Source organism: Canis lupus, chromosome 21 (assembly GCF_048164855.1).
Source record: "Canis lupus baileyi chromosome 21, mCanLup2.hap1, whole genome shotgun sequence".
Lineage (NCBI taxonomy): Eukaryota > Metazoa > Chordata > Mammalia > Carnivora > Canidae > Canis > Canis lupus.
Genome location: NC_132858.1, coordinates 41,906,513 through 42,939,277, shown reverse-complemented (window position 1 = coordinate 42,939,277; position 1,032,765 = coordinate 41,906,513). Strand labels below are relative to the sequence as shown.

Here is a 1,032,765-nt window from a genome sequence, read left to right as displayed (position 1 = left end):
TCTTCTTCTTCTTCTTCTTCTTCTTCTTCTTTTCTTCTTCTTTTCTTCTTCTTCTTCTTCTTCTTCTTCTTCTTCTTTTCTTCTTCTTCTTCTTCTTCTTCTTCTTCTTCTTCTTCTTCTTCTTCTTCTTTTCTCTTTCTTCCCACTGCATTTATTACTGATATAAAAAATGTTTAAAAGAAAAAAATTCATTCTCAGTTCTCCAACAGCTCTCATCCTTCCCTCTTGCCCACACAACTCCTGACCCATTTCCTCAGGGCCAGTGCAAAACCGAACCTGTTCACTGCGTTTTCACAGAAAACAACCAGTGCCAGGGATGTAGGGAAGAAGGTTAAATGAGGGCAACAGTACCGTCCAGGTTCTACCCAAGGGTAGGCCAGGTGGAGATTCATAGAATTCAGATGAAAGGACTGGTGGCCTCACAATGACGTGCTCTAACTAAAGTGGGCTGGAGAGGAGATAGGATAGCCCATAAGAGGCTTTAGAGGACATCTCATGGGCTTGTGTCAAACCCCGAGAAACCGACACCAAGAGAATGGGGAGACCAGGGAGGCAGTCTTGCGGAAAGTTTCACAATTCTCCCATGTTGGGAGGTGTGGATAGTCTAGAGGGCATCAAGAGCCTCACTCATTTTGGTAGAAAACCTTACTCTAGTGTTGGGAAGTCACAATGATGCCATGGACACTGTGAAAGGCTACGTACAAGGGGGATGCACAGTTTCACAAAGCACAGTGATCACAGACCAGAGCGGGGGGGGATCATGCTACTGACACAGGATCTACAAAATCCAAAAGCAGGGAGAGTGGCCTTTCAGGGAGTAACTCTGCACCAGTCATCTGTACTTGACCCCAGGTCAACCTGGTGAGTTTCACAGAGCAGCTGGCAACTTTGGGGGTAGGGTTTGTCATATAAAAAGGACTCCTTCCACCATGGTGGTCCTCCCAGAGGAGGCTTTCACAAAGAGCAGAGAAATTCCTGAAGGCTCAAAAGTTGGTCTCCTATCAAAAATACCCGCCCGCCCAAGGATGGCCCCCAAGTTACAGAAGACAAATCAACCTCCCTGTCTGGCGACACTTTGCCACAAAGGGCCACTGTCGACATGAGGACCTCTGTGCCTCCTACCACCCAGGCGTCAATGGACCTCCTCTGTGAGACTGCGCCTTCTCATCCAGGCCGGAAGGGGCCCTCTGATCTAGTGGCCATGTATTTCCCTGTGGCCCTGCGATGGCTACTATGAGGCTGTTCCACCCACCACCCTCAGTCAGTGACACCCACCCCCATCTGCCACCCCCCCATTTGGGGTCCAGAATTGTGTTTCATCACTGGTGGGCTTTCTTCTGTTCCAGGCTCCAGAGACTTGCCTCCAGGCCCCCACCTCTGCTCTCTTCAACTGCCTCCTGGACCCTCTTCCCCTTCACTGACTGCTGAACAGGAAACCTCTTTGGTGCTGTTTCTTGTGCATCTGTCCACCCAGCCCTCAGTACTGCCCTCGATTCCTAAGAGCCCTGGAGCAGTTTCCTACCATTCCCTTCTTCTAGCTGCTTGTTTTAAGTCCTTTCTATGTGGAACCTTCTAACGTCTCCTAGAAAACCCTTCTCAGAAAATTAATAGGCACAGGAATCTTTACTATATTTTAAATGACTATATTTTCTAAGACACATATTCCAAATAAAGGATCTTTCCTCATCACTGAGTTTATTATATAAAAATTCTTACAAAGATATAAAAATTGCAGGGGCATCTGTCTGGCTCAGTTGGTAGAGCATGTAACTCTTGATCTCTGGATCATGAGTTCAAGCCCCTTGTTGGATGTACATTTGAAAAAAAAATACATAACCATTTAGCTATGTTTCTTTTTATAAATAAATTGCTTTTATTGAATATAGTAAAAATTATATGACACTGGAAGGGGCTTGGGACCATGCTGTATTTCTAGTATGCAAAGTGAACAGAAAATCTGATATGATAATTTCTTTGTTTTTTAGTTATTTTATTTTACTTTTTAAACTCCACTATTATGAATGCACAGTATTATGTTAGTTTCAGGTGTACAATATAGTGACTCAATTCTATACATTACTCAGCGCTCATCATCATGTTAAATGGACTCTTAATCTCCTCACCTATTCCACAAATGCCTCCCCACCCCCTCTCTGGTAACCACCAGTTTATTCTCTAATTTATTTATTTAACTGTATTTTTTTAAGATTTTATTTATTCATTCATGATAGACATAGAGAGAGAGAGAGAGGCAGAGACACAGGCAGAGGAAGAAGCAGGCTCCATGCAGGGAGTCCGACACAGGACTCCAACCCCGGTCTCCAGGATCAGGCCCTGGGCTGAAGGCGGCGCTAAACCACTGAGCCACTCAGATGTCCCTATTCTCTAATTTAAAAGTCTGTTGGTTTGTCTCTTTTTCTTGTTCCTTTTTTTTTTTTAATTTATTTTTGCTCCTTTGTTTTGTTTCTTAAATTCCACATATACATGAAATCATGGTATTGGACATGGTAATTTTCATCCTTATGTGAAAACACTTAAAGAACTGTATATTCTGATTATATTATTTTAGAATCTGATAGCAAGAAAAGCCACTGATCCGTGGGAGGACATTTTAGAAACTTTAGCACAAATTAAGCAAGATGCTGTACCTAAGGTATGATCCTACTGGGATCAGCGCTATGCCTACCTCCTGTGGTGTCTGGATGACCCACTGTTGGGCTGTTGAAACCCCCAATATAGAGGAAGCAACCTCTGTTTTTCCCACTGTCAGTAGCCTGAGCTCTTACTGAAGACATGGTCACCAGGATAGCTCCAAGACGGCTGCTCTAGTTATAAAGAATGATAAATGATTCCACTGCGTTACTAATTTTTAAAGTTCTCTGTAGCCCTTGCAATGGAATTCAAATTGTGCCAGTCATCTTTTATTAGTCAGTCCCATGGGATTTTTATTGTTATTTTGAACAAGATCTATTTTTGTTTAATTCTATGGGAACCACACATAGTTTGTGGTTTTTGCCAGAAATTTATTTTCCAATGAGTACTACTCAATTCTAAATAAGTACATTCTGCATTCTTATGCTGGGACATAGTATGGGCGAGTTCAATCAGGAATACCATTTAAAATTGTATAATGCAGCCTGGACTTTCCTTTTTTTGTGTGTATGTGACTTTCCAATTCTAGTAACTACAAGTGAGTTTGGGTCCTGTTTATTGCCTTTCAAAGTGATCCATTTTAAATGAAAACATCTTCTTAAAAAAAAAAAGTCATTAAGAATTGGTTCTACAACAGTGTGGCTTATTTGTTGACTCATAGCATTGATTTGTGTAAGTGCTCAATGTGTTTATTCACACACTGAGATAAACATTATATTAATTCTAATAAACAGAAACTCAATGTCACATGTCAGTTCACAACAGAGAAAAGGAAACAATTTTCTTACCTAATTTTTGGTGCATGATATCTATGGAACTCTTGAGCTTGTTTTCAGGAGTGGGAAGACAGTTTTGCTCTACTGCACTAAGTTTCAGAGTATGGGTATTAAGACTCTCTTCGACCTGAGAAAAGCAGAGTATTTTCACTTGTAATAAAGCTTAACTCCCAGGACTACAAGAAGCAAAAGAGGCAATCTTATTACAACATGGGACCTTCAAGTGCCTTAGACTCTGAGGGATCTGAAATGTTATATTCTATTCAATGCAATAATGCAATCTTTGAGCAAAACTGTCTAAGCAAAATCTATAGGAAATGATGAATCTTGCACTAAGGCTTAAAGAAATAATAAAACAATAAAGCTTCTACAAAAACTGCTTTCAGAACACCAAGGAGAAAACTGGGGATTTTTAATAAGTGTCATTTATTCTCTTGTCAAAAAAGAAAATAAAGTAAATTCATCTGTTTGGTTGATTTGGTTTGGCTTGTTTTTTTTTTTTTTTTTTTGTAGACAACATGAACCATGGAAGACTATATGACTTAAACTAGTCATAAAAGTAATAAAAGTAATTATTTGTCCAAATATCTAAGGCATGAAATAAAACTTTGTTTTGTTTTGCCTTTCAAATGGAGAGATCTTTTTTTTTTTTTTTTTGGAGAGATCTTTTTTTTTTTTTATTATTTTATTTTTATGATAGTCACACAGAGAGAGAGAGAGAGAGAGAGGCAGAGACACAGGCAGAGGGAGAAGCAGGCTCCATGCACCGGAAGCCCGATGTGGGATTCGATCCCGGGTCTCCAGGATCGCGCCTGGGCCAAAGGCAGGCGCTAAACCGCTGCGCCACCCAGGGATCCCTGGAGAGATCTTTAAAATGTACTTCTGTATCTCTAGAAAATGATAATAGTAAAATGTAAATGACCTGTAATTTCCTTGACTAGATAACATGGTTGACATTTAAAAAACAATTTTAAAGTAATACAAGCACATGTGTTTAAAAATTCCGGTATTACTGAGAGGTGTAAATGAGACACAGATGTGTTCCTCCCCTTCCCCACCCCCAACCACCTGCTTATTTCCACCAAGGTATAGTTATTAACAATTGCTTGTGAATCTTTCTAAAAGAGGAAATATATATCTAGACACCAAGAGATATGTGTGTGTATATATATATATAATTATGATTTGGGGGGCACCTGGGTGCCTCAGTCAGTTAAATGTCTGACTCTTGTTTCAGGTCAGGTCATGATATTAGGGTGGTGATATTAAGCCCCACATAGGGCTCTGTGCTCAGTGCAGAGTCTGCTTGGGATTCTCTCTCTCCCTCTGCCCCTTCCCCTCCCTTGTCTCTCTCTCTTTTTTAAAAAAAATAAAAAAATTAAATTAAGATTTTTTCCACAAAAAGTTTTTTTTTTTCACAAAAAGTTTATATCATTCTATATACCTTGATTTTTTTCATTTAATAATATATTTTAGATCTTGTTTCAGCACACATAGAACTATCACATTATTTTTAACAGTTGTATAATAGGTCTTTTTATATTGTACTATAAGTATTTAACCAGTCCCCTATTGATTCAGATTTAAGTTATATTTTATTTTTGTGAATATTTATGTAAAGTCTTGACAGTTGAATAGCTGATGAAGAACTATCTACATTTTTTTATTTTGATACATACTGTTTAATTTGTGGAATCAGTTTTCTCTTCCCCCAACATTCGAGATTTAACTATTTCTCTAGTGCTGGTATTAGGAGAATTTTAAATTTTCACCCATTGAAATTTAGTTTATAGTATTCTACTTTTATTTGTTAAATGAACATTTTATCTAAAGAAAAATCAGAATATACTTGCTTTTGGAGTATATGGTATCTTAGCCCAGTGATATGTGGACTTACAAAGGAGAAAGGAAATATTTTAATTTAATAAAACTGGGTTGGCAAATGTGGCTAACACCAAGTCAACCTTCATAAGCCATTGAAGCAAATCATCCTAACGTGTATGGAAACAGAAAGGCCCAAAATAGCCAAAAGATTGTTGAAAAAGAAAACAAAAACTGGTGGCATCACAATTCTGGACTTCAAACTCTGCTACAGACCTGTAATCATCAAGACAGATCAGTGGAACAGAATAGAGAACTCAGAAAAGGACCCTCAACTCTAAGGTCAACTCATCTTCAACAATGCAGGAAAGACTATCCAATGGAAAAAAGACAGTCTATTCAACAAATGGTGTTGGAAACATTGGGCAGCCACATGGAAAAGAATGAAACTGGACCATTTCCTCACACCATACACAAAAATAGACTAAAAATGGTGGAAAGACCTAAATATGAGACAGGAATCCATCAGAATCCTAGAGGGGAACACAGGCAGCAACCTCTTTGACCTCAGCCACAGCAACTTTTTCCCAGACATGTCTCCAAAGGCAAAGAAAACAAAGGGAAAAATGAACTATTGGGATTTCATCAAGATAAAAAGCTTTTGCACAGCAAAGAAAACAACAAGCCCAAAAGGTGACCAATAGAATGGGAGAGATATTTGCAAATAACTTAGATAAAGGGCTAATATCCAAAATCTATAAAGAACTTTCATCGACAGATGAAAGGATAAAGAAGATGTGGTATATATATACACAATGGACTACTACTCAGCCATCAAAAAAAATGAAATCTTGTCATTTGCAATGACATGTATAGAACTAGAAGATATGCTAACTGAAATAAGTTAATCAGAGAGAGACAATTATCATATTGTCATGCATATGCAGAATTTAAGAAGCAAAACAAAGGATCACCGGGGAAGAGAGGAAAAAATAAAACAAGACAAAATCAGAGAGGGAGACAAACCATAAGAGACTCTTAATCATAGGAAACAAACTGAGAGTCACTGGAGGGGAGGAGGGTGGGTGATGGGCATTAAGGAGGTAATTTGTTGTGATGAGCACTGGGTGTTATGTGCAACTGATGAATCCCTGTACTCTACCTCTGAAACCAATAAGACATTGTATGTTGATTAACTGAAATTAAATAAAATCAAAATAAAATTAAAATTAAAAAAAAAATGCTTCATAGGTCAGTGAATTTTAGGAAATTTTTAGAGTAAATTAAATTGATAATTCCCATGTTCAAAAGATGGTATGTAGCCGGAGAGATGGGAGATGGGAGATTGGCAAGTTTCATAAGAGGTACTATTATGAAACTTGCCCAAGCTTGGGGGTTTCAGTCTTGCAGGGTGAAAAGAATTCAGGAAATTAGTTGTACAATGTGAATGCACTTACCACCATTGAATGCTACATTTCAAGGTGGTTGCAATAGTACCTCTTACGTTATGTGTATTTTACCACAATTAAAATGAAAGATAACGAGCTGAATTATGCTCTATAGAGAAAGAGGCTGGAGGATCCCTGGGTGGCTCAGTGGTTTAGCGCCTGCCTTCGGCCCAGGGCCTGATCCTGGAGTCCTGGGATCGAGTCTCATGTCGGGCTCCCTGCGTGGAGCCTGCTTCTCCCTCTGCTTGTGTCTCTGCCTCTCTCTCTCTCTCTCTGTCTCTCATGAATAAATAAGTAAAATCTTAAAAAAAAAAAAAAAGAAAGAGGCCAATTACCTATCTGTAATTTCAAGAGTGTGAGAGAAGAGCCAGTACCAGAAATATAGTCAAATCCCTTCGGGAGCCAATGAATGTCATTACACACTCAGATAAGGTCCTGAAGGCAAAGATCCCTGGTAGAGACGCAGAGGGAATCTAAGGCACAGATTACTGATACCAGGAGCACAATCACCCCTATTCGGCTCTGCAATAGCTGCCTGCTGTACCTGACGACTTCCAGGACATTTCCCCAACGGGAAGAGCACCTGTTCTCTGGGGCCTAATCAAATGTATCTGCAAGTGAACCTGTGTTCGTTGTCTGCGATTCTAAAGATCAGATTTAAAAAAATAATAATAAAAAAATAAAAAATAAAGATCATATTTACTACCTGGAGTCACAGATGATGCACGGCCACCGAGAAGAGGAAGGCCGCCGTGAGCACCGGTGCCTCGGGTCGTTCTCGGTCATACACCGATGTTTCAAAGCACCCTGTAATATTTTTATTTGTCCTCGCTCACAGACACCTGGTGAGAGAAACTGGAATCAAAGGGAGAGGGAAGAACCAAAAGCCAGAGAAAATCATGACTTCTGTTCACAACGACTTTGAGTCCCAGGTCCTGATGACCAGAGTGGACAAATCACGGTTAGAAAAATAAAACGTATTGATCTTGGAGAGGTGACTCACGATGCATGTTAGGGGATTATCTAACGAGAATGTTCCACGCACTTAATAAGACTGTTTCTCAACTACTCAATGGCAGTTGAACAGTCGCCTGCTGGCATTCCTACCTTCTATCACAGCACAGAGCGGAGGTTCTCGATGTTGGCAGCACCTTAAAATCACCTGCGGGAGCTGGTAACAGTCTGATGCCCTGGGGTCATCCCAGACCAGCTAATCAGATTCTCTGGGGTGGGTTCCAGGTGATTTCGACCTGCAGGTACAGCTGAGAATCACTGGCATAAAGATTGTCAGTGTCTGTAAGGCTTGGGGGCGGGTGGGAGGGAGGACTTCTTTCTCCCCCAACAGAAATTTGCCTTAGCAGGCTTGGGATTTTCCCAAGATCTGTATTTCTTATGTGCATTTCAGTTGATGATGCTAATGCCTGTGGCTCGGGTGCACACAGACAAATACTACTACGGTGACTGAAATTCCTGATCTTTTCATCCTAATCATGGATCTCTTCTGCTGCTGGATAAATCTGGTCCCCTGGGCTTTGTTAATAAGGCTCTTTACCCCAAGCTAGTAATTTTTTTTTGTTTTGCCCTGAAACATGTCCAAGATCTTCACATATTACTCCCAATGAGTGGCTCCAGAAATGGCCACATAATCCAACGAAGCCCCGACCAAGGTTGACCCGAGTGGAAAGATGACATCATGGTTTCTCCATGCTGTATTTTGGTAATAACTCCTGGACACTTGCTTTAAAAAGTAACAATACAATATTGAACATGATCATCAACATCAAAATGCAACAGTAGGGCTGTTCTGTGAGGTCAGTATGAACCTGAGAATACTTTTTATGTAAGCGTATGCAAAAATTAGCTCTCTGAAGGGTGCATTTGTATTTTACCTTTTGAAGTTTTGTCCTTATTAAATTTTACCATGATTTTTTTTCCTTTTTATTTTTTTAGAGAGAGAGAGAGAGAGAGAGAATGCATGTGCACAGTGCTCAGTGGGGAGGGGCAGAGGGAGAGGGAGAGAGAGAAACTCCAGCAGACTCCCTGAAGTGGGAAGAACCGGATGCAGGGCTCAATCTCACAACCCTGAGATCATGACCTGAGCTGAAATCAAGAGTCAGATGCTTTGGACGCCTGGATGGCTCAGCGGTTGAGCATCTGCCTTCAGCCCAGGGCATGATCCTGGAGTCCCAGGATCAAGTCCCACATCGGGCTCCCTGCATGGAGCCTGCTTCTCCCTCTGCCTGTGTCTCTGCCCCCCCCCCCTCTCTCTCATGAATAAATAAATAGAATATAGAATTTTAAAAAAAGAGTCAGATGCTTAACCGACTGAGCCACCCAGGTATCCACCATGATTATTTTTGACTGCTGCTCACTAAGCACCTTAATGGTGATGGGCACTTGTCTGTTCTATTACTCATGTTGCTGGGAGAAATGTAAATTCTTCTGATGGCCAGGAGATGTCCTGTACTTTTGTACGTCCTGTTTCCCCAGGCTCGCCTTGAACTCTCTACACCTGTTTGAATCATTGTAGCCTAGAATGGGGTGCTCACAGTCAACATTGTGGAGTGGCAAGAGAATCTTTGGGATGAAATCTAGTTCAGACTCCTAGCCCTGATTCTTATTAGCTGTGTGATCTTCAGCAATACCTAATTTTATAGAGCCTCTTTTTTTTCATCCTGGAAAAATGATGCTACAAATACTTCCCTCAAAGGGGTATTTTGGAAATGATTAAACTAAACGTACAAACATTTAACACATTGGTTGACACATAGGTGCTGGAGAGAAAGGTGTTGTTTTTTTTTTTCTTTCATGTAATTAGATAAAACATAAACAGCTAAGGGCATAAATATAGATATTTTTCTAACTTAATCCACTCAGAGAAATTAAGGGAAAGGAAAAATAATTAAAATATGTTGGACTAACTAACCCTCAGAAGGTCACTCAACCAAGAGGGACTGGGTGAACTCTAGCATCAGGTGAGGGTGAGCAGGGAGCACTCTGGGTGCTGGGTGGGAGCCAGGCCAGGAGCCCCAAGGCCACGGCCAACAATGAGGCACAGGGTGAAGCCAAGGAGATGAACCTGAGCCAATGAGAGGCAAAGGCTAGTACTCGAAGGAGGCAGGGAGTCAATGCTGAGCAATAGTTGGCCCTCAGAGAACCTGGAAGAAGCCTCAAGGAAGAAATTAGAACCCAAGAGTCCGCAGAACAGTTGGTGGAGCCTGGGTAAGGTGGGATTGCAGAGCCACAAGGCCTCAGGCTGGGGTCACCCCAGAAATAAGTTACAATCTTTTTCTTCTTTTAATATTTTATTTATTTATTCCCTCAGAGAGAAGCAGAGGGAGGAGCAGGCTCTTTAGGGAGCCCGATGTGGGACTCAATCCCAGGACCTTGGGATCATGACCTGAGCCGAAGGCAGATGCTCAACCACTGAACCACCCAGGTGTCCCCGGTTACACTCTTCTAAGGCATACTTATCTTTTCCTATTAGCCTGGCTAAACTTTTCCATCCTTGTCAAAGTCCCTCCTTTTGTTAGGCTTTCTTTGATGGGCATAACTGTATTTTTCTATATTTAGGCCCTGTACTAAGCAGAGCAGTCTAGATAATGTATCTCTAAAATCTCAGCGACTTAACACAATCAAAGTTCATTTTCGGCCCCTATCACGGCCCATGCTGTCTGTGGGGGTGGGGAGGAAGGGGGGCTCTGCTTCTTGCAGTAATTCAGGAACCCAGGTTCCTTTGATCTGGTGGCGTTGCCATTCCCCAACAGGGATTCTGAAAGTTGGTTCATAAGATCCTTTTTTACATTTTTAGCACCAGCTTGTTAAGGAAGTGTGAGCTACCTCCTGCTCCCCTACCAGCTGCCTTCTTAAGTCTTTTGATTCCATCCTTCCCATCAATATGCTCATTAACAAATTCAGAAAAATGTGCTTTTGACCAAGTAAATTGATAAACAGGTGCCAAACCTGTGTGATGTTTCCTTAGGATTGGTTCTGAGCCCAGAACTCTTATTTCCCTTGGTGGTTTGGGTAATAGAGAAGTAGCTCATTATATTGCTAAAATACATTTTCAGCATGAGAAGAGATAGGACTTTAATTAGGAACAGTTTGGACTTAGCTGTAGAAGTTACCAGAGACCATCCGTAGAAATGAGACTCACCCAAAAACGAGAAAGAACATCTTGGAGTCTCAGTTTCCCTTAGGGAAGGAGGTCAGCTAGACAGTCCTCAGGCTTCCTTCTAAGTCTTCGGATAGTAGGAAGATGAAGAAAAGCTTTATGAAAATGGTAGTCAAGGCTGAAAAATATCTAATAATTTTCAGTGGTTTATATGTGAATATGGTATTAAAGTGAAGCAGTTGTGAATAAAAAAATGCACTAATAAAAATGTAGGGGTGCCTGAGTAGCTTAGTTGGTTGAGCATCAGACTTCAGCTCAGGTCTGATCTCGGGGTCTGGGATCGAGCCCTACTTCAGGCTCCATGCTCATTGGAGAGTCTGCTTGTCCCCCTGCCCCTCCTCCTGCTCAAGCTCTCTCCCTCTCAAGTAAATAAATATTTTTAAAAAATGTAATAGGTGTGTGGGTTAGCACTTTTAGTTGCAAGCAAGAGAAATTCTGACTGATTTAAGCAAAAAAGCAATTTGTTGAAAGGGTCTTAGGGTAAATCAGAGGTCCAAGGGGGTCATCCAAAATGAAGAACAGAGGGTGCCTGGAGAAAGTTTATAGGAAGGTCACAAGGACATGGAAAATAGAGATTATTTTTATTTTATTTTATTTTATTTTATTTTATTTTATTTTATTTTATTTTATTTATTTTATTTTATTATTTTTTATTATTATTTCAAAAGAGTCAAAAGAATGAGTGTGATTTGGCTTTAAGAAAAGATTCAGGGGGGATCCCTGGGTGGCTCAGCGGTTTAGCGCCTGCCTTTAGCCCAGGGTGTGATCCTGGAGACCCGGGATCAAGTCCCACGTCAGGCTCCCGGCATGGAGCCTGCTTCTCCCTCCTCCTGTGTCTCTGACTCTCTCTCTCTATGTCTCTCATAAATAAATAAATAAGTTTTTTTTTTTTTTTTAAAAAAAGAAAAAATTCAGGGACAGAGAACAAGTGTATTTACTATTATATAGATTCTGCTGCATTAATCAGAGACCCAAACTAACAATAGATGGTCCTGGGACACCTGGTGGCTCCGTCAGTTATGCCTCTGGCTCCTGGTCTTGGCTCAGGTAATGATCTCAGGGTCCTGGGATGAAGCCTCACGTTGGGCTCCATGCTCAGGGTGGAGTCTACTTGAGATTCTCTCTCTCTCCCTCTGCCCCTCTTGCACATGCTGTCTCTCTCTAAATAAATAAATAAATAAATAAATAAATAAATAAATAAAGTCTTTAAAAAAACAAAAAAAGTAGAGGGTCTCAGGGATGACATGGAGGTTTTGCTCCATGAAGTCATTCAGAGATCCAAGTTCCTCCATCTTAATTGATCCATGATACTTAGGACACTGCCCTTGTCCACATGGTGAATACGGCACACCGTCACATGACATTCACCGTGCAGGCAGCAGGAGGAGGAATGATTCCCTTAGACACATCCCAGAGCTGACCATATCATTTCCCATCGTATGCAGGCGGTCAGCTCTCGGTAACATGGCAATACTGAACCATAGGGAAGTTGAACATCGCAGTCTCTATATTGAAAGTCCATGCAAATGTCTATCAGTGAAGGATTCCCTCATTATAGAGGAAGAGAAAAGATACTGGAGAACAATCAATATTGAAGCAATCTCTGCTTTGATAGATAGCAGGTTAAAACTTTAGCATACAGGATCAGAGGAGATGGTGGTAGAATTTTCAAGGGTCGCTGAACACAGTTACTTTAGAATGTGAAAAATGCCTGCAGATGTCTTAAAATGGGAAGTTGTCATTTGTAATGAAATAGGCTGAGGAAAGGGATGGCTCATATTCAGCCCCAGCCTAATGTCTATATTCAGAAATGACAAAAGGACAAAGGTTAAGAGTGGTTGTTTTGTTTTTGTTTTTTAAGATCTTATTCATTTATTCACGAGAGAGAGACACACACACAGAGGCAGAGACACAGGCAGAGGGAGAAGACAAAGGACAAAGTTTAAAGGTCCTTCTCAGGGCAGATTGCTACAGCTAGAGTTGTATGCTTGGAGAATGCCCCGTGCCTGTCCAAACGCTCCTCTGGCTCATTGTAGAAAACGCCATGGCCCCTAAGGAGGTCAGAGAGGCCTCGGGCCCAGAGGAGATTCAGAAAATACCAAGGGAAGTTTACAGATGACAAATACAAGGGCAAATTGGGTGCAAGTTCAAAGCTGTGGAAATATCATGGAGAGATAGAGGGCACATGTACGTCTGAGTTATCTTGCCACACACCACTCCGGGCAAAGAGTAATGGGGCTCTAAGCCACTGGTGGCAAGGGCACGGGGCAGCGTCCAGAGAATGACAGCTGGCTCCGAACCCTCCAGGGCCCGGGGTGCCCAGCTGGCAGGCTCCCCCCAACTCTTCTGAAGCACGCTTTCTGCAGTAGTCTTCAAGCAACTGCTTTTCTAGGAGAGCAGTCATGCTTGGCCTGTCTCCACTACTGTAAATGCCTCAAAAGCTTTTTATAGGCCTTCTCTTTGAAACGCTCTGAAAAGCTCAAGGAAAGCTTTGTGATCCGGTGGCCGTCTTTCCTGCCCGCCCAGAGGAGGCCCACCTGAGGAGGGAGGCCGGACGGCCAGGCCACAGAAGAACTGAGAGAGACGGGGCTGAGGAGGAGAAGCAGAGGTCAAGGCTTGGGGCTGGGAGCCTTGGGGCTCCAGCCCTGCCCTTCCCAGTTCGAGAAGCCAACAGAGCCTCTGTATTTGCTTAGGATGCTCGGAACTGAGTTGTCCTCATAGCTAAGAGACTCACGTTTAAGAGTTTGCCTTTCTTCCATTCTCTCCCTGCCTTTGACCCCTTTCTTTCAAGACCCCTGAATGAATTGGCACTGCCGGACCCCTACAATGCAGGACCTGCCTCTCTCTTTCCTGGTTCTCGAGTTTTCCACCTTTAGCTAATTTTCTTAGTTTCCTTTGCCGGATTCACCAATGGTGACCTCAAATTCTTATTTCTTAATTTCTTCCTGAGTCTCTCCTCACTTCCATCCCCTACCTTTATTTATTTTTAAAAATCACCTCAGATGACTTCTCTGTTTTCCTTGGAGCAGACGTATCAAGCTCAGTTTCTTTCTCTTTTGCTTTTGCTCTGTGTCTTTGCAGCTGGTACCCTTATGTTTTTCTTCTCTTCTGATCTTAACCTTGGGACGTTTGTATAAAGGCATTCCTTTTTGACACAGAGATCACATACCGACCATCCTGCACACTGCCAGCCTGTTTTTGTTTTGTTTTGCTACCATATTAGACCCTGCTGTTATGTTTCATGCCCAAAACACTTCCAGACTATGCAATTCACTCTGATGGTTTGTTGATGCCTCATCTCTGTCCGTCCCTCACATTAAGTGAAAGTATTACTCCTAAATGAAAACCACTGGCAAATATTTCATTCTACTCATGCCAGCAGGCCAGCAGTTCTGTTTTTCACTCAATCCTTTTTTTTCCCCACATTTTATTTATTGATTGATTTGAGAGAGAGAGAGAGAGAGAGAGAGAATGAGAGAGGAGGGAGAAGGAAAAGCAGTCTCTGCACTGATCAAGGAGCCAGACTCAAGGTTCAAGCCCACAGCCCTGAGATCATGACCCCAGCCGGAATTAAGAGTCAGTCGGTCACTTAACTGACTGAGCCACGCAGGTGTCCCTCTCACTTATTCCTTTAATTCAAGCCTCAGACCAGCCCCCTTCTCCAGGGCTATTAAACCTTTATAGTTATTTAAAGACAAATCCTGCAGTGCTTGCTTAGATCACCAGTCCAACTGATAAACGTGGAAGGAATGAAGGATGTAACAAACACCACAGTAATAACGCCACAGTGCTGCAGGTAAGAACCATTGATGGATGCTGAAAATAATGGGCAAAGTATAAGAAACAGGATATAGGGGCACCTGGGTGGCTCAGCAGTTGAGCACCTGCCTTCAGCCCAGGGTGTGATCCTGGAATCCTGGGATCGAGTCTCGCATCGGGCTCCCTGCGAGGAGTCTGCTTCTCCCTCTGCCTGTGTCTCTGTCTCTCTCTCTCTCTCATGAATAAATAAAATCTTTAAAAAAAATAGGAAACAAAAAAAAAATAGGAAACAGGATATTTGCATAGTGTCAAAGAATCTCCCCCCGCCCCCACCAAAATATATTGATCATGAGGCGGATAATTATAAGTTTACACTTGAGAAACCCGAAAGACATCGCTTTAATCAAGTGATCAAGGTTAGCATCAGCACCAATAAGGCACATCAATGTCACAAAACCATGGTATGATGCATGACATATGCACAATATTCTTTCTAAAATGTTCTCACCAAAATTGTATAACCTCAGTGTAATCATGAGATATCAGAAAAACGCAAATCAAGGAACATTCCATAGAATAACTAACCAGTGTTCCCGGAATCACATTCCCAGATAAATGAATTACTCCCAAGTTCCAAGCATCAAGGTCATGATAAGGAAAGACTGAGGAAATGTTACCGATTGGAGTAGACTAAGGACACCAGACAACTGAGTGCACTTGGCCCTGAATTGGAGCCTGGACAAGAAAAGGACAGTAGAGGGCAACTGGTGAAATTTGAGTAATAGCTGCAGATTAAGTAATGTTATTGTTGATGTTAGTTTTCTTATTCCTAACTGTGGTTTTTTATTTTTATTTTTATTTTTTTATTTTTTATTTTCCTAACTGTGTTTTTTTTAAAAAATTGAGATATAATTGACATATAACCTTATCTTAGTCTCAGGTATATAACATAATTTGATCAAATTTGATTTTTTTTCTTTTTCTTTTTTTTTCATTTTTCTCTTTTTTTTTTCAAATTTGATTTGATCACAAAATGATCACAATAAACCTAGTCAACATCCATCACCACACATACTTCTTTTTAAAAAGATTTTATTTATTTGAGAGAGAAAGGGAGAGAGCGCAAGCGTGAGCAGGGGGAGCAGCAGGAGAGGGAGAAGCAGACTCCCTGCTGAGCAGTGAGCCTGACACAAGGCTCGAACCCAGGACCTTGAGATCAAGGCAGATGCTGAACTATCTGAGCCACCTGGGCACCCCCATCACCACACATACTTACAAAATTTTTTTCTTGTGATGAGAACTTTTAATATCTCTCTCAGCAACTTTCAATAAAGTATTGTTAACTATAGTCACTATGTTAATTTTCTAATTTGGGCAATTATTGATTTACGTAATCTGTGCTACAGCTGAGGCATCAAGGTTTTGAAAAGCTGCTCAAGTGTTTCTAATGTGCAAAATCTGAGAACCACTGATCTAACTATATCGTAAACGAGAGAAGTCTTAAATGTTCGTAACCACCCGGGGACCAGCTGCAGCCTACCCCACTAGCCCTTGTGGATTAAGTCCTTTCAGAGATTGCAACAGCCACGACCTTGATTGGGACTCTGTGAAGGATTGGGCTTCCCACAGGTGGGACACCTGCAGATCAGAGAGGATCCAGGTGTGGACTGTGTCCCCCATCCACATCCCCCACCTCTCACTCCAGCTACTGCAGCACTGACCAGTTTCCTGTGGGCTTTGATGGGTGTCGTGCAGATGCCCTTGAGCCTGTGCAGTGAGCCTCTCACCTTTGGCCTGGGGTTTTGGCAATGCTGAGATAAGCGACATCTGTGAGAACCGACTCCGGGCTTATCCGTGCGCAGCCCAGAAGAGCGGGTAAGTAATGACAGTTGCCCATGTTATCCCCTCGGTAGGTGGTTTGGAGGTGCCTTTTGTCAGCTCTTCAGGAGGTTGGCTCAGTTTCACATCCATATATTGTTTCTCTCACCCTCCCTGTTCCTTTCACCTGTCCTGCCCAATGTCCAGGAATCACATTCTCAAATAAACAACTTACAAATTCCAAAAGGTCTATTTTGCAGAGAACCGAGTCAAAGATATCTTTAATGAAAACAATAAAATGACTTAAAGTTGAGAATGTCATGGAAAATCCAAGATGTGTGATCTGGGGATGAGAGTCTCTTCTGCTCTTTATGCTCTCTGACTCCCTTTACTCCTCTACTTTTTTTATGGAGGCAAAATGGCTAGTCCAGCATCCACTTTCTTTCCTTTTTTGACCTGTCTGTCCTAACTCTACAACTTCCTTCTGCTACCCCTATCCTCCTGTTTCCATTTGTTGCTCATAGCTCACCTTCATGAGCCCGTTGGCTGAAGACAGAAGGAAACGGGGCTGCTTACACCACTGTTCCACTCTGTTTAAACAAATTCCCCTGTAGGAAACAGATAAAATCTTTTTAAAAGAGGGTAGAAAGAGTTGCCTGGGTGGCTCAGTCATATAAGCATTTGCCTTGGGCTCAGGTCTCGATCTAGAGGTCCTGGGATAGAGCCCCACATCGTAGGGCTCCCTGTTCAGCCAGGGGTATGCTTCTCCCTCTCCCTCTGCCTCTCTCCACCCCCGCTCATGCTCACTCTCTCTCTCTCTCTCAAATAAATAAATAAAATCTTAAAAACAAAACCAAAAAAATTTGCCCCTTGTCAGGCTGCCACCACTGTTGCCCTTGCAACCAAGTCTCCTTTCCTCCTCCAGCATGTGCGTACCTCCCTTCACAGGTAGCCCAGGACTGTCCACCGGCCACCCGAGTGCCCCATCTGCCCATCCCACGCCTTTCCTCTGTCACGTCATCACTGATGAAGTCATCAGCGCCTCGCCCATGGTCTGCTCTGGATCTTACCACTTGGGCAGCAACTGCGGTGAGGCAAGTAGGGAAAGAAGCGATGCAGAAGTAGTCCCTAAGGACTGTTTGGCTTCTTCAAGGCTATAATCATTTATTTATTCATTTGGTAGACATTTATTGAGTGCTTAATATGTGCTACGCATAGTTTTAGGTGTTGGGTATAGATGGCTGTGAATAAGATCTGCCTGTGTCCAGCTTACGTTCCAGTGAATGGCAAATTAGCGCTCGAACTGTGACCTAAACACTACATCTCTCTTACCTTCTGAAATAGTTCTTTTCTCACTGTATTCTTCTTTTTTTTTTTTTTTTTAAGATTTTATTTATTTGTTCATGAGAGACACAGAGAGGCAGAGACACAGGCAGAGGGAGAAGCAGGCTCCATGCAGGGAGCTGGATGCAGGACTCGATCCCAGGACCTCAGGATCACACCCTGGGCTGAAGGCAGACACTCAACCACTGAGCCACCCAGATGTCCCTTCTCACTGTATTCTTCTTTTCACTCTGTTTCCTGAATGGCAGGCTTAGCACTCCTTCTTACAGCCCATGGCTCAAATTTCTTATTAGTCTCGGGCTTAAGATTAAAGTTGATATTTGACCCATGACTCTTCTATTGGCTCAGGGCTCCTCTCCTGTTGAAGGGAAAGCTTGGCTACCTGAGTGGTCTTCAGTTGTAAACTACTCCAGGTTGCTGGATCTAGCTTCCCCTGTTGTGGTGGGATCACAATCACGTGGAGGGCAGGAAATGGTACGGAGTAGGTTCTAAGCCACAGCTCTTGTCCATGGATCGTTCTCTTTGCACTCTTGCAAAGACTCCCATGTTCTCAGATCTGTAACTTAATATTTATTACAACAACAACAATTCTTCCTTATGTAACAGTCCATGGCCCTTAGTTGGGGTGTAATTAGTGGAGACCACTGAGATCTATGGTGTATGTGTGGGCTGGTTTAGCTTTATAGAGGGGGCAAGCAGATTCATAAAGAGGCCAAGTGATGTACAGATTTTCTGATTTCCCCTCATCCCTCTTGCAAAGGCCATGGAAAATGAGTGCCTTTTTGGGTGGGTTGCACTCCCTTTGGGAATTTGCCATTGTTATTATTATTTTTTTTTTTTTTTTAGAGATTTTGTATATTTATTTGAGAGAGTACTAGAGGGAGAGCAAGCATGAGTGGGGAATAGAGGAAAAGGGAGAAGCAGGCTCCCGAGCCCCACATGAGGCTTGATCTCAGGACCCTGGGATCATGACCTGAGCCAAAGACAGACACCCAACCGACTGACCCACCCAAGCACCCCGCCATTATTGTTTTTGAAGATAAAGCAAGTTGTACTCTTGTTGGGAGCATGCTATGAAAGTGCACACATGGGTTGTGTCTTTCTTTATGTCTTTCTTTCCATAAAGAAAAACGTAACTGAACTGGCTTCCTTCAGTCCTAAGCAAGGTTAACATAATTGTAAAGCAGGTTCAGGATTCCAAACTCTATGACATTTCATTATCCATTTAACTTGGCTCCATACAAGTCCTACAAAGCAGAGCACAACCCAGTCACAACACAACACAAGATACAATAAAGGGTAAGTGGTTAAGAAAGCAACCAGGAGGTCAGGCTGCGAGGGCACCGTCGAGGGGAGGCTTCAGTAGGGTCCGGGTCAGCTCTCAGCGCTTGCTGCTTGTCGTGGTGACTGTCTGCTGTGTTCAGAGATCTATCTGGCAGAGTCTTTGGTGGCAGTTGACTCTGATGTGGTGAGATGTGGAAAGGTCAGCCTCAGGAGACTCAGTTTGCTGCTGAGACAGTGTAATCAGCTGTGGCCTTTTGCAGACCCCTTCTGGTCCTGCTGGTTGTCAGTTCTGCATATCGTTGGCCTGCACTGATTTTGGCAATATCTGGTCTTAGTTGCAATGCCCCTGGCTGCTATGTCACTGTTTGACATGGTGATTCCATCTTCCTCTCTACAATCATAGGCTCTGGGTACAAAGCTGTCCAACTTTTCTGTTTTCAAGCAAAAGTTTGGGAAAAGGCATCTCCATTTTTTTTTTTTTAAGATTTATTTATTTGAGAGAGAGAGACAGAATGAGTAGAGGAGGGGCAGAGGGATAAGCAGACTCCCCACTGACCTAGGAACCGGATATGGGGCTCAATCCCAGGACCCTGAGATCAGAACCTGAGCCAAAGTCAGACACTTAACAGACTGAGCCACCCAGGTGCTCCAGGGCATCTCCCTTTCTTGGAGAACTGTTTACTCACCAGCTGACCTGGCTTTACAAGATCTCCCTATAAGCCTCTCCTTCCCAATCTGTGGCTCATAATTCGGAGTACCCAGGGTGATTACAGGGGTATAACCTCATCTCCACTTGGGAGATTTGTTCCTTGAAAATGTACCTTTAGAGATCAATTATTCTGGAGTGTTACCTTTCTTAACATCTAAAGTGAAAATAATTTCCAGAAAGAGGCATAGGGGAAGAAAAATAATTCTCCCTCTACCTTTCTAGTTTCCTGCGTTAAAAAACAAATTTAATTATGTACACATGTGGCAGGAGCTGCACAGAGATATGAGATCCAGAGACGTAACCAAAGCAGGAAGCTTTTGTGTCTTTTAGACAAACAATATGTTTGTGAAGAATTAATAAGACAAAGAGGATTGGGCTAGGGGTGGTAAAAGGCAAAGAGGTGACAAGGTTTGTATGGTATTCTTGGCCCTAAAATCCGCTGTCTCTGGTGATAAGGATGCCTTTTACCATCCTGGCATGGGGAGGGTATTTTTCACTTGAGAGATTTATCTTCTGCTTTAAGGGGCACAGGAGAGGTCAGAGCATCCTTGTACTGGCTGTTTCTCAAGTACCTTTAATTCAAAATAGCTTGCCAGAGGGGCATATTTTGGGGTAACATTCTGAACCCTTACAGAGGTAGGAAATACATTATTCTCTTTATACATAGGGAGTTTATCCTATCAATCTTCTCTACTTCAAAGGATGGGCAGAAGGAACTCTATTTATTTGTTGGGGAGGGATGCAGAGAGCCTTGAAAGATACGCAGGATAGGTACTGAAAAGGGGTATGAGAGTCCCCCCCCCCCCTACTCCCAAACCATTGAAGGGCTGGTTGGCCCTGTGTGATTATCAGGATGTCATTAAGCGGGGAGCTGGGAGGAGTGGGAGCCGCCCCTGAGGTTCTTTTCTGTCCTAAAGACTGATGACTTTATCTCCTCTGTGGACTTCTGGTCATTAGTGCTGCTTCTGGAAGCCAGCCCCTGTGGGCCTACTGCCCAAGGTAAGCGGTGTCTCTCAGCCTTTCCCCCACCCTAAGTTAGGCCAGACCACAGAGCTCGTCTGGGCTTGCAGAGAGGCAATAACGACAATTTGGTGTAGCTATGACCGATTTTACTTTGGTTTTCTTCAAAAGCAATGAAAAAGAGCGCCACAAAGGATATAAAGAAGGTTGAGTTTGCTAGAGTGTGGAACAGCCCCCTGTTGTCTGGCTTGATCTTACAGAGACCTTTCTAGGGTTTGAGGATCTTGCCGGCCTGCAAAGATGCTTTTTATGCCCCAAATCAGAAAAGATTTACACTACCAGACAAGGCAATGACATTACTGCACAGGAAGTTACACCTCTCAGGCCTTCTGAGTTCACAGCCTTGAAATTCCTGTTGCATTCGCCCTGAGACAAATCTCCTCCGAGCTGTGCTTATGCTTCTGGGCTGAGCTTTCCATTTATGTCCACTGGGGATGATGGCTACGACACATGCTCTATCTTCTAGGGTGGGACACAGTTCTGTGAATAACAGCACCTCACACCCATGGGAACTTAGCTGGTCACAGAAGAGAAGAGTAGCTATTGTCTTTTTGTGCTGCAAGGAAGCTTGTAATACATAGAGAGAGAAAGAAAGAGAGAGAAGAGAGGGTTCCAGGCAGTGTTTCCTTTAAAATATATAATTTTAGGGACACCTGGGTGGCTCAGTGTTTGAGTATCTGCCTTTGGCTTGGGGCGTGATCCTGGGTCCAGGGATAGAGTTCTGCATCGGGCTCCCTATAGGGAGCCTGCTTCTCCCTCTGTCTGTGTTTCTGTCTCTCTCTCTCTCTCATGAATAAATAAATCTTAAAAAAAATACAATTTTAGTGTTAATGGGAAATGACAAAATTAAAATACAGATTGCTTTATGAAGCTTAAACTAGTTTCCAACTGCTATGATGTGTTCTGAAGGAGATAGTAAGGCTCTCTCTAATGTATTCTCTTTAATTTCATTGTATCCTGGTTTCAAATACTTGAATTTGCAAGGCTGAAGGAATATAGACTGCTTTTAAAATTGTGACTTTTAGAGCTGTTTTCTTTTTCTTGTTGATAAACTTTTAAAAATACCTTTAGCCATCTAAGAAATTATCTTCTGTGCTTGGAGGATAAGGATGTGCTGACGGTTTTTCTTCTAACTCCTATCTTTTTGGAACAGGTTATAATTGTGGGTGGATTATTCTGACACTATTGCTTTGGGTGTGTGTGGTATTTTGCAACTTAAAGGTGAGAGTTTTCTCTGTTATCATTGAATATGCCTCTTTGCTAAGCATACAATGGTGGTTCTCTAGATATAAATGAGTTCTTTAAAACTCCATTGTTTCAGTTCAGTGGCTCTCAAATTTTAGCATGTATTAACATCACCTGGGAAGATTTCTAAAATGCACATATTTGGGTGTTGCTCACAGAGCTTATAATCGAATAGTCTGAGTTAGGGTCCAAGGTACTGCACTTTTTCTCCCATTGGTTCACATCCCTTTTATGTTTAAAAAATTAAAAAATAAATTTTTTAAAATTCCAATATAATTAAGTTACATGTTTCAGGTGTACAACATAGTGATTCAACAATTCTATCCATTATTCAGTGCTCACCCATAGTGCTCTTTAATCTCCATCACCTAATTCACCCCTCACCCGTTTGTTCTCTATATTTAAGAGTCTGTTTTTCAGTTTGCCTTCTTTTTTCTTTGTTTGCTTTGTTTCTTAAATTCCATATATGAGTGAAATCATATGATATTTATCTTTCTCTGACTGACTTATTTCTCAGCATTATACCCTCTGGATCCAGACAAGATTTCATTCATTTTTATGGTCAAGTAATATTATATAGCGTGTGTATGTATGTGTGTATGTATGTGTGTGTGAGTTTTAAATTTTAGCCATTCTGACAGATGTGAGGTGAAATTTCAGTGTGGTCTTGATTTGCATTTCCTTGATGATGTGATATTGAGCACCTTTTCATGTGTCTGTTGGTCATCTGTACGTCTTCTTTGGGAAAATGTCTAGTTATGTCTTCTGCACATTTTAAAAATGAGCCGTATATTTTGGATACTAACCCTTTATTGGATATGTCATCTTCTCCCATTCAGTAGGTTGTCTTTTGGTTTTGTTGATTGTTTCCTTTGCTGTGCAGAAGCTTTTAATTTTGAGGTAGTTGCAATAGTCAATTTTTGCTTTTGTTTCCCTTGCCTCAGGAGACATATCTAGAAAGACGTCATTATAGTCAATGTCAGAGAAATTACTGCCTGTGTACTTTTCTAGGATTGTTATGGGTTTAGGTCTCACATTTAGGTTCTTAATCCATTTTGAGTTTATTTTTATGTATGATGTAAGAGAGGGGTCCAGTTTCATTCTTTTGCATGTTGTCCAATTTTCCCAACATCATTTGTTGAAGAGATTGTCATTTTCCCATTGTGTATTCTTGCCTCCTTTGTCAAAGATTAATTGACCATATAATTGTGGGCTTATTTTTGGGCTCTCTATCTTGTTCTCTTGATCTGTGTCTCTTTTAGTGTCAGTACCATACTGTTTTGATTACTACAGCTTTCTCACATAGCTTGAAATCTAGGATTGTGATACCTCTAGACTTGTTCTTCTTTTTCAAAATTGTTTTGTCTATTTGGGGTCTTTTTAGGTTTCATACAAACTTGAGGATTGTTCGTTCTGGTTCTGTAAAAACTGCTATTGGTATTTTAATAGGGTTTACATTGACTTTATAGATTCCTTTGGGTAGTATGGACATTTTAACAATATTTGTACTTCCAATCCATGAGCTTGGGATATCTTTCCATTTGTTTCTATCATCTTCAATTTCTTTCATCAGTGTTTTATAGTTTTCAGAGCACAGTTTTTCCCCTCAAGGATCTGCTTTTTAAGCTGTGAACTGGGATGCCTGGGTGGCTCAGTGGTTGAGTGCCTTTGGTTCAGGTTGTGATCCTGGAGTCCTAGGATCGAGTCCCATATCAGGCTACCTGCATGAGCCTGCTTCTCCCTTTGCCTATGTCTCTGCTTCTCTGTCTCTCATGAATAAATAAATAAAATCTTAAAAAAAAAAAAAAAAAAAAGAAAGCAAGCTGTGGACTGAGAACCACATTCTGAGGGTAAATCACTGCTTTGGAACAGGTTTCTTAGCCTCAGCCGTTTTGCTATTTTAGCTGGATGAGTATTTATTGTGGGGCTATTCTCTGTATTGTAGGATGTTTAGCGGCATCCCTGGCCTCTACCCATGAGATGACAGTAGCATTCCCATTCTCCTCTCAATTATGACAACCAAAAATGTCTCTGGACATTGCCAAGTGGCCCCTAGAGTGGCGAATTTGTGAACCAGCACCTTAGAAATTTTGTTCTTCCTAATTCAGACATCTTAGCCACCCATTCTTGTGAATGATGGATTTATTTCTTAGGACTCTGTATGATAAAATAAGTCTTTTGTCATGTAGGGCTCAAACCAAGGGCCCATGACCACTTCTAGCCCCTAGGCAATTTTCATTTGACCAGAATAGATTTTTTTAAATTATTAAAATCAAAATTAGTTACTAACACATGCATTTTGGGATATACTCATTTCTGACTGTGCTTGACAATTCAGAAGATTTGATCCCATTATCCCATATTCCTATGAGGTAAGAACCAGCTGGATTCGGGGAGCAGCTGCAACAGAGATCTGGATGTGCTCTCCAGCTGCTCAAGGCCACACTTGGCAGATCTCACTTATCCACAGTCCTTGTCTGGCTCCTAGAGGCATTGGATTTTCAGTTCTTGGTTTAATGCTCCACAACTACTAGATGAAAATGGAGTGTTCCATATGGAATAATTCTGCTAGAGTTGGCAACTTTGATGCCAACTCTTGAATATATTCAAAGATTTAGTAGATTGTAAGGCAATGGACCAAATGTTTTAATCTCCTGTGATTAATATGTCTTCTCATTTTGTAATATATTTACATGGCATTTTAGGTATTTGCACTTTCTAAAGGAGAAAATTTCTAAAATGTGAATCCTAGGCACCCAGACCCTCCACCAGGTTATCACATTCCACAAATATTTGTTGTTGTTGACTAACATAGCTCTGCATTGTCTGTTAAGAATTCTTAGTTTTCTCAAGTGCTGGTTCTTGATGGGCAAAGGAAACATTTCCAGGGAACAGAAAAACAAAGGAGAAATGAGCCTGTGATGAATTCCTAACCAAATTACTCTCACCCCGTCTGAACCTATGTCATTGTGAGAATAACAATTTCATATGGGGTGACTAAAAATTGGATCTATGACCAATCTCAGAAGCAAGGTAGAGGAAAATGTCCTGGGGTGGGGCTGGATTTATGAGCATATGTCTGTACAGTCACCCAAGGCTCTATGTATAGAAGGGCCCTGCCCTTCTTTTAATGCTCCACTACTGCCTTCTTGAAATTCTCCTCCTCCTCTTCCTCCTACCCCTTCTCCTTCTCCTTCTTCTCCTTTTTAACTCACTGTAACTCTATGGTTGTAGTAAAAGACTGGACGCACCAGCAGGAACTGGTTAAATAAGTCACATAATGGAGGCAGTAAGGCTGCAAAAGGAATATAGAAGATCTCCACACTGTCCTGGGGAGAGATCACCAGGGTGGGTTGTTCTGGGAATAATGCAAGGTGAGTGTCTAAAATGGGCAAATGTTTGCCAGCTTATTATAAGAGGTTTTACTGAAGAATATCCAGATGGAAGAGACTCATTGGGCAAGGTATGAGGTATGTGGGGAGGAGCAGAGTACAGAGCTGCCAAGCTCTCCGTGGGTGCCACCCTCCCTGAACCTCCATGTGTTTGCCAACCCAAAAGCTCTCGAATTTCTTAATAATTTTTGACCAAAAGGCCCTGCAATTTCATTTTGCACTAAGCTCCACAAATTATGTAGGTAAATCTTGTCTGCAGGAGCTTTTAAGTTTATTTTATCTTATGTTATTTCATTTGATTATTGTGGGAGGTGGGAATGTTCAAAAACATCAAGTTTAGGAATTTCATTATTGTAAAGAGAAACAGTGTCCTTCTCCCTTCATGAGATTAGAATGCATTTATTCAGGAAACTAACACTCTCTCATAGCCAGCTGTGTGTGGGGGACTGCTAGGAGGCAAAGAAACACAGATGACGAAGAAGGCAGTATGGTAATGTGGAGCCAGGTGGAAATGGGTCCTAATGAATTTAGACAAACCATATAATTTCTCCAAACCTTAGTTTCTTTCTCTATAAAATGAGGATAATAGTTCTGACCTTGAGAAATTGTAAAGATTAAATGAAATTGTGTTGTGTCTCTTTCATTGATTGGCATTTAGTAAGCCCTCAATATATTCTTTGCTTGAGGGGTATCTGGGTGCCTCAGTCAATGAAGTGCTTGCCTTTGGCTCAGGTCATGGATCCTGCGATGGAGTCCTACTTTGGGGTTCCTGCTCAGCAGGGAGTCTGATTCTCCCTCTACCCCTCTATCCACCCCTCCCCATTCACACTCTCTCTGGTTCGAAGAAGTAAATAAAAACTTTAAAATATATATATATATATATAATATACCATATATATTAAATACATGTATATAAATATATATATACACACATATATTACATGACAACATACCATAGGCTGGGTGGCTTGAGCAACACAAATTTGTTTTCTCAGAGTTCTGGAGGGTTCTGTAAGCTAAAGTTCAGTGTAATGACACGACCAAGTTCTGGTGAGAGCTGTCTTCCTGATTTTCGGACAGCTGCCTTTTACCTGTGTCCTCACATGATAGAGTTCTGGTGTGTCTTCCTCTTCTCATAAGGACACCAGTTCTGTTGGAGTAGCACTCTACCCTTAGGCTTCATTTAATCTTAATTACTTCCCTAAAGGCCAAATACAGTCACATGGATGGTTAGGGCCACCCACATGCATGTGGGGGACACAATCCAGGCCATAACACCTGGTATAAGTACAACTAAAGCATAAATGAAAGTGTCTGACTCTACTGGTGGGGAGAGGTCAGAGAAGGCTTCATGGAGGAGGTGATTCCTGAAATGCATCTAAAATATTTAACCAAAAAAGTGTGTGTTCGAAACAACAAATCAAAGACCACAGAGTAGTTTATTGTAAAAAACAGTAATCTCCCCACCTCTCTCCAGCCTCAAGAGTCAATGCTGTGGAATGACTATGTCCCTCCAAATCCCATATGTTGACACCCTAATCCCCAATGTGATGGTTTCAGGAGGTGGGGCCTAAAGGGAGGTGATGAGGATGGGGCTCTCGTGATGGCATTAGTGCCCTTATAAGATGAAGAAACACAACAGAACATTTTCTCTCTCTCTCTCTCGTCACTCCCTTCCATCTCTTCCTCCCTTGCTTTCTCCTTCCCTCCCTCCACCTGCAGATACAACAAGAACATGGCCCTCTATAAACCAAGAAGAATCCGTTCTCTACATATTGGACCTTGCAGTGCCTTGGTCTCACATCTTCCACATTCCAGAACCATGAGAAGTAAGTTTCTGTTGTTTAAGCTCCCCAATGTACGAGAGTCTGTTAGAGCAGCTCAAACTGGCTGAGACAGTCAACATTTGGATGTCCAGCTTGTATATGTTTTTCCATTGGTTTCCTTTGTAACTGAAGGTAATCTACCTGTATCTGTGTTTCTTGTGTCACCAACTCTTAGCATTTTTCTATTGCTTCCCAGCTTTACTGAAATATACTGGTGCTCTCTTCTTTTCTCTGGCTTTCCTCCCTCCTGCCGTGGCCCTCTTTCTGTCAACTATCCTTCTACATTATCATGATTACCAATCTGCATTCTGTTCTGCTACCACAGTCACGCCTTCCCTGCAAGCCAGAAAAGCCGTTTTTGTGTTAGTCGCCCGTGCAAATGCTGGCCCAACTCATGTGCCTGAAATACTTTCAGTTATGTACTGGGCCAAATGACATAAACTCAGGATCAGTAGGAGGATTTCTTTTCCTCAAAGTCAAATAGATTTTCTTTTCTTACAATTTAGAAATTTCTTAAAACCATTATGCATTTGAGTTTGCTATATATTTAGATATCTTTTTCTTGTGGAGTTTTATTTTTAAGTTTCTAAATGCCTTTCTCTCTCTTTTTTCTTTCTCTCTCTCCTTAAAGCACTTATTTTGGCTGATCCTTTCCATTATACCCATCAGACCATCTGTCTTGTCAGTCCAGGCTGCTGTAACAGCACACCATAGACAGAGTGGATTAAACAACAGAAACATTTCCCACAGTTCAGGAGTCTGGAAGTCTAAGACCAAGATGCCCTTATGGTTGGGTCCTGGTGAGGACCCTGTCCCAGGTTGTGACTACAACTTCTTGTGTCTTCGCATGGTGGAGAGCATAGAGGAGGAAGCAAGCTCTTGTGACTCTCATAAGGACACCAACCCTATGACCTTATCTGCTCCTAATTACCTCCTGAAGGCTCCAGTTCCTAATACTGTCACATTGGGGAATGGGGTTTCAACATAAAAATTTTCAGGGGTACACAAACATTCAGTCCATCCACCATTTTTTTCATCAAGATCACCTTTTTAACAGATACCACGCTCCCAAAGATCTCCCTCTGTTCCAGAGAGCCCCATCCATCTACTCTTTTAAGAAGGGCTCATTTTTGGGGCACCTGGGTGGCTCAGCTGGTTGGCCTTGACTCTTGGTTTCAACTCAGATCATGATCTCAGGGTCGTGAGATTGAGCCCCGCATCAGGCTCCATGGTCAGCACAGAATCTGCTTAAGATTATCTTTCTCCCTCTCCCTTTGCTCCTCTACCCCCCCCCATGCTATCTCTCTCTTTCTCTCAAATAATAAATAAATAGATCTTCTTTTAAAAAGTAAAGAAAAAAAAAAGTGGCTTATTTTCTAGGCCAGCACAGCAGCTATCATTCTAGAACACTAGAACTTTCCTTCACTCCTGTTTTCTATGACATCTACTGTTTCCCAAACACCCTATTTTCCTCTTTCCCAGTTCCCCTCCTATGTTTCTAAAAGAGATCAAGTAGTTTCCTAACAATGATGTTAAAGTGAGATGTGAAATGCTTCGAACTATCTTAGTTTTGTCAGTACATTTGATAGTTTGGTTGGGTATAGTAGTCAAGTGTAATGGGAAGAGGGCAATTTTCAACTGGTTTTGCACAGCTTTTCTTGATCAGAGGAAAATGCTTTCTATTCATGCCACCAAAACCCCACAAAGTGTCTTAGTTGTACCCCGTCAGACAGTGATAATCCACTCATACTAATGAGTGTCCCATCAAACTGGACACTCAGTGGGTGATGACCAGCCAGGAGACCAGAAGGGCAGAGCTCCTCACCAGAGGACTTGTGTGGACAGCTCAGCACCAAATCAGTTTCTAGGCAACCAACTGGTATCTGTGATGAGAGGATCTCCCCATCCTACCAGTTCCCCTCTTAAATTTGGAGTTTTCTTCATTCCTTTGTGAGGTCGTCCTGTAATATTTTATCTAGTCTTTGGAGTGGAAAAACTAGCACTGCAGGCATGCGGATATATCTTTCCATCCCATCCTTTGTCTAAAGGCTTTTTCCTTTTAATTTTATACTCTTTGTTGCTGCTTCCAAAGTGGGTGACTCATGACAATCTGAGTAGGCCTGAGTGGAAGAAAAAAGGCCCTAGGGGTTCAAGTAAGTAAAGAGGGAAAGAAACACACAGGAAACATACAAATGAATACTTCAAGATATCATCTTTCCACAACAGGTCAAAAATTATTTTCCCTTTGACATTTAAAAGCATAGGGCAATTGCTTTCTAGCATCCACTGTTGCTAATGAGAAATCAGATGCTAGTATGGCTTGTTCTTTTGTGGCTGACTTGGTTTTACTTTCTGGGAGATTTTAAGATGTTCTCTTTATGTTTGGCGTTCTGAATTTTCATAGTAATGTGTTTAGGAGCAGATATTTAAAAATTCTTGAACTGAGCGTTTAATAGCTCCTTTCAACTTGTGGATTTGTGACCTCTTGGCTCTAAAAGATTTTCATTATTTCTGCACTCATTTTCCCTTCTTCATGGTCTCTGTTTTCTCTTGAAATTTGATTTGTTGCATGCTGGGCTTGCTGAATTAATCTTGTCTCTCTCTTTTTTTTTTAATCATGGTAAAATACATGAAACATAAAATTGCCTCCTAAATGTCAGTTTTTCTGTATCTCTGTGTCTTTTTGTTCTAAGATCTGAGAGATTTTCTTAACTTTTCCATTCTTCTATTGCATTTCTTATATCAGCAACTGTAATTTCCAGTGGTTCTTTCTGTTTTCTCCTTATTTATAATACCTTAGCCTTGGCTTATGAATAGCTAATCACTCTGAGGATTTTAATTGCTTTGTTTCCTGAATCATTTCTGTTTTTCCAATTATTTATCTTGGTGTCTCTTATTGCTGGTTTTCTTCCTACGCCTGGCAATCCTAAATTGTCTTGTCACATGTAAGAGGGAAAGACTGAGTAGCTAGTGTAGCTTTCTTCTGCTGTGTTTATATATATATATATATATATATATATATATATATATATATATATAAATATATAAAACTTGGGTAGTTCCAACAGTTCTGCTTAAAAAAGAAATAAAACTCTGGTACATCCAAATGATAAAAATCTCCCAGTCTCTGCATTTTACCTTACTTTCTGTTCCCGTCTACATAGAAGTTTAGTAATGGTTCAGAAAACACCTATTCATTAATTTCTTTTTAACCTCTGTTGTAAGTATCCTGAAGCAATCCAGTATCATTATGTTTCTAGATGACAAAGTTTGAGATTCTAGGATCTTTATGTTTTGTGACCTAGTTGGTAAATAATCCTTTTGCTTATCTGGGATGCCTCTACTTAATTTCTAGGCCTTCACTTTGGTAAATTCTGAGGCATATCACATCTTCTCTTTCTCTGGTTTACTCCACTACCTCTGTAGAGGTCCCTGGGGTCACGTCCTTGCTCAATAGCCCAGACCGGCACAGCTGTCAATACAGTGAATGGATCATGTTCATCAACCCCAAACCTTTTCAGTAGAATCTTAAGACCCTTTTGTTCTCCTCATTCAGATTGGATCTCCAATTTTCTAAAGAGGACAGCAGCCCAGGCTGGAATTCTTCATGCCTTTAGATTGCTGCAGGACCTCACCAATACCTCACAGAGAGGGCAAGGGCCACTCCAGGGTCCGCTGTCTCCCTAAGGTGAATGCTGAACACTGTATTCACACTTTCCATACAAGAAACCCTAATGGTGCCCTTGCAGTCAAGCCTAGTGGGCTCTGCTCCACAACATAAGACCCAAATGCTTAAATAAAGGGTCAAAGGATGGGGGAAGATAGAGCCTGGATCCCTCAAATAGGTTCCCATCCCTTAATGCCCCCACCCCACACAACTCTTTGGAATCTATGAATTGAGCAGCCCTGTTTGTCTATTTGTTTGCTTGTCTTTTACATCCCATTTGTTGCCCTGACCTAATCCTTCATTTTTGCGTGGTAATTGCATTCCAGGCTAATGTGTTCAGAAGAACTTGAGTCTTTATCCCCTTTTTCCCAGTAAGATACAAAGAGCAAATGGCCCCTAGGGCTTATATAAAGTGCTTCTCCCCCTTTGTTTTTGCTTACTAGAATTTACCTGAGTGTAAATAAATTATGTGCAAAATCACTTACATTCATGTAATAGATGTTCAGTCCAACAAATTAAAACAAAATTTGATAGAACAAATTGAACTTAAAAAATTCTTTACAGTGCCTCCTTAGGGGACCTATGTCCCCATCTGCACTCTCTCTGCTCTATCCTCCCCACCCCCGTGACCCCATCTGCCCCCAGCCTTTTTAGTTTAAGATGCAAGCATTCACCAGGGCGCCTGGGTGGCTCAGTCGGTTAAGCATCTGCCTCTGGATTTCAGCTCAGGTTATGATCTCAGGGTCATGAGATCAAGCTACTGTGTCTTCAAATGCAAGCTGAGTCACTTGCAAATGAGAAGAAATATGACATTGTACTCAGAAATGTTGCCCACCTATCTGGAGCTTCAGAGAGGCTGCCCCCAAGAAAAAGAAAGTAGCTGGTACAGAGTTAAACTATGACATCAACACAACAGGGTACAGAATACAGAACACTGAGGATACATTTAAAAGCCATTTAAAAGACAATTGCCTCCTCCGCCCCAACCCTGCCAGGCTGTAAGAGGATAACCTGACCGATATTAATTAGAGCTAAAAAAAAAAATTATAATGAGAAAATCAGGAGCTTGAAATATAGAAAATTGAGTCATGGGGGGACAGTTGGCAGGGTTCTTCAGAGCATTGTGTGGGGAAAAGAAATCAGCCCCTCCTATTGGCTGGGTCAGTCCTATCCTGTAGGTGGAAGCCTCAGCTCTCGTAGCCTCAATGGCATTAAGCAGTGAATTTATCTGAACAACTCTCTTTGTTCTGACTTCCTGCTCCTTAAGCAAATCTCTGATTATGATCGGACTTCCTCTATAGTTCTGCCTACGGAAATGGATCTGCTGCAAGGGCTTTTAGTATTCCATCCCATACAGTGATTTAAAAACATTTTTTTGACTATAAATGAACAAAATGGCATTTTGACCACTGTATTGTTTGGCTTCCCCTGCAGGTTGGCTGGTTATGTAATATATGTGCTCCTGCTCCTGCGAGGTATTTCTCCTTGCAAATGAGCAAGACGGCCTTCAGTTTTGGGGGGCTCTAGTGGCTGTGAGTCTGTCCCAGAGGAGATTAACATACTCCAGGAGCACTGGGGTTTCTGAGCCCTCGAGGGGGGAGGCCCGCCTGACTCTGGAATGTGAAACGTTCCCCTTGGTAAAGGACACAGCCACTGAGCCTTGTTTCCTATGCGATAAGCACATATGCTTCTAGCTGCTGTTATTTTACCATTTTTAGGCAAAGATGAAACGCTTGATTCATAATGTAAGATACAGCGCTTACCATATCTGGCCCGTGCAACATTAACATTTAGGCTCCTAGAACGAAAATGTGCCGTGGTTTCCAGCATAGCCATCCTTTTAAAAGTTCTCCACTCAGTACAAAATAAACAGTGGTTTAAAATTGCAACCTGATTAAAATCCTGGTGTAGAAGCATTGATTAGGCCCGCTAACTAGGAAGGGGAAGGGAGGGAGGCAAAGGAATCATTGCAGCCCCAAACTCAGCCCCTTCCATTCCCCTCCAAGCAAGAGGCAGGAGGAGATTTGTGCCAAGGGATGAGAAGAATTTCCATCCTGTTTGGATTACGCAGAGATGCTTTTGGAAGACTCTCACCGAGAAAACAGAGTGGTAGAAAAGCACAATTGCCTATTTGCTTCTGTTTTGGAGACACACTTACAAACCCTCAGAACCACATCCCAAGAAGGCAGGATTTCCAATCCAAAGCAAGCAGGGCCTCGGGCTTTGCAAATGGACCTGCGGGGATCCTATCTAGGGATGATGGCTGCAGTTGCCATGGCAATTGCAAGCACAACTCAGATTCACCTGCACACCCTGTCTTCTCTGCTCCTTTGTTCAGAGCAAACTACCATCACGCAGTCAATGGCACTGCTGGCAAGGCACAGGCATTTCCGTGAACCGGGTGCCACCAGTCTGGGTTCTGCGTACAGATCTTTTTGTTCTGGAATGAATCTGCAACTTCCCAAGTGCCTTGATGCTAGCATAACAAGGAGGGAGCCTTAAAAAAATACTGGTCTAAAAATGGTTGTGATCTCACCTGGGCCAAATTTTTCTGAGAAGGAATGTGAGTCTTGAATTCTCAAATCTAGTGATTCCCAAGCTGTAGGAAGCCTCGGATTCCCTAAATCCCAGGTCGGGGGGGGGGGGGGGGGGTGTGCTGGGACTAAGAGAGGGCCCGGGACTCTGAATTTTTAATAGGGACCCAAGCTGATTCAGACCCAGATGATCCCAGGACCACACTGAGAAGCCCTGTTTTGGGGATCTGAGGACACTTTCCCCTTTGCAGAGGATCAAGGTCTTAAAAAGAAGGTTGACTCTCAGGATTTCCTCCACAAGGAATCTAACTTTGCATTCAGGCTATAAGGCCTTAATCAGGTGGCAGAGTGATTTTAGGACAGGCCTGGGCTCTAGGCTTGCTCTGGGGGCTTGGTTCATTGTGACTCTGTTGCAGGGCTCCCTCAGAGTGGTGTCGGGCTCCCACTGTGACATCTGGAGAGAAGACAAGGAAACACTCTTGCAGCACCCGGCGGGTTCAGGGAACAGGCAGGAGGAGGGGTTACTTTCAAGTTCAAGGCAGAGGAATCACCTCCTGCCTTTCTCATAAGGGTCAGTGAGGGCTTCAGCTTCACTGAGGAAGGGAGAAGTAGGGGTGCCTTTGGTTTCTTGTTCCTGCTGGTGCGAAGCCCCCACACCTTGGGGACTTAGCACCCTCTTCCATCCACCAGTTTTTCCAGCCTCTAGGTTTTAGGTGTGCTAAGTTAGTCGCTCCCTGCCCCTCCCTTTTCCTTCCCTTTCTGGGTTGCTCCAGATGCTTCTTTTAACCATATTCTGTTTGTTAAATAGACACAGAATCCCCATGTCCTTGGAGAAGAGTGTGGCACATGCCAGGAAGCTCCCCGCAGAGCCGGGCACTCGAGGTGGAGAGGAGGCCCACACAGCGGCTCAAGTGGAGATTCAGAACCTTCTGAGAAAAGCTTTGCAGGAGGCTGTTCACCTGCCCCAACCCCACAGGCCTCTGGCTCGGAAGGGACTTGTGCGGCGGCATGCTCGCACGCATGCACCGAAGCGCTGCAGGTGGCACTTAGGCTTTTATTTAAATGCGGTTTCTCTTTGAAGGAGAACAAAGTCAATCTGAAATAAAGTCCTATTTTTGGAAAGAAGTAAGTAATGCACTAGATGTTCGGAATGTGAAAACTTCTTCCCAAGGCCTCCTCACCTTCATCCCAGCAGGTGTCTCAGGAGGGGTCCAAACCACACAGAGGAGCTGGGCCCCTTGGCTGCTGACACGTTGTGGCTTTTCCAGTTTTCACCAAATGGGAAGAAAAGGACAAGTTTCCAGTGTGATAGAAAATGAAAAATAAGTTTATGTATAGACAATTGTTGACCATCGATTTGTCCTTTTTAAAATAAATCTCTGCTAACTGTTGTAAGCTAGCACCTCCCTGGTGCCAACTGCGGGGCGGGATTTATCCACAAGACACAGTTCGGGTCTGAGCATGCCAGGATTTTATTTACTTATTCATGAGAGACCAGAGAGAGAGGCAGAGACACAGGCAGAGGGAGAAGCAGGCTCCTGCAGGGAGCCTGACGTGGGATTTGATCCCAGGACCCCGGGATCATACCCAGAGCCCAAGGCAGATGCTCAACCACTGAGCCACCCAGGAGTCCCCTGGGATGTTATCTTTGCCAATTGAACTACAGGGAGTTCTTTTATGAAAAAAGCAGCAGGGAACCCTGGGTGGCGCAGCGGTTTGGCGCCTGCCTTTGGCCCAGGGCGCGGTCCTGGAGACCCGGGATCGAATCCCACGTCGGGCTCCCGGTGCATGGAGCCTGCTTCTCCCTCTGCCTGTGTCTCTGCCTCTCTCTCTCTCTCACTGTGTGCCTATCATAAATAAATAAAAGTTTAAAAAAAAAGAAAAAAGCAGCAGCAGAGGGGACCAGTAAAATGTAAAATGTAAAGGGTCATGGGCAGCCCTGGTGGCTCAGTGGTTTAGCACCTGCCTTCGGCCCAGGGTGTGATCCTGGGGACCTGGTGTCGAGTCCCACATCAGGTTCCCTGCATGGAGCCTGCTCCTCCCTCTGGCTGTGTCTCTGCCTCTCTCTGTGTTTCTCATGAATAAATAAATAAAATCTTAAAAAAAAAAAAAAGGTAAAGGGTCAGTAAATGCAGTGGTTAAGCCCGTAAGCTTCAGAACCAGGCTGCCCGAGGGCTAAGGCGTAGTCCCCGCACATGCAACGGGCTCCTCGCCTGTCAAATGGGACCGATGACACCAGGTCACATGGCGATGGTGAGACTGAGACCAGGAGTTGCCCGTTAAGCCTTTAGCAGACAAGTTCGCGATTCTAAATGTGGAGGAAAGGCTGCTGTATTTGATATCACTCTGTCGACTTGCCTGGATTCGTCTAGAAGATCAGGGAAGCAATGTGCTCACCATCTGGATCAGAAGAGTTGGCTCTCTGGCTGCCATCACGCGTCCACAGGGGGGATGCTGGTCAGCCACTGTGCACCCCTTCAAGCAAGTGAGAGGCAGTATGCTTAGGTTTGGCTCTAGCCATTCCTGTGGGCCAGGACCCCCTTTTTCACACCAAGGTTCCATTATCAGGGCCTCTCTAGCAGATCTTGTACCTTGGCCTCCTTATATGGAGAGCTCCTTGCCGCCTCCCATCCCCTCCCCTTTTTTTTTTTAATCTTTTTTTTTTTTTTTTTTTTTTAATTTATGATAGTCACACACAGAGAGAGAGAGAGAGAGAGAGAGAGAGAGGCAAAGACACAGGCAGAGGGAGAAGCAGGCTCCATGCACCGGGAGCCCGACGTGGGATTCGATCCCAGGTCTCCAGGATCGCGCCCTGGGCCAAAGGCAGGTGCCAAACTGCTGCGCCACCCAGGGATCCCCATCCCCTCCCTTCTTCATCTCTTTCTCCCTTCCTCAGACATTGACTGTGCACCTGTCAGGTGTGCTAAGTACTAGGGATGTCGCAGTGAGGAAAACAGACCTGGTTCCTGTCCTGGTGGAGCTTATATTCTCGAGCGAGAGAGTCCACACAGAGGCAAAGGACGAAACAATAATTTCATGTTATAATACATGCCTCAAAGAGAAGAAAGAAGGTGCGGAAGGAAAGCAGTGGGGCAGAGTCTGGGTGCTCCTTTAGAAGGAGCCCAGGGGCTGGCGCATCTAAGCAGAGGAAAGCTCACCTCTTTTGTAAGAAGACAGCAGGGGGTCATATTCTCAGGTGGTGTTCTCAGCAAAGGGCTGGGCTTGCGTGGAGATGAAGAGGTAAACGACTTTGGAAAACTGGCATTTTTGCTTCTGGTGCTGAGCTCAAAGCAGGTGTCCCAGGGCGCTCAGCAAAACGTGTGCATGTGGTCGGTCCCTGGGTGTCTGGTAGACCAGGGACACGCAGAACAAAACACAAGTCTGTTAATTCTTCTGTCCCCCTGCTTGTGGAGCATCACAACATGTCAGGCACTGGTTCTGGGCCGTCGGGCCACATTAGCAAATCAAAGATTTCCACTTGGTGGAGTTTAATGTTCTAGCTGGGAGAAATGGAAAAGAAATGACAAAAGTCCTACCCCAGTAAGTGATGTCTGGTAGAGAAGGATGAGCTGCAGGTGAGGAGTAGGAAGACAGAGGCAAATGTGTGCGCATGTGTGTGCGTGCGTGATTTAAGGTAAAGTGGTCAGGGGCGCCCGGGTGGCTCGGTGGTTGAGCGTCTGTCTGCCTTTGGCTTAGGTCGTGATCCTGGGGTCCTGGGATCGAGTCCCGCATCACGTTCCTTACAGGGAGCCTACTTTTCTCTCTGCCTCTCTCTCCGTGTCTCTCATGTATAAATAAATAAAATCTTAAAAAAAAAAAAAGTTAAAATAGAGTGGTCAGCATAGGCTTCGTTCAGAGGTAAGACGCAAGGAGGTGAAGGGTTTAGCTATACTGGGGAAGTGGGGCCCAGGAAGGCGGAACAACCGGTATGAAGGCCTAAAAGTGGGAACGTGGCCTCTGGGAGATGATGAGCATCTTAAGGAAGTGTCCTTAAGCCCTCCAGGGTGGCCCCCTGCCCCCGGCCACCCCAAGCCCCACAGGCCTTCCTGAGTCCACACTGCCGACTCCCTCTCCTAGTCCTATCTCGTGCTAAGCCCGACCCCGACTCCTCCGTGTAGAAAACCCAAGTGAGTTGTGAGCGGGAAGGACCTGGCTGCCTGCACAGACAAGCGTTGCTGAGGGGTTCGGGGACCGGCTGAGCCTGACATCGATGGAAGAGAAGCAGGCTGTTCAGGGTCAGGCAGGGTTTGGCTTACATGTTGCCCTTGCCCCTTACTCGTTGAAGGACCTTGTGAAAGTTATTCTAGGAATGTCAGGGAATCCTGGGAAGCTTCCAGACTTTGAAGACCCTCACGCTGGGAGTTTTTTTTTCTTTTTGACATAAAGACTGTACAATTCAGTAGTTTTTAGGACATTCACATGGTTGTCCAACCATAACCACTACCTAGTTCCAGAACATTCTTCTCACCCATGCCCATTCACCCTCACTCAGCATTCACCCCTGGCCTCAGCCCCAGCAACCAGAAATGCACATCGGCCTCTACGGATTTGCCTGTCCCAGATATTTTGTATAAATGGAATCACACAAGGAGCACCTGGGTGGCTCAGTGGTTTCGCATCTGCCTTTGGCTCAGGTCGTGATCCCAGGGTCCCAGGATCCAGTCCCACATCGGGCTCCCTGCATGGAGCCTGCCTGTGTCTCTGCCTCTCTCTCTGTGCCTCTCATGAATAAATAAATAAAATCATTAAAAAGAAAAATGGAATCACACGATAGGAGGCCTTCACTTTCCCTACTGTTTTCCAGGGTCATCCGTGTCCTTGCACGGACCGTTACATCACATGCCCCTGTGGATGTATTTAGCACCAGGGGATTTCTGCGGCACCCACTTCTCTGCAAAGCTTTGCCACTGATGAACAGTCAGCATCCCCAGGTCCCCCAAGCGTGAGGCCTGCACACAAATGCTTTTTGCATTTGTTGCCTCCTGGGTCCTGGGGGTGTCCTCCTTGGGCTTCTGGGAGCTGTAAAACAGATAATACTGATCAGCCCGCAGGGCGCGGTGAGGACCACTGGAACAGCACCCACCCTCCACCCTCTGCTGTGCTCCACGGTGGGTCGGCTTGAGGGAACCCCGCAGAGCCCCGCATTTCCCACCTTGCCGCCCGCCCACGCAGGTGTGGCCTGGGTCTGGGGCTCTCTGGGGTGGCCAGAGCCATGATCCAGTGGCATCCCAAGTTCTGGGGGTGCTTCCCAATGTGGTGCTTGCACCCACCCCCCCCCACCCCCTCCCCACCCCCCACCCCCCCCCACCCGGCAAGGGCAGTGGGGGGTCTGACGGAAGCCTGGCTCAGAGAGTTTATTAGATAAATACACGCCTGAAGGGAAGCCAAGGGCTGCAAGGGGCTCTGCGTCAGCCCCGGCCTCCAGCTAGTAGTGCTGGGCTGCAGCGGGAGACCCAGTACACACAGGCTTCCGGCCGCCCCTCTCGCCTCTCCTCTGCCAGCGAGCAGGGACCCTTGGGAATAGGAGGCCCGTCTTTAGAGTAGCCTTGGGCAACCTGCCGGGGGCTCCCCAGGTTCTAATCTGAGCTGAGGACGGGGTGGGGGTGGAGGGCCTGCGCCTCTTGGGCCCTGAGACTCCGGCCAGGGCAGCAGGTTCCTAGAAAGTTAGAGCCTTGAACAAACCAGCACCCCTCTCTTGTGACATTTAGAGACACCCCAGCAGGGTCCCAGTCCAAAAAAAAAGGGGAATGAATGTTTGAGGAAAGTAAAGAAGAGGGGTGACGTGACACTGGCTCGATTTGGGGGTACCCCCATTCTGTGAGGCACCCTTTTTTGTGTCGCAGGTCTGTGTCTCCCTTGTTTGAGAACCTAGAACAGCAGTTCTCAATCATCCTAAGCAGGAGAACCATGTGGGCAAACGTAAATATCCGCAGATGCCAAAGCCCCTCTCTCAGCCATCTGTGACTCAGTTGCTCTAGGGGGACGTGGGCAATCAGTATTCAACTGTCAACTAACGTCTCCAGGTGGCTCCAAGGTGCACAGAGTTAAGGGCTTAGTTGGAGCCACCTCTCATTTACCTGGGAGGAAACTTCCTGTCGGCTGCCCTCTGACAGCTGCCAAGCCGCAGTCTTCACATTTGGGGGACAGCCAACTCTGAGAGTAGAGAGATCTCTGCCCCCGCCCCCGCTCCGTCCCCGGGGTTCATCCTGAGACTTCCTTCTCACCCCGGGTGTCCTTCCTATTGCCCACTTGGCTCTGCGGCCACAGGCAGGCAGCCACTCCTGGAGCAAGCGGTTCCTGCACCCCACAGCAATCCGCGTCCTGGTACTTGTGTGGGGTGGAGGTCAGAGGGCAGCAGGCCCCGTAGAGAGGCAGTGTGGTGAGCCCAGCAGGCACAGCACGGCGGGCTTCAGCTCCAGGACCACCTCTAATAGCTCGGATGTTGGATGGGCAAGTCATCTGACCTTCGTGAGTTCCAGATTTCCGCTCTGAACAACCTCCCTAAGACAGTTGTTGTCAGGCTCCAATAAAATATCGTGGTTGTTCAAGGGCGTTGTAAATCGTGAACCTCTAGAACATTCGTTCTATTGCTATAGAGGGGCCTGCAGGCCACTTTTCCTCTCCCAGTGCTCAGCCCTCTCCCCAGGGGATAGGAGCTCATCTCCAGCCCTGGGCTGGGGTCAAGACCCTTGGAGCCCCCCGGGTGGGGGGGTGGGGGGGTCGGGGACAGGGAAGAGCCTTCTCAGGGTTAGGGCCAGGTGGCAACGTGTTGGCAGGAGGCCGCAACTCCAGGGCTTGGGGAGGAAATGGCAGCCAGCACCCCCCGTCTCCTCAGCGACCCTATGAAGTGACCCCAGTTGCCTCTGTGCCTTTAGGGAGCTCCGAGGGGGCCCCCAAAAGTTCCCTATGGGCCTCAGGCGCTTCTCTCGACCATCGCCGAGGGTCCACAGGGCTCTCCCTGTCCCTTCCTGGCGAAAGCAAGCGCACTGCCCCGCGCTGGCAGCACACGGGCCACCCCTTAGCCGCCCTGGAAGGCGGGGGCAGCGAGCGCTCACCCCCAGACTGCCCTTTCTGGGGAGGCAGGGAGAGGAGGGACCTGAGCAGGAGGAAGCGGGTGGGGAGAGCAGGAGTCCAAGGTCTTGTATTTGGCTGTTGCTGGGCAGGGCGGAGACCAGAGAGGAAGGAGAGGAAAGTGCACCCCCAGGTGGCCTTCCCGCCACCACCCCGGCCACCGGCAGCCCCCAGCCTCCGCCCCCGCTCCCAGCTCGGCAGGAAGAAGGCTGCGCCTCCGGAGGGGGAGCCCTGCTAGGCCCCAGGGGCAGGAGGCCTGACCCAACCTCAAGCGCGCTTCCTTGGGGGTGGGAGGGGGGAGTGAACCCCGCTTAGGTGTATGATTCGTTTCCATTTCTGAAATAGTTTCTCTTCTAACTCTTTGGATTCTCCCAACAACCCTGGAAGACCAGCCGAGCCTGCTGCATCAGCCCCCTTGTATAAGGGGGAGACCGGGGTCCCTAAGGTGAAGTGGATCATTAGAGTCCGACTTGCCCGCAGTCGAGCTGGCCTGGAACACGTGCGTGCTGACTTTTACTCTCCTATTTGCTCGTGTTTCTCCCGGGTCCCTGGCCTCCCTGGCCGCAGGCTCCCGACCTCGCCCCCCCCCCCCCCCGCCTTCCCCTCCCCCGGCCCCACGTCCCAGGCCCCCTCTGACCCACTCACGCTGGGCAGGTGCAGCGCCGGAGCACTGCTGCGTCTTGGCTCCTCCGCAGAGACTGGACCTTTGGCCCACGTGTGAACTTGACCTCCTGCGTTTGCTCTAGGCACCGTGTGCATTCGATCACATTTCACAGAGTGTGGCCCAAATTCAGGCTGTTAGCCTCCTTCCTCTCGTGGCTGCTTTCACTTGTACCCATACTCCATGCAAGCGGTTTGTCTCACCCCCCCCCCCCCCAAATGCAGGGGCTCCCTCCCCTCTCATCAACCTCCACAGCCTCAGAGGACGCTGGCCTCTGGAAAACCTCTCTTCCCCTCGGAACAGGCGTTGGCTTGTGGGACAGACAGTTGCCTTGGGAAAAGCAGCCAGAGTTCTCTTAGCTTTTTGTCTCTTTTTTCTTCTTGAAGCTGCACATTCGTTGTACTCTTCCTTCCCCGGGCTCAGTTTTCTCCAGGTTTCGCTCCTGGGTTGACTTGAGACTGCCCCTGCCTGAGATTTTCCTGCTGCTTCCGAATGCTTCCCCGTTTCACTTATTCCAAGTAGGAATGATAATAACGTTTTTTTCTGGTTAAAAAAAAAAAAAAAGAAAACCAGGAGCCAATATTCCTAATGTGCGGCTCCCTTCTGGGTGGGGAGGCGGACAGGGCCGATGCCGGGATGTTTGCGTGTCCGGGCACATTCAGGGTTTACAGAATGTTCTCGTGCACTTGATTAGCACAGCGGTGACCTGAGGCTGACAGAGCAGAGGTTGTCATTCCCATTTCACAGAGGGTGAAACAGAGGATCACAGAAGGTGCTTCATCGATTGTCATCTGATTTCAGGTTTTGGCCTGAAGACTACCAATTTTGCATAAGAAAAACCCTTTGTTTCAGAGTATAAACAAATTCAAAGCCCAAGTGTTGTCTCAGTCTGCTTGGGCGACTATAACAAAATACCACAGATTGGGTGCTTTAAATAAGAGAATTTTTTTTCTCACAGTTCTGGAGGCTGGGAAGTCCAAGGTCAAGGCCTGCCAGCTGATCTGCTTCCTGACGGAAAGAAGCTCTCTTCCAGTCTTGCAGACAGCTGCCTTCCCTCGGTGGCCCCTCCCTGTGTCTCACATGAGGGATCTCTCTCTGTCTTTTCCTCTTCTCCTAAGGCCACCGTTCTATCAGATTGGGGCCTGCCATGACCTCATTTAACCTTAATTAGCTCCTAACGAGTCTTTCCAGATATAGTCACACTGGGTTGAGAACTTCAACATGTGAATTTGGGGGTGGGGGGCACACAGTTCAGCCATAGCTGATGTGTACGGGATCAGCCTGGCTTCTAACATCCGTTACATCTTAGTGCATTCACTTGGGTGCAAGGACCTAGGGGTGTCAGGTTCTCAGAACTGAGGGCTCCGCAAGCTCAGCCCTGCCTGTGCTCCAGACATTGGGTGCTGACACACCTGACCCCGGCTCCAAAGTCACACGTTTCTTAAGGTAAACTAATTGCATTACAGCCAAATGTTTGTGAGCCCAAGAGGTAGCAACTTAATCTCCAAACTCTTCCATTGAGTGTTGGTTTATATTTACTCTCAGGGAGCCAACTTATTTCTGTTCCTTATGGGCCACCTCACTGTCCACTTCCACGCACCATCTAAATGGAACAAGAGAGATTCCTTCACTCTCAGGCTTGATCTCTCCTGTCTTGGTTCCGATTGTCCTACTAATTTTGAGAATCTCATTGGTCCCATGGACCCTTCATTTCTTGCATCAGAGAAGGACAGATGCCATAGCTCACCTTCTGCATTATGTTAATGTCAGGTTCCTGCCCATTGTTTCCATTAAAAGTCAGACTCAGCAAATGGCTATTTTTTGTGTTAATTTAATAACAATTTTTGGGGACCTAATCCTGGAGACAGAAGGAGGCTAACCCAGTGAGTGGTACCTTTTTTTTTTTAATTTTTTTTATTTATGATAGTCACACAGAGAGAGAGAGAGAGAGAGAGGCAGAGACATAGGCAGAGGGAGAAGCAGGCTCCATGCACCGGGAGCCCGACGTGGGATTCGATCCCGGGTCTCCAGGATTGCGCCCTGGGCCAAAGGCAGGCGCTAAACCGCTGCGCCACCCAGGGATCCCGGTACCTTTCTTATCTCAAGAAACATGTCCCCAAACTCTGCCTGCAGTTCTCACTTTCCTTCCCTTTTCTCTTGCCTGTAAACTCACTGATTTCAGATTCCACGTTGAAATAAAGTGAAACCGATCAATTGATTTGTTCATTAATTCAGCAAATGCATGGGGCACTCTCTATGTGCCAGGTACAGTGCTGTGCATGTTGGGGCATGCTCAGACAAGCAGAGTCTTTGTCCTCCAGAAATGTAGAAACCAGGCAGGTGAATGAGCTGCCACACTGGTGTGTGCTTACCTCACTGGTGTGTGTAAGCACTATGATAAGCATTATACAAAGTAGCAGAGGATCACTTGGGATATGGGTGGGCGTTCCATCCCTGTGGTAGTAGCTGCATCTCCCAACAACTATACTTCCAAAGGGATGATCCTCTCCCCAGTGGCTTCAGCTCTCCCTGAGCTCTGATATCTCTGTTTCCTCCCCTTGTCTTGATTTCAGCCCCAGTTTGGTAATGACTTCCCACCATGGCTAGTCTATAGGCATTCTATCTTGCTTTCTTGACTCATTTAACCCTTCCTATACCTCTGAAAGTGGTTTTTTCATTTAAGACTCTTTGTTTGAACCAGCTCAGGTGAGTTCTGCTAGCATCATCGCTACTAAAGTAGACATCAGAACATGAGAGAGTTTGGCACCGACAGGGACCTGCATGTAGCTAAGCAGGACTCAAGAATAGCATGTGAGGTGGAAAGATGGGAGAGGAATGGTCAGGGATGGTACCAAGAGAAGCCAACTCATGAATGTTAAGGATTTAGGCATCTTATTCTGAAAGCTCTGATTAGCCAGCAATGGATTTTAAGAATGGGGGACCTGGGGCACCTGGCTGGCTCAGTGGTTGAGCATCTGCCTTTGAGTCAGGTCTTGATACTGGGGTCCTGTGATTGAGTCTCACATCAGGCTCCCCATGGGGATCCTGCTTCTCCCTCTGCCTATATCTCTGCCCCTCTCTCTGTGTCTCTCATGAATAAATAAATAAAATCTTTTTAAAAAATGAGGGACTTGATCAGATTTCTGTTTTAGAAAGAAGGTTTACCAACTGCAGTTGGTAAAGGGAGGGTGTGGGAGGGTGATTAGCTGGGAGGTACACAGAGATACAAGATGATTGGAGCTGCATCAGCTAATGGCACACCTTACGAGGTTTCCTACCTCTGTAAGCCATTGGTTCTTATCCTTCCAAAGTTCTAGTTGGTCAGTTTTTCTTCCATTTTGGGAAACTATCCAGTATCTTTCTAATATATGTGTGTGTGTGTGTGAGTGTGTGTGTGTGTATACATTCATATATATATATGTGAACACATTACCCAGTATCTTTCTGATATATATGTGTGTATATATATGTGATATATACATGTATACACACACACACACACACACACACACACACACACACACACATTGCTCATAACAAATTAGCCAGAGGTAGTTTCTATTATTTGCAATTAAAGAATCCTGGTGCCAGATTCAAGTAGGAAATGAACAGGGTTCATATGATGTGGAATGGATGGATTTGCCAGACACTTGGGAATAATTACAATTGACCAATTTGAGATTGAAAGAAAATATGTGACTAAGGAAGGGAGAGAGTCCAGAATGACTTGACTTTCCGATTTGAGAGACTAGGAACATGAAGTACCATTCACCGAGAGGAGGGATATAAGAGGAGGATCAGTTTTCCACCCCACCTGTGGGGGAGGGAATGATTAGCTCAGTTTTGACAAAGTGAGTTTGCAAGTGCTTATGGAAACACCCCATAGACATTCAGGTTATGTGCCTTTTCCTGAATTTAGGAAAAAATATCTGGCTGGAGATAGATACTTGGGAAGCATCAGCTTGTAAGTAGCACTTAAAACTGTGGGAGTAGATGAGGTCACTCAGGAAGAGTACATAGCCTGAAAATAGAAGAAGGAAGAGCTGTGGGAAGGTAAGTAGCCCACACAGGTGCAGCATTAGAAGCAGTAGAAGTAGGTCAAGGGGTAAGAGAGTAAAGGGACTGAGCATGGGATCTGGGGTGCAGAAAACAGTGATGGAAATACAAAAGGGGTTTGACAGGATGGAGAGAGTGGGTGTGATTCAGAACTAGAAGTGCCTGCATTGTGGTGATTGAAGAATAGGACGAGGTCAGTGGGTGGGTGCTTGAGTCTGAGATTTCAGAGATGGAGCAATTCTAGGGAGCAATGGAACTTCAGGTGTGGTCTTGAAAGGGCAAAATACTGAGACGAAGGTGGTTTATGGATGGCCTTTTGCATGGAGCTGAAAGTCCTCTAGAAGGAAGACTTGCCACAGGTACCCGAGGCAAATGTGTAGTGAGGTCAGAGGTGAGGATGACAAAGGTATTAATGACTCAGAAGTGTAAATGTGAGAGTTTGGCATGAAGCAGAGCTTGCAAACACAAAGCAACTCCTATTTCAGATAAGCGCAGAAAAATGGTAGTCTCTGGGAGAGCAGAATTTCTCTCTGCAATGGAAAGTAGAGGACACAGAAGGCAGGGAACCTCCTTGACTAGGTTGGGAATAATAAAGGTGTTTTGTTTAGTTTTGTTTTACCATCAAGTGGGGCATGACAGGTTACTGGTAAGTCCTAGGAAGGAGGACAACAGTGGGGAATTGGATCTGAGGAGAATAGGTGATCAGAGGTGTCCCAAGTGTTGATAATATCTGGAGAGGGTTGTGGATTGCTAGAAGTGGAAGGAAACCTGGGTTCTCATTGGTGCCTCAGGCCTGGTCGTCACCCACCCATGGTGGCCTTCCCAACTATCTGTCCTTCCGTGGGCAAAAGTCACCTGGGATGTGGGAAACTCTGGGACTGGTGTTTCCTCCCAAAGGAGTCCTTTCCCACTCTAAGCTAAAGAAGCAACTCTCTCTCTAACAGCAATACCCACTAAGAGGTAGTGTTGATCAGAAATTTTGATACCATGAACATTTTGTTTTATGTTATCCTCTCTTATTTTTTTAATTTTTATGTATTTATTTGACAGAGGGAGCACAAGCAGGGGGAGCAGAAGAGGAAGAAGCAGACTCCTTGCTGAGCAGGGAGCCTGATGCGGGGCTTGATCCCAAGACCTTGGGACCATGACCTGAGCCAAAGGCAGTTGCCCAACCAACTGAGCCACCCAGGTGCCCCGATACCACCAACATTTTAAACCTAAAGCACTTCTCGATTCTCTCTGCCTTTGCCATGCTCTGTGATTGACATTACATACAAATGTGCTTCTGTGAGGATGGTTTTGAGATGTCTTCTTTCTTTGTCATCTGGACCTACTCCTATATCACCAGGTGAAGAGATGTCAAAAATCCTCTGGGGAAAACCCCAATTATCTCACAACAGGTAAGAGGTTCCTCTCCAGAGAAACAGAGCTGAGGCTTCTTGAGCTAATAACTGAACCTGAGGCCACTTCCAGTTTGTGAATTCTGACCCCTGGGGGTTGGTTTCTGCAAATGCACCTGCCCGCTGGGGCAGGACACAAAGGACTCCACTTTGGCTCGCACTGCCTTTGAAAAAACTGTCATTGATCTAGAGCAAGAATGTGGAGCCATCCATTTCTTTCTCAAACTGAAGAGAAAGGAAGTATTAAAAGTCACCTGAATGCAAAAAACGAACTTGTTAAAAAATAAACAGGGGCACCTGGGTGGCTCAGCTGTTGAGTGTCTGCCTTGGGCTCAGGGCGTGATCCCAGGGTGCAGGGATCAAGTCCCACATCAGGCTCCCTGTCAGGGACCCTGCTTCTCCCTCTGCCTGTTTCTGCCTCTTTCTGTGTGTCTCTCATGAATAAATCAATAAAATCTTAAAAAAAAAAATAAAACAAAGGACTTGGGAATTTATTGGCAATTCTAGTTACCGAGAAAAGGATTTACAAAATGATTTACAAAATGGTGAAAATGTCATTGTTTGTCAATTTTCTTCATAGAAAGAAAATGACTGGTAAATAACAGTAATTCATTAAAGATTTTTTAAGCACTGACTGTGTGCCTTGTATATTTGTGTATGTGTTGTCACATGGCTCATGTGACCTGGGGAAGAAGGATGGCATTAACTCTGCAGAAGACCCTATTGGTAACAGGTGGAATTCGTGAATGTAGAAATCTTAACTTATAATTTTTTTAACAAGCCAAGATAAGTGGGAATGAAAAACAGATTCAGAGACTATGGGCCTATGCTTCAGAAAATTCAGTGTTTTTCTCATTTCTCTTAAAACCTGATAATGGAATGTATGGCCTCAGAAGCGACATCTTCACACTCCCTCTTAGCCAAAAGGCTGGGGAGTGACAGAAGCTAAATAGCTTTGTGAAAGAATGGGAGTTGAATTGCTGTTAATACCATGTTCCCCAAATAAAATGAAAAACCTCATTATTTGAAGTTAATGAAATTAATTTGAGATCGTTTTCAACAATCAGTGCAAATGCAGATCACGTGAAAGGGGTCTTGGCTCAGGAGTATCTTCTCTGACTCTTCAGAGTATTTGCCCATTATTTTTATATATTCAGCCATTGGTTGATAGAATAAGCCCTGAGATAGCATGGAACTCTTCCTAAGTAGTGGCTTTTGATGACTGGGGTCTCATTTGTGCAAAGAGAGTTGTGGGAAGGAAACTTTCCAGTCTGAATACAACTTGGGAAGTAGGAGCCTCCTGATATCGCTGCCAAGAAATTTTCTCTTTCCTGGTTTGACCCGTGTTAACTAGTGGACAACCCAGTAGATGGTGATAGAGACTGTGAAGCAGAGTTTATCCATGGCTCACTCAGCAACAATCTTTAAACTTTTTTTTTTCAGGGAGTACCTATTATGTGCAGACCTAGATTTTAGGGATACACGGCCCTAAGCTTAATGGACCTAATAGTGTAAAGAGGCAATCAAATACATGACTACAAATTTTGATAAACATTATGAAGAAAATAAGTAAGAGAGAAAAATGGGAAACGTTTAAGCTGAGATCTAAAGAAGAACAGGAGCTTCAGTTTGGAAAGATCTTAGTGGGTCTAAGAATCTGAGAGAGGCCAGTGAGGCCAGAGCTCTCCAAACTAGAAGGAGAGAAAGTAAGCTGGGTCTAGAAAGAGACAGAATTGGTGTCCTTCTACCAATGGTTTTCATTCCTCCCCCTGCCTTCCATGGCCCTGCTTTCCATGGCCCAAAGCAAAGGTCATTGTCATATTTATTTATTCATCTAATGTATAGGTACTAATCCAGGTGTTCAGAATATGGCAGGGCACCAGACAGACAAAGATAAGCCAGTGCCAATAAGGTGCCAGTTAATGGGCCTAAGATTTGCTGGTCCCTGGGGTGTTTTACTCAATACTTGACACAAAGTGCGTTGGGATACCCATTTGCTGTCTAGATGAGATTGGAATGGAGGCTCGGGGCATATATGTGTGAGGATTAGAGGGGAGCTCCTGGAGAAGCAGGCTTTGGGCTGAGCCTAGGGGATGAGGGAGGTTCTTACCCAAAGACAAGGGGAAGGATGACCTTCCAGGCTGAGGGAGCTGCTTGAACGAACGGCCAGGGGCACTGCTTACTGTGTTTAGGGCAGCAAGGTAGGGCAGGCTGGGTTGGGTTTTTATTATAGTGGGAAGAGGGACTCGCCCACTAGCCAGAAAACACAAAACCGTTTAAAAGGTATTACAAAAAGAGGAAATTTTAATGCTGAGAATTGGTTTCATAGGTGACGGAATTGCTAAGACTTTCCAACAGAGGTGGTGAGGCAGCTCAGAGTTGGCACCAGCAGGAAGCTGCTACCTCCCCTGGTGCTGGGGGGACAGAGTGCTGTTACCAGAGCCTGGGACCTGGGACCGTCTTGTGGGATCAGGAATCACGACAGGTCCATGAAAGAAGAACACATCCCATGGTACCTGGGGACACGCAGTGTTAGAGGCAGGGAGCTAAAGCAGAGAGAGGAGAAATAACTGGCTTCTTCCCAACTCCTGCCTTCCATATCCTGCCAAGACGCCTGCTGGCCAACTCCACCAGAGGCTGAAGGGCACGGGAGCTTGGGAAATGTAGTTCCCTGTGATACAGAGCAGGGAGTGGCTCCAAGAGCAGAAGAGGGGATAAGGGGGGCAAAAGAGGAAGCCAAGGCAATTCTGATTACTGGAGGCGAGGCTGAAAAGAAAGGTATGTTAGCAATAAATTATGGCAGGTGCACCTGGATGGCTCAGTTGGTTAAGCGTCTGCCTTTGCCTCAGGTCATGATCCTGGGGTCCTGGGATGGAGCCCGCATGGAGCCCCACATTGGGCTTCCTGCTCAGCAGAGAGTCTGCTTCTCCCTCTGCCTCTGCCCCTTCCCTCTGCCTCCCACTCATGCTCATATGTGCTCACTCTCAAATAAATAAATAAAATCTTTAAAAAAGAGAAAGAAATGGCAGCCTTTGGTCTGCTAAGGAGTTTGAACTTTATTTTTGGTCATAGGGAACCATAGCTGGATTTTTTTTAAAGGAATTAATTTCAGGGCACCTGCGTGGCTCAGGTGGTTAAGCATCTGCCTTTAGCTCAGGTCATGATCTCAGAAATTAATTTCTATGAGTTTTTAAAATTATAAGAGTAATGTACACAGTATAAAAATATTTTAACAGCACAGAAACATGTAATATAAGAATAAAAAGTAAAGATTCCCTACTTCCTTCCTGATGCCCTCCCTTCCCATCCCATTCCCCAGAGGTTGCTAGTTTGGGGTATACCTTGCAAGTGTATACAAATACCACCACCACACACACACATACACACTACTACTTACAGATATATGCATAATGCAATTAATCTGTTATTTATATATGTACGATATACCCCATTTATGTATTTTAATATATATATTTCTGTACACATGAATACATAAATGGGGCATATTGTTTCTATTGGTATTGATATTAAAACACATAAATGGATTCCTATTAAACATTCTTTTCTCTCATTTTCTTCTTTCCACTAAAAATACATCTTGGATGTTTTCCATGACATTCCATGCAATACACACATCTACCCCAGTTTTATTAATGGCTGTATAGTATTCTAGTGCACAAGATTTATTTAACTAAATAAGCATTTAGTTTGTTTCTAGTCTTTTGTTGTTATGAACAATATTGCAATAACATCTTTTTTTTTAAGATTTTATTTATTTATTCATGAGAGACAGAGCAAGAGAGAGAGGCAGAGACACAGGCAGAGGGAGAAGCAGGCTCCATGCAGGGAGCCCGACGTGGGACTCGATCTCAGGCCTCCAGGATCACAACCTGGGCCGAAGGCAGCACTAAGCCGCTGAGCCACCCGGGCTGCCCTGCAATAACATCTTTGTACACACCCTTGCATTTCTGTCCAAGCATCTAGAAATAGAATTGCTGAGTAAAAAGGAATGTACATTTCTACTTGAAAGTATAGTCTCAATTGCTTTTAAAACTACTGTACTGCAGCCTGGGGATCCCTGGGTGGCTCAGTGGTTTGGCGTCTGCCTTCGGCCCAGGGCGCAATCCTGGAGTCGCCGGATCGAGTCCCATGTCGGGCACCCTGCATGGAGCCTGCTTCTCCCTCTGCCTGTGTCTCCACCTCTCTCTCTATGTGTCTATCATGAATAAATAAATACATCTTTAAAAAAAAAAAAAAAGGAAAATTAGTCCTTAGACTTTCACTTGTGTTGTAGGTATTTCTATTTGCTATTTGTATTTTGGCTTCATGACTTAGCTCCCCCAAACATTTGCTTTCAACTTTCCCTCTAAATATTTGCTTTTAATTACAGTTAGCAATTTAATGCCTTCAGAATCTTCTTTTATCCTAGAAAAATATCCCCTAATATTATAAAAATACCCAAACATGTTTTTCTACTGTTCCTTTCATTTTTTAGATATAATTCTTTGACCTACCTCAAATTTATTTTGATATTAGAGGTGAGTTAGAGATTTTATTTTTCCAAATAGCTGCCTTGTTGTGCCAGAAATAGTTACTAATGATTTCATAACAAATATTTTCTTTGCTAATTTGAAATGCCACCTTTTTCATACACTAAATTCTCATATATATTTGAGGCAATTTCAGAAACAATTGTATCTGCCTCTTCACGAATCCTTATCACTTTAAAGTGGTTTTATTTTTTATTTTCGTACCTGGTAAGGCTAGTCATCCCTCATTACGTTTCATTTTTTTAGCTTATTACACATATAGTATTACACACACATTCTCGTGGAAGGTTTCTGAATAGAAGACAACTACTCCAGATGATGACGATGATGATGGTGATGATGCATTTATGGCATGCTGATTAAGCGCCAGATCTTGTTCTCAGTGCTTTAATATTACTGATTAATTTCTGCTATGTTGTAAATGCTTTTATTACTATACCCATTAGATGAGAGAAACTCCAAGAGTGAGGTGCTTATTCCCTTATCTTCTCAATGTTTCTTAGTTTATTTATTTATTTTTTTTTTAAATTTTTATTTATTTATGATAGAGAGAGAGAGGCAGAGACGTAGGCAGAGGGAGAAGCAGGCTCCATGCACCGGGAGCCCGACGTGGGATTCGATCCCGGGTCTCCAGGATCGCGCCCTGGGCCAAAGGCAGGCGCTAAACCGCTGCGCCACCCAGGGATCCCTGTTTCTTAGTTTAAATTTTCAAGAGAAAGACTCCTTAATTTTCTATACCAGGACCCATCATAGGTCATTAGCCAAGCTGTGGATTGGCTCGTATTCAGCTATAATCCCGTGAGGTCACAGTCCCTTAGAACAAAGCAGAGTTCCATAGGCTGGACTGTGATGGGTCAGGCACCACGGCTGATACATTTGGTACATCCTCCAAATGATACACGTGTGCAGTGCTTTCTGTTTCCTTTCATGTTTGCTCCTGGATGAGAAACCTATGTCTACTTTGGGGTTCTGAGTATGAGCAAATGAACATCAACAAAACTTCTTAAGGGCAGAACCAACCTGTTGTAAGAGACACAGGTGAACTCATATGGGATCAGGGATCTCTGCTGTACCAGTGCCCCTAAAAAATATTTAAGAGGCTCACCAGATTTGCTCGGCTGACCAGCAAGCTTTACCTGGTTGGCCTATCAAAGACTAAGCTTTCAGGTTTAATGGTGGGTGTGATAATGGGGTTAAGTAGTTGAAGCGTTGGAGGAAGGTGAGAAAATATAACCAAATGGACATATCCTGAAAATAGGGTGGCATTGACACCCAGAGGATTACGAGTCTGTAGACCCATCTTTCTTCCCCTCCCCAACTTTACCGGCTCCTAAAAGGAAATGTTTTTCTGTCACACTGCCAGGGACAAACCTCATTGTTTGTTTTAAGAGAACACTCCATTAATTCTGCAGTATAGAAAGGGAGTTGGAGTTTTGCATTGGTCTGTGAACATCTCAAATATTTACGCATTACACTGGTGAATTTTAAGGTGTTAGTATTACTCATGCTTTTGTGAAAGCTGTCTGTAGGAAAATTCGACTGTTGAGGGAATCTAAAAACACCTGAATCTTTTAAGATCATCAAGAATTAACCAGTTTTCCATCTGAGTCTCTTTGGCTTACTTTTGAAAGCTTCCTTTGCTTTGCAGGCTTATCGTTGTTCTTTCTTTTATAGGATGCAAATCTTCCACTGAAAAGAGATCTAAATGCGGGAGCATTGGGAGACTTGAGTGTTGTTTTTACCAGGAAACCAAACTGGAGGAAGATGATGGATAACTGTGAGCAGAAGACCTCGTATTTAGATGACTGTTTATGATTTACATTTTATTCAAATTCTTAGGAGTTCTTGGAAATAAACACAGAAAGCTTTGGGAAACCACCAGCTAAATACCAATGCCGATGGAGGACACTTATCCTACTCTGCTTTGTATCTGGATTATTTGTGGCCATTTCCAACTCATTAGGTTCCAAGACCGTTGAGAGTTGTGTCTAAGTTATGTTATGTTCTTAGCCCCCATGGTGCTTCATATAGTATATAATAATCATTGTGCCTAAACAGACTTTCATTTAAAGACAAAAGTTTTTTCCCCTATGTTGGAAAAAATGAAGATCTTATCAGCAGAGGACTCTAGAAGAAGCACATGGTGAACAGAGCATAATCACGGCTAAAGGCTCTTTCAGTGTGACAAGCTCTTACTGCTTTAAAATAATATATATTGGGGCGCCTGGGTAGCTCAGTCAGTTAAGTGGCTGCCTTTGGCTCAGGTCATGATCCTGGGGTCCTGGGATCCAGCCCTGCATGGGGCTCCCTGCTCAGTAGGGAGTCTGCTTCTCCCGCTGCCTCTGTGTGCATGCTCTCTCTCAAAAAAATAAAATCTTTATTTAAAAAATATCTATTAAAATAATATAGAATTATTCTATTATTGAACTTTTGAGATGAAGGATGGCTCAACCAGAACTCTCTAGGAGAGCTTCGGAGGCAATCTATAGAGAGTACAACCTGAAGGCATGCTACTGTCTAAATTTGTTGGGTAGAAGAGAGCAAAACTGGCAGAGCTCCCAATTAAAAGCCTCTTACTTTTTACCTGCCACCCTTCACTTCCTCCTTTCTGTCTTCTCGGAGAGCTCTTTGTAGTTATCTTTTCCTCACACTCTCCAGCCACTGGTTTCAGATTTTCAGATTTTCACAAGGTTCTAGTACATTTAAAAGTCTGCTAATACTATAGTATGTGAGGCATCAGGCAAAGAGAAGGTAAGAACTTTATTTTTTTTAAAAGATTTTATTTATTTATTCACGAGAGACACACACAGAGAGAGGCAGAGACTTAGGCAGAGGGAGAAGCAGGCTCCCTGCAGGGAGCCCTATGTGGGACTCGATCCCAGGACCCTGGGATCATGACCTGAGGCCAAGGCAGAAGCTCAACCATTGAGCCACTAGGTGTCCCTAGAAGGTAAGAACTTTAAATGAAGGCCCCTAAAAGCATGCTGGGAAGGGGGTGGGGAAGGACCTTTGGGTTTGGGAAAACTGTAAAATTGTAATCAACATCTTATCATTTTTTAAAAATGATGCTATTGTCATTGGGTCATACTTTTCCTTTTGTGTATAAGCTCAGTTATCACACAGTAGCTCATGAAGTTGATGGGAGCAGATAACCTCATTTTAGAAATAGCACCAGGGAGAAATGAAAGCAGGGAGAAAGAAACTCATTTGGATAGCACCACTCTTGTCCTAAATTAAGATGTGAGATTTCCACTCAGCCTTTGCAGTAAGGAACCAAGCCTGAGATGAAACCAGTAGAGTAAAGGCATAATATATTAGCACCAGGGTCTTGTTTCTAGAATAGAAAGAGAAACCCCCAGAAAAATAGGAAACACAGTCATTACTATATTAATCTTTTCTCCTCAAGGGAGATTAATTTTAGCCTAAAATCTAACATGAGGTTGGTCTTAGAGAAGACTCTTATTTGTTGATTCCTGGAATTGTTGTCACAACTGAAATAGTTTATTGAGGTGCCTGATGGATGCTCCTTTACTTTAGGGCCTAACAACAATAGATTTCCAGCTAGTGTTACTATATAGAGAAGGTAGATAAATTGACTTAATAAATTCTGGTTGGGGTACCTGGGTGGCTCAGTGGATTAAATGTCTGACTCTTGATTTTAGGTCAGGTCATGATCTCAGGGTTGTGAAATTGAGCCCTGCGATTGGCTCTGTGCTGGGCGTGAAGCTTGCCTCGGATTCTGTCTCTCCCTCTCTCTCTGCCCCTCCCTGTTTGTGCACTCTTTAAAAAATGAAAAACTTGGATCCCTGGGTGGCTCAGCGGTTTAGCACCTGCCTTCAGCCCAGGGCATCATCCTGGAGTCCCGGGATCTAGTCCCACATCGGGCTCCCTGCGTGGAGCCTACTTCTCCCTCTGCCTGTGTCTCTGCCTCTCTCTCTCTGTGTCTCTCATGAATAAATAAATAAAATCTTTAAAAAAAGGAAAACTAAACATAAATAAATAAATAATTCTTGTTGACTCTTCGGATCTTCTGGACCATTGATGTTCCCTGGTGTTGTCACTTGCTTACTATTTTTTTTTTGCTTTTTTTAATATAAAAGTTTTATTGAGTGCTCGCTTCGGCAGCACATATACTAAAATATAAAAGTTTTATTGAGCTATAATTCACATACCATACAATTCACCCATTGAAAGTATACAACTATATATGCTCACAGAGTTGTGTAACTGTTATCACAATCAAATTTAGTACATTTTTCATCACCTCAAAAAAAAAATCCCATGACCATTAACAGTCCACTGCTCTGTTTCCCCCCTACCACTATCCCCTCACTAACCACTTACTAACCACTAATCTACTTTTTTTGTCTCTGTAGATTTACCACATCTGCACATTTAATATAAATGAAATCATATAATATGTGGTCTTTTGTGACTGGCTTCTTTCACACAAACAGTGTGTTGTTTGTGATACATGCTGTAGCACGTATCAGGGCTTCGTTCTTTTTTGTTGCTGAATAATATGCCATTGTACATTTTTAATTCATTCATCAACTGGTGAGTCTTGAGTTGTTTCTAATTTTTGCCTATTATGAATAATGCTGCTCTGAACATTTTGTTCTGGTTTTTATGTGAATATAGGTTTTCATTTCTCTTGGTATATACCTAAGGGTGGAACTGCCAGGTCATATGGTAATTCGATGTTCAGTTTTTTGAGGAAGTGCTGTCTTCCAAAGCAGCAGGGCCATTTTCCATTCCTACCAGCAGTATATGAGGATTCCGATGTCTCCACATCCTCACCAACCTTGTTGTTCTCTTTGTGATTATTGCCATTCTAGTGAGTAGGAAGTGGTATTTCATGTGGGTTTGATTTACATTTCTTGAAGGCTAGTGATATTGAGCATCTTTTCGTGTGCTTATTGACTATTTAATATTTTCTTTGAAGAAATGACTATTTAGATCCTTTGTCCATTTTCAAATTGGGCTCTCAGTTCTAGTCAATTGATCAATATGTCTATCCTTATGCCAGTACCACATGGTCTTCATTACTGTACATTTGCAGTCAGTTTAGAAACTGGGTAATATGGATCCTTCAACCTTGTTCTTCCTCTTTGAAATTGTTTTGGTTATCCTGGGTTCCTTGCATGTCCACATTAGGATCAGCTTGTCAATTTCTATAACAAAGCCAGCTGGGATTTTGATGAAGACTGTGTTGGTTCTGTGATTAATTTGAGGAGTATTGCCATCTTAACAATATTGTCTTCTGATCCATGAATACGGGTTCTATGTTTATTTAGCTCTCCTTTAATTTCTCTCTTTTTAAAAATATTTATTTATTTGAGAGAGAGAAAGAGAGAGAGAGAGATAGCAAAAGAGAGCTTGAGTGCAGCGGGGGAGAGGGAGAAGCAGGCTCTCTGCTGAGCATGGAGCCCAAAGGGGGGGCTCGATCTCAGGACTCTGGGATTATGACCTGAGCTGAAGGCAGACACTTAACTGACTGAGACACCCAGGTGCCCCTTATTTAACTTATTTCAATAATGTTTTTGCAATTTTCATAGTATAAGTTTTGCACCTCATTTTTAAATTTGTTCCTAAGTATTTTATTCTTCTCTGTGTTATGGTAAATGGAATTTTTTTCTTTCAGATTATTCCTTGCAAGTGTATAGAAACACAATTGAATTTTGTACATTTGATTCACTTTTGCTCTAAGATAACACTTATGCTGGTAACAAAAAACACCTACAAGAAATACTGCTTGTTCTAAATAGATTGTTCTAATGAAGTAGCACATTATTAGCCAAGCAGTGGCTCTGTTTCAGCCTGAGGACCGAAATATCTCATTAAAAAGCAGATACATAATGCAGAGGCATTTAAAGGTATCATATCCATCCCATAGATGGCTTTTGATGCTTAAGTACCTCCCGGAGCAGGTAAATAGCATTGTTTATGTCTATTTGTTCTAGATAAAGACAACTTTCTACTAATTGTCTTCATTTTCTCCAGCAACAGCTAATAATTACCTAAGTACTGGCACCCCAATTCTCTTCTTTCGAGTTTTGACTGAGACGTCAATTCCTCAGAAGGTCTTTCCTGACCCATCTATGTCATAATTGCATTTCTTTGGTAACACATCACCTAGTTTATTGCCTTAATCACACCTCCTACAATCTGTAATTATCTCATTTGTTTAGTGTTTGTCTGTACTACACAGTCTAAGTCCATGAAGATGGGGATTTTTCCTGTATTTGCTTGCTACAGAATTTCTAATGACTAACACCACTAATTTTTGGTCCACCAGGGAATAAATGGATTTTCCAACTACAAAAACATAGCATTGATAACTACTAAACATGCAAAGCAATAAACAAATGGCACTGACATTGCACTTGTGAATGCTTTTATATATACCTGGAAAAACTGTAGAGATAAGAATAAGAGGGTCAGAAAGACGCACTCATTAGCTAAGTGCCTCAACTTCTCACATGAGCCTCAAAGCCTGGGTTCAAATTCAGCTTCCTACAAAAAAAATGATCAGTTAGTATGTACCATGATCCTTCGGAGTTGCCCCTCCTCAATAGGTTAACACTCGGATGTTAGATTTGCAAGTGTCCATATTTTATGGCTGTTTTGGGAAAGTTTATGAGAGGATTTTCTTTGAATCTGGGTACATTTTAAATTCTAACAATTCTAGTTGTCAGAGTATTATTCATTTGATTATTTAGTCTAGTTAGACATCCTGAAATCCTTCATTCTATTCTGTAGTTTCTATATCCGTCCAGATTTGTGTAACTTCAAAATATCCCCAAGTTAATTGACATGCTCAGTGAAGACAAAATATTATAAGAATTCAAAATATGCCTTACATATTTCACTAAGATAAATATAACTTCTTATGAGCGTTCCAGGAAATTTTAGGAAAAGGAAATGCAGCTTTAGTTATCAATCAACAGCATATTTCATGTTATTTACAGAACCAGAGGGTTGAATTTAGAAGGCAGGGCCGCTAACGAAATGATGAGCTTTTATCGAGCTTTGCAGGTGAGCTGATGGGAGTTCTTGCTTACACAAATCCTATGGTAATTTGGATTTGTGGTTCCATTTTCCTTTTAAGAAGAGCAAAGTCCAGGAAGGATAAGAATCATTCATCAGCGATAAACATTTAAAGAACTTGAGCTCTTATGTTTCAGAAAATTTAGAAAGCCAGCTGATTCACGAAAGTCTTTTCATACCTAATATTTAATCCAGATTAACTAGGGAACATGATTTTTCCCCAAATGTGAACCAGAAAAAAATACAAGTAGGAGACTTAATTACTCTTTCTCTGAAGGAATTCCAAAGATTTCACATGGTGTCAGGCATACAAATGTTTGATGATCATATTGAAAGAGAAAGGACATTATCTTGAAAATAGATTGGGTACTTTCAGCCTTGACCTCATGGCACGTTAAGGGTTGAGGATGACTTCAAGTGGACTTGGGGAGAGTGTTTTGGAGGCCTTGCTTAGTAAGGGAATCTGGAGTAAGTGCTGTTGTGGCTAACATTTCTTTCTCTTGCTTATACAAGACTAGTCAGTATTATAATTGTACTGCCTGTCCTGATCTAGGAAAAAGAATCAGGCAGTCTCTTCCATGTTTTAGAACGATATCCCCTTTCCCAGTGTGATTTGCTTGATTTTCATCTGCTCTATTGATGTTGGACATGGGGAAGGATCTTGAGACCAGGATATTCAACCGATGCCCTAAAATGTTAAGAGTCCCCAAGGAAGAAGTAAAGTAGACCTCCCAAGTTAAGCATCCTTAAATTAGAGCCAAAAGTTAAAGAAGCAGGCTGATTTCTTTCAGATAACAACCCTGGTTGTTATGGAGATGGGAGGGGGAGGAAACAGGAGGATTGTGAAATGTGCTGTGGAAGAAGGGGTTACTTATATAAGCTGGTAGCTCATAATATACCCCTTAAGCTAGGTAGGAATCATTCTCGAACCTGGCTCCCATGGTACTTTGGGAATTTGGTATCAATAATTTCCTAAAATTCTGCAAAACTGATGGTTCTTTTTTTGGTAACCTTACCCCAAAACTCTAAAAGATCACAGCTAGAGAAAAAGGCCCTGGAATTGACACTAACCTCCACTGTTCTTTCCCAGGTCATTTTTATTCTGATCTGAACATGGCTGCATTGAGAATTCAGCTTCAAATCACTTATAATGATTAGTGAGTTGCCTGAGAAATCCCCATCACCCATCCTGGTATACATACACTATGGGACTTCCTCCACTTCCCTTTGATAAGCCAGTCTTTGCAAATGCTTTAAAAGATGCCAAAAGCCACCTGGGCTTATTTTTCTCCTAGAACCAGGCAGTAAAGATAGACTTGATACTACGTAATTGTAAGCAAAACAAGCTCAACCATTGCTCCTGAGCTACAGCTGCAGAGCCCTGGCCTTGACCCTTTAATGAATGGCCCCGGGCGGGGGCGGGGGAACAATCTTCAGGCAGCTTCTGGGGAGGGTGCGTGTGCGAATTTCTTTAGAAAAAGGTTTCCAGGGAAACCATATAACTTCTATTTTTTTTTTCTTAAATGTATTAAGCACTAAACGTGCCTGCTTGTGCCTGGATTTTTCACTTGAAGTCAGGAGCTGCTGAAGAAGGGTGTTTGCATGAAACACACCTACATAGCCAGAAATCATTTTTATGCTTCCTTCACTAAAATGTCACTTGCACACTCAGCTGGGGAGAATTAAGTGACCTGGGTTCATCTGTGGGGTGAAAGCTAGGGAAGATGAAATCTAGTTGCTTGAATTGCCTTTCTTCCGTGTCAGCATGATGGTTATTGAGAAATGATAGTCATGTCCTATGTCCTTTAGACAATGTAGACAATAGAATGTCTTTCTGTATATTGTTTAATATGTAAAGAAATATTCAAAAAGTAAAAAAAGAAAAATAAAAAAAATAAAAAAAATAAATAAATATTCAAGCAAGGCGCACCCGGGTGGCTCAGCGGTTGAGGAGACGTCTGCCTTTGGCCCAGGCGGGTCCTGGGATCGAGTCCCTCCATGGGGCTCCCTGCAGGGAGCCTGCTTCTCCCTCTATGTCTCTGCCTCTCTCTGTGTGTGTCTCTCATGAATAAATAAATTTTAAACAGTCTTTAAAAAAAAAGGAATATTCAAGAGGAAAAACCACATTAAACTTGGCCAAAGTGTTCCTACACCTACATATCCCGTCTCGCGGCCAAAGACCCTCAGGAAGCGGGCGCGGTACTCTGCCCCTGTCTCCAGGGGAGTAGAAGCCGCCACGTGGCCCCGCCCCCCTGGTCGGAAATGATTGGCCTAGAGGTGGACAAGCCGAGCCAATCATAGCCTTCTTGGAGTTTAATTGGACCGTGGAGATGCTGGGGGTTCAAGGTAGACGTTGCCACCGCGGGAGGGCTGAGGCGGGCGGTGCTTAGGGACCTGCCCGAGCCCGCGGAGGAGAGGGGTGCGGGCCCGGACGGGGGGATGCGCGCGCGGAGGAGGAAGGTAAGGCCGAGGGACGAGGGACGGAGGGAGGCTGGAAAGCCTCGATGCTTTTTTAATTCCTATTTCTTTGGGAAGCTTGGATGTACTTTTTTTTTTTTTGGATGTACTTCTTGATTCAAGGTTTTATGAGACAGATTCATCTCCTTAAAATAAATCCCACTTTGTTCTTAAGTTAGAGTGGATTTTCTGTGACTTCCAGTGAAAAGGCCTCTCGTACGACACCCAGCTTCGACCTCCACGGGCCTGAGAGGTGGGTGCGCGGCCCTAGGGAGGCTCTTGGCGCCGGGTGGGGCCGCCTGCAGGAGATGCGCTTGGCACCCCGTGGTGGGTTCTGGTGGCGGTGTCCACGAGGTTCCCCCAGCCTTTTTTTTTTTTTTTTATGGACCTGACCCTGACCAGGCTGGCCAGAGAAGGGCTAGGATTGAGGAGGTTCAGGATGGTGCCGGAGAGGGAGACTTCTGGGGTTAGGGGGACGTCAGGTCCCACAACACAACAGTGGATGTAGAAGGAACCCGATGCAGAGTCTTGCTCCACCTCTTCTTTGAACAAATGAGCATCGTGCAGCCCAGAGGGGCTGACAGGTGTGGAGCCAGGACTCCTCACCTCCAGCAGGGTGTTCTGTCCCCAACCCCGTTCGCCCTCTAGCACTTTCTTTCTTTTCTAAAGATTTTATTTATTTATTCATGAGAGACACAGAGAGAGGCAGAGACACAGGCAGAGGGAGAAGCAGGCTCCAAGCAGGGAGCCCGATGCGGGACTCGATCCCGGGTCTCCAGGATCACACCCCAAGCCAAAGGCAGCGCCATAACCGCTGGGCCACCGGGGCTGCCCTCCTCTAGCACTTTCTTCATGCACAGAGTATTTAGATTCCTTTGGAGGGAAGGAAAAAAAATTCTCTGCCCTCTGAGTGTCTCCAGCTGGGCCTAGGAATGACCCCATAAGACAAGTTAACCGGTGAAAAGCATACAAGTCTTATTAAGTTTTAAGGTATACATGAGGGCTTTGTAAGAGAATGAGGACCCGCAGAAGTGACCAGAACAGAAAGCTTTGATACCTTCTAGATAAAGAAATGGTACATTTGGGAAGAAATGGCAAGGCAAAGGAGTTTGGGGCAGGGGCAGTAAATTGTGGGGCGGTGACTGAGAGATACGTTGGTGCGGGAAGCCAGTGGAACATGAGCATCATGTTAGTGTATTTGTACGGATCCGTCTCGGTGGTGATTCCCACGCCTCTGGTGATAAGGATGCGCTTTCCTCCTGATACGGTGAGGGCGGGCATCTCTCTCAGGGAAGCTTTTATGAAAGGGGGACCCCAAAGCATTCTTCTATCTGCTGTTTCTCAAGTGTTTCCAGTTAAAAATAATATGCCAAAGTGGCATATCTTGGGGTGGCATATTATAAACTCCTTCACCTGAGTTCTTCCCTTCTGCAAGGTTTTCGGAATACACCTAATCAAGTACTTATACCACATATACAGCTGGGGATTTTTATGGTGCTTATAATGAAATTAGATGTTTATTTTAATTTTTAAAGCAAGTTGGGGAAAAATATGTGTCCATAGGTGAAGGGAATGAGTAATTGCTTCCCCCCCCACCCCCCACCCCAGTAGACCTGTATGTATGGTGTTTGTCTAACTTCCAAGTAACTTCTCTTAGCCTGTGCTTGTTCTGACAGCAAATAAGCCATGATAACATACCAGGGTCACCTGAACTTATTTCACATGTGTAGAAACATGATAAAATCTAAGTTTTGTCTTTGTAGCACAGGACCCCTTAAATCACATTGATTGCACATATGATTTCCAAATTTACTTTTTTTTTAAATATTTTATTTATTTGCGAGAGAGAGAGAGCATGAGCACAAGGGGGGCAGAGGCAGAGGCAGAGGGAAAAGCGGACTCCCTGCTGACCAGGGAGCCCGATGCGGGGCTCAATCCCAGGACCCTGGGATCATGACCTGAGCTGAAGGCAGGTGCTTCACCAACTGAGCCACCCAGGGCCCCCTCAAATTTACTTCTTAAAATGTTTCTTTCTTGATCCTTATGTACTCTGTGGGAGGTTACGAGCCACAGTTTTGTTCTTGTTATGCCTGTGCTGTGTGTCCTGGTTCACACCACTCTCTTGCCTCATCTGTTGCAGAGGCCTCTGGGGGAACCCATGTATTGCATTTGCTTCAAAAAACTGTCTCTAGAATTCCCTTTTTATTTTGCAGTGGACAGGATTTTTTTTTTTTTTTTTGCCAGCTTTGTGCCCATTTCTCTTTCTTTTAAAAACAGCACTTGGATTTTCCTTTGAGGACCCAGCCCTCTTGAGTGAGTGGAGTTTGGGTAGGGCTGCCCCCCCCCCCATCCAAAGATGGGCACTACATTCCCCTGGCCATAGCATTTACTTTGTTAATGGGGGGTGTTCATTATCCAGAAAGATTCATCTACCAGAGCTCTGGTGGAACTATTGGGGAAGAAGCCCTCTCTTCTCACAAGGGACCGAGCCTAAGCCCCTGGGATGGAAGTCTTACTTGCTGATGGCCAACTTTGCCATAGTATGGAGAGATTCCCCATGAGAAAGAAGAAGGGGAAAGTAGTCCTGAGAGATGATATCATTTATTCTTTGGCACCAGCTGAGCCTGAAGCCAGATGCACCTCTTTACTTTCCAGTCGAGTGAACCAATACATTCTCTTTTGCTTAAGCCAATTTGAATTGGGTTTCACTTACTAGCAGCCTAAAGCATGCTGGCTAATGCATGGCCAAAGCTGTTGTCCTTAAGCGGCATTCGTGCTTCTCTATTGCATGCAGAATAAGTCCTCCCATTTTTGGCTTCAAGGCTTTTTATGATATTCCCCATTTAGCCCCTGCTTTCCATTCATTTGCCATACAGCTGACCCTCCTGGGGTGGTGGGTCTTTTTTTTTTTTTTTTTCTTTTTTAAGATTTTAAGATGCAGAGAGAGAGGGGCAGAGACACAGGCAGAGTTGAAGCAGGGAGCCCGACGCGGGACTCGATCCCGGGACCACAGGGACCCGCCCCGGGCCGAAGGCGGCGCTAAGCCGCTGAGCCCCCACCCCCGGGCTGCCCTGGACTCTCTACCTGTGTGACAGCGGGACGCGCCCTGGCCTCGCGTCCCCGCCCCCTCCCGGAGCAGGTGGCCCAGAGGCCGGGCCTTCGGGGGCGCCCGCTGCGGCCGCCAGGTGGCGCTCCCCGGCCCTGTTGCCCGGCCCCGCCGAGGCCTGTGCACCGTGTGGACTTGGGCTCGCTCTTCCCGCTGATTTCCACGTGGACGCGGGTGATCCTGAACCATCTGAGCTGCCTGCGTCGGGGAAGGGCGGTGACGGCTGTTGGAACGGCGGCCGTGGGCCTGGGCTCACCTCCCGTGAGTGGTTCTTGGAGTTTCCACTTGGCTTGATGCTTGCCTTGAACTTGCATCTTTGGTTTTTTTCCTTTTTTTAAAAAATTATTTATTTATCATCTATTCATGATAGACAGAGGGGGGAGGGCAGAGACCCAGGCAGAGGGAGAAGCAGGCTCCACGCAGGGAGCCCGACGCGGGACTCGACCCCGGGTCTCCAGGATCAGGCCCTGGGCTGCAGGCAGGTTCTCAACCACCGAGCCACCCAGGCGTCCCTGAACTGGCATCTTTGAATAAGTTAGAAGATAGAGGGGAATGAGAAGAAAAAGTGGGAAAGCCAGTTGACACTTGGTTCAGAGGGCACCAGCGGACTCGCTCCTTCCTCCTCCTCCTCGTCCTTTTCTAGAGTGAAATGCTGTTCTGGAAGGGCTCTCTGATGACCTCGGGTGTTCCTGTGCTCCCCTTCTCTCCTCTTCCCCCCCCTGCTGGGGGCACTTGAGCACAGCTCTAAGATCCCTGCAAAAAAGGAGCTGATGTTTAAAAAAGTTGGATATCAAAACATAAATAAATAAAAAAAAAATAGAAAGTTGGGTATCTATACAAGTATGCAAAACACGCCTGGCGTGAGTTATGTCTTTGTATTTGTATGGATACGTCAAACTTTTTGGTCTGCACGTTTCCTGACAAGGCTGGAAGTAGCAGACTTTATACACATGGATTATTCTTAGATTAGTGGCTGCAGCTGCCGTTTACAAATCCTGGCGATGTTTATGACTCTGCTGTTTTTAGGTTCCACTAACATTGCCAAGCAGCTACTCTGTGCCAGGCACTGTGCTACGTACATTAATTCCTTTGTCTTTTTGAATCCTTTTTTTTTTTTTTTTAAAGATTTCATTTATTTATTCATGAGAGACACACACACAGAGAGAGAGAGAGAGGCAGAGACACAGGCAGAGGGAGAAGCAGGCTCCATGCAGGGAGCCTGATACAGGATTCGATCCCAGGACCTCAGGATCACACCTTGAGCCAAAGGCAGACACTCAACCACTGAGCCACCCAGGGGTCCCTACATTCTGTAAAGTTGATGGGGGGAAAGTTAAGTAGGAATTAGTAGCCTTGACACTTGATTCCAGGTCCTCTAACTTTCCATAGGTCCAGAACCCATGGATAATGTGCATTGATTAGACTAACTCATCAGGGAAGGATGTTATTTTAAAGCTATCAAAAAAAAAAAAAAAAAAAAAAAGCTATCCTTGGGGGCGCCTGGGTGGCTCACTTGGTTAAGCATCTGCCTTCCGCTCAGATCATGATCTCAGAGTCCTGGGTTTGAGCCCAGGTTGGGCTCCCTGCTCAGTGGGGAGCCTGCTTCTCCCTCTCCCTCTGCCCCTCCTGCTCCTGAGCTCATTCTCTCTCAAATACATAAAATCTTTTTTTTTTAAATTTTAAAAAACGTTTTAAAAAAGATTTTATTTATTTATTCATGAGAGACACAGAGAGAGAGGGGCAGAGACACAGGCAGAGGGAGAAGCAGGCCCCATGCAGGGAGCCTGACGTGGGACTTGATCCCAGGCCTCCAGGATCACGCCCTGGGCTGACGGCGGTGCTAAACCGCTGAGCCACTCAGGCTGCCCAAACACATAAAATTTTTTTTTTCCAAACACATAAAATCTTAAACAAAAAAGGATACCCTTGGTATCTAATATTGACACAGAGCGGAAATTATTTCTCCTTTGAAGTCCTCACGGGAAGACATCGTATTTAGAAAGTTACTCAGATTTCCATCAGTTCTTGGAGAAGTCAGAGTCCAAGGATGGTGCCTTAGAACTTCTTGTTTTGATTTCTGGAGATTCTTCAGCCTTTCTTAAGAAGGAGCATGGAAATGGTGGCTTTCATTTATTGAGCAACCTGACATTCTAGCTTCACTTTCATTATTTCATTTAATCTACAGCAATTTTGTGAATGAGGTACTACTGTTTTCCCAGTTTACAGAGTAGAGAGCTAATGCTTAGATTAGACAAATCTTTTTTTTTAAAGATTTTATTTATTCATATGAGAGAGAGAGAGAGAGGCAGAGACACAGGCAGAGGGAGAAGCAGGCTCCATGCAGGGAGCCTGATGTGGGACTTGATCCCAGATCCTGGGATCTCGCCCCGGGCCAAAGGCAGACGCTCAAACTGTGAGCCACTCAGGTGTCCCTAGACCAGTCTTTCAAGTGGACAATGTGTACCCAATTTGGAATGATCCAAAGCCAGAGCCACTTAACTACTCTTTACTGCCTCACCTGCTCTAAACTGTCCCTGTGGCATCTGGCTTAGATTCTGAAGGGATTATCCCCACATCGCTGGCTTACAGGCCACTCTGCATCCGCAGCCACACACACTTAGTCCACATTTCCATCATGATATCTCAAGTCTCCGCAGATTAAAGGAATCAAACTGCTCTACCATTTGAAAATTTGCAGAATGTGCTTTGTCACAATGAGCAATTACTGCCTAAGTAAGGAGTTGCTTCAAAACTGAGTTCTCTCTTCTGGTTTCCAGAACCATGGACTGTGGAGAGCAGAGCCAGTGAGAGATCAGGGATTTTCCCAGTGGAAGCCCTCGTTATTTTATAGATGGGGTGTTTGGTGGCGATGCAAAAAAGACATGAGGTGGGGGTGCTGGGGACCAGTGTGGCTTTGGCCACCGTACGCTTCTGGTACTGGGAGGTGCTATTGAGCCACAAGCCTGCTCATGGCTAGAAATGGTGGTGGTCATGGCAGGTGCATCTCTGAAGAGAGTAGGGACCCATTTTAACACTTAAGTGTGATCAAAAGAATTTGGAGTTTGATTCGGAGTATGAAACCTCTTAGAGGACTGTCCATCCGGTATGAAGTATGGAGAAGTGCTGGTGAGGGGCTGCTGGTGGATTCTATACTCCTTGCTATGTCCCGGTCCCCATTAAGTCCTCCAAACCAGATGACCAGTGCATTATGAACCCAGACTCAGAGGCCAGCTGCCAGAAGGAAAAAGTCCCACCAAAGCAGCAGGCAGTGAGATTTGATTTGTACTAATGAGTGGATGTAAAGAAAAAAAATCTGACACTCCTGGAAAGTGAAAATGAGGCAGTTTGCACCTCCAAGGGGGACCTCATGTGTGAGCTAGAGAGTTCAGTGTGGGCACAGGGGCTGTGGAAGTTTTGTAGAGCTGAGAAGAGCTGGACCCAGCGAGACATCCCTTCGTGACTAAACAGACAGCATCCCTGGAGGCCCCTTTCTCTAAAAGTATTGTCATTTTGGGGGGACAGATCTGGCCCGCCTTAAGGTATGGAAAGATCATAGTCAGGTAGGGTTGGGTAAGGCAGGAAACCTTGACGTAGTCCTTTATATGCCAGAAAGTTCTGACGACAGTTTGGATGTCACCTCTTGATAATTACTGATTTTGCATGATTTTTTTCTCCTTTGAGAAACAAAATTTTCTGAGCTTTTAGTGAGGCTTGATGTAAGCTAAAGGATATGATTATCATGCAGACTGCATTGTTTGTCCAAAATCAAAAGACTATTTTTTTCCCTTTTTAAAAAAGTCAGATAATATAAAGTCGCATTTCCCAAGACGCAAGAGGAAAAAAAAAAATGCAAGGTAAAAAAAAAAAAAGATCATGATTGACAGTTTGGTGTGAATATACTCTCCCAGCCTTTTAATGTTACTACAAACCTACATTTTTACTTGAAAAGGACTGTACCTAATACTGTCCTGTGACCACCTTGTTTCACTCCTCAATAGGTTATAGATCTGCATGGATGTCAATATACCTTATCTTTTCAGGGGCTTCATTGTAGTCCATTGTATGGATGTGATTCAATTAACCAATCCCCTACTGAGGGACTTTTAGGCTGTTCCTGATTTGGGGCTATATTACAAAGATTACTGGTAACCAGTCCTGCCTATAAGTCTTTGCACACTTGTCCAGTGATTTCTAAAGGATAAATTCTCCGATGTGGACTTGATGGGTCAGAGAAGACATATCTTCTTAATTTTGATGAAATTTGACGAAATGCCATACATAAATGTATCAACTTGCTCTGCTTTCAACAGTGTAATAGAATGTTCTTTCTCTCAATTTATCACCAACTCTGGGCTTCACAGATCTTGGCTAATCTGATGGTGAGAGGAAACTTATCTTAATTTGCGTTTGTTTAATCAGCAGTGATTTGGGGTCTGCTGTCCTATGCTCATCGGCCACATGTATTTTTTTGGTGAATTCAGTGTTTTCTGATAAGGTATTTTTTACTTATTGTGTTACTAGACACAATAGATAGTTTTTTTTTTATCTATCAGGTAATTAGCACTTTGTCACATATTTTGCATGCAATTAAATCTTTTTCTGGTTAGCAGCAGAAAATATCAATCAGGTTTACTTACATAAACTCTGTCCCCTCCCACACCCCAAAAAGAAACCCCTACAAAGCTGATGATTGTTAACACTCTATTAGTTTCCTAGGACTGTCATAACAAAACAGTAGAGATTTATTGTCTCATAGTTCTGGAGGCTAGAAATCTGAAGTCAAGGTGTTGGCAGGGCCTTGTTCCCTTGGAAGCTTTTAGGGAAGGGCCCTTCCTTCCCTTTCTGGTCTCTTCCAGCTTCTGGAAGCCCCAGGTGTCCTGTGGTTTTAGACACTGTAATCTCTACCTCTATTACATTCTCTCTTAAGTATAGCAGTCATTGGGTCAGGGCCCACCATCATGACCTCATCCTTAGTGTATTACATCTATAGAACCTATTTCCAAATAAAATCACATTCACAGATATGGGGGTGGGGCAGGGGTTAGCATGTCAACATATCTTTTTGGGGGACACATTTCAACCCATGAGAGACACCCATAATGAAGGGTCTGCTACTGCCACCAGACTATAAACTCTTTAAGGACTGAAGCTGGGTCATTTTTGGTCCATATTCTCATCCCCAGTACTCAGCACAGAGTCTATGGCAGACACTCCATAGGGATTTCTTTCTTTATCCTTTTTTTTAAAGGTTTTATTTATTTATTTGAGAGAGAGAGCATAAGCGGGAGGGAGGGGCTGAGGGAGAAGGAAAAGCAGGCTCCCTGCTAAACAGGGAGCCCCCCCTCCACCACATGTGGGGCTCAATCCCAGGACCCTGGGATCATGACCTGAGCCAAAGGCAGACACTCAACCAACTGAGCCACCCTGGTGCCCCTCCATAAGGATTTCTTTAAGAATTTGACTTTCAGGAATATCTGAAATGCCTTCAGATAATTAATTTCTGAAAACCTTTCAGAAATTAAGAGATGTGTACAGAGGACACAAGGGGTCAATTCTTTCATTTTGAATTTACATTGAACAATTTCTCATTAAAAGGCAAATGCAGGTGGGGAGACCTGGACCATCCAGAAGAGGGAATATCTCAACTTTCTGAAGGAGTATGTTTGCAAAGGAGTGTGCTTTAAGGGCCTCTAGCATCTGTCCTAAAAAAAAATGAGTCTTTGGAAATATGCAGACGAGTACACAGACTAGAACCAACTTTATTGACCAGAATTATTAGGTTGGGTTAAACAGAAGTAAGACAGCGGAACCCTTAATAATCCCCCAATATTTTTCTTTGTGTTGTAAAACATAATTGATCATTTACTTCATAGCCATGTACATAGAACCTAGTTTACCAAATACCAGAATTTATTCTAGAAACTTACTTTCTAAATTAGTTTTTGGCTCCTTTCAAAAAATAATTTCCATTTACAGAGGACTCACAGCCTCCAAATTATCCTGCAAACTCTAGATCTAACTTTTTTCTAAAAAAAAAATTTAGCTCCTGTAAAATATATACTTAGTAAAAAGTTACTTTAAAAAAAATCAAGAGCTTTCTCTAGGAATTTCTGTATTTTATCTATAATGTCTCCAGTCCCTCCTACTTTCACCAGGGCTTGTTAAGTACTGTCATCTGGGGCTAGGTCTCAAACGTCTGCTTTGCTCTACTTAAACAGCCATGATTCCAGTCCAAAAACAATAGGCCGATGTTTTAAGTCCTAATGTACAGCCATGGAGATGAGGTATTTTAATTAGAACAGATATAACATTTTGATCTGAACTTGTACAGACCTAGTCCAAATGTGAAATTAAGCACCAAAGCCATTATTCAGATACATAGAGTGCAGCTCATGGGCTTGTGACCTGTGTGGTGACTCATAGTCAGAAGGTCCCATGCTTGGTTTCATGCTCAGCCGTTGCCATCTCGAGTTTCTTAATAATTTTTGAATGGCAGGCCCCACATTTTCATTTTGCAGTAGGCTCTGCAAATGACGTAGCCAGTCCTCAACACACACAAAAGCTGCTTTGACCTGAATCATCTGACTTGTAATCTTTGTTTTCATCTGGCAGTGAAGACTGAGTTGTGGGGAGGTTCCCCCAAATCTCCTCCCAGGGGGAGATGACCCTTGTTCTAGAACATTTTCAAAGATCTAAAAGTTGTGGTTCATGTGATTCACTGGGAATAATGAAGGAAGGAAACACACCTAGGTAATTTTTATCTGCAAGTCTAAAGAGTTAAAGTTCTACTTTCAGTGAAATGTGGGAGAACCAGGCCCAATGTACTGTGTATCAGTGTATTGAAAGAACCTGTTCATTTGAAGAGAAAATAGGTATGCCCATGTGCCAATAAACTAAATATAAATACATTCCTCTGTAATTCTTCTATCAAGACGATTTCAGCAATTCAAATAAAAAGCAGAATTTGCAAGGCCAAGCTTGGCTGTTCTTTATAAGAATAATGAATACATCTTCTTCTGAATTAGAAAGTGTCATTCTTCCTATTCATCTTCAAAAGAATGGTAGGGAATAGTTGTTGTAAAAATGCCATAAAACATCTCCCTTCCATTAATACAGAGGATTAAACATTTCATTACAGGGCATGGTCCCCTATACAGTGGGGATAGAGTGTGATTTTAAAAGGACAAGTTGTCAAGGAAGAGTTCTTTCTAGACCCCTGAGGAGCCAGGGGAAAGGCTCAGCGGGTGTGGAAGCAGTGTTACCAATACCTTCAAAGAGCTTTTGCATATACAAAAAGAAAGATTTGGGCTACACTGAAGTCAAACAGGTATCTATTTAGAAAAAGTTTAAATTAAATATTTATATCTGATTGGGTTTAAACATCGACACTGTTAACAGAGTGATTTCTAGGTAAAGTGTTAACTATATGTAATTTTAAGATATTTTATAAATAATTTAACGATCTTTCTCAAAGGTGAAACAACACTTCCAATAAATAGCAAAAATATTTAGGAGATGAAAAATAGTTTTTAAAGAAGACATTCCAATTTCTACTAGGAAATCTGAAGAATATATCAGAGTTTAAAAGTCCTTTAAACTGAGAGATGGGCAGGGCAAGTAGTGTTCTTCCTAACTAGAAGTACTGTTTAGATATCCAATACCTTCTTCCATTCAAAAAGACAAAACTGCCTAGACTAAAATTTAAAATTAAGGCATTTGGAAACGAATCCCTATTTCCTAGAATGTCCTCTTTAATAGTTAAAAATAAAAAGATTCCACCAAACATTTTTACAGATTAGTACCTAAAGTTCCAGTAACCCTAGAGGAGAGATGGCTTTCCGATTTTTGAATTCTAGGGTAGATGTGTTTGACCCTCAAGGATTTCACAACTTGTGTAAAAAGTTGTGAGAGGGTAGCAGTAAAGGAAGAAGGGAGGCTGGGAGGAAGATAAAAAAGGTAAAAAACCGAGTCCCTTTAGTATCTTCCTGATTCCATTGCTAGTGAAGGCTCGAGTAACTGTATTTGACAGTTTACTCTTGGGCAGAGTTGAGACGAATGGTCTCATCTCTGTTACTCTTCTTCATGACCCCGCAGCCAGACCAGCAGAGAAGGGCCAGGGCACAAAGGTTTGGATTTTCCAGTATGTGTGCGGGCATCTCGGTTGGACACTCTAAAAGAACCTAATTACAAAGACACTGAAAAGACAAGCTTGCCTTCCTTTGCTTTTAGCAAATCACTGACATCTACGGATGCTGGGGGGCGGGGGGGATGTTTGCAAGTGTCCTTCAGGGAACTGAGAGGTTACATCTTTTCCTCTCAAGAGCTTGAGGAGCATGAGAACAACCAAAATTCAGAATAAACCCAGATGAAAATAGATGTCACTAATTATTCTCAAGAAGCACTCAATAATAAGATAGTCAAATCAAAGCAGGCAAGATGAGGAAGTAATTAGTTTGTTTAGACTTAGAATGTTCTCCAACATCACCTGAGACAAATGAGAGGAAAAAAAAAAAACAAAATAACAAACCTGCACATGATTCTAAAACCGAACATTCCTTAAGCAAACAATCCAACATGCCAATATTTTTTTCTGGTGAAGAGTCCAGCTAGGAACAGGGCTGTCTTTCTGAAGTGCCAGCCTTCATAACGTCCTGTTACATTTTTAGATCCAAGTTTGATGACAAACATGCGGACTTAAAGCTTTAGGACACCTGACTTCTTTTGCATTCTAGCCTGGAGAACTAGGCAGAATGTTTCTCTCCTTGTTTGATGCCCAGGACGAGATGCAGGAACCAGTTAAACTGCACAGTCCATCCTTTGTCCCTGCAAACCTCGATCTGATCAAGAAAATACTTCTTAGCTTCCTCTTCGTTCTTCCCCACTGTTAGAGCATCCCGAATATATTCGATATCTTCTTTGCTTGTTAACTGGGGCATTCCCGTCATCAGCATCATGGAGAACAGGATGATCAGTAGGTTTGTGTGGTGGCGAAGGGCGAGGTAAGCCTTAACGCAGACGTCCTGGACAAAGGAAAGGAAAAGGCTGTTAAGGTTGTTGCCGTAACTAAGTAGGCTGAAGACCACGGGGTTGTCCCAGAATTTAGATGGTGTTATCCTGTCCTCATGGATGGAAGCCATCACCAATTAGGCAGGTGCCCCACCTCAGATGGAAGCCTTGATGAGAACATAGACTATCTTTAGTGTTGTTGCCTATGTCCAGGGTGTGCTCAAGAAAACTTATTTGGTGCACTATATTTCATCTTTTCTCTTACTCTACCTTTTATGTCAATTTCTTTCCTAGAAAATTGAGGGTGGAAATTTCTGTAGTCTCTGAAACAGGGTGAGTTCGTTTTTGAACACCATACTGGAAGCAATGAACTTTGTTTAAGCATGTGTTTGCCAAGGGCTAATGGAATCCAGGGAAACGATGGGAATGTGGGGTTTGAGATTTTGTTTTCATCTCTATTTTACAATTTGTCCGATTCTAAGAAAAACAGATGTATTAGCATTTCGTTGATGCTCAAAACTGTTTGAATAAACCTGGTGATTTTCATACAAATTCTAAATACTTAGTGAGAGAGAGGGTTTTAAATGCTTTGGCTCGTGCCTCTTCCAAAAGCCTTAGAGAGGTGATACAGGTGAGTTAAGTCTACTTGTTAAGCAGGGCATGTTTGTGCCAATGATCCCAAAGTATAGAAGAAATTGCAAGGTTCTCAATTTCACAGCATTGAGAACAACTCAATCTTAATATTGTAGCTTGGCAAAGATAGTGTGTTAAGAGAAAACTGAAGTTAATGATTACAGATATAAATATTTCAAATAAAATATGGAGTAAAATATTAAAAGAATAATATACTATCGCCAAGGAGAGTTTATTCTAAAACTGCTAGATCATCAAAAGGTACTGTATTAAACAAAATAAATAAATAAATAGATAGATAAAAAAGAAAAATAAACAAAAAAAGAAAAACAAAAAATGAAAACAAAAAAAAGGCACTGTATTAAAATCCACTTCTGATTTTTTTAAGGTTTTATTTTTAAGTAATCTCTATACCCAACATGGAGCTTGAACTCACAACCCTGAGATCAAGAGTTGAATGCTCTACTGACTGAGGCAGCCAGTTGCCTCCACTTCTGATTTTTTTAAAAAAGTTAACATGTAACTTAATATGTAACTAAAATGTAAAAGATAAAATCGTTAGTATTTACAAATAATTTCACTGACTCCTGGGAACACTGAGTGGAAAAAAGGAAAAAAACTATGGTAACCAGTTTTTATTAAACTAGCTTTTTATAAAATTAATACATAGGATGCTATAAATAGGAACCATCAGTTAGAAGCATAATGAAAAGACAGATGCTGTGAGTAATGGCAACAAAACCCCCCATGATTCCTGGGATAAATACATACACAAAGCATGCAGAACCCATTTTTTTTAAAGTCTAAAAATTTACTGAGAAATTAAAGTCCTTGAATATGTGAAGTGATGTAGCATGATCCTTGGAGATAAGATTGCTTATTATAAAGATGCAAATTTGGGTAGCCCCTGTGGCGCAGGGGTTTAGCGCCGCCTGCAGCCCGGGGTGTGATCCTAGAGACCCTGGATCAAGTCCCATGTCAGGCTCTGTGCATGGAGCCTGCTTCTCCCTCTGCCTATGTCTCTGCCTCTCTCTCTCTGTCTCTATGAATAAATAAATAAAATATTAAAAAAAGATACAAATTCTTCTGAAGTTAATCTATAATGAAATTTCAACAAAAATTCCTATTTGATATTTAAACTCAAGATATGTTTGGAATCCTTAGGGCTTAAGAGAACATTTTGAACAAGTACACTAATGAAGAACAGTGCTTGGCAGGCTAGATACTAAAACATATTCTAAAACTACAATATTTAAAACTCTGGGAATAGCACCTGTTCTTTTCCAAAAAAAGATAAGACATTTTGTAGATGAGAATGGAAAGTTCAGCACACGGATCTGAATACGTGGTATGTGTAATGCGTAACAAAGGTGACTTCTCCAATTAGTGAGGAAAAGATCTATTATTGGATAAATGCGACTGGTGTAACTGGCTCATCATTTGGGGGACAAATAAGCTTACTCTGTGTGGTATGCCAAAAATAAAATTCCCGATGCATTAAAGATCAAACGTAAAAAGGGCAAACATTTAAATAATCCTAGAGGGTATTATTCCCTAAAGGGAAAAGCCTTTATGAAGATGGCTTTCTGAGGTGTGATCTATAAGGTAAAGGTGGAGAGATTATGGAAATGTTATTGAAGAAAAAAAGCTATACACAATGATAGAAGAGATGAATGACAATAGAAAACATATTTACAACACAAGTCACTTCTTTATTACCGGCCTCCAATAGCTCTTACAAATCAATAAGAAAGAGTAGATAAATAGTTGGCTAGATGTATAAGCCAGGGATATAAATGAGAATTCACACTATAAGACATAAAAACAGAGAATAAACATGAAAAAATACTCAACCTCACAAGTAATCAAATAAATGTAACGAAATGAGATGGAAACATTCACCTACCAAATTGGAAAATTAAAAATTTTAAAAAAAGAATAATATCCAAAGCTCACCCTTCACAGGCTGGCAGAAGGTGGGAATAGGTATAATTTTCCTAGCAGACAATTTGATAACATGCATCAAAAGCTTTAAATTACTAATAAATGTTATAGAATTTTGTTGAGGTGGCAGTTACATGACCCGTGCCATTCGTCAAAATTTGAAGAAGTATACATACAAAAAGGCCCCGTTCTGCTGTAGGTGAATTATGCCTCAATAAACTGGACTTCAAAAAGTTTATTGTTTCCATGCTTAAAATTTACCTTTAAAAAAATGGGATCATTTTTGCAGCGCTCGATCTACATGAATATTCATTAGAACATCATTTAAAAATGAAGGAACTTGAAGGTAACCTAGACATCCATCCTACAAGTGGGGGTTGATAAAAAGGATTGATGGGAGTACCTCTAAACGTGTGCTGAGTGCTAAGGTGAGATTGTATAGGAATATTGAATGACCATGTAACTGTGTCTGAGTTAAAAAAGCAGACATAACACATGTGGCATAAGCCCATGTTGGTAAATGAACACAAAACATTTATGTAGAAAAAGACTATAAGGTTACAGGCCAGAATATTAAGATAGTGACTTTTCTTTTTGCTTTTGGATGATCTTGTCTGTGTCACTTGCATGTGGCAGGAAAAGCGCAATGGTAATGGTGGTCATGCCTGTATCATCCTGTGTACATCAAAGCAGGACAGTGTATGCATCGCCCTCTCCAGGTAGAAAAACCCATGGACTATTCTGGCATTAAGTGAGACAACATATATAAGATGCCTAGCACATAGTGAGTGTTCAATACGTTAGTTGTCTCCTTTCCTGCCTGGACGGCAGATCCCTCTATATCTCCTCTCTGCCTACTTGCCATGGAGCTGGAGACTCCCAGACCCAAAAGCCTGGGATATTCCTGCCTCAGCCCTAGTGCATTAGTCTCTTGCATCCTTAGTGACTCCACTTTTGGCCAGAAATCATTACCTTTTGCTCATCCAGAGGACCCAGCAAACTTGCTCTCATTTCTTGGTAATTACACAGGCGAAGGGCAGACTCCACCCGGGGCAACTGGCTCATTAATTTGTCAGCTTGCACAGTTTTCACAAGGGTATAGATGGGGATGCCTTTTGATTTTGAATTAGAGTACATGCTGATTTTTAATTATTTTCGATCCTCTGTACACTGGGGGCTCCAGGCACACCCCTTGCTGTCTGAGCTCACTGTGTAGTCAGACTCTTTAATAGAAAATTTTTGAGAAGGAAAATCAATCCGGGGCCAAGGTATTCTAACAGCAATCAATGGGTGCTCAGTGAATAGTTGTTAAACGGCAACCCACGGATTCACTGGTCACTGTAACACACAGAGACGTGTTCAAGGAAAAGAACCATCCTGTGTCTCTCTTGATTGCCCTCTCATCCACATAAGGCATTTCCCCTGGCTTGAATTTATTCAGTTTTGATTTTCACTGTGTGCGAAGGGTCCTGTCTGTGAGAAAGAAATGTCATCCCCAAATTGCATGCCCCACGCTGGTCAGACAGACACAACGTGTAGACACTGAATTCTCTTTGGCTTAACAGTGGTTAGAAGGGCGGAGTCACACTTCGCTGCCTGGATTCAAATCTTGGCTTTATTATGGACAGGTTGCTTGTCATTGGAGAAATCACTTAACCTCTCTGGGGCTCAGTTTCCTCATCTGTAGAAGATGAGGAGTAGCACTACCCGCTTCGTATGGTTGTGGTGAGATTGAGTGTGTATAAGTGGTGTATAAGTGATGGGCAATTAGCAGTGGTCATAGGAGAGGTTGCATTATTGAGCACGCACTTCTCGACGTGGAGGTGGGTAGGGAGTTGGGGGTGTGTAGTGCCGGGCTGCATCTGCAGGTGTTTCTCCTGCTGGAGGGGCACAGCTGGGCGCTGGCGCCGCTCCCCAAGCCCCAGAAGTTTCATTTCTGCCCTTCCCACTCAGCCCCCGGGTGTGTGAGAGCACCCTGGCTCCGCTGCCTTGGGCCGGAGGCCTGTGGTTTAGGGGACTGAGGATGTGGTCTGGGGAGCTCAGGGGGAAGCACAGAACACAGAAGTGTCTTGCTGGAGCAGTGGATTTTTCCTTTCTGCCAGGGCTGCCTGGCACTGCCCTCCCCAAATCCTCAGTCCGTCCTTCTCAGCTGCCCGGGGAAGGCGGTCTAATACTGAGTGGAGCAGAAGGGATAAAGGAAGACTCTGACCTCAGGAAGTTGGTGTGATGTACTTGTCAACGAGAGTGAATGAGGGGAACGCTGACAAACTGTTCAGGTTAGCCCAAACACTCTCCATGGGTAGTTAATAGGTAGATTGAGCCTACACGGCGCATCAGCTCTTAATTCCACAGTTGGTTCAAATGCCTTAATTATAGCATCTAGTATGGAAGGAAAGGATTGTTTTTACAAAGCTACCACTCCCAAAGGTCTTGGGAACAAAAGAATTCATTACCATTTCAGAGTCAAAACTTCTAGTTGGTTTGTTAACTGGGCCCAATGTGGTTCACCTAAACTGAATACTTTTTATATACAGTCTACTAATTTCTTCACCACCAATGAGCTCTGGCTGCTTTAGACCGTCCAAGGTCAGATGGCATAGGCCTACTTTTTCTTAAACTCCTCCATTCTCATCTAGAACCAAAGTGGAAGTGAAATATTACTGCACAAATCGACAAAAATGAGGAAGTAACCCCAGGACTACAAAACAGGAACTTCAGGGCTGAGAGGAGAGAGAGGAGAGAAAAAAAACTCACAAAGATTCATCAATGAAAGGCAAGGTCCTCACCCACTGACTTTTCCTAAATAGTAAGGCTGCCTCTGTCTGCTAGAGGAAGGCGATCGTGGAGAGAAATAGTATTTCTGTCAAAGAGGAGTTTATTTTGTTTTGTATATAAAAAAAAGACCAATGAATTGGCCAGGCAATGCCTTTAGAAGTTGTTTTGGCAAAATGGGGAGACACTGATTAGCCGACCTAATAATGCAGGAGGAAGCACTTTCTCATAAATCTGAAAGAAGAGTGTGTCTGACACTTGGCTGTACATTTGTTGAGTTTGAATTAGGAATCTTATCTCTAAGGACCTCTTAGAAATGATTCTCAGGCTAGCTCTGTCTACCAGGGGCAGGGCTCTACTGTCATGTTCTCGAATACTTACAAGCTCATTAGAAACCTACAGGTTACAATTACACTGCCCTGCATTAGTTAGTCTAAATGGACTGTATGTAGGGGTGTGTGTGTGTGTGTGTGTATGTGTGTTCATTCTAGCCTGTTCCAAAAAGGATTGAAGGTGGATTATCTGGATACACAGAGGTCAAAATAACATTACTTTGAAATGGGTAGAAAAAAAGAAAGGAAGGACAAAGGAAATGATCACGGTGGGTTTCAGACAGAGACCAGTTCAAACGCTATACATCACAAATGCTATATACCTGCTATGGGTGATCTTCAAATATATCTCTAGCCAAAAGGAAAATCAAACCCGTTACTTCATCCAATGCTCAGAAGATTTTAAGCTACTATTTGTTTAGGAGAAATACAGCCTTTCTAGAAACTACAAACTGATAGAGATTTCGCATGAGGATCTCTATAAAGAGGATGCTTTTTGTAACATGGTGAAAAACACCCTCAGCAATACTCTTTGGGTAGACAAAACAATTCTCTAAAAGAAACTAAACATTGAGAGAAGATGCCAGTTGGAAGGTTATTCCTGACAAAGGCTTAAAAGTCACAGGGGTCCAATATCTTAGGCACTGAGTGACCCTGCGTGCTGGCCGATTAACGCAGCAGCCCAACTCAAGGTCATCTTTCAAGGCTGCTTCTGGGTCAGATTCCACACCAGTGGATTCCAACACCTACCAGTGGCTGATTCTGGACCCTTCTCTGAGGCTAGTTTCTAATGGAGTACTGAGCATCTCCAGGCCTGGAGAAAGGAGGCTGAGCTTGACCTTGTTAGTGGTCCGGGGTGCAGATCCCAGGAGGGAATCCTTTCTCAACTCAGTGTATTATGGGCTTTTCGACAGATAAATTTGTCATCTCCCTGTTGAGCTATTATAGGCCTCCATTACAGTAATTTATGGTTCATCAGTTGAGCTCCAATCGACTTCTTTGCTTTGCTTTCTGCACCCCCTCCCTCCATGCAGCTCTTGCACTGCTTGAAATTGGATGCAAATTTCCTTCCTTGATCCAAATTTCACCACACATTCCCATCTATAACTGTGTTCCATCCATACCCGACAACTGTACTTTTTGTTCCTAAATACTGATACTAATACTGACTTCATGCCCTGGCTAAGGTTATTCTTTCTGCCTGGATGTTCCTTCGCTCCCTGTATCTGCCTAGCAAAATGGAACTGATCTTATCCATCAAGGTCGGATAAAACCCCATTCATTCACACCCCTTTCTATCCCCCAGGGCAGGATTAATTGCTCCCTCTGCAAACCACTTTTGAAATCCTTAGAACAAAGCTCTGTGTGTGTGTGTGTGTGTGTGTGTGTGTGTCTTCCGCTGTGTGCTGGGGCTGTGCTTCTGCTCCTAGTCACCTACGCCCAGCACAGAGTCTGGCACACTCTAAGTAGTCTGCAAACACATGATGAATCAATGCTGGACATGCATAAGTCAAATTCAATTTTGGCAAGAGCGATTGCTTTAAAATGAGGATGGATTGGGGCGCCTGGGTAGCTTAATGGGTTAAGCCTCTGCCTTTGGCTCAGGTCATGATCCTACTAGGGTCCTGGGATCAAGCTCTGTGTCAGGCTCCCTACTTACCAGGAAGCCTGCTTTTCCCTCTGCCCTTCCAACCCACTCATGCGCTTTCTCTCTCGCTGCTCTTTCCTCTCTCTGTCTGAAATAAATAAAATCCTTAAAAAATTTGTTAAAAAAAAATAAAAGGATGGATTAGAGAGCAATCTTATGGGAAGGGGGTTAAACTGTAAAGACATCTTGCCTTGCCAAAGCAGTACCTGAGCTTTCTTGGGGCCTGGCACAGTGCCTGAAACGTATCAGATAGTTAATAAGTGTATGTTGAACTCCTGGGCCTGGTGACTACAACAGGATGGAGCAGGAGGCCCAGAAAGCCGAGCCTGGCAGATTATAAGTATAGACAGCTCTCAGTGTAGACAGATGCAGGGTTTCCGCATGAGGAAGCGCAGCCAGAGGACAGGAATGGGGAATGCCCGGGAGGGGGCCAGAGTCCTTAGAAGTGTCAGATGGCAAGGTCCCTGTGGTCCTGGTGGTCCCTGTGGCTGGAGGCTAGGAGAGTACTTGAGTTACCAACAAGGCAAATGGCAGGAAGGGGCAGGACCCCAGTCCTAGAGGTAGGTTTAACAAGCAGGGCTGTGCTGTAGAAACTGAGGCAGAAGTGGTTAGAAGAACCTAGGATACAAGATGAGAGCAAGATGACTGCAGAGGTGGTTCTGAACAACCCAAGGCAGGACTCAGCATGGAGACTCGGCACAGGGCTGAGCCTGTAGGGCAAGGGGCCTGGGTATATGCCCTGCTGTGGGGACACGGCCACCAGTGGTGGGCACCAGGCAGGGCCTGAGGAAGCTGCCACCCAAGATTAACACAAGGACTAGGTTCCAGACTTCTCTCCTATTAAACGCTTCTTAAGAGTGACATCTAGGGGCAAATGCCTTTTAAGTATGCTCCTCGAGCTGCCTGCTTTGCATAGATGTGCCCCCGCGGGTGTCATCTAGCTCCCCTGGTTTCTTCAGCTTTATCTAACATACATATGCTTAGTGCCTACTGGATGCAAAGAACATCTTCAGAATGCTTGTTTATAGTAGGCCACTTTGTTCACACTCCTTGGAAACTACACATTGAGAGTATGCTATAGGTATAGACTGTGTGTCCTGTTGTCTTGGCGTGACCTATGGACCCCATGGGGGGGTGGATAGGTAATATTTACATTAGTAAGGGAATTGCCACAAAAATGTGAATGGGCACCATAGGGCGCTTACACATTTGTAGGAATTAATAAAACATTAGATTTCATAATTAGGATTATCTCCTCTTCTGATGTGTGGATCTGTGACCTGCATCTCGAAGGCTTACGAACATCGGTGTGGTTGTAGTCTGTCAATCTGCTCCTAAGTTGCTATTTCATAAGCTCACAGGATATGATGCATGCTGGAGAAGGAAGAAGCCCCATGGGTTACCTGCTCTTACTCAGCAGCTCCACCCTTTTCTCCTCCGCACAGCAAATACCTGCAGAGCGCTTGCTATGTCTCAGGCCCCACAGGAGGGATTCAGGTCAGATGTGACCCTGCTGCACAGGCTTACACACACCATGATACCTGCCACAGGTTCTGTGAGGGCACCGTGCAGGGGCGGGGCAAAGCACAACTCCTCGTGGAGGAGATGGCTCTGGGGAATGTCCTGAAGCTGAGACCTGAAGGGTGTTCCAGGGAAAGGGCCACCGTGACCTTGGCCGAGTGAGAGAATGTGGGGAGAGTACCACGGGGTCTGGCTGGAGAGGACAGGAGCTCCTCGACCAGAGCCTTGCAGGGCAAGCTTAGAGGTTTAGATTTTATCCAAAGTGAGGTGAGCAGTTTAGAGAGAGGAACACTGTGTCTGTCGCTTAAGTTCAGTTTTTAAGCAAATCCTGATTAATTTACAACCTTCTAAAAGGCCAAATAATAGAATGAAGGAAAAACACTAAAAGGTTGACAGTGTTCTTTTTTGGAAGGTGGGATAATGGGTTTTTAATATCTTCCTGATATTTTTAATATCTTACTGGCTTTAAAAAAATTTATTACTTTTAAAATTAGGAATCCCATCCGCAGGTTCTTCTATGAAAAGAGGAGGAAGCCAGATTTCATTTGCTAATGATATAAATGTATGTGCATGTCATCTGCGTTCTCAAGTCATTCAGTGAAATTTAAAGCACAGTGAGTCTAAAATAGTCAGTGGGTAAAACGCGGTTTTGTCTTTTCACTCTTTGGGAAGGAAGAGATTTTTCAAAGGAGAATTTATCAACCTTGTTAGCATCGAAATGTTTCTGTTTGGCACCTGGTGTAACAGGATGCTGCTCCAAAGGCTAATAGATGTTCTTGGGTTCAAATAGTGAGTATGCCTTGGTTTTGTGCCCTTTTGTCTGATTACAGCTTGCTTCTGAAGTCTATTATCAATATGGTCCTGGGCTCAACTAAATCTTTTGGAAAAAAAGGAAAAGGGGGGATAAAGCAGGGCCTTCCTCTTTCAGTGTTTGGCCTTCTAGCCTCTGGCCCAAGCTAGGTGTGTTTTTTCGTCTTTGTAGAGAAGGCTTCCCTCATGCTTAACAAAAAAGTGGGTCAGCTTTTCTCCACCCTCCCTAACAGGTTATTCAAATGTGCTGCGTGCATGAATTAACCTTACCATTCAAAATTAGCAGTTCGCTGGAAACGAGGACACCTTTGATTCAAAATGTAAATATATTACACCATCTCCTAGCCTGCCTAAAAATGGCAGCTTTATTATACAAGATCCTGCGGTGCTATTTAGAGAGTTTAGGGATGTACTGTCAGAGCTTGAAGGACCTCATCTCAAAAGGGGAACATAAAACTAAGAAACAGAAAAGCTTCTGGAAGGCTTAGTAGTATGTTAAAAAAGAAAAAAAAATTGTTACAAGGTCTGAGTCAAATAATGAAAAACCTGCTGCTCATTTTTGTTAAGCTGGAAACTTTAGAAAGTCTACGTATGTATAATTGTATACGTGTGTGTGGGGGGGGCAGCTTTTTTCCTGTTGTGAGTGGGGAACGTGGGGCAAAGTATGGGGGTGGGGGGCAGACAAGAGGGGGCTTGAGGGGGGACAGGCAGCAGAGCTTGGGCTCTCTCCTTGCTCTTTCACCAGAACAAAGCTACTTTTTTTGTGTTCTGTATATTGCCCTCTTGCTTGAGGTCTCATTTCTAAGAGGGCTTCTCAACTTAAACGTTGTCAAAGTAAGAAGGCCTGTTGCTGTGTGTATAATGCTGGAGGCTTCTGTGTATTGAATTTCGGCTGAGGTCCAGGTACTGAGATGAGCATCCCACCTCTTCCATTCAGATAATCCCTAAAGATGGCACATGAAGTAGGTCTTCCCCAGGTCACTTTATAGAAGAGGGACCCAAAGTTCTGAATGCATGAATCCTTTGTATCACCTGCAGAGATTCTAAGTAGCAGGCCAGGATTCTGCTCCAAAGCCCAGCCTTCACCCACAGTACTGCTCTGGATCTGTGTGTGAGGCTCCAAGGACATGTATTCACCGGTGCTTAAAGAGTATTAGTGCTCTGAAACACAGACAAGCAAGGCCAGTGAATCTACAAAGGTGTGTGTGTGTGTGTGTGTGTGTGTGTGTGTGTGGTGCACACCTGCCTAGAGGTCACTTAAGTGAGGGGGCTTTACGTGGCTTGGAAAAGCAGCTTTGGTCGCCGAGGACAGAGAAATGGTCCCGGCCCGAGAGAACAGTGCAAAGGCTCCCTGCAAAGGTTTGATGCTTTGGATGGAACCTCTCTGTGGCCTCCCACATCCCAAGTTGTTTCTCATTAAAGCATATTTTGAAGTAAATGATAGAGAAGATTAAAGGGGGAGTGCTGCTAGGATTTTAGGGGTGGCTTGGGCACTGTGGGGTCCATGCGAATAGAAGAGATGGGGGCAGGCGTTCTGGGGAAAACCACTGACAAAAAGAAAAAGAACACATGCCCAGAGGCAAGGGGGGCCTGGCAGGGAGGGCAGGTTCCCAGGCGCCTGCCTCCAAATGGCATGCTCGCAGCTGGGCTTGCAGCTACTCAGATGAACCCCCTCCTCTGGGAGAACTGAGTGTCCCCCTCTTCTTTAAATGGCAACATTCTTCCAGGGTTGGGTTTTTTTTTTTTTTTTTAACCGTTTTCCTCTTCCAGGAAGTTGTCAAGATACACAATTTTTAACTTTAAAGAAAAACAGGACTGAAATGTGTCAAATCCCTGGAAATAGTCTGAAACCCAGTTGAGTTTACACAGAAACACTCCCCCCAAAAATCCTAAGACCATCTGGCACCAGAGATCTCAGTTTCTCTGAAAACACTCCTGGAACTGTGGGAGGGTGCGTCCTGTAATCAAATCGAAATCGGCCAGGAGAACAAACAAGAACAGACAGGTTTCAAAACAAGACGTATCCTGGTTCTTGTTCCACTGAGTTTCAAGGTCCAGGCCACCTCCCAAGGATAACGGGGGACTCAAGAGGAGACTCTGGAAGAAGATTTGTTCCTGAAATGCCAACTGCAAACTGATCTGTGTTGAAGAGGCCTTAAGGCTGAGGGGAGGGGACGGAGGGCTCTTTAAAGGGGACCTGAGGCACACGTGCAGATAATCACTCTTCCTCTACTGATCTGTTTGTATGGGGTATCGTGCCAGTATTTTATGTAGCAATTAGTAGTCATTTAGAGTTCTATTCATTCACAGTTATTAAATTTGCAAGTGGGTATTTGAAATATTTGATAGTCAAAAGTGGATGGAGACCAGGAAGGAATGAAAAAAAGAAAGGAGGGTGTGAACATTCCCCGGGAGATGGGTTGACCCATGTCAAAGCTTGTGTACACTGGTCAGCAGAACATGCCAGAGCTGTTTGTACCACCTGTAGACAAGCTGATGGGATTTCAAATGAGAGGAGAGACTGTCCTTGACACGAGTGAGACGCGTACAGGGAGTGATGCAGCTGGAATGCCCTGTCAGTAATTTGATAAATACACACCTGTAGCAAAAATTAAGAGCAGCTCACAATTGTTTGAGAATCCTGAAAAATACAGGTAAAAATTTTGGCTTTTCTGAGGCCCTGGCTTGAATAGGGAAATGCACATTCAGAGGCTGCACCTGCTTGCTGGGCCTTCCTCCTTAGAGACCCTCTTCGGTACAGGGGCCAGCCTGGCCTTCCCTATTTGCCAGTCCCACTGGTTACGGATGGAATGCTTTCACTTGCTGTTTGCTTTTAGGTGGGAGGTTACTGAGAAGTGGCATTTTGCACTTGGGGATGAAGTGGAGGAAATGGAAGAGGAAGGCATGGTCAAGCCAGAGAGAGTGGGCGAGACAGAAAGGCGCTCGCGGAGGGAGGCAGGAGGGCTGCTGTGCCTGGTGGGCACCATCTGGTCGGTGTTCTCAGAGGCGACTAAAAGGAGGCCAATTACCTGAAATTTCTGGAAGTGTAGGCTTGTCTTCTTTCCTGAAGTTCCCATCACAAACAGGAAGTCTGGGGTTAGCACAAATGGCACTCTCTCTTTATTAATGCCCAGGAAACTTTTGTAATTCCCAAGAATGTGTCCAAAGTCAATATGAAATAGATTTCCTTAAGAGAAGAAAATGCCTGACATCATCACACTGGCACAATCGCTTGTAACAACACTCTGGTTTGTTTATTTCCTGAAATATTTTTTAAGTTGCCTGAAAATGAGCTATCTTGGGTGAGAGAGCTATTTTTACCCTGTTTTATCAGCTTGTGATATTTTTCAGCTTAGCAGGTGTGTGTAGTAGTAACCACAAAGCACTCTTTGAACCAAGTGTGTTTTTGATATCCTTCTGGTGTTCTTTAAATGACGCCAAATGCCATTAAAAAAAATTCTCAGCTCGTCTCAGAATTATTCTTAGAAATAGAAGTCCAGACTCTCGGGCTAGTCTGTCAGCATTATGCCTGGGACTCTCTTATGCCCTTGATGTGACTCAGAATAGACGGAGGTTCACTCTGCTTGGGGGAAGGGCATTCACCGTTTACTTTTGAGTAGCACCATTGAAAAAAAACATTTTGGGGGTTGCCTGGATGGCTCAGTGGTTGAGCATCTGCCTTCGGCCCAGGGCGGGAACCCCGGGGTCCTGGGATCGAATCTGCATTGCGCTCCCCGCAGGGAGCCTGCTTCTCCCTCTGCCTGTGTCTCTGCCTCTTTCTCTGTTTGTCTCATGAATAAATAAATAAAACCTTAAAAAAAATTAAAAAAGAAGAAAACCATTTTGAATCTCCTTTGAGTCCATGTTTACCATGGGCACTATTACCACTAGGATGGCCACCATCTCTTCTTGTCTAGATAGCCTGTATCATGTGCATGGTCCATAAGCATGTGACATCTCTTGGTTCTCACACAGAGCAGCAATTTACCCCAATATGGTGCTTTTTTTTTTTTTTTTTTTTTTTTTTTTTCAGACTCCACTCTTAAATTGGTCCAAATTTCTTAGAGAAACATTTCCTGGAACTGCCACTCCCACTGTCAGGGAGGTCAGTGAACTCGTGACAAGGGGTAGGTTAGGAAGGCAGAGCATTTCAGGGCGTCTGGGAGTTCTTTTTGTCACTTCTCTGTAACATCTGACACTAGTGATCACACCTGTCCTCACCAGCTTCTGGGATGTGCCCCTATGCTAGCTTGCAGGCTGTTCTCTGGCTTTTCCTTCTGAAGTCTCATTTCTGGCATCTTCTTCCATTATTCACTCTCAGGTCCTCTCTGGGGTGATCACAGCATCTATGTCGCTGCACGGTAATGACTTCGATGTGTGCTCCCACCTTGAACTCTGTTTAAATACTACTCTGTGCCCAGGGAGGGGGAGAAGGGGAGTCAGTACTAGTTCAGTGGGGACAGTGTCATGGTGGCATGGCAATGTGAATGTGTTTAATGCCATTTGCACACTTGAAACTGGTTAAAATGGCAAATCTTGTTATATGTATTTTACCACAATAAAACAATTATAATAAATAAACTCACCTGTCTCTGTGATCATAATATTGTCATTGTGCCTGTCACCTATTCCCAGGACGAAGGTAGCCACACAGTAGCCAGCACAGGAATAAACAAATCTCTCCACAGCTGCCTGAAACTAATTAAAAAGCATCCAGATATTAGTTGTGTTCTAACCAGAAAAAGCAGCATGAATCTATGACAGCTGACTTCCACAAAGGTACCATTCTGGGAACTCTTTTCAGAGACTGAGTCGGTTGCACCTGATTTCATTTAATGTCATATCTACTAAGCGCTGACTTTCTCATTGCTCTCCTTATATTTTAGGTGAAGATTCAGTGAATCACAAGAGCAGCAGGAGGAAACAAGAGTCAAAGAGCAACAGTTCATCAAAGGGCTCATTTCCTCTCCATGCATCGCTTGCCGACAACTCCACAGAACCCATAACCATTTCTCCTTCATTGGTGAACATATGTTTTGCTTGTGACCACGTCAAGTATGCACGGGTTCACAAATCTACATGTATAACAGACTAATAAACGCTGCTAATTATATTCCCTCCCCAAAAGGCTGCTAACCATGCAAATGAGAAGTGCTAATCCTGTGCAGCAGAACTTGAAATGACAGCCAAACAGCCCAACCACGCAGCTTGTGAAGGATGCAGCATATGTACTTCTGAAGGATGGGAGAACTGACATTTGCAGCATCCATAATTCACCGTTTAGATTAGAGGGCAGTGGGTAAATGAGAAATTACTTTATGGGATGTGTCGCATTTCCCAGGTAGGAAGGGATTCATACTGGTGACTAAAGTTGTCTGCTGAATGACCAAAACAGACTATCATAAAAGGTGCCAACACATTATTTCATGGAACCAAATTTTATGCAAAGCATGCCTGATAATCAAAGGTGAAACAGATGCTCACGGCATTCTGGACAGAGCACCTCCGTTTTAGGCGGATCTGCTGTGTCACACAGGAAGGCCCTGCAACGCCCCACACCCCCCCCCAACGGCCTCACCAGTAAGGGATTTTGCCCAACGTCAGGAGGCATGACACTGGTAGATGCTTTGCAGACACGAACCCATTCTTGCTACATAAATGGCAGGCTTGGCAGGAGCCTTCAGAGCTGGGAAGCGCAGGAGCTCACCTTTTCTTCAATAGCACATTTTTCTTTGAGCCAGTGATTCAGGACTTCATCTTTGAATGCACCTGTGTTGCCCACTGTGCTTTGCTGAATTTTGGCAATTGTTGTGGCATCTTTCACGATCTCAATCATCCCTGTGGGAGGGTGTGCAGAATCTGGTGTAAATTGGGGCCTGATGCCTGACCCAGAGGACAAATGGTTGTGTGTCTTTGTTGACTGGAGGGCAGAGGGCTTTTCAACCAGGGGGGTATTTTTTTTTTCTTTTAAAGATTGTATTTATTTACTCATGAGAGACACAGAAAAAGAGAGGCAGAGACACAGGCAGAGGGAGAAGCAGGTTCCCTGCAGGGAGCCCGATGCGGGACTGATCCCAGGACCCCAGGGTCATGCCCTGAGCTGAAGGCAGATGCTCAACCACCGAGCCACCCAGGCTCAACCCTCAACCAGGGGGCTGTTTTCCAGGTTTGTGCAGTTGGTTTTCTCAGGAGGGACAGAAAGAAAAGGAGAATGAGGTGGAACTTTTGTGGGACATGCTTTCAGTGTCCCTGAGTGAAAAGAGGAAAGGTCGGGTTTGAAAGGTAATAAGGAAAAGCATTTATGCATATGTGCTGGGCAAACTGCCTTTTTCTTTTTTAATCACAGGGTCAAATGGGAGTGGTTTTATATAGTTCTCGGTTCGGAAGCTTGAATAAAAATATGTTTCGCTGAAACAAAACTGTTAAATGTCTATAAAAGTATCTAAGAGTAGAGTAGGTGCTGCACCTGGGTGGCGCAGTTAAGTGTCTGCCTTTGGCTCAGGTCATGATCCCCGGGTCCTGGGATGGAGCCCTGCATCACACTCCTGGCTCAGCGGGGAGTTGGCTTCTCCCTCTCCCTCCGCCCTTCCCCAGCTCGTGCTCTCTCTCATTCTCGGTCACACTCTCTCTGTCAAATAAATAAAATCTTTAAAACTTGTTTAAAAAAAGTAGAGTAGGTAATAGCTTCAATAATGTGAATTCTAAGATATTAAAATAAGTGACAGATCTTACCATCTATTTTTAAATGTTATTTGTGAGAGAGAAGTTTAATGTGCAGTGAAACAAGTTACAGCTTAGACGTGGAGAAGTAAAGGGGAGGGGATGAGTTCTTACTAAAATCATTGCCATGTATAGTCACAGGATTGGAATCACACATTAGTGTATTTTCGACAGATCCACATTAAATCCAGAGTCACATGCACCAGTCTTGGAACATTTCCTTCCTTTTTATTTGGGTATGTTTGTAATTTTTCTGTTATTAAATGCCTACACTGGGGGACTCATGATCCTTTAAAGCGAGCTGAGGGGGATATTCATCTCCTGAGGGAACCACATACCTATTTTGTCTCCAGTTGAAATGCAACCATATGGCAGGAGGTACAGATCCAAAGATTCTGTCTCCCAAATGGATTCCATGATTCGTAGAATCTAGACATCAGACACAAAGGCGTTTCCACGATAAATATATATTTGTTTAACGTATTTTTTCTTCTCCCTTAAAAAACAACCTGACAGTCTTATCTGGTAACACAAAATATGTAAGTTAAAGCAAACTTTCTAAGCAACACCTGTACTTTATCAGTGTGGTGCCCTAAAGTTCCCCTTCTTTGGGAGCCTCTTAATTTTGGTCTCTGAGATGTGCTCTGGGGAAGAGGATCAATGGATTTAGTGTGGGGAGAGGCTGTAGTCATGTTTCAGCTACTTAGATGTTCCATTCCAATTATGCACATTTGACCACCACACAAAAAAAATGTTCTGCTCTAACATTCTCACAGGTTTTTATCCATAAGACATTCTTGGGCTAAACCAAGGCAACACTAACACAGAAGAGAATGCTAGCTAATTTACTGAGTGCTGTCTTATGTCAATCCTTTGTGTTTACCCTATAACCTGAGTATGATTATTCCCATTTTGCATGTGGTTAGACTAAGGCTTCATGAGCTTATGTAACTTGCCCTCACCTGCCAAGCAGCATGTGTCAGCCTCGAAACAAGTAAGTACATAAAAGGCGAGTGCAAACTTCCCCTCAAAATGAGAGGAACGACACAGTGATGCTTTGCGTTTTTGAAGCTCTTGTCTTCGAATAATTCAAAGGATTCTATAGGTTTATTGGAAATGCAACAAACCTTTAAAAGGTTTGAAGGATTTCTTTTTCTTTCTTTTTAATACTTCTGGGACAATATGCATAGTATTCTTGAAGAGAGAGCAAAAGGTATTATTTCCATATCAGAAATAAGTACAAACAGGGCAGCCCGGGTGGCTTAGCGGTTTAGCGCTGCCTTCGACACAGGGCATGATCCTGGAGACCCGGGATCGATTCCCGCATCGGGCTCCCTGCATGGAGCCTGCTTCTCCCTCTGCCTCTCTCTCTCTCTCTGTGTCTCTCATAAATAAATAAATAAAATATTAAAAAAAGAAATAAGTACAAACAGAAACAGAATTGAAAACATGACCAGTTTTTAAATAAGCCACATTTAAATCAACGATATTTGCCTATTTTAAGTAAACCACACTAAAGATTAGAAATTATCTTACAAAAAAAAAAAAAAAGGAATTATCTTACTTCTCTATTGGTGAGCTAGAATATGGAGACTATTACTTTACTGGTTTGCAAAGCCAGAAATGTTAGAAAATATGGAAAGCGATTAACATTGATTACCATCCACCCTCTGTTCTAGGAAGCCATTCACTCTTGCTATTGAACTGCATGATTTCTGCAATCACCTGCCTGTTGTGCATGTGGATATATACCAAAGGGAAGTAGCTAAGGAGAGCACAGATATGTCTATTTATATGAATAAAGTGAATGCTAGGGGGCCAAATATGTCTATATTTTATGTTACCATCCTAGGAATGGGGTGACTAGAGGGGTTAGATGAGGGAGACATCTAGCTATATGGGAAGGTTGGGTGTGCATCTTCTCATGGATGGACAGAACTGGGATGCTCACTAGCTTGCACACCTAATGGTCCACAGCCAAGCTCCCCCAGTGAAAACTCTCTGGATCTTTAATCATTGTATGTGGACAGAATGGGGGGATGGGAATAGAATCAGTAGAAGGCATTTTTTTAATTTTTTTTTTAATTTTTATTTATTTATTTATTTTAGATCTAATACGGAATTCATCTATCAGGTTAACAAAAAAATTCCTTAAGGGTAGCGTACCTGTAAAATCAGCATGTCTTGGCGCAGATCATCCCCGTGTTTAAAGATGATCCCAATCGTTTCATTCGATAGGGCTGTAGGGTCAGCACATTTAAACTCAAGCCATAGGGGCTTTTTCTTGGAGGCCATCACTTTACATTTTTCAATCTGTAAGGAAACAGCCGCATGTTTCCTACACATAATGAATACATACTGTGCAGATACAAATCCTCTTGCAAAGCATTAATACAAACAGCCAGTTGGAAAATGATGTTTAATGTTTTGGGTAAAATTACAGAAAGTGTTCTTACCAAATCTGCAAATGCCCTCTGAGAGCAAGTCATACGCCTCAAAGCAAGAGTTCTCAAACTGTGTTCTGAGGAACCCTGAGAGTCTGTGGAGGTGCCCAAGAGGCAATGGCAGGTCCCATCTTCCACATACCCCACTCGTACAGGGCCCTGGTACTCCCATGTGCCCGTTAATACAGAGCAACTCCACCATTTACTCAAGCTCAACATACCCAGTAAATAAAACAAAAAGCCATACCAAAGCTGATCATAATCAAATTGCTGTAAACCAGGGTGCTAAAAAGAAAATAAAGCAGCCTGGGGGAGAAAAGACCTACATGTACAGAAATCAAAGATAAGACAGGAGACTTATCATCAGAAAATATGCAAGCCAGAAGAAAATGCTGCTGAAAGGGAGGGAAAAAAAAGGTCAACCTAGAATTCTCAATTCAGTGGAAATGTCTTTCAAAAATGAAGGTGGAATAAAGAGGTCCTCAGACAAAAGCTGAAAGAATTTCTAGCCAGAAGACTTGCAATATAAGAAATATTTGAAGGAAAATGATGCTAGATGGACACATGAACCTATACAAAGAAGTAGAGAGTCCCAAATGTCGTAATTGTGTGGCTAAGTATAAAAAAAATGTTTAATCTATTAAATCTAATCAACTTTTTAACTGTTTAAAGCAATTATTATTATTATTGGGCTTAAAACATATGTTGGAGTTAAAGGCATGGCAAAAATAGTACAAAGGATGGGAGGAGGGTAATGGAAGTATATGGGTGTAAGGTTCTTACACATATATGAAGTGGTTTATCTTCTGGATGTTACCCAGAGCATGTGATATTGATGTAAGGACATCTACCCGTTTATTTACTTATTTAAAAAGTTTGCTTGTTTATTTTAGAGTTGTGGAAGGAGGGACAGAGGGAGAGAGAGAATCCCAGGCTCCCTGCTGAGCACAGAGCCTGATGCAGGTCTCCATCTCATGAGCCGGGGATCGTGACCTGAACTGAAATCAGGTCAGGAGCTTAACAGACTGAGCCACCCAGGCACCTCAAGGATAGGTATTTGGATCAATAAAGTAGACTAGAGAATCTAGATATAGACTCATTTATATATATGAGTTGATATCTGACAAAAATGCCAAGATACTTCAACAGGAAAAGGTTAGTCTTTTCAACAGATGGTGCCAGAAAAGTTGGATATTTGATTCTTAAAAAAAAAAAAAAACACCACCACCTGATCTTTACGTCTCATCGTACACAAAAATGAACTCAAAATGGATCAAAGACTTACATGTAAGAGTGAAATCTGTGAAACTTCTAGGAAAAATATTTGTCACATTATGCAGTATTTCTCAACTTTGGCACTGTTGACATTTTGAGCTAGATCATTTATTATTGTTGGGGGGCTATCCTGTGGATTGTAGGATATTTAGCAGCATCCTTGGTCTTTACCCACTAGATGCTAGTAGCATTCTCCCAGTTGTGACAATAAAAAAATAGCTCCAGACATTAACAAATATATGTGTGTGTGTGTGCGCGCGCGCGCATGTGTTGAGGGGTGTCACACCTGGTTGAGATGTACTGGATTAAGCAAATGTTGCTTAGGACACAAAAAAACAAACTATAAAAAAAGTGGTCAGTTGGACGTAACCAAAATCAAACCCTCTGCTCTTAAATACACTACCAAGAAAATGAAAAGGCAGGCCACAGACTAGTATTTGTAAAATGTATACCTGATAAAGGATTTGTATCCAGAATATATAAGTAGCTCAAAACTAAGAAGGCAACCCACATTAAAAATGAATGAAAGATGAGAACAGAAACTTCTCAAAAGAAGATAACGAAAATAAGCACATGAGAAGATACTCAACATCATCGGAGAAATGCAAATAAAAGCCACGGTGAGATACCGCTTCACCACTGGAATGGCTAGAGTTAAAGATTGGTGACAGTAAGTGTTGACCAGGAGGTAGGACCACTGGAATTCACATACATTGCTGGTGGGAATATAAAACGGTAAGGTCACTTTGGAAAAACAGTTAGGCAGCATCTTATAAAATTAAACACGCACGTACCATGTCTCCGCTATCTGGCTGTTAAAATATTTACTTGAAAGGTAAATGGAAAACAAATCGTATATCCCCACGGGGGAATACCGCGCCGTCATAAAAAGGAGCAGACCACTGACACACAGTGACACGGGTGGATCGCAAGAGCAATAGGCTAAGGAAAAGGATCCAGATGCCACAACCACATACTATGTGATTCTACATGAAATTCTAGAAAAAGTAAAATGACATGACAGGAGCAGATCTGCTGTCTAGGCTGGGGGACGGAAGGAGCGAAGGATTAACCGCAAAGGAACGTGAAAGAACCTTTCCTGGAACACGTCTGTGGAAATGTTCTATATCCTGACTTGGTGCTGGTGATATACGTGGGTCAAAATCACATCGCACTGTACACGTAAGATGGACAAACTTTACTGTGCGTGAAGGATTCCTTAAGAAAGCTGATGTAACACGAAGCGGATGGGAGACTGCCTGGCTTTGAGGCTCTGAGTAGCTGGCAGTCAGGGAAGGCCTTGACAGGAGCCCTTGCAGGGACTTTCCAGCTTCTGTGGCTCGACACAAACATTAGCTTTGCACTAATGTGCACCAGCAGTTTCAAAACACAAAGACCGCTTGGAGATGTGAAGGTGATACCTACCACTAGTGCTCCTGCCTTCAGTCCAGGATCATACGGCACTCGAAAGCTTTCTGGGAGATTCAAATTCTGCAGGTTCTCAAGCTTTTGCTTAAGTTGTGAAATAACTGCAATTGTCAAAAGCGCACAAAAGTTACATGAGTTTGAGAAATAGCCGATATTACCTGTAACATTTCCTGAGGCCACATCTCTTTACCACGTTCTACCCATCTGGCCTGGTGTGGAGCAGGAGCACAGGGTGCAGGGTTCTGTCTTTGAGGAACCCACCATAAGAGATGGCAAGATAAGTCAGGCTTACTGTGGGGCATATGGCCGTGGATGCGTTCTACGGCAGAGCATAGAAGCTTTTGAGCCAGTCAGGTAGGGAAAGGATATTTTGAGGGTAATGCGAAGGCATGAATACTGTCATTTTCATCCCAACATGTGAAACTCTGAAATGCCATGTGGTTTGGGGAACGGACATGTAAACAACATACAAAATGCCATCCAGTGAGTGTTCTGTGTAAATGCTTTTCAAAAGAGGAAGTTAGATTACGTGGAGACAACGTGATGGCCTCAAAATTTAACTTAAAATTTAATTCAAGAGTTCTTTAGAATTCTAAATTCTAAGGCTGAAGATATAGGGTGAAAATTACTTCCTGGATAACATATTAGAGGCCAGTACAAGTGTTTCCCTTTCTTACTTACAAGGCAAATAAAAGTAAGATGATTATTACCATTCTTAATTTTTAGCAGAAAGCATTATTGGTGTATTGGAAAAGAGTTAGGAGAAAGTGGAAATTCAGAATATTTTCAAAAGTTTAAAATACTGTCTGAGTATGTTAATATATGTCCATTAGGGGCCACAGTGCTGGAGGTAGGTATACAGAAATGAATAAGAAATATCCCCTGGTTTCAAGGCACATGTAGTTTACCAGACCAGAAAGATGTGTTAATGACCATAATAAAGTATCAAAACTCAAACCTATGGGAATACAGAGAAAGAGTGATTAATTTTCCTAGGGGCAGGAGCAGGATTTCTTAGGGGTAAGAAGATCATCTTAGAAATGACTTCTGAGAGAAGGTGTATATATGTATGTGTATAAGTACACTGACATATATAAATATATATGTAAATATACACAGATTTTTTAAATTAGCTTCTCAATAAAATTACATACATTGAAAGTGAGGAAGAAGGTAAATATTTGCAAATCACTACTCTCTGCGTGCAATTATTCTTAAAGCAATGCATCTTACATTGGCATAATGCTTTTAAAATTTTTCGAAGAATTGAATGTCTCTCATCATAAATTCATCATTGGTGTGTTTACATGTATAATTCAAAAAAATATGAACCTGAGAAAGGAGAGCTTGAAATTTGCCTACTCCACTAAGTTAGAAGATGAAAGAAATCTGCTCCTGGCTCCCTTTAGGGAGGCAAGACTCGCCTTCCTGAAGGAGAGGAGTCATCACAGGGCATCTGGAGAGCAAGGCCTTTGGGAAGCGAACCAAGAAAATACAGCCACTGTACCTTGGGAACTGACATCGTATTTTTCAGCAGAGAGCGATTTGATATCAATGGTGACCTTCTGTAGCATCTCAATCACTTGAACTTGTTGAGTGAAGTCGTGCAGCATGGCAGTGCCGCAGCCCCTTAGATAGGCTTCCAGAAGCACGGCAAACCTCTGCTGATAGTGCCTGGACTGGGCTATCTCGCTTCTCAAGAACCAAAACAAGAAATGACCAATTCTTTTGTTCTGGGGGGGCGGGTTGGGGGGAAGGAGAAGAAGAAGGGTGAAATCATGGTGACTAATGCTCTGTCAGTCAATTCTTGCTAACTGCTAGAATGTCACACTGTCACCAAAGTGTAAGTACTTACTCTTAAGCCACGCTTCAGCAGAAATCTGGCGAGGGCGCTGTCATGGTATGGTTCAAATTTCACAGCCTGAAAGGAAGAACATGTGGGCGCTTTGTAGGGTTGCATTTTGTGTTGGTTAATCAGGAAAAGGGAAATGGGTTTTATTGGGTCTTTTTCTGGCTGGGGTGAGGAGAATCTTACCAGCCACTTAAGTCCACTTAAGTCCACCCTTTGTCTTCGAGGACCCTTTGGGCCAGAGTGAACCGCTTGCTTAAGGACTGGGATTAGAAGCCAGAACTCTTGACGCACCGTTATGTGCTTTTGATAACTTCAAAGGTGAAGCGGTAAGGCTTTAGCTCCCATTAAGGACTTACTTGATTTATTGGAAGGACACAGGGGACACACGGGGGTGGCCATAACAAAATCTACAAAAGCGGAATGTTGAAGAGGTTGTTGGAAAGAAAATGGACAGTGGAGATAAGAGTACACGTAAGGAAAAAAATATTTGTTAGATGTGAAGATCCTAAAGATCCCATGGCTCCCCTTTTGCTCAGGATGCGTGTTGGGCATCTCGCTGGCAGGTCACTGAGCTGCCTCAGGGGCCCTTACGCCCAGGCCTGGACCATCCCCACTGAGCGATTACTACCCCCTGCCCTGCTGCCGTGTATACAGAGCTTTTTGTCTGAAGAGTCTCTGATTTTAGATGCTCCTTTGGGTTTTGTAGTTTTCATATCACTTGGCTATCTCAGGGATACTGACTTGGGTGGCAGACAGCTCCATGACTGAAGAAAAGGCACTGATAAAATGTAAAAAAATAACTAAGAATGGTGGGTGTATGAATATCTGTTGTAACATTGTAACAATGTACATGTATCTGTTGTAACATTGCTCTGTCTTTGCAGTAAGTCTGCTAACAGCCACAAGACTGGCAAGTAAGAGGCATACAAAGTTATAGGGTGGATGTCACGTGTGTGCGTAAAGAGAGGCTTAAAATGAAAGGACTTAGAGCATATTCCTTTTATAAATAGAAATGGCCTATCTTCCCCCTCCTCCCAAAGACCCAAAGAAATTCCCATTCCACTTTATGTTTTCCGGCCCATGAGCTTCTTGGTACAATTTCCAGTTCTAACTCTGGTCTTCCAGTTGGGAAATGATTAGTACTGATATGATACTATGTCATTTATCCTCATGCTGTCAGAGGTGCTTCAGATGCTTGTGTGCCTGCAGCCGCCAGGAAGGTCTGAATTCTGAGAATGTGGTTATTAAGCCACGGTACTAACTTCAGAATCAGTTGTAAGTTTCTAGATCGAACGTGAGTCTTTTTGACCTTATTCGTGTTTCACTTCTATAAACACAGTGCAGATCTCAGCCAGGAGACCATTTTAATCAGGAATGAGTCATTCAGCCATAGCTGAAAACGTCCCAAGTAGTTTTACAAATGACGGCTCTTTTTCAAATTTATGACCACAAACGCAATGTTAGTATTACTTACTGACCTCTTTCGTTTAAAACATTTCCAAGAAGAACCCTATTTGCTTTCCAATTCTGCAGAATTCACTTGTGAGACTGAGAATGAAAAAAAGAATTCATCGGTGAATTAAATTTCATTAATTGTCCTTTGTGTTATGTCAGTATCTATCCTGGTGGGCAGAGAAAATAAATATGAGGTACAGTGAATAGATGAAGACGAAGGTCGAGTGTAATGTTTCAAGTATCTGCCTGATGAGAAGGTGAAGATTCAGAGTTAAGGGTGAGAATATCCAAAATGCTCATCAGAAAACTCTGAGGCCTTCCTCTAACGATAGATCATGATTTGACAGTTTAGTGTCTGACACTTAGCCTAAGTCCTAAAGATGTCAGATCAAATGTCACTTACTCAGAACCGTCCCTGGTTTCTTCCAGCTAAATGAAGTATCCCCAGGACCCCTGCCAATTGTTTTCATAATACTCTGCAGTTTCTCCCAAAGCATGTGCACAATTTGTTATTAAATATCTGTTTGCAAGTGTATGCACTCACTGTCAATCTTCTCCATGGCACCACAAGCTATGGGGGGCGGGGGGGGGGGCAGAGACGGGCTCTGTTGTGAACACTGCTCTATATCTAGCATCTAGAAAGGGGTTGGGGGGGGAAGCGCTCAGTACGTGTTGTTGAATTAATGAAGGGACATGTCTGCGCTCTAAAATAAACATTTCTCTTCCAATTCCTTTACTTCCTCTTCCTTGGTAAGCAGCACAATACGATCTGGGAACTGCTGTGGTGTGCAGAACTGTGCCCCTTTTTTCTTCAACTTCCTAGGTAAACCTTAGGCAAATCACTTGGCCCCTCTGGACCACAGGCAAAGAAAGGCGTGAGAACCAGAGTGGAAATCCTGGACCGGACCTGTCCAAAGAGAGGGGCTTTCGAGGCGCCACCCCAGACACGACGTGTTATCCTACGGATTGTGATAAGCGTGATCAGAGAGGGTGACCTTTGCTCTCCAGGATACACTATCCTGACCCTGGAGTGATGCAGGATATTGGAGGCGGTGAAAAGAGCAGGGCCTGGAGGCAGACCTCCTGGGGTTGGTTTCTGCTCTGATGCTTTCAAAGTATGTGACCTGGAGCACGTTACTTAGACTCTCCGGGGCTCTGTTTCCTTGCACATAACACGCAAACGTTAATTTGACCTCCCTCATAGTTGTTGGGAGAGTTCAGTGTGAGAATACAGGAAAAACACGCAAATGACTTGGAGCCTTGGAGTCTGGGCACAAGGGAGGTACAATAAATCGCATCTGTCTCTCACTCGGTAAATGAGAACAAGGTTCTCCTGTGGGGCCAGTTTGCCTAAAAAGCAAAATTACTTAGGTCTTCAAAATGCTTACTGGCAACCCCTCCAAGTGAGTAAAAAAAAAAAAAAAAAAAGTCAATGGGACAGTTTACTACCTTTTGTGACGTCGCTTCATCAGGTCTGTGACTGATTGTGACACTGCGGACAAAGGGCATTTGGCAACTGAGTGGGGTGCGCCCGTGTACATGCAAATAAACCCTCTGAGGAGAGTGCTCCGGGGAGCACGCCAGCATCCCCTACCTGGACCAGCTGCAGCAGGTAATGCAGGACATCATCGTCCTCCAAGCTCTCCAGTTTCTGAACTGCGATGGCTCTGACGTTCTCATCAGAAAAGTTGCAGTCCAGGAGTTGCATGGTTAAGCCCACGTCCAAAGCGCTTTGGTCCCAGACCTCCCGTCTGGCCAACAGCTGGTATGTTTTGGCCACGATCTCTTGCTGTCCCCATTTTACGGAGCTAAACAGCTTAGGATAGGCCTTTGGATGCTTGAGACTTTCGTATCGAAAATGCCAGAGCAATTCCTTGTCCTCGGCCGTGAGAGGGTTAAGGGGATCCGTGGCTATGATCGCCTCCAGCTGCTTGCGAAGCTGGTTGGGCATTTCTGCTCGAACCCGGTCCCCTTCGGGGTCAGGGGTGGGCCGATGCTTGGGCAAGGCTATGGGGTGACAGTAATTGTCCAGAAGAATGGAGATGGACATGGAGTTCTCCTTGTCGGGGTTGGTGGCCGACGTGAGCTTGTCGGCGTTGAAGCTGCCCTGGTCCTCGCCCTTTCCGGAGATCTGCCACATGTGGAGCACGTACTCCCCGCGGCGCAGCAGGAAGCGGTGGTCTATCAGCAGCAGGTTCACGTAGTAGAGGAGCTGGGCTTTGCCCCTGGCCTCGGACCCGGCGCCGGGCGCGTCGGCCGAGGCCTTGGCGGACAGCGTGGGGGCCTTGCTGCAGTAGACCTGCAGGTTCAGGAGGGCCCCTCGCGGCAGGTCCTTGATCTTGATGCTGAACTCCAGCCACACGTTCCAGAGCACCTCCTCCGTGAAGAGCTTGGGGCTGGTTCTCCTCTGGCAGAGGACCTGCTGCCCGTGCTGGATGTTGGCCTCCACGAAGACGGTGAGGTCGGCGTTGCGGGGCAGCACGGGGATGTCGATGCCTCGGATTTTGACCCTGAACCTGCGGTCGCAGTCCCACAGGGACACGGTGAACACGCTCTCGTGGTCCTTGCCGTGGATGGTGAGCTGCTCGTGGTAGCCGGTGACCCCCGTGCAGTCATCCACGAGCGGCCACTCCTCCTTCCTCACCTCGTCCAGGGCCGGGTCCGGAGGCGCGTCGAGCACCAGGTGGATCTCCTCTCCGTTCTTGAGGCACTGCCTCACCCACTGGAAGTTCTGGAGGGGCGTGTCCCCCACCAGGTACTCGTCGCGGCCGCACACGCGCAGCACGAAGTCCCGCTCGCTCTGGCCCTCGGGGATGCCCATCAGGGCCTTCTTCTTGGCCATCTTGGCGAAGAAGCTCCGGAGGATGGCGCCCGGGGTGTCGTCGGCCGACACCTTGACCGTCTGGCTGGTGGTGCCGCGGTGGATGACGATGAAGACGCAGTTGTTGGGGATCCTCTTCCGCAGGTAGTCGGGCAGGGGCTTGGACGTCACCCACGGGTGCATGGCGTAGAGCTCGGGGTCGCGGCCGGCCACCTCCAGCATGCGCGGCGTGACCAGGCGGCGGCGCGTGAACTCGAGCTCGTTGTCGTGCACGTTGCTGAGGTCGGTGACGTCGTAGCCGATGAGCGCCGTGAGCTGCCGCTGGAAGGCGAGCGTGGCGGCCGAGGGCGCGCGCCGCTGCACCACGTGGATCTGGCCGGGGCTCCGGTGCAGCAGCTGCCAGTAGCGCAGGCAGTCGAGCGTCTGCACCACCTGGTACCGGTCGTAGATCTCGTACCACTGGCCCTTCTTCTGGTAGAGCAGCACGAAGTGGTCGGGCCCGAGGCGCTGGTAGAAGTCGGCCGCCGCGCTCGTCTCCAGCGCGCGCAGCCACACCTGCGCCTTCATCTGCTCCACGTTGCCGTGGCCCGCCACGTGCAGCAGCGCCGTCTCGGGGGCCTTGCTGCTGCGCTGGCTGGTGGGCAGCACGAACTCGATGGGGATGAGCTCCATGGACGGCAGGCCGGCCGCCGGGCCGCGCGCCTTCATCCTCCGGCGCCGGCGGCGGTGGTCCTCCCTCAGCACCACCCGCGGCTCACGGCCCTGCGGCTCCATGGCCCGCGCCACCTGCGGGCGACAGCAAGGGCTGCGTCACGCGGGGCTCGGCGCTGGCGCCTGCCCCGGGGCGGGAGAGAGCCCGGAGGGGGGCACGCGGGTGGGGGTGGGGGTGGGGTGGGGAGCGGGGCCCACGAGGGCTGGTCCCGGGGTGGGAGCGGGGTACGGGGGGGGGTCGGGAGCGGGGTACCCGGGGATGGGGAGCGGGGCCCACTAGGACTGATCCCGGGGGGTCGGGAGCGGGGTACCGGGGGGTCGGGAATGGGGGCCCATGAGGGCTGATCCCGGAGAGATGGGTATGGGGTACTGGAGGGTCGGGAGCGGGGAACCGGGGGGTCAGGAATGGGGGCCCACGAGAGCTGATCCCGCTGCTCAGTGTCTGGGTGCCTTGAGCTGTTGAAGTAATCTCAGCACCTGTCCCCCCCCGCCCCCCCTCCAGGGGTCAGCCGGGGTTAGGAAAACCTCAGAGGGTGGAGGTGAGGCTCAAATAAAGTAATATCCTTGTTCGGTATGGGCGACAGGTATATGGGGGGTCATTCATCATATCCCTTCATTATATCTGAAGGTTTGATTTTTTTAAAAAAAGATTATATTTATTTATTCATGAGAGACAGAGAAAGAGAGAGAGAAAGAGGCAGAGACACAGGCAGAGGGAGAAGCAGGCTCCACGCAAGGAGCCCGATGTGGGACTCGATCCCGGATCCTGGGATCACGCCCTGGGCAGAAGGCAGGCGCTCAACTGCTGAGCCACCCAGGCATCTCTAAAGGCTTAATTAAAGAGAGAGAGAGAGAGAGAGAGAGAGAGATGTGAAGCACTCATCTCTACAGTCCCTAACGGGTTATAATGGCTTAAAGTTGGTCATCGTTCTTCAGCACACTGGAATGAATAAATGAGCAAGATCATGCAGTTAAAGGACAGAGTTCCAATCTACAAGTTGCACCATGAGATGTTGAAACCACCCCACTTTGAAAAACAGGCCTTCGACTTGTTTCATCTTTGTTCAGTCTTACACTTCTCCTTGGGACCCAGACACCTCACCCAACCACGCTTCACATTCTCGATTTTTCAAACTGTCTGGATCAGGTTTCTCCTCCCTAGCCAACTTCCTGTCTTTTCTTTTCTTTTTTTTTTTAAGGATTTTATTATTTATTCATGAGAGACTCAGAGAGAGAGGCAGAGACACAGGCAGAGGGAGAAGCAGGCTCCTTGTGGGGAGCCTGATGCAGGACTCAATCCCAGGACCCCGGGATCACAACCTGGGCCGAAGACAGACACTCAACCACTGAGCCACCCAGGTGCCCCCTCTTTTCATTTTTTCCTTTCTGGTTAGGAAAGGTAGTAATTTCATTTGATAATATTTAAAAAATGCCACAGTCGGTGAAGCTGCAAGCAAGAACATTGGCAGATATTTACGTTTTGGGATTGTGAAATGTGTACACATTCCGGCTGTCGTTGCCACATTAAGGCAGTATCTTAGAGGAGTCCCCCTGGGCTGTACTCTTCTAGTATGAACATTCAGATATTTTTGACTTTGCACCAATTCATTCTATCTGCTCTGCCTTCGGTAGTGGAGAAGCCACAGGATGGAAGGAAGGATTTCTGGACTCCAGAGACCTGCTATTTGGACCCAATCGATTATTTAACTTCTTTTTTTTTGCCCTCATATTTTTCATCTCTATAATGAGAATTCATAACTGTATTCTCATCAGCTCACTCTTTCCTCAAATCTTTAATAAGTACCTACCCTTCATAGAGCAGTTCAGTTAAAATGTGACAGGATGCCATAGGAAACCCTTCAAATAAATACTAAAAATATTAAAATTGAAATACAAACGAGGCGCTTTAATATTTAGTCTCAGTACATGGTAAGATATATTCTAAAGAAGAACCAAACCTTGATATAAAAATAAACGTTTCAGGGATCCCTGGGTGGCGCAGTGGTTTGGCGCCTGCCTTTGGCCCAGGGCGCGATCCTTGAGACCCGGGATCAAATCCCCCATCGGGCTCCCGGTGCATGGAGCCTGCTTCTCCCTCTGCCTATGTCTTTGCCTCTCTCTCTCTCTCTCTCTCTCTCTCTCTCTCTGTGACTATCATAAATAAATAAATAAATAAATAAAAATAAAAAAAATATATTAAAAAAAATAAACGTTTCAGAGGCTATCATTTACTCTCTGAAATGACTAATGTTAGCGAGACTCATGACTACTTATTTCCTTAATAGCAGACCATTTGATATACACCAAAAGGGAGAGTTTGATTAAAAGATAAGAAAGACAAGTTTCATTAGATCCAAACTTCCATTCGAATCTTGACCTAAACTTACTTTTAAAGTCAATATTCCCTCTCTTAAAATGTTATGAAGTTGTATTTAGTAAAGACATGAAATCAACTGTCCCAAAGGACTCTCCCCTGCAGCTGTTAATTCACTGTTTGGTCTGTGGCTACACTGTAGAATAACTGCCAAAGAAGAGAACTGTAAGATGCATTTATATTGACACCAAGTTGGACTAAAATAGGTCCAAGTTTAGGCAAAGTACAAGTACACAGCAACAACTTCTGCCTCAGTGATCCCAAGCCATCTCCCAAGCTACAAGACGCAGAAGAAAACGGACCGGCTAAATACTCACTGCTTTCCTTCATGGCCGTGCCTAAGCAGCTCTCTCCTCTTAAGAGAAGGCGTCAGGAACACTGGTAAGCCCAATAAGCACTAAACATGCATTTGGAAGAAGGTGAAGCCGGGCTGGCATAAGCTCCTGTGCCCTCCCTCTTCCTCCCAAACAAAAACAAAAACAAAAAGGACAGATGCACCTGCAGAGCTTTTGCCGGGGCCTTGTGGATATCCACACGTATGGGCTGCACTAGACAATGAAACGGAGACATTCAGTGGTGGTTATCATCTCAAGAAGCAACAACCATTCCAGATAAAAATATTCTAGCTGAGACGGAAGTGTCACTATTTCGAGTCAGACCCAACAAAGGGGATAAAAAAAAAAAAAAAAATAGAAGGAAGTAATACCTGATAAAGCAGCGGAGGTGATGATGCTGAAGGATCATTTGTTTAATTTTTGAAAACAAAACAAATTCGAATCTACCCAGTGTAGCCTCTAAACTCTTCCGCTTTTCTGGGTCTCCCTTCGTATCCAGATGCAGAGGAAGTGTTGCAGTTACCAGGAAGGAAGTTTTAACCAAGTTGATTATACGTGTGATTGCTCATTTTAAAAGTGTCAGAAATGCATTTCCTGTTATAGCACAGAGTGAAGCACCAGAGTGAAGTGTTTACCATATATATATTCTGCTCTTTGAGTGAACTTTTTTAAAAGGGGAGAGACTGAAACAAATTAAAATACACATTCGTAAGACATAAACACACGAGACGTACTTTTTCTAGGCTAGTTCTTAGAAGAAAAGGCCTAACAACCACAATATTAGAGAAACATCCTGGTAGGAAGATTTCAAGAGGCAAATGAAACCCATTAATTCTGCAAAACTCATTTAATTAATTAATTAATTAATTAATCTTTCTTCGTGGGAATTCAAATGCACCCTTGTTCAAATGCTGTAACTGAGGGATGGAAGGAGAGAAACCTAGTGATCCAGGGGCCTGAGTTACCAAGCTGAACATTTTCAAAGACGAGGTCTGGGAGCTTGCTTCCTTACCTTGTTGAGACATTTCTCTATATTTTCAGAGCGTTCAGGGTCTGAGATATCACTGTTGTGTGTGTGTGTGTGTGTGCGTGCACGAGGGTGCACCCATGAGTGCTGTAGGGTGAGACTTACTGTGAGCAGTGATCGGCTGCAGAAAAAAATAGAAGGTTCCTCAGTGTCATGGGAAAATTGTAGCTCTGAGCACTGTCACACCATGAGATAGTCACTGAGAGATGGCTCCTTAGTCCCATGGGGGTAGAGAATCCATTGAAAAGCCATCCTAAATAACGTTTAGAGCAGTTCGGTATTTTCCAGGTGACCTCAATTCCTTCTAGAACCCCCAAGCCCACTCAGATCCTGAGCCAGTTCCTCTCTTCTTCATCCTCAGGGTTTCCCATATGGGGGTTCATCCCCAGTCTGGGCTCTCATGGACTCCAGCTGAGCCCCAGGAACAACAGGTAGGATGGCGCTAGCCTCACAGCTTTCTTGGACACATATAATTGAGAGATTCTCTGCGTTACTTTGACATCAAGATAAATCGTTGTTGATCTGATCTATCTCATTTCACAAAGATCCTCTGGGTCTTAGCTTTCTGCAAAAAGTTTCTTTTCTTCCTTTTTAAAGGAAGATTTTATTAATTTATTTATGAGAGACACAGAGAGAGAGGCAGAGACACAGGCAGAGGGAGAAGCAGGCTCCCTTTCGGGGGAGCTGGATGTGGGACTCGATCCCAGGACTCCAGGATCATGCCCTGAGCCAAAGGCAGATGCTCAACCACTAAGGCACCCAGGTGCCCCACTGCAAATAGTTTCTATCAGTAGTCAAATAGTACCTATAGTCGTTGACAGCAGTAGGTAAATCATTTGATTCAGACTGCCTTCCAAATACTTGGAAGGGCCTCATCAGCTTCCCAAGGTATATTCCTTCGTAGGAAGAGTCCCTTAGGAGGCTGGCAGATTTAGAAGTGTCAGAGTTGGCGCTCTTGGTTGATTCTGAATGAGGGCCCAAGGAACCGTGCTGGAGGAGCTTGCCAAGCTGTGCTTCACCCAGAGTGTGGAAGGGGAGGCTAGTGGGGGGAGGTGAGCTGGCCACAGAGGGACCACGAGCTTGGTTCACTCTGTTCCCAGACCATTGAACAGATTTCTCCATAGCCCTGGCTCATTCACACTCAGGGGGCCACATCCCAACCTGGTATCTCCCCCCTGCCACGTTATTCCAAAATGCTAGATGCTGGCTTTCGGGTCTCCTTGCCACTGAAAGAACCGCTCAGCTAAGTCCTATTATGCAAATATTGTCTGTTCTATGACTAAACTTGCAAACAGTTCAGGCTTTATTGGTGGTTTGAGATTAAAAATACCCTGCCCTTCCCCAAATCCTAATATAGCCACTAAAATTTGACTATATGTCATATGCGTTCCAAGGCAGAAGTCATGGTCAATGTCTCCTTCCTTTCGGTGGATACTTCCTCCTTGCAGAGGAATCATTTACTAGTTAGGGCCTCTTTCATCCTCAGAAAACCCCTAGGCTTCATCATTAACCTACTTTTTTGGTATGTGTCTCTTTTCATCTTTCTCTCCCCTGTGATTCTCCTGTGAATCTCCATGCATCTAGCACCATGTTTTACAGACAGTCGACATACATGACCTTCTGTATGTCACTTCCAAGCATCGCAGGAATGACAAGCAAGAAGAGCTGAGACAATAACACAGTAAGATCGATCAGTGGTCAATAAAATAGATTGAGACATGCAGTATGATAGTATGTATAGGTCAGATTGTTTAAGTACATTATATCATGTTTGTTATAAAAATACAACATTTTGAGAGAGGGGGTCACCTTGGGTGGGATTTTAAAAAAATTTTAATATGCAGAGGGAGGCCTAGGATTTAAGGGAGGAGGAGGAGTCATAGGGAAAGGTTTCTAAGCCTTAGAGTATCTGGGGGACAGTGAACAGATCCGTTTGCGGAAATGGAGGGATTATGAAAGACAGCAGTGGGAGGTACGGAGGTTCGGGAAAGACACGGGAAGACTGGCATGTGCTTCCCAAACTTATTTCATGTCCCAGCACATGTGAATAGCAACAACATTTGTATGGTGCACTGGGTACGATGGACTGAATATTCCTGTCCAACCCTCCAATTCATACATGGAAATCTTATCCTCTAATGTAGCAGTATTAGGTGGGGACTTTGAGGATCTGTGTCTTTGTAAAAGGAACCCCACACAGCTCTCTGGCCCTCTTTCTGCCATGTGAAGGCACAAGAGAATATGGCAACCTGGAAGAGGGCCCTCACTAGAACCTGACCCTCAGGTACCCTGATCTTGGACACCTAGCGAGAAATACATGTCGGTTGTTTATAAGCCACCCCGTCTACAGTATTTTGTTATAGCAGCTCAAAGTGACTATGTCACTAAGGTCAAGCCAAGAGGCTCCTCAAAGCACAAGACAATGCCTGCCTCCCAAGGCCCTAAACCCTTTTGGGGCACACTCTTTGGCAAGCTCTGTGGTTGGTGGTGGTTGTTCCTGGTCGGGGCAGCTATCTGATGTAGACATGTGGGTATCTCTTTGGCTTGAGAAAGCACTAGAATCCATCTTTTCACATTTTTTAGTGTAGCCTCAGATGGCAGATACAATGTGAACAAAACTGCAAAAAGTCATTTTAACCCAGCAATGGACCTTACTTTTATACCTTGCTTTGATGTCTGGGCACATGTACGAATCTTTGTGAAGCTTTTTGGTCCATATCTGGTAAGATGAAAGAGAAGCATCCTGGTATTGTAGAAACACTAGCAGTCATGAGACCTAGATTTATTTCTGCTTATTCTCTGGGCCTAATATTTGCCAATCCATCTCTCTCACCTTCCTAATCTACCAAAAGGACAACCCCCACCCTCATAGGAAGTTGTAGTCAAGTTTCATGTTTCAATGGAACATAAACTTATTTGACTAAAAACCATCCAAGACATCATGTTGGATGTTCTGGAGGACATATGATTCCAAGTGTCACTCAACCAACACGACATACAGAGGAAGAAGAGGTCTGTGCCCTTCTGCATTTCTTTTTCCGAGAGAGAACTTTCCCAGAAGCTTCCTGGGTTCCCTCTTGTCTCTGGCCAGAATTGTGGCAAGTGCCCACCTACCCCTCAGCCAATCACTGAGAAAGGGGATAGAATTTCCATGAGTGGTTTAAACGAATCAGGATTTTCTCTGCTGAGTGCCTGGATGGCAGAGAAATGTGGACACCACAACAAAATGTCAGAGCTCTGAGAGCAAGGACAGAGGGACACTGGGGAGGGCAGCAGGAGAGTTTGTCACAGCCTTGAATGCTATGAGGGAGGTAGGCTATTATCATGCCACATGGGTAGAGGGGAGCCCCTCCAGGTTTAGAGAGAAGAAGCTACAGGAAATCATCACCGTCAACACAACACAACCGCAAGGATCTACAGCCCGGTCGAGTTGCCTGTGGGGCGTTGGCATGTATTTTCCTTTCTTATTAGCAGAAATTGGCCATTGAGAGCACTTTTGCTGATACAGCTTAGTAAGCACTTCACAAATCTCTAGGGAAGATTTTTCTGTAAATTGAGTTTTAGAAATCCCAATTCCTTAGCATGATGTACCAGACCATTTGTGATCTGTCCCTTTTGTTCTACCCTTAACTTGATGCCTTATTTTCTAAATCACCCCCTCATTAGAGTTCAACTCTTTCTGCTCTCCCACTTGCTGTGCTTCGCATGCTGCTCACGCTGCTCCATCTCCTCCCCTTAGTCTTTTCTCCTCTCTCCTTCCCCCATTTCCTAACCCCCTCAGCCATTCAAGCAACTCCTCTTCTTCAACACTCCATTTGCCTAACCCCCTTGGGCAGGGCTTTCTGGTTTCTGGAGAGCATGGGGTGAGGAAGGCTTTTCTTCACATTGGTAACTACCCCAAGAATAACACCAAAACCAAACCCTCCCATAGCACGTTCTATGGGACTTAGGTTGTTCTGAGCGCTTTATTTTTTTGTATTTATTTATTTTTGAGTGCTTTAATACATTAATTTATTTCATCCTCATAGCATGCCAAGGAGGGGCACAACTCTTACCCCACTCACAGATCATGAAAACGGTGCACAGACAACGTTAAGTGGCTTGCCCCAGGTCCCAAGCTGGCAAGGGGCAGCTGTCACGGTGCTTCTCCAGGCGAGGGTAGCTGTTTTACTGGGCTGCCTCCTCGGTGAGACTGTGAGTTCTTGGGGACAGTGACTGCTCTGCTCATCACTGAATTCCCCCGGGGCCTCACACAGTGCTTGGCACATACAAAGCCAGGGCCTTGATAAATAGTTGCGGGATGGATAGCTTGTATAGAATATCTCTGTTTTGGAAATGAGTGGGCTCTCTTGCATTTGCAGGAAGCAAGGGGAATATTGGGTGATACTCCTGACGGAAACTGAAACCCAGGCATCCTCTCCCTGCCCTCTAACTATGTAACCCAAAGCCCTGCAATTTGCCTCCTTTGGAAACTTCAGAACAAGAAATTCAGGGAGGAAAATAGCGTGCAGAGTGTGGAAGGTGGGAAGAAACCCAGCTGAACATCATAAGGAACTATAATGCTTTAGAAACATTCCCTTGGGGCCCCCCCAGGTGGCCCAGTGGCTTTGGCTCAGGTCGTGGTCCCTGGGTCCTGGGATGGATACTGCACCCGGCTCCCCACAGGGAGCCTGCTTCTCCCTCTGCCTGTGTCTCTGCCCCCCCCACCCCCGTTTCTCATGCATGAATAAATAAAATCTTAAAAAAAAGAAAAAGAAACATCCCCTTTTTAGCCCCTCTGCTGGATCCCATTTATTAATCCTTTTTGTTGTTCCCTGAATAAAAGGAACTGAAATAGAAGACCCCAAACAGCCTGCACCACCCATCCCTGTAAACACACCGTGGATGCCCAGTCGCAGCCCTGGGCCTCTGCCTTCAGGATTCGCTGGAGACTTTCTAGAATCCTTATCAACTCCCTGCACGCCCACCTACCACCTCGTCACATGCCCGTCTCTATCTCACGGTCCGAGGTCCCGACTGAGACAAAGCTGGCAGCAGGAGTGACGCTTGCAAACCCAGGCCGGTTCGTGGGTTCCCTGTCCCCGGGCATAGCGGAGACTCGGTGGACAGGCCCGAGGGAGCCGAGGGAGCCGCTCCCAGGGTGACAGCCTCGGGCCTCGGGGGCCTCCCTCCTTCCAAAGCCCTGCGTTCTCCGCGGGCAGCCTGGGGGGGCGCAGCCGGTCGGAAGGCGGCCCCAGGTTCAGGAGAAGAGTGCAGGAGGGCGGGGGGGGGGGGGGGGGGGGGCGGGAGGGGTGGTTGGGGGGCTAGCGGGGCGGGAGCGCCGACCCGAGCCCGCTTCCCCCGCCCCCCCATCCTCCCCCCTCTCCGGTCCCGGAGCCCGGGGGGGCCCCCCCCCACCCCCAGTCCCTGAGCCCGGTGCCCCTCCCCCTCTTCCCACCCCCGTCCCCGAGCCCGGTGCCCCCCTCACCCCCCCATCCTCCTCCCGCCCCTGCCCCCAGTCCCTGAGCCCGGTGCCCCCCCCTCCGTCCTCCACCCCCGTCCCCGAGCCCGGCGCCCCCCCGCCCCCCATCCCCCCCAGTCCCCGAGCCCGGTGCCCCCGCCCCCTTCCCCGCCCCGCCCTCCGAGCCCCCAGCCCGCCGCCGCTCCCGAGTCCGAGTCCGAGTCCGAGTCCGAGTCCCGCCGTGCGTGGGTTCAGAGCGAGGAGCCGCGTCCCGCCCGGCCGGTGCCGGCCCCACCCCTTCCCCTCGGGCCTTCCTTCTCCGAGGGGCTTCGCCTCGAGCGCTCATCCAGCTGCGCGCTCGCTCGGCGGTCACTTTCCTGCGCGTCTGTCCCCCATCGATACCGATGAGAGAGTGTTTGCCTGCAGCTATTTTTACTTAAGAAATGTCTGAAGCGTAAGCTCCCTCTCCTGCTCTCTCAGTTAAGAGGCCCCCTTCGTTGGCTGACCCTTGCGGGGGCCCCTCTGGGCGTGGCTGTACCGCTAGTTACCGTCAACCCGTGCTGGCGGGTGGGGACCCCCGCGGGGAGCTTGCAACACAGCAGGGCAGACTGTCCGCCTGCGGGCATCACCCGCAGATGAGGCGGGGAACCTAGGTGAGCCCTCCGAGCTGCCCCGCGGAAGGGTTGTAGGGGTGCAGAGCTGCCTTCCCCCGTGAGCCTCCAGAGGGGAGGCCTGGAGAGGGGCGGCGGGGAGAACAGGTGGGGCTGGGCAGGCGGGGGTGAGCCCGAGGAGTGTTCCAGCAGGAGGCCTGTAAGCGGCCTAGAAAGAGGCCAGGAGGCCGGGGCTGTGGCCAAGTCCTGGCATTCCTGACGGCGCCAGGGTGAGAAGCTTTCTGTAGGATTCCTTTAAGTGGGAAGAGCCACACTGAGCAGGGTGGGGTGGGAGCACATCACTAGGGACTTTCTTTTTTAAATTAACAGCTTTATTGAGGTTTACTTTATATTCCCTTTAGTTTTAACCTTGCAAGTGGTTCTCTGGGGCAAAGGCGACAGTCCTAATGTATTCATTAGGATGTGCTAACTAGGCTAATCGCGTAACAAAATCTTAATGGTTTATTGCCTTCTCTGTCCTAGGGCCAAGCTGGTTGGGTAGGGAGGTGCTGTCCTAAGCGCTCATTCAGTAACCAGCTCCAAGTAGCTGCTGTCCCCTTGGGCTTTGAGGCCCAGATTGAGTCTAAGGGCCCACATCACTTGTACTGTGACTTCACTGGTCAGAACTCTGTCACGTGACCCACCCAACCCCATCAAGGGGAGCTGGGGAATACCCTCTGTCTGTGTGTCCACAGGGAGAAAAGCAACAGCATTCTGTTTACAGCAACATAGTAGGGTCGATTCAGCTTTGATGAGCATGATAAAATCTAAGTAGTAGCATCATACGTCTGGGTTCACATGGGATGAATTAGTTCTGTCATGAGACACTTAAAATGTGACCCATTGGCATTAGACAATGATGGGGTGATTGTATCTCTTCTTCATGCGGAATGGTCAGTGATAAGTAAAGGCTTTTACGAAACCAGACACTGGCAGTTCCCCGCAGTTGTCTTCTCCAGACACTCTATAAAAAGCAGTTCTTCCTTGTATTTACCAGCAAATTCTCTTCTAGTCAGGCGTTGCAGTTATCCAGAGAATATGCATCAGAGACTGGAGAGAGATTCGTGAATAGCTAAGGAAATACGTTGATCTTGCCATTGTCAAGGCCAATCAAGACATTTTAAAATCACACTTAAGAGTATGTTGTCAATTATTAATACTAACCCGTCAGTATTAAAGTTTATCTATCATAATCCAGGTTGATTTTCAGAAACTTAAAAAATAAAACTATTTTTATTTTTAAGATTTTGTTTATTTATTCATTGAGACATAGAGGGAGAGGCAGAGACCCAGGCAGAGGGAGAAGCAGGCTCCATGCAGGGAGCCCAATGTGGGACTCGATCCCAGGTCTCCAGGATCAGGCTCTGGGCCAAAGGTGGCGCTAAACCGCTGAGCCACCCAGGCTGCCCAAATAAAACTATTTTTAGTAAAATGTTTATATGTATCATCAGCAGAGTAGGGGATTGATGGAAGGTCCAGGTCATGTAGTCATTTGAAGACCAGGCAGACAGAGGCTCCACCATCTTCAACGTGTGGCTTTCTAGATTGCTGCAGGCATCAACATCCAGCCAGAAGATGACAGTGGCATATGGCACAGGAGATTTTTATGGGCTGGGCCTGAAAATGGGAAATGACACTTCCATCTACGTTTCATCGACCAGAACTGAGTCATGTAACTATACCTATTGCAAGGGTCTGAGAAATATAGTCTCTTTTGCAACTCACCAGTGACTACCCAGTGGTAGTGATGGGGAAGGTCATCCCTCTTTGGTGAACAGCTAGTCATCTCTGGCACAGTGAGGCTACCTAACTTCTCTCTCTTTTTTTTTTTTTTAAAGAACTTACCTATATATCCTGGCTCTACCCAAATGTGAAATACTAGGGATGTTGGTTTTAAGAACAAAAAGGAGATTTTGCTTTAATATGATGGTTCTAAATGGATGAAATATTTTGTTGTTATTGAGTTGATACTATAAGTTTGTTGGATTGAGGATATGAGTCCCAAACAGAGGGATAGATTGTGTGGATGGTTATCTGGTGCCGATGTCCAGAGGAGATAAGAAGCAAGGCAGAAGGGATAGCCAGTAGGGCTGTTGACAAATTTCTCCAGTTCTCCTAGAAGGCAGGAGGTAAGACAATATTCCCTTACCCCCTTTGAAGTTAAGATGATCATTGATTTGCTTTGATCAATGAAATATGAGCAGAATTGTGTCACAAGCTGTTGTGTTTCCTCCCCTCTGCTGTGGAAAACTTTAAGCACATGTGTACATCTTGAGATGTAACCTTGTCCACATGGCCCCAGAAAGGCTGGGATCAGCAGAGCTCCCCAGTTCACTCACGTTGAGCATGTATATGGGCAGGAAATGTACTGTTGGTGGGTCAAGCTACTGAAATCTTGGAGTTGTCTATAGCCAAAAGCAAATCTAAGCATGCTCTGACTGCTACATCAGGTAAAGGTTCTTGAAAAGACAGGCTGTCATAATATTCTGGATCAGATTTTAAAAGGTTAAATTTCACTCTAGGGAATTTGAAATATAGAGATGTTTTGAGTGAAAGATTTTATTGATAATCAACTTTAAGTGGTATAAACCGATCCTATGTCTTCATCAAAGTACAATTTATCCAACTTAAAAATACTTAAAAAAGTGATGCCATAAACTTCTTTATTATAAAAAATACTTCAGAAACAGCATTTTATCTAATGTTTTTAAAGTACACAATTAAAGAAAAATAACATCTAATTTCTTTTTCTAGCAGGTTTTAAGTGAGATGTAATTTTCAGAGTTTTAGATGTAGATTTTATTAAGTAAATTATATATAATTTTTAAAAATCTTTGTTCATAAAACTGTTCCTCTTTCCCCTCAGGGAGTTTGTGTGGCATTTCTTAGAACTTCTTTTTTTAAAATATAAGATTTATTTATATATTTTAGAGAGAGAGAGTGTATGCATGTGTGCGTGTAAGTGTGCATGTGAGCAGTGGGGAGGGGCAGAGGGAGAGAGAAACTGCCATGCAGACTTCCAGCTGAGTGCAGAGTCCAGGCTCTATCCTAGGTCTCTGAGATCATGACCTGGGTCAAAAGCAAGAGCTGGACATTTAACTAACTGAGCCACTGAGGCGCCCCGGAACTAACTTACTTTCTTTCTTTCTTTTCTTTCTTTTCTTCTTTCTTCTTTTTTTAAAAAAGATTTTTATTTATTCATGAGAAACACAGAGAGAGGCAGAGACATAGGCAGAGGGAGAAGCAGGCTCCCTGTGGGGAGCCCAATGCGGGACTCCATCCCAGGACCCCGGGATCATGACCTGAGCTAAAGGCAGATGCTCAACCACTGAGCCACCCAGGGGCCCCAGAACTTACTCTTTCTTAGTGGAATTGAAATAACTGGAATTAATACGAGGATCTTTTTCTTCTTTTATTTCCTCAGTTCTGCTTTAAAAATTCTATGATTGCCATATTTAAATCACAGTGTCAGGATATTTACCACCAGTGCCAACATTCACTTGGAAGCCTTATATCCTCTGTCCCAATATGCCTCATGATGAACAAAGATGACGACAGCGGTACGAACATCTCAGCATGAGACAATAGGTTGTGAGTCTTTCCTATTTTCCAGTGTAGCAGGAAGTTCAAACCTTGGTAGGCAACAGGATGGGCTACCCTAGCATTTCCTGAATGCCAGCCTTTGCTCTGGCTGTTAGAACCGTCTGGGAAACTTGTTAAAAATGTAGGTTTGGGATGCCCGGGTGGCTCAGTGGTTGAGCATCTGCCTTTGGCTCAGGGCGTGATCCTGGAGTTCTGGGATTGAGTCCTGCATCGGGCTCCCTGCAGGGGCCTCCTTCTCCCTCTGCCTGTGTCTCTGCCTCTCTCTCTGTCTCTCATGAATAAATAAATAAAATCTTAAAAACAAAAATGTAGGTTCTTGGTTTCACTCCCATTCTCCCTGAATCAAAACATCCAGAGAAGACCTGGGAATCTGCATTTTTGATAATCTCTCCGTTGATTCTGCTGGACACCTGGGTCTATCTCAGCCAAGGGCATCAGGGACCCTCCAGAAGGCAGAACATGGCAGTGTGCTCTCCATCCTTTCTCGGTCATGAGGATATGTGCACTTGTCTGTTTGCCCCTAAACTATCTTGGGATGTGAGATGGTGAGATCCTTTAAGGAGGAGAAACTTCTGATAAAAAGTTTGAACTTTGAGTTAACTAAATATTTACCCCAAAAGATACTTTTTTTTTTTTTAAGAGAGAGAGAGAGGAGGGGAGAGGCAGAGGGAGAAGGAGAGAGAAACTCAAGCAGACTCTATGCTGAGCGTGGAGCCTTATGCGTGGCTTGACCTCACTGCCCTGAGATCTTTGCACAACAGAATCTTGGTATGTACAGCATACCTCTCTATCCTTCAAGCAACCCAGCCTCAAATTTAACTTGATGTTAAAAAAATCTAATTTGACATTAAAGTGATTTTTCAAGCAAAATTTCTAAGATACTGTTCCCTGGAATGTATTTTGGGACATGTTGACTCACATTATTTGGCTTCTTCTCCATGTGCATGTGTATACATGGGTACCTACACAATCTTATAGCATCATCATGCACAATTTGGTGGCTTCCCCAAATGGCAGCCCCAAAGCACTGACTATCCCATGGCTGCTGTGGGGCTGGGATATTGCAGATTGCAGCTTTAGAAAGTGGGATGTAGTGAACAGATTGGCAATGGAAGGTTTGGTGTCTTAGTCTATGTTCCTCCAGAACGACAGCCTCCAAATTGAGACAAGGATTTGGGTGCCAGAAGTTTACTTGGGAAATGATCCCAGGAGGCATACTGATAGAATTAGATGGGGAGACAGAGAATGGGGGGAAGGTCAATAAAGGTTATTTCAATGACTACTGTGGGCACAAGGGCTCAATCCCGCTGGGACACTCCAAAAACTATGTGTGCAACAAACTCCAGGAACATCCTACTGACACGGGAGGAAGGTGATTATTATATATAACTAATCAAAAGAACACAGTCTTGATGTGTATTTACCTGCACATATAAAGTCATCTAAGTCTTTATCTCAGATAATTTAAAAAGTTGATCTCAAAATCATTTTTTAAAAAGATTTTATTTATTTATTTATTCATGAGAGACAGAGAGAGAGAGAGGCAGAGACACAGGCAGAGGGAGAAGCAGGCTCCATGCAGGGAGCCTGACATGGGACTCGATCTGGGCACCCGGGCTGCCCTCAAAATCATTTTTAAAAAAATTCCTTGGACTCTCTTTTTTTTTTTTTAATTTTTTTATTTATTTATGATAGTCACACACAGAGAGAGAGGCAGAGACACAGGCAGAGGGAGAAGCAGGCCCCATGCACCGGGAGCCCGGCATGGGATTCAATCCCGGGTCTCCAGGATCACGCCCTGGGCCAAAGGCAGGCGCCAAACCGCTGCGCCACCCAGGGATCCCTCTTTGGACTCTCTTAAACTCAGGCAGTCATAGGATCATATGAAAGAGTTACCTGATGAGAAATAATTGAACTGGTGGGAGAATGGGAGCAAGAGGAATTTGGAGAAGCCATTTCATTCCCCTTGTTGAGGTACCCATGGCCTAGACCAGAGAGTGGCTCTGAACATAAAGAAGAATGAGTAATAATTGCAGGCAGCCTGGAGGTAAGTAAGAAAGGAGTGGACAGAAGCAAAGGAATCTCTAAGATGTTAAGCCCATGGGGATCCCTGGGTGGCTCAGTGGTTTAGCACCTGCCTTTGGCCCAGGGCGTGATCCTGGAGTCCCAGGGTCTAGTCCCAGGGTCGAGTCCCTGTCCCAGGGTCGAGTCCCAGAGTCGAGTCCCGCATCAGGCTCCCTGCATGGAGCCTGCTTCTCCCTCTGCCTGTGTCTCTGCCTCTCTCTCTCTCTCTCTGTGTGTGTGTCTGTCATGCATAAATAAATAAAATCTTTAAAAAAAATAAAAAGCCCATGGACCAGGAAGATAATGTTACTTTTGACAGAAATGGGAAAGTGAGGAAAAGATCCCATTTGAAGGGCCAACATCTTGACCATCACTTATATTTGGGGCTGAAGTTTATTTTTAACTGGGATCGACCGACTTCACCCTTCCTTCTATTCCTTTCAACAAATACATGCTTTACTTTGGCACAAGGATTTGCTGGATAAACCTAATATCTGATAGGAATGACTGAAAATTTGGTGATATTATAAACATATAATTTACACTTCTGATTTGGAAAGATTTATGTAAAAAAGTTAAGAGTCCTAAAGGGTACAGACAAAAGATAAACTCTAAATACACAGCAAAATAAACATATGTAGTACTAAGTGAATTAAATTCTTATTAACGTGTGAAATAATGAACTTTTAACCTCTGCGGTGAATTCTATTGCAGAAGTAGCTTTAATTGGTTTCATACAATTGCCTTGTTAATATATGTAAATTAGCACCTAGCGTCTCGCCCCAAAGTTATTTAATTTTAATACAGCTTTCCCTCTGAGTTAGTGTTTTCTTAATTGAACCAGTCTGGTCCCCAGTCTCAATTAAACTGCCAAATTTCATTCTTAGATAAGAGGATATTCTCAGATATTCTGACTCAAAAAGCTTTGTTTATATCACATGTCAGAATATCATCTTTGACTTTAATATAAAAAGATGATCTGAACTGGTTACTGACTTAAACAGGCAGCATTGTTACCAATATATCGTAGGGGGTATTTTATATATAACTCCATATGCTTATGTTCCATACAATGATGACAATCACGGGAAATATAAACTATATGACCAACTAGAAAAAAGAAGAAGGACAGAGAAGTGGAGGAGACAAGGATGAGAGTAGTAGAGGGCTGGAAGAATGAAGACTGGATTTTAGGAAACAAGTATGACTTAGGGGTGAGAGGAAATCCAGCCATTCAAAAAATAAGAAGAAATACACAGAGAAATAGAAGAACCAGGAGAGTGTGACAGCAGAGAAACCAAAGAAGGAGAGCCTTCCAAGAGAGGGTGAAGGTGGCTGGTGACCAATCAGGTAAGAAGGAGCAGATGAAGGTGCTGGACAGATCATTGAATTTCATCAGGAAGTGTTTGGTCATGACATGGAAAGAAGTTTTGGAGGGAGGGGAGGATTGGTGTCATATTGAGGTGACAGTGGATATGAAAGAACAAAAGGAAAGTAAATAGGAACATAGGTGAGATTCAGAGAAGAAATTACCACCTTTAGCCAAGAATTCCCTGCTGGCTCCCTTGAAATGCCTGGTGCACTTCAATTAATGACTGAAGCAAATCTATTCGTGGCTGTGATTCATACTCAAAACAATGTCTCCACGTTGTGTTTTTAATTACCCAAGACACGGATTCATTAGCCAGTGCGTGGACACCTAATGATTAGCCCACGTAGTTGGAGTTGTGGTGTTATTAACGTGATTTGGATCAACGTTCCCTTTACCATGGATTTACCTGGTCACAGAGACTACAGAGGCTGTTAACTGCAGAAGGAGAATTTTGGTCTCTTTAGATCAATGAATCTTACTTCTCTGAGAGTGAAAGAAAAAAGTTGAATCTCTAAATGAGAAAAATGCTCAACAGTAAGAGTAGATGTGGGAACGTTTTGCATCTCCCTGGGGATCCCCTCACCTTCTATCACAAGCCTTCTGCTGCATCGGAGTTTGTTGGTCATTTTCTCTCTTGAAAATGTGCTCTCTTGGCTCACCTGGTGCTAGCTCTTCCCTGGTTCTCTTCTTCTCTGACTCTCCCCTAAGCCTCCTTAGTTCCTTTGTCTCCACCAGCTTCTCTCTCTCTCTTTTCAAAAAATATTTTATTTATTTATTCATGAGAAACACACACACACACACAGCGGGAGAGACATAGGCAGGGGAGAAGCAGACTCCCTGTGGGGAGCCTGATGTGGGATTTGATCCCAGGACCCCGGGATCAACACCCTGAGCTGAAGGCAGATGTTCAACCACTGAATCATTCAGGTGTCCCTCTCTGCCAGTCTCTTAAAGGGTATTTTCTTTTCCCAGGTACAGTCACCAGCTCTCTTCTTCCTTTTTGCCTTTCCTCCCCCTTGATCTCATATCCTGCTATGGTATCACCTATCACCAACACTCAGGTGATCTCAGATCTTCATGCTCAGTTCCCTTTTCCTAAACTTAATATCCGTAGTCCCAGCTGCCTACGGAATAGCTACTCTGAAAGATTTTTATGAGGTACCTTGAACTCAATAGTCTAAAACCAAACTTGCAGTCTCCTCACCCAATGTCTCATTCCCCACCACAGCCATTCTATTTCCCTTAGTTGATGGCATCAGCATCTACCCAGCCAACTGAAGTAGAAATCTTGGAGCAACCCTCATACTTTTGTCTTCCCATCTCCCACATCCAGTTTGTTTCTGAATTGTGGTCACTCTGCTCTTTGGTAGTTTACTAGTCATTTGTTCATTCATTCATTCATTAATTCATTCAACAAATTAATCTATTGTTGCTGGACCCTGGGGTAATGGTAACAAACAAAACAGATAAAGTCCATGTTCTTGGAACTTATATATGATGGGGGAAATAGACAACAGACAAACAAATGCATAATGGTGGCTGGTATTAATTGCTAGGAAGAAAAATAAAGCAAGGTAAGGGAACACAGAGTAATAGAAAGGAGTTGCCATTTTAGATACATTGATTAGAGAAGGCATCTCTGATGAGGTACAAATGAAGAGACAGCTGAGTAAGTGAGGGGATGATCCCCATGAATGTCTAGACATAACCCAGCTTCTGCATTCCCACTGGCTCTGCCTGGGTCCAGTCTTCACCATGGTTCTCTTGAGAGTTTTTGGGCTCCAGACTTCATATTTCTTGGTCTCACATGACTTCTCACTCCTTTCTGGCCCTGGAGTGTCCACCACATAGTCAGTGCACTGAATTCTTTTTTTTTTTTTTAGATTTTATTTATTTATTTATGAGAGAGAGAGAGAGAGAGAGAGAGAGAAGCAGGCTCCATGCAGGAAGCCTGATGTGGGATTCAATCCCAGGACTCCAGGATCACGCCCTGGGCCGAAGGCAGGTGCTAAACCACTGAGCCACCCAGGGATCCCCTGAATTCTTTATAGTTCTTTGAACATACCATCTTTTCCTTTCCTTAGACATGTTGTATGTGTGTTGCTCCTTTTGTCTGGCATGTCCCTTCTCCAGCAACACTGCAGGGTGAACGCCTAGTTATCCTTTCCATATCCTTGTAAACTGCCCTAAATGTTTTCTCAGATAAGGCAAACAGGAATAAGTCATCGAATAAAATTCAGTCTAAATTTTACCTTTTTTTTCAATTTTTGAAACTCCTATAAAAACCTAATTTTCCCCTCTTCAGCACTGCCAAAGGTTTTTTTTTTTTTTTGGTTTGTTCTTAGAACTAGAATCTATTGCAGGGCTTAGCAAGCTATTGCTCTAATGGACCAGAAAGTAAATATTTTAGGCTTTGTGGGCCATATGGTCTCTGTCATAGCTACTCGGCTCTGCCACTGTAGCATGAAAGCAGCCATAGATAATATGTAAATGAATAAGCATGGTTATGTTCTGAGAACATTTATTTACAAAACAGGAGGTAAGTCGCAGTTTGCTGATCCCTGATCTATCAGCATCTTGTATTGTAATCCCTAGTTTATTTTTCTGTTTCCACAATTAAATTATGAGTCCTTTCAGGATAAAGGCCCAGTGACTGTACATTATTCCTCTGTAGTCCTAGCCTGTGGCCAATTGCTTTTTTGAATGGTTGGCCACACCACCATCTTCCATCCCCCATGCTCTTCTGCAGTGTGATCAACCACTGCACTTCTAGAGGTGAGGTCTCATTCTGCTCCCTTGAATCTGGGGTGGCTTGTCGCCATAGAACATTGTGGAAGTGAGGCTGTGTGATTTCTGAGCTGAGATCTGAAAAGGCCATGCTCTCTGTTTCTCTTGTAACACTCACTCTGGGGATGCTCCCTCTGGAAACCCAGCCACCATTCTGTCAGAAGCCCAAAACATCTGCAAGTGGAGAGGCCACTTATAGATGCTAAGATCTACAGTGCCAGCTGCACCCATATTTGAGTCTTCCCAGCCCAGGTACCAGATAGGTAAGTCAAGAAGCCTTCCTATGATTCTCGACCTCACTCCCCATCCTGTTGTTCCAAATCCATCAACTGAGGCCCCAGGTACTGTGGAACAGAGTAGTTACTGCCTCCACCTGGCCATGACCAAATTGAAAATTTTTGTGTGTTCTACTCCATTAAAGGTTTTTTTTTTTTTTTTTCTCCCTGAGATATAATGGACATATATCATGTATGTTTATGGTGCCCAACATGTTGATTTGGTGCACTTATGTGTTGCAAATGATCACCACCAGAGCTGTTAGCTATTGTATCTATCATACTATGTGATTACTGTTTCTCTTTTTGTGATGAGAACGTTTAATATCTACTCCCTTAGTGACTTTCAAGTATGTAATACAATATTATTAATGTAATCACCATGCTGGATATTAGATTCTAGGAAATTCTGAGATGGTTTATTACTTAGTAAAAGATCATTGGAACATAGTCCATGCTAGAGGTTTTGGTTTTGGTTTTGGTTTTATTTTTAACATTAAAGCAAGGACACAAATAACCCGGATGTCATTTTGTCTATGATGTGTGATTTTCACTTTAGTTCAGTATGTGAGGGGTACCTGGGTGGCTCATTCGGTCGGGTGTCTGACTGTTGATTTCTGCAAGGGTCATGGTCTCAGGGTAATGGGATAGAGCCCTGCACTGGACTCATGCTGCGTATAGAGCCTGCTTGGGATTCTCTCTCCCTCCCTCTGCTTACCCTGCTTACTTTCTCTCTCTTTCTCTCAAAAAAGAATTTCAGTATGTGATATATATGAATGTAAGTTAACATTCATCTAAATCCTACGATCTTAAACTAATATTTTGAGATGCTTTAATCAAGAATACACCTTTTATGTAGTTACTTAATTAACATTTTGAGCCCTCTAACTGGGAATCCATATTCCAAGGAGGTTAGCACTAGTGTTTTAAGCAGCGACATGCAAGTCTACACCAGAGGGCTTGTTAATTAGCATAAGGGATGTTGGGAATAATATTTCATTGGTGGAATATGTGGTTTAAAAATATGTGGTAAGTTAGAAAGATTTGAGAGGCCCTTGAATAAATAAAGTGTAACAGCCAGCAGGCCCAGCAACAACACTTTTTTGGAGTTAGGACCTAAGTTCTAGAAATCCACTTGGTCCTGTGTTCTCTGCTTAGTGAAGGAACATGCCACCTAGGTTTGCTGACTCTGCTCTCATAACATTGTTGGACCCGCCTCAGAGGGAACACTTTTCGCAAGGGGTTTATTGGAATATATAGCCTAGGACAGAGAGCAGGGACTTCTCTTAGGGTAACCAGGTTTTGTTCCTGATTACTAACAAATTCATGTATGTGACATTAGATTTGAGATTTCTGTTGTATTATCCACCTAATAGTTTGTAGAGTGACAGCCTTACTTCTATCCTGACAATTTGTTGATTGATCAAATTAGCTTAGGTTGGTTTGCAACACAGAAATACTGATAGCTCTGTCTTGTAAAGGGGATCAAAATATTTTCCAGCTTACACTGGGTTTCAATTGTGGGAAAAAAAGGAGATTCTTTTTGTCAAGCCTTGTGGCACATGGGGGCAATTGCTATTGATGATGTGATAGACAATATATGGCTAGAGTTTATTAATGAGCGTCATGCTGAATTGTTTCTGTGATTTCTTATAGAATGTGACACAAACACAACCCCACTCAGGGTTTAGGATTATGGATTGAGCAAGGTGGGCTGGTTAATGAACCATGACAAGCCGACTCTTTATGAGGTTCATGAATAGCATCACTTAGCATGAAATAATCACTTAGCCCCTTTGAATGCCATTTTGGTTCACTCTGCATGTTACTGCGAGACAAGTTTTGATTTGCAGACCCTAATGGCTATGGAATTGGCATTAACTTTGCAGATGTGCTATTTGTTTGAGAGCAGCGTTAAGTAAAGAGTGCTGCAGAGTGTGTTAATGGCCTGTAGCCACTCTAATGGAGATGTATGCCTCCACTCTGATATACTTAATTACCAATCAGCCGGCCCATCTTTAGGAGGCCTCTCCCTGGCTGCAGAGAACAAAGGATGGCACGGTTTGCCACCCCTGATACAGCTGGCTGCTTCCTCTTCTGATTTGCAGCTGTGTCCTCGAAATCTGCTAAGCTGTCCCACAGGCATCTCAAAACCAATGGTCTAAAGCTGAACACAGCATTCCCACAACTGACACCCCCTCTTTTCCTGTGCTCCCTATTTCATTAAATGACACCACCATCTGCCCAGATGCACAAGCCAGAAACCTGGGGATTCTCTTTGACCCTTCCTGCTTCTCATAAGCTGTATCCAACCAACCTCAGGTTCTGCTAAGTCGAACTCCAAAATAATGCTCACTATACATCCTCTTCATTCTGTCCCACTGCCACAACTGTAGTCCAAGGTGTCACCATGCAGTATCTGGGTGACCTAATGCTACCTGACCTCCTACATCCTTTGCAGTAGGATGTTATGTGAGATGAAGACATATATTTATTTTACTCCTGTATCTTTCTTTTCCCTCTTCCCCAAATTAAGCAGGATCCATAATATCTACAGTGAGTATCTACCACAAAGAATAGGAAGAGTAGGATCTAAAAACATCAGTTAACAGGCTGTGGGGCTGGGTTATTTCATGAGTAGGGAAATGCCTGGGGTGAGTCTGCATGACTAGCTCATCAGGAATTATATGGGTCTGCCTAGACATCCTTGATGGTAGTGGTTCACTACAGCTGACATATCAGTGGGGGCCATCTGAGTCCTGTTCCTGGCCAGGACCTCTGGGACCACAGTGGTTATTGCAGAAATTTCAGGTTTGTGGGTGGAAGTCTGCCTTCCTTCCTGCTCTCTCATCTGGGGTTGCCTACCATCTTCCTATCCAGCCTTGCTCTTACTTCCATGTCATTCCTCCGCTCCTCCTAGGAGATTGCCATAATTAACTTATCCTTGTTTGAGAATGAGGGCTAGATGGAGGACTAGAATTCATGGCAGGCTTGTTATGCATGAATTAGGACATCCTAGAACGTATTATCATGGACCTCTTGTTTTGTGCCTATTGCTTCAGAGAAGGGATACAGAAGACAAGAGAACAAAAACTCTTGGTCTTATTCCCATAACTTTATGAGTAGATGGTGGTGTGGATTGTGGGAAAGACAACTTGTCTAGGTCAGAAATAATAGCTAGAGAGACTTTACTCTAGACTAGAAATACAACCTCCCATTTCTCCCTAGCCCTAGTGCTTGGTGGGAAGAAAGAAGAGAGGAGTGGGTGAAAGAGTACAAGGGCCTAGACTCAGCTTCCTGGAAGTGCCTGGGGAGGCAAGAGGACCCCCGAATGAAACTGCTCAGGATATCCAGGCAGAGGGAGCAAAGGTACCCTCTTGAAAGCTCCAAGGCCCCACTTGGGGAGAAGTGAATAAAATCAATTCCACTAGTTACAAAGGGCAGGAGACCCCAAATGTTTCACCTTTCTTGGGGAGATTTTTATTTTAGCATTAAGTGAATTGATCTCTAGGCTTGGAATTCTAAATCTGAAGGCATGGCAAGGGAGAAAGGGCCTAAAGGGCCTTCCTAGGTCTTCAAGGCCCACCTTACCAGTTTGTGAGCTCAGCTGCCTGTGTCGTCAGCACAGGCAGATAAGGTTTGGTGCAGTCCCACAGCCTGAGAGCTTGGCTTTTTTCTGCAATGGGTTAGAAAAAAGAATTAGAAATTGTTACTTTTTGTTTCTCTATTGTTTATAGAAAATTGAGGATAATCTATTATTAAAGAAAATTTTAATGGCACTGAGGCTTAATATTTTCACCACCATTTTAGAACAGATATAGTTTTTAATATTCTTTAATAGAGCCGAGGTAAAATTGTGATAAGCATGGCAACTCTGCATGGAGCAAGTCTATCAGCACCATTTTTCCAATAGCATTTGTTCACTTCGTGTCTCTGGGTCACATTTTGGTAATTCTCATACTATTTCAGACGTTTTCATTATTATCATATCTGTTATGGTGATCCTTGATCAGTGATATTTGATGTTACTATTGTAGTTTTGGGGCACCACAAACTGCACCCACATAAGATGGAGTGATCAGATTAACTGATAAATGTATGTGTTCTGACTGTTGTGATGACTGTTCCTCATCTCTCTCCCTCACCTTGGGCCTCCTTATTCTCTGAGACACAAAAATATTGAAATTAGGTCAATGAATAACCCAACAATGGCTTCTTAAGTGTTCAAGTGAAAGAAAGAGTCACATATCTCTTACTTTCAGTCAAAAGCTAGAAGTGATTAAGCTCAGTGAGGAAGGCATGTCCAAGACAAGACAGGCCAAAAGCTAGGTCTCTTGCACCAAATAGTTAGCCAAGTTGTGAATGCAAAGGGGAAGTTCTTGAAGAATGTTGAAAGTGCTACTTCAGTGAGTACATGAATGATAAGAAAGAGAAACTGCTTTCTTGCTGACATGGAGAAAGGTTTAGTGATCTGGATAGAAGACCAAACCAGCCACAGCATTCCCTTGACACAAAGCCTAATCCAAGGCAAGACATTAATTCTCTTCAATTTTGTGAAACCTCAGAGGGGTGAGGAAACTGCAGAAGAAAACTTTGAAGCTAGTAGAAGTGGTTCAAGAGGTTTAAGGAAAGAAGCCATCTCTATAATATGAAAGTGCAAGGTGATACAGCAGATGCTAAAGTAGAAACTGCAGCAAATGATTCTAGAAGATCTAGCTGGGATCATTAATGAGGGTGGCTACACTACACAACAGATATTCAGTGTAGATGGAACAGACTTCTATTGGAAGAAGATGTCATCTAGCACTTTCATAATAAGAGAGAAGTCAGTGCTTGGCTTCAAAGCTTCAAAGGACTGGCTGACTTTTCTGTTAGGGGCTAATGCAATTGGTGACTAGAAGTCAAAATTAGTGCTCATTTACCATTCTGAAAATCCTAAAGCCCTTAAGAATGATGTTAAATCTACTCTACTTATGCTCTATAAAGGGAACCACGAAGCCTGGATGACAGCATACCTGGTTACAACATGGTTTACTGAATACTTGAAGCCCACTGTTGAGACTTACTGCTCAGGAAAAAAAAATTCCTTTTAAAATATGACTGCTCATTGGCAATGTACCTGGTCACCCAAGAGCTCCAGTGAAGATGTAAAAGTGAGATTCATGTTGTTCTCATGTCTGCTAACACAACATCCATTCTGTAGCCCATGAATCAAAGAGTAATTTCAACTTTATAGTCTTCTTGTTTAAGAAATAACTTTTCATAAGGCTATAGCTGCCATAGATAGTGATTCTTCTTATGATGCTGAGTAAAGTCAATTGAAAACCTTCTGGAAAGGATGCACCAGTCTATATTCCATTTAGAACATTCATGATTCATGAGAAGAAGTCAAAACACCAGCATTCATAGGAGTTTGGAAGAAGTTGATTCCAACCCTCATGGGTGACTTTGAGGGGTTGGAGACTTCAGTGGAGGAAGTAACTGTGGAAGGAGTGGGAAACAGCCAGAGAACTAGAATGAGAAGTGAAGCCTGAGGACATGGCTGACCTGTCTGACCTGTTAAAATCTCCTGATAGAACTGGAACATGTGAGGAGGCCCTTCTGATGGATAAGCAAAGAAAGTGGTTTCTTGAGATAGAATCTACTCTGAGAGAAGATGCTGTGAAGACTATAGAAATAACAGCAAAGGATTGAGGACATGAAAGAAACCTAGTGGATAAAGCAGTGGCAGGGGTTGAGAGAATGGATTCCAATCTGGACAGAAGTTCTACTGTGGATGAAATGCTATCAAACAGCATCACATACTACAGAGAAATTGCTCATGAAAAAAAGAGTTGATCAATGTGGCAAACTTCATTGTTGTCTTGTTTTAGGAAATTGCCACAGCCACCCCAAGTCTTCCAGAACCACCACCCAGAAAAAAAAAAAAAAAAAAAAAAGAACCACCACCCCGATCAGTCAGCAGCCATCAACATCGAGGCAAGACCCTCCACCAGCAAAAAGATTATGACTTGCTGATAGCTCAGATGACTTTTAGCATTTCTTAGCAATAAAGGATTTCCAAATTATGCTATGCATGTTGTTTTTTTAGGCACAATGCTATTGCACACTTACCAGACGATAGTATAGCATAAACATAACTTTTAATCATTAAGAAACTAAAAAATTCATTTGATTCACTTTATTATGATAAAATGTGGTGATCTGAGGTATGTTTGTATTTTTTTTTAAGATTTATTTATTTTTTTATTCATGAGAGACACACACAGAGAGAGGCAGAGACACAGGCAGAGAGAGAAGCAGGCTCCATGCAGGGAGCTGGATGTGGGCCTCGATCCTGGGACTCCAGGATGACACCCTGGCCAAAGGCAGGTGCCAAACTGCTGAGCCACCCAGGGATCTCATATTCTGTTTTTTTTTAAGATTTTATTTTTAGGTAATCTTTAGTCCCAACGTGGGGCTTGAACTCACAACCCTGAGATCAAGAGTCACAAGCTCTACCGACTGAGCCAGCCAAGCACCCCTCTTTTTTTTTAATGTGAGTGTACAGTAGTGAAGAATACAGCAATTACTATTAGATTTCATGCCATCAGCTGATTTGTGCTAAGGCACCAGCAGTCATATCCATCACTGTACTTGTGTCATCTGGGCAAATGTTAGCACAGTGAAAAGAATAATATTTTAGTATTATTGCGAAAATAAATTTGATGTTATGGGTCTCTGGAAAGGGTTTTGGAACTCTCAGGTGGTCATAGGCATACCTTAAGAGTGCCTTTGGATGGTACCCGTGGAAAAATAAAATAGAAGTAAGTAAATTGTCGTCAAAAGTATTGTTAAACGTTCTTTACAGTCAGAGTCTACTCTTTTGAAACACTTTCTGATTTGGGGACCAAAAGTTTACACATTATTACATTCTGTGTCATAGAAGTTACTATTATAGATAATTGTGATTTGTTAGTCTCTTAAAGCAATATCTAGAGTCATGCAGCAGTATTAAAAATAGTATCAAAAAAAAACAACAAAAAAAATAGTATCATGTTTCATGAATGTCACATCCAAACCCACATGTGTATAATTTAACAGTAACAAGAACTGGTTAATAATACTAGATCTATATTCCTAAGGGCCAATATACAAGTGTTGTCAATATAATGGTAGTTTGTGTGTACCCCAGAACTAATCCCTCTGGAGGTGGAACGTGAAGCTTTGACACCATTGGTTAATATAAGAATCTACTGCATTCACTTTGAGAGAAAAGATTTGAGAAATTAATTTGTATTTTCTTTTAATGCCTCTGGATCTCAGATCTCCCCCAAAGTCCAAGCAGGGTCCCCGAAATTAGCAAAGGTACATCCCACAAACTTTCACATCATTTCAGCTGCAGTCAGCTTCCATTTTGAGATCATAGACCATAGGACAAGACATGTAAAGAAATATTGCCCCGGAATCTGAATGGTGTTAGCTATGGGTATGGATGTTTAGGATTAAGGATTATAATGTGTCAGTTCTGAAAACCAGACTCCCAAGGTACAGAGGTGACCATGGGTTCTCTGATACATATATATGTTTGTAACATGTGGGGCCTTTAGAAAATGGGGCCCAGCTTTTTGGAAGAAAGAACAGTGTTAATTGACTCTATAATGCTTTTTTCAAGTTGAGTAAGTACTGGTGTGAATAGGCTGGGAGATGACCACCTGGAGGATAAGAGACACACTGAAGATTAGAACACAATATCTGGTTTTAGGGTCAGTGGGTGAGGTCTACTGCCCATGAAGCCCCAGCAAATGGGGAGTCAGTCTTTGGACTGGTGTCTCTTATTGTTTGGATTTATATGATGTTAGGGGAATTTGCTTATATTGACATTTACAAACATTATCAAGCCACACATGCATAGAAAAAACCAAATAAACACAATTATAACATAAACTATAAAATTTGCTCTGGCCAAGGAGGTCACAGCAACTTCTGAGAACTGCTTACGGTTTATGCATAATTTCTATGCTACAAGTTGTTAGACTCATCCCCAAAGGTGCTGAATGAGTTTTCCTTCACAGTTTTGATAACACTAAACTCAGTTCACATATATACAATTATCATAGTTTCTTGCACACGTCTCAGAGTTGTCTGCATAAAACAGAGGATGTACTTTCTGTGGCTATATGAAGTTCCAGCATTGATTTAGCTCCAGAGATATTTTTTCTACAGAGATTTTGGTGAGATGGTTGAGAATGGAGCAAATATGTGATGCCCTGGAGGTCCAGGTAGGTCCCTCTCAAGTGTGGAGGAAGTGTCCGTGTAAAGCCATGAGTGGGCCCACGTGCTTTTGTAGAAACACCCTACATCAAAAGTGAGTGCTGGCACCAAAAGTGACTGTGGAGAACATAGGTCCACACTAAGTCCCTGTGAGCAAAAACCATGCAGTGAACAGAATCTTTTGAGAATTAGACTCTAAAATCAATTCTGCAGAGCTGACCCCAGGGATAGCAATCCTTTGAAGGTGTGGTATTATGGTTACAGCCAGAGGACTTAAGGAGAAATACATACACTATAAAATGAGACATTTTGAATTATTTTTAGGATTTATTTATTTATTTGAGAGAGAGAAAGAGTGCACATAAGCAGGAGGGAGGGACAGAAGGGGAGGGGGACAGAGAATCCTCAAGCGGACTCCCCGCTGAGTGTGGGGCCCAACTTGGAGCTCGATCCCATGATTCTGAGATCCTGACCTGAGCCAAAATCAAGAGTCAGCCACTGAGCCACCCAGGCGCCCCAAGACACTATGGATTTTTGTTGAGAATTACTCTTAATTAGTATACTTTCAGTGTCAAGAGAGATACAGGGTAAGCCTTTGCTAAAGTAGCAAGCTGACACAAGCTGTGGAAACTACATATATGAGAACAGGATGCAGAAGAATGGAGGCACTCGAGCTATGTTACTATAGTGAATTCCAGCTACTGCTTATAAAAACTGTCATCCTTTATTCCTTTAAATGTTAGTCATGATCCTAAATGCATTACTGGAAACGATTTGCTGCCTGTGGAGCTGCAAGATCCACAGGGCAGGGAAATGGAAACGTAAATGGCTGTCTTGTTCATTAGAATTGATTTCAGAAAATTCTATTTACCTAGACTCAAAAACGCTACCATTATCTACTTCTAGATCCACCAGGCATGGTTGGGATTTGGCCTCTGACATGGTGTCCTTTTACCACTTGAGAGGAGGAGAATGAATTGCAGGAGGCAGTGCACGCTACGTAAAGGACATTTGAAAAGCAAACCTGGCATTTTAGTTGTTTAGATGAAGCACAATTTGATCAAAATTAGTCTTGTAGAGATGCTATCATTTTTGCTAATGAGACTCTGAAGAATGCAAAATAAACGTATCTTACCCCCATTTGGATGAGACTTGGAGATATTAGCAGGGCGTTATGAGAAGCAGGTAGCACTGAAGGCAAATATACTTAAGATTTTTGTTATAATTCTGTCGTTTTTAAAAGAGCAGTGCTTTTCAAATCATAGCAGTATAATTCTGTGTAGTTAACAGGGACTGACTCAGTCATTTCTTTTTTCCAACGCTTTATAGTTATTGTTTGGGAGATTACTTTTGAGGCTGAGCCCTTTCTAAAGTGCCCCAGGTAATTAATTATACCATAGATGCACGTGGTAAATATCAATCCATTCATGTTTTGAGGAGAATCAAGAGCAACGCCATTATTATTATTATTATTATTATTGTGAAATTTTCAAGGAACGATTTGAGTTCGTGTAAAATGTTAGCACACTCATTCAGTTCACTCAGTGTCCTGGGTCGGGCTCCTTAGAAACAGATATTGAGCTGGGGACTCATGGGCAAGGGAGCTGTGCTCTCAGACTTGCACATTAGTCCATCCTTGGATGGGGTCTGGCCAAGGGAGGTGTAAACACCAGGCACTCAGGTCCTCTCCTTTCTGGTGGCCCCAGAGCAGATCTGTGAAGAGGAATCAATGGGATGGGGCCATTGAAATCAAAAGCCCATAAAGAGATGCAAAGAAACACTATAAGAGGGGCGCCTGGGTGGCTCAGTGGTTGAATGTCTGCCTTTGGCTCAGGGCGTGATCCCGGGGTCCTGGGATTGAGTCTTGCATCAGGCTCGCCGCAAGGACTCGATCCCTCTGCCTGTGTCTCTGCATCTCTCTGTGTGTCTCTTATGATTAAATAGATAAAATATATATATATATATATTTTAAAGAAACACTACAAGGACAAAAAGGATGTGGTCAGGCGGAAGAACCCAGTGTCTGCTGGGCTTGGCAAATGTTTATTGAGCACCTACTATTTGGCAGATACTGTTCAAAGTCTGGGGGATGAGTAGAATATAAGACTGGGGCTTCTGTGCTAGTGAGGGGAGACAAATAATACAAGTAAGGTCTTCTGTGAATGACTTAGTAACATGGTGATACACGTTAGGAAGAATTTAAAGCGGGACAAGGGAATAGACCTTGATTGGGGGCACTAGATAGCTAAGGTCATCAGGGTAAATTAAATAAACAAATTTTATAAGAGATATATTTGAGTTTCCAGGGGGCTATCCTTTGGGAAGTACGGGCATTGTGTATTGTTTCTTCCTAACCCTGGGAACTTCTTTCACAGGGAGCTCCTAGAAGGGAAGTGAGTCTTCTATTTGAATAAAACCATCACAATGGGTATTCTTGACATAGGAACAACAAACATAAAATAAAATACCTTAAATTTTTTTTCCCCTCCGCATTTATTTTTAAATATTCTGAAGGCAAATATTTGGGGAAGCAGAGGTCAAAGAAAACTGGTTATGGATGTTAAGAATTCTGATAATGCACATGGGAAAGCATCTCAATTCTGATTGAGAACTTTAAAAAATAATCTAAGTTATTTGAGGGATAAATGAGTTGAGAAGGAGGAAAACACAGTTACCTGGCTTAGAACATAAAGACACCCTTAAAGTTTAAAACTGAAGATCCTGGAGAACCTAAATGACACAGTAGACGTTTGAAAGAAAGATGTGTGACGAGGTGGTGGTGTTGCAGAGGGGATATTCAAGGCCAAGTCCTGGATCTTCTGCTTCAGAGGTGACTGGACTCCTGTCACTGATTCAAGCTAAAACTCAAGCGATTGCCAGTCTAATAACGTCTGGGATCATGTTGCTAGGGAATCTTCCTGGGGAGTGCTGGTTTAGAAATTCTTTCTCCTGAGTATTTCACCGGAAGAAATTTCTGGCAAAGCCCACTTACCTACTATCTTACCACCCCTACTTGCTCGTTGGTCTTTTGGGCCAGAGATGTCAAGAGGGGATGACTGAAGGAGCCAAACAGGAATTTGCTAGAGGAACAGAATAGTTGCCTTTCTTATTCTCCATGATAAATATCTCAGGGCTTTTCTAGTAGAGAAGAGAGAAGATATGACATAGATTATCATGGTCACCCTGCATAATTTCTGGTAGGTCATGCTTCCCAGCTTTGTTTTATTAGAAAAATAGGTATCGTGTTAGGGCATTAGGTTTTTCCAGTTAAGGATTATGGATTTTGAGACTTCATTAATGAGCGTTACTATCATCATCAAAATGCCAGTATTCCTTATCAGTTAAAAATGAAGCAGTAATCAATTAATTTAAATAATTTAATGTAAGAATATTGAAATGAACTATTTCCAGTGCCCTTCAGACACCTATTTGAAAAACAAAAAAGAGTGCTGGTAATGGACCATGAAATCTGTAACACCAAAGGGGAGCCGGCCGATAGTTTTCTCCTTTGGTCAGCCTAACTGTAAAGAGGAAATTGCCCGTGGACTATGAAGTTAGAACCCTCCAAGAGCCATTTATCACTCAACAAATATGTGTTGCTCGCCTACTGATCTAGGCGCTAGAGGTACAGTGGTGAAGACCACAGGCACGGAGCTTACATTCTAGAGGCAGGATAGACACACATTATGGGAAGGGCGCTGAAGAAAACAGAGCAAAGCAAGGGTTGGCCAGCTTTTGCTGTGAAGGGCCAGATGGCAAACATCTTAGACTTACAGGTTGTATGATCTGTCTCAACCACTAAAGTTTGTGGCTGCAGTAGGAAAGCAACTCCAGGTGACGTGGGACTGAATGGGCATGGCTAAGTTCCAAGAAAACTTGGTTTACAAAAATCAATAGGCAAACAAACAACCCCGAACCAATAACAGGTGGGCCAGGTTTGGCCTGCAAATGTAGTCTGATGCCTCCTGGGGTGAAGTGTCACTTGGAGTGGGGGATGGTGACCTTCGACCTCGCCGTTAGGGAAGACTCCTCTGCGGAGGCAACATTTGGGGTGAAAGTAGAGCAGTGAAGAGAGCCAGCCCTGTGAAGCATGGGGAAGAGCATTCCAAGCAGAGGAAATGGTTAGGTCAAAGGTCCTGTGGCAGGAACCGGCCGGGTCCCCTTGATGTGGGCGGCTGTCTCATTTTCACTGTGTAGCTTCGGGCAAGCCACTGAATTCTTTGAGGTCTTTTCTCACAGACAGAAATGGTGATAACCCTCTGCTTACAGGCTTTTTGTGAAGCCGTGTAGGTGAAAGCATTTTTCGGGGCAAATGTCAGGTCACATTATTGGTAAGTAGGGTTTAGACAAAATATTTGTGAATAGATTTTTTTTTTTTTTTTTTTTTTTTTTTTTTTTTAGTTGTGAATAGATTTTAATAGAATCAGGACTTTTGTGTCAATGCACTGGTGCTTTATAGTCGCTCTTCGAATTTTTACTGGGTGCACTGTTTCATCTGTCGCTTACCATATGGTGCACTAGCGCTTTGTCACCGTTTTACTTCCTGCCGACTGCTTCTCTATTTTATTCAGCAGTCTTATTGATATTTTGAAAAATTATTGTTATTCTCTATGTCTGTTGAACAAAGAGTCGTTAAATTTTTCTTTTGTGTTTTCTTGTTACCAAGAAACAAAAAACATATTGGGAAATCCATAGGCCGCAAAGTTTTATTTCTGCAAAAGCCTTCTGGGCCACTGATGGGCTAGCAATCTGACAAAGTTAGACCCCAGAATTCCTTGCTTATGTTGTCAAAGGACTAGGAACAGCGTGACCTGCTTAAGTCTGTTTGTGACCTTCCTCTGTGTGCCACTAAGGCTTGCGCCTGTCACCCCACTACATGCTTTCTTCAAACTTCGGCTCCCCATCTGAGTTCTGCAGCCCAAGTTTGTGCCTCCTCTGGTCGCCATGCTGGGAATGCTTCTCAGCCCACACCAATCTCTTAAGTGTGGTGGTGGGGGGCCCCGTGTGAGGAGGCAGAGGGGGAGGACCTGGGAAATCCAATTACCCTACACGTAGACCTCAGTATGGAGACGAGCCAAGCAGACCACCGCCTGGCCTGACACAAGATGAGAGCTGAGGAGAACAAGAGCAACCCCCCTCCCCCAAGATGCTTATCTCAGGGCTTTTGGTTTTAACCTAGGAAGCATCCACCAAGAATGTGGGTGTAAGAAAGAAACTGGATTTTCTGCTGTGTAATAATGTGACTTCCTGACTATTTGGGAGGAAAAATTACGATGATTTCAGTAAGTATTTTCTTCTATGGCTTTAGACTGTCCATGAGCACGAATGCTTGTCCCTGAAGGATGTGTGGGTGGAGCTGGTGTAATGGGTCCTCCTTGGAACTAATAGGTGTTAAGTAGACAGGTGAGTGCCCTCAGCTCACTGTTGTGAGGAGCCCCCCCCCCCCCGAACAGCCCCTTGCCTCCCAATTGCTGGGTGTCCAGGAACATGGAAGCATCAATAGACATTGTTGCCAGGTCTTCATGGAGCCCCTGCTGAGAGGCCCAGATGTGGGATGTGCTCTAATAGGAATCATGAGGAGTGGATTCCAGGGTGAGAATGGATCCCTCTGGGTGCAGGGCACAATTTTCCAGAAGGTGTGGAGATTTTCCTTCTGAAAACTAGAGACAAGACTCTCTTTGAGGGAGACACTTCGATATGAGGCACTGGATTTGGGATGTGAACAGGTTGGTTCTGAGCCCAAGTGGGGACCCTGATGCGCAGAGTTAACAGCTTAGGCTCCTGTTGCCTCTGGATTCTGAAGAAAATCAAAACTAGCTTTCGGCTTACCTTTTCCTTACCTACGTTCCCTTTCAAGTTACCTTGACCCTCCAGTAAAGAAGTTGTCCCAAACAGGCTGGTGTGAGGTGAATCGGGGGAGCTGGGTTGCAGAGTCAAGGCAGCAAAAGAGGGTCTAGGCTGTGTCTGCAGACCCTGCCTCGGAGCAGCGGGACCACGAGGGGGGCCCTCAGCAGCAAGAGGGCTACGGAGATGGTCAATCCTAAGACAGAACTCTTTGTCTTAGGAGCTTCTCAGCCCTTCAGCCTCTGTCAAAACATTGAAGTGCAGAAGACTGGATGGGAGAAATTCAAGTGTAAAGTATGACTTACTGATAATAAGATCACTTGACTTGTAATTTATGACTAAAGCCTTACGCCGGAAGACTATAATTCCGGTGACATTTAGACGTTGCCCAAGACATGAGGCAAGAAATGTATTCAGGAGTAAAAAATTTAGTTGTGCTTCTGGAATCCCATCCTTTGGGCCGTTATCCACTTCATCTACCATGAGGCCAGTCCTGGTGGAAGGCAGTGGTGGACTTCACTGCTCGTGAACCCAGCAAGGCAAAGATGGCTGCCCCATGGGCCCATGTGCTGAAGAGCGAGAAAACGTGCATGCGGTGACTAACGTATTCCGGCCTGCCCTTCCCAAGGAGGACCTCTTCCCTGGAATAGTCTCTCTTCAAAGAGCACGTGAATACATTTAACAGAATAAGATGCAATCAGAGTTGATTAAAAGCACCAGTGATGCTGATTACACGATAGATCAACGATCAAGTGTTTTCGCTAAAATACCTGCATGTTTCTATCTACCTTTTTTTTTTTTATGTTTTTACCCTGATAGCCACAATGTCTATTTCAGTCTGCTATTGGATTTGATGTACAGTCCACATGCCCATAAAGCCCTGTTTTGAGGATCATAATCGCTGTGGTCAATCGCAACAACCCCCCTTGCACACCCCTCCCACATCACACTCCCTGCTTGGCCAAACCACAGCCCTGGATCAATGCAAGGCCGCCCTCCTCCTGTGCAGCAGACTGTGACCGGTGAACACCCCCCCCCCCCAGGGGTAATGAGCCTTTAATGCCATACTTTTATGCCCCATTTACTCTTTCGCTCTCCCGGTGATGTTACAACAGGCCTCTTTACGATAGGCCACAGTGGTCTACACACAGGTTGCTCTGACAGCCTGGACCCGGACACAGAGCCAAGCTGGAGCCCACTCCCACCTCACACCTGCAAGGAGGGTGGTGAGCTGCTACTGGGGGTCTCTGGTTACTGCAGCACAACGACCTCTTCTGACCTCTATCCTCTCCCTTCAGAAAGTAGCCAGACTCTGAACATCTCTACTCTCACCCTGGTTGGCGCCATCATCGTCCCATGCCTGGATTATTACAGTCACCTCTTAACTGGTCTTCTTGCTGCCTTCTCAGGAAAGCAGCCAGAGAAACCCTGTTAAAATATGTTTCATGCTTCTGTTCAAAAACCTGCAATAAGGGCCCCTGGGTGGCTCAATGATTGAGCATCTGACTTCAGCTCAGGCTGTGATCCTGGGGTCTTGAGATCGAGTCCCACATCGGGCTCCCTGCATGGAGCCTGCTTCTCCCTCTGTCTGTGTCTCTGCCTCTCTGTGTGTGTGTCTCTAGAATAATGCCTGGCACATAGTAGTTGCTCAATAAAGTTGTTGAGGAAAAGAAATCAAAAGAACAACCAAGTCTAGGAATAAAAGAGTCATCTTCTTTAAGTGTGGCTATTTAACCAGGCTATATGTGTGCTCTGTCAGATAAGACTGGGTGGTGGTAATGAGGAGTGGAACACTTGTTTGATTGAGGCTTAACTGTGGGCTTGTTTCCCAAGAAAACACTCTGAAGTATTTGGGGTCTTGGACAAAAGTTCAAGTTTGGTGTTACTTAAGGTCCTTAAGTGACTAACATGTTCTAACTGTTGGGCAACACTAGTTAGCTTCCAGTTAGTGGTTGAGATTATAGACTCTGGAGCCTGATTAGGTTTAATTTCCTACTCTGCCAATTACTAGCTGTGTGTACTTGGGCAAGTTACTTAAACTCTCTGTGACTCATTTCCTCATTTGTAAAATGGTGGCAATAATAATTCCTACCTCATGGGGCTATTGTGAAGTTAAATAAGCTAATGCATAGAAGCATTTATATCAGTGCCCAACACCTAGAAACATAGGTTTGCTATTGTGTTGTCATTATTATTGTACCGTAGCCACCTTGTCTACCTTTTGTGCTAAGTGGATTCTGAAAGCCAGGAAAAGACTGAATTCCTTAAAATACTGTTGCCCAAATGTCTGTCCCCTATGCAGTGTGCTTGGTCAAAGTTGGCCTAGTCGTTTCATATTTGTTTAACTTTTGATGGGGGGAATGGTAAGTCATAGAACGACTGTTGTTCTTTTAACATAGACTTTAGATTTTCTCCTTTCCTTAAATCCCTTTCTTCTTTTTTTAAAAAATTTATTTTTAACTAATCTCTACATCCAATGTGGGACTTGAACCTACAACATTGAGATCAAGAGTCACATGCTCTACCGATTGAGCCAGCCTGGCTCCTCTCCCCTTCTTTCTCTCTTTTTTAAAAAAATTATTTATTTATGATAGAAACAGAGTGTGAGAGAGGCAGAGACACAGGAGGAGGAGAAGCAGGCTCCATGCTGGGACCCGATCCCGGGAGGGACCCCAGGATCGCGCCCCAGGCCAAAGGCAGGTGCCAAACCGCTGAGCCACCCAGGGATCCCCTTCTCTCCCCTTCTTAATCTGTAATAAAATCCTGGCTTTCTCAGAAAAGGAAGAGGCAGTCCAAAGGTAAAGAAGACTGTTGACAGAGCCCCAGAAAGGTGGATCTTTTCAGGATGTGTGCAAAATGTGCATTAAATAGGAAATGAGGGTTACAGCTAAGTTTTCTTCTTAATACTTTCACAGTTGATTCTTGAACAGTGCAGGGGCTAGGGGTGCCTGCCTCCTTGCATTTGCAAATCTGCATATAACTTTTGATTCCCCCCAAACCTAACTGCTGATAGCATATTGTTGACCGGAAGCCTTACCGATGACAGTCTCTTAACGCATATATATTTTGTATGCTCTAGTGTGTTACATACTACATTCTTACAATAAAATGAGCTTGAGAAAAGAAAATGTGAAGAAAATCGTGAGGAAGACACAATGCATTTACGGCACTGTGCTGTACCTGTCAAAAAAAAATTCACCTGCAAGTGAGGCCACACATTTCCTACGTGTGTTGTTCAGGGGTCAACTGTACTTTCTAAAAGATGCCCAGTGGATATGGATATCTAAAAAATCAGAATAAATACGATCTTTTGTAAAATAGAGAATAGAAAGTCGTGCCCAAATCTTGTTAAATGACTAAAATACCCACTAAACGGGGACCACAGAAGGGCAGATCAAGTGGCGTGCAGGATAGATCTTTGAGCAGGAGGGAGCACGGGAGGAAGTCCGTGAGAGACGGGAGTGAGGGGCAGGCTTCCCTACAAACCTCAATCCATTTGGAAGAGTAAAAAGGAAATCAATCAGGAGACCAGAAAGACTCTTAGCTGACCAGCACTGTTTGAGCACCTACTGTGTGCGAATCACTATGCTATGTGCAAAATGTAGAGAGCGAGCAATAAAGAAGACTGGGTCTCTGTCCTCGGCTCGCATGGAAACACTCGCTTCAAAGGAGGACACAGACTCTGCAGCAAGCGTGTCCCCCCTTCTTGTGGAGGGAAGAAACCCTTTAAAAGCCCCATGCCAGTATTCTTCAAACTATCCTCTGCAGACCAAGACGTCAGGAACATGAGGGCCGACTGTGAAACTTGCTGATTCCCAGGCCTCTGTCTTCCTGATTAACCAGAAGATCTGGAGCCCAGAGCCAAAGGCTCTGGCTTTTAGTCAAGCACATCGGGTGGTTCTTATGCACAATTTAAAATGTTAGAACTCCCACTGCTTTGTAGTAGGCGCGAAGGAATCGTGAGGGGAATTGCTGTGGGGGAGGGTGCGGGTGGAGAGCGCACCGGGAGGATTTGAACCAAGGCTTCGCCTGGTGGTTACTCCCTGCGGCAAAGGGGAGGCCGCGTCCCAAGAGCAAGGAGCGGCTTGGTCCCAGGTAATGAGGCGCCTGGGCGGGGGCGGGGTGAGGGTGGGGTGGGGGTGGGGTGGGGGTGAGGGTGCGGAGGACCTGCCAGCTCTGAGGTGTCCGCACTCCCGCCTCCTGCGGTCCCCAGGCTTCTCTCCCGTGCACGACCAGGATGACATTCCAGAAGAATCTCACCAGGGAAAGCTGGTTTTGCTTTGTGCTCCTTTGTCCCTGAGTGAAGGCAACTCACCCGGGTCTGCCTGCTGTCAAGGCGCTGCTGCCTGAATTCAGGCGGAGGGAGGACTTCACGGGGCTCGGCTCCGGTGCCACTGTCCCCCAGGCCGTGGGGCCACCAGGGCGGCCGGACAGCAGGTGCCACTGAGCCGCAGAAGTAGCCGGACCGACCGTGGAGTCTGCGTGGGGTCCCCCCCCACCCCCAGGGCCCCGTTAGGGCCGCAGTCCACTGCCTGGCCCTGCTGCTGACCCCGCGCCCCGCCCCCTTTCTTGACGTGGAGCCGATGCTCTCGGGGACGGAGGAGAGGACAGGGGCGCCCGTGCCCCCAAGCCTGCGGCCCGGCCCGCCCCGACCTCCCCGCAGCCCCCCTCCTGCGGGCCCCGCCCCGGGCCCCGCCGCAGACCAGCCGGGCTGGGAGCACCGCGGGGAGGTGGGCCGGGGGGGGGGGGGGCGAGGACAGGCGTCCCCCGGGACGCGCGCGGTCCCAGCCCTGGGCGCGCAGTCCGCAGCGGGGCACCCACCAGCCCCGAGGGGCTCCCCGGGCGCCCACATCCGACGATGGGCGAGGCGGGCGTGCACCAGCTGCTCGGCCCTGCCTGGGCCCCTTCCTCCTTCCTTCCACAGGTGCCAGTCCTACAGGTGCTCCCCAGCCCACAGCCCGGCCTTAGTCCCTTGTCAGGCTGCTCCCCAGAGAACCCAACTCGCAGCGCCTGAGTCTGAATTTCAGCTAATCAGGAGTCCTGTGATCTTGAGGAAGCAGTAATTTATTTTCCTTTAGACTTAATTTCCATCTCTGCAAAATGGGAACAGTAAGTCGTGTCCTCACCGATTGTGAGTGCACTTAGTTTAACACTGTTGCAGAATAACCATTTATTCATAAATATACGTATCATAATCCTGGGTGAATTATAGAACTTCTGTGAGTCTTAGATCCTTTCCCTAAAAATGAGAATAAAGCACATACATTCAGGATTTTAGCAAGGATTTTATGACACAATGTATGTGTGTATTAGGTACTCACTAGATGACACCCCCTCATATCCTTTTCCCTTTAAAGTATCAATAGTACCTTCACATAGTGTATTTTTAAGATAAGTCATATTTATTTTCTTTTTTTCCTTTCTTCTATTTCTTTCTTCTTTTTCTTTAGTCTCTTTATAGGGTGGTTGTATTTGGAGGAGGAAAACTAAATGCAAAGCAGAAAGGTGGGGCTTGGGTGCAGCTCTGGTTTTATGCCCCTCTTCTTTCTGTCACAGTTCAAAGGCCGTTCCTCCAGGAAGCTCACTCTGACTGACTCAACACATGTGAGCAAAACTCACATTCAAACTTTGACTCCCCTGTCTTTTCCATGTTTGTAAGCCTTGTAATGATTTATTCCTGTGGATTGCAGGATTTCTATGTTAATAGTGTCCCTGGGAAGTGGGAATCATACTTGATTTTCAAAGTGAGTACACCTGGCCAAACGTTTCATTGGTTTCTTTCTTTCTTTCTTTCTTTCTTTCTTTCTTTCTTTCTTTCTTTCTTTCTTTCTTTCTTTCTTCTTTCTTTCTTTCTTTCTTTCTTTCTTTCTTTCTTTCTTTCTTTCTTCTTTCTTTCTTTTCTTTCTTTCTTAAGATTTTATTTATTTATTCATGTGAGACACACAGAGAGAGGCAGAGCCACAGGCAGAGGGAGAAGCAGGCCCCCTGCAGGAAGCCCAATGTGGGACTCGATCCCAGGACCCCGGGATCACGCCCTGAACCAAAGGTAGATGCTCAACCACTGAGCTCCCCCCTCCCGCCAGACGTGCTGTTCATTGGTTTCTGTACTAGATCACGGGGACTGACTCTTAGGACAACGCCCAGTTGGCTAGAAGCCCTGCAAGATGCTCCAGGAATTCTCACTGAGCTGACAAAGACTGCGAGAGTCAGGTGGTGTCTTCTGGGGTCCTGTGGTCCAACTCTGTCACCTTAGTCGTGAGGAGACTTTGTTTAGGTCAGCCCTCTTTAGATGATGACCCTTAAGGGCTCATGTGAAATTTTGGTTAGCCCCATCTTTATTACATCTTCCCTGTTTTATAACCTGATACTGTTTTTGCCCTAAGCTTGGTCCGTTGTAGGAACACTGTCTTATACTGACACCTACTGGGCAGGTGGGGAAAGCCCCGGGAGCCGCCACCCTGGTGTCAGGACCAGCTCCTAGTTAAGCCGAGTCCTGACTTCCTCCTTGCATTTAGCTTTAGGAAGCATCTTTCTTATGACAATCCTATTTTAGGCTTTCATTTCCCACTCTCCTACTAGGAGTAAAGGTCTGTATTAGATGTGAGGTTTCTCGGGTGTGATGATTTCATTCAGTTAAAATATTAAAAGGCCGAGGTACCTTTAATCAGTCATTCCATAGATCTACTTACCATGTAATCACGCTCATTAAATGTGACCTTAATTCTGCAAGCACTGCAGCCCTGAGTGGATGATGTCAAGTGGGTCCAATGCAGAGTACGGAGCATTCTCCCCCCTAGATTCCCCCACCGGTGGGGGCGGCCAGATGCCCTCTAATCTGGCTCGAGAGCTCTCCACGATGGTGGAAAGAACCATCCATAATGAATGTGGTCAATTCTTTCCTTGAAGGTTTCTCCGGGGACTCACGACCCCAGGAAAAATTCATCTGAATGTTTCATCATCATCCTCATGCGACTGCGTTATAAAACCATCTCTTCCCTGCTTTGATCTAAAAGTCTCTTCTGTCTGTTCTCCTAAGGTTTGGAAATGATTAATCAAAATTCACTCATAAAAACTTTACAAAATATGCCAGTAGGTTACATTCTAATTATCTCCTTACCAATCCCTTTGCTGGCACAGAGTGAGCCTTTACTGGTGTTAAATGTGGTATAACGTGGTAGTAAAGAGCTTTAGAATTAGGCTGAATAATTATATATATTTATTATATATAATATATAAACATTATACATAAAAATATAATTTTATACACACTACATATAAGTTTATATCTATTTTATATATTATATATAAGTTTATATCTATTTTATATATTATATAATGTAGTATTATATATTATTATATATTATTATTATTATACATTATTTATTTATTTAAGTAGGCTCTATGCCCAACATGGGTCTTGAACTCAGGACCCCAAGATCAAGAGTGGCATGCTCTGCTGGCTGAGCCAGCCAGGCACCCCCAAACCCTTTTTACTGTAATTTTTCTTTAGTTAATAATGTAATCAGTTTTGCTGTATCTACTGAAAGAATAAAGACCATTCTCAGCAATCAGACTGCCGACATTGCAGAAAATGTTGCCATCTCTCTGAAGGGAGGCGCCGTTACTGCAAAGAGCCCCAGAGGAACACTGAAGGGACCACAATCACGTAAAGATAGAGCTCAGTCTCTTTGGAAAGAAAAAGAAGAGGCTCTGAGTTGACACATGGTGGGGGACTGGAAAAGGACTGGCTCCTGGTGGTCTGTGGTCATGTCAGAAGGCGACCAAGGGTGTTACACTAAGCTTCTGTTACAAGACGAGCTTTGTGTGTGCTCCCGTCCCCATCAACATTGCTATTCAGGAGAATGCTTCTCTTGTTGAAATCTGAAATTCTTTGGGTGAAAAATCTATCAGCAGGGTTTGGATGAGGCCAGGTGTTCCTTATTCAGTAGCTCAAGCCCAGAAAGAGGAGTTAATTCTTTTTCTTTTCTTTTTTTTTTTTTTTTTAAAGATTTTATTATTCATGAGAGACACACAGAGAAAGGCAGAGACACAGGCAGAGGGAGAAAGAGGCTCCCCATGGGGAGCCTCAAGGACTCAATCCCAGGACCCTGGGGTCATGACCTGAGCCAAAAACAGAGGCTCAACCACTGAGCCACCCAGGTAGCCCAAGACGAGTTAACTCTTGAAGGAAATGGCATTGAGCTTGTATCAACTCTGCCTCTGATTCAGACGTTCCACAATGGTTAAAAACAAAGACAGAATTTTTGGATGGTATCTATGTTTCTGGAAAAGGAACAGTTCAGCAGGCTGATGAATAAGATCTAAGTTGTCTAGCTGCAGAAACAGCAAGATGCTGGATGTTTTCTCAGACTTATTTGTGATATTTTAAAGATGCAATGAAAGCTGTATTGATTTGGGAAAAATAATGTAATCATTGAAAGTACTTTCTAAAGGGTTCTAGCTTTTCTCATGTGGGGGGTGTGTATATGTACATATAATGGAATATTATTCAGCCATACAAAAGCAGGAAATTCTCCCATTTTTGATGACGATGTAGATAAACCTGGAGGGCATTATGCCAAATGAAATGAGCCAGCCAGAAAAAGACAAATACTGCATGGTATCACTTATATGTGGGATCTCAAAAAAAGACAAAGAAGTTACTCATGGAAGCAGAGAATAGAATGGTGGTTTCCAGGAGCTGGGAGATTGGGGAAATGAGATATTGGTCAGAGGTTACAAGCGTTCAGTTTCTGAGGATCTAATGTACGGTGTGGTGACTATAGTTAATAATGCTGTATTGTCTGCTTGAAATTTGCTAAGAGAGTAGATCTTTGCTAAGAAGTGTTCTCAACACACTCACATACACATACACACACACAAAGGATAACTATGTGAGTGATGGTTACGATAATTAGCTTGATTGTGGCAAACATTTCCTGATGTATACATATATCATATAAATCATGTTATACACCTTAGATACATATGATTTTATTTGTCAATTATACTTCAGTAGAGCTGAAAAAAAAGAGAAGAGAGGAAGACCATACCCAGAGTCTAAGCCTGATAGCGTTCGGTAACACGTGTCTGGGAAAAAATAGATCTTGGTGTTATCTGGGGCTTAGAGGAGGAGCCCTTGAGAGATTGGCACCAGATATACTTGGAAGGTGGCTGGATGCCTGGACTGGAGAGACGGGCAGGCTCAGAGAGAGGAGAGGGCATGGATTTTGGACACTGAGAGACAGGTCTGAAGGTGAGCCCCACTTCTCAACTGTGGATCTCAGGCAGTTCTGTAGCTTCTCTTTGCCTCTGTTTCTTCATCTGTACATGGAGACAGCAATACCACTTTGTATAGTTCTCATGATAAATTAATAACAGAGTCCTTGGCACATAGTAAGTACCAAGTTATTTTTACTTCCTGTTTCAAAAGGCACACTGTTTGCTCATGTCCGGCCCTGAATACAGTATGAATATCCCCCGGTTAACAGTTCTTTCATGTGATAGATGCCACTTCTGGAAGTCCTTAGGGCTCAAGCCTTCTTGTCTTCATGTTTCCTGGTTGTCACAAATGATCTGTTTTTCTCTCAAACCTCTCAGTCAAACTTTGGTCCTCATATTGTCTGTTTCAGACTAAAAAAAGTGGTCATAGGGATTTATTTGTTAAACAATTTTGAACTTCTACAAAGTGCCAGCACTAGGGGTAGAGCAGTGAGTAAGACATAAAAATATTCTTGGCCTTATAGAGCTTTTATACCAGGAAAGGAGGATGGGAAAGCAAGGAAAGCGTATAATTTGTCAGATGATCAAAAAGTGCTAACTAAAAAAAAATAGGGCAAGAAGAGTGATAGGGATTGTGTGTGTGTGTGTATGTGTGTGTTTGTGTGTTGGGGGAGATGGTTGCTTATTGCTCATAGAACTATATGGGGGACAACGAGCTCTGGGTTTCTCGTGGTGATACAAAGAGGGTTAAAAGTATGCTGAGGTTGGTCTTGATGGTCTCAAGGATGATAGTGGTGTGGAGTGGGAGGGTTGGGGAGTTGGTAGATTGGACTCTTTTCCAGAAGCATGAACAGTCCTCTGCCAAAGGCAACGTGGAAGAGAATGTGAGGAAGAGTTCTCTGATCTTATCTGGAGCTTAGACCGTTGATGGGCTTCCCTTTTGATTCTGTCAGGCAGTAGGAACTTTGTAAATGTTGACTTCTTGAGACTCAGCCCCTGACAAGCAGAGAGAGAGAGAGAGAGAGGCAGAAGGAAGCTCAGATGTTACCTTCAAGAAGCCTATCCTGTTCCTTTAGAACACAAGAGAGTAGTGGAGAATCTGATATAGTCTATCAGGGGATGCTCTTCCAAGAGCAGCTATCCTAAGGTGTGATACCAAGAAATATTGGTAAGGATTTAGTGAACTTGGCAGAGTGGAACGGGCACTGGCTGGGAGACAGTCTGTATTCTCTAGGCTGTCTGACTCTTGGCATGCTGCACTATTGCCCCAAGGCTGTTTCTTCTTCTCTATAATGAGGAAGCTGGCCGCTACCATCCATTTCTGATACAAAATTCCATGGCTGTAAGAAGAAGTTGGAATTTTATCTCTGTTGTTGGAGTTTTGAATAGAAAATAGAGGGCTTTAGAGGATAGATAAGAGTTTTCATTTATTTTTTTTTTCAGTTGATTTTGGAAGAAAGGGACTCAGGAAAGGAAGAGTTGGCTTTTGTTGTTGGCTTAGAGAAGTAGATTACATTTCTTGGACCTTAGCCAAACACAACAGAGTGGATCTTTCAAAGAGTGAGAAGAATTTGTTTGGCAGAGGAATTGCTGCCTTGATCAAAAAAGCTTTCCATTCAGTTTTCTGGAAGAGGGAGAAGAAAATTCTGGTAAACCAACTTAAGTGCCCCCATTGGGAAGATGCATGGTCCCTCTGGGCTGAATTAGTTCCTCTGTCCTCTATTTCCACAGAAAGCAAGTTGGAGCCAAGGGATAGAGGAAAGGCAATGGACCCCATTTGGGAGCAGCAATGCATGTAAGATGAACATTTACCAAGTGTATGATGAATGAATAAATGAATAAATGAAAGAGTGAAAGGAAGTCAAGACCAACCAATAGGTAATGGAAAATGAGGAAATCAGAAAACTTGACTAAGGGCGGTTTATGAGCATTTAGAGGAGTCATCACCAGGACCCAGCATGGCTTCATCAAGGACTGGTTTGCCAGTGATCTCACTGGTAGAGTCTTCAGACTTGTTGGTTGGAGGAAGGCTATGAACATAATCTATCTTAATTTCAGAAAAGCGATTAAAGTCCCACTTGATTTTTGTTGTTATTTTTGTTGAGATGGTGAAATGCAGACTTGATCATACTATTAGGTTAATTTCAGCTGGTAGAAAAAAACTTTATCCAAATAGTGTTGACTATACCATTTTTCTTCCTGGAATGAGATACCTAATGGAGTACCATAGGGTTAAGGTCTTGGGCCTGACTCTTCAGCTTTTTTTTTTTTTTTAATGATTTATTTTGAAATGAGTATAAATTCACAAGAGGTTATGAAAAATATATAGAAAAATATATAGCATAGAAGTATGCTTCATTCTGTTTCTTTCATTGATAACATTTTTGTATAACTATAATGTGATATCAAAACCAGGAAATTGGTATTGGTACAATCCAAAGTTTATTCAGCTTTTACCCAGTGTTACATGAATGTCTTTGTGTGTATATGTAACTCTGCACAACTTTATTACATGTATAAGTTCATGTGACCTCACCACAATCAAGATATAGAGCTGTCATCATGAATGTCTGTCCTGCTGTCTCCTTATAGCCACATCCACACCTCATCCCCATCCGTTATCTGACAACCACTTATCTGTTCTTCACCTTTGTAATTCCGTTATTTCCAGGATGTGGTATAAATGGAATCCTATAGTATGCAATGTTTGAGATTGGCTTTTTTCACTGAGTATAATTTCCTTGAGATCCAACCAAATTGTGTGTCTCAATAGTCTGTTGCTTTTTATTGCTGAGTAGTACATAGTTTGTTGTATGGACATACCACAGTTTAACCATTCACCTGCTAAAGGATATTTGGGTTCTTTCCAGTTTTGGGCTATTATTAATGAGGCTATTGAAGATTTTTATATAGGTTTTTTTTTAAAGATTTTAAACATAGAGAGAGAGAGAGAGAGAGAGAGAGAGGCAGAGACATAGGCAGAGGGAGAAGCAGGCTCCATGCAGGGAGCCTGACACAGGACTTGATCCCAGGTCTCCAGGATCACACCCTGGGCCGAAGGCGGTGGTAAACCGCTGAGCCACCTGGGCTGCCCTTTATACAAGTTTTTGAGCATAAGTTTTAACTTCTGTGGGATAAATGCCCAAAAGTGCAACTGCTGGGTTATATGATAATTATATGTTTAGTTTTAACAATTCAGTAAATTACTATCAAAATAGCTGTACCATTCTCATCAGCAAGGCTTGAGTGATCCAGTTTCTCTGCATCCTGGCCAACATTTGGTGTTATCACTATTTTTAATGTTAGCCATTCTGATATATGTATAGTAATACTTTGTTGAAGTTTTAATTTGCATTTTTCTAATTGCTAAAATGTTGAATATCTTTTCATATGTATACTCTCTGTATATACTCCAGTGAAATTTTTGTTCATGTCTTTGTGCATTTCCTAATTGGATTATTTGTTTCCTACTGTTGAGTTTTGAAAGTTCTTTATGTATTGTAGATACAAGTCCTTTATTGTATATATGACTTGCAAATATTTTCTCCCAGTGTATCCTCATAACAGTATCTTTTGGAGAAGTTTTACATTTTGATGAGGTCTAATTTATCAAGTTTTCCTTTAATGGATCATGATTTTGGTGTAAAATCTAAAATGTCTTCACCTAATCCTGAAGATGTTCTCCCATCTATTTTCTAAAAGTTTTACCATTTTACATTTTACATTTCAGTCCATAAGTCATTGTAGGTTAATAGACTCAACTTTTAAAGTCAAAGAGGTTGAAGATAAGATAGATATGCAGGTAATACAAGCTCCTGGAATATAGGATAAACTAGTAAGATAAAATTTATAAGCATGCAGGACTGCCTGGGTAGCTCAGTTGGTTAAGCTTAATTTCGGCTCAGGTCATGATCTCAGGGTCTTGAGATTGGGCTCCACACTGGGCATGGAGCCTGCTTAAGATTCTCTCTTTCTTCCTCTGACCCTCCTCCTCCCATCCTTCCTTTCTTAAAAAAAAAAAAATATATATATATATATAAAATATATTATATTATAATATATGTATAATATATATGTATATATATATGCACAATATCAGAGTTTAATGTGATGGTTGAAAATGTGGGTGTGGGTTCTGGAGCCAGCCTGGCTTGGTTTCAAATGCCTGCCCTGCCTGGGAGTCCTAGGGAAGTCTGGTAATCTCTCTATGTCTGAGTTTCTGCATCTACAAAATGGGATTAATAAGAGTACTTGCCTTAGAGGGTTGTTTTGAGGACTTAATGAGATAATACAAACGGAACACTTAGAACTGTATTCAAAGAAATGCTGCCTATTATTATATAAAATTTGAGCAATCACAGGGGAGACCCAACCAAGGAAGGAGTGCCTGTGGAAAGAAATCCTGGTGTATACAAAGAAGTGGAGAAGTTAACCTAACTTATTTGAAACTTTTAACATGTCTTTGCACAATTTTTGTCTGATTATATATGCTTATAAACATGTCTTCATCCAGAAATAACAAGGTTTACATAGGGTTGAAATAACAAGGAATTTAAATCCATTCAGTGAAAACAGGAGTCTGTTTAGGACTGTGTAGATACTCAAATGCATTTTTCATATTCTTGTTGACATTTTACAAAGTGAAGTCATTATTTTAAATTATCAGCTATTAGAAAAAGGTCACAATTTCTGTGTAGGTATCATAACTCAGCAGGAGGGAAGCAGGGCATTGCCAGAGTTCATATTAATAACCTGATGTGGGGGTCATGTAGATTCTCAGCCTCTCATAGTGGGGACTTCCGGCCTCCAGCCCTTGGTACCACCAACAGAATGTTGTTGGGAGAAGGATCTTTCATACGGTCTCTGTGTTTGCTGAAAATGAGGAAAAGGGGGAGGTGGAGATGTAGGAGGGTTGACTAGGTGGAGAACGAGCTTCCTGGAAGTGAGAGGAAGAAGATACTACAAATATCAGACATTAAAAGAGAGGGAGGACAGGGGAAGTGAAGAGTGCCTCCGATTCCTAGAAAGAGATGGGCCTCCCATGGACTGCAGTCTGTTCATTACTTTTCCAGAAAGCAGTTGAGGGGCACTGGGCAATTTACCCACTCTCTCCATGCCTGGGTTTCCTTTTCTGGCTCATAATGATAAGAGTGTCTGGCTGCACACTCCATGGGCTGTTATCAATTACATGAAAGTTCTTTAAGCAAAACAAATATCTGACATGATTTTACTTCATTGTGGATCAAATATATGTGTATCTTTGTTCATTCTTTTTAAAAAATTTATTTATTTTCTGTTTTTTTTTGTGTGTATTTTTTTTTATTGGAGTTCGACTTGCCAAAACCCAGTACTCATCCTGTCAAGTGCCCCCCCTCAGTGCCCATCACCCAGTCACCCCAAACCCCCGCCCACCTCCCCTTCCACTACCCTTTGTTCATTTCCCAGAGTTAGGAGTCTCTCATGTGCTGTCACCCTCACTGATATTTCCTACTCATTTTCTCTCCTTTCCCCTTTATTCCCTTTAACTATGTTTTATATTACCCAAATGTATGAGACCATATAATGTTTGTCCTTCTCCGATTGACTCATTTCACTCAGCATAATACCCTCCAGTTCCATCCACATTGAAGCAAATGGGGGATATTTGTCATTTCTAATGGCTGAGGAATATTCCATTGTATACATAAACCACATCTTCTTTATCCATTCATCTTTCGATGGACACCGAGGCTCCTTCCACAGTTTGGCTATTGTGGACATTGCTGCTATCAACATCGGGGTGCAGGTGTCCCGGCGTTTCATTGCATCTGTATCTTTGGGGTAAATCCCCAACAGTGCAATTGCTGGGTCGTAGGGCAGATCTATTTTTAACTCTTTGAGGAACCTCCACACAGTTTTCCAGAGTGGCTGCACCAGTTCACATTCCCACCAACAGTGCAAGAGGGTTCCCTTTTCTCCGCATCCTCTCCAACATTTGTGGTTTCCTGCCTTGTTAATTTTCCCCATTCTCACTTGTGTGAGGTGGTATCTCATTGTGGTTTTGATTTGTATTTCCCTGATGGCAAGTGATGCAGAGCATTTTCTCATGTGCTTGTTGGCCATGTCCATGTCTTCCTCTGTGAGATTTCTCTTCATGTCTTTTGCCCATTTCATGATTGGATTGTTTGTTTCTTTGCTGTTGAGTTTAAGAAGTTCTTTATAGATCTTGGAAACTAGCCCTTTATCTGATACGTCATTTGCAAATATCTTCTCCCATTCTGTGGGTTGTCTTTTAGTTTTGTTGACTGTATCCTTTGCTGTGCAAAAGCTTCTTATCTTGATGAAGTCCCAATAGTTCATTTTTGCTTTTGTTTCTTTTGGCCTTCGTGGATGTATCTTGCAAGAAGTTACTGTGGCCGAGTTCAAAAAGGGTGTTGCCTGTGTTCTCCTCTCCTCTCCTCTCCTCTCCTCTCCTCTCCTCTCCTCTCCTCTCCTCTTGTCTCACATTTAGATCTTTCATCCCTTTTGAGTTTATCTTTGTGTATGGTGAAAGAGAGTGGTCTAGTTTCATTCTTCTGCATGTGGATGTCCAATTTTCCCAGCACCATTTATTGAAGAGACTGTCTTTCTTCCAATGGATAGTCTTTCCTCCTTTGTCAAATATTAGTTGCCCATAAAGTTCAGGGTCCACTTCTGGGTTCTCTATTCTGTTCCATTGATCTATGTGTCTGTTTTTGTGCCAGTACCACACTGTCTTGATGACCACAGCTCTGTAGTACAACCTGAAATCTGGCATTGTGATGCTCCCAGATATGGTTTTCTTTTTTAAAATTCCCCTGGCTATTCGGGGTCTTTTCTGATTCCACACAAATCTTAAAATAATTTGTTCTAACTCTCAGAAGAAAGTCCATGGCATTTTGATAGGGATTGCATTAAACGTGTAAATTGCCCTGGGTAACATTGACATTTTCACAATATTAATTCTGCCAATCCATGAGCATGGAATATTTTTCCATCTCTTTGTGTCTTCCTCAATTTCTTTCAGAAGTGTTCTATAGTTTTTAGGGTATAGATCCTTTACCTCTTTGGTTAGGTTTATTCCTAGGTATCTTATGCTTTTGGGTGCAATTGTAAATGGGATTGACTCCTTAATTTCTCTTTCTTCAGTCTCATTGTTAGTGTATAGAAATGCCACTGATTTCTGGGCATTGATTTTGTATCCTGCCACGCTACCAAATTGCTGTATGAGTTCTAGCGATCTTGGGGTGGAGGCTTTTGGGTTTTCTATGTAGAGTATCATGTCATTGGCGAAGAGGGAGAGTTTGACTTCTTCTTTGCCAATTTGAATGCCTTTAATGTCTTTTTGTTGTCTGATTGCTGAGGCTAGGACTTCCAGTACTATGTTGAATAGCAGTGGTGAGAGTGGACATCCCTGTCCTGTTCCTGATCTTAGGGGAAAGGCTCCCAGTGTTTCCCCATTGGGAATGATATTTGCTGTGGGCTTTCATAGATGGCTTTTAAGATGTTGAGGAATGTTCCCTCTATCCCTAAACTCTGACGAGTTTTGATCAGGAATGGATGCTGTATTTTGTCAAATGCTTTTTCTGCATCTATTGAGACGATCACATGGTTCTTGTTTTTTTTCTTGTTGATATGATCTATCACGTTGATTGCTTTACAAGTGTTGAGCCAGCCTTGCATCCCTGGGATAAATCCCACTGGTCATGGTGAATAATTTTCTTAATATATTGTTGGATCCTATTGGCTAGGATCTTGTTGAGAATTTTTGCATCTGTGTTCATCAGGGATACTGGTCTGTAATTCTCCTTTTTGGTGGGGTCTTTGTCTGGTTTGGGAATTAAGGTGATGCTGGCCTCATAGAATAAGTTTGGAAGTATTCCATCCCTTTCTATCTTTTGGAACAGCTTTAGTAGAATAGGTATTGTTTCTTCTTTTTTTAAAAAAGATTTTATTTATTTATGAGAGAGAGAGAGAGAGAGAGAGAGGAAGAGACACAGACAGAGGGAGAAACAGGCTCCATGCAGGGAACCGATGTAGGACTCGATCCGGGGACTCCAGGACCATGCCCCAGGCCCAAGGCAGGCACTAAATCACTGAACCACCCAGACTGCCCTCATAATAGGTTTTTAAAATCGTTTGTTTTTCCTTGGTATTGGTTGTGATCCCTTGTTTTTCATTCGTGATTTTATTAATTAGAGTCTTTTCTCTTTTGTTGTTAATAAGGCTGGCTAATGGTTTATCTATCTTATTCTTTCAAAGAACCAACTCCTGGTTTTATTGATCTGTTCTACAGTTCTTCTGGTCTCTATTTCATTGAGTTCTGCTCAAATCTTTAATAACTCTCTTCTGCTTGGTGTAGGTTTTATTTGCTGTTCTTTCCCCAGTTTCTTTAGGTGCAGGGCTAGCTTGTGTATTTGAGTTTTTCCCAATTTTTGAGGGATGCTTGTATTGCAATGTAGGATTCCCTCTTAGGACAGCTTTTGCTGTATCCCAAAGATTTTGAGCAGTTGTATCTTCATTCTCATAGTTTCCACGAATCTTTTTAATTCTTCTCTAATTTCATGATTGACCCATTCATCTTTTAGCAGGATGCTCTTTCACCTCCACGTGTTTGAGTTTCTTCCAAATTTCTTCTTGTGATTGAGTTCTAGTTTCAAAGCATTATGGTCTGAAAATATGCAGGGGACAATCCCAGTCTTTTGCTATTGGTTGAGACCTCATTGTGACCCAGTATATGATCTATTCTGGAGAAAGTTCCATGGGCACTTGAGAAGAATGTGTATTCAGTTGCGTTTGGATGTAAAGTTCTGTAAATATCTGTGAAATCCATCTGGTCCAGGGTATCATTTAAAGCTCTTGTTTCTTTGGAGATGTTGTGCTTAGAAGATCTCTCATTTGCAGAAAGCACCATGTTGAAGTCTCCTACTATTAGTATATTATTATCTAAGTATGTCTTTACTTTAGTTATTAATTGATTGATATACTTGGCAGCTCCCACATTTGGGGCATAAATATTCATGATTGTTAGGTCCTCTTGTTGGATAGATCCTTTAGGTATGATATAGTGTCCCTTTTCATCTCTTACTACAGTCTTTGGGATAAAATTTTATTTATCTGATATGAGGATGGCTACCCCAGCTTTCTTTTGAGGACCATTTGAATGGTAAATGGTTCTCCAACGTTTCATTTTCAGGCTGTAGGTGTCCTTAGATCTAAAACGAGTCTCTTGTAGACAGCAAATAGATGGGTCCTGCTTTTTTATCCAGTCTGAAACCCTGCATCTTTTGATGGGATCATTAAGCCCATTCACATTCAGAGTTACTATTGAAAGATATGAATTTAGTGTCATCGTAATACCTATTCAGTCCCTGTTTTTGTGGATTGTTTCTTTGGGCTCCCTCTTTCTTTTATAGGGTTCCCCTTAATATTTCTTGCAGAGCTTTTTTGATGGTCACATATTCTTTCAGTTTTTGCCTAGCTTGGAAGCTCTTTATCTCTCCTTCTATTCTGAATGAGAGCCTTGCTGGATAAAGTATTCTTGGCTGCATGTTCTTCTCATTTAGGACCCTGAATATACCATGCCAGCCCTTTCTGGCCTGCCAGGTCTCTGTGGAGAGGTCTGCTATGAATCTAATATTTCTCCCTATATAAGTTAGGGATCTCTTGTCTCTTGCTACTTTAAGGATTTTCTCTTTATCTTTGGAATTTGCAAGTTTCACTATTAAATGTTGGGGTGTTGAACAGTTTTTATTGATTTTAGGGGGGAATCTCTCTATCTCCTGGATCTGAATGCCTGTTTCCCTCCCCAAATTAGGAAAGTTCTCAGCTATGATTTGTTCAAATATGCTTTCTGGTCCTCTGTCCCTCTTGGCGCCTTCTGGAACCCCAATTAAACATAGATTTTTCCTTCTGAGGCTGTCATTTATTTCCCTTAACCTTTCCTCATGGTCTTTTGTTTTTGTCTTTTTTCCTCAGCTTCCTTCTTTGCCATCAACTTGTCTTCATGTCACTCACTCTTTCTTCTACCTCATTAACCCTCATTGTTAGGACCTCCAGTTTGGATTGCATCTCATTTAATTGATTTTTAATTTCAGCCTGATTAGATCTAAATTCTGTAGTCATGAAGTCTCTTGAATCCTTTATGCTTTTCTCCAGAGCCACCAGTAGCTTTATAATTGTGCTTCTGAATTGGCTTTCTGACATCAAATTGTAATCCAAATTCTGTAACTCTGTGGCAGAGAGTACTATTTCTGATTCTTTCTTTTGCGGTGAGTTCTTCTTTCTAGTCATTTTTCTCAGTGCAGAGTGGCTAAAAATGGATTGTACTTGTTACAAACTCTTCTCTCTGTAGCATTCCAGCTGTTCTCTCTTTAAATCTCAGGTCGAATTCGTGGGTTTTCAGGATGATTTGAAAGTTATCTAGGTAAGTTGGTGGGGACAGGTGACTTGGGGACCTATTCCTCTGCCATCTTGCCCCTAGAATCTCTTTGTTCATTCTTATTGTAGCATCTACCTTAACACAATCTCCCTCTCCCTCTCCTGCTCCCTTGGCAGGATTTTTGGTTCCCCTCTCCACCTTATTAGCAGTGTCTCAGCAGTGTGGCATGGCTGGCTTTATCATAGGTGCTCTTTTGTCTTGTAACTTCCATACCATGTTTCCAGTTAGATCATTAAGCTTACTTTCCTCTCCTAAATGTGTACTGTAGGAGACTGACCTGGCTTGTTCACCCTATGCCTTATTACTTCTCAGATGTCCTTATGCCTGAAAAAATACAGGCTCTAAGTCTACCCAAAGAACCAAGTTCGAATTTGTCTTAAAGAATAAACAGTTACATATTGTCAATATTATGAAATACAACTGTAGATTCACTTTACTCACAGTTACACTGAAATTGTGCATGTGTGGAATAGTTTGAAAAGAAGAATTTTTTTTAAAAGTACCATAAATTTGTCTGTTTTTTTTGCAGAAAACAGTATTTTTTAGGGTTTGTTCTTATGGGCATTATGATCATCATTGCCTTCAATTTTTAACTATGTAGTTAATCAGTAAAAGTATTCACAGGTTTAGACCAAAAATTGAAAGTTAAAGAATTAGTCCTCTGGGAGGATATTTTGGGGGAAAAAAATACAGTGACCACAAATTAAGTATGAAAACATGAGAGGGGAATTTCTAATAGTGGGCCATATAAAGACCTTGGAATAACCTCAAGTTTTCTTAGTTTGAATGTATATTTGCTGTTCACATTTGAGTTCCCCATTGCAACCTCATTAATATTGAGAAATAGAGTAACATGTATCTCAGGAGAAAAGAAATATGCATATACTATCTGTATATATATAATATATATATATATTTTCATGATTTGGAGAAGCATTAGGAAGATAGTCTTGATGAAAATATCTCTCAAAATTTAGCCACAAAATCCTGAAAATCCATCATTGGGGAACTTTTCTTGGAGTTCCAGCTCTCCAGGAGGAAGACATTATTAAGCTGCTGTCAGTCAAGGACACATGTACAAGCCAGATAGGATTGTCACAAAACACAGGCTCTGGAGTCAGATGGAGCTAGATTGAATTTAGCTTTGACACTCGCTCTGAGATTCTGGGCAAACTTTTTACCTTCTCTGAGTCCCAATTGCTTCATCTGTAAAATAGGGTTAATAATGACTATCAAATGAAAGGCTCAATGTAAATGAGCTGATATATTTAAAGACCCAATACAATACTGAAACTAGGCTCTTGATCAGGAGTGCCTGGGTGGCTCAATAGGTTAAGCATCCGACTCTTGATTGTGGCTCAGGTCATGATCTCAGGGTTGTGAGATGGAGCTCCTGTGTTAGGCTCCACGCTGAGAGTGGAGCCTGCTTAAGATTCTCTCTCTCCCTCTCCCTCTCCCTCTCCCTCTGCCTCTCCCTTCCCCCCATGCATGCTCTTTCTATCCCAGAAAATTAAATAAACAAACAAAGTAGGTACATAGCAATGATAATTATTAGCGATAACAGTAATATTTAATTCAGACTGGGTTTTGTTTAGTTTGGAGGTAGATAAAGACATTAAAGAGGTAGACAGATTCAGATCATTTTAAGGAAGATAATTTCCAGATTCTACATTTCTATTCATCTGCTTGCAAATATGCCTGCATCAGGTTGCTTCTCCTTTTTCATCTTTCCTTTTATAATTTCCCCTCATCTGCCTTTCAAAAGAGAGACAAATATCTCATCCAACTCAAATCATACTATGGTGCATTGCCATGGATATAGAAAGCTCTCGGATACAAAACAAAGGCAACTTAATCTATAGGGATTTGAGAGCCTCCTTTATTCAAAATGACACCATGAACCAAACATAATAAGGCATCATGTCTTTCCTTGTCTTATGCTTATCTCTGTTGGGGCAAAGCATAACTAACTGTTAAGAACTGAATGTTTCTCTCTCCATTCATCCACTGAATGAATTAATTCAATGAATGTCATTCATTGACACTTTAACACCCAAAGTTATTGTATTAGGAGGCAGGGATTTTGGGAGATAATTAGGTCATGAGAGTGGAATCCTCATGAATGGGATGAACACCTTGTAAGAAGAGATACATATGGGAGCCTGCTCCCTTTGTGCTGTCTGCCACATGGGGGATACAATGAGAAGATGGACATCTGGAAATCGAGAAGAGGACTCTCATCAGAAACCAGATCTTCCAGCACCTGATCACCTGATCTTGGACTTCAGGCCTGTGAGAAATTAGTATTTGTTGTTTAAGCCAGCTGTCTGGTAATTTGTTATAGCATCCTGAACTAAGACAAATATGTAAACAGTTGTGCTGACACATATTTAGATGTTTGGTTTTCAAGTATACTGCGGATTAGGCAGGGGATGAGGTGAATAATGATAGCTCTGTGTGTGTGTGTGTGTGTGTGTGTGTGTGTGTGTCTTCACTACTAGCAAAGAAGATATTGTTCTTGAGGAAAGAATCCTTTGAGAACGGAGTTAAAAAGAACATCTCCTGAAAATATTGATGATAGCAGCACGTTATTCGACAAACTCATGGTAGGGTTTCTGTACTTCAGCTGGCTAGCTATCTTGAAATGTTCAGGATTTTTAGAAGCATCCTGGAAAATGCCAGTCAGCCATGAGCTCTACTTTCTCTGCAATTTTACCATCTCAGTAATGAGGATGAGTTCTTTGAGTACTCTCATTTATCTGCATTTTAGTCTCATCTCAGTGGTATAATTTGCATGATTTCAAGATGGAAAGACCCACAAGTTCTTCCAACACATCAATGTTGTATTTTATTTTATTTTATTTTATTTTATTTATTTTATTTTATTTTTTTAATAATAAATTTATTTATTTTTTATTTTTTTTATTTTATTTATTTTTTTTATTGGTGTTCAATTTACTAACATACAGAATAACCCCCAGTGCCGTCAATAAATTTATTTTTTATTGGTGTTCAATTTGCCAACATACAGAATAACACCCAGTGCTCATTCCGTCAAGTGCACCCCTCAGTGCCCGCCACCCAGTCACCCCCCAACCCCGCCCTCCTCCCCTTCCACCACCCCTAGTTCGTTTCCCATAGTTAGGAGTCTTTATGTTCTGTCTCCCTTTCTGATATTTCCTACCCATTTCTTCTCCCTTCCCCTCTATTCCCTTTCACTATTACTTATATTCCCCAAATGAATGAGACCATATAATGTTTGTCCTTCTCCGATTGACTTATTTCACTCAGCATAATACCCTCCAGTTCCATCCACATCGAAGCAAATGGTGGGTATTTGTCATTTCTAATGGCTGAGGAATATTCCATTGTATACATAAGCCACATCTTCTTTATCCACTCATCTTTCAATGGACACCGAGGCTCCTTCCACAGTTTGGCTATTGTGGACATTGCTGCTATAAACATCGGGGTGCAGGTATCCCGGCGTTTCATTGCATCTGTATCTTTGGGGTAAATCCCCAGCAGTGTAATTGCTGGGTCGTAGGACAGATCTATTTTTAACTCTTTGAGGAACTTCCACACAGTTTTCCAGAGTGGCTGCACCAGTTCACATTCCCACCAACAGTGTAAGAGGGTTCCCTTTTCTCCGCATCCTCTCCAACATTTGTGGTTTTCTGCCTTGTTAATTTTCCCCATTCTCACTGGTGTGAGGTGGTATCTCATTGTGGTTTTGATTTGTATTTCCCTGATGGCAAGTGATGCAGAACACTTTCTCATGTGCTTGTTGGCCATGTCCATGTCTTCCTCTGAATGGATGAAAGATCTAAATGTGAGACAAGATTCCATCAAAATCTTAGAGGAGAACACAGGCAACACCCTTTTTGAACTCGGCCACAACAACTTCTTGCAAGATACATCCACGAAGGCCAAAAGAAACAAAAGCAAAAATGAACTATTGGGACTTCATCAAGATAAGAAGCTTTTGCACAGCAAAGGATACAGTCAACAAAACTAAAAGACAACCTACAGAATGGGAGAAGATATTTGCAAATGACGTATCAGATAAAGGGCTAGTTTCCAAGATCTATAAAGAACTTCTTAAACTCAACAGCAAGGAAACAAACAATCCAATCATGAAATGGGCAAAAGACATGAACAGAAATCTCACAATGTTGTATTTTATAATAAGAAACATATATTAGAGGTAAGTTAATATTTTGCATTTTTTCAGTATTTATTCAAATTTACAAGAGAAACATTGCATTAATTTTTGCTAAAAGTTGGCAAAATATGAAATCCATGATCATTTTTGTGAAGGTACCAGTCTCCTGCTCACTGTCACTCACCAATGACTTTTCTGCTCAGATATCGAATCCTACCATGTGCTTATTAGGAGTATTAGACTGCTCTGACTGCTATAACAAAATACCACACACAGGATGGCTTAGCCAACAGAAATTGGTTTTCTCACAGTTCTGGAAGCAAAGGTCAAGATCAGGGTTACAGGCATAGTTCTAATGAGGGCTCTTTCTGGCTTGCGGGCAGCCACCTCCTCTCAGTGTCCTTACATGGTGGAAAGTACTCTGGAGTCTTTCTCTTTTCTTACAAAGGCACCCTTTGGGTTAGAACTCCACCCTTATGATGTCATTTAACTTTTATCACCTCCTCACAGGCCCTGTGTCTAAATATATTGGCGGTTAGGGCTTTGATATAGGAATATTAAGGGCGGGGGACACAATTCAGTCCATAACATTGGGTTTAACTTAACACCAATGTGTTGCAAATTATACTCTAAATAATGTGCTCAACCATCCTTAATGTACTTTTTGTAAGCTTCTACTTATTAATGATTGGGTTTTTACTCTTCCTATCAATTTACATAAGATATTTTAACTAGTCTTTTAAAATCAGAACACCTATTTAGTTTCAAAAACAAGTCACAATTTTTCCCAGGTGCAAAGCAAATATAGAATGACTTAAGATTTAGAAAACCGGTTTAATTAGCATTAATTTCTCCCTTTCAGATGTTAACGTATTGCCAATTCTGTGAAATATATAATTATATAAACATAACTGACCTCAGCCAACTTTGGGAAGAAGTCACTAATATAGGGATAAATATCATCCAGCATCTGTGTCTGTCTTTTTGTTGTGTCTTTACTACATACTTTGAGATGTCCATAAAAAAATGAAATGTGACATTAGGCATTGGTCTTTGTTCATAGTCAAGGAGAAAAGTCCTAACATGCACAATTTATATAATTTTGCTTTTAACCCTAGTTTTATCTATGTTAGCTCCATAAGCAAGATGCCTCTAAAAAAGATGAATAGTATAATCAATAGTCACGTGATAAGTTTTGGTTAAAATTTTTTTGGTCATACTTCCTAAAAACTGAAAAAATGCAGAACTCTAGAGACTGGATAGCAATGGTTTTGCTTGGTTTTGTTTTTTAATTAGGTGGTTTCCAGTTCTCCGTTTTCAAAAAAAAATTAGAGGAGGACCTAACCAAGTTGACCACAGATAGATAATGAAAATACTTTTTTGATAATAGATTACTGTACATTTTTTGACTTATAATTATGAAGGTATTCAAATAAAAGAGTGACATTTCCATGAGAAAATGCCTAACATTCTCATTACTTATTTAATTGAACAAGATTTCTCAGGGCTTATGTATATAAAATTGAAAAATGGGACAGAATTGCTGCCGAATCCTGTCTTATTCTAACAGGATAACAGGTAACAGCCTAGATAAATGAACTTATTAAAAAAGATTCACTTATTCATTTGTATTGATTTTCTGATAAAGCTTTACTTGATATGCTTGAGAATTATTTCTCAAAATATGCTATGTATGTATGCTACTTTGGTCAACTGTGTACTAAAAATCATTGTACAGATAACCCAGAAAACTTTAAAAATACTTAGAATAGGGATCCCTGGGTGGCGCAGCGGTTTAGCGCCTGCCTTTGGCCCAGGGCGCGATCCTGGAGACCCGGGATCGAATCCCACGTCGGGCTCCCGGTGCATGGAGCCTGCTTCTCCCTCTGCCTGTGTCTCTGCCTCTCTCTCTCTCTCTCTCTCTCTCTCTGTGACTATCATAAATAAATAAAAAAAAATTTAAAAATACTTAGAACATTATGGTCATACAAAATTACAATGTTTTAATTTCAACCCAAAGACAATTATTTTTGTAATGGTAGTGAAGTTAATAGAGTGATCAGACAAAATTTATCAAATATAAAAATATATTACATTAATGAGATCCTTTTTTGGGAAATATGAGATCAAGGAGAAAAAAGAATGACATACATTTCCATTTGTCAAAAAAGAAATTGTGAATTTTTTTTTTTTACATTTTATTTATTTATTCATGAGGGATGAGAGAGAGAGAGAGAGAGAGAGAGAGAGAGAGAGGCAGAGAGAGAAGCAGGCTTCATGCAGAGAGCCCGGCGCGTGGGACTCAATCCTGGGTCTCCAGGGTCACACCCTGGGCTGGAGGTGGTGCTAAACCGCGGAGCCTGTCTGTGAATTTTTTAAATGAGTGAGAATAGGTATCAAATTACTTTGGCATTTAGAATCCATTGGGTAGAAACTGTGATACAAGTTTTGTTTAAAAATCAATATTTAGAAGTGCGTGGATGGCTCAGTTGGTTAAGTGGCTGCCTTCAGCTCAGTTCATAATCCCAGGGTCCTGGGATCAAGCCCCATGCCAGGCTCACTGCTCAGTGGGGAGTCAGCTTCTCCCTCTGCCCCTCTTTACCCCTTTTCATGCTCACTTGCACTCTCTCTCTCTTTCAAATAAATAAATAAAATATTTTTTTAAAAATCGATATTTATAATGTTTCTGGGTGGCTCAGTCAGTTGAACATCCAATTCTTGATCTCAGCTCAGGTCTCAGTCTCGGGGTTGTGAGTTTGAGCCCCACATTGGGCTCCACACTGTGCATGGAGCCTGCTTAAAAGTAAAAATGAAAATAAAGAAATAAAATAAAAAAATCAATATTCCCAACATGATAGTACATATTTTAAATATATTCAAGTTTGTGATGAAAAATTTTATGTGTCTACTTGAAAATGTGCAAGAGGATACATAATTTTTCAACATTCTTTTAGGAGGTATGTGAGAAAAAAGTTTGAAGACCACTGATTTGACGTGTCAAATCTTAACAATTGATGATGATGGACTTTATGGGGGAAAAGGGGACAGAGAAACCTAGAGCATAGAGAAAGGCAGACTTGGGTGTGCTGTTGATAGGAGCTCTTGTGATAGAAAAGTAGAGTTGGGGAAATAAGAAAAAAACCCCAAGATTATACACAATTCCCAAAGTTCTGAATTTTTGGCTGGCATCCTTGAGGCATGGCCTCATCCATTATTGATGAGCTTTTGCAAAGCAGATTTATGTTAAAATTGGTTCTCTTTTCTGATGGATTTAATTAGGTTGGAGACCAAGACTCCATTATCATATCCGTGATTCCTCCGTACCTGGCACTGTGCTAGGTGCTGGAGACACAAAGAAGGGCATGATGAGAAGATCTCTTGAGGAGTGTATGGCATAGAAGGAAACTGGAAGTTAATATAATCTTGAGTTGGAAGTCACTGAACATGTGCTCTGAGTACTTTTCATTTATATCCCATGTTTCTCTGCATAAAATCTTTGAAGTACATGCCATTTGAGTTATTTTTAAAGAAGGTGTTGATGAATTTGTCATAATTATAGCAGCTCCATATACATGTGTAGTGTTTTATAGTTTTTAAGGTGATTTCACATAAAATAGCTTATTTGGTCTCAACAACAATCCTTTGTGGCAGACAAGACCTGTGTTATTACTCTCACTTCAGAGATGAGAACATTATGGCCTAGAAGGATTTGGTGGGTTTGATCACATCATAGGGCTACTAAATGGCAGAATGGGATAGAACCCAGGATGACCTTGAAGCTCCTACTTTGCCCTTTGCCCCTAAGACCGTGTTAGAGCTTGAGGCACTGAGTTTCCTCTCCCACACAATGGGAAAGACAGCCCCCTTCGAGCCCCTTCTGTTCCGACACATCACGCTATTATACCAGTCTGCAAAGCCCTGACCACTCTTTCACCTGGACCATTTCTCAAGGTTGTTCATGGAGCTGGTAACCTCGAGAAGATCTGATAACAAGCACTCCGAGCTGTAAATCTACCTTACTGTTTGCTATAAAAGTATGGATCCTTCCAAGACAGTTATGATGGAAAGCCACTGCATGCCTATCATCGATCTGGGCCCATGACGTTGCCCTATGGGTTTTGAGGGTAATTGTAACCAAGGCAAATATACTGATAAATATAAACTCAGATATAGATGGGCAAATAGGAACTCATGCTTCTGACTATGCTGAGAGTAATCAAGACCTTTGTCTTTGGCCTACAAACCTCATGTCTTTTGCCAGCATCTGTGAATGGTAACAGAGTCACTGATTCACTTGTACACAGAGTAAAATCCAGTCTCAGACCTGACATGACAGTGACATGCACTGGTTAGGCGTTTGAGGATAGTGTGTGAGGATGTGTAAGGTACGACGGGGCTCATATAGGGCTTCAGAGGACGTGTACTCCCAGAATCTGAATTCAGGAATCTGAGAGTCAGGAAAAGACCTCACAAAAGGAAGCTGGCAAAAATTGACACTCACTGGTCTAGAAATAGCCACACACTGAACCAACGAGGTCCAAGAAATCTGTTGCTTCTCTGGCAGGTTTGGTATTTTACATGTTACGGTGTCAGGCTGTGTGACCCCAGTGTGCAAAAACGTAATCGTATTATTCTGTAATGAAATGTAACTTTGCTTTCTGGTTCTAATCTCTGCCAATGGTAGATGATGGAAATTGACAAAGGTGACAATTGCTTCAAGTTTGAACTCAGATTCCTTTCCTCCTCGTTCTTCTTCAGCAAGGGGCTCTAGCATGAGGGTGGGGTGGAAAGAGGTAAATTCAGGCTAAGGTACTTTCTGTCTCTGCTGGCCTCTGCCAAGGTATGACTCATCCTACTGGATCTTGGGCATTTTGTCTCTTGCTGAACGGATGGTGACATCACTGGCGCCATCATGGCCTTCAGTTGTTACGTTCATATATTCCATGTTCTTCTCTCTCAGGGACCACTTCTGGTCCGAGAACCCTTTTCCAGCATATAGTTCCTCTTAATTCCATTTTTTTTTTTTTTTGGTGCCCTGCTGGGGTATACAAGGCTCTCTGAGACTCATCTGCTTGGCTATGTGCTTCCACCATTGTTCATCTATCATTCACATGCCATGTTGGTTTCTCTTGGGGGCTTGCATCTCACTAGGATGCCAGGCTCTGGCCTTTCTCCTTTAGAGTCCTCCATGAACTTATCTCAGGTTTCTATCTGCTTGTCTAACTTGCTATTCCTCATGTTCCCTTTAGAGCTTGCATGTTGGGGATGGAGAGGTAGGGACACTCTCAGGGCCTTACCAGTGTCTGAATTCCAGTTATATCTTCTGTGATATAGGCACATATCTCCCCATTTGTTAAATTTCTATCTACTTTTAATCTAATTTACATTCTTCTCCCATCAATGGTCCATGGCATAAGGTTCTCTGAATCCTCGGTGTTTGGATCTTGATATTTAGAGTTAAGCTTTGGGATGCCTGGGTGACTCAGTGGTTGAGCATCTGCCTTCAGCTCAGGTCATGATCCCAGGATCTTAGGATCAAGTTCCACATTGGGCTCCACATGGGGAGCCTGTTTCTCCTTCTGTCTCTGTCTCTCTCTGTGTGTCTCTCATGAATAAATAAATAAAATCTTTAAAGTAGAATAAAGTTCAGCCTTTTTTTTTTTTAAAGAAAAAAAAAAAAAAAAGAAACCTTCTGTTCTCTTGAACACCTGCCACTTACAATAGAAAGCCATGGCCTGCAGAACATAGTCTCTGCTATAGATTTAGCTCCTAACCCATGGTTTGTACTCTGCCTGGATTTTCCTACTCTGAGGGTGGCATGTACAGAAAGTGCCCACTGGCTGCTGAATAGTAGGTGAAAGAAAGGGTAACAGGAATTTAAAAGTACATAGCTTAATAATAATAATAAAAATTGCTACACTACAATTGGGAAACCATGCCTATTTCCAGGATCTTCATCAAGAGACCATGATGTTCCCAGGAAGTTGGCTAACTGCAACTGGTATAAAGAAGCTGCAACCTACTCAAATTACATTGCAACTTGCCAGGAATTAAGTAATGGTTTCCTGGAATTGGAGAGTACCATGTACGCAGCAATGTTTATCTAACACCGTGCTGAAGAGTCTGGCCTCAGCTTCTGGAGGGCCAGCGGGGTTATTGAGATCGCAATGTCTCTAGAAGGGAGGGCAGTTTATCAGTTCATTCAGGGGCCCAGCTTTTGGGGGATAGAGTTGATGACTCAGCATGAAAAGCAGATTCCTTTGCTTTAACCTCTAGCTGTTTGGAAACTCCAGCTAGATAATCTGATTATAGATCTGGATTGGGATTAAAGAATTTTTATATTTATATTATTATAAATTTATATATATATATACATTTTAAAATATTTATTGAGAGAGAGAGAGAGAGAGCATGAGCAGGGGGAGGAGCAAAGGGGGAGGTGCAAGCAGATTCTGTGCTGAGCTTGGAGCCCCATGTGGGGCAAGCTTGATCTCATGACCCTGAGACCATGATCTGAGCCGAAACAGTGTCAGGCACTTAACTGAGCCACCCAGTTGCCCCAGGACTTTATATTTTAACAGGCTTCTTCTGGACCACATTTTGAGAAGATTAGATGGATTGAAGTGCTTAAGATAAAAATTAAATATTAAATATTCAGTGACAATACCACCCTTTGATCCAGGCTAGAGGATCTAATTTGGGCTCAGTGGTGTGGAGGACCTGCTCTGGTCATGTCCCTCCCCATGCAATGGGGAGTCTGTGGGCTCAAGGGGATATACCAACCTATAACCTGGGACTGAGCATTTAGATGACCATCAGGGTACTGGGCCCCTGGAAGGTTCTGCTCAAATGGCCCTGAGCTGGCCAGGTTTGGCACAGGCTTTTATGCTACTGTAGACAGCCTTAGGCCTCAGCGGAGGCTGGGGGCAGCCGTTTGTGGGGATGGTGATGAAGCGCCACTGTTGGGAACTGCGGTGTCTACTAGTGGCTGGAGGAAGCCCCACGTGGAAGCCAGGCCGTGGAGGAGCTGGAGTACACTTGGGATCAGTCTCTCCCACTGTACCCCTGCATTCTTACACCTGGTGTTCCAGGTGCCTTTTTTTTTTTTTTAAGATTTTATTTATTTATTCATGAGAGACAGAGAGACAGAGCGAGGCAGAGACACAGGCAGAGGGAGAAGCAGGCTCCTTGCAGGGAGCCCTACATGGGACTCAATCCCAGGTCTCCAGGATCATGCCCTGGGCCAAACGCAGTGCTAAACCGCCGAGCCACCCAGGGATCCCCTCCAGGTGCCTTTTTAAGGCACATTTATGAGGTAGGAGAACAGAACATGTTTCATTGAGCAGCTCTTTAGCTTTGATTTATAACTTCTAAATATGTAGACGTCTGGTTTCTGGGACTTCATCGTATTCTTGCCTCATGTCCCACAATGTTTGGGGCAGATCTGATCAGTGTGTTCAATTATTAGTGTCTTAGAATTGATTTCTTCTGATTAAGAAATTGTCCTTCAAGCCCAGCCTGGGAGAAGGAAAAACGGATAAGAAGAAAAGAAAAATGTGGCCTTGGGCTCGGCCATGCTGGGTGGCCCAGTGAGGGAGCGAATCAGGCCTGTAGGGCAGGGGGAGGCTCGGGGCAGCCTTTGCAAGCCTGTCTGCTATCCTCTCCTCTGGGGGGTGGGCCTGGGGGGCATAATTCTCTTCTGCTGAACTGACCATTTCAGCTATTTTGGATGGGCCAAAACTCAGATTGTCTAACCTCCTTCTTTCCGGGATTCCAGCCTCTCCCACATCAGTCAAGTTGCCCTGATTTATTCTTGGAGGAAGACAGAGTCAGGAAATGTGAACATTTTTCAGAATGACTTTAAAATATTTTCCACCAAAATTGAATGTTAAAAAAAAAGAAGAAAAAAAAAAAAAAAAAAAAGAAGAAGAAGAAAAAAAGACTTGCTCAGGGTTGTATCAACTACTTTATAAGTGGATTAACAAAGCAAATCTGATTTATTTTTTATGTTTGGAATAGACTAGAAGGTGTAAAAGGACTTGTTACATGACACTCACCCTTCTTGTTGTCATGTACCACATACTTTTTAGGAAATATTCCTTTTTACACCCAATTACTTTTGTTTTAATTCTCTGCTTCCATTGGGTGTGCTATATACAGTTGTCCAGGTTGTTTACTGCATAAGAACACCAACCCTATAAATCAGTGGGGTTTGAAATCCAGGCTAGCTTCTCCTTGTCAAGCTGAGTGGCTCTCATGAACCTGATCCAACATGAGGGAGTCTCTAATCACAAAAAGTCACAGCCTGCCCATCAAGTACGGACCTCCAGGCCTGGATCCATGCAGGAGGGTCCTTAAGGATTGTCATGATAGCCAAACATTTAAATAAGGTACACTATTTTTTTTTTTTTCCCAAGAGGACTTCTCTGCCAGAATGACATGCCTGAGCAGGGAGCAGATCCTGGCTATCTGGTCAGATATGGCTCCTATTATAGGTCAAGAAATAAACATTCTGGTTTAAAAAGTATTTCCCATTGTATGGTTAACTGGAGTCAGCTCCCCAGAGTCTTTCCTCCTGGGTGAACTGACAACGTTGGATTTCTAAATCAGCAAAGTTGAAGGTACTACACTTGTGGTGACCTTTTGCAGCCTTATAATGTCCAGAGCAGAACAGCAGGCCGGTTGCATGCAATCCTTTGAAACCGCTTGAAATCGATTGCAGCGTACTAGGGGTTTACCTTGTAGACATGAAGAGAGGAAAACTGGTACTAACCATGGCATTCCCTGTGTGCATTTTCTTTCCTCTTACTCTGCTTTATTTTTCTTCATATTACTTTTCACTACTGGATCCTCTGTTACCTATCAGTTTGTTTATTGGCTATATATTTAACGAGTTTTTGCCACTACATATTTGTTGAATAATAAATGAATGACCCACAAGGATGCAACTATCAGCCTTTGCTGTATTGTCAGTGTACTGTTAGGAATGAAGACTGCACTTCCATGGCCCACCCTAAATGAGCATGAAATCAATCCCCTCTGGGCTGGAAGGGGAAAGGGCAGGTGTGCGAGGGAGACGCTCAAGGTAACCAAACAGTAGAGGATACCAGGATGACTCCATATGTTGAAAAAATGGTGGGAGCCTCTTAGGAGATGCTCAGCTGGGAATTTGGGTTCTTTCCCCTTGCTATCTCCCATCTCCTTGCAGCAAAGAATGCCTTTCTAGAAGGAATAGAAATTTGTGCAGCAGCCATGATTTCTGTGGGTCCCAGAAAAAAGCCATGCCTCATTACTGCTTTGAACTGTATAGTAATGTGGAACAGAACTAGCTAGAGCCAGAAAATGGAGATTTGATGAGTCCTCTAAGATAAAGTGAGTAACTGCAGCTGGAGACTGAATATTTATTGCTATTCATATATCGGTTTTGAGCAAAGAAGGTAATTAGTCCAATCTGGATCAGCATTGCTCAAGAGCATGGAGGAGGACATTTCTTCCCCTGTCTCAGCCCTGCCAGTCCTTTGCTAGCAAAGCTCAATATCTCTAGCCTCGCCCTTGAATGCTCATCACCATCTTGCTCTAATGAAAACCCAGCTCTTCACTGAGAACGCCGTCTTCCTCTTCTCCTGCAGCCCTGTCACGTGGTGGCTGTTTTCTCCCTCACGGTTTTGTGCTAGTAGACCTGGAGGTGGGATGCAATTCCTTTTTGCTCCTCCTTGTCACTTCTGCATTAGTCTCTTTCCTCCCTAAAGATGTCTTGTATTGAAACTCAGGTAGTCAGGTCATGCCACTTGGTCGTCTCACTTCATTGACATCTGTCATGTCTAGCTGGTTCCTTGGTGCTCTGGCCTCACCGTCGTGGTCCAATTCCAGTCTCTGTTCTTGGCAATTTCAACCTATAGATAGATAGTCCCTCCATTCCCCTGATCTCTCAGTTCCCTGTCTACCTCTCTTCTCATAGTCTGGTCTGCCACTTTCTGTTACTCCCAAAGTCATACCAGACCCTGTCATTAACCCTGTGTATGCCATCTGTGATTGTGACATATGGGTCCTACTCTCTGACTCCTCCCTACCCCCTACCCCAGTGCACTCCCACTAGCACTCTTTCTAGGGCTGTGTAACAAAGTACCATAGACTGGGGGGCTTAAGCAATAGGCATTTATTCTCACACAGTTCTGGAGGTTAGAAGTCCAAGATCAAGGTGTGGGCAGGTTGATTCCTCTTGAGGGCTATGAGGGAGAATCTGTTCCATGCCTCTCCCCTGTCTTCGGGTGGTTTGCTGGCCATCTCTGGTATTCCTTGGCTTGTAGATACATCACTCCAATCTCTGCCTTCGTCTTCACATGGTGTCCTCCCTATGTGTGTTGTCTTGTCCAAATCTCCCATTTCTATAAAGACATTGGTTATATTGGATTTAGGAGCCACCATATTCCAATATGGCTTCATCTTAATGCAACTAATGACTTCTCAACTGACTCTATTACCAAGTAAGGTCATGTTTGGAGGTACTGGGGACTTCAACATATAGATTTTTGAGAGGATACAAATTTAGCCCATAACACTATCTCCAGCAATCCTTCAACTCTACTGGGACCTATACTCTTATCTTGTGTGCTTCCCTGTTGCCTTCCCCTTCCTCCTTATCAATACCTTATATCTCATTAAAACCGTTCCCTTGCCTGTCCCCTTGCAGCTCTCACTTTGTTGAACTTTCTTGGCTAAGCTTTCCACCTACTCAGTGCTTGATCCCATGCAGCTGAATGTGACTGGAGAAAAATAACCGTGCTGACTCTTATCATTTTAAATTTATGAATATAAATCCTAAATGGACTCTTAATGCTGCTTGGCGAACATACTCTCTCCTATATCATCAGTTTCCTCCTATTGAATTGTTGCTCTCACCATACAAACATATTCATATTTCTCTCATATTAATGGTATAAAAAAAACTTCCTTTGACCCCACATCTGCCAGTAGCTCTCTCTCCCAAGCTCTACCAACTGCCACTTTTCACGGCACAGTTCTAGAATTGTCTATACCTATTATATCCAGTTCCTCTCTTTTTATTCTCTTTCCTTTCCAATCAAATTTATGTCCCCCTCCCCAAAATTCTCATGTCAAGATTACCAAAGATCTTCAAATTATGATGTCTAATGGCCCATTTTAGTCTTCATTTTATATGATCTATTATTGACGCTCAACATAGCTGATCACTCTCTTCTGGAAGCAGCTTTCTTCCCTTGGCTTCCAGGATGCTCCTTTGTTTTCCTCTTATCTCACTGGCCCATTTCTCTCAGTCTCCTTTGCTGGTACCTCCCTTACTCCCAGCCTCTGCAGAACCCAGGGCTTTGACTTTGGGCCTCTTGCCCTTTCCATCTTCACTCACTTCGGGTGATCTCAGTCAGTTTCATGGGTTTAGATGTGACCCAAATCAAGTTTATGTCTCCAGCCTGGATCTTTCCTTTGGGCTATAGGCTGATATGCATTTGCTTCTTCAACTTCCCTACTTGGGTATCTAATATGTCTCCCAACTCAACATATCCAGATGTGCACTCCCGATCTCACCCCCACCCCTGCTGCTCCATCCTTCACTTGCTCAGGCCACTACCCCGGAGTCAGCCTCCTTTCCCTCACAGCTCATAGGGACTGGTGCTGACTCTCCCTTCAGAATGTGTCCAGAGTTCGATGCCTTCTCACCATGCCCACTGCGACCACCACTCCCATGATGGCCTCAGTCTCTGACTAGCCTCTCATCTCTGCAGTCTGTTGCAGGGCAGCAGCCAGAATGATCTGTGTGACACTCCAGCCAGATCAATCCCTCCTCTCCTCAAACCTTACAATGGCTCTCCGCGTCATTTTGGAATAAGAGCTGAAGTCCTTACGAGGTCCTCCCAGATCTGGGAACCACCATGACTTTCCTGCCCGTCCCTCTTCCTCTTCTCTGGCTTTCCTTCTCCTCCCAGGCTGCTCTCCCTCCTCTTCCTTGATCGCATCAAGAACACACCCTGCCTCTAGCTTCAGCCCTGTGTATTCCCTCTGCCTGAACTGCCCTCCCCTCAAGTAATGCTGTGTCTTCTTTGCTCACTGCCTTCCATCTTTGCTCAGATGTCACCTTCTCCGTGAAGCATCCCTGACCTCTGTTTAAATTCCAGACCCTGCCCATCGTCCTGGGCCTCCTTCACCCTGATGCATTTTCTCCATAACATGTTTTACATCCTCATATACTATGTGACATACTTATATATTATGTTTGTTGGTTATTCTGTGTGTCACCCAGTAGAATTCAAGTTCCATGATTTTTTAAATAATAAATTTATTTTTATTGGTGTTCAATTTGCCAACATACTGAATAATACCCAGTGCTCATCCCGTCAAGTGCCCCCCTCAGTGCCCGTCACCCAGTCACCCCCACCCCACACCCTCCTCCCCTTCCACCACCCCTAGTTCGTTTCCCAGAGTTAGGAGTCTTCATGTTCTGTCTCCCTTTCTGATATTTCCTACCCATTTCTTCTCCCTTCCCCTCTATTCCCTTTCACTATTATTTATATTCCCCAAATGAATGAGATTTTTAAAAAAAGATTTATTTATTGGGGCACCTGGGTGGCTCAGTGGTTAAGCATCTGCCTTTGGCTCAGATTGTGATCCTGGGGTCCTGGGATCGAGTTCCGCATCGGGCTCCCCGCAGGGATCCTGTTTCTCCCTCTGCCTGTGTCTCTGCCTCTCTCTCTGTGTCTCTCATGAATAAATAAATAATATCTTAAAAATATACTTATTTATTTTAGAGAAAGAGCATGGTGCGGAGGGGTGGAGAAGGAGGGAGAGAGAAACTCAAGCAGACTCTGTGCTGAGCATGGAGCTACAGAAGCAGGGCCTGATCTTAAGACCCTGAGATCATGACCTGAGCCAAAACCAAGAGTTGGATGTTAACTGATTGTACCCCAGTGAGTTCCATGTTTATTGGTGCTTCTTTTTATCCCTAAGCCCAGAACACTGTTGATGCCTAGTATGTACTCAGCAAATATTTGGTGAACGAATGGAGAGTTACCCAGAACTTGGCAATAAAAGAGAATGGACTGGCAAAAGGAGGACGGTGGCCTTGGCTAGGAGTGCTGTGAAAGAAGTGAGCCAGTTAACACCAGAACCACTCTGCAGTTTTATCTGGATGCTACTTGAAAGCTGTGGTATAAAGGTTGATGTGTGATTTAATAGGTGATTAAATTGGCTTATTCCTAAGCACAATTTGGCGAGTACTCTTTTGTTGCCTTTAGAAAGTACTGAGTGATACATGCTACCTCCTTCCCAATAAAGGCCCATTTGGGAGCCTCACATTAAAGTGAAGAAGCTGCGGGGCAGGCCGGCCTGGCTATGTCATTTTACAGACCCAATCAGGGGTCTATAGAATGCAAGTCAGGGTCTGTCTGTGTTCAAAGGCTTTTAAAAAATACCTTTAAAAATCCACGTGCCCTCATCCCACAGTAGTGATGCAATAGACTGCAGGTGCTGTGGTGACGGGTTTCACTGCCGATATTCCAATGTCCCTGCTGGCTTGGCCACTGATTACCGTCCCACAGAATAATAGGCCACAATTTAGGGTTAGAGGGAAGTAAAAACTTGTCCATTTATTTGTTATAGGAACACTTCTTGGGAAGAGTGAGCTGTTAGAAAAAAAGCAGTGTTGATTTTTGTATTTACAGAACATTATTTACATATATGCATATTATTTGAAGTTCTGTAAAAGCCCACATTGGTACCAGGCAACATCTAAAACGGGGGCATAGATAGCAGCACTAAAGAGGAGAGGGGCCCTCCAACAGGACAGTTGCATCCCTGCGTCTGATGTCCGAAATTGTTGAATCCGACAAGTAGAAGGCCTCTTGTGTGTGTGTGTGTATGTGTGTGCATGTGTGTTTTACTTAGCTTTCACTCTAATTAGTGGCATATCTTTTTAGTTTGTTTCCTAGTGTTAGTGAATTTCTTCTCTAATCTTGGTTACCTTCAGCAAATACAGAGATGGGCCAGTGAATGAACTTCAGTTTATTGGATGTGTTAGGTGACCAGGTTTGCCCAAGTTCAGGAGACAACAGTGGAAAAATGGAATCATGACTGGTGGAAATATTGGAAGGACAAATATGGAGTGAACAAATTGTTGAGAAGAAGAAAATTCTTTTACAAATTTGGCTGTTTTGTGGAGATTTGGATTTTAGCATTTTACATTAATGTTTGTCAGCCAATTCCCTCACCCACTTGGACCATATGAATGGATTTACAGGAACCACTCTGTCTTTCCAGGGTCTCTGTGTAAGATTTCCTGAACCACCCCCTACATTTGGAATCCCAGGAATTTTCTTGGATTATTATACAGTCCTGGGGCAACCCCTTAGGGATCCATAGGAGGGGAACGAGGACAAAGCAGTAAAAAGGGAGACATAGGATCAATTTAATGCAACAAAGGGAGAAGAGAGGGAAGAGGAAATAGGGAAAAAGAACCACATGTGGGTAACATGGGTTCTGACTATAATAAAATTAATGAACTGTTCTGTAGCTGTTGGAAATAAATTTTAGTGACATGCTTACTCTTTTTAAATGAACAGACGACTTACTCTTTTTGTAAATGAACAGATGACTGTCAAGGTGGTTGATTGTGTAGTTCTGACACGTTGTATGTGAGAAAAAGTCCATCTCAAATTTTCTGGGTACACTTTGAGCTCAGATCTCTACAATTCTTTAGAAACAGCTGGTAGAGTAGAAAGGGGGAATTCTTGGTGTGGCTGTGATTCACTTCCCTGCCCTGTGATTCACTACTCTGTTGCGAATGGCGGACACATGGCGAGGATAGAATAACTGGTTTTGAGGCTTCATGAGCGGATTCAACACTGTGTCTTTATGTTTTGACACCATTTGAGTCAAAGCTTTGAGGTGTTTTAACATCACAAAGGAGCAGAGAGGTGAAGGATCAAAAGATGAACACAATGAACATGTGTAAGAGCTTGGTATCTAAAAGCATCCATTTCTTGCATGACACCAGCAAGTGAGATTAGGCAGCCACTGATGGGATGGGATGAGTGATGAAAGCAAAACTGCTTTCTTTTTTTAAACAGAAAGATCCAACCACCTGCTCTTACATGGCTTTTTTTATATAAGGTTTTGTTTATTTATTTGACAGAGAGAGAGAGAACGAGAGAGCAAGAGAATAAACAGGGGGAGCAGGAAAGGGAGAAGCAGGCTCCCTGCTAAGGGACCCCATGCAGGGCTCAATCCAGGACACTGGGATCATGACCTGAGCCAAAAGAGATGCTCGGCCGACTGAGCTACCCAGAAGCCCCCGACACTCTTTTAACTGAAATATTTACAGTGAATAAAGAAAGGCAGCTAAGTAAACATTCTTGGGCTCCCACTCACCCAAACTCCCTCCCTTCTCAAAATTTGTCACTAATAATTGTGAAAATTCAGCCAAAGAAACACTGGTAATGTTACAATATACTTAAAAGCTTATATCTAATATACAAATAAACAAGTTATGCAGTCATTGGTTACCTAAATTAAGGTGCTAAAAATTTCTGACTGCTGAATTTGTATTTGTATTTATGGTAGCAATTCAAAATGTGAAAAGAAAAATTAATTCTACTAGGTCATGAAATTATGAAAGTTTTCCTTAGAAAGATGTCCTCATTTGAACACCCAACTGGATAGTGAAACTTGAGTATTCTTGTTGGTGGAGAATTAGATGTAATGAGATGAATGCACTGTCTCTACTTCTGGTTTGTTTTTCTTTTAAGAAACTGAAAGTCCAAGGTTGGTAACATATATTTAACTACAGAGATTTTTTTTATTTTGTTTTTTTGTTTGTTTGTTTTTGTTTTTTGCAAAACAATACTGTTTTATTATCAAGACCCTGCCCAGGGGAGTAGGGGCCCACTCTGTTCCCAGAGGGACAATGGATGATGGGTGTGTGAGATCCGTCAGGGAGTTAGGTCAGTGCTGTGAGAATAGCCCCAGCCACCACGGGAGCCTGGACATCTGAGATAGGATCTGGGGGAAACTTTGGGGAGTAAGATCCCCCAGGAGACTGAGGAGCTGAGGCTGAGCTCCCCCTTGGCTCCTCTGCAGGAGGCCAGTGAGGGCTGTGAGCTCAGGTCCACTGACCCAGGTGGTGAGGCGCCAGAGCATGGGGTGGAGAATGATAGGGGGCTTTGTTTTCATCTAGGTTATTGTATTTCAGCCTAGCACACCATTTTATATCATTACCCAGCAGTTAATCTCATTAGAAACCTACCTATTTGCTTGGTAGTGAGTGTGAAGGGGCTGAGGGAAATGGAGACATTTGAGAAGCCACCAGCTGAGAGCCAATAGCTCGAGATGCATCTATATCTTTCTCAGATTGGAACTGTGGCCGACTATTTATGGGTGCCAAAACATGAAGTCTGGCATTAAATCCCCCACAAGTCTCTAGTGTGACAGCATATTTTAACATCGCTTAATACAGGCAAGGCGGGGAGGAGGGAAGAAGAAGCATATTGCTGAACCAAAATAGTAGTAGTATGGTCGAGAGTTATAAAGTTACAGTCTCTTTAAAAAATTTTATCCCCAATTGAGCGAATCAAAGAAATAATTGCTTGGTTAAGTTTTTTAGATATTTTAAAAATATTGCAGAAATCAGGCTAAACATACCTGTGAGCTTTCCTGCTGACCTGAGCTGGCTCCAACACATTGCAAATCAAGAGGATTATAAGCTAAACCAGACTGTGGGAGAGTGGGGAGCTCTCACCAGGTTTCCCGATAGGCGATGACTTAGAGATGTTGCAAGTCGGGGATCGGTATAGTTGAGGCTGATCAGTATCGTTGATAGTTTAGACAGTACAGAAGTTGATCAGGGTAGTTGAATCAATTTTAGAAAGCGAGAAGTTCAGGTGCAGAGTGTTGACTTGATTCACCCAAGGTCACATGGCTCAGAGCCAGACTAGAATATGATCCCGGATTTCCAGTACGGAGCTTCTTTTGCAAGGGCAGTCCTGGAATTTTGGCGCTGCCCTGCCTTTCCAGGGCGGCCTTTGCAAAATCTCATCTAAACATGGCTCTTATTTACTAGCTTCTAATGATTTTGCCTGGAACCACGTGGATGGAGAGATTCAAGTCACATGATTAAATGTCTGACAAAGTGGTATCGACTGACCGGAAGCCTTAAATAAATATTGACTTCCAGTCTTTTTGGAGTGGTAACTCCCGACCAGTTTTTTCTTTTCTCGAATGTGTTTCTTATCCATATCATGTATGTATGTAAATATGTATACGTTTTAAAGAGAATACGTATTTTTGTTTTGATTTTAGAAAATCTTGGCAACATTTGCTGAGATAACTGGTAGCTGGGAAAACAGTGATGTCGTAGGAAGATTACCAGATGCCTTCAGGAACTGACTTTTCATCCTGCCTGGCCATGTGGGAATTGCTTAGCTGGGGAGTCACTTTCATTTTCTGGTCAGTAAAGCAGGGTTATTGATGACTGCTTTACCTGCAAGAAGCACTCTAAGAATAGATGAAACAAAGTAGAGGAAGTGCTCCAAGGGTTTCATACATTCCTAATAGAATTAAAGTAGGTGGATTATGCTCTAGGCTACAATTTCTTTTACTTGGAATGCCGATGGCCTCAAGTTTTCCTGTAGCTTTAAGAGTCAATGATTCTCAGGAATCTTTTTTCACATCATTGAACCTTTAAGACGCTTGCTTTATTTAATCTTAGATTCAGAAAACTCTGTAAAGTCACCTAGTGATATTTCTTCCCAGTTCAAACAAAAGCTTCAAGTATATTTTTTCATAGGAACATATGCATTCTTGTGTGTGTGTGTGGGGGGGGGATGCATGTCAAGAACAGGACCATAAGAGTACAGTATGTCTTGTTCAAAAGGGAATGATTCATTGAGTGGAAAGTATAGGAAGACTATATGCGTTCTTGACATCGTTTCCCCACACTATCCTTTCAAATTAAACATTCTGTTCGAACAAGGCATACTGTGCTCTTTTAGTGCTGTATTCTAGGCATGCATCTCATCAATACATCTTCATGATTCTGAGACAGTATTTACCTTTTCATATCTAAAAATCTTAAATATAGGGATGGCTGGGTGGCTCAGTGGTTGAGCATCTGCCTTTGGCTCAGGTCGTGATCCCCGGGTCCTGGAATTGAATCCCACATCAAGCTCCCCTCAGGGAGCCTGCCTCTCCCTCTGCCCGTGTCTCTACCTCTCTCTGTGTCTCTCATAAATAAAAAAAAATAAAATATTTTAAAAAAATCTTAAGTATATACATGCTGTGTACATTGACATATACACATTTGAGTCCTAGAGTTTCTTTCTGACCTACCTATACGAGATGTCCTCCTGAGAAGGTTTCTATTCCATGGGACCTTTGCAGCCTTCCACTGTGTCTGGTTTTAAGTAATTTATGTCTGATTTATTTATTTTTCTGAGATTTGCTCTTCTCATTCTTGTACCGGGCTGGTCTCTCCACACTAACCTCAGCCCCCTCAGACAGTGGATTGGAAGGAACATAGTCTTCTTCAAATTTTCCTTTGGTAGATTTTTTATTGTCATGCAATTTTGTTGTCAGACAGACATTACCCTGAGTTAAAATATCATTCTGTGATTAAAAAAAAAAAATCAACAGAAGACTTTATTTTTTCCTCACAGCCTAGAAAACAAGATTTGAGTAGGACATATGCTTTTCCCCTCTCAAATATGAGGGATTGTCAATGTGGAAAAGGAATGAGATTCATTCTACATAGACCCATGGGTGGGAATCACAGAGGCAGATGTAATTAGAATATAATAATAATGATAATAATAATAAATAAAACTTTCTCATTATAACAACTGTCCAAAAACAGAGGGGCATGCTTCATAGAGTTGTCAGTTCCATTTATGGAAAAGTTGAAGGAGAGTGTCTTAGGTCATGTTCTCTAGAAGGAGAGCCCGAACTGGGGATTTTTGTGCCAGTGAATCATTGACAGAGTACTCTCAGAAAAAACTTGTAGAGAAGTAAGGGAACCAGGATAGGGCAGGGGAAGAAGCTGGGAAAAGATGAAAGTTCAGCTAAAGTCTAACCTCAACCTGACCCCATGGAATTCTGGAGCATGAGTGGTATCACAGAGGTGTCCTGCCTTGAGCAAGGGAAGTGGGTCTTCTGTGCCCCTACATCAGTCCATTACTGCTTATAAGATGCCTCTGTGTGTGTGTGTGTGTGTGTGTGTGTGTGTGAAGTGTGAGGTGTAACCTTCAGAGGATTTCCAGACAAGGCAGCTCTTTTGGAGGCAATTCTCAGGTGAGGAGTACATCTGTGAGCTGGTTGCAGCCCATAGAGCAGTTGAAGGATCAAAGTATTGGCCAGGTAAATGGGATCTGGCTAGGGCACCATTGGCACCATCTACAAAAGAATGACTGGTCATATTCCAGAATAAAAATGAAATAAAGAAGACATCTGACATCTAACTTTAGTTTTGCTACTGATTGTTTTCTAATACTCCATTTCTAATAATCTTTAAAATAAAAATATTTATTGAATTCCCTTTCTCCCCCCAAATTAGTCTATGATGGCATGCTGTAGAGGAGTAGTTCTCAGCATATGGGCTGAAGACACTTGGGGTGGGGTTGGTGAGAGGGTAAAGACACTGGTTACTGCAGTGAGTCTGTGAGATCATATACACCCAAAGTACTGTATTCTCTTTAATAATGTGAATTATTTACTATTTTTCAAATACATGCATTAAGTAAAATAGATTTGAATATTAAAAGCATTATGGAATTCATACTGGTTGTTTTGTTCATGTATTTTCTCAATCATCACATTCTAAAGGGATGACTTTTTGTTCTAAAGGGGCAGTATGGAGAGTCCTCTAAAGTTATATTGATGAAAAAGGAATGCACATACCACATTAAATGGGATGATGAAGTAGATAAGCTATAAGGATTCACGTGAATTTGTTCACCTTATCTGGATTTTACCAGCTTAGGTTGTGATTTCCATTCATGAAAATTTCCATTTTCAGGCATGAATGGTTCGTTTAGGTTATGACTATGCATCAATTAATAATGGGAATGTATTAAAATGAATTAAATTTCCTTCTCTGAAGAGTGCACTAGTGTTTGAGGGCTGGAAAACTTGACACAGGGTGTGTAGCTTCTCATTTTACTGGTGGGGAAACTAAGACTCAAAATCATTCTGAGAAGACATCCAATAATGTTCCCTGACTTCCCAGTTCAATTATTATTTCCATCTCACCACCAAGGCAAATGACAATTCAGAATGTAAAAAATTGAAGGCGATTTGTCAGAACCATATGTCCTCAGTCAAAAGTAGAATTAGCTGATGACGTATGGAATCTTGAATTCTAGGAAACATTTTTTTGTATGGATCCCTGATCCCCATTTCCATAGTATGATTACCATACTGCGGTTCTCTGTTTTTAGATTTCTGTTTTTAATTGATTCCTTCTTCTCTTCCATATGGTTTCAGCAAATTCATTTCCCATCATTCTCCAGCAAAGATGTATAACAGGTACTTTCATTTTAAACCCTTTTCAAATAAAGAGAATCCCCCCCCCTCCCTTGGCTGTTAAGACATTCAAGAGCAAAATAACTATTGTAGTATGCTGAGGTTACTTCTGTAACAACCATGTGAATCCAATGCCATGGAAATAATGCTAATATTTTTATTCTCATACTCTTTGTGGCTCAAGTGATTGCATGTGGCTAACAGCTGGGCTTGTAATGTTGCAAGGCTGGGAGATGGAGAATAGCAAAAGGAGAACTATACACTGCTGGCATCATGTTCCTTATTCCCTTCCAAATCAAGCTTTGGTTCTCTTTTGAAATTCTCTTACAAAGAGGGAGAAAGCACTCTTTTTTCTCCTTATCAATGTGAGATAAGATATCAGTGGTGAGTCTGTAGATTGTGGGTTTTTTTTTTTTTTTTTTTTGAAAGCTTGATAAATAGAATTGTGTGGGGGGACAGTTCTTCATCGATCTTGCTACAGACTGAATGCTTGTGCCACTCTGGCCCAATCGTGTGTTTAAATCTTATCCCCAGTGTAATGATATTTGGAGGTGGGCTTGTAGGAGGTGCTTAGTTTATGATGATGGAGTCATTATGAATGTAATTAGTGACCTTGCAAGAGACTCCAGAAATGTCCCTCACCCCTTATGCCATATAAGAACACAGTTAAAAGATGACCATCAGTGAACCAGGAAGTGGGCCTTTGCCAGACATGGAACTTGCGGCACCTTGATCTTACACTTCTCAGCTTCCAGAACTGTGAGAAATAAATATGTTATTTAAGCCAACCAATATATGCTATTTTTGTTATAGTGGCCTCAACTGACTAAGACAAGTCTCTAACAGTTCTGCACATTTTGCATGCAGAGGCACTGTTTTTCTTTGTTCTGGATTATCTTTCTTTTTTTCCCCCCGTGGGATTTGTCTTTTGTCTCTTCTTTCATTTCCCTGTGTGTGTGTGTGTGTGTGTGTGTTTTAATTGAGGTAATAGTTGACATATCACATTGTGTTAGTTTTAGGGGTACATTTTGTAGATTATCTTTTCAAGGATGTTTGTATAGTGAACAGCATTAGAAGAATAAGTAAGATAGTGTCTCTCTATGGAGCTGAGGGCAGTTTTGTTGACTACCCAATGTAATAAAGAAAATTTCTCCTTGCAGGCAAAAATTAGACAGGTTTGCTGGCAGCCCATTATAAAAGACCGGGGTTCTTCTAATTTGGAATTTTCATCTGTAATGCAAATCTGCGTGTGCAGCATCCACCCAGGGTGCTCTGTAGGACTGGGGAGCTGGAGAACAGTTGCCTTTTACGCTCTGAGTGATTAGAGTCTTTTGTGGCCAACCTAGAAGTCCTGTCCCTTCTTCCAGCATCCATGAAATGATAACAGCTAATTTGTTAGCTTGCAAGTAGAGAAAAATCTCAGACTTTTCACAGATCTTGGCAGGTTGACTGTTTACCAGTAAGGAATCACTTCCCCAGGGTAATTGGCTGTGCTCACAGAATGAAACACATTCTTGGTTTCCAGAGAAATAAAATAAGGAACTTTGATCCCTTTGACTAAAATTTCTTATTAAAGTTTTTGTAAACCCATCGTATTTGGGGACATTATTGATGAACCAGAAAACAGGTCAACATGGAGATTGGCCAATCTTGGGCATTTATAGGGGTTTTTCTCACATCTCTGACATCAGAGCTGTGGGAAGTCATCTTCTCCACCTTCTTTGGAGGTAAAAACTGCATCTAAATCCCATTTTCTATTTTGTGCCTCAGGAGGGCTAAGGGCAACCAAGAACTGTATGTCTGTCAATGCTTCAGAGAGATGATAGAGCCCACAGTGCAGAGGCCCTTTAGGATCAATCCCAGTACTCACTCTTCCTGGGTGGGGACTGCCAACTCCAGTTGACCTGACCATTGCCCTCCAAACCGGTTTTCAACTCCACCTCCTACCCTAGGGGCTACTTGCTTTTTGTCACAAAAGAGCACAAGAGAGGAGTGATCTGGGTTCGGTTTGGGGTGTCACATGGGTCATTGATTGCTCAAGGAAAAGAACAAAAGAGTTAAATTGAAGCCACCTTAATAGAACTTAGTTATTAAATTGTTAAAATATGTTCTGGGATTTGGGGGTGGGGAATCACTCTCACAAAACCAGAGATCAGGAAATGCCAATTTGTACACCATTTACTTTGTATTAAGCAATCTGCAGAAACTGTCTGTTTAACCGTGATCCAAACAGTTTGGGAAATTCTCTCTTGAGTTCATATTTAATGTATGCAATGGTCATTATAGGTCCTGAGAGATTTTGTTTGTTAGCTATATTATTGTGTTTGGCCTCATTGACTTGAAATATTTGTGACTTTCTTGCTTTTAGGATACCCCAACTTGGCCCCTAGCTCACTATTCCAATATCAACATACCCAGCATTCCCTCCTGAGATTCAACAGTTTATAGAAGGCTTTTAATATCTAAAGCTAACTTTATATGTGTAGCTCCTGCTTCTTGCTGGAATATGATCTTGGAAACCAAATTAAGCGGATAGTCAAAAAGCAGACTGTACTTTTCCATAGAAACATTACATATAAGAATTATGTTCATGAGCCAGCATTTGGCATCAGATACATTTAGGTTCAATTAATAATTTATCATGAAAACAATGATACAACCATTATAAGTTCTATGATTATTCGGAATATGAAATTTGCATTACAAATTTTAGATCATGTTCATAAAATGATCATACCTAATGAAGGCTCAGGAATGTAATGATCAATATATAATACTATATGTATACAACTTGGAAATAACATAAACAAGCAAAAATAGGCATGCATTAAATATTTAGCTCACAGTTGGATTTGCCTACTTAAGTACAAGAAAGCTTTTGGGGATAACATGGTTGAATCACATATCATTTACAAAAGCATTTTAATTGTTCTTGAAGCTCTAGCCAATATAGGGCAAAAAATGATATAATAAATAACACATAATTATTGGAAAGATAAAATTATTATTTACAGTGTATACGATTGTCTGTAGAAAGCAGAAAAAAGGAATACACAAACTAGTAAAAGCATCAATAGAGGTCAGATAGACTATACATACTAAAAAATTTATTTTTTCTCTATTAGCAACAACTAATTAAGCAGTATAGTGAAAAATAAGCCAGATGAGAAAAAATACATAGAATACTAAGGAACAAATTTAGTAAGGATTGTGCAGGGCTTGTAGGACAACACTATGAATTCTACTGAGGTAAATAAAGAAAGACCTAATCAAAAGGGGTAAAAAACCTGGACAAGAAGTTTCTGTAGTATCAATGGCTTAATTTAGTGGAACTTGTCATAATAACAATGCAATCTCTTAAGAATCCTAATGGGTTTTTGTAACTTGTAGAAAATTATTTAAAAAATCTACCCCGAATAATATGCATATAAGATTCACTAGGAATGTTTGAAGAAGAGTTATGAGGGGAAACTAAACCCTACCACATATTAAAATATATTTTAGAGCTTTAGGAATGAGAAGTGAGGTGCAGAGCTAGAAGGATCCATAAAATTCAAGAGCGCAGAAATGGGTCAAAGTATTTTGGTTACATAACCTCTGTGTATCTTAACTTTTTCATTGTCTGTAAAATAGGGATAACTACCATGCCTACTTCAGAGGCTTGTTATGAGGCATTGAATACATAAAAAGTTATTAGAACAATGCCTGGCACTCAGTAAGTGCTATGGAATAATTTGGTATGTTGTTAACCAGTGAGAACTTTACCAGCCCAAACTGATTTGGTTCAAAATTGGATTCGATTTCCTAGAATATTTATTTATTGTAGTTCTTTTTATCTATACCATGTTTTCCCAAGCAATTCCCTGTTTTCTATGAGACCCTGCGCTTGATAACTGTGATTTGGTCAACTATGGCAATTCACAGGAATATAAATGCTGTATTAGAAATACCATGGCTGGTGAGAGATAATCTTCCATGTAGATTGTTTAGCAAATGGTGCTGGGATAACGGATTGCTATTTCAATAAAAACAAAGTTAAACATCTTCCCTATGTACAATAGCACAGTAAACCCAGATAAATCTAAAGATTGAAATATAAAAAGTAAAACAGTATAAAATCTAAGAGAAAATATAGATTTCTTAAACTCTTTAATGTCTGTAAAAATGGATACCCTGGCACTTTTAATTGACTATATAATCATGGATTTGTTTCTGAGCTCTCTATTCTGTTCTATTGATCTATGTGTCTATTTTTGTGCCAGTGCATACTGTTTTGATTTCTACAGCTTTGCAGTATAACTTGAAATCTGGAATGAGATCCTAGTTTTGCTTTTCATTTTCAAGATTTCTTTGGTTATTCAGGATCTTTTGTGGTTCCACACGAATTTTAGGATTATTTGTTCTAGTTCTGTGAAAAACACTGTTGGTATTTTGATAGGATTGCATTAAATGTGTGGGAAAAATTAGAGAGGGTGATAAACCATGAAAGACTCCTAACTCTGGGAAACAAAGGGTTGTGGAAGGGGAGGTGGGTGGGGAGTGGGGTAGCTGGGTGATGGGCACTGAGGAGGGCACTTGATGGGATGAGCACTGGGTGTTATACTATATGTTGGAAAATTGAATTTAAATTAAATAAATAAATAAATAAATAAATAAGTTTAAAAATGTGTAGATTGTTTTGGATACTATGGACATTTTAACAATATTTGTTCTTCCAATCCATGAGCATGGAATATCTTTCCATTTGTTTGTGTCATCTTCAATTTCTTTCATCAGTGTATTGTAGTTTTAAAGTAGGTTCTGATTAAGTTTATTCCTAGGTATCTTACTGTTTTTGGTGCAACTGTAAATGGAATTGTTTTCTTACTTTGTTTTTCTGCTGCTTCATTATTAGTGTACAGAAATTTCTGTACATTCATTTTGTACCCTGCAACCTTACTGAATTCATTTATCAGTTCTAGCAGTTTTTTGGTAGAGTTTTTTGGGTTTTCTATATATAGTTTCATGTCATCTGCAAATAGTGAAAGTTTTACTTCCTCCTTTCCAACTTGGATCATTTTTATTCCTTTTTATTTGTCATATGTCTTTTCTGCATCTACTCAAATGATCATATGAGTTTTTTTAATACTTTCTCTTATTGACATGATGTATCACAGTTATTGATTTGTGAATATTGAATCATCTTTGCATCCCAGGAATAAACACCACTTGATGGTGGTGAATGATATTTTTGATGTATTGTTTGATTTAGTTTGATAATATTTTGTTGAGGATTTTTGAGATATTGGCCTATAGTTCTCTTTTTTAGTGGTGTATTTATCTGGTTTTAAGATTAGGGTAATGGCAGGCCTCGTGGAATGAATTTGGAAGTTTTCCTTCCTTTTCAATATTTTGGAATGGTTGGAGTAGAATAGGTATTAACTCTTCTTTCAATGTTTTGTAGAATTTTCCCATGAAGCTGTCTGGTCCTGGATTTGTTTGTTGTGAGTTTTTTGATTCTGTTAAACTGGTGGTGAAATTGCTATAAATTTCCCTCTTAGAACATCTTTTGCTGCATACCAAAAATTTTGGATCATTGTCCATTGCTTTCATTTTCATTTGTCTCTATGTATTTTTTGATTTCCTTTTTGATTTCTTGGCTGACCCACTCATTGTTTAGCAGCAGGTTATTTAACCTCCAAATTTTTGTGTGCTTTTCAGATTTTTTTCTTCTGGCTGATTTCTAGTTTCATAGTGTGGCGGTCAGAAAAGATGCATGGTATGATTTTGATTTTTTGACTTGTTGAGACTTGTTTTGTGGGCTAATATGTGATCTATTCTGGAGAATGTTCCATGTGCACTTGAAAAGAATGTATATTCTGCTTTTTTTAGGATAATATGTTCCAAGTTTATCTGTTAAATCCATCTGGTCCAATGTATCATTCAGAGCTACTGTTTCCCTATTGATTTTCTGTTTGGATAATCTTCCCATTGGTGTAAGTGGGGTGTTAAAGTCCTCTATTATTAATATATTACTACTGATTAGTTCCTTTATGTTTGCCATTAACTGTTTTATGTATTTGGGTACTCCCATATAAATAGTTACAATGATTATATCTCCTTGCTGAATTGTCCCTTTTATGATTATATAATGTCCTTCTTTGTCTCTTTTTACAGTCTTTGTTTTCAAGTCTATTTTGTCCGATATAAGTATTACTACCCTGGCTTTCTTTTCATATCCATTTGCATGATAAATACTTCCCTATCCCTTTACTTTCTTTCTTTTTTATCCCTTTACTTTCAATCTGCATGTGTCTTTTTTTTTTAATTTATTTATTTATGATAGTCACAGAGAGAGAGAGAGGCAGAGACACAGGCAGAGGGAGAAGCAGGCTCCATGCACTGGGAGCCCGACGTGGGATTTGATCCCGGGTCTCCAGGATCGCGCCCTGGGCCAAAGGCAGGCGCCAAACCGCTGCGCCACCCAGGGATCCCGTGCATGTGTCTTTAGGACTGAAATGAATCTCTTGTAGGCATATAGAAGGGTCTTGGGTTTTTTTTTTTTTTTAATCTATCTCATCACCCTATGTCTTTTGATTAGAGTGTTTAGTCCATTTATATTAAAAGTAATTTTTGATAGATGTATATTTATTGCCATTTTGTTACTTGTTTTATGGCTATTTTTATAGTTCTTTTCCTTTCTTCCCATGCTCTCTTCTCTCCTATTAAGTTGACTTTATTCAGTGATATACTTGGATTTCTTTCTCTTTATTTTTTGGACATTTATTGCTGGTTTTTATTTGTGGTTACCATTAGGTTTGTATATAACTTCTGCATATGGAAGTCTATATTAAGTTGATGGTTGCCTAAGTTTGGATACATTCTTTACTTCTCTCCCCTCTCTCCCATGTTTTAGGTATATGGTGTTATACTTTACATCCTTTTATTTTGTGACTCCCTTGACTGATTTTTAAGATATACTTATTTTTACTGCTTTTATGCTTTCTACTTTTCTTAGTTTTACTTATGGTCTTTCCTTTCCATGCTTAGTTTTACTTATGGTCTTTCCTTTCCTTTAACATTTCTTGTAGGTCTCATTTAGTAGTCATGAATTCCTTTAACTTCTGTTTGCCTGGGAAACTCTTTATCTCTCCTTCTATTCTGATGATAGTCTTGCTGGATAGAGTATTCTTGGCTGCAGATTTTTTCCCTTCAACACTTTGAATGTACCATGCCACTCCTCACCTTCAAATTTTCTGCTGAAAAGACTGCTGACAGCTTTATTGGGGTTTCCCTCATATATAGCCATTTTCTTTTCTCTTGCTGCTTTTATAATTCTCTCTTTATCACTACTTTTGCCATTTTAATTACTATGTGCCTTGGTGTGGTCCTCTTGGGTTGATTTTTGAGAGGGATCTCTGTGTCTCCTGGATTTCTGTTTTCTTCCACAGATTCAGGAAGTTTTCAGCCATTACTTTCTCAAATAAATTTTGTGACCCCCTTTTGTCTCTCTTCTCCTTCTGGGATACCTATAGTGTGAATGTTATTAAGCTTGGTGGTGCCACTAAGTTTTCTAAATCTATTCCTTTTTGGATAATTTTTTTTCTATCACCTGCTCAGCTTGACTACTTTCCATTACTCTGTCTTCCAGGTCACTGATTCATTCTTCTGCTTCTTCTAATGTGCTATTTATTCCATATAGCATATTTAAATGTCATTTATTGTGTTCTTCATGTATGATTGGTTTTTAAAAATAATTCAAAAAGTAACTAACAAGCAAAAGCCTCCCAAGATTGTAATGCTGATCAATACCCAAATATAGTTCTATAAAAGACCAGTAGACAAACTCATGACAAGTCTGATGAAGAAAAGAGAGAAATAACTAATAAATATTATGAATGATAAAGATAACTATAGATACAGAGGGATTCTTTTTTTAAATTGTGAGAGATTATCTAGTACATTGTGTGGCAACCAATATGAATATGTAAACAAAATGAGATGCTTTTCTAGCAAAAATTGCATAATTAAAATTAACTGAAGAACTAAAAAGTGGAATAGTTCAAGAACTATTAAAAGAATTGAAAGTACCGTTACAGATAGTTTAACCATGAAACTCACTCATACCTATAAGAAAAAAAATTCTTGTACTATGGAAACTCAGATTATACAAAATGTAGAGAAGCTTTCTAACTCATTCCATACTACCATAGTCTGAATAGCAAAACCATGCAATAAATAGCACAAAAAGACTACAATTTATTTTCACTTATGAAATAAAAACCCTAAATAAAATTTTGGAAAACAGAATTCAGCAGGATATTAAAAGACTAATAAATCGTGATGTAGTAGAATTTATTATTTGCACACAGAAGATTCAATATCAGCTTATGAATATAATAATAGATTAAAGGAAAAAGAATATAATTATCTGAATAGATGGCCAAAAAAGCATTTGGAAAAAATCAACATGAATTCATAATGACAACAACAAAAATAATCACTTATAAGCCAGGACTATAAGGAAATTTCTTGACCTGATAAATACCGTCTACTGGAAAAGTGCAGTGAAATCAATATTAATTGTGAAGCCCTCACCCATTTTCACTAGAGTGACAGCAAGCTTACTATCTCTACTTATAATTAACATTATTTTGGGGCTCTTAGTGTCATAAAACATAAATAGAAGAGGAATCAATCTTGGAAAGAAAGAGTCAAATGGTTACTATTTTCAGGTGATATTTTCCTCCCTAGAAAATTCAAGAGAATCAATGGCAGAATTACTTGAACTGGGAGTTCAAAGTAAAAGAGAAAGGCTCAAGATCAAGGTACAAAACTCAGTAATTTCCCTACACATTAGCATTGAACAATTCAAAAAATATGATGAGAAAAAAGATATCACAATGGCATTACACCCCATAAAAGACTTAGAAAATAAACTTAATAAATATGACAGTCTTTTATGAAGAGAACTATAAAACTTTCCTGGAGGATTTGAAAAAACACCTAAATATATGGAGAGACATACCCATGCTCCCAGATGGGAAGATCCAATCTTGTATAGTTGTCCAATATCTCAAACTTAATCTCTAAAATCAGTGTAGTCTCAGTCTCAATCCCAAGAGGGTTCTTTGTGGAATTTGCAAGGTGAATTTTGAAGTTCATAAAATGAGAAGATACTGCTTAAAAACTTTGTGGGGGGTGGTGGCGGAACTGAGCTTTAGTGGAAGACTTGCTCTATGAAATACCAAGATGCATTATAAAAACAATAGGCACTACTTATCTATTACTGTGTCACCGAGTGCCCCCACATTTGGCATTTTAAAACAACAAATTTTGATTGTCTCACACAGTTTCTGAGGATCAGGAATCCAGAGTGGCTTAAGTTACAGTCAAGATGTGGGCCAGCACCACAGTTATCAGAAGGGGCTGGAGAATTGATTTCCAAGCTCACACCATTGGCAGGAGGCTTCTGTTCTTTGCTATAGTGGCCTCCGTATGGGGCCGCTTATAGGACATGGCATCTGTTTTTTTCCCCACAGCAAATGATGATTCTGTCCTATGCTATTGATTACACAGACCAGCCTGGGTACAATAGGGGAGACTATATAAGATTGTGTACACCAGGAGGCAGGAATCATTGGGGGCCATCTTAGCAGCTGCCACCACACGGTTGTTATATAAACAGTGTGCTATTGTCACGAGAATAGACAAAGAGATCAAGAGAAGAGCATAGAGATTCAGAAACCAACCTGGGGATTTAGTTTATATCAAAAGGGTGAATTTAAATCAACAAGGAAAAGAACTGACAATTCAGTACACCATGTTATGAAATTCGCTATCCATTTTTAAAAAGTATCACATTAGATTCATACCTCATATCATACTCCCAAGTAAATTTCAGAAAAGGAGCTCAAAAGCACATGCATATGTATCTGAAGCAAATATAGGAGAATATTTTTTATGAGCTAAAGGTGGGAATGGCTTTCCCAAATAATGTACAAAAATCACAAGTTTTCAAACAACATACTGACATATATGTACTCATTGTAGTAACAACAAACAAAATCTTGCAAAACAAATAATTATCTGTTTACACAAAACACAAATTTAAAGTGGAAAGCTGTGAAAAAATAGCTAACATACATTTTATATAAAACATATATATCCCAGATTATATCAGTAGCTCTCATAATCAATGAGGTATGAGGACAATATTGTTAATAAAACAAGCAAAGAATGTAAATAAAACAATTTGTGGAAGAAGAACTATACATGGCAAATGACTGTAAGTTTTATGGGGCATTTGGATGGCGCAGTTAAGTGTTGGACTCTTGATTTTGGCTCAGGTTGTGTTCTCAGGGTTCTGGGATCCAGTCCTGCATTGGGCTCTGTGCTTGATGCGAGTCTTAAGCAGACTCTCTCTCTCCCTTTGCCCCCCGCCACCCAAATAAATAAATATTACAAAAAAGACATAAGTTTCTTTAGCAATCAGGGCAATACAACCTTTTAAAAAAAGATTTATTTATTTATTCATGAGAGACACAAAGAGAGGCAGAGACATAGGCAGAGGGACATAGGTGGAGACACAGGCTCCCTATGGGGAGCCTGATGTGGGACTTGATCCCAGGACCCCAGGATTACGACCTGAGCCAAAGGCAGACACTCAACCACTGAGCCACCCAGGTACCCCCAAGGCAATACAACCTTAAAAGGAGATAATTTTATCTCTAAGAATGGCAAAAATTTAATACATGGCTTTGATCAAGATATAGGGAAAAGAACATTTCTATTATCGGAGGGATATATATTCGTGGGATCTTTTTGGATGGCAGTTTGGTAATATCCATCAAATTTTTTAATGTGAGTAATTCTGAGTCAACATTACATCTCTAGAAATTTATCCTCTGGAAAAACTTACATGGGTACAAAGATGTATGTGCAAGGATGTACATTGTAACATTGTTTTAATTTAATAACAAAATAACTGAAAATAACCAATTAATGTAGGTGGGGCTTAACACACTATGGCAAATTTATAATATGGAACACAATGCAGTTATTAAAAAATGAGATAAATATATATGCATTGAATGAAAATACCCATAGGAAGTACTGTCAGTGAAAAAAGTTTGTTACAGAACAGTCCTTCCAGTGAGTTTCCTCTTACTACCTATGAATGCATCACATGTATGAACTTTAAAGTTCAGGCTGCCCACTGAACTTTAAAAGTTGTAATCTCCTAAGAAGGGTTTGGGGGTGAGGATGGGTAGGGAAAGGGATAAGTTCATATTCTAGTTCACGTCATTACATATTTTAAAACTTTTACAATAAGTACATTCATATATATGCATTTTTAAGAAAAAATTTAAAAAACTCAATAAGTCACAATATATCAAATTCAAGATGGCAGACTGATGATATTCATTAACTCCCCTTTCCTCTCTATGATTAAAAGTATAGAAAATTAAAATTTTAAAAAAGGAGTGAAATGATAATAACATTGCAAAACAAGAGACCGTGCCATTGGCAGAACAGAAAATTTGGGAAACTCCTAGGAGATAAAATTTGATAGGATCGATATATAAATGAATAGAGAAAACCAGAACAGCAACAACAACACCAGAGCCAAAACATCTGAGATACTTCTACCCAAGAATCACCGAGAAGCCCTAATGTCAGAATCAGTGACTATGAAAAACAGGCATGGCTTGTAAACTACTAAAGAGGTCAATTATCAGGCACTAACAGGGCATCAGGAACACAGGATCAACCAGATTCCAGAGCTTCCTCAACAGTGCATACGGAATGGGTACTGGGGCCAAACACAGATACTGCTGGGTGACGGACTGGTTGGGACAGGGGCAGGCTCCTCGGATAGACGTGGGGCATGATGACTACACAGAACTGAGCTTGAGCAGATTCCAGGTGTCCATATCAGAGACTAAGGAAGAAAACAATCAACTGCAGGAGAAGTTTGGCCAGTGTTCCACCAACTTTGGTGGTTCTCCCTGTGGATCTTAGAGGAGTCAGTCACCCGGATGAAGCACCTGCGGCTCACGTGGAGTCTGCAATCAGCCCTCCTGTAGGGGAAGCAGGACGACCTACCGGATTCCAGGGAAACCCAGACCAGCAGATGGTCTGAATTCACTGTGAGCAGCAACAAAGGGGAGCTCTCAAGCAGGTGTTTAAAGTCTGGGTGTGGGGATGGGCATTGCAGAATCGTTTGTACCAGCAGAAATGAATAAATAGATGAAGGAAGGAAGGGAGAAGACAATCTACACCCATAGGGCAATGCTTGGAGAAAATCCGGTATGCTCTCTTTTCTTTTCCTTTCTTTTCTTTTTTTTTTTTTTAAAGATTTTATTAATTAAAAAAAAAGATTTTATTAATTTATTCATGAGAGACACAGAGAGAGGCAGAGACAGGCAGAGACAGTCCTGATGCAGGACTGGATCCCAGGACCCTGGGATCACGACCTGAGCCAAAGGCCGACACTCAACTACTGAGTCACCCAGGTGCCTGAATCGGGTATGCTCTTATTATGAATCTCTGCAGTAATTAAAAGACTCACACAAATCTATATGTATTGACATGGAAATATACCTCTATTTTACTGAGTGAAAACCAGGTGGTGAAACAGTATACATGATGCAGTCTTTGGTTATGAAAAAAAGTCTACCCTTCTCTCTGGGAAGGTTCTAGAAGACTATCCCACAAACTGTCAGACAGTTAGTGGTTACACTAGGGAGTAGGAGTTTGAAGCTGAAGGGGGGAGGACTTGAGGGTAGGTCTTTTCACCTCTCTGACGTTGTTTGAAATTTGTATCCCTGGGCAAATACTGCCCCGTAAATAAGTATTTACAAATAAGTTAAAAAGTACTTATTTTACAGTAAGTATTGTTTCGTAAAAATAATTGCAGCAGGAAAAGGTGGTTACGAAGCACACACCTGAACACGCATGTGGGTGCAAGAGCCACATAAAAAAAAATACCAGCAGAGCTGATCTCCAAGGCAGGTAAGCGTGAAGATTTGTCCATGTTTTGTACTGTTCTGCGTGATCTAATACTGTCCCAGCGATATCGTAAGAGGACTGATAAAAACTATTTCAGTTAAATACTGAAACTGTTTGAAAGGGAAGTGTCCCTCTTGCTACCTTTTCCTAAAGAGTCATTGTGTGTCCAAGAGGCTTGAGCTTGAGTCTGGGCTCATGCTTTCGGAATTAGCTAGGAGGAGGACTTTTTTCTTTTTTTAAGATTTATTTTTATTTATTTATGATAGAGAGAGAGAGAGAGAGAGAGGCAGAGACACAGGCAGAGGGAGAAGCAGGCTCCATGCATGGAGCCCAATGCGGGACTCGATCCCGGGTCTCCAGGATCACGCCCTGGGCCCAAGGCAGGTGCTCAACCGCTGAGCCACCTGGGGAGCCCCGCATCTGGACTTTTGAAAGCATCAGCCAGAGGTTAGGGTGGAGGACAACCGAGTCCGGGCCAGGTGTTTGACCACGCGCTGTCCCCCGCCCCCGGGACCGTCCCCCCCCCCACCCCACCCCCGTGTAAATGCGCCCCACCCACCCACCCAGGGTGCGGAGCTGCGGGCGCGCCAGGGGCTCTCACCTGCGCTCTGAGCCGCCTTCTGCACGGCCCCCGTGGGGACAGGTGGTGGGCTGCGAGTTTTGACTCAGATCCTCTGGCCTCCCTCCCTCCCCTGTCCCCCGTGCCGGCCACCTGGCGAGCAGGCCCCAAGAGACGGCGCGGGCGGGGCCGCGGCCAGGTGAGCGGCCAGGTGAGCGGCCAGGTGAGCGGCCAGGTGAGCGGCCAGGTGAGCGTGGAAGGCCCCGGAGGCGTCGGCGTGAATGTTCCCCGGGGGCCCTGTTGCACATTCGAGCCTCCGTTTTGGTTTTTTAAAAATGGGCGGGTGATGTCGCCTCCCTGCCCTGGCTCCCGAGCTTCAGCAGCGGGGGCCTGCGGCAGGCACCCTTCAGTGGCGGGGCTCAGGTGGAGGTGTGCATTCGAGGTGCGCACAGGCACGAGTGAAAGCCAACGGGGGGACCACTTGTGTCCAGTAAAGCCCGGAATCCGTGTCTCAGTGGCTCCTCTTTTATGATGATGTCAGCGCCCAGGGCTCTCCACGGTGTTCTGGCCCTGCCTAACCTTTGGGGCTACCTTTTGTTTGGAAAGAAAAGGAAAACAGGCTAAAGTCAGGCTGTCTGTGCCCTTCCAAACAAACAGGAGAGAAATTAGGGGCCGATCCCCTCTCCCTGCATGCCTGTTCATTGGCACCCCCTCCCCCTGTGGAAATCGCCTTTTGTGCTGACTTTGCACCTCTGGGGACATCCTCTCCATGGAGAAGCATGAGCATCACCTCTGTTTTTGTTGTTGGGAAAATTGAGCCCTGACCCCCCTTCCTCCAACCACCTGGATTCCTTCCCGAGTGGAACAGTGCTTTTGCCCCTCCTGCTCACCGTCTGCATTGCTCCTGTGCGCTCCCCACGGAGCCCAAAGGTGGGACATAGAAAGGTCCCTGGTCACAAAGCAGAGGTGGGGAAGGGGTAGCCCGGACTCCAATTATTTCCATATAAGGAAACCACGGGGGGAAAATGTGTCTTTGGTTGACTTCCAGGGAGTTATTGTTTTAGACTAGGATGAACGAAAGCTTTGCATTTTGCAACACCCAGATTACACTTATTTATTTATTTTCTAAAATATTTTTTTAGAGAGAGGTGGGGGAAGAGCAGAGGGGAAGTGACAAGCAAGCTCCATGTCCTGTGAGAAACCCAACATGGGGCCCTGAGATCGTGACCTGAGCTGAGATCCAGTAGGACACTTAACTGATTTGAGCCACCCAAGCACCCCCTAGATTATATTTAAAAATACTTCATTTGGGTCAGTAACAGTTGGTGTTAATTTTTATAGCTTTTTACAGTTAATTTTTAATTAACAACAGCTTTGCTTTTTAAGAGAAGCATATATGCAAAGTTGATAGGTTGCTAAACATGTATATGCGTTTATATAAGTAGCAACATTTTAATCTACATACATATTATATAGCCATATGAATATGTTTATATATAAGTGAATTTTTCCCCTAATTTTTAATTTAGATTTGAATAAATTCATCATCACTGAATGGGGTGGGGGGCGTCAAGATGTTTTTGTGGTTTAAAAATGGAATTCTGGAGAACAGCTGTATTTCCTTGATAGACGCAGTAGACCATTTCTGAAATGTTATGGTAAAAATAACACAGTAAATTCTGAGCCAGTAGTTCTCATCCTACTTTTCTCCTGAGCAGGCAGGGAAAGTATGACACCAGCTCTCCAGAATATTGGGTCACCATAACAAGGGACCCTCAAGGGGTGGTGCATGGGCTGGGCCTAATAGTCCTAAGGAAGCTTAATAGAATAAGATGGGGTGACGAGAAAGGGGAATATTAGAACTTTTATCCCAAAATGAAAAAAATATTTATTAATACTATATATGGATTGATAGGTGTGCATGAAAAGAATTATAAATGTGGATATGTTCATTTAAGACCTATTTATTGAGGGCCTGCTATGTACATCAGTGGACAAAATGGTGGACAAGGTACCATACAGCTTACATCCTAGTTGGGTGGGAATGGGAGGAAAGAGAGAATGAAGTTTGTCAGATGGTGTGAGATTATGGAGCACAATCCCTCAGGATAGAGGGGATTATTCTTCTAGGTAGGGCAGTTGGGAAAGCCTTTCTGATAATGGAATGAATTTGAACAGAGATGTCAAAAACAGGCACCAAAGCATGAAGGCATCCAGGGAAAGAGAAGTGTAGGTGGAGGAAGCAGCAAAAGCAAAGGCCTTGTCCTGGAGTGTGCTTGCCACATTCAAAGTCTAGCAGGGAGGTCAGGGTGGCTGGGGCGGGGGCTGGGGCAGGGGTGGAGGTGGGGTGGTGCAGAGTGCATGGTAGGAGCTGAGGTCGGAGGAGTAGCTAGCCTCAGATCACGTCTTCATGTCTGCCGTTAGGCCACTGCCAGGGCTTTGGCTTTTGCTTGGAGTAGAGGGGAAGTCAGTGGAGGACCTTGAGAGAAGAGTGACCTCAAGTGACTTACAATGAAAAAGAATTAGGTCTGCCTTGTTGAGAATAGTCAGCCAGGGTGGTGAAGTCGAAGGACCAGCTGGTTCACTAGCTACAGGAGCTGTTGTCCTGGTTTAAATGAGGCCAAGGTCCCCAGCAGTAGAGGTGGTAGGAAGTAGCCAAGGCTGCATACATTTTTGAGGTAGTGCCAGTAGGTGGAGCCAGGACTCGGTGAGGCAAGCAGAAGAGTGTGGGTGCAGAATTTAAGAAGGCACCCACTTGGAGACATGTCATGGAGTAGGTGAGAGGGGGCCAGTTGGTTTATCTGAGCACCCAGTGCATTCCTCGTAACTAGAGGGAAAGCAGAATATAGGGCGGAGAGTGGGTGTGTTGGGGGATGTGGGGATGGAGGAAGTGGAGGTTTTCTTTAGACTGCTGTGTTTTTTCAATGAATTAAAAAGGCAAGGTCAACAGCTGACTGAGCTTGGGGAGAAGTGGAGATTTAAGGAGAATGAAGAAGGGGTGAACATAATCCCGGAGGATAGGAAAAGTGAATAAACTGATGATATGCATGCGGTAGGGTTGGCAGGTGTTACTAAAGACCCCTCTGAAATTAGCAGTTGTAAGGCTGGGTTTGGGGTTGCATGCTCACAATTACTGAGGCTGCTTGCTCAGAACTATTTAGCTATTTATTTATCCTCTTGATAAGGAAGTCTGAAGACCGCAGCTCTAGACCATATAAGATCTATCAAACTGGCTTTAAGATCTGCACTTGAAGATGTAAATTTTAGAAATTTCACAATCACTGCCACACTGTCTGATAAATCGGAGCCCAGAATAATCATCTGAAAATCATTAGTCAGCACTAATGACATCTCTATACAGATTTGGGCTTCAGATTAAAAATAAACCACAGGATCCCTGAACATACTGCTCTCAGTTGCTAGGACAGCCTTCTGTAAGCTTCTATAAATTTCCAGCAGCGCTCATTTTCCTTTGGGACCAAGACTTGCTCAAAGTACCTCTGTCAGCATATTTGCCACCGAGCGTCCCAAAGTGTCCAACAAAATGTACAATTAAGAATCATCACATTATTACTGAGTTATACGATTCAGCACTATTTTTAGGTTCCTACGTATCTACTAAGAATGATCGCAATCTGCCAATCTCAGGCATGTAATGCCCCCATTACTAAATTTAGTCTTACCTCAAGCCCCCATTTCTGCTGACAGAGTATAACCCAGTCGTTTCCAGTCAGATTCAATCACTTCAGAGATTTCCCAGTTAATTCAGAGCAACATCTCCCTCAGTCTCCTTGGAGTTCTGGCTATTTCGAGAGAGGCACAGGTGAGGGGAGGAGCTTAAGACACCCATGGGAAGGAGTGTCAGGTGCTGGCTGCTTCTCTGTCCTCTCCAGTTTCTGCTGAGATGTAAGTTGTCTGTATGGCCATTGGTGGGGCAGCCTCTGTTCTGGTGCAAAAACCACAGGTCCGGCTGTGGATGCCAGCCTGTGTCATCTAAGCCACTCCCCCTGATGGCATCTCCTCATGGACCCAGAGCTCTTTCTCATCCATCACTCCTCTTTCTGCCACCTTTGAAATCCTCCTGTATGCATGGAAAACCTTGGGAAGTCTTGTCCCTCTGGGTCTAAGGGAGACTTAGAAGATTAGCTGACACACTGGATGCCATTTCTGTCACTTGGCTGCTGTTCCTTGTTGAAGACAAGGACAACTCTGGGAAGTCTGCTACCTCCTCAAGAGTCACTGGGTAGGACTCAAACCTATTGGGTTTCCCTTGGGTCCCCTCTTGCCCTGTGCTGAGCACAAGGTCCCAGTAATTAAATCCTTCCATTTCTTATGCTAGACTAATTCTTTTGAAGTAGGAGCACTGGATCTTCCTCGATCAAGGAATCTCCCCAGCTATTTTGCTTAAGGCATAAACCCTGTGCACCAAGTCCTTATCTTTTCAGATCTGAATAGACCCCAAAAGAACAGACTCTAGCTATTGAATTCCTTGGCTTTTCAATCTATTCAAGAGCCTCTTTTAGAAAGGAAGAGCCCAAATCTGTCTTTTGTTCTCCATGATCGGCCTTTCTTAGTGTCACTCAGCCCTATAATCTAGTTTCAATGGTGGAAAGGCCATGGGGTCAAGTAAATTAAGCCAAAATTAAATATTTTAGTATACCTGCCCCTGTATAAAGGAAAACTAATTTCGGGGGCTTAAGGGGATGAGAATCAATGGGGCAGATGGGTTCTGAAAGACAATCAGGGAAAAGACAAAGGTTGGAACACAGGTTTCTAGCTCTATACCTGTCATCAGAAATCTCTGAAGTCCTTTTATTTTATTATTATTATTTTTTAAGCATAGCCATATATCTTTATTAATGGAGACACAATATAGATTGAAGTAAAATTTGAAAATAATTACACAAAAAATGTATGTATGAAGAGTAAAATATATAGTTTCCATATGCAATTCAAGTTAGGTTTTTGTCTTCTTATTTTTTTAGGTTTATTTATTTATTTATTTATTTGTATTTTTTTGTATATATTTTTTTTATTGGAGTTCGATTTGCCAACATCTGGTATAACACCTTTTAACAAGACACATTCCTGAGCCCCATACCTGGAACAACAAAGGGACTCAAAATGAGTAGTTTGGCTCTGGGGAACGGTAGCAGGTAGGATATACAGTGCTGAGTGAGGAGCCCATTTTAAGCATACAGTTCAGTAGTGTTAAATATAGTCAGGATGTTGTGCAACTAATATCTATTATCTTATTATCTTGCAAAACTAAAACTCTATAGCCATTGAACAACTCCCCATTCCTCCCGCCTTTCAACCCCTGGCAACTACTTTTCATCTCTAATAATTTGATGTCTCTGGATACCTTATATAAATGAAATATAGTATTTGTCTTTTTGTGACTGGCTTATTTAACTTAGTATAATGTCCTTAAAGTTCATTTGTATTATGGAATGTAATCAGAATGAAATCAGAATTTCTTTTAAAGACTGAATGATATTGCATTGTGTGTATATGCCACATTTGGCTTATGGATTCATCCATTGATGGGCCTTTGAGTTGCTTCCAATTCTGGCTATTGTGAATAATGCTGCTATGAACATGGGTGTGCAAATATTTTTCAAGACTTTTAGTTCTTTTGGAACCCAGGAATACTACTGCTGGATCATATGGGGATCTATTTCTAATTTTTTGAGGAACTATAACACTGTTTTGCACAGCGGATGATTTTACATTCCTACCAGCAGTGCACAAGTTTCCTTTCTCTACAGCCTCACCAACAGTTGTTACTTTCTGCTTTTTTTCTTTTCCTGATAGCAGCTCTCCTAATGGGTATGAGGTGATATCTCATGGTTTTGATCTGCATTTTCCTAAGTGTGTTGAACATCTCTTTATATACTCGTTGATCATTTGTATGTCTTTTGAGAAATGTCTGTTCAGGTCCTCTGCTTATTTTTTAACTGGATTGTTTTTTGTTTTGAATTGTAGAAGTTCTTTATGTATTCTGGATTTTAACCCCTTATCAGATATATGACTTACAAATATTCTATTTTGAAGGTTGCCTTGTCAGGCTATTGACAGTGTCCTTTGAAGTACAGAAGTTTTAAATTGTGATATAGTGCAATTTTTCACTTTTGTTGCCTATTCTTTTGGTGTCCTATCTAAGAAATCATTGCCATATCCAATGTAATAAAGGTTTTCTTCTATGTTTTCTTCTAAGGGTTTTATAGTTGCAGATCTTTGATGTGTTTTGAGTTAAATTTTTAAATTGGCGTAGGGCCCAAATTTATTCTTTTGCATATGGATATCTAGTTCCCAACATTTATTGAAAAGAACTATCCTTTCCCCCAGTGAATGGGGTTGGCATCCTTGTTAAAAATCATTTGATTGTATCTGTGGATCTTAAAAACAGCTTTATTGAGATATAACTCACATACCATATAATTCACCCACTTAGGGTATACAATTCAATGGCTATTTAGTATAGTCATTAAATACTAAATGGAGTCATGCACATCCATCACCAAAATCAGTTTTAAAATATTTTTATCACCTCAAAAAGAAACCCAGACTTCTAACCAGAAGGTAACCTTGTTACCTTCTAACCTGCAAACCACCCCCAACCTCAGCCCTAGGCAACCGTTAATATACCCTTAGTCACTGTAGATTTACCTATTCTGAAAAATTCTTACAAATGGAATTCTGTAACATGTGGCCCTTTGTGGCTGGCTTCTTTCACTTACTTCAGTGTTTACAAGTGTCGTCCACATTGTAGCACATATTAGTACCTCATTCCTTTTTTTATACCTGAATATTATTCCATTGCATGGATATGCCACATTTTATTTATTCATTCATCTGTGATGGACATTTGGGTTGTTTCCACCTTTTGGCTGTCATGAATAATACTGCTATATGTGTTTTTAAACAAGTTTGTAAATAGCCAAATGTTTTCATTCCTCTTGGGAATATACCTAATAGTGAAATTACTGAAACATAGGGCAACAACGCTTCTTATGTGGATTTTGAATATAAAAAATAACTGATTTCCAAAGAATAAAGAACAATCTACTGATAAAGTATGGTGAAGAAAATAATGCAACTGAGAGTCTCATAAGGTGAGTGATGACTAAGCCTGAGTAAGGTGCCAGGAATGATTAGTTACAAACCATTTTAAATTCATATCCAGCAATACTAGCTTATCAGGTTCACATTCCTAGGATATGTTACAATAGAAAGAGAAAAGGCTAGAGATGATGTGATATGAGAATTTCAGAGACAGGAAATAACTGATGTGGGGAATTCCATAATAAAAATAAGGGAAATAAGAGTGCATGTATCATGATAAGCACCAGGTGATGTATGGAATTGTTGAATCACTGTAGGGCACATCTGAAACTAATGTAGCATTGTATGTGGACTATACTGGAATTAAGAATTAAAAACATAGGGGCGTCTGGGTGGCTCAGTTGGTTAAGCATCTGCCTTTGGCTCAGGTCATGATCTCAGGGTCTTGGGATCAGCCTTATATTGGGCTCCCTGCTCAGCGGGAAGTCTGCTTCTCCCTCACCCTCTGTCCTTCCCTCTTGCTCATTCTCTCTCTCTCTCTCTCTCTCAAATAAATAAATAAAAATCTTTTAAAAAGGGATTAAAAAATAAAGTCCCAAATGCAAAACTTTAAAAAAAAAAAAAAGGGAAATAAATTGAAAGGAATTGGTCAACAGCAGCACTTTGGTCCCTTTACAGTGGAGGATGGTAAACTCTTCAATCCTGAAGGGATTCCAGCAGGTGTAAGAAAAAGGGCCTTTGCTTGATTCACAGACTCATATGTTCATAAGGGTCAGGGAAGTATTAATGCAAATTAGTGAAATATTAATGCAGTGGGGAGGGTGTAAGACTATAGGGCTTGGTGGGGAATGTGGTGCCCTCAAGAACACGTGCTTATCTAAAGGCATTCAAATTCAAATTTTCTTAAAATAATATGATAGCTGATCAAAACATGTGAGTTCCAGCCCTGTTCGTAAACCCCAAAATAAAGAAATAGGAAAGAGAGAAGAGAGCATGAGAGAGAGAGAGGGTAAGGGAGCTGTAAGGGCAGAAGAGAAAAAAATCATGCTGGTTGAAATAAATCATAGAGAAAGCTGGTGGAGTGAGCACAGAAAAAGACTGGAATTGAACCCTAGCAAGTTCCAGTGACACCTTGTTGTCTTATATTGCTATGCTCACCACAGGGGCAGGATAAATTGACTGACTCCAGATAGGTTCCGCGAAGCTCTCTTACAGAGAAGGGTGAGTTGAGTGGGGGAGAGGGTAGGGGTGCTGCTGCTTCCACTACTTCTAGATCCGGAGGTAGATGTCTGACTTTGGAACAAAGGCTTCTTGTTAAAATGTGGGTTCTGATTCAGGAGGTCTGACGTCAGGCCTGAGATCCCACATTTCAGTAAACTCCCAAGTAATGCTCATGATCCCCACAGAGCATACTTGGAATAACAAGCTTTTTTTTTTAATATTTTATAATTTATTTGAGAGAGAGAGAGAGAGAGTGACAGAGATCACAAGCAAGGAGGAGAGGGAGAAGCAGTCTCCCTGTGGAGCCTGAGGCAGGCTGGATCCCAGGACCCTGGAATCACAACTCCAGCCAAAGACAGATGTTTAACTGACTGAGCCACCCAGGTGCTCTGGAATAGCAAGGTTATAAATAACTCTTGGACGAAAGAAGAGATGAAAACTACTACCTCAACATATTTAGAAAATAATTGTGCCACATCCTTTCCTGCTTATTAAGGATATTTCCTCTTTCTAGGCCAGGCCACTTTTTTTTTTTTTTTTGAGATTTATAATCATATTAAGATATGTCAACATATCAAGAGGCAGAAACCAGTGTAAAAGAGGTCACTGTTCCCAGCAACCAGGTACAGCCATGTGATACAGTTCTGGCCAGTGGGATGTGAGCATCTTTTGGATTGTGGATTATACCTTTAGAAGGAAGGATGTCCTCCCCGCCACCACCCCCCCCCCCCCCGCAATCTTTCTCTTTTCTCTGGCTGGACACAGAGGTGAGCTGCTTTGGACCAGGTGGACATCAGAGCAAAAAGCTAGAAAGGGCCTAAACTTTGCAGAACAAAACAGCCATACCAGCTCAGACATTTATACTAGAGAGAAACATAATTCAAATTTTTTTCAAAGATTCTATTTATTTATTCATGAGAGACACAGAGAAAGGCAGAGACACAGACAGAGGGAGAAGCAGGCTCCATGCAGGGAGCCCAACATGGGACTCGATCCCAGGACCCTGGGATCACAACCCGAGCTGAAGGCAGATGCTCAACCCCTGAGCCGTCCAGGTGCCCCTAGTTCAAATTTTTTAAAGTCATTGCTACTTTGTGCCTGTCAAGTGCAACGGATCTCACGTCATAAGTAGTATGAAGCCACAGTGCTAATTTCATTTATTGTATTAGTCAAGGTTCTGTTACGGAGAACAGAATTCATTCAGGTCAGTGTAGGAAGGGAATTATTAAAGGGAGTCATGTGGCTTGTAGAAATGTTAAGAGTCTGCTGAAGACCAGATGCTAGGTTGAGCTTTCAAGAAATGACTTTGAAAACCACATTGCAAATGGTGTCCTCAAAGCAGCTGCTGTATCTGTAGCTCCCCCTAAACCACTGCTACAGAAACCTACTGTCCTGTTGAGGCACCCACAAACAGGAAACCATCATTACCGCTACAGGCTCTAGAACCAGACAGTTTCTGCTGTGATCTGCACCAGTCAAATGATGCCCTGTGCCTGCCATGTGACATTCAGAAAGCTAGTGACTAGCACTGGGGCCTCTGCTAATTCAGCTGCAGACAAATTAATCACTCCCAGCAATGCCCAACAGCAGAAGCAGCCTGTGCCTTTCTTCTGTCTTCCCAGACTTGCATGGATACCTCTGATTGGCCAAATCTACATCCCCTTCACACTCTATCTCCTAGGGAATCTGGGAAGTGGAGTTTTTAGCTTTCCAGGTTCTGCAGTGCAGGAAAGCACATCCTAAGAAGCACAGTAGGATGAATATTGAGATCCAGTTTACCTTATGCACTTTTCCTCTCGCTTCCTAAAAATGGTGCCTGTCAAAATTTAGGGAGATACACAAAAACTGTACTCCTAGGGAAAATCCTAGCCTTAAGGATGTGGATGAGTAATGAAATAAATTATTCAACCCAAGAAGCTTTACAAAGAAAACCCTTAACTTAAATAATAGAATGACTTTTTTTTTTTTTTGATAAAAGCTTACTTAACTTTTAAAGCAGAATAATTAGTAAACAAATTTAAAAACTTGCTCTCTGGGGATCCCTGGGTGGCGCAGCGGTTTGGCGCCTGCCTTTGGCCCAGGGCGCGATCCTGGAGACCTGAGATCGAATCCCACATCGGGCTCCCAGTGCATGGAGCCTGCTTCTCCCTCTGCCTGTGTCTCTGCCTCTCTCTCTCTCTGTGTGACTATCATAAATAAATAAATTAAAAAAAAAAACTTGCTCTCTGAAAGCATAACAAAATGAAAATATCTCTAGAAGATCGATCTGGAAGACATGGAGAAAACCTAAATAACAGAATGATGAAAAGGTTGATCCATAAATACAGAGGGAAAAAATTTAGACATGCCAGATATTTTAAATAATGCAGTGAACCGCCATGTACCTATCAGTCATGTCAACAATTATTGACATATTATCATTCTCATTATTTATTACTCTTTCTTTCTCCCCTCTGCACTTCTTTTTCCCTTGGAGTGTTTTAGGAAAATTCATGCAACATAGCATTTTACCTATATCCACATCAGTATGTATATATATATCTTTAACAACTTAGGACTTTGAAAATGTATACCTTAACCATGACATCCTTACATTCAACAAATTCCTAATTTCTTAATACCATCTAATACCCAGTTGGTGTTTAACTTTCCCTGATGGTTTCAAACTTTTTTTTTTTTAACAATTGCTTTATTCCAATCCATGTCTAAACAAGTTTCACACATTACATTTAGTTATTCTATTGCTCAGCTCTACCATAGTTATTCCATCCCTTTCCCCCCCAGACACTATTTGTTAAAGACACAAAGTTCTATGTCCCCTGAATTTCCCACATTCTTAATGTGGCTGCTTGCAAACTCATTAAAAAGACAATATTTAAAATAGTAGATAAAATGCTGTGTTGATAAATTTGAAAATAAAACGTTCTAAATTTTACTAAAAGAGAAGTGTAAAATGTGAGTATGTTCAGAAAAGACATTGGACATACTTAGATAATAATACACTTATACTTGGTGACTTCAATCTAGCGCTTTCTACACTCAATAGGTCTTCTAAGCACAACATCTCCAAAGAAACAAGAGCTTTAAATGATACACTGGACCAGATGGATTTCACAGATATCTACAGAACTTTACATCCAAACTCAACTGAATACACATTCTTCTCAAGTGCACATGGAACTTTCTCCAGAATAGACCACATACTGGGTCACAAATCAGGTCTGAACTGATACCAAAAGATTGGGATCATCCCCTGCGTATTCTCAGACCATAATGCTTTAAAATTAGAACTAAATCACAAGAAGAATTTTGGAAGGATTTCAAACATGTGGAGGTTAAGGACCATCCTGCTAAAAGATGAAAGGGTCAACAAGGAAATTAAGAAGAATTAAAAAGATTCATGGAAACTAATGAGAATGAAGATACAACCATTCAAAATCTTTTAGGTAAAAAAAAATCTTTGAGATACAGCAAAAGTAGTCCTGAGGGGGAAATACATCACAATACAAGCATCCATCCAAAAACTGGAAAGAACTCAAATACAAAAGCTAACCTTACACCTAAAGGAGCTGGAGAAAAAACTCAAATTATATACGAAAAGCAAATAGATCCTACACCCAGCAGAAGAAGAGAGTTAATAAAGATTCGAGCACAACTCAATGATATAGAGACCAGAAGAACTGTGGAACAGATCAACAAAACCAGGAGTTTGTTTTTTGAAAGAATTAATAAGATAGATAAACCATTAGCCAGCCTTATTAAAAAGAAGAGAGAGAAGACTCAAATTAATAAAATCATGAATGAGAAAGGAGAGATCACTACCAACACCAAGGAAATACAAACGATTTTAAAAAACATATTATGAACAACTATACACCAATAAATTAGGCAATCTAGAAGAAATGGACGCATTTCTGGAAAGCCACAAACTACCAAAACTGGAACTGGAAGAAATAGAAAACGTGAACAGGCCAATAACCAGGGAGGAAATTGAAGCGGTCATCAAAAACCTCCCAAGACACAGAAGTCCAGGGCCAGATGGCTTCCCTGGGGAATTCTATCTATCAAACGTTTAAAGAAGAAACCATACCTATTCTACTAAAGCTGTTTGGAAAGATAGAAAGAGATGGAGTACTTCCAAACTCATTCTATGAGGCCAGCATCACCTTAATTCCAAAACCAGACAAAGACCCCACCAAAAAGGAGAATTATAGACCAATATCCCTGATGAACACGGATGCAAAAATTCTCAACAAGATACTAGCCAATAGGATACAACAATACATTTAGAATATTATTCACCATGACCAAGTGGGATTTATCCCCGGGACACAAGACTGGTTCAACACTCGTAAAGCAATCAGTGTGATTCATCATATCAGCAAGAGAAAGAACAAGAACCATATGATCCTCTCAATAGATGCAGAGAAAGCATTTGACAAAATACAGCATCCATTCCTGATCAAAACTCTTCAGAGTGTAGGGATAGAGGGAACATTCCTGAACATCTTATTTTCTTTTTTTTAATTTTTATTTATTTATGATAGTCACAGAGAGAGAGAGAGAGAGGCAGAGACACAGGCAGAGGGAGAAGCAGGCTCCATGCACTCCATGCACCGGGAGCCTGATGTGGGATTCGATCCCGGGTCTCCAGGATCGTGCCCTGGGCCAAAGGCAGGCGCCAAACCGCTGCGCCACCCAGGGATCCCTTTTTTTTTTTTTTTTAATTTTTATTTACCTGAACATCTTAAAAGCCATCTACGAAAAGCCCACAGCAAATATTCTCAATGGGGAAGCACTGGGAGCCTTTCCCCTAAGATCAGGAACAGGACAGGGATGTCCACTGTCACCACTGCTATTCAACATAGTACTGGAAGTCCTAGCCTCAGCAATCAGACAACAAAAAGAAATAAAAGGCATTCAAATTGACATTAGAAAAATTTAAAGATTTATCCCCACGATGCCTCCATGTTCAGAAGGTTTTATAGGTAAATTCCAAATATTCAGGAAGCAAATAAAAAAAAAAAAAAACAGTTAAGCTCTTTGAGAGTATGGACAGAAAATTATCATTGAAATGATTCCAAAATTTGAGAAAACAGTATAAAGACAAAAACTGCTTACTAATTTCTTATGAAATTATATAAATAATATATACAAATTAAAAATTAGAAAAGATAATAGCAAAACATTAAAGGAATTATATATGAAAAGCCTGTAAGTTTTATTCAAACCATTTAGATATGGTTCAGTATTAGCATAATGTCTTCAAGGTGTGTCTATGTGACAGGAGTTCCTACTTTTTAAAGGATGAATAATATTTTATTTTATACCATATTCTATTGTAGACCACATTTTCTTTATCCATTCATCTCTTGATGGACATTTGGGTTGCCTCCACCTCTTGACTATTGTGAATAATGCTGCAGTAAGCATGAGTGGGCAAATATCTTTTTGAGATCCTGCTTTGAGTTCTTTTGGAAAAAAAAAGTGTTTTGTTTTTTTTAAGCCCTCTTCAGGCCAAATAAAATAAAACTTCTAGCCAGAATCAGACTGTAAGTTGCCAGTTTGCAGTCCCTGTTATCTTTTATTTATTTTACCCTTGTGGTGGGGACAATGGCAGGACAGTCTTAGCTGGCAAAGAAGAGAGAACTTAGAACAGAGTCTAGGAGGATGGGAAGGAGTTATGCAATTAAAGATATAAAAGCAATTTATTCCAGGCAAAATGAGCAGTATCAAGAAGAAACAATGGAAGAAGACAGGAGGCTGGAAACGTCTGAATTTGGGCTGGCAGTGAAGGATAACTATGATGTAAGGCAGGATGTTGGTATTAGTTGTTTGTAGGTAAATGCCATTGGAATTGAATGTGTCTGAACTTTGGGGGTAGCATCACTCGTGCTCCCAGTTTAAAAGAGTCTTGAGGTGAGGTGAAGGTGCTAAACCAGGCATCAGGCTCCCGATGAAGAACAAACAGATGACAGAAGCAAGTGATTGTGAATAAAATCATCCATTAAGAGAGTTTTACATGGGCAAGAGGCATTCATCTGGATTTGGCAATGAGGAGAAAGGTAATGTGGTCCCTGGGAGGAAATGCTCTGGAAGACACATTCCTGGGCAAAGCAGAGCCCAGGTTAATTGGAACTTGATGCAATCGTGTCTTGTAGAGAGGTCAATCCCCCTCTTAGGACAGAGACATCATTCCGCCATGAAGGTGTCTGTAGGGAGGAACCAGGGACCACTGGAAAGCAAGGATGGGGGTCAGAAATATATGGTGTAGGAGGGTTGTGGTGTGTGGTGGTAGGGTGGAGTACCTTGTGCTCATCCCTTGGGACAAGACGGACCTCCCACCAAAACTTGGTTCTGATGTCAAGACTGATGATGCCATATGCAGACCAAGAGGGTATGAAAGATTTATTATTCACATGATGTAGCTTTTTTTTTTTTTTTTTTTTTTTTTTTTTTTTTGCGGGGGAGGAGAGCAAGGCAGGCTCCCAAGTAGGTCTGAAGAGAGAGCAGAGAGGCGTGACTGGCTTTTCAGTTTGTAATGGTTAGAATGTGAGGCTGGCATGAGGGGTCCCTCCCTTCACACTAGCCAAGATTTGCGTGGTCTGAACTTCTTCCCAGTGCCAAAGAAGGGAGCACATGGGTTTGCTTATCAACTGCCCAGATGTGGGGCCAAAGGGAAGGAGGAGTAGGACTTGAATGTTGTCAGCCATCAAATATCAAAAATGGCGTCAGGCTCTTTATTACAGAGTACCAGAGAGCCTTGGTGGACTTGGACCTTCAGAGTATTAAAAGCACAGGGCTGGGACACCTGGGTGGCTCAGTGGTTGAGCATCTGCCTTTGGTTCAGGTGATGATCCCAGGGTCCTGGAATCGAGTCCCACATCAGGCTCCCCTCAGAGAGCTTGCTTCTCCCTCTGCCTCTCTCTCTGTGGATCTTTCATGAATAAATAAATAAAATCTTTAAAAACATAAAAGCACAGGGCTGTTCATCAGATATTTCCTTAATCCCTTAGAGGATATCAATAACCAGGGACTCTAGAGCCTAGGACTCAGTTGCTCATGTGAAATGTTGGAACTTTCATAATTTTCCATGGTTTTCATTTATTTTCCCAGTACGTTTCCTGTGACAGTTGTCAGAAACATCCACATAACAGAAAGGGTCAGTAATCTCACCATCATGGGTAGTATGTGTGTGTGTGTGCATGTGTGGCGCGTGTGTGGTGTGTGCCTGCGGGCGTAGGTGTGAATTGTACATGGCTCAATGGCACTCAGCATCCATTTCCATCTCATTTTGGTGTCTTCCAGTACTGCAGAGGCTGAAAAGCAGGAAGCTACATTTGCCTGGACTCTTCTGGATGTATTTTATTTTATACATTTTGGTTTCCATGTAGAAAGCAGAAGTGAAACAGAAGCCATCTCCCTTCTGGTTTTTGGCTATTTTTCTGCTGGTGGACAAGAGCTTGCAGGTTTTTCTGAAATGGTGCTCTAATGTGCAGCCACCAGCTTCATGGGTGCTGAGAGGCAGTTGTAGTGTGGTGACAATAGCTTCCTGATTCTTCCCTTCTGATCCCTGCATCACAATGATGGTTGTGAGCCATTTGGTTCATGGAATCAATAGTTCCAGTATCTGCTTGCTGATTGCTCCCCATCCCGATTGTTGTAGAGCTAGTAGCTTGCTGGCTGGTCAGTTCTGCGTTGTTCTGGGAGTTAGTCCTAGAGGCTCAGCCTAGAGCCTGCTCCTCCAACCATTCTAGTTAACTTGTTGACATTCAATTACCTTTAGTAAGTTCCTTTATGCTTAATATAACTAGACTGGTTTCTTTTGAAACCTTGAGCTCTTATTGTCATTGGTTGTTTGTCTTGACAAGGGAGGGGGATGCTAGGTGCAAGGGAAGTGTGGACATTATGTCAACTCTAAGCCATATTTTGAGATGGGGGAGTGTAGGGACCTCACAGGTGAGAGGGAATGGTGCTCTCTATGAAAAGAAACCTGACTCATCCTAGGGGTCTGAAGATCAGCTGGGACCTGAGAGGATGCTCTGGATTTAGGGGCAAAGTGAAGGGGGAAAGCCTTTAGAGCTCCCAGACATCTTCTTCTAACTCTTTTTACCTTGGAGGGATAAAGGAAGAGGGTCCCAGGTGACCTTCCCTCATCAGTAGATGAAGGTGTTTATATTTTATTTATTGTTCTGAGGAGGTGTTGTTTTGCCTATCATTATCTGGATGCTTATTCTTCTAAGTAGCTTTTGTATCTTTTGTGCAATCAGTGCGCTTGAAAAACCTTTTTTTCCCTGCTCCGTAAGAGAAAGATAACTTGAGCATGGCCTCCATTTGAACTCCTACAACCATTTCTGAATTTAGTAAATGAAAATGAGATTTTCCTAGAGCAAATGTAGTGACAATTTCTAAGATTTTTAAGGCTATATTGACACTTTAATGCTGTCTCATACTCGGGCTAACAGAGGACATAATTTTTGTTTCAAACACATACTTTCGAGGTGAATTAAGCCTTGGGTCTCCCTGGGCCCCCACACCTATCTCTTCACTCCACCTCAGTTACTCACTCTCATGACACACATTGAAACTTGATTTCAAGAAGACTGGACCACCCCTGTCATCTTTTTCTTGGACATCTTATAAACTCCTTAGCAGGTGGCTTTGCCTTATATTTCAACAAGAACCCTGAGGTTTTCAGTTAGGAATTTCAGTTTTTTGACCCCGACCAATGAACTTATTTATACTTACAACTTCTTTCACTTCTTTTATTCAGTTTCAGAAGTTCACTATTGAAATATAAATCACATACCATATGATTCACCCACTTAAACTGTACAATTCAGTGGTTTTTAATATATTCACAGAATTGTGCAACTGTCACTACAATCAATTTTCAGAAATTTTCATCACCACAGAAAGAAACTCCTTAGCCATCACCCCTTTGTTCTCCCCTTGTTCCAATCCTGGGAAACCACTAATTTACTTTCTTTCTCTATAAATTTGCCTATTCTGGCCATTTCATATAAATAGAATCATGCAGTGTGTGGCCCTGTGTGACTGGTTTCTTTCCCTTAGCTCAATGTTTTCAAGGGTCATCTACATTTTAACAAGTATCAGTACTTCATGCCTTTTTAATGGTCTAATAGTATTTTAATATATGAATAGACTTCATTTTTTATTTATTCATCACTCAGTGGCCATTTGGATTACATCCACCTTATTATGAATAATGCTACTATGCACATTCATGCGCGAGCTTTTGTGTAGACGTATGTTCTTACTTGGATATATACCTAAGAGTGGAATTGCTGGGTCACATGAGAACTCTGTTTAACTGAGGAAGTGACTGTACTATTTTACATTTCCATCAGCAGTTGAATGAAGCTTCCAATTTCTTCACTTCCTTGTCAACACTTGTTATTTTCTGACTTTTTGATTATAGACATTATAATAGGTATGAAATTATGATGTCTATAGTTCTTAATGCAATCACAGCATACTTGAAAAACCTTTTCTCACTGTGTTTTTTCTCTGGTGGGGAATTATATTGAGCATTTTTTCATGTGCATATTGGCCATTCGTACCTCTCTTTTCTTGAGAAATGTCTGTTCAGATCCTTTGCCCTTTTGAAAATTGGGTTATCTAACATTGAATTTTAAGAGTTCTTTATATATCCAAATCCAAGTCCTTTGTCATATATATGGGAGTCACAGTTCTCTCTAGTGGAAACTGGGTTTAAAGCACTCATATCCACCTTGCTCACACTTGAACCCAAGCTCTTTTATTCTGTATCTTCAGAGATCAGTGGTGACTAAAAGAGGAGAGCCTCAGCAAGCTTCTGGCTGAAGTCATGAGACTCTGCATCTGACAGCAAATATGGAATGAGAGCAAGAGTGGTACAGCCTCCTAAGGGATGAGATGGATTTTTGTCAGGGAGGTGAGTTGAGTTACCAAACTGAGAACCGTGGAGGGGAGACTGGGTCATGGGGGATGGGAAATTGAAGTGAGGCAGGAAGGTTGGGGTACAGATTCACAAGGAGAGGGAAGAAGCCTTTTTATGAAACCTGGTCTGGAAGCCACCTTCTTCTTTGGGGAAGTGAAAGGGAATAGCTATGTTTGTTATTAGTTTGATCTTGATTTGCCCTACATTGTTGATGAAGGTGGGATTGTCTAGACGCTGAGACAGGGATAGAGTTTGGGAGGCAAAACATTAATTAATGAGCAACATCTGTGAAAGAAAGAAAGGGAGCCAAAGTAAGATGATCCAAAAGTGAACTGCAGTGCAGCCCAGGAAAGCTGCATGGAAGCCCTGGACCAAATATTGCATGTCAGGGCTGTTTCATGTCTGACAGGAAAGGCCAGGATTTTATACTCCTGCTTTAATGAGTCACTGGATGCAGGCTGCTTGGGAATGGTGTGAGGTCAGGTGAGGAAACTCTCTGAAGCTGACTCAGACCCTGAAGACTATGTCATCATCTGGTGGCTGTCTGCGGTTGGAATTCTGGCTGCTGGTCAGCAAGGGGAATTGGAGTATCTCTTTATGTGTTGCAACTATCCTATTTAAGGAATTGAATTTACCAATTTATTAGTCTAGAATGACAGGTAGAATGAAGGCTGTTCGTCAGGCTTCTCCCTGTCCATTTCTTTTGTGAGCTTGTGTGGCAAATGAAGAACCAACTGGAGGAGAGCCATCCTCCACCCTGCAAGGACTATGATGTGGAAGCCATCTTGTTCATGGGCAGTGAGAGTTGCCCCTACTGCTCTGGCGGAGAGACCCTTTCTCTCCCCATCTATGGTTTCTATAGACACTTCCATCCTCCTGAGGATGTGCCATGGAGGAAACACTCATTGTTCTCTCCAACCTTTTCTTGTCTCCTTCTCCTCCTGTTTTCTTGCCAGGCAGGGTCATTGCTCATGTATGGCTTGATCTCCTGATTCTTGCTCTCCTGCTCCTTGCCTCAAGAATGAGGAAAGGGCCGTGGCAAGCAGACCCGGCAGGGTCTAGCTCCTTTCCCTGGCTGGAAGTACAAGTTCAGTTCAGCCTCAAGCCCAAGCTGTTTTCTTCATTCTAGCTTTACCATTAATAAAGTTGATATTTTGACTTACGTAGGTCATGACCTATGGAGAAAGGAGCTAGAAGTGATGAGGGGGGTGAAGGATTGAGCTCCCCAAATCCCCAAACGGGAGGTACATGGGGAGACCCCAGGTGTAAAAGTGAGGTTATTATTTTTTTTTTTTTTAATTTCCACTATGGTGGTAAAGGCTTGGCCACACTAAGTTACACTTAGAACAAATCCACAAGGCGTGCACAAATCCATTCCACCAGATGAGGAACCTCAGGCTCCCAGAGGTTACTTCATATTTAAGATGAGGCTAAACTCCATGAAGTAACAGTCTGTGCCTTCCATTCACTTTTTAACCCATCTCAAACATTACCCTTAACCAATTCCCTGAAACTCCTCCTGCCACCATCACTAAAGATAACATTTTTGTTAACTCCATCACTCAATCTTTAGACCTTATCTTGCTGTTCAAACTTTTTACTTCTTAGCAGCCCCTGACACTGTTTACTACTCGTTTCTTCCAAAAATTCCCTTTTCTACTGACTTCCATTGCACTGTGCTCATTATGGTGCTCACCCTTCTGACCATGCCTTCTCTGTCTCCTTACTGGTTTCTCACACTTCCAGTGTTCATTTTCCCCAATGTTCTGTTTTTGATCTTTTGGGTAGATAATGTACTTTGGCTTTCTCATCATGTATTTCAGACCAGCCTCCTTCAAACATTTGGAAAGCTAACCAAACCACCCCTACCCCTGAACAAAGAAAATCAACAAAGCAAAGAATTTTTCTTATGCCTTAGAGTTCTGTTTGTAATTTAAGTTCATACACTTGTGTGAGATTTGGATTCGGAACTAATTTGAGTGTAGAAAGTCAGGGCACGAGGGCATGTTTTCGCTGGTACAGGTTCGAAGGGTCATAATGTGTGTGGTTTTGGAGCAAGTACTTGTAACAGTAGTTTCTGATGTAGCAGACAATGTCCTGATTTTATAGACCTCTGATCATGTTAAAGGCAGCAGCTTCTTTAGTTGCCCAGTTCTGCAGTGTGGCTTGGGATAAAGTCTTTTCCATTAGTCTTCCTAAGTAGGCCACTTACTATTTTGTAATAAATTCCTTTCCTCTTAAACTGGTCACAGTGAATTCTTTGCTTTATATATACTTTGTAAATAATGACTAATATAGTATTGGGTCTTTGGTTTTGTAAGCTGCAGATTTATAGTCCCAACTGCCTACTGGACATCTCTATCTAGAATGTCAAATAAAACCTCAAATTCAGTGTACCCAAAAATTGAACTTTTCCCCCCCTCATAGCTTTTTTTTTTTTTTTTTTTTTTTTTGCTTCCTATCCAGGTGCATAACCTAGGGCTTTTGAGTCATCCTCTGTTCCTCTCCTGCTCTTATCCTCAACTTTCCATCAGCACCAAGACTTGTCAATTCCAGTTTCTAAATATGCCTTGAATGCAGTGTCATCTCTCTATCCCCACTTCTTTGGCCTTAGTTCTTGTCTGGATTCTTAGAATGGTCTTGTCTTCTCCCTCTTTTTCTTCACTTTCCTCTTTTTCTTCTTCTAAGCTTTAAAATATGTATTGAAGGTAATTGTGTTTTTGGTGTGTTCTTATACTTTCACATATCTGAAATTGGGATTACATCCTACAGTTGTCAACATGTCCTACCTGAGGTCAGCCACGAAGATGTTCCAATGTGGAGATCATCATCTGTTTGCACACACTTGAATGCTATTTGGGGTGGTATCACTGGACAACTGCAGCTCCCTGTGTTTTATTCAACAATCATTCAAGGGCCATTTGAGGAAGGAAAATGAGTCCTGACTGTTGTATAATAAACTTTTATTGACACCTTCTGGTAAAATCAAGTCATGACAGCATCAAAAGCTACAGAATGGGTGTCAGCAGCTTTGAAGAAAACCCAAAGACAGTATTAAAGTATTAAGTAGCTTACTGAGGAAGGCAAAGCTAGCACTCTTTTAATAGATGCTGTATGTTGCTAATATTCTGGGTAGCACAGAGATCAATCGTGTCTGGCAAAATACAGAGATCAACCATTTTGAGTCCAAGAGAACTGAGAAGAGTTAGAAATACTATGTAGGGGGAAGCTTTAGAAATACTATAGCTAATTTGTTTCATTTGCATTTTCTTTTTTATGTATGTATAAAATATGATAAAAAGATATACAGAAAGCCCCAAATAGCTCTTTCAATCAATATAAAAAATTCTAAGCTGTAGGAGAGCATTTTGTCTTAATTTTTTGGCTTCTTTCTTAGTGGTACATAAAATAGTGCTTCTTAGTACATTGAGATCCAGTGAAGTGTCATAATTCTCTAAGTATTTTGGCTTCTTTAAGAATAAAAATCAGGTTTTGTCTGGGCATACACCCCCATTTCTGCTTCTTGGCAGCTACTTTGAAATCTTTTTAGGTGTTTCTGGTAGTATTTGCTTCTTTTTCTCAAAGTAGCACCCTTATACTGCTTTCTTCTGATTTTTTTCCCACACTTAGAAGACCTGTTGAATTCTGATTATAAAAAATAAGTATTTCATGCTCTCTTACCTTCTTTCACCCCTCAGGACATCATACATCCTCCTCACTTTTCTTCCGATATGGTTACATTTTTAGCAAGATCGGTATTCACCATTTACAATATTATGGCTGCATTGCCACTATTCCCACCTGAGCCATGCAGTGTACTATTAACTCACTTCCTTTCTTGTACAATTCTTTGTTTTAAGCTCCCTCACTTTTGGTTTACTTTTATGTTTCACTATTTCATGTTCGAGCTGTCTGGAAGATCTGTTTCTTTTCTCAATACACTCAGACACTCAGATATTCTATTTTACTTTGGGGGGAGGGGAGTATTTCTTTCAGTGTGATTCATTTTGTTCTTGTCTGGCCTGGGTGCTCTCTGGGCCTGCATCAACTGCCATCCTGAAATTTCCATTCACTATCACCCTGTGGCTTCACAGTCACCTCTCTCCTATAGGATCTCTAGTAAGATCTCTTGCCTTCCCCTTTCTTGACTCACACTTCTGTTTCAGTGGAGCACATGTTCCAGTACCAGACTCAGAAAGGATTCTAGAGAAGTAAAGAACCTGGTTTTGAGAACTTGAATGTCTTAAAATGTCTCTAGTCCCTACCACTTGATATTTTGTCTGAGTATAGAATTCTAGGTTGAAGTCAATTTTCCTTCACATTTTGGAAGCATTGTCCTTCACATTTTGGGACCATTTTCCATTTGTTGTCTTTTTGCTACTAGTTTTGCAATAGAAATCTGATGTCATCTTGATTCTAGATCATTTGAAAGTAATTGTCTTTCACTTATACCCCGAGGACTTTAGAACTTCTGAAATTTTTGATATTTTGCTGGGCTCTCCATGGATGTATTTTGGAAATTTTATCTTTAAATTCTGAAATTATTTCACTGATACTTTCCTTCCTTTTTTTTGTCTTTTTTGTTTTCTTTTTCTGGAGCTCATATGATTGAAAATTGGATCATCTATAGTCATCCTCTTTTGATTTTACTTTCTAGGAGACTTCCCCAATTTTGTCATTCACCTCTTCTAGTTTTACATTTCTTTTTTTTTTCATTTTTGAAGATTTTATTTAAGAGTTTTACAATTCTAATATAACTTTTAAATTTATTTTATTCTCTGAATGTCCCTCTCCATAGCCTTCTATCTCCGACTTTGAATGCATAATCTTTTCTGATATTTTCCTAAGAATACCCATTGTGATATTTAAAAATTATCTCTCCTTAATGTGTATTTCTTCTCAAATTGTTCTCGAGAACAATTGTTCTTGAGTTCTTGTTGTTGTGGATTGGTTTTGGATTCCATCTTTCACATTGGAGGCTTTCCTCAAATATCTGGTGATCTTTGACTGTCTTCCCCTATTTGCGAGAAGGTACTAAAACCTGATTGGAGGCTCTGTGTGTAGAGGCTGGGTTTTTTGTTGGAGGTCTTTGCTATAGGGTAATCAGAGAGGGCCCAGACCTTTTTACTGTGGGACTCTCAAATATCTCACTAGTATCTAGTTGTCTCTTCTCTCAGTCTGATCACTTTCCTCAGAGAGAAATCTTCCAACCAAATATAGCTTATGACACCACTTTTTCCTGACCCATTGGACATTTCTGCATAGGTAGCACGCTGTGTATCCTTTACCAGTTTCTTTTTTTTTCCTTTACCAATTTCTGATGCCACATCTATAAAACCTAAGTGTTAATGTATAGAATACATCATGAAACTGTTGTTTTTTTTTTTTTTTTGTATTAGCCCATATACTGACTAATACAAAGTAGGTGCTTCCTTATTCCTTATTCCTATGTCCCCATTTCTAGTGAATGCCTGGCATGCAAAAAAAAAAGCTCAATAAATATTTCTGGAATAAATGTGCATCAGGCACTGTGTTAGATTGTGGAGTGGGCAAGATAGGATGGAAGTGGGATTTTAAAAGTGGGCCAAAAGACCTTTCCTCTCAGAAAGATTAAGTCTATCCATACCCAAATGATTCTTGAAATGAAAATGTTTATCTTGAGTTAGCTTTGGCTTTTGTTTGTGTGTGGTAAAATTTTTGAGGAATGTTTTCAAGTACTCAGGCAGAGTATCTCCAAATTGATGTACATTAATTTTTTCTTTCTTTCTTTCTTTCTTTCTTTCTTTCTTTCTTTCTTTCTTTCTTTCTTTTTAAAGATTTATTCATTCATGACAGACAGAGAGAGAGAGGCAAAGACACAGGCAGAGAGAGAAGCAGGCTTCATTCTGGGAGCCCGATGTGGGACTCGATTTCGGGACTCCAGGATCATGCCCTGGGCCAAAGGCAGGCGCTAAACCACTGAGCCACCCAGGGATCCCCCTGTTGGGGATTTTTCAACAATGATGGTTTTCTTTTTTTTCATCTCTAAAAAATTAGACATGGTAACTCAACTACTGGAGTTGTGATATTTAAAAAATGATAATGAAATGATAATATACTCTCTCGTATAGTAAAGGCAGAGGGTGTTAAATATTTTTAATGGTGCAAAAGTATTTATCACCAGTTGCCTATTCTCATGCTTGGTAATTTCTTCTCTGCTCTTGCTCTGCTCAGATACCCCTAAAATAATATAACAAACTTCATAACCCATTAGGAAGCTGAACACATAACAGTATAGAAAATGGTACTTCCTGAATCCTAGGTGGTTTTTAAAATGTAATTTTAAAAAACATTTGCTTATTTTTTTTCAACTTCTACCCAACTCTGTACCCTTCCCCCACAAATGACTACTAACTAAGTCAGAGTCAATCTTCCTATTGCTTCCTGCTCAGCTGAATCAACACTTCTGGAGGCCGTGACTAATAAAAGCCACAGCCCATGGTTACACTTGACTTTTGAAAATCCTGGTTAGCTTTAAGGACATAATTATAAGTACCCATGCTTACAGAATGAGTAAGTTGGTATGAAAACAAGTCAGACTCCATCAGTGATTGTTAACTTGGCTTTTTTTGGGATGAGGGAGATTGACCTAGTACTTAGATATTCTGAGATCATGATAATGTAAATAAAAATATTTGGCTTATAGGTTCCTTGATGGCCCTTTGCTTTCTTTCATGGCTTAAAATAATGGCAAATATGGAAAAGGAAAGATGTGATCTCTGAAGGGCAATCCAACAGATACTATATCTCTGAACATTATTTGGACAGCTAAGTATCTTGGAGATCAGTTAATCCTTAAGAAAAAGGGGAGGATTTCTCCAAAAACATAAGAATCTCTCCAATCGTTTTGCTGTGCAACTGTCATTGAATCATGAGTGGACTTTTAATTGTCTGCAGAAAAGGGTTCATCAAGACAAAGCAAACATGTAGTACTTTGGGTGCCCCACCTTGATTGATATCCATGCCTGTAGAGTTTGCTTCCCTTGACTAGGGCCCACCCCCAGTCCCATAAGCAAGGCAAGGTTGGTAGTATACTGGCCGCTCATGGAGACCAGCAGAGATGATAGACAGGTTTATTTATTTATTCCTAAAAAGATTTTATTTATTTATTCATGAGAGAGAAGAAGAGAGAGGCAGAGACATAGAGGGAGAAGCAGGCTCCCTGCAGGGAGTCCAATGGGGGACTTGATCCCAGGACCCCAGGATCATGACCTCTGAGCCAAAGGCAGACACTTAACCACTGAGCCACCCAGGTACCCAATAGACAGGTTTAGTACATTTACCTATTCCAATCACAGCTAAGTATCTTGAAAACCTAATCTTAAACTTGGTGTTTTCAGTTCCCCATGTTCCCTTTAGATCTCGGCTCCTTGCACTCTTGCTTCTGCCTCTAAGACTCAACCTTTCTCGATAAAAGCCATTACTGGTGTCTTAGTTGACAAATCCAGGAAACTATTTACTGCCTTTAAGTTTTATCAGTTCTTAAAAGCAATTGGTTGACAACATCATCCCATAGACTTCTTTGCTGGTTTTCCCTCTAATGCTTCAGGTACTCCTTCTTAGCCTCTACTCTCATTTTTTTTTTTTTCAATGTCTCTATCTATCACTATTGACTTCTTCTCTGTAGCCTTTTACCATGCTTAAGTTTCTACTATATTAAGGGAAAATTGTCTTCCCCAAACTTGTAATCTCTTAGAGATCACTCTGTATTTCTGTTTTCACTTCATTATTAAACCTCAGAAAAGAATATAAAACATTCCCTGCACTTCTTCATTGTTCATTCACTTTACGGCTCATCATACTATGGCTTATCCTCCATCAATCCAGTGAAATGGCTCTGGTAAAGTCGTTAATGACTTTCTAACCCTTTAAAATCCTTACATTGTTTAACATCTTTTCTAGCACGAGGCCATGTTGATCATTTCCTTCTTGAAAATCTCTTCCTGGGGGGATCCCTGGGTGGCTCAGCGGTTAAGGGCCTGCCTTCGGCCCACGGTGTGATCCTGGAGTCCTGCGATCGAATCCCATGTCAGGCTCCCTGCATGGAGCCTGCTTCTTCCTCTGCCTGTGTCTCTGCCTCTCTCTCTCCATGTCTCTCATAAAATCTTAAAAAAAAAAAAAAAAAAGAAACTCTCTTCCTTGCTTCCATCACATTGTTCTTTGCCACTTCTTTTCTTGCCTCTCTGGATGTTCTTTTTCAGACTCTTCCTTTTCCACTGCCAATTCTTAAAACACTGATGTTTCCCATTATGTTGGCCTTTTTCTCCTCTCACGCTGTAAGTAGACCTAAAGTAAAGCTCACCCTTTTCCATGGTTTTAACTACCTTACACATGCTGATGACCAGTATGATGACCAGTGAAATCTGTAGATTTACAGAGATCAGCATCTTTGACTTTATTTTCTGCTCTATAGTCTTGCTTTTGACTACTGTCAGCTGCTCTGAGAGAGAGAGAGAGAGAGAGTAGTGCACCTCCTAGCATCACTCTTTATTTTAAAGAATTTACCTCAGAATTTGCCTTTTCCTCCTCTTGAATGCCATGGCACTTCATGTTCATCTCCTCTTTCAACCCTCAAGGCTGTATTCTCCTTTGGAAGTATAGGTCTATCACTCCTATAGATTAAAGCTTTGAAAACAAAACCCTCTTAACTTTTCTCTAAGGCAAGGCAATATGGGGTCTCCAGAATGTTCTGCTGGATTTCTGGGTATTTGGGGCTACAAAAGGAAAAAGATCTTTCCAATTGGAGCTTCTACCACCACTTCCAATCTAACATGTCCCAAATGAATTTTCCTACCTTCTCCCATCGCACCATGCTCTCTGTCTGCTTTTTCTCTTTATTTCCAAAGCTGGTAAATGCCATCTGTCAGTGAAACAGACAGCAAAACCAAAAACCAAAGCCTCTTCTTCCCTTCACCTGTCCTCCCCTGTAGCCTCTATCAACTCATCACCGAAAACCAGAATCAGTTACCATGACATATCTACCAGAATGGCTAAATTAAGGGGATTTACAATAGTGAGAGTTCGTGAGGATGTGAAGTTACTGAAACACAAATGCGTTGCTGGTAAGACAATAAATTGTCTCAATCAGTTTCAACTTTTTTTTTTTTTTTTTTTCCAATTTCAGCTTTGGAAAACTGGTATCTATGAAGGCTAAACATATTCAAAACCATTCAAGAATCAGAATTCTGATTCCTGCTAGAAAGAGTTGGCTTCTAATCCATGGCCCCACAGCATTTTATTATAGCATTCATCTCACTTTATTGTACTTGTATATTTTCATATTACTTTTTCCCAGTAGACTACCAGATATTTCAGCAACAGGGTCTGTCTTTTCATGTGTATCCTGAGAGATAAGTACAAGTCTGGCACATAATAGATATTAAATTAATGCTTGCTGAATAAATTTCATGTATACTTAAAAAGAAATGGAAATTCTCGGCGATAGATCTAATTCAAGTTTATGTTTATGAACTTGTATAATTTCTTCTGATAGGAAGTAAAAGCTGCGTAGCTCCATGTGTAGCTCCTTTTGCATTAGTTTTCAGAAAACTCTACAACTTTGAAAATCAGACTTTCAACTATCAGCACCCACTCACTTATAAAGGGAGAACATGAAGTTAAATGAAATCATCATGTCACACCACTCACCTAGGAAGAATTGTCAGAGGGCAGAATAAAGCATCAAGAGCCATCTAGAGAAAGGTCAGCCTAAATTGGTGACAGTTTATAGAGATGTCAATGGCAGAAAAATTATTTTAGATTCATATGCGATGACTTTATCTGGCTTAAAATAGAAATATAAAATGAGACACTGGCAATCAGACATAGTAAAGATCATTTAAGGAAACAAAGGGAAGAGACTTTGCCAGCTACCTGAAATGAGTCATCTGGTACAATGGAGTGATGGATTTAGCTCCATGTTTTCTGGAAACCAAGGCAAAAAAGGAAGCAATTAAGTTACATAGCTTTCTGTTTCTGTTGAAAGGACACATAAATTCACACTCAACCAAAATCAACCAGCTCATAAATGACTGAGCCAGAGTTTGAACGCATCTACTCCCGGAGCTGGTGCTCCTTCTAGCACTCCAGGACCACGTCCTCCAACATACACAGTGGGGTAGAGGGGGTACATGCATGCCACTCACAGTTTACCCAGTCTGGGGAGCAAGGCTGACTCCCAGAATAGTGGGTCTGTTAGACAAATTTCAGACTTCATCCGCGACAAGAAGTGTTTGTCGAGAAGCTTAAGGGAATCTCAGAAATGAATAGTAGTTTATCAAGTTTACTTAAAGTACCTCTATAGCTTTTGGTGAAAAAGTAGAATCAGGGAATGCTTAATTCCTTGGTGCTCTGAAGTATTTATAAGGGTGAATGAAGGATATGGGTAAGAGACTTTCCCAAGTCCACGGAGGAGATTTTCTGTCTAGGCAATGCACCTGTAATCTAAAAAGGGGAAAAGAAAGAGAAAGAACAATTTGACATGAGATGTGTTTTCTCATCTCATTTTCCATTATGGAAAACTATTTTCTATTCTGGTCACTGATATTTTGCCCCGATCTTTTCATGGCATCCAGGAGGTTGCAATGAATAGGTAGTTCAAACACTGAGACAGGTAAATCCTTTCCACCCTGCTTGCTTGCTCATTCTCCTTGCATAGCACTCTGTGCCCAATGGCAGGGTTTTTTTCAATGCCACTTAAATATAAGTACAATGAGAAAAGGAAGCCAGTAAAGCAACTGAATGTTCTCTTCTGATACAAAAAGTACATACAGATTGACTGTGAAGCAGGCATTACCAAATAAATAAAATCATTGGACAATTTGTTTTCTGCTTTGCTGTCATCTGCATTCTTCAGGTCCCAAGTTATGCTTGGAAACAAAGTATCTGTGTGATGTGTCTGTGGCTCAGTGCCTTGGGGAAGGAGCAGGGAGGGAATGAAAACTATACCCTTCTATGTAATGCTGATTTCCACTTTTGAGAATCAAACAGAACTGTCTAGTTTAACTTAAACTAATTCTCTAATACATTAGATTAAAAAATGCTATATTGATAATCCAAAACCAAACTGCATTTAAAGATACAACTGTTAGGCCAGTTTAATCTCTTTCCCATTCTAAATGTATTGCATAGCATTGGAATTTATGATTGAAAATTGATGTGAAAATGGTCTATAAGCCATGGCATTCTGTGTAATTTTTTAAAGAAGGTAAGAAACCATGGCATCTATTAACCCATGCTTGTGCTACCAAAATAAAAATTTATTTATTTATTTTTAAGATTTTTATTTATTTATTCATGATAGTCAGAGAGAGAGAGAGAGAGAGAGAGAGAGAGAGAGAGAGAGGCAGAGACACAGGTAGAGGGAGAAGCAGGCTCCATGCAGGGAGCCCGACGTGGGATTCGATCCCGGGTCTCCAGGATCCCGCCCTGGGCCACAGGCAGGCGCTAAACCGCTGCGCCACCCAGGGATCCCTCAAAATAAAAATTTAAAGGCATAAACCCACAAAAGACGAGTGAAAGAGAAGACAGCTGCAACAAAATTTGAGGAGTGCAAAAAACAAATAGTGAGACCACATAAAGCTAAAGACTAATTTAACAATGAAGAATGCCCAAGGGCAGGTAAGATTTTGCTGCAGAACCTCAGAAAGATCTAGAAATTGGATCTGAAAGTGAATTAGGTTGAAACTCCAAAGAATTAGTTAGGCCCCTAGGTCTCTCTCCCATACCCCAGTACCAGGAAACCACTCCTCTCCCAGCCTGGAGGAAGATGGAAAGTGACTCTTTTTTTTTTTTTTAATTTTTATTATTTATGATAGTCACACAGAGAGAGGCAGAGACACAGGCAGAGGGAGAAGCAGGCTCCATGCACCGGGAGCCCGACGTGGGATTCAATCCCGGGTCTCCAGGATCGTGCCCTGGGCCAAAGGCAGGTGCTAAACTGCTGCGCCACCCAGGGAAAGTGACTCTTTGAATCAGGACTCTGGCCTCAAGGACTACCAGCACACCTGCGGGTGGAACACAGCCATGAAAACAGGGTGCTTTTATGCATGAAATAGCTGGAATTCTTTCTTCCTTCAGCCTTACAGCCCCAAGAAAATGTAGACAGAAGGGTTCCTGGCTGGCTCAGTTGGTAGAGCATATGACTCTTGATCTCAGGGCCATGAGATCAAGCCCCATACTAGGTGTGCAGCCTACTTAACAAACAAACAAGCAAACAAACAAAATCCAGGCCCTCCAAGTACCCAGCCTATGAAGAAGATCTTGACAAGGTGGCTCACATACCCCAGGCAGGAACTTGGAGTATTTTTTTTTTTTTGGAGTCTCATCAATCAAGAGAAAGAAAGATGCTGTTGGTTGGTTTGGGATTTCCAACAAATGTCTCTGTCTCTGTCCAATCAAAGTTGAAACGCCATGTCTACTCAGTGTCTAATTTTCCGTACTTCAGCCTTAAATATGATTGAAGACCCAAGGATCACCAGAAAATTGAAGAATGTCTCCAATATGAAATAGAGTATCCAGAACTGAAGGAAAAATATTTTTTAAAGGAACTGGAACCGGTCATAATGGTTAAAATTAACACAGGAAACAACATGTCGGTGAGGTTGCAGAGAAAAAGGAACCCTCGTACACTGTTGGTGGGAATGCAAGCTGGTGTAACCACTCTGGAAAACAGTATGGAGGTTCCTCTAGAAGTTAAAAATAGAGCTACCCTGTGACCCAGCAATCACACTACTGGGTATTTACCCAAAGGAAACAAAAATACTAACTTGAAGAGATACATGCACCCCAATGCTTATAGCAGCATTATCTATAATAGCCAAGTTATGGAAACAGCACAAATATCCATGACTGATGAATGGATAAAGAAGATATGGAATGTACACACACCGGAATATTACTCAGCTATAAAAAAGAATGAAATCTTGCCATTTGCAACATCATGGGTGGAGGTAAAGAGTATTATGCTAGGCTAAGTAAGCCAGTCAGAGAAAGACAAATGCCACATGATTTCATTCATATGTGGAATTTAAGAAACAAAACAAATGAACATGGAAGGGGAAAAAGAGAGGGAAACCAAGAAACAGACTTTTTAAAAAAAAGATTTTATTTATTTATTCATGAGACACCCACAGAGGGAGAGAGAGAGAGAAAGAGAGAGAGAGAGAGGGAGAAGCAGAGACACAGGCAGAGGGAGAAGCAGGCTCCAAGCAGGGAGCCTGACATGGGACTCGATCCCGGGTCTCCAGGATCAGACCCTGGGTTAAAAGTGGCGCTAAACCACTGAGCCACCCAGGTTGCCCAAGAAACAGACTCTTAATGATAAAGAACAAAACTGATGGTTACCAGGAAGGAGGAAGGCTGGGATGGTGGTGGGATGGGCTAACTAGGTGATGGGGATTAGGAGTGTATTTGTTATGATGAGCACCTGCTGATGTATGGAATTGTTGAATCAATTGATGTATGGAATTGTTGAATCAACCCGAAACTAATATTATGCTGTGTGTTAACTGGAATTTAAAAACTTGGAAGAAAAAATAAAAAGGAGTGTGGAGGGCACACAGACACAGTAAGGGGCAGAAACCACTAGAAAACTATAACTAAAATTTGGGAGTTAAGAGAAAATAGTAAGTGAAAAGAAACACTCAGAGAACAACAGCAAAAATCTTAGAAATTAGGCATATGATAGCAGAAGTAAAAATTTAATAGACAAGTTGGAGGATAAAGATGAAAGTTTCAATATGCAAAAAACCCAAATTTTAGAGATGAAAAGAGAAATAAGAAATTATGCAAAGGAAAAGAGTTCTAGATATAGGAAAACAGAAGGAGAGAAATTAAGAAATAGTACAAAAAATTCCCAGAATGAAAACATTTGAGTTCCCGTATGAAGTACCCAGTATGATGCATGGGGGAAAAACCCACAACAAAACAAGAGTCACCTATTTTGAGACCTTCAAGAACAAAGTGAAGATGCTAGAACTTCCAGAAGAAATAAGTAGGTCACATATAAAGGTTTGGAATCAGAATTGCATTAGGTTTCTCCACAGTAAAGTTGGAAACTGGAAGAAGGTAGAAGAGTCTCCTTAAAAGGCTGAGGGAAAGTGCTTCCCAACCCAGAATTCTGTTGTCAAACTTTTAATCAATTGTGAGAGTTAGTTACAAAGCCCTCCGAAAACTTAGTGTATATGCACCTTTTCCCCCCAAGAAGCTCCTGGAGGAGGTGTTCCCCTAAATGAAGGAGTAGACCAAGAAAGATGATGACATAGGATCCAACTATCCAAAGAGATCCAACACAGGAAAGAGATGCAGGGATTTCCCAAGCTGTTGGTAAAGAGGAATCCAGGATGGCAGCAGACAAGCAGGTCAAGAAAAACTAATTCAGTATGGCACACGAGGGTTGAAGATACCAAAAGGGAAGTCCCTAAGAAGTAATGAAACTGACATTTTGCCAGATGCATTTAACAGTTTTGAGAGAGTATTTATAGTTTTGTTGAAAGTCTATATATGATTAAGAGATAGTACATATAGAAACTAAAGAAATGAAAAAGAAGTTATGAATATACAGAGTCCTTAATGGTTCTATAGAAATTTTAAGATTGTTCTAGCTCTGTGAAAAATATTGGTGGTATATATTTTTTTATTTGGCTATTCATGAGAGACACACAGCGAGAGGCAGAGACACAGGCAGAGGGAGAAGCAGGCTCCCTGCAGGGAGCCCGATGTGGGACTCGATCCCAGGACCCTGGGATCACAACCTGAGCCAAAGGCAGATGCTTGACCACTGAGCCACCCAGATGCCCCTACTGGTGGTATTTTGACAGGGATTGCATTAAATGTATAAACTGCTTTGGGTACTATAGACATGTTAACAGTATTCTCTCAATTCATCAGCATGGAATGTTTTTCCATTTCTTTGAGTTCTCTTCAATTTCTTTAAGAAGTGTTTTATAGTTTTCAGAGATCTTTTACCTCTTTGGTTAAGTTTATTCCTAGATCTCTAACGGTTTTTGGTGCCCTTGTAAATGGGACCGATTTCTTGATTTCTCTTTATGCTGCTTCATTATTGCTGTATAGAAGTGCAACAGATTTCTGTATGTTGATTTTATAACTGTGACTTTGCTTAATTCATGTCTCAGTGCTAGTCTTGCAGGTTTTCTACAAAGAATAACATGTCTGTGAATAGTGAAAATTTGACTTCTTTCTTGCTGATTTGCATGCCTTTTATTTATTTATTTTTTGTTGTCTGATTGCAGTGGCTAGGACTTCCAGTACTATATTAAATAACAAGGTAAGGGTGGATATCCCTGTTTTGTTCCTGACCATAGAGGAAAAGGTCTCTGTTTTTCCCTTTTGAGGCTGATATTAGCTATGAGTCTTTCATACGTGGCCTTTATGATGTTGAGGTGTGTTTGCCCTATCTACTTTGTTGAGGGCTTTTATCACAAATGTATGCTGTATTTTGTCAAATGCTTTTTTCTGCATCTATTGAGAGGATCATACGGTTCTTATCCTTTCTTTTATTAATGTGGTGTACCATGTTGATTAATTTGTGAATATTGAACCACTCCTGGAGTCTGGGAATGTGTCCCACTTGAACATGGTGAATTATTCCTTTAATGTCCTGTTAGATTCTATTTGCTTGTATCTTGTTGAGAGGTTTTCATCCATGTTCATTAGGGATATAGGCCTGTAATTCTCCTTTTTAGTGAATTTAGTGAGGTCTTTGTCTGGTTTTGGAATCAAGGTAATGCTGTCCTTGTAGAAGGGGTTTGGAAGTTTTCCTTCCATTTCTACTTTTTGGAACACTTTGAGAATAGGTTTTAACTTTAAATGTCTGGTAGAATTACCCTGGGAAGCCATCTGGCTGTGGACTTTTGTTTGTTGGGAGATTTTTGATGACTTATTCAACTTCTTTTTAGTTATGGGTCTGTTGAAATTCTCAATTTTTTCCTGTTTCAGCTTTGGTAGTTTGTATGGTTTTAGGAATTTGTTATCCATTTCTCCTGGTTTGCCCAGTTTGTTGGCAGATAGTTTTTAAAAATATTCTCTTATAATTATATTTCTGTGCTGTTGGTTGCAATCTCCTTTTTACTTTGTGATCTTATTTATTTGGATCCTTTCTCTTTGATAAGTCTGACTAGGGGCTTATCAATTATGTTAATTATTTCATAAAACCCAACTCTTAGTTTTGTATAGCCAAAGCAATTTTGAAAAGGAAAAGCAAAGCTGGAGGCATCCAATTCTGGACTTCAAGCTATATTACAAAGCTGAAGTCATTGAGACAGTATGGTGCTGTCAGTATGGTGCATACAGGCACATAGATCAATGGAACAGAATAGAGAACCCAGGATTGGACCCACAACTATATGGTCAACTAATCAATGAAGCAGGAAAGAATATCCAATTGAAAAAAGACAGTGTCTTCAACAAATGGTGTTGGGAAAACTCGACAGCCACATGCAGAAGAATGAAAGTAGACCACTGTCTTACACCATACCCGAGGAGAAATTCACAATGGATGAAAGACTTAAATGTGAGACAAGAAACCATTGGAATCCTAGAGGAGAAGACAGGCAGCAACCTCTTTGACTTCAACCATAGCAACTTCTTCCTAGACATGCCTCTGGAGGCAAGAGAAAGAAAAGCAAAAATGAACTGTTGAGATTTCATCAAGATAAAAAGCTTCTGCACAGCAAAGGAAACCATAAACAAAACCAAAAGACATCCTACAGAATGGGAGAAGATGTTTGCAATGACATATCTGATAAAAAGGTTAGTATCCAAAGTCTATAAAGAACTTATCAAACTCAACACCTAAAAAATAGATAATCCAATTAAGAAATGGGCAGAAGACATGAACAGACATTTCTCCAAAGAAGACATCCAGATGGCTAACATACATAAAAAGATGCTCAACATTACTCATCATCAGGGAAATATGAATCAAAACCACAATGAGATACCACCCATACCTGTCAGAATGGCTAAAATTAACAACTCAGGAAACAATAGTTGTTGGCAAGAATGTAAAGATAGGGGAACCCCCCTTACACTATTGGTGAGAATGCAAACTGGTATAGCTATTCTGGAAAGCAGTATGGATATTCCTCAAAAAGTTAAAAATAGAGGTGCCTGGGTGGCTTAGTTGGTTGAGCGTCTGCCTTCAGCTCTGGTCATGATCCCAGTGTCCTGGAGTCAGGCCCCACATCAGGCTGCCTGCTTAGCAGGGAGTCTGCCTCTCCCTTTCCGTCTGGCTCTGCTTCTCCCCCAAACTCATGCTCTTTCTCACTCTCAAATAAATAAAACCTTAGAAAAAAATTAAAAACTGAACTACCCTATGACCCAGCAATTGCACTACTAGGTATTTAACTCAAAGGACACAAAAATACTAATTTAAAGGGATATATGCACCCTAGTCTTTATAGAAGCATTATCAACAATAGCCAAATTAGGGAAGGAGCCCAAATGTCCATCAACTGATGAATGGATAAAGAAGATGTGGTATGTATATACAATGGAATATTACTCATCCATAAAAAAGAATGAAATCTTGCCATTTGCAATGATGTGGATGGAGCTAGAGTATATTATGCTAAGTGAAATAAGTCAGATAAAGACAAATGATATGACCATATGATTTCACTCATATGTGGAATTTGAAAAGTGAAACAAATGAACATAGGGAAGAGGAAAAAAAAGAAAAGGAAGCAAACCATAAGAGACTCATAACCATAGAGAACAAACTGAGGATTGCTGGAAGGGAGTTGGGTAGAAGATGGGTGAAATGGGTGATTGGTATTAAGGAGGCACTTGTGTTGAGCGCTGGGTGTTATATGTAACTGATCATTCACTAAATTCTACTCCTAAAACCAACATTACACTCTATGTTAACTACCTAGAATTTAAATAAAAATTTAAAGAAAAAAAACTATGACTTACTCCAGGAACAACAAAAAATAATCAAGGAAAGATATATAATCATATCATTCCATATTTTCAGCAGGAAATAATAATCATACTGTCATAATATAAATATTGGCAATTAGTTTAAACATAATCATGATACTAATGGGATTAGATTTTGAAGAAGGGGGTATGTGTGTGCATATGTGTGATGTGAGGGAGCGCAAGACTCATCTCTCAGTGGAAAGAATCAATAGATAATGTTTAATATGAAAAAAGTCAAGCAGTATGACAGCATATTGTTTGAAATATGGAGCTAACTACTAGCATAACAGTTATAAATAGAAAAGTGATCTCTCGCCTGTAAATCAAACATTTACTACTTTTCTTATGGAATGGAGATTGGGAAGGGAAGAGGTAACATTTGGAGTTTTGATTGTTTTCTTAAAATTTTGTAGATTTGGATTTTAAAACTACAATTGTTACAAAGTAATTTAAAAATCATGTAGAAAATTAGAAAATTTGAGAACTGCAGGATCTCACTGTTGAAAAAGATTTTAGTACATTATCTGTTCAGTAGCTTTCAATCGTTTTGGACTATTACTCACCATTAGAATGTATTTATGAAAAACTTAGGGCTTGCACGCACATGCGCTCACTCTGTCTCTCTCTCATCCTCTCCTCTCATTTAACTAATATATTTCATGGAACAATACTTAGACTTACTATTTGTAATAGGCTAGGGGACAACCAGAAGGAGTGGCTGGAAAAGGATTTTTAGTGGAGTCTGAAATGGGAGAACTGGCAGGACTTACAAGTGAATGGAGGGGCACCTGGCTGGAAGAGCCTGTGACTCTTGATCTCAGGGTTGTGAGCTTGAGCTCCACATTGGGTGTAGAGATAACTCAAATAATAAGTAATAAATAAACTTCAGAAAAAAGACTGGCTGATACTTTCTTTTCCTCTTTATTTTATTCTGTATTCAAAATATGTTGGGATATGGCTTACTAATTATTTCATAAACTATAATTTGAAAAACATGAATCTAGCTCAACCATCTGATATTTTGGACCTTACTCCTCACAGAAAACTTACTGATTTCCACTCACTATTTGTCCTCTGGCCAATTGTTCTCATAGGAGTCTTTAAGTGGTTTGGAGTTGAGCAGGGTCCAATGGGACCATCTCACATTGGAGCAGACATATCTCTTTTCAAGTCCCCTGCAGATAAATCTAGAGGTTGGGGTATGTCTGTGAAATTGTATAGCTTTCTGGGTCCTGCAGTAATATAAACATCTGCGTTAATAGTCTTGCACATGGAATGTGCTCAATAAATATTTGCTGATTTAGCATGACTTCTTTAAGGCCCACTAAACCCTCATCATAAGCATGCATTTCTTCTCCTCCTCTTGCTGTTTAAATAGAGCTGGATGGTTTACATTTGTGTTCCCAATTGACTTGGCGGAGATTGCTCCATTGCATCTTGAAGGATTCAGTGCTTAGAATGGAGCTGAAACTCCATCACCAGTGCTGTTCTTTTTAAGGTATTCATACATCATTGCTTATTCAAGTGCATTCAACTTCATTCACAGGGAATGGACTCTAGCAGACCAGCCATGCGGGGCTTTTACTTAAGCACACCCAAAGGATGCACATTTCAGACATCTTAATGGACCAGACCCTCACAAAAGAATGAAAAGCATTTGAAAACAGGAAGCACAGAAGCATGGAAGAATTTGGTTTAATGAAAATAGAGGCTCCTGGAAACTTTATTCTGCCTTTAATTCTCATACTTCAAATATTACCCATGAAGGCTACACCCCTAATGCTATAAAGATTAGAGTCTGTCTCTGCTTGGAGAGTGCATATAGCTACAAATAAATCAAAGATGGCAAGAAAGCCTGTCTGACCTGCAGTGAACATAGGATATAATCTTAGCTGACTTACTCTGTTGTCACCTGTGAATTTTTTGGGAAGTTTTGTATGGGAAACACTGATCGCAAGTTTTAAAGAATTTTTGAAACTAAGCAGACATTCATACATGTATTATGAAGTTGTCAACTATTCTAGAAGCTTTCTGTTTGTCCTTTTCAAGGTGCTGGAAATGGTGCATATTTTTTTTATGTCTCCAAATAAAGTATACATCAAAGGAAAACATTTCTTTTCCTATGAATAATTTAAAATCCCTTAGAAAAGCTTCATACAATCTTGGATTTCCATGGAACCTATCATAAAAATTGCTGGTCTAGAATAAAGCATATAGAAGATATTAAAAACAGTAAGGGAATAGCTGTGTGTCTGTGCCTGTAGTTACAATGAGAAATCTGAGTTACAGTGGGAGAAAGATTCATAAAAAAACATATGGAAATCTGGAGGTGGGAGTGAAACATGGCCTTTTCAATTGCTGTCATTGAAAAGGTGCATAATAATACATAATATCGTCTCTAGTAAAGTGTGTCTTAGTGTTAGCTGTGAACCACCTTCATCAGAATCACTAGGTTGCTTGTTGAAATCGGAGGTTAACTGGCTTCATCCTGGACTTACTGATTTAGAATATCTGGGAGTGGAGTCTGGGAATATATGTCCAGCAAGTTCCCCATAAAATTCTGCTGAATGCTAAAAGAACCACTGCTCTGATTATGGGAGTGTGCCCACAGACTGGTTACTGCCACAGGTGCAGCTAGCATATTTCATGCCTGGGCACTATTGTACAACAAGTGGACAATGTGGCAGGAAGGTGCTGGTGGTATAGCAAGAAATAGTGTCAGCCATCTGAATGGGAAGTCTGGGTGATCTGGCTTGTGAAAAGCAGCTGTTTATTTCCACAAGTCATTTAAGGTAATTATGCTGGAGTTGCATAGTTACATTACTGGAGGATAGAAGAGGTTCCACTCAATGTTTCCTGCACCTGGTAGGACCTTACCTGGGGCAAGCAGATTGATGTTGCCATCATCTAAAATCTCCCACTCTAACACTCCTGAAACCAAACTGAAATCCTGGTGTTCTTGGCTAAGAGTCTACCTCTTATACTTATTGCAGTGAACTGTAACTCCTGTAAGCTTCATGGGACTGACTGGGCGTTTTGTCAAGCTTAAGACCTAGTCTTCTGTAGGATGACATCAGCCACATAAACATTTTTAGAAGATGACAAGTAAAAGGAAGATGGTAGGAAAACACACATACACACAGAGACTTGAAACTAAGGAAGAGATAAATCATTTAATTGTTTTAGAACCCAAGTTTTAAAATTTGAACATTTGAGTAGTAATGGTAATTACCCCAAAGGTTTTTGTCTTGTATAATTAGTGAATTGATATATTTATCCATTCAACAAATGTTTACTGAACACCTAAGTACTCTGTTAAAAGCTGGGGATTCAAAGGAAGTTGGACTTAATTTGCATCTTCAAGACTTTTAGGAAAAAGGAACTGTAAACCACTATGTAATAACATGATAAGTACCAAAATTCAGATACGTATTCAAAAGTTACATAAGGAGCTGTGCTAATAGTATTAATAAAAACAAAATAAGAACATTCTTTTTTTAAAAACTTCTACCTACTAGTCTTCAGATTGTTCACTAGGTATCCTGACTTCAGGGGTGGGGAAGTGGCATAAATATCATTGATGTGACTCTGCATTGTAGTTTCTGGTTTTCAAAGTGAGGTCTAAGTATCTTTAGTGATTTATAAAGATCCTCAGAGAATTCAGGGAAATGGTGTCTTGTAAAATGGTTCTACTGTAATATGGTCCTACTTCTTCTAACATGAATTAATAATTTACTTAATATCTTCTCCACTGTATCCTATTGAAAGAATATTTTTCACCATGTTGTCTGTCCTACCTTTTTAATGAAATTGATGACCCATAGGAACTTTGGCTTCATAAATATAAGACAAAAATAAATATAAAAAATTTGAGAAACAAGCAAATAAAAACAGAAGACCAGTTTCAAGAAGACAGAGTTTTAAAAAAAATTGTTAAACATTATCATGACAGTGTTATATCTATTGGATAGTGTAAAAGTTCTCAGAGCACCAAGATATAACTTCACTTTCCTGAGGGTACCCAAGACTTGATAAATAGTGAAATGGGGTGAAATAGTACCAGTATTAAGGTCTTTAGCTTTGATTTGATAACCTTGAGGTTTCAGAGTCCAAGGATTGTGAATTTAAATATTTCTGAGGACACACAGGTTATAAAACTTGTTCAGGTCCAGCCCTTCTGACCATGTTGAGTGAGGACCCAGTGATGATAGAAGTAACAATTTTTTCAGAATAGGCAGAGATCTATAATTCTTTTATGAACTTTCACAGTTATTAAATCTGTGCAAATTTTAATGAAGTGTTTCTGTGGATTTGCAACCCCTGACCAAAGGCTACATCTTATGTCAAAACAGGAATTCATCTTTCATAAAATCTTTTTGGGAGAATTCATGTCCCTTCACTGAAGACCAACTCTATAGCTCCAAGTAGAGAAAGTTTCTATTGGTCTTTTTCTTGGTTCTTATGGAATCTTACTTATCAGTGTGGTAAAGTATCCTACTTAGAGACTAGTATTGGTGCTCAATAAAAGCAACTGTCCTGCCTCCCCCATTTTATACTAAGAGAAACATTAATACATGAAATCAGTTTAGTTTCAGGGGAATGGAGGACTCATCATTATTATAAAAATAAAGTGAATGATAATTATAATATAAAATCCCAGTACTAATAATGGTCCCAACGATGGTAATCCTGTAGGTCAAGATGATGTTCTTGAAAGTTAAATAAAGGCCCAGGCTTGACTTTGGTATGCCTCCTAGTTACCTACAATCTCATCTGGTTCTACACAGAATCCCATTTCCTGCTTTGCTTCCAGCTCTGTCTGAACATTAGTAATCTTTGTTGTAACGAAAATTCACGTATTTAAAAAAATAGAACTATATAGCATCACAACAGATAGAAGTAAAACTAACCTAAATTTCAACTAGACTTTGTCTCAATCTTTGTTACTGAACCAACATACCCTTCTTTTTTATTTTTTAAGATTTTATTTATTTATTCATGACAGAGAGAGAGAGAGGCAGAGACACAGGGAGAGGGAGAAGCAGGCTCCATGCAGGGAGCCCGATGAGGGATTCGATCCCGGGTCTCCAGGATCACACCCTGGGCTGAAGGTGGCGCTAAACCACTGGGCCACTGGGGCTGCCCCCAACATACCCTTCTGCTGTGAAGTGGATGTGCTAAATCCACACATTCAGGACCTCTGGATGCCTTTAGAAGTTGGAAGCACTGAAAGGTTGTGGCTCTCCTCCTCTTATCTGCTCCTTTCTATATAGGCATGCTTCATTTTACTGAGCTTTGCTATGTTGTGCTTCACAGATACTGCATTTTTTTTAAACAAAGTGAAGTTTTGTGGCAACCCTGTGTGAAATAAGTTGATCTGTGCCATTTTTTCTAACAGTAATAGCTCACTTCATGTCTCTGTGTCACATTTTGGTACTTCCAGAGATATTTCAAGCTTATTATTATATTTGTTAATGGTGATCTGTGATCTTTGATGTTTCTATAGTAATTGTTTTGGAGCGCCATGAACTGCACCCATATAAGACACCGAACTTAATAAATGTTGGGGTGGGGGTGTGACCGTTCCACTGACTGGCCATTCCCTCTTCTCTCTCCCTCTCTTTGGGTCCCCCTATTCCCTGGGACACAACAGTATTGAAATTAGGCAAGTTAATAACCTTGCAGTGGTCTCTAAGTGTTCAAGTGAAAGGAAGAGTCTGTGTCTCTCACTTTCAGTCAAAATCTAAAAATGATTAAGCTCAGTGGGGGTAGGCATGACAAAGTCAAGACAGGCTGAAAGCTAGGCCTCTTGCACCAGTTAGCCAAGTTGTGAATGCAGGTAGAAGTTCTTAGCGGAAAATAAAAGTGCTATTCCTATGACACATGATTTTTCCCCCCATGATTACCACGTTGATGCTTTTTTGGCAAATATTAAATGTCAGATTCTTTCACAATATACATTCCTGTTTAAAGATTACTTCACATATATTGGTATTATAGAAGGTACTGGAGATTTGAAAATAAATAAGAAAATACCTGCCCTCCAGATACTTAACAGTTTCCAGGAACTCAGTGAGCTCACAAGACATTTCTTCCATTTTTGGAAGAGTTTAACTGTTAGAAAGTTTGCTTTATTCACATAGCCATAGCAATGTAAACATCAGATACCACTTTAGCAAAAATATGTGATATAAATAGGAGAGGAAAGGCACATCCTCATCTTCCATAGGAAGAAATACATAAATAATATTTAAAACTGAAGAATCAAGAAATGGCAGTATATGTGAGTTATTTAGGAACATGGGCAGAACAAATGCCAGAAGAGTTGAAAATGGTTGCTTCTGGGAAATGCCAACCAAGGTGTAAGAAACAGTAGGGCAGGGACTGCTCTTCATCTGTCTTATAGAACCGTGAGTTTTAAAATTATATAGTTGTACCTTTGGATTAAAAAATTATTACAAGTGAAATAAGTTGGGTACACAGAGACAAGCAGAGATAGGGAATGGGGATCAAGGACTTCTAGGTTCCCTACAAAGTTTGGCCCTTGCTTCTGGTCCTCACCTGAGGTCCAGTGGCACCTCCGCCATCGGATTCTCAGAGATAACCAAGCTACCCTTCCAATAACCTCTGCTTGCTTAATAGAAGTCAAGTGACTTTCAATTATTCACAAGCAGAAGCATCTAACACCTACATGCTCTAACAACATCATATTGCTGAAGGGCAACCAAATAGCATAATGATCGGGAAATTTCAAAAATTGTTTTCCCAAAATCTTCTTGAAAGTGAACACTTTAAGTCCTTAGTGCCCCCTCCCCAAATTCTGGTATTTGCAGAGAGAAGAAAATTTTAAAAACATTATAAAGCCGGAGTTGGTAAACTTTTTGTGGAAAGAGCCAGATGGTAAATGTGTTAGGCTTTGCGGACCTCACAAGCCCTCTGCACTACTCGGCTCTGCCACTGACGGTAGTGGGAGAGCAGACACAGGCAGTACATGTGAATGTGTCTGTCTTCAACAAAATTGTATTTATCAAAACAGGCGACAGGCCGGCTTTGGTCCTTGACCATAACTGATGGATCCTTCTTTAGCACTGAGGCCCCTGTATGCAATTAAACTACAAAAACGAATGACCAAGGGGACAAGCAGGGACTGGAATGCAGCCACATTCCCTTTGCCATAGTCTGCCCCAGAGTGTGATCCTAATGTTTGTCCAGAGAAGAAGCTACTTTTCTTGAATTCATCTGTCCAATGGGGTCCTTTTCTCTAATCAGACAATGAATGGCTCCATGGCTAGTTGCTCCCTTAATGAGATCCTCAGAGAACATGCAAATATCAAAATGTTTGCAAGTCAGTAACAACATCCTATATGTGACTGCTAGTCTCCAGGCAAAATATCCCAAGCCAATTTCCCATTCTTTCCATGACCTAGTGTGGAGTCACTTTATCATCCTGATGGTTCTTCTGGGAAATAGGCTCCAGTGCACCTGTGTCCCAGAACCATACACAATACTCCAGGAATGGTCTAAGGAATACAGAGCAAAGCAATTGTTTGTTGGATAATTGTAGGATCATATAAGGAAGGTCTTGGGCAGCAAATGTCTACCATGGATTCATATTAAGCCTGCTGCCAACCGAACCCCTTTGTTCCTTTAAACATGTGCTGCTATTAAGATACAGTTCTTTTATGTTATATTTTTATAGTTATTAGACCCCAGGTTTAAACTTTATACTTAATTTCTATGAAATTACATGTTTTAGAATTGGTTCATTGTTTCAGAGGGTTCAGAAGGGTATTCGCTATCTTTTGACTTTATGGGAACTCTGTTTGAGAAGCCTGCCACCTATCATCCTATTGAAATCACAGAAAGAAATGTTGAAAATGATAAAAGCTGGAGCATCAGAAATTGCTGTTCACAGCCTAATCAGAAACATTAAAACAAGGTTTATGCCTATATAAGTATGGTAGTAGGAAACTAGCCTTTAAAGAAAATATGACCTCTGTAGACCTTAATTCTAAATTTCAGTGAAAATTTTACTAACCTTGGAATACATACATTGATATGTAATAAAAATTTATTTTAATAGCATAATAGATCAATATGTTTTCTTTTAAATGTTTACCACCAAGAAACCACAATAAATAATTGTGAAAGAAACATGAAGAGAAAAATCAATGATAAATAGAAGTTAAGAAATATAAAAAAATATTCATTCTTACTAGGAATAAAGAAATAGAAATGAAATAATAATTATAGGTCAAAATGCTTAAAATATATAAAATATCTTGTACTAGAAGGTTGGATAAAACCATACTCATATGTTGCTGAAGTATTATGAGTTGGTATGATCTTCTTAGAAATAAATATGGTAATATGTATCAAGGGGGGGGGTACAATTTTTTTTTTAAATTCTTGACCCAGGTCATTTATCCTAGGGAAGTAATGAAAAGAAGAAAAAATGTTGAAAAGGCACATTTGAACATTGTTTATAATCCTGAAAAACTAAAAACAATGTCCTTATGTTCTAAATGTCCAAGTATTGTATTTGAACATCCTGATAAGAGAAATATTTTGTGATGAAGAATTGGAAGCATTACATGAAGTAGAAAACCTGTATGAGGACATTAAGTTGGACAGAACTAAGGAAACATGAAAATAGCTAATTGAATTTTGATATTACTGAGTAAACTTTTAAAAAGTCAAAATGTTACTTTAATAGTATCTTTGCAATAAATGCATTTTATATCAAAGTCCATTACCTTATTTCCCACTGCCTGATTAGTTTGAAAAATCACTGGTGGGGGAAATGTGATAGAAGCTGGAAAAACAGCATGGGAGAGGATCCTGGATCTTTTTCACCTGTATGGGAAGGAAGGGTCACTGAGCTACAGCTTAGTTGCTAGACAGAGCAGGGGAAGGTTGCTGAACTAGTGATCTGGTCACAATTCCAGGAAAACCTTGCTACAAATCTCCAAATATCAGAGTTAAGTAATTTAAATGGAATATTTTACACATGACAAAACCCTGTGGTCTTTCTGGTATTTTTTCCTCTTACTTATTTTTTAGATTAATAATGTATTAATTTAGACAGTGACGATTTACTATGAGATTCTAATGTAGGGGAATTTCTCAAAAGGGAAATTTCCACCTATTTTGTTTTGTGTTTTTTTATAAAGTTTTATTTAAACTCCAGTTAATTAACATACAGCATTTTATTAATTTCAGATGTACAATATAGTGATGGAACACCTAGTGATCATGCATCACCTAGTGCTCATCCGGACGAGTGCTCTCCTTAATCCTATTTAACACATCCCCATCCACTTCCCCTCTGGTAACTCTTAGTTCTCTATAGTTAAGAGTCTGTTTTTTTTTTTTTTTTTGGTTTGTATCTTTTTTGCTTTGTTTTGTGTCTTAAATTCCACATATGAGTGAAAGAGCTATAGTATTTGTCTTTTTCTGACTATGTCACTTAGCATAGTCACGTCATTGCAAATGGCAAGATTTCATTCTTTTTTTATGGCTGAGTAATATTCCATTATATATAATAAAAATATATATATAATAAAAATATATATAATAAAAACAGACCTTTTTTAACCCGCTCATCAATCAGTGGACACATGGGCTGCTTCCACAATTTGGCTATCATAAGTAATACTGCTATAAACATTGGGGTTCATGTATTTCTTTGAATTAGTGTTTTTGTTTTCTTTGGGTAAATGCCCAGTAGTGCAGTTGCTAGATTACAGGGTAGCTCTATTTTTAACTTTTTTTTTGAGGAATCTCCATACTGTTTTCCACAGTGGCTGCATCAGCTTGCATGCCTACATATTCTGAAATAAACAGTTTTGTCAGAAGTTCTAATATTGGTAGTCAGTGGGGGCAGGTGTTTTATTTTTATTTATTTATTTATGAGAGAGAGAGAGAGAGAGAGAGAGAGAGGCAGAGACATAGGCAGAGGGAGAAGCAGGCTCCATGCACCGGGAGCCCGACGTGGGATTCGATCCCGGGTCTCCAGGATCGCGCCCTGGGCCAAAGGCAGGCGCCAAACCCCTGCGCCACCCAGGGATCCCGGGGGCAGGTGTGTTAGAGGACAGCTGTGGGGGTGGGGTGAGGGTGGAGCTCATGTCACAATAACCAGGTGGTCTGTATTGGTTAGGATGTGTTTGGCCTCACATAATAGTAGTTGAAGTAATAGGAACATCTACTGATTCCTTAACTAGATGTCTGGGATGGGCATTCTCGGGGTTGATTTGATTATCAACAATGTCATTGAGGATCTAGACTCTAGTCCTCCCACCATCCTTGGCTTGCATTTCAGATCCAGGATTTTGCCTCACTGTTGGAAGGGGGCTATGAAAGTTCAATCACCATGGTTCCCCCTCTAGAGTACAGAGCAGGAATAAGCAAGCAGTGTGTCATATCCCTCAGACGTTGGGCTGAATTGGGTTAAATGATGATTATAATGGTGAAGCAGTGAAAATAAGCCTCTAAACAAAGTCTACTGATTATAGCTAATAAAAAGCTCCTCCAGTGGAGGAGGAGAGTTTCTCTAGCCAGGAACTGGTTCTTGTGTGGTGTAGGGATTAAAGGGGAGAGGCCCTTTCTTGAGGGATAAAGAATTTTGTCTTGTTTTGAATTCACCACTGAGTGGCATGCAAATACTAAGTGGCCAAGGCAGCACAAATTGAGCTTATACCCTAAGGTTCTTTGGTGGATCTTACAAAGGCCCACAAACTAGGACCAATCTAACTTTTTCTTTCCTTTTTCCAAATCATACCAAAATTTTATTCCCTGAGAATTCTCCAGTGCCCGGGCTAGGATGTGGCAACCACTGCCAAACGAACCATTGCTATGGACATGTTAGCTCCAGTTGACAAGCATTCTGTATGCACCCAGGCTGGCATCTCCCACACTGGACATGGTTGTTAGGGGCCCTGGGCCATGAACCCTGGGCGACTGCATTACCCACATGGGCTTATTGCTCCTACTAGTTGAAAACCACTGGTCCATAATATTTTACTTTTTATGTCTTCTCATCTTTGAAAAGTAATTTATTTTTTATCTCTTTTGTTCAAAGATTTGAAAGATAAAGGGTTATCCAGTTTATTCACATCACTCAAGGCTAAAATTAGAATAAAATGAGAACAGGAAGGGCAAAGTTATGAAGAGAGCCAAAGAAGATTCTATAATCTTAGAAATGGAAAGATTTGCTTCAAGGAGCACCTTGGTGGCTCAGTCAGTTAAGGGTCTGCCTTCAGCTCAGGTCATGATCCCAAGGTCCTGGGACGGAGCCCCACATCAGGCTCTGTGCTCAGCAGGGAGCCTGTGTCTCCCTCTCCTTCTGCCCCTCTCCCTGTCTCGTGTGCACACAGTCTCTCTCAAAATAAATAAAATCTAAAAAAAAAAAAATAAAATAAAAAAAAGATTTGCTTCAAAATAATTGTTGATGGTTTTTACCATGAACAGGGAGAAACAGTGCGGAAAAGAATACCAGTCTTTGAATCAGAGAACTTTGGTTCAGGATCCTGCTGTGTTATTTTAACTTTGAACACAACAGTTATATTTACTAGGCTTCTATTTCCTTATCCATAAAATTAGTATAATAACATTTTTTCTTGTTTCCCTCACCTAACTCTTTGAGAATTAAATAGCTAAAGTATTTTTGTACTATAAAGCACTATATGCTGAGAAAAATATTAAGACATTATTGCTATATACATGACAAATAAGTGACAAGTAGAAAGATGAGTAAGACACATCTTTAAATGTTTCTGCCTTTTAATGTGTCTTGCTTTGAAGGAGTTTATAATCTACATGGTTCACAACCTTTCTTCTGTTCCAACGCAATTTTTTCTTTCTTTTTTTTTTAAAGATTTTATTTATTCATGAGAGACACATAAAGAGAGGCAGAGACATAGGCAGTGGGAGAAACGGCTCCCCAAGGGAAACCTGATGCGGGACTCGATCCCAGGACCCCAGGATCATGCCCTGAGCCGAAGGTAGATGCTCAACTACTGAGCCACCCAGCTGCCCCTGTTCCAGCACACTTTAAGGATACACTACATTCCCCTCAGTAATAGTGGTTTTCCTGGAGGTGAGAATATGGTGGGGAATGGATGGGAGAGATAAAAGCAAAACGATACAGCCTCAGAGAAGGAAGAGAACACATAGGAGGTCACATGGCTTTATTGAAGAGCCTCAAAAAATGGATACAAGAAAAAGATGGGGAAAATGAGCAAAGAAACGTAGATGGGAAAGAATAGTTCTAGACTGCTCATCGTAAAATGGGGTATATAGACTAGTACTTACCTCATGGAACTCTTGGGAAGATGAAATGAAGTGACTCTTGGAGTCTGGCTATATGAATATTTGGTGTATGTTAAACCTGGGTTATTAGTAGTCATACCTGTAATTACATATGCAGAATAAGAGTCCCTCAAACATGTTCGCATCCTCAACTCTGGAACATACAAATATGTTCGGTTAAATGGCACAAGGGAGTTAAGGTTGCAGATGGAACTAAAGTTTCTGATCAGGTGACTCTAAAATTGGGAGATTATTCTGGTGGGCTCAACATAATCACAAGGATCCTGAAAAGTTCAAGAAGGAAGCAGAAGAGACAAAAGGCGATGTGAATATTGAAGAAGAGTCAGAGAGATGTAACGTTGCTGCCTTTGAAGATGGTAGAAGAGGCCATAAACTAAGGAGTGAGGCTGACTTCTAGAAGCTGGAGAAGGCAAGGAAATGTATTCAGTCCTAGCACCTCCAGAAAGGAATGCAGCCCTGCTGGCAACTTGATAGTAACCCAATGAGTCCAGCGTCAAACTACTGACCCCTAGCACTTTACACTAATACATTGGTGGTGTTTTAAGCCACCAAGTTTGTGGCAATTTGTTACAGCAGCAATAAGAAACTAATAATGCTAGCCTGTAAGCCTCTTGAGGCAGGTTTTGATACAATTCTGCTCATTGTTCACTTCTAACATTCGTCTTGGTACAGAATAGGCCCCCAAATTATTTGAAAGATTGAATGAATAGGCATTCTATGAATATATGCTGATGAAGTTTGGCAGAAAGTTTTCCTTTGGTCTAGGCATAAATCAGTCTTGGAGATTCGTTAGGGTCATAATTGGAAAGTTTTTAATATCAGGCTATAGAGTTTATTCTTAATTTGGAAGACAATGGAGGTCTACTGAGGATTTCTGAGGACTAAAGGGTAGGATTGGAACTGTGTGTTAGGAATTTAGTCTGGGCAGTATTAAACAAAATTACAAAAACAATTACTTCTCATAATCTATATATGTGTTTAAGAAGCAATATAGTTTTTAAAGTTATAGCACTAATTCATAGACTCTATTTATCTAGTTCATTTTAATACTTAGTTCTCTTTTTCCACATTTATGATTCAATATGTTAATATTTTTCCAATCTGTTACAAATAGTCTCTAAGTCGCTGATTATTTTTACATGTAATTACAGCTGAGTTCCAAAGTTACTAAGGAAAGGAATAGAACAAGTGGAATCTACAATTGAGATCGAACAGTTGGAGAGCTTATAAAAAAATTGTGATGATTTCATTTTTTGGACAGGAATATCAGGTTTCATAGATTAGAGAAAAGCCCACAGACGTATATATTTTGGTTTCAACAAAATGTGACAAAGTTCTTAATAATATCTTCTCGAATAAGAGAGTGTGAGCTAGGTGATGATAATATAAGGCAGGCTTGAGGCTAATGGATCAACCATACTCAAAAAGTGGGCATGTGTCAGCATGCAGAAGGCCCCTTTAGAATGACAGAGGCCTTTCTCATTGAGATGTGCTAATAAATGACCTTGTTAAGGTGGAAGGGTGCTTGTTTAATTTTCTAAAAGGATTAATCAAAATCAGACATAACAGAACGCAGATCCCATAGTGTCGCAATAGGTAGGAATATTGGACTGAAGCTAATAAAATGTAATTTAATAGGGATAAGTCTAAAGTCTTCTAAGTACAATATAGTACACAGCATACATAATTTTGGAGAAGTTCATGTGGGAAAAAATTTAAGATTTTTATTTGACTTTAAATTTAATATGAGTTAACAGTATGAAGAAGTTGCTTACTTTGAAGTTTTGACAGTCTAAAATTTAGTTTTTGAGATTATTCTACAAAGCTCAAGAACCGACAACAGGTAAAAGTAAAATGAAAGTAGTTTTTAATTAAACATAAGAAAGCTCTTTAAACTAGACCCAAGGAACACAGAATTTTGGTTAACTTCAGGCCTGACTAATTTCAAGTCTGACCAGTTTCTTGGTTGATTTTCCATATGGCCAATTTCTGATTTGATCAATCATTCATCAATAAATGTTAATATACAATGTTACATTGTAGATTTATCCTCTCATTTTTATTTCTGCCTATTCTCTATTTTTCATTTCTTTATTTTCATTTCCTGCCTTCCTCTGGGTTACTGAAACATTTTTTTAGAGTTCTATTTTGATTTATTCAAAATTTTAAAAATTTGTTTTTTAATTCAAGTATAATTAACATACAGTGTTATATTAGTTTCAGGTGTATAGTATAACGATTCAACAATTCTGTACGTTACACAGTTGCTCAGCAAGGTAAGTGTACTAGTAATCTCCTTCACCTATTTCACCCATCCCTCCCAACTTCCTTCTGGCAACCACCAATTCTCTTCGAGAGACTATTTTTTTTTAATCTCCTTTTTTTCTTTGCTTGTTTGCTTTGTTTTTTAAAGTTCACATATGAATGAAATCATATGGTATTTGTCTTTCTCTGTTGGACTTATTTCAGTTAGCATTACACTCTGTGGATCCATCCATGTTGTTGCAAATAGCAAGATCTCATTCTTCTTTATGGCCCAGTAATATTCCTGTGTGTGTGTGTGTGTGTGTGTGTGTGTGTGTGTACATATATAGATATATACCACTTCTTTATCCATTCATCTGAGTGGATACTTGGGTTGCTTCCATATCTTGGCTGTTGTAAATAATGCTAAAATAAACATCGGGGTGTATATATCTTTTCAAATAAATGTTTTTGTTTTCTTTGGGTAAATACTTAGTAGTGGAATTACTAGATTGTATGATATTTCTATTTTCAATTTTTTGAGGAAACTACATACTGCCTTTTACAGTGGCTGCACCAGTTTGCAGTCCTACCAACAGCACACGAGGGCTCCTGTTTTCCACACCTTCTCCAACATTTGTTTCTTGTCTTTTTGATACTAACTATTCTAATAGGTATTAGGGGATATCTCATTGTGGTTTTGATTTGCGTTGCCCTGATGATTAGTGACATTGAGCATCTTTTTATGTGTCTATTGGCCATTGTATATCATCTTGGGAAATTATCTATTCATGTCTTCTGCCCATTTTTTAATTAGATTATTTTTGATGTTGAGTTGTATAAGTTCTTTACATATTTTAGATATTAACCCCTTATTGGATATATAATTTGTAAATGTCTTTCCCATTTGGTAGGGTTTTGTTTTGTTTTGTTGATGGTTTCTTTTGCTGTGCCAAAAAAAAAAAAAAAAAAAGCTTTTTATCTTGGTGTAGTCCCAATAGTTTAATTTTGCTTTTATTTCCCTTGGCTGAGGACACACATCTAGAAAACTGTTTCTGTGGCTGATGTCAAAGAGATAACTGCCTGTTTTCTTTTAGGAGAATGTTATGGTTTCAGGACTCACATTTAGATCTTTAATCCATTCGGAGTTTATTGTTGTGTATAATGTAAGAAAGTGCTCCAGTTTTGTTGTTTTGCATATAGCTGTCCAGTTTTCCCAATACCATTTGTTGAAGAGACTATCTTTTTCCCATTGTACATTCTTAATCTTCCCTTTGTTGTTCCAGTTTTAGCATATGTCCTACCATAGTGAGTGCAATTAATATTTCTGAGTATATCTTTTTTGGTAGGTTTTTAGTGGCTACTCTAGGCATGATGCCATATATACATAATGCAGTCTATTGGTGTCATTTTACCAGTTTCAGCGAAGTATAGAAACCTTATCTCCCTTTATGTCTCTTTATCCTCCCTGTTTCTAATACATTTGTCTTAAATATTTCCTTTACATACATTTAGAACCACCCTGAACAGTGCTATAATTTTTACTTCAACCATTGTGTATGAGTCTACTGGGCTGCCATAACAAAATACCACAGACTTCAACAACAGAAATTAATTTTCTTACAGTTCTGGAGTCCAAGAAGTCCAAGACCAAGATCCTATCTGATTCAGTTCCTGGTGAGAGCTCTTTTCCTGATGCTTTCTCTCTCTGTCCTCACATGATTGAGAGAAACTCTGGTGTCTCTTCCTCTTATAAGGATACAGTCCCTATGGGAATAGGACTCCACTCTTTATTAACCTTAATACCTGCTCACAGACCCTGGGTGGGGGTCACTTTAGTGGCTAGGGCTTCAACCTATGAATTTGGAAGAGCACATTCAGTTCATAACAACCATCCAACATAATTGAGTAAATTCAATAGGAAAAGAAACGTCTATCATATTTACACATAGTTTTCTTCCTGTAGTTCTTCCTTCCTAATATTTTAAGATGCCTTCTTTTATTGGTTCTCTTCTGCTAGACAACTTCCTTTAGCCACTATTGCAGAGTTTGCTTCATATGAGGATATCTTGATTTCCTCTTTGTGGTAGAAGGATATTTTCACTGGGCATAGGAATCTGGGTTGACAGTCCTTTTCTTTCAGCCCTTGAAAAATGTTGAGCCACCTTCTTCTGGTCTCTATGGTTTCTGATGAGAAACCTGGTCATTCAGATGGTTTCTCCATTACAGTTAAAGGTGTCATATTTATCTCACTATACTCAAGATGTTTTTCATTGTCTTTGGTTTTCAAAAGTTTGACAATGATGTGAGTTGGTTTGGATTTTTTGGATTTATCTACTCTAGGTTTGTTCAGTTTCTTGAATCTGTAGGTTTGTATCTTTGCCAAATTTGGAACATTTACAGTCATTATTACATATTATTTCAAATACTTTTTTCAGCCCCACCTTCTTTCTGCTCTTCTCATAGACCTCTAATGACACAAAAATCAGATTTTAGAGTTCCACAGGTCCCTGAGGCTCCGTTCTGTTTTTTGTTTTTTGTTTTTTTAGTCCTTTTTCTCTCTGTTGTTCAGATTGGATAATATTTATTGTTATATCTTAGGGTTAGGGCTAGGGTTAACCATTTCTCTCCTCTGTCCTTCCTCTCCATTCTTCTATTGAGACCAGACCATTTTCTAAGCTCTTGATTTCAATTATTGTATTTTTCAGTTCTAAAATTCCATTTGGTTTTTCTTTCACTTCCTATTTCGTTGCTGAGGTGTTTTATTTCTTTATGTTAGCTTTTTCTTTTATCATTTGTTTCAAGAATGCTTATAATTGCTTGTTAGTGTCTTCATGATGGTGATTTAAATAATTGTATATATATTTCTGTATATACAATTGTATATAATTCTAATGTATATAATTGTATATAATTCTAACATCTTTCTCATCTCAGTGTTGGCATCTATTGATTGTCTTTTTTATATTCTGTGTGAAGTGTTTCTGGTTCTTGGTATGATAAGTGATTTTCATAGAAACCTGGACATTTTGGACTTTACATCATGAGACTCTGGATATTATTTAAACTGTCTGTTTTAGCTGGTTTTCTCCAACATTGTCCCAACAGGGAATGGGAGGGATGCTGCCTCTGTACTGCTAAGCAGAGGCCCAGGTTTCCCACCCTGTCTCCCATGTTACCCAAGTCAGGGAAAGAGACTTCTCATTACTGCTGGGTTGGAGCACGCTGGCTCCCCACCAGACCTTTAATGATAGATCTCTGACTAGAAGGGATAGAAATGTCTTGTTACTGCTCCCCATGTTGTCTCCACTGACACTATGGGGAAGCATTGCCTCTTTACTGCCCAGCAGGGATGAGAGTTGTGATCCCCTATTTAACCTTCTCTGACACTAGCCCAGCAGGGTTAGTGGGTGCCTTTTTACAGCTTGGTGAGTATCAAAGCCATAGCTGGTTTTTTGTTTTGTTTTTGTTTTTTGTTGTTTTATTGTTGTTGTTTTGTTTTTTGTTTTTTGGTGGTTTGCTGTAGTAGATTATTTTATAAAAGTTTTTTTGTCTTGCTAGGCTGTTCCTTTCCTGAACCTATAGTTAGAACAAAATTTTGTTGGGGCTTTTTATATCTACATCTGTTGACATTTCTGGGTCATTGGCTTCTCCAGCAGTCAGTCTGAGATATGTGTGGAAAAGAGAAATGAAAAAAAAAAAAAAAAAACCTAGACAACTCATTGCTGTGTTGTTCTTTGGGCTCTGGGGTCCCTTGCCTGTCTGCTTTCTCCTCTTCATTTTTCAGTCTTCTTGTGTTCATGTTATGGCCAGAGTGTAAAGTTTTAAGTAGCAGGGGGAACATGGAAAGCAAATGTATCTCATCCTCCTGGAGGTGGAAATCCTAGCCTCTCAGTTTATATGGCCTTTATGTATTTCACATTGGCAATATTAATTAGAGCATATCAGAGCTTTGAAATAACTTGTAGAAAAATCTAAATTACTTTAGATGTGTTCTAATAAAAAGGCCAAAAATTTTCTTCATGAAAATTTAATTATTTAATTTCACTCAAACTAAAAACTAATGCTATCTCTTTGGACTAAATACAAGAATGTTAGAAATGACTCTGGACTAACAGAAATCTGGGTTCTGGTTCACAGTCTTCCACCATCCAGTCATGTGAACTTGGGTAGATTTCTTGGCATCTCAATATTGTCATCTGGATTAAGAGTGTTGGGTTCATTAGATGATCTCTAAATTTCTTTCTGGCAATAGTATTTGACTTTTCTCTCAACAATTTATTACTTTAAAAAAATCTCTAGGCTCCCACTATAATACAGGGTTTGAAATATGTTGGTTAAATCAAGTAAAATCCTTATGATTTGATAAGAAAAATAAGAATAGCTATTATTTATTGGATGGTTAGTGTGATCCAGGCACTATAATAAATAGTTTATGAATGTTATTTCATCCAGTCTTTGATCAATTAAAAAAAGAGATTATATCCATTTTATAGAGGGGAAAATTAAGGCTCAGAAAGGTTAAAAAATGTGTCTCAGGATATTTTTTTCCTGAGGATTTAAAAAAATAAAGATATATTTGATTCCAAAATTGATGTTCACAACCACTTATATATGCTTTTAAAAAATAGCTTTTAAAGTATTGATATATAGTTTTTATACAATGTTATATTAGTTGACAACATAATGATTTTAGACAACATAGTGATTTTATTCTATGCTCACCACAAGTATAGCTACCATCTGTCACAATATAAGACTATTTCAATACCAGTGATTATATTCCCTGTGCTGTACCTTTCATCCTTGTGGTTTATTCATTCTGTAATTGGAAGCCTGTACCTCCCACTCCCTTCACTCATTTTGCCCACCCTGCACCCCCTTCCTTCTGGCAACTAGCAGTTTGTATTTATGGGTCTATGTTGTTACAAGTGGCAACATCTTATTCTTTTTTATGGTTGAGTAATATTCCATTATATATACATACCCTTTCTTCTTTATCCATTCATCTACAATGGACACTAGGGTTGCTTCTATATCTTGGCTATTGTAAATAATGCTGAAATAAACAGAGGGGTGCATATGTATTTTTTAAGTAGTCTTTTTGTTTTCTTTGGTTAAATATTCAGTAGTAGAATTACTGAATTGTATATTTTTATTTCTAATTTTTTAAGGAAACTACACACTGTTTTCCACAGTGGTTGCACCAGCTTGCAATCCCACCAGCGGTGCATGGTTCTTTTTTCTCCATATCCTCGCCAGACTTATTTCTTGTCTTTCTGATACTAGCCATCCTGACAGGTGTGAGGTGATATCTTACTGTGGTTTTGATTCACATTTCCCTGGTAATTACTGATATTCAGCATGTTTTCATGAGTGTATTGGCCATCGTATGTCTTGTTTGGGAAAATATCTGTTCAGGTCTTCTGCCCATTTTTTTTCATTGGATTGTGTTTTTTGCTGTTTGTTTGTGTAAGTTCTTTATATATTTTGGATATTAACCCTAAGGGTTTATCATTTACAAATATCTTATTTGGTGGGTTGTCTTTTGTATTGTTGATGGTTTCCTTTGCTGTGCAAAAGCTTTTTATTTGGATATAGTCCCAATAGTTTAACTTTGCTGTTATTTCCCTTGCCTGAGGAGAAGACACGTTTGGAAAATGTTGCTAAGGTTGATGTCAAAGAAATTAGTGCCTGTGTGTGTGTGTGTGTTTTTTTTTTTCTAGGAATTTTATGGTTTCATGTCTCACATTTAGGTCTTTAATTTTAAATTCATTCTGAGTTTATTTTTGTGTATGGTGTGAGAAAGTGGTCCAGTTCTCCCAACACAATATATTGAAGAGGCTGTCTTTTCCTTATCTCAATATATTCTTGTCTCCTCTGTCATTCATAGATTAGTTGACTATATTCACTTACATACACTTTTTTTTATGTTCTGGCCACTTTTCAAGAAGCACATTGTTTAATAGATGGGGGACCTTAAAGCAGAGGTCTAGGTAGCTAGAGATGTATTTTATTTTAGTTTTCTCCAATCACTTTATTCTGCTCGGATTTATTTTTAAACTACATCATTTATATATTTAAGAAGTATACAGATACAGCTACCTTTTTTTTCCTGTTCATTCTCATTATCCATCACTTAGTTATCTGATATAGGAAGCATCATTCCCCATGAGAAGTAAAGGAGTAAACTTAGGACTTTAGACAGCCATTCCTTAAGAAGAAAAATTTGAGAACTTTCCATAAACTTTATAGTGTCTCAGGACAGTCCTAGGAACTAGAAGAAACATCTGATCTTTATGAGTAAATTTTAGTTGCTAATAGTGAACGGATAAAGATTTCAGTTAATCAAAAGGTAGAGGTCAAGAAGAAATGTAAGAAGAAAAAGAAGTAGAGAAAAGAGAAGAATAGAGAGAGGAGACAATGTCAGATTTAAAAGTATATGAAAATGTAAGCAATTTGACCTGATACTAATCCCTAAAAATATTTCATAAAAAGTAGTTTTATCTGAGGTAAATTAAATGAACATGTATTATATAAAAGAACTGCTGAACGCTTTGCAAGTTGTTGAGATCTTATGTTTTCTTAGAATCAAAATTGCATTAAAGAAAGATTTAGGCTCCTAATTGAAATCAAATCTGTAAGTCTGTGTAGATGCCCGTTATGTATTTATGTGGCAAAAGACCCCCTGAAGTACCTATAATATGATAAACATGGAAGGAAAGGAATAACAAACAATATGAGAAGCCAGGAGTACATAAATCCTTATTTTACCCTCTTCTTTTATTATGAAGTCCCCTTATCAGTCTGCTGGCTCACTCTGTGAGATTATCTGTCAGTATGCAGGGGCATTCCAGTGGAAGTTATTCAAATTTCACATTAATATGTGTTCTCAGAATTATCAAGAAAATTAGTCATGATGTAAAAAGTAGTAATATCATTTCTTTATAAGGACTTAGGAAGCTGGTAATTGGCTCCTTAATATTGGTCTGACGTTAGGTGTGTTTTTCCAGGAAAGGAAAATGATCTTCTCTTCAGAAAGCTGCCATGATTTTTGGGTAGGCAGAGAACTGGTCTCTTGATAGGAAGTTCTGTATTTGCCATAAACCCATTGTGTGGGGAAGGCGTTCTGGTGGTGTAGGGAAACAACTTTCAGAATAGTTTTGGTTTAGTTTTTATTAAAACCTCGTTCAAACAAAATATCTGTTCATTCCAATACAACACCGATCAAAACTGCTCCATTTTGGGGAGAGTTGAAGTAGAAATAGGGGTACAGCTCTGTCCATTGGTCACGTCTCATGCGTTATGCATTTTCTGCTGAACCTCCGAGTCTAGGCAGCACAGAAGCCTCCAGTGAAATATAAAGACCTCTGGGTTAGGAATCCAATAAACAGGAGTCCCGGTGGTGCTATCAACAAGCCCTATTAGTGAGCCTCCGTGGGTCCAGATTTCCTCATCTGTGAAATAAGGAGACTGAACTTGGTGTCTTTCAGCTCAAATATTGGAGGGGGACTATTAGCAACTATATGCAAATCAGAAAACTTCTGTGCTTTATCAGTCTTTGACTGGAAAGTAAGATGCTCACTGAGGGGTAAAATCTGCATGCTTACGTCAAAGTTCTACGTACTGAGATCCACCTTAACAATGTAAGGGAGTTAGGAGAAAGTTGCATCATAAATGCAAAATATAAAATTGTGCTGTTCTAAGCCATTTCACCATATCCTTCTTTCTCACCCCATTGCAAGTAATCCGCAGGATTTCACTGATGGACTTAGCAAACACGGAGTGCCCACTGGAGTGCCAGTCAGGAGAGAGAGAGAGAGAGAAGGACCAGGGAATGGACCACTCCCCTATAAACATTCTCATTATCCATCACTTGGTTATCTGATGTAGGAAGCATCATTCCCCACGAGAAGTAAAGGAGCAAAACTTAGGACGTTAGACAGCCAGCCATTCCTTAAGGAGAAAAATCCGAGAACTTTCCATAAACTTTATAGTGTCTCAGGACAGTCCTAGGAACTAGAAGAAACTAGCCCTACTTTCCCAGCCCTTCTCCCCTCAAATGCAGAAGGGAATGTGTCCTTAACAACGGACTTATTACCAAGAGAACTTTATCGATTGTGACGCTGCAGCTTTTCTAGATGAGAGAGAGGGTGCTGCAGAGGCACCTGCTACAACTTCAGTGAAAAGGTGGAGCGCAGTCATTTAGACTGAACGACTCATTCATAAAACCAGGGCTGTTTCCATCAAGGAGAACGGCTGTGCCGTGATTGGTCTGTGACCAACTGGAGCAACGAGGGGGTAGTGTTACAGGTATAGCGGCCCTTGCTTCCCCCGGAGGCAGAGCGTCTTCTTAAATAGGAAGATGGTTCCATGGCCTAGGAGGAGACCATCCCGCCAACGCTGCCCTCAGGACCCGAAGGAATCTGGATTATTGTTGGTTGCCTGAGACGGATCAGGGCCAAAGGAAGGAAGAGTTGAAGATGCCAGGGGAGGTGTTGGACGGTCTGGAAGGGAAGTGGGCAAGGCCCATCCCCTGTAGGTTGGACCCCCCCCACCCCCCACCCCCAGTTCCCTGCTGGGAGAGGAGGGACCGCCTGTGTCGTGCAGACTGGTGGGTCACACAGGCACCCGCTCACTCCGAGGGGGGCTGTCCCCAAGGTGGGGCGGAAGGCCGCCGTCCCCGCACGCCCACCCAACTGTGGACTGGCGTTCAAGGGCCTCCACCAGCACCCAGCCCAGCACCATCTTCCAGGGCCTGGCCTCTCGGCCCCGCCCCCTCCGCTAGTCCCCGCCCCCTCCCAGAGAGCACCCAATGGGCGGAGCCGGGGCCGCGGTGGGCGGGGCCCGAGGCGGGCGCATTTAAAGAAAGGCAGAGGGCGAAGGGAGGCTAGAGAGGAGAAGAAAGGAACCGGGGGGCCCGGCGCCGTCCAATGACAAAGCCCAGGGGTGGGCGCCGGCCGCCATCTTGTGCCGGGCGGCAGGATATTCGCCCGCGTCTTCCGCCCTCGGAGGGGGAGGGGCGGCGGCCGAGGCGAGAAAAGTAGCGAGAGCGGCGCCGGCCCGGAGGCGCCAGCAGCGGCGGCCGCCGCGGAGCCGGACGCGGGCGGGAGGGCGGAGGGCGGAGGGCGGAGGGCGGGCGGGGGCGAGCGCGGGCGGCCCCGAGCGGCCTCCGATGCGGCGCAGCGTCAAGAGGCGGCGGCGCCGGCCCCCGGCCGCCCCGGCCCCGGCCGCCCGGGGCGGCGGCCTTCGGGCCGGAGGAGGGGCCGGGCCCGAGGCGCGGGAGGAGAAGGTGGTGTACTCGCGGTCGCAACTGTCGCTGGCCGACAGCACCGAGACGCTGGGCGACGCCTTCAAGCTGCTGGTGCCCCGCAGCACGGAGTTCATGAGCTCGGACGCGGAGCTCTGGAGCTTCCTCTGCAGCCTCAAGCACCAGTTCTCGCCGCACATCCTGCGCAGCAAGGACGTCTACGGCTACGCCTCCTGCCGGGCCCTGGTGCCCGACCCGCCGCCGCCCCCCGCCGCCCGCCGCCACTCGCGCGGCCCGGCCGCCAGGAGGAGGCGCCGCGGAGCCCGGCCGGCCGCCGCCCGCCGGAGGAAGCCGCCGCCGCCGCCGCCGTCCCCGCCGTCCCCGCCGCCGCCCCCGCCGCTGTCCCCGCCGCCGTCCCCGCCGCCGTCCCCGCCGCCGCCCGCCGCCGCCGCCCCCGCCGCCCCCGCCGCCCCCGCCGCCCCCGGGCCCTGCTTCGGCGGCCGCAGCCTGGAGGAGATCTGGAGGGCGGCCACCCCGACGCTGACCACCTTCCCCACCATCCGCGTCGGCGGCGACGTGTGGGGCGAGCGCAGCCTGGCGGCGGCGCGGCGCCGAGCGCGCCAGGTGCTGCGAGTGAACCTGGAACCCGTGGTGAGGCTCCGCCGCTTCCCGGTGCCCCGGGCGTGAGCCGCGGCCCGGCCCGGCCCGAGCGGCCGCCCAGTGACAGTCGAGTGTTTACAGACCCGGCCCGGACCGCGTCCCTTAGTGCACTTTACGGGCGGGGGAGCCCCGGAGGCGCCCTTCCCGGCCCGGCAGGTGCGCGCCCCCCGCCGCCCCCCGCCGCCCCCGGGCCGCCCCCGGGCCGCGGGCGGAGGACCCAGCAGGACCCGCCGCGGAGCCCCGGCCCCCCAGCCCCGCGTGGAGACGCCTCCAGGACGCTCGGGGCACATCCGTTTTTTTCCTCCCCTTTCGGACTCTCTACCTCACTGGTCTGGAAGTCCTCCGAAGTCATTCTTTTTTTTTTTTTTTTTTCCCCAAAGGAATTTGGTTTCGCGCTTGTGTAATAAAGCTAGAATTTACTTGGCTGTCCATCCATCGGCCTTCCCGCCCCCCCCCACCTCTTCCCACCCCAACCTTTTTTTTTTTTTTTTCTTTTTTCCTCTTTTTTTTCTTGTCGGGACTGCCAACCCCTCTTTCTGGAGGAAAGATCGACTATGTTTTCAGAGGTGTTGCACCAGTCTGTGCTCAGGGTATTCTGAATCCCACTCGTTTCCGCGTTTCAACTGGATTCCAAAGCTTTGACCAAGGATATTTTTCTAGGGAATTCAAGCTACGACTGTCAGTAGTGTAAGGATTTGTATGGCTTCGAATTTCGTGGGCTCAGTGACTACAAACAAAGAGATGCAAAGTATGACTGTTAAAACATTTTTTTTTGATGTGTTTCTAAAAGATTTTTTATATTGAGACTTAATGTTTATATTTACTGAGCTCCTAAAGGAAAGTGGTAGAAACTCGTGAAGTTTTGTTTAGGAAAAGTTGACCTGTTAAATCCTTTTTAATCGAATAAAATTTAAAGTGCACTGAAACCACATGGCTTGTGATTGAAAACAAACAAACAAAAAAGAATGAATGAATGATTCTAAAGAACTGGTGTTGGTTAAAGAGATGGATGGAATCCGACTGCAAATGATTTGGCCTCCTTGTACTCGTCTCACATACCGACCTGGGACCATTTCAAGGATAATTTATTTTAAAATGGAATTCGCATAGGAAAAATGAGTAGGTGTAAACGCTGCGATTAAAATGCTACACAGAATACCCATTGGAATTCTCAAGTATTCATGATCCATCCAGAGGGGTGAGGCATTTCTTGGTATCAAATAACTGGTCGAAGTTGACTTTGGGCAAAATAAGATTTAACTTCCTTGCTTTTGTTGTTGGATAACAAGAAATGTCCAGATTACTATCCATCACTCTTAAAAACATCATAATTCGTTGACCGTTGTACGCCATGAATTTTCCTTTATTACTTTTTTTTTTCTTTTCCATTCGTAATTATGTTTGCAGTTATTGGTCTTTTGTTTGACAGCCGAAAACCACAGGAATCGAACAGGCGAGCCACACAGAATACTGACCCTTCTTTTACACTTTTGTAATAGTGTTTATACCATATGGCCCAGTGTGGAATTCTGGATAATCCAAGTGCCTTTGGTCATTGGTGGCAGCAAGACTGATGGTTTTTAGCCAGTGGTGCCACAGCCAGATTTTACTGCAATATCTAAAGGGTCAAGTAGTGACTTTGCACCACTGTTATTGCAAATTTAAGTATTCTGCTATGGAACCATCCATACCAGGCTGGAACATGACCTATGAAATCTTCAATGTCAAGGTTTCTTTCTGCTTGGCAGCTTCTTAGGGGAATAATGAGAGTTGCGATTTTGACTCTTGTGTTTTTAGAATTCAAATGGCATAGCTTTCTGAAATGAATTTTTCAAGTTTAATAGTTAACAGTAGCAGTTTTGTGACTTTAATTTCAGTGTTCTTGTTTTGTAAAAAAAAAAAAAAAGATCTATATATATATATACATATATATATATGACTTTATGCCAGTTTCCCAGTAAGCCTCATATTCTTTTATTCACTACTCAATGATAATGTGTTGTTACAAATACTGTCACATGAGTAAATAAAAGTGAATAATTACTTAGAAGATGGAGAGTGTTAAATTATATTTGTGTGATAGGAAGCTTATATGTATTCTTTTGGTTATTAGCTTCCATTGCCAACTGTACTTAAATGCATAGGGTTTTCCTCCCCTCTTCCCAAATTGTTAACTTTTTTAGCTGATTAGCACCCGAGAAAAAGAATATGTATTTGTACCACTTCACTATTGTATATAATTTTATAATAAGTAAAAAAAATAAACCCAATGGCCATATTAGAATGTAATTTCAACATATAGCCTATCTAGAGAGGTTCCCAGATGATTTTGAAATTAGGTGTAGCTGGGAGGATAACTTTGCTCAGCACAAAATTGAAACGTAACCATTGACACCATGCATTTATTTTAACTGAGAATCTTATTTTTTTTCCTCTTATGCCTTCCTCATTACTTTAGTGCGCTTTAACTTGCATAAATACTTTGGATTATCTGGGCTATCTGGTTTCGGTTTGGATCTGATTGCCCATCCTAAATTCAATATGTTATTTATCTGGCCTGTTAAAAAATCATGCCATTTCTAGTTTGTGAAATAAGATGTAAAAAAATCTTTATTTTTGCCAAGTTGTCTTTAGCAAAACCTTGCTAAAGTTAGTTGTTTTACGACTTATAAAATGTGAAGAAACAACTAATATAGTTGATTAGTATATTAATAGGAGAATGGAAGTATTTTATGGATACGCTTGGGGAGAATGTGAAAAGGAACTTGGCACGGTGGCCTTTATGGTGAGGCATTCAGTTACTGTCTTCTAAAGTGAGTCCGTAGCTTAGCTTGTATATAGTTTTTTTTTTTTTTTTGAAAGAAATCCCATAATCTTTATTCATTCTCTTACCTTTATATCTCATATGGCACAAGTAAAGGGGGAAAGTAGGAGGAAGAAGTTTATCACCTTGCTATGCTTTTATTTAGTCTTGAGTGCCTAAATGTGGTGACCGGCACCTCAGATAACCTTTTCAATTCCTAATGTCCTTATTATCCTCCTCCTTGTCAACCAGCAGCTTCTTTTTCTTTACCGAATCCAGTAACGTTACGATGGTTGAGGGCAAGCTTCATTGTTGTTAGTGCAAAGTGTCACTGTTGTGGTGTGTATTTATTTTGTCCAAGTTTGAGTACCTGATTGGACAGGTGTAAGTTAAACTGGTGGCCGACACATACTGATTTGCTGTGTGCAAACAATAGTACTATTTTTCTGGAAACTGTTCCGTAAAAACACATGGAAAATATTTGAATATGAAAAAAAACCCGAGCAATTTTGAACTCCGAAGTTTTTCGTTATTTAAAGGATTGCCACAGCACTCTTTAAATTGGTGTTTTTTAATGCACATATATACATAATATTTACTTTGTTGGTGTGTTTAAAATAATTTTGGTAGACTGTTATGTCTTAAGTGCATTAGAAGGCAATTGTTTGTAATGGAACTGAATTGTTTTCTTGGACAGTTTGATGTGCGCATATGATTAAGATTTGCAATCTGGTTGTACTTTTTAATTTATTAACTGTAAATAAATTTTAGAGAATATACAGTGTCTGGTCTTTCAGTGGTGTTGAAAGTTTTTGAGATGGGATTTTATGTTTGCACGTGAATTGGGAAGTATTTTTATGATGAGATGAAGTTTTGACTTCTTTTTGTGGACTTCGAAATCCTGGAGGTCCTGAGATACATGTTTTATGCTATCTTGGGAGTCAGTGTTACACATCAGCTTTGTCTTGACGATCTAGTGAATCTCCAGAACAGTGCTGTATGCCCAAGCCATTATCCAGTGTGCCATCAATAGAGACTTTAAAAAACGCATCAAAATTCAATTTTGAATCCTGCCCCCCCCCGCCAACCATGTGGTGGTGATAAAAGTCTATCACTCACGTTTTTTCATGTTATGGAAGAAAGTAAGTGTACTCAACATGAGTAGCAGCAGTAAAGGCTGTTCTACTGAATAGAGTAGAGCCAGGAATTTTCATTGCAGTCTAGTAGGTAGAAGTGGGAGTGCTGACAAGAGCAGGATTCGTGGTACTATGTGGCCTGAATTTGTTCTTATGTAAGAGTTCCTACCAGTAACTGGAGGCAGTGGCGTAATGGCTGTGGATCTCATTGCCTGGGATGGGATTAAAGCTTTTACCACTTGCAAACATTAGAACTTTGGGTAAATTACAAAAATGTACTGTGCTTTAGGTTTCTCATGTATCCAATGTAGGCAGTAAAAGAAACTATTGGGTTATTGAAAGGATTAAAAAGAATAGTAACAGGAGAACTCCTAGGAAATGCTTAATAAATGCTATTAATTGAAGGGATGTGTGCTGAGTATATATATACACTCAAAGGAATACTCAAAAGGAGTGGCCCTTTGGGAGTTGAGTATCCTAAAAGTAGAGTGTGGTCTGGGACAGCCAAAGCCAAATTATCAGAAGGTAATTTGTGGGTGAATTAAATTGAAGATAGAGACAGCAGGAGGTTGGATTAAGTTTATTTACTAGGTAAGTAAACTTCACTGTTGGAGGTTTTCCAGCCTTTCTTAAAAATGTCAGGCCCTTTTATCATAGCTCTGAAAGATACTCAAAATATGCTGTTATGTATATTAAACTGAGAACTTATAAAAGTGGTAGATTAAAGTTACTGATCAAGAACTTGCCAAATTTCAGCATTAAATTTTCACTTGGAGTAAGCTCAGTGAGGCTTGCTTAAAAACCATGTTAATTTACATGTGCAGAACTAAAGTAGAACCAATTTGTGTAAGCTTTGTACTTCCTGTGTTAAAGGAAATGAATGAGTGCAATAGTTAGGTTTGAAACAGCATTAAGTTATTACCAAAAGTAAAGAAAAAATATTCTCACATTTGGAGCATTGACACACTCATCTTTAGATTTTGGGTCTAATGCCTGTAATTTAGCTCTGATTCCTCCCAGCACAAAGAAAAACAATGTATTCTAAGTTGGTGAGGAAGCCAAAGTTGCAGTTTCTGAGATGAACACAAGAAGAATTTCCCTAGATGGATGTTATCCAGTGGTAAGAAGCTCAAAACTGAGCCCGATTGCAGATTGCGCAAGAGCAATGACTTTTCAGTGTCAGCACTCACTTGTCTTGGTAAATGTCACCCTGAACTGTAATTCATAACATGATGAACATATGCAGACCCCCGGCTGGAAGGCAGTGCTCCTAACACCACCAAACAGTATGGCTGCCCAACCAGTTCTCATAAATTTTCTACTGGACTCCAAACTGGACTTCTCTTGCCTTTGAAAGTATTCTAAGAAATGTTAACTTTGAGATTTTTTTCCCAAGTACTGAAATTAGCTATGTAAACTGTATATATATATATATTTCTCTTTCCTGTGAGTTTTTCAAGTATATATTCTTTATTTTTTTAAAATTTATTTATTCATGAGAGACAGAGAGAGGCAGAGACCCAGGCAGAGGGAGAAGCAGGCTCCATGCAGGGAGCCCAATGCGGGACTCGATCCCAGGTCTCCAGGATCATGCCCTGGGCCGAAGGCAGGCGCTAAACCCCTGAGCCACCCAAGGATCCCCCTATTCCTTAACTTTAAATGCTAATAGAGAGAGTGAAGATAAAAGGGTGTGATTTAGGGATGTACACTCCAAGGTTAATAAAATTATTAAAGCATAGTATACATATAAAAGCTACATATATTAAATGTATTATAAGCATGGCTTGAAGAAATTGCATAGATTCAGTATGCTTGTAGAACCAGCACTCATTAAAAAACCAGAGCATTACCAGTACCCCAGGGGACCCCTATACCTCTTTCTGTCAATGTTTCCCCTTGACGATAACAATTATTCTGACTTCTTACAGCATAGATAACTTTTACCTGTTTTTGGACTTTATAGAAATGGAATTATGTGTCCTATGCCTAAGCTTCTTTCACTCAAATTATGTTTGTGGTATTCATGTAATTGTGTGTAGTTATAAACCTTTTATTCTCGGTGGTGTGTAGAATTCCATTGTGTGAATAGAGTCTAGAGTGTTTCTGCAACTCTTGATGAGCACTCCGGTAGATTCGTTTGGGGCAATTATGAATAAAGCTTCGGTGGACATTATAGAACACATGTTTTGGTGAATATTTTTTTTCAAATCTCAATAATCTAGGAGTGAATTTGCTGGGTCACATGTTATACAAATGATCAGCTTTGGTGAGATACTGCCAAACAGTTTTCCACAGTGGTTGTACCGATTTACATGAACTTCCATAGTGGTGCCTGAGAGTTCTGGGTTCTTCATAGCCTTGCCAACACTTGCTATCTCTTATCCTTTTCATTTTAGCTATTCCACAAAGTCAACAGATTTTTTTAAAATATTAAAACATTTCAGTTCAAGAGACGTGTACAAATGATAAAACACACACATACGCAAACCACCTTAAATTGCACATAAGGACTTGCAATAAGAAAAACAAAAGGCTCTGTTTCACCCACAAATACCTCTTTCCTAGAGGTAACACTTTAAAAAAAATTTATTCATGAGAGACACAGAGAGAGAGGCAGAGACATAGGCAGACGGAGAAGTATGCTCCCTACAGGGAGCCTAATGCAGAACTCGATCCCAGGACTCTGGGATCACGCCCTGAGCCAAAGGCAGATGCCCAACCGCTGAGCCACCCAGGTGTCCCAAACTCTGGCTTTTTTTTTTTTTTTAAACAGGCTATTTTTTTTAAGGACAGTTTTAGTTTTAAAGATAAATTGCACAGAAAGTACAGTCTCCCCACCCCCATGGGTTTCTACAGTAACTAATACCTTGCATTAATGTGGGTACATTTATTGTGATGGATGAGCCATTCTTGACACATTATTATTAACTACTGTTAGGATTTACTCTTTGTGTTATATAGGTTCCTAAGTTTTGATGAACACAAAATGTCGAGTATCGATACCATTGCAGCATCATTCCGAATAGTTACCACCCTAAAAATGCCCTGTGCTCCACCAATTCACCACTTCCTCTCTCACCCTAAACCCCGACAACCATTGGTCTCTTTATCTGCCTCCATGGTTGTACTTTTTTTCAGAATGTCATTATAGTGGGAATCATAAAGCATGTAGCTTTTTCAGATGGCTTTCCTTCCCTTAGTAATAGGCATTTAAGTTTCCTCCATGTCTTTTAGATAGCTCCCTTCCTTCCTCATCCCCTCCCAGCTCCCCCTCCTCCCTTCCTTCCTTCCTTTCATGAAGGGAATTCAGTTTTTAATAGAGTTTGAGGTTTACAGAAAAATGGACTGGAAAGTACAGAGGTTTCCTCTGTTCTCCCTCCTGTCCCCCGAACACATATTTTCCCCTATTATAAACATCTTGTGTTTGTGTAGCACGTTTGTTACAATTGATGAACCAATATTAAGAATATTATTAACTAAAATCCATAGTTTGTTTTAGGTTCACCGTTCATGTTGTGCAGTCTTGTGAGTTTTGACAAATGCATAATGTCATGTTTTGAAGCATTTCACTATCATACAGGATAGTTTCACTGCTGTAAAAATTGTCTGTGCTTCGTCTGCTCATCTCTCCCTTCCCCCCGAGTTCCTGGCAACTACAGGTTTCTTTACTGTCTCCAGAATTTGAGGCAACACTTTTAACGGTTTCAGGTTTTTATTCTTTTATTGGTTATCTTTGTAATTCTAAATAGTATACTGTACTGCTGTTTATGATTTATCAGTATTAGGCACCATCTACTGACTTCCTCTATGAAGACGATACATAAGTTCAGTTAAGCCACCTCTCTCCTCTCGCCTCACCTTCCCGTATGCTTATCTTACTGAATTCCTGTCTTTATTACTGTTTCAGTCAGGATCCAGCCAGACAATGAGTCACTATAGGTATTTTAAAGAGTTATACATGTGATGGGATGGTGCAGAAGCCAAACGAAGGATGGTCAAGCAATCAGGAATAAGTATCATCAGAAAGCTGTTTCCACTCCCAGGGCTGCAGAATCATAGAACTGTGCCTGGTAGAGCTGGGAATAGAAGAGGCTGCCTGGAAAGGAGCTAGGATCTCTGAGGAGATAAAATCACTGCTAGAAAGTACGACGGGAGAGAGGACAATATCTGAGCTTATACCGTCCTCCCCTTTTCCAGCCAGGCTTCCATTGGTCAAACCACTCTGGAAGCCAGTTGACAAGGAAACTAAGAAATAGAATTTGTAGGAGAAGTTCAGGAACTGGATCTGAGGGCAAACAGGCATAATGGATGAAGTTACATATGTGTGTGGTTAGGGTTCTCCAGACAGTCGGTAAACATAGGATTTGGCTCACATGATCGTGGAGGTTGGGAGGGGCAGACCCAGGAGAGCCCATGGTGTAGTCTAGTTTGAATCCAAAAGTCTACAAATCAGGAGAGTTTATGTTGTATGTTCTAGTCCAAGTCTGACTCTGAAGACAGGAAAAGACCAATATTCCGGCTTGAAGACAATCAGATAGAAACAGTGGGTTCTTTCTTACTCAGCCTTTTGTTCTATTCAGGACTTCAATTGATTAGATGAGGCCCACCAGTATGTGGGAGGGCAATCTGTTTTGCTTAGTGTCCCGACTCAGTTGTTAATTGTACTCAGGAACATCCACATGGACTCACTAGAAACGATGTTTAACCAAATATCTGGGCACCCTATGGCTCAGTCAAGTTGAAACATGAATTGCAGGATGTAATTTTAAAATAGATACTTAAATTTCTCTTACTTGTTCTTTCAGTTTTCACTCCCTACATTGTAAGATAAATGCCTTCCTTATCCTTCTGGCACTTTTTCTTTCTCTCCTGCCCCAGTTAGATTTGGACCTTTATTTGTAATAGTTGTTAACATTGTTATTTGGCCCTGTAATCAAGTCTCTTTTAGCTTGTCCATGTAAATAGATGGTTTACATTGTTGTGATTATGTAAATAGAATCCAAATCTTAGAATTACTGATCCTTCCTTACAACCCTTGGACCTTTTGACTTAGGACAGCTCTAGCATCGGGGTGAAATGGACTCTTTTACTTTGTGGTCCATCGTGCTTTACACCACGCCATATCTTGGTTGGCTCATTCAGACTTAAGACCATCTCATGGATATTTTTTGGTTTTCCTTAATTTTCTGATTGCATTTCTTTATTTTCTTTCAATGTTCTCAAATCATGCCGCATGTGTAGTCATCGTGTTTTCCTCTTAGAGTTGTCTTATTGGATGCTTCTCTCCTCCTGCCCCAAGTTAGCCTGGAGGCTCAGTAGGCCTGCTTCATAGCTTTCATTCTGATGTTTTCCTTTGTGGCTGTCCTAATTCGGTTCCATAGTTTCATGGTAACATGACGGTCTGGGAAGGTAGTGAGTGTTGAAGAGCCTGGGTGCGTAAGTCAGACTGCCTGGGGTTAGGCCTTAGTCCTACCACTCACCAACTGTGTGACCTTAGGTAAGCTGTTTGGCTTCTTCTTTTTTTTTTTTTTTTAAGATTTTATTGATTTATTCATTAGAGACACAGAGAGAGGCAGAGACACAGGCAGAAGGAGAACTCAACTCCCTACAGGGAACCTCACAGGGACTTGATTCCAAGACCTCAGGATCACAACCTGAGCACCTGAGCCAAAGGCAGACGCTCAACCACTGAGCCACCCAGGCACCCTTGGTTTCTTTTTCTTTTTTTTTTCCCTTGGTTTCTTTATAACACAGTTTTTCTCATCTATAAGATAATAATAGTAATAGTATATACTTAATAGGATTGTTTTATGATTAAATGGAATAATATGTGAAAATCACTTAGAAGACTACCTGGCACAAAAATAAGTAATCAGTTAACACTAGCTATTATCAATTATATTTTTTCTTGTTTCTCCTCCCCTTGTTTTTTTTTTTTCTCCCCTTGTTTTGCTGGAGTACATCCTCAGATAACTTCCTAAAAAAGAATGAATAGAGTTAAGTGTTCTTAGACTTTGCATGTCTGAATATATCTTTATTCTGTCCTCACATTTAATTGACAATTTTTTGGTTTTTTTGTTTTTATTGAAGTTTGATTTGCCAACATGTAGTCATCCCGTACTCATCCCATCAAGTGCCCTCCTCAGTGCTCATCAACCAGATACCCCAACCCCCCACCAACCTCCCCTTCTGCAACCCTTTGTTCATTTCCCAGAGTTAGGAGTCTCTCATGGTTTGTCTCACCCTCTCTAATTTTTCCCACTCATTTCCCCTATAATCCTTTCACTCTTTATTATATTCCCCATATGAGTGAAGCCATATAATGATTGTCCTCTGATTGACTTACTTCACTCAGTATAATACCCTCCAGTTCCATACACGTCGAAGCAGATGGTGGGTATTCATTGTTTCTGATGGCTGAGTAATATTCCATTGTAATTGCACCCAAAAGCATAAGATACCTAGGAATAAACCTAACCAAAGAGGTAAAGGATCTATACCCTAAAAACTACAGAACACTTCTGAAAGAAATTGAGGAAGACACAAAGAGATGGAAAAATATTCCATTATCATGGATTGGAGGAATTAATATTGTGAAAATGTCAATGTTACCCAGGGCAATTTACATGTTTAATGCAATCCCTATCAAAATCCCATGGACTTTCTTCAGAGAATAGGAACAAATAATCTTAAGATTTGTGTGGAATCAGAAAAGACTCCGAATAGCCAGGGGAATATTGAAAAAAGAAAACCAGAGCCGGGGGCATCACAATGCCGGATTTCAATTTGTACTACAAAGCTGTGATCATCAAGACAGTGTGGTACTGGCACAAAAACAGACACATAGATCAATGGAACAGAATAGAGAATCCAGAAATGGGCCCTCAACTCTATGGTCAACTAATATTCGACAAAGCAAGAAGGAATATCATATCCACTGGAAAAAGGACAATCTCTTCAATCAATCGTGCTGGGAAAATTGGACAGCCACGTGCAGAAGGATGAAACTAGACCATTCTCTTACACCAGACACAAAGATAAACTCAAAATGGATGAAAGATCTAAATGTGAAACAAGAATCCTCAAAATCCTAGACGAGAACACAGGCAACACCCTTTTTGAACTTGGCCACAGTAACTTCTTGCAAGATACATCCAGAAGGCAAGGGAAACAAAAGCAAAAATAAACTATTGGGACTTCATCAAGATAAAAAGCTTTTGCACAGCAAAGGATACAGTCAACAAAACTCAAAGACAACCTACAGAATGGGAGAAGATATTTGCAAATGACCTATCAGATAAAGGGCTAGTTTCCAAGATCTATTAAAGAATTTACTAAACTCAACACCATAGAAACAAACAATCCAATCATGAAATGGGCAAAAGACATGAACAGAAATCTCACAGAGGAAGACATAGACATGGTCAACAAGCACATGAGGAAATGCTCCGCATCACTTGCCATCAGGGAAATACAAATCAAAACCACAATGAGATACCACCTCAGGCCAGTGAGAATGGGGGAAATTAACAAGGCAGGAAACAACAAATGTTGGAGAGGATGCGGAGAAAAGGGAACCCTCTTGCACTGTTGGTGGGAATGTGAACTGGTGCAGCCACTCTGGAAAACTGTGTGAAGGTTCCTCAAAGAGTCAAAAATAGAGCTACCCTATGTCCCAGCAATTGCATTACTGGGGATTTACCCCAAAGATACAGATGCAGTGAAATGGCAGGACACCTGCACCCCGAAGTTTCTAGCAGCAATGTCCACAATAGCCAGACTGTGGAAGGAGCCTCGGTGTCCATCGAAAGATGAATGGATAAAGAAGATGTGGTCTATGTATACAATGGAATATTCCTCAGCCATCAGAAAAGACAAATACCCACCATTTGCTTCAACGTGGTTGGAACTGGAGGGTATTATGCTGAGTGAATTAAGTCAATCAGAGAAGGACAAACATTATATGGTCTCATTCATTTGGGGAATATAAAAAGTAGTGAAAAGGAGTAAAGGGAAAAAGAGAGAAAATGAGTGGGAAATATCAGTGAGGAAGACAGAACATGAGACTCAGGGTTTGGGAATAGTTTTCCATGGGTCTAGCTCCTGCTGGGTTCTTGTGTTCATCCTTTGAGTCATTGTTTCTTTCTCATGAAAGGTAGCCTGTGTCTGCAGCTGCATGGTTGTGTGTCTACTTACTGATTGTAGGAGTTTGTGGGTCCAAAGCCCTTACTCATTTTACTCTCTGGGATTCTTTTAAGTAAATCCTTCTCTACCTTGCACTTCTGCTAAGACTGATAAGGAATGATATTCCTAACCTTCCATTTATACAATAACAAAGAGAACCATAGGCCCTACAGTTTACCCTGGGAGGGTATGCTTATGTCACAGAACACTGGGTTTCTCCAAGACTCTGCTTCATTTAGGAAACCTTTCTGGCATCTTTTTTTCAAATGTCATCTGTTCAGTTTTGTCGTAAAGTTCTTAATTTCACCTTTCTATAAGGGTTATATCGTTGCTGTTATCTGTGCTCATAAAATCTGAGACTACATTTCAATGGTACTGACTAAATGCAAGTGGCATCATTAGGGACGTGTTCAGAAAGCTGCCACCCATGGCTTGAATGGAATTTTACTTATAAAACAAGCTCAGGCCATACTACTTTAAGGCAATAATGTCATCTGCACCAAGCTGCAGGGAATGGCTGAGCTGCCAATTTCTTTATGACCTACTACAAAATATTGGAAAGAATGTTAGCAGTCATTAATACTAATAATACCAATATTTACTGGTCATTTATTGCTTACCCTCTTCCAGGTGTATTACATGTATGAGCATTTCAGGCTCACAGCAAATTGAAGAGGTGGAAGGGTTGATGTTTTTTGGAAGTCATTCTTTTTCTTCTTCTCCAAGTGGAAAATTAGCTGTAATATTCCTAGAGTATGTGGCTTCACCAAAATCCCTCCAAGACTTCCTTTGCTTATCAATGCATCAAGGAAACTTTTAAGAATTCTAGAATTTAATACTTGTGGGTTGTAGAGAAACCAGTCCAGACTTTTCAAAAACACATTAAAGATCCATGCTGTTCAGTATACTTTTGGAATGGATCCTTGGAATGTGATCCTGTGGGTGTATTGGCTTTGTGGTTCTGTTGGTGAGAACCTTGCCTACCAGGAGGCACTGTAACCTTTGTATCTATTAATAATTACCAATTAAAGTAAAAAGAGCCTTTTGCTTTGTCTTCTTGTTGACATTTTCTAATGTATGCTAAGTTAACAAGTTTCATTGCATTTAATTCTTACTGTCATATAACCACTGTAATATCATTACAGAGCAATAATGGCCCTGGGTGTAGCATCAGCTCTGGAAACTTCAGCTGTGGCCATGGTAGCAGTTAGGGTGGACTCCGCCCAGTTCTTGGCCGCTTGGGTTTGTCTGCTTCTGTCTATTTATCTCCCTCTCAGCCCCATCAGCAGTGAGAATCTGCTGTGAGCCTCCAATGAGTCTCTAGATACAGACACAAATACCGATAATTTCTCTGGATAATCTTTATGACTGGCTGTGGCCTGAGTAGTGGGGCTAGTTCTGACAGGAGCACCTGATAGGGGCCATCAAGCAGTGTCTGTGCTCTGCCTGAGAAAAGGGCAATATAAATTTCAGGCACTTCAAGGCTTCCTTTCTCCCTGCAGACTGATGTATTTTTGTCATTGTCATCCACTTACCAAACTAACCTAAACTTTATGATCAAGAAAATGGGAAAATGGGGCTCGTGCATCCTTTGAGGATTGGAATGCAGGTACTGGTTTTAGATATCTTACCAAAAAATAGCAAATTACCTAAAAAGGTGGAGGTGGGACTTCGGAATCTGGGCCTTTATTAAGCACTCTGTGATTCTGCTGAGAGGGGAGAGGTAGCAGATCACACTTTAAGAAACCCTGCCTTAAAAAGTTTTAGCTCTTTGGATTTTCAAAGCACTGTTTCTAACCTGGTTAGCAAAGCTCTGGAAGGTCTTTGTGAGTATAAATTTAGAACTTTTTGATAACTGGATCCTGTTCTCCATTTTTTTTTTATTACCATTCAATGCTGTCTTCTCCAGAGCTTTCTTTACTTCCTTTGCATCGTTTCATTAGGCATTTGACCAAACTTGTCAAATAAACTTTTCTTCAAATTGAATATGAACATTTAAGAGCACTGACATATTCAATACCCAAATATTTTATTATCTCTGGTAGGAGTTGGTTCTCTCTGTGAAAGAGAATAAGTAAATCAATGCCGTTTTTCTTTTTTTTTTCTTTTTTTTTTTCTGCACATAAGCAAACAAATGTGCAAGGAAGCATGCTAGGTACTGCCTGAAGGGAACAAGGAGGTCAGTGGTGTAAATCAGATTTTTGTCATCGAAAAAAGACAAACTTTTTATGTGATTAATTAAAATAAGCTGTGCTTTAAAAAAAATAAAAGGAAAGATAGCCATGAACTCAGATAAAAGTTAGGCAATTAAGTATTTTTTTCCCTAGGGCAGCAAGGAGTTATGAGAAATACCATCATCTGTAAATTTGGTACGAAAAAGTTCCATAATAAGATTATAAAACTTATCTTTAAAATTTGGTTTTTGTACTGCCATTTTTCCTTTGTTCTTCAAAGCCAAAGAAATTTCTTACTTCAGCTTTTAACATGAAATGAAAAGACATTTTTCCCCCTATATTTTCTTCTTGCCATTTTAATAAATTTATTTTTTATTGGTGTTCAATTTGTCAACATACAGAATAACACCCGGTGCTCATCCCATCAAGTGCCCCCCTCAGTGCCTGTCACCCAGTCACCCCCACCCCCCGACACCTCTCCTTCCACCACCCCTAGTTTGTTTCCCAGAATTAGGAGTCTTTCATGTTCTGTCTCCCTTTATAATATTTCCCACTTATTTTTTCTCCTTTCCCCTTTATTCCCTTTCACTATTTTTTATATTCCCCAAATGAATGAGACCATATAATGTTTGTCCTTCTCTGATTGACTTATTTCACTCAGCATAATCCACGTCGAAGCTAATGGTGGGTATTTGTCGTTTCTAATGGCTGAGGAATATTCCATTGTATACATAAGCCACATCTTCTTTATCCATCATCTTTCAATGGACACCAAAGCTCCTTCCACAGTTTGGCTATTGTGAACATTGCTGCTAGAAACATCGGGGTGCAGGTGTCCCGGCGTTTCATTGCATCTGAATCTTTGGGGTAAATCCCCAGCAGCGCAATTGCTGGGTCGTAGGGCAGATCTATTTTTGACTCTTTGAGGAACCTCCACACAGTTTTCCAGAGTGGCTGCACCAGTTCACATTCCCACCAACAGTGCAAGAGGGTTCCCTTTTCTCCGCATCCTCTCCAACATTTGTTGTTTCCTGCCTTGTTAATTTTCCCCATTCTCACTGGTGTGAGGTGGGATCTCATTGTGGTTTTGATTTGTATTTCCCTGATGGCAAGTGATGCGGAGCATTTCCTCATGTGCTTGTTGGCCATGTCTATGTCTTCCCCTGTGAGATTTCTGTTCATGTCTTTTGCCCATTTCATGATTGGATTGTTTGTTTCTTTGGTGTTGAGTTTAAGAAGTTCTTTATAGATCTTGGAAACTAGCCCTTTATCTGATAGGTCATTTGCAAATATCTTCTCCCATTCTGTAGGTTGTCTTTGAGTTTTGTTGACTGTATCCTTTGCTGTGGAAAAGCTTCTTATCTTGATGAAGTCCCAATAGTTCATTTTTTGCTTTTGTTTCTTTTGCCTTCGTGGATGTATCTTGCAAGAAGTTATTGTGGCCGAGTTCAAAAAGGGTGTTGCCTGTGTTCTCCTGATGGAATCTTGTCTCACATTTAGATCTTTCATCCATTTTGAGTTTATCTTTGTGTATGGTGAAACAGAGTGGTCTAGTTTCATTCTTCTGCATGTGGATGTCCAATTTTCCCAGCACCATTTATTGAAGAGACTGTCTTTCTTCCACTGGATAGTCTTTCCTCCTTTGTCGAATATTAATTGACCATAAAGTTCAGGGTCCACTATTAGGTTCTCTATTCTGTTCCATTGATCTATGTGTCTGTTTTTTTTTTTTTTTTATTGGTGTTCAATTTACTAACATACAGAATAACACCCAGTGCCCGTCACCCATTCACTCCCACCCCCCGCCCTCCTCCCCTTCTACCACCCCTAGTTCATTTCCCAGAGTTAGCAGTCTTTACGTTCTGTCTCCCTTTCTGATATTTCCCACACATTTCTTCTCCCTTCCCTTATTTTCCCTTTCACTATTATTTATATTCCCCAAATGAATGAGAACATATAATGTTTGTCCTTCTCCGACTGACTTACTTCACTCAGCTATGTGTCTGTTTTTGTGCCAGTACCACACTGTCTTGATGACCACAGCTTTGTAGTACAACCTGAAATCTGGCATTGTGATGCTCCCAGATATGGTTTTCTTTTTTAAAATTCCCCTGGCTATTCGAGTTCTTTTCCGATTCCACACAAATCTTAAAATAATTTGTTCGAAGTCTCTGAAGAGAGTCCATGGTATTTTGATAGGGGTTGCATTAAACGTGTATATTGCCCTGGGTAACATTCACATTGTCACAGTATTAATTCTGCCAATCCATGAGCATGGAATATTTTTCCATCTCTTTGTGTCTTCCTCAATTTCTTTCAGAAGTGTTCTATAGTTTGTAGGGTATAGATCCTTTACCTCTTTGGTTAGGTTTATTCCTAGGTATCTTATGCTTTTGGGTGCAATTGTAAATGGGATTGACTCCTTAATTTCTCTTTCTTCAGTCTCATCATTAGTGTATAGAAATGCCACTGATTTCTGGGCATTGATTTTGTATCCTGCCACACTGCTGAATTGCTGTATGAGTTCTAGCAATCTTGGGGTGGAGACTTTTGGGTTTTCTATGTACAGTATCATGTCATCTGCAAAGAGGGAGAGTTTGACTTCTTCTTTGCCCATTTAAATGCCTTTTATTTCTTTTTATCTCCTGATTTCTGAGGTTTGGACTTCTAGTACTATGTTGAATAGCAGTGGTGAGAGTGGACATCCCTGTCTTGTTCCTGATCTTAGGGGAAAGGCTCCCAGTGCTTCCCCATTGAGAATGATATTTGCTGTGGGCTTTTTGTAGATGGCTTTTAAGATGTTGAGGAATGTTCCCTCTATCCCTACACTCTGAAGAGTTTTGATCAGGAATGGATGCTGTATTTTGTCAAATGCTTTCTCTGCATCTATTGAGAGGACCATATGGTTCTTGTTTTTTCTCTTGCTGATATGATGAATCACATTGATTGTTTTATGAGTGTTGAACCAGCCTTGCATCCCAGGGATAAATCCTACTTGGTCATGGTGAATAATCTTCTTAATGTATTGTTGGCTAGTATCTTGTTGAGAATTTTTGCATCCATGTTCATGAGGGATATTGGTCTATAATTCTCCTTTTTGGTGGAGTCTTTGTCTGGTTTTGGAATTAAGGTGATGCTGGCCTCATAGAACGAGTTTGGAAGTACTCCATCTCTTTCTATCTTTCCAAATTCTTCTTGCCATTTTAAAGCTGAGCTTTTTAAAAAGCCTTTCGTGTATTAATTCTTTTTCTCTCTCTCCTTTGTACAAAACCAGCTCTGAGATTGGGAATAATGTTGACTCTTGCTAACCCAAGCCCAGTGAATTTAACTTCTCATAAAACCAAGTATTTTCTCATAAAACCAAATGAAGAGACTTTGCCTTTATATCTTAGAGTTCTATGTCCAGCCCTTTGGCAAGATTCCTTTGAAATAATCTGTAACATGGTGGAGACACTGTCTCTGGAAGGAACTGTCCGATTTGACCTTATATGTTGATTTTTCTAGAAACCTAGGCATTGAGAGTGCTGGAGATTGGTTGGTAGGACAGGGAGACTGTAGAAGTGCAAAATACCTGGGTTTACCTGAAGCCAGTGGAGCAGAGGAAGTTCCAACATTGAGAGTGCTGGAGATTGGTTGGTAGGACAGGGAGACTGTAGAAGTGCAAAATACCTGGGTTTACCTGAAGCCAGTGGAGCAGAGGAAGTTCCAAAGTCTTGGAAAAGCTTGGCTCAGAGGGGCTCAGCTCTCCATTGTTGTGGAATTAGTGAAGAATACATTCATGAGAGCCCACATGACGGATGCCTCCAGAACTCTCATTGGGACTTGTTCCTTTGTTTTATTAAGTCAACTGTCTTGGGGGATACTTACTTCACCTTTGTGTGTCCACAATACTTCTTCACACTAATTGTGCTGTAACTAACCCCCTTATGTGTCTCTTGCTCCTTTCCTAGACCAGGTGATCTTCCCTGGCAGGACTTGTCTTTCTCATCTGTGTGTCATTACAGCAGTGCCAGCCACGTGCAAAGGAGCCGGTATGCATGGGATGAATGCAATGCACTGATGGAGTTTAGATAAACCCAGAACATAGGCTCCCAAATTTTACAGAACTATCGGTGTCCTTTCCGCTTTATGTGTAACAGAAGCCATCTGCAGTGGAGATTCTCTCCCTCTCTTTCTTTTTATAAACACCTGTATAATTAACTTTCGATTAATTTTAGCATTTTATGATCAAATCAATTGGCTGAAAACCTTGCCACCTCTTACCATCTTATTTGCCACCCAATAACACTTAATAACCACGACTCTAGAGTCCCTTAGCAAGAATTAATATAGTACAGTGATTGAGAGGGTGGCCCCTGGAGCCTGGCTGCCTGGGTTCGAAAATCCATCCTTCCTTTCCTGACTAGCAGCAGGCCTTTGGACAAGCTACTCAGTTGCCTCTGCTGTAAAAATAGGCACAGCACAGCACCTACCTCACAGAGCTCTTACTTGAAATCAGCAAGGTAACGCGGGCAAAACATTAGAATCGTGCCTGGAACTTGGTTAGCTTCGAGTCAATAAGTGTCAGCCTTTAGTAGTGGTGACGCAAAAAACCTTAACAAAGTCTCTGCTTGCCTGCTTAAAATTTTCGTCTTGGCATGTGTTGAAAGCAAAGAAAAGCTGCAGGATGTAAAGTGCCATACAAGGTCAAACTTGTTTGGGAGAATGAGGTCAAGTTCACTGGTCGTGGTAAGTAGCAGAGGGTGCCCTAGGGCACAGGGATGCACAAGACTTGGCCTCGGTACAAACTGCTTTCAAAATGACTGGAAATCCATAGGATAGAGGGAACAAACTGACTTTGATTTAGTTCCTCTCGTACACCAGGTACTATTCTCTGTACTTCATCCTTGTTTTTCTATCAGGCACAACTAACAGTCCTGTGAGATAGCTACTATTACTACCTATACCATTACATGGTTCTACTATTTGATAGATGAATAAACTAAAGCTTAGAAAGGTTAACAAATTTACCAAATACCACATCTATGTAGCAGAGCTAGGATTTGAACCCATATCTCTTGAACTCCCTCTGCTAATCTTTATAAACATCTTCAGAAGAAGTGAAATGAATTAGTCATGCCCTGGGTGATATAGGACTGGATACTACAGGACTATGGAATCCCAAGGGGGAAAGAGCCAGTTTAGGAACGCTGTTTTGTTTATCATTGGATCTCTCATAGTTTACAGCATCGGTGTGTGATATTTGTGAAATGAGTAAGTTTATGAATGAATGAACAGAAGTGTGAATTCCGTGCTCCTGTGATGAGATTGTTTAGTTTGGCTGAGGATCCCAGGGCAATCTGGCTTACATCTTAAGCCATTGTATGTGCTTCCTGCTTTAGCTGTCATAGCAGGTGAGAGAGAAGGTTATTTAGTATAACGTTTGTCTCAAATTACTTGTAGGCCAGTAAAAAAGCAGACCACAGATGCAATCCGTGGGATTCTATGCTGTTTTAAACCCTTCTTCCCCCACCCCCAAGTGCCATCCTAGAACCTCTGTGTACTCAACCTTGCACGCCCCACTGTCCCCCCCACAGACACTTCTGATTTATGATGACATCAGCTCCATAGACTGCTACAGGTGATAACACGGACTAGGTTCCGAGTGTATCCTAACTCCCTTCCACCTCCTAAATACTTTCATAAAGTTCTACTCACTTCACAAATACTCAACGCTCATGCTGTATGCTTCGGGAAATGCAGGTTTTACTTAGATAAACTACTGAGCTGATGAATACAACAGAACCAAATGGAGTAATGGGTATGGCACAAGGGATATGCTGCAATAAGGATGGGATATGTGGGAGTCAGTGGGGAGGTGAGAGAGGGAGAGGGGGCACTTGGGAGGGGCTTTACACGGAAATTCACACTCTAGCAAAGCTGGGGAGGTGCCACTTGCATTCCTTTGCACCAGAACTTTTTGTCCCTGGCACACGGTGTCCACTTACTATCCACTTCACAGCCCGAGGATGGACCAGCTGCCCCCCGCAATCAGAGGAGAAATCAACCACCAGAATCCACTCATTCTCCTGCCCTATAATGTTGACCCTCTGGCTGGTATTGCTAAAAGCCACCTATTTTCTTTATAATACTATAGAATGGAGAGATTTTCCTGTGCCAGACTTTCTCGCTTGCTTCTCAGTTCATGTATTTACCCCTGGCTTTATTCAGCCACTCAACAAAATTTGATTGAAGGCCTCTATGGGCCAAGATCTTTTTTTTTTTTTTTAAAGATTTTATTTATTTATTCATGAGAGACACAGAGAGAGAGGCAGACGGAGAAGCAGGCTCCCTGCGGGGAGCCTGATGTGGGACTCGATCCTGGGACTCGATCCTGGGACTCGATCCTGGGACTCAATCCTGGGACTCCAGGATCATGCCCTGGGTTGAAGACAGATGCTTAACTGCTGAGCCACCCAGGGATCCCCTGGGACACGATCTGTTTTAGAGGCAAACACCTGCCTTGGGGGTGTCAGTGGGTGATTCCTATGTTCTGTTCTTGCAGCTCCTCCATCAGGCGCGTCGCTCCAGAACCTTCTGTTGCTTTTTCATTGTCATTTGGCAGATGTCTGCCTGCTTCTTCCCTCTAATTAAGTGCAGGGCGGAATTCAGGGCTTTGGGTATATGGGTGATTATAGTGAACGGACTCCTGGATGTGTCTATTATCTTGGTGAATTGTGCATATTTTTCCTCCTAAAGTTGGTTTACTCTTGAGCTAGATATTTAGAGCAAAACAATTCAGAAGGGGCTCAAGAGACAAAGTTGTTGGCTGAGTCCCCAAACCTGGGAGCAAATGCAGTTGGGCTTAGGGCCTCTGAATGTGGAGCTAGCCTGTTGTTGGCTGAGAGCCTGTCTGTCCTCCACTACTAAGCAGTACAGCTGGAAGGAGGATTCTCATAGTCGGATTCTCGGTCTAGTGTTTTCTCTGCCGACTCATTTGCCTGGGAGGGCTTAGCCCTTTCTGGACCTTTCTTATGTTTTGCTGCAGGAATCAAGTACAAGGTAGGTTTCTCAGGTAGTTATAGAAGGGGCTGTGACAGCAAAGAGGGTGGGAGGCAGGGAAACCTGGCAGGAGAGAGAACACTGAAGCAGCAGGGGAGTGAGTTTGAGGGATGCTTTGTTTCCTTCCATTTTGTTCTGGGCTGGCCTTAGGATGTCTGGTCCTGAGCGCTAGTGGATTTTGTATACTGGCAATGGCCAGGGGAAGGAGGGGGCATCTTGTATAGGTTCCTCACAGTCTGTGAGAAATAGGTGTGTGTGTGTGTGTGTGTGTGTGTGTGTGTGTGAAAGAGAGAGAGAGAGAGAGAGAGAGAGAAGGAGAGGGGATACAGGAGGGGTGTGTGATACTTATTCTGATTGCCTATTTAAGTGACATTTTCAAATGATTCAGATCATGGGGCATTGTCCTTAAAAATAAAAGTAGGTCCTAAAAATAATAATATTAATAAATAATAAAATCAGACCTAGAACTTGATGTGCATTGTTGAAAAAAAAATCCTTCTAAATGTTTCTCTGATTTGAGAAATTGGTTTTGGTCTCTGAATTCTGAAAGATATGATGGAATATTAAAGATGGTCTGGAATGGCACCTTCATTGGTGTGATTTTTTTTTGAATAATGTTGACACACAATGTTACACTAGTTTCAGGTATACAACCTAGTGATTTGACAACTCTATGCATCATGCTATGCTCATCACAAGCGTAGCTACCATCTGTCAGCACACAACACTATTACAGTACCATTGACTATTTCCTGTTCTGTACCTTTCATCCCCATGGCTTATTCATCCCATAACTGGAAGCCTATACCTCCCACACCCCTTCACCCATTTTGCCCATCCTCCTAGCCCCCTCCTGTCTGGCAATCATCATTTTCTTTTCTTTCTTTTTTTTTTCCCACCATTTTGTTTTCTGTATTTATCAGTGAGATTTTTTCATTCATTTCACAGATTGAGCATCTGGTAGGAGAAACCTGAAATGTATAGTCAGATGAATTATTCCAGTCAATGTAGAGCAAGGCCAAATGGGGTGAGTACAGAGTGAACTGTTTGGAAGCTGAGTTCACAGTCAGCACAACTACCAACCCATGGTGAGGTTTTTAGCAAAACAGGGTTCTTTCTATTCCAGAATTTCATGACACAGGTTAAAAGTTTTACATGCATCGTGTACAATCAAACCTCCCATCTGCGTGAATCATTGGGGAAAGAGGGTTTCTGATGGAATTATTCAGACAGACGTTCATCTTTCAAATCAATGTTGGAAAATGATGATTGGAACTCCAGGATCCCAGGCCAAGATTCAGAAATGTGATTCATTTGCCATGAGGACATTTTGAAACTGAACTTAATATTGTGCAGGTTTAGGTCTTCTGTTTTGGTCACTTTTTAGTTAAAATGTTCAGTAAGCAATGCTTATTTTAGTAATGGTAGAGCTAACGTCTGAATAGGGGCATCACTCGAAAATTAATGCATAAGGTTTTTCTGTTTCTAATATAAAGGAGAGTCATCTATTAGCATAAACTATGCTTTGAAGATAGGGACCAGCACATGGAAAAAATATTGTGAGTCTATTGCGGAATACGGTCTTTGTTATGGTGAAAGATGATTATCAAAATTCCAACATTGTGACTGAGTTGCTGTGATGGGCAAAAGGAGAGTGAAATCTTGGTTGAAATACATAATTGTTCTGGAAAATAGGATTGTAAAATAGGATTCCAATGAATTATTTTGCTAACTGTTCTTTATTACACAAAATAATGTATTATATATGGAAAACTAACCTCTCTTCCTGAGAAAAAAATGTTATTCGAGAAAACCTTGCTAATATAAAGGCTCCTGGAAATTCTACAGAAGATCCTCTTTTCTGTAGATTTGTTCACTTTCTCACTACTCCATAAACCTTCTTTTCTGATGTTTTAATTTGGTGTTCTAGATCTGACAGGGTGCTGCCTCCCTCAGATACTTAGAGAAAGTCTTTTCTTATAGGATTGCTTTATATTTTTTTTTAAAAAGATGTACTTAAGACTTCTCTTAGGGGATCCCTGGGTGGCGCAGTGGTTTGGCGCCTGCCTTTGGCCCAGGGCACGATCCTGGAGACCCGGGATCGAGTCCCACATCGGGCTCCCGGTGCATGGAGCCTGCTTCTCCCTCTGCCTGTGTGCCTCTGCCTCTCTCTCTCTCTCTCTCTCTCTGTGACTATCATAAATAAATGAATAAATTAGTTAAAAAAATAAAAAAAAAGACTTCTCTTATATACCTACTCCTATCATGATGGCCGTGGGATGTAAGTTGTTTCCACTTTTTCTGGAGAGTAAGTTGGCAAGTAGTCATGATGATTTTCAGAACCTTTATCTATTGCTGCTCATACTTTTAGCTCAGTAATTTCATACCTGGTATTTTGTTCTCAGGCAATAATCAGAGATTAAAGACTAAACTGGTGTACAGAGATGTTTATGTAAGAACATACATTAAAAAATTAGAAAAGAACGACATCCAGCAGTGGGACAATAATTATGTTGCAACATACCTACCCAGTGAAATTTTATGTAGTCATTAAAGTCATGTTTTTATAGCCCATTTAGTGCTCTGATGTTAAATGGAAAAGAGAAAGAATATATAAAGCACTGGAGGAGATATATTCCCAGTTTTCTTTTAATCAAATACCTCAAAACACTTTGAGATACGATTTACATACAGTAAGATTTTCCCTGTTCAGGTATATTTTGTGATTAGTTTTGACAAATGTGTAGTCATTTAATAATCACCACAAGATATAGACTCTACCACCACCAAAACTTTCCTTTTGCTCTTTGTGGTCAATACTCTTCCTCTACTCTCAGTTCTTGGCAAAGTATAGTTTCACATTTTCCAGAATGGCAGATAAATGGAATCCTGCAGTATGCTGTTGCTTGCATCTGGCTTCCTTCATCTCTGAGATACATCTGTGCTGTGTGCATCAGTATTTCACTTTTTTTTAAGTGGGGGTGGGGAGTGGGGGTTGGGGAGAAGCAGAGGGAGTGGGAGTCTTAAGAGAGACTCTTAAGCAGGCTCCATGCATGCCCAGCACAGAGCTTGGTCTCACCACCCGGAGATCATGACCTGAGCTGAAATCAAGAGTCAGATGCTTAACCACTGAGCTACCCAGGTGCCCCATTACATTGTAGAGACGTTTGTCCATTCCTTGGTCAATAGACATTTATTTGGATTGTTTCCAGTTTCTGGTGATTGTGAACCACAAGTAGAGGACATAATCTTTTTATTTCTTGTGGGTAGACACCATGGGAAGATTACTGAGTCATTTTGTGAGTGTAAGAAATTGCTAATCTCTTTTTGAGTGCCTGTGCCATTTTGTACTCCTACCAGCTGGGAGAGTTCCAGTTGCTTTGCATCCTCTACACTCATGGAATTGTCGGTTTTAAAATTTTAGCCATTCTAAGAGGTGTATAATGGAATCTAATTTTCCTAGTAATTAATGCCTTATATCTTCCCATGTGCTTATAGGCCATCCATATATTTTCTCTAGTGAAATGTCTATTTAAGTCTTCTAAAATTGTAGTTGTTCTTTAATAGAGTTTTGAGAGTTCTTTATATATGCTATATATAATTCCTTTGTCAGATATGTGGTTTGCAAATATTTTCCCCAGTTTATAGCTTATCTTTTCAATTTCCTAATAGTGTCTTTTTAATGAACAAAAGTTTTAATTTATCAAGTTAGCTATTTTTAATTTTATGGTTCATGCTTTCTTGTAATAAACTTCTTAGCTTGAATAGTTCTAGATTTATAAAAGAAATTGTGAAGATAACACAAAGAGTTCTCATACTCCCCAACACACTTTCCCTCTATTAATGTAAATATGGTTCATTTGTCATAACCAATGAATATGGTTTGTTTTTTGTATGTATCTTATCTAAGAAGTATTTGCTTGTCCCAAAGTCACAATGATTTTCTATAGAATATTTTTCTGTGAAAATTTATAGTTTTAGCTTTTAGGTTTTGGTCTATAATACATATTCAGTTACACTTTGCATATGATCTGAAGTAATGTTGAGATTGATTTTTTTTCTGTGTGGGCATTCAGTTTTTCCAGCACTGTTTGCTGAATAGGCCTTTTATTAATTAATATGTATAATATATAATGTATATATTGTATTTTATTTTATTATATATTATAAAAATATATAAATATAAATTTTTATGTATATATAATTTATATTTAAGAATTTATATATATTTATAAAATATATAAATGTTTTATTATGTATTAATATATATCAGCCTGGCTCTGTTTTTCTGTATGGGCATTCAATTTTTCCAATACTATTTGCTGACTAGACCTTTTATTAGTATATATATATTATATTTATGTTATATACATTATGTATCTTTATTATATATAATAAAATATGTATATATGTATATAAATATATAAAACAGTCTGGCTCTGTTGTGGTTCCTCTTTTTCCATATGGTTTAGCTTAGAAGCTGGGAATCCTATGCTCTCTACTTCCACATCTACCCTTATAATAAACTTCCATTACTTAAGAAAACTTGAGTGGATCTCTGTTTCTTGTAACCTAAAGGAAACTTACTAGCAAACATAACAGTCCAAAAAAATTATTTTTTTTTCAATTTTTAACTCCAGTGCATTTCTTTTATCATCCATTGGGAAGTTCTATTTCTTCTATTTTCTGGCTTTATGGGGGGAGGATGAATGACTAAAGAAAATCATGTGCTGGCCCCAAAGCTTCTCCTCCAGGGTTTGGCTTCTTACTATAACATTATATTTCTGATTGTTGTAAATACATTGTTGAGATCAAGGGATAACATTAATATGTTAACCAATTATTTATTTATTTATTTTAATTTTTTATTTTTTAAAGATTTTATTTATTTATTCATGAAAGATATAGAGTGAGGCAGAGACACAGGCAGGAGAAGCAGGCTCACCGCTGGGAGCCCAATATGGGATTCGATCCCAGGACCCTGAGATCATGACCTGAGCCAAAGGCGTATCCTCGACCACCGAGCCACTCAGGTGCCCCTAATTTTAAATAAATTTAAAATTTTGTTTTGCATATTATTCCAGATCAAAGATCAGAATTCTCAAAATAAGTAAATTCTGAAAGAGAATTACAAGTAGAAATTTTCTGAAAACAGGCCAAGACTGTGCTTGTGGAAGTGGTTATCAATGATGGTAAAAGGGTCACCAAAGCTTGGTTTTGCACATGTGATGGTGAAGGTCATGGACCTAGGCTTAAAGGTCATCTCCAAGACTGTCTTAGCTGTGTGGGCTTGAGCAGATTACAAAGCCTCCTATGGCCTCAACTAAGGGGGTGATTGGGAAGCTCCCTTCAGGTCACACTCAGGGTACAGAGAAAGAGGTCAGGGGCTGTAGGTCAGTTCATCTCTGCTCCTTCTATTCCCAGCTCTCAGGCCAGGGGCCTGAAGGCCTGTGTGTGTGTGTGTGTGTGTGTGTGTGTGTGTGTGTGCGTGCCTGAACCGCCTGCATTTTCAGTCTAATTGTTCACTTTGCCATGAAGGCTTCTCGTTTCACTGAGCCCTTGAGCCACCCCATCTGTTCAGTCATCTCTTTTTCCCTATGTGGGTTCCCTCCTCCTTTTTAAGACCCTTAATTAGTTTTGGGTGATAGAATGATCAGCACCACCTGAGCATCAGTTATTAGCAATAAGTGAGTTTCCTCTGAGTAGCTATGGTACACTAATTATTCCCACATAAGGGTGGTTTTCAGCAGCCCTGATTACCTGCTAAATTATACCAATGCATATTTTAAAACTTTCTGGTTGTTGTTTTGAAATCATTCGCCTCAGGTTCATCTAGTCAATCCAGAAACACTTGCAATAACATTGAGGTGAAATTCTTTTGTTTTACTTTTTTTTCACTTTTCAATTCCAGTGCTGCTTTTTTTTTTTTTTTTTTTTTTTTTTTTTTTTTTAGCATCCCTTGGGAAGTTCTATTTCTTCTTTGTTCTTCTGGCTCATGTTTCCCTAAATAGGCAATTCATTGTTTAATAGTTGCTATCTTTGGGAGATTGTTGCTCTTTTCCAGGCATTAATATTGTCATGCCAGGCCTGGGGTGTTAATTCTTTCACTGATTTTTGCTCCACGTCCGCATGACAAAGGCAATAGGATAGAGAATCTACTGAGTTGAAATAGCTAGAAATTCAATTCAACTAGGATTAGTTTAGCACATACTAGAGGCAGTCAGTATGTGTTTAGGGTAGGAGACACAGAAATGAACTGCAACTGAGCAAGATGGGCTGGGTATAAGAAAAAAAACCCCGACTATTTCCAGCACTACAATTAAGTTTTCTTTGCTTTTGTGGAACTGCAGGATAAGCGTGTAACATACTACAAACCCATATTATTTCTGATGCTTATTTTAATTTCACATTGGGTCTCAGTTCAGAGATGACATAAGGAGTAGTGTCCATGCTTAATCTAAAGGGGTACAGCTATTTATATCTGACTGATTTTTTTCTTTATAACCTTTTGTACAATAGTTAATTTCATAATTAATTAATTAGAAAAAGATTTAAAGATTACAATTGGGAAGAAATCTGGTGAGGAGTCATTGCTTTTGGGCAGGAGAGCTGAAAATGACAAGGATTAGTGGGGCAGGGGGTGGTCAGGAAGTGGAGAGATGAGGACAGCTTTGGGATTATTTTAAAAGTGCTTTTTGTTGTCTATAAAAACCATTTTTTGGTGTATAGTGCTGAGTTTTAATGAATGTATAGTCATGTAAACACCACTCCAGTCATACTATAGAACAGTTCCATCGCCTCCCAGAATTCCCCCATGTTGTAGTCAACCCATTCCCCACCCCTAAGCCCTGACGGCCACCCACCTCCATCTATAATATCATATAAATGGAACCTTATTGAGTTAACCTTCTAAGACTGTTTTTTTTTCATTCAACATAATGCCTTTACAAAACATTGATTTCTTTTTGTTTGTTTGTTAAAGATTTTATTTATTTATACATGAGAGACACAGAGAAAGGCAGAGACATAGGCAGAGGGAGGAGCAGGCTCCTCGTGGGGAGCCCAATGAGGGACTCCATCCTGGGACTCCAGGATCACGACCTGAGCCGAAGGCAGATACTCACCCACTGAGCCACCCAGGGGCCCCAATACATCAATTTCTTAGTATTTCATTATATGGATATACCAGGGTTCATGTAAGTATTCATTTCCTGAAGGACTTTTGTGTTATTCCATCTGGTAGTTGTGAGTAGAAGTGCTGTAAAACATTTGTGTACATGTTTTTGTATAAAAATAAGTTTTCAGCTCCTTAGAGTAAATACCTAGGAGTGGGATTAATGGGTCATATGATGTGTATGTTTAACTTTATAAGAAACTATCACACTATTCTCCAAGGCAGATATAGCACTTTGCATTCCCATCAGTGATGCATGAGAGTTGCATCCTTGTAAGTATTTGGTATTGTTTTTTTTAAAATAATTTCAATAGGTGTATAGCAGTATCTCATTGTGCTTTTAATTTGCATTTCCCTAAAGCCTAATGATGTTGATCTTTTCATGTACTTAAATATATGATATTCTAGATATGAGACCTTTGCTGGATCTATGATTATCAAATATTTCCTCACAGGCTATAGCTTGTCTTTTTGTTCTTTTAACAGTGTCTTTTATACAGCAAAGGTTTCAATATTGATGAGGTCCAATTTATTGATTTTTTCTTTTAAATAAATCCAATTTATAAAGCTTGTAACTTCAGACATAAATCTGTGCTCTTTATTGCCATGCATTTGCTATTAAATACTAGCATCAGAATATTTTCAGGTTGTTGCTCATGATTGCACCAGTTGTGCACTGCACAATTCTAGGAGGCCTGATTTACATGGACTACTGTGTGAATGGTAACCCCAAGAACTGTAAAGTGTACAGCTTGTACAACCATACATTATTTCTTTGGTTGTCTTCTCTACTGCACAGACTGCTATCTTTGCTGTGGTTCTATTTTACTTCTCTTCCCATTTATTTCCATTATGTGGAGTCTATATGGAAGCTGTATTTAAGAAGCTCCTGTCTATGAACCATCTAAAGCTAACTTGTTCCTACTGACTCTCAACTAGCTGATGGCCTGTCCTTGGGGTTTCAGCAAAATCATGCTTTCAGGCTTGTTTCCTTAGCTTTTTCTTTCTGTTAATTTGCATTTATGGAAATTGGAAACTCCCTACAGCCAGCCAGTTTTTATTGTCTAGACAGCCATGATTTTGAAACTCACATCGAAACAAATGACTAAAAACTTAAGACTTGGGGCCCCTGGATGGCTCAGTTGGTTAAGCATCTGCCTTCAGCTCAGGTCATGATCCCAAGATCCTGGATTAAGTCCTGAGCTGGGCACCCTGTTCAGTGAGGAGTCTGCTTCTCCCTCTGCCTCTGCTCCTGTGCTTGCTCTCTCTCTCTCTCACCTCTCTCTCTCCCTCTTAAATAAATAAATAAATAAATAAATAAATAAATAAATAAATAAATAAATAAAATTTAAAAAAATCTTAATATTTATAGCAATCATCCCTTATGCACTTCTGGGTTGGCAAAAAAATAATTAATAAAGCATCAGAATATAAAAAGCAGGATAAAAAGCAACAGAATATAAAGACAGAAATGCCATTTGCAGGGAATATTTTGGCTGTGAGTAATGTATTACTAACTCTGAGTACCTCTGAGTAAACTCTGAGGTGTCACATGAGTTCTCTCTGACAATATGAATATACCATTCAGTGTTATGAGATTTTTATATTCTGAATACTTGCTTCTGGTTAAAGATGGATTACAAACTGTTAATTGATCAACAGTGTTGCAGCAGAACCAGGAAAATGCAACAGAACAGAACTTTTGTTCTAAGTGTGTTGCAACATCATCACCTTCATCATTGATACCGGCTCTAAAACGCTGCACTGGGACACAGGGATTGGAAGGATAAGCAAGTGTCCCACTTTTGAGTTGTTTTTATTCAAAATCAGGTGGATTATGTTTTTATGTAGAGAAGGCACATAATAAGATTGTATCTTCAGAATGGGTATAAGTTAAATGGAGAAATTAGTGAAGAGTGCTGAAGGTTTGGGAAGATTGGGTGTATAATATCACAAGTAAGTAAAAACGATTATTTAAGAAAGGGTGCCTGAGTGGCTCAGTCATTTGAGCTTCTGCCTTGGGCTCAGGTCAAGATCCTGCTCAGTGGGGACACTGCTTCTCCCTTCCCTCTGACCCTCCCCCCCCCCCCCGCTTGTTTTCTGTCTCTCATAAATAAATAAAAATTAATAATAATAAAAAAGGAATCACTGCTTGGAGAATCCAAAGAAATGATTTGAGGGATGAGGGTAAGGATTATTTACTGAGGGACTATTGATCCCCCTTTGAGAAATGGTAGTATACCAAAAAGTGGAACCAACAGGTGTATTTTTCTTTAGGAAGTGAGTCCATGAAGGTATTACAGGGAAGGTAGTCTTTCCTGGTATCTTCCACATAGATGGCCTCTTTGTAATAACCTACAATAAAATTTCAGAAAGCATCCCATCTTTCACCATTAGAAATGATGAAAATTTTATGGAAGCTAGTTGTAGGCTTTTGTACCTTTTTAAAAGAATAGATGTGTCCTTTATCAAGTTGATTAAGTCTCCCTGTCTTCCTCATTTGCTCAGAGGATTTTTTAATTTTTTATCAATGGATTTAGGTTTTGCCAAATGCTTTATTTGTATGTGTTGTAAAGATCATATGATTTTTCTTCTTTAGCTTGTTGTGATGGATTACACTAATTGGTTTTTGAGTATTGAAGCAGTCTTGCATATTTGCATTAAATTCTCTTGGTTATGGGCGTATAATTCTTTTTATACATCGTTAGGTTTGATTTGCTAACATTTTATTGGGGATTTTGCATCTGTGTAAATGCAAGATCCTGGTCTCCAGTTTTCCTTTCTTATAATAGCTATATCTTGTTTTGTGAATGCTGCCTTCCTAGAAAGAGTTAGGAATAATCCCTCTGCTTTTATTTTCAGGAACAGATTGTAGAGGATTAACATCATTTTTTCTTTAAATGTTTGGTAGAATTCATCAGTGAAGCCATCTCAGCTTGATACTTTCTTTTTGGAAGGTTATTCATTCTTGATTATATGTATTTCATATATATATAGGCCTCTCTAGTTCACCTAATTTTCCTTATGTGAGGTTTAGTGATTTGTGTCTTTTAAAGAATTGAACTATTTCATCTAAGTTATGGAATTTTGGGGCATAAGGTAATTCATAATATATTTTAGTATCCTTTTGATGTTGTGGAATTGGTACTTGTTACCTGTCTCTGATATTAGCAATTTGTGCCTTCTTTTTTTGGATAGCCTGGCTAGGAGTTTATTAATATTATTGATCTTTTCAAAGGACCAGCTTTTTTTTTTTTTTAAGAACCAGCTTTTGATTTCTCTATTGATTTTCTTTTTTATTTTTATTTTTTAAGATTTTATGTATTTATTTGAGAGGGTGTGCTCAAGTTTGGGGAAGGTCAGAGGGAGAGGAAGAGGGAGAAGCAGACTCTGCTGAACAGGAAGCCCAACTCAAGGCCTCTGCTGTTTTTCTTTACTAATTTTCTGTCTTTTATATTATATCTGTTCTATTTTTTATCATTTCTTTTCTTCTGCTTGCTTCAGCCTTCATTTGTACCTCCTCCTCTGGTTTCCTAAGGTGGAAGTTAGGCTAGTAATTTAAGATCTTTCTTCTTTTCTAATATATGCATTCAATGCTGTAAGTTTCACTTTAAGCAATGCTTTCACTGCTTCCCACACATTTTGATAGCTTGTATTTTCATTTTCATTTAGTCCAGACTACTTTTTTTTTCCTTCCAAGATTTTATTTAAATTCAAGTAAGTTAGCATATGGTGCAGAATTAGTTTCAGGAGTAGAATTTAGTGATTCATCACTTATATATAACACCCAGTGCTCATCACAAGTGCCCTGCTTAATGCCCATCGCCCATTTAGCCCATCCCCTGCCCACTTCCCTCCAGCAACCCTCAGTCAAGGGTCTCTTATGATTTGTCTTTCCCTCTGTTTTTTACTTATTTTATTTTTCCTTCCCTTCCCCTATGTTCATCTGTATTGTTTCTTATTATTCCACATATGAGTGAAATCATATGGTATTTGTCTTTCTCTGACTGATTTATGTCACCTAGCATAATACCCTCCAGTTCCATTCATGTCATTACAAGTGGCAATATTTCATTCTTTTTGATGGCTGAGTAATATTCCAGTGTGTGTGTATGTGTATGTGTGTGTGTGCATATATATAATCTTTATCCATTCAGCAGACACCTGAGTTCTTTCCATATTTTGGCTATTGTGTACATTGCTGCTATAAAATTGGGGTGCAGGTACCCATTTGAATCAGTATTTTTGTATCATTTGAATAAATACCTAGTAGTGCAATTTCCGGGTAATAGGGTAGCTCTATTTTTAACTTTTTGAGGAAACTCCATGCTATTTTCCATAGTGTCTACACCAGTCTGCATTCCTACCAACAGTTTAAGAGTGTTGCCCTTTCTCTGCATCCTCAGCAACATCTGTTAATTTTAGTCATTCTAATATGAGGTCGTATTACATTGTGATTTTGATTTACATTTCCTTGATAATGAGTGATGTTGAGCATTTTTTCATGTGTTTGCTTGCCATTTGTATGTCCTTTTTTGGAGGAATGTCTGGTCATATCTTCTGCTCATGTCTTAACATTGAATTAGTACTTTTTTTTTTGAGTGTTGAATTTGTAAGTTCTTTATAGATTCTAGATACTGGTCCTTTATCCAATATGTCATTTACAAACGTCTTCTCCCATTCTGCAGGTTGCCTTTTAGCTTCGTTGATTGTTTCCTTCACTGTGCAGAAGCTTTTTATATTGGTGAAGTCCCAATAGTTCATTTTTGCTTTTGTTTCCCTTGCCTCCAGAGGCATTTGTCTAATAAGAAGTTGCTACAGCCAAGGCCAAGTCCAAACTACATTTAAATGCCTTCTTTGACCTATGTGTTACTTAGGACTATGTTGTTTAATTTCAAATGTTTGGGGATTTTTCCAGCTATCTTTCAGTTATTGATTTCTAGTTTAATCCCAGTGTGGCCTGAGAGCATACTTTGTACGGTTTCTATTCTTCTGAATTTGTTAAGGCATGTTTTATGGCTCATAATGTGTTCTGTCTTGGTGAATGTTCTGTGTGAACTAGAGAAACGTGTTTATTCAACTATTGTTGAATGAAATATGCTATACATATCAGTTGGATCTAGTTAATTGATGCTGTTGTTTAGTTCAGCTGTATCCTTAACTATATCCTTCTGGATCTGTCAATCACTGACAGAAGGGTGTTGAAATCTCCAACTATGATAATGGTTTTTTCTCTTTCTCCTTGAAGTTTTATGAGTTTTTCCATCAAGTATTTTGATGTTTTATTGTTGGATATAGACAAGTTAGGGATAGGAGAACTGACCCCTTTGTCATTATATAATAACCCTCTTTATCTCTCTGAATTTCTTTGTTCTGAAGTCTGCTTTGTCTGAAATTTATATAATTACTACAGCTTTGGTTTGTTTACTGTTAGCATGGTATATCTTCATCCTTTTATTTTTAATCTATCTGTATCTTTATAGTTAAAGTGAGTTTCTTATAGACAATATATTGTTGAACCTTGATTTTGTATCTCTTCTGACAATCTCTGATTTTTTTGTAAAGATTTTATTTATTTGTTCATGAGAGACACACAGAGAGATAGGCAGAGACACAGGCAGAGAGGGAAGCAGGCTACATGCACCGAGCCTGTTGTGGGACTTGATCCCGGGACTCCAGGATCACGCCATGGGCCAAAGGCAGATGCTCAACTGCTGAGCCACCCAAGGTATCCCCAATCTCTGATTTTTAATTGGTATATTTAGACCATTCACATTTGATGTAGTTATTGATAGCATTGGATTTATATCTATCATGTTTGTAACTTTTTTAGATTTACTGCATTTATACTTTGTTTCTTTTTAATCTCCCCCCTTTTTTTGCCTTCTTCGATTTTAATTGAGCAGTTTATATTATTCCATCTCCTTCTTTCTCTTAGCATATTGATTATACTTTTATTTTATTTTATTTTTAAAAATATTTTGTTTATTCATTTAAGAGAGAGTGAGAGAGAGAGAGAGAGAGAGAGAGAGAGAGAAAACACAAGCAGGGGGTTCGGGAGAGGGAGAAGCAGGCTTCCACTGAGCAGGGCCCCAGGATCATGACCTGAGCTGAAGGCAGATGCTTAACCACTGAGCCACCTAGGCATCCTGATTATACTTCTATTTTAAAAAGTTGTAATGGTTTCCCTTTTGTTTGCATTACACATTTGCAACTAATCAAAGTCCACTTTCAAATAACACTATACCACTTCACAGGTAGTGCAGGTGTCTTATAACAGAGCATTTCCAGTTCTTTCCTCCCATCCCTTCTAATACTGATGTCATCTGCCTCACTTATCCACATGCTATAATTACCCAATATATTGCTGCTGTTATTACTTTAAACAAATGGTTATCTATTAGATTGATTAGGAATGAGAAAAATAAAAGACTTTATTTTACCTTCTTTTATTCCTTCTCTAATATTCTTTCTTGTAATGTACATTTGTATTTTTGATCTATATCACATTGCTTTTCTTTAAAGATCTTTAACATTCCTTGCAAGGTAGTTCTACTAGTGATAAAGTCCTTCCATTTTTGTTTGAGAAAGTCTATTTTTCCTTCAATTTTGAAAGATAATGTTGCTGGATATAGAATTCTCAATTGTCCTTTCACCACCTTAAATATTTCCTTACACTGTCTTCTTGCCTACATGGTTTCTGAAGAGATATCCTATGTTATTCTTACCTTCTTTCTTTCTTTCTTTCTTTCTTTCTTTCTTTCTTTCTTTCTTTCTTTCTTTCTTTCTTTCTTTCTTTCTTTCTTTCTTTCTTTCTTTCTTTCTTCTTTCTTTCTTTCTTCAATTTCCTTTCTCTGTTTACATTATCCATCTATTCTTGGATATTGTCTGCTTTTTCTTTTTCCTGTAGAGTCCTTGACATATTAATCATAGTTAGGCCCTCATCTTTAAATTCCAAAATCTGTGCCATCTTTAAATCAGGTTCTGATGCTTGTTTTTGTCTTTTCATACTGTTTTTTTTTTTTTTTTCTGGTCTTTAATGTGTCTTGTAATTTTTTGTTGAAAGCCAGACATGGCATACCTGATAATAGGAATTAAGATAATCAGGTTTTTAGATTGAAGTTTTCTGTTAATCTGGCTAGGAACCTGATTATGTTTAATGTTTTCTGTAGTTACAGGTTCTAGAGGCTTCAGTTTCTTTGTTTCCCTACTGCCAGCTACCCTTCCTGCCTTGTTGTTTTTGTTTTGTTTTTTTTCTAAGACTCTATTCATGGACAGAGTTTTATCTTGTGTTTCTCTCAGTTGTAATCTACTTTTATTATGTTACAACCCAGTTGATGTGGTGGTAAGACAGAGATCGGGAAAACTTTATAATCTCATATTAAATCTCAATTTTGTCTAGGGGTCTGAGTCTAGGTTATGACTTTCTAAAGCATTTCTTAGCCTTTTATTCTCCTGTTATAGGACATAGGAAGGCTAGAGGGGACTGGAGTTGTCTAATTGCCTTCTCCCCAGGCCGTCTAAGCCTCTGCTAGTTTCCTCTGAGGGCTGTCATTTGTTACGGAGAAAATCTGAGTATAGTTAAAAATATTTACTTTTTTCCTCTTGTGCCAAAAGGATAGGTAAAAGAATTTTTTTTCTACAGTCTTTACCTTGAGAGCATGGTGGGTTTCTAGAGATAAAACCCATGAAAGTGTGGAGGTTCCCTAAGACTGAGCGCCCAGGGTTTTAAAGTCTGAAATTAGTCCACACTCAGCCTTTAGGAATGCATCAATTATGGCTTAAACCTTCCTAGCATTACTAGCTCCAGTGGGTTCTGCTCCCAGTAAGTTGATCTGATCCTTGGTTCTCTGTATTCTCCTGTCTCTCTAGTGTTAGGGTGGCACTTTGCCATGTGACCTCAATTTTCTGATGGGTCTAAGAAGTCATTGATTTTCAATTTGTTCAGTTTTTATCTTGTTGTGTGGACAGGAGGGATGACTTCCAAATTGTTTGCTTGTTGAGACTGGGAACCTTCTGGGACTGTCATGGTATGTGTATTTTGGGACATGAATAGGTTAAAAAGGAAACTTCCTTCTTGTGGATCCCAGGTAATGTAATGCACTATGGCTTCCAACTCTGTGCTATCACTTAAAAAAAAAGTAAACAATTAGCAAACAGAAATAAAGAATCAATTCAGCAAAAGTAAGACAAAATAGACAAAATGGTAAAAAACAAGTTTCAGTTTTAAAACACATTTCTTTGAAATATTCAAGTAAACAGTAGTATACAGGTGCCCTGTGCAAAGGAACAGACGATAGTGACTACTCTTTCAAGGGCATCTTATATTGAGCTGGATGAACTTTGGAAATGATCCTAAGAACCTACAGAGGAGTCAACAAACTATAACCCGCCAGCCACATCTGGCATACCATCTGTTTTTATATGGTCCACAGACTGAGAATGACTTATATATTTATAAATGATTGGAAAATTAAAAAAAGAAGAATACTTCATGACACATGGAAGTTACATGAAATTCAAATTTCACTGTCCACAAGTAATGTTTTATTGGAACCTAGCCATGCTCATTTGTTTACATATTGTTAATATGCTTTCAAGCTATAGTGACAGAATTGAGTGGTTGCCCTGTGAGACTGTATGTGGCACTCTCATCACTTTGGACTAATCCTTGGCACCCTGCAAAGTGCAGTGATACAGTTCTAACTCCACAGCATTTAAAATATCATCTGATGACATCCTTCCCTTTTTCCCTTCCTCCCTCCCATCTACCCTTCTTTTTCTTTTGTTTCTTCTTTCCTTTCCTCCTTTACTTCCTTCTTTTTCTTCCCCTCACGTATTCATTTACATTTATAGTAAATATCCAGTAAGTCAAAACAAGAAAGGAAAAGTGGACTTTGAATCATTCTTTGAAGACACAATGGAGTGTGGATGATTATGTTATAGAATCAGGTGGCAAAGCATTCTGCATGTTGTACAATGATATAGTTATGCTGAAAGAATGCAACGGATGTCAACCAGACTAATTATCACAATATCTCTAGCTCACAGGAAGGCAATGGCTAGAAAAACCTAAAATAATTTCTTATCACAGTATAATTTCTTCACAAAAATAAAACAATGAGGGCAACCCCGGTGGCCCAGCAGTTTAGTGCCACCTTCAGCCCAGGGCGTGATCCTGGAGACCCTTGATCGAGTCCCATGTCAAGCTCCCTGCATGGAACCTGCTTCTCCCTCTGCCTTTATCTGCCTATATCTGTGCCGCCCCCCACTTGCTCTCTCTGTCTTAAATAAATAAATAAATAAATAAATAAATAAATAAATAAATAAAATCTTTTAAAAAATAAAAAAATAAAATAAAACAATGATGGGTGACTGCATGGCTCAGTCAGTTGAGTGTCTGCCTTTGGCTCAGGTCATGATCCCAGGGTCCTGGACTGGCCCTGCATGGAGGTCCCTACTTGGTGGGGAGCCTGCTTCTCCCTTTCCCTCTGCCTGCCATTGCCCCTGCTTGTGCTCTTTTTCTTTATCTGTCAGATAAATAAATAAAACCTTTAAAAATAAATAAATAAATAAAACAATGAGAATGAGCCTGCCACCAAAAAATGTTTCTGAGTGGCCCACTTATTAGCCAAGCAAGGAAAGCTGTTTTCCAATGGTGAGTTAACTAAATTATGATTGATTAAAGCAGCCAAAGAAATGTGTCCAGAGAAAATAAACTTGTTGAGACTTTTAGTTTTTCAGTGAAATGTAATGAATGTAAAGCATTTAAATCCTGTGGTTACTTATTGTGTTATACATTAGCAGGTACTTTGCAGAAAATATTTGAATCTATCATGTGTAGCTCCATCCAGTAGCTCCATTGGTGAACTCATTTGCTCTCATGGATGTTACTATAGTTGGGTCCATGAATTTTTGCCAGAAAAAGAAACGGAATATCCTGACTTGTGCCACACAACAGTTCAATGGCAGTGGTAAAGTTTTATTGCGATTTTCTGAGCTCAGGGCCATGATTGAAATTTTTTGAAATGAGATGGACTGCCTTCAGCCACTACTATTGAACACTGAGTGGCTCTGAAAATTAGTTTTTGCTGCATTCTTGATGTTTCATAATGAATTAAAACTAAAATCTCAAAGCCAAACAACACTCATATGAAAAACTTGCACTGCTGTAAGTCATTTTGACAATTAATATCGTTTGAGTCTCAAGTTGCCTTACACACTTACAGTGGTGTCAAAAGATAAAACAAGAAGTGAGATCTCCATTTCCATGCAAATTTTCAGTGAATATGTTTTCTGAGATCAAACTTTGGTTCCAGCAGCAGTTTTTGGACCAATTTGCAAATGCAAATTTCCATATTTCAAAATCCATTTAACTGGGCAATTGAGGAGTTTCCATCTTACCTTCAATTGGAAGTGATTAATCTGCAAAGTAATGGGATGCTAAAAGACAAATATCAATAGAAAAGTTTAATAGAACTCTATAAATGCCTTTCAAGCAATGAATATGCTCAATTCAAGTTGTATGCTCATGAATTGATATCAGTATTTGGCAGGACTTTTCTGTGTGAGAAGACATTTTCAAAGATGCAATATTCATTTTTGAATTGAAATACTCAGTGAGGTAAAAATCTCATTAGAGATCAGTATTAACGGACGAACATTAGCAATGATGATGTGCCAATTACATTTGAGCCCCAATTAAATGAAATGTTATCACCTCAGAAAGAATTTTTTTCTTCTCATTATGGAACTATACAAAAATTGCATAATAGGCTTATTACCAAAAAAGTATCAAATTATTATTATGTTTTACATTCTGTCAGTAAAAAAATGTGTGGGAATTTGCTTTTTTCTCTTTAAGTGTCTGTAGCACATTCTTGACTTTGCTTCTTGGTCTACAAAGCCTAAAATATTTACTATCCATCCCTTTATAGAAACTGTTTGCGGACCTCTGACCTAGACATTCTCAACTTCCTGTGTGCTAGAAGATGGTCTGAGTACTCAAATGAATAAGCCCCATGCACAGAGCCAATAATCTACAAATATCCTTGTACATTATAAATGGAACAAAGAAAGTGTTTAAGGGTTGGTCAGTGCCATGAAGATCACTGCCATGTCAGTCAGACTGTCTCCCAGTAAACCTGGCACATGAACAAAATAGGGTGCTTCTTTTTTCAACACATCTGTATTAGTTTCTTAGAGCCGCTAAAACAAAGTACCACAAATTGGAGGCTTGAAACAACAGAACTTTATTCTTGCCTAGTTCTGGAGACCAAAAGTCTGAAATCAAGCTGTTGGGAGGGCCATGATTCCTTTGAATCTTCTGGAAAAGAATCTCATTTTGGCTCCTTCTAGTTTTTGGTGGTTGCCAGTAATCCTCAGCATTCCTTGGCTTGTAGCTTCATCACTCTTTCTACCTTCACTGTCATGTGGAGTCTTCCCTGTGTCTCTGTCTACATCTTCTCTTTTAATAATTATATGAGTCATGTAAGATTTAGGGCTCACTTCTATCCAGTATGATTTCATCTTATCTTAACTAAGTACATCTGCAAAGACCCTATTCCAAAAAAGGGCACATTCTGAGGTTGTAAGTGGACATGAATTTGACAGGAATGGGGGGTGGATACGATTCAACATATTGCATTATAGCAGTACAAGGAGGAAGTGATCCAAATGGTTCTTGGTTAGAAATCATCAGGACATGTAGTAGACAGAGTAATGCTCCTCCTCCCTAAGGTATTCACATCCTAATCTCTGAAATATGTGAATATATTGTTTTATATGTCAAAAAAAGACTTTGCTGATGTAATTAAGCTGAGAATGTTAATAGGTAGAGATTATGCTTGATTATCTGGATGTGCATGATGAAGTCACAGGGGCCTTTGTAAGAGAGAAACAAGAGAGTCAAAGGCAGAAGAAGATGGGATGGCAGAAGGAGAAATGGGAATGATGAGCTTTGAAGAAGGAAGAAGGGACAACGAATGAGCCAAGGAATGCTGGCAACCTCCAGAAACCGGAAGTGAAAAGGAAATAGATTCTCTGTGGAGCTTCCAGAAAGAATGCAGCCCTATCCCTACCTTAATTTTAGCCTCATCAGAGTCATTTTGGACTTTTTACCACCCCCCTCCAAGAATTATAAGGGAATAACTGTGTATGGTTTTAATTTGCTGTTTGTGGTAATTTGTCACAGCAGCCATAGAAAGAAAGGAAAAGAGCTCGTAAAGCTTGTTCCTATAGCTATGAGGATGAGTCCTGGTCATGACTGAAGGGAAGGCAACAGTAGAGAAATGGAGCTAAGATTTGGGGGCAATGAGGGAAACAGTGGAGAAATGGAGGAAAGGATAAATATGAGAAAGACCATGCAAGAATGGGTGATGGTGCACCTGGGGTGAGTGAGAAATCAGACAGCATTCTGCTTCTGCTCTGTTACTGGCATGAATTTTTAAGATGATTGTAGAGGACAGATGAATTTTGGTTTGGGCCTGAAGTTTTAAATAAAAGTTATTTGAGTTTGTAGGAAAAAAGGTGGTGTTTTCTTAAATTAATGACACAACTCAGGATTTACATACAATTTTTCAGATTCAGAACATTCCTGAGTGATCTTCATAATCATCGTTCCTTCCAGATGGCCTCCTACACAGATGCCCTTGTTTATAATACAGAACACAACAGTGCTGAAAGGACCTTTCAAAGTTTTGAATCTAGGGGTGTTAAAGGCTTCACTTTGGCTTGGGAGCTAAGAAATATTTGTAGCCAAACAAACGTTTCAGAGGTGAGATGTTCCCTGAAAAAGATGATTTGCCCACTAGCATAGAAAGTGTGAGGTCAGGAAAAAGAAGTTGAGTGTTACCACTCACTATGGATCTTGGATGAAAATCACTAGGCTAAAAATAAACTCTGCTAGCCAGCTCATTCTGTCATGACCCCACACTTCTTAGGAAACAGTAACGCTGAAACTATTTTTCAAACGGAGAGCAAATTAAGAAAACATCATGCCAAACAGGGGATAAAAGGTCAGATGATCAGAAAAGGACTTCAGAACTGTTTTAAAATGATAAAACTAATCCTGTATTTAAAAAATAAATTCTGATAGCCACTGTTATTTTGAACTCCTGGTTTTATTTATTTATTTTAAAATGGAACGCTATTTTATAGGGCAAGGGAGGGTCTAGCATTGTGTTCCTAGAGATTTAAAAAATGCAATAAAAAAGTATTAAGATGTCTGTCTTTCTGGGATGGGTATAGGAAGTTACTGCCCACTCATAGGTGAATAGATAAGATTAGAATTTTTTTTTTTAAACTTGGCTACCAGTGGATTTGGAATCCTTTCCTCCAGTCAGAGAGCTTTAAACAATACTGATGCTCAGGCCCCAAATCCTGATATTCTGCTATAACTGGCTGAGAAACAGGACCAGATGGGGTCTGGAGTTCCTTGAGAATGTAAAAATTCCTTGATTGACAGAAATTTTATAATTATGGTTCCTTAATTTTAATAAAGTGATGATAGTTATGATCACCTAGTTTTAATAAAAATCTGATCTAATTTCATAATTATGGCCAGAAGTCTTATCATTATGATCACTTTAAGAGGCTGAATTCTTTAGCAGGTTTCATTTAGCAAACAATTTATCACATACTGAATATGCTGTATTCTTAAGAAACCTCAGTTCTGTAGGGTAGTGAAGCATATTAAAAAAGGCACACATTCTCAAGCCATGTGACATGCACATAGAATTATGTTTAAGCGAAAGAGGTAATAGTGAGGGAGAAGAGGTTAAATTTATTCAGGGTGGGATAGAGGTGTGATGGAGAGATGAGAGAAGTTTCTGGTCTTAGCTGTGTTTGGAAAGCTAGAGCTTGTCAGGTTGGCAAGTCAGAAGGGCAGTTAGACTCAGGGAAGGCATGTAAAAAATCATAGACCTGAAACAGCATGTTCAGAAGATGATTATTAATACTGCTGGAGGATGACATTTGGAAGATATATTAGGAATGGGGAATTGGCAGAAGGTAGGAGATGAGGCTAGAGAGTCAGGCTGGTCCCAAGAATGGGGCTAGGTGAGGGGATCCTTTCAACCTTTCAGGCATCAGGGAGCACATCCTGGAGCCAGCTGACAACAGCTGGGAGGTTCTCAGAACTGGGACATGCGCAGACTTGTGTTTTTGCAGGATCCCTCTGGCAGCCCTGGGGGAGATGAGTCTAGGAGAAATTATATCAGAGGCAGAGAGATGAGTAAGGAGACTGTTGCTAAACTCAACCAGAAGACTTGAACTAGATGCATGAGTAGAGAGGAAGGATAGATCTAAAACATATCATGGAGACAGAATGAATGAGACCTGGCCAAGGAGTGATAGATACCAAGGAGACAGGGAGTCAAATTGAGTTCCAGGTTTTTTATTTTCCAGACAGATGGCTTATGATACCCATCAGGCCCTAAACATTAAAGGACAATTTATTTTATAGACTTAGTCATATAGGAGCAGATATTTTCAGGCTTTGCTCAGCAGCATGGAATGTGAACTGTGTCATCCTAGCCTCATGCAGTAATGTGGGGATAAGGTGATAGAGTGTGTGCAGGTGTTCAGGGTAAAAGTGGGAAGGAAATCATGGCTTTTGTTTTGCTTTGTTTTCTTTGTGGCAAAATACAGACAACATAAAATTTACAATGAAAATTAACAATTTTAAGTTGACATACATACAGTTAACATACATGACATACATAACATACATGTCTTAACACACAGTTCAGTGGTATTAAGTACATTTACACTATTGCGCACCTGTCATCACCATCCATCCTTAGAACACTTTTCCTCTTATAAAACAGACTTTGTACCCATTAATTTATGTTTCCTCATTTTGCACCCTCCCCATGTCCCAGCAAGTACCATTCTACTTTCTATCTCTGTGAATTTGACCGTTCTATGTACCTCAAATCCTAGAACCACACAATAATTGTCTTTCTGTGACTAGCATATTTCACTTAGCAAAATGCCTTCAAGGTGCATCCACGTTATAATACACGTCAGAATTTCCTTCCTTCTTTTGGCTTAATAACATTCCATGGTATGCATGTATCACATTTTGTTTATCCATTCATATCTTTCAGTGGACACTTGGGTTGTTTCCACCTTTGACCATTGTGAATAATGTTGTTATAAGCATAGGTGTACAGATCTCTCTTCAAAACCCTGCTTTCAATTCTTTGGGATATAGACCCAAGAGTAGAATTGTTGGATAGTATGGTAATTCTATACTTAATTTTTTGAAAGAGTGCTATGCTGTTTTCCACAGTAGCTGAACCATTTTACATCTCACCAATAGTGCACAAGGGTTCCAATTTCTCTACATCCTCACCAATAGCTGTTACTTTGTTTTTGGGGGGTTGCTTTTTTGTTTGTTTGTGAGGTGAGAGCTCCTTGTGGCCTTTTGCTCCAGTTTTCATTAGCTAAAAGCAGCTACAACTTCAACTCTCAAATCATCTCTTTTAGTTGAGGGTTCCATAGAGTTTTCTAATGTGGCTTGTACCATTGTTCTTGCCCTTGCTTTTTCCTGGTCATTGTTGTGGTGTTTCTTCTAGACCTGGATGTCATTCTGTTGCTGAAATCATGTTCAAAGTGGCCACCCCTTGCCATCTCTCACGATACCTCCACATTGGTGGGTGGCTCCTTTTTGGTCTGCTCCAAAAGCCATCAAGCCCCAATCACATAACTGCCTTCCTCTCACTGCCCATCAGTCCCCAATAGCACTGTATACTCGTAATCTCTTTTCCACTGGTGCTGAATCAATCATTTGATGCATTTCAGCCTACTGCTGCCCCCCTTTCTAAGTACCTGACACAAGGATAAGGGCCAGAAAATAAGGTAGAAGGTACAAGACTGGGCTGCATTCCAGCACTGTCCTCCTTTGCAGGCTAAGCCTGTTCTCCACCCCTCCTTCCTCATTTCCTGGTACAAGTACCTTCCCAAGCCTCAATCTAGTCCTAGAGGTGAAGAAGCAGCCCCAGGTCTCCACACACTTGAAGTATTCACCCTGCAGGATGGCTACCAGTACCATGGGATGCAGTCACTGTCCTCTTGAGGCTTATAGGGCTTTCCTGCAAATAAAACCCTGATGGGCCTACTCAGGCATCCTGAATTCAACCAAGGGTATAGTAGGCATAGACCTTTTCACTGGCCTCTTGCTTCAATGTCATAGAGCTTTCAGATAAGATCCCTATAATTGACATATTCTTCTAATATAGAAATTATTCCTGTTCAAATATTGTATAAATCCTGGTAAAACAGGTTCTTGCAGTAGTCCAAAGTAGCATTTTCTGTATGACATTTCCCATTCATTTCTATACTCAGACCTGAGGTTTAGGGCCTGTATAGGTTTCCTGGGGCTGCTGCCAAAAATTAACACACACTGGGGGGCTGAAAACAATAGACATTTATTCTCTTAAAATTCTCGAGGCCAAGAGTCCAAAATAAAGGGTCAGCTGTGACAGTTCTTTCTGGAGGCTCTGGAAAGTATCCACTCCATACCTCTCCTCTAGGTTCTGGTGGCTGCCAGCAACTTTTGGTGTTCCTTGGCTTCTGGCCTAACTTCAATGTCTTCCTCTGTCTTCACAGTTCTTCTTACCCATGTCTGTATGTTAAATCCCCCTTTTATTTTTCTCATAAGGACACCAGTTATTGGATTTGGGGCCCACCCTAGATCTAGGATGATCTCATCTCAAGATCCTTAATTATGTCTACAAAATCCTATTTCCAAATATGGTCACAGTTATAGGTATAGGAGTTAGGACTTGGATATATCTTTTGGAGGCCACTCTACCCATGACAGGGCCCAATATCATGTCTACATCAGTTGTTCCACCAAGGTGGTGACCTAGAAAAAATCATCTGATAATTGGCTACTTGGAATAAATGGGAGATAGCTTCCTTCTGACTTTAAGGTTAGAAAGATCATATTTGGTGTTCTGAAGAGTGTTTATTATTAATGAGGATTTAGAGTCTCTCTCCCTCCACCATTTTGCCAATTCTGGCTATGGCCACATGCTTCTTCTGCTCCAAAGCCAGCAGGAAACAGTAGCTGGGATGCCGAAACTATTTAAAGTGGTATGATTAGTTCCCATGTCTCCTGACCCACAGGCTTTGCTATTTGATGAACTTAAAACATTGCTTGTGAATATCAAATAACAAGAAGAATGACTAATTAAACTATCCCAAACTGATGACTTGGAACCTTTTAAGCAAAAAAGACTCAGAGATGAGATTTATTACCATTTTCAAGCACTCCCTGAGCAGAATTAAAAACTCCCTCCTGGAAAACACAAAACAAAACAAACAAAAAAAACTCCCTCCTGGAAAAGACTGTGAAATAAGACTCTCCTTAGCCAAGAGAGAAAATCTAGTGTACAGAGACCAAACATAAATACCAAGCAAGGAAACAAAGTCTCCTGGGAGAAATAATGTTGATGATGAGATGTGGTAGTCAGAGGGAGAGAGAGAGAGAGAGAGAGAGAGAGAGAGAGAGAGAGAACATGCACATGCAAGCATAGTGATGCCAGCCTGTTCCCAAGAATACCCTCTTTGCTTACTACAAGGGAGCTGAGGACAGTATGAAGATGGAGCTCTTCTAATGATGGCCTCAGCTGCTGTTTCTTTTCCCCATTGCTTGTACCCACTCTATGTTAGACAGTGGCAAGACTAAGAAAGAATAATACTGACTGAATCTGATTGAAGTTTCTTTAGCCTCAATGGTGACACATACATGAAGTCCACGTAGGATGCCTTCAGAATTGTTGGGCACCTTGGGGGTGGCTTTTGCAAGAATTAAACCTGTGGCATTGAACTAAAGAGAGAAGAGAACTAGCTTCCCAGGACTAATGCTTATGTGTAGGACTTTGCAAAAGGGAGTGATCCCAGAAAGGGAGGTGGGACACCCTAATATATAAAGAGATGCAATACTCCCTACATTCACTGTACTATAGCAGCTGCAGTAAGATATAGCTCACCTTTTTAAATCAAGTGGTGAGATGCTCCTTTTCTTCATAGGACAGAAGCAGCTACATGAGTATTTAACTTCCCAGAAAAGTGGTTAAAAAATTAGTGACAAATTGTTAAACATTTTTTTTCTATTTTACCTCTGTGCATTTGCCCAGAGGAAGAGACACAATATTACACTATTGGCTACTGCCTGCTGTCCTCTGGGAAATGGTTTCTCAACATAGAAAAGATAGGCAATTAGAATACTCAGGAATAATGGAATTCATCCATCCATCCTTTCTTCCCTCATCTCTCCTTCCATCCATTCATCCTCCTATCAACATATGGAGTACCTATAAGGCATTCAGGATGCAAAGAGATGCAAAGATAAATACGATATAAGGCTGAAAATATATCATCTTTTAACCACAGAATCTTGTGATTCTGTAGTTTTCCCCATTAGATGATAAATCCACCAATCTTCCTTTAGCCATGCTCAACAGTTGACTACCAGAGAAAGAGGTGTCTGAAATCAAGAAGTCTATGTTCAAATCCCAGCCCTGTTACAAATTGTGAGATTATGGGTTAATTAATTAAATTATCTAGGCCACAATTTCCTCATTTTCAAGTGAGAAATAATTCCACCTTCAGAGAGTTATATGGAAAAGATGAAATATATAAAATTCCTGCATATAGTAGTTCTCTTTCTCTTAATTCTTATACGAAGATCTTTCTCTCTAACAGGAATGTGGCAGTTCTCTGTAAAATAGTCTGTGGTGTTTAAAAGTTTGGTTTAAGACTCATAAAGAAAGGAATTTAATTGTATTCCCCAAGTCAGGATTACCTGGCAGGTCTCCTGGTTTTTTGCAGACTAGCTCCTTTCCAGGATTCTAGAATATCCTAGTCTGAAGAAGTTTCAAAACTCTCAGTCCATCTACTTCATGCCAGGTCAACTTGGGTTTCTTTCTATTCCAGTGCTGCATCTCCTTGACTATTTATGGTTTTAGTGCATGCCAGTGCATTTAGGATTTCCAAAGGAGCCATTATTGCTCTTACTCATGCTTAAATGTTTGCTCACCCAGCCCATAGACTCACTGGCACATACCAGGGAGCCACATGCATTTTCCAAGTATATGGGTCAAAGGCTATTTTTTATCATTTGGGTCAGATACATACTATTTATAAACTTATCTTAATTTGATTTTTTAAGTACTAAAGTTTCTCCAGGCAAAACTTTGAGATAAAAGAAATGTTTATTTGTGGATTCTAATTTTTATTATTCAAAGTGCATTTGTGCTTCTGGTGAAAAATAAGATGAGATTGCTAAATGTCCTTTCAACCAAAAGGGGAAATATATACAGAAGTGGAAATTCCACACTGCTTTTCTAATTTCACAGACATTACATTGGGCAAAATGTGGGTTTTTAAAAAGACCTTGCTCCATCAATTCCTTCTGCCAACTAGCTCTGAGGTTATGGGTAAATAATCTCTCAGAGTTTACTTTTCTAATTTGTAAATGGGGGCTATAATGCCTAAATTCAGGATAGCTGTGAGATGATAGAGCATGCCTGTAAAAGGTGTAGCAGGAAGCCTGACACGTTACACTCAATAAACACTGTATTATTATTTTGATATCCTGATATTTCCCACTACTTCCATATGTACTATATCTCAAGGGTAAGGCCTATTTGTAGGTCAAAATGTCATTCATGTGAGGCCTAAGCTGTCACAAATACAAAATTTTTCTTCTGAGCTTGAGGGATATGACCCTTCCCTTCTTTATATTATGAATACTTACAAGTAATCAAATGAATCACTAAATCTGTTGGTAGAGATTATCAAAGCCTTGAATCTATATTGCATTATAGCACATGGAGAGGTAGTTGAAATTCCCCCATTTCATGCATTGTGAATATATGTGTTGAACATATGAGGTGTCAGGTGCTTCTAGGCTCAGGTACACAGTGATGGATCAAACATACATGGTTCATATTTTCATGATGCTTCAAACTTTAGCACAAGAATTGCATGTGTAATTATAGATTGTGGCAAGTGCCATGAAATAAAAGACTAAAGGCTATGAAAGGGAATGATACAGGGGACAAAATTTAGATGGGAGTATTGGTCAAAGCAGGCTTTATTTAAGCTTTGACCTATGCCAGGAGCTAGTTGGGAAAAGAATGGATGCAAAATGCAGTCTAAGTGGAGCCTGGGAGAAGTGAATCTGGTTGGAGAAACCAGGAGAAGAGAAGATCCCAATCATCTAATGAAAAAGAGCATGAGGAAAGATGGCAGAGGGTTGACAAGGCAGGACCACCAAGGTTCTGTGGTCACGTTACAGGTTCTATATGTTATTTTGTGTACAGTGAGGATGATAGGAATGTTTTCAGCAGGGGGAATGAACTGCTTAGATTCAGGATTTTTGAATGACATTTCAGATTCAGTGAGAAGAAGGAATTGGGACTTGGGTGGGAAGGATGAGGGTGGCATGAAGGTTAAGAAAGAAAGCAGGGAGAGTAGGTAGAAGGTGGTGAGAGACCACCTGGCTTGGCATAGGGTGGAGGCAGAGCTGAGAGCACCTGCTGCTGGATGGATCATAGAAAAGAGGTTGATGAAGGAAGGGCAGATTTCCTGCTTGAGCCGCTAAAAACAATGCCCCATTAACAGAACATCACAAGAGTGGTCTTAAGTTGATCATGAGTTTCAATTGCTGCAATTTTGGGTATTAATTGATATTCTTAGGGAATTTTGCTTGATTTTCTTTCTTGATTGTTTTGTTTCTACCAAATTGCTTAGTTAGCATCTTGATTGTCTAGTTGATGGTCTCCCATTCTTTGCTGTCAATAAGATCTTACACAAGAGTTTGGAACTGGTGGGTTATGTACTATTACATCATCTTATGCTCTGCCTTAGTCATTGCCACAAATCTTTAATAACCACTATGTTAGAAGAATCTCAAACTTTAACTTCAGGATTGTTCTCATTGGTCTCTGATCATCTGCCCCTTTCTTTTCCCACACCTTTGCCCTTATCTGCAATGGCCTCATCCTTCCTGCCTGCTGATTTGAAGTTTGACTATCCTTTTAGACTCAGTTTGTGCTACTGCCTCTGAGAAGCCTTTACTGGTCAACTCAGCTCAGTGGGCTTCCTTTGACACATCGAACTTGGTCTTGCAATTTTAATTTTCTTTGTATGAATGTGGGTCTTTTCTGTCCCCAAACATTGTAAGTTTCTTGAAGGCAAGGATGAGGTCTCTATATGCCTCTAGAAACTTTCATAAGTCCTCACATATGGTCAAAATTTAAAAATGTTTCTTGGGCAAGTAGTTGAGTTCATGTTAAGTCAGGTGGGAGGGAAGCCTGGTGAACCAGTGTTCTGGGTCAGGTGGGACCTTAAGACAAGTGGTTGGTCAAATGGTTGAGTTTATGTTAAGTCAAGTGGGAGGGAAGCCTGGTGAAGCGGTATTCTGGGACAGGTGGGATCTTAAGACAACTTTTGCCCTACAAATTAAAGACAACTATCTGACTACACATAAATAATATTGTTTTTGCACATATCACAAAATAAATATATCATGGCTTCTGTTTTCTGCTATCTATCAATACATACTAGAGATCGAACTTGAATAAGACATATTTTTAGGGCCTTGTGATATTTCAATGCTATCTCTTGCTGTACTTTCTAGAGCCACGTTATTCATTTTTGGTTTTCATTCTCTGAAATATATTCATCAAGACAGCTTCTGGGCATAGATCCAAAAAAACAGTTTCAAGAAACCAGGGAATTAAATAGCACCAACCAAATTTTCAGTCGTAACAATAACTATTAAGCAGATCTCATTTAATTCTGGGCTGTGATCTGGACCAAGGAAAATTAACTCTTGCCTTTTCACGTCTCAATATTTATGGGGCTGGGACACCAAACTACTGTTTGTCTAGATTTTTGATATACCCTAATCCCCCCACCCTGAAGTGTGCCAAATCATGGCACTCGTATCTTTAAAACATGTCTAAAGTTCTTTTCTTTGAGAATTTGGGGAATGTTCAAAATAATTTGGAAGCCATTTACAGCATTGTAAAGCCAGTACATGTAGTCTTTTTGTTTAGACACTCAAAAAAAGGAAAGACAATGTCAATACGGACACAGCCTAATTTTTACATTGCATTTTATTGTTCTCTTTCCAGAAACCATTCAGAATTCCTTGAACTGGATTCCTCTCTTCCTTTTGTCTGGGGATTTCAACATCTAGCTCAGTGGCTCTTAGCCAAAGGTCAAATTAGAATGATCTGTGGGCCAGGGACCAAGGTGATTCCACTATGCAGCCAGGGTTTAAGACTAAGGCAGCTTACTAAACATTAACATGCTGTAGCAGATATGCTTCTATCTAAGCACAGTAGAATGGGAATGTTCACAGCAGCCTTCATTATAATAGCTCCAGTCTGGAAACAACCCAAATGGCCATCAACAGTAGAATGGAATGCTAAATTATAGAATACTCATACAAGAGAATATAATATAGCAGTAGAAAAAAAAAATATAGCAGTAGAAATAGCTGAATTACAGCTACACAAAACAGCATAGATAAGCCTCGTGATGTGGGATGAATGAAGCCAGACATAAATAAATGCATATTGTTTCATTCTATTTTTATAAAATTCAAACATGGACAAATTTAACCTACGTTGTTAAAAGGCAGGATACTGATTTGGGTTTGAGGAGGGAGATGGGGCAGTAATTGAGAGTGATCATAGGAAAGGAATTCATGGTGTTGGTAATGTCCTCTCTTTAGAGCTTTGTGGAAATTAGAGGCCTAAGGTCATACAATATAAAATTGAGCTTTTGCTTTATCATTTCAGTATGTTCTAAAATCTGTATGCTGAAATAATTAACGAAACTCACGTGTAATATAAAATAATACGATCTTTTGGAAGAAGCTGTTTGATCAAATAATAATAATAATGGAAGTTTACAGTGACATTTATCATTATGGGTCTTACTTTTCTACTGGTTCTTGGTTTTTGAAAAATATAATGTAGTCTTGGAGACAGACCTCCTTAGGACAATGTTTTGGAAGTTGATTATATTAATCACAATAAATAAGGTCCAAGATGAATCTGTTCATTTAATTCTGTTCTAAAGCATATAGCATCTGTTATAAAGCTAATTATATGATTTTCAAATAAATGTAATGTCTTATAGATTCACATTGTAATATGGACCTTTGCAGGGTTAACACTATTTTAAACCACCCTTGATATCTTGAAGTTGCCTAATAAATTTATGGGTTGAAACATCTGGACCAAATAATTTAATTCACTTCTAAATGTTATTTTCTGATTTTGACAATAATATAGGTTTATTCTAGACAAATTAGGAAATAATAAAAAGAAAAATGCTCAGAATTCAACCACCTGGAGGCAAGCACTTCTAACACAGGCATAATCCTCCAGGAAGATGTATATGTACATGCATTTAAACAAAATTGGCTATATAACTTTGAGTCCCATTTTTTTCATCTAGTGATATAAGCATCTTGCTAAGTCATAAATGTTCTGCGGAACTATGAATTTTAAAGGTCACGTAGCATTCCATAACTTATTTAAACTCTATTGTCAGACATTTAGAGTTTTCTATTTTCTTGCTTTTATTAGAAGGTAAGAATAGAATGAGCCTTGCAATGGTGCAGAAAACAGGCTAAGGAATATTAGTTATGTCTCAATTTAAAAAAGAAAAAGAATTATGGCAGATAACGTGAGGGGGAGGAGCTGGTATGACCAAATTCTGCTATGCTTTGTCTATTGCCCACAGTCTTTACATCTTTTTTTCCCTCTTCCTCTTCTTTTTTCTTCCCTCCCTCTTCCCCACCTCTTTCCCACCTCCTCCTCCTCCTCCTCTTCCTCCTTCTCTTCTCTGGCCACAATGACCTCCTTGCTGCTCATCAGTATATGTTTACTCTCCTGCCTTTGGGACTTTGTGACTCCTTCCACCGGGATCATTTTCCTGTCACCATGTGGCTCCTTTACTTCCTTGAAGTTTTTATTGAAATGTCCACCTTTTTAGGAAGACCTTCCCTGGTCACCCAAACTAGCATTTCACCCATATAACCCCAATTCTTATATAATCTCCAAGATTTATTTATTTTTTTCCCTGCTAGCATTCCTTATAATCTACCATAGTTTCTATTTCTATTATCTTTCCTAGTCGGTCTCCTCCACTGGATGGCTAAGCACAAAGAGTACAGGGATCTTTGCTCCTTTTGTTTGCTGCTGAATTCTCAGTGTCTGGACTATGCTGTCTCACTCTAAATGCTCAAAAAAATATTTGTTGAATGAATCAACATCGCTGTTGTCATAATCCTCACCAACCGCCCATCTTCATCAGGAATCCTTTCTGAATATTCATGCTGTGTAGAAATTTATAATCCGATCAGAGCAATTGGATACATAATTTAACACACTCCATTATTCGACATGACCCACTCAGAGTACATCCTCAGAGACAGATCAAACCATGAAATTGAATAAATGGTCTTTGTTTATGTCACTGAACATAATAGCCAGACAATAAGAAGCTGGAAAAACTGTTCTGAGTACATAATTAACCAGATTAAAATGATTCAAAGTGAATTTATGAAGGAAAAGGAAATTCAGGGTTAAGGAACTTCTTAATCTTCCCAGTTCTTGCAAACTGTGAAGAGTAATTTTTTAAGATGATGGAGTTTATCCTCCTTATTTAGAAGAACAAGACAGCCTGACCTAGTCTGTCCATAGCAATTCTGCCAAACAGCAATACTGGATCAACTCAAAAATACATTTTCCTTGTTCTTCCTTCTGTTCCAAAGCCCATAGGCACTGTTGAAGAAAACCAAGTAACCAGCTCCATTGCAAATATGCAATACCCAGCCTCAGGCAGGCCCACAGCTCTGCTTAGCAATCCTGGAATGGAGTTTTCAATTTTTTTGGTCTCAGAACCTCTTTCATACTAAATTACTGAGGCTCCAAAGAGCTTTTGTTTATGTGCATCATACATATTGAGTGTTTATTATATTAGAAATTAAAACCAAGAAATTTCAAAAACATTTAAAAACAGCAATAAAGTCAATATATGTTAACACAAAGGACATATTTTTATGAAAGATAATATTTTCCAAAAACAATCAATGAGATGAGCATTGTTTTATATTTTTGCTAATCTCCTTAATGATTGGTTTAATAGAAGATAGCTGGGTTCTCATATCTGTTTCCCCTTTCAATCTTTTGCGATGTAGCCTTCTGTGTAGCCTCTAGAAGACTCCACTGTCCACTCAAGAGAGAGTCAAAGTGAAAATGTAAATAATGTCTTGTTATTATTATTATGTGATTTACCCTCCACTCTGTTTCAGTTTGTCATGTGCACTCAGTCTTCCCAAAGGTTCATGATGGTTTTTGCTTGTTACCAATAACATCACGATCACTGTCAAATCCAATGGGAAGTTTCATTAGCTGGAGGGACTGGGGAAGGTTTCATGCGCATTGAGGTAGATGTTGAAGACTGACTCTGAATATTCCAAGTCAAGGTAGAAGAAAGGGCAGAGATGGGTGAGGGTGGAGGGTAAACAGTTCCTGTGACAGGAGGTGAGAGAAAGTGAGGCTGGAAAGGCCCAATAAGGAGTATGGACTCCTCCTGAGGGCATAAGAAGCCATGGAAAGCGATAGGCATGTTAGTTTGGGAAGGAGGCATATTAAGCAACACTTTTTTTTTTTTTTTTTTTGGACAAGAGGAAAGGGAACAAAAGATACAGTTATTGCTGTTGGAGGTAGTGATGTGTAGGAGAGTGGAGGGTGCTTATTCATCTAATCAGTACATGTTTATTGAGCTCCTACTAAGTACCAGAAAATGGATAGTTTCTACTTACTCTGCATTATCAGATGAATGCCATTTGGGAAGAGGAGTGTCGTTATTGCTTAGAAGGGAAGGCAAAGTTTGGAGCAACTTCTGCAGTTGGCATTGTTAAGGACCTCACAAATACTGACAAAGAACCACCAGTATTTAGTCAGTGGATAGACTAATCTGTGGTTAGGAAATTGTAGGAGCCAGTGGAGAAGAAGACCAAAAATGTAGGTGAACTATGGAGTGTTCATGAGAGCATGGTTAACATGATTGGCCCTGGATTTCAGGCTTTAAAAAAAAATTTATTGAGGTAAAATTCATATAACATAAAATTAACCATTAACCATTCTAAAGTGTCTGATTCAGTGGCATTTGGTGCATTCATAGTGTTGTGCAACCATCACCTCTGTCTAGTTCCAAGATATTTTATCTCCTAAGAGGTAATCCTGTTCCCATTAAGCAGTCACTGGCCAGTCACCCCTCCTCCCAGACCTAGGCAACCATTAATCTATTCTCTCTCTCTCTCTGGATTTTTGTTCCAGATAGTTCATATCAATAAAGTCATGCAATATGTGACTTGCTTCTTTCATTCAGCAAAATGATTTCAAAGTTCTTCCATGTTGTAACACATATTAGTACTTTATTTCCTTTTGCTGTCAAATAATGTTCCATTTTATGGATATATTACCTTTTGTTTATCCACTTACCAGCAATGCATTTTTGCATTTTTTTTCGACTTTTTGGCTATTATGAATAATGTTGCTGTGAACATTTGTGTACAAGTTTTTGTGTGGATATGTTTTCATTTTTGGAGGTATATACATAGGAGTGGAATTGCTGGGTCATAGAGTAGCTCTATGCTAAAATATTTGAAGGCCCACCAAACTGTTTTCTAGAGTGACTGTACCATTTACATTTCCCCGAGCAGTATGTGAGAGTTCTAAATTCTCCACCTCTTTGCTAACATTTGTTATTATTTGTCTTATTTTATTATACTCTTCCTTGTGGGTATGAAGTTGAGGTTTGCATTTCCCTAATGACCAATGCTACTAAGCAGCTTATCACAGGCTATTTACTACCTATACCTTTTCTTTGGTGAAGGATAAGTTCAGTTCTTGCTCATTTTCCATTTAGATTGTCTGTTATTTTAGCATTTAGAGAATTCTTAATATATTCTGGATGCATGTACCTTTGGTCAGATATGTGATCTATGAATATATTCTCCCAGTTTGTAGCTTGTCTTCTCACTCTCTTAATAGTGCCTTTTGCAGAGCAGAGGCTTTTAATTTTGTTGAAGCCCAAATTACTGTTTTTTTTTTTAAATGAATGGATCATGATTTTTCATGTCTTAAGAACTGTTTGCCTGTCTTTTCTTCCTGATGATTTCCACCTTTTTCTTATAAAAGCTTTATAATTGTACACTTTATATTTATATTTATGATACATTTGAGTTAATTTATTAAAACATTTTATTATTTATTTTAGAGAGAAAGACAGTGCATGAGTGGGGGGAGGGGCACAGGAAGAGGGAGAGAGGCATAGCAGACTCTCTGCTGAGCAGGGAGTCCTATGCGAGGCTCAATCTCACTCATGACCCTGAGATCAAACCTGAGGAAACCAAGAGTCAGAGGCCCAGCCAACCCAGCCACCCAGGAGCCCTAATTTGAGTTAATTTTTGTATAAGTTATGAATTTAGGTTGAGGCTTATTATTATTATATTATTATTATTATTCCTATTTTGCCTACAAATATTTAATGGTTCCAGTAACATTTATTGAAACACTATCTTTTTTCTATTAGATTGGCTATGCATCTTTGTCAGAAATTGGGTGACTGTGCTTGTGTATAGCTCAATTTCTGGATTCTCTGCTATGTTTCCTGGATCTATGTGTCCTTCTTTCTTCAATAAAACACTCCTTTGATTACTGTAGATTTATAGCAAGTCTTAAAATTGGGTTATGTGAGTTCTTCAACTGTTCTTTTTCCAAAGTTGTTTTGGCTATCTAGTTCCTTTGTCTTTTCAGATACATTTTAGAATCAGCTTGTTGATATCTACAAAAAATTCGAGAATTTTGATCGGGATTATGTTAAATCTATAGATCAATTTGAGAAGAATCGGCATCTTAACAATACTGACACTTCCATGGATGGTCATGACATATCTCTCTCTTTATTTATATCTTCCTTGATTTCTCTGGTTAGCCTTCTATAGATTTCAGCATACAGATCCTGTACATGTTTTGTTAGATTTAAATCTAAGTATTTCATTTTTTGGTGTGATTTTTAAATGATGCCTTAAAAAACTTCATATTCTAATTGGTCATTTCTATTATACAAAAATAAAATGGATTTTTATATAGTGACCTTATACTTTTTTGTGTAGCTCATTAGGATTCTCTCATGTTGTTGATATGTCATTCAAGAGTTGAGATAGTTTTACTTTTGTTTCCAATCTGTAAGCCTTTTCTATGTTCACTGTGTCCATACCATGCTCAGGGTAGGTAGTACTCAGGGGAGGTACTGGTATTTGTGTCAGTTCATACATAGACTTGGGGATTACCTTCTTTGGTTCTCTCCTTTCTTGGATTTCTCCCATACTTTCCACATCCAGTCCAAGATGGCAATGTCGGAAGACCTTGAATTTACCTCCTCCAAGGTGAAAGAGGACTTCAATTGCCCCCATTTTGACCTTAAACTTTCTAATTGATTAAGTTCTTTTTTCCAGTTTATATCTTAAAACAGGTAAAATACCCTGAGGGTAAGGCATCCTCTATGGGAACTGAAACTACCTCCTCAAGCAATAAGGATTGCCAAGAGCCAGTAAGACTCTGTTGCTCTGGACTCCAAGACAATGATTGACCTAATCTTTACTGCTCACTTATACTTTGTCCCACATTTTCCTTATATAAACCTGGAAGTGTTTTTGGCAGTCTAGAGACAGTCTTTGAGATGTTAGTTCACTGCCTTCCCGGTGTTAGCCTCACTGAATAAATTCCTTTCTTGTTTTACTATTACGTGTTTTTATGCCTTTGAAATTTTTTAGTGGTGAGTAGCCAAACATGATCTTTTTAGGTTCCCTGGAGCTAGGTGCTCTTGCACCTTAGCTCCCTGGCTACAATTTTTGGTGAGTCAGCCAGGAGCCATACTTTCAATTAATCCAGCCCCCTTAGAATTACACCTATTTATAGAACAATTCCTCTTAAGAAGAACTGAGGGCCAACTGAACAGCTTCTGCACAAGATAGAGAGAATGCCAAAAGACAAAAGCATGGAGACAAGGAGGATAACAAAGGGAACCCCCCAACCCTGTGAATGGCAGTGGAACAGATTCTTCTGCCCTTGGGCACAGAGAAAAAAGCCACAGTTTAAAAGAGCAACTGGCCTATAAAAGACAGTACTAGAACTCCACCAACAGTAGAAGAGCCATGAGAACACTCTCTCAGTCATAGGGACTTGAGAATGACAGGTTTATATTCTCCAACCACCTTAAAAGCATAGAATAGGGTCCAGTTGACATAGCTGGCTTACTGCCCCAGCAAGCCCCAGGTGCACAAACACACACCAGCCTCAGTGGCACTGAGATAGGGAAAAAGAAAAGCTGTTTTTTCTTTAAAAAGCTCCAGTTTAAAAGAGCAACGAAAGGGGTCCCTGGGTGGCTCAGTCGGTTAAGTGTCTGCCTTCAGCACAGATCATGATCCCAGGGTCCTGTGGGGAGCCTGCTTCTGCCTCTCCCTCTGCCTGCCACTCCATCTACTTGTGCGCTCTCTCTCTCTCTCTCTCTCTGTCAAATAAAGTATTAAAACAAAACAAAACAAAAACAAGAGAAAATCAACAGTGGATGCAGACTAGTGAATGCAGAAGAACATATCAGTGATTTGGAAGACAGATTAATGGAAAACACCTAAGATTAATAGCAAAAAGAAAATAACTTTTTAAAAATGAGAATAGGTTAAGTAGAAAACTTATCTGAAAAAATAATAGCGTAATATATTCAAATGCAGATAGGACAAACCTACCACCAAGAATATTTTACCTGGCAAGATTATCATTCAGATTTGAAGAAGAAATAGTTTCACAGACAAAATATAAAAGAGTTTATTAGCCATACAAGAAATGTTAGAGATTTCTTTAAGTGGAAAATAAATAACCATAAGTAGACATAAAAGAATTATAAGTTAAAAGATATAAAATATGACAGCATTTACATGAAACATGGAAGAGAGAGTAAAAATATATTAAAAAAATTTTAGAATGTGTTTGAACTTAAATGACCATCAAATTAATATAGGTTGTTATAAAAATATAGGTTGTTATATACCTGGGATGTTATCTGTGAATCTTATGGCAACAACAAACTCAAAACCTATAATTGATATACAAAAATAAAGAGAAAGAAAGCCAAACATAGCACAACCAAAACTCATCTATCACAAAGAAAGAGAGCAAGAGAAGAAAGAAATAGAGACCTATAAAAACAACCAGAAAACAAAGAACAAAATGGCTATAAGTACATGCCTATCAATAATTACTTTAAATATAGGAATCCCTGGGTGGCTCAGTGGTTTAGCACCGCCTTCAGCCCAGGGCGTGATCCTGGAGACCTGGGATCAAGTCCCAGATCAGGGTCCCTGCGTGGAACCTGCTTCTCCCTCTGCCTATGTCTCTGCCTTTCTCTCTCTGTGTGTGTCTCTCATGAATAAATAAATAAAATTTTAAAAATAATTACTTTAAATATAAATGGCCAAAGTGCTCTGATTAAAAGACAGGATAGTAGGATGAATAAAAAATCAAGGCTCATCTATATACTGCCTACAAGAGACTCACCTCAGACCTAAAGACATATATAGAGTGAAAGTGAAGGGATGGAAAAACATTTGCCTTGCAAATGAAAGCAAAAAACAAAAACAGATCAATACAATCCCTATCAAAATACCAAAGGTATTTTTTTACAGAACTAGAAAAAATACTAGAAATTTGTATGGAACCACAAAAGACCCTGAAGAGCCAAAACAATCTTGAGAGAGAAAAACATATCTGGAGGTATCAAAATCCCAGATTTCAGGATATACTATAGAGCTGTAGTAATCCAAACAGTATAGTACCAGCACAAAAATAGACACAGAGATCAATGAAACAGAATATATAGCTCAGAAATAAACCTATGGTTATATGGTCAATTCATCTTATAGAAGTAGGCAAGAATATGCCATGGGAAAAAACCAGTCTCTTCAATAAATGATTCTGGGAAAACTGGATAGCTACATGTAAAGGAATGAAACTAGACCACTTTATAACACCACAAAAATAAATTCAAAATTGATTAAAGACTTAAATGTGAGACCTGAAGCCATAAAAATTCTAGAAGAGTACACAGGCATCAACCATAGCACCATTTTTCTAGATATGTCTCCTAAGGCAAGGGAAGCAAAAGCAAAAGTAAACTCTTAAGGTTATAGCAAAATAAAAAGCTTTTGCACAGCAAAGGAAATGATTAACAAAACAAAAAGGCAACTTAATAAATGGGAGAAAATATTTGCTAATAATATATCCAATAAGGAGTTAATATCCAAAATGTAAAAGGAACGAATACAACTCGCCATCACCAAAAAAAAAATCCAATTAAAAAATGGGTTAGAGGACCTGAATTAACAATTTTTCCAAAGAAGACATACAGATGGCAACTAGACACATGAAAAGATGCTCAGCATTACTAATCATCAGGGAAATGCAGATCAAAACCACAATGATATATCACCTTATACCTGTCAGAATGGCTAAAACCAAAAATACAACATATAATGAGTGTTGGCAAAGATGTGGAGAAAAAGAACTCTTGTATACTGTTGGTGGAAATGTAAATTGGAGGAGCCACTGTGGAAAACAATGTGAAATTTTCTCAAAAATTTAAAAATAGAGATGCCATATAATCTAATAATTTCACTACTGGGTGTATACCCAAAGAAAACAAAAATATTAATTCAAAAAGATATGAACCTCTATGTGTATTGCAGCAAGATTTTTTAAAGATTTTATTTATTTATTCATGAGAGACACACAGAGAGAGAGAGGCAGAGACACAGAGGGAGAAGCAGGCTCCTTGCAGGGAACCCGATGTGGGACTCGATCCCGCGTTCCAGGATCATGCCCTGGGCCCAAGGCAGGCACCAAACCGCTGAGCCACCCAGGGATCTCTGTATTGCAGCAAAATTTACAATAGTGAAGATATGGAAGCAACCTAAGCATCCATCAATAGATGAATGGATAAGGAAGATGTGGTACAAATGTACAACGGAATATTATACAACCAGAAAAGGATCAGATTGTGCCATTTCTGACAATATGGATGGACCTACAGGGTATTATGCTATGTGAAATAAGTCAGATTGAGAAAGACAAATACCATACAATTTCACTCATATGTGGGATTTTAAAAAAATGGATAAAAAAAAGCAAATAAAAAGCAGGTTCAAACCTGTAAACAGAAAATGACCTGGTGGTTGCCAGAGGGGAGGGAGAATGGAGGAGTGGGCAAAACAGGTGAAGGGAACTGGGAGATAACAGGCTTCTGGTTATGGAATGAAGAAGTCAAGGAAATAAAAGACACAGCATTGGGAACATAGACAGTGATATTGTAGTAGTGTTACATGGTGACAGATGGTAGCAACATTTGTGGTGGGCATAGTGTAATGTAGAAACTTGTTGAATCACTATCTTGTACACTTGAGACAAGCGTAACATTGTGTGTTAGCTACATTCAAATAGAAAAACTTAAAAACAAAAAGCAAAAAACTCTGAAAGGATCCTATTCTTTGTCCTTCACCTAGAAGGCTAGGATTTCTTTTGGTGTTTTACTTATCCTTCTATTGCACGTTTCTTCTAGACTCAGTTTCCCCAGGGGAAGAGTGGCAAGAAAATAGCAAAAAAATAAAAATAAAAATAGTGAGGATCCACTCCCCCACCTCCATGCTGCAGGACTGCTTTTCTTGGTACATTTGGTCAAAATATGAATTTTCTCCTGGGGTTTTGATACCTATTTCATTAGGATATAGCTCTGCAACTGAGTTTCGTAGGGCATATTCTTAGGGTAAGGTAAAGGGAAGAAAAAAGAGAAAAAAAACCCCAGGTTTCTTGCACATTCTCTGACTAATAGGAGTCTCTGGCCAGGAAGTCAGGTTTTCTCTCCATTTTGCTACCTATACCTGCTTCAGAGTTTCACATTAGAGTCACCCTCAGGTCAATCACAGGAGACAAAACAGGGAAAACACAAACTTTTCACATAAGGGTCTGTATTAGTTAGAGTTGTCCAGAGAATTAGGGCCAATAGAGATTATATGTATTTGACTTAATATGAGGAATTGACTCACAATTATGGAGCCTGCTGTCTGTATACTGGAAACCCAGAAAAGCCAGCAGTGTAGTTCAGTCTAAGTCTAAAGGCCCGAGAACAGGTGCAAATGGTGAAAATCCAAGGTAGGAGAAGACTGATGTTCCAGATTTTGCAATGAGGAAGGAGCAAAGAGGAAAATTTCTGTCCTGTGTTCTATTCAGTAGATTGGATCCTGCCAACCCACACTGGAGACAGCAGTCTGCTTTACTGAGTCCACTGAATCAAATCCTAATCTCATCCAGAAACACTCTACAGACACACCCAGAAATAATGTTTAGTTTGGGCACCCCATGGCCCACTCAAGTAAACCCATAGTAATAACCATCACAAAGCCATCCTTCAAGTTTTGTTTCCCTTCCTCTGTTCACCTGCTGTTAATTTATAAGTTTCTAAAGTAGTTGCTCTTTATATTCTGATGAGTGTATTGTTGTAGTCAGTGGGAGAAATAGGGGGCTGAAATGGAAGGAAGTCTAGGAACCATGAGACTTGAGTGTTAGATGCGACATCAGTGATATTAAAATTATCTAGATGATGACAGAAATCTGGGCAGAGAATGCCTGGGAATCAGGTGTTAATGTTTTTAATGAGTACAGGTATGTGCTTGGGTAGAAGGAGATGACAGGGATGAGGATAGGCAGAGGGGCATGAAGACTGTCAGCTGATGCATGAGACTCATGCAGGAGGAATTACAGAAGTGATTTAAAGTGGTGGAACCATAGTCTCGATGTGGCAGCAAAACCTTATGTGAAGACCCACCTCACCTTCTAAGGAATGGGAGATGGGTAAGCTACGTAAGAATGAGCAGCCTTTACTCTGAGAGCCATTTGAGGGAGGTTGTGCTGTATAGGGAGTGGTATTTCAGTTACCATGAAAATGTTCTGGGTAAGAGAGGGGAAGAAGAGCTTAGCTACGGCATCAACGTGCCACACATGACCTTAACATTGGTAGCCCTTAGCCCACTGAACCATCATGCAGATGGGAAGGTGGTGTAACATTACTAGTGGGAACGCATGTGTTGGTGTAGAAGCAGAGTTGGTGCCCATCCCAGCCACACCCCTTGAATTGTGTGTGATCTTGAGCATGTTACTTAACATCTCTGAACCTCAGTTGTCTATAAAATGGACATAACAACAAAGGGTTGTGAGGATTAAAGGATTATATGTACAAAGTGCTTGATATGGCATCCAGCAACCCAGAGCAAGTGCTCTACGAATGACAGCTATCATTATTCTCATTTTAATATCCAAGAGAGGCTAAATAATCTATCTGGGTTCCAACACCTAGCGGGTGAATCTCAGGTCTTTTGACACTGATTCTTCTATTTGGAGGGAACTCAGGGCCAGGATGGCTAGGTGAGTAGAAGGAAGCAGACCAGTAAGCTAGTCCTCTATCCAGCTCCTTTTTTATACAGTCCGTGGTTGCAGATTCATATCTTTCCTTCCAGTGGAAAAAGAAAAAAAACAAATCCTTCTAGAAAAGATAATACAAAGAACCTTCCATGTAATATTAAGTGGTAGGCTCTATAAAACCTGACATGCATCATCTCATTTATCTCACACTGACACCCATTCATGTGGGAGTCCTTATTCTAGTCTCTAGTTGAGGAAATTGAGACCTACAGAAGTAAAGTGACTCCCTCAAGGTCTCTTAGTTCGTTCGTGACCATGTTGGGCCAAAACTCTAGGTGTCTGCTCCATGTCCAGCGTATTTTCCTCTGGGAGTTCACTCTCTCCCAAGGTGAACAATCCTGAATAATGAAACAATCCTGGACAATCCTGAATAATCAGAAACAATTCCTGAATAATCAGGAAACAGATTCCTGAACAATCTAGAATATTCCAGAAATAGTAAAAAGATATGTTTAAGACTTCTAGTTTTCACCTAGGCACTGTACTCTGGGTGACTTTGAGTTTGTTGCTTACTCAATAGTTTTGTTTTGTTTTTTTCTCTCTGGGAAACAGATGACAAATTCCTAAGCTTTGCTTCTGTTTCTGTGTTATGAAGACCAGTAAAATTAGTAAAGCTTACTGGAAGATTAAAGTTTCCAACTTGAAGAAAATAGCTTGAATCGTCCTGCAGCCACAGATTAGGTGTGTTAAAGGTGAGAACTGGGATTTCAAGTCCTTTGATAATCCCTATCCATTCCTTTCTTTATGATTTGCTTATTCTCATTCTTTTTTTCTTCCCTTTTAAAACTCTGCTTTCCATCTGCCAGCACATCCCCTCTAGTTTTTCCCCATGTCTAGCAATTGCCATTCTCCATATGTCCATGTTAAATCTACTAAGAAGAAAAAAATTAAAAAATAAAACCAGAGAAGGAAGACTCAATACTGAAACATAATTTGGAGTTAACACTTCTACTTCCAGCCAAATATAATAAGAGGGACTGGATTTGTACTCCTTCTAGAAACAAATAAAAGAGTAGACAAAATATATGAAAAAACTGTTCTCAAGACATCAGACATCAGGCAATGAAGGACAGTGATCCCTGAAATTGGGAAATAAATGAAGTGATCCTTACAGGACCTTAGCTTACTGACTGGCAGAGTTTTGAGGTTGTGGTATTGGGAGGAGAAAACTGGAAGAGCCCAGCAATTTCCCTTAATTGTGGAGAGGAAGTCCATAGTTCAGGGAGGCTCCTAGATTTCACAGGGCAGAGTATCAGAGAGGAGAAAGTTACTCAGAGAGGGAACTCCAGAGATCAACAGAGTGCCTTGAGTATTCACCTGAGTATTGCTCAGCTCTTGTATGTGAGGAAACTATCAGAGGTGAGGGGAAGAAACACCCAAAAGGATCAGAGGGAAGACTCACTGTCACACGGTCCCAAGTGTGGAAGACCTCATAATTTACATGCCACTTGGAAAATACTTGCATCTGTGTCAGTGCTGGGAAAAAAAATCATCCCTCAACTAACTTCTGCTCTTGTCTTGCCTAAAATAGCTTAAAAGCAAGACCTGAAAGGATTGAACTATTTCTAAGTAACTAAACTATATTCCAAAACAAAGACTGAGCATATTTATAGAGATCTAAAAATATCCAGCACTCAAAAAGGTAAAATTCACACTGTTTGGCAACCAATGAAAAATTATTGGGCATGCAAGGAAGCAGGAAAATAAAACCAATAAGGAAGGGAGAAATCAATCAATTGAAACTGATTCAGAAATTACACAAATAGAATTAGTAGATAAGAATATTAAAATAATTATTATAACCATATTCAATATATTTAAGCAATTAGAGGACAGATTGAGCATGTTAGAGACATGCAAGTAATAAATAAGCTAAATCAAATTTCTAAGACAAAAATTTCACTTACTACTATGAGAAATCTGGCCTATAGATTACTGAATGGGATTAATGCCATATAAACACTGCAGAAGAAAAGACTAGTGAACTTAAAGACATAGCAATGGAAACCACCTAAAATGAAACAGAGAAAATAAGACCTCAAATGGCCTAATACACATGTAATTGGATCTCCAAGGAAGAGGACAGGCAAGAAAACTAATTGAATAAATAACAGACAAAAATTTTCAAAGTTGATGAAAACTATAAAACCATAGATCCGATAAGGTCAGTGAACCTCAAGCACAGGAAACATGAAAAGAACTACATGGAGGCACACTATAGTCAAATTGCTTCAATCCAGAGATACAGAGGAAAAAAAAAATAAAACTGAAAGCAGATTTCTCATCAGAACCAAGGTAATCTAGAACATAGTAGAACAACATTTTTAAAGTATCTAAAGAAGAATTGTTATGATCTTGGATTAGAGAAAGATTTCTTAGCTATAACACCAAGCACATCATTCATTACAAAAAAAAAATATATGATGAGACTTTATCACACTAAGAACTTCTGCTTTTCAAAGAACTGTTAAGAGTTTGAGATGACAAAACAGAGACTGGGAGAAAATATTTGCAAATCATATATGTGAGACACAGGACTTGTATATATACATGATTCTCAAGACTCAATATTGTGAAGATAAATAATTTGATAAAAATGGGCTAAAGATTTGAAAAGACACCTTATGGAAAAAGGTATATATATATATGGCAGATAAACACATGAAAAGGTGTTTAACATCACAAGGGAAAATACAAATAATTACAATGAGATAACACTACAGAACTACTAATATGTCTAGAATTGAAAGACTAGACTGCCAAGCATTAGCTAGGATATGGAATAACTGGAACTCTCTTATGCTGTTGATGGGAATATAAAAGTGATACAACCACTTTGGAAAACAGTTTTATAGTGTCTTAAAAAGTTGAATATGCAGCCTAGCATATGACTTAGTTAAATCTACTTTCAGGTATTTTCCTCAAAGAGATCAAAGTATATGGTCATACAAAAACTTTTACATGATTGTTTATAGAAGTTTTGTTTATAATAGGCCTACTATTATATTTGGGTGTGGAACTATTTGGGTGTGGAAACAACCCAAATGTCCACTGACATGTTAATGGATAAACAAAATAGTAATGGACTACTGATACACATGACAGAATGGATAAATTTCAAAATGCTGAGTGAAAGAAGCCACCCCCTCAAAAAAAGAGTACGTCTTATGTAATTTTATTTGTATAATATTCTAGAAAATACAAAATAATATATTGTGACAGGAAACAGAACAATGACTGCCTAGGAATGGGAATTGGAGAGGTGTGGGGAATGAGGAACTAAGGGACACAAAGAAATTTTTAGAGGTGACAGACATGTTCTTTTCCTTGATGTAATGTGTATATGGGTGTATACATATGTCAAAACTTCCAAATTATGTACTTTAAATATGTGCAGTTTATTGTATATAAGTTATACTTTAATTAAGCTATTGATAAGGAAAACATAATTAGATATTGTGCCTTTTGACCTTCAGAGCTGCTATTTCAAATCTAACCCTCCAGCGTTCACTGATTCTCTGAATCCTCAGTATCTTTCAATAACTCACATCATTTCTTAAAAATAAATGTAATTGGGAGAAAGGGAAGATACCCTGGCAGTTATAATGTGTAGCATTTATAAATGTCTCACAATTCTTAAACTGCAGCCCATAGATGAGATGGGTGACATAGTATATGTTTACTTTAGGTAACTTGGAGCTGGTGGTAGGTCCCAGATGCTAAATCCCAGTACCCCAATTACCTTGCCCATTTCTTAATTACTTGACCAATTAGTGGTCCCCTGCCTCCCTCTATTATATAAGAAGGAACTTGGTCTGTCTTGATCACTTCTGTGTTTAGAGTAGAGCTCTCAATATCACATAATAGGTGCCCATTAAATCTATAATAAATGAATGATTGAGTTTTATTGCTTCTGTATGGGACATATATCCAGATTTTTGACAATTCTTATGGTAAGAGTCCCCAGAGGATCAACATTTCCAGTCTTTTGGCACTGTTGAAGTTTTGTGACAACCACCACAAGCTAGCCCTACAGACTCACTTCCTAGATCATACAATGCCCCTGTCTTCTCATTCACAGTCCTGTGCAGCTGAATGAAGAAGTCTCCATAATATGATCTTTGTTTAAAAAGGCCAAATTCCTCATTTTGTTCTCACTCAGAAAGAACTAAATCTGACTATGTGAAATTCTGCTAGTGATATAGCAACAGAGTGAAGAGGATCAGTTCAAGTTGACTCCATGGGCTGATCTTAATAAGCTGTCTAGGGCATGTGTCCGGTTAAATGGAAGTGCTACCCTCAGAAATATGATTACTAGTTATCCAAGGTACAAAAACCAAGCATCTAAACAAGTAAGTCATTTCCCTGGAGAACAGCTTAGTAAGGGAGACTGAATGGTGGGAAGTGGATGAATTATTTTGGGCCTTTCCTATTGCAGAGACACAGTTCACCCTTTGGAGGTTGAGAGTGTAAAAGAATCATGAAACCGAGAGCTGCCATTGTTGAGTAACAACATTCTCTAAGCTGTGTCTTATGCACTGACACAATAATCAAAGGGAATCAAGCATTTGTTTTTTTTTTTTTTTTTTAGGATTTTATTTATTTATTCATGAGAGACACACACAGAGAGAGAGGCAGAGACACAGGCAGAGGGAGAAGCAGGCACCATGCAGGAAGCCCGATGTGGGACCCGATCCTGGAACTCCAGGATCAAGTCCTGTGTCAAAGCCACATGCTTAACTGCTGAGCCACCCAGGCGTCCCAAGCACTTGTTATAAGCACAGTAGTGAACAATTTCTATAGGCTTCAACACTTAGATATGTTGTGTGTGCACTTTGCACATGAATACCCCCTTGTTGGTCATTTTCCCCTGAAAAATAGGTCCCATGTATTTCAGTGGACTTGCAAATTTAGTCTTTCTGAATTGTTTGATTTTATTGGATAGTTATGGATATACCCCCGTAAAAGGATCCAGAATTTTCTTAGTCCGTTTTAGAATTGAATTGAAAGCCTGTTCTCTATATTCAGTTCAACTTTGCAAATACAGCATTACATATAACTGAAGCATATAACTGAAGGAATACTACTTCTCAAAGATTGACCCTCAAAATCAGTCCACCTTCCTAATGATGCCTTGTTCTTTGGAAGGTCATGAAACTGTTTAGTGGACCAAAATCAGAATGGTTTAACATGAAATGGAACCATAAAGAAAATATAAAAGTACATTATACTTAGTAAGGGTAACTAATGTTTCATGAAATTTTGTTTCATTTATTTATATGTGTGTGTATAAGTGTGTGCATGTGAATGTGATACCTTTGTAGCTAGGGTTCTGGATAAGACTTAAGTCATCCAGTTGGATGTACTTGCATGAAATTTGGAAGATGTGATGGTTAATTTTGTGTGTCAACTTGACTGGACCACAAGGGTCTAGATATTTTATTAAACATTATTCTGGGTGTTCTCTGATGATATTTTAGATGAGATTAATATCTGAATGTGTAGACTGAGGAGGCATATTATTTTCCATAATGTAGATAGGCCTCATGCAATGAATTGAAGGCCTGACTAGAATCAAAAGGTTGACCCTTCCATAGATAATAGGGAATTCCTACTGCTTGGATGCCTTTAACTGAGACATTGGTTTCTTCTGCAGGCTCAAAATGAAACATGGGTTGTTCCTGGAATTTGAGCCGCCAGCCTTTGGATCAGAACTATACCATCAGCTCACCTGGGTCTCCAGCTTGCCAGCTTATCCTGAAGATCTTGGGACTTGTCAGCCTCTACAGTCATGTGAGCCAATTCCTTATAATAAATCTCTTTTTGTGTGTGTATATACACACACACATATATTTAAAAATATATAAATAATATATTAATATATATCTATCTTATTGGTTCTGTTTCTCTGGAGAATCTAGACTAATTCAGAAGGTGAAATTGGGGGATCCCTGGGTGGCGCAGGGGTTTGGCGCCTGCCTTTGGCCCAGGACGCGATCCTGGAGACCCAGGATTGAATCCCATGTCGGGCTCCCGGTGCATGGAGCCTGCTTCTCCCTCTGCCTATGTCTCTGCCTCTCTCTCTCTCTCTCTCTCTCTCTGTGTGACTATCATAAATAAATAAAAATTAAAAAAAAAGAAGGTGACATTGGTTCTACTGTTTTTTTTTTTTTTTTTTTTTTTTTTTTTCCAAACATGATGTGGTAGTCAGAATTCTAAAAAATAGCTCCCAAGATTCCATACCCTAATAATCCTGGGAACCTGTGAGTATGAAGAGACACTATTTCTGTGATTGTGTTGTGTTATATAGAGAGATTACCTGGGTGGGCCAATTTTATCACACAAATTCATGTAAAAGCAGAGAGTTTTCTCTGGCTGGAGGCAGTAATGGAAATCAGAGGGGAGGCAGGTTCCATAAGAAGGATCTTATCCGAGCTGTGATGCTGTGGGAAGGCCTGTAAGAAAGCCCCTGTCAGGAACTGTCAATGGCCACCAGAAGTTAAAAGTGACCCCTGGCCCACAGTCAAAAAAACAAGGAACTGAACTCTGCCAAACCCAAATGAGCTTAGAAGTAGATTGAACTGAACTCTGCCAAACCCAAATGAGCTTAGAAGTAGATTCCTCTCTAGGGATTTCAGATAAGAACCCAAGCTGCTGACACTTTGACTTCTACCTGGAGAAACCCTAAGCAGAGAACCCAGCTGAGTCTGCCTAGACTTTGGACTTACAGAATTGGGATAATAAATGGGTGTTGTTTTAAGAATTTGTAGTAATCTGTTACACAGCAATCGAAAACTAATGCACTTGGTCATGGAGATGTGTTTTCCCAGGGAAGCATTAACAGAGATTTAGGGATCAGTCATTGGTGTCAGGAGACAGGGTGTAGGACACCTGTTTCGTCTGGTGCAGACCTAGCAGGAGTAATGGCTCTGGAGTCAATAGTTCCTGTGGTGGCCTCCTTGTTTCTAGCTTTCCCATTGTGGCAGAGGCTGGGGTTACTCCAGCAAAATAGTTCTTCAGTGTCCTTCTAAGGATTCTGGGAGCGCAGTCTACACCCCATTTATCCAGCCCTTTTAATGATGCTTTGAGCACCCCAATGCTCATGTTAAATTACTGCTTAGATATCAGATAAATTCTGTTATTTCCTACTTAACCTTGACTATTTTATTTTCAAATCTCTCCTACTTCTTAAGTATAATGACATGTCAGCTTATTTAAAATTCTGAAGAACTACCTCTTACTTCTTGAAAATCCCTCTTTTTAAAAATATTTTATTTATGTATTCATGAGAGACACACAGAGAGAGGCAGAGACATAGGCAGAGGGAGAAGCAGGCTCCTTGTGGGGAGACCGATGCAGGACTCGATCTCAGGACCCAGGGATCTCACCCTGAACCAAAGGCAGATGCTCAATCACTGAGCCACCCAGGTATCCCAAATCCCTCTTATTTTTTATGACATTTTGCTCTCTTGGCTTCTCATATATTTCCTATACTAATTTTTATTCTCTTTTGCTGGCTCATTTTCCTTCATCAAACATATATTGAGCATGTACTAGGTTGTAGACACTGTATGCAAAGGGCAGAGGCCTTATCAAGAACTGATCATGGACCTTGTCCTTCAGGGATTTGCCAATATGTAAACAAATTAACCATAGTGAATTGATAACATCTGTAATAGAAGTGGATAAATGTACTCTGGAAGCCCAATGAAGAAAACACATGACTCTCGGGGGTAGCCAGAAAGTGCTTTACAAAATTGATGGCACTTGATGGTCTTCTAGAGTAGACATGTCTCAGACAGACAAAGTAAGGAAGGGCATTCCAGGCAGAAGAAACAGGGCAAAGACATGAAAGTTTGAATATGTTACACATTAAAGGAGTAACAAAAAGTTTTCTGTGGCTGGTTTTCCGTGGGGGATGGAAGATTGGTAGAGTCGGGATTTGTATAGAGGTGACACATGAATTGGATTCTAGAAACAAGAGCTTACAAGAGATAGTTATACTAGAATTCTTGACTTTTGATGACTACCCATTATATTCAAATAAATCTGAAGCTACTTCCTGGCATGGTTGAAAGGTTGTGCATCATCTAAGTCTCCAGGATTACTCTCATCCAATTTTCCTCTTTCCTACCACCTATTCACTTAGTTATTCATTCATTTATTCAGAGAGGTATGGGGGGGGGGTGCGTATCATATAGCATGTGAAGGTCATTATAAGGACTTTGGTTTTTATTCTAGATGAATTGGAACATCAGTTGAGTGATATGATTTAATTTGCATCTTAAAAGAATCACTGGCTACTGTCCTGGGAGTAAAATGGGATGGGAGACAAGTATATAAGCAATGAGATGAATAAGGAAGTTATTGTATTAATCCAGAGATAGCTGTAGTGTGGGTCAGGATAGAAGTATTATGATCTTGTATATATTTTAAAGGTGGATATGATAATATTGCTAGTGCATTGAATGTAGGGTATGAGAAAAACAAGGTATCAAAGATGACACCAAGGTTTGGGCTGGGCCACAGGATGGAGATAGTTTTTTGTTTTTATTTTTGCTTTAAAGATTTATTTATTTATTTTAGAGACAGAGGAGGGGCAGAGGGAAAGAATCTTCAAGCAGACTCCCTGGGTGGCTGACATGGGGCTCAGTCTCATGACCCATGAGATCATGACCTGAGCCAGAACCAAGAGTTGGACGCTTAACTGATTGTGCCACCCAGGCACCCCAGGGGTCACTTTTCTTTAACACGGTGATTTTGAAAGCCTGTCAGACACCCAAGCTGCATTTTGAGCCTGTGGTTAGTTAAAAGCATCTGGTGTTAGAAGAGAAGTTCTGGCAGGACTCATGGGTGGTTTACTTGGTATTTGAAGCTATGACATTGCATGAGATCACCTCGGGATGAGAGTAGATGAGAAAGAGAAGTCATGCAAGGACTGAGCCCTGGGGTCTCTAGCTCTTAAAGTTCTGGAAGATGTAATGGAAACTGGAGGGAGTGGCCACTGAAGGAGGAGGAGAGACATCAGGAGGGTGTCAGGTCCTGGAAGCCTAGTGAGGAATGTGTTTCGAGGAGGGAGGGCTCAAAAGGGTCAAGTGCTGATGGCAGGTCAAAGAGAATGAGGTCAGAAAATGATCATTGGATTTTGCAATGTGGAGATCATTGACACATGTCAAGAGACATTTCAGTAGCACTAGGAAAAGCTGAATCGGAGTGGCTTCAACAGGGATTTGGAGGAGAGGGACTTAGATGGTCGGTCAGGCAATTCTTTCAAGGAGTTTTGTTAACAAAGTCATGGAGAAGAATGAGGCAATAGTGGGAAGGGAAGGAAACAGGGTCAAGAGAGGGCTTTTTTTTCTTTTTAAAATTTGAGAAATGGCAGCATTTTTGTATCTTTCGTTTTGTTGATGGAAGTAATGCAGGAGAGTGGGGGTGGGGGGAATTACTTGCAGCAATGTCCTTGAGAAGGTCAGAGTGCTTTGAGTCTAGTGTCCAGAGAAGAGTTGGCTCACAGAGGGATGAATAGATCATTCACACTTATGTTGGTGAAAGCAGAGCACATGGAAATAGATGCAGATGGAATAGTAGTTGTGGTAGCAGGTGGTTTTACAAGGTCTCTTCTCACTGATTCGATGTTCTCAGTGCAGTAGCAGGCTAAGTTCTTTCTTTCTTTTTTTTTTTTTAGGAGCAGGCTAAGTTCTTTTTTTTTTTTTTTTTTTTTAGTAGCAAGCTAAGTTCTAAGATGGGAGTGAAGAAGGGGTTGGGAACAGGTGGAGGTTTGCAGAAAAAGAAGTGGTGAAGTCATAGTCTAGGGGTGTGAGTGAGCAGCCCATGACCTCACTTGAGGTCAGTGGCCTTAAGTAACTGTTTTGTGTTTTTCTCCAATTACATTGGGTGTTGATATGGATAGGATGTGAGTTAAATTGCATCTACCCTATTTACTCATCTTTCAGCCTTTGTCTCAACCACTCTTACTGAAGCAGAGTTAATTACTCCCTTCTCGGTCCTAGTGTGGTACCACGGTGCATCCATCTATTGTAATTGTTGCCATATTATAGTATTTTGCCTTTCTCTCTCCCTAGTTAATTTGGACACTCCTTGAGGGTGTCAATTTGGTTATTGCGATTCCTAGCATAGTGTTTGGCTTATGGTTGGCATTCATCGATTGCCTGTTGAATTGAATTGAATTCCATGGAGAGGATGAGCAGGAAGTGTTGGCGGGTAGAAGAGGTAAGGTCTAGAGAAAGAAAGAGTGGTGACACTTAGAACCAGACCCAGCCGCTCTATAAGGAGGGGACCCCCTGCTGCTAAGGGTGGATAAGGTAATTGCTGACTCATGTCTAGTGGTGGGCCTGAACCCCAAATGAACTTATGTATATTGGATCAATAATACTCACTTCTACCGTGTTTGCTTTGAGGATCAAAAGACCTACATGCAGAAGGATTTTGTAAATGAAAATGCACCACATAATGTAAGATACTATTTCTTACAGCACTCTGCACCAAGAGAATAGAAATGTGTTGAATTTGTATGTTTTACTAGAGTATAGACTGTAAAACAAAGGAAGAGAAGGATGGGTTAAAAATAAAAAGAATGATTATAGCTATAATCTTCTTGTTGGACTTTCTACTCTTAAAAGTCTCTTTGGAAGATATGATCACAGTCTCTTTCAGTTACAGCATGTTCCACTGCCTCTCATTGTCTCTGAGCCAAGAGCCCTAATGTGACCTACTTTGCTAAGCCAGGTGGTGTCATAGACAAAAGTGCCAGCTCATTCTGCAGGAAGCAGAGAGTAAGGAGCCTGCTGATCTGACTGGCTAGTATCACAATGCACAGGTTGGGAAATGCCTGTGCTCAGAGAAGACCAACCTTCCACAGCATTCTAAAACTCAGGAGAACTTTCTAACACATTGGCAGTGTTAACAATTCCAAAGCAATAAAGTGTTTGATTCTTGATGCTGACTAGAAGCAGTATTTTTTTTTAACACAGGTTCTGACTTTATTGTTAGTTAATTGTTCATGTCTACCTGGCTTCAGTTTCCCTTAGATTGCAAATTTCTTAAGAGCAGGGACCATGTTCTATATGTCATACCCTTGTCCACACATGCCTACCACAGTATTTTATGGGTTCGCAATGACCATCTGTTATTGATTGTTTTTTTTTTTTTAGTAGATATCAGACAGCTTTCATGGTGACCAGGTATTGACAGAGAATAATGAGAAAGACAAAGATAGAGCTTTTTCGACTACATAAACCACATGTTGCTTAACCTGAAATCCTGGGAACATAGGGTGTTCTGCATGTGAGTTGAGGACACTGTTATCCTACCCCTTCTTCCCAACAATTTAAATGCCTTCATGGCAGTTTACCTTCCTTTCATTCCCTAACTTAAAATAATTTACAGTATTGCCTGTGGTTTACCTGCTTATATGCTAAAAGCAGCAGCCCTGGAAACACATAGCTGTTGCGATTTGATGTATACCAAGAAGGCTGCCTTACTTGCTGAGTGTGTACAGTGGGTTGGGCAACACTTTTATTTCTGGGAGGATCTTCTAATATGTAAATATATTTCTTGGGTAGAGCAGCGTGTTAATCCATTGTCACGGAGGGTGAAACCCAGCTTACTTTCAGTAGAATTGGTCATATTAGTCATATGAAGGAATGAAAAACAGGACGGATTAGTTTTGATGCTCACAATAGTCTGAAGCATGGAGTGATGCCCATGGAAAAGCAAAATAAGAATACCAGACTGAGGACTCAAATTAAGAGATGTCTCAGGGATCCCTGGGTGGTGCAGCGGTTTGGCGCCTGCCTTTGGCCCAGGGCGCGATCCTGGAGACCCGGGATCGAATCCCACGTCGGGCTCCCGGTGCATGGAGCCTGCTTCTCCCTTTGCCTATGTCTCTGCCTCTCTCTCTCTCTCTGTGTGACTATCATAAATAAATAAAAGTTTAAAAAAAAAAAGAAAAAAAGAGATGTCTCAGAAAGCAGGATCAAGATGCCAGAATGAAGAGCAAAGATAAAGGCTACCTAATCTCTAGAGATTGGAGAGTTTGCTCCAGTGGGGAGAACACTCCCTTAGAGGTAGGGGAGAGGCTGGTGAGTGTTCAACAGGCCTCTTGTTACCACCTCTGGGCCAGTATGTTTCTGTTCCCCCGAAATTCCTGCTCCATCCACCTCATCCCATCTATTCAATAAAAAAACTCATTGAACTCTCTGGAACCGCCTTTCTACTCTTCTTCTCACCTCACTCATGATTCCGTTGTGGACAATTTCAGAATCCTAGTATAATTGGCCCAACAGGGTAGCTTCAGTATTCTTTAAATTTTCTGGCTCCCACAACCTTAACCACCAGCTTCCTTTAGCAGCTCACTTCTGTGGCTGTGCTCAGGGCTCTACTGTCACCCAGATGACTCATGCTAGAATCGTCAACTTAACATGCTGACCTCTCAAAAGAGCCTCCCCTGACCAGGTGTCCTACCACTTCCCCCCACAACTTCTCTTCTTCAGTCTGATGGACACTTGTGATCCATACTCCCTCACTCTCATTTCCCTGTCTGTTGTCTCTTGTGGCTCCACTTCCCTTCCTAATCTAGTATACACCCCGCAGTGTGTCAGAGCCTCCTTGTCCTCTGGTGCTTCTGTCTTGCTGGCCTTGAAACTTGGATGAGTCCCTTCCTCTTGCAGCCTCTCCTCTCTCACACTCAGTTTACTGAGCTTTGAAAGGGAATCGCAGTCATTGGCATCACTCACTATAACGTTATGGTTGCCCATGTCAGCTGACCCTTAGGGTTCCTTGCCAGTCTCAAAGGGGTCTGGTCACCTTCCATTTCCACTCTCCACCTCCATCATTTTCTGCAACCCATCTTTTCACCTTTGCTTGGGAAATGACTCTTATTTCATAGATAAAACTTAGATTCCAGAACCTGCAAACTCTCCCTCAGCCCCTATAACCACAACCTTTAACACTCTTCAATACCTCAACCCCAGTCTGAGAAATGAGAACAAAATGTCCTTTTCCTACTCTTGATTCATTCATTCGTTCAATGATCACTGAGAGCCAAATGCATCCTAACAAGTACTGTGCTATATGCTGAGGATGTTAGAGATGAAGAAGATATAAACCCTACTCACAAGGAGCTTATAATCATGTATAGGAGACAGATATTATGGGTAATGATTGAAATATACATGGAGCATTTTAAAAGTGTGAGGAGAAAAGCCACCTAACTCAGCCTTCATGAGAAGGAGATGAAGTGTCATGAGGGATTTTTCAGATGGGGTGGTGGCTTGAGCTAATCTTTAAAGAGTGAGTAGGTTTTAATAAGGCAAAGTTGGAGTGAGCAGGAGACAGGAGGGTCAAGGATTAGAAGGCAGAGAAAAGCATCATTGAATATAGGAAGAGGGTATAAGTAAAAATAGGAAATTGAATTATTCTTATTCTTGACTGTGTCCTAGGCTTTGTTATGTGGCCATCCCACAAATAACTTCAAATTAACATATTTTCCACAAATTTCCTTCTCTTTTAAAAAATTCTTTATCCTACCATAATTCCTCTTGTTTCCTCACCTCTGTAATTCAACTAGTAACTAACTTCTGCTGATTCTACAGCATCAACATTTCTAGTATGCCTATCCTGTCTTCACCTTTGCTTAGCATCAGTGCAGTAGTCTCATAACTGACCTCACATCTGTATTCCTCTTAGAGTGATCTTTCTAACATACACACCTTCCTACATCACCGCCTGGCCAAGCTGTGGCTCCCCCACACTGAAACTTGGATGAGTCCCTTCCTCTCGCAGCCTCTCCTCTCTCACACTCAGTTTACTGAGCTTTGAAAGGGAACCACAGTCATTGGCATCACTCACTATAACGTTATGGTTGCCCATGTCAGATGACCCTTAGGGTTCCTTGCCAGTCTTAAAGGGGTACAGCATTATAGGAAAGGCTTTTCTCACCCAGCCCTTGCCCCCACCTTTGCATCCTGGTCCCTGGCCTTTTGTTCATGCTCCTAGGCTCTCACATGGGCAACTATCAGCAATTTCCTTAATTGGCCCTATTGTTTTTGTTTTATATCTAGATGTCTTCCCCTTCCCCATAAGTATAGGAACATTTTGATGCAGCATCTATTTTTTTAAAAAGATTTAATTTATTTATTCATGAGAGAGAGAGAGAGAGAGAGAGAGTGAGAGAGGCACAGACACAGCAGAGGGAGAAGCAGGCTCCATTCCGTGCAGGAAGCCTGACGTGGGACTTGATCCCGGGTCTCCAGGACCACACCCTGGACTGAAGGCAGCGCTAAACCGCTGAGCTACCCGGGCTGCCTTTGATTCAGCATCTTAATATGAACTCATTTTAATGTAGTCTAAAACAACCAGCAAACATTTAACCTATTCTTTTTTCTCTTTCCTGAATTATTACTGTAATAGATACTTTGAAAATTTTAAATTTATTATTGAAGAGTAATGTACAGGCTTATATTGGTTTCAGGTATATAACATAGCAGTTTGACAATTCTATATGTTACTCAGCATCACCATGATAAGCGTAGTCCCCATCTGTCACCATACCATGTTATTACGATATTGACTATCTTCCCTATGCTGTACTTTTCATCTCTGTGAGCTATTTATTTTAAAACTGAAATTTGTACCTCTTAATATGCTTTCCCTGTTTTGCACACCTCCCATCCACCTCCCTTCTGGCAACCACTAGTTTGTTCTCTGTATTTAAGAGCCTGTTTGCTTCTTTATTTATTTGTCTTGTTTTTTAGATTCTACATACAAATGAAATTATATGGTGTTTATCTTTCTCTGACCTATTTTGCTTATCATAAAACCCTCTAGGTCCGTCCGTGTTGTCATAAATGTCAAGATTTTTTTCTTTTTATGGCTAAGTAATATTCCATTGTTTATGTGTACCACACTTCTTTATTCATCTACCAATGGACACTTAGTTGCTTGCATGCCTTGGCTATTGTTAAATAATGCTGCAATAAACACAGGGGTGCATATATCTTTTCAAATTAGTGTTTTCCTTTTCTTTGGGTAGACACATTAGTGGAATTACTGGATTATATGGTGTTTGTCTGTTTTTTTTTTTTTTTTTTTTTCAATTTGGGGGGAACCTCCATACTGTTTTCCAGAGTGGCTGCACCGATTTACATTCCCACCAACAGTGCATGAGTATTTTTTTCTCTACATCCTTTCCAACATGTGTTATTTCTTGTCTTTTTTTAAAAAGTTTTTATTTATTTATTCATGAGAGACACAGAGAGAGAGAGAGAGAGGCAGAGACATAGACAGATGGAGAAGCAGGCTCCATGTAGGGAGCCTGATGTGGGACTCTATCCCAGGACTCCAGGATCATGCCTTGGGCCGAAGGCAGACACTAAACCGCTGAGCCACCCAGGGATCTCCTTCTTGTCTTTTTGATAGTAGCCATTCTGACAGGTGTGAGGTAACATCTCAATATCGTTTTGATTCAGATTTCTCTGATGATTAGTGATGTTGAGCATCTTCAGTGTGTCTGTTGATGTAGTAGACCCTCAATTCATTCCTTCACCTTTCCCTTTTGATTCTTTTCAGGGTGATGATGACACCAATGACCTCTGACAGATTAACTACCTATTTTAACCTTCCATCAACAGTTGTAAGTTACCTTAAGTGTCCTGCTTCAAGTTACATTGCTTCTAATGCTTTGCATGTCCTTCCCTTTCACTTGTCTTCCTAGGACACTCCTACTCACCTTTCATTACCACCACCCCCATCTCTCATACTTTTAGAAATTCCCTTCAGTCACCCATCCTGATGCCCCAGTTAAAATCTACCACTCTCTGTGTCCTGACTCTAATCTCTATATTCACTCCAGTTGACACTTTAATGTCCCCACCAGAAGACTTAATATTTTTGAGGACAGGGCTCATTCATTTCTTAATTTCTAGCACCTCCTACAGTTTTGGAACAAAGTAGAAACTTCATAAATTGATGCTGAATTGATAAATGAAGGAAGGAATGGGACCCAAAGGCAAAAGACCCAATAAGGACCTTGGTACTTTTCAATTCAACCCAGGGTAAAACTAGAGCATTTGAATTTAACTAGACAGTCTTTTTGATCAACTCTGGGAGAATTCACCATGTTCCAAGAGTTGTAGGCTGACAGAGTAAGATCTTTTTACAGAAACATGAAAGGTAGTTTAATTTCCTAAGAGGCCAGACTTTGAAAGGTTAGCTTAGAACTTGAAATATGTAAGATTTTAGGTCATGGTGAAACTCAAGCACAGTGAAAGCAGTGACCACATGGGGGACAGCCACAGTAAAGATGACAGGTAGCCCCAGGGGGATGAAGTGCTGCCCTTTCGGAGAAAGGAGGGTTTAGTGGCCCTGTGTGGGGGTAGAGTATAAAGGGAGGACAGAGTGGGGAGGACAGGAAGTTGGAATCCAAATTATATTATTGGAATATCAAAGGAATGCTGTTGTCCCATTCATACGCTTCCCTATATGAATCCCGAGAAAAACAATATTTTTTCCCTAGTTTTTTTTAAAGGTAATATATATATATGGTAAAAACTCATATAGTAGTATCAAAAGTTATTCATTGAAAGTAAATCTGTGTCCTACTCTAGGCTTCTATTCTTCTTCCCCAGAGGTAACCACTATTAAGATTTTCTAGTTTTTTCCCAGAACCTCTAAGTATATAAATGCATGTTTTATACATAATATATATTAACATATATATCTCACATGCAAATCTATCTACCTACATGCAAATCTAAATATATATTTATATTTGTATTTTCAGCATAGTTGGTAGCATCTTAGCACTAAGAGCTCTCCATTTTAGTTTATAGAGACATGTTTTTTTGTGTGTGGTTATAAGAACACACAACATGAGATCTACCTTTTTAAAAATTTAAGCGTATAGTATAGTGTGAAACTTTTTAAAAAATATACTTCATGATATTCCTACTCTGACTGCAATATGGGTATTTAATTGGTCCCCTCTTGATGAATATTTAATTTTTTCTAGTCTATTGCTATTTCGAGCAAAGCTGCAGTGAAAATACTTGTATATATGTGTGTCTGCCAGAGTCCAGCAGAAAGCAGATGGTATCTCTAAAAGCTTACCTGAAGAGAGTTTAATGGAGGAACTATGAACACAGGTGCTGGCAGGATTAACAAGCCCAACAATAAATGATCGAGTACTTGGGGACTAGCAAGAGAAGCCTTCACCTCTCCTCAGCAGAGGGATAAGGAGAAGGAGCAGTGTTAGAAGCCAGTGAGCCCACAGCTGTGAGAGAGACCGCCCCACAGCAGATGCGGCCATAGACTGAGGACTGGAGCCACTACCAAAACCGCAGCCTTCAGAGAAAATATCCTGACTGCTGTCTCTCCTCTTGCTTTCTGGTTACCTACTGGCAACTCTGCCAACAACAAGTGGAAGCGACAGGACAAGGAAGCCCCAAGTGGTGCAGTCCAAGGTCGTCAGATCACAGGGTACAGGCAGGCAGAGTAGTGTCAATGGTACATCTGGAAGGATAGATGGAAGATAACCAGGCCTTGACTTAAGCTTCCTTGACTTACAGTTATTAGACTTTACAATGATGTGAAAATGATAGCATTGAGAAGAAACCTACTTCAAATTTTGAATTTTGATCTGTCCAAATGCTAGCAATAGGCAGAAGGATACTCTCCCACGATGTTGGGCAGCACGGCCAGCCACAGCTCCCAGTCAGCCACATGATCATGAGTGTGAGCAACCTATACACTTAGAACCATTCTGTACCCATACAACCATCTGTGTTTCACTTTCAGCACAATAGTCAATGATATACATGAGACTGTTAACATTTTTTTTTAGGATTTTATTTATTTATTCATGAGAGACACACACACAGAAAGGCAGAGACATAGAGGGAGAAGCAGGCTCCCATGGGGAGCCTGATGTGGTACTTGATCCCAGGACCTGGGGATCATGACCTGAGCCCAAGGCAGACACTCAACCACTGAGCCAGGTGCCCCATGACTGTTAACACTTTAATGTAACTAGGTTTTATGTTAGGTGAAGTCTCTCAAGTATCAGCTAATGCAAATGTTCTGAACACCCGTAAGATGGGCTAGGCTAAGTTATGATGTTCAATATGTTAGGTGTATTAAATGTACTTTTGACAGAATATTTTCAATTTACAATTAACTCCATAGTTAATTGAGGAAGATCTGTAATACATTTTTGCACAAATGTTGGAAAATTTCTTAGAACTGGAACTGCATTGTCAGCAGGAAGAAAATAACCTCCTCCACAGCCTTTCAGACCTTCTTCCTTTCATTGTTATTACCAGTGCTTTAGCTGTGCCCAGGGCTACTCAGAATTAGGACTACATTTCCCAGCTTCCCTTGCAGCCAAAGCGCTAGAAGAGGAAGTGTCATGTGGCAGCTTCTGAGAAACTTGAGAAACAGCTGATGCGCATGCCTTTGTCTTTTGTTGTTTATTGGTTGGTGTAATTTACATGCTGCTTCCTACCTGCAGCTCTAGGGCCACACCCTTTGGATGGCCAGTGGAGGGGGAGCTGGAAGGAGCTAGATTTCTGAGCACTTCATAGAATATAGTTGCCCTACCAGACTTTTTATTTGTTAAAGATTTTTTCTTCCTTCCTTCCTTTCTTTTTTTTTTTTTTTTTTTTATTCATGAGAGACCCACAGAGAGAGGCAGAGACATAGGCAGAGGGAGAAGCATAGTGTATCTTTTTAAAAAAAGCAACTCAAGTATTATGGAAATTCACCTTTTGTTTGCTAGGGGTGATGCAAATATTTTCCCTGATTTTCGTTTGCTTTTTGACTTTATTTTTTTTCTACACAAAATTTTAAAAATTCAATATAGAAAAACGATCCTTCTCTACCATCATAATATCTGAGATTAAAGTCTCTGTTTTATTATTTTTAAATAGATAAATAGACACATTTAAATAGATCTATTTTTAAATAGATAACAGATAACATTTATTTTTAAATGAAAAGATTTATTTATTTTAGAGAGTGTGTGTGCACGAGAGGGGAGGGGCAGAGGGAGAGAGAAAATCCTTGAGCAGACTCCTGGCCGAGTGTGGAGCCTGACTGGGGACTCAATCCCAGGACCCTGAGATCATGACCAGAGTGGAAAGCAGACACTTAACTGACTGAGCCACCCAGGTGCCCCTTTGTAGACTGATTTTTTAAAAAAATATTTATATATTTATTTTGGGGAGAGAGAGAGAGAAGGAGAGAGAGAATACAAGCACAAGCTGGGGGTGGGGGAAGTGCAAAAGGAGAGAGAGAAGCAGACTCCCCACTGAGCAGGGAGCCCAACAAGAGTCTTGATCCCAGGACCCTTGAGATCATGACCTGAGCCAAAGGCAGATGCTTAACCAACTGAGCCACCTAGATGCCCCTATAGATTGATTTATATAAAAAATATTTTCTCCATTTGGAATATAACTTGGGGTAGGCAGTGAGGTAAGATTTGAAGTTATTCTGTAGACTATTATTCTGTATTGGAGGGTTGACACAAATGAACCCTCTGACACAGAAATCTACATAAGTAAGTTGTAGTTTACTTTGATCCATACATTAGATACATTTTATTTTTATTTATTTATTTTTTAAGATTTTATTTTATTTATTCATAGAGACACAGAGAGAGAGAGAGAGAGTGAGGCAGAGACACAGGCAGAGGGAGAAGCAGGCACCACACAGAGAGCCCGACATGGGACTCGATCCTGGGTCTCCAGGATCACGCCCTGGGCTGCAGGCGGCGCTAAACCGCTGCGCCACCGGGGCTGCGCCACCGGGGCTGCCCCATACATTAGATACATTTCAAACCAAGCATGCCAGGAGCCTTCCCACTTGCAGATACTGGGTAGGCTTGCCTCCTCAGCTTCCTCTTCTTGAGGGGAAGCACATAGGTTGTTTACAATAGCATTTTGTGTTTCCAGGGCAATGTCCTGCCATGTCCAGCATAATTATTTACTAGACTACAAGACTGCCTTTCACACATCACATCACCTGCTTCTCACTTCCTGGTGGTGGGCACAATTTCTTTCTCTGCCCACCAGGACCATCCCACTACCTGTTCACAGGTTAGATAATAATGCCAAGATATTTTTATGCCTGTGCTAACAATGACCCATCTGTGGACATTTTTAAGGCCAAGGAGGGATTGAGCCCAGGACCTGCTATTGGGCTCCATCTTAGTTATTTTCTTTCCTGGGGGGGATGGGAGGGGGTGTTTGTCAGTTGTTATCATAATAGTTGAGAACACAAGCCCTAGAACTATTTGACTATGTACTTCCAGTCTTGAGCTGTGGGGACAAAAGCCAAGTTTCTATCACTTTTTTGTGCTTTGCTTTCTCTTCTGCCAAATGGACGTTATGACATAGTGTGGGGATTAAATAAATAAATACATTTAGAGTGCTTAAAAATTTCTTAGTAACAAATGATCAGCAAATATTAAAAAGGCCTTTCCTCATCCAGAATATAAAAATAACTTCCCTGTTTTTTTCCCCTAGGATTTTACAGATCTGTTTTTATTAAAAAAATGATTAACATTGATAAAAAATATTGTAACCTACAATAACTATAAACCATAATAAAAACTAAAGCATTTGTAAGAAGCGTATTATAACTTTATGAATAATATTATTACTATTAATTGAATCTTGCATTTGCTTTGAAATGTTGCCTTGGTTTTATACTAAATTTGCATATGCATTTGAGTCAAGGTCTGGATTCCCTGTCATGATTCATTCATTTAGCTCAACCACGTTTACTTTATAACATACTTTATTATCTGGTAGAATTTGCTTAATTCTTATGCTTCCTTTTCAGAAATTTTTTTCTGATTAACCTCAAATTTTGATATTTATACAAAAATCTTAGAATCAGCTGCTCTGATTTAAAAAGAATCAGTATTTTATTGGGGTTGCAACAAATTAACATATTAACAGAGATAATTAACATTCTTAGAATGTTAAATTTTCTGATTCCAATACAAAGAATAGCCCTATATTTATTATTCAAGCTGGTATTTTAAAAATATTTTATTTATTTGAGAGAGAGTGTGAAAGTGCACGAGCATAAGGGAAGAGGGGCAGAAGGAGAGGGAGAAGCAGCAGGGGGCAGGGAGCCCCGACGAGGCACCCCAGGATCATGACCTGACCCAAAGGCAGATGCTTAACCAATTGAGCCACATAGGTGCCCCTAAAGCTGTTTTTTTTTTTTTTTTAAGATTTTATTTATTTATTCATTAGAGACACACACACAGAGAGGCAGAGACACAGGGAGAGGGAGAAGCAGGCTCCCTGTGGGGAGCCTGATGTGGGACTCCATCCCAGGGCCCTGGGATTATGACCTGAGCCAAAGGCAGACGCTCGACCACTGAGCCACCCAGGTGTCCCCCTAAAGCTGTTTTTAAAAATTATCTCTCAGAAGAGTTTTAAAGTTTTCTGAATATCTTCTTTGTATATTTCTTGCATGTTCCTTGATAAGTTTATTCCTTCCTTCCTTCCGTCTCCCCTCCCTCCCTCCTTCCTTCCCTTCTCCTCCTACTCCCTTTTCTTCTCATAGGGCAAATGGCACCAATTCTTTTATTATATTTGTAGTTATATTTGTAATTACTTCTTGTCTGTATGGAAGAACTATCAATTGTCACTTTGTAAGCCTGGATCATGTAGCTGGATCAAGACAACTCATGAAAATCTAATTTCCCTTCCCTTGTTGCAGTTATATACAATCCCCATATGTTGGAAGGAGATAAACTGAGTCAAGAGTCTTAGAAGAGAAACTCCTGAAGTGACAGTAGCCTGAGAACAATTGGGAAGAGAACAAATGTGACCCAGAAAGGAGCACAGTGTAAACAAAGTGATTGAAGTAACACCCAAAGAGAAGGCTGATTAGAGATAGCACCAATAAAAAATTGTTTGATATGTTGTGCAAGGCAGATTTAAGGTGTTAAATGCTTTCTATAAATACGTGGACTTTTTCTTGAAAAAAATAATGTAAACAAAAACCAGTAAAATTAAGATTAGTGGGTTTTGTTTTTGTTTTTTGTTTTTGGTAAACAGAAAATTCAAGCAAACAAAATTAGAGACGTAAAACATGGTAACACTACAGAGCCTTTATTATTTAAAAACAAAATCTTATGTACCTATGCCAATAAAACAGAAAATGAATGGTTTGGGAGAAAATATAAGTATCTAAACCTGATTTAAGAAAAAGGAGCAGGGGCACCTAGATGGCTTAATGGTTGAGTCTGCCTTTAGTTCAGGTCCTGAAGGGCCTGATGAGGGAGGGATTATCATTATCCTCATTTTATAGAAGAGCAACCTGAAGAAATTCAGAGATTAAGGAGCTTCTCTGCTCCCAACGTCATACAGGTAACATGTCATGGCAGGGAGGTGGCACAAAATAGTGTCCTCTATCATGTCATCTAGCGTCAACTTACCTGATTTCACATCCTGTCTCATCATGTTCTAGTTGTATGAAGACAATTTTTAAAATTGTTTTGTGCTTCAGTTCTCATATGTGTGAGACTTAGAAGTGAATACAGGAATCATATAAAGAGTTTAGAATGGTCCCTGAAACATAGCAAACACCCTTAATGCTAAACATAATGCTATTACGATTGTACTAAAACAGGACACAGAATACATAAAAATATGTCATTCACATATATGTACAAAATTTAATTTCTTGATACCTAAAATATCAGAAAATCCAGGAATTTAATTAAGTATACTAATGTGTACTTTGGTTTTTTCTTTTTTTGAAATTTAATTAATTAATTAAAAATTTTTTTCACATACTGTTATACTACTTTCAGGTGTATGATATAGTGATTCAACAATTCCATACTCACCTAGTGGTCATCACAAGTGCACTCCTTCATCCCCATCACCTATTTAACCCACCCCACCCTTCCCTTCCCTCTGCACTGGGTATCATCAGTTTGTTCTCTATAGTCAAGTCTGTTTCTGGATTTCTCTCTCGGTCTCTTTTATCCCTTTGCTCATTTGTTCTGTTTCTTAATTCTGCATAAGAGTGAAATCATATAGTATTTGTCTTTCTCTGACTGGCTTATTTCACTTAGTATTATACTCTCTAGCTCCATGTCCTTGCAAATGGCAAGATTTCATTCTTTTTTATGGCCAAGTAATATTCCATTGTAGATTTATACCTCATCTTTTCCACTCATCAATCCATGGACATTTGGGCTGCTTCCAGATCTTGGCTATTGCACATAATTCTGCTATAAACATAAGGGTGCATGTATCCCTCTGAATTAGTGTTTTTGTATTCTTTGGGTAAATACCTATAAATGTGATTGCAGATCGTAAGGTGGTTCAATTTTTAGCTTTTTTTTAATATAAATTTATTTTTTATTGGTGTTCAATTTGCCAACATACAGAATAACACCCAGTGCTCATCCCGTCAAGTGCCCCCCTCAGTGCCCATCACCCATTCACCCCCACCCCCCGCCCTCCTCCCCTTCCACCACCCCTAGTTCGTTTCTCAGAGTTAGGAGTCTTTATGTTCTGTCTCCCTTTCTGATATTTCCTACCCATTTCTTCTCCCTTCCCTTCTATTCCCTTTCACTATTATTTATATTCCCCAAATGAATGAGAACATATAATGTTTGTCCTTCTCCAATTGACTTACTTCACTCAGCATAATACCCTCCAGTTCCATCCACGTCGAAGCAAATGGTGGGTATTTGTCATTTCTAATGGCTGAATAATATTCCATTGTATACATAAACCACATCTTCTTTATCCATTCAATTTTTAGCTTTTTGAGAAACATCCATACCATTTTCCACAGTGAACTACGGAGTTGCATTCCCACCAACAGTGCATGTGTTCCTTTTTCTCCCCATTCTCTCCAACACCTGTTGTTTCTTATGCTGTTGATCCTAGCCATTCTGACTGATGTGAGGTGATATTGTAGTTTTGATTTTCATTTCCCTGATGGAAGTGGTGATCATCTTTTCATGTGTCCCTTGGCCATCTGGATGGCCAGATGACATACCTGTTTATGTCTTCTGCCTATTTTTTTTTTTTTAATTCATGATAGTCACACACAGAGATCGAGAGAGAGAGAGGCAGAAACACAGGCAGAGGGAGAAGCAGGCTCCATGCACCGGGAGCCCGACGTGGGATTCGATCCTAGGTCTCCAGGATCATGCCCTGGGCCAAAGGCAGGCGCCAAACCGCTGCGCCACCCAGGGATCCCTCTTCTGCCTATTTTTAATTGGATTATTTATTTTTGGGGTTTTGAGTATTATAAGTTCTTGATATATTTTGGATGCTAATCTCTTACTGGATATGCATTTGCAAATATCTTCTACTATTCTATAGGTTGCCTTTTAGTTTTGTTGATTGTTTCCTTCTCTGTGCAAGTGCTTTTTGTTTTGATGTAGTTTCAGTAATTTATTTTTGCTTTTGTTTCCCTTGTCTCAGGAGACTAGAAAAAAGTTGCTTCGACCAATGTCAAAGAAGTTACTGCCTATGTTCTCTCCTTGGCTTTTTATGGTTTCAGATCTCACATTTAGGTCTTTAATCTATTTTGAATTTATTTTTGTGTATGGTATAAGAAAGTGGTCCAGTTTCATTCTTTTGCATGTGGTTGTCCAGTTTTCCCAATACCATTTGTTGAAGAGACTGTCCTTTCCCATTGGATATTTTTTCCTGCTTTGCCAAAGATTAGTTGACCATATATTTATGGGTTTATTTATTTTTTTTCCATTTTGTTCCATTGATCTGTGTGCCTATTTTGTGCCAGTACTGTGCAGTTTTGATTACTATAGCTTTGTAGTATAACTTGAAGTCTGGAATTATGATGTTTCCAACTTTTCTTTTCTTTTTCAAGATTGCTTTGGCTATTCAGGATCTTTTGTGGTTCCATACAAATTTTAGGATTGTTTGTTCTAGTTCTATGAAATGCTATTGGTGTTTTGATAGGAATTGCATTAAATGTGTAGATTGCTTTGGGTAATGTAGATGTTTTAACATTTGCTCTTTAAATCCATAAGCATGGGATGTCTTTCCATTTCTTTGTGTCATCATCAATTTCTTTCATCAGTGCTTTATAGTTTTCAGAGTATAGGTCTGCCTTTTTGATTAGGTTTATCTCTAAATCTTTTATTATTTTTGGTGCAATTGTAAATGGGATTGTTTTATTAATTTGTCTTTCTGGTGCTTCATTATTAGTATATAGAAATATAACAGATTTCTGCATATTGATTTTGTATCCTGTGACTTTACTGAATTCATGTATCAGTTCAACAGTTTTTTGGTGGTCTTTCAAGTTTTCTATACAGAGTACCATGTCACCTGCAAATAGTAGAAGTTTTACTTCTTCCTTGCTGATTTGTGTGCCTTTTATTTCTTTTTGCTGTCTGATTTCTGTGGCTAGGACTTTCAATACTATATTAAATAAAAATGGTGAGAGTGGACATTTTTGTCTTGTTCCTGACTTTAGGGGAAAAGCTCTCAGTTTTACCCCATTCAGGATGATTTTAGCTATGGCTTGTTCATAGATGGCCTTTATTATGTTGAGGTATGTTCCCTCTAACCCTATTTTATTGAGGTTTTCTGTCATGAATGGATGTTGTACTTTGTCAAATGCTTTTTCTGCATCTATTGAAATTCATATGGTTCTTTTCTTTTATTAATGGTTCTTGTCCTTTCTCATGTCACATTGATTGATTTGTGAGTATTGAACCACCCTTGCAACACAGGAATAATCCCATTTGATCACGAACAATTTTTTAAATGTGTTGTCAGATTCAGTGTGCTAGTATTTTGTTGAGGATTTTTGCATTTATGTCCATCAGGGATATTGGCTTGTAGTTCTCTTTTTCAGTGGTGTCTTTATCTGGTTTTGGTTTCAGGGTAATGTTGGCCTTCTGGAATAAATTTGGAAGTTTTCCTTCCTTTTCTGTTTTTTGGAATAGTTTGAGAAGGGTAGGTAGTATTAACTCTTCTTTAAATGTTTGGTTTGGTAGAATTCACCTGTGAAGCCATCTGGTCCTGGACCTTTATTTGTTGCGAGTTTTTTGATAACTGATTCTTTTTTATTTTGCTGGTAACCATCAATCTGTTCAAATTTTCTATTTCTTCCTGTTTGGTAGCTTATATGTTTCTAGGAATTTACTAATTTCTTCTAAGTTGTCCAATTTGTTGGCATATAGTTTTTCATAATATTCTCTTAAAATTGTCTTTATTTTTGAGGTGTTGATTGTTATTTCTCCCCTCTCATTTGTTATTTTATTTGAGTCCTTTCTCTTTTTTTCTTGGTCAGCCTGACTAGAGATTTATCAATTTTATTGACTTTTTCAAAGAATCAGCTCCTGGTTTCATTGATCTATTCAACTGATTTTTAGTTTCTATATCATCTATTTCTACTCTAATCTTTATTATTTCTTTCCTTCTGCTGGCTTTAGGTTTCATTTGTTGTTCTTTTTCTAGTTCTGTAGATGTAGATGTATGGTCAGGTTGTTTATTTGAGATTTTTCTTGCTTCTTGAGGTACACCTGTATTGCTATATACTTCCCTCTTAGGACCATTTTTACTACATCCCAAAGGTTTTGGACTATTGTGTTTTCATTTTCATTTGTTTCCATGTATTTTTTTAATTCCTTCTTTTATTTCCTAGTTGATCCATTCAGTGTTTAGTAACATGTTATTTAATCTCCATGTATCTTTGGTCTTTCCAGATTTTTTTCTTGTGTATGACTTCAGTCTTCTTGAATTTGTTGAGGTTTGTTTTGTGGGCTAATATGTGATCTATTCTGGAGAATGTTCTGTGTGCACTTTAAACGAACATGTATTCTGCCATTCAAAGTCATTGTTTCCTTGTTGATTTTCTGTTTAGATTATCTGTCCATTGACGTAAGTGGTGTGTTAATGGCCTGTATGATTTGTATTATTATTGATTAGTTCCTTTATGTTTGTTATTAACTCTTTTGTGTTTTTGGGTCCTCCCACATTGGGTGCATAAATATTTACAGTTGTTATGTCTTCTTGTTGGATTGTTCCCTTTATTATTATATGGTGTCCTTCTTTGTCTCTTGTTAGTCTTGATTTAAAGTCTATTTTATCCAATATAAGTAGAGCCTTTGGTTTTTCTTTTAATGTTCTAAGCAGTATTTGAAGTCAGAAAGGGTTCCTAATGGATAAATCATTCATGAAGAAAAGCTGCTGAAAATTTCAGCAATGTTTGCAATATTTTCAGGTACAATGAATTTGAAAACCTTTTAGATATTGACTTCAAAACTTGTCATCGAATTTTATACAAATCAATATTTAAGAGGTTTTATATTATCTAATATCAAATGACAGTTTTGAGGTAGTTTTTAAAAATCATGGCTCAAGGTATTATAAAAATTTTGCCAATAAAGTTTCAAAATTAAATTGTGGAAAAAACAAGAGATCTAATCTTTTGATTAAACAATTTTTTGAAAGACTTTCATTTTGTAGAAAAATAAATACAAAACAAGATCACATGTATGATACACAAATTGAGTTTCTCTCTTAAAACAAGTTTGCTTGGAAAACAATATGGAAACTCCTTTAAGAATGAAACACAGACTTATCATATGACCCAGCAACTCTGCTCCTTGAACCCTACCCAAAATAATGAATATGCGTGTTCACACAGAGAAAAAACCATCATTCTAAATTAGAAATATAAATGCAGACTGAACTCAGAATAATAATGGAATTATCCACCATGTCCAAGTTGAGTTTAACCTAGGAATACAGGGATGTTTTATTCATCACTTTAACATATCCAATAAGAATATATATATAATGTAATAATCTCAATAGGTCATTGCAACTTTATTTCTAAACTAAAAAACAAATAAATGAACAAAAACATAAACAAACCCTAGACATTTGGGAAGAGTAAATTCTTCCTAAACATGACAAGGATATTCTATATTAAATAAGCAGCCAACATCATACAACATGGTAAATTACCTGACTGAAGGTCTCAATTCTCTGAACTTAAGAATCGCTTGGGGAAGTTTTAGGACTTTCTGATGCCTGAGACCTTCCCCTGACCAATAAAATCAGAATCTCAGAAGGTTGGGACTCTAGCAATTGGTACACAAGAAAGCTAATTAGAACTAAAGTAGGATACATATCATAACCATTTTTATATAACATTATTTTGGGAGTTCTGGTGCATACTTGTTTTAAAACAAGAAACAAATAAGAGATAAAAATATTGGCCAGGTGGAGATTAAAATCATCATTCATAAGCAATATGATTATGTACTTGGAAACCCCCAGGAGAATAAATTGAAATATTTGAGGAATTTTTAAGAGAATTTACTTACCTATAAAGGCAACTTTCCTGTGTATCAACAACAATACAAATTAGAAGATGTAATGATAAATATTTCATTTAGATTATTAGCAAAGAGAAAACAGAACTAACAAAAATTTTGTGGAATGTAGATAGAGGATATAATAAAATTTAGTTTGGAGAATATAGCCTAGACCTATGGTTTTCACATTGTACTTTTTGGAGTCTCAGGGCAAAGTTGACCTGGTGTGCAATGAAGAGGACAAGGGGTCTGAGTAAAAGGACCATAGGACCCCTACTCCTGCTTTAATTGAAGCAGCTCAACTTTTCTTGTTTTCAACGTTGAGTTTCTGCATTAGATTTTATTCGAAAAAAGAGTTTTGCCATTCATAACAACTAAATGTTTGACAGCCTCTGGCCTCGATGAAGTGTTCTTTAAGAACACCCAGGTCTGGGGCACCAAGATGGCTTAGTGAGTTAAGTGTCTGACTTCAGTTCAGGTATGATCTTGGAGTCCTGGGATGGAACATCATGTGGGGCTCCCTGCTCAGTGGGGACTCTGCTTCTCCTTCTCCCTCTCCCCCTCCTCCTGCTCATGTTGTCTCTCTCTTTTGCTCATTTACTCTCTCAAATAATGTGGAAAACAGTGATGGCATTGGAGATCACGACAATGATAGTGTTGATGATGTTCATGACCCATTGGCATTTTGATGAGGTTGTTGATGTGGGAATAAAGAATAGGAAATGAAGGAGATGTTGATACTGGTGAGATATATATGGGATGCATATCATTTTGATAGTAGAGGTGGAGCTGTTCTGTGTGATGACTCATCCTTCTGCCAGTTGAGATGGAATTACAGGGGCCAGAATTTGCCTGGATGCCCTGTGTCAAATACCTTCTGCCAAGAAGAGAAGGCCTGACTGTTGGGTCTAGAGAATAGATAACACATTTGGGGCAGGGCAACCAAGGGAGTGGTTTTAAAGAGCAGGAGATGTTGGGGGAGGAGACTCAGGTTGAAACTCAGTCCCTAGCAAGGACTGCTTGGGCAGAGCAGGAAGCATGCCTAGCAACATTTATACCACCTCTGGCAGTTCTCAAAATTACACTGCTCTTGCATCTATTGCACATGTGCCAATAGATCCTGTCCCTGTGCATAGTGGAAGGAATGGAAGCAAATGGTATAAAAGACCATTCTGATCACTGACTGTATTAGTCAGAAATCCTCAAATTAAGCAAGATATTTGGGGCCTCATGATTTTACAATAAACTATCTGCTTCAATTCTTTTTTTTTTTTTCTACCTGCTTCAATTCTATATTTCTAGAACTGAGCAAATAAACTCTGGTTTGTAGTAGCCCCACCAATACAAAGGACCCCCTAGTAGCCTAAGATCCTGCTTAAAGCAGCAAGTCATCTCTGTCTTTGTTACAATATAACACAGTAGAATTTATGGAACACATTTCCTGATGAAATAACAATATGGAACAGAAAACATGTCATAGATTCTATGAAATAAAATTCTTATTTTTTTCCAGGATAGTCACCATTTTGGACCCACATGAGGTTGAAATAAACACTATGAACAGCTTATAAGTGAGAACTAACAACTCAGAGTGTGAAGAATCAGAGGTGACCAGATGAGTTAGTTGTGTCCCAAGCTAAATGTCCTAATTTCAAAATTATTCATGTCTTCGGAGCAACGGAATAAACGTTCATTTTATTGAAGAGGTAGTGGTTCTAACATCCACCCAAATTCTGGACTGAAAATAGAAGATTATTAGCATTATAATTTATGTAAATTACTGCTCTATTCATATTAAAGTAATTGGTATCTTTCAGTCATATGCTAATTATTACATAAATAGATTATAAATAATCATGGGAAATTTCATTTTTTAAGCTGAAACCCTACCTATTTAAAGGGTCTATTGTCTTATTGTATAGAAAACATGGAAAGACTAACACTTTACGTTAACTATACTGGATTTAAAATTAAAAAATGAACAAAAACCTCTCCTATTTTGGTGTCAGTTTTTCAATAAAGTTTTGATTGGGGCAAAAAAAATGAACAAAAACCATGAAAAGAATGATTCATGTGTTTCAATGATTTAAAAATAAAAATGCTCTTTGTTGTTCTAAAACACCTATTTGCTAAGGTTTGGTAGGTATATGATATACTTAAGATCTAGAGCAAGAATTCCCAATCTTACCAGAACTTCTTGAATATGTTTGTCTTTGAATATGGCAGTCTTGGAGAGGAAGAATGGGTATAAATTTCTCAAACTGAGTGCATCAAAATCACCTGGAAATCTTGTTAAACAAGGAGCTTCTGGGCTCCATCCTCTGAGCTCCTGAGTCAGTGGGTCAGAGCTGGGGCCGATGATTTGCATTTCTAAAAAGTTCCAGGTGATGCTGACACCTTTGGTCCTAGAATCAGTGCCTTCAAGGATGGAGGTGGGCCGGAGGACTGACTGAATGTGATCGCTTTTCTGGCTCTCTTTCCCCTGCTGGTGAGTAGATGCAGCATGTTTGGATCATGTCCTGTGTCAGAGGCCTTGCCTTTGCTTCTGCTGGTTGCTCTAGGGGCCTTGCCAACCAGGAAATTAGTCTATGCTTATTTATTCGTTTGTTGTTTACTTGATCTGACCTGAGCCAGGGGAGGCCAGTGTTTATGACTTCCAAGAGCCTTTCGGTCCTTAATTCAGAACTAGGCCAAGATAGGCAAGTTTCTTTGCAGTCTTCCTTTGCCAGTGGACAGCATTTTTTCTAATCCACTCGTTCCACTGATATGCATCTTCAAGGGCTCTAGCTTTAGGCGGCATACCTGTGTTTTATATGGCTAGTTTCTGCTTTTTATGACATCTTTTATTCCACTTTCTTTGGATTTCATTTGTAGTTCTGTGACTACAATTTCTCAATGTGAGTGCTTAGATTTTTTTTTTTTTTTTGCCTTCTTTTCTAATATAGACATTTAAGTTCCAACTTTCCACCTGGAGTGAGCTCAAGACTCAGTCTTCCTTTCCCAAAATGGCTGTTAAAACCCACACTTGTTGTTTGGGGAGAGCAGCCAATGCCATAGGGCAGCCAAAGCTGTTAGGGCTTGCTGACCACCCTGGCCTTCAGCTACTTTGTTTTTGTTTTCACTCCTGGGTAAATCCTTCTCAGATTTGTGTTTACAAGTCTACTTGTTATATTTCATAAATCATTCCTAGGAGTTTTGCAGAAAGAGGCTTTTTGAGATCTCTTTTCTATCATATTGCTAGAAATAGAAGTCCAGAGTTAGCACCGCAGATTGTGAGAATTTGATAATACCTACAAAGCCCTTAGCACCCTTATTATTAGCATACCTGCATCTCAGTGGATTACAAGTGGCAGAGGTAAGGAATGGAATGCTACAGGAAGCAAATCCTGCCAGGAGAAATAGTGACAGATGCATAAGAGATTGTGGTAAATTCATAATTTGATAAGATTTTGATAAAGGATTGAGGATCTACATTGTATGCTTCCTGAATAGCCCTAGAAAACTGACCCAATCAAGAGAAGTTTCTCATAAAGAGGGAGAAATCCTGGAATCAAATGCAGGGCTACCACATACAGCTGCTGGTGCTCTACAGGTACAACCCCAGAGGCACCAGTTGTAGATGGAGATGTCACAGCAGTTGAGATCAGACTGAAGACCCAAACCTCCAAGGTATGCATCTTGGCAAAGTTAAAAAGGAAGCAAGGATGTAGAAACAAGCTAGACATTTTTTTTTAAAGGCAGTAATTGGGAGTGTCTCTGCTGCCTCACAGCTGCACATCCTGTGTTAAAAAATAAATTAATAGCTGAGAAGGAATGCTTAGTGTAACTTTGTTTCCTCCTGACATTGCATTTTCTCTCTGTCTGTCTGTCTCTCAGCCCTTGGATTCCTCCAATGATCATGTGGGTAAAAGCAAGCTGTATTCCATCCCTCAAAACTATTTGAGGCAGAAGAACTAACCTCTTGTTGCCTGTCTTGGGATGGCTTATTCTCTTGTCTCCAGCAGTGAACATCAGCTGCTTCCCACACTGTACTGTGTCACACAGCAGACATTTTTTTTTTTTCAGAATAGACCCAGAATCTGGTTGGAGGCTGTGGCCCTTGGGAGGGCTGGTGGGAGTGAGGCAGGTGTTCACCTTTAGACTTGAGGTATCAATCAATGATCAAGACAGTGCTAGTGGACCTGGGAACAGGTGGGGCCTCTTTACCTCAACCATGTGGAGGCCAATTATCATGACAGGGGCTCAAAGTCAGAACCAAAGGAATCCCAGGACAGGACAAGCTCAGGATAGCTGGCACTGTGGTTTCCCTGCACTTAGGCTTTGAATCACCTTGGAGAATGTATGTCTTTGTTTCCCACACATTCAACTTCAGAGTGAAGCCTTTCAGAAAGATAAGACATTTTCCTCAAAATCAGAGAGGACCTAGATATCACCAGGCTGTTTCTGAAGTAGGCAAGAAGAGAACCACGTGCTCCAATTCCAATGGGCCTTTGCTAAAGGGTCAGGAAAGACAAATGGTAAAAGGATGGATGAGATGATGTGCTTTAAGATGCTGGACCCAGCCTGGGCTGCCCAGATTACTTTGTGGGTATCTTTTTCTGTGGAGTACTGAGAGAGCCAGTGGGTAAATCAGTTAGGGGACCCAAGTTTGGGGCTCCATGTGACCTTGTAACCATGGGGATCAAATCAGGACACACCCCTCCCCTCAAAGTAGCATGACTACCTTATGACTTACTGTGGGCACCAGTGATGGTTTTACTTCTGTCTTGGGTAAACTTGAGTGAAGAGGCAAGTTAAAGAGCCTGTTAATATATGTCCAAATACTGCTGTTTGATTACTTCTTTGGCTTTTTTCAGGAGTTAATGGGAATCTGAGAAAGGGAGTGGGGCAGGGGCTGGGGTCTCCAGTGATTCTGTTCCAACCATCTGAGGTCATAATGGGTAGAACATTAACTGCAGGAGAGAAGGGAACAACATATAGACATATCCACCCAGGATCCTGATCAATACTGAGTGGGAATAGAGGCTTTTAAATGATGAGGATAGTATTTGGGATCTAAAGATCATGTTCATCAACAAAACGGTCATTGCAGATGAGTTATATTGTTAAGCTATACACAGAACAATTACCATTGGAGCACTTTGCAAAGTAAGCCATATATGATATTGTATTTGCTCACCGTAACTGCCATTTAGAAAGTTTACTGTGAATTCAACTCTTTGTGCAAATTATTCTTACCACCTCTCTATGGAAAAGACATTGCTCTTTTCGCCATTTTTTTTTTAAATAGATGAGGTAACTGAAGTCCCAGAAGGGCAAATAACTTGTCCAGAGTCACACTCAGCTGGTGGTTCAAGCAGGAACTCTAATCCAGTTCTGAGTTTATCACCCAAGTTTTTAACCACAATGTGAAACTATCTCACAGCAGACCTAGGTAAGGGCTAAGAGCGGCATTTCAGGACAGAATATTTTGGTTTATATTAGGTTGAACTATGTGAAATTGTTGATATTTTATCATTTATGACTTATAAAAATGACAATGTCATATGCTCCAAACTAATAGAGACTAAGTGAATTAACCAATTTTACCTAGGTAGTAAGTATTCTCCTAAGACCCTAAACCCAAGTTCTTTGTACCAATCTGCTCAATCCAAAAGTCAGTGTCTAATTTACTCCCAAATACCTAAAGGTTGCCACTCTTGGGGTCTTGTCACTTTGTGGGGTAAGGGGTTGGGACAAAGATACAGGAGTGCTGATTGTAAAGCATACCTCAATAGAAGCCTTGTGATGAGGCTCTGAGATGGGAGGGCAAAGTCCTAGATAGCCCAGGTTCCCTACAGGGGGAGCAGCTCATGCAGAGGGAGGGAAAATGCTGTGCCTTCAGGGAACTTTACATAGTTGTAATTTTTTATTTTTTTAGAGATATATAAATATATCTATAAAAGAGAGGGGGGGGGCAGAGACACAGGCAGAGGGAGAAGCAGGCTCCATTCAGGGAGCCCAACATGGGACTCGATCCCGGGTCTCCAGGATCAGGCCCTGGGCTGAAGGGGGCGCTAAACCGCTGAGCCACCTGGGTATCCCTAGTTGTACTTGGTTATACCATTAGCCTTTGACTGGAGAGTTGGGGGGGCGGGTTGGGGGGGAATATCACAAAGTGCCTGAAAATGTTAGAAGCTTTTGTCCTTCAGAGCAGCGTTTAGTTATTTTAAGCAATGAAGTGACATAGTCACATCTGTACTTAGAGGACCCACCTGGGTGGTTCAGCTGGCTAAGTTGCTGCCTTTGGCTCAGGTCATGATCATCAGGTTCTGGGATGGAGCCCTGAGTCAGGTTCCTTGTTCAGTGAGGAGTCTGCTTTTCCCTCTGCCTCTCCCTCTGGCTTATGCTCTTTTTCTCTCACTCACTCTCTCAAATAAAATCTTGAAGAAGAATAAGATGATGAAGATGACCAAGAAGAAGACCCTCCCTGTATGTGCATGCAGGCTGGATTAGAACGGTGTGCTCACCCAGAGGACTAGTTAAGTGAAATCCAGACAGGACGTGATACATATCTGGCCTAAGTTGCAGGGAAAAAAAATGCAGGAGTGACTTGAGACTATTTAGAAAGTAGTATTGACAAGGCTTGGTGACCAATTTGGAAGCAGGGAGCATTCTTCAAATGACAAATGTGTTCGGAATTTACACATAGATTCTCAGCCCTAACCAGTTATAAACTTCCAGAAGAAGGAAGAACGAAACCTCTACAATAAAGAGCTCCAGGCCACAAAGAATTATTCCTCTTTAAGAAAGACAGTAACAAGGGAGGAATCTTGCAACCTGGAGATCAGCCATGAAGGATGTCTCCCCACTTGTGACAAGACCAACATCCTATGATATATACTGACCTAACGTATTGGCTAAGATCCATTTGGATTGATGACTATGTTTCATGTGTTGTCAGACACTTTGATCACTCCTACTGTTTTACTAATGGACAAGCCAACTGATCTATTTTATTGGTGTGAGAACACTATGCAAGATACTTATGTTCTGTTTCCTTAGTTACTCATTAGAAAATAGGTTTTTGAACATCTCTCAATCCTTGAGATTAAAGGAAGTTGAGATCCCATAATCACAGAAGGATAAGATTTACTCAAGGTATTGAATGCCCACAGAAAAAGAGGAAAGTTGAGAAACACTTTGGGCAGGGTGGTAGTGTTTATTGGTTTATTTAGTGGTTATTGGAAGAGAAGGCAGGTATAGCTCTTCTGGAACCAGCCTGGACCTCAAACTATCCATCTCATTTGCTTTCAGCCTTATGTCACCTTGTGTACTGGTGCAAATTGTTCCCATTGTTGGAATCTTGTGATCATGTGTATGGTATGACAGCCTCTCTGTAGCAAGTGGCAAGAGGGGTTATAGACAGATTTGTCCCACTGACTACCAATATAGTGAAATACAATAAAAAAAAAAAAAGTAATTCTGTATATACCAAAAGGAAAGTACTGGGACTTTTCTTGGGATTGAAGTGGAGTCAAAACTTAACCTTCCAAAAGAAACTTTGTCTTTTTTTCCTCTTTATTTTTTTGTAAACAAGGGCATCCAGCCTTTCTCTGTTGAAAAGTGAGTTAAAAGGAGGCTGTGTTAATATTAGACATGTCCTTCCGACAGTTAGTAAAGCAAATTTCTAAAGACTAGGCCTTAAAAATATTATACCCATCTAAAACTTGTTTATGGAAACCTTTATTTCTCTTCCCTGTGTGGTCTATATAGTTGCATAAGGATTTTCATTTTGTAACCAGTCTAACACAACGGCTGAAAACTTAAGCAAATGTTTCCTCCTCTTGTCTGTTGGACAAAATAAATGGAAAGAGCACAGACACTTGAGAAGCAGGGTGAAAGGGGTTGGCAGATTATCTAGGAAGAATTGCTTGGGAGTTAAGAGATATTGTCCAGGCTAGAAAGGGTAATTTTTTTCTAGAAAAATGTTCAAACTTGAATGTACATACAAATCACTAAATTCTGATGCAGTAGGTCTGGGTTGTGTCTTGAAATGCAGCGTTTCTAAAAATCTCCCAGGCAATGCTGCTGCTGGTCTTAGCACCACAATACACAGCAAGATTCTGGATTATAATCTGTCTCCCCTTCACTCACCATTCCCCTGGAGAAGAGTCTAGCCCAATGGGAAACCAGTGAGTTGATAGTAGAAAGAGCAATTATTTGCAAAATACCTGCTCTTTGTCAGGAACTGTGCCAAGGACTTTCTCTTCCCTATCTTGTTTATATAAACTAGAACATTACCCTTATTTGAGAGAGAAGAAAATTGTAGTACAAGGGTTTTTGGTTGCCTGTCCACTGTGTTACAGTGTGAATAAAGGATGACCACATTCACGATACTGGGCATGGTGCCATGAATGTAATAAAACATAATATATTGATGTGATTCTATGGCTGGTCAGGCTCATGTTTTTCCAAGGTGAAATAAATCTTACCAAACCTGTTCAAGCCTACCTCTGTTTGGATACCTCAGCTTAGGAATTGGTTCAATGAGTACACTATTTCTGCTAGATCAAAATATCAAAGTTCACCCTCCAGACTGCCCAAACTTCTCAGGGACTTTCCTTAGCATCACCCCCCTAAAAGAAAAAGTCTTTGAAGTCTGGAATGATTCATAGGATTGAGTCATATATTTATACAGTGTATAACTTATATAAACAAAGATGTTGGTCCTTGTGATAAGGAATAACGAAAGCCTACAAACCCACAACTGCCAAAGCCAAATTACAGAGAAGGAGTTCAACCCATTTCTGGTGCTCTTCACTCTTTTGTGTTCAACCAATTATCATTTACTTCTTTCAAGGATGGTGCCTTTGGTGGTGTGTTTAAAGGTCTTTGCCATTCCCAAAGATTCATCTATAATGATCTCCTATGTTACCCTCTAGGAACTTTATAGTTTTGTAATTTACGTTTGGGTCTATGATCCATTTTGAGTTAATTCTTGTGAAGGATGTAAGATCTATGTCTAGATTCATTATTTCATATATGGATATCCAGTCCTAGCACCATGTTTTTGAGAAGACTATCTTTGCTCCTTCATATTGCTTCTACTCCATTGTCGAAGATCAGTTGACTCTATATGAGGCCTGTTTCTGGGCTCTGTATTCCATTTTGTTGACCTATTTGTCTATTCTTTCACCAGTACTACTCTCTTAATTACCATAGCTTTATCAGAAGTCTTGAAGTCAGTACCAGACTTACAAATATGTTCTACAATATTGTTATTATAATGCTATTCCAGATCTTTTGCTTTTCCCTATAAGCTTTAGAACCAGTTTGTTGGGGCAGCTTGGGTGGCTCAACGGTGCCCAGGGTGTGATCCTGGAGACCCGGGATTGAGTCCCATGTCGGGCTCCCTGCACGGAGCCTGCTTCTCCCTCTGCCTGTGTCTCTGCCTCTCTCTCTCCTTCTCTGTGTCTCTCACAAATAAATAAAATCTTAAAAAAAAAGGAATCAGTTTGTTGATATTCCCAATATAACTTGCTGGAATTTTGATGAGGATTGCATTGAATCTGTAGATTAAGATAGGAAGAATGGACATTTTGACAATATTGGGTCTTCTTATCCATGAATATGGAATATCTCTCCACTTATTTAATTCTTTGATTTTCATCAGAGTTTTGTAGTTTTTATCATACAAATCTTATAATTTGTTAGATTTATATCTAAGTATATAATTTGCTGTTTTTAATTTCAAATTCCACTTGTTCATTGCTAGTGTATAGGAAAGAAACTGACTTTTTAAAAATATTTTACTGATTTGAGAGAGAGAGCATAAATGGGAGGGAGGGACAGAGAGGAAGAGGGAGAAGCAGATTCCCTGCTAAGCAGAGAGCCCAACGTAGGGCTTGATACCAGGACCCTGAGATCATGACCTGAGCCAAAGTCATGCTCAACCAACTGAACCACCCAGGTGCCCCAGTGATTGACTTTTAAGTATTAACCTTGTATCCTGCAACCTTGCCATAATTACTTATTACTTCTAGTTTTTTTTTAAATCAATTCTTCCAGATTGTCTACATAGGTAATCATATCATCTGCAAACAATGACAGTTTTATTTTTTTCCTTCTCAATATGCATATCTTTTCTTTTTCTTGTTTTAAATTGCATTAGCTAGAACTTCCAGTATGATGTTGAAAAGAAGTGGTAAGGTGGGATTGATGGAAGCTTAGACGTTGCAGAAGAAAGAAATGAACTTGAAGACACAGCAAAAGAAATTACCTAAGATAAAAGAGAAAAAAATACTGAAGAAAAAAATGATCAGTGGGATTTATCCCAGGTATAAAAGTCTGATTTGACACCTGAAAATTAATTTTTAAAAGATTTTATTTATTTATTCATGAGAGACACCTAGAGGCAGAGACATAGGCAGAGGGAGAAGTAGGCTTCCTGCAGAGAGCCTGATGCGGGCTTGATCCTAGGACTAAGTGTATTTTTTAAATCTTACATGTTGTAGTTTTCTTCAGAAATTCAATCTGAATCTTTTTAAAAATACTATGCGTGCCTCCACTTAACAGACTCAATCTTTCCTCTAGCTTTTGGGATATAGAGAACACAGTGATAACTATTTTAATGTTCTGGCCTGCTAATGCTGACAACTTTGGATTGGTTTTGATTGATTGTTCATCATTATGGGTCAGATTTTCTTGATCACCTGAATGCCTGGTAATTTTTTATTTGATAAAAAAAACATTATGAATTTTACCTTGCTTGATGCTGGATACTTTTGTGTTTCTATAAATACTCTTGGTGTTCTGGGATACAGAGTTCTTGGGAAACACTTTTATTCTTTTAGGTCTTGCTCTTAAGCTTTTTCCCTCCAGCTTTACTGAGGTATAGCTGACAAATAAAATTATAAGACATTTAAAGTGACTTTATGATGATTTGATGCTCATACTACACATTGTGAAAAGATTTTGCCATCTAGTTAATTAACACATCCATCACCTGAGGATTTATCTTTTTTTTTCTTTTGGTGGGAAGATTTAAATTCTACTTCCTTAGCAAATTTCAATTATATAATATGGTGTTACCAACCAAATAGTCACATGCTTTGCATTAGATTTTTAGAAATTAGTCATCTTTGATCTGAAAGCTTATACCATTTACCACCTTCTCCCTCTTTCCTCCAATCCCCACCTACTGGCAACCACTTCTTTTGCTCTGTATGTATGTGTGTGTGTATATGTATGCACACTTGTGTATATGTGTACATACCTTCTTAGAAAGAGATGTATTATAAGGTATCCACTTATATGGGTGCTTAGAAGTTCCATGATCTGCCATCTGCAAGCTGGAAACCCGGGAAGCCTGAAAGCTTGACAGCTGATGCTGTGGATTCCAGTCTGAGTCTGAAGGCCTGAGAACTGGGAATGCTGAGGGCAGAAGATTGATGTCCCAGCATGTACGGTCAAACAAGTAACCTTTTTATTCTTTTTAGGCCCTCAACAGATTAGCTGATGTCCACCCACGCAGGGAATGACCATCTATGTAACTCAGTCCACTCATTCAATTGCTAATCCCTCCAGAAACACCCTCACAAATACCCAGAAATAATCTTAAATCAGCCATCTGGGCATCACATGGCCTGGTCAAGCTGACACATAAAATTAACCATCACAGAGCAGAAGCAAGACTCATTACATTCTAGTTCTCAGAGTTTTCGAGTTCATGAAACCCTCCTGCTTCATACTGTCTATAACATAGCCTAGCTAATCGCTCTAGCCTGAGCTGACTCAGAGTCATTGATGGGGGCTTGGTGACCTTGCGTCTCCTCCCTAGGCTTATTTCTCTTCTCTTCATCCTTCTATATCGGTCATTTAGTAAATATTTAGTGAGTACCTACTTACTATGTGCCAGACACTATGGTAGGCACTGGAGATAGGGCAACAAACAGACTTAGGGATTATATTCTAGTGGATATTTCTGGAGCACTTACTGGGGCCTGCTGGCAAAGCACCTGACCTATGTTATCTTACTTAGTTCTTACTTCATAGGATTGACGTGAAGTTTATCTTTACATAGATAAGAAAACTCAGACCATAGAATCACTGAGGAATGAAACAGGGTTGTGAACCCAGGCAGTCTGACTCCAGATTTGCTTTTAATGTCACAGATTCTGACAAAACTCAGACAAAGGTTCAGATTCAGACAAAACTCAGCCTGGAGATGTATTTGCTTTGATTCCCATCTTTGTGTGAAATATTAAATCTGAGTTTCTGAAAATTGAGTTTGCTATAGTCCCCACTGTTTCAATTCTTTCACACCCAGGCTACTTCTTTTATTCATCTGTTTGACCCCTGAGGGCATTTGGATTTGGATTTCTGCCCACTTCTATCTTACTTTCTTTCCAGGGTAATTTTGTACATCATCCTCCTCTCAGATCTCTACTAGCTATTCCTCAAGTGACTTCTTTATTACAACGCACCCCAACTTTTGCTCCTTTTCTCTTGTCCATTTTTCCTTAATTTCCTGACAAGTTACCTCTTTCAAAAATTTATCTATTTCCTCTGGTTTAGAGCCCTATCCCCATTGGCCAATTGTGGCTCATTACCTCTAAGATTACTGGGGATAAAATTATAGCATTAAGAAGGAAGTGAAAATGGACATAATACAGATTCCTTAAATGTCTAAAACCTTTGAAAAATCCAATCTATTTCTTCAGATCTCAAATAAAACTAAATAAGAGAACAGAAGCTATCATTTTAACTTTTCTCCCCCATCAAAATTTCAAACTTTCAAATATACAATACAGTAGCATAACTATACCCACCATGCTGTATGTTACATCCCCATGACTTATTTTATAACTGAAAATTGTACCTTTTGATTGGTTTCACTTGTTTCTCCCACCCCCCACTCCTGACATCCATCTGCCAATCACCAATCTGTTGTCTGTATCTATATACTCAGGATTTTGTTGCCGTTCTGCATATCAGTGATATTATATGGCATTTGTCTTTCTCTGACTGACATATTTCATGTTGCAAATGGCAGGATTTCCTTTTTTTAATGGCAGAATAATCCATTGTATGTGTATGTACTACATTTTTTGGAAACATAATTGACAGCATTCTATTAGTTTCAGCTATGACAATACAGTAATTACACATTTTTATATATTGTGAACTGATCAACCCAATATGTCATCATTAAAAATGAATGCATTATTTATTATAATTTCATACTGTACATTACATTCCCATGACTGAGTTGTGTTTTTATTTTACTTAGTTATTTTATAATTGGTAGTTTGTATCTCTTGACCCCCTTTACCCATTTTGTACCATCCCTCCCCTAACATCCTTTACCTCTGGCTATCACCACCACTCTATTCTCTGTATCTGTGAGTCTAGGTTTTATTTTGTATTATTTATTTGTTTTGTTTTTTATTTTAGATTACACTTCTAAATGAAAAAAAATGCAGTATTTGCCTTTCTCTGTCTTTTTTCCACTTACATAATACCCTCAAGTTCTATCCATGTTATCACAAATGGAAAGTTTCATTTTTTAAGACTGAAATGTATTCCATTGTGTGTGTGTGTGTTTGTGTGTACATCTTCTTTATCCATTCATCTATTGATGAACACTTAGGGTGCTTCCATATCTTGGCTCTTGTAAATCTGCAATGAACATAAGGATGCATGTATCTTTTCTAATTGGTGTTTTCCTTTTTTTCAGATGAATACCCAGTAGTGAAATTGCTAGACCATATGGTAGTTCTAGTTTTAGTTTATTGAGGAAACTTCTACTCTTTTTCATAGGGTTTACACTAGTTTATATTTACTCCAGTGGTGAATGAGGGTTCTCTACATCCTGACCAACACATACATACATATATATATATATATTTTTTTTTTTTTTTTTGCTGCTAGCCATTCTGACGTTTGTGAGGTGATATCTTACCATATTTTTTATTTGCACTTCCCTGATAAATGGAGAGAATCTTTTCATGTTCCTGTTGGCCATCTTTATATCCTCTTTGGAAAAAGTCTATTGAGATCCTTAGCTCATTTTTTTATTGTATTATTTGGGTTTTTTATTGTTATGGGGTTATATGAGTTATTTCTATATTTTGGATATTAACCCCTTTTGGATATATGATTTGCAGATCTCTGTTCAATAGGTCAGCTTTTCATTTTGTTGATGGTTTCCTTTGCTGAGCAAAAGCTACTTAGCTTGAGAGAGTTCTATTTGTTTATTTTTGCTTTGTTAACCTTGCTTTTGGAGTCAGATGCAAAAAAAAAAATTTTTTTTTTGCTAAGATCAACACCAAGAAGCTTACTGCCTATGTTTTCTTCCATAATTTTAATTGTTTCAGGTCTTAGCATTCAAATCTTTAATCCATTTTGAGTTAATCTTTGTATATAGAATAAGTTAGTGGTCTAGTTTTATTCTTTTAGATATAGATAGCTAATTTTCCAACACCATTTATTGAAAAGACTGTCTCTTACCCATTGTATATTCTTGACTTCTTTGTCATAAATTAACCATATGTGTGTGAGATTAATTTTAGGTGCTCTGTTTTGTTCTACCAATATGTATATGTCTGTTTTTGTGCAGGTACCATACTGTTTTGATTACTATAGTTTTATAGTATAGTTTGAAATCAGAGATTGTGAAACCTCCAGCTTTGTTTTTCTTTCTCAGATTGCTTTGGCTACTTGGGAGTCCATAACTATAGGTTGCTTTGGACATTTTAACAATATTCTTCAATCCATGAACATGGAATATCTTTCTATTTATTTTTTTCAGTTTCTTTAATCAGTGTCTAAGAGTTTTCATTGTAGAGGTCTTTCATCTCCTTAGTTAAATTTATTCCTAGGTATTTTATTGTTTTTGATGCAACTGTAAATGGTATTTTCTTAATTTCTTTCTGATAGATTATTATAAGGGTATGGGAATGCAACCAATTTCCGTATATTAATTTTGTATTAATTTTGTATCCTACAAGTTTACTGAATTATTAGTTGTAACAGTTTTGGTCTTTCTGGCTATCTGCAATATCATGTCAACTACAAATGGTGACCATTTTACATTTTCCTTTCCAATTTGGATGCCTTTTATTTCTTGTCTAATTGCTGTGGCTAGGACTTCCAATACCATATTGAATAAAAGTGGGGAAAGTTGGCATCCTTGTCTTGTTCCTGATTTTAAAAGAAATGCTTTTGGGTTCTACAGTTGAGTGTGATGATGAGTGTGGCTTTGTCATATATGGCCTTTATTATGTTGATATACATGTCTTCCGTACCCACTTAGTTGAGAGTTGTTATCACAGATGGATGTTAAATTTTGTCAAATGCTTTTTCTGCATCTGTTGAGGTGATCATGCAGTTCTTAATCTGTTAATGTGTGTCATATTGATTTGTGGGTATTAAACTATTCTTGCATCCCTGCAATAAATTCCACTTGGTCATAGTATATGAACCTTTTAATACATTGTTGAATTTGGTTTGCTAATATTTTGTTGAGGACTTTTGCATCTACTTTCATCAGGCATATTGGCCTGTACTTTTCTTGTTTCTGTAGTGTCTTCATCTAGTTTTGGTATCAGGGTAACGCTGGCCTTGTTAAATGAGTTTATGAGGAAGAACACTTCCTCTTTTTTGGAAGATTTTGAGGATAGTTATTAAATATGCTTTGAATGTTTGGTAGAATTCACCAGTGAAGCTGTCTTGCCCTGGACTTCTGTTTGGGAAATTTTTGATTACTTTCAATCTCCTTTCTACTAATTAGCCTATTCAGATTTCCTATTTCTTCATGATTCAGTATTGAAAGATTATGTTTTTAGGAATGTACCCATTTCTTCTAGGTTGTCCAATTTGGTGTGTAATTGTCATAGTAGTCTTGTATGATCCCTTTTACTTCTGTGATATCAGTTGTAATTACTCTTTCATTTCTAATTTTATTATTTGGATCTTCTCTTTTCTTGAGTGTGGCTAGAGGTTTACCTATTTTTGTTTGTCTTTTCCAAGAACCAGCAGCTTTTAGTTTCATTGATCTCATTTTTTTTCAGTCTCTATTTTATTTATTTCTGCTCTGATCCTGCTCCCTTTATTCTACTAACTTTGGGCTTGTTTCTTTTTTCTAGTTTCTTTAGGTGAAAGATTGTTTCAGATTTTTCTTGTCTGTTGAGGTTGGCCTGTATTGCTGTGAACTTTCCTCTTAGAACAGTGTTTGCTACATTCCATAGATTTTGGAAAATTGAGTTTCCATTTTCACTTATCTTAGGTTTTTTTTTTTTTATCCTTTGACACATTGGTTTTTCAGTAGCATGTTGCTTAGGGTCCATCTGTTGTAATTTTTTTCCATTTGTCTACTTTTAATTGACTTCTAGTTTCATACCATTGTGGTTAGAAAAGATGCTTGATATGATTTCAGTTGTCTTTAATTTGAGGCTTGTTTTGTAGTCTAACATGTGATCTGTCCTGGAGAACGTTTCATGTGGACTCTAGAAGAATGCACATTGAGTAGGTTTGGGATGAAATATTCTGTATTTATCTGTTAAGTCTACCTGGTCTAATGTATTGTTTAAGGAAGGACATTGTTTCCTTAATGATTATCTGTCTGGGTGATCTACTGGTGTAAGGGGGGTATTAAAATCCCCTCCTGTTATTGTTACTGTCCTTTTCTACCTTGTCAGTTAATACTTGTTTTATATATTTAGGTGACCCTGTGTTGAGTGCATATTTACAAATGGTGCATCTTCTTGGATTGATGCCTTTATCTTTATGGAACACCCTTTTTTGTCTCTTGTAATCTTTGTTTTAAAGTCTATTTTGTCTGATATGAGAATTGATACTACACCTTTCTTTTCATTACCACTTGTTGGGAAAACCATCCCTTCACTTTCAGTTTGCATATGTCCTTAGATCTGAAGTAAGTCTCTTGTGGGCAGTGTATAGATGACCCTTGTTTTTTTTGTTTTTTTTGTTTTAATTTTTATTTATTTATGATAGGCACACAGTGAGAGAGAGAGAGGCAGAGACACAGGCAGAGGGAGAAGCAGGCTCCATGCACCGGGAGCCTGACGTGGGATTCGATCCCAGATCTCCAGGATCGCGCCCTGGGCCAAAGGCAGGCGCTAAACCGCTGCGCCACCCAGGGATCCCAGATGACCCTTGTTTTTATGCATTCAGTTACCCACTCTATGTCTTTTGATTAGAGTATTTACATTTAAAGTAATTATTGATAGATATGTACCTATTGCTATTTGTTGATTATTTTCTTGTTATTTTTGTAGTTCTCTCTTCTCTCTTTTCATTTGTGACTTGATGGTTTTCTTTAGTGTAATGTTTGGGTTTCTTTCTGTTAATTTTTTTATGTATCTATTGCGTTTTTTTGGCTTTTCGGTTATCACGAAGTTCATATATATTGATGTATATCTATTATTGATGTATATCTGTTTCAAGCTGATAAAATGTATTAAAAATACATGTTACATTTTATCAGCTTGAGTGACTCAAGCATTACATTTTTACTCCCCTACCCCTACAATGATTTATGGTTTTTTTGTTTTTGTTTTTGTTTTTTTAATTCACGAGACACCCACAGAGAGAGGCAGACATAGACAGAGGGAGAAGCAGCTTCCGTCTGGGAAGCCTGATGCAGGACTTGATCCCAGGACCCTAGGATCATGACCTGAGCCAAAGGCAAATGCTCAACCACTGAGCCACCTGGGTGCCCCATTGTTTTATGTTTTAACATCATATTTTACATCTTTTCATTTTCTATATCCCTTGAGTACTTGCTGTGGTTGATTTTCACTATTTTTGCCTTTTAACCTTTATGCTAGCTTTTTAAAAGTGGCTGATCCACTGCCTTTATTGTATGTTTGGTTTTACCAGTGTGATACTTTCTTTTGTATACTTTATTTTTAGTTAAGGTCTTTTCTACTTAATGAAGACCCTTTAGCATTTCTTGTAAGGCTGCTTTCGTGGTGATGAACTCCTTTAGTTTTGGCTTGTCTGGGAAACTTTTTATCTCTCCTTCAACTCTGATAACTTTGCTTAGAAGACTATTCTTGGTTATGTTTTTTTCCCTTTTCTTTCAGCACTTTAAATATATCCTGCTGCTCTCTTCTGGCCTGAAAAGTTTCTGCTGAGAAATCTGATAGAAGGTGACCTAGCTCTTACCAAGTTACTCTTCTTCTTGCTCCAGGAATGCACATGCTTGTTCATTTTTGTGTTTGCCAATCAGTCATTCCTCATACAGAGCATTGTCAGGCTCCAAATGAGGCTCTGCAAACACGAGGGCAAGTAAGACTCAACCACCTCCTCAAAGGGCTTCTAATCCAAGATAGTGTTCTCCACCCTTGTAATCCTGTGGCACAAATGATGAATGATTGTTCATTCATTTGTCAGCCTGCCACTTATAATCCTGGATGCATCCTCTTCTTCCTTTCCCTCTTAAGAGAGAACAGAAGGCCAATGGATGAGAGGACTATTATTTGAGAGAGAACTTTTATCCTAATTTACAGAAAATTATTTTTAAGGTATGTTGTTACCTAACTTATGTGTAAGTAGTGAATGATGTGGGTTGTACTGATGTGACTTGCAGGCAATAATATGAAATTTAGAGGCTCGTGTGGCACTGCTTGTTTGAAATGCCCTTTTCTGTTTTATTTAAATGAATACTCAGGGCTTCAACTAGTTCTCATGTTCCCAAGAAAAGCAACTCCCAAATGAGGAGACTCTCACCCTTTTGAGGAGAGGATTTGACATCTGACTTCTTACCTTTGTATTGAGTAGATATCATAAAATATAAAGGAACTGGGAATATTGGCCAGAAGAAGAGAGTGTTAGAGAAACTATGACAGGAGAAGAGAGGTTTATTTTCTTGGTTCCAGGAGAATAGCACCAATGAGAGAAAGCTACAAGAGGTATATTTCACACCCACATGATTTGTTCCCCAAAGCAGTGTGGTCAGCACTGAAATAGGAAACTCTCTGCTGCAGGAGAAAGAACCCCAACAGGAGGATGCCTGAGTGGCTCAATGGTTGAGCATCTGCCTTCAGCTCAGGGTATGATCCTGGGGTCCTGGGATGGAGCTCCACATTGGGCTCCCCACAGGGAGCCTGCTTCTCCCTCTGCCTGTGTCTCTGCCTCTCTCTGTGTGTCTTTCATGAATAAATAAATAATCTTTAAAAAAAACTCCAACAGAAACAAGATGATCAAGACAAAGGAGGGGGATGCCTGAATGGCTCAGTGGTTGTAAATTTATATTTACACAAATGTAAATTAAAAATGGATTAAAGATAAATGTGATACTTGAAACCATAAAAATCCTAGAAAAGAGGGATGTCTGGGTGGCTCAGCGTCTACCTTTGGCTCAGGTTGTGTTCCTGGGGTTCTGGGATCAAGTCCTGCATCAGGCTCCCTGCAGGGAGCCTATTTCTCCCTCTGCCTATGTCTCTGCCTCTCTCTCTGTGTCTCTCATGAATAAATAAATTTTTAAAATCTTAAAAAAAAAAATACAAAGGAGGAATGTAATGAGGGTGAAAGGAGCCAGTGATGGAATGCCTTTGGTCACCCCTAGATTCCCATTATATTGTTAAATATCTCCATCCCTGTTTTTTCTGCCAATATGGCTGATCTTCCCAGTGGGAGAGCTCTGAGGGCCATGTGGTGATGTGAGTGTTGGTGCCTCAGGTCACAGACAGTAGCTGAGCCATCTACTTGGGTGAGAGCCTTCTCATTCACAGGGACTTGAGTGCACTCCAGGGGCCTGGGAGAGTTGATTGGCTGCTGGAGTCCTATGCTGGCCTTAAACCAGAGATGGAGAAGAAGAGGGCCTGTGGAGCTCCCTCCCAAACCCCAGAGTCTGAGGGGAGTGACCACCCCTCACCAAAAGAAGTGAGGCTGCTGGACTGAAGAAGGAGGAGTTGGTCATGGACAGGTAGAAAGAGAAGACACTGTATCTCTGACACTGATCAGAAGAATTGAAGCTGTATACTTGTTGTGGGGTTGGTTGGCTTTTTTTTTTTTTTTTTTTTTTTATTCCACATGAGGGTGGTGCAGGGGTCATCAGCTCTTTAATGTTCCCTGTTAATTATCCAATTCTACCCTTTCACCTACCACAACAGCCCTCAACACCATTCTCTCCAACTTAGAGATTCCCCTCCTCCTCAGTTCTTCCACCTGATTGTCTTACACAAAATGGGAAAACCGGTCTGACAGGTAGGATGGAGGAGGGGACAGGGAAACTGTGTGTATGTGTGTGTGTTTGTGTGTGTGTGGTGAGTGTGGGGAAGTTTAGAACACTAGCAACGTCATTGCTTTATCTCATCACGTCAAGAAAATCTGAATTCTTCCAAGTTGGAAAAATACTGAATTCCCAGTCCTGGAGGACAGGCCATTCTCCTAGGATATTAGGGACGTGGAGGTTTACAGACTCAATACCCTGCTGCCATATTGGAACTTTATACAAGTCTACTTCATGTTTCTTGAAGAGAGAATTTCTCTTCTTACCTGCTATCAAGGGTGTTGCTAATAATTTAAACCTAATTCAGTTTGCATAATGGTCTGGCACATCTGGGACTGCAGCTTCAATGGCCAGATTTGATAGGCTATACACTAGCAAATAAATAACTATGAAAGAGGGAGACAAACTAGTAAAGAGCAAAAACCAAACAAAAACTCCTCAAAAATAAGTGCAAAAACATGGCCAGAATAGAGGAATGGGCAAATGGCTGAAGGCAAGGCGGTTAGAGGTATAGGCTTCCAGTTATAAAATGATTAAGTCTTGGGAATAAAAGGTACAGCACAGGGAATATAGTCAATGCTTTTGTAAGCCTGTTATAGGGTGAGGGATGGTAGCTATGCTTGTGGTGAGCACAGTACATTGTATAGAGTTGTTGAATCACTTTGTGGTACACCTGAAGCTAATATAACATTGTGCGTCAATTGTATTCAAATAATAAAAAAAATCCTGGCCAGTTTCATTAAGTGATGAGAAATAAAAATAATATAAAGCAATCACCTAGAAGGGAACTTAAGGCCCTTTTGGTTTTATCCATTTCTGAGATAAACAATAGAATTAATGCAAATAGTTCTAAAACAAAGTAATAATTTTTGGAAGACATCCCCCAATATTTAACTAGGCACTTATCTCCCAGCCAGTTTGTCTTCGAAGGTACACCAGGAAACTCTATTTTATTTCTCTAAGCTAAAACAGCTACAGGAGCTTTGAGATTTTTTTATTGTTTGTTTGTTTAATGGTCCAGGTGGATATGTGAAAACACCTGCTCCAAAATGTTTGAGATGGAAATTATTATGATTATGATAAAGTAAAATTCTAGAGCCATAGTATCTGTCTGGTAATAGAGAAGCCCAAAATTGTTCCATTCCTATGCTACCTTGGGAAGCAGGTGGACTGGCCTTCCGTACAGACCTTATGAGGCCCTCCAGCTGTCAGTAAGAGTGTCCCTGTGTCCCCCCCACCCCCAACTTGGCTGATTGCCAAAACATTTAGTTTTGTATGTTACTATCATTGGCTAGCCCTAGTCCAAGGATACATCATTAATGTTATCTCAAACTTATGGAAGATCAATAATTGTCAAGGGTGTAGTTGTGAGAAGTAGTGGGTTTTTAAAGATTTTATTTATTCAGAGAGAGAGAGAGAGAGAGAGAGAGAGAGGCAGAGACACAGGCAGAGGGAGAAGCAGGCTCCATGCAGGGAGCCCGATGCGGGACTCGATTGATCCCGGGTCTCCAGGGTCACACCCTGGGCTGAAGGTGCTAAACCGCTGAGCCACCTGGGCTGCCCGAGAAGTAGTGTTTTAAGGAGGATTACCTGAAGGAAATACACTCTTCACACTGTGAACTTTATCCTTGGGTTAACAGACCCTCAGGGAACAGCTGACCTGGACCACGAAGCTATGGCTTCCCACCTGGCTAGTTTGACTGAGCCCCCATGTATATACCACTCTAAGGAGTAGCGTAGGAAGCAGCATCAAGATACTTGATGATGCACTAATTCAAGTGGTTTTAGAGAAACTATTCACGGTGTTTTAGGATTCCTCCTGCATTAACTAGAATTCCAGAATGCATATTTATTTGCACACTCCCTCCCACCACTCCCCCACCCCAGTCCCTGAGGCCCCAAGTCCCAGTCCTTGCAGGGAGGTAGAGGAGCTTTTGGCCTTAACCTTCTCTAGGGTGATGTACCAGGTGGAGAAGCCTGGAGGAGTTTCTTCAGGTTAAGTGGGCTGTGCTGATCGTGGTTCTTTTGCACTGGAAGGGGGACCCCACCATTTAACTAGTTTAGGTAGTCAACAACCATGACTCTGCAGGTTTACTGCAGGGGTTTTATTAGCATCATGAGACTGTGTTAATGAGACTTCAGAGCTTTAACTGACCCTTAACACTTTAGGGACAGATGCTGCACCCTGAGGTTACAGTGAGAGGGTCACTTTCACATAATTTGACAGTGCTGTCTAATGGCCAATTCAAAGATCTGTCTTTAGCGCCTAAGTTGCTGCTAGTAATTCAGCTGCTGTTTAACACAGGCAATTATTGCATCATTTCACACATTGAAACCCAACGCTCAGCCCTAGTGGTTATTGCATCAGCTCAGAACAACCTGCTCTTCCAATCAATTAAACTCACTGCGCTTGAACACAAGTTGCCTGCCAGTCACACTTAAAATCACCACCTCAGCAGTTCATTTCACAATGAACTGCCAAAATGAAATGACCTCCCCAAAATTAATCAGTACCTTCCTTGGGGCAAACTGGCCTTGAAAGAGATTTTCCAGGGTCTTGTGGGAACAGATCTATTGCATGTCTCTCCTCACCCCTTCCCCCAGGGAGAAAATCGTCTCAGGTCTCTGTTCCAGGAATAGTTGTGCTACTCTCTAGCTGAAGTTTGTTTTTGTCCTAGGACACTATGGATGATGAAACTGGTTGTGTTTACTGTTTTCTCCCCTTTATTTATTTTTTTGTTATACCAGTAATGCATGCTCATTCTAGGAAAAATCAGAATACAGAGCTATGCAAAATGAAAAATAAATAAAATAATCACCACACCAATGCTATCATAGCCAAAATGTCAGTTACCCTTCTAGTCTTTTGTGCTTTCTCTTTGTTTTTTGTTTTAAGATATTATTTATTTATTAGAGAGCACAAGCAGGGAGATTGGCAAGCAGAGAGAAGGAAAAGCAAGCTCCCTGCTGAGCAGAGAGCCCAATGCAAAGCTCAATCCCAGAACCCTGAGATCACGACCTGAGCCAAAGGCAGATGCTTAACCGACTGAGCCCCCCAGATGCCCCTCATGCTTTCTCTTTGAATTAGCTGTTAGATTCAGATACAAATCCCAATTGAAATGAGGATTTAATATATAACTGTGGAGAAAAGATGTAGGATATAATAAATGGTACTGGCTCTCAATTTGGAAGAAAATAAAAATGGATTCCTACCTCATACTACATGGAAAAGTCCACTTCAAATAGATTATATATTTAAATATAAAATAATATAGCAATAAAGGGATTGTTTAAAAATCTGGTAGGCTATGTGAATACTCTGAGGGTGGGAAAGACCCTTTCAGAAGCTATAAAAGATAGCATCATTATAGTTAATTTTTAAAATTGTAAAATCAATAGATAAAGTACATTTGCAATATAATAGAAGGTTTATATCTCTAATATAAACTCTTAAATTTGAGGAGAAAACTAGATGATGAAAGATACTCAAGATACAAATGAACAGTTCACTGAAAATAAATTCAAATGGCTAACATGCCAATAAACATATGAGAGGATGCTTAGATTCACTAGTTGTCAGAGAGACACAAATTAAAGTTAATGATAAATATCATTTTATACTTAGACTGGCATAAAGAGCCATAATACCATATGTTGGTGGCAGGAGAGGATGGGGGGATGTACTCTGATACTTCGCTGGTGAAATGTGATGTTGCTAAAATATTCTGAGAAAGAAATTTGACAACAAACATTTGTCAATTAAAATAAAAATTATATAAATAAAATAAAAATTATACGTATCCCTTGACCTAGCAGTTGAATACCTAAGAGTGTAGCCCAAGAAATACAAGCAGTTCTAAGGCTCATGTCTAAGGAGGTTTACTCCAGCATTGTGTTAGAGGGAAAAAACAGGGCACGCTCATCAACAGAGTAGTAGCTTAATAATTTATGATATGTCTCACACAAAGGAATAGGTTTGCAATCAATAAAGAAAGGAATTAAAACTACACCAGACAACGTGGTGGAAATTCTCATAAGATAATATTGAGCAAAGTACATAAAACGATTCTATTTTTGAGGGAAAAGAATTGACAGAAGTGTGTACATGTATCTGAATGAGATGACAATTACAGAGAGCAGTAAGGAAGGATACATATTAGGTTGTAAAAATTGGTTACCTTGGTGAAGGGAAAGGAAGGTGATATGATAAAGAAGAATAAAAGTTGAAAAGGGACAAGGGAGGTAGAGCCAAATTTAGGGGAAAAAAATAAAATACTTCACTAAAAATGAGACTCCATGCATGTGATCATATTTATGCTTTTATATAAAGTTCTATGTATGTGGTTTAAGGGTTGAATTGTTTCCCTAAAAGAAGATATGGGGGATCCCTGGATGGCTCAGTGGTTTAGTGCCTGCCTTTGGCCTAGGGCGTGGTCCTGGAGACCTGGGATCGAGTCCCACATTGGGCTCCCTGCATGGAGCCTGCTTCTCTCTCTGCCTGTGTCTCTGCCTCTCTCTCTCTCTTTCTCATAAATAAATAAAATCTTAAAAGAAAAAAAAAAAAAGGTAGAAAGTTCCAACCCCCAGCACCTTGGAATGTGACTTTATTTGGAAAGTCTTTACCAAGGTACTCAAATCCACATGGGGTCATGAGGGTGGGTCCTGATTGAATTTGACTGGTGTCCTTATAAAAAGGAGAAATTTTGACACAAAGTCAGACACACATACAGGGAAGATGATATGAAGACACACAAGGAGAACACCGTGTGAAGGGAGAGGATTGGAGTGATTTACCCGCAAGCCATGGAATGGCAAAGGTTGCTGACTAACCACAGGGAGAGGCAAGCAAGGAGTCCCCTAGATGTTTCAGAAGGAGCAGGACCCTACCAACCCCTTGATTTCACAGTACTAGCCTCCAGAACTGAGTTGACACAATCTTGTTTTAAGCCACCTAGTTTGTGGTACTTTGTTATGGCAGATCTAAGAAATGAATACAATGTGTATACGTATAAAAGAAAATCAAATAGCAGATTTTTAACCTCCTGTAAGGCAGTAAAGAAACCCTGTAAGTTCAGAGCCATATTTATATCTCAATCCCTTAAGTAGCATTACCATACTGATTTTAGTCCTATTCTACAGTCTAGTCCTAGTCCAGTTCTATTCTTCATTTATACAAACATCTTGGTGTCCATGTGAACTTACTTTTGGAACATGGAGCTGTGGATTTATGTCGGACCTATAGCCGTGGGTTTGATGACCTAGTTGAGCCATACACACTAAAGGAAACTAACCAAGGTGAGAGGAGATAAAGATGTGCGATGAGGAGACCACATAGCCCTTTATCATTTGAGAACCACTCCTGACCTTTTTCCTTAAGCTAATTTGGGTGGATGTCTGGATTTTGGGACCAAAGTTAAGAACCACAGGAAGTTCATGGTGGCCAAAGGACAAATGGTTGCATGTGGAATTCTGAATTCAAGTGTTCAGTTGTGTGGTCCAAGGATGGAGTCCCTCCTATCCTTAATCAGTGCACACTACCATTGACAGTTGCATAGTGGGTCCAAATTCTGTATCTGCAATTTTGATCTTTTGATGTAAAGATAATTTAAAGACAGCAAAGTCGTATGTAAGAACTTAAATTCTCAGAGATTGAAATTAGGAAGAACCAACATATAAGAGATGGAACCAACGTATAAGAGATGGAATCAGTGATCCGTAGTATTCCCCTACTCCCCACTAAAGAAATTGTTTAATGAAAAGATGTAGGAATTCAGGTAGCTGAGGGCAAATTGCATGAGCAAGAATATCTCAGTAGAAGGCTGGTGTCCCATGGAATTTGGGAAAGAGGATGGGAAGATAGAATGTATCGGTGTACCTTTAATACCGAGGGGAGGGCGGAGCCCCAACTGTACGGGCCACTCACTTGGTTTTGGGATGTGCCCATAGTGGAAAGGGAGGCAGCATTCTGACTGGTAATACTTGAGGGTACCTAGCATTAATACCATCAAGAAAAACCCTCTTGCTTAGACTCGATGCTCATCCAACAACCTTCTGAGTGTAAGTCTTCTCTGCAAGTAGACTTCTCTGTGGGGAGGATATTTTGAGTTTTTACAAGCTTTCACAGGGATATTGCCCACTGGGAAATTGTATCTTCTCTGAAAAGGAATAAATGATGGGCCACTTTATGTCAGCCTCTGTTGAATAAGTCCCCTGAGTCCACTTGTGCAGGTAAATTGAAAACACGGTTTCTGGCGAGCTCTCTAGATAACAGCTCCAAGGCATTCTTGTTTTATTAACTGTATCAACTAGCAGATGAGTGTTTGATTGTAAGTACCCAAAGGAAGACGTGGTTATCTTGATGCAAAATCCAGGCAGTGTTGACTTGGAGTATGTGTGTTTATGGACATGTGCTCTGATGTTGAGTTGGCTAACTGGGAACCATATTGGGGGAAGGAGACAAAATTCTGCGTGAGTTCTGGTCATCAATCTTAGTACTGCTTTCCCACAAACCTAGTAGATGACATGAGTCACCAAACAAAACTCTGCATTTAAATTTTGCCTTTTGGCTAAAATGGGATAGATCAAGGTCAACAAAATAAAAATTTTTCCCCAGACCAACACCCTCCTTACTGGCTAAGAATCAGGTTACTCGTTGGTTTGTAAGTTCTCCTAAATAGATAAACCCCAGATATCCTGAACCATAACCACTGCTACAAAATCAGAAGCCCGGATTATAGTTTAATTAGCTAATTAAGCTTAAATGGTTTACTTGTGTGCCAAAAGCAGTGATCACTTACTGCAGGCTGAGTATGACCTGCTTGGCACAGACATCCAACTGTTCTCAGCCCCACAACTCTTGATCCCATTCAACATCCAAATTCAACCTGTTCTTGGACAACTTTAGCTCTGAATATCTTTCCCTGGGTCTTCCCAGTCCACTCTTGAGTTATGGTTATGCCAACCGAGATGTGGTTCAGCTTTTCCTTTTTATAGCAGTTTGTTTCTTTTTGGAACTGACTTGGGGAGGTCACTGAGCTGAGAGGTCACTCTCCTCTTTTTAGAAATTTCTCTGTGGTAAAGTTAAACCGTATATTTTCTAATTCTGGACTCTCTGCTTACTTAGGTGGATTTTCTGCTTCTCTTTAGGGACTGTGGGGCAGCAACTGCCATCCTTTGAATCCAAATGTGTTAGATCACAAAGGACCTTCCTCAAAGGACCCAGAGAAAGGCGAGTTTTAAGAGCTCTGGTGGAAATGGTCTGGCAAGTGTTCAAATTAGAGCCAAACTGTAATTTTCATTAAATGGTAAAAAGAGAGGAATAGTTGAAACCAATATCTGGAAAGGCTTCATCTTGGTATTAAGTCTCCTTAGGCTGTTTATGGTTCTCAGGAGATGCTGTGCTCACTGTTTTGACATTTAAGGAAGAGTAATGTGCCTGACTGGCAATAGGTTCCAGGCTGACTAGATGCAAGCATTCTGCAATTCTGATCCAAAGCCAGGGTTTTGATGTAATATGAAAAGATTAAAGAGTGGGCGCCTTAGTGTTCCCTGGATAACTGATTTGCAGGTTAAACTGTTTGTTTATTCTCGGCTTTCTGAGATTTGTCTAGAGAGGTGATGTGACTGTGGATTTCACGTACATCGTCTTTTTGGTTTAATTTCATGGTTAACCCTTTGAAAGGGCATGTTAAAAATAGAGCAAGTACAACCATTGAGAGTAATGCTGGCAGCCACATTATTACAGGAAGAAGAAATGATAGTTCTCTAAAAATGAAGCAGAATACAGGTTTTCCTTTTTTCCAAGTGCTGGTGTCATTCTGCAGAGAAAACAATGGAGCGGACATCCTGATGGGAAACACACTGGGGTTCCCTGAACTGACTCAGACTAGGTATAACCTTGGTATCAAGAAGCCACAATTGGGTGGAGAAATGTCTCAGGACACTGGCTAAATAGGGTAGGGCTGGAAGGGACTAGTTAGGGCCTCACCTGCCCACATACAGCTCGCCCTTGGTAAAAATGCTGCCTTGTGGAGTGGGGGGTGGGCACATCCTGTTCCTAGGAACTCCCTCACAGCCTCAGGTGGAATGATCCAAGCTGGGTTGGCTGCTGGGTATGTGATATGATTGAGGTGTGAAGCCCCCAATTCCTGACCTTCTCCTAGCTCATCTTGTCTTCAATCTCCCACCTCCCTCCACCCCAGATTCTTCTTATCACCACATACAGAAACACTGGCACGTTGTTTCTTGATTTCCAATATTCTCTCTAGTTATTAAGTCCTTGTTTGCTGCTGGCCCAATTCCTTGACTTAGATAATCCATTGCCCCATCTTCCCTGCACACATGTCCTTCTCCAAAGAGAGAGGAACCTGTGAAGAAAGGAAGAGGGAAGGAAGGAACGGGGGAAAGGATGAAAAGAATTATGGTTACCACGTGGCTCTTTCTATTCTCCAGAAACTTGGTTCATTAATTACGGACTTTAACAAACATTTTTATAACCTTTATTATGTGGTAGATGCTATTTTAAGTGCTGTGAGTTAATTTATTTTTTTTATAAATTTATTTTTTATTGGTGTTCAATTTGCCAACATATAGAATAACACCCAGTGCTCATCCCGTCAAGTGCCCCCCTCAGTGCCCGTCACCTAGTCACCCCCACCCCCCACCCACCTCCCTTTCTACCACCCCTAGCTGTGAGTTAACTTTTTAAAGCAAAGTAAAAACAACTATGATGATATACTTTGTGAGGTAGATTCTGTTATTTTCTCATTTTACAGGAAAGGAAGCAGAGTTGAGCCAAATGCTCAAGGTCATGGCTAGGAAGAGCCAGCTTCCAGCCCAGACAGTTTGGTTCTGGCTCCTTCTCTTATCCACTTCATTCTGCTGCCTCTTCTTTCTGGTATTTTAGTTTTTAAGAATTTAACCTAAACACTTTATGACTATGTGAATAATAAATTTTTACTGTCAGAAATTAGGAAAGGAGATAAAGGATAAAGAAGGAAAAGATAACTCCAATAACTCCGACCTCCAAAAACTATGGTTAACATTCTCATATTTGTAGTCTTTTCTCTAGGAGATATTTGTCCGTGTATGGAGATTATATTACATGAATAATTTCATTTCCTATTTTTTCCTTAAAGACATATAATAAGCATTTTCTAGTGGCCACCAAACACTTTTATTTTCACCAAACACTTTTTAAAACAAAGTTTTAAAATAACTACTAGACATTTGAATTGTGCTACGTTTTTACTCATAAATCTATATGTGTTTTGGTTTATTCTTTTTTTTTTAAAGATACTGTGTTAAGACTATTTGATTACAAAAAAAAAATCAAATTTGTAAATAAAGAGAAAACTATTCAGTTTATAAGTCCATCAAGGATTGCTGGGCATCCTTCCTATGCTGCGCTGTAAGAAGCTGAAGGTATGATGGTGAACAAGAGCTGTTTTTTTCCTTCAAGGAGCTTACATTCTGGTGTAGTAGATGAATATCACATAAAGTGTTAAGAAAGAAAAAGAATCCCTTAGCCCCCCGCCAAGAGATAACCACCACTTACAGTTAGGTAACCTTTCTAATATTTATTATATAAACATATAATTTTAAACATGAATGGGATTGCATTGCTGATGGCTTTATATCCTGGTTTCCCCCCAGCAGTACCACTTGCCATCATTCAATATGGTCAAAAATTATACTGTTAATGGTAGCATAGTTTTCCATTTTTTTGTGTGAAACATAATTCAATCATAATTCAAAATATGTTTTGAATTCATAATTCAAACATAATTCAATCTTCCTTCTGTTGTGAAATGTTCAGATTGTTTTCAGTGTTTTGAATTACAAACAATGCTTCAATGAATATACCTAAAGCCCTTTATAAAATTTCTGAAGCTCAGGTTTTCAGCTTATAGATAATAAACATGTTTAAGACCTTTAATATAAAAAAATACACCACAGCAAGGCTGAATATTTTTCATTCTCACCAGGACCATATGAGGATATACCTTTACTGTGTTTTTATTCATACTGTCTATTATAATTAAAAAAATGAATCTTTGACAACACTTTAATTCCCATTTCAGTTGGAATATATTCAAACCCTGATAAAGGCAAATATTTTTTTCACAAGATTATTGACTATCTGTGTATCTTTTTTTGGTGATTTTGCTTGTTTTCCCCACGTTTTTCTATTAGTGCTTTTTTCTCAAACTGATTTGTAAAATTTCTTGTCACTTTCTCTTTAATTGATAATCATATATTGGATACAGAGGCAGTTGTGTAAGTTAAAGACTGCTGTGTTCCTTGGCTCATGCCTGCCCTCCTCCAGTTTCAAAGCCAGCAGCCACTGGCATCTGTCTGAACGTTCTTCCATAGTTAAATTCTCTCTCTCTGATTCTCCTCTTCTGCCCTCCCCCCTCTTCTACTCCTTTTTTTTCCCCCCTTCTACTCCTAATGATCCTTGTCATTGTGCTGGGCCTCCTGATCAACTGATTAGCTCACTTAGTTCCATCTGCAGTTAATACTCACATAGGAATTACATCTTTATCAATTTATCTTTTTTTATGTATTTCAAGTACATTGCAGAGGTCAGTATACTTCACCCTAAACACTTCAGCATAAGTTTCATAAAGTGGACATTTATTATTTATTTACACCTTTTAAAAAGTTTTTTTTTTTAAACCACAAAACTGAATTTCCCAGGAAGAGCAGAGAATTGGAATCTGGGATAAGCAAGTTACAGCAAAACCATATGGAAATCCTCAGTTTAAAAAAAAAATTGTAATTTTTATATACAAGAAAATGCACAAATTTAAAATATGCATTTTCTTTTTTTTTTTAAGATTTATTTATTTATTCATTCAGAGAGAGCGAAGAGAGAGGTAGAGACACAGGCAGAGAGAGAAGCAGGCTCTATGCAGGAAGCCCGATGTGGGACTGGATCCTGGTTCTCCAGGATCACACCCCGGGCTGCAGGCGGCGTTAAACCACTGCGCCACCGGGGCTGCCCCAAAATATGCATTTTCTGAATTGAACAAATGCATACACTTGTGTAACCCAAAATCCAATCAAGAAATGAAATGTTAACATTGCCTGTCATGTCCATTCCCAACCACTGTTCTAAGGTTTTTTGTTGTTGTTGTTTTTTGTTTTTTTTGGTATTATAGATAAGTTTTGCCTATTCTATTTTTTTAATTTAGTTTTATTGAAGTTCAATTTGTCAACATATAGCATAACACCCAGTGCTCATCCCATCAAGTGCCCCCCTCAGTTTTTCCTATTCTAAATCTTTTTTAAATGGAGTTATTCAGCATGCACTTTTATGTAAGACTTCTTTCACTCAGCTTTTAAAAAATTACTATTTTTAGTATCAATAGTTCATTCCTTTTTATTGTTAATATTTCATTGTGCTGAATATACTATTGCCCAATTGATGCATACCAGATTTCAGTTCTTGGTTCTATAAATGAATTCTTGCACAAGTCTTCTGTGGGCACATGTTTTTATTCCTCTTGAGCAAATATCCAGAAGTAGAATTAATGAACTATTGAGAAAGTATATATTTAGTTTTAGAAGAAACTGTTAAAAAAAAACTTGTATTATTTTACACTTTCACCAACAATATGTAAGAGTTCCAGTTGCTCTAAATCCCCAGCAACATTTGATGCTGTCAGTGTCTTTAATTTTAGCCATTTCAGTGGGCGTGCCATTTGTGGTTTTAGTTTGCATTTCGCTGATGACTAGCATTGGGCATTTTTTCATGTACATATTAGTCATTCATATCTTTCTTTGTGAGTGTATGTTTAAATCTTATGCTCAGTTTTACTGTTTTTTTTTATAGTTTTAAATATTAACTTGATTTGTATCTCATTGGTTTTTTAGTAGATGGTTTGAAATAAAAATTGTTTCCAAATATTGAACTTTCCAATATATTGCCCCAATGTATTTTCAAAATTATCCTTTATATTTTCACTGACGTGAAATGCTATCTTTATTACACTATCAGATATACTGGGCTTGTTTCACAACTATTCTTTATATTATAATGCCCATTCTTTCACTGTTACAGCATAATTTTACTTGTTGTGGACTTAGAATACACATTAAAAGTTGGTGGCACAAACTCACCTTCCTTGTTCTTCTCCCTTTTTCTGTGTTTTCTTACATATTCTTTTCCATTTATTTTTCCAAATGAACTTTACAATCACTTAGCTACATAATTTTATATCTCATTGTGATTTCGACAGGAAAACTTTCACACTTACCAATTGATTTTAAAGAAACTGCCCTTATCTATTTTGCTTTACCATCTAGGAACATAACTTTCTCCATTTATTCAAGTTTTCTTTAATTTTATTGAGTAAATTAAATAAAATGTACTTTGTTTTTTTATATTTTGTATTTGTTTTGGTATTGTGAGACTTCTGTTTTAGATCTCTAATTTTTCTTCTTTTTGTAAATTTTTTTGATATTTCTATCCTTAAAAGACATCACCAGCCACAAACCAAACCAACAGACTAACATGTTTTAATAGACATATCTCAGAACTTGGCTCATCAAGGCCTATTGATTAACCAAAGTGTTATGGGAGAAAACTTTCTAGATAAATAAGGCCATAGATACTAGGTGGGGTCTAGTCCATAGTATTCTATCTGTGGGGATGCCCTGTCCCTTAAAAGCTATTGACACTCCAGAAACTAAGCAGATTACTAGCCTGGCCTTATGTTACAGTCTAAGTCTTTGTAGACTCATGATCTTTAAGGTTTCTTCTGTCTCTGAAGGATAGCGGTCCTTTATCAGTGGTTCTCAGCCCTGGCTATGCCAAAGAATCTGTTTCAATCGGTTTGGGAATTGAGAAACATCTGTATTATTTTACAAGTTTTATTGAGATACAATTGACACAAAACATTGTATTAGTCCATGGTGTACAATAAAATGCTTTGATCACATATATATCATGAAATGATCACCTCGATAAATTTAATATCAGCTCACATAGTTACAAAATGTTTCTTATAATGAGAACTTTTAAGATTTATTTTCTTAGCAACTTTCAAATATACAAGGCATTATTGTTAATTAGACACCATACTCTACAGTATATCCCCAGGATTTACTTATTTTACAACTGAAAGTTTATACCTTCTAACCACACTTACCCACTTCCCCCACCCCCCATCCCCCACGTCTGACAACCACCAATCTAAGAGTTCAATTTTTTAGATTCCAGTTTTTAAAAGTGAGACCATACAATATTTGTCTTTCTCTGTCCAATTTATTTTACTTAGCATAACACCCTCAGGGGCCATCCATGTTGTTGAAAATGGCGATTTCCTTCTTTTTATGGCTGAATAATAGTCCTCTCGTGTGTGTGTGTGTGTGTGTGTGTGTGTGTGTGTGTGTATCACATTTTCTTTATCCATTTATTCATTGATGAACACTGGGGATAATTCCAAAATAGGCTATGGTAAATAATGCTGCAATGAACATGAAGAGGTAGATATCTTTTTGAGATATTTTGTTTCCTTTGGTTATATGCCCAGAAGTGGCATAGCTAGATCATAAGATATTCTCTTTTTAGTTATTTGAGGAACTTCCATACCCTTCCATAGTGGCTGCACTAATTTACATTTCCATCAAAAGTGTGCAAGCGTTCCTTTTTCTCTACATTCTCACCAACACTTGTTATTTCCTGTATTTTTGATGATATTCTAATAGATGAGAGCTGATAGCTTATTGTAGTTTTATTTGAATTTCTCTGATGACTAGGGATGTTGAGCACCTTTACAAGTACTGTTGGCCATTTGTATGTCATCTTTAGTAAAATGCCTACTCAAGTCCTCTGCCTATTTTTAATCTTATTATTACTACCAAGTTTTTTCTATGAGTTCTTTGTATAGTTTAACTATTAACGCTTTATCATTTGCAAACATTTTCTCCTATTCAGTAGGTTACTTTTTCACTTTGTTGATGATTTCCGCTGCTGTGTGGAGCTTTTAAGTTTGACGTAGTCCCACTTGTTTATTCCTGTGTTTTTTTGTTTTTGTTTTTGTTTTTGCCTTTGCTTTTGATATCAGTTCTAAAAAACTCGTTGGCAGGACCAGTGTCAAAGATCCTAACCCCAATTTTTTTTTCTAGGAGTTTTATGCCTTCAGGTCCTGTGTTCAAGTCTTTAATCCATGTGTTCATTTTGTAAGACAAAGGTCCAATTTCCAATTTCATTTTTTTTTCAATTTCGTTTTTTTATCTGTTGCTATCCAGGTTCCCAACACCATTTATTGAAAAGACTATCCTTTATCCATTGTATATTCTTGGCCCCTCTGTCAAAAATTAACTTACCATGTAAGCATGGGTTTATTTCTAGGCTATTTCATTAATTTATCTGTTTTTATGCTAATATCACATTGTTTTGATTACTAAGACTTTGTAATATAGTTAAAAATCAAGAAATGTGATATATCTATCTTTGTTCTTCTTTCTTATAATTGCTTTGGCTATTTGGGGTCTTTTGTGGGTCCGTAAAATTTAAATTTTTTTTTCTGTTATTGTGAAAAATGGCATTGGAATTTTGTTAGGGATTGCACTGAATCTATAGATTGCTTTGGGTAGCATGTACATTTTAACAATGTTCTTTCAATTCACGAACACGGAATCTTTCTATTTACTTGTGTTGTCTTCCATTTCTTTCATCAATATCTTGTAGTTTTAATTGTATAGATCTGTCACTTTCTTTTTCTTTTTTTTTTTTTGATCTGTCACTTTCTTGGTTAAATTTACCATACGTATTTTATTATTTTTGATGCAGTTGACAATACGATTGTGTCCTTAATTTCTCTTTCCAAGTGTTTGTTATTAGTGTATAGAAATGCAACAAGTTTTCATATGTTTATTTTTATATCCTGTAACTTTACTGAACTCATTTATCCTAACAAGGTTCCTTTGGTAAAGTCTTTAAGCTTTTATTTATATAATATGTCATCTGCAAATAGTAACATTTTACTTCCTCCTTTCCACCTGGATGCCTTTCATTGTATTCATTCGTTCATTTACTTATTTATTACTTACTTTTGCCTAACTCTTCTGGCTAGAACTTTCCATACTATGTTGAATAAAAGTGAGGGAGAGTACGTATCCTGTTCTTGTTCCTGATCATAGAGGAAAAGCTTTTAGGTTTTCAGTGTTGAGAATGTTGTTAGCTGTAGACCTGTCATATGCTGGTCTTTATTATGTTCTTCTATGATAGTTTGTTGAGAAGTCTTATCATGAATAGATGTTGATTTTGTCAAATGCTTTTTCTGCATCTGATGAAATGACCCTATAATTTACCCTTCATTTTGTTTTGTGGTGTATTACAATGATTGATTTGCAGATGCTGAACCATCTTTGCATCCCAAGATAAATCTCACCTGATCGTAGTATATGACCTTTTTAACGTATTGTTCAATTCAATTTGACAATATTTTGTTGAGTATTCTTTCATTTATGTTCATTACAGATATTGGCCTGTAATTCTCTCTCTTTTTAAGAGTGCCTTTGTTTGGGTTGGTGTCAAGGTAATGCTGGCCTTGTAAAATGAATTTGGAAGTGTTCTCTCCTCTTCTGTTTTTTGGAAGAGTTTGAATAGGATTGTTATTAATTCTTTAAGCATTAGTTAGAAGTCACCAGTGAAGCCATCTGGTTCTGGACTTTTGTTTGTTGGAAGGTTTTTGATTACTAATTCAATTTCCTTACTAGGAATTGGTCTATGCAGATTTTCGATTTCTTCATTATTTAATTTTGAAAGACTATGTTTTCCTAAGAATTTATCCATTTCTTCCAAGTTGCCTAATTTGTGTCATATAATTTTTGCAGTAATCTCCAAAGATCCTTTGTATTTCTATGTTGTCAGTTGTAACTTCTCTTTCATTTCTGATTTTCTGAGTCCTCTTTTTTTGTGTGTGTTAATATAGGTGTAGCTTTGTCATTTTTTTTTCTTTTCAAAGAATTAGCTCTTTAGTTTCATTGATCTTTTCTATTGTCTTTTTGGCCTTTATTTCCATGCTGATTTTATTATTCCTATCCATTTACTAACTTTGGACTTTGTTCTTCTTTTTCTTGTTTCTTTAAGGTGTAAAGTTAGACTTTTAAAGAGTTTCTTGTTTCTTGAGGTAAGTCTGTATTGCTATGAACGTCCCTTTTAGAATTGCTTTCCTACATTCATAAATTTTGCCATGTGATTTTTCTGTTTTCATTCATAGATATTTTTTACTTCTCCTTTGATTTCTTTGATGACCCATTGGTTGTCGAGTAGCATTTTTTGTTTTTTAGTCTCTACATTTTTGTTTTTTCTAGTTTACTTCTTGTTACTAACTTCTAGTTTCATACTATTGTGATCAGAAAAGGTGCTTGATATGATTTTCATTTTATTGAATTCATTCAGACTTAAACTTTTTTTAATTCAATTAACCAGCATATAGTACATCCTTAATTTCAGGTGTAGTGCTCAATAATCTATCAGTTGCATATAACACCCAGTGGCCATTACATCACATTCCCTCCTAATGCCCAATCACCCAATTACTATATCCTCTACCTACCACCCCTCCAGCATCCCTTAGTTTATTTCCTATATGTAAGCGTCTTTTATGGTTTCTCTCTCTCTCTGATGACTCCCATTCAGTTTTATCTCCCTTCCCCTTTGATCCTCTACACTGTTTCTTATACTCCACATATGAGTGAAACCATACTTAAATTGTCTTTCTCTGACTTATTTCAGTTAGCATGATACCCTCCAGGTCCATCCACAACAATGTAAATGGTAAGTATTCATCTTTTCTGATGACTGAGTAATATATATATACACACCACATCTTTATCCATTCATCTGTTGATGGATATCTCAGCTCTTTCCACAGTTTGGGTATTGTGGACATGGCTGCTATAAACATTGGGGTGCAAGTGCTTCTTCAGTCACTATGTCTGTATATTGGGGGTAAATACCAAGTAGTGCAATTGCTGGGTCATAGAGTAGCTCTATTTTTAACTTCTTAAGGAATGTCCATACCATTTTCCAGAGTGGCTATACCATCTTGCGTTCCCACCAACAGTGCAAGAGGGTTCTCCTTTCTCCTCATCCTTGCCAACATTTTTTGTTTCCTGTCTTGTTACTTTCAGCCATTCTGACTGGTGTAAGGTGGTATCTCATTGTGGTCTTGATTTGTGTTTCCCTGATGCCAAGTGATATGGAGCATTTTTCCATGTGTCTGTTGGCCACTTGTATACCTTCTTTGGAGAAATGTCTGTTCATACCTTCTGCCCATTTCTTGACTGGCTCGTTTGTTTCTTGAGTGTTGAGTTTGGTAAGTTCTTTATAGATCTTGGATACTAGCCCTTTATCTGATATATCATTTGCAATATCTTCTACCATTCTAGAGTTGCCTTTTAGTTTTGTTGATTGCTTCCTTCGCTGTATAGAAGCTTTTTATCTTAATGAAGTTCCAAGATAAAATTTGTTTTTGTTTCCCTTGCCTTTGGAGACATGTCTAGCAAGAAGTTGCTGCGGCCGAGGTTGAAGAGGCTGCTGCCTGTGTTCTTCTCTAGCATTTTGATGGATTCTTATCTCACATTTAGGTCTTTCATCCATTTTATCTTTGTGTATGGTGTAGGTAAATGGTCCAGTTTCATTCTTCTACATGTGGTTGTCCCATTTTCCTACCACTGTTTATTGAAGAGACTTTTCCCATTGGACATTCTTTCCTGCTTTGTTGTAGAATAGTTGACCATAGAGTTGAGGGTCCATTTCTGAGTTTTCTATTCTGTTCCACTGATCTATGTGTTTGTTTTTGTGCCAGTACCATACTGTCTTGATGATCACAGCTTTGTAATAGAGCTTGAAGTCAGGCATTGTGATGTCACCAGCTTTGGTTTTCTCTTTCAACATTCCTTGGGCTATCCGGGGTCCTTCTAGTTACATACAAAGTTTATGATTATTTGTTCCAGCTCCTTGAAAAATGTCTATGGTATTTTGATAGGGACTGCATTGAATGTATAGATTGCTCTGGGTAGCATAGACATTTTAACAATAATTATTCTTTCAGTCCATGAACATGGAATGTTTTTCCGTAAGTGTTAGGTAGTTTTTAGAGTATATATCCTTTACCTCTTTGGCTAGGTTTATTCTTAGGTATCTTACAGGTTTTGGCACAATTATAAGTGGGAAATTTGCTGAATTCCTGAATGAGTTCTAACAATTTTAGGGTGGAGTCTTTTGGGTTTTCCACATAAATTATCATGTCATCTGTGAAGAATGAGAGTTTGACTTCTTCTTTGCCTATTTGAATGCCTTTTATTTCTTTTCATTGTCTGATGGCTTCTAGTACTATGTTGAACAACAGTGGTGAGAATGGGCATCCTGGCATGTTCCTGACCTTAGGAGAAAAGCTCTCAGTTTGTCCCCATTGAGAATGATATTTTCTGTGGGATTTTTATAGATGGCTTTTATGATATTGAGATATGTTCTCTCTATCCCTACACCATGGAGAGTTTTCATTGAGAAAGGATGCTGATTTGTCAAATGCTTTCTCTGCATCAATTCAGAGGATCATATGACTCTTGTCCTTTCTTTTATTAGTGTGATGTATCAAACTGATTGATTTGTTCAATCAGCCCAGAATAACTTGCAGTCCAGAAACTTGCAGCCCAAGTTCTTTCCCACTTAGTCATGGTGAATAATCTTTTCAGTGTACTGTTGGATCCTGTTGGCTAGTATCTTGGCGAGAATTTTGGCATCCATGTTCATCAGGGATGTTGATCTGTAATTATCCTTTTTGGTGGAGTCTTTGTTTTTGGGAATCAAGGTGATACTGGCCTCAGAGAGTTTGGAAGATTTTCTTCTATTTCTATTTTTAAAAACACCTTCAAAAAATAGATATTAATTCTTCCTTAAATGTTTGATAGAATCTCCCTGAGAAGCCATCTGACCCTGGACTCTTGTTTGTTGGGAGATTTTTGAGTACTGCGTCAATTTCCTTTCTGGTTATAGGCCTGTTCAGGTTTTCTATTTCTTTCTGTTTCAGTTTTGATAGTTTATATGTTTCTAGGAATGCATCCATTTCTTTCAGACAGCTTAATTTGTTAGCATATGGTTGTTAATAATAACGTTCTTATAACTATTTGTATTTCTTCAGTGTCGGTTGTGATCTCTCCTTTCATTCATGATTTTATTAATTCTCTTTTTTTTTGATAAGTCTGGTTAGAGGTTTATTGATCTGTTAATTCAAAAAAACAGCTTCTTGTTTCCTTGATCTGATCTACTGTTCTGGTTTCTATTTCATTGATTTCTGCTCGAATCTTTATTATTTCTCATCTCCTGCTTGGTTTGGGCTTTATTTGCTGTTCTTTCTCTGTCTCCTTTAGGTGTAAGGTTAGTTTGTATATTTGAGATATTTCTAATTTTTTGAGAAAGGTTTGTTTTGCAATGTACTTCCCTCTTAGGACTGCCTTTGCTATGTCACAAAGTTTTTGAACAGTTGTGTTTTCATATTCATTCATTTCCATGCATTTTTAAGATTCTTTTTTAATTTCCTGGATAACCCATTCATTCTTTAGTAGGATACTCTTTAACCTCCAAGTGTTCACATTCCTTCCAACTTTCCTCTTGTGATTGAGTTCAAGTTTCAAAGCATTATGGTCTGAAAATATGCAGAGAATAATCCCAAGCTTTTGATATTGACTGAGACCTGATTTGTGACCCAGTGTGTGATCTATCTGGAGAATGTTCCAAATGCACTTGAGAAGAATGTGTATTCTGTTGCTTTAGGATGGAATGGTCTATATATATCTGTGAAGTCCATCTGGTCCAGCGTGTCATTCAAAAACCCTTTTCTGGGATGCCTGGGTGGGCTCAACGGTTGAGCGCCTGCCTTCAGCCCAGGGCATGATCCTGGGATTTGGGATCGAGTCCCACATCGGGCTCCCTGCATGGAGCCTGCTTCTTCCTCTGCCTGTGTCTCTGCTTCTCTCTCTGTGTCTCTCATGAATAAATAAATTAAATCTTAAAAAAAACCCACCTTTTCTCCTTATTGATCTTCTGCTTAGATAATCTGTCCATTGCTGTGAGTGGGGTGTTAAAGTCCCCTATTATTATCAGTGTGTTTCTTAATTGGTTTATATAATGTGCTGCTCCCAAGTTAGGAGCATAAATATTTATAATTGTTAGATGTTCTTGTTGGAAAGATCCCTTAAGTATGATGCAATGTCCCTCTTCATCCCCTACTACAGTCTTTGGTTTAAAATCTAATTTGTCTGACATGAGGATTGCTACCCCTGCTTTCTTTTGAGGTCAATTAGCATGATAAATGGCTCTCCACCCCCTCACTTTCAATCTGGAGATGTCTTTAGGTCTAAAATGAGTCTCTTGTAGACAGCATAAGGATAAGTCTTGCTTTTTTGTCCAGCCTGGTACCATGTGGTACCATGTATCTTTTGATTGGAGCATTTAGCCCATTTACATTAAGAGTAACTATTGAAAGATTTAGTGCTATGTATTTCCTGTGAAGTCTGTTTCTATAGATTGTCTCTATTTCTTTCTGATCTATGTTATTTTTGGGCTCTCTCTTCTCTTGGAGGATCTTTAATATTTCTTGCGGAGATGGCTTAGTGGTCACATATTCTTTTAGTTTTTATTTTTCCTGGGAGTTCTTTATTTCTCCTTCCATTCTGAATGACACCCTTGCTGGATAAAGTATTCTTAGCTGCATATTTTTCTTATTTAATAGCCTGAATGTATCATGCCAGCCCTTTCTAGCCTGCCAGGTCTCTGTGAATAGGTCTATTGCCAGCCTAATGTTTCTACCCCTGTAGGTTGACAACCTCTTTTCTTGAGCGGCTTTCAGGAATCTCTATCTCTGAAATTTGCAAGCTTCACTATTATATGTTGGGGTGTTGATCTATTTTTATTGATTTTGGGATGGGTCCTCTCTACCTCTTGGACTTGAATGTCTGTTTCCTTCCCCAGATTAGGGAAGTTCTCAGCTACAATTTGCTCAAATATACCTTCTGTTACTCCCCCTCCTTCCTGGAGCCCCAGTAGTTTTAATGTTATATAGCATTAGTGATTTCTCAATGCCTCACCTTGTGGTCCATTATTGTTTTTCTCTTTTCCTCAGTTTCCTTTCTTTCCATCAACTTGTCTTCTATGTCAGTTACTCTGTCTTATGTCTCATTTACCCTAGCTGTTAGAGCACCCAATTTAGACTGCATCGAAGTTAAAGCATTTTTAATTTCTGCCTGATTAGATTTTATTTCTACACTAAGCGATCCTCCAGTGTCTGTTATGCTTTTTTCAAGCCCAACTAATAACCTTGTAGTCCTTATCTGAATTTCAACTTTGACATTATACTTATATACATATTGATTAGATCTGTGGCAGTGTATTACTTCTGGCTCTTTCTTTTGTTGTGAATCCCTCCTTCTAGTCATTTTGCCCAAAGAATGGATGAATGAGAGAAAAAAAATCATTAATATCAGCATGACCCAAGTGAAACACACACTAGACAAATCTGAAGAGGCCAGAAACCAAAAAAGAAAAGGAAAAAAGAAGGGGGTAAGGAGAGAGAATATAATCTCTCAAGTGGACAAAACAAGGTGGTCTACTTGGTCCTGAATGTATTTTGGTCAGTATGTTAGAAGACACTAAATCCAAAAATTGTAAAGAAAGCAAAAATTGTATATATACAAAAATAAATTTGAATAGTGAACAGTGAAAGGAAGCCCACAATGAGGAATATATCTATAAAATGTAAATGTAAAAAGTGAAAGCTAAAAAAGACTTAAAAACAAGGAATTGATAAAATAAGAAACTAGTTGAAAAAAAAGAAAAATTGATAAAATAGGAAACTAGTTGAAAAAGGAGAAAAGAAAAAAGAAAAGGAAAAATTTTAACTGATGGATAAATGCATCATGAAAAAAATCTCAAATTCTGTATACTATATTCCCCCTGGCAATAGAGTTTTGCAGTCCTGTGTGCTCTGTAAACTTGGTGTTCCCTGTTCTTCCAGCTGGGGGAGGGGCCTACTGCGTTGATTCTCAAGTGTCTTTGGATGGAGTTGTACTACCCCTTGCCAGGGTGCTGGGCTCAGGATAAGCTTCTTCTGGTTGGTCTATGTTGCTTTTGTTCCCTGAAGGCTTTCTTCAGCTCTTTAGAGGATGAAAATAAAAATGGCCTCCCTGGATGGATCTCTAACCCTGGAGCTGAAAGATCGTCATCTCCTTTCTCAAGTAAAGCCTCAGGGATGAGCGGTCTTCATTTCTGTGTGTGCCAAACTCTGCAGACTTCTGTGGTGTGTGTCAGCATGGATCCTCCCAGGTGAAGGCAGAGGGTCCTCTGTTTTTGTCCTTTGAAGGGTCCTTGGAGGGAGAGCGATTGCCTGATCATGCCCCAGTTTGCAGTTCATGGAGAACAGAGCTGAGAGCCCCCTCCTGGGCTCATTGACTATAACTGGTTTCCCTGCTCCAATGTTTGGAAACTCTGCTAACTCAGGGACCTTTGTTCTTTCTGTGACTCCAGGGATCTTGAGACCACACTGTCCCTCAGTGTCCCTTCACTGAGCAGGGACATCTCTCACTGGAGCAGATTTTGAAAGGTTCTAATTTTGCCCTCTAGGGCTCTATCATTTTCCGGTGCTGGCTTATGGCCTCCCTGCCCCTGCCATTTATCTTCCCATATATCCCCTGAGATTCACTTTTCTGTACCTCCTACCTTGCAGTAAGTGGTTGCTTTTCTATTAGTAGAATTTCAGCCATTCTTTTCTTATAATCTCAGGTTGAATTCTTAGGTGTTTGGAATGATTTGATTTTTATCTAACTAAATTCAGGGGAGAGACCAGAAGAAATAAGGTCCTCCAGTCTTCGGCCATCTTGCCCTGCTTCTGAATTCGTTACGACTTGCTTAGTGATCTAATATTTGAGCTTTCCTGGAGAATGGTCCAATATTCCACTTGAGAAGAATATGTATTCTGCTTTTGAATGGAATGTTATATAAATGTCTGTAATATCCATCTGGTCTAATGTGTTAAGTCCAATATTTCTTTCTTGATTTTCTTTCCGGATGATCTATCCATTGTTGAAAAGAGGCTATTGAAGTGCCCACTATACTTGTATCAGTGTCTATTTCTCCCTTTAGGTCTGTTAATATTTGTTTCATATATTTTGGTGCTCCCATGTTGGATTTATATATATATTTACAGGTGTTATATCCTCTTGTTGAATTGACTCATTTATCATTATATAATTACCATCTTTGTTTCATTATAGTTTTTCTATTCTATTTCATCTGTTATAGGTATGGCTACTCCTGCTCTCTTTTGGTTTCCATTTGCACAAATATCTTTTCCAGCCATCGCTTTATGCCTGTTTATATCTTTAAGACTCAAGTGAGTTTTTTGTGGGCAGCAGATATTTGGGTTTGTTTTTTATCTACTCAGCTACTCAGTGTCTTTTAATTGGAGAATTTATTCCACTTAGATTTAAAATAATTATTAATAGGTATGAACTTGCTGTTGCCATTTGATTAATTGGTTTCTGGCTGTGCTACAATTCCTTTGTTCTTCTCTCACTGTTTTTCTTTGTGATTTGATGACTTCCTGTAGTAGTTTGCTTAGATTCCCTTCTCTTTCTCTTTTGTGAATTTACTGTAGTTTTCTGCTTTGTGGTTACCATGAGGCTTATATAAAACAACTTATAATTGTCTATTTTTAATAATAACAAGTTTGAACTTATACAAAAACTCTGCATTTTTACTTCCAACATTTTATCTTTTTGATGTCATAATTTACACCTTTTAATTGTGTGTTTCCCTTAGCAAATTACATAGTTATAGTTATTTTTAACACTTTTGTCTTATAACTGTCATACCAACTTTATATGTGATTTATCCATCACAATTACAACATTAGAGTATTCTGAATTTAACTATATATTTGCTTTTACTGGTGAGACTTCAACTTTCATATGTTTTCCTGTTACCTCTTATCATCCTTTCCTTTGAACTTGAAGATATCCTTTTAACATTACTTGAAAGACCAGTCTTGTGATGAACTCCTTCAGCTTTTGCCTCCTAGAAAACTCCTTCTCACTTTTTCAATTCTGAAGAACAAATTTAAACATATTATGCTACTCTCTTCTGGCCTGCCAAGTTTCTGCTGAAAATTCTGCTGATAGTCTTATGAGGGTTTCCTTGTATGTAGAAAGGTGAGGTTTTTTTCTTGCTATTTTTAAGATTTGCTCCTTATTTTAACTTGATTTTTAATTATAATGTGTCTTGGCATGTATCTCTTTAGATTCATTTTACTTGAAACTTTCTGGGCTTCTTGGATCTGGGTGTGTGTTTCTTTTTCAGGTTAGGGAAGTTTTCAGCTATTATTTCTTTGAGCAAGCTTTCTTTCCCCTTTCTTTCTCTTTTCTCCTCTTCAGACCCTTATAATGCAAATATTGGTCTTCTTGGTGGTATTCCATATATCTCTTAAGCTATCTTCATTCCTTTTTTCTTTTTTCTCCTCTGTTTGAATGAATTTCTCTGCCCTGTCTTCCAGTTCACTGATTCTTTCTCTGCTTAATCTGATGTGAATCGCTCTATTGAACTTTTTTTTTAAGATTTATTCATTTATTTTAGAGAGAGAGCGAGCATGAACAGTGAGAGGGGAGGAGGGAGAGTATCTTCAAGCAGACTCCCTGCTCAGTGGGGAGCCCAACACAGGGCTTGATTATACAACCTATAAGATCATGATCTGAACCTAAATTGAAAGTTGGACACTGAACTGACTGAGCCACCCAGGCACCCCTCTATTGAATTTTAAAATTCAGTTATTCTTCACTTTTGTTTGTACGTTCTTATATTTTGTCTCTTTGTTGAAATTATCACCCCATCCATACACTGTTCTAACCTCAATGAACATCTTCATGGCCATTATTTTAGCTCTTTTATCATGTAATTCACTTATATTCATTTCTTTAAGGTCTATTTCTGAATTCTTATCTTGTTCTTTTGTTTGGAACATATTTCTCTGGTCCTTCATTTTACTTGACTCCCTGTGTTGTTTCCTGTGCATTAGATAAAATAGCCACCTCTCACATGGTCTTCCATAGAAAATGAACCTTATCATTCAGCCTGTCCCTAGTTCTCAAACCTTTGTGACTGTCTCTCAAACCTTTGTGATTATCCAAGCAACTCTTTTTGTTCTTAGTGGCTTCCAGGAATTGATCTATGTCAAGATCTGACAGTGTCCCAAATGGGAGGATCTTAGCACCTGCATGCAGGCTGTCTGGAAGCCAGACTCTCAGGCAGCATCTTTTAAAGTATGCAATTAGACCTCTTTTAGGAGAAGACTGGGATATGGGTATTTCTCTGTTCCCTCTGTGCCGAACTCTTCAGACTCCAGAGGAATTGGAGGTACTGGTGACTGTAAGTACTAAGGTACTGGTGACTGTAAGTTCCACTGGCTACTGGAGCCAAGAAATCAAGGCGTGTGTCCCATGGGTGGCAGATGTAAAAGCTGGACCACCAGACATGTGCAGAAGCTTTTTTAACGGAAAGACCAACAGTCTGATACAAGGTAAAGAGATAGCCCAAAGGTGGTACCTGCCAGCAAGTGGCAGACACATTTGAAACCTGACCTTCAGGGTGCAGCTCTTAAGATATGCAAAGAGGCTTGTTACATGGAAAAACTAAGAATTGGCCATTTCTGACTGCTACCTTTGTGCTGATCCTTGAGAGAATAGACAGTTAAGTACTATTGGCTACACTCCTATTGAACCTGTAAACATAAGCCCACTGGCAAACAAAGCCAGATGATCAAGGGGGTGCATCCTCTGAGCATCAACTGGATGTGTGAAAAGCTGGGCACGGGGAGAGCGTAAAGATGGTACCCAACAATCTTGCTAGTTTCTAGAGATGACTGTAGTCTGTACTAGATTTGTGTTAAATTGGGAGCTTAACCCTCAGTCTGTGCTTTTAAGATAAGCAAAAAGGTTTGTGTTTTGTTTTGTTTTGTTTTATTTTGTTTTTCAGGGAATGACTGCAAAATAGCATTTCCATCTGTTGCCTTTATCCTGAGCTCTGGGCAGATAACCACTGTGAGTCCTTGGGAGCCTATTTATTTCCTATAGGCTTGTGAATCTCAGGGATGTAAACCCCACTGGCTTCAGAACTGGGTGTTTTGGGACACATTCCTTGGATGGAAGTCCTGAAATTTAGGGTGCTAGATGTTAGGCATGTCCAAACCCTTCACTCCTCAGGGAGAAGCTGGGAGTTGTGGTTTCTTTCCCAAATATATGTCACTTTGCTAGGGGTTGAGTTTATGGTGAGATTGTATCCCCATCTCTCTTACCCATTTTAGTGTGAAATATTTTTTCCTAGTTTGCCTAATGTATAGGAGTTGCTCAGCTGGTTTCTGGCTTTCTTTCAAAGGGACTTGTTCCATATGTAGCTGTGGGTTTGGTGTGTCCATGGGAGGAAGAGCCTGCTATGTTGCCTTCTTGAACTGGAACCCTGGAACATATTTTTAAAAATCTTCCCCTGATAATTCTTAACTTGCTTCCATGGTTGAGAATCATTACTCTAATTCTTATCTAAAGAACTGGGGTGGAAATTTTTGTAGTGTTTCCTTGGAGTCTTTACAGTGGATTGAAGAAAGGAAGGTTCATCTTTCCATTTAAAAGGCCCCATTCCTGGGCAGCCTGGGTGGCTCAGTGGTTTAGCACCGACTTTGGACCAGGGTGTGATCCTGGAGACCCGGGATTAAGTCCCACGTCAGGCTCCCTACATGGAACCTGCTCCTCCCTCTGCCTGTGTCTCTGCCTCTCTTTCTCTCTCTGTGTGTCTCTCATGAATAAATAAATAAAATCTTCTTTTTAATAAATAAAATCTTTAAAAAAAGGCTCCATTCCCGAGTGAAATATTATATAGATAGGTGTGCAAATTGGAAAGCAGAATAGATGGGCAAGAGACAAATGGCTGAGAGGATTTTCTCAGCCTAGAGAAGACTAAGGACCAACCTGAGGAGCTAGGAGTTTCAGTTGGCACCAGTGGAATGACATAAGTTGGGACTCTTTCTCCTTGGCTAGTGAACATCAAATATTGTTGGTTGAGAGGCATGGTGATTGAGGGACAGGAAGTTTTGTTTATTAGTTCAGCAGAACCATCACAAAGTTGACAAATTTAAGAAAAGATTGAGTGCTGAGGTTTGGTAGTCATATTCCATATGAATAAAATTGGGCAGATTGGTCTCCCTCCCTAAAGCTTTGAGTCTGAAGGCAGATGGATGCTCTATAGAGAACTTCCCACTCTGGAATTGGTGATGCTCAGATGCTCGTTTTGACTTCTCGGCCTTAATCAGCAGTGGGACAGAGTGTTATAGCCTTGGATTGTAATGGGGTATTTTGCTTAAAAGGCAGTTGAGCATACATGGATTGGTATACCTTGATATATGTCACTTGGTCAAATTGCTGTTTACATTGTGCCAGAGGTACACATTCTACTTCCCATAACCATACCTTGTCATTATATAAGTCTCAGCTCAAGGTTCTTTACTAAACATATGACTCCATGTTATTCCCAACAGGAAACTTGGGAAGAAAACCAAAAGTGGGTTTGCCTTCCTCCCCCATTAAAGTCAACCATGGTTGCTTAGGATCCCAGGAAAAAGGTCACAAAATCCTGATTTTCAAATGGGGCTTATGAGGCCAGACTTGTGATCTGATAAGCCAGATGGGCTATCTAAAAATTTCAAAACAATAATAACTATCAGCACAATCCTTACTATTTGTCAGGGTCTGTTCAAGTGCTTTCTATTTATTGATAATATATTTCTCACACCAACCCTACAAGGGACATATTAATATAACAAAACAACAATATAATTTAGTTCCATGACCTTGATTCCCAAACACCCTTACAAAGAAAGACTCCTTCGGAGAATAGTAAAAAATTAGACTGTTGAAACCAGGTTGCCTGGGTTCACATCTAGTTTCATTATTCACTATTAGTATGACTGGAGCAGGTTACTTGACTTCTTTATCCTATATATGAATGGGGAGATGATAACAGTACTTACCTCATAGGATCATTGAAGAATTAAATAAATTTATTTATAAAGCACTTAGAACACAAACAGCACATAGAAAGCATTATTTAAATGTCTGCCATTAATATAGTCATTATCTTAGAATTGTGTAAAGAAAGGTTGATAGTTGCATATCATCCATAGTTTCTATAAGTAAAACAGAAGACAAGAGTATTGGCAATAATATGAATTGATAATATTTTGCCGTATAGCAGTAGTAGTGTGGAATATTTAGGAGTCTAGGTAGGAAGCCAGATTACCTGAGTTCAAATTCAACTACTACTTATGAACTATGTGACCATGGGCCAGGTACTTTACTTTTCTCCGTGCTTCACTTGCCATGTCAGTAATGATGATAATGAAAATAATAATAGGCATCACATATGGCTATTGTGAGACTTAAATGAAGTAATCCATTTAAAGCACTTAGATCAGGCCTTGGGGTAAAGCATGTGCTTCCATAGTAGCTATAATATGAAGAAGGGTATTTTAGACATTAATTTTTTCTCTTTTATATACTTAGCTTTCTTCTTTTTCTTTTTCTCAATATCAGCTAATCCTCACACAACTCTTTAGTCTTTCCACAGTAAGATTTAAAGAGATCTCTTCAAGTCAACATTTGTTAAGCAGCTTTCACACTTAGTGGGTTGTGACCTGCTCTTTGTGGAATAGGATACAAAAACGGACTTTGCCCCTAAACTGCTCCCAAGATCTTAGGAAAGACTATGATGCAAACATTCAACAAGAAGTCACACTGTGATAGGCATTTTAAGAGAAATAGTACCACAGTAAGACAGGCTCCTAGAGGCTAGGCAAAAGATTCTGACTGGAAGAGTAGGAAGGCCTTGCAGAGAGGAAGTGACATGTGGGTTGTACCATGAAATATGAGTCATATTTTGTCAGTTGGAGATGAAAAATTGCTTAAGGTACACAGTCTCAGTCTTTAGCAGTACCTCAGAACCATCTGGGGACATGCTAAAATGTGGGATTCACCCACAAGTTTCTGATTCAGTGTGTCTGGGGTGGGGCTTGAAAACTTGTATGCCTAACACTTTCCCAAGTGATCCTGATGGTTCTGGTCCAAGGAACATACTTTGAGAAGCACTAAATTAAGATCAGTAGTTCACCCTGGTTTTACTTCATTTTAGAATCCTCTGGGCAACTTAAAAAAAAAAAAAAAAGACTCTCAGGAGGACACTAAAGTAATTGGTATGAAAAGAAAACAACTCCTGTGTTATTTTCATAGGCACCCAGGGTTGAGAACTTCTAGGTATTTAGGTTCATGTTGCATTTTATAAGGTACTTTCTCAAGCTCCTCTGACTCCCCCCTGTGCTTTAAGGTATTTTTATTGCTATTATTATTGCTATCCTGTTTATGGAGGCTTCAATTTTGATATGGAGACACAGAAAGGTAAGGATTTGTTGAAGATCACTGAGTCCTTGATAATGCCAGACTCAAACCTAGGTCGTTGGCCGACCACATTGCTTATTTAATACCTTTGGCCCTTTGGGGTGCAAATGCATCTAAGGGGAATGGCATGAGAATATAAAGGCATGAACACATGGTATGTGGAGGTGTGAGCAGCTGGCTAGCAAGGATCTGGAAACGTGTTTAGAAATAGGAACTTTATTTGAGAAATATCAAGCAGCCATAAACAAGTAAAAGATATTTATTTATTAAGAATGGACAATTTAACATCCCCTGAGCACCAAAAATTCTGTGCTGGCCACTATGCTTCATAGTAATACACATCCCTAATTCTCAGAGCAGTGCTACAAAATGGGAATTATTTTCCCCATTTGATGGATGAGGAAATTGAGGCTCAGAAAGACTAAGTGGCTTGCTGGACTCATGGATCTGGGAAGTGATAGAGCCTGAATTCAAAGCCAGATTTGTCTGTCTTTAAAACCCACATGGTCCCCCCCAAAAAAAAAAATAAATAAAAAATAAAACCCACATGGTACTCACAATGTGCCACTGCTATGATTTGGAATGTTTAAAGAGAAATTTTGTTAACTTTTTATTTTGAAATAATTTTAGACTTTCAGAAAGGCTACAAAAGAAAATAGTAGAGTTCCTACATACCCTTCACCTGTCTTCCCTAATATTTATTGTACATAACTGTGGTACAAGCATTAAACTGAGAAAGTTAACATGGGCATCACACCCTTAGCCAACCCAAGTGCTTTATTTGAATTTCACCAGATCTTTCAACTAATATTCTTTTGATTGTTCTAAGGATACAACTAGTATCCTAAGAGCATTTAGTTTCATATGTGCTAATATCCTCCTTCATGTCTTCCAATCTGAGAGAACCCCTCAACCTTTCTCTGTATCTTATGACCTTGATACTTTCAAAAGTACTGGCCAGTTATTTCGTAGAATGTCCCTGAATTTGAGTTTACGATGAGCCTAAGATCTGTTTCCTTTTCTTTTTAAAGATTGACTGATTGACTGATTGATTGATTCATGAAAGACACAGAGGCAGAGACATTTGCAGAGGGAGAAGCAGGCTCCCTACGGGGGGAGCCTGATGTAGGATTGATCCCAGGACCCAGTGAGCCACCCAGGTGTCCCTAAGATCTGTTTTTAACAACAGAACACTTCTGACATGAAATGTGTAGTTTCCCCTCCCTGCAAAATCAACCAATCCTCCAGCTCTTTGGACACCAGCTAGGCATGGCATCCATTGACTCAATTCAGTTTTGACACTAGCTACCTGGTTTGACTGAATTTTTCCAAACTATATACTGAGTAGAACCTCACAGAGGTTCAGAGGTAGGCAAGGTTCATCTTGATTCTAAAGTTTTTGTTTGTTTTAGTTTTTTGTCTCCGTCTTATTCTCTTTCAGTGAGCCCAGCACTCTGGCTACTAAAGAGTCATTTCTTTTTTTTTTTTTTCTTAAAGATCTATCTATCTATCTATCTATCTATCTATCTATCTATCTATGTATCTATCATCTATCTATCGAGAGGCAGAGACACAGGAGGAGGAGGGAGAAGCAGGCTCCATGCCTGGAGCCCAATACGGGACTTGATCCCAGGACTCCAGGATTGGGCCCTGGGCCAAAGGCAGGCACCAAACCACTGAGCCACACAGGGATCCCCTAAAGAGTCATTTCTAAAGTGTCTCACTTACCCTATCCCACCCATTCTGTCAAATTCCATGTCTCTTATAAAATACCTGTACTTTGCTCATTCCTTCAGAGCCCTACTCTCTGCAAAGCAGATGATTTGGTGATTGCAGTAGTGAATGAGTAGCTAATGTTCTTAGGTAATGTTGAACTTGGAGATTCAGTAAAGTAGGCCAAATCATATCTTCTTTCCACTGAAGATATGATTTTGACTGATACTGAGGATGTCGCAGTTCATGTTGATGCTACCACCTCAAAAGCAGCAGATGTAAGAACTAAGAATGAGACTGACCTAGAGGTAAAGAGGGGAGGAGGTTATTTGGAATGACTTGAGGGCACAGAAAATCTTTACTGCTCCCAAAACACTCCCCTATGACATAAAATTATTTTCTCAGCAAGTTTGAATGGGAGAGGAGGGACACTGGATGGGAAATGTTCTAGAGAGGGAAGGGTAAAGAGAAGGAGCTGGGGAACCATCTGCTCAAAAGGGTGAGGGTGTATTCTCTTCCCTCCAGGTGGGAAAGCAGTTGAGTACTAGAGGGCAGGCTTCTTGAGGGTAGACATTCCCCTCTTCTGTGCCATGCCTCTTGAAGGCAAGGGGGCTCAGGACATACTGAATGACAGGCTGATGGAATGAATGAAGTGAAGAAGGGTATGGCTGGCTTTGTAGTCTACCAATAACTGCCAAACATTTAGTTGTATCTTGAGACCCTCACAGGTCTTGAAAAAATATCATTATGTGGCCTTCACTACAACTCAAGGTGAAGTGTCTGAGTCTGGGGAGCTCATAGTGAAGGGATCAGCCAAGAGTGGGAAATGTCCTTTATAAGTGTTTCTGTGCCTGGGACACTGTGCAGGGCACTTGTGAGGCAGGTAAAACACCCATCTCTTTGGCAACTTCCCACTAAGACCTTATGCAAAGGAAAGATCTTAAAATAAATTATATCTTTTTTCAAAATGTCTTCATACCTAATTTTCCTCTTCTACTCTTCCCTTTTCCTCAGGTTTATAGAGATATAATTGGTACACAGCATGTTATAAATTTAAAGCATAGTGACTTGCTGTACACGTATTATGAAATGATAACTATGGGATGTCTGGGTGGCTCAGCGGTTGAGCATCTGCCTTCAGCTCAGGGTGTGATCCTGGGAGGGGTCCTGGGATCAAGTCCCACATCAGACTCCCCGTGGGAAACTTGCTCCTCCTTCTGGTTATGTCTCTGCCTCTCTCTATGTCTCTTGTGAACAAATAAATAAAATCTTAAAAAAATAAATTATAACCATAATAATTTTGGTTAATCAAAATATAGATTCAAAAAATTTTTTTAATGTCGATTTTCTTGTGATTTTTCTCTTAATATCTACTCTCTTGACAATTTTCAAATATACCACACAGCGGTGTTAACTGGAGTCACTATGTTGTACATTGCATCCCTAGTTCTGATTTTCCTTAGAATTGGAAGTCCGTATCTTTTGACCACCTCCACTTCCCACACCCCCTGCATCTGGTAACCACATGTTCAATCTCTCTTTCTATGTATTTGGTGTTTTATGAAGGTTTTTTTGTTTGTTTGTTTGCTTTAGGTTTCACCTACAAGTAGAATCATAATAGTGCCTTTCTCTGACTTATTTCCCATTGCATTCACTCTTCCCTTTACTCTCTTTTATACTGAATTCTCAATATTCTCTTCCTTTTGCCTCTCTCCATTCTGGAGATTTTTTTCCTCCTTGTTTCATTGCAGAAACTGAATTGCTTTTTCCCAGTCACTTTAACCATATTACTTCATTTTTTTCCCTTGGGTTTACATGTTCATCCACTTAATTCCAACACTAACTGAAGGATGTTGGCCTTGGAGCACTTGACCATTCAACTTGTGCTTATGTTTTTTCCTCTCTTTTCTACCAATTCTCTAGTTCATGCCTTCACTCTGGTCAATTGTATTAACTTGCCTTCCTGTATGACTCCTTCTTTAGATTATCTGGCTTTTCCCTGATGGGTTAGAGAGAGTTTATCATTTTATGTTCACAACTTTTAACATTGTTCTCCTCTCCCTAAGCCTGGCATCAAGGGACAATAGCTCTGCACAAATGAGTGGGGACCAAACTAGGAAGTGAACTTACAGTGTCTGTGATTTGTGGTGTCCAGCATCAGCAGTGAACTAGCCAGGGTGGGACAAATCTTCAACTGACTCTCTCAAATAGAAAAAAAAAAAAAAAACCTTCGGTGGCCCCAGTGTGTGTCTAAATCGAGGTTTGGAACTGGGTATGCTTTGATCATGCCTGTGCTCTACTCACTACTACTGACAGTGTTAAAGTGCTAGATGACTGTTTTAGCAGTCATGGTGTGAAAGGAACTGTTACTCTCTCCATTTGTCACTATGATGAGTCTTCAGGAAGTTTAGTCAATAATAACAATTGTAACAATAATAACAATTTGTTCTGCTCTACCATATTGAATGAACTCCATTGTGGTTGATCATCAACAAGTGAATGCTATTTTGGACAATCTTATTACAGATCTTCTAAGACATACAGAGTAGATGTTCTTGGACTTGAAAAGTGGGAATTTTAGATCATACTACCTTGTAAAGACTGATGTTTGTGGTTAAAACAAGAGAATGATGCTGAGATGTAGATAAATCAGTATCTATTCTGGTTTGTTTTATAAGTTGTCCATAAATCTGATGGGGCTAGAAATGGCAAATTCTCAGTTGTCAACACTTCAGTAATTCAGAATTGACTCTTATTGAAGTTTGCAGAATAACTATGAGAAATCTACTCAAGTCTTATTTGCCCTGACAGTCTACATTAGAGCATGGTTAGTCTTTTTCATTGATCTTTTACCTACAAGTGGTGAGAGTCCACCCTTATATTTCCTCCTAGACATAATTGTCTCAAACAGGACAAATAGATATGCAGTCCCACTGTATGAAACAGTAGTGTCTAATAATTCTAAGTAGTAAACAATAAATAATTTCATTTATTTAATAACTGTTCTCTGGGTACGCCCGATACTGTGCTAGGTATTAGGGATAAAATGGGGATTGATGTAAAGATAGTCCTTGTCCTGATAAAACATATATCTTAATGTCAAACACAGAAAAAGGTTATTACCTTATAAAAATTTTAACTCATGATTTTAGAAATTCAATATGTATATTAAACTAGGATTCCTCGCTATTCCTCATGCAGAAAAAAAAAATTCCTCTGGCGGATTATGTTGAGTAGTAAAGCCTATAAAAGATATCCCTTTAGAGTACTTTAAAATATAAAAATCAATTCCAGCTGCAGTTTCTAGTCAATGCCTTCATGCAACAACTCCCCAATGTGCTTTATGTAATATGATTAAGGTAGGTTATCAACTGCCTGCTGAAACTTAAAAGAAAAAATTCCCTTACAATGTGTTTCCTTTATAGGAGATAATCATGTTGATAGCTGGAGAACAACTTGATTTCTTTGAGCATTTTCCTTGCTGATCATCCTATTCACACACATTCAATACACCTAGATCTGTCATGGAATTTGAGTATTCTTTGATCAACTCAGAGAGTAAATCAATGAAATATATTGAATTTTCTGATGGGAACAATATATATTTTGTTATTTCTAGCAGCATCTGGTTTGAGCATTATTTAGGTCTTTCTCTTTCAAGCTTATAGTCAAACATGTAATCATAACCATGAAGCACAATATGCCCAGGGCAGCATCTATGGTGACACAATTAAGGACATAGGCTTATCCTTAAGTTAAAGTCCCCAAGGAGGTTTAAAATCATCAAAGGTACCAAGAAATCCTAGAAATTCTCAGCTCACACAGTAACAAGGAAATAATAAGGGTTGCCTTTTCTCTCTGAAATGGGAAGAATTATGTGTTAAATATGTGAATCTTTGACTTGAACCCAGAATATACTGTTTAATGTGACCATGACCTCAGGAAATTTATTTAACCTGTCTGAACATTAATGCAATAATATTCTGTATTTTAAAAAGACATTGTAGTTTAAATAAAGTAAAATAAAAAGACATTGTAGTTTAAATTGCATTACTCTGCCTTAAATGGAGTAAATACTAATGTTAGGGCATGTGACAGATAGTACTGTTCCCAGTAATTTTTGAGGTATGTACTTCCCCACCCCCACTGACTTGAAGATGCTCCTACCCCACTCCAGGCCATTTGGTTTGCTTTGGCCAATGTAAGTGAAACTGACACATGGCAGTTTTTGAGCAAAATATTAAGACCTTCTGTGAGGTTCCTCCATTTGTCATTTATTTTTTCTCTTTGCCACTGAGTTGCATGTACCAAGATATGTAAACTCCGTTGTTCTTACTTGGTGCTTGATTGAAGATGTGAAGCAGCGTCATAGCCAAACTGAAGCGAATATATAATGTGGCCAAAAAATAATTATTTATTGTTCTAAACCTTTGAGATTTGAAGGCTGTGTGTTATTAATCTAAGATAAGCAGACTGATACAGGGCATTATTCTGAAATGGTAGAAATAAAATTTCTAATGTCCCATTGTCATTTCTTCTCTTAGATACCTGATTTCTTTAAGAATTCTAGAACTCTTATTATTTCCATGGATTCATCCTGTGTTGATTTCATAATTAGGAATTCATTAAAACATGCTGATTTGGAAGTCTAAAGAACTGCTTATTGAAAGATCCCAAAGGTGACACAGATGCATGAGGGAAAGTATTTAGCTTTGATAATTAATGATGTTTGAGTATTTACAGTGGCTTTACAAACAACAAGCTGTTGGTAAGACTTTTGCAAAAACAAATTTGACAAGGGTCTCTTCTACCCCTATACAATACTCAAAACAGTTCCTCCCCTGGCCAAGCATGTGTCGGGCAACCAAGGATGGAGATGAAAATGGCACATTTCACTATTATTCCTAATGGTCAACTCACAGAATATTTACTTTTGAGCCCCATGACACTGGCCTCTGTTGGTTTAGAGGCCTGAGTACCCAAGGAAGGAATGCTTCCACCAGGACATCCAAAAACAGCTCCACTTGGAGCTGAGACAGCTGCCCAGATGTTTTGGATAAGCAGGCAGATGCCTTTGGATAAGCAGGCAAAAAATAAACAGGAATTGGCTAGGGTAATTACTCTTGATTACTAAGGAAAAATAGTGCACTTGATAGGCGTGGGGGGGTAGTTTTATGTTGAATCTTCTGTGGTACTCTTTGGTAAAGTATATCTTGTAATGAAAGTTAGAAGATATGAGCAATCTAACATAGGCAGGACTATCCAGAGTTCAATCCTTTAGGAAAGATGGTGTGATTGAAGCTACTGAGAGCAGAACCCGAATCACCTGAGGTGCTCACTGAGGACAACGAACTTGGAATGAATAGTGAGGGGTAGAAAGCATAAAGACCAGCCATGGACATGTGCACAGATGCAGAAATGGGGATTATGATGCCTACCCATATTTTCTTTCTTATTATCATATAAAGATATATTTTAAATAATTGTCCATTTTCTCCCTCTCCTATTCTTTATTTTTGTTGTTACATGGAATGTATTGGTTAAATCTATAGTTTAGCTTACTGGATTCAGAAAATACAGATACAATCATGACAGAGTTAGAGGAAGAAGGTCTATTTCCAGGAGATCCTGGACTTCAAGCAAATGCAGTGATTGATAGAACTTTTGTTCCTTTGCTTTTGAGGAAAGGGTGATGTGCTTTTGTTTGTACAATGGAGAGTTGGATTATGCTGACTTGGCCATTTTGTTGTTGGTGGTGATAATGTAGTTATAATCTGGAAGTCTGAATATGGAAGAAAAAGTGGACCTACTGGGCATGTGTCATGTTTTTGTCTACCCAACTCATTTGCCTGTCCTATTTTGGTAATTTTCAGATTATGAGTCCAACCTCTCCAAAGGAGAATTTCTGCCTCTACCTGGGATCTACAGGTATACCCAAATAAGATGTGGTTGTAGAAGAAAATAGCGTAAAGGATCAGTCGCCATCTAGACTCCATGCTTTGGAGGTAGTAGCTATGCTTGTATTCTGTTGTAGGGTGACCCCTGCTTGCTTTATGTTTGGCCACAGGGAACATACATTTTAGGGAGCTGTCCTTGGATCCAAGCCTGATTCTATAATAGCTCTACTAGAGATTCTATGAGCTGTCTAATATCTATTAATAAATTCACTCTTTGCAAAACTAGCCGGAGTGGATTCTGTTTGCAACAAATAACACTTTTTACAGAGGCACCCTGTTCCTTACCTCTCAAAAAAGATGTTCTTCAACATGTCAAATAGGAACAGTTTATGTGTTTCACTCATGAAACTTTGTTCGCTAGACCTCAGTAGAGTAATTGTTTATTTGATACAGTGTGAAGTTTTGTTAATTGCTAAATTGTTAAATGCCTTTTGTACCTTTCAGGACTCTTGTGCCTTTCTATGCTTATTACTTAATAGTTAATCCTTCGATTTACTAAATACTTATTGAGATTCTACTATGTGCTAATCACTGTAATAGATGCTGTAACTACAGCAGTGCCTAATACAGACAAGGTCTCTCTGTATGACAGTTGAGAATCAGATGAGGGAGGCAAGCGGTTAATAAGTAAGCCAGTAAATAATGAAGCTGATTAAAAAATGTGATAAATGTTTTAAAGAAAATAAACTGAGTGATGCAATAGCATAAAACTGCAGATGAATGAGACATCAACTTTGTAAGGGTTGTCATAGAAGGTAGCTAATGGACATTCAAAGTTAAACTTGAATTTTACATTAATAAATTCTGTTTTTCTCATTCATCTTCAAAGAATCTTGGTCTATTAAAAAAAAAAACAAGGTAATCTTAGACATTTCTGCAAAGAAGACATACAAATGGCTAACAGATACATGGAAAGATAATCAACATCACTCATCATCAGGGAAATACAAATCAAGACCACAATGAGATACCAACTCATGACAGTCAGAATGTCTAAAATTAACAACTCAAGATACAATGGATGTTGGCAAGGATGCAGAGAAAGGGGAACAATGCAATGTGGTGGCAATGCAAAGTGGTGTAGCCACTGTGGAAATATTATGGAGGTTCCTCAAAGAGTTAAAAGTAGAACTACCCTATGACCCAGCCATTGCAATACTAGGTATTTATCCAAAGGATACAAAAATAGTGATTTGAAGGGGCACATGCACCCTCAATAGCCAAAATATGGAAAGATCCCATATGTCCATATGTCCATCAACAGATAAATGGCTAAAGAAGATGTATATACACACAATGGAATACTATTCAGCCATCAAAAAGAATGAAATCTTGCTATTTGCAATGATGTGGGTGAAACAGGGTATTAGGCTAAACAAAATGAGTTAGATAAAGACAAATACAATATAACTTTGCTCACGTGGAGTTTAAGAAACAAAACAAATGAACATAGGGGAAGGGAAGGAAAAAATAAAAGCAGGAAAGGAAACCTTAAGAAACTCTTAACCATAGGAAACAAACTGAAGGTTGCTGGAGGGGAGGGGGGTTAGGGTATGGGGTAAGTGGGTGATGGGCATTAAGGAGGGTACTTGATATAATGAGCAGTGGGTGTTATATGCAATTGATGAATCGCTAAACTCTACCCCAGAAACTAATAATTGCTGTATGTTAACTAACTTGAATTTAAATAAAAGTTTTTTTTAAAAAGAACAACAACAAAAGAAAACCACACAAGGTGTTCTTACTACAGGATATAACCTCCCATAGACCACAGTCTTTTACTACCAACGAATATAGCCCAGTAGGTACACAGAACTAGTTAGAGAAACCTGTGCCTCAGTAAGTGACTCGGTTCTTTTCACCTACTGCTTTCAAGTAAGCTGATAATATCTAGATCCAGATGAAATCGCTATGGCTTCCCTTGTAGATTCCCAAATACATAAGGATGCATTGTACACTATGGGGGTGATCACTTTGGACATTGACCACCTGCTAAGTTCCAGGCACTGTGCTAAATGATGGGAGGATAGAGACCACTCCTGAGTTTGCAGTTACCACATCCAGAGTTTCTATCCACATCAAGTGCATGATTATTGCTGTCTTGTGGAAAGGATGCCTATCTTGAAAGCCTCAACAGAAAGCCCTAGAGAAGAGACTGTCTCAGGAAACTCTAATTAGTATATTACAACAAGAGTTGATTTCTACCTTGTTTTCACATTCAGAAGCCCACCTCCGAACTCACGTTCAAAAGCTTAGCTTATTACGTAGGCCTCTCTTTACTTCACTTTATACATCCGGGATGTCCACAAGTTCTGTTGACTGTACCTCAGAGCCTGTGGAACTCTACTGCTGCTACCACCCTCATTCAGATCCCTGTCATTTTTCCATGGTCATCAGTGTACTGGTAAATGTTTAACAGCCACCTCTCTGGGTGTGGAGGTGGGGAAGCTCTGCTTGTAGACTTTGCCATCCTGCAGTGTAAACACTCCCACCGTGGCCCATTTCAAGCTACCTACGTGAGCCCCGTTGAGCATGGAGTTGTGAAGAGAGACGTAGTAACACCCCATTGTATAGTATTTCCCTGCTACAGATAAAAAGATACACATACCTTCAAGGCCATAGATAATGGTTAAATTGAGTAAAAGAGTTAGGAAGCAGTGACTTTTCATTATTTATGAGCTTTGCTTTCAGTATCATGTTAATTGTGAGTTTATACAATTTGACTTTAATAATGGTTGTGTTTAACAAGAGGTTCACAGAACTGCTATTTGACAGCTCTTTGGCTCCAGCACACCATGACTTCCTCTCTGAGGCTCCTCCAGCCAGTGGTAACCTCTCCCCCACTCCCCCCACCCTACCCCTGCTGCATCCAGAATGGTCTCTTTGAAGAGCATAAATTTGCTCGTCCCTCCCCCAATGCTGAAACTAAAATCTAGACTTTTCACCATGACCTTCAAGGCCCTTCAAGGTCTAGCTCTACCTGTCTTTCCAATCTCACTTCCTAAACACTCTTGCCTTTGCTGAATCATCTCCAACCACATTGGCCCTCCTGCTATGTCCTCCAAGCGCACCAAGATCTTGGTTCTTCCTTAAGGATACCTTTACCTGAAATAATTTTCCTTCAGAGATTCATGGGGGTTGCTCATGTTATTCAAACAAGTCTCTGACTACTCTGTGAAAGAGTCAATCTGCTCCTCCTCCTGCACACTCTGTTGCATCTCCTGCTTTGTTTTCCTCAGTGGACTATCACTGCCTAGAGTTTATTATCTGTTTGCTTACTTGTTAACATCCCACTAGAATATAAGGCAGGGCTGTTGTCTCATGCTCTGTCCCTGTGGCCTGGAACAGCACCTAGTCTCAAGAGGGCAACCCAGGGAGTCTCACATTCCTGCAGTTTACTTTCTGTATGGCATCCTTCCATGGAGCACTATTCATCTAGGATAAATCAGTGTTCAGCACACCAGAGAACATGTGCTCTCTGCCAGGCCATGCACTAGAACTACTCATGTTTTGAGCTGTACCATTTTCAAAAGCCTTCCATGCCTCCTTAGGCTGGAAAGGATGAAAAAATCTTCAAGATCAGAAATCACAAGACTGAGAATAATGGTTTGTTGTCTCAAAAGTCTTAACTCGTAGGCATATTTTCATGATGATTGCCTTAGAAACTTCTGAGCCCTGGAAGCTCTGACAGTTCCTGCCCAGCTCCTGAAATTTGATCTGACACTGAATTCAGATCCTTGATTCTGGCTTTGGGCCTTTTGGCTTCTGGACTAGAGCTCTCTTGCTTACTCATTCTCTTTCTGTCTGTCTCTCTCTCAATCTCTCTCTCTCTCTCTCTCTCTCTCTCTCTCTCTCCTTTTTATCCCTAAGATGAACCACAGACCCCTAAATCCCCAGCATTTTTCTTACTGTGGCCTTTGGCAGCTGTCTTCTGTGGCCTGGTTGTGGCTCAATATTTCTTAGACTTCATTTCTCTTTCTATTTATAGTCTATCGGGCTCTCTTCAGTGTTTTTTTTCTAGAGCCTATGCCCCACTTTGCTCTAGCTGCTTTCTTCTTTCATATGATAGACCTCTGGGTAGGCAGTTCCCTATACCCTGCTCACACTGCCCTCTCCTGGCAGCTATGATGTCATTTGCATGAACTTGATGTAGATACTGACTCTAGATCTCTGGGGTGTTGTGTTGTATGTAACAGGTAACATTTTTGCCGTTTCTGGCTTTGAGAAGCTTAATGGAGGATACAGAAAAAAAGTGGGGTGAGCAGGCAAGTCAGCACTTTCTCCAGTGGTGTGTGAACCTCACAGGTTCCTTAAAATGATCCATTGGGATGCTGGAAAAAAATGTTAGAACCTCTCTTTCTAATTCTATTTCATTCTTTTAATTTCTGTATTTGTGTGTATCAAAGCATCTTTTAAGACAGGGTTGTGTTATCAGGAGAGTTTGAAGACCACTGCTGGATAACAATCCTACTTACACTTTAGGACTATTACTGTCATATACAAACCCATATGTGTGTGTGTGTGTTTTGTAAAATATATCCTGTCCATCCCCCCTTACTGAATCCTTTTTATTGCTGCTACTACTACTGCCTATGCAGTCATCAAATTCTCCATGCCCCTCCAACTGTGGAGTTCTAACTAGACACAGGTTAATGAAGGTACGGCCAGGGCTGAAGAGTGAGGGGTCACTGTATCACACTGCCTACCTGATCTTTGCAGAGACCAAACTGCTCGTGAAGAATTCACTGTATTTTAAAACTCTGCAAATGTTATCTTTGTATTACTTCCAAGTGAAACAATATGCCACAACATTGAATCAGTTAAAATGTGCTTCCTTTGAATCATACTTAAAATAATTTTGTTATTGTGGGTTTTAAATGTTAACTTGTCACAAATCACTTCATGTTTCTGAAGCTCTTTGTTTTTCTTTTGTGCAGGGTGGCTGTTTGTCAACTTGGTATCATCCCTATCTCTTGCCAGGGTAGTTCTGGTTCACTTTCTGCCAAAGAAAAAAATTTGTTTGGCGGTTGGAAGGGGAAATAATAGGAAAAGCCAACATTCCCTGGTAACAGCTATGGACAGAAGTGGGAACTGTTGGCAGGCATGAAGTTGTCACGGCTTCTGGGTAAACTACTGCTTTGGGGGCTGCATGTGGCTGAGAGTGGACAGTAGCAGCTTCCCTGCTATTCCTGGGATGCCTGCAGTTCCTTACCTTCTTGTTCCTCTGGATTTCCCGAAAGCCCTGCTGAACTTTTTGCCTGTTCTTCATTCTTCCTACCCTTCCAAATGTTGTGTAGGTTTCTAATTCCCTGAATTAAATCCCCTCTACTTGAAATGTCTCCTGAGGTTTCCCTTTTCTTAACTGAGCCCTGACTGGTAGACAGGTTCTGGGAATGTGTCCGAAAAAATAAAGGGAGGTCTGGACGCATTGAGAGATTCTCTGTGTTTCTTGAGAAAAAGGATTCAACATTTTAGAGCTATTAATTGATTTCCTTGAAATTCCAGTTGAAATTCCAGGAGAGGTGTTATTGGATAAGAAAATAGCTGAAGCACATAAATATAGAGATATATCTATATATGAATATATACATATACAAATACATATAAATGTATCTCTATAACTGTGTATCTATAATTTGTGCTATTTTATTACTTTGCAAGTATCACTTTTCACTTTGACTTCATAAAACATTTATTTTTTTAAATTTTGTATTTATTTATTTTTTTGAAGTTCAATTTGCCAACATATAGTATAACACCCAGTAGTCATCCCATCAAGTGCCATAAAACATTTTAATATCTGGTAGTAGGGCTTCGCCTTTTTAAGTCTTGCCTTTGTAGAATTGCCTTTGTGAACCTTTATTCTTACATATTTGGAAACAGTTTATCAGGTCCCTGGCATTCTCTACCACTCCCTCCAAAAACACTACAATATACATATTTAACATATCAGTATTAACATACATAAACTTGGCATAGGATAGTGGAGGCTTTCTAAAATAGTGGAGACAGTATGGGGTCTCACATCACGTTCAGAAATAATCTTCAGTGAGATTAAAGACCTAAATATAAAAGAGAAAAATGGTAAAGGACAAAGCGAGGAAAAAAATGTGAGAGAATCTTTATGTCCTCTGAATAAGGGAGGTTTTCTTTTAAAAAACCTAAAAGCACAAAATTCAACTACTTCACAATTCAAGATTTAAGTTTAATGAATAGGGGACTCACTTGGGAATGCATCTTTGATAGAACCTTAGGAGGCTGTCTTCATCACAGTGTGTCAGTGGTCATGGGGAGTAGACACATGCAATGGTCCACCACTGGACTAGAGAATAAGGAAAATGTGGTGGGTATATCCTGAGAATTAAGCTGTGGTTAAAAGCAATGAGATAAATGTATATACGGGAACATGGATAAAACTTAAAAATAATCTGATGAGTGAAAAATACAACAGAATATGATCTAGCACAATGCCCTTATCAAATCCAGCTGATGACTTTTTTTTAATATGCACCCTTATGGAAATTTTAAATATGGAATTCACTCAGGTACCTGAGTAATCTGAATACAGTTGCCTACTTTTGTCAAAGTGTTGAGAATAAATCTCACTGCTGGATTTTAAAGTGAAGTGTATCACTAATAGTTGGCATAGGGCATTGCACAGAACAGGCCTTTAGTAATCAAGACAACCAGGAGCTGGTTCTACCCTAAATTATCACCTCCTAATATTTAGACCAGAATGAGTGCTATCTTTCATGCTATAAAGACACATTTGGTTAACTGTTGTGCGGCTTCCACGTTTGCGTGATTGGCTGAGTTCCTGAAAGTTACCAGAAATGATGGGTGAGATTCAGGAATAGTTGAAGGATATTTTTTATTTTTGTTGAGTTCTTAACCCTCCATTTCAGAAGCTGACAAACCATGACATGCAGGGCAAACCCTGCCTGTGACTTGTTTTTACAGGACTGTGAGCTGAGAATGATGTTTATATTTTTAATAGTTGTTACACAAGGCCTTCCATAATATTCTTGATTCTGCCTCTTGGCCTGCAAAAGCTGAAATATTATCTGACCCTGCAGAAAATATTTATGTGGTTCATTCGTTCATTGGATAAATACTGACACCTGTTGTGTACCAGGTGCTAGTCTAGGTGGAAATAGAGCAATTAACTAAAGAGGTACAACACCTCTGAACATCTTTCATGGAGCTTAAATTCTAGCAGAAGGAGATTGATAATAGAGGTAAAGAGTAGGGCATGGCAGATCAGTACAATGAGGAAAAATAAAGTGGGGGGGGGGGGACAAAAAACAAGGAAGACCAAAATCAGATGACATTGAAAGTATGGCTATTATTTAGAAAATATTACAATATATAACTTTGACTAAGTGTTTTATATTATTTGTTGATACGACCTAAGCAGTTTTCTGAGTCTTTGGGTGGTGTTCTCACTTACTTTCCTGAGACCCCATTACAATATTTTTAGCAGGGGACAGTTGCCTGTCTGGCCTGGTCTTTGCAACATCCCCTTCTTGTGACACAACCCCTCCTTGTCAGCTATTCTTTGTCTGATTTTTTTTTCCTTCAACCCACAACTAAACATTGGTGCTTGTTAATTTCTTATTCATCCTGTAACTACTTTTGGTAAATCTTTCCTGCCCTCATCTCCTTTCCTTAAAAAAAAAGTTAAAAACTCTTAATGTAATTTCATTACAAGAACAAAATGTGGTAGAGAAGCTACACATACACAATAACATACAGAAAACACAACATGCACAAAAATATGGCAAACTTCAATTAACATTTTGGAATATAGCCTTGGAAATTGTTTTTATAAATAACATAATATAATAATACATATAATACTATGTATATATGTCTAATGGGATCATACTAAACTATGTATCATGTAACTGAACTGATAAAAGGATGTAAGGAGGTTCTTTTTTATTTTTGTTTTGTTTCTCTATAAACAAGGACATCTAGAGGTAGGAAATTACTGGCATTAGTTCAGTGGCTCAAGGATTTCAAGGCAAGTTCTCTGCCTGTCTTTTGACCTTTTCTCCTCTAATCTTAAAGTAGTTGCTGTAGCTCCATCCATTTTAGCCACAGTCTAGATTGGAGGGAGGAAAAAGGGGAAAAGAAACTAGATTGGTTTTTTATTGTTGCTTTAACAAATTACCACAGACTTAGAAACTTAAAACAAATTTATGTTCCTACAGTTTTGGAAGTCGGGAATCTGAAATCAGTTTCACTGCACTAATACTAAGGCTCTGTTCCTTCTGGAGGCTCTCAGGAGAATCCGTTCCTTGCCTTTTTTGTTTCTAGGGGCTTCTGCATTCCTTGACTCATAGCCTCTTCCTCCATCTTCAAGCCAGTGACCTCACTCTTCAAATCTTTCTCTCTGACTACAACCCTTGCTTCTGTCTTCACATCATCCCTGACTCAGGCATTCCTGTCTCCCTCTTATAAGAATGCTTGTGATTATGTTAGACCTTCCTGGATCATGCAGGGCAATCTCCCCATCTCAAGAAGCTTAATCACTTCTTGATCACATCTGCAAAATCCCCTTTTCTTGTAAGGTAACGTGGTCATAGATTCCAGGGATTAGGATGTGAATATCTTGACAGAGGACATTATTCTGCCATTAACAGAAACCAGTTGGAATACATAATATTTCTATCAAGAAAACTGAAAATTCCCAGAAATTCCCATCAGACATGTGCTGCTGCTATGTTGTTGTTCAAAGCTAGATTATGTGGCCGCTCTTCAATGACAGTTTGGATGGTTGACTCCAAGGGGAGCCGTGTCAGAACTGCTTTGAATTTGGCCACAATGACCTGACCATTATATTCCCACTTGACTGCCTGTGGACTTCCTGTTACCCCAGAAAGTGTGTGACCTTGGGCAAAGCAGTGCTCCACCACTTTGACACATCCTGAAATAACTGACAGCTAGCTGGAGGTAGTCTGCAGACAGCATTCCCAGGTCTGGGCCAAGAAATCTGTCCCTGAAGGGGGATCCTGGACAGTGTATCATGGTGTTCACTGCAGTTATGGTTTATAAGCTGAGGTAGGCCTCTACGTATTGCTGTGGAAAACTGTCCACAGGTAGCATGATGGAAATAAAACAGTGAAGGATGTGAGGTTTTGCAACACTGAGTGAGATGACAGGCCTGGGACCCAGGAAGGCTAAACTCCTGTTTTAGCCCTGCCCCTCATTCTCACTTTCAAGTTCATGAAGGAGTGAAAACCTCAAAGAACAAACATAAATATCACATGAAGTGCCACTCTGTTATCACTGCTCATGAGCCGTCTTCTACCAGAAGAGCTTTCTGGTAAACTGGCCTAGATTTGAGGTTTATATTCAAGGTTAGGTGGAGTATCTCCTCAGAAACATAAACCTTACCAGCCATGATCCAAATGACAAACATTGGAGCAAAGGAATAAAAGAAAGCAAGACTCTGGATGACTCCAAAGTCCAGCCTTAGGGTCACCACACAAAGGAAAGCAGCACAAAGAGGGTATCCAGGGGGACACAACCATGTGCATGACCTTTGACTTTGACCTTGACCCCATCAGTGTCACAGACTTAGGCTCAGATACTCAATTGGCATTCCCTTCTCTTAGAGGAGTTGGGGAGAGGAAAAGCCAGATCAGTATATAGAGTATTACCCCCCTTTTGTGGTTCACTTGTATATATAAATTTATGTATACATAGAATAAAAATCTGAAAGAACAGATACCAAACATTTAAAAAAGGATATTTCTGTGCCTTGGGGTCAGAGGTGGAATAAAGATCAAATCAGATAGGGCCACTGATATGTCATTGGAATCAACCAGAAACAGGTAACTCAGTTCTTTACATAGAACTCATTGAGTAGAGAAGGATCATTTTCCATCCCACCAGGGGGATGTACCATGATGGCTAATGTTCATCCCATCAGATGGGAATAGAATCCTTGGGATAAAACAATGAATGTCATAAGCAGTTGTCACTTTTACCAAACCACCCTTGTCAAGAAATGGGGGCTAATTGTTACAGAGTGTCAGGATATAGGAGGCCTAATCATGGCCTGCCCAGGCACTTGTATGTCCTGGGGGTACTTGGATGAAATCAGGACAGTGATTTCTTCATCATCTGCATACTCTTTTGTGTTGCTTGGACATGTTACAGAAAACAAGTATAATTTTTATATTCAATCAAAAATGAAATCATTTTCCTGTGGGAGGCAAAAACAAACACATAAAAACATTTTGTGGATTCTTAGGTGGAAAGTAGAGGTAAAAAAAAAAAAAAAAAAAAAAAAAAAAAAAAAAAGGCAAGTGCTGCAGAGAAGTCCTGCTTGGCCAGATACAGTTGCTGAGGGAACTTCTGGGCTGATAATATTTCCTTGAACTCTGGGAAGGCCTCCTGGCTCTGCCAGTTTCAATCTCTGACGGTGCCACAGTTGGACTCACATGACAGGGTGCTGTGTCATGCTTGGCACAGCACCACCCCACATATCACCCTGCCTGCATCACCAAATCCTGCGTCTTGTTAATTTGTTTGGCATTGCCCACTAATGCTTTCACTGCTGGGCTTCAGGGTCCTACAATTGTGATTTGTATTACAACACAGGCTGCCTGAGGACTCCCAAATCACTTTTGTTCTTTGGGCCATGCCAACTCCCCTTTTAATAAAAAACAAACAAACAAAAAAAACTTTAAAGCTTATAAAATTTTTATTATAAAAATAAAACCTTAGGGGAATATAGATATTTGTAAAGCTTTAATCCTTTCGCAGAAAACTTAGAAAATATAGAGGAAAAATGAAGAAAGAGACATAAAAAGGTACCCACAGCATAAAGGTAAACAATAACTTTTCCAGGGTTTTATCTACATATGTGTATGTGCATGTATTCGCAGTTGGGATCATACTACGTAGGCCTTTTATGTCAGGTCTTTTTAACTTAACATGATGTCTGAGCATGTCACCTGTTTTTATCTGGCAGGGCTGCCTTGATGAGGTATCACAGACTGGGTGGCTTAAACAGAAATCTATTTTCTCAAAGTTGTGAAGGCCAGAGGTCCAGGATCAAGTTTTCAGTGAAGTTGATTCTTTCTGAAAGCTGTGAGAGAGAAATTGTTCCATGCCTCTCTCCTACCTTTTAGTGGTTTGCCAGCAATATTTGCTATTCCTTAGCCTAACTCCAATAATCCCATAGCGATCTCCCTGTGTGCCAAATTATCCCTTTAATATGGACACCAGCCCTGATGGATTAGGGATCCACCCTACTCCACATAGCCACATATTAACCGATTGCATTTACAACAACCTTATTTCCAAATAATGTCACATTCTGTGGTACTGGGGATTTGGACTTCAACATATGAATTTGAGAGGAATACAGTTCAACCCATATAGCATCATGTAGCATTAAAGCATCCTTGAAACTTTCATTTTTATTGACAATAAAATATTTCATTGTACAAATACAGCAACATTAATTTCACCAATCCTCTTTGTTTAACATTTGACTTACTGCTTTTGTTTTCCTATTTACTCAATGCTGCTGTGAATCTTTTGGTGATTCATAATGAGATCCCTTCCATCTCAACATGAATGGGTCCACTGTGGCATTCCAACTAAAACTTAATGACCCAAACGCCTGAGAAATACAAGTAATAAAAACTATCCTCAGTCTAGTTCCTTAGCATATGTATAGAGGCAACTCTTTGTCTAAACCAGTGGTCTCTGAAGTTGAGTGCAATAAAAGGATATTTAGGGATATGAAAAAACATTAGAATTACTGTTTCAATTTTCTAGTAGATGAATTCAGTGTCTATTTTTGTCTTATAATGTTCATTATGTTAAACTAGGGTAGTACATGCATATAGTTTATAAATAAGTAAATATTTGTAGATTATGGGCAACTTTTCAAAAACTCTTTTCCCAATAAGGATTATAAATTGGAAATCATTAGTCTTGAATGTTTATTCAAGGACATTTCCCCTACAATTCCTAATCTTTTAGCTGTGAGTCACAAGCCAGAACCTAGTAACCTGCACACTTGCCAGGACATTACCTCTGCTTCTAGCTTAGGTCTCCATTCTGACTGTGACCCCAAGCCCTTGATTCCTCTCCACATGGCCTTGCCTTGGTTTCTAGGTTGGGTTCAGAAGCAAACAAACAAATAAACAAGTAAGTCACAGATGATCCTGGAGAACAGGTAGGAAGGGTTAGTGGTTTGGAATGTCAAAAGACCACTGCCCTCCTACCCATTCGATTTCCCATAAGCATCTTCAAAATGAAGAAGGAGAAAAGGACCCTACTTCATATCATCTTGAAGCTCTCCTTAAGTGATTTGCTGCTTTCCATTTATTCTCCCAGATGTTTGCCATTGAGTCACATGGGCGCACCAAGCAGAGAGACCCTCAATTGCTGACAGTAGGAAGCAAATACTTTTCTTGGTTTCTTTTTCTGATCATACAATTAGGAAGTGTGTGCCAGCTGCATTCCATGACAAGGCATCAAACAGTATGTCTGGCTCTACCAGGGGCAATGTTCAAAATATGAGTCTTTTTTTTTTTTTTTTTTTTTTTTTAAACAAAGAGCCTGGAAAGATGTGAAAGAGAATGAATAGAAACTTACCTTTCTAATTGCTGGAGACCAAACTTGTCAGTCTTTTTAAGCTAACCGAAAAGTAAAATTTAAACACCAAGTTGCAATACTAAATGGAATTAGCTTGTGTTTAATGCAAATTTATATTCAGGAGTTACTTCTGGCCAAACCCATTGCTCATTGTCTCATAAGTCATGTTGGAATTCTTTTGGCTTACTGTTCCATATGGTTTTTGGGTCAAGCCTATGGAAAGCCATCAATATTTTGGGTTTCATTACTTTTGTTTCTACTTATTTCCTGAAGCAAAAAAAGTGTGGCCCTTTTGTAGAACATAGTAAAGTCATTCTCCCACTTAGAAGCAGGATTCATTCTAGAAGTCTATATAAAAGTTGTTTAGGTCTAAGAATACATTTCTCTTTGATTTCTAGTTTGAGCCAGAAAAGCATTCCTGTTCAAATTTTGATGTGTAGAAAAATCATGCAGTGGTACCTGTTAAAAAAGAATTATTAAAAAAAAAAAAAAAAAGAATTATTCAACCCCACCCAGAGATGTTTGGGTTCAGAAGCTCTGTAAGGGGCCTGTGGTTCTACATTTGCAAATAAAATCCCCAGGTGATACAGAGGCATCAAGAAGCATGCTATAAAGGCAGTTGAACCCACAATGGACTGAAATACTAGAGATTTTAGATGAAAATAGTAAAATAAAACTTCCTAGCTGAGAGATAATATTTAGTACAATAGATTTACAAAACATATTTAGAATATTGTATAATGAAAAGCAAATTTATTTAGAGTAGGATAAAGAGGTACTGATTCATTTGTCCTCTTCACAGGTATTATTTGAGGTCCTACCTTGAGACAGGCACTCATTTAGGTGGGAGGACACAGTGGTTTGAAACAATTCATCTCAAAGTTTATAGTCATTGGAGGAGGCAGATGTTAATTAAATTATCACACTAAATGAATAAATAATCCCAAATCAAGGTAAGCTCTCTGAAGAAAAAAATATATCATTCCCTAAAAGTGTATGACTAAGGTTGGGGGTGGGTTGTGGGGGAAAACTTTCCTGAGGAGGTGATACTTGGGCTGAGATCTCTGAATGACGTCTCAGTGATGTGTGATTTGTGGACTGGTGCAGCTGTCTGGGGCTGAGGGCATTCTAAGGGGACTGTGTGCACAAAGGTCTAAAGAGGAGGAGGCACCTCTGAGGCTGAGAAATGGGAAGAAGGCCAGTATGGCTGGAGCACAGAAGTCGAAGTGGCAAATGGCAGAAAAGACTAGAAAGGGAATCAGGGCCCTTGCAGACCCTTGTGTAATGATGTTGATCTTCAGCTTAAAATCATAAGTAGAGTAATTCTCTCTCTCTCTCTCTCTCTCTCTCTCTCTCTCTCTCTCTCGTGTGTGTGTGTGTGTGTGTGTGTGTGTGTGTGTGTAATGACTAGTAGCAATGTGAGCAGATTGCAAGGTGGCCAGAATAGATATAGATAATGTTTGAAAGTTTTTGCTGTGCTGTGAGTGAGATTTAATGGGCCCTTGGACTAGGGTAGAAAAGTGGAACAGGTGAAAAGAAAACAGATTCCAGAGATCCTTTGGAGGTTGTTGTGGATTGGTTGAGGAGTGGGTATCACAGAAATATCTTGGTCTTCTGTCTTGTGCATTGGATAATAGTTAGGCCTATAATTTAAAAAAATAGTGGAAAGGACCAGGTACTGGGGGAAAGATCATGAGTTTGTCCTTAGACATGTTGAATTTTCTATCAAAATGGAGATATTTAGGCATGAAGATGGAAAAACAAATCCAGAAGATTTGTTTACTGGAGTAGTTTGAATGGAAGGTACAAATTAAGATTTTCAGTGTCTAGATTATTACCAAAGCTTTAGGCATAGGTAATATTGTGGGATGAGAATTTTGAATGAAAGCAGAAGAGATTCTGGGATAAATCCTCTGGAATCTTTAATATTTATGGCAAGTAGAGGAGGAAAAGCCTGGTAAATCTGCAAAAGAGTGGCCAGATAGGTATAAAAAAGCCAAAACAACAAAAATAACCCAGGAGATTGTGGTGTCATGGAAGATGTGAGAAGGAGGAAGAGTTTTAAGAAAGAAGTAGTAGTCTTTGCTGCTAAATGCTACTGTGGGTCTAGGAAAACAAGGAATGAAAAAGAAATTCCCTGATAGATGAAAGTGGATGCTATTGGTGGACCTCACAGGAGCTGTTTTTGTGGTATTGATGGGAATAGAAGTCACTCTAGTATGTCTTGGGAAGTGAGTAGAGATGTGAAAATGGAACCGTCTTATGAACTCTTACCAGGCTCTTTAACAATTGATAGGATTAGTTTTTGTTTGCTCATTTGTTGCCCTGTTTCTATTGAAAGTGTGTTGTTTTCCTTTGAGGTTTCAGTAGTGGTACTTCTATTTTTATCAGCCCACCATTAGGCTTGCAAAGACAATAATTAAAAGTTTTAAAAAGCTAGAACAAAATATAAAAAAATTCCCTTCGATACTGGACAAGAGTTACAAGAAAAAGAGAAGGATTGAAAGGGGTTTACAAAGATATGTCTACGGATAGTAATAAAAATATCAGTATATGAGAGGACTCTTAGGATACTCCTATTACGTGTGAAACACTTGGTAAAGCACTTTAAATATAATAACTCATTCAGTGATCACACGCCTAGGAGTTATTCTCATTCTGTAGATAAAAAGAATTAGGATATGGAGAGTTTGAGTGAATTGCCCAAAGTCATCTAGATAAATAGTGGTTGAGCTGGACTATAATCTCTGGTGTCTTGCATCTTCAGTCTTCATAACTAAATGAGTATGGGTTTGATAAATAGAATCAAGTGAGTTCAGATTGGTAGAAATTATAGACAAAGTGGCGGACCTGACATGGGCTGAATCCCACTGAGGTGAAGTGAATGGTAGCGTGGGAGAAATGTGAACAAATGTCCTGGAGTATGGACTACCGGTCCTGGTCCCTCTTCCTGCAGATACCCCAGGCTTTGCTAGTGATTTTCTTAGAGGACCCGCATCTCCACTGTCAGACTTTTAAGGGTAAGGATTGAAACATTCGCATCTCTCAGCATACTCAGTCTTCTTTGTATGGTGCACCATGCTGCTGCTTTAATTTGGCATAGTCTGATTCATCTTTGAGGTCTTAACTCCAGTGGTGAGATGATCAGGAAAAAATCCCTCTTGGTAACACGTCCCAAAAGTATTTTTCTCTTTTGGCACAATGTCTATCATACAATGATAGAAGCTATTATATTTATTATTGTAACTTCACAACTGAGAAGAGGGGGGCACACATAGTTCTGAGATGCTCTTCTGGATGGGCAACTTGACTATATCTGAGGGATTTTTTTTTTTTTTACTTCTTTGGTACTACACTTTAAGAAGGGCTGAGAGCAATGAAGGGGCTTAAAATAAATGAATTCATAATTTTATTATATGAAAAATGATGGAGGTAATTAAGGATAAAAAAAAGAAAGGGAATACTAATGATGGAAACTTCAAGAAGGTACACTTTGAATACAAATAAGTAATTTCAAAAAAAAAAACAAGTAATTTCTAACAAAGCCTTTTAAAGTTGTAACACACTGCAAGGAATAATGGGTTTCTCAATCTTAGATGTGGTCAACATGGCTAAATATATACTTGAGAAGTGATAGATATGTTGTAGATAAATGATTGATTCATAAGCTGTAGAGAGTAAGCATATGGAAGATGCCTGTTAAAACAGACACTCAAATATATCTATTGAACAGATGAATAAATTAGTGGAGCTGGAAGCTTTATCCAAGAGAGTCCATGATCCCATATAATTCTTCAGATCTTGGGAAAACACACTCATGTTTCAGTGACAAGAGATGGTTTGGGATCCAGGTGGGGTGCTGCCCAAAGGGACAGGTCATGTGCAGACACTGGACTTGGGTTTGGTTGGCATGGTGGCCAGGGAAGCATGAGGCATGGTGATGAGGACAATGATTACAGCCAGTTGGTCAGCTTCTGTTTTATCTTAAATCACTCCAAGCTCTTGGTGCATAATTACTATGGAAACATCAGGAAAATACATCTTTATCTTCAAGGAATATCACCATGAAAGGACAACTGACAGGGAAACTCAGGTAAACAGCCATCAGGGACAGAAAACATACATGCTTGACAGTGAAATCAACACCCATATTAAAGCTAAAGTTATTAACCCTGATAAATACCTTGGAAGGAATTTTCTAAAATTTTTAATGAAGCAATAAGAGTCAAATATATAATTGACGGTGGTTCCACCTGTGACCCTTAGCTAAATGTCTTTCAGCTTTTCTCTGTGGCTCCCTTCTTTCCTAAATGATTCTTGGGCTCTACAGGAATTTATAAATTTCTGATGTTGCTGATTAAAAGTGGTTTTCCAAAAGCCTTGTTGACATAAGTGTGATGGCTACTGAGTAAATAGTTGTCCTGAGTTGTCAAAATATGTCAGCATAACTTGCTGTAATAATAAGTTGTGAACTTCAAAGCCGGTGGGTCAACTCTCAACACATTAAATGGCTTCCTTTTTCTTCCCATGGATTTTCTTTGACATTAAATTGTCATGGTGACGGAATAGCAGCATTGCCAAATGTAGTTTTCATGGCAGGCAAAAAAAATATAAGCCACATGCAGTAAAGCAAACCATGGAAACAGTTCAACTCCACATATCCAGAGCTGACATTCAGATAGGACAAGTCTGTCTACTTGCAGGCTATATATTCTTGTGGGGTTGGCTACCATAAATGTGTCTATTTTTTTCTTCAAGATCAAGGAGATAAAGAATTAAGCAAAGAAACTTGTGGTTTATAATTCTAGAAAGGAAATAAGGAACAGCTCTCAAACCAGTGTGAAAATAGGATTAAGTAGAAATTATGATAAAGATCTCCTTTGCTGCTTATGGAATTTGCCCCGGGGCCTAATGTAACCTTTACAGATTTGAGTTTGTCTTACTGTTTGGTTCTGACCCACTCTCCCGGAGCAGGAGTTTTTTGTTTTGTTTTGTTTTTGGCAGTCATTCTTTCCTACTTGTTCTTCATCTCTCATTTCACCTGCTGCTAGGGTTATTCCTGGCTACCTACATTTGCTTTATCAGAAAGGAAAGATGAGGTAAGAAGGCTAGAACTGGAAAAACTTGTAAGATCACATAGCCCAACTTCTTCATTTTATCCATGAGAAAAAAGTAACGCTTCTAAAATTTGGTGGTTATCCCTGCCCACACAGGAAGCTAGGGGCATCACCATGGGTAAACAGCTAACACTTGTTGCAACAAGATCATACATTAAATACTTTAAAAAACGTTAGGTAACTTAATCCTTTCAACAATCTTATGAAGTAGATACTGGTATCTTGATTATTTTACAGATAAGAAGAGTTTGTGTGACTTGCTTCTGGTAAAAGCCAGGAAGTAGCTAAGCAAAGACCCAAATACTTCAAATGGTGGAGAAAGTCCTGGGGTTTCTGAGGAAGATAAAATTGTTGCAATTCTTGCATCAGCACTTAGCAGCTATGAGATGTTTGGCAGTTTACTATATCACTCAAGACTCAATTCCTTCATCTGTAAAAGAGGGTGAGATGGGATGGTTGTAAAGATTAAGTGAAATTATATATGTCTTAGCATAGTGCCTGGCACTTAGTAAAGGCTTGGTAAAGAGTAGCTATCATTTTTATTATCATCATTGTATTATTTTTTGAAGACTGATTGATTGATTGATTGATTGGTTTAGTAAAAGAGAGAGTAAGAGAGAGCACAAGCAGGAGGAGACAGAGGAGGAGAGAGAATCCCAAGCAGATCCCATGCTGAACAGGGAGCGTGATGCTGAACTCAGTCCCATGACTCTGAGATCATGACCTGTGCGGAAATTAAGAGCCAGATGCTTAACCCACTGAGCCACCCAGGTGCTCCTCATCATTTTATTATTTTTATATCTCAGTCCTCTGGAATCTGTCTCAGGGTTTCCATTAAACTGTTTATCTTATTGTCAAGTATCATCCAAACACCTCTATAAATACAATGCTTATGAAGTCTTAAACCATAATTTTCAGCATTGGAGCTGCATTAAGGTAAAAGTATATAGCCTCTCCAATAAAAATAATTAAATTTTTCTGTGTTTTTTTTTGTTGTTCTTTAGTTTTTGAGCATCATAAAGGGTATATGTAGTTTCCAGACATCTTATGCTCACTTTATTCATCTCATTTACTGCCCATATCTGAAAGCAACTCTTCTTCATAACTATCTCCTCAATGTTTCCTTCTCCCACATTCCCTATATATAAATACACAATTATATTATCCAAAGCACCTTAGGTAAAAATGTAAATATACGATCATCAAATTTTGGAATTTACAGTTTCCTTAAAAATCATGTCATTCAGGAGTGCCTGGGTGGCTCAGTAGTTGAGCATCTGCCTTTGGCTCAGGTCATGATCCTGGAGTACCGGGATCAAGTCCTGCATCAGGCTCACAGCAAGGAGCCTGCTTCTCCCTCTGCTTATGTTTCTGCCTCTTTCTTTGTGCCTTTCATGAATAAATGAATAAAATCTTTTTAAAAAAATCATGTCATCCAGTCATTGTTGGGGTAGGATATGAGTTGAAACATGTCAATAAGGATTTATGATTTTAAGTTCTACTCCAAACAACCAGCATCATCCCAGTATGGCAGCATAAGTTATCCCGCATGCAAAATTTTTTAACCTTTTGAATAGCCAGTAATTTTGTCTCCACCAGTTCCATCAACAACTATCTACATTTAGAAATGTTAGCCTAGTTATTGCTCTAAAAGAAGTAACAGTAAGAGTGTTGATTCCCCTGGATGTAGAGTTCCATATTATAGAAAATTTCCAGATAAGATGGGTTAAAACAGCAACATTTTTCTAGTATCAGTTGTTCTAAAACTTAGGTGACTCACTATTCCTATAGATTCTGAGTCTTGTTCAGGTTGTAACAATGTCTAAAGTTACTCCAGAGCTGTAAAGCTCTGTTATGGGAGCTCCTTGCTAAGGTAATGGAAGAAGCTCATTTCAAAGCTTGGAAGCAGAGATGTGTATGTGTGTGGGGAGAAGGGAATGATACTGAAAAACACCTGGAAAGTGACTTCAAATTTTAAATTTCATGAGGTTAGGGCTAAATTATAGTGCAGAACTACTCCGCTTTTCCTTTCAATTCTGTAACTGGATGATGTTGATGATTGATTTCTTTATGCTTCTTGCATTCAAAAGAGTTGGTTAGTGGAGCCACGCACTTTATCCCTGGTTTAAGTAGAGAAAGTCACAGTAATATGGGATCAATGGTACATAATGATTTATCTTCCAAGAGATTAGAACTCAAATAAATGAATTTACTTATTTATTTATTCATTTATGCATCCATTCCTCCCTCCAACAAATATTTGTGGAGCACACACTTTGATCCACCAAGAATTGACCAAGTTCTAAAGGACTGACTTACACAAATCAAGCAAGATAATGCTCATTCATTTTTATTTGAGAATGGGAGAGAGGGAAAGAGCACAAGCAGGGGAGGAGCAGAGGGAGGAGGAGCAGCAAGCTCCCCACTGAGCAGGGAGCTGGACTCGGGGCTCAATCCATGGACCTGAGATCATGACCTGAGCCGAAGGCAGACGCCACCCAGGTGCCCCAACACTCATTCATTTTAAGAGAGGAGCAGTCTGGGACACCTAGGCCGCTCAGCAGTTGAGAGTCTGCCTTTGGCTCAGGGTGTGATCCTGGGGTCCCGGGGTCGAGGACCACATCGAGCTCCCTGCATGGAGCCTGCTTCTCCCTCTGCCTCTGTCTCTGCCTCTATTTCTCTGTGTCTCTCGTGAATAAATAATAAAATCTTTTAAAAAAGAAAAGAGAACAGTCTTTTCTAATCATTAGAATGCTTGGGCATGCCTTCCCTGAGACAACCCAAATTTCTCAGAAGATTGCTTGGACAATGAAGAATCAGAACAATGATTGTCATATGTTTTTGTTTGTTTTATCAGACTACGGAATAGTCTGAAATACATACCTCTGCTATAGCAGCAATGATTACATTCAATTAATATCTATTCCATGAAACTTATTAAGTAGGTGTTTTAAGTCTAACACTGTATAAGGTACTAAAAAAAAAAAGTACCATTTATTGAGCACTTACTATATATACTACTCAATTTTACAGATCCAGCAATTTACGTGTAGAGGAGTTATGTAAGTCAACTGAGATTATATAAGTTTCCTTAGCTGTTCCTTCCACAGCTTAGTGATGTCAGATAGCCTTCCTCTCTTTAGTGCCTCTCTTTACCCAGTGACATCAATCCTGAGTTATCAGCAAATTGCCAGTTAGTCTCTAACTTTTAATATCATAGGCTTTTATGCTCTCATTTCCTCAAGATTAAAGACTTGAAACGAAAGACAAATAGAGCTGTGTTTGATATAAAATAAGGCTGCTATTACAGATTGAGCACCAGTAGGCCTTGGTGTTTATGTTCTGTTTCACAGCGGCAATGAATTAGCCAGCCATTCCTTCTGTCTTCCTCCTCCTCCCACCCCCCTCCTTTTCTCTCCTCTCTTTCTCCAGAAGCAGGTGTCTGCAAGATGGTTGGGAAAGATTGCACTTAGAGGTATGGCTTGGGAAAGGAAGGTTTTCCTCTGTGTTGGGCTTTATGTGAACAGAACACCATGATCTTCATAGCAAGTTATCCTTTTTAAAAATGCTAGGTGACTGAATGTGCACATGTTCTGCTAGGAGAGTCTTGGGAAGGGAGCCAGAGGGCAGCAAGTGTGGGGAGGGGAGCATCATAGGCTAGGTCGATGGGAGACTGGACTTTGTTAATGAGTAGGAAGCACTGGTCAATGTGTGAAACATAAAGATCCTGTTGACCTAGGCAAATAAAAGCACAAGACTGGCTGACACAGAGGACTTAAGAGGGTGAGAATATAGAAAATCAAATGTAAGGTAGAAAAATATAAATACAACCAAATTAAAACATTTAGGTGTGCCATTCTTGATTTTGGGGTTATGAATTTGAGCCCCACATTGGAGGTAGAGATTACATTTTAAAAAATCACATTTAACATTTACATGTGAAGATGTTCTACAATTAAGAATCATTGTAAGATGTAAAATCATTTTCATTGTCTTGTTAATGGAGATAAAAATATTGGTAAGAAAAAAGTTGCAAAATAATATAGATTGTACAACTGAAAAACACATATTTGAAGAAGGCTGGTTGTAATGTGCTATTGGTGACTTTCATTGTGTGATGATATTTTGGGTGAATTTTAATTTCTCCATACACATTTGTATTTTCTATAATACATTTATATTATTTGTATTTTTAAAAATGTTTTTAAACAGCAGGGCCCCCAAAATAAGAATTTTGTCAGTGATTCTATACTAAAAGCAGGAAGCAGTTTATAGCTGTTAAAATTTGGCCACTAAAGACATGGGTTATTTTGGTCTCATGACAGATGTTTATGGAACAGGATGTCCCAGCCTCTTGTAAGTCAGACCGGCTGACTTTGTACTTTGCACACTGTAGTCTCCTGTGGGTATGAAGAAAATCAAAGCTAAAAAGGAATTTAATTTATCACGCTGGTGAAGAAGTGCAGTGTACCTGGAAAATGGATGTTGTGAGAGAGTCTAGTCTCCAGGCAGTGGGGAAGCCAGAGAAAACGCCAAGAAGTTGTTGGCAACCATACTGGTCCGTCGCCTACCCTGCCGCTTCCCTAGCTCTGACAAAACTGGAAGAATTAAATTCCTTTTCAACTTCTCCCAGGCCTTTCACTACTCCTGATCCCCTGTCCCATCAGCCAAAGCAGAGCATTTTGACTAGGATTCTTTGATTGTCATTAAGATGAAAAAAACGTTGATTTTAATCACTCTCTTTTCCAGTGGTCACCATTGACCCTTGCCCATCCCTGTGTCATCACGGAGCCTCCCCATCAGTTCTGAGCACATTGAATTCTGTCCTGACACCTTTGCAAGGGCTCAGTAACTTCTGTCAGGGTTCCCCTTGGCGTGCATGTTGCAGTAGTTTCCTCATGGCACCAGTTCAAACCATTGAAACCATTACTGCCTCTCCTATCCGTTGCTTCCTTGCCTCAACCCTGCTTCCTCCTGATGCTCCGCTCTTATGCTAAAGTTTTCTTTTATAAACAACCGCTCATGCCACTCATCCCCCCAATATCTAATACCCTGTGGTCTTCTATGGGATAATCCACATTCTTATACACGACCTCAAGTTAAATTCCCATCTCTTTCCCCACACCACCTCTGTCTCAGAGACTAGCCCCTGGGAACTCCAGGTTCAGCCCCAATCAATGTGTCTGGTCCAGAAGGAACATATTCTCTTTCTCTATGCCTTTGCTAATGTTGTTCCCTTTGCCTGGAATAATCCCCTGTCTTTCTCAGCCAAAAAAAATGCTTTTGATCTTTAAAGCCTCACCTCAGTTGTTAGTTCCTCCTGGAAATCATAAATATAGCCAGCAAATTTGTAGTTGTTCAAGTATTTTTATTTGCTCTGAGAGCACTTGATTCCTATGTATGATGTCACTTTTACCACTATCGTATAATAATTCAAGGGTCCTCGTGTGGAAAATGGAAGTAATGGCAGTATTTTCCTCAGAGGGCTGTGGGAAGGACTGAGTGCACGATTGCTGTATCACAGTCTCTCTGAGGCAGGTTCCTGTAAGCTAAAGAAAGAACTGCACAGTTAGTAGAGTGCAGGGAACAGGCCATGAGGCAACAGGTCTTTGAGAGGTTACGAGTGAACAAAAGCCACAATTAAGCAAAATCCAAAAGATAAATGCAGTAAAATGTGAGGTAATTCATTGATAGTAGCAGAAATAGTAGGCATGCATGGAGGAACCCAGGGCCCTGCAAGCAACTAACTTGTCACCTGCGCTCTGGTGGATCCTGGATGCTGTCTGCTTCCCAACCTACTTTCCTGACCCCTACTTTAAAAATTTTTAAAGAATTTCAAGACAGCAGCCGTACTGTATTAAAGCAAATGAGTGTCTATTTCTTGCAAATATAATTTGACGAATATATTCCTCCTTTAGTGGCGCCTGGGTGGCTCAGTCAGTTAAACATCTGCCTTCAGCTCAGGTCATGATCGCATGGTCCTGGGATCAAGCCTCAAGTCATGCTCCTTGCTCAGCAGAGGGGTCTGCTTCACCCTCTCTCTCTGCCCCTGCCTGGCTTTTGCGCTCTCTCACTCCCTCTCTTTCTAATAAATAAATATTAAAAAAAAAAGAAAATATTTATCCTTTAAATCTTGTTCCCCTTCATTTGTAACTAATCTGGATTTGAAGTGGAGACAACATGTGGTTTCTCTGTAACTTTCAAGGTATTTTATTTGTAACCTTGGGACACTTCGCACTTTCTCTCCTGCTATGATAGATTCTGGCATGCCTTATCTCTGGAGAGTGAGTTAGTTTTTTTTTTGTTTGCTTGTTTTTTGGTTTTTCTGGGTTGTTGTTTTTTTGAGGGTAAGTTATTTTAAAAGTGGGTCTATGTCTGATTTATCTTTGTTACTTCCAACCTGCTTATATCCAGCTCACTTGGTTATACTAACTAGCAAAGAGATCATCTTCTCTCCTGTTTCAAAGCAGGTTACCAGGAGTAATGAATTATAGAACCAAAGATAAGGCTGGATTATCTTGGGATAATTCATTGCACAAAATATCCATCCCCCTGGTGTTAGACTTACCACAGCTAGGCATATCTCCCCAGTAGGGGAGGAATAGCATTCCTTGTGATCACAGAATCCTTGCTCATAGATACAAGTTCAGTAGTTACAAAAAAGAAGCTTTTGGGGCCTTTGAGTTGGTAAAGTAAGCTTTATAGGTTATATCACGTTTATTAAATACTTTGCTTTGTGCCAGGATCTGTACTCAGTACTTTGCCTATGTCAGCTTCCTTCACCTGATCTCATTGTGAGCACAGAAGGGAGGCGCCATTGTGCCCTTGGGGCAGTAGAAAGAACCAAGGCCTGGAGCACAAAGCACACTGGCCAGGGTGATAAAAACAGCAGATGGCACAACCACAAGCCATTGTCCACACGCTTAGCATCTACTCCTTATTGCTTCATCAGATTTTGCTAAACCTGTGAGAGTGGCTAAACCTGGCAAAACAGAGTCTACTGCTCCTTCTCTGCTTGCGTTGAGACCTTTATCCTGAAGCACTTCAGGGACTGACACCTCCCCCACAGGTATCCTTTGCTAGCATGCTTTCCCATCACTCCTGTTATTCAAAGAAAAAATTCTATGCCAAACTCAGTAGGGACTCCTAGTATTTCCTTAAAAAGAGAAAGTTCAGAACATGCTTTTAATCAGAAGCACAAAGCATAAAACCTTTCCTATAGTAGTGACAGAGGAAAATGGACAGTCATTCCAAAGGGAAATTTTCCTCAAACCTTGCATTGTGTTTGTAAGATCCATGGAAGTTTTGTGTTTTCCATATTGCGTCTACTTTGGTATTAAAATGAAGTAATAATTACTTTCATTGAATTTGATTTCAGAATAAATCTTATTAAATTATTTAACTCTCCATCCCCACCCCTCCCAAATCTCTCAGTAAAAAATGGAACTCTTAGAGCATGTGCCATTTGTCCTGTGGTTCGTATATCACTTACCACTGAATCCTGTACTTTTATTAATTGAAAAGAAAGAAATTAATAAGAAATTAATACACTCGGTTAAAGGCAGAATTGGGGCACCAGAGAGAGAGAGAGAGCGTGAGTGATGGCGGGGAAAGAATTGTCTTCCCTGTGGGCCTTAGTTCACACTCTGAGGCCTGTTTTCCTGGAGATGCCTCTCCAGGTGTCAGAATAGCATGTTGAGAAGGAAGAGCGAGATAGATACTAGTCCTACTATCTGGGCCATTCAGCACACACTGACACATGGATTGGAATTGGGTAGTCATGCTTAAAAAGACCACTGAGGGACACCTGGGTAGCTCAGCGGTTGGGCGTCTGCCTTTGGCCCAGGGCATGATTCTGGAGTCCCGGGATCGAGTCCCACATCGGGCTCCTCGCAGGGAGCCTGCTTCTCCCTCTGTCTCGCATGAATAAATAAACAAAATTAAATTAAAAAAAAAACAAAAAACAAAAAAACAAAAAAACACTGACATGTGAAAGATGTCTAAAGAAGGGACTCAAAACCATGGCAAACAATATTAGCCAACACTATTGAATCACTAAAAATAAGCTAGACATTTCATAATTTAAAATATGCTTAAAATATATTTAAAATGACCTATTTGGGACCCCTGGGTGGCTCAGTGGTTGAGTGCCTCCCTTCAGCCCAGGGTGTGATCCTGGAGTCCCAGTTTGGAGTCTCACATCAGGGTCCCTGTATGGAGCCTGCTTCTCCCTCTGCCTGTGTCTCTGCCTCTCTCTCATGAATACATAAATAAAATCTTTAAAAATAAATAAAATGATATATTTTATATATTTTTAATTGAATATATGTAGCAGCCTTTTTGAGGTATTATCTAAATTTTACAGATGAGAAAATTGTAGCTCAAAGAGATTGAATAGCTTACCTGAGGTCCCATACTAACGGCTGCTAGATGTTGTGGCAACATGGTTGGTTGCCTATTTAGTATTCCCTCTTTTCTTGCTAATAGAGTCTGATTAAGTTCATCCTCCTCTAAGAGACCATGTCTTTCTAAAGAGGCTGAGTCCCTCTCCAGAGCCATTGGGAGTAAGGGGAATGATGAGCCCTGATCAGTTTAAGCATCTCATCATCCTTGCCCTATGATTAAGGTAGGCCCTGGCAAGAAGATGTGAGGAGAAGTCAGGGATTAGGTTTAGGGAAATATCTCCTTGCTCTTTTTTTTTTAAAGAGTATGTATGTATGTATGTATTTATTTATTTATTTATTCATTCATTCATTCATTCATTCATTCATTTAGGGAGTGTGAGTTGGGGGAAAGGCAGGCAGAAAGAGAAAGAAAATCTCAAGCATACTCTGTGCTCAGTGCAGAGCCTGACAAGGGGTTCAATCCCATGACACTGAGATCATGACCTGAGCCAAAACCAAGAATCTGCTGCTGCTTAACCAACTGAGCCACCCAGGCACCCCTCCCCTTGCTCTTTAAAAGAGGCACATAAAGGGACATTTCTTATTCTGCTTCTGGGCATTGTCATCTTTATGTGGCACTGAGACCTGTGGTGGTCATTGTAAAGGATCCAGATGACATTAATTGCTCTCAGAGGCTTTATCATTCTATCTCTATCAGCAGATAGGGTAATAGCTGATTCCTCTGATCCAGCCAGGAATTAGGCAGAGTTAAGACTGGTTGCAGTTTCTCAAAGGTTCTGTCCACCTCTAATTTTCTTCTGTATACAAAGGATAATTTTTAAGATCTTTGAACCAAGAGCCTAGTGTGTTCACTGGGGCACTGTCCCCTGGTGGGCTTGAACTTGAATCCCCACACACATCGCAGGGAGACTGCAGAACACCCCATTCAGCTTGTTAGCAGGTTTCTTCTTGGCTTTTAGCCTAATGCCCTCTACAGAACCAGAATTTGACAAATGTCTTGGGGAGAGGCTAGCCTATGCATTAGGCTTGGTTCTCTGCGTTTCTGTTACTACCTGGCCATCAGCCCTTCAAGTCTTTGGTTTTGTCTCTCCACGAGACCACCGAAGGTCTCTGGTTTTTCTGTCCCCCAGCAGTGCTCCTGTGCTTAAGCAAAGTCCAGGTGCACAGCCTCCTGCCCTGAGCCCAGATTTGGCAAATATCTCCCAGAGCAAAAGCGGCTGCAAAAGTCAGCTATCATGCTGTATCAGCAGCTCTTTGATGCCTTGACTCGTTAGAGGATTTTTGAAGTTTACCTCTTTTGGTTTTTTTCTCGGTGGGATCATTGGCCAGCTGCAAGCTTGGCCATGCCTTAGAAACAAGTGACTGTTGGGATATTAAAAAGTAGATGCTATAAAATGATAATCTTATAAATTTTTATTATAAATGTTTTTAGTTGCACAGAAAACTTGAAAGAATGGTAAATCCTATGTCTATAGCTCACATTGAAAAACCATTGCCCTTTTACTATATATGCTCTATCACCTATCAAACTTTTGCAGAACGATTTTAAAGTAATTTGCAGTCTTATGACATTTCCATTACAAACAATTCAGCAAATATCTTCTAAAAATAACAGTATTTCCTTATGATACCGTATTGCACCCCAAAATATAAACAATATATAAAAAGATAAACAAATATATAATTTGCTAACTAGTCTATAATACAACTTTCCATTGTCTCCAAAAGACCAACTATAGCAGTTTCTTCTATGATAAAACCATGCATGACTTATGATGTTTCTTTTAATCTAGATTCTTTTACTCATGACATTAACCATGTGAAGATACTAGACCAGTAGAGTCAGAGTAAATATTTTTGGTAAGGACACGACCTAGGTAATCTGCATAATTCATACTGTATCGTTTCAACAGGCTTGTGCTCTCTCACAGCTTCACCATTAATGATACTAATTTGATCATTAGAATAAGGTGGTGACAGATTTCTTCCCTTGTACACTTATGTTTTCCCTTTGTCATTGCCAGGTCATCTCACACTGCAGATATCCTATTCCCCACCCCCAAACTTTTACTTAATGGTTTAGTATTTATTGATGATTCTTGCCTAAATATATCTCATTGAAGTTTGTCATATGGATAATTTTCTGCTTCTGACATTTCTCCTTCATTCATTATTAGGCATGTCTGTTTCAAGACATTTTTAAAAACCTCCCTTTGTCAATTGACAATGCACTATACTTCCTTCCAGTGATGGAGGATAAATTCTAGTTACCCTTAAATTACTGATTTTCTTAATAAGAAGATGACCTATCATCTTTAATGCTGGCAAATAGGTTAATTTCAGGTTTTTTAAATTTTTACTTATTTTTTTATTTCAGATTTTTTTTTTATTTCTTCAAACTTATTTATCAGGAGTGACTTAAATAAAAAATATAATTGAGTCCCATCATCATGGAAATGGCTTTAAGAGAAAACTGGTCAGGTGAATACTATTACTTCCCATTTTCAGCCAGTAAATAGTTGCCGTTGATAAATAGCCAACAGTCTGTCAAGAATGTTTAACATATATGATACAACATACCTGTTCACGAGGGGCAAAAACTAGGAAATAAGTTACTCAAACTTCTTGATTTCATCATACAAGGCAACCACAAAAGTACCACTCATGCCTCTCAGAACCTTGGTCAAGGCACCCATGAAAAAAGTTTTGGCTCCTTCATCAAGAGCAATCTTCCTCCAGCAGCAGTCAAGCGTGCCTGTATATACATGATGTCAGTTCCTTTGTGCCCTGACTGCACCATCACATCGTAAGGCCACAACAGTATTGAATGGAGAGGAAGTCAACCCAGCAACCGCTGTGACAGCTTGTGCGATCATCCAGCTGATGGAGATGGAAGTATCCTTGGGATCTAGAAGCATTCCCTTTGCAGTGTCACAGATCTGGAATTGGCAGCTCGGTAGATGAGAATATCCTGCACAGATATGTTAAATTTGCTATAGGCCCTTAATTCCACCAGATTTGTAGATCTTAATCAGGCAGTCACCGAGGCCTCTGCATTTCCTTTCAGCTCCAGCTTTGCCCACATCCACTGCTAGACTGGTAAGGGCAAGATCAAGAGGATACACAGAACACAAAGATGTGGCCCCAGTGGCACCAACCCGATGCCAGATTCCTTGCATAGTGCCAGAACTGGGCTCTCTTGGCCACACCCAGGAAGATTTGCTTGTATCCATCCCTGAAGGCAAAGTTGAGAGCCTGAGCAGGGAAGTATCCATTGACATTGGCCAACTTACCAGGCAGGACGGAACTCGGTGCTCTGTGGGGTTATGAACCAGGTAGTATATATGCCCTTGTATTGCTTCTCTGTGGTGAGTTGCTTGCTGGCATGCTACATCTGCAGCAGCAGCTTGACCACCAGCACTACCATGGTCTTGTTGGTGGCAGCGGCCACTCCATTAGCCAGGAAGTCCTTGGGGAAAGGCACAGTGGCATCTGTCAGGTTGAAAGGAAAGAGGAGGTGGGCAAATGTGGGACTGCAGTAGGAATTGGCTGTGACTCTGGGGCTCTGGAGTCTTTTGTTTTTTAATATAAGCACAGACTTGTGGATTTTTTAAAAAGATTTTATTTATTCATGAGAGACACACACATACACACACACACAGAGAGAGAGAGAGGCAGAGACATAGGCAGAGGGAGAAGCAGGCTCCCTGCAGGGAGCCAGATGTGAGACTCGATCCCAGGACCCCAGGACCATGCCCTGAGCTGAAGGCAGATGCTCAACCGCTGAGCCACCCAGGGATCCCTTAAATTTTGATTCTTAAACAAGTAACTCAATCTGTCTACTCCTCATCCATTAAGTAAAGGGTTTGGATATCTCTGCATTCCTTCTACTCTTCCTAAGTCACGTTGACTCTGCCTCTCAAATAAATTCCACAGCTGTTGCCTCCTCTCCACCTCACTGCAGAGTTCCTTACCTGAACCACCACAGCGTGTCGTCTTGCAATTTCTCAAGTCTTTTCTGTGCTCCATGCTGCTGCCGAAGGAACCTTTCTTTTTTAAGATTTTATTTATTTATTCATGGAAGACACAGAAAGAGAGAGAGGCAGAGACAGGCAGAGGGAGAAGCAGGCTCCATGCAGGAACCCGATGTGGGACTCGATCCCGGGACTCCAGGATCACACCCTGTGCCAAAGGCAGGCGCCAAACCGCTGAGCCACCCAGGGATCCCAGACTTGTGGATTTTTATTTATTCAATCTGTTCAATGAATTACAGTCCTTATTCTTCTTGATATTTAAATTAGGCCAGATATTGCCAGTAATGGCTCCTCTCAGTTGGTTTGTGTCATATTTGAGCACTCCTGTGCTTTCTATGCAAGAAGATACTCTGCTCTCACCTTGTACGTAAACCATTTCTCCAGAAAGTCCTGGTTTCTTTAGCTGGGAAATAGCATATGGAAATCAAAATGATTGGACTAGTGATGCTCATTACTAAAGGATGATACTGCATCAAGGGTAATGGACAGTGATCTACCTACATACCTTTAAAAAAAACCCATTAATTTTCATTGATATTTCAAATTAACATTTAACATTACAATTTTTCTTTGTTGATGTTCTATTTGTGTACCTTTTTATTTCCACTGAAAATCTGGGTCCCTAGTCATTTATTTCCTAGTTTTCTCTGTACCACAAAACATAAAAAATTTCAAAATTACAATACCACTATTATTAAATATTGGAATATAGTCTAAAAATAAACAGTCCTATGAAGTAGTCTTTTTTTGAAGTATTTTTCTGATATAAGAATGTATTTTCTATTTGGCTTGTTTTCAATTTTTTGGTTTGACTTTTTTTTTAAAAAAAAGTTTTATTTTGCTTTTGATCATGTAAATGTTTTAATTGCCTCTGATTCATCCCATTGATGAGGGAGAGGTTCTCGCCCTAGGATTAGGGCAATAACCAGACACGTAATACCTGACACTGGACCAATAAGATAGATAGCAGTTTATTAGACACTTATGCTCCCAGCATGGGGGAGAAGGGAGGAGGAGATCCTACTTCATGCAGGGTCACACCAGGGCTGTTTTCAAGAACAGAGTGAACAGAAGAGCTGTGGGAGGCAGGCTTTTGTAGTATCAAGAGGATGGGCTGCCCCCTGATTCCTGCAGAGGATGTGACTGACTCCTGCAGGAGGATACGATTGGCTCCATGGAATCATTCTGTGAGCCAGCAGAAAACAGAAACCCTGTGCTCAGGATACATAAAAACAGTGCCCGGTCCCTTTGAAAAAGAAGGTTTGTGAGGCTAGAGGCCCTGATATCCCCAGGAGCAGAGCAGGGAGGAAACCTCAGTTCAAGACAGTCCTGATTTTACCAGATGTCAAGGCCGCACATCACATCAAGCCTTAATTTAAGTCTTAGACTGCAGTAAAACATTTATGTGACTCAAGCTCGAAACCGTATAAAATGGAATCCTTGGAGTATTGTTTTTCCATTTTTCTCCCTTCTTCTCTATCTCTCACATGGATAAGCCTATTTTCTTAGATTCTGACTTGTTTTTCTAGTATCTCATTTTGAAAAAAATAAGCAAATGAGCAGATCTCTCTCTTTCTGCTACTTATCATCTGTCTGCCTCTCTGTCCCCTTCCTTTCTAGCTCAAAAGAAGCATACTCATCTCATTCTGCATTTTGCTGTTCTCAGCAGAAACACTTTGTATTAGCACATAGAGATCTTTTTATTTTTTTACAGCTACGTTGCACAGCATTGTGTGGGAGCAACTATAGTTTATTCAACAAGTTCTTTATTTTAGTAGGTGTTTGAGTTGTTTATAATATTTTGATAGTATACGTGGTGCCACCATGAATAACATTGTGCATGTATTATTTCCTTTATGATGGTATATCTTCCTGGTACAGTCTAAAAGTGGGATTACTCTGTCAATTCATGTAAAATGCTGTTAGGGATTGCCAAATCCCTGATCATGTGGAGTTGTACTATTTTCCCAACAGCAGTGTATGCCTCTTTGTGCCCTTACCCACTATGTATTTTCAAACTTCTGGATTTTTGCCCATATAAGAAATGTCAAATCAGTGAAATCTTATATATATTTCTCATGTGAATGAGATTTATGGATCTTCTTGTGCATTCAATTGCTATTTACATTTAATTTTCTCTGATCTGTTTGTTCTGGTTTTTTGCCTAACATTTTAAAAAGATTTTATTTACTTATTCATGAGAGACACACACACACACACAGAGGCAGGCTCCCTGTGGGGAGCCTGATGTGGGACTCAATCCCGGGACTCTGGGATCACGCCCTAAGCCAAAGGCAGATGCTCAACTGTTGAGCCACCCAGGCATCCCTTGCTTAACATTTTTAATAGATTTTTGGTCCCTTTCCTCTACATTTTTAAGAGCTCTTTATATGTTAGGGAGATCAATCCCTTTTTGTAATATAAGTAGAAATATTTACTCCTCGTTGGACATTTTTCTTTTTCATTTGATTATGCTGTTCTTTGCTATGCAAAGTATTTTAAGTTTTAATATATTGGAGCTTAAAACTATTTTCCTTTATTTTTTCTGAATTGTCCCCCATGCCCTGGTAATAGATAAATTCACACATGTTTTCTTGAAGTACTTGTATGGTTTGATTTTTTGCAGTGAGATCTCTTTGATAGGTTGGTTTGTTAGTTTGTTTGTTTTTAGACAGTGTGTGTGTTTGTTGGTGGTGGAAGGAGCAGAGGGAGAGAGAAAGAGAATCTTAAGCAGGTTCTACACCCTGAGCCCAGTGAGGGCCTCAATCTCATGACCTTGAACTCATGACCTGAGCCAAAATCAAAAGTTGGACATTTAACTGACTGAGCCACCCAGATGCCCCTGGCAGGTACTCTTTGAGGGTTGTAGCCCCTTGATAATTTTCTCTATTTCTTTTCTAGGAATTTTTTCTCTTTGACCTTTACTGCATTCAGTTTTGATGAGCCCTGTTTTCCTAGAAAATTACCCATTTCATCTAGGTTTTCAAATTTATTTCTTTAAAATTGTTCAAAAATAATCTCCCATGGCTTTTAAAGTTTCCTTCTTCCAATAATGATTTCCCTTTTATCATTTCTTATTTTGTATAACAATGCTTTTTCCCTTTATTTTTTTGAATAACTAGTTAATAGTTTGCTTATTTTGTTGATTTTTGCAAAGAACAGGCTTTTTAAAAAAGTAATTATAGCACTTTCTGTATTTTAACTTACTGATTTCTCCACTCAGTCTTTTTTCAAAGCCAAGAAACAAATACACAAACCTGCAAATAACCAATTGTAGGAAGACTTTCCTTGTTGGAACAGGAAAGCAGACTATATCCATTAGCGAGATCCCTTGCTTTTCCCCCAAATTCTGCCTTTGTTATATTATACATCTATACATTGGACTTCAAAAGCCTGCTGGTCCATGTAGCTGAACCATAGGGAGTCCCATTTTTCGAGCCTCCTCTAGATTTTGCTGACTTCTCAATGATTATAGGTTTAATTAGTCTCTTTCTGTTCATCTGCTTGCTTCACAAGAAAATAAGGCAAGAACTCCAGGGGCCATGGGCTTAGGCAGAGGTAACTTTGATCGTGGGGGGAGGGGGGGGTAAAAGCCACATACCAAGAATAGAAATTACTTTCTACACGCATGTCCTTCCTGATCCCAAATTTGAGTCAGCCCATTGGGGATTCTTAACCGTTACCTAAAATAAATGAGCTCTGGAATAAATGGGTCGGGGGCTGAGAGGATGTATATCCGGGACACATGGACATTGTGCCCCCAACTGGTTTCCCTACCTCTCATTCCCCTCCTCTCTATGCAGGCCTCTGCTCTTTTTGTCCACCTTCAGTGCACCAGATTGTTTGAAATTCAAACTCAGTGAAGCTATTTTTAGTTTTCTTGCTGGTAAAGTTTTGTAAGATTTTCTTTTTAAAGTTTTATATGGAAAATTTTAATCATGCATAGAAGTCAAGCAAGTGTAGAATGAATTGCACATACTGACATAACAAACATCAACATCTGTCAATCACATTTTGTCTTCCACCTTACATCACATCATATCACCTATGAATTTTTCAGAAGTCTCTCCTTAAGTAAATATACTACCAAAAATGCCACTTTCATGTTTAACAAAATAATAACATCACATATTACCCAGTGAATATTTCATTAATTGCCTCAAAAGTTCATTCATGGCTATTTTAATTGAATCAGGATCCAAAGTCCAAACTTTTAAAAATTTCCTTTTTTTAATTGAAGTATAACTGACATATAACATTATAGGAGTTGTAGGTATACAGCATGATTCAATATTTGAATATATTGTGAAATGATTACTACAATAAGTGTAGTTAACATCTATCATGAAATTAGAAAAAAAATTTTTTTGTAATGAGAGATTTTAGATCTATTCTCTTAGCAACTTTCAAATATGCAGCACCATATCATATCAGCTACAGTCACTATGCTGTACATTCCATCCCCGTGACTTAATTATTTTACAACTGGAAGTTTGTAACTTTTGACTCCCATCACCCCTCACCCCTCACTTTGGCAATCACTAATCTTTCTCTGTATCTATGAACTTGGGTGTTGGTTGTTGTTATCGTCGTATGAATTGTACATGTAAGTGAGCTCATGCAGGATTTGTCTTTCTTTGTCAGACTTATCTCACTGAACATATGCCTTCAAGGTCATTCATGTTGTCACTAATGGCAAGATTTTATTTTTTATGGCTGAGTAATATTCCAGTGTGTGTGTGTGTGTGTGTGTGTATGTACACACCATATCTTATTTATCCATTCATCTATCAGTAGACACTTAGGTTGTTTCCATATCTCAGCTGTTGAAAAGAATGCTGCAATGAACATGGAGATGCATGTATGCTTATAAATTAGTATTTTTGTTTTCTTCAGGAACTCAGAAATGGATTAATGGTACATACAGTAGTTCTATTTTTAATTTTTAAAGGAAATTCCACACTGTTTTCCATAATGGCTGCATCAATTTTCACTCCCACCAACAGAGCATGATAAGTTTATTTTTCTCCCCATACTTGCCAACACTTGATATTTCTTGTCTTTTTTATAAAAGTCATTCTAACAGGTATGAGATAATATCCCATTGTGGTTTTGATTTGCATTTCTCTGATGGTTAGTGATATTTTCATGTGCCTGTTGGCCATCTATATGACTTTTTTGGAAAAATGTTTATTCAGACTCTCTGCCCATTTTTAAATCAGGTTGTATGTTTTTATTGCTATTGAGTTGTATGAGTTATTTATGCATTTTGGATGTACCATTTGCAATATTTTCTCCCATTCAGTATATTGCCTTTCTGTTTTGTTGATGGTTTCCTTTGCCATGCAGAAACTTTTTAGTTTGATGTAATTCCACTTGTTTATTTTTGCTTTTGTTGTCTTTGCTTTTAGTCAGATCCAAAAAAACATCATGAAGACATGATGTCAAGGAGCTTGTTGGCCATGTTTTCTTCTAGGGATTTTATGGTTTCAAGTCTTGGACTTGAATGTAAGTCCTTAATCTGAGTAATTTTTGTGTATGATGTAGGATACACATTGTAGTTTTCAGACTTCTGCATGTGGCTGTCCACCCAACACCATTTACTGAAGAGATTTGCCTTTCCTTGTACATATTCTTGGCTCTTTTGTTATAAGTTAATTGACTCATGTATGTGTGAGTTTATTTCTGGGATCTCTATTCTGTTTCATTGATCTATGTATCTATTTTAATGACAGCACTATACTATTTTGATTACTGTAGCTTTGTAATATAGTTTGAGATATGACAGTGTGTTGCCTCCAGCTTTGTTTTTTTCCTCAAGATTCCTTTGGCTCTCTGGGAGTCTTTTGTGCTTCCACACAAATTTTAGAATGATCTGTTCCAGTTCTGTGAAAAATGCCATTAGGATTTTTGTAGGAGATACACTGAACCTGCAGATACCTTTGGATAGTATGGTTATTTTAACAAGATTCTTCCAATCTCTGAGCCTGGCGTATCTTTCCATTTATTTGTGTCTTCTTCAGCTCCTTTAATCATTGCCTTATAGTTTTCAATATACACATCTTTCACCACCTTAACTTTATTCCTAGGTATTTTATTCTTCTTGATGTGATTATAAAGGAGATTGTTTTCTTAATTTATCTTTCTGGTAGCTCATTATTGTTATATAGAAACATAAGTGATTTTTGTATGCTAATTTTGTATCCTGCAACTTTACTGAATTCATTCATTAGTTATAACAGTTTTTTGATGGAATCTTTAGGGTTTTCCTTATTTAGTATCCTGGCATTTGCAAATAGTGATAGTTTTACTTCTTCCTTTTCAATTTGAATACCCTTTATTTCTTTGTCTTGCCTAATTGCTAGCTAGGACTTACAATACTATATTGAAAAAATGTGGTAAGAATAGGCATCCTTATATTGTTCCTGAAAAGCTGGTAGCTGTGGGTTTGTCATATATGGTTTTTATTATGTTGAGGTATATTCCCTGTATATTAACTTTATTGAGAATTTTTATCATAAATGTATATTAAAGTTTGTTGGATGCATTTTCCATATCTATTAAAGTGATTATGTAATTTTTAAGCTTTATTTTGTTAATGTGGTGTATCACATTGCTTGATTTGTAGATATTAAAGGATTCTTGCCTTCCTGGAACAAATCCTACTTGATCTTGGTATATGATTCTTTTAATGCATTGTTGAATGGAGTTTGCTAATATTTTTTTGAGAATTTTTGCATCTATGTTCATCAAGGATATTTTCCTGTAATTTTTTTCTTAGAGTTCTTGTCTGATTTTAGTAGCTGGCCTTGTAAAATGAGTTTGAAAGTATTCCCTCCTCTTCTTTGTATGTTTGGTAGAATTCACCAGTGAAGACATCTGGTCCTTGACTCTTATTGTTTGTTGAGAGGCTTTTGATTACTGATTCAACCCCCTTTTTAATAATCAATCTAATCATATTTTCTGTGTTTTCATGATTTGGTCTTGGAAGATTTTATATGTCCAGGAATTTATCTATTTCTTCTAGATTATCCAATCACACATATTCCCGATGATTCAGAAAATGCAGACTAGTTTACAATTGGTCAAAGTTGGCCTCAATGTCTGGATAATTAAATCATTTATAATTCTGCAACTTTCAGGTACTTTCAGATATGCCAACTGAGCCAACAAATTATTGCCTTGTTTCACAAATAAACAAGAACATTTTTATTGTGTACTATTAATAGCTTATGAATGGCTGCCTTGAAAGTGCTAGAGGTACAAGAAATTTATTATAAGCTCTAAAATAATAACATTTATTTTTCTGGTTTTATAAGCAATATAATTTCATTGCTTGAATTTGGAAATTAAACAACAAAAAAGTAACAATTCTCTCACTTTGATATAAACAATTGAAATTGTCATATTTTTATTATCTACTTCCATGTGTATACTTACTTTTAAATGAAATGGTTCCTTATATATACTTTATATCCTATTTAGTAACATTAACATAGTTAATAATCATAATATCATGTTTTTAAATATTTCTCAAAAATATTTTTATTTTATTTTTTTTAAATAATAAATTTATCTCAAAAATATAATTTTTTTTTAAAATTTTTTTTTAATTTTTATTTATTTATGATAGTCACAGAGAGAGAGAGAGAGAGAGAGGCGCAGAGACACAGGCAGAGGGAGAAGCAGGCTCCATGCACCGGGAGCCCGATGTGGGATTCGATCCCGGGTCTCCAGAATCACGCCCCGGGCCAAAGGCAGGCGCCAAACCGCTGCGCCACCCAGGGATCCCTCAAAAATATAATTTTTAATGGCTATGTAACAGCCCATAACACAGACCTGGTTTAATTAACCTAGTCTTCTGAAGGTTAAATATTGATGTATTTTCATTTGCTACATCAGTACATCAATATTTTCATTTGATAAGTAACCTTGCAATCCTTCCTTTTGTGCATAAAAGTAAGCATTTATTTTGACTATATTAGGAATTGAGTTTACTGAGTTTAGGATAATGAACATTTTAAAGCTTATTGATGCAGATTTTTAAGTTGGTTCTAAGAAAGACTATAGTATTAATTTGTAGAATGTGAGAATCTCATTGTACTTTCTCAGGAACCCAGATTGACAGATGTCCCATCTCCCCAGAGCAGGAAAAGGAAAATGAGAAATGTAGCATATTGGTACCTAAGTTTTTGTCTAGATGTGACAGATTTTATGTCTGCTCATATTTTATTGGCCATAGCAAATCACATGACCACATCTAATTTCAGAGTGGGTAGGGGAGTGTGCATTTGGCAAGAGAGAGAATGAGAATTTTGTGAATAGTTAATTACTACCACACTATGCTCCAACCAAACCAATTGGGTAAGCACTGCTTTGAAGGCAAGTCCATTGGTGGTTCCATTTCTGGGTTTCATACTACCAGCAGTGGTATAGACTAACTTTCTTATTCACTGGTGGCCTCAAAGGTATGCTTTTCTTCAGCACCCTTGCCAGTTTGGAAACAGCACTTTTGTTCACTTAGCCATCAAATATTTTATATATGATACTATGTCTGGTATATTATCTTGAAAGATATCCTCCAGCAAATCCTTCCATTTCTGTATATTAATGTTCTTCTCACCAAGACATGGAGTATATTTCTCCTTTCCTTAAAACCAAGCTGGTTTTTGTGGCTTACTTTAACCAGTGCAATGTTGCAGAAGTGACATTGCCAGTTTGGGCCTAATCCTTACCAGTCCTAGTAGCCTCACTTGTGCTTTTTTGGAAGTGAGCCACCAGGTAAAGAGATCTCTGCTATCCTGTTAAAGAGATGACATGAAGAGAAATCCAGGAAAATGGCAGGAAACCTCAGCCATTGCAACCCTAGCTAGGTGTAGCCACACAAGAGCCTCCAGCTGGTACTATATGAAGCTAAATGAACTAACCTAGTTGAGTCCTGACCAAATTGCAGAACTATAAGCAAATAAATGATTGCTTTAAGCCACTAAGTTGAGGAATGGTTTCTTGTTCAACAACAGGTATGTGATCCACTATGCATGGGCCCCTGATCCTATACATTTATAGGAAAATTCAGTATGTGGTAATTGTTATGAAAGAGATACAAAATAGGAGATCAGAGCAGAGTGGTTACTTGCAGACGGAAGTAACAGGGAGTGCTTCCTGGAGATGTAAACAAAATGTGTTTTAAAGACTTAGCCCAGCTATGCCTTCATTACTATTAACCTCTAGGCATCTATATACCTCAGGAGATTCCATACCTTACCTCATCCCCTCCCCCACCAATGTCCTTCTAATTTAGATGTAAATAAATATTATGTCTTAGTGATTGACTTGAACCCTCCTGTCCCATTCTTTGCATTTTAGGAGGACTGTATTAGATAAATGAATCATTGAAATTTCAGGAACAACCACAGGGAAAGTGCTTTGGGAAGAAGACCTCATAGCGTCAAGCAACTTATATCACATAATCACTCTTTACTACCCTTACAGAAAGGCTAAGTCTACTCATACTGGGTAAGACTGTACTTCTCTACTATGTCCCCAGGATGACACAAGGGAACAATCTCTTCATTTGAAGACACATATGTTAATTCTCCCTTTGGAGTTCACCATAAGCCCTGATAAATTCACCAGCTCAATCAGCAACATCTATCTGTTTGCATTTCAAGGAGTGTTACCAAGATGTAAACCAACCTTGGTCTTCATTCTTCACTAGGTAGCTATTTCTGTTAAGCTCCTTCATCACTGAAGTCTCAAACTAGCACTCAGCTCAGAAGTCAGCAGTATGGAAGTAAGCACATAGATTTACAAAGTCAAACCCAGTGAAGCTGAGCAGTCTAGAGCTTAAATTAGAATACAGAAAAATTTAAAGATGTGCATACTATGTGTCCTAGCAATTTGACTCCTTCTAATATATCCTCAATGTGCCCAAGGTAAGAGTATGCAAGTATTAATGAAATGGCAAAGAATTGGAACCCATCTACTTATTTATGGACAAGAAAAATAAAAATGAATAAATAAGTGGTGGTATATAGCAGCAAAACTGAATGAAAATTACATTTATTAATATCTAATATCCACGAATCTCAAATATATGTTGAGCAAAAAAAGCAGGGTTCAGAATAACATATACAGTATGGCACCATTTATAAAGCTTTAAAAAATGGAAAATAATACTATATATTATTTATGAATATATATATAAATGTAGTCAAGTTTAAAATATGCATGGAAATGATAAACAGGAAACTCAGGATGCTGGTTACCTCTTGGGAGGGATTTATAGGAAAGAGATTAAAGAGAGAGATTCTATAATGACTATAATATATATAGATAATATTTTATTTCTTAAGCTGGGTACAGGAGCCTCAATATATTATTCTTGGTACTTTTTTGTATGTCTGCAATATTCTTCTTACAAAATAAATGTGGAAGAAAAAGTTGTTTTAGGTTGAACTGACTCATAGATTAATCTTGAACCATTACAGACCATGTGATTCTAAATAAATCACAAATCACGTCAGCTCTCAGTACTGCATTCTCCTTTCCTGAAATGAGGGACCTGAACTAAGATCTTTAAAGTCCCTTATAGTCCCAAAAAGGAATTAAATCTTTCATTCTAAAGCTTCTTCAAATAGATGCTGTGTTTCTGAAGGACAGGGAACATGTCTTTCCTGATTTACATTATTAGTGTCTTTTCTATTGTCTGTAGATTCTCAACAAATTTGAAGGCCTTATGTAATACACAAACAGCTACAATTTCCATTATTCACTTCTCCTAAGACAAATAGCTGCTGAGAAAATGGTCCAGGTACTCAATTTTAGGTTCCATGTGTGAAATAGCATCCCAGAGAGAAACTGCTTTCCTGTTCAACTCTACATCTTTAACCATACCTAACTAAGCAGATCAAGTGTGCTTCTGATTACAGACTAAAGGAAGTATCCTCGTATTTTTCATGTTAACCAATCCCTACAACTGGAGTTTCACAAGGATTCCCCTTAGGGGGTGCCTGGCTGGCTCAGCCAGTAGAGCATATGATTCTTTGTCTCAGGGTTGTGAGTTTGAGCCTCACATTAGGTTAGAGTTTACTTAAAAAAAAAAAAAAAATCAAACGGATTGTCCTTTGATGATTATAAGTGATGATATCTTCTTAAGGATGCAAAGTGCAAAAATGTCCGTCGAATTTTCTCTCCTTATAGAGCACATGGAAACAGAGATAATTTGGGTAGTATACATACATCTTCTGTCTCATTTAGCTTTTCAAATATCTCCAAATATATCTGCCTGTCCTACCCCATCCTCCCAAATATTGCTTGACAGTTACTTTGGATCTCACTTTGTTCTGCAGTCTCTCTGTGCATTTTTGGTTCATGTGTACTTAGACAGTACTCGTACTTGCTTAGAAATAGCAGGAAGATTTTATCAGGAATTGGAGGTGATAGAAGAGATGGTCCAAAGGTCAGAAAATCAAGGTTGGTGTCTTGCCTAGTGCCCTGGTAAGGAGTGTGTGAGCCTTTAAGCCTAGGATGTAATTATGCTTGGAAAAGAGACCATGTTGGGGAGAAATTCACAGTTCTTACACAGACCATTTATGCTGTACAATACTTAGAGATTATAGCTAAATATGAAGAGGTATTGAATTGAATGGAGTCCATGCCAGAAAATGTATGTCCTAATTTATCCTATTGTACATGGAGTGCCAATGGATGCAGCCATAGAATGCTGAAATGATTTATCACTGAACTTAAAAGAATGCACCCAGGTGTTATTAGGTAAAAACTGAAACTCAGAAGCTGTTTATCCTAGTGAAGCTTAATAGGACTAAGGCTACTGTGTGGATGGTGGGGAGCAAGTTATCAACCCATCTCCCCAAGTTAATGGCCAGAGGAGATTTTCTAACTCTGGCTGGCCTAGTTTCTCTTGTCATTTTGGGAAAATGAGTCCTCTTCTCCCTTGGAAAGACAAGTAGATTTCTCCTGTGACCAATAGGAATATACTTTTTTCATTAAATTAAATGGAGTTTGGTTCATGAAAAACACAAAAGAAGCCAGTTCTACAGGAGCAAACAAGTTGAATTGAAAGTCAATTACTTTCACCGTCTGCACCCTAGTTATACAATGAAAGCATTTTAAAAGGTGAAAATGTATTCGGCAAGTATTTTCTTATTTGGAGCCTAATTCTTTGTTTTTATAGACAGAGAGCTGGTTATTAGAACAAGAGAGGAAAGTTACTAAGTGAACATAAACATATATGTGGAACTAAGCTTACTTATAGGGACAGATATACATAAGACAGTGTGACAAATCAGAGATAATGTGGGAAAATAATGAGGTGGAAAGGAACGAGTTGAAAGTTTAGGGGAAAGTCATAGTGGTTTGATAAATGTGGACAAAGTGAATTTGAGGTAGAAATTTGAGGTACTTTGAAATCTGCTTAGAGCAACTTCTTGCAAGACATATCTATGAAGGCAAGGGACACAAAAGCAAAAATGAACTATTGGAACTTAATCAGGATAAAAAGCTTCTGCAGAGCAAAGGAAACAACCAACAAAACTAAAAGATAACCTACAAAATGGGAGAAGATATTTGCAAATGACTTATCAGATAAAGGGCTCTAGTATCCAAGATCTATAAAGAACTTACCAAACTCAACACCCAAGAAACAAACAATCCAGTCAAGAAATGGGCAGAAGACATGAACAGACATTTCTCCAAAGAAGACCTACACATGGCCAACAAGCACATGAAAAAATGCTCTGCATCAGTTGCCATCAGGGAAATACAAATCAAAACCATAATGAGATACCACCTCACACCAGTGAGAATGACTAAAATTAACAAGACAAGAAACAAAAAATGTTGGAGAGGATGTGGAGAAAGGGGAACCCTCTTGCACTGCTAGTGGGAATGTGAACTGGAGCAGCCACTCTGGAAAACAGTGTGGAGGTTCCTCAAAAAGTTAAAAATAGAGCTACCCTATCACGCAGCAATTGCACTACTGGGGATTTACCCCAAAGATACAGATGCAGTGAAACCACGGGACACTTGCACCCCAAAGTTTATAGCAACAATGTCCACAATAGCCAAACTGTGGAAGGAGCCTTGGTGTCCATCAACAGATGGATGTATAAAGAAGATGTGGTTTATATATACAATGGAATATTACTCAGACATCAGAAAGGATAAATACCTACCATTTGCTTCAACGTGGGTGGAACTGGAGGCTATTACGTGGAGTGAAATAAGTCAGTCGGAGAAGGACAATCATATAGTTTCACTCATGTGGAATATAAGAAATAGTGAAATGGACTATAAGGGAAAGGAGGGAAACTGAGTGGGGAAAAATTAGACAGGAAGACAAACCATGAGAGACTCCTAACTCTGGGAAACAAAGGGTTGCAGAAGGGGAGGAAGGTGGGGGGGGGGCGTGTGAGTGACTGAGTGGTGGGCACTGAAGAGGGCACTTGATGGGATGAGCATGGGTGTTATACTATATGTTGGCAAATTGAATTTTAATAAATAAGTAAAATCTTTGAAAAAAAAATCTGGTTAGTCTGCAGGGAGAAATGACTTGATATAGCAGTGTGGTGGGCAATGGGATGCATTACTCAGATCCCCTTCAATGAAGATTCATGTCCCAGCTCCTGGGAATGCTTTGGGACAGCAGACCTCAATTGTCAGCTCCTTCAGGGATTGTCTCATCTTCAAAGAGCCACTTCCTGCAAGGTTATGCCCTGCCCCAAAGTGGCCTGCAGCTAGTGACTGATCATTATGGGGACCTCAGTTAGCAAATAAGCTGGTACATTGTATAGGGCCTTAAAGGTATAAATGGCATCTTTCATACTGTATTCCAGAGGTGGTTGAGGAACTCTGTACGTTGGTGAGTACAAAGAGCAATAGGTGTGGGTTGTTTGTAGCTAAGGAGGATGTACACCAGAAGACCACTTCTGGAGGCCCAGTAGTGGGCTAGTAACTCTCTTAGCAAGTCTCTCTACTCACAGTGGAGAATGAGTGTGGGTTGGCCTGTGCTCATAGAGCTCAAAGAGCTGATTTAGGGCAACATGGCTAGGCTACAGCATTCATTTATTTGCCAGCCAGTCTAGCTTCAAATTTTGGCACAAATCTATGTTTTATGACAAGGATGATAATTTTACGTTCATGTATTTGCTCAATAAAAATATATTTAATACAATTTATTATCAATTTAATATCCTGTAGCATAAGGGGGAAAAAAAACAGCCAGGCACCATTTACCTGCAATTTAAGTAATCAGTTCCAAAGGAACCAGACATAGAAAAACAGGTGGGTTTTAAAGTCTTCTGAAGAACTTGTATAGACAATTTTGTCTGGGTTACCATCACTTTTGTATCCAGTATTCCAAAACAGTAATGCCCTGGACCTGTGCATTCTTCTGGGTGTTGCTTGTGTTAAGAGGGAGATGACTTCAAATTCAAACTCTTCTTTATCACTGAAGAATCTAAATTGCATCTGCCCAGGAAACCTGACCACCGTCACTGCCTGGGCACTGCAGATAAAGTGTCTTGTTGTTCATGGCTCTGGATCCTGAAACACTTTTCTATTATTAGCATAGCCTCTTTTATCAGCTTCACTCCCTCTCGGGTGTAGTCACATAAAGGTAATTGTAAATTATAAAACTAGTCTCTGGGAAGCTGGCCACAGCCAGATCCAAACTGCAACTCTATTTGCTGCTACCTTTATCTCTACCTCATTTTGTCTCCTAACTGGTGCTGTGATGAGATCAAGAATGACTTTAAAAAGATGCAAAATGATGGAGAAAGAAAAATTGAAGACTGTTGTTTTCTAACCTCTCCAGGAAGCTTAGTACTAAAGGAATCTTTTTGTTTACATCTAGCTTTTCTTGATTTTAATCAACATACTATATTCATCAGGGAAGAAAAAAGCAATTTCCCAATATTTGACAAGTGGATGCTTAGTGTCTAAATAATCCACTAAGGGCCAATGAGGAAACCAGGAACAAGAATTTTGAGTCACCCAGTCCATGTGGTGAATATTAGTGCTGCTCTCTGGTATGGCTGGGTCTTCCCTGTCTCTGAGCCCTAGAGAAGACTGCAATTCCAACTCTTTGTAGTTAGCAGGCATGTGATTTGCTTTAGTCAATGATGTATGAGAAGTCCTGCCTATTACTTCCAGGTGGAAGCATTCAAGAGGCAATGTGTAACTCTCTTTTTCCCTGCTATGACAAACACTTGAGTATCATGAAGTAATAGTGGCACCATATGATAGTTTGGAGTAATTCTGTATCTGGAGCCAAATTTACCACCACCAATATTGGACATGTGGTGGGAATGGTCAGTAGTTAACTGTGTTAAGCCATTGAAATTTTAGCTTTTAAATTTTAACTTATTCCTGCAGGTGACCTAAGCCTATCCTAGCTCTGCTATTGTGACACTGATCAGCCCCAAAGAAAAGTTCAATATTGATGTTTAGGGATCACATAATCAAAAAGTCCTCTGGTTATTCAGTCAGCAAGTCTTGTTCTCTCTGAAATTTTAGTGCATCACTCTTATATAACAAAGGAGAACTAAAGATCACTAAATATTTGAAAAAGTCTCCAATTTGAGAGGCTAAGTACAAAGCCAAATAATAATAATAATAATAATAACCTCTGAAAAAACACAGTCATGGAGCAAGAGAAGAGAAAGTATCATTTATATCATCAGAGAGATAGGAGATATTCTATCCATGAAAGAAAACAGAAAGATATATAAAATAAAAAATAAAAATTGTTAAGAGTTCTTATAAATGAAAGATATGATAGAAATTTACAATAATAGAAAGATTGGGGGAAAACTCTAACACAATGAATTTTTAAATTTTTAAAATAGAGACAATAGGAGTAAAAGGATAATCTGATTAGAAGCTCAATCTCTAAGATCCAATCTCTAATGAATATGAGTTCTGGAAAGCCTGAACAGAGAGAACAGGGAAAGGAAATTATCGGAGAAATAACACGTGAAAAATTCTTAGAGTAATGGATCAATGGAGTAACCAGCACAATAAATAAAGGAATACATACTCAAAGATACATCACATGAAATTTCAAAGCACTAGGAATAAGACATCCTAAAACCTTTCAAAAAGAAAAAAAATTAACATTTATAAGAAAGGATGGCAGTCAGAATGTCATCAGACTTATCAATAACAATCCTGGAAGCCTCAAGACACAGCACAATACCTTTAAAATTCTGAGGACAAAAAAAATAAAAAAATAAATAAATAAAATAAATAAAATAAAATTCTGAGGACAAAATATTTTCAACTTATAATTCTACACTCAATCAGATAACTGTTAGAATTTTTAGTATACAAGTCTCAAAAATTATACTTCTGCACATTTCTCAAAGAACTACATGTGCTCTGGGGTACCTGAGTGGTTTAGTCGGTTATGGTCTGCCTTTGGCTCAGGTCATGGTCCTAGGGTCCTGGGATCAAGCCCCACATGGGGATCCCCACTCAGTGGGGAGTCAGCTCCTCCCTCTGACTGTGCCTCTTCCCCTGCTTGTGCTCGCTCTCACTCACTCACTTTCTCAAACAACATCTTTTTTTTAAAAGAACTAACTACATGGGATCCCTGGGTGGCGCAGCGGTTTGGCGCCTGCCTTTGGCCCAGGGCGCGATCCTGGAGACCCGGGATCGAATCCCATATCAGGCTCCCGGTGCATGGAGCCTGCTTCTCCCTCTGCCTGTGTCTTTGCCTCTCTCTCTCTGTGACTATCATAAGTAAATAAATAAAAATAAAAAGAAATAAAAAAAATAAATCTTTAAAAAAAAAAAAAAAAAAGAACTAACTACATGTGCTCCACCCATCCCTACTCTCCAAGCTTATATATTAGCTGATTTCATCTTTAGGGCAACTGAATAAGGTAAGTCTGTGTTTTCACCACCATTTTACAGATGGGAAAATTGAGACATAGATAAACAATGTCTCCAAGGTAGCACAATTAATAATATAGACCTGGAATCTGAACTCAGGCAGTCTAACTCCAGAGCCCATGTTTTTCCTCACTATTTTCACGGCCTCCAAGACAAAGATATTTATCCCAGGAAATGTGCTCAACACAGAATAGAGATAAAATTATCAAAATAACTGTACATGAGATCTGAAGTACACATGGCAAGGGGGGCGGGGTGCGGAATTAAGGACTGTAAAAGAAATATTTCCACAGGGGAAAAAGTGGATACTTTATCTGAAATGTTTGATCACAGTAAAACTTTGAGTTTTACCTTGGAAGATTTATATAAAGTACTTTTTAATTACAGGAAGAACTAAAGTGCAGAATAAGCATGGTTTGCTATCTACTTGAGATATAAGATTATTTATGTATTTATAACACTTACCAAATATTGATTTAACCAAAAATTGTAAAAATATCTTTGGAGGCAGGACTTCCAACCATGATGAAGAGATTAGAAAAGTCTCCCTGTTGGGCCGCCCTGGTGGCTTAGTCGTTTAGTGCCACCTTCAGCCTGGGGCGTGATCCTGGAGACCCGGGATCGAGTCCCACTCCAGGCTCTCTGCATGGAGCCTGCTTGTGTCTCTGCCTATCTCTCTCTGTGTCTCTCATGAATGAGTGAATGAATGAATTAATGAATGAATAAATAGTCTTTAAAAAAGAAAAGTCTCCCTGCCAAAAAACAAGTATGATACCGACCAAAACTGTCAAAAAAACCATTAAGGGCTCTGGAGGTTAAACAAAAACAAATAAAAAATTAAGAAGCATGTACTCATGAAAATCTCAAGCACTTTGAGTAAGAATAAATCTCTAAGTTTCCAGCCTTCTTGCCTGGGGCTGCTCCCTCCCCTCCAGCTCAGCTGATGAGAAATGTCATTCTTCCATAGTAGAGCTGGCTGTGAAAAGCTAAAGCTTCATAGCCAGAGGGGACTGCAAGCAGAGAGCAAAAGTCCATGCCTAGAGTCATTGTCAGTAGAAGTAGCAAACTTAGTAGTAAATAACCAGGAAAAACCCAAAGCCCTGTTACACTAGGGTCTGGTCTGATTAGAGTGAGTGGAAAACCAGCCAGAAATGTATAGAGATACTGGCAATGAAAGTATCATAAAAGTATTAGACAAACTATATATATCCTTGGCCAACCAGGATGCTGGTGCCTGCATTCAGGAAGCTCAGAAGAGTCCATTAGAAAGTAAAAGTTGAAGCAGACTTGAAAATGCCTGAATTTAAATGTGCTGTTTAACCCACACACAGCTCCATTGACATGGCATGGAAGGCTTATAAGCTAGAGTTGTTTGAACACAAACTTCTGACCAACTGTTGGCTGACCACTAAGCCATGCACAAACAGGTGTGATCCCAGGGAGCCAGAATAAAATTATAAGCCAAAGGATAAAACAAACAAAATAACAAGTAGAGATATTAACAGCTACATATTGCAGAGGAGAAAGGTTCTTCAGGTTAAATATAGGCAAGTTCACTAAAATAATAGCAACTTTCAGGAGTTAAAAAATGTATATATGTAGCAGAATTCAGAGTTGCTGTAATTTAAAATGTCTAATTTCCAACACAAAATTCTGAGACATGCAAAGGAAACAGGAAATGTGTCTCATAGGGGGAAAAGGCAGTCAGACACTGACTCTGATGTTGGACTTAGAAGCAAAGACTTCAAAGTTCCTCTTACAATTATGTTAAAAGAGTTAAATGAAGCCAGGCTTAAATAATTTTAAGGGAAATATGATAATCACTAGCAATATCAATAAAGAAACAGAGACTATAAGAAGAGGACCAAATAATAACCAAAATTAAATAGTCACTAGATGGTCTTAAAAGTCACTTGAGATTGTGGAATTAAGAAACTAAACTTGAACACAGACCAATAGAATTATCCAATCTGAAGAACAGAGGGAAAAAGATTAAAGAAAAAAGAGAGATTCAGAGAGATTCTTTGATAACATCTTTCATGTGTACTTGGAATCCCAGGAGAAGAAAGAGAAAAAGAGGCAGAAAAAAAATGTTAAAAAGAATAATGGCTAAAGGTTACCAAATTTAGTGAAAAACATTTATATGGAGATCTAGATAGCTTCAATGAACTCTTTTGTCAGAATAAAGACAAAAGATCTGTGTCTACATACATCATAATCTAACTGCTGAAAGACAAAAAGAAATCCTAAAAGCAGTAAGAGAAAATGGCTTATGAGTTTTCAGTGATTTCTCATGAGAAACCATGGAGACCAGAAGGCAATAGAATGACATTCAAAAAGCTAACACAAACACCATCAACCAAGGCAGTTTCTATAGTGGGCAAATTGTATCCTTCAAAAAAATGGCAAAATAAAGACATTCTCAGACAAATCTTATTTTCTTTTAAAAAATAAATTTGCATATGACAGTAATTATAATACAATATTATTGGTTTATGGCATATAGAGAGATATATATATGACAACAGCAGAAAGGAGAGGGGAGGAAGTGAATCAGAGAAATGTTTACAAGAATCAATTCACTATTAACCTGATGTATGTAGTATGAGGATACTTATTATAATCCCAAACACTAAGAAAATGGCTAAAAAATATTTAGTTAAAAATCAACAGATTAGTTAAAACGGTACCCTCAAAAACAAGTATTTAACACAAAAGAAATCAGTAAAGGAGATGACATGAGACATATGGAAAACAAATAGAAAAGGTAGACACAAATCCAGGAGTATTAATAATTATATTAAATGTAAATGGATTATACCTCAATCCAAAGGCACAGATGGTCAGGCTGGATATTTTTTTAAGTATGATCCCATAGTGTGTTTTCTATAAGAAACACACTTTAGATTCAAAGACACAAATAGATTGAAAGCAGAAAGATGGAAAAGATGTATCATGCAAATAGTAACCATAAGAACCTGGGTGGCCATAGATATATATAAAATAAATTTTAAGGCAGGAAATATTAGAAGTGAAGTGGGCTATTTCATGATAATAAAAAAAATGTCAATAAATCAGGGATATATAACAATAATAAATATTTGTGAATCTGAAAACAGAGTTCCAAAGTACATAAATGTTCTTCAAGAAAACTTATAGGTCTATGAAGAAATACACTGATAATTAAGGGGGGAAATTAGATCAAATGATAATGCATATACCTTATTTCAAAACTCTTGGATATAGCTAAAATATTATTTGGAGAGAAATGCAATGTAACTAAATGCTTATACTTTAGATGAACAAATACTGAACATAGATGATGTAAGCATTCATTTATGAGACTCGTATAATCTTGATATCTACTTGACTCTTCTTTTTTTCCTCAACTTTATTGATATAACTGACATAAAACATTGTGTAAGATGTGTAGCGTATTGATTTGACACACTTGTATATTGCAAAGTGATTACCACATTGTATAGCTAGTACCTCTATCACATCACATAATTACTATTACTTTCTTGTGAGAACACTTAGATTTACTTAGTTAGCAACTTTCATGTGTATAAACAGTATTATTGAATTGTTTTCTTTATTTCTTAGGTATCTCATTGTTAATATAAAGAAATGCAACTGATTTCCGTATGATGACTTTGAATCCTGCAACTTTGTTGATTAGTTCTAATAGTTTTTTTTCATGGAATCAAGGATTGTCTATATATAAAATCATCTACAAAGACAATTTTACTTCTTTCTTCCAATTTGGATGAAAAATTGAAATGAAAATTTCTTCCTTTTCCTCCCTGGTTGCTCTGGATAGAACTTCCAGGTCTATGTCAAATTAAAAGTGGTGAGAGTGGGCACCTTTGTCTTGCTTCTTACTTTAGAGAAAAAGCTTCCAACCTTTTCCTATTGAGTATGACGTTAGCAATGGGCTTATCATATATGGCCTTTATTATATTGAGATATTTCCCTACTGTACCCAATTCATTGATAATTTTTATTATGAAAGGATGCTTTATTTTTGAAAAATGCTTCTTCTGCATGTATTGTGATGATTGTAAGATTTTTACCTTTCAGGGGCATCTCAGTGGCTCAGTTGGTTAAGTAGCTGCCTTCAGCTCAGGTGGTAATCTCAGGGTCCTGGAATCAAACCTCACATTGGGCTTCCTGCTCAGTGCGGTGTGTGCTTCTCCTTCTCGCTCTAGCCCTCCTCCTCCTTATGTATGCTTGCTCTCTATCCCAAATAAATAAAGTCTTAAAAAAAGATTTTTACCTTTCATTCTTATCATTAATATCATATCATTAATGTGCTATATCATTTATTTATTTGCATATGTTTAACCATCTTTGCCTCCCTAGAATAAATCCTGCTTGACATGATGTATGATCCCTTCAATGCACTATTAAATCTGGTTTGCTAATATTTATTGAGAATATTTGTCTATATTTACCAGGGGGTTTTGTCTTTAGTTTTCTTTGCTTGAATTGTTCTTATCTGGCTTTGGTATCAAAGTCATGCTGGCCTCATCAAATGAGTTCATGAGTATTCTCCCCTTTTGAGTTTTTTGGAAGGGTTTGAGAAAATTCTTCAGCTCTTCAATATTTGCTTAATTCTTTTCTATTATTTCTATCTCTTTGTTAAATTTCTCATGTAGTTTATGTATTATTTCCTGTTGAATTGTCTGTGTTTTCTTATAGCTCACTAGTTTCTTTAGGACAGCTCTTTGGAATTATTTATCAGGTAAATCATTGATCTCCATGTCTTTGAGCTCCATTTACAAGAAGATTGTTGTGATTGTTGGTGGGGTCTTGTTATCTTGATTTTACATGTTCCTTGAAGTTTTGCATTGCTATCATTTTATTTGAAGTGGCAGGAGCAATCACTTCCTACAATTTTGCTAATTGCATTTGGAAGAAAGATACCTTTCTTCAGCCCTGCTAGAGAGTTTGAGGCTATCTCAGGCCCTCTGTGAGTACTCCTGTTCCTGCTGCTTGCTCTATTTTGTGGCACAATTCTTAAACTGGTATGTCTTTTCTGGATCTTGCAACATATCAGGCTCTGTACTCACAGACTTTTTTGTTTGCCCACACGTGGCCCTAAAGCTCAATTTTGTGGTCTCTCTTTAGCCTGCAGACTAGCCAATTTTCTGTGTGTGCTCTCTGGCAGTCTACCAAAACCCATTTGTGCTACTGTCAGGAGCACACACAAGGAGCTGGCTGCAGAGTAGGGGTGGGTAGGGTTAGGCTTGAGAGCACTGTGTTTTCCTTTGAGCCAGTTAGGATTGACCTGTGGGTGTGTTGTGTCCAAAATTGCGAATCCGAGAAACCACCAAGGAGCCGACACCGATGCAAGCGCACGAGGGTTTATTAGCAAGCTTGAGCTTGGGTCCAAATATACCCGACACAGCAGAGCAGGGACTTGGACCTCGAAGTGGGTTACAGCTGGGTTTTTTATAGGCTGGTCTAGGGGATTTTCAGAAGAGGTGGAGGAATTTCTCCAAGTTCTGTTTACATTCTGATGTGGGGCTTTCAAGGGCATTGAGCTCTGTTCTCTTTCTAATATGAGACTTTCTACCATGGGCGTGGGCTCTGTTGTCTTTCTGATATGGGATTACCTGCTGAGGACATTGAGGACATTCTGCAGTTTTTCCCATAAAGTTCAGGTCTTATTCACAGGGGCCTAAGATGGCTGTACTTGTGCTAATGCTAAACTTTGGGTGGGATGGCCTTAATTTTTCTCGGCCTCCACAGGTGAGTCACTCCCAGCAGCTTATGGACAGGCTTCTTTACAAAATACACAAGATAGTTAGGATCTATGTCCCTTTAATGTCCTCCTTAGTCCCCTTTAATGTCCCTTTAATTCAATGACAGATTCTGTCACTCTCCTCACCTCTCCTCACCCTCCGAATCATAGAGCTTTTGATTAGCATCCTGGATAGGATGAGAGAGAAATGAGCCCCTTCAGTTTTGTCCTATATAGCTGGGGAAACAGGGGCTCACTCACATGCTCTCCCTTTTACCTGCAGGTTAAATCAAAATCCAGGAAAAATCTTTCTTGGCTGTGCTACCTTGAAGGGTATGTAGGTTAAGTCAAACTGTCCTTCTTGCCCTCTCCAGTGCATCTGAACTCATAATCTTTTTTTCTTGGCTCTAAGGGAGTGCTGGAACTTCTCTGAAAACCAGGCACAATCTGTGAGTGATCGTCTTAAGTCAGTGTTCACCAGGTTCCCCCACATCATGTCCAAGTAGAGCCAGTTCAATTTTTGACATGTTAAATTTGAGATCCTCATTAAACATCTGGTTATGGATGATGAATAGGTAATTAAATATTCAAGTCCCTGTAACAAGTGAGAAGTTTAGCCTGGAGATATAAATTTGGAAGTCATTAGCAAGCATACAGATGGCATTTAAACTGTAAGATTCAGTGAAATCACCAATGAAGTGAGTGTAGATGGAAAAGAAAAGAGGACTAAAGTCTGATCCCTAGAGCACTGTAATATTATGAAGTTAGGAATAAACAAGGAAAGGAAACAAGACTGAGAAGGAGGCAGCAGAAAACCAGTAGAGTATGGTTCCTGTCTTGGAAGTCAAGAAAAGCAAGCTTATAAAGGAGTAGAGAGTGATCACTTATCATTTAAGTGATAAATGATAAATATGCATGTGTGCATGTCTTTCTCTCTCTCTGTGTGACTATCATAAACTTATCATAGACTCCTTTGTGTGCATGTCTTTCTCTCTCTCTGTGTGACTATCATAAATTTAAAAAAAAAAATTAAAAAAATTCTATTGTTAGATCAAGTAAATCAGGACTGAGAACTATTAGATTTTATGAGGTGAAGATCACTGGTGACCTTGACAAAGAAATGTTTTAGTAGAGTCGTTAGGCAACAGTCTGATTGGAATGGATTTAAGAGTGAATGAGAGAAAAGAATTTAGAAAGAGAAAGTATAAACAAACTTTAACAGAAATTTATATAAAGAAAAGGGACACCTGGGTGGCTCAGTGGTTGAGCATCTGCCTTTGGCTCAGATCATGATCCTGGGGTCCTGGGATCCAATCCTGCATCAGCTCTCCATGGAGAGCCTGCTTCTCCCTCTGCCTGTGTCTCTGCCTCTCTCTGTGTGTCTCTCATGAATGAACAAATAAAATCTTTAAATAAAAAGAAGAAATTTATTTTTTTTAATTTATTTATGATAGTCACAGAGAGAGAGAGAGAGAGAGAGAGGCAGAGACACAGGCAGAGGGAGAAGCAGGCTCCATGCACCGGGAGCCCGACGTGGGATTCGATCCAGGGTCTCCAGGATCACGCCCTGGGCCAAAGGCAGGCGCCAAACTGCTGTGCCACCCAGGGATCCCCCAAAAGAAGAAATTTATATAAAGAGAGTTGAACATTAGCTGGAGGAATATATCTGTTTTTAAATGTATGAGAGAATGTATCTGTTTTTAAACAGGATAAATGACAGCCTCTTTATATGCTAATGGAGACAGTAAAGAAGAAAAACTAGTTGTTGAGAGAATAATTTGTTCAAGGGTTGACCTTGAGTGGGTTAATGGAGATGGGGCCTAATTTATAGGTAGGTGGTTGGCATTTACTAGGGTGGTTATATCCTCTTGATGAAGTTACTCTTTTATCATTCTAAACTATTCTCTTTCTTTATGGTAATTTTCCTGTCCTCAAGTCTACCTTCTGAGGATTATCTAGCCACTTGTTTTCTGTTGGTTAATGTTAGTATGATATATTGTTTTCTATCATTTTAGTCTCTAAATGCCATTATATTTAAAGTGCTTCTTGTAAACAGAAGTTGGATCTAGCCTTCTTATCTCTTCTGACCATCTCTTTTAATTGGAAAGTGTAACCTTTTACATTTAATGTAATCATCAATGTGATTGAGTGTAAATATTCCATCTGGTAGTTTTTTCAATTTATTTCATATGTGCTTTGTTTCTTTTCTCCCTTTTTACCTGTATTCCTTTGGATTCAGGGTTTTCTATTATTATTTCACTTACAGGCTTCTTTATTATGCCTCTTTGGTTTTTTGTTTTGTGTCATTTCCCTAGGCTTTAAAGTATATTTCTTTATGTTAACAAAGTCTACCTTCAAATATTAAATGACGTCATATAGATGGTAAAAAATCTTACAAAAGTAAACTTATATTCCCTTCTCATCCTTTTTGCAATTGTCATACATTTTACTTCTACATATATATGAACTCAATATTTTGTAATTTTTACTCGAGATAATGAAATTTTTTCAAGATATTTTTATAATGAGAAAGAATCTGTTATATTTGCTTATACACTTAAAATTTTTGTTGCTCATTATACTCCTTGCGTAGATCCAAATTTCCATCCGGTGTTATTTTTCCTCTAAAGAACTTGCTTTACCATTTCTACAAGTCTCTTGGCAATGAATTATCTCTCTTTTTTTATCTGAGATGTCTTTTTTTGATTTAATTTTTTAAAGCAGCTCTTTTTTGAGGTATAATTATCCTATGATAAACCACAAATTTACAGTGTATAATTTGATAAACATTGAAATGTGTGCACACCTGTGACACTATCACTACAACCAAAATAATGAACATAACCATCACCCCCAAGGGTTTCTTATTTCCTTTTGTAACTTCTTCCCATTCCTCCTAGCCCTTGCTCCCCTAGGCAGGAACTGATTTACTTTCTGTTAGTAAAGTAACTTCCAATTAATTTGCATTTTGTTTTGCAATTTATGTAAATAGAATCATAATTATGTATTCATTTAAATCTGGCTTATTTCACTCAGCATAATTATTAGAGTTTCACTACTGTTGCATGTATTGACAATTTTATTCCACAACTTTTTTACCTATTTATCCTATTAATGGACATATAGGTTGTTTCCAGATTTCAGCTATTACAAATAAAGCTGCTGTGAACCTTTGTGTGCATGTCTTTATTTGGAAATATGCTTTCATTTCTCTTGGATTTTGCCTTAATTTGGCCAGTGCAGAATTTTAGGTTGACAGCTTTTTTCTTTCAGTACTTTACAGATAGCATCTGACTTGCAAGTCTGAGGCAAGTCTGCTGAAAACTTATCCTTGTTCCTATATATATAATGTATCCTTTTTCCTCTGGTTGATTAATTTTTTTCCTAGGATTTCAGCAATTTGATTATGACATGCTTGTGTGGTTTTTCTTCATGTTTGGGTTTTATTAAGCTTCACAGAGAACTGTGACGTTTTAGTTAACATCAAGTTTGGAAATGTTTTGGCTACTGATTGTTCAAATATTTTTTTATTTCTTCCCATCTCCTCTCCTTCCAGGACTCCAATTACATGTATATATTAGGCTGCTCAATTTTTTCTCACAGGTCATTGGTGCTCTGTTTATTTTTTTCCTCTGCCCCCCCACCCCCGCCGCACCCGTGTGTTTAATTTGAGTAGTTTCTAATGCGATGTCTTCAAATTCACTTATTTTTCTTCCACAGTGTCTCATCTGCTATTACTAACCATCCAGAGTATTTTTAATTTGGGGTATTTTTATTTCTATAATTTCAACATGGGTCTTTTAAAATCTCTTCCTTTTCTCTCCTCATCATGTGAATGTTCTGCTTTTGTTCTTGAGCATATGGAGTGTATTTATAAAATGTGTTTTAGTTTCATTGTCAGCTGATTCTACATCTGTGTCAGTTTTGAGTCTCTTTCTATTGACAGCTTTTTCTTTTTCCTGTTCATAGGCCATATTTTCCAGCTTCTTTATTTTTCCTGTTATTTTATTTTATTTTATTTTATTTTATTTTATTTTATTTTATTTTATTTTTTGGATGCCTGGCATTGTGAATTTTACATGATTAGGTGCCAGATTTAAAGTATTGTTTTTAATATCTTTGGGGTTTGTCTGGAACATATTGAGTTACTTAGAATAATTTTGATCCTTTCAAGGCTTTAATTTAGGCCTAATTTAACCCCACTGCTAAGACAATACCCTTCTGAGGACATTACCTCATGTTCTACATATTAGGAAATCTTTTTGCTCTAGCGAGTGCTAACACAAATTATAATCAACTCTATGTGAACTCTAGGGATATGTTCCACCTATGTCATTCTTCCCAAGCTTTGGATAGTTTACTCATGAAATATACAGTACTCTGTCCAAGACTCAAAGGGACTTCTCTGTAGATCATCACAGTTCTTTCTCTTCTCCCTCCTATTATTTTTTTTAGATGTCTTGGCCTCCCAAAACTCCAGTATATGTCTCCTCAACCCAGAAAGACTATTAGGCTCTTGTTGAAATTCCCTTCCTAGCATTGTAGCCTGTAAAGTCCTCTGGATGATAAGCTGGAACAATAACAGGGCTCATTTCATTTGTTTCCCCTCTTTTGTAGAACATTGTTCTGTGCTGCCTGTTGTCAAACGCATAAAATTTGCCCTTTCATACATTTTGTTTCATTTTCATGTTATTTAAGGTAAAAAGTTAAGTCCAATCCTGTTCCCCATTATGGCTAGTAGCCTGAAGTTGAGTCCTTGACCTTTTCCAGGAGTGAGGACAGTTCATTTCTAGTAATAGATGAGAAAGTGAAATGTTTGGGCATAGATGCATATAGGTAGATAAATGTAGCAGCAGCAGTTTAGAATTTTTGTTTTTACTGCTTGTATTTTTTCAGTAAAATAAGTTACAAAATTCCTGGAATTAGTGGAGAGAAAGTGTGATGCAATCACCTTAGGAGAGTGAGAGTGAATGAACTAGATAATGGAATATGGATGCTGTATAGCATAGTCTTCTTGAACTAGTAATCATGAATCTCATGTCAGAGCTTTAGGTTTTTTTTTTTTTTCTCCAGACATGTTTAGCTGTGCAATACCAGTGCGTAATAGTTGGGTTTAGCCATTTTGTGATTTTTATCAAGTTTCAGAAAATTTTCTCTCTTTTTTTAAAGATTTATTTACTTGAGAGAGAGAGAGAGTGAGAAAGTGTGTGTGAGTGGGGGAAGGGAAGAAGGAGGAGGAGGGTAGAGAGAGAGAGAGAGAGAGCTTGTATGTGAGGGGGGAAGGGAGAGGGACAGGGAGAGAATTCTCCAGCAGATTCCCCACTGAGTACAGAGCCCAAAGCAGAGCTTGAACCCAAGATCCTGAGATCAGGACCTGAACTGAAACCAAGAGTTGGCTGCTCAACTGGCTGAGCCACTTATGTGCTCCCAAAAAATTCTTTTTCTGAAAAAAAAAAAAAAAAAAAATTTCTGAAATAAGGCAAAACTGAATCCAATGTCCTTCTTTGTCATCTGGCCACCAAGAGACTATCTAGGGGAACAAATTTAATTCAACTCACAGTTAACTATTAATTAAAGGTACTAGGTAATATGTGAAGGTGCATATTGTAGGTTTTTGTTCAGTAGGAATGCAAATAATGACTGCCTAGTAGAACACATAGTTTATGACCCTGGTTGAATGTTAACCAGGTTTGTACCTCATCTAGTAATCCTGTTCTCAGCTCCTTAAGTGCTCTCTGAACTGGCTATAACTTATTTCTGATTCCCTCTTTAACTAATTAACTGAATAAAAGTTTGGATCTGCATTAATTAATATTTGCATCAGGATCTGGTTTAAAAAATTATTATACTTTAATGCAAAGAAACAACAAAATGAGAGAGGGGCAAGGGAGCTGAGGCTGTAAGCGAGGGAGCAAATACAATGATTGACAGTAGAACTGAATCTGGGAAAGGAGGTACATGAGGATAAGGGAGGAGTAAAGGTCAGTGAAAAGGTGGAAAAAACAATACATTGTAGGTTTGGGTGTAGTAGAAGATTTTTGGAGGCCAAGTACTAGAGGAAGTAAGCTAGAGATATAGGCAGTAATTATTGGAAAATGATAATATATAAGGTTCTAGCTGTTGGTAAAAATAAAGTTTATGGTATGGTTTTTGGAACAGATGAGGTCAAGGAACTGAGGAGTCAATTGAGAGGATTACTTCCACTGATATCATCAAGAACCATAGCAGGGGTACAAGAGTATAATGGAGGGGGTGACAATGGAGTAAAATCTTCAAAGAATGATGGACTATAAGCAGTGGGTTGATAGGTAACTGTCACAAGGCAGAGCAGTAGACGGTGTAATATAATGACATAACATCAAAGCTGTATGCTTTTAGAGAAGAGGGAGAGGAATAGTCTAGAACCAGCGAAGAGAAAAAAGGAGGACACCAAAGGCCCTCTCCCTCCTACTGGCCAGGTAGATGTAGAAGAGTAAGCAATCCCTATTTGAGAAAGCTACATGAGCAGCTCACTTTATCAAACTTTACCTTTAGGGCAGAGTCAACTTTCAGTGAGGGAAAGAAAATGGAAATATTCAGAGAAGTTGAGCATATATGTAGTTTTGCTGCTACTGAACTGTAAGTTCCAAACAGCACACTGAAGTTGTTTCAGAAGGTGGGGAACAGTGGGAGATGGGGTCAGAAAGGGGATGTGTATGGTCATGTGAGTATTAGAGAAAGGAAGAAGTGATAGAACAGGAGACCTGGAATTTGAACACACACAGTGCTACAAGACACAGTGAAAGAGCCTTGGTGGTAATGACAAGGTGAGGATGGAGAGGTCTTGCTAGGAACACACAAAGCTGTAGGATCTCACATGAACCCCTACTTAATGCTAAAGGGCAAGCAGAAAGCCATACATACTCTGTGGGTAGAAACATGGTTTTTGGAGCACATGCATACCAATAGGAAATAGTTAATAGTAATGTAGATAGAAAATATGGTGACTTATTATTGGGGATTTGCATAGCAGCCCAGAGGGTTTTAGGCTTTGAATGTCAGCGTGAGAATCCGTTGGAGGTTTATTGAGTCAGGGAGTGAAAAGATGAAATTTGAGTTTAGGACTATTGGTCTGGTAGTGGAGGGGATTGAAACTGGAGAATAAATGAATGAATGAGACCAAAAGGATGACGTAGTGATGAGGATAAGGACAAGGGGACAGTCTTGAACAAAGAGGGAAAGAAGTGAATCCAGAGACCTCGTGAGAGGAGAATCTGTTGGACGTTGAACAGTTAGATGCTGATTATTAAGAAAAAGGGGCATCAATGATGACTCTGAGGCCTTAATTTTGGGTGGTAGGAGGGTAGTAACATTCATAGGTGACAGTAGGAGTCTAAGTAGATACATTTTGCTGACAGTTGGAGATCTGACACCAGCTTTAACCAGGAATAGCTGCCAAGCTGTGCTCCCTAGATTCTAAAGGAATGGTTTGAATATTTAATTTAATTTAATCCCTCAATCCCACCCCTCACCTGGAGGTGCACTGAAAACAGTCTTTCACCTTCTAGTATTTTCCCTTTCTTTTCCTTGGGGCTAGGTTAAACAACCTCCTGTTCTGTTCTTGTTTTTCTTGTTTGACTTTGAGCAAAAGGACATGTTCAGGGAACATTTGGTACCTGCAGAACCTCAACTTTTGCAGGGTTTTGGGCAGGATCACACATTAGATTCCAGTAGGCACAAATGGCCACTCAGCATGGAGAGGTACCCCTGAATCTCATGATTGCTCCCGAGGCATCTTTCCTGTCCACAGCCTTAACTTGGCGGGCTGCCTGCACATCAGAAAGGACTTCCAGGCATCCACGTTCCTTTTTCAGCTCCACAGTATACAAATCAATCTTGGGGTGATGGTGGTGGTGGAGCAAAGTTAGGGGGAGGGACTATGGGAAAGACTGAGTTGAGGGAAAATGGTATTGGGCATAAGAAGGCAATTAGAAGAGAAGAAAGAATTGCATGAAATGCACATAATTAAATAGAAAAAGTATTAAATTCTAATGCCACAAGACCTTGAAAAGTTAGTTTGCTTCTCCCTAGCACAGGCTTCCTCTTGGTTTCCAGTCCTGACTCTCCCTCCTCCATGCACACCCATTATTGTGTTGATGACTTAGGAAGAAGAAAGGTACACCTTCCCTTAAATTCAGGGTGGCCGATAGGTTTCAACTTGCATGACAAATGATTGACTCATAGTTGAGTGCTGGAAATGCTATATCAAGATAGATTTTAAGTCCAAGTCTGGGTACAAGAGACAGGAATCCTGAAATCAGGGAGCAATGTCTGCTGTGGATCTGGGAATATCCATTAGGGATTCAGTTGCCATACATATGCTTTAGACAAGTTCTTGAAGCAAAGCATCCGTCTCCTTTCCAGTTACATTACCTTCATAGCTTACATCTTTTTTGCCCTGATTTCTTTCTTTCTTTCACAAGACTTTATTGCGACTCCAAGTATTGAGTTCATGAAGGACCGGTGTGTGTTCTTCAAGGGCCTTCCCACAGATGTCTCAAAACATCTGAACCTCCTGAGGAGTGCTCAGGCTTTACCCTCCCACCAGCAGAGTGGCATGATTTTGAGCTTACATTTGGCTTCAGTGTTGAGGCAGCAGTGGGCCAGTGGGAAAGGGGAGGCAGCCAGTCTTCAAAACATTACCCAGGCATGGGATGGCCCCAACAGGAAGGGCTAGCAATGCAAATCCCATTGTCCTAGGGGATTCTGGAACCTTAACTCTTTCCATGCTAGGATTGATACCAGAGGTGCCCAATGTGGTGAGCCAGTGGTGAAATCTGTCAGGCTTCACCAGGTTCTTAGTTAGCAGCAGGTGACAAGATGTCACAATTCAGCTCTGGGGAGAAGGGAGTCCCAGTAAAGTGGGATGGTATAGTGAACACGATTTTAATTCTGACAGGTACTGGAATGATACTCAGGAACACCAACTGGGAGAATATGGGGAGAAGGGAAAATGTAGCTCTCCGAGAATGGGAGTGTGCTGGATAAATTAGATGTTCAGGTAGCAAAATTAATTCTAGCTCTCCCACCAGCTGATAAGAACTGGGCTCTGACATTTGGCTTCAGTATTGAGACAGCAGTGGGCCAGTCGGAAGGGTGGCTCCCACTGCTGCCTCAACACTGCATCAGTAGCTCTCTCACCAGCTGAAAAGAACTGAGCTCCTAATGTTATGTGTCAAATACATCTCAATTTTAAAAGAAGATGTCTGTCTGTAGGCAGCATTTCTGAGGTTGAAAATAGGTTGAACTAAGGGCAAGACTGAAGTCTGCACTAGCCCGGCTCACTCTCTCTCTTATTTATTTTTTTTTAAGATTTTATTTATTTATTTATTTATTCATTCATTCATTCATTCATTCATTCATTCATGAAAGACACAGAGAGAGAGAGGCAGAGACACAGGCAGAGGGAGAAGCAGGCTCCCTGCAGGGAACCTGATGTGGGACTCGATCCCGGGAACAGGATCATGCCCTGAGCCAAAGGCAGATGCTCAACCACTGAGCCACTGAGCCACCCAGGCGTCCCTAGCTCCAGTGCTCCCACACATCCTTTCTCTGGGACTCCTCTCCCAGCCACCCTATTATCCAGCAACTAAAAAGATAAAAGTCTACACAACAGCAGGATATAGTCGATGCTTATTTGTTTTGTGCAGGATCTAATTCAAGGACAATCCATCTCACACAGAAGTAGCTGACTCTGTCTCTCAAGATCATTATGTACTGGCCTCATGACTTGACTAGAGAAAAGAGATTCCATTTATCTGTTTGTGTTTACTGTTTAGTCTAGTGGATGTGTTCAGTATCCAGGTTTCATCTATGTTTGTAAATTCACCTCATTATTCTTAAAGGATATTTTATAAATTGAAATTAGCCTTATGTGACTCTATAACTTTTAGGGCAATTTCTGTTCCCATTAAAATACAAGGACCATACTCTAGTTTTCCTTTTATGGAGTCAAAAGCATACAAATGTAAAAGGTGTTTATGATTTAAGCACTACTTTATTATTCCATGAATTCTTGGAAAATTACAAAATGTCTTTTGCATGGAAGTTAAGAGAGTTATTATATAGTTAGAGGAAGATGTCCCTCTATTGATATATTATTTGTGACAGTCAGTACTGTGTTGATGCTTGTTTTAGTCAAAGAATATTGATTCCAAATTCATCAATCCTCTCTCGGGTATATGGGATGTGAAATTTCTCAATTAGGCCACAAGGTGGCAGATTAATTGCAGGAGAAAAAAAAATCATACAAAAGCAATAAAGAAATTTCTCCAATTGAAGTGAAATAAAGAAATATCTTGCCCCCACCTTATCTGTCCCTGTGTGATAGACCTCTCTGATGAGAAGCCATACTTGATAAAACAAAAAACCAAAAACCCAGTGGTTTTTAAAGCCTTTTAAAGGAGCATTTTACTACTCCTTTGAAAGAAAACAAAACACAAAACCCTCTGCCCACTTCCTAACAACCTTTCTGAACACAGTTTGTTTGTGTTCTCCATGGCAAAGATTTCTCACAGAAACACCAAAAATGACTCCGGGCACTCAGGAAATTTTAGTCTTCTGTCCTTGTTAATCAATTGGATTATTTACAGTGAGTCTTCCTTTGTAGTGTCCATAAGTCATGTCATTGTTGATTCACTGCCCATTTTGGCTGGGCTTGGTGTGTTCTGTAATTTCTGGGACTTCTACAGCTGATTGTACCTAGCCTTCCTGTCTCCAATTTCTTCCCCTTCCAACCCATTCTCCTACTTAAAAGCCCACCTCACTGGTGTGGGATCAAATGCAAACTCCACAGTGCCTAGCACAGGAGGCCACCCTTCCAAACTGGCCTTCAAGCAGCCTTACACACACACACACACACACACACACACACACACACACTAATTCAGTATAGACATTTTTGTTGTCTGCCAAATATGCCTTTTTTTTTTCACACGCATCTGAGTTTGCCTATACTGTTCTCTCTATCTAGAATGCTTTTCCCCACCTGTGTCCAGCACACATCTAGTGGTATGTGCCTTACTTGATTCTTTTAGGTGGACCTATGCTCTTCCTGCCTGTCTGGCCTTAGCATTCTATGCTAAGCCTCCTCTTATTGATCTCATGCCATTGATATATAGATATAGAATTTTACATCTGTCTGTCCCTCTAAATATAATCTCTTTGTTCAGGGAATGAAATGAGTGATGGGTAGGATATTTTCCAAATAAATAAATTTAAAGTTTTGCTAAATTAAATGCTGGACAATCATTACATATATGGGTCATTTCTTTTTTTTTTTAAAGATTTTATTTATTTATTCATAAGAGACACACACAGACAGAGGCAGAGACACAGACAGAGGGAGAAGCAGTCTCCATGTGGGGAGCCTGATGCAAGACTGGATCCCAGGACCCTGGGATCATGACCTGAGCCAAAGGTAGATGCTCAATCACTGAATCACCCAAGGTGTTCCCCTGGGTCATTTCAAAACAAAAAATCACTAAAGTATTAATGACTGAACATAGATTTATCCACTTTGTCTTCCTTTTACAGAAGAACTAAAGATATTTGGTCTATTAGTAAAACATGTTTTGTGCCACACTAAAATTTTTACTGTAAGAAAGCATATATTTTTTAAATTATAAAATGTATTTATAAATTTGCCAAGCCACAGAATGCTAATGCAAAAGATGGTTCAGATTTACTTACTTCTTAGTTTTCATTAGAAATTAAAGGTTTCTAAGTGTTAAAAATTCCAATGCATGTCATTAAAACTACTAGAAATATGGGAACATCACCATATGCAATAAAAGTAGGACATGTTTTTGGTTAAAAAAAAAAAGTATGAGAAATGGAAATGCATTTTCATCAAGGTAAAAGAAAGTAATTTTGTTCTAAACTGAGCCTGGTTATTTCAGAATACAAAGAAAAACAAAGGACAAAAATCTGATTGTGAAAAAGAAATTTGTAGAAAGAGCTTGTGGAAAAGGAATCTTGGGAAAGAAATTTTAACGTGTGGTCAAACTGGCTAAGATTAGAATTAATTAAGCAAATGAGTTTCAATATCAAAAGCAAGCTGGTACAAAATTAGAATTTGGTTTTCAAAGGACAAAGCAGTATGTAATAAATACAGTGACTGGGCAACTCTATACCACAAATCTGCTACCATCTGTCATCACAAACAAGACTACGACACCAGTGACTATATTCCCTATGTTGTACCTTTCATCCCTGTGACTTACGTATTCCCTACTGGAAGGCTGTATGCCCCACTTATGATCACCCATTTTGCCCATCCCTCCCCCATGCCTCTATCTTTTAGCAACCACCAATTTATTCTCTGTATTTATGAGTCGATTTCTGCTTTTTTGGTTTGTTTTACCATTTTTTAAAAAGATTTTTCTTTATTTGTCAGAGAGAAAGAGACAAAGCTCAAGCAGGGGGAGTGGCAGGCAGAGGCAGAGAGAGAAGCAGGCTTTCCACTGAGCAGGCTCAACCCCAGGACCCTGATATCATGACCTGAACTGAAGGCAGATGTTTAACCGACTGAGCCACCCAAGTGCCCTGTTTTGTTTTTTATATTCCACATAGAAGTGAAATCATACGGTATTTATCTTTCTCAGCTAAACTTATTCCACTTAGAATAATACCCTCTAGGTCCATCCATGTTGCAAATGGCAAGATTTCCATTTTTTAGGGCTAGTAATATTCCATTGTGTTTATATATACCACATTGTGTTTATATATATCTTCATCCACTCATCCTTTATATGTTTATCTATGGATGGACACTTAGGTTGCTTCCATACCTTGGCTATTGTAAATAATGCTGCAATAAACAAAAGGGAGCATATATCGTTTCAATTTAGTATTTTGTTTTCTTTGGGTAAATGCCCAGTAGTGGAACTAGTGGGTGAGATGGTATTTTTATTTTTAATTTTTTGAAGATCCTCTATACTATTTTCTATAGTGCCTGTGCTAATTTACATTCCTACCGACAACGCACAAGGGTTCCCTTTCCTCCATATCCTCACCAATATTTGTTATTTCTTCTCTTTTTGATTCTAGCCATTCTGATTAGTGTAAGGTGATACCTAATTGTGGGTTTGATTTCTATTTTCTTGATAATTAGGGATGTTCAACATCTAATCATATGTCTATTGGCTATCTGTATGTCTCTGTATGTCTTCTTTGGAAAAATGTCTATTAGAGTCTTCTGCTATATTTCTTTTTTTGCTACTAAGTTCTTCATATATTTTGGATACTAACTCCTTATGGAATATATAATTTGCAAATATGTTCTCCCATTCAGTATATTGCCATTTTATTTTGTTGGTGGTTTCTTTCATTGGGCAAAAGCTTTTTATTTTGATATGGTCCCCAAAGTTTAATTTGCTTTTGTTTCCCAGGCCTGAGGATATAGATCCAGAAAAAATACTGCTAATACTGATAGCCAAGAGATTACTGCCTGTGTTTTCTTGTTGGGAGTTTTATGGCTTCGGGTCTCAGATTTAGGTCTTGAATCCACTTTAAGTTTATTTTGTGTATGGTATTAAAAAGCGGTCTAGTTTCGTTCTTTTGCATGTTGCTGTCCAGTTTTTCTAGCACCATTTATTAAAGAGACTGTCTTTTCCCTGTTATATATTCTTGCCTTCATTGTCATAAGTTAATTGACCAAATAATTGTGGGTTTATTTCTGGACTCTCTATCATGTTCCACTGATCTATGTGTCTAGTTTTGTGCCGGTACCATGCTGTTTTGATTATTACAGCTTTGCGGTATAGCTTGAAATCTGGGATTGTGTTACCTCCAGGCTTTTTTCTTCTTTCTCAAGATTGTTTAGTCTATTCAGGGTCTTCTGTGGTTTCGTACAAATGGTAGGATTATTTGTTCTAGTTCTGTGAAAAATGCTATCGGTATTTTGATAGGAATTACATTCAATCTGTAGATTGCTTTGGATAGTATGGACATTTTATCAATATTCTTTCAACCCAGATCAATAGTCTTTCAATTCAGGTGAGCATGTATCTCTTTACATTTGTGTCATCTTCAATTTTTTTCATAATTCTTTTATTGTTTACAAAGTATAGGTCTTTCACCTTCTTGGTTAAGTCCATTCCTAGGAATTTTATTATTTTTTACTGCAATTGTAAGTGGGATTGTTTTCTTAATTCTTCTTTCTGCTACTTCATTATTAGTGTATAAAAATAAAAATAAAAATATAACAAAGTTTTGTATATTGATTTTGGAACATGCAACTTTACTGAATTTATTCATTTTTCATTCTAATATTTTTTGGTGGAATCTTTAGGGTTTTCAGGTATAGTATCATGTCATCTACCAAAAGTGACAATTTAACTTCTTCTTTACCAATATGGATGCCTCCAATATCTTTATCTTGTCTGATTGCTGAGGCTAGGATTTCCAGTGCTATGTTGAATAGAAGTGGTGAGCACTGAAGTCTTTGTTGTTTCTAATCTTATAGGAAGAGCTTTCAGTTTTTCATCATTGTGTATGTTAGCCGTGATTTTGTTATATATGGCCTTTATTATTTTGTAGTATGTTCTCTCTAAACTCACTTTTTTGAGAATTGTTGTCATGAAAAAATGTTGAGTTTTGTCAAATGCTTTTCCTGCATCTACTGAGATGATAAAATGAGCCTTCCATTTAGCCTTCATTTTGTTAAATGGTATATCATATTGATTGATTTGCAAACACTGATCCATCTTTACAACCCAGGATAAATTCTTGATGATGATGAATGATTCTTTCAATGTATTGTTAGACCCAGTTTGCTAATATTTTGTTGAGGATTTTTGCAATTATGTTCATCTTTTGGCCTGTTCTCTTTTTTTGTAATGTTTCTGTCTGGTTTTGGTATCAAGATGATGCTAGACTTGTAGAATGTATTTGGAAACTTTCTCTTCTATTTTTTGGAATTGTTTGAGGGAGAAAAGGTATTAACTCTTTTTTTGGTAGAGTTTATCTGTGAGTCCATCTGGTCCTAGACTTTTGTTTGTTGGGAGGTTTTTTTTTTTTTTTTTTTTTTAAGATTTTATTTATTCATGAGAGATAGAGAGAGAGGCAGAGACATAGGCAGAGGGAGAAGCAGGCTCCCTGCAGGGAGTCTGATGCAGGACTCAATCCCAGGACCCTGGGATCATGACCTGAGCCAAAGGCAAAGGTTCAACCATTGAGCCACCCAGGCATCCCTGTTGGGAGTTTTTTGATTGCTGATCCAATTTTGTTACTAGTAATCAGTCTTTTCAAATTTTCTATTTCCTCCTGATTCAGTTATGGAAGATTGTATGTTTCTAGGAATTTATCCCTTCTTCTAGATTGTCTACTTTTTTGGTTTATAATTTTTCCTAATATTCTCTTAAAATCCTTTGTGTTTATGTGGTGTCGGTTGTGACTTCTCTTTCATTTCTGATTTTATTTGTGTCCTCTCTTTTTCTTGGTAGGTCTAGCCAAAGGTGTACTCATTTTGTTTAATTTTTAAAAAGCCAGCTCTTGATTTTGTTGATCTTTTTTTTTTTTAAGATTTTATTTATTTATTCATAGAGACACACACAGAATGAGAGAGAGAGGCAGAGACACAAGCAGAGGGAGAAGCAGGCTCCATGCAGAGAGCCTGACGTGGGACTCTATCCAGGGTCTCCAGGATCACGCCCCGGGCTGCAGGCGGCACTAAACCGCTGCGCCACCGGGGCTCCCCGATTTTGTTGATCTTTTCTATTTTTTTTTTTTTTTAGTGTCTATTTTACTTATTTCCACTCTCATCTTTATTATTTCCTTTTTTTCCCTATTAACTTTGGGGTTTGTTCTTCTAGTTCTTTTAAGTGTAAGTTTAGATTTTTTTTTTAAGTTTTTTTTTTCATTTATGATAGTCACAGAGAGAGAGAGAGAGGCGCAGAGACATAGGCAGAGGGAGAAGCAGGCTCCATGCACCGGGAGCCCGACGTAGGATTCGATCCCGGGTCTCCAGGATCGCGCCCTGGGCCAAAGGCAGGCGCTAAACCGCTGCACCACCCAGGGATCCCAAGTTTAGATTGTTTATTTGGGTTTTTCTTATTTCTTGAAGTAGGCCTGTATCACTATAAATTTCCCTCTTAGAACTGTTTTTTGTGTGTCCCAAAGATTTTGTCATTGTGTTTTATTTTCTTTTATCTCCACGTATTTTTTTTCTCTTTAATTTCTTCATTGACCATTAGTTGTTTAGTTGCATGCTGTTTAGCCTCCACATGTTTGTGTTTCTTCCAGTTTTTTCTTTTAATTGATTTCTAGTTTCATACCATTGTTGTTGGTAAAGATACTTAATTTTATTTCAGTATTCTTAAATGTATTGAGCTTTGTTTTGTGACCTAACATGTGATTGATACGGGAGAATGTTCTGTGTGCCCTTGAAAATAATGTGTATTCTGTTTTTTTTTTGGGGTGGAATGTATATATATCTGTTAAATCCATCCAGTCTAATATGCCATTTAAAGCCACTGTTTCCTTATTGATGTTCTGACTGGATAATCTCTCCATTGATGTAAGTAGGGTATTAAAGTCTATTATTGTATTTTTAATTTCTATATGTCTGCTAATATTTGCTAATGCATTTGGGTGCTTTGATGTTGGACATACAGACAGTTACAATTATTATATCTTCTTGTTGGATTGATCCATTTATCATTATGTAATGCCCTTTTTTGTCTCTTGTTATCTTTGTCTACTTTGATGTAAGTAAGTATTGCTTCTCTGGCTTTCTGTTCTATTTGCATGGAATATTTTTTTTGTTCTATTTGCATGGAATATATTTTCCTATTTGCATGGAATATATTTTTCTGTTCTATTTGCATGGAATATATTTTTCTATCTCTTCAATATCTGTGTGTGTCTTTAGGTCTAAAGTGAGTTTCTTATAGGCAACATATAGATGGGTCTGGTTTTTATATCCATTCTGTTACCCTAAGTCTTTTGATTGGAGCATTCAGACCATTTACATTTAAAGTAATCATTGATAGTTATATACTTATTGCCATTTTGCTAATTGTTTTCTGGTTATTTTTCATAGTTCTCTGTACATTTCTTCTCTTCTTGTTCTTTTTCCTTGTGACTGGTGACTTTCTTTAGTGTTATACTTGATTTTCTTTCTCTTTATTTTTTGTATATGTAATATAGGTTTTTGATTTGTGCTTACCATGAGGTTCATTTATAACATACTAAATTAAGAGCAGCCTATATTAAGTTAATGGTCACTTAAATTGTTTTTTTAAGGATTTTATTTACTTATTCATGACAGACACACAGAGAGAGATCGAGACATAGGCAGAGGAAGAAGCAGGCTCCATGCAGGAAGCCTGATGTGGGACTTGATCCTGGGACTCCAGGATCACACCCTGAGCCAAAGGCAGATGCTCAACCGCTGAGCCACCCAGACATCCCAATGGTCACTTAAATTTAAACACATTCTAAAAGAACTTCATTTTTACCCCCTCCACACTTCATTATATGTTGTCATATTTTAGATCATTTTATTGTATGAGTTCTCTTAAGTAAATTTTAGATACAATTTTTAAATTATTTTTGTCTTTTAACCTTCTAAGTTGCTTCATAAGTGATTGTTCTACTGCCTTTACTGTGTGTTTGCTTTTATTCATGATATTTTTTTTCCTTTTATAATTTTCTCACTTCTAATTATTTTCTTTTCCACTTAAAGAAGTCCCTTTAACATTGCTTGTAAGACTGGTTTAGTGGTGACAAACTGCTTTATGTTTTGTTTGTCTAGGTAACACTTTACCTTTCCTTCTATTCTGATTGATAAACTTGCCAGATAGAGTATTCCTCAATGTAGGTTTTTCTTTTTCTTTCAGCACTTTGAATGCATGATGACACTCCCTTCTGGCCTGTAATGTTTCTCCTGAAAATAAGCTAATAGCCTTATGGGGTTGTACATAAGCAGTTCCTTTGTCTTGCTGGTGTTAAAATGTTCTGTTTATCTTTAATCTGTGACATTTTAATTATATTGTGTTGTAGTATGGCCTTCCTTTAGTTCATCTTATGTGGAACTCTGTACTTTCTAAACCTAGATGTCTGCTTCTTTCCCCAGTTTAGGACATTTCAACTATTATTTCTTAAAATAAATTCTCTACTCCTTTCTCTATTTTCCTCCTGGAAGCCCTATAATTCAAATGTTTGCTTGATGTTGTTCAAGATAAATCTTAGCCTATCCGCATTTTTAAATTCATTTTTATTTTTGCTGTTTAGCATTCCATTTTCCTATCTTCCAGATCACTGATCTGTTTTTCTGCATTCTCTAATCTATCGTTGATTCCCTCTAGTGTATTTTTCATTTTGGTATTGTATTCTGCAACTCTAATTGATTCTTTTTTATATTTTCTCTTTGTTGAAATTCTCACTGAGTTCTTCCACTCCTTTCTCTAGTCCAGTTGCATCGTTATGACCATTACTTTGATCTCTATATCAGGTACATTACTTAATTCCATTTTATTTAATTCTTTTTCTGAGGCTTTGTCTTGTTCTTTCATTTGGATCATATTCATCTGTCCCCTGTATAGACTGTGTATGCCTGGTGATTTTGACTGGCTAACTGGAGCTGTGGCCAGCATGGGCTGGGAGTAGTCCGGGGGCTGTCTGTGCAGAGGGCACTTTGGTAGGACACCTGAAGCTGAGGTGGGCATAAGCCAGGGTGTCCTGGGGCACTCCATGCAGGGGTGCCCAAAGAGCCAAGGTGGTCATGGGCCTGGGGAATCCTGGGATGCTCTGTTCATGGGGTCATCTGACAAGTCATCTGGAGCCAAAACAAGTGAAACTAGGATATCCCCTGGGCACTCTGCCTGTAAAGTATCCTCTAACAAGTTGTACAGAGTCAAAGTGGTACAGGCCTGGAGTGTTTCAGGGCTCTTTCCACCTGTGTCACTTCAGCAAGAAGGCTAGTGCTTTAGTGGGGGCTGATCATAGGTGTCTTGGTGTGTGCTGCTCTGGGGCCACTGGGATGGGGGATCAATGGGGTTGAAGTGGGCTAAGGGCCTGGGGTTTGCTCAGATGGTAGACTGGCTAGGATGCCAGGACCCTCATCTTATCTTCACTTTCAAGATAGAGGGGGACCATAAACCATGATGCTTGCCAGCCCCTCCAACCCAGAGAGAGCTCCCTGCTGTTTGGCACAGTTTTATCCATATTCTAGTTGATATTTTAACCCGTGGCAATTTTTCTGTGTCTCAGAGCAGAGAAATCTGCTCACAGTCCCTCAGGTCTATCCGTCCCCACTGCAGTTTGCCACATGGGGTAAGAGACCTGAGTGTGGTGTTTGTTACTGTGTCTCTGTCTCTTTTGCCATTCTTTATGTGATCTCTATTCTTTTGTTGTACAGATGCTGTTCAGTCAGCTCTCAGTTCTTCAGGAAGAATGGCTCTATAAATAGCTATAGATTTGATATGTCTGTGAAGAATGTAAGTTCATGGTCTTTCTATGTCACCATCTAGGACCTTTCCTTTTCTAACTCTTGAAAGTGTTGGGAATCCATTGCTAAAACAATAGCTGCCCAACAAAAATTCATAGACTCTGGCCAAAGTTGTTGGCAACAGCAGTCCTTAGTTATCTCTTAGCTGAGCAAGGAAATGTCTGTGGTGTGGTTAACACCACTTACTGCACCTGGTTTAACACTTGTGGAGAATTGAAACTCAGTTACATAAGATTACTGAGCAAGCCATTTGGTTTAAAAAGGTGACTCCTTCAGGGTGATCTCTTTTTGACTGATTTGATTTTGATTGTTTTGGGTAATGTGGACCATGTCTCCAAAGGGTAGTGCAAACATTGGAAATTATTCTACTTATAATAATCACGGTAGTCTCCTTAGGACGTTGTATTCTCTCAAAGGTTTTCAATACATGTTCACAGTTACTAACCACCAAGCAAATGATCTCCCTAAGACTGGAATATCAGAAAAGGAATGAAAAGAATGATCAACCTAAAAAATTGTGAACCTGAAGTCATGGCCTGTGAATATCACAGGGATTAAGGAAAACAAAACAAAAGAATAATAGCAAAAAGTCATGACCTGTGTGTACCACACAAAATATTTTTTAAAAATACTGAGAACGTCTGTTCAGGGAGTGCTATTAATGCCTTAAATTTTTTCATATCTTTCAGTTTAGCTGAGAATCTAGTCAAGAGGGAGACTGATTAGCTGAGAATCTAGTCAAGAGGGAGTTGTTTAAAGAGAGACTACAGGCCCCAAATGGAGTTACTTATGCTAAGCTTTACAAAGCAAATTGCAGGTTCAGCCTCTCCAGGAATGTAATCTTTAACCAATTAATCCAGAATTATCTGGTTAGCATTAGACAGGAAATTGACCAAATACACCCTTTTCACCCCCCTCAGGAAGATGCCTGAAACCATGCACTCCAATAAATCTTTCCTGCCTCCTTTCTGCCTTTAAAAACTTTTCCTTTCTACAGCTTTTAGATCTCCTTTCTATTGGCTAGATGGGATGCTGCCCAATTTATGGATCATTCAATAAAGTCAATTAGGTCTTCAAATTTACTCAGTTGATTTTTTTTTTTTTTTAACACTCAGATCAAGTCATGTTGGGACTGAGCTTTTGCATACCACAGAAAGGCAATTTTTGGGCAAACTGGAGAGTCTGCCAACTGGAAAAAATGAGTTCACACTTCCTCAACCATAATACAGAGGGACCATGGGAGGTCCCTTCCTCCTCAAACATTGACAAAATTCTGCTGATTCATCCTCACACAGTGGAGCTTATGGAGGAGGGAATTGGGGTAGCTGGGAACACCCTAGACCCTGTGACACAGAGAAGAAGCTGGGCCAAACAGAGCTCCAGAACTGTGGCCTAAATGCAGGCTTTGTTCAGTGAGGGAGCCTGGTGCCATTTAGCTCTGAAATAGAGATAAAGAATTAAGGGGTGAATCCACTGGTTTTACTACATTTTGCTGTATTTGTTCCCATTGAGAAACCTATTTCATCAAGTAGGCTATTATTTACTTCAAGAAGAAAGAGATCCCTGTGAGTTAAATACAAATTTAATTTAGGGCTTCTTAGCAGGGTCCAGGAGAAAAACAACACCCAGCTATTGAAGGGAAAAAGTGGATTTCCCCTTCCACAATCTGGGGATTTCCACCTCAGGAGTTGCTTCTTGGGAGAAATTTAGCTTGGTCTAAATTGAGATGCACCTCAGTGCACACATGACACATGTGCAAATATTGTGTAGTATTTCTTGATTTTATTTTTCTCCAGGAAGAAAATCTGGATTAGAGATTTGTGGTGGGAAAAGGGAGCAGATGATTCCCAGCAATTTAAAGCACCACTCAGCACCAACTAGCCAGTGGTTATCAGCCTTACCTTAGAATTGCCTTTCCTTCTGGATTCAACTTCCTTCTCCCCTTCTGAGTGTGGGTTAGTTGACCCACCTTTAGCAATCCTCTCTGGTACCTCCTCTTTCATAGACTATGAGTCAATGAAGTCAGGCTCTTTCTTGAGCAGTGTTCTCCAGTGGTCAATGTTGGATTAGCTCAATTTACATTTGTGAAATGAGCAGGGCAAGCAAATGAATAAGTTAATAAGTGAATTCCTAGCCCTTATCGTGGTCTCTCGAAATTACCCATTTTCTTGTTTGTCTCACTGACTAAACTGAATGTTGTCTTAGGCCAGAAGCTGTTTGCCTTGTTCACCAGTGCCAAAGGTAGTGCCTAACCAAAGTATATAAATATGAAAAGGAGGAAGGGACAGGGGATCCATATCCTCTAAGAGTTTGTCTCCCAGTTGGGGAGATCACATATGGAATAATCTGAGAACCAAAAGCAGCTACACTGATAGCTATAATATTTGGAGAGCACAAGGTGCCCTGAGGAGATAAGACACAAGTTGGAGAGGGATTGCCTGGGGACTGAGAGGACCAGAAAGCTCTGCCCCAGGAATAACCATCCAGGGTAACAAACTATGTGAGCAGAGTTTAGTGGGGACAACATTGGGAGTTTGGAAGTTTCTGAAAGGAATGGAAGTGTTGCCAAAATGCTGATCAAAAGCAATTGGATTTAGATTACAGACACCAAATGAGGAAGTGAGTGAGAACCTTAGGACCCTTTTCTCCAACCTCACTGCCCAGAGCTGGTGTATGATGAAAGCAGGTGGAATTCAGCCTTTCAGGCAAGTCTGTCTTAGCAGACAGGACAATAGTCATACCTTTTTTGTTAAAGCCACTCCTTACTCTCTAATCTTTAAGTACTTGACAAGTGCTTTGCATGAAAGATTCACTTAAAACAGATGTAACAGCATGTTAGTAGCAGGAGAATCCACTAGGCTTCTTTTGGATCAGAATCCCTTGTTAAGTGATGGAATACAAATCCAAAGGGAAGCCTAGGCCTTGAACGTTCTTCAAAGAAAGTTAGGCGACCAACTCATTAGATTGTTGTTCCTAAATCAAGCTAGTGTGAGGATGTCTAGTCTAAATTTCACCAGTGAAACTATATTTCTGATTCCTTGATGTTAACCACCTCTCCCTCAGTGCATATTTACACAGATATAATTGGAAAGCTGACCTCAAATGCTAACCCCCTTGCAAAGTTTATTTCTGATTAGGGCTCTTTAAATGATAATTAACCATCCCTCAGATTTGAATTAGAACAAATGTACCCACCATATGTGCATATGCTAAAATATTTAAAAGTAAATTACAGACAGCATAGCACAGAGAATTATGAAAATGTCTGGGCTTAGAGAGACTTGGCATTATGGTGCATTGTGGATGGGGTCTTCTTGGGCAAGAAGGAGAGATTGGCAGCTGAGTGCCGAGATACCAAAACCGGATTCAATCTCAAATGTATCAGCAATCTCCTATTTCACAGCCCTTGTCCTCTTAGTTTCTGGCTTATCATCTTATGTCCTGAATTATTTTAACAGCGCCCTAACCAATCCCCCTGCCTCACATACTTTCTCATCACTCTCCTGTCTCCCCCAGGCAAATCTATTCTCTTCATAGTTATCATTGCATTCTCTCTAAAAGACAACCTGTTATGAAACTTGATGGTTTAAAACATGTCAGTGGCTTACCCACTCTTTATAGAATGAACTCCAAACCTCTTAACTCCTTAGCTTAAATGCCCTCTATAATTCACCCTTTTCATTGTCACCTCCTGCCACCTCCTGCTTTGCTACTGACACTTGGATTAATATAAAATGTTTTAGGGTTGCTGTCCTGCCTGCCTTATCTTGTTCATGTCTCAGTACCTTTGCATCAGATATTCCTTCTTCTTCTCATTCACCCAACCCCATGTAACCAGCCTTTACATATCCTACAACAGTTTCTCAGATATAAGAGTAATGTACAAGAATGAATTGTATATAAATGAGTGATGAATAATTGAAAATTGAATTAAGTACGACAGAATTATTTATAATAGCATCAAGAAAACATAAAGTGCATTGCAATAAATTTAGCAAAATACAATTGACCCTTGGGCAACATGGTTTTAAGCTGCACAGGTCCACTTATATGCAGAACTTTTTCAATAAGTAACTACTATAAATGTATTTTATCTTCCTTATGATTTTCTTAACATTTTCTTTTCTCTAGTTTATTATAAGATACAGTATTTAATACATATGGCATATCAAACGTGGAAATTGACTGCTTATGTTATTACTAAGGTTTCCAGTCAACAGTAGGCTATTAATAGCTAAATTTGGGGGGATTCAAAAGTTATACATGGACTTTTGACTATGTGAGAGGTTGGCACCCCTATCCCCTACATTGCTCAAGGATCAACTGTATATGCAAGTCTTACATGTTAGTAACTATAAAACTGATAAGGAAAAAAAACCTAAATAAATGCGGAGAGATCCTATGGTCATGAATTAGAAGACCAATATTGTTAAAATGTATTTCTCCCAAATTGAGCTATAGATTGCAATTCAGTCAAAATCCCAGCAGGCTTTCTTCTGTGTCTTGACAAACTGATCCTAAAGTATATATGGAAAATCAATAGTTATAGAATAACCAAACAATTTTGAAAAAGAAGTACAAAGTTAGAAGGCTCACACTAACTGATTTTAAGATTTATTGGAAAGCTATAGTAACGAGGACAGTGTGGTTTGGGCCTAAGAATAGACGTATAATTCAATGGAGCAGAATTGAGGGTCCAGAAATAGGCCTTCACATATACAGTCAATTGATTCTGACATGTGACAAGATAATTCAAAGGAGAACAATAGTCTTTTCAGTGAATCATGCTGGAACTATTGGACATCCAAATGTAAAAAAATAAGTAAAATGACACTCTACCTTTATTCGCACCATAAATTAACTCAAATTGGATCATAGACCTAAATGTAAAACTATACAACTTCTAAAAGAGAAAACAGAAGAATATATTTAGGAGTTTGTGTTGGGCAAAAAAAACTTCTTAAAGAGAATATAAGAAACACAAACCATGAAATTTTTAAAAATTGCTAAACTTTATCAAAATTAAAATGTTCTATTCAAAAGCCATTGTATCTCAAAGTTCTTCAGAGAAACAATCAATAAGAGATAGATAGATAGATAGATAGATAGATAGATAGATAGATAGATGATAGATAGATTATAGGGAGTTGGCTCTCACACAATTACGGAGGCTGAGAAGTTCCATCTATACTCTGAAATCTGAAGATTTAGAAAAGCTAGTGGTATAATTCAATACCAAGTCCAAAAGCCTGATAACTAGGAGAGCTGAAGATGTAGATTCCAGTCCAGCTTGAAGGCCTCACAGCCAAGAGCACCAAGGCAGAAGAAGATCAATGCCTCTGCTCAAGCAATTAGAAAGAAAAAAAGGGTGAATCCCTCCTTTGTCCGCCTTTTCTTCTGTTAGGCCCTCAATAGATTGGATGATGCCCACCCACATTGCAGAGAGCAATTTATTCTACTGAATCCACCAACTCAGAAGCTAATCTCATCTGGAAATGTTCTTACAGACATACCCAGAAATAATATTTAATCTTAATATCCATTGGCCAATAAGTTGACACGTAAAATTAACCATCCAGGCACTGTTAAGAAAGTAAAAGGAGAAGTCATAATCTGAGTGAAAATATTTGCGGAGCAAACATCTGGTAAAGGACTTATGTCCACAATATATAAAGAGCTCTCAGAAGGTAAATAAACAATCCAATTAAAAATTAGGCAAAAGGTTTGAACAGACACTTTACCAAAGGAGATTTATATATCGAAAAAAAAAAAAACATGAATATGTCCTATATCATCAGTCACCAGAGAACTGCAAATTAAAACCATAATGAAATACAACAATATACCTGTTAGAATGGAGGGAAAAACTGAGGATACCAAATGTCAGTTGAGAATACCAAGCAACTGGATCTCTTGTAAATTGCTATTGAGAACACAAAATGGTACAGTCACTTTTGAAAACACATTGGAAGTTTCTTACAAAATTATATACTTACCCTAAGACCCAACAAACTGATTCTTAGGTGTTTATCTAAGATAAATAAAAACTTATGTTCAAATAAAAACCTGTTCATAAAAGTTTATAGCAGTTTTATTCATTATCATCAAAAACTAGGAATAACCCAAATGAACCTCAACTGGTGAATAGATGAACTTGTAGTATAGTACGCTACTGTAAAAAGGAATTAAATACTGGTACATATCACAACATGACTGAATTCCAAACAGATTGTGGCTAAGTGAATAAAACCAGACTCAAAAGTCTACTTACCTTATGGCATACTGGTAAAGGCAAAACCAAATAAACAAACAAAATAGATCAGTGGTTAATAGTAACTAGTAGAGGTAAGGAGCTAATCAGAGAGAAACACAGGGGAATTGGGAAAAATGATGGAGCTGTTACATATCTTCATTGCTATGATGATTATACTACTGAATACATTTGTCAAAATAGAACCATGCATTAAAAGGTTGGATTTTACTTTATGTAAATTATGTCTCAATATTTTTTTTAAAAAATAATTTAAGAAAATTTGGGGTGCCTGGGTGGCTCAGTTGGTTAACATCTGCCTTCAGCTCAGGTCATGATCTCAGGGTCCTGGGATAGGAACCCCCCCACCTTTGGGCTCCTTGCTCAGCAGGGAGCTTGCTTCTCCCTCTCCCTCTGCTGCTCCCCTTGCTTGTGCTCTCGCACTGTCTTTCTCAAATAAATAAATAAAATCTTAAAAGAATTTAAGAAAATTTAAGAATTTTTAGTACTGTTAAGACCTCAGTGATTCCATGAGTACTGTGCTTCAACCCTTTATTAATTTTCAAAATTCCTTTGAACTCTTTGGAGGTGCCCATTTTCTAATGGTTACTTTGTTATACTCATTTGACTCTAGTCTGCAAAAAGATAATTCAGAAAGTATTATCTCCTCCCTGTTTTCTTGTTTCTTTTCCTCTGTTTATCTCTCCCTCTTTCTTTAGTAAAAGTATACCTCCTATGTTGTTCACAGTATGTCTGAAGACAGATTTATGTCTCCATCAAAAAGATGGACTTTGTGAACCTGATTCTATGGAGCTCAAGGCCACATTATGTTGGAAACTCTAGAGTAAGCTTTGATTGCTCAAGTATCAGTTTCTGGAGATTCCATAATTTCACACAGAGGCTTCCAGATCTTTCCAAGTATGCTGTCAAAGACCACCCTGTTTCCTCTGACAAAACTGGGCATCCAGGACATGGTTGTGCAACTGCAATCTTGGCTAATAGGGGTTAAAATCAGAAAAGCCTACCATAGGCAGATCAAAGAAGAAGATACAAGTTTGACATCCTTGGAGAGCACTGTGTGTTTCTCTTGGAACTCTAGTTGCTGAAAAATTTCTCTCTCTCTCATCCTTTTTCAAAGGACATTTTCAAACATTTACAAAAGTAGACAGAATAGTTTGACTTCCACAAAACCATCATTCAGCTTCAAAAACTATCAATTTATGACCAACCTTGTTTCACCTATACTCCTACCCTCACCTTAGGTTATTTGGCAGCAAATTCCAGAGATACTTCTTCTGTCGATATTCCAGTATGTGTTTATCTGTAAAATATAAAGATTGTATTTAAAAATAACCATACTTCTATTACTACATCTTAAGAAATGTAATAAATTCTTTGGTACTATTAAATTTAGTGCTCAAATTTCTGCTTATCTCATAAATGCCATAAATGGGTTTTTTAGATTTTGTTCACATAAGTGTGTTTAAATGTTTGCTTGACTCAGGATCCAAACAAGGTTCATACCATGTAATTTGGTTGTTATGTTTCTTGTGCCTCTTTATCTATTGGTTTTTCCTCAATTTCTTTTTCTTTTTATGAACTTTATTTTTTAGAACAGTTTTAGGCTTATAGAAAAGTTGAGAAGATGATATAGAACATTCTCATATGTGAGAATGGGAAAACTCTACCTTGTTTCCCAATAATTAACAGCTTGCATTAGCATGGTACATTTATTATGATGAACGAACCAATTTAGATATATTACTACTAACTAAAGTCAACTAAAGTCCATACTTCATTTAGATTTTCTTAGTTTCTACCTAATGTCCTTATTCTGTTCCACAATCCAACCTTGGCTACCTTCTTACATTTAATGTCTCCTCTTGGCTGTGGCAGTTTCTCAGACATTCCTTGTCTCTGATAATCATAAGAGTTTTGAAGTACTGGTCAGATATTTTATAAATTGAGATTTGTCTGTTTTTCTCATGCTTATCTTAGGGATGTGGGTTTGGGGGAGAACACCACAGGCACAATGTATAATTCTCATAATATCATATCACAGGTTCATGCTGTTAAAATGCCTTAACATGGTTGATGTTGACCTGGAGATAATGGCTGAGATAATGTTTGTCAAGTTTATCCACAGTAAGGTTACTTCTTTTTTCACTTTTCCTCTACTGTACTGTTTGGAAGGATGTCACTGCACACAGCTCACACTTAAGGAGTGGACGATTATGAGCCATCTCCTTGAGGGTGAAATATTTACATACGTTATTTGGAACTCTTTTAAGGGAGATTTATTTCTTCTCCCCAGTTTATTTATTTATTCAATCATTCACATATCCATGTGGACTCCTAAATATTCATTTTAATTTTTCGGTTAAATATTCATTTAATTTTCAGTTATAGTTTATTTCATTGCTCAAATTGCTCCAGCTTTGGCTATTGGAAAATTTTCCAATTTGCTTCAGCGTGCCTTTTATATGCCCCATCATTATGGTGGGTTGTTTTTGAGTATTCCCTTGTTCTGTGGGACTGCAAGATATTCCAAGTTCATTCTTACATTTCCTACCCAGTCCTAGGAATAGCCATTTCTCTAAGGATCCCTGGTTCCTTTTATTGGAGAAGGGTTTTAGGGATCAAAATTTGGACTCTAGGAGTGCTCATTGTTCTAGGCCCTCTCAGCTGACAGAGCAAGAGCATATATGTGTATATACTTACCTGTAACTGTATCTGCATTATACTACACATGAGTTCATACTGATATCTTCAACTTCAATCCATTGGCACAAGGATCATTCTGGCCACCTTCCCTTGCTTATCAGTAAATTCTCACTTCAACAGTGAGAAACCTGCCTCTTACCACCCACTTCCCGTTAACTTAATTGTTTAGTTCCAGCATACATGTGTAGTAATATCAGAATTATTAACACAAAGAAACAACTTTACCCACTAGAATACAGTGCTTGTATACAGATATGTGCGGGGTGTTTTGTTTTTTGGGTTTTTTTGCCTTTAGTCTTGAAGACTCCACTCATTTCCAAAGTCACTTAGGTAACTTGGCACTTAGGTTAAGCATATTTTATGACCCAGCCATTCTATTCAGGTATTTACCCAAGGGAAATGTAATCATATGTTCATACAAAGACTTATATGCAAGTGTTCATAACACCTTTATTTTTAACAGCCAAAAACTAAAACAGCCCAAAATGTCTATCAATAGAAAAATGGGTAAATAAATTTGATATAGCTCAAGAATGAAATATGATTCAGTAGTAAAAAGGAATGAACTATTAATATATGCATAATATGTCTGAATCTCTAAATGATTATACTGAGTGAAAAAAGCCAGATACAATCAGCATATCTATATAAAATATTCAAATATGCAAAGCAATTTATAATGACAGCTGATCCGTGGTGATCTGGGGATGAAAGAATTTGGGGGAGAGGCAGAAAAGAGAGATTATAAGGGGTCATCATGGGGAATGGTAGATATGTTTACTCTCTTGACTGTGGTGATAGTTGCCTGGGAGAAAACATATGGCACAGTTTCCAGTTGTCAAGTTTAAATATATGCAGTTTATGCTCATTTTACCTCAATAAAATGTCTATGCCTAATGCTCTTTATCCATTTTCATTCTAGGGCAGTGCTTCTCAAACTTTAATGTACCTATGAATTCCCCTAAGGATCATGTTAAAATGCAGATTCTGAGCCACTAATTAGGAGGCAACCTGAGATTCTATATTTCTAATAAGCACCCAGGTGGTGTAATTGCTGGTCTGTGGGTCACAGTTTGAATGGCAGTGCAGTTCATTAATTTTAGATGGAATCACCTGGGGAGCTTTTGGAACTTGCCAATACTTTGTGCACAGAGATAGGATTCTACAGGCATGTAGTAGGGCCTGGAAGTGCACTTTTCACAAGACCCTCAAAGATTCTGATGCTCTGATATTCCATTACCAGACACAGGAACACATTAATCAAGAATTTGCAAACCAACCTGGCCATGTTCTCTAATGTATTCAATAATTTGCACAAAATTTCCAGAAATCATTTGAATACCTCCAAAGTCTTTCTTCTATTTTTATTCTTTGTCTTTTGTTTACATAAAATAGATAGAATTGGAGATCCATTGAGTTGGTAAAAGTCCAGAGGTCACTGTATCAGCAAATAGGGAGGTAATTTAATACCTAGGGACAGGTCCACCTATAATTATAAGGAATTTGTTGTGCTTCAGGTAACAATTGAGAAAGGGCTCCTTCTTCCTTTTTTCACTTTAATCTGTACAATAAGTCTGTAGAAAGAGCTCAAGATGAAGTCAGGCAAACGGGGATTCTCATTTATACAAATAGCATTCTAACTTTGGGAAAATGTACTCTTTGAGCCTCTATTCTTTTACTAAATGGGGATAATATACCTATTTTGCAAGGTTTCATCAAAATGGAAAATAATGCAAAAGAAAGCTGATGAGTCACCCCCTTCCATAAGCAAAGTAAAAGAATATACAGTTCACAGAAAACAAATGAAGTTTACATATGTGAAGTAAGCCTTACCTTGATTCACAGCAAAAGAAATGCATATTAAAACTACAGTCAGGTGGAAGAAAGACAGTCTCTTCAATAAATGGTGCTGGGAAAATTGGACATCCACATGCAGAAGAATGAAACTAGACCACTCTCTTTCACCATACACAAAGATAAACTCAAAATGGATGAAAGATCTAAATGTGAGACAAGATTCCATCAAAATCCTAGAGGAGAACACAGGCAACACCCTTTTTGAACTCGGCCACAGTAACTTCTTGCAAGATACATCCACGAAGGCAAAAGAAACAAAAGCAAAAATGAACTATTGGGACTTCATCAAGATAAGAAGCTTTTGCACAGCAAAGGATACAGTCAACAAAACTAAAAGACAACCTACAGAATGGGAGAAGATATTTGCAAATGACATATCAGGTAAAGGGCTAGCTTCCAAGATCTATAAAGAACTTATTAAACTCAACACCATAGAAACAAACAATCCAATCGTGAAATGGGCAAAAGACATGAACAGAAATCTCACAGAGGAAGACATAGACATAGCCAACAAGCACATGAGAAAATGCTCCACATCACTTGCCATCAGGGAAATACAAATCAAAACCACAATGAGATACCACCCCACACCAGTGAGAATGGGGAAAATTAACAAGGCAGGAAATCACAAATGTTGGAGAGGATGCGGAGAAAAGGGAACCCTCTTGCACTGTTGGTGGGAATGCGAACTGGTGCAGCCACTCTGGAAAACTGTGTGGAGGTTCCTCAAAGAGTTAAAAATAGACCTGCCCTATGACCCAGCAATTGCACTGTTGGGGATTTACCCCAAAGATACAGATGCAATGAAACGCCGGGACACCTGCACCCCGATGTTTCTAGCAGCAATGTCCACAATAGCCAAACTGTGGAAGGAGCCTTGGTGTCCATCGAAAGATGAATGGATAAAGAAGATGTGGTTTATGTATACAATGGAATATTACTCAGCTATTAGAAATGACAAATACCTACCATTTGCTTCGACGTGGATGGAACTGGAGGGTATTATGCTGAGTGAAGTAAGTCAGTCGGAGAAGGACAAACATTATATGTTCTCATTCATTTGGGGAATATAAATAATAGTGAAAGGGAATATAAGGGAAGGGAGAAGAAATGAGTAGGAAATATCAGAAAGGGAGACAGAACATGGAAGACTCCTAACTCTGGGAAACGAACTAGGGGTGGTGGAAGGGGAGGAGGGCGGTGGGTGGGGGTGAGTGGGTGATGGGCACTGAGGGGGGGACTTGACGGGATGAGCACTGGGTGTTATTCTGTATGTTGGCAAATTGAACACCAATAAAAAAATAAATTTATTATTAAAATAAATAAATAAAACTACAATCAGGTATGTTTTTTACCTATCATATTGGCAAAGATCATTTCATACACTGTGTTTACAAATCAGAAATTATAGGCACTTGCCAACCCTGATGACAAGAATATAAAGTAGCACATCACCTGTGGAGACCAATTTGGGCATATCAATAAAAATTAAGATCTTTATACACTTGGAACCAGCAATTACACTTCTAGCTTCTAGAAGTTTATTCTACAGGTACTATATATAGTAAGTGAAACCTTTATTGTAGTATTGTTTCTAATATCAAAATATTAGAATCATGAATGATTGTCAGTAATTAAATTAATATATGTAATACATATAATCTATATAATATATAGTTATTAAATAGATGACATATACAGAAGGATCTCTTAATAAATATATGCATAAACACATATAATGAATATTCATGTATTTATTAAATGGAATATCTCTGGAAAGCTATAAGAGAAGCTGTTATAATAGTAGCTATCTGTTGGAAAGAAAATTTATTCCTGGAGATTAGGTTGATGGGAACATTACATACCCCTTTCTTCCTTTTAAAGTTAATTTATTTTTACTTTTTAACTCTTTATTTAAAAAATTTTTCAGGCCTAAGAAAAATTTGCAAAAAAAAGAAAATTCTTGTATCTTACTTTTCAAATTTTAACTACCTTATACAACCACCATATAGGAAATTAGCCTTACTGTAATACTATTAGCTATTTAGAGATCTTTTTCAGATTTCACCAGTTGTCACACTAATGTCTTTTTTCTATTCCAGGGTCACCTGTTCACATTGTCCTGCTCTTCCCCAATCTAGAATAGTTCCTCAGTTTTTCTGAGTTTTTTTGTGACTTGCTGAATAATGGCCAGTTATTATACAAAATGTACTCAGTTTGCGTTTGGTTAATGTGTTGTCCTGATGAAATTCAGGGAATGCATTTTTGGCAAGAATATCACAGAATCAGTGCTGATCAGTGCTGAGGAGTGATCTCCTCAGTACATTGTTTCAGGAGCCCCATGATATCACTGTCTCATGAGCTTGACTCTGATTACATAGTTAAGTGAGCTTCCATAATTAAAGTTATTCTTTTTCCCAATTTCATGGGGATATACTTTGAAGCTATGCAAATGCTTTTGCCTTTTTTTAGTATATTTTTTTATTGGAGTTTGATTTACCAACATACAGAATAACACCCAGTGCTCATCCCGTCAAGTGCCCCCCTCAGTGCCCATCACCCAGTCACCCCATCCCCCCACCTCCCCTTCCACTACCCCTTGTTTGTTTCCCAGAGTTAGGAGACTCTCATGTTCTGTCATGTTCTGTCACCCTCACTGATATTTCCCACTCATTTTCTCTCCCTTCCCCTTTATTCCCTTTCACTATTTTTTATATTCCCCGAATGAATGAGACCATATAATGTTTGTCCTTCTCCAATTGACTTACTTCACTCAGCATAATACCCTCCAGTTACCCCAGTAACTTCAGTACCTATTGGTGATTCTTATCTATGACTTAAATACTGTAGTGTTTGCAGATTAGTAATTTATAGCCTTTAAAAAAAAGATTTATTTATTTCAGAGGTGGGGCAGTAGAGCAAGTGCAAGTGGGGGTGAACCAGGGAAAGGTAGATGAAGAGGGATAGAATCACAAGGGGACTCCTGGCAGAGCCCAAAGTCCAGTGCAGGGCTGGGAGCAGGGCTGGGCTTGGGCTCAATATCATGATCCTGAGACCATGGCCCTCTGCTGAAATCAAGAGTAGGTCACTTAAGCCACTGAGCCACCCAGGTGCCCCAGTAATTCATATTTTTGTCATTTCTTTTCTACTTAGGGATCAGAATTCTACTGTTAGAAAGAGCTTTCCCTCCCTCACTTAAATTGCTTATTTACTTAACTGTTTGGTCAGATTGGGTTCATAGATATTTATTTTATTCTCTACATTATAATCTACTATCGACGTGTATTTTGTTGCTCACGTTAGCCCAGATGTGATCATTCACAAGTGCCACTTGCATTTGGCCAGTGTGTCCTTTTAACATGTTCCTGTCCTTGTTTGTATATGTCTTTTCCTCATTTTTCTCTCAAGTTTTTGGTCTTTTTTTCCTTAATATCCAAGAGGTTTTCAAATATTAGATATTTTAAGCCTTTGTCTATGACAGATGTTACAAAAACTTCCTTTTGAATTTTATGCTATATGAATATAATACTTACTTTAGAGATTTTTTAAAATCCCAGGAACATGTTTTGTATAAACTGAAAAGAAGAAAAAATGTACCAAGTTGTAGGTTGGAAGTGATTTTTACTTTAGTTGTTACTGAGCACCTCTTCTAGCTCTCATAATTTTGACTTGCCCTTTCTTTTAGGAACTCTGCAAGTGAAGCCAACATGTACTTACTAGGAGTCTGGCTGAATGACCAGTGTGAGCAACCGGAGGTGAGCTATGATTCTTGCTCTCGCTTTGCCTCTTTTCGTATATGTGCCTGTGCAATGTCACCAGGTCCAGGAAATAAATAGTGGATTATATGCATGACTTATTTTCCCTCCTTGTGGCTTCCCCATGCTCCCACAAAAATCGCAGGAATGTTGCTCTTGGAGGCCTGTCAGAACCTCTTTTCTAAATATAAATGCAGAGACACTAAAAACAAGTCATGGTAAAGGTGAGTTTCATTTGTTTCTGAAATGCCAGTACACCAAGGGTATAATCTTAGCTGTCAAGGAGCCAGAAAGGAACAGGTGGCTGGCTGTCCACTTCTAACTGGACTTCTGGGAGTGAGAAGAGAAACTGTCTGAGGGTGGCTGGAATATTTTGATTTTTTCTTGAGTTGTATTGAAGGCAGGGTAGCAGGGAAATAATTATTCCATCATATTTTGTAGCAGAGTCCTTAGCACACATTGTCCACGGGAAAGGAATTGAGGTTTGGTGAGCCCACTATAGCGAACCAGGGTGGAGAGAATGCAACGGTAACTCTCTAAATCCTTAGGTGAGAAACAAGGCAGTTGAACAGTGCAGAGTACATAGAACCATGAGTCAACCAGAAGAGACATGTGCCCAGCATAGTGTCTGTCCCATAGTATGCCAGGAATATATGTTTGAATAAATGTATTAGAAGGTATCCTATACTGCCTTCTGTTGTTCCAAAGGGTCTGGAGGCCGGTGTTATATGCTGTCAGAGTTTAGATGAGAAAGGCAAGGCAGAGAATGAAGGGCAGCAAGTGTCCTAAATAGAAATTCTGAGGTAGGCAGAACTAGAAGTACAGCCAGCAGGTGGGGCACAGGACATGATCTGCCAATGCTCAAATGCAAAAAATACACTGGGCAACAACAGCAGCAGATAACCCAAGGCATACCTGCAATGCCAGAGCCCACACCTGCAAACAAGCCCTGCCAATACCTACCCCAACTGTCTGACAGAGCAGAAAGCACATTTACTACACTGTGTAACCCAAGTTGTACAACTAGTTATTGAGCAATATTATCTTCCAATATAATATTATCTTCCCATACAAAGAACGTAGCTAAAATACTTATATGGCCTCAATGTCACTGTAAGAAATACTTTCTTTAGCCATTTCTGGCCTCTTTATGCTTCCAAACAAATACATCCTATATAACCAACTGCAGACCTTTCTCTGGATAGGTCATATTCTCATACCTTTCCATGACTTTCTTTAAACTATTCACCTTGCCTGTGATACCATTCATTTACTGATTGATCTGTTCATGAATGGTGATTTGTTTGTTCATCAATTAAGATTGATTTTTAAAATTTTCCAGTTAATTTATCGATTGCCAATTATGTTCTCGTCACTGTGCTCAATGTGAAGGATATTGTGATAAACACGTGATACCTGCCTTATTGAGGGAAAGAGACAATAAATAAATAGAAACAAATATTACATACACATTGTGATAAGTGCTAAGAAGGAAATGACTATGCTAGCAGAGAAAATACCAGATGAGACTTACTGTGGAGAGTGATTAGGAAAGGCCTCTGGCCACCTGCCCTGTGAAGCATTTCCTCACCAGCCCACACACTCACCCTCATTCAAGCAATTGCTCTTTTCTGTACTCCAAAGTCATTTGCTTCTACTTTTGACTTAACATCTCTCTTTTGTACTTAGCTATTTCTGTATCTAAGCCGCTACATAAACTAATAGTTATCTCAATCTGAGGAGGGTAGAGGGGAAAACACATGGTATTTGAGAGTCAGAAGATCTGACTATGGATTACAGTCTTCCATGTAAAAACTGGGATACTTGGAAAGTTATCCAAGCTCATGATTTTAGTCCAGGCTTCTTAGAAGCAGAGCTGGAGGTATAAAGGCTATGTACAGGTAGTTTATTTGAGATGAAAGTATAAGGAGTAGAAATGTGAAATAGAGAATAAGGAAGAGCCAACAAAATGATGTTATGAGTTGGTCACTGCTGCAAGCAATGGGCCCCTAAACCTTGGGAGGAGCCCTATAAAATGGGTCTCTGATGACTGAGGGAGCCCATATAAGCACAGCCCCCCGCCCCATTCCTAAGTTTGACAATATTTAAGTTTGCAGTAGATGTAACAGGCTGCCCATTTGAGATGTCAGAAACTCCCCAGTGCAGGAAGCAGGAGTGCACACCCAAGGACAGATGCTGTCGAGTTGTATCTGAGTAAAGCTGGGCAGTCCCTCATAGAGCTGGCTGATGAGGCAGTGACTGGAATGAGGGGTATAATGAGAGAGTTTTTAAAGTTGAGGAATCTGATACCCTTATCTGGAAAACAAATGCAATAGCAATGCCTGCCTCTTGGGCCTGTGAAAGTTAAATGACAGATGCCTTGCATGGAAGTGTTCTATACCTGGCAAACACTTGTGCAAGTACAAGCCACTTTTGCTGTCTTGGCAATCTTTGGTTTATAACCTTAGTAAGACACTTGGCACACAATTAAAAAACAAATGTGAGGGGATCCCTGGGTGGCTCAGCGGTTTAACACCTGACTTCACGCCCAGGGCTTGACCTTGGAGACCTGGGATCAAGTCCCACATCAGGCTCCCTGCATGGAGCCTGCTTCTCTCTCTGCCTGTGCCTCTGCCTCTCTCTCTCTCTCTCTTTCTCTCCTATGAATAACTAAATAAAATATCTTAAAAAAAAAAAACAAATGTGAATTACATGAATAAGTAAGAGGATTGAGGGAGCGAATACAGAGGTATCCCAGGTTCTTGTCTCAAGACAAGGTTCCTACCCATGTAAGATTAAAAAAATATATTTCATTCACTCATTCCAGGTTCCTTTCACATTCAATTAAATGTGAATGAATATAAATAATAGTGAAAGGGAATAGAAGGGAAGGGAGAGGAAATGGGTTAGGAAATATCAGAAAGGGAGACAGAACATAAAGACTCCTAACTCTGGGAAACGGACTAGGGGTGGTAGAAGGGGAGGAGGGCGGGGATTGGGGGTGAATGCGTGATGGGCACTGAGGGGGGCACTTGACAGGATGAGCACTGGGTGTTATTCTGTATGTTGGCAAATTGAACACAATAAAAAATAAATATAAATAAATGCGAATGAAGTAAATGGTAGCAGAAGAGGTACTTTTGCCCTTAAGATATCTGGGAAAAGGTTTATTTGCCTATGGAATGTGACCTGCTTAATGGGCTTAATTTCCTTTGGTTTTGTTCAGTGGCTAACAAAATACTCAAACAGAATTTGAGTGAGAAATCATTCACAGTTAGAAGATAGGGTCCTCTCTGTCTTAAAAGCTTATAAACAATAAGGAAAGCAGGGCAAAGCAAATTACATTTAGTCATAAACCATAAAGGAGGCATAGCAGGTTGACAGAGTCAATAGTCACACATGATAACGGATTAACTGGATTGAAGTCAGGCAACACCAACCAGGGAAAGTTTCCTTTCATTACAACCTACTTCATTTCAATTAGCACTTGCAGATCCTATGATAGGTAGAGCCAGTCAGTGGTAAGCAATGGGACTGCAAGGGTAGTGAGGGTGACAGACAAGAAAATTAGCAGTGAGAATAAGTGTCATAAATGCCATCAAGAGAGCTGCACAGAGGTGTTAACAGAGTGCAGAAAATGAGTCTGAGTAAAGGACACCTAAGTCATCTTGCAGGGTAGGAGAAAAAGGCCAAGACTGTTTTCCAAAAAGAAGAGCTACTTCACCTATGCCTCGATAGAGGAATAGGCATTAGTTAGATGGTGTGAAAGGGAGAAGTCACATTAGGCAGAGAGAATGGCCTGAGCAAAGCCTTAGGGATGGAAGGGAACATGGTGCCTTGGAGGAATCGCAAGAGGATCAGCATGCAGGAGCAAAGAGAACATGCAGGATGTAGTGAGCAATGAGGCTGCAGGAATTAGTGGGGCAGGGTCATATGGAGCCTTCTGTGTCAGACTGATGCATTTTGAACTTGCCTAAGAGTAAAAAGGTAAGTCACAGAAGGATTTTAAGCAGCGGGATGATGCAACCCTATCAGTGCTTTCTAGAAGGATACCTCTGACCATGGTGTGAGAGTAGAACATAAAGTGGGATTTGATACATGTGAGTGCAGGGAGCTCAATTTGGAAATGACTGCAGTGGTGAGTATAGAGAATAATGACCTGTGGCAGTATGAGAGGGATAGAGAAGAGGTGATGGATTCCCAAAGGGGAACCAATGTGCTGGTGACCATTTGTTTGAATGTGGAAGACAAGGGAGGAGATGGACTGGGTAGATGATTGTGTCACTTGGTGAAGAAAAGAAAGAAGTTCTTGGAGAAGGCAGAACAGAATTGGAAGAAGAGTAGAAGTATGATTGGAGGAGACATCTACTTGAAATGTTTTATTTTTCTTGATTTACCTTTGGGACATGGGATCCTTTTATAAAATTTTTGCTCATGAAAAGGAGTATGGTCCTCAAAGGCTCTAGGGACTTCCACATATGGTTATGCAGTCTATGTCCTGCAAAAGGGTGTCTGCCCAAGGAGAGTAAGTGGGGCTGAAGTGTGGTCTCTACATACTCCTAAGGTGTGTCTGGCCAGGGCCACATCGGTCTGGAATAAGGGGCCCTAGGCTGGATGCTTTCCATTTGCCTCTCTGGATCCAGTTCCCATCCTTCACCCTCCTCTGTTCCCTGGGTGGCTGGCCTGCATGGACTGCATTCCTCGACCCCACCTTCTGGCTAGTTCTACCAATAGGAGACACTGGCAGAAGATGAAAGGGAAGAGTTTTAATTTCTCTCAGCTCCCTCTCTCCTGGGTGGCCATCAATGGTCTCTCTCCCTTTATGGAGGGTCACAGTCCCATAACTACAGCTCTTGTCAAGTTTTGAGCACAGGATTCTCTCCTCTTGCTCCTCAAGGATGGGGTGGTAATGACTTCCCACCATTGCTAGCCCCAGGGTGCTGTGCCATGTCTTATGGATTTCCCTAAATCCTGCCCACATCTTCGTAAATGGTGTGTTCCTTACACTCTCCTGCATTCTTCAGTTCTAAGCTGTCTTTGGTTTCTCGTCAGAACCAGAACTGATTCAGAATATTTTTCTGATTAACACAAAGCAACATCTTCATTCACTTATCCATGTACCTGTGGAGCTGTGGCAGTCATAGGAGCCCCTGTTTCTAATTCTTAACAAATGAGCTGTATTAGCAAGGAGGTACCTATAGGTTCTGAAACACAGGTAGCTTTAATCTATCAGGAAAATAGGTCTAGACTAGTTTTTCAGTCTGACACAAAGTTTGAGTTGGAAAGGAAGACAGAAAGATAATAGTTGTCAGAGTCCATCAAGGGGCTGCCACAACAAAGTGCCAGAGACCATGTGGCTTACACACAACAGAAATTTATTTCTCATGGTTCTGGAGGCTGGAAACCCAAGATCAAGGTGTCAGCAGGTTGAGGTCTGGTAGGAACCCTCTTCCTGGTTCATAGAGCCTCCTGCATACTCACATGGTAGAAGGGGTCTGGGATCTCTGTGGGGCCTCTTTTATAAGGAAATTCATCCCATTTGTGAGAGCTCTGCCCTCAGACCTAAGTACCTCCTGAATGCCCCACCTCCGAGTACTGTCATATTTAAGGATTAGGGTTTCAACATATGAATTCGGGGGGGGGGGGAGGGACACAAACATTAAGAGACTAGAAGTGGGGAAGAAGAACATGCTCAGAGTCAGCAGACCCTGAGGAGAAGCACATGTTGTCGGTGTCAGGTATCAACATTCGTCCATCAAGCCTGCCTTGAGAATTGGGAGTTGGCCATTTGGACTTATTTGGGTGAAGTTAGAACAGTAGATGTCAACCCCCACTCTACCAAGGAGAACTCCTCCCCTTCTCCAAGCCTCTCCCTTTCCTACCCAACCATCCCTCTCCCCCACTCTGGCCAAATAAAAACTCCTCTTAATTTTCTTTAATGCTGGAATCAAATATGAGAAACTATCTTCCTTAAACTCTTCAGTTTAGCGAGTTATTGGGAAAGTTATTGATCTTCATCCCCTTAATGCAAATAGAGGTAGAGAAATTCTTATTTATAAAATGTTTCTTTTTTAACATGCATATTTAGAAATAATTATTTATTCATTCACCAGTAGCTATCAAACACCACCTAACACTGGATCACTGGATCTCTTCTTCAGTGGCCCTCTAACCTCTTGGTAAAGGAAGGAGGATGAGGCATGCAAAGGCTACAGCAGGATCAGTGAGTGCAAAGCCAAAATGAGTAAATGAGTACCGGGCAGATGGAGGAGAGGCAAGGTGGGGCCAGCTTCTGACCCTTCCCCTCATGGCAGCCAGGCTGAGGCCGGGCTGTGAAGATGACCATGCACAGGTGCGTGTTCTCACTCCATGTTCATGGTCACTTATGATTCTATACCGACAGCTCTGCAAATGTGGAATGGGCCATGATGGAGGCCTGTTTCCAGATACTTGACCCAGCTGTGTATGGAAGCCTGAGATCTTCTGAACATGAAGCAAAAGGTCAAAGGAGGTAAGCGGCTTGTTCCTCAGGCTTTTCTGTTCTCAGGAACAAGATGACTCATCTCCCCACAAAAGTTGACAAAGAGGGCCTCATTGGGTCTTCCTCTTCTTTGACTCTTTCCAAGCTTTTGGTGGGTGGCACTGTGCCAATTTGGGGTTGCTAAGCTGTGGGGCAGTGTTGAAGAGGCTCTTGCAACTCAAATTAATTGCTTGGATATCTGAATCCTTATTCCAGGAAGTTACAGAACTTCCAAGCAGCATATATATTTTTTTCATGCTTCGGAAAAAAAAAAATCACTATCGTTTGATGATCTGGGGAAATCCCAGAACAAGTATCAAAGATTTCTTATCTGAGTGATAAATTGACAAGGGGTCAAAGTTTGCTCCTGTTTGCCTGCCTTCCCCAGGGGCTCCTAATTTCCTGAGAACCAAGCCTGAGCAAAGGGCCTTATTCAGTCTTAGGGAGCTTTAGCCCCCCAATTTGCTTATGATTTCTTTTTACTACACCTAGCTATTGATACCAGAGTGGTGGGATCTCCTCTCTTCTCTTCCTTTGCCTTCCCCACCCTGCTATGACTGAATGAGAGAGAGAGGAGTTTAGAACTGGGATTAAGATCAGCTTTCCCAAATCTTTAACTATTTTTTTTAACTTTCTATTTTTTCCCTTTTCTTCCTTTATCACTCTTTTGTTCATTAATTTGTCCAATTATTCATTTATTACAATGCATCTGGGGTCTGGGCCTATTCGTCATTAGGATCTAGATTGAAGTCTGAGGATGCCTGAATGATTTGTGGGGTGTGCCTACTGTGGGCCTATGTTCCTGAGGGATAGCAGTCTCTCACCCCACACAGGACAAAAGGGAAGACCACCTACATAAGGTTCATTTGCAATGGACTAGGATTAGAGTGTGCTTTGGCATGGTCCTTGTAGGATTTTGGAAACAGCATAGTGACTATCACTCAGATGTCTTCTGACCTAGTACACAGGAACTTGTGCCTAAGTCCTAAGGTGAGGACATTGGAATAAAAAGGCAAGTAAAAACTAAAATAGATCTTCACTCAAACATCCCTAGTTTACAAAAAAAAAAGCAGCAGCAGCAGCCACAGCAGCAGCCCAGAGCCAGGCAGATGTTAGTGTACTTCACTCTGCACAGGCACAGCTGGTGCAGTGGTGAACCCCATCATGGAGCTGATGCCTCAAAAGGCCACTTTTGGTGTCAGCAGCAATGGAGACAGCCCAGTAAACACCAGCAGGTAAGGGGAAAAGTGCCAGGTACCACATTAGTGACAGGGCTATCATGCCCAATATCTGTAAGGAAATCACTGAAGAAATCCCAGACTTTGGCAATAAGCTTGATGTAGGGATGTATGGTTGGAGCATCCATAGAGTACATTTGAATAAATCTGATAACACTGTTTTATGTCTCTTGTAATTAAGATCCAGCTCCAGTAGGAGCTGAGTTTGGGGGACACAGCTTGTTACACATTTCTTAAAGCAACTTAGTTCCAAACAGGATTTGCAGGAGACTTACCTGAAAGCCTCAGATATAAAAGGGCTAATTTTTCAAGAAGAAAGTAAAAGAACCATAGTCAAGAAATAAAGACTGGAAGCAAGGGAAGAAAAGAAGTGTTGCATTAGAAAACCTAGTCAAGGGCAGCCCGGGTGCCTCAGCGGTTTAGCGCCGCCTTCAGCCCAGAGCATGATCCTGGAGACCCGGGATTGAGTCCCACGCCGGGCTCCCTGCATGGAGCCTGCTTCTCCCTCTGCCTGTGTCTCTGCCCCTCTTTCTCTCTCTCTCTTTCTCTCTCTCTCTCTCTGTCTCTCATGAATAAATAAATAAAATCTTAAAAAAAAAAAAAGAAAACCTAGTCAAGCAAATGTTCTTACTTGACTTGAAACTCCCCTCTTTGGGGTTTCATTCTTGAAAATGCAAACTCTGTGCCCAGTCAAGATGAAAACAAAGGTGAAATTCAGTTATTCAGGCAGAGATGCTTTTTCCCCCAAAATGTATTACTGTGACCAAAGTTTCCATAGTTCTATGTGGTTAGAGAGTTACCTGGAGTCATTAAACTTAATTTCAATAGATTGCTGGGAAATGCTGGTGATTACATCCCTGCTCCAATGTCACAAACAACCCTAAAATTTAACAAACTGAGTGCCAAGCTAGGGGGTACACACATGACTGAGGGAGCTGGAAATGCCCGTATTTGTGGCAAGTGCTTGTACCTCTCAGCCACCTGTCATCCTCACAATGATACCAGTAAACAGGAGGGCAAGTACAATGATCAATGTACAGGTGAAATCACAAGGCAGAGAGGGCCATGGCCTCTCTAGGGCCAGCATTGGAACATAGTTTCCACCTCTATGTTCCAGGTATGGAATATAGGTGTGGAATGATAACTCACCCTGATTTTTCCAGTATTCCAGAAGATTCCAACGCTCATCTAGTTTTGGGACCCTTACTCCTTGTATGTCTCAGCCTAAAGCCTCAATAAGTGAATCATCTCAGGTTAAACGGGGTTGATAATTGTAGGGATCTAACTGCTGAATGTGATTGGTGGATAAGAAGATGATACGGTCCTTGAATGAGGAGCATACAGCATGTTGGCAAATTGAAATGGGTATCAAAGAAACAGCAGTTCTCCTTACTTAATTCTTTTAGATGTTTTTATATGTCCAAAGTAAATCATTCCTATAGACAGAATCAGAGGAGAGGCTGGCACTAGAAGGATCCCATGTGGGTTCCACTGACAACTGGAGTCAGAATTTGCATGTCCAGAGGGGTCAGAATAGGGCCCACACCTGTCTGGAAGGGACACACACACACACACACACACACACACACACACTTGTCCTGTCCTCTCAGTGTGGAAAGGTCTGGGAAAATGGCAACTGACCTGTGGTCCACTTTGGCCCCTTAGAAATTCAAGACTGCTGTAATTAGACATCTCTAAGAATTTCCAAGGATGCCAGAGTAAGTATTATAGAAAGTTCAAGCTGGAAATGTTCCCAGGGTAGCAGATGAGAGAGTGAGGCCGAAAGCAGGGAACAGGAGAGCATGGCTGGGGCACCTGGCTGGCTCACTCAGTGGAGCATGTGCCTCTTGATCTACGGGTTGTAAGCTTGAACCCCACATTGGGTGTAGAGGTTACTTAAAAATAAAATCTTAAAAAAAAGTATTTCTGATGAGACAGGAGCACTGTTTTGAGAGTAGAAATTAGCTTATATGTTTATTAAATACAAGAAGAGGCCTACTAGGGGAAAGAAAAAGAAAAAGCATTTACTAAGCACCCAACATGTGCCTAATTCTGTGCTTTCATGTGTACCTTATCTTGTTTCATTCTCAAATAGCTGTATAGAAGGTATTTTCGGTTCTATTCTATAGGTAAAAAAAACTGAGGGTTAGATAGGCAGGTTATTTATCCAAGGTGACCCAGACAGTATAAAAGAACCAAGACTTGAAATCCAAGTCTTTAAGGACACAGACCCGCCCTGTTGCATACTTGCGCATGTGTACTTCTGTGTGGTCTAGCAAATGCAGCATCTAGTAAGCTCCAGGCTCTGTCCTAAGTGCTTGACAAATATTAACTCATTTAATAATAACAATGACTCTGGGAAATACGTGCCATTATTATTCCAGCTCACAGATGAGGTATCTGAAAGAAAACGAGGTTGCGTGGCCTGCCAAGTTCCCATATCTGGTGGCAGAGCGGCCTGCCTGGCTCAGAGCCCATCCTTCTCATCATTACTCCGTGGTGCTGCTACACAAATGAAAGCACGTTTGTTGAGTATTCACTCTGGGACAGGCACTGTTGGTACTGTTGTGAGTGCTTTATAAACTTACCAACTTGTTCAGTTCACGTGGTCAGGCAGTCTAGATGGTGGCTAGGTTATAAGTGTGGGCTCTGGAATCAGTTCCTGTCATTTATTAGTTAAGTGATCTTGGGTAAATCATTTAATTGCTCAGTGGCTCTTTCCTCATCTGTACAGTAAGAGTCCTGATTGTTTCTACTTCATAGATATGTGGTAAAGATTAATTGAGTTATTATGCATAAAGTGCTTAGACAGTGTCTGGCAAGTAGACAGTGCTGGAGTTTTTTTTTAAAGGCAAGCACTGACAAAGTCTTAAATACAGAGGACAGGTGGGTGGGTGGGTGGATGGTGAAATAGGTGATGGGGATTAAGAGTACATTTATCATGATGAACACTGAGTAATGCATAGAGTTGTTAAATCACCATCCTATATACCTGGAACTAATATAACACTATATGTTAAATAAATTTGAATTAAAAAAAAAAGGGCAAACAGGATCTTGCACTTAATGCATGAGGATGTGACGGTGTCCTAGTGAAATTCTGCACCTGGCTCTCATGAGTAAGTATCTACACAGTACTACAACCATGACTTCTACCTCCTGCAGAGTCCCTACCAGCTTTAGGACTGGCTGCTTATGGGCGCTCTCCTTTGGCAGATCAGGCCTCACCAGAACACTGGCCACCCACTGCTATTTTAAGCTAGAGTTCATTAGCTCCAACTCAAGAAATAAGCTGAAATGGGTAAACTAGGAGGCCATAAAATGCTAGAGGAAATTTGTCCACCTAGGACCAAAAAAGTAGTATAGACTTCCTTGAAAAGTAGTATAGACTACCATCCTTGAAACTTGAGTGGCAATTAATCAACTTTTCAAGGCTATTTGACATGGTGTAAATAATAAATGACTTTGCAGTACCAAGATGACTGCTTACCCTGAAGGCCAAGGACTGCACTTGGGGGGCCCTCTCTGGCAATCTGGAGGCAGTAGACCCAAGGAGAGCAAGGCCGCTAAGCAGTGGGCTGATGTACCATGACTATAACCAGGTGCAGCCCTCTCTCCTCCATCATCTTTCCAGCCTGGACCACCTCCTCCATTTTGGAAACTCTGAAGCCCTGAGGATTCACCTGGTAGGGTCAGAACCTATGGGCCAGAGCTATTCCAAATGAAATGGGTCCTTGGCCCCGAGAGAAATGACTGCTTAGCTCTGAATCTGCTGAGATGAGGAACCACATGGAGCCACATGGAGTTACCATAATTGTCTCCTCTTTGCCTATGCCTCCCACACATATGCCGACCTTTTGCACACATGACCCCAATTGCCAATAGGTGCTGTTCTCTTTATTTTATAGGGAAAGGAACTATATAGCCCAGAGATGTCGAGTAAATTGCCCAAGATGGCACAGCAAGGAAACAGGTCTGGAAGGGTGACCATGGAGTTGACGAGGCCAGAACATGGAGGAATTTATCCATTTTATCTTTTTCTTAGAGCAAAGGCACACCACTAGAAGGTTTTAAGTATGGAAAGGGCAAAATCAGACTAGCATTTTGAAGCAGACACTCTGGTTGCTGAGTGGAGAATAGATTGAATGAAAGGAGAACAGTTTTGAGTCTAGTGCTATAGTCCTTGTGAGAGGAGATGGCAGACTGGAGTAGTGGTTAAGGGAATGAAGTGGATGGATTCCAGAGATATTTTAAAAACAAAGGCCTGCTTGCCTGTAAAATGTCTGTGGCTAATAATCACATCTCCTTTTCATCAAGTTTTCCAGAGAAGAAACCTTCAAAAGCCACATAGTCAAGACAAAGGAAGAAACCTTAGGTGCTGTGCTGACCAAGGAACAAATCTAGAAGCTTCCCAGGAATTTTCAGAAAAGGCTTGGTGCTTTATTATAAACCTTTGAGAAACATAGTCTAGGCAGTGAGCAACTAGAGTATGGCACAACTTGAAACACTTAGAAAAGAATTAGGCTGGAAATACTGAGAATCTCAACAGCTTCCAGATCCTTCCCTGTCCAGGCTCTTTAGAGCAAAGCATCAGGGGCCTTGGCCACAGAAACCACAACATGTCTCACAAAGGACGATGCCGACTTCTCCTTCAACTCTGAAGCTCTGTGCTTTTAATCTCTTCTATCCTCAGTATTTTAGCACAATCCATGTCAAAGTAAATGGAATGGAACTGGCAGTAATAGATTTGTGAAGAAAGAGAGAGAAAGCTAAATGGAGAAGCTTGGCTGAGGGTCCAGTGAATGAACCTGACAACCAACGGGTGCCAGGCATTGAAGTGTGTAAACAGAGACCTTCTTGGAAAAGCAAGGAGGGAGATGCATAGTGGCTGCGCCAAGCAAGCCCTGATTATGTAGAGATTTCCCACTGAGGAGCCAAAAGAACCACAGATGGAGAAGTGGGTGAGTATGACCCTAGGCGTTTGAGGGCTAAAGGCTGACAGTTAGAACTAAGAGGGACTTCCTTAAATTTGTAGATAAATCAGACTCCAGGACAGAAGCTGGGATCCCTTGACTGCACTCTTTGGTTGAGTGTATGAGTGAATGAGCCACTGGACTTGGTTCAGCCACATGCATTCCTGCCTCAAGAACATTGCTGTACCTGTTCACTCATCTGGAATTCTCCTACAGGTCCAGGTCTTCACATGGCTGGATTCCTAAACTAGCCAACCAGGAACTCTCCACTGCATCCCATTACTTCAGTTACCCAGAAGCACTTACCATTAATTGATATTTTCTTCTTTAATTTGCTTGTTTACTTATCTACTACTGGTCAGGTGTCCATGAAAGCAGTGACTTCGCGTTTGTGTGAAACAATGTCCCAGGGCTAATAATAGCCTAGCAGGCACTCAGTTTTGTTGAATGAATACCATAAGTTGGTAAATCAGGAAGCTTAAGTTTTGTCTATATGCTGCAATAGTCACCAGTTGGAAGATGGAAAATTTAGGCTAATAGCTTATTCAGTGTTTATTGTGTGAACCAACTAATTGGACCATTTTTTAAAATTTTGTCACTTAATTATCTTAGAATGTCTCAGGGACTAAAACAAATGCTTATTTATATTTAAAAAAAAAACCTGTAAGGCACAATATAGTAAGGTCAAGGGAGTAGGATGCACATATAAGTTTGCTAACAAAAGAAGCTGTATTAGAAGACTTTCTCAGTAATATGATGGCAAAAAATAGCTCTAATATAAATATTTAACCAAAAATGTAAAATAAAGGAATTATTTGTTACTTCTTTTTTTAGAAAGATAAATTTCTGCTTCTGCAGGAACAAGCAACCACTCGAAGTTTATAGCTGCCTGAATAATTTAAATAGAGCATTTTTGAGTGCGCAATCACTGCAAGATGTCAGAATTATAGTTGAGATTCAGACTCAGCCTCCTAGAAAAGAAAATCACAGCAGGAGAATTTTAATTAGTCACACCCAGGGAATAAACCAAGCAACCACTGCACAGGAATGAGATTAGGCCCCAGGATATCCAGGTTCTGTTCCCTTCTCCATTGATGGGCTGGTGTTCACCCCTGAGTAATAAAGACACTCAGATTTCAAGCTGCAGGCTATCAGAGCTGCAGTGAGCTCAGCCTCCTCTAATGACCTCCGCAGAGGCCCAGGTTCATGTGGTACATATTAGATGCTGTTTGGTCGAGAGGCTGGGAGAACTAGCAGATGCTTCATGTTGGTCAGATTGTGATTTAGCCAAAAAAGACGCATCAGGAGGAGACTCACAAAACTGAATAACTCAGTAATCCTGCACTCCGCAACCTCTGCAACAGCAGACAGGCCTCTGAGCTATTGTGCATAAAGCACACCTGGTTAGGAGTATCTGAATGGAATTTAAATCTGCTCATCTGTATTTTCTAAACTTCTCAGTAGCAATTTGCTCTTACCTAGAAGCTACTCGAGATAAAGCTAGAAATCAGACACAGGCCTGTGGCACTCTCCTTGTGTCATTGCTTCTCCCCCTTTCTGCTCCCCTGGACTGGAAGAAAAGAAGAGAGAGGGAGGTGAGTTTGTATCTTGCAGCCTGGTGCTGGGCAGGGGGGAAAAAGTTTATTACAAATGTCAGAAGGTTTAGAGAAAGTAGTTGCTGAGGGAAAATTATAGCTCTAAATACTTCTATTAGGAAAGAAGAAAGTCTAAAAGAAATAATTTAAACTTCAGCTTAAAATGCAAATTAAGCTCAAAATAGAAATAAATTATAAAAATAAGAATGAAAATTGAGGCACCTGGGTGGTTCAGTTGGTTAAGTGTCCAACTCTTGATTTTGGCTCAGATCATGATCTCAGGGTAGTGAGATTGAACCTCGATTAGAGTTGGGCTCCCTGCTCAGCACAAAGTCTTCTTTTTTTTTATAAGTTTATTTTTAAGATTTTATTTATTTATTCATGAGAGACACAGGGAGAGAGAGAGAAGCAGAGACACAGGTAGAGGGAGAAGCAGGATCCATGCAGGTTGCCGGACGCGGAACTCGATCCCAGGTCTCCAGGATCACGCCCTGGGCTGAAGGCGGTGCCAAACCACTGAGCCACCCGGGCTGCAGGGCACAAAGTCTTCTTGAGATTCTTTCCCTCTCTCTCCCTCTGCCTCTACCCCCATTTGCTCTTATACTCTCTCTCTCGAATAAATAAATAAAACCTTTAAAAAAAAAATGAAAATCAGTGAAATAGAAAACAGTCAAACAATAGAGAAAAAAAATCAATGAAATTAAGAGTAAGTTTTTGGAAAAGATCGAGTGACTACTATGCATTTAGTCTTCACCACAAGAGCACAAGTTATATATTTTTATCCCCATCTTATAGATGAAAAAACGAGGCACATAAAAGCCAAGAAATTCACCCCAAATTGGTAAAGTACTGAGCTAAAAATCTGACTCACCTTCCCAGCTTCTACTGCATATAGCTTTCTGGTTTTCTCAATACCATTCATTGAATAGACCATCTTCTCCCCATTGTATATTTTTGCCTCCTTTGTTGTAGATGAATTGACCATACAAGCATGGATTTATATCTGGTTTATTGATCTGTGTTTATTTTTGTAGCAGTACCTTAATGTTTTGATTACTATAGCTTTGTAGTAGAGGCTTAAAATCTGGAATGTGGTACTTCCGGCTTTGTTCCTCTTTCTCAAGATTGTTTTGGCTATTCAGGATCATTGGTGACTAGATACAAATCTTAGAATTATTTGTTACAGTTTTGTGAAAAACACAATTGGTATTTTGATAAAGATTGCATTGAATATGTAGATTACTTTGGGTAGTATGGACTTTCTAACAGTATTAATTCTACCAATCCATGATCATGGCATGTCTTTCCATTTGTTTGTGTCATCTTCAGTTTCTTTCGTCAGTGTCTTATAGTTTTCAGAGTATAGGTCTTTCACCTCCTGGGTTAAATTTATTCCAAGGTATTTTATTATTTTTGATGCAATTTTATTTTAGTTTAGCTTTTTTAGTTTTTATTAAAATTCCAATCAGTTAACATATAGTGTAATATTTATTTCAGGTGTACAATATAGTGATTCAACACTTGCATACAACACCCAGTGCTGATCATGAGAGGTGCACTTCCTATGCCCCATCACCTATTTAACTCATCCCTCCACCCACCTCTCCTCTGGTAACCATCAGTTTGTTCTCTGTAGTTAAGAGTGTTTCTTGGTTTACTGCTCTCTTTTTTTTGTCCCTTAACTCATTTGTTTTGTTTCTTAAATTCCACATAAGAGCAAAATCATGTAGTATTGTCTTTCTCTGACTTATTTTACTTAGCATAATATTCTCTAGCTCTGTCCATCACATTGCAAATGGCAAAATTTCATTCTTTTTATGGCTGAGTAATATTCCAGTGCGTGTATATGTGTGTATGTGTATAATTAAATTATTCATTAAGGATGATGTGGTATATATATTTTTAAAGATTTTATTTATTTATTCATGAGAGACACACACAGAGAGAGGCAGAGACACAGGCAGAGGGAGAAGGAGGATCCTCACAGGGAGACTGATGTAGGACTTGATCCCAGGACCTGGGGATCATGACCTGAGCCAAAGGCAGACAGACGCTCAACCACTGAGCCACCCACATGCCCTGATGTGGTATATTTTTGATACAATTTTAAATGAGATTGTTTTCTTTATTTCTTTTTCTGCTATTTCATTATTAGTTTTATGTAAATTTAAGAGATTAAAAAAATTGTGGATCCTGTAACTATACGGAATACATTTATTCTAATAGTTTTTTCATGGAATCTTTAGGGTTTTCCAGATACGATTCCATTTCACCTGCAAATAGTGACAGTTTTACTTCTTCCTTACCAATTTGGATGTCTTTTATTCCTTTTTCCTGTCTGATTGCTATGGCTAGCACTTCCAGTATTATTTCAAATGAAGTAGGGAAAGTGAATATTCTTGTCTCATTCCTGATCTTAGAGGAAAAATTTTTAGTTATTCACCATTGAGTATAATGTTAGCTGTGGGTTTGTAATATATGGCCTTTATTATGTTGATATGTCTTCCCTCTAAATCCACTTTGTGGAATTTGTATCATGACAGATGTTAAGTTTTGTCAAATGCTTTTTCTTCTTCTACTAATAATGACAACCTTGCTGGATAGCATAGTTGTAGGTCTTTTCCTGTCCTCACTTTGAATGCATCATGCAAAGTTTCTGGCCATGTAAAGTTTCGCTGAAAATCAATTTATAGCGTAATGGGCTTTCCTTTGTATGGGACTTATTTTTTTTATGCTTTTAAGACTGTTTCTTTATCTTTAATATTTGCCATTTTAATTAGTATGTGTCTTGTGTGGACCTCCTTGAGTTCATCTTGTTTGGAGCTTTCTGTGCTTCCTAGACCTAGATGGCTGTTTCCTTTTGAAGATTTGGGAGATTTTAACATATTATTCCTTCAAATAAGTTTTTTACCCCCTTTTCTCTCCCTTTTCCTTCCTCGATCTGTGGGTTTGTAATGTATGGCCTTTATTCTGTAATATGGATATTATTACACTTGATGATTTCAGAGAGATCTCTTAACCTATTCTAATTTTTTATTATTCTTTTTGTTTTTTGCTGTTCAACTTGGTTGCTTTCCATTACCTGTCCTCTAGATCACTGATCCATTCTTCTTCAACTTCTAATTTGCTATTGATGTATACAGCTCTTACTAATATTCATGAAAATGCTTAAAGACAGATTACGTAAGTATTTAGTAATTTTAGCTTTTTTCCCCAAAAATGAGAACGTCATGCCATTAAGTTCAAAGTCCTCCACTAATGTTCTTGAAATGGCTACCTTATCTTTATTGTAAAATTGATGCCTAAGTAAAATCAAGGCCTCCTACTAAGTGAAATGAGCCTTGTCCTATGGAATGATAGGATATCAATTTTACCTTATCATTGTTATCTAAAAAATGTCCTAGAATGGGTGTTATTTTATAAGTGAAATGTATTGCTATTATTCAGCATACACAGATGGTTTATTAAATGCCATCTATATGATGCTGAATATGTGGTTACTCTTGTAGAAGCTTAGTTTCTGTGACTATATCATATATAGTAGATCTTAAGTAGGAGTGCTCATGAAGATTTTGAAAACTATGTTTGTTTTAGTCTTACTCTAGAAATTCTCATCCAGTAAATCTGAGGTAAGGCCTAAGTATCATGATTTAAAAAAAGCTCCTCAGGTGATTCTGATTTGTACCTATGATAAATATATAGTCAACAAATATTTTAAACATGTGTATGAACACACACAGCTATATGGCTTTGCATTCCTGAAAGCTACTTATCACTTAATGACTATCAAATGTTAAAAAGTTCCTTAAAACGAATTCACTAGAATGAAAATGAAAAATGAAATTTGTGACTATTATGCAACAGGGCAACAGTGACACATATTTCATCAAGGTCGGTATAAATCAGCATCTCAACAGAAAATAGATGACACATTCAAAATACTTTGAGAAGGGTTTATTTATATCTAATTCAAAAATGTGGGCAAAATAGAGGAGACCAGAAGATTATTTCAGAAACACAGGACTAGTCATAGCACAGTTCTTACATCTCTAGACCTGATGAGATGGAGGGATGGGAAGGAGAGAGATTACTATAAGTGGATCTGTTGTAGGACACAGGGAAAGAACCAGAAGAATAAGCACCCCAACCTAGCTCTTTTCTCTCCCCCTGGAACTCCCATTGACAGAGCTGACCTCAACACAAAGACTGTGTTACTGTCATCCACCTCAGCTGAGGAGCAGAGAGCTGGCTGGAGAAGAGTAAAAAGAGAACCCAGAGGGGCAGACTGTAGATATATGACAAACAGAAACAAATACAACCTACTACATGGTATTTAAGTTATGTCTCTGTCTCATTCTACAATCAGTTTATGTCCCCATCCCATCCCCCAGAAAGGCTCTAAAATACACCAAGGCCCAATAGTGAAAAGTATTATGGGTGGGAATAAATTACTACAGAAATCTATAAGTAGTATCTAATAATATTTGCTGTTGAGCAGGTTGTAGTGTGTGAAAAAAAGGAGAATCAGGGATAGGAAGAGTTATGAAGAACTGTCTCATGCATATGTAAAGAATTCCAGAAACCAGGATTTTATTACAAGGTATTCTTTGAATCATTAACAGATTCAACTATTCAGATAAGGAATAGTTACAGACCGTTAGATAAACTTCAAGCCCAGTCCGTAAGCATGAGATGAAAAACATAAGCTTTCTTATTACTTACTTAATTGAATGAAGGACTTTAAAATCTTTACAGCTGGAAGTACATGAGTTTGGACTCTTCTGGCTATTTACTGTTTGACTTGAAAACAAGTCTCTCAATCTCCAGCTTAATTCCTGTCCTTTTAGGCTGATTTCTTTTTGCTTTACAAAACAAATTATCAAATCGTTAGCTTATCAGTTGTATTAAGATGGATGAAGGTTCATATGCTGGCTTTGTCCAGGGTAGGGTCAATCTTGACAACTAGGGTTATTAATCTAACAAAAATAAATAAATCATCTAAAAAATACTGACTTTATGACTGCAACCAAAAGGAGGGGAGCATAGTTACACAAAGGATAGTAAACATTTCAAAATATTCAGCCTCACAATAAAACAAAGAAATGTATACAGGATGGTGAGGTGTTTTTCTATCAAATTGGCAAACATTTATTTAATTATAATACTGTGTTAAGGGAGAGAGAGAGGTCTGTACATCTCTCTTGATGGGATGGAAATTGATAAAAACCTTTCTAGAAATAATCTCATAGTATTTGTTTACATGATCTTGTTAATGTAGATTAATTAATTCTTATACCAAAAATATTGCCCAAAAAGAAAATAACTTAAAAACTTTATTTCTTGTCACGTAATAAATACTAGATGGGATAACAGGAGCTGTCAACTCTGCCATCTTTAATTTGTGGCTGCCAAGTTTGTGTGAGGCATATCTCCGTTCTGAGAAGCTAGAAAGGTGGAAATATGCAGTTTTCTAGGACCAGGCAAGGGAACGACACACGTCGCTTGTGCTCAAATCACATTAGGCACAATTCAGTAATGACCATATCTTATTGCAAGGGAGACTGGGAAATATAGTCTGTGTGCCCAGAGAGAAGAGAAGAATGTCAATTTTGATAAGTGGTTAGCTGTTTCAGCTAGAAGCTTTAAATATGTATATGCATTTTAACTCAGTAACTTAGAAATCTCTTTTAAGGAAGTATTCAGAAGTTTAATCTGTGGTGGAACTACTGGTTATCTCCCCCAAATCTATTTTCCCCTTTTTCCTTAGTAATAGAAACTGCGTATTTTTGCTAGCAGGTGGCCATCCAGAAAAGAGACCACTTTTTTCAACCCCTCTTATGCCTTGGCATGACATATGGCCAGGTTCTAACTAGTGAAAGTCTTGCAATTATTCCTAAATTCAATTCCTAAAAGATTGCCTGTTTTACACACTTTCCTTTTAGGGGGGACTCTTCCTCCATCCTTCTGTCCAGAATATGGAAGTGAAACCTAGACCTCTTGATGTTATTTTGGACCAGGAGAGCAGAGCCCATAACCTAGAGATCGCAGAGTGACTGGCTATATGGAGTCAAGGGTCACTAGAATTTGAAGGGCAGATCCCCCACGGTAACCTTGGAATACCCATTTCCAGACTTGGAGATGACAGAAAAATAATCTTCCTTCATTTTCAAACCAGTACTAGGGTCTCTGTAATCCTAACTGGTATAGACAAGAGATTTCTCTTCTAAGACTTTAACCTTTTTTCTACTTTCCTGTACAGTTGACCCTCGAACAACACAGGATTGACCTGCACAAGTCTCTTTATAAGCAGATTTTTTACAACAGTGCTATAAATGTATTTTCTCTTCCTTATGAATTTAAATAACATTATATTTTCTGTAGCCTACTTTATTGTAAGAATATAGTATATAATATATATAACATACAAAATATGTGTTGATTGTTTATGTTGTCAATAAAGCTTCTGGTCAATATTAGACTATTAGTAGTAAAGTTTGGGGGGAATCAAGTGCTATATGTGGATTTATAAATTACATATGCAATGGGGGTCAGTGCCCCTACCCTCCACATCATTTGGGGGTCAACTGTATATAATATGATGACAATATGTTAAAATATATTTATCATACATCATTGGGACATATTTTATATAATGAAATGGGAATTAGAAAAAGGAGCTATCAAAAAAAAAAAAGAAAAAAGAAAGAAAAGGGAGCTATCTTCTAAAAGTTACAAGCAGTGTTTCTCCCCACCTCCCCTTAAATATTGAGATTTTGATTCACTTTTGTGGAAGATTATTACTTTGTTTTACAAAAGGATCACTTAAAAAGTTCCTTAAGTTGCCCCAAAGTAAAAATGAGAGCCCACCCATTGTTTGTGTGGAAACTGTGGCATTCTAATTCAGAAATTAAATTTGTCAGATGCAATTGAACCACTCTGCAACTTCTGTATTTGTGTTGAGTTGTTAGTGTTGTGGTTTTAGATGATAGTAGGGTTAATGAAGGAGAAAGAAATGCTCCCAGGGAGAAATGAATGGAAACAGGGCTCTGTGTGTATATGGCTTCTTCCTGTGCAAGACAGTATTTGTAGGTGGCTATTTTAGTTGGCCTGTTGAGAATGAGGAGGAAGGAGAAAATATGAAAGGGATGATTTTATGAGGACTTTCAAGATAAGCATGAGCCTTGGATCCTTTAGAAGTATCAGGGGGGAAATGAATGGAGCGTAAGGAGGAGTAGAGAAGCATGTTAGGTGTGGTGGGTCCCCTGTGAGTTTGAGAAAAAAAAGATTGAGAGAGCATAAATCTGCAAATTTCCATGGAGGGAAGAACCTCTGGGCCCTGTAGTCAGCTGCCTACCAATGTAGGATGCCCTAGAGATAGACCACCTACATGGCTGCCCAAACCACCTACCCCTGTAACACCTGATCCTTTCTCTTCTCACCCAAGCAATCACCAAGTCCTGATCCTCCTTCCACTTACATATCTTTAAGTCTGGTTTCTTTCCATCCCATTGATACTTTAATGTCTCCTTTTTAGACCGTCATAATTTCTTACAGGACTTTAAGCAACAGCTTCCTACTAGATTTCCTCAAATTCCAGTTTTCTCCTGCTCTGATCAATTGTGTACATTTTACACAGAATTATAGTATTTTTAAAAATACAATCAGTAATAGGAAAAATTCTTGGGAGAAGGTACATTTTACTTTTTGGATAAACCTCAAGTATTGAGAAAACATTGCCAGAACATGTTTAAATTCTTAAATTGATGGATGCACCATTATCCCTGATTAGCCTTGGATTGAGTTACAATTAATGCTGTACTCTCCAATGCACCAAATCAATATTACAAAAATGGTTTCAAGGCTTTAATTTTTAATCTCCTTGTGTTTTGTGCCAACCCTTAAAGGTTTTTGCCTTCTTTTCTTACATCTTAATCTTTTCACTCACATTGAAATGCATTACTCAGAGCAATCCTTGAAAGTCTTTAAATACAGCACACAGAACATGTATTATTCTAAACACATATCATAGACTTGATTGGAGGACCCCATGGCCAGTCTTTAATAAAACTTTGTGATGACTACTTATCACACCAACTATTCTAATGGTGTTTATTTCAGTGAAACTAAGCATATATTTTCATCTTTGTGGGCTTTATCAATAACATGTAAAACAAGCTGGCTTTTTTCCTATACCATAAAAGCTATCTTAAAAAAAAAAATCCCTAGAACACTTGCCTTTACCACATGAGCTTTGAATTGTTTTGTTTCAGTCCACCTAGCTCTTTTTCCTGATTTTCTGGGCTACTGAATATTTGACTCATCTCCTATTTATAACTCCTCAGACTTGATAAATCAACCTGTGCTGACTTGGCTTGTCTCCTCATCTATACCTCTTGCTCACCGTCTTTGCACTTGTCTGCTTCTGACCACTCAAGTAAATTAGCTACTCATGGCTGTTCCCAACACAGGCCCTAGGAAGCTCATGTTCCTTATCAAAGCCTTGCTCTCATAGCTATGACCCAGGATAGTTTATATCTAAGATCTTTTTCTTCAGTAGAATTCTTTAGTGTCATTGTTTATAAGAAGTTGTGTGGCTAGATCTCATTTGTTTTGCCCCATGACTTAATTTCTTCAAGAAGCTTCTAATTTCTTTGATAATTATTTATCAAGTATCTGATTGTACCTTGCATCTTGGTCTAATGACTCTCCTTGCCTTTCCTGTCTTCCTCCCTCTTTCCTTCAATACATATATTTCCCCTAATAAAATTCTTGCACATCTAATCCCCTCATGGCACCTTTTTCTTGGAGGAACAGGAGCAGGACACACTGTCTTTTAACTGTAGTACCCTCATTACTATTCTTTTGTTTTCTCTTGCTCTCTTAAAAAAAAAAAGTCACTATGCTGTGCATTATATCCTCAAGATTTATTTATCTTTTTTAAAAAATATTTTATTTATTTAAGAGAGAGAGAGAGAGAGAGAGAACACAAGCAAGGGAAGGGACAGAGGGAGAAGGAGAAGCAGACTCCCCACTGAGCAAAGAGCCCAGTTGGGCTTGATTCCAGGACCCTGGAACCATGACCTGAGCTGAAGACAGGCACTTAACTGACTGAGTCACCCAGGTACCCAAGACTTATTTATCTTACAACTGGAAGTTTGTATCTTTTGACCACCTTCACGCAATTCCCTCACCCTTCAATCCCCACTCCCTGCCTCTGGCAATTACCAATCCATTTTCTATATCTATATGTTCTTTTTTTTTTTTAAGATTCCACATATAAGTAAGATCATATAGTATTTGTCTTTCTCTGACTTATTTCACTTAGCATAATGTGCTCAGGGTATCCATGTGGGTGAAAATGGCAGGATTATTTTATGGCTGAATAATATTCCATTTTAAATCTATATAAACCATGTTTTCTGTATTCATTCATCCCTTGACAGGTAGTTAGGTTTTTTCCATGTCTTGGGTATTGTAGATAATGGTGCATTGGACATGGGAGGACAAATATCTTTTCAAGATAATGATTTTGTTTCCTTCAGATAAATACCCGGAGGTAAATTCCAGATTGTATGATAGTTCTATTTTTAATTTTTTGAGAAAATTCTGGGCTGTTTTCCAGAGGCTGCAACAATTTACACTCCTATGAACAATACAAAAGGATTGCATCAACATTTATGACTTACCTTTTTTAAAAAGTTTTTATTTTAATTCCAGTTAGTTAGCATACAGTGTTATATTAGTTTTAGGTGTACAATATAGTGATTCAACACTTCCATTCACCACCCAGTGCTGGGATGCTTGGGTGGCTCAGGGATTGAGCATCTGCCTTCCTCCCAGGGCATGATCTCAGGGTCCTGAGATGGAGTCCCACATGGGGCTCCCTGCAAGGAGCCTACTTCTGCCTCTGCCTATGTCTCTGCCTCTCTCTGTGTGTCTCTCATGAATAAATAAATAAAATCTAAAAAAAAAAAAAAACCACCCAGAGGTCATCATGACAAGTGCGCTCCTCAATCTCCATCACCTATTTAACCCAACTCCCCACTTACTTCCCCTCTGGTTACCATCAGTTTGTTCCCTATATTAAGAGTCTGTTTCTTGATTTCTCTCTTTTATTCTGTCTCTTTGCTTGCTTGTTTTGTTTCTTAAATTCCACATATGAGTTAATGTGTGAAATCATATGGTATTTGTCTTTCCCTGATTTATTTCACTTAGCCTTATACTCTCTAGCTCCATCTATGTCATCGCAAATGGCAGGATTTCATTCTTTTTTTTTTTTTAATTTTTTTTTTTAAAGATTTTATTTATTTATTCATGATAGTCACACACAGAGAGAGAGAGAGGCAGAGACATAGGCAGAGGGAGAAGCAGGCTCCATGCAGGGAGCCCGATGTGGGATTCGATCCCGGGTCTCCAGGATCGCGCCCTGGGCCAAAGGCAGGCGCCAAACCGCTGCGCCACCCAGGGATCCCGATTTCATTCTTTTTTATGGCTGAATAATATCCCGTTATATATAATTATATATTTTATATATATACATATATATAATATCTTCTTTATCCATTCATCAATTGAGAGACACTTGGGCTGCTTTCTTGGCTATTGTAAATAATGCTGCTATAAACATAGGCATGCATGTTCCTTTGGATTAGTGTTTTTGTGTTCTTTGGGTAATATCAGTAGTGGGATTGCTGGATCATAATGTAGTTCTATTTTTATCTTTTTGAGAAACTCCGTACTGTTTTACACAGTGGCTGTACCAGTTTGCATTTCCACCAACAGTGCATGAAAGTTTGTTTTTCTCCGTATCCTTACAAATACCTGTTGTTTCTTGTGTTGATTTTAGCCATTCCGACAGGTGTACGGGGGATATTTCATAGTAGTTTTGTTTTACATTTGTCTTTCGGATAATAAGTTTTCTAAGATGTGAGGCAATTTCTCATTGTGCGTTTGATTTGCATTTCCCTGATGATTAGTAATATTAAGAGCCTTTTTGTGTAACTTTTGACCAATTGGAATGTCATATCTTCTTTGGAAAGGTATCTATTCAGTTCCTTAGTCCAATTTTTACTCAGATTGTTTTTTTTTTTTCTATTGAGATGTATGTGTTCTTTAAATATTTTGGATTTAACCCCTTATCAGATATATAATTTGCAAATATTTTCTCCTATCCCATAGGTGGTCTTTTCATTTCATGATAGTTTCCTTGCTGTAAAGTAGCTCTTTACTTTGATGTAATCCCACTTGTTCATTTTGGCTTTTGTTGTCTTTGCTTTTAGTGTCAAATAAAAAAAAAATGCCAAGGATAATGTCAAGGAGCTAACCCCCTATATTTTCTTCTAAGAGTTTTATAGTTTGAGGCCTTACAATCAAGTCTTTAATCCAGGGAGAGTTGATTTTTGTGTGAGCTAGAGGAGCAATTTCATTTGTTACATGTGGCGATTAGGCTTTCTTTCTTTTATTTTTTATTTTTTATTTTTTATTATTTTTTTTAAGTAGGAAAAAATACGTTTTATTTATTTTTTATTTTATTATTATTATTTTTTAATTTATTTTTTATTGGTGTTCAATTTACTAACATACAGAATAACCCCCAGTGCCCGTCACCCATTCACTCCCACCCCCTACCCTCCTCCCCTTCTACCACCCCTAGTTCGTTTCCCAGAGTTTGCAGTCTTTACTTTCTGTCTCCCTTTCTGATATTTCCCACACATTTCTTCTCCCTTCCCTTATATTCCCTTTCACTATTATTTATATTCCCCACATGAATGAGAACATATAATGTTTGTCCTTCTCCGACTGGCTTACTTCACTCAGCATAATACCCTCCAGTTCCATCCACGTTGAAGCAAATGGTGGGTATTTGTCATTTCTAATGGCTGAGTAATATCCCATTGTATACATAAACCACATCTTCTTTATCCATTCATCTTTCATTGGACACCGAGGCTCCTTCCACAGTTTGGCTATCGTGGCCATTGCTGCTAGAAACATCGGGGTGCAGGTGTCCCGGCGTTTCATTGCATTTGTATCTTTGGGGTAAATCCCCAACAGTGCAATTGCTGGGTCGTAGGGCAGGTCTATTTTTAACTCTTTGAGGAACCTCCACACAGTTTTCCAGAGTGGCTGCACCAGTTCACATTCCCACCAACAGTGTAAGAGGGTTCCCTTTTCTCCGCATCCTCTCCAACATTTGTTGTTTCCTGCCTTGTTAATTTGCCCCATTCTCACTGGTGTGAGGTGGTATCTCATTGTGGTTTTGATTTGTATTTCCCTGATGGCAAGTGATGCAGAGCATTTTCTCATGTGCATGTTGGCCATGTCTATGTCTTCCTCTGTGAGATTTCTCTTCATGTCTTTTGCCCATTTCATGATTGGATTGTTTGTTTCTTTGGTGTTGAGTTTAATAAGTTCTTTGTAGATATCTGATACGTCATTTGCAAATATCTTCTCCCATTCTGTAGGTTGTCTTTTAGTTTTGTTGACTGTATCCTTTGCTGTGCAAAAGCTTCTTATCTTGATGAAGTCCCAATAGTTCATTTTTGCTTTTGTTTCTTTTGCCTTCGTGGATGTATCTTGCAAGAAGTTACTGTGGCCGAGTTCAAAAAGGGTGTTGCCTGTGTTCTTCTCTAGGATTTTGATGGAATCTTGTCTCACATTTAGATCTTTCATCCATTTTGAGTTTATCTTTGTGTATGGTGAAAGAGAGTGGTCTAGTTTCATTCTTCTGCATGTGGATGTCCAATTTTCCCAGCACCATTTATTGAAGAGACTGTCTTTCTTCCAATGGATAGTCTTTCCTCCTTTATCGAATATTAGTTGCCCATAAAGTTCAGGGTCCACTTCTGGGTTCTCTATTCTGTTCCACTGATCTATGCGTCTGTTTCTGTGCCAGTACCACACTGTCTTGATGACCACAGCTTTGTAGTACAACCTGAAATCTGACATTGTGATGCCCCCAGATATGGTTTTCTTTTTTAAAATTCCCCTGGCTATTCGGGGTCTTTTCTGATTCCACACAAATCTTAACATTACTTGTTCCAACTCTCTGAAGAAAGTCCATGGTATTTTGATAGGGATTGCATTAAACGTGTATATTGCCCTGGGTAACATTGACATTTTCACAATATTAATTCTGCCAATCCATGAGCATGGAATATTTTTCCATCTCTTTGTGTCTTCCTCAATTTCTTTCAGAAGTGTTCTATAGTTTTGAGGGTATAGATCCTTTACCTCTTTGGTTAGGTTTATTCCTAGGTATCTTATGCTTTTGGGTGCAATTGTAAATGGGATTGACTCCTTAATTTCTCTTTCTTCAGTCTCATTGTTAGTGTATAGAAATGCCACTGATTTCTGGGCATTGATTTTGTATCCTGCCACGCTACCGAATTGCTGTATGAGTTCTAGCAATCTTGGGGTGGAGACTTTTGGGTTTTCTACGTAGAGTATCATGTCATCGGCGAAGAGGGAGAGTTTGACTTCTTCTTTGCCAATTTGAATGCCTTTAATGTCTTTTTGTTGTCTGATTGCTGAGGCTAGGACTTCCAGTACTATGTTGAATAGCAGTGGTGAGAGTGGACATCCCTGTCTTGTTCCTGATCTTAGGGGAAAGGCTCCCAGTGCTTCCCCATTGGGAATGATGTTTGCTGTGGGCTTTTCATAGATGGCTTTGAAATACAAAAGCTAACCTTACACATAAAGGAGCTAGAGAAAAAACAGCAAATAGATCCTACACCCAGGAGAAGAAGGGAGTTAATAAAGATTCGAGCAGAACTCAACGAAATCGAGACCAGAAGAACTGTGGACAGATCAACAGAACCAGGAGTTGGTTCTTTGAAAGAATTTTTTTTTAAATTTTTATTTATTTATGATAGTCACAGAGAGAGAGAGAGAGAGAGAGGCAGAGACACAGGCAGAGGGAGAAGCAGGCTCCATGCACCGGGAGCCCGATGTGGGATTCGATTCCGGGTCTCCAGGATCGCGCCCTGGGCCAAAGGCAGGCGCCAAACCGCTGCGCCACCCAGGGATCCCGGTTCTTTGAAAGAATTAATAAGATAGATAAACCATTAGCCAGCCTTATTAAAGAGAAGAGAGAGAAGACTCAAATTAATAAACTCATGAATGAGAAAGGAGAGATCACTACCAACACCAAGGAAATACAAACGATTTTAAAAACATATTACGAACAGCTATACGCCAATACATTAGGCAATCTAGAAGAAAGCCACAAACTACCAAAAGTGGAACAGGAAGAAATAGAAAACCTGAACAGACCAATAACCAGGGAGGAAATTGAAGCAGTCATCAAAAACCTCCCAAGACACAAGAGTCCAGGGCCAGATGGCTTCCCAGGGGAATTCTATCAAACGTTTAAAGAAGAAATCATACCTATTCTCCTAAAGCTGTTTGGAAAGATAGAAAGAGATGGAGTACTTCCAAATTTGTTCTATGAGGCCAGCATCACCTTAATTCCAAAACCAGACAAAGACCCAACCAAAAAGGAGAATTACAGACCAATATCCCTGATGAACATGGATGCAAAAATTCTCAACAAGATACTGGCCAATAGGATCCAACAGTACATTAAGAAAATTATTCACCATGACCAAGTAGGATTTATCCCTGGGACACAGGGCTGGTTCAACACCCGTAAAACAATCAATGTGATTCATCATATCAGCAAGAGAAAAACCAAGAACCATATGATCCTCTCATTAGATGCAGAGAAAGCATTTGACAAAATACAGCATCCATTTCTGATCAAAACTCTTCAGAGTGTAGGGATAGAGGGAACATTCCTCAACATCTTTCTTTCTTTTAAAAAATATTTGTTTGTCTAAAGCCAGGGATGATTTTCTTCATTCTTATTAATGTACAATATGTACACAATAAATTTATCCTTTGTAAGTATATAGTTAGCCAATTTCTGACAAATATATGTAGCCATGTAACCACCACCACTCTAATCAACATACAGAACATTCCCATTGATTTAGTAAGTTCTCTTACTGATTCCCTTTTGCAACCTGTAGCTCAAAGCAGTCTCTACTCTGCTTTCTCTCAGTATAATTTTGCCCATTCTAGAATTTTATATAAATGGAATCCTACAATATGTAGCTTTGTGTGTAACTTCTTTTACTTAATATGATGTATTTCAGAGACATCATGTTGTATATATTTTTTAAGGATTTATTTATTTATTTATTTATTTATTTATTTATTTATTTATTTATTTGAAAGAGAGAGCACACAAGCAGGGAGAGGGAGAAAAATCCACAAGCAGACTCCCGACTGAGTGCAGAGCCTCATGCTGGGCTCTATCCCAGGACCCTGAAATCATGACCTGAGCTGAAACCAGGAGGCTGCTGCTTAACTGACTGAGCCATCCGGACACCCCATGTTGTTGTTTGTATTAATATTCATTCATTGTTGTTGCTGAGTAGTGTTCCATTGTACTATAATTTATCAATTCACCAGTTGTTTCTAGTTGAGAGCTATTATGAGTAATGCTGCTATGAACAGTTACATACTAGTTTTTATATGGATCCACTCCACTTGGATAAGTAGCTACAAGTGATAAGGCTAGATCAGATCATAACTATATTAAGTTTCTAAGATACTGTCAAATTTTCCATTATTTTCCAAAGTGACTACCATTTTATATTTCCATAGCAGTATATGAAAATTTCAATTGCTTCACATCCTCACCAATACTTGATCCTTTATCTTTCTAAAATTTAGCCATTCTAGAGATTGTCTTATAATATCTCATTATGGTTTTAATTTACAATTTCATGGTGACTAGGGATGATGAGCATTTCTTAATGTAATTCTTGGCCATTAGCATATATTTTTATAAATGTTCAAATCTTGTGCCCATTTTTTTAAATCAGGCTATTTATATTCTTATTATTGAATTGTAAAAGTTTTTAATATATTCTGAATATAAGCTCTTGTCAGATACAGGTTGTAAAATATTTTCTTCTTGTCTGTTTTTACATTTTCTTGTTTTACATTTTCTTAACTGTGTCTTTTGAAGAGTAGACACTTCATTTTAACAAAATCTATTTTCTTTTATGATTTGTACCTTTTGCGTTTTGTTTAAGAATTTATGCTTAGCCCAGTGTCACAAAGATTTTCACTAATGTTTTTTTCTCTACCTTAATTGTTTTAGCTCTTAAATTTAGAGCTATGATCTATTTTTAATTAATTTTTATGCATAGCAAAAGTTAAGGGATAGGTTTCTTTTTTTTTTTTTTTTTAAGGGATAGGTTTCTTTATTGTTTTTTTACTCCCATGCAGATATCCAGTTGCCATTGGGTTATGGTGGTTCTTTTGTTGAAAATTAAATGACTATATAAGTGTAGGTCTGTTTCTAGCCTTTCTATTATGTTTCATTAACCTATATGCTTATCTTTACACTAATACCACACTGTCCAGGTTATTATTGCCCTATAGTAAGTCTTGAAACATAGTAGTATAAGTCCTTTTACCTTCTTCTTTTTCAAAAACTTTTAGCTAATCCGTGTCCTTTCTCTTCACATTTAATTTTTTAGTATCTGTTTTTCATTTGTACTTTTTAAATTTGCTAATATTTTTATTCAGATTCCATTCAAACTGTAGATCAATTTGGAGAAATTATCTTAATGATATCGAGTTTTCCAATCCAGGAGCATGATATAAATCCCCATCTATTTAGATCTTTTCTTGATTACCCTTTGCAGTGTTTTATAGTTGCCAATATGCATATTTGTACATCTTCTGATAACTTTACTCCTAAGTATTTTATTGTTTTAATGCTATCGTAAATGAAATTCACACATTTTATTTTCTAATTATTCATTGATAATATATAGAAATACAACTGATTCCTATATATTTAATTTGTATTCTGTGACCTTATGAAATTAATTTATTCATTCTAGGAGCTTGTTGGTAGATTCCTTAAATTTTTCAACATACACTATCATATTATCTGCAAATTAAAGACTAGTGATTTTTTTTTACTTCTTTATTTATACTCTTTATGTATTTTATTCCTTTTTCTTATCTTACTGCACTGACTAGGATCTCCAAAACAATTTTGAATAGAAGTATTGAGAGTGAACATCTTTGACTAGCTAATGACTTTAAGTAGAAAATAGATATTCATTGCTGATATGAATTTACGTATAGACTTTTTTAGTAGGTGTACCTAATCATGTTAAGAATGTTCTTTTCTTAAAAAAAAAAAAAGTTCTTTTCTAAACCAAGATAGACGAGAGCTTTTTTTCATAAATGAATGTATTAAGAATTTTATTGCCCAGCCCATCGTCTATATTGGCAAATGTACCATGTGAACTTGAGAGATGTATTTTTCCATTGTTTTGTGTACGGTTCAATAAATACCCGATTAAATCAAGGTGATCAATAGTGTTGTTCAGGTCTTTGCTGAGGAATATTAAAATCTACAACTATGGTTGTGAAATATGTCTCTTTCTCTCTTTAATTTAGTAAGTTTTCATTTCATGTAGCTTGAAGCTCTTACATTAGCCACACATTTATGATTCTTTCTTTCTTCCTAATAAGCTGATATGTTTATCATTGTGAAATGTCTCTCTTTCTATCTGGTAATTTTTATAGTACAGCAATCTATTTTGTCTGCTATTAGTATAATCAATACGGCATTTTTATGCTTGCTGTTCGCATGGTTTAATTTTTCCCATTCATTTAATTTCAACCTGAGTCTTTACACTTATAATTCATCTCCTATAGATACCATATAGTTGAGTCACACATTTTTACTCATTCTGACAATTCCTACCTTACAGTTGGAGAGTTTAGTCCATTATCATTTAACACAATTATTAATATGGTTGAGTTTGGGTCTATCATTTTATTACTTGTTTTCTTTCCATCTCTTCTATTTTCTATCCTTCTATTCTCCCTTTCCTTTATTTTTTAGAGTATTAGAATGATTTTTGAACTTCATTTGAATTTCCCTACTGGCTTTTGTCATACTTTTCTGCATTACATATTTTTAGTGATTGCTCTAGAAATTATACATCTTTAAGTTTTTATAGTCAACTAATAGTTTTTATAGTACTACTTCATGGAAGTCTTATATGGAAATCTTGCAATTATATTGGTCTAACTGTTTTCATTCTAGATCTTTATGCCATAGCTATTATATGTACTGCTTCTACATATTTTAAGTCCACACATTTTTTAAGCAAATATATGTATAATTAAGATATTAGGAGGAAGAAGATAAATCATTTATCCAGATAGTAACTATTTTTTATGTTTTTCATTCTTTTCTTGGGATCTGAGATTTTATCTGACCTCATTTTCCTCCAGCCTGAAGTACTCTCTTTAGTATTTCTTGTAATGCAATTCTGCTTAAGACAAATTCCCTTATTTTTGTTTTATTTGAAAATTTCTTTATCTCCAATCTTGGAGTCCATTTTCACTGATTGTAGAATTTTGGATTTTCAGCGTTTTTTTCTGGCCTTTAAAGATGTTACACTTTCATCTGTCCTCCATAATTTTGCATGATTATTAGCCTTCAGATACTTTCAGCAATAAGGGGTTTGTATCTTATACAATAACTAATTGTTTTACTCTCCTTTTACAGGATAATAAATTGGCTTCACCAACTTTGTTATGCCAAAGAATTGGCAGAGATGTGAGGAAAATATTTGGTCTTTTTTTCCTTCCTGTCTACATAGCCCTGGTAAATAAAGAGTTATTTTTAAAAATTATTAAATCCAAATGTCTCCAACTTGACCTTGAATTAATCATCTCTGCCCCCTGTGAAAAGAAAGAAAAAAGAGCATCCTTTTCTACCCTTAGGATATATGTTCCCTGAATGACTTTTTTGGAACTGAGATGAGAGAAAAATGTTTTGCTTTGAAAACAGGCTTTTATTCCCAGGTGTATTGGAAAGCTGGTGTTGTCCATGGCAGATCTGGAGTTGGAATTAAGCCTATAATTATATCAAGAATAAAACTTCAAGGGGCTAATCACTCTTTCCGGAAGCACTTTTGTCTCTATGCCCAGATGAAAAGGGAAAAAGGTAGCAAAACCACAGATCTAAGTGGTGTATGTAAACAAGAGTAGATTAACTTCTGACAAAACAAAACAAAACAAAAAATTAAAAAGGAAACGGAACAGACTATGATTCTGCCCTTTTAAACTTGTCCCTCCCTACATCCTGAAAAACACACAATGTTTAGGGTTCAACTACCTTTGTCTTTGGTCTTCTCTAATGGGCTTTTGTAAGGAATGTGTCTTGTTCCAGCATGCTAAAGGTGCTTTATACTTTTAAGTGCCTAAAAAGGAATACTGTGAAGCTCCTCCTGAGTGTAGTGCAGCTTGAGAAGCCGTAGGATACAGATAGACTACAGAGTTTGGAGCCAAGTCAACATGAGTTCAAATCCTTGCTGTGCCTCTTATTTAAAAATTTCAGGTTTAGTAAATGAATCAAAAACTTTAGATGAAAAGAACTTCAAGCCAAATTTATGCTCCTAAGCACACCTGCTTCTACAAACTAAAAGTTGGTGAAATCCATTCTCTATCTTCAGGGTACATGATAACATGCCATCTAGCTGCATGATTTGGGCATAGAGTGGGATTCTGAATTCCAGGCATAGAGTGGGATTACCACTGTGTCTCTGGTAAAAGGAAGACTGCAGAGCTGTATGCCTGCTTATTTGCTGTTTCCTAAATCTGTGATCAGTTTAGAGCTTCCCTTTGTTAAGTAAATGGTTCTTTTCTCGAACAGATTCTATCCCTCCTCTCAGGATTTTGTGAATCTTAGGAAAAATTGGAGCAGGTTGCAAAATTGGAAAACGTTTCTCAGCTTATTGACAAAACATAAGAAACTAATTTGTAATGGACAATTCCAGATATTAACGAAAGGTAGAGAGGTTTGAGAGAACATCCTCTGTTACCTAATTCTTCATTCTTGACAACTCACAACATTTTTCTTGGTTCTGGTGACAATGAATTAGAGTATATTGTGTGAAAATATTAAAAAGTAGAGAGTGATTTACCTTGTTCTACATGTAAATAACTCATAAATTGTGGAAATCATCTAAGTTGATGACAGAAAAGGAGATAGCATTAAATATTAAATACAAGGTTGGGGGCTAAGAAAATGCCCAGCAGAAAATTCTCTGTGATAGTAAATGAAATCCATCAAAGCAGGAGAGTATAGAGATGATGGTGTGCCTTTAGGCATTTGGGATGGTAGAAACCATCTTCCCACCAACGTCCTCCAGCCTAGCTGAGGATGTCGGTGCAAGTTTATAGTTGTCACATAGTTATCGTGCCACAATTTAATCTACCGACAAAGGTGTTTAGCAAGCCATCTCAAGATGGTACAGCCTAGTAGAGAACTTTGGATTTGAAGATCTGTGAGGAGTAACCCTAACATCTACTGAAAATTCCTGCCATATGTAGGTGGTGAGATCCACTTCCTTCCCTGGAACTAAATAGGCTCCTGGAGAATAAAATCTATGGTTAACTACAAGTACCCTATCCTTTTAATTTTGTTGCCAGGTTTAGAAGGATGCTGTTTAAGGGAAGGGCAATTAAGCCACTACTTAGAAAAGCCAAATGCCTTTGCCTTCATCCTTTACTTCTAACTGGCCCTGGGATAAAATGGCCCTGGGATAAAATGGTCAGCTACTAGGTAAGTTAATAGAGTTTGGTTAGCATTTGGGAATTCAAATCTCTTGCAGAATTCCAGTTGTAGCTACCTTTTATCATCATCCCACTTCCACTGTTGGCATTTATTTTTTATTTCTCTTTCAACCTATCTCATGTCCATCAGCTTTTCCAGTGTATACACTTGGAGTTGTCACACCAGGAGTCTTTTGGTGTATAAGTCTCCAGCTTATAAGTCTCCAGCTATTATGACTTAGATTTCTTAATAATTAACAGGAAACTTTTAAAAATTGATATTAGAAAATACAGAAGCAAAGAAACAGCATTTATCATCCAGGGATTTTTTTGTTCTTAAAAAAAAAAAAAAAGTTTCCCTCCCTCTCAGTGTCTTTTTCTATCTCTTTTCTTCTTTTTTCTTTTCTTTCTTTTCTTCCTTTTTCTTTTTTTTTTAAGATTTTATTTATTTATTCATGAGAAACATAGAGAGAAGCAGAGATATAGGCAGAGGAAGAAGCAGAAGCTTGGGGAGCCTGATGTGGGACTTGGTCCCAGGATCCCAGGATCATGCCCTGAGCTGAAGGCAGATGCTTAACCACTGAGGCATCCAGGTATCCCTCTTTCCTTCCTTTTTCTTTTCTTTTTTCTTTTTCTTTTTCTTTTTCTTTTCTTTCTTTCTTTTTGATTCAGTTCTATCAAAGGCTTTACCTTCAAGTACACTATTCTGATTTCTTAACCTAAGGCAATTCAAGGTTGGTAAACATACTAAGTCTTTTTTGTACCTAGCTTCAAGGATTCTGCGTCTGGATTTGACTTTCCATTGCCATTAGCTTCTGACCTATCCTAGCCCCAACAACCTGACAGTGGATCTCCCCCGCTCCCTAACCAAGTTCTACTCTTCTGCAAAGCTCAGTCCTTCATTTTTCTGAACTATGTGTCAAATCTTTAAAACAGAATTTTAGTTCATTTCAGATTTCACTATTGTTTAAAATTAACTTCTCAAATTATTGACTTATGTCAAATTGTTTACTGATTTGTTTTATATAATGCATGCATATGGTACAAAATGCCTTGCACTCAAAAGTATGTCTCTCTTAACTCTTCCCTCCCTGCCAATTGGTTTTCCCTCCCAGAATCAAATTATCAACTTCTTAAAAAATCTTTTCAGAGATATTCTATGTGTGTATATATGTATGTACATTCTTTAAATTGATTTTTAATTATAGAAGTAATGTATGAACATTATTTCCTTATACAAATTAGAACAATACAGAGTAGTTTAGGTCCTCTTTAGCCATCTCTCCAATTCCAGTCTCTTCCCAAATATAATCACTGTGAGTAACCTAGCATCAACACAGCATAAATCTTTACAAAATGTTTCTTTGAATTTACTAAAAATATATGAATCTGCAGAAAATATGTATTATTATTATTTTTTTTACTAAAAGATACACTGTAAGAATCATTTCCTGCTTGCTTTTCATCAAACCTTTAAAGTACCCCTGCTTCTGATGGTAGAGGCCTCTTCTCTATTGTACCTGATTTTTCCAAAAACCGATGCCTTTATTTCCTCCAGACCCCAGGACAAAACTCCCACTGGTCTACCTACAAAGTTCCTGTTTCTTCTCAGAGAGAGCCCTTGGAGCTGAGATGGGGAAGAGAAGAGCTGTGTTCAATGAAGGAGGGAGTTAGCTTAGCGACAAATATCTTATGTTCTCTTTGATGGCTCATCCTGCAGTTTTTTCCTAGGAAGCAATGACCTTACAAAATCCTTTTATCATGGAATAAAACTTGACACAGACACTAACAAGACAACTGGCCTCTCCTGTGGTCATTAGCTGGAGAGTTCAAAACCAGGAAAATGCATCATGCAGAGCTGTTTTTCACCATGAACAGAAAGGGTGGGATCACAATCCCACTACTGTTATAGGAACTCTTAACATATATTGTTTAAGGAGAAAAGGCAAAATCTGACACATCTAAATGATCAGATTCTGTGCAGTTTACTTGACAGTAATGTCCACGTTACTTTGACAACCTACTTCACACTAATGATCCCACGGTCTTCTGGAGGGAAGATGCTATTTTTGAGAAATGATCAAAGCTTTGCCATAGATTTGTATGACCATCATTACAATTTCAAAATCTTACATGATTTTATACAAGGTGTCTGAATATTTTAAGGAACCAGGAGGTCACTAAATGAGAGAGCCACCTACTCTAGGTGGCATTGTGGGACAGCCTAATTGGCTCATTTCCTTCATTACTGAAACTTTGGATCCTATTCTGACCTCTGGGTTTACATCAAATAAATTTAATCCCTCTTACTAATGATCAGAGCCAATTTTTCATAAAATAAAAAATCCAGTTAATCTGAGAAAACCTGTACCTATCTAGAATATGCACAGGTCTGAAACATCTTATTTTTACCTAAGCCCTGTCCATCAGAATTTAAAGGTGTCTGCTTTCTTTCATCATTGCCAATCTTCTTAACAATGTGGTTGTCATTGCTTACTACATATTTCTTTGTTTGAAATAAGATTTTTGGAGTAAATCTTTTTTTCTTTTGTTATAGTTTCATAGAAATGAAAAGCAAGGTCATCCCAGGGTTATACTATATGTTTGCCAAGGCAGGAATCCAGGAAATGGCCAGTCATAACCTAGCCCTTCCTTTCCCATGATATTTCATGTTATCATTGCTAATTCTTATTTGACTTATTTTAATCCCCATGAGATTTGTGGTTGATAAAATCAAGTTTTGAAATATTAGCTCATATTTTCCCTGATATAGCTATCAGTATAGTAAAAAAAAAATGTGTGTCTCGTGTTTTTGCTTGATATATATGGAATGCTTATATTAGCATCTGGCACAATCTGTATTTATCATATAAGATGAAGAACAGGTTTTTCTAAGCAAGTCAAAATATCAGATCCTATCCTACAATGAAATGACTATTTCCCTTTAAGAAGCAAAATCTTCGATTAAGAATTTGAATAAAATAGTTATGAAAGAATGTCATCTGGTTCACTTTGAGGTGTAAAAACTCATTTAAGACTTTTATTTTTTTGTTCTTGTCCCATGCCATGTTTGCTTGATTATGAATTTGGTAAATCTTTACTCATTTTGAGCTGGCTTCTGCCGGTGTTTTATTTTTCTTAGCTATACAAATGATTCTGATAGCTTACTTGGCCTCAGCAAGGCTCTCTTGCATTATTGCCAACTAGAGGATGGTTTGAGGTTTGTCAACATGCTTTCAGGGAAGGGTTGCGCAAGGAGTGTTTTCTTCTTTGTTGTGTGTGTCTTAGAATTAACTTTGTCCTTTCTTTTCTCCTATGAAGCCTATCCTGAAATCCCCTAAGGACCAAGGGGACTCCAGCAGGAGGCATGAAGGGAAGTTTTCACCTGATTTAGTTTGGGTCTTTTCTTCAGAACCTTCAAAATGTTAGCCAGTGTTGTGTTGTCTTCCTCTCCACTCTCCTTACAATGGTGTCTTACACAGGGCAAGTGTTCAATAGATATATACCTAAAGACTATTCCCTCACTTGGGGTCTCTTGACCACCAGCCTAGGCCAATCCCTCCGACAAGGATGGGAGGGAAGTAAGTCTGGATTAGCATACTAGTGTAGCAGGGTCTAAATGTATGCATTATAATTCACATATGAAAATGATGTAACTGTATTTTCTGTAGCTTATCTAGAACTCTGTAGACTCCTAGTAGCCAATCAATACATGTGAGTTAAAAGAATGAATGTATCTCCTCTTGCTCTGGATCCTTGGCCCAGTGCTGGCAAGCAGTGGCGATGGGATGGTTAAAGCTTGTCCATTTGTGGTACCTCAAACTTTTCTAGCTTTAGAGTCTATTTCTGGTAAATTTAATCACATTTGGGTAATTGCTTGATCCTCAGGACTTCTGTCTCCTCCCCAGGTGGCACATGGGCCCAGAAGGACTTGTGGGTGTTCAAGGTGACAAGGATAAAGAGCTTCTCATTCTCTCTTGATCTTTCTCTGGACTATTGAGATCACACTGAAATGTAATTCATGTTTCCTAGTGTTTGGACTTCAGTTGCCATCCTCCCTGCACCCCCTGCTAAAATTTCAATAGCTGGTCCAATTTTTGGTTTACTATTTTGGTTTTAACAATAGACAATGATTGCTCTGGGCAACACAACTTTCTTCCCCTGCTCACTGGATACCCCACATCAGCTCTTAAAAAAATGTTCCCTTTTTATTGGGGTAATAAAACAACATGAGATCTACCCTCTTAACAAAAATACATACAATGCAGTATATACTGCAGTAAGGTTAACCATAGGCACAATGTTGTATGAATATCTCCCGAACTTAATCATCTTGCATAACTGAAACTTTACACCTGTTGAATTTTCCACTTTCCATTGTTGAGTTTTCCATTTTTCACTCTCCCCAAATACCAACAACCATAACTCTAATTCTTCTTTTCTTTGACTACTGTATATACCTCATGTAGGTGATTTCATGCAGTATTTGTTCTTCTGTGACTGGCTCATGTTACCTAATATAATGTCCTCAAGACTTATAATATTGTTATCTATGGCAGGATTTCCTTCCTTTTTAATGCTGAATAATATTCCATTGTATATATATGCCATATTTTTTAATCCATTTATTCACTGATGGTCATTTGGGTTGTTTCTGCATTTTGGCGATAGAGAATAATGCTGCAATGATTATGGGAGTGCAAATATCTCTTTGAAATCCTGATTTCAATTCTTTTGGGGTAGATACCAAGAATGGTGTTGGGAAAACTGATATGCACATGCAAAAGAATAAAATTGGACCCTTATCTCACACCATACACAAATATCGACCCAAAATGTGTTAAAGGCTTAAATGTTAAACCTGAAACTATAAAACTCCTAGGACAAAAACGTAAGGGGAAAGCTCTTTGACATTGGTCTTGGCAATAATTTCTTGGATAAGATACCAAAAGTATAGGCAACAAAAGCAAAACTAGGTAAGCCAGACTGCATCAAACTAAAAAGCTTCTGCACAGCAAAGGAAATGAGTGAAAAGGCAACCTATGGAATGGAAAACAGTATTTGAAAACATCTTAACTCTCACGTACCCTACTAACTTCTGAGGCTCTTCACCTATAAGGTCCCCTCATCACTTATGTTCCTCACAGCATCACACAGGAATCTCTGTATCTCTTCCATCCTAAGCACAGGCTCTTTAAATCAGGGCAGACAATTCTCGCCACTAGGGGTCTCCAACCACATCTACCACATGTTGGATATAGCAAGAATGAATTAGTTTCCCAGGGCTTTCCTAACAAATGTCCATATTCCATGTGGCTTAAAACAACTGAAATTATTCTTTCACAGTTTGGGAAGCTAGAAGTCTGAAATCAAAGTGTCATCAAGGTTTGTTCCTCCTGGAGGAACATGTTCCATGTCTCTCTCTAGCCTCTGGTGGTTGCTGGCAGACCCTTGGCATTCTTTGACTTGTAGCTATACCTGCCTCTGTCATCATATGACGTTCTCCTTCGGTGTCCCTATGGCCAAATTTCCCTTTTCTTAAAAGAATCAGTCATTGGATTAGGGCCAACCCTAATCCAGTATGCCTTTAGATGAAGTTGATTACATCTACGAAGACTCTATTTCCAAATAAGATCACATTCACAGAAACTGGGATTTAGGACACCAACTCATCTTTTTGAAGGACAGAATTTAAAATACAATAAGGAGAACCAAATTAGAGCACCAGCCTAGATGTTCTTGGACTCTCCTCCAATCAGCCTCAGGTTTGTATTTGTGTTTTTATCATCTAACACTACTCAACCCCAGGAGATGAGGGTGCAAAATCCCTTCTACTTGTTTCATCCCACAGAATATCATTCTATAAATCCTTGAATCCTCTTCTCCATGATGGAAAAATTCTAGTCTCCCTCATGTCTGGTAGAAACTGCTCCTCCATTGTGTTTACTTTACATCAACGTAAAATTCGGTGCTTAAAGCTCCAAGCTCTTGATATATCAACATTGAAGGCTAGAAAGAGAGATTTCCCACACCTTTTGCTGGGGCTCAGCTATGGTCTCCCATCCACAGAAGCCAATGAGTGCTTGGCATCATGGGAATTTTTCACATACTCTGAAAGGATGACTATCCTTGCATACTCTTAAATACTCTCTTTCTCTCCTTAAACATCAGTATTTTCTCTGTATAGATGGTCTTTCCAGAACTTTGAATGAAGGACTTAAGGGATAAACAGGTTGTGGACTGGCATATTCAGCAGACCACAGACCCCATTGAAGAGGGGAAAGAACTAGTATTGATCTCTCGAGAAGTGGGAGAGTTTAGAGAGGTGATTAGCAGATCCTGTGTGCACAGGATCCCCAGCATGAAAGTCCTATGTGATCAGTTGTGTATGTACATCATCTTTGAGAGAGAGAATTCCATCTGTCATGCTTCTTCTGTGGAATCATTTTAATGCTACTGGATTCTTTGTCCCATTCTGAATGGTTCAGAGGTACCTGATATGAGATCATGAGTACTTTATCTGTGATTCAAATGCCTTTAGTAAATAATATTGGTTTTATCTAAGCCTCAGTTCCTTATACATAATACAGGATGGTGGCATCCTCCTTGAAAGGTCATTATCATTATTAGACAACATATATACAAAGCAGCTGGTCTAGTGCCTGGCACTTAGGGGGTGTTTAACAGGTTGCAACACTTTTATCATTAGTCTGTTCTGCTTCCTTCTTCTCTCTCTAGACCACACTATTTCTCTGAAATTGCCCCCTTTTTAAGTACTCCCTACCCCCAAAAGAAAGACAAAGGAGAAGAAAGAGTACTAGGCTCTCTAGAGCTCCTCTTGTCTGCTTCCCTAGTGAGGGAACTTCTCCTAGGACTCAGAGGTCTTCCTCGGTATCTCAGACAAGAACTGATTCTATAATTGGTCAGCCTGACCATATGAAAGAAATCCTAACTACAGAAATTTACAACATATATGCCAATCTACCATGTTGCACAGTAATTATGCATAGCACAAAATATGTCTAAGTTTTATTTGGAAGTGTTATTTGATCATCGGATTAATCTTAGTTCCCATGTGCTTATTCTTCACCATTTGTTGGTCATAATGTCTTGGAAAAAAAGGAAATGCCAGTCAGTCACTGCACTGAATCCTCTGGAAAGAGGAACTGGTCCCTTATCTCTCCTACTCATAGATGTCTTCCCTCCATTAGGTCTGGCCAGCTCAGTCCAGACTCTTTTTTTTTTTTTTTTTCCAGTCCAGACTCTTAACTGGAGACTGGGTAAGGGGCTAGCATCTCAACAGAGCAAGAAGGTATGGGAAATTCATTAGAAAGAAATAGTCAAGATTCAGCTAGGAGTGACTCAACAGCACCTGTGTGTTAGCTTTGTTCTCTTGCCACAGATGAGTGAACCCCTCCAGCCAAAGTAACATTGGATAGTCCCATCTTTATCACTGATACCACCATTCACCCTGTTGGTGAGGCTAAAACCTGAGAGTCATATGTGACTTTCCTTTCCCTCATATACTGAATCTAATGTAGCAACAATTTCTATCCACTCTGCTTTAAAAATATACCCCAAACTAGTTACTTCTTCTACCTCCACCTTCATCTCTTACCTAAACCACAGCCTCTGCTTGGCTTCCCAATCCTTGCTCTGGTATCTCCAGTCAATTTTTTACCCAGGTTCCAGAGAAGTGTTTAAAATACATATCAAATAATTTTATTCCCACATTCAAACCTTCTAATAGTTTCCCACTGTACTTGAAATAAAATCCAAATTCCTTATCTCAGCCTGCAAAGCCCTGCAATGATACCTCAGAAAATTTCTACTATTCTCTGCTATCTCATCACTCCACATGAGGCATATTGGCCGTGCCATTCTTTCTGCTGCCCAAATATGTTCTTTTCTCACTTGCTATGCCCTTGGGCTGGAACATTCTTACCTCCTTCCCTTCACCCAGATGTGATCCTCTCCATGAGGCCTTCCCCACCCTTACTTCCATCATTGTCTATTCCATTACCTGGTTTTATTTTTCTTTGTGGTTCTTAACAGAGTTTTAAATTACATATATGGTAAATATTTAATGTATGTATTTATCTTCCATCTCCCCACCTAGAAGGTGAGCCCATGAAACCAAGAAGTTTGTTTTGCTCACTGTGTCCTCAAGATTTTGAAGAGTACCTGGTCATAATAGGTGCTCAAAAAGAGTTGGCAAACAAAGGGAAATCTATCCCTCCATTTGGTATCTCCAAATGATACCTTTATTTTTTTTAAGATTTTATTTATTTATTTATTTGAGAGGAGGAAAGAGAGTGAGCGAGAACACGGGAGTAGGGGAGGGAGAAGCAGACTCTTCACTGAACAGGGAGCCCCATGCCGGGCTTGATCCTTGGAGGCTGGGATCATGACCTGAGCTGAAGGTAGATGCTTACCTGACTGAGCCACCCAGGTGCCTCTCCAAATGATACCTTTAAAATACCTTCCTTGTATTTCATTCTTCACTCACACTTCTGAGTTTCCATTTCTTCAGTTATATCAGTGTCTCTAGGTTTTTAGGTTTCAGGAAATTTTTTAACTCCCCAGATAATCCCAAAGGGCAGCCAAGGTTGAGAACCACCTTGATATTGATTCATGATCTTGAAACACCTGAAGAGTATTGACCAGTTATTCTGTAGAATGTTCCTCAATTTGGATTTGTCTGATGTTTCTAAGTATTAAATTTATATGATAAATTTGGGGCAAAAATATGACAGAGATATTATGTCCTCCTTAGAGCATCATATCAAGAGGCACAAAATTTGAATTGATTTCACTACCAATGATGTTAACTATGTCTCAGTTAGGGATGCCTGGGTGGCTCAGCAGTTGAGCATCTGCCTTTGGCTCAGGGCATGATCCCGGGAACAGGGATCAAGCGTACATCATGCTCCCTGCAAGGAGCCTGCTTCTGTCTCTGACTCTCTATGTCTCTCATGAATGAATAAATAAAATCTTAAAAAAAAAAAAAACCTAAGTCTTAGTTAAAGTGGAATCTTCCAATATTGTTTTTCCCTTTGTAATTAAATAGATATGTTGTTAGGAGACACTTTGAGACTGCAAATGTCATGTGTATCATCACACTTTCACCCACTAATATTAGCATTCATTAATGATTTTATCTAAAATAATTATTATTGTGGAATTTAGTCAAATAGTGATTTCCAGTTTCCATCATTTTCTATATCCGTTGGAATTCTGCTATAAGGAAGAATTTTTCTATTTCTGCCATTTACTTATTTTTAACATTATTATTTATATAGGCATAAATTTGTTTTGGTTTTTTTTTACAGTTTTATAATTTAAATTCAATTTGCCAACATATAATATAACACTCAGTGCTCATCCCATAAATTTGTGAATTATTCTATGCTGTGGATTATAATCCATTGCTACCATTTTTATTATTAATTTTTTTTTTACTTGTCCACTTAGCTAGTGGAAGCCTGTTTGAGCTGGCTTCTACATTCCCTAATATGTCATTTTTTGAGCATTTTCTTACTATTTAGAACCAGAAGTTGTTCTAGGCTTGTATATTTTCCCTGCCTATCCCAGAATCAACCATATTCCGAAAAATTGCTAGTTTCTTTATGGGAAAGTGGTATTTAGAAATAAAGATTTGGGTACAAGATGTGTTCATCAGTATTGGGGAATGTGATTCTATGTACATGTATGTATAAGCACTTATCTGTATCTATTTCTATATCTTAAATCTATATTAAAAGTTATGACTTCATGCTGGTGATTTGATTGTTTGTATTACATTTTGGGATGCCCATGACTACCACTCTTTATTCATGTCATTGTTTTTTAAGATTTTATTTATATATTTGACACACAGAGAGAGACCAAGAGAGCACAAGAAGGGGGAGTGGTAGAGGCAGAGGGAAAGAGAAGTAGGCTCCCCACTGAGCCTACCTGGGGCTCGATTCCAGGACCCTGGGACCACGACCTGAGCTGAAGGCAGATGCTTAACCAGCTGAGCCACCCAGCTCCCCTCTTTATTCATTTTAATTTCTTTTTTCCCTTTTCACCCTCCCTTCCCCTCATTCTGTCTCTTTCTTTTTCTCCTCTTTCTCTCCCTGCTTTTCCTCCTCCTCATTCTTATAGTCCTTGTCTCCTTATTTCATATGTGGCTATTTGGTATGATTAAAGGCAGCAAATCTGAGATCTGAAGGACCCAAGTTCAAGTCCTGGCTCTACCAATTTCCAGCCATGTGATTATGGGCACACAGTCTCTCACAATAATAGATTCTCAACAAAACAGAATTCTTTCCAGGTTCAATCCCTGGGATCAGGCTTAGTTTTCCTTTGAAATTCTCAGACTTTATAGGCTAGTTCATTTCTCAATCCTGACTTCAGTTCAAGTCTTCCTTTTATCAGAACACACAGGCAATCTACCTTCCCCCAAGCTATTCTCAGCTCTTTTATGGGAGAAATTTAACTACTGTTTCTTTTCTAGTTAATTCTTTTAAAAAAATAAACTGTATTCAGGGTGCCTAGGTAACTCAGTTGGTTAAGCCTCTGACTCTTGATTTCAGCTCTCATCATGATCTCAGGGTCATAAGATCAAGCCAAACCCCTCATCTGGGGCTCAGTGCTCAGTGTGGAGTCTGCTTGAGGATTTCTCTCCCTCTACTTTTACCCCTCCTCTGTTCACATTCTTTCTCTCTCTCTCTCTCTTATAAATCTTTAAAATAAAATAAACTCTATTCAAGTATAACAATAATAAAGATGTAAAAAAAAATCTGTGTGCTGTGTAATTGTCATAAAGAATGTAAAACTGTGTAAACAGTCCCCCAGATGGAGAAAAACAATATTACCAGCTCCCAAAAGACCCCTGAATCCCTTCCCAATTATTATCTCCATCTTCCCTCCTAATGGTAACCACTATCCTGAATTCGAATATCATAAATTTTGAACTTTTTGTAAGTGGAATTCATAGTAATTATTCCTTCCTATGCCATTCCTTCATATGATAAGTTGTTTTCCAAGTTGGCTATACCAATTTATACTTATGCAAGCAATGTTTGACAGTTTCAGTTACTCCACACCCTTACCAATACTTAACATTAATAGTATTTTAAATTTTAGCCTTGTGGGGGTGTAGTGATATGTCATTGTTCTTCTAATTTGCATCTCCCTGATAGCTAATTGTTGGAGAACCTTTTCATTTATTTCTTTGCCATATGTCTAACATCTTCAGTGAAGTGCTTATTCAAGTTTTTGTTGTGCTTTTTTTTGATTGACACACAATTGTTATATTAATTTCAGGTGTACAACATGATGATTCAACAATTCTATTGGATATGCTTTGCTCACCAGAAGTGTAGCTACCATCTATCACCATACAATACTATTATAATACCGTTGACTGTATTCCCTAAGCTGTACCTCTCATCCTTGTGACTTATGAATTCCACAACTGGAGGCCTCTACTGCTCATAACTCTTCACCCATTTTACCCATCCACCCAGCCCCTTCCCCCTGGCAATCATCAGTTCTTTGTATCAGTTCTTTGGTTTATTTCTGTTTTTTTTGTTCCTTTGTTCATGTGTTTTTTAGAAACTACATATAAGTAAAATCACATATATTTGTCTTCTCTGACTTTTTTCACTTAATATAATACCGTCTATGTCCATCCATGTTGTCACAAATGGTAAAATCTCATTCTTTTTTGTAAAAAGATCTATCTATTTATTTGAAAGGAGAGGAGAAGGGGCAGAGGGAGAGGGAGAGAATCCCAACAGACTCCATGCTGAGCACAGAGCCCCATGTGAGGCTCGATCCCAGGACCTTGAGATTAGGACCTGAGACAATACCAAGAGTCAGATGCTTAACCGACTGAGCCATCCAGGTACCCCAGGATCTCATTCATTTTAATAGCTGAGTAATATTTCTTTGTGTATATATACCACATCTTCTTTATCCATTTAGTAGTGATGGACATGTAGGTTGCTTTCCTGTCTTGGCTATTATAAGTAATCCTGCAATAAACATAGAATACATAGAAGACTTTGAATTAGTATTTTCCTTTTCTTTGGGTAAATACTCAGTAGTGGAGTTGCTAGATTATACAGTATTTCTATTTTTAAATTTTTTGAGGAAACTACATACTGTTTTCCAAAATGGTCACACTAATTTACATTCCCACCAACAGTGCACAAGGGTTCCTTTTTCTCCACATTCTGTCCAACATTTGTTATTTCTTGTCCCTTTGACTTTGGCCATTCTGCCAGGTAGAAGAAATATCTCATTGTGGTTTGATTTACATCTCTGTGATAATTAGTGGCATTAAACATTTTTTCATATGTCTGTTGGCCATTGTATGTCTTCTTTGAAAATAGGTCTATTCCAGTCCTTTGTCCATTTTTTATTTGAAATTGTGTTTTGCTTTGGTTACTTATTATAAGTTCTTTATTTATTTCAGATATTAACCCCTTATTGTATGTATCATTTACAAATATCTTCCTCCATTCAATAGGTTGCCTTTTTGTTTTGTGAATGGTTACCTTTGCTATGAAAAAAACTTTATTTTGGTGTAGTCTGAATAGTTTATTTTTGCTTCTGTTTCCTTTGCCTATGAAGACATATCTAGAAAAATATTTCTGTTGCCAATGTCAAAGAGATTACTGCTTATGACTTTTTCTAGGGGTTTTATGGTTTCAGGTCTTAACATTTAGATCTTACATCCATTTCATTCATCCAGTTTATTTTTGTATATGTTGTAAGATAATAGTCTAGTTTTATTCTTTTGCATATAGCTATTCATTTATCATAGCACTATTTATTGAAGAGACTGTCTTGTCCCCCCATCGTATATTCTTCTCTCTTTTTTCTAAAGATTTTATTTATTTGTGAGATACACAGAAAGAGAGAGAGAGAGAGAGAGAGAGAGAGAGAGAGAGATTGGCAGAGACACAGGCAGAGGGAGAAGCAGGCTCCATGCAAGTAGCCTGATGTGGGACTCGATCCCGGGTCTCCAGAATCACAACCTGGGCTGAAGGGAGTGTGGTGTGGTTTACCGCTAAGCCACCTGGGCTGCCCCTGTTCTTGTCTCTTTTGTCATAAATTAGTTGACCATATGAGTGTGGGTTTATTTCTGAGCTCTTTATTCTGTTCCATTGATCTATATATCCGGTTTTGTACCGGTACCATACTGTTTTGATTACCATAGCTTATGGTATATCTTGAAATCTGGAACTGTGATACTTCCAGCTTTGTTCCTCTTTCTCAAGATGGTTTTAGCTATTCAGGGTCTTTTGTGGTTCCATACAAATTTTAGGATTAGTTGTTTCAGTTCTTTGAAAAATACTGTAAGTATTCTGATAGGAATTGCACTGAAATCACAGATTGCTTTGAATAGTATGGACATGTTAACAATACTAGTTCTTCTAATCCATGAGCATGGTATGTCTTTCCATTTGTTTCTGTTGTTTTTAGTTTCTTTCATAAATGTTTTATATTTTTCAGAGGATAGATCTTTAATCTCCTTAGTTAAGTTTATTCTTTTTGGTGAAAAAAAGAATGAACTTTTGGTATTTTATTCTTTTCAGTGAAATTGTAAATGGAATTGTTTTCTTAATTTCTCTTTCTGCTCCTTCATTATCAGTGTATAAAAGTACAATAGATTTTTGTGTATTAATTTTGTATCTTACAACTTAATTCATTTATTACTTCGAATAGCTTTTTGGTGAAGTCTGTAGGATTTTCTATGTAGTGTCATGTCATCTGCAAATAGTGACAATTTTAATTCTTCTTTACCAATTTTGATGCCTTTTATTTCTTCTTCTTATCCAAAAAAGAAAGCTTGGCTAGGATCTCTAATACTATGTTGAATAAAAGTGGCAAGAATGGACATCCTTGTCTTGTTTCTGATCTTAAGGGAAAAGCTCTCCATTTCTACTACCAAGTATGATGTTAGCTGTGAGATTGTCATACATGACCTTTATTACATTGAGGTATGTTTCCTCTAAACTACCTTTGTTACGATTTTTTTTTATCATGAATGGATGTTGAATTTTGTGAAATGTTTTTCCTGCATTTATTGGAAAGATAATAAGATTTTTATCTTTCATTTGTTAATATGGTGTATCGCATTGCTTGCTTTGCATATATTAAACCATCCTTGCATCCCCAGAATAAATTCCACTTGATCATTGTGAGTGATCGCTTTCATTTCTGATGTTATTTATTTGGGTCCTCTCTCTCTTTTTCGTGATAACTCTGACTAACGATTTTTCAATTTCATGCATCTTTTCAAAGAACCAGCCCTTGGTTTCTTTGATCTTTTCTATTTTTTGTCTTTGTTTCACTTATTTCTATTGATCTTTATTATTTCCTTCCTTCTACTTATTTTCTTCCTTTTCAATTCCTTTGGATACAAGGTTAGATTTTTTTTATTTGAAATTTTTTTTTGTTTCCTGAGGTAGGTATGTATCACTCTAAACTTCCTTCTTTGAATTGCTTTCATGGCATTCCAAAGATATTGGAGCACTATGTTTTCATTTTCACTTGTCTCTGTATTTTCTTAATTTTCTTTTTGATTTCGTTGTTGACCCATTGGTTAGTTAGCACCATATTATTTAACCTTCACATTATTGTGGTTTTCCAGTTTCTTTCTTGCAACTGATTTCTTGTTTGATACCATTTGGTTGGAAAAGATGTATGATATGATTTAATCTTCCTAAATTTATTGAGGCTTGTTTTGTGGCCTAATATGTGACTTATCCTGGAGAATATTCCATGTGCACTTGAAAAGGACATGTATTTTGTTGTTTTTACATGGAATATTCTGTATATATCTGTTAGGTTCATCTGGTCTAATGTGTCATTCAAAGCTACTGTTTCCTAGTTGATTTATGACTGGATGATCTATCCAATTATGCAAGTTGATTTTATGACTGGATGATCTATCCCTTATTATTATTCTTTTATCATTGATTTTTCCCTTTAAGTCTGTTAACATTTGCTATATGTATTTAGGTGCTCCAATGTTGGGTGCATAGGTATTTACAATTATCACATCCTCTTGTTGAATTGATCCCTTTATCATTATGACATTGCCCTCCTTTGTCTCTTGTTAGGCTTTTTTTATAGAGTCTGTCTGATATAAATATTGCTACCCCTACATTTTTTTTTGCTTCCATTTGCATGATATATCTGTTTCCATTCCTTCACTTTCAATCTGTAAATGTCTTTAAGTCTAAAGCAAGTCTTTTATAGGCAGCATATAGATGGATCTTGTTTTCTTATCCATTCTGTCACCCTATGTTTTTGATTACAGCATTTCACTGGTTATATTTAAAATACTTATTAATAGCTATGTACATTTAGGTTTTTTTCTGGTTGTTTTTGTAGTTTTCTGTTCCTTTCTTATTCTCTTGTTCTTCTTCCTTGTGATTTATGACATTCTTTAATGTTATACTTGTTTTCCTTTTTCTATATTTTTTGTATGTCTACTGTATGTTTTCTGTTTGTGGTTACCATGAGGTTCATGTATAACATTCCAACATATATAGCAGCCTATATTAAGTTGATAGTCACTTAAGTTCAGAAATATTCTAAAGAAACTCCTTTTTACTGCCTGCCTCAATGTTTTATAGATAAATAAATATATATAGTCATATTTTGCATCTTTAAAAAATATCTTGCATCTTTTTCTTATGTGATTCTCCTTAACTAATTTTTCGGACATTATAGACTATACTACTTTATTCATTTAACCTTAATACTAACTTTATAAGTGATTGCTTTACTACCTTTAGTGTGTTTACATTATGAACATTTTTCCTCTCATAATTCTTTTTTTTTTAATTTTTTATTTATTTATGATAGTCACACACACAGAGAGAGGGAGAGAGAGAGAGAGAGAGAGAGAGAGAGAGAGAGAAGCAGGATCCATGCACCGGGAGCCCGACGTGGGATTCGATCCAGGATCTCCAGGATCGCACCCTGGGCCAAAGGCAGACGCTAAACCGCTGCGCCACCCAGGGATCCCTCCTCTCATAATTCTTTTTGCTTCTAGTTATGACCTTTTCTTTTCAACTTGAGTTCCTTCAGCATTTCTTGTAAAGCTAGTTTAGTAGTGCTAAACTTCATTTTTAATTTGTTTGTATTGAAGTTCGATTTGCCAACATATAACACCCAGTTTTCATCCCATCAAGTGCCCTCCTCAGTGTGCATCACCCAGTCACCTCATTCCCCGACCATCTGCCCTTCTACACTACCCCTTGTTTGTTTCACAGACTCAGCAGTCTCTCATGTTTTGTCTCCCTCTCTAATTTTTCCCACTCATTTTCTCTCCTTTTCCCTATAATCCCTTTCACTATTTCTCCTATTCCCCATATGAATGAAACCATATAATGATTGTCCTTCTCTGACTGACTTACTTCACTCAACATAATACCCTCCAGTTCCACCCATGTCGAAGCAAATGGTGGGTATTCGTCGTTTCTAATGGCTGAGGAATATTCCAGTGTATATAGAGACCACATCTTCTTTACCCATTCATCTGTCAAAAGACAGTAAGGCTTCTTCTACAGTTTTGCTATTGTGGACATTGCTGCTATAAACACTGGGGTGCAGGTGAACCAGCGTTTCACTGCATTTGTATCTTTGGGGTAAATCCCCAGCAGTGCAATTGCTGGGCGTACAGCAGTTCTATTTTTAACTCTTTGAGGACCCTCCACCCAGTTTTCCAAAGTGGCTGCCCCAGTTCACATTCCCACCAACAGTGCAAGAGGGTTCCCCTTTCTTCATATCCTCTCCAACATTTGTTATTTCCCGTCTTGTTAATTTTCACCATTCTCACTGGTGTGAGGTGGCATCTCATTGTGGTTTTGATTTGTATTTCCCTGATGGCCAGTGATGTGGGGCATTTCCTCATGTGCTTGTTGGCCATGTCTATGTCTTCCTCTGTGAAATTTCTGTTCATGTCTTTTGCCCATTTCATGTTTGGATTGTTTGTTTCTTTGCTGTTGAGTTTAATAAGGTCTTTATAGACCTTGGATCTTGGCTCTTTATTTAATATATCATTTGCAGATAGCTTCTCCCATTCTGTAGGTTGTCTTATCATTTTGTTGACTATTTCTTTTGCTGTGCAGAAGCTTTTTATCTTAAGTCCCAATAGTTTATTTTTGCTTTCTCACATTTAGATCTTTCAACCATTTCGAGTTTATTTTTGTGTATGGTGTAAGACAATGGCCCAGTTTCATTCTTCTGCACGTGGCTGTCCAATTCTCCCAGCACCATTGATTAAAGAGATTGTCCTTTATCCAGTGAATATTCTTTCCTGTTTTGTCGAACATTAGTTGACCATAGAGTTGAGGGCCCATTTCTGGGTTCTCTATTCTGTTCCATTGATCTATGATCTGTTTTTGTGCCAGTATCACATTGTCTTGATGATCACAGCTTTGTAATACAGCTTGAAATCCAGTATTGTGATGTCCCTGGCATTGGTTTTCTTTTTCAATATTCCCCTGGCTATTCTGGTCTTTTCTGATTCCACACAAATCTTAACATTATTTGTTCCAACTCTCTGAAGAAAGTCCATGGTATTTTGATAGGGATTGCATTAAACGTGTAAATTGCCCTGGGTAACATTGACATTTTCACAATATTTATTCTTCCAATCCATAAGCATGGAATGTTTTTCTATCTCTTTGTGTCTTCCTCAATTTCTTTCAGAAGTGTTCTGTAGTTTTGGGGGTATAGATCCTTTGCCTCTTTGGTTACGTTTATTCCTACGTATCTTATGCTTTTGGGTGCAATTGTAAATGGGATTGACTCCTTAATTTCTCTTTCTTCAGTCCCATTGTTAGTGTATAGAAATGCCACTGATTTCTGGGCATTGATTTTGTATCCTGCCACACTGCTGAATTTGCTGTATGAGTTCGTGGGGTGGAGTCATTTGAGTTTTCTACGTACGGTACCATGTCATCTGCAAAGAGGGAGAGTTTGACTTCTTCTTTGCCAATTTGAATGCCTTTTATTTCTTTTTGTTGCCTGATTGCTGAGGCTAGGACTTCTAGCACTATGTTGAATAGCAGTGGTGAGAGTGGACATCCCTGTCCTGTTCCTGATCTTAGGGGAAAGGCTCTGTAATTCCCCATTGAGAATGATATTCACTGTGGGCTTTTCATAAATGGCTTTTAATATATTGAGGAATGTTCCCTCTATCCCTACACTCTGAAGAGTTTTGATCAGGAATGGATGCTGTATTTTGTCAAATGCTTTCTCTGCATCTATTGAGAGGATCATATGGTTCTTGTTTTATCCCTTGTTGATATGATCTATCATGTTGTTTGTTTTATAAGCGTTGAACCACCCTTGCATCCTGGGGACAAATCCCACTTGGCCATAGTGAATAATCTTCTTAATGTACTGTTGGATCTTAATGGCTAGTATCTTGTTGAGAATTTTTGTATCTGTGTTCATCAGGGATAGTGGTCTATAATTCTCCTTTTTCATGGAGACTTGTCTGGTTTTGGAATCAAGGTGATACTGGCCTCATAAAACGAGTTTGGAAGTATTCCATCCCTTTCTATCCTTCAGAACAGCTTTAGTAGCATAGGTATTATTTCCTCTTTAAACATTTGATACAATTCCCCTGGGAAGCCATCTGGCCCTGGACTTTTGTGTCTTGGGAGGTTTTTGATGACTGCTTCAACTTCCTCGCTGGTTATTGGCCTGTTCAGGTTTTCTATTTCTTCTTGTTCCAGTTTTGGTAATTTGTTGTTGTCCAGAAATATATTCATTTCTTCTAGATTGCCTAATTTGTTGGCATATAGCTACTTATAATATGTTTTTTTTAATGTTATTTATTTATTCAGAGATAGAGAGAGAGACAGAGACACAGGCAAAGGGAGAAGCAGGCTCCATGCAGGGAATCTAATGTGGGACTCTGATCCCGGGTCTCCAGGATCACACCCCGGGCTGCAGGCGGCACTAAACCGCTGCACCACCGGGGCTGCCCGATAATATGTTTTTAAAATAGTTTATATTTCTTTGGTTTGGCCGTGATCTCTCCTCTTTCATTCATGATTTTATTAATAAAATATTTCACATATTTTTTCGGTTTCTGCCTATCTTGGAAGCTCTTTATCTCTCCTTCTATTCTGAATGACAGTCTTTCTGGAAAAAGTATTCTTGGCTACATGTTCTTCTCATTTAGTACCCCGAATATACCATGCCAGTCCTTTCTGGCCTGCCAGGTCTCTGTGGAGAGGTCTGCTGTGAATCTGATATTTCTCTCCATATAAATTAAGAATCTCTTGTCTCACACTACTTTAAGGATTTTCTTTTTATCTTTGAAATTTGCAATTTTCACTATTAAATGTCAAGGTTTGAATGGTTTTTATGGATTTTGGGGGGGGTTTCTCTCTATCTCTTAGATCTAAATACTTATTTCCTTCTCCAGATTTGGGAAGTTCTCAACTATGATTTCTTCAAATTTACTTTGTGGTTCGTTCTCTCTCTCTCTCTCTCTCTCTCCCCTCTCTCAGACTCTTCTGGAATCCCAATTAGATGTATAGTCTTCCTTCCTTCCTATCATTTATTTCCCTAAGGCTTTCCTCATGGTCTCTTAATTTTTAATTTTTTTTCTCCTTTTTCCTCAGCTTCTGTCCTTACCATTAACTTGTCTTCTATGTCACTCACTCTTTCTTACACCTCATTAACCCTAGCCTTTAGGACATCCAGTTTGGATTGCATCTCATTTCATCTATTTTTAATTTCAGCCTGAGTAGACCTCAATTCTGCAGTAACAAAGAGTTACTGAGAGTCCTTATGCTTTTTTTCAGAGCTTTATAATTTTACTTCTGAATTGAATTTCTGACATCGCATTGAAATCCAAATTCTATAACTCTGTGGCAGAGAGTACTGTTTCCAGTTCTTTCTTTTGTGGTGAATTCTTCCTTCTAGTCATTTTGTCCAGTGCAAAGTGGCTGTATGAGTGGGCTGAGTCAAAAATGTCAACCACAACCTAAGTAAAATACACCCTAGATGATTTTGAAGATGTCAGAGACCAGAAAATAAAAGAAAAAGAGGAACAGAACAAAATAAAACAAAAGGACCACTAAAGTGAAAAACAAATTTTAAAACAAAGTAGTAAAAATAAAAAGCCAAAAACCAAAAACAAAGAAGACAAAAGAAAAAGAAAACAGGAAAGTAAAGAGGAAAAAAGAGAAAGAAAGGGGGGATGGTGGTGGTGGTGAAGAAGTGGTAGTGGACAAAGAATGTAATCCACCTGAGGGGATCCTAGAGGGTGATCCTCCTGATTTTGAGTGTATTTTGTTATGTATGTTAGAAAATGCTCAATCCCAAATTTTATATAAATTTTATATAAACCAGCAATACTTATATAAAACCCCAACATTGACCACATTGACTGCCAAAACATAAACAACATAAAAGAGGGGAGCAGAATGGGAAGGAGGTGAGAATATAATCTCACAAGATGAACTAACACAGTGTTCCACTTGGTTCTGGGTGTATGTTGGTTGTGTTTTAGAGGGTACTAAAGGTACCTTTAGAAGGTACTTCCACCATTGTAATACAAAATGAGGCAGAAAAAAACAAAAACAAAACCCATATCTCATCTATCTACCAAAATTAAATTGAATACGTTGAAGGGAATCCAGAAGTGGAAAATATATCTAAGACATGTAACTGTAGAAATATGAACGTCAAAAGGAAAATAACTTAAAAATGAAGAGCTGGTAAAATATTGTAGTTAAGGTAGGAAAAGAGAGAAAATAAAAATTTCCAATATTTTTAGTCTGATATAAAAGTGAGTCATAATGGTAAAAAAAAAAAAAAAAAAAAAAAGAAAAAGAAAAAGAACAGTCTAGTTCTATATACTACTTTCTCTTGGTCCTGGAGCTTTCCAGTGCTGCTTGGTCAGTAAACTTGCTCTTCCCTTGTTCTCCCAGCTGGTCTTCAGGGGGAGGGGTCTGCTGTGCTGTTTCTCAAGTGTCTGTGCCTGGGTGGAGATGCCCCGCCCCCTGCCAGGTGCCAAACTCAGTGGGAGCTGTTTACCCTGTGAGACCTTGTTCCCCAGAGGCCCCACCTCTCCCAGGCACAAGGTGAGAGAAAGAAGAAAAACAACAGGGGCAATGTCAGATTTCCAGCTTTGGAGTCAAGCTCCCCTTGAGCAACTAACTGCAGTCTCTCAGTCCACCCTGGCCTAGATGCTCCTGGACCAGCGCAGGTGCACTGATCTGCACAGTTTGGGGGCTCCCAGTGGCAGGAGAGTTCTTGGCTTCCTGTGCCTTCCCCACTTCCGCCTGTCCCAGGGGCAACACAGGATCCCCAGCTTTGTCCACTTGGGTGCCCTGGGATGCGAGGGCCTGTGTCACTGGACCTATGCCCCCAGGGAATGCCTCTTCTGAAGGGAACGGGGCTTAGCCACCTCCATCCGGAGGCAACCCACCTAACCGACTGGCTTCTCCCAAATGCCCCAGAGGCCTGCAGTGCTCCAGCCCTTTACTGATATTGGATCACAGTTTGCGGTGAGCTTTCCCCCAGGTGCCCCTCCTCCTATAGTGATTCTGGGAATCTTGAGGCTTCACTGCCCTTCCTGCGATTCCACCCGATTTCCCTGCTAAGCACTTTTCTATCCAGAGAAACTCCAGTGTGGACTTTTAAAGTTCCCGCTTCTCCAGGGCTGGGCTTTCCTGCCCCAGAGGTTTTCTCTGGTCCACTTTAGTCCAGCCACTCACGGTTCCCCTCCCCCACTTTATTCTTTTTTATTTATTTTTTCCACCTTCCTACCTTGTTAGAAATGAAAAACTTTTCTCTCTGTAGTGTTCCAGCTGCTCTCTCTTTAAATCTCAGGTCAAATTCATAGGTGTTCAGGATGTTTTGAAAGTTACCAGGTAAGTTTGTGGGGCCAGGTGAGCTGAGGACCCCTACTCTTCTGCCATCTTGCCCCTCCCTCCCCAGTAGTGGTAAACTTCTTTAACTTTTGTTAGTCTGGGAAACTCTATTTCTCCTTCAAATTCTTAATGAAAATCTGGCCAGGTAGAGTATTCTTCATTATAGTTTGGTTTGTTTGTTTTCTCCTTTCATTTGAATATATCAGGCCTCTTTCTTCTGGCTTGAATATTTCTGCTGAAAAATTGGCTGAGATCTTTAAGGGTTTCCCTTGTATTTTACTAGTAGCTTCACTCTCATTCCTTTGAAATTCTTTGTCTTTAATTTTTTATACTTTAATTAGTTTGTGTCATGGTGTGGACCTCCTTGGGTTCATCTTTGGAACTCTGGGTTTCCTAAACCTGGGTATCTGTTTCCTTCCCACTTCATGGAATTTTTCAGTTATTGTATCTTCAAGGAAGTTTTCTGCCCCCTTTTATCTCTCCTCTCCCTCTGAGACTCCTATACTGCAAATGTTTATTCACTTGGTATTGTTCAAGAGATCCCTTAACCTATCTTTTTTTTTTAATTCTTTTTCATTTTTGCTGTTCAACTTGGGTGCTTTCCATTACCCTGTCTTCCAGATCATTGATTCATTCTTCTGCGTGTTTTACCTGCTGTTGATTCCCTCTAGTGTATTTTTCATTTCAGTTATTGTATTCTTCAACTCTGATTGGTTCTTTGTTGGAGTTCTCACTGAGTCTATCCATTCCTTTCTCCAGTCTGGGTGACCATCTTTATGACCATTACTTTGAACTCTTTATCAGGTAGATTATGTCTATTTCATTTGGTTCTTTTTCTGAGGTTTTGTCTTCTTCTTTCATTTGGAGCATATTCCTCTGTCTCCTCATTTTCTTGAATTCCTGTGTTTGTTCCTATGAAGTGGGTAGAACAACTACTTCTCCTAAGCTTGAAGTGATGGTCTGTGTATGGTAGTCCCCTGTAAAGATTTTGTGTGACTGGTGACTATGGCTGTCTGGCCAGAGCTGTGGCTTGTGTGGGCTAGGGGATCCCAGAGCACTCCGTGCTGGAGCTGCCCTCTCTTATGACCAGAGCTGAAGTGGGCATGTTTCTTGGCTCTTTATGCAGAGGGTGCCCAGGCAGGACTGGTGAAGCTAACATGGGGTTCCAGGGACCTCCATACAGTGAGCATCATGGCAGAACAGCTGGAATTGAAATAGGTGGAGGTGGAGGTGTCCTGGGTACTCAGCACAAGATTTGCTTGACAACTGGACCCAAAGTAGGTGCTGGTTAGGAGTTCCAGGGCACTCCTCATGCAGGGCACCCTGGCCTTCCAGGTCTCAGAATGCCCTGCATCAAGATACCCAACCACATCATTTGGCCCTGAGGTGTGATTGGCCTAGAGTGTTTCAGGGTACCTTGTGCCTGTGTCACTTTGACAAAATGGTTGGAACTGTAGTAAGCACTGAGCAAGGGGGTCGTGGTGTGCACACTGCCCTGGTGTGATAGCTTGGATTGGTATGAGCTAGGGGCCTGGGGCTCACTAAGGCAAGACCCTACTTCAGTCTGTCCAGGAGCCATAGTTGGCTTACATTAGTGGAAGGCAAGGGGAATAGAAGCCATGGCACTCACCAGCCCCTCTGACTTGGAGAGAGTTCCAGCAACCACCCCCCATTTTGGCAGGGTCCTAGGATTGGTTCCCATATATTCAAGTTGCTCTTTTTAGTCACAGCTATCTTTTTTTTCTGTGCCCCAGGGCAGACAAATCTGCTCACAGTCCCTCAGTACTACCATTCTCCGCTACAGCTTGCAGCACTAGAAGGTCAGGGTTCCCTTCATTACCAGGTCTCCATCTCTTTTGCTGTTCTCTTTGTGATCTCTTTATCATGTGTTGTGCAGAAACTATTCAATCAGCCTTCAGTTCTTCTTTAGGAGGAATTGCTCTATAAATAAGTGTAGATTTAGTGTGTCCATTTAGAAGGTGAGTTCAGGGTCTTTATTACATCACCATTAAGACCAGAAGAATCCTTATTAATTCTTTATTGTCACATAGGTGCATTAGCCCCCAATTAGCCGAGCACTGTGCTTCTCTGTGATGTTAGTTTCTGTTCCATTTTCACTTATCCATTTGTCCCTTTATCTGTTAAATAATTGCCTGTTTGTCTGTCTTTCATCTATATATCTTTTTTGGAAGAAGGGAGCAAAATAATTGCGATTTCAAGCTATCTATTAGAGAAGGGCAGTTTCTATGAGGATTGATGCTATTTTTCTCTTAAAAATTATAATAATATCATGGACAAAATCAGTTTGATTACTCAAGCATTAAATTTTGCTTATTCCAAGAGTATAACTTCTCAAAGGGCAGTTATATTTAAGATTATTTGAGAACAAAGACTGGCAAACCTGTGGCAGCAAGGAGCTGTGTTCTTTTTTGGGTATTTGCATTTTAGCAGACTGTGAAATAAATCTAGCTTTTAAAGCAAAGAACTATTTACCATCTGCAGTTTGTTAATGTCTGAGGCAGGGAAAATCTGTCGTTCACATACATTTGTGATGAAGTTGGCAGATTCCAGTCTTATGGAGGGTTTCATCAGCAATGACTGAGATAGAAACACTCTTTTTCTGAAAACCTGCTCGATGCAATATGGTGAGCCAGCTACTCAGCTTCTGCCTATGGCACAAAAAATAAAAGTCAGCATCTTGAGAGTGGTGTCTTCTCATTTTTTCTTGTGACAAAAATCTGAGTATCATTGATGTAAGAATTGGTATGATCTAAAATAAAATAGTGACTAATGAATATATTCACCAGATTTCTAAGTCCTGGTAAAACAGCCCGGTAGGATCAGTCTACCCTACCAAATGGCCTTGTGCAGCAGGGAGGGCCAGGTGTACAGTTTGTAGAGGAAAAGGAGGCAAGATAGGAAAAGAATATGAACTCAAAAAGCCATTTCATAGAAATATGACTGTGTGCACAAAGAGAAAAAGGAAATTTTGTCTGTCGCCATGAGTGAAAAGTTCTAAATGAGGCAAAGAGAGGATGTATGGAAAGGTTCAGGTGATACGCTCTGAGCAAGCCTTCTGGGCTGCCTTTTTAAGGAAACTTAACATAAATCTTTACATTATCATTCATGTTGTTTGGTTTGAATTGGTGTCTAAAAACAAAAAACACTAAGCCCTGGGAGGATCTAGTACAATCTAGAAGTAATTTGGTATATTTGAATAGTAAACAGAAGTGGTAGTCAGAAAAAAAAAAAAAAGAAGAAAAAGAAGAAGAAGTGGTAGTCAGAACAATAAATAATCATAAGGCATGGGCTCTGATCCAGCAGGATGGATACTCAACCAGCCCGAATGGCTCTTGGGTATAAAGGACAGTGTACCACATTGGTGTGTGCCAGTCTAACGTCACCTCTGGTTATCAGTGCTTTCAAGGCCTGAAAATCATTTGTAGTGATGTATGGGCATGGAGGAGCTGTATGAGCTTAAATGTCCTCCAATGTTAGTTTCATCTGAGCCTCATGGGAAAATATAAGGAAGGGGAGAGCAGGAGTTAATGACCAATTTAAGGTGGCCTGAGCCCTGCCTAGTGCATTACGAGATGATGCTACGTCTGACATATATTTACTAACTCTGATTCAACATAGTAATAAGAGAAAGGGTAGTCTTATTCCTTTGCTGATCACATATTGGAAAAACAGAGTATAGGGTAACAAAGGTAATATCCATTTCCTCCCCTGTTTCTTTTTTTTTTTTTAAGATTTTATTTATTTATTCATGAGAGACAGAGAGAGAGAGAGAGAGAGAGAGAGAGAGGCAAAGACACAGAGGGAGAAGCAGGCTCCATGCAGGGAGCCTGACATGGAACTCGATCCCGGGTCTCCAAGATCATGCCCTGGGCCGAAGACAGTGCTAAACCAGTGAGCCACCCAGGGTTCCTGCCTCCCCTGTTTCTTAACATTGTTGCGTTTAGGTTGGCTCCAATGAGTAACTCTGACCAATGAACATGAGAAGAAGTACAGGGGTCACTTTTAGATCAAGGTGATTTAAAGCCAATGTGCTTTCTTCATCTTTCTATTGGCATAGCGACTTTTGAGGCGATGCGTCCTAAATGCTATCATATAAAGAAGGGATCCCCAGTGTGCATAAAACCTGTAATAGAGACAAATCCTTTATGTTAAGCCAGAGATCTGCACAGCATAGCATAACTCATCCTGACTAGAAGTTGGTCCCTTTTGGATGCTACATAACAAACACCTGAGGTGTTTTCTTGCATTTCTTTAAAGGAAAGCAGTGAAGACACAGATATTACAGGTTGAAATGCTGCTGATCCAAATGATACATTAGCAAGACATTTTCTACAGCTTCCACCTGCAATCATTTGGGGAGGCAGAGCATAATCAGAGTGTGCCAGCAGTTCGGGAGCATGTTAGAAAACAAAATGTAAATAGTGTATGTGGCTGTCTTTGGCTAGGTATTACAAGAAAGAGAGGAGCTCAAGGAAGAAATGGCAGACAAAAATGAAAGTAAATATTGTTTAAAAATCCAAAGTTTTGTAGAATGGAAAAGCCATTCTTTTTCTAGGCCTCAATTATAAGAGACGGAGATGATTTTGGTTTTGCTTCCATTTAGGATAGAGAAAGCTTCCAGAGAACTTTGCTCCCACACTGATGAGACAGAGCTGGGCAGTTGACAAAATCACAAATTTTCTTGAATCCATCAAAAACTGAGATCATAAGACAACCAGGTGAACTACATTCTGGAGAGTGACAGCTTGACACAATGAACAGCCTTACCTTTGGCAGAGCAAGGTAGGATGAGGTGATCCGAATAAAAACAAGTAAGAAGGGGATCCCTGGGTGGCTCAGCGGTTTAGCGCCTGCCTTTGGCCCCAGGCGTGATCCTGGAGTCCGGGGATCCAGTACTGCGTTGGGCTCCTGGCGTGGAGCCTCCTTCCCCCTCTGCCTGTGTCTCTGCCTCTCTCTCTCTCTCTCTCTCTCTCTCTCTCTCTCTCCCCACCCCCCACGTCTATCATGAATGAATAAATAAAATCTTAAAAAAAAAACAAAACAAGAAGCAATCAGCTAAAAATTTAACTGTATTCTTAAAGGCCTAGTGTAGGCTAGCATAACAATTTAAAATAATACCAGTACCCCCAGACACAAGGGGAGTTTGCTCTGACTGTGGAGCTCTTTTCCATGGCCTTCACTGGAAAAGCCACTTTGCTTTAGAGAAAAACAAACTAAAATACCTAAGTTAAAAACTTCTTAGTCTGCATTTACAGAGAGTAAGAAACAATGTTGACATTAACTCACATGTTCCTAATGACCAAACAAGTGCTATAAAAAAATTATTAGGTCCTTACAATGAATTAATCAATTAATTGATTAAGATCAGATTAATCAAGATCAGATCTTTGGCTTCAGTATGTATTTTATCTGTAATAAATATCTACAAATATCAAATTATGCCTGAACAGAAGCACCATCTCCTTAGTGTTGGCTCAGTCTTTTTTTTTTTTTTAATTTTAAAACCTTCAAGTTTAGAAAGTTGTTATTCAAGGTTTAGAACTTAAGCTATTTGGTGACTTTAAGCTCTATTATTAGGTATAAAGAGAGCATTAAAACTTCCCAGATGAAATGCAAAGTGGGATTATTACATTGTTGATGGAATAATGCAAAATTTGAAATCCTTTGCTCCTTAAGCCTCTCCCACACCTATTTCATTTGAGAGACCACTGAGAGCCAGAGGAATAGCAGGCCTCAGTAACAGCAATAACTCCCTACTCCAAAATTTTTCTTTTCCGTGTTTAAAAATTATTATTTTTATTTAAAAATACCTTTTTATTATAAAAATTTTAACAACAGAATGAAATAAAACACCTAATCCCATAAAATCTGTATAATCACTGTTAACAATTTCTTATTTATCCTTCCAGACTTTTCTTTCCTGTGCATATATATTTCCAAATTATTTTCATATATTATGGACTCAATTGCACTTTCTCAAATTTCTGACCCTTTATCTAAGCCTAATCTATCAACATCTTAGATAAATCTTTCAATTACATTGTCTCCTAGGGGAATACCTTCAGCTTCCACTGAGAATCTATCTTTTAAACACAGGCTAACCTAGAAAATCAGTTATTAAACGTTTAGATTTTAAAATTTATGGGTACAATTATTAAATATTTAGATTTTACAATTTATTCTTTAAGGTTCTCCAAAATACAAATAAGATATATCTTGTTACCAAAAACCTTTACTTTGATACGTCTAAACATTTAATCACAGACAAGGGATTATAACTTCAAATTATAAACTACTTAAGGCAACATGTATTTAGAAATTTATGTTTTTAGAACTGTTTAAAAAATAGGTCACCAGAAGCTTTGGGCTGTGAAAGATCACTGTAACATATTTGAGAAAAATAAAAACAGCTCTATTGGCAACAGAATCTATACTTTATCTACTTTGAAGGTCAATGAGTATTTTTTTAAAGTTTTGATTTTGTTTAAACCTGAGATTCCAGGGAAAGGCAAGCTTTGGGGGTGGGTGTAGGGTCTACCTCCATGTTTCCTATGAAGATTAAACTGCATCCTCTTGATTCTTAGTTTCTTCAACATATAATGGTCATTTCTATTTGAATCATGGTGACAGTGTTCTTAGCACATGGTCAGACCCATTACTGTCAGTGGCTTTGTTTAGAGTGTTATTTGTTTGTTGCCTTTTAAATGTCTCCAGGTAGAGTCCCTATCCTGAAAGCCAGTGAGCAAGTGACTGACCTGGATACTGAAGGACACTTCTGCTTCATTTATTTATGGAAACATACAGAAAACAGATTCAACATTTGCATTGTAAGAGAGAACATCCTTTTTCAAAAGAACACCACAGCATATCTCTCTTAACAAGAGAGATAGATCATTCCCCAATAAATCATATATAATTAAAGTCCTTTACATTGGTATATAATGAACTCCTGAAAGCATATTTGAAAGTCAAGGATCTGAAAGTCAAACAGTAGGCATAAAGAGGGTTCTACTTCTAGAGAGCTCACATTATAAAATCTATGCTTGTGATTAAAGACATCATTTTTTGCATGAATATGCAATGTGTACAGATTATTTAACACATTTAATACATTAAAAACAAACATATATAGGTAATAAATTATGGATTTTGAAATTATTTCTTACCTCAGCTGCCAGTTATCACAGCTGAGAGAAAAAACTTATTTAAAGCTTGAGTAAGGGGGATCCCTGGGTGGCTCAGCAGTTTAGCACCTGCCTTGGGCCCAGGGCGTGATCCTGGAGTCCTGGGATCGAGTTGCATGTCGGGCATCCTGCATGGGGCCTGCTTCTCCCTCTGCTTGTGTCTCTGCCTCTCTCTTTTTCTCTCTCTTTCATGAATAAATAAATAAATAAATTTTTTTAAAATAAAAAAGTAAAGCTTGAATAAGGACTAGCTGGTGGGGATTCTATTTAGTGGTATCAGATAAGTTTTCTTGAAATGGTTTTCAAGAGAAAGTGGAATGCCTGTCACCATCCTCTCTGAGAAGAGGTCAGCAGCAACCTCATGCACTTCTCCCTGCATGTGGGTCACTACTCATTCTCAATCACACTTATGCAGATAATCCAATTTCTCCATTGATTCACCATTGTAGTCTTTAGTTGGTTATTTTTCTTTACAACTAAACTCGCAGTCAACCTTTTGAGGTCCATGTAATATCTACTGAAGGTCAAGATTACCTGCCGTCAGCATACCTAACTGCGTTATCACTGGTACTGGCATTCTCATTTTACCACCTCCTGTTCCTATTTACAAGAAAATAAAAGCAAAATATTATTGATATTCAGATAATTGGATGGGTACCCAAAAATAATGATTGCCAAAAATAGAATGTGAAGAGGCATACAGAACCACCATAAAATGGCTTAATATCTATTTGTCACCTGCAGTATAAATGTTCAGCAGAGTTCTGGAGATCCAACATGCGATAATGGGGAGACCTTGTAAAAGTTGTGTCAAGGTCAAGGACTGCCTAAATCTCTTTGAAGAATAGCTGCTGCTCATATCTTAAATGAAAGATAAAACATTAAGAAATTGCTTCCTCATTACTTTATGGGGCAACCCTTAAATTTAGAAAATTTTTCACAAAATTTTGTGAATTTCCCTAAAAGTATAGATTTGGACTCTGCCCAAGTAGTAGGAACAACTGGAGTAAACGTAAAGGTAGAAGAAGAGAAAAAATATGACTGTGAAATAAACCAAAACTTTTTTTTTTATAAATTTTTATTTATTTATGATAGTCACACAGAGAGAGAGAGAGAGAGAGGCAGAGACACAGGCAGAGGGAGAAGCAGGCTCCATGCACCGGGAGCCCGACGTGGGATTCGATCCCGGGTCTCCAGGATCACGCCCTGGGCCAAAGGCAGGCGCCAAACCGCTGCGCCACCCAGGGATCCCCTAAACCAAAACTTTTAAACTCAGGCAGGGCTCCCAGCAAAAGGGCTCACCAGCAGAGAGGATGGCGAGGGAAAGCCTTCTGATGTTTCGTGTGGCAGAGGTGAAGTGGGGCTTCGGTTCACTCCCACTGTGTTGCCCATGGCCTCCAGTACTTACAAGAACACACAAATGTGTTTGTGTGTCCTGGGTGACCTTGGCCTTAGTACCAGGAGGTCTGCATTCTAGCCTGTGGATGAGAATAGTGTAAGTAAGGCCTCATTTTCAGAAAGAAATATAGTCTCAGTAATACAAGTCTCTCTTTAAAAGGGAATTGGCTTTAATGAAAAGGAAACTGAGGAGTAAATCACTTGGATTTGAAAAGCACTTTGTTAGCCAGGTAAATGTTGTAAATACCTTTTATGTGCTGATAAAACTGTAGAAAGATAAAGATCATTTATAACTCAGGGACAAATCAAAGGTCGATTTGCTAAGAAGTTTGAGGCAAAGGTCTAAAGCAAAATTACACTTGATTTTGCTAGGGTCTATTCTGTGGTGCCGGACAATATCACCACTAGACCTGGGCAGTATAGAGGAGGAAGGAGGAGGGATGGGAGCACATACTTGGGAGTACAAGTCTCCCACCTACGGCTGCCAACCAGGTGGAGTCGCTGAGCCCCACTTGAGAACCATGTAGAATAGGCCTGGTTTTCGTTTTGCTTCAGTTGCTCTCCAACCCTCTAAAGTGCTTCCTGTTTGGGGTTAATGAGATGCCTGGAGTAGCTCCAGGACTTGGGCCTGTAGAGCTATCTGGGGTCCCATTACCTGGGTCTGTCCCCAAGGAAGGAACCAGGTGAGCTGATCAATCCTGTTGGCTAGAGAGGATTTCTTTTGAGGTTGGACCACCTGACTGGTACTGACACACTGATTTGGAATGATTTTCATTCATGTTAGATAGACGACAAGCTCAGAACTCTGGGCTACTAACTCTCCATGTGAGCCCACCAGTCAAATCTTCCTATTTATGTTCAGGCCATGATGCTGCATCCATTCTACAGTATCTGAAGGCAGCAGGGGTGGCAACCAGGATCCTTTACCTGTACTGCCTCTGTCACTAGTACCCAGGATCACCCCACAGTCTCACAGGCTCTACCCTTCACATCTGGCTGCACACTCTGTAGCTGGCCACAACTATCTCCCAAGAGCTTTTGAAACCACTGCTCAGTAAATGCCAACAGGCATTTTTTTTTCAACAGGCATTTTTAATTGAAGTCTTCCTTTGCTTCTGATTGATATCATGACCTCAAGATCTCTCAGATCTACCTAAACCCTCAGAGGAAAGGATCAGAGATTCCACACACTGGCTAATGGAACTACTGTAGTGGCTCTGCCCATGAGCCACTTTCCTGTCCCCCTCACTGATGACCATATGAAGGTCAGAATACAGTCAATATTAAAAGAGATCATATTCTAAGAATGCAGTAATCGTGACCTACAGAGTTCAAGAGAATTTATACAAGATGTGTTTTCCTATGTTTGTATTATCAAAATCCAAAAAAAAGACAAAAGAGCATGACAAAAGAGCAAAATATCATTCATTTTTCTTAATGCTCCAGTTAAGGCTTACATTTGTGGTCACCATCAATGAAACACAGTGAGAGTCATTGGAAGCCAGCTTTCATGAGTGGCATGAAAAATGATGCCACGCCGTGAGTTATGACATATCCAGTGTTAAACAGATGATATTAAAGAACTGCAGGGCCAAGAAGATTCACATTGTTTTGAGGATCTGAAGGACAATGGCACTATGAGTAATTAATGCATTACCACTATTTCCTTGTGGTGGGAGATATGAAATTCATCAAGTAGAGCACATTTCACAAGGAGGGAGATGAATACTATGGTTTCTGGACCTAAATAGGAAGAGATAGCTCCTATGGTCCTACTGTCATAGAGATATTATAACAAATCATCATAAGCTCTCATTGGAAAATTTAAAAATAATTACCACTTCCTCGCTGATTATTCTAAATTTTCATGAATGAATCCTATACTTATATCTATAATATAATCCTATATCTCCCATGGACCCATGAATTTTGTCAAACATTTTTTAATCAAGCTGTTTATATAGATTAGGGGCCCAACAAAACATGTTTGCCTGGGGCCCTATGTATCGTGGGGGCAGTAGCCCTGGTACCAGAAAGCAATGACAGAGCTTGACTTGCTCCAGCCACCACCCCTCTGCCAAAGTTGACACAACCTTGGTGGCATGAGGTGAGGTCTCACCAAGCTCCGTGTACTCCTGGGAGTGTCACCTTATCCTCTTCCATCACTTCACTACCTCATCATCACAACCTGCTCTGGAGCTCACCAGGAGCAACGCTGGCATGTCCTACATCCCTGGCTACCTGCATCACCTCAAAAGCCCAAGAATCTGGGCTGTCACTATCATCCTGTCTGTCAGCATATATGACCCAAGGTCACAGCCCACTCCAACCCACCAGACCTTTGACTCTTGGTCTAAGTCTATCATTAGCAAAATCCTCTCCTACCTGCCTGATCTAAGAGTCTTCTCTGTTACAGCCCTTTTCCCATCCTCCATAAATCTACTGGTTTTACATTTGAAATCTATCAAGAATCTCCCACCTCTCACAGTATTCTACTACCACCCACTCGAATCTGAACCATTTTCAGAGAGTTTCCTGACCTTCCTACAAATAATACCTCGCTTTCTCCCTATATTCTCCCACCCTCCTTTATTTTGCTTCATAACGTCAGTCCCTCCTGACATGTTATCAATGGTTGGTGTCTAACGTGTTCCCCAACTAGAATGCAGGCTCCTTGAGAGCAGCTACTGCATATGTTTTGGACATTTCTGTGTCCCCAGTACCTAGAACACTGCCTGCTACACAATGCACACTCAAAAAACACTTGTTGAATACTTGACATTCAGTATAAATAGAAGGAAATTCTTACAAAGTCTTATTATAGAGCGTATTTTAATCTACCTAAAACGTACACCCATCTGGACTTAAAGATGTTGAGAAATGTATTTTAGATCATTGTGAAAAGTAAAAAAGTCAAGTGAAGGAGACAGTGAAATATCATACGGTGTACCTGTTAATTCAGAAACAAAGGAATTTTCAATGAAATCACAGAGGTTTATCACTAATTTTCAATTTTTATAATTTATTAAAGAGTTGGGCAGTTCTTTCCTCCATTCATTTATTTTATACGAATTATAAAAAAAAATTCCTGCAACTTCAGATGCTTATATAGCACTTCCTAATTGTATCTCCCTACCATCATAGTTTACAGTAAACCTGAATCAAATAAATCTGCTTTTTTTTTACAAGTGTTAAGTCTAAATACAATCAGAGCCTCAGGCCTTGACAAGACAGCTCTGCAACTATCCAACTGTGTGACATTCACCTGGTCACCTGTCTCCTCCAAAGGGCCACTTTCTTGTTTCCAATGCCTGAGCAGGTGCTACTTTCTGTGCCTGGAGTTCACCTCCCACTTCCTGCTCCTCATCCTTCTTTACCTGCCCATCCTCACAGCCCACACTATTATGTGTCTCAATCATCATGAATTTATCATGGGACTCATTACAATGTGTTTTGCTGCTTCTCTTCCTTCACCATGAGACTACTATGAGGCAGAGATCAGATCTGACTTAGTCACGCCTTGCCCCATGCCTAACAGATAATGGGTGAACAATGAAAGTTTGTTAAAGGAACTGATTTTTCTCCATCAGTGAAGATCGAGGGTAAGGCAAGGCAAGCCCATGCCAACTAGTAAATGACATGGTCTTGCTCACAGCATCACTCCCTAGCATTGGTAGAAGGATAAAATAGCTGAAAACTACATTGGATCTGCTGAAGGTTGCCTGTCCACTTCCAAATGCCACATTTTTTAAAGTCATATGATTCAGTTCCTGTTTGTGTAATCTGAGATGTGGGAGGTAGAAGGTTGCAGAATGAGCCGATCAGAGGAATGAGATTTGCCTTTGTCTTTCCTGAGTGTTCTTTGGAAAATCAGAATTTCTAAGTCAGTGTAAGCTCTTCTAGTTCACCCTGCCTCAGGCTCTTGCAGAACTCAAGGTCCTTCCCTCCGCCCTCTTGGCCACAGTGGTGGTTGGGCTGCCTGTGTGGAGAGCTGTGATCCAGTGGACAAGGGTGCCCTGAGCTGCTCCTTTGTAGACATGCCCAGGCCTTGCTACCTGATTTTTCTAGCACTTACTATTCCCTTTTAACCTGATGTCAAGCATTTTGATGTGTATAGCTTTGTTTGCTTAACCAAAGACATTCTTAGTAACTCTTATTATTAAACAATTCTTTTGATAAAACATCACCTTCTACATTAAGGATGGATTTAATAGGAAATTTTGCCTTTTACTTTCAGTAGTTCCTATTGCTTTTTTCCTCCCTGAGATAACGGAATAAGCCTCATAAAAGAAGATATTGAAATACGACCCATAAGTGGGTGAGCTAATCATTATTTGAAGGAAATTGCTTTTCGGTCTTTAAATGTGTAAGACTTGAGAGGATTTCAGCTCAAATTTTTGATGTTTGATGACTCATCTCTGATGCCCAGTTTACAAGAGAAGTGTTGTTCTCTCTCTAAGAATTTCAGGGGCTTTTGGAGGACACGATATCAAAACAATTTGGAGTTCTTAGTGACTTTGTTCAGCTCAACTTTCATAATTAGGAGAAGCATCCATCAAACTGCATGCATTGGGCTCACCTGTTTAAGATCAGGGCCTTCACCGTGTAAAGGTCTATAGGCTGTTCATTCTCCTCATAGGGCAAGAGAAGTGTAGCCTTGAATCTGGAAAAGGCCCTGACTCCAAGCACGATTATAACTACTCAGATACAGGACTCTCAGTGGGAATGGAGCAGATCAAGTTGGGGGCAACACCAAAGCCCACTGTGCACCAGTCTCCCAAGCCCCACAACAGCAACATTTTGGATGCTGGTAGATGCTTATCTGACTGAACTTCTTGGTGAGGCACATGATTTTGAGAACAAGGCCTACTTCTCTGATGCCCAATAAATAGCAATTGACTTCCTTTTCTCCTCACAAGCCTTAGGCATTGACTGGAAGCCCGGGGGTGGGGTGGGGGGGATCTTATGTTCTGGAATCATGTAAATATTCTGGAAAAACACAGGACCAAGGATTACCTAGGATGATAATAGCAGGTACTTATATATCATACCTGCTATACTATTTTAAGTGTTTTTTTCTTACGGTAACTATAGCTGTGTGAGATAGGTATTTACAAATGAGAAAAGCAAGTTTAAGGAGGTTAAGAAACCTGCCTAAGGACACTTGGCTTCTGCATGGCTGGGCCAGGATTTGAAGCCAGGCAATCATTTCCCAAGTCATAGTTTTAACCATGACTCTGCCTTTCTAGCTGTCGCCCCACCAGACCTGCTTACATTTACCCAAAAACCTTACTGTAGCAATCCAATGTCAACTGATCCATCAAGGTATGTAATGGAAAGGTGGGACACATGATGTTTTGATCAGAGTGGGAACAAAAAAAACCCCAAAACCTGCAGGTTCTATTCACCAGTGCCCAAACGTTTGCCACTCTACACTCACACCTGGAATATTCTCCCAAGCTCCCCTTATTACTAGATTCAGGAAGCAAATATTTGTCTTCAACAGATTCTCTGGGCTTCTCTGGGGAAAAAAAAATGCATACATCCCACAAAATAAAGAATAATGAAGTGACAAAGTAAGCTTGGGATTTATGCTAGGTTATTTATGCACATGTTTCAATTCCTGGGTGGATCGAAGCATGTAGCCGTCCTAAGGTCTCCAGAGGATATCGATAGGGCTTCACATTGGTTTGATGAGGCACAAGGGCTTCTCTATCCTCCTCATCCAAAGACCATAGAAATTTAAAGAGAACCATAAGCAGAATAAGAACATGGTGAATGCTCTTCAGATCAGTTGAGGGAAAACAAGGAAGGATGTCAATGTTAGGAAAGTAAAGTGGCCAGCAGAGGAGTCCTAGATGGCCTGGAAGGGAGTAAGGTCACCAGCCTCTTGGGAAGAATTCAGAAGGAGAACTGAAAAGGCTGAATGAGGATAACCCCCACTTGTTTCAGGCTTTTACCTAGAATCCTGCTTTGAGGATGATAATAAGCTGCTTACAGGCAAGGAGAACATTGAAATACTATATGGTAATTATATGCCTGGTTTTTTAGGAGCTAATGATTTGCCAGTCCCCAGAAATTTCCAAAATGGTCTCCAAATTCCAGTTTCAGCATCTAATGACATCGCTCAAACTCCTTCCCACATCTGGAAGCAGCATAAAAATCTTTGCAGACAATATGACCTAATGGTTGGCTTGGGAAACATGATTCTCATAACTGTTGTAGATTTTATTAACTCATTTATCCAATACACATATGTTAAGTTCCCACGTGTGCCAGGATAATGCTGTCACTGAGGATACAAGCAGAAGAGAGCCTAGAGTTCACAGAGGAGGAATTCTGTAATTACTCATATGTCTGTAGTATTTAACTCAGGTTCTAGGACACTAATGACTTTCTTCCAGAATTGAAACAGGCATCTGAAGTGACAAAGTCCACCCTTACCACTGCTAGCACTGTTGAGGTATATCATTCTGATGAAGCCCTTACAACAACTTTTTCCCTAAACCGTCATATCTGGATTTGAGTAACCAGACCGAGGAGCACAGCTCCATGGAGGTACTTCCTACTGTGACCAGTAGGTCCTGTAATCAGAGCTGCTCCAGATAGAGTCCCTGAAAGTCTCTAAAAAGGAAAAAGACTACAAAGGAGGGATCTCCAACTGCTGCATGATGGTGGCTAATTTGCTTAGAGAGGGAACACAGCAGGAGACACCGGAAGCATCCTAAGTAAACAAATCACTCGCTGTGGGGAAATTGGGGTCTAGAGAAAGAAAAGTGACTGCACCTCATTTGTGGCAAAATTAGGACAAAGCACCAGTCTCTGATGGTCTCTCTGTAACAATTTGCTGCTTCCAAAACAAAACCTTCTCTCCACACACTCATTCTTATCATTATTGCTGTCCCATCTTGCCGTCTGTGTGCTGATCACTGCCTCAGAATAAAGGGCAAAGCCTTTGCCCTTTGTTATTCTAGGCAAAGGAGAACCTTACTAAGTAGAACTCAATTTTTTGCAAAGTGCTCAGCACTTTGCTAAGTGCTAAGTGCCACCAGCATAAATAGTAGGTCCCGGTCTCCCTCTTTGAAGACCCTTTTCTTCCAGTATATTTGAGGAGGGGGTATCTCACAGCAGCTGCCTCATTAATCTGAAACCATAGTTGTGCCTCCAACATTCAGTCCCACCCTGTCTCTAGCTTCTGTTCCTCCATGGACCCCACTCACTTTGCTGCCAGTCCTCCTAGACCCGTCAGGTGAGCTAGTGTTGTGATCAGTCAGGCCTTCAATTCCCAACAGCTAATCCCAAGCTTTAGTGAGTAACAAGGCATTAATATGCATTTGGCGATAATAGACAAGAATGACAGCTCCGAGAGAGTTCAAACTGGTACTAGAATTGAGGACTCATAAAGTTCACAGGTCAAACCTCTCCCCGGACAAGCTCTGCTGGCCACCACCCATCATGGCCTGCTTTACCAGCTCTAGACTCTGTGCATTTCCTTCCATCAGAGAGATGGTTCTTCTTTCCCTGGGGCCCTTACCCGGTAGTCCCTGCTTCAGTGTTACCAAGACTCTCTCATGTTCTGTCCCCTTCTGTCATGTCTCAGCATGATTAACAGTCGAAATGTCCTTACCACTCAAGAAGGGTTGGTCTTGCCTCAGGGTCCCTAACTGGACAATGAACTGGAAGGCAATAAATTAAACATTAGTCTTTTTCCAACATCGGGATTAATTAGTCTAGAATATTGCAAAGTGTTAGGCTTCAAACACATGAGCCAGATGGGCCTTGAGCTGCCCAGTCTGGTGCTGTTGGTGATCCCTCCATCTGCCTGAGTGAGGGTAAGTTTCCAATGCCCCCACCTGCATCCGCACCCAAGATTGCAGCCTTCATTCCCACAAGAACGACCATGTATTTTCCAAGAGCAGGGAACAGCTTTCAGAGACTCTGAAGACTAAGTCTTTAAAAATGAAACAATTCCTTATAGAAAACAATTTGCAGAGTGCAATTCTACTCATGATGAAAACAACTTATGTTATGACACAAGAGCCCCTTGAAAGGGCTGGGTCTAAGTTTCAACATTCTAGAATACTTGCTTTCCCTTTTCATAACCAAATATCCACTGTAATGTCTCCCAGAACAAAGGAATTTTTTGCCTCAGAGTTCTGTTTATACTTCTGTTTTAAAATATATCAAATAAGGAAAGCTTTGAAGGTACAGGTCTTTTTTTTCCCCCAAGATTTCAAAGATCTCCAAGACAAATTCTTTGTTAGGGATCAAGATCAAAGAGCTATGTCCTTCCTTTCCCTCAGGAGTCTCTGCAAGAAGGATGTTTTTCCCAAGCATATGGCCTAAGGTGGAGAGCCTGCATCAGATTCTGACAGCAGGGTTACAGAGAGTACCAATGTGAGAGGCATGGGGAGCTTTAGGGAAGGTCTCTAATGTGGGCATTCTGGCAGCAGGTGCCATGACCATGAAGCAGGGTCCCCACTGCAGTCCCATCTCCTCAAGGGCTCTGGAAAGCTGTCACCCCCAAATCAAATCCACCCTTTTTCCTATCATTTCCTGTAAATGCTAGCTTCAGAGCAGGAGGAGGAGGGGCAGGTCAGTGTGTCTGTGCCAATGTTATCACTCTTGAGCTACAAATTCATGTACAGCAGGAACCACATTCCTATAACACCCTCTCTATGCCAAGCATTTCACATGCAGAGTCTTAGGATTAAACTAGAAGGGACCTTAAGAGTTTCTCAGATTTAATCTTATCGTTCATTCAGATAAATAAACTGAGATCCAAAAGTAAACTTAGGTTGCTAAGGTTACATAGCTTTTTTATCCTGATCTGAGACCTAACCACAACCTCCTGCCTTCTTGTAATCGGGGGGAAATCCTACAAATCTTACCATTCAGAAAGATGTTCCTAAGAGACCCTTATGTTGCAGGCCCTGTATTTGGTGCTGGGAACACAAAGATCCATAAAATATGGTTCTTCTCTTAAAGAGTTCATGGTCTAGCCTTTGAAAGAGAAGATAATGACTCATTGATGAAAGAGCTAGGGCAGGACATGCAGGTACTTTAGAGGCACCAGGAAGAGGTACTTTCCTTTGAAAACTACACACTCATTCTGATTTTTACTCTATTCAGGTAATTTAAGTCTTCCTGGAATACTTAAGGAATTATTCAGCTTTAGGGGAGTTGGAAAGTGTCACCTGCTTGTTTAGGTAATGTGGATGTGCTGTGCTTTTGTGGGGAGTTGGGGGATGGATCCTATGCTCTGACCCCCTGGAGTGCTGGGCTAGCATTTGTTCCAGCAACCTGAGAGAGGATTAAGTATATCCACCCCTGGTGACCAGCACCCAGGCACTGCGCCAGCCTCAGGATGCACCTGTACATCCTCCTCTGCAAAAAGCCTGTTCATACTGCTCCTGGTTGGACAGAATTTCCTACAGCAGGAGCCAGCTGATGCCTGGCAGGGTGACATTGAATTTTTCAAGACCTAGTTTTGGCACCAGGATGCAGGCAGGTGAGACTAGCCTGAGAGCCTCTCTAGAGGACGTGTTTCAGGGCATGCTAACCATGGCTTCCCAGGAAGCATGTTCTTTTTTTTAAGATTGTATTTATCTATTCATGAGAGACACAGAGACAGAGAGAGAGGCAGAGACATGGGCAGAGGGAGAAGCAGGCTCCATGCAGGGAGCCTGATGTGGAACTTGATCCTGGGACTCCAGGACCACGCTCTGGGCCAAAGGCAGACGCTCAACTGCTGAGTCACCCAGGTGTCCCCCCAGGAAGTATGTTCTTGAGCTGAGGCCAGCAGAGGAGCAGGGGAACCCCAGAGAGCAACACTGGCCCAACTTCAAGCCAGGTGTACCCTGCAGAGTGGATTCCACCCCACACACATGGTCAGCCAACTTCAAAGCCATTCAGCACCCTCAAAGAGCTCTTGTTCCCTGAAACCAACTCCTAAAGAGAGTCCCTAGGTGCCTATGTGTGTGCCACCCACTGAGATGGATCCTGAGAGTGGGGGCCAACTGGGGGAGACACAGGAAGCATGGTAGAGAGGATTTAAGAACACAGGGTCTGGGACCAAATTTCCTGGGTTATCCTGTAGCCCTATGTAGGTGGATCAGTATCCAGGGTCTAGTCTTCTCATCTGTAAAATGGGGAGAATAAAGGTAGCTGCCTTGTGATGTTGTGAATATTAAATGGGTAGATACATGTAAAGTTCTTGAAGTATTTAATAATGCTAGCTGTTATTAAAGCCTAAAACACAGTCCTTGTTCCCAATGGGATTAACCTATTGAGAGAAGGGAGAGAAACTCACACACAATAAAACAGTACATAATGCAGCTCCAAGTTGTGCGGTGCAGAGTCCAAGATCAGAGAGAGTTAGCCTAGAATCTACTGAAGATTGTATCTGGATGAAGCCCACCTGTAAAAAGGGAGATTGTTGATGAGCATTATGGCAGACTATGGACTCTGAATTCTGACTCCACCAGTTGCTACGAGGATTGATTTTTGTATGTCAACTTGACTGGACCACAGAGTGCCCAGATATTTGGTAAAAGACTATTCAGAGTGTTTCTGTGGAAGTGTTTTTGGAAAATATTAACAATAAAACCAAAAGGAGTAAAGCAGATATTCCTCTCTAACGTGGGTGGGCCCCTTCTAATCAGGTGAAGGGCTGAACAGAACAAAATGGCTGACTCTCCTCTGAAGAAGAGAGGCTTCTTCATACCTGACTACCTTAGAACTGGAATATCAGCTTTTTTTTGCTGCTTTTGGACCCATTTGAAACATTGGCTCTTACTGGGCCTCAAGCCTGCCCGTCTTAGGACTATAATCACTCCACTGGCTCTCTTCGTTCTCAGGCCTTAAGACTCAGACTGAAACAAAGCTGTTGGCTGTCCTGGGGTCTCTAGCTTGCCAGCTACAGGTCTTGGGACTTCTCAACCTCTATGATCACATAGCAAATTCTTTATAATAAATAATCTTGTTTCCCTCACTTCCTTCCTCTCTAACTCCTTTTGGTTCTGTTTCTCTGGAGGACCCTGACTAATAAGGTATTAAGGTTTCTAAGCTTCAATTTTCTCAGCTATAAAATGAGGATTGGTAATACCTACTCATAGTGTTGCTACAAAGATCCAATGCTTTCTTGCACCTAAGCGTTGACATGGTGCCTAACACACTAGGATACTCGAGACATGTTAAGTATTGGGAGTACCAATGCCCTCCAGCCAGAGACCCCCACAGGAATATCCCTACAGTTGAAAAAGTTGGGTTCATTACTCATTGCAGCAAAGTGGAACACATCACAGTGAATTGTAGGCTGCCTCAGTAAGAGAGTGTTAGAATGTTATCAAAGCTGTGGAGAAAGGGGAACCCTCTTGCACTGTTGGTGGGAATGCAAGCTGGTACAGTCACTCTGAAAAACAGTTTGGAGGTTCCTCAAAAGGTTAAAAATAGGGCTACCATATGACCCAGCAATTGCACTACTGGGTATTTACTCCAAAGATACAGATGTAGTGAGATGAAGGGGCACCTGCACCCCAGTGTCCATAGCAGCAATGTCCTCAATAGCCAAACTGTGGAAGGAGCCATGATATCCTTCAACAGATAAATGGATAGAGAAGATGGGTTTCTTCCCATTCAGTTTTCCCTCCCTTCCCATGATCCTCTGCATTGTTTCTTATATTCCACTTATACGTGAAAACATGATAATTGTCTTTGTCTGGTTGATTTATTTCACTAAGCATAATACCCTCTAGTTCTATCCATGTGGATATAAATGGTAAGTATTCATCCTTTCTGATGATTGAGCAATATTCCATTGTATATATAGACCACATTGTTAACTCTGGGAAACAAACTGAGGTTTTCTGGAAGGGAGGTGGGGGGATGGAGTAACTGGGTGATGGGCATTAAAGAGGGCATGTGATGTGGTGAGCACTGGATGTTATACACAACTGATGAGTTACCGAACAATACATCTGAAACTAATTATGTATTATATGTTGGCTAATTGAATTTAAATTTTAAAAAGACTTATTCTAATATTTGATTTTTGTGTTAGATATTTTGGAGAAGGTTTAAGGAAGTGAGGCTTTGCTCTGAATTGGGTGCTGTCAGAAAGCTGGGGTAATTCTACAGTTAGGGATTTGTAGTGGATTGAATTATGGTCCCCCAAAATATATGCCCAATTCTCAATCCCCAGTACCTGTGAATGTGACCTTATTTGGAAAAAGGGTCCTAGCAAATATAATTAAACAAAAGCTTCAGAAACAGGGTCATCCCAGATTAACTGGATGGGCTCTAAATGCAATGACAAGAATCCTTATAAGAAAAGAAGACACCGAAACAAAGAGTGGAGATACAGGGGAGAAGGCAATGTGAAGAAGGAGGCACACGTTGAATTGACATATCTATAAGCTAAAGAACACCAAGAATTACCAGCAGCCACCAGAAGTGAGGAGGTTCTCTCTCAGACCTCCTGAGACCTGGAGCAGATTCTCTCTCAGACCCTCCAGAAGAAACCAATCCTCCTTTCACCTTGATTTCATAACTTTCAGTCTCCAGAACTGTGAGAAAATAAGTGTCTGTTGTTCTGAGACACCAGGCTTGTCATAATCTGCTCTGGAAGCCCTAGGAAACCTACAATATCCTTACAAGCCTTTAGTCTAGAGGGAGAGTAGAATAGAGCAAGGCTGAAGTTGTAATTGGGAAAGGGGTGGTCACTCCCATTATCCAGGAAAGTGGAATGCTTGGTGTATTGTGACTTAAACAGTGCTCAAGTTGTGTCTATGTTCACATGTGATTACAAAGTAGACTTGTTTCTGTCTCGATCTGCCATGATTACACAGTGGCCTTGTCCCATGTTGATGTTCTGTGAAATTATTTGTGTTTAACAAGAGAACGGCAGGGCTCAGTTGTGAGTGCCAGGCCAGCTCCAGAATGTCAGGGGCTACTTTTCCCTTTTTCAGGGACTTCTAAGAAAAATAATTTTTTTAAAGCCTTCATTTTGCCCAAATTCCCTTTGGAGGCTATGAGAAAGTGGCCGGTCTTCTATTTTAGTCTTTCTTTGCTGGTTATTGAGGATTTGCTAGTATCTGTGAAATTAGAAAATTTGTTTCCTTCATTCCAAGAAATACATCAGAATTTGTTTCAGAGCACAGAGGCCACACATTTATCCTGTAACAAGTGAATTAAAATATGAGCAGTTTCAAGTATCAAGAGTGTTTTCATCATTCTGGTTGTTCTCAACGGAATTGATGTCCTGACACAAACCAGGTTGTTGGTGTATTTCCAAGAGGCCTGTAGCTTGGGATAACCCATTATGGACATCGAGCTGGAGCTGGACAGCTTTCTCTGCCATCCAGAGCTGTTTTGCAAAGAATTTCTTTTATTATCCCATACATGAACTATACAGTAAATGTGTACTCACTCTGGGTTATATCACCAGGTGCTACAGTAATTAAAATTCTCCTTTCCCTACATTTTTTCATGATTGCCTACACACACACATACATGTATCTTCTTCACAGATGCTATGACACCTTTATTCCAGACTTTCAGACCTTTTGGATACTTGGCATTTTCCTTGTGAACTAATGAAGCCTTACAGGAACACACCATAACAGTGGCTTTTTGCTCTTGACTCCCTTATTTTGAGCTCTTCAAAACTGAGATTAATTCAGGTGCTCCTAAAGTGGCTTCCTTTGCTGCTCTAACATGGATCACCCCAAAGACAACTCACAACCCGGTACATGTTCGTATAGCCTTGCCTATCCAAAAGCATGCAATATCTTTACCTACCCAGTGCCAAGGATGCTTTCCCCTTTAGTATACACAAATAGCCATTTGTTAGTTCTTCTTAATTTCTGTATCATAATGCTCTGAATTGCAACAGAAAAAACTCAACTAAAAGCGGCTTAAATAAATAAAAATATATTCTTTCACATAAGAAGTCCAGAGTTAAGGTAATTCCAAACTAGGTTAACTCAGCAGCTCATAATACAATGAAGGACATGGTTCTTTCCTCTCACCACTCTGGGCCAGTTCATTGACTTTTCCTTTGTACTGGCACCCCTCATGGTGGAAAAGATGATGTCTCTAAGCATCACACCTTCACAAAGTAACCAAATGGCATGGAAAATACCCCTCACTTGGATGCCTGTTATAAAGATAGGAGAACTTTCCCCAAAGTTCCACAGCAGATTTCTAGCCTTCATGGGCCAGAACTGTGTCACGTGCCTAATCCTAAATCAGATACTGAAAAATAGGATGTAATTGGATTCATTGACTTAATCACAATTCACTTACTTGGGCTAAGGAACTGCCTGAACCCCCAGTGAAGGAGATGATCACTAGCTACACTTAAAAAATCAAAGATGTACAGCGAGGAATGGCTCAGAATGGCTCCTGGGTAGGAGATTGACTAAACATATCTTACCTAGAGATTTACAAAACAGAGCAGGTCCGATAGGACCTGCATACTTGTCACAAAGCCATGCGGTATAGGGCACCCTTGTGGAGTTATCTGCTTCCACATTAACTCAGCAACTCACAGATTTTACCTGGAAGTTGCTATCAAACCCCACACAAGGAGGCCATAGATGCGACAAAACAACAATCTGTTTTTCTCCTAATGCAAGCTATAGAAAGTGTTTCTCGGTGCCTCAGTGTCCATTGACAGATGAATGGATAGAGAAGATGTGGTATATATATATACAATGGAATATCACTCAGCCATCAGAAATTATGAAAAACCACCATTTGCTTCAACATGGATGGAACTAGAGGGTATTCTGCTGAGTGAAGTAAGTCAATCGGGGAAAGAGAATCATGATATGGTTTCACTCCTATGGGGAATATAAGAAAGAGTGAAAGGGATTATAGGGGAAAGGAGAGAAAATGAGTGGGAAAAATCAGAGAGGGTGACAACACATGAGAGACTCCTAACTCTGGGAAATGAACAAGGGGTAATGGAGGGGGAGGTGGGTGGGGGAATGGGATGACTGGGTGATGGGCACTGAGGGGGGCACTTGACAGGATGAGCACTGGGTGATTTGCTGTATGTTGGTAAATCGAACTCCAATAAAAAAATACACAAAAAAATAGAGGACTCAAATAATATCAGAAATGAAAGAAGTTACAACTGATATCACAGAAATACAATAAATCTCAGACTAGTATGAACAATTATACACCATTCAGTCATTTTATAACCTTTTATGGTGCACTATACCAGGTACTGAAAATAAAAGGTGAGCAGGAAACACATGGAACTTACCTTTGTGTTGGAGAAAGACCAAAAATATGGCCAACACGCACATGAGAAAATGCTCTGCATCACTTGCCATCAAGGAAATACAAGTCAAAACCACAATGAGATCCCACCTCACACCAGTGAGAATGGGGAAAATTAACAAGGCAGGAAACAACAAATGTTGGAGAGGATGCGGAGAAAAGGGAACCTTCTTACACTGTTGGTGGGAGTGTGAACTGGTGCAGCCACCCTGGAAAACTGTGTGGAGGTTCCTCAAAGAGTTAAAAATAGACCTGCCCTACGACCCAGCAATTGCACTGTTGGGGATTTACCCCAAAGATTCAGATGCAATGAAACGCAGGGACACCTGCACCCCGATGTTTCTTTTTTTTTTTTTCACCCCGATGTTTCTAGCAGCAATGGCCACAATAGCCAAACTGTGGAAGGAGCCTCGGTGTCCATCGAAAGATGAATGGATAAAGAAGATGTGGTTTATGTATACAATGGAATATTACTCAGCCATTAGAAATGACAAATACCCACCATTTGCTTCGATGTGGATGGAACTGGAGGGTATTATGCTGAGTGAAGTAAGTCAATCGGAGAAGGACAAACATTATATGGTCTCATTCATTTGGGGAATATAAATAATAGTGAAAGGGAATATAGAAGGGAAGGGAGAAGAAATGGGTAGGAAATATCAGAAAGGGAGACATAACATAAAGACTGCTAACTCTGGGAAATGAGCTAGGGGTGGTGGAAGGGGAGGAGGGTGGGGGGGTGGGGGTGATGGGTAACGGGCACTGAGGGGGGGCACTTGACAGGATGAGCACTGGGTGTTATTCTGTATGTTGGCAAATGGAACGCCAATAAAAAATAAATTTATTATTAAAAGGAATGACCAAAAATAAAGAAACAACTAAGATATTTTAGATAATGAAAAGAACAATGGAGAAAATAAAATTGTGTAATAGAATAAAGGTTTCCTGGGGAATGTATGGGGTTCTGGGGGGAATGGGCTGGGATTGCTTTAAATGGGCTGACCAAGGAGGGTGCCTCTGAATAGGTAGCAATAGTAAAGTGGAAATCTGAGAGATGAGGAGTCAGCTCTGGTGAAGATCTGGGGAAGAGCCTTCCTGGTAGAGGAAAGAGGAAATGCAAAGGCCCTGAGGTGGGAACACATGGCAGACTATGAAGGAAGTATATGTGCTGCTGAAGCGAACACAAGAGACTATGAAGGAAGGAACAGGAGTTCCATTATGCTTAGAGCAAAATGAGCAGTGGGGACGTCTGAGATGATGTTCAAATACGAGGCTTTAAATGGTGTCTAGGTCTCCTTTAATGGGACAAGAGGCAGGCTGTGAAGCACACTTTTACATTTGGGGATATAGTTCCCTTTCTTATGCCAGGGACAGTACTGTCTTAGAAGCAGTGTTATATTGGTTTTATGGACTCACAGGGGTTTTCAACCTTCTTGGCCACAAACCACTATAAGAAATACATTATTCCACTACCCAGTACACACACACACACACGATAATTAAATTGTTGTGCCAGTTTAGCTAGGCAACAGTAGCCAGATAGTTGGTCAAACATCAAACTGGGGGGATGCTTGGGTGGCTTAGCAGTTGGGCTCCTGCCGTTGGCCCAGGGTGTGATCCTGGAGACCCAGGATCAAGTCCCACATCGGGCTCCCTGCATGGAACCTGCTTCTCCCTCTGCCTGTGTCTCTGCCTCTCTCTGTGTGTCTCTCATGAATAAACAAACAGAAAATTAAAAAAAAAAACAAAAAAAAACATTAAACTGGGTGTTGCTGTTAAGGTACTTTTTTAGATGAGATTGACCATTAAATCAGTACACTTTAAGTAAAGCAGATTATCCTCCATAATGTAGGGGGGCTCATCCAGTCAGTTGAAGGACTTCAGAGAAAACAGACTGAACGACCCCATGAAGAGGGAATTCTTCCTCCAGGCTGTAACTCTCTACCTCTCCCTCTTTTGTCTGTTTCTCTGGAGAAAGCCCCAGTGGGCAAATATACATCTTATATTCACAAAACAATACTTTTATTTTTACACACAATCTAGTATTCTCTATTCTTGCCCATTATAAAAAAATAAATACCTCCTATGAACTGGATTTCATGCCTGTGAGGCTTTCTCCCCCTTTCCTCCTGAGTTACCAGCACCCTTATACTGTCTCAATTTTGGGAGTGGTAATAAGTCATAAAATGGAAGCATGACTTAGATCTTTCTTAATTCAACTTTTGTCATTTTACAGACAAGGAAACTGAGGAATAAGAAATGAAATTATTTTCCCTTGATTCCTTTTGTCCTAAGAAGTTGTCATTTGACAACAGCCATGCAAAGGCTGTAATTTGTCATATCCTCCTCTCCTTAGGTATGTGCCTTTTAGAAAGATGACTGCCAGAGAAGAACTGCTTAAGCCAAAGAAAGCCTGCCTAAGGGTTGATTTCAGGCATAGCTGCATCTGGTGAGGGAGCCAGGTGGGGAAAAAGACCTGGGACAGCATTTCCTCAGTCCTCTTAGATTGCACTAAACTGCCTGCTGGATACACAATCATTTCTTTTTATAATAATTGATATACTGGTTAGTCATTACCAATTTTTGTTCCTTCTTGATGTTTGTGCCCAGTGCAAAAGCAGCTGTCTTTTGTTTTCTTGTATTGTCAGTAAGTCAAAGATAGAGTGATACTCTGGAGAATGGCCCTTTAGTGTGAAAAAGTTGTGTCTCAAAGTCGGGCAAGAGGATGATGGGTGAATGGTGCCATAGATCCTACACTTCACTCTTTTGCAAAGCCCTAACACCTGCTGAGAATAAGCATCTGGAGTAAGTCACTCAGCCCTTGGTTTCCTGCCTGTTGGATTTTGCCCACAGGGACCCCTAGAAACATCATAAGAAGATGTTGCAGTGAGCACAGATCAGTGAATGAGAGGTGGCAAGTTATGGGCAGCTCTATGTAGAATGATATTCTGAAGACCTGCCCAGAAACCTGACCTGCCCAGAGCCTTTTTCACTCTTGAAGCCAACTTGGCACCTCAATAAAAGGTGGGAAGTGAACAGCTAATTATAATTTTTTGTTGTTGTTTTCAGTTTTAACTCTCTAGATTTAATTTGGTTTATCTTTTGTAAACAGAAATGTTGGGGAAGCATTTCCTTAAAGTTTCTTGAATTAGAATTATTTTTGTGTATTTCTTTCTCACTTTCCATATCAAACTCTTAACTCTAAAAGGCACCATGTTCCAAACATTTAATATTCACCCACTAGAGCTGACACACTGCCTGTGGGATGAATGAACATAAAAAGGACTAATTATGTCAACTGTGCCTGCAAAGGTGGGGCAACAGGCAAGGGGAAGGTATTCAGAAAGATTGTGAGACAACATTTCTGAACTTCTGAGGAATATAGTCTTATAAAATACTCTTTCCCTAAAGAACTTCATGATCATGTCAACTTAGGAAACAATATAATAGAATCAGATGCATACTAGTATAATAAAGGCACTTAAAAATCCTGTGGTAAGAAACCCAGTATTAGGCAAAGCTGTTTGGTCATGGGTGCCTTCTGTTGTTAAACACTAAAATTCTGTAGAACTCCATCAAATTCATGTTTTGCAGAATATACTGCAGGAAAATGCTGCTTTAGAAACATGTGCTTGGATCCTACATGTAAGGAGCTTGGAGGTTGTCACTCCAGTACTTACAACAAAAAGCTGAACAAGTTAGAAACCAACAACACCTCTTCGATTCCTCAAAGAATTGAGATCAGAGGGCAAACTGCAATCCCCAACATTGGAGAGAGGCAGACAAGCAGATACAGAGAATCACAGGTCACCAGAGCAGAAAGCTCTGTGGGAAGGACTAGGTAAGAAAACCTAAACTCTAATGGATGCATTGTTGGAAGCTCAGTATGGACAAATTGAAGAGATAGAAACTCCAGGGAAAGACAGTTTTAGGAAGAGCACCTACACTTTTGTCAGTTTTATCCCCAGGAGCACTACTAGGTTCTCATAGGGAAGATGAAAGAAAAATCCCCTCTGGCTTCCAATTTCCAGTAGGAGGAGGGGAAAGCAGCCATTTTGAAAAATGCCAGAAGACTCTGTTCTTCTTAATGAGACCTGCCCTCGCACAAAACTGTTGTCCAGAATCTACTCAACTGGGGTTTTATTGGAGCCTAAGCAGCCAAGGAGGAGGGAAATATTAAGCACCAGCATTTCTAGCCATCCTGCCTCACCTAAGGAGGAGGATTGAGAAGCACCTGAGAACGCCACAGCCCAGGACAGAGGCTCAGGAAAAGACAGTCCTACTCAAACTGTAGCATGCTTCCCCGCCCCCACACCCCACCATGTCACTGGGGCTCCAGTGGGGCTTTCTATATATAGAAATGGGAACACAACAAAAACTTGTGGAGAGGACCAACTGGAAGAGATGTAATAAGGAAGGAAGCGGGAGAAATACTGACAGAGATGCTATTTCCTCCACTTGCTTTCCCTTTTCCCCATCCCCCACTCCTCATGTACACCCCCCCTCATCCACCTTACTTCCCCTACCTACCCCAATCCTTCCCATTCTCCAGCTTTCTCCTTTTGTGTGAAGTATCCTTGAGGACTCTGGCCCACCCTGCTCCCTCCTGCATTCGTGATCTCTATCATGAAGGCAACTTAGATCTTCAATTCAAATACAAACTCATTTTTTTTCTGATGATTTCTTATCACTCCATTAAGAAAACACTGTCTTGAGGACAGAAGTATGAATTATTTGTAGCATGTAGCATCTTGCTTCACATCCACCTGTTGGCTCAACAGACGTCTATGGACCCTCAGCTACCAACAAGCTTGTGATGTTGTATAACACATACAAAGATAAATCAGGTACAGGAACATCTCATTTTACTGCTATGCTTTACTATGCTTCATAGATGTTACTATTGTAATTGTTTAGGGACAGACACCATGATTGCTCCCATATAAGATGGTAAATTTTACTGATAAGTGCTATATGTGTCCTGTCTGCTACACTGACCAGATATGCCCCCATCTCTGCCTCTCCTCAGGCCTTCCTATTCCCTGAGACCCAACAATGTTGAAATTAGGCCAATTAAGAACCCTACAATGGCCTCTGAGTGTTCCAGTGAAAGGAAGAGTCGCATATCTCTCACTTTAAGCCAAAAGCTAGAAATGACGAACCTTAGTGAGGAAGGCATGTTGGAAGCCAAGATAAACTGGGGGCTAGGCCTCTATGTCAAATGGCTAGCCAAGCTGTGATGGCAAAGAAAAAGTTCTTGAAGGAAAATGAAGAGTGTGACTCCAGTGAACATATGAATGATAAGAAAGAGAACAGTCTTATTGCTGATATAGAGAAAGTTTCCCTGATCTGGACAAAAGATCAAACCAGCCACAACATTCCCTTAAGCCAAAGTCTAATTCAGAACCCCCTTCAATTCCATGAAGGTTGAGAAAAAAAGGTGGGAGCTAATGGAGGCCAATTCATGAGGTTTAAGGGAAGAAACCGTCTCCATAACAGAGCAGTAGGTTATTCCAGAAGATCTAGCCATGATCATTAATGAGGGTAGCTACACCAAACAACAGCTTTTCAGTAAGAAGTTGACACCTGACATCAAAGCCTCAAAGGACAGGCTGACTCTCTTGTTAGGGGCTGATGCAGCTGGAGACTTTAATTTGAAGCCAATGTTCATTTACCATTCTGGAAATAGGAGGGCCTTTATGCTAAATCACTCTGTCTATTCTCTATAAATAGAACAACAAAACCTGGGTGACAGCACACCTGTTTGCAACATGGTTTCCTGAATATTTGAAGCCCACTGTTGAGACCTACTGCTCGGGAAAAAAATATTTCTTTCAAAACATTACTGTTCATTGACATTATCCTGGTCACCCAAGAGCTCTGATGGAGATGTACAATGAGATTCATGTTGTTCTTATAACTGCTAACACAACATCCACTCTGTAGCCCATGGATCAAGGAGTAATTTTGATTTTATAGTCTTCTTGTTTAAGAAATAACTTTCATAAGGCTACGGCTGGCATAGGTAATGATTCCTTTGATGGATCTGGATAAGGTCAATTAAAAAGTTTCTGGAAAGGATTCACAATTGTAGGTGGACCAAGTACAGGTGGCATATGTATACAATGGAATATTCCTCAGCTATAAAAAAAAGAAGAATGAAATCTTGCCATTTGCAAAAACGTGGATGGGCTTAAAGGGTATAATGCTAAATGAAATAAGTCAGAGACAAATACTGTAGGATTTCATTCATATGTGGAATTTAAAAAAAAAACAAATGAACAAAATTAAAAAGAGACAAGCAGACTCTTAAATATAGAGAACAACCTGGTGATTACTAGAGGAGAGATGGGTAGGGGGATAGGTGAAATAGGTGAAGGAGATTAAGAGTACGCTTATCATGATAAGCACTGAGTAATGTATAGAATTGTTGAATTGCTATATCGTACACCTGAAACTAATATAACACTGCACATTAATTATACTGGAATTCTTTTCTAAAAAGGAACACTCATAATTTGCATGAAGTAGTCAAAAATATCAACGAAAACAGAAGTTTGGAAGAAGTTGATCCCAACCCTCCCAGATGACTTTGAGGGATCCAAGACTTCAGTGGAAGAAGTAACTGCAGATGGGGTGGAAGCAGCCAGAGAACTAGGATTAGAAGTGGAGCCTAGGGACACCTGGGTGGCTCAGTGTTTTGGCACTTGCCTTTGGTCCAAGGGCGTGATACTGGGGTTCCAGGATGGAGTTCCGGATCAGGCTCCCTGCCTGGAGCCTGCTTCTCCCTATACCTATGTCTCTGCCTCTCTCTCTGTGTGTGTCTCACAGAATAAATAAATAAAATCTTTAAAAAAAGTGGAACCTAGAGAAGTGACTGAATTACTGCAATCTCATGATAAAACTTGAACGAATGATGAGTTGCTTCTGATGGATGAGCAAAGAAAGTGGTTTCTTGAGATGGAATCTCTTCCTGGAGAAGATGCTATGAAGACTATGGAAATGACAACAAAGGACTTAGAATATTACATAAACCTAGCGGATAAGACAGCACCAGGGTTTGAGAGGACTGACTCAAATTTTGAAAGAAGCTCTTCTTTGGGTAAATCAAACAGCCTCACATGCTACAGAGAAATCATTCATGAAAGGAAGAATCAATCAATGTGACAAACTTCATTGTTGTTTCATTTTAGGAAATGGCCACAGCCACCCAACCACCCTGATCAGTCAGCAACCATCAACATTGAGGCAAGAGCCTCCACCAGCAAAAAAGATTGCAACTCACTGGAAGCTCAGATAATGGTCAGCATTTTTTAGCAATAAAATATTTCTAAACTAAGGTATGTACATTGGATTTTTAGACATCATGCTTTGCAAACTTAATAGACTATAGCATAGTGTAAATAGAACTTTTATATACAGTGGGAAACCAAAAAAAAAAAAAAAACTTCATGTGACTCGCTTTATTGCAAGATTTGCTTTGTTGCAGTGGTCTGGAACCAAACCTGCAATATGTCTTAGGTTTGCCTGTACAGATTCTGTCCTCTAGGGATGTAACTGTTGATAGGTTTGGGCTGAAAGGGGTTGGGACTGGTTGGTGGATGAGTTGGCTCTTTTTGCACAGATGAAAAAGATTACGTATTTGTAGGAACTACCCCAAAGGGGAACAGATTTTCACAGAGTTTCTCTCAAACACAGCCTTCAGGACAAGATATGGGTAGACAGGTATTGCTCTCAATAGCACTTGCCCAAGAGCTGCTCACAAATTGTAGGTATTTCCATGCTAATCTGCTCTGGTTGCTTACACTTGAACAAAAACTCTTTGACCCTTATAGGAAGTATGATTCCACCCCCAAAATATCATTTGACAAATGATTTCGCCAAATATGAGTCAGTTCTGAATTACCTTAACCAAAAGATACCCTCACTCTAGGGAAGTTTCCTTTCTTTAGGGAAAGACAGCATGGGTACGGTGGGAAAAAAGCTTGTACTTTGTGGTAGCAAGTCTGCCCCTTGTTAGCAGTAACTTCTCTTAACCCAATTCTTCATCCCTATAATGGAGCAATAATACATACCTTGCAAGTTTATTATGACAATTCAGGATAATACATGCAAAGTGCCAAAGACAATACCTGATAATAAATAGTAGCAATCCTCATTGCTAAGGTAGAAATATCCTACCTGTTCAACAAGACTCTTTCCACTAAAATTGCAGGAACAAATGCCTATAAAATGGAGTATTTGTCCTCTTCATGTAGGGCTTACATTTTGTCTCTTTTTCGACGTAATGTCAAAAATAGCATTATCCTGGTAAATTAATTTCCCTAACATTAAAACACCCCAAATTTTAGATCATGTGCCAGAAGTGGGGATCCACCCAGTCTCAAAGCCATTTTTGTCTGAGTAAGGGAAGTCAGAAAAGTAGAGGGATCATGTCTTTTATAGAACTCACTAACTCTTTCCAGTCAGATCTTGTGGTCACAATACAAGTATTCTATGAATATCCCAACTGTCCAGAATAAAAAATGAATGGAATGTTTGTGCTAAAAACATTGGTAAATTTTTGGTTTGGTTTTGCATTAGCCTGGCAGAGAAGGATATTTGTTTTCCAGCTTGAAAGCTGATCTTTATCTTTCTTGGCCCTGGGTTCTTCATTCTGTAGGAAATTTAGACTTGCTCTGTTATGCAAACTGTTCAATGTGGGTAAAAGTGCTTCATGCAGCTTCTGGTTGTTAAGCCCCAGGAAAGGCTCAGGATAGTTCCAACTTTAATGGCATGATATAGAACTGAAGACCCTTCAGATAACTCCTAGAGATTGAATTTTGAAGGTTCCATTGGATTCAGATCAGTCTAGATCCAGAACTCCCCCAATCAGGCTGAAATGGAGTTGGAAATACCAGGGTCTCCAAGCATTTGCCTCCCACTTGCATTCAACCTCACATATTCCAGAGTCACTCTGAGCTAGAGTAGAACTGGCTTCTCACGGCCTTGATCTACTCATTACCCTATGTCATATGCCCTAAGCTTGGATCCAACCCAGCTGTGCAAATATCTTGGTACCTTTTTCTAGAGGATGGAGGAGCTGGCAAGGAGCCAATCCCTTGGTGAAATGCCAGAGCTTTTATTATGTAAAAAACCTGTTTGACTTGCTCATGTTAGAGTGGAGGTTTCATAATGCTGTGTCATTCCCCTGGTATAAGTAACTTGTGATTTAGTAGTTTCACAAAATGAAATCCAAATATGCAGAAGGCATGGCCTTAGATCTGCAAAAATTATTTTATGGATTTCTGGTCAACATGTTGTGGAGCACTATCTTTAAGTGGCTGTTGTCCTGCCTGAATGGCTGTAAGTGGCTATACTCAGGCTGATCTACATTTCTCCATGGTGGATAGTATGACCGGTAGACCCTAACTGCTCAAGACCACTCTATTGGTTGTTGTTGTTGCTATTGTTGTTTTTCAGGTCAACTTTGTCATAGGGATATAAAGAACCCCTCCCCCCCCAAAAAAAACTCTTTGGATTAATTGGAGCTAGTACTGAATTGATAATAGCTGACAATAGTGACCAACATTTATTGAGAACTTAATAGTGTCAGGCACTATTTTAAATTCTTTAATGTAGATGCTCATTCAACCTGGCAACCGCTCTTTGAGTCAGATATTATTACTAACCTCATTTAAAATGAGGAAACTGAAACATAGAGTAGTTAAGTCACACATCCAAAATCTTACAACTGGAAAATGGTCAGCTAGGAGTTGAACTAAAGAAGACGACGTATTACTGCCTGGCTTAGAATTAGAGACCTAGAATTTAACCCCACTTCTTGGTATTTTTGTAAGATCAACAGCATACCCAATCACCCAGTTATCCTGGCTGGAAACCTGACAGTGGTCCTAGGTTCCACTCTCCCCTTCTGTCTCTCCCTCTTCACACCCAGTAAATTATCAAGCTCCATCATCTCAGGTTCAAGGACACTTCCCATCAGGCCCCATATAATATACAATCATTATAATCCCTCATCCAACCTGCTTTCTGATATTCATATGGGCCATATTACTTTCTGTCTATCTATAAAGAAAATCTTGTAATTTGGAAGCTATATTTGAACTCCTTCTGTCTTAAAGAAACTGCCATTGTGTGAGTCTTGGTGAATATCCATTTGCTTGTCCTCTTGGCCCTGTGGAAGCTGGGGCTTGGTACTAGACCTAGGTTTGGCTGGTTAGCTGCTCCTACCTCAAATTGAGTCTGAATGATACAAAGAAGCAGGGAAGGTTTAGGACTGCAGTGGCCGCGGCAGCCAGGACCCAGAAAGGATAGTCATGCCTGTGTTTGCATTATAAACAGATTCTGCTTCTCTAAGCTGCCCAGCCACCATTCCTATTGATTTCCTAAATCCAGTTCTCTGGACTTCTCATGAACTCTAGAAGCTACCAAATATCCAACTAATATAACTTTTCTCTTTTCAAATTAACCTGGGATTGATTCTGGTTTTTGCAACCAAGGAATTTAATGAAAAAAAAAAATGGATCCAGGAGTGGGTTGCAACCAATAAAATATAAAATCTGAGACTAGTTATCTGTCTTGTTGAAGAAATCAATCAGAGATGGATAACTGACAGCCTATGGCACACAAGGAGAGGAATCACTGATAGTAACCAAATTACTAAATGTGGTCACTAGGCATCAAGTATCTACTGAAGCCATGGCTTTGGGGAAACTGAATTGCCGCCATTATAAAATAGTTTGAAAGACATGAGAAATTTGAAGATGATGAAATTCTTCAATGACTGAAACTAGGGACTTCCTATGACTATGCAAAAAGAAATCTTACTCCTTGCAACTATAGAACAGAGAAGCTGAAAAATAAAAACATAACTTAATCCTGCAGATTGCCAAATAACCTTGCTAGTTGAGTTCACACACAGCTTAGCCAAACCTTTTGTGTGAAATTTAGGGCACTGAGTCTCATTTCTGTATTTGCAACGCTTAGCAAAGAGCCTGGCCCTCATCCAATAAACCCTTGTGAAATGAATGAGTAAATCATCAAATTAAAAGTAAAAGAACTCTGTTAAACATTCTTCTTTTATATTAGCAAAGCAGTTATAGGGCAATGATTGCTATGATCGTACACTTTATAGTTTGCCCTCAGTGGCATTGAAAATTAGTGACTCTTCTAATCCCATCCACAGTTATCTCCAAGACAGAAATAAAATTAGGGGACTTACATTTCATTGTAGCCTGAAAGTAGAGCTCGATCCTGCTGCAACTGTCTCCTCTTTGGGAATTGCATGCATTCAGTAACCTATCTTAGAATAATGTGATACAGACTTTTAAGAAATGAAATGTGGGGGTTGAAATATTTCAAAAGACAGTAAGATCTTCCTATGGTGACATACAGAGGATTCTTCAGTAATCCCCAGAGAGAGTGGCAGTGGAGTCATGAACCCTTTAGAGTGCATGCCCTCTGGGAACCAAATGGGCAGAGTAGCAGAAAGAAGGTAAGTTAAAGAGCAAACCCTCTCTTCCTTTCTGCTGGTGGAAAAATGAGCCCAATCTCTTCACTGGACCCTGTTTCTGGTTTCCAATAGACGATAAGAGTTTATGTGGAGTCTTTTGGCACTTAAGTATCTGGACAAGCACAATATGGATACCTGCTCTAATTCTATGAATGTTGGTGAAGATCTTGGACTTCTTGATCCTCCCAGGTTGCTGTAATAAGATCCAAACCTCTCACACTGTCAAAGCCCCTGTCCTATCTTGATCTGCTAGTCTTATCATCTTATTCAAAGTACACTTACTAGGTGCCTTCTGCGCCAAGCCTGGGCTTGAATCTCACATTGCCCATTCCTGGCTGTGTGACCATGGATCAATTACCTAACTTCTGTTCCTCTGGTCCAAAATCTATAAAATGGGCTGAGAATGAAATATGACCATTTATGAAAAGAGTATTTAGGATAGGGCTCATGGTCATAGCTCATGGTCAGATCTCACTATTATTATTTTTGATACTGCTAAGTTGGGTCTATACCTTTATGACCAGCTTGTACTCAAAAATTTGACTAATTTCCTTCTTTGGTCTCCTACATTCATGCCTTTCAGACCTATACATGCAGGAAAGCTGTGTGACTCTAATGTTTTTCAAAAGTATGTATGCTGTCAGGCTGTGGATAGCAGAAACCTCCCACAATTCAGCCCTCTGGCCCAGGCTCTTTCCAGCAAACTGCACCTATTTTTCCTGAAAAATAAACACGCTCTTTTTGTAACAGATGAGCTCTCACCTGACCTGACTGAACTCTGCCTTTCTTTAGTACTTATTGCAATTCTTCCCAAAGGTAGCTTTTCCTTTTACCATCTCCTAAGGATAGTGAATCCTATGAACAGTTCTAGCAGCCACATGAAAGAACAAGACCTTCTCCAACAGAGTAAGAACTTGGGGACTGTCTGCCCTTTGCTTAAAGACCTAACCCTAACTTGGTTTCTAATTGAATCAGCAATTCCACTTCTAAAATTCATCTTATAGAAATACACATAAGACTATTTTTTAAAAATTATGTTTCATTAGAGTTCAGTTAATAATAGCAAAAAGTAAGAAACTATCCAAATGTCAATCAATAGGGATAATTTAAATAAATTACAGACTATTTATACAATGAATTAATAACCAGCCATTAAAATAATGCATTTGATATACATGCACTGATGTGGAACCATAACCAAGATATATTAAGATTATTTAAAAGTTGCATGACTCATTTTTAAAATTATTATTATAGTCATGATAGGTCTGGAGGAAAATCTGAGATATATACTCCAAACCAGCAACAGTGATTTCTCAAGATAGCCGACTTAAAAAAGGGAGAAGGGAAGCTTTCACCTTTTACTTTATGTATTTCTATGGCATATAAATGTTTACAGTGAGTATTACTTTTGCAGTAATTCCCCAAAAATCTTAAGACTCCACACGTTTTCTTTATCCTTTTACTTTATGTAATTTTATTATGTCTAAATGCTTGTAATAAATGTATATTGCTTTTGGAATAATTTTTAATAGTCTTACAACCTCCCAATTATATTTCAACAAAATGTCTGTTCCTCACTTCCAACAGCCTACCTCTAGATGGGAAGTCAGAGCTTCAAAGCCTTCCTTGCAACAGGAAGATTTATCCTATGAGTAACATGTGGGGCAATGAGAAGACAAATTTTGAATGAATGACTATAGGTCAACAAATCCTCGTCCTATTAACTTAGGGGACAACCACTTGTGCATTTATCCAAAAATATTTATTGAGTATTTACTTATTCTAGGCACTATTCTAGGAACTGGAAGTATATGCTCAAGACTGGCAATGTCATGCCTTGGTAGATCATTCTTTCTAGTGAAAGTCTCCCTAATTAAGGAAAATTATTTCTCTTGCTCTGCTCTTCTTGAATACACTGGGAAGATTTTGAAACTAGTCTTTCGAAATTAGCCTTCCGAAGCCAATCAGATATCAGAGATGTTGTTGGCCATAAATATTGTGCTAATAATTCTCAGTGCCAAGGTAACAAAAATATTTTGTACTGTACTCAATAGAGAGATATGGAAATCATCCCAATTATAAAATGTTCTACAATAAGAGCACTTGAAGGAACTTTAATGACATTTCTGTGAGGAGTCCATGTTCCTATTTATATATTCATGCCTTCCTTCATTCATTCATTCACCCAGCAAATAGGTATGAGCATCTGGTGTATTCAGGACAGCTTGGTGAAGGAAATAAAGACAAACACAAGCTCCTTGTTCATGAAGTATTTGTCCTCCAGTAAAAGCAGTAAGTTGATATATACAAACATTACCTAGATGTCTTCAAGTTCTTCTTCAGCTTTATATTCTTAACAACAGTCTGAACCCTCATCCCATTTGACCACATGAAGTCCCATTGGTTAGAGGGTCCTCTTCCCAAACCTGTGTTCCTTTGAGAAACTGCAGGGAAAGCACACATATCCCCAAGTTTCACTCCAACTGTAGTTGTAGCCGCCACTCACAACATGATGCTTTATTCTCTACAGGTCATTTTTGCTACTCATTTGCAAGATCTAGAACTTCCAGTACAATGTTGAATAGCAATGGTAAAAATGGATATCATTCCCTTGTCCTTATTTTAGGGGCCACGCATTCAGTCTGTCATCATTAAGTTTGATGTAGGCAGTGTGTTTTTCATAGACACTTTTTAGCTCTTATAGTATCTACTTTGTTGGAAGTCTTATCAGGAATGGATTTTTAATTCTGCCAAATGTTGCTCTCCATCAATTCTAATAATCCATGGTTTTTCCTTTTCAGTCCGTTAGTGAGTTACACTAATTTTTTTAATTAAACCAATCTTACATTTCTAAGATAAACCTTGCTATTCATAACATGTTATCCCTTTAATATATTAATGGATTTATAAATTTTAGTTTAGAATTGTTGCATCTATTTTCATGAGATGTATTGGGCTGTGGTTTTCTTTACTTGTATCCTCATCTGATTTTATTTTGTGTGTAATACTGGTCTTATACAATGAGTTGAGATTATTCCCTTCTCTTCAGCTTTCTGGAAGAGCTTATATACAATTCATATTAGTTCATTAAATGTTTGGTACCAGTAGAGCCATGTGGCCCTGAAATTTTCTTCTTAGAATATTTTTTTTAAAGATTTTATTTATTTATGAGAGACACAGAGAGAGAGAGAGGCAGAGACACAGGCAGAAGGAGAAGCAGGCTCCATGCAGGGAGCCCGTTGCGGGACTCAATCCCGGGTCTCCAGGGTCAGGCCCTGGGCCGAAGGCGGCGCCAACTGGCTGAGCCACCCGGGCTGCTCCTTCTTACAATATTTTAAGTATAATTCAATTTCTTTAAAATATATAGGGATATTCAAGTTTTTAATTGCTTCTTAAGTGAGCTTTGGTAGTTTGTATCTATCAAAAAATATGTTGATTTCATCTAAATTCTCAAATGTACTGACATAATGAGTTATGATCCTTTTTTATTTTTTTTTTATTAACTGTAGGATCTGTAGTTACGTTACCACTTTCATTCTCCATATTGGTAATCTGTGTCTTCTCAGTTTTTTTTCTTTTTTTTTTTTTTCTTTCTTTTCAGTTTTTTTTCTGATCAGCCTAGAAGTTTATCATTTTTATTGATCTTCTCTAAGGACATCCTTTTGGTTTCATTAATTATCTAATTCTTTTCTGTTTTTTAAATCACTGATTAACACCCTAATCTTTTTTATTTCCTTTCCTTTAGTTAGTTGAGGTTTAATGTGCTTCTTTTCTGGGATGCCTGGGTGGCTCAGCAGTTGAGTGCCTGCTTTTCGCTCACGGCATGATCCCAGGTGCAGGGATAGAGCCCCATATCAGGTTCCCTATGAGGAGCCTGCTTCTCCCACTATGTCTCTGCCTCTCTCTGTGTCTCTCATGAATAAGTAAATAAAATCTTTAAAAATAAATAAAAATAATTTGCTACTTTTCTAATTTCTCTCTCTTTTTAATAAAAGGATTTTATGCCTGAACTGAAGGCAGACACTCAACTGCTGAGTCACCCAGGCGTCCCTCCTTTTCTAATTTCTTAAAGTGAAAGCTAACGTCAGTGATTGAATCCCTTTTCTCTTTCCTTTTTTCATTTTTTTTTATTTTTAGTGGAAGTATGATTAACATACAATGTTATATTAATTTCAGGTGTATAACACACTGATTCTACATATTGCTATACATTTAGAAGTGCTCACCATGGTAAGTGTAGTTATAATCTGTTACCATCTGAAGTCACTACAATATTATCAACTCTATTCTCTGTGCTCTACTTTTCATTCCTATGACTGACATATCTGGAAGTTTGTACCTCTTAATCCCTTTCACCTATTTTGCCCAACTTGCCACCTCCCTCACTCAAAGTACTACCTGAAATTATATAATATTCAACTTTCTCTGACTTATTTCAGGTAGAATAACACCTTCTAGGTCCATTCATGTTATTGCAAATGGCAAGATTTCCTTCTTTTTATGACTGAGTAATATTTGTGTGTGTGTGTGTGTGTGTGTGTGTGTGTGTGTGTATGTACCACATCTTCTTTATCCACTTATCTATCAATGAACATAGGTGACTTCCATATCTTGGCTAGTGTAAATAATGCTGCAGTAAACATAGGAGTATATAAATCTTTTATTTATCGGAGAGAGCATGATGTGGGGGGCAGGGAGAGAGAGGGAAAGAATCTCAAGCAGACTCCCAGCTGAGTGTAGAACCCAACACAGGGCCCAATCTCATGGCCCTAAGAGCATGACTTGAGCCATAACCAAGAGTCTGATGTTTGACTGACTGAGCCACACAGGCATTAATGTTTTTAGTGTTTTCATTATTTTGGAAATTACCAGATCATATGGTATTTCTACTTCTAATTTTTTGAGGAACCTCCATATTATTTTTCATAGTAACAATTTACCTTCCCACCAACAGTCCACAAGGCTCCCTTTTTCTCCACAACTCTGCTAATACTTGTTTCTTGTCTTTTCAACAATAACCATTTGGAATGGTGTGAAATCTCATTGGAGTTTGATTTGCATTTCCCTGATGATTAGTGATGTTGAGCATTTTTTCATATGTCTCTTAGCCATCTGTACATCTCTGAAAAAAATCTCTATTCAGGTCCTTTGTCCTTTTTTAAATTAGATTATTCTTTTAGTGTTAAGCTAGATGAGTTCTTCTTATATTTTGGAAATTAACCCCTTATCAGATGAATCATTTACAAATGTCTTCTCTCATTCAATAGGCTGGCTTTCATTTTATTGATGATTTCTTTCTTGGTGCAAAATCTTTTTAGTTTGATGTAGTCCTATTGTTTATTTCTGCTTTTGTTGCCCTTGCCTGAGGAGACACATCCAAATATATATATAAAAGCTATATATATAGCTAAGGCTGATATCCAAGAGTTTACTGCTTATGTTTTCTTTAGGAATTTTGTGGTTTCAAGTCTTACCTTTAGGTATGTAATCCATTTTTTAAATTTTATTTTTGTACATAGGATAAGAAAGTGGTCAAGTTTCATTCTTCTACATTAGCTGGCTGGTTTTCCAGCACCATTTATTAAAGAGACTGTCTTTTCCCCATTGTGTATCTTGGTTCTTTCATCATAGATTAATTGACCATATAAGGGTGGATTTATTTCTGGTCTTTATGTCCCATTTGATTTATGACTCTACTTTTGTACCAGTACTGTACTATCTTGATTATTATAACTTCATAGTACAGCTTGAAAACTGGGATTGTGATACCTCTAGCTTTATTCTTTCCCAAAGTTTCTTTGGCTCTTTGGGCTCTTTCATGATTCCATACAAATTTTAGTATTTTTTTTTTGTTCTAGTTCTGTAAGTACTATTTGTACTTTGATGGAGATTGCTTTAAACCTATATATTGCTTCATGTAGTGTGAACATTTTAACGATATTAATTCTTCCAATCCATGAGCATGGTATATCTTTCATTTATTTGTGTTGTGTCTAGTTTCTTTCATCACTATCTTTTACTTATCAGACTACAGGTCTTTCATCTCTTGGGTTAAATTTATTCCTAGGTATTTTATACTTTGTGATGCAATTGTAAATAGAATTGTTTTCTTTATATCTCTTTCTGCTACATCCTTATTAGAGTATAGAAATGGTAGCTATTTTTGTACATTAATTTTGTATTGGGAAACTTTACTGAATTCACTTTATTACATCTAATAGCTTTTTGGTAGAGTCTTTGGGATTTTCTACATAATAGTATCTTGTCATCTGCAATTTGAGACAATTTTACCTCTTCTTTAGCAATGTGGATGGCTTTTATTTCTCCTCTTTGTATGATTGTTTTGGCAAGGACTTCTAATATAATGTTGAATATAAGTGGCAATAGTGGACATCCTTGTCTTGCTCCTGATCTTAGGGGAAAAGCTTTCAGCTTTTCACCATTGAGTATGATATTAGCTTTTGGTTTGTCATATACGGCTTTTATCATGTTGAGGTATGTTTCCTTTAAGCCCACTTTGGTGAGAGCTTTTTTTTATCATGAATGGATGTTAAATTTTGTAAAATGCCTTTTCTACATCTATTGAAATAGTCATAAGGTTTTTGTCCCTCATTGTGTTAATGTGGTATAAAATGATTAATTTGCAGCTATTAAACTGTCACTGTATTTATGGAATAAATCCCATTTGATTGTGGCAAATGAACCTTTTATGTATTGTTAAAATTTGGTTTGCCAACATTCTTAAGGATTTTTGCATCTCTTTAAATCAGGGATATTGGCTTATAATTATCTTTTGTTAATAATGTAATTGCCTGATTTTGTTATCAAGGCAATGCTGGCCTTGTAAAATGACTTTGAAAGTAGTCCTTCCTCTTTTATTTCTCAGAATAATTTAAGAAGATAGATATCAGCTCTTATTTAAATATTTGTTGGAATTCCTAGGTGAATCCATTTAGTCCTGGACTTCTGTTTGTTAAAATTTTTTTGACTACTGACTCCATTTTTTTACTAGTAATTTGTTTGGATTTTCTCTTTCTTCATTACTCAGTCTTGGAAGATTGTATGTTTCTAAGATTTTATCAATTTCTTCTAGGCTGTCCAGTTTGTTGGCATTTAATTTTTTTCTGGTCATCTTCTATAAGCTTTTGAATTTCTGTGATGTCATTGTAACTTCTTTTCTTTCATTTTTTAATTTTACTTACTTGATTCCTTTCCCTCCTCTCTCTCCCTCCCTTCCTCTTTCTTTCTCTTTTAATGAGTCTAGCTGAAGTTTATAAGTTTTGTTTATCTTTTCAAAAAAAATCTTAGTTTTATTGATCTTTTCTATTGTTTTTCAGTCTCTATTTTCTTTCTTCAATTCGGTTCTTTATTTCCTTCCTTCTACCAACTTTGGACTTTATTTGTTCTTTTAAGTTCCTTTAGGTACAATATTAGATTATTTAGATTTTTCTTGTTTCTTGAAGTGGGCCTATATCACTATAAACTTCCTTATTAGAACAACTTTTTGCTACATCCCAATGATTTTGAACCATTGTGTTTCCATTCTCATTTGCCTTAAGATATATTTTGATTTCTTTATTGACCCCATTAGTTGTTTAGTAGCATGTTGTGTAACCTGCACATGTTTATGGGGTTTTTTCCAATTTTTTTCTTGTAATTGATTTTTAGTTCCATACAGTTGTGTTTGAAAAAGATGCTCATGAGATTGTCTTCTTAAATTTATTGAGACTTGTTTGTGGCCTAATATGTGACCTATCCTTGAGAATGTTTTAGGTGCTTTTGAAAAGAATATGTATTCTGCTGGTTTTGGATAGAATGTTCTGTATATATTTTTAATTTCCATCTGGTCTAATGTGTTATTCACAACTATTGTTTCTTTACTGATTTTCTGTCTGGGTGATCTATCCATTGATACAATTTGGGTGTCCTCTCCTATTACTGTAATACTGTCAATTTCTCCCTCCATGTATGTTAATATTTTCTTAAGGCACTCCTAGGTTGCTACATAGATATTTAACAATTGTTATACCCTCTTGATGGATTGATCCCTTTATCATTATGCAATGCCCTTTTTGTCTCTTGTTGCAGTCTTTGTTTTAAAGTCTCTTTGGTCTAGTATAATTATTGCCATCTGTCCCAGTTTTGTTTTATTTGTTTGTTTGTTTTTGCTTCCATTTCCATGGAATATCTAATTCTATCCCTTAACTTTCAGTCTGTATGTGTCTTTTTTTCTTTTATTTTTTATTTTTTTTTTTTAACTTTTATTTTTTTTAATATTTTTATTTATTTATTATTCATGAGAGACACGGGGAGAGAGAGAGGCGGAGAGAAGCAGTTTCCATGCAGGGAGCCTGATGTGGACTCGATCCGGGGACTCCAGGATCATGCCCTGGGTCAAAGGCAGACGCTAAACCGCTGAGCCACCCAGGGATCCCTGTATGTGTCTTTAGGTCTGAAGTGAGTCTCTTGTAGACAGCATATAGTTGGGTCTTCGTTTTTATCCATTCAGTCACCTCATGTCTTTATGGAACACTTAGGCCATTAACATTTAAAGTAATTGAACTTTGACAAAGATGGCACCAGGCAAGGAAGAAAGTTCCTGCCCCTCCCAAAGCTGAAGCCAAAGCAAAGGCTTTGAACTCCAAGAAAGTAGTGCTGATAGGCATCCACAGTCACACGATAAAGATCCACAAGTCACCTATTTTCTGATAGCCCAAATCTCTGAAGAGCCCAAATATCCTGGGAAGAGCACTCCTCAGAGAAACAAGCTTGACCACCATGCCATTGTCAAGTTCAATTTTAACTACCAAGTCAGCATGAAGAAAATAGAAGACAAGAATCCACTTTTATTCATTGTAGATATCAAGGCCAACAAGCACCAAACCAAACAGGCTGTGAAGCAATCTATGACATTGATGTGGCCAAGGTCAACACCCTGATCATACTCAATGGAGAGACGAAGGCACATGTTCACTTGGCTCCTGACTCTGATGCTTCAGATGTTGTCAACAAAATTGGGATCACCTAAATCGAGTCCAGCTGGTTACATCTAAATATAATTTTTTTTACCATAAAAAATAATAATTATTGATAAGTATGTACTTATTGCCATTTTGTTAATTGTTCTCTTATTTTTGTAGTTCTTCTCTGTTTCTTCTCTTGCTCCATTATTTTGCAATTTGATGACTTTCTTTAGTGTTATGCTTCACTTTCTTTCTCTTTTTGTGTGTTATAGGTTTTTGATTTGTGATTTCCATGGCATTTATATATAACATTCTATCTATATAAAAGACTATTTTAAGTTAGTGGTTGCTTAAGTTTGAACACATTCTGCAGGCTCTACATTTTTAATCCCCTCCACATTTTATGTATATGATGTCATATTTTATATCTTTTTTATTTTGTGTATCCCTTACTGATTATTTTAGATATAATTGATTTTATTATTCTTGTCTTCAATCTTCACACTAACTTCATAAGTGATTGATCTACTACCTTTACTATACCATTGCATTTACCAGTGAAATTTTTTTCATAATTTTCTTACTTTTAGCTATGACCTTTTCTTTTCTACTTAACAAAGTTCCTTTAATATTTATTATAAGGCTGTTTAGTAGTGATGAACTGCTTTAACTTTTGTTTGTCAGGGAAATTCTTTTCTCTCCTTCTATTCAGAATGATAGCTTTGCTGGGTAGAGTATTCTTGCTTCTAGGTTTCTCCTTTAAACACTCTGAATATAACATGCCACTGCATGCAGTGCAAGGTTTCTCCTGAACAATTATCTAATAGCCTTATGGAGTTTCCCTTGTAAATAACTGGTTGCTTTTGACTTGCCACTTTTAAGATTCTTTCTTTATTTTTAATCTTTGCCATTTTAATTATTATGTGTCTTGTTGTGGACCTCTTTAAGTTCATCTTGTTTGGGGTTCTCTGTGCTTCCTGAATGTGGATGTCTGTTTCCTTCCCCACATTAGGGAAGTTTTCTGCTATTACTTCTTCAAATAAGTTTTCTGCCCATTTTTCTTTTATTTCTGGACTCCTATAATGCAAAAGGAATTTAATCCAAATCAATTGGATTAATCCAGGGATAAATTGCCTTTGGTGAACCTGACATATTTTGTTAAGCTCTAATCAAGGAATCTAGAAGTCACAAAGATGTGTTTTTGTTGGCCTTGAAGAAGACACATCTCCATGGGTTCTACAGCTGCAAGGAAATGAAATCTGCCAACAGTCAAACGAACTTGAAAAAATATCTGAGCCTCAGGTGAGACATCAGCCCTGGCCAACACCTTGATTGCAGATTTGTAAGACCCTGAGCAGAGAACCCAAATGAGCTTTCTCAGACTTAAGACCCACAGAACTGTGAGATGATAAATGTGTGTGTGGTAGGCCAGAAAGTTTGTGGTAGTTTCCTTTGAGCAATAGAAAATTAATATACCTGGTAATGGCTTATTGTATGCCAGGTATTGTTAATTTTAACTTGCTTAATCATTATTCCTGTAAATATTCTTGACCTTGTCCTTAAACACAGTTTGGTTACTTGGCAACAGTTTGATCAATTCAGAGGATGCTTTTAAAGCTTTCTTAGGCAGAATCAGAGCAGTGTTTAGTCTAAAACCAATTCTTTCCTGACTGCTGAGACACACATCTTACCTGATTCTCCATAATAGGATTTTTCACTCTATTGGGAATGGTAACTTTTCAAGACTCTGTGCTATCTCCAGATATTATTCCTTCTAATTCCTTTTGAGTGTTTTTTTTCCTCCAACTTTGGCTAGTTTCAAACATATGCTGTCACTTATCAGTACTCAGCTGAAGGCTTAAGGGTACCCAGTACCAGTGTCCAGAACATACTTGTGTTTCTCTTTCTCTCTCTCTCTCTCTCTCTCTCCTCTCTCTCTCTCTCTCTCTCTCTCTCGTCTCTCTCTGACCCTGCCCTTCAAACTGTAGCTGCCTGGATCTTTCCACTATCCAGCTCTGAGTCTTCAACTCAGGGAGTAACTGAGATCCCTTTTGGCTTCCCCTCTTTTGGGAACTAGATCCTTTTTGGCTTCCCCTTCTCTGCACTATCACCTGAAATTCTCTCCAGTCAGCTGGGGTAATTTTAGGATGTACTTTGTTTCTCATCTCTTAGGGATTACTATCTTTTATTTCTTGACATCCAATGTCTTTATGATTCTATTCTTTCCCTAACTTTCTAATTGTTTTAGACAGGGAGGTATATCCTGTCTCTGTTCCTCCATCTTAATGAAATTTGCTATATTTCTTTGAATTATTATTTTAGTAATTGCTCTTACATTCTTAACTTTTCATAATCCAATTACATTAAATATTATACCACTCAACAGAAATCTGAAGCCATTTTTTCATACATTCCCATGATTTATGTTACAATTATTATATATAATGCATCTATTTTTCTTATAAATTACACAACACCATTATAATTTTTCTTTAAAGAGTTATGTGATTCATATGAAGAAATTAAGAGGAAAACAGCAAAGAAAAGTTATTCTTTTACATTTACAATTATATGTTATTTGCTCTTTTGAGTAAACACAAATATTCATCTAGTATTATTTACCTTCAACCTAAGAAACTTTCTTTAGCATTTTTTAAAGTTCAGGTCTACTGGTGATGATACTTTTAGTCTTATTATTCTTAAAATATCGTTATCTTACTTTCATGCTAGAGGGATTTTTACTCTAGAGATAGAAACCAGATGAATATTTTTTTTTCTTTCAGCACTTAAAACATATTTCATTCTCTATCTTCTATGGCTTCTGATGAAAACACAGCCATTAATTAAATTATTGTTCCCTTTTATATAATGTGTTGTTTCTGCTTTTCTCTGGATGCTTTAAAGACTTGCTCCTCTGGCTTTCAGCAGTTTGGCCATGATGTGTCTTAATGTCAGATTGTTCATACTTAATTCTATTTGATGTTCCTTGAAACATGTTTTGTTTATAAATTTCTTCCTGTTATCAAATTTGGGGAAATATTTTGCCATGTTTTATTAAATTTTTTTCTCTTTTCTGGATTCTGATTTTACAGAAGTTAGAGCACTTGTATTTATGTAAAAGTTTCTGTTATTTTTTTTCCAATCTTTTTTCTCTCTGTTCTTTGCATTGGATCATAACTCCTGGGTTTTTTTTTTAAGTATAATTAACAAACTGTGTTATATTTCTTTCAGGTGTACAATATAATAATGCAAAAATTCTATACATTTCTCAATGCTCATCAAATAAGTATACTCTTAATCCCCTTTATCTGTTTCACCCATCCTCCCCCACCTCCCTTCTGGCAATCATCAGTCTGTTCTGTTATTTAAGAGTCTAGCTTTTGTCTCTTTTTTTCTCTGTTTATTTGTTTTGTTTCTTAAATTCCACATATGAGTTAAATCATATGGTATTTGTCTTTCTTTGAGTGACGTATTTCACTTAGCATTATATCTTCTCAGTCCATCCATGTTGTTGCAAATAGCAAGACTTCATCCTTTCTTATGGCCGTGTAGTATTCCATTGTGTATAAATATCACATCTTCTTTATCTATTCATTTATCAATGAACACTTATTTTGCTTCCATATTTTGGCTACTATAAATAGTGCTGCTATAAACAGAGGTGCATATATCTTTTTGAGTTGTTTTTCTAGTAAGTGCACAGTAGTGAAATTATTGGATCATATGGTAATTTTTATTTTAATTTTTTTTAGGAAATTCCATATTGTTTTTCCAGTGGCTGCACCAGTTTGCATTTCCACCAACAGTGCACAAAGGTTTCTTTTTCTCCACATCCCTGACACTTGTTATTTCTTGTGTTTTTTTATTTTACCCAATCTGATAAGCAAAAGAGCTAAATGAAATGGAGATAATTAGTATGTCTGATAGGGAATTCAGAGTAATGGCCATAAGGATACTCACTGGACTTGAGAAAAGAGTGGAAGATCTCCGTGTGAATTTCAACAGAGATAGAAAACATAAAAAACCAATCAGAGATTAAGAACTCAATAGCTGGGGCAGCCCTGGTGGCTCAGCGGTTTAGCGCCTGCCTTCTGCCCAGGGTGTGATCCTGGAGACCCGGGATCAAGTCCCACATCAGGCTCCCTGCATGGAGTCTGCTTATCCCTCTGCCTGTGTCTCTGCCTCTCTCTCTCTCTCTCTGTGCCTCTTATGAATAAATAAATAAAATCTTAAAAAAAAGAACTCAATAGCTATAATAAAAAATACATTAGCAGATTAGAGAAGCAGAAGAATAGATCAGCAACCTGAAAGATGGTAATGAAAAGCAACAACCTAAACAGTAAAAGGAAAAAAGAATAGTAAAAATGAGAATTACCCTTGATCTTTGAGTTTACTTAGTCTGTCATCTCCAGCTAAGTCCATTCAGTGAATCTCTTATTTCAGACATTTATTTTTGCCCTAGAATTTTCCTTTTGTTTTGTTTATTTTTATTTCTCTTTTGAAGTTTTCCATTCCTTTCATTTATCGAGCTCATATTTTGTTTTACTTCATTGGGAACCATTATATTAGCTGTTTAAAAGTCCTTGTTTGCTATCTCTAATATCTAGTTGCTCTCAAGTTCTGGTTCAATTGGTTTTCCTTTCTCTTAAGAATGTGTTTAATTTTTATGGGTTTTTTTTATGTTGGAAAATTTTAGATTTATCCTGAAGTTTGTAAAAGGTAAGTTGTATAAATTCTTGATTTTGTTGTTTTCTCTAACAAGTGGTTTCCCTTTGCTTATGTAACTCTTTCTTGTATGGCAATTGCAGTCTCAGTTCAGATCATCTGTCTTTAGCTCAGGCGGCTTGAATCTGTTTCATGTATATGTGCTTGAGGAAGAAGTCAGAGGAAGCAATAGATAAAATTTGTGAATATTCTTTCTGTCTCCTTCTCTTCCAGGATATTTCAACTCTCTTCATCATCTATGAATTCCCCCACTAAAGAGAGTATATTTCCTGCTGAAACCTTCAGCACCATGCACTGACCACATACTTAGGCAAAAAGCAACAGATACAGGAAAGTTACTTCATACAGCTCCCCTCCTCCAAGTATTTACTCCTCACTAGTGTTTGTCTGCTTCTGTTCTCTCTTTAGTATCTCCAAGTCATTGGGGTTTTTTTGCTTTATGTCTTGGTTTTCTGGTTGTTTATTGCAGGGAATGTTTCCAGAAGAGTCTTATTCCATCATCGCCTAATCAGAAATACTCTGTTATCTTTTATTTTTTTTAAGATTTTATCTATTTATTCATGAGAGGCACAGAGACAGAGAGAGAGGCAGAGACACGGGCAGAGGGACAAGCAGACCCCATGAAGGTAGTCCGATGTGGGACTCGATTCAGGGACTCCAGGATCACGCCCTGGGCCAGATCACACCCTGGGCTGAAGACAGGCACCAAACTGCTCAGTCACCCAGGGATCCCTGAGTTATCCTTTAAATTCAAGAATCCTGGGGATCCCTGGGTGGCTCAGTGGTTTCATGCCTGCCTTTGGCCCAGGGCGCAATCCTGGAGTCTCAGGATCGAGTCCCGCGTCAGGCTCCCGGCATGGAGCCTGCTTCTCCCTCTGCCTGTGTCTCTGCCTCTCTCTCTCTCTCTCTCTCTCTCTCTCTCTCTCTCTCTATGTCTATCATAAATAAATAAAAATAAATCATAAATAAATAGATGATGAATGAATGAATGAATGAATTCAAGAATCCTGTCACTTGAAGTCAAACTTTCTTCAGTATCTTACAGAAACTTGTTCAACTAGTTCACACAATGAAAAGTAACTGCTGAGAAGGCTATGTTTGTACCGCCATGTCCATCTTCAAAGCACTTAGCAAAAAATCTGGCCAATATTACCTTGAAAGCACTTCCAAACGTCATCTTTAGGGCCATATGGCTTCCCAGGGGAACTCTACCAGAACTTCAGAGAGGAAATAATGCCTATTCTACAAGCTGTTTCAAAGGATAGAAATGGAAGGAATTCTTCCAACTCATTTATTGATCCCAAAACCAGACAAAGACCCCACCATAAAGGAGAATTACAGACCAATATCCCTGATGAGCAGGGAGGCAAAAACCCTCACCGAGATACTAGCCAATAGGATCCAACAGTATATTAAGATTATTCACCATGACCAAGTGGTATTTATCCCGGGGATGCAAGGGTGGTTCAACACACATAAAACAAAGTGATAGATCATATCAATAAAAGAAAAGACAAGAACCATATGATCCTCTCAATAGATGCAGAAAAATTACTGGACAAAATACAGCATCCATTCCTGATCAAAACTCTTTAAAGTGTAGGGATAGAGGGAACATTTCTCAATATCATCAAACTATATATGAAAAGCTCACAGAGAAAATCTCAATGGGGAAACACTGGGAGCCTTTCCCCTAAGATCAGGAACAGGACAGGGATGTCCACTCTCACCACTGCTATTCAACGTAGTACTAGAAGTCCTAGCCTCAGCAGTCGGGCAACAAAAAGAAATAAAAAAGGCACTCAAATTGGCAAAGAAGAAGTCAAACTCTCCCTCTTTGCAGATGACATGATACTGTACATAGAAAACCCAAAAGACTCCACCCCAAGATCGCTAGAACTCATACAGCAATTCGGCAATGTGGCAGGATACAAAATCAATGCCCAGAAATCAGTGGCATTTCTACACACTAACAATGAGACTGAAGAAAGATAAATTAAGGAGTCAATCCCATTTACAATTGCACCGAAAAGTATAAGATACCTAGGAATAAACCTAACCAAAGAGGTAAAGTATCTATACCCTAAAAACTACAGAACACTTCTGAAGGAAATAGAGGAAGATACGAAGAGATGGAAAAACATTTCATGTTCATAGATTGTAAGAAAAATATTGTGAAAATGTCTATGCTATCCAGAACAATTTACACATGCAATGCAGTCCATATCAAAATATCATCGACATTTTTCATAGAACTGGAACAAATAATCCTTAAATTTCTATGGAACCAGAAAGATCTCAAGTAGCCAGAGGAATGTTGAAAATGAAAACCAAAGCTGGTTGCATCACAATGCCTGACTTCAAGCTATATTACAAAGCTGTAATCATCAAGGCAGTATGGTACTGGCACAAAAACAGATACATAGATCAATGGAACAGAATAGAGAACCCAGAAATGGATCCTCAATTTTATGCTCAACTCATCTTTGAAAAAGCAGGAAATCATATCCACTGGAAAAAAGACAGTCTCTTCAATAAATAATGCTAGTAAAATTGGAGAGTGACATGTATAATGAGACTGGACCATTTACTTACATTATACACAAAGATAATTGTACATGCTCACATTATTAAGATAAACTCAAAATGGATGAAAGACCTAAATGTGAGACAGGAATACATCAAAATCCTAGAAGAGAACACAGGCAGCAACTTCTTTGACTTCAGCCACAGCAACTTCTTGCTAAACATGTCCCCAAAGGCAAGAGAAACAAAAGCAAAAATGAATTCTTGGGACTTCATCGAAATAAAAAGCTGCACAGCAAAGAAAACAGTCAACAAACTACAAGGCAACCTACAGAATGGGAGAAGATATTTGCAAGTGACATATCAGATAAAGGGCTAGTATCCAAGATCTATAAAGAACTTACCAAACTCAACACCCATGAAACAAACAATCCAGTCAAGAAATGGACAGAGGACATGAACAGACATGTCTCCAAAGAAGGCATACAAGTGACCAATAGACACATGAAAAAATGTTCCATATCACTTGGCATCAGGGAAACACAAATCAAGACCACAATGAGATACCACCTTATACCAGTCAGAATGGCTGAAAGTAACAAAACAGGAAACAACAAGTGTTAGCAAGGATGTGGAGAAAGGGGAATCCTCTCACACTGTTGGTGGGAATGCAAGCTGGTATAGCCACTCTGAAAAACATTGTGGAGTTTCCTTAAGAAGTTAAAAATAGGGCTGCTCTATGACCCAGCAATTGCACTACTGGGTATTTACCCCAAAGATACAGATGTAGTGAAATGAAGGGCCACTTGCACCCCAATGTTTATAGCAGCCATGTCCACAATACCCAAACTGTGGAAAGAGCTGAGATATCCATTGATGGATGAATGGATAAAGAAGATGTGATCTATATATACAATGGAATATTACTCAGCTATCAGAAAGGGTGAATACTTACCATTTACACTGTTGTGGATGGAGCTAGAAGATATTATGCTGAGTGAAATAAGTCAATCAGAGAAAAACAATGATCATATGGTTTTACTCATATGTGAATATAAGAAATAGTGAAAGGGACTAAAAAGGAAAGGTGGGAAACTGGGGGGAAAATCAGAGAGGAAGAAAAACCATGAGAGACTCCTACTCTGGAAAACAAAGAAAGAGTTGCAGAAAGGGAAAAGAATCGGGAGATCGGGTAACCGATGACGGACAGTAAGGAGGGCACTTGATGAGATGAGCACTGGGTGTCATACTATATGTTGGCAAATTGAATTTAAATAAAATATTAAAAAATAGATTTCATCTTTAAGCTCAAAATCCTGTTGAAAGCTCTTCCTCCAGTAAGCATATTTATGTGTATAGTATGATATTTATGAAGCAGTCCAGGTTTTCCCACATTTTATATTCTCAAGTGAATTAGTCTTTGTATATCAAATTTAGCCATTTTGTAGCATTATCCCAAAGTTTCCTTTATTTCATCTCCGAGAGTGTTTGACAATAGCACTTCTCTGTGAAGAAGGTAGTGTGTTATGACAATGTGAGGATGTATTTTTCAGCAAGATGTAAAAGGTCTCATAGAATCCATTGGCAAGGGATCATTAGTACAAAATCAGCACAGCTCTCCCAAGAGAGACCTTTTGTTTGTAGATATGAAAGCTAAATATTAATTATATCTTGGCCTTCACTTGTTGTGGGCAATGCTTTCTGATCTTGAATTTTACACTTACTTGCATATCTTACCAATGCACAGCATTTATAGGTGAAACCTGCTGTATTATCAGTCTAAATAAAGAAGCTGTGTGTCCTTTCAATTTATTTCACAAAACCTTCTCAAGTTCATGTAATGTGTCTTCAATACTTCAACTTGTCACACTGTTTGAGAGTTTGGAAACTTTTCAGCTTCTGGTACTGATCTTGTCCTAGCATTTTATGTACAATAATTATACACGCTCACATTATTAAGATCTTACCAACTGTATGACCTCCCATTTGGGGAAATAAGTTCTGTTACTGAATAATTCACTTCCTGATCCTTTTCACTGAATGAGCCTGTTTTTTAGCAAGATGGTTCCTGTTTATACTGAAATTATAATAGCTGTTTAAAGTTATCAGCACCTTTCCTTTTCAAATGGCTATGACTTGTATTTTAGTGGGTTTCCCCCCAATTTTATAGGAGCTATTGTATTTGTAAGTTGTTTGACATATAACAGGGGTTAGCAAATTATCCATGGGCAAATTACCCATGGGCAAAATTACCCAAATTTGCCCATGGGCCAAATCTACTAGAGGCCTGTGTTTATACATCCCTTACAGCTGAGATTGGTCTTTACATTTTTAAAGAGTTGTAAACAGACACAAATAACAATATGTGACAAAGACCATATGTGGCCTGCCAAACCTAAAATATTTATTCTCTCTAGTTGAGATTTGTTTTGAACCAAGAAGAGTATACTCTTCCTTTCATTTCCTCTAGTGACCAATGACACACTTTGTAAGCCAGCTGGCAGGGTTGGGGTATTGCCTGTGCCAGTGGGACAGTTTTTCTGTCTCAGAAAAGTATCACAGAAGTGGGAAGAGGATGAGGCCCACAGATAGTAGAGTGGTCAAGCTTCAACAAATTCTCATTAATGACTCAAACCCCATATAGATAAGCAGGGAGCCTTATATAAACATTGTGTGGTGCTTCTGTCTTCACAGTCAGAATTTTACAATTCTATTAGATCTAGGTACTGTGAAAGAAAAAAAAAATCACTCTCGTTGACATCTGACATCACAGAAGCTAGCTTTTGGTCAAAAGCCCTGTTTTCTTCTGAGATTAGGCCTCTCTGCCTCTAGCTTTTTCCTGCTAACCTGACTACTTTTACAATTCCAACTCAGGCTGAACTACAGCCATATCTCAGCATTTCCACCTTGCAAGAAGGAGATTTCATTGTGGGACCTTTGTGGTTAAGTAGACAAAGAACTCAAGTGAGTGGTGGAAGACCTAGGCAGAGGACAGAGGAATAGCTGCAGGAGGACAGACATGCTTTATAAATGAGGACTTTCCGGGAAATGATGAAGACCAGAAGTAGGCATAATCGAAGATTATGTAATCATGAATCTTAGAGATAAGGAGAATATGGGGTTGGCACCGGCTCCTGCAATGTTACTAGACAACTCTGAAAGCTTAGAAATTGCTAGAAATTAATTTAAATAAACTTTTGGCTTCACATCCTATATGACTCAATTCAAGTAGCAGTCATGAGAAATATCAAGGATTCACAATGAAGAGTTATGGGTAGGGAGGTAAAGTGCCGCCATATTCTTGATAAATGGGTGGAGGGGGTAAGCAGGAAAATAGTTGAGAAGGAATATAAGAATGCCCTGCTCTATTGTAGCCAACCTCTATGATGGCCCTTGATCCTTACCTTTTTCTGCTTACACCCTATGCATTCTCCTCCCCACAGAATCAGAGCTGACTTGGGTGACCAAATGATAAAGCCATTGGGGCTTTTCCTTGTTCTGTTGAAATACTCTCCCTGGGGAAGTTAGCTGCCAGACGATGAGGACACTCAAGCAACCCTGTGTCCAGGGCCACGTGGGGACTAATGGAGACCTCCCACCAACAATCAGCACCATCTTGCCAGCCATATGACCAGGCCACCTCTGGAGCAATATTCCATCTCCAATGAAGCATTCAAATGAGTGTAGCCCCAGCCAACATCTGAATAAAATTCCTCCCAGGAAAAAAAAAAAAAATGACCCCAAAAAACCAGCCAGGCCACTCAAACTATAAGAAAATGAATGTTTACCTATGCCTAGGTATAATAGATATTCTTGGTGACCTACCCAGATATCCTTTACTGGAACAATGCACCATTCCCCTAGCTGCTGCATCTTCCTCCAGGGAACTATGATACCCCTCACGCACAAATGGCTGAGTGGTTACACTTTCCCCAAGGATGACCTGCAGCCATTAACTAAGCAATACAGGGGTACAAAAAACCCCAAAAGCCTCAATTTTTGTCATTTCTATGGCACCATCCTTGTTCCAGAGTTCCCCATGAGAACCGATAAGCCAGACTTTAGCTGAAGCCACATCTGATTTAACTTCCTCCTCTGCACTATCTTCCCTTACTCCATTGCAGTTTGCCAAAGATCACTCCCTCAGTAAATCACTGGTGCAAGAGTCCCTGGCACCGATTCTCCCAACCCCTACCCAAGATACCAGGTTTAAGGAAAGCACGTATGCCTTATAGCATCTATTTCACTGCATTTTTTAGAAACCATGATTGCCTCAGATGGGGTACAGCGGTGAGAAACCCAATAAGAACTATTTTTTGACATGGTCATTAAACGTGTAAATTCTCTTAACCCTAAGATAAAAACTTAAGGAGAATTATGACGACCTGGGGTCTAATCATGGGCCCATACCAATTATAAAGAGGAAAAAGGGATGCATAGATGATTATCTCCTTATTTTCAAATTTAGTTTCTGAAGTACTACTGCAAGCCATTTCAGACTCTTTGCAACACTAGTCTGACCCTGTGGAATAATTGTAGGGGTTCACTATATGTCTCAGTCCTAACTGTAGTTTTCTGAGAGCATTAGGGTGTGTGGCTAATAAATTAGGTAGTGGCACCTATATTTGATGCTTCTATCATAGAAGAAAATATGAACAGTATTATGATGTTATCTGATATGAGATCAAAAGAGTTCTCATATCATTTTATCTTTAATGTAAAGTTCTCATATCTCATTTTATCTTTAATGTAAAGATAAAAATGAATCCAAGAAATTCACACATTGTAAAGATAAAATATAGGTGTGTATGTGTGTATCTGAAATCATAGCTTTTATATCCTCTGCTCAAGTCAGTAGCCAAGGAAAAGAATCAATATGAGAATGATTTTTCACATTCCTAGTAAAGAACTTCTGGAGATATTCTTCTACTAATTTAAACTCTGATAGCTTCTTCTGTGTGACATGCCATCATCGATTTATAGCCTTTCTTATAATTTATTAAACATGGGAATTCCTGTCATCTCCATGTTCAAAGTCCAACAAATGGAGGCAATTGCCTAAAATCCCAAGATTGATCCACTCACCCTCTCCCCTCTTCCCCCACCCCCTCCTGGCCACTGGGCTCTCGCTAGAGAAATAGAACACTAGGAAAAAAAGAGGATTCTGTCAATTGGTAATCCACACACACAACTTTCATCCAACCAAAGTGAGCTGGGCTGTCATTTCTGCCATGTAACCATCTACTCTAATCAGACCTAACTTCTGCTCTGTAGAAATGCCAGTTACAGAATCAATCATAGGTACCTGCCCCAGCTCAAACACCTACCTAGGAAAAGCTCCAGTCTGTACCACTTATTACCAGTTTTTGTAACTTATATTTTTACATTTGGAAAGAGAACCGAAGTCAATAAACTTGGGTCTGTAATTGCCACTGACTCTCTGTGATCCAAGGACCTTCACGTCTCTGTGCTTCAGTTTCCTTAGCTGCATAAAAGGAGAGATTGATTTTGATCATGGTGTCTCATCAGGAAACATTGGTTTCAGAGAGATGACTTTCACACAAAAAAAGATGATATGATCCAGAGATCACAGAAAACTAGTGTCCCTGCCTAGGGGATTCCCAATTCACTGAGCATCATAAGGCTTTTGAAGATAGATAAATATGTTTGACATTAAGTCAAAAAAAGTTGACCATGGAAATTTTTGGGGTTGGATACTTATTAAAAACCCATGCAATCTTTTTTTAGACTAGAATAGTGAAACCCTGGACTAGAAGAGTCTTCTCAGCTTCATGGGTCAGTGATTGTAGTTGGCCTGGCCCAAATACCAGTCTAGATGTTCTGTGAAGGGAATTTTTTTTTTTTAGATGGGATTAACATTTACACCAGTAGACTTTAAGCAGATTACTCTCCCATAATGTGGGTAGGCCTCATTCAGTCAGTTTAATGTTTTAAGAGCAAAGTATGAGGTTTTCAGAAGCAAGGATTTGGCCTCAAAAGTGCAACACAGAAACCCTGCTTGAGTTCCAGCCTGCATGGCCTGCCATGTGTATTTTGGATTCAAAATTGCTTCAACTCCTACTTGAATTCCCACACTGCTAACATCCTCTGTGGATTTCAGATTTGCCAGCTCCTACAATGGCATGAACCAGCTCCCACAATGGCATTCCCTAAAAGAAATCAATCCCAGATATATAGAGGGGAGAGAGAGAGAGAGAGAGAGAGAGAGAGAGAGAGAGAGAGAAAGAGAGAGAATCTTACTTATTCTCTTTCTCTGGACAACCCTAACTAATATGCTGGTATTTTGTTGTGATTAAACCAGATACCTATAAAGAATAGTATAAATCTCCATTGTCTGCTTTTTGTCATCTCATGTAATATTGGGGTATTTCCACAAAAGAAATAATTATCTTCTGGAGCAAATGAGGGAGGGACAAGATGGTAGTGTGGGAAGAGTACTGTATTAAGTGCCCATTATACCTCTTCATCACTCAGGGACTCGATTGTGGCACCAATAGAGGTAGAATAGTAGTGCCCTGCCTATGTGAGATAGTGACTTGCTGAGCTGATTTTTAATGGTCCTTTTAAGTTCTGAAAGCTGTGGTTTCCTAAGTCAACAGCTAATCTGCTTGAGAAATTAAATCTAGATCATATCCTGACAAGCTTTTTAATAATACCATGTTAGCCAGGTTTGTTTGAAGGAGAGGATCCCATCATTAACCCTAGTTTCTGGCATGGCTTCTAGTTCAAATTGGCCCTCAATGAATGCCTTGGCATGCTAATGAACAATTTATAAAAGCCACTTAATGATGATCTTGGCTTCCTATACTGTGTAGTTGCTTTAGGATCCCTCGAGAACTCTTACTCTAGCATAAATATTGCATCTAAATATTCTCTTGAAAGAAGCCATGACCACAAATAGGATGCAACTTTTTATGCCTCAGTGAGCAAGTTTTTTATTCTCTCAATAACTTTCTCATCTATAAAATACTAATAAGTATTTCTATCCTTTAAAGTTATCATAAATATTAATATAATAATGAATTTAAAATCCTTAGCACAATGCTTGGCACAATGGAAGTGCTCAAGAGCTCTTGTGAACAGAACAAACAACAGTTTATTAGATTATCATTATAGATTTTTTCTCCTTTTTTAATTTAAATTCAATTAGCCAACATAAAGTATATACTTAGTGTCAGATGTATGTGTGATGATTTATCAGTTGTGTGTAACACCTAGTGCTCATCACATCATGTGCCTGCCTTAATGCCCATCACCAAATTACCCCATTCCCCCACCCGTCTCCCCTCCTTCAACCCTCAGTTTGTTTCCTGCAGTCAAAGGTCTCTCATGGATTTTCTCCCTCTCTGATAACTTCCCATTCAGTCTTCCCTCCTTTACCCTATGATCCTCTGTGCTATTTCTTATATTACTCAGCCATCAGAAAGGACAAATACTTACCATTACAGATTTTAACTCAATATAGTTGTGTTTGGAAATATATTGTTTACCCTACATACAAAGGAAAGTAATGCAATGACAGATGTCCATGTGTGAATTACAGTCCAGAAACTCAAGTAAGCATAAAATATAGCTTTATTTTTCTATTAAAATAGAAAATACTTAACTACTCTACTTAACTCCTCTTTCTGGCTTACATTCTTCTAGGATGATGGAAAACTTGATCAATTTAGAGTCTCCATTTCTCGAGGTCTGTCTTAAGTTCCAGGAGGCATTAAAGGAGCCAAGGGGGCCAAGGCACTGGATGGTGTGGCAGTGATGGGGGCATCTTATCAAGGTCTCTGTCACCACAGTGTCCACTGAGACACCTACAGGTGTCGTCTTGGGTATGGCCCTCACATGTCAGGGCTGAGATCCCCATTCCTGTCCTCCCAGCTGCTATATCTCCAGCCTTCCTCTGCCTTACTTCCTGAGATGAGCAGAGGCACAGGTATTTTTCTGCTATTTCCTTGCCTCTCTGGAGCATGCAAATCTCAGCAGAGCGAAGACTGCCTATCTACCCAGATATGTCATTTCCACATTTTTCCCCCTGGAGTATTGCCACCTCCCAGGGGCTCTGCTTGTTAAAATAGTTTCCTCTGCTCCTGGGTACCTTGGAGTATGGTGGGGAGTTCCTGCTTAGTTTTGACAGATTTCCCCAGAAACACCTCCTTTATGGACTCAAGTTTTTGCATGTCCAAGAGTTGGGAGATTCTGTAGCTTTTCTCTGAACACTGCTGAAGATGTGCTTGAGTAGCAGAAGGGGAAATACTTAGAGAAAACAAGTAAAGTTTAAAATCTCAAACATGTTTCCCGCCACATAAGCAAAGTGTCAATGTTAGTCTACTGTAATTTAACATTTATGAAAAAAAAACCCATTTCAGGTAAATATTTCAATTAGACCCATGATCTGAGGTAAGATTTTTAAAGAATATAAACTTCTAACTGGCCGAGGAGATGCTATAGAAAATTGTGCTAGATCTCAAAGCCATACTACTAGGTCATAAGGGTAGTTGTTGCTGCCACACCCCTCTTTTTTGCATTTTTATTTTAATTTTTTTTATTTTTTATTAAAGTATAAATAAAATACTTCTGATTGAAGTATAGTACTTCAACAATTAAATACATCATAAAATTGTCACCCCTCACAACATTATTGACTATATGCCCTATGCTGTACTTTTCATCTTGTGGGTTATTTATTTTGTAACTGGAAGTTTATACCTCTTCATCTCCTCTACCCATCTTGTCTGTCCCCACACTCTTAACCTTTGACATCTACCAGTTCTCTGTATTGATGAGTCTGTTGCTGTATTTTTTGTTGTTGTTGTTGTTGTCTGTTTCTTTGTACATTTGTTTTTAAGATTCCACATATAAGTGAAATCATATGGTATTTGTCTTTCTCTGTTTGGCTTATTTCATTTAGCACAATACCCTCTATATCCATATTGCCACAAATGGCTGGATTTCATTCTTTATATGGCTGAGTAACATTCCATTATATATAACATTCCAATATATATATATATATATATATGCACTTCATAGGCATATATATCCCACTCCTTTATCTATCTATCGATGAACATTTGGATTGCTTCCATATCCAGGTATTGTGAATAATGCTGCAGTAAACATAGGGATGCATATATCTTTTCAAATTAGTGTTTTTGTTTTTTTCAGGTAAATAGCCAGAAGTGTATACTGGATTATATGGAACTTATATTTTAGTTTTTTTTTAGGAACCTCCATACTATTTTCCATAATGGCTATACCAGTCTACATTCCCACCAACAGTGCTCAAGAGTTCCCTTTTCTCTACATCCTCACCAGCATGTGTTACTTCTTGTCTTTTTGATGGTAGCTATTTTGACAAGTGCGAGGTGATATTTCATCGTAGTTTTGACTTGCATTTCCCTCATGATCAGTGATGTTGAGCATCTTTTCATGTATCTGTTAGTCATCTGTATGTCTTTTTTGGGAAAATGTCTATTCAGGTCTTCTGCCTATTTTAAAATCAAATGATTTGGGGTTTTGGTGTAAAGTTGTAGGAGTTTTTAAATATATTTTGGGTATTGACCCTTATCATATGTATCACTTGCAAATATTTTCTCCCATTCAGTGGGTTGCCTTTTGTTTTGTTGATGATTTCCTTCACTTTGCAAAAGCTTTTTAGTATGACATAGTTCCAATAGTTTATTTTTGGTTTTGTTTCCTTTGCCTTAAGAAACGGATCTAGAGAAATATTGCTAAGGCCAATGTCCAAGAGATTATTGTCTGTATTTTCTTCCAAAAGTCTTATGCTTTCATATTTTACATTTAGGACTTTAATCCATTTTGAGTTTATTTTTGTGTATGGTGTAATAAAGCGGTCCAATTTCATTCTTTTGCATATTGCAGTCTAGTTTTCCCAGCACCATTGTATATTCTTGCCTCCTTTGTTGTAAATGAATTGACATAAATGGATGAGTTTATTTCTGAACTCTCCATTTTGTTCTATTGACCTACGTGTCTTTTTTGTGCCAGTACCATATATTTTGATTATCATAGCTTTATAGTATAGCTTGAAATCTAGGATTGTGATACCTCCAGCTTTGTTCTTCTTTCTCAAGTTTGCTTTGGCTATTCAGGGGCTTTTGTAGTTCCATACAAATTTTAGGATTTTTTGTTCTAGTTCTGCGAAAAAATTCTATTGGCTTTCTGGTAGGATTGCACTGATTCTATCAATTACTTTGTATAGTGGGGACATTTTAACAATATTAATTCTTCCAATCCATGAGCATAGTCTATTTTTCCATTTATTTGTATCACCTTTGATTTCTTTCATCAGTGTCTTATAATCTTCAGAGTATAGATCTTTCATCTCTCTGGTTAAATTCACCCATTGGTATTTTATTCTCTTTGAGACAATTTTTTAAAAGATTTTATTTATTTATTTATTTATTCATGAGAACAGAGAAAGAGAGAGAGAGGCAAAGACACAGGTAGAGGGAGAAGCAGGCTCCATGCAGGGAGCCTGATGTGGGACTCAATCCCGGGTCTCCAGGATCACACCCTGGGTTGGAGGCGGTGCTAAACCGCTGAGCCACCCAGGCGTCCCTCTTTGAGACAATTTTAAATGGAATTATTTTCTTTATTTTTCATCCTGCTACATCAATATTAGTGTATAGAACTGCAACAGATTTCTATACATTGATTTTGTATCCTGCCACTTCCCTGAATTCATTTGTTCTAACAATTTTCTGGTGGAGTCTTTAGGGTTTTCTACATATAATATCATGTCATCTGCAAATGACAATTTTCCTTTTCCCTTACCAATTTGGACCTCTTTAATTTTTTTTTAATCTGGTTGCTATGGCTAGGAATTTTCAGTACTATGTAGAATGAAAGTGGTGACAGTGGACATTCTTGTATTGTTCCTGATTTTATAGGAAAAACATTCAGTTTTCCATCATTGAGCATGATGTTAGCTATGGGCTTATCATATATGAACTTTATTATGTTCCCTCTAAACTCACCTTGTTGAGAATTTTTAACATGAGTGGATGTTGAGTTTTGTAAAATACTTTCTCTGCATCTATTGAGATGATCATATGATTTTTATTCTTCGGGGTTTTTTTTTAACATGCTGTGTCACATTGATTTATATGTATATATTGACCTTCTTTGCATCCCTGAAATAAATCCCACTTGATCATGGTAAGTGATCTTTTTAATGTATTATTAAATTTAGTTTCCTAATATTTTTTTGGGTATCTTTGCACCTGTGTTTATCAAAGATATTGGTCTGCATTTTTTATTTCCTGTAATATCTTTGTCTAGTTTTTGTATCAGAGTAATACTTTCCTCATAGGATAAGTTTGGAAGCATTCCTTTCTCTTCAATTTTTGGAATAGTTTAAGAAGTTTAATTCTTCCTTAGATGTTTGGTAGAATTCGCCTGTGAAGCCATCTGGTCCTGGATATTTGTTCATTGAGGAGTTTTTTTTATTACTGATTTGATTTCATTACTAGAAATTGTTCCATTCATATTTTCTATTTCTTCCTGATTCAGTAACTGGAGATTGTTGTGTTTCTAGGAATTTATCCACATCTTCTAGGCTGTCCAATTTCTTGGCATGTCATTTTTTATAAATCCTTTGTATTTTTGTGGTGTCAGTTGTAACTTCTCCTCATTCATTTCTGATTTTACTGATTTAAATGCTTTTTTTTCCTTGATTAGTCTGGCTAAAGATTTATCATTTTTATTTATCTTTATCTTTTCAAAAGGATTAGCTCTTAGTATTATTGATCTTTTCTATTTTTTCTTTAGCCTCTGTCATTTATTTCTGCTCTGATCTTTATTATTTCCTTCCTTCTGTTAACTTTGTGCTTTGTTTCTTTTTATATTTCCTTTAGCTGCAAAGTTAGATTGTTATTTCAGATTTTCTAGTTCCTTGAGGTAATACTGTATCATGCAGTTTCTTCTTTTGCTTCATCCCAATGATTTGGAACTGTTTTGTTTTTATTTTCATTTGTCTCTAGGTATTTTTTAATATGCTCTTTGACTTTTTTTTTGATCCCTTATTTCTTTAGTACCATGTTATTTAGCCTCCACATATTTGTGTTTCTTCCAGTTTGTTTTTGTGATTAACATCTAGTTTCATATTTTTGTGGTTAGTAAAGCTGCTTGATATAATTTCAGTCTTCTTAAATTTATTGAGACTTGTTTTGTGGCCTAACATGTGATCTATCCTAGAAAATGTTCCATGTGCACTTGAAAAGAGTATATTCTGCTGTTTTTGGATGGAATATCCTGTATATATCTTTAATGTCCATCTGATCTAACATGTCATTCAAAGCCGCTATTTCTTTGTTGATTTTCTCACTAGATGATCTATCTATCAGTGTAAGTGGGGTGTTAAAGTCTTCCACAATTGTTCCATTTCTGTCAGTTTCCCCCTTCATGTCTGTTAATATTTGCTTCATATACTTAGGTGCTCCTATGTTTGGTACATAGATATACAAAAATTATATCCTCTTTTTGTATTGATCCCTTTATCATCATGTAATGATCACTTTTGTCTCTTGTTACAATCTTTGTTTTAAGGTTTATTTTCTCTGATATGAATATCACTACCCCTGCAATTTTTGGTTTTCACAAACATGAAATATCTGTTTCCATCCCTTCACTCTCAATCTGTATATATCTTTAAGTCTGAAGTGATCTCTTGTAGACACCATATAGATGAGTCTTGCTTTTTTTATCTATTCAGTCACCCTATGTCTTTTGATTAGAGTATTTAGCCTACTTACATTTAAAGTGATTATTGATAAGTATGTACTTATTGCCATTTTGTTAATTGTTTTCTGGTTGTATTTGTAGTTCTTCTATTTTCCTTTCTTCTCTTGGTTTCTTCCCTTGCGATTTCATGACTTTTTTAGTGTTATACTTGAATTCCTTTCTCTTTATTTTTTAGTTATCTAGTATAGGTTTTTGGTTTGTGGTGACTACTCAGCTAATATACATCTTTATGTGTGGCAGTCTATATTAAATTGATGGTTGCTTAAGTTTGAATACATTATAAAAGCATTATTTTTTTTTACTCCCTCTCCAAGTTTTATGTATCTGATGGCCTTTTTACATCTTTTTATTTGTATATCCCTTGAGTTTACTAATTTTGTCTTTTAACCTCTATATGGACTTTATAAATAATTAATCTACTACCTTTATTATTGTTTGCTTTTACTGGTGATTTTTTTCTCTCATAACTTTCTTACTTCCAGTCATGGCCCTTCCTTTACACTTAAAAAATTATCTTTAATATTTCTTGTAAGGCTGGCTTAGTGATAATGAACTTCTTTAACTTTGTCTGGGAAACTCTATCTCTGCTTCCATTCTGAATGATCATTTTGCCAGGAAAAGCATTCTTGGTTGTAGGTTTTTTCCTTTCAGCACTTTGAATATATCAGGCAAAGTTTCTTTGCTGAAATCAGTTCATAGTCTCATTTGGCATGCTGGCTTTTTCAGGGTGGAGACTCAGTTTCCTATTGCCCTTAGTCTTAGAGTTAAGCCTTGCTAGTTGTTAAAACTCCATGAATTAAGCCCCACTAATTTTTTTGTTGTTGTTGTTTTAATATTTTATTTATTTGTTCATGAGAGACACAGAAAGGCAGAGACACAGAAAGAGGGAGAAGCAGGCTCCCTGCAGGGAGCCCAATGAAGGATTCAATCCCAGGACCTTGGGATCACAACCCCAGCCAAAGACAGATGCTTAACCCTGAGCCACCCAGGTGCCCCCAAGCCCCACTAATTTTCAAAGGTACTGGAGTTAAGCCCTGCTAAATTTCAAAGCCAGACATTATGAGGACTTGTCTTTCCAATACAGATCCAGATCCACAGGGCCAGGAGTTGCCCAGGTTGGGGTCTGATTCTCTCACTCCATGCTTGTGATGTCCCTCCTGTCCATGATTAGTCACACTGGGGTTTGGTTCCCCACCACTTCTCCACCCTTTGTATCCTTTATGATGTGGCCTTCTTTCTATGACTAGCTGAGGAAGATCAGTTCTGCCAGTCTTCCAGTCACTTTCAGGAAGAATTGCAGTAATCTAGTTGTTACCTCAGTTTGTGGGTGGAGCAACGGGGGCTCAGAGTCCTCCTACTCCACCATCTTGCTAAATCACGTCCACATTCTCTTTGTTACACTCAGGTTATAAGAATACAGAAAACCAACCTGAAATAGCCTACATCAAAAGAAAATCAAGATGTCTTACAGTAAACAAGGATAGCAACAGCTGAATCCAGGGAGAGAAATGCTGTTAATAATTCTCCATTTTATCTCTGCTTGTTGCTTTTTGTCCTCTCTTCAGACCCTCTGCCTTTATTTCTTTCATCCTCATGACAACAAAAATAACCCAAAGATCCTGAACTTTACATGTTACTGGTAAGTTCATCCATCTGGAAAAAGAATGACTTGAGTCTCAGATCAAAGTCTAAATATCCTGTAAAGAAATTATATTGAACCAGATTGGTCTGGTATCCATCCCTAGACCAATAAATTTTGGCCAATGTCTAAACCACGTTTGAACTAACATTGCCACTCCAAATTGATCACATGAATAAATAGGAAGAAGGAATGGTTCCTAGAAAAAGGAGGCAATGCACAGAAGAGAAAGTGGGTGAATTCTGGGTACACAAAATAATGGAACCCAGTGGTAAAATTTTGTCTAAGTCCAACCTGCCCTCAAACCCACTTAGGGTTTTTCCTCCAACCTTGATGAGGGCAAGTATAGAGAGAAACAAAGCTTAGAAAGCTCTCTTCATAAGCAGGTTAGGAACTCTACATCGCTGTTTGGTAGTGAACTCTTTAAAAAAGGAGATTCTTTTTGTCCACTCTTCAGAAGAGTGGGGAACAAGAAAGAGACAGAGCTCACTAAATTGAGTGAGGAACAAGCTGAGATATTTATCTCTTGATATCTTGCCAGAGAAATATTTTGCTATAGTGATTGAAGATTAATGATATCTGAGAGGGAGATAGAAAATAACTCAAGAGTAGTCCTGCCCTAATAGAGTCATATTTGCTTTCTTGTGGCTTCATGAAGACTTTGTTATGTTCTAGCTATGGTCTTTTGGGACAGAGGATTGGAGAGCACAATGGTAATGGGTCACTGGCTGCTCAGGGCTGTTTTACAATTCTAAGATGGGAAATCAAAGCAGAAAATCATGAAAGTGGACTCTAGGCTAAGTTTTTACCCTCCCCCACCCAACACACACAAAACAATGTTAGCGAGGGCCCCATTTTGAGTAAAATGGAAATGAATTGAGATTTAATCATTCATGCTCACACAAAGAATCAAGAAAAGATAGACAAGAAAGCAGCAATGCTGGTTGCCTGCAGGAAAGCTGAATGGCCAGGATACAAGGATTAGAGGAAAACTTTTCACTGTATAGTCTTTTATATTTTTACATTTTGATCCATATGATACCTAGTAAAAAACTAAAATTCATTAAAACATTTTAAAATTATAAAATCACTAAAAGATAAATGGAAAAAAAGAGTGAATAGGACACAAGTTTCTAACCAGACTTTATGTATAAGTTTTATAATAAAAAGGAGGTTATTTTGAAAATGCAAAATTTAGATGTGAGAATGGCTCTTTTTAAAATACTAGTCCAAATTTATATTCTCAGAAACATTTTCAACAAGCATATTAACAGTAGGTTCTGCCTTTCTCTTTGTAATGAGGACCATATAAAAAGGAAAAAGTCATCCTTAAAGCTGTCCCAAGATCTCCTCACAGTGTCTGCACTCTAACTGCCTCCTAATGGATCAGAACTGTGAAGGAACCCAGTGAATTAGCTATGTGGTACTCAGGATTGGCCTCTTCATGCCCTCAACACAGAGAATCATCTTTGCAGACCTGTGTCTGCAGGAGGGTCACTTTCTCTCTCCAGACACAGAAACATACACTTCAAACAGCCTTCTATGTGTCATGTATGATGCTATACACCAGATTACACAGATGAACAAAACATAGTTTTAAAAAAAAAAGAAAAGAAAGAAAGAAAACAGGTAAATAAAGTCAAAGTGTCTCCCTAAGAAAATCATAAATAAATGCACATATTTTGGCATGGTGATATTAAAACCTGTTTATTCATGTTATTTGCTTGAGTGCAACACTTACTTAAAAACAAAGCCTCAAAAAAAAAAAAAGCCTCAGAAATAACCAAAGCTCACTCATTTTCTTACCAAAAAAAAGAAAAAAAGAATCTGTTCTTTAACACTACCATACTCAGAATGAGAGCAGATTGCATTAGGGTAGTTCATTCTTAGGGGATTTTTTTATGATGGAAAAAAAAAAAAAAACCCAAGGCTTGTTTCCATTTCAGAAATATGAACCCTGCTGTTCCTCTTTAATTTTTTTCCTGATTTTTTTTTATCCTAGGGCATCAATCCTAATCATTTTATTTCCCTTTTGTACTTGGCCCTTTCATCTCATGTGAGCTTGACAGCCTTTCTTTTTCCATTGATCAACCAAACAAGGGGAGATTCAATTCATTATTAGATTTCTTATGGGGTGGTGAAGAATGGTAGCTGTCTTCAGATATGTAAAACATTCTTATATTAAAAGAAACTTATCCCACAAGACACAGAAGACTCTGATCAATGGGTGCAGTTATAAAGAAGTATACTCCAGGATTGACATAGGCTGCCCCCTAAAAAAGTGTCTAGGTCCTCCTTACTCTGTTAGTGCACCCAGAGACCAGATGACTGCTTCTCAGGAATGTGAAAAGGGAAAGTAGAGTATCAGAGAGTGGCCAGAGCAAGTGCAGTAACATCATTGGTGAGTTCTGGTATAAAATGGAAAGATGGGGCTCTTTGTCCAAATTAAAAATATCAAGAGTGAGGCCCTTGCCAGATAACATCTCATGTAGCTGTCCCTGGGTCAGAGAACTGCTGGTGAACTCAAGAGGGCTTAGATTCCTTCCAAAGCCGAGAAGGTATAAAGATGGTGCTAAAATCAGCTATCCTCAATCTCAGAATTTAGAATAAAAAAAGACAGTAAGCGATCCAGGAGTTTTAAAGTTGGACTCAGAGACTAAATCACCAATATCACATGGAAAATGTGTCTATGCATCTCTGGGAAGAAGGTCCAGAACTTCCATCTGATTATGAAAGAACTCTGACACCCTCCTTACAAAAGCCAACAATCTATAATTCAATTCCCTCATTTTGTCCACGAAGAAGCTGAACTTTTACGAAGTTTGGACAGTTAGTTCCTTTGGGTTATTTTAGATTTCAACTCTAAAAGGGATTGTTATTACTGTAACTTAGTTGGTCAATTTAATTACAATTGCTTCATCAGTAAATTTTATGTTTGCTGTAGATTTGCTCATTTTATCATTCTGTTATAATCTTAAGCAATAATTTGATTCAAATTTTATATGAATATTTAACATTGGCTGATACTCTGTAACTTTAGTTTGATAGCATTTATTTCCAAAATACTTATATTGACTTCTCAAAAAAGAATTGAAGATACATTTTAGGAATATTGATATTGGCAGTTTGCTCTGGTCATGGGATTAATAGAGTAAAACTTGGTCACAGGAATTTTGAACCAAGAGAAAAGACTGGCTCCATTTCCTGCCCTCTTTTATTACTCAAGCATGATTGGAAAAATAAGTAAGTAAACAATTTTATTTTATTTTTTAAAGATTTATTTATTAACTAGAGTGGTGTGTGCATGCATGCACACAAGTGTGGGGAGGGGCAGAGAGAGAGGGAGAAAAAAATCTCAAGCAAACTTCCCACTGAGCCCACCTGGGGGTTCGATCCCACAACTCTAATATCCTAACCTGAGCCAAAAACAAGAGTCCAATGCCTAACTGACTGAGCCTCCCAAAGGCTCTAGTAAATACATAATTTTAATCAGAAATACTAGCATATGTAGAAACAACAACAGATTTAGAACATAAATGTTATTTTCCCTTTTCCTTTCTCAAGTTTCTGTGTATATTGCCCTTAACACTCAACATAGTAAAACTTGGCTAATTATTTTCTCCACTCACCTCCCTCTCTACTCTACCTCTCTTCTGTCCTCACTAGTATTTTCCTGATGTGGCCAGGGAATTATTTCTAGTTCACACTAGAAATGGGCCCTTCAGCCCATTCAGGTCTTCAGCTCTATATTATGTTTTTGTAACACAGTCTTTTGAAATATTTCTCATTTAATCTTCACAAATATCCCACAAGGTGTGGCCCATTGTCTTCTCAAAGATGGGCACACCAGTATATCTCAATCTGCATATTCTTCTGATCATATGATGTTGACTCCATCAAAAGGTAAGTTCCATTTGCTCGTTTTGAATTTTGGTAGGCCTGGAACTGTGATGGACATGATCCTGTATGGCTTCTGAGGCTAGGACGTAAAAGGCAATAGAGCTTTCCCCATCTCTTTTCCCCTTAGGACATGTACACTGGGTGTCTTCAGCTGACATGTAAGAAATTCAGCTAACCTAAAGTAGCCACCCTGGGAAGGTCACATGGAGAAACTATGGAGGGAGGGAGAGATGAAGGAAGAGAGAGAGAGAGAGACCCAAGGAGCCTAAGTTCTCCAGTCCAGCTGAGTCTTCCCAGCCCAGCTAGCAGACACATGAACAAGTAAACTTCCATATAATTCCAGCCCCACGTCTTCAAACCACAATAGCTGACACTAAATAGAGCAGAAATAAGCCATATCCTCCAGTCTTTTTCTTTCTTTTTTTTTTTTTACATTTTTAAAATTTAAATTCAATTTGCCAACATATAGTTTAACACCCAGTGCTCATCCCATCAAGTTCCCTCCTCAGTGCCATCACCCAGTTACCCTGTCCCCCCACCCACCTCCCCTTCCACAACCCTTTGTTTGTTTTCCAAAGTTAGGAGTCTCTATGGTTTGTCTCCCTCTCTAATTTTCCCTCTTGGTTCCTCTCCTTTCCCTTATAACCCCTTTCTCTATTTTTTTAATTCCATGTATCCTCCAGTCTTTGCCCAGATTTGGCAAAATAAATGTTTTCTTATTTAAAATCATGACATTCTCTTGTTTTAAACCTTGAAGTATGGGGTCATCTGTTTCATAGCTGTAGTAGCTAGAAGAGTAGGCCATGTTACTTGTAGGATTCACTTGGGTGTAGTAATTGAAAAGTCAACTTATATTTGTTTAAGTTTAAAAGGCATCAAATTATATAACTGAAAAGTTCAGGGTTGATGCTGTCATGCTTTTAACAAGAGCCATATATGATATGCCCAAGGCCCAGGTCCTTTTGCATCTCTCCAGTTTGCCATCTCCATGGTGGCCACATACTCAGGCTTCATATGGGCACAAACGTAGAGTGACTCCAGACATTTACCCTGTCAGATTCATTTCAGCAGCAACAGCAGAGAGAAAACTCCACTTCAACAATTCAAACAAAGGTCTTAAACTTAATCCCAGTGGCTAAATTTGATTTGTTCCCTTCCCTAATGCATGGAATGTGCTGATCAGCCAGGCTAGAGGAAAATCAGGAAGGAAATCAAAATACCAGACATAAAAGAATTGAAGAGGATATTCCCCACCACCACCAAAGACATTTTTGGATGCTGATTGAAAAAGAAGGGCCAATAAATAAATAGGGCCAGCTAGCTAAACAATAAATAGTCAATTATCCCTAGACTGTGTGTGAGAAAACAGAGTTCAAGTTTTTGAACTTATAGTTTTGAACTGTAGGCCCTGGCCCTACAGTAACTTTGTCATTTGTTGCCCTATAATAAGCTAAGTCAGGATTTGAACACAGGTCTGTCTGATGCAAAAATTCATTTTCTTTGCCCCAAACGATGGAATAGTATTTCCACTCTCTTTCCTCTCTTTTTTTCTGATATATTACAATTCACAAAGCAGAAGTAAGAAAACATTGGAATAAAATCTTGCCACTGAGAATAGAAACTTTTTGAAACCAGGAAGAGGTAGTTTTCGGTTCTACTCTGTTTAGTATGCCCCCTTCCTTAAGCTTCCTCCAGCATTCTGCTATGACCTCCACCAGTACTTCACTGTCAGTGTGCCGTCACCAGTATTGCCTTGCTGTTCTATGTGGGAAAGTGTCTTCAGAACCACTTTTTAAGGGGTTTATTCTATACCAAGAGAACAATTTTTTTATAACAGCTTTATCAAGATATAATTCACATGTCATAAAATTCATCTATTTAAAATGTTCAATTCAGGGGCACCTGAGTGGCTCAGTCGGTTAAGCATCTGCCTTTGGCTCAAGTCATGATCCCAGGCTTCTGGGATCAATACCCACATGGGGCTCTCTGCTCAGCCAGGAGCCTGCTTCTCCCTCTCCTGCGCCTCCCCCTTCTTATGTTCTCTCACTCTCTCTGTCAAATAAATAAATAAAATATTTTAAAAATCAAAAAATTAAAAATAAATAAAGTGTTCAGTTCACGGCAGTTGGCTCAGTTGGCTCAGTTGGTTAAACGTTCAACTCTTAATTTTGGCTCAGGTCATGATCTCAGGTTGTGGGTTAGAGCCCTGTGTTGGACTTCATGCTCAGAGGGGAGTCAGCTTGAAATTTTCTCTTTCCCTCTTTCTCCCTCCCCTCCACACTCTCTCTAAAATAACAAATAAATGAATAAATCTTTTTTTTTAAGTGTTTGATTCAATGGTTTTATTATATAAACAGAGCCATGCAACCATCACCACAATCAATTTTAGAACATTTTCATCACCATAAAAAGAAACCTGGTACTGATTAGCAGCCAATTTTCATCTTATGCCATTCCACCCCAACAACCCTATGTCTATGTGGCTTTTTTTATTCTGGACATTTCTTATAAATGGGATCATACAATATGTGGTCCCTGAGATCAGCTTCCTTCACTTAGCATAATGTTTTCATGTCATAGCAAGAAAGCATCAGTACTTCATTACTTTAAAGATTTATTTATTTATTTATTTATTTATTTATTTATTTATTTATGAGAATAGAATGAAGAATCTTTTCAAAAATCAGCTCATCACGTGGTTTCTTTCTAGATTCTTCATTCTATTCCATTCATCTAAATGTCTGTCTATATGTCAGTATCAAACTGTCTTAATTACTATAGCTTTTTAGTGAGTTTGATCATGAGAGTGTGTGAGTCTCTCAACTTTGTTCTTCTTTTCCAAGATTATTTTGGCAATTCTGGGTACCTTGAATTTTCATATGGTCATGTTGTCAAGTTCTTGATGACTGTGTGTTTGTTTTTATCCTCTTCCCTGCTTGAATCCTGTCCATAATAATATAAAGTGTCATCAATAACTTTAGCAACTTTAGAAGTAATTTTTGCCTAAGACTTGTGGTTGACTATTTGATTTCATCCAGGATGTTTTCTAAGGTAAAGTGGTATCTCAGTTATAATCAAAATCTTGTTTAAACTCTGGTCACCAATTTCACAATCTGTATCATTATCAGACCAATCAGTAAATGTGGTTTTTGCATTCCTTTATTTGTGTCTATTGATAGACAACCTCTAGATAATGCTTGAAGAACACTTGTTTCAGTACTTTTGGACACAGTAAATGACCAATTCCTGAAGAATTTTAAGTTATTCAATCAAAATATAAGTTCCATTGCAGTATATAGAATTACTTTTAATTATAATAAAATGAATCTTGGTCCAATCCTAATCCTGCATCAAGCCAGTGAATTACTCTGCAGCAGATGGAAAAGGGCTTTTGATCCCTTCCACATTTCATTCACATCTTGCCCCCAGAAGCATCCACTTGCTGCTTACTGAACTGATGGTCCATTTATCAACTGGCAAGATGCTGCCTAAACAAATGTTATCTATTTCTGACCCAGGAAATGGAAGCTTCTAGACTGAAGGATCTCAGTCAGAGGCAGGACTGCAAGCTGAAAGGTCACAGCAGGCAAATCACATGTGGAGCTTTGTCAAAAAATGAAACAAAACAAAACAAAACAAAAATGTGTACCTGCTTTCTATTCCCCCTTCCACCTCAATCCTGGAATATCAGGTTAAGGGTAGAAGAAATGGGAAGCTCAGATATATTTATTTAGGAATGTCCCCCAGGTCAATCAGATAACTACTATTCTACAATCATGCAGGAAGAAACAGGTTCATAAGCCAACAGAAGCCAGAACTCTAACCTTGGGAGAAAAGGAGAGAGAGAGAAAGGTGATTGGGCTTAAAATCAATATTTTCTTTAATTTGGATCATATAAGAAAATGAAAAGCAGAAAGGGGCTACTCAGTCTTGCCAGCCAAATAAGCAAAAACATTGAAAGGATCAGAAAGTGGATTGGGGCAAAAATCTTGAAAAAGACATATGAACGTATAATAGAAACAATCAATGGTGTGGAAAAACTAAATGAAAGGGAGAGGCAGAGGAATATAGAGCTTGTTCTAGGAAGTCAGAGTCAGCATATGGGAATTTACACAAGGGACTGCTGACTTAAAATGGAATTAAAGACACAGAGTCATGGAAGAACCCTTAGGGAATAGCTCTAATTTTATTTTTGAGGAAGTGAACAAGAATATGAGAAGAAGCAGAAAAGAAGAATTAAATAGCAAGTTTGAGGAACTTTTTAAGAAGAGAAAGGAAACTTTGGAGAAAGAGAAGTTGGAAGAAAAGAATAGCATGAAATGTACAGACTGAAGGGCTTTTTCAGTTTCGGACATCCTATTTCCTGAGTAGATGAGGCCAGCCTATCTCTGGTACAAGTTGCACAAAATTTAGTTCATGAACATCAGAATTGTGTCTGGGAGGGAAAATAAAATTTAAATAAGGCAATCAACCAATTAATTAGCCTTCAGTGTTTATATATAGAATTTTAAGAATCTATTGGGTAAACCATTTTCTTAAGGAGATGCTTTATGAGATTTTATTAATATTTCCCCGAGAAAAGTGACAAATCAGGAAGAACACACAATATAGACCAAATTTTTGTGTGCACTTTATGTACTTTCCACTCAAATAAAATCCCAAGTGCTACATTTCCCATTTTCTTATTAGGGACTATTTGCAAAACTTGAATTTTTTTTCTTTTCCAATTCCACAGATGCTCTATTACATAATTAGCCAAGGTGAAGTGATTTTTATGACATACTTCATAGCTATGATATATCATTGTTTCATTTCCTATTGAGTGATCCACATAGTAACTTGGGGAACTCTAGTATAGAGGGCCTAGACTCAGATTGTTCCAGTTTCAAATCCCACTCTACAACTTGCTAGATGTGTAGTTTAAAACAAAATATCTAATCTCTTTGTTCTTGTAAAGTAATCCCTGTCTCAAAGGATTCATATAAAGATTAGGCAAGGAAGAGGTCAAACTTTCACTAGGATGAAGTGAGAATCTATATGGAAAACCCAAAAGACTCACCAAAAAATTACTAGAACTAATATATGAATCAGCAAAGTTGGAGGACATAAAATCAATGTACAGAAATCTGTTGCATTTCTATATGTTAATAATGAAAAAGCAGAAAGAGAAATCAAGGAATCGATCCTATTTACAATTGCACCAAAAACAATAAGATACCTAGGAATAAATCCAACCAAAGAGGTAAAAGATCTGTACTCAAAAAACTATAGAATGCTAATGAAAGAAATTGAAGAAGACACAAAGAAAGAGAAAAACATTCTCCACTCATGGACTAGAACAAACATTGTTAAAATGTCTATCATACCCAAAGCAATCTACACATTTTGTGCAATCACTATCAAAATACCAACCACATTTTTCACGGAACTAGAACAAATAATCCTGAAATTTGTATGGAACAACAAAAGATCCCAAATAGCCAAAGCAATCTTGAAAAAGCAAAGCAAAGCAGGACACATCACAATTCTGGACTCAAGCCCTATTACAAAGCTATGAACATCAAGAAAGTATGGTACTGGCACAGAAACAAACACAGATCAATGGAACAGAATAGAGAACCCAGGATTGGACCCACAACTATATGGTCAACTAATCTTCAACAAAGCAGGAAAGAATATCCAACAGAAAAAAGACAGTGTCTTCAACAAATGGTGTTGGGAAAGCTGGACAGCCACATGCAGAAGAATGAAACTGACCCACTTTCTTACACCATACACAAGGATAAATTCAAAATGGATGAAAGACCTTAATGTGAGACAGGAAACCATCAAAATCCTAGAGGCAAACACAGACAGCAACCTCTTTGACCTTGGCTGCAGCAACTTTTTACTAAATGTGTCTCTGGAGGCAAGGGAAAGAAAAGGAAAAGTGAACTATTAGGACTTCATCAAGATAAAAAACCTTTGCATAGCAAAGGAAACAGTCAACAAAACTAAAAGACAATCTGCAGAATGGGAGAAGATATTTGCAAATGACATATCTGATAAAGGGCTAGTATCCAAAATCTGTGAAGAGCTTATCAAACTCAACACTCAAAAAATAAATAATCCGGTTAAGAAATGGGCAGAAGACATGAATAGCCATTTTCCCAAAGAAGACATCCTGATGGCTAACATATTTAAAAAGATACTCCACACCACTCATCATCAGGAAAATACAAATCAAAACTATGATGAGACACCACCTCACACTTGTCAGAATGACTAAAATTAATGACATAGGAAACAACAGATGTTGGCAAAGATACAGAGAGAGGGGAACCCTCTTGCACTTGTTGGTGGGAATTCAAACTGCTGCAGCCACCTGGACAACAGTATGGAGATTCCTCAAGAAGTTAAAAATAGAACTACCCTATGATCCAGCAATTGCACTACTACATATTGACCCAAAGGTTACAAATACAGTGATTCAAAGGGGCACAAGCACCCCAATGTTTATAGCAGCACTATCCATAATAGCTAAAACATGGAAAGAGCCCAAATGTCAATCAACTGCTGAATGGATAAAGAAGAGGACAAATGCCCATCATATACATACACATACATGTATACACAACAGACTCTTACTCAGCCATCGAAAAGAATGAAATCTTGCCATTTGCAATGACATGGATGGAGCTAGAGTATATTATGCTAAATGAAATAAGTCAGTCTGATAAAGACAAATACTATATGAACTCACTCATATGTGGAATTTAAGAAACAAAACAGATGAACATAGGGGAAGGGGGAGAGAAATAGGGAAGCAAACCATAAGAGACTCTTAATTATGGAGAACAAACTGAGGGTTGATGGAGGGAAGTGGGCATGGGGATGGGCTAACTTTGTGATGGATATTAAGGAGGGCACTTGCTGTGATGAGCACTGGGTGTTATATGTAAGTGATGAATCACTAAGTTCTACTCCTGAAACCAATTTCACCATCCATGTTAGCTAACTAGAATTTAAAAACTTGAAATAATAAAAGAGAAAGTTAGGTTATTTTTGTAGAATGTTTGCCACAATGCCATGTACATAGTAAGTGCTCAATAAATAGCAGTTATTTTTTCTTTTTTATTTGGAATAACCTTTGTCCTAAATACAAAAGAAGGCTATGTTCCAAAAAGAGTTAAGGAAATGAACACTTAGCAATATTAGGAAGAAGAAATAATCTTCTCTTATTTTAAAGTGATGTCATGAAAGCACCAAAGTGATTGTGAGCATTAACTTGAACAGCATATATAAAGTACCCCACACAATGCCTGGCACAAAATTGATCAGTAAACTTAATGACAAGCACTAGGTTGGTGTTGGGTAGAAATGAGCCCTTTAATTGCTCAAAATTTTAAAAGATGGGGAAGCCTGGGTGGCTCAGCAGTTGAGCATCTGCCTTTGGCCCAGGGCGTGATCCTGGAGTACCAGGATCGAGTCCCACGTCGGGCTCCTTGCATGGAGCCTGTTTCTCTCTCTGCCTCTCTCCTCTCTCTCTTTCTCTCTCTCTCTCTCTCTCTCTCTCATGAATAAATAAATAAGAATCTTTAAAAAAAATTAAAAGATGATTTATGCTATACCAACCACTAGCAGTCAAGTCTGACCATGGCCACACTGGATCAGAAATGATAATCATATGATAACACCATAACTACATCAAAGTACCACAAAGGGATCCCTATGTATTTAATGCAAAGATGTATCATTATTAGAACAGAGATTCAGATTTAAATACAGATGATTTTTTAAATCCTTTTAGGCAGAGTGAGTTCTGCTTCTAAGCAAAATGATCTTGAAACCTTGAGATGGGGAAAGAGGGCACCAAAGATTAGAAGAGGACCCAGAATGGAGAGGTTCTAAGTCCATGGTGTCTATTTCACAACTGAGTCACGATTCACATAGGCCTTTGAAAGCAGAGTGGGAAGAAACTTTGATGTGTACAGTGTGGTTGCTTCTGGGTAACTGAGTGAAGCAGACTTAGGAGGGCCTTGGCGTGAACAAGTGAGAGAAAGGCTGCCAAAATAAAAGTGGATCTGCAATTAGGAGGAAGGAGATTTAGTGCTCTTCACCATCTGAGCTGACCTGAACATCGAGAAATTCCATTTTTGTGAAAAACAGAAAACTCAATCACTAATCAGTGAGGCTTATGCCTGTGTTTGGGCTTTTGCTGAGATGTGTTGGTATCACACAGAAACATCTGATAAATCCCTTCTTGTAACACCACATGGGAAGATCAGATTGATGTGGAAAGTTATCCTGTGGTTTGGGGGCTATTGAAAGTTCAGTATTTTATTTCATCAGCCTTGAAAGTTCAAGACTGATTTTTCAGTAAGTTCAACATAACCAGTCTTTCCTCTAGCATTTGGACAGGCTGGGCCACCACATGTGGTCATGGAGGCTGTGCCTTGCCTGCACAAGGTCTTCAGAGGAAGGAGTGGGGACAGATCTAGCCTGATCTCTCCAGAATGCAGGAGAGGAGCTGTTTAACAACTTGCACAGCTGTTCTAAATGTGTGAATAGTGGCTATGGGAATTGATCTGTTTACTCACTTAAGCTTAAGGAAATCACTGAAGCCCAAGTGTGTTTGTTTCAGAAGTCTTTTATACCTGACACTAGAACCAAATCTGGAACAAGATGAGCATGGTATGAGAGACATGGACATGGGATACAGGGAAAAGGGTTTTATTTTTTAAGATTTTGTTTATTTATTTGAGAGGGAGAGATGGTGAGAGAGTGAGTACATGCGCAGGGTGGAGGGGTAGAGGGAGAAGCAGACTCCCCACTGAGCAGGGTCCGATGCTGGGTGATCCTAGGATCCTGGGATCATATACTGAGCAGAAGATAGACATTTAGCTGATTGACCCACCCAGGAGCCCCCAGAAATTTATGTCCCTCATCTCTGCTCACATTTAGCTCATGGCCTACAATCACCAGTGGGTAGAATTTAAAGTATTACTCCACTGTTTCTTGGTGTTAGGGTACCAGCAAATACTCTCAAAAGGGATAAATGGAGAGAGTTTAATGAAAATTCCCTTTACAAAAATGTGGGCAGTGTTAAGATAAACCAGCAAAGAATGGTGATTCCCCATGGTTGGCTGTCTCTAAGCCTGATGTGACAAGGGTAAGAGTAGATACCAGAATTTTCAGGGAGAGCTGTGGCTGACAGGATGAGCTGCCCTTCAGGAACAGTGACCTTTTATACAGAGAACCATGGTCATGGTCAAGTGTGCCTTTCTTCTGTATAATATCAATAACCTAACCCCAGTGCTGCTCAAGTAAGAATGTTCTAGAGTCAAGGTCAAATGAATTCTTTTTTTCCTCTCCACCAATTATTGAAAAGCATTATAACACTTTAGATTGCATATTGGGATTTTGATTTTCTTGTATATAGTTTTTTTGTGTTTCTAGTATTTCTGATTGCTTTTTCTCTTATAAAGAATAAATATTTCCTTTCTCCATGTTATGAATGGATGTTAGCTTCTTACTCATGCTGTCTAGTACATGGAAGTCATTCCATTTGTCTTCTTAAAGAACACTGGACTTCCTTTTTAATTTGAACTATTGCTTTCTAGACCTGCCAAACAAATGTCATTCTGAGATTTTTTTGTAAAAAATGATTATAAGAAATGTAAGTAATTGTATTACTAGATTAATCCTACTTCTTTCATTCCACACTCTTTTCCTAGTCTCTCACCCTTATTTAGCTGAATAATATCACTAAGTAATATGCAAAAAAGATGCAAGAGTCTTTTTTTTAAGTGCTAAGTTTTTCTACTTAATTCTAGAAGAGTTAATCTAATTAATATGGAATGGGGTTTTAGATTTCTTGCTACCTGATAAAAGATGAGATACCAATCTTCAGTTACAAATTAGCTAGGCTTTAAATTTAATGTATTCTGGGGGCACCTGGGTGGCTCAGTTGGTTAAGTGTCTGCCTTCAGCTCAGGTCATGACCTCAGGGGCCTGGGATCAAGCCCCACATTGGGCTCCTTGCTCAGCAGGGAGTCTGCTTCTCCCTCTCTCTCTGCCCCTCCACCCTCTCGTGCACTCCCTTGCTTTCTGTCTCTCAAATAAATAAATAAAATCTTTTTAAAAATGTAATGTATTCTGAAGACCATGCCTTTAATTGCCTTGAGATAACATAAACCCTTGACTGTCATGTGCATTACTCCAGTTATTCATCCATATGTTTTCACCATTTGGACCTACGCAGAAACCATTGCCTTCAGGATAAAAGAGGCATGCGGTACCGGGAATGCCAATAAGACATCAGTGCTGATGAAAAAGGAGAGCCACTTTTACCTTGTCTTCCCCATTAATCTTAGATCTGAACCAGACATTAGGCAAAACATTGAATTCCACAAAGAGAGGGGAAATATGAAACCACATTGGCAGAAAGTTCTTGATAGGAAGGACCTTGGCCTCTAAAAAGCACAGGCCACAAATGTATTTTAAGAAGAAAAAGACTGTGTGCATAATGTTAGAATAATGTTAAGAACAAATGACCTAAATGGTCCTGTTCCATTTCACTATCATTCACTGAGCCAAAAAAAAAAAAAAAAAAAAAGTAGTCGTCAACATGCATCCATATGAATAGTACTTCAGAAGATATAATTGTCTTAAGCACTCTGAGAGCATAAGACAATGAAAGATCAATGACTATGGCTTCTAGGCCTACCTATTTTCTTTCTTTTCCAGGATCTTAACTTACTGGTCTCTTTTGAATCCTTTTATCCCCTTTAAACACACTCAATTTTCTCACATTAAAAATAAAGAATAAAGGCAAGAAAAGAAAAAATATTTTAAATTCACCTCCCTTCTGAAGATACTCCTTCACCACCAAACTTATCAAAGATAATGGTTACACTTCCTGACACCATTTCCTTATATATGCATGTTTAGGCAATCTCAAACACACCCACGTCTTAATTGCCATAGATTGTTTTTCTTGGGTAACAATTCGGTTTTTTGTTTTTGTTTTTGTTTTTGTTTTTAATTAAAGTATAGTTGAGATATTAGTTTCAGGTGTACAACGTAGTGATTCAACAATTATATACATTACAAAATTCTCACCACAATAGTTACCATCTGTCACCATAGAAAGTTATTAAAATATGCTGTACTTTTCATCCCTGATACTTATTTTACAACTAGAAGTATATACTTTTTTAAAGATTTTATTTATTTGTTCATGAAAGACACGGGGGGGTGGGGCAGAAATACAGGCAGAGGGAGAAGCAGGCTCCATGCAGGAAGCCAATGTGGGACTCAATCCCAGGACCCCCGGATTGTGCCCTGAGCCAAAGGCAGACACTCAACCGCTGAGCCACCCAGGCATCCCAAAGTATATACTTCTTAATCCCCTTTACCTAGTTTGCCGATTTGCCACCCTCCCACTCTGGCAACTACTAATTTGTTCTCTATATTAATGAGTCTGTTTCTACAGTTGGTTGTTTGGTTTGCTCTGTTTTTTAGATTCTACATATATAAGTGAAAGCACATGGTATTTGTCTTTGACTTATTTAATTTAGCCTAATAGCCTCTGGATCCATGAATCTTGTAGCAGCCCTTTGAAAAATACCCAGACTTACTATGAAAGATTCATTTGCTAATTCTAAAGTGTTGGTCTGAAGCATAGAGGCCTGGGAGTTACTCTCCAAGGATGCAGGCTGATGGGCACCATCTTGTTTTCCCTCTGCCTTGCCAAGGCCAGTAGACACTATCCTTTTCTCTTTTTTTTTCCTTTAATATTTTTTCTTTTTTTCCCCTTTTGAAATTATTTTTCTTTCTTCAGAAAATGCCATCTTTTCTTGTCCCCTCACTTACTCCAGCCAGCGGACACCATCATAATACTCACCTTTTGCTGTGCTCCAGAGTGCCTGTATCTCCCAGAAGGGAATTTCAGCTCATATCTGGTGCCCTAGTTTTTACATCTGGTGACCTAGTATTTGTAGCTGGTATTAGGGAATACCTCTTGATCACCTGGCTCTACAGGCCAGGGTAGCTGCATTCCAGGGTCCCATAGGATTGTAACAGAGAGACAGTTCTTGACAGACTACTGTTCTAGGCTCCTCAGACAGTATACCAAAACACCCCGACCCCCCCCCCCCCAGCCTTTCTGTGGAAGAAACCTACTTGCTTATCCTGGAGTTTTGACATTAGGAGGAGGCTTCAGGTTTGGCATACATCTCGAGGCTATGGAGCTGCTCTTGGGGTAAGTCAGAAAATATTATCTTTATGCCCCCCACTGCAGCTCACTGATATTCCCAGAAAGGAATTTATACACTTATCAGGGGCTCTGATATTTTCAGCTGCCACCAGGAGACACCTTCAGAGAGGCTACCCCCAAGGTGGCTATGGGGCTTATACTTGTGGTCCTATAGGACTCTATATTTGCATTCCTTAAAAGCTACTGCCTGCCAGTCTGGCTTCCAATTAGCCTGAATCCAGGTACTAATTGAGAACCTCCCTTTGTGATACTGACTGGTCTTGGCACACCCTCAACTACTGGGATCCATTAATAATAAAATGGGCTGCTTGAACAATCATAAATGCTTGAGAGACAACTAAAACCTAAGGTAGAGTTGACTGATAATGTTCATCTCCTACACCAGACCAGCTTTTCAAAAGTAGACTTGGCTATTTCATCCAATGCATAGAAACCAACATAGAAAGTCAAGAAAAATGAAGAAACAGAAGATGTTCTGAACAAAAGAACAAAATAAAACCTTGGGGAAAAAATAATAAAATGGAGATAAGTAATTTACCTGGTAAAGAGTTTACAGTAGTGATCATAAATATGCTCACCAAACTTGGGGGAAGAATGGACGAATACAGTGAGAACTTCAAGAAAGATTATATAAGAAAGTACCAAAGGGCAGTCACAAAGCTGAATAATACAGTAATGAAATGAAAAATACACTGGAGGGGTTCCCTACCAGACTAAATGAAGCAGAAGAAAGTATCAGTGAACTTGAAGACAGGGCAGAGGAACTCAGCCAATCAGAGCAGCAAAAAGAAAAAGAGGCTTATGAGACAACAATGAGTGGACCAAAACTGTATTATAGAGGTCCCAGAGGAAAAGAGAGAGAAAGGAACAGAAAGTTTATTTGAGGAAATAATGTCTGCAAACTTCCCTAACCTGGAGAAGAAATAGACATCTGGGTCCAAGAAGCCCAATTAGTTCCAAATTGAACACATGACCTATCCCCCCAACTTAGTTCATCTATGGTGTCTTATATTTCACTAAATGGCACCAAAATCCATTCAAGTGAGCAAGCCAGGAGTTTGGAGGTTGTCCTTGCCACCCAATGCTTGCTCATTCTCCATATCCAAACACTTATGAGGAGTCAATTTGCTTTTATTTTTTTTAAGATTTTTATTTATTTATTCATGAGAGACACGGAGAGGGAGAGGCAGAGACAGAGACACAGGCAGAGGGAGAAGCATGCTCCACACAGGGAACCTGATGTGGGACTCGATCCCAGAACTCCAGGATCACGCCCAGGGCTGAAGGCAGGGGCCAAACCGCTGAGCCACCCAGGCTGCCCCAATTTTCTTTTAATCTCCTCTCTTGCCACCATAGTTCAATCTACCCCCTAATCTCCCTAGACCATTTTATCAGCCTGTTACCCGGTCACCTCATATCCTCCTTCCAATTGTCTACTTTGTTGGCAAATTATTTCTTTTTAATTTAATCTAAATATAAGCATGTCATTTCCTACCTTAAAAGCAATGGATTCCAATTGCTCTAAAGTTTAGAACCAAAGCTTTCCTTGTATATACAATGTTACCCCTGCCCCCTTTTCCTGCCTCATTTCTCAATACTCTTCCCTGATGGGAGTGACTGTCAAACCTCTGGTCACTTTGGTCTTCTTCCACTTCCCAGAACACGCCATTCTCAGTCTTGCCTACAGGCATTGTACAGTGGTTTTTTTTTTTCCCCCTCTCAAATACACTTTTCTTCTCCTCATGTTTACCGAGTTAATTCCTTCTTTTCCTGCAGATTTTAATTCAAACAACACTTTCTCAACGAAGCATTTGCAGAACTACCAGCACAGGTCAAGACCATCTTTTTAGACATTATTCCAGCCTCTTGTATCTTTCTTTCACACCACTTTTCATGACTCATAATTCAATATTTGATCCCTCTGTCTTGCCAACTTGACTGTAAACTCTGTGGGAGCAGAAATAGCTTCAGTGTTTCCATCACCAGAGTAGCTCAAGCACCAGGCACAGCAGTTGGCACAAAGTCGATGCTGAATAAATAAACAAGTCAGTAATGCTGTTTTATTGTGCAAGGCAGGCAATAAGAGGTAAAGAAAGATATTAATTCTATGCCTCATGTAATAAATATAAAAGGACTCAGGGGAGGAAAGAAATCAATATAAATAACATTTCCAGTGACATATTTATGAACCTTTTAGGAACTGGACCAAAAGGTGGTTGGGAAAGCATATATAACTCTCTGCCATGTCCTCTGCAGTGCTGACAGATTTAATCTGGAAAGATAAACCTCCCAATAACAGATTCTTTAAGAAAACTGAAAAAAGAATGGACCAAGAGTTTATGATTTGTGAGACAATTGGAAATTTGAGCACTAATTTTGTTATATTAAGGAATTGTTATGGTTTGTTTGATAATGGTATTGTGGATATATTTTAATAGAAAATATTTATCTCTTTTTTTAAACATTTTTTAAAATTTTTATTTATTTATGATAGTCACAGAGAGAGAGAGAGAGAGAGAGAGGCAGAGACATAGGCAGAGGGAGAAGCAGGCTCCATGCACCGAGAGCCCGACGCGGGATTCAATCCCGGGTCTCCAGGATCGCGCCCTGGGCCAAAGGCAGGCGCTAAACCGCTGCACCACCCAGGGATCCCAAAAATATTTATCTCTTAAGAGATCCATATCGAATATTTATACATAAAATGGTGCAATATTTAGGATTTTCATCAAAATAATATTTGAAGTGTTAGATTTAACAATATTGATCCTGAGTGACCATTGTTGAAGCTGGCTGATGTGTGCATCAAGTTTTATAACGTCATGCTCTCTATTTTTGCATAAGTCTGAAATTTATAATTAAAAAGCCATTAAAAAGAAACAAACCAAAGAAATGCACCAGGCCAAATTTGTTCCTGAAAGAATTCCAACAAGGAACTGTTATATTGTATAAACTTTTCCAGAACATAGGAAAAGATGCAAAATTTCTCAACTGATTCTTTGCGATTAATTTAACTCTCATATGAAAACCACACAAGGATATAGTGTTTAAAGACAACTCTAGACTAATACCACTCCTGAACATACACATAAGTAAGTAAAGTCAGTTCAATATTAGGAAATTATTCTATATAACTTATTGCTCTGAAGGATGAAAAGAAAAAGACATTTCACTAGATACCAAAAAAGTATTTTAGAAAAGTCAATGCCTACTCATGTTTTAGAAAGTGGAATCCATAGCAAAACAGAACATAAAAATCAATTTACAATGTAACAGAACAGATGGTAACTACCCTGGTGGTAAACAGTATAATGTATAAACTTGTCAACTCACTAAGTTGTACACCTGAAACCAATGTAACATTGGGTATCAAGTATCCTCAAAAAAATCAATTTACACTTTTTCCCCTGTATAGTCCTGAATTCTATGAATATTCAAGATAACTTATGAGTTTACTATTCCTGGCATAGAGGGTAGAAAGTTCTCAGGCTTAGGATGTCCAATGCAACTGAGCAGTGACAGAGAGGGAAGAGAACAGAACTCAGCAGAGGGGAAGGTGGGAGGTGACGCTATCTCTTACTTGAAAGAGGGCAGAGCAGGAAGAGGAAAGAAAGATGGGTACCTACTCCACCCCCGGGTGTAAGACAGAGCTCAGGGTTTTGTCTAGTTTGTATGTAATCTTTTATTTTTAATTAAAGAAGAGTTGACATACGGTATTATATTAGTTTCAGGTGTACAACATAGTAGTCTGAAAATTATCTACTCGCAAAATACTGTAACAAGTGTTGATTACTATCCTTCACTAGACATTATTATGGTATTATTGACTACACTTCGCTGTAATTTTTTTTGTTCTTTGTTTCTTCGTTTTTTAAATACCACCTGTAAGTAAAAACATAAACTTTTTATCTTTCTCTGACTTATTTCACTTAGCACAATACTAGATAGTTATTATTATATGTTGTCTCAAATGGAAAGATCTCATTCTTTTTTTTACTGCTGAATGATGTTTCGTGTGTGTGTGTGTGTGTGTGTGTGTGTACACCACTTCTTTATCCATTTATCCATCAAAGGGCACTTGAGTTGCTTTCCTATTTGGGCTTTTGTATATAATGCTGCCATAAGAATAGGGATGAATATATCTTTTTTTGCACTAGTGTTTTCCCTTTATTTGGGCAAATACCCAGGTAGTGGAATTACTGGATCATATGGTATTTCTATTTTCAATTTAAAAAAATCTTTAGGGTAGACTCTCCATACAGTTTTCCATAGTGTCTGTACCATTTTACATTTCCACCCACAGTGCACAAGAGTTCTTTTTCTCCACATCCTGGCCAACATTAATTTCTTGTCTTTTTGATACTAGCCATTCTGATAAGTTAAGGTTTTGATTTGCATTTCCTGCACAATTAATGATGTTGAGCGTCTTTCCATGTATCTGTTGGCCATCTGTATATCTTCATGTCCATTCAGGCCATCTCCCCATTTTTTAATCAGGTTGATTTTTTTTTTTTTTTTGGTTTTAAGTTGTATGAGTTCTTCATATATTTTCAATATTAACTCTTTATCAGATATATCATTTGTGAATATCTTTTCTCATTCAGCTGGTGACCTTTCATTTTGTAGTTTCCTGCACTGTGCAAAAGCTTTTTATTTTGGAGTAGTCCCAATAGTTTATTTTTTATTTTCCTTTGCCTTAGGAGACATATCTAGAAAAATGTTGCTACTGCCCATGTCAAAGAAATTGCTGCCTATGGTTTTTCTATGACTTTAATGCCTTCAGGTCTCACATTTAGGTCTTTAATCCATTTTGAGTTTATGTTTGTGTCTGGTGTAAGAAAGTGGTTCAGTTTCATTCTTTTGTATGCAGCTGCCCAGTTTTCCCAGCACCACTTTTTGAAGAGACTGGCTTTTCCCCCATTAAATGTTCTTGCCACCTTTGTCATAGATTAGTTGACCATTTAACTGTGGGTTTATTTCTGGGCTCTCTATTGTGATCCATTGATCAATGTGTCAACTTTGTGCAAGTACCATACTGTTTTGATTACTACAGCTTTATAGTGTACCTTGAAAACAGGAATTTTTTGAAGGTTTGTTCTTCTTTCTCAAGATTACTTTGGCTATTTGGAACCCTTTGCAGTTCCATATGAATTTTGAGATTATTTATTCTAGCTCTGTAAAAATGCTGTTAGTATTGTGATATGGAATGTGTTGAATCTGTAGATTACTTTAGGTACTATGGACATTTTAACAATATTAATTCTTTCAATCCATGAGAATGGATTATCTTTCCATTTGTTTGTGCCATCTTAAATTCTTTTCATTGATGTTTCATACTTTTTAAAGTACAGGTCTTTCACCTCTTTGGTTAAGTTTATCCCTAGGTATTTTATTCTTTTTGATACAATTGTAAAAGGGATTGTTTTCTTAATTTCTCTTTCTGCTAGTTTGTTATTAGTGTACAGAAACACAACCAATTTCTGTATATTAATTTTGTATCCTGCAACTTTACTGAATTCATTTATTACTTTTAATAGGTTTTTGGTAGGCTTTTAAGGGGTTCCTATCTAAACATAATCTGTAGGTATGACAGTTTGACTTCTTCACTGCAATATAGATGCCTTCTATTTCTCTTCTCTGATTTCTGTGGCTAGCACTGCCTACTATGTAATAAGACAAGGAGTATCCTACAAGTGGTATCCTTGTCTTGTTCCTCATCTTAGAAGAAAACTCTCAGTTTTTAATCATTGAATATCATGTTAGCTGTGGGTCTGTCATATTAGGCATGTTCTCTCTAAACCGACTTTTTTGAGAGTTTTTATCATAAATGAATGTTAAATTTTGTCAAATGCTTTTTCTACATCTATTGAAATGATCATATGATTTTCTCCTTTCTTTTGTTAATATGGTATAGCATATTGATTGATTGTGAATTTTGAACCATCCTTGCATCCTTAGACTAACTTCAACTTGATCATAGTTAATGATCCTTTTAATCTATTGTTGAATGTGCTTTGCTGATATTTCATTGAGGATTTCTGTATCTGTATTCATCAAAGATATTGGTCAGTAGTTCTCTTTTTTTAGTGTCTTTATGTGAATTTGGTATCAGTGTAATTAATGCTGGCTTCATAGAATGTATTAGGAAGCTTTCTTTCCTCTTCTGTTTTTTGGAATAGTTTGAGAAGAATAGACATGAACTCCTTTTTAAGTATTTGGTAGAATTCACCTGTGAATCCATCTGGTCCTGAGTTTTTGTTTGTTGGTAGTTTTTTTATTACTGATTCAATTGATTAGTAGTAATTGGTCTGTTCAGCTTTTCTATTTCCTCCTGGTTCCATTTTGGAAGATTGTACATTTCTAGAAATTTTTCTATTTCTTCTAGGTTGTCCAATTTTTGGCATATAATTTTTCTTTTTTTCTTTTTTTTTGGCATATAATTTTTCATAGTAGTCTCATAATCTTTCATATTTCTGTGATATTGGCTATTCCTTTTCCTACTTTGTCTCTGATATTATTTATTTTAGTCGTCTCTTTTTTCTTGATGAATCTGACTAAAGATTTATCAATTTTATTTATCTGTTCAAGGAATTAGCTCTTGGTTTCACTGATCTTTTCTATTGTTTTATTATTTGCCATGTCATTTATTTCTGCTCTGCTCTTGATACGTCCTTCCTTCTTCTCCCCTTGAGCTTTATTTATTCTTTTTCTAGTTCCTTTAGCTATAAGGTGAGATTGTTTATTTGAGATTTTTCTTGTTTCTTGAAGTTGGTAACTATCACTATAACTTTTCCTTTTAGAACTACTTTCACTGTATCCCAAAGATATTGGATCATTTGTGTTTTCATTTTAATTTTTCTCCATGTATTTTTTCTCTTTGATTTTTTTGTTGACCTATTTGTTGTTTAGTAGCATGTTGGTTAGCCTCCATGTATTTGTATTTTTTTTCCAGTTCTTTAATTGTGATTGATTTCTAGTTTCATACTGTTGTGGTCAGAAAAGATTCATGCTATGATTCAATCTTCTTTGTCTTTTAAACTTTAAGGTGGATCTTGTTTTTTAATACATTCTGCCCCTCTCTGTCTTTTGATTGAAGGCCTTAAACCATTTACATTTAGAGTAATTACTGATAGGGATACCTGGGTGGCTCAGTCAGGTAAGCATCCAACTCTTGATTTTAGTTCAGTTCTCAATCTCAAGGTTGTGAGTTCAAGTCCCCTGTTGGGCTCTACACTGGGTGTGAAACTTAAATAAAGAAATAAACATAATAAAGTAATTATTAATAGATATGTACTTATTGCTGTTTTGTTAATTGTTTTCTGGTTGCTTCTATATTTCTTCCCTGTACCTGTCTTCTTCTCCTGCTCTTTCTTTATGATTTATGACTTTATGAAGTATTATGTTTGGCTTTCTTTCACATTATATTTGTAGATCTATTATAGGTTTGGGGGTTTGTCATTACCATGAGGTTCATTTATAACATCTTAGGTATATAGCAGACTATATTAAACTGATGGTATTTTTCTTAAGATTTTTTTATTTATTCATGAGAGAGAGAGAGAGAGAGAGGCAGACAAAGGGACAAGCAGGCTCCCTGCAGGGAGCCAGATGCGGGACTCAATCCTGGGACTCCAGGATCACGCCCTGGGTTGAAGGCAGGCACTAAACCGCTGAGCCACCCAAGCATCCTAGTTGATGGTCTTTTAAGTTTGAACACATTCTATTAAAAAAGAGTCCACATTTTGTTTGTATGTATACAAAATGTCATATTTTGTCATATTTTGCATCTTTTTATTCATAATTTTTCATGTCCAATTATGGCCTTTTCTTTTCCACTTAAAGCATTCCCTTTAACATTTCTTAAAGGCCAGTTTAGTGGTGATAAACTTCTTTCACTTTTGTTTGTAATGGCAACACTTCTATTTCTCCCACAATTCTCAATGATAACTTTTCCAGGTAGTGTATTCTTGGTTATATTTTTTCCCCCCAACACTTTGTATATATCATGGAGCTCCTGCAAAGTTTCTGCTGGAAATCTGCTGATAGCCTTATGAGGTTTCCCTTATACTTAACTTTTTGCTTCTCTTGGACTCCTTTTTAAAAACTCTCTTTATCTTTGACATTTTAATTATATTGGGCCATGGTATGGACCAGCTTAAGTTCACCTTTTTAGGAACTCTCTTCTCTAGATTAAGGACATTGCAGCTAACATTTCTTCAATTAAGTTTTTTGCTTCTTTCTCTCTCTCTTCTCCGTGTGAGCCCCCTGTGATGCAAATGTTTGTTTGTTTGTATGGTGTTGTCCCAAGAGGTCTCTTAACCTATCCTCGTTTTTTGAAATTCTTTTTCCTTTTTGCTATTTAGTTTAGGTGCTTTCCATTATCATTATCATTTCAGATCATTGGCCCATTCTTCTGCATCTGCTAATCTGCTGTTGACCCCCTTTAGTGTATTCTTCATGTCAGTTATTGTGTTCTTCAGCTCCGTTGCTTCTTTATTATATTTTCTTTCTCATTGTTGAAGTTCTCACTAAGTTCTTCTCCTCTTCTCTCCAGTTTAGTGAACATTTTTATAATCATTACTTTAAAATCTTTGCCAGGCATATTGCTTATCTCCATTTCATAGTTTTTTCTCTGAAGTTTTGTCTTACTCTTTCATTTAGGGTATATTTCTTTTTTTAAGATTTATTTATTTATTTATTCATGAGAGACACAGAGAGGCAGAGACATAGGCAGAGGGAGAAGCAGGCTCCCTGCAGGGAATCCCATGTGGGACTCAATCCTAGGGCCTCGGGATCATGACCTGAGCCCCCTGCAGGGAATCCCATGTGGGACTCAATCCTAGGGCCTCGGGATCATGACCTGAGCCCCCTGCAGGGAATCCCATGTGGGACTCAATCCTAGGGCCTCGGGATCATGACCTGAGCCAAAGGCAGACACTCAACCACTGAGCAACCCAGGTGCTCCTTAGGGTATATTTCTATGTCTTCCCATTTTGCTTGACTTTCTGCTATTGTTTCTATGAATTAGGTGGAAGAGATGCTTGTCCTAAACTTGAAGTAATAGTTTTATGCATGGTTGTTCCCTGTGTAGACTTTGTGCACTTGGTGAGTTTTTATTAGCATGGTCTGGGGGTTCCAGGATTCTCTGTGCTGGGGTTGCCCTGGTGAAATAGTCACATAAAGTGGGTGTGGGGTGTCACAGTCACAAAGCTCCCCACATAGAAAGTACCCTGATGGGACAGTTGCAGCTGAAGTGGGCACAGAGTCATGCAGCCCCTGAGCTCTCTGCACAAAGGGCAATTGTGTCTCTGTCTCTCTTCCTATTCTTTCTATCTATTTTTGTGCAGAAGCTGTTAAGTAATTCCTCAATCCTTCAAGAGGAGTTGCTATATAAATAGGTATAGTTCTGGTGTGTCCATGGAGGAGATGAGTTCAGGATCTTCCTAAGTTCCCATCTTGGCCCAGAACCCCATCTCTGTGACCTACTTATTTTATAAATTGAAGTTTGTACATCTTAATCCTCTTTGCCTATTTTGCCCATTAATCCACCTGCCTCTCCTCTGGCAACCACCAGTTTGTTCTCTGTATTTATGAGTCTATTTCTGTTTTCATTTAGTTGCTTGTTTGTTTTGATTTTTAGATTCCACATATATGTGAAGTCATATAGTATTTGCCTTTCTGCCTGCCTTATTTCACTTAGCATAGTACCCTCTAAAACTATCCATATTGTTGCAGATGGCAAGATCTCGTTCTTTTTATGGCTGAGTAATATTCCAGTGTGTGTGTGTGTGTGTGTGTGTGTGTGGAAGGGGGGGTGTATCACTTATTCTTTATCCATTTAGCTATCGATGGACACTTACGTTGCCTCCACATCTTGACCATTGTAAATAATGCTACAATAAAAATAGGAGTGCAAAAAAAAAATAGGAGTGCATATATTTTTACAAATTGGTGTTTTCTTTTTTTTTTTTTTTTCAGGTAAATACCCAGAAGTGGAATTACTAGATTATATGGTATTTCTATTTTTGATTTCTTGAAGTACCTCCTTACTATTTTCCATAATGGCTGCACATTTACATTCCCATCAATAGTGTACGAGGTTTTCCCTTTTTTCCACAGCCTCACCAACATTTGTTACATCTTGCTTTTTGATCCTAGCCATTCTGACAGGTTAAGGTGATATCTCATTGTGGTTTTGACTTGCACTTCCCTCATAATTAGTAATACATCTTTTTATGTACCTGTTGGCCATCTAAGTGTCTTCTTTGGGAAAAATGTCTTTTCAGGTTCTCTGCCCATTTTTAAATCAGATTGTTTGGTTTTTGGTGTTGAGTTTTATGACTTCTTTATATATTTTGGATATTAACCTCTTATCAGATATATCATTTGTGAATATTTTCTACTATTCGGTGGGCTGTCTTTTTATTTTGTTTATGGTTTCCTTCATTACACAAAACTTTTCATTTTGGTATATTTTCAATGGTTTACTTCTGTTTTTGTTTTCCTTGTCTTAGGAGGTAGATCCAGAAAAATATTGCTCTGGCTGATGTCAAAGATATGACTGCCTGTGTTAATGGTTTCAGGTCTTACATGGAGGTGTTTAATCCATGCTGAGTTTATTTTTGTGTAGGGTATAAGAATGTGGCCCAGTTTCATTCTTTTATGTGTAGCTGCCCAGTTTCCCCAATACCACTTATTGAAGAGACTGTCTTTCCCATTGCATATTCTTGTCTCCATTGCCATAGATTAACTGGCCATAAAACTGTGGGTTTAGTTTTGGGCTCTCTGTTTTGTTCCATTAATCCATGTGTCTTTTTATGTGCCAATGCCATACTGTTTTGATTACCACAGCTTGATAGTATAGCTTGAAATCTGGGATTATGATGCCTCCAGCTTTGTTCTTTCTGATGATTACTTGGGTTACTCATGTCTTTTGTGGATCCATACAAATTTTAGGCTCATTTGTTGCAGTTCTGTGAAAAATTCTATTGGTATTTTGATAGACATTACGTTGAATATATATTCGTTTGGGGTAGTATGGACATTTAAACAATGTTAATTCGGGGATCCCTGGGTGGCTCAGCGGTTTAGCGCCTGCCTTCAGCCTAGGGAGTGATCCTGGAGTCCCAGGATCGAGTCCCACATCAGGCTCCCTGCATGGAGCCTGCTTCTCCCTCTGCCTCTGTCTCTGCCTCTCTCTCTCTCTTTCTCTCATGAATAAATAAATAATATCTTTTTTAAAAAAAAGAGAAAACAATGTTAATTATTGCAATCTATGAGCATGGGATATTTTTTCATTCATGTATGTTCTCTTCAGTTACTTTCATCAGTGTGTTATAGTTTTCAGGTCTTTCACCTATTTGGTTAAGTTTATTCCTAGGTATTTTATTCTTTTTGGTACAATTGTAAAAATGGGATTATTTTCTTTCTGCTAGTTTGTTAATATATAGAAATACAGATCTCTATATTGATTTTGTATCCTGCAACTTTACTGATTTCTTTTACTTCTAATAGTTTTTTTTTGTTGGACTTTTTAGGATTATCTATATTTAATATCACATCATCTGCAAGTGGTGACTGCAACTACTTGCAGATGATGCAAGTAACATCTGCAACTAGCGAAGTAGTTTTACTTTTTCTTTAGCAGCTTGGGTATTTTTGTTTTCTTTTTCTTGTCCGATTTCCTGAGTAGGACTTCCAGTACTATATTCAATAAAAGTAATGAGTGGACATCCTTGTCTTGTTCCTGATCTTAGGGGGAAATTTTTCTACTTTTTATAGTTGAATATGATGTTATCTGTGAGTTTGTCATATATGGCCTTTATTATGGTGAGGTATATTCCCTCTATACCAAGTTTATTGAAGTTTTTATCATGAAGGGATGTTGAATTTTGTCACATGCTTTTTCTGCATCAATGAGATCATAATATGATTTTTATTATTCACTTTGTTCATTTGGTATATCACATTGATTGATTTGGAGATATTGACTCATCCTTGAATCTCTGGAATAAATCTCACTTGATTTTAGTGGATGCTTCTTATAATGTATTGTTGAATTTGGTTTCCCAATATTTTAAATATTGAGTACTTTTGCATCTGTTTTCATCAAGGATATTAGCCTGTCATTTTCTCATTTTGTGCTGTCTGTCTGTTTTGGCAACAGGATTGATACTGGCCTCATAGAATAGATTTGAAAGCACCCTTTCCTCTTCATTTTTTGGGGGAAGGAGTTTGAGAAGGATAAGTATTAAGTTTTTTAAATATTTGGTAGAGTTTGCTGGTGAAGCCATCTTGGTATTGGACTTTTGTTTGTTGGTAGTATTTTGATTACCAATTCAATTTCATTATAAGTTATCCGTCAGTTCAGATTTTCTATTTTCCTGATTCAATCTGGGAGATTGACTTTCTAGGACTTTATGCATTTCTTCTAGGTTGTCCAATTTGTTGGCATATAGTTTTTTCATAGTAGTCTCTTAAACCTTTGTATTTTTTTTATGTGAATTGTACCTTCCCTCTTTTTCTGATTTTACTTAAGTTCCTTCTCTTTTTTTTCCTTGATGAATCTGACTATAGGTCTGTCAATTTCATTTACCTTTCCAAAGAACCATCTCTTAGTTTCACTGATTATTTTTTGAGTCTCCATTTCATTTATTTCACTCTGATCTTTTTTTTTTAATTTTTTTTTTATGATAGTCACACACACACACACACACACACACAGAGAGAGAGAGAGAGAGAGAGAGAGAGAGGCAGAGACATAGGCAGAGGGAGAAGCAGGCTCCATGCACCGGGAGCCCAATGTGGGATTCGATCCTGGGTCTCCAGGATCGCGCCCTGGGCCAAAGGCAGGCGCCAAACCGCTGCGCCACCCAGGGTTCCCTCACTCTGATCTTTAGTATTTCTTTCCTTCTACTAACTTTGGGCTTATTCTTTTTTTTTTTCCCAATATAAAATATGTTTATTTGAGATTTTTCTTGTTTCTTGAGGTAGGCCTGGGTCAATATAAACTTTCTTCTTAAAATCACTTCTGCAGGGCAGTCCAGGTGGCTCAGCAGTTTAGCGCCTGTCTTTGGCCCACAGCGTGACCCTGGAGACCCGGGATCAAGTCCCACATCCGGCTCCCTGCATGGAGCCTGCTCCTCCCTCTACCTGTGTCTCTGCCTCTCTCGTGTGTCTCTCATGAATAAATAAAATCTTAAAAAAAAAATAACTTCTGCTGCATCCCAAAGATTTTGGAGCAATGTGTTGTGTTGTCATTTTCATTTGTCTTCAGGTATATTTTATTTCTTTTTAATTTTTTATTTCTTCATTGACCCATTTGTTGTTTAGCCTCTGCGTTTGTGAGGTTTTTTACTTTTTTTTCTTGTAATTGATATTTAGTTTTCTATCCCTGTGATCAGAAAAGATGTTGATAAGATTTCAGTCTTTTTAAATTTATTGAGACTTGTTTTGTGGCCTAATATGTTGCCTTTAATGGAGAATGTTCCACATGTACTTGTAAAGAATGCAGATTCTTCTGTTTTTGGATGAAATGTTCTATATATATGTTAAGTCCATCTTATCTAATGTGTTGTTCAAAGCCACTGTTGCCCTACTGATTTTCTGCAATAGTGTTTAATGAAAAACATTAACAAATAATGCATAAATGATCAATAAGTTATATTGATCAAATTTATTGCATAATTTTCCAGTTCACCGCTTTTATATCTTTGTCAGCCTAGCATTTATTATGTGATCAAAAATAATACAAATTTCTAAGTGTGTAAAAATAATCAGGATGAGTAAATATAATCTGTATAAATTTAATTCCTCTTTGATTAACAAATATCCATATACCAATTAGAATTTGGGACTCATGGAATATTTCTGCCTATTTATGCCTTCTCAAATTATGTAAGTCCTCACATTTCAGCAGATTCATAGCATCAATAATTACTTTGTATAATTTCATCATGAAGAACCTTGTGAATTTTTAGTAAATGCAATCTGGCACAGAGCTTCTAAAATCATTCTTAAAACTTGAATATTGTTGGCACATGAAGAAATATACAAGAATATCCAGAATATGGGGATAGCGTAAGGGAAAAAATTATCTGAAAGCGAAAACAGAAAGCAATGTAATTGTAACACCAAAAGCTGAAGAAATGGTTTACAAATGTGTTACTTGATTTGGAAAATGGTTGATTCCTGTGTCAAGAAGACATGGTTCATATGTCTCTGATGTAAAATAAAACTGTTTCCCCACTCCAATTGCATTGTAACTTGCCTGGCATACTGAAATGGTACCTGTGGGATTTGCACTGTTTTCTGATCTGATACTATCTAGGAGGTACTTTGATTCCAGAAGACCAACAGCCCTAACCTTGACCCCATTGCCTAAATAAAGCTAATTTCTCAGACTTAAATGACTTAATGAAGCTATCCTTTGAGAGTCTCTAACACTCTATGTCTTACTCTGTGTCTGCCAGCCAAATTACTAGTATGTACACTCATTTTCAGAGGGAAACTGCTATACAGATAACAGAATCCCATTGTAAAGTCAAGTTTGTTTCACATTGCAATTTATTAAATTTTCTCTTGAAGTGACCAACCTTGAAGTTACTTATGAGCTTAGTTAGTGTTTCACAGTCTTCGTAGTTTATTATCTTTGAACAAGCAATTGATAGAACTATTCTGGACCAGATACCCTTCAGATATTTTTTATATGAAGAACATAATGGCTTCTCTGGTGTGTCTTTCTTCATTTGCAATAGGTATTTATTCTCAAAATAAGAAAATATCAATAATAAATACCCAACTTACTAATATTTATTTAGTATTTGGCAATTTTCTAAAAATATATTTTATTTCCTTGCTTACGCCCATGCAATGGACAAAAAAGAAAATTACACAAGACAAAAATTTCCATGATCTTGTTCTATTTGAAAAAATTATTTGTCTATTCCCAACAGTCTCATCTGTGTGGACTTGACTTGTGGAGTCCCCAAGGTATTCTGTGACTACAGAAACATAGGCACAGAGCTCACTCTGGGGACAGAAAACCAGTGTCAGGCAGGATAGAGCTCAGAAAAGTGAGAACAACAAAGACTGGTCTGAAAACAAGTGGCCAAGAAAGTCCAAGAAAAAACTGTTGAATGAATAAGGACACAAATTTATTCCTAATTATGGAAGCCTTTGGGACCAGGTATCCATTTAAGCATCAGGCTATAGGAAGGAGAAATCCAACTAGTCAGAAACTCAGTAAGCAAGCAGGTAATCTTATAATTATCTAATAGAAATATCAAGCATAAAGCCCAAATTGAGCTTTTAATTTGATCCCCTAAATCTCTTTCTGAAGTTGTCCACAACTCATTTAATAAAACCACCCTGTAGTTAAAGCCAAAACAAGAATAATTATTGATTTCTCTCTTCTCCATATAGTTCTCATTCATAAATCTCCTCCTACTCTCCCACACAATTCTTATTCTCAGTAAGTCCTGTTAGTTCTATTTCCAAATATCTCAAATCCGCTCCCTTTCTCTCTTTCCACTGCTGCTATCTTTTTAAAAATTTTTATTTAAATTCCAATTTGCCATTATATATTTTAACATCCAGTGCTCATCCCATCATGTGTCCTCCTTAATGCACGTCACCTAGTTACCACAAACCCCCACCCACCTCCCCTTCTGCAAACTTTTGTTTGTTTCCCAGAGTTAGGAGAGACTCTATCTTCTTCTATAATTTTTCCCTACTCAGTTCCCCCCCTTTCCTCATGGTCCCTTTCACTATTTCTTATATTCCACAAATGAGTGAGACCATATGATAATTGTCTTTCTCTGATTGACATATTTCACTCAGCATAATGCCCTCCAGCTCCGTCCACAACAATGTAAATGGTAAATATTGATTCTTTCTGATGGCTGAGTAATATTCCATTGTCTAAATATATACTACATTTTTTTTATCCATTCATCTGTTGATGGATAACTCAGCTCTTTCTACAGTTTGGTTATTGTGGACATAGGGTGCAAGTGGCCCTTCAGATTACTACATCTGTATCTTTGAGGTAAATATCCAGTAGTGCAATTGCTTTGGGCAGTAGGGCAGCTCTATTTTAAAATTCTTAAGGATCCTCCATACCATTTTCCAGAGTGGCTATACCAGCTTGCATTCCCACCAACAATGGGAGTAGTTGCCCTTTCTGTGCAGCCTTGCCAACATTTGTTGTTTACTGTCTTGTTACTTTTAGCCATTCTGACTGGTGTAAGGTGGTATCTCATTATGGTTTTGATTTGTGTTTCCCTGATGCCAGGTGATATGGAGCATTTTTTCATGTGTCTGTTGGCCCTGTGTAGGTCTTCTTTGGAGAAATGTCTGTTCATGTTTTCTGCCCATTTCTTGACTAAAGTATTTGGTTTTTGGGGGTCTTGAGTTTGGTAAGTTCTTTATAGATCTTGGATGCTAGCCCTTTATCTGATATGTCACTTGCAAATATCTTCTCCCATTCTTGAGATTCTTTTAGTTTTTGTGACTGTCTCCTTTGCTGTGCAGAAGTTTTATTTAGATGTAGTCCCAATAGTTCATTATTGCTTTTGTTCCCTTTGCCTTCATAGATGTGTCTTGCAAGAAGTTGCTGTGGCCAAGTTCAAAAAGATTGTTGCCTGTGTTCTCCTCTAGGATTTTGAGGGATTCTTATCTCACATTTAGATCTTTCATCCATTTTGAGTTTATCTTTGTGTATGGTGTAAGAGAACGGTCTAGTTTCATTCTTCTGCACATGGCTGTCCAATTTTCCCAGCACTATTTATTGAAGAGACTGTCCTTTTTCCAGTGGATATTCCTTCCTACTTTGTCAAATATTAGTTGACCATAGAGTTAAGAGTCCATTTCTGGGTTCTCTATTCTGTTCCATTGATCTATGTGTCTATGTTTGTGCCAGTACCACACTGTCTTGATGATCACAGCTTTGTAGTACAACCTGAAATCTGGCATTGTAATGCCCCCAGCTCTGGTTTTCTTTTTCAATATTCCTCTGGCTATTTGGGGTCTTTTCTGGTTCCATACAAATCTTAGGAGTATTTGTTCCAATCTGTGAAGAAAGACCATGGTATTTTATAGGGATTGCATTGAATGTGTAAATTGCTCTGGGTAGCATAGACATTTACACAATACTTATTCTTCCAATCCATGAGCATGGAACATTTTCCCATCTCTTTGTGTCTTCTTCCACTGCTGCCATCTTAGTCCAAGTCACTCATCTCTCATATGGACTGCACTGGTCACTTAGTTGGTTTCCACGCTTATACTCCTAACCCTTTAATCCCATCTGCATACAGCAGCTGTGTTGATGCCAAGTTGATGACCATAGTTGGAGCAGCCAATTTAGACCACAGGATCCAAAGCCTTGAGTTGCAGATAGCAAAGCAGGAGGACAGAGAAAGAGCATGAATTCCCAAAGCATTATATAATTTCTGCATTGCTTATTCTCAGAAAAAGAAATAAATTTTAATCTTATTTAAGGCATTGGGTTTTGTGGGAGGTTCTGTTTTTTTTTTTCTTTTGTTATGTTTTTGTTTTTTTGTTTTTTGTTTTTTTGGTTTCTGGTACAACCAACTAAGTGTAGCTGCATCCAAATACAGACTCTGAATGGAATATGTGCTCTAACAAGGGACATGCTTTAAAAGAGGTAAAGCCTATCCCATGTTTCTCTGCCTTCTGTGGTGGCCCTTGCTGACAGGGCCCCATAACATAGAAGAAGGCTGCAGTCTGTGCATCCCAGGCTCTAGGAGCAGCAAGTAATCAGTGATTTGAAGTGGGACGTCAGCAGAGCAAAGCTAAAGTACACCATTTCTGAAGGAACATGAAGAAGGGAAAACTGATTATTGGGTTTCCCTGTAAGATTGTTTGCCCTCAGTAGGTAGAGTTTCTATCATATAAATCCTTGTAGGTCCAACAAGATCTTGAGCATAGTAGCTGCTCATGAAACAATGGAATTCAATAAAGGCCTTTCTGAGAGGCAGCCATCCTTTTGAGCCCAACCTGAGCTTGTCCTTCTCTTGGTCAGCGAAAATTATGAATTTTTAACTAAATCAATTATTTTCCTACGTTTAGTACTAAACCTCTTTGTAAAATCTGTTGCATTGTTTTGTTTATATACCAACTAGATAGAATAGTATTATATGGAATACAGTGCTTAATAAATACTTTGGGATGCTAGTGATAACAATTTATTGAACAGGAGCTCACATGAATTTTTTGAAAGCCTAAGCATTAATGCATGAAAAGGTATCTAGATGGTACCTAGAAACTACTATTGACAGTATGAGAGCCATTACTGTGTTAGATTTAGCATAATGATACACTGGGCACATGATGCAAGATTACAATGAAACTAGTTGAGTAGAGATGAGAATAAGTCATTATTTTGTACGGAGTCCTCAGAGATTTTGATGATCACACTAGAAAAAAGTGTACACATTTTTGCTTGCCCACACACATTTCTCTGAGACTGCATAAAAGTAAACATGGCCTGTTGCTTTACTATAGCAAAACAGGGACAGGGGCCAAGCAGGATGGGAGAATAAGTTGCAGAGGTAGGATTCATTCTACACGTTCTACTCAGGTTGATTCTGGAGTACCAGGAACGCTGCTAGGTATTATATCTGCACTAAGACCACCTTGGGAATGGTGAGATTATTATCCTGTAACAAGGAGACCGAAGAGGCCAAGTGTAGGGGCAGATTCCTTCATGTAGACAGAGAATTAATTCACTCAGAGACAGAAGACCTCTGAGGCTTCTTGGCTCATAGCTGGTAGTGATATGATTACTGTTGTTATCCATGCAACAGACATTCCTAACCCTCTTCCTTCTTGCAGGTGGAGCTTTCCTCCCATTCTACAAACTGAATAGTATTCTCACTTTTTCATCCTCCCTCACAGCCACAGCATGGGCATACATCCAGATCTGGCCAGTAAGGCAAAAGGGACGTCTGTGGGCACTTAATAAAGAGAGAGATGCGTTCAAAACAAAATCTTACTTTCTCTTCTTGCTTCTGTGTGTTCTTATGTAAGGTCATGATAGTTAGAGCTATGGTAATCATCTTGTGACATGTGTGACAAAGACACATCTTTAGTACATTGAAGGTAACAATGGGGAGAAAATGGAGAAGAGCCAGGAATCTTGATACTGTTGATGTACTGAGCTCCCCCTAGTAAAACCTACCTTAAGACTTCCTGTTGTAGGAGCACCTGGGTGGTTCAGTGGTTGAGTGTCTGCCTCTGGCTCAGGTCGTGATCCTGGGGTCCTGGGATTGAGTCCCACATCAGGCTCCCCGCAGGGGCCCTGCTTCTCCCTCTGCCTCTGTTTCTGTGTCTTTATGAATAAATAAATAAAGTCTTTAAAAAAAAAAAGACTTCCTGTTGTGGATGTAATGAAACCCTATTCCTTAAGCCACTTTTAATAGTAGTTATATTACCTGGAACCAAAAGTATTCTGTCCAAGGAAAGTGAGGGAGACCGTCATCTTAAGACAGGATGGTAGCACCATTCAAATATCCTCTAGGATAAGTAAGCCCCTGAAAAACTGTCCTAAGTATCTGAGACGAGAGAGCTACAAAAGCCAGGATTATTTTTAAGGCTATACTATGAGCTATAATTACTGGTGGTCCAAGAGTCTTACCCAGCACTACAATTTGCAGAAGTATAAAGCCACCATATGAGCACAAGTGCAAGACGTGGCTGCAGAAGGATGACAAGTGGGCTAGAAGAGCCCACCATCAACCCCAGCAGAGAGCAGAGACAGTGACCCCCAAATCCAGTGCATTGAAGTGAGTCTCTTTGAAGCCTTGAGGAGGGAGGATCTGGGGCAATTTGGAAGGGAAGACTCTAAGTCCTAAATCATGTTGTTTGTTTCACACATTCTTGATTATCCCATAAGGTTGATGAGACCTTGAGAAACAAAAGAAAATCTAGAACAATTTATCATGTGAGTGTCTATAGTATCATAGGTGTGGTTCAGGAGAACAGAACACTTAAAAAGCCTTGGCAAACACCATGAGCTTTAATTAAGTTAGATTATTTTAATTGACTAGTATATACAGACATACTGTTCAGTTTTCAGGGTGGTGGCCATGTTCATTCTTATTGAGTCTGGATGAATTTGAAGAGAAGATTAATAGCTGTCTATGCAGCTTAGAGCATTAATTATCTGTGGGAAATCTAGTCTATGTGCCCAACTCAGAATTCTGAATTTCAGAGAAGGTCACAGGGATTCTAGTATGCATGAGGAGCCCCTTAGCCTCCTTTGAAAAACAGGAAAAAGCTCTTCAGGACTGAAGTTGGCCCCAGGATAGTATGATTAACACCCCTGGATAAAGATGGGATCGAAAATGCTCTCTTGCTTCTAATTAACAGATGCAATAGGTGAGCAGAAAATTCACCTCCAGGAAAGAAAGAGGCATCTGGTCCAGTCCCAGGTAAATTCTGAGGTAGATAACAGGTGGTTACTGCTGAGACCTGTAGTCAAGTTCCATGGCAAATGTATAATAATAGGTTCAGACTTCATTTGGAGAAAATGCTGTCACTCTGGTGTCAGAGGAAAAATGAAAGGGATAATGGTTCAATGAAGAAAAAAAAGGGTTTTTTTTTTCTTTTTATTAGTGTTACTAGCCAATATCTATGAAGTATAAGCATTGAGTCTGCCAAGCTTGTTTGGCCAAAGTGTCAGTGCCACACAGATTGAGGTAGGTAAGAGGAGGAAAGAAAGCAGAGATGGGAGGCAGAGACCTCTTTCTCTGGAAAAGTAGAGTGATATTGTGGTAACTGGAAAAGGAAGTTTGGCTCTTTCAGTTTGTTCTTTAAGATGAGAGAAATCCAAATACATCTGTGTGCCAAAGTAAGTCAACAGGAAGAGGAGTGTTTAAAGGTTCAGAAGAGAGAAGGGTTGATGTCCACTTGAGCAGCTGGAGGAGATGGAATGGGGGTGGGTAGGGAGAGGTGCACCTAGAGCACAGATGAGAGAGATTCATCTGGAGTAGAAGGAGGGACTCCTCTTTCCCTGAGCCTGGAGAAGAGAGAAAACACAGTGTGTTTCCTTCAGGATAAACCTGGTTATACTGTGGTAGCAACCTCTAAAATCTCCATGGCTCGCAAAAGAAAAGGTTTATTTCTCACTCCCACTATGTGTCCGGTGCCAGTTGGCTCTGATTTGGTTCTCTGCTGCCTGCACTTCAGGATTTAGGTACATGGAGCAGCCCCTCTGTGGAACACTGCAGGCTTTGGGGCAGAAGGAAAAGAGAATGACAAGCCATGCCTGAGCTCTTACAGCTGCTCCTGGGAGGGATGCTCATCCCCTCCATGCACATTTCATGGCTAAAGCAACTCCGTGATCACGTCTGAGCTCACCACTACAGGCACCCAGAAAGAGGACTGTGATTTGGGGTGAACAATACAACCTGCTACAAGGCCCAGCCTGCTTTTCTTGACGAGAGAAGTTGCTCCTTCCTTCATTCAACAAACACTTGTTAAGCCCCTACTATATGCCTGGTGCTACACTGGGCTCTCGGAATAAGACAGATCTGCTGCCATAGCTAGGATCACTGACGAGGCTCCCACTGATGGACTTGCTGTTCCTGACTGACAGAGAGGACTCCACAATCTGCTGAGAAGCGAGTTGTTTGCAGGTAATGGGTTTAAGGAGAGAGGTAAACATTTCAAATAACCTCTGAGTTAAATGGGAGAGAAAGCTGAATGGAGGGAATGAAAATGGACCTCCAGACAGTCCTACACGTCCTGCTGAGGATGCACACTCATGGCTGTGTGATGTATCCTATCAATGCTCAGTAGCACAGATACTCTCATAGCAGAAAAGGTAAGGGTTTCGGACCAGGGGGGAGATGATGGAGACAGGGATGATGTGGATAATATGAAGAAATGGGGTCTAGGCAAGGTATCAATAAGCAGTAAAGGAAAGTCATCTGGGCAGGTGCTGGGTCTTGAGAGCTAGGTTCAGGAGGACAGTGAGTGAACCAGAAAGGCAGGTGTACTGACCCAGAATGCAAGCCTGCAACTGAAGGTTTCACAGGTAGAGCCTTTCTTGGTACAGAAACACCCCAGGGCATGGATGTGGGTAGCGCTGGTAGGCCTTTTTTCAGGTCTTGCTTTGCAGCAGTCCCTACAGTTAAGGGTTATGTCCACAGGCAACTCTATATTGATCTCAGCATCCCATGCTGAATTTGTTGGGAAAAAGAAGTAACTACCAAAATTTTCTTGTCTCCCTTCACACCAGATCCCAGGGATTTCATGGCTGCTTTGGAAAAGAACCAAGGATAAATATGACATTTCTTGTTGAAGTCCACCAATGCTGCTTCGGATGTGTTTATACATTCCTACTGAATCAAATCACATTGGGATTAATTCCTTTTCCCGCTTCCTACTAAATGGCAGGAAATTCACTTTTGATATCCAGGTTCTATACATGATCACCAGCTTCAATATTTGATATCCGGGTTCTATACATGATCACCAGCTTCAATACTATCCTCTCTCTCTGAGGTGGGTAAAAAGGTGTTCATCTCCAAATCATGTAAAGGAAGATGGAAACAATAAAACATGTAAATAGAAACATAAGAAAACAGAACAGGAAAATGTTTAAAATGGTTTCAAGAAAATCAGCCTTTTTAAAAATTCAGTTTGAGATACAATTTATATACGATAAAATTCACCAATTTTAAGTATAGAATTTAATGAATTTTGACAAATGTATACAATTGTATAATCACTACCCCATTTATCATTTCCATCCCCCCAAAAAGTTTCCTCAAATCTGCCTTTTTACAGTCAATCTGCCTCCCTTAACGCCAGCCTCTGAGAATCACTGATCTGCTTTCACCGTTGTTTTGCCTTTCTAGAATTTCATACAAATAAAATTATGTGATACATAGCCTTTCATGGTTAGCTTTCCTCAAGAAAACCAGTCTTTTATCGAGGATAAGAAAATCTTCAGTTATAAGTTAGGAAAGGCCAGGAAAATAGTAAGTTTCACCAGTCTGAATGTCCATCTACTTGGGCTTCATCCTCAGTATCAATTCCCAAGAAAAATCGAGTCTTATATGTTAGGTATATTTCTCTAAAATCCATTAGAAATAAATGTCATTATCGAAATGAGAAATGCTTATCTGAGTACCACTGACACCCATCTGATATACCATCAGTGATAAGCAAGCCACACTCAAAAAAAAACACTGCATTAAAAAACCCTGACAGTTTTTACAGCTCTAGCGGTCTCATTCTCTCAGTCACTGGCTTTGGCCAAGGAGTCTTAAGGTCACCATCAAGAAAATGCATAAATAATTATGATACTCAAATCCTCACACACAGCATCTTAACATGTGCACATCTGCCTTACTTTTAAAAGCGAACTCAAATCTTCTTTTTTCTCTCCACCATTAGTTTCCACCTTATATGGTTGGAATTAGAAAAATTTATGTTTGGGCACAACAGGAAACAACACAACTAATAACAATGGGAAAATTGATGCAGCATACATAGACTGGGAAGATTTCCTGCAGGATATACGATTTGAAGAGGGTTTAACATCAGACAGATGATGAGCCCAGCATTGTCCAGGTATACGATGGGTGTAGCAGTCAGACCACAAGGACATATGCAATGCAATGACTGTGAACAATCCAAGTACATGTGCTAATCCTTCCTATTTGTGGGTTACACTTACGCTATCACTTCTGCTTCTCTTCCAAAAGACTCAGCAGTTTTCTGTGTGTTTGTGTGTGGTTGCAGAGGACCCAGCAGACTGAGTCATTAAAGAGTGCTTAAAAAAAAAAATAAATAAAAAAGAGTACTTCAAGGGTGGGCAGTGCTGACAATCAGATCTAAGAAGACCCATGTCTCTTTCTCTAGATGAGTAATTCCCAAGGAATTATAACTCTGAGAGGTCCCCAAGTGCTAAGGAAGTTTGAATTTAAAAAGGTCTAAGCTTAATTAAAAAGCTCCTTTACAGTTGTCTTTGTGACAGTTGTTGATGCTAGGTAAAACTAGAGGAAGTTATAAAGGGTGATGGGCAGTACCATTGTCAGGAATTGCAGATGGGTGAATCCCACATTTGCTTCTCTAGGGGTTTTCCCATTTTTTTTAATTAAAAAAAATTTTTTTAACAGTGTTCCTTACTGAACACTGAAATGAAATGAGGTCAGACTGGAATATCTGAGGCAACTTTGAAATACATAAGTGTACCAAAGTCTGTCCGGGAAGTCTGTGTGGAAAGTGGTGCAGTAACACCCACTTTTCCTGATCAAATATACAAGTGACAAGCTTTCATAACACTCTGAGGGACTTAAATCAGGAGCTAGATGTCCAATTCACCCTGCTTGACTGGCTGTTTGGTAGGAATGGTAGATTAATCCAGGTCTTTGAATAAAGTGAGGGGACCCAAATGAGTCTTTGTATTGACATTATTTGTCATGTGTAATAACCACGAGAAACAGTTTCTCAGAAACTTTTACATGCTACTAGATAAACATACTAAACGCTAGCTGTTAAACTGTTTTTCAAGGGAGGCTATTTCAAAATGAAATCTTAACTTGGTATTTGGTGATAATTTTATAGTTCTAAAGCCTAATCAATTCAAAATTGGTCCCGTATTAAGCATGTAAGTACCTATACAGAGTATGCCTGATTTTTAGGCAAATGATTTTTTTTTAAAGATTTTATTTATTTATTCATGAGAGAGACAGACACACAGAGAGAGAAAGAGAGAGGCAGAAACACAGGCAGAGGGAGAAGCAGGCTCCATGCAGGGAACCTGACGTGGGACTCGATCCCGGGACTCCAGGATCAGGCCCTGAGCTGAAAGCGGCACTAAACCAGTGAGCCACCTGGGCTGCCCAGGCAAATGACTTTCTTTCTTTCTTTTTAATTTATTTATTCATGAGAGACACAGAGGGACAGAGCGGCAGAGACACAGGCAGAGGGAGAAGCAGGCTCCACGCAGGGAGCCCGATGTGGGACTCCAAGAGCGTGCCGTGGGCAGAAGACAGGTGCCAAACCACCGAGCCACCCAGGGAACCCCCGCAAATGACTTTCTATTGCTAACATACAGCTTTTCTTCTGGAGACTGCTGTGAGGGTTTAAGTCACTATTATGTATGCAGGCCTTGTGACTCTTACGCCTAACAATGTGAATACCATATTAACATTTTTGCTTGTACCGATATTAAACTTTTTCACCTTAAAAATATGCAAATTTAACTCAAAGACTGCAAGATCAAGTTTTACTTTGCTTTACAAAAACAAAAATGCCAAAATAATAAAAATTAAAATTAAAATTTAAAAAATGCCTCCATAAACAAAGCCCATTTTGTAATCAGAACCCTTTTTTTTTTTTTTTTTTTCCTGCATAAGGCAGCGTAGAAGAATGGTCAGTTATACACACAAGGATTCCAGGAAGCTAAGCCAAAAGAATTTGTCATTTAAGTAAGGTAGGTCATGAAAAATTTTAAATGAAGGAAAAAGTACCAAATCAAGAGACTCCTAAAGGATCATCTTCTTTCTTGGGGTTGCACTGCTTGACTTAATAAAATTTGCCAAAATAAAAAAAAAATCTAAATAACTTACTTAAAGGTTTTAAAAAGTAATTTCCCCTTGTAAACACAAGGATCAAAGTCTCTTTTCAACTTTTTTGTTGAAAATACCCTTATTCTATTATCCTAAATGTATTATTTACGACCTGAGTGCGTTATTAATTACACTCCGGTGACCTTTGCTGTATGGACTCTACAGATAGGAGGCGACTGTCAAGAATCTATACTTACTCCAAGACCAGTTTTGGACTTAAGTTGCTTCTAATTAATGAGGTCTCCGTTTTGTTGTGATGAAGCTCCCCATTCCCGTCTCAACCCACCCCACAGATAAAAGGAGATCTCCGCTAACTTGAAGAACAGTCTGCAAAGTTCCTGAACCCGTTTTCATTGAACTGCTTTTTCCTGGCTACTTGTATCTCGTAAAACCTAAATCCTAGAATCAAAAAAAACAAAACAAACAAACAAACAAACAAAGGCAGCAGCAACAGCAGCCACTGACCACGTGGACAAAGGAAATTTAGTTTTTACGCAAAAAAATGCAACCACGTAGAATTACGCAAGTGGATGGTCTGCACTTCTGTGAAGTCATCCGACGTCGCTTCCCGTCTTATGGTGGAAGTTACCAAACCATTTCCCAAGATGTAACGATTGCGGAGGATGACGAGGTGGATGCCCTGCACCGCGTCAGCCCTCGGCCCGCGGCCGCCGCCCTCGCCGCGCTCCTGGATGCGGGGGGGCCCGGTCCTGGCGCGACCCGAGCGGCCCGAGGTCAGCCCCCGCCAGAGCCGCAGCGTCCCCGGGCCCGGCCGGGAGCTCGAGCGCACAGGTGCGGGGAAGCGGAGCGGGCCGAGGCGCGCGGACCCGGGGAGGCCGGCAGGGGCGGGCGGCGGGCGGGCCGACCCCAGCGCAGCCGGAGACAAAGGTGAGCCGCCGCGCCTCGGGGATGCGGAGCCCCTGGCAGCGACGCTCCTCGCCCGAGCCGCGTGGCCTGACCCGGGGGGCGGGAAAGCGAGCCAGGGTCGGCCGGGAAGGGGGCAGCCGGGGCGGGGCGGGGCGGGGCCGGGCCGGGAATCCCCCTCCCCGCCGTGCCGGGAAGCCAGGCCGAGGCCGGGCCCGCAGCCCCCGGCTTCCCGCAGCCAGCGCGCGTGCCCCACGGCCGCCCCGCCCCCGCCCCCGCGCGCTGCGCACGCGCGGCCCCGCCCCGCCCCCCGCGTCCCCTCCGCGGCGACGGCGACGGTGACGGCGACGGCGACGGCGACGGCGCGGGGGGCGGGGAGCCGAGGCGAGCGGTCGGCCGGAGTCCCCGGCGCTGCAGCGCGAGAGCCGCGGGCGCCGCCAGCCCCCCGCCGCGTCACGGCTCACGGCGCGCGGCCCGCCCTCCCGCGGCCCCTCCTCCCCGCCGCGCTGCCACCTCCCCTGCCCCCGCCCCTCCGGCCGAGCGGTGACTTAAGCAACGGAGCGCGCCGAAGCCCATTTTTCCCCTTCGTCGCCGCCGCGCCGGGCAGCTCGCGGCGCGTGGCCCGCGCAGTCCCGCCCGAGATGAACGCTGCGGCGGACGCCGAGTTCAACATCCTCCTGGCCACCGACTCCTACAAGGTAGAGGCGCGGGGCGGGGGCGCGCGGGGCGGGGGCGGGGGCGGGGGCCGCGTCGGGACGGGCGCGGGGCGCGGGGCGCGGGGCAGGTGAGGCTGGCGCCGCAGTGGGGAGGATGGAGAGATGGACGGCGGGAGGCGGGGCCGCGGGGCGCGGGGCTGCGGGCCGGGAGGCCGGGGCGCGGGGCGCGGGGCCGAGCGCACGCCTCGCCCGGCAGCGCGGCCTCCTGGCCTCGGGCCGGCCTGGGCCGCGGCTGCGGGCGGAGCGGGTCGCTTAGGTAACGGCCCCGGGACTGGCCCGGCCGCCGAGGAGCGGGTCCCCCCCCCCCCCGCCCGTCGCCGGGCAGGTACGCGCTCCCCGAGGAGGCGGCGGCGGCGGCGGCGGCGGTGGCGGGGAGGACGCTGCCCTGCCCGCCCTGGGCGCCCGCGCCCGCTGCCCCGACCCGCCGCGCCGGCTGCGTTTCCAGCTCCTCGGCCCCCGGTGATCACGCGGACTCCGCATCCCCTGTGGCAAAGCCCGGCCGGCTGCCCTCGTCCCCGTCGGGGCCGCTGCGGGATCCCTGGGAGAAGGAAAACGAAACACGAGTTAGATGAGTTGCAGCCTTCACCTTGGAGAACTCCACGGAGCTGTGGGGCAGCCGGCACACGCCTCTCCGACACTTGACTATTGCCGCCCCCATTCGTTTTTGTTTGAAACTCAACACAAACGAGTCAAGGAAAGCATGATTAAGAGGAAAATCTGGCAAATGTCCTTTCCCCTAGTTTCCAGATTACATGCAGTAAACTGAACTACACTTTGCTAAGCTTTGTTGGCCCACACACTCAAAAGATGAAATGTCAGACCAGACACCCTATACCTGGATAAAATGAAATTTGGTGCTTACCTAACGACTCGGTGATCTGGAGTGGGAAGGAACGCATAATGCTCTCACATCTTTGGTTCTTGTTGTGATTTTTTTTTTTTTTTCCTTTTTGGTTTCGTTCCTTAAATACTCGGCGGAAGTGTTTCGGAGAATCCCGTGTTCCTTAAGTTGCTGTTTTTCTTCCCAGTCGCATAAAATTCTATTTGTGATCATTTAGACGGATACTTAGGTAAAATAGAGCCAAGTTTCGTTATCATGTAGTATTTAGAAATGGGTTTTTCAAAGTGGAAATCCGCACCATTCATTGCAAGATCAGAGTATTATCAAGTCTAGTTTACTTGGCCTTAAAACTTTGTCTTGTCTTAGTTCCTAGTGTTCTGAGTGTCTTCAGTAGTGATTTTAGAATGATCTCATTGATAATTTTTTCATGACTGAACTTTTTTTCCTGGCTTTATAAATCTTTAAAATGATTTCCAGAAGTTTTCATAATGTAGCAATTAATGATTTCATTGGAAATGGAAAATGTAAACCGATTCATTGGACTAACTTTTAAAAAACAAAACAAGTACAAATTCCTTTAGTTTGTAGCTCCTGTAGCAGTTATACATGAGGAGTGTAAAATTCCCTTAACATCAGTTTTCTGGGATGCTTTTATTTTTTATTTTTTTAATTTTTTTAATAGATTTATTTTTTATTGGTGTTCAATTTGCCAACATACAGCATAACACCCAGTGCTCATCTCAAGTGCCCCCCTCAGTGCCCGTCACCCAGTCACCCCCACCCCCCGCCCACCTCCCCTTGTTCTCCCAGAGTTAGGAGTCTCTCATGTTCTGTCTCCCTTTCTGATATCTCCCACTCATTTTTTCTCCTTTCCCCTTTATTCCTTTTCACTATTTTTTATATTCCCCAAATGAATGAGACCATATAATGTTTGTCCTTCTCTGATTGACTTATTTCACTCAGCATAATACTCTGGGATGCTTTTAATTAAAAGAATGAATTACCTTAAAGTTTTCTAATCTAACAGGACATACTGAATGCACTATTAGAATTTGCATCTATTTAGTAAAGTCTGTTTCTGTCCATTTTCACATTAGACCAATGTATTCTCTTTCTCATATGAAACTTTTGTTCTTAATGTGGTTTTAAGTTTTTGTTTTAATTCCAGTTAGGTAAAATACAGTGTAGTATTTATTTCAGGAGCACAATATACTGAGTCAGCACTTGTATACCATCACCCCGTGCTCATTGGGACAGGTACACTTTTCAATCTCCATTGCCCATTTTAACCCATCCCTCCACCTTCTTCTGCTTTGGTAACTATGTTTGTTCTCCATGATTAAGAGACTGTTTCTTGGTTTGCCTCTCTCTTTTTTTCACCTTTGCTCATTTGTTTCTTAAATCCCACATACCAGTGAAATCCTACAGTATTTGTCTTTAACTGATGTATTTCAGTTAGCATTATACTCTCTCTTGCTCCATCCATATGTCCTTGCAAATGGCAAGATTTCATTCTTTTTTCATGGCTCAATAAGCCTTTTTTGTATTTATACCACCCCTCTTTATTCATCAATCAAGGCCACTTGGGCTGCTTCCATATCTTGGCTATTGCAAATAATGCTGCTATAAACATAGGGGTGCATGTATCTCTTTGACTTAGTGTTTTTGTGTTTTGGGGGTAAGTATCCAGCAGTAAAAATTACTGGATTGTAGGGTAGTTGTATGTCTGACTTTTTGAGGAATCTCCATTCTGTTTTCCAGATTGGCTGCACCAGGTTCCATCCCCACCAACAGGGCAAGAGGGTTCCTTTTTCTCCACATCCTCGCAACACCTGTTGTTTCTTGTGTTGTTGATTTTAGCCATTTTGACAGGTGTGAGGTGATAACTCATTATAGTTTTGATTTACATTTCCCCGATGATAAGTGATGCTGAGGATCTTTTCATGTGTCTTTTGGCCATCCGTATGTCTTCGTTGGAGAACTGTCCATTCACATCTTCTGCCCATTTTTCAAATGGGTGGGTGTTGAGTTGTAAAAGTTCTTTATATATTTTGGACACGAACCCTTCATAGGACATGTCATTTGCAAATGACATTCTCCCATTCAGTGGGCTGCCTTCTGGTTTTGTTGATTGTTCCCTTCGCTGTACAGAAGCTTTTTATTTAGATGTAGTCCCAGTAGTTTACTTTTGCTTGTTTCCCTTGCCTCAGGAGACATGCCTAGAAAGAAGTTGCATCGGCTGGTGTCAAAGTTACTGCCTGTGTTCTCTTCTAGGGTTTTAATGGTTTCACGTCTCACATTTAGGTCTTTAATCCATTTTTAATTTATTTTTGTTTGTGGTAAAGGAATGTGGTCCAGGTTCATTCTTTGCACGCAGCTGTCCAGTTTTCCTAACACCATTTGTTGAAGAGAATGTCTTATTCCCATTGTATATTCTTTCCTACTTTGTTGAAGATTAATTGACCATGTAGTTACGGGTTTATTTCTGGGCTTTCTATTCTGTTCCATTGATCTATGTATCTGTTTCTGTACCAGTACAATACTGTTTTGATTAGTACAGTTTTGTAATATATCTTGCACTCCAGAATTGTGATATCTCCGGCTTTTCTTTTCTTTTTAAGATTGCTTTGGCTATTCAGGTGGGTCTGGGGGTCTTTTGAGGTTCTATACAAATTTTATGATTGATTGTTCTGCTTCTGTGAAAAATGCTGTTGGTATTTTGAGAGTGATTGCATTAACTGTGTGAATTGCACTGGGTATTTTAGACATTTTAAAAATATTTGTTCTTCTAGTCCATGAGTATGGAATGTCTTTGCATTTCTTTGTGTCATCTTCAGTTTCTTTCATCAGTGTTTTATAGTTTTCAGAATACAGGTCTTTACCTCTTCGGTTAGATTTATTCCTAGATAGATATCTTACTATTTTTGGTGCAAATGTAAATGAGATTGTTTCCTTAATTTCTCTTGCTGCTGCTTGAGTATTGGTGTATAGAAATGCAAGATTTCCATACATTGATTTTTGTATCCTGTGACTTCACTTAATTCATTTATCAGTCTGGCAGTATTTTGGTGGAGTCTTTTGGATTTTCTATATATGGTGTCATATCATCTGCAAGAAGTGAAAGTTTTACTTCTTCCTTAACACTTTGGATGCCTTTTATTCCTTCTTCTTGTCTGATTGCTGTGTTTGTCTGATTGCTAGTACTATGTTGAGTAAGAGTGGTGAGAGTGGACATCCTTGTCTTGTTCCTCATCTTAGGAACTGAGAACTTTTCCCCATTGAGGATGATGTTCGCTGTGGGTTTTTCATATGTGGCTTTTATTATGTGGAGCTGTGTTCCCTCTACACCTACTTCGTTGAGGGTTTTTATGAATGCATGTTGTTCTTTGTCAAATGCTTTTTCTTACCTTTCTCTGATTGATGTGATATATCACATTGATTGATTTGCAAATATTCAACCACCCTTGCAACCCAGGAATAATCTTTCTAATGTATTCTTGGATTCAGTTTGCTAGTATTTTGTTGACGATTTTTCTAACGATGTTCAGCAGAGATATTGGCATGTGGTTCTCTTTTTTAGTGGTGTCTTTATCTGGTTTTGCTGGCCTCATAGGATGGATTTGGAAGTTTTTCTCCCTTTTCTATTTCTTGGAATAGTTTGAGAAGAATAAATATTAGCTCTTCATTAATTAGTAGAATTTTCCTGGGAAGCTGTCTGGTCTTGGACTTTTGTTTCTTGGGAGTTTTTTTGATTACTGAATCAGTATCTTTGCTGGTAATCATCTGTTCTAATTTTCCATTTCTTCTTGCTTCAGTTTTATAGTTTATATGTTTCTAGGAATTTAGCTGTTTCTTCTAGGTTGTCCGGTTTGTTAGCATATAGTTTTTTGTAGTATTCTCTTATAATTGTATTTTTGTGATGTTGCTTATTATTTCTTCTCCCTCATTTGTGATTTTATTTGAATCCTTTTTCTTTTTTCTTGAGTCTTACTAGATGTTTGTCAATTTTATTGAATATTTCAAAGAACCAACTCCTTGTTTTATTGCTGTGTTCCGTTGTTTTTTAAGTTTCTGTATCATATACTTCTGCTGTAATCTTTATTACTCCTTTTTTCTACTGGTTTTAGGTTTTGTTCTTTTTCTAGCTCCTTTAAGATGTTTATTTGAGATTTTTCTTGCTTTTGGAGATAGTCTTGTATTGTTATAAAGCAGTTTTAAAACTGTTTCTGTTGCATCCCAAAGGTTTTGAACCATTGTGTTTTCATTTGTTTCCATGTACTTTTTAATTTATTTTTTTATGTCCTGGTTGATCCATTCATTGTTGAGTAGCATGTTATTTAACTTCCATGTATTTGTCATCGTGCCAGATATTTTCTTGTGGTTGTCTGCTAGTTTCATAGTGTTTTGGTCAGAAAAGATGTATGCTGTGACTTCAATCTTCTTAAATTTGTTGAGGCTTGTTTTGTGGCCTAATATGTAATCTATTCTGGAAAATGTTCTGTGTGCACTTGAAAAGAATGTGTATTCTGCTGACTTAGGATGGAATGTTATGAATTTATCTGTTAAATCCATCTGTTATTCAAAGCCATTGTTTCTTTATTGCTTTTCTTTTTAGATGATCAGTACCCTGATGTACGTGGGTGTTAAAGTCCCCTATTATTGTATTATTATCCATTAGTTCCTTTATATTTGTTATTAACTTTTATGTATTTGATGCTCTTATGTTGGGTGCATAAATACTTAGAATTGTTATATCTTCTTGTTGGATTGTCCCCTTTATTATTATATAGTGTTCTTCTTTGTCTCTTGTTACAGTCTTTGTTTTAAAGTCTAACTTGCCCAATAAAAGTATTGCTACTCTGACTTTCTTTTGACCTCTATTTGCATGATAGATGTTTCTCCCCCTCATTTTCAGTCTGCAGGTGTCTTTAGGTTTAAAAGGAGTCTCTTGTAGGCAGGATATGGATGGATCTTGTTTTTTTTATCCCTCATGAATTTTGATTGGAGTGCTTAGCCCATTTACATTCAAAGCAGTTATTGGTAGATATGTATTTATTGCCATTTTATTTATTTTATTCATTTTATTTATTTAATTTTTTTGGTGGTTTCTGATGATTTTCTCTGATCCATTCCTGTTTTTCTCTCTTCTGTGGTGTGCTGGTTTTCTTTAGTGATGTATTTGGATTTGTTTGTCTTTATTTGCATATTAATGGCTTTATATTTGTGTTTACCATTAGGTTTGTATATAATCTCTTTGGCATTTAGCAGTCTATATTACATTGATGGTCATTTAAGTTTGAGCCGGTTCTTTATTCCTTTTCTCACTATATTTTAAGTATATGTTGTCATATTTTACATCCTTTTGTGAGTTTCTTGACTTATTTTTTTACAGATCTATTCATTTTCAGAGTTTTTGTATTTTCCTACTCTTATACTGTCACTTTTGGTCTCTGTGTTCCACTCAGAGATTTCCCCTTTAAAATTATATATATATTTGTTTCAGGGCTGGTTTAGTGAATGAACTCCCTTAGTCTTTGGGAAACTCTTAGTCTCTCCTTCTATTCTGAATGATAGCCTTGCTGGATAGCATATTCTTGGCTGCAGATTTTTCCCACTCACGCACTTTGAATATACCATGCTCTTCTGCCTTGAAAAGTTTCTGCTGAATGATCCACTGATAGCCTGATGGAGTTTCCCTTTGTATGTGACTATATTCCTTTGCCTGCTGCTTTTAAAATTTTTTCTTTATCACTGTATTTTGCCAGTTTAATTACTTTATGTCTTGCTGTGGATATGATTTTTTTATTTTGGTGGTGTGTGTGTGTGGGTGGGTTCTCTGTGTCTCTTGGATCTGGATGTCTATTTCCTTCCCCAAGTTGAGGGAAGTTCTCAGATATTATTTCTTCAAATAAAATTTTTTCCCCCTTTTTTCTGTCTTTTTCTTCTGGGACTCCTAGACTATGAATATTAATACATTTGATGGTGTCACTGAGTTCCCTATACATATTCTCATTTTTCATGATTATTATTTCTCTCTTGTTCTTGACTACTTTTTCCATTACTGTCTTCTAGGTCATTAATTTGTTTCTCTGCTGCTTCCAGCCTACTGTTCATTCCATCAAGCTTATTTCTTATTTTATTTATTGAGCCCTTTTTATTGGCTTTGATATTCCTTATCTCTGTGTTAATGGTCTTACTGATGCCTTTCACTCTTTTCTCAAGTTCAGTGAATAGTTTTATGGTCATTACTTTAAATTCTCTATCTGGCATGTTACATATATCTGTTTTACTTAGATCTCTGCCCGTACCCTTGTCCTGTTCTTTCATTTGGGACAAGTTCATCAGTCTTCTCATTTTGTCTTAGTCTCTGTGCATGCTTCTGTGTATTAGGAAAATCAGCTATATCTCCTATTTTGAGGGTAATGAAGAAGAGGTCATGTAGTGCTGTGCCATGTAGTGTCTCCTGTTTCCCAGGGCCTGGCACTTCTGGGAGTATCTCCAGTGTGTGCTGCATGTGCTCAGCTGTTGTGTCCTGGCCCCTTTATCCTTCAGGCCAGTCATCTGCGGAGCCTCTCTTTGCTTGTTTTTGGCAGTGTTTGGTCCCTGGTCTGAATGTAGCACATTAACTAGGTGTGCTTGTGGAATGAAGTTTGTCACCACCACCACTGGAACCGAGGCCCTGCAAATATCCCGCCTCCAGAGGCACTGTGTGAGCAAGGATTTGGGCCAGACTTCTGGGTGAGGGAGCCCACAGTGCTAAGACTGAGGCAAACATGACTGGGAGGGGCAGTTCTGTCCAAGCACAGGGCAGAGAGGCTTGGTGTAAGCAAGTTAGGTAAGGAGTGTGGATGCTGCACTGGTTCCCATAAGTGGCCCTGTGCTTATGCTGAGGGGCAGGGAAGGGAAATGGCTCCTGCCAGTTCCTTTGTTCCTTGAGGGGTCTCTCCATGAGTGCTGCCCCTCTGGGACATTGGCCTAGATGAGCAGGTAACATCCCCACTGTGTGCCCCCCAGGTGCTCTTCAGATCACTGTTTCCACACTATGTTCATGGGCTTCTCTCCAAGAGCAGTTCAGTGCCCTCTGGGCTTTAACCCAGCCAAGCCTGCAAAACTTGGGTCTTTGGGATCCCTGGGTGGCGCAGCGGTTTAGCGCCTGCCTTTGGCCCAGGGCGCGATCCTGGAGACCCGGGATCGAATCCCACGTCAGGCTCCCAGTGCATGGAGCCTGCTTCTCCCTCTGCCTGTGTCTCTGCCTCTCTCTCTCTCTCTCACTATGTGCTTATCATAAATAAATAAAATTAAAAAAAAAAAAAAAAACCTTGGGTCTTTAACCCAACTGGTTGTAAGAACTCATGAAATTCAGCTCCTCTCTTTCCAGTTGTTATGGGGATTCATATTCTGGTGTGCTCTCCTTTGTTTTAGTCTGTCTCTAGCACTTTTCTCTTCCACTGCAGTGGCCACCATCCATTTCTCCCAAACCTCATCTCTGTACTTCCTACCTTCTTCTGTGTTGAGTCTTCTCTACCTTTAGTTGTGGGTTTGTACTACCAGTTCATAGATCAGTTTCTAGGGTATTTAGGATGATTTGATAGTTACCTAGTTGTGGGATGAGGCAAGTCTTGTGTTCTCCTACTCTGCTACCATCTTCCAAGTGTGTATAGTATGAAACCTTTTAAGATTTTCATCTTGGGGTGCCTGGGTGGCTCAGCTAGTTAAGCATCTGCTTCGACAGAGGTTATGTTTTGGAGGTCCTGGGTTTGGGCCTTTTGTTGGGCTCCCTGCTCAGTGGTGAGCTCACTTCTCCCGCTTTATCTATCCCTCCCTCCAGCTCGTGCTCGCTCTCTTTCAATCTCTCAAAAGATAAAATATTTTTTAAAGATTTTCACCATAGTATGATTTTTTAATTTTTCCCCCAAAAAAATCTCTCAAGAGGATTCAGTCAGGTTGATGTTTTATACCAATCCTTTACAACAGTACACTAAAGTAGATGGTGTATTCTACACTGACGTTTTTAAGTTTTGTTTACCCTACATATTTTGTGGTCCTATAACCTATATTCCATTCCATTTTTACCTTTTTATCTTCTTAGATGAAGAAGAGACAGAAATGATAATCTTGAGATTAGAAATAATGAAATTTTTATTTGGCAGTTACACAGGGCTATTATATTCTTATCAGTACTTACAAACTAGTGGCCAGTTAAAGTAGGTAGGGAACCTAGTGGTTTTAGACGTGTTGATGGAGGAGAGAATAATTGTTTTCTTCTTTCTAAAACTGAAGAAAAAATGGTTGGTTGTCTAAAGACTACAGAGAGATTTTTTGCAAGTAGTAAGGTAGTGTCCAAGCACATAACAATGTGGTTATTTTATCTTTACTTGTATCCTCTCTGGAGGGTTCAAGACAATTTGGACCAAAGGAGGAGCATTGAAAATATATATTCGTTTCTGTAATTTCATTATGTATTCTACGTAATAAGGAACTGAGAAATACGTAAATGTGATTGTTTCTCCATTTTAATCCTGGGCTTTTGTTTAAGCATTTTCAAAATGGCATAAAGGAAAAGTATCTACTGGGTTGTATTTATGTTGTGCTAACCCAGCAAGGGAAAGTTGCATTGGGCTGCTTTAGGCACTGCAGTATTTAAAAAGCATTTGGAACTTTTCATAAGGGGACAGGTCAGATTTTTGTTTGTTTGTTTTTTCTCACCTATCTCTGGAGTAGCCATTGATTAGTTTAGAAATAACTCACCCGTTAAAAGTGCATTTCCATTCTTTGTTCCTTTCCCTTACTTTTATGTAGATAATGTTAGTAACAAACTAAAGCAGAGAAGAGTTTCATTTATGAACATCTTACCTAGTAGCAGATTAAAATGGAAGATGTTATCAACTAAGTTGAAAAATATATATAGTGTACAATACTCATCTCTAAGCAATTTACACATTACACACTGTTAATGAAGAGTGTGTTAAAGCACATCAGCCATTGTTACAAATTGTGCTATCCAGTGTGGGTTGCTTCTCAAAAGGTCATTTGTAAACTGGTTATCTAGAACTCAGCCCATTTTCATTAATTCATTTAATAAAAATTGGAGATCTCCTAGGTATTATAAAAGACAAAGATACCTCTTAAAATCCAGGATGGGTGAAAGTTGTCTTTGGAGAAGTAACAGAAGATTGTATAATTCATGTATGATGATGATGGGCACCCAGTAGCTTTTCTAAAAAAGATTTTGCAGCCTCATTAATGAGAAATTGACAGACTTTAAATATTTGGGCTTTTTAGAAAAAAGAGTTGGAGTCAGACCTCATTGGCAAGTTAGTCCTGTGGAACTTTCTCTGAGGTGTCTTTGAGCTGTTCCTGTTTTCATAATTGCTTCTCTTTCATTCTGAACAGTCACAGTGACTCTCATGGCAGCCTGAGCCTTGTGAGGAGTGGCGTACTGTTGCAGTTCATATGTTAGAAATTACCTGTACATTCATACAGTGCTATTTTTCAGTGAGTTTTATATTAAAAGTTACAGGAAAAGATAAAGCAACAGAAATAAAATCCTGTATGTAAATCACAAATGCACTTCATAGGAAGAATAACTTAGGTCAGTTGTAATTGAATAATATTTTGCAAAAGAAAGATACCAGAAGCTGGTGTGGACTTTGTCAGTTGACTACATCTTTTTCAAAATTGTGGCAAAAAAGTAAAATTGAGGGTGGGGCAAGATGGCAGAAGAGTAGGAGTCCTCAACTTACCTGGTCCCACCAACTTACATAGTTAACTTTCAAAACATCCTGAACACCTATGAATTCAACCTGAGATTTAAAGAGAGAACAGCCAGAATGCTACAGAGAGAAAAGTTTTCGCTTCTAACAAGAATCATCTAGGGTGAAATTTACTTAGGTCGTGTTTAAGTTTTCACTTCTAACAAGAATCATCTAGGGTGAAATTTACTTAGGTCGTGGTTGATATTTTTGACTCAGCCCACTCATACAGCCACTCTGCACTGAACAAACTGACTAGAAAGAAGAACTCACCACAAAAGAAAGAATCAGAAACCGTACTGTCTGCCACAGAGTTACAGAATTTGGATTACAATTTGATGTCAGAAAGCCAACTCAGAAGTACAATTATAAAGCTACTGGTGGCTCTGGAAAAAAGCATAAAGGACTCTAGAGACTTCATTACTGCAGAATTTAGATCTAATCAGGCCAAAATTAAAAATAAATGAGATGCAATCCAAACTGGATGTCCTAAAGGCTAGGGTTAATGAGGTGTAAAAAAGAGTGAGTGACATAGAAGACAACTTAATGGTAAGGACAGAAACTGAGGAAAAAAGAGAAAAACAAAATTAAGAGACCATGAGGAAAGCCTTAGGGAAATAAATGATAGCCTGAGAAGGAAAAATCTACATATAATTGGGGTTCCAGAAGACGCCAAGAGGGAGAATGGGCCAGAAAGTATATTTGAACAAATCATAGCTAAGAACTTCCCTAATTTGGGGACAGAAGCAGGCATTCAGATCCAGGAGAGGTCCCCGCCAAAATCAATAAAAACCCTTCAACACCTCAACATTTAACAGCGAAACTTGCAAATTCCAAAGATAAAGAGAAAATCCTTAAAACAGTGAGAGACAAGAGATTCTCAACTTATATGGAGAGAAATATCAGATTCACAGCAGGCCTCTCCACAGAGATCTGGCAGGCCAGAAAGGGCTGGCGTGGTATATTCAGTGTCCTAAATAAGAAGAACATGCAGACAAGAATACTCTATCCAGCAAGGCTCTCTTCAGAATAGAAGGAGAGATAAAGAGCTTCCAAGATAGGCAGAAACTGAAAAAATATGAGACCATCAAACCAGCTCTGGAAGAAATATTAAGGGGGACCTGTAAAAGAAAGAGGGAGCCCAAAGGAAATAATACACAAAAACAGGGACTGAATAGGTATTATGATGATGCTAAATTCATATCTTTGAATAGTTACTCTGAACATGAATGGGCTAAATGATCACATCAAATGACGCAGGGTATTGGACTGCATAAAAAAAGCAAGACCCATCTATTTGCTGTCTATAAGAGACTCATTTTAGACGTAAGGACACCTGCAGCCTGGAAACGAAAGAGTGGAGAACCATTTACCATTCAAATGGTCCTCAAAAGAAAGCTGGGGTAGCAATCCTCATATCAGATAAAGTTTATCCCAAAGACTGTAGTAAGAGATGAAGAGGGACACTATATCATACTTAAAGGGTCTATCCAACAAAAACAATCATGAATATTTATGCCCCTAATGTGGTGTGGGAGCTGCCAGGTATATCAATCAATTAATAACCAAAGTAAAGACTTACTTATAATAATAAACCAATTGTAGGAGATTTCAACACAGCACTTTCAGCAAATGACAGATCTTCTAAGCCCAACACCAGCAAAGAAACAAGGGCCTTAAATGATGCACTGGACCAGATGGACTTCACAGATATATACAGAACTTTCCATCCAAATGCAACTGAGTACATTTTTCTCAAGTGCACATGGAACTTTCTCCAGAATAGATCACATACTGGGTCACAAATCAGGTCTCAACTGATACTAAAGGATTGGGATTGTCCCTTGCATATTTTCAGACCACAGTGCTTTGAAACTAGAACTCAGTCACAAGAAAAAAATTGGAAGAAACTCCAACACATGGAGGTTAAAGAGTATCCTGCTAAAAGATGAATGGGTCGACCAGGAAATTAGAGAAGAATTAAAAATATTCTTGGACTAATGAAAATGAAGATACAAGCATTCAAAATGTTTGGGATACAGTAAAAGCAGTCCCAAGAGGGGAAATACATCACAATACAAGTCTCCCTCCAAAAATTGGAAAAAACTAAATACACAAGCTAACCTTGCACCTAAAGGAATTGGAGAAAGAACAGCAAGTAAAACCTACACCCAGCAGAAGAGAGTTAATAAAGATTCGAGCAGAACTCAATGAACTAGAGACCAGAAGAACTGTAGAACACATGAACAAAACCAGGAGTTGGTTCTTTGAAAAAATTAATAATATAGATAAACTATTGGCCAGCCTTATTAAAAGGAAAAGAGAAAAGACACAATAAAATCATGAATGAAAGAGGAGAGATCACGACCAATACCAAGGAAATAGACGATTTTAAAAACATATTATGAGCAGCTATAAGCCAACAAATTAGGCAATCCAGAAGAAATGGATGCATTTCTGGACAACAACAAATTACCAAAACTGGAACAAGAAGAAATAGAAAACCTGAACAGGCCAATAACCAGCGAGGAAGTTGAAGCAGTCATCAAAAACCTCCCAAGACACAAAAGTCCAGGGCCAGATGGCTTCCCAGGGGAATTGTATCAAATGTTTAAAGAGGAAATAATACCTATGCTACTAAAGCTGTTCTGAAGGATAGAAAGGGATGGAATACTTCCAAACTCGTTTTATGAGGCCAGTATCACCTTGATTCCAAAACCAGACAAGTCTCCATGAAAAAGGAGAATTAAAGACCAGTATCCCTGATGAACATGGATGCAAAAATTCTCAAAAAGATACTAGCCAATAAGATCCAACAGTACATTAAGAAGATTATTCACTATGACCAAGTGAGATTTATCCCTGGGATGCAAGGTTTGTTCAACACTCTTAATAATACCACGTGGTAGATCATATCAACAAGGGATAAAACAAGAACCATATGATCCTCTTAATAGATGCAGAGAAAGCATTTGACAAAATACAGCATCCATTCCTGATAAAACTCTTGAGAGTGTAGGGATAGAGGGAACATTCCTCAATATCTTAAAAGCCATTTATGAAAAGCCCACAGTGAATATCATTCTCAATGGGGAAAAACAGAGCCTTTCCCCTAAGATCAGGAACAGGACAGGGATGTCCACTCTCACCACTGCTATTCAACATAGTACTAGAAGTCCTAGCCTCAGCAATCAGGCAACAAAAAGAAATAAAAGGCATTCAAATTGGCAAAGAAGAAGTCAAACTCTCCCTCTTTGCAGATGACATGATACTATACATAGAAAACCCAAAAGACTCCACCCAAGATTGCTAGAACTCTTAGCAATTTGGCAATGTGACAGGATACAAAATCAATGCCCAGAAATCAGTGGCATTTCTATACACTGACAATGAGACTGAAGACAGAGAAATTAAGGAGTCAATCCCATTTACAATTGCACCCAAAAGCATAAGATAACTAGGAATAAATCTAACCAAAGAGGTAAAGGATCTATACCCTAAAAACTATAGAACACTTCTGAAAGAAATTGAGGAAGACACAAAGAGATGGGAAAATATTCCATGCTTATGGATTGGAAGAATTAATATTATGAAAATGTCTATGCTACCCAGGGCAATTTACACATTCAGTGCAATCCGTATAAAATACCATGGTCTTTCTTCAGAGAATTGGAACAAATCATCTTCAGATTTGTGTGGCATCAGAAAAGACCCCTAATAGCCAGGGGAATATTGAAAAAGAAAACCAGAACCGGCGGCATCACAGTGCCATATTTCAAGTTTACTACAAAGCTGTGATCATCAAGACAGTGTGGTACTGGCACAAAAACAGACTCATAGATCAATGGAACAGAATCCAGAAATGGGCCCTCAACTCTGTGGTCAACTAATTCGACAAAGCAGGAAGGAATATCCACTGGAAAAAGGACAGTCTCTTCAATAAATGGTGCTGGGAAAATTGGACAGCCACATGCAGAAGAATGAAACTAGACCGTTCTCTTACACCATACACAAAGATAAACTCAAAATGGATGGAAGATCTAAATGTGAGACAAGAATCCCTCAAAATCCTAAAGGAGAACACAGGCAACACCCTTTTTGAACTTGGCCACAGTAAGTTCTTGCAAGATACATCCATGAAGGCAAGGGAAACCAAAACAAAAATGAACTATTGGGATTTCATCAAGATAAAAAGCTTCTGCACAGCAAAAGAAACAGTCAATAAAACTAAAAGACAACCTACAGAATAGGAGAAGATATTTGCAAATGACATATCAGATAAAGGGCTAGTATCTAAGATCTATGAAGAACTTCTTAAACTCAACAGCAAAGAAACCAACAATCCAATCATGAAATGGGCAAAAGACATGAACAGAAATCTCACACAGGAAGACATAGACATGGCCAACAAGCACATGAGAAAATGCTCCACATCACTGGCCATCAGGGAACTACAAGTCAAAACCACGAGATACCACCTCACACCAGTGAGAATGGGGAATATTAACAAGACAGGAAACAACAAATGTTGGAGAGAATGTGGAGAAAGGGGAACCCTCTGCACTGTTGGTAGGAATGTGAACTGGTGCAGCCACTCTGGAAAACTGTGTGGAGGTTCCTAAAAGAGTTAAAAAGAGCTACCCTACGACCCAGCAATTGCACTGTTGGGGATTTACCCCAAAGATACAGATGCAGTGAACCAGGAGGACACCTTCCCCCCAATGTTTATAGCAGCAATGTCCACAATAGCCAAACTGTGGAAGGAGCCTCAATGTCTTCGACAGATGAATGGATAAGGAAGATGTGGTCTATGTATACAGTGGAATATTACTCAGCCATTAGATACAACAAATACCTACCATTCGCTTCCACGTGGATGGAACTAAAGGGTATTATGCTGAGTGAAGTAAGTAAATCAGAGAAGGACAATCGTTATATGGTTTTACTCAGATGGGGAATATAACAAATAAAGAAAGGAATTATAAGGAAAGGAGAAAAAATGAGTGGGAAAAATTAGGGTGACAGAACATGAGAGACTGCCGACTGAAACGAACAAGGGGTAGTGTGGAAGGGAAGATGGGCAGAGGGATCGGGTGACTGGGTGATGAGCACTGGGTGTTATACTATGTGTTGGCAAATTGAACTTCAATAAAAAATATACATATAAAAAAAGTACAAATTTTCAAGAACTCTGTGTCAGGAGGTTTAGGGGAAGGGGCAATATGATTATAGTGATTTGACAAAATCTCTTCTCCAAAATTTAGTCCAAAAATCATTAAGCCATATTTTTGAGGTTATTATTGCTTCAGAAACCAGATAACAGGGATCCCTGGGTGGCGCAGCGGTTTGGCGCCTGCCTTTGGCCTAGGGCGCGATCCTGGAGACCCGGGATCGAATCCCACATCGGGTTCCCGGTGCATGGAGCCTGCTTCTCCCTCTGCCTGTGTCTCTGCCTCTCTCTCTCTCACTGTGTGCCTATCATAAATAAATTAAAAAAAAAAAAAAATTTAAAAAAAAGAAACCAGATAACAAAAAAGTACTTTCTGCAGCAATGGAAGGATCTCCAGGGCTTGAGAAATCTTAAATAATGTTGAAGAAAAGAAAGAATCATTATTATTATTTTGCTATTTCTAGCACATGGGCATTGACAAGGCAGAAAGTCTGAGGCTAAGTGGATTCTCTTCTGAGTGCCCTTACAAATTATATAGATAATATAACTTATTTGTGACATTATATATATATTAATCCATGCGCTCTTATGTACACATGGTATTGTTAAAATTTTGGTTTATGATCATTTCTTAGCTGTTAAAATTATAACTGGTAAAGTAGGTTAGTAGTGGTTGCCTTTGATCTTGTAATCTCACTGTGAGAGGAAAGCTCTTGGAAAAAACATCAAATCAATTTTATAGGAAATATGGAGAAGCTTCAGAACAACTTAGAGTTTGCTCTCGCAGAAAGATTCTCTGCAACTTAAATATTTCTCTTCTATTTTTTTTATTTTTGGTGGGGTAGGAGGATGGGGAGCAGAGGGAAAAGGAGAGAGACACTCTTAAGCAGATTCTGTATCCAGCACAGACACCAACACAGGGCTTAATCTCATGACCCTGAGATCATGACCTGAGCTGCAATCAAGAGTTGGATGCTTAGCCAACTAAGCCACCCAGGGACCCCTCATATTTCTCTTTAAGTATCATACTTGGAACAAGGATATTTAGCCTAAAGATTATAATTTTTAGTTTGTCATGAAGTTAATCACATGAGTGTGAAATTAAGTTCTATTAAAAGAGCTAAAATTTCCTGTGTGTCTATGTTCTTTACATGTGTTTGTGACTGATAGTGCTCTGTTAGCTGTAGGAAAATCATTCCAGTTTAGGAAACATTTTTGGGGGTAGAGTTTGCTGAGAATATATTTTTTTAAATTTTTATTTATTTATGATAGTCACACAGAGAGAGAGAGAGAGAGAAGCAGAGACACAGGCAGAGGGAGAAGCAGGCTCCATGCGCCAGGAGCCCGACGTGGGATTTGATCCCAGGTCTCCAGGATCGCGCCCTGGGCCACAGGCAGGCGCCAAACCTCTGCACCACCCAGGGATCCCGAGTTTGCTGAGAATATTATAGAAATTAGCTATTTTCATCATATAAATAATGTTAAATTTATTGTAGAACCATTTTATCTATTTTTTTTCCATTTTATCTATTGATAGAAGTCCAAGTAGTGCTAAAAAAAAAAAAAATATGATTTAGGAGCTCCCTTTCTGTAGTTGTTTAATTTTGAATACTATGAAACTTTGTTTGTATTACTTGATATATTTAAAACTGAGCTCTTGAGTTCCAAATTTATTCCTTCCTCCTCTCACTAAATGGCACCATTATTCACCCAGTTGCTCAAGCCAAAACTGTAGAGAACATTCTTAATCCTCCCCCATTTTATCCCCCAAATAGAATCTATTAACCTAATTCTCCTTTACCTCCAAATGAGCCACTTCTCTCACCTAAGCTAATCTTTAGCCTCTTACCTGATGGTCCTGCTTCGTCTTTAGTCATCCTGTAATCCATTCTCGACCTCACTGTCAAGCTGATCCTTGTAATATATGAACAAGATCATATTTGTTCCAGCTTAAAACATACTAATGGCTTTCTGTTGCACTTGTGTAATATTCAAGCTCCTTGTGGTAACGTACAAGCCTTCCATGATCTTGCCCCTGCATCTTGCTGTGACCTTACCATCTACCTCCTCCTCCCTACTCTGCAAGCACCAGCCACACTGGTGTTGTGTTCTGTCCCTTAAATCAGTGTACTTCCTATTTCCCTGTAGTTTAAGTCCTGTCACATGTCACCATCTCAGAGAAGCCTTCCTGGCTCCCTGTGGACAGCAGTTATCAGGCTCCTCTAGCCCCTCATTGTCTTTTAATTTTTCAAACCTAAATCTTGATCTGAAGTTCTTTTGTTGATTTATATGTTTTTCTCTGACCTTGGAACCCTCATTTGCCCTTTGAGAATAAAAGCCATCTCCATCCATTTTACTTTCCCATCCTCAGTACTTGAAACATTGTCTGATACCTAGTGGATACACAGTATATATTTGTGAATAAACTATAAAATAACAATTGATTTTTTTTTCTTTTTTTTTTTTTTTTCTGTATCTCATTTTCTAGTGAAGGTTCCAAGGGGTTCAGAGAGAGCAGTTTAGCAGAAAATAAAATGAAGAGAATAGTAAACCTAGTAAAACCAGAATCATTAATTCTCTATTGGCTGTGTTCTTAGAATACTCTTTACTAAGGAGCTCTGTTTAAAAAGTTTTTTCCCAGGGGATCCCTGGGTGGCTCAGCAGTTTAGCGCCTACCTTTGGCCCAGGGCGCGATCCTGGAGTCCCGGGATCGAATCCCACGTCGGGCTCCCGGTGCATGGAGCCTGCTTCTCCCTCCTCCTGTGTCTCTGCCTCTCTCTCTCTCTCTCTCTCTCTACATCTATCATAAATAAATAAATCTTTAAAAAAAATAAAATAAAAATAAAAAGTTTTTTTCCCATTAAAACAATGGTACAAGACAATATAAATAGATCCAAACATACTATTTTATTCCATAAATATATCGGGTGCTCATTGGCAGGTGGTTAATTGCCTGAGAATTAGCTTCTTCAGCTAAATTCTACAACAGTTCTCTAAAGTTCTCCAAAGAAGATTTGAGAAGTTACACTTCATTTCTAATTAAGCAGCCTAGACAGTTTCGTGTTTTTAATGACATTTGTTTTTAGAGAAGGCATTCTGAATATTTATACAAAAGTTTTAAGTACATAATAAAATAACACAGCAGAAGTAAAGCTTTAAAATTATAAACATACTCAGTTACTGTCTAGAACTGGAATTGTATTTGTATGATTGAAAAGTTTTAGTAAACTTGTAGGCCAAAGTGGAGTTAAATAGTTTAGAAATATTTCCATTCAGCTTTTCACTGTTTGGTCCACTCAGAAGATGAAAATAATTTATTTGCCTTCTCATATTTTTAAATTCTGATATAAAAAAAGGTAGACTTAAAAGGTACACCTTTAAGTATCTGAACTGCAGAAAGGTCAGACTAACTACAGTCACAACTCTGAATCTGACTTCTATAAACTTGCCTGATGTGATCCAGACCTTTATTTGATTTTTACTTCATCATGGTTGACTTTCTTCTGCTTCACTGATTATTCCCACTAAAGGAATTAGAGATGTTTACATTGTAAACTGGGTATTTTAGTTTTTATATACATCTTAGCTATGTTTTTAGGTGTTGCTACCTTTTTTCTAATTAGTGTCTTAAGTTGAAGTAGTGATGATTTATCACTAAGGTGTCATTCATATATAAATTTTGTTGTCTTTGCTCTGGGTTTTGTTTTAACTATTTCAGTGAGCTACTACTTCAGCTTCCAGTGGTATCAGTGTCAAGGTTCTAACCTTAAAAAAGCCAACCCCCAAACCAAACTCTGGTGTCTATCTCTGGGTTTAAGATTTACCTCACAGTTTGCCTTCAAACAGCATAAGGGCACTGTTTTCTTTTTCTTTCTTTCTTTCTTTCTTTCTTTCTTTCTTTCTTTCTTTCTTTCTTTCTTTCTTTCTTTCTTTCTTTCTTTCTCTTTCTTTCTTTCTTTCTTTCTTTCTTTCTTTCTTTCTTTCTTTCTTTCTTTCTTTCTTTCTTTTTTTTAAGATTTTATTTATTCATGCATGAGAGACACAGAGAGAGGCAGAGACACAGGCAGAGGGAGAAGCAGGCTCCATGCGGGAGCCCAACGTGGGACTCAATCCCGGGACCCCAGGATCAGGCCCTGGGCCAAAGGCAGGCACTAAACCACTGAGCCACCCAGGGATCCCAGGGTGCTGTTTTCATAGAGTTGCAAGTTGCTTCTTTTGGAGAAGAAACACTTATTAAACATTTGTGTAGGGTTTTTATGGTGGTTTTTTTTTTTTGAGGGGGGGGTTCTTTATATAGAGTATATTTATTGTAGAATTTTTGTGCTAAACTACAAAGGCATTTTAGGTTAAAGCCAAGTTTTATAGGGATTGTGCAGTCAGACAAGGAAAGCATTGGATTTCCCTAAACTTAGGAACAGAGCTAAACAGGAAGGATGGTCCACAGTGGTCATCCTTGGAAGTTGTTCTGCAACAATTATTCCACTGTTACCTGCTTTACTGCCTTCTATCTTAAGCTTTAAGGCACTTTCATTTCTACTGTTTGAGCAAAGCACATACACATTATTTTTCCAGTTACTTTCTATTGGTAAAATGTGTTAACCACATTAAAGTATAAGCAAATTCAAATTATAATGAACACATGTTTTTCTTAAAACAAAAACATTAACTTTCAATGGTGACTCTTAATCCAAATTCATGGGAGAGAAATGTATGATAATACTTATTCAGCTTTTTAAACTCCTAAGGATTTGATGTTGCATTGGACAGGCATTTATTTCCCAATTCAGGGGAAATTTGAGAAAAGTAATATTATAAAACAGGATTTCTTTCCTGCTGCTGTTGTTTACATCAAGGTTTTCACAGTGTTACTGAAGACCAAAAGGAGTCCTTCTCACTACCTCCCTAAACAGATGAAGTAGAGTCATGGGAAGTCATTCACTAGTGACTTATCAAACATAGCACATTTGGATAGTAACTACTAAATTCTGCTTCCAGTTCATTTTTTATATCATAGGTATGCCCCCCCCACCCCCATCCCAGTCAGCTACATCTTTCTCTGAATGAAGACCATTCCCCAAGATGAAATGAGATACCTTTCTTCAAACTTTGATTTCAAGTGTCCGTCTGACCCCTTAGAGGGCATGTACCTCTTTAGGTTCAGTTTCTTGATTTATAAAATGTAATAGTCTCCTTTGGTTTTGAAATAAAAATCCTGAACTATTAAAAGTATCCTAATAAATTTGATGCTTATTTTTGTATTCTTTACAGCTAGGAAAAGAAGCTGATCAATAGCAAATAAGTGTAATTTCTCTGGTTTTAAATAATTTCAAACCGTTTCTGTCATGATTTATATTCTATTCTGATGTTCTCTAACTCAGGTAATTCTTTTCCCTTTAGGTTACTCACTATAAACAGTACCCACCCAATACAAGTAAAGTTTATTCCTACTTTGAATGCCGTGAAAAGAAGACAGAAAACTCCAAAATAAAGAAGGTGAAATACGAGGAAACAGTATTTTATGGGTTGCAGTACATTCTTAATAAGTACTTAAAAGGTATTATTTTTCCTAGTACATTTAAAATGCTGCTTTTATGTAATGCTTCACAGTTTTTCTCCTATATTGTTATATTCTGTGATTGAAGTAACTCTTTGAATGGTTTAATTACTTATTACTTTGACTATTTTAAGGCTTATTTTAGGATTATAGAAAACCTGTTAATTTGAATGCATTAAATCTTATAATTTGGTATATGTGCTTGTTCTAAATATGAGAAAGATTTTTCTGAAACTAATAAATTTGGGAATAAATTTAGAAAAGTCAGTAATTTTCTGAGGCTAATCTGGTAAGTTAATAGATTGAAGTCAGTTCACAGTAAAGGATTCATTATTCACCTGGGAACTCATTTTGAATTATGGTAGCAAATAAAAAATATTTTTCATAGTCCATTTTATCTTAAAGGCCTATGTTTCAGAACTGCCTGACACTGTGGCTTTAGTCTCCGATGCATTTTAAGGTGGAAAAAAACCCAAAATAATTTGCCTTTTTATTTGAAAGTCCACTTCTAGTATGTTTTATAATGGTATTTCTAGGGGGAGAACAGTTCCCAAAGGTTTTATACATTTTGTGAACTTACAATTTCATCTCTGAAGCTGTATAAAATAAAAATAATCTCAAAAATGAATACAGATTAGTTGAATTTTACACAGATAATTGCCTTTTTCCATAATCTTGGCAATTTTAAGGTAGTTCAGATATGTTTCACCATTGAAAACCTATTTGAGTATCCAAAGTACTTTGCAGCAAGACTTCCCAAGATATTTTAAATGAGTTTACTAAGTGACCTTATATAAAGTCACTAAAGACTGATGCCATTCTTCAGTTCTATAGCTAAAAAACTTTATTATTTATTATTAATTATAGCTAAAATTAAGTGCCTATTATAGAGGCCAGCATTATGCTAAGTGCTTCATGTCTTAACCCTCTTAGTCCTCACCGTCATTCTGTAAGTAGGTGTTCTACTATTATCCTCATTTTACAGCTAACAATAACTAAAGGTGTATTTGAGGAACAAAAGCTTAGTACTTGTGAAAATTACTGGATTAGTAGCCCTGAAGATCCCCTTTATGAATAAAGTAAAAAGATTTATCTGGAAAATTATCTGTATCCAATTTGAAGAATATATAAATTAATAATGATAGAAAAAATATCATCTTAGAAGTTAACTTATTGTGATTTTTTTTTTAAAAATACCACACGCATAGTAATTTCTTCTGCACATCTGCTTTTCAGATAACATATATGCTTAGGGTGAGTGAGCAGAAGTGTAAATTCCTTTTCTGGCTGTGCTGTTGACTCTGGGTGATCATTTAACCCTTCAGTTCTTGTTTTTTTATACACAGAATGGTAAAATAGCTAGAGAGATTATTCCTACAGCATCTCAGCAATTTATAGAATGCCTTTAGAAATGTAAACAGGAGAAATTTGTCTTTTCAGGTAAAGTAGTGACCGCAGAGAAGATCCAGGAAGCCAAAGAGGTGTATAGAGAGCATTTCCAGGATGATGTCTTTAATGAAAAGGGATGGAACTACATTCTTGAGGTAAAATAGGGTTTTCATGTTTTGCTCTACTTTGGTTTGCTTTTAGTTAAAAATGTCTTACAAAGGAATTTGAATAGTAGACTATAATTACAACTTTTTCCTGTCTGTGACCCAAATATAATGGCTATTTTAGACAATCTTGTGAAAAGTTAAGGGTAACATTTAATTTTTTTCTCTGGTAGCAGATCATTACTATATAGAATCTATAGCAGGTCTAAGTAATTGGTTATAATATAAATGAATTATAATTTATATCAGTAGCATTTTTCAAAAAGGTGATTTAATCTTTTCATTGAAAATACACTATATAATGAAGAAAGGGCATGGTTATTTGGCAGTTTTGAAATTTAAGTCTATTTTCTTGGCTATAGATTATTTAAGGGAATCGATGCAGGAAGTCTAACACTATCTAGTAATTCTAGGACATTTCCCCGACTGAATAATTGGAATGGTTCTATGTTGATCCATAAAGTCAGTTTTTATTCTTTGTCATACTCTGTCATAACCTAGTATGTTTGGATCAATTACTTAAACTTTTGAGCATCCAAATACCTGGGAATTGAGTAATAAGAGGGTGAATGTCCTCTGGTGGTGGCCTTTATTACAAAGATAGCGTGGGAATGGGATCTTTTGGCATCTTGCCATGTATGTAAACTGTTAATTTTATGTTATAAAAACAAATGTCTTTTCTATAGTAGACTATCAAACACAAAATAATTAGAAATACTTTAACTTTCAGGACTATATCGTAATACTGAGGTTTATTATTTTTTTACTTATTGGTCTTTGAAGAAGTCAGGTAAGCACTCTGTGCTGTACTTGCCATATATCTTAAGTAAGGTCAGTAAAATCTGCTGACTAACTCCTGCACTTACCCCATTTGGCTTATTGAGAAGAGAACGGTAATAGATAAGTTCAGTGTTGAGCTTATTAATATAATTCCCGGTAGCCAGGGTGATAAATCTTTTGATTTTCAGAGAATCTTAGGGATCTGATCTAGTCTTCTCTAACCCTGTTTTAAGATTAGAGTCTGAGACCTAGAAATGTTTAAATGACTTGCCCAGAATCCAAGTCAGTGTTCTTGAGTCCATGCTAGTTTTTCTAAGACAGTATTTCTGCTATATCTTGAGGCCTTCCAGTGCTTCTCATTAAACAGATTTTTCTTTTACCTAGTACCTACCTCAAATCCCATAAAAACTATTAGGATTTCTGAAATAATTTGCCTTCCTAGCCAAAATATAGCTACAGCTTTTACCTTTAAAAGAAGGGAGGCATAATTAAGTACCTGATAATAATGTTCTCTAGCAAATATGTTTCAGCCTAGGTTTGGAGAGAATTGTTAACTCCAATATTGATTGCCAAAGTTTTAGAAAGTACACTTAATGGTTGTCCTGTCTGCTACTAAATTGGTTTCCAGTCTGCTACCAGGATGAAGAGAAAACCTATTTAAGGTTCTTCTACTGGCAGGGATCTCTCTCTTTTCCCTTTTTTTTTTTTTTAAAAAAAAAAGATTTTATTTAGTTGAGAGAGACAAAGATAGTGACAGAAATAGCAAGAGAGACCACAAGCAGGGAGGAGAGGGAGAAGCAGGCTCCCCACTGAGCAGGGAGCCTGAAGATGTGGGGCTTGATCCCAGGACCCTGAGATCATGACCTGAGAGGAAGGCAGGTGTTTAACTGACCAAGCCACCCAGGTGCTCTCTCATTTCTTTTTTGTTTGTGTCATTATTTTATGTTGCTAATAGCAGTCCCTTATTTTGTCTTCTAGCCTTTAGCTTTTCTTTTATGGAAATGGCTACTTAGAAGAAAGATGGTGTTCTTGGAATATTTTTGGAATATGTTGGAATAAACTTTTTTTGAAAAAATGGGAAAAACTTTTGATGAGTTTGACATTATCTTCTAGTGAGAAATGTTCTTAGAAGTACTTTAATAACATAGAATTTAAAGATTAATATCAATGCCTAAACTATTAATCTTTTTAGCCAATTTTATTTTAAGAGAATAAGGATATTCTGACTACATTACTAGTAGTATAGTAACATGTACAATTGCAGTATCTATGACAGTAAGTTTAGCTCTGTAAGATGTAAAGAACCTTATTAAAACAGGTAAGTACATATCATCTGTTGAATTAATAAATTCATTATTGTCTGTTACCAGAAATATGATGGGCACCTTCCAATAGAAATAAAAGCTGTTCCTGAGGGCTATGTCATTCCCCGAGGAAATGTTCTCTTCACAGTGGAAAACACAGATCCAGAGTGTTACTGGCTTACAAATTGGATTGAGGTGAATTTATTTTAATTATATAACATCAATTAAAGATATGAAAAGCATTCAACTGGGATTCTAGTTTTAAAATTTTACTAATAAACCTGTGTAATCTCCTATAATTTACTAAACCCTTCCAGGCCTCAGTTTTCTCCTTTATAAAATGACAGTTGGATTAAATAATCTTTAAGGTTCCTTCCAGTGAAGTCTAATGTTCTGAGACTTTAAGTGAAATTGTTAAGAACTATTATTGTTAAAAGTCAGTTGGCTTCCATCTTGCTCGTTGCAGTCCTAAATGTATATGATCATAGAGAAAACTAAGAAAAATAGCATAGGTTTATTTCTAGTAACTTAAGGTATATTGTAGATGTTCTGTTCTAATTATAATAAAGCAATTTTGTTCAGATTTTTAATAACAGCTTTCTTAATTATCTAATCAGTTTAGAGCCTATGCTTTACCACCTGATATTTCTCATCTAAACACTCTCAAGACTTGCTGATTATTTCGTTTAATATCTGAGCCCAAAAAGGAGGAGGATACATTAAGAGACTGAGTTTATACCGCAAGTCTCTTTGTTTTTCTTTCATCTCTACGTAAGCAGTCCTGTTTTCACATGCTCATAGTTTTGATATTAATAATCTACTTAGCTTCTCAATAGCTTTAGATTTTTCTCTACTAGAGGAAATACCCTAGAAAGTGATTATAGAAATACCACCTTACTATCTAAGAGGTGTTTACGCAGTGCCTAGAAATAATTCTTTATCTTAATAGTTAATTGATTAAACTAATTTGTTGTCATATTGTAAAATCATACAATTGATTTTGTTTATAAGGACTGGAAAATTTAGAAGAATGAAGAGGTCCAAGATTATGTTTGAAAATACATTTTCTAAGTTGACAGAAAATTCAAAGCTTGCTTATTTTAAGACTATGGGACATCAACTTACAGAAGACTGATAGGTCCAGAAAAAAATGTACAATTAATGAAAATAAAGACTTTAAATAGTTTACTACTATGTCTTAAAACTTTGAATTAACTATGAACTCAAAGTAAAAGAAAACATTATTAGTTTGTGTATAGTTGTTACAGTATTTGTACTGGGAAATGCTAGGTATTAAGAGGATGGTATCATAAAAACACAAGAGAAAGAGTTACCCATCTATCCTTTTATGTTCAATGCCAAAAGATCCCAAACAGATAAATCTTGTTTTGAAAATCATCATCTATGGGTAACTTTTTTCCCTTTTTTCCCCTTATTTTCTGTTTGAGGGTTTAGTCGGTAAGTACTGTCCCTTGTGTCTAATTGAACTTCCATAAAGCAGGTATATATGAACATAGAGAACTAATTCCCAGCTTATCTTGTTTCATGTATGTTTTTATCTTCTTCAGAAAGTAAAAACAAAAAATCTAGCCTTTAAAAACAATAACAACAAAAACTCTATTTTAATAATCATTATTATTTTGGTGTATTTCACTTAAAAACCAGAAAGTTATAAATGTTGTATATAAACATCTTAGAGCAGTAGTTTGTTAACAAATACCTTTTTAATTTTAAAATGATTAAGTGTAAAATCCAACATGAGACTGTTAGCTTTTGAAGGGAAAAAAGTACATAGTTCCTTGTTTTTATTTGCTTAGAACCTGAAATAGAACTTCTATCAAATTTACTTTCTATTCTGTTAATATATATTATCTTATATAATTTCAGTCCTTGGTAGCTATTTTTATCTAAGCCACAGTGGTTTTATGGTCTGACACATCCCTATTATAGCTTCTGATAGATCCTATGTTTCATAAAAAACTATTTACTCTAAATACCAAGTATCCAGAAGAGACTTCATAGTAACTTTGCATCCTTTGTGGGTTTCTGTTGCAAGGGTAAGAGGAGGCTTATCTTATCTTAATCTTCTCCATCCCCGACCCAAGTTTACCACCTTGTAAATGAGATCTGTTACCAAATCCAACAAACTCGTTACTTACAAATTTAGAGATGTTCTTCAGGCAGTTCTTGATTTAAAACATTTTAAATAGCACTAAGGTAGTATTCCTTCCAATGACCTTTCCCAATGTATGTTTAGAGTTACCACTAATATTCTTTGACTGTTATTCACCATACCCTGAATTTTAAAAAACACTAAAATTATTGAATTGCTTTATCAATATCAGTATTGGTGCTAGAAGAAACCTTAAGTTCTCAAATCAAATTTCAAAACATGTTTAGAAGCGCCGAAGGGTTCTGCAAAGATGTCTCACATTTACAATGGGGCTGAGGAATGAACACATTGGACTAAACATAACCATCTCTTCCCAAAAGCAAAACCAAACCTTTTTGCTGTTAAAAAGAATTATAAAATGGACCGTGACTCACAGTTTTACAGCATATGCAGAAATGTTCCAGGTAGTTTTCCCTTTTTGTTTTTTTGTTTTGTTTTGTTTTAAGATTTCACTTATTCATGAGAGACACAGAGGCAGAGACATAGAGAGAAGCAGGCTTCCTGCAGGAAGCCCAATGCAGGACTCTGTCTCAGGACCCCGGGATCATGACCTGAGCCAAGGCATCCTGCTATACAGTTCAAAATGTCTAACTGGTATTCCTGGTAGTATGGGGTCCAGGACCTACTACCAAAGGAAGCAGGGATTCTCCTCAGAAAGAAGTTAGTATTTTATGTTTTAATATTTGTGATTAATTTTGTCACTACAGACTATTCTTGTTCAGTCCTGGTATCCAATCACAGTAGCCACAAATTCTAGAGAGCAAAAGAAAATATTGGCCAAATATTTGTTGGAGACATCTGGTAATTTGGATGGCCTGGAATACAAGTTACATGATTTTGGCTACAGAGGAGTTTCTTCCCAAGAGGTAAGAAACTGAAATGAACTTCCATTTAGTGGAGAGTGGTTTGTTGGTTAGATTGCCATTATAAATTTGAGGGAAATTATTGATACTGATCTTGTTTCTGAGTAGGCTACATTTTGAAATTCAGACATTCAGTCAATAAATATATATTTAAGTACCTAGAATGTGTTAGCCTCTGTTCAGAGTACATGGAATAAAGTTTTCAACAAATGTCTGTATCCTTTATACATTAGATGGACGGATGGGCAGATAATGTTATGTCTTATAAATATACCAGGTGCCAATGTGCTACAGAAAAGCACAGGGCAGAGTAAGGGAAAAGAGGCTAGTGGGAAATGAGGGGGTAGTCACTAAAAGTCTCTTTGAGGAGGTAACAGTTGACCCCTTAAATATTTAGGAAAAACTGGGTCTCTGTTATAGGAACTGTTATCTCTAATAATAGTTAAATATCTAAGAATAGCTGAAGACAATAATCCCTTTGAGAGATTGAGAGATGCTTTATACCTCTAAGTACAGGCTTTTTCTTTTTTTGGATTTTGATTTGTGGTTGATTTTCCAGACTGCTGGCATCGGAGCGTCTGCTCATTTGGTTAACTTCAAAGGAACAGATACAGTAGCAGGAATTGCTTTTGTTAAAAAATACTATGGAACGAAAGATCCTGTTCCAGGCTATTCTGTTCCAGCAGCAGAACACAGGTAACACTTCTCTTTTCATCCTATTATCTAAACATTTGTTTTCTAAGATGACTTTTTTTACTCTTGTATTGGTAATTCCATGATGTTTTGCTTAATTACAAGCCAGGAACTACAGTAAATCTTCATGAATTTAAGCAATACAAATTCAGTGTTTATACTAGGTATAAGGATTAGTATCAGGGAGGTAGAGACCTTTGAACCATCCAAATAAAAACAATTTAAGAGCTTTCTTTCAACTCTTCTATTGCCATGTAAGTCTTATTTTAATGACTTTTTCAACTGCTCTGTTACCATATGCAGATATATTTTATTTGTTAAATCTAGGAGCATCCCTATAAAACTTGGTCACTTTCTCTTTTCCTTTCTACATGACCAAGTTGTCACCTGGACCCAGTACCCTCAACTGTAGAAAAGCAAGTAAGGCCCTTTGATGAAAGGAAGAGTTCTAATTCCCTTTATGCTTCCTTATCTGATATTGCTAAACCATCTCAAGTTAAACTACAAAGCAGTTATAACCTAGAATGCAGCTGCTCTGCTCCTAGAGTTAACTTTATTGTAAAGCAGTGGAGTTTTTACAATGTATGCTAAACCTAATCTTTTGTTCTTAATAACAAAAATTATTTACTGTAATCAGTTTGGGGAAGTTATTAGGTTCTACTCATACTTGGATATCGTAGAGTACTAAAACCAGTAGTGTAGTTTTAGAATAAAGCTGAGCTTTTATCCAAGGCAATCTACTGGTGCTATAAGGGACAGAAAGATTAAAAAATTGACCCTATTTTCAGTATAAAAATAAAATACTAGCAACGTTCTGCTCTGTTGATAAGTACTTTTAAAGAGGTTAAAGTGCTCTAGTGGTGCAAGGGAAGGAAAGAAAAGATGTTATCTCACTGGAAGGATCAAGAACGGTTTTGTAGAGACGGTATGTGAAATCTTTACTTCTTGAAGGAATGGTAAAATTTAATGCTAGACATGAGAGATCAATCATTCTCTGAGTAAATCTTTATTGCATGCCTACCACACATCAAGCATTGTCTGAAAGAGCAAGAGTGAAGGAGGAAAGTGAATGTGTTTAGGGAATATGGGCTGAAACATAATAGACATTTTGTTGGGAACATAGGGTGGACTCAAAAGACAGGTTAGTAAAGGACCTCAAATTCATTTGATGTTGAATGTGAACTGTGTGCACCTCTTGCTAGGTTAATTCCATTTTTCAAATGGAAGTGAGCATTGAAGTTCTGAGCCTAAGCAGCTTTGTCGTCAGAGAAATATTTTAGGAAGATTGTTTTTATAGCAGGATATCCTATGAATTGACAGAAAAAGAAGTTAGGAGGCTGAATAGGAAGCTGTTGCAACAGTTTGGAGAGATGACAAGGTATAGAACCAAGGGGCTGTGAATGGAAAAAAGTGGCTAAACATGAGCAGTGGCTTGGGAGATGAAATTGCTAGAACTCGGTTCACCTGGGGCTCAGCTGGTTAAGCGTCTGCCTTTGACTCAGGTCATGATCCCAGGGTCCTGGGATTGAGTTCTACATCAGGCTCCCTGCTAGGCAAGGAACCTGTTTCTCCCTCTCCCTTTGCCTGCCACTCCAACTGCTTGTGTTCACTGTCAAATTAAAAAATCTGAAAAAAAAAGAAATTGCTAGAATTTGATGATTTAGATTGGGGTTGATAGAGGGTAGATTCTGCAAACATTCCCGGGCATTGCTGTATCAGTAGGGCTTTGTTGAATATTCTCAGTCAGGACTCCTCAAAGTGGGAACACAGGAATGTCATCAATAGATATAGGTTCTATGATTATAGTATTCCTATTTTGGACTTAGATGTATGCACATCTTCTAAAAGCTTTAGTATCTAGGGGTGCCTGGGTGGCTCAGTCTGTTGAGCAGCTGGCTCTTCATTTTGGCTCAGGTTATGATCTCGGGGTCCTGGGATCAAGCCGTGTCAGGTTCTGGGCTCAGCAGAGAGTCTGCTTGTCCCTCTCTCTGCTCCTGCCCCCAGTCATGCTCTCTCTCTCTCAAATAAATAAATCTTAAAAAAAAAAAAAAAAAAAAAAAAAAAACTTAAGTACTATCCATATATTAGACTTTTCACTGATGGTTTTATTTTCACAGTAGTAACATAACAGGTATGATTCTAGAAATCTGAGAATAAGGATGTATCTTCCTTAAGGTTTTCATGTTAAAAGCATAAAATCCATTTTAAAGTCTTATAATATTTGCTACATTTGTAAGTTTGACTCTTTAATATAGAAGAATATTTCAGATGTTCTTAAATAGAAAAAGCTTTTAAATAATAGCGTAGTATAGTAGAAGGAGTTTTAGACTGAAAGCTTGGAAATCTGAGTGACCCAGTAAACCTTACAGTTGACACTCTAGGTGGCCTTGGGCAAGTCGCTTATCTTTCACTTCCTCAGTTCCTCCATCCAACCAAACAAAAGGAGGAGCTAAAATTCTAGATCTCTAACATCAGAAGATCATTATGGATAAATGAGCTAACATCTAAAATAACTTCAAAATAGGGACGCCTGGGTGGCTTAGTGGTTGAGCACCTGCCTTCGGCTCAGGGCGTTATCCCAGAGTCCCGGGATCAAGTCTTACATCTGGCTCCCTGCATGGAGCCTGCTTCTGTCTCTGCCTGTGTCTCTGCCTCTCTCTGTGTGTCTTTCATGAATAAAGAAAATCTTTAAAAAAAATTTTTTAAAATAACTCCAAAACAAGAGAACTCTAAAATTAAGAGCATTGCCATTATTGTTATATTTTCTTAAGGAATATAGGAATCTGGACTTAAAATATGCTATTATCTTTTAACAGGACTTCTGTTTTCTTCCCAATGTACTATCAGTTTACATACTCAAATTCTTATTTGCTCTGTTCCTATAATGATTTTCATATTCCTGATTTATTTATTCTGAGATTGTGCAAAGCCATGCCACACTTTCTTATAGCCAGTGATAACATATCTTTAAAAACCCCACTGAACCCAAAGATGTGGGGAGAGTTTGGCTGACCAAAAAGTGTAAGAGAAGCATTAGAGTATTATTTAATGTGGAACCCAATTTAAAATTGTACATCATGTGGGTAAGAAAATGCTTACTTTTTTGAGCTTATGCAAAACTGCCATGTTAAACTATGTAAGTAAAGCAAAAATAAGTCAATAGAACATCAAGGAGGAAAAACATGCTACTATATAACCTGTCCCTCAAACTTTGGAAAATTATCAATTTGATTTGATGCTTGGAAATTGGAATAATAGTATTAGTAGAATTCACTGAACACATATGAGCTCCATATACCAAACACCTATCAGAAGAATAGGTGTCACAACTGGATTATGTAGAGGGTGCTATAGGAAATGTCTCCATGATGATGACGTAATAAAGATAATCCTCTTCCTACCTAACAAGTGGATCAGGAGTCCAGAAGAAAAACCTGGACTAAGGTAAATATTTTGGAAACCCTTACCACAAGAGGATTTTTTAAAAAGCTTTGAGTGTTTTTCACACAGGGAGGTGGATAGAGGAAAGCACACTGCCCGGTCAGAGCCTGTGGTTAGATCGAAGGAGGAAGACTGCAGAGGAACCACCAGAAATAGAAAAATAATTAAATAAATACGGGGGAGAGGTCACTGAAGTCATGGGAAAGAAAGCTTCAGGAAAGTTCAGGTGCCAGAGAGAAAGCAAGATGAAAGACTAAAAATGAGCAACAAAGTGTGCTACGTGATACTAAGAGCAGAGTTTGGGGGCAGTACTGGTAACAGCACTGGGAAAATATTGCCATAGCCCACCAGCCCTACCTGTAAGAGTTTATTCTCATTGCACAGCTCTCCAGTGTTTGTATTCTTTGAGCTAATTCTCTCCATCCTTATAAAGAGGACAGTAGTAGTTTGTGATGTGAAAAAGGGGTTTCTCTTCATCCATGTTTGATTGCACCTTTAGCCTGCAGATGCTGGCATGAGGTAGGGAGTTGATTTCCTCTGTATTTATCAAGGAGAGTGTTCACTGTAAAATGAGATTTACGTGAATAGACATCCTGTCTCTCCATTTCAGACAAAAGTAGTCTCTGGGTAGCTAAGTCTTTATAACCTTGAAGTGTACATGCTTTTTTAGCACTGGCATATCACTGACAGCATAAATACTTTATTCCAGTCCTTTGGAGGGTAAAACAACAACAACAACAAAAAACCCATGTTGAAATGACAGTTTCAAACATAAATTAGTATGTAGGACTCTTCAGTTTTGAGATAAAATCACTCTAACAGTTTTGCCTAGTAGAAACCCTTGTATTTTACTTCCCATCTTAATTATGTTTTGCCCAAACTAAGTATTCAAATTCTTACATTCCCTGGGCATATATTAATTAGTAGTGGATACTCTAGATGAAATAAATGGCTGCCTGTTATTGGCCATATGAAGATATAACCAGTAAAGGGTTATTGGTTGACTATATGTGTTTATGGTACAGTACAAATAATTGCCCAAATAATTGCCTTTAAGGATAAGATTTTTAAAGTTAAAAAAGACAAATCTATGTCCCTGCTATTATTGGTATTTGGTTTTGAAAAGTTACAGAAGGGAGCCAAGTGCTTACATTGCCTAGCAAAATAATAGGAATATGTGGTCATTCTTTCTGACATCTTGGCATAATCTACAGAGTGCTTTTTTCAGTTAACTGATTTGATTTGACTTGGTTTTTTTTAAGTAAATTCTACACACAACATGGGGCTTGAACTCAACCCTGAGATCAGGAGTCACGTGCTCTACCAGCTGAGCCAGCCAGGAATCCCTAGTGAACTGATTTTAAATGAGTAGGTTCAGGAATACCAAAAACGTTGGGTGGCTATGACTTTAAGAGTTAAAATAACTATGGGACAGGAATAAGATTTCTTACAGTCTTAAACATCAGCCTAGGGGTGGCGTGGCCCTAATAGTCAATGAACGTTACAGTGTGTATTCATTAAACTAAATCACTCACCACCTTTGTGGTGTTGATGGTGTAAGTATAGTACATGAGATATGATTCAGGAATAGATAGATAATGTGTCTGCCTAAGTAAAACTCTGTTTTCACTTTGTTTCCTAGTACCATAACAGCCTGGGGGAAAGACCGTGAAAAAGACGCTTTTGAACATATAGTAACACAGTTTTCATCAGTGCCTGTATCTGTGGTCAGCGATAGCTATGACATTTACAACGCGTGTGAAAAAATATGGGGAGAAGATCTAAGACATTTAATATTGTCAAGAACTACAGAGGCACCACTAATAATCAGACCTGATTCTGGAAATCCTCTGGACACTGTATTAAAGGTAAATTTTAATACATAACTTGATTATTAAAATGCCTGTAGATGAGCTATATCAGTACTATTTTAATTTCATTTGTGCACATGCCATTTCAGAACTATCTGGACCAGTCTTCTAATTTTAGAATTGCAGCCTAGAGAGAGTAATAAGTTCGTCCAAGGCCACACATTAGTAACAGGATACCCACAGTTCTGTGTTATTTACATATTGTCAAATAAGTATTAATGTTGAACAGATAACTTTCTACTTGCCTTGAAAATTAGTTAATAATATTAATCCTGTGATTTGGTTACCAAGTTTGTGGTTTGTTTTTCTTTACCACAAGTCTTTGCTATATCTTTGAAGAAGAAATATGTGCAAGGTGAGTAAAAGAATAAAAAGAATTAGAAAATACTTTACAGGTAGTAACTCTTTGGAGATACTGTTGATCCTCAATGCAGCATTGTTGCCCTTTTTAAATTTTCTTTTTAATGTTCAGTACTTGGTTTGCCTTCTTCAAAAAGCATTAGTGAGAGCAGGTTATTTGATGCCTACTACTGGAAAAATACTGTGTTAGGTGCTTTACTTAAAGCTATGTCATTTAATCTCTTTGAAGACCTTATGATAAATATTACTAGCTCTTTTTTATAGACAAAACAACAGTTATTTGAGAGGTTCAAATAACTTGAAGGTCACACAACACGTAAAATATGCCAAGTATTTAGCATACATCTTTCTATTGCCTTTCCACTTTACCACACTTTCCCAGCTAATGATTAGATGGTAAATTACTTAACCCTTGAAAAAGGGGGATATAGAACCAAGAAGTCTTTCCTATCATATTCATTAATAGGCCATTTTGAAGATCTTAGCCTGAAATATTAACAAACTTGATTTTAGCAAACTTAACAGGTTTCATGTTTTCCCTGTTACCTGATAAAAATGTATTGATCTAGTTGAGAATATCAGTTGGTCTAGTTAAGAATAAACCAAGTCATCAATATGGAATTTTCTCATTGGTAAAATCTTTATTTAGGAAAAGGGAGTTATTGGAGAGAAATCTATGTCTGGTAGGTCTTTTTGTATCTCTGACCAAGCTTTCTGAGAAATTTTAGATCACTGTTCAGGAAGTTCAGCTGTTCTAAATCTTAGTAGTCAATGAATGAGTGGGATGATTTGCATAATATGTCATTTGTCTTTTTAAAAAAATGGGTATCACCTGTAAATGAGAACTTCAGGGCAGCCTGGGTAGCTCAGCGGTTTAGTGCCTGCCTTCAGCTCAGGGCATGATCCAGGAGTCCTGGGATCGAGTCTCATGTCGGATTCCCTGCATGGAGCCTGCTTCTCTCTCTACCTGTGTCTCTGCCTCTGTCTCTCATGAATAAATAAATAAAATCTTTAAAAAATAAAATAAATGAGAACTTAAGAGAACCTTGCTTCATTTCCAGCTTTGCATATCATAATTTCTTTGAGGTTTATAATTCAGATGGACTCCTATTTGGGTACTATCAGACAAAATAAGCCAAACAAATAAGCGTGGGTGTGGCACAGTTGGTTAAGCCTCTGACTCTTGTTGATTTCAGCTCAGGTCATGATCTCAGGGTCATGGGATCAGGCTGCATCAGGCTCCACACTCAGCAGAGTCTGCTTGAGATACTCTCTCCCTCTCCCTCTGTCCCTCCCACTCATGCTCTCATTCTCTCAAACCTAAAAAAAATAAGCAAAACAAACTGTTGGGCATAGACAGAATAGATCCAAATCATAATTATAGGTTTGTCAAATAACGTTTTTATATACCTACTGGAAATAGGATATTTACTGTTTTTCATTCATTCACCTCTGGGCTAGGGGGCCAGCATACTTCTGCTGTGCCACTCTGCTCACTTATATTTACTGTTTTAATTTCCTAACGTTAAAGGTTTTATTCTTTAATCTGTATAATTTGAAAGATAGGAAGGAAAAAACTTGTATTTTAAGCGACTTTATGGTATAAATTGACATAGAAAAATAACATGCCTATTTCTAATATAATCAAAGAATTGAGACTTAAGTTTTAGAAGGCTTGTACATAGTGTTATAGAGCTTTCTTAGTGATCTGATGAATTTTTATATTCTCAAGATTGTCTATCAAAGCAAAGTCGTTTTTTTAACTGTGGAAAGCTTTTACATTTTTTCCCCCCAATTTTAGTTATTTTGTGTTGGGTGTTTATTTTCCCTTACAGGTTTTGGATATTTTGGGTAAGAAGTTCCCTATTACTGAGAACTCAAAGGGCTACAAGTTGCTGCCACCTTATCTTAGAGTTATTCAAGGGGATGGAGTAGATATTAATACCTTACAAGAGGTATGTGTTTTCTATTAAAGTTCAATAAAGCAATCCTTAACTTAAGCTCCTTATCAGTTTATAAATAGCACATTAATAATTTAAATAGTTATGATTCTTATAATAAATGTTTATGATAGTAAATATATTTTCTGTTAATTGCTTAAAATTTATAAACACAGTTGACCCTTAAATAATGCAGGGGTTAGGGGCGCCGACACCTCCTCCACCCAGCACTCAGAAGTCATATATAATTCTGCACTCCCCCAAAACTTAACTCCTAAGAGCCTGCTATTGGCCGGAAGCCTTACCAATAACAAACAGTCGATCAACACATATTTGTCTGTTCTGTGTTACACACTACATTCCTAGAATAAAGTAAGCTAGAGAAAAGAAAGAGAAAATACAAGTCTAGACATATCAGCCAAACCACACATACTACTTTCTCTGGGCACCCCTTATGTGGAGTCTAAAGAAATGTCACTGGGAAACAAGAAAGTGCCAGTCAAGGATCACCTCCTTGTATGTAAAACAAAAAGTCTTGACACTGCTTAAATAGGTGTGTTTTATTGGAATGGAATTAAGGAACCCGGATGGTGTTAATATGTGCTTTCTTGAAAACCGTAGAATGGTTTGTCACATCTTCTAATTTAAGTGTTGACTGTCATCACTTGTTAGATGTAGCCAAACAGTGTTGTAGAATCTTAAAGCCTGTGCCTCTGCTTTTTCCCCAGATAAACTTTTAAAGCACTGTAATTCCAATTTAATACATAAAATACTCCACAAAAATTAAGACCACCACTGATAACAATGTAGACAGTCTACTGTGGTAAACCACTGATATTTTAATGTCTGTCAATCTCAGATAGTATCCACTTGTATAAACCAAGTTACCAAATTTGCAAGAGTGTGGTGAGGTGAGAGTAAGTCTGCAGTGAGGAGGACGACCTGGGTCTAGAGATCTCAGCTGGCATTTTTAATTGCCATCGTCTCCCTCGTTCAGCTAAATTAAAGGTTTCTTACCTTGGTATCAGTAAAGAACTGTTACCCATGCCTGCATTTTAGCCAGCTTAGCAAGTGCCCTCACACACATTTCTCCCCTCTTTTGGATGCAAAATCATGGGCAGGCAGGGCCCATGCCATTTTCAGAGAACCCATTAGTGCAGCATGCTTCCCACTGCTCACACCCGCCAGTCTGCTCTTGACAGCAGGTGCTTCAATTGGGGGTTTGAGCTTCCCTTTAAAAACTGAAACTCTTCAGCTTTCATTTTTGTTTTGTTTTTTTTTAATTTTGAGGATGTACATGCATTTTTTTTTTAAGTTGAGAATCAGCTTTAGACTTGACTTTCTTTTTTTTAACTTTGCAAACAAGTTAAATATTGAGGCAGAACCTCGTTGGCCTTGGTGAACAGTTAATGCAGATGCATTCGTGTGTTACATCACCTAAAGGGTAATAATACCTGCTTTGTCTTGGAGGGGGATTAAAATAAGTTTTCAGAACCATGAAAAGGTTATAGCAGTTTTCCTTTTACATATACTGGATGCGTTAACTTTGACAAAATGAGAAAATCTGTTTAATTTCAGACAACTGACTTGTCATTGACTGTCAGCCTTCCTCTTAAACTTTGCTGTCACATCTCATGAAGGTGATGGTGTAACCCTGCTCTAGGTTTCTGTACGGGAACAAATCTACCTACTTAGGAAAAGAGGCAGAAATCTCTTATATTGGACACAAAACTTTAAATGTTTTATCACCAGTTCCTTATTCCCTCATTTCTTTCATTCGCCCATCCCTAACCAACCACAGTCACAGTGACACCACCAATTCAGGAACTCTGAATGAAATCCTATCCCTTCACACCTATACCCTTTTGAGGCAGGTAGGTCTTTTAAAAGAGAAAATGTGGAATACAACTCTGTAAGCGTTACTCTTCCCTCACCGTGTATGGAGTTATGAAATGGCTCTAGGATGTTTTATTCATCAGTATGGCCCCAGGAAAATCCTCTTTCAGGTTACTAAGTTTCTGTTTTTTGATCTTCTAGATTGTAGAAGGCATGAAGCAAAAAAAATGGAGTATTGAAAATATTGCCTTTGGTTCTGGTGGAGCTTTGCTACAGAAGTTAACAAGAGATCTCTTGAATTGTTCCTTCAAGTGTAGTTATGTTGTAACCAATGGCCTTGGGGTAAGTCTTTCAACTTGTACTGCTGTGGTAGTACTTTGCTTATGTGTCTAGTAGGATGCAATTACTCAGTGCAGTAATCAAAGGATAAAGTCCTAAATTCATAATGTGTTGTCAGGTACCACTGACCTTGACTCAAAACAAGGAAAGAAAAAAAACATTAGGTATAAAATAACGTGACTTGGAGAAAGGAGAAAAAAATAATATTTGAGAAATGATGCGGGCCATTCATTTCCCACTGCTTCAGTATTACACCTTTCAGTCAAAAAGCTGACCATTTTGAGTAGGAATGTCAATTAACATGGCCATCACATATTAAAGATAAGCAAATATGAAAGCACTGGCAGTGTCTGAGAGAGGCAGAGCATGACGCTAGAGCTGTGATACCAGAATCCTGTTCTGATAGCCTGAAAATGGGACCCCACGCTGCCCGTTTTAGGCGGCTGCACAGCAGCCCCTGGCTCTTCTTAGACTCTTGAGAAGCTCCGGATCCAGAGGGGTGATGTGGGATACTAGGAACTCCTCAGAACCCCTACGTTGGTTCCCTGCTTTTACTTCATTTCTGTCTTTGGAAGGTTCTGGGGTTCAATCATACTTCTTGCTTCCATTACATTGGCTCCCTAACCTTTCTGATCTTTAAACAAACCTTCTGTTCTCTTTAGGTTCTCTAGGTCGTCTTTGTTTTTTCACAGTAACAAGGAATAGAGTAAAAAGTAACAAAGTTATAAAGTAATGAAATGGAAGTCTACTTTAGCAAAAATCCTAGTTCTCTTGCCACAGATTATATAATACAGTTGATGCAGATTTTTTAATAGCATGAATGTGCTATACTTGAATCAGTTAAAGGCACTTCAAAATATAAAAGATCTCTTAAGAGTCACATATGTTAACTTCAAAGACTTCCTACAACTAGAGTTTTAGGTGTCTATCGTGGTAAGACAGGATACTCAAGACTTGGATTTTGTTCATACCTTTTTTCCTAACAGAGGACTCTGTCCTCCAACACAGACTAGAACTATGCTTCTAAAAGCCAGATGTGGATTCGTTTAGTTATACCGATGAAGTACCTTAAGTTTATGTATAAATTATGTCTAAACTTTTTTCTTTAATGGGAATTGAGTGAACATTTCTGCTTAGTCTTCTATTTCTTTCTTCCAGATTAACGTCTTCAAGGACCCAGTCGCTGATCCCAACAAAAGATCCAAAAAGGGTCGATTATCTTTACATAGGACACCAGCAGGGAATTTTGTTACACTTGAAGAAGGAAAAGGAGACCTTGAGGAATATGGTCATGTACGTTATCTATGTTTTTTGTTTTTTTTGTTTTTTTTTTTTACCAGTAGGTTAGCTTTCCAAATTAAGAAAAGGACTCTTATGTTATATTTTTAAATTATTTTCAGAATTCTTTTCTTGAATGACAAAGTAATGGAACAAATTTTGTTGTAAAATGTGTACAGATGCTGACTGAGCCTACCAAAATAAGATGAAAAGCAATCTACATCATAAATGAGATTGTACATACAATGGGTGAAAAACTTTCTAACATTCAAAAAACAAAGTTCTTCCACATAGTGACCAGCAGGATAGTGACTGATGAGCTTCAACAAGCTTTTGTGTATTTGATCTGACTCTTACTGCCAATTTAGCAGCAAATTATTTCTGAAGAGGAACAGCTAAGAATATCTAAAGGATGCTAATTATGTTATAGTAAAACTTCAGTAATTTTGTTAAAACTTAACAAAATCCAGTTGAGTTTTCTTTAGTTGCATGTGATTCTCACAGCAGTTCTGGGCTTAAAAAAAAATTGTTATCTAGTGCGAAGATGTGAAAGGTCATGACTGGATTCTGACTGCATAATAATAATTGGTGACTTAACCCAGTTTTCTGATTCAAATCGGCCAGACTAGAAAAACTTAGTGTGCTAAAATGGTCCATATGATCTCATGGTCTTCAACATGTAAAAATACACTTACATTCATGAACTCAGAAGTTACAAATTTATTTAAGCCACTAGATTGAGAAAACTCCCTTTTAGAGGGAAAGAGAAACTACTCAAACATTCATATTCTCAGAAAAAAGTTTATACCAAACATTAATTTATCACTATAGATTCTTTATACCATACAGATATTCTGCTTAGAGTATATTACTCTGATACTCTTTTAAGATTTTGAGCCAGAATCAATTTTTTTCTGTCTTTAATGAAAAATATTTGGTCTCTAAACTAACTTTTAGAGCTAGCCTGTTGTTCGGGGCTTGGCTGAATTAGTGTATCCAGATGGACTAGAGTCACTTTAGACAGGGTCCTAACTATGATTTTTTTTTTTAAAAAGGCACTGATTTATGTAAATAATACTCTGGAATGTTTGAGGCAGTAATCAGTTGTAATCCTAAATGGCATTTTGATTTAAGAGTACGAATCACTACTCTTGATACTTAACTTTTTGAAAGAAAAGGTCATGAACCTTAATCTTGATGGAAAACTTAGACATGACAGATTATGTCTTGGGGTGTTTTTAAAGAGAAACTAAAGGCAGGCAGACCTTAGTTTACGGAGACCGAGTGGCTTTACCAGACCCAAAAGGGGATTTAGTTTTAATTCTCAATCATTGTTACCCTTGCATAGATCAAATGTATTACATGAATCAGTAACTTTTGGAATATACACAGTTTTTAAATCAGTCACTATGCATTCATCAAGAAATCAATACTTTATTTTTGTTTCTGGTTTGGTTTCTTGTTTTTATAGGGTTGTTTTGTTTGTTTGTTTGTTTGTTTTTTTAAGTCCAGAATTCAGTGACTAGGAAATTTGGCAAGTTTAATCAGCATTAAGTCCATTGTCTAGGAACCAGGGAAGGTCTGGCAGGCTTTCCGTGCTCATGGTCAGTCATGATTATCAGTGACAGCCACAATTCTTCTGGGCAGCCAAGCAGCAAGCACCCTCCACCTGAAAAAGTAGAGATGGATCAGCCAGCGATTTTTTTCTTCTTCCTTCAAGGAAAACTTCTAAGAATATTTAGATCATTGCTTCTTTTAAAGCTAAATATTTTTACATAGCCATTTGAGATATTGCCATGCTCACTACCTGTTCCACCAGCCAGCATTGTGGATAAAGTTATTTCATAATTTGAACGCCATCAAACATCTCTGTATTTGACTAGTCAATCTGATTCATCAAAGCATTAATTATTTTGCTTGATAGTCTAATATAATCGTTACATTTTAGTATTGTTATGTTTGTACAGGATCTTCTCCATACCGTCTTCAAGAATGGGAAGGTGACAAAAAGCTATTCATTTGATGAAATAAGAAAAAATGCAAAGCTGAATATCGAACTGGAAGTAGCACCTCATTAGGCTTTATGACTGGGTGTGTGTGCTCGCCTGCGTGTGTGTTGTGTGTGTATGTGCCTGCACGCACGTACACACCTGCGTGTGAGTATGTAATAATGTTTATTGTACAGACGTTGGGGGGGTTCTTTGTGTTTTATGATACATTACAGCCAAATTATTTGTTGGTTTATGGACATACTGCCCTTTCACTTTTTTTTTTTCCAGTGTTTAGGTGATCTCAAATTAGGAAATGTACTTAACCATGTAAAAGATTAATGCTAAAGTAAGCTTTTTAGGGCCCTTTGCCAATAGGTAGTAATTCAATCTGGTATTGATCTTTTCACAAATAACAGAACCCAGAAACTTTTATATATAACTGAAGATCACATAAAACAGATTTGCATAAAATTATCATTGATTGCTTTATGTTTATATTTAACTTGTATTTTTGTACAAACAAGATTGTGTAAGATATATTTAAAGTTTCAGTGATTTAACAGTCTTTCCAACTTTTCATGATTTTTATGAGCACAGACTTTCAAGAAAATACTTGAAAATAAATTACATTGCCTTTTGTCCATTAATCAGCAAATAAAACATGGCCTTAACAGAGTTGTTTGTGTTATTGTACAATTTAAAAATTATGTCGGGACATACCCTATAGAATTACTAACCTCACTGCCCCTTGTAGAATATGTATTAATCATTCTACATTAAAGAAAATAATGGTTCTTACTGGAATGTCGAGGCACTGTACAGTGATTATATACGTTGGTCATTGTATTGTACCGGTGAAATGCCAAATCTGAAGGCCTGTACTGCAATTTTATATGTCAGATATTGCCTGTGGCTCTAACATGCACCTCAAGATTTTAAGATGTTTTTAGAGAGAATTTCTGCTTCCACTATAGAATATATACATAAATGTAAAATATTAACAAAAGTGGAAGTAGTGTATTTTAAAGTAATTACACTTCTGAATTTATTTTTCCTATTCTAGAGTTGATATGACTTAAATGAATTACTGGAATGGGTAGTGAGTGTACTTATTTTAAATGTTTTGATTCTGTTCTATTTTTCATTAAGTTTTTTAAAAATTAAATTGGATATTAAATTGTATGGACATCATTTATTAATTTTAAACTGAATCCCTCAATATATAATACTCAAGCAAGTTCTTAAATGAGGATAAATTAAAAGCATGATGACATGAGTCCGAATAGAAGAATCTTAACCAAGAATAGTAGGTTGGCCTCATTCAAAGTGTTCAGCATCAAAATGTTCTAGAGTGATGAAATGGTAGATACTGAGTCAGTCATCACATCTGAGTAGAGACCAGTTTTGTTTTAATGCTTCTTTTCTATTTACGGTCTATTCTAAGGCAGGAGTTGGCCAACTAGGGCCCACAGGCCAAGTTCAGACTGCGCTCCTTTTTGTACATACTTATTGTCTATGACTGCTTTCTCAGGACAGTGCAGAAATCGAGTAGTTACGTAGTGACCATATGACCCACAAAGCCTGAAATGTTTATTATCTGGCCCTTTGTAGAAAAAGTCTGTTGACCCCCGGGGTCTAAGAAAAGGAGTGTGCCTTGAATTTAAGAGAAATGTTGATTTCCAGGGAAGGGAGGAAGCTATGTTTGTCTCTCTTTTTTCCTTTCTTATTTAAGAATCTGATCTTGGAAGACTGATTTTGAAAGCTTTAACAACATGACATTAAATGTGAAATTTTAAAAATTGAAAAGCCATAAATCATCTGTCCTAAACAGTTACATGAGAAAGGTACTTGTCAGTAGAATGTCTTATAAACATCATTAAAAAGAACATGGTTTTTGCAGATAATTCTAAACACTTCTTTAATGAGACTAATAAGCATTATTCAGTTTTATTATGAGTTTTCATCCTGTAATTCCTGTTGGAAAATCATTCTGATTCTTTTAAACGTATCTAAGTAAAAATTAGTAGTATTAAAAACACAGCTTTCTTCACAAAATGTGCTAAGGGGCTTATAGAGAATTAAAACCATATTTATTACCAAATAACAACTTTGATAACCACCCATAATTTTGATTTTGTTTAAAACATTGGAATCACACTACAGACAATATTCTTTGTGTACTGTGAATTTCAGGAGTTTCAGAGTAGCTAGAGGAGTTTCATTTTAAACCTTTCAGTGAATGCTAAAATCTGTACATTTGTACGTGGCCATAGAGTGGAGAGGGGGTGGAATGATTAATTCTCTCGGCCACTTGGAACTGATTAATCTGAATTTCTATGACTAAGCACTTAGTATTTGGCCATCCCCATTCTCAGTAGCAAACAGTTGACATAGTTATCAAATAGAATTCTGCTGTCACCTTTAAATCAGCCTAACTCTTCCAAATAAAAGCAAATGGCATGTATGGGTTTGCTTAAGTCATTAGAGATTTGCAGCTGATATCAGTTAATCCTTCTCCATTCATAATATCATGAAGTATTTGTATTTTAAATAGAAGATAGGAGTTCTGTGTTAAGACTCTTTATTTGTACTCTATAATTAAAGTCAAATGGTTTTAATGATTATCCCTTATTTCCTTTCTTGAAATAAATTGTTATGAAAATATTTTCTAATGAAATTCATCTTGGAAAACTAGAAAGAGAAACATGGCAAGGTAATTCTTGTTCTGTTTGCCATAATTTAGAAATTCAACACTTAAACAAGTATTTTGTAGTTTTACATTCCTTTTTAACCCATTCAGTGGAGAATGTCCAGCTTTTCTCCCAAGTTGTATGTTAATTCTAATATGTATCCAACATCAAAGATAAACATGTAATAAACATGGAAATAAAGTTTAGCTCTACTAGAAATGTTAAATTTGTGTGCTTCAAATACTGGCCATCTCTAGACTTACCCTCTTTTAAGTGTTCCACCAATTCAAAGAATTAGAAAATGAGAGGGAGGCATCCAGGACGACCCCTCCATTTTCTGCCTTGTGCAGCCATCTGAATGGCAGTGCCTCTTGGTAAGGACACTGGAGGGAGAACAGATTTGATGGGAAAGGGTAAGGTCCTAGCTTAAGATCTGAACTGCCACAGAGACACTGGTAGTTGGAGGTACAGACTTGGGGACAGGAGGGGCTCCAGGTATGAATTTGCTGGTCATCAGAGACACAGGAAAGGGCTCTGCTCTGCAGAGACAGACTGTGGCCTTGGCAAACCACAGGCCCATCTGTTTTTGTAAATACAGTGTGATTGGAACAAGCCACACACATTAGTCTAATTATTGCCCGTGGCTGCTTTCCTGCTACAGCGGCAGAGCTGAGAAGTTGCGACAGACCTTAAGGCCTGCAGAGCCTGAAATAATTTACTTTATGGCCCTTTAAAGACAAAATGTGCCAATCTCTGCTGGAGAGTTCCAGGGAAAAGAGGAGTGAGGGCAAACCCAGAGGAACTCTAAAAAGTCAAGTGGCAGAAGCTGAGCCGCAGAGCAGCCCGAGGAGTGGTAGCTGAAGAGATGTGAGGGAAACCAGGAGGAGAAAGGGAAGAGGAGGGAAGGGAGTGAGGTGTGCGCGGTGCAGAAGGCTGCTGAGAGACCAGGGCAAGGGATTCCGAGCCGCCACTGGGTTTCACCCGGACAGCAACCAGTGGCCTACCAGCACCCCCCCCCCCCACCCAGCACTGGAGCAGCACGGGGAGGAAGGCAGCTACCCGACAAAACTCTGAATTTGGGGTGTGAAAAGGAGGCAAGAAATGAGGGAGCAGCACGTCTTCCACCCCCGCTTTAGCTACTGATTTATTTCTAAAAAGGACTCGGGAAAGCGGGAGAAGCTGAAGCTGAGAGAGAAGGAGTCGGGGATGGTGTTGGGTAAAGAGGGAGGCAGACGGTGGCGTCCAGGGCCCCGGCGGAGAGGCTGGCAGGCGCACATGCAGGCTGGGCTTCCTGTGAAGCCACGGCCCAGAGGGGATTGGGCTTTTGAAAAAGGAGGTTTTAAAAGAGTGGAGGATGAAGAGGCCTAGCAGGACTACAGAACCGTGTGGAGGCCCCAACTACATGGTGACTGAGAGCGTGCAGGGAGAGCTGGCCGACTGGGATTGTGGGGTTCCCCTCAGAGCACCCCGCCCCTGGGTCCAGACGCAGAAGATGGAGATACTTGGTGTTTTGCCAGATGAGTTTGATAAAACAAAGGGATCCTAATTGAATAACTGCTGAAATAATGGTCCTACGTATCTAAGCTGGATAGGTAGGGACGTGAGGGCTACGCAGAGCACAGGGAAGGTAGCTGGGAGCCGATGGACAGTGTGACAGCAGCTCTGTCCCCCGGGAGTCGCTGGAACAGGCAGGTCCGGAAGGACAGGAAACCCTAGTCTCAGACCAGGACGCGTGGATCATGAGCGGAGAGGAGCACGATCACGGAGCACTTGCAAGGTCGACCTTGCAGTGGCTAAGTGAAGAAGATCATGAGACAAAACAAGATCAGGAAACCTGAAAGGGCAGATGGGTTGGGCGGTGGACATTAAAATCATCCAGGAAGATGGCAGAGGTTGAAGTTGTGGTGGGCACCAGCATGTTCAGTGAAGGGAAGGGACCAGGAGGGGTCAGCAGGAGGCCGCAACCATGAGCCTCAAAGGGATCAGGCCGTGGAGACCCCTGACCCAGGCCAGCCGGCAAGAGGAGAAGCTCCGCCTCGTCACAGCGGCCAAGCACGTGCGGACAAGTACAGGCCGATACGCAGCACCTTGCGTCTTGCCTTGATGTCCTTTACCAGCACTCCGTTTGTGTCGACATCATGAATGGAGGGAAGGGAATTACTAGATAAGAAATTTCTTGATTTTATTAGCGTGCTACAAACACCCCTTCCACTGACACTGGCCCAAGTGTTCAAGCCCTCAAAGACATTTTTGAATTCGTTTGTTTTGAATGTTTTAAGATTTACATTTTGTTTAGTAGTTCTAAAAAGAGCAGCCAAATAAAACCGGGCACCTCTCATGTATTCGGGTTCTTCCAGCCTTGTTTTAAATTACTGTTCTATTTGAGGTTTCGCGACTTGTTACCTGTTCCCCAGAGACAACTCCACCTTTATTTGGTTCACAGTTCTTTGTGCTAGTAAAACTGACTATGAAATACTTGTTTAGGTTATTACAGCAAAGAGAAATATGTTCTTGGAAGGAATTTTAGAATCAAATTACCAACTTAACCAAAAAATTTTTAAACTAACATCAAAGCGGGTCCTTGATAATCCGGGATTTTGCCTGTATACTATCACACGGGCAACTGAGCCTTCACCTGATTGATACAAAAGACTCTGGGTGACCTAATTAGTATTCAGAGGGGACATGCGACTTTTTACCACTTTTCAGGGCACTCTTGGTGAGCAGTAGAAGCTGCCAGTTGACTTTCTACCAATGTATAGCATAGTCCCTCCAAAAAATTACAATTTTGGTTTACAATGATTTATATTCATCCCAGAAAAAAGAAGCATCATTCTTTGGTTGACAGCAAAATTCAATTTAAAAAGTTACCCTGACCAACTTTATTTTTTTGCTTGTTTTATTCTGTAACTCGTTACTGAGCTGTTTACTATTTTGACTTAAACTTGGGAAAGACATGGTTTTAACTTAAGATGGATTAGCTCTTGTGCTTGTGAGCAATCCTGATGAATTAATTGGGTACAAGTTTAATTCTGATGAGGTTTTTCCAAGTAGCCTGAAGATTTCTACCAGATTTCTGAGCTTGGGGTAAAAGTAATTCATCTTCAACTTCTTTCTATTCCTTCCTCTTCAGGAACAAATATGTTCCTATTTCTCTCATCCTTAAAAAAAAAACTAAATCACTCAGTAACACCAATTCTTCTCTCCCTTCTCCCATTCATATCCAGAGTTCTCCGGCTGTGTACATTTCCTGCCTCACTGTGTTCATCCCTGTCTGGTTCTCCTCCCTCATACATGGTGACCTCTTGATTGTCAAGTGTGTTTAATTCTTATCTTACCAGAAGATCTCTCTTCTTTTGCCACTGCTAATAATTCACTCCTTGAAACTATTCCTTTTTTATCTATTTTGTAATATGATAGGTCCCTTCTCTCTTGGGCTCTTCTTCACACACTTGAACTTTTTAAATGCTGTCCTGTCCCATTTATCTCCACATTCATTTTGGCTGATCTTAGCCATTGTCATGGTCTCAGCTATTACCTATCTACTAAAGCTTCCATGCACTGATATCTCTAGCCCAGACCTCTGAATTTTTCTATGATGCATTTCCACCCAGATACCTACTCAATACAGCAGGTCCAAACGTAGCATATTCCTGAAGATCTACCTCATTTGGGGGTGAGATCTCCCACCCCACACATGTAATCAAACCCACACAGTCCTGTTGTTATGATGTCATCCCTCCACCCCCCAGTTCAGACTTGCAAATCTCTTCTGAAACAATACAAAAAGTAGCTAACTAGTTTTCCCAGCCCAGCCCCTACTCCCTCCCATTGTACTACCAGAGTATTAACAAAAGCCAACAGTTCCAGTCCCCGGCTTAAAACATTTGAAGCTCCCTGTAGCCTCCAGGTTCATGCTCGGAATCCAGCCTGACACAAAACCCCCCCTTTGATCTGGCCCATGCTACACAGCCCCTTAGTTTGCTTTTCATGTTCTGTGTCAGGACCGCTGACTTGCTCTACCTTACACAGACTCATGCACACATATTCACAATACACTATTTTTTTTCTGTTTTCTCTGCCTTTGCTCCTGCCAGGAATGCCTTCCTTTGGCCAACTCATTTTAGATGATTAGGTGGTAAAGGAACATTCAACAACTCATTCATCTGCTGTCCTCATTCCAGTGGCCCTTCCTCTGGGCTCCACAAATATTGAGTGTATTTCTCAAATGCACTTGCCATCCACGGGTCTACGTCCCATGCTGTGTACAGTGGCGTTTTATCCCTATTTCCTACATTTAGCATGTAGTAGACCTACAAATGTTTGTTGAATAAACGTCATTATGATAAACACTCTTCTATAATGTTTTGGTACTTCTGTAATGCTAATACCCTGAACATTTTACTAAGTGTTAAAAAAAAAAAAAAGAACATCTTACTTTTTTTAAAAAAAAGATGGATAACTTTCACAGCATGTCCACCTATTACTGTCTTTGCAAAAAATCATTACAGTACATTCATGAAATGAAATAAGGTGTTTCATCAAACTCTGGATTACAGCCTGGAGGTTGGCAGTGGCATGGAGTAGGACGGCCCTGGGGGCTCGCCTCATCCCATGAACACAAGTGATAACTATCAAATCATCCTAAAAACCCCAGAAACTGCCCTGAAGGCTGGCAGAACAAACTCCACAACTAAAGGCAGAGAAGAGGCCACACTGAAGGTAGGAAGTAGGGGGATGTAGTTTGGGAGAGAAATGGATTGTGGCCCATTCAGGGGGGAGGGAGCTGCAGTTGCGGAGAAAGGCTAGAGACAAGACACACGGGGGAGCGCACAGAAAAGTGAATCCCCACAGCCAGGACTTAGAGCCTGGAGTTTCAAAGGCCAGTGGACTTGGCTGATACAGAACGCCAAGGGCACTGTGCAGCTCCTAGACATAATGCAGGCACACAACCCATGCATGTAAGCTTGGAAACTAATCTGAAGAGCACCTGCGGCACACAGTAGGGACGTTATCTGCTCATCTTGGAGCACATGCCATAGAGAATTCGTGGAGAGAATCTTCTGGTACAAAAGAACGGCCATTTCCCTCTGCCACCCCTCAGCATTAGCACAGGGCCACTGGTGGAAACCAACGCAGCCCCCACTCTCCCCTACTTAAGTTGCTTACACCCAGCCCTATCACCAAGTGCTCCGGTGGAACCACCCTTCCCAGTCATGCTTCCTTCAGTCCCAGGACAGCTGGCCTCCTCCACCAGAAGACTTGCCCAAATCCCTGCTCACAGTGTCTACCAATATGGGGATTTTGCAGAGCCTCAGTCCCAGCAGTGGTGGTGACAGATCTCATTTCACAAACATACCAGAGCACACCTAGTTAAAACACGCCACGTTCAGGCCAAGAACCAAACAATGCCCACAACAGGTAAGGGGAGACCCTGCACATGACTGGCCTGAAGGATAAAGCAGCCAGGACACAGCTGAGCACACAAGGCACACATTGGAGACCCTCCCAGAAGCGCCAGCCCCTGGGGAACAGGATACCACATGGCAGGGTACTACAGGACCTCTTCTTCATGAGGTCATTGTCTTCAAGAACAGGAGACATAGTTGACTTTATTGACACAGAAATGGGTACAGAGTCTTAGAAGAAATGAGAAGACAGGAACTTGTCCCAGTGAAAGAAAAGGATGAGGCCACAGGCAGAGATCTAAGCAAAGATATGAGTAACATGCCTGATAGAGAATTTAAAGTACTGTTCATAAACATACTGGATTCGAGAAAAGAGTGGAAGGTATCAGACCACTAACACACATGAGGAATAACAGAGATAAAAGGCTTAATAAACAAAATGAGTAATCTGCTTGATAGAATGAGCAGCAGACTGGAAGAAGATGAACAAATGCATAAGCTAGAAGACAGTAATGGAAAGTAATCAAGCTGAACAAAAGAGAAAAAAGAATTAGGCAGAATGACAATAGACAGAGGGAACTCACTGACTCCATTAAATGTAATAACATTCATATCATAAGAGTCCCAGAATAAGAAAAGGAGGAAAAATATTTGAAGAAATAATAGCTGAAAACTTCCCTGATCTACAGAAGGAAACATATCCAGATCTGGGAGACACGGAGGACCCCCCCCTCCAAAAATCAACAAAAGTATATCCACACAAAGACATTGTAATTAAATTAGCAAAATACAGTGATAAAAAGCTTTAAAAGTAGCAACACAAAATAACTTACAAGGAAAACACCATAAGGCTCTAGGGGGCTTTTTCAGCAGAAACTTACCAAGCAAAAAAGGAGTGACATGATATATTCAAAGTGCTGAATGGGAAAAATCTGCAGCCAAAAATACTCTATCAAGCAAGGCTATCATTCAGAATAAGAGATAATTTTCTAGACAACAAAGAAACAAAGGAGTTCACGACAACTAAACCAGCCCTCCAAGAACTATTAAAGGAGATTCTGAGTGGAAAGGAGGACCAAAAACAATAGTATAAAGATAGGAAACACAAAGGGAGTTAAAATGAATATATCTCTAAAGCATCAGTAAAAATAAATTTAATTAATTAATTAATTAATTAAAGCATCAGTAAAGGAACTCACAAAAGGATGTAAAACATGACAACATATACCTAAAACATGGGCGGAACAAAGAAGGGGTTCACTTAAACAATCATCAACTTAATATACACTGCTACATGCAAAAGAAGTTATATGCAAACCTAATGGTAACCATATATCAAAAATCAGTAATAAATATGCAATGAAGAGAAAGAAATCCAAATATATCATTTAAGAAAATCAGCAAACCATGAAAGACAAAAGATCACACAAAATCGTCAGAAACAACCACACACACACACACACACAAAACAGTAACAATAAATACCTATCAGTAATTATTTTGAAAGTAAATGGACTGAACACCCCAATCAAAAGACATATGGTGATGGAATGGATAAAAAAAACAAGATGCATCTATATCCTGCCTACAAGAGACTCCTAGATCTAAAGACACTGAAAGGGAGGGGATGGAGAAACATCCATTCTCTAAATGATGGCAAAATAAACCTGAAGTAGCAATCCTTCTATCAGAAAAAAATAGCCTTTACAACAAAAACTATACCGAGAAATGAAAAGACACTATATGATAAGAAAAGGGACAATCCAACAAGAATATAAAACAGTTTTAAGCACTTATGCACCCAACATAGGAGCACCCAAATACACAAAACAGGTAATAAATATCCACCTATATCAATAAACAGACCATCTAAACAGAAAATCAACAAAGAGGGATCCCTGGGTGGCTCAGCGGTTTAGAGCCTGCCTTCAGCCCAGGGCGTGATCCTAGGGTCCCGGGTTCCAGTCCCACATCAGGGTCCCTGCATGGAGCCTGCTTCTCCCTCTGCCTGTGTCTGTCTGTCTCTGTCTCTCATGAATAAATAAATAAATCTTTAAAAGAAAAGAAAATCAACAAACAATGCTTTGAATGACACACTGGAACAGCTGGATTTAATAGATATATTCAGAATGTTTCATCCTAAGACAGCAGAATACACATCCTTTTCAAGTGCACACAGAACATTCTCTAGAATAGATCATATGTTAGGTCACAAAACAAGCCTCAACAAATTCAAGAAGATCAAAGTCACACCATGAATCTTTTCTGACTATAGTGCTTGAAGCTAGCAGTCAACCACAAGAAAAAAAAAATCAAGAAAGATGACACATGGAAGTTAAATAACATGCTACTAAACAGTGAATTGGTCAACCAGGAAATCAAAGAATTAAAACATACATGGAAACAAATGAAAATGAAAACAGTGATCCAAAACATTTGGGATGCAGCAAAAGCAGTTCTAAGAGTTAAGTTTATAGAACTATGGGCCTCCTTTGAGAAGAAAAGTCTCAAACAATCTAACTTTACACCTGAAAGGAGCTAGAAAAAGAACAAACAAAATCCAAAAACAGCAGAAGGAAAGAAAGGTTAGAGCAGAATTAAATGATACAGAAACTAAAAAAAACAATGGAACAAAGCAATGAAACCAAAAGTTGGTTCTTTGAAAAGATCAATAAAATTGGTAAACCTTCAGCCAAACCCATCAAGGAAAAAAGAGAAGTGATTTAAATAAATAAAGCCACAAATGAGAGAGTACAAATGGCAACCAACAGCACAGATATACAATTATGAGAGTATTATGAAAAAGTATATGCCAACAAAATGGAAAACCTAGAAGATATAACTTCCTAGAAACATATTAACTACAAAACTGAAACAGGAAGATACAGACAAGTTGAATAGACCAATACCAGCAAAGAAATTGAGTCAGTAATCAAAAACCTAACAAACAAAAGTCTAGGACCAGATGGCTTTAGAGGCAAATTCTATCAAACATTTAAAGAAGAGTTATTATTTATTCTCAAATTATTCCAAAAAATAGAAAAGGAAGCAAAACTTTCATATTCATTCTATGAGGCCAGCATTACTCTAAGACCAAAACCAGATAAAAATACCGCTAAAAAAGAGTACTCCAGGCCAATATCCCTGAAAAACATAGATGCCAAAATCCTCAATAAAATACTAGTAAACTGAATCCAAGGGTACATTAACCAATTGATTCACCATCGGTGGGATTCATTCCTGAGTTGCAGAGGTGGTTCCATATTCACAAATCAATCAACATGTTATATCACATCAAGAAGGGAAACGATAACCATATGATCATCAATAGATGCAGAAAAAGCATATTAACAGAAAACAATATCCATTCATGATAAAAAAAAAAAACCTTCAATAAAGTAGGTTTAGAGGGAACATGCCTCAACTTAATAAAGGCCTAATATGGAAAATCCAAAGCAAACATCCTCAGTGGGGAAAAACTGAGAGCTTTTTCCCTATGGTCAGGAACAAGTCAAGGATGTCCACTCTCACCACTCTTACTCAACAAAGTACTAGCACTCAGACAAGCACAGCAATCAGACAAGAAGAAGGAATAAAAGGCATCAAAGTGATAAGGAAGAAGTAAAACTTTGACTACTTGCAGATGACATGATACTATATATAGAAAACCCAAAAGACCAAAAAAAAACTGCCAGAACTGATAAGCAAATTCAGTAAAGTCACAGTATACAAAACCAGTGTACAGAAATCTGTTGCATTGTTTTTAAAGATTTTATTTATTCATGATAGATACAGAGAGAGAGGCAGAGAGAGAGAGAAGCAGGCTCTACGCAGGGAACCTGACGTGGGACTCGATCCAGGGAATCCAGGATCACACCCTGGGCTGAAGGCAGGCGCCAAACCAATGAGCCACCCAGGTGTCCCTGTTGCATTTCTATACACCAATATTGAAGCAGCAGAATGAGAAATTAAGAAAACAATCCCATTTACAATTGCACCAAAAATAATAAGATACCTAGGAATAAAACTAACCAAAGTAGTAAAAGACCAGTACTCTGAAAACTATAAAATACTAGTGAAAGAAATTGAAGACAATACAAAGAAATAGAAAGACATTCCATGCCCATGGATTAGAAGAACAAATAAGTTAAAATATCTATACCACCCACGGCAATCTATACATTTAATGAAATCCCTATCAAAATACTCATTGCATTTTTCACAGAACTAGAACAATCCACCCCAAATAACCAAAGAAATCTTGAAAAAAGCAGATTTGGAGGCATCACAGTTTTGGACTTCAAGATATATTACAAAGCTGTAGCAATCAAAAAACAGTATGGTAGTGGCACAAAAATAGACACATAGATCAATAGAACAGAATAGAAAACCCAGAATAGATCTACAACTATATAGTCACTATATACATAATGGTCAATTAATCTTTGGCAAATCAGGAAGGAATATCCAATGGGAAAAACAGTCCTTCAACAAATAATACTGAAAAAGTTGGACCACTTTCTTAAACCATACACAAAAATAAAGTCAAAATGGATTAAAGACCTGAACATGAGACCTGAAACCATAAAAATACTAGAACAGAACAAAGGCAGTAACTTTTTTGACATCGGCCAATGCAACTTTTTTCTAAGATATGTCTGAGGCAAAGGAAACAAATGCAAAAATAAACTATGGGGACTACAATAAATAAAAAGTTTCTGTACAGCACAGTAACCAGAGGGTAACAATCAACAAAACCAAAAGAATGGGAAAAGATATTCATAAATGACATATCCTAGTATCCAAGACATATAAAGAACTTATACAACACCCACAAAATAAATAATCCAATTTGAAAAATGATGAGACATGAACAGACAGTTCTCCAAGGAAGATATACAGATGGCCAACAAACACATGAAAAGATGTTCATCATCACTTACCATCAGGAAAATGCAAATCAAAACCACAAGGAGATATCACCTCACACCTATCAGACTTGTTGAACTCTGCAACACAAGAAACACACTAACAGGTGTTAGTGAGGATGTGGAGATAAAGGAATATTCATGCACTGCTGACGGGAACAGCAGACTGCAAACTGGTGCAGCCACTCTGGAAAACAGTATGGAAAGCCCTCAAAAAGTTAAAAATACAGCTACCCTATGATTCAGTAATCACACTACTGGGTATTTACCCAAAGAATACAAGAACACTAGTTTAAAGGGATACATACATCCCTATATTTTTCCTGGCATTATTTATAATAGCCTAGATATTGGAAGTAGCTCAAGTGTCCACTGATTGATGAATGAATAAAGAATGGTAGTATGGTGGTGTGTGTGTGTGTGTGTGTGTGTGTATATATATATATATATATATATATATATATAATATGTTATACATATAATGGAATATTACTCAGTGGTCAAAAAAATGCATTCTTGCCATTTGCAATGACATGAATGGAGCTAGATAGTATAGTGCTAAGCAAAATAAATCAGAGAAAGATACCAAATGATTTTACTCAACATGTAGAATTTAAGAAGCAAAACAAAGGGAAAAAAGATAACTCAAGAAATAGACTCTTTACTATAGAGAACAAACATGGTTACAAGAGAGGTGAGGGAAATGGGTCAAACAAGTGATGGGAAAAAAAGCAGTGCACCTGTCATGATTAGCACCGATTGATCTATGGAATTGTTAAATCACTATATTGTACACCTGAAACTAATTTAACACTGTATGTTAACTAGAATTAAGATTAAAAAAATTTAAAGCCAAAAATTAAAAAAAATTAAATATACTTAAAAAAATGCAGTTACCAAAAGGGCAAATTTTTTGTATGTAGTTCACTAGCTATTAATTTTCTTTGAGTCTTAGACTTCTGAGAATTTGCTTAAAGCCATGGAAGCTCTTGGCAGAAAAATTCTTATTTGCAAATAAATAAAACAATTTGCACAGAACTCATTAGAAGAACTCATTGTTCCACAGACTTCACACTAAGAACCCTGGTTAGTTACAGAACAGAGATTCGCATTCAAGGCTCTAACAAACGTCCTTAGCTCTCTTTGAACTTTTAGTGGTGCTCTTAGGAATTTTAAGATTTTAATCATCTTCAGTTGTTTTTGTAAAAGGCAAAGTAAATAAATATAACTTTAACTCAACTCTCAAAGGGTTGTTGAATAACAACAACAAAAAAAATCAGATGAGTAAATTTAAAGATCAAACAGTTCATGGAAAGCAGGCGGCATCCCAATACAAAGGAGCTCCTCTGAGCTTTAGAAAAGTCAACATTTTTTAAAGGCAGAAATGGAGCAGAAAAAAATTATCAGCAAAGAATACACTATGTTGAGGCAAAGTCATCCTCCTAGCGGGAGGAGAAGGGTCTAGTAGGTGGAATACCTCACTAGTGCTGGCCAGGTGATTTCAGAATGAGTGGTTAAAGGTTTCATTCCTGGGAGGTCGAAACTGCAGGTAAGGACACCTGAGTGGAACAGTCAGTTAAGTATCGGCGTTTATTTATTTTTTTTTAAGATTTTATCTATTTATTCATGAGAGAATCAGAGAGAGAGAGAGAGAGAGAGAGAGAGAGAGAGAGAGAGACTGAGGCAGAGACAAAGGCAGAGACAAAGGCAGAGGGAGAAGCGGGCTCCATGCAAGGAGCCCGACGTGGGACTCAATCCCAGATCCCAGGATCACGCCCTGAGATGAAGGCAGACATCCCTCAGCTCAACCACTGAGCCACCCAGGGATCCCCAAGTATCTGCGTTTAAGCTCAGATCATGATCCCAGGGCTCTGGGTTCGAGCTCCACATCAGGCTCTCTGCTCAGCAGGGAGTCTGCTTCTCCTTCTCCCTCTGCCTGCAGCTCTTTTTACTCTCTCTTTCTCTAATAAATAAATAAAATCTTAAAAAAGAAAAAAAAAAAAAGGAAGGAAACTGAGTAGGATAGGCATTAAGGAGTTGGGAGTTAAGATGGTAGAGTAGGGAGACCTTAGCCTTGCCTCTTCCCTTGAACACAGCTAGATAAATATCAAATCATTTTGAATACCCAAGAAATCAATCCAGGGATAGAGAAAATCAAAATGAACAACCAGAGCTGAAAAGAAGAAACTCTGCCACAGCGTGGAAGATGAATTCTCTCCAAAAGAAAGATCAAGTAGAACCCACAGCCAGGGATTTGCTCAAAACAGATATAGTAATATAGCTGAATAAGAATTCAGAACAACAGTCATTAGAATACTAGCTGGGCTTGAAAAAAAAAAAAAAAAAGAAGACTCTAGAGAAACCCCTGTGGCAGACAGGATTACATCTTGGCTATAGCATTTTTAATTTTGGCTTACCTAGATCCCAACTGGATGTAATCACAAGGGTGCAAGCTGCAGAGGAATGAGTAAGTGATCTAGAAAATAAAATTATGGAAAATAATAAAGCTGAAAAGAAGAGGGAAAGAAAGCTATTAGATCATGAATACAGACTTAGGGAACTCGGTAATTCTATAAAAAGAAATAAACCTGTATCACAGGAGTCCCAGAAGAAGAAGAGTAGGAAAGAACAATTTAAAAAATACATGAAAACAAATGAAAATGAAAGCTTGACAGCCCAAAACCTTTGGGTTGCAGCAAAGGCAGTTCTAAGAGAAGTATGTTGCAATACAGGCCTACCTCAGGAAGCAAGAAAAGTCTCGAATACACAATCTAACCTTACACCTAAAGGAGCTAGAAAAGGAACAGCAAATAAAGCCTAATGCCAGCAGAGAAAGAGAATAAAAATTAGAAATCAAATAAATGATATCAAAATTTTAAAACTTAGAACAATGAAACTAAGAGCTGGTTCTTCAAAAAAATTAATGAAATTGATAAAGTCCCTAAGCTGGACTCATTAAAAAGAAAAGAGAAAGAATCCAAATAAATAAAATCACAAATGAAAGAGGAGAAATCACAACCAACACCACAGAAATACAAAGAATTATAAAAGAATAAAACTAGGCAAGTCCTAGAAACATACAAACTACCAAAGTTGAAACAGGAAGAAGTAGAGAATTTGAGCAGACCCATAACTAACAAAGAAATTGAATCAGTAATCAAAAATCTCCCAACAAACCAAGGTCCCGACAGATGGCTTCCCAGGGGACTTCTACCAGACGACGAGAGAAGAGCTAACACCTAACCTTCTCAAACTGTTTCAAAAAATAGAAATGGAAGGAAAACTCTCAAACTCCTCCTATGACACCAGCATTAGCTTGATTCCAGAACTAGACGAAGACCTCACTAAAAAGGAGAATTACAGGCCAATAAGCCTGATGAATAAAGATGTAAAAATTCTAAACAAGATACCTGCAAATCAAATCCAACAGTACATTAAAGGAATTGTTTACCATGATCAAGTAGGACTTATTCCTGGGCTACAGGGGTGGTTCAATATTCACAAATCCAACAACAGGCTATACCATATTAATAAAAGGATAAGAACCAGATGATCCTGTTAACAGGTCCGGAAACAGCATTTGACAAAATACAGCATCCATTCTTGATAAAAGCCTTCAAGAAAGTAGAGACAGGGCAAATATACCTCAACATCATAAAGGCCACGTATGAAAGACCCACAGCTAATATCATCCTCAATGGGGAAAAACTGAGAGCTTTTCCTCCAGGGTCAAGAAAGACAGGGATGTCTACACTCACCATTACTATTTAACATGGTATTGGAAGTTTTGGCCTCAGTAATCAGACAATATAAAGCAACAGACAATAGAAGGCATCCAAAGTGGCAAAGAAGAAGTCAAACTTTCACTCTTTGCAGGCAACATGATACTCTGTGTAGAAAACCTTAAAGACTCCACCAAAAAATTACTAGAACTGACACATAAATTAAGCAAAGTTGCAGGATATAAAATCAATGTGCAGAAATCTATTGCATTTCTATATATCATTAATCAAGCAGCAGAAAGAGAAATCAAGGAATCAATCCCATTTACAATTGCACCAAAAACTGTAAGATACCTAAGGAATAAACATAACCAAAGAGGTAAAAGATCTGTACTCTGAAAATTATGGAACACCATATGAAAGAAATTGAAGAGGACACAAAGAAAGGGGAAAACATCCCATGCTCACGGATTAGAAGAACACTGTTAAAATGTCTACAGTACTCAAAGCAATCTACACATTTAATGCAATCCCCATCAAAATACCACCAGCACTTTTCACAGAGCTAGAACAAATAATCCTAAAATTTGTGTGGAACCACAAAAGACCCCAAATAGCCAAAGCAATTCTGAAAAAGAAAATACTGGAGGCATCACAATTCCGGTATTCAAGCTACCTTACGAAGCTGTAGTCATCAAGACAGTATGGTACTGGCACAAAAAACAGACACATAGATCTATGGAACAGAACAGAGAACCCAGAAATGGACTCACAACTATATGGACACTAAGCTTCAATAAAGCAGGAAAGAATATCCAATGGAAAAAAAGACAGTGTCTCCAACAAATGGTGAAATGAAACTGGCATCCAAACACCAAACACCACACACAAAAATAAACTCAAAATGAATGAAAGGCCTAAGTGTGAGACCAGAAACCATCAAAATTCTAGGAGAGGACACAGGCAGAAACCTCTTTTGACCTCAGCTGTAGCAATATCTTACTAGACCCATTGCTGGGGGCAAGGGAAACAAAAGCAAAAATGAACTATTAGGACTTTATCAAGATAAAAAGCATCTGCACAATGAAGGAAACAATCAATAAAACTAAAAGTCCACCTATGGAATGGGAGAAGATATTTGCGAATGACATATCTGATAAGGAGTTAATATTCAAAATCCAAAAGGAACTTCTTACACTCAACACCCAAAAAACAAATAATCCAGTTAAGAAATGGGCAGAAGACATGAACATGTTTCAAAAGAAGACATCCAGATAACTAACAAACACATGAAAAGATGCTCAACATCACTCATCATCAGGGAAATACAAATCAAAACCATGATGAGACACCACCCCACACCTCTCAGAATGGCTAAAATTAGCAACACAGGAGAAAACAGGTATTGGCAAGGATGCTGATAAAGAGAACCCTCTTGCACTGCTGGTGGGAGTGTAGCTACTCTAGAGAACAGTATGGTAGTTCCTCAAAAAGCTAAAGATAGAACCACCCTATGATTTACCAAAAGGATACAAAAATACATGTTCGAAGGAGCACATGCACCTGATATTTATAGCAGCATTATCAACAAGAGTCAAACTACATGGATAGAGCCCAAATGCCATCAACTGATGAACAAATAAAAAAGATGTGGTATATATTTATACAATGGAATACTACTCAGCTGTCAAAAAGAATGAAATCTTGCCATTTGCAATGATGTAAATAGAGCTAGAGAGTATTATGCTAAGTGAAATAAGTCAATCAGAGAAGGATAAATGCCATATGATTTCACTCATGTGGGAGAAACAAAATGGATGAAATTATGGGAGGAGGAGAAAATAAGAGAGGGAAATAAATCATGAAAGACTCTTAACTATAGAGAACAAACAGGGTTGATGGAGGGAGGGAGGTGGACGATGGGATAGATGGGTGATGGGTATTAAGGAGGGCACTTGTGATGTTGAGCACTGGGTGTTATACTGTTATACTCAATAAACCACTGAACTCTACTCCTGAAACTAATATGAACTGTATGTCAACTAATTTGAATTTAAATTTTTTAAGAAAAGGATAGGCATTTATTTTATTTTTTTTAATATTTTATTTATGAGAGACATACAGAGAGAGAGAGAGAGAGAGACAGAGAGTGAGAGAGAGAGATGGGGAGTGGGGCAGAGACACAGGCAGGAAGAGCAGGCTTCATGCAAGGAGCCTGATGTGGGACTTGATCCCGGGACTTCAGGATCACACCCTGGGCCAAAGGCAGGCGCCAAACCGCTGAGCCACCCAGGGATCCCCAAGGATAGGCATTTTTTTTTTTTTAAGGCTAGGCATTTAATCTTGGTTTGCTGACATGGGGTTTAACACAAGTGACTTCATTTTGGGCCTGCTGTCTCCTTTTTAACAAAGTTCTGCAGACTTCACCAATGCAGATTCCAAAATCAGTGGCTATTTTAAATGCCTTTTTCTTTTAGATAGAGAAACAGAAGTTTAGGAAGTAAAATCTGACCAGGTGATGATGAAATATTAAGAAGAAAACCCAGGAATCTTTGGTCCAAATCAGCAATATCAAACTTCTGACAAAAGCTTCTTTTGAATTTCTATAATCAGAAGATTTTTGTTTCCAGAAGCATAAGCAGGTTAGGCAATTCTGACCATTGTAGGACTGAAAACAACAAAACTAATGGGTATCTTTTTTTTAACCACTGTTTAGAAGTCGTGATCTAACAGGACAGTAAGAAATTATCACAACAAAATCTAAGTGAAAATGGGACCCTGGAGAAAGAACTAAGCCCGGAAGGTGATTTTGTCCTGTACCATTTACCAAAGCTGGGAACTATGAGCCTCACAGAACATGGTAAACAGCAATCAGAGCCCCTCCTTCAATAAAGCAGGCCCCCAAAGGGCTGCACTTAAGGATGAAGATGAACCAATGCTGAACCTGCCGCCGCACCACTAGGACACTGCGAGACAAGGTGCTTCAGGCAGGCAAAGTGGGGGAGAAAATCCCTACAAAGTTCTGTAGAAAGCTAGCCTTTGCCTCTCTCTGAAGTCCACACCCCCTACGTGTCACAGAACCTTCAAGCCATACACTTAGATTAAACTAGACTGACAGTTCCTTAAATGCCTGACAATGCAAATCCTCTCTCATCCGAAGCCTCAAAAAATTGCCAGAATGTTTTCCAAGGAGAAGGAGCAGTTCACAGTCAAAGTAACTAATTACACAAGGAAACAAGACACCGTGAATGAGGGTGACAGAAAGTGGGCCCATAGAAGGCTCAGATATTAAAAATTATGAAACATTCTAAAATAGCTACGATTAATGTTTTTAGAAAATAAAGTAGCTTGAAAATATCTGGAGGGAACAGGAAAATTTTTAATGACCCAACAGATTTGAAAAAGGGATTAATAGAACTTATGGAAATAAATTAATCAGATTAGACAGCTGCAGAGGGAACAGAAGACAGCTCAGAAGACATTTTGCAGCATGAGCACAAAACAAATGGACAAGGTGCCTGGGTGGCTCAGTTGGCTAAGGATCTGACTCTTAATTTCAGCTCAGGTCATGAACCCAGGTCATAAAATTGACCCTCACGTAAGATTCTCTCTCCCTTTCCCTCTGTCCTCCCTCCCCCCACTCTAAAAATGGACAAAATCAAAAAGAAGTCAAGCAATGAGGAAGAATGAAAGGGCCTAACATATGTGTCTAATCAGAGCCTCAGAAGAAGAAAGAGAAAATGTCTAGAAGCTACATTTCAGGAGATAAGCACTCAGGATTTACCCAAATTTCTAAGAAAAAAGCAACAATCTAAAGATTAAAGAAGCTCAATGAATCCCAAGTACCCAGACACATCACTGAAATTGCAAATCAATAATGGCCAAGAAAGGATCTTAAAAGCAGCCAGAGGAAAAAGGTTGGCATTCTAAAAGGGACTGACAGCTGAACTCTCAACAATAGAAGCCAGGGATAACGCTATGTCTTAAAAGGACCATGTTCTAAAAGGAAATAATCTGCCAACATAGAACCCTATTCCCACTACAAATTTTTTTTTCAGGAATGAGGATAAAATAAAGACATTTTCAGATCACGAAACCGTTCACTGAAGGGTTGCCACCAATATACCTTCACTAAGGGAAATTATAAGAAAAGAAAGAATAAATAACAATAAAAGTATTAATATTTATGGATAAATGAAACAACATTGGCTATATGAAATAATGATAATGTCTTATGGATTTTAATTAAATAATATATAAATTCCACAACTATAGCCTAACTCAGGAACAAGGTAAATGGAGTTAAAAGTGTTCTGAGATGGGACGCCTCAGTGGCTCAGTGGTTGAGCATCTGCCTTCGGTTCAGGGTGTGATCCCCGTTTGGGGATCGAGTCCCACATCAGGCTCCCTGTGAGAGGCCTGCTTCTCCCTCTGCCTGTGTCTCTGCCTCTGTCTCTCTCATGAATAAATAAATAAAATCTTTAAAAAAAGTGTTCTGAAGTGATTGAATTGTCAGGAGGAGATTAAATTTATTCATTGAATTCAGATTTTGTTAAGTATGTATGCTGAATTAAGACAAATAGGAAAAAAGTATGTTACTTTCAAATAGGAAGGTTTAAATTTCAAAAGAAGTCTAAAAATGGGAGAAAAAAAACAAGTGGGACAAATAGCAAAATTAAAAGATTAATGATACATTCTACAAATATGTAACATATATGAGTAATACATACATATATTCTGTATGTGTACAGAAAATCCATTAAAAGAGAATGGTTTGGGGGATTTTTAAAAATATTTTATTTATTTATTTGAGAGAGAGAGAGAGAGAGAGAGAAGGAGCATGAACCAGGGGTAGAGGCAGAGAGAGAAGCGGGCTCCCCGCCAAGCAGGGGGCTCGAAGTGGGACTCGATCCCAGGACCATGAGATCATGACCTGAGCCAAAGGCAGATGCTCAACCAACTGAGCCACCCAGGCACCCCTGGGGGAATTTTTTAATCCAAGTATTTGCTGGTTACAAGAGATCTATCTAAAATGTAAGATGCAAAAAAGTCGAAAATACTTTCTAAATAAGCAATTTATTTAAAAAAACAAATTGCTATTTTCCTTTAAAGCAGATGACCTGTTTGCTCAGTGTTGCTGACCCAGGCAGGCTGAAACAACACGTTGCATCACTGGGCTCCGGAATGGTGCCAACTAAGTGGCACTCACAAGGAACACAGCATTCCAGCTATGTGCTCCTGGCTTTATTTACCAAGCTTTGTGGATAATATGTGCCTCTGGCAAAGAGCTCTTTGGGTCTCCCCCCAGAGCATGGTGATGCCCAGGAAGCCACTTTTGGCATGCCAGGGGACATTTTAGCAGAAACAGTACCTGCTGTTGGTTCTTTTCTGGACTCTCTTGTATCCAATTTCTACATTTCCACATGTATTCTCTGTATCTTTCAGCAGGGCTTAGGTGCATTACCCTTTGTATCAGTAGGTAGAGTAGGAAAGGGATAGGGTGAGAATTATATGTGGGGTTTTTCTGAACCATATTTATTCCTGAACATCTGATACTTGCCACACTATGACAGCAGAAAAGGCCTGTGTAACTTGGAAAAACCACCAGAGAATTCTTAAACACCCATCATCTCTGGTTGAGAACCACTGCCCTATATATAACACTATCCAAACACTGATTCAGGACTTCATCCCTATCACCTCTTTTCTAAACTTTCAGCAGTGTTCTCCCTTCTGCTTAGAGAGCAAGTCAGAGTGAAAGATGGGTCTGTGAGATTTATACAACTTGTCATCATCACCCTAGACTGCCTGAGGAAGGAATGTCACTGTATTTTTCCAACAGGGAGCAAAGAGGAGAATGACTTAGCTCTGGGAAAAGGACACGTTTCATATTATTTCCAGGCCCTGCAAATCATTAACATGTCAAAATGTGTCCTTTCCACTCCTCCTCAGATATGATAACCTGGAAAAATAAACTTCTAAGGAGACTTCTAGCAACAAGTTCCACATACAGAAGAATTCTAGGTATATACTTTTCTGTTACATATATTCTACAAAAGAGGCAAGTATAACGTTATTATCAAGAAATGGCAAGCATTCTTGATAAATGGAATTAGAAGTACTGGCCTAAGACAAGACAGTGCTGTGCCCAGGACTCCTCTAGAAAGGAGTTTTTCCAACTGCTGGAGGTGGGTGAGGAGAGCTTTCAGCTACCGAGAGCCACTGGTCCATTGAAAAAAAACTTAGGACTATGTAACTGAGTAACAACTTAATTTAGCATTGTGTGTGTTAAGTGTGTGTGTATATACACATGTGTACATGTGCATGTGTGTATATATACACATTACAGATATATACACATACACATACTCATTCCTCTCCTTAGCTAGTTTTAAAACTAAAAACAGGAAACAAAATAATGTCTGTATCACAAATAGTTAAAAAGCTATTTCAATCCTACGTCGTGTCCAGGAACACTTTTTTTTTATTGGAGTTCAATTTGCCAACATATAGCATAACACTCAGTGCTCATCCCATCAAGTGCCCCCCCTTAGCGCCCATCACCCAGTCACCCCAACCCCCCCACACCTCACTTTCCACTATTCCTTGTTCGTTTCCAAGAGGTTGGAGTCTCTCAGGTGCTGTCACCCTCACTGATATTTTCACTCATTTTCTCCCCTTTCCCCTTTATTCCCTTTCACTATTTTTTATATTCCCCAAATGAATGAGACCATATAATGTTTGTCCTTCTCCAGAAACACTTTAAATGCTGACAGGCAAAAACTATGATTCACTGGATAAAATGAGATCTTTGGCAGATCTTTATCTGTTCCCACCACCAGATACCTTACTGTCTCGGGGCAGGAACAGCACCTGACCTGTGTAATGACATGTGAGACACAGCACACATTGAACAATGACATGCTGGTCAATGAGGTTTCATCATCCCACCTCACTTCCACCTCACTCCACCCTCCGCTGTCGAGCCACATCTCATTTTCCGGCTGCCTCATCTACTGCACATCTGCTCCACCCCCTGCAGATTCTCATTAACCTGAACCAAATATCTTTTAAGGCCAAAAAGTGATCAGTGGAAACTGGTCAACCCCTCAAGTAGCTCTTGTATACCTGCATGTTGTAGGGGAATCACAGACTGGCATTTCCTTCTGCTTTACCCAGAAAACGTTGAATATGATCAGGCTTCAACAGCCCCCAAAACTACAAGTGGCATGCAGCTCCCAGGATTTCACCATTCAGAAGGCCTGACCTCTCAGGGTGGTTAGAACTCCCTAAAGTACAAGCCAGTCACACACATACACAAATATTACTGAAACCCCATCTTCGTGCAGTGCAATCCAATACTGCTACGTCTGCTCTGTTTGGTTCTTCCCTGCTCTTGCTGTACTCTAGTGCTGATTCTAACCCACAAAATTGGCTTCTTGAACCACTAAAGGTCACAATCTGCAGTTGAAAAACACTGACCTAAACTGGCCCAAGTACGGCATCACCTACCTGGCCTCATAGTTACAAAATCATAGCTAGCTCTCCAGGAAGTCTCACATCAAGCAGCTTCTAAGCCAAGTTTAGGGGCTCCAAGTATAACTTAGATGAGCTTCAAGAATGCAGTGAGTTAACAGACTTGCTTGCTGTGCCATTTCTTATGTAAAGAAAGACTAGAAGGGAAAGAAATTAACAATCATGCTTGGCAACTCTGTGCTAAGCATGCCTGGTAGTTTGTGTGAATGATCTTCCTTCATCTCTTCAACAACTGATGAGCAGATAGAAAGCGACATATCTAAGGCCTCACATCTAGCAAGGAACAAGTGAAATTTCCAGCCAGGGCCATGTGACTCCACAGACTACCACGCTCATCTTCCTGACCACCTTGCAGCAGCCAAGAGAAAGGATATTTTCCCTTATGTCTGTCCACATGAGGCGTCTCACTCCAAGCTTTTTAATATATATATATATATATATATATATATATATATATATATATATATATATATTTTAAGTAATCTCTACATCCAACATGGGGCTCAAATTCACAGCCCTGAGATCAAGAGGTGTGTGCTCCTCCAACTGAGCCAGATAGGCACCCTCAGATCTGGCTTTATATGACTTTCTCTAGAAGGGCCCTCCAAGAACCACTATTCATCAACCTCTAGATAAACAGCTGGCACTTTATTTTTCCACGAGATTCTGCAGTGTTTGCTCATTGCATGTGCAGTGCATGTGCACAATACCAAGTGTGTATGAGTGTATGTGCATCTACTGCTCTTCTGCCAAAATCATACACAGGCTTTCAGCAAACAGGCACTTGCAGTTCTCAGGGCTGTATGTTAGATTCCATGATTCTCTTTTCTGGTGCCTCATGTGACCCAGCTACTTGAGGATGACTAGTTAGAACATTTCCAGCTATTTTTAGTTCCTTCTAACACTGACCTAGGCTGTTCACTGAAGAGGCAGTAGAAGATGGGAAGGGCTCTATCAGCCTCATCAAAATGACTTCTCAGGCAGCTGACTGCCTGCAGCTTTGTGACAAGACTGAAAATAAGAAATCATATGTGCACAGTTTTCCAAGGGGGGAAATAAAGGGCAAGCGATCCAGAATGCCCACCCCCTCCGTAATCCAGACTTCCACCACAGCCAGCTGAGGCTGTGGGAGAAAAGAAAGCAAAGAATATAAAGAGGAAAGTAGGGCACTCTTAACAAATCAGCAACCAACCAATCCTTAAGAGTAAAATCATGAAAAAAAAAATCAAAGAGTGGTTCCCCTCCCCGTCTTCCTCCTTCAGCTGTCCTCAAATGATTTCTGGTGTATGTGGTACCACAGGAAACTGGGAGCAACTCTCCTCAGCTATATACTTGGAGAAGCATTCTGCACTCATATCTTGGTAAAGAGGGCTCCGCCTAATAGAAACAAGGCAAATTCCTTTGATTGGAACATGTTCTTCTTCAGACTGTAATATAACTGTATCTAACTGCCCAAGTATCTAACTGCCCAGGTACCAATCTGACATACATCCTGATCTAATCTCACTTCTCAAAACTTTTCTATATCTAAAGGATAAGAATATGGAGAGAGAGTGCAGATACATACAGATATATGAAAAAAAAAGTATATGGATATGTAGAATAATCAGAGACATTGTAACTCAATGTTTTCATTCTAAATAGACCCTACACGGTGGGGATGATAATTAGTACTTTAGAGAAAAACTGTCTTTCAGTTCTTCTACTTGTACAAATTTATACCTTTGCTCAAAGGGGCTCTGCCAAAAAGAACAAATCAGGCCTTTTCAAATCATTTGAACAGGTATTTTTGTCTTGCCATAGACTAAAAGGAAGTGGCTTTTTAGCCTTTCTATAAGCTTTTCAGAGTAATAAGAGAAAAATATTAACATTTTACAGTATGGTCAATTGTTTAGCTTATTACAATCTGAAGATTGATGTGTCTGTGTTCACAGCTAACAATGTTTCAAAAGTTTTTGACAAATCATCCATCTATCTATGAACACATTTCCTGATGAAGGGCAGTAACATCTATTCCAAACATTTTCAGCATTATCAATGAGCTGATTCCTATGATAGAGTAGCAGAATTGATATGGGGTTCAATTTCATCTCATTTTAAATGAAACCCAAACTTCATTATTTATAATATATTTCTTCACACCTAAAAATAACAATAATTTTTAATATCAATTATTCATTCAGTGTGCAAATTTCTTCAATTGTCTCATAATTCTTAAAAGTCTATTGGAAGTGCACATGAAGCATTCTCTGGGATATATCATATGCTAGATCACAAAATAAGTCTTAATAAATTTAAGAAGACTGATATCATATCAAACACCTTTTCTAAACACCATGGTATGAAATTAGAAATCAGTTACAAGAAGAAAACTGGAAAATTCACAAATATGTGAAGATTAAATAACATGCTACTGAATAAAACCAGTGGGTAAAAAAAGAAATCAAAAGAGAAATTAAAAAATATCTTGCAACAAATGAAAAAAAGAAATGCAATGTAACAAAATTTATAGGATGCAGCAAAAACACTTCTAAAAGGGAACTCCATAGAGATAAATGCCTACTTAAGAAGATCTCAGACAACCTAACTATACACCTCAAAGAAATAGAGAAAGAACAAAATAATCCCAAAGTCAGTAAGGAAGGAATGAAATAACAAAGATAAGAATGAAATAAATAAAAGGTACTAACAAAATAGAAAAGACCAATGAAATTAAGATGTGTTTTTTTTTGAAAAGATAAAATAGATACACCTTCAACCAGACTCCCCAAGAAAAGAGAAAGAAGACTCAATTGAGAGAAGACTCAGATGAAAGAGGCATTACCACCGATACTACAGAAATACAAAGGATCATAAGAGACTGCTGTGAACAATTATATACCAACCAACTGGATAACCTAGAAGACACAGATATATTTCTAGAAACATACAACCTACAAAGAATGAATCATGAAGAAATAGAAAATCTCAATAGATGAATTACTAGAAAGAAAATGGATTCAATAATCAAAAACTTCCCAACAAACAAAAGTCCAGAACCCAGTGGCTTCACTGGTGAATTCCATCAAACACTTAAAGAATTACCAGTCCTTAAAAAAAAAAAATTACCAATCCTTCTCAAACCCTTCCAAAAATTAAAAGAGGAGGGAACACTTACAAACTCATTTCACAAGGCCAACATTATCCTGATACCAAAACCATACAAAGACACTACAAGAAAAGTACAAGCCTATATCCCTGATGAATATAAACGTAAAAGTGCCCAACCAAATGTTAGAAAATAAAATTCAAAAGTGCATTATCAGGATCATACATCATGATCAAATGGGGATTTACTTCAGGGATGCAAGTATGGCTCAACATCCACAAATCAATGTGATATACCACATTAACAAACGAAGGCTAAAAATCCTCTGATCATCTCAATAGATGCATAAAAAACATTTGACAAAATTCAATATCCACTCATGATAAAAACTTTTCACTGGGAATATACTTCAACATAACAAAGGCTATATACAACAAGCACAAGCAAACATCATACTCAATGATAAAAAAAAAATAAACTGAAAACTTTTCCTTTAAGATCAAGAACAAGACAAAGATGTTCACTCATCACTTTTAATCAACATAGTACTGTAAATCCTAGCCACAACAATCAGAGAAGAAATAAAAAGCATCCAAATTGGAAAGGAAGAAGTAAAATTGTCACTATTCTCTGATGACATGATACTACATATAGAAAACCCTAAAGACTCCAAAAAAAAAATTAGAACTGATAAATTAATTCAGTAAAATTACAAGATACAAAAGTAATATACAAAAAATAGTGTTTGTATATACTAATAATTATCAAAAAGAGAAATTAAAAAATAATCCCATTTACAATTGCATCAGAAAGAAAAAAATACCTAGGAATAAATTTAACCAAGAAGGTGAAAAATTTGTACACTGAAAAGAAATTGAAAGAAGCACAATTAAAGAAATTGAAAAAGCACAAATAAATGGAAAGATATTCTGTGCTCATGGATTGAAAGAATTAATATTGGTAAAATATCCATACTACCCAAAGCAATCTACAAATTCAATGCACTCTCTATAAAAATTCCAATGGTATTTTTTAACAGAAAATAGAACAATCCATCCTAAAAATTTTATGGAACTACAAAGGACTCCAATAGTCAAAACACTCCTGAGAGAGAAGAACAAAGCTGGAGCCATCATACTTCCTGAATTCTAACTATTTTATAAAGCTACAAAAAAAAAAAAAAACGGAATTGTACTAGCATATAAACAGACACATAGATCAATAAAACACAATACAGAGCCCAGATATAAGTCAATTAATTTAAGACAAAGGAGTCAAGAATACTTAATGAAGAAGGGATATTCTCTTCCATAAGTGGTGAAGGGAAAACTGGATAGCCACATGCAAAACAATGAAAGTAGATAGCCAACTTACAGCATACACAAAAATCAACTCAAAATGCAGTAAAGACTTGAATATAGGATCTGAAACCATAAAACTCCCAGAAGAAAACATAAGCTCCTGACATTGGTCTTAGCAATAATTTTTTGGGTTTCACACCAAAAGCAAAGGCAAACAAAAAGCCAAAAGGAAACAAAAATGAAAACAAGTAGAACTACATGAAACTAACAAGCTTCTGCACAGCAAAGGAAATACCAACAAAATGAAAAGGCAACGTACAAAAAGGAAGAAAACATGTGCAAATCACTTATTTGATAAGGGGTTGATAGTCAAAATATATATGAGTACACTTGCTGTGATCAGCACCAGATGTTTTATGGAAGTTTCACTATATAGTACACCTGAAACTAATATTACACTGCATGTTAACTGGAATTTAAATTAAAAACTATATAATAACATATATATACACACATATAAATTATATATGTAAAAATTTGTACAACTCAACAACAAAAAATAAGTAATCTGATCTAAAAATGGGAAGAGGATCTGAATAGTTATTTTTCCAAAGACATATAGATGGCCAACAGGTATACAGGAAGGCAGTCAACCTCTCTAATCATCGGGGAACTGCAAATCAAAACTACAATGAGGTATCACCTCACACTTATTAAAGTGGCTTTAATCAAAAGACAAGAAATAACAGGTGTTGCTGAGGATTTGGAGAAAAGAGAAACCTTACACACTGTTGAGGGGGCTGCAAATTGGTGCAACCACTATAAAAAACAGTGTGGAGATTCTTCAAAAAGTTAAAAATAGAACTATACCATAAGATTCAGAAATCCCACTCTGGTATTTATCCCAAGAAAACCAAATCATTACCTCAAAAAAATCAGCACCCCCTTGTTCACTGCAGTATTATTTACAACAGCCAAGATATAGAAACAACCTAAGTGCCCTTCAACAGATAAATGAATAAAGAAAATGTGGTTTACTACATATACTGCTTTCTTTCTTTCTGATATGACAAGATGTTTCAGGATCATTTTGTGTATTTACTTCCTCAAACCTGGGACCAATCACTTCTCCAAAAAGCCTTAGATTTTTCCCATTTCTTTATATAGGAAATCATACTTAGACACCATTGGATTGCAATGGATTGCAATTGGATTTATCATTCTTTCTAGACTTTTAGTAGACAGATTAGGAAACTTCTCTGTTTCTTTGTATGTCTTATTTTTTGGTTGAGAAGTAGGCATTTAAAATAATATAGTATGAAAAAAAATAATAATATAGTATGGCACATCTGGAACTTATATCCTCCACCACGGATTTTTTTTGTTGATATTTATTGTTATTATTGATGGTGTGGGCTTGTCTAGTGGTTCTGGACAAATTTTGTAAAATCTGTATTCTTTGACATGTGTGGCCACTGAAATCTGCCTATTTCACTCAGTGATCAGCTAATAACAGGATACAGGTTTCTTCATGCCTGAGCCAGCAGTCTCCTACCCTTTTCTGACAACTCAATGTGCATGTGGGGACACACCTTCAGTGCCCCATCACCTTCACTCTTGCCTGTGCAAAGCCTCAAGTTTGGCCAGAGATGAGAGAGTAGGACCTCTGATCTTTCCTGAGCACATATAAGCATAAGCACACAGCTTTCTAGATCATCTTGGAGCTTTTTCAAAGTCCCTGTGGAAATCTCCTTCCCCAGTTTTTATTTATGTTTTTGATCAGCCTTGTTAGCCCCAACTAGCAATGCTGCTTTGGGCAACTGAATTGTTAAAATAGTCACTGAAAATTGTTTTAAACAGGTCTCCAAAGGACAGAGTTATTTACACAAAGTCACGTCAAATAAAAACATGTTCTGAAAATGGAGCTTTCCAGTGAGTTTCCAAACACATCAAATAAGGACAATTCTCTATTGCGAATGGGTTTTGGGGGAAGCTCCAAACAATTCTGCCTCTTCAAGTGCCTGCCCAGCAGCTAGTCTTCAGAGCTAACATAGTTGCAAGCTACGATGGAGTCAGGGGTTAGGGAGAGGAGATTAGAGCAAATTAAATGCCACAAAGCTCACTGTTCTTATCAAGAGTCAGTAATTTTTTTTTTAATAAACACTCCTCAAATTGTCACAAGCTTTTAATTTCTAGAGTCCTGAAAAAGTTTATTTTGACAGTTTTTGTCACTGTTCTCATTGCTTTTATGAAGAAGCAAATTTTGGAGAGCTTTATTCCACTATTGCAGAAGTTGGAATTCTGGAAACATTTTTATGGGCAAAAAAACCATGAATTCATCCTAATACTTAAAATATCAGATTTTTGTGGGGGCACCTGGGTGGCTCAGTCAGTTAAGTGGCTGACTCGTGATTTTGGCTCAGGTCACGATCTCATGGGTTGTAGGATCAAGCCCCATGTCAGGCTCCTTACTTGGTGCGGAGTCTGCTTGAGTTTCTCTCCCTCTGCCCTCCCCCTGCTCATGCATGCACACACACACACACACCTCTCTCTCTCTCTCTCTCTCTCTCTCTCTCTCTCTCTTCTCTTTCTCTAGTAAATAAATCTTTTTAAAAATATCAGATTTTTGCTTCACCTTATGGATATCAACCTCATTGATTTTACTTACTTTTTCTCCTTTACCAAAAATCCTGTTTTTCAAAAACACCATCAAAAGTATTTATCTCACGTTTCACAAAGAGCAGATTCAGCGTGACAATACCAATACTACTAAGCACAATATGATTATTGCAAATAGGTTGTGATATTTTGCAGTTCTGTCTTTAAACTTTATACCACTGGGGTGTAGTCAAATTACTGTTTGTAGACTCAATCTGAAAAGATTGTCTCCATGTGGGTTTGCCTCAATGTGGACTGGTAGTGGGTTTCATTTTACTTTCATTTTTTAATAATTTTTTATTTAATTTTAATTTATATGGTTCTAACGTTAAATCTACAAAAGAAGTCATAATCAAAGAACTACAATTAACATCACTATCCCTTCTACCCAATGTGCTCATCTTAAAGGCAGAGCCATTTTTTTAAAGTGTTATAGTTTATTCCTGAATTGTTTTTTAAAACCATTAATACAAAAATAAATAAATAAATAAAATAATAAAACCATTAATACAAGAAAATATGTGAGTATATCCTTTGGCATGTGGGAAGGTTTATATTTTTGTTCTAATCATCACCTTTATACTATACCTTTACTTAGTATATCCTTAGAGCTCTCTCGCTCTCTCTTTTTTTTTTTTACTGTTGTCTATTGGGTTTTACCATAAGCAATATTGAAATTATCTAAGTTCTTTCTCTTCCTTTCCTCTCCTTCAGCATCTAATTTGAAGTAATACTGTTTTACTCCCTGATAATACCTATAAGGTGATCACTGAGCTTAATCTCATACACTCACCCTATTCCCCCAGTTTTTGATAGCTGCACTCTATATTATGAGAACACATAGCTCTCACATACCATACTTATACATACACCTAAATCTTCCCTAGATTTAGTTCCATAGACAGATGCTTAATGCCTACCACAAGGTATTTATGTCATTGTCCCTCCATCATTTTGTTGCCGGAAGTGGTTCTTTAGCAGTTTCCTTAGGAAATGTCTTTAAAATAGCATTTCCTAAGTTCTCACATGTCTAAAATAATTTTCCTGGAGACGTTAAAACTGCCTGCCAGCATGATTTAGGTACAGAGTCTTTGGCTCATGTTTTATTTTCCCTGCTGACATAAAACAATACTGTCAAAAAATGTGATGATATTTTAAGTCTTTAAGAAATATCTTAGTCCTTCTTTCTGAAAATCCAAAATTTGTTTTTATATTCCGGTAGTTTTACAAGAGTATGTCTCAGTTACATCTGTACTAAGTCATTTTCCCTCAGTTACACATTGCATTCTTTCAAGATACAGTTTTGAGGTTTATTTTTTAAGGCAGTTTGTCTTGAATCATAATTTTTAGCATTTGTTCTTTTCCATTGATTGGTTTTCTTTTACAGAAATTCCTATTATACATGTGTTTGATCTTCTTTCCATACCTTCTATTATTTTGTCACATCCTAGTTCCATTTTTTCTAAATTTTTCCTTTTTAAAAAATTTTTTTTTATTATTTATTTATGATAGGCACACAGTGAGAGAGAGAGAGAGAGGCAAAGACACAGGCAGAGGGAGAAGCAGGCTCCATGCACTGGGAGCCCTACGTGGGATTCGATCCTGGGTCTCCAGGATCACACCCTGGGCCAAAGGCAGGCGCTAAACCGCTGCGCCACCCAGGGATCCCTAAATTTTTCCTTTTAATATTTTTAAATGCATGTGTTTATTCATTCTTATATTCATTATAGTTTAATCTTCATTTCTGAAATAATTTTTTTAATTCCTAATTCTTACCTGAAGTAGTCCTGTCACCTCTATTTTCTGGTATTCCCACTGGCTTTTTAAGTCTCTACCTTTGATTTATGTTGTTCTTTCATAACTTTTACCATTTTCTTACTTTAGCTTGGCTTAAATATTAGAGTTTTCATCTCTTTCATGAACATGTCCTTTTTATGTGCTTTCATTGTCTGAAGGACTGTTATTGTTTCTCCTTGTATTTTTTCTTATAAGAACTTTGTAGGGACTTGTGGCCTTTTCCTGTTGCTCATAATTAAATAAAATGAATTTTCCTTTTACAGGATGGATAGCCAATAACAATTTTTCTAGCTTCACATCTCTAGAGCTCCTTCTGTCTTATCATTTTGTGATACTATGGCCTTAATACTTTCTGAAATACATTTCTATATACCCTTGCCCATTTTTCTTCATTCTCTCCTTTTTCCCTACTGTTCTGCTCAATTTCTAGTCTATTCCCAGTACTTTTTCCTCATTGTGGTACTAAGAAAGTTTAGCAGGAAAAAAAAATATGTCGCAGAGATTGTATGCATGAAGCCTAATTTATTTACTATCTGACCCTTTACAGAAAAGTCAGCTAACCCTGTCCTATAAGCAACTCCACCTTTTGTCTAGAGGTTTCTCTCTATTCTATGTGGTCTAGGTGTCAATCACTGTGCACTAGTATAGCAGTGAGATGCAACTCAAGCAGGAGATAATAAACTGGAGTCTTTCCTGAAGTTAATATGCAGATATGAGAAGAAAAGTCTTTCTACTAGAGTGCTTAGCTGTGGGTGTCAGGTGGCTGGTGGCCACTGCTTTTGGCCACAGTAAGGAAGCCTGTTAACAATGAGAGGGGAAAGGAGGCTCAGACTGTGAACGAGGTTGGAGTAATTAATGAAACTTCTGAATCAATTGGAGGCAGCTGCACCCCTGGACTTTGCAGTTAAATCCTACAATTTTATTCCAATAAATTCAGTTTTTTGCTTGAGCTCATGTAAGGTGGATTCTGATACTGCAATCCCCCCCAAAAAAACAGACTAATACAATTGTACCCATGAAAATACATGTGAATGGCCATTTAAAGGATTTTTCTCAAATTATTCCCTGCTAAGTCTATTTTTTTTTCTTTTTAACTGTAAGAGGATTACAGTTACAGTATAGAAAGATCACTTTCTATAATAAAAGAAATAAAAGCTTAACAAGGGATATAAGAAAAATTACTTTATGAACAAGAGAATACTGTAGAGCCAAGATTTTATACATTAGTGTAAAGTGTTTAAATATACACTAAATAAGTGCATCTTATGTTTATAACTAAAATTAACAAAAATAATTGAGTGAGAACAAATAATATCACATTTTGATGGCCCAGTGCTAGCAGAGTTTAAATTAAAAAATATAAAAAAAAATATATAAATGGATTGGTTTGTGTAATGGAGCCTATCAGAACCACCTATATAAAGCTTTTATAAAAAGTAGATTTTGAAAGGTTGCACCTGATAAATAGAAAAGCTTAATATGGATACCTTAATATTTTATATTTTGCTTTTTAAACAATAAAGGTTTTTATATCATAAAGGTTCAAAGGTCTTATTTCTGTCATCTCTAATACACTCATACCACCACCAGATGATTTTGCCAATGCAACATCACAATTTTTCTGTTGATTACACCTATGGCAGTAAGGATCTAGGTAAATTTTGTAAATCTTCTATACCAAGGTCAGATCCCAAACAAAAATTAACAATAATTAGGATACCAGAGAGGCACAGAGAAAAACATTTAAGATTCATTACAGTGTTTAATAATACTATCAGAGCAAAGTCTCTTTATCTTGAATAAGAGAGCAGACAAAAAGCTGACCCTGATAAATAATTTAAGAAGGGCTCTAATTAGCTCCTGATGTGATTCTCTGGATATTAAAATCATTCGTGTGTAAGCATGGCAGATGGCAAGCCCCTCAGGCTCCTGAAATCAACCTCCTTTTTCTCTCATCTTTAGAGGGGCTGAAAAGGACCACTAAATGCTCTCTTAGATACTATAGCAGGACAACAAGAGGCCCAGAATAACTACAACTCACCATGCAAGGCCTAAGGATGAAACAGAAGGTTCAGTGATTCTTTGGAAAGGACCCATCAGTACTGTTCAGTGGCAGCCTCTAGACCAAATGTGTGAGGGAGAGCCCATTTCAGTTCTATTGATAACTACACTGTAATTTGTCCACACAGAGTTCTGCTTAATCCCAGAAGAGATATATGTGAGAAAGAGGGCAGGCCAGGAAGAATTAAATATCTATCATTTTCTTTTCTTATAATCCATTACAAAATAATTCTTTTCTATACTTTTTTCCTTAAAATTTCTGAAATCAAAAGAACCTAGTTCTTGGTTTGGATGAGGGAGGGGATCAAAATGATGCCTACATCTCCTATATTTTGCTTAATTTCTTCCAAAACAATAAATGTACTTCTCCCTGATTTGATCTTCTAAGTGTTTCCTAGGCAGCTCTAGAGGCTAGCTAACAATCAGAACTTGGGGCACAGATTGGAAAACAATTATTTGAATAATGCTTCTGGCTTTCCCACAGATCCTGTCCCCAAACACTTCCTATAAGTTCAGGGTGACTTGTAGCAAGTTTGTTATTCACTTCCTATCTTAATCCAGTCTAGAAAGAGGACCTCCCACCCAAGCCCTTAATAATAGTAGCAGCTGTAATAGGCAACAAACCAATCTGACAAACATTATCACATGTGATTTCTAAGCAATCCTATGAGGGAAAGCAAGTACTATGGACTTTTTATAGATTTACAGATAAGATTCATTAAAGTGAAAGTAGAAATGGAAAGAGCAAGCCCTTGAAATTCCGGTCTTTTTGCTATAACCTAATTCGAGGATGTGGATTCCGATGTTCGAAGAGGTTCTATCACTTGCCCAAATTATCTCAACTAATTTGTTACAGACCCTGAAGCTGATAGACCAGATAACTACTGGAACCAGAGAAACCAGCCTCTCAAGTGTTAATAGGAGTCTAAAAATGAGCAGCTAGTTTTGCTTCCGAGGCCTTCCCATGAAAGATGAAATAGCTTTGCTCTGTCATGCTCTAAAGAGCTCACTGGTAATAGAATGGGAAAATGGACTTTAACTTGACAAAAGAAAAATATATCTAATACTTACAGTCATCAATTATATGCCTCAGACATAGAGATGGTCACCTTAGAGATGGTCTAAAAATGTAAGCCATTCAAGGAGACTCAAGCCATGTATGGACTCAGAAAAACATCTCTTGTCTCTCCTAATCCCCAAATTTCTGAGTCCCTGGAAAAGTGGAGGAGGAAGGAAAGAGCCTGTGAAAGCAGAAGTGATGATTCAGTGATGATGATGATGGCTGCATTTTTACTCTGGACAGTGAACTAGAGAATAAAGAACAGATTTTTCTTTATTTTCCAAGATGCAGGTAGGAAGAATGGAGGGCAATGGAGTAAGAACACAACTGGAATTGGAGACACAAAAGAATGGGGGGAACAAGTAAGTAGAGAGAAGAAAAAGAGGAACATATTGTTTCCTGAGAACTAGTTGGAGGGACACTACATCTTAAACCTGGTAACTAATAAACTCAACTCTAAGTACTCCATAAAAATAAGATAAAGGTATCATCTAACTGAAAATAATTCAAAAATCTGTATTTATTGCATTTCTTTACCTCTTCCATGTATATATATATATATATATATATTTAATCAAGCATTGCAACTGGTGTTATGGGCTGGTTGAACTCTGTCCTCCAAAAAAGACATGTTGAAGCCCTACTCCCATTACCTTAAAATATGACCTTCTTTGGAAGCCAGGTCTTTACAGAGGTAGCCAAGTTAAAGTAAAATCATTAGAGTGGACTCTAATCCAATATGACTTTATTTATGTCATTTTTTTTTAAAGGGGCAAAGCGAATGTAGACACGAAGACAGGCACACAGGGAAAATGCTACATAATGTTGAAGGCAGAGATCTGGGTGACACGTCTACAAGCCAAAGCCAAAGATTGCTAGCAAACTACCAGAAGCTAGGAGAGAGTCAGGGGACAGATTTTCCTTCAAAGCCCTCAGGAGGAACCAATGCTGTCACCTAGACTCCACAACTATAGGACAGCAAATGTCTATTGTTTAAGCCAGCCAGTTGGTAGTACTTTGTTACAGTAGGCCTAGCAAACTAATACAACTGGCTATTCTGAGTTTCACTTTCCCAGATACACACCTTCTAATAAAGGTCTGGAGTGCTGTGCTATTGTGAAGCTCAAAATCAAATCAGAACAGAAAATAATCAAAAAGGTCACTAAGCACAACTCTCAGTTTACAGACAAGAAAATTGTAGGTCAGAAAGAATGAAGAGTTTGCCCAAGTTCTCACAGTTGCAGAACCATAACTAAAACCCAGGCATCCTGACTTCTAGGTCACAGCTCTTTCAACCAAGACGTGATAGAACCAAAACTGCAAAGACAGCTCTTGAATGACTCCATCCTGACTGCATGCATCATAAGTGTGATACTTAAGTGTGATACTAAGTGTGATACTTAGACTGGAGTTGCATGGACTGCAGTGGCATGACAATGGCAAGGGGAGGATTTTATTCCCTAGGGAATCTAACCAAGAGCTGCATCAGGAAGGCCATAGGTGGGAAGAAGAGATGCACCTGCTATCTGCAGACACACTGTGTTGCTGGTCCTTCCCCACCTCCCTCCTCTGGAACCCTGCCTAGATGGTCAGATGATGGAACTGAGAGAGGTGGGAAGGATTCCACATTAGCTCAAATGTCAAGAAAAAAAACCAGTAACTACAACATATATTTGCTAGGATCTTATGGAATTCAGCTAAGAATAAACTTTCTGATGCCCAAGTAAATGTTAAAGGATAGAGGCATTTTTTATCTCCTCTACCTCTATATGAAAAGATAGTACTGAACTACTTATCCCCAGCCTTACAGATTGGAGAACAGAGGCCTGGAGTTTTTAAATGGCTTATCCTCCCAAGTCAGCAGGCATTTGGGTTAGTTTCTTCTCCAAAAGTCCTCAAAAAGTACAAGAGGAGGGGCTCCTGGGTGGCTTAGTCAGTTAAGTGTCTGACTCTTGGTTTCAGCTCAAGCCATGATCTTAGGATCGCAGGATTATACCACACATCAGGCTCTGTGCTCAGTAAGGAGTCTGCTTGAGATTCTCTCTCTCCCTCTCACTCTGCCCCTTCCCCCTCTCATGTATCTCTCTGTCTGTCTCTCTCTCTCAAATAAATCAATCTTGAAAAACACACACAACACACACACAAGAGAGAAAAATAAACTCACAAAGGGGATTGGGTTAAGCAGACCCTTGATTTCTGTCTTACCCCGTAAACACTGAGTGCCCAATAATTACACAGTTAAAGGGGTAGCAGTTAAGTAAAATCCTGGTGAATAGGGCATGGTTTTGGTTTTGACTACCAATTCAGAGTGAAGGAGAAGAGGAGAGGGACTTCTTTCTCCTACTGTCTCCCTGAGACTGAGTTTCTCTGGTTTGGTTTTTCAGCAGGAGGAATGAAGCAGGAGACAGTTAAAGTGGCCCAGAGCTCCGTGGAGTTGATGATCACCTGTACGATAGGGCACCAGTCCTTGGTTCAGATGCTCAAACGTGGGACCATGGAAAGAAAGGAGGCAGTTTGAACACTAAGAGTTTGAAATACAGTTCACCTGTCTGTTTTCTCCAGAGCTACTGAGCTGCCATCCTTCTTACGCTTTCTCAAACCTTACTCCTACCCCAACAATAATCGGATAGAATTTTGCTGAAATGATCAGATTCTCACCCTCCCTTTTTAATATATTTTTTAAAGATTTTTAAGTTTACTTTAGAGGAGGGGAGGGGCAGAGGGAGAGAGAATCTCAAGCAGATTCCAAACTGAGCAGAGCCCAATGTGGGGCTCGATCTCATAACCCTGAGATCATGACCTGAGCTGAAATCATGAGTCAGACAACCAATTGTGCCACCCAGGAGCTCCACACCTTGCTTTTTTTTAAAACCACTGTTTTCAGCTTGGTGCAGACAGGACAGTGAAGGTGTGGTCTGTTTTCTTTCAAGGTATAGAATCAGAGTTTTCTCTACTCATGGCCTGACCACCTGCCCAGTCACTTTGTACATTTCTGGGCTTCAAAGAGGACTACATGGATCCAAAAGTAAATAACTATCCTTGCAATGCCTTTTAGATACTTTATATATTTTATATATAGACACACTATGGACTGAATTTTATATATAGACACACTATAGACACACTATGGACTGAATGTTTGTACACCCAAAAATTCATATGTTAAAGCCCAACTCACTGTGTAATATGATGGTATTTGGAGATGAGGCTTTGGGGTGCTAATTAGGGTTAGATGAGATTATGATGGTGGGACCCTCAGATGGGATTAATTCCCTTTTATGTAAAGGAGACAAGGAGAGCTCTCTCCACCATGTGAAGACACAGTGAGAAGAAGGATGTCTATAAGCCATGAAGAGGGTTTTTACCAGAACTTAACCATGTTGCCACCCTGATCTTAGACCTTCAGCCTCCAGAATTGTGAGAAAAAAATATTTGTTGTTTAAACCAAGGCTATGGTATTTGTTACAGCAGCCCAAGATCACTCATTTATATATTTTTTTTTTCCAGAGGGCGGGGTTTGCCCAACCTTCCATTCTCCAACCTTGACATGCTTTACGAAGAGTTGCCCATCTCCTCCTTATCCACAAAATTACTGAGAGAGGACCTATAATGGGACAAAGTCCCCTGTCTCTCTAAACCATAATACCCTCTTAGCCTATTGGACCACACAATGTCCCCTCCTGAGGAATCTGGAATTTAAACTGAGATGTTAAAAAAAAATAAAAAAAAAAAAAATAAATAAACTGAGATGTTGAGCCCCAATCAGGCTGTGCTCATATATGGAGGAGATACAACACAGGAGTTGTTGGCAATAGTCATTTTCTGCCAAGCAGATTGGGAAGTAGAGAAAACTGCTCTTCAGCCAAATCGATGGATAAACAGTGAGGGAACCCTTAAATTTCCATGGGGCTTTAATTCCTGGTTCCATAACGTCTCTAAGAGCCAGCTGCCCCTTCACCTCATGTTCCTTGAAAATCCTTTGGCTTGAGCTAGCCCACATAGTCTTCTGTTCTTACTGCCAAAAGTAAGAAACCATCCATGAAACCACTGGTTGGGAAATGGCCAAGAACAGAACACCATGGGACTCCCCTGAGCGCACCTCCCAGAAAGCCTTGTAAATTTACCTAATTGTATCTTTCAAGCCATATTTTATGGCCTTGCCCATGAGGCTAAATTTTGAGTTTCTAGGGTGACCTGATGACACCCAGACACTCTGATCATCATCACTATTTTGCTCTGAGCTGGTACATTGACTATAACCAAAGTCTTGCATTCATTCCAGCTGCTATGTTTTAAGGAGAGTAATAGGTCATACTCCCTTATCTGAAATTTTTTAGGACCAATGTTTTTGGAATTCAAAATTTTTCAGATTTTAAAAAGTGTGACCCATACATTATAAATTACACCCTAGCAGGGGCTGTCCATGAATCAAACACATTAATATTCCTGTAGCAAAGTGCACAAGTATTTTTTAAAGTGAATTAAGTAAGATAGTAGTTTCCTATCAAGTTTTTCTGCCAAATAGGTTCTCACATCAGCTTAGGCCCTCAAGTGATATAGTAAAACCCTTCATTTAAGGGGAGGGGTTCAAGATGGTGGAGAAGAAAGAATCTGAAGTCACCTCCTACATATAGACTCTATACCCATATAAGAGTAATACCTCCTAAGAAGAACTGAGGGCAGTTTGAACAGCTTCTGCACAATAAAGGATAGAGGGATCACACAGAAAACATTAGGAAAGACAGAGACGTAGTAATGACAGGAACCCAACTCCTAATGCTACCAACTGCAGGAGGGAGGATAGCACTGAGTGCCCCATGAACAGCTTTGCACAGATTTTCCCTGAGGTGCAGCAAAAACAAAAACAAAACAACAAAAACCAGACTACATGTGAAGAAAACTCATTTCCTAATCCTAGAGCATGGGCCATATGGTAACTTTCGGAAGTCTCTCTGGGGTCAGAGGTGGTGGCAAGCACCACTGTTTACATTCCCCCTCCATTTTGACAACACAGACCAGAGTAGGATCTGGGTGCTCTAGCTGGCCTGCCACCTCAATGAGCCCAGACCCATCCTACACAACCTCCAACAATCCCTCAAGTCGGCTCCCAAGTCCACATTTGCTCTAGCCCCAGCCATCCCACCAGAGTGCCCCCCTGTATGAAAAGCTCTATGCCCATTCCAGGCATCCTATTAGGGTAGCCCCTCTGCCCATTCCAGACACCCTACTAGGTTGCTCCAGCTGCCCCAGGAGCTCCTCGGACTATGTTGACTTCCACTCCAGCATTCCCACCAGGGCAGCCCCAGTGCACAGCACCTTGGGAACACCTGGCCTGTGCCCATTCCAGCTCAAGCCACCCCAAAGAGGTGGCCCCCGTGCAGTATCTCAGGACTCCTGTTCTGCACCATCAGCCCCAGCCAGTCAGCCAGCACTGACAGACACATGCAGTCTATATAAGGGATGTTCCTACATAAGGCCACTCCTTCACGACTGGGAGACATAAATTTTTTGCATAATTCAGTAAAAGAAACAGAGAAAGTCCAATGAAATAGGAGACCAAGGGTTATGCTCCAAATGAAAGAACAGATAAAACTTCAGAAAAAGAACAGAACAGAGATAAGCAATCAACCTGATAAAGAATTCAAAGTAATGGTCATAAAGATGCTCAGTAAACTTGAGAGAAGAGTGAATCTTCAGATTCAGAGTGAAGGGATAGAAAAACATATACTATATAAATGGATGCACACACATACACACACAGCCAGGTAGCAATATTTATATAGACAAAATAGACCTTAAAACAAAGACTGTAGCAAGAGACGAAGGCCAGTAATGATAAAGGGATCAATCTAACAAAAAGATCTGACAATTGTAAATATTTATGCACCCCACACTGGAGCATCTAATTACATAAAGCAAATACTAACAGACATAAAGGGAAAATCTGATAGTAATACAATAATAGTTGGGGACTTTAACACCTCACCTGTATCAATGGATAGATAATCCTGAAAGAAAATCAACAAGGAAAGAGTGGCTTTGACAACACAATAGACCAGATAGTTTTAACATCAATATACAAAACACTTCAACCAAAAACAGAATACACATTATTTACAAGTGCAAATGGAACATGCTCTAGGGCAGATCATATGTTAGGCCACAAAATAATTCTCAAAAACTTTTAGAGGACTAAAATCATATCAAGTACCTTCTGTCTACATCGGTATGAAACTAGAAATCAGTTTCTGTAATACATACATACTGTATTGTATGTATACATATTTACATGTAATACTGTAAATACATACATACATACATGCAAACTCATGGAAGCTAAACAACATACTACTAAGCAACTAATAGATCAATGAATACATCAAAAAGAAAAAAAATAACTGGAGACAAATGAAAATGGAAATACAACAGTTCAAAACCTTTGGGAGGCAGCAAAAACAGTTTTAAGAAGAAAGTTAACTGCAATACAAGCCTACATCAAGAAACAAAAATATGAAATAACAATCTCACCGTACACCTAAAGGAACTAGAAAAAGAAAGACAAAGTCCAAAGTTAGAAGAAGAAAATAATAAATAATAAAGATCAGGGCATAAATGAAACAGAGACTAAATAAAAAGAGACTAATAAAAAGAGAACAAAAAAATAGAAAAGATCAATGAAGCTAAGAGCTGGTTCTTTGAATAATAAACAACAATGATAAACACTTAGCCAGGCTCATAAAGAAAAAAAAAAAACAAACAGAAAACTCAAAATTGGAATTGAAGAGAAGTTACAACCTACACCACAGAAATACAAAACATTATAAGAGATGGGTAGGAAAAATTATAGACCAACCAACTGGACAATCTAGAAGACACAGATAAATTACTAGACATATACAATCTTCTAAGACAGAATCAGGAAGAAATAGAAAATCTGAATAGACCAATAACTAGTAACAAAATTGAATCACTAATTTAAAAACTCCCAATACACAAAGTCCAGGACCAGATGGCTTCACTGGTGAGAGATATCTAATATTTAAATAAGAGTTAATATCTATCTTTCTCAAACTATTACAAAAAAATAGAAGAGAAAGGAAAGCTTCCAAATACATTTCACAAGGTCAATATTACCAATATTACCAAAACTAAAGACACTACAAAAAAAAAATTAGAGGTCAATATCCCTGATGAGCATAGATGCAAAAATCTCCAACAAAATATCAGAACCAAATCCATTACCAAATACATTAAAAGGATCATTCACTATGATCAAGTGTGATTTATTCCAGGGAGGCAAGGATGGTTCAATCTGAACAATCCACATATCATCATATCGAATCAACATGATACACTACATTAACAAAATGAAGGATAAAAATTATAATCATCTCAATAAATGCAGAAAATGCATTTGACAAAATTCAATATCCATGGTAAAAACTCAACAGAGAGTGTTAAAAAAAAATGTTATCTCAACATAATAAAGACCATCTATGATAAGCCCATGACTAACATTAATTATACTCAATGGTAAAAGGCTGAAAGCTTTTTCTCTAAGATCAGGAACAAAACAAGATGTCCATTCTTGCCACTTTTATTCGACATAGTACTGTATAAGTCTTAGCCACAGCAATCAAATAAGAAACAAAAGGCATCCAAAATAAGGAAAAAGTAAACTGCCACTATTATCAGGTGACATATTTTACATGGAAAACCCTAAAGATTCTCCAAAATAATTATTAGAATAAATGCATTCCACAAGGTTGCAAGAAATGAAATTAGTGTACAGAAATCTATTGTTTCTATACACTTACAGCAAAGTTGCAGAAAGAGAAATTAAGAAAATAATCCCATTTACAATGCACCAAAAATAATAATATACCTAAGAATAAGTTTAACCAAGGAGGTGACACACCAGTAGGATAAAAATTATGACACTAATTCAAGAAATTGAAGAAGACAAAAATAAATGGGAAGATACTATCTTTTCCCTCATTGTATATTCTTGTTTCCTTTCTTAGAGATTAACTGGCCATATAAGCATGAGTTTAATTCTGGACTCTCTGTTCCATTGATCTTATATGTCTGTTTTTGTATTACTGGCATACTTTTTTTATTACTGTAGCTTTCTCCTATAGTTTGAAATCTGGGATTTTGCTACCTCCAGGTTTTTTTTTTTTTAAGATTTTTGTTTATTTATTCATGAGAGACACACACACACAGAGAGAGAGAGAGAGGCAGAGACACAGGCAGAGGGAGAAACAGGCTCCCTGCAGGGAGCCCGACGTGGGACTCGATCCCGGGTCTCCAGGATCAAGCCCTGGGCTGAAGGCAGCACTAAACTGCTGAGCCACCTGGGCTGCCCCCAGGTTTTTAATTCTTTCTCAAGGTTGCTTTGGCTCTTTAGGATCTTTTGTGGTTATACACAATTTTTAGGAGTATTTGTTCTGTGAAGAATAGTATTGCTAATTTTGAGAGGGATTGCATTGAATTTATAGATCACTGGGGTAATTTAACTATTAATTCTTTCAATTCACAAGAATGGTCAGAAATCACTATTAACCCCCATGTAACAGATAAATTAACAAATGACCAGAGTGAGTTAGTAGTTTACTCAGGGTGACCCAGACAATAATAGGCCAAATTGGAATTAAACCCAGGAAGCCCAGCTCCAAAGGTTACAGCCTTAACTACCACCCCATCTTGGCATTCCATTAATTATATTGTGTCTCCAATTTGACACTTGTAAGTATCGGGTTATTAGGTTGGTTCCAGATCTGGAAAACCACATAGAGAAAAATTAAGAGAACTATAGCCATTTAGCAAAGAGTAGAGAAAGCCAAAAAGGAAACATAATCATTGTATTCAGATACCTGCCTCCTTCCCAAATTCCTTGACTCTGTTTTTAATAAGTGGACATCAGGCTACCAAAGACACCAGGAGCAACTCCAAGGATAAAGAGTCTGAGATTCTGAGAAACAGGATCTGAGAGATGTGTGTAGGATAAGCAATCCTAGTCTTTGCTTAAGTAGAGCAGAGAACAGCTATGAATTAGAGGCTACCTGCCAACAGCCTCAGATCTTTATCTTCTAGCTTACTCATTTATCAAGCACTCACAGGGTACCTATCCTGTGCACGCTGTCCTCAGTGCTAGGAAATGACAAAGAACAAACTGTTCCCACCTTCCTTTCTGATCTTATATCCTCTTTCCCTCTCCTGCAAAATCCACACTGGTCCTTCTATAACCACAAACCCTCCCAGATCTTTCCCCCATCAGGACCTTTGTACCTGCAGCACCCTATTCCTGGCATGATCTGTTTCCTCTTTTCAAATGATTCAGTTTATACATCATTTCTCCAGCAAGGGCATCCCTAACCACTCTATCTAAATAAACTTGAGTTGTTTGTTCCCACATCACCTTAATTTTCATCTTTGCATTTATTGGTTATCTAATATTTTTTCCAATTTTTAATTTCTCCCTCTATTGAATTTAGTTTAATGACATTTATCTTGTTTTTCACTTTAAATAGGCTCCACACCCAAATCAGAGCTTGAACTCATGACTCTGAGATTAAGAGTCACATGCTCTACCAACTGAGCCAGCCAGGCATCCCCAGATTTAGCTTAATGAAATCAGGAACTTCATTTGTTTTGCAGTCTTCTGTATTTGTGATGTTTTGAATAGTACCTAGCACATAGAAGTAGTCTATAAATATTTACTGAATATATTAACAAGCAAGAAATTATGCACATTTTTGGGGGATGTGTTAGCTTTGTTATTTTGAAAGCCTGTGGTTGCTAGAGAAAATATAATGTGAGTTATGTGGATGACATGGCTAAGTATACAAGGACATCCAAACTTATCTTCTTTAATATCAGGACTCCTGCTGGAGTTTACTTCCTCTGGACTCCTTTACAACAAGGATCTGGTCAATGTGCATAGGTGGAAAAGTGAGATGTGCCATTTCTAAGTCATGCCCTTGAAAGAAAGGTAGATGCCACCACTGGCCCTCCCCCTGCCTACCCCTTCCCACTACCAAATGATGTCAGGATCTAAAGCAACCACTTTGGATCCAATGATGGAAATTTTGTGTGTTAAGAATGACAAATCTGCGTTGCCAGTCTTAAGTAGCTTATCTCTGGAGCATTATATGGAAAAAAATAAGCTTCCATTTTATTTCAGTCACTGTGTTGGGGTGGGGGTAGGGGGTGTTTACTTAGTCACAACAGCTAGGCCAGTACTCTAATAACAAGTCTTAAGTCTTTTTCAGCAATTTAAAGGGTCCTCTCTACACCTGGTCTGCCTCTCTCAGGAATTACTGCTCAAATACTGTCTCCATATATTTTTGTTTCTTAAAAATTTTATCCTCACCATCTTTCAAGTTAGGTTCTGTATCCCATAACACATTGTGTTTGCAACCTTCTTTCCACATGCAGAAAGGGAAAGGAAACACAGTTAGTGAATGCCTGGTAGGAGCCACTTACTATGCTAAATATCTTACCTATAATATCATAATTCTCCCAAAAGGTCTATGAGTCCAATGTCATTTCACTATTTTAAGTAAGAAACAGGCTTAAGGACATTAGGTGTTTTGTCCAAGATCACACAGCTAGTAAGTGGCAGAGTGAGACTTTGAGCCAGGTGATAGCCATGTTGGTTCTTTCCACTACTCTATGCTGATACCGTGGTTTGCACAATGACTGAGGTCTTGCATTTGTCTTTTTAGATTTTTTGGCTATAATTTATTTTGTTAATTGCATGACTTTCACTTGTTATTTTCTTTATGACATCTTTACCCAACCCTTAGGGCCATGTTTGTTGTTTTTATAAATTGTAGTAAAATATAAGATAAAAATTTACCATCCAGCTATTTTTAAGTGTATAGACAGTTTAGTAACATTAAGTGCATTCACATTGTTGTACAACCATCCACCAGTATCCACCTCCAGAACTTTTGGATCATCCTTGAAAAAAATATGGGATGCTTCATGAGTTTGTTTGTCATCCTTGGACAGGGGACATGCTAATCTTCTCTGCATTGTTCCAATTCTAGTATACATGCCGGCCAAGCCAACACAGGGAGCCATGTGTTTAAGTCATTGGTTTTCTACTTCTTGACTCCTCTCCTTTACTTTCCTTCTGTGACCTGCTTCATACTGCTTAGTAATGAACTGGAGTGTCCTAGTGATAGATGTGCCTGTTCAAAGTCATGAGCAAGAGGAAGGAGAAATAAACATAAAAGGGCCTTGGATCCTATCTTTATCCTCTGTCCAAACCAATCCCCAGGGGTTTGAGCAAGGAAAGGGGGGATTCACAAATAGCCTAATTTAATACTGAATCATTTTGAAGTTTCTCAGCCCTTCAAGCAGTAAATTGTTAACCCTGACCTGCTCCACCCTGTATGAGTCACTGTCCAGTTTGAAATCCTGCCTCAGTTTCATCCTCATCTCAGGGACCCATGCCCTATCTCCCTTTCCTCCTTTCCTTCTTCCAACTCTCTCTCTTCTGGAGGTTCTCCTTGTCTGCAGAAAAGTGTGGCAGGGTGCATGGCTTAAGAGGAGGAAACAAGTTTTGTGCACCTTCTGTTTTCCATGAGAACACCAGTATTTGAGAGTTTCCTGAGTTCACTGTCCTCTCACTTCCTCATGACCATTCTCTAAATCTCTACAACCATGGAAGCTGTTCCACTTCTCCAAAAAATGCTTTGTCCCCACAAATACTACTCATGGGAAGAGGCTCTGAGTTTAGTCTGTTCCTGCCATTTGATTATTTGTTTATTGTACAGATTCAACATATACGTAAGCATTTGGCCTTCTAATTTATACTCTACGCAATTTTGAAAGCCTAATGATTCTGGCATGGAGAACTTGAGGGGACTGCCCTGTGGATTCTATTACCATGCTTGCATGAGCCTGAGCCTGCTGTCTCCCCTTCTCTTTCACCCCACAAGGGGCTCTGGGACAAAGTATGGGGTGCAAGCCAAGCAGCTCTGCCTCTACCCAGGACACCTTCCAAGACCGGGTGGGAGCAGACTGAGGCTGTGCTGAGCCTATCAGGAGAATAGGAATGGTGTAGACACCCAGGCCTAATCCTTGAGAAACCAAAAACATTATAGGCAGGAGCAATCAATAATATACAAAGCTCTACCTGCCACCAGTGAAAAGGTTAGCTTCTTTAAAAAATAAGTTTGCAAGGGACTCCTGGGTGGCTCAATTGGTTGAGCATCTGCCTTCGGCTGAGGGTATGGTCCTGGGTCTGGGGATCAAGTCCCGCATTGGGCTCCCTGCAAGGAGCCTGCTTCTCCCTCTGCCTATGTCTCTGCCTCTCTCTGTCTCTCATGAATAAATAAAATCTTTTTAAAAAATGAGTTTGTGAGAGTGATAGTAATGATTAGTGGAAAGTAGGACAGTAATAAGGTCTTCCTTAGCAGAAAAAGTCTGCCAAGGTAGTTTCAGTAGAAATAATTATTCTTGTTAAATTTTATGGGATGTTCTCATATTAACAGCAATACATATTCTTGGTAGAAAAGTTAGGAAAATTCTATATATATTCAAATCATTCCAATCTCACAATACAGAGATAACTATTATAAGTATTTCTTTAGAAATAATTCCATTTAATTTTATTTGGAGTTAGTGGGGGCGGGGGGAGCTGAAGTGAAACTAAAGGAGCTGAATTTTTTTTTTAAACAAGCTATTAGTTACTAAGGAACTCTTCAAATAAATTACAAAAACATGAGATTTCGACACTAGTGTTTATGCATATTATTTAAAGCTTATACTTCTTAATGGCCACAAGTTTGTTTCTAAATATTCAGGTTTAGATGACTATCTGGTCAAAATCCAAAGTCACGTTTGCTATGCTAAAAACAACAAAATCATATATATTTTGGGGGGGGCGGGGGGGACAGGGAAACCGAAAGAGAAAATGAGAACAAAACTTTATATCTAAGTTTACTCCCTGGAGGATTCTTCAAAAGAATGATTGGGAAAAATCTGATCTATAAAAAATAGTATGCTATAAAAACGGCAATCCAGTTTCAAGAATAAAAAATCTCACACTTGACAACAGGGAAATGTGTATACCCATTACTCATTACAAATTCAAACGCATTGGGCAGCCCGGGTGGCTCAGCGGTTTACCTACGCCTTCAGCCCAGGGGGTGATCCTGGAGACCTGGGATTGAGTCCCACGTCAGGCTCCCTGCATGAAACCTGCTTCTCCCTCTGCCTGTGTCTCTGCCTCTCTCCCTCTCTCATGAATAAATAAATAAAATCTTTAAAAAAATCAAATGAATTTAATTCTGAGAGTCCATCACTGTCTTTTAACACCAGTTGCTCAAAATCTAATTTGCTTCATATTTAGACCATGACTTTCCTATAGAGTGTTTTACTCTATTTCCCAAATGATCCAGCGGCCATTCTTTCTCTTGTTGAAAAGTAGACTTGTGCCACTGTGTCATTGATAGTAAGCTATCAACGTGATGCTTCTAGATCCTAATCACAAGATCTGTGTAGTGTTACCCACTTTCTTCCTGAAGACTGTTTCCATGGAGTCTTCTGACTTCCTGTTCTAATTTGGACTCACCACTATCTAGGCATGTGGAGGAACTGTCATCGTCGTGGGCTATCCTAGACTGGTTTCTTGGATCCCACATTTTCCTCTTTCTGGGGTTCTGTTTCTGCTTGACTCTTGTACAGTTGTAAAGTAACTCTTCTAGAAAAAGTACTTAGAAGACAATTTGTCTAAGCCCTTGCCTGTGTCTGAAAATATTTTTATGCTTAGTCTCGCTGGGATACATTTTGATGTTCAAATAATTTCCCTCAGAAGGTGTAACTCCCCGCTCCATTGTCTTTCAATATCCAGTGTTGCTGATGGGAGTCTGATCCAGTTTAACTTGAGTTCCTTCACAGGCAAGCTTATATTTGCTCAGCGGTTTAAGGATATATAGATAGAAAGGAGAGTAGAAAGGAACTTGCAGGGCAGAAATTTCACCAGTATGTATCCAGATGGACCCTTTCAATCTGAAGACCCGAATCATTTTCTCTATTTTGAAAAAAAGTTATGCCCTCTCCCTGTGTTCCTTCCATCCTTCTGAGAGCACATAGAGGGTACACTACTTAGATCTTTTCTCAGCCTCCTTCTCTTCTTTCTCATCTCTTTTTATATCACATAGCTAAGTTTTGAAAGGTTTTCTTTTTTTCAATTTTATCATCCAGATTACTAATTCAGTCCTTGGCTGCTTCTATTTTTTAGACATCCATGAAATTTCAGCTAATTCTGGTAATCATATTTTCAAGATTTCACTTTCAGGAATTCTGGTTTTCAACAGCAACATGTTTTCAGTGTACACATATAAAGTCCTCTTAAATATCTCCACAGCTTTGCATTTGTTTATTGTTGTTGTTTAGAGTCACATGCTCTACTGACTGAGCCATCCAGGCACCCTCCTCAATGGGTTCTAAAGAGACCTTAATAAACCCTACCTCCCAGTCTTATCTCCATTTACTGTAGGGGTAGGGTAGGCTGTGCTATTTGCTGGACTCTTGTGCTGATGGTTTTCTCTAAGTCCCTAGTTATCTTTGTCCTGAGATCAGGACCAGATTGCCCTGGGTTTCCCCTGAGCTGCATTTTGAGCAGTATTTTGAGAGATAAGGACTAGAGATTGGCAAAGTCTGAGTGAGGCATCCCAGCTTGACTGTTTCGTGTTTATTGTGTTATTGTAAGCAAATCAGTCAAGGCAAAATATTTAATAGGACTAGAAAAAAGATATTGTGCTGGGGGTAAAAAAGAGAGTGATAAAACTGGAAGGTTTAGGGTGAGTTTAAGATGGTGATTGACAAAGGATTTTTTAATGGCAGGGGGTGCAAGTACGACAGTGCAATAGGAAGTGGGAACGCTTCCAATTTACTGATCACCAAAGATCCTACCACTACCACCACCTGCTGGTGTCCTTCCAGAGAGACATATAGACTGACTTCCATTGTCTACTGGCCTCCTAAGAAATATCTGCTCCTGCCTCTCCACGGGGTTCTACAGAACTGAGAAGCCATGAAACAATCTGAAAGAAGAGCAGCCCTATTGCTTAGGGTCCAAGGATATAGCACAGCTCTGGCAAGTTGTTCAGTCTCTGGCTCAGCTCCCACTTTAGGCAGCCTACCTTATTGCTCAACATTACTAGGATAAGGCCATGTCCCTTCCTAGTTGACCTTCCACGTCAATTTGACACATAACATCTCTGCTACTTAGCCAACTCTGATTAGTGCAGCAATCTTGATGGGCTTTGCATGCTACCACTTCTTCTTTTGAAGCTACTACTTATGAAAAATTTCAAACATATTCAAAAGTAAAGAGAAGAGTATAATGAGCCCTCATGTGCCTGTCACCCAATGTCTTATCCATCTGGGCTGCGGCAACAGAATATCATAGACTGGGAGGGCTATAAACAACAGAAATTTGTCTCCTCACAGCTCTGGAGGCCAAGATAAGGGTACAACCAGCCATGGTAAGATTCTGGCAAAAGCCCTTTTCCTGATGCACCAACAGCCATCTTCCCCCTGTGTCCCCACATAGGGGGTGGGGGGAGGGAACTCTCTGGGGTCTCTTTCATAAGGGCGCTAATCTCATTCAGGAAGACTCCACCTTCACAACATCATCACCTCCCCAAGGTTCAATCTCCTAAAACCATCACAGTAGGGGTTAGGATTTCAACATATCAGTTTGAGGTAGACACAAACATTCCAGTTTCAACAATTACATCAGGTGTTTTGCCAACTTAAAAACCTACTTTTAAGCAGCACTCATTTTTCAAAATGAGACTCTCCTTTTTCATGGACATGTGGCTAAGCCCCACCTCTGGAAATTCTGTGATCAAGCCCCCAAAAAACAGTTTTTAAAAGTTTCACAGGTAATTTTGATGCTCCCAGAATATTGAAAGCTACTGCTGTAATGAAATGAAAACAGGAACATGATTCTGACACATACATAGCATTCAAAAGGATTTAATAAGAGAATACCCAGAAGACATAAAGGAAAAATGGTTAAATAGATCTATATGAAAAATGGAAAGGGCAATATAGCAAAAGATCACAAAAGAAAAGGAATACAAATAATACAATGAGAGAAATATTTTCAACATATAATATCCTTAATTCATGGTAAGTTTTTATAAATTAGCAATATTTATTCAAAAGAGCAATATTTGTAAAACCCCACAGACAAAAGCTCTGAACAGCCTGTTCAGACTTAGAAGAAACTCTGAAAATGGCCAAAAAGCTATGTACAGATGCTAGGTCACTTCAGAGGTCAGTAAAAAGCAAACAAAAATGATAAAGAAACCATTTCTAAACATCCTGTTAGCCAAAACTAAAATCTCCCAGGCTGGTGAGAGTTGGGAAGAAGGCCACTCCCATTTAGTAACAGTATGACAGTAAACTTTTAGATAGTAATCAGGCACCATGTATTAAAATCGTAACCTATACACTCTTGGACCCAAAATCCCACTTCAAGGCATCTAGCCAGGAGAAGTAAGTCTAAATTTGTTGAGATATGTAATAGTAATTACATATATTTCATACTAATATCATAATATCATGTTTCATAATGTCAGCAACTAACATTTACTTAGTGCTTACTATGTGCCAAGAGGTGTGCTAAATGGTCTACAAAGGGCATCTTTATTAATCATTATGAGAACTTTAGGAGGTAGTTACCAAACATTTGTTTTTAAATGTGCAAGTCAATGCTGCAGTTGGAACTTGAAACTGTCAATATGACTGCAGAGTTCACACTCTTAGTCACCGCAATGTGCTGCCAAAGACAAATAACCCAAAAAGAAAACCAACCCAAATGCCCTTGATAAAGGAATACTATTTACAATGACACCAACTACTAGAAACACAAAATGTCCACTTTGGTTTCACAATTACAATCCACCTTGGGGGAAGAGAAGTTAGAATACATGTTTTCCATGTTAACAGAAAGTAGAAGTCATGATGAAGAAGAGACACGTATGAAAGTCTTTGCTGGATGGATAGCTTCAAAGAGATTTCTCTCCTAAGCAACCTCAAGTTTTTCCTGTAAATTTCTGGTGAGAAGAGTTCTAACCAAGCCATGGATGAGGTACAGGTTCCCCAAGTTTACAATCAAAAACAGCTTTCTGGTCTCACCCCAACTGGCCCTCCCAAGGAAAAGCATTGATGGCGTGACCAACATTTTTAATCGGCAGAGGAGTGGTGCTTATGAGGATTCTGAGGGCACTGAAAACATGGCCTCAATTTTCCTGGGAAATCACCACTTGTTTTGTTTTATCTCCTTGGAATTTGGAGAGGATGACATGAATACTCTATTCTTACCAAGCCCGTGGCTGACTCCGCCCTGAAATCTTACTTATTAACTCCTAGTGGAAGGGAGGGAAGCTTCTTACCAATAACAGGGTCATTTGCTACCATGTTTAGTGGACTCTCCAAAGCCATTTCCCTCTAGGTTTTATGTGCCAAGTGGGGGAAAAGATTCCACAGATAAACCAAATGCCAGAGCTGTGGCTCTGGGAGCATATACTTAGAATATGTTCTCAATTTGCTTTAAAACAGATTTAAATCAATCATCAGTATGAACAAGTCACAAGGACCAGTGTAGACAGTGTGTAATAAACACTATTAATCTAACTGTGTGTGCCTGAAATTAATACAAAATTAACAAGTAGCAAGTATTACCTCAGTACGCTATTTAAGAAACTGTGACAACCAGTCTCAGAATTATTTTTTCTTTTTGTCAACTGTTATTAATAGCTACTGAACCTAACCTTGCTCTCTTTTCAGACTCATGGGAGTAAACACACTTCTAACTTGTGCAAAACCCCGCCTTACAGTAAAATCTTTGAAGTATATATACTGCTCAAGTTCAAAAATGTGGTATTTCCAAATGATTCTTCACGCCAAGTCCTTATAGAAAGCTCCTATTAAACTATTTTCTTGTGGAAAAAGTTTGCTTATCACCAGCTTGTCCAAGAAGGCATAAAGTTGCTCCCTTAACATGCTCAAGAACCCTAAGCACTCTGAACAATCACACATTTCAGCTTGCAACCAAAGTAGAATGAGAAAAGACTGAGCTGAAACATTAGATACACCAGAAGTGCTCAGATTCTGGTAAGATTATTATTTGGGTTCAGATCCAAATTCTGCCATCTACTAGCAAGATTCTGTGCCTCTCCTATACTGTCTGTAAAATAGGAGCAATAAATGTCCTTCTTTCACAGGTTTGTTTTAAGAAGCACTTGAGAAACTGCATGAAAAACATATAGCAGGGATCCCTGGGTGGCGCAGCGGTTTGGCGCCTGCCTTTGGCCCAGGGCGCGATCCTGGAGACCCGGGATTGAATCCCACATCGGGCTCCCGGTGCATGGAGCCTGCTTCTCCTTCTGCCTATGTCTCTGCCTCTCTCTCTCTCTCTGTGTGTGACTATCATAAATAAATAAAAAAAAAAAAAGAAAAAGAAAAACATATAGCAGTAGGTCTACACAGAGGAAATACTCAGTAAATATGATCTATATCTGCCTTGAGTGTCGTGAAAAAAATATCCTGATGGACCCTCCTTGAAGTTGGAAGAGCGGTTAAGTCCTTAGCTCTGGCACCTAGCACATTTGGGTTCAAATACAGTTCTGATATTCACTATCCGTGGACCTCTGATTTTTTTTTCTTAACCTTTAAGAGTCCTTTTTTTAATCTATAAATATAGAACTATAATACTCCACTTGCTGGGGTTGCTAAGAGGATTAAAGGAGATAATGGATGTCCTCTCCAATGCCTAGCACATTATTAGTGTTCAAAGTATTATATTTTCCTTTTATACTTTTTATTTCAATTTCTGCTTAAACCAAGTATAGTTGACCCTTGAACAACACAAAGTTGAACTATGCAGGCCCATTTATCAAATTTTTTCAACAAATACAGTATAGTACTCTAAGAGTATTTTCTCATCCCTATGACTTTTTTTTCTTTTTTTTTTTTTTTTTTGAGAGGGAGAGAGGGAGAGGTGGGAAGAGCAGCAAAGAGAGAGGGAGAGAGACAATCTTAAGCAGGCTCCATGCCCAGCACAGAGCCCAACGCAGAGCTTGATCTCACAACCCTGAGATTATAACCTGACCTGAAGTCAAGAGTTGGGTGCTTAATTAACTGAGCCACATAGGTGTCCCCTTATTTTCATCATAACATTTTCTTTCCTCTAGTTCATTGTAAAAATACAATATATAATATACATAATATAAAAGATAGGTGTTAATTAACTATGTTATCAGGAAGGCTTCCAGTCAACAGTAGGCTATTAAGTTCTGAGGGAGTCAAAAGTTAAACAGGAATTTTCAACTATGTAGGGATCAGCTCCCCTAGCCCCTATGTTATCCAAAGGTCAACTGTACTTAGTAATTAGAACACAATTGATTTCCCTGTTTAAAAAATGCAGTACATCTGCAAATCTTGTCAGTCCATTTTTGGGAGGCAAATTCTGACATAGGAGTCAGAATATAAAGACTCTGTCAAGCGCTAGCCAAGTGATCTCAAGCAATATCAGCAGCTTAGGTTTCTTAACCACAAAATCAAATAAAAATGTCTTCTCGGAGATCCCTGGGTGGCTCAGCGGTTTAGCGCCTGCCTTCGGCCCAGAGTGTGATCCTGGAGTCCTGGGATCAAGTCCTACATCAGGCTCCCTGCATGGAGCCTGCTCCTCCCTCTGCCTGTGTCTCTGCCTCTCTCTCTCTCTCTCATGAATAAATAAATAAAATATTTTTTAAAAATGTCTTCTCTTATACAGTAGTAAGATTTTCATGGGGTAATAGATGAAACATGCTTTGTAAACTCTAAAATACAAAAATGTAAGACATTTTCCCAGGATAAGTAAAGACTTAATAAATATAAATAGAGAATAAAGACCAATCAAGTGATTTCTCCATTGGCTGAATTTTTTATTCCTAAGTTTAAAATGGTTAATAATCTCTTGGGTTGAAGCTGGATAGAAGGAAGAATTCTACCTACAACCATTAGTTAAGCAGTGAATGTGCTTTCAGAAAATGATGTCAAGAGAATGGAGAAACAGATCAGCCTTCAGCATATGGAAAAAGGAGCTAACCTTTACTTCTAAGTGCCAAAGTTGTTTGATCATGGATTAAGCTTTGACACTTGGTGGATAATATTTGCTTCTTGCTAATTTTTATTCTGTATCTCAATAAACTCTCTCATGCAGACAAATAGCTAAATATCTGAAGGTCTCTTAGTCTCGATCTCTTTCTCTGAAAATAAATCTATAAACATCTATGGAATATGGTGGGCAAGTGTTCACACTTCTACTAAAAATGAATAGCAATTAAGTTAAGCAAAAAAGAAAAATCCATCATTATTTCCATTCCTCAAAACTGTATTTTTCATTGTTTTGTTGTTGTTTTCTTTTTTAAAAAAGAGTATACTTTTTCAATCAAAGCCATACCATGCATCTTTTCTGACCACAATATTATGAAACTAGAAATCAGCCACAAGAAAAAATCTGGAAAGACCACAAATACATGGAGGTTAATAACATGCTACTAAACAATGAATGGGTCAACCAAGAAATCAGAGAAGAAATAAAAAATTACATAGAAAGAAATGACAATGGTCCAAAATCTTTAAGATGCAGCAAAAATAGTTCTAAGAGGGAGCTTTATAGCAATACAGACAAGAAGCTAGAAAAATCTCAAACTACCTAAGCTTATACCCAAAGGAGCTAAAAGAACAAACAAAACTCAAACTAGCAGAGAAAAGGAAATAATAAAATTTAGACCAGATATAAATGATATAGAAACTAAAAAAAGAATAGAACAGGGATCCCTGGGTGGCACAGCGGTTTGGCGCCTGCCTTTGGCCCAGGGCGCCATCCTGGAGACCCGGGATCGAATCCCACGTTGGGCTTCCGGTGCATGGAGCCTGCTTCTCTCTCTGCCTGTGTCTCTGCCTCTCTCTCTCTCTCTGTGACTATCACAAATAAATAAATAAAATCTTAAAAAAAAAAAAAAAGAATAGAACAGATTGATAAAACCAGGAGCTGAATCTTTGAAATAACTCAACAAAATTGATAAACCTCCAGCCAGATTTATCAAGAGAAAAAGAAAAGGATTCAAATAAATACATTACAAGTGAGAAAGAAGAAATAGCAACCAACACCACAGAAATACATAGGATCAGGGCAGCCCTGGTGGGGCAGAGGTTTAGCCCAGGGCGTGATCCTGGAGACCCTGGATCGAGTCCCACGTCAGGCTCTCTGCATGGAGCCTGCTTCTCCTTCTGCCTGTGTCTCTGCCTCCCTCTCTCTCTCCGTGTGTCTCTACGAATAAATAAAATCTTAAAAAAAAAAAAGAAAGAAAAAGAAATACATAGGATCATAAGAAATTATGAACAATTATATGCCAACAAATTAAACAACCTGGAAGAAATGCATAAAGTCCTAGAAACATATAAACTACCAAAACTGAAGTGGGAAGAAATAGAAAATTAGAACAGACTGACTACTAGCAAAGAAATTGAGTCACTAATCAAAAAACTCCTAACAAACAAAAGTCCAGGACCAGACAGCTTCACAGGCAAATTCTACCAAACGTTTAAAGAAGAGTTAAAGGGCATCTGGGTGGCCCAGTTAGTTAAGTGTTCAGGTCTGATCCCAGGGTCCTGGGATTGAGCCCCACACTGGGCTCCCTGCTGAGCAGGGAGTCTAATTCTCCCTCTCCCCACTCTTCTCTTTCTCTCTCGCTCACTCTCTCAAACAAATAAAGTCTTTAAAAAAATAAAGAAGAGTTAATATCTATTCTTCTCAAACTATTCCAAAAACAGAAGAGGAAGAAAAACTATACTATATGTACAATATCACCTTGATACAAAAACCAGATAAAGAAACCACTAAAAAAGAACTACAGGCTGAGATCTCTGATGAACACAGATGAAAAAATCCTCAACAAAATACCAGTAAATTAAATCCAACAATACATTACCAAAATCATTCACCATGATCAAGTAGAATTTATTCCTGGGATGCAAGAGTGGTTCAATATTTGCACATCAATGTTATATGTCACATTAGTAAGAGAAAGGATAAAAACCATATGCTTATTTAAATAGATGCAGAAAAAGCATTTGACAAAGTACAACAACCATTCATGATAAAAACCCTCTGCAAAGTAGATCTAGAGGGAACATATCTCAGCATAATAAAGACCTTATATGAAAAACCCAGAGCATACATCATCTTCAATGCGTAAAACCTGAGAGCTTTTCCCCTAAGGTCAGAAACAAGACAAGGATGTCCGTGCTCACCACTTTTATTCAACATAGTACTAAAAGTCCATGCAACAGTAATCAGACAAGAAAAAGGAATAAAAGGCATCCAAATTGGTACGGAAGAAGAAAACCTTTCACTATTTGCAGATGATATGAACTTACATATAAGAACCCTAAAGACTCCACCAAAATACTGTCCAAACTGATAAATGAATTCAGTAGGATTGCAGGATATAAAATCAATGTACAGAAATCTGTTGCATTTCTATATATTAATAGTGAGGCAGCATAAAGAGAAATTAATAATCCCATTTACAACTGCACCAAAAATAATCAGGTTACCTAGGAACAAATTTAACCAAACAGGTGAACGACTTGCACTCTGTAAACATTGATGAAAGAAACTGAAGACGACACAAAAAAAAGAATGCAAAGACGTTCCATGCTCATGGACAGGAAGAACAAATATTGTTAAAATGTCTAAAATACCCAAAGCCATTCACACATTTAATGTAATCTCTATCAAAATACCAACAGCATTTTTCACAGAAGCAGATCAATCAATCCTAAAATCCTAAACCACAAAAGACCCCAAATAGCCAAAGCATCTTGAAAAAGAAAAGCAAAGCTGGAAGCATCCCAATTGCAGACCTCAAGTTATGTTACAAAGTTGTAGTAATCAAAACAGTATGGTACTGATACAAAAAAAAAAAAGACATATAGATCAATAGAACAAACAGAAAACCCAGAAATAAACTCAATTACATGGTCAATTAATTTTTGACAAAGTAGGATAGAATATCCAACAGGGAAAACAGGGAAGTCTCTTCAACAAATGGTGTTGGGAAAACTGGACAGTTACATGCAAAAGAATGAAAGTGGACCACTTTCTTACACCATACACAAAAATAAATTCAAAATGGATTAAAGACCTAAATGTGAGAACTGAATCTATAAAAAAATACAAGACACAGGCAATAACTTCTTGGACATTGGCTTGGCCATAGAATTTTTCTAGATATGTCTCCTGAGATAAGAAAAGTGAAAGCAAAAATAAACTATTGGAACCACATCAAAACACAAAACTTCTAAAAAAAATAAAATAAAATAAAAAAAAATACAAAACTTCTGCACAGTGAGGGAAACAGTCAACAAAACTAAAAGGCAACCTACTGAATGGGAGAAGATATTTGCAAACGACATACTCTATGAAGGGTTAGTATCCAAAATACAAAAAGAACTGATACAACACCCAAAAAACAAATAATCCAATTAAAAATGGGCAGAAGACATGAGTAGGCATTTCTCAAAGAAGACATACAGATGGTCAACAGACAGATGGAAATGCTTTCATCTTACATTGAATAAATCAATGTGCAAAGAATCTGAGGCATGCCATCCACAACTCATGCCGGCCCACAGTAAGTCAGTTAAGTGTGAGATCACAGTACTTCCTCCTAGTACCTGAATCTATTCCTAATTTCCTACTTAAAAAAAAAAAAAAAAAAAAAAACACTCCAAGAAAGAAAAAGGGGAAATAATAAATTGGTGGTGGACACATATGGTTGTGTGTATAAACACGTATTCGATGTGTATTTACTGAGTGTCTAAGCTGAGCACTGGCTGGCACACAAAGCTAAGTGAGAAATGGTCAGCTCTGTGTAGATGTTTCCTTCTAGGAAAGCAGACTAGACAGACCAGATGGTGGGCTAGGATTCCCACCCAGCCCCACACCACTGTAGACCATCCTCTGAAGCAGGTCATGCATGCTCTTCAAAACCTTTTCCTAGGGGTTACAGAAGCCTCTCCACTTAATCCTGACTCTTCATACTCGGGTTTAATCTTGCATTTCCACCCTTCCCCCAGCACTCCCCATCCACCTGGAGTATGGGGAGCTTCCTTCAAATGCTATAAACAAGGTGTGACTTCACCCTGCCCATGGCTTGAGCTCTCTTTGCTACAAGAATAGCCTTTCCCAAGCTGCACTTGGTCCAGCTCACCCTGGACTTCACCTCTTGGGGAATCTTTTCCCTTTTCCCTCATGCAGGCAAACTCATCCCACCCTCCCTGCAACCCGCTTGGCCTGAGTGGCCCCGCTGGTCAGCACCACCAGGAGAAGCAGACTCCCTTGTTATGTCTGCTCATTATTCCCATGAAGCCATCATTCTCATGGCTCCACCAAAAGCCTGAAAGGCAAAGACTAAGCTTTTATCTTTTCTATTTCTATGCCCTAAGCAGATCATAGAGATACTTAAGAAATCTGATGGCTTGACTTAAATAGAATACTCTAAGGGAGCCTATGCTAACCATCTTCTGAGGGACCCCATGCTAATCGTCTTCAGATGGACCCATAAAGGGTTTTGAAAGTCCAGTGGAAGGATAGAGGAAATGGTCTTCAAAGTCACAGAATTCCTTCAACAGTCTTTACAAAATTGCAAAGCCTAAAATCTCAGAAACATACAAGCATAAGAGCTCCTACAAATGCCAAGTGAAACCCTTAGCAAAAGGAACATGGATGGAGGGTCGGAGGGGAAGAAACACAGTTTTGAGCTCTAGGAATTCTATCGAGGTGACTCCTGGATCAACTTCTGAAAATGTTTAGGGTGTCTTCCTTCCTTGCTTCCAAACTCCAATATTCCAGCCACCTGAACATTCACTTGATTTCTCAAACCATCCAGAAAAATGCCCTCCTTCAAAATACTCAGAAAGCAGGGGAAGAGGGCACTGGACAAATGGCAGTGACACTCATCTCAAGCACACCTGACTTATTTTTTCACTACAGAGAGTCTGAATATTGGTTTTGTTCCATTTCTAGCAGTGGCAAGCCATTGGCACAACAGGGACGTGGCCCCAGTGCAGCCCCCAGTCCTTCGCATTCGTGCCTTTTTCGTTAAATGCTATTCACCCAAATTCCACATGCCCTCATGTTGTCCCAGATCCCTTCTATCACTGAGTAAAATAATTTGGATAATTTGTTCTAAAGGAAGTGTTAGTGTGGCTCAAATGCTATTTTTCCCAGCATTGACCTGGGAGACAGGACAGTAAAACAAAGGGATTACTCTCTTATGGTGGAACTTCAGACAACGTGGCAGACAGGAGGAAGGAAATCTTGGTATCTTGGGGTGAATGACCTATGGTTCACCCAATCCAAGACTTACTGTGAATTACCTGTGCTGTCCGTGCACAAAAATAACCGTGGAGGGAGACAGAACATAAAGACTCCTAACTCTGGGAAACAAACTAGGGGTGGTGGAAGGGGAGGAGGGCGGGGGGTGGGGGTGAATGGGTGACAGGCACTTGACGGGATGAGCACTGGGTGTTATTCTGTATGTTGGTAAATTGAACACCAATAAAAAATAAATTTATTATAAAAAAATAAAATAAAAATAACCGTGACTGCCACCAGGGCATGCCTCCCAGATCTAGGGTGGCAAGGAACAGAACTGCCTGAGTGGAGGTGAACCCCCACTGCATCTGCACTGAGGCCATGCTCCACATACACTGGACACGAGGGCAGCCCCATTCGTGGGAAAGCCAGGACTTATTCACTGGGAAGTTTGGGCTTGAGGCGTCCACATCAGCCCAGCCGAACCTTTCTTAGAACTACACCACAATCTAAGACTCTAACTTTGCTTTCTCCTCCCCGGGTCAGTTTTACATCTCTGACAGCTCTCCCAGCCTCTTTCAGCTCCCTCCTCATTTTTCTTAAGGCATGTTCCCTAAATTTCTTGCACTTCTAATTCTGCCTCGACATCTGCTTCTTGGCAGAGCTGAACTAACACAACACATCCGCCTAGCGCCCCACTCCTGCAACCCTGATGTAGTAAACGCCTCCAGTGTTTACATCACCTCGTTCAGCCCACCTGTAGGAGCACACGTTCACCTTGTGCTGACAGCATCCTGCCTCCAGCAAGAGTCAAGGTTCTACTGTCTCTCAGAGCCTTCCCTGCCCCGCCCCCCCCCCCCCCCCAGAGGCCCCTGGGCTGGAGGCAAGTTCAGATCCGATATGTAGGGAATGCTTTCCTCCCAGGTGAAAATGCTCAGTCTTTGGGAGCTGGGAGCTGGGAGCTAGTGCTTAAATGTCTCAGCCTTCCTTCCTTCTGTATCCTTGGCAGGTCCCAGAGAAATGAAGTCCATAGTGGTCATAGCAGCACCCCCCACACACACAGTATACCCTTAGGCTTTCCCTTCTTCCCTGCCCTACCATTCTCACTCCCTCCCTCCTGATTCCTGGGATCACCTCTCAAATGAACTCCCTATACTCAAGTCCTTTTTTTTTTTTTTAGATTTATTTATTCATGAGAGACAGAGAGAGAGGTGGGGGGGGGGGGGCAGAGACACAGGCAGAGGGAGAAGCAGGCTCCATGCAGGGAGCCTGATGTGGGACTTGATCCCGGGTCTCCAGGATCGCACCCAGGCCAAAGGCAAGCGCTAAACCGCTGAGCCACCCAGGGATCCCCTATACTCAAGTCCTTATCTCATATTCTGCTTCCAAGAGAACCCAAACCAAAACACCTGTTATGTGAGTTTTAGCAATGCAATCATGGGAACAAAATGCTCCTTTGAGAAAAACAATGCTTAATGTCTATATGGACTGCCTAATTTTAAAATATTCTGTCTTTAAGTATCCATACCCAATGCTTCCTTGCAGGGTGTGGTATCCAGCCTCCAAGATGGTGCCACTGTGGGTCACCTCCCAGCAATCATGCCCTTATATGGTCCCTCCCATGATGAATATGAATAGGATAAAGGAGAAGTGGCAGTGTGTGACTTCCAAAGCCAAGCTATGAAAGGCATCACAGTTCCACCTTGGTCTCTTGACCTCTCTTTCTAGGGGAAGCCCACAGCCATGTCACAAGGCCGCTCAAACAGTCCTGTGGAAAGGCCCATGTGGAAGTACACTGAGGGCTTCTGCCAACAGCCGTGTGAGTGCCAGGGGGTCCTCCAGCCTGAATCAGACTTCAGATGACCACAGCTCCAGCAGGCATCTGACTACAACTTCAGGAGAAATCTTAAGCCAAAATCACCCAGCTAAGCTGCTCTGGAATTCCAGGCCCTCAGAAACTGTGAAAGAAAACAAATGATTCTTGTTTTAAGCTAAGTGTTGGGATTTGTTATACAGTAATAAATAAATAATAAGAAGGAAGATTCTGAGTGTTCTCACAGCTTCACATATAGAAACTCATTAACACTCATACCAATCCTATGAGTAAGAAGGGTTTAGTAGCCCCATATATTTTTTTTTCCATTCCTCCAGGGAAAATCTTTGCTCAACACCCCAGCATGATATAGTAAGATGAGTACAGTCTATCAACAGCCTTGAGAATGTTTAGAAAGTAAACATTCCTGAGCTTCCATTTATTTATCTGAGCTAGGTGACAACCAGGATTCCCTCCCATGTTCACTTCTATTATTATATGTCTACCTATTTAACTAAATAGCATCTGCCTCTACTTTAATTTTTTTTAATTTTTATTTATTTATGATAGTCACACAGAGAGAGAGAGAGAGAGAGAGAGAGGCAGAGACACAGGCAGAGGGAGAAGCAGACTCCATGCACAGGGAGCCCGACGTGGGATTCGATCCCGGGTCTCCAGGATCACGCCCTGGGCCAAAGGCAGGCGCCAAACCGCTGTGCCACCCGGGGTTCCCCTGCCTCTACTTTAAAGAGCAAAACAAATAAATGAAAAATGAAGACTTAGCCAAACTTTGGAAATTAGGGTGTTTAATGTTAGGACAGGAAGAGTAAGCTGCTGGTTAAAAATCAGCTTGAGGCCCATAAGAGGACAAACACAGATATTGATAGGGCAAAACAAATATTTAGTATGTGCTATCAGGTATCTCTCTTTAAAAGCAAAGCATCATCTCTTATAATTGAAGAATAATTCTGGATATGAAAGAAGAAAAGTCTGGTGAGGAGTGACTTGAATGAACAAATCCTGAACCAGATCTCAATTGCTTTTCCTATGCTCTGGTGTTCCGAGTTCACAGGGAAGGGTGTGGAGTGCGCCTCACTCAACATGAACTCAGGTTCCACAGGCAGAGACAACCTCGGGCCCTGTTTTTGTAGCACTTGTGGTACGTCAGCTTTTTGGTTTGGAAATTGCCAGGGTGGTTTCCTTCTTTCTGCAAAATAGAACCTCTCCTGTTCCTCTCCTGGGGGTACCTCCTGGTAACACATTCTCAGTTCCATCTTCTGGTGGCCTAACATTTTGCATTGTCCTTGCTTGGGTCGATGAATCAGTAATCTGTGCCCCTGGGAGCATTTACCTTACTTACTAATTCTGTTCCCAAGTTACCCCAAGAGGAGACTGAGCTCCCTTGTCCATCATTTAAATGCATTTCAGTTGGTTTATTAATCTGTGCAATTATTTATGAAATAACTTGCCACCAGAACCACCTCAATGACACCATTTTTTAAAGCAACTTGACCCACACTAGCATGAACATTGGTAAAAAATAATTACACGTACACCTATCATGTTCGTATATAATTTCCATGTTCCAGGTTGCTTACTCTTCGGGTCTATTTAAAGATTCTTAAAACAACTCAGTATTTTCTGAAAAAATGTACGAAGATAGATTCTAGACTTCTGTCATCTGGATTTTTTCTTTTTCTTCATTTTAATTCTGATAAATATTCAAAGACATCTTAGGTTAACCAACAGCGGACTCCCGATACTCATTAGGACTTGAATGAACTCAAGGAATATCATTCAACTGGCTACTGTTTTTGCTCATCCTTGCTTTCTGTTATTTTGCATGCACTAAAACATGAATGTATTTTATTGAGCACCTGCCCGTACCTAAGTACACTGAATTTCGACATCACCCTAACTCTATTAGTTTGGAATTATCATCAGCATTCATCAGATGAGAAACAAAGTCTCAGAGGTTCTATCACTTGTCTGAGGCCACACAGCAGATGAGGTGCAGAGGTGAGTCAAAAACGAGTTTTTTTACTCTTTAAGTCAGTATTTGCCTAACTTCCTTTTTCCATCTGGTAAAAATATCAAATTCATTAATTATACTCTTCTATACAGATTTAACCTTGATGAATGAACAGGAATTTGATGTATGGCTTTATATTTGATTATTTCCTCATCCTAATATCTGATTTTTTTTTCTAATATCTGATTTTTTAATTGAAGTATAACAACATTGACATGATTTACATTCGTTTCAGGTGTACAACAGTGATTCAACAATTCTGTACGTTATGCTACACTCACCATAAATGTAGTTACTATCTACCCCCATACAGCACTATTACAATACCACTGACTCTATTCCCTATGCTATACCTTTCATCCATGTGACTTGTTCATCCCATAACTGCAAGCGTGTACCTCCCATGCCCTTCACCCATTTTACCTGACTCCTCACCCTCCTACCCTCTGGCAACTATCACTTTGTTTTGTTTTTATGGGTCTGTTTTTCTTCGTTAATTTGTTTTGTTTTTCAGATTCTACATATAAGTAAAATCATATGGTGTTTGTTTTTCTCTGACTTATTTCACTTCAATATAATACCCTCTAGATCCTTCCACATTGTTGTGAATAGCAAGATCTCATCTTTTTTATGGCTTAATAATATTCCTCTGTGTGTGTGTGTACTGACACTTAGGTTGCTTCCATATCTTGGCTCTTATAAATAATACTGCAACAAACACAAGTGTGCAGATACCTTTTCAAATTAGTGTTTTGGTTTTTTGTGTGTAAATACTCAGTAGTGGAATTATTGGATCATATGGTATTTCTACTTTAAATTTTTTTTGTATTTTTTTTATTGGAGTTCTTTAAATTTTTTGAGGAATCTCCATACTCTTTCCACAGAGGCTGCACCAGTTTGTATTCCCACCAACAGTGTACAAGGGTTCCCTTTTCTCCACATCCTCACCAACACTTGTTATTCTGTGTCTTTTTGATTCTAGCCATTCTGATAGGTGTGTGTGATATCTTATTGTAGTTTTGATTTACCTGATGGTGAGTGATGCTGAGCATCTTTTCATGTGTCTGTTGACCAATCTATATGCCTTCTTTGAAAAAGTGTTTATTCAGGTCCTCTGCTCATTTTTTATTTGTTTTATTTGGCTTTTTGCTATTCAGTTCTGTAAGTTCTTTATATATTTTGGATATTAACGTCTTATCAGATATATCATCTGCAAATATCTTTTCACACTCAGTAGGTTGCCTTTTTGTTTTGTGGATAGTTTCCACTGCTGTGCAGAGCTTTTTATTTTGTGTAGCCCCAAAAGTCTATCTTTGCTTTTGTTTCCCTTGCCTGAGAAGACATGTCTAGAAAAATGTTACAAAGGCCAATGTCAAAGAGATCACCGCCAGTATTTTCTTTTAGTAGCCCCATATTTAAAACAAAAGAAAACAAGGCACTGAGAAGTCAAGAACTTAGCCAGGCCATTCACTAAGTACAAAAGCAGGGATGGAAACCGGGCACCCTGGCTTCAGTGTTTGTGCTCTTAGCCACCACACTGCCCTGCCCTGGTTGTGAGAGTTGCCTTGAAAAGAAAGTATTTGTATTTCTCAACTTATTCAGAATAATACTTCGTACCCTAAAAAATTTCCTCTCTGCCTTGGCATTTACGCATAGCTCTTTTTTAGAAGTGGACTCCAGTTCAGGACATGATTTTTGATTTGGAGTAAACATCACTTTCTTCCAGGAAACACACTTCTAACACTATAAAATATCATTGGGGAAAAAAGTATTCAGTGATTAAAACTTCACTGCCAAGCTATCTGGAGGCCCACACTCTTCAGAACAAGACCCTTCTTTCAGCCCATCAGCGGTGTGTACTTGTCCTGAGTGGATGTATGGAATTTCAAGAAGGCAATATGCAAACAGCTAGTGGTTAATCTTCCTTGAATTCCCACCACTGGAGTTAATCTGCATAATGTGGCATTTGTTCATACTCTCTTGTGTTTTTGACCTTCTCTGTTAACCATCACCCTAGTTCAATGATCTGCTCTTTGAGTGAAAAGACTAATAGCTTACATCTCCTCTACCCTCTGTAGTGCCTTGCACATAATAGGCTCTCCAATGTTTGCTTATTTAAGACATTTAACACTTTCAAAAATAAAAATCATTCTATTTGTTCTCTGAACAGCTCCAATTTCTACAAGCTTCTCTTGCCTCTTGCACTCATCATTTCTGTGCTGAGAGCTGATTAGCCCACCCTGTCAGGTTGGAAATAGAATGATAGTGTTCCAAGGGTTCTAACTGTGCCCAATGGAACCAAGCCAAAAACAACTGTAGGACTACTATACTTAGTGCTCAACCCCACACTTTAGGAGAGGCTTCAGCAAACGGGAGCTGCCCAGAGAAAGCTCTGAAAACCTAACCATGCAGCAGGCTAAAAACACAGTGATGTTCAGTTTGGAGAAAAGTACACTTGGAGCACATGCTCAGGATTTGAAAAGCTATCCTGGGAGAGGAAGATCATGCTAATTCTAATTGAGGGACACCAGAGCCTTATTCCTCCAAGCTGTTTCCAATGGGATGTTAATATGTGGCTATCAAGACAAGGGTTGGGTGGGTGAATAATCTGGAAAATGCTACAAAGGCAATCTTTCTCTGAGATTCACAAGGCACATTAACATACAAAAGATTCTGAGAAAATCCTCTCAAAGAAATCTTTATTTACCATATTTATTGTGTACCACAATCCTCTCTTTCATTTCCCTATTTAATGCCCACTAGCATCTCATATACAGAACATTAGGAAAAGCTGCCCTAAGAAACCAAACTGGGGTGGTTTTGAGAAATTACCAGGAGGTAGATTTTGATACAATATAGAATATTTCCTGCCATTCAGGCTAGCCAAAGACAATGAGCTGTCTTGCGAGGTCAGGAGTTCTGTGCCACCGAAGTTGTTCAAAATAGGCCAGATGCTGTGAAAATCATGTATCAGGCCTGAAATTCTGGATCCCATGATAATTGGCAGGAAAAAGAAGGAATTTCCATAATAGAAGTTTCCGTGCTCAGTTGGTCTTCCATCTGGAATCAGGGATCTCCACTTCCTTAGAAAAAATTAGCCCCACTATTCTTGTGTTCCAATTACATTTATAGCATTATAATTATTTATAAACATGTCTGTCCCTCTAGACAGTGACTCACTCTGCAGAACACAGTCCACCTGCTCCTCAGTTATGCAATAGAAATGATAATAATACTTACACCATAAAGTTAGTGTAAATATTAAAAGAGTTTGGGGCGCCTGGGTGGTTCAGTAGGTTAAGTGTCTGCCTTCAACTCAGGTCATGATCTCCAGATCCTGGGACCAAGCCCGGCATCAGGGCCCATGATGAGCGGGGAGTCTGCTTCTCTCCCTCTCCCTCTGGCTCTGCCTCTGCCCCACCACACCACTTGTTCTCTCCCCCTCTCTCTCAAATAAATAAACAGTTTTTTAAAAATTAAGAGTTATTTCATGTAACTCCCTTTGAACTGTATCTGGCACTGCTTAATAGATCCAGCAAATATCTTTGTAATTACATGTGTTGGGGCAAGAGCAACTTTGAGAGCTCTTATACTCGACATTAAATTCTTTGAGATCACCATCTATTTCTTATTTTTGTCCTCATCACTTATTGCAATCTTAGATATATAGGAGGCATTTAATAAAGCCTTACACAACACATGGATAAGTAGGGATGCCTGGGTGGCTCAGTGGTTGAGCATCTGCTTTGGGCTCAGGTCATGATCCCGGAGTTCCAGGATCAAGTCCCATATCGGGTTCCCTGCAAGGAGTCTGCTTCTCCCTCTGCCTGTATCTCTGCCTCTCTCTCTCTGTCTCTCATTAATAAATAAAATCTTTAAAGAAAACAAAAACATGGATAAGCAGAAGGAAGGGAGGGAGGGACAGTCTTATCTCCATTCCAGTAGCTCTTGGTGTCTCCTTGAGCTTGACCCATCAACATCTCTCTCCAAGACCTCTGCACAGTTGCAGGCCCTCCATAAGAGGCACCTCCTTCCTTTGTTTTTAGGGGTACTGTAATTTCTGAGCAAGCCTTCTCAATCTTTTCCACTGAAGCACCCCTAATCCACGCAGGAGAACTGTTGGAATGTCCCCGCTTTCCAGAGTCTGAGGGCACAGCCTAAAGTAATCCAAGCTCAGTATTTTTTCTAAGTCTGATTTTCATCTTAAAATTCAAGAAAATTTACAGTTTATAGCATAATATGTCTATGTGCTTTTAATCAATATTTTTAACAGGTAAAATGGACGTTCCACAATACTGATCTGTTCATCCTGTGGTTTTCAGCCCCTCTGACACTCCGATGTGTACCTTCAAGAGAAATACACTCCTCCAGTTCCAGAAATCTAAAACTTCTCTTCACCCAAAATCCAATTACTCTATTTTGTTTGTTCTGTGTATAGATTCATACCCTGGAATTCAAGGTTTCAGATCCATTTTCGTCCCTGCCAATAATAAATCTCTAGCAACATTCTGGAAGGCAAGTTTATCACATTTACTGATGTATTGGCTTTGAGGCATAAATGGAGAGGACACAGACGTGGAGTCTAAGGATATTCTGACAAAGAAAAATGACCATTTATATAACTTTTAAAGTAGTTCTCAATTTAAACACCACAACCCCTGAAGACCACTTAGCACAAAAAGTGCTAAAGACTTTAAAGAATATATTACATAGAAGATAAATGCTGGAAATCTAATAGGCTCAAAAGAGGGTTTTTTTTAGCTCACAAAAATGTTGTAATTTCAAAATATAGGCCAGGACGTCATTCTGCTAAGTACTTTCTGTTTCCCAGTTTATCTAAAAAGTTTCTGTACTGTTTGGCTTACCAATCCTTCAGGCCCAGTCCCCTAATCTATCCAGAGTTCCTCCTGTATCAGACTTCCTACTTGAGAAGCAGGATTTCACCTGCAAGAACTAAATCAGAAAGCCAGGGCTTACAGAGATCTTAAAATTAATAAGAGAATATAGAAGGTAATTTTTAGGGGTGCCTGAGTGGCATAGTCTGTTAAGTGTTTGACCCTTAATTTCTGCTCAGGTCATGATCTCAGGGTTGTGGGATCCAGGCCCATGTCGAGCTCCATGCTTGGCATAGAGTCTGCTTGAGATTCTCTCTCCCTCTCCCTCTGCCCCTCTCCTCACTCATGCTCACCCATGCTGTCTCTCAAATAAATAAATATTTTACTTAAAAACTAACTTTTTAAAGAAAAAAATTGTACCTATACTCTCTGGCCCTCCCTTACCTGGAATATAAATAGCATTGCCTCCTTCACAGTCCACAGGAAGGGTGGGGACTCTCCAACTCCCCACCCCAAGCCCAGTCCCAAGATCCTAGCTGAGTCAAAGCCCCAGACCTTCTCTTCAGTCAGAAGGGAAGATGGTAAGAAGACCCTCCAACTGAAGTTGAATACAAGGAATAATTTTCCCCCAGTATTTCACCAAGGCCTTGACTTTGATGACAGACTCTGGGAACTTCTACGTCTCACCAAGATGGAGTAACAGGGAATGTATTTATTCTCGCTCCTGAAACAACTTTAAAAAAATAAAAAATACATGAAACTCTGGTTTACAAGACACTGGACACCAGGCAACAGAGAAAGTGATCCTTTCAAGACAGGAAACAAACAAGAAATGAACCCAGGCAAGCCTGACAGATTCTGAGTTAAAAAACCACAGCTGAAAGGCCAAGATGACCACAGTAGTTGGGATTCCCATGATCTGCACGCAGGCCTCAGTACCGTAGAGAGAGAACTCCACAGAGAAAGACAGAGAGAGAGAGAGAGAGACAGAGAGAGAGAGACAGAGAGAGAGAAACCCTGCTCCAGCGATCTGTAGAGGGTTCCCCCTGAGTACTCAGCAGGGTACTGATCAGAGTACATGTGTGAGGAACTGCCTGCAAGGGTCAGAGATAATAGTACTTGGTACACATGCCGAACCAGGTTCCTGCCAACCAGATCAGAAAACATTATAATTCATGGGCTCTGTGGTAAATATTCAAAGTGTTGAGCATGAGTAATGAGGAATAATTAATCCTAAACTAAAGACAGCTATAGCTCTGCTTAACAGTCTTTTTTATTTTTTTTTTTTTAAGATTTTATTTATTTATCATGAGAGAGGCAGAGACATAGGCAGGGACAGAAGCAGGCTCCCTGCAGGGAGCCTGATGTGGGACTTGATCCAAGGACCCAGAATCAAGACCTGAGCCAAAGGCAGACACTCAACCACTGAGCCTCCCAGGTACCCCCACTGCATAACAATCTTAAAGGCAAGCCCCGAAAGGATCAAACTGTTCCAATTAAATTAACAGCATCCTAGAACAAAGCTCAAGAATATTTCTAGAAATATATAAATATCCAGTATCCAACAAGGTAAAACTTATAATATCCAATCAAAAGTTATTAGACATGCAAAGAAGGAGAAAACTACTATAAGGAGGAAAAACCAACGAGTTGAAGCTAACCCAGAATGGATACCCTTGCTAGAATTGCAGAAAAGTAGTTTAAAACAATTACCATACCTATATTGCTAAGTTCAGAAAGCTGGAGGAAATACTGAATATGCTAAAGCAGAGACATGAAGATATTTTAAAAAGACTCAACTTGCAGAGATTAAAATTACAACATTTGGGATGAAAAATACATTAGATACGACTTAAAGCAGATTAAACATTACAGTAAAAAGATTGGTGAATTTAAAAAATATACCAGAAGAAGGTATTCAAAATAAAACCTAGGGACAATAAAGGACTCAAACATAAATAAACAAAGCATCATCAAACTGTGGGAAAACATCAAAGAGCCTAATAATATACATATAATTAAAGTCTGCAAAGGAGAAAAAGAGAGGGAGAAACAGAAAAATGTGTGAATAGAGTCACCTGGGTATCTCAGTGGTTGAGTGTCTGCCTTTGGCTCAGGTCATGATCCCAAGGTCCTGGGATCGAGTCCCACATTGGGTTTCCTGCAGGGAGTCTGCTTCTCCCTCTGCCAATGTCTCTGCCACTTTGTCTCTCATGAATCAAATAAAATATTTTTTAATGTGTGAATAAGTTATCCCTGCAATCTCCCAAATTTTTTTAAATTTTTCAGAATCCCAAGAAATTCAACAAACTCCTGCACAAACATGAGACACATAAATAAAACTTCCCCAAGCACATTATATATAAAATTTCTGAAAGCCCAGTGTTAAAGGGAAAAATCTTATAACTGGATAAAGAAACAAAGGCACCTTACATTCAGAGAAACAAAGAGAAGCATGAACTTTTTTTGGTAAGAAAAAATAAAGGGGGTTAACAACAAAGCAACATCTTTAAAGTACTGAAAGAACAAAACAGTCTTTACTTCATGAGAATCTCTTTTAAGAATATAAATGAAATAAAGACATTGAGACATAGAAAAGGGATAAAGGAAGTCCTTCAGGAAGGTAAGAATTAGAAAGGGGAAGGAATAGAAAGGAAATGATGCCATGTAGAAACGTGAATCCATACTAAAGACTGAGCACCAAGGGAAATGATAACTATATTGGTAAGATATTTTTCCTTATTGTTTAACTCTTTAAAAGACAACTTGTATTTAAAATGGATAATATTTTGTGACCAAGGGGAGAGGAGTTTAACCCCAAGAATGCAAGGTTAATTTAACACTGAAGATTCAATTAACATTTTATAAATGGAATTCACCATATTAGCAAACTAAAATGAAAAACCACATGATCATCTCAAGAGATACAGAAGAAACACTTAGCAAAACCCAATGTTACTTCTGATAAAAACAGAGCAAAGTAGAAATAAAAGGAAATTTTCTTAATCAGAGAGCATCTATGAAGCCTATCATTAACATCAGATGAGGGGAAAGGCTGAATTCATACAGAAATTAAAGGGACTAGAAGAGACCAACAGCTTTGAGAAAGAAAAAGAAAACTGAAGAATTAATATCACTTGATTTCAATGGTTATTATAAAGCTACAGATATCAAGACTGTGTGTGTGGTATTAGTATAAAGATAGACAATTAGGTCAATGGAAGACCATTAAAGAGTCTAGAAAGAATAACACATGGGTAGACAACTGATTTCGATGAAGGAACAAAAGGAATTCAGAAGAAAAAGGATGGTCTTCTCAATAAATGATGCTGAAACAACTGCATAGCCACAGGGGGGGAAAAAAGACTATGGCCCATACATCACACATAATCAAGAATTAACTCAAAACTGGAGTGCCTGGGTGGTTCAATAGGTTAAGTATTTCAACTCTTGATTTCAGCTTAGGTCATGATCTCAGGATTGTGAGATGGAGCCTTGCATCAGGCTCCCAGCTGGGTGAAGAGCCTGCTTAAGATTCTCTCTCTCCTTCTCTCTCTGTCCCTTCTCCTGACTCTCTCTCCCCCCTCTAAAAACAAAACAACAAAAAACATAAAAGACAAATCATATCTAAATATAAACCCAAAACTATGAAAGTTCTAGAAGGAAACCTAGGAGAACATCTTTGTGACATTATGTTAGGTGAAGATTTCTTAGCTATGATACTAAGTATATAATCTATAAATGGAAAAAAATTAATAAACCAAACTTCATTAAAAATAAAAACATCTTCTTTTTGAAAGATGGGTTTTCTTAAGCTTCTATTAATTTATTTGAGAGAGAGAGCATGAGCAGGGGAGGGGAAGGGGGCAGAGAGAGAGGGAGAAGCCAACTCCCTGCTGAGTTGAGTCATATGCTTAGCCCACTGAGCTACTCAGGCACCCTTCTTTGAAAGATACTCTTCAGAATGAAAAGACAAGACACAGATTGGGAGAAATTATTTATAAATCACATATCTGATAAAGGACATATATCCAGAATATGTAGTGAACTCCAAAAACTCAACAAGAGAACCACCATGAAAAAAAAATATAGGCAAAAGATTTGAATGGACACTTCATCAAAGAAGATATAAAGATGGCAAACATACACATTTTTTAAAGGATGCTCGACATGATTAAGCATGAAACTCAAATTCAAACCACAATGAGATATGATCATCCACCTGTTAGAATTGCTAAAATGTTAAGAAGTGCACATACTGAGTGTGGTAAGGTACAAAGGAACTATAATTCTCATGCACAATGCAAAATGGAGCAACTGCTTTAGAAAACAGTATGTTTGGTTCTTAAAAATGGTAAACATACTCTGACCCATGACCCAACCATCCTGCTCTTAGTTAGCCAAGAAATGAAAACAGAACATTCCCACAAAGACCAGCATGAGCGTTCACAGCAGCTCAGTGTGGAACAGCCAACACTGTTCATCAGCAATAAAAAGGAAGGAGCTATTGATAGACACAACACTGATGAATCTCAATATAACAATGCCGACCAAAAGAACTCAGAGAAACACATATAAACTGTATGATTCCATTTCCATAAAATTCTTTAAAGCACAGATGGTTGGTGATAGTTTCGTGGGCATAGACATGTGACAAAACATCAAACTGTATACTTTAAGATGTGAAGTTGATTCTATGTCCTTTATACCTCAGTGGAGCTGGTAAAAAAAAAATAACAAAGGCAAAAAGAAAAATGCTAACTTGATTAAACCAGTAAAAGTAAGAAAAAGAATGAAGACGAAGCAGCAAAAATGAACAACAAACATAACTTAATTTGGCAGAAGATGAGCATTATCAACTGTCATGAAATGTAAATAAACTGAATTAACCTATTAAAAGACAGAGATTGTCAAACTGCCTTAAAAACAAATCTGGGGCGCCTGGGTGGCTCAGTTGGTTAAGCAATTGACTCTTGGTTTCGGCTCAGGTCGTGATCTCACGAGATCGAGCCCCACGTCAGGCTTTGCACTCAGCATGGAGTCAGATTGAGTTTCTCTCTCTCTCTGCCTCTACCCTTCCCTCCCATACTCCTTTTTTCTAAAATAAATAAATCTTTTTAAAAAATAAGTCATGTACTATATTAAAAAAAAAAAAAGATGCAAAACAATAAAGTCGCAAAGAGTCGCAATATACTCGCAAATAAAGGAGTATCCAGGGGAATACCAGGCATATGCAAACAGAAAGTAGAAACAGCATGCTAATTAAACAAAAAAGACATCGGGGGGGGGGGGGCAAACTTCCCTGAAAAATTATGGAAAAAATTATGGAAAAGTTATGTTAGTAAATCAGTGATTTGTCTTGAATATATGAGTTAAAACTTGGGATACTTACTGATGTAATTTTACAAAAATGATGATCCAAGAGAGAATCCAGCATTGATTTTTAAATTAATAATCTATCTAAATTAAGAATTTTTTAAATAAGTATGTTGTCCGACTTGGAGGCTCATGTAATAAAACTACTTGCTTGGAGGTACTGGTTGAATCATACACTGTGCTAGCCTGCAATCTCTTACACCCATGGCTTCTAAATTGTTGCTTTTAAGTAACTATATGCAATGAGAGTTGAGAGGAAGGGGCAATTGTAATGTGTAATTTAACCCATGAGTTTTTAACATGTTATCATTTGGAAAAAGACTGGAAGACACAGGTTTAATATATTCTTTCCTTGCTATTTGTTTATTTTATTTTATTTTTTTTATGATAGTCACAGAGAGAGAGAGAGAGAGGCAGAGGGAGAAGCAGGCTCCACACACCGGGAGCCCGACGTGGGATTCGATCCTGGGTCTCCAGGATCGTGCCCTGGGCCAAAGGCAGGCGCCAAACCGCTGCGCCACCCAGGGATCCCTTGCTAAACGCTGGCGGCCAACAGATGTGACTAATCTTGGATAAGAACCCTCTCTTGTGATCCCCGTTCTTTGGGCTCTGTAATGACTGACTCTGTATTTTGTTGTTCATTAATGCAATGCTCTCATCCTTGGTCCAGAGAGTCCATCCAGGTGGGAAACAAGGATTATGTCCAATCGATGACATGCCTGATTGGCGTGCTACAAAGGACAGGAACTCAGTAAATACTAAAGTCTTTAGTGGGTTCCTGCCAATAAAACAGTCCGGAACAGTGGTCCTCACACTTTAGCCTGCCTCAGAATCACCTGGGGGTTGTTAAAGGCAGATTTCTGGGTCCCGGCCCCAGGGTGGCTGACTCAGGAGGTCTGGAGTGGGGCTGGGGACATGTGTGTCTAACAAGCTCCCAGGCACTGTTGCTACACTGGGGGGACCACAATTTGAACACCATTTCTGTTTCAGCTTTTCAGACACAGTTTCAGGCTTTAGTCACTTTTCTTGCCCTCTTGGGGGTAAAACACATCTGGTGGCACAGGTCATGGTGCCTCCCTCAGATCCTTCTTTAAGACCTAGCACATCTCATTCCTCAGCTGCAGGGATGTTAGGCATGCACACACACGCGCACACACACACACACACACACACACACACACACCTCACATCACTGGACACTCCGAGACCTCCTGCATGGCACTTGGGCATCAAGAGTTAAGCAAAGACACACAGATAATTTTCCAAGGCACTAGCGAGGTAAGGAAGAGGGGAGCCTTTACTGCCTTCCCTGCCCCGGGCTCATCACAGGGGATGATGCTGTCACTGCTGCCAGTGGTTGTCAGCTGGACACCCAGCCTACTGGCCAACCTGCAAGCAGTCTCCATAATGATCCATCTGTGTGTCTGCTCTGCAGCAGAAAACAGGCAGTGCACAGGTGTGCACAACCACGCAGGCAGGTGGAGTGAGGAGGGCGCAGCTGGGGAGGAAACGGGTGGAACCTGGAGGGTCCATAGCCACGTGACGGTTGCTGGGATCTCCTAGCCAGTGCCCCCACAAAGGCTAGAATTCCTACCCTGGGCTCACAAACGCCCGAGAGACATTAGGTCTAAGAAATGCAGGGCAAGGAACAATGGTTTCACTGGCACTTTTGTTTTTTCAGTTATTCATTTGAAAGATATTTGTTTGAGCTTCTACTGTGCTGGGCTCTGGGTTAGATCCTGGGATCCAAATCAGATTCAAACACAATCTCCTTCATCAAGGTGTAGGAGGCAGACAGGAAACAAGTCCCAGTGAAGCATGATGAGAGGCAGTGTACACTGTAGGTAAAGCTCTGGGGCCAGATAACTGTGTGACTCTGGGCAAGTGGGTTAACTTCTCTGGGTGTCCATGTCCTGTGTGTAAAAGGGGAACAATAGCAGTGCCTGCCTCATGGATAGGTGTGAGGGAAGGTCTAAATGAGTTAACAGATGCAAAGGGTTTCAAACTGGCCCGGTGCGCAGTCCCGACGGTTAGTTCCTGTTAGTGTTGGCATGGTGGAGAGAGAGGAGCAGAGGACGTCAGGGAGAGGTCAGGAAGCCAGATAAAAACTGACAACCCCTGAGAGCTGCAGCTTGTCTTTTGTAACATGAGCAGATCAAAACAGAGGATCCCAGGGCCTCTTCTAGTAGGAGAGCTGTGGGCTAGGGGTGCCTTCTAGTGGACACCTACTTCGTGCCCTGACTGCCAGGCACTGGGCACAAGTAGTAGTCAGATTTCTCCTGCCTTGGACAGGAGTGAGTTAGACAGAGAATACGGTTTCACTTGGATTCACAGGTCTGACACCTCACAGCCAAGGGCACGAGCTGAGAAGGCCAGGGTGGTTCCCAGGATCTGGCAGGCCTTTCCCATACCCAGAACCTCACACTGAGGGGCTGCGTGCTCCCGTTCTGCGCAGCTCTCCTACCCACACCCTCAATGCCACCAGCTCCACCTCTGGGCCCATTTTCCCCTTCTATTTGTAACTGCCACTAAAAGCCTGTGAGTTTGCACATACATCTGCTTTTTTGGCCAGAGGGACTACCAGCCCCACAGCACACGCTGGCTGGGAACTTCCAGAGGGCTATGGGCCAAGGCTTTCGGGAACGTACCCTCTGTCCAATAACACTCAGGTCAGGAAAGGACACTGGATGACACATGAAGAAGGCTGGAGCAAGGCTGGCAACTCCTCGGACAGTGACTCAGGGGTAGCAGGCAGGGGAAGAAAACAGGCCAGCAGGAAGTCCATCATTGTGCAATGCAGACCATACCCTCCTCTTGGCCATCGTTCAGGGGTGGCTCTGGCCACGTACATCACCTTCACTGGGCTTAGCTGAAGAGGACGGTGTCCAGCTCACTACCTCCCAGAATTCACATGTCCTAACAGTGACGGTCGTAAGGAACAGAGAAATGACCAAGCAAATTCAGAGGGTCCCCAGGGTCTGTCTCTCTACTACTTCTTGCCTTCTCCTTTCTTCTCGACTCCAATGAAGAAAAAGGGGGATTATGGGGGAGGGTAGAAAACCAAGCCCTTGGAACAACCTGGACGCTAATTTCAATCCAAGGCAGTGGGTTCAGTGAGCCCTGGCAAGCAGCCCTCGGCACCGTCCAGCTTGGCCACCCTGTGTTCCTAGGGCTGAAAATACCAGAGCATCTGATGGAGCAGCTGCAGTTAAATTTAGCCCCAGAAAACCTAGACAACCTGGGAGCTGGAAGCAGCCGAGTGGACCCACGAATGCACCCATCACAGGTGGGGGAGCCTCCAGTTAGGTACCACGTCCCACAGCCAGGGTGAAGGAGAGCAAGGAAAGGGAGATGGGGGTGGGGGGGGTCGAGGCCCAAAGGCAGGTCTCTGGCGGTAGCTCTTTCAGGACCCATCAGCCTGGTTCTTCCACCAACACGGAGGGCAGGGATCATGGATGAGTGAGGCAGCAGAATGGAAAGGCAAGATGGTGGGGACTTGATGGACTGCAGGGCGAGGACCCCTCCAAATCCACCGAAACTTAGCCACGTTAGCCAAATAAAATCCTGCGTTAGGTCGGCCAACTTTCAGTGAGCCTCCAGGGTCTACCTGTATGCAGCAGGCAACCCCATGGCCATTCATTCATTCTTTTTGTTTGTTTGTTTTTTTCGGTCTCCTGTTAAAATGGAAACAGACCATGGGCTTTAAGGTTTCTTAGCTAACTCAGTTCTCCTGGATGATCCCTTTGTTTAAAAGCGGAAGGAAGAAGAAAAGAAATAATCAGCACATATGAATAAATTAATTGGTAAATAAGCATGTATTAATATGTTCAGAATGAATTCAATGTCAGCTGTATAAATAGCAGTTGTTGAATGCAAAGAACACTTGGCTTAGAGTCAGACAGTCTTGAGTCTAAACCCTGGCTTTGACACCCACTAGGAAATTAATTAACTTCCTTCCCCAAACTGCAGGTTCCTCTTTGGTGGAAGAGGCATACTGTGCCTTCCTTGCACTGCTATGGAGATGAAATAACCCTGGACAGTGTCGAACAGGAGATAATTTATGTACGGTAAGTGTTATATGAACTTTAATCATCTGAGAGCCAGGTTCTGTAGGACAGGGACAAAGAGTGGGAGGGGAGGAAGCTGTGGGACAGCCTCTCACCCTCCAGAGCTTTCCTGGAAGCTGGGAACTGCCCTGATTTTGAGTTACAGGGCTTCAGAGCCACATGGGGCCACACTGCCCCCCGGTGTCCGCTTTCCACACTGCAGCCACACTTTGGCTGAATTGCCCCTTGCCTTTGTCCTGCCGCTTGACATCGTGGAATATGAGGCCAGCAGACCTACTTCATCATTTCTACTCCCTCCTTGTGAGCTCCTCATGCAGTCTGGTGCCGAGCTGAAGGTAATCTGAGACTGCAATGCCCTAGCTTGTTCCATCACCCACACAAACTGCCTGCACTGGGAGCATTCGTTTAGCCTCTCTGACCCAGTGTTTACACATTTCTAGCCCTGACAGTGTACTGGGATACCCCTGAAGGGGTTTTCAAATAAATCGCCATTTATACATCACACCCCACTCCAGACCTACAGAATCAGAATCTCCGAGGGTAGACTGGAAAAATCCAGGTGCAAAAAAACTTCAAGGTATCCCCAATTCAGCCAATTTTGAAAACACGTCACTTTATCCCCTACTGTGCTGCATCTGGTCACCTCCTGGGTCTTGGCTTTGTAAACAACACTAGCAAGAAAAAGTGCTCCTTGTGCTGCAAGTCAGTGTTCTAGTGGAGCTGAAAAAGTGAGGGGTAAACAGGTGAGAGGGAGTGGGCTGAGAATAAGCGAAAAAGAGAGACTAAGAAACATGCAGAAATAAAGAAAATCTTTAAAAAAAAAAAAGAAACATGCAGAAAGGCAGAAAGAGGGGGAGACAGAGGCAAGCACATGCACACACAGAGAGAGAGATGGGGGAGAAATGGAGAGAGAGATGGGAAGGGAGGTACACGTTCAGGACCGGGCCAACATTTTGGTATGGCAAGAGAAAACCTAAACCAAACCACTGGATGAGTCCCAGGTAAAGAAAACACTTTCCAGTCTTGGCATGGGGTTATTATCTACAATATGCAAAAGGTCTTACATACTAGCAAAGATACAAACAACACAATAGAGAAATGAGCAAAGATATGAAGAGATAAACAGCCAACACAGGAAAAGGTGGGTGAGTTCGTTCGTGGGTTGGGAAATGCAGATTATCGTTTTATACCCAGGAGGTTGGCAAAAATCAGAAAACCATGTACTTATTGCTCAGAGGATGTAGGGAAAATGATTTCTTTAAATCCTGATGGTAAAAATATAATCAGAGAGCTTTGAAAAGCTATCTGATACCATCTAACAAAATTTACCAATCACTTTATCCACCTGTTCCATTCCTGGGACTTGATGCCCTAAAGATTAAAAACACCAGTACATAATGATGTAAGTTTGGGAATGTTAACTATGGCATTGTTCATGGTAACAAAAATATTGGTAACAAAGGGAAAGTCTGTTAACACAATACTACCAAATCAATGTTGATATATCTAGCCTGCTTAATATGATTTCATACAGCAATTAAGAATGAATAAAAGCCACATCACAGTTGGAATTTTAAGGATTTGATTTTGTTGTATAAAAAACAAGGCAAAAAATGTTTATAATATTGTCATTTTTGTAAAATAAAAAGTGACAGAAACTGTTGCGTGTGTGTGTGCACACGCGTGCAGAGCTAGCATTCGGCCAGCATACGCTGACAGAGCCACACTGAATGTTTCAGCTAGTGTTCATTCTCATTGATCAGTGCTTTGCCATACTGGCTACTACGTATTTTGAATGGTCCTCCTGCATATATGTGTTCATATTATTATATCTGAGTACATAGAAATATAAAGAAAAATCCAGATAGGTACAAACTAGGTTGTTAACATAGATTACTTGGGAAGGAAAAGGGGGCTTCTTTGGGTAGAATTGGGGGAAAAAGGGGGTTGCTAACCTAAAAAGGACAAGAAAAAACTGTGAATAATAATTGTTGCAATGCACTTATGTAAAATTATATATATATATATATATATATATATATATATATGTGTGTGTGTGTGTGTGTGTGTGTGTTTCTATTTATACAAAATTTTGTAAAATGTAACAGTTATGGGGTGCCTGGGTCACCCAGTCAGTTGGGGGTCTGACTTCTGGTTTCCACTTGGGTCATGAAATCAAGAGCAGCACATTGGGCACCATGCTCAGCACAAAGTCTGCTTGTCCCTCTCCCTCTGTTCCTCCCTCACTTGTGCTTTCTCTAAAATAGATAAATAAAATCTTTTAAAAATATATAACAGTTAAGAGCTTATTAGTCAAACCATTGCTATAATAATCCTGTATAACAAACCAAACCCAAAATCTCAGTGACACACAAAAAAGGCATCTTTTTCTCACTCACAGATCTATGGACAGGCAGGTATGGCTCCTTCAGGCTATAGGTCAGCTCCCTGTGACTCTCATTCTGAAGCCAGAACTATCTGGGGCATGTTGTTCTCATGGATAATGACAGAAGCAAAGAGGCCAAACTAACTCATACAAGCACATTTAAATCTGCTCACAGACTGCTGTCACCATCATGAAGGCATAAGATGTCCTCATTCTTGGTCCCACTTTTTAACAACTAATTAGGCATCTATCCATGAAGAAAAGTGTCTCTGTGGGAACTGTGGGCTTCAGCACCTTATGCGAAGGGACCCAGAAGAATTCTTGTCTCACCACTTGTGCACCCGGTAATAGGCAGACAGAGACATTGGCGTAGACTGCAAAAGCAGCAAGAGGCAGTGAGTCTGCCCCAACCCCTCTAGGCTGTGGTTGGGAAAACCCTGAAAGTGCTGACTTCGACAGGAACCAAGAACAAAAGAGACTTTATAAAAGTCCAGCCTTCTCAAGGGGATTTCAGTATACCTTTGGTAGTAAAAACACAAGTTTTTGACATACTGGAGCAGGTAAGAGGCATTGCACCAGTACTACCCCTCCTCCAAGGCAACACTGTGCGGGGCTGCCCTTAAAGAGCCCTTATTACCTCTTCCACAGGATAGAGCAAGAACAGTGAGTGAGGGTTCAGCTTCCCCAGCTATGCTGGATGCTGCAGGGAAAGCCCATTTGTAGCAGCACTCAGAGTACTGAGATGGGCCTCCATGACTGGTGGGAGGGAGGAGGTCAGAAAAGAGCCAAGTAAGAATGCCAAAGGGTGTTAAAGGGATGTGATTCCTGCTGACAGCACTCAGGAATTGAGCAGGATGCCGTCCCATAGCCTCTGGGAGAACCTGAGGACTTGCCCAGTGGCACCCCAAACATGCTAAGTGTGACACCCACACTCTCCCAAACTCCGAAGCCAGCTCCTTGTGTGTGCTCTCAAGTACAGCGGCAAGAATCCCGTAAATGGCATGCTCTCTGAGAAACAGACCTGGGTGACCAAGGGAGAAACCACAAACTTGACCTGTAGCACCACCTTCTGGAAAACTAAAGAGAGGTTTCTAGCTGCCAGTCTGGTGAGTTTAAGAACCAGGGAAGATACACCCACTTATGAATTTTGTCACAAGAAAGAAGTATGGGAAGGTGTATGGATACAAGGTTAAGGAAAACCTCAGATTTAACAAAACCAATGAACAATATATCCCACCTGAAAACTGCCAGTAGAAATTTGAGAAGATATCAGGTACCTTAAATGCAAAAGAAGCAACACAAAACTATAGGGAACATGAAGAATCAAGAAAGCATGTCTCACCAAAGATAATAATTCTCCAATAAGCAAATTCAAAGGCACAGAATTTTCTGATATAGCTGTTAAAGACTTAAAGAACTTTTTTTGAAGAAACTCAATAAGCTATAAGAAAACAGACAATTCAACAACATCAGGAAAACACTACATGAACAAAATAAAAAATTTAACAAAGAGATGGAAATCATAAAAAAAAGAACCAAACAGATTCTGGAGCTGATGCATTCAATGAATGAAATGAGAAATGCATTGCAATAGAGAGCATCTACAACAGAGCAGACCAAATGGAAAACAAAGTCAGCTAGAGGATGGGAAGTTTTAAACAGCCCCATCAGAGAAGAAAAATGAAAGAACAAAGAAAGACTACATGACGTATGGGAGTCTACCAAACACAGATAGTAGAATAATTGGGGTTCCAGAAGGAGAAGAAAGGGAGAAGGGTCAGAAAGTTTATTTAAAGAAATAAGAGCTAAGAAACTAAAAAACTAGAGGAAATACATGGACATCTAAGTTCATGAAGCTAATAGATCACCCTAATATTTCAATGCAAAAAGACCTCCAAGACACATTATAATGAGAATGTCATAAATCAAAGGTAAAGAGAATCCTAAAGGCAGTTGGAGAAAAAAAGATTATAACAAAAAGAAAGAAGAAAAAAAGAAAAGAAAGAAGAAAGAAAGAAAGAAAGAAAGAAAGAAAGAAAGAAAGAAAGAAAGAAAGAAAGAAAGAAAGAAAACCATTAGCCTATCAGTGGATTTCTCAGCAGAAACTCCTATAGGCCAGGAAACAGGAATGACATATTTGAAGTGTTAAAAGAAAAAATTGACGGCCAACAATACTCTATCCAAAGTTACCCTTTATATATTTCATATGTAACATACAAAAGTAATATGAATATAAATATTATAGATTGTATATGTATATATTTATATATTTGAAATACTTTCCTAAACAACAAAAGTTGAAGGAGTTTTTCACCACTAGACTTGCAAGAAATACAGAAAGAAGTTCTTCAAGCTGAAATAAGAAGATGCTAAATAGTGATAAGAAAACACACAAAAGTATACAACACATTGGCAAAGGTAAAACAGAATTAGAAAACTAATTCTATAATAGGATAATATGTTAACCACTTAACTATAGTATAAAGGTTAAAGAGAATATTAAGAATAACTACATGGGATCGCTGGGTGGCGCAGCGGTTTAGTGCCTGCCTTTGGCCCAGGGCACGATCCTGGAGACCCGGGATCGAATCCCACATCGGGCTCCCGGTGCGTGGAGCCTGCTTCTCCCTCTGCCTGTTTCTCTGCCTCTCTCTCTCTGTGTGACTATCATAAATAAATAAAAATTTAAAAAAAAGAATAACTACAGCTACTATAATTTGAAAACAAATTTATACACAATATAAAGTAAATTATGACATTAAATACATTAAAGGGGAGAGTGAAAGGGTGAAGTTTTGGTTTACAAAGTTGCTAACAGCTTAAAATAGACTATTTTATCTATAAAATGTTTTATGTAAGCCTCATGGTAACTACAAAGCAAAAACCTGGACTATATTCATAAAAAGAAGGGGGAAATAGAGAATACTGTCACAAAAACACCACCAGTTTACAAAGTAGATATAAACAGAGAAAACAGGGACAGAACTACAAAACAGCAATAAGATGGTAAGAATAAGTTCATATAATATACCAAAACTTACTCTAAATATTAATGGACCGAATTCATCAATCAAAATACACAGAACGGGGGTGCCTGGGTAGCTCAGTCAGTTAAGCATCTGCCTTCGGCTCAGGTCATGATCTCAAGGTCCTGGGATCAAGTCCCTACTTAGCGGAGGTCTGCCTCTCCCTCACCCTCTTTCACTCCCCTTCTGTACTCTCTCCCTCCTATCAAATAAAAAAAATAAAATCTTAAAAAAAAATACAGAGAATGGCTAGACATTAAAAAATAAGCCCCCAAAGAAGAAATAAAAAAAGAAGTTAAAATTACCTCAGAACAAATGAAAATAGCAATACAACACACCAAAACCTATGGAATGCTACAAAAGCAGTTCTAAGGGAAAAGTTGATGCCAATAAATGTATTAGGAAAATAGAAAAATCTCAAACAACCTAACTTTACACCTCAAGGAACTAGAAAAAGAACAAACTAAGCCTGAAGTTAGAAGGAAGGAAATAATAAAGATCAGAGCAGCAACAAATGAAATAGAGACTAGAAAATGAACAGAAAAGAACAAAACTAAGAGCTAGTTGTTTTGATGAATAAATTTGGCAAACTTCGAGCTAGACTAACAAAACAATGCAACGAAGAGGGAGAAAAGACTCAAAATCAGAAATGAAAGGAGATATTACAACTATAGAAATACATAGGATTGTAACAAATTATGAATAATTACATACCAACAAATTGTATAACCTAGAAGAAATGGATAAAGTCCTAAAAACCTACCAAGACTTAATCAAGAAGAAATAAAAAATATGAACTGACCAAAAATGAATAATGAGATTGAATCAGTAATCAAAAAATCTCCAACACAAAAAAAGCCCAGGACCAGATGGCTTCACTGGCAAATTCTACCAAACATTTAATGAAGAATTAATGCCAACCCTTCTCACACTCTTCCAAAAAATTTTTTTGAAAAAAGAGGGAACACCCTCAAATTCAGTTTATAGGGCAGTACTCTCCTGATGCCAAAGCCAGATAAGGACACTACAAGAAGAGCCAACTATAGACCAATATTCCTGATAAATGTTAGATGTAAAAATTCTCAACAAAATACTTGCAAACCAAATTCAATGGCACAACATGACCAAGTGGGATTGATCCCTGGGATGCAAGGTACAACATCTCCAAATCAATAAATGTGATAAATTATATTAATAGAATGAAAGATAAAAATCATAGGATTATCTCTAGAAATGCAGGAAAAGCATTTGACAAAATACAAAATCCTTTTATTATAAAACCCTCAACAGGGTGCCTAGGTGGCTCTGTGGATTAAAGTTAAGCATCTGCCTTTGGCTCAGGTCTTGATCCAGCCCTTCAGGCTCCCTGCTCTTGGAGAGTAGGCTCTTCCTCTCCCTCTGCCCCTCCTCCCCCACACTCTCCCTCAGATAAATAAATCTTTAAAAAACAAATAAATAGATAAAAAAATAAAGCCCTCAACAAATTGGCTATGGAAGGAACATTCTAAACATAATAAAAGCCATATACAACAAACCTACAGCTAACATGATACTCAATGATAAAAGACTGAAAGCATTTTCTCTAAAATCAGGTACAAGACAAGGGTTCCCACTCTCACCTCTTTTATTCAATATACTACCAGAAATCCTAGCCAGAGCAAATAGACAAGGAAAAAAAAGGCATCCAAATTGGAAAGGAAGAAATAAAATTTTCATTATTTGTAGTTGATATGTTCTTATATGAGAAAATCCCAGAGACTCAACCAAAACACTGTTGGAATTAATCAAATTCAGTAAAGTTGAATATAACAATCAACATGCAGAAGTCAGTTGCACTTCTATACACTAATAATGAAAAACATGTTTTAAAACCATCCCATTCACAATTACATCATAAACAATGAAATACTTAGGAATAAATTTAACCAGACAGGTAAAAGATCTGTATAATGAAAATTACAAGACTGATTAAAGAAACTGAAGGTGACACAAAAAAAGGGAAAGATACTGTGTGTTCACATTTTATAAGAATATTGTTCAAATGTCCATACTACCCAGAACCATCTATAAATTCAATATAATCCCTATCAAAATTTCAGTGAAATTTTTCACAGAAATAGAACAATCCTAAAATTTGTATGGAACCACAAAAGATCCTCAATAGCCAAAGAATCCTGACAAAAAACAAAGCCAAATGCGCCATTCTTCCTGATTCCAAAATATACGACAAAACTAGAGTAATTAAAACAGTATGGTACGGACATAAAAAGAGACACTCAGACCAACAGTATAGAATAAAGAGCCCAGAAATAAACCCATATATGTGGTCAACTAATATTTGACAAGGGAGCCAGAAACATGCAATGGGGAAAGGATAGTCTCTTCAACAAATGATGTCTGAAGAACTGGATAAGCACATTCAGAAAAATGAAACCAGACCCCTATCTTACACCACTCACAAAAATTAACAAAAATTAAAAATTTAAACCTAAGATTTGATACCATAAAACTCCTAGAAGAAAACACAGGGAAGAAGCTCCTTAACATTGGTCTTAGCAATGATTTTTTTTATTAACACCAAAAATACAAGCAACAAGAGCAAAAATAGACAATTGAGACTGCATCAAACTAAGCTCCTGCATAGCAAAATAATCAACAAAATGAAAAGTCAATCTACAGAATGGAAGCAAATATTTGCAAATCGTGTGTCAGATAAGAATACCCAAAATATGTAATGAACTCATACAATTCAATAACAAGAAACAACCTTATTAAAAAATGGGCAGGGTCACCTGGGTGACTGTCTGTTAAGCATCTGACTCCTGATCTCAGCTCAAGTCTTGATCTCAGGGTCCTGAGCTCAAGCCCCATATTGGGCTCCACACATGGCATAGGGCTTATTTAAAAAAATAAAGGGCAGAGGAAATGAATAGACTAGTACAAATGTCAACAGACACATGGAAAGGTACTTGACATTACTAATCATCAGAGAAACAAGAATCAAAACCATAATGAGATATCACCTCACACAGGTTAGAATGGCTATCATCAAGAAGACAAGAGATAACAAGTGTTTGCAAGGATGTGGAGAAAAAGGAAACTTCTGTGCACTGTTGATGGGAATGTAAATTGGCACAGCCACTATGGAAAGCATTAGGAAGGTTCTTAAAGATGCCATATGACCCAGCAATCCCATTTCTGGGTGTATATCCAAAGGACATGAAAATAGGACATCCGAAAGGTTATCTGCTTACACACACACACACACACACACACACACACACACACACACAATGGAATGTTATTCAACCATGAGAAAAAAGGATGTGTCACATATATCCATGTGTGACAACATGGATGAAACTTGAAGGCATTATGCTAAGTAAAATAAGTCAGAGAAAAACAAATATTGCATGATCTCATATGTGGAATCTGAAAAAGCAAAACTCATAGAAATAGCAGTGTGGTGGTTTAGTGCACAACCTGACAGTTGAGGGTTTTTTTTTTTTTCTTCCTTTTTTGTAAAGCAAGTGCCTGACTTAAGTTTTGATGGCCAACTCATCCATTTCAAAGATGACTATCTCAAATAAATGCACTGCCAGCCATAGGACTTGATAAAGAGACAAGCCACCTCCTCACACCTCCTTTATTTCAGAGTTCCTAATTGATTATGATAACTATTTGGGCCACTTATTTTTCCTCTTCTTGCACTTTAAATTCACCAATAAAAAGGGAGGCCATGAAACCGTAGGCCTCCACCCTCTACCTCTAATAAAAGCAGAACCCCATGCCTGTGTGCTTGTGCTATGTGTGTATATGTGTGTGTAGCTCCAGGTGTACTGTGCAACGTTCAGATCCTGTAAGTAATAAACCTTCTTTTTCCTAAGTTTCCTGATTGGTTATTGCTGAAGGGCGTCTTGCAATTTTAAGAACCAAAAGAGCTAATCCAGCCACCACATTGGTTATTGACAGGCTGACAGCAACACGAAATAATTGCCTTAGTCAACACGAATGCATGACTGCCCTTTCATCTAACCAAGGGTAATGCCCTTTAGCTGCAACTTGCTTACTAAGCACCTAACTCAGGTAGGTAACACCATCTGGGAAATGAGCACCACTTGCTGGGGGTCTATGGCACTGCTACGTGCTTCGGCACATTGCCTCATCACATGCTGCCTGCAGCATCCAACCCAAAAGGTCATAGCTGTCATAATAATCCAGCAGTCTTCCCTGAGCAGCATGATCAAGGGTATATAGTCTAACAAGGGGATTAGACCATTAATTATTAAGGCCTTAATTGGCTATTAATGTGCATGAGGATCCTTCACTCCTCAAGGCCAAGAAGACCCAAAGAGGGTGGACTGGGTTCCAAGGCTACTGTCACTGTGCAAGGCAAGGCTCTGGGTTAAAAGCATGAGGAGCATGGTGAGGAGGATGAAAGACCTCTACCTCCAACCACTGAGTCAGTGGGTCGTGCCCAGACTACATGTCCGAACCCAGAGGAGTGAAATAGCCTTGCAACTGGAAGCCAATGGCATCACCAGAAAGAAAGTACAACAGAAGCCTATGGCCCATGTCACCACTTCACTCACTGCTGTCACTCTTCGTCCCCGGACCCAGTGGGATACTATGGGTCCAATCCCTGGTGTGACGTTGTTAAAAAAATAATAATAATAAGTGGACAAAATGTCCTGAACATCTGGTGCCAGCACCTCCTAAGAACCCTGAAGAGATACCCCAGCTTCTTGATAAATGGAAACACCATGAAGCTCACTGAGCATTGCTCAGTGACATGCACATCACATCAAGACTCTAGTTTACCCTCCAGAGGCCTAAGAGCTTTTTCCCAAAGACCGTGTGTGTAGCATACTAGAGGAGGTGGATACCAAGCCCAGAGCGGTCTCTTGGGACATCCTGGAAAGGAAAGTGACTACCTATGAAGAGGGCCCACAGGGACATCACCCCAAACTTTCCAGTAACAACACATAAGATTACATTAACAGGATAAAATAAAGAAGCAGAAACACAGATCAAAAACTGCCTTACCGGGGCAGCCCGGGTGGCTCGGCAGTTTGGCACTGCCTTCAGCCCAGGGTGTGATCCTGGAGACCCAGGATCGAGTCCCACGTCCGGCTCCCTGCATGGAGCCTGCTTCTCCCTCTGCCTGTGTCTCTGCCTCTCTCTCTCTCTCTCTGTGTGTCTTATGAATAAATAAATAAAATCTTAAAAAAAAAAAAAAAACTGCCTTACCTGAAATTCAAAGGTTTCTTAAAGATTTCATGCAGCAGGAAGGACAGAGGGGAGCAACTGGATATTTCAGGGTTTTTTGCTTGTTTGAAATGGGCTCTGAACTGTCCATGACGGCAGGCAAAAATCTATCAACTGGGTGGTATCTCTAAAGACCCTAAACTCCATGACTTTCTTAAAGATCCACCTTGGCTATATGTTCATTTCCTCTGAGATACCATAGATCCTGAGACCCCTAGGCTTTCCTACGGGGAAATGAATGAGGCAAAACTAAAAAATATGCCTCGCGAGATGTCTCTGCCACCAAGGGAAAAGCTGACAGGGTGATGGAGGCCTCTAGAGAGGGAAGGGAAGACAAAGGCCCCCAGAGCCAAGGATACTTGAATCAGGGACCTCCCTCTCTCAACTTGAATATTTATTGCCTTGGGCTGTGCCCATCCTTCCATCATAATGATCACTGCTAAGGCTCATAGTAAGTGGAAAACATTAGATGAGGTCCATCTCCTGCTGCACAAGATTGGTATGGTTCAATAGGTTAGTCATTTCTGTGACCACAGTGACCCAAATGACCCCTTCTTCATTTCCAAACCTAAAGAGACCCCATTTGACCCTGAGTCCAGAGAATTATTCTCTACAAGGTGCTCCCCCTAATTACTGGGCGACACTACCACATGTTAATTGGGACTGCCAAAATTTCTTGGGTGGCTCAGTTGGTTGAGCGTCTGCCTTCAGCTCAGGTCATGGTCCCAGGGTCCTGGGATCAAATCCTGCATCAGGCTCCATGGTCAGCAGGAGTTTGCTTCTTTCTCTCCCTCTGCCCTCCACCCTGCTTGTGCTCTGTCTCTATCAAATGGACGAATAAAATCCCTAAATAAATAAATAAATAAATTTTATATATAAAGATCTCTTGCCTCCTAAGGTTATTTGTCAAAGACAAATACAGATCTTAAAAATCTTCTCCACAAGTATTAGTAAGTTTTACCCATTGGATTGGGTAACCTTAGCTTGTTCTGTCTGCCAGACACAATTTGGATTAAAATGTTACTTATAAACTACTATTGTTTATGTTGTACTTGATTCACGGCTAAAATTAAAAATGAAAGCTAGAGGGTCTCTGTGTCTGTCTGCATGTTTATGTATATGCATAAACTAAAATATGTGTATAATGTGATTTTTTTTTCCTCTTTACCTCTGTATGGTATTGCCAAATTTAATTTGTAAAACATCTCCATCTAACTGGTGTAAAGAAAAATAAACATTTATCCAATTAAATATTTCTAGACTCTCAGAAATGTAATAGAAACTAAGCCAAATGTTTTTCAAGTTCACATGGCCTAGGAAAATCTCTCGTAAATAAGAGTTAAGTTTGTTGGTTTAATTAAAATAGGCATGTCTTCAGAGTTATCAGCATTATATATAATGGGGACATTCAACTTTTATTCTACCTGGGTTTACAAGCCAAATAAGCTCCTGTTATCTCTGTTGCAAAAAATTTTTTGTCAGCAAGAAAAATAAGCTGATGGACAGCTCTTTTAATGTCTCATGAGATTTTCATATGTAATCTAAATATAACTAAGATCAAGTATATTAAATAAATGTAAGTGAAATAAAAGCTGTTAAGTAAACTTTTCAACAATTAATGTGTTATGATAGGTCTACTTAAATAGGTTCTCAAATATCTTTGGTAATTTATACCCTTAGTGTTTTGCTCAATTAAATGGTGGAAAATCATTAAATGTTTAGATCGCTTCCAAATAAGATAAAATACTAAAACATTAATTGCTAAACAAGCTTATCTACTCTTAATCTCTTATTCAAAGGAACTAAAAATATTTAGGTCTACTAGTAAACATGTTTGTGCCACACTGAAGAATTGTACCATGAGGAAATGTGTCTTCCTAGAAATATTGAAATGTATTCATAAATTTGCCACTCTAAAAAACGCTAGCCTGATGGTTCACAATTGCTTACACTTCTTAGTCTTCATTAGAAATTAAAATATTAAGGGTTAAGAATTCTAAAAGGATAGATCAATGAAATCAGGATCTGGTTCTTCGAAAAGATCAACAAAATTGAGGTACCCAGCTGGTTCAGTCAGTAGAGCATACAACTTTTGATTTGGGGGTTTTAAGTCTGAGTCCAATGTTGGCTGTACAGATTTTTTAAAAATAAAATCTTTACAAAATTTTTAAGAAATTTTTATTTTTTATTTTTTTATTTTATTTAAATTCAATAAATTGACATATAGTATATTATTAGTTTCAGAAGTAGAGTTCAGTGATTTTAGAAAAAAAATTAGGGCAGCCCGGGTGGCTCAGCAGTTTAGCGCTGTCTTCAGTCTAGGGCCTGATCCTGGAGACATGGGATGGAGTCCCACATCGGCTCCCTGCATGGAGCCCACTTCTCCCTCTACCTGTGTCTCTGCGCCTCTCTCTGTCTCTCTCTCTCTCTCTCTCTCTCTCTCTCGCCTGTGTCTCTGTGCCTCTCTCTCTCTCTCTGTCATGAATAAATAAAATCTTTAAATAAATATTAAAAAAAAAATCAACAAAATTGATAAACCTCTAGCCAGATTCATCAAAAAGGGGGGAGGGGATTCAAAACAAAATCACAAAGGAAAGGAGAAATAACAATTGACACCACAGAAATACGAATGATTTTAAGAGATTATAAAAAATTATATGCTGACAAACTGGACAACCTAGAAGAAATGATTAAATTCCTAGAAATATAAACTACCAAAACTTAAAACAGGAAGAGTAGAAAATTAGAACAGATGTGCAATTTATCAGCAATGAAATTAAATCAGTAATCAAAAAACTCCTAACAAACAAAAGCCCAGGTGAATTCTAAAAAGCCAGAAACTACCTGAGCAACTCCTACACATTGGGCAAGTGAAAAAAATACATCAAATGGGCAGGAAAGGCTGAGACACACTCTCGCCATAAACCCCACTGCAGCACAGTGCCATGCGATCTCAGCTTCTCGCTCATGAGAAAAGTGCTTGGACTCTACATTGACAGCCCCAACTTTAAGACTCCCATGTGAAGGTGAATTCTACCAAACATTTAAAGAAGAGTTATCTATTCTTCTCAAACTATTCCAAAAATTGGAAGAGGTCAAAACTTCCAAATTCATTCATACTCTTCCCATGAGGGTGTGAAGGTGTGGGAAGAAAGAATAGGAATGAAGGAAGAATAAATACTTGCTAAATAAAAATGTCATGTGGGAAGCTAGCCATGAGTCATGTGGGAAGCTAGCCATGAGATCATCTCACCTTGGAGGGTACTCGGGTAATGATAAAGGAAAAGACAGAAGTGATGATGCTAACTGCCAGTTGTACAAATGGCCGAGTCAGCTGAAGAGCACAGAGAGCGTGTTCCTGATCCCAGTGGAAAAGAGACTCGTTGAAGGAAGAGTATAAACTGGTGCAACAGTTTTGGAAGGTTGTTCAGCAATATTTGCTGCAATATAAAATGCAGGGGCACCTGGGGTGGCACAGTTGGGTAACCATCTAACTCTTGGTTTCAGCTCTTGTCATGATCTCAGGGTCGTGAGATCAAGCCCTGCACTGGACTTCACACTCAACATAGAGTCTGCTTAAAACTCACTTTCTCTCTCTCTCTCCGTACTCAGTGCAGAGTCTGCTTCAGACTCTTTCCCCCTCTGCCCTTCCCGGCTCATTTGCTCTTTCTCTCAAATAAATAAATATCTTTTTTAAAAATGGGTAATAACCTAAATTATTAAATAAATCATGCTCTATCCTTAAAATGAGACATTCTGCAATTGTTAAAAAACAAAATTCACTCCACACATGCATATGTATAAAAAGATCTCCAAGATATATTATTAAATTTAAAAAATCAAAGTTCAGAAAAATGACCAAAAAATGCAAACAGGCTAAAAAAAAAAAAAAAAACCTATAGGAATGAAAACCCAAATTGTCAATATGAACACATGCTCAATCTCAGCAGTAAAGGATTTATAATAATAATAATAATAATAATAATAATAAACCATTCTACCCTCAGAAAATTGACAAAAACAACTTCTGATAATACCATGTGTTGGAAAAAAAAAAAAAAAAAACGGGAATAGCAGGGACCCTTACACATCAGCAGTAGTATCATTCACGAGTGAAAAAGGCACCTGCCTCTCAGGACTTCTTCCTGACCAAAAAACAGCTGATGATGTAGAAGAGAGGAGACCTTTCATTTGCTTTTTTTTTTTTTTTTTTAAAGATTTTATTTATTTATTCATGAGAGACAGACAGAGAGAAGGAGAGACACAGGCAGAGGGAGAAGCAGGCTCCATGCAGGGAGCCCGACGTGGGACTCGATCCTAGGTCTCCAGGATCACACCCTGGGCTGAAGGCAGTGCTAAACCGCTGCACCACCTGGGCTGCCCTCATTTGCTTTTTTGATAAAGTTATAATAATGCAGATCATGCATAGGATATGAATTTTAACAAATTATTTGAAAACGACTTTTTTTTAAGATTTTATTTATTTATTCATGATAGTCACAGAGAGAGAGAGAGAGGCAGAGACACAGGCAGAGGGAGAAGCAGGCTCCATGCAGGGAGCCCGACATGGGATTCGATCCCGGGTCTCCAGGATCGCGCCCTGGGCCAAAGGCAGGCGCCAAACCGCTGCGCCACCCAGGGATCCCTGAAAACAACTTTCATGACATCCAGGAGGAGAATCTGAAGCTATGTGGGCTGACAATCAGAACAATTAGGAGCATGTGCAGCTGGCTAAATAAACAAAGAGCTCAGATTGATTAATCAGCCAATACCAGCCAAAAGGAGTGTAGACTGGGTTTTTTCAACATCTTGAGTGACAGAACAGAGCCTGCTTACCCACTGGGCAAATCCATCATCCAACATAGTGCACATCCTACTCATCTACTGGATGAAGCAAAAGATTCAAAAAAGACATGGCAGGTCTTTTTCATTTTTCATTAAAAGATCAATTCAAGAGACGCCTGGGTGGCTCAGCAGTTGAGCATCTGCCTTAGACCCAGGGCATGATCTCAGGGTTCCAGGATCAAGTCCCACATCGGACTCCCTGCGTGGAGCCTGCTTCTCCCTCTGCCTGTGTCTCTGCCTCTCTCTGGGTCTCTCATGAATAAATAAATAAAATCTTAAAAAAAAAAAAAGATAAATTCAAGTGAACAGTATAATGTGGCTACCCTTTCCCCACTTCCACCCCACCCCCTGAGAAAAAGGTTTATTACAGACTATATTATTACAAGAGTTCAGAAGATGGTGAGCTAATTAGGTTATCTGAAGTGCTAGGTTCATGGTTTCTGTATTTGAAGGGGTAATGTAACATTAGTTCTATTGAGGATTTATGAAGCATTTACTATGTTGCAGGGACTACATACACACACACACACACACACACACACACACACACGTTTTGTGTCATTTAATAGTTATATTACAAGACAGGAACTAAAAACTCCGCTCTATAAGAAGCTACAACTCAGAGAGGACATGTATGTAAAGCCCTGGCCCATGATTATAACATTCTACTACTCACACCTGGAACGTGGCCAAAGAAAGGCTGAGCTAGAGAAGAATGTTCCAACAGTGAGAATCATGGCGAACAGAACTTCTGCAGCAAACAACATGCAGTACATTCCTATGATTTCAGGAGTTGAACTGGGCCCAGAAGGCTGATACGCACAAGTCAACAACTAGTCATGAAGACAGAAAATAAAAAATAAGTATGAACACTTTAACAGACGTATAATGGCTATTAGCAGATAATAGTCAATAAATAAACTGATACCCAGTGAAGACACTTAGCACTATCTCATCTGAGTCATCTGTGCTCTGTTCCACCACCTAGATTTTATTGGAGGTTCACCTATGACAAAAACACAAGCAGACGGAACTCTGGGATCACCTTTAGCCTAAGATAGAACTCCAACTCAGGGAGGTTCCAAGTGGGGCAGCTAGGTAGACCAACCTTGAACTCTCCAGTTATAATCACTTGGGTGTTTCTCAGCCACCAGAGGAAGCAGCATAAGGAAAAAGTAATGCTAAATGTGCCTGAAGGAAGTGATCCGAGTCAGTTTTATTAGACTGAATCCCAAGAACTTGCCTTTATCCAACGCAAAGGAGAAAGGTTGTCAACTCATAGTCTAGCTCCCTCAAAGGAGCTACCAGCACCATTCTGACACCATATAAGGAAGTTCTACTGGTAACAAAGGACCACACAGAGGAAAGCATCGCTGGGAGCCAGGGTGAGAATCCCAAGGTGAATATCTGTACCTGTTACTCATTGCTATGTAATGAATTATCCCCAAACACAGCATTGTAAAGCATTGATTATCTCACAGTAATCGATGGGCCGCAATGCAGTGCAGCCTAGTTGGGTGGTTCTAGGTATGCAGCTAATAGAATGACCAGGACTACAGCCTTCTCAAGGCTCCACTGGAGGAAGCGCTGCACTCACATGGCTGTCCACAGGTCACAGAGGACCATGTCCCAGCTCACTCACGTAGCCTTTGGCAGGTCTCAGGTTCTTGCTGGCCATTGGCTGGAAACATTAGTTTCTTACCACCTGGGCCTCTCCATAGGGCGACTCACAACATGGCGACTTGATTCCCCCAGATCAAGAGCTCTAGGACAGTGAGAGCAAGCAACTGTCCTAGAGCCACACAGAAGTCACAATCCTTTTACAACCTAATCTCAGAAATGACATCCCACTACTTCGGCCATATGCTACCTGTTAGAAGCAAGCTTCTAGGTCCAACCTACACTCAAGGTAAGGGAATTACACGGGCATGAATACATACCAGGAGAAAAGGATCATTGGGAACCATTTAAGAGACTGTCTAACACAACATTATTTGAGACCCTGGAGCCACGCTGGGCCTGAACACAGACACTTCTGGTCTTTTTGGTTATGAGACTTCTCTTTGCTGAAATCAGTTTGAGTAGGGTTTCAACCAACTCGCATGTAGCCCAAAGGAGTCCTTCACTAAAATGTCAATATACATACTTAAAACAAACACCATCATCAATAAAACCAAAATGGCAATGGTGAGGTAATCAAAACAAGTTTTCCCTGGAGTGGATGTGTAAGCCAACCAGTACTCCTAAACATTCAGTGGGATCTTTGACGATATTTTTGCTTTTTTTCTGCCTGGATTTACTCTGGCATTCTGATCATCTTCTCAGCTAATTTGGCATGCCTGTGTCAGTGTGAGAGCATGCCAAACTCAGAACTTCACTGCCAAAAAAACGATAGTGAATAGAACTAGACCATCAGGAGTGCAATTTGTCTGACCTGCTATTAATGCTCCAACCACGAACACAGAAGGAAAAGCTTGAAAAAACTGGAAATTAAAATAAGTTTAGCTCACTTAAAGGCAAACCATAAATTCAAGTTTGATGTTGTTTTGTTTGCAATGCCAAAGAAAATAGTATCTATACACAAATGACATGAAAATATGACAAGCACTTGCATAATTTTAGCAGAAAGACAAGTTATCATGCGTCCATGGCTGAGACACTACAACAAAGACAATACAGAGACTTGGTAATCTTTCCTCCTAAACCATCCTTAGAATGTACCCCTTAGCCATAGTGTCACCTCCTATGGTTTCAGTTACTTAGTTGAAAAGCAAATGATCTGGGGCACTGGGTAGCTCAGTCGGTTAGGTGTCTGCCTTCAACTCAGGTCATGATCCCAGGGTACTGGGATCAAGCCCCACATCGGGCTCCCTGCTCAGTAAGGAGTTTGCCTCTCCCTCTCCCTGCCACTCCCCCTGCTTGTGCTCTCTCGTGCTCTGTCAAATAAAGAAATAAAATCTTAAAAATTACAGCTACTTCCATATAGAGCTAAGCTGTTGTTGGCTGTCTCCATACAAGAATGTCTTTCATAATTATAGTGTTATAATTGTTCTATTTTATTATTATTGTTATTCTTGAATTGTGCCTAATTTATAAATTAGACTTTATGACATGCATGTATGTATAGGAAAAAAAACATAGCATGCATAGGGTTCAGTACTTCCATGGTTTCAGGCATCCACCGGGGGTCTTGGAATCTATCACCTGTGGATAAAGTGGGGAGGTCTACTGTACTCTATTCAGCAACCAGTCATGGTAGAGGATGTCACTCAACCCGGAGAAAAACTGTCAGATAAATCAGTTTGCTTTGGGAAACATAATGTGTATAGTACTGCCTGTTATTTTTTTTTTTTTTGCCTGTTATTTTTAACAAAAATTTCACTAATTATCTTTTGAACAGAACATTTTCACATGCACAGTGGTGTTTCCACTTCCCTCTAAATCAGGTATTGCTGAACTTAACTGCACTTCCAGATCATCTAAGGGCTTTTAAAACACAGATGGTGGGGCCTTACCCCCAGAATTTCTGATGTTAGTCTGGGTTGAGGGCCTAGAATCTGCATTTCTAACAAATTCCCAGGTGATGCTGCTGGTAGTGACTGGGGACCACCCCTGAGAACGGGGCTCCTCCCAGAGCTATTTGCAAGCACAGTGCTGATTCCCACAGCTTCTAGGGCTCCCACCTTCTGGGCACTGAGAACTCCTAGTTCTTATACAATACCCTTCTTTTTCTATTCCTGACACTTCAAACCTCCAAGAAAGGCAAGCTGTGCATGCTACTAACTTCCTCAAAGAATTTTAGATTTCTCAGTCACTGAAGGATTTTTACAGTTTTACTTTAAAAAGTGGGGGTGTACAAAGATACAAATGTAGTGATCCAAAGAGGAACCTGCACCCCAATTTTACAGCAGCAATTTCCACAATAGCCAAACTATGGAAAGAGTCCAGATGTCCATCGACAGATGAATGGATAAAGAAGATGTAACATATATACACACACACACACACACACACACACACACACACACACACACACACTGGGACATTACGCAGCCATCAAAAAATAAAATCTTACCATTTCCAACGAGGTGGACGGAACTACAGGGTATTATGTTAAGTGAGATAAGACAATCAGAGAAAGACAATTATCATACAATCTCATTCATATGTGGAATTTAAGAAACCAAACAGAGAAGCACACGGGAAGGGAGGGAAAAATAAAACAAGATGTAATCAGAAAGGGAGACAAACCACAAGAGATTCTTAACCATAGGAAATAAACTGAGGATTGCTGGAGGGGAGGAGGTGGGGGGATGGGGTAACAGAGTGATGGACATTAAGGAAGGCATATGATGTAATGAGCCCTGGGTATTATGTGCAATTGATAAATTACTGAACTCTACCTCGAAAATTAATAATACACTGTTATGTTAATTAGATGAATTTAAGTTTTTAAAAAGTGGGTGTATGGGTGTCATCTGACCTCTTGTTGAAGGAGTAACAAAATTGGAGCCAAATCTTTAACAAGCTTAAAATATTAGCAAGAGAGAATTTTGATTATACAGCCTAAGAAAATTTTATTACCTGAAAGATATTATACTAATTCAATTAAGTTCCCAATTTAAAAAAACAAAAAAAGTTCCCATTTTTTTTAATAGTAGTAAACAACTGCTTGGAAAAAAGTTTTAAAAAATTCAAACTAGATTTTAGTGCTATTCAGAAACACGAATTTCTTAAGTATATTTTTTCTTTATGCAGTGTGCTTAATCAGAGCCTAGGCAGCATATAATCAGACTTCAAGGAGAAAATATATTCAAAACAGATTAAATAATTCACTTTATTAGTTGCACAAAGAAAAACCATCCAATTTTCTATGTCAGTCTAAGAAAATTTGAAGTTGTTGTCAGCTGTAAATGAACAGGAAAAAAAGCATTTAAAGAAATTCTACAGCTCTTTGCCTTCATTCACCAGACTGCTAAAATAAATTTTTCAGAATCACTCAGAATGGAAGGCCATACAGGGTGGTTTCCATGGATTTCTAATGAAAATACTGCAGTCTTTATTTTGATCTCCATGTGAAAGAGAATTGATGTGCTGCTGGGTTCTTTTATTTTCATTTCTTCCCATGTTAGGGCTTCCCTTCCCCAATGAGGAGCTAAATGGGATGACTAAAAGTTGCTGAATGGAACTGCTGTGTTTTCCACTCTGTATATAGTACTTCATACGTGGCTGGGCATCCCCACTTGATTTGTAACCAAAGTCTAACTAGCTAGCACTCCTTAATTTATTCATTCATGCAGACATTAAGTACCTGCTAGGTACTGGGGATACAAACTTAAATAATGTATGGTCCCTGCCTCAAGTCCACAGTCTAGGGAAAGAGCCCCAAATGGATAGTTACTAGGCTGAGACCCAGCTTCAGAAGCCAGAGCACAAGAGTATCAGCTGCCATCGTGAGAGTGGATGGCATCGCTCCGGGGCTCTGCATAGACTGACATGCTGGGAAAGGATAGAAACTACAGTAATATCAACATTTTGGAACAGAGCAGTGGGAGAGGAAATCAGAGCAGGTGCAGGGCAAGGGTTATGCCACAGAAGCCAAAGGACTTGTTTCCTTAAGGGAAAACATTCAAAAGTGTAAAATACAGTGGGGAGGGCCAGTGAAATAGGTCAAAAAGAGCTGTTATGACTCAGAATTTTTTGGACAAGCCCACAGAGGTGATATCAGTGGAGAGATGAGAAGCTCAGCTCAATGCTCATGCTAGGAGTACACAGACAAGGATTTAAAGGACAGGAGAACAGAGGAATTCTTCCCCAACTAAACAGATGATGAAAAATCATTCCAGGCTGGAGGAAAGGTTCCTCATGAAGGACTGGTAAAAGCAGAGGAATATCTACCATGAATCAAATAAATCGACTTTAGTCTTCAGGTCCCTTACCTGCATGGACCCCTGCCAGGCACTGGGAGAGGCCCCCATAACAGGTTTACATGGGCATGATTTTGTATAATTTGCAAAAGAAAGATATTTGAGCTGCAATTGGTTAGGACCAGTGTCGCTTCCACTCTGACTTCCCCTCCTAGTTCTCCTGCCAGTTATGTTGAAGTGAACACAGGCTCTGGGGATCCAACTAAAGAGAAGATGAGGATATACATGGCTTGAGTTTAGTGGGATATACTTAGGTTATTTACGGTTACTTCCATATAGAAATAAGCTGTTGTTGACTTTCCCCATACAAGAATGTCTTTCAGGAATATTCCTACCGTCTATCGTGACTACTTAACTAGGGTCATGACCTGGGAGCCCAAAGGTCATTTGTTTGACCATATGATCATGCCTTATGGTGCCAGCTCTGGAAGTATGTGGATAGTTAGAGAGAAACTAATTTTGAAAGATAGAGAACCAGAAGCTTAACTATGGAAAATTCTTCCAGCATTCATAACTCATATGTGAGGACACTTGTCTGAGATTTCCCAAATTTTACAGGCTAATTCTAAAGTTCTAAATAACATTACCAATAATGAATTATGAAGCTGTAAATAACTTTTCTGAACTTTTTTTAAAGGAATTTTGATCAAACCATGGTAAAAGGAACAATGTATGTATGTCTTAGCCCATTCAGGCAACTGCAAAGAAACAAAAAGAACAAAAACAAAAAACAAAACAAAACAAAACAAAAAACAGAGATGGTGTGGCTTAAAGAACAAACATTTGTTTCTCTCAGTCCTGGAGGCTGAGAAGTCTAAGCTTCAGATGCTGGCAGATTCACGTCCAGTGAAAGCCCGCCTCCTGGTTCATAGACGGCTGACTTTTTGTCCTCACTGGGCAGAAGGAACAAGGGAACTCTCTGAGGCCTCTTTTATAAGAGCATTCATCTCATTCATGATGGGTCTGCCCTCAGGCCTAATCCCCTCCCACTACACCTCCTAACACCAGCACATTGGGGATTAGTCTTCAACACCTGAATCTAAGGGGAGCAGAAACATCCAATCCATAGCACCATCCTTCTGTCACCTCTTACAAATCATAAAATCCTCTATATACAAAGATGTGCTCAAAGAGTAAGCAGTCATGAATATAGGAAAAAAGTACTATAGAAGGGATGTTAGGCAGGCAATGAATAGCTTTTGTTATTTTGCTAGATTTATGTGACATATCTTATTGGCTAGCTTCAAAAAAGGTTTAATTTATGACTTATGTCTCATTCTAAATACCTTCATACCTAATATTTATTCTATTTTGTGTTGTTTTCTTCAAAAAGCACCACAGAACACACACAATTTATCTAAATTTCCAGGTCCACAACACTTAGATCTGCCCCCATGGTGTGAGGTTTCATGGGAAGAGCCTTGAGAGAAGGCAAAACAAGGGTGAATGTCTATCCTGTCCTAAGACTGACTTCCACCTTCTACCTCTCCCAAATGGGCAGAGAGAAACTCACTCTGACCTTCCAGAAAGTGTCCCAAGCACTGAGTTCCAAGAGGAAGGTTGTAGGCCCTAAGGGATGGCATGAAGAAGTGGCCTTCCCACTAGCCCTGGTCACCAAGAGACTTCTAATCCTTCCAGGACCAGGGCTGGATGAAGCCAGCTAGGATCAGGAGATGCTTGTGAGAGATAGCACCTGTTGCCTGTATCACAGCAGGTGTCAAATCCAGTAGGATTTTGAATATTCTCCTTGGAAAGCAAAGCTTCTAGGGAAGGGAGACAGAAAACCTGTGGGGTCTGACTATCTCTCAAATAAATAAAATCTTTTTTTAAGAAAGTAGCATGGACTCACTTGGGATTGGAATGGCAAGATGAATTTCTCTTCACATAAGTCATGTAAGTTGTTTTTTTTGCGGGGCGGGGGGTGGTTGTTGTTTTAATAAGGATAATAGCAGAATTGTTTTTGAAGTACAATGGAGGACATTTTCTTCCAGCTGGATCCTGGTACCTAAGAACAGTGTCAAGTACTTGATAAATGTTCAGTAAATGTTTGTTGACTGACTTGACTTCTTATTAATAGGGAGGGGAAAACACTGTTGGAATAGGGATCAACTGGAGGTCAAAATATTAGAGTAGATCTTTCCTTGGGTTCTCCGCAATAATTTTCATTAATTTTCGTCAAATCTTGAACATAAAGGATTGTACATTCTCTAGTCACATAACAGCATTATGAAGGAGGCAGATTCTGGTCAAAGATGAAATGCCAGTCATGAACCACATCCTTTAAAGCTGTCCTCTCAACAACTGCTTTGAGTGAAGAGAGGGCTATAAAATAAAGCAATACATTGAGAGGCCACTAGAGGGCAACAAAGGGCCAGGAATTTAATGAAGAGCCAATAAAGTCCAGTGAGGGGGTAGGAATGATCGAACTGCTAGTTAGGCCAAGTTTGCATGACCCAAAAGGCAGAGGTGAAAACTTATTGCAAAGAACTGATAAAGACAGAGCTGAGGAGTTAAAAGATGTCAATCCAAAGCAGCAGAGAATAGGGAAAGTAGGAAATATTTAAAAGGCATGGATACAGGGATCAGACAATATGTTCCTTTTTTTTTTTTAAAGAAAGATTTTATTTATTCATAAGAGACACACAGACAGAGAGAGAGGCAGAGACACAGACAGAGGGAGAAGCAGGCTCCATGCAGGGAGCCCGATATAGGACTCGATCCCGGGTCTCCAGGATCATACCCTGGGCTGAAGGCGGCGCTAAACCACTTAGCCACCTGGGCTGCCCAGACAATATATTCCTAACAATGTTAAATGCAGGACTAGAAATACCAAGGACTATAAAGAATATGCAAAAACCGAAGTCATAATTCACTAGAAATTCACAATTCTGAATACAGAAACCAGAGGACACATAGTCCAGTAAACAAACCCAGGCCTCCCCACTCAACCTTGAGCAAAGAATGGACTCAAGCCATCAGTAGTGACTGATCATTCCTAAACTGCATCCTGCAGTAAAGAACACACATTTTAGGCAATCGGGATTGCTCTAGCTTTCTGCGTTGCCTGTCATCCTAGAAGGCAGTAGCCTGCTGACAGCATCCAAGGTAGTTGCATTTTAGGTGATGGATTCAATAGTGGTCTCACATTATGGAAGACTCAATACTTGAAGGTTGATCCAAATATCAAGCATTTCTATTGTCTCAGGCTGGCATAGTTCACAACACACTCAACCAGCCAACCATGAAGTTACAGGATTCTTGACAAATTTGGAGTTGAGGGGAGGTGTGGTGATATAGATATTTGCTTCATTTCAAATTTTTCCCAACAACCTTATACTTTAATAATTTTATTACACTATATCAAAATTCCATTAAATATTATTATTTAAATTAATCAAATGAGTCTCGGGCACAAAGGACCTAGAGTAGACCTTGACGTTTTTATCTGTCAGCTTTACTGCGTAACAAAACACCCAAAACCAAAACGCTTAAACCCACCACCATTTGCTAATTCTCACCTATCTCCCAGTTAAGCTGGGGAGATGGCAAATCTTGGCCAGCCTTGGCTGAGCAGTTCTGCTGGTCTCAGCTGGGCTTACTCGTGCATTGACAGCCAGCTAAGAATTGAATAGTCTAGCTGAATTTAGCTCAGCTTCCCCTATCATTTCATTCTTCTCCTGGGATTAGCAAGCCAGTCCAGCACATCCCTTTCATGGAAATAGCAGACGTACAAGAAAGCAAGCAGAAACACAAAAAACTCTTGAGGCCTAGGCTTAGAAGTGGAGCACCATCTCTTCTGTTTTTTCCATTGTCCAAACCAAATCACACACACACAAGTCCAGATTCCAAGACAGGGCAACAGAATCCGCTGACACACACTTTCAAATCGTCTCCCACAACTAAAATGTGAATGCTCTAAAAACAGAGATCCTGTCTGTCTTACTATTTTACTTGTGAGGAAATTAAGGTATGGAGAGATCACATAGGTACGAAGTGGTAGAGGCAGGATTTGAACTAAAGTCTGGCTCTAAAGTCCATGATATTAATCACTATATTAGATCATCTCTGCTAATAAAAGAAATGAAAGTAATTAGACGGACTAGAAGACTCTGGGCTCTAAATTAGACCTAAATAATAATGGTGTTTTGGGTCTTCTTTTCCCTGAAGCCAGAGTGTCTACAATAAGTATCAAGTCACTATGTTTATTATTGGGATCAGATGGAAATATAGACAAGCAGCAATAAGAAAACTGCATTTATTAGAAAGATTAAAAGTGTTCATAAAACAACCCCGAAATGTCATCTTGTCCATCCCTCTTCCTCCAAGCAGGCGTGTACACCAGCGTTACTAAGAACACTATATTAGGAACACTATAGTCAACTGTGATTTTTAGTCTTCAGAGACCATTTCCACAACCAGCTCTGGAAACACATGTGAGTGTCTCATGATTCTGTCAGCAAGTTTTCTCTGTTAGACCCAAATTGTCCAATTTAATTGCACTATGACTTGGATCAGCTCTTCTTTGTAAAATTTAGATCAAGGGTTGCAAAGTGGCAGACTATGGGCCAAAACCAGCTTACAGACATATTTTGTTTTGCCTGTACCAACAAAAATGTTTCAATGGTTGCCAACATTTAAAAATAGGGATAGTTATATTTAAAAAACTCGGCTCTTGCTGAAATAAGTTGAAATAAGTGAAAGGGTTTACTTATAATTAGATCTAGTCTTTAAAAGTTTGAAGAAAGTCACCTATAAAACCTTCTGAAGTTGAGGTTTTCTTAAAGGGATCATGTGAATAACTGATTCCAACTTATTTAAGGAACATAAAACTTTTTTCTATTTATTTTTGGGTCAGTTAAGTAAATTCTATTTTTCTATGAATATAATGATTTAAACTAAGTCTTCCAGTGTATGGACAAAAAGTTTTTCAAAATATCCTTTTACTATCATAATGTCTACAGAATCTATAGTTCTATTTCTCTTTTCATTCCTATTTGTATCTCCTTTTTTCCCCTTGTATGGGAGAATTTTGCCTGAAGTCTATTTTATTGTTGTGAATCAATTCTTGGATTCATTTATCTTCTCTGTTGGATCTTTATTTACTATGTCAATAATTTCTGCTGTTATTTCTAAATGGCTATATTTCTTTGGCTAGAATATGCTAGTTTATTAAATTTTTCAAGTTGTACTCTTAGATCATTAATGTTGATCTTTTCTGACAAAATCTGAAGCTGTCAATTTCTGAGTGTCTTTTTAACTGCACCTCACAAGTTTTGATATATTCTATTGTTCAAGACTAAATAATTTCAAATTCACAGTATGATTTTTTTCTTCTTTGACCCATAAGTTGTGGGGGATTTGGGAAATTGGCATTTCTCATCCATGCCAAACCTCTTTCTAGTTGCCTTCTAATCCAGCAAAGCCTGGAAAGATAAAAGCTTCATAGGTCAGATTCTCTTGCAGCTGAAAGTGAATTAAGTTTTTCCAGGGGATGTACCTACACACGATTTGAAAGATGGAACAGAAGTAAACATCATTGCAGGCAGTCTTCATAGATGGCAACAAGGGAGGCTCCCGAGCTCCCCTCCTCCCATGGACACACAGAATGAACAGCTACACATGGAAATATTCTCTATAAATATTCTGAAAGAAATCCAGAAATGACCTGAGCAATACCTGCACACTGGGCAGATCAAATGGGTAGGAAAGGCTGAGTCATAAACCCCACTTCAGCACAGTGCCACGCGATCCCAGCTTCTCCCTGATGAGAAAAGTGCTTTGACTCTACATTGACAGCCCCAACTTGAGGACAGGGCCCCAAAACACCTACTTCAAAAGCCAAGAACGCTTGCAACCCCATGACTCCCAAGACTAGCATAAGCAAAGAAGCAGATAATAACACATAAGCACTTGCCATGGCTATCCCCCAGGGGCTCAGGGAAGAGAGGGCAGGCAGAAATATCTACCTCCCAGCCTTTTCCTGAAATGGATCTATTTGCATACTTCAACAGCTGCTGCCTAAGCACCAGTCTTCTAGCTTAGGATACATCTGGGGGCTGTGATTCTCTGCTGAGACCAGGGAGGTCTGGACAGCCCCCCTGCCCTTTCATAGCCCATTCCAAGTACCAGTAGCTCCCTGGAAGGAGTTTGTATACAGATCTGGTGCCTCCATGTTTGCTGCTGCCACCTGAAAAGCACCCTCCTGAGTCACCTGGCCCTAAGAGACAATGGGCTTGCATTCAGGAGTCCCAAAGGACTATAACAAGCAAGAAGTTCTTAACAGGCTCAGGAGCACCTTCCCACAGATATAGGCCCAGGCCCAGTGCAAAGGGAGCAAATAAAAAAAATAAAAAAATAAAGCCTATCTCCCAATTTTTCTCTGGAAGAGGCCTACCTACATATTCTTCCAGGGGCTGCCTAAAGGTTCAGTCAGCTTCCCAAGTAGCCTGAATCTAGATGCTAACCGTGAGCCGCCCATCCTTAGGACACAGGTAGGTCTTGGCACACCCTCAACTAGTAGGAGCCACTGAGAAGAAGGAAGGCAGCTTGGACAATCACAAAGATTTGAGAGACACTCAGGAGCTAGGCTCCTTGATGAAGTCTATCTCCTATACAAGACCACTATACAAGAGGTGGCTGTTGTATCTAATGCACAGAAACCAACACTTAAAGTCCAAAGAAATGAAGGTAAAGAAGAATATGTCCCAAACAAAAGAACAAGATAAAACTGCTGTAAGAGATCTTAATAAAATGAAGAAAAGTGATTTACCTGACAAAGAGTTCAAAGTAATGGTCATAAAAATTCTCACCAAAATCTATCCATGAATAAAACATAAATTTCAACAAAGAAAACTTTTTAAAAGCACCAAACAGGGAAGCCCCAGTGGCTCAGCAGTTTAGCGCTGCCTTCAGCCCGGGGTGGGATCCTGGAGACCTGGCATCGAGTCCCACATCGGGCTCCCTGCATGGAGCCTGCTTCTCCCTCTGCCTGTGTCTCTGACTCTATGTCTCTCTCATGAATAAATAATTTTTTTAAAAAAATAAATTAAAAAAATAAAAGCACCAAACAGAAATCAAAGAGCTGAAGAATGCAACAACTGAACTGAAAAGTTCAATAGTGGTTTTAAACAGCAGAACACCTCAAACAAAAGAATGGATCAGTGAATTCAAAAAGATGGTAGTAAAATTCATTCAAGCAGAGGACCAAAAAGAAAAAATGAAAAAGAAGGAGGATCATTTAAGGGACTTTTGGGATACCATGAAGAAGACCAATATCCATATTATGGAAATCCCAGAAAAAAGAATTGAGAAAGATGCAGAATGATTATTCAAAGAAATAATGGCTGAAATCTTCCCCTTCTTGGGGGAAAAAAGAGACATCCAGATCCAAGCCCAAAGAGTATCTATATAAGATTCATCTAAAAAGACCCAACCTAAGGGGCACCTGGCTGGCTCAGTTGGTGGAGCATATAACTCTTGATTTTGGAGTTGTGAGTCCAAGCCCCACACATATAAAAAATAAAAATTTTTATTTTTCCTTAAAAATAAAATCTAAATAAATAAATTAAATACATGCAACGAATATACGTTAAATGATCAAAAGTTAAAGATGGGGGGAATCTTAAAAGCAGTAAAAAAAAAAAAATCAAAACAAAACAAAACAAATTATACCACACAAGAGTAACCCTATCAGCATATTTTTCATCACAAATCTTACAGGCCAGAAGGGAGTGGGATGATATAGTCCAAGTGCTTAAAGAAAAAAACTGCCAACCAAGAATATTCCGCTTAGCAAAGTTATTCTTTGAAATTGAGGAAGACACAAAGAATTTTAGAGACAAGTAAAAGATGAAGGATTTCATTAGCACCCAATTGGCTTGAGAAATGGTAAAGGGAATACTTAAAGCTGAAACCAAAGGATACTAATCAGTAACAGGAAAACATATGAAAGTATAAAAATCACTGGTACAGGAAAATGTATAGATAAATGCAGAATATGCTAATGTTGTAAAGGTAGTTGGATAAGTTATTTTTAACTCCAGTATAAACACTAACAAAAGTATTAAAAATAATTAATTTATCAGTGGATATACAAAATAAAAAGATGTAGTTTGTGATTTCAAAAACATAAAATGTGGGAATTAGGTAGAAAGTAAAAATGTAGAGCTTTTGTATGACTACTAAGTTATCAAATTAAAATAGACTATTGTAAATATAAGATGTTTTTATGTAAACATCATATTAAATACAAAGCAAAAACCTACAGTAGATTCACAAGAAAAAGAGAAAGGAATCTAAGCACACTACACAGATAATGATCACATCACAAAGAGAGAAAGAAAGAACCAAAACAAGGACTCAATTAATAAAATGGCAATAGTAAATCCATACCACCTATTGATAATTAGTTGAAATGTAGATGGACTGAATTCTCTAATGAAAAGACAGAGTGGCAGAATGGATTAAAAAAACAAGACTCAACTCTATGCTGCCTAGAAGGAACTCCACAGAAAGAGGGGAAAATGAAGGAGTAGAAAGATCTTGAGCATACCTCCTCCCACAGACAAACCAAGTCTCCAACTACTTATAGGGCAACTCACTGAGAATGACCTGAAGACTACCAGAACAGCTCTTCCACAGCTAAAGATTAAAAAAAAAAAAAAGCCATCAAGAATGATAGGAGAGGCAGAGATACAACTGGTGCAGCAACCCACAATCAAGAGGAATATCACAGGCATGAAAGTCCTCCCTGAGGAGCAAGGGATCTAAGCCACATATAGGGCACTCCTGATCCTGGGGATCTGCATCAAGATGAGCCCCCATAATGTCTAGCTTTGGAAATCAGAACACCTTGACTCCAGAAGAGCCAGGGGAGCTAAAGAAACCCAAGACTTTACTTTTAAAGGCCCAGCATACACTATCAGGGACCCAGCACAAAGGCAGCAATTTAAAAAGCATCTGGGCCATATATGAAGGAGATATATTGAATTTACTTAATTTTAGGGCATGCCAGAGGGGCAAGAATCTGTAAGAACTTTTTCTAGGAACAAAAGGGTTAACAGGCATGATCTTTCTTGCCTTCAGTTTAGCTGCCCTAATGATGAGAGACACCATCTAACACTCTCCAAGTCAGGCAGACTCACCCAGGACTGGTGTGCCCCTCCCAAGTGACTTGCAGTCCACCCATCAGCATGCCTGAAAGAGTCACAGCCGGGCCTCACAGTCAGCCACACTGGGACCAACCCCCCCCCCACCAATGTACCCACAGCAGTCACAGCCCAGTCACAACAGGAGGCTGCATGATCCACATAGAGGAGATACCCCTGGAGCACCTGGTTCTGATGAGGAGAGGATTTTGCCAGTAAACCCCACAGGATGCCTCCTCCATAAGGCCTTTACCTTTAAGAAGGGAAGAGACAGGTAAACTACTGAATATATAGAAACAGAAACAAAATGAGGAGACAGAGGAATAGGTTCCAAATGAAAGAACAAGACAAAACCTCAGAAAAAGAACTAAGTGAAACAGAGATAAGCAATCTACCAAATAAAGAGTTCAAAGTAATGGTCATAAAGATGCTCATTGGACTTGGGAAAAGAATAGACAAACTCAGTGAGAACTTCAGCAAACATAGAAAATATAAGAAAGAAGAAATATGCTGAAAAATAACTGAAATGAAAACTACACTAGAGAGAACCAGCACATCAGAGGATGTAGAAGAATGGATCAGCTATCTGAAAGACAGGGTAGTAGAAATCATCCAAACCGAACAACAAAAAGAAAAAAAGATTTTTTAAAATGAGGGTAAGTTAAAGGGACCTCTGTGACAACATTAAGCATACTAACATTCACATTATGGGGATGCCAGAAGGAAAAGAGTGAGAACAAGGCAGGAAACTTATTGGAAAAAGTAACAGCTGAAACTTCCCCTATCTGGGGAAGAAAAAAGACATCCAGGTCCAGGAATCATAGAGAACTCTACCTGTGAGGGTTATCATTCAGAACTGAAGAACAGATAAAGAGTTTCCCAAACAAAAGTTAAAGGAGTTCATCACCACTAACTAGTTACAAGAAATGTTCAAAAAGGACTCTAAGAAAAAAGAAGAAATCGGGGATTCCTGGGTGGCTCAGCGGTTTGGCGCCTGCCTTTGGCCCAGGGGACGATCCTGGAGTCCCCGGATGGAGTCCCGCATCGGGCTCCCGGCATGGAGCTTCTCCCTCTGCCTGTGTCTCTGCCTCTCTCTCTCTCTCTCTTTCTCTCTCTCTCTCTCTCTCATAAATGAATAAATAAATCTTAGAAAAAAGAAAAAAGAAGAAACCATGACTGACTAGAAGATTAAGCAGGAAAAGTTTCCTTATTAAAAGCAATCATACAGTAAAAGTAGTAGATTGATCACAAATAAAGGTAGTATGAAGGTTAAAAGACAAACAGTAGGGGCTCCTGGGTGTTTCAGTAGTTGAGCATCTGCCTTTGGTTCAGATCATGATCCTGGGTTCCTGGGTTTGTGTCCCACATCAGGCTACCTGCAGGGAGCCTGCTTCTCCCTCTGGCTGTCTCTGCCTCTCTGTGTCTCTCATGAATAAATAAAATCTTTAAAAAAAAAAAAAAAAGACAAACAGTAAAACAAATTATATCTATGCTAATTAAAGGATACACAATATTAAAAATTTTAAATAGGGCATCAAATATATAAAATGTGGGTGGGGAGGTAAAAAGTGTACTTTTAGAATATGTTTCAACTTAAGCAAGTATCAACTTAAAATAGACTGCTAGCTACATAAAATGTTATCATATGAACTTCATGGTAGCCACAAACCAAAAACCTCAAATAATACCAAAAGATAATAAAATGAAAGGAGTCCAAGCATAACACTAAAGGAAGTCAAGATACAAAAAATGAAAGGAACAGAAAAAAAAACACTGGAAAAAACAATTAAACAAATTGGCAATAAATTTGTAACTATCGATAATTACTTTAAATGTAAATGGACTAACTGTTCCAATTAAAAGATAGAGTGACTGGACTTAAATTTTAAAAAGTCTATATCCTGCCTCTAAGAGACTCACACCAGACCTGAAGACACACAAATGAATGGAAAGCAAAGCAATAGAAAAATATATTCCATATGCAAATGGAAATAGGGGGAAAAAACAATACTTATCAGGCAAAATACACATGAAAACAGGTATTAATCAAAGATAAAAAAGGCCAATAGAGAATGATAAAGGGATCCATCCAACAAAAGAATATAATGATTATAAACATCTATGCACCCAAACGTAGGATCACCGAAATGTACAAAGCAAATATTCATAAAGGGAGAAACTGGCAGTAATACAATAATAGTAGGGGGCTTTAACACCCCATTTCCATCAATGAATAGATCGTCCAGTCAGAACAATCAACATGGAAGCAGTGGCTTTGAATGACACATTAGACCAGATGGACCTAACAGACATATACAGAACATTCAATCCAAAAACAGCAAAAAACACATTCTCTACAAGTGCACCTAGTACAGATCACATAGTAGGCCACACAACAAGTCTCAATAAATTTAAGAAGACTGAAATCTCATCAAGCATCTTTTCATAAGGGTATGAAACTAAAAATTACAAAAAAAAAATTAGAAAAAACACAAACACATGGAGAGTAAACAACATACTGCTAAACATCCAATGGGTCAATGAATAAATCAAACAGAAAATCAAATACCTGGAGACAAATGAAAATAAAAACACAACATTCCAAAATCTTGGGCGTGCAGGAAAAGCAGTTCTAAGAGTTTACCTCAAGAAAAAGAAATCTCAAACAAGCCAACCTTACACCTAATGGAACTAGAAAAAGAACAAAGCCCAAATATAAAAGGAAATAAAGATTAGGGCAGAAATAAATAAAATAAAGACTTAAAGTAGAAGAGACCAGTGAGCCAAGAACTGATTCTTTGAAACAAAATTGATAAACCTTTTACCACATTCCTCAAGTTAATAAGAGAAAGCTCAAAAGCAGATGGGGAAAAAAGAAGTTACAACTGACATCAGTGAAGTACAAAGGATTATCAGACACCACTACAAACACTTAGACACCAACAAAAAATCTAGAAGAAATTGATAAATTCTTAGGAGCAATAACCTTCCAAGACTGAATCAGGAATATAAAATATATAAAAAAAAAAGGAATATAAAATATAAACAGACCACTTACTACCAATGAAATTGAATCTGTAATCAAAGACCTCCCAACATGCATTAGTCCCAGACCAGACAGTTTCAGAGGGGAATTATTTTTTTCTTTTTTTTTTAAGATTTTATTTATTTATGTATGAGAGACACAGAGAGATAAAGACACAGGCAAAGGGAGAAGCAGGCTCCATGCAGGGAACCCGACACAGGACTCGATCCTGAGACTCTGGGATCATGCTCTGAGGGTAGATGCTCAACCTCTGAGCCATCCAGGTGCCCAGAGGGGAATTCTATGAAACATTTAGAAAAGAATTAATATCTGTCTTCCTAAAACTATTCCCCAAAAGTTGAAGGAATGCTTCCAAATTCCTTCTACGAGGCCAACATTACCCTGATACCAAATCCAGACAAAGATCCTGAAAAAAGGAAAGAAAGAAAATCACAGGCCAGTATCCCTGATGAATATAGATGCAAAAGTACTCAAAAAAAATTAACAAACTGAATTCAACGATACATTAAGAGATCATTCACCAAAATCAAACAACATTTATTCCAGGGAGATAAGAATAGTCTCAGTATCCAAGAAATTGATCAATGTGATATACCACACTAACAATATCAAAGCTAAAAATCTTGTGTTCATCCCAATAGATGCAGAAAAAATACTTGACAGTATTCAACATCCATTCATGAAAAAAACTCTCAAAAAAGTGGGCACAGAAGAAATACACCTCACCACGTCAAAGGGTTCATACAACAAGCTCATGGCTAACATCATATTTAACAAGGAAGAGCTGAGAGCTTTTTCTCTAAGATTAAGAACAAAACAAGGATATCTATTCTTACTACTGTTATTCAACATTGTACTGGAGGTCTTACCCACAGCAATAGACAAGATTAAAAGGCATCAAAAAAAAAATCCAAATTGCTAACAAAATGGAACTTAAAAAAAGTAAAATATTATTTAAAGATAACATGCCATATATAGAAAACCCTGAAGACTCCCTCCCCCAAAAAAAGACATTAGAATAAATTAATTCAGCAAAATCACAGGATACAAAAATCAGTTGCATTTTATACAGTAAAAACTAACAGAGAAAGACACAATCCCATTTACAATTCCATCAAAAAGGATAAAATATCTAGGAATATATTGGTTAACCAAGGAAGTGAAAGACCTGTACTCTGAAAACTATAAGACAATGATGAAAGATATTGAAGACACAAATAAATGGAAAGATAGTCCATGTCCATGGATTAGAAGAATGAATATTGTTAAAATGTTCATACTACCCAGAGCCATTTAGAGATGCAATACAATGCAATCCCTAACAAGGGAAGAGGAAGAGAATCTCAAGGAGCCTCCTCACTGAGTGAGGAGCCCAATACAGGGCTTAATCTTAGGTCTGAGACCATGACCTGAGCCAAAACCAAGGGTCAGATGCTTAACCAACTGAGCCACCCACACGCCCCTTGAGAAACATTCTGAGAATAGAATCCTAGTTTGAATTTTCTATTAATAAATTTAAGCTATTATACCATGGTCTCTGGCCTCCATTTTTGCTGTTAAGCATTTAGCTTCTCTAATTGCTGTTCCTTTTCAATATAGCTAATTTAAAGCTCTCTTCTTTGTACCGTTCTATGTAGCTTGGTAAATTTCTGTTTATCTGTGCTAGTGGAGATTTCTTGGGCTTCCTGAATACAAGGATTGCTTGCTTCCACCAGACTTGGAAAATTCTCAACCATTGTCTCTTTGAATGTTGCTCTCATTGACATGTCTCCTAGAATTCTGGCTAGAGGAACTGCTAGATTCTCTCTCTCCAAGTCCTACCTCTCTCTCTCTCTCTCTCTTTTTTTTTTTTTTTTTTTTTTGGTCTTTGTCCTTCTGATATGCATTAGGGATAATTTATTTCAAATTATTTTCTAGGGCAGCCAGGGTGGCTCAGCGGTTTAGCGCCACCTGCAGCCCAGGGCGTGATCCTGGAGTCCCAGGATCGAGTCCTGTGTCAGGCTCCCTGCATGGAGCCTGCTTCTCCCTCTGCCTGTGTCTTTGCCCCTCTCTCTTTCTCTCTCTCTGTGACTCTCATGAGTAAATAAATAAAATCTTTTAAAAAAATTATTTTCTAGTTCACTACTTCCCTTTTTGGCTTCACCTAAAATCTGATATTTAAACCATTATTTTTTTTAAGGATTTTTTTAAAAGATTTTATTTATTTATTTGACAGAGAGAGAGCAAGTACAAGCAGGGGCAGCAGCAAGGGAGAGGGAGAAGCAGGTTCCCCACTGAGCAGGGAACCCAACACGGGGCTCAATCTCAGGACCCTGGGATCATGACCTGAGCTGAAGGCAGATGCTTAACCGACTGAGCCACCCAGCAGCCCCAAAAACTTTTTATTTCTTCAAATTTACTTGGACATTCCTTAACAGCCTTTTCCAATCATATTTTTAAGTTTTTCTTTAAACACACTAAATATGTCCGTTTTTGTTGTTAGGCTCTGATAATTCTGACATCTAACATCTTTAGAGTCGGTTTCTGTTATCTTTTTTCAACTGGTTCTCAGCCGTGTGCCTCATTCCTGCCCTCCTCAACTTTAAATTTTTTGATCTGAAACTACTCGCTCACTTGGAAGTGAAGAAATTCTCTGTAAAAAGTCTATGAAGCTGTTGCTGAGGTTGCTTTCCTCCAGAAAAGGTTGGTGTTTGATTGTGCCATTGCCCTGGGGGCACTGTGAACTGAGAACCATTCTAAATTTAATGATCTGTTTGAGTTTTTTTTTTTTTTAACCACACAGGTTACATAAATTTGGACCACAACTAAGAGAGCCAGCTTGTCACTGCAAATTCTCAGGGGAGATTTTTTTTATCCCCTTCCATCTGGTGTCAAGGTTACAGTAGTCAAGTCTCCTTGCTGTCCTCTGCAGCACATCAGGTTTATTTCTTGTTCGTACTTACCCTCAGATCCAACCCTCAGCCTGTTGGATCCCCATCCTTACACAGAATGGTCTCCTAATAAACTTCCCCCTCGGGCCTGGCCTAGTCTTATCCCCTATCCCCCCAGCTCTCTGCAGCTATCAAAGAGGAAGCTCATGGTCTCCACACTTCAGCAGAAACCCTCTGTGCAGAAGCCACCTTTGTTATTATAAGGTTCCTGCTTTCCTTCCCTTTTTTTTTTTTTTTTTTTTGACCTCTGTAGATTTTAGAGAAGCTTAATAATACATTTTTAAAACACTTACCTAGCATTTTGGTGTTTTTCAACTGGAAGATCACTCAGACTATCTAGTCTGCCATATGAACAGAAACAGCCATTCCACTCCATGGAGAGTGGGGCACCGGGATGGGTAGGGCCCTTTGATTCTGGGTCTACAAGCATCTAATGCCAGAACAAGTGGTCCAGTATCTCCGGGACCAGCTTGGGCTTTGTAGAGGACTGCTAGGGGGTCAGGCTTCAGAGGGTTTGAGCATCCCAGAACTGAACAGGATGTTAGCACTACCTTTCTCTAAAGAACACCTGCCATGGGAAACCATCTCCTTTCAGGTGTAATCCAACTAATCATTGAAATGGAAAGGAAATAATAGTTTTACAATGTCGCCATTTCTCTAAACCCAATGAATCAGTAGATCTAGGCACTGAGAATCAATGGCTAAAACATCACAAACAGAGGTTAGGATATAAAAGAAGCCTCGTCACCTAGCAGGAGTATGGATATATAGAGATAGACAGATAGATGTCTTTTATACTTGTATGCACGTATGGACACAGAGTAACTTCCAACAGTAGAAGTAAGTAACTTCCAACAGTACCAAAATATGGAATAAAGGGGAAAAAGAACAAAATTCCTACCTACCTTCCCCAGCTTCCCCCACCGCCACGCCACGTATGTGCTAATCTCTACACACACTTGACCATTCCCTGATCCCAAATGCCAGCTCTCTTTTCCCTCCACTCTAGATCTTGTTCCTGCTGTTCCCTTGATGGGATACTCAGACTCCCCCTCCCCTGCCCTCAGTTGTGTTCTCTGCTTTTCTAACACCTGCCCTAGTCTCTAACTGAATAGGAGTTCTCTCTCATCAGAGCCCCATCACTATCTACTATTCTCTTTGTGGGGTTTACCTTAATCCATTTAGAACTATTTCCCCTCCTCCTGGATAATACAATTATAAATTCAACACAGAGAAAAACTGTTCAACACATTCTACGCACAATACCTTAGACAGTACAGTTGTCAACGGGCTTTTGTCTTCCTGCTTTAAGTGCAAGAAATGTCTTTTCTTTCTTAGTTAATAATTAAGTTGACTTAACTATCCTCCTCAGTTGCTTTTTACTACAGCTCTGTTGATCAATTCTGTGATAATACATCATTGATTGTAACTTAGCATTCAGTTACAAGTCACTAAAGTCTGCAACTTGCTTGTCAGCATCCCTGTGGGTATCAAGTATTGGCCGGAAGCCCTAGAGAGCCTTGGAGGTAAATCCTAGTGGTGCTGGCAGCACCATTTTATCAGAGGGCAGCAGAGAGCCAAGGGCGGGGCAGGACCCTGCAGCAGGGCTCCAGGGTGCATGTCCGGCCTGAGTCCCAGCAGGTGGACCCAGAAACCTCCTGTTTCAAAGCAGGCTTCCAGAGTTAGAGAAGAGGCTTGTGAAGCCTCTTGGAGCTCAGAGAGACTGTAGCCCTGGTGGATCTGCACTTGTCTACAGTTCAGATTGCTGGGGCATGGGGGTGGGGAGTCAGGGGGCTCTACTGCCTTTTCTGAAACATCTGCAAGCAACTTTCTCCTGACAAGAAATCAGCTGCCTGGAAGACCACCTTACTGCTTAATGCCACTTCCCTCCAGGAATTCCTCCAAGAGAAAATTTCCCTTTGTTCTCTGAGAATGGGGCCAATGTTTGAGGCAGCTGCAGGTCCTCCTCTGGGAGCTGCCCCCTGCCTTAACTAATTCCCATCCGTAGGTTCTTCCTAGTGAAAGACTGGCCTGCTCAGGTTTTGAAAGACACCACCCTCGTTCCAGGCCCAGATAACCTATCAGCACAGATTTTACTCCAAACTTTAAGGGGTACATGCTTAAAAAGGAAACTCCGTGACCCTGTTCCTCTAAGCATCTGTCTGGCAAAAAGCCCATCTCTGGGCTCTAGGGGTCTCTGGGTCTCACCACTTGTGGACTTCCTCATCCTCAGAAGGGTACAGGCTTCCTCTGAAAAACCCAATGCCAAGCAGGTCTGTGACTTTAGTGACTATCAAAAGAACACCAGGTACCTCCCAAGTACACAGAGACAAGAAGGAGATATGGGGATGACAAGAGCCTCCCTCTCCTGTGCTGGTATCCACGGGTCAGCTGTACTGAGACAATTATGACCACCACCCTGTGGCCAATCTGCTACACTGAGCCCTGACGCTGACCTGGAAGAGAGCCTGGCCGACCAACTGCTGCAAAAGAACCATCCTAGTGAGCAGCTCTTCCCATGCGAGTCTTTACAGCGCCTTTAGTATGCCAATTTTTCAAAAATCCAATCTGATCCTGAAATCTTTGGAACATGTATAAACTATGGACTTCACTGAAAAAATAAAATAAAATAAAAGCAGGGCTTTTAGAGATTTCTTGTTGCCTGCCCAGGATCCTTCTCCCTCTTTTTTAAATTTATTTTTATTTTTATATTTTTTTAGTAACAGAACTCTCAGGTAGGGGTGCCTGGGTGGCTAAGTCAGTTAAACATCTGTGTTCAGCTCAGGTCATGATCCCGGGGTCCTGGGATGGAGCCCCACATCTGGGGTCCCTGTTCAGCAGAGAGTCTGTTTCTCCCCCTCTCTCTGCTGCATCCCTTCCCGCCCACACTCCTGCTCTCTGTCTCTCAAATAAATAAATAAATAAAATCTTAAAAAAAAAAACTCTCAGGTAGTGTGCCAGATTCTATATATACATACACATGTAGGAATAAATACATATATGTATAAATGCATAAATAAAAAGAATAAAACTATATTCAGAGCCTCTTATGCAGACTGGGAGCTACCAAAGAGGAGGGCAAGCCTTAGGTGAGGCTGCTTGGAAGGCATGTTTCCACCTTTCCTCCAACTGCAGCTGAAACAAGGACACGATGGCTAAAGGTCTGGCCGTGGTCTTGTGAGCTCAGTGTCAAGAGTCGCCCACCAGGAGTGGCAGGGCACAGAAGGGGACCCTGGTTCTGACAACCTTCAGGAACCACCACCATATCAGCCCCAGACTCCTCCCTCCATCTGGTACCTGAGAATAAATCCCTAATTTTTTTTAGGATTTTATTTATTATATTTATTTTATTTATTATTTATTATTATTTTATTTATTCATGAGAGACATAGAGAGAGAGAGGCAGAGACCCAGGCAGAGGGAGAAGCAGGGAGGGAGGGAGCCTGACGTGGGACTCGATCCAGGGTCTCCAGGATCATGCCCTGGGCTGAAGGCGGCCCTAAACCGCTGAGCCACCTGGGCTCCCATTCCTAATTTTCTTAAGGCACTGACACTGACCCCCACTATAGGCTGCAGGAGCCAACCCTGACCAAGGCTATGTCACTGCCAGGCACTGACGAAAATCAGAAAGAAAAGTGCCATCGTGTGTATCTCCAATCCAGAGAGACTTCTTCTGATTATTCCCCCCATATTGCTATGAAAATAACCTTAGCCAGAATCTCGGGGAGGGGGAATGGATGTGGGCAAGGGGATCTTTTGGTCCTGTCCCCAAACTAGAGGGAACCTTATATTTTAGCAACTGATTAGTGACCAACATGTGGCACACTACACGTTACAGGTGTATAGGATACTTATGTGTATGAGTAGAAATTGATCATAAATGCTGATTCTAATGGTAATTCATCAATTCAATTCCTTCCCCCATCCCCAATGAGTTAGGTTAAAGGAGACAATCCCAGTAATGTTCCCTTTTTTAGTCCTAATTACAAAATACAAAAATTCCTTTAACCAGGAAAATCTACAGATAAACATAGAAAATAGACATTAAAAGAAAAACAATTTCACTCCAAGACAACTACTTTTAATCCCATGGAAGTAACCACACAGGTCCTTTTCAACAGATATATACACATACAAGCATTTATTATTAGATGAAATCATGCTATAGGTACAGGTATGCAACTGTACTTGCAACCTCTACAATGCAGCACACTGAGCTTTCCACTTCACTATAACAAGGGTGACCTAGCCCTTGGCCGCTCCACGCTGGTACTAGACCAAAGACTGTCCCTCCCATAGCCCCACTTCCTTCTGTTCCTAGAAAGGATTTTGAGGTGGTGGTGCCCTTCAGAAGAAGGCCTTGGGGCCAGAAAAGCAGAAGCCACTTTTCTACGCTGTTATCAACTAGCATGGCTTGGGGCAGTGGCGGGTTGACCCACTGCCCCTGGGTGTGCAGTCTAGTCTGACACCAACTATCTCCTGTGGTTCCCCCACCCCAGCCTCTCAACTTCCCCAAGACCACATCTCTTTCTACTCTTCCCTAGGCCTTCACCTGAACCAGCATGCTCTGCAGGTACCTCCCTCTCTGCTTGCTTCCCAGTCTGTCAGAGGCTTTAACTCCTTGTTCCACTACACTGAGCTCTTTCATTTTGGTTCCCCAACCAACAAACCCTAGGTTTCTTCCTGCGACGTACAGTAGCTCTAAGAACCCAACTATCCTTGTGGCCATGTGTACATACCCTTGACTTGAGAGAGGTCCACAGGGTGGTAAAAACCCCTCTACACCAGTAGAGGCAAAAGCTGAATTAAAACCGCTGTTCAGTACATCTAGAACAGGACCCTGCGTGTGACTCTCCAGTCGTAATATCTAGAATCTTGGAAATGCTAGGTTCAAATTGCTGAAGGAGTCAAATATATTAAGTGATTTTCAGCCAAGGAAAATCAATTATTTTCCCTTCACACTGCTGAGGGGCAGATGACAATATTAGGAACACCCTATAGAGTTTGCAACGAGTAAAGCCTCCTGCATCTCAGAAATGCAAAAGGAATGTTGTTTTTGTCATTCTCCTAGGTGAGTCTCAAAGCCATTAGAAGGAAGAGGAATTATTCCCAAGAATAATGGCAACCAACATTTACCAAGCACTTATTCTACGCCAGGCCCTTCACATATACGATCCTGTTTAATCTCTACCCACATCCATGATGTAGATACTAAGAGCCCATTTTACTGATAAGGAAATTGAGGCCAGGGAGGTTCACTAACTTGCCCAGGGTGTCATAGCTAGTAAGTGGTATGGGCTAGTAAATGGTGTACCCCAAAAAAAACCCCAAAACTCAGACTCCAGAGCTCATTCTCTCTCCAGGGTGCAGTCCCCAAAGGAGGGGTCAAAAGAGCCCCTCTATCACCCATTTCCAAATATCAGGTGATTTCTCTTACAAAGGTAATAAGCTATTCAAGATTCAGTTGCTACATTTCAGCCTGTTCCAAGAAACAGAATGTAACAAATATAGGGATTCTAAATATTGGACTTTTATGGTTCATATCAGAAATTTTAACCCATGGATGGGAAAGTTCCTGGAAAAGACCAACTGGGAAGTCAGCAAGTCACTTCCAAGAACAAAGCCCAGGAAATAATACTAAGTCCATGATACTGATTTCAAAAGGACAACTCCAGGTTTGAGTCTGTCCTTATGTAAAATGTCAAAATCTTAGCCAAGTCATTCTTGAACTAATACAGAGGAAAACCTGCACAATTGGATGTCACACTCATTACAAAACCAATCACGTTGGATGTCAACACTCATGACAAAGCTACAGTAGCTATGAAAATGTGTTGGTCTGATGATTGCAAAATAGACCAACAGACAGAATGGAGATCTTCCAAACAGACAAGCACATAGGGGCCCTGGGCTTATGTTGCAGGTAACACTGAAGTACTAGGGAAAGCACACTTTTTAATAAATAGTTTTGTAGGGAGGAAATGAAACCTGGCCTATGCCTCACTCCATACACAGAAACTCTTCCGGGAAGATTTTATTCCCTTCAGTTGCTTTTCACAATTGGATCTAATCTAGAAGAATATCCTTTTGACCCCAGTTCAGGAAAGTTTTCTGTAACATGTCACAGAAAGATTGATAAAGAAGACATTATATGTAAGAACTTCTACTCGAAGCATTTTCACAAGCATAAGAAAGCAAACCATAGAGTTGGAGAATACATTTCCACACATATCCAGAATTTAAAAAAAAAAAAAAAAAAAAAAAAAAACCTCTAACAAATCAACAAGATAAAGAGAGACAGCAGTAGAAAAACAGGCAAGAGACTTGAAAAGGCACATCATCAGAGAAAATATCCAACAGGTAAGTGTATGAAAAAGTGCTCAATCCCATTAGAAAGCCAAAGGCAGGACTTAAAATCACAAGACTAACCTAAGGAAGCCATTAGCCCAACTTCAGCCTATGGGAAACACCAGATGCCAGTGAAACACCAAGAATGCAAAACATGAGGCCTCAGGACAACTGACCCAGCCTTTTCAGAAGGTCAGGGTCAGGAAAACAAGAGACAAAGATACAACTAAATGTGATGTCTAAATTTTGAATGAATCCAGATTTCAAAAAACTAGCCATAAAAGACATTTTGAGGGCAGCCTGAGTGGCTCAGCGGTTTAGCGCCGCCTTCAGCCCACAGCGTGATCCTGGAGACCTGGGATCAAGTCCTACATCAGGCTCCCTGCATGGAGCCTGCTTCTCTCTCTGCCTGTGTCTCTGCCTCTCTCTCTGTGTCTCTCATGAATAAATAAAATCCTTTAAAAAAAAAGAGACATTTTTGGGTCAACTGGGGAAATTTGACTAGGTACTAAATGTTATACAACGTTAATTACTTTTTTTTATTGTGGTTAAATAGTAAAATATCCTTCTTAGCAGAGTTATGTTGAAATATTTAAAAGGAAGTGTCCTCACAACTGCTGTTTTCATACAATTCACACCCACAAAACAGATGACAGATTTGGATAAAAGAGCAAATATACCAAAATGTTAATAGTTATTGACTTAGCGATAGGTATGTGGGTGCTCTCTTATTCTTTATGTTTGAAATTTTTTTCAAAAATTGTATTTACTTGAGAGAGAGAGAGAGAGAGAGAGAGAAATCACAAGCAAGGGGAATGGCAGGCAGAGGAAGAGGGAGAAGCCAGCTCCCCACTGAGCAGGGAGCCTGACACGGGGCTCTTGCAATTGGGATCATGACCTAAGCTGAAGACAGACCCTTAACCAACCGAGCCCCGATGTTTGAAATTTTTAATAAAATCAATCTAATGATAAATATCAGGTTAAAAAACACTCTCACACAATTATATTCCCATGATACTAACAGAAAAACTAACTTTGCAAAGACTAGCATCGCCAAGTGTTGATGAGCACGTGGAGCACTGACACCTCTCAGGCACAGCTGGTGAGGGCATAAATTAACAGAATCACTTTGGCATCATACAGTCAAGTTGAAGGAAAATAGACTATGACCTGGCAATTCTAATCCGAAGTATCTACCTTACTCAAATGTACAGGCAGACATGCTTGAGAATGCTCAGAGCAGATGTATTCATAAAATCCCCAAACTGGTAACAAGTAAACATCCACAATTAAGTGCATTTGTAAAAATCAGTTGACTATTCATACAATAAAAATACAACAGTGACAATGAGCTAACTACAGTTGTGTGCAACAACATAAAGGCATTTCACAAACATTAGGTTAGTAAAAGAAGCCGGACATAACACATACTGCATGGGTCTATTTCTATAAATTTCAGCAACAAGTTTTCTTTTTTAAAGGGGATCCATGGATGTACATTTATGTAGTAAAATTTAAAAGAAAAGCAAAGAAGCGAATGACCAGAAAAGTAGGGACAGTGATTACCTTTGAAAGGGGGAACTGCACCTGACAAGGATATGCAGGCGAGTTCCAGGGTGCTAACAGTATTTCATTTCTTGACTTGATAGGGGCTTATTTTACATTTTAAAAAAGTACATATTGTAGGTACTATATTTTTCTCTTTAAGTGTTAGAATTCACAATAGAGTTAGAATAAACGTCAAAAACAACCAGCAGAAAAAATAAAAATCTAGCCTAAAATCCCTCATTGTTATCAGGGATTTTCCACCATGTTTGACTGGGAGAAGATGTCCTTTGAAATGAAATAGGTTTAAGCCTCTCTGGATTTCCACTGGTTTTGCTGCAAAGGGACTGGTCAATTGTCATCAGACTCTGAGCTCCAATATCCATGAACCAAGCTAAAGTATTTGTTTCTTTTTGGAAACGTGCCCATCCTACCAGTGAGGTAATTCTTATGCCCCCAACCTGTAAATTCCATGAGGGAGGGTGAAAAATCTCCTGTCCTTATTACACCCAGGGCCTAGAGTCCAAGGCAGAACACAGGGGATATCACAACGTGGGGTGGGACAGGAGGATTCAGAGCACAGTCGTCTTGACACTGAGACTTGGGGATAGAGTGACTGGCTCAGGGGGCACAGAATAAAACAACAGGTCTGGACCTCAACCCAGGCCAGACGCACCATTCCATGCTCCCAGAAGGAAAGCTTCTCCTGTTTCCCTTCACTTAGAGCTTTTCCTTAATTTTCTCATTCATCAGTAAGGAATTTCATTCAGCTGTGAGTAATAGAACCCAAGAGAACAAGGTGAGGTTTTCATTTTCACTCATCTAACAATGAATCTCAAGGTGAGTGGTTGTTGATTCAGTGATTGGATGGGGAATTTGGGGGGGGAGGGGTGGGCAAGGGAGGAGCATGAGGCTTCTGTGGTTCTCTTGGCCTGCTGGCCCCAAACCAGAGCCAGCATTAGGACATGTGGCACTCTTGTGCAAAGTACAAAAAGACACTCTCCTGAGCAAGTGAAGTCCAACAGTACTCACTCCACCCCTGGGTGAACAATTTGCTAAAATACACTTCTGCCAACAACATCTAGGTTTTGTGGTTGTCTCTACATACAAATGTGAGGGCATCTCAAATGAACCTCCAGAGTTTTTCCACGTAGTACTGAAATCTCAGTTACATAAAGCTTAGGACCTGAGTTCTGGGGTAAAACCACCCCCCCCACCCCCCACTACTGGAAATCAAATAGTGAGAGGCCCATCTAGTGGCACTACCCAGGCAATGCATCCAATAAGCTCACAGAGTTCACTTGCAAGCTGGGTACACAGCTAGAAGGGGCATATAGCAAGTGTCCTGGCAGAGGCAGGTCCTGAGCCATTCAGACACAAGTTCAAAGCCATGGCAGTTTCAGCGCCTGGGAACATATATACCCTGGGCTATGCAGGCCCCAGGCCACAAAAATGCTAGCTCTAATGTGGCATCCAATGTTATGCCTTGGTCATCTTGCTCTCAGAATTGAGGGAGAGAAATTCACTTGTACCCAAACACACACTTCCCCAGTGACAGGAAAAAGTGCGAAGGGGAGTGGTTTTCATCACCAACGGGTGGAGATGAGAGCTAGGTTGGGGGAGGGAGAGCACACAGCAGGTTAGCATTTGAGCCAGGTTAATATTTACAATTGAGAGCACACCAAAGCCCTACAGGGAGGGGATCTGGGTAACAGGTGCAGGAAGCAACTACATTTATAAAGTATGAATCAAACCCTTACATTTATAGCTGCCAGATCACAGTCTACACAGCAAACTTGGGGAAGGGCCCGCTATTTTCTCTTCGAGATCCACGTCAATCCTTAAAAAGAGCTTTACAGAAGCCCTGTTTGCGTCCATTTCCGGAAACCAAATGTCCACCCTGTTTGTACTTAGGTTTTACCCTACTTTCAAGCTAGTAAGTTGGCCCATGGCTGTTTCTTGCAAGTTGCCAAAGAGAAGGGAGAAGTCGGAGAAGAGATCTTACCACTCACAGCACAGCACCCTGCAGGACATCAGCATCTTTGGGTGGGCCCCCCTCACCCTGAGTCTCACAGGAGCGGGCAGGCGGCATCACTCCACATGCAGCATGCATGCACCACAGCACAGGAACGCTGAGTTTGGGGGATCCACTGCTTTTATAGCAAGCAAGCCTGCTCTTGAGGTTACAGGCTGCATCCATGCCCCTGACGCATGGTCGCCAGCACAGAGCCTTCCTGACGCACAGGCAAATCCATCTAAGAGCGCTCCCCGCCCCAACAGGGACCACCTGTGTGGCCCTCACCTGACAGTTGCCCGAACCTGACTGGGGGCGGAGGGGGGGGGAGGGGGGGGCAGTGTGGGAGCACTTGATTACAATTCAAGACTCAAATTCCACCTCCTTGATGTATTCAAACACTTTCAGAACTTAATTACCCCCTCATTCTGTCTGCCTTTTCTCTTTCCCTTCTTTCTCAGCTCTGACTCCTTTTCTGCCCTCTCCTTCCAAGGGTTGGCCAAAGCCAAAGAGGAAGGCATAACGGAGTGTCTTTAGAGATGGGGATTGTCAGCAGAAACAAGCCATGTCAGTTCCTGCCCCATCCTCCACCTCAAACCTGAAATTAAAAAAAAAAAAAAATCCTCTTGAGAGATTCAAACATTTCTACACCGATTTGCACGCCTCTGTGGTGATGTGCAGTGTCTTTGCAGCCCTCTGGTGGGGTGGCTCATGTTAACCGCGTGCACAAGGACACGTATCCACCTGGAGACGAGGAGCTGAGGAGGAAGCGGATGCTGCTGGCCATGCTGTGCAGGACGTGGATCTTAGGGGACCAGGTTCATCACACTTGCTTCTCTGCGTCCTGGTGACCAATGGATTAGATTTCTAACAAAGCTAACAACGATTAGATACCCAGGAAAAAAGGCAAGGCCTCCTAGTTTGACCTCCTTAGCACAGTGACCCATTCTTCAAACACTAGCCTAACTCTAGAGCAGGGATGGCAAACAAGGTTTACCTTTCATTTCCAACACAAAATAATTGATACTGACTGCCCAGAGCCTGGGTCGGATTTCATATGCATAAAGGGTCAGATAAGTATTTTAGACTTTGTGGACAGAATGGTCTCTGTGGCAGTTACTCAGCTCTTCCATTGGATTATGAAAGCAGCCATGGACAACACATAAACACATGAGCTGTGGCTATGTACCAAGAAGACTTTATTTATAAAAACAGGTAGCAAGCCTGAGTATGGCCTGAGAGCCACAGCTTGCCAACCCCTACCAAAGAGACCACTGTGTTGTAAGGAAGTATAATGATGTCTCCAGGCTCAGGGGCAGTCTACACAGGTGCTGTAAGGGGGGGTAATGTTCTAGATCAGTGGTCCGCAAAGTGGGCTATGCCTACCTCAGGATGTGTACAATATGATCCATTGAGATATGGGGAGAAGCCATATTAGAATTTCTCTTATTTTTATCTTATCTGTTTTCATTTTACACTATTGATCTTGCTACCCCATCATGAATCCATGAAATTTGCAATGAGTGCATCCATTCATGCTAATCAGAAGGCAGGTTTACAAACCTCTGAAAAGGATATCACAGCAGATGTGCCCTTGAATGGCGAGATCTGTCTGTTGCCTCATCCTGCTGGTCTGGTCTGAGCTATGTATGTCTCCCAGGAACAGAAGCCCCTAATTCCTGGCAGGCAGTTTTTTGGAAGAGTATGGTGGACTTGTCATGTTAGAGGAGTCATAGGCTCATATGTGTGTCTTAAATCTGATCAGCAGCTCAGTTATTGATCAAAACCCAAAGAAAAGGAACATCCTCACCCACCTCTTCATGCGCGCGTGCGCACACACACACACACACACACACAAGCACTAAACAAATTGTGCTTTCCTGGCCTCTAGTGGCCTACCTCTCTCCTTGATCATTAAGGCCTGCCATCTATGGGTGAACAGGTCATACACTGCCCAAGAGTGGCATATCTAGGGAGGAGGCATCATTGGCATTGTATACATGTTATACTTATTGTGACAATATTCTAGAATATTGCAGCATCCTGTTCTAATAGAATCAGTCCATTATGACAATTTCTGACCAATGGATGTAAAGCATTGAGGAATGAATGCCATTTTAGTTTCACAAAGGTACTGCGCAAGCTAGCAGCGGCCACAGCTAAAGGACACCTGCATTAGGTAAAGAATAGACAAGAAAGAAAATACACAGAATATAACAGATTCAAATTCATCTGGACAGAGCTGTCTTATGAACACCCTCTACAGTTTGGGGAGACTTTTCAGTGACCCAGCGTTTGAGCACTGAAGCAGTAGAACAAACCTTTAAGAGTAAAGGTCCAGAGCTGATTGTTTACCCTCAAATAACTAGCACTACTCCTGACTGGATGTAAAGGAGCAAAGGAACAAAAATTATTTCTTTCCCCATCCTAGCTGCTCTCCCTTTCACACAGAGAAGAGGAGCTGAAAGAGGCAGTCAAGGCAAGGAGATATGTTTGGTGCTAACCCACACAGAAGCAAGTGATGAAGTAAGATTCTCCTTAAAGACAAGCCAGCTGTTGTCTTGTGGCTTCCTAGTATCCGTTCCCCTTTCTCCTGGTAATAGCTCCCTCCTTTCCCTTTGGGAAATGAGTTCAGCTCCATTGTGCAAAGTCTCTGGAATTGCCCAACAACCTGCATTCTACTGGACAAAGGGATGGTCATGTGACTCAAATTAGGTCAGATGTGCTCTCTCTCTCTCTCCCCCTCCCTCTCTATGATGGTTAATTTAATGTGTCTATTGGGCACATGGGATGCCCAGCTACTTGGTCAAACATTATTCTGGGTATTTCTGTTCTGGATGACACTAACATTTTAATTTAAGGTGTTCTGGATGACACTAACATTTTAATCATATGTGAGTGGGACTTGTCCAATCTGTTGAAGGTCTGAATAAAACAAAAAGACCAGCCCTCCCCCGAGTAGGAGAGAATTATCCAGTAGACTGCCTTTGGGCTTCATCTGCAACATCAGCTCTTCCTGCCTGATGGCCCTTGAAGTGAAACATCAGCTCTAGGTCTCCAACTTCAATCCACCCTGCAGATTGGGCTTGCCAGCCTCCATAATTGTATATGCTAATTCCTTCTCTCTCTCTCTTTCTCTGCCTCTCTCTCTCCCTCTCCCCCACCCCTTTCTGTATATATTCTATTGGTTCTGTTTTTCTCTAGAAAATTCTCATACACTTTTTCTCTTTCTCTGGATTGTGATGCATGGGTATACATACACACCCAAAAACATAAGAGTAGCTGGAGAGCATTCATTTCAGCAGCAATGTCATGAGGAAATTGTCAGGGACCCCAGTCCTGCTACCTAAAACTCCTCGAGAGATGCTTCACTTCAGTTGAGAAACCACTGTCCTGGAGGTGTTCCTGTTGGGGCAGCTGTGAACGAGGTAGCCCTACACTCATGGAACTTAATTTCTAAAAAGTCCTTTTCTTCTTAGGGAGGTTAATTCTTTTAAAGAGTTGGTTTCTCTTGCTTGTCACCAAAGGATCCTGACCGATACCAACATCCTCCCTTCCGAGGCTGCTGGCTCTGCCCCTTCTCTAGATCATCCTGGATAAGCCAGACACCAGTCCTCTGGAAGAAGTCAAAGAGAAACCCCCTGGCTCGTGCAATTCTTGAAAGCCACTTCTCTCTGATTACCCCGAGAAAACAACCTGGGAACCCACCAGTGGACTTATCTAATGTGCTCCCTTTAGGATAATGAATGACTCAACAGGAACACCTACCGGACAGTGGCTTCTCAACCAGATGGCCTCCATCTAAACCACGGATGCTCCTGCTTAGGACCTGAGAAGATACATTACAATGAGCATTACATTGCTGGTGCCTCATTACCATTTATTTCAAGTTTAATCTTCTTCACCAGCAGCCTTGTGGATGCCCTCCCCCCAGGCCCACAGGCTTTATTCTGGGATTTAGGCAGGAGCCTGAGATGAGAGAAGCTGATAAAAGTGGCCAGACAGGGCTTTCTCCTCGGGTGGCACCTGGACGGTTACTTAGCACCACTGCCCCACTGTGGGGGTCCCAGTGACTGCAGCTGAGAATTGTCACGGTCTCGTTTAGCACTCCTGGCAAACTCTGGAGCCAGTTTGCATAATGCAGCGTCTAAAGAACATGATTCCAGTTGAACGGAGCATGTTTGCAGTTAAAAATAGAACTCAGTCACATAACAACTCATACATAAACCGTGAGGCTGTGGGAGGAACAAAATTAAATAATACTCACAGGGGGTTACTGAACACCTGCCCTGGTCACTCAGAGCCCACGCTCTCTGGGAATTGCCAGCACCCGGAAGCCGACTCTGCCCTAAAATTGAAAGGCAGATATAAACAACTGAACTGACCCAGTTAAATCAAGAAACATGAGTGCACCTTTAAGCAGGCAGCAATTCAGGCAGCCTCTCCAGGCCGGGCCCCCTGGGAGATTTAGCTCTGTGTTCTAAAAGAATTAGCTGTTACAGATTCAGTGGCAGACACGCTGGGTTTACAGCTGGATGGAAAGCTGAGACCGGGTTAGGCCTGATTCCACGCTCACTGATGCATTGTCACTGCGTGTGCACGTGTTGCACTCTGTCCAGAATGCACTAAACGGGGTCCCTGGCTCCTCCTAAACAGATGCAGGCGTCTCCTGACCCCCTGCTTGGGCTTGCAAAGAGCTGAGATTTAGAAAAGAAAGCTATGGGTTTTCCTTAGGGAAACACATTAAAACAGCAGTAGAGCTCTCATTAGAAAGGTCACTCCAGGAAAGGAGTAGAGACCTCCTGCCTGAGAGCATATGAAGCTAAGCCGTAGAACTACTGATACTGTAATACACTACCAGAAAAAAAGGTGTGCAAGAACAAAAAGAAAAGGAGGCTCCTCCTACCTCACCCCTGCCCTCACCAGCCCTCCCTCCTAACAAATTACTTCTCTCTCTGCCTCTCTTTCCATCTTTAAAATTGGCCTACGATGATGGTTTCCCTTCCAAATGCATCAGAATGGTAGAAAGTTTAATTGGACACTCATGTCAGTTCTTCGTTTCTCATGATGGAATTCTAGAGCAGTGATATCCTCTGGGGAACTTATAAAAATTACAGTACCTGGGCCTCACCCCCAGAGATTTTGGGGTGGTGGGTGCCAGGCATGGAGAGAGATTGAAAAAGTCCCCCAAGTGATTCTAATGGGCAGCCAGGGCTAAGAACCACGAGCCCCAACAGGGAGGAAAATTGCCCTACTGCTTCCCCAGGGAATGGTGGAAGATGAAAGACACATGGATTCCCCACCTCCTCCAAATCTTCAGAGGGTTTCTTTTCATTGGGTTGGACAAATTGTCTTGTTCCCAGACCTTCTCTCACCAACTTCCCCCACCTCTCTGCCAGCCTCGTTCAGCAAGGAAATGAGCTAACTATGTTGAAAAAGTGGCTGGGGAGAATTTTTATTGGTTTTAATTGAAGCCAAAGCCTACGTAGCACCCAAGTGTATTATGGCCTTTACCTTGAACTTTAGCTTTCAGGATTTGCTCAGCCCTGGAGTATCTGTAACCAAGCAGAGGGTCTTACAGTCCTCAGTCTGTGCTGTCGTGTTCAGAACAGGCAGCTGGCTTCAGGCCCAGCTGGTGACACTGCCCCTCTGCCTTGCCATAGGTCATTAGTAAAGGATGCCTGGGGGTTAAGCACCCCATCTTGCAATAAAAATGGAGGACTCAGGGTCGAGGATGCACAGTGAGTCCCTTAATAAGGGACTTACTGCCTCAGTGAAGGCTGGTCAGTCCGCTTTCCCTGCACCCTCAAGGAGCTCCACGCCCCCCTGACTAAAGCCTCTGGTATTACAGCTTTGCTCCACAGATCAGTTTTGTCTCCCACTGGAATAAGTCCTGGAAGACCCATGGTTCATTCCATGTCTTCCTAAAGCCTATAGTTTGTTCTTTCCCCTTGCAAGCACTCCGTGTGCCTCTGCTCTATGAATCTGACATTTGGAAGGAGGTGAAAACTTTGAAAGATCAACCAATGGACACAACAGGGTCATAGTGATGTGGTTAAGAGCTGGGGAGTCAAATAGGCCTCGATTTGAATCCTGTCCCCATCACTTTCTAGCTCTGCACCTGGGATAACATATCTAACCTCTCCGAGCCTCAGTTTACTCAACATAAAATAAGCTGAGTTATAAAATCTGTATCATTCGATTAGGAGGATGAAATGAGCTGTGCCTAGCCTTATGTGACCATCCCAGATGTCAGTCACTATTGCCAGTTATTATTAACAAAGTTAAAAGTGAGGAGTGGTAGACAGTGGCATCTCCCCAAAATCAAGGTGAGCTGTGGAGCGACAGGATCTGGGGGAGGAAACCTGAGTTTAAAGCCATCCCTTGGGCAGCCCAGGTGGCTCAGCGGTTTAGCGCCTTCAGCCCAGGGTGTGATCCTGGAGACCAGGGATCGAGTCCCATGTCAGGTTCCCTGCATGGAGCCTGCTTCTCCCTCTGCCTGTGTCTCTGCCTCTCTCTCTCTCTCTGTCTCTCATGAATAAATAAATAAAATCTTAAAAAAAGCCATCCCTTTCTCTATAATTTTAGACAAGCCACAGAATAAGCCACAGAAGCTCTCTTCAAGCTTCGGTTTCCCCAGGTACCAAATTGCAACAATAATAATATAATAATGATGTGGACTGGTTGGAAGGACTAAATGTAACAATGCATATAAATGTGCTTTGCAAATTGCAAAGAATCATATAACATCAGTAATTACAACTCACATCCAATTCTCAACACTTCCTGGGACAGGTCCTGAAAATTGGTAAAAGGAATAAATGGCTTCTCTATGATTAGACACAGAACAAAATGAGACTCAACTCTCATGCCTTTAATGCAGAAGCTCAATTAAGTCTAAGCCAAGGGGTGAGCCCCATAGAGAGTGAGGGATCTGATTAAAAGGGGGCACCCAGGCTGGGCTTAATTGTGTTCTGGAATATTCCTTCCTTTGATTCAGCAATTGCTAGTGTTTATTTACCATGTTATCTCCCATTGCCTCAGGAGACATCCTTACAATTAAAGTTATTGATTTTCATAAATGATGACCTTCATAAAAGATGGCCTCATAGGACAAAAAAAGGGCAGAGAAAATATCACAGTGTGTGTTTCTGTGTGTTTACACAAGGAGCCTTTTTTCTTGGCTCTCATATTCTTTTAGCATTTAGTTTTTTTTTTAAAGATATGTTGGGGGGATTCCTGGGTGGCTCAGCAGTTTGGCGCCTGCCTTTGGCCTAGGGCGTGATCCTGGAGTCCTGGGATCAAGTCCCGCATCAGGCTCCCTGCATGGAGCCTGCTTCTCCCTCTGCCTGTGTCTCTGCCTGCCTCTGTCTCTCATGAATAAATAGATTTTTAAAAATCTTAAAAAAAAAAAAAGATATGTTGGGTTTGGGTGACACTTTCCTGGTATTTTTTTGAGGGTTTTTCCAACCTCTCCTGACTTTGCTAACCTACATAATTTTCCACTGCTACCATAAAAAAAAAAAAAAAAAAAAAATTCTAATTTGAAAGTTAAAAGCAGGGAGCACCTCCGCTGGCAAGAGAGAGGAAGTTTAATGTCAAAAATGTTACTTACCGCCTATACGTAGTCCTTGGAGGGCTTCTATCAAAAGTGGAAGCTCTCTTTGGGTTCTGAGCTACCTAATTACAGACTCTCTTCCTCTATCCTCCAGCTGCCATCAGAGCCCCCGCTGACCCAAGATGCTCCTCATCCACATTAAAGATAGAGATGACTTAGGACACCTTAAAATGCCAGTCCTCCAGTACAGTGTTCTTTTAGGAACATTCAAAATTTAGCCAAAGGAAAGAAATTCTGAGAGAACTGCAGGCTTGAGTAGAACTGCAGGCTTTGATCTTGGGGGGCCCTGAGGTACTGTGGGAGCAGGCAGTCATTTCTCCAATAATCTCTGCAGTCAGTGGTATGAAGTCTTTAGATGACTTCCTACTTCCTTGCCACCATCCACTAGAAAGAAATTAGGGCCAACTGGATCTGTGGACATTGGAGGGGGACGAAAGAAAATCTGCAAAGAGTACACAGGAGTGCCACTCCTCCAGAATTTTTTACATGTTTATGGAGGACACGAGGATAACTCAAAGGGAAGAGAGGCATTCTAGTGATGAAGAATGTTCTCTCTCCTCAAAAGGGCTCTGAGGAGGAGTGTCTTGGAGTTGGGGCATGTGTAAAATATGCACTAGTGATAAGGAGTGCCTCTTTTGAGAGCTTTTTTCCAATCCCTACATAACTTCATTTTACCCCCAAATTAGACAACTAACTAAGAGCAAGAAAGGAAAACTTGAACTCACTTGTTCAAATCCATAAAATCAAAAGCTCCATTTATGCAACACTTTTTACCAGCCAAAATAGGAGTGCTCATTTATTTTAGTACCTGGCAAGTATTCAAGCACAAGAACCTGTGGAGTTGCTGTGACAAGCACGGGCACATAATCGTATAAGGCAAGCAAGCCAGGTAATGGATATTCTTAAATGACCAAAAAGAAAGGGGATCCTGATGAAAATGATATCTACCAGCTACCAAGCGGTCTCGTCACCCTTTCAGGGGCTCTAGACTTGTAAAAGAATGACCAGGTACTTACTTGTGACTTTCACAAAGGAGCCAAAGCATCCCTGAAATGAATGGAAGTCTGCATGAGTGACCTCAGGTCCCCATGCCCAACTCCTGACACACTGGTCAAAAAAAAAAAAAAAAAAAAAGGTGCCCTTGCCTTGCTGGGTCCAGCTCTGCTCCCTGCCCTCCGCCAACCAAAGTAAATATTAGACAAATATTTAATTGCAATTTAATATTGCAGCTGACCAATGGCAGCTGGGCCAATAAGCCACATACCCTGACATCTTGGCTTCTCCCACCACTTCGGGACTCAGCTGAAACACAGGCTGCGTGATCTGGTTTCCTTAACTGCCACCAAACGGGGCCAGAGGAGTAACTCAGAAGTGGTGCCCAGGGGAAGCCATCTTCACATTGGAGAGACCCAGTCTGACAGCTTCCTTCACCCTCCTCCCTTCCAAGGACTACTCCAAGGCACAGTGTCTCTGAAGATTTCCCATGTGGCTGAACACATGCCTGCTTACCAACCCTGTGTCTTCAGAGTTCTTCATGAAACAATGCTAAGGCATCCCTGGCATTACTTCTCGGACCTTTCTCTGCCTCCCTTCACTTTTCCCTCACCCTCGTTGCTCAGGGATTGCACTTCATAAGTAAAGCAACAGGGGTGCCAGTCGGGTAAGCATCTGACTCCTGATTTCAGCTCAGGTCATGATCTCAGGGTCTTGAGATCAAGCCCCATTTAGGCTCTATGCTCAGCCTGGAGCCTGCTTGGGATTCCCTCTCTCCCTCAAATAAATAAATAAACTCTTTTAAAAATAAAAATAAAAAATAAATAAAGCAACAGCCTGGAAACAAGGCTTTCTGGTTTTGTCTTAACTTAGTTATTTATTTTGTTACTCTTAAGAATGTGATAAGTACCTGCAAACCTACCATCCCAAAAACTAGAACCTTGACATAACCTTCATCTAACTCCTCCCACTCCCTTCCTATCCCCACCCAATAAAACTATCATCCAGAATTCCTCTGCTTTTTAAATATGCAGTTTTATTGCATCTATGTGTACTTCTAAAAGTATATTCTTTTTTATTGTTATGCTTTTATTCATTATTTAATCTACTTAAACAACAAACAATGTTGAACTCTATTTTTTCCAGGTACTGTGCCAGGCCAGGGGGATACAAGGATAAATAACACGCAATACCAGCTTCTAGAAAGCTCATGGTCTAGTTGTACTCTCGATAGTATCTTTTTATCCTCTCAGTCACCAAACATATTCCTGCCTCAGTCTATGCTTAATCGTACACTGGAACAGATGACTCCATTTTCTGTCAATCCAACTATAGCTATGATTCAAGTTTTACCTCTTCTATCAATCCTTAATGATTTCAGGCAGTATTTGAATGAACCAAGATCTAAGATTATAGAGTATATTCTTATATTAGTTGTTTTCAACTCTATAAAAATTATATGATATTGTATACTTTTAGGACATCTACTTTCTTCATTTCGTGTTTTATTGTTTCATTGCTAGGATTTATCCACATTGTAGTAAATAAGCGTATTTCATTTGTTTTTATTACCATATTAATATTCAGTTGCATGAATAGATCACAATTCATCCATCCACTCTCCTGTTGATGGGCATTTGAGCTGTTCCAGGTTTTCACACTGTGTCAGTGCAACTATGAACATTCTTGCACATCTCCTTTTGCATATCTGCATGAGTTTCCCTTGGGTCCATCCCTTGGAACAAATTGTTGGATCGTAGGCGTAATGTTCAACTTTAGGAGATATGCCAAATGGTTTTCCAAATTAGTTAACCAAATTTGTGCCCTTTCTATCACACTTCAGACTTTTCTCTAAAAGCCAATGTTTGTAGTTCTCCCTTGTTCTGATAGCTGCCAAAAACAAGAATTGCTGGTCAGCAGGGCAGTACCTCATGTTTCCTCTGAGTATTTGCATTTTTTAAAAGGATGCTGGAGAGGCAGTGCTTTCATCCAAACCAATAACCTTCTCAGGCTGAATGCTGCAAGGCTTCTCTCTCTCTATGGGCCCTTCCAGATTCACTGACATGCTTTCTAAGCTCTGGGGCTGTGTAAGACCTTAATGATCCAGGAGTGGGAGACACAGCCCTACCTTCAAACATTCTAAAGTCTGATGTGTGAGAAAGACAAGGAGACTAATTATGTTGGGTTTTGGATGCTATTTCAGTCTTCCTATTTCTTCCTCACTTTTTTTTTCCCCCCTAGGTGAATGGGAATGCAAGCTGACAGAAGGCAGGGAATGGGAGGGTGGGGAGTGTGGTGCACAGGAAGGCTTCAGAGAGAGCCGGCAGGTGTACACTAAACTTGAATTTGCCCAAAGGCAAATAACTTCAAGTAGTCCCATCTGGTTATTTGTTATCATCAGTCCTCTTCCACTATAAATTTCCTAGGAGAAATTGTCCCATCTTGACAAGGACAACTGGTTCTATAGTGAGTCAGAGACCTCACTGCCCAATTCCTAGAGACTGGTAGAAACCTGTCCTTCTACTCGGCTTTACCCACACAAGGATTTCTTAGAATGGATATAGTATAGAGTAGGACCTCCCTGCCCTCACTCCCTATCCACTTGGCTTCATCTTCAAGTTGATTCCATGTGTTGACCAGATGGACTCTGGCTGCTGTAGACCTCCAGAGTTCCTAGAGCACGTGATTTCTGGATAGCTGGTAAATAACCAGAGAGACATTTGGTAAATACTCTTTCAGGAACTAATCACTGTGACTAGAAAGATAAAATACTTTGATTGGCTGAGTCTGGATCACATACCCATCCTTGGGCCAAACCAACTGACCAGAAATATTTTTGAATGAGGGTGGGAGATGTGCTCCCCCAAAAGAATGCCGGGCAGATTAAAAAACAAAACAAAACACTGTGTGCCCATGAAAAGGCTCACAAAGATAGAAGTTTTACTTGATTTCTCTAGTTCACATTCCTTTTATTACCCCTTTCACTAGTGAGAAACAAGGCATGACCATATTTTACATTGTCCCTCAGTATTCTATCAACTGTAGCACAATGATCCTTGTAATAGAGAAATAGCTTAAGTCATCTAGCCAACTTCTACTGGTAGTGGCTTTAGTAACCACTTGTATACAAGAATGTTAAGGATTGAGCATGCAGCCTAACATAGATTTATAGTCCCCTAATAGCCGAGCAAGCAGGGACCTCAAGTGGCTCCCCAATCTAGTCTTAAAGTTTAGGAGGAATTCTGTTCTCCATTCTTCTCTTTACCTGGGTTACTGATCGAAGTATCGTGAGTTCACTGTCCTACATGGAGCATTTTCAGCCAGTATTCTTGATAACCTTTTTTCTGAGGCTCTGGGTATATTCCTTATTTCTCTCTCTTATCACCAGCAGCTCCATAACTAATCACCTTTCTCTGTTTTCTTCTCCTTCAGCCAGTCTATTAGAATTCTCAACCCTGGGGGCACCTGGGTGGCTCAGCCGGTTAAGCAGGTGCCTTCAGCTCAGGTCATGATCCCAGGGTCCTGGTATTATTGAGCCCCGCAATCAGCTCCCTGCTCAGCGGGGAGCCTGCTTCTCCCTCTCCCTCTGCCAATCCCCCTCCTTATGCTCTCTTTCTGTCAAATAAATAAATAAAATCTTAAAAAAAAAAGAATTCTCAACCCTGGAGTTTCTGGAGATGCAGCTAAAGGATGGGCATTGTGTTAGGGTGGGGATAGCAGACAGAGGATAAATCTTAAACTCAAACCTCAGCGGTCCACCTCACCTAGATTGAGGTGGGGCCCCTCAGTGCTTAGAATGCTTAATCTAAAGAATTTCCAAGGGTTCTGAGAATGCCATAAGATTATACCTAGAAGTTCTACACAGGATTTCTTACATGGGACCCTAAGTCAATAGTAATTGATGATGTAAATTATGAGGATTGTAGTCATTGCCAACCTATCTCTTTGTACCACAGATTTTGCAAGTTGGTCAAAGTGTAAAATGTAACACAAAAAATACAGAGAGTGTGGGTTTTGTATTCTTCATTGCAAGTATCACAACTTGAAAATACATTTTCCCTTGTCTTTTTGCTTTTGGCCCATCTTTCCTCTTAGAATATAAATTCTCTGAGGACAAAACTATATGGTTCCTTTTTATGATGAGCACTTAACAATGTGCCTAGTCCATATGGATTATCAGTAAATATTAGAAGGAACAGGTCTCTATTCAGGTCTCTCTTTCTTCTCAGATGGTTGGCAGTTACTGAAATTAAATGTTTTAGGAAAATTCAGTCTTCCTAAAATTAAATTGTGTAGGAATCCAAGTATATTGTAGTTCTGCTTCCCATTTTCCTTGTCTTTATTTTTATTTATTTTTTTAAAGATTTATTTATGATACACATAGAGAGAGAGAGAGGCAGAGACACAGGAGGAGGGAGAAGCAGGCCCATGCCGGGAGCCTGAAGCGGGACCCGATCCCGGGACCCCAGGATCGCACCCTGGACCAAAGGCAGACGCTAAACCGCTGAGCCACCAGGGATCCCCTTTCCTTGTCTTTAATACTGAACAGCTTCCCCAGCATCCTTCCCAGGCACTCAGTGTCCCTTCTGCAACTTCTTGGCAGCCTGAAACTTTTTCCTTTGGTTAAGCCTGTCTTTCTAGGATGGTGTGCAGATTCCAAGATTACCTTTTTTTCCTACACTCTAATTAAAATTTCCATTTTTCTCACTGCCAGGAGGAAAATAACCAGACAATTTTCCATTAAAGTGTTATGCTGTAATAGATCATCTAATGCAATAATTCTCCAGGGTGTTTGACTTTTAAAATGTGAGGCTGTAGGGGTGCTTGACTGACTCAGCCAGTGGAGTGTGTGACTCCTGATCTCAGGGTTGTGGGTTCAAGCCCCACATGGGATGCAGAGATCACTTAAAAATAAAATTTTAAAAAATAAAATAAAACATTAGATAAAGTAGTAGGATGGCATTTCAGGATCCCTGTGACAAGGCAGTAGGATATATGTATATTTCCACAGACAGGTGGTAGGGTGCTTGGGGCTGTCCTCCTCTCAGGGTTTTGCCTTGATAAAAAAAAAAAAGCAAAAGTCAGTAAATTCTAAGACTTCTTATCATATGGTCATTCTGGGAAATGGAAAAAAAAATGAAGAGAAATAAGAAAATGGAGTTTTGGGCAGCTCGGGTGGCTCAGCGGTTTAGCACCACCTCACCTTCAGCACAGAGTATGGTCCTGGAGACCTGGGATTGGGTCCTGCGTCGGGCTCCCTTCGTGGAGCCTGCTTGTCCTTCTGCCTGTGTCTGTGCCTTTCTCTCTATGTCTCTCATGAATAAATAAATAAAATCTAAAAAAGGAAGGAAGGAAAGGAAGGAAAGGAAGGAAAGGAAGGAAGGAAGGAAGGAAGGAAGAAAGAAAAGAAAGAAAGAAAGAAAGAAAGAAAGAAAGAAAGAAAGAAAGAAAGAAAGAAAGAAAGAAAGAAAGAAAATGGAGGAGTTTAAACACAAACAAAAAACCTTGCTTGTGTCTAAAAAAAGGGGGGACGGGAGACCAAAGAAATTGTTTCAGAATGCAAAGACCAATTTACTTAGTTTGTGAGACAATTACAAATAATTGTTGCTTTAGAAAAATGGGATAAGCAAAGAGAATAAAAAATAAAAACCTATGAAGTATAAGGTATTATCACAAGGAGGTTCTCCAAAAGAATCCTTTAAATAGCCAACTCCTGAAGTGCATTTAAAGTGAAATTCCACTTGTAAAAATTACATTTACTTAATGTTCTAGAAACCATGCTACTGTATAAAATACTTTCTTCTAGGCAGCCCGGGTGGCTCAGCGGTTTAGCACAGTCTTCAGCCCAGGGCCTGGTCCTGGAGACCAGGATCACACGTCGGGCTCCCTGCATGGAGCCTGCTTCTCCCTCTGCCTGTGTCTCTGCCTCTCTCTCTCTGTGTCTCTCATGAATAAATAAAAATCTTTTTTAAAAAGTAAATAATAAAATACTTTCTTCTGTCTCCAAGAAAAATTGTAAGCAAACTTCCATTGCCCAATTCCGTCAGCATCCGAATTTTCCTGGCCAGCGTCTACTCAGGGATTTCTCTATTTACCCTCTTCATATCATGTTAGAAAATTGATTTTTGACGTTGGTAAGATTATAGACCTGGGCATGTGACTGGTCAGCTTTGAAAGTGGTGGCCTGTGGTAACCTGTTCTCTCTTAATAAATACTAAAATAGGGGCGCCTGGGTGGCTCAGTGGTTGAGAGTCTGCCTTCAGCTCAGGTCGGGATCCTGGGAGTCCTGGGATCAAGTCCCACATCAGGCTCCCCACAGGGAGCCTGCTTCTACCTCTGCCTGTGTCTCTGCCTCTCTGTGTGTCTCTCATGAATAAATAAATAAAATCTTTAAAAATACATACATACATACTACAATGTCACTCAGAAAATCATGGAGATCTTGACACAAAATCCATAGGACCAGAATTAGGAGGAAAGGGTATTTCTTTGGATTTCCTATGTTAGATACAGAAAGTTCAGGTCCTGAGGCAATCCTGTCCAGTATGCTAAAAACAAAGCACTTCATCCGCTCAGTTTACTGTCCCAGATCTATCACACCCTGTTCTCTCCCTGGCAGGAAGTCAGTTCTCTGGACTTGCAAAGAGAATAAACAAACCGTCTATACACAACTAGTGGACATTTGGTTTTGTTTCCTACCAGGTTTCAAGAGAGATCCCTGGGTACAATACAATACTAAAATTGAAATCTCTGTATAGATCTTTGGGGGCACTCTACTCTCCAGGGAGACAAAATGTGGAAGTCCTCTGAATAATTACTTCTGATAGAAGCAGCTCAAAATCGGATTCAAAAAATCTCCATATCCACCCTGCTACATAGCTTGGGCAGCCTGCTGAACCCTCTATCCTGGATATGATTCTGGGACCAGCCTAAGACATTTTGACATTTGTCTTCACTCCCAAGTCCTGATTTTATTGTTGGAAGTACTCCATCGATATTAATTAACATACTTAGGTTGATGCTATACAAATACTGTACTCGTGTTACACAGAGATAAGCAAAAGGAAATTAAATGATAATGCTTTAGGAAAATTTCTGAATCTGATAAAAGCCAGAGCAGGAACAAGTGGTTTCTGCACCTAAATCTCGTGCTTTCGCTGCAGGCAGTATGGTGCTGCTGGTACTAACCTGGCTGTCTGCTTCTGCTCCTTGTCATCCATCTGGGACCTGAGATCTCATGACCAACAGGTTTATTATTTTTTTTTAAAGATTTTATTTATTCATGAGAGACACAGAGAGAGAAAGAAGGGCAGAGAGAGAAGCAGGCTCCACGCAGGGAGCCTGACATGGGACTCGATCCCGGGACTCAAGGATCATGCCCTGGGCCGAAGGCAGACGCTAAACCACTGAGCCACCCAGGGATCCCCCCCTAACAGGTTTAAAAAATATCAGCTATCTCGAAACCACCAAGAATCTTTTGCGGTTACCTTTTATATTATTGTCATAGTGATATTCCTAAACTGAAACCTGATCAGGTTATTCTCCTTTGCCTCAAAGCAACTCACTGCCAGAGAATAAAGCCCGAGCTCCTAGCCTGGCATATAAAGCCCTCCCTCTACATTGCTCTCCTTAGTCAAAGCATCAAATATATTGGGGTATTTGGTCCCACAAAAGAACTCCCCTCTCCTCTACCACCATTCTCTTCCTTCTGCTGCACTTCTACCTGGACCCCCACCCCCCCGCCCCGCACCTCCATCTACCTGGTGAAACCCCTTTGCATCCCTCAAGCTTCAATGCTGTGTTGTTTCTGCTATGAGGCCTTTTCTGATATGCTTTCAGCCCTCTGAGCCTGTGTCGCAACAAAATGTGGATCATAATTCCTCCACCCTCCCTTAGTTCAAGAGTCATATGAAAAAGAGAGTATGAAAGGTCTATGAACAATGCCAGGTACGATGCAAATTCTGAGTTATGTTACTGTAAGTTATCATACAATATGCCTTTTTTTTCTTTAGAAACTTAATTGAAGTGCTCATGATGATTACTATAAAGTTAACCTCTACGAATTAGGATATTTTTCCCATTTTTCATTGCTTAAATGTGAGCTAAGCTTAAGATGGTGATGAGAATTGTGCTCACTTCAGCCACAAATAGATTAAAATTAGACCCACACAAAGAGGATTAGGATTAGCATGACCTTTACCCCCACATGATTTGAAACAGTGAAAAACTTAATTTTCCTTAATTTTTAGAATCCTATTCCCAAGTTTCATACTTCTTTCCTTTTATCAGTGGAATAGTCTTCCTTAGAACTCTCATCCTCTTCTAGCCAATAAATAGAAATTTAATTTCCTTAAATGAATTTTGCTCTAGCATTGAGTCTTGGTCCCTTCTTGACCACCCAACTAGGAGACTGAGCCTACCCACGATTTCTGGAACACAGTGATAATAACAGGTAGCATTTACTAAGTGCCTACTCTGTACTGGGCACTCTCCCCTATGATCTCTGAAAATTATAAAATTCAAACCTCACTTCAACTCTCCTTTCATCTCTGTAAAATGGGAATGAGAAAAGAAGAAACTCAGGAAGGCTAAAGCTTTTGCTGAAAGTCACAAAGTAGAGGCAGGGTCCAAACCAGGAGTCTGACAACACAGCTCTGCTACTGACCACGGAATTGTAACCACAGCTTAATGGATTGTAAGGCAGCAAGAGGGCTCCCCCGCGCTCCAGAAACTTACCTTGAGTACAACGGGTAGTGGGGCCCAGGGCTATGAGAGCAGACACCAGACTGTAGGACTGCACCCGAATCAATCATATGTCACAGTGGGTCACCACCACCGATTGGGATACCAACATCTAAAGTAGCCAACCAAGGGGAGGCAGGCGCTGACATCCAGGTAGCCATGAAGCAGGGAGCTACTGGGGCCAAAGCCATTTGCCATATACTGAATCCTCATGCATTTTGTTCCATCTTCAGCAGAATGGAAAGTGATCTTGTCTTATTCATTTCCCTCCATTCCTGAACACTCCTTCAATACAGATCTGGATGTTTAAGTATGGTATCCCAGATTAGATCCTGAAGCAGTAAAAAGACATTAGTGGACAACTAGTGAGGTTTGAAAAATTCTGTAGTTTAGTTAATATTAATACACCAACATTAATTTCCTTGTTTTGACACATCTCTTGGTAATAGAGGATGTAACATTAGGGGAAGCTGGGTGAAGTGTATATAGGAACTCTGTACTTTGCAACTTTTCTGTAAACCTAAAATTATTTTTAAAATTAAAATATAATTTTAAAAGACCCCAGTTTAATTATTTTACGATTAATTACTGGGTCCAGTGAGTTAATCTACTGCACAATTTAAGTAAATTTAGAGTGATTTTTACATTTTTCTAAAAGTTTTTTTTTTGAGATTTTTTAAAATTTATTTATGTGAGAGAGAGAGTGTGTGCAAGAGTGAGCAGGGGTAAGGAGCAGTGGGAGAGGGAGAAGCAGGGAGCCCGATGTGGAACTCAATCCCAGGACCCCAACATCATGACCTGAGCCACCAGGGTGCCCTGATTTTTACATCTTTCTAAGACGATGTTGAATACATCAGTGAAAAGAAAAGAACTGTGTTTACTGACAAAATTCAGATTTTGAATTCAGGAGTAATTAAAACTATCTTTTCAGGATAAAGACAAATATTGGTTGAGAATGAATTATGAAGTTTCATCTTCCTAACAAAATGACCAGAGCTTTGTACTACCATTGACAAACACAAAGGAATGGTATAGTCAGCCACCAATATGACTTCCCTAACACAAACTGCCTTCTCACCTGTTGACATCCTTAAATCCCAAGTATCGTAACCTGGCACATTTCATAAACAGCAAAGAGAAAGTAAAATAACGACAAATTATGTACATGAGCCAGTCATAATTATACTACCATGGACAGAACTCTGTAAGACTACTCAGATAGGACAATTTTGCATTACAAGTATCATTTTCCATAACAGCCCTGGTAGAGAGTGGAACGTGTTGTGTCCAGGGCTTCTGGCTCTTAGCTCAGATTTGAAGAACAAATCAGAAAATGACCAGTGTTGCAGTCAATGTGATAGTCATCTGAACATTCTTCCCAGATTTTGAACAGTTGTGTCTTCAATGAGATGCTTTTGTTTAAACGCTCTTGTTTTTCCAGGATCAAAAAAATTTACAACTCTCTGGTTGCCTAATCAGATCTCACTTGCTCTGCCAGCCGCCACCAGCTCCTTCTCAGGAAAGTGGGGGTTCCTCTGAACGGAGATGACTGGCAGTAGCAATGCTAAGCCATCCGTAACTGAAGTGACCTGCAGTATTCACTCCTGCCTTGTGTGGCCCGTGAAATCCTGTGAACTGGTCCTGACAAGTGACCGGATACTTTTCTTCTGCTCACCTTAAGCGGTCTCTATCTTTTCAAAACTAGTGGCACATAGCACATACTCAGGGAAGAGAATTTCTTAAAGTTTAAGGTACAAACTCTAGCACTAGAGGTTTTCTGGTGAGAAACAACTGTGCCTCCCACTGTTGGCTGTGAACGAGAAGCAGGAGAGAAAGCAAGGAGGGGCAGAAAAGAGGAAACACAAAATCAAGCTTCTCAGAAGCTGAGAAAGGGTCTGGCCAATTCGAATTTCTTAGACCTTCAAAAAAGTGAAAAACGGATGCCAAACATGGGTTGCTAAACCACAGTATAGTTTAGATTTTTAAAGTTAATAAGTAAAATTGCAAAGTGAACAGCATTCTGATCTGGCAGCATGTATGGCTCATTCATAAATGTCAAGAGCCTGACGTTGCATCTTTGAGACTATGGATCCCAAGGCCAAAATAGCACTAAGTACCCACAATGCACTCCCAGGCCTCAACAAAACGGAAATAAAAGTTTGGAAAAGTGGACCAAAGAGAAGGCAAAGAGTAGAGCAGCAAGAAAGCCAGTAAGGACATCACTACCTTGGAGCTCCCATAAACCCAATGCCAGGAGAAAAGGTCCAGAAACAGAATAGAAAGGAAAAAAAGGAGCAGCGGAAACTTATAATGGCCTCAGATGCACTTTAAAAGATGTTCTGGGGATTGGGGATCCCTGGGTGGCTCAGTGGTTGAGCGTCGCCTTCAGCCCAGGGCATGAGCCTGGAATCCCAGGATCGAGTCCCGCGTCGGGCTCCCTGCACGGAGCCTGCTTCTCCCTCTGCCTGTGTGTCTGCCTCTCTCTCTCTCTCTCTCTGTCTCTCATGAATAAATAAAATCTTAAAAAAACAAAAACCTAAAAAAATAAAAGATGTTGGGTAACAGCTGCCAGACCGTCCTAGAGAAACGGCAACGGCAAGGAACCGAATTCCCAGGCCCGTGCCTGAGAGCTGGCAGCGGGGTCCCGTTGTGCTCGAGGGAGGTCCTCCTTGTTTGCTAGGCGTCCCACCCGCGGCAAGGGGCCGCCCTTCCAGCCGGCCAGGAACCTCCAGGGTCCTGGGGGGCCGCTAAGGGCAGCTCAGCATGAGGGGGTGGGCGCCCCCCACGCCGAACCAGCGGCGTCCGCGGAGACACCGGAGGCCCCGGGGCGGGGGCGCGCCCGCCCGGCTGGGAGCTGGGGGAGGCGGGGGGCTACTATCCGCTCAGGGCTTCCCATTCGGTGGACATCCCTTCCCCCCCGACTCCAAATGATAATTTTGCAAAACGCTCAATGTCTCTAAGAACGGTTGATGAACCACGCCTCCGCGCTGTTCCGCAGCAGCTGTCCAACATGCTACTCAGAAGGCCCGGAACGGCGGCGGGGAGCGCGGCTCGGTCCACAGACCCTCCGCAAGCTCCCCCACGAGCTGGGAACCGCGGAGGGACGCGCGGCCCCGGGAGGCGGGAGGCGGGAGGCGGGAGGCGGGAGGCGGGAGGCGGGAGGCGGGAGGCGGGAGGCGGGCGGGCCGCGAGCGAGGGGCGGCGCGTACTGCGCAGCTGCGGGGTGGGCGCGCACATGCGCAGAGGCCCCAGAGCGCCGGGGGCGGGGCGGGGGCGGGGGCGGGGCGGGGCGGGGCGTCAGGGCGCGGGCGCGGCGCACGCAGCATGGCGTCCAACATCTACTTGTTTCGCCAGCGGATCAGCCGGTTCGGCCAGGTGCGGCCCGGGGAGGCGCCGCCCCTTCCCGCCCCTGCCCGCCCCTCGCCCTCCGCGGCCGCCCCTCGGCGTCCCCGCCTGAGCGCCTCGGCCGGCGGCTCAACCGCCCCGCCCCGCCCCGCCCCGCCCCGCGGCGTCCCGGGCCCGCCTCCCAGGGCTCGCGGCGCTCGGCCTTGGTCGCGGCCCGGCTGCTCGGCGTCGTCGGTCCCGTCCTCGTCCGCCGCGCGGCCCTGACTCTCTGTCTCCCTCCTTCCTCAGAGGATGTCCTCCTTCCAGCTCAACGTCAGCCCGCTCAAGGAGCCGCTGGGCTTCATCAAGGTCCTCGAGTGGGTGAGTGCAGCCCGCGCCGGCGAGGCCTGGCCCCGCGCCCCGCCGCGCCCTCCAGCCCGGGCGGGCCGCTGCCCTCGGCGGGGAGGCCGGGGCCCGGGGCGGCGGCGGCGGCGGCGGCGGCGGCGGGAGCGGGAGCCGGAGCCCACCCGGGTCAGGCCGAGGCCGAGGCCGCCCCCCCACCCCCAGGGCGGAGGCCGCGGCCCGCGCCAGGCCGCCCCCCCCGCGCCGAAGCTCACCTCCGGGCGCCGCCGGGGCCGCGGGAGCTCTCGGCCCTCCCGGCTGCACGCCCGCCCGCAAGGCGGCAGAGGCGTCCCCGGCGGCCCAACCGAAACCCGGGCCGCAGTCGCGCTCCGGGGCCGCGCGGCGCCGCCTCCTCCCAGGGGTCTGCCGGGCGCTCCGCTCTCAGTTTGCTCCTGAGAGGCCTCCCAGTTTAAAAAAAAAAAAAAAAAAAAAAAGGGATAAAAATAGACTGTGGGTCGGGCGAGCAGGACCGGGGGGGGGGGGGGGGGACTTCTACAGAACGCGCCTGGCCCGTCCGGTGCTCAGACGCGGGCCGGGAACCGCCGTCCAGCCTGTTGGGTTTCCCGCGACCGCCTGCAGCCCGGTCGGTAACGTCGGAGGAGACTTACTAATACGACCTTGGCCGCGGTGAGTCCGTGGCTTGGAGGAGCCGGCGGATGCACCAGGCGCGGCACATTTGCCTCGGATTTCGCGGCCCAGCACAGGTTTCAGGGCTGATTTTTTTTTTTCAGGCCGGGATTAACCGGCAGCTGGCATCTGTCCACTGTGCGGGCGAGTTGCTTTTATGGCCGGCAACACTGACATCCGTAGCTCTTTTAACCTTAGGTTTTAGGCATCAAGTGGCGAAGGGTAAGAACTTCCAATTTCCTGTGTTAAATAACCCCACTGAGAGTGTGATGGGGTTTTTTGTTTTTGTTTCTAAGTAGCACAGAAACTCGGATTCCCTCCTGGGTACTCAAGCTGATTTTCAAAGAAAGGTTCCTACCATTCCCCCAAAGTTTTACTTGCCTTCTGAAAACTGAAACAGTGCTGATTTCACACAAACGTCTACTTTAAAGACACCTGCACATATATGTATTTTACACACACACACACTTTTTAAAGACACCTACACATATGTTATATGTATTTTACACACACATACACTTTTAGGGTTCTGTAAACCCAGATTCAGATAAAAAGAAAAATTGAGTGTGTAAAAATTTGAAATTGCAGGAGGAAAATCATGTTTAGTTAGGCTTATCAAATACAAAGGTTAAGAGAAAGCCTTTTTTTTTTTTTTTTTTTTAAGATTTTATTTATTTATTCATGAGAGACACAGAGAGAAAGAGGCAAAGACACAGGCAGAGGGAGAAGCAGGCTCCATGCCGGGAGCCCGTCGCGGGACTCGATCTTGGGACTCCAGGATCACGCCCTGGGCTGAACGCAGGCGCTCAACTACTACTGAGTAGACCCCCAGGGATCCCAAGAGAAAGTCTTGTTGAGGGTTATAATTAAAGTTTTCACTTAATAAATGAGGCAGTTGTTAGGTTTGTGCTTATGTTATTTGTCAGTCTTTTTAAAAAAGAGAACATTGACATGACTTTTTTCCTTAATATTTTAAAACATCAGTGATAGATTCATTAGTGATCACAGGTCTGACGTATTTTGAAAAATACCCTGTTCTAAGCTCTTTAAAGAAACACTACTTTCGGTTTGAACAGCATAGTAGTACACAAGAGAACCTGATAAGTACTTTAATGAAAATATAGGCAAAGTATAGTAGGTGAAAGAGAAGTCATTTGCTTGGAGGAACTAGGGGGTATTTCATACATGAAAGAACACTTGAAGGAGGAGTATTTGTTCACTTGGGGAGGATGTGGGAGTGGCTCTCCAGGCAAAAGGAAACTTAAGCTCAGTGGTGTGAAAAGTTGAAGCAGCATAGCCTGGTTGAAAACTTAAAAGTAGTTGGGGTTGGTTTAAACTTCTGGGAAGGAGGGTATAGCCTGAGATGATCCTGAAAGGTTTCATAGGGCTAACAGAAGAGCTAGGAGTTTATCCTGTGGAACGATCTTAATCCTGTGAGGTTAACCTTTGATAACCTGGGTCCTTTCTTTAGGAAAACGTGTATTTTCAGGGTACAGGATTTGGAGTTGTTTATCGGGTACTTTCTACTTAAGCCCAGAATTCCTACCATTTGAAGTTGGAACTCATTTAAGTGTTTTAAGCAAGTGAATATTATAATTAGGTTTCCTTTTTAGAAATTTTTATTTTGTCAGTAGTGTAGAGGATGGATTAGAAAGGTCATAATTGAAAGAAGGGAGATCTGTTGCCAGAGAAATTGTGAGGGCCTAAAGTTAATTGCAGTGGAAATAGAGGAGATTTGGAAATTAGAATGTATTTGGAGGTTGAAGAGGGGACAGGTTGGTAGTGGTACCTTTGTCCAAGATACATCGCTAAGAATCAGATTTTTGGTTGAAGATCAGTTTTAGATGTATTAATTTTGTGGTCTCTAAGTCATATAAAGGAGGTATTCTTTAGGCAGTTAGCTATATGGAGTTTAATTTTTAAAAAGGCAAGAATAGGCTGGAGATTCAGCAGATACCTACCAGCACGAAGGAGAAGAAATAGTTAAGAAGATGGAGAAAATAATTAATAGTTAAGAAGATGGAGAAAAGTAACATCTTAGCATCACTATTAGAATTTCAAGAAATTCAACAATATCAGGAGGTGCAAGAGAGATTAAGTAAGTAAAATAGGGACTAAAATGTGAACTAAAATGTGAACCTTTGTTTTGGCGATCCAGAGGCTGTTGGTGGCTTTATTAAAGCAGTGTCCGTAAATTCAGAAACCAGATGGTAATAGGCCAAATGGATGTGTGGTAAGAAAGTGAGAATGGTGAGAGTAAACCACTATTTGACCTTGAAGGTAGGAGGGATTTTGTGGTAACCGAGTTTAAGGACGGGAAAGACTGCATGTGTTTGTGGACTTGAGAGAAGAAATTATGAATAGAACTGTTGTAGGTTAAAAACAGAGCGAGAGGGGATGAATGATAAAACAAGGTTCTAGAGAAGGGGCCATTGTAAGAATTTTTTTTTTTTAAGATTTTATTTATTTATTCATGAGAGACACAGAGAGAGAGAGAGAGAGAGAGAGGCAGAAACACAGGCAGAGGCAGAAGCAGGCTCCATGCAGGGACATGGGTCTCCAGGATCACACCCCGGGCTGCAGGCGGCGCTAAACCGCTGTGCCACCAGGGCTGCCCCATCGTAAGAATTTTTAAATCTGTTTTTTTTTTTTTTTTTTTAATTAATTCATTTATTTTTTTTTAAGATTTTATTTATTTATTCATGATAGTCACACACAGAGAGAGAGAGAGAGAGACATAGGCAGAGGGAGAAACAGGCTCCATGCAGGGAGCCCGACATGGGATTTGATACCGGGTCTCCAGGATCGTGCCCTGGGCCAAAGGCAGGTGCTAAACCGCTGCGCCACCCAGGGATCCCTAAATCTGTTTTGAATAAGTTGTTCAAGTTTCCTAAAGCATTGATTGAGATGTGGCGGGTTACTTCTAAAAACAGTCAATAAATAAGTTTATAAACAAATCTAAAATCTAGGTAATGGCTGCTTACCATTTATATAACGGAAAAAAGAATTCCCTCAAAAAAAAAAAAAAAAAAAAAGAATTCCCTCAATCAGCTTATCTCTAGCAAGGTTCTAGAATATGTTAGACTAAGATACAATCTGATGATATGTAAATTTCGATGCCCAGTAAATAATTAATAACAATAAAAATATAATCACCGGAGCAGAAACTTTGGGACTTTGCTTCTAAACTGCAGCCACCATGTTGTATTCCTTCTCTTTTTCCTTTTTTAAAAGATTTTTATTTATTTGTTCATGAGAGACACAGAGAGAGACAGAGAGAGAGAGGCAGAGACACAGGCAGAGGGACAAGCAGGCTCCATGCAGGGAGCCTGAAGTGGGACTCAATCCTGGGTCTCCAGGATCAGGCAGTGGCCGAAGGCAGGTGCTAAACTGCTGAGCCACCTGGGCTTCCCTCTTCTTTTTTTTTTACTCTACTCCTGGCACCTCACTCTTTGTGTAATAAGTACTCAGTAAAGGTTGAGTTTTTGTTACACTTCTATGGGAATAGCAGTACTTCGTAAGGCTGCTGGAATGATTGAGTTAATATTTAATTATGTGAATGATTATAATGTACTTGAATAATTCTTAGTAGGTTCTTCAGGACGGAGATGCTGTGTTTCTAGGAAGACTAGACCCAGACAATGGATAGACTTGAGCCCCATATGTCTAACAAACATATCTCCTAGTCCTTCAAGATTACTCAATTCTCTATCACATGTTTTAAACTTTAAAAATGATACATTGTGTGTATTTCACTTGTCTGCAAGTTTTGATAGGCCTTTAGGAGCCTATCAAGGTGACAATATAAAATTTAGGTAGGAATAAATGACCCATGTATACAAGCAGAACATAGAAGTAAAAGTCAAAGATTAATTTCATCAAAACAGCTTTTTTTTTTTAAGTATTTAAGATTTCGCTGGTAAATTTTAACTTGGTTTTTATATTTAGTCAGATATCTCTAATATTTAGATAAAAGCTTTTCATTGAAGTGATTTTATATTTTTAAAATATTAAACACTGTTTTGGACTTTCTTGCTGCTATCTTGCATGGGGGGATGCTGAACAAATATTTAGCACTTAAAGAATCTAAGCATATGCTTTGGGGAGTATATAAGGAATTACGCACTAAGTTGAACTTTAGAATTATTAACCATCTCTGAATATTTTTGTCTGTCCTGGTCAAATGTATTCTCAGTATTAACATATTTATTGAATATACATATATGTGCCAGGGCTTTATCTGTATTTTCTCATTTAATCCTCTAGCAACCTGTGAAGGTTGTTATCTCCATGTTAGAGAGATGCGGTAACTTATCCATTATGGTCACTACATCCAGGACTCTAACACTCTGTTCTTAGTCATTTTGATAACTTACCTTTGCATTTCTAATTGGTCTTTTGATAAATTAATAAATAGATTACCAAAAATTGCAGGCTTAGAAAACAAAAGCCTAATGTATCTCAAGTGATTTTTTTTCCTTGTTTGTTAGGTGCATGTTTATAATAAGATCTTACGAGTTAAAAACGAGTAGGATATTCTTGATTCTTTTATTAAGTTTGAATGTTTTTCTGATTTTATACTTGCAATTAATGAGCAAATGCAAAAGACGACATTTGAGAACATTACTTTGGGGCAGATTATTATCCAAGAAAATTAGTGTGAAAAAAAAAGTAAGAAAATCTTTAATTCTTTGGGTATTGCATATATCAATTTGTTTAAACAACAAACTTTCAAATATACACAATAGTCTATATAAAATACCTCATATTTAGTCATCTCAAGTAACTTATAAAATTTTTGCAATCAGGAGCAATGTTTTATCCTAATTTTGTGGTTCAAAAACAGCACAGAAGAGCACCCTAAAAAAAAAAAAAGAGCACCCTAGAAAATTCAAATTGTATTCCACAATATGAGGGACGGGGCAAATATAGACTGATGGTTTTCATCCATTTGCTTAATTTTTACATTTTTAGGCTATCAGTCTGTAGATCTTTTTAGGAAACTTACCTTTCTCTCAGCCTTGCTATTTGCATATGCTCCCCCCTCGACCCCCACAATGAAGACGGAAAAGGATTTCAAATAGCATTTTATGCCCACGAGGACCCTCCGGACTTGAAGCTTGTTAATAGATTTACAGACTCACCCCTTGGCCTTTTGTTTTCTGTTTCTTCTACTTGATTCTTGATTATATACCTTGAACACTCTTACCAGGTAGATCTGATGTCATTTTCATAGATAACATATATATATATAAGTACTTTGAGAACACACAGACATATATACACACTCACCCCACACATAAATAGCAATCTCTGATAAAATATAAAAGAGGAAATTAAGATAACAGCAGTATCTTAATACAGTGGTTCTCAAACACGTTGGTCTTAGAACCCCTTTATGCTCTTAAATATTGAGGACCTCAAAGAGCTCTTGTTTATGTGGGTTGTATCAATTGATATTTGCCACATCAGAAATTTAAGCAGAAGCTTTTAAGGGAATACTTATTTATTTTAAAACCATAATTATTCACTTAAAAGCTTGAATTGCACCAATGCAACAAATGCTACCAGTTTTCCTTTAAGTAAAAGGCTCACTTCATTCATTTTTGAGAAAAATATCTGCCAGATATCCATGTCTGAATAACTGGGTTTTGTTTTTTTTGTTTTTTTGGGGGGGGCTTTTTTGTCTATTACTAATTCTTTCAAGTAAAAATGGTGTTTCATGAAAAAAAGAAATAGTTCAGCATATAACTCAGTTATTTTAGATGCTTTCCCTGGAGACAACCATGTGTGCGGTTAAAGTGTTTGCACATCCTGTTTCTTCATCATGCAGAATATTAAGAAGACTCAAGGGTCAGGATTTAATAAAAATCGTAATTTTCACTGCTTCAACAAAGACATTCTTAAGTAAAACTGGCTTTTTTTTTTTTTTTTTTAACAGAGAGTGCATGGCAGTGAAATAACTTTGATGCTATTGCTTATTCTTACTAAAGCCCAATAGTTTCACCCACAAATGCTTTTGCTCAAATAGTGCAAATGTCAACACAATGTAAAAGGCTAATAATGTCTTAGTAATATGAAAATATTTTTGACCTCTTGAACCTTCTGAAGAGTCTTGGGTACTCCCAACACACCACAGACCACATGTGAAGAATTGCTGTTCTAATACAGTAAATTGGAGACCAGAAATGAAACAGAAAATATGGGTGGAAGAGGGACTGTTCATGATCTGGGAAATAAATCTGGAAAAAAGCTTTGACCTATGGTCTGGATTTATGACTAAGTAGAGCCAAGTACTTCAACAAGTGGAAAGAGAGATACTATAGCCTTCTAAGACCTGAATCAGCTTACCTTTTAGCTTGACATCTGAATTTGTGAACATTTGAATATTCTCATATGTTGGTAGTTTGGGCATACCATCATAAGATGTGGTATTTGCAGCCAGGTAGAAGTGACTGTAAAAGTACTAGACGGGTATAGAAAAAGAGGAAAAAAGCAAACTCAATTTGATTGAGCCTACATCAGATATCCTAAAACACTTGAAAAAAAAACTCATTTTCACTTAAAAGGTCAAAATCAGTGGCACAAATACACTTAAGGACAGCCAGCCAGATCAACAATTAAGATATGTATTTACTTCAAAAACATAAAAGTACGACAGTCTGAAATGATTTAAAATAAATATATTTAAGTTCCTCAGAGATTTCTAGTTCCATATTCAATAGCCTGACAATTATTTAAGGATAAAGGCAGCATAAAGATGCTTTCAATAGGGGCATCTGGCTGGCTCAGTAGAGTATGCAACTCTTGATCTTTGGTGGTGTGAGTTCAAGCCCCACATTGGACATAGAGATTACTTTGAAATAAAATTTTAAAAAAAGATATCTTCAATGTAGAATAGTTAAAGAGTTATCAAAAAAATTTATGTTTACTTCAGCAGGAACTCAAGTTTACTTTGTATGATCCATATTCTTAGGGGTTATGGAACCGGTACTAGCATGCTGACAAGCAGAGGGAGATCATAGAAGAATGAAATGGAAGCCTTTTGTAACAGACTTCACTGCCCAGTACATAGCGGGAATAAAGTGAAATAGCATCAGTAACAAAACATTTTTTAAAATGAATGTCTTTAGTAAACACGTAAGGGCTTTAACTCATAAAAATCAGTACCTTGGAGGACGCCTGGGTGGCTCAGCAGTTAAGCATCTGCCTTTGACTCAGAACGTGATCCCGAAATTGAGTCCCACCTCAGGCTTCCTGCATGGAGCCTGCTTCTCCCTCTGCCTGTGTCTCTGCTTCTCTCTCTGTGTGTGTCTCATGAATAAGTAAATAAAATCTTTAAAAAAAAAAAATCAGTACCTTGACTCTAGACATCTAATCTTACTGATTATAAAGGCAGACATGCCGTGATAGTTCATTTTCAGCACTGATTCTTTGATTTAGTAAAAGAGCATTCATTTGATTTTGTGTATAAATACTCATACACGGTATACTTTTTTTTAAAAAAAGATTTTATTTATTGTGGGATCCCTGGGTGGCTGCTGCTCCCTCTGCCTCTATGTGTCTCTCATGAATAAATAAATCTTTTTTTTTTTTTTTTAAAGATGGGAGAAGCAGGCTCCATGCAGGGAGCCCAATATGGGACTGGAGTCCGATGTGGAACTCAATCCTGGGACTCCAGGACCACGCCCTGAGCCAAAGGCAGGCGCTAAATCACTGAGCCATCCAGGGATCCCACAATATACTTTTAAGTCTATTTCTTTTTCTTTTAGATCTATTTTCTGTTAGATTTCATTTAGATCATTTTCTAGGCTAAACCTTGGGCAGAAAGTAGATGACATCAGATTAATGATGAAACCAAATAGCAATCAGGACACTGCAACTAGAAACTTGTAAAAGACACCCAAATTAAAGAGTAGCCAGTGCTAAGCTCTGAATACTAGTGTTCCCAATAGAAGCATCAGTGAGCTGAGCAGGCTCTAAAAATAGGATCAAGGACTGGGACTCTGGCTATAGGCTAAATAACTCATTGAAAATATCAGGGGTCTCTAAACTTTTTATCATGAATGCCTATCAGTAGAAAATTTTATGCATAGAGTCCCAATATGCAGCCATAACTTAGATGGATATTTTACTAGGTCAGTATCTTTTTTTTTTTTTTTAAGTGGGTTTAACTAAGGACTTGAACTCATGACCCTGAGATCAAGACCTGAGCTGAGGTCAGGAGTCAAATGCTTAACTGGCTGAGCTACCCAGGCATCCCTCAATGTCAGTATGGTACAGCATTATTACATGATTGGGGTAAATTTCATATTTTTAAATCCTAAATTCAAATGCTTATCTGGCATATATATATATATATATATACCATCATCTTGTGATCTGATTAAGTAAAATCTGTTTTTCCTTGGAATGTGGCTAATGAATATAGCTCATAAAGGGGGTTAATGCTTCTATTTTCTCTTTCAGACATGAGTTTTTGTATTATTAGTCTATAGTTTCCGTGAAGACATTTTTAAGCCATTGGTCTGTTTTGCGAAGGTTGGTTTGGTTAAAACTAGATAACTTATTCATTCCATCAACTCACTTAGCCAGGCATACTCACATTGCAGTACATGAACAGAATAAAAATAGGTGAAGGTATCCCTGTCCTTGCATGTTATGAAACTCCTCTTACCTTCGGGATACCCAGCATACTATACTGGCATGTGACACGGACCTACAGATCCAGCATGGGTTTCAGTGATCTATTGATTTCAGTAAAGCTTTCATTCCTTCTTTAAGTCTAAAAATAAATATAAATAGTTCAAATATTTACTCATATACCAATTAACTGACTATTGCAGTTTATTTTGGAGAATAGTGTAGAGAACCAAGCAGAGACGTTAACTCCAAAGTTACAAAATTAATGAGGGATCTGCCATGTGTCTAGCATCTTTGGCAACTTGAGGCTGTCATTATGAAATATGGAACCTTTTGACCTCAAGAGAAGCTTACTGTCCATCTTGTCCTGGATTCTTACAAGCTCTTCTACAGATAGAAGTTCATGTTAGCAGTTTTAGCCATTCTTCATGGAATAGAGAGGAATGGGAAAATGAATTTCATAAGTGGTAAGGCAATATAAATCATACCAGTACTCGTTGTTTAGACTAGGAATACAAACTGAAGTGCACATAGGAACCACCCTCATAAAGTAAGTGAGTGAAACAAGCTGTTTGGAAGAAAAACAAGAGTATAAGCTCATTGATTGCTGGTAACTAACATGCATCCTGAGTATTGTTGAGACAGCCGAGAATGGCAACAGTCTGGAAAAAGCACATGCCCTGTCTTACGTGTCATCTGTCATTCAGTTCCACATGGTTGTTGCTTTATGGGAATATGGGCCTGATGCTGCCATATTTTTAGTTTCCCCACAGCAAGGAAAAGCAGGAAATCCAATTTTTTATGTGCAGTATGCTGGTATTAAAAGACAAACAACAAACTCCTATTTTTTATGGATTCTGGGAAGATCACACAAATATTATCTGGAGGCCAGGTTTCACCATGGGCTGCCAATATAGAATTTTGAATGTAAATCAAAATAGCAGTAGAATATAGGGAGAAGTAAGATAGTTGGATAATTTACCCTCAGGTTGTTTTGTATTTCATGTAATGAAATGTGTGTATCTTGTCCCTTTTATCCCATGAGATAAAGACCAGAATTACAAACATGACATTTATTTATACTTATAACAAAAAGGTAGCTTTGAAATGATGGTTATGTAAGACTTGAAATATGATTTTATTTGTAGATTATTGGAAATTGGGTTTTTTTTCTTTAAGCAGTTATTTAATGAGCATTTACTATGTGCCAGACCTTCTGCTGGATAGACACCGAAAATCCTGAGTAAGACCAAGTGCAGACATGACAGTCTGCCAAGGGACAGGGAAAGGCATTAGGCTTAAGAGCAATGAGCTTTAGTACAGTATGCCATTTATTTACTAATTTTTGTATTTAGTTAGAAACTAGTTTTTATTTTTGTTTTGGGTTTTGTTTTTAAATAAGGCAAGACACAAGAAAAATGGCTATAGTAGAGTTAATGAACCCAAGTCTATGGCCGCCCAGGGGACAGAATAGTTCTACCATAAGAAGCTGCGTAGGGCCTTTAAGATGAGCTTGTCAGAGAACAGCTTTGGAGTGGGACAGTTCCCTGACAAAAGACACAAATACACTGAAACCATAAATACATGATAAGTTTCAGGGGGCAGTAGTATTACAGAGTGACAGTCGTACAGTATCTGGCAGGAAGTACAGTGCATATAAATCTAGAAGGATAAGATTGAGGGTACATCAGCCATGCCTGTTAGGCCAAGTTAAGAAGTTTGGGCTTTTGTCTTTTTGTAAATTTAGTTCTGGAAAGTCATTGAGGAAATCCCTTTAAACAAGGGAGTAACATGACCAGATCTTCATTTCAGATCAGTGTGACATCACTGTAAAGCACCTGTCCAACAGAAACAGAATGCAAACTACAAATGCAAGCCACATAATAATTTTAAGTGTTTACTGGCCACACTAAAAAGGTGAATAGAAACAGGTGAAATTAATTTTAATAATGTATTTTATTTATAAATCCAAATATTGTTTCAACAAGTAATCAATATAAACGATTTATTATCAACGAGATATTTTACATTTTGTGTACTACATCTTTCTAATTCATTGTCTAATTTACAGTTAAAGCTATCTTAATTTAGGCAAGCCATTTTTTATTTTAGACAGAGAGCAGGCACAGGGATGGTGGTAGAGGTTGCAGAGGGAGAGGGAGAGAATCCCAAGTAGACTCCCCAGTGAGCACTGAGCACAGAACCCTGGAACCCTACACAGGATTCAGTCTCACAACCCTGAGTTCATGACCTGAGCCAAAATCAAGAGTCTGAAACATAAAACTTACACCACTGAGCCACCCAGGAATCCCTAACCAAAGGTTTTAAAAGAATGACATCAGGAACACCTGGGTGGCTCAGTGATTGAGGTCTGCCTTTGGCTCAGGTCATGATCTGGGGGTCCCTGGGATGGTGTCCCCACATCAGGCTCCCTACGGGGAGCCTGTTCTCCCTCTGCCTATGTCTCTGCCTCTCTATTTGTGTCTCTCATGAATAAATAAAATCTTCTAAAAAAAAAAATGACAGGCAAAATGCCAAAGAATGAAAGCTTAGGCAACTTTTTTTCCCCCCACTCAGCGTTAGGTTTCTAGGATTCATTCATATTGCCATGGGCAGTTGTAGTTCATATATCTTTATTACTATTAAACTTCCCATTGTAAGTGTATACTATCCATTTTCCTGGTGCTCCCACTTTTTCTGTGTTTTGATACTATAAACCATGTCACTGAACATGTTCTGTAGTACACATGGGTAAGAATTGCTCTTAGATCTATGTACTAGGAGATATTAATCCTTTGTGACATTATTGCAAATATTTTCACCTAGTTTGTAGCTTGTTTTATATTAAAAAGCTGACTTTTCATTTCAAAAGTTCTTTTTCTGTAGTTGAATTTAACAATCTTTTATGGTTAGTATGTTTGATTTTTAATCTTAAGAATTTTTTCCTTTACGGACACAGATTCCTTTTATCATCTTAAAATTTTTTAAAGACTCATATTTTACATTTGTCTTTAGCCTATCTGGACCATTTATTGAAGTCCTTTTTTGTATTTGTTATTATTGCTACATAATAAATTACCCCAAACTTAACACATAAAAAAGCAGACATTTCTTATTTCAGCTAATATGGGTCAGAAATCTGGGAGACGCTTAGCCTGGAGAAGTTTCAGCCCAGAGTCTCTCAGTTCGCAGTGAAGCTGTTGACTGGAATGGAGTCATCTCTAGTGCCCAGCTTACTCACATGGCCATTGGGAAGCCTCAGATGATACACTTCCAGGCTCACTCATGTGGTTGCTGATAGTCTGTGGTTCCTCATCACAAGAGTATCTCTATAAGTTGCCTAAGTCTCCTCTCAACCTGGCAGCTGGCTTCCCCCTTAGCCAGTGATTCAAGAGAGAAAAGAAGACAAATTGTAGTCTCTTTATCACCTAGTCTCAGAAAGAATGTTCAACTCATTCTGTCATATTCAATTTACTAGAAGCAAGTTACTATGTCCAGTCCACACTTAAAGGGAAGAAAATTAATCTTTCCTCTTGAGGGGAGGAGTATCAGAGTTTGTGGACATATCTTTAAAACCACCACACTTCTTTCCTTGGTGATCTACAAGGCCAGCTTTGTTAGATGGAATTTATCTAGTCACACACAGGTCTCTTTCGGACTCCTCATTGTTCCGTTGGTTAAATTTGAGTATCCGGTTTTCTTTTTCTAATCCTAAATGGATATGTGCCCAGTTTTCTGGCCTTGTGTTTTCATTCTTTATTCATGAACATTTATGGGTAGAGAGTATCCATTCTCTTTAACTGAAGATTCCAAACTATGTACTGCATATCATCTCAGACTCTTCATACCTGTAACCAGATTCCTTCTATGTCTTTACAGGGAAAAAAAAATCTCTTGATAGTAATTATCCTGGTTATGGCCTGATTCAAGGCCTAATACTAATCCATGAGAGGCATTATATCAGTGTTTAACAGTATGGGCTTTGATACCAGACCTGCACTGAATTTTATCTATTTGGTAGATGAATAACCTTGAGCAAAACAAAGCCTCCCTGCCTTTGAGTTTATATTCTTTTTTTCTTTTTAAGATTTTATTTATTTATTCATGAAAGACACACACACACACACACACACACACACACACACACACACACAGAGGCAGAGACACAGGCTGAAGAAGAAGCAGGCTCCATGCAGGGAGCCCGATGTGGGACTCGATCCCGGGTCTCCAGGATCAGGTCCTGGGCTGAAGGTGGCGCTAAACCGCTGAGCCACCCAGGCTGCCTTGAGTTTATATTCTAGTGAAAAATGGACAAATACTTAAATATTAACAGGTAGTGATAAATACAATGGTGGAAAAATAGAGCAGCATGAATAAAGAAAGAAGGTACTGTGGATTGGAGCATTATTATTTGATATAGTGTGGTTAGGAAAGGCCTCTCTGATAAAGTCCTTCTGCATTAAAATTCTCTACCACTGAGCTATACCCCCATGATAAAGTCCTTTTGGAACAGGGAGCGGTGAAGTAGGAAGTGAACCATGTATTCCAGGCAGAGAGAGTAGCCAGTGCTAAGCTCTGAGAAGTTTACCTTCTTATCTTCAAGGAATAGCAAGGAGACTTTTATGCAAAGAGATTCGACAAGGGTAAAAGTAGCAATGTGTAAGCAGAATTATTAAAGGAAGAAAGGATCTTGTAGACCATTATATGAACTTTAATTTTTATTCAGGAGAACTCAGAAGCCACTGGGGAATTTTGAGTGGAGGATATAATGTTTTCTGCCTCGTATTTTTAAAATATCACCCTGGTTGATATATTGACAGTAGACTGAAGGAGGGACAAAGACAGGAGCAGCATTATTTAGAAGGCTTTTAGAGTATAATTCAAACAAGGTCGTTCAGCTCAGGATGTTGTGATGGTGATGATCAGATTCGAAATATGCTTTTTAAATAAAGCTATCAGAATTTGCTGAAGGATTAAGCTTTTGGCTACTGCACCATATTTGGGGTTTTTTTTGTTTTGCAGAAAATTTAGAAGTTACAAATAGAAAAAGAAATTCTTTATTTTCTGTTTAGAGATGACCACTGTTAAAATTTTGATATATAATGTTTTTGTAGTGTGTATAATATCCATAGGTGTAGACACATGCACAATGTATGTGTAAAATAACATTTAAGTAAACTCTACCCCCAACATAGGGCTCGAACTCACAACCCAGAGATCAAGAGTCACATGCTCTACCAACTGAGCCAGCTAGACCTCATAAACAAACTATATGTAACAAATATTTTTCACTGTCATTAAATATTGCCCAACATTTCAATGACTGTATAATATTCTATCCTGTGAATGAATTACAGTTTATTTGATTCCATATCAACATTTAGGATGCTTAGGATTTAATGCATATACAGCATTTAACGAACATTGCATTCTTTTAAGCATATGCACAATCAGGAAGACAAATTTCCAAGTACTCGAGAACTGAAATACTGAAATATTAAAAAATGAGGTCCTGCAGACTCATGAAATAGCATCTCCTCTTTGCTTATCAGTCTCGGCTTAACAGTTACCTCCAAATCACCCCTTTTGATTTTGATACTAATAAATAACACTTTGTCTGAATTTCATACTAATATTTGGTAGGCACACTGGAGTATGACCAGAAGAATTGTTATATGAGCTGGTAAACTATCTTCTCTATTATACTTAGGGGAAAAGAAAATAATTTATTGACCATTGAAAATGAGTTTTTTAAGTATTTATCACCATCTACATTTATTTTGTAATTAAGAATTTCTAGAATGTTAATGAGCCAGATTTTAGTAATATATTTAGGCTTTAATGACTCATGTTTTGAATACAGTAATGCTTCTTCCCCATTTTTTGGTCTCATTTTGTATAGATTGCTTCTATCTTTGCTTTTGCCACCTGTGGAGGTTTTAAGGGCAAAACAGAAATTCAAGTGACTTGCCCTTCACTTACTGAAAATAAAACAATTACAGCTGCTTTTGCTTATCCATTCAGGTAAGAGATTTATTTGTTTGTTTTGTGGTTAAAAACTTTTTACTTTCGTACTGACTCGATAACATTTCCAGCAATTTATTATCCTGGGGGATAGAAAATTTTAAATTGCACACATGCTCATTTTTAAGTGCTAATCATTGCTTCTCAAACTGTGGTACATGGACCAATGCCTGTCTGCAAACTGTGTTCCTGGCCTGTAATGAATTAAGTAAAGAAAATGAGAATAAGCATTTAGAAACTTTTTATTCTGTCATCCCACGGTGGATTGAAAATTTAAACTCAAAACAGAGACTGCTCGGGATCCCTGGGTGGCGCAGCGGTTTGGCGCCTGCCTTTGGCCCAGGGCGTGATCCTGGAGACCCGGGATCGAATCCCACATCAGGCTCCCGGTGCATGGAGCCTGCTTCTCCCTCTGCCTATGTCTCTGCCTCTCTCTCTCTCTCTCTCTCTCTCTCTCTCTCTCTGACTCTCATAAATAAATAAAAAAATAAAAATTTAAAAAAAAAAAAAAGAGAGAGACTGCTCCATTACCTTAGCGTGAGAAGCCATGATGTATGTAGAAGCAAACATAGCTTAAGAAAATTGAAATTTCGCATGTATTATTTATAATTACTAAATAATAGCATCCCTATATAGTTTTAAGGCATATATTTATATAAAGTGAGGAGTTTCTGTGTTTATTTTCTTACTCAAACTAAAATGAGTATTTTGTGATTTCTGTTTAACTTCAGTGTTGATCGAATATGTCCTGTGTTTAAGCCATGGTGTAAATCATCTTACACTTAATACTTACCTGACCTCTCTAGGACTAGAAATTTCTCTACACTGAGTTGGAAATATTACCTTTTAAGGTTGTTTTGATGATTAAATAACACCTTACGCTAAAAATATGTCAGATAGCAGGACTTTGGTTATGAATCCTTGCCTGTCCATTTGCTAGCCCTTCTCTTATAAAGTTCCTAATGAGGAGATTTTATGACATATTTAGTGATAGATCCTTTTGAATTTATAGATAAGGAAATTTAAAAACAATCTAAACTTAGCAGCTAATTAATCTAGGGTTAAAATGTGAAATCATAATTGGCTCTCCTGGTGCTAGTCACACATAATCTGGCTCCTAGAATGGAATAGCATGTCTCAAATTGCAAACTATTTTGTATCACCTCTCTTAATCTGCTGAATTTTTATTGCAGGAAAATAGTATAAGGGTGTGAAAGTGTTTAATGCAGTCTATATTCAGTCTATCATAAACCAATTAATTACGAGGCATAATTTATAATTTATGTACATTTCTTAGGAAATTTTTAATTTAAATATTTGAATTTTCCCCCAAAGGAAAATGTCTGTAATATATTTTGGGAGTGGTTTTTTTTTTTTTTTTTTGAAATGTCATTTCAGTATTCTACTTATGGATTTCTATCCCTATTGGGAAAGTCCAAGTAATTCACAAATTTATTTGAGCTTTTTTTTTTTTAACAGGTTGAATGAAGCATCATTTCTAGCACATCCAGATGTAAATGTGTGTGACGTAAATTGGAAAAGCTATGTCCTTATTGGAGATTACTCTTCTTCCGCACAATTCTATGTCACATTTGCAGTCTTTGTCTTCCTGTACTGCATCGCTGCTCTTTTGCTCTATGTTGGTTATACGAGCCTGTATCGGGATAGTCGAAAACTTCCCATGATTGTAAGTAAACTATTTTTATACAAAAATCATTTGTATAAAGATATTATATTTGGAGTTAAATACAGATTTTCTTACACTGGAAATGAAAATTCTTGGCATGAATCAGTTCAACATATTTTGATCTGTTTACCGTGAAGTTGAGCTTTCTCTCATTGTCACGTTGAACCTAATTCTTTGAGCCTATTTTCAACACTTTCTGTGTACTCTAGGGAATATAGAAGTCTGTTTGTTTCTAAGTCTTATTTTAACCTGGAAGGATCTCAAATATATAGAGCATATTAGGTTGCAAGTAGAGAAAGTAAGTAGAAATTAATGCCTTTGATTTGAGGAATTGCTGACCATACTAGTAGTCTCATGATGGTGTTCCTACTTCTTATCTTTCTTCTCTTTTCTCAAAGGCCCCCTTTATTGCCTCTACGATGTTTTATTGAGCTTAATAGTCAATATCGGAAATCAGCAAACTATGGCCCACAAGCCAAATCTAACTCGCTGCCATTTTTTTTAACGAAGTTTTCTTTATAGCACAGCCATACCCGAACATTTCCATACTATTACTGCTTTCATGTTTCAGTGGCAGAGTTAATTAAGTAGTTGTAAGAGAGACCAAACATATGTATTGTCTGGCCCATTTCAGGAAAGTTTGCTGACTCCTGGTCTGTATTCCTAAATTCCTTAAATTAAAATCTGACCCAGTTAATTCTGTAAAAATTAGAGAATTCGCACTAATGGTATTCATGAGCTAATTTTGAATCTTGGAGATGTCAACAAAGGATTTGGATTTGAAGTCCTAACACCTTCCTTGGCTTCAGAGTCTTCTGAGCTAGAAATAAAAATAATCTCTGAGATTTAGGTAGTAAAATCTCTCCTCTGGATTATTGGTGCAAATGCAGAGATAAGCCGTGGTTTTAATCCAGAGGTCCACAACAAAAGAATAACTACAAAGTCAGTATTAGTGTTATTGACTTAAAGGGAGAAGAGAGGTGCTTTTGAGATACTGGTCATTTATATCTTTAGAAAACACTCCTCAGTTAATTACTTGTGAAGTTAAAGCGAAGGCTATTTGAGTATGAAGAAATTATTAAATAAGATAACAGTTTATTGTTTATTTTTAATTTTTGCTGCCTGGATCATAAGAATGCAAATGGTAAGTAGAGAATAAAACAGTCTGTTATAATTCTTATTTATTTCATTTCTTATATCTGAGAAGAGATTCTTAAAGCTGACATTTTCATAAAATATTTTCTTGGACATCTTTCAGAAAGATATCAACTATTTAAATTTGCAGTGTTTAATCAAGAGAAATTACATATTAAGAATATGTAACTTCTGGAGACTTTCCAAGACTTACTTAAAAAGGAACTGTGGGAGTGCCTGTGGCTCAGTCAGCTAAGCATCCAACTCTTTTTTTTTTTTTCTTTTTCAAAGATTTTACTTATTTATTCATGAGAGACACAGAGAGGCAGAGACACAGGCAGAAGGAGAAGCAGGCTCCCTAAGAAGAGCCTGATGTGAGACTCTATCCCAGGACCCTGGGATCATACCCTGAGCAAAGGCAAATGTTCAGCCACTGAGCCACCCAGGTGTCCCTAAGCATCCAACTTTTTTTTTTTTTTTTTTAATTTTTACTTATTTATGATAGTCACAGAGAGAGAGAGAGAGAGAGAGAGAGGCAGAGACATAGGCAGAGGGAGAAGCAGGCTCCATGCACCGGGAGCCCGACGTGGGATTCGATCCCAGGTCTCCAGGATCACGCCCTGGGCCAAAGGCAGGCGCCAAACCGCTGCACCACCCAGGGATCCCAGCATCCAACTTTTGATCTGAGCTCAGGTCTTGATCTCAGGGTCATGAGTCCAAGCCTTGTATTGGAGAGGAGTTCAAGCCCCCCATGGAGCATACTGAAAAAAAAAAAAAAAAAACTATGGTAATCATATAGATATTATATTTTGTTAAAGAACTTTATAATTTAAATACTAGACGAAGACATTTCTTGCCATTTTGTCATTAATCCCAACAGACTTTTAAGTTAACTCTAGCAGTGAACCTTTTTTGTTTAGTGCACTTTCACAAATCACACTTTCTAAGGCAGCATCCAAGTCTATTTTTGTAGAGAGTTTCTCTATTAAAACTATAAAACTGTAACTAGGTGCATCATTCAGAAAGTCAAAAGACAGTTTCCATCTCAAGAGTGATCAATTGATGGTCATAGATAATCTAGAACTAGCCCTTTAAATGTTTTTTTGTTGTTATTGATATAATATATAAAGGATGCTTCGTGTCTGTAAAAATTCAAGCTTCTAAATTAAATTTTGAATTCTTCTTTTAAATTAACCATATAAATGTAAAAAAAAATTTCTTGAGATAGCCAAGTTTAAAATCTAGCCAAATATGACATTGATTTTTTTTTTTTTTAAGTACTCTTTGTTAATGAGGACATGCCTTTTTGGCAATGTACTCAGTTCTCTACTAAGATATTTCTAAGAGCATTTCAATTGTGGTATTTAAAATCAACTTCCATTTTTAAGCGAACGTAGCAATATTTTTTTGGTGTTAAAAGCAGGAGCTTAAGGGCCATGTGGAAAATCAGAAATAACAAAAGAACAAGACTAAACAAAGATAAAGTATCCCAAATCCTAAATATCTGCTGTGAAACAGATCCCAATTTATGGGTGGGACCAAGGCTGCTAGGATGCCGCAAGCAGCTATGGTTGTGCGTTGCAGAACTGCATCCTAAAAACACAGTCCTCTCAGTAGGTAGGAGAGAGATGATCTTCAGAGGCTCTCATTCCCCCCACCTCCCCTCACCCTAAGGTTACTTTGTGCATCATTTTCAGAAAAGTTACCTGCTTTTGAAATACAAGAATGTCATGCCAGCAGCAAAGTAGACTTAAGGAACATAATCAGAAAAACATCAGTGTGCTTTTTAATTAGGAATCTGGAAGGAAGAAACCTGGAAATTAAAAGGATTTGACATAGATTAGTCAAAGCTACGAACTTTAACCCAGAGAGAACTTAAGGTGTGATAACCTTGTACTATTTATCAGTTCTCTGAAAAGCATTGTGTTCCTAGCAAGTGATTAGAAAATGTCTACCCTCAACAAAAGTACAGTTGAGTGTGGAAGCAGAAAGAAGAATACTCCCATGCCGCAAAAATTTCCTGTCCTTTTTTCTTTGATTTACATTTTTTAATTTTTTTATTTACATTTTTTTAAAAGAAGACCAGGAGCCGTGAAAAGCTCAAATGCAAAATGCAAACTTTGTAAAATTAGTCACTGTTTTTGGTTCTCAAATCACAAGGCATTTATTCATTGTCATCTTGACCCGGTGAGCAAGCTATATATAGTAGTTTCTATATGTCATAAGTGATTACTGGTGTTTGGTCTAAATAAATGATTAAAAAGTAATTAAAAAACAATCAGATTGATTTGGTGGGAGGAGGGAATACTGATAAGCTCCAAAACCCATTTGTGAGCCTGCAGAGATTTTTGCTGCAGATGTGTAAGAAATCGTAGCTTTGGATGTACCTGAATGCTGAGAATATATAATATTAAAAGATACAAATTTTACATTATTCCCACTTTGGTGGTTAATTTAAAGGAAAACCAAACAAGGTGGGACTTAACACTTTATATCATACGAATGCATTCTTGAAAGTCTTACTTAGATTTTTGTAACCAATACTGGTTAACAAAATTTTAGTTCCCCAGCAGAATAGATTGAGTAAAGAGAATACACTTTTTTCTTTCATCATCTTACTCAGTAAGAAACTTATCCAGAATATTTAAAACTTTAGTCCTATTCTTGGAAATATAATAAGTAGCAAAGACTAGAATAGAAAACTACTAGTCAGAAGATGCCTTGAGAGATTATTATTTTTTTTATCTGCAATATAATGAGTATTCTTAAAATTTTAGGGTCATGAATTTTAAGAGAAGCAACTCATCCTGGATGCATGCTTTTTACCATTTAATTATCCAGATCATTGGCAACCAGATTTTTTTTTTAAGTTTTTTATTTTAGTTCCAATCATGGGGGATTAAACTGAAATTACAGTTTTGCCAAAATAGTAGGAGAGAGCAAGAGAAGGTAAGGGAGTTGAGTGTGTGCAAGGGGTTGTAATAAAGGACTTTAGAATAGAAATTAAGGAGGAAATGAAATCATGAGTGAGGTAGAGAGGAAGAATGTGATAAAATCAGATTGTATGTCTCAGTGGGGTCATAGGAGTTTTGAAGTTGGGGTGCCCAGAGGAGAGGGAGCTGGAAAGAGAAGTGATCTTGGGAAAGTTGGGGGGGGGGTAGTGAAACTGGGATGATGAGGGAATATAGTTATTGGTGATAACAGGGAGTGAGGTGTAATCCTGCAATGGATGGTTGTGGTGAGGGCTACATGAAACTGATTCCTAGTGTCAAAATCTTAGACTCCAAAGTAGATGATTAAGTCTTGTTCACCGCCGAAACTGTGCTAGTAAACAGCAATGTGTACAATGCTGAGTGTGGCTTTTCTTACAAGGTATGTCATGTAGGCCATTTCTCAATACCACAGAGTTCAGTGAGATCTCAGTTCCTCCATCATGAATTTGAAATGTAGTAGTTTTAAATTAACTCTTCATTATTAACTCATACTTATTTTTGCTTTAGGACTTTGTTGTTACTCTTGTTGCTGCTTTTCTGTGGTTGGTGAGCACTTCAGCCTGGGCTAAAGCTCTTACAGATATTAAAATAGCTACTGGTCATGGTATTGTCAAGGAACTTCAGCCTTGTAATCATCAAGGAGTGATGTGTTATTTTGGCTCCGTGACTAGTATGGGATCCCTAAATGTATCTGTGGTATGTATGCAGTATTTATAAATATTTTATCATCACTTAGAAAAACTTTACTAGTGATAGAAGAAAGCAATAGTTTTTAATAAATTTCTGAATGAATATATTGTTTTCATTTTTGCTAAGCTATCAGAAACCTAGCTACCAGATAGCCTTTACCTTTATAAGAGTGAAGAAAAATGTCAGAAAAATTATTACTTGTTAACCGGTTTGGACAAGATCGTGATTGATTCTTTCTTCTCATTAAAATTGACTAGGCAAGACTTTCAGCTGAAAGGCACTAATAGTAGTCACTAACATTTGTAAAGACTATGTGTCAGGCATTGTGCTAAGGGCATTACATTACACTCATCTTGTTTAACTTATCCAGTAACCCTAAAAGGAATGTGGGAGGTAGTAGTATTACCTTCATCTTTACAGCTGGGGAAAAAATGTAGCTTGTGCTTTAATTTGCTCAAAGTAACACAGCTAGTAAGTTGACAAGCCAAGGTGTGGGCTAGATATGACTTAAGGCCCATTCTCTAGTTTGACAGGCTTTGGGTCTTTGAAAGTAGTACTTTTATGGTTTCTTAAATGATCTAAAAAGAATTGGTATATATAAATTTAAATTATATTTAGTCTGTTTTACCAAAGTACAGGTAAGTGTATTACTAAATACATTATTAATATACTGCACGTATTATGTTTAAGGAAGTCTTCGGTCTTCTCAAGAAAGTATTTTTCTGGGGGATGAGGTCAATACTGCCTTGTAAAGCAATTTGGCCAGATTTTTCTGTTATAGCTTTGTGATTTAAAAGTCTTTTTGTAAAATAAATAAATAGATAAATAAGTAAGTAAGTAAGCTTTTTTGTGCATTTATGTTGACCACAATCAGAGATGGACAATTTCAGAAATGTTTTTGTATGCAAATATGCAAAAAATGTAAAGCATTTGGTCTTCAATAATATGCTACTCTCAAGCTCTTTATCCCAGTCTTAAATCATAAGCCACAATTGTTCTTATATTTGGAGGAAAAAAATGATAAAAGGGTAGCTTCAGTTTATTCATCTCTGAGACTTTGATCTTGTCAGATTTGTGACTGGAAGCCTAATTTCTTTTATGTTGACTAATGTAGAATGTGATGTAAAGTTCTTTGTGTGACCCCCATTCTCTTCTGCCTGTAGCTGTTGGAGTAGGAGAGATAAATAGTAGTGGAGAAAGAAGGGAAACAGGAAAGGATAACCAGGGACAGTTTATAACCATTAAGATGGAGGCAAGTGAAAGCCCCCAGAGAAGGAAGCATGGATTCCTGTTCCTCTTCACCTGAAAGCAATAAAGTCTAATTACAAAGTAATAGGATTTTACTTATTTTTCTCAAATGTAATCCCATCTTTTTGGTAATGTTGAGATGCAAAGATTAAGATTTCTTTTAGTCATAATTTTATATGTTAAAGATGTAGAGATTTTAGCTTTATTTCATTGGTAATAAGTTATTATATATACAGATGTAACATTGACATGGAAAGTCTTCTTTTTTTATTCTACTTTATAGGTAGTTTAAACTTTAAATGAAATAATGGTTTACTGCCTAGAAATGTTAATTTAAAGGAAAACGAAGATGGGTATAAATTTTTAAGTAGATTAGATTTTCATGTTTACTTTTATCTTCCTTAGATCTTTGGCTTTCTGAATATGATACTTTGGGGAGGAAATGCATGGTTTGTATACAAGGAGACCAGTTTACACAGTCCATCAAATACTTCTGCTTCCCACGGCCAAGGAGGTATTCCACCTCCTTCTGGAATATAATTATAAAGGGAGAAATACACTGTATGAAATATGTGACTATTCTATGACCTGTTGCCAACATCTTGAGAAGCATTATTTGTTTCTAATAAAAGTAATGGCTTTTTCAATAAATTGGTGGGTTTAAAATTTTGCTGCTTTTTTATATAAAGCCTGTGCCTTTCCTAGAAATTTAAGATGTAAATGTATTCTCACATGTAAATTTGAAAATTCAGGGGTCTATTATGAGATGATACACATTTTTAAATGACTGGTTATTTCTTTACTAAGTTGTTTGCCTTCCAAAGTGTTTACACCTGAAGCCTTAACATATATCTTCACTCAGAAAAGAGTTACATTTTCATATAATAATAGGAAGAAAATCTCTATTTGGAATATACACTACTGTAAGTTTGTACAGATCATATACCTAAGACCTGTCTTTGTTTAAGAAAGCCTTGATTATATAAATCATATTTAGGAAAACATATTTAGTTCAGAATTTGTATCTGAACATTGTTTATATGTTATGAAAAAATTTTAATTGCAAAGACTGGCTGTATGTTTTATTTCTGTTTTTCTAAGTGACCTACAGTACTTAATAGGTGTGCTAAAATTGTTTTGGGAACGGGGTTTGGAAATTTCTAATAGATGTATAGTTAATTTAGTGATTCTGTCGCATGAGGTGTAAGCTTCCATTATGCTGGTTGTTTAACAGACTTGCTGTATAAGTAGAAAGAACTTGGTTCAACTAGATATTTTGATATGTACGGGCATTACTCTTAGTGGTATTTGTTGTCCTTTGTTGCTCATCCTATGTAAGTGCAGGCTGAGACCTAGTCTCCTTGTAAGTGGAATAAAATAAGCCACCTGTTTTTGCAAACCCTTTCATAGGGTTAAAAAAATTAAGATTGCCTTTTACTTTGGAAACATTTAATATTTAGATTTAATGAAGTTGCTATTTTGAGTGTAGTATTGATATTGTGAAAATAAATGGAATTTGGATTTCATGTTTCTTGATGTTCATTCTTATTTCACCAAATGGATGATTAAGGAATTATGCATCATAAACAGGAATTTAAGTGAGCTGTATTATGGGTGCACTGTCTTTACACACACTTTTGGGTATATTCTGAATACAGGGATTACTCATATTTTGCTTCCTAATCTTTTTGTTGTACAGGGCCAGATTTCTTGTTCTTACCACGTGATTGTTTATATGTGAAGCACATCTTGCTGTTGCCTTATTTTTTGTTGCTTTTGTTCATGACAAGAATTGTCAATATGAGAATGTATATCTTTTATGCAACAAACTTAATAAAGAAGTTAAAAGAAAGAGTCCACTGATTGTTATATTACAAAGAAACCTTCATCTTAAAGGCAGAAGCAATGCAAAATTGAATTGATTTCCAAAGTAGGAAATAGAATATCCTAATAGTTTTATTTAAATGTTCCTCAAGAAATAAAAGAGACAAAAAGTGCTTTGGAGACCCTGGTTCTAGCCTTCTTTCTTTCAGTCTTGTTTTTAAAATACTTATTTGTAAAATTCAGGTTAAGCTTTCCTGATAAACTTTTCTCACTGACTGCCCAGTAGGCAGCAAAGTCTTATTTGTGAGTGTATTCTCTGGAACCAAACTGCCTGAATTTGAATCTTGCCTTCACCATGTGCTAGCTATTAACTTTAGGCAGATTACTTCCCCTCCGTGTGTTCCAATTTGCTTATCTGAAAGAAAAATGGGAATAAGTACTGACCTCAAAGAGTGTTCTTGAGTTAAGTTAGTAAATGTAAGGTTCTTAGAACAATATTCAGCAGTAAGTACTTTATAAACGTTGGCTGCAATTACTAACTTTTGGTGGCATCTAATACAAAGACTTTTAACCTGGAGTCTGAGGTTAGAGCTGGAGAGGGGAATGTGGTCTTGAGCAGAAAGGCAAGGTAAGCTTCAGGATTACATAGATCTCCCTTAAGATTCCTCAAAGAATCCTGGATATTCCAGCATTTAATTTTCTGTTGGTCCGTGGTTGTACATAAAGTTAATGACCTTGAAAGTTAATAGCTATTGAGATTACAGCACATCCAGGAAGGAGTCCATTCTGTTGCTTTTTCACTTTCCAATTTTGCTTCTGATTTTGAGTCCACATCACAGGGTTAAGCAATTTATAGGATAATTTCCAGGACAGAAGTAACAAAAGCTTTGGAGTGCCTGGCTGGCTCGGTCAGTGGGACGTGTGACTCTTGATCTTGGGGTTGTGAGTTGGAACCCCCCCCATGTTGGGTACAGAGATTACTTACAACAAAATAAAATCCTTAAAAAAAAAAGTAATAAAAGCTTCAACTTACTGGGTGATAGGTTATAGAGAATTATTTATAAACATCATTACAAATGTTTTTGTGAATTGAGGTCATTTGGAAGAGGATACTTAATTTTTAACCTGCTGTAAATGTTAAAGGCAGTGTGCTTGTTACGTGCTTCATGTTTCACATTTAAATTCAAATTTCTTAACTATGTAGTATTTCAGATAAGTATAAGAAATTATAACCAAGACCCCTACCACTAGATTGAACAAATGCTAATGTTTTGTTTTGTGTCAGATTTGTTGGTTTTGACTTTTTAAGGAAATAAAACATTACAGATACAGCCTTTTCCTTACTAAAATATAGTTAGCTTTTTGCACCTTTCACTATTAAAAGATAGTACTGAAATAAACATTTTTGTGAAATGTGTGAAGGCTTCTCTAGGACACATCACTAGAAGTGGAACTGTTGAGATGTGAAATAATTCACATTTTCAGTTGTAACTTGGGTATTACAAATCGGTCAGTAAAGTGCTTGCACCAATATGTGAGAGTCCCTGTTGACCCATATTCTTGCCACTTGATGTTACTGGACTCTTGCCAATCTGATGGGTTTGAAATAGTGTCTTTGGTGTGTTTTAATTGGTATTTCTCTGATGACTGTAGAGGTTCGTGATCTTTTTTTGTATTTATTGGACATTTAGTTTTCTCCTACTCTGTATTTATTGCCTATTCATATCTTTTGCCGATTTTTCTATCATGGTGTTTCTTTTTCCTGTGGATTTGAGGTGTTCTTTATACTGGATACTAATTCTTTGGCATTTATATCGATTGCAGATGTCTTTTCCCTATCCATGGCTTGTATTTTCACTTTATGATTTTTGTCGTACAAAAGTTTATCTTAACAGATTTAACTTTATGGTTTTTGCCTTTTGTGGCTTACGAAATTCTCAGTGTCCTAAAGATACCTCTGTTTTCTGAATGTGTTAGATTTGTTTTTCGCTTTTAGGTCTTTAAGCCATTGGCAATGTATTTTTATATATAGTTTGAAGTAGGGATCGAATTTTTATATTTTTCAATACTCGTGTCCAATTTTCATAGTGCCCTTTATTTAAAAGTTCATCTTTCAGGGGCGCCTAGGTGGCTCAATCAGTTAAGCAGCCAGCTCTTGGTTTGGGCTCAGGTCATGATGTCAGGGCTCCTGGGATCGAGCCCTACCTTGGGCTCCATGCTTGGCTGGGAGTGTGCTTGGGGATTCTTTCTCTCCTGCCTCTCCCCCCCTACCCCGCTTGTGCTCTCTCTCACTTTAAATAAATCTTAAAAAAGGGGAAGGGGCATCTGAGTGGCACAATCAGTTAAATGTCTGACTCTTGGTTTCTGCTCCAGTGGTGATCTCAGGGTCTGGGGATGGTGCTCTTGCATCAGACTCCATACTTAGCAGAGTCTGCTTGAATTTCTCTCTCAGATAAATAAATCTTAAAAAAAAAAAATAAAAGTTCATCTTCTAGTCACCTCTGTTTTATATCAAGTTTTCGTATTAATTGTAACTCTGTATGCCCTATACCAGCACCATATCTAGCCCTATCTTTCCATAATTACATGTAACTTTCCAGGAAGAATTATTGACTGATAGGATAAGCACCAGAGCACCATGATTATTTTTACTCAGTTGTCTTAGCTATTGTGAGCCCTGTGCTCTTGTATAAATTTTAGGATCGATTTGGTCAAGTTCCTAAAAAGCTTTGTGGGACTTCAATTGAAAAGAATTGCATTCAATTAATAGATAAATTTGGTGAAATGATCATGTTTATAATACTGAGGCTTTGTATTTATGAATACAGTGTACCTCTCCATTTAGGTCTTTCGTGTCCATCAAAGTTACAATTTTCTACCTAAAGATTTAAATGTACATCTATGTGACTTGTAGCCTTTGTTATTATCCTATATAGTAATAACATTTAAGTTACATTTCAAATTATAATTTTCATTGCTGGTGTACAGAACTGATTTTTATCGATTTTTCTACACGGGAACTTTGCTAAGCCTCATTAATTTTAATAATTTGTAGATTCTTCTACTTTTATATGGAAAATTATGCTATCTATAAAAATAGTTTTGTTTCTTCATTTTGTTTGCTAATTAAACCTTTTTCTCCTATTATCTTTAATTATAGTTGCATGGTGATTGACATTGAAATCTATGAAAAATAGGGAGTATGTGTTCATTTGAAAATACAACAGCTACCATTTTGTTTCAGGATAGCAAACTTAACCAGAAATTTATACCATCTTGTATCTTGGTCATGCTAGTAATGTATAAAATTTGATCAATATCAACAATTCTTAGGTCGTGGAACAAATTGAAAATTCCAGGTAAGCTGATCAAAATAAGATAATAGTATTATATGACATATTTTATAATTCTGCCATCAGAGTCAATTTCTTACTGCTACAATTTGGATTTTGCTTGTACAAGAATAGTAATTACAAGTGAAGCTTTGCTTGCTAGTCTAATTTGAAAAAATATTTAATATAGTTTCTTAACAGCTTCCATTCAGATATAATTAACGCAATAAATGCATATCTAGAGTATACAATTTAATAAGTCTTTATGTATCTGTGCAACGGTCACCACATCCAAGATAATAAATCTATATAAGTCAAATCCAAAATGTTCTTGTGACCCTTGGTAAGCCCTCTAACCCATCCATCCCACTTATTTCCCAACAGCCATGGATATTTGTCACAATTAATTTGCATTTTCTGGAGTTGTATATAAATAGATTCAGTATTCTTTTTGTAGAACTTCTTTTCACCTAGCATAATTCTTTTGAGATCTATGTTGCATATATCAACAGCCCATTCTTTTTAGTGCTGAATGTTGTTGGTTATACCACAAACGGTGTATATGTTCACCTGCTGGTAGATACTTGGGCTCTTTCCAGTTTGAGGCTAATACAAGTAAAGTTTCTGTGAATATTCATATAAACAGCTTTTTAGGTACATATGCTACTCTTGGGGGTAAATAGCTAAGAATGTGGTAACTGAGTCACATGGTAGGATTATGTTTAACTTTTTAAGAAATCCCATAGTGGTTGTACCATTCTAAATTCCCACCAGCAATGTGTGAGAGTTGAGTTACTTCACATCTTCATCAACACTTAGTATGGTCAGTCTTTTAATTTTAGACATTCTAATGTGTGTGGATCCCATTGTGGTTCTAGTTTGTATTTCTGGCTAATGATGGGGAGCATATTTTCCTGTGTTCATGTGCCATTTTTATATCTTTAGTTAAGTATCTGCTCAAAACATTTGCCCTCTATGTTTTTCTTACTGAGTTTTGCGACTTCTTTAGATAAGTCTAGACACAAGTCCATTGTTGGACTTGTATTTCATTCTTCATCTTTCCAGGAGCACAAGTTTTTAATTTGTTTCATTTAAGTTGTTTTTTTTTTTTTTTTAATAATTTCTGCACCCAACATGAGCTCAGACTCACAACCCTGAAATGAAGAGTCATATGCTGTACCATGTTGTACCGACTGAGCCAGCCAGGTGCCCCACAAGTTTTAAATTTTGATGGATTCAAATGTATCATGTTTCCCTTATGGATTGTACTTTTGGTGTTACATCTGTGAAATCTTTGCATAGCCCAAATCACAAATATTTTGTATATTTTTTTTCTCTAAAGTTTTTATAGTTTTAGGCCTTACATTTTGGACTATGGTCCATTTTGAGTTTATTTTTATGTGTGGTGCATGGTATTGATCAAAGTTTTTTTTTTTTTTTTTTTTTGCATATGGATATCCTGCATTCCAGCACCCATTTGTTCAAAAGCTGTCCTTCCTCCACCTAATTGCCTTTGTACCTTTGTTCAAACAAACAAACAAAAAACAAAAACAAAAAAAAAACAATTGTCCATGTAAGTGTGGTTCAGTTGTTCCACTGACCCATTTGTCTATCCTGAGGCTGATACCATATTGTCTCTTGATTACTGTATCAAGTGTTGAAATCAGGTAGCGTGAGTCCTGCAGCTTTTTCTTTTTTACCAAGTTGTTTTAGCTGTTAGAGATCTTGCATTTCCATATGAATGTTAGAATCAGCTCAGTTTCTACAAAAATGCCTACTAGGGTTTTGACTGGAATGTGTTGAACCTATAGATAATTCAGAAAGAATTGACATCTTAGTATTGAGTCTTTGACATGTGAACATGGTATAACTCTCCATTTGTATAGATCTTTGGTTTCTCTCAGCGTTGTATAGTTTTCAGTGTACAGAGTCTCGATGTTTTGTCAGATTTATCCCTTAGTTAATATTTGTATGCCATTGTAATCATTTTTTCACATAGAAAGGTAATTTATTTTTGCATATTAGTCTTATATGCTATAACCTCACTAAACTGACTTCTAGTAGATATGAACTACTTGTTTCCATTCCAAGGTACGGTTTGATTCCCTATCAAAATCCCATGAGCCATCATCATACTCCCAGAAAATCAAAGTGACACAGTCATCATTGGTTCTATTGGAGCTTCTTTCTTGATAGGAAGATCCCTGTCAAGTGGGATATGCTTTTAAGGATCCCTTTTTTAGAGAGGAAAATATTTAGTCTGATTAATCCACTGATTAGCAGCCATCAGAATCACTTTGGAACCAGTTGCTGAATCTCAGGCCCCACTCCAGATCTACAGAACCTGAATCTGCATTATTTGCATGCATATTAAACTGCTTCCTGTCCACAAAAAGCCCCATTGCAGATCCTTTACTTCTGGGTAGATCTGAAAAACTAGCTTCGTGTGTCATTTATCAAAAGGAATCTCAAGCCATTATCCTATATGAGGAATAGACTATTGTGCCCATTGCTAGATTGTTTGAAGAAATAAGAAATGTATTTACATAAGTTTCAGTCTTTTTACAGCTTGGATTGGTCTATCATCAGAACGGAGAAGGAAGCTATGTGACCCAGGTAGAGATCGCAGATAAGTGAATAGGACCTTAATCACAATACCATCCTCGAGAACCAACAAGTGCTTTGCTTTTCCCGTGTCTCCTCCAGTTACACTCCATTCACTCACCTCCTCAACCACACCGTAGACCTCTTGACACTACCTGCATCTGAATTCTTTCCTACCAAATCCTAACATCTTTTCAGTTCTCTCATCTCTTCAGTTCTCTCCCACGGCATCTGTTCTTTGAGCTTATCAGGACTGCTGGCGAGCCTCCTGCCTTTCCTCCCCATCTCCTCTGGTTTTGCTTCTAGTTCCTCTTTCTTTGCTACCTAGTGACTCCTCCCTCCTGCCCATGTTCTTGACTTCCTTGCCTAGCAGAATCCCAACCACAGATCATTCTGTCAGCTTTCTCTGGTCCTACCATCAGACTGCTGAGTCCTGCTGGAAAAGTCATTCAGCTGTGCAGACTGAAACTACTTTAAAAGTCTAGAATTTTGCTGGGTCCCCTTTGCAGTCCTTCCCAGGCAGCTCTAATCCATTCACCATTTGTATGTGTTTCCTGAGTCTGCTATGACAAATCACGACAACTTGATGGCTTGACACAGCAGAAGTTTGTTGTCTCTCAGTTCTGGAGGCCAGAAGTCCAAACTGTTTTCCCCTGCGAAATCAAGGTGTCAGCTGGGCTGCAGTCCCTCTAGAGGGTCTCAGAATCCACTCCTTGCAGTCCAGCTTCTACTGATTAGTCGCTTCCTTGGGTTGGGACTCCATCACTCTGTTGCCTACGTATTCACGTTGCCTTCTCCCGTGTGTCTGTGAAATCTCTCTGCCCCTCCTAAGGGGCATCCTGGATAATCTGGAGTGATCTCATCTCAAGGTTCTTAATCACAACTGCAAAAACTCTTACCAAGGTGACGTTTACAAACTCCAAGGATTAGGATTTGATATTTTGAGGTGGCCATTATTCAACCCACTGTACCATTCAAAAATAATTCTGTTATGAAATACACCACATACAAAAGTATACAAAAATGCACAACTGTCCAACCAAGAAATAGAATGTTACCAATGCCCCTCAAACTCCTTTCACCTCCCCTACCTGATTGGATCTTTGATTCTAAATGTTGTAGTAATTCTTCCTTTGTGTGTGTGTGTAGCTTATACTATCTTAAATCATATGTGGTGTGGGGGCACCTGGGTGGCTCAGTGGTTGAGCGTCTGCCTATGGCACAGGTTGTGATCCTGGGATCAAGTCCCACATCGGACTCCCCATGGGAAGCCAGCTTCTCCCTCTGCCTGTGTCTCTGCCTCTCTTTGTGTGTCTCTCGTGAATAAATAGATAAAATCTTTTTAAAAATGTGGTTTTGATCGCTGTTTTTAAAGTTTATAAAAACAAGTTTGGACATGTTTCTTGGACATTTTTTTGAAATTTATCTCTGTCGATGAATTTAGTTGTAGTTTATTAATCCTCACTGGTATAATTTCATTGTGTAAATATACCAAATGGGTAGGCATTTGGATTGTTTGGAACTTTTGCCATTCTGAGTGATACAGTGAATTGCTGAGTTGTAGGGTATATATGCCTGTTTAACTTATGTAATGCAAACCATTTCTCAAAATGTTTATACCAGTTTACATTTTCTCTGGTAGTGGATGAGGGAACCCATTGATTCATAGTCTTAGGGACATTTGGAGTTGTTTCAGTGTTCAATTTTTGCCAATTTGGTGAGTTTTAAATATTTCACACTGCTTTTAACATCCCGGTTATGAATGAGGCTAAGCATCTCTTCTTAATGTTCCTATTCTTCTTTCTGTAAAATTACTATTTTTTTTGTTTCTACCTTTTTTCTTACTGATTTGGTAAAGTTCCATAATATTCTGGATACTATTCCTTTCTATTATATGTGTCACAAATACTTTTCCCTGGTTATCTAAAATAAGTCAAGAAATGTTTGCTTTTATTCTTTACTCTGGAATAATTATACAAATTGGGAGTGTTCATTCCTTGAATATCTCATAGAGCTTACCAGTAATATCATGGGGGCTTGGAATTCTCTTTGTGTGAAAATAATTTTTATTTTTTTAAAAGATTTTATTTATTTACTCATGAGAGATACAGAAAGAGAGAGGCAGAGACATAGGCAGAGAGAGAAGCAGGCTCCATTCAGGGAGCCCGATGTGGGAATCCATGTGGGACTCGATCCCGGGACTCCAGGATCCCACCCTGAGCCAAAGGCAAACACTCAACCGCTGAGCCACCCAAGCATCCGGGGATTTTTAAATTACTGTCTCAATCTTAATTGTGATTATAGGACATTTACATTTTTAAATTTTTCTTGTATCAGTAATATTTTGAGGAATTTTTCCATTGCATCTGAGTTTTCAAATTTTTTAGCATGAAATTTGATCCATATTTTTAAAGGATAAGTTTTTACTTTCTTGAACCTAGCTAGTTTTTTTTTTTTTTTTCTTTAATTTCTGCTCTCATCTTCATTAGCCCTTTCCTTTTACTTTCTTTGGGCTTACTTTGCTGTTTTTCTTTCCCCCCCAGCTTGAAATGGGCCCTTAGCTTATTAATTTTTCAACCTTATATACATGTTTGTGATGTTATATTCTCCACTGTTTTAGCTTTATCCCACAAGTTTTCCATGTTGTGCAGTATCTTTATCATTTTAGTTCTAAATGTTCACATTTTACATTACAATTCTTTGATCCATTGGTTATTTGGTAATATGTTCCCCAAAATGGGGTTTTCTAGTTTTTGTTTTGTTTTGTTGGGTTTTTTTTTTTTTTTTTTTTTTTTTTTTTTTGGCTTCTAAGGTCATTGCATTGCAGTCTCTACAATGATCAGTCCTCTTTGGAATATTTTGGCTTGCTTTTTTGACCTAGTTTATGGTCAAAAATGTTTCATGTGCTTGAAAGAATGTATATTTTATTCAGTGTGGTGTTCTATGGTTTGCCCTATATATTAGGTTATTAATTTTATTACTGGTCTGTATGTTAACTGAAGCACAAATAGATAGGATACAATACATTAAAAATAAAATAATGATAAAAAAGATTGGGCAAAACAAGTTTACCTCTCTGGGATTTGCTTAGCTTCTTAAATCTAAAGATTTATATCTTGCCAAATTTAGGGAGTTTTTCAGCCATTGTTTCTTCCAGTACTTTTCAGCTATGCCCTCTTTCTCCTCTTCTAGGACGATCATGACATAAATGTTAGATTTTTGTTGTTGTTGTTATAGTTCTGCAGGCCTCAGATTTGTTCTTATTTTGCTTTTTATAGCCTATTTTCTCTCTAGATGTTGTGTGACATCAGTCTTCCAGTGCACTGATTCTTTCCTCTGTGTCTTTGATCCTCCAGTTGACTCCATCCATTGTTCAGGTATTGTATTTTTCAGTTCTAAAGTTTCCATTTGGGGGGGCACCTGACTGGCTCAATCAGAAGAACATGTGACTCTTGATCTCGGGGTTGTGAGTTTGAGCCCCACATTGGGTTTAAAGATTACTTAAATAAATAAACTTTAAAAAAAAATAAAATTTCCATTTGGTTGTTTATTTGCTGAAACTTTCTACTTTTTTGCTGTTTTTTTATTTGCCTCAAGAATGTTTATAATTGCTGTTGAAGCATTAGTGTTAGGACTGCTTCAAAAATCTTTGTCAGATCATTAATTCTATCATCTCAGTTTTCTCATTGTCTTTTCTCATTCAGTTGAAGATCTAACTGGTTCTTGGTGTGATGAATGATATTTACTAGAAACCTGGACATTTTGGGCACCATGTTATGAGACTCTGGTGCCTACATCAGCCTTCTGTTTTAACAGGCCTCCTCTGAAGTGTCAAAGCAGGCCTGTTCCAGCAGACAGAGGTAGGGCCCCTCCTTGATCACCTCAGATGGATACAACTCTAGGTTCTTCATTGTACTTTCCTGATGTGGATATTGCTAGGGCCACAGTTTTTTCTGTGCTATTTGGCTGGAGTAGAAGGTTATTGTCTAAACATTTTCTATCTTGCTAGGCTGCCTTTTTTTCTTATCCTTTGACCTTTGACTAGAGAGAGCCAGCTTTTTTTTTTTTTTTTTTTTTTGAGAGCCAGCTTTTATTGGGACTTATTTCTTTCTCTTATTTTTGTCTGCACCTTTTGGCGTTCCCAATTGCCACATTCTTCAGCTCCAGGTTTGAGATGTATGAGGTAAAAAGAAAATCCGGAGAAGCCACCACTGTATTGTTCCTTGGGTCCCAAGGTCCCTGGCCACTGTTTTGTCATCTCTCCATCTTTCAGAAATTTCTTATGATTGTTTTATACATAATCTCTCAAGTTTTTAATTGTTCTTAATGAGACAAAGAGGGAAAAGAAAAGTACATCTTATGGGAAGCAGCAATTATTATTTTCTTATTTGCCAAACTACATCTTTAGTCAGGGGAGGTAAGATCAGTAGAGAAAATGAGTGTTCTTTCTACGTAATTGCTTTCTTCCCACTTATAGCACAATGATCAGATATGCTGGAAAAATCATCAAGGTGTGGAAATCATTTTGACATAAATTTTCCTTTTTCAGGAACTCAAACCAAATAGTGTATAATTTCATTTAAATCAGAAGTTGTGTGCAGCTCCTGATTTTGCCCATGATCAGATTAAAAGTCATTGCTTTAGAGATACAACTTAGTCACTTTATAAATGAGATCTAAAGAGCAGCAAGCTTGAAAGTGGAAGTAACATCTACTGTAGTCCCAAAGGGAAAGTAATTGACTCTCAATTCAGTTTTTCCTCCCATTGTACTATTTGCTTCTCATAACTGTTTACTTCTACAGTTTCTTTTGTTGGGATTTTTAAGAAAACTATATAAATCAGCAAGGAATCATTTTATTACAAATAACAAAACCATCCTTTTGTGGTTTAAATAGAGATGTATCTGTATCATACAACCAAATCCTTTACCTCTTAGAAAAAAGAGGGAATAAATGAATAAATACACAAACCCCATGTAGTTATACCTCCTACACACACACACACACACACACACACACACACACACGATCAACTGTCAATGCTGAGAGATTGAGTAAGATGAGGACTGAGAATCAACCTTTGCAGTTGAATGTGGAAGTGTACTGTCTTTGGCTAAGGCCATTTCAGTGGAGTTCTGGGAACATCCTAATGTGAATAGTCCCAACAGAATGATTTGTGATGAGAGTGTAAACTAGCAAGTATAGATGACTCTTGAGGTGTTTTGCTATAAAGTCGGGCAGAGAACTGGTAGAAGAGCTGAAGGAGGGTGTGGGGCATTTTTGTGTGCTTAAGATTTAAGCTATTACAGCATGTTATTTATTTCAGAGAGACAGAGCATGCAGTGGGGAGAGGGACAAAGGGAGAGGAAGAAAGAATCTCAAGCGGACTCCTTTCTCAGTGCAGAGTGAGTCACAGCACTTGATCTTATAACCCTGACATCATGACCTGAGCCAAAATCAAGAGTTGGATATTCAGCTGACTGAGCCACCCAGGCACCCGTAAAGAATGTTTGTAAGCTGAGAGGATTGATTTATGTTAAGACTAAAAAAAAAAAAAAAAAAAATTGATGATACAAGGAGAGGAGGAATGACTGCAGAGCTGAGTCCTGGAGAATGTAAGAGAAGAAGGGATCTGATATCCAAAGGAAAGACTGATGTTGGTGAAAGCAAACATAGTTCATCCATTCTATTAGAAGAGAAAAACAGAATTTTTAAAGTTTTGTTTGTAGATTTTGGCAATGAGACAAGAATTTCTATTTGATTGCACCTGTTTCTTTTCTATTTTTTTGTTTAAGTTGTCTCCACGCCCAGTGTGGAGCCCAGTGCAGGGCTTAAGCTCATGACCATGAGATCAAGACCTGAGCTGAGATCAAGAGTCGGAGGCTTAACTGACTGAGCCACCCAGGCGCCCTGCACCTGTTTCTGAATATAAACTAAGCAAGGTCATCTACTGAGAATGAGGAGAGAGGAGATGTAGAGATTTGAATGGAGAGGAGAACAAATGGAATGGAGTGCATAAAAATAAAATGGCATTGTACTGGGGACCATAGCCAATGCAATAAGACAAGAAAGAAAAATACAAATATAAGAAAGCAAGAAACTAAGCTGTTATTTTTTTTAAATGTGAGCTTTTTTTTTAAGATTTTATTTATTTATTTATTTATTCATAGACATAGAGAGAGAGAGGCAGAGACACAGAAAGAGGGAGAAGCAGGCTCCATGCAGGGAGCCCGATATGGGACTCGATTCCGGGTCTCCAGGATCACACCCCAGGCTACAGGCGGCGCCAAACTGCTGTGCCACCGGGGCTGCCCGAAACTAAGCTGTTATTAATACATAATATATATCCACACAGAAAATGCAAAATGATCTACCAACTGACTACTATAGTTTAGGAAGAGAACTGAAAAAAAAAAAAAAAAGGAAGATAACTGAATATAAGATCAATATACAAAAACTGCATTTCTATGTACAGTAAAAGTTATAAAACGTAATTTAAGAAAATATATAATCTAAAGTAACAAAAGATTAGGAAGTGAGAGATAAAGCTAATAATATGCAAGATTATTGGCAAGAAAACTGCTCTGTTTAATAAGCAAATTTCATTCAATTACAATAAAAATCCCAAAGTTTATGGAAAATCTTGACAAACTGATTCTTATGGAAGAGCAAAAGCCCTCAGATAACCAAGACACTCCTGGAGTAGATTAACTAGTAACTTAGTATAAAGCTATTGTCGGAACACCTGGATGGCTCAGCAGTTGAGCGTCTGCCTTTGGCCCACGGCGTGATCCTCGGGTTCCAGGATCAAGCATGGAGCCTGCTTCTCCCTCTGCCTGTGTTTCTGCCTCTCTTTGTGTGTGTCTCTCATGAGTAAATAAATAAAATCTTTAAAAATAAATAAATAAAGCTATTGTAATTAATATGGTATGATGTGAAGGAGAAACTGATCAATAGAATAAAAGAAATAATTAAGACAAATTATGCAATATGTAAAAGAAAATATGTAAATTCGATACATGATATAGAAGATATTGCAGATTCAGTGTAAACAAAATGCCTAGCATATAATGGGTGATCGGTATATATTTGTTGAATTAACGTTTGGATAAACGATTGAGTAGAAAAAGTATGAACTCTTTAATGTTTGACATTGGGATAATTGGTTATCCTTATTTTTAAAAAATTAGATTCCTCTCTCAGACTATAATTAAAATCAATTTCAGACCAGTTAAAAACCTGAATGTGAGGCAACCTGGCTGATTCAGTTGGAAAAGCTTATGACTCTTGATCTCAGAATCATAAGTTGGAGTCTGACATGGGATGTAGAGATTACTTAAGTAAATAAAACTTAAAAAAACAGAACCCTATATGTGAAAGGTAAAACTTGAAAAAATTTAAAACAGTCTGTGGAACAACATCTTTTAGTCTTTAGGGTGGGGATGGATTTCTCAAACAGATGCAAAAAGTGTTCACTGTAAATGAAGTAACTGACAAATTCAACTATATTAAAGTTTGGGACTTCACTGCTGTGAAAATGAATAAATTACATCCATATACAACACGTCTATCTTAGAAACAATGCAAAGTAAAAAATAGCAAATCATGGAAAACTATTGATGTGATACTATTTTTATATTAAGCTCAGAAAGAAGCAACGCAAACTACTCTGTGGGTATACAATGATACATGGCTAAACATTTGGTTTCTCAAAAAGCAAGGGAGGGGTGCCTGGGTGGCTCAGTCAGTTAAGCATCTGTCTTCAGCTCAGGTCATGATCCCAGGGTCCTCGGATAAAGCTCCGCATCGGGCTCCCTACTCAGGGAGCCTGCATCTCCCTCTCCCTCTGCCTGCCACTCCCCCTGCTTGTGCTCTCTCTTTCTCTGCAAATAATTAAATAAAAATTAAAAAGCAAGTGAATAGTAAACCTAAAATTCAAAATGTGATACCTTGGAGGGAGAAAAGGAGATTGGGATCCAGGAAGAGCACATGGGGGTTTCAAAAGCACTGATAATGTTCTAGTTCATGAATTCAGTGGTGGATTCATGTATATTTGATTTATTATTAAACTTCATAATGAAAGATGTTGCATACACTCTTTCAAATGTGTCAAATACTGCATAATAACATTTAAGAGAGAAAAAAATGCATAGTAATATGGGCCCAGTAAGATTTATAGACAATGGCTGTGAATAGAAGCACTTATGGCTCTTCTCAGCTCAACTCACTATTTACTGTCTAATCACCAGCATCTCACTCTGCTCCCTTCCTTTTTTTTTTTTTTTTTTTCTGCTCCCTTCCTATGTTCACCGTCTTGTTCAAGCCAAGGTACTAGCTGTTCTCCTCCTGGCTTCCTGCCTCTCTCTAGCCCACCTTCTTCTCAACCTCCTCATTGCCCTCACAACCACTCTGGTCCCTGCAGTAGGATTGAGTGACAATGTTTTTCTCTGACTGCACTAGTGACAGTAGGAACTTAGCTCTGCCTTCGCTTCCTTCACATACACATGTAGTAATTCATTCTCTACAGGTGGAATGCTGCTTTGAGGAGCAAAGCATCACAATCAAATTTATATATATAATTTACTTTGGAGAAAAAAAGAAAATTACCTATATATATGTATGAGGTTTTAGTTGCAGTTAATTATGGTACCTGGCTGGGAAAATTAGATGATTTACCAGCAGAAACACGGACATACAGCAAAAAGTCCTGTATTGGTTTGTTAGACCAGTTATTGCCTTCCTTCAAGTGTCACAACTTTTTGTTTTTTAAGTATAGGACATGTTTTTATGTTCCCCATAATTACTTAAATATATAAACATAATACTTTAATATTTCATACATTTAACAAATGTTTATTAAATATTACTTTGTATCAGTAACCCAAACAGATGAAGTTCCTCATAGTACTTACATTTTTTTTAAAGATTTTATTTATTTATTCATGAGAGACACAGAGAGAGAGAGAGAGAGAGAGAGGCAGAGACAGGCAGAGGGAGAAGCAGGCTCCATGCAGGGAGCCCGATATGGGACTCGATCCGGGGTCTCCAGGATCATGCCCTGGGCCAAAGGCAGCACTAAACCACTGAGCCACCCGGGCTGCCCCATAGTACATACATCTTCGAGGGAGGGGCAAAAAACAAAGAATGCACGTAATCTCAGTACATATAAAAGGTGCATTACCAGCCAGTTATGTAAAATCCTGTGACAGAAACAAAGGAGAAAAGAGAAAGCTGGTTCAAAACTTCAGAGGGAGGTTTGGAGAAGAGAGACTAAAATGTTTAGGTGGTTAAGACAGGCCTTTTTGAAGAGGTAGAGTGAATACTTGAAAGAAGTGAGGGTGTTGGCCCTAAGGTCACCAGGGAGCAGCCTCCAAACGGAGGGAAGAGCTCCAGCAGAAAGTGCCAAGGTAGGAACACGTCTCACATGTGCAAGTGTATCAGAGTTCAAGGGGATTTGTTAAAAGGGTTGGGCCTCACGCAGTCTGGGGAGCTGCTTTCTTCTCCAAAGCCTGGGAGAGAAGGTTGCCTGTTCACCTGGTCCTATGAGGAAGTCATGGTAGACGAGCAGGACTAGCAGTCAGGAAGGAAAGGTGAGTGGGAATCAAGGGGGCACAGGAAACAGAAGAACAGCCAGAACCTGTGGAACCAAACCAGAACCCACTCTGTCTCTCTCTGCTTCCACCTCACCTGTACAGGTGAGCTGCAGAGCTGCACACACCTGACTCAGAACTCGGAGAAGATGAAGATCTGGCAACAGCATCACCAACAAAGAGAGCCAGCAGGCCAGCGACAGCACGCACACCCTACACTGGGCCCTGCCCTGGGCCCTCCGTCCCCGCCTTCACAGCACAGTGGCTGCTGCTCCACTGCTGCCTTGCAGATCTCACACCAAGTTCTCTCGCAAAGAGGAAGGGGAGCGAATTCTGGGACATGCAGCTCCTGCTTAGCTAAGGTGACACACTTTAAAATTCCAAGGAAGAGCGAGGAGGCCAAGGTCGCCAGACTGGGCTGAGCATGGATGGGATAAAGTAGTAAGGGATGAGGCCAGGGGTGTATAGTGGGCTCAGGTCCTAAGGGGTCTTAAAGGGCATTGTGAGGACTTGGGCCTTCACTCTTGGTGAAATGAGGACTCTGCAGGATTTTGAGCTGAGGAGTAATTGTTATTTTTAAGAGGAACATCTAAGCAGTTTATTAATGTTGTAACTAGCAGTACAATAGTTAACCCTGAAATATACCCTCTTATCAATAATGACTTAGACTAAAAGGAAATGTCAGAAATCAATGGAAAATGGAAGCATCCTTCAATAATTGATATTGAGAAAATTGGACATTTAGGGGAAAAGTAAGTTAGGTTCTCATGTTATTCCCACAAATAAATTTCAGATTGATTAAATAAGTAGATGCATACCATTTAAAGTAGAAGCAGAAGTGGCTAATAACCTCTCTGGAAAACAATTTCATCCAACAAATATTGATTAAGAATCTGCTAAGCGCTAGGCCACTCTGCTAGCCACCTGGGAGACAAATATAATGAATGTACTATTCCTGCAGTGAAGGAATCTATGTTCTGCTGGGATATTTTGCAATACACCCCTAGAGTTTTGAAATTGCAAAAAGTAAAATATTTTCTCCACACACAGGGGTGTAAAAATGTAACCTGTTTATTTGCTATAGCTCGTCATATCCATTTTGAGGCTTTATTAAGGTAATCTTAGATAAGTTTCTGGTAAATTCATTTGTTTCAGATTAAACTCAGTTAACTCAACTTATTTTTTAAATTTCATTTATTTATTCATGAGAGACAGAGAGAGAGAGGGGTAGAGACACAGGCAGAGGGACAAGCAGGCTCCATGCAGGGAGTTCGACGTGGGACTCAATCTGGGGTCTCCAGGACCACGACTTGGGCCAAAGGTGGCGCTAAACCGCTGAGCCACCAGGGCTGCCCAGTTAATTCAACTTTGAAATGTCCCCCTCCTCCCCACCAAAATGGCATTTAGATTCTGGGGAGCTTCCGTATTATCATAGCCTTGACAGGCTCCCTCTGTCCCTGATGGCCTTGTACCCCATCTGCTCTTGGATGAGGCCACCCTCACCACCACTCCCACCAAATACACTGAGATGTTCCAGGAGTCAGAAACTGGTCCTGGGAGCTGGGTCTTCCTCACCCTCACCTCCCAAGCCCCTTCAAATCTGCCTGCTTGCTCTCCTTTTCCCACTACTTCCTTCTGAGTGTTCCTGCTCAGAAGCCTCAGATACTGAAAAGCACCCCAAGCTCCCTTTACCCACACACACTTTGCCAGCATTTCCATTCCACTGCCCCAGCCGGAAGCAGACACAGGTGCTCTCTGACCTCAGATCCTCAAAACTGTCTGGATTGATGTCATCTCCTACCCACCGTGTCCTTAGCAGGTGCATCAACTGGAGCTCCAACCTCCTGGAGACTTTCAGGAGCATCTGACTTTCTTTGCTCCCCAGCCCTAGCCCTAGAAATCTTATTCTGATTTATTTTTCTGTGACTTATTGTTTTGAATGTCATGACCTAGACCCCATACGCTTAAAAGACCTGAGCTCTTTAAGCCTTTTCTCTACCAAGGACTACAAAAATATTTTTTGAAGATATGGTACCTGTGCATTAACTCATTTGATTCCCACTACGTATCTTCAGGGAACAACTTACCAAGGGTAGTGTCTTAGCTTCCTGGGCTGGTGGAGGGCCTTCAACGTATAAGGAAGCAGGTGTTGTAGGGTAACAAGTGGCACTGGGAATTAAAACTGGTTAAGGCTTCAAATGTTCATTCTACCATGAAGATTTTCCTTTGGTCTTAGTAATTCCACTTTGAACATTTTTTTTTTTTTTTCAGTAAGCTCTCTGCCCAACATGGGGCTTGAACTCATGACCCTGAGATCGAGAGTCACACGTTCCACTGACTGAACCAGCCAGGGGCTTCCACTTTGAGCATTTTAAAATAAATGAACAAACAAATAAATAATAAATAAATAATAAATAAATGAAGTGATATGCTTTTTATTCTTCCCTCTCTGACAAGAGAAGAGTCTTGGGTTTGCCCCAGATTGGAGCTCTAAGATCAGGAATTAGATAAGGTTGACTTGTGGGTTAAAGAAATAGCTTGCAGCATTTTTATAGTGTTGATTTGTTTTTATAATTTCATGGAAAGATATTTTTAGGAGGCATTTTTCTGTCTTGCAAGATATGCATGTGATACTCACCTAACTGTCTCTGGACAACATCCCCAAGATGTGATAAAGACCAAATATCCATTCTACCTTTCTATCTTAAATTAACACAACTCCATTTGCCCTTTGCCCCCCAATTAAAAGACTATTTCCAAGCCTCTCTTGCAGCCATGTGATGGCTTGATGGCTAAGTCTGGCCAGTGGAATGAAAACAGAATGTCACATGAGACTTCAAAAGTCTCACTAAGATCTTAGAGGTGTCTGGATGGCTCAGTCAGTTAAGCGTCCAACTCTGGATTTCGACTCAGGTTGTGATCTCATGGGGTTACTCTATCTAACACACTAACAATAAGTGGTGTTTTTTTTTTTTTTTAAGATTTTTGTTTATTTATTCATGAGAGACACAGAGAGAGAGGCAGAGGGAGAAGCAGGCTCCATGCAAAGACCCCGTTGTGGGACTCAATCCTGGGACTCTGGGATCACATCCTGAGCCAGACAGACGCTCAACCACTGAGCCACCCAGGCGTCCTTATAAAACATGTTATTAACGAATTCAGAGACATTGAAATGAGTCATCAAAACAGGTCATCAACATACAGTAAAGAAACAAGTAGAAGTTATGACAACACAGAGAATTAGCATGCAGAATATATAAAGATTCCTACCAACAAATAAAAAAAGAAGAGTGACCTGATAGAAAACTGTGCTAAAGATCCAAACAGGCCTTTCACAAAAAGGGAAAGAGATAACAGCGGATAAACATGGAACATTCTCAACCTCAGAACTGGGGAAATGTAAATTAAAACCACACAGAGAGATCATTGTACAACTATCAATAAAAATGATGTGTGGTAACATGAAGTTTGAAGGGAGTGTGAATCAATGTGATCACATTGCTGGTAGAAATGTAAATTAATATAACCACTTTGAGAAAGAGTTTGTCATCTGGTAAAGTTGTTCATGCTTTAAAAAAAAAGAAGAAAGAAAAAGAAAGAAAGAAAGAAAGAAAGAAAGAAAGAAAGAAAGAAAGAAAGAAAGAAAGAAAGAAAGAAAGAAAGAAAGAAAGAAACTTTTTCTCAAATTAAAAAAAAAAAAAAGTTGTTCATGCTTTAAGACCCAGTAATTCCACATCTAGGCATTTGGTCCCACAGAAACTGACACCTGTGTGATATAAGATAGGTGAATGTTCACAGCCAGAAAGTTTGTATTAGAAAAAGAAAGAGAAACAACCCAACTATCTATTGGCAATAGAAAACATAAGTGAAATTTGGTAGAGTCACACGATGAAGTATAATACAGAGGTGAAAATTAATGAACTACAGTTTTACTAACCACATGGATGTCTCAGAAACAACTTTGGGTAAAAATAACAGAAGAGTAAATGCAGTGTGATACTAATTTTACTAACCGAGCAAGCCCAATTATGTCTTTATTTGGGTGTATGAGCGTATTTGGTAAAATTAATTTTCAAAAGCCAAAGGGAAGACAAACACTGAATTTAGGAGAGGAATAACCTTTGTAAGAAGCAGAGAGCAGGGACAGAGGAGTCATCCTTACTTAGGTCAAGGGAAAATGCTGGTGATATGCTGGTTCCTGCTTAGGCATTAGTTCCAGCAGATATTTATTAGCAAAGAAAAATAATATGAAGTAGAAGAGGGCCATGCATGTGCCAGTGATGACAGTGTGCCATGAATCAAGAATTTTAATTACATTTTGCACATTTGAAATCCATGTTTTAAATCTTTTTTTACTTTTTAAGGCCATGAAAACCATAATAGAAATTGTCCTTAATCCCATCACCCAAATGCTGCTAGCAACTCCTCTTAAAAGTCTCAATTAATGACCTGGAACATGCTTTTATGGCTTTCCAATGAAGTGTGAAGTGTTGCTGCTCTTGTCAACAAACTGTCAAGTTGCACTTCCAGCAGCTCTAAGGTCAGGGAAATGATTTTGAAAACCTTGGCAGGGAACTTTAGGAAAGAAACAAAAAAAGGTGTCAGCTAAGGCTCCCTAGGGACAGTTTTACAGTTTATTTTAAAAAAATCTGGTTCCAAAAGGCTCATTTAAATTCTAGAAAAAACTAATAAGTGTATTGTCAAGTAAATGTTTATTTTAAATGTCAGAGATTCAGATCACATTAGTATTGTAACATGCCTTGCACTTTTCTTCTGTGTAATTCATTATTAAAATTATCTTTTATACCTTTATATAGCCCTCGGTGTCCTCATAGAAACATAGAAAGGCATTTTGATTTAGGAGCAGCAACCAGGGTCACCCTAGCTGGCTCAGGCCGTAGAGCAAACGACTCTTGATCCTTGGTCATGCGTTGGAGCCCCACCTTGGGTGTAGAGCTTACTTAAAAAAAAATTAGAAGTAGCAATCAAAAATGGAGTTTGGGGGCTAGAATATAGGTGCATTTAAAGCAGCACCCCATCCCCTAAGAGGGAAAACCAGCAAATGCCCACCATCTCACCGGAACCACAGGTTACGCTTCAAAGTGACTGTGCTTAGGGAGAGAGAGGAAACCCAGAACGTAAGTTCCTGCTGTGGTTCCAACCAGCTGTGCATTTAGGATCCCACTTCCCCATCTGTTGAACTCAGGGACCACCAGCTGCCTTCCCTATCTGGTGTTCAGTGCGATGACCATCTACGGTCTCTCCAGTCAGTCGTCACGCGGGAGCACCTAGTCAAGGAGGAGTAACAGGAGACCCCTGGGATGCACGCGGTCCCTTCACACCCACTTTACTGTGCTTGGAGCATGATGTTACTGAGTATGATGTCCACGGAGGTCAAAAGCTAATTTATTTGTGCATTTCTAACGGAACTCATCAAATCCTATCTGATGTATTTGATGTCAAGTCCCGAATCCGGAATGGAGCTCCAAGTTTATATGACCTGGGTCCCGTGATAAAACATTATAATCCACTCTGCAAAAACCTGTCTTATGATGATCCAGTTTACATGGTGGCTTCTAGAAAAATGTTTTGGCGACCACCGAGGATTGCCAGTCCCTGAAATATTAATTATGTAGTCAAAGTAGAGCAATACATCTGGGCTTTTACACCGGAGATGGTAAACTGGTGCCTTTGGAACAAATGCATGTCCCATTGCTTCACATTATCATTTCCTAAGCACCTAGTCTTTCTGCTCCACCCCTCCTTGAGGGTGGCACTCCCAAAATGTCAGTCCAAAATTTCTCTGCCCTTCAACTCCTCTGACAAGTGAGTTAACCATCTGTAAATAAATCCTTAAATATCCTCAGGAATCTGCCATTTGAAGGAATCCTATCAGAAACTGAAGACCCCCCCCCCCCAGAATGCAAATTCCTTCCTTGGTACTGAGCTGGCCCGAAGCTTTCGGGGGGGGGGCCTCCGGGCTTTGGGGGGCAGCAAAGCCCTCCCAGAGCCCCCAGCTGTCTCCCAGTTGCTCTCATTGTCTTTCCGGGAAGACAAGGGAAGAAGCATCCTAGAAAATCTTTATCTCTTGCTTTTGCAAGGGGAGTAGGAGGAAGATCGAAAATAGGCAGGTCTGGCAGCTTAATCTGGGTTGGCTGTTTTTGCCAGCAATCTGTAAAATGTGTTTTTCAAGGATAAGAAGTTTGGGCCCCGGGCCAAAGCTCATGTCTGTCATCCGCAGGAAGATAAACGATCCCTCTACCCCACTGCTCTGCTAGGTACCTCTGTGCTTGGATGTGAACACCACGCCTGCCACAGGCCTAGGGCGGCTCCCAGTTGACCCTCTGCTGCTTCCAGAGCCTTCGTGCCCTCCAGTGGGGCGAACATGGCAGGGCCCACCTTTTGTTGGGTGAAACCAAGCCAGCGCCCATTCCCGGATTTGGTCTTTAGTTTTAGGCGCTGCCTAAGAGACTCCGAAAGGGAGCTCGACGTGCTCTTGCTTTTCATGCCTGCAAAGGGCATCTGCTAAGAGGTTGGAGGAACGTATATACGTGCTCTCAAGGTACCAGGGCTGCCAGCCAGAGTCTCTGGGGGCAAGAGTTCTCTGGGGAATCTGCTGTTCATCCATGATGCAGAACCTCAGGGGGGCCTGTGGCTAACTAGCAGCAAGCCCGGCCACTCCTTGGTCCCAAGGGGATGTCTGCTAAACCAGGTTTCCTGTTTCCTGTAGAACTCAAGGTGTCAGCTAGGGGAGGAGGTTAGGGCATGAAAAAGAAATGGGATTGGCAACACAGCAGGGGCTTGGCCCCTCCATCCTCACCCTATCTCCCCCCACCCAGTTGGCTCCCCCAGGGGAACCTGTCCCCTCAGGGGTGAGAAGGCAGGGGAGTCCTAGCTCCTTGGGGAACTGCTCAAGGAGACCAGACACGGGTGGGTGTCCCTCTCTCTTGTTCTCCACCCAGCCCCTGAGCTTCTTCCTCTGTCTTTCCTGTTGAAGGCCAAGTACACCAGCCCAGCTGAGAACTGAGAGAGACAGAGAAAGAGACAGAGACAGAGGGGCTCGGACCACCAGGCAGTGCAAGGACAGAGTGAATAAGTCACCTGCTCAGCCCAGCTTCCCCAAACCCTGCTCCTCAAGCTGGGGTACTGGGTCTCTAGGAGGACAGACTGTGGGGCTGCAGGATGAGGTGGGGTGGGAAGGATGGAATGCCATGATCTCAGTTCTACTCAAGGATTCCGCAAGGGAAGGTTGAGTTTTTAAAGCTGTAGTGTTGCTTTTTTAAGTACACCTTTTTTTTCTTTCTGAAATTCGGTCCAGCTAAGCGCCCCCACCCACAGTTTGTGTTTAAGAAGCAATGACCAGGGGATCCCTGGGTGGCGCAGTGGTTTGGCGCCTGCCTTTGGCCCAGGGTGCGATCCTGGAGATTCAGGATCGAATCCCACGTCGGGCTCCCGGTGCATGGAGCCTGCTTCTCCCTCTGCCTGTGTCTCTGCCTCTCTCTCTCTCTTTCTCTCTGTGACTATCATAAATAAATAAATTTTAAAAAAAAGAAGCAATGACCAGGGATGACTGGGTGGCTCAGTGGTTCAGTGTCTGCCTTCGGCCCAGGGCATGATCCTGGAGTTCCGAGATCGAGTTCCACGTCGGGCTCCCTGCATGGAGCCTGCTTCTCTGCCTATGTCTCTGCCTCTCTGTGTCTCTCATGAATAAATAAATAAAATCTCAAAAAAAAAAAAAAAAAAGAAGAAGCGATGAAGCAATGACCCTTCCCCGCCCCCCACCCTGTAGCATCCCGGCTAAATGCCCACCCTCCAGGCTCTCATGGAGCTCCTCCTGAGCAAGCTGTGGCCCTCTGCTCCTGGAGCTCGCAGCCTAGCTGGGGGGAGACCAGTTCACAGGGTCCTTCAGTGTGAAAGGCTGGAGCTCTGACAGGGGCCTGTAGGGGATCAGGGACCTCAGGAAGAGCAGGAAAGAAGGAGCAGAGCATGGGGGTGGGGTCGAGAGAGAGCCCACCTACTAAGCAGTTACACTACCCTGGTCAGACCCCCTGCCCTCCCTGGGCCTCCAGGTAAAGGAGTTAGAGGCTCTGTGGACCTGCGGACTCTAAGCCTTCACTGGCTACACATGTGGCTCCTTTCACCTGCACCTGTGCAGGGCTGTTTGCCCTCAAAAGACAGAGCCCAGCCCCAGGGCAGTTCAGGGGGTGTGTGGGAGAGGAGGACCCAGGCTGTCCCGGCTCTCCAGGAGCCCCCTGGGCAGGAGGGGGTCAGGAATTGGCTTGCAGGGAGGGGGATGGGGTGCGTTCATCTGTTGGCAGCACTGAATCTGAAATCCTGCCAGCCGGGCTGATGAGCAGGCCTGATGGAATTCAGGGCATGTTCTCACCAGAAAAACCAGAGTCGCTTGTCTCTGTGGCAAAGGTGCTGAAGAATTGTTCCGGGGTGCTGAGCAGCAGGGCCGCCCCCACCCATGAGAGCACGCCCCCTCCTGGCCCCCAGCCCCACAGCCCTCTCTCCCCATTCCCTGCTAGGCCGCGCCCTTGGGAGGAGTTGCACAGCCTCGGGGCAGCTGGGGGTGAGCACGTCACACCTGCCCCCCACCAGAACATAGGCACCCTTTGGTGTCAATGTCCAACTCAAGGGACTCTGGCTTCAGGAACACACCTGTCCTTCTGCCGCATGCAATGCCTTTTTCAAGGCTGGTATTTTGTTTTTTAAGATTTTATTCATTTATTCACGAGAGACACAGAGAGAGAGAGGCAGAGACACAGGTAGAGGGAGAAGCAGGCTCCCTGCAGGAGCCCGATACAGAACTCGATCCCAGGACCCCGGGATCAAGACCTGAGCCACAGGCAGACACTCAACCACTGGGCCACCCAGGGGCCCTGTCAAGGCTAGTATTTAAGTCCTGAGGAATTCCTGCCCATCTGTCCAGATCTGGCCTCAGGGGCCTCCTCCTATCCAACCCGTGGGCTTCCATAATCCTGTGTGGGCATCCCCACCGAGCTGAAGAGCTCGGCCTTGCATTTACCCATGGATCTCTTTCTTGGCTCTGAGCAGGGTTCTCCAGGGTAGGAACGGTTTGGTGCAGGACGCCCAGCACCGCTGATACCCAGGCCCCTACCAATACCCAAGTACTGGGAATGTTGTGATCAATTCCAAGTACTCTGTTGACAACTACTCTCCTCTGACCTTTTATGGTCATAATTCTTTCCACAGTCGTGTACTTATTTATTTAGATCTCATCTATCTTACTAAATGGTGGTGTTGGGTCATCTGGGGTGAGAGTGTTGGAGGGAAAAATGCTGAGACTTGGCTACCACTATTTCTAGGAGTAACAAACTATCTTTCTCTGCCTCGGGAGTCCCATGTCTTCCACCAACATCCATGCAGTTTATTAACCTATAAGGAGGGCAAACTCAAAGGCCCTTCACAGTTCTTGACAGCATGGGGCACTGCAGGTAGAAGCAGCGGTATATGCAAAGGCCCTGTGGCCCGAGGGACCACAGTCTGTTCTAGGAATTGCCAGATCAGAATGACTATGTCATATACACTTGGGGTGTGGGGTAGCAAGCAACTTCTTCCTTCAAGCTTTTGCTCAAATATCCCCTCAGTAGAGTGATCTTCCTTGACTATCCTATCTATGACCATCCTATTCATCTGAAAGCTATTGAGATCCTTTAAAGTATTTTGTTTGCATTTTAGGGCAATGATCCCTTTAGTGGTATAAGGAGTTCATTGAAAGAGAGCAAGACCATGGGAGACTGGAAGACCAGATAGGAGGTTGGGGCATAACCTAGAAGGGTGATGCCAGTATGGATTTAGGACATTAGGAGTGGAGAGAAATGGATGTGTTAAAGCTATTAAGGATGTAGAATTGAGAGGACTTGGTGAGTGATTGGATGTGGGGTGCAGATGAGTGAAGGCCACAGGTGGCTATTCGGGTGATGAGGTGGATGGTTCAGGGAGCTCAGGGGAAAAGGGGCACATTTCAGGGAAGAGAGTTTTAAAGTGGCAAAATTTTGGCTTAATATTATCTGCAAAACCGTGAGGAAAGCCTGGAAACATTGCTTGACATAAATGCAATGGCAAGTGGTATGTTGCTGGCACCAGGGTGAGAATGTGGCTCAGCGGGGGAGACCCCAATGAGAAGCAGGTTACAGGGCTTCCTGATGACTGAGGCCAGCACCACGTTAGACATTCCCCATTTAACTTGACCTTTCCAATTTCTCTTTTCCTTTACAATGCTTTCATTGACTTGAGAAAAAATTTAAGCTTTTATTTACATGCACTAAAATGCCTAGTTCTTGAGGGTGTACACATCTCCATGAATCGGTAGCTGTGCATGCACGTGTGCAACCGGCCCTCAAACTGAGATGCAGAATGTCCCATCTCCCCAGAAAGTTGTCTGTGCCGCTTCCACATCCACAGTCCCAGTCCACCCCAAGGTCACCACTGTTCTGACTTCTGTGACCTTAGATCATTTTTGCTTATTCTGGAGCCTCATATAAATAGAACCTTATAGTATTAGCTTCCTTGTGTGTGGCTTCTCACTAGCAGCATGACTGTGAGATTCATGTTGTTGCACGTTTCAGAAATTCGCTCTTTTTTATAGCCGTGAACTTTCTCGTTCCACTCTTTCTGTGTCCATTCTCATTTGAAAATTCTAGGGAAGTCTCTGTTCCTGTGTATGAGTGGGTGTTATTAAAGGAAACCCTTCCTGACAAGGCTGTGAGCTGGCTGGGGGCCTCTGCTGAGGTAGCCATAGGAATCAGCAGGTGCAGGGAGCCCTGGACGGGAACTTGATTCTCAACGACTGAGGGTAGTGTTATTTTACCTCAACTATTTCTATTTTATTAAAGATCAAGAGGATTTGGGGGAAAAACACAAGTGGTTTGAGCAACTATTTTCATGCACTTAGGAAACTTTTACATAATTTCCAGGGGCCAGAGCTGGGAAAGGAGATGGAACCAGGATATAGGATGGGCCCAATGGATGTGGAGAGTGGCACTGAGCTACTACAGCCAGTGACCCTAAGTCAAGGAGGGTCATAAATGGAAAATATTTTCACTTCTGGGTAATCACACTCATAGTGTAAGCAGCCATCACGAGGATCCAGATGAAAGAGGTAATCTCATTTCTGCTAAAGGACTTCTCACACCCCTGATTCCTGGTGACAACATGGCATTCTCATAGACCCCATTTCCCTTCTAGGTCCCTTCCCAAACACTTCTGATCTCTCAGACAACTCCACTGGGAAATGCTAAGATTCCTTTTTTATTTTTTTTAAGGTTTTATTTATTTATTCATGAGAGACACGCAGAGAGAAGCAGAGACACAGGCAGAGGGAGAAGCAGGCTCCATGCAGGAAGCCCGATGTGGGACTCGATCCCAGGACCCTGGGATCACTCCCTGAGCTGAAGGCAGATGCTCAACTGCTGAGCCACCCAGGTCCCCAGTACTGAGATTCTTAACACTAGACTCCTTCTCAGGCATCTCAGATTTTAGAAGAGAAAGAGAATTATCCTTGATCATGCCTGGCTATGGTCCAGGGATTGTATGAGAGAGTTTATATCCCTTTTTTAATTCAATCTTCACAGCAACCCAGGGAGATGGGGCTTATCTTTCCCCTTTAACAGATGAGGAAACGCAAGTGCAGAAAGTTTAATTAACTTGCCCAAAGTCACACACCAGAGTCAGGGTTGATCTCAGACACGTTTGACTCTTTCTTGTCAACACAGGGTCCCTTAGAGACTGTGTGTGTCTGACCAGACCTCCTGACCTGGCTAAAAAAATTGCCGTTCTTTCAAATGATTCTGTGAAATTCTACTGTCCTTTATAACTTTATGACATGGAAAATAATCATAGGTTTTGAGGTTAAAGTAACACCAGCCCAGAATCACATGTGGCCCAATGGTAAAAAGCTTAACGTGGTACCAAGTGTGTGATGGGGACTTCCACAAATCTGCAGGCCAAAGGGGTTTGGTTCCATTTGGGGGACTTTCTCGAAATATAGAACATTCTATTTATAGTGTACAAATGCCCAGGTCTGGCTTCTCTGGCCTTCGTCTCACACTTCTTAACCCTCAGAGGGGCCTGGGACAGTAGTTAGTGGTTAATCACTGCAAGGTAAACCTGGGGAGGCCGGGGGTGGCTTCAGTGGATCTACCCAGCTGCCAGGGAGGTGCGGATGGGCACAGCCCAGCTCGGGCCTGACCCCACCGACTGCTGACAGCCCCACAGGGCTGTGATTAGCGCCTCCCCACTCCCAGGAGCCCTGTGGTAGCAGAGCCTGAATAATTTCATGCTTCCTAATTTCTGAGGGTAGTGAATCCATTTCCCCTCCTGTTTGCCTAGAAGAAGAGCTCATGTAGATAAAAAGCCTCCTGGGAAAGTCATAGAAAATCACTTAAGGAAGCAAGAGACTTGTAAACGAACATTTGAACGTTCTGTGTCGTCGGCGTGGGGCACTCTAAGGTTGTGAGCAGCCTTGCAGAGGAGTGAGCAAACAGGCTCCTGTCATTCTAGAAAGCAAGCCCAGGATGCTGGATTCCAAATAGGAGCAGTGATCCCCGGAGACCGAGGAAGAGGATGCTTCAGACTTGACCCTCAGACATACTTCAGGGTGCCTCGGGTAAAGTCACCCATGTCACCGCGGTTGGCAGGGCCCTGTCCGGGGACAGTGTCCCAGGAGGGCCCCCGTCCACTGGAGGGATCGGCCTGCTTGCTCTAAGGGACAGAGGACACAGGGGTTGGGACTGAGAAGAGGGAGCTACAGGAGAGTGGATCCCAGCTGCTGTAGGAGGGGAAGGCCCCAAATAGCCAGACCCAGAGAGACAGGGGCTTCCAAGAGGCCTCCCCCTGCAGTCCCGCCAAGAGGTGGGCAACACACCCGGGGCAAGCTGCTGGCTCTGGCAGCCTGGAGCCATTTTCCCTTTTACAGAAAGGAAAAGGAGGGGAAAGGCTGTGAATGCTGGCCCTGCTCCCAGGCCCGGGCTGCCGCCAAAGTGGAAACAGCCGCTCACCCGGGGCCGTGGGCTTGGCAAGCGCAGGCCCTGCCGCCAGAGCGAGAGGCGGAGCCCCGGCCGGGCCTGGCCCTGGCTGCCCCCAGCCCGCCCCCCCCCGCCCCCCAAGGCTCAGCTCGCAGCGGGGAGAGCCGAAGGCCCAGCTGAAGGCCCAGCCGCTTCCTCCCGTGAGCACCCGCTGGCCACGCGAGGCCCTGGGCCACCCCCCGTCCCCCCACCCCCACCCCCCGAGGGCGTCGCTGGCCTGCAGGGTCCCGACCCCTGGGCCGCTCAGTGCACAGCAGTTCTGGGGCCGGCAGGTACTCGGAGGGAGCCTGAGGCCCGCAGCCACCAGGCCCTGGCACCCCAGGCCACAGCGATGCCTCTGCCCTCTCGGCTGGCCTCCCGGTTGTGCAGTGCAGCTCCTACTTCCCAGAGCGAGGTGTGGGTTCAACCAAGTGAAATATGGCAAGCAGGTGGGGGCCCAGTAAATAGAGGAGCGTTCTCTTTACCCTGAGCAACTGGAAGCCTTGATCACTTCCTTCCCTCTGGAGAGAGGGTGACAGGCTGGTTGAACCCAGTTGGAGCAAGGACCTCACTGGTTTTAAGGGTCACATCTGTCACTCTGGAGAGCTGAAGGCACCTCCGCTTGGGGGAGAGGCCTCCTGCTGGGGCCGTGGCCCCACTGGGGTGACTGGTGCTGGCAGGGCCCTGTTTAAACACCAAGGGGTGGGAGCCAACCCCCCCCCCCACACCGTCCCCGTGGAAGGGCCTCTGCAACCCAATCCTGAAGACACCTGGCTCCTCCTACCTCCCCAGCTTCGCACCTGTTGGGGGCAGTGGGGGAAGAAGAGGGACAGGTCTTACACAGCATTTTGGAACAGAGTGGAGGCCTTCCAATACCTGTGGCCTTTGGGGGGGGGGTGTGACACGGCGGGGGGGTGGTTAACCCCTGATTGGCCTGGCCCTAAACAAGCCTCCTGGTGAGCGCGTGGAACTCCTGTGTGTCAGTCATTACAGGGCTGACTGAAGGATGTGGGTGTCACTTTACAGATTACAGAGCACGCTCAGTACACCATTTCCTGTGGTCCTCACTACAGACCAGGGAGGCTGGCAGGAAAAGAGTGCTCCCCTCCTTTTTTTTAAAGATTTTATTTATTTATTCATGAGAGACAGAGCGAGAGGCACACACACACACACACACAGGCAGAGGGAGAAGCAGGCTCCATGCAGGGAGTTCGATGTGGGACTCAATCCTGGGTCTCCAGAATCACACCCTGGGCCAAAGGCAGGACTAAACAGCTGAGCCACCTAGGGATCACTCGAGTGCTCCCCTTTTTATAGGCAAAGGTGTTGAGTCCCAGAGAGGCCACACGGCTTATTACCAGAAGGATGGAACGCATTCCCCTGTGCACACTGGGCCACTGCAGACGGGAAGGGGGGAGCCCCATCGTTCACCCTCAGACCCTAAGCTCCCGCAAAACAGCAGTGAGCACACAGTACTCTGTGTGCGCTCCATTTCTTCCCAGGTCCGGCTCCCTGTCACCAAGGCAGAGAAGGGACATGGAGAGTAAGTACCCTCCCCCATGCTGTACACTCCACTTTGGGAGAACAGGACACAGGGGCTGGGGCAGCGGTGGCTTCTCTGGAGTCTGAGGCCACCTGTAGCCTTGCCCCAGCCACATCCAGGCTGTCCCCAAGCGACACACCGGGCAGGGGCTGAAAGAGGCCACCAGGCAGCCACTGCCAGGACCAGGCGAGGCCTTCTGCACGGAAGGCGGAGACCCATCATCGCAAACCCGCTGACCCCTCAGCGCCCTGCGCTCAGGGGCTGCACGCCCGGCCTCACGGCGCTGTGGTGCTGCCCAGGGCCTGCAGGGTGCATGCGGATGAGGGTCAGGGCAGGATCCAGCGGCCTAAAAACAGAGACATTAGAGTTGCGTGGTTTTAGATTCAAACCCTGACCCCCTTTCTTATGAGAATATGAAAGTCACAGGAAAGCAGTGCCTGCTATGATGATTGCTCAGTCCACATTCATTGTCACACAAAGGTCAGCGAAGGTCACTCTTTTCACAGCTGTTGTGCAAATAGAAGCTGTTCCCAGAGCTGCTCATCACGTTACATGTCGTAGGCTTCACCTTTCACTTTATGAACCGTCTCTCCCCCTAGAATGGCATTTCCACGAGGGCAGGGATTTGTGACTGCTCGCGGATGCATCCTCGGTGCCTAGACCAGCTGGTGCAAAATGAAAGCTCGATTTGTTGCCTGAAAGAAAGAAAAAAGAGAGAGAGAGTGAAAGAAAGAAGTTAAATTCCTTTAGGAATGCAGCTGACAGGACACCCGGGTGGCTCAGTGGTGTGATCCCGGGGTCCTGGGATCAAGTCCCTCATCAGGCTTCTCCCAGGGAGCCTGCTGCTCCCTCTGCCTATGTCTCTGCCTCTCTCTGTGTGTCTCTCATGAATAAATAAATAAAATCTTTAAAAAAAAAAAAAAAGGGAATACAGCTGACAAAGATGATCCAGGGGAGCCATTGCAGATCAAAGACCTGCCCTGCCTGGTGGTTTTGTTTTCTGGTTTGGGGGGTTTTTTACTTGGCTTTTTTTTTAAAATCATGATTATTAGAAGAACTCATGATCTATTTAGAAACATTTGCAGTTGGAATCAGAATCAGGAGACGATTTGCCGCCTGTTTGCTCTGTTGAGATCCAGCTGGTAAAGATACTTGCATCCAGTGAAGTCGTCAGGTTCTAGATTCTTTGTTCTTTCTGCTTGAGGCTGAAGGTCTTGCTACTTCCTCTTCACCCCTGGATGTTGACTCTGTCACTGTCCGTACTACGTCTTCTTTCAGCGGTGCTGTGCGGCGTTGCTCAGTACGAGGCTTGCCTTTGCGATCCAAGCCAGAGCGGACGGTCGCTGGGGCTCTATTCCCGGTGTTGAACTTGAGCTGACATCCTCTGAGCCGCCTCCTGCATCACCAATTTATTAAAAAGGATAAAACTCAGGAAGAGCCGGAGGGAAGAGATGCACAGAGCAAGGGACGGGGAGAGGGTGCCCAGCTCTCATGCCTCTCCAGGGGCACCGCTCTCTCCCCTGCCTGCTGTTCTCATAGTGACCATGGCAGTCGTGGTGCCCTAAGCTGGCCTGGCATCCACAGCGGGTGGGAGCTGAGGAGGGGAAAGGGAGCCATGAGGAAAGCAGCGAGGAAAGCAGAAGGTGACCACGGCACTCCCTCAAGTCACACCTGTTTGAACGTGTCTCACCAGCACCCAAGGGCAGCAAGTCTGGAAGCGGTGCCCCAACCCCACTGTTTAGTGTTTATTTGTTGGACCCGTAATCGTGCAGAAATCCCCTGTGGGATAAGCTGCCTCTAGTGCACATTTCAAGTGTGAGCTCAGTCATTTCAGGATATTCTTTCAGCCACCTGTTTCGTTTTTAAAGGTTCCCAAAGCAGGTAAGCCCCGAGGGGAAAGTGCAAGCAAGCTTGTGGGTGGGCAGACCGCGGGAGCCGCCTGTGCGGTGGGCCTCCTCCAGGCCGGCCCCATCTGCACCACGTCCTCGACCCAGGTGGCACGACCTCGCTGCCCAGGAGGAGGAGAGAGGATTGGGGGTCAGTTGGGGGAGCCCCTCTTCCACCTGGACTTGGTCCAGAAGGTGCTAATTGTCAGCAGATGCCCCTCATCACAGGCTGTCTGCCCTGAGTTCCCTCAGGGTCTTTGAGGTGAAGCGGACTGGGTTTCTGTTTGGACAGATGTCCCTGCAGCCCCTTTGGCCAGGCTGAAACCTGAGAGGAGAGCCAAGGGACGGCCCTGTCAGTGGGGGTGGGGGTGGGGAAGCGCAGGGTGCCCCTCAGGCTCTGGGTGGGAGGGTGCTTGGGGCCAGGACAGAGGCTCAACAGAGCCACGCAGGCCAGGCTTGGGGTCGGGGGAGGCCCAGGATCACTGAAAACCATCCCAGAAGAGCTCCCTAGGCAGGGAGGGCCCAGAACGCTGCGCTGGGAGACACGTGGCTCCTCGTGGCCTGGGACGGGGCTTTCCCGACCCTGCCAAGCTTCATATTCACGCATGTGGCTCTTCTGTGAAGCGACTGTATCATTTATGCCCATTCTCGCATCGAACCGCTGGCCTCCTTCCTCCTCCCTCCGTCCCGCCTGCAGGCCCCTGAGCCCTCATCTGTTCTCCAGTCCGATCCTTTGCCACCTACGTGTTGCACAGATCTTTTCCCAGTTTGTGGCTTATCTTTTCAAATTCTTTCAAGCACCTGTGATAAACCGAGAGTCTTAAACTTCACGTAGCTGAAATGATGAATCTTTCATGGCTTGCGGTTGCCTGTGTGTGGCTTTTCCATTTTCTTTCCTGCTTGGATGTCCCACCCTCAGGAAGCTGCTGCCCCTTAGGGACCTGGGCGGGGATGGGCGGGCTGGGCAGCACGTCCTGACGCCAGGAAGGGCTCTGCACGAGCTTAACGGGGCCACGGTCGCCAACCCGTGCGACAGAGGGTGCTGGGCACAGAACACTGCTCCCGTGCCCTGCCCACCCCTGCCTTGGCTCAGCACAAAGGTGCCAGCAAATTTGAGTCCATAGGGATCCGCGGGGAGGTAGAGGCCATGCAAGCTGGACAGCTTAGACGCTGCACCCAACGGGGGCGGGGGGGAGTGGCGGTACTCGAGATTCTGTGACCAGCACTGAGCTGTCTGCTTACCACATGCCAGGATCTGCCAGGGACCATGTCACAGCTAATGACAAGCCCTCCTGTCAAGGCCACAAAGCAGCGCTTTGTGATGCGGTGGTAGCCTGCGTCCTCCCAGGGCAGCGCTCCAGGCCGGGCTGGTCAGCCCAGGCCACGGGGGACAAAGGAGCCCCAGTCGGGTCTGGGCTGGCACTGGAAGCCCGTGTGCAGTGGCACCAAGGGCCAAACTCGCCAGCAGCGGCCGGGCCCTCACCCGCGTCCCGAGCAGGGCGGGGGCAGGCCGTGGTTCCCCAGAGGGGCCCGGCGGCCTGAGGCTCGGGGGTCTGGCCAGCACCCGGCGGGCGCCGCGGACACCGGCCTGGGCCTGACGGAGGAAGCCACGTGAATCCTCGGCAGCCCGGGCCCGGGCCTTCTCCCAGAGGACACGCTCCGCCGGTGAAGTGAGGAGAAGCCAAGCGGAGGCCCTGACGGGAAAGCCAGGCCTCAGCCTCTCCTTTCTGGTCCCAGCTGGGTTTGAGAGGCTCCCCCGGGGAGCCACCAGGCCCACCTGCAGGGCTGAGCACCTGAGGGCGGTGCTGGGGTTCTCGAGCCCCGCTCTCGGGAAGGAGGGGGGCGGTCGGCCTTCCACGAGTGACACTGGTTACTGTGGCGTTCAACTGTTGGTTTTTTTTAAAGATTTATTTATTTACGATAGAGAGAGAGATTGAGAGAGGCAGAGACACAGGCAGAGGGAGAAGCAGGCTCCATGCAGGGACTCGATCCCAGGCCCCCAGGATCCCGCCCTGGGCTGAAGGCGGCACCAAACCGCTGAGCCCCCCAGAGATCCCCATCAACTGGTATTTTAAAACACTAGTAGCAAATAGAGGAGTATCAGGGTTCAGGTGGGTTGGGGGTTTTTTATTTTGTTTCGTTTTTTTAACAAGATGCTGGATTAAACATTTGCATCTTTCCTGCCAGAAGAGCGAGGAGGGAGCCTCGACTCTGTCTGTGGCCTCACCTGAGCAGTTCCAGGCCGGGTCTCACTTCTGTCTTCAATGCACGGCTGCTGCCCACAGCGCCCCACTCCCCCGCCCCAGCCGGGGCCATCCCCTGCCCACCCTGCGCTTACCAGACTCCTCCACTCCTCCTCTCTGGCCACAGACCGTGGTTCCGACCACTTTGAATATAGTTTCCCAGTTAGCTCAAAATATCTGATCTACACCCCCCACGACCCCATGATAATGGACTTATAAGGAACCTAATACATGTGAGACTAATCCTATATGAGACTCATACAGAGCATGCAGTGGGTGAGAACTAGATGCTGATGAAAGAGGCTGTGAATTCAGTAGCCCCACTAAGTGCCATGACGTTTTCTTTATCAAAGCTGCATCCGGGCACCCTTGAAAAGCAACAGTCCAGGACGGGCAAGGTTTGCTGTCTATTGGGTCCAAGGACATGGGGAGTGTGCCTGTGAGTTTGCAGATGCTCACAAAAGCCCTGGATTCTTGCAGGGAATGCCGGTGTCCCCCCTCCCCACACACACACACCTGGAGGTTCAGGGCACTCTCTGGGTTCCCCCACCAGAGAGGACGGGGCATACAGATCGGGGGCTCCAGGGCGCCCAGGAAAATGCACATTCGGCCCAGGCTGCCTGCCAAGTCTGGCCTTGGGCGGAGGTCCGGTTGGATCAGAAGTTCTTTGCCCTTTTTTTTTTTTTTTTTTTCTAGAACATAGACCTCCCAGAGTGAAACCTTGGAGATTTCCTCTGAAAAGTGCATTTTGCAATTCAGGGGATTCCCAGAATCCTGGAGTCCCTCCACAGGTGTCATGGTCCCCACGTGGCAATCAACTAGACAGAGAGATCTCCGGAGTTCTAGTTCTACAAGTCTGAGGTTTATGATTTACTTAATACCTGCTGGACTTTGATTCCCTGGCAAAAGTCTTCCAGTGGGGGTCGTGGTCTTTGCCTCCGCCTCGCCCTTCAGCATGTGTGGTCAACTGTGACCAAGGCTTCGGGCAAAGACAAAGAGGGGGACCGAAGAATCAATCTCAAGGGAAGCAGAGGCCAGGAAGAAAGAGGAAGAGGGGGACGTGGCACACATGTACTCCAAGACTCCAGGCTTCTTCAGCTCAGAACAAGCCGGGCCAGCACAGCGCCCCAGGGTCTCTCTTCTTAAAGGAAGTGCCGGGATCCGGCAGGTACCCCAAAACCTCTGCGTAGCTCTCACCTGCGCTTCTTCCCACAGGGAAGGAATGGACATGAGGGCAACCCACCTGGAAAACGCTGGCTGATTTGTTTCCTTCTCTTGCAAGGTCTCTTTTCTCAGCCCCACGAAAACAAGTTTCAAAGTGGATTGGGAAAGGGGGGGTGGGGTACAGATATGGAAAGAATGAGGAGGGAACAGATGGTGCCTGCTAAGGCGACCAGATTTTTTCCCCCAGTTAATCTGGGAATGACCTAATTTACATAGCATTTGCATAAATTTCCATTTCAAATTAAAGCTGTCCTAACTTCAAGTTTACAGGAGAAAATAAATGAGATCAGGCGATCTACTGTAATTGAACTCAAGCAGACTTCTGTGAAATGCAGGTCAAGCTTTTAAACTGGCAGATGAGGAAGGAAGTTTGCCTACTGTCCGTTAGTCGAGGGGGGCTGGAGAAGCCTCTCTGCCTCTCCAATTGGAAAAAGTTATCACGAGTGGGGGCGGAGAAGTGGTGAGATAAGGAAATTCAACCTCTTCTTTGGGAAGAACCAAAATTAAGAATAAGGCAGAAAAAGCAGGGACTCTGTCCTGAAGCCAGAGCAGTGGGCTTTGGGCTGAGCAGCTCCAGGCCCAGCAGACGGCCCCGGTACAGTGGGAAAGTGTCATTTCTACTCATCCCTGACATAAGTCCAGCTACTTGCCCTTCCATCCATTCATTCTCACCCTCCACCAGATCCCAAATCCCACCACATCCCCTCACAGACACACAAACTCATGTGAGCACACAGGTACCCTCGTGCACACATACATCCAGCCCCAAATCTAGCCAGGGGAGCTGTGAAGCCCTAGAACATGCAGTTCCCTCAAACCACCAAGAATTTCCCAGGCAGGACAGGACTCTCAAGTTGACTCTGGCCCCCTGAATGTCCAGTCCCCAACTCCTTTTCTGTCTGGGGCTAAATCAGATCGGGGCAGTGAGTTCTTAGCGCAGGGCAGATGGACTCAGAGCCCCACTGGAGGCCAGGATGGTGTCATGCAGTGTAGGGATGTGTCGGCCGGCCGCTGAAGACATTCCCACCAAGATGAACGAAGGCTAGCCGGTGGCCCTGAGTGGCGCTGGCTTCCGTGAAGGCTTAAGGCCACGGGGGCCTTCTGCTGACAACCCCCAGTGCCAGACCCTGTGTCTTCAGGGTCCTCAGCCTCCGTTTGCTCAGCACGCAGCATCCCACTCTATTTCGCACCAGAGAACAGGGGTGGGGGAGCCTTGCTCTCTCTCTTACTGTTCCCCTGAAACAGCTGAGAGTTTTCAATGCCTCCCCATCCTGAAGTTAAAGTCTCTGTCCTCCCACCCCCAACTCTCTTGAGACAAGAACATAGAACAGTCCGGTCCCTGGGGGTGGCAGGGAGTTTGAGGCCAGGAGGATTGGGCTTTTTTTTTCCTTTTTTTTTTTTCTTTTAATGACGGGGGGGGGGGGGGGGGGGAGGGCGGGGGGGGAGGCATTTATGAATATTTCAAAAAATTGACTGCCATCTACTTTGTTAGGAAGGTGTAACCTAGAAGTCACATAGCTCAAAGTAAAAGAGAAGAGACTCAAGAAGAGTGTTGCAAGCAAGACAAGAGGGAAGAGAAAGGTCAAGTGGAGAAGTCAGAGTCCGGTCCGGCTAATTTTTCAAAGGCCGCTCTCTCTGAGCCCCAGCCCAGCCCCCGCCCCCAGGCCAGGCGGCGCAGTGCCTGAGAGTCAGGAGTCTCCCAGCAGCTGCCAGATGGTTGCTGCCCAGGCTGTCATGTGGTGCAGGTTTGTCCACCACGCCAGCCTGATACTCCTACCGGCCAGAGAGAGGGCTCAGGGAGGGAGACCGCAGCAGAGCCAGATGTTCTCAGCCAGCTGGTCTTTTAGAGGCCCCAGAGCAGCAAAACCATTTCTTTTGGGGTCACCCCATCCCTGGCACGAGACATGCCATGCTTTAAGCCCAAGGTCGACAAAGCGGTTCTGTAAAGGGCCCCATAGCAAAGATTTCAGGCTTTGCAGGCCGTGCTCAGGTCTGCCACCGCAGTGTAAAAGCAGCCTCCGACGACATGCAAACGAACGAGTGTGGCTGTGAGCCAATAATTAGAGACACTGAGATTTGAATTTCATATACTTCTCATATGTTGTGAAATTATTCTTATTTTGATTTTTTTTTCCATTTAAAATCATCTTAGCTCACAGGCCTACAGAAACAGGCAGAGGGCTGGATTTGGCTGGCAGGCCATACTTTGCTTTAAGCAAAGCCCAAAGCAGAAGGTTGAGACTTCATCAATGCAAATTAAGAGGAGGTTGATTTGATTTATAGAAGACTCTAAGTAGAGGATGTCTTGAATGCATTTAAAATAAGATTGGATTGCAACTTCTTCCTGCCACACGCCATGCTACCTTCCTTTCCCTACCTTGGTGTTTCCCAAGCTGACATTTGCCATCCATTAGTGGGATGCAAAATTTATGAACAGTATTTTGGAAAACACAGGATAGAATAAGATAGGATAGAATAAGAAATACATCAGGCTCTACCACACATAACAAAGGTTGTATCTTACAAAATGTTGCCAGCAGTACGGATATTCACAGATCTACACTAAATGACTATTGTGCGTGCTGGATTGTAATGTGAGACGTATTTCTGATAACGGATCATGGTTTAAAAGACCATGCTCTGGGGATCCCTGGGTGGCTCAGTGGTTTGGCCCCTGCCTTCGGCCCAGGATGTGATCCTGGAGACCCGGGATCGAGTCCCACGTTGGGCTCCCTGCAGGGAGCCTGCTTCTCCCTCTGCCTGTGTCTCTGCTTCTCTCTCTGTGTGTGTGTCTCTCATGAATAAATAAATAAAATCTTAAAAAAAAAACAATTAGGTTTTTAAAATTAAAAATTAAAAAAAAAAAGACCATGCTCTGATAAATATTGGGAAAGAGAGAAGTTGAATTTCCATTTCTCTCTCCACCTCTGCGTCCCTGTGGGTTTCTTTGCTGATGGACCCTGAGAACCACTGCTCAGGTGTCCTCACCATGATGCTCTGACAGATGGGGTACCAGAGATGAAGAAGACACAGGCCATACCTCACTGCCATTCTCTGCGCCCCACCAGGACATGGAGCGTTGCTCACTCAATGCCTTGGAGACAGAGTGCCTGGCGCCTAAGTGAAGCTGGGCACATGTGTGCTGAATGCATCCCAGACAGCAGGGTTACAGGTGCAAATGCTCTGGGGCAGGAGGGGGGCACAGAGCAGTTGTAAAACCGAAAGAACCTCAGGGAGAGGGAGACCCTTTGGAGAGTTTGGGGGTCTGTTGTGTGTGTGCCGATGGCCTCAGACCCGACCACATCATCCAAAGAGCTGGCACTCGTGACTGCCTAGAGCCCCCCAGGAGACAGACCAGCCTGGCCCCCGAGGAGGCAAGACGCTGAGACCCAGACTTGCCCTTCCCGCTCTCAGTCACAGTGTTTGGTGGCAGTGTTTTGTTCTGTCTTGTTTTATTATTTTATTTTCTTGGGGTGAAGCAAACATCTGGTACACAGATCTTCATACGTTTTAAATGTCTCTCCCACCTCCTGTGGGTGTCGCAACCCCTCCCCTCACCTCTCCTGCCTGTTCATTTGAATATGAACTTAATGGACGCTAAGTAAGTCAGCAAAGATGCTGTTTTTATTCGGTGGAGCAGATGTGTGTCTGAGGAAACATGCTTCTACGGGCAACATCACCCAAAAGGCACCTCCCGTCAGTGCCCTGCCACCCAGAGGGACCCCACGACAAACCGCAGGCACAGCCAGCCTCGTCAGGTGCCCACCTCCACCCCCAGGAAGCTCTCAGGGGAACTGAATGTGCAAACGCCACCTCCTCTCTCCCCTCCTCATGGCACTAGGGACAGCCCCGGAGCTCAAGTGGCATAGGCCAGTCTGGTGCCAGGAAAGTAGTCAATGCTTAACAATTTTGATGGATCAAAACAAGGGATCAATATTGCAAGTTCCGTCCAAACCAAGTTCCAGCACTTTCGGGGATTCTGGGAAAAGCAGGACAGGCCAGGGAATGCTCGCGCAGCCTGGGTTGACTCATCCTCAGCGTTGAAGAATGCTTGCCTGAGATATCCCCAATCTGGGATCTGCCTCTGTGCCGAGAGTTCCTTGGGGCAGCTGAAATCTGGCGCAGGAGAGCGGTGGGGACGGCCCTACCACCCCACGGGGACAGGGGTGTGGGCGAAGGGACGAAGCAGCCCAGTGTTCACATGGACTTGCGGGACAGTTGTCCCCCCAGCCGGGCACAGGCCTGCCCTGCTCAGTACACTGTGATGTGCAGGAGGGAGGCCCCAGGGCTTGGCCCCACACTGCCTCTAGCTGGCTCAGTCACCTTGCCCCCTCTGCTCTTCCCTCTCTTTATTTGCACAGCAAAGAGGTTGGCGCAGATGACCTCAAAGCTTTTTGTAGATTTGAAACTCCACAGACAGTTGTGTCTTCTCTAAACTCTGCCCAATGCCTCGGATGTTTCCAAGACTGGCACTGGGTGTGTGAAAACCCCGTGCACACCGGCCCTTCTAACGACCGTGAGTCGGCGAGCCCTGCATCTGCATGGCCCGTCACCTCGTGGACGCTGTTCTTAATGGATTTGCCAGCTCCTTAGATCAGAGATTTACCAAAAGCCTGGCTGAGCCCGGATTAGGTTTCCTGGAGACTGGGCTCGGGCCCGTTCGTGGAAACACTTTCTGGGGTCAAGGTGCCTTTCACAGAGGAGGGTGGATGGCAGCGGTGTGGGCTCCTCGCCCGTGTCCATCCTGTACTGAAAGCCCTGTGACATCAAGCAGCAATCGATACGCACCAAAAGAAACCCCCCGACTGAAGAGTTGTGGGTCACTCAGTGCTTGGCACGCTGTCCACGTGGTGAATGGCCCAAGGCCAGACTTGCACGTTCTGGGAGGGCCATTGTCTTGGCCATCTTCTCGGAACCAGTGATGTTTGGCCTGAGCCAGGCAGAGGAGCCCATAGCACCCACCTATGACTGTGTCACCTTCAGCTGAAAGGTCCCCGGAATGCACAAGCCCCACCCAGCAGGTCTCTAGGAAAAAGGGCCGATGCTTCCCAGGGAAATGCCACCTCCATAGAAAGAACTGAATGTGTACCGTGGGTTATGTCCATGACCTCCTTCATTACACACACACCGCTAGGGGGCAGACGTAGGCCGCTATGGTCACCATCACCACCATCATTGAAATGGAAGCACAGAGATGTTAAATAACTTCACCCAAGGCCACAAAGAGCCAATATTTGACCCCGAGTGTAGCTACTATCAGAGTCGACACTCTTCACCACTAAGCTATGTCTTCTCCAGAGGAGGGACAGGTCAGCTTGGTGGCGTTCACGTAGACTAGAGACTAGATCATGTTTTGTCTTGAGACACTATTTGGCAGCAAAGTCAAAAGAGTCACCAGAACTTGGTGGGTTAAATAAATAAAACTTGAACAAAGACCAGGCAGCTTTGGAGAAATGAGCTACTGAGGTTTGAGAAGTCATGTCTCTAAGATTCTAGGAGCCTTAATGGAGGAATTAGGCCTTGGGGACAGCATTGTAGGCCGGGGCAGGAGTCAGTCCAGGCAGAGAGGTGGCTTCCCCAGGTTAACACAGGCCAAGGGAAACTAAGTTTTAGGGACCTCCTCACCAGGTTGTCTCCCACTGCCGACCTTGGTGGTTATGGTGATTTTATCAAGTAGGAAGGCATTTTGGCATCTTTCAATTTCCTAAAAAATCACGGCAGGATAATGGCAGAGCTTCCAATATGCCATATGCGTGGCTGGTCTGAGACAGGCCTCCCAGGTATGAACCTCCTGTTTTACGTTTTTCTGTGTCTTTTGTTGTTTTTTTTTTTTTTTTAATTTTACTTTTGAGTAATCTCTACACCCAACATGGGGCTTGAACTTACAACCTCGAGATCAAGGGTCGCATGCTCCACCGACTGAGCCAGCCAGGCGCCTCCCTCCTGGTTCTTTTGAAAGCACTTTGGCTTATAGCTGGAGACTCTGGAGTTGGCTTTTTGAGGGTTGATACAACACCGCAGAATAAACCAGGTGGTAGCTGAGTGCTCTGTGTCAGGGAAAAGGAGTATTAAAATGAGGCTCAGCAATCCCTCTCTCCCCAGAGTCCCTCAAAGAGCAGGAACCCAGGCAGCCTTTGGCTTATAGGAAAATAAAAATGGGTAGCATTCACAGAGATAGCCAATAAGTGTGATGCAGGAAGAACAGAGATGTTGAAGGTACAGCCAACCCTTGACAATTATTATGCACATCCCCATCCTAATCACTGTTAAAATTTTAGAATAAGAAAAGGTACCAGACACATGGATCATGGAAGCTACCATACCTATGATTCCTGGCTAAGAGAAACTGCCCCAGTCGTAGGCCCAAGGAGGGAAGTGTCCCTAGCTGTTCCTCATCCAGCGTTGGGTGTTTTTACCATGTGACCCTCTCTTGGCCATGTGTGACTGAATGGGAGTGGATGCCTTGCCTAGAATGTGCCACCCACGGGCGACTGGCTGATATTGTTTGACAAAGCCCATGTCAACCAACCCAGCCCAAAGGAAAATCAGAGTTAGCAAGTAGATCAATCAAATTCTTTCTCTCTTAGGAATTGATTCGGGGAACAAAGAGAAAATGAGCCAGCTGAGAGCAGGATAAGAATCCTGAAGATACACTTCGAAGAGGTGAGTGAGGAGTGCAGTCACCATGTCACACGGATGCCAGGGAGCACCAGGACCAATGGTTCTAAACACACATGTCTCCGCGCATGGGCTGGCAATGTACCCACACAGGTGGGTACCACATTGTGCACAAGGTGGAGATTGTACCTCTTGTTGCAACTGAGCATATATATTGTTAAACAGTGTTTGTCAGACAGAATGTTGAGTGCTTCAGGCAAATGGAGAACCTTGCCTGGCGGGCACCTTGGCAGGGAGAGCGAGAGCATAATGACAAGGTGTGCGATGCAGCCACAGGTTTTGCAGGAGGTGTACAAGCTGGGTCCTGTGAGTACAGAAGACAGCAGTTGAGGCCGTAATACTCGTCCTCAACTAAAAGACATTTGAGGGCTTGAGGAATCACTAAGTGAAGGGGATGACAAGTAGGGATGTGACTTAAGTCCTTTAAACGCTTGCCAAAAATTCTAGTACTTGAAAGTGCAACACTGGATTAGGGCCCTTTTGGTTTCAAGCGACAGAGACTCCATTCAAATTAACTTTCGAAGGGATGAGATGGCTCACATAATTGAAAAATGTAAGGAAAGAACTGACTTCAGTCATGGTTGGATCCAAATGGGCAATATTAGGAGTTAGCCCTTCTCTCTTCCTCTGCTTTCCTCCAGTTGGCTTTCCGCCTTGGTTGGCAGGCTCTTCCCACATTGCACAAGCGTGGGAAGTCAACACTGGCCTCCCACTTCACGCTTCCCTCCTCCCCGCTGAGCAGCCTCAGTAGGCAAAGTGTGATCCCTAGAAGCTGAGCCCAAGTCCCGCGGACAGCTCCCGTTGGTCCACCTTGGATTGGTTTCCCAACCAGACAGGGAGAAGCAGCAATCTGATTGGCCTGGGTTGGACCATGTGTCCAGCTCCGGATCTAGGGCATGACGTCAGCCCCAGCGGAACACAGAGCCTAATATAGAAAATGGTTGTTCCTGGAGGGATGGATGTTGAACAGGCAGTGACAACAGATGTCCACCTTAGCCCCAAACGAAATGGCCGAGTGCGAGCTCTCTGGAGTGAGGATCCTTGAACTCTCTACCTTAAGCTCCTATCGCTAATGCTGAATGACTTTCTGATCCCAGCTCCACGAGGGAGGACTAACTATATCTTGGGTTTATTAATCAAGGTTCTTATCAACAAACAACAAAATCCACTCTGGTTTGTTTAAACACACACACGCACAAAAATTTTTTTTTAAGATTTTATTTATTTGAGAGAGAGAATGAGTAGGGTGAGAGGCAGAGGGAGAAGCAGATTCCTCGTTGCGCAGGGAGCCCCACCCAAGGCTGGATCCTAGATCCGGGACTCCAGAATCATGACCTCAGCTGAAGGCAGACACTTAACAGACCCAGCCACCCAGGCACCCCAGGAAAAAAATGTCTTAGAGGATATCAGTGGCTCCCAGAGTCTTTGGCAGAGTCAGAGAATGGGGCTTGAGGCTCTGCAGCCATGAACGATACCCAGCTCCCCACTTGAAGGTGCACAGGTTCGAGCCCACCACCCTTGTCTCCCGCTACTGGAAGCATCTCTGCCCCTGCTGCCTCCAGAGGTGCCACATCCCCTGCCATGCTTGGCTCCCATCACCAAGACGCAACCGCAAGCAGCAGCTGCTTCCTTGCTCTTCATCCTTCCATGTTTTTGAAGTTTCATCCAGTTGGCATGTGTCCTAGCTGCGGAGTGAGTCTGGGAAACTGAGTTCTGATCTCCACCCTGGTGAAGTAATGCGGGTAACGTGGCCTACTTTCCTAACTTAGAAAGGCTGTTCAGATGATGCTGGGCTGGCACCAATATGACCCACATCCACTAGGCCACACTTCAAACAGTCAAGTCTTCTGTGTCTTCCAGGTTCCAGAGAGATCAAGTAATGGAGCCAAGACTCTTTATTTCCACATGTGTCCTGCCAATAAATCCATGAGTCTCTGATCTTTGCAACCAATAGAAGTCAGTTAACACAAATAACTTGGCAAATGCAATTGGATAAAATTTAGCTTGGGGTAGTGTTTCCTTCCCAACCAGATTGGTAAGAAGCTGAGTTTCCAGGCGGGGGCTCCCTGGCAGGGCCTTCCCCATGTGATAAATTTCCTTCAAAGTTTGGAATTCTACACCAGCACTTTCCAGGAGACTGGGTTATCTGACCTCCATCCTGTGGCTCCCCACTGCTCTCAGACCCTCAAATTATTCAATTAAGAAAGAGATTTTGAGGGGCACCTGGGTGGTTCAGTGGTTGAGCATCTGCCTTTGGCTCAGGGCGTGATCCCCGGGTCCTGGGATCGAGTCCCGCATCGGGCTCCCTGCAGGGAACCTGCTTCTCCCTCTGCCTCTGCCTCTCTCTCGGTGTCTCTCATGAACAAATAAATAAAATCTTTAAAAAAAAGGAAGAGATTTTGAAGGGCACCTGGCTGGCTCAGTCAGTAGAGCATGCGACTCTTGATCTCAAGGCTGAGTTTGAGCCCCACTTTGGGTATGGAGATTACTTAAATAAACTTAAAAAGAAATAGATTTTAAGTACCAACTATGTACCGGGCATTGTACCAATCCTGGACGTACTCTACCCTCAGGGAGCCACCACACACGTATATCAGCCAAAGCTTGATGGGAGCGACATGAGGCCAGAATGAGAATGAAAATGTTCAAGCTCCGTTATCCAGAAAGAGATGCATAGTTTTCACTTTTACAGACTTCTTGATCAGGGTCACTTCAAAAGCTGAGGTCTTTGACTTAGTAATCATACAGGAGCATAAGGGTGCCCGGGTGGCTCAGTCATCTGAGCATCTGACTCTTGATTTTGGCTCAGAGGGCAGCCCGGTGGCTCAGCGGTTTAGTGTCGCCTTCAGCCCAGAGCATGATCCTGGAGACCCGGGATCGAGTCCCACATCTGACTCCCTGCATGGAGCCTGCTGCTCCCTCTGCCTGTGTCTCTGCCTCTCTCTATGTCTCTCTGTGTGTATCTCATAAATAAAGAAATAAAATCTTAGAAGAAGAAGAAGAAGAAGAAGAAGAAGAAGAAGAAGAAGAAGAAGAAGAAAGAAGAAGAAAGAAGAAGAAGAAAATATTGTTAAAGAAAAGATTTTGGCTCAGATCATGATCTCAGGGTGAGATGGAGCCCCAGGTGGGGGTCAGCGAAGGGCATGGAGCCTGCTTGGGATTCTCTCTCCCTCTCCTACTGCCCCTCCCCCCTCTTTCCCTGCCTAAAAATAAAAATAAGAACAGGCATATGGCCATCACAGTCTCAACACGGAGTCTAACAAAGAAATGTCTCTGATGGGATCATTCAAGGGTCTCACCGTTAAACACGCTCCATCATATTTAGGAAGTGAGAAGTGCCAGCTGGGAGGGAACACGGCGGCCTCAGAGCACCCAGCCAGGGCCCCGCCCGGCGGGACTTGCAGAACTGGCGGCAGCATCGCAACGTCCGCGAAGCAAAGTGCAGCCCGGCGCGACCTTGAGACCCAACGGGCCCGCGCGGCCGCGGAGGCGCAGGTGCGCACGCCGGCCGCTAGGTGTCGCCGCGAGCCCGCGCGAGCCGGTACCCGCCGCGGGCGGGCGGAGCGGGGGCTGTTTGCGATCAACACGTGGTCAGCTCTCCACCACCCCCCCCCCCCCCCCCCCCCGAGGCCCCGGGGATGTGCTGGGAATTTTCATTTCTTGAGAAATCCGTGATTCAGCAGCGGCCCTCTGGTGGCCCTGCCTGAGACAATGGAGGCCGCGCTTGCCCCCGGCGACCTCCGGGCGGTCCTGGCAGCAGCAGCCCCAGGGCCCACCCCAGAGGCCTCGTGCTGGGGACTCCGAGGCCCGCACCCAGTCCCACGTCATCCCGCGTGCGGTCCTCCTGTCCTTCCGCCCCTTTCCCTGCCCCTCGGGGCGACCCCTGGCTTCGCTCCCTTTTCCCAAAACAGCCACAAGATTAAGGGCGCGTTGCAGCGGCAGCAGCAAGAGGCTGAGCTATCTCAGCAGGAATTGCGGAGCCGCGTCCTGGGTCAAGGGGTTAGAAGCCCTGCCTGGTGTCCAGCCCCCTCCCCCCCCCGCCGCTCACTGAGTGGGGCCTGACCTAGCTGCCAGGGCTCTCGGGCTTGCATGCTTCCTGGGGGGACTAGTGCCTCCAGATGCATCCGTTAAATAAAATTATAAGTACAAGGGACCCCATGGGATCCTGCACACTGCAGGCATTCCATAAGTGCAAAGTGAGTTTAAGTACTATTGCACAGACCCTTACACAGACGCGTTAGCACACGTTCAGCCCAAGGTATAGAGTTCAGGCCCTGGCTTCCCAGAGGTGGTGGCAAGACCGGGTGTTAAGGAGACAAAGTCTGGGAGCATTTGGTTAGAGATGCCAGGCCCCACCGCTGATTCTAACCCGCTCTACCCGCGTCACCAGTGATGAGGTTGTTCTGAGCCCAGCGGGGAGCTTCGCTTGGCAAAATGCCCTGTGAGCTGTCCTGGGCCCTTCCGGGAAAGGCCACTTGTGGGCCGAGCGGCCCTCACACACTCCTCCCCAGGGTCTGGTTCACCACTCCCTGGTTTCCAGCCACCACACTGCTACTGTGGGGTTTTGTGGGAGACCACATGGCAGGATCCTGACTGTGGGTGCCCTGCGGCTGCTTGGCGGGCCCTGGGGCCACACACCCTGGAGAGCTGGGGAAAGAGGGAAAGAAGGCAGAGCCAGCCAGTCTTTTACCGGAGGTGCTTCTAGATCCCTCGGTGGAGCAAGCTAGATGGTAAAAAGAGGCCTTGCTGGTCCAGATTAGCAACTGCAGCCCCATTGGCCTTGGAAGAGGGGCCTGAATCTGAGTGACCCAGATCCTGATTGACGGTCTTTGGAAGGCATTTGAATACTCCTGGCCAAGACGAGACTGCTTTTGTTGAGCAGCAGAGAGGTTGGGAACGTGTACCAACCATAGGAAAGCAGAGACTGCCTTTTACACAGCCCAAGGCCGCGTGCTCTGGGCTCGGCAGCACTCCGGGGGGAGGCCCGTGGCCATTTCGGATCCCAACCCAAGCCAGGCAACAGAGGACAGACACCCTTGGGGCGGATCTGCTAGTCCAGAAGCTGGTATTGTTGCCGCACCTGTGAAGAGGCCTGATTTCTGCAGCCAAGAGAAGCCTTGGACTTGCCGGCAAGAGAGTTATTCGGTCAGAGGATCCACCTGATGTTCAGTCATCTGACACCTTTCCTTACCAGATTGCAAATCAAAGGCCATCGCTGAACCATTCGCTTAGGCTCGGAGAAGGCACAACCCAGTTCGTGTCCTGGCTCTGTGACCTCAGCTCTCCAACCCTCAGCTCTCCAGCCCTCAGCTTTCTCATTTTGTAATGCAAGTGACAGGGCCATCTGCAAAGGAGAGCCCTGAGGATTAGAGTTCGTGCAGGCAGCGTGCCCAGCAGGTGTTAGACTGTTAGAGTCGCCATCCTGAGGTTGGTAGAGACATAGCCGCAGACCACATGGGTGCAGATGAAGCTGCCATGGAGAAGCCCGGTGAGGTCCTCCTGTACTCCAGACCACCCCTAGACTCCTCATGCCACAGTGGACAGGCTCTGGGAAGGGCTGCATGCCCCACACCACAACCTAGACTGAGGGTGCCTCCCTTTCTTTTAAAAATTTGTGAAGCCCTCATGCATTGCTGGTGAGAATGCAAAATGGTACAGCCACTTGGTCCAGAAAAATCTGGCAGTTTCTCGGAAAGCTCTAGAATTACCACATGACCCAGCAATTCCACTCTTAGAAACAGTCCAAGAGAAATTAGAACATATGTCTGCAAAAGAACCTGTACCTGAACGTTCATTGCAGCATTGCTCATAATAGCCAAGAGGTGCAAACAACTCAAATATCCACCAATTGATGGATGGATAAGCACAATGCGGTATGCTCATCCAAGAGAACATCACTCAGCCATAGGAGGGAATGGAGTACTGGTATCTGCTGCAACAGAAATGGATTTTTTTTAAAGATTTTATTTATTTATTCATGGGAGACACAGATCGAGAGAGAGGCAGAGACACAGGCAGAGGGAGAAGCAGGCTCCATGCAGGAGCCCGATGTGGGACTCGATCCTGGGTCTCCAGGACCATGCCCTGGGCTGAAGGCAGGCGCCAAACCGCTGAACCACCCAGGGATCCCCAGAAATGGATCTTGATAACATTATGCTAAATGAAATCAGCCAAGACACAAAAGGACAAATATTCTATTTCTGCAAAATGTCCAGAATAGACAAATCCATAGAGATGGATTAATAGGTGCCAGGGCCTGGGGATGGGGAATGACAATTTATGGGATTGGGGTTTATTTGGAGGAAGATGGAAATATTTTAGAACTAGATACTGGTGGTGGTTGTGCAACTTTGTAAATGTACAAAAAAAACCCCACTGAATTTTATGGTATGTGAGTTAAATCACAATATGAATAATAAAGTTGTTACCAAAAAAAAAAAAAAAAGGACCGCTTCACATGCCAGTTGGAGTGTGCTCTTACTGTGGACAGAGAAATGAGAGGGGCAGTGCGGGGAGTGCAGCTCTCCGGAGCCTTGCCCATAAATCAGATTAACCAGCTTCCCTCCCTCAGCTGTGCCTGGCTCTGAAGGGGCGAAGGCGGCCGCTGCATTTTCTCGATGCCACAGAAATCGAAGGGCTGCTGGGGACGCTGAGGCTCGGTGTGTGGCAGCGGGATGTTCGCCTCCAAGCACTGGGCCAGCCCCACCCAGTGGGGCAGGAAGCGCGGAGGAAGAAAGCAAAGCTCATAGGCGTGCTTTGCCTTGGTCTCCAGATTTACAAGGATCATGTTTTCCAAAGCAAAAATTAGGACTGATAATTATGGCTTGTGCTCCTGGGGATGGTAGGATACACCATTTTAAGTTAGGACTGTCCTCCCAAAAAATGATCGTAAGGCTCTAGTTTTCCTAGACACCCTCATCTGCCTTCTTCCCTCTAAGCAGCCAAGTTTCCCAAGATCTTAGACTCTTTGGGGAGTCCCAGGGGAACGATTTTTTTCCTACGACTCTGGTCACATGGCGAAAGATATTTAATCAGACCTGGACAGTGGTCAGCCCCTTGTCTGTGATTTCACTTTCAGTGATTTTTGTTACCTGCGGTCCACCAGGGTCTGGAAGCGACGGTGCTCCTTCTGGCATATTGTCAGGTCGGTGGCAACTCAGCGTCACAAAGCCCACGCCACTCGCCTCATCATCTCACGTCATCTCGGAAAGAAGGGTGACTACAGGGTATCTTGAGAGAGACGGAGACCACATTCACATAATTTTATCGATGTGCATATTGATATAATTGTCCTATTTTCTTACTAGTTATGTTAGTATCTCTTACTCTGCCTATATTATAAATTACACTGTGTCGTAGACCATGTATGCATAGGAAAAAACAGTTCACATCGCGGTTGGTGCAATCTTCCATTTCAGGCATCCACTGGGCGGTCTTGGGATGTCTGCCCCGTGGATGAGGGGGACTACTGTGCTTTTTAGGCTGAGGCTGAGAGTAAATCTAATGCAGTGCCTGAGCTGAACCTTGCCCGTGGCAGGGCACAGAATCCAGACCTGGAAAATCTCTGCCCGTCTCCTTTGTTTCCTCGAAGCCTGTTTGGAATATTGACAGGACATTCAATGCAGCAGAAACACGGGCGGGTTCCCTTTACTTCCCCAACACACACATGACCACCATCCCCCCAATAGCAACAGATTTCGCAGACGAGGCATCGGGACAGTCGCATTTGGGAAGAACTGTTCAGTGTTCTCTGAAATAGCTAGTGGCTTCCGCCGATGGAGCGGCTCAACCCTGCTGGGGCAGCTTTATCTACTATGGAATAGGACCTGAGAGAGCTCACATCTGAGACGCTCATTCCCAAAGGTCCTGCAGGGTTCCAGATACCCGCCCTCCTCCACCACTGCCACCCCGGGCCGAGCCACCGACATTCATATCTGGATTAATCCAATAGCCACTGAATCGGTCTATTTCCAGCCCTGCTCCCTACCTCCCCAAAGTCTATTCTCAAATCAGCAATCCCAGAGATGCTTTTCAAAAATATTTTTATTTATTTATTTGGGGTGAAGGGAGAGGGACAAGCAGACCCTGCACAGGCCCACCTCGGGCTCGACCCCATGACCTAGAGATCACCACTTGAGCTGAAACCAAGAGACGGCCCCTGACTATGCCGCCCAGAGAGATGCTTTTAAAACATAAGAGCAAAATCCTGCAATAGCTCCCATCATACCTAGAGTGAAAGCCGAAGTCCTTCCAAGGGCCCACAAAGTCTCCCATGATGATCATACAGTCCACTGACCCCTCCCCATACACTCCCCACAGATGACACATTCCCAGCCTGTCCCCACAGATATGTGCCCACCCCCCACAGACACTGCCCTGCAGTCACCTCCAGTCCTTATGCTCATCACCCTGTTCCTCCTACTGATCCTCGACCTGCCCTCGCCTTCGTATTTCCAACCTGGAGGCTCTTCCCAGTATCCTGCATGGCTCCTTCCCCACTTCCAGCAATCGATTCTCACCTTTTTGTGGGGGTGTTCCTTGAGCATCCTCATTGAAGAGGCCATCCCCACCCTCCCATTTTCCCTAACCCTGACCCTGTTCATTTTTCTCAGTGGTATTTACCACCATTAATACTTCATACATGTATATGGATTATATGGATTATATGGATTATATGTATACAGATATATATGTGCAATATATATATATAAAATCCACTTGTCTACCATTCTGTGGAAATAAGCAAAGACCAACCATATGAGAAAAGCAAAGGCTACTACTTATTCATAGCTCACTACAGCAAAGGAATGAGCCACACCTCTTGAATTTGAGCAGAGACTCAAAGGCAGGCACAGGAGCAGGAAAGCATTATGGTGGAACAAAGGGAAAGCTTCAGGTGTGGCCTGACGAGAGGCTGTCAGCGTGGGGAGGCTGTCGGTGAGCTAACTGGAGGGGAGGGGGTTCATCTTCCTTTTTTATTATTTTATTTATTCATGAGAGACACACAGAAAGAGGCAGAGGGAGAAGCAGGCTCCCTGTGGGGAGCCCAATGCAGGACTCAATCCCAGGACCCTGGGATCATGACCTGAGCCAAAGGCAGACACTCAACCACTGAGCCACCCAGGCATCCCAGGGTGGGGATCTTACGTGATTGGTGAGGAGTGGATAATTTGACTTCGTGTGGTCGGTCCTCAGTTGGAAGTGAACATAAAATTAGGAAAGCTGTCAGTTATTAATCAGGCCCTGGCCACTCTGGGTGGATTGTTACAGACATCATGGCTTACCTTCCTTGATTGTTACCAGGGATAGCAGTCTGGCTTCTGGCAAGCCTGACTTACAAAAAGCTGGCCTCCTGTGCTGCTCACTGCAGATCAGGGGTTGGTTTCCTGCAGACTGTGGGTCAGAGTTCTGTTTTTAATATACCGTCTGACCATTGTTCATTTGTATATTCAGTCCCTCATCCTTCACTAGGATATAAACAGTAAGAGCATTGTTTTATTCACTGCTCTATCCCCAGAGCCTAAAATAGTGTCTGGCACCTTGTAGGCATGCAGTGACTATTTGCATGGTGATTATCATAATGTTTGTCCAGATCTAGTTGGAAAAGCTGTGGCTCTGCTGCATGACCTGGGTAGCACACCCACGGCAAGCTTGCATAATTCAATCCAACTCTACAAATGTTTGTTGAGTGCTTGTCACATACCCAGGAGGCACTGCATGGGGCTGCGGTTGTTCCCTTGAGTTACATAGGACATGCGTCAGCAGACAATTGATGGAAGGCTGGGATTCTTTTTTTTTTTTTTTTTTTAAGATTTTTATTTATTTATTCATGAGAGACAGAGAGAGGCAGAGACACAGGCAGAAGGAGAAGCAGGCTCCATGCAGGAAGCCCAATGCAAGATTTGATCCCGGGACCCTGGGATCACACCCTGAGCCAGAGGAAGATGCTCAACCGCTGAGCCACCCAGGCATCCCAGAAGCCTGGGATTCTGAATGCTTTAGCCTTTGCTCATAATTTCTCTCTTGCCTACCTCAAACTCATCTCTACCTTTAAGGTCCCATGGGTTCCAGGTCCCCGTTATGCTCAGAGACAGCTGTGGCCCGCACTTGCCTGCTCCAGCACCTACTACCTATGAAACTGATTTAGTCCCCATCAGGTACCTGTGTGGTAGCTGGTTGTCTTTTTAAAGAGTTGATTATCTTCTCAGTTGGATTATTCCCTTTTAGAGCAGGAGCCACATCTCACCCCCAAAACAGACGATGCACAGGAAGTTCTTGGTGGTCTGAGCCTCACCCCATTCCCCCACCTGGCCTGCGTTTGGTTCCCTGAACTCCAGAGCACGGATGTCTCACTGACCCCAGGAGATTTTTTTTTTTATGGTGAAAAAATTTATATTTAGATTTATAGCCAGCTGGACTCAGTTTAGATGATCCCAATTTTGTTGGCAACATCCAAAGCATCATAGTCAGGAGCCAGTCGAACATATGCTTTCTTCTCTCCATCAGGCCTGATCAAGGTGTTGACCTTGGCCACATCAATGTCATAGAGCTTCTTCACCGCCTGTTTGATCTGGTGCTTATTGGCCTTGACATCCACGATGAACACAAGTGTGTTGTTGTCTTCTATTTTCTTCATGGCTGATGCAGTAGTTAAGGGGAACTTGATGATGGCATAGTGATCAAGCTTGTTTCTCCTGGGGGCGCTCTTTAGAGGATATTTGGGCTGCCTGCGGAGATGCAGGGTCTTGGGTCGTTGGAATGTAGGTGACGTGTGGATCTTCTTTTTTTTGTGACTGTGCACGCCTTTCAGCACCACTTTCTTTGCTTTCAAAGCCTTTGCTTTGGCTTCGGCTTTGGGAGGGGCAGGGGCTTCCTTTCGCCTTAGGTGCCATCTTCGTGAAAGGGCCCCAGGAGATTTTCTAGTTTTCTACTCGTGGTGGTCGCACCCGGCTCAGCACTGCCATTCGGAGATGTACACTGGCCTGATAGCCCAAGGTCCCCGACTCAGGCATCTCAATTATTTTCTGACAAGGGCTCTCCATTAAATCTTTTACAAAAATATTTGGATAGTTCTGAATTATCTGTTCTTCCAGAAAGGTTTGGGTTCATTTATGTTTCAGACACAACACTCAAGGGACAGGGTATCTGGATGGCTCAGTTGGTTAAGCATCGGACTCTTGGTTTCAGCTCAGATCGTGGGATTGAGCCCTGCATCAGGCTTGGCACTCCATGCAGGGTCTGCTTTCCTAAATAAAAAGAAGAAGGAAGGAGAAGGGAGGAGGAGAAGAGAAAAGGAGAAGAAGGGAGGAGAAGAAGAAGGAGAAGAAGGAGGAGAAGGAGAGGAAGAGGAAGAGGAAGAGGAAGAAGAAGAAAACGAAGATGACGAAGAAGACGACGAAGATGAAGAAGATGAAGAAGACAAAAAAGATGAAGAAGAAGACGAAGAAGAAGACAAAGACGAAGAAGACCCAAAGAAGCAAGAAACAAATAAGCCCCCCAAAGGTTCTACTTCCACTACTACCCTGGCCTATCAGCAGGCTAAGGTCAGCTGTAGCTGACAGAGGGAAGCTCCTCAAGGGCAGGGATTTGGGGCAGCTGTATTTACTAATGAGTCAACAGCTGGCACACAGGAGCGGCTCCATCAATATTTATTGAATGAATGGGGGTTACAAATACGCACATTAAGTTTGGAATGAGAAACGACAAGTCTCGATAGCGATCATTTTCAATATTCACTCATTGGGTCACTTGGGTTTTCTGAGCCATCACAAAGCACATGACCTCAAAAGGCAAACGAGAGGGGTACAGATGCGGAAGAAGGCTCTGAGGAGTGAAAGCGTCATGGGCCAGTTTCTGTTCACGAGCCACACATGCTTGTAACAGCCTGCTTCTCACTGAGCACGACGGAAGCTCGGACTCCAGACTTTATCACGTGGTTTCGGATCCCTCAACAGTCACGGGTCCCTCCCTGGTCTAATCCTTGAATGTCTCCTGCCCCGATTTTAGGACTCAGAATCAGGCAGCTCAACATTAGCTACGAAAGTCCATGTGTGTTTAAGGCCTTGCAAGGGAAATGTGAGAAAATGTTCACAAGGTCCATAGCACTCCCTGGCTTTATTTTATTCAGACAAGCCCCCCACCCCCGCATTTCTTTTTTCTTTTTTCTTCCAAAACCTGGTAAATGTCAGAAAAGAACTGGCCTCAGCCCTGGACCCGAGACTTCTGATTTCCCCTTACCCAGTAGCCAGAGATGCAAAGGAAGAAGCAGATTTTTCTCTTGGCCAAAGAACATCTCACCTGGTGCCTGTTCCTGACCCCACGTCTCGGCTTCCTCGGGGCTCACATGTTGGGCCTTAGAGGCCAAGTGGCTCTTCCTACAGGTCACCAGGTAAGAAACAGCTTCTCAGGCAGACTCCAACCTTCAGAAGTCCTGCCCTGTGTCTGACTTAAGTCTTTCCTTCTGGCCGAGGAGCCCAGTTCCCCCTCGCCCTGTCATCACTGGAGAAGGGGGAGCAGCTGCTCACTGCTCTCCTTTTAATCTTCCTTAATGGGCTCATAAACAGTTATTAGGTCCCCCTGCAGCCTTCTCTGAGCCTCATTTTACTTGCATTGAGGCTGAGAGCTTCTGAGGAAGGCGTTTTACTCAGGGCTCCACAGACTTGTAGAGTCTTAAATGGGTAATCAGCCACTTCACCCACTTTAACCTCCACAAATGAACAGCTCTGCCTCCTTTTGCAAAATTTAAATCTATTCAAGGGAGTTCCCTGGCAACCAACCCTTATTAATAAATCACGCCTGCTCTAGGCCAGGACAGGGCATTTTTAAAATGTTTCTTTCTCTTGAGAAGTCACACTGGTGCACAGGCACACAATAAACACACAGCTGCTCTCTCCAAGTTCGGCATTTGCTGAATTGTGGGCCTGGGGAGTTCTCATCTGGCTCCCCAACTGGGAAGGGGGTGTGCTGCTCTAACAGACTCTCGTCTGGGCCTTTCTTGTGGTTATTGGACGAGGTACGTAGCAGCAGGAGGGGTTGGGGGAGGCCTGGATTCAGAGCTGCAGCCAGACCCACTCAGCCTCCACTAGGCACACACTGGAAAGTTCCATTTTCTGCTTCGGCGTGCTACCATTTATTTTCAGCAGTGCTAACACCCACTGGGAAAGTCCCAGTTGCATGGCTGGTTAGAGCTTCCTACTGTGTCTCCCCGCTGTGGTTCCCTGCCATCGCAGGAGGTAGGGAAGGAGAAGGGCAGGGACGTGGTGGTGGGGGGTGTTGATTTAGCCTTGAGACGAGTGAGTGATTTCACTTCCACAGGAATTTGAACCGGGTTGGCTAAGATTAAAAGGACCGACGGCACCAAGTGTCAGCAAGGGAGTAAAGCAATTGGAACCCTCAGTCGTTGGCCGGTGGAAGTGTCAGTCGGAGCCACCAATTTTGGAATTCTTGGCTGATTCCAGCAATGGCTCTAACAATTCCACTCTTAGGAATAATGCTCAGAGCAAATGGGTAACTACGCTCAGCAAAAAAAACCTGCACAAGAAAGTTCATAATGATGGGATTTATAATAGTAAAATACTGGAAGCAGCCACCAGAGTCCGGAATAGATAAATAAACCGAGGCACATTCCTGCAATGGAAGAAGACACATGGTGGACGAGAACTGAATTACTAATCGGTGGTGTAACAGGGATGAATCCCACAGACGTGATGCTGAGCAAAAGAAGCCGGACATAGGGACGCCTGGGTGGCTCAGTCAGTTAGGCATCCAACTCTTGGTTTTGGCTCAGGTCATGATCTCAGGGTTGTGGGGTGGAGCCCCGGGTGGGGCTCTGTGCTCAGTGGGGAATCTGCTTGAGGTTCCCTCTCCCTCTGCCCCTCCCCCGGCTCTTTCTCTTTCTCTAAAATAAATAAATAAATCTTAAAAAAAAAAAAAAAGGAGCCAGGAGCCAGACACAAAAGAATATGTTCTGTGTGATTGCATTTATATGAAATTCTGAAAAGGCAAACCTAATCTATGATGATAAAGATCAGACTAGGGGTTGCCTCGGTGGGGAGCCTACGTTGAGCGCATTACCTTATATCTGTGCACTTGACTGAATGTAACTTATACTTCCCTACAAAAAAGAAGACAAGAAGGGGTCCGTTGTGTTTTCTTCCCCCCAGATGAATAGCTCATTATTTATTCATTCATTGTTTTTCACTCCTCTGCTTCTTTTACAACAGATGTGAGGTGACTTACGAAGGTGTGTGGCTTTGAGTGTGTTTATCAGGGAAGAGATCTGAGGGGCGCTCAGGGCAGGGGATGCAGATGACACCCGATGGGAGGGGAGACCTCGGCGTCCCTGTCAGGAAGTCCTGAGCACTTCCTATGGGGCTTCCCAGCAGTCAACATGAGAAAGGAACATGATTCCGTATCCGAAAGTCAATGGTTCATCTGATTGGAGGATAGAACCCCAAGAGAAATTTCTCCCAGGCCTTCTCAGGAAAGGGCAACCATACAATCAAAGCCCTGTCTGTTTGGAACACCCCATTTGGACCCTGGCTCTCAGCGTCCCTCCAGCCCATGTTTTCACTCTGGGGCTCCCAGCCCTGGGCCGCGAGGGAATTAGGGGGAGGCAGCCTCCTGGAGACAGTCAAGGCCCCCTCCCCGGGGCCCCACACCCAGGTACCCATTACTTTCCTGGGAGCAGTCTGGGGGAAGCCCTGCTTGGGAGGTCTGGGCTTCTGCTCTTGGGGGTGCCCAGCTTGCCATCCTGATTTCTGGAACCCGGGCTCGCGTCCTCAGTTGGTGCTTTGCCGCTCAGCCCATCTTGCTCCCCGATGCTCCTCGGTGGCCTCCCAGCCCCTTCCACGGTGACGGCTCTGCTTGGAGCAGCTCCCTGGGGGCGGGGCTCTTTCCATCTTGGCATTTGGGTTGAGAGATCTTTCCACTTTCTGGCTCCCGTGTTTGAGTTGAATTCATATACTGCCCCGGTAACTAGGAGAAAAAATATATATAACAGCCATGCAAGTGGAGGAATTCAAGTGCTCTCCTCCCCCACCCCCACCCCTGTCGATTCTTACTCCCAGGGAAAGAGGAAGGGTGCTGGGAAGGGGGGATGGTGAATCGTGGACAGGCTCCCGAATGGCACACTCTTCACCAGCCTGCCCTTCCTACGAGCTGCAGGGCTCCGACCACACAGGTAGCAAATATCATGCCTCCCTGGTTGCAAGATTAGAAAACCACATAAATCTTGAATTCCATGTCAGTTTTGGGCAAATTCTGTTCAGTTTTGGGGCACTTGGGTGGCTCATGGTTAAGCGTCTGCCTTCGATTCAGGTTGGGATCCCAAGGCCCTGGGATCCAGGCCCACGTCGGGCTCCCTGCCTGGAGCCTGCTTCTCCCTCCGCCTGTTCTCTGCCTCTCCCTCCCTCCCTCTCTCTCTCTCTTTCTCTCTCTCTCTCTCTGTCTCTGTCTCTCTCATGAATAAATAAATATTTTTTTAAAATTCAGTTATTACCCATTCTGTTCTGATGGCTTTGTTCTAAGAGCCCCCCCTGAGTCCCCAGATACAAAAAGGAAGTCACCAAGGAAAGGAGGAAAGGACTGACTCTTATTTCTGTTGGGTTAGCGGAGATCTGTAGACACACACTCGGAGTCTGGCCTCTGCGAGACGGTGCAGGGGAGCCTCTTCACCGTGTCAGAGCGGCAGACACTAATTGGTGTGCCTGTTCACATTAGTGCAGTTGGCTCATTTCTTCCCTTTTTTCTCTCTCAAGCACGCAAATGTCGATAACAGCCTTGGTCCTCCCTGGCTTTTGCCCCAGAAGCCGGGAGTCTCGGGCGATCCCCTGCTCTTGCCATTTCCCTGTGGCATGAGCCTGAGTGCCCTCTCGGCAGAGGATCCCACCAGCACTTATGCTAATGTGGGCACATTATGGTAACAAGTACCTAATAATAGAGGGAAATTTAATTCCAGCAGCAGCAGCAGCCTCTCCTGGAGAGGAGCCATCCTTCCGAGAAGGACCGAGCGGCTTGCATGTGAGGGTGGCAGGGAGCCAGCACACTTGCCTCCCGAGTTTGGTTTCCTTCCTTTTATTCACATCTATAATTGAGCCTTTGTAAGCAGAGGGATGTGTGTAAAGGAGCTAAATTTGGAGCTGATTTCATGGGGGTGAGGGGAGCTCGGGAGGCCAGCTTTACCTTATGTTCATCTTGCCGACCAAGAAAAAATTCTTGGCCCTGATCTAGGGGAAAAAGGAGCCAAGCCTGCCATCTCTGCATCGCTCTCACTACCAATAGGATGGTTGGTGTTAGAAGTCTGCAGAAAGGATGGGGGGAGGAGGCTGAGCTCCAAAGAAGACGCTGATGGGTTTGTGATGCGGGAAGGGAGGCTAGCGAGGGGGGGCCCGGGTCCTGTGCTGGAGCATCTGCCACCAGCTCTGCTCGGGGCATCTCCGCGGGTGGCAGCAGGAAGGGTCGGGACACAGAGCCAAACGGAGGGACAGACGGAGTTTAGAGCCGGGCAGGGGAGGGGGTGTCTCCGTGACTCTACCAACTGCTGGATGGCATTGCCACTGAATTACCTGGGTCTATGGCTTCTCCATCAAAGACAGAGCTCAACTGAATTGTTTCCTGAGGAGGAGAGAGAGACGGCGTCAAGCACGACCCTACACTCCTCCCGCCAGGCCGGCGGCCCATCCTCACAGCCTGCTACGGTCCTTGCCCTTGGCTTCCAGAGCCTCGTTGACTCGCTCCCAGCCTAGATGCTGGGGACCCAGCAGGGACCACCACTGGGTTGTGGTTTTAAGATTCACACGTGTTTAATGTATAGGCAGGCAAGGAAAGGACAGTCCCAGATGCAGAAGCGATATTCCGTACGGTTCACCTGGGGGGGTTGAGGGGGAGGGGGCCGTAGATCCCACACGCGAACATGTACAAAAGCAGCTTACATGCTGACCCCACCAGCAAGGGTGACGTAGCTCTTCCCAGCCCCCAGGGCCGGGGGGCACATTCTAGAAAACGGTGCTGTGGGAGCTAACCAGTGCGGGCCGAGGTGCTGTGGGGGTGGGAGGGGGTGCCCGCCGGAGGGCAGGAAGGCCAAGGCCGGGGGCCGGCTGCCTTCACAGAGCTTGCAGCCTGGGGAGCCGCTGCCAGCAGGTGCACGGCCCAGAGTGACAAGGTTGCTGGTGGGGCTGAGGCACGCTCAGGGACACAGGGGGCCAGGAGGGCACTTCATCCAGCCCGGGAGGTGGGAAAGCATCCTGGGTGAAGGCCATCTAGGCTGCATGGAAAGGAAGGCAGACATGCCACGCGCTTGCCCTGGCCGAGACCTACTTGGCCTCAGTGCGGCCTGACAGGCCGACGGGCGAGCGAGGCACAGAGGGGTGCAGCAGGGGTGCATCTGGGCCCGGCCTGCCTTCCCTACACCCTGGGCTCCACGCCTCTTCCTTCCCGGACCTCTGTCCTCATGGAAACACCCACTTCGGCCACAGGGCCCTCCGGAGGCGCCCTTGTGCAGCACGCTATCGGGGTGTGTTCGGAGTCCCGTGGGCCTTTCCACACCGGGCTCGTCACACCAGGCGTCATCTGCTACCTGGCCGCAGCTCCCGGGCTCCAGCAAGAGGCAAGGGACGCCGCACGGGTCTTAGCCGATCCAATAGTTCAGCAGCTGCACTTTTCATGGTCGTGGGGACTTATTTGATTGATTTAATCTTACGTATTTCTAAGGTGCCCTGTGAGTGGCATCCCCAAGGGTACTTGCCTTGGACAAGTCCTTAGCTAAGACTAAGGAGATAGGAGATGCCCTCTTCCCCCCGCGTGTAGACAGGCCCGTAGGGATACGCACTTGGGTGACGGACAGAGGCAGAGATTCCGGGGCACTGGATCGTGCTCCTCGTTGTGCACGTCATTCCCCCGATTTATGAGTCTTGGATCATAACAAAACCTTATTCTCAGGGGGTGAGGGAGACTTGGAGGGTCACCGCCACTCCCCAGTGGGCAGAGCAGGTTCAGTGAAGAAGATCAAGGAGGTCGGGGTGGGGGGAGCCGGGGAGACTCCCCAGCTCTCTTGTAACACTTTGCATCCCATGACTCTGAACGGTTTTCAAGACCATTCCCCACCTGGGATCCCAGGGTGGGGATTGTCACTGTCATTTTACAGATGAGCAATCTAAAGCGTAGAGAGGCCAAGGTCACACCTGTGGGCACAGCCAACCCCTGGCCCAGGCGGCGCGCTGCCTCCCTCATTTTTCTTCCAGGTTGTGGAACAGCAAAGGAAATCTAAATCCCGCCAGAGGCCAAGGCTCCAGTTCTGGTCTTTAAGCTCTTCGCCCCCCACCTCACTCTCCTGGAGCGTTGGTGTAGATGATAAACACCACTATTCAATATTTATGAAATCCACTTCTGCAAATATATCAGCAGACATGTTCAGTGGAGGGAACAAATTTTAGCGGGAGCTCGTCACACAGCAACCCGTTCTGCAGCCAGACACAAGCATCTCCCTGAATGGTAAACACCCCCACGAGGCTGTGGCGGGGTCCACCCGGGAGGGCCCCCCCCCACATCGCCCAAGCCAGGTGCCCTGTGGCCACCACACTTACCACCAGTATCTCTGGTTTTGTATTTTTCGTTTCTGCAGGGAAAAGAACAGATAGAAGTGAAGCTTCCTGGACACTAAATTGACCTTAAAATTCTACCCCCACAATGGGATTTCTCGTAAACAGGCTTTGAACGTAGTATTGCAGACACAACAAGGAATTCTCTGTCTGGAGAGATGTTTATTGACAGCTTTCTGCCTTCTCAGAAAAATACACACACACACATCATAATAATATACCAAAAAAAAATTTTAATGTTACTCTTTTCTCCGTGTATTGCTATGACTGGACCTTGGAAATTAGCTTTTTAATGAGAGATAAGAAAGATCCAGTTGATACATTTGTTCATAATGTGGGGATTCTTTGCATCCATTCCCCACGGCCTTTTAAAAAAGTAACCAGGGTGGGTGACAGTCTGTGAGGACCTCATTAAAATCATTTCTTTTGATATGATCAATAACCATTATAATCAAATTTCTAACTCCGCTTAGACATGCCTTGTGCAGGTCAGACACGCACACCTAGGGATTGAGTGATTAAAGCAATCTTTTAAAACACACACACACACACACACACACACTTTCCAATTCTCTGTCCAGTCTCTCCCTATAGCCTGGATTCCCCTGGAAGCAGGGGCTGGGTGCTGACATCCCCTGAGGCTGGATGTCCTTATTCGGATGGACTCGCAGTGCACATCTGACTGCACCCTGCCCCCCTTTCTAACCCGCCTGACCCAAATAATGTGTGAAAATGATCACATCCATTACAATCTGAGAATAAAGTGTCATTGGTTCTTGAAAAAGGGGGGCATCTGTCCAACACAGAGCATTAGCTGTCCTGAGAGGAGGGGGGTCGCACCCTCCATGTGCAGCCGCGAGCAGACACTGTGTTTAACTCACAGCGAATTCTTCACTCCTGTGCCTCTAGGGGCCTCAGTTCAGCTGGGTGGAGGCAAGTGTGGGTGGGACCCAGGCAGGACTTGGTGGACAGATCTGAGCGGGCTACTGGCACCAGGCGCCCTGCCCTCCCCTTCCTCTGCCTACATCTGTCCTCTGCGTCACTTCAGCCACAGGCGACGTGGCTGAAAACGCACGGAGACAGAACCGCTCCCTGATTCTACACCCTGAGTTGGAATGCTTTTATTTAGAACAACAGGGCAAGCAAAAGCCAGCAACAGCAGCAGCGGCAGCCACACACAAGGGGAATAGGCATGGTACATACCTCCTTTCTCCGCCCTGTGGGGAGAAAACAAGAGATGGACAAGTGTTAACCTGAGAGCACTCTGCACGGGTGCCGCGTGATAACCTGGCGCCTTTGGGCAACTGTGTTCCTTGGGATTCAGGGACTGATCGATCGAGGGGATGGGCAGGGGGCTAAAATGAAGGCTGAGCTCCTACCGCAGCTCCAAACAGAGCAGCTCCGTCACTGGTGGTGCGGGGCGAAAGAGGTGCTGGGAGTTGAGAAGTTTGAAAATTATTGCTTTGTAGAACTTGAGGGAATATATTTCCCCTGACAGCACAGGTGAGAGCATGGCCAGCGGGCCTGGCAATTCGTCCTGCCTCATTTTTCTCCCCAGTAGCCAGCTTGAGCAGAAGGCTTGGCTCACAGCAGGAAGCTTCAAGGACTGGCAGCTAAACCGTATTTTCCTATAACACCAAGACCTGGACTTGGATGCTAAGCCCCTTTCCCATGATAACCTGGGGTCCCCTAATTCTATGACTCTAATTTTATTCTTTGCTGTTGGACAGACGTTGGCTGCCCTAGGGGATACCTAATTTCCAGAGAGGCCAGGCCTGAGTCTGCGTAACGAGCTACTTTTCCTTTTTTAATTCAACCACGTTGGAAACAATTAATTTTTAGGATGTAAGTTAAGGCCACCAGGTTCAAGGAACACTTAACCATAAATTGCCAGAGAGTTACAGTGTCTAGTGGATGACTTCCTTTAAGAACTTGTCTCTGAACCCCATTAAGGACCACCACCATCCTTAAAAGCTCAAGTATCACTCATTTGAAGTCAATTTTTTCTTCCAAATCAATTTGTGAGTAGAGCCCAAACAAAAATGCCTTTTTTTGATTTCAGCAGATGCTCAAGGGTTTCTTACCTTGAAGTCAAGGTTGCCAATAGCAACAAACCTCCCCAATAAATATGGCAAAATGCAATGCCCATGTTTATGCTCACGCCTTATACTTTTGTAGGGTCTTTTCATTCCCAGATTTCAAATTATTTGATCGTACTAGTTAATCTTCAATATACCTTTAAAAGGAATATGAAATCTCATCACGCTCTCGTTGTGCCAAAACTCAGGTCCCAATATCTTGAGATCCTTGAGCATAGAGCTAAACTTGGAATCTAGAATCCTGAGCTCACTGGGACTCACCCACAAAATAAAATGCAACAAGACTTAAGAACTCTATAAGCCTTTACTCAACATCAGGAAGAGTGCCGAGTGCTTCCTTTGCATTTGCTCATTTGATTGTTTACTTTTCAAATAAGGAATTGAGATTCACAGAGGTTTCCACTCTTGTCTCAGGCCATATAGAAAATGCTGAGCCCTGATCCGAACCAGGCCTTGTGTCTCTCCAAAACCCAGGCTCAGAACCATCATGCTGTCATGGTGGGAGCTTCTGAGCCTCAAGAAACTGGGTCAGGGGAAGCTGGGAACAACGAAGTGCTCTCTCCACTTCACTCTGGTGTCTCACTGCAGCCAGTAAAAGACACTCCGTGGAGTAGGTGGTAAGAAGCATGTGAGTGCGCAAGAGGCAACAAGAAGGAGGGAAAATAGGGCTCTGCTCACAGCCCTTGAGAGTGAGAGATTGGGGTCACATGCAAAAGAACAATGATTATTTAGTCACACAAAAGCTCAGTGAGTCACTGGAGCCAAAAGCTTAATTCCCTTATCAGTTTTCTGGGGTTCCTCTAATTCCATCCCATCCGTTAAATATTCTACAAACACCAGCCCAGCATATTCTATCACTACTCACAACCAAGCTTGCTTCTTTTTTTTTTTTTTTTCTGAAGCTTTTATCCAGGGCAAGGTGACCAGAGGATGAAGCCCCCACGTCACTGGGAATATATCGAGGACAGAGGCAGGTGCCAGGAAAAACCAAAAGAGCCATTTCCTAGCCAAGCAGGTGATGAAGAGGGTACCAGGGCTGAGGGGAGCTGGGATGCCTACCCCACATCCACTTATCCTTCCTTCAGTCCGGGCACCCTCTCTACCCTGTAGAGAAGTCCTGATTCCTACCTTCCCTTCTCCTGACAACCCTGGAAGTCTGTCCTGAAGGAAGTGGTGGAAAGGGCCCAGCCCACTGGCAACTTACGGAGGTTTCTTGAGCTTCTCAGTCTTGCGGGGGCAGCGTCTGTGGATGGTTTTGGCCAACAGGACGAGCAGGGACACCAGGAGGCCCAGAAGCAATATGGAGCCCAAAGTGAGGACAAAAGGCACGTACCATGCTGATGGAGAATAGATGTTTTTTCTCAGGACCTGGTAGATGATCTTGGGCTTTAAAGACAGAGAGCGGGTCGGGTGAGTGGAGGGTGGTTTTTGGAGACATGTTGGACATGAGCACTCTCTCGTGCTCTACACACCAGGCATCCATGTACTTATAGTTCTTGCTGCTTCAACCCATCACCTTATATATAGTCTTTCAAAGCACCCATGAGGTCAAAACCCAGAATGTTTAGGGAACTGAAAAAGCAACTCTGGACCTATTTTTTACTCCCTTCTTCCCTTTCTCAAATGCTAAAAATCCCATTGACTTTTTTCCTGCCAAATCATGGCATAACTCTGGGATGAATATAACCATTGTCTCCCACTGGGAAGGCACGCGCCATGAAAGTTGTTCTTTTTAACACTTTGTAAGCTTTTCAGGACTCTCTCACTGCAAGCTGTGCTGCAAGATATCACAGGGCTGATATCACAGTGAAACCTCAGGTTTGGCATTTGCTTCCTAGAGAGGAAGACAGACACCAAACAAGGTACGGAGATTTGGGAGCTGGAGATGTCACAGTCGGGTTCATGCTGTGAGTCCCAGAAAGGTGCCTACTGACTCCCACCACAATGGAAAGGCCTTAAGAGTATCTTATGCCTCCATTTGTTGGGATAATATTGACTCCAGCACATGGGGCGTGAACATGGACCAGTTCATGGTAGGGCTTGGACAAGCAGAATTTGACCACCTGTCACAGGTAGCTAAGGTGCTGATGACTCTTTCCCTGCCATACAGCACGTGTGGGGCTGCCTGCTGAGGGCACAATTTTCCTTGGGTGCAGGAAGAAAAGGGAGAAAAGACTCAGCACAAAAATAAAGCCAGTCCCTCCAAGAAGCAGTGGGAGATAATCCTACTGTCAGACTCCAAGCTCTCCCTTCCTTCATCACACTGGTTTTATCGTGACACCTGCTTGTTTTCTTCCTCCTATCTACTACAATCTGTAGTTAATGTACGAATTTGGATATCTGCTCGTCATCTGTCTTCCTCTCTAGATTGGCAGCTCTCAAGCTTTAGCGCACATCAGAATCCCCTTGGAGGCTTATTAAAAACACAGATTGCTGGGCTTCACTCTCAGAGCTTCAGATCCATTAGTTCTGGAGTTGTGGTTGGGGACTCCAGGTTCCAATATCGCTCGCATGTGGCCATGGTGACGATCATGTTGGGTGAGGCCCAACTTCATTATTCTGGAGTGGGCTTAAGAAGAATTTCTAACAGGTTTCCAGGTGATGCTATTGCTGATGGTCTGGGGACCACTGACTTACTATAAGCTCCATGACAGCAGAGATCACTTTTGGCTTGTCACCAAAGAGCTTGGCATATTATATAGGTATTCAATCAATATTTGTAGATTGAACCAATGAAATTTTTTGGAGGGGAGTAGGGTGCAGATGGGTACATAGGGACTCTTCAAAAGGAGTGGAGAAGAGCACCTGACAGCTACCTGCTTTCATGGACATTGACTTGCAATGGCTCTTAAGAACAAGCACAGGGGCACCTGGGTGGCTCAGTTGGTTAAGCGTCTGCCTTCAGCTCAAGTCATGATTTTGGGGTCCTGGGATTGAGCCCCACACCAGGCTCCATGCTCAGTGGAGAGCCTGCTTCTCCCTCTCCCTCCATTCCTCCCTCTGCTTGTGCTCTCTCTTTCTCTGTGTCAAATAAATAAGTAAAATCTTTAAAAAAATAAAAAGAGCAAGCACAGAAGTGAAATTGTGAAGGTAGCTGTTGGCCATATGTCCATGAAAATTGGCTCCTGTGCCCCAAGCACTGTAGGTGGTCAATACCTGACTTATCACAAGTCGGTGAAGAAATGCATATTCTGCTTTACCAACACAGGAAAAGCTAATGGTTCTGCAAATCCAATGTCTCCCTTAGATCTCTGCCTACGACCCCAGCCCATAGTTGGCTTTCCTGGCAACATCCTAACACCTCGACTCTTTTCAGCCCATCCCTTATCTGTCTTGGGGTACGGGGCTCCATCCAGGTACATCACAAGGAATGTAACTGGGGCATCAAGGTCCCAGGGCCCTTACCCTAGGGGTTGTGGTGACAGCGGTGGTGGGATGAGGAATGACGCTAATGCTCAGCGTCACTGTCCCCGTTTCAACGTGAGCCTGAGCTTTCTTCCTGCCAGACAGCAAGTTGTCATCAGTTACGTAGACAAGCAGCTTGTAGTTCCAGATCTTATCAAGCCCACTGGCGTAGTCGAAGCGTGTCATGAGGAACAGGCTTGTAATGTTGGACCCAGCGTTGGGAGAGAAGGTAAAATGACCGTTGACGTTGCCTAAGTGCGATTTGACACAGGGATTTGGGGAAAAGAGAGAAAAGAGTAAGAAAAGGATTTAGAAGAAAACTGTATTCCATCAATTCCTCAAACATCCACGCCTCAGGTGTAGACCGTGTCTTCTGACGCACCAGAGCCAGGTCACTGATAGGATAAGGGCCGTAACCAGAGACCTCATGGGTACAGGAAAACTCTTGCAAGGCACCTGGGTGGTCAGTTGGTCAACGGTCTGCCTTCGGCTCAGGTCATGATCCCAGGGTCCTGGGATCGAGTCCCACGTCAGGATCTGTGCTCTGTGAGGAGTCTGCTTCTCCCTCTGCCTCTGCCACTTCCCCTGCTCCTGCTTGCTCTCTCTCTCTCTCATGCTCTCTCTCAAATAAACAAATAAAATCTTTAAAAATAAAAAAGAACTCTTGCTCACCGACGGTGCGGCTACAGCAAGAATGAGGTAGAAAAGCACAGCCCTGTCTCGTCCCGGAGAACGGCTGCCATCTCTCTGAGCATCAGGCAGAGATCTAATAATCCTGGGGGAGCCCCTCCAGCCAACCCTACTGACAGCGTTTATCCGGTACCAGTGCGGAACTCCCACTCAGGGCAACGGGTGGGAGGGAAGGGGCTCGGGGGCCACGTCTCCAGCCATAGGCCAAATTCACTCCATTGCCCTTTAAAAAAAAAAAATTATCTATGCACAAGAGACACAGAGAGCGAGGCAGAGACACAGGCAGGGAGCCCGACATGGGACTCGATCCTGGGACCTGGGGATCACGAGCTGAGCCGAAGGCAGACGCTCAACCACTGAGCCGCCCGGGTGGCCCCACTCCAGTGCCTTTGCTGGAACCTGGCAGGCCACCCTGGTCCTGGTCCCAGCTCGGCAGGGGCCGTGGCCCTGGGTGCTCCTGAAGGCACCCCATGCCCGCCTCCCCCACAGCTCGGTTGGGCCCCGAGGCTCACAGCTTAGAGCACCCGGGGTAGAAGCGCTGCCACCCAAGCAGTCCTTGCTCATCCCTCTGGTGGCCCCAGGCTCATTACTGACGGAAAACCAGTAAATGGAGCAGGAGATGATGCAATTTTTACTCCCTTAGCAGCGAAGAGCTCCGTAAAGGCCTGAGGGTTCTCGGTATGGATTATTTCCATCCTCACGACTGGCGTCTGGAGGCGGTCTCTGCCCCTGGGCCTTGCGACACAGCCTGCTCGAGAGGCTCCCTGCCGTTGGAGTTCCTGCCTCTGCCAGGGCCCAGCAGGCAGCCGAGATGGATTTTTACTCTTTCGCATGGAATTGCTCTGCTTGTTTGGGTTTCAATCTCTGGCCCCAGCACTTCATTAGATGAGCTATTTTGGTCTAATTTCCATGGAGGGGTGCTCTTTTTTTTTCCCCCCCACAGTGGTATATTTTTAAAGAGAGAACGTGAATGGAGTAAAAGAGAATTCCTGAGGACACGTTTCAGAATGCATTTAATCTCTTTAATCTATAATTACTCAGAGAGAGGACTGGGATCCCCCTGCCGCCCTCACCCCACTACAGGCTTGCAGGAAAAGAGGTGGTTCAGGAGGAGGACCAAAAAAATTTATACTAATATGGTTCATGCACCATGATGGATAGGAATTGGGGAGGGTGAGGGGTGCCATCAATGGGGTTCACTCTTCCTTGGGCCAACCACGTATGGGAGTCTGGGAAGAGTTAGGTGAGACAGGGAAGCCAGGAGAACTTGGAGGCACAGGACCATTAGGCTCCTCAACCCTGCTTCTCTCTTTCAAAATACTCCATCCAAAATACACTGTGCTCCAGTGTATGAACCCCTTTTAAAGAGCTGCTAAGGCCTCCAACACTAAGAGCCCTTGGAAACCGTGTACCTGAGCCAATGGAGTAACGAAAAGACTGGGGACTGGAATCGAGGTCGGTACACGTCAGCTTGAAATTCTGAATGTTTGTGCCAACTTGCAGATCCACTGGGATGGCCAGGAAATAAGAGTCTGGGGTACAAACGGGCTTTTCGTCATTTTCTTCAAGGACATTCACAGTTACCTAGAGCAGCAAGAAGATGGCCATAGGTAACAGCTAAGGCTTGCAGAGAACTTGATGTGGGCCAGGCACGGGGGACTATGCACTTTTGGTGGACCAGGTCATTGAGACAGATGATATGATTATTCCCATTCTCCAGATAAGGAAACTGAGGCTTAGGGAGATTAGGTAGTGGACCTCAGGCCCTTCCGTTTGGTGAGTGGCACAGTTCAGGCCTGTCCTACTCCAAGTCCTGGGCTATTAACCTCTATTCTGTGTGGGTGTATGTGCGCTCCTGTGCATAATGTATGTGCACGCTCACATACCCCCCACATGCATCTAGACACATGGGCTCATCGCCAGATGATGCTGAGCAGTTTTTCCAGTAATGATAACGAATTTACGGTGACCCCCTATTGTTCCTTGCCCATCGCCCTTGCAAATTGGAAGTTCTGTCTTTAACTTTGGAATATAGAGCAATGGTTCTCGGCCTTGGCTCCACTCCAGACCCGATGAATTGGACTCTCTGGAGGGTGGGGCCCGGGCACTTTTTTCAGTGTTCTCCAGCTGACGCTAATATGCAGCCAGGGTTGAGAACCACCAGGATAGAAGGAGTCAACCTGGCTAAAGCAGGATCTCATCTGTAACCTGGGTTATTAGCACCGCACGAAGCTGGTGGCCCTAACCTGCCACGAGCAGGAGCCAGCCTATTCTTTCATCGTTGTCTTTTATGCTTGGTGAATTGGAATATGGACTGGGACGCCTGCCAGCACGGAATCATAGAACGTCAGCCCTGAAAGGGACTTTATGTGATCATCACCCTTTTTAAAGGCTTATGAATTTTGAGTCGTATTCATCCTACCTTTGAAATTTGGGGATTTCAGGTATTTCTGAGCCCGGGTATAAATTGAAATGTTCACTCTATCTAGTTGGCTCCCAAAGTGGAGTCCATTCATTTTTCTCAAAAATCCAGCCTAACAAACACTACAATTATCTTCAACTTAGCACATCTTTTGCTCAGCTAGCAATGTCAAGCCTCACACATCATTAAAAACATGTCCCGTTAATTCAAAGCCAGTCATCAGAGGAACTGGACTATTCAGGCTATGGGTTATCAGGTGACTCTCCATTTAAGAGAGAGAGAGAAATTGGGACACAAAGATAAGTATTGCTCAGACCCCCTTGGAAAATTGGGATCAAAGTTGAGAAATGAACTCCATCTCCTGACTAAACCAGTTTTAGTTTTTTTGTATCACACGGGGCTGCCTGCTAAGAGTTCATTTTGTCTTATGCTACTTCACTTTACTAATGGGAAAGAACAAGAAATAGTTCCATCTTTGTGGCCATCATATTACCTTCAAATAATCCTAACCGTGGACAGCACACACCTGCTAAAGCTTTGCTACTCAAAGTGTGGCCATGGACCAACTGCATCAGCACCACTTAGAGGCATGTTAGAGATGCAGATTCTAAGCCCCACTCAGACCTACTGACTCACAGTCTGCATTTAACTGGATTTGCAACACCAAAGTAGAGAAGCAGCATAGCCCTGGATCAAGCCACATCCTTTGAAGGTCCACTCTATGTGATGTGATGCAGGTGGGGGAGGATCGTGGCAAAACTACAAGGGAGGGGGACATGCATAGCTACAAAACCACACCCCGCTTCTGGAAGCAGGCATCTCACCACTAGCCCACTGCCAAAGCAAAGGGAGATCTAAAAGGTGATGGGAGGAAGCTTGCCACACAGTGAGGATGCCAATCTTTATTTCCTGGGCTCTGCTAGGTGTGTCTAAGTGTGCCATCCTGGATACCACTGGTCACTTCCCCTTCCATCTGCAGGATACGCCCTGTTAAGCTTCCTTATTGCTACAGCCACACTGGCAGGTGCCAGAGAGATCCTAAGTCAACCGGTCGGGCTGGTGTGAACATACCCATGGCCCCACTCACAGTGACTGTGCTGGTGTCCTCGCTGTTGGTGGCCTGGATTCTGAGAATATAGACGGGGGTTGTTTCGTAGTCTGCTCTAGTCACCAGCTGGAGTTCTCCCGTCTGGGGATTGATCCAAAATATGTTTGGGTACTGGAGGCTGGCTCCGCCGGTGGAGATGGAGTACACGACCCTGCTCTGGGGGAAGTCTTTATCAGAGGCATGCACTTGTCCGACCCGGGTTCGAGCTGGAAGATAAAGTGCCTGAGATTAGTCCTGCTTTGGGGGGTGAAGGGAGGCTCCAGGAGTACACATTCTCACCGCCATGGGCAGAAAGACTTTTGGAGGGCTCTCTGCTGTTCAAACTCCGCATATTTCATGTCTTCAATTCTATTAAAATCGAATTATGCTCATGAGCAAGCACCGAGGAACTGGCCCCATAGTCCCAGCCATAGAGTAAGGTGCGAAAGACAATTCGCGCCTTCCTATACCCCGAGCATGCCAATTATTGCCCGATCATAAGCAACACTGCAAAGAACGTCCACACACATACGTGGTGTGCAACACTGTTGTCTAAATGTCTTCTGTGTCTTTCAAAATTTCTGTAATGAGCATGAATTGCTCTGATAAATGAGATGAAAAATATACCGTTTTTAAAAGGGTTTGGCAACCAATGATTAGAGTATAAAATTTTAAAGACTGTTCCATTTTGCTTATTTTACAAAGCTTGTTGGTGGGGCTGCTGGAGTGCTGGCTGGCTTGTTCTGTAGATCTTTGCACTTCTCAAGGGCACAAACCTCTTGATTGACTGTATGGGCCCAGCGCTTGGTGCTCGACCCAAAGTAGGTGATCGATGATCGTAATAAGACCTGTGAGGATAAGAAGTCTATTCCTGCTGCATTTGTTATTCCCTGGATGAGGCATAAGGAATTGAAGTATGCTCTTCGGGCCCTCTTTTTGCACTTTGTTTAAAACTTAACGCCAGGAAATGGAGACCGTCCTCAAGGCAGAAAATAATATGAAGAGGAGAGAGCATTTTAGAGGGAGTGTTGGGGTGAGTGGGTTGATTGAACATAGAAGACGATGAAGTTGCCACGATTAAAGCATGGAAAGCGGGGGGATGTGGGATCCTATTAGAGTTAACGGTCCCACCTTGAAGTCAGGAGGGGGTGGAGGAGCAGCTGAAGCTGCAGGAGAGGAAGAACCCGCAGAAATCGAGGTGTCAAGAGAGAGCACGGAAGGGACCTCCAGGGAATCCTGTTACCAGTGAGAAAATGTCTCTACTTTGTTTTCAAATGAAGGAAATCTACAAATGGGAAATCTTTTCTCTATTTTTAAATTTTCAATTCTCTGCACGAGCTGGATAAAAATCACAGTGGAGACCGAGGGAAAACGTAGACCACGAGAAGGGAAGATGAGCAGCGTCAGGCGCGCAGACAAGGAAGCAATCGGGTTCGGAGAAACGCAGTTTAAACAATAGTTTTCAAAACCTAGGTTTCACCTGGAGAGCTCCTCAACGGTGAGGATAATTTAAAAAGAAATAAGAGATGCAATAAACACGAATGAGCTGTGCGTTGCTGTGCACAACAGCACTAGGGGCCCCAGAGCTGAAGGCAGCTTCCACTCCGGGGAACGCGCGTCTGGATGAAGGAGTCCCGCAAGGGCACTGGGGTCTGTGTCCTGTCGGCTCCTTACCTGGCCTTAATTCCGACACCTCGAATACGTAGGACGGCCTATCAAAGACAAGAGGAAACTCATTTTCTGGCTTTGTGAGGATATAGATGTAGATATTGTCTGAAAGCAGAGATAGAAAAAAATTAAATTGCAACACCCCACTCTCACACATTTGTTTATTCACCATTTTTAAATAAGATTTTACTTATTTATTTGAGATAGAGCCATTGAGAGAGACAGAGACAGAGACGAGAGAGCATGAGTGGGGGGAGAGGCAGAAGGAGAAGGAGAACCAGGCTCTCCACTGGGCAGGGAGCTTCACCCAGGACTCGAGCCCAGGACCTGAGCCAGAGGCAGACGCTTAACCGACTGAGCCCCCCCAGGCACCCCTAGTCATCATTTTTTAAAGCACCTGCTGTGTACCAGGCTCCGTGCACTTGCTGTGTACCAGGGGATGCAAGGTGAAGCAGACCTGCTGTGTCCTGCCTTCACGATGCTTAGGGTAGTTGGTTGCCTTTTGCTGAACATGTGTACAGGTCACTACGGACGTCAGAGGAAGTACAAGAAGACGGCTCACAGGGATATTTAGAGTCACACAAGTGGGGCCAGGGGAGCAGGGGTGGAGGGGCGCTGATCTGGGCATATGCAACGGTATCGAGAACTGCATGACTGTCTCAGGGAAACCACAAGCTGCTGGCCTAGTTGAAAAAAGGGGGGCTTGGAGGTGGGCTTCCAAGGTGGGCTTGGAACTGACGTCAGAGCCAGGCAGGGGCCAGTGATGAAAGTCTTTGTGTGCCAAGCCAGGGTTTGAACTTGAACCTGACAGCCCTCAGAGGGCTTTCAGTGAAGAAGTAATAGAAAGGAATTTGCATTTCCTGAAAATCACTGTCAGAATGCGAAGGGGGTAAGGTGGTACGCTGGAAAGGGACAAGACAAAAGCAGACAGAAAGATCCTTAAAAAGACTGTAAGTGTTGTAACTTAGCCAAGAGAGAGGAGGTTCTGCGTTCCAGCGCCAGCAGTGGAGGGGGGCAAGGCTGGAGGGGCAACAGGTCCTGGAGATTTTAGGTGTCACAGAAGAAAGGACTCAGAGACAGATTAAAAGTACCTGGCAAAGGACAGGAGGAGGCTGGGCTGATTCCCAAGTGTTTGGGTTTTTGAAGTCTCCTTCAGAGCACACATGCCTAGCCCAGCACCCAGCACTGACCAGCTCTGTTTAGCTGCGTCAGGAACTCCATCAAAAAGATACTTGCTTTTATAGTAAGGAAGGGCAACGTCCTGCACCTGGATTATCACAGTGTATTTGTTGCCGGCTGCCAGGTTACTTGAATTTTCATAATCTAGGTCACCAATCAGCTAGGTTAAAACAGAGACACCATATTACACAGAATAAACCGTCCTTTAAATTAAGCTGACAGAGACATTTTCACGTACTGTTAGTGGATACATACATTGTAAGACCTTTTCTGCCAGCATTTTGCCCATAAGAGGAGCTGTAACAAGTGACGTCCATACCTTTGCTCACCGCTAGAGGATCTATTCAAAAGAATTTACCAGGAGAGAGAATCTATGTTTAAAGATATTCATTAGGCACTATTGCCCAACAGCATAGGCTCAAGACTTCAGGTTACTTGAAAGGAAGCACGGTATGGAATCCGATAGGCAGGGATACTTCCATCATTTAAAATATCTTTGCATATATACATGGAATATACATAAAAATCTAGCATAGGGAAGAAGACAAGAGGGTAATATGTGAACACGTTAATAGAGGTTATCCCTGGATGGTAATGCTGTTCTTTGTTTTTTACGTTCTACAGCGAAGATATATTAATTTCTTAAACAGAAATTATTTTTCAGTTGACACATGTGCATAACATTGGTAAGACTTTCTCGGGGGAGGAAGAAGGGCTTGGGATGGGAGGTGGAGAGAGAATGCCTAGTGGGCTGCTTCTTCTCCCTGAGACTCTATCCCTGATGCAAAGACCTCCTTTGACTCCCAGACGCCCCCCCCCCCACCTCCTGCCCTTCCACCTCCCTCTCCTGCTCCCCTGTCACCCTCCAGTGGGAACCCTGGAGGTGAAGGTCCCACACAGCTCACTGGGACCTGCCTTTTATGCCCATTCATATTCCAATTCTGCTGTTTTGCCGTGGGGATGCTGTGGAGGGGGCACCTACACACCCCCACTCCCTCATTCTCCACTGGGTCTCCAGGGCTCCCACAAGGCTCGGGGCCCAGGGCTGCCTTTCTCTCACCTTGTGCCTCTCTGGGCCAGAGATGAGCCCTCAAGGACACACAAGTGCTTGGGCACAGAGGGCACTAATGTGACTGTGAGGGGCACACAGAAGAGGTGCCAACTGCAGCTTTGCAGGAAAGGATGCAGTCCTTAGCACCCCAGGCACAACTATGCATAACAAATGATTCCCGGAACTTGGGTATAATAAGGAGCGAATGGGGAAAACAGAGTCACTATTAAGTTTGTCAGTTACGGTCGCTTTGAGAGGGAGTTACCTTGGAAATTTCTCTCTATGGGGCTGCAAAAGCACTAGGCATGTTACACCAGCTTCCCCGATGCCCTTTCAATGATGCAATGACCATTAACTGACCACGATTTTCCCAGAGCCAGCTGGATCCTGCGAAAATCTGCCGCCGCTTCCCACTCCAGATGGCGTGGTGAAGTTGAATTGGTTGTTTGGTGCTTTGCTGTCATCGTCAAAGCAGAACTTGTTCAGGTCCAGAAGCAACGTCCCCTTGGCCGCTCTTTCAGGCACCATAACACTGGCGAAAAAGACACGATTCAATATTTTCCCCCAACAAATGGTGATGGAGTGTTCCTCCCAACACGGGCCGTGGGCTAGACACCTCGGCTTTAGTGTCAGTTCAGAGCTGGTCCGCAGTTGCTGCGGTCACTGCCTAATGGGTTCCCTGCTCTGCCCTTGCCTCCTTTCACACTCAACACGGTGGCCAGAGGGATCCTGTTAAGACGTTGTCTGGTCACGCCACTCCTCTGCTCCTAAATCCCAAACGGCTTCTATTTCACCCCAAGTCCTCACTTTGATCTAAGGGGCTCTCCATGATATGTGCGCCCTGCCTCGCTTTACCTGTCTGAACTCCTCTCCTGCTGCGACACCCCCTACTTGCTCCCACGGCTGCCCGGCCTCCTGGGGCTCCTGGATGGCTCCCCAGGCTCTGGCCTCAGGCCCTTCCACTGGCTGTGCCATGGGCTCAGTCACTGTCTTTAGTCTCCGACCAATGCCGCCTTCTCGGGAGGCCACCCTGGTGACCCTCTCGCAAACGTCAGCCGCTCCTGCCCCTTGCTCCCCCTTGCTCCCTCTTTGGCTCCCTCCTTTATTGTAAATTCTTAGCCCTCATCGTTTTCCCATATAGTACACAGTTACTCATTTATCCTGTTTATGTCCTGCTCCCCCCTGGAACGCAGGCTCCAGGAGGACAGGGATCGCTGTCTGCCCAGCTCTTGGCACACTCACTAATGTCCGGTGAGTGAGCGAGTGGTGACCTCTGAGACTAGCACAGTCGTGCAGACAAATATAAGAGAAAGAGAAATCCCGCCCTGCCTGCCAGGGCTTTATGACCTGGTGAGGGGAAATCGCTGGGGCCCTGCGCTCCTCACCTCCCGTGCCCTGAAAGTCTGGCAAGTCTGCCACTTGTGTTCTAATGGCTTTGATGTCATAAGAGGACCCCCTGACACGTTAGTGTCATTCACCCAATAGAGCTTTATTAAGGGTTGAATGGGGGGGTTCCGATCTCAGTTGACTGCGGTAGCACAAATGAGTCAAGCCACCCGCCAACTCGGAGCCATCTGGTCCAGCCGAGCTCGGAGTGGGGGACCCCGGGGAAGCGTGAGTAACGCCTGTAGGCTTCGGCTCATTCAGGGTTTTTACTGCGGCTCCAGGTTTCAGTTTTTCCATCTATAAACTAGACATAAATCATGTCAGTTAGCTTTTGCTTCGTAACAACCAGCCCAAAACATAGTGGCTTAAAACAAGGCACTTGTCATTTCTTGCAATGGTAAGGGCAATCCAGGAGCGCTCTGGGGTCCAGTCTGGCTTGGCCCATCTCCGTTGTCTGGCCATTTGGCCGGGGCTGGCTGGTCCAGGAGGGCCTTGGTCACGTGTCTGGTGGCAGGAGGACAGTAGGTCCCTGCTTCGCATTGTTGATAACCGTCCCCGAGACTGTCCAGTGCTTCACATGGACATCGCAGGTTCCCCAAAGGAGCGAAAGACGGCAAGTCCCAATGCACGCACGCCATCCGAGCCCCTGCCGTGTCACATTTGTGAAAGTTCCAGTGACCAAAGCGATTGGTAAGGTCGGGTCGAGATCCACGGAGCAGAAAGCGAAACCCATGCCCCGACGGGAGGAATGTCAGAATCACATCGCAAAGAGGTGTGGATGCAGACGGAGGGGCGTCTGTGGCTGGTGTTCAGTTGGGTTGGGGTTTTGCCATCTCCCTCAATCATTTCTCTTGCAAAAATGTATCGTGGCTGCAGTGAGAATGTGTCTGGAAGGCCCTCCACCAAGGCTCTTAAGTGACCATATGCCATGTCCTGCTGTGCTCTGAAGGCCATTGCTTCGTTCGCGGTGAGGCCCGGGGCCAGCTCCGTCTGATGACAGCGGACTTTGCCCTCGGAGCCCTGGAGGCCCTGGCCACACCCGCCGGACACCCCACAGCAGGCGAGAACATTTCTGCCCACCCTCGTTCCCTCTCCCCTCACTCGGGTCGGACTTGGGTGTGCTCTGATGACTCTCCCAGCCTCGTCTAGCTCTCCCCATTTTCTCCCCCAGGCGCGTCCCCTACTACAAGGCCTCACACATTGAACCCCGTCCTGGTGGCCTGTTCTCAGAACACCAGACTGGCATGTGTTAGGTTCCCTGATCCTCTGCACTCTCACCTCCCTCTGCATCTAAGGTATGCTCCCTTCCACATCCCACGTCCTCTCTTAATGGCAACTAACGTGGGCTCTGGGCTCCGCGAAGGCCTAGCAGCAAGGACGGTCTGGGGCTGCTGAGGAGAGCCGGCTTGCTTCCTGCAAAGCACTTTTTATCCGACAGGTGCCTCTTTGGCAGAGACAGCCTCTGTTCAGCAGGGTCAGGGCACAAACATTCCCATGCCTGTCTTAACTGGACAATGTCTTGGTTTTATTCATAAGCACTTAAAATCGGTATCACTTATTAAACACCAAATGCATGCTGTATCAGAACAAGCACTTTAAAAGCACCACCTCTAATTCCCTCATCTTCCAGACCTCCGTATTCTTGTCCCCATTTCACAGATGAAGGAAGAGTGATTCAGAGCAGTTTCCAGACCTATCCAAGAAACCTGGGGCACCAGGCACGCTTCTCTATTGTAGATGTTAGTAGATTTTATTTTAAGCTCCAGCAATGAGTCTCCAGGCCCACAGCAGGTTGGGATCTGGACCTTGACTCCAACTCTGTGGAAGCCAGAGTGTTGCATCATCCAAAGAATCCTGTATCCTGCAGCCAGACATTTCATGCACTCCGCCTCTCAGGGCTGCCTAGCATGTTCTTTTCATTCCTCCCTGAGGCTTGGTATTTCTCCCCCCAACGCATGACTTGGAAAGCCACTCCCCCTCATTCATCAAGCCCTGCCTCAAAGGCCGGCTGCCCTTGCTCCCAGACATCTGACCACGTCCCCTCCCCGCGCAAAGGTGACCGGCCCAGCCGCAGTCTGAGCCGGATGACCTTCTCCGCCTCTGGCTCACAAACAGCTTGCCAAGCGCTTTCAGCCAAGCGCAGGACAATTTACAACCAGAGTGGGGGCTGTCACGGCGCCTTTGATGCCTCCATCAGGCCCTGGGCTCATTCATCAGCAGCCTGGGAAAGCTGCAGGGGCCTCGGTGCTCAGGGCTCTTTCCTTCTCCAGGCTGGCCTGAAAGCCTGCAGGACCGCGACCCACGGGGGCCGCAGGGGGCCGGGCACACAGCCACCTGCCTCCAGCCCACTGGGTGCTGGCGCCCTCCCACTCCCTTCCTCCTGCCCTCCCAAGCTCCCCTGCAGGGCCCACACCAAAAGCCCTGAAGAAGGAATAAATATTCAGGGACGTGTGTTGTCAGAGCTGGTGGCAGCACCAGTCCTGTTCTGTTTGCTTTGGACTCACCGGGTGCTCTGCTATGGTGGGAATCGGGAAGGTGGTGAGGATGGGTGGCGGGGATGAGATGGGGTCAGGTTTCCCAGCCCCTGGAGTTTGCAAATGAGGCTGGGTTTTTGGAATAAAGATTTCCACCTCCAGGGGGCTGCATACCAAGGGGCCTCTTGTTGCCCCTCCTCGGATCTTGGCTTTCCCAGGATGCTGGCGAGTTGGAAAAGCCCAGAAGAGGGACTTGCACACTGTTCAGAGTTGCCTTCAGTAATCAATACAATTAGTCTAGTTACTGCCTGGTGTTGACCTTCAGGGCTGATCGGGAGAGATTATCAAGAGTGGGACTTGGCATGGGCTGGCCTGGACAGCCTCGGATATTCAGACTGTGGTTTCCCCAGCAGATGCGGAACGCACTCTGCAAGCCATCCTGCCACACCTCGGGGGAGTCTGGAGCACGGGAGGCCACGGCAGGCCCTCAGCGGAAGGCTACCGGGCCGGGAGGAAATGGACAAAGAAGGGTTCTTACTCCTCAACCCACACCATCCACCCCTCAGGGTAGGGGATCAAAGGGGAGTGGGAGGACCTAGGAGGACAGGGCACGAGGACAGGAAAGCCCACCCCCACGCCGTGGAGCCGGCCAAGAATGCTCGATTAAGATTTTCAAAGAAAGTAGAAGCGAGACTCTGTATGGCATCTCGACTCCATCCCCAGGGCCTGGGCCTGGACTCAGTTAACAGAGGTGGGTCCGGTTATGCATGTAACAGCGTGACAGCCCTCAGTAGCCCCATGGCAACCATCCCCACCCACCAAACAGACTCTGAGGTTAGGGTTGGGTAGAAACCTATCACATGGTCAAGGCTCTTATTGACTTGATCAGGGGCTCAGAAGGAAGCAGATGGCAAATCAGGATAATTCTAGGAAGGGTTTAGTAAAGGGGCTCTTACCAAGGTGCACACAGGGTATATGGAAACCCCAAGGGTTGGTGCAGTATCTCAGGGCTAGTAAGAGTGGAGCTCCCTAACCTCCCCTAGGTCCAGAGGAGCCAGTGGAGGGAGCAGCTTCTGAAGTTGCAACGGAGACAGTTTGCTGTGTGCAATCTGGGACCTTCAGGAGGTGGAGGGGCTTCTCTGGGTGACAGGCAGGGAGCCAGGGGGGATAAACACCCTGACTCTACTCTCCCCTTTATTCCAGGGCTTCCCATTGGCCAACCAGAAGCTGCAGGGCAAGGGAGTCAGTTGATACCCATATAGGTCACATCCATACTCCTGGGGCACAGAGCAGGGTGGGGAAATCTGGAAGCTGGGATCTGACAGGGCCGATAGGGTCTACAACTGGGTCTCACCGTTTTGATATGAGACTACAGGCCACACTGAGTTTTAGCATCATGCTGGGCAAAACGATTGAGAAAAGACGGAGACATTCATAAGCACATTAAGGAATTTATAGTTGCATTGCTGACCCTAAACAATCTTCTTCCTTAGTCCTAGGGTCCTTTGCATGGCCACACAATGGACTGGATCTGTGTCCAAAGTCCCCTAGAGCTTAAAAAGTGACCTTGCAAACCCTGTCAAAGGCAGACTCAGAAGAAGACTCTCTCCATGGGGACATCTGGAAGTGGGACCGGCTCTGGTCTGGAGCCTTGCTCCAGATGCAGGACACTCTCACCAAGTGTCACCTCGAGGGGGCCCTCCCACCCCACGCGGAGCCACCTTCATTGTCCCGAGAAACTGGAGATTAGCAAGTAGGAAGCCACAGAGATGAAACTAACTCCGGAAGCTACTAATGTAGCATTTAGACAAAAATAGCTGGTAGAGAGGCAGTGCTGTTTTCAAAAAGGCATATTAACGCAGAATCATAAGGGGCTTTATTTTCCAATAACACCGAATAGGCTGTGACACAAAGAATAGGTCGAAATGTACAAAATAACTGATTTCTGCATTTTTTTCCCTTTTGGTTGCCTTTTGTTTACCGGCAATTAAGTTGCATAAGGTGAATTAGATGCTTTGTTTTGTTTTAAGTAAATACGTGTTTGATTTATTCCTATTACTGGTGGCGTGTTTCTCTGTGAGCTCCTGGCTACTAATCCTAGGTCTCAAGTATCCCTTATAACTGGTAACTAATGGCACCCTCTTGCCATGGGTGGCAATAAAGCAAGCAAAGGCACAGTCCAGAGAGGGTCTAACAAGTCCCCGTGGTACTTTTCACCAACAGAGATGAACATGCTATAGAAGAGAGCAAAATAAAAAACTATACATATATTTTTTGCAAGAGTACGAAAGTGCGGAAGGGAAACAATGAAGAAGAAAGAAAATGAAGAGAGGGAAAAGGATCAAGAAAGGAAAACCTCGCTCCAACAGCAGACACCCAGATGCTCATGATTCTTCGGTTCCCGTCAGAGAGGCCAAAAAGTGGAGGACCACAAAGCAGGGGGGACACAGCACGTGAATACCTGAAAGTGGACCTGGTGCACGTGGCAGGGTTGTCATTAATGTCCTCCACAATGAAGGTTATCTGCATGCGATTCTCCTGACCCCCCGAGGGTCTGTCCTTCACCAGGACTTCCAGAGAAATGGTGGGATTTTGTCTTAGGTGACCTGCATCTCGGTCTAGCCTGTGGGCCACTTGGATCGTACCCGTCCCTGAGAAGGCAAAGGTGAGAACACAGCTCGTCTGGAGATTTGGAGGCAATCGGAAAGATCATTCTGGTATGAGGACTGGCTTGCAGGGAGAGTACCCTCTATACAAACACATTTTTAAAAACTCATGTAAGTTAGGCATTGATGGGGATACCTGGCCTGATCCTTCTAGAACTTTTCACCTCAAATTCCAAGGTTGGGCCCCTGGCAGCTATGCTTGCCCATAGTTGGCCAGACAGTAGACAGCTGGCTCCAGCTTGACCCACTGAGTTCTCTTACTAGAGAGCGTGGAACCGAGAGACAGAAGTTGGGTTAAGAGCAGAGTTAGAGATCAGAGGCCAGAACTCTCGCTGCCGAGGCTGGTGGGGCAGCGCTGGTTCCCACCCTTCCTGTGACCCACCCATGGGTTCTCATGAGATACCCAGGATCCTGTTGATAGGTATCCCCTATCTTTTTTTTTTCCTCTCATGCTTGCTTTGGCTTGCCTTCATTTCTGTTTCTTGCAACCAGAGTCTTAGTAAATATGCTCCAGAAAACCACTGTATTTAAAAGTTGCATTTGCACTACTAGAGTGACAAGAATTTTAAACCATGGGTGTCCATCCCTACACCATCAGCTGAGTGAGGTCCTTGATGACAGGACACTAGAAATTCTCAGAGACAGAGCACAATCTCTGCCTTAGCCTGCCTCTCCCGGGACCAGACATCCTTTGCCGTAAAGCCAACGGGGCAAATAATACATTGTCTTTCTGGGATCGTCTGATGCCGGCCTCCACAAAGTCATTATGTACAGGGAAGTCCTTTGGACGGATGTGAAAGGAACTTCCAAGGTGGTATCGCCTAGGAGTGGTCTCTGGGGTCACAGTCTTTGGTTTGAATCTGCTTCATACCTTCAAGCTGTGAGGCCTTGGACAAGTCATTCACCCTGTCCATGTCCTCTCTAAACCTTGTTCCCTCATCTATAAAGTGTGCATTATGATAGTTCATTGGGTTGCTGTATTACCTAAAAATGGAGTACATGTGGATCACTTAGTACAGCACCTGGTATATGCTAAGACCCCAATAAAAGATGGCTGTTATAGGAGGGGGAAACTTTCCTTCTCTGCACCGACATACTTAGACGGGAAGGTAACTGCCAGCAACCCAGGAGACTGACCTGGATTGATGCAGTCCAATATGGTAACCACTAGCCACATGTGGTTATTCAGCACCTGCGATGTGGCCAGTCCAAACTGAGATGTGTGATAAATATAAAATACACAGCAGACTTCAAAGACTTGGTACAATAAATGATAATGTCAAACATGTCATTAATAACTTTAAGATATCGGTTACATGTTAGTGACAACGTTTTGGATATGCTGGGTTAAATAAAATGCCTTATTGAAGTGAATTTCACCTATTTCTTGTTACTTTTTTTTTTTCTTGTTACTTTTTAAAAATGTGTCTACTAGGGGATCCCTGGGTGGCTCAGGGGTTTGGCGCCTGCTTTTGGCCCAGGGCACGATCCTGGAGTCGCGGGATCGAGTTCCGCATCGGGCTCCCTGCATGGAGCCTGCTTCTCCCTCTGCCTGCGTCTCTGCCTCTCTCTCTCTCTCTGTGTGTGTGTCTGTCATGAATAAATAAATAAAATCTTTTTTAAAAAGTGTTTAAAAAATAATAATAAAAATAAAAATGTGTCTACTAGACTTTGAAATTACATACGTGGCTTCCGCTCTATTTATTTTGCACTGTGCTGGTCTGGATCCTCTTTTCAGAAGACTTTCAGGTACCTCAGGATAGTGAACTCATCCATTGTTAGATACTCACCTGCTTGACAGGTGAAGTAGTGATACAGCTGGTGACCCGGGGACCCTGTTCAGTTTCCCCTGCCCCTATGCCAGCTACTTTTAATGCATCTATTACCCTAGTAATATGGTAGTCTAGACAGGAAGGCATGCCTCAGCACAGAAGACAAATATAATATTTGTAAAAGAATCCAAATGGCTGAATTAAAGGATGCACAGAAGGGTGTGTGTGTGTGTGTGTGTGTGTGTGTGTGTGACTTACACTGGTTGATCATGAAATAGCTGTTAGCGGTTGTGATGCTGTAGAGGAGGAAGCCGGTAGAGCCTTTATCATCGGGGTCCTCAGCTGTGATGTTGGCCACAATGGTGCCTGAAGCCAGCTCCTCAGGAATCGTGTACACTCGCGCTGAGCTGGAGCAGAAATACAGCAGACACAGCTAATTTTCAGGGGCACGGGAGGGTGGAGTCTGGGAGGTGGGTATTTTGGTTAGTGCTAAATATAGCACGGAGCTTTTGAAGTTGCATCCACATGCTCAGAGAAAGCAGGCAGCAGCTGAAAGGAGGGGGGGACTGGCTTTTGTATTTCCAAAGATCACGTCCCTGTGGATGCGAAGAAAGTGCCACACTGCTACTGCCACCACGTACAGTGGCCTCTGACTCCGCACCCGCCTGACACCAATTCAGATCAGCCTGGGCTTTAACATCTTTTATCACGATAGTTGATCCCTCGGGCCATCTCCTCTCCTTCTCCAGTTCTTGTGCAAAAGCTCCCTGGGTTATTTTCACAATCCACCTGGACACACGGCCAGAGCTCCAGGGCCCTGACTCCCACCCCACAGCTGCCACCAGAAGCTATGGTGATAAACCGCAAACACTCCTTATTTCTTGTCTCCTCTTGTTTTGTTTTGCCCAAGGAGACAGAATTTACACACAGAATCTGCACAGCTTTCGGAGTTGCATTTATGATAAGGTCAGCTCTCTGAAGGGAGGAATGGGCCCCCCTGGCAACAGCACGGTCAGTACGCTGCCCTCCAGGGATGACGTCTTGCGAAATAACCCCAAATCGCCAACCTCCCCATCTTCCTCGGCCCCCATGGCTTTTGGAAAAGGCTGCTAATAAGACAGACAGGTTCAAAGCTCTAACTACACAACTTGGGTGGATTGAATAATTTTGAATGCACCAAGGGAGGCTTATTGTTTAGGATAAGCCTGCAGGAAATCCTTCTGCTGAGGGAAGGAAAATAATCACCTCTGATTTACCAATTTCCTAAGTGTGGATTTTCCCATGCGGGGTCTTCCTTGAGAGGTCAAGAGGGGAACACTATAGCTCAGGTCTAAGTGATCACATGCATTTTGTGAGCTCAGAAATTTTCTGCAGTCCCGTCTCACCCTCCCCGTAGGGTAGATGGGACCAGAGGGAAGAGAAAGGGGAGGGAATGTCCAGCGGGTGTCAGGCAGAGGCAGGCAGAGAGCAGCTGCCACCAGGCCCTCCCTCACCGGGGGCTCCTGCCCAGGGCCTGGGTCTGTCTCCTGTTCTTGAGGTGACCTCCTGGTGGTGCACTCCATTGAGGGGGGACAGTAATCTTGTTCAGGCCAAGAGCCCCCCCACCAGGGCTCTGTGCAGAGCTCTCCCCATCCAGTGCCTCAGTGAGGCTGTCCATTGATCCATTTACCATCCTGACCCCCTTTTCAGTGAATCTGAGCTGCAGCCCACCGATGGGGCAGGAATGGACAACACAAAGTGCGGCCACGAGGCAGGGGTGGCAGGAACCAAACCTAGAGCCGGAGGAGAGAAAGGAGGTAACTCCAGCTCCCAAAGCTAGACTAAGCCCTTGTCTCTGTTAGGGGAGAGGCTCTGTTTCTAACTCATTCTATTTTTCCTCTTTGGTTACTTGGAGTGGGTTCTGTTACCATCCAAAGAAGAGATGGCTGAGGCTCCTGTGCTACCTTCACATCTCGCCCCTGTTGCCCCAAGTGCGGTCCCTGCTCGTTTCACAGGCTCCCTGGAGATTCTGGATCTGAATGCAGAGGTCAGGCCAGCTCCAGATCCGCATTTTCACAAGATGATTTTATCTTTTTTTTCCTAAAGATTTTATTTATTTATTCATGAGAGACACAGAGACACAGGCAGAGGGAGAAGCAGGCTCCCTGGAGGGAGCCTGACGCGGGACTCCAACCCAGGACCCCAGGATCACACCCTGGGCTGCAGGCGGTGCTAACCCGCTGCGCCACTAGGGCTGCCCCACAAGATGACTTTAAAGTATGCACTTTAAGGTTTGAGAGGAGCTTTGATAAGGAGTCACCAGAGGTGACAACCACAGAGACCCAGGCTGTCTGTCATAGGACAGAGGACACCTTGGGAGGAGAAGCCCCTTCCTCCCACCCACCCTTTTTTCAGAACCGTGGTTCCCAGCTAGAGGTGATTCTGTTGTTTGTCACAACGAGGGGCAGAGGCTGCTGCTAGCATCTGGGGGCAGAGGCCAGGGATGCTGCTGCTACACATCCTACTATGTATGGGACAGCCTCCACCACAGGAACGTAAGTAGAGGCAGCTGCTTAAGGTACCCCATTTTGCAGGCTCATGTGGTCCCCACAAGGCACTTTGGGAAATCAGGTCCCCATGAAGGGGACCGGTCAGGCTGTTGATGAGCGCTCATGTACACCACTCTCTCCTTGGCTCACCTGATATTGAGCTTGGCAGAAGGCAAAGAAAAAAAAAAATCTTTGGTTTCTTTGGTCTGGGGACCCAAACCCCAAGTGTGTATAAAATATCCTTTAACATAAAGGTGTGACCCTCAGCACACAGCTAAGATCTATTCAAATGCAGTAAAGCCAGGGGCCCAGCGCCCCCGTCACAGGGTCAAGCTCTGATATCACTCACATTCCCACACCCTCCTCCTTACCCCCCACACCCCGCCATCCCATGACACCCGATTACCAGGCTGCTGGGCAACGCTCATGGGGAAGGGCATGAATCCCAGATGATGGCGTCATTGTTCTGAACGAGTATGCAGTAGGTGCATGAAGGTGTGTAAGCGCTGCCAGGCACCAGGTTGCAAAGGATGGTGGGTAAATACCAAAGGAGCAGCAGTGGGAGAGAGGCTGTGGAGTCTACGGGAAAGTGCTCTGCAGAAGCGGCGAGCATTGTGCTTGCCACACAGAGAGTAAACCTAAGTCAAGGACCTTCATTATAAGGTGCTCGTCGCGGGCAGCCCCCGTGGCCCAGCGGTTTAGCGCCGCCTTTGGCCCAGGGCCTGATCCTGGAGCCCCGGGATCGAGTCCCACGTCAGGCTCCCTGCATGGAGCCTGCTCCCCCCTCGGCCTGGGTCTCTGCCTCTCTCTCTTTCTGTGTCGGTCATGAATAAATAAATAAAATCTTTAAGAAAAAAAATAAGATGCTCATCAGGATAATCGCAGAACCCAGAGTACACACTGGGAGTCCGCAAGGCCCTGCAATGCGTGCCCCCCCCCCACGCCCAGGGAACAAAATGGTGAGCCCTCAACCACGCAAATACCCTGCCTTGCTTGTGTTTATTGCAGGGCCTTCCAAACAGTGAAGACAGAAGAGCGGTTTCCAGTTGTGCAGCCCCCCGGCGCCCGAACCCCAGGGAGCCGAGAGCGTTGGAGGATTTGATCTCGTTAACTCTGACTTAATAACCTGTGGTTGGTCCTAGCGCTGATGTGGGGGGACACGAAGGGTCAGGGCCCCAGGGAACCATGAAAGCCCTCAAAGCCAGCGCCTCCTTAGGAGCCGGGCAGACTTGCCAGCTCGTGGCGAGGGCCGAGGGCGACCTTACCGGGGCAGCCGGGTGCAGTCGAGGCAGCCCCTGTCCCCGTCCCTCCGGCGACAGGTCCGTACCCACCCGCCCGCCGACGCCCGGGGACTGCTGTTCGAAGCAAAGCCCAGGGACTCGTTACGACGTGGCCACGCAGTCACACAGACCGTCTGCCCGTAACGGGGCCTAACGGGGTCACTCCGGAGCCGCAGGCCTGCCTCTGGGGGCCCAGCCGCCCCCGGGGCCACGCGCTCTCCGCGGAGGCCAGCTGCTGTGTCGGTCGGCGTCCAAACCAGAGTCGGTCTGCCCCTGGGGAGGACTCGTTTTCCCCGCTGCACCCCATTAACCTGCTGTCCCCCTCAGATCGGAGTGTGGGGGCCCCGGGACCCGAGGAGTCGCCCGGCTGTGCGTCTGCACCGGGCGGGCTGCGGGCCGCTTACAGGCCGCCCGCACTGCACCCCGGAGGAGCCCGGCGGCGGGAAGGGCCCCCCCTCCGAGCCTGGCCTGCAGCAGGTGCCCGGGCAGCGTGACCTGGGCCGGCCGCTGCCGTTCCTGCACCTTGGCCCTCGGCTCACGCCCGGAAGGTTCGCGGCCGTGCAGCGTTTACACGGTCGGACACTAGCTCAGAACCCCGTCTGCCCCCCAAGTCCCCAAGCATAACAGGCGAGGGTCTCCCTTTGTGCCCGGGCTGGGGCCAGACCCTGCCCCAGGCCCCTTGCACCAGACTCAGTTTCCCCCCTCCCTCTGCCGGATGAGTGCTGCCGGTGTCTTTTCCGGATCCCCCGTGGCAGGAGGGCATCTGGGACACCCGCAGCAGGCAGGCCTCCCAGGTAGCCCCGAAGGCGGCCTCTCCTCCGCCGGAGAGGATGCCGTCCTGAGGGCGCTGGGCCTTGGCTGATGGCGCGGGCCGAGCATTAGCCGACACCCTGTTGGCAGCCGCCGGCCTCTGTGGACCTTCCACGCAGGCCCAGGCCCCGCCGCGCGCCAGGGGCGTCGCGTCCAGCCCCTGTCACCGCTCCGCGCCGCACCCGCGGTCCCCTGGTGCCGAGGCCCCGAGGAAGGACTCTGAAGACCTCAGGCCTCTTGTCTCTCCTCAGGCCAGCAAAGGGCACCCCTCGGTCTGGTGTCCACGCAGCTGACAAAGCCGGGCGCCCCGGGAGACGGCGGCCCTGGCCCCCTCAGGCCTACCTGGTAAAGCGAGGGGCCTCATCGTTGACGTTCACGATGTTCACCCGGAGCGCCGTGGAGGCTTCGAGCCCTTGCCCGTCCCTCACTCCCGCGCCGAGATGGAAGCTGTCAGGGAGATCCAGTGGCTGACACTTCCTCACAGGGGGAGGGACACGGGGAGGGGGGCGGGAAGAGTCTGCCCTTTCTGGCCACCCCTTCAGCCACTCCTGCGGAGTCAGAACTGCCGTGTCTGCCCTTCCTGACTCGTCCCTACAAACCCACCCGCAGCTTCTCTCCCGCCCGCGGTTGTGTTCCCGGCCACCGCCCCCCACGGCTGCCCACCGCCCCCCATGTTGCACACAGTACCTCTGTGTCGTTCCTCGCATCTCCCTGCAAACGTGCATTAGGCCCGGGTGAGGAAACCGAGGCTCCCAGGGATGAGGAACTAGCCTGGTTCTCACACCAGGTGAGGAGCCAAGGTCACCCCGTGTCACCCTGTGTGTTTCCGTCCTCAAACGCTGGTCTCGCCTCACCTCTTTCCTCAGCCACCTGCTCGCCTCCACCCTGCTGCTCTCAGCCTGGTGTCCAAGCCAGAAAGGCATCTGAGGCAATTCTCCAGGTCCTTGGGGCGACTTCTCCCACCCCTCCGTTCTTATTATGTGGCGATGAAGATCTGGGTTGGGAAAGGAGGCTTTCCAGATAATTGCCTTAGTCCTTCTTCCTTTTGGGGGGGCTCACTACCCTCTGAACTCAGCAGGAAGGCAGCAAACCGCTCGGAGCCTGCCTCGCTGCCTGCAAGCTGCACCAGGCCTGCTCCTCGCCCCTCAGATAAATGTGCTTCAAGCAAGGTCATTGACAAAGGCTACCTTTTGTGTCCTGCCTCAAAGTCAAATTCCTTTGTGGAGAAGAGGGTCCCATTAGCAGACATCCCGAAGTTCACTGAGGGGACGATCAGGAAATACTAAAAAACAAGGAAAAAAAGAATGTAACTGAGAGTACCTGTTCGTCTTTCCATGAGAGACTAGTTTGTTCCATTCCCATTTTATATTCTTGGGCCATGGAACATTCTTGATGCATCGGGATAACCCAATGCAGAGTTCTCAGACTTAATAGTTCTTAAAGCAAGAAAATTCTGGATCTGTTGGCCCAAGCCTCTGACCTGAGAAGCTTCCCCCCGAGGAGCTGGCCACTGGGTCCTGCTTCAATGACAGAGTGGGTGTAAAGGTCCCCTGTCTGGACACTATGCTTCTGAGTCCAGTCTCCTTCACCCCATCACCATGTTCCATTTGTGCTTCTCAGGATGACATCTGGCATTGAGTCTAGGTCTTGGCTTTGACCAACACTATTTAAACATGGCTACCAGGCATTAGGCAATAGGATGATATGAAAGTAAGTAAATAAGATCTGGTCTCTAGAGGCTTCTGGGTGGTTCAGTGGTTGAGCATCTGCCTTCAGCTCAGGTCGTGATCCTGGGGTCCTAGAATCGAGTCCCACATCTGGCTCCCCACAGGGAGCCTCTGCCTGTGTCTCTGCGACTCTCATGAAAAATAAAATCTAAAAAAAAAAAAAAATCTAGTCTGGGCCTCAAGTCCACGTTGGAAGCACTTTTGGAGCTTTAGCAGGGCTGCTTTAGAATCTGATCTCGGGATTATGGCCACTGATGAAGTCTTTCCACATCTCAGGGAGTTGGGAATCTATTCCGTTATGGACCCAGTGCCCACCCCAGCTGTCTTGTTGAACTCCTGCCTAGCACCATTTGCTCTAATGGGAACACAGACTTCTTTGCACAGCCCACTAACGGCCAGCCCATGGGAGGACCACCCCTGTGCTATCATCCATGGGTGCTCATCAAGACTGCTTCCTTGCTGCCATGATGATGTCAATGAAGCAGGCGAAGGACCTGGACCAGAAGAGCTGAATCCAAGTTCTGGTCCTCACCACAGGATCTGGGACAAGTCCCTTCCTTGCCTGTAATATAGGGACAATGCCACCAACTGCTCCTCCATGTTTATTGTGAGGATTACATCAGAAGGCAAGCTGGAAAATGTGAAGCACCACAGCGACATACGAGGCTTACATGTTTATGTCCATTTGTTCCAAAGGGCTTTAAGATTTGAAGGTTTTGTTATTTCCTACTAGGATGAGAGATGATCTATCCTCAGGGCCTTAGATCTCTGGATCAGATAATTGGTGGAGATTTTGTAATCAGAGCCACAGCCCCTGAAGTCCAGAATCAAAGGAAACACCAGCCAAGGCTTCCAACCCAGCGATTTGCTATGTTGTGTGATCGCAGCTAAGCTCCCCATAGGAGAAGAAAAAGAAAGCACAGAAAATAGATTAGAGATCTCATTTGGGGCCATTATAAGGTTTTAATCATTTTCCTAATCGTAATAAAAAGATACTTTTTATACACAAATTAGGAAAGACAGAAAAATATGAAAAAGAAACTCAAGATTAGTCACCTGTGAAATCTTATGATTTTCACAAATAGCCCTCTGTTCTTTTCTACACAAGCATATACCCTCCAAAAAATTGAGATGATGCCCTAGTCAAAATTACATTCTCTTGTCCTTTTCCTTTGTAGCTTGAGCACTTCCCCATATTCTTAACTCTTACCTTACAGCCTGGTTGGTTAATGATGGCACAGCGTTCTACGGTAGGGCTTACTTTAACTAATCTTTCTGGCTGGTCACTTAAGTGGTTCTTACTCATTTTTAAGGGGAAATTTTAAGGCAACACCAAGGAAGACCTTTATTCCAACTCCCCAAATCAGATAAGCAGCTTGGCAGTCCTCAAAGGTACATTGTTTAAATCCTAAGATCCCCCCCACCATCTCTCTGGCTCGCAGCCTGGGCAGCAGCCGCCAGGACACACAGAGCCGTTCTCTGCCTTTGAGCTGAGCCTTCCCTGCGGAGAATCCTCACATATCCATAGATCAGAGGCTCAAGCTGGATATGATGGAATGGCAGGGTTTATAGACCCATGGGGGCCATTTACTACATGCACCTGAATCAGGATGCCTTTCCAATGGGTTTAATGCGTTAGGACATAGATCCCCAGTTCTGATTAGTCTCAAACAGGAGAAAGTCTTGGGATACGGAGGTGACAGACAGACCCTGATCTCCAAAAGTTGGTGGGCAACTGATGGAACATACAAGGAAGATGTTGGAGACATGCTCAGAGGGAGACAAATATAGGATATGATGGGAACAGAGAAGGGGGACTTAGACCCATCTAGAATAGAAGAGTCACGAATGGGGGTGGCTGCGTCAAGAAACGCTGCGGCTCTGGAGCCAGGCTGCTGGGTCTGAGTCCTGGTTCTACTACTTGCCAGCTGTGAGAGCTTGTGCAACAAAGAGTAATAATAATAGGGTATGTCCAAGGGATGAGCATGTAAAGTTCTAGAACCATGTGCCTGGCACATGGTAAGGCCTCTATAGAGGTTAACTACCGCTGTTGGTTAGAACGTCAGATCCACGAGGGTAAAGGCTTCATCTTCGTTACTACATCTCTAGTGCCTAACACATAGTAGATGCTCAATAAATCTTTTTTCAATCAATAAATAGTTGTTAAATGTTGAATATCAGGGTTTTCTTCTTGCCTATTTCTCATCCGAGACCAGCATTCCCACCTTAAAAATCTTAAAACAAAACAAAAAGGAACAACAAAATCTTGCTGAACGTTAAAAAAAAAAAAAATCTTTTTTAGTTTGGTAGCGCGAGGCCGGATTATGAAATCTCTTGCAGTTCTGCCTACATCTCAGCAAGCAAGAAACACGAAACAGCAGCAGACAGAAAGGGCAGACTCAGGAACGTGGGGAATTTCTTTTTCATTCTTATTAAGAGGCTGATTTCCTGGAATCCTGAATTTTTTTTTTCTTTTAACACCAGGCTCATTTCCTTACCCCTGAACCTAGGAGCCTGTGTTAATGGGAACAGCAGTTTTGTAGTTAGAAAGGAGATAATATCCATAGACTAAAAATATTGTGTCATGTGGCCATTTGCCAGCAACTCAGTAAAGCTTTCTGCAAAACCTGGCATTCTCTCCCCCTTTTTAAAGGCTTGTTTAATCAAAGCTGCTCCCGTGATATTCATTCTTGGAAAACAGAAATTAAACAGAATGAGAAGCTGCGGCAGCCCCTCTCTGCTCCACCACCGGCTGGGAAGTCCTGAGTAATCAGATCAATCCGGTTAATGGGAGCCGGTCAGGCCAGCGCTGGGCTCCCCGCACTGGGAATGCGCCCTCGCGGCCACCCCAGGTCTCTGGGCGCCTCGCAGGGCTGCAGTTTGCTCCAGGACGCAAAGGCTCCAGCTTCCTGCCTGGGCCCCCTTTATCGAGTCGCTGGTGTCGGAGGAGGAGGCAGGGTGAGTGGAAGCGGGCTCAGTTTGCAGAAACGCCAGGCTCCCTGGGGACAGCAGGCCACCCGGACCAGAGATCGCCCGCTGCAGCTGCAGCCCCAGCCACCTTGGGGCCTGCAGTGGGATCCAGCGACCCACAGCCAGGGGTGCCCAGGACGGCCGCACCCATGCGCCCACACCACCCAGAGGACCCAGCATCCTCTTCCAACCCGGCGGTGGCAAGTGTGCAGACACCGCCGCGTTCCTGTTGCATTTTTCAGTGTCAGGTTTTTTAGAAAAACCCCCGATTCCTCTCTCTTACCCTGTTCCGCCCCCATCCCAATTCAGAGGTGGTGGGTGGGGGATAGAAGTGGGAGGGAAGGGCGCCTAGGAAGAAAAACAACAACAACATAAAAAAAAATCTCCTACTGCAATCTCCCTTTCCCTTGGGTCAGCTTGTGGGGTATCATTAGGAGGGTGAGCTCAATGGGTTATAAGCCAGCATTTAAATGTTTTTAAGAGGAGCCACATTCACAAAGGAGAAATAAAGGATGGCTGGAGACGCTGCCAAGGCTTCTACCCTCTTCCATACTGTCTTCCTTTTCCATCATCAGCCCGGTCCTATTCTCTGACTCAGGCTCCGCTCATCTTACAGATGGACGGCAATCCCCATCTATTCGAGGAAATTTCTCTCCCAACATGTGAACAGTCATCAGTGCTGATGTATTTGGAATGGGCCTTGTTCAGTACCACTGCTTTCCCCTTTCTTGAGCATTTTAACATGAACCAGAAGTAGAACGCGTTTTGCCAAGACTCCTGAGTTAGCAGACGGATGCCAGAGGGCATTGCACAAGTGGTGTGCATCTGTGTGTGTGTGTGTGTGTGTGTGTGGTGTGGTGTGGGAGTGCAGCCGTGGGGAGCAGGAAGGGTGCTGTCACTCGGGAAATCAAGGGATGGGACACCAAGGACGGAATTTGCCAGAACAAGGTAGAAGGGAATGAGCAGGGGTTGGGCCAGGAGACCTCAGTCCCGGCGAGAGCTCCAGGGCCCCGGGCAAAGGCCTCGGCTCCTTCCCTCATGAGACAGGGGGCTGCTCGATGCACCTGAACAGCCCCAGCCAGCCAGCTCCGGCATAAAGGACCACTTTATTCCCAGGAGGCAAAGACACAGCTCGCTGCCACTTCTCAGAGGCACGTGCAAGAGGGGGGCCGGGGGACAGTGACTTCCCCTGATGCCCTCCTGGTAGCCCAGCTGGTAGCAAGGTTATTGCTCTTTTAATTTAATCCTTTGTCTGCCCCGCTGAAGACAAAGCACATTTCACTTTATGCAAAAGTCCTTCCCTAATGGAAAGGCCCAGGGAAAGCTCCTTCCTGGAGGAATGGCTGCACTAGATCACTTTGCCTCCAGCTGCGAAACTGATTAACGTCCTCAGAGTCTCCGAGGAGGCTCTGCTGCAGTCACGGTGGCCACTTCCCAGCAGAGGGGGAGGTGGAGTGTGGGAGCTGGGTGGGAGGGGGTTGGAGCTCACTGAACCTCCTTTAAGAGGCAGAGAAAGTGCAGGGGGGAGGGGGCCGAGCGAGTGAAGAGATGCCAGGAAATGTCATTATTCACACGCAAGCCAGTCTGAGCCCAGGCCTAGTGCCTGCCCCGGAGCGCGCCCCACCCGCCCCCATCACCACACGGAGGGTGCACAGGGAGGCCAGCCCATGCTGGGTCCCAGCCCGCGCCCTGCAGCCAACACGAGCCACCAGCCACGGGCACCTGTGACTGCTGAGCGGCTGCAGTGTGGCTGGTCTGAAAGGAGGTGAGCTATGAAGTGCAAAGGGCACAAGGAGTCCGAAGACTTACTACTAAGAGAAAGGGGGTGAAATATCTCATGAACTGTTATGTTGATAACGGTGAAAGGATAGCACTTTGGGTATGAGTATTTCAAATTCGAAAAGCATATTATAGTTAATTTTATCTTTTCATTTTACCTTTTTTTTTTAAAGACTTTATTTGAGAGAGAGAGAGAGAGAGCGCGTGTGCAAGCGAGAAAACATGAGTTGGGGAGAGAACAGGGGGAGAAGCTTGATCTTCTTGATCTTGAGGCTTGATCCTGGGACTCCAGGATCATGACCTGAGCTGAAGGCAGACGCCCAACCAACTGAGCCACCAGGTGTCCCTCATTTTATTTCTTAATGTGGCTACCAGAACATTTAAAATGACATGTACAGTGGTCATTCCTGCAGTTCAGAGCTTGCCAGCTCTGGTCCAAACAATGTACAACCACACGCTTTTAAAACGTCTTTAAAAAGGAGGGAGCATTTCTGCATTAGCCCCACTTTTACATTATCTGTGACACAGTTTCCATTTATTCAGCTGGGTAGCGGTTGTGGGATTTGGCGTTTTAAGGGAGCTGGAGTTTCTAGAGCTATTTTTAAAACTCATCCTTCCTCCTTAGTGGTTCCCACCAGCAAGGCAACTCCTTGGAACCCACCAGGTAAGGTGATAGGCACAAACCAAGCCACGGTGGCTTCACGCACATGCTTTGGTGTTTTGCTTCTGTTTTGTTTTATTTCTTCTTGTGGGTAGTCATGTATTTTATTCGTCACTTGAGCAGTCTGAAATGGCCCTCTTGTCCCTCCACACCCACCAGTGATTCCAAGGTGATATAAGAACTGGTGATAAGTCTGAATGGAGGTCACATAATTGTCTTGCGGACTGTACCTTCGCCAGGTAGGTGATTTGCTGCAGTTATGAAGGCAGAGAAGCTGCTGGCCCAGGAGTCTCAGGCTCTTCCAGCCTCTTCCTCAGGATTGCCCTTCCAGCCAGCACCGCGGCAGCACCCAGCTAGGTCCTAAGCACTCTGACCATCAGAAACTTTGAATATCGACCCCTAGATCCTTCATATGGTGGCTAGAAACCCGGTGCCCCTAATGATAGGATCCCCTTTGCTTATGGGTCACAATACTATTTCTTCAAAGACTGCTCTTCTGGAAACCTGTGTCTTAAAGGATGGGGTCCCCAAACGTAGAGTACTCCTCGACAGCAAGGTTGTAATTGCACCCTTCACATCTTTGTAGGGGCTGGTCACTCTCCTCATTCAGCCTTGCTCTCCCCCCATGGTTCTCCCCAGGAATTCCAGGCAATGCTGTACTCCGTGCCATCACCGACTGCCCAGAGGGCCGCAGGAATGACACGGTTTATTCAGGTCTTGTCTGGTACTCCTGGTAGATGACCCCATGTAGTTAGCCATTGTACAGCAGCTGATGAGGCTGTTGGTGTGGATTTCTGCTGTCCTCTTCTCCCCCCGGAGAGGGAGCCATCGCCTTCCAGAGGGTGTGCTTCTGGATGGCACGGCACTCTTGAGTTTGGTGCATGTTCCACATTGGTTAAACTTGTCCTAACTCCTGGTTCTTGGCCCGGCACTTGCCGCAGATCTTATTGGGGTTGCAGAGCTTGTGGGAGAGCCCCGTACAGGCAGGTCATTGCCCCTGTCCCCACCCCACCCCAAGCAGGATCCCAGTGTTGGGAAGGTCAGTGCCAAGCAACAAAGCCAGCAGGGTGGGGGCCACGCCCCCTCCCTTTGTTGTGGATCCGGTCTGCCCAGTGGGCCCAGCAGGAGCCACAGTACTGGAGATGGACTGGTTCTGGGGACACTGGCGTGTGTGACCCCATTCACCTGAGCCAGTCCCAGCTCTTGGGCAGATCCAAGGAGGACAGGTCCTCTTGAGGCCCAGGGTATGCCCTGAGCCTGAGCTTGGACAGCTGGTCCCCGACCCCCAAGGCCAGGGGCAGCTGGGGGGAGCCCCAGAAGGAAGTGAGCCCCATTGTGCCACCCACCAGCCGGTGTGCCCTCCAGCGGCAAGAGCAGCAGCAGCCAGGAGGGTGCCTGGCTCCTGGCCCAGCTCTGGTGTTTCATTAAAGCCTTTACTTGTTTCTCCAGTTCAGCAGTTAGTTCAGCAGAAGGGTGCAGTGCATCCCAATCACCTGGGACACTTGTGTTCCAGGAATCTGTGTTTTTCAATTAAATTTAATTAATTAATTAATTTTACTTTTTACTTTTTACTTTTTTTTTTTTTTTAAACGTGGAACCCAATGCGGAGCCTGAACTCACCAACCTGAGATCAGGACCTGAGCTGAGGTCAAGCATCGGCTGCTTTAACCGTCAGAATCTGTGTTTTCTTAAAAGCAGCCTACATATATTCTCATGCAGGGGCCCAACCGGCCCAGCCATTCTGACCAGAGGACTCCCCCAGGGTATCTGGCAAATACTCAGATTCCCAGGTCCCCCATCCCCACCCCAGCCCCACAGGACTGCAAGGCCCAAGAGAGAGGCTTGGAAATTTGGGAAACCACGTCTTCCAGTGGTGCTTCTCAGGCCCACCACCAGCGACCCCCGGGGAACTAGATGAGCCTGATGCCTGGGTCGCACCCCAGGACGATCACATCAGACCCCTAGGGAGTGGGACCCAGATATCTGTTGTTTTTTAACGTTCCTCTGCTGGTTTCAACTTACAGCCAAAGTTGAGAAGCATGGGTTTGGTCTTGGTAGTCAACCAACCCATCTCCTTTCTCCTTCTAGGGAGCAAAATCCGTCCTTTCCTACCACTTCCTAAACGGTTAGTTCCTGTTCCTAGCCGGAGAAGCCTTCTCTCTAGATTATGCTCATCTTTCCTCCCGGCTGGCTGTCAACTCTCTGCAAGGTGGTTAGTTCTACTGTACGTGTGAAACACCTCATTAACACTTTGTGCTGCAATGGGAAGCGCCCCTCCCCAAACACGCTGCAGAAAGCACAGGTGCACCCTGCAGCTGCTCTCAGACCTCTGGCACCGCATTTTCTCTTAAGGGAGCAACGGCCTGAGGCCCCTTCCCTTCCTCAACCTGATCTACCGGGTGTTTTTAAAGCAGCCACTGTGATCTTTTTCCTTCTGCATAATTTGTAGATGAAGATTTAAAAATAAACATTTTTCTCAACTGTTGAGATTCCTTCCACTTTGCCCCCACTGCCTCTTGTATGAGCTTTATAGTAATTATCTTACAAAATTACAAGAATTTGGTGTGTGCACGAATGTCTCCCCACCCATGAGAAGACATAAACATCTTGAGGTACAAGGATGTGTCTCACTTGTCTTTGTGTCCAAAATATCTAATAGAAAGTCTGGCACAGGGACACCTGGGTGGCTCAGGGCGTGATCCTGGAGTCCCTGGATGGAGTTCAGGGATGGAATCCCACATCGGGCTCCCCGCAGGGAGTCTGCTTCTCCCTCTGCCTGTGTCTATGCCTCTCTTTCTCTGTGTCTCTCATGAATAAATAAATAAAATCTGAAAGAAGAAAGAAAGAAAGAAAGAAAGAAAGAAAGAAAGAAAGAAAGAAAGAAAGAAAGGGAAAAGAAAGAAAGCCTGGCACATAGTGGCTTCTTGGTCACAAAGAAAACTCAATGTATAAATGAGGTACTAGATTTTGGGTTGCTGACCCATCCAAAATCCCATTTCCTTGGCCACCATCCAACAACAGTGGCAACAGTTCTGGCCGGTGAGAAGTAAAGTAAAAAAGTCCTCCAGGAAGGGCCTCTGGAGGATCTTTGAGATACACACCGGGCTGGCCTGTTCCCTCACTCTTACTCCTTCCTGCTTTTTTTTTCTTCTTCTTCCTGCCTGGAACTGAAAGTTAAAGCCTGGAGGTGCCCCAGTCATATTGTAATCATGAGGTGAACAAAAAGAGGACAAAACCAACATGCGAGTGGAAGAGCATAAAGTTAGAAAGAGCCCAGGTTTCTGAGGGCAGCAGACGTGCCAGCCCTGGACCGCCGGCCCACCTCTGCACTTCTTGTTATGGGAGGGGAGGAAAAGTCCCACATCCACCAGTGTGGTTGAGTTTTCTGTTATTTTCAGACAAACAGATTTATAACTGATATAACAAGGACGTTATCATAAGTATGCATTTAGAGCACCCGGTATTGTTCTGAGCACATAGTAGGGACCCATTAAGTGTTTGCCTCTTCCACTTATTCCATTTATTCACAGAACTCTGAATAAATGATGTCGGGGACAGAGGGTCATCTTCTGATAATAACAGACTATTCCCTAACTCAAGATGTGGCCACTAATCTGAAAACAGCTTTGTTCCAGATCCTGCAGACCATATTCTATGGGTCCTGGAGGTTATTTCCAAGGCTCACTTCCTCCTGTTAGAAAAAGTAGCTCTGTTGAAGCTGCAAATCAAGCAGCGAACAGCAGAAACAGCCTCCTGGTGTTACCAATTCGCTGAGTGTCATATTTCAAGTACTCGCTTCTCTCCGTAAGGCACGATTTGCAGGAGTGATGCCTGCTTCAAGGTTAGTTGGCTGGCTGATGTGAGCTTCGGTTTTTCTCTCCAGCCTGGGCTGCCCAGCTGCAGGGTGTCTGGGCCACTTCAGGGGACGCAGCTAGGAGCCAGGGCCTCCCGGCCCAGGGACAAACTGAAAGGCTCCTTCGCCTGAGGGGTCGTGGTTACAAGAGCTCCTTTGAGAGCTGCATGCAGGAAATGGATTTAAAGGAAGAGAGATCAGCTGTCTCAGACTGAATGGAGAGGGAACGGTCCAGGATCTAGTCTCTGTTTTTTCTCTGGGGGTGGGAGGGGGGGGCTCTTTTCTTTGGAATTTCTGGGACTCTCTTTTAACTTTTTTTTTTTTTTTTTAAACTTGGCTCCAAGCAGCTTGACTCCATCTCTTGAAAAGGAAGTGTTAATGCCGGCCTTTGGGGTACACATTTTTTTGCTTACTTTTAAAAGAATATTGCTGGATTTTTATCACCTTAGAAATTAAAAATCCTGAGCCATTCCAACATGCCAGACATGGTGCTAAGTGGCTATACAGGCGTTATCTAATACTTACAATCCCCCAGCTGTGTACATGCTATTATTCTTCCATTTTATAGATGAAGAAATTGAATCTCAGAGAGAGGTTAAGAATTTGTCCAAGATCACACAGAGCCATGAGTCTAACCTGGGGTGTCTATCCCTTACCCATTCGGACATCCCCCGTACTGTGTGCCATGGTGGTGGAGAGTCTATCCCTCCCCTCCCACTGCCCACGCCCCTAGCAGAGGCCCCAGGCTCCTGTGTGGAGAAGCCCACCTTGTTTATCTAAGAGACTTACACTCAGAGGTATGTTTCGGCTTGTGTCTTCTGGATCGAAGGCCTCAACCTGATAAATGAATCCTGGGTTTGCTCCTTCCACTATGTAGAGGTCTAGACCTATATCAGCATCCAAAGTGGAATAAGAAACATTTTATCAGATAAAGCAAATGCGGAATTACAGAGTCAGGACGGCTGTACACAGAGAAGCAAAGAGAACCAAGCACTGGCATCGTGGGAAGGAGGGATGCGTGAATAAAGGCATGAACAAGCCACTTATGGGAACAAGCCACTTAAAGTACTCGGGTGGCCACGCTGGCATCACATCTTCCCAAGTTTCCCTCCCACCAAGAAGTGATGTAGGGGAGGAGCCTCCATGTAAGGCTGCTCCATGTCCATGATTTACTTTCAGGTGCAAATTCCCCCAAAACTGAGCCAAGGTCACAGAGCATCTCAGCAGAAATGACTTACAGCAGGAATAAAGGGAGAGGGCCACCGAGGCTCAGGAAGGGGACCAGAAATTGTCTTCATCTACTTCAGACTTCTGGGCAGCCAGAGGGGACCAGCCACTTGACACCACCGGCCCTGCCCAAGGGGCCCCCACGCCCCACTCTGGCATCTCTCTCCCAGAGCCCGTCCTTCTGCGAGAGGGCTGAGGAGTGCACATCAGCTCACTCCTTGGAGGCACTGTGCTGACGGCTTATGTTTTCTCCTTTATCGTCATCATCCCCATGTAAGTAGGCATCTTAATTACCTCCACTTTACAAATGGGGAAACAGGCTCGGAAAAGTTATGAGGCTGTCTCAGCTGGGGAGGGGGTAAGTGCATAAAAATTCCATCCCAGCCCATCCTACGTCTGAGCTCCAGCCCTCACTTACCTTTATCACTGCTCGTGCTTTCATTCAAAACAATGTTTACTGAATTCTCACTGTGTACCAGACACTGATCTATGTATGCACTGGGCACATAGTGCTTCTCCAAACACAAAACCCTGCTCTCAAGGACCTTGCATTAGAGGGGAAGATAGAGACACTACAATAAATGAGCAAAATATATGAACGTTACTGTGCAACGTCATGGAGAAAATCAGGGAATTGAGTGTTGTGGGTTGGGTTACAGTGTTAAATGGAGTGGCTGTGGAAGGTCCATGACACTTGAGTCTAGATTCTTAAAGAAATGAGGACCGTAGACATATGGGGAAAGGGGCAAAGAGCAAATGCAAAGATGCCATTGAGGGTGGTGTGTGGGGCGGGGGGAGGTGTTCACAGCCTGGTGAGGAGGCCAGGACTGCCATAGAGGAGGAGATGGAAGTACGCAGAAGAGAGCACAGTACGGGTTGGAGTGGACTTGAACAGATTTGATGGTACCATTCTTTTTTTTTTAATTTGATGGTACCTTAAGGAGACTCTGGCTCTCCTCTTGAAGGAGATGGAATGTTCTTATGGGGTTTTGAGCTGAGGAGTGCCTTGATTGGACTGATATTCAACAGCATCCTTCTGGCTGCTATGCGGAGAACAGACTGACAGGGCAGGGCCAGTTAACTCCCTATCGCAATAATCCAGGTGATACATGACTAGTGACTTGCACCATGGTGGTAGTGATAGAGATGCCAGGGAGCAGTCAGACTGCTCAGACTTGGCAGTGGCAAGATTTCCTCATAGATTTGATGTTGGGTATGAAAGACAGAGGAGTCAAGAAAGAAAAGAAGAAGAAAGAAAGAAAGAAAGAAAGAAAGAAAGAAAGAAAGAAAGAAAGAAGAAAGAAAGAAAGAAAGAAAGAAAGAAAGAAAGAAAGAAAGAAAGAAAGAAAGAAAGAAAAGAAAAAAGAAAGAGGAGTCAAGGCTGACTTTGAAGTTTGGGATTAAGCAACTGGAAGGGTGGAGGTGCCATTTGCCAAAATGGGAATGACAGGAGAAAGAGATTAGGGGAGAGGATGATGGGGCCAGGGGTGGAGTGGAAGTCAAGAATTTGATCTGAGGGTGTGTTGAGTTTGAGATGTCATGTGCTGACACCAATTCCAATATGTGGGATTTCCCTGCAATCCTCTGACACCTGCGATTCTGCAATTCAACTCAAATCTGATACTATCTACCCAAAGATAGCATTCAGATTCCACCAACCAAGGACTCACCCCACGAGACACCCCAACCCCCACTTCAGATGCCAATTTCAAGTTCAGGCTGTCACCTGCACGTCTGACCCACGAACTATAAATCTGAGTTTCCCACCATCCCCTCTTCGGGTTCAAGGAATTTGATAAAGGGGATCACAGAACTCAGGGAAGTATTTTACTTACAAGATTACCAGTGTATTACAAAAGGATCTAACTCCGGAACAGATAGATGTAAGGGATGCATAGGGCATGACATGGGGAAAGGGGCCCAGAGCTTCTATGCTCTCTGGGCACATCACTGTCCCAGAAGAGAGAGGCTGTTCACCAACCTGGAGGCTCTCCAAACTCTATCCTTTTGTGTTTTTATGGAGGCTTGATTACATAGGCATGATTGCTTACATCATTGACTGTTGGCAACTGAGCTCAATCTCTACCCTCCTCGCCTCTGAGGAGGTAGGCTGAGGTGTGGAAGTTGGGACTAAAAGTTCTAACTTTCTAATCACGTGGTTGGCTCCACTGGCAACCAACTCTAACACTTGGGTGACCTGGGGGCATTCCACACCGCACCTCACAATGTCCCACGTGCCTGTTAGACACAGCAGATGGAGACGTGGGACAAGGCAGCTGGGTATCTGAGTCAAGAGTTCAGAGCAGCTGGGCTAAGATGACAGACTTGGAAGTTGACAGTGTGGATGGCGTTCAACGTCATGAGCCTGGGAGAGATCATGCAGGAAATGATCCACCCTGTGCCCCCGTCCTTTGTATGGTCCCTGCTCTGCAGCAGACCCCGGTCACACACTGCCCTCCAGGGGTCTGGGGGAGAAGGAACAGGTCAGTCAGTGACCCGCGGCAGCACACAGGGATGAGCCTCTGATGGGCTCTGCCCACCCTCACTCCAGAATGATCCACTCGAGGTCCCTGAGCCTCAGTTCCCCCTCCCCCAGGACTGAGAGAGACCCGAGAGAAACCACGGAGGTGAGGGGCTTTGTAAATTGTTGGGCATCATTACTGGGAGTCCTGTGCTGGAGGACATTTCATTTATTCCCTGTTCATCAAGTAGCTGCCTTTTCCAGGGAAACAACTGCTCGTTTACTTACTTTTCTGTTTTGCTCTGTTCCCCAGGGTCCCCCCCCTCCAGCGATGCACCCCCCCAGTGTATCTTACCTTTTGCCAAATTGCCTTGAAACTGAGGTGGCTCGTTCACGTCTGTTACCTGCACGGTCAGGATCTGTAGGTCGGTGACACCGACGCCATCCTTAACATAAATCTGCAAATCAAATATGTTTGGTCCTGTTTCAAAGTCTAGTTCTTCCTTCCCAGTGGTGACAACCTAAAAGCAAATGCAGAATTCTTAGTAACCATGTGAAAGGAGATCTGTTTTGTATGCATGCGTTTTTGCAAAGGGATGTTACTAGGGAGGAAGCAACCAGCATCCTGGAAACCGTCTTTCCCTCACTGTCAGAGGAACCGGTTGTTTTGCTTTAGTCTTTCCCACATAAGCCCCATGACACTTCACTAAAGGGACTCCTGCGTGTGATGCTGCTTTTCAGAGGAAAGAAAAATATTTAGGCGGCATCCTGGTTCCATCGACTGGAGATGAAAAGCCAGGAATTAAAACCCTGTCACTACTTGGGGTAGGCACCTAAACAAGTCCTTTAGCCACCCTGAATGTAGTTGGATTTGCTAGTCTTTAAGAATAAGACACCACGCTTTCCTGGGATTGCTGTTAAGCCACATCATGACCCGGCGCTCTGTGCTAATTTTCCCAAGGCCACGTCCAAGAATGAACAAGGGAAGGATACGTCTGCAGAAATAAGGAACAATATATATTTATATCAACAGTCTCTTCAAGTGTTTTTGTGCATTTCCACACATTCCACTAGTGGGAACCTGTTCTCTGCTCTCTAAGTGTTTTGGAGATGTGAGAGGGACACTAAGAACCAAGGCCAGAGAAACGTCATCAAGATTCATCAGCAGGAACCTGGGCGGTCCAGGGTGGCAGGGTCCTGCTGAGGCTAACTGGAGGCCAACCTGGGACCTCTCCTGTCTCCATGCACACTCCTGTCACCAGCTTAGACCACGGAGTGCCCAGAGCATCAAGGACTAAGTTTCATAACTGTCTTAATTACACTAATGGAACCTATTGCTTATGCATACGACTGGGGCCAGGCAGGCATTCAGGGTCCCGTCGTGATGAGAACTTAGTGTCCCAGCTGAACTTTGGTGTGACCTTGGGAAAGTCCTTTACCTTTCCCTGATTTTGTATCCACATGATTATAATTTGGTAAATTCCCCTTGCCCTAGTTAAACAGCTGGAGTATAATACAGACCATTATAACAAAGAGCTAGATCAGAGTACTGTGGAGAACTGGGGGCAAAGTTCATTGTGAGCTCTGTGTAGTCAGGGAAGACTTCGTGGAGGAGGCTGTGCAAGATCTCAATTGGTTGAGAGAAGGGAGCCATGGATGGGAATGAGTGCATGTGGTGGAGGGAGAAAGTGTGGGAGAGGGCTGAGAGAGAAAATGAGGTAGTCTCGTCTCCACCAGTGAGCAGGGTCAGCCAGGCACCCACATATGTGGAGATCACCAATCTCCATGCTTGGCAATTGGCAGGTGAGAGCAGCATAACACAGGGGTAAGAGCATAGACTCTGGGGCCAGGCTAACTGGCTTTAAAGCCCAGCCTTCCCATTACTTAACCCTTTGTGCCTCAATTTCCCCATCTGTAAAATGGGGATAATATTAGCACCTACTTTAGAGGGTTGATGTGAAGATTCCATGGAATACTTTGACCCTCTTTGGCACTGAGCGTGCACTCAGCAAATGCTGACTTTCATTAACATTAAAGAGCCAGAAACTGTTCAGTGAATGTATGTCCAGCAGAGCATCCCCCTCTGTCAAGATAATCCACTGTATTTCCTGATTTAGACCCTTGCTTCCTGCTAAGCCTGGAGCCCTCTCCTGAACCCCAAGCTTGAATGACTCCTTTACTACAGTATTACCTATTAACAGCCCCTTCTTCTGGGGAACTAGTGCTAATACTCTAGAGGAAGGAAATCATGCAGTCAAAAAAGAGTCCAAAAATGTTACATCTCAGAGTCAAAGGAACTGAGTTGCTGTCAACACAAATAAGCAAGTTGGTTTTGCTGCTGTTACTGGCATTTATTGTCTGTGTGCCAGGCTCTTGCCAAGCCATTTTGTCGAGTTATCTTGTTAAATCATCGCAACAACCACAGGTTGGTAAAGTATCACACCTCAGGCAGTTGGAGACTAGGCCAGGGAGGGGAAGGCACTCCAAAGGTCACAGCTGGGAGTGTGGAGGCTCCATTTGGTTGCAGGCAATCTGGCTGCAAAGTTTTGGTGAAAGACAGTGCTTGGTTTCAGGTATGTTGAGTCTGAGGTTGTCCTGGTCAAGGCTGAGCAAATTTGCCAGACCCACCATGCTGGTGACAGTGGGTAAGGAAATAGTGGCGAGAGAAAGAAGGGCAGGTGCGGGCCTCCGCACAACCTCAGACCTCTGGGCCAGAGACCCGAAAACCTCATTACTAGCCTTCTCCTGCAGAGTGTGAAGTCGCCTAGGGAGGAGTCAGGTTCTAGCATGGGATGGCAGCAGAAGTAGCCCTTGTGAGCATTTCGGGTTAGAGGATGGGATCGTTTTGGACAGAGGAGTTGATGCTCTTGGGTAGTTTCTGGGTAGAAGCAATCAATGCTTCAGAACAGCTTCAGGACTGGTGAATATGTGACCTATCCTAGGACCAACACAGGGTCCAGGAAGCGCCAGGCCTGGAACAGTGCACTGAACACAAGCCACCATTTCTAGAAGTCAGAAACAGGATGGAACTCTTCCTTGACTGTCAGCCCTGTTTGGATCATACCAAACATGGAAAGGGCAGGTCCTTTCACCTGATTTTGAGGCCTCACCAAACCAGCAACAGATGTGCACAGCAATGTGGGAGAAAGAGCCCAGGACTGGCCATCAGAAGACCTGCGTTAAGTTCTTATTTCATCTCTTACGGTGATGTGACCTTGGACAAATAAGCTAACCTTGCTGTCTCTCTGTGATCTTAGCTCGAAAATAGGAATAAAGGGTTTTCAATGGTGGTAGAGTCAGTGTCAGGAGTAACCAGAGATCGGGATGGGAATGCTCAATGGGATCCCCGCACACCTGATGCTGCATGATTGCCGTCATCGTCAAAGGCAGTAGAATCTAGAGGCTGAGGGTGAGAGTTCTCAAAGGGGAACAAGCTCGATATCTGCCAGCAGCTGAACTGAATGGATAGATAAATTGTGGTCTGTCCATACGGTGGGATATTATTCAGCCATGAAAAGGAACGAAGTGCTGATCCAGCTTAAAGGAAACTAGTCAGTCATTAAAGACCAGGTACAGTGTGAATCCATCCACGATGCTCCGAATAGGCAAATTTATTAAAAGCAGAAAGGAGATCAGTGGGTGTCAGAGACCGGGGGGAACAGGAAAAGTGTTCTAGAATTAGATGGTGGTGATGATCTGTGAACACAGTAAAAACCACCAAATTGTACATTTTAAATGGGTGAATTGTATGTTGTGCAAAATATATCTCAGTGAAGCTGTTTACAAAAATAGAGGTCTGAAGTCAGACGGCCTGGGTTTCAGTTACAGGTAGCTGCGTGACCCAGGGCAAGTTATTTAACAAATTCTGCTACAGTTTCTTCCACCTATAAAAAGGGGATAGTAATATAAATAAAATCATCAGATTGTTTGAATAGTATAAAAGTAAACACAGGTGGGATCCCTGGGTGGCGCAGCGGTTTGGCGCCTGCCTTTGGCCCAGGGCGCGATCCTGGAGATCCGGGATCGAGTCCCACGTCGGGCTCCCGGTGCATGGAGCCTGCTTCTGCTTCTGCCTCTGCCTGTGTCTCTGCCTCTCTCTCTCTCTCTCTCTGTGTGTGACTATCATAAATGAGTGAAAATTTAAAAAAAATTAAAAAAAAAGTAAACACAGGTGAAGCACGTTCAACAGTGTCCGGCATATATGACATGCTGCACAAGTGCAAGCAGTTGGCAGGGCTTCTAGGACCAGATGACCAGCAGCTGTGGAGGATGAGCCAGAGGTCCAGGGCCAGGTAGATAGGGCAGGTGGGTCACAGAACCAGCATCTGGGGCTGTAACCTGGATGCTGAGGTACAGCCTGTCTGAAAGTATGCTCCTTATATACCAAAGAACCTGCCCCTAGGGGTGCTGAGAATACTGCACACCTGAGCTCTGCCCACACATCATGGGTCCTAAAGATCTGCTCTGGGGCCCACCTTTTGGGGGCTCCCCTCAGGACTCTAACGATCAGCTGTGCTTAAGAGCGCCTAGTATGTACCTCAAGGAGGCCACGGAGCCTTGACCAAGCAGGCTGAGCCCACTGGGTCCCACCAGAACCCCGGGGCAATGGCAGGCAGGACCCGAGTCAGGGCTAATGATAACCGCCAGAGGTTCCTATGCCAACTGAGCAAAGGGCAGGGGTGGGGGAGGTGCAGACACCTGGACCCTAAAGGTGTCCCTAGAAGGGGCTCTGAAGATTCCAGTGGAAAACATGCAGGTGTGTTTGTCCTACCTAAGGAGAAGCACCAACTTTGGAAAAGACTCAAATGATGAAGTAGGAAAGAGAGCGGGGGCAGCGTGGCTCCTGAAGGTGAACGCCTGGGTCGGAATTGTGCAAGAGGAAGCACTTGCACAGCGTGGTTGGACGTTAAAGCTTGTATTTAATGAAGGAGGTGTTCTCACATGTTAAATAAGTCTCATAGATTTCCTTCTGAAAAAATCACAGAATTTGAGAAAAGCAGAATCACCAGGCACACATTCATTAGAGCCTGGCTTTTGAGGGGACCAATGCCCAAACTATGCCACCCAAAGGACTTAGGTATTGTCACCATACGCCTAACTCCTGAGGGCACGGGAGGGCGGTTGGCAATAAGAAACAAGACTTGTATTTGTAACAAACTGAACATATTGCTCCTTGTGCTGGATTAAGCGAAGAAGGAAGGTTCAGAGTGGTTAGGGGCCTCTAGCCCAGAGGGCTCTGGGATTGCCCCAGACAGGCCTCCTGGGTCTTACTAGAGGGGAGAGTGAGCCATGGAAAGGGGAGGAAATGGTCACTGATCTGGAATCCCGACCGCCCTCTTCTTCAGGACCCCGCTCTGTGGACAGTTCCCAAGGAAGCCACTCTTGCCTCAAAATCCAAGCCTGACAGCGCGTTCACCTTGAAGGCATCAGTGAGGGGGCTTGTGTTGATAATCAGGGGCAACCCTGCAGTCACGGGTGACAGCGAGGCTGATAAGTTCACAGAAAACTTGTGCACTGGAGTCTCAGGTGGAGAATTCTCGGCCACGCTGCTTGTAGCAGGCAAGTGGATTAGGTGTAGCGCTTCTCTCCCTGTGGGTTTAAAAAGGATGCAAAATGACATGAACATGAAGGCTTGTGCTGGGAACAAGGACTTAACAGCTTGGTCTAGGGCTTCAACCTGTAGCTCGGAGCGCTGCTGGAAGCTGGTCACTCCCCAAGAACAAATACCCTCACCAAGGACTGGAAATGGAAATGGGAGATCTTCTGGGAGCCAAGAAAACAACCACCACCAACAACCATGAAATCTGCTTCTGTCATTCTGTAAATAAGGCTGCTGCTTTTCTCTTGTCTCCTGCCACTCCTTCTCTTTCCTCGCAGCCTTTGTGAGGAGCTGGGGAAAGACGAATGTGATGCTTTTAGGAGGCAGACATCCACTTGAAGGACCTAGTCTGGCCGTGACATCCTGTCTTACAAGGCCCGGGTAATTTACAAGAGTTTATTTTCCTCATCTGTGTTGGAATTTGATTCAGAGCTCATCAAAACCTAAGTGTGCATGACAGGCAAGCTCCAGAATCATGGTAGATCTCCCCACACCTGTAAGTAATCCCGAGGACAATTGTTTGTCATTATGGGATGCTGGGGGCATCAGTTCGAGGGTCCATCAGTACATCTTGATTGGTAGATTAATTCCCATTTCACAGAGAAGGAAACGAGAGACTCCAGGAAGTCATGTGCATTGCCTCGGGCTGCATTTCAGGCAGGAGTTTCATAATTTAAGAGAAAGTATGTTTCTTCCAGGAAAGCCTTAGGACACTCTTAGGTGTCCTTGATAACTTACCAAGATTTTGCTTATACAGAGAAGAGTAACAGGTTATGTTCTTTCATGCTTCCGTAGTGATGGTTACCCTAGGGAGGTGAAAAGTGTCCCCCCTCCCACATCCCCTCTCCAAAAAAAATCCATGTTCAGTCAGAACCTGAGAAGGTACCTTATTTGGAAATAGAATCTTTGCAGACGAATTGGTTAAGAGGAGGTCATTCCGAATTAGGGTGAGCCCTAATCCACCAAATGGTGTCCCTATAAGAAGAGGACAGGACACAGAGACACAGGAGGAAGAGAGCCAAGTTATGATAGAGGCAGAAGTAGAAGTGATGCAACTAGAAGCCAAGGATCATCAAGCAACCAGCAAAAGCTAGGAAACACATGTAGAACAGACCTCCCTCGGAGTTTCTAGAGAAAAACCAACCCTGTCAGTGCCTTGGCTTCAGACCTCTGATCTCCTGAACTATGAGAGAATAAATTTCTGTTGCTTTAAGCCACCCATTTTGTGGTAGTTTAGTATGGCAGCTCTATGAAGTCAGTGCAATGACCACTCAGCCAATGTTCCAAATAAGTGCATCATTAAAATCTTTTCTCTTGTTTACTCCCCAAAACAACTCTCTCAGAGAGGTATTAGTGGCACCATTTTACAGATGAGGAAACTGAAGTGAAGAATAATAAGTAACAAAATCAAAATTTATACTGAAGTCCTACTTCTTAGCGGGTTTCCTGATCTTGGCCACCATTAGCCCCTGGGGAATTAAGCCACTTGGAATGGGAAGAGGTACAGGGGTAAAGAAAAGGATCTGTCCTCCTGGAAGGTGTGGAACTTCTAGAAACAAACAAGCCATGGGAAAATACTGGCTTTTGTAAGAGAATGTTTTTATTTCAAATTTGGGGGAGATGGGCAGCCCGGGTGACTTAGTGGTTAAGTGCTGCCTTCAGCCCAGGGCCTGATCCTGGAGACCCAGGATCGAGTCCCACGTCGGGCTCCCTGCATGGAGCCTGCTTCTCCCTCTGCCTGTGTCTCTGCCTCTCTCTCTCTCTCTCTCTCTCTCTCTCTCTGTGTGTGTCTCTTATGAATAAATAAATAAAATCTTTTAAAAAAATTGGGAGGAGAAGATGTAGAGAAGTAGATGCGAATGTAAGAAAAATTGAAACATAAACACATTGATATGAGCTTCACAAATCTAAAATCATCTTATGTAGTTTAGAGACTAAAGTACATTATGCATAAGTTATTTTTGCTCCCAGAATAATCCTGTTTTATGGACAAGGACATAGCAAGGGCTCAGAAATAACAAAGCAGCTGAGGTTTAGGGTGACAAGGATATGAATAGATTTTTTTAATCCATTAAAATTGACTTTAATATTATAGCAATCGTGATAAAAATTGGGAGCCAAACAGTAAGCTAATTAGAGGCAAAAAAAAAGTTCCCCCAAATAGTTTTTTTTTTTTAATGAACATATTAATCAACTGCTTCCGTGCTTGGGGCTTTCTTAGGCATAATTCCCCCACACCCTCTTTTCCCATAACCAGAAGTCACCAGGGCCCCCATGAGCTGTTCACCAGACTGTTTCCTCTCTGTTCAGCAAGACAAGGACAATCATAAGCAAAATGGAAGGTTGGTAACTTCAAGGAAACCCCCACCTTCTCTTGTCCCTTCCCACTCACCCGTGACTTGGGCCCCTCCAGTCAAGGAGGAAGGAAGCCTCTGCTCATATTTAAGCAAATACAAAACTCACTTGGTTTTTCTCAAGAATCACCTGCGGTTAGGTAGTGTCCAGCCAAAACGAACAGACCCAAACAAACAAGTAACCACTTGCATTTACTGAGCACCTACTCGCCAGGCATTGTGTGGCTTTACTGCCAGATCTCAGCCATTGTGAACACAATCCTGTGGTGTGGTGTCACCATCACCATTTTACACTCCTGAGGTTGCACACTCACTGATGGGCCGTGGTCGGCCTGGCTCTTGGTGTCTGGGTCCTCTAGCTGACAGGACATACCTACTACAGACAGTCTAGGTGACCGTGCACATGGAATGTCTCGTGGCTGTCTTACGACTGGGTAACATGGTAGCCAGATGGTGCTGGGGTCTGGTGAGAAATTGGCCCCTCCACCCAGATATTAGGTGGTGGTGATGCTATCTATGAGAGGCTGTTTGGGGAATAACATAAGGAAGCATGCTGCAGTATTAACTTGACGTGAGCTCGGGTGTGAGAGGCTTTCCGCAACCTCACCCTGAACAGGCAGCTTGCCCTGGCCACCAACCAGGGTGTGTCTCCTTCGATGAACCGAGAAGGCTAGCCAAGCCATGCTCTTCAAATATTGCCCACTGATATCTCCTAGTTTTCTCTGCTGATAGTGTGTCCATTGATCTCGCTGTGTTCATTTTAACTCTTGATAAGCCCTGGGTTCTGGAAACTAATTCTGTGAAAGAACTAACCTTCCAGTCCAAGGCATCTAACTCCAAGCACAGGGCTCTTTGCACGGCTCCACCCTGCCTCCTTATATTTATAGATCTTTTCATAGCCCTGCTTGAATGGTCATATTTTGTATGGCAGCGAGGAAGATATGTTGAAGGCAGAAGTGGATATATTTAGTGCCCTTCAAGCAAATTGTGTTGGGGACTGCCCGTTTCATGTATGACTAAAGCCAGGCTGTATCCTTGGATATGCCCTATCTGCTGGCATTCTTCTCTCTCTCATTCTCTCTCTCTCTCTCTCTCTTTTAAGCAGACTCAGGGGCTTGACTCACAACTCTGAGATCAAGACCAGAGCTGAGATCAAGAGTTGGACGCTAACCAAAGGAGCCACCCAAGCAGCCCTCTGCTGACATTCTTGCTGGAGATGTCCTGGACTGCATCTGGTGGCCTCTGTTCCTAGGGCAAGGTTGCATGCACCAGGGGTGTGCCATGAAATCCTAAAAACTTTGTGGCAGACACTCCAGGGATACTGGTAAGAAAGGTAGTCAAGCTGGGATCTCCTGACTCTTAGTTCAACAATCAGTTCCTCTGGCTCTTTTGCTACTAAAAAAGTAGTAGTAGCAATATTAATAGTAATATTAGTAACTAATAGCATAGTAATAATAGTAACCAGTGGCTACAGTCCCTTCCCTAAAAAGAGAGCATTTAATAAGACATGAAATTCAAAAAAAAAAAAAATTAAAAAAAAAAAATAAGACATGAAATTCACCACATGCTCAACCCATTCATTATACAGATCAGTTTGGGGGAGGTGCCCAAAGGTACTCAGCTAATCAGTGGCAGAGGGAAGGTTAGAAGCCAGGGAATGGCTCTAAGATGCGACACCCTTGCCTTCCAAAGAGGGCCTTACAAACTTTCTTTGGTGGTCTGAGTGCTGGAGACCAAGAAAGAGGCTTTAATGGAATTTGACTTACACATGCATCTTAATTAAGGATCAAATTAGAATTGCTTGAAGCGTACACTTTGCAAAAGAAAGAGCATGCAGAAGATTTATTATCAGTCACCGAGCCCATGGAAACATCTTGCTTGCCATGGAGATCTGGATGCACGATGGGCTCACTTGTTTCAAAATGAGCAAAATCACTGCCTTGCCAGAAATGGACCAAAAGACCTCCCCCCGGGAGCCTGTGTTGGAATAATTAAGGCCTCTTCAGCCTCGGTTGTGGGGGAAGAAGTTGGCCACCCTGGGCCTTTGACACCAAGTGGTGATGTTCAGGAAGCATGGGTGACACCGCCTTCTCCCTCCAGGGATGCGGCTGCTCTGACTTACCGTGTGACTTCAACACAGAAGGCAGTCCTTGCCCAAGACTGTCACTTGATAAATACCTTTTCATTCTCTCCAGTAACTAATACAAATGACAGTGAGAGAGATCGGGGAAAGCTGTGAAAAGAGCACGGGATTTGCAATCAGAGCTCTTGCTTCAAGCTTGAGCTCTGTCACCACTTGACTGTGTGGCCCTGGGCTGGTCCCTTAACTTCTCTGGACCCTCTGTCAGCTCCATCTCTCAGGGCCATGGTGCCACCCTACCAGTGGCCATTCAACAGAGCTCAGTTGCTAAAGAAGACACCCAGGACCCAAAGGAAAAGCTTACCAATCCATGGTTTACTACAGATCAAGGAGGCAGGATAGCAACAACATTAGAGTATGCACCACAGCTGAAGGCTGCCTCACAGCATGAGGACCAGGGAGGCCAGGGGCCATCTTCCAGCATCCTCTTTTCTCTAAGGGCCTTAACAGAATGCACTTGCAGGGATCAGAAATCACCAACACAGCCACGAATACCTCGCATCCAGGGAACCCAAAATAGAGTCTCTGCTGGACATTTTTATATTTTGCTGGTCATGTAGGCACCATCTTGTTATGTAACCAGCCTCCGCAGCAGAACCTTCCAAGCCAGGTGCAAATCATCAATCTCGCTGCTCTCCACGAACGGTGCTCACAGGCCCATACAAACCACTCCGAAATTCCCAGGACTCAGAGCTCCAAAGCAGCGCTTTAGTCAGCATGCTTCTTGCCTTGACCAGAAGTCAGTTCCCTGTAGGAACTTCAGCAAAGCAACTCGGGCTAGTTTCAGGCCTGCTAGCATTCACTCTCACAGCACAGATACCATACACCGAAAATGCATATACTTGGTAAACCATGAAACATTATAGAGTGTGGTTTCAATATTTGCAGTATCTTCCTATGCCTTTAATGTACATGATGTGTACTCCCCTGGATGCGATGCTCTCACACTTTCTTTGGAGGGGAGGGCTGATCCATTCCAGGCAAGGCTATTAGCAGGGAGCCCTTAGTAGGACACAGAAGAAAAGATAGTGACTCTACTTGTGATTCTGTACATTCTACTAGGTCATAACTGGCAGGAGAAAAATGTGTTTCTCTTGGGGTAACACTCCGGTGCTGGCCTAGAGAGAGGTGGTTTCTTGCAAACCTCCTCCAGCTCCATAGAAGTGGAAATACGGATGGAATTCTAGAGACTGGGTGCTTGAGCTGGAGAGAGGAAGACAGCAAGATTGCCATGGGCAAGGGTTTTGGGAGAGAGCTAAGAGGGGGGACACCTTTTCCTTTTCTGAGGTTGACATTGAACAGGAAAGTGACATTATAGAAAAAGTAGAAACCTTTTGCAATGGACATTGGACCCCGTATACAGGATTAATTAGCCAATGGGAAGACTTTCCGGAGATGGACTTCATCTTCCTGGCTTTTCAAATGAGGAGAGCGTGGATAAGAAAGGGTTGCACTTAGCTCCTCCAAGAGCCTGAGACATGGAGTCTTGGGCCTCTTTTTGATTTCCTGACATTGTTTAGCAGAGGGCCAGGCGCAATGGCGAGCTTGGGGCAGAGGGTCTTCCTGGAGAGACGTGAGTTAGCCTCCTGCCTGGTGCTCAGTGGAGAAAACCCAGGGCTGGTACCTCATTCAGTTTCATGTGGATCTTCCAGCTACCAAGGAACCCTTCTTTCATTAGACACCCTGGCATTTTTCTTTTCCAAGAGAGTAATACAAAAGTGACTTCGCTGGAGGAACTTTCTCAAAATGCAGATAATGTCAGCGAGCATTGGATTTAAATATTTCAAGGAGCCCTTGCTAAGTCCTCCAGCTTCAGGAATGATGTGTAGTCCTGTGGTACTGATGGAACCAAAAGACTATTTTATCTCAACTCTTCTACCCGTGTGCTTGGGAGATTTGTCTAGTTTGTGTTCTCCTGGGGCTCCCTTTATAAGCCATTGTGGGATTGAGACTCTAGCATCTGTAGTGTCCTGAAGAGAAACAGTTGCATTTCTCTCATCTTAATAGGAGATGGGAAGGACAGAAACTAATTTAAATGCCAATCTAAGGAGACGTTAGATCTAAATCTCTGCATTTGGAGGGGTATCTGTAAATGTGGGAAAAAAGGACCCAAAAAGGGATGATGATCAATAAAAAAAAAAACAAATATTTATTGGATCCCATATATATGTATGGCATGGGGGGACCACCAAGCAATAAAGGAAACAAAACCTGTTACTGCAGGGCCGACATTCCCCTTGAGGAAACACAACAGACACATAACAGATGAATTCTAGAATAACTCATGCTGCCTGTTGTTAAGCACTTATTTTGTGTAGGGCACCGTAAAAGAACCTTGGCATATATTCCATATATAGGCAAGAGGAGCTCTTGGGTGCAGTGGGAAGAGCACCCCCCAGGAGTTTGGGCAATCCAGGGAGGCTTCGTGGGGGAGGTGGGGCTTGACTTGGGTGTTGAAGAATGTAGAAGCTTTAGATCAAATGAGAAGAAAGAGGATACTGGAGTGTGTTCCTTTGAGATTATTATGGTGCTGCCTGTTTCCAACAGCCTGAAAGCAGCTACCAGTGTGGCCACCATGCCTCCCTTGTGATGCTATGTGACTCTGTGTTTGAGAGCCAGGATAAGAATCAGCTTCTCAGACTCACAAAAGAAGATGAGAGGGAAACACTGCATCACAGAAGACCTTCAAAAAACTAGGATTTGCCCTGTGGAAGCCAAAGCAGGGAACAAGTGCATGGCCTTTTGGAGATGGAGGGATGGGAGTGTGGTTTTGACAAGGAATTTCAAATATTTCTTGCAAACCTTTGTGATCTGTCGCTTTAACACATCTGATGATAAAGTTCCAAATGATAATCTTCAGTGTGAGACACTGGGTTCTTCCTAACTTCACTCTTCCCCCAATAGCAACAAATGTCACCTCTCTGCTCAAATGACTATGGTCGTAAAAGCCTCTGTTTCGGGAAATCTCAAAGGTTTCCTTCAAGGGAGAGTCTGAACTGCACAAAATCCGACATCACATTCCCAACAACTCCCACCCTCTGCCAAGTAGAAAAGCCGAAGATTAAAGAGGGCTTAGTATTAGGAAACCCAGTCATTTATTTATGTTATTAGCAGATCGAAGGGGGAAATTAAATGGTCAGGTCCCTTCTGGGAAAGGCATTAAAAATCCACTGTGATTCAGAAATAAATACCTGAAAAAAAGTTATCTCCTTACCATAGAAAGCATTTCTGTTTCACACCAGAAGTTAACATCATGCTTAATGGGGAATAAGACAAGAGTGTACACTCTTATCGTTGTTCAACAACAGCCTGAAGGTACAGGCCTGGTAATTAGATAAGGAAAAGAAATACAAGACAAAAAAATAGGCAAGGAAAAGTATAAATGTTGATTATTTTCAAACCTGGAAAATGCATGAGAGTCATCTGAAAAACCATGACAAATTATGAGAGAAGTCATTAGTAGACTTCCATCCATTGTGTGACAATCAATTAAAACAGACAAGGGAAGAGAAGATTCTATTCACAAATACAGAAAAAGTAAAAGAAAGTACTGGTAATAAACGCAATGAGAATGTGCAAGATCTCCGTGAAGGAAATCCTAAAATCCTCAGGAGGAAAACAAAGACTTGCAACAGGATCTAGAACTATTGGGCAGCCCGGGTGGCTCAGCGGTTTAGCGCCTGCCTTCTGCCCAGGGCGTGATCCTGGAGACCCAGGATCGAGTCCCGCGTCGGGCTCCCTGCATGGAGCCTGCTTCTCCCTCGGCCTGTGTCTCTGCCTCTCTCTCTGTGTCTCTCATGAATAAATAAATAAAATCTTAAAAAAAAAAAAGAACTGTTGACCAGGAAAGTTCAATGTCATATGTAATAATAATCACCAACGTTTACTTAGCATTTACCACGTATCAGACACTCCGCCAAGTGCGTTACTATATAACTCATCAAATATGTAAATTATCCCTACATTCATCTGCAAATTTAACATGATTGAATTCCACACATTATGTATATACTACCTATTCAAAAAGAAGATTGGATTTAAAAAGCTCAATTTCCATGATCCAAGCTGACGACATTAAAAAGGATCACCCAAGATTCTTCAAGCTCTTGCATTAAGAAAGAAGGAGTACAAGAAGCATTAGGTTGAATCTTTGGTTCTTCTATCAGAAGACCTTTCCTTGGCTCATGATTAAGACAATCACCCCTTGATGCCTCGGTTTTCCCACAGGATGACTTGCCAGCTTCAAGTTGCCTCCAGGAGGCTCCAGAGAAAAGCCAGGATCCCCACAAAGACTGATTTGACACACACACGAGCTCTGCCCTGAAAATCATCTTCCCAACCTTCCACCTTGGAAGGACTTCTGGCCCAGGCCAGTCAACAGGGAGAGAAAGTGAAGTCTACACGAAGACCAGAGACTAGGCGTTGGCTTTGTTCGGCACCTCTCTTCTCCAGAGCTCCCCTGCCCAGCCCCCTGGGGCTCCCTACTGCTGTGTCACCTCAGTCACCAGTGCTGATAAGCCCACAGTTGAAGAAGACCTCCCAGATGCGAGTCCCTCCTGGGGGACGTTATCACTCAGTGACCGTAACTAAGCCAAGCGTGGTGACAAATGGAGCGCCTACCTGATATGGCGCCCAGGAGAACCAGGAGAAAAACTGCTCCCTGCATCTCCGAGAGTCACCTGTGTCCACACTTCCAGTGTATCACCCAGTAGCTGAATCCTGCCTGACACCCTGAGTTTATGCCACTCAGCTTCCGCTCCTGGTTTTGTTGCCATGAGAGAAATCAAACAGAGGCTTTGGTGGTAACGCAGGGAGACTCCAAACACCACAGGACTGTTCTTTGATTACCTGCTTCTGTGACCTCGTGGTACCCAAGAGGCCAACCAGCCAGCCCCGGGGGAGCCCAGAGTCTATCTTAAAAGCCCACAAGAGGGGATCACTGGGTGGCTCAGCAGTTTAGTCCCTGCCTTTGGCCCAGGGCGCGATCCTGGAGTCCCGGGATCGAGTCCCGTGTCCAGCTTCCGGCATGGAGCCTGCTTCTCCCTCCTCCTGTGTCTCTGCCTCTCTCTTTCTGTCTATCATAAATAAATAAATAAATAAATAAATAAATAAATAAATAAATAAACAAACAAACAAATAAATAAATCTTAAAAAAAAAAAGCCCACAAGAGCAAAGAAAGCAGAGGCATGGAGATGGTGCTAAAAGCTGGACATAAGGGCCACCTGGGTGGTTCAGTCAGATGTGTCTGCCTTCAGCTCAGGTCATGATCCTGGGGTCCTGAGATCGAGCCCCGCATCAGGCCCTCTGTTCAGTGGAGGGAGTGCTTCTCCCTCTTTTTTTTTTTTTTAAGATTTTACTTATTTATCCATGAGAGATGCAGAGAGAGAGAGAGAGGCAGAGATCAGGCCCTGGGCTGAAGGCGGCGCTAAACCACTGAGCCATCGGTGCTGCCCTGCTTCTCCCTCTTCCTCTGCTTCTCCCCCTGCTTGTGCTCTCTCTCTTTCTCAATAAATACATAAAATCTTTAAAAAACAAAACCAAAAGCTGGACATAAGCATAAACATCCGTGATGGTCTGAAGCACCCTGTAGCCAGGCATCTCGTCTTTTCTGCTGCCCTGAATTGCTGAGCCGGGCTCAGAGTTGAGACCAGACCCCTCCTCAAAGCAGACTGACTGTGATAGACCCTGCCCATCACCACCACCCCTCTAGCCTTCGATGAAGTCTGTGGTGGAAGGTTATCGGGGTAGTGAAGCTTCTGCGCACTGGGGAGCGATGTGGCCTGTCCCTCGGGGTCAGGTGCTGCCCTACGTGGTGCTTTTGCTTTGTGCCGCATGCAGCCCCACGCGGGTTCCAAGAATGAAAACAGAGAAGGGGCAGTGGCAGCACAGGGGTGGGGGGTGGAGAGGCCTGACCCCTCAGCATGGTGCAGTGAGAATAGTAGTTGACACAGTGGAAGGAGAAGCAGACTCTCACTGAGCAGGGAACTGGACCTGGGCTCAAACCCAGGACCCCGGGATCACGACCCGAGCTGAAGGCAGATGCTTAACCGACTGAACCGCGACCCTGGAGGCAAGACCTGCAGGGAGGTTGACTGGAGGCCAGGAGACCATCCCAGCTCATATGCCCCTGCCCTGAGACTGCTGTGGAAGCTGCTGCAGCCCCTCTCGGGCACAAGGGGACGAGGACTTAGAAGGCTGAGTGGCCTGCCCTCGGTCAAGCTGCCAGTCGGTGACCAAGCTGGCACTTGGGTCTCCTGCTTCCCAAACCTAGGGCAGCAAGGCCGGCACCCTTCCTCGCCCCCACCTCAAACCTTGGGCGAGCCCCTTCCAGCTCCCACAGTGCCGCCTGCAGCTTCTTTCCCCAATTTTGCTGCCACCAGTCTGGGCTAACAGCCCGGGCCTCTGACCCGGACTGTCCCAAGAGCATCCGGCACATCCTACAGGAGACCGTCAGCTGAATTCCCCAAAAGCACAATTCTGGTCCTCATGCTCTCGCTCAAAATAACAAGCAACCTTTCCCTTAGGAAAAGATGACTTTTCCTGGGGACGGCAGTAAGATCTGAATGTCAGTCTGTAAGCTTCTGTCTGAAATAGGTAGATGACAAAAACAAAAACAAAAACCCCTAGGTTTTGCTGTGCGGCCTTAGGCGAATTACCGAACCTTCCAGAATCTCAGTTCCACTTGCAGGCATCAGGGCCAGGCCGTCGTGCGGCCTTCTCGCAAGCAGCACCCGGATAATGAAGGGAGAGACCCGGGCCCTTGGGCTGTGCTGGGTGATGCCGTGTCGTCCTGCTAGGCCACCCGGGGCAGCGGCAGGGCCTAGAACTCGGAGGGACTCCGCAAACGCGGGCCGCAAACCTAAGAACAAATAGTTGCCAAGCTACCAATTCTCACCTCTCAGCTTTTCCTGTCATATCAGTTACTGTAAATAATCCATTTCATTATGCATAATTAAAGCTGAAGTGATGGCTCAGATTAAGTTATGGAAAACGTCAGAATAATTAAGCCTTTGAATTAAAGAAACTCACATCTGTTTAATTTTCAGCCCGATTGCACCGCAGGCTCCGGGCCGCCGTTTCCACCGGGTTGGGGGAGCCTTGGCTTCCTTCCCCCTTCCTGGTCCGGCCATCAGGTCACATTTGGGAATTTGTCGTGGGTTTGTTCTCCCGTAATTCGAGATTCCGTGTTTAGCCCTGGGGTCGTTTCTGCCCTCACGATGTTCTGTGGTCTGATCGTCAGCTCCTATTTTCTTCTTGAAGCACGTGGTCCTGGCACCAGGGTCCCGTGGTGGGGGGTCGGGGGGCACCCGGAGTCCCCTTGCTCTCCTGTTCCTCAGTCGTCCTGGTCCCACCAGAGCCGCGGCCAGGTGACATGAAGGGACTGCCTGGAAGGTGCTGGAACCTTTGAGGCAGGCACCCCCAGCCTCCGGTGGAAGACCTGGGGAGCCTTGTCCTGGAACGGGTCTGGCCGGCCAGTGGGTCGGGTGCTTCGAGTATTTCCAGCAGCTCCTCTGGGCTCCAGCCACTGCCACCGTCTGATGTGCCAGCAAGGAAGTTGGGTTCCAAAGATTTGTTGTCTTGGAATTTGGAGCATGCTTTCCTCCAGAACCCTGTGCATAAGCTGCAACGCAGAGGAAGCTTGGAGACTTGAGATGCGGCACGGAGAGCGCTGCTGGGGACCCTTAAAGGTCGAAACACCCCTCAGCGGTTGCATGGGCCGTGGCCCTCCAGGGACCCGGGTCACCTCTCCATCACCGGGCAAGCTCGGTGCACGCCTCTCATTCATCCAGTCCCGTGACTCTGGGCTTCGGGGATCCAGACTCAGCAACAGGGCGCCCCCGCTCCACCACTCCAGCACCCCTGCCCAGCGGGTCCCCCAGTCAGAAGAGGGCCCTTGAGGCCAAAGCCATGCTGCAGCCACGGTGGCCCCGCTGATGGCCTGCAGCTCCTCCTCCTGCAGGGCACCCTCCCCACACCCACACCTCTTGCAAATCACACTCTCCCTCTCCTCCCCTGTGGGGCCCAGCCAGTCTCCAAGCTTTCCCGGCCCAGAGATGCTCTTCTACTTCACCGCTTGCCTGTCGCTCTGCGTGCAACACGGTGCCAGATGCACAGCCAGTGCCAGAGACATTCTGGAATTGACGGAATTGCTTTATACTCTTGGCCTGTGCTCTGCTCTCTCCTGCCCCAAACACCCATCGAGGGAGAGCCCCTGAGCCTTGGGGGGGAGGAGATAAGGAAGTGCCATAGCCCTCCTCACTTCCAGAACCCCTGGGCTGGACGCTCCTGGCCCCAGACAGCAAGGGGGGCTCCGCTGGGGCAGGCAAGAAGACGTCCCCTCTACCCTTCTGAGCTCTTGGCAGAGACCCCAGTAATAAAGGAAAGACTGGCCAGAGAAAGACACACAGAAGTTTATGAATGTATATACTTCATGGACACATGGGCGAAATCTAGGGAAAAATGGGTAACTCCCCAAGGGGCTTAGAATCCAAGGTTGAATAGCATCTTAATGAGAAAAGGGGGAGGAGGACGTTCATGATCTTAGAGAAAGGAAATCAATTTTGCAGACAATGAATGGGCCCTCCAAGAACAGATGAGAGGATGAGACTCCTCTGCTGTGGCAAGAGTCAATCTTCCGTGGTTGACGGAACTCGTCCCCAGGGAGGGGATTTATGACAATTGGGTTTCTTTGGAGGATCTGTCTTCAGGCAGGTGAGGAGACTTCCATGGAAGTGTCTCCCTGTATTTTCTGCTTTTCCAGTGCCCTCAGCTCAAAATCATCACTATGCCAACGCTGTTTTACCCGGGGGTAGCATGTCCTGAACTGCTACAGTCATATTTTGGGGTGACCTACTCTGCTACCCTGCAGCCCTCAGGTCCCCCTGGCAGGGCCCCTGCCCTGGCTCCAGGGGTAGAGGAGTGAAGGGCCTTGACTTCCCGTAGCCTAGCCCTACCTGGCTCCAAGGGACAGGACACTGGTCAGCACGGGCCTGGGCTCAACCTCCCAGAAACTCTAGATCACTCTTATCTTCTAGAACAGTGATACTGAGATAGAATTCACACCCCCAGACAGTGCACCCATTTAAAATGTGCAACTCAGTGGTTTGTAAGTATATTCAGAGTTGTGCAACCTTTGCCGTTATGAATTTGAGGGCACTTCCATGCCCCCACACCCCTTAGCACTCACTCTCGATGTTCCACCGCTGTCTCCCACAGCTCCAGCAACCACCAGTCTACCCTCTGCCTCGATAGACTCTCCTACTCTGGACATTTCATATAAATGGAATCACACGGCATGTGGCCTTTCTGACAGGCTTCTTTCACTTCGCAAAATGTCTTCAAGATTCACCCGTGTGGCAGCGTGGATCCTTTACTTCATTTCTTATCATCGCTGAATAATAGTCCATTGTATGGGCATCCCACCTTTAATTTGTCCATTCATCAGTGATGGACATCTGGATTTTTTCTACTTTCTGGCTGTTATGAATAACGCTGCTATGAACATTCCTGTATAAATGTTTGCCGGGACATATGTTCTCATTGCTCTTTGAGTATACTTGGTGGGTCATATGGTACCTTTGCCAGATCATGCTCTTTTTTTTCCCTGTGGTTGGTTCTTACATTTTTATTGGGGGCCCCAGGGAAGGAGGCCTCTTCCCTGTCAACAATTTCTTCAGCCAGTTCAGGCTTGGACCCAGGGAATCCTAGGGTGGCTGGCATGTAGGGCACATTCCCATCATCTCAGAGAGGCACTGGGTGGCTGGGTTGATCGATGATGGCGTGATCAGTGGAGGGGCTGAGTGGGGAAGGAATTAGAGCAAGGCCCCCAATGGGGAAGGGCATGACCAGCACAGGCTCTTGGCTCAGGCAGTCTGGAGGAAGGTTGCGCTTCTAGTGGCCATCTCGGTCTCATCAGTGGCAGCTGCCAGAGTATTCTTGGGGGCAAATACCTAATCTTGCTTTGAAGCCAGTTCCTTCTCCAGTGTCCTCTGTTGGCAGCCTACAGTTCCTTTCTTTTTTCTTTTTTTTTTTAAGATTTTATTTATTTATTCATGAAACACAGAGAGAGAGAGGCAGAGACATAGGCAAAGGGAGAAACAGGCTCCTCACAGGGAGCCTGATGCGGGACTCGATCCCAGGACCCCGGGATCATAGACTGAGCCTAAGGCAGATACTCAACCACTGAGCCACCCAGGTGCCCTTCCTAGAACTCCTTTCTGAAGCTATAGTCCTTCTCCTACTTCTCTACCACTTTGTTGAAGCATCACTCCAGCTGCTTATTTCTTCCTCATCCTCCCTCTAGGTGGCATTCATGTATTCATTCAGCAAATATTGAGTAGCTACTGGGTGACACACCCTGCTGTGTGTGCTAAGATTATAGCACAGCATAAAACAGACCCAAATCCCTATACATAAGGAACTGAGGCTCTAGAAGCACCCCTCCTGCCATTCATGCAATCAGCCACACTTCTACAGAAGCCACTAAGCATCAGGCACCGTGCTCGGTGCCAGGACTGCAAGGCCTGATATGACCTGGTTCTCCCAACAAGATGCTTAAACCTAGTCCAGAGACAAACCCGCAAGCCCACTGTTACAATCAGGTGGACCAAGTACTATGCTCAAAAGAGTAATCAATGAAAAGTAAATCTTCCTGACCACCCTGTTCCCTAGAAACTCCTTCCCTCCTCAGAGGCAATCATTATTGTTAGAGTCTTGAGATCCTTCTAGAGACATTCTGCGGCACGTACAAACACATACTCAAATGCATAGGCTTTGCTTTAGGATAAATGAAAGCGTATGAGGTACTCTGGACTTTGCCTAGGCTTTTTTGTCTTACTGTATCTTGGAAATTCTAATGTATCAATGCATGTAGAGCAGCCTCATCTTTTTAATAAGTGCATCCTAGTCCATTGTATGGGTTGGACCATACATTATTTATCCAGTCCCTTTGGATGGATATTTGCTTTGCTTGCAGTCCTTTTCTACTATAAATCATGCTGCAATAAATATCTTTAAACATACCTAATAGCACACCTGTGAGAGTATACCTACCGGGAGATTAAATTCCCAAAAATAGAATTGCTGAATTGAAGGAAACGTGGTTTTTACCACTTTTTTTTTAAGTCTTTGTTTATTTTAGAGAAAGACAGAGAGTGTGAGCACCAGAGAGCACTGGGGAGTGGTGGGCAGTGGGGGGGTGGGGGGGAGAAGAGAAAGAAGCAGACTCCCCACTGAGCAGGGAACCTGATGCGGAACTGGATCCCAGGACCTGGGATCATGACCTGAGCTGAAAGCAGACACTTAACTGACTGAGCCCTTTGTCAATCTGTTGAGTAAGAAAACAAAAAACAAAACAAAACAAAAAAGAAAACATTGTCTCCTTTCAATTTGCACTACCCTTCTCGTGAGTGAAGTTGAACATCTTTTTCTAATATTTAAGGAGCAATAGCGTAACCTTTTCCGTGAATTACTTGTTCACTTTTACCACTTTTCTACTGGGTTGTTGCTGTATTTCCTTCTGGCTTATAGAAAGTCTTGATAGGTTAAGGAAATTAGCACTTTGTAATGGGCATTGCAAATTTTTTCCCAGTTGACCATTTGATTTTTAACTTTGTTTATAGAAATTCCTGTCATGTAAAATTTTCAAGTTTTTACATAGATTTACCATCTTATATTTTGTAGCTTCTAGGTCTTGTGATGGTGTTAGGAGCCAGGGCCTCAGGGAGGGTGAGTCGGTCATGAGCATGTAGCCTTCCATGCAAGGAATCAGCGTCCTTATGAAAGACACCCCACAGGGGCCCCAGAGAACTATCTCCTCTTTCCACCAAGTGAGGGTACAACAAGAAGAGGCTTTCACCTAACATGTGGGCATCCTGACCTCAGACCTCCAGTGTCCAGGACAGTGAGAAGTAAATTTCTGTTGTTTATAAGCCCCCCAATCTCTGGTGGTATTTTTTGTTACAGCAGCCTGAAATGGACTAAAACATACTTTTATCATCTTAGTTTTTCAAATGCACGCCTCTGCTTTCTTGGAATAGTTCCTTCAAGTGTGAGGTAGGATCCAAAGGGATCCTGTCTTTCCAGCCACAGCCTCAGAGGTCTCCTTAACCAGCTCATCCAGAACCCTCCTGATCTGCTGAAAGACTTGGGGACATTGGAATACTTTTTTCTTCATATCCAAAGGGTGCTTCTGCTTAGGATAGACCTATTTCACTGAGGAAATGTGCCTCTAGCCTGCTCCACAATGCCCCTGGAAGAAAGGAGGACATTCCCTAAGCCCAGAAGGGGCCAATTGCAAAAGAGCTGGGACTGTCTCCCTGCACAAAAGAATCAAGCCATGACTTGCTTTTCCTGGCCTCCCTGGTGATCGGAAGCTCTGGGCACCTCAGCTTTGTACATAGTAATCTTATCCAAAGCTAAACATTAGGCTGAACAGATGAAGAACTGGGTATCAGTGTCCGTAACCATCCCTTGAACACCAGACGGAGTCTGAGTCTCCAGGCTGAGGTCCTCACCGTCCTCTGGCCCTCTCTACCTTTGCCTCAGCAGGAAGCCACGTCCTTCCTCCACTCACCTGCCCCCAGGCCACAAGAACAGAGAGAGCGTGACCACTGGCTAAGGACCCACAGCCCTCAAGTTAGGATTCCAGCCATGAGCCCCTTCACCGCATCAGGAATGGCTAAAAATAACAAGTGTTGGTGAGAATGTGGAGCAACTAGTACTCTCATCATACGCTGCTGATGGGAATATAAAATGATACGACCACTTTGGAATAGAGGTCAACAGTTTCTTAAAAATAAATCTAAATAGATGATAGATAGATTAGATAGATAGATAGATAGATAGATAGATAGATAGATAGATCTACTCAGGGGCACCTGGGTGGCTCAGTGGTTGAGTGTCTGCCTTTGGCCCAGGGCATGATCCTGGGGTCCTGGGATCAAGTCCCACATTGGGCTCCCTGCAGAGAGCCTGCTTCTCCCTCTGCCTGTGTCTCTGCCTCTCTCTGTGTGTCTCTCATGAATAAACAAATAAATAAAAATCTTTAAAAAGTAAAAGAACGAACAAAGACCTTAGCTAGTCTTTAGCTTTTCTCTAAAACTTCCTCTCCCAACTCCTGACTCTGAGAAACAAACAAAGGGTTGCGGAAGGGGAAGAGGGTGAGGGGATGGGATGACTGGATGACGGGCACCAAGGAGGGTACTTGATGGGATGAGCACTGGGTTATACCATATGTTGGCAAATTGAGTTTATATAATTTTTTTTAATTTAAAAACACCTTCCTCTCCCATTTTGTCCATTTTCTATGTTATTGAAAGTTAAATTTCTCCTTGTTTTTGAATGTTTTTTTAACTATCAATATTGTCAGTATTTACATTTACCAATATGATTTGCTGATTCTTTTGAACATTTTGCTTCTTGGATCTCAATGCTTTTTTCTAGACTCATTTTTCTTCGTACTTAATTCTTTTTTTTTTATTTTTTAATTGGAGTTCAATTTGCCAACATATAGCATAACACCCAGTGCTCATCCCGTCAAGTGTACTCTTCAGTGCCCATCACCCAGTAACCCCAACCCCCCGCCCACCTCCCCTTCTACTACCCCTTGTTTGTTTCCCAGAGTTAGAGGTCTCTCATGTTTTGTCACCCTCACTGATATTTCCCACTCATTTTCTCTCCTTTCCCCTTTATTCCCTTTCACTATTTTTTATATTCCCCAAATGAATAAGACCATATAATGTTTGTCCTTCTCTGATTGACTTACTTCACTCAGCATAATACCCTCCAGTTCCATCCATGTTGAAGCAAATGGTGGGTATTTGTCGTTTCTAATGGCTGAGTAATATTCCAGTGTATATAGAGACCACATCTTCTCTATCCAGTCTTCTTTCAATGGACACCGAGGCTCCTTCCACAGTTTGGCTACTGTGGACATTGCTGCTATAAACATTGGGGTGCAGGTGTTCCAGTGTTTCACATCACCTGTATCTTTGGGGTAAATCCCCAGCAGTGCAATTGCTGGGTCGTAGGGCAGGTCTATTTTTAACTCTTTGAGGAACCTCCACACAGTTTTCCAGAGTGGCTGCACCAGTTCACATTCCCACCAACAGTGCAAGAGGATTCCCCTTTCTCCACATCCTCTCCAACATTTGTTGTTTCCTGTCTTGTTAATTTTCACCATTCTCACTGGCGTGAGGTGGGATCTCATTGTGGTTTTGATTTGTATTTCCCTGATGGCACATACTCAATTCTTTAGCAGTTTGTGTTTCTTTTCCGTCAGACTCAGTAAGTAATAAGTGCTCTGTATGTCTGGAAATATGGTTTATTTCATCCTCACTTGTAAATAATAGTTTAAGTGGGTATAGAAGTCTACTTGACAGTTACTCTTCCTCCTTTCCTTTTTTTTTTTTTAAGATTTTATTTATTCATTCATGAGACACACACACACACACACACACAGAGAGAGAGAGGTAGAGACACAGGCAGAGGGAGAAGCAGGCTCCATGCAGGGAGCTCAATGTGGGACTCGATCCTGAGACTCCAGGATCACACCCTGGGCCAAAGGCAGGCACCAAACCAATGAACCACCCAGGGATCCCCTCTTCCTCCTTTCCTTGAGGATATTTCTCCTGTCATCTGCCATCGGCTCCTACCCATAGTAGTTTGTTGTTAATATGATGGTGTTCTGGGCATTGTTTTGAGGAATCTGTCTTTTCTTTCCAGTAACTTTTAAGGTTTTCTTGCTACCCTCAATGTCCTGCAATTTAAAAATTCTAATTTTGATATGAGCCTATAAGCTTAGCTGTCTTTTTTTTTTTTAAGTCCTGGGTCTTCAGGATCACACCCCAGGCCAAAGGCAGGTGCCAAACCGCGGAGCCATCCAGGGATCCCCAGCTTAGCTGTCCTTGAAGGCACATTATAACTTCTTGGTTTTGAAAATGTAACAGGCTGATAACTGTTTTGAAACCTCAAATGGTCTACCATCAGGTGAAAAATGAATTCATTGAGTCAGATAGTATTATTATCAAAGAGTTTTCCACTATGTAGTCTTTTCAAAACCACTTAAATAGGTCTGATAACATCAGGCTTAAATAGATCTGATAAAAGTGGCTACATATAAATCAAGGCTCCTGGTTAGCATCAGATAACCTCACTTACTATATATGAAACCCAAATTTAAAATAACACAATTTGCAAATAGCATATGAGAATCATTGTTTCATCAAAATAATGTATAAGTATGTCTCATTAAAAACTGACCTCTAAAAAGAAAACTGATCTCTAAAGGGAAAAAAATCTAAATTTTTAAAACAGATTAATAGTACTTATTACAAGATAAATTTAGAGTTTAGAGTTTGGTTTGTTTTTGCTTAGCTTTGAGGATTTATCAGGATTTTCTACCTTTTCAAAAAATAATGTACTCTCTTTGTGTAGTCTAAATATTTCAATTTATAGAAATTTAGTTTAATGTGCATCTTTTCAGAAACGTATTATCCCTTAGTATGAGATTCTTTTGTTTGTGTATGTATGTAGTACATGTGAGTGATTGTGTGTTTGTGTGGTGGATAAACCCACATTCAAAAAGAAGTTCCAGGAACGCCTGGGTAGCTCAGTGGTTGAGCATCTGGGCATCTTTGGTTCAGGGCATGGTCCCGGGGTTCTGGAATCGAGTCCCGCATCGGGCTCCCCATGGGGAACCTGCTTCTCCCTCTGCCTATGCCTCTGCCTCTCTCTCTCTGTCTCTCTCATGAATAAATAAATAAAATCTTAAAAAAAATAAGTTCCAATTCAAGCAGCTGGGCTGTAAACAGCCCTCTGTGCTTCTGTGGGCCCTCTATAACCTGCATTTGAAACCTTGAATATATTAAAAACAAGAAAACTCTTGGCCTCTGAGTTCCTAACAGATCTGTCCCTTGTTAAAACTTTTCTGGATATGTAGCTGATTATATTCATGGAGTTTCCTCAAACAACTGGAAAATGTAAAAACTGTTAGAACTACAGGCCTTAAGAGGCTGAAAGGGACACAAAGATCTTCTCGTTGAGTACTATACAAGGTTTGTACTTTATAGATAAGAGAACAGTTTAAATGCCTTGCCCTACCTCACAGAGCAGTTAGTAGAGGTCCAGGAATGGATGGATGCCAGGCCTCTGTGTTCTCCTCCCTGCTGCCTTTCTCCCACTCTAAAAATGTTGTTGATAATGGAAGGAAGAGCACACCAGCAGCAATAAATGACCGGCGTGTGTGTGTTACTTCATGAAAGCACTTTCATGTGCAGATAAAGCCTTCTGCTGTGACTGTTTCATTGACCAATGCTTAGAACTTGCCAGCTAAGTGTTTTGAGCTACTGCCTCCCTCCCTCAATAGATGACATGAGGATATAGATATCCTGCCACAGAAATCTGGCTCGGCTTGCAGAACAGTAGCTGCTTAGTAGGCAAAGAACCGTGGCTGGACAGGGTGTGAGGAAGGGTTGAGGAGTGAGAGTGGATGGTGAGTCACTAGCTATTTGGACATGATCATCACACAACTCGCGAGGCACAGCCTGTGCGTGGCCTAATTGAGGGTCCCAGATTTGGAGAGCTCTGACCCAGAAGACTATGGTCAAGAAGGAAGAGAAGACTCTGCCAACAGGTGCTTAAAAGAGCCCTTCAAATGCATATATGTATGAACCTGCTCGTGTGTGAAGATATTGCCACGAAATGAGACTTTTCACCTTGAGTTCCCATTAAAATTGATATAGAAAACCTTATCTAGTTATTTTCAGGTAAACCTACCCAACTTCAGTGACTTCCTTGTCATTCTGGTTTCATAACCAAGTCATAATCAAGATTTCTTCTCCCTCTTTCTCCTTATCCCTGAGGCTGACACTAATATCAAACCCCTTCCACATTTGCCAACATGGTGGTGAGGGCTTGGAAGAGGGGTGGTGGCTGGGCACCTCCTTTTTGGTGTTTTGCTGCCCTGCTGCTTCAGATGTACCCCGTCCTGACTGGTCTCTAAGGCATTTTCCCAGATTTCCTACAGTCCTGTCCGTGGGATGCAGCCTTCTGACATAGTGTTCCCTCCTTCTGGGTTCAGGGCCCCATGGGCTTACTCCCTTCCAGACATCTTTCATGTGTCATTGAGGAGCCTTGGGCATAGTCACATGACCATCCACACACTTCCCGAAATACAGGAAACTCGGCCTAGCTTCTGGCCCTGTAGGTCATGCTGCCATTTCTTCCCTACTGTTGATACACAACCACGGAGCCAGTTACGGTCTCCCAGGACAGGACACAGGTCCTCTCCATTCTCAGATGTCCAAACTCAACAGTTGCTCCATGTGTGCCTCCAGCAGACACACTCACATCCCCAAGATGGCTAGTGGGGCACTGGGAGGGAATACAACCTCCACACTGTATCCAACTGTCTTATTTCCTTTCCTCTTCAGCTCTCCTCTCTCCACTCAGGGTAAGGGTTTCATCTGTCGCCTCGGAAGTGGGAAGGATGTGGGTGGAGAGAAGGCAGGGAAAAATGTGTGCTGTCTGTTCAAATCTTCTTTCAGTCCTTCTGTCTATGCCTGGAGAAGGCCTTCTTAGGCTTTGTTATTGATTTTTGCAGTTTGGATTATGGGAAGTGAAGGCTGATGTAACCACATACGACAGACTGGGTGGCATTTTATTATCCTACAGTTCCGGAGGCTGGAAGTCTGAGATCAGGATGTCAGCTAGGTTGGTTCCTTTGTTTGTTTGTTTGTTTGTTTGACAGAGAAGGAGAGTGAGAGGGCACAGTAGCGAGAGTGGCAGAGGGAGAGGGAGAGTCAGACTCCCCACTGAACAGAGAGCCCGACACGGGGCTCATCCCAGAATCCTAAAGTCATGATCTGAGCCAAAGGCAGATGCTTTACTGACTGAGCCATCTAGGTACCCCCATTTGATTTCTCTTGAAGGCTGTGAGAAAGAGTCTGTTCTGTGCCTGCCTCCTAGCTTCCAGGGCTTTGCGGGCATCACCCCGATCTCTGCCTTCATCCTCACATGGCATTCTCCCTGTGGGCATGTCTGTCTTTGTATCCAAAATTTTCCTTTTATAAGGACACCAATCCTACCGGATTAGGGCCTTTTAAACTTAATTACATCTTCAAATAAGGTCATTGTGACAGTTAATTTTATGTGTCAACTGAACCAGACTACGGAATCCAGATATTTGGTCAAACGTTAGTCTAGATGTTTCTTGAAAGGTATTTTTTTACTGGAGATTAATGTTTACATCAGTAGGCTTTGAACAAAGCAGATTACTCTCCATAATGCGTGTGTGGGAGGTGCATCCAATCATGTAAAGGCCTTCATAGAAGTGACTGACCTCCCCTAGGTAAGAATAAATTATGGCAGCAGCCTGCCTTTGGACTCAAACCACAACTCCTCCTTGGGTCCCCAGCCTGCTAGCCTACTTTGCAGATTTTGGACTTGCCAAGCCTCCACAATCAGATGAGCCAAGTCCTTAAAAATCAATCAATTCTCTCCATAGATAAAGAAAGAGGGATACAGACAGAAAGACAGATACCGTATTGGTTCTGTTTCTCTTAAGAACCTCACTAGTGTTAATATGATTATATTCTGAGGTACAGGAGGTTAGAACTTCAACATATCTTTTGGGGGGAGGGAAGAATTGATCCATAACAGGAATCATTCAGGGTACAAGTGAATGATGTGTGTGAGGACGGGGGAGGGCTGGCATTTCCTCTAATACCATGCACGTCCCATACTCCAGGACTGCTGTCACTGTCAACAGCACCATTTTACAGTCCCACCAGCAATATATGGGGGTTCCAATTTTTCCATATCCCTGGCATATCTTCTTAACTGTCTTAATCTATAGGTTCCCCTCTACATTTTTCTACGGTTTTTCCCCTTATAAATTATTTGTTATTTGTCAAACCAGATCATTTTTCCTGTGGATATTTCCTCAGTCTCTATTTGAATGATTATAATCACATGTACTCTTTAAAATGTTTCAATTTCCCTGGATTTCCTGTTAATTATTCCACCTCAAGCAGCTTGCCCCCTCCTCCATTCCCTCCAGCCACACTGGCTTTGTATCTGCTCAAGAATACCAATCCCTTCCTGGCCCAGGGCCTTTGCACCTGCTGTTTCCTCTGTCTGGAACTTTCTCCTCCACTTTCAGCCTGTAGATCTCCGATTAAGTGTCTCTCTCTCTTCAAAGAGAGCTCCCTTAATCATTCTCCCTCCAAGCACTCTGGGTCCTTTCATTGATGGTTCGTACCACACTTCACTGTGTATTTCTTTCTCCTTTTTTTTTTTTTTACAGAGAGTGCACACACGTAAGCAGAGCGAGAGGGGTTGGTGGCAGGAAAGGGGCAGAGGGAGAAGGAAAGAGAAAATCTTAAGCAGGCTCCATGTCCAGTGCAAAGTCCAAGAGCAGGGCTCAATCTCATGACATGACCCTGACATCATGACCAGAGCCAAAATCAAGAGCCTGACACTTAACCGACCGAGCCACCCAGGCATCCCCTTCACTGTGTATTTCTTCATGAGGTCATTTGCTGACCTCAGACTGTGAGTGCCATGAGGCAAGACCCACATATGTTTCATTCACCACTGTGGCCCAGTGGGAGTCACAGCACCATCAGCTTGTTAACCCAAGGAGTCTATCCGCAGAGGAGTGCTGGACCTGAGCTCAAGCCAGACCCAGTCCCTAGGTCGCAGACGGAGGCTCCCACAGAGAAGACAGTAATAAATGAACCACCAATTGGAAGCATAAGAATCAATTAAAGCCATGTTTACATTTCTTTGTCAAATATAATCACTTAATGTTTGAATTAAAGGTAGGCTCACTGTTTACAGCATCTAGTGTGCGTCAGAAATTGATATGAATTCCACAGCTTTAATTGTTTGATACTCAGAGAAGGGGCCCACCTTCCTCGTCCAGATGTGAAGAGCCAGACGGTCCCAGTTCCTTCTCATTTCTTCCTCCATAGACTCTGGAGAAGCTAAGCATCTTGTTCAATCATAAAGGAGGTGGGGGCAGAGCTGGAAGCCCGGGGGCCTTGATGTTGAACTTGGCTTTGGACTCTGCTCCCCTATTTAACTGCTCTGTGACTGAGCGGGTGACTTCAACCCCCTGACTCTCCTTCCTCATCTGCAAAGTGGAGACAATTGTGCCTTCTCCGTGACAGAGAAGAGTGTGAGAATCAAAGGAACCATCTGTGGAGAAAGGCTGGTCCTGGCAGTCGTAGCCACTCGAACCAATATTCCTGCCTTCCACAAAGTCACAGCCCATATGGTTCCCATTAGCTTTCTCAAGGTCTCCAGCTCACAGGTGGGGATGCTTTCCACCACACACCCCACAGTCATAAACAAACAAAAAAGAAGGCACTTTTCCCCTCAGATGAAAAGTTATTATCCTTTACAAAAGAACTACAAACAAGACCCTCAAGTGATGGATTTTCCCGTTACTGTCATTGTTCAGACACTTTAAATCTCTTGTGGAAATAGCTGGGTTATTAATCATTATAAATAATTTATAAATTAGACTTGCTCCCCACTTATAATCCAAGCTATGATAACCGAGTTCATAGTGATGGAAACAGAAATATTATATCAGAGTGATCTACAGTAACAAGAGAAAGCAATTATACAGTGTCTTCTGTGTACCAGACATGTCCTATGTCCTTTTTTATTATTATTATTTTTATAATTTTTAAGATTTTTATTTATTCATTCATGAGAGACACAGAGAGAGAGGCAGAGACACAGGCAGAGGGAGAAGCAGGCTCCCTGGGACTGGATCCCAGGATCCCGGGATCACGACTTGAGCCAAAGGCAGATGCTCAACCGCTGAGCCACCCAGGAGTCCCTGTCCTATGTGCTTAATATATATGAACTCATTCGGTGCTTAGGACAGCACTATGAGACAGTCGTATGAATGCCCTCTCCCCCTCCTTTTGCTAGATGTGGAAAGCAAACGCCGGGGAAGTTCAGGAACCAGCCCACGGTGACCGCCTAGGAAGTGAGAGCCAGGATGCAACCCCGAGCACTTTGGCCCTAGCGTCTGGGTGTCAGATCACCATATGGGCAGCCTGCGTGGCCAATCATTGAACGACCACGTACATAAATAGCACATGGGTCCTTTCAGATGGAGTGGTGCCTCCCTCTCCTACACCTCTCCCTCAGTCCTGCCCCCATACTCACTGGAAAGAAAAGTAACTGCCAAGGGTGTCTATTGGGGGGCAAGGGGAAAAGAACCCAAAGAACCGAGATTAAATCCAGTTTGGTTTCGTTCTTTCTTTGCTGTTTTTGGGTCTACCCAGAGCCCCCCTGCTGATAGCTGAGCAGGTGACGTGGGGATGGGTTCGGTCATCAGGAAGGAATGGAAGGGATTTCTGGGGCCTGGGTGTTCCTCTCTCTCAGAGTGAGGGGACAGGCTCTTTGGTGGTTCTTTTTTTTTTTTTTTAAGATTTTATTTGTTTATTTATTTATTTATTTATTTATGAGAGAGAGAGAGGCAGAGACACAAGCAGAGGGAGAAGCAGGCTCCATGTAGGGAGCCCGACGCATTACTCCATCCTGGGTCTCCAGGATCACGCCCTGGGCCGAAGGCAGCATCAAACCGCTGAGCTACCAGAGCTGCCTGGATCTTTGGTGTTTTAAGCTCAAGGGCCTCCCGAATGGGCCACTTGGCACTTACTGATGAATCATCCAGCTGGACCCTGGGAAGAAGAGGCAAGATGAATGAATGTCTTCTGTGGGCTTTGTTTGGAGAGTTAAGGAAAGCCCCAATCCCTGAGGGTCCCCGAGGCAAAGGCCTGGATAGGGGGCTGTGAAAGCAAATATGGAGCTAGCCAGGTCAGTGCCTTTGCAGCCAGGCGACCCTGTAGGGCCATGGCCCATCTGAGAACCAGGGGGCCCCTTTACAAGTGAGTGGCTCTACGGCCAAGTCGGCAGTGGAATCACTCATAAACCTAAACAGATACCTGGGGACTGCAAGGGACAGCAGCCGGAGAGCCTCACGGCCCTGCCCTGTCCCAGGCGGAGGACCCCTGGCCACATGGTCAGGTGCAGTACTACCAGCCTAATCACACAGGCCTGGACCCCTTGGCATTGGATGGTTCGCATCAGAGCAACTGGATTGAGGCAAAACTGAAAAGAAGAAAGTTGCGGTTTTTAAAAAATATTTTATTTATTTATTTAGAGAGACAGAGGGAGAGAGAGAGAAGAAGAAGAAGAAGAAGAAGAAGAAGAAGAAGAAGAAGAAGAAGAAGAAGCCGGGAGGAGAGGAAGAGAGAGAAGCAGACTTTCCGCTGAGCAGGGAGCCCGATGCGGGACTCGATCCCAGGTCCCCGGGATCATGACCTAAGCCAAAGGCAGATGCTTAACCACTGAGCCACCCAGGCACCCAAGAAGAAAGTTTTTATTCACCGTCCCCAGTTTGGGACACTTCTTCAACAGGCTTTCGGGCTCTTTTTTTTGTTTGTTTTTAAGACTTTATTTTTTAAGTCGTGAGAGACACAGAGAGAGAGAGAGAGAGACAGGCAGAGGGAGAAGCAGGTTCCATGCAGGGAGCCTGACGTAGGACTCGATCCCAGGACCCTGGGATCATGCCCTGAGCCAAAGGCAGACGCTCAACCCCTGAGCCACCCAGGTGTCCCCAGGAGAGAATATTCTAACAATCTAAGGATTAATGGAAGTCAATAAGTTCTGTAGGTATATGAACTTGAGAGGGGAGGTGGGACAAGGGGGCCAGGTAGATGTAGGTTTATCCTCTGATGTCCCCTCTTCCTACCTACCACGGGAGGTCTGGGAAGGAGCAATAAGCCTTTTCTCTTTAAGTGTTTCTGAGGCCTTCGATTTGGCAAGGTCCTTTCTGCCTGAGGGGTCTCCACTTTCTCTGCATTTCCTCTGCCCCCACTAAAGGGGTCCCCGCAGGGGGAGAGGAGTGAGAGTTCACCTCGGCCTACGGAGCCGCCCCAGGAAGCCGACACAGGGCTCTCTTCACTGCATCGCCAGGCGGGCTTCAAGACGCCTGGCTGATACGTTAGTTGACACACCAATGTCCCTGGGAAATTCCGAGCAGTCAGTGCAAGCGAGCATGAAAGGAAACTGAGAACAATCTGCAGTTTCTATGTACCCAGGCTGGACGACAGCTCTGCTCTCGTGAATCAGATCCGTTGGTTGCTGGCTGACGCTGAGGTCTAATTGTTAGAGCCGGGATGGAGGCCAGAGTTCCCTGGGAGAGTCCACCATAGAAGAAGGTGACCAGGGACACCTGGATGGCTCAGTGGTTGAGCTTCCGCCTTCGGCCCAGGGCATGATCCTGAAGTCCCGGGATCAAGTCCCATGTCGAGCTCCCTGCATGGAGCCTGCTTCTCCCTCTGCCTATGTCTCTGCCTCTCTCTGTGTGTCTTCCATGAATAAATAAATAAAATCTTTAAAAAAAAAAAAAGAAAGGAAGAAGAAGGAGATGATGATGATGACCAGCATCTTCTATGACTCACAGCCTTGATGGTGTGTGGTCTGTGAGGGAGAGACAGCCCCATTCTAGCCATGGTGGCACCCGGAGGTGGTGGCAGTGGCCGTCATTGATGAGGAATCCATTCAGACTTCCTTGGGTTGCAGCTGAAAAGGTGGTGTCTGTTGTTCTTGCTAAGTAGGCTCCATGGCCTATGTGAACTCACGACCCCAAGATCAAAACCTGAGCTGAGATCAAGAGTCAGACACTTAACCAACTGAGCTACCCAGGCGCCCCAAGAAGGTGGTATTTGTAGCAGGTGAGTTTTCAGAAAATGATTAACAAGAAGGTATTTCTTCATAAGCTGAATCAAGAAGACACATTATGTGTACATTTGAATATCTTAATTTGAATACATGGCCTTTGAAAGTAACTCCTGGATTGGCCTAATCACTCGCACGTGGTATGCATGCACGTACTTGTGTGCGCACATGTGTGCACGTACATACACACACAGTGTGCATAATGGGAATTTTTTGGCAAAATACTATACTACTGGTCAGTAGGGTTGGGGTGGGCATGGCAGAGATGCTGGACAGAGCCTTTCCATCGTCATTCTCTTCTTGGGGAATTTGGTCTCCCATGATCCTTAGAGAGGGAAGCCTCATTTACCCTGCTCATACCACCGCTAGCCACAGATGACTGGAACACAGTGCTCAACCAACTCGGAGGACCCCAGGCCATAGACAGGGCTGTGCCAGTCATATTTGCTCTTTCCTCTAAGACATTGACCTAAAAGACATGGAGATGGTCAAATCATGGTGGTTATGTAGACTCAAGATAGGGGAAGTGTGAGGCACTTGGCTCACTCAGTTGGTAGAGCATGCAACTCTCACTCTTGGAGTTTAATTGAGCCCCATGTTGGGTGTAGAGATTACATAAAAATAAAATCTTTTTTAAAGGATTTTATTTATCTATTTGAGAGAGTGTGTGCACATGCATGAGTGAGCATGAGTGATGGGAGGGACAGAGCAGGAGAGAGGGAGAGAGAATCCCAAGCAGACTCAACAGGGAACATGGAGCCCTACATGGGGCTCAATCCCACAACCCTCAGATCATGACCTCAGCCGAAACCACGAGTCCAGCACTCAATTTACTGAGCCATCCTGGTGTTCCCCTTAAAAATAAAACCTTAAAAAATGATTGGGGAAGTGTGCTGATTAGTAATAGAAAAGGAAAGAGAAGCAAGAGACAGAAGCAGACACTCAGATAAAAGCAGAGAGAAGAGTCTGTGGACCCCTGAGAGAGGCAGGGGAGGCTCGAGATCCCAACACCCCAGTTCCACTCTGGGTGATCCGAAGAGCCTTCACTGCTAATCTCGGTGTCGAAACTTTAATCCCCATTAAATTCAAACCAGTTTGAATAGTTTCTGTTTCTTGCCACAAAATAATCCCTAACGCAGCATGACTGGACAGAAAGAGGACTTGGTGTCAGAGACCAAAAGACAAGCATCTCTAAACGAGGATCGTTAGGATGTCTGTGATTTCAGCAAGGTAGAGTCCGTCATAGGACGCGCGTGCTGGTTCATTTATCGGAGAAGGACAAACAGTGTATGTTTTCATTCATTTGGGGAATATAAATAACAGTGAAAGGGAATATAAGGGAAGGGAGAAGAAAAGGACTCCTAACTCGGGGAAACGAACTAGGGGTGGTGGAAGGGGAGGAGGGCGGGGGGTGGGGGTGCCTGGGTGACGGGCACTGAGGGGGGCACTTGACGGGATGAGCACTGGGTGTTATTCTGTATGTTGGTAAATTGAACACCAATAAAAAATTAATTTATTTAAAAAAAAAAAAAAGCTTTGAGCTTTTCCTCTAAGGGCCGTCAGTCGCTCTGATGGAAAATTCGACTCTGGGGCAGTCAGCTACTGTTTTATCAGAAAAGCCACACTCCAGAAGCAGCCACTTCAAGCGCTTCTGTGATCCATGTCTCACGCAGTACCTGAGGCCTTGTTAATTAGCATAGCGAATGTCAGAAATGGAGTTTTATTGTTTAAATTAGTACATTGTTAATAGGTACAATGAACATTAGAAATGGACTCTCATTGGTGAAATTAAAGGTATTCAAGATCTGCGGATTGGCTGAAATACTACATCCACCGTTCCATGAGAAGCGCGGCAGGCCTGGAGGTGGGCGGGCGGGGTCCCCCTCCCCGGCGGAGCTCGCTGTGAGGATGCGGTCAGCAGGCATGTCCAGCCACCCCCCCCTCCAGGGCCAGCCTCAGTCCTGAGAGCCACCTCGCCTGGGGCAGCGCTTAGCCAGGGATTGGTTGAGCCTGATAAGGATAAAGTCCCAGCCATTTTGACACAACGCAAGACAACCCTGTTGGTAGCATTCAGTCCAGAGCTCAACATTGAGTTTCTTGAATCCTCCTTGGATGTACCCATATTTCCCTCTGCCCAATCTCAATTCCTTCACCTTCCTTTCTAAAAAAAAAAAAAGTTTCCTTAAACTGTATTGAACTGATATCCTCCCAACTGAAACAGATTCAAGTAAAGCAGTTATTGGGCAGCTGGATGGCTCAGTGGTTGAGCATCTGCATTCGGTTCAAGTCATGACCCCATTAGCCTTAGCCTGGGATCGACTCCCACATCGGGCTCCCCACAGGGAGCTTGCTTCTCCCTCTGCCTATGTCTCTGCCGCTCTCTCTGGGTTTCTCATGAATAAATAAATAAAATCTTTAAAAATAAATGAATAAAGCAGTTATTATTGATTAGTAAATAATAACTATTATTTTATTAGCATTCATAGTATATTAAGTTATCGGCAGTAACAACACTCTTCAATTTGTGGATAGAGCGCTATCAATATGAAAATAGATTGCATCATACCCTTGATAAACCAGTAAGGGAAAACAAGTGTAATAAGCATAAATGAAGCTTAAAGATCATCTATACTCCGTGATACTCCGTTTTGAGTTCTTTTTTCAGAAGTAGAGCTAGCCAACCATATATGTTTGCTCCTTTCATGTCATTTGCGTTTGTTTCTGATGACGGTTCCTACCCTTTCATTTACAGGATTTGGTCCCTAACAAACATTTTCCACCCCAAATTCTGTCTCAGCGCCTGCTCTCAGAGAGCCTGACTGGTGACAAATGGCATAGGGAGCCATTGAGGCCCGTAGCCCTGCATTAATGTGTGCTAGGGCTGCCGTAACAAAGCACTAGAGACCGGGTGTCTTCAACAACAGATATTTACTGTCACATGGTTCATCCCAAATGAAGATGTTGGCAGGGTTGCTCCCTTCTGAGGACTGTAGGGAAGGCGTCTGTCCCAGGCCTCTCTCCTTGGCTTGTTGATGGCTGTCTCCTCCCTGTGTCTCCATGACATCTTCCTTCTATGTGTGTCTGAGTCTGTGTCCAAAATTCTGTCTGAGATCTCACCAGAAGCACCATTAACATTCCTATTTCTAGCAGCATTCTGTTCAGGATGGTGCGTGTGTGCTCTAAGACAATGGAAACTTGCTCTTCAGCCCTTTCCTTCTTGAGCTCTTGCCAGAAGTGCTTTCAAGTCTGAATTTCCACCAATGATCTCTTTAAGGCAATCTAGGCTTTTTCTGTCCTGTGCTTTAAATTGGTCCATCCTCCACCCTTACCCTGTTCCAGAGCCACTATACATTTTAAGGCATTTGTTACACCTGCAGCCCACTTCCCAGTACCCAACTCTGTATTAGTCAGCGTTCTCCAAAGAAATAGAACCAATAGGAGATAAAGATCTAGATATAGACAGATTGAGATTTATTTTAAGAAACTGGCTCACATGGTTGTGGGGGTAGCAAATCTAAAATTCAAAGGGCAGGCTGGATGGACTGGTAATTCAAGTAAGAGTTATTGTTGCAACTCTTGAGTCAACTGTGAGTCTGAAGGCTGAAAACTCAGGCCAAATCTCCATTTGCAGTCTGGTGTTAGAATTTCTTTTTCTTTGGGGTACTCAGTCTTTGCTCTTAAAGCCTTCGACTGATTGCATGAGGCCCACCTACGTGATGGAGGGTAATCTACTTTACTTGGAGTTTACTAATCAAAGTGTTAATCACATCTTAAAAAAAAAAATGCCCTCACAGGAACATCTAGGCTGGTGTTTGACCAAGCAGCTGGGCCCTTAGGGATGGCCCCTGAGGCTTGGTCCTGTGTAGTTCAGGGTCTGTGCATTGGTATTGGGGGAGCTTTGGCCACCTGCTCCTGAATCCCAGTATAACAGAATCCTGCCTCCAGGGTGTTGTTGCCCTCACTTCAAGTGACCGTCTTATGCAAGGAAGTTTGCTAAGAGCTACTAAAAGAACCAAGTGCTGAATCTCCATTGAGTTTACTAAATAGTTTATATAAACAATTTGAACCTGTTAATAAAAAAAGCATTTGATAAATTTCTGTATGCATGACCAAATTTGATAAAAGATTTGATCTCTTTACAAAGTGGGAGCAAAGCGATAGGGGAGCAGTTTACTCCTATTTACCTCAATCTCTTGCAATAAATAACTACCGCCACTACCCAGAACATAAGAGCATCATGACCAAAGTTGACTTAGGTCAGTTCATAATGACAGTGATGTGTAACTTAATTTTATTTATTTATTTATTTATTTATTTATTTATTTATTTATTTATTTATTATTTTTTAATTTATTCCTAGAGAGAGAGAGAGGCAGAGACACAGGCAGAGGGAGAAACAGGGTCCATGCAGGGAGCCCAATGTGGGACTCGATCCCGGGTCTCCAGGATGACGACCTGGGCTGCAGGCGGCACTAAACCACTGAGCCACCGGGTCTGCCCCTGTAACTTCATTTTAGCTTATAGACTCTCACATGACTTACCACCTCATTTCAGTCAAGTCTTACTCTTTGAATGTCATCTCTTCCAGGCCGCCTTCCTTAGCCATTGGACATGCGTGCACATGTGCACACATATATGCCATTATCTGTCACTTTGTCCAAATCCTGCTTTATTCTTCTTATTGGCACTCATCAAACTTGACTTTCATTTAGCAATTTGACTTCATTTTGTTTTGTTTTTCTCCCCTGCCAGTATGTGAGCATACTGGGTACATGCCTTGCTCACTGCTCTATCCCTACAGCATGGCGCCATACTGGGCATATGTTAGAAACTGATCATTATGTGTTGACTGAATACATGAATGGACCTATGCAGAAAATCTACATCTGTCAGGTGGCTGCTAGGGGAGCACTGAGACTTTAAGGCACAAAAGTGGTACTTCAAAACAAGTGGTCAGCTGTCAATTTTTGGTCCTGTAACTCTGCTTTGCCACCCACTCCCCTGGCCATTCTCACCCTCTTGAGCACCTGGATCCCTGGTCTTCCGCGTAAGAAAGTTTTGATTTCTGGTCCCAAGGAAACAGCTTCTCTGACCAGTCCAATTGCATGAGAACTTCAATAGATGCTGTTTTACGTCAAGTGGTATGTTTTGACTCTTCATGGGTCAGTTGATGTTTCTCAACAGAAACACTGAAATACAGTGACAGGTTGCTAATTAAAAGGACAAGGCCTGGCAAGTGGGGGTGGCTGCTAAGCAGAAAGAGTGTGCTAAATAAATTGGTAAAGCAAACAAAACTCCAGAGGATATTTTAAGTCCACATAGAATGACACTCTGTTTTCAAATATCGCTTAGATAAGAAGCAACTACTCATCTACCAAAAAGCTAGTATGTCAAGTACAAACCATTCTTTATTAAAGCAATTATCCTCAGTCTCTAAACCACGTAGCACTTTGTTGACATACTTGTAGCATGTATATGCAATAAAGAAAAAGAAAAGAAAATAAGAAAAGAAAAGAAAAGAAAAGAAAGAAAAGAAAAGAAAACAAAAGAAAGAAAAGAAAAGAAAAGAAAAGAAAAGAAAAGAAAAGAAAAGAAAAGAAAAGAAAAGAAAAGAAAAGTATCTCTAATGAAATCTCTCCTTCCGGAATTGGTTTACATGAAGTTTTAATTTTTAGCATCTACAGAAACAATAGCAACCTGTGTGACTCAGTAGTGGTGATGGTGGAGGAGGTGGTAGTGATGGCAGAGGAGGTAGTGGTGATAACAGTGGTAGAGTTGGAGTGGTGGTGGAGGCGGTGGTAGTGGAAGTAGAGGTAGAGGAGGTGGTACAGGTGGTGGTGGTGGTGGTGGTGGTGACAGTGGAGGAGATGGAGGAGATGGTGGAGGTGATAAAAGAGGTGGAGCAGGTGGTGAAGGTGAGGAGGTGGAGGAGATGGTATGGGTGGTGATGGTGGTAGAGGAGATGGAGGCAGAGGTGCAGGTGGTGGTAGAGAAGGTGGTGGAGGAGATGGTACAGGTGGCGGTAGTGCTGGTGAAGGTGGAAGAAGTGGAGGAGATGGTGGAGATGATAAAAGAAGTGGAGGAGGTGGTGAGGGTGAGGTGGTGGTAGAGGTGGAGGAGATGGTAGAGGTAGAGGAAGTGGAAGAGGTAGAAGAGGTGGAGGAGGTGATATCAGTGGTGATGGTGGTAAAGGTGGTGGGGGTGGAGATGGCGGTGGAGGTGGAGGAGGTGGTGGTCATGGTGGAAGAGGTGGTGGTCATGGTGGAAGAGGTGGTGGCAGGAATAGTTGTAGAGGTGGTGGTAGTGGTGAAAGGGGAGGTGTAGAGAAGACAGTGAGAGTGAGGTGGTGGTGGAAATGGAGGAGGTGGTGGAGGTGAGAAAAGAGGTACCAGTGGTGGTAAGGTGGTGGTGGTGAGGGGAAGTTGGAAGTCAAGGTATGGAAGTGGAGGAGATGGAGCTGGTGGTGAAGTTGGTGGTGGTCGAGGTGGAGGTAGAGATGGTGTTGGTGGAGGTGATGGTTGGAGAGGTGATAGTAGGAATAATAGCATACACCTCTGAACCCCGCCATGGACCAGCCCTGAGAGATGTGCTGTGGAGGATTTCCCTTCCACCAGATGTGGCTTCAGCCTCTCATCTCCAGAAGGTCAGGTTTAATAGAATGTGTTGGGCTTGGCAGCTATGCAGGGTTGACCTTCTGTTGACAGGTCCTCGCCTTTGCTGAGTTTAGATTTGGAGAAATGTTGCCATCTAGTGCCCCACAGGAGTCTTCACTCTTTAAGACCAGAAACCAGCCTCCCCTGGCTTAGCTCCCCCCTCTCCCAAACCAGAGGTCAGACCTACCACAGGCCAGTACTGCTGAGCCCTGTCCCCTTACCTAGAGTAGGAATCACGGAAATGTCTCCAGAAACTTTTAAAATCATTTTTCTCTTTGCAAAATGCACAAAGAGAAAGAACTAGATACAGCAAGGACAGCAACAGAAGTAAGATGCAGTCGTGAGTTAACATTTACTGTGTCTAGCATAGTGAACTCACCAAGGAATGGGGAAAAGAAGTTAGGGAGAGTTCTAGATACAGCCGTGACCTCCATGAAGGGAGTCATAGCGTGGCCTTAACCTTGGGCCACCTCCTTACTGAACCTCTCATGCCTCGCCAGGCCCACCAAGCTCTAAACCTTCCCGCCCTCGCCCACCTAAAGCCCTCGGTCTATTCTCTCAAGTTCATCCTCTTGGCTTTCTGCAGGAACAGCCAGTGACATCCATCAGCTACGCCGCACTGTGTTCCTCGACCTTCCCTGTCAGGTAGAAGAGGCATATTTTTGACAGAAACCCTCAATGACTTCACGATGATCAGTGACTCTGTGGAGGGGCAGGTGGCAGGCCAGGCTAGCGGGGGTGGGGGGGGGGTGCTGCTTTGATCAGGAAGGTTTCTGGAGTTCCACTCAAATCCCCGGTCTGCCCAAACTTCAACCAAGACCTCCTCCTTCATGGTGGATATATCTAGATTTAGATTTAAAGACTCACTTGTTTCCTTTTTTTTTCTTAAATATTTTATTTATTTATTCATGAAAGACACAGAGAGAGAGAGAGGCAGAGACACAGGCAGAGGGAGAAGCAGGGTCCCTGCAGGGAGCCCGATGCGGGACTCGATCCCAGGACCCCGGGATCACGGCCTGAACCGAAGGCAGATGCGCAACCACTGAGCCCCCCGGTGCCCCACATTTGTTTCCTTGATACCGACCTCCCCAGTCTGTTCTGTCCACTGCCAAATGCCCAGTGCCCAGCACCGTGCCTGGCTCACAGGGGTCCTCTGACAAGTGCTGGAGAGAAAAATTGGTGCACATCTATAATGATATTTGGTGCAGTGAGTGGAGACTAAGAAGCAGGACATGGGACAGTGGCACCGTCTAGTCAGAAGGGACACTGTCTCATGTCATAATTCTCCAATTGTCTTCCCCGGAGCCTGTGGTTCCCTTGATCTTAAACCAGAGCCTTTCCCTCATTGTGAGGAGAGCCCCTTGCTCTATCTTCTCACCCATCCGCTGGGCCCTGGCAAGCATTTAAAAGGTTCAAGGCAGCATAGCGTGGAAACAGCTCATCCGGTCCTCCGTTTTCCAGACAAAAAAACCCACGGAAAGCAGAGAAATGTGGGAAAGTGGCAAAGGTAAGAGACAGAAGACAGGAAAAGTGTATGTCAGAGAAGGGCAGTGCTCTATCACACTTTCCCCTTCCAGGCCTTCCCCGGGATTCAAGACCACTCTGCAAGAATTGTCCTCTCTAAAAAAAAAAAAGAAAAAAAAAGAATTGTCCCCTCTCCTTGAGGAATTCAGAGTGGGAAACATCCAGGTTGGCCTGGAAACAAAAGCAGCCTGGAGAGAAGTCACGGGCTTGGTGTGGAAGAGGCACCTGCGGCCTCCAAGGTCATCAAGAGGGTGTGCACATCGCAGAGGGTCCGCCCGGGACATAGCAGCCGCGTTGAGACGTTGAGGACAAAAGCTTTTGCGTCCTTTGCCACCCGTGAGGCAGTGCTTTTCTGAGCAGCTCTGATTCTAAATCCCTGTCCTGCTAAGATGGGTAAACTTGGCAGCATTCGAGATCTGCCTTGTGTCTTAACTGTTTCTCAGTTGGCTTGGGTCTGGCAAAGCCCCAAACACATTCTGCCAAATACTCTTTCCCTTCATTTCAAATCCCCTGAGTGGCTTAAGGGAAATTTCATCCATATGTTTCTGAGTCATTTACTGTGAACTCATCTTTTGGTAAAAGAAATATGTTCCCAAGCCAGCTCAGTCCAGAGAATAGCAAAGTTTTAGGCCAAAATGGGTCATGCTTTCCTTGGGAAGAATTTTCCTGAATTTTCTGAGTACAAGAAGGAGGGAAGAGAGTAATATCTCCTGTTCTCATATCCCTTCCTCTTTCGACATGTCCCCTCTCAAGGTCTACTTGAAAGCTTCTATAATTTTGGAGGCTGGTAAATGCCATGTTTGCCTTTGGATCTAAAGGAACTCTACAGAACTGTAGATTTCAACAGGAATTCTCATTTTTAACGTACGCTGGAAAAGAAACAAACAATTATTGAGCACACACTACACAGCAAGTGCATCTCAGCAGCCTGGTGGGAGAGACATTATCCTCACATGTATGGAATCTGAGATTAAGAAATATTAAGTAACTAGAAAAAGCATATACTTAATGAAAGGCAAAGCCAGAATTCAAATATAAGACCACCCCCCAAGTTCACGTTCTCTCCCCCTGTCCATGTTCACTCAAATGCACAGAAGGGAGGCCCAACATGTTCTAGTTGACAGTCATCCTGGAGCTAAGGGCGGATTCTCACCAGACGTGTTTCATAAAGGCAGCAGGGACTAGACTTGATCTTCCTGCAAAATAGTTATCCTCTTTTCTGTTGCCTCAGGGGTGTTTAGAACCCGCTTTACTTACTGTGGTGAGACATCATACAACTGACATGTCATGGAAATTGTCGATCTTTGAAGTGAAGTTCTCGGTATTGCTAATAATGACAACAAGCCTCCAGGTATCAGTTCACTGGAATTATAGGTAATAGAGGAACATGATAAACAATACCATGAGGATGCAGACAAAAAATCCAGAATGTTGAAAATTCCACAAGACAAGTAGCCCAATTTCTCCAATAAATAAATGTCAAAGTAGAGGCGCCTGGGTGGTTCGGTCACTTACACCTCCAACTCTTGATATCAGCACAGTCATGATCTCAGTGTCGTGAGATCAAGCCCTGCATCAGGCTCCACATCAAAGCAGAGTCTGCTTGGGATTCTTTCTCTCCCTCTCTCTCTCTGCCCTCCCCCTGTTAACATGCTTGCTCTTTCTCTCTCTCTCTCTCTCAAATGAATAAATAAAATCCATAAATAAATACATAAATACATAAATACATACATACATACATACATACCAAAGGGGAAAAAATGAGGGCAAAAAAAAGTCTATAGATTTGAAAGGACAAGATATTTCAACTGAATACAATGTGTGGATCTTATTTGGATCCTGATTTGCACAAACTATGAATAAAAAGAAATCACGAGGGCAGCCTGGTTGGCTCAGCGGTTTAGCACCACCTTTGGCCCAGAGTGTGACCCTGGAGACCCGGGATTGAGTCCCACGTCAGGCTCCCTCCATGCAGCCTGCTTCTCCCTCTGCCTGTGTCTCTGCCTGCCTCTCTCTCTCTCTCTCATGAATAAATAAATAAAATATTTTTTAAAAATCACGAGATAATCAGGGAAATCTGAGCATTTCCTGGATATTTTATATTTAAAAAATTGTTTTTTTTTTAGATGTGACAGTGGCATTGTGATTATGTTTAAAAAGGGAAAGACGGGTCTTATCTCTTAGAGATACTACTGACTTATTTACAGATGAAAACAATATGATGCCGTGAACCTGTTTTAATGTAATGTGGAGTGGGGGGAAGCCTGGCCACATATGAACATCCACTGAGGCTGGGTGATGGTACAAGGATTCCTTATATTAGCCAAATATTTGTATAGTTGAAAGTGTCCATAATAAAAAAAATTTTTAATTGTTATAATTATGACCAGATTCTTTTAAAAATAATTCTAACATTTTGCTTCCTGAATGAAGTTATTAAGGAAAAACTTTTGAATGATCTTAGGCTAATGGTAAAGTGAATATGTGCCCCCTCTCTGGGATCACCTGAAAATGAGAACAAGAACTTAAAATTAGGTTGTGTGCCATCACATATTTCCTTCTGTACGTCTTTTGATGGGCATTTTCTAACGTACACTAAGAGAGCACATGGTATGACATGCTACCATGACGCCCAACTCCAGCGGTATCGAAAGCCATCTTGTTTCATCTTGTTTCATCTTTGCCTTTCCTTTCCTCACTCCTGATGGATTATTTTTTAAGATTTTATTTATTTATTTATGATTCCAGGAGCCCAGGATCACGCCCTGAGCCAAAGGCAGACGCTCAACTACTGAGCCCCCCAGGTGCCCCTCCTGATGGATTATTTAAAAACAAATTCATACACCATGATGAGCATGGAGTAACACACAGAATTGTTGAATCACTCTATGGTACACCTGCAACTAATATACCGCTGTATGTCAACTCTCCTGGAGTTAAAATTTAAAACTTAATTTTAAAAAGTCCACGCTTCATTATCATTTTATCTGTAGAACTTCTGTAGGCATCACTTATTTTTCTCTCAGATTCATGGGATTAACAGATGAGCCTCAGACGGATTTGTAGACTAAGGAGTCCGCCCAGAGATAAGGAGAGATAATCTTGTGGATTTGGAGGGAGGAGGGGACCGGGGAGGTCTGGTGGGGGAGGCAGCGGGGAAGAAAGGCCACAGGTGCTGAGTAAACATTGAGAAGCGCAGATCAGAGGCTCAGAGCCATACCTGGGGGCTGCAGTTTCAGGGAGGGGACTCCCCCAGCTGATGTTCAGAGTGGTTAGGGCCGGTTAAGAGCAGGGTCAGCCCGTCCTGCCTCTGCACCCACCTGGGAGGTGCGACGTCATCACATCAGAGCTGCCAAGGGAGGGTGCCACCCTGGGACAGGCCAGGTTTGGGGTACTGAAATTTGTTCACTGGAACTGTCAAGACGTTTATTTCCACCTGGTTTGGCAGGAACTTCTGTGTTTCTAACACACACTCCTCTGCCTACTGAAGGAGAGAAGTGCAGGGAACACTCAGCCTTTTCTTGCTGACTCAAAGGTCATCGAGGACAATTTTGTGTTGAACTCAAACACGGTCATGCCTCTGGAGATTTGGGAATTATTTTACACATGTGCTCCTAAGCCAAATGGTCACTAGATTGTTCTCTTTTTTGCTTTAACAGGATAAGATGAAAGTGGAAGACGATCTTCTCTCCCATCAGCTGTACCTTTTCACAGCTGTCAATGACCTCTGTTAGGCTTCTGACGTGGCGCTTCTAACCAGGCTGCGGAGACTTTTACACCTGTGTCTCAGGTAAGGGTAAATTGGCTATGAGAATCCAAAGGGCTCACCCCTGAGTAAAGTGTATGGAATTTGTGCCACCTCTTTTTTTTTTTTTTTAATCTTCTGAGCCTCCTTGTGGTTTACTTTTTAATTATTAGCAGGATCCTGGGTAGTTAAGGCCGCTAAGTAGATGATATATTACTTCTGTATTGCTCACAGCTGTTTGATACAAGTTCAAAAAGATCCTAAATCAGATCTCAGCATTTTCCAGAGATCAGAAAATATGGCAAGATGCAGGAGCTGGGCATTAAGTAGCCTGAAAATCTAGCACACCATGGTGAGAATATCCTCCTAGAGACCCTGGGATTTTGATGGGAAAGAGTTTTGAATGGAAATAGTCATTATTAAAAAGCATGTTTTATTCTAAAGAAGTGTACCTAACAAAAAAAAAAGACACAGAACTTAAATTTTTTAAAGATTTTATTCATTTCTTTGAGAAACAGAGAGAGAGCATGAGCAAGGAGAGGGGCAGAGGAAGAAGCAGGCTCCCTGAAGCTCAGAGCCCCACACGGGGCTTGATCCCAGGACCCCGACATCATGACCTGAAAAGAAGTCAGATGCTTAACCGACTGAGCCACCCAGGTGCCCCAGAACTTAAGTTTAGCTAAGAACACATTCAGCTATATCAAAGTCAGTGAGTCTCGGAGGGGAAAGATGTTCATCCAACAAAGTGCGTGAAAGACACTTTCCCAAAACATAATATGAACATTTGCATAAAGACAGAGCAAGGCCAGAGGGCCTCAACTCCCCAGACATCTGTTATAAGTCTTGGTCACCCACACAAAGAGCAGGTGGTCACCTTTCCTGTGATTTTACCGACGGGTCCCTCTCTCTCAGCAAGGAGGCCCATTTTCCGTTCCATTTGAGCCAACAATGAAGTGTAGTGGATGGATGTGCTAGAAATGAGAGACATCTCCGGTCAGAGGCTCACGTCCTCTGAGGTTCCTCAGTACGAGGCCTCCGAGCAGTGACTCTCAACCCTTCCTGAGCAGCAGAATCATCTGGGGAATATTTATTCATTGAATTTCCTTGGTTGGGTGTAATTTAAATAAACTGAATTTATAGATAGGAAATGTACAGCATTTAATACCCCACACTGCATATGAGTTTAGATAAATGCGTATGCTTTGTCACCCACCATGCAATCAAGATTTAGGACGTATCTGTCACCCCAGAAAGATCTCTCACGTACTTCCCAGGCACTCACAGGCTGTGCCTCCGCAAGGCAACATCTGTTCTGAGTCTCTTCTCCGTATCTTGGTTTTGACTATTCTTGAACTTCATTCATACAGGTGGAATCACAGGGTAGGTCCTCTTTTGTGTGTGGCTTCTTTCACCCGGCGTCACGTTTTTGAGGTCCATCCATGGTGTCACGTAAATGAGGACCCCTTTTCCGTAACAGTGGTGTCTTACTATATGGACATTCCACAGTTGGTTCATTCTGTCTCAAGTCGAGGGGGCATCCACATTGTTTCCAGTTCAGGGCTGTCATTAACGTAGCTGTGAAGTCTTTGCGAGTACGTGTGCTTTGGTATCCCCTGGATGCAGTGTTTTTGTCATTAGGCAGGTGTATGTTTCACTTTGTGAGAAAGTGCCAGACCAACGTCCAAGTGGTCACACCATTCTGGTCCCCTAGCAGAAGCTTATGAGAGTTCTAGCGCCTTCCATCCTCATGCTGTTGGGTTTTTATTTTATTTGAACCATTAGTGGGCATCTCACTTTGGTTTTACTTTGCCTTTCTCTGACGTTCAATGGTGTTGAACACATTTTCACATGCTGATTGGCCACTTACATATTTTCCTTTGTAAAGTGCCTACTCAAGGTTTTGGCCAGTTTTTTAGTGGGGCTGGTTGTCTTTTTACTGAATTATAGAAATTGCTAAGATGTGTTGGGTACAAGTTCTTTCTCAGATATATGGGTGGCAAATATTTTCTCCCAGTCTGTGACTTATTCCTTCTTTTCCTCAATGGTCTCTTTTGATGAGTGGTTTTAAATTTTGACAAAGTCCATTTTATACCCTTTTTTCTTTTATAATTATCTGGGAAAACTTAAAATAAAAATACCCATGCTTGGGCCCTGTCTGAGAGATGTGGTTCAGTTGGTCTGGGTTGGGGCCAAGCATTGGGGCCTTTGAAAGGTTGCTTGACTTCTTCCAATGGACAGCCAGGGTTGATAACCCCAACACAAAGAGGAACTATGACTTGAAATATCGAAGGCTCTAAAAAATTAAATTCTGAACTATAACAAGGCATAATCCTAATGAACAGAGGGTACCTAGACACTCCTCTGTGTCAGTCCAGGGGACATTTCAGGGAGGGCATAGGGAGAGATATACAGAAGAAGGACAGGAGCAGAAGAGGCTGTGGTGCTTTATAGCCCCAGCCTCAGAGCAAAAAATGGACCTCATAAAATTGTGTTCAGGACAAGAGGATGGACAAGAAAGGGCTGGGCTCCAAGTAGATAAGGAACAGATGATGGTCCTGCCCAGCCACGCTGGCACTTCTGTTCCTGCCATGTTGAAGTAGAATCTAAACATCAGTAAAACAACACACCTTGGGGAGAGGGAACAGGAGCCGAAGATGGATGGGGACATGAGCCCCGAGCAGCTCTAAATGAGTTCAGGTCTTCGAGCCTCATGAATTATAGTCCAGGGAACTGGAAGTCCTCCCAGAGGTCACTGAGGAATCACGTTGTAATCTCTGAAAATCATGGTCTGAGGGAACACCGCCAGAAAACCCAAGAGGAAAAAATGCTCCAAGTTTCAAAACTAGGGCTGTCAGAAACTGTCATGTCATGGCAGTGTCCAGCATGTGCCCCAGGGATGCGCCCCTTGAAGACTGGGCAGCCCGAGGCAGCTGTCCAGGGGGCCCAAACCCGCCCTGCCCACCAGGAAGCAGGTCTGGCTACAAATCCAATTGACAAGACTCCCCTTGCCGGGATAAAGCTTATGAATGCAGGTCTTGGCCCAGCCCTGCTCCACTATACCTTTGGCTTCTCTCATACGAGTAATAATCCTGTCATTAATTATTTACATTTATTGAGTACCTACTACATACTAGGCTAGAGTTTCTCAAATTCTAAACTCTTGAGTCCTCAAGAATATGCACTTAGCCCACACAGAGATCCAAAGATCCCTGTCTGAAAAGCACTGGGTTGAAAGTTAAGAGCTAATAAGTGGACACATACAGCCAGACAACAGAATATTATTCAGCATGAAAATGAAATGAGCTATCAAGACACGAAAAGAAATGGAGGAATCTTAAATGCATATTACTAAGTAAAAGAGCTTAATCTGAAGAGACTAGATACTACATGATTCCAACTACATGACATTCTGGAAAGGGCAAAACTATGGAGACACTAAAAAGATTTATGTTTCCCAGGGTTTGAGACGAGGAAAGAAGGGGGAAAGAGAAAGAGCACAGTGGGGCAGCCTGGGTAGCTCAGCAGTTTAGCACCACCTTCGGCCCAGGTCCTGATCCTGGAGACCCGGGATCGAGTCCCAAGTCAGGCTCCCTGCTTGAGCCTGCTTCTCCCTCTGCTTGTGTCTCTGCCTCTCTGTCTCTGTGTCTCTCATGAATAAATAAAATATTTTTTTAAAAAAAGAAAGAGCACAGTGCACTTTTAGGGGAGTGCAATTACTCTGTGATACTTCAGTGGTGGATACATGTCACTGGATGCTCATCCAAACCCGTAGAAGGCACACCACCAAGAGTGAGCTGTTATGTAAACTATGGACTTTGGATGATAATGATGTGTCAGTGTAGGTTCGTTGACTGTAACAAATGTACCACTGTGGTGAGGGGTGTTGGTAGTGGGGGAAGCCATGCATGTGTGGGGCAGGGGGTATATGGGAACTTTGTTTTCTGCTCAATTTGCTCTAAACCTAAAAGTCCTCTAAAAAATAGTCTATGTTTAAAAAATAAATGGGGGGATCCCTAGGTGGCGCAGCGGTTTGGCGCCTGCCTTTGGCCTAGGGCGTGATCCTGGAGACCCAGGATCGAATCCCACATCGGGCTCCCGGTGCATGGAGCCTGCTTCTCCCTCTGCCTGTGTCTCTGCCTCTCTCTCTCTCTCTCTCTCTCTCTCTCTCTGTGACTATCATAAATAAATAAAAAATAAAAAATAAAATAAAAATAAATGGGATCCCTGGGTGGCGCAGCGGTTTGGCGCCTGCCTTTGGCCCAGGGCACGATCCTGGAGACCCGGGATCGAATCCCACGTCGGGCTCCCGGGGCATGGAGCCTGCTTCTCCCTCTGCCTATGTCTCTGCCTCTCTCTCTCTCTCTCTCTCTGTGACTATCATAAATAAATACAAATTTTAAAAAAATAAATAAATAAAAAATAAAAAAATAAATTAAGAATAGAGAATAAAAATTTTGTACAGGATATTTGGATTCCTGAAAGTACAACCATGAACCCAGTTGAAGAAATAGTGGGTAAGGGACTTCATATGCATCATTTCTAATTCTTTTTTTTTTCTTTTAGAGATGAGGGGAGGGGGGAGGAGGGGAAGAAGAGGGAGAGAGAATCCCAAGCAGGCTCCATGCCCAGCACAGAGCCCAACATGGGGCTTGATCTCACAACCCTGAGCCAAAACCAAGAGTCGGGTGCTTAACCAACTGAGCCATCCAGGTGTCCTGCATTATTTCTAATTCTTAAAATCACCAGCAGGATACATATGATTATTCTAATTTTAGAGGTGATTTAACTGGGACAGATTTAAGTAAGTTGACCCAAATCACATTGCCAGTAACTGGCAGGACAGGATTAAACTCAAGTCTTCCATATAAATGAAAAACCCATGCTCCCCTTTTTTAAAGATTTTATTTATTCATGAGAGAGGCAGAGACATGGGCAGAGGGAGAAGCAGGCTCCGCATGGGGAACCCAATATGAGAATTGATCCCAGGACCCTGGGATCATGACCTGAGCCAAAGGCAGACACTCAGTCACTGAGCCACCCAGGTGCCACAAAAACCCATGCTCTTGACCACGGCACCCTGCTGCCTCCTGCTGCCACCTCCCAAGCGCCTGCTGTGTACTTACTTAGCCAGCTTTAGCTCCATCTCAGACCTTTCTCAGCCTAGCTTTGTTTGCATGCTTCTCCCCTCATCCCAACTGTGTTGCTGCTCCCACCCCTTACCTACCCTCAGTCCAGTCCTCAGTCTTAATTCCCAGCCCTGCTGACCAAATGCTTGCCAACCTCATTCTAAGCTAGCCAGCTCCTTAACCAGCACCACTCCTATCTCTAGCCTTGATCCTGCCCTTACTCTCACCTGTATACCCAGCTGTACCTTGCCCAGCCCAGCCCCACAGCAGGAATCAGGGCCCCATCCTGGTTCAAGCCCCAGTTATAGCAGATTCATCCATGAAAGGGAAGAACTCATGGCCCCCTCTGCCACAGCTAAAGGAGACCAAGTCTTCATCAATCCCAGAAGTGATGTCATATTATCCAACATCAGTTAGAGACCAACATTGGACACCATCTATGAATTTGAGGTGCTTTGCTTTGTGAAGAAGCTTATATTCATTCTCATCTTTTTTTTTTTTTAATAAATGGCTATAATGTCAATACTCTGAGTGGTAGCTCTCAAGGAACAGAAGAAGGACAACAGTCACCAGCTGCCTTGCAGAGTAAAAAAAAAAAAGAAGTGAGCCCAATTTTGCATTGTTATAAGGAACAACTACCCATGAATTACTGCACCAATGACGCCTGTATCATGACCTCGTCTCTTTCCTAAGACACAGCAGCAGATGGTCCATACTTGTCTAGGAGCCAGTTTTCAGTAATGCTGTTATTCTATCTGCCCAAAGATGGGTAGCAGTATCTGTTACCTGTTTAAATACCTTCTGGAATTTTGGAGAGTGCATAATTATAATACGATATTTCAACTTTCTAATGAGTTCATTTTAAATATAATTGCCATTCTAACTTTGTATGTGAAGTCAAGTTCATAATAAAGCTGTTATTATGGGGGGGGGGAAAGCAGGCAAATGGTCGGCCAGCCAGTAGGAGTTAGAATTGGTGGGCCGAATTCCTGACTCCCTCACGGCAGCTATCACATCCTTTCTCTACAAAAGTGAAGCGATGTCTTCTGGAAGTCAAGCAGGTGTTATGCCATAGTAAAATAAGGGATCATTAGCTAAGCTCCATCACCCTAAGTTGTGGCCATGGTCTACTGAGGGAACTTGGAGAGCCTAGAAGGCTCAAGGGTATTCTCATCTGAGCCAAGGCTAACAATGAATGTCAATTCCATTAATTATTTTCTGTTTGAGAACTGAAACATGTTTAGTCCTCCAAAGCTGTGATCCTGACTTCATTGCCCATGATGAACACTACAACCAGGCTCGCACTGGTGTTCACTGGGATACAAATCCCATGGGACCCACCCATTGCCCCCACAAAGAGTTCATCAAAATCAAGTCTTTCCATCTATCAATCCATCTTTCCGATCTTTCAATCAAGTCTTCTTTGGTCATCATTGTGAAAAAAAAATAACACCAGGGAGCTAAGGCTATGAAACGGGTAGAAGGTTTTCAATGCCACAGTCACGCATGGCTGCTGCCCAATTCACCAGGCCAGTTCTTGGCAGACACGTTCTCTACCGGATTACACTTTCAGAGGCCTTATACCTCGGATAAGCAAAGGGTAGAAGCAGACATAATAGCCTCTGGGCTCAGTCTAATCACTAAGCAAGTTTTCTGTGCTCACCAAGCAATGATTTTATTATAATTTGGCTTCACACAGAATTGTTACAAGCTAAGAATGCACTAATTAGGGAACATGAATATTCTGTCTTTTTAACAGTCATATTTTTCAAAATAAGTTATTTAATAATCTTCCACTCCATAAAAAATGAATTAGTTTCCTACTACCACTATTAACAATTACCACAAATGTAGCAAGTTCAACAACACAAGCTATTATCTTGGAATTCAGTAGATCAGAAGTCTACAATCAAGGTGGGCAGGGCTCTATTTTTCCCAGGGGCTCTATGAGAAAATCTGTTTCCTCGCCTTCTCCAGCTTCTGAAGACCACTCACATGCATTCCCTGGTGCATGCGCCTTCCTCTGTCTTCAAAGCCAGCAATGTTACAACTCTCTGATCCTTCTTGTGTTGCTCACACTTCTTTACGGGCCACAACTTGGAAAGGCTCTCCTCTTTTAAAGACTCGTGTGATGACATTGAACCCACCTGGGTAATCCAGGAAAATCACCCCATCTCAAAATCCCTAACTTGATCACATCTGCAAAGCTGGCTTTCCCATGTAAAGTAACATATTCACAGATTCTGGGGATTGGACATGGATATCTTTGGGGGCCACTATTCTGTTTACCACAAAAATAAAAAGTGATCTTAATGTCATCCATACTTTTAGTGCCTCTCATAATCCCTGAGTTTGTGAATTAGAGTTTATGGGATTGGTATCATCTAACTCCACTTTTTAAGGGAAGAGCCATCTTTCATTTATTAAACATAATAGCATGACAGAACCAATTATTTGCCAAGGAGTATTTGTTGAGGCCCACAACATGAGGGAGGACTATCACCCAGGGAAGAATAGTGCATGGTCTTTTAGGGAAAAGATTCCAGTATATATTAGTTTCTCACCTCTTAACCTAAAAGGCCCTGACATGCCTCTGGACTTATAGGTTAAATACAAAACCAAAGAAGTACTTTTTTTTTTAACTGGTAGAAATCAAATTTCTGGGTTGTATCAACTTCATTATGGCATCCAGATGGATCGACCCCATCTCTTGCCCACTTGTCTCCAAGATGATCAATGTTTATATTTTGAGAACCTCCCACAAAAAACACTACCTCTATACCTTTGAGGAATTATCCACTAGATCTTTATTTTTTTTTAAGATTTATTTATTTATTTGAGAGAGAGAGAGCACACGCACACAGAGGGAGAGGGAGAAGCAGACTCCCCACTAAGCAGGGAGCTCAGTCCCAGGACCCTGGGATCATGACTTGAGCCAAAGGCAGGTGCTCCTCCACTGGATCTTTAAAGACCTGAAGAAATGAATTACTTCTGTTCTGACTCACTGCAACCTTTCCTGGGAGGAGAACCCCTTCACTATCTCCTATCCTTACCTAGTCTAAAAATCACCAGCATGGTGACCCTGAAAGAGCACAACTTTCTACAAATTCTTCTCCTTCAAAGGGATCTAAACCAGTGCTGTCCAATAGAACTTTCTTCAAAGATGAAAATGTTCTGTAATCAGCACTGATAAATACAGCGCTACCAGCATGTAAAATGAGGCTAGTGTGACTAAGCAACTGAATTTTTAAATTATTTTATTTTATTTTATTTATTTATGATAGGCACACAGTGAGAGAGAGAGAGAGGCAGAGACACAGGCAGAGGGAGAAGCAGGCTCCATGCACCGGGAGCCCGACGTGGGATTCGATCCCGGGTCTCCAGGATCGCGCCCTGGGCCAAAGGCAGGCGCTAAACTGCTGCGCCACCCAGGGATCCCAAGCAACTGAATTTTTAATTTTGATTAATCCATTTCAATTTAATATAAATCTGGCTACTGGCTACCACATTAGAGAGGGCAGACCTAGACCACCTGGGGAAAAGGAGAACTTGGCCATCAAGGTCATATTTGGATCCTGTAGATCCCAACTAGAGGGATAGGAATCAGGCACTCTATCATACCTTGCGTGGACCACTGTAAACCCAAGCATTTCCAGAGTCTAAGAAGCTGAGACCAAGCATCAAATCTTCTGTTTCAGCATCAACACACACAGCTTCCTGAGCATCCAGAACCATAGGTTTTCTGTTCTGGCCCAGAGAACCTGGCCAGTTCAAGACAGCAGGCTCAATGCACAAGAATGCTCAGTAATTTGCCACAGCTCAGCCTTGCTGTCTTTGCATTTGTCAGCAGAGAGCAGTAGCAAAAGGCCCAGACCGTAGCCACTGTTTGGCCACTGAGGCAACTGCAGAGTACACTTTCTTTTTTCTTCTCTTTCTTTCTTTTCTTTTCTTTTCTTTTCTTTTAAATTTTACTTATTTACTTGAGAGAGAGCAAGTGAAAGTGAGAGAGAGCATGAGCAGAGGGAGAGGTGGAGGGAGAGGGAGAAGCAGACTCCCCACTGAGCAAGGAGCCTGACATGGGGGCTCGGTCCCAGGGCCCCAGGATCATAATCTACTGAGCCACCCAGATACCCACAGAGCACACTTTCTAACACCCAGACACCGTGGTTGTGTATTCTCCATTGGCACCACCATTACATTTTATAAATTGGAACTTCTAGTGGTTCTAGAAGGAGATGCCAACAAAAAATGGACATATTCAAGGAGTGCTCTTGGGCCAACTCTTCATTTAGTCTCTGCCACATTCTCAGTAACTTAACCCAATAACTAGGCGTGGGTATAACTGGGGTTATCTTGAGTTCCCCAGGGTGGAACCTTTCACTGCTATTCATCATATTGGCCAATGCACCTGCTAACATAGCAAATTTTCTATCAGGCCTACAAGAAACCCATGGTGGCTATAACTGTCCAGATCTGTTTTTGAAACATGTTTCATTTTCATGAATTCTCCCAAGTGAGTTGCCTCCAAATTGTAGCCTCAGTTTATACTCCAACTTTTGCAAAGCAGAAATTAAAGATGACTTTTTCTCCATGCTCTACTACCACGATCACCAAGCTATCACGTCTCCTCACAGTTAAATTTCCCCTCTAATACCCATTTGTTCTGGTACATTTACACCAGTTCCTGCCAGCCCCCAGATCCCTTAACGCAATCATGATAAAAATAACTACCAGGACAAATGTCCCATTGACAGGCCAATTTATACATAATCTTACTCTAGATCATGTCTGTCTATGAGATTCAGTTGAACAAACTGTCTCTCTGGAGAAATTCACCATGTTAGAAACCTAGTATAGACACTCACCAAAATGCCCTAAATTTGCCAATTCTACTACTTACCCCAAACTCTAAGAAGATAAGTAACCCTTCTCTAGTGCTATTTCCCATTGCTTAGGTCATCGACTCTGGGGGACTGGGGCCAGAGACCCCCTCCTTAGCCCTCAAATCCATCCTCTTCTTCATCATACTCTCCTCTTGGCAACCAAACTTGATTCCATTTCACGACCATAGCACCTGGCTGCCTTCTCTCCTGGTAAAGGATATGAAAGGATTCCAAAAAAGTTTCAGTTCTTGGTGAACTAGGAAATGTGACCTGGTATTCCACCTCCGACATACATAACCTCTAAATAATAATGCCCTCTGTTACCAGCAAGTATCATGATCCGATAGACTGAGCTTGGGTAGAGAGACATAATGTCTCAGGACAGAGATCATTTAGAGGGCTGGCCTTTAAAAGGGACTGTTCTCTCATTAATATTGAATAAATGAACACCTGGATTCTATAAATATTTTTTATCTCAATATGCTAAGGGATTCCAAGGGATTCCAAGATCTTTTCTGGCCCACAAGAAGCTCACACTCCAGAGGAGAGGCAAGCAAATAAATCAATTATATCCTGTGAAAGAAATAAGATAAGGGCACTTAGAGAGGGTCACTTTCTTTATGATGGAGAAAGGGAACAGGTGGGAGGCAGGGGAGACATGCCTAGTGGGCTAGCAGCTAGTCAGGGGGAAAGGGGTAAGGTTGGGACAGGTATTTCTGGCAGCAGGTGCAATATATTCAGTAACATAAAAAGGAGCATCTGTGAAATGACCACCCAGCACACAAACCACCAGAGCCCCAGGCGGCCAAAATAAGATGGGAGGGAGTGGGAAGTGAGACATTCCTAAGGAGGAGCAGTCATTTCATGCCCAAGGGCTTGGTTTTATTCTGAAGATCATAGGAAAACCACCAAAGCCTTTTTAAGCAAGGGACAAGATATGATCAAGTTTGTGTTTCAAAATAAAGAGTGAATCCAGTGTGAAGACTGAATGAGAAGCTGAATCTGGAGGCAAGAGGATCAATGAGGTGGCTGCATTGTGATTCAAGAGCCAGATGACAGTGGCACCTGGTTGGCTCAGTCAGTGGAGCACACAGCTCCTAATCTTGAGGCCATGAGTTCCAGCCCCACACTGGGGGTGGAGATTACTTCAAAAAACAAAACACAAAACCAGAATGAGATGACAGTGGCCAGGGTGAGGACAGAGCACTGGAGAGAAACAGGCAGTTTTGGGAAATATTAGAGGTAGAAAGAATAGGGCTTGGTGATTAAAATGGCCACAGCAAATCTGAGGAAGCAAGGGTGCTCTATGAGAATCCCCAAATTTCTGGTTTGGACAGCTGGGTGGTTGGTGTGATTTGTTGAGACAGGGAATGAAGTTGTCCCATTATAAGACCTATCCTCACTCTTTTTTTTTTTTAAGATTTTATTTATTTATTCATGAGAGACACAGAGAAAGAGAGGCAGAGACAGAGGCAGAGGGAGAAGAGGCTCCATGCAGGGAGCCCAACATGGGACTAGATCCCGAGTCTCCAGGATCAGGCCGTGGCTGAAGGCGGCGCTAAACCGCTGAGCCACCGGGGCTGCCCCCCATCCTCACTCTTAACTCATCTCAGCCTCCCCCTCTGACCCTTGGGCTTTCTTGGTTTCTTCGTTTCAAACATCAGCCTCCAGTCTTCCCCTGCTCCACTGGTTTGCTCCCTGAAGGAACATCTGCTTTTGTTTCGTTCTTGATCTTTCCTGGCCCCATGATATACCCCGTAGGGTGGATCCTTTGGCTCACCCCACTGACCTCTAGTCAAGTCTCCACCCTAATTAACCAGTCTGACTTATGCACGTAACCAACCACCCACCTTGTCGCTGAAGCTGCCTTCATTCATCACCCTGTCTCCACTGAACCCGGCCAGCCCTTTTCAGAGTCACTCAGAGCCCAACAAAAAAGTAAATTGCTATCAGTCCACAGCAGAACTCTAGACCAAATTCTAGAAGAGATATTTTGTGAACCTTAAAGGGGAGCTCACATAGGGTTTACTAAGAACAGAATTAAATATTTTTCTTAGATAGGCTTATTAGATTAATTAATTGGGAAAATGTTGTGGACAGAAAGGCATTCGACCAAATTTCCCTTGTCCTCATAGACAAGACCAAATGGCCAATTAGGGGTCTTTACCTTTGCTTGGATAACTGTAGCCCGAGAATAAGAATTAATTGATTAATTCAACGATTGATTAATCCCCCTGCAAGTGCTCAAAGACTCTGTCCTTGGTCTCATCTTCAACAAAACTTTTATCAGTGATTTGGACAAAAAGAGACGTTATGGTTATCAAAATATGAGAATGACATTGAGCTAGTTTGTTTAATGGGCTATCACATTGAAAAGCTACAGGATCTACGTAAGTGGGGATGATAGTCACAACTAACAAAAAAAGTACTGGAGATAGATATGAAGTCTCTCTTCGAAGAGAGAACAGTTTATGAAAACAAAGCAGAACAAAACCCAAAGGTTTGCCACAAAGGGCAAAGTGAGCAAAGACCTCCTCGTTCCTCCACACTCACGAGGCAGTCAGAGGCCAGAGCAAAGGAACCAGAGAGTTACCGTCTGCTCTGAACCTAACACCCAGTTCTTAGTGGGGCTTACTACTACTTTGCAAATTTGAGAGTGTGGCTCCCTGCGGGCAGTAGAACAACTTGGCCTCTATTTGCACCTTAAAATAAAGAAAACAAAAACAGGGGGCATAACCTGTTAGTTAAGAGTGCAACATCTGGGGCCAAACCAATGGTTCAAATTTCAATTCAGCTACTGATTAGTTTCATATTTAACCTGACTGGCCCTCCATCATCTCCTAACCCTGGAAAGATACCTACTCCATCAAGTTCTCATAAGAAATCATCCGAGAGACAAACCTAAACTCACTTTAACCATATTCGGTAGAACACCCAGGATGCCCAGAGATGAGAAGAGAGATCTTGAGAAGGAAAACAGTAGCTATCTATAAGTGCTTGGGGGAAAAAAATGGGAGAAACCTTTTTCTGTGTTGCTCTGAAAGGTACCATCAAGATCAATAGGTAGAAATATTTGTGGTGGAAATGTCTTTCGATTCGCCCTGCGGAAGAACTGTTTCAGCTGGGACCACTTACGAAAAGCTGTGTATGTGCCAGGACTGGGGGGCCGTGCAGTGCAGCTTGCACAACCACCTGCCAGGGATGAAATTCAAGGGAGTCTGGCCCTGGGAGTGGGGCTAGGTTAGTGGTCCTGAAACCAGGCTGATCATCGGAGGCACACAGAGAGCTTTTCCACATGCAGGATCCATGTCTGCATCCCGGCGAGTCTGGATAGGGCAGGGGGCCAGAGTATGTATTTTAAGAAAGTTTGCCAAGAGACTGATGAAAAGCCAGGCCTAGAAACCTCTGGATTATGACCTATGTTTCCTTGAGTTTAAGAGTCTGTGATATGATATATGCTGAGTTGAAGTTTGAAGAGGGAAGCTAGTATACACGAGGGCTGGAGTGTCACTGTAGGATGGATGGGGTCCTGGAGGATGGCCAGGATCAGTGGGGGCCCCGCTGTCCTCTGACAAGGGGACACTCAGGTATATGTCAATGTCCTACAAACTGACAGCATACATAATCTTTGAAAACCATCATCAGGGGCACCTGGGTGGCTCAATAGTTGAGCGTCTGCCTTTGGCTCAGGTCGTGATCCTTAGGGTCCTGGGATCGAGTCCTGCACTGGGCTCCCCATCGGAAGCCTGCTTCTCCCTCTGCCTATGTCTCTGCCTCTCTCTGTGTGTCTCTCATGAAGAAATAAATAAAATTCAAAAATATTTTTTAAAAACCATCATCACAAACAATCCCTCCCCAGAAGAATCGTAAGGATGTATTCCATTTTGAGAGGTGAGCTAGGTCTTAGACAAAACTGAAGAGAAAGGAAGATGAGACAATAGATGCTATGGCTAATGAAGGGAGCAGAGGAGAGGTGCTGACTTTGTTACTCTTCAATTGGAAGAAGATGTTATTTTAGGCAACAGGACACTTAAGAAATGCCATTAATTGTTTGTTGCTGTCACCGATGTGAAGAAGGTGGATGGGGGGCAGGGAATGGATGTTTTAAAATAAGCCATCGATATAAAGTAAGGAGGGGGCACCCACCTGGGTGGCCCAATCAGTTAAGTATCCAACTCCTGATTTCGTCTCAGATTATGGTTTCAGTGTCACGGGATGGAGCCCCATGTGGGGCTCCATGCTCAGTGGGGAGTCCGCTTGAGATTCTCTCTCCCTCTCCTGCTGCCCCTCCCCCTGCTGGTACATTCACTCATGTTTTCTCTCTCTTTCTCTCTCTCTCTCTAATAAGTATTAAAAACTAATGAGGAGTTCCAAGGCCCCGGAGTAGGGGTGGGGGTGTAGGTTAGAGTACTAAATACTAATCAATTACTAGTTACAAGGATAAGCACTTCCCTAGTCATCCTAACCCAGTAAGCACCGCTCAGTTATAGTATTGAGACACTGGCCAGTTCTCAGAGCAGCATTTCCCAACGCTGGGCAAAGAAGGACACCTAAGGAACTGGAGAATGCAAATGTATGCCAAACATTGTGTGCGTAGCTGTATAAGTTGGTCTCCTGCACATTTTCACAACCCTTTTTGAACTTTACGTAGACACTATTGTAATCAGTGAAATACATACATAGTCACTTAAAAACATTACTGAACTACTTCAGTAACTACTACTACTGAACTATTACATTACTGAATTACTGAGCAGTTTTTCATCACATAGCTCTGTCCCAATCGATGGGACCAAATACAAGTATAGCTGGGCATGCACAAACCTTCTCGTGCTTGTGGGAGTGCAAACTGAGTTCCATAGCTTAGGAGGGGCCTATCCGAGTTCATTTTCTTCCCATACACTCTGCAAATAGCTTTCCCTGGCTTCATACGGAGCTGGCTCTTTAGGTGTCAGGAGACAGGAGCACAGAGGGGGCTGGAGGAGACAGCAAGGATGTAGCCACCTCCCTTTTGTGGTTGGGGGGGTGTCTGCTTCCCACCCAGTGAAAATCTTTGTACAGCTTTCCGGCAAACACCTCTCTGAGGCTACCAATGTAAGCGAAATA

At 40.9% G+C, this 1,032,765-nt stretch overlaps 5 protein-coding genes, 14 long non-coding RNA genes, 1 other non-coding gene and 3 pseudogenes across 50 annotated transcripts in view; 11 read left to right on the top strand and 12 right to left on the bottom strand.

Moving 5' to 3' along the window:
* Positions 1-1,689, top strand: part of LOC140613098 (uncharacterized) — a 6,808-nt gene extending 5,119 nt beyond the window's left edge. The window contains exon 2 of the long non-coding RNA XR_012014233.1: positions 1,347-1,689. This is a non-coding gene — a long non-coding RNA (uncharacterized lncRNA). The remainder of the gene's footprint in view (positions 1-1,346) is intronic.
* Positions 1-7,992, bottom strand: part of LOC140613097 (uncharacterized) — a 49,252-nt gene extending 41,260 nt beyond the window's left edge. The window contains exons 1-3 of one of the 3 annotated variants that reach the window (XR_012014231.1): positions 7,404-7,986; positions 3,441-3,555; positions 114-157 (exon numbers count right to left, since the gene is read on the bottom strand). This is a non-coding gene — a long non-coding RNA (uncharacterized lncRNA). Of the gene's footprint in view, positions 1-113; positions 158-3,440; positions 3,556-7,403 lie in introns of those variants that run through there. The other 2 variants (XR_012014230.1, XR_012014232.1) reach the window with 2 other exon arrangements.
* LOC140613094 (uncharacterized) overlaps positions 1-34,860 on the top strand; it is a 66,576-nt gene extending 31,716 nt beyond the window's left edge. The window contains exons 1-6 of one of the 16 annotated variants that reach the window (XR_012014215.1): positions 7,781-7,953; positions 8,296-8,508; positions 16,037-16,505; positions 17,397-17,542; positions 27,165-27,271; positions 34,278-34,860. This is a non-coding gene — a long non-coding RNA (uncharacterized lncRNA). Of the gene's footprint in view, positions 1-7,780; positions 7,954-8,295; positions 8,509-10,022; positions 10,137-14,555; positions 14,668-16,036; positions 16,506-17,396; positions 17,543-27,164; positions 27,272-30,824; positions 30,957-34,277 lie in introns of those variants that run through there. The other 15 variants (XR_012014214.1, XR_012014218.1, XR_012014217.1 and 12 more) reach the window with 15 other exon arrangements.
* A 110-nt stretch (positions 34,861-34,970) lies between these two features.
* LOC140613099 (uncharacterized) lies at positions 34,971-42,202 on the bottom strand. The gene is made up of 3 exons (XR_012014234.1): positions 41,186-42,202; positions 36,628-36,814; positions 34,971-35,944 (listed from the first exon to the last, which is right to left on the bottom strand). It is a non-coding gene; the product is annotated as an uncharacterized lncRNA (long non-coding RNA).
* Positions 42,203-52,045: 9,843 nt separating this feature from the next.
* On the top strand, positions 52,046-89,408 carry LOC140613084 (uncharacterized). Its single transcript, XR_012014204.1, has 3 exons — positions 52,046-52,245; positions 52,882-53,350; positions 87,373-89,408. It is a non-coding gene; the product is annotated as an uncharacterized lncRNA (long non-coding RNA).
* Positions 69,560-104,424, bottom strand: PIK3CG (phosphatidylinositol-4,5-bisphosphate 3-kinase catalytic subunit gamma). Of its 3 annotated transcripts, none has more exons than XM_072791546.1 (11): positions 104,273-104,424; positions 99,255-101,267; positions 96,209-96,274; positions 95,861-96,086; positions 94,351-94,454; positions 91,373-91,519; positions 89,545-89,635; positions 88,194-88,324; positions 87,073-87,184; positions 85,516-85,673; positions 69,560-72,840 (listed from the first exon to the last, which is right to left on the bottom strand). In XM_072791546.1, exons 2-11 carry the CDS (start codon positions 101,253-101,255, stop codon positions 72,562-72,564), a joined length of 3,315 nt encoding a protein of 1,104 aa, XP_072647647.1. In that variant the 5' UTR covers positions 101,256-101,267; positions 104,273-104,424; the 3' UTR covers positions 69,560-72,561. The 3 variants fall into 3 exon arrangements, with proteins under 3 accessions (XP_072647647.1, XP_072647646.1, XP_072647648.1); XM_072791545.1 differs by lacking the exon at positions 104,273-104,424 and adding an exon at positions 104,065-104,247; XM_072791547.1 differs by lacking the exon at positions 104,273-104,424 and adding an exon at positions 103,884-104,193.
* LOC140613085 (uncharacterized) lies at positions 98,345-109,506 on the top strand. Its single transcript, XR_012014205.1, has 4 exons — positions 98,345-99,272; positions 105,290-105,359; positions 106,513-106,609; positions 109,290-109,506. It is a non-coding gene; the product is annotated as an uncharacterized lncRNA (long non-coding RNA).
* Positions 109,507-139,167: 29,661 nt separating this feature from the next.
* On the top strand, positions 139,168-551,483 carry LOC140613081 (uncharacterized). Of its 3 annotated transcripts, none has more exons than XR_012014201.1 (6): positions 139,168-139,311; positions 322,638-322,774; positions 332,570-332,633; positions 489,622-489,691; positions 496,095-496,202; positions 551,226-551,483. It is a non-coding gene; the product is annotated as an uncharacterized lncRNA (long non-coding RNA). The 3 variants fall into 3 exon arrangements; XR_012014202.1 differs by lacking the exon at positions 139,168-139,311 and adding an exon at positions 317,540-317,673; XR_012014203.1 differs by lacking the exon at positions 332,570-332,633.
* LOC140613573 (large ribosomal subunit protein uL6-like) lies at positions 140,317-143,534 on the top strand (annotated as a pseudogene).
* Positions 169,183-176,142, bottom strand: LOC140613524 (uncharacterized). The gene is made up of 2 exons (XR_012014519.1): positions 175,707-176,142; positions 169,183-169,426 (listed from the first exon to the last, which is right to left on the bottom strand). It is a non-coding gene; the product is annotated as an uncharacterized lncRNA (long non-coding RNA).
* On the top strand, positions 251,643-257,412 carry CCDC71L (coiled-coil domain containing 71 like). Its single transcript, XM_072791544.1, has one exon. The coding sequence runs from the start codon at positions 253,098-253,100 to the stop codon at positions 253,857-253,859; it is 762 nt and encodes a 253-aa protein (XP_072647645.1). The 5' UTR covers positions 251,643-253,097; the 3' UTR covers positions 253,860-257,412.
* Positions 350,194-353,772, top strand: LOC140613079 (uncharacterized). The gene is made up of 2 exons (XR_012014199.1): positions 350,194-350,495; positions 351,777-353,772. It is a non-coding gene; the product is annotated as an uncharacterized lncRNA (long non-coding RNA).
* On the bottom strand, positions 372,269-383,436 carry LOC140613080 (uncharacterized). Its single transcript, XR_012014200.1, has 3 exons — positions 382,432-383,436; positions 377,029-377,131; positions 372,269-373,955 (listed from the first exon to the last, which is right to left on the bottom strand). It is a non-coding gene; the product is annotated as an uncharacterized lncRNA (long non-coding RNA).
* LOC140613572 (ADP/ATP translocase 2 pseudogene) lies at positions 431,502-432,942 on the bottom strand (annotated as a pseudogene).
* A 3,425-nt stretch (positions 551,484-554,908) lies between the features above and the next one.
* On the bottom strand, positions 554,909-629,538 carry LOC140613523 (uncharacterized). Its single transcript, XR_012014518.1, has 4 exons — positions 629,350-629,538; positions 565,517-565,624; positions 562,739-562,880; positions 554,909-555,284 (listed from the first exon to the last, which is right to left on the bottom strand). It is a non-coding gene; the product is annotated as an uncharacterized lncRNA (long non-coding RNA).
* Positions 629,539-655,636: 26,098 nt separating this feature from the next.
* NAMPT (nicotinamide phosphoribosyltransferase) lies at positions 655,637-700,361 on the top strand. Its single transcript, XM_072791541.1, has 11 exons — positions 655,637-655,980; positions 677,159-677,315; positions 678,756-678,859; positions 681,019-681,147; positions 683,833-683,991; positions 684,548-684,684; positions 689,765-689,990; positions 692,189-692,308; positions 694,331-694,471; positions 695,627-695,761; positions 697,714-700,361. Exons 1-11 carry the CDS (start codon positions 655,924-655,926, stop codon positions 697,822-697,824), a joined length of 1,476 nt encoding a protein of 491 aa, XP_072647642.1. The 5' UTR covers positions 655,637-655,923; the 3' UTR covers positions 697,825-700,361.
* On the bottom strand, positions 697,161-845,884 carry LOC140613077 (uncharacterized). Of its 8 annotated transcripts, none has more exons than XR_012014193.1 (8): positions 845,290-845,467; positions 841,343-841,680; positions 834,179-835,303; positions 828,263-828,343; positions 827,764-827,824; positions 710,779-710,844; positions 700,691-700,810; positions 697,161-697,415 (listed from the first exon to the last, which is right to left on the bottom strand). It is a non-coding gene; the product is annotated as an uncharacterized lncRNA (long non-coding RNA). The 8 variants fall into 8 exon arrangements; XR_012014197.1 differs by lacking the exon at positions 710,779-710,844 and having other exon boundaries at positions 834,179-834,496; positions 835,198-835,303; positions 845,290-845,464; XR_012014192.1 differs by lacking the exons at positions 710,779-710,844; positions 845,290-845,467 and adding an exon at positions 845,683-845,884.
* On the bottom strand, positions 744,961-745,065 carry LOC140613676 (U6 spliceosomal RNA). Its single transcript, XR_012014568.1, has one exon. It is a non-coding gene; the product is annotated as a U6 spliceosomal RNA (small nuclear RNA).
* On the top strand, positions 844,629-869,972 carry SYPL1 (synaptophysin like 1). Of its 2 annotated transcripts, XM_072791542.1 has the most exons (6): positions 844,629-844,723; positions 844,982-845,053; positions 860,247-860,368; positions 861,848-862,055; positions 866,690-866,878; positions 868,526-869,972. In XM_072791542.1, exons 1-6 carry the CDS (start codon positions 844,673-844,675, stop codon positions 868,658-868,660), a joined length of 777 nt encoding a protein of 258 aa, XP_072647643.1. In that variant the 5' UTR covers positions 844,629-844,672; the 3' UTR covers positions 868,661-869,972. The 2 variants fall into 2 exon arrangements, with proteins under 2 accessions (XP_072647643.1, XP_072647644.1); XM_072791543.1 differs by lacking the exons at positions 844,629-844,723; positions 844,982-845,053 and adding an exon at positions 845,806-845,923.
* Positions 869,973-873,065: 3,093 nt separating this feature from the next.
* LOC140613074 (uncharacterized) lies at positions 873,066-882,788 on the top strand. The gene is made up of 4 exons (XR_012014187.1): positions 873,066-873,303; positions 879,159-879,257; positions 879,585-879,740; positions 881,206-882,788. It is a non-coding gene; the product is annotated as an uncharacterized lncRNA (long non-coding RNA).
* Positions 882,789-900,418: 17,630 nt separating this feature from the next.
* LOC140613073 (uncharacterized) lies at positions 900,419-903,163 on the bottom strand. 2 transcript variants are annotated; one of them, XR_012014186.1, is made up of 3 exons: positions 902,674-903,163; positions 901,200-901,439; positions 900,419-900,738 (listed from the first exon to the last, which is right to left on the bottom strand). It is a non-coding gene; the product is annotated as an uncharacterized lncRNA (long non-coding RNA). The 2 variants fall into 2 exon arrangements; XR_012014185.1 differs by having other exon boundaries at positions 902,731-903,163.
* Positions 903,164-922,423: 19,260 nt separating this feature from the next.
* On the bottom strand, positions 922,424-922,966 carry LOC140613522 (large ribosomal subunit protein uL23 pseudogene; annotated as a pseudogene).
* A 3,154-nt stretch (positions 922,967-926,120) lies between these two features.
* On the bottom strand, positions 926,121-953,660 carry CDHR3 (cadherin related family member 3). The gene is made up of 14 exons (XM_072791797.1): positions 953,575-953,660; positions 952,828-952,976; positions 950,593-950,782; positions 944,632-944,803; positions 943,278-943,380; positions 942,048-942,146; positions 940,374-940,600; positions 938,277-938,448; positions 936,175-936,425; positions 933,974-934,155; positions 931,874-931,887; positions 930,656-930,687; positions 928,640-928,688; positions 926,121-927,050 (listed from the first exon to the last, which is right to left on the bottom strand). The coding sequence occupies exons 1-14, from the start codon at positions 953,658-953,660 to the stop codon at positions 926,746-926,748; spliced, it is 2,031 nt and encodes a 676-aa protein (XP_072647898.1). The 3' UTR covers positions 926,121-926,745.
* Between the last annotated feature and the right edge of the window lie 79,105 nt (positions 953,661-1,032,765).

Bases quoted from the DNA above. Each gene is read 5' to 3' on its own strand.
- NAMPT (XM_072791541.1), top strand. From the start codon at position 655,924: ATGAACGCTGCGGCGGACGCCGAGTTCAACATCCTCCTGGCCACCGAC. The intron at 681,148-683,832 runs GTGAATTTATTT...TTGTCACTACAG, and splicing joins GGCTTACAAATTGGATTGAG to ACTATTCTTGTTCAGTCCTG. The intron at 692,309-694,330 runs GTATGTGTTTTC...TTGATCTTCTAG, and splicing joins ATATTAATACCTTACAAGAG to ATTGTAGAAGGCATGAAGCA.
- CDHR3 (XM_072791797.1), bottom strand. From the start codon at position 953,660: ATGGGGGCCGAGGAAGATGGGGAGGTTGGCGATTTGGGGTTATTTCGC. The intron at 943,381-944,631 runs GTCAGTTAATGG...GTTTTAACCTAG, and splicing joins CTGGCTCTGGGAAAATCGTG to CTGATTGGTGACCTAGATTA. The intron at 938,449-940,373 runs GTGAGTGGGGCC...TTGCTGCTCTAG, and splicing joins AGGACACCAGCACAGTCACT to GTAACTGTGAATGTCCTTGA.
- SYPL1 (XM_072791542.1), top strand. From the start codon at position 844,673: ATGGCGTCCAACATCTACTTGTTTCGCCAGCGGATCAGCCGGTTCGGC. The intron at 860,369-861,847 runs GTAAGAGATTTA...TTTTTTTAACAG, and splicing joins GCTTTTGCTTATCCATTCAG to GTTGAATGAAGCATCATTTC. The intron at 862,056-866,689 runs GTAAGTAAACTA...TTTTTGCTTTAG, and splicing joins GTCGAAAACTTCCCATGATT to GACTTTGTTGTTACTCTTGT.
- PIK3CG (XM_072791545.1), bottom strand. From the start codon at position 104,136: ATGTCTCCGTTTCATTGTCTAGTGCAGCCCATACGTGTGGATATCCAC. The intron at 91,520-94,350 runs GTAGGTATCACC...GTTTCCTTACAG, and splicing joins TGAAGGCAGGAGCACTAGTG to ATTGAAAAATGTAAAGTGAT. The intron at 88,325-89,544 runs GTATGTGGTTCC...ACCCTCCCACAG, and splicing joins TTCAACTGGAGACAAAATAG to GGATGATTGAGATCGTGAAA.
- CCDC71L (XM_072791544.1), top strand. From the start codon at position 253,098: ATGCGGCGCAGCGTCAAGAGGCGGCGGCGCCGGCCCCCGGCCGCCCCG.